General features: G+C 36.5%; 15 protein-coding genes and 5 long non-coding RNA genes across 25 annotated transcripts; 11 read left to right on the top strand and 9 right to left on the bottom strand.

Moving 5' to 3' along the window:
• Positions 1–5,692: 5,692 nt before the first annotated feature.
• Positions 5,693–47,227, top strand: LOC135077985 (interference hedgehog-like). Its single transcript, XM_063972523.1, has 16 exons — positions 5,693–5,884; positions 25,232–25,290; positions 35,646–35,866; positions 36,439–36,630; positions 37,548–37,717; positions 38,341–38,548; positions 38,636–38,852; positions 39,241–39,374; positions 40,146–40,233; positions 40,472–40,578; positions 41,174–41,292; positions 41,892–42,048; positions 42,535–42,744; positions 43,154–43,346; positions 43,824–43,918; positions 44,260–47,227. Exons 2-16 carry the CDS (start codon positions 25,239–25,241, stop codon positions 44,380–44,382), a joined length of 2,286 nt encoding a protein of 761 aa, XP_063828593.1. The 5' UTR covers positions 5,693–5,884; positions 25,232–25,238; the 3' UTR covers positions 44,383–47,227.
• A 35,811-nt stretch (positions 47,228–83,038) lies between these two features.
• LOC135078024 (uncharacterized) lies at positions 83,039–603,502 on the top strand. Its single transcript, XR_010258559.1, has 2 exons — positions 83,039–83,071; positions 601,928–603,502. It is a non-coding gene; the product is annotated as an uncharacterized LOC135078024 (long non-coding RNA).
• Positions 256,475–383,092, bottom strand: LOC135078007 (connectin-like). The gene is made up of 3 exons (XM_063972551.1): positions 383,003–383,092; positions 277,561–278,616; positions 256,475–258,185 (listed from the first exon to the last, which is right to left on the bottom strand). The coding sequence occupies exons 2-3, from the start codon at positions 278,603–278,605 to the stop codon at positions 257,770–257,772; spliced, it is 1,461 nt and encodes a 486-aa protein (XP_063828621.1). The 5' UTR covers positions 278,606–278,616; positions 383,003–383,092; the 3' UTR covers positions 256,475–257,769.
• Positions 348,776–357,062, top strand: LOC135077984 (uncharacterized). The gene is made up of 2 exons (XR_010258556.1): positions 348,776–349,987; positions 355,868–357,062. It is a non-coding gene; the product is annotated as an uncharacterized LOC135077984 (long non-coding RNA).
• On the bottom strand, positions 442,523–444,633 carry LOC135077814 (uncharacterized). The gene is made up of 3 exons (XR_010258512.1): positions 444,517–444,633; positions 444,138–444,255; positions 442,523–443,185 (listed from the first exon to the last, which is right to left on the bottom strand). It is a non-coding gene; the product is annotated as an uncharacterized LOC135077814 (long non-coding RNA).
• On the top strand, positions 465,803–476,068 carry LOC135078014 (secretory phospholipase A2 receptor-like). The gene is made up of 6 exons (XM_063972560.1): positions 465,803–465,909; positions 467,395–467,567; positions 472,514–472,637; positions 473,946–474,122; positions 474,709–474,939; positions 475,734–476,068. The coding sequence occupies exons 1-6, from the start codon at positions 465,882–465,884 to the stop codon at positions 475,886–475,888; spliced, it is 888 nt and encodes a 295-aa protein (XP_063828630.1). The 5' UTR covers positions 465,803–465,881; the 3' UTR covers positions 475,889–476,068.
• On the bottom strand, positions 468,469–470,166 carry LOC135078023 (uncharacterized). Its single transcript, XR_010258558.1, has 3 exons — positions 469,795–470,166; positions 469,540–469,708; positions 468,469–469,387 (listed from the first exon to the last, which is right to left on the bottom strand). It is a non-coding gene; the product is annotated as an uncharacterized LOC135078023 (long non-coding RNA).
• On the bottom strand, positions 481,942–504,454 carry LOC135078001 (connectin-like). The gene is made up of 3 exons (XM_063972545.1): positions 504,288–504,454; positions 483,152–484,183; positions 481,942–482,852 (listed from the first exon to the last, which is right to left on the bottom strand). The coding sequence occupies exons 2-3, from the start codon at positions 484,170–484,172 to the stop codon at positions 482,026–482,028; spliced, it is 1,848 nt and encodes a 615-aa protein (XP_063828615.1). The 5' UTR covers positions 484,173–484,183; positions 504,288–504,454; the 3' UTR covers positions 481,942–482,025.
• On the top strand, positions 593,170–603,502 carry LOC135078010 (mitochondrial genome maintenance exonuclease 1-like). The gene is made up of 5 exons (XM_063972556.1): positions 593,170–593,517; positions 593,753–594,187; positions 595,293–595,506; positions 598,544–598,889; positions 601,170–603,502. The coding sequence occupies exons 1-4, from the start codon at positions 593,316–593,318 to the stop codon at positions 598,881–598,883; spliced, it is 1,191 nt and encodes a 396-aa protein (XP_063828626.1). The 5' UTR covers positions 593,170–593,315; the 3' UTR covers positions 598,884–598,889; positions 601,170–603,502.
• A 2,538-nt stretch (positions 603,503–606,040) lies between these two features.
• Positions 606,041–623,861, top strand: LOC135078297 (uncharacterized). The gene is made up of 8 exons (XM_063972895.1): positions 606,041–606,262; positions 606,629–606,839; positions 607,490–607,852; positions 608,647–608,832; positions 615,495–615,616; positions 616,381–616,551; positions 618,500–618,670; positions 622,866–623,861. Exons 1-8 carry the CDS (start codon positions 606,065–606,067, stop codon positions 623,154–623,156), a joined length of 1,713 nt encoding a protein of 570 aa, XP_063828965.1. The 5' UTR covers positions 606,041–606,064; the 3' UTR covers positions 623,157–623,861.
• Positions 623,862–626,512: 2,651 nt separating this feature from the next.
• On the top strand, positions 626,513–645,083 carry LOC135078002 (uncharacterized). Of its 3 annotated transcripts, none has more exons than XM_063972547.1 (8): positions 626,513–626,804; positions 634,049–634,259; positions 635,969–636,331; positions 637,040–637,225; positions 642,474–642,595; positions 642,938–643,108; positions 643,793–643,963; positions 644,357–645,083. In XM_063972547.1, the coding sequence occupies exons 1-8, from the start codon at positions 626,796–626,798 to the stop codon at positions 644,633–644,635; spliced, it is 1,512 nt and encodes a 503-aa protein (XP_063828617.1). In that variant the 5' UTR covers positions 626,513–626,795; the 3' UTR covers positions 644,636–645,083. The 3 variants fall into 3 exon arrangements, with proteins under 3 accessions (XP_063828617.1, XP_063828616.1, XP_063828618.1); XM_063972546.1 differs by lacking the exon at positions 626,513–626,804 and adding an exon at positions 633,321–633,708 and having other exon boundaries at positions 644,357–645,082; XM_063972548.1 differs by lacking the exons at positions 626,513–626,804; positions 634,049–634,259 and adding an exon at positions 634,303–634,453 and having other exon boundaries at positions 644,357–645,082.
• Positions 645,084–648,396: 3,313 nt separating this feature from the next.
• On the top strand, positions 648,397–667,012 carry LOC135078004 (uncharacterized). Its single transcript, XM_063972549.1, has 8 exons — positions 648,397–648,657; positions 660,272–660,482; positions 662,682–663,044; positions 663,629–663,814; positions 664,345–664,466; positions 665,413–665,583; positions 666,223–666,393; positions 666,699–667,012. The coding sequence occupies exons 1-8, from the start codon at positions 648,469–648,471 to the stop codon at positions 666,987–666,989; spliced, it is 1,704 nt and encodes a 567-aa protein (XP_063828619.1). The 5' UTR covers positions 648,397–648,468; the 3' UTR covers positions 666,990–667,012.
• Positions 667,013–670,341: 3,329 nt separating this feature from the next.
• On the top strand, positions 670,342–696,133 carry LOC135078296 (uncharacterized). Its single transcript, XM_063972893.1, has 17 exons — positions 670,342–670,591; positions 676,813–677,060; positions 678,517–678,727; positions 680,660–681,022; positions 682,616–682,801; positions 683,332–683,453; positions 683,742–683,903; positions 684,302–684,472; positions 684,857–685,141; positions 687,217–687,477; positions 691,203–691,413; positions 691,947–692,303; positions 692,432–692,617; positions 693,103–693,224; positions 693,518–693,679; positions 695,081–695,251; positions 695,730–696,133. Exons 2-17 carry the CDS (start codon positions 676,860–676,862, stop codon positions 696,018–696,020), a joined length of 3,462 nt encoding a protein of 1,153 aa, XP_063828963.1. The 5' UTR covers positions 670,342–670,591; positions 676,813–676,859; the 3' UTR covers positions 696,021–696,133.
• Positions 696,134–706,450: 10,317 nt separating this feature from the next.
• On the top strand, positions 706,451–712,176 carry LOC135077983 (uncharacterized). Its single transcript, XM_063972522.1, has 3 exons — positions 706,451–706,646; positions 710,999–711,119; positions 711,778–712,176. Exons 1-3 carry the CDS (start codon positions 706,553–706,555, stop codon positions 711,899–711,901), a joined length of 339 nt encoding a protein of 112 aa, XP_063828592.1. The 5' UTR covers positions 706,451–706,552; the 3' UTR covers positions 711,902–712,176.
• Positions 712,177–714,078: 1,902 nt separating this feature from the next.
• LOC135077812 (uncharacterized) lies at positions 714,079–716,614 on the bottom strand. Its single transcript, XM_063972356.1, has 3 exons — positions 716,461–716,614; positions 715,279–715,408; positions 714,079–714,238 (listed from the first exon to the last, which is right to left on the bottom strand). Exons 1-3 carry the CDS (start codon positions 716,558–716,560, stop codon positions 714,106–714,108), a joined length of 363 nt encoding a protein of 120 aa, XP_063828426.1. The 5' UTR covers positions 716,561–716,614; the 3' UTR covers positions 714,079–714,105.
• A 2,592-nt stretch (positions 716,615–719,206) lies between these two features.
• On the bottom strand, positions 719,207–720,403 carry LOC135077813 (uncharacterized). The gene is made up of 3 exons (XM_063972357.1): positions 720,245–720,403; positions 719,840–719,969; positions 719,207–719,376 (listed from the first exon to the last, which is right to left on the bottom strand). Exons 1-3 carry the CDS (start codon positions 720,342–720,344, stop codon positions 719,247–719,249), a joined length of 360 nt encoding a protein of 119 aa, XP_063828427.1. The 5' UTR covers positions 720,345–720,403; the 3' UTR covers positions 719,207–719,246.
• Positions 720,404–727,145: 6,742 nt separating this feature from the next.
• On the bottom strand, positions 727,146–728,789 carry LOC135077811 (U-scoloptoxin(16)-Ssd1a-like). The gene is made up of 3 exons (XM_063972354.1): positions 728,629–728,789; positions 727,861–727,984; positions 727,146–727,310 (listed from the first exon to the last, which is right to left on the bottom strand). Exons 1-3 carry the CDS (start codon positions 728,726–728,728, stop codon positions 727,211–727,213), a joined length of 324 nt encoding a protein of 107 aa, XP_063828424.1. The 5' UTR covers positions 728,729–728,789; the 3' UTR covers positions 727,146–727,210.
• Positions 728,790–748,747: 19,958 nt separating this feature from the next.
• Positions 748,748–750,033, top strand: LOC135077810 (uncharacterized). The gene is made up of 2 exons (XR_010258511.1): positions 748,748–749,372; positions 749,463–750,033. It is a non-coding gene; the product is annotated as an uncharacterized LOC135077810 (long non-coding RNA).
• A 53,898-nt stretch (positions 750,034–803,931) lies between these two features.
• On the bottom strand, positions 803,932–814,711 carry LOC135077808 (uncharacterized). Of its 4 annotated transcripts, none has more exons than XM_063972351.1 (9): positions 814,507–814,711; positions 810,699–810,908; positions 810,044–810,254; positions 805,555–805,914; positions 805,144–805,329; positions 804,871–804,992; positions 804,621–804,782; positions 804,367–804,537; positions 803,932–804,272 (listed from the first exon to the last, which is right to left on the bottom strand). In XM_063972351.1, exons 2-9 carry the CDS (start codon positions 810,900–810,902, stop codon positions 803,982–803,984), a joined length of 1,707 nt encoding a protein of 568 aa, XP_063828421.1. In that variant the 5' UTR covers positions 810,903–810,908; positions 814,507–814,711; the 3' UTR covers positions 803,932–803,981. The 4 variants fall into 4 exon arrangements, with proteins under 4 accessions (XP_063828421.1, XP_063828420.1, XP_063828422.1 ...); XM_063972350.1 differs by lacking the exon at positions 814,507–814,711 and adding an exon at positions 813,764–813,849; XM_063972352.1 differs by lacking the exon at positions 814,507–814,711 and adding an exon at positions 813,781–813,844.
• Positions 814,712–858,354: 43,643 nt separating this feature from the next.
• LOC135077807 (connectin-like) lies at positions 858,355–877,754 on the bottom strand. The gene is made up of 3 exons (XM_063972349.1): positions 877,663–877,754; positions 860,055–861,128; positions 858,355–858,880 (listed from the first exon to the last, which is right to left on the bottom strand). The coding sequence occupies exons 2-3, from the start codon at positions 861,106–861,108 to the stop codon at positions 858,426–858,428; spliced, it is 1,509 nt and encodes a 502-aa protein (XP_063828419.1). The 5' UTR covers positions 861,109–861,128; positions 877,663–877,754; the 3' UTR covers positions 858,355–858,425.
• Between the last annotated feature and the right edge of the window lie 100,703 nt (positions 877,755–978,457).

Here is a 978,457-nt window from a genome sequence, read left to right as displayed (position 1 = left end):
CATAAAACGATACTGAATCTGATAATCGCTAATTAATAACATAATCTCTTGGCGTCTATTCGACAGCGGAGTGCCGCAAGGGTGTATTTTAGGACCATTTATTTAATTAAATCGCTTGATGGGTAATTGGCAATGAAACAGGCTGTGTTCATTAGGATTCGCGGCGCGGCCTGGCAGGCATCTCATTCAGACCAGCGCGCGTTTTTATCACTTCCGCTGGAGCTGGATGTTCCATATTTAATGTGGCTCCTTAAGACCTTTTGCTAAGTGTCCATCCCATCAGCCCACGTCAGCTTCGATGTTACTGATTCATACCCTTTTTACTAAACTTTATGAAGAAATCGCGGCAACATTTTTGATACTTTATGAATGATGATTTAACTTCTTTACATTGAGGATAGATTTATTCGTATACTGACCGTTGCCTATATACGGGTAGGTACACGTTCGAAGTTACTTTTTGCAACCAACTTTCTCGGGAAGATTTCAGCTTGCTAAATTGCTATTAGTGAGAGTGGGAATTGTGTTCCCACTATCGATACCTATCCTTGGCTATATCTTTCATCCGATTTCCAAATTAATAAATTTACCAACCTTTAGGGATACATTTGCCAGATACCGGTCAAGGCAACACGTGTGCTCATGGAGACAGAGTTCGTTCGGAACTATACGATCTATTCAACTTTTCCACTTTAGATATTAGTAAAGTATACAATACCGGTAAGTTGCGCCTCGTGTAGCTCGATTCCTATGATCGATCGTATTAACACAATGTTGCCAGCTTTCACACGTGTTTGCTGTGCCAATAAGTTAGTGCGCGATCCTTCATGAGATTCGCCAAACAACAGTGCGTGCTAATTGGTCTCGGTCGGTTAATAACTTACTTAGAACAGGTTGTTTGTGATGTGGTAGATTCGAGATAATTCGGTTTTAACGATTATTTTACTCTATTAAATTCCAAGCAAATCCATGCGTTAAACGACTCGGCACGAAGTCTAGCCAAAAGTATATTTAAGCTGATTCGCATATTTGTTTCTTTTAGAAGATTAAGTTAAACTATAATCTGTATCGATATAAATTGGCAATATTGCAAACAAGACCGCTTCGACTAATATTGACACCGAATTGTCTGTATCTCCAGGGATGTGAATAAAACCAATCTTTGCAAAGTCAATTAAAGTTAAGATTGCTTCGGCAGTTCAATCACTTTGCAATAAATGGTTATCGTTTCTTATTTTATATTTGCCGAAGTTCATTGTAGTAAAAGATAATTTCGGAATTTTGTGCCAACTATCACAATGATCACAACGATTCGAATGCGTGTCAAAAGTTATATAAAATAACTTATAGGTAATAATAACTTAGTGAAGGTATAATAAGGCTGTCTAGCCTATTTCTTCGGGGAAATTTTGTTCAATCGATAAAAGGGTTATTTAATCCTTTTCGTGCTTGAAATGTGACGGATTACTAGCTACTAGAAACGCATTTACCCCGACCCACTCACCCAGAAATTGTAGAGGTAATCTGCTAATACTTGCCAGTTACGTAATATAGGTACCTCTTTCGTATTTCATCAGGGACTCGAGATCCCGGGGGAGGACTAAGTACTGGGGGAAGTATTTGGCGAACAGATTAAGGTGGTAGGTAGGTGCTGGAGTTGGGAACGTGTCTTGTTCCTTCTGCAAATTGTTCAAGACTGATTGTTATTTTTTTATCTTACTGCTGCTGAAAGAAAAGATATACGGACACCTAGGTAAGATGACTTTGAAAGAAATACGAAACTTAAACAGGTGAAAATAACAAAGGAAGAAGGTATATATTTGATTTGCAGATCTGTTTAAAACACGCCAGTCAATAGGATATTTACCAAAGGTCTTTTGATCGCTGACATGTAATGTACATTATGTAAGAAATGTGTTTAAAGTAGCTGTTACGCGCACGGAGATATCAAAAAGCAAATAAGTTGTTAGGTATTTTTTATTTCGTTTTTCACCACATATTAGCTAGCCGAGGCTAGGATACGGTGATTTAACTAGTACCTATTTAAAGGCAGATGGTGCTTAAAGCTCCTTAAGGATTCAATAGAAGGAAATTCATAAAAAAGGAGACGAGTTAGGTAAGTGTTCCGTCTGTATTAACTATAGATCGTAATAGGCAAGCAGGTAAGTGTTTTCGTTTAAAAGAAAGCAAATTCCTAACGCCGGTTTATCTACGAGTATCTGAAATCACTATCAATCTAACGATAAACGTTGTTTTTTGTGTTAGGTGTGTTTTAGCGTCCGCTAAGAAAAGTAAATGTAAAGAGTTGAAAGGTTCAATAGAATCATCATATTTGCTAAGATAAGACTCACCGGGGAACAACAAGTAATAATGATAAGAATATGCATTATACTAAGTAAGTATGTAGGTAGGTACCTACTTAAAATACGAGTATACCCGAGTATACTTTCTCATTAAAAATCGATTAGGTTCACCAAGAAAAGTGCGATTATATGCACCTACTTTAATGCTAAAGTGCATCATAATGATACACGATAAATATCACGTCCTCTCTGTTGCAAAGTGAATCTTGTAAGCAGTGGCGGCGTAAGGCGTAGGCGACGTGGGCCACCGCCTACGGCCTCGCGGAACAAGGGGCCTCGCGCATCAAAAATTTTGCTCACATGTCAAATTCAACTTTTAAATACTACTAGCTGACCCGGCGAACTTTGTTCCGCCTTAATGGCAATAAATAAGCAGACTTTTTTTTTTAATTTCGAACGGGATAAAAAGTATCCTATGTCCTTCTCCTGGCTCTAAACTACCTCCCTGACAATTTTCAGCTATATCGGTTCAGCCGTTCTTGAGTTATAAGTGGTGTAACTAACACGACTTTCTTTTATATATATAGATTAAATACTAGCTTTTGCCCGCGGTTTCACCCGCGTGAAATTTAGTAGGTATGTCACAGATCGTCATAAATTATAGCCTATATGTTAATCTGGGTTATAAACCGTAATACTGTAAAGTTTCAACAAAATCCGTTCAGTAGTTTTTGCGTGAAAAAGTAACAAACATCCAGACATCCAGACATCATGACATCCAAACTTTCGCATTTATAATATTAGTTAGTCCAGTCATTTAAGCTTAAATTAGGTAAGAATCTCGGAATTAGAGATACCCAGCTGTAAGTCTGTAAATACTTGTATATTGACACCCTAAAAGTTGTCTCAAAACCTACATATGGTAGGGTGTAAGCAACTATTAAATTTTAAGGTCAAAGGTCACAAAAATCGGTTTTTTGCGCTTTTTTTGGAAATATCTCATTTCCTATGGGTTTTTTGCTATTTGTATTTATTATCAATATTGTAGAATACTAAATTCTCTACAAATTTTGTTTAAAAATTTTTTTTATACGGTGAACCGTTTTCGAGATAGAGGGCGGAGAGCGCGCGGTCACTGCATCACTTCAGGTCAACTTAAGCGGTTTAGGTTTTTCATACAAAAGGATTTTCCCGCTAATTCCCGTGGGAATTTCGGTAATTACTTGTTGTAAATAAGCTTTACCTAAGTTTACTAAGGTACCTACATGCCAAATTTCAAGCGTCTAACTTCCATTAAGCGTTTAGATTTTTCATACAAAAGGATTTTCCCGCTAATTCCTGTTCCCGTGGGATTTCCTAAGTAAACTATAACCTGCCCAGGTGTATGAAGAATAATTGTACCAAGTTTCGTTAAAATCCGTCGAGTAGTTTTTGTTTCTATAAGGAACATACAGACGGACAGACAGACAGACAAAAATTTTACTGATTGCATTTTTGGCATCAGTATCGATCACTAATCACCCCCTGATAGTTATTTTGAAAATATATTTCATGTATAGAATTCTGTCCGTCTGTATGTTCCTTATAGAAACAAAAACTACTCGACGGATTTTAACGAAACTTGGTACAATTATTCTTCATACACCTGGGCAGGTTATAGTTTACTTAGGAATTCCTACGGGAACAGGAATTAGCGGGAAAATCCTTTTGTATGAAAAATCTAAACGCTTAACGGAAGTTAGACGCTTGAAATTTGGCATGTAGGTACCTTAGTAAACTTAGGTAAAGCTTATTTACAACAAGTAATTACCGAAATTCCCACGGGAATTAGCGGGAAAATCCTTTTGTATGAAAAACCTAAACCGCTTAAGTTGACCTGAAGTGATGCAGTGACCGCGCGCTCTCCGCCCTCTATCTCGAAAACGGTTCACCGTATAAAAAAAGTTTTTTAACAAAATTTGTAGAGAATTTAGTATTCTACAATATTGATAATAAATACAAATAGCAAAAAACCCACAGGAAATGAGATATTTCTAAAAAAAGCGCAAAAAACCGATTTTTGTGACCGTTGACCTTGAAATTTAATAGTTGCTTACACCCTACCATATGTAGGTTTTGAGACAACTTTTAGGGTGTCAATATACACGTATTTACAGACTTACAGCTGGGTATCTCGAATTCCGAGGTGAACTTACTATAATGACTGGACTATAGTAGGATAAATTATTGATAGCTAAACAATGTAGTTAAAAATTTTTTTTTCCAAACAAATTCAGCCATAATCAGACACAAAATTAAGCAACAACACGGTTTTAAGTGACAAACATTATTCTTCGGCGCAAAATTCCTTTAAAAATAATCACTGAATCAAGAAATCAGAAACTGTCAATGAATAGACCATTGACCCGTTTTTTTTTATTATTTCAAAAAATCCGTCTTCAGCCCCCCTAGACAAAACGCACTTTTTGATCGAATCGAAAATCGAATCCGTCAAAACTCCATAAAAAAAGGGGCTTTTCGACCACTTTGCGACTGGTTTGCGATTATAATTTGCACTTTGTCTAGACCCACTCGTCGCCACAGAACAAGGCCTCGCGAAATCTGTCTTGCCCACATCAAATTTAGGTCTTGCCCCGCCACTGCTTGTAAGTTCCATTTGCAATAGATTTGTGCACGTAGATGTTAGAGAGCGCCATTTATCTAGGAATGCGCCTGGACCAGAATGCTGCCCCCTCCCATACCTCTCACTTGCCGATATTTGTTTCTTGTAGTGCTCGAGTTTCTTATGCAAAAGTAGGGACAATCTTAAGAAGTTTGGAAAATTCGTTGGTCCTTCGAACCGGATAAACCGGGATTGTAGATAAGTATTGCATTTATGAACTTTAATGAAATGAGGCTAAGTGACTGTTTGTTTTTGGATTTAAGAGATGAGTAATAAAATGATGCCCTGAAGGAACAATTTTGAGCAAACGAGTAGGTAACGAAATCTTCAACAGCACGCGTTGTTTTTTATCTCATGGGCATAAAAGCGTACAAATTCAGTGTGTAATATGGCAACGTCGCAGCTTTCAACTTTGTATAATTGTCCGTGGCAAAAACATCTTATAAAACCAGTTTAAAATTCCCAGAGCCTCGCTCCGAGCCCATCACAGGTTCATCTCAAATAAATGTTAAATCATACAATATCTTGACAGGCACCTAAAGCCCCATTACAGTAACTTGTTTCTAAAGCTCTTTTGTTTTTTTTAAGTCCCGAAGGAAGAAGTCGGCGCCCGCGCCGTCCATTGGCGCCTTTCTCCGAACGAGTGACCGGGACGCACCGATTGTTATTTCGAGCGGGACAGAGACGGAGCATAGCATTCCGCGTCAAGACAGACAAGCCAAATGGATCCAGTTTGCTTGTTAAAGGCCGGCCCGTCGGTAGTGTGAGCCATGTGAACTCTTCTGACCATGATGTAAACAAAATAACTGATATTTGTGTTTTAATAAGTTCGCTTGATACTGTGGTGTTTGAAGTATGTGCTAAGGGTGCTCCGCTAGCGGATTCCGTGTGGATTTTCGGAAGAGCTCTCGATTAATCGGTAAGAATAACTAAGAATGCAGCCCGTTCCCTCCCGTCCCTCTTGGAAGAATGCAGTGCACCTCGGCTTTCGACTCGGGCGCACCTTGCGGGTTCGGTTTATCGAAAAAGTTGCTCTCATTTTATTAGGAACACATACATACTAGTGAGCATATATTGACTGTGAGATAATGTTGTTTCATGAGATGCGAGATTGGAGATTGCGGTCGATCTGTTTGCCGGTGTTTTGGGAAACAAACAAAGAGAGCAAATATTAGTATTTTACTAAGTAGGCAGGATTGTTCACAGTCCAGTAGCTCGGTGCAACCGGCTATTGACTGCGTGTCCGGCAGTGCATGTTAGATAAATAGGAAGATGAACCAGCTTTTGTTTGACTATAGGTCGTTGTTGTCCTATACCGAGAATTTAAAGACAAGGGTTCGATTCTCGACATTAAGTTGTTTGTACAAATGGTCAAAATTAGAAAAGTAGTAAAATGTGTTATATGTATATATGTCAGATATTTCAGATTAATAAAAATAGTTTACTTAAAAATTGTCCCCAAAAATAGATGGCACGAAATTCGTCGAACAAAGCTCTCCATATCGTGACTTTGGCCCAATTAATTCGGAAGTCATGAGAATCGGGTTAACATCTCCTCTCCACGCGATTCCATTCAATCTGTCGAATACTCCGGTTAATTTGGAGATCCTTGAGTCAATGAACGTAACCTTGACCGTATCACGATAAGAGCCGCCTCATTGACCACAGGTAATTAGATAGGTAATTTAATTTATTAAGAAAATATTTATATTTGCCATATGAGTCAGAGTTGGACCAAGTTAAGTAACTAAAAACTTAACTGTTTTATTTTGGCTGCGCTTGCGTCTGATTCAGCTCTACATTTTCGGCGTAGCATTAAGATGAATGGAAAAAATTGAAATAAATCTCTTGAAGTAAAACATTTCAGAAACATAACGCAATAAATCTGTAGGTAACGTTTCCAGGTTAAAAAACGTATAAAGGTTGAAAAAATACATAATTAATGACTCAATAACTCAATTTTTCAACGACCGTTCAGGATATTAATTTGGTGTCTCATCCTGCATTCACAAGACGTCCGCGGACGTCTTCAATGACACGCTACAAGTGTCGCTACAAGCGTGTAGGGCCCGCATCTGTAAAGCAGAAAATAGGATAAATTACACTTCGACCATTCAGACGTAATACACACCGAAAAATAAATAGTTAAGCTAAAGCGCATTTGTGATCATTATGATTTCATTATAATCATTTCAGCCATTATTTTGTAAACTTCAGTTCAAGGAATAGGTACCACAATACACGATTTCCCTAAGTTCAAACTTTTCTTAGCTTGCTAAGCTAGATTATAAATGTGTTTATAATTAATATGGAAAATAAACCCTAGCCGTGTGGTCATTATCCAACAATATATTTTAACGCCATTTCTTCTGATTTCATCTTTCTAAGCTGATATGTTACTGGATCTTTATAATAATCAAAATCAAGCCATTCCGAATTTCCGTGTGAACTAAAACGCATGGATACCCTACCGGCGCGCGCGCAAATATATTAAAATACAATGATAACAAAGATGCATACGTGATTTGCCAGACGTACGCAATTCTCTAGCAATTTGAACAGTTTTGTAGGTCAGAACAATATTAAGTGTCGTTTTTAAAAATAACTATTTAAAGGTGAGTTTTAAAAATACATTATGTACCTGCCTGTACTGAGTAGAACATACCAGATAGATCTTTCTATGGAAAATTCGCACTCAGTAGGTGCCTAACTATAAGATGCTATAGTGTGAAATTAAATGTGTCAAGCCAAGAAAGAAGATTCTCAATAAGTATAGACTAAGACTCAAAAAATTTCTGGTTCCAAATAAACACCGCAAATTTGAAAATATTGAGTTAATTCTAATAAATATATCACCTTTAAATTAAATAAGTATAGCTACTTTTCCCGGGGGCTCCATTCCATTCCATTGGTTCTTATTATTTCAAGAATACTGACATTTTAATATACTTACTTTTCCATGAATCCAAATTGACGGAAAGACAGACTTTTCGTGTAATTCGTGTACAAGTATGTAATTAAAATCAGGTTTTGGAAAATTATTTCCAATTCTAAAATTAGATACTTAATCTTCTACTAAAGTTTAGAATGTTAACCAATTCTGGGAATGTTTTGTTTAATTTATCAAAATTCAAACGAACCGTTCAGCTCCTTCGATTAGGTACGAGGTGGTGGCGAAAATTAGAAAATTAGAGAATTTTGACACAAAAACCACATTCCACAATTCTATTCATAGTATCAAATTATTATAAATTATAATTATTTTATTCAATGAAGACGTATTTCAGATTTCATTTGTTTCTAACTGAAATTAGATAAAATACGATATAAGTAAATACCTAACTAATTGGGTAATTGTTGATAAATCTTTCGCCGAGTCATTCAAACACTAGTTCAAAAACTAGCCGCTGAAAGACGTAAGAATGCTTAGATTAGATTTCAAAGTACGCAAGTGTACCTACACCTGTGTCTATCAATTAGCTACCTAAATTAGGAGGTGCAGATCATGAGCATGATAATCGATATTGTACACCTATGTTTCTACGAGAGCATTAGGTATTAAGGTGTCGAATGCCTCCCATCTGCGTTTCCAGTTCATGCAACCTGTTAGTTTTTATTTTCATAAAATGCTTTCTGCAAAGTTCATTCGCAGTATTTTTGAACCATAGAAATGCGTGAAACTCACAACATGGGGACATAGCCCCAGAACAGACGGTGAAACGCAACTGCAACGAAACTGCAACTGCTAGTTACTTTTGAGTTGCATCTAAGTTTCTGCCATAGCGTCCGTTGAGAGACCACACATGACGCGACCAGTTTGAAACTTTCAGTTTCAGTTTCATTAATCAAAATCATCAGAAAGTTGCAGTTTCGTTGCAGTAGCGTTTCACCGTCTGTTCTGGGCCATAGAGTTTCGCCTACCACCAACCCGAAAGTAGTGGTTGAGCGGTAATAACCCATTCGTTGGTTCCGCCTTCGTGGTGTTTGTCGTTGAGGGCTATGGCTTATTGTGCGGACTTGATAATACACAATTCCACCGTTTCCAATAAAACCCTCCGCAAACGCCGGCGAAAATATCAACAGGAAAGTTTTATGGGCGCGACGATGCTAAACGAATAACTTAAACAGACTCGTAAAGAAAAAGAAAACGTCAAGTTAATTTATTTAGCTTACTCTTGTTACAGCTAATGAAGGTAGAGTTTGTAACGCGAACACGGTTATCCTTCAAAACACGGTTCACGGGACCTTTGCTATACTCGTATTCAAAGTCCACAAACAAAATATTATTATTATATAGGTAGGTGATAATAAAACCACAGATACCTAATTAATACTAGTTAAAGCGTAGTAGGTAATAAAATGCACTGGGAAAGTGCTAACAAAATTCATAGCTCTAGCTTAGTGACAACAATTATCATTTTCAAACAAAATATTATACACGATATAAGTTTAAAATTCTTTTCAAAAGTTTACAGTTTGTTTTTATGTGAAGGTAAGATAACGATGGCCAACAAACAATAGTTATACGATATCCACTGGGCAATCAAGCCGGAGATTCTTCGATAAGCTCCATCTTGTAACTCCTCCGAGGAACAGGCCATCAATTATTATTAGAAGCTCGCGCGATCATAAGGGAAATATACTTGCTCATATTTGATTTGGCGTTTGTTTGCCCGTTCTTCTAACAGCATTATAATATGATAAAAGCACTGTTATTTCTGTTATTTCTTCTTTATCCCACGTGATCGATAAAGGGAAGCCATGCCTTTAATGTACAGAAAATAATGGTGATTTTTGCCATGCCATGATGGCATGTTTAATGAAGTTGATCCTTTTCTTCTATCTTGGTTGTAAAAATTAAAGTCACTTAAACTTTATGAGCTTACTTGAGTACTTACCTAGGCGTCTGTTATTTCATTGAAGCTCAATAACAAAACGCCTATTGTAACTTTACAAATCACTCAAATAATTTCCGTATTGGATAACAATTAAGCTCAACTGAAATTCACTATGTTCATTGCGTATAATTAAATGAAATTTAGATCATTTGTAATTGTAATAAGCCGGTTTCGATGACAATTTAAATAGTTTGAATAATGCTAAATCCGTCATTTGGATCGTTTCCGCGTTCAGGGTGGTCCACTAGCGCAACCAGGCCATTCTAAATAGCACGGGCCACGGTGAAGGCGTGTATCGAGGACATTAAGCTAAAGATTCTGCTATCTTTAGTTCTTGTTACAGTATTTTGCAACGAAAAGGTGTAGTCAGTTTGCTGTCGTCAAATAAGATTCCACGTAAAAGTAAAATGTATGTAAAAATAAATTTGTTTTGCACATACATTTCCAATGAATTCTTTCTGCAGGCAAGTACCGACAGTTGTTGTATAAAATTATTTAAAAGTAGGTACCTACACAGTGATCAGATGGAAAATTATTGTATATGTAATAATCATAAATTTTTATCTCACATTGCCAAAAACTGTTGAATGAAGAATTTACGAATATGAATTTCTTTGAATCATAAAACACCAAGACTTCATTCAAATATTCGTATTAAATTATATACCGAGATGACATTTAAGAATGACCTCTCTTTTAAAAGTGATCTTTCGTATATTTATACAAAAACTGTCAATGACTCCTTCCGCATTCGCGGTGGTCCGAGAACAGCAAATGAGGGGAAGAAATTTTTAGCACGTGGATACTAAACTTCTAAAGATGTTTTAAAAGTATCTATTTCGTCATATTTGAATGTCGCTGTGGCTCAGTGAAGTCAGTGGTAAAAGAGTAGTCGCTCGTGATTTTGATTTCGACACACAAGTGAGACACAGTTATCCAAATTCATGGAAGAAAAAGGATATTATTTTAATCGATGGAAGAAAGAACACATTCTTAGTACAGGGCATTGGACATTGTTAGATTTTCCAGGCTACTAGTCTTTTGTTGGTATCTCTTGAAAGCAGTAATGATAGAGCTACATGCCTCGTAATCACTCTCAATGGCATAAAAAATATCAAGTTATTATTATAAAAATAACTTCCACATTATGCCGAGAAAAAACCGTCAATGAGTCTACTTCCGCATTCAGGGTGGTCGGGAAACCAGCATGATATTAAAGCACGTGGTATTATTAAAGTTAATTGATAGCTCTGATGTGATATTTATTAGTAGGGTACAGTATAATATAATGAAGAACACAACTATGTCTACTTCTAAGCAATCAAAAGTTGATTCGAAGAAAAAATAGAACTATTTGCCATAAACTTGCCGTATTAATAAAGCTCCAGCATCCAATTTCGCCAAAAATCCTCTAACCCTTCGGCGTTTTTATGGCACCCAATCCATCACGCGAACCCATGCATTTTTGGTACTTTTTTGCAGTAATAATAGCAAGACAAGTGTGCTAAAGTGCCTTTTGTTTTAAAAAATGGGCTACAGAGCATTTTCCGCTTCCATGGTGGTCTCACTCGGAAGTATCATAGCACGTGGATTAAGGGCTCCACTAGGGGATGATTCACGAGATCAACCACATTGAGATCTAATCTAAACTACCCTTGGGGCTAAGGGAGAAGCCCTTGAAAGTCCTATTTTTTCCCCAGCCGGTTATTTATTTATGAGCACTCCGCGTTTCAGGGCCGTTTCGTACCAAACTGCTATTTGGAATTACTTTTAATTGATGTTCCATTATTGAACAATAAACACAGATACTTTTTTGGTAAATGAATGGATTTATTTATTAGCTGCTGCCCGCGGGTTCCTGCTCGTGAATTTCGATCTGTCAAGGGAAGTCTTCATTGAGCGTTCGTATTCCAACAAAACTAATTTATTTTTTACTCGTAATTAAATAGTTATTGATGTCAAAGCTACAAAAATCGAATTAGGTTTCATGTTCACTTCAAAGAGTAGCTATGTTATTTTTCTGAGGCCAATATCTCCAAAATTTTGCCAAATTGTTCAGTGGCTTAGAGCAAGAAAAGGTAACAGACAGATATATTTTGGCATTTATAATTATCAGCATGGATTATTTAAAAATAGATAAAATTATAACTATAGAACTGCGATAAACCGACATGAAAATACACTTCCATGTTAATGCCATCGACCTAATTGACAGGGCTAGTGTTTCACTAATAGATGCTATTTGTATTTATAGCAGGCACATTGAAAAGCTTAATATTTTATGCAATACCAAACTTTGTTTTGAACGGTGGTTTTCATTGTCACTTTAAAATAGTGTTTTGGCCAAAATATCATTAATTCGGCTACGGAACTAAAAATTATAAATGTCCAGAAATAGACTGTCGCTGGCTGATAAATTAGTCATCGAAAACTTACTATTACCATAATTTTAATACCTATCTTATTAATTGTTACATCATGAATTTACTAAGTTTGCATTTGGTAAGTGACGAATTGACGATCAGTTCGATAATATTTCCTTGCCGTTTGGCGTTTCAGTTTAGTAAAGTTTTCAGCACAGTTGTCTTTCTTTGATTTTCACCTACTTTTCATACACTTTTCACGTACCAATAATTTGAAGTTTTTTAAAAAAAGAATCGTATGTTCCTGTAATAGGTATGTATACTTATTTGTAACAAAATAAAGCGTTCCCTTTCATTTGCCTGTAATCTTGACTGCGGATAAACATTCCGAAAAGAAAATGTTTATTCGGAGTACACACTAAATAATATATGACGATGATGCTTGCGTAGGCCGTATCGTAAAAGCGGGAGTGTGCTTGAGACGTTACTGTGTTCGCAATGTTATTGCCAGGTAACTACCTCCAGAGGTACTTTACTCAATATTATACAAACAGTCTACTTATGTCTTTGTAATGGGTGTCTTTGTAAAAATGACTTCAACAGTTTGTCGGCAGTCGTTCTCCTGCTAACCTAGTATTTGCAAAAAGATAAATGGTCTGTACAACAAAAATCTCAAATCAGGGTAAATCGTATATTTTGGTGCTAGATCTTATTCGAAATCCCTAAACTAGTAGTAAATTAACTTAGGGTGTAAAACTGTTGAGGTACCTTTCACCAGAACTGGTCGTTATGTAAATCCTTGGAGATGCCTTTGTCCAGCAGTGGAGGTCATTTGGCTGACGACTGAACATTTCACCATTTGCAATGAAATCTATTACAAACACGTCCCATTGGCATTTCCTGTTCATCGCGGGGTTGTTACATGTTTATAATAGTGCCGCCCACAAAGTCTACCTTCATCAACCTTCGCCCAGCTGCCGTGAACAGGCCCTTGCAAGAATTCACTCGTGCCCGAAAGGACCGTAAACTACATGCTTATTTTACAAGCATCCTAATAAAAAGCTCAAAATACTCCTTAGAATTTGTTATTACTACCAATGACTGTTACTTATTAAGAAAGCTTTTACTATTACAGATCTAGTAAATAATCTAATTTGGCCGAATCAGCGTTTGATTCGGTCCTTTCTCCTTTGATTTTATTTCAAGGGGTCTTGGAGTTTCATATTTATAACCTTTCTTCTAAATTATTATTTGAGAACTTTAGACTAAGATCGGTTGATAAATACCAGCTCTACATTAACTGCAGTGCACCTGTGCAATTATGTAGATATCGGAATATAGCCGCCTGTGGATTGAACAAATAGCTACAGCGAATGGAGTATGATGACAAATGTGTGTTCTGTGTAGGATAGTGTTTGCTCTATGGCCTTTTGGAAATGATTACCTAAGGATCAGGATTGGTTTTAAATATGTGGAGTTTAAGGAATGAAAGATAGCTATGTATGTAGGGAAGAGGATAGTCGTAGTAGAGAGAGAGAGAGGAAATATAAATATGTATTGATTTAACTAATGACTTTGGCAAACGTCGAGCCTTCGTATTTCCACTATATTGTACAATCTATAATTTCAGATTTGAGCAACCATGCTCACTTACTTTTCTTACAAGGGGTGTCCTTGTAAGAAAAATAAGAATACTCTAGTAGTGTACCTACTAATCAACTAAATTCACCAAATTGTGGCGCTGGCGTGCTGGTGTTCGTTACCGCAGTCACTTGTTCTCATCTCATACTATCACAAAGTGTGTTTTGTTTGAGAATAACCACTTTGTTGTGCTAATCCATTAGACAGGGGCCTTACTAGTGGCCACTTTGTTGATTGGCCTTCATACAAGTCTATCTGGATGTTGAGACTAAATCTGGTTCGAGTTGATTACGCCAATTCTATTTGCTAGGACTTGTTTGAGCACGTTTACCGTTAATTGAAAAAGGTTAGCGAAACTTTTCCCAGAGACTAAATGAAAATGCTATTGTAATTTTTGGTGAATACTCTTTACTTATTTTCACTTTATTGAAACTAATGTTTTTCTGAGAATACTCTCTTGGACAAGTTTATCAAGTTTAATATCTATTAACTGAGCAATTATTGTAAGTAAATGCACTTTGTGGTATTGGAAATCTCACTGAAAATTTTGTGAAAGTGCTTGCTGATTTCAGAAGCCTTTTTCAGCACGACCAAAGTTTTTTTTTATGAAAAAATCTTCTATCAGATATCTTTTCAGACTTGTCCTCTTAATTTTGCTCTTGACTTTTAATACTACTGAAATAATAGTCGACTCTACAGTCAAAATTTTTTAAATATGTTTTGCTTTTGCTTATGCTTTTGAAATTAATTCTTATAGGCGCGCGTGCACGAAACGATGATTTAATAGCAGTTGTCTAAAATGTAACTAGAAACTACCAAATTCTTTCATCTTTATTCATAACACTCGCTTCATGAAAATTATGTAAACCGCCAATTTCGACTTGCACATCAATTTCCCAAATCTGTAATTTGAAATGCTCTTTAACATTTCGTAAACGTGCCGCGATCAAAACATATTTACATAAACGTTCGCATCAAAGGATGTCGGTAACAAGTACTGGTTCCGTGACAAATCAATAATTACTGTTTATTTTGAAACCCGAGCCGTATCGGGACCACCTACTGGCATGGGGTCGAATTACCTTCGTATCATCGATTACGTTTACTGGTGTTAAAGGTACTCTGCAAAACAGTTTGACATTCTCCTCCCTCTTACTTTAACTTTAACAAACGTCAAAAATCTGTCAAACTCTATAAAAAACAACGGTTATCGTTATAGTTACGGTTGAAGTTAGGTGCACCACTTCTACTTAGCCTCTCTTAAGACATAACTAACCTACTCGTAGTTATGTCAACAGAAACGTTTAACAGAAAGAGCTCAAAACTGGATCTAATTTAAGCTTAGTTTGAGGCTTTTGTTCGTTGAAATTCAAAATTTAGACCAATTTCATAAGACTAAAATTGAATAGACCTTAGTTCGCTCTACGCGATAAGCTGGTCTGAGTTCTAAGATTCTATTTTCTAATGAAATCCAAACCTTATTCATTAAATAATCTCAAAGTAATAACCACTTGACACCACTCAGATTAGACACGGAGCCAGTACATAAAACGATTATTAATCCTAATGGACGGCTCTTAAATATAACGACTGTAATTAATTAGCGGACGCCATAATAGAAGAAACACAAAAGCTTTGGAAGTGTCGATAAAAAGCTGTGGGCTTGTAATGAAAGGAATGAAAAAACGCTCAAGTGCAGGTTGTTGAAGTACTTTTAGTGTTCCGTAGTTGAAAACCTTGTTATAATCAAACTCTCCTTATAATCAAACCGTGTAATTTAATTTATGTTCGAACCAAATAAATGTTTCTTTCTTGTTCACTATGCAATACAAGTGCCTGAATTCCAGGTGAAGCTCGCTTCCATCTTTGGCCTAATCATCACTTTCCATCTGGTGATATACAGGCCAAGAATTTCCTAGTTCAAAAACGCTTAAGTGCAGGCTGTGTAAGTACTTTTAAACTGGATTGCACCATCTTACTTTAACGTTAAGTAACGTCAAAATTATGTCTAAATCTATATAAAAAACACCGGTTATCGTTATAGTTACGGTTAAAGTTTGATAGTGCAACTCAGCCTAAGTGTTCCTTAGCTAAAAATACATGTTAGGTATGCAATACAAGATTTCCAGACACGTCTACACTCGACAGGCTCCAGGGATGAAGGAACAATGAGAGATATCTAAGTACTAGATCAGCTTTCATACGTTGAATGGAGTATTGCGAGTCGTGTTCGAGGCACTTATAAATAGCCTGTGGGCTGTATTACCTCGGTAGGATTTTGCTTTCATCTAACTCTATAATACCTATCATATCTAAGATTATTATTCAAGATCATCTCTTAAAGAACTGAACTAAAAGAACTCGTGTTCTGACAGCTTCTTTATTGTCATTGGGTTCTGTGTAACGCCAGTTTTTTCGAAAACAAACTGTATTATAATTTTGTAGAGCAGTTTTGAAAAATGACTGGTTATATTTGACTTTTGAATACGGAACGCTAAAAGCAAAATTTTTACCGGGCATGCGGGTCCACAGAATTCTTATTGTTTTGTGCCAGATCCAGTTTTATAATGCCCATGAAATGAAGATCCTATTACAACTTCTTTGAGCAACTTTTGATTGAACAAGTGTGGTGCGCTGTGGGTGTTATTTTTTATGGCTTACCCTATTTCTGTTGGAGTAGGCAATGTAGGCATACACAACAACGACAGTGGATTATCAGTAGGCTTAAGCCCGGTCCCTGAATTTAGATTTTAAGCTTGAACGTGCTCTTTTCTACTTAATTTAAATTTTATATGAAACCAGGCATTAGTCTCTGAGGTTTATAATCAGTCATAAATTCAGTCTAAATATTGAAATTGAACCAATGAAAATGAAAAACTTTAATCTTTTCTTTAAATTGAATCGAATTTTGAGCTTTGTACTTTAACACGCACGTAGACTATGTTATCCGTTACGTATTTATACTTTTAATTACCTACCTATTAATTATCTCCTAACAAGAATAAAAAATAGGTTAAACATAAACAAAACAATTACACAATTAGCCTCAGTAGTTAAGGAAATAAAAACATGGTAATAAAAATGTTGCTCTCTTCCTTAAAAAATAATCTTTGAAACAAGACCTAATTGAATTCTAATCTAATTCATTTTGATTTAGCTAGGCTGTTCCCAGAAAGTGGCCTTGACATATAAATTAGGTACCTTATTGTTAATGTTATACCTTATTCGTAGTCTTACTGAACAGAAAGCTAATACAGTCAAAATTATTATGTGATGTTGCGGCATCGGCTAATCTCAACGCGACTGTCTTATCGAAATCGATCCAGTAATTTACGAGATACGGAGGTGAAAGGCCACTGGGACACAATAACTTAAGTCATTGCCTTGTCTCTATCATGAATGACCACGTGTAGCTTTTGTAAATAAAGCGATAAATTCTTATAAGTATTTAATATTGCTCAGTGCCCGTGACTTCGTTCATTTGACTTTGGTTTGCCAAAATTATCAATTAAGTATTTCTTTGTAATAAGAAAGAACCTTTTAAAGTAATGTCTTTCATTGGTAAAGTAATTTTCGTAGTAGCTCTAGTTCTAGAAACTATAAAGTTGGTTTTAACTTTTAACATTACCTAGTATTCAATTAATTTACCTTACTAAACTTTTTCGGGAACTATTAACTAAGTCTTAACTTTTGATAGTTACAGACACAAAAGAAACTGATTTAGTAGTGACGTCAGCCGTCTATTCAATCCACTGTCCTCATAAAGTAATAAGCGAACAAAAGCATTAGGCTATTTTATGTCAGCGGCATTATTTTTCCAAGAATAGCAGCGTTCCTGGAAAACCGATGGCAATCACAGAGCTCTTTGTGGTCGCAATCAAAACTATATTACCTTGAAACCCTCTGATTAAAGAATGCGGTGAACGTATGTGCCATCCCCCGGGCACGGCGAACTCATGTTCGATCTAGGCTTTAAATTTTATACGCCTTGGGCGTATTTGTGGCCAGCTGCAATTACCACGCTATAAAATACAAAGGATGAAAAATAAACCTTATCTGCTTAAGGATAGGTTAGCGACTCAATTGTTCATTTGTTATTGTTTTTAGAGTAAAATTTATGTATTTTATTTACTGAAAGCATCGATCTAGGCACAATATTTATTTATAAGGTATTCTACCACTGCATTAGTTAGGGTTAATGAATATTTAGAAAGGGCGGCTCGCTTTGACTACGCCTAGTCTTAACATTAAAATAATATGTGCGATTTAGTGTGATTTAGCAGCGGAATTAATGTTCTTTGTTTAATTAAAATGCATTTAGAATGTTGTAAAATAAGGTACATACCTACTCGTTAAAATAAATAAGTAAATACACATTGCTTTAAAGAAATAAAACCTTTATTGGACAGCAGAGCCACAGGACACATGAATATTGTAGTAAAGCCAATTAATATAAGGTTGCGAACCTGCGATCCTTAATCCATACCTGCTGCTGATAATCTGACAGCTAGTTGACAGACAGCTGTTTTTTGTGTTGAAGTTTAATTGGCCTGTCAATTCCTTCGCCTGTCAAGGCCTCCGTTTAAGCTGCCTATTAGGACCTATTGGCAGGCTTATAAAATTAGCATCACATAGCTTAACAGTGAGCTGTCAAATTGTATTTTTATGGCGTAGAATTAGCATCCTCACACTGTCAAGGAAGCACTAAAAAGTATGAATTTTGCAAGGATATGTCACTTACGCCTGCCATAAACTGTGGGTAATGTGCCTTGAATTAGTAATGGGAATAGCATCGTCATAGTAAAGGGAAACAGTAAAACATCTCTGTATTAGCGCCTCAATCTTGCATACATAGAACCTAATTTAATACGTAATCAGTTCATTCCGATGGTGAAGCGAAATGCCATGGTGAGTCTAGTCGAACCATTTTTTTTTAAATAGATCTCATCTTAGCAACTCCTGAATATCCAGGATCTCTTTTGTTTGATCGCCTGAAATATAACTAGAGAATAACGTTCAACTACCTAACTCGTAAAGAATTCAACTTGAAGAAAATGTAGAGTTCACAGTAGGATATCGATTTTTCGCGGGAGACTGATGACTAAAAAATAAGTTACCTACACCCTGCTGAAAAATGGTAAGTACGTATAGAGAGTAGAGACTAGAGATCTCACTACCTACCATTTTTCAGCGAAATAAATATATGTATGGTGAGATTGTACCACAATAGGTTTCATTTATTTTTCTGAAGTGTTTATATTTCCACGTGTGCTTTTGTGCAAAATCGGGGCTAGTAAAGTACGTTTTATTGTTCCCTTATATTATGGCTTCGAATGCAACGCGAACCCAGCACAGTATTTGTTTGTTGCCGTTCCACAAACACACAGATCTGTGATAATATAATTCTGATCCACGTTTCAGTTTTCATATTTCTGTCTGCTGCGTTTTATGCTGAAAAATGTTTGGTTGAAAGACAGTTTTGTAGGCTCATAAGTCACTGACTGGTTCAATATAAATCGTTGTTAAAATACTACTTTTTCGTTGTCTTATTGGGGCATGACTGGTTGGGTTTTTAATGGCGGTCAAGCTGTAGATCCTGGCTACACAGGAGTTGCAGCGGTGCGAGAGGTGGGAATACTCCCGTAATTGGGGTAGAGTTCTTTCAGGTAGAGATGCAAAAGTTACTACGTGGTGTTTAAAGTTTTTTATGGACAAAATTGACAGTAAGAACACAACCATGACGATAAGACTTCATTGTATAGGTTTTTGCAAAATGTGACGCAAACTCATAGAATTATAGTGTCGGATTGAAATGAATCATTGACATTAAAAACGCTTTGATCCAACAAAATAATATGTTTCGGCTCAACATTGTCATGAAAATAGACATTACTAAATTTCCTTTGAAGGATTTTTTTATCAATATAAAATATTTGTAGCTCTGATCCCTGGATGAGTTCCGAGTAACGGCCACGTTCCCTTTTGATCGCCGCCCTTTGACGCTAAGTCGTGATGGCATACTTACATTGTATTCAGGCGTTTCTAAAGATTCAGCGGTGCTACTCTCAACAACATAAACCAAAGTATTGAATATTTCCATCCCTCTCACGATAAGCGAGATTTCAGCATGAGCGACAGTGGCAGATAGACTCGAAACTACGTGAACGGTAGAAACCCTGAGATTTGAACGGACGCACAAAAGGAACTGACGGGCTTAATATTTCTCCCGGTCTAAGTATAAAAATATTTCGCTGACATTTTCTAATTTTATTCCTGTTATGTAAATGTCTTTATTCTGAACTTTAATTTTAGTGTTCATTTAGTCTTGTACAGACGACAGCAAATCTCAATGTGCATTTTTGATGAAATATAGCACCTCAAGCCGTCCAGGGTGTAATGTGTAACGTAATATTATGTGTAATGTAACACGAATTCTACGTGTGGACGGCATGGCACTACGAACATTACATGTGTGAAGTGCTGCCCATACTATTTCCATTACGAGTACATTACACGGTGGAGTACATTACGCGTTACACCCGTCTGGACCCGGTTTTACAGTAACTTATGATAGCGCAGAATTTTCATGCGCTGTCTGTCATCCGTATTATTCCATGGAAAAACGTATTAATTTGTAAGATTTTTTTAGTTCGTACCGTGTTTTACATACCGTTATAATAGTGCCGGTGTATTAGAACGACTTTCTTATTACATCGACTGACGGGAGTTTAATCGGTCCACCATAAATCATTGCTATCATTATAGATGTAATGAAGAAATCGCTATCTGCAACATGATATTAGTATCAAACAGGTAGTTAGCGGCGCTAATCGATGTTCACAGGGACCGGTTGAACATATTTATATTCAAATCAGACACAGGCACGTCAGACTCTACATTTTTGTTGTAAATCAGCCCATATTGCAACGTCTTAAGATGCTATAGTGTGTAACTTGACGTGCAGTCGTCGGTACATTTTAGCTGGGATGTTCGATTTGGAATTCTCGACACGTTAAGCGTGCCAGTGCGTATGAGGCGCGTCATATGCCGCGTATGGGTTTGTTTTGTAAGGATGTGTTGGCTGTCAACTATCATGTCATCTAGAAGGGCAACGTGAAAAATGTAGTATACTGTTAGTTAACAATTAAGTACTTAATTAATTAATTACTCAAAGTTGTTAATAATTATCTAGCTAGGTAAAATAATCTTGATTTCGCAAACAAATTGCTGTTTATTCCTAAAATGGCTTGGTTTTCAAATTCTATCCATTTATTTACTGAAATACGCTCTTGGATATTATAATAGTAGCTTTCGTTACAGTTTAAGTTTCAATTTTAATGAGGTTTTCTTCTAATAGAAATAGGTTCTTACGAAACTAGTCATTAAAAATCTGAAAGTCCTATAAAATACCTTTATCTTGGTAGTATGGCATTCTGCCAGTACAAACAGGATTAGTTCTGTATTGCGTTTTATAGGATTTGTAATGTTCTTAACATCGTCAAGAAAAACATTCAGTTGCGATAGTAATAAAATACCCAAGTATTAAATTGACGATGACAAGTTTACAACCGAGCGCATTTAATTTACAGCTAAGTACTTCTCTATAAATAAAAAAGATCATAAAATCAAGGAAACGCAAGAAAAACGAACCAATTTAAATGAATTTATCGTCGTCAGGTTAATGAAAATTATTTTTTTATTTTAAAAGATAGCCTTTGCAATAGGGCAACACAAAAAAGGATTTTACTTTTATAACAAAACTTTTAAAAATAAAATTACTCTAACCTACCTACTTCCAGCCCCCCTAGACAAAACGTACTTTTTGATCGAATCGAAAATCGAATCCGTCAAAACTCCATACAAAAAAGGGGCTTTTCGACCACTTTGCGACTGGTTTGCGATTATAATTTGCACTTTGTCTAGACCCACTGAAATATTAGGCGAAAGTTAGCTCGCACGCATACTGGCGACCGCACGTAAAAAATAAAAAAATATGTGTCGAAAATAGAACGTTTTCAAACTGGAAACCGACGCGTGCAGAAGTTGTAAATAATTCGATAATAACTCGCTACTGTTACAGTTATTTACAAATAAAAAGCTGTCATACAATGTAACGCCAATCTTTTGTTTACGAAATGTACTGACGTCATCAAACTATGTGAAGTCGCATCTTATATAGGTTGTAATAGGTCTTATTTTGCAACAAGATGGTCTGATGAGCCATTGTACAATGAGGGATTCTTAACATTTCTCCTGATTAAGCTTAAATACTAATTCAACGTACAAAATATTAACAAAGCGTAGGTATATTATTCACAACTCAAAGGTAGCATTGATTGGCAATTTAATTACAATATTCTTGGAAAGGTTTATTGCGTAGGTATATGGCTAGATTTTCATCTGCGGTAGACACTATTCAGGAAATTTCTAATTATATGAGTTAATAGACGCTCTAAATTAAGGAACAAGAGTGAGGCAGGGGTTACCAGTTTTTGAGATAATATGTATTGTTTTCTTGCAAAAATTAATTCAATTTAGGGCTGATTTTTCAATGAAGAATAAGTTTGGCATATTGACAGTTTCAGTATGGGAATTATGTCTAAATGACAAGTTTAGTCTTCAGATAAAAGATATCTGACGACTGAAAAATCAGCCCTTAAACATTTAAATGTAGTTGCAAGGTACCGAACATACGGCATATACATACATAAGGTACTTGATACAAATAAGGCCTACCTAACTTTAAATGCTTATATTTCTATAAATATTAACGCCAGTCAACAAAAAGAAGGTTAATTAACTTCTTCCATCCTTTAATTTTAGCAATATTACATTAAATAACACAATTTTTAACTAAATCTATTCAAAATAAGCAAATTACGAAACCACTGATTTTGGCTTTAATAAATCACCTACACGGAATAAGGCCTATATGATTCAAATGCCTGTAGACCTTAAAATTGAGGTTGTATTAAACAAAATGCGGTCTTATAACATTAAACACGTCGATTTGTTTGCGTTTTCAAAATTTTACATACCAAGTAAACAGAAATACAGTGTGAGTCACGTTAAAGTGTACATATGAAAATAGATGAAACTAGACCTATTTTTATCGACAAAAAAGAGGTCAAAAATTTTTTGAGATTTTTTTAAAAATTTTTATGGAATTTTTTTTCTTCCAATTACTTATTGTAAAGAAAACGTAATAACTTTTAAACTAAGCGGTATGTCCTGATAAAATAAAAACAGTAATAATGCTAAATAACAGGAGATACTAAAAAAATCCATAAAATGTACAAAAAAGGCCAACAAATAATAAAAAAATATACTTTTTGAAAAAAAAAAAACTGCTTTTAAATTCGTGTTTTTTTGCTTATTTGATAAATTTCTCCAAAAAATGTCCCTATAACCGGTGGTTTTTATTACTTTGTATTATTCTCTATCGTATTACCTTCGTAAAACCAAAAATCGCATGTCTCTATCCCTATCACAACGTTTGCAATGATCGTTTGAACTAAGCCTCTCCGGGCGCGCCATTCAACGCTTCGTTAATAACGAAACTGAAAATGGCTCTAGATTTGTAATTTTGACAAAGACAAGTTAGATTTCAAATAAAAACAAAAGATTTCGAAGTAAAATAAGCATTTTAGTTAAAATTAAAATTGTCTCTACCTGTAGCGGAGAATAATGTTGTGGCAGGCCTTTGTTCAAACGATTATAGCAAATGTTGTGATAGGGATAGAGACATGCGATTTTTGGTTTTACAAAGATAATACGATAGAGAATAATACAAAGTAATAAAAACCACCTGTTATAGGGGCATTTTTTGGAGAAATTTATCAAATAACCAAAAAAACACGAATTTAAAAGCAGATTTTTTTCAAAAAGTATCATCTTTTTTTATTTGTTGGCATTTTTTGTGTATTTTATGTATTTTTTTAGTATCGCCTATTATTTAGCATTATTACTGTTTTTATTTTATCAGGATATACCGCTTAGTTTAAAAGTTATTACGTTTTCTTTACAATAAGTAATTGGAAGAAAAAAAATTATATAAAAAATTTAAAAAAAATCTCAAAAAATTTTTGACCTCTTTTTTGTCGATAAAAATAGGTCTAGTTTCATCTATTTTCATATGTACACTTTAACGTGACTCACACTGTATACTGTATATCTCTAGATAAACTTAAATTCTACTTATGAAGAATAATACATAAATTATAGTTAAAATTAAATATCCATAGTAACAAAGTGATGATTCCTTACTTAAATTATCAAAAAAAAAATCAAAAACAAACAATATTATTTTTTTGTATAGGGCTTATTAAAACACCGTGTTCGAATAAGGCCTACACATAAAACCTTTCAAATAAATCCGTTTAGGAACATCATTTAGAATTGAATTTTTGTAAACAAAATGAGATCTCAATTTTTGTTAGAACCAGGGCATAAAAAGGCTTCTGAATCATCTTTACGAATCCTACACAATCTTTGTGATACCACCAAAAGCAGTCCTTTATGGTAGCATATCTGCTACATTGTCTTTGAGACAGGCATGATAATACCAGCTTTTATTCTCCTTATTATACATACGGCTTTTTTTTCTTATTTTTTATTGGTTTTGTATTTTGTTTCTTTTTTTTATAGGTTTAGTATTTTTTTTCGACTCTGTTTTCTTTTTATTTTCTGTGCTGTTAGTAACATTCTTATAAAATAAATATTTAGTTACTCTTTAACTCATTTAGTTTAATGAGTTTGTCCGTAATCAAGTTTTGACATAAGTATTCAATATGGCCTACCATGCTGAAATAAGGCCTAGGCCTTATTAGATATCTCGCTCTTGTTGTCTTTAAACATTTACAAATAATGCATCTATAGCCAGTAGTACAAATTAAGGTAATTATTAGCTAGTAAGAAATATTTACAAACGATTACTAAGAAAAGCTTAATCTGAAACAGCGTCATATTACCGAAAATTTAAGATGAAATCGCCAGATTTTTATAAGAGAGCACGAATTCACCCACCACCTTAGAAGAACGCGTGCCAATTGGTGCTGGGATCGTGGATCGGGACGCTCTTGCACTCTACCGGGTTGTAGGGCATATGAGTACGTGTCCTTGAAGTATTATCCCGGTTGGATTTATTTATCTGTGTTTTCTGATGTATAGGCCTTATTAGAACGTAGGCCTTAATTGTATCAAGTACCTTATTTAGCCTGCAATGTAATAACATTGCAGGCTAAATAGAAACTTGATATAAGTAATACAAAACAATGGATAGAGTTACATAGCGAATCTATAGGTTATTACAATTAAGTTGTACATTGTACAGGATAGTAATTTAATTCAAATTTTTATTTTCAGAATCACCATGGTGCCTGCGTATTTATTGCTCTTAGCTGCATTCTCGCCAGTTTTAGCAGGTCAGTATTTATATTAATGTATTTAATATTAATTATTACTCGTAAAAACAGACAAACGTTTTTAAAATTACGTTAATAACGCTATGGTCTTGATTAAGAAACTTCACAATTATGTTTGTAATCGATTAAAATTATCACACTTCTTGGTATTGTTTTTCCATGCTATATTTTAGTTTGTTTACTTATTGTCATAAATACAGATAAGCAAGCAGTAAAAATAAGTGATATGAACACAATAACATTATTCAAGTATTGTGTCTGCATTACTGCATTCAAGTTTCACTGCCTCAATTATAAATAATTATTGCGACGGAGCTTTATCTGCGACTCTACCACACCCAAAATAGGGTCTACTTTTACACGCACTTACAAAAGGACAACAAAGATAAAATACCTTCATGTACCTACTTAAATTGGTCAAGACGTATGGCAAAAAGAGCACAACCATTTATAATAGAGCCATTCTTCGAAGGAGGCGAGCGAACGTTTGTGCTTGTTGTATTCTTTGCCTGTTCGAAGGATTTCGACGCGGATCCGACGGCGGCCAGGCTTAGCCGAGTTCAGACGTTTATTAAATATAGATAATTGGACTTATTTAAGAAAAAAATCTGATCCAGTTAAAATTTTTCTTTTTTTGTTGGCTAACTTAAAAAGTATTTTTGACAGATTTTATGGGCGACTTTTCACGGACCTACCGTCAATGTGCTTTCCTAAGTACGGTATCATTTACAAGAAAATGAATTTAAGATTGCAATTTCCTAACTAAACTGGATGTGGTAAACACACACTGTACACACAATGTGGTTTAAAATCACCAGATCCGGGAATCGAACTCAAGAATTCTAGGTCGACATAAATTCTAACTCTCTAACCACTACACCATAAATCCAATTAGGACGAATATTGACAATCAATAACAAGACTAATTTGTTCGTAAAAGCAGTAAAAGGCTGTAAAAAAGGTTGACCCTGACTTTACCGAATTTTTTCCTAAAATTTATCAGAATTACTTCGGAAGTAACCGAAAAACGGGACTTTCCCACCTCACGTTCCCACAATCCCACCTACGCTTGACCGCTAATAGCACACAACCAGTGGAGGGTAAATTAGTACCGGGGGAAGTTAAACTGTCATTGGCGCCGCAAATTAATTAGAAGAAAATAGGTAAAACTATACTAAAGAAGATCTAAACATGCTCCTTCAAAACTACAGGTTAGCCACTGTATGGTAACCATTATTTATTCTTGTTAATGGTATGTACACTGCGAGTGTGAATAAGAAGGTGTCGGTATAAACACAATTACTTAAACTATGTACTACTGGCAAACATCATCATTCAGTTTGCTTTGATTTATGATGACCATGCCGGGGTCAATGTTCGAGTATATAGGCCCTATAGGGTGTAAGAAGACCATGAATTTTTTATCAGGCGAAGAAACTATAATATGTTTCTCTGATAATAATCGCCAATCAAGGGACTGTGCTGCCCTTGCTATGAACTAATATTTTAACTTATTCTTTTTAGAGAGTGAGTACTTTTCACTCAATGTAAATTACTTTTGGAAGAAAAAACTAATAAGTTCGAAACAGAGACGAATTTCTTAAATTAAGTACCCTGTAACATGTAATTTTAAGGTCGTAGAAGACCGTTGTACTCTTGAGTGTGATTAATTTAAATTACACAAGAAAAACCATTTAAAACATTGTGGTATTTAAAATATTAATGCAAATCTGTCAAGCAAAAAAGCTTTCAAGTGTGATAAATTAAATAACCACTGCAAATCTGTGAGGGATCTAAAATGGTTTTTGTTTTATTAAACTTGGTTTCCAAATTTAATGAATTAATTGCTCTGAAGTGTTCTTTTAGCGTTAAAAAGATTCTGTTATTATAATAAAAAAGTTAATTAGTTTCTTGGGTAGAGTGCGTCAATTTGTCGGACCAATGTTATAATTTGATTTAAGATGGGCAGAGAAAGTCATTAGTTGTTACTTTTTTGTCATTTTATAAACATCTGCTGTCATTCCGATGGCGTAATTTAATCTAAAGCGAGTAATCTGTACAAGGGAACGTGTAAAACCAGATTTGTTTACTCATTAAAAATAATCGTCAACGCAATTATCCACTTTTTCACTCTGACAAATTGATGGGACCGGCCCTTTCGCTGGGCCTATTCGGACTACAGATAAATGTGACTTTCGAATTTTTTCGAATTTGTGTTCTATTGCCGCGTGGGCAGTGGTTCCTTTGGATTTGGTCCGAACCCGACGAGTTATGAATAAGGTGTTAAGCGTTAAATGCGTGTTTTTTCTTTATTTTGGAACTGTAACAGCCGTGACGGGTAGCTCCCGGATACGGCAGGTAGTCACCCACACAAGCGCGGGGCGTGTTGGTAAACAAAAAATAACTTGACGCAGTTCCTTGAACTGACACTTTCAACAGTGTCCGATGATTTCGTGCTACATGATGGGATGGCATTTACAATAGTAGCGTACTTGTCGTTAATTTAACATATTTAATTTTTATTGCTTAACTGCCATAAGCATTGGGGGAGGCCTATGTTCAGCAGTGGACGTCCTATGGCTGAAATGATGATGATGATGATGAACTGCCATAAAGGTGGACTCTACATTATACCTCTTAGGCTGGGTTAAATTGCACCATCTTATTTTAACTTTCACAAACGTCAAAAATCTGTCAAACTCCATACAAAAAACATCGGTTATCGTTAAAGTTACGGTCAAAATTAGGTGGTGGAACTCAGCTTTAGTAAGTAAAAATACATAATCACCGTACCTTAATTCAAAGTTAAGTTATAAGTAGGTATAGCGACCAAATACCTGCGCAAATTATGGAGATATTTTGTGCTGAAACCACAAGAGCGAAAGTTTTAGTCAACATAAATAAACTTAGTATAATTTTCAGAATAAGCCATTTTATAGATAAGTACCTATTGCTTCTCTGAACAAATAACACGTTTTATCAAACAAAAAGCGATCTATTTGATCGACTACAATCAAAATGCGTAGACTTAATTAGAACAAACAATTGCTCATGCTGATCTTCAATTTGCGTTAATTGAATCGCTTAAAGGGCTCAAATTGAAGTTAATCTAAAACGAAATAAAGCTATAATTGCATACTAATAGTCTGTGTAAGTTAAAGTAAATATCCAATATCTTCTTATAGTTCGAGTAATAATGCATTCTCATTAATTTGATGAAGTGACGTTGATGTTCAAGAAAGGTTTCTTTTCTACTTTTTCGCAGTAAATCTTCTGATAAATATTCAAAGAAGTTTTGGAGAAAAGAAGTGACATAAGTAATTAATATAACAGCTGTGCCAATAAGCCATACAATTAGCTTTGCATTAGTAGCAGTTTTTGCATTGCATGCATTTTTTGCAGTATAGTCAGCGTCAAATAGTTCGTGACACTTAGGCTGGGTTGCACCATCTTACTTTAACTTTGACAAACGTCAAAAATCTGTCAAACTCCATAAAAAAAATACCGGTTAAGTATCGTTATAGTTGCCGTCAAAGTTAGATAGTCAATAATTTCGCAACGCGTGTTTGTTACAACAATAAGGTATAATAAGGTTGTGTTATCAACTTTTTGGCCACTTTGGGTTTGACGAATTACGTTGACTGTACTAGTGCCTATACCTCCCTACTATTATTGTTGAGCGTTAATTGTAATGTTATGATATTTTGGGTAATTAAAAGTGTGTAGAGACTCATCTCGCCCCATTGCAGTCCTAAAATATGCCCCAGATTTAAATAAACAGTCGGTATGTAACTGGAGTTAATGCAAATTTCACACTTGCTAGATATAATATTGGTGTTGCTAGAGATATATTATGTGTTGGTGGGTCAAGAAAAGTTAGAGAATCATTTTGCCGTATTAAAGTTTTTAAATATGTATGTCCCAGGTTGAAATACATAAACAGTCGGTATTGTAACTTGAGTTAATGCAAATAGTATAAGTGTTCCACTTTGATGGTAGACATATTTTGGGTCAAGAAAAGTTACAGACTCATATTGCCCCATTAAAGTTCTAAAATATGCCCCAGATTGAAATAAACAGTCGGTAATTTCTCACATGCTAGTTAAATATAGAGATATATCAGGTCAAGAAAAGTTAGAGACTCATCCTGCCCCATTGAAGTTTTTGAATACGCTCCAGATTGAAATAAACACTCGGTATTGTAACTGGAGTTAATGCAAATTTCACACATTTAACGTGCTCGTAAAATACGCTTAACGATTTAAGATGCTCGGCTCGCACGGGCTTTATCTGTGGGGAGGGCCTTGTTGTGCCCCGACTGGCGGCAATTAAAATTTGAGAAAGCGTTCCTATTGTACACAATCCTAATATATGGGACGGCGTTTTATTGGGATTCTACGTCTCGTTCTGACGATACACATCGTTTGAGAGGCAGCGGCTGTGTTGGTAGGTACATGTTTCGTAACTGGAAAGTTTCTACAAAGGTTGTATAAAACTTTAACAGGGAGAGAGTGCTCTTATTATAAGTAACTTTTCATGTATGTAACTCATGTTATTAAACTAGTCCAATGTTACAACGTACAGACGTACTATTTTACATTCTATGACATTTTAGTTTAAACAACACAGCCTGATGAAACACCAACCTACAATTTTCCGTTACCAGCTTGCTCTTAACAATTGGTTATTTTAAACGATTTTTGCTGTAAAGTACCAATGAATAGCTCAAAATAAAATAATGTAGAGATAAAATATTCAAACAGATATATCAAATAATAGTGTTTTATTTATAAATGACTAGCTGCGAACACGTTACTTGGAAAAAGCTTTGTGTTCTGCACGCTTTATGCGGTTGATGAGAAAAGACAGCTGATTATACGCTTGTCGCATCCTTTAACAGATAGTAAATTCAAATAAATTGCAGCAACTTGTCTGATAATAGTGTTTAAAGGTAACTTAGGCTGAGTTGCACCACCTAACTTTGACCGTAACTATAACGATAACCGGTGCTTTTTGTATCGAGTTTGACAGATTTTTGATGTTTGTCAAAGTTAAAGTAAGATGGTGCAACCCAGCCTTTAATAATCTCGTACGCAGAAATATTATATTAAATGCCAAGGTCGATGAGTGCTTTGGGTTGGTGCTTGGCTTTTTTATGAAACGAAACTCAAGTCAAGAATGTACTCGTGAGTCTAGATTCGTAATTTACGAATGGAGTCGAGTTTCAATATTGAGTAGCTGAAATTGCCTCAGAGATCTCCTTCACAGAGTCATCTGAATCTCTTAATAAAATTGTATCTCTATATTAATCGAGACACAATTTTCGTAAACCTTGACTAAGAATCAAAAACATCACTAGAGTTAGTGCATTTTTGAAAAAAAGAGTCAAGAAACTTACCATGTTTAATTAATTAAATCAGGCCAAGTAATGTTTAAATTAACAGTACCATAAAAGGCAAGATAATTTAATTAAAGAAACAAACATGTTTATACATTCGCGATTAGCCTTTGTTTGCGCCTATAAAAATGTATGTAAATGTAAAAGAAAAAACCGGCCAAGTGCGAGTCGGACTCGCGCACCGAGGGTTCCGTACAAACCTGCAAGGTTTACAAAGTTCGTTCATTACGACAATCGAGTCATAACTATGGTATTTTTATTGCAAAATGAAATTCATAACATTACAATGGGGAAAGTAACTACTTAAAAGGAGAATGCCCAAAAGTGGTATCGCTCGAAATCTAATTGTACATTGAGGGTACCACACCGTAAATTCCTTTCTTCATTTGTAATGATTTGCGAAAGTAGTAAGAAATTGTAAAACCTCCGGAATAAAATCCGATTTTAATAAAAAGTATTGTAACAATGAGCTGCAATCAGCAACACCTATCACCGAGCAACGACACTACGTAGTTCGCACGGTTGTCAATAGATGGCGCTGTTCGTAGTTAGCTCGCGGTATCATTTGATTTTTTCCTGTCCCTAAGTAGTCAGGGCTAACCACAAATCCCTTTCCCCTTGCAAAATGGTATAAATAACATTGGTATGCACGCAAGATTATTTTGTGTTTATATCTGATCCTTATCAAATAACGCTAGCTTTGGCGTAGCTAGGGTTTTTTTTTAGGCAGGGTCAGTGGCGGCGTAGCATAGGTTGGCACCCGGGGCGCGGCAACCCCCCCCCCCCCCCGTCATAATATAAATTATAGCCTAAGGCACCCCAGAATGGCACCCCCCCTGTCATGACATCACGACCGTCCTTGCCATGCAGATGCGTCAGTGTGAGTACTAATCTGCGCGACTTTGTCACCCCCTGATGCTTGGCACCCGGGGCGGACCGCCCCCACCGCCCCCCCCTTACGCCGCTACTGGGCAGGGTAACTATCTACAAATATAAAACAAGTATTCTAAGGTAAAACCTGTAGCTATGCCAATGGACACCATTCATTTCACTTAAACCAAAATTACGTCAAAGTCCGGAGTTTTATAAAAAAAAATATGCGGTATGATTATTTTTTATTTATTTATTTTTCCTATATTTGCATTATAGGTAGGTACCTACCTCAGCGTTTTGAATTTTTGCGTTGATTTAGAATTTCTCACAGTTTAGAGGCAATTAGATTTAAGAAGTGTTTGATATGAATTTCAACTTTAATATCTCTAGGCGTTCATGTGAAAAAGGGTAGGTAGTAAGTTTATAATTATTAAAAAAATATTTTATGTCATGTAAGCAAAAATAATATTTTAAATTTTATATAACTTCAAATTTATCATTTTCGCAATTTTTCCTTTATCTGTACTATATAACGTTGCTTCGTGCCGAATTTCAAGATTCTGAGTTCACAGGAAGTACCTTGTAGGTTTTGATTCCCTAGCGTGTGACGGAAATTCGTCTAAGGTGTCGGTATAAACTGCTGTATCTTTTGATCGCGTTAACTTAGAAGTTTGATTTTTTTACTTCTTAAAGGGACAATAGATCTAGGTATTTGGTATAAATTTCAATTTGATACCTTTATTCGTTCGTGAGAAATAGGGTAGTAAGTTTCATTTTATTAAAATATTTTTATTATATTATATAACTAAAAAAATGTAATTTTCGCAATTTTTCCTATATTTGCATTATATGACAATGCTTTATGCCAAATTTCAAGATTCTGAGTTTACGGGAAGTATCCTGTAGGTTTTGATTCCTTTGCGAGTGTCGAAAATTTGTTGAAAATATCGACATAATCGGCTGTATCTTTTGATTGGCTTGGCTTAGAAGTTTGATATTTTCACAGCTTAAAGGGACAATAGACCTGAGTATTTCATGTGAATTTCAGCTTGATACGTTCACGCGTTCTTGAGATAAAGGGTCTTGACAGAAGGACGGACGGACAACAAAGTGATCCTATAAGGGTTCCGTTTTTTCCTTTTGAGGTACGGAACCCTAAAAATAGTTTAAATTGCTAGTAATTTTGCGGTAATCCAAAATCGAGAAGATTGTGGTTTGTTTCTGTTGATAAACCCGCAGTCTTCGGCGGGCTCACAGAGGAATGCAATCTTTTATCTCACTGATATAGCCGTTGCACAGTAACACTTTGTTCGGTTTATTTTTATCGTAATTGGTCACATTCCGACTGACTCAGGATCATCTCTGGCCCACGGTCGTTGACTGCGCACTAAAATGAATGATGTTGCCGCGGCGCCGGCAAAAGGTAACCCTATGTTTAATTAATTAAGGCCGTATCTTGTTTGCGGTACAGTGTACAGCCTCAAATCTGACCGGGTATGTGTATCGTGACCATATTTTTTGTGGAAACAGGATCTAAGAATTAATAAGCATTTTTGTTGGAATTGAATGGAAGGAATCACTTAGTAAGGATTGAAGACTGCCTATTTTTAAGTCTCACGTTACACAATTTTATTGTTGCTGAGACAATAGGGGAAGCATTAAAAATACAAAAACATGTAAATCCTTAAGACTACACAGATGATTGACTTTATCTTATCAGTCAACGCCTCGTGCTTTTGTTCCCAAATAAAAATTTGGCTGTTATCGCGTTCACTCGTGATCTAAGACTGTACTTTTTTCCTGAAAGTGTTACAAATGTTAGAAATTATTACTCAGAGAAAAATAAGTCCTGTATAAAACGCAAAGTGTGGCCACTTTGATGTGTCACTGAATGTGTGGGTAACAAGGTATCAAGGACACCGGGATGTTTTTTGTTTTGTCCGCCTTGATATGCTAATGAAAAGGCTTAAATCCGAGCCCGTTCAGCCGTGGAGGAATTTGAGAACGAATTAGCGATTTAACTCCACATTATGTTTGGTTGGGTTTGTTTATTTTACGTCTAGTATCATTTTGTTTTGAGAGGTATTAATTTACAATCCTACTTAGTTAGGTATCGTTTTCATTCTCGCAAAAACAGTGTTTTATAATTTTATTGCTTTTGTTTAGATTTCATCATATCAAATTACATAAGCTTGCTTTGAAGGCCTTCACAACAAACACAATATCTAGAAGTTGGTCGAATTCCTTGGGAACTAAATGTTTTTGAATAAAGTGCTTATGAGAGAGCATAATGTTTAAGTAATGGTAAAAACTAACACCCGTATTCACAATCGATGCTTGCTTAAGTGAAGCAACAAATCGAACGCACAGCGTTGAGTAGAGCTCTGTGATTGGTTCGTGTGTGACCCTGTGCGTCCAAGCGTATCTGCTGTGAGACCTCACAGCAATGTTTGTGAATACGGGCGTAACTGACTTAGGATCCGCACCGATTTGATCAGAAAATATGTCAAGTTTGAAGAAAGACGCCCGTATTCACAAACATTACTACGAGATCTCACAGTGCGCGTGGATGCACAGGGTGACACAAGAGCCAATCACAGAGCTCTAATCAACGCTGTGAGTTTGATTTGCTGCTTCACATAAGCAAGCATCATTTGTGAATACGTGCGTAAATTTCCTTCAATGAAAATATTTCTAAGAAGAGATAAACACCACGGATAATATCATATGAATTACCCAAAAGAGATTTATCAAGTGAGCTGTTAACTATGGGAACAGAAATAGGCCAATTGTCGGAACGGAAGGCACTGAAGCTTTTCCTCTTCCTGACAAGATTGGTATCTAATATGTAACGGATATTGTAGTTTGCTCAATTGAATTGAATACACACGAGTATATTTAATACGTTCCCGATATCAGATACTACACACAAGTAACCTATTTTTTAGGTTTGTTAATAATATGTAATAAATAGTTTTATAAGGCTAATAGGTTATAAGTTTCCTAAAAAAACTTTTGGTCCATTAATTGCGAGTACTATACATGATATTTTTATTTGTCAATCAAACAATAATTAGGAAGTGATAGTGCGTTGAAGATCCGCGCGACGTCACAAGGTGCTTCTTTTTAGCTTTGGCGCGCTTAGCTCTTTCAATTTTCATTACATAGTTTGAAAAAATAAAAAATGTTTACTGACGGACTAATTCAAGGTCTTTCTTTTTTACCCAAAAAATATCAATATTATTTAGTTGCTTTATTAGTTAGTTAATAAATCTTTGCGGTTTGCTGTAAGGTCCCTTAAGCGAAGCTCTATTGGCATCGTGTATTGACACCATTTATCCGACACTCTTTGTGCTGGGTCTGTTTCTGACTGAAGAATCATTTCCAAAGCCATTTCTCAAAGGAAACTGGGCGATATTTCAACCCACCTCAAACGTTAATATCGCTACGCTATCTTCGCGTTTTGCCGCCTTTGTTTTAAGGCGGTTTATAGCTTCTAAGCTTTGTTGTATGTTTAACAATGGATCATTGCTGCCTTAAGCGATTTTGGAATTTTGATAAAGTAAATACGACTGTCTGACTGACCTACATAATATTACTAAATTGAGGACAAAATTATCGGTGTTAATATCTAGTTTGAGTCTTCCCAGAAAATAGTGATAGATCACAAAGCAATTGAATAACAGCCGTAGAAGCAGAGTGAAACCAGAGCCCCGATTACGCAAATTTTTAACGTCTCCAATACAGACGCGCTTCTTCGATTTCTTCGATTCTGCGATACGGATTTGTCAAAACAGCTGACGTTCGGGCACGTTGAAGATGAAAATGTTTAGCGTAATAGGTGCCCAGTTCTATTTTATAACATGTAGAAAGTTGCGTGGTATATTTCGAGTTGTGGTTACTGTAAGTCTGACTAAGTAATACTCGTGTAGTACTTATTATTATTCTGTGGTAATACAGGAATATTTTAGGGAAATACGGTCATATTTTCAGATAATTACGTAAGTTTTGCGTAGTTAGTTACTAGTATTTACAAATTACCAGAACTTAGAACATTCTTGACTCAAGCTTAACTTTCTTTCAGACATCGGGATGATGTTCAAGAAGTACCCTCAGCCGGTGGCAGCGCCAGTCGGTGATGAAGTGGCTTTCGACTGCGTGGTGAACGTGCCCGGAGACAGGCTGGCATGGCGATGGAGGCCTGTGGATGACCCTCGGTGGAGGGATGCGAATGGCACCACGGACAAGACTTCTACCAGGCTGACTGTCAATGTTAAAGAGGATACACCCACCTCGCTGTACCAGGTCAGTGAAGTTTAAGTGATGCCTTTTGAATAACATTATTAGATACCTACTGAAAGCTTGTTGAGGAGCCACCGTGGGCAGATTAAGATTTCCCATTTGCAGAGGTGTCTTTTAGGAGTAGAGTCCATAATCGGGTTATTTTTCAATCTACTGATTACATTAACAGTGCTGGCATAATTGACAGTAACGATAACAAATGTAACCCGAAATTAATCAAAGATATTGCTTTTCGATTGAGTGGTAAACGCTCATTGAGAGAGCTGTATGTTGCAATCGCTTTATATGACACGTCCCGAATCATTATCTGAATGATTTACGTTTATTTGTCTATCTAAACATATGGGACAACAGCACAATGCTACGATACTAGAATTAGAACTACCTACTAAGTGGCCATCGAAATCTTTACAGTAACTTTAAATCAGAACTGTTCTCCCTTGTTCCCACCGCTGCAACTCCTGTGGTGCCAGGATCTACAGCTTGACCGCCAAAAAAACCCAACAAGTGAAGTTATTTAGGGTTAATTATAGATAGCAGACAACCTACATACTAACTTTACCTCATTCTTCCAGTGTGTGGTCTGGTACGGCGGGATCAGCCTGGTCTCAGTTCCCGCGCGCCTGTCAGTAGCGCGAGTGGAGTTGGGCAGCGTTCGTCCTAACACCAGGGTCATCAGCTCTCCTCCACACAACACTGTTGTACTGCACTGTAAAGAGCCCGTGTCGGAGCCGCCTGCCGTCATCACCTGGTGGAAAGAAAATAAGGTAAGTTGGTGGGAAGAAACAGCCAAGCTTCTATCAGTAGCGCGAGTGGAGCTGGGCAGCGTATGACCCAACACGAGGGTCATCAGCTCTCCCCCACACAACACTGTCGTGCTGCACTGCAAGGAGCCGGTGTCGGAGCCACCTGCTGTCATCACGTGGTGGAAAGAGAACAAGGTGAGTTAGTGCAAAAAAAACAGCTAAGACTGTATCAATAGCATGAGTAGAGCTGGTCAGTGTCCGCCCAAACACGAGGGTCATCAGCTCTCCTCCACACAACACCGTTGTGCTGCACTGTAAGGAGCCGGTGTCGGAGCCGCCTGCCGTCATCACGTGGTGGAAAGAGAACAAGGTGAGTTTGAGAAAAAAGGCAGCCAGTCAAGAGGATCAGCTATTCATCAGTTACGTTACGTCATATATTAACATTGCAGTTGTATAGGTAATCACACGTCTCCCAAACTCATTTAAGTATCTTCAAATAATTGTTGGAGAAAGGGACTCGATAGACAGCGAAAGGGTTCTATATACTTTATCTAAGACCTGTTTGACTGTAAACTGAAAGACTTTATTTGAGTAGGCTAGACAAGATCAACCTTCAAATTGCGCATCAGCAGTTCGATGTTGTTTTGTCGTGGCGTATCCACACATGCCGCGGCTTATGCCGCCGGGTTTGCCGCCGGCTTTCAGTCTGCCTTGTCAGTAAAAGATGCACGACCACCGGGTTGGCCGCCGGCCGTGCCACCTGGCATGTGTGGATACGCCATCGCCTCTACATGATCATGATTTTCACCAGATCTTCGGTCCACCTAGTGGGGGGCCTGCCCACACTACGTCTTCCGGCTCGTGGTCGCCACTCGAGAACTTTTCTGCCCCAGCGGTATCATACCCTATCTTAAGAAATAGCTTGCTCCTTGTCGCAGGGTTCAAAGAAGCCGCTGGAGACTCCTCACGGAGTGCTGGTGCTGCACAACGTGACGTCAGACGACAGCGGCATGTACGGCTGTTCGGCCACCAACGAGCCCTCTGGGAGGACCGTGGACTTGCCCGAGAAAGTCCACCTGAAGATCCAGCACGGGCATAGTGAAGTCAAGTTAGTTTAGCTTAATCTTTATGCTCAAAAAGTTTGGTTAACCTTTGCACATTTTTTACATGTAGTCAGCATCGTAGTTCGTGACACTAAAAGTAGCCAAAAACTTCGTAACACAGTTGGAATAAGGTTGTGATATCAACTTTTTGGCCACTTTTTCTCAAATTATGAATATTGTATTACAGAAAGGTCCATTCATTGGGAAATCCACGATTTTGTAGACTTTTCATGCAGTTCCGAGTAAAATTTTGGCAATATTGGCGTCCGCCATTATAACGTCGAATTAATTCACTCTACGTTGTTAAATATTCAGTTTATTCTTAGAATTGGTTATTGTTGGCAAAAATGATGGAAATAATAAATACCCATTTATTATTTTAAAAAGACTGCAAAAATGTATACATTACACGTTTCATTTTTATTCAGTGTTCAGTTTATTTCATCGTGGCATGCATGAAATACGCATTTTCACGTTCCATCTTGCAACTGAAATAAAATATTTGAAATTGTTAAATTACTGCAGGAAGTTTTCGAAACCTATTTCAGTTTTGTTCATGTAATAATTGTTACTTACTCCATAAAACTTTTTTCTTTCTATCCTTCTAATGTAAATCATTGACGAAAAGGTTCCTCGAATCCGAAGAGTACGTGGGTAACATAGACAACGACGGAGTCTTGACAGTGTCAGTACGACCGAGAGAAGTTCTACGGCTGTGGTGTGGGGCCGTGGGCTCGCCACCCCCACGCGTGGTGTGGAGCCGGGAGAGAAATGGCCAGATCCGCGGCAAACACGGCCACATGCTCGTCATTGATCCTTTCACTGCTGATGATGAGGTTAGTTCACTTCGTCATGATCCTTTTACTGCTGAATACTTATAGTAAAGTACGAAAAATAAAACCTTAAATAAATTTTCTTCTTAGGACGTCTATTCCTGCTCTGCCAACGAAGTTCGTCGTTCATGGAAAGTGATTGCCCTCCAAGCCCCATCCTGGGAGGGGTCAGCTCGGAACGTGAACGCCACGGAGGGAGGGGAGGCGCACATCGCTTGTGGGATCCCTCACGGACAACCACCACCAACCATTACCTGGGTCCTGAACTCTGAACCAGTGCAGAGCTCTAAGGGCAATAGGACTGCAGGTAAGTTTGTCGAATTCAATTGTTTTCATTACGTTAGCGTTATTTCTATGCTATTAGACGTCAGCAACGTTGAGAACAATTAGGTAGACTCCTAATTGCTCTTATTAATGCGTATGGAGCTATCTTTAAGCGCAAAACCTAACCGGACCAGTCCAGACTATTTCAAGTCAACCGATTTTTAATATTTAATTTATTGTAGGAGTCTCTTGACGCGGACTATAGGTTGAAGCTATAATATGAACAAGATATTGATTGACCAACTCAACTTGCTGACCAAAGTGGGAACCATCCCTTAGTTGGATGTAGTGAGTGGCAAATGCCTATAGTAGTTATACTTAACAAGATTGATTGTTAATTATAATTAAAATGTTTGTTTTTGTCTCTATAGACACAGAGCTGTTCATCCGACCTGTAGAGAAGCGACACGCTGGTGTGGTGCAGTGCTTCGCTTGCAACTCACTCGGCTGCGCTTACGAGGCCGCCATGCTGACTGTCGTGCCGAAGCAGATATCTGAGGATATGGTATGCTATTTACGTATTTATTACTATGGTATAGAGCTGTCTATCGGGATCTGTGTATCATCTCACAATAATATCAAATGGCAGCGCTACATACGGGCAGGATTTCGTTTCCTTTTTACCGTTACAGCTATCGTTTTTTTAATTTAAAAGATGTTTAGTAGGTACTTCAAAAGAAAATTAGGACTACTTTGCTCTGTAAAGCTCTGTAGACAGATGAATGAACTCAGAATCGGGTCAATTGTTAAAATAGGCAACTATGACTCTGAAATGCATTCTCTAAAGTTGAATTACAGCTCAGAAGTTGCAAACTTGTTTCGTACAGTTTGATTGGCGGTCGCCGGTTTGCTTGCTTGTGCTTATTTTAGATTATACCATGTATTTTAAACATGAGGCAGTAGAGAGAAGTCGTCTGGGTTCCAAGTTTGCTTACCAGTAGGGTCAAGATAATGTAGTTATGAGAGTAAGTAACATGAGTTTCGACAATAAAGTGGTCTGGTACCATACCACTCACTGAAAGAATGTATATTGTAAAATTGCCATTTGGCACTTTAATCATATCTTAGAGTTTATATTATAAATATCCTTGGACATTTTTCACTGCGCTTCTAGTCCCAAACTAAGCAAAGCTTGTACTATGGGTACTGGACAACGGATATAAACATACTTATATACTTTTTTTTGTAAATACATACATATTATACATAGAAAACACCCAGTCCAATACAATTTTATTGACTAGATAATTTGTTTATTGTTGATTTTTTGTTGCAGGATTATTCAGCTGAAGCTCCCAAAACTATGCACAGTGCGTTCCAAGCGCCGAAAAGACACAGAGGGAAAAATCCAAGAAAACACAAAGGTAAGAAACGTTTTAAAATTGAAATGACTAAGTACTCGTTAATTTTAATTCCCTCAGTTCACTTTGAAACCTAGATTGAAACTTATCTCCAACTCGATTTACTAACCATTGAATTCGTAGCAACTAAAAATCTAAGTGGATTTCTGAGAAGTGAAGTTGTTCTAAATAAGTTATGCTTTGAATTATTGCATAATGGTGGTCAACTACCTAACATTGTCAAATTCTTCTTTTTGTGCAGTGGTGATGATGCCGCCATCCAGACCCAACGTCACCCGGTTGTCTGACACCAGCGTGATGGTGTCGTGGACGCAGCCTAACCATGGCTTGACTATACAGTTTTATAAGGTAAGCACGAAACATTATTAGAGCCAATATAATAAATACTTAGAAATATCTGTGGCGGCACACGAGCGGTGCGGCACCGCGCCGCGCGCTAAGCTCGATTCACACATCAGTGAAGTCACAGTTCAGGCTCAGTACCGGCACAGTGTGAAATATTCTTTCATACAGTTTCTATGAACGCATCCCCACTTGTCAGTGTCAGTGACGACACAGTGCTCTCAGTGTCAGTGCCGACACCGGCAATCACGGACGTATTCGTTGACGACGATATTTTCGGATCGGATCACGGACGCCGTCGCGGCATCAAAAACAAAATAACTTACTTCATAGTTTCTGAACAAGAATATTGAAACAGTTCTCTGACATTTTAAAATATTCAAAATATTTCACTGACGCAACTGATACTGAACTGAGCGGACACTGTGACGGAACTGTGGCTTCACTGATGTGTGAATCGAGCTTTACGGTGAAACCTTCCCGGTGCGGCGCGCCGCAACGCATCGTGTTCTTTGACTCTTAGTCTGCGCCAATGGCAGTCCAAAACTGGCAGTCTTGCAAACACAAACAGAGCCGAATAACGTTGTAATTTTTTGTCCAGGTCCAGTACAAAGAAGTGTCCAACATAAGTGACTCGTCGTGGCAGACGGGCAACTGGGACATACAACCGCATATACACGCATGTGAGGTGGACACCTTACACCCCAACATTTACTACAAGTGAGTGGCTCACCTTAAGAGTTGTTTTGGAAAGGAAATTAAGATTAATACAGAGACGATGCCTCGATGCTCCTGAAGAAAATAACTGGTAGTAGAATACATGGTATAGTCCTTGGAAATTGCAAGTTTTGTAGTCGTATTTTAAGATTATAATTAACTTTGTTCAAAGTAAGTCACAATTTTTTAGATCACATTACAGAGTACAGCTATTTCACAATTTAGAATGACACGTACACAGGTCTATTTATAATGTCGTGTCGTGTTATAATGTTCGGTGTTCCTTCACTGCTCACCCCTTTTGAGAGATATCGAACTCGAGTCGATGTCTCTCCGAAGGGATGCGCGATGCCACAACAAGGGCCCTCGCGGAAGACCAGTTTCTTGACATAACGTGCATGTCATGATAAATGCTGAGCGTGAGCCTATTGACGCAATGGCACATTATTTTCTATATTCGTTTTGTGTTATTATTGTTTATAATTTGTGCTTACTGTGATCAATTAAGTCTATTCTATTATATTCTATTCTAAGCAAATCTTGTATTAAACCAGCTTAATATCATTCTCATGATATTCATTCCTCAATTTGTTTCACCTTAGGTTCCGTATAGCAGCCGTGTACTCCAACCAGGACAACAAGCAAGGGCGCAGCTCGGCAAAGTTCCTTCTCCAGCGCGGGGTATCTCATATACCACGAGCACCACAACTCACTAGCGCAGAAGCTCTGTCACCGCACACCATACAGCTTAATTGGACGGTAAGTGCCACCAGACTGTCAACTGTGGCTAATACCGGTTCTTTGATAAACTGGGATTAACCGGTATATAGAAAAGTCTGGCACAGATTAGAGGCTGTCACAGATCAAAAGTGCTTTTCTTGTCAAAGGCTTAATTATAAGCCCTTCACTAAAGAAATGATTGGTTCCCCAAATACCCCCGAAACTCAAATTCTGTTTTACCCCTCCCCAAGTTTTATTTTGATGCCCTTCTCCAAGGTACAATATATCTATGTATATTCATACCAAAATTAACTAATGGTGCGTTCACACTGGGCGCACGGGTTCGCGCGGCACGCTGGTCATCCCGCTCACCCTGCTCTCGAGTGAGCAGGATGTCGAGTGTGCCGCGTGAGCCCCGTGTGGAGGTACTATAAGATTGGCATAGAGTTATTGGTAACTGATACTTGGCAGAGGTCAGGTCAATAATCAAATGCGTTTTTGTTACGATACTGGCTATTGTTACAGTGGTCGATCGGCGACAACATGCAAGTCCAAGCCGAGGGCTTCTACATATACTACCGGGCGCTGGCCTCGGCGGGGATCTATGACAAGGTGGCTATCTCCGGAGGCGGGGCTAGAAGTTACGTGCTGTCTCATTTGACGCCTGATACGGCCTATGAGGCCAAGGTCCGATCCTACACCACCCAGGCTGCGTCCGAGTTCAGCAGGATTGTGGTAAGTGTACCTTATTAAACTTATAAAAAAATAAATTAAAAGTTTATTACGATTTCGTTTAATTTTGGTACGAAAAGGATGAGACGTAAATAAGGTCTGTCAATAATTTACCTACATATTATTTATTTTACCTAAAATGCCTCTTACCACGTGGTGTAAGACGCATACGTCATAATGTATCGCGACAAGATGGGGTCACGACGCTGCGCGCTGCACTATGGGATTAAAATACATGTTAGGTTGTTCTTGTGGAATACTGGTAGTAGTCGTAGACCGCGATGCTATTGTGTTTTTTAAGTAAGACTTCACGTTGCTCTACCTAGTTCTGATTCAGCCTAGGCCTAGGTTGAAATTAGCCGATACCAAATTCGAAACATTGGACTCTAATTCCTTGCAATCTTTCCCACAGGAGGCTAAAACACACCGGTCGACGAACGCCCCGACCACTACCACGGAAGCCCCGGTGGAAGACATGAAGGGTTCAGCGAGAGCACCAGATCCTTTGGTCACGGCAGGTGGAGCCCTAGGGGCGGTGGCGCTGCTCGTCATATTGGCGGTGACGCTACTGCTCTGTAGAAGGGCGAAGAGGCCTCCAGCTGACAGTAAGTACTAGACCAGTGATTCCCAAAGATTTCTGGGCTACGCTACGACTCATCTAATACAAGTTCCCAAACTCGGGACCCACCTATAGGAAATTTAACCGTTACCAATATGCCTAAATAAAGGAATCAGATCTGTAGGATGGTGTGTCGTTTTACAGGTAAGGCCCACTCAATGTTCCCTCGCGACCCCACCACTGGGTCGCGACCCATAGTTTGGGAAACCCAGTACTAGGCTGTTAAAAACCGCGAGTTTTTGAGCAATTGTTTCAATTGATTTTGATCTCACTTAGGAGCGTAGAGTTTAAAATCCATTTGGTTTTGTCTTTTTTCTTAACTCATTGTCACACATTATCATGTTACGGTTAAGCCCTCAAATATAAAAGCTTTCACGCAGTATTATTATAGGGTGTGTGACGTAACATCAATGGCCCTTCACACAATATCGTTACTTATTAAAACAGGATTTGTAATTTTCAGAAGAGAAAGGATCCGTGCCCGAGACCGGGGGCGCTAACGGCTACATTCAAGCCAAGGTGCCCATCACCATTACTGCCAATCCTATGCACGCTGAGGTAAGTAATATGCGTATTCAATTTTCAGTTTTAATCACCCAATTATAATAATAATAATAAAATAGTTTGTTTTTCCCATCACAAACTTATAATACAGAGTACAGGTACATTACATTAAGTTTCAGTCACAAGTTTGTGTGAGACTGATGCCTGAGCCAGGTATAAAATACTTGTGTTACAGGACATCAGGCTCCCACCACTCAAAACGGCCTAAGCCTTCCTCAAAATTATAAATCATAAATTCGAGTGTCGACTCACTCGACTCAACTCTGTAGTGGACACTAGTCTGCAATTAATATCTCGTGAAATGTCAGCGACTAATTTACTTTTTCCCAACGTAGGGTGGCGATGGAGGCGTGGAGATGTCATTCCTCCACAATAATAACTGCGGAAACAATGGCAGCAACGACGACACACTACCCCACTCCAGGAAAAATGGCCCCACCAATCGACAGTACGTGTAATCATCCAGTATTGCCAGAGAGCGTACTTCGGTACATTGCTATGTGGAAAAATTCAAAATGTGATATTAAATGAGAGCCATATTCGAGGTGTTTACGGACTTGTAACAGTACAAAATATTATTTATATATTTACTTAGTAAAGTAAGTTTGAACATGAAGAACAGGGTTGCGCTATAAAATAAGTGTTGCAGGTTACACGGAATGTTACTTAACTGATTCTTTTGAAGGTTAAGGCCCATATTCTTGCTTCGTTTTATTAAAGTTTGCAAGGCGTAGGATCCTTAAGGATATCTTAACACTTGACAAGAAGTTTGTTCAAGAGGACAATTAACGTGAAGCGCTTCAGTGTTGTAATTTCAACATTCCTACTCTAAACATTTTGAGAACCACGAGGGAGGCGGAATTCCTTTTTTTATTGTAGGGTTGACGGCACACCAGACTATAATAATATATTATGTTATAAAATAGCACCTAGCACAACTAGGTAAAGCGCCACATATTTTTAGGGTTCCGTAGTCCTGACAAGGAACCCTTATTTTGGTTTGATGTGCCTTCTTCCATACTTACATGTACTGAAGAAAAAGGGGGTTAGAAGGGTATGTCAATGTAAATTAGCCGCTCGCATATCAAAATATCAAACTTAACACAGCATAGCTTAGCTTTTGCTATAGCTCGCTCTTAAGCTTTGTCCATAGTAGTGGCCAAAATAAGTGTTTCCAAGCATGACTCTCTAAAAAAAGAACCCGTCATGCCTTGTCATACCACTCATAAGTTTATTTTCCGCCCTTGTTCCCGAGTAATTACTCTATTTTGTGGACAGCCCTGAAGTGGACTGACGACTAGTGCTAAGACTAATTATTTATTAATATTTACGACGCTAGATGGCGTTAATTAACAGCTTCAAACTTCTCCATCGCGCGATCTTTCATTTAGCTAATGAATCTCATTGAATCTAACATTACGATAACAGTATAATTCTACTACTTGCGGTATATGGCAATGTACTTAATATGATTTTTGTTATTAATTTTTGTTAGACGTTATTTAGTTATTATTTCAGTGGAAGTGTGAAAATTTTATTTGTTTATTCATTTATGCATTTTTATTTTGACTGCTTTCTGACTTTTCCTAAGGTTGTGATGGACCCAGGCATTTAAATGTAATAATGACATTAACTTTAGTTAAATAAACATACCTGATAGGTAACGACTGCTTATTTTACTAATTTGTTATCTAGCAGGTATTTAAGTGTAGATATCTGTTGGTAATATAAAATAATTAATTTAAAACGTAGCATGTACGATAATGTGAATACTACGAAATGTTTAGTATTATATTTTATCACAAGCAACCTAGCTCGTAAGCACGCTATACATTATTTACATAAATAAGCACATAAATAAAACCGAAAACTGAAATGTATGACAATGTCACTGAAACAAATATTTAAGTAAATAAGTATAGCAATCGTAAGAGATAGACATCATATCTGTATTTATTTGCTCATTTTTTATTAAACTGACGATATTAAAGTGTATCTAGATAATATTTGAGCTGAAGATAATGTAAGATCTTAATCTAGTGCCACTGAATGTATAGTTTCTAATAGATCACTTAATTGGCTTAAGCGAAGGCTTTAGGCCGTACGTAATTTCATTACAGACGCTAATTACTTAGTATTTGTATCCCTAATCTGTGTTGAAGTAGGTCCTCGAATTAATTATGTTAATAGCTGTATTGTTTAGTTTAAGAGACTCCTTAGTAACACATATTTAATAGAGTTGTAATTTTATTGTTCCACCAGCATAAATATAGTTGACGGGGCATCTTACTACATTATAAAATTGTAAATATTCAATATAAACTACCTACTTGGCGCGAATTCACGTGGAATATTATCCTCCATACCATCAAATATAAACATTGTGCCATCATAACGATGTAATACTATCGTAATATATAGCATTTTATTATAAATCGAATAAGTAAATTGTGGTTTAAAATGGCGACGTACTGCATTCTCATTTATTAGAGACGATGGACGAACCTTTTTAGTGATTTGAGGAGTTGATTTTTGTTCGTAAAAAATTCTAACCAGTTTTAAAGATATTAATATTCACTCTATTGGATATGTGCTCGACGGATATCCATTACTGAAATTACAGTTAACCTTAAACGTGCAACCAGCTATTGACTGACTATTTTCCATGCAAATTGAGTCTGAATTGATCAATATCACTTGACGCCCACTGTGTATTGTCCGAAGTAGCGGACATTACCAGTATTCCCCGGTACTGCACTGCGGACTCTGCCCGCGTTATGCATCAGAAAACAATCGCAAACGCTTCATCACTGTATTATGCGAATGTTTTAATTAAAAGTCTGTAACAAACGGCGCGTATACAAGTTTTGATATAAAGCAAAGTTAGTAGCTAAAAATACAGGGCAAAGCAAACTGTACGGAGCATGAAAAGTGTGCGAATGAAAGTTAATAATGGCCGAATTATTGTCGAACACTACACAAAAACATTAGTGAAATTCTTCAAGTAAAATCTGCGAATTCTGTAGATATTATAAAGAAACGATTTTTCTTGGGATGTAGAAAATTGGGGAAAACTACGTGCCATTTTGTTCGTTTCCAAATGTGCCCGACACAACTTTTCTAGCTCTACAGTTTCGTCACCCTGTATAAATGTATAAATATCAATGCACTCGCGAATAAGACTGAACAATGTGAAAAGTCATTTAGAACAACGAGTTTAAATTTAATTTGATTTTTTATTGTAACATCGCTTGTTTCTATTAAATAACGCAACTTAAAAATAAAAGTGGATTTGTTAATAGAGTTTTTTGTTTTATTTCTTACTTTTGTTTTGTTGATAACTAACATTTTAAAAAACGTTATTTCTTTTTGGGTTCGTAGCAAAAAAAAGAACTACCTATTTGCTTTTATTGAGTCTGGCTATCCTTTTTTATTCTTTTCAGCAGCAAAGATCGCAGATTAAACAGTCTAGTTTCCCGCGCAAAACGTTCTGTCAGTTCGATCATAAACAATGATCAAAACGTTTTAAAAAATCCAACCAGCCAGCGACATTGCCGCAGGCAACATAGAGCAGGAAAATAAATAAAAAAATGCGGCAAGCAAAAATATCTCGGGTCACATTGAATCAATAATTTCAAAGAGTTAGCTAATTCACGTATCTACTTCTGTTTTAACGAAGAAAGGCATAATTAGGACATTAGGATATAGTCAGCTCGCGCTCAGCAAATGAAACTTCCAGCAAAGGCGCTCGCTAAACTGACTTCCATTTACATTCGCCAGTTTGGATTACGCAATCTTGAAATAATGAAATTATCTTCTCACTAATTGTGATGGAATTGTCGCTTATTTGAGAGTCTTTGTCTTGGAGATGTGTCGCATTATAATTTAGAAAAAAACGTGATGTTTTTGAATGTTTCGAAATTTTGTTTTGACTTGTGCTTGGGTTCTCTTCAGTAAAAAGTTCGTGGTTCGATTCCCAGAGACGTATGGTGTAACCAAAATCTGTATGTTTTGCTCCTATTTCGGTTAGGACATTGAAGGTTGGAGTCCTAAAAGAAATATGATTACTTGCATTGGAGATTGAAGAAATAATTACATTAAAAGCTTCAAAGGGCTTTTAGTCCTATTGAGTCATATCAAATGCTATGACTATGTCAGCTCATAAAATCTGTCGCTAGATACGAAATGAAATTAATGAAAGATATGAAAGAAGAAGACGGTGAAACTAAATGTTGATATTTATATTAATTAGAGATAATTCAATTCAGCTGTATCATCTCCCAAATTCAGTTTGAAACAGTTGCTATCAGAAATTCGAATACGGATTAGATTTAAAAAAACTTCGTCTATGTTGGGTTCACTTTAATCAGTGTATTGACCATAATTAATGGATTATTTATTTGTACGAGTAACTGCCTGAATTGTAAAACCTAATTTGTATTTGTAATTCAGTATTTAATATGTATAGTACATCATGTAGACACGATACCTCACTCTACCATTATGTATCATATCATGTAACAGATGTTATAACTTTAATTCGCTGGATTTAAAGCTTTTGCGAGCTTTTTATCCTTGCGTGAGGATTAAAAACTGGACGTGTTATTGAAAATTTGAACGAGCGAATTTCATGAACGACAGATTTAATTTCTGTATTGAAAGCACGTTTAAATTTTAATATGTTTGCTCGCGATCGACTACGGTAAGTCCATCCGAGTCCGGTTGCGGCAGTATTTACTGGTTCGCATTTTCTGTATGAAAATAATTATCGGCAAGTACAGTCGGTGGTGGAAATGTGTACAATTTGACATCAACATTGAACAATTCAACATCAAATCTACTTAAGGTAGTTGATTTGTAATTATTGTGACGTTTTAACTTTATAAAAGTGCTCTTTAAAAGCCTACTCATAGAAAATAGGTGTATAATTTTGTGAATTTTATTTACAGCTTTCAATCCACCACTTCAGACCATCATAATAATTGATAGGTTGATATATATTTAGGAAAATGGTTCTCGATCTATATTGCATAAAATTAATTACGCTGATGTCGTTATGCCAAAGTATTTAGCACTAAAACATTATGCCAATGGAAGGAATCAAATACAAAATATAGCGTTTTTATTTCCGACTGTACTGGTCGTCGAGTGGAATAATGCAATGTTCTATCACCTGACTGACACGCTTCAACCGTACATTATATTGTATGTACACGGAGTATTGGGAATCCATAGTATGAATAGTTATATTGTATAGTTTTGCCGTTCAAAAAGCAATCCAATATACAACCGTTGTGAACTGGCGTTGGGAAAGATAATAACTCGTCGCGGATCCGCTGCATCCTTTTGTTATTGAAAATTAAAAATAAGTGCGCATACTTCATACGATGGCATTAATTTTGATACACTACTGCATGACTTACTTTTACAAAGGCAGTGATAACGGAGGTCCTGAATATCTTTTATGTAAAATAATTACTTGTAAGTTTTAATGAGTGCTCATTACCAGTTCATTAACTGGTCTCCACTGCAAGAGCACGACTCTCCCTAATTTACTTGAGGCTTGATTGATTAATGGGAGGAGGATTTTGGATACATTCTTAAATGACTTGATGATGATATCTATAATAAATAGGTTGTAGTGAACTGATCATGAAGTCGTAATGAATGAAAAAAGTCACAACTGCATTTTAGGATTTTACGAGCGCCAAAAGGCACGATTTTCCATTTATTTCTCCAGCCAGAGACAGCTTCTTGGAATCAGGCGGTCCATAATATACTTAGGACATAAACTCACAGCATGTTGTAAAAGACATAACTCTTTATCTCGAGTACTAGGTTAGTCGAGGTCGAGTCAGCAGTATCTTTAGTTCTGAATGTTTGTTTGTTTAATTCAGCGTTCAATGCTTTTTCGAGCTTCATTTCTTTTCATCGGCTAAGAATATTATTTTTTCCTTCCTTATTTTTAACATCATCCCTCACGCCGTACAAATATTTGGCGAGATTTACAGCCGTCCCAAACGTCGGGGACATGTGTAAAATATGTAAGTTAATGGGCCTCCTCGGGCCTACGCTGAAAGCGGGAAATCGTAAAGTAAAACAATTTCTTAACCGGTATATCGCGTGACACAACCGTAGACTACTCGGCACATAGACAGATTATTTATCAATGGTTTGTGTAAAAGTCGAAGAATACTATCGATATTAAGGTTCCATCAACGGCTCTGCTAAGAACCGATTAGCGAGCTGAAGTAGCAATGGGCATGGGCATATAGCACACAGAGCTATAGGGCAGTAAGGTTCTAGATTGGAGGCCACGTATCGGCAATCGCAGAGGGACGTTCACCCACAAGATGAACAGACGACGTCTTACACGTTGCAAGAAGGAACTGGATGGAGGCTGCTAACTACCAGGCAATCTGGAAATCATTGGGGAAGGCCTATACCCAGCTATGGACGTTCTGAGGCTGCAATTATGACGATGATGATGAATGGCTCTAACAAGTAGAGCTAGTACAAGCTGTATGTATTAGCCGAGATGTAGTTGACCGATGAAGTTGTAGTTTCCGAACGAACACCACTGAAAGAGAAATCAATATTTAAGCAAATAAAGTTTACATAAGGTATAACAATTGAACTGATAGTGGCACGAACAGCAATTTAATTATTCAAAATATCTGTCATGCAAAAAGCTCCCAACGAAGCTTTTCATTTGTCTTCACGGACCATACCATGGAATTTTCCGTTACTTTCCTCCGCCAATTTTAATATTTACCCAGACTACTCTATGGCTGAGTGAGGTGTCAACTTGACATTGGGTAATTACAGATCGTCAGAGACCATCAAGCAGATTAATTATTCAGGAGCTGAAAAGTTATTTAAATGTATTTTGGCATTAGAGTGCCATTTTACTGCCCTAGAGCGTATACCACATTTTATACTTCATTCTCATTAGTAGTTGAAACTTTTTCAAAATACATAATAAATGTACTTTAGTAGGTACTAGCACAAACAAACATAACTGAATGTAAATATTAAAATAAATAAGTATAATACTTATTTCACATTTTTACGTGCCACGAAAGTTGTCTATACTCTGAATGGGGTCTTACGCGTTCGTCGCCATATCCCCATTTCGCCTGTCATGGTTTTTAAAACTGCTGATTTATGCTAAACGTATTCATGGCAATTAGCTGGAAGCTAATTTCCATTAGTCGTCTCTGTTGTTCGCAATAATGGTGCTCTTAGTGCGGCCCACTCAATTAGTCCCAACACGTACTATTACTTCTGTAATTAAAATGAGGAAACAACACCAATATGGGGAAACAATTACTTAACGAAGGAAATAATTACTTAACTTTCTGTGGACGGCATTCCTTTATTTGTTGAAGAAGAAAAGTCCGGTAATAGCGTTACGGTCCAGGAGTTATTCCGCGAAGGGTATGTACATACCGGCCTTTGATTTTCCGCGCTGGCAGGAAACTCGCTGAAATTCACGGTTAAAAGCTATCTATTAAGAGCTAATATTGCGTATTCTGGGAACAAACTACTACGTTGAATTTGAATTTCATTGGCAGATTTGGGGATGATTATTTTAGCTCCATAAATAATTAACTGCCTTAGCGGGACTTGGAATCACGAGGATAAAATAGGGCCGGCTTAACTTTCGAGTAAAAGGTTTCACCTCTGTTTTGAACTTCAGACTTATCTTGCGAAACATTTCAAAGGAGTAACATAATCCTCGCATTAACTTGTTGACTAATGCGTTAAAACAATTTATTTTGCATATGAGCGATGTAATCCCGGGCGTAGGGCGCTGGCAACATGTGACGTATCTCCGCGGGCCGGTCCTGGCGTTTACGCTCGAAGAAAGTTGTTCGCGTAAATTAAGTGCGAGTAAGTTGGCCCGTAAATCTGCCCCGCCTCTAGTGACAAACCGATGACTAAGGTGACTACGTTTGTTTAATGGAGCTGGTGATAATGTTATCACTCCACTCCAACTGTAGCTTGCTAGAATTTATTTACTCTACTCTTCGATATTACTCTTTACCTCTTTATTTGGGGTTCAATTCCTTACATAGGTCAATGAAAGTTTGTTCTAGTGGACGAAGTAATTCCGGTCGTGTAAGAAACTTTTTGTGTTGGTCTTTTATTATTTTGTAAAATGTAAGGTCTTTGACGTTGGGCTTTTTAATTTTCCATTATTGGTGCCCGCTGAAACCTGAAAAATGGAGCCGTCTAATTACTACATTACGCGCTATTTCAGCGCGAAACTCTATTCTAAAGTCCTCCGTCATCGTTTATGGTACAGTTTTTAAATAGGGCACATTTATGATGGGTCGTATCGTTTCGTCGTTTCAGTCGAATGACGTCCATCTGGACAAAGGCCTCCCCCAAGGATATCCACAAAGACTGGTCCTGCGCCGCTCGCATCCAGGTACCTCCCGCGACCTTCAGCAAATCGTCAGTCCACCTAGTGGGGGGCTACTACGACTTCCGGCTCGTGGTCGCCGCTCGAGATCGATTTATGGGTATCTTTACCTAATAAAAGTGTTCGCTTTGAATACTTGATGCTTGCTTATCACATTATTTGCCAGTCGAGTTAGTACAAGGGCAATCTCCGGTGGAATGCTGTGGCGTAGAGATTGGGCCCGATCGAATACGACGCGATTACGGAGCAATCTGCCAATCGTGGTGGATAGGGAAATTATCGTTTACATTCTTATCATGGTTTGTTACGAGTCTATTCCTACCTCTCGTTCCCACCGATGCAACTCCTGTGTATCGGTTTGGTAGTATCATCTGTATTCATACCTGGTGATAGTGGTTGAACGGGCCTCTAAAAGTACGGATTAGGTTAATTCAAGCCTGATGTAAATCTAATCAGTCTACAGTATGTCTTTTTTACTACTTCGTTGTAAGTTTTAGAAATCAAGGATATTTTCCGTACCCTTGGCAGACGAATTAACTGCTTAGATCTTAGTTATTTTCAAAATTTAATATGTAGAGATTGTTTGGGTACTTGGACTACGCGAGATATGGGCTGGTATCCTAGTTAAACCCACAGGCAATCGTTAACTATATCTAGAACGGTCGCTTTGTCGTAGGCTTTTTAGTTGTCAAATAAACCCATTATTTTTTAACAAAGGCTGTCTGAGACCTATCCTTAGCTCTCATTGAAAGTGCTCAACCTATTCCGTTGGCCGCTCCAAACTACACAAAACACTCGGTTGAAGCCGCGCCGCAAATTTATACGTTTCTTGCACATCTACTCACTAACCCTTTGAGGAGATTAAGTTTTCACTTTGAAGATTAAAATTGACGCTGAATGACGCTAACTATGTACTACATAGTCATACATACATATAAGGTATGTTTCGTTTTCAGTTCAAGAGAACTTACATAACTTACATTTTACATTCGTGCGTGCTCCAGATACTCGTATTTCATGTTATATGACAACGAGTAAGAGCCAAGAAGAAACTTTAGTAAAAGCCACACCGCACGTTTACAATATAATGTAAAAACTTTTAAATCATCAACTAGGTATATTATGATATTTTGAAGATTTTTTCAAATTTAGGACTATTGTACAGGGAGTCTACTAATGATACCAGCAAGTTATAGAGGTTTATAAATCTGACACCAAGCATGTTAGGATAGAAGAGGGTTACCTTTGGTATCCGCCCTAGGACGAAGCCACAGGCATTTATCCGTAGAACTTATCTAGAAATATCTACACGGGAGTCTCTATTATTAACCAAAAAAGGCTTAGTTAGATCATTATAGCTGAATATAATTCAAAAGATAATATATAAAATTATGATTTGCGCTACTTACTTTAGATGAAAACCATCACAGAAAACGCTATCAACAACACAACTGTCAGATTTCCAAACAAAGCGTTCTACCTAACTCATTCTGTAGTTATACAAATTCAATACCATCTGTTTCAAACTCTTAAGATAGCAGCCATTCAATTCGCCTTATTCCATTAAACAATTCAATATTTTAGCCCTGAATTTGATGCAAAAACAAAAGCTAAGTGTCTCGGTAAAAGTTTACGAACACTCAAGTCGAGAGCCATTAAAGTTATTTTGATAATGCATATTAAACCGGCGCGAAATAAAAACAGAATAACGGTCTTATCATTGGCCCCCAGACAGACGCCTGCTTAGTAATAAACAAAAAATACTTTAAAGAGGTCGTTTGCCGGGAGTGTTTGGTTTAAGATACGCTTCCATTTATAGCCAGTGTATAACTCACTTTAAGGTTTAGGATTAAGAGACAACAAGCGGAAACATAGACCTTGGCAACTTCTTTCAAACATTATTTGAAAAGGTTTCTTATTTTTTGTCTCTGCAGCATTTCTTTAGTTTATAAAAAGGTCCGCCTCATAAATCCCGAGTATTAGCGACTTTTTTCTTATTGGAAATACGTTCAGACTACTTCTGGCTTCAAATAAAAAATGTCATTAAGAAAAAGCAGACAAATGAGCTTCTGCATTACTAATAGGTACGAACGTGGTTAATACACATGGGTACGTAAGGCATCCTTGATCCGGGAAGTTTTAATAAAATTCAAAATGGCGGCTCCACTATTGCGGAATGAGGGCTGTTTACGCTCGCGCTTGCAGCATATTTATGATTTAATCAAGCACAGATGCGGGGCATTATGGAGCTGCGGCGTGTCGCCTGCCGCGCCTAACGCGGTCTCAAGCTGGCACCTCGACTCATTGGTGAGAAACGTGTCGATACATACTGATATAAAATATAAAATAATGTGTTGTCGCGTATAAACATTTTTTGAATTGATACATTTTAAAATGAGTTTCGGCGGTTATTATTGCTGTTCTCAAGCGCCTAGACGTTTGTGATAACGGGACTATTCCCACCTCTCGTTCCCACCACTGCAACTCCTGTGTAGCCAGGATCTACAGCTTGACCGCCACAAAAACCCAACCAATGAAGGTCAAGTTTGTCCCGGGGGAAAGTTAAACTGTCATTGGACCCGCAACGAAATTAATCAGAAGAACATAGGAGGAGTTCGAAATTAAGGTTCGACTTCCCTCCATTGCAAAGCGGATGACAGGTGACAAACAAAGGTTTAAAACCTTTAAGAAAAAGATTATGCACCACGGACAATAAATTAAATTAAGGGGGCCTATCTTATGAGCAATTAGCAACTACCTGCCAATAATATTTTTCACAAAATCGCTTAAAAGCACGGAAATTTTTCCTTGTCGCGACAAGATCGGTGTAATAAATTGCGGAAACAGATGTATGTTGTATTGAATTAAGCATTATATCACGTTCATGTTTCCAAAGATCACACTCCCACAAGATATGATGGGCAGACTGCTCATGACTGACATCATCAGTGGAACACTCGCAAAAAGGAGACGGAACTAGTTTGAATTCGTGAAGTTTATGTTTAAAGTTGCCATGTCCCGTGAGGAACTGCGACGAGCAATGGTCGATTTCTAACCATCGCCTAGTTAGACGTTCGCGTACATTCGGGAAGAATTTATATAAGTGACGTCCTTTGACTGACGTATCCCATCTTTTTTGCCATTCATTAAGTAAATCTTCTTCAACGACTTCTCGGGAATCAAATAATCGACTTATTTTAGAACGATCGCGGCTATTTAAGAAATCGGAGGTTATATTTTCCCTTGATGCGAAGTACATAGCCGCACGCTTTTGTACCTCTAAGTCGACCGGCAGTACACCAGCCAGGACTGGCAGAGCCTCCGTGCTCACAGTTCTGTAAGCTTTGCAAAGAAAAATCAATGCAAGGCGTTGACTTTGGAGTAGTTTCCGTCGAGCGGCTCCTATAGTAGTTCTGTCAGCCCAAACTGGTGCACCATAGCAAATGGAGCTTAAATAAGTGGCCGAATATATTACTCGGAGGATTTTAAACGTTAGACCCCACGTCGAGGTTGAAATGTGACTTAAGGCATAAAAGTTCTTTTTAGCTTTTTCACCGATCTGTTTAATGTGCTCGACAAAACTAAAGTTTTTCTCTAAAATTAGTCCGAGATAGCAAACAGATTCCCGTTTTTTAACAGTTATTTCATTGAATTTAATGCGAGGCAAAACTTTAAGATTACCTTTTAATAGAAGCTGATAAGTTTTGTGAGGGGCAAACTGCAAACGATTCCTGTCTCCCCATTGAGATATTAAATTCAAGCATGTATCCGCTAGATTTTCAAGCTTTGATCTAGTGTCAGCCTCTATTAAAAGGAGACCGTCATCAGCGTACCCGGTTAACGAACAGCCTTCGGGTAATGGTAATGCTAGAAAATCATCGAAACCCAAATTCCAAAGGTAGGGCCCTAGGACCGATCCTTGGGGACAGCCGCGCGTGAGCACCTTTGATTCAGCATGATGGCCGAGTTTTAATTTAGTTGTACCGTTACAAAAGTACGAGTGCAGTAGTGAATATATATTACTATAGCATCCACGAACTTTCAGTTTTAAGAGCAGGATCGGCCACCAAGCATTGTCGAAGGCACCTGAAATATCGAGGAATATTCCTACAACGTACTTTGCCACCGAGGACGTCACGTTTGTGATATCATAATTGATGAAAAACGTGTTAATACATCATATTGATTGACAAATGTGACAAGCTTTGTCTGCCTGTTACAATTTCGCACGTAAACTTATGATGAATTTCGGTACAGGGACGTACTAACCTTCACGAAGGACACGTTAATGTACATTTTGTCGTGAAAGTAAATCTTAGGCGGGCTGAAATGGGTCTGAAAGTTTGTATCGGCGTGAAGGTTTTCTAATCGCGTGTGCGCGTGACAAAAGAATTCCTGTCACAGAGAAAAAGTAGGTATACCAAACACTTTATACTTGATTGTATAATGTTTATCTTGTAGAGTAGGTTAATTTTACTGGATGAACATACGCAAATAAGTATCATGAAGTGTCTCTTATAAGTTAAACTGAGTTTCTTAGCATGAAAATTACGTACTAGATTCTACGTACTAATAAACTACGTACGTACTCGTAACTAAAATATGAAAATGGAAATGAAAATGAAACCTACATTATTTCGTTCGTTTCAGCAGAAAGACGTCCACTGCTGGACAATGGCCTCCCTCAAGGATTTCCACAAAACGCATGACTGGTCCTGCGCCGCTCAGGCACCTCCCGCGACATTCACCAGATCGTCAGTCCACTTAGTGGGAGGCCTGCCCACGCTACGGACCTACATTACATTTTAATATTTTCTGGAGATTGCTGCTTTCAACGTTGTGTTGGAATCGAGCCTAAGTCTCATATTTGGCACTCGACAGACGTTAGCAGTCGATATAAAGCTAAATTAACTAATTAAGATTTCCATTTCAGATTTCTTGGAGACGCCGTGAATTGACAAAGATATTTGAATATTTGATACCTAATTCTCCAATGTATTTTGGTTTCAGATCCTGGTATAAGCAGATATAGAATAGACTTAACTACATATATTTAGAAATTGAAGTGTTGTTTGAATTGGCTGGTAATTTGGTTGGTAAGTGGTAATTTGTAATGAACAAAAGGGAAGTTAGACAAGGACATCTGTCTATAAATTGAAAATGAAAGAAACCACTGTTGTTAGTGCCATTTTCATTTAAGCTTTTTACGCTTTTTCCAACGGATTGGACTTCATAACAGTTTTGATAATAATCATTTAATTTTTGCATGAGAATATCCTAAAACATAAGCTAATTTCCATTTGTGTGTGCATCGTGGTGTTTATATTTAATTATTAATAAACATAAAATATAAAGTTCATTAAGCTTAATTCTTTATATTTTTCCAACGATTCAAGAGTGAGCTATTAAAAATATCCTCAATTAGCACAGTCGGCGAATATGGCCAGAGGTTTTACCACACAGTTAATGACCGGGGCATAAAATTAAAACGAAATCTACATTTAGAAATATTTTTACGTGAGAGAGAGAGGTTTTGTACTGGGTGCAGACAATCTGCTGGCATTGTACGTTTTTGCCCGCCTTTTTAAAAGCCACCGCTCTGGTTTTTCTGAAAATGTCAAATTCATAATTCAGTATCCGTTGAGTACATTTTTAAAGTGCTGAATGTAAACTTGGTAATTGCTAACAAAGCTGTTGGGGTAACTTGGATAAAACGAGAACGTTGAAGGTTAATAAAGGTTTTAATTTAATTTTTATAGTCAACTCTAATAGACTTTGGCCAGTTTGTAGACCAATATGGCCTATTTACTTTTACACCGAGCTTTATATGGTCTTTTATTTATACGAGGTTTTGCTCTAGCTATTGGAGTAATTAAACTGACTTGCGTATTTTTCATTACAAAGGAAAATAATTGAGAACACTACTGTGACATTTCAGTTTATGTTAGAATTGATTTTTATCGTATCTTGGATACTAAATTACTATGCCCATTGGCGAAGACTACACGTCTAAAAATAGCGACTATAATTTTTTCCCTTCATAATAACTAGTGATGCTGCATAGCCCACTATCGATACTCTATTCATAGAGCGCGAAAATCCATAATAGTACCATCGACAGGACATAATGTGGTAATTATTTACCATTGATCCTTGCTATTGCACTGTGGTCAGAGATTTATACCCGTTTTCACCATCAATCCCTAATTTTTAAGTGACCCCTATGAATACAAAATGTATGTTTTATGTGTTACCATAGGGGCACTTAAAAATTAGGGATTGATGGTGAAAACGGGCATTAGACTCTCTCGACTAGGAAGTTCTAGGGTTGCTTGCCAGGTGCAAAAGAGTTTATGTATTTGTTTCTACTTATAGATAACTACCTAATTAATTTAAACATGATAGATATTTTTAATATGAGTGTGGTACTCACAACTCACACAATGGAAGAACAATACTATTGATAGTTCCACAATTATAATGGTGTCGATAACTGATTTTTATGGTAAAATAGTCCCTATAGTTGGCATCACTAGCAGTAACAATCCCATTTCTAAAGCTTACCGCTTACGTACGTGTATCGCAAATTCCTTTATCGAGACCGTTTTTATAAATGGGCAGCCAACCGATAGGGACAATCGCTGGGGCGTTTACAGGAACGTGTCGTTAAATCGGGAGTACCTATATTAGTATTAGTGTAAATGACAAAAGTGTTTATTTTGTCTTTCGGGGTAATAAATGTTCCTTTTTAAGCAGAATTGACAAACATTAGACAAGTATGATTAACCTTATTATGATTAACCCTGTAATCTAACTTTCATTAGGTTTATTTTCATTTCATTTAATTTTGTTTGTAGGTACACTTAACAGTTGGTCTCACTGGCGAGTGGACCTTGTTCTACAGTAGCGCCAACTGTTGGGCTCTAAATTTGTAGCTCTCATAGCTATGGTAGCGGTTAATAAGTTCGCATTTACCATAAAAGAGCCAGTTATAAATACTCTAATCGATATCCATTACTAATAATTCCAGACTTTTGTGTTTAGTCTGGGACTCCAGAACTTGAAAACTGGTTCAATAAAATTAATATATTAAAGTGTTTAACATCACTCGAAAGCTCGAAGCACTGAAAAGTCTAACAACTGCGACCTATTTCTAACAAGTCTAGTAATTTTAGCGCGAAATTAAGTTATAAATTAGCTTTCCTAAGTTACAAAATCTAGAATAGTTTGTTTTAGTGCGGCCGCACACTAAGCCACGACTCACGAGTGGCCATCTCGAGGGGCGGTAAACAATTTTCATATCCAAGTAGGTATCCTTGGTGGCGGGACCATTCGAACGCCTAGTGTGAATAGTGCCACACGTAGGAAAAAAATCTATCTTTAGGTAATGCTTTGGCGTGTAGTGGCCTAGTGGCCTAGTGTGCGGTTTAGTTAGAACGACTCTGGCCCATATTCTATAATTTATTTTAATTAACAAAGTAAACACGCTGTTCGCAGCAAATCCAGTCCGCTCATTTCAAATTCAATGTGACTTTAGTATCTAATTTATCTTTATTGTTATTTTAATTCGCTGTTCACGTCGAAACTCGATGAAGTTATTAAAATAGGCCTTTTAAATGTTTGGTATTCTTAGAATTCAGTGTAAAGTATGATTGTATGTAATGGTTATTTGCAAATCTAAATTAATTATGATAGTTTAGTTACTGTATTTACCTAGCCATCTATGTAATTAATTACCTATTTTTGGAGGATTGCTCTTTTGTCAATAATGAAATTTATTTTTGTGAATGGTCTGGAAACCTAATTTAGTGTAAAGATAAAAGATATAGTGTAACAAGAATCTTAAAGTAGATACGTAGGTAGAGGTAGGTACAATTTGATTTAGTTATAAAATACTTTTTTAATTATTTGTGTCAAAGAAAAAACTGCGAAAGAGGATTAAATCTCAGCTTGTAATTAAATCAGGAATATAAGAGAGGAACAGAGCATCTTTGTATGTACGAGTACCATTAAAAGTACCAAAAAAAGCTTACCTTCATTTTAATATTAATTAACTTCCTCATGACTTATCTATTGGTGAAAACCACATGAAAATCCGTTCTGTACTTTTTAAATTTATTACAGACATAGAGGTAGACGCGGTGGAGTGGACGTAATAAAAAAAGTTAATGCGAATAAATGATTAAATAAATAAACAAACATCTCTACTACACTATCTTCAAACGTCAAAGCTAGCGTATGACCTACAACATTCCACATTGTGTTGGGACTGAATGAAATTTTCCAAGAAGTGCCTTTATATTGTTCAGACAGAAAGAGGATAACGTGATAGTTCTGAACGTGTAGACGGCTTTATTTAAACAATTTTAGAATCTCAAAGGACTTCGCTGGATGTGACTTTGAAGCTTGTTTTACATACAGCGTTATTAAGTTATGTCGCCTTGACGTGGGGTAATGCAGTGTGCTTGTGACATTACGCTGTAGAGCATTGGTTCCCAAACTTATTTGAGACCGCCCCCTTTCGACCATACAAAAATTCCGCGCCCCTCTCCTCCAGTCAAGATTATTAATTGGTCGTATCGAGCAGTCTGGAATGCAGAAGGTCGCATGTTTTTATACTTAAGTAGGTACACAGATGGTCCACGCCTCCCTTTAAAGGTCTTTGAGCCTCCTCTGGGAACCAGTTTGGGAACCAATGCTGCTAGAGTAATAAATGCTGTGCTAGACAGAAAGCTTGACAGAGGCATGGGTCAGTTCACACTAGGCAATTGATCTACTTTCTAGTCCCCATTTTGGATGGCAAATCCCGCCTATGACGTTGATAAGTAGTGAGACAAGTAAAAATAATAAACAAAAATAATGTTGATGCAGTGTGCTTATGACACATCTGCATCGCTGTACAGTAATTTAAGCTGTGTTAGATAGAAAGTTTGACAGAAAATGGGGTACTTGACACCTGGCTATTTATACACACTTTGTAATATAACAGCAATTTTTAAATAAAGTATGTTTATAATCGACTCAAGCAAAGAGCATGATCTTTAGCCTCTACATTATTTTCTTTTGCAAGACAACGATAGGACGCAAATAAAAACAGATAGATCGGTGTCAATGTTATTCAGCTTTATTTGCTCTGTGACAGTTTCTATTGGCGCGAACGATACACAAGCCATGCGTAAAGTTGATGGCTATCGTTTTGTATAAAGACGGCTATTTTTAGGTGACCTACATAACGCCTAGACTGCGGAACCGTGCCATATTAGTTTTTTTTATGGTGTGCCAGTATCTAGCTGAATTAAGGATAACTTTTAAAATACTAGCCTGGATAATATCAACAGTATTATGAAAAACCGCGGGAAATTAAAAAAAAGTTTTATGAAGAAGAACGTCACACGTTCTAAACAGAACAAATGACTTTAGGTAAGAACTGGCCGAATATTTTTTCTAATTTATCTATTCTGAAAAGCATAGACAAGAGTTCCAGAAAAAGGAAACCTGTTTGTTTATTCAGTGATAATGTACAGCGACAGTACCTATATCAGATTACTTAATACCCTTCTATAGGAAAATAGCACCAATTACAACTGCTTAAGATGCCATAATGTACAGCTTGATCAGCCGTTGTCTGTACCAGTTGTTCATTAAGCACAGACAATGAAAATCGATCGACAGTTTTTATTTTTAAATGAATTAGCGACTGGAGTAGTCTGTGTAGTCGAGGCTAATTTAGAACATCGAAACAGCTGCTAAGTGTTCCTAATTCAAATTGAAACTGAGTAAGTAAATTGAAGTCGACTTTTTGGCGGAAAAGTCAAGTGGATGTTTAGCAGTTTTGTTTTTATCTCTCTATGCTTTATAATGTGCAATGGTGGATTAAAGTGTATAGAGTAAGTGCATGAAAGTAGGCAAATGAAACAAAAAGAGTGCCTATCAGAGCAAGTTTTTATAAGAAGTCCGCGTGAGGTCCCAGTAAAATACCACGTCTTTCCAGAAACTTAAAGGAAAGTAGGGCATGTCATTCATCGTTTATAAAATCATTATGGAATGTTTTCCAATTACTTGACACAAGTAATATCATTTTGACACTGGCTAAATGTGCGTACCTAGTTCACGAAGCCGTAATAAAAAAAGTTATTTCAAATTGGCCATTATCGAATACTCCGAAGGATCCATAAAAAGTATGATAAGTAAATGGTATCCGCAGAATTTAATAACGTAAGACATTTGAATATTCAAATATTCGCTAAAATAGGAGATTATTCGGGAATAGCTCCGTTTAATCCCTTCTGTTTAGGGAATGGGCCCGAATATCGCGCATACCTCGGTTACTATTAGTGGGTCATTACAATAATTTAGTTTTAATATAGTTGTATCGAGCTCACAAGAATATACAACAGTCAACAGCAATCCAGACTGTACATTTTTGTTGCAAAATAGCACCTATTGCATCGAAATAAGAATATGCCAGTACATAGCTTGAGTGGCGTGCAAGTGCATATGTCGAATAAAATATAGTATTATAAGTGATAATGTCTGTATTAGGTGCATAGTTTTTTTTTTTTTCTTTGGTAAAAATTACTTGATGACCTTTGGATCAATAGTCATCAAGTAATGTTTACCATATTATGTTTTCTACATACCTAATAAGTAATCTACTTTATAGATATAGGTAACATTTACAATCGTTAAAATTTTCTGCCTAGCGTAGAATTCATATTTGGACTTCTGATTCTTCTTTGACTCAACATTTCTTTCTAATGAACAATCAAAAACGCAATTGTTTCAGTGGGAGCCATTTTGAAAGAAAGAGTGAAGAATTATGAAATTGTATATTTTTTGTCTGCCCAAAAATATTATTTTGTTTTGTCTCTGAATTGCTAACGCTCTGAACTTTGTTAAAACATAGTCGAAATAATAAAGTTTTATGGATGGACATTTTGGCATTGTGCTCAATGAATATTAAGTTTCCTCTTCGGCATAATTTACTTTACAGTTAAAGTGCCTTCACACTAAGCCCCTTACTAATAAAAAGTCAAATTATACGCATATTGAACATCAGCGTAAATAATACATTGTATACTAAAGCTCATATTAGCAGACTTATAAACTCGAAAAAGGGATCCACACCGTATCGCCTTTCGCGAGCTGTCATCGCCTTTCGCGTGCTGTCAATGAGGGCTATCGTTTTTATACTTAACAGTTGGCACCCCTGGCGATTGACAGGACCTTACTCTACAGTGGCGCCATCTTGATGAGTGCAAATGCGATAGTCCTCCTACCACTTTAGCACTCACCAGTTGGTGCCACTGTCTTCGCTACTAGCAAGTGACAGGACCTTACTCTACAGTGGCGCAAACTGGTGAGCGCTAAAACGATAGCCCTCATTGCGAGGTAAGGCGTTTACGTTACGCTGCGGATAAGACTGTGCGTTGATACTGACCGCCTCGAGTTGATACGGTTACGATCCCTTTCCGGGTTGATAAATGTGCTACGTCTATAATTCCCATTCTATACAAGCTGAGGTGCGAACATTGCCTGCTGCATTCTTACATTTCCATTTCAATACGCACATTTTAGGTCGTTGGGACAGAAAAGTTCTCAAGTGGCGACCACGATTCAGACCACAGCAGGCCTTCCACTCTCATTATTAAATAAATATACAAATAAATAAATAAATATATAATTTATTTTTATCGTTTGGTATGAAATGGGTATAACTAGAAGAAAATTAACAAAACCGATTTTATTTATATCCTGTTGAAGATCATATTATATTACACCCTATTAGCAACGATCTCTGCGACATTTCTAGATAATCGTCACGCTGATAACTTGCTACCTACCTACGTGACAATCGTTTGTCTAGTGAACAGGCCGCTTTATATTCCTTGTCTAATTTAATTCAAGCGAAGAGCTCACATTTCACAGAATATTTTTATTTGAAGTATATTATACTGCCTTTGTCCGTCCAGTCGAACATCTAAAGCTTCTGGCACACAGCTGGCGTGAGTGCGGTGTGACGTGAGCGAGAGATGTGACATTTTGATACAAGTTGACAGAACTTAATCGTCTATCTTTAAAGATACTTTGCCTAAAGGCAAAGGAAAGTTAGGCTGGAATAAGAGATTGAGTTTGAAATAAAGCTAGTATAGGGCACTATTTCCATTTCGCATTCCCACCATTGCAACTTCGTGTTCATCATCTCCAAAAGTGTCAAGTAGGCTATTCGTTACTTAAAGTCACGAGTAGCAATTTATCGAATTTCACCATCTCTGAATAACGCTAACATACTTCTTATTTTGCTTGCTAAGTAGTGCTAATCAGGAAGTAACTAATTGGAACTTTACTCAGAGATGGTGAAAGAGGCCCTAAAATAATAAAACAAACATTGGATGAAATAAATATTTCCTTTTTTTTCATATTATATTTTGAAGTATCAGAGTAGGTACATCAGTAACTTATAGAGTTGAGATGTATAGAGATCAAGTCAGTGTTTTTGCTGAAAACATGTAATTAGTTGAAAAAATCTAACATGATTAAACGTATGGCTTACTATTAATGATTCGTGAGCCCGTTTTTACACTCATACGCGAAATACTTCTTATTTTGCTTGCTAAGTAGCGGTAATCAGGAAGTAACTAATTGGAACTTTACTCAGAGATGGTGAAAGAGTTCCTAAAACCATTAAACTATCATTGGATGAAATAAAATTAAATATTACTTTCTTCATTTATTTTGAAGTATCGGAGTAGGTACACAAGTAACTTATAGAGTTGAGATGCATAGAGATCAAGTCCGTGTTTTTGCTGAAAACAGAATGTAATTAGTTGAAAAAATCTAACATGAATAAACGACAAGTATGGCTTACTATTAATGATTCGTGAGCCCGTCTTTACACTCATACGCGAAATGCGTGCGTCGATTACGTGTTTTGTTATTTGGCGTTCAGTGGCCTAAGCACACATCGCGGAGCTCATTAGCTGAATTGTATGATATTAAGCTAACGATCATGTCGACGGATTAAGAGGCGTGCCTCTACTCCGCAATTCAATTTGTCCAAACAAATTGCTACAGAACATCCTAGAGATGGGGGAAAATAGTAGAGTGTGAAAAACTATCGATTAACATGCATTATTCGATTTAACAAACATTTTTCTCATTTTTCATATTTGATGTATTTGAATTTGGTTATTCTTACCGTTAGATAATAATTAAGTACCGGCAACTAGTGGTGACTGAGTTTGTTCCGGCGTTTCTTCTCAGCACTTGCCATATGTTTGTCTCGAAGCGCTGGTAGGGCCCAAAAGATAAGGAGAGATGTTAAGTGCCCCATAAGGGCTACCTTTTTTTTCTATTTACTATATTTTGACGTTCATAGGTGCCACTTGTGGTCTAAATTGAATAAATATTTTTGATTTTGATTTTGATTTTAAAAGGCTGTATAATATAGGCATGTTCCGCATGTTAGTGTAGTGTTAGCTACTCCTAACACCTCTTGGTACAATAATAGTTCAGTCACCGGTCGAGGAGCATCGAAATATCGATCTTCGTATCGGTAGTCTGACACTAACAGCGTTGGGATTGTTTATTTATTGTAGTGACAATTTGGTTAGCTAAGGTTTAAAGCTACATCATAGTGAATATTAGAGCCTAATCTTTTAAAAGTCTGTCATTGAATTTAATATTACCTTTAAATTCTACCGAATACTATTTGGTACCCGATGAGAGGTAGGTTTCGTTAATTTCAAGCATTACTGTTTTTTTATGTTGATGGAATATTGTAGATTGTTATATAAATCTGCCAAAAAACCTATAGCAAGAATCTATTCGTTGACAATATTCATTAACTATATCTTTGACTATATTTTCAGACTCGATGAATTCTCAAGAATGTCCCATCTCTAGAGCATTCCTTTATTTTGTCAAGCGATGCGATACCTACTCGGAGTATGTGATGCTCAGGACATTCTGGATTTAGGTAAAATGAATTCTGGCAAAATAAAATAGGTTCTTCTAAGATCTGGATATAAAGTTGCTGAAAAATGGGGTTTTAGTACCATTAGGTTGTTGTCATTTTGTTTAATTCAATGGTACACTGAAAAAAATATTAGTTAAACTACGAGTATAATTATCTTCGATCAAAAGAAAGTTAATTTTTTTAACCGGCATTTTGCATGTAACATAATATGTCGTCATTATCTCATCTTTGAAGTTACTTTTTTGTGCAAACTTGAACTCATTAACTAATGAGAATCAAATATAAAAAAATGCCTTAGCTTTTATTTCCTCTTTTTGTATCACACATAAAAACACAAAGAGATAACAGTATTATCAGAATTTTGCTACAGACAAAAGGTGCATCCGTTATTACGTTCAAATAACATACACTAATACCATACGACGGTACACAGTTGACTAATACATACAGTGGAATACCACAACCGTAGGGGAGACCGAGGTGAGTTGTAACAGAGGAGAGTTGTGACATTGTCGATTTTTTGAAACTTAATGACTACTATGGAGCTCGTAAAATTGCGCGTATTTAGTTCAAGTCTCGAGGTAAAAATGCACGTTGTTGTGAGCGCAATGATCGTTAATAGGTTTCCAGAAATCGGCAATGTCACAACTCTCCTCTGTTACAAGTCACCTCGGTTTCCCCAACCTACGGTTTGGCAATAAATCCAGGAATTGGTCCCAATATGTAAGCGTTAGCTACGGCATAAACACATCAATTTGCAGATTGCATGCAGCGATTGCATAGTACACGTCCAAGACCATGCCGCTTGTTAAAACAATTATAATTCTAGGCAATAAATGATTATCTTATCTTATCTTATCTTATCTAGGCAAAAAGCTGTTACATGGAGTAATTTATTTATATAGTAAGTACAACCTAGCTTTAGAAACTTTAAAGGCCAATGTGTAACCCACTTAATTTTAAGCTGCATGTGTCAAACAAGGCTGTATGTTTCTTTAATAAAGATTTAAAAAAATATGATCAGTTTTATAAGCTCGACTTTGTGATTTTGTGCCTGAGGGTTTGCCAGGTCCAAAAACACAAAAGCCGGACTCTGTGCTTCATTTCGCCGGACATTTTACTCTAAAAGCCTAGTTACAGAACAGACACAGTCTCGTTCAACGTGGATGCGCTAATAAATATGACATGTGTAAGTGCGAGTCAGTAGCCTACGAGACACTAACGCCCGTAGGTATTCACAAAGGATGCTTGCTTAAGTGAAGCACCAAATCGAACGCACAACGTTGAATAGAGCTCTGTGATTGGTTCATGTGTCTCCTTGTGTGTACGCGCACTGTCAGACCTCATAGTAATGCTTGTGAATACGGGCGTAAGTCGTGTAGTGTTTGGTAGTAAGGTTATGGTCCACTAAGCGAGATAGCGAGGCGTAAGCTTTGAAAAACGGCTGTAAAATGCGCTTGAAGAAGCGTGTTTTACATCAGTTCCTTAAAAAAAAGTTTCCTAAATGTCGCTTCAAGTATACTTAGGAAGTATACTTACCCAATGTATCGTCATTGCTTTGCAAGGGTTTACCTTGACTCTATCACGCTGTCTGCTAGAAATTAGCTCCGACTAAGTAACCAATTTAACACACATGTTTACACTATTATGTATTGTAGGAAAGGTAGATTGTTGAATGTAAATACGAGAACTTATCCTAATTAAACTGAATACTGATTTATGTTTGTGTACTATCAAATTTTCTTAGAACTGGTGTATATGTAATTCGCCTAGCAACGGCTAAGTTGAGTATTAGTTATTAGTAACATTTCACAGAATTAAGTCCTACTTATCACTGAGTCGTAAAATATGAATTTACGTGTACAACAAAATGAGACATAATTTAAATAAATAAATTCGGTACGCTTCCTAGAAACATGCTCCAAACAAATTGATATAATGGTACTGAAATAAGCTCGATTCTCCAGATTACTACTGAAAAATCAAACTGTAGCGAGATTCCATTAAATCCAATTCTGAATTGAACAAATACTACCGTTTCTGTTAGGTATTTTAGTAAAATCTCGAAATATCTAATTCAAAATTAGACTCTATCGTAATAAAACTTAATACTCTATTGAAATAGAAATCTCATACAAATTATAAGCCGATCAATCTATCGGCTGACTAAATGTCTGTACTTAGTATGCGCGAAGTCTAAGCTTAAAAATATCTTCTGGCTCATTCTCTCACAAGAACAATGTCTTAGTTCAGTGTGCTTACCATGAGTTACAATATTAGGTGTGCTCGCTAGCGACTGCGTTAAAAATTGACATTAAATGTATGACATATTGTGCAGCGCCCCTAGCGGCTACTTTCAAGAAATAAAATCTTCATAGATTTTTATGACGTACTCGGAAGCGAGCACACCTAACGTAAGCTCATAGTAAAGCACACTGAAGCATGTTTAGATGTTGAGTTAAAATAAAAGTGAAAAACAATGTTTATAAAACACAGTACATAATTAAAACAATATGTATTCCCGTAACAGCCCTGAAAATGTATGCTAGTGTATATTGTTACCATTCATGTAGTCTAGACAGCGGTCGGCTACATTTAGCAACAGTTAGTTGCATGTAATTATTTGTGCTGAGCTCTGCAAGATAAGATTAAAGGGAATACACGAACTTCTGCAGAATAGTTAGCAGATAGATGTAGTTTAGTTTGTTGTTTCAGAGTTATTTACCAGTTACTTCTATTTGTTTTGATGCGGTTCGGTAATTACATTTCGTCAGGTTAATATTGGGATTTCGACCTTATTTGATAAATACGAGTAGGTAATAATAATGATTAATAAGATTAATAATAATGATAGATAAGTGACTATTAATAAATTGTTGGCTTGCTGTAGTTGTTTAGAGTTCTTTTAGAAGATAGTGGAGCCCTCTTAAGATTACTTTAGGTCATCGTTTGAAGTAATACAACCTCTATAATATCGCTTAATATGAGTATGAGCGTTTGTCAAAGGCAATTTCCAGAATCCAGGTATCGGACGTAGGATCTCTACCCGAGTCAAGATTAAACTCTAACCATTAGACTATAGATGCATTGAAAATGTCTACAACCTTCATGATAGCTCGAGAACCTTCCCCGCCGTAATTCAAACAGATAAAATCGTAACTTATTGCGTAACAATATCATTTATTCCTGTAGAGCCGAGCCGGGAGCCATCCAATAATGTTTCTTCCACTTTCGTTACTATAGGACATTTATAGATTGTCGATATCCATATCAAAAACGTTTTCTTGTCAATTCAAACTGTTTCAGTAATGAAAATTGACTGTATTCTTTGTTTACGTCCATCAACTATTTTAGCTTCCCCGCATCCGCACTTAATGCAGGAGATTTTCAATGAATTTTTCCAACAGTAATAATATCGTTGCAGCCAAATAAAGTGCATTCAATATACTTACGCTGGTTGACTGGTAGAGATAAATTAAGATTAAATGGATTAAAATCTACTTGTCCTTTCAACGAAAGGACGTCCACTACTGGACAAAGGCTGATATGGATAAAAAAAGATAAAAAAGTGTTAGGGAATAAGCTCAGCTGTACCAAAATCCCTGTTGAAATATTATGTTAAAGATAGCACAGTCAGCGTCCAATAGTTCGTGGCACCCAAAGTAGCCAAAAAGTTCTTTGTGGTCAACTTTTTGGCCACTTTGGGTGCCACGAACTATTTGACGCTGTCTATAATATCGCCCGTATTCGCTAACGAAAATCGAACGCACAGCGTTGAATAAAGCTCTATTATTGGTTCGTGTGTGACCCTGTGCGTCCAGGTACACTGTAAGACCTCATAGTAATGTTTGTGAATACGGGCGTACTTCAATTATCATCAAATACTTTTGTAAACCCCTCTCACCTTTTCTTACTGTAGGAATAAGAGGTAAGTAAGAAGAATGCCATTATAAAAGAAGCCGTATAAAGCAGGAAGTTGGGATGAGTGCTTAATGAGAAAAATTCCCCATTCGAGCGGATCGTTGTCAAAGTATTCCAAGTCGTTATAGGTGCGACGCCCGATAACCAACTTTGCTTAAGGATCTGGAGACTCGGTGTTCATATAGATATACAGGGTGTCCCGTAAAGAGCGTGCCAAACTTAAGGAGATGATAGATTAATGGATGACCACCTTCAAAAAAAAAAACTAGGTATAGTATCACCATTTCAGAGATACTTATGATTTTTTATCGTTTTTTTAAAATCCCCAATTCGGGTTCATATCTTGTTGCTATGTGTATAAATGGGCAAATATTGTTCAAGATGAATAAGAAGAGGAATAAGAGAAATATCTGCTCATTATTTGTACACATAGCAACAGGAGAAAGGCTCAAAATTGAAGATTTAAAAAACATGAAAAAAGTCATATCGAAATGGTGATACTTTATTTTTTTTGTACAGACCATCTATTAGTCTATCATCTCCTTAAGTTTGGCACGCTCTTTACGGGACACCCTGTAGAAGTATGAGCTTTTGAGACGAAGTTCGGCTACGTGTTAACTCAAGAATGGATAGATTAATGTAGCGATCACATATCATACTACATTATAAAGTGAATAAGTGTTAAGCTTGATGTGATATTTTCGATACATTGATTTGCTGCTTATTATCACGAGTAAGTTACCTAATACCAGACATCTCAAAATTATAGCTGAGAAGGCAAACAAAGGATTGTAGGAGGCTCAAACAGAAGCAAACCTATTAATATTACTCAATGAAGTGCGAAGTTACAAATTACTTTTAGAGTGAAACAAACTTATACACTTCAGTTACATAAAATCCGTTCGAAATTGACGATTTTAGATTTGTGTCCATGAAAATCGTCTTGAAAGAGAGTCAATTGATATCATCCGTGACAGACAGTTGCTACATACGGCGCTTTCCAGTGCTACGACGCTGTTCAGTGCTACGAATATCACGAACGCTACAGAATTTCAACGTAGCATGTCTTGGAGGTTTTGTTACCATCATAGAAATAAATAAAACCGCTTGGCCACTTGGAAAATATGGTAGGCTCTACCGCAAAATAAGAAACTTAAGTCAGTTGGTAGCTGCACATCACAACCAATTAGCAATTTTTTAGGGTTCCGTAGCCAAATGAAACCCTTATAGATTCGTCATGTCTGTCTGTCAGTCTGTCGGTCTGTCCGTCTGTCCGTCTGTCCGTCTGTCCGTCTGTCCGTCTGTCCGTCTGTCCGTCTGTCCGTCTGTCCGTCTGTCCGTCTGTCCGCCTGTCCGTCTGTCCGTCCGTATGTCACAGCCATTTTTTTAATCTCTGAACTGGATTTAGCTTGTCGTGAATGGCTTTATCTGCAGAATTTGTACATTTTGACAATAATAACGTTACATGTGAATAATAAAGTTACATGACTTGTATTGTAGTGTTTGATTTTCTGAATAATTTTATGAAGGTAGCATCAATGAATAATACTAGCACGTTTCACCGTGCGATTTGCGAGCAGATCTAATTTATTACGGCAGTAAATATTGGTAATAACAGCAGTGCTCTGGAGAGTTATGTTATATTAGGTAAGTCTGAGATAATTGTCTGATTGCCAAAGTTACATTGTCTAAACTTAATAATTAGGGCGGGAAGTTTGCCCCCACGCCACGCAAATAAATGTTACTACGAGTAAGATTCTAGCTTCCTAACTTCTGAATAAAGTTTGTCAGTTTGTCACATTCTAGAATGCTGCTAAATGATTTAGGTTTTATTCATGTATGTTGGAATGAGTGAGAAACATATGAAGAAGGTAATATCGAAGCAAACTTCATTAAAGTCAAATTTCGGAATCTAAATTCACAAAGCTCACAATAGTACCCTGACGATTAGTTTATAGGTATATGGTAAAATGTAATCTAATGCGGATAAATAATATAGTTTCTTTGTTCCGCCGGTTGGTGGTGGCCTGCATCCAGTGCCTTCCCACTACCTTTTTGAGTCTATACGTGACTGACCATCCACCAGATATCGAAAAACACTTTTCCTATCTCTAGTACTTACCAAAAGTTGCATATTCTGATGGAAATATTGCCTGGACTGAAAAGCGTTGAAGAACTTTAAGAATCTCCGCTAAAAAGGCCCAAATATGATGACGTAGTACACCATTAACCAGATGTTCACTTCAAGTCACAAAAACATCTTAAATTGACACTTTATCCAAGATTCTTGACGATAAATGGTCACATTACGCTCAAAAATCTCGTAAGAACATTTGAAAACTCTTTAGAAACACATTATTTGGTGTACACAACGTAAATTCAATTGTGCGTAGGTCGTAAAAGCCTAAAGAAATATAAACATAAAATCCATGAAGAGGAACATCAAGTTAATGTAACTTATGTAATGTGATACAGAATACTCCTAGAGTCTGGTGAGTTGTGTACTTATTATTTAGCACAAACATTATTCCTGATTACATTAGTGAGATTAACAGGAATGCTAAGTGCATGGGAATAATAAGAAAAGAAAATTACGTTATGATGTACATACATTTGAAATGAGTGTATAAGCTATATTGTAATGCTAGTATACCTATGTAACAGTAGAGTCTCACAGTTAACTAGTGTCTAATCGTTAAAAATGTGTGTCTATAATAATTACAGCTTTAGATGTAAATAATTGAAATAGAGTTTTCATTTTCAGCTAAGGTAATGGGCGCTTTACGTAAAAAAATGTTTACAATTAATTGTGATATGATGACGATGACTATGAAATGATAGAATCTTGTAAAGAAACCCGAAATATTTTTTTTATTCGCACAACAGCTCTTAGGAAAATAATATCAAGCTTTAAAATCTTTCACGGTAGCTCTAACATGTTCTAAATACGTTTATCTGCTTATGTGCTTAATGCCGCTTATATGCTTCCCTGTCCCTATACGAAGAAATACTAAGTAGGGTGTGTACTGCCGAAAGTAGCTTAGGGAAATTGTTCTTGATGTGCTTTTGCCATTCGCAAATGCGACAGATGGGTAAAAACGTAATACGGATTATTTGGGAAATATGTTTTGTCTAAATTGAATAAGTTAACAGCCTTTTTTATAAGTACCACGTAAAGAACAGATCCAAAGCAACAACCTCTCGTTCCAGCTTTTTTAGACATTAGGCCTGTACGGAATTGGTCCAAAAGATAGTTTTTACACGATAACTTTTGGTTACCGAATGATTTAGTTTAGTTTAGTTATGGGGAAAATCTTTTTTATGGAAAAAACAATGTCTCCAGTGCAGAACGACAGTAAAATTGCTAAGATTAAAAATAAAGTCAATCGCGATTGCTACTAAAAAGTAAAAATATTCCAGTACTCGTACTTCCGATTTCATTTCGTTTTTCGTTCCAGGTAAAAAGTCGAAGGGCGAGCGTTCAATTAGGCAGTTTTATGGTGCCCTTCGGCTGAGCGCTGCGAACAATAAAATACGTAAAAACATGCCGTTTGTTCATAAATTTCCACACTAATTTCTGGTCGGGACATGCGACTCCCCGGGATTATAAAAACAAAAATGAACTTTCGTAATCTTAAAAGTTTCGTAGTTATTCAAGTTTTGAACAAACTTTTTCGGAGATCTGCTACGGTTAGAAATATTGAGGTTGCTACTCTGGTTTGGTTTATTGAATTTCGGTGTCTTACAGAGATATCTGAAGGATTAAGATTAATTTAGATAAAAGGCAAAATTGAAATTGCATTCTGACCATTCTAAGTTTCAGTTGGTCTATTATCTAGAACTTTTTTTAAAGTTACCTTAATTTCTTTAAGTTTGGGAATTCGTTTCAAGATCAATGAGTCAAAATATAAAGTTTAGAACTGCAAACTCAAAAATAAATAAATTAATGTTAGAAAACGGTTTTTACTTCGTTGCTGGCACAGCTAGTAAAATATATGGAAAAGCATAAACAATAATGCTCTATTCAAAGAAGATGCATAGCTGATAAAGACATAGAAGCTGGGAAAATCGATGGGAAATAGCTATTCTTAGCCAGGTTCCACCGGCCAAGTTTTTATGCTTTTTTAACCCTGCTCTCGTCGCGTACTCTTAAAAATATTCAGTCCTTTCAAAAGTTTCAACCCTCAAGATCCGATCCGATTTTGAAAAGTTCTGAGCTAAATTGTAAATAAGATTAATATTACAGAGATAGTTGAAAAAAAAAAAGAAAAAATAGCCGATTCTAGATTCAAGAGTCGTTAGTTTCGATTCCCGTTGACTGCTGGACTATTGTACTGTAACAAAAGCTTACTTGAAAGGGTTAACGGGAATATTAGGAGTTTGTATACCACTAAAACTGATTAAACTATTTTTTGAAAGGGGAAAAATAAATAATTGAGTATTCTCTAAAAAAAAAGCAAGTTGTTCTCAACCATTGTAGGGTTAACTACACATTTCTCGGCAAAATAAAGCAAGCTCAGCAAAGTAGAGCAAAGCCGGGCACTGAAGTGTGAGTCTTTTTGCTTCACCGTAGAAGCAGTTACTTTTAAAATTTAACACGTTTAAAAACAACGTAAATGCTTTGTTGGTTCTTAATTTCATAAAATTTCAGGTTACAAGAAAAGGCTGTGTAAACTAGTCTAGATCTATGTTATTTACAAAGGTTTTCGAAATGGTTTACTATAAAGTAAAAACTAAAAGGAACGCCTTTTAAAAAAATGTTATACTATCTCACCAAATAATCCGTTTTTTTTAGCAAATTGTATACGTAGCTACATAATAAATATAACTGATTATGGTTTAGGTATATAAAAACATGTATAAACGTCGATATTCTTCGTCGGTGAATCAACAATCATAGCATATCATAGAAGGCATAGAAGCACAAAATACCTAGATACGCAGTCCGGTACGGATAAACATACTAAATAAATACGTAATGGCAAATTCAAAGGAGTCGCCTAAAATGTTGTAGTTACTCGTATTTACACGAAGTCCTTGGACCCAAATAGTAAATACGAGTATACTTAGTGAGAAAAAATAAGCCTATCCAATCGAACTACTAAACTAGATGTTATCAAAAGAGCGATGAGGTTCTTGACGGTTTGTTGTTCCCAAGCGGCCCAAGGTCGGTAGACTTATATCCTTCTGGCTATTCGCTCTCGATATTTGGGAATACTAAAAGCTTCCTGTGTGGATTTTAAAAGCCCCATTTGAGGACTTCATTGATAAATTGAAAAACGAGTGTGAATACGACAATTTTTTTATCACCAAATGTTGCTTGACTTTAGCTTAGAGACAAATAAAATCTTAAATAACAGTATGACCAACCATCCTTCAGTCAAGTTAGCAGCACCGAAAAAGCTTTTTTATTCGCTCCTTGACATTTGATCATGTAGGCTGTCGATATGTCCTATCTAATTAATTTTATTGATAATCTATCATTATGGTCCACGTCCACCCACAAGGTGGACCGACGACTTCATAAAGGTAGCAGGAAGGCGCTGGATGCAGGCCGCCACCAACCAGTTATTATGGAAATCATTGGGGGAGGCCTATGTTCAGCAGTGGACGTCCTATGGCTGAAATGAAGATGATGATCATTAAGGTAAGCGAGACTCGCATTTAGTTTACAAAAAATATTAAAACGTACAACAAAAGGTAGAATTATTTATTATTTAACCAAGAATTATTTGTCATAATTGCGCTACAACTCTCATTTTCACACAATAAGCAGTTCCGACTCGCTCCGTCTGTCTCCAACTTGGCACTGTTGCTTTTTGCGCGAGAAACTTTCCCTTTGCTGAAGTGCAAACTTGTGATTTAATAATACCATTTCACTACAGAATCAAGTATCAAGTTAATCTGAGCGCTCGAGGCACGTTATGAAGACGTTAAGTTCCGGACTCCAAAATTGCTTTATCGATTTTAATAAAGACTTTGCTTTGATAATATCAACTACACGTAATAAGTATGAACTTCTTAAACGGCTTACTAACGATCTAGCTTGTTCTATGATTTCTACGAGTTTGGTCGAGCTTCAGAACGTGAAAAGGTTTTCGGTTTATTTTCTTTGGAACAAAGTTATCTGTGCACAAAGTTACCTTTTGTAAGCAGTGTTCTGTAATATTTCAGTTGTTTATTTCAGAGAGTTTGAAAGACCTCATCTTGCATTCCTGTCATGATGACAATAAACAAAAAAACTTCCTTCATGTAGGACCTACAGTGTAGGTAGTTGTGCTGCGCGTAAAAAATCCTCTTAGCTTAAGGATCAACGTGTTGCCTGCACATCAAGCTGGACATGTGTACTTAATAGGTTACGATTCCAGGCATTAATTTATTGATTAAAAAAATATCACTAAACTGCCTATTTGTTTATTTATTTTGTATAAAATATCTAAAATTACTGGTGTCTCTAAAACATTAATCTACCTAGCTTTGGTGTGCTAGCAAGTGGATAACTCGTATTAAACGACGAATTGATAAATATACAATTCAGATCACGCCTCGGTCACCCAAAATTAGCATTTGTAATGTCATGCCGAGGTGAAACGGGGCATAATGCTGAAATATGCGCTAGATAAAACTACGGCCTATCTGCGGATGTAAATCTGCCGATAAGTATGACACGTACGCGCGAATAAATCTCGCAAAGTGATACTATTTGTGACAACATTACGTAGGCGGGCCATCCCACTGGCAGAGATTTGAATCTAATCATTTTTCATTCATATCTACCACTTTACGATCTGTGGTGAGAGAGATCGAGGGTTCTGTTTCTAAATGAAGTCCCTCTGTGTACCGATTTTCTGTTGGTAACTTGCTGATTTCAACTGTTTAAATCAGCCGGGTTAGAAATGCGCGCCGTGATAAAATCTTATCGATCATTTTAGACGACAAATGTATGGGCTTATCGCGTGAAATCGATAAAATGACTTGATAAAAACCTATCGCGGCGCGTATCCTAGGCCTACTGGTAAAAAATATGCTAGTTTGGTATTATCTCGCAAAGTACTATTTGACAACATTATGGTGGGCGGGCGGAATCCTGGCAGAGATTTGAATCTTATAATTTTTCATTCATATCTACCACTTTACGACCTGAGGTCTTTCTCGATCTCTCTGATTCATCTAGGCTTTATTAATTATTTTTCTAAGATTCTACTCCTAAATTAAGTCCCTCTCTGTTCTGGTTTTCAATTGGTAACTTGCTGTCTTCAACCGTTTTTAATAAGTATTAGTAAACATATGTTAGTTACGTTACATTACGGTGGGCGGGCGGGACACTTGCAGAGATTTGAATCTAATCATTTTTCATTCGTATCTACTACTTTATGGTTTTTGTGAGAGATCAAGAATTGGATTTATAAATTAAGTTTCTGGTTTTCAGTTCTGAACTTGCAGAGTTCAGTTGTTTATCTGCTATGCCATTTTCTAGGTTTAGTTTGAAATTTCTCTGATCCGAACTGGAAGTCATAAGCGTTGTCACCATCAATCCCTAATTTTTAACTGACCCCTATGAAAATCAAAATTCCTTTTATGTGTTACTATAGGGGTCACTTAAAAATTAGGGATTGATGGTGAACACGGGCAATAGCCTCTTAATGTGTTCTCCGAGCGCCATTACTAGAGCATTTTCAAGATAAGTATTAATGAATAGTCACGAGTCGTGCGGTAGATACCTAGCTATTATCCTAGGAAATTGGGTATTTTCTATCCAATCACAAGAAACATCCTCGAATAACTATTAACATTAATATATTTGTAAGAACAGAGTTTCATAACTAACCCAACTAAAGTTATTATAGCCTTAGGCATTGGTCTAGACAGCGTTATTTCATAGAATAAGAAACTAGTTACTAGTCAGTGCTATAGAATTAAGAATTGCGACGAAATTGATTTTAGCTATATTTATAGCCCTTTTATGACTCTGTTACACTGGATCAGACTTTCTTAATCTTTTAAAAATCTACTCCCAAAGCTCTTATTACTTACTTAACAAACTCTCAAATCTAAATATATAAAAGGAGAAACTGACTGACTCACTGACAAATCAACGCACAGCTTAAACGGCTAAACGTAGGCACTTGAAATTTGGAAGGGACGTAGCTTAGGTACCGTAGAGGTGCACTGAGAAAGGAATTCCCGAAATTCCCACGGGAACGGGATTTAGCGGGAAAATCCTTTTGTATGAAAAATCTAAACCGCTTAAGTTAGACACTTGAAATTTGGCATGCAGGTACCTTAGTAAACTTAAAGCTTAGTTACAACAGGATCTTGCAAAATTCCCACGGGAACGGGAGTTAGCGGGAAAAAACATTTGTATGAAAAAATCTAAACCGCGTAAGATAGATGAAGGGGGTAAAACGAGATCCACGCGTACGAGTCGCGGGCGGCCACTAGTCTTCAATAAATGTATAGCAAGAAGCCATTTTGTGTCTTATTATGTTTTGCCCTACTAGCGCTTTGAACCGAATATTTGACGTGATGAGAGAAAGCGAGGCAACGGTAGTCAATATAATATAATAAGTATAAGAAATAATTAGCGTGCCACAGAGCGATTACAAGATTTTGGTAAATTATTTTGGCCTGGTACGGGTCCCAAAGTACAAAAGCTCCTTTCGATTCCTTCTATGCAAGATGGAATTAATGTAACTTATTCTAAACCAAAAGATTAAACCTAGGCGCACACCACTGACATTTAGTTGGCCGATAGTTGGGTCGGGCTGTTAATTAGTATGTACATGACGTATGAAAGTGCACACATTACACGGGCCCAACTATCGGCCGACTAAAAATCGGTGGTCTGTGCCTAGGCTTAAGTAGAAACTTAGTTTTGGCCGAAAGAGTATTTACTCTTTGCAATTCGTATTTGAAATCCTAAGTCTAATCTAGTCTAAGATAAAGATCGTTGTCAATGATCTAACAGCAACATGATCGGTATTCTACAGTTCACACACCCCAAGGTATCAAGGTAATATAATAATACGTACATCCCGTATTTATGTTTACACGGATAATATTGGCCGTATTCAGCAAACACGAGTAACTCAGTGTAACCGAGACGTTATTGTGGAGCCGAGATTTACCTGGCATTTACGTAGGTGTGTAAATAAGCTCGGAATACCGGTTATCTGTTTGTAAACCTGGCGAGCTTAAGATTTGACTTCGGCAACAATTCGCCAATTCGGAACTCTGTTTTAGGCACGATAAAATTAAATCATCTTGTGAGATTTATTTAACGAGTAAGTATTGGGATTATGGAGACGAAGACGATTATGAAAAGACTCGTTTCTGTTGCCGAGAGAGTTGTTGGTGTGGAAGTGTGCGTCCACTCACCTGAAATGGAAAACAATTGAAGAACGACACCCGAAAGTTGACTCACGCCCGTATTCACAAACATTACTATGAGGTCTCACAGTGCGCGTGAACGCACAGGGTCACACACGAACCAATCACAGACCTCTATTCAACATTGTGCGTTCGATTTGCTGCTTCACTTAAGCAAGCATCGTTTGTCAAACTCAAGCACTGAAAAAACATTTTAGACAGCTTACAGAAAAGAACGAACCGAGTGTTAACCTGTAACCAAACCAGGTTTAGCTCACTATAAAATAGTTTGTTTAATTGACACAACATTTTATTCCTCATAATAAAAGTTAGTAGTTAGTAGAGTCCAGTAGTCCAGTTCACAAGTCACTTTTTGTGAAAACAAACCAAATCAGTTTTTTCAGTGCTTATGCTCGTAGATTCATGTTGGTTTTAATATTGAAGTTTAACCAATTACGAACCAAAATGCTTGGGTATCATCACTAATACTCTACTACAAGATTTACATTATATGCCGAGCTTTATTCACTTGAGCATTGTATTATAATTTACGTTCTAGTCTAAAATTGCTACAATTTATTACAAATTGCTTATTAGATGACAATAATCCTCCTTCTTTAGCGAGTCTCAACGACACACGCAAGAAAGGGCCACGGCCGACCATTTTACTTTTTAAATGAAAATTAGTCGAGAAGATTACATAATGCGGGCCTGTGAAAAGCGAAAAGGGGGACCGGCGAAAATTTGGCCCATTCAGCCTCGTAGCCGGCCCGGGCAAATAAATTGTAACGATTTTTCTTTGACGCCTCTAGAATGTTTCTTTTATGCGTAGACACGAATATCATGTGATAAGCGCCAGCGATAACAACAACTGTGTTGTTACAGCGGCTTTTCTTGACGTTAAAATATTTGGTTATTTGGTGTTTTATTTTTGCAACGCTGTGGAATTTTTCACGGAGATATGTAAAACCGCGTCGACACAGTGTTTGAGGATTTAGTTTTAGTGTACCTCTCATCTTTTCATTTTATTTGCGTTGCGAGCGTTTGATACGGCTCAATCGGACCGACTACTTAATAAACGGTTTTTTTGTTGAACAATTCGATTAAAATATTTAATATCCTTCATAATCGTAGTGAGTTTTTTGCCTGCACCTAAGCGTGTAAGTACTTACTATAAAAAGTTCAAAACTCGAGAGTAGTTCAACCATAGATTGAGTCCTTTGTCGGATTGAGTTTTGAGCACTGTTTTGTATAAAGGACTTGAGCATCCTTTGAGTTGGACACAGGTTCTCCGGAATGCTATAGTCAACTCACTACTGACTAAACCGTCAAGTTACCCAGAATGCGAGCGTAGTCGATAAAATAATTAACATTGTGGAAGCCTGTGCAGACGACGGACTTTTAGTTTACTTTTTATACAGAGTACTTTTAGGGCTCTGTGTGCGTTTTTAAGGGATCTAGGTACGAGTATATTGACGGAAAATAGCAAAATAAGCCGCCGCGGACACAAGTTCATCTTCTGCGTAAGTAAATATAAATTTTATCAGTAGGTACTAAAGATAGGTCGCTCCCGCTACATCTCCTCCCTTGCAGTCGCCGCTTTAGATTTATTTTCTTACTAGTTTTTGCTTGCGTCTTTACTCTTTTGGAATGTTAAGAGAAGCAATTTTGACCTTACGAAACAAGCACGGACGGGCGTTTATTTTAAACAAGAGATGTCAAAGTTTTATACCACATTATGAGTTATTTTTCTTTACCAGACGTCTTTTTTATTCTGCAAACACTGCTCATTAGTTGACTTTGTGGCTATGTAGTTATGGGCGAACTGTAATTTCGGGAATTTTATAAAATAACTAGAAAGCAAAGTTTTTATTTTATTGATCTGCCAAAGTATATTGCCACACTATTGTTGTAGAATACTCGTAATAATGAGACTCATTTTAATTGATCGATCACAATTTTTTCATAACGTAAATTCGAAGCTCGAAAAACGAAATAAAGGTGCCCAGGTAAAGTCACAATAAATGCTTTAGGAATTCTATGTAACTTCTAGGTGTTTTAAGGTATACCAGATTTTGCAGATTGCCTGTAACATAATCATCTAGTCCTATTTCTATCTTTTTATAACGACGTAGGTAGGTATTATTTATTCTAATATTTTCAATATTTTTTGATGAGAACTTTTTTATGTCAATAGTTTTTGTTTGTGTTACTGCTTGTCATGAAACGTACTGTTTATACGAGTATTATATTACACGCGATGAACTAGTTTGGAGAATTTTACGAGTTAGAAGTTTTCACATAATTACTGAATTTATGGGCTTCTTTAGAAAATATGGGTTAAATTTGACGAGAGGTGTCATATGACTTTTATTTCGTTCAGGGATTTATTCCCCACCAAGTCTTCTTCATCATCATAATAGCACTGCTGGAAGTGAACTTACAGGGATTTGAACTGCTGCCTGATATTGTTAAGGTGACCGGTTCATAGTTTTCAGTATTTGAATCTTATTTTACAATGCATTAAAGTAATTTAAGATTGCTACACATCATACACATATCGTAAGTCCGACACCACTTAAAGTCCAGTCGCCGAGCAGATAGAATTTCGTTCAATGACCCCAAGCTACCCATCCTTATCACTCTTATATTACTGTCGCGACTGTGCAACGGGCGGCCGCTGTGAGTCTGCGAGCGCGTCAGCAATATAATTACACGCGAGCGATAAGAATGGGTAGTTTGGGCTCATTGGTCGAAATTATAATCTGCTCGGCGACCGGACTTTTACTTACTCAACTTTTGGATATGAAAATCTATGTAGACGCAAACATATTTTTATCATGTAAACCCATACGAATATTCCGTTTAATAACCGGTCGTTCCCTGTATTCATTGCCAACAATATCCCGCAGCGGTATGTTATTTATGAAGCCTTCAATCTAAATAATGTAGGCACTTGATCGTACGTTATTTATATCGAAAGGATCTTTATGAAGGAATTCTATAATCTTCTTGGAAGGCCATCCAATGTCAATAGTTTGGAGATAGTCAGAATACCTAAGATATAAGATGTTCTTAAGCTAGTGTTACACGGAGCAGAATAAACATTTATTAGCTACGAAGTAAATAAGCAAGTTTCCAAAGTATTTTGAGTGAAATTTCTACTTTGTAACTGTTATTACTATTTTGTAGCTGATTCGCTTGGTTTGGTTTCAGTTAATTTTTTCACACTGTCTTAGTTTATTCCTATAATTTTTTTAAAATGCCTTAATAACGTTTTAATACAACGATGTGACAAGTACATGATTGTCACTTGTGATGCGAATATTAAGGATACTTATGCCCGTTTTCATCTTCAATTCCTAATTTTTAAGTAACATATAACAGAAGTTTTATTTACATAGGGGTCACTTAAAAATAAGGGATTGATGGTGAAAACGGGCATTAGGCTGAGTTGCACCTCGGTTGCACCATCTTACTTTTACTTTAATAAACGTCAAAAATGTGTCAAACTCCATACAAAAACAAAGATGATTGTTATAGTTATGTACGTTTGTTTGGTGCAACTCAGCTTTAATGACATGGAATTAACATAGATTTTTGACTCAACATGCTTTATTTACGAAAATTGGCACCCTGAAACATGAAGGAGCGAAATAAAACAACATCCATATCATCGTATTATTAACACATACGTTTCCTGGCAGTAAACAGGCAGCCTAAGAGGATTACTCCGACAAAGAGGTCATTAATACTTGCTTTTATTTGATGTCAGGATTTATCCTCAAATGGGAGAGCTGGTGTTCTTACACTATCGTGTGTTACAACCCCCTTAGAAAGTAACACGTGACGTGCTGGTTTTCATTTCGAAATCTCTTCACTCTGTATTGTTTTAACCGACTTCAACAAAAGGAGGAGGTTTGAGAATTGAGAACCTCGAGAGGTATCATCGAAGCGCACCTAAACTATTTCTTAACATAACATAGGTGCTCGAAGCGCACCTACGAGTATGTTATGTTGCCCTGGTACTTTTTATTCATCTCAGTAGAAATAAAGTTCAAAATCTTTAAATTAATAAACATAGGTGCGGGTCGACGATTACTCAATTTAGGGTTGTTCGTCAACTCGCACCTGTCAAACTCGCTAGCAGGTGCGAGTTGGGAAATTCCGATTTTACCTATTATTTTGTTCGTCAACTCGCACCTCTTCAAAAGTACAGTCAAATAAAAACGAATTGAAACTAAAAACTTTCAGTGTGTCGGGCGGCATGTAGTGATCAAACTTTAAGGGATTCTTTGAATCAGTGCATTTTCGTATGTTAACCGCGCTATGGAACCGCTGGGAAGGGGTATCCTTGTTCAACAATAACGTCGAAACTCAAAGACGTAGACTAATAAATGTACATTCGTTTTGTAGAATATCTGTTTTTTCTTGTGTTGTAAAATAACGGAAAATAAGTGAAAATGACATGATTTTTCTACTTAAATCCATTCTTACTCCCTTTAAATAAATATCTTTGGACATTTTACACTACACTTCTAGTCCCAAACTAAGCAAAGCTTGTACTATGGGAATTAGACAACGGATATAAACATACTTAAATACTTTTTTTTTTGTATGAAATGTATGAAACTCGTGTCTCTTTACTCTTCTACCAATAGATAATTTTATTTACATATTTAAATTCAAATTATTTATTTGCAATAAATAGGTTTTTATTAGGAATATTTAAACTAGGTCCTTACTTATGAAATTAGCGTTTTGTTTGGAGAATTATGTTCCAAGCATTTCCCTCTGTACATTTTCATTGCCTGGCCATTTTTCATTTTAAAATAATACGAATGATTATTTCAGAAGCTAAATTTATAAGATTTGATGTTCTCTAGTTCAAGCTTGAACTATTTTTTTTAGGATTGTTTGTTAAAGCTGTACAATGAAAATTGTTAGTTAATTGTAAAATTAGTAATAATAATTGTTGTTCTTCATTTGACACTTTCTTTGGGATATTTAGGTGGCATTTAAAAGAAGGCGAATTAATATATTTGAAGCATTTTAATTTCCTGTGGCTTAGTTATAAAATCTGATGTTAGATGCCGTGGCAAAAAAAATTATCTGCGGCTTGACTTATTATAATTCGCCATTACTAAATAGCTAGAAATCTAGCTTTGTTTTTAAATATACCTACTTAAATATTAGTAGACAGTTTACATACTAGGTATTAGGTATCCTCAAGACATTGTGATATCCTACTTCCTACTAATATTATAAATGAGAAAGTTTGGATGATGTCATGATGTCTGAATGTTTGTTACTCTTTCATGCAAAAACTACTGAACGGATTTTGTTCAAAATTTACAGTATTATTGTTTATAACCCAGATTAACATATAGGCTATAATTTATGACGATATGTGACCAACTAAATTTCAATAAATAAATAAGACGTGGGTAAAAAGCGCCATCTATCGTCACTGGTTAAAATCTACAGCGCTGGACAAAAAATTTGACGTCCGTAAATTTATTCATGCGGGGGAAGCCGTGAAACTCCATCTATCATCATCATTATCTTATCTTATCTTATTTTAGGGCCGCGCATGGGCGCAGTGCACGTCGACCCATTGGGATCTTTTGTGCTTCCCTATACCTTTATCCCCCCTCATCCACAAAGATCCTATCCATATAGTGGATCAAGTGCTTGGGTGAGAAGGACCTATATTCTTCTGGTGTCGGAAAAGCCGACCCCAGGAGACCCATTCTAGTTCTAGCTAGCGCGTCACATTCGCAGAGTAGGTGTTTCATGGACTCCGCATGTTCTCCACATGCTCGACAGCTGTCATCCGTAGTTAGGCCCATTTTGTGGAGCATGTGGTTTGTAGTGTAGTGTCCTGTTAGCGCACCCGTGATCACTCGGGCTTGCCTTCTGTTTCCATTGAGTATGAGCTTTTCCCATGATCTTGTGTTTCCAACTAGGAATAGTTTGGAGTGGCTCATACCGTTGGAGCTTTCCCATTCAGCTCTGTGCTTCCTGGGTGTATATTGCCTCATGGCCATGTGTACAGTGCTTATAGATAAGGGCACTATCGGCTCTGGCCCAATAGGTGCCGCCTCTGACCCTTGTCTCGCTAGACTGTCGGCTCTCTCATTGCCTTCGATTCCAGTATGTCCAGGTACCCACATGAGGGTCACCCTGTTGTGCCTTCCAAGTTTATTCAGTGCCAAGATTGCCTCCAAAACGAGTCTGGATCCAACCCTCACTGAGGCAATGGCTTTGAGTGCTGCCTGACTGTCACTTAGTATGTAAATGTCACGCTTTTTATGCGCCTGTTCTATATTCCTTACTGCGCACATGATTATAGCATAGGTTTCAGCTTGAAACACTGTTGCAAACCTCCCTAAGCTTTCACTGTGCTCAGATTGTTTGGAGTAGACGCCCGCTCCTGTTCCTGAGTTCATCTTGGAGCCATCAGTATACCAGATCAGGCTGTCTTGTTGACGTTTTGGTCCTCTTTTCCAGTCTTCCCTTGTTGGTATAGACACTTTAAAATCCTTGCTAAACATGTACCTAGGCTGCATTGTATCACAACCCATGTCCATTATTGCATCTAATTGAGGATCGCTCCCCATCCTTGTGTGCTTGGTGCAAGGTTTGGATGTACTCCAAAGTCCCGCCCCCTTCAGTCTGTGCAGCGCCTTCCTTGCATCTACTTCTAGCGCCAAGTGCAGTGGGGGCAATCCCAGAATAATTTCCAATGCTGCAGTTGGCGTAGTTCTAAACGCACTCGTTATTGCTAGGCATGCAGTTCTTTGCAATTTGCCCAGTGCCGTTCTGCACGTCTGTAACCTAATTCTAGGCCACCAGACAATGCTGCCATAAAGTATTATTGGTCTCACCATAGTTATATAGATCCACCTCATCACTCTGGGACTAAGTCCCCATGCCTTCCCGTATGCACCACGATACATTCCCAGCACTCTCATAGCCTTAGCTATGACCGTATCTTGGTGTTTACGCCATGTAAGTTCCTTATCTAGGATTACCCCTAGATATTTCACTTCATTGGTCCAGGTTATTTGCTTACCATAAAGGTAGAGATGTCCTAGCCCTGTTGTATTTCTCATTTTTGTAAATGCAATAGCATTCGTTTTTCCCGGATTCACCGAGAGGTGGTTTTTGTCACACCACTCTTCCAGTGTGTTGAGGGCTCTTTGCATGATGTCTGTCACAATAGTTGGGAACTTGCCCCTTACCATAATTACCAAATCATCTGCATATCCAACCGTGTAGAGTGGTCCTTTGTTTAGTTTCACAAGTAGTGAGTCCACGACCAGGCTCCATAGCAAGGGTGAGAGTACCCCCCCTTGCGGGCAGCCCTTGACAGTCCTTACACTCATGCACTCTCCTTGCAGTTCTGATTGAATAATCCTGCCTTTAAGCATACAGTCTATCCACCGGCATAGAGGTAGTGGTACCCCGTGGTCAGAAGCAGCAGCTCCTATAGAGCAGAAGGTAGTGCGGTCAAATGCCCCCTCTATGTCGACAAATGTCCCAACAGTAACCTCCCTACTCTCAAGAGCCGCCTCCGCCCTGCCGGTTACATAGTGTAGCGCAGTTTCTGTAGATTTCCCTGCCTGGTATGCACATTGAAGCTCATGTAGAGGAAATCTTAGATGCCGTGGCAAAAAAAATTATCTGCGGCTTGACTTATTATAATTCGCCATTACTAAATAGCTAGAAATCTAGCTTTGTTTTTAAATATACCTACTTAAATATTAGTAGACAGTTTACATACTAGGTATTAGGTATCCTCAAGACATTGTGATATCCTACTTCCTACTAATATTATAAATGAGAAAGTTTGGATGATGTCATGATGTCTGAATGTTTGTTACTCTTTCATGCAAAAACTACTGAACGGATTTTGTTCAAAATTTACAGTATTATTGTTTATAACCCAGATTAACATATAGGCTATAATTTATGACGATATGTGACCAACTAAATTTCAATAAATAAATAAGACGTGGGTAAAAAGCGCCATCTATCGTCACTGGTTAAAATCTACAGCGCTGGACAAAAAATTTGACGTCCGTAAATTATTCATGCGGGGGAAGCCGTGAAACTCCATCTATCATCATCATTAGTAATTAAACGAGGTCCACGCGGCCGCTAGTTGTTGATAATTTGTTTCTTCCCGATTTATATTTATTAGCATGTTGATTTAGAATATAAACCTATCTGAAAAGTACATTTTGTTTTATTATTAAACTCAACTCATTGCAAGTGGCTTAAACAATCCTTTAAGTAATTTATTAAAACATTTTTGTAGATGACTATACATAAACACGTCAGATTTCAAAAAGGTGCGAGTTGATGACATAAAAAACAGAAGGTGCCAACTCGCATCTTTAGAGGTGCGAGATGACGAATAACTCTTAATTTAGGTGCGCCTCCTTAGACAAAATTACATACGTCGTGTCGTGACAGTTTTGATTTCGAAATCGCTTTGGTCTGGCTTTTGTTTGTTAGTTACTTCGCTCTGTGCTGCCATTTAGAGATTGATTCTGTCATGACTCATGACTCAACTTTTGTCTAAGGGGGCTGGAATAATTAACTCGAATAATAAAATGAAATTATGTACATAAGAAATGATAGAACCTAGACATGATAATTAGCTAAATTATGCACTAGCCCAAACTCAGTAACTCTACATCTTTGGCATGCATTGCGAAGACTTACATCGTCAAAAATGCACTTTAAAATAAATTTTCGTGATTGTTCTTGTTGGAATGCCTTTTATGTAATTATTATTTTTTGTCTCAAAACAAAACAAATTTGAAAACTTATAAATATTTTCTACATAATTCCAGCTTGAGTATTTTATAAAGCTAAACCACGAAATAGATATTACTACACGTATGTGCTTAACCACATAACTTTGCAGTTATGGTCTCGAATATCTGTTCGGTGCCGGTAAAGGATACGCGTTTTCGGTTTAAACTAGGGTTTTATTCAAAATAGATATTCGATAACGGAAAACGACTCGATACTCGAACTCACTCGTGGTTAGGGTCACCATTTGGGAAGCGATTTGAGGTTGAAAGTCCTCACCACAAGTAATTTCTGAACAAATCAGTTTATAGAACAAAACTTCCTGGTGTTCGTTGATTTAAGCGGTGTTTTTTTTAACTTAACTACTTTAATAAATAGCCGGAAAAAGACGGACAAATTAGGACGTGTGGTTACCCTACTTGTAGTGCTCCGCAATTACCAGACGCGGACAACGCCGACGAACGCGCTTGTATGTCGAAGATCACCTGTTTGTGCTCAATTTAGTCTTTTGAATGCTTTAAGTTTAGAAAGATTCAATTTAACAAACAAATTAGCACGAAACAATACCGCAAGTAAGTGTCCTTCTATTTAATCTAAATAGACAAGGATATTATTTATTTGAAAGCCTATGAGTACGGAAAAAGTTGGAAAAATTAGGGCGAATGGTTACCCTACTTGACATCCGCGGTTGTGCAAGATCGCGTGTTTTGTGCCACTCAATTTACTCCTTAGGATGCACGGAATCATACCGACTTCCTTCCGGTGATTTTCTTAACATAAATATTAGAAGACTTGAGATCGATTGAGTGTAAAGCTGGAGTAGAAAATAATCAAATCAAATAATTTATTCAGTATTTGCTGAAAACATTGAATTTTCGGATTGATTAGTTTATTCTGTAACCTTTTATTGATACCGTTTGAAAGAGCTCGTGAAGCACTTTCAGGATCAGTAACCACCAGTTTTTCGATATCTTGTATAGTTTAGGAATAATCCAGTGAGATCACTTATCGTTATCACCCTGTATTACCTACGCTAGTGCAGAGAAGAAGGAAGAAGCCGGAAGAAACTCAATCACCGCTGTCAGCTTCTTTTTCAATAGTAGAAAAGGGAGAAAACTTAGAAGACTAATAACAGAATATATTGCTAATTTAATACCTAGTTGTGATATACCCATAGTGTCCATTGGTAGGTAAGTCTAGAATATAAAAATAGTCTGGCGGTCTGACCTTATGGTTCGCGTAAAGCACCTGGTGTGGCGTGTAAATAGCCACACCAGGAATAGTTGCGGGAGAAGAGAAACGATGCGGGGGTCGGCTGGTGACTCCAAACAACTCAAAAATACAGCTGCATAAAACGGAAACCACCAACCTGCGGATCAGGAGACGGAGACCAGGCTTCGAGGGTCGACCCGTCGATATTTCTTGCAGTTTGAGTATTTAACAAATTAAAATTCAGCGGATTATTCCACGTCTATTGACAGACGTTCAAAGACAACGAGTGCGGTTTTTCTTCATAATTTTCTATTGAGGTTTCTCGCGTGACACTAAACACTGGCCACTTGGCTCCTGCGAAGGTGCTGGTCCCAAATCTGATAAACAGATTGGTGGGAAACCATCTCATGCAGCTAGATAATTTTAAGAGTTGGAGCCACCGAAGAAAAGGAAGAAAAGATGACGAATGAAAGAAATTTGGGCATAGGCCCAACCAACACCAGTAGCGGTTTTTTGCTCGAATCCTGCTGGGGAAAAAGTAATCCAGAAGTAATAGATTGTTATAGTGACTCATCATCATAATCATCATCATTATTTTAGCCATCGGATGTTCACTGCTGAACATAGACCTCCTTCAAAGTTTTACGGATTAGCCGATTGGAAGTACAGTGATTATTTTATACATTTTATCTGTTTCTAACACGAAAATCCCTAAAATAGATTATGCGTTTTAAATTATTAAGATGCCCGTCACTTGACTAAATATAGGTCAGCTATTGATGTGTCAGATTTTGTGTACGTATTTTATATTTTATTAAATGCTATAAAAATGTGTGTTGCTGTACGCTTACCGGTATTTATAAACGTGGAAAATATCTGGTATGAAAGCAATTTCTCGAAGCAATTCAGGCCATTTTCGACCGCCTGTAACTTCGTTGTGGATAAAACTAGAAGGCTGAATTTTCATTAGCTATGCAGGCATTGTAAAGACACGGTATATTTCAAATTTCATTCAATTTGAACCAGTAGTTTAAGAATTATAACGGGTCAAAGTTTCTTAATTTTGTCACTCACTGACTGACTGACGACTGACTGACTGACTCACCGATCATCAAAATTCTAAGGCACTTCTAGCAGACCTAGAAGCTTCAAATTTGGAATATAAGTAGTGTTTGGTGTATGAATCAAGGAAAAACTAAAATATTTGGGGGCACGGTAGTGCAACCGCCAAGTCGAGTAAAATTTTTCAATTTCGGTCCAGTTTTCTAGATACATAACTGCTGTCTACAAAATACAAAAAGAAAAGAGATCCCATCAAAAACAATACTTGTCAAAAAACCAAGTCTCGCAACTCAGTTGTTCTACGGTAAAAAGTTGTGAGATCCATGTAATACCAAGTCCAGGCCAGGAAATCTTTAACGTTTTACATAAATTATTGACTTGGCCATCGCACTAAATAATTTAATTTACACGTGTTTTCATGCGATGGCCAAGTCAATATATTTATGTAAAACATTAAAGATTTCCTGGCCTGGACTTGGTATTACATGGATCTCACAACTTTTTACCGTAGAACAACTGAGTTGCGAGACTTGGTTTTTTGACAAGTATTGTTTTTGATGGGATACACTTGTTTTCATGTGTATAGGCGAGGTATTTTTTTAAACTGCTGTGAAAAGTTTCTATTTTTATTGTGACAAAAATAAATGACAATAGCATTTTTCTAATTTTATGTGATTACTTACTTACCTTAACTAATAAAATTATCTTGAATGCCAAAGTGTTAAACTTGATATGCCGTCGGCCATACAAACATAAATGATTTAGACCTAGATTTATAATCAAAATAATATATAAAGTAATACATGAAATAATCTACTTGGATTAGTCCCGATCCATTGTCCATCTTTTATTGTGCAAATATGTTAAATGTCATTATTAAACAATGCATTTTATTTCTCTGTAGAGCGGCGCTGGACATTTTTACATGTCGTAAATAATTTTAATGGGCAAATGGAGCTTCGGAAAATGACGGCTGGATGTAATATGTCACAAGTATGCGTTATTTTGAAAAATAAAAACGGAATTTTCAATTCATGACGAGGTTTTATTGCCCTGTCAATTGTTTTTTTTTATTGAGTCCAATAGGCTTGTCTGTATTGTTCATTTCCCCGTAATTATAGGTACATTTTGTATCGTCATATAAATGTTCTGCCCTCACGTTTTCAATTTATATTGGACTGTTTGAGTAGTAAATAAAACTTTGTACTTTCTGTAATGTATTCTAAATAGTCTTTGTAACAAAATCTACAAAACCAGTTCAATACTCACGTAAGGCGACAGCCTGTCTTTCAGTTTCAGTATGAACTTTTGAACAATATTTTCGTACAGTTTTTGTTACAGCACTGCCTGTTGCCAAAACATATTTGAGACGAATGTCAAAGCTCGATTCAAACTCAATCATAGATTTATACTTGTGATTTGTGGCATCTCTATCTTTGGACTATACATATTAAACTTGACACACTTGGATTTAGAGCATGGTGTCGTTTCGTAATACGGGCCTTAGAAAGGCTAAAAATAGCACTGGTCGGATTGGCCATCAGTTCGAACTTTTAAAATTGGAATGTCATTGTTGAGATGGAATGAGAATGATTTGAATTTGAAAACCGAATTACGCGGCCAGTTCTTCGAGCGACCAAACGGGAAACCATTTTGTTATCCCAATGCCAGATTAAACGAAAGCGATTAAAGAACATCCTAGCACGGCAGGATTTTAGAAACCCGGTTAGTTTGAAACTGACAGTTTAATTTGTATCTTATGTCCCCAAATATAGAGTCGACTTCAGGTAATTTTTTGAAGCGAGTGCTTGAAACGTATTTTTTTACTATGCAGAGATTACTGCTGTATTGAGTCTTGAGATTAGGGATTTGTTTTTTCCATTTATTTAAGTGCTGCTGAAACGGGTTGATGATGTTCATAATCTTTAAAGGCTGGGAGATTTGTATTTTTTTTATAAAAAATATGGGAAATCTGAATATTTACCCGACTGCTCCAGAAAGAGGGTTATTTTAGAATATGTTTGCGGATAAAAACAAACAAAGTATCGTAAAGCGACATTACTTAAATTCTGATTCTCAAACGAATTTGATCGAAGTAATGAAATGCTTTGTAACTATTTAGGTAGCGTGTTCCAGGAACTGGTCATCTAAATGGTAGCGCCGGCGTGAAAGGGTTAGACGTGAAATTCGGGAACAAACTAGTACCTTTACCTTAGGCGTTTATAGAAGCTCTACACATGGGTAGGACTATAAGTTTTTTTTTTATGTTTCTGCTTCATGGCAATCTGTTTTTCAACAATAAGCCACTTCTTTGGTTGATTCCTCAGATTATGTTTTCTTCGAGAGCCACTAGGACTATAAGTAACAATAATTATTATTAATTATGTTTCTCACCTCTCGTACAGTCAGCACCAAATAGTACGTGACACCTAAATGGCCAAAAAAGTTCGCAACGCGTCTTTGTTCCAATTGGAATAAGGTAGTGTTGTCAACATTTTGGCTACTTGGGTGTCACGAACTATTTGGCGCTGACTGTACCCACCGTTGCATCTAGTGTGGGATCTACAGCATGACGTCATAAATAAGTTTGTCAAGAGGAAAGACTGAATTGTCAAGCTGCGAAGAAACCTCAAGTTGTGCATTAACAGTCTTTCAGGCGCACGAGAGTGTGCGTACCTCTGAAAACTGAGTTAATTTTCAGTTGGCTTCAAAGCGAATTTTACCGTTTTGAATCAATAAATTGACAACTAATTGAGTTCGCCACCTGACGTCGTCTTATGGTCATTGCCATACAAAATGTGGAGTCGCCTTTTGACAGCTATATGTATAAAAATGTGTCAATTGACTAGGGTGTCCACTATTTGTCAAAAAAGATCGCTCAATAAACTAATAGACAAATAACAAATCCTTCGGCTTTCTGAAAACAGCGCATTTTTCGCGAAGTACCCGGACGAAGATAAGTAGGTATCATCTAAGTTTTAAACCGCTTTATGGGATGGAACTCTCATTACGGAGGACCGTAGCACGCGCGCTTAATAGGTTAAACTTTAAGGCTTAAACTGGTCTGGTATTAGAAAACCGCAGGGAACCGGCGCTGATATATCACATGCACGTATGCACCGAAAAGTTTTCATGTCACTATTATTATAATAAAGTCTTCAGGTATTTAACTTTTATTAACTTTCTGTGTACCTATTTCACATAATTTTTGACTAGGATTTGAAATGTGAGATCTGAGACAGACTGATAAGTATGATGAGTGATAAGTATGTTGACTTTTTTATGCAGAACAAGGCAGGTATTTGATCGCAATCGCACCTGATGTTAAGTGTGATGCAGTCTAGGCATATATGACTATATTATTATTACTATTTTTAATGTCAAGGGTTATGTAGGTATGTGGAACAGTACCTTTATAAGAAAAAGTTTTCGTTAATATTGCGTATTAGAAAACGTGTTAAGATTATTTATTTATTCTCAGCATAATATATCGCGGCCTAAGAGATTTTTTAAACGTGTTTTTTTTTAAAACTACATATTTTAACTACCTACAGACTTGAAGGTTCTGTTATCCCTTAAGAGGAAAATGATATTGTAACAGTAAGTAATGCATTCAATAAAGTTTAAGCAAATGAGCTTATAATACTTAGAAGCACAGCCCATCAAAGCACCCTGGAGCTTTAGGTAGCGTGTTCAAAACGGAAAGTCCTAATTTGCAAACTTAGTAAGTACACTTCTAAATATTTTACAAGTTGCAAAATTGTTTAGTTTAGTTTAGTAATGAGCATACAGCAAGAGCGCAGCAACACAGAAGTAATTACAATTTAGGAAATGGCCTAGGCTCCAACGTCCAGGGTACATTACCTTTTATTGATATGGCCTCGTACGAATTCGTTAAAGCCATTAAATTAAAATAAATACCTTCATCTGTATGTTGTCTAATCTTTCGCCGTAAATGTTTCATTGGCCTTAACGTGTTTATTTCTTATGCGCTTATTCTTCTTAATTGTAATATTTTCTCTCGTGTGGGTGTTAAGAATTGGAGGCCCCTCATATCGTTTAGCGATTTAGGATTTTCGACTTCGTTCGTTCGTTTCAGCCGAATGACGTCCACGGCTGGACAAAGGCCTCCCCCAAGGATTTCTATAACGACCGGTCCTGCGCTGCCTGCATCCAAGTACTTCCCGCGATCTTCACCAGATCGTCGCTCCACCTCAGCCCTTCCGGATTTTCGACTTATCATATACATTTTTTTGATTAAGGTACCTAATAGAAGTGTTTCAGATTTATGAGAAAAACATAGCAATATCCTTATGAGACAAATCTATACGGCGATTTTTCCTATATGGATCCTACAGAATATATCTAGATATTTCTGTGGTGGATCCCAAATGGGAATCGAACTCGCCGCGTTAATGTCTAGAGACCTCTAACCATTTCACTACGGGCATGGAGGTGTAAGAGTAATACGATTATACTGGCAATACTGGCTGGCGAGCGCTGCCGGTCACGTCCTGCACATTTCGTATATCCACACAATACATGCAATGTTTCCCATTCCCATTGATTTACTAAAACGGAATTCTCCTTTAACGCATTTGTATCCTGGGTGAGTCAAATAACGCGAGCAAAATGTGCCATCACACTTTTATCAGTTTTTTTACACCCGTATTTACAACTATGAGGTCTCACAGTGCGCGTGGAGGCACAGGGTGACATACGAACCAATCACAGAGCTCTATTCAACGTTTGATTCGCTGTTTAACTTAAGCAAGTATCGTTTGTGAATTCGAGCGTTGTGTGAAAAGAAGAAGCGCTATGTTTAATGCCGAAAAATCCAAAAAGAACAAAATTAAAAGCAATAAAAGTTTCATCGGTTGATCTTTTCGTCCGCATATTTAAAGCGCCCTTCGTGCCCGTCGAGTTTAGGTGTCGATGAATGTTGATTCCGCGATCCCATCATTATCAAATAACCTTAAAAGATAAAAGCGGAAAGTTGGGGAATATTTCCCACGAAATTTTGTTTCCGAAAATCTTGTGGGGTAATTTTTTCGAATAATAGCTGTTTACACGCTATCATCCCGGGTCGATGCTTTGACCGGCTGAAGATGGGAATTAATGGTAGGATAAAGTGATCAATTTATCACTCTGACCGTGACATAATTTATAAAGAAGATAGGTGCATTATATTTTCGGCGAAGTTCGGACGAGTACGATATTTCACTTCGAGTCGGCGAAGTCGCGGGGGATCGGCGAACTTCTGACGGATATAAATATGGAAGCAGCCAATGGGAAAATATGGTTATATTGATGGCGTATAAACAAAGCAGGATAAAATAGGTTCGTAGTTATAAACATTGTTTGAGTTATGAAATAGAGTTCCCGTAGTTTTTTTTGGGTATCCTCTTTTGTTCTCTTTCGTAACTTTTAATCGAAGATGGGACTTTTGGGTATAGTTAAATAATTCATCACTATGTCTTGTAAATGGAGTCTAACATTCTCGTCTTTCAGGTACTGGCGATTTTATATGATTATGACCCCAGTTAAAGGGCAGATTATGTACCATCCTAGACTGCATCTCACTTAACACCAGATGCGATTGCGGTCAAAAACCTACCGGGCTGGAAGACGTAGCGTGGGCAGGCCTCCTACTAGGTGGACCGACGATCTCGTAAAGGTCGCGGGAAGAGCCTGGATGCGGGCAGCGCAGGACCGTGCATTGTGGAAAACCTTGGAGGAGGCCTTTGTCCAGCAGTGGACGTCATTTGGCATTTGGCTGAAACGAACGAACGACGACCTGCCTTTATTATTACGGTGGACGGACGACTTCACAAAGAAAGGCAAATCTTGAAAGCATTGGGGAGGCATATGTTCAGCAGTGGACATCTTTTGGCTGAAATGATAATGATGATGCTGTTCTATACAATTTTAATAACAAGTACCTACATTTACTCATAGGTCTGAACATACAGAGACACATTTCTCGAAGTAGGGTTTCGTCCGCACTCATGTAGGTAGAGTCAATTCACCGTTTATAGGTTTCGTTGTATAGACATTTATTTACTTTTACTATTATGGCTCACTGCCACACCGCTCATTTGCTTTAATGGCGGCCAATTTTCAGTAGTTTTGGTACAACAGCTATACTTACTTGATACAAACATTGATAACGTTTATACGCCATGTAAATAAGAAATTTTTGCCGGAGCAAAATAAAAATAATTATTTAAATTGATAACAATTTATTGTGGTTGACACAAAAAATTTAAAAAGAGAAAAAAAGGGATGGGTCGTTGGGCCGTTTGGTTGGTACAGACTAAAAAATACTAGACTAAGATGCAGACTAAGATTAGCGCGCTATTATCACCACTCGGCTCAACCCCCTCCGCACCCGTCGGGCGCAGCAAGCGTCTGGCACTGCGGGACAGCCGGTGCCAAACACCTTATAGCCGGTGCCAAACAGGACAGCCGGTACCATACACCTCCTGCTATGGTTACTGTTACTTACTGCAGTAGCAGTATGCAGTTTAATTAACATTACCTGTCTCTGTGGTAGTAAAAGCTAGTTTTTGTATTTATTATTCTTTATAAAAGGTAGAGTTATAGATAACTAGCTTTCCGCTCGCGGCTTCGCCCGCGTGAAATTTTGTCAGTCACAGAAAAACTGTATCGCGTGCGCCCCTGTTTCAAAAACCGGGATAAAAACTATCCTTATGTCCTTTCCCGGGACTCAAACCAGCTCTGTGCCAAATTTCATCAAAATCGGTTCATTGGTTTAGGTGTGAAATCAAGACAGACAGACAGAGTTACTTTCGCATTTATAATATTAGTAGAGATTTTAAAAGATTGTTGATGTTGAAATCATAAGGTAAAATAAATTAGTACTACGTTAAAATCTAAACAACGAAATTTTTAAAACTCTTGCTTTGCTTCTGGGGTATTTGAAAGTAGTAGTTTTATAAGTAGCTTTATTGAAGAAAAAAAATTGTTTGTGACGTAATGATGAGAAGCTGTAGGTAACTAAAATTTTATAAGCAGATGCATAACACATTTTCCTGTAAATTTTATGAAAATGCAAAATGAAGATATGCTCAGGCTTCTAATTTAGCACAACAAAGTTATAGGCTTGCAAAAAGTTCAAGTTATACTAGCATGTTTTATAAAGAACGTAGACTACAAAATCACGTTACCGTTTTGAAATCACTTTGTAATAACCAGTCATTTTAAAAATACCTAATTTCAAAGTTCAGTCGCAACATGGTCATCGAGGATTTTTAAAAAATAGGTCGTAGTAAGAAGTTTGGTCCCTGATTAGGACAGTGGCTAAATTATGTCCAATTTTGAGAAAGGTCCGGGGCTTGACCCTGGGACAAAAACAGGTTGGGTTTATAGATGAGATCACTAGGTAAAACGACCTCGTATTTTCCATGTGTGTTGCCAGTTAGGCCCTAGGAAAGATCGTGGGGGGATTACAGGCAAGTGGGCAATGCCTATGGAAAAGATGGTCTAATTAATTTATGAAACCAATGGTTTGACAACCTAACTACTTAATTATGAATTAATTCAAGATTGCTTAATTTTGGCTTATAATTTTTTTTAGATGACTGAGTGTATCTAAGTAACGAGAAAATAACTACATGGGCTTGACAAATTACACTGTAATTCAATATGTAATAGGTACTTTCATAAATCTAAAAAAAATATTTACGATAGGACTCTATCTATGCTATATTACTTAACTCTTCACAAAAATCCTCAAAAAAAGCTGGGCATAGGAAAGCAAACAGATAAAGGACATCGGACAAAATGGACCAAAAGTGAAGTAGCCGGCCAAGCATTTATTAAATTATGATGTCATTACTCTAGGTCTGTTACCTTAGTCACTACACAACGTTGAATTATAGCACTTCAGTCAAAGAAAAAAGATAATATTTGTAAGTAAAACTCATGTTCCAAACGTTACTTTTTATTGTTATTAGACCTAGAGAAATGACTTCATAATAAAAAAATGTTCAGGTACTTATGTACTAGTACTATCATAATATTTAATTATTTTTCTTTGGTCGGTTACTTTTTATTTGGTCCAAAAATGTATGAAGCATGTCCAAGGAGACCGGAGATAATATAATATTAGTAGATATAGCTTAAAGCGCATAAAAGCCTCCCTTCAAAGAGGACAATATCCGTGATATCGCACTCCCAGATTATCAAGTGACCTGAATAAGCCGGGCTTACGCGTCTCCGCTAGGTTTAGACATAGAATTACTGTTAGAAGCACACTTTAATTAATTAAAGTACGTAGATGAGTTCGTGGTATAAGTTAACCGAGTCATTAAGGGCAGGCCGCCGCAAGTTTCACTTAACAGATTTAATGTTAAGCGCCGAGCGCGATGTCGATTAAAGTAATTAGAATAATTAACATTTCTTTGAAAGTGTCGCGAGTTCAATCTTGTAAATACTTTTAGTTGTTTAAAAATTACAGTTTTTCAGTTCATTTCAAGTTTGACTACAGGGTAAAAGGCGGTAAAGGTCAAGAGCGCAAATCACTTATTATAAATTAAATTATTATAATTTTTATTAACATTGTATTTAGATGCCTCTTATCTTTTGTTTTATGACAGATGTCCTTTTCATTATCAGGAATTATAAATGTGTACGAGTATGTACTAAATAAGTAGTCGTAAAGACAATTGGTAAGGACAAGTAAAAAGAGACTAGTCACCCCTAATTACAAAGTTGGCTCAAGCTATACATATTTGCACGTCTCATTATTCCAGGCTATCTAACACGAACAACTCCTTAACACCCTAAATTAGATTAATTTCATACTATTCGCTACAGCCGCCGGTGTTGCCATGGCAACTATTGTTCATTTCCTCAGCAATAACCTGAACCAATGACCCAAAAGTCTCTTCATTTCCTCTTTGGTAATAACCTGCCCTTAACAAAACGTTTTGTTACCCGTCTCTTATTTAAATTTCTTGCAAATCTTCCTCGCAACTCGAGTTAAATTTAGCGAACTAAATAAGAAGTTTCGATGTTTTTTCGTTTTAATACAGTTTCTTGAACGCTACGGCTAACGAACAAATTAAGTAAGGCACTCAAATCAGTGTTTCGTAGTTAATTAAATTTTAATAATGAAAAGTTTCAGCTTGTGAAGCAAACTTACTTATAGCAAGGAAGTTGATTGATCGGTGTATTATTTTAACCTGACTTTGATATACTAGTGATGTGGAATTTCGATAGAAAGGCTGTTAGTCATTCATAACTAAATCTAAGCTCTACATTGCCCAACAATAATAATAATAATTAATGCCAATAAAGATTTATTTTATTTTATAATGATACGAATAATTAAATGTGAATTCTGCCTGGCTGGATTCCTGTTATCGTGATAAAAAATACTTTATCAACCTGTTGGTTGTCCTAAATAAATAAACGACAAACAAATTAAAATAATAATGGGATCATCGTAAAATATAGATAAGATAATCATTTATTGTCTTTTCTGTGTAAGTACATTCCATCTTTCTATTTACTCAATAAAGCAGCAAGGTTCTGGAGTGGAGGCCACGTACCGGAACACCGCGCAGCGTGGGACGTCCACCCACAAGGTGGACCGACGACCTGATAAAGGTAGCAGGAAGGCGCTGGATGCCGGCCGCTACCAACCGTGCGATGTGGAATTCATTGGGGGAGGCCTATGTTCAGCAGTGGACGTCCTATGGCTGAAATGACGATGATGATAATGATAATTTAATCAAATTATTTTTGAACGAAAATAGCCCAGGATCCTTCCAAAGTTTTATTTCAACGTTCTATTCTCCCAAAATTTATTGATATCATTTTTGTTGTAAGGAAGAACATAACATAGTCACTTTTTCAATAAGGATTTAAAATCTTCACGCTCCAATCTGATATTTGTCAAAACGTGATCAATTAGCACCTTCCAATTGGGAGCACGTCATTTCCAAGAAAAAAAGTATCGATTACACCAACGAGAATGGAATATCGAGTTCTCGTTTATAAACAACATCGACGTAAAGTTATCGTATAAAATTCGGTACAACGGGAAAGTTCGTGTCTTATTCGCAAGCGTTCAGTACAGCGCCTCGGGCTAACAAATTCAATTTTGTAGCAATTAAAAGTTTTTCGGCTATACGACGCTTGTATGTGAACGGGACTATAAGAGGACTTGCATACATGCCGGATTCTGTTTTTATATTGTGTTTTGCTTCGTATATTTTACATTACATAATAATATCATTTACGTACCTACTAAAATATTTGTAATATTGTTGCGTGTTATTTTAGAACATTTTACGAAGCAAAAAATACACAGTAGCATCATAGCTCTGGTATGAGAGGCATGTAGAAGTATTTTTAAACACCATATCTAAATTATTTTTTTCATGCATCGTTGAAAACGTAATAAATACCGAAATACAACTTAACAATCAAAAACGCGGGCTTAACAAAGGATTTTTACTATAACTGATCCTGCGCTGCCGATCCAGGCTACCAAACTACCAGATCGCTGGTCCACTGAGTGACAGGCCTACCTACACTATGACTACGTCCGTGACCTACATCTTATCTTCTTATCTATTTACAACTAAATACAACTTAATCAAACTAATTAATTCTGAGTAATGACATAGACGTAGTCTTTTGTTTCAAATACTAATATGTCGGCAGAGATTAAGTTTAATTAGCTATACAGTCTACACGATCCTAAGGGGGATGGGCTGTGTTTGATCTCTTACTCGTGCCTAAAATACACACTGATAACTTTATGACATAATGGCAATATAGAGCAATACGGAGCGATATGGCGAAGCAATATGTGGCTTAAAAAATCTCCCTCAGGTCTGTAGAATTAGATGTATCAGCCATCAGTCTACAAACTTTTGTTGCAAAAAGGCATCCATAAGTTCCCACAGCTTTTAACTTGATTTGCCTTCGTCTGTACACTAATTACTGCTCTTAGAATAATAATAATAGCACATGATAGAGAGAAAATTACACCGACTGTTAGTCCAAGGAAAAGTCGGAGGAACCCGATCGCGTGGCCGATCACCTATACGCTGGATTAACCAAGTGAAATCGGCAGTGGGAAACGGCGTATGTGACTGCACCAGACAGTCTGCCAACAGGGAAAGATGGCGGGAGATCGTGCGGAGAGCTGTATCTGCCTCTACAACCGATGTGAACAACGCCTCAACGTGACCACGAGAAGAAGAAAGAAAATTAAAGATAGTCACGTTAGGTACTCAGAAATATGGTTTTCAAACAAGCAAATTGACAAAATAATTTCTCCGTGTCGAGTGAATATAGCACTGAATTGCCAGTGTAAAAGAAACTTTAAATAGGAGACAGGCTTCGAAAGTAAATTTCAATGGAATCTCGCAACCTCTGAACTAAATAAGGCTGGCTAACATTGACATAGTCTACTTCTCGTGACATAAGTAAAACTTTTTAGTTGATTAAGTATTGATTTACTTTTTTTCAATATGTTTTTGTATCGTTAGTTTCAGCCGAAAGACGTCCACTGCTGGACAAAGGCCTCCCCCAAGGATTTCCACAAAGACCGGTCCTGCACCGCTCGCATCCAGGCACCTCCCGTGACCTTCACCAGATCGTCGGTCCACCTAGTGGGAGGCCTGCCCACGCTACGTCTTCCGGCTCGTGGTCGCCACTCAAGAACTTTCCTGCCCTAGCGGCCATCCGCTCTCCGAGCTATGTGCCCCGCCCACTGCCACTTGATTTTAGCGATTCTGCGGGCTATGTCAGTCACTCTGGTTCTCCTACGGATCTCCTCATTTCTGATTTGATCACGCAGGGAAACTCCGAGCACAGCATGTTTTTGTATAGAATATGATAAAGATGCGTCTTGACAAATATAGGGTAGAATAACCCCACGATCAACTGACAATACCCAGCACTGAATGGATGAAAAAAAATGAAAATGAAGCAAAAATAGCATGCTTTGTGAAGTTCCAGCAGTGGACTACCATTGGCTGAAATATTGGTTATGATGATGAAGATTAAAACCTTTATTTATTATTTTTAAATATTAGTCGCGTATACTACTAATATCTCATTTTTGAGTCTGTTAATATGTCGTCGTTTTAAAAAGAATGCAAAACAATCGTCAAGTTTATAATGCAAATATAATACGAGCACATAAACATTTTGAAGGCATTTATTATTCACTAACACGAGAAGGATTACAGACTGCTTGTAAATATACAAATAAAACCAGCCAAGTGCGAGTCGAGCTTACTTACAAGGGTTCCGTACCCTCATACATAGAACATGAACCATCTGAGCTATTTATAATCGAACATAAACGCCAAAAAACACATTTATTGTAGGAACTCTTTCATCATCATCATCATCATCATCATCTCAGCCATAGGACGTCCACTGCTAAACATAGGCCTCCCCCAATGCTTTCCATGTTACACAGTTAGTAGCGGCTTGCGTTCAGCGCTTTCCTGCTACCTTTACGATGTCGTCGGTCCACCTCGTGGGTGAACGTCCCACGCTGCGTTTTCCGGTACGCGGCCTCCTCTCCAGAACCTTGTTGCCCTATCAGCCATCAGTTCTGCGTACTATGTGCCCTGCCAATTGCCACTTCAGCTTGCTAATCCGTCGGGCTATGTCAGCGACTCTTAATTCTTATTAAACTATTTTTTTAATCAACTAAAGACGCAAGAGTAGTAAGAAACTTTTGAATACGATTAATGGGATATAGCCCCCTGAATGTAAAACCAGTAAAACCGACATCCGTCTGACCTGCCGGAAGCTTAGGGTAATGTTAGAACCCTATAATATGTACTGTTAGAGGCCGGTAGTATTTTCATAAATAAAACACTGGATATTTAACTTTCACATTATATTGCCTCATATTAAATACCACGTGTCTACGCGATTCCCTCTGACATTACGTCAATGTCACTCTGACAGCAGCTCATTGGCTATAACGATACCGTTATTTTAACATTTAAGGCTGAGTTGCACCACCTAAGTTTGACCGTAACTTTAACGGTAACCGGTGTATTTTGTATGGAGTTTGACAGATTTTTTAAAGTCAAAGTAAGTTGGTGCAACCCAGCCTAAGATTTTTCACAATTAACAGTACGGACCCACAATAAAATAATCCTGTTGGGACCCCTTGAGTATGGAACCCTACAAGTCAACTTTTTGTTTTTCACAGGCACAGATGTTTTTGCTTGTTTGACCCCGTGTCGTAGGCCTCGCAGATTACATTTTAACGACCCTCAACCTTTACTCCATTTAACATAAATTATGTACGGCTGGCCTAAGCGACGAGTATGCCAAATAAAAATACGATTCAGGATTGAATGTGAAGATGTCGAGCTTTAAGCTTTGATGTTAGCTTTACGAGATATCAATTAGTTGTCGTTCGAGGACTTTAGCCAGCTCTCAATTTCTACTTAGTAAAATTTAGGAGAACATTGTCTAACTGTAATACTAAACTATAATACTATGTAGGTAACTTTAACTCAATTATCACTTTGGGCTGTTATTTATTTATTTATATCAGGAAAACCAGGGTTTACATAATTACAGTAACTTTTTATGTTTTCAATAGCTCTTGATAATCACATTAAAACCCCACAGATAATTCATTTTACGTCATATAAAAATCTTTTGCACAGTTTCTTTACACGTAATAATGAATTGTATTCTGCATTAAATTTAAGTAGTGTAAAACTGCAAGTGAAATCCTCGTTAAGACCATAATATTATAGTTATTCAATTTCCTTCATAGTAATTATCAGAAGTTATTTTTCGTATAACTGGGTCAGTATAATAACACTTTAACTCTATTAATATATTAGTAGAGTTAGAAGCACAATATGCAATGCTAAGGATCGGTTGTCCAAATACTGGCAGTTATGTCATAGTTCACGGAAAATAGTCCGACCATGAGTAAACTAAAGTAAGAAAATTTCAGTTTACTCATGGTCGGGCTGTTTTACTTACTGTTGTAATAGTTACTTAGGATACGAGGTAAAAAAAAAAATAAACTAGCAATTTTAAATGTTAAAGCTTAATGAAAAATGTTTAAATTATTCCAAATAAGTTTTGCTTCGACCGGAGTGATTAGGTTTTTAGGGGTAATAATGTATTTTTTTTAAAGGAATATAAAGTTACACCAAACACTTTCGGCCTGATCATCTCTATAAGGTAAGCTTCCTCGTTGTGGATGAAAAAAAATTGACTTTATGCTTTCTGCTTCATTAAGCTTAATTCATTAATTCACATTAAGTTTTCAATTTCAGATAGCTGGCCTAACATATTATTTGGGCTACATGGGCATCGGGACGTGGGAAAACACTGGACGGCCGTCATGCGACGTGAGATTTGCGTGAATGGCCTCGGGGGAACGGCGGGATTGGTCTGCTCAGGGGATTGGGATTAGCAGCGATGGCAGCGGTATACGAATGGACTGGACTTTTTCTGCAGAGACTTTTTTTGCTTAGGTCACTATCAGCGGGGTTATTCTCGAAAACGAAGAAAGAAAGAAGCGACAATATAGTCGAATGGTGAAAGTGTCGGACTGAGGATTCGAGATCCGATGAGCGAGAATTCAAAACCTTAATTGGTAATACAGTGTGAGTCACGTTAAAGTGTACATATGAAAATAGATGAAACTAGACCTATTTTTATCGACAAAAAAGAGGTCAAAAAATTTTTGAGATTTTTTTTTAATTTTTTATAGAATTTTTTTTCTTCAAATTACTTATTGTAAAGAAAACGTAATAACTTTTAAACTAAGCGGTATATCCTGATAAAATAAAAACAGTAATAATGCTAAATAACAGGCGATACTAAAAAAATACATAAAATACACAAAAAATGCCAACAAATAATAAAAAAAGATACTTTTTGAAAAAAATCTGCTTAAAAATTCGTGTTTTTTTTGGTTATTTTATAAATTTCTCCAAAAAATGCCCCTATAACCGGTGGTTTTTATTACTTTGTATTATTTTCTATCGTATTATCTTTGTAAAACCAAAAATCGCATGTCTCTATCCCTATCACAACATTTGCAATGATCGTTTGAACTAAGCCTCTCCGGGCGCGCCATTCAACGCTTCGTTAACAACAAAACTGAAAATGGCTCTAGATTTGTAATTTTGATAAAGACAAGTTAGATTTCAAATAAAAACAAAAGATTTCGAAGTAAAATAAGCATTTTAGTTAAAATTAAAATTGTCTCTACCTGTAGCGGAGAATAATGTTGTGGCAGGCCTTTGTTCAAACGATCATAGCAAATGTTGTGATAGGAATAGAGACATGCGATTTTTGGTTTTAAAAAGATAATACGATAGAAAATAATACAAAGTAATAAAAACCACCGGTTATAGGGGCATTTTTTGGAGAAATTTATAAAATAACCAAAAAAACACGAATTTTTAAGCAGATTTTTTTCAAAAAGTATCATTTTTTATTATTTGTTGGCATTTTTTGTGTATTTTATGTATTTTTTTAGTATTGCCTGTTATTTAGCATTATTACTGTTTTTATTTTATCAGGATATACCGCTTAGTTTAAAAGTTATTACGTTTTCTTTACAATAAGTAATTTGAAGAAAAAAAATTCTATAAAAAATTAAAAAAAAATCTCAAAAAATTTTTGACCTCTTTTTTGTCGATAAAAATAGGTCTAGTTTCATCTATTTTCATATGTACACTTTAACGTGACTCACACTGTATAATAGATGGATTTTAAGCTCGAATTCAATGTACAAAATCTGTGGTCTAATGAGGTTTTGATAGCCATAAAAATATAAAATTACCCTGTACTGACGAAGGCAAATCACTAGCTTCGTGTCTTTAGTATATCCACATGGAAAGTTTATCTACATCAATCTCGTATTTCAAAGTTTTTGTGTTTGTCACTTCAGTTTCAGATGCCTGATTTGTATACTAAAGTGTACTAAATACTCGTAAATTTAGGCCGTCCACGCTTTCTACAATTTTCAAAGATAAACACTTCATGTCGACTGGTGTCAAACATTATTAGGAAGTAGCTTAGCCAGTACTTATGTACGAGTATCTCTTTGTTTCCTAGAATATTTCAGCTAGATTACGCTATAAATCCTCGGCCGTGTTAGGCGTTGACTTCGCAGACAACTTTCATTACCACAAGTTTCGTTAGGAATCGAAATAGGTCTGACCTCTGGGAAATTTCTAATTTGTAATTGAATGTGGCTTTTGGCAATACTTCGATTTGGCCTCGATTTTCAAGTAAGATTGTAGCAAAGATAAATACATTCCATCTCTAGATACGACAATAGGCTAGATGACAAAATTTCAATTATTTGTCCGTCAGACAGATAATTAGAAAATATTAGACTCATATATTATTATTTTCTTTCATAATTAAATAATAACAGTGCTACATCGAGTTGAAATGGCGCGATATGTCACGCTTGAGTAGAATTTTTACTCAAAAGTGACGTCACGCGACATTTAAACTCAATATAAGTAATACTGTAATTATTGGAGCATGGAAAAAATAAAAAAATATGAGTCTAATATTTTCTAATTATCTGTCTGACGGACTAAATAGAATTTCGATTTAAATACCCAGTCATCATCCCTATTGTCTGACGTGAATTGGATATCTACTTGAAACCACAGCCAATTGTCATACAGAGGGTTATACTAGAAGATTCTAGATAAAAAGATAAGTTTAGTATAACACATACATAATATGAAGGCAGCTAAATGGTATAGATAAACAAGGGTAGCGTGAAAATCTAAATTAGATTTCCAAACCTTTTATGGGTCCAATAACAATTGTAGGGGCTCTGTAAATAAGACGACGTGATATGCCTGGTAAGATAATACATTTGTTTTGTCATTTTATAAGTTCTTTGTGAGAGCTTAATGCTAAGATGCTAGCAACGCCATTAAGATAGGCCCCCTTATTTAATGCTTATTGTCCGTGGTGCATATCTTTTTCATAAAGGTTACTAAACCTTTGTTTGTCACCTGTCATCCGCTTTGCAACCGAGGGAAGTCGAACCTTAACTTCGAACTCCTCCTATGTTCTTCTGATTAATTTCGTTGCGGGTCCAATGACAGTTTAACTTTCCCCCGGGACAAACTTGACCTTCACTGGTTGGGTTTTTATTGGCGGTAAAGTTGTAGATCCTGGCTACACAGGAGTTGCAGTGGTGGGAAAGAGAGGTGGGAGGAATAGTCCCGTAGCAACGCAACACAAAATAGGTAGCAATAGTAGTATGACGGATCACATATTTACTAGATTACCCTATTGGATTACAGAAGGGCTAAAATAACTTATATTTAGTTGTAATAAGAGTGAATTTCATTCCAAAATCAATAGTTTCTTGTTGCCATATTTACAAACCAGCAAAAAGTTTGTCGCTCGGGTCGCATAGAGTGGAAAATGTGAAACGAGCGCTCATGGCATTTTGAGTCTTACTTAGCTTTTATGCTACTTCATTTTTGCGTCGCTTAAATCTCAGAATCCACGCACCCTTAAGCTCTGCCTTAGAATGTTTATAGACGCGACGAAAACCCCATTGAGGTGCGTTCATTCGGTCAAACGTCCTCTTACGGGAAATGCACACCCATCCGTTATGGGGGGTTGAATGAGGATCATAATCCATCGCCAACACAAAATGAAACTGGAGCAGTAGAAGATCAGGACGATTATCTAGACTTTTGTTGTCATTTTCCTTTAAATTACCGATTAAATTGAGGCAGGGCTTTGTGATCAGCAGCCGTAGAGTTACTCGTATATTTAACTTTAAAATAAAACACGTATGTTTGAAGAATGATTTTATGTATAGTTAGTAGGATAGCGGTCATAATTATTTTTCAGTAAAATAGTATCGCTATGGAGCTAGCGTGCTATGGAGAGGGCTATGCTCGGTGTTTCTTTACGAGATCGAATCAGAAATGAGGAGATCCGTAAACGAACTAAAGTCGCTGACATAGCCCGACGGATTAGCAAGCTGAAGTGGCAGTGGGCAGGGCACATAGTACGCAGAACTGACGGCCGATGGGGCAGCAAGGTTCTGGAATGGAGGCCGCGTACCGGAAAACGAAGCGTGGGACTTCCACCCACAAGGTGGACCGACGACCTGATAAAAGTAGCAGGACGGCGCTGGATGCAGGCCGCTACCAACCGTGCGATGTGGAAGTCATTGGGGGAGGCCTATGTTCAGCAGTGGACGTCCTGTGGCTGAAATGATGATGATGATGAAAATAGTATCGTTATATTGAAATTACAAACGTATCTATTCATTCAAATATTTAATAGACGAATGTAGTTTATCGCATAGGTGACCTTTGTACCTACCATGAGTTTACGTTAGGTGTGCTCGCTAGCGAGTACGTCAAAAATCTCTATGAAGATTTTGTTTCTTGAAAGTAGCCACTAGGGGCGCTGCACAATATGTCATACAAATTAATGTCAATTTTTTACGCAGTCGCTAGCGAGCACACCTAACGTAAACTCATGGTAAGCACACTTTTGTCATTTGTCATTACACTTTGTTAATAGGTAAAATTAAATTTAATTGTCTACGTATTTTAAAATCTTAATGGGTGAATTAGGCTGCTATACTAAATTGTACCTAATTGAAGCTGAATATCTGTACCTCTAGTAGGAAAAACTTTCGAGTTCGTTTCGTTGCGTATTCAAAGTGTCATCGAAAAATTTTGTATGAAAAATTAAACAGCGCCCCCTATATTATAGCCGCCCTAGGGGGCGCTGTTTAATTTTTCATACAAAATTTTTCGATGACACTTTGAATACGCAACGAAACGAACTCGAAAGTTTTTCCTACTAGAGGTACTGATGTCATAAATTGTCGTAGCAGACAAATAAATTATAATTATAATTAATGAAATTAGTCCTAAATATGAGAATGTGAATTGAACATAACGAATAAATATCTAATTGTACTTACGATAAGTCTAAACCCAAAATGCCTAAGGATAGAGCCCAAAATGCAAAATTAATGTCTACACCGAAATGCACTAAAATTAAGTAGTTACTAAATTAGGATTATTTTAATTATACATTATTATCATTATATGAGTACTACGAGTAGCTTACCGCCCGCGGCTTCGCCCGCCTTGTCTGTCACAAAAAAACTTTCTTTCGCGTCCCTGTTTCAAAAACCGGAATAAAAACTATCATATGTCCTTTCCCGGGACTCAAACTATCTCTATGCCAAATTTCATCAAAATCGGGTCAGTGGTTTAGGCGTGAAAGCGAGACAGACAGACAGAGTTACTTTCGCATTTATAATATTAGTATAGATATTTTAGATATGAGAGAGAGATCTGAACTCATAATACATTTATTGTTGCTGTACCTACCTCAGCAAATTCCAAACAGATGAGAATTGATAGGTATTATTATTTAAACCAGCATTGTATTCGGCCTTCCCTGAATAATCCAGCTGTAAGTATGAACCGAACGAAACGCTTCATTGTTCATATAAATGGTTTCGATCAGAAACCAAGCAACTAGGGCACGAGTCGAATGTAAACATAAATAAGCACGTTTTGTGATATTCGCCGAAGTTCACGATGTGTCATTAGTACCGCTTGTTCGAATAATGTTAAGCCATTGTTCGCCTGATTTATTGTTCCTTAACACTTTTCTGTGTCAGTACACATTCGGAAAGTAATGGCGAAGAGCTGTTGGGTGAACTTGGAAATCATTTTTAGGACATTTACTAATCGATCGTAGCGAGCTTCAATCTTTTAGGCTGTCGGCCGTTTTTTAAATTAACTTTCCTCTATGATATACATACTTACAATCGTTACAAGATCGAAATAACCAGCTTTTGCCCGCGGTTTCACCTGCATGAAATTCAGTTTTTCACAGATCGTTATTCTGGGTTATAAACAATAATACTGTAAATGTTCATCAAAATCCGTTTAGTAGTTTTTGCGTAAAAGAGTAACAAACATCCAGACATCCATAGAAACTTTCGCATTTATAATATTATATTAGTAGGATTTTTGTAGCTATTATAAACATCAAGATACAGTTTTAAACATCAAGTTAAAGTAACATTTAAGCCGTATGGTACAAATAACATTAAACTTTATCTGGCAAACTGTTATCATAGTTTCCATTAGGAAATATGTAGATATGATATCACATGTACACAAGTTTTGCTTTTTAATACGCGTGATGGATCCAATATGAGTGAGAGCTTTTGAAATAATTGCAATTTGTTTTTTTACTTCCATCTGACCAGAAAATTTTCTTAGCAAAATATAGGATTGATAAAAGAAACGCTTCTTCATAGTCTTATTTGAAATGAACTTCAGTCGTCTCTCAGTCAATTTAAGAACGTATCACGAGTTTTGGACGTGTGATGTGAAAAAAAGGGTTTTATTTTAGCAAAGTTTCTTCTAAAAACATTTTTGGTTCGTTCATTTCACGCCATTCGCTCAACTCACTTCATGCGGGTTGTTTTAGGCGGGCGGCCAAATAAGTATCAAAGTTTTACTGCACTCTCGTAAGCTATCTTGGTCACTTTAAGTTTTTATGGACCACGAAAAAGGGCGCGAAGTTGCATATGGGTTTTTGAATTGTGATTAAATTTTAGACAGAAGATCGTTTCATTTTGAAGCAGGTAGTAGCATACTGATCTATGATATCAACGGCAGAGGTCGCGAATATGAACAAGTTTTGCTTAGTTGGACTAAGCATATTCGTTTATTATTTTTAAAAGGTGCACTGATTGCGAAGTAGTTGTTGGTCACTATCCCATCTAACTAGACTCTTGCGATTTACTGACCAGCTAGCTAAATGTGTTCACTGAAAAAAATAGTTTGGTTACTGCTTACATAAATGAGTGACTTGCGAACTGGAGGTTACTTCTAACTAGGTACTATGATTAAAAGGAACAAAATTATGTGTAAATTAAACCAACTATTATGTAATGGGCTAAATCTGGTTTGGTTATAGATTTAACACTCAGTTTGCAAGTCGCTCATTTGTGTAAGCAGTAACAATAAATTTTTTTTCAGTGTTGGAATAGTAATAGTATAAAGGCGTTGGATATGAACTAGTTAAAATATATTAACCATTCCCGATTTAGAGACATTTGATCTCTCTATTGTGGCATGACCCAAATAAATAACTTGATAGCGTGACCCAATAATTTCGATCACACAATAGTATCAAAGGCTTTCTACATCAGCTATCTAATTATAAAGATAGCGGATTTGTAAGTCTGTTTGTACATACGTGGAAATAATCTCCAGAACCCTGCACTTGTTAGACGAGTTATTTTCCTGTTTGATAAGAAAATTATTCCAGAAACTGCATATACTTAAGTCCACAGAGGTTAAGCTGCGGACAGAAGTTAGTTACTTTAGAATTGTGTACGAGTATAAGAAATGTTATGATATTTCGGCCACCTACAGACTATGTACAGTCAGCGTTGAATAGACCATGACACTCAAGCAAGTAGCCATAAAGTTCGCAACACGTCTTTGTTACAATTGGAATAAGGTTGTTTTGTCAACTTTTTGGCCACTTTGGGTGTCACGCACTATTTGACGCTGACTGTACACAATGCCAACGGTGTTTGCAGGTTCAAATCTTTCGTGCGAGTTAACACCTGCAATCTTGTAAACTGTAACTTTTGTTATCAATATCAAGAGTTGTCAGTCATAACTACCGTATACCTATTATAATGATTAATTGCGGTCTCAAATCAGAAGCATGGTCAACCTTAAACAGAAGTTGGCTCATATTTTAAGAATTCATAGAAGCAATTTATTCAGTCAACTTAGCCGCACTTGTAAGGGACCATAAATTCTCATTACTGTCAGGCACCTAAGATATCACTAGCCGGTTTATTTGACAAAATAAACATTAATATTTCAGTGTGCGCGGCCCTTTGGTTTTCTCTCATTTGACATTCCTTTCTGGCCTGGGTATTTCATTACGCATTCCAGGGTTTGTCTCCACTATAAAGCCGAAGATAATGTCCCCTGGAAGGGACATACAAAGTGCGGCCACGTCAAACTCACTAATGAACGCTGTGAGCAAACAAGAGCAGCTATTTTGTTGGAATTGTGGAGATGGAGTAGGGTTACCACACGGATGCGGAAAGTCAAGACGAAAACATTTAAAAACGAGAACTCTTATTACATTATAGATAGGTATATTTAAAAGTATTATCTAGTCTGTTTTTAATCTTTATTTTTTAGAAATAAGTGGAGTAACGATTGGTATGTAATTTTTTAAACTGTGGAAACGCTGGAAAGTATCCGTATTTTATTTAATCCCTCAAAAACGTTATAAACAATGGACAGACAGAAAAAATGAAAATAAACTGTACAACACGATTACACAACTAACCAAAAAATAAAAATGAGACAAAATAAATCTGCGATGCGTGCAGAACAAATAAATCTGCAATGCGTGCGTAGCTAGGCATTGAATTTCAATTTGCCACCCAGACAATTTAAAATCCGTCAACGTAACGAAGTAGACAACTTGACATGTCTTGACAAATTCGGACGAATGGTAACCCTACACAAGACCCTACTACAGACTCAAACGATTGGAGAAAATAAATGTAATCTCGTGTTTTGTTCTTTTGTAGCACAGAGGTCACATCTGTCTTTTGCATAGAGTATGCAAATGTGGTTTTGTAGTAGCAATAGGTAATATTTTGTAACAGTATTGATACAAGTTTTTATAACGATTATTGATTGTCGAATTAATTTAGGAAACCGTATGTAATCTATAATTTATGTAGAGCTGATTGGATTGTCCTTAAGAAGAATTATTAACGAATGCTACCAAGACAAAATCAATGAATTTAAAACCATTAAAATTGAGCTGGCGAACTAATCGTAGCTTGTAGCATACAAAATCTATGGGAATTGTAACTTGGCACTCATTGAAGACATATACGAGTAAATTGAATATTTTGTGTCAAATATTACATCTATAGATGTAAATTTATATGGCAGCATCGATTTTTTAGAGGCATGAACGTCATTAAAACACTTGAAAAGTCGCAGATAATTTCCAATAATTGTTAGCCATACTTATGTTGCACGTTTACGGTTCGTGGTACGGCCGTATAAAGGTCATGTAGCTTAGCGCTGTCCCGGGACACTCGTCCGCGCGATCATTCGTTGATTAATGTGGCTTCAGATAAATACTATGCCCAATGCGGGTCAGGTGAAATTACATGCTTGGTTACCTGAGAAAATTGGAATTAGATACAAATGGCTAACTTAAATATAAATTGACAGCATTATTAACCTTTTTAACAGGAGGCACCTATTGATGCCAAGTCAAAAGTGACTTCTTAATACGGCATCTATTGTTTGGCAAAGCCAATACCAAATCACGGTTTAAGTGTAAAATTAGCATGTAATTATGAAATTCATTAGTTGCAGAATATAATTACGAATTTTAATACCGTAAGTTTCATAATTTTTAAAATATCTTGATGTAAAGGGAAGCAATTTGGACAGCGTAAAAATACCCCGTATTGAGAGGCGCGCTTTGGTTTCCAAGAGCCCGTAGGGAAAGGGTTAATAAGTCATAGTGGTAAGAGTTGGGCTCTCTTGACGAAGTCAGTTCTGGGTTCGATCTCCAGAGGGGTCCTTTTCCTATCAATAATAGGGTATAGAGCCGTGTGGTGACGGCAGAGTAGAATACATTTGTCACCAACCCCTACTCTTCCCGCGGGTGTCGTAAGAGGCGACTTAGGGACTACACATCAAACAGAGAATGGGCAGCAGCGCTCTCTGAAAAACATCAATCTTTTAAACTGCGATCTCCAACCCGCCTGCCAAGCGTGGAGATTATGGCAAAACCCTCCACTATAGTGGAGGAGGCTCATAGTCCAGCAGTGGACTGTAAAGGGCTGTTGATGATGATGATGAATAGGGTAGTCTTTTACTAGAGTTGTAAGCTTATGTGAATGCGTCATAAATATATTTTTTCACTTGCTTCACGTGCGCCAGAACTTTGTTTTGTTCTTGTTCAGTCAAAAGTAGATAGTTGAACACTTATTTGACGAGAACACGAGGAAGCTTCACCTTGCAGGGTTGATAAAGGTCATGCAGTTGTTTAGCACTATCCCGGGACGCGGTATACCGTGTGTCATGTATGCCATAATTCGTTGTATAATGTGGGTTTAGATAAATTATATTTTACCGCTTGTTTCGTGTGACAGCGGCATTTTAAATAAAGATAAATTATCTCTTTTTAGTGGCTGTATGTCATGTTAAATGTATCAAGAATTTAAATAAACATTTATTAGTTGTGACAGTCAGAAAACCTTGGTATGGCTAGAAATGTTGTTTTGTGTCGCTTAATGAAAAAAACATTTCATTTTCAAATTGAAATTTGTCTGTCTTGAGACAAATAAATTACTTTCTATCTATCTATGTGTCTAATAATTTTATTGCTTATACTAACTGCTGATCGATGTATCGCTCAATCATACAATTGACAGCACATACTTACCTATTACATATAATTATTTATATTGCAAAATATCACCTGTTACAACTGTCTAAGATACAAATGTTTAGCATGATGTATTATGTTTAAAATACTATTCCCACTACTCGTTCCCACCGCTGCAACTCCTGTGTAGCCAGGATCTACAGCTTGACCGCCTATAAAAACCCAACCAGTGAAGTTCGGGATTTTCTCGGGGGAAAGTTAAACTGTCATTGGATCCGCAACGAACTTAATCAGAAGAACAAGTACTACTGTAAAGTCAATTTGTCAATGCATTTGGTTGGTTAAGCCAAAACATTAACTTTACAGTACAGTAACAGTACACTATTGTAAAGCTAAGTTCAGCTGCACAGCGCTATAAAGGTCCTCTCTAATACTGAGAATTCGTCCATTATAATAACGTCAGAGTTGGGAATTGTTGATGGCCGACGTAAAACGCGATCGATGGATAGTCAACCATTGAGAGTAGAGTTTATAGTTCACAAAAAGAGGAACTGGCTGTAGGTTCCCCAAAATTCTGGAATTGTTTTCCTGGAATAGCACACCAGCAAATATTTTGTTGCTAGCTTTCAATTTGCTGTTACGAGTGGCTTGAATCTCTATTTGCTGTTCCCTTGAATCAAAACATTTTTTAATAACTTGAAAAATTCGAAGGAGAGATTAATGCCTTATAACTTAATTCATAAAAAAAATTACTACTTATCATTATGATTCTTTGATGAAAAGATAATTTTGTGCGTAACTAAAACGGTATTTTTAAGTCGATTATACATTTCACAGCCCTTCACTAAAGAAGAAGACATGATCTTGCTGCGTTTGTGAGACAAATAATCTTTTGATTTTGGGCTTTTTTGTTTTAAACGCCAATCCAGATTGTTATTTATGTTACAGTGTTTACAGTTTCATGGAACTAGTAATGTTGATGAGGATTTGTTTGCATCTATCACGAAACTAGCAAACTGCTTGCTAACTAGTACTTTTTCTGAGCTTGAGTGCTTCGGATTAAAAAGAAACACAGCTGCATAATTAGACGATGCTCACATCGTAAGCAGTATGTAAACCGGACGAATTTGCAATGCAGATTCTTCTTCAGTGGGATGTGATTTCCTCGCGAGTAGTTTTTTACTTAGCAAATGGTGTGGATCTACTGCATTAATATTTATTGTGACCTGCAACTGAAGTTCGGCCCAATAACCGCATATTTGGTCGACTTCCAAACCTCTATCCATCCATGATAGATTTCGTAGAGGACCAACATGACAGATTTTCAAAGGCTCGCTAGCGCAACCAACATAGACCGATGTATGTATTGATATATTTCCGTTCTGGATATTTTAATGGCTTTTTCAATTAGAATGAGTTAGAAATAGTACTTGTACATGAAAAATAGTTATGTATTGTTAAAAGCTTAATTAAGCGTTTCTACAATGAGTATTTTATTTTAAAGGAATAGCGTAGGCGTGAGGGGCGAAAATGTTGTCTATTTTCTATCTAGTACAGAGTGCCCAAGCATTATTGGTTAATGGTCATAGAGAGGACATTAATGCAGTCACATAATATGTATCTATTAAAATTATCATTTTTCTCTTTTATTAGCACGACAAAAGTGTTTTTGTGTAAAAATTTTTGAAATGGTTAAATTAAGGATACAAATGTTACATTTTCATTTGTTTTTGTAATACGAAATAGTACTGTCGGGTTTTTTCTTTTATTAACCCTCCGTGACCTTTTCCTCCCTTTTTGTATGGTCAAAGTTTTACTTACCTGAGTCCATCAAACTTTGTTTCGGTCCGTTTACTCGTACAAATCATTCGTTATACGAAGTTTGCGCTCGAATTTGTTCGGACGATGTATTTATTTTGTTTATTTATTAATGTATACGAGTGATATAAGTTTTTTGCAGTAGAGCAGTACTTTTATTTCGAGGATTAGGATTTCATAATTATATCTACTGTACCTATATTTTCAAGGTGGACTGACGACCTCATAAAGGTAGCAGAAAGGCGGTGGATGCAGGCCGCCACCAACCGGTCATTGTGGAAATCATTGGGGGAGGCCTATGTTCAGCAGTGGACGTCCTATGGCTGAAATGATGATGATGATGTACCTACCTATTAGCGAATCAGAACTGTACCTACTGGCATAAGATAAACATTAGATACTCAAAGTCATCTTATTATAACGTATTTCTATAATAAATTATTATGTCGCCGTCATATTGCGAAACTCGTCATTCTACAAAATAGCGTAGACTTCACCATGATAGATGGTGAAATAACCAAGATTAAAGGATAAATAAAATAAGGAGAGTATGAGTTTACGCCGTTAAGCTGACAGACTCATTGAGCCATATCAAATGCAAATATGGCTCATTAAGTCTAACGCTTGTGCCTTCAGGTGTTACAACTCTCACGATAAAAAAAAGTATATCAGATAGTAGAGTGTGGCACTTTAAAACCTAAGGAAAACAACATATAACTTTAGTTAATACATACAAATTGGTTTAGTTTGCTAATTAACTGACCATGTTTTATCAAATAAATAATTCCCTCTAATTGGCAGGAATAAAGTTAAGTCTAGTCTAGTTTTTATCTATACTTATAATAAATCTGTAGAGAGGTCAATTCTGTACATGAAATATATGTTCAAAATAACTATCAGGGGGTGATTAGTGATCGATACTGATGCCAAAAATGCAATCAGTAAAATTTTTGTCTGTCTGTCTGTATGTTCCTTATAGAAACAAAAACTACTAGACGGATTTTAACGAAATTTGGTACAATTATTCTTCATATTCCTGGGCAGGTTATAGTATACTTAGGAATTCCCACGGAAACGGGAATTAGCGGGAAAATCCTTTTGTATGAAAAATCTAAACCGCTTAAGTTAGACGCTTGAAATTTGGCATGCAGGTACCTTAGTAAACTTAAAGCTTAGTTACAACCAGGATATTGCAAAATTCCCACGGGAACGGGAGTTAGCGGAAAAAAACATTTGTATGAAAAAATCCCAACCACGTAAGATAGATGAAGAGGGTAAAACGAGATCCACGCGTACGAAGTCGCGGGCGGCCGTTAGTCATGAATAAATCGAGCAATTTCTGAAATGACAAATTTTGGTCTTTGCCTACGACACAAATGATTAAATCAATGAGCAGCGTTTCCATTGTGCAGTCCATTATATGCGATATCGATACTAATTATATTAATTGCAATTATAATAGCGAAGGTCTTGTGCCCTTGACGGTCGTTCACCTCTTAAGATTAATAGGTAGGTACATATTATAGGAGAATATTATTGAAGAAAAATGATTTTATTATACACCGTGAAATTTTAGTGGTTGCTTTCCCCCAGTAATGATTCTATCTTAGTAGTACAATAGATTAAGGAAGTTTATTTATAATTCAAATAAAAAATATCCTGTACGGAGCGTGTGCGATTCAGTTTATGCTGTAGGTATTATGGTATTACTTAGTGCGGGAGCTTCTTTTACTTTAAATATTGATTTCGTGAGGCAGGCAGTACTCAAAAACGTCACATTTTGTACAAAAACTATCGTTTCTTACGCTTTCGAGTCGATGATTATTTTTTTGGTTAGTTGAGAATAATGTTTTTTTTTTTTTCAAAAATAACTCGCTTTGATAGTACTACTAAAGATAAATCGTTCGGCCGCGGGGAAACAACCATTACTATTTCACGATGTAGACACATTTTATAACTTATTAAAGAACCACATTATTATTTATTTCAGGTATAGTTACAGTGCATGGAATAATACTCATTCACAGAAAAAGAAATACAGCAATAAATAAATTTTGTATTTTCCTCTTTCTTAAATCGATTAAATGTGGTTAAGAGTTAAGTTAAACAAGTACTTATGACCACCACATTTCCTTTATAATTCTATTCTTAACTCTTTCGGTGTCTTATTGGTCCAAGATATAATGTTACGATCAATAAGTATGATGAAATAATATTTTCAAGGAGCGTACAGCTGTTAACGTCTAACTTCGTCTCAACATTATTTACATTACATGTCAAAGTGACACCAATACAAAGGCATAAGCCACTCGATCACAGAGGAAGAAATACAATATTACCTATACTCGTATATTAAGACATCTATGGATTTTAGCAGACGTGCTACTTAACTAGGAGTGTGGATAACGGGACTATTCCCACCTCTCGTTCCCACCACTGCAACTCCTGTGTAGCCAGGATCTACAGCTTGACCGCCACAAAAACCCAACCAATGAAGGTCAAGTTTGTCCCGGGGGAAAGTTGAACTGTCATTGGACCCGTTGCAAAGCGGATGACAGGTGACAAACAAAGGTTTAAAACCTTTAGGAGTGTGGATAACGACACATAAAGGTAAACGCTTTTTTGGTAGTACGAGATACCTAGGTGCTACAAAAACGTGTAGTCTAATGTGCTTTATACGGCAATAGGGCATTAAATTGCAAATAAGGGCAATGAATTGCATCACCTTAACTTTAACCGGCCGGTGTTTTCTATTGGAGTTTGACAGACTTTTGACGTTAAAGTAAAATGGTGCAAGCCAGCCTAAGAATTCTAGTAGTTAAATATCCTATATTACAACAGACCTTTCAACAGAGGGTATGTCATTTTAATTAAGCCATGTTACTGCTATTGAAGATTTTAAAATCAAAGACAGGGTGGTATTGGAGTAGGAGTTGTTACAGTTGAATGAAGTCGCTAAAACGCGCTAAGTTTATACGCAAGAAGTAATATCAGTCGCAAGTTTCTCCAAAAGTAGCGTGTCTGGTGTGACCCAAAGCAAAAAGCACAATATCGTTCACATCATACGTCTACGACGTGTCGAACAGTGTCGCGCATGAATAGTTTATTCGTCGATGGTTTGCTGACATTAGAAAACACTTACCGATGTGTTAGCGTGATAAAGTTCGTGTTTGTTGTAAGATATTGAATGTTCCGCAAAGTCTAGTATTATGTAAATACAAAATAGGTCAATGTTGTACATGTCAAGAGGATTTAAGACACTAACATAATTAAAGATAATAATAATATAATAACAGCTGTTTATCAAAATACTGACCAACTGTTTTTACTGAAAATAGTTACATATGTACCATATAAGCGTTAATAATAAAGCTTAAAGCTTTGGATATATGATGTCATGTTATAACTTTCACGACGGAGACGATATACTTATCATATTGAATTCTTCTCTGTCTTTTTACTAACAGTTGCTCTTTACATCCTGTATATTATGATCTAAATGTTGCGTTTTTTCTAACCCCACAGTGTGTTCCCAACCCAAACCAGGGCATTAACAGAACAGGGGCATTTGCGGGGAATTTCATTACTTATTCGCATCGTGAGGTATTCCATCATAGATTCCTTTCACATCCTTCGGATACTCGAGACAAATATGTAGGGTTGAATTTCCAATTGGCATGCGTTAATTATTTACACGGGGCTTGGTAAATACACGATGAACACTGAATTCGGGTTGCGGCGATGAAACATCCGGATTGTTCCATACCAGGCCATATTATTATGTGGATCGCTCTTGTATAGGATTTGGGAATATACACCGTGTCCCAAAATTCAACGCCGTAGGGTGGACTTAGTCATGACTACTTTAGAAAAAATCTATATAAATAAAAATGAATTGATGTTCGTTAGTCTGATTAAAACTCGAGAACGGCTGGGCCGATTGAGCTGATTTTGTTGTTAAAATGTTTTTCGTAGTCCAGGGTAGGTCTCAACGGTGAGCAAATAAGGAAAGATTTGCTTATTTATTGCCTTTAAGGCGGAACAGAGTTCGCCGGGTCAGCTAGTAAGAAATAAAATCTATTACATTTTTTTTCTCACTTTTCCTAAGGTTTAGAAAAACTTACTAGTTAAACTTTAGGAAAAATAAGAAAAAAAATTGTTTCATTTTTTTTTCGAAAGTAGTCATGACTAATTGACCATGTCCAACCCTACGGCGCCGGCTTATCGTTGAATTTTGAAGTATGTAGGTATATTTGCACTTGAATAAAAGTAAGACTTCCGTCTCTATTACTGCTGCAAACAAATAAATCAACCGCTTCTATTAATGCTGCTATAGGAGGTACGTAAGGTTTGATTTCAAATACGATGCAATCCTTTTTATCTTCACCTTGCGTTAAAAATGTAAAATTACTAACTTATAACTACATAATATTATCGCCAATAGAATTATATTAGCTAACGACCGAAAATAACTTGAATACTTCTTGTATAACTGATTTTCACAGGTCATCGGGAGAGATAACTTCCTAAAAGCAAAATGTGTTTCAATGTTAGGAACATTAAAACACAGGCAGTTCGATTTATAAAATATCATATAATACCTTCTATACGAATTTTAAACGATTCTTTATAATTGAAGACCGATAAGTATAATTTGATAATTATTTAGAAGGTCTTGTCGCTAGAAATCTATTGAGATTAGATTTCAGTATATTATTATGATACAGGCCTAAAATTCAATGAGAGGGAAAACTAATTATGTTCACTAATACACAAATTAATTAATTAGTACGAATTCAGATGAATGGCTGTTATTACGAGACTGAAGCCATTGGAATAGACCCCATCAAAGCGGCAATTTCTTGGAACATGTGTAAATATACTGTACCTGTGTCATGGCATGACATAGGCTTCTGACATGGGTCATATAACAACCACCAGAGGCCTACGTGACGTGAAATCAATACGAATGTAAGTCACATTTACAGGTTATTACGGAATTGGGAGTATTATAGTGATGGTTATTTCATAATCAAACAATTTAGTTTAAGCCAAGAAGATTGGGAAAGATTTACTAAAAATGTATAGTTAATCAAAAGATAGAAAGCCTTTAAATGCGTGGGTTTCGCTGAGCCTGACGTCAAATGCCGTGCGCCTGTACTAACTAGGTATTTAGGTAGGCTTTAGCGGGAAAGTCCATAAAAAACTTGCTTGGGTCACTTCTTGAAGTGGTAAATGACGTCATTAGATTTCAAACAAACGTTTCGTAAGCATTTGTAGAAGTTTTTGTAAAAAAATCACTGAATGGTTTAATAGTGCCAAAGCTAAAGAAACGTGAAATAAAAACGATTCTCCATTAAAAAATCAGTTCAGACAATCGGAGCGTTGCCAGTGCCGAGTCCATACATGTTTAATGACAATTATTAGTGACCATTAGCGACGGAGGGCCTTGACATGGCGATTGGAGTGGTGACTCGCGCCACTCCAGCGGCCGCTGCGTATTGACGGAGCGAACGTTTATAGAACGGTGACAATTTGTACAAGAGGTATTGGTTTGACTGTAGTATTTCTAAATAAACGTAGTAGGTACCTAAGTTGTCGAAAACTTAACGCTGCCTTAGATGTCCAGAAGAGCGCATCCGTAATGCTAAGGCTGCTTAGCAGGTAACACGTGTCCTATTATACAGCAGATAAACAGCGCTAGTAGCTTCATTAAAAATACTAATAATATTGTACTAATGTATGTGTGTAAACAAAGAATATTATTTTTATTGATTATTATAGGTATTATGATGTCGTCGGTCCACCTTGTGGGTGGACGTCCCACGCTGCGTTTTCCGGTACGAGGCCTCCACTCCAGAACCTTGCTGTCCCATCGACCGTCAGTTCTGCGTACTATGTGCGCTGCCCATTGCCACTTCAGCTGGCTGGCGCTGGACGCAGGCCGCTACCAACCGGGCAACATGGAAAGCATTGGGGGAGGCCTATGTTCAGCAGTGGACATCCTATGGCTGAGATGATGATGATGATAGGTATTATGGTATAGGAATAAATAAAACATGCAATAAAATACTCGTATAAATAAAGTAAACAAATTAAGCAAAGCATCGGCAGGTCGACCGATGCCGCGACGTAATCGTCCATTAAGCGTAATCGTCAATCATTAAAAAAGTAATAAATATTGATATGACACGTGCTGTCTACGAAATACATTTCTATATTCAGTTATTCCAAAAAATACAGCAATAATAACTCTTCCAGCCTTATCTTTTCTTGAAAAGGAAGAACCCATACAATACAAATAAACTTCAATGTGGCTGATAAGAATGTCGATCCCGGGAAAAATCTATTACCGTTTCGCGAAAAACCGAACGCAACAAGTAGGATCAATGTCTCGATGTCTCTGACTTGTTTTTACGAATGGGATAGACGGGATAAAAATAAGTCATGCTGTAGCGAGGGCCAAATCAATTTGTTGATTTTATTGGTTTGCTACGCCGTAGATGCTACGCGCTACGGGTGGTAGCGTTCGTTCGTAGCGGTTACGTGTTGACACTAGAACAATTTATTTCTACTCGTAGTTTGTGTGTTACTCGACGGAATTTTAAATGTAAAAGTTGATACACAGTACACTCTTACAGTTTTTTTAGGTTATGCTATAGCGAAGGCCAAATCAATCTGTTGATTTTATTGGTTTGCTACGCCGTAGATGCTACGCGCTACGGGTGATAGCGTTCGTAGTGGCTATGCGTTGATATTACAGCTTACAGTTTTATCTTGAGTATAGACTAGAGCATTTCTAATGTAACGTTCTTCCGAATTGTACAATACAGGTAAAATGTATGATGTTTGGTTCGTGACAGGGTGTGACACTAGACATTTCATAGAGCGGCTCGTTGTTCTGTTACAAGTAAACGCTGTAGTCTATACTCACCTTCACAGTTTTTTTAAGTCATGCTATAGCGAGAGCCAAACCAATTTGTTGATTTTATTGGTTTGCTACAGAGTAGATGATACGCGCTACGCGTGGTAGCGTTCGTAGCGGTTATGCGTTGATACTACAGTTATCTTACAGTTTTTTTTAGGTCATGTTGTAGCGAAGGCTAAGCCCGTATTCACAAACATTACTATGAGGTCTCATAGTGCGCGTGCACGCACAGGGTGAACACGAACCAATCACAGAGCTCTATTCAACGCTGTGCATTCGATTTGCTGCTTGTTTGTGAATACGGGCGTAAATCAGTTTGTTGATTTTATTGGTTTGCTACGCCGTAGTAGATGCTACGCGTTACGGGTGGTTTCGTCGTAGCGTTCGTAGCGGTTACGTATTGATACTAGAACAATTTATTTCTAGTTTAATTTGTGTGTTACTCGACGGAATTTTTAATGTAAAAGTTGATATACAGTAGTTTATCTTACAGTTTTTTTAGGTCATGCTATAGCGAAGACTAAATCAGATTGTTGATTTTATTGGTTTGCTACGGCGTAGTTGCTACGCGCTACGGGTGGTGGCGTCGCGAGTCGTAGCGGTTACGCATTGATACATGCTACAGTTGTTTTAAGTCATACTGTAGCGAAGGCCAAATTAATTATTCGGTACGGTGATACGGGTGGTATCGTCGTAGCGTTCGTAGCGGTTACACATTGTTACTGTAGTCTGGTCGCTGAGCACGTAGAATTTTGTCCATTGACCCCAAGCTACCCATCCTTATCGCTCACGCGTAATTATATTGCTGTCGCGACTGTGCGACGGGCGCCCGCAATGAGTGTGCGAGCGCAACAGCAACATAATTACGCGCGAGCGATAATGATGGGTAGCTTGGGGTCATTGGACAAAATTCTACGTGTTCAGAGACCGGGCTATTTCTACTCGTAGTTTACGTGTTACTCGACGGAATTTTAAGCGCAAAAGTTGCTTTTATTTCATTTGGAACAATAGCGGGTCGACATGTTAAGTCTGATGTGCTGTTTTATGTCACGGACAATGGTACATGAAGCTGAGAAAACGTGGAATCTTTACAATAAACATTATGAAGTCAGCGCATTGGCTGACATGCAGTTGTAAATAACTAGTTACACTGACAAAATATGTAGTTATTACGGGCAGTCACTGATGAAAGTTTGTTAGGGCCCTGAATTTGATATTAGGATTAATTAGTGTAATATCTTATGTGTAATCTGATAACTCTTTGAACCTAGAAGCTTTGTATCAACAGTAAAACCTCTTTAGTCTAATTAATGTTTTGTTTGGGTGCCTTATCAAATAAACATTTTTATTTCTTTCTTTCAGTGCCTAACCACATCGATATAGTTATATCCTAGTTCGCATTTACACGCATTGCTGGAAAAGCCAGGCTCTAATGCCCGGCGTCCGCTACAGAGGCAATAAAAACCTCGTAATCCATACAAAGCTTTATGGACGCGGACGGCCGCGATTTGGCCACTTTTTGTCTTGTACAATATTTACGTTGATGGCTTCGACGCAGTGGAAGTTGGTGGGTAAGGCCAGTGTAGACAGCGTTTGGTGACGTCATAGATAATTTTATAAAAACTTTGTGTAAGTACGGTGGGTCATACGTAATGCTTGAATACTTCCGTAATAGTTAATCTGAATAGGTATGAGTTCTTGGAGCCTTTTACAGTCTGTTTCATTTTTTTTTTCGAAAAATTTTTTTCTACTTATAAGATATCAATAATAACTAGAAATAGACCTATAGAGTTGATTTTTTTTATTCACAACAAGGAAGCTCTTGGCCCCCTGATGGAAAGTGATGATCAGGCTGAAGGTGGCCACAGAAACTGCCGGAACATAACTTTTTTTTTAAATTAATCTCACTAGGCCACGAACTGTGCATTAATTACATCACTACCATTACGTCACATAAGGTGTGAAGACTCAGAGAGCCAACCGACTTTCGCTCATTTACGCCAGTGCGCAGATGTGCGCATGAGTTATTCCCCTTCCGTTTGTTTATTATTATTTATTATGCACCTCTCGCGTCTTTTTGTTTTATCGCCCCACTTACAATAAAAACGTCCTAGGATACACGTAGCGCTTCTGTTTTACTGTTCCTCTCGCTCCAACGAAATGGCTTCGATTCGAATTTCCCAAATAAACCGAAACAAAGGCTCGTAAAATATGAAAGTTATAAACGCATTAAAACCCGTATTAAAGACGTCATTAAGTATATCCGTCTTGAGCGGTCATCCCATTTCATTCAGATAATAAAATTTTAAGTCGTTCTGTTTGAAATCTGATTGTGAGTCAATGATCCACACATACTGACTCAGAATCAGAACGTTATGTGAACGTTAGATAGGGAGGTACTACTACCTAACTTCAATACAACAGTATAAGACATACGTATCATATATTGAAAAATATGTTTCGAATTTTTACGCTTGTTATAATATTAGAGCCTGAAATCAATTTAATATAAATTATCGATAATATCTCGATTTCCCTTCGTTCTATTGTTTAACATTAAATTATTGTTTTATTGGTCAATTATTTCTACAAAACGAATTGATGGAGTTACACGTTGCAAAAAGCCACGTATAAAGGTAGACGTGTATTGAAGTTTTTAATTAAAAACTGTTCATTCATAACGTTTCATTATCCGATGCCAAGATTCGGCCTGAATTTCTCGATTGGAAACTCTACCAGTGAAATTCGAGTCATTTCACTCACATTCGATGCGTCGGGATTTTGTGTGTTGGCGTTTTTTGACGATGTGACCTGAAGTTTGATTATGAATATCAAAGATCGTTTTCCTTTTGTTCATCAGAATTCGTAAAGCCTAGGACATAAAAATGAAATGCTGAATACGTCAGCAACAGATGTTGTGGTCAAAACATCATCTAATCAATATCAGTAAACAGAGAAATGAAGACATATCAAATATCCCTTCTTTTCTGTTGGATAAGCTGAAAAGTCTATTCTAGACTAGTAATTTTCTGAATTATTTTTCTTAAAACAGGCATGTTTGTCTTCTGTATGCCTATTACTCGACTTCATTTAGCTGCTCATAAGGTATACAATAAAATTGGGTAACATAACCTCAGTAATATGATTATTATATTACTTTCCCAGAATTCTTTATGAAATGCAAACTTTACAAAAAATTATGTATATTTGGCTTTCTCGGAATATTGTGAACGTCGTACGAGTATTTTGTAATTTAATAATAATAATTTACTTGAAGCTTATAAAATTATTCAAGTTATTGTTTTCAACATTTTTAATATCAGTTTACTGAAGGAAATTAAATTGGTCTTACATTTTTCTAAATTGGGTAAGCTGGTATAGCATTATTGAAGTATGATCAAAATAACCTGTACCAGTTTTTGCGCTGTATAATAGCATAATCATATCCAGAGATCAGAAGCAATTAACATCGTAGTCTTTATTTATTAATTTTCAGGTGCCGTGATGATTTTTTTTATACAATTACTGACATGACACCGCAAAACACAGTCTTTCTGACTTTAAGAATGAACCTGGCTGTTTAAACAGTTGCAGCGCTTCTTGATACGGGATCTGGAGACATTGTCTAGAACGTTATCTCACAAAGCCACATCAGCGGAGTGGCACAATGGCTGCTGATCGTCTGCAGTTATCTGTTCATTGCGACGACTCACTGGCTCCGCGCTGCTGCCGCTTTGATGGGGTCACCAGGCTTCATAAATAGCAAAGATAAATTCAAATTATTCCTTTTTAATACCAATTTCAGACATAATAATATAACATATCTCAATTTGGGATATAATAGACGCTTGTGCTATGTTCACGGCATTTCACTTTATTAATTTCTAAAATAATTTGACTCCCATAAATTATTGTGAGTAGGTTGTCTTTAACCAAATGGATGAGTGACGCCTTTATTGGAGAGTCACTTTTCCAATCTTTAAGTCTTTTGAAGGAAAATAAAAATATGGACAAAGAAGTTACCTATAAAAATATCTGATATATCCACACACTTTGTTGCTTCTCATTCGTTAAGGTCACTGACACATCTCACAGAAGAAATCAATCACGAAACCCTCGCAAATGTTACCTACAACCTTACAATACGACCTCATAAGTCCAAATCACACACAAGTATGTATAATTCATGGAATTTGTATTTATCAACCGAGACCGAAGGCAAATCGGATTTCAGCAACGTTTCATCGACATAAAATGGCATCTCGAGTATTTACGGCTGAGTTCGGGTCGATCGTTGAATTCTTCGAGTTTTATTGTCAATGCATCGTTATCGAGTCGGCGCTTTCAAGAATATCGAGAATTGTTTTTTTATGTCGATTATAAAAATAACGATTGCGAAAGATAAGTGCCCGTGAAGTGGTTTCAATGGAATCGGTTTGACGAGCAGGAGAGATAAAAACTGGAATTGTTAAAAGAAAATATTTTTAATTGATTTTCGGCTGCTCTTAAAATTTCGTCGGCCATTCGTGGATTCGAATTCCATGTGCGTGTACATTTTATATGTCCCATTGCTTTTTTTCAATTAGCGGATATGTTGTTTCGTAAAACAAACGAGTTTCAATATCCTAACGCACTTTTTAAAATACCGAGCAGTTTAATCACTAGACCTAAACAAGGAAACGATTTATTATCAATTACAATCTTAAAGCATAAACAATAACGATTAAGTTCCATCGAGCAAATTCTTCATGTTTATGTTAGTTTGATCGGCGCTATTACTTTTTAAGTCACTAATAATAACTCCAAACAAATTGCGGTACACCGACAGTAATCTAATAGAACGATCAAGTCACACAATGAATACGTTTCTACAAAAGCTATATGTGAGTCCATTTGCCATCAGATAATGTAAGCTTTTAGTAGCAGTTGTGTTGTGTAGAGTTCCTCGTAGTAAATAATTCAATTGACTTTTCTGGTTCCTCTTTCTTTTTGGAAGGTGATTTTTACCAATTCATGGCGTTCCGAGTGTTTGGTCTTTGTAGGTCATTGTGTTTGGTCCAGGAAACTACTTGCACCTTTTCATTCGATCTTATAGACATTTCGCTGTTGTAAGCTATCGTATTGATATTTAATCGATGTCAGTATTATGAATGGGAAAATGATTATTTAGTTAAGTGATGATGAGTATAAAGGTTCGATGGACATAAACGAAAGATATTATGTTTAACGAATATTGGATGATCATGGTGTCTGCAGAATACCAGTGGCCGTAACGTGCTCCTTATGCTTCGAATACCTTATTGCCTCATACCGAGCAGAAATCAATTTTAAAGTTACATTGTATTGTCTTTTTTATTAAACCAAATAAATCATTTTTCTTTCTTTCTTATTTTTATCTAATTCCTGAATATTACCTTTAAAACTTGGTCTTCCTTGTCGATTTACCTTTGCTAATGTAATACGATAACAATGCCGGTATCGCTCAATTATGTGGTTGCGACAGATACAATATTCTCTATTGTGGCAGTATAATATGGTAATTGATCTATTGCACTGCAAAGATTAACATGACGTCTAGAACTTCCAATGATAATAACATATTGTACCGTCTATGTTACCTACACTGGACACAGGGTAAGTTAAAGCTAAAATCAAAGTCACTATTTCATGAATATAACAATACCTATCACACTTTTTACTTTGGTACTCTAGTTTCAAATGTTTTGAGTGCACATAATAATAAATACCGTACGACTTAGGTTATTTACTGACGACTGTTCTACTTCTCCGATACGAGAATATAATATACTAGTCTACAAATTAATACAGTGAGGTACTATAATATATACTTGTGGTAACACTTAGGATTTTCCAACAATGACATTAACGCGATGGCCAAGATGATGGCAAAGATTACACTAACGATAAATATTTCAATTTCCATGCACTTTACGTCTTGAATCTTTACACAAACAGATACTTAAGCCACGCTGCGTGTGACATCGAGAGTTGTTACAGGAATGTGTGTGTGCATTACATCCTTGAACGTGCTGTGACAACATCATTATGGCCAACGGCAGAAATGTTACTTAGCATCGGCGATCAGCGATTTTGCGACTGTATCGATGCAGAATCGCGATTTTCGAATTCATGCGTTCGGACACGGTATCAGAATCCTGCGTTTTAGCGACTGCTGTCGCTGTGTCGAACTTCCGAATAGCGACTACATTTCAATCGCAGCAATTGGCGTTTTAAACTGTGCGGTGTGGAATGTGTGGTCGCTGCTTTTTAAAAGCGGCGCTGTGGCTCTATACAAAACGTATTCTTTGTCACTAAACTTCCTAGGTGGGCTCATAAACTCAGTGTCGAGAAGGCCGTCCTCCGCCTATTAATATCGCTGGATGATTTATCGACCAGCGCCTCGCTAATGGATTCGGATATTTTCGGATATCCGACGGATCATCGCTGTCGTTTGATATACGATTATGTCATTAGGGACTTTTCCGTAGATGCCTGCTGCTAAGTTACGGATTCCCACGGTTGTGTTGTAAAGGAGCAGGTGGAAATAGGGCAAAGGTATTTTTTGTAACTATCCATTTTATTGAGCGATCAGTGTAGGTATTTGATACTGCAGCGTAGGTAAAGGCTGATTTACACGTATTAAGTTGTTGTTACATGAAACACAGGATTTAGTAGCAAGTTGCAATTTAATGATTTAAAATTAAGTTAAAAAGTTACCTAATTTACGTGTAAATCAGCCTTTAGTTGTGTCTTTCGTGAATGTAAAATCTGACCACTGACAAATCAAAATCTGATGATGTCTACAACGTTACAGTAGAACCGAAGACGTGTATAACTACTAGACAAGTTTGTTCAAAATAAAAACTTACATAGCAGAATGTGCGCCGGTTGTCTGTCGTAAAAATGCCCACGTAAACAATTACGTTTTCTCATAAATTAAACGATGAATGTGTTATTTGAAAATGATAAATAACTTGAAAAAATTCGAACTGCCTAAGGCGGGAATTGAACCCACGATCTTCCGTTTGCCGGCCGACTGCTCTTCCAACTGAGCTACTTAGACACTGGATGAACCCGTCGAAGTTCAATTCCCGCAGTTCGATTTTTTCAAGTTATTTATTATTTTCAATTTAGTTTGAGATGCGACTCTTAACGCTAAAAAAATAATAAATGTGTTACTTGGTCGACTACAATCCTCGTCCGTCTCGCGGCTCTAATCTAATCAACGCTGCTAGGTACTCTCGCCTACTAGTGACTGAGTTGTTGATATTTATTAACAACTAAGGCTAAGTTGCACCATTTAACTCTAACCGTAACTATATCGATGTCATGTGTTTTTTTTGTATGGAGTTTGACAGATTTTTGACGTTTGTTACAGTCAAAATAAGATGGTGCAACCCAGCGTTAATGAGCATTATCTCACGTCCCACGCTCCACCCACAGTAGTTTTCGCAGAACATCTGCTCTACCTAATTTAAGCATCCCAAACAGTATACCACCATACTCGGGCACTATTACGTAGTCCGTAGTTTTTGCCGGCACCGATAAATCTCGGGGAGTACCTCGTTAGTCGCTCTGGTCGATTCTTGTCGGTTCGAGCCCAGATTTTTTATTGTCCTGTCTTGCAAATTTATAGGCTGAATTGTTTAAGCTTCAACCAATTTTTAATCATAAGACAGAATGTTTAAATAAAAAATTTGAAAAAATCGAACTGCCTAAGGCGGGAATTGAACCCACAACCTTTAGCTTGCCGAGAAGCGACTCTAATCGCTAAGAAATTTTAATAACGACATAATTTTTAGTTGCTGAAGCGCGACATTGTTTGTCTATGACGTTTTCGTGCCTAAATCGATGAACGAATTTGGATATTTTAGGTTACCCCTACTTGGCAGAAGTAAAATTTTTTAAGACTAAAACGGTCAGTTTTCATGCCTACATACTCGTACCTACTTACATACATTCATGCATAGAGTGAAACAATTTTGACGAATTTATAGAAGTAAATTGGACTTTTTGTCACATTTTTTAAATTTGTTTCATTATTACCACGATATATGGTTGAATATGGTGTATAAACGATCGTGTTACAGACCATTAAACAATAAGTTATTTCTAAAGATAAATATAAATAGATCGCGCGATAGAGTTTTTTTGTGAAGCTAATCTTATAGTATCGCCATTTGTAATATTGACAAACTTAGTAAATACTTAACCAAGAAACTGAGATCACTTTCCTAAATGAGATATTTTTTCCGGGAAACAAAAGCCGAACGCACTCCGTTTTGTACCGGATCCCGGCCAATTTGGAAACGATGGTTTCCAAATTGGCTTCTGTCCATGTGTAGGTAATAGGAGACGCGGCCGGTAAATAAATGACATCATGACTTTGTTAGACAATAAATTAGATTTTATTATAATTATATTGGGACGTCCACCCACAAGGTGGACCGACGACATCGTAAAGGTAGCGGGAAAGCGCTGGGCGCAGGCCGCTACCAACCGGTTAACATGTTTCGGGTTGCATTTCGGGAGCCTTGTTCAGTAGTGGACGTCCTATGGCTGAGATGATGATGATGATATGATGGTGATGATGATAATTATATTAACCTAGCAATATGTTTTTGCGATCACTAAACTAGGAAGAGAGCGTATATTATATCTTATAGGCCGGCAACGCACCTGTAAATTCCTAGGGCCTGCGGGCGTTTATAGTCGACGGTAATCACTTACCATCAGATGATCCGTATGTTTGTTTGCCTCCTGTTTATAAAAAAAACATTGCACGCATATTGCTACAAACATTTCAAACTTTTTTTGTACAGAAATATGAATTACAAAATTTGAAATACTCATTGGTACAAATGTGAAATATATATGTAAAGAAACTAGTTTCTTAATTACTGACTATCTTCGTAAACGCGACTATTGTTTATTATTCACGATCTTCTAAAATGTCAGTATTATAAAATTAAACTTGCTTCGTAAATGACACTGATGTGTCAGATCGGAAATAAACGTGATTTGCAAGAAATAATTTATTGTAAAGATTTTAAAAAGGAATTGACAATTTAAATAATAAACTTTGAATGTCGTTTCTTTGTTTTCAGGTGAGGTTAATAGTTTTAAGTTGAACAGTGAAATTACATTGTATATTAGTGCTAATTAACAAAATAAATAAAATCTATAGCAAACCGGTTACTACGTGCCTATCGCGCCGGCATCACGCTACGCTACCCGATATGGGCATAGCTCGAATCCCGCGCGAGCTACACCCCGCGCGCCGCGCCCCGCTAACGGTTACAGCGCTCTAGAATTTTCGATCGGCGTCCCGCCCATAGCCGCGACGCATCGATCGCCAGTACGCGTTCGCGCTCCGCACGTTACACGCGCGCGCGCTGCTCATATCTGGCGCCCAACGTAAAATATGTATAAGTGACCTACAGTGACAGTGTAAAAGTTATTCGTTCTCCGCAATGCATACAAGAAGCCGAAACGCGTGTGACAGAGAGAATGCGGCGCCGAATCCCGCATTTCCCAGCCCTCTGTCGCCCACGCCGCCGACGCAGGATCGCGATGAACACGAAGTTCCAACAAGCCGCGATACGACCTACGTTCCCGCTTCTCACTTTTCTACTGAAAACGTAGCCAGCATAATAGAATCATTGCAAAGATCGCAGACGGAAGCATTCAAAGACCTCCTGTTATCTGTGACACGAATAAACACGTCGACACCGGCCCCAGGGGAAGGCACCCTGGCCCGCTGTAAGTCACAATTTTCCGGCCACCCGAACGAATCGGTAGAAGCGTTTATAGACGCCGTCGAGGCGTACAGTGACTGTGCTCAAGTGTCCAGCACTAACATCGTTCGCGGCCTCGCATTTCTCTTCAGTGGTGATGCTGCTACGTGGTGGCTTGGCATCAAGAACACCATCACATCGTGGGACGAGGCCAAAGAGAACCTGATAAGTGCCTTCGGTGACCGCCGCCCGCCACACCGCATTTACCTACAGCTATTCGCGAGCCCGCAGATGCACAATGAAAACACGGACACATTCATAGCGCGCAGCCGTGCCTTTCTATCGAAAATATCGGATAGAGACGTCTCGGAGAAGGCCAGGCTAGACATGGTGTACGGCCTCCTACACACTAAAATCCGGCAGAGACTACGCCGTGAAGAATTTGCCACTTTTCAAGACCTACTACGTCATGCGCGCAATATAGAAGACAGCCAGGGCGAGGCAGATACGTCGAGAGGTACTCCGACGCCGCGCACGGCACCCCGCGCGAGCACAACATACGCCGGTCCCCGAGCGCCCACTTATACGGCGCCGGAATCCGCCATACGTGCCCCGCAACCGCCGCCTGCCGCCGCCGCCAGCCGCTATCCGGCCCCCGCAGCCGCCGCCACCCGGGCGCCGCCGGCCGTCACGTACGCCGCCGCCCGCCAGCCGCCGCCGCCCCCGCCGCCGTCGTCCCCGCCGCCGCAACCATCACCTGACGCCGCCGCCGCCCCCGCCGCGAAAAAGTCGCGTCCCACATGCACGTACTGCAAAAGGTTTGGACACACCCGCGATCGATGCCGTAAGTTGCAGAGCCAAGGTCAGTCCCAATTCCCTACTAACTATTCAGTGCGTGATAACGGTGATAACTCGTTGCGTGACAAAAGTGAGCCATTCTTTAGTGTCGAATCCCGGTCGTTTTCGCGTAAAGTGCGTAATCAGTGTTCGAAACCAATTCGTAACCTAAACTCTAAAGACTATAACCATAAAACTACAAAGAAAACGACTCGTCCATCAAATAATAGTAACCCTAAAATACCTACTAATTGTAGTGATCAAAGTTCCTACTCGTGTCCCGCTTCCGATGTGCAAAATCATTCTATTTCACAGAGTTCAAAAACGCGATTAAATACATTATTTGATGAACGAAGTCGCAATAACATTCAGTGTAATAGCGATAGTTACAATGCTCAATCTTTTAAAAGTGCGATTACTCCAGAAAAATGTAATTTTTCTCACTCTTGTAAAGATAAACAAGATGCTAAGAGTAACAATAGTATGCCACAATGTAATACGAATCAACATGTTCAATCCTTACCAATGTCTCGTAAGTGTAATTCCGAAAAACTTAATTTTTCGCTGCCATGTGATTGTCGTAATAATTTGTCACAATGTAATAGTAATCAGCATACTCAGTCCTTACAAACTTGTAAGTGCAATTTTGATAAAACCAAATTTAATTCTTGTCAATCCTGTGACAATCGAGATAACGTGTCACAGTGCAATAATGTTCAGTATACTCAATCCTTACAAGCTATTAAGTGCCATTTTCATAAGACTAACTGTAATGTTTCTCAATCCTGTGTTAATACAAATAGTGTGTCACAGTGCAATAATGTGCAGTATAGTCCATCCTTACAAGTTGATTGTAAGTGCAATTATGTAAAATTTAATTCCACTGATTCTTGTGATCATAATAATGTTGTGTCACAATGCAACAATAGTCAGTGTCGCCAATCCTTACACAGTCGTTGTAAGTGCAATTTTGAAAATTCTAATTTTGTTTATTCTTGTGATAATTCTAGTAATAATGAGTCACAATGCAAAAATGATCAGAATAGTCAATCCTTACATAACTGTAAGTGCAACTTTGATAAATGTGTAATTAATTCAACATCTTGTGAAAATCTTAGTTCAGTGCCACAATGTAGTGATGTTCAGAATACCCAGTGTTCACAAAAATGTCAAAACTGTAACTTGATCAAATGCTATTGTTTTGAATATGGAAATGTAAATAATGGAGCGCGTGCGTGTGATGACGATTTTGCGGATAGCCCCGTAGGCCGCGATTTACGCCCTATTTTTCATATTGACATCTTAGGTCACAAGGGTACCGCTCTCATCGATACGGCCGCTAGACACTGTATTGCGGGTCACACGCTGTATGCTCTCCTTCTACGCCTGGGTCATCAACTTCATTCTTCCTGGCGGGAAATAAAACTCGCCGACGGTATAGTCCGACGTATGAAGGTACTTACTACCACATTACCTGTGCGCTTAGAGCAGACCGTCATTAGAATCCCATTTTTAATTTTTCCAGACGCTACAAATAACGAGACGTTACTGGGAATAGATTTTATTACGGCTGCTAAGGTAGTAATAGATTTTCACAACGACTTGTGGTATTTTAGCAATAACGATCAAATAAAATATAATCTGTCGTTTGAACCTACCTCTCGTACCGTGTCCTGTGCTTCTACAGAGGTTCTTAGGGATGATGAAGGCCGTCATCTCAATCCAGCTGAGCGACAAGCGCTCGCTGATGTCCTCACCAGGCACGCGCATATTTTCAGAGCAGGGGGAGGCCCAACACCGTATGCAGAGCATCGCATCGAGACTGGTGAACACCCGCCAATAGCTGTGCCTCCTTACCGCCTGAATCCCTCAAAGAAGGAGCAAATGAAGGTAGAGATTGATAAAATGTTACAGGATGACATTATCGAAGATTGCGAATCGGCTTGGTGTTCCCCGGCGCTGATGGTGCCGAAGTCCAATGGTGGTATCCGTTTTTGCGTAGACTACAGACGCCTAAACGCAGTCACCAAGTCCGATACTTACCCGATGCCGCGCATCGATGAGCTGTTGCAGAGTACTAAACGAGACTGCTTCATGAGTACCCTGGACCTGAAGTCTTCGTACTGGCAGGTGAAGGTACGCGAAGCCGACAGGGACAAAACCGCGTTTACTTGCCCTCTAGGTACTTACCGCTTTAAGAGAATGCCGTTCGGCCTGAAAAACGCACCAGCGACATTCCAGCGCCTCATAGATCGTCTCCGTTCCTGCTCGGCCTTACAAAACGTAACTATACTTGCGTACTTAGATGACCTACTGGTGATTTCTGATGGAGGAATCCAGAAACATCTGCAAGACCTCGAGGCAGTTTTCAAACGCCTGGCCGAGTTCCACCTCCACGTCAACAGGGAGAAGTGTGCGTTCGCTAGAGAAAGCGTCAAATACCTCGGCCACGTTGTTACCCAGCAGGGTATTTCCACCGACCCAGAGAAGGTGAGTGCTGTCCTCGAGATGAAGGAACCAGGTAACCTTAAACACCTGAGAACCTTTCTGCAGACCTGTTCATGGTTCAGGAAATTCATACCGAACTTCTCCAAAGTTGCCGAACCATTAACACGCCTAACTAGAAAAAACCAAGTATGGACTTGGGGTGCTGACCAATCCCGATCTTTCAACGAGCTGAAGCGCCTACTTACCTCGGCTCCTGTGCTGGTGCAAGCTGATTTCACCCAGCCCTTCATCCTGCGCACCGATGCAAGCAATTATGCCCTCGGCGCAGTGCTACTACAAGGTGAAGGTCACCAGGAGAGGCCGATAGAATACGCCAGCCGACTTCTCAACGCAGCTGAGCGCAACTACTCCACCACGGAGCGAGAGGCGCTAGCTGTAGTGTGGGCTGTAGAGCGTTTTCGACCTTACCTGGACGGCCAACCAGTCATCATTGGCAGCGACCATCAACCCCTGCGATGGCTGCTATCTCTGAAATCGCCAGCAGGAAGGTTAGTCCGTTGGGCTCTTAAACTCCAGTCTTTCGACATCCAGTTCCAATATACCCCAGGGAAGGCAAACGTCGTGGCAGATACGCTTAGCAGACCTATTTGTTCATCCGAGACAAGCCAAGATTGCGGTATTTGCTCGATCATCTGCGATCTGCCCACGAAGTCACCAAGCCAACTGCGCCAAGAACAACTCGCAGACCCTGAAGTGGGAAAAATTGTCAAAGACCTGGAGGACACCAACGATCTCAATGCCAAAAGATGGTCAGAAAGGGGTTACCTCATGGACCAAGGGGTCCTGTTCCGCTACAATCCGGACTCAGATAGCGAAACCCCTCAGCTAGTTATTCCAGCCGGCCAAGTTGCAGAAATACTAAAGGAGCTACACGACTCCCCAACAGCCGGTCATCCAGGCATCGACAGAACGTACCAGAAGGTTGCCCAACTTTATTATTTCACAGGGATGCGGAGGAAAATCACGGACTACGTGAAAGCCTGCATCCACTGCCAACGATACAAGGCATCCAACACCAAACCCCAGGGTTTACTTCAGACACCGGTTATGAACCAACGTAACGAGGTATTAGCCATTGACCTATTCGGCCCGTTACCGGAAGGAGACCAGGGGGAGCGGTGGATTTTACTTGTGGAAGATACAGCAACCAGATGGACGGAACTGTACGCTCTCAAGGAAGCGACAGCAGAAGCCTGTGCACACACTCTTATTGAGGAGTATTTTATGCGGTACGGTTTACCTCGCAGGATTATTTCGGACAACGGTGTCCAGTTCGTGTCCGCAGTAATGCGTGAGTGCATGTTAGTCCTGGATATCAAACAAAACTTCGTGCCATTGTACCATCCAGAAGCGAATCCTGCCGAGCGCAAAAACCGTGACCTGAAAGCAATGCTGGCACATCTCGTGGAAGAGGACCACACATCATGGCCAGTAAAGCTACCGGTGATCCGATTTGCCTTGAATAGTGCAAAGTGCCGCACTACAGGTACGTCACCAGCTTTTCTAACTTTCGGCAGAGAAATGCGGTCCCCCACAGAGGTCGTACACGACCTTCGTGCTATCTCAAACAAAGACAATTTCGTCCCACAAATTACCCCTTATCTCAGGACATTCCTGAAGTCACTGTCAGCTGTGCGAGAACGGGTGGAGATCCAACAGGATAAGGCTAAGCAGTACGCTGATTCTACGCGTCGTCCCTCAGATGCATTCCAGGTTGGTGACTTAGTTCTTTTAAAATCTCACCTCCTGAGCAAAGGCTCCAAAGACCTGACGGCCAAGTTCTTCCCGCGCCGTGATGGACCTTATCGCATAGCAGAGAAGGTTAGCCCTACTACTTACAACATCTCCAGTACCGACCAGCCTGACATTGTTATAGGGAGATATCATACACAAGATCTTACCCGTTACCAAGGTAGCGAAGCCGTCCCTCCGAAGCCCGTTATTCCTAAAAGGAAACGCGGAAGACCACGTAAGGTTTAGGGGGGGATGATGGTTAATGCTAGACCACGGACGAGGGCGTTTCCCTGGTCTAGAGGGGGAGCATATAGCAAACCGGTTACTACGTGCCTATCGCGCCGGCATCACGCTACGCTACCCGATATGGGCATAGCTCGAATCCCGCGCGAGCTACACCCCGCGCGCCGCGCCCCGCTAACGGTTACAGCGCTCTAGAATTTTCGATCGGCGTCCCGCCCATAGCCGCGACGCATCGATCGCCAGTACGCGTTCGCGCTCCGCACGTTACACGCGCGCGCGCTGCTCATAAATCTTTGTTTTCAGAGCAACACAATCTTTTAAATTGTACAATTCCCTATAAACGTCTTATAAAACGACATTTATAGTTAGAAATAAGATAAATATGGAGAAACTACGATTTAAATTTGAAGTTCAAGGGTCGGCAGATGGAAAAACCAATGTGATCTGCATAACCTCTATCGAGACACCAGACGGCCGTGTTTACGAGATTCCAGACGAGTTAAAACCAGCAAGTAAGCACAATGTCATATTAACTACGGAATTATTTACGAAAATTAAGAATACGCTTAAAAAGAGACATCAGACACGATCCTTATGGATCCCTCTTAATACGGAACTGAGAAAAACATATCTAGATGAGGGTGAAAATGTGCAATTTGGGAACCAATATTTGGATGAGACCACAGGAGAGGCAAATGCTTCATATAAAAATTCTAGTATGTCAGAAAATAAAAACCTAGGAAAAACCGCAGAACGGTTTGTAATCGAAAAATTTTCAAACAAATCATCCAGCGCTGACCAATGGATAAATGATTTCGAGAGTGAATGTGAAAGATTCCAAATTCGACACGATGAAGAGAAAATTGGGATTCTTAAACACCTCCTAGAAAAACAATGTTTGGATTGGTATGCCAGTATGTTAATAAAGATGAGTATGAATTCTGACTGGGCAAAATGGAAGAATGCCTTTTGTGAAACTTATGGTAATAAAGGTTGGTCTCAAATTAAATACGCATTTATTTTTAAATATCAGAGTGGATCTTTATTAGAATATGCTACAAAAAAGGAAAGGCTATTATTAGAGGCCAATAAGAACATTGACACGAAAACCCTGATAACTCTTATTGTCATAGGATTACCAGATTATATAATGGACAAAATTGATAAAAAAACTATTAAAACAACGGAAAACCTTTATAATGAAATAGGGAAACATGAATCATTGATTAAAAAGAAATACAACAACAACTACAGGAAGAATACATACGAAAAGAATAATTATGAATATAAAGGAAAGATGGAGAATGAAAAAAAACCATGCAAGATATGTGAAAAATTAAATAAAGGTTCTCGATTTCATCCGGAAGAAAAATGCTGGTTCAAACAAACAGAAGAATATAATCAAAAGAGAAATAGTGGTAGAACCATAAACAATACAGTATTAGATGTGGAACTAAGTAATGAAGAAAAAAAAAACGAGTAGTAACACCATTAATTAAAATTAAACTATTATTAAATTCACAACTAGAAATATCCGGAATATATGATTCTGGTTCAAATATTTCTATAATTAACTCAAAATTAGTAAGATGGAGTGGAGAAGAAGAAGATGATTCAAAAAGAGATAGTTTAATCACGATTAATGGTGTTAAAAAGACAATTGGCTTAACAACTATTAAAATAAAAATATTTGATATAGAAGATAATGCAGATGTCTATATTATAGACGGAGAAGATTTCAAATATGATTTCCTAATTGGATTAAATCTCATACAGCAATTTCGATTGATTCAAGATGAGAATATGAAAATTACACAGAAGAAAGAGAAAATAAAAGAAGAAAAAGAATTTAGAAATGATAAAGAGGAAAATAAAGAATACCAAAACCCAGGTTCGGTGAATTTCAATGAACATATAAAAGAAGAAGATTTCAAAATAAGTATGGGAAATTTGAATACACAACAAGAAGCAGAAATACATAAACTGATAGATAAATATAAATCAATCTTTGCAAAAGATAAATATGATATTGGTACAGTAGAAAAATATGAAGCACGCATTGATTTACTAATGGACAAATACTGCAGCAAAAGGCCATATAGATGTTCAGTAGAGGACAAAAAAGAAATAGAAGAACAAGTTGCAAAACTTCTTGACAAAAAGCTAATAGAAGAATCTTATAGTCCTTTTGCAGCACCAGTAACGTTAGCTTTCAAAAAAGAAGACAATAGAAAATCAAGATTATGTATTGACTTTAGAGACCTGAATAAGATAGTCGTTCCACAAGCTCAACCATTTCCAGTCATTGATGATCTAGTAGTTAAGACAAGAAACTCAAGATATTTTACGACACTTGATATCAACTCAGCATTTTGGTCAATCCCGCTAAGAATTGAAGATAGAAAGAAAACTGCGTTTGTGACACAAGAAGGTCATTTTCAATGGACGTGTTTACCTTTCGGTCTGAAGACGTCACCAGCCATATTTCAAAGGATACTTAGTAACATATTAAGGAGATATAAACTCACGGATTTTGCAGTTAATTACATAGACGATATTTTAATATTTTCAAAAACATTTTCAGAACATATTGAACATATTACACAATTATTAGATGCTATAAAAACAGAGGGATTTAGACTTAAATTTACAAAATGTACATTTGCTTCAAATTCAGTGAAATACCTCGGTCATATAATACATAACAATACAGTGCGCCCAATAAGAGATAATTTAATATCAATTAGAGATTTTCCAATACCAAGATCACAAAAAAATATCAGACAATTTTTAGGAAAAGTAAACTTCTACCACGAATATATTCCAAATAGTACTATACTTTTAGAACCTCTACATAAATTACTAAGAAAAAATCAAAAATTTATTTGGTCTGCAGAGTGTCAACAATCATTTGAAAGTGTGAAAAAGTTATTATGCTCACAGCCTATATTAGAAATATTTGATCAAAATTTGCCAATTGAAATATATACAGACGCATCTTTAAATGGTATTGGAGCAGTGCTAAAACAAACACAACCGAACGGAAATAAAAAACCAGTTGCTTACTTTTCAAAAAAACTAAATGAAACACAAAAGAAAAAGAAAGCAGTTTATTTAGAATGTTTAGCAATAAAAGAAGCCATTAGATACTGGCAATATTGGCTAATAGGTAAATCGTTTACTGTATATTCAGACCATAAACCATTGGAAAATTTAAATATTAAGTCGAGGACAGATGAGGAATTAGGAGAATTAACATTTTATTTGTCACAGTATGATTTTAAAATTAAATACGCACCAGGGAAAGAAAATATAGAAGCAGATTGCTTAAGCAGGAACCCAGTTTTATATGCTAATGAGGATACAGATGAACAATTAAAAATTATAAATATGATAACGTTAAATGATATAATTACAGATCAGGGAGATAATGAATACATACAAAATAATAAAACAAAATTAGTGTTGAAAAATAATGTCTTTTACAAAAAAGGGAAAAAACAGGAAAAAATAATTTTAACAGAAAAATACAGCAAAGAATTAATAAAAAAAGTTCATGAGAATATGTGTCATCTAGGTGTAAAACAAATGCAAAACATAATTAGTACGTCATATACAGCAAATAACTTAACAAAAAATATAACAGAATGTTGTAAAACTTGTGATATATGTATTAAAAATAAATCAAGAGGACAAAAAAATTATGGTTTAATGTCACAATTAGGTCCGGCCACAAAACCTTTTGAAATAGTCTCAATAGACACGATTGGAGGTTTTGGAGGGTCACGATCAACAAAAAAATATTTACATCTTCTTGTAGATCACTTTTCACGATATGCTTATATTGTTACGTCTAAAACTCAAAATGCTAATGATTTCATAAAATTAATTAATAGTGTACCAGATTCAGATTCAATTATGTTTCTACTCTCTGACCAATACCCGGGAATCAATTCTAAGGAATTTAAAACTTTTTTAAATGAAAAATCAATACAAATGATCTTCACTGCAGTAAATACTCCCTTTTCTAATGGTCTAAACGAAAGACTAAACCAAACACTTGTAAATAAGATAAGATGTAAAATAAATGAAAGAAAAAATAAATTAGCTTGGACTACTGCTGCACACATTTGTGTGGAAAATTATAACAACACGGAACATACAGTTACAGGTTTTGCACCAAAATACATTTTGGACGGTACAAATATTTCATTACTGCCAGAAGAACTAAAAAAAGATATATCTGAAGATGAATGGATTAGGGATAGGAAAATAGCATTGGAAAATTCAAAAATAAACCATACATATAATAAACAATTATTCGATAAAAATAGAATACAAATAGATTTTCACATAGGAGATATGGTATATGTTGAAAATGGAAATAAACTCAATAGAAAAAAATTAGATGAACTAAAAATTGGTCCCTTTAAAATAATCGAAAAAATATCAAATTCATTATACAAAATTGATTCAGGACATAAAAAGACAGAATCAAACCTCTTTCACATTTCAAAGATTATACCAATACCAACAAAAACTAAGTAAATAAGTATAAAATAGATACATAATATATATATAAATGTTTAAGTAACATAGGTATTAGCTTATTAATCTTTATTGTAAATGAAAATTTTAGCAAAAATTTTCTCTGTCGTGGGGCGGAGATGTAAAGAAACTAGTTTCTTAATTACTGACTATCTTCGTAAACGCGACTATTGTTTATTATTCACGATCTTCTAAAATGTCAGTATTATAAAATTAAACTTGCTTCGTAAATGACACTGATGTGTCAGATCGGAAATAAACGTGATTTGCAAGAAATAATTTATTGTAAAGATTTTAAAAAGGAATTGACAATTTAAATAATAAACTTTGAATGTCGTTTCTTTGTTTTCAGGTGAGGTTAATAGTTTTAAGTTGAACAGTGAAATTACATTGTATATTAGTGCTAATTAACAAAATAAATAAAATCTTTGTTTTCAGAGCAACACAATCTTTTAAATTGTACAATTCCCTATAAACGTCTTATATATATTTGGATATGGTTAATTTATTATTAATTAATTTATTTATTTATAAAAAATCCATTTATTTTATGCTACAGAGAGGGCTCTTTGACAAATTATTCTAACAATTAACCAAAGCAAACCTTTATTGCGTTGACTACAAATAAATAAACATCGCTACATATAAATAAATAAAGTATACGGTCCAACGACAAATCGCACAGCCTCGGGGATTTTCAGAAAAACATTACATGTTCCAAATTAATTTTAAACAGATATACAGGGTGTCCCAGAAAGAGCATGCCGAAATTAAAGAGACGATAGACCATCCATAAAAATACTTTAGTAAAAGTATCATCATCAGAGGGGGAATTGTGTAAAGCAATCGTAATCATTTGACAGTTCATAATGTACGATTATTCTGTCAAACGCTTTGTTTAACTGACTTTATCGTACGTTATGAATTGTCAAATGATTACGATTGCTTTACACAATTCCACCTCAGAAATACGACTTTTTTCATGTTATTTTTTTAAAACTACAATTTTGAGCCTCTCTCTTGTTTTTGTTGTACAAATGAGCAGATATCTTTCAAGAAGAATAATTAAAAAAAAATGCTCTTTGGCACGCTTTTTTTGGTACACCCTGTATAAAAGTTAAACATCTACAAGATAAGCAGTCATGATAATTACCTTTACATCCAAAATGTCGTTACCATCAAACGTAACATTACTCGTCCCATGTTCCCTCATCTTCCGAAAAACGTAAAAGATGGCGGAGGTAATATTCTGTGAACGTAAATATTCTTGGGCGGAAATTACGAATTCCGTATATTCGAAATTAGCCGGGTTTCTTATAAACTCGTTTGAGCTTCTTGCCGGGAAATGTTATCTTGTGAAAGCAATGTAATCTTATTATTTTACTAATAATACTATTAATTTCTTAAGTTCTCAGAAACATCTGCACACTTTGCTTATAAGTCCGTCTAACAAGGCTAGGTTGTAAGCGACATACTCGTAGCTCAGTGGCGGCATTGCATTCACAAAGTGCAGCAACCTAAGTGACAAATCCGACCATAATAGTAGCATTTATTACAAGAATCTCTTTATCTTATTATTTTAGTAATAATACATCTATTAATTTAGTAAGTTCTCAAAAACATCTGCACACTGGCGTATAAGTCCGTCTAACAAAGCTAGGTTGTAAGCGACATGCTCGTAGCTCAGTGGCGGCAATGCATTCACACAAGTGCAGCAACCTAAGTGACAAATCCGACCATATTTACGCCCGCACAGCGTTGAATAGAGCTCTGTGATTTGTTTGTGAGTCACCCTGTGCGTCCACGCGCACTGTGAGACCTCATAGTAATGTTTGTGAATACGGGCGTTTATGGCATTGCCATCCAACCATATTATTGGCTACAGAAGCCGTTTGGTGTAGTGGTTCGTAACGCACTACTATGTCGAGGTCGCGGGTTTGATTCCCGCACAGTACAAACATTTGTGTTTATGAATACATTTCTTTGTATTCGACTGAGTGTTGTAACAAAAGTAAAAACAATTACATATATTAAAAAACTTAATTAGATCATTAAACAAAACTGCAGCAACTGCGATAAAAAGTATTAGTAATTTTCGTGCGATTAAAATCACACACGAACAGTATCAATATGAAACCGTGAGCAATTTTATAGTGATTTTGTTAAAGCTGTCGTTAGAATGGTTGTAATTTGTCGTTTACACGGATGAAGGAGATAAGGCCGCTAGCACAGTGTATCTTAATGCAGTAAGACTAGTTGTAGTCATAATTGATGTTAGAAACTCATTGCATTATGATTCCAATTAACTGATTCTATACAGGGTGGAAACGATAAGTGATCTCATACGATTATTTCTAAACTGTACAAAATATAAAAAAATCGTTACTGATCCTGAAAGTGCTTCAGAAGCTCTTTCAAACGGTACCAATAATAGGTTACAAAATAAACCATAGATCAAATATAGCAGATGAAATCCGAAAATTCAATTTTTCCAGCTTCCATACTAAATGTATGCCAGCCACACAATAACTTCTTAAGGTTCTAGGGGTAATTTTCAGTAGCATAAAAACGTATGTAATGTTTCAATGCTTACTCGTATTACTTCTGAAAAGGAGTATCAGCGGATTTATCATTGTAACTTTGACAAAAGACGAGCTTTAAGTGGTTAGTGAGCCTACTGTTCATTATGTCTATGTTAACCATAAACGCTTTTGTTAGCGTGTTTGTAATCACTATTCGACAGTTTCAACTAATTTTGTTGTTTTTATCAATAAATAAACGCTCACACCGATATCACGGTTTTGAAATCAACATTAGAATATGTTTTTATTTCAACCGTTTATTAAAATACTTTATGAATGTAAAAAGGTTCAGATTTGAATTATCATAAGTAATACTTACATTACTATATTTTAATTTAATCTACTCGCAGTAATTAATTGCTTCTAAGGAATGGAATTCCTTCCTAGTCTTTGTGTTCCCGAAGTAGCCATAGAGCCTTCAAGGCACAAGTGGATTGCCATCTTTTGCGCAACTTCGCGATGAGATTGTTATCAAGAACTTAATGAAATATTTTTATAGATTAAAGTAGGTATTTATATAGGCCATGCACTTAACTGAGGCATGGGAGCGGCACGGGAGGGTGACATTGACATCTATACTTATAATAAATCTGTAGAGAGGTCAATTCTGCACATGAAATATATTTTCAAAATAACTATCAGGGGGTGATTAATTAGTGATCGATACTGATGCCAAAAATGCAATCAGTAAAATTTTTGTCTGTCTGTCTGTCTGTATGTATGTTCCTTATAGAAACAAAAACTACTAGACGGATTTTAACGAAACTTGGTACAATACTTCATACTCCTGGGCAGGTTATAGTATACTTAGGAATTCCCACGGGACCGGGAATTAGCGGGAAAATCCTTTTGTATGAAAAATATAAACCGCTTAAGTTAGACGCTTGAAATTTGGCATGAAGGTACCTTAGTAAACTTAAAGCTTAGTTACAATAGGATATTGCAAAATTCCCACGGGAACGGGAGTAAGCGGGAAAAAACATTTGTATGAAAAAATCTAAACCGCGTAAGATAGATGAAGGGGGTAAAACGGGATCCACGCGTAAGAAGTCGCGGGCGGCCGCTAGTATTAAAATATGATGTGACAGAGCATACAAATCTGAAATATATCGGAAGTCTCGCTGACCTTTGACGTCTCAAAAACACCCTCCCGTGCCGTTCCCATACCTCAAGCACTGACTGAGTTACTATGGAATGTAATGAGTGTCAAATAAATAATATGACTATAATTAGGTCACATATTGCTACAAAAACGATGCCAAGGATTCATAATAATACTACTCTATTCCATTTGAAACAAACAACGCAAAAGCCTAACATAAGCCTGCTTCCCGTCGCCTTTACAAGACCCAGCTTAAATCTGAGCATGATTATTAAATCAGCATCAAACCAGCGCACGTCAGTTCAAATGAATATTTAACGCGAATCTTGGGCTAATTAATCCCAGCCAATTCCACTCAGACGAGTTTCACACACGATCTCGAAGAATTTCTACAAAGTTACAGCAAACGTAGCAAAAACAGATCAGCCGGACTAGGCACAATGAAAATTAACGATGATTTTAGACGACAGACGTAGGTAGTGTTAATTTATTGTGAAAAATCTAAAACATTAAAATAGCGGTATTGTTATAGCCAATGAGCTGCTGTCATAGTGACATTAACGTAGTGTCAATGTCACACGAGCATCAAACTTCAGAATAGCGGGACGCGCAAGGACGACTCCGCGCGCTTTTGTGCTAAGTTATGAATTTTAAAAATAAGGCAATATAATGTGAGAGATGAGTATTCAGTATTTTATTTATGAGAATATATCTACCGGCCTCTGATTGGGTCTATACCTACTGTATAGAACCAATTACACTGAACTGTCCCACCCGTGACATTGACAGACAGACAGACACCGTCAATACCGGATTGCTTGTTCCGATTTTTGATATGTTGGAAACTTTATAGTTGAACGATGTCAATAAAGTTTAGTAGGACAGTTCATAGGTATAGCCTTGTGAATTCATTCTAGTTTGGGTAGCATTGTAGAATTGAATTAACCCGATTTTCTTGAGTTAAAGGAAAATGGATCTCTAATAAACCTAACTAGAGAGAGAACCGAGTGAGATTCTACTTTTTAGGATCAATGCAATGTTTCAACCGGGTGCTATTAATTTATATTTATTTTATTTATTTAAATTAAAAAATCAAAATACACAAAAATGAAAATACGATTAACATGACTTAAATCACACGAAAAATGTTAAGAGTATGACTTGAACACGCATTTTTGACCTCGTGTTGGAATTCATCATATTCAGAGATCGCTCGAATTATAAATATGTCGCAGACGGTCATGAGTACGGACACTAAAGTGAAACGCAAGTGCGCCACCTAGCGGCGAATCGGCGCAACACCGCTTTGGCGCGCTTCGACAGAGTCGTAACGGTCACGGCGGGACGGAACGAACTCACTTTCGCTCCGGACGCCGACAAGAGAAGACATCGTCACGGAACTGTCCCACGTTTCACCTAGTGCCTATTTTATCGCTCGACGAAGTCTAGATTGTAGTACTAAGAACTAAGTGCTGATTTTGAACTCTGTTTGACGATTATTAAAAGTGTTCGAACACAAGTCTCATTCTCATTGCACGATACCCTATTTCGCCCACAATATCTGAGGTTCGAATCCCTGACGAGCCGACATCAGAATTGGGATCGAATCGTGCAATTGAGATCACTTTCAACGATATTGGAACCAACACGCTAATGAAGAGGCCAACATTTGCGACGTGCTAATTTGGACCAACAAAATAAGAACATACCTACCTACTACCGGCAAGCTCCTTAGGCATCCAGGAACCGCTTGCTCGCTGGTCGTTCACTGGGCCTCGACCAATGTCGTCTCACCCGGTGGGCTAGTACCGCGCTGAGGGCGGAACAGTGGTGTCAAAGTCGAGCTGAGGGTATGCCCGGAATATAACTGGCCAGAAGAATGAAGAATCAGGATAGATGACGCGGGGCGACCGTCAAGCTCACAGCGTTGGACCGGCGCGAGACGGCGGTCAAGCTCACAGCGTTGAACCGGTGCAGAACGGCGGTCAAGCTCACAGCATTGGACTGGCGCGGAGTGGTGGTCAAGCTCACAGCAATGGACGGCGGCGGCGGTCAAGTGGAGAACATTGGACCGGCGCGGCGCGAACGAGGTTGCCCGCGAGTACTTTGGATCACAAGGGTGAGCGATATTGTTTTTCATTTGATTCTTTTGCTGAATACTTGTTGTTGTTGGTTAAATATTGTCGCCAAGATTGAGTGGCAGACGTTTCAATAATGTTACTGTAATGACCGGTATAGGTCAAACACAAGTAGTCAGCACAGAATACATTTTATGTTGTGTAATGATTAACGATCGAATTGGAGGAATGCCCATCAGTCGAGTGCCGATTGATTAGTAATAACGATGATTTGAGTAATGATATTAGTGATGTAGAGGCCACTGAGTGATAGTCACAGGGATGACTACCACTATGTTCGGAATCACAGGGATGATTGCGATGTGTGATGTAATCACAGGGATGATTACATAATTTTGACTTGATGACGGACCATAGACTTTCGACTTATGACGATATCGTGATCACAGGGATGATTGCGATTAGTAATGTAGTCACAGGGATGATTACATTATTTTGAAACCTATAGTCACAGGGATGACTTGGGGTGTAGTGTGCAGTTACAGGGATAATTGCAATAGTAGTCACAGGGATGATTACTTTATTTTGAAACCTATAGTCACAGGGATGACTTGGGGTGTAGTGTGCAGTTACAGGGATAATTGCAATAGTAGTCACAGGGATGATTACTTTATTTTGAAACCTATAGTCACAGGGATGACTTGGGGTGTTTGTGCAATTACAGGGATAATTGCAATAGTAGTCACAGGGATGATTACTAGTGAAAGTGATTGTTACAGGGATAACATTCACTTATTTTGAGAGTCACAGGGATGGCTTTCAAAGTTGTGGCATTTACATACCTACTATTCATGATGCTTTCTTTATATTTGACTGAACGGCACTTGTACTTTTTGGCTTTTCTCTAGTATTTTCGTTAAAGTACGTTTTATAGGACAAAGGTAGTTTTCAGTTAATGAATTTTCATGTTTTACCATCTGGTAAAAGGTAGTTGTTTGCAAATTAGTATTACGTCCGATCAAGTGATAATTTAATCTTAATTCAAAATAATTTTTGGTTTGGCTCAGTGGTACAAATGGTATCAAAAAAAAGGGGCCGTTAAGAACATGCAATAAATTACGTCACGTGCTCAATTACGCGTGACCTCAGCTGAGTTTACATTGAATGAAGATGTTATTGGAAATTATTTCATTCCTAGGTGGTAGGTTCACCACTGATGTGAATATTATCGATACGGACGTACGTGACGGATGTAAATAGACTAAAACTATTAGAATTGCTTAAATAGACTTCCTGAATTCCTTGTCGGTTTACCTTGTAGGTACTCGTTTAGTAGAATACGGGCGGTGAGCTTAAAATAAGATTTCATCTTAGGAAAGTAGCAGCCTTGCCACTTTGCACTTGCGTACCTACTATTCATGATCAATTGAGAAGAATGCCATAGGGTTATGTACCAGTCTAAAGTTGAAGTCGAGGTACATGCTGATCACAGTTGTGGTGATGATGATTATTTTTCTGTAATGGGAACTCGAGTTTGCTCTTGAGCCGTAAATCGTGGTGTGTAGTCGGTGAGTGATGCACACGGTGGCAGAGGACGTGGTCTTGGTAGACCGTAGTGTGTAGTCCGTGGGTGATGCACACAGTGTTGTGATGGTACTTAATGGTACAGTTTCAGTAATGGTGATTACTGTGGCATATGGAGATACTCGAGTGTCCTACGAATTTATTAGTGATTAAGATTATTGAAGTGTTGAAGTTAATGATCATGTTACATAGCCCTGGCTACTTCTATGTTATTAGAGTTGATAATGTATCAAGTGTCGATTTTAGAAAATAATTAGAATTGAGTTAGTTTACTTTCATGTTTTAATAGCAGTGATTATATGGTAGCGATTGGTAGTGTAATTATGAACATTGGATTGCAATGAAATTAGAACGCCTGAGGTAGACGTGTCTAATGTAGTACAAAAATGCTAGATAAAGTATTTGGTAGATGAGTGTACTTGATGGAGGTACATTGCTTTTTCATGGATGATAATGAATCCCCTACATTCATATGGAGATGGACCTTAAACCAGTTGAAGGATTAGTCGATCAAAGCTCAATTATTTTAAAGTTCTTTTTCTCAGTATCGTAGTATGCAAGTCACTCAGATTGCTTGCATCTCCCGTGCATTCGTAGTCGTAAGCGTAAATCGGGCTTGATTTCCCGTAGCAGTGCGGCCATGACTGTGAATGGCATGCGTTTGGCGGGGAGGTGTAAACGATCGCTGTGTGTCCACCGGATTGTTTGTATTCGGGTACCGGAGGGAGGTAGCCCATGATTGTGTTGTATTTGGATACTGGATGAAAGTAGCCCATGATGTGTTGTATCCGGGTACCGGATGGAGGTAGCCCATGTTTGTGATATGGTGTAAGAAACAATCGGATGGAGATGAAGAGTATTGTTTACTGCTTTGCTGACCTTAGTTATTATAATGATGTAGTTTATTGAGTTTTGATGGACCTTAATCTCTATTGTGTTTTGATAATGTATCAAGCGATCGCTAGGTAGATAGTAGCGTACGTGTTTCCGAATAGTCATCCGTTAAAATCTAACTGATCGTTGATTATTTCGTATTCAATTCTAATTGATTGTGGGAATAGACGTCTATACTGCAAATAGAGACTAATATTTCGAGTTTTCCCGCCATGTCTGACCCACTTTATAATGAGTCAACCCATCTACCTTCGTTTCAAATTGTGGAAATCTGTGATGGTGACCGTTATGTTTTAAGATCCCTAATTAACAAACGTGTATTGAGTATTCACATGATCGTGTTAGGAAGACCCCTGAAGGCCCAGTACCTATTGAGATTGTGAGGGAAACGAGTTGGATGACTAAGTTCCATCTAATTAATTACAAGCACAGGTTTCTCAATTGTTTGGTCGGAAATTGTACCAGGATGCCGTAGCCGTAGCCTATTAGAAACTGGTATCTGCTCTGAGTAGTCCGTGGGAATTCGGTAGTGCGATAGTTCTGGGTGGTGCAGTAGGATCTGGCAGTGTGTAGCTAAGATCATAAAGTCATTGGTTGATTGACTTAGGCTCCCGAGGTAGGGTAGCAAAATGTGGACCGCGATTGTGATACCTGGGACTCATTAAATTTTTGAAGTAATTTTTGGTAATGATGATTTACCACATGGTCTTAGTGACTTCAATGTAGCAATTATTAGGAATTGTGAATAGTAGTGATTGGATTCCTAAAAGCTAGGTAGTTTCTAATAGATAGCTATGGTTACTAGTTAGAAACACTAGACATCTACTTGGATGGCTTTTATTTGGAAGAGTGGATAGAGTATAGTAAACTAGTAGTAGAAAGAGTAACTAGTAGTAGAAAGAGTAACTAGTAGTAGAAAGAGTAACTAGTAGTTGTAGAAAGAGTAACTAGTAGTTGTAGAAAGAGTAACTAGTAGTTGTAGAAAGAGTAACTAGTAGTTGTAGAAAGAGTAACTAGTAGTTGTAGAAAGAGTAACTAGTAGTTGTAGAAAGAGTATCTAGTAGTACTGAAAGTTTAGTTTCCTCATTTCTGAAAGCACATAAGTTGCTTGAAATAGGATTGGCCGAGCGGATACTGTGCTGTTCTTTTGGTTTTTTTCAGATGATCACACGAGGACGTGTGACACGCAGGATGGCCGTGTCGCAGACGGTCATGAGTACGGACACTAAAGTGAAACGCAAGTGCGCTACCTAGCGGCGAATCGGCGCAACACCGCTTTGGCGCGCTTCGACAGAGTCGTAACGGTCACGGCGGGACGGAACGAACTCACTTTCGCTCCGGACGCCGACAAGAGAAGACATCGTCACGGAACTGTCCCACGTTTCACCTAGTGCCTATTTTATCGCTCGACGAAGTCTAGATTGTAGTACTAAGAACTAAGTGCTGATTTTGAACTCTGTTTGACGATTATTAAAAGTGTTCGAACACAAGTCTCATTCTCATTGCACGATACCCTATTTCGCCCACAATATCTGAGGTTCGAATCCCTGACGAGCCGACAAATACATTACGAGAAGTGTGAACTGTTCGTTAATTTTGGGCTACGTTTAGTCAACTTCTGAACAACCTTGCAACTACTTACGTAGTCACTCGTAACCGGATTCAAACGGTAGTCTTATTCTAGTTGATAAATTATTGTGCTACAATCTTACATTGCCTACGACGATAACTACTCGTATGTAGCTTTTACTTGTAGATAAGTTTTGTTCTGAAGTTTGATGTTCATGTGTTTTCATAATTGTTCCCTATTAAATTAGGTAGTTCTGGCAGTATCATTCCTATTTCATATTCTATTCGTACTACAAATCCTAATCTTACTTAATATTATAAATGCGAAAGTTTGAATTTCTGGATGTTTTTTACTCTTTCACGCAAAAACTACTGAACGGATTTTGATGAAACTTTGCAGTATTATTGTTTATAACCCAGAATAACATAAAGGCTATAATTTATGACGATCTGTGACAAACAAAATTTCACGCGGGTGAAGCCGCGGGCAAAAGCTAGTAATATTATAAATGCGAAGTTGGTGAAAAGAAGAAGTTTGTGAGGATGGATGTATGATTATGACTCGTTGACGTAAATTCTACAGAACTGATTTTGATGAAACTTTACAGTAATAAGTATTATTACGATAATAATTGACACAATCTTGTAAATCTTTCAAAAATTCTTCTTTCTTCTTTTATAACCTCTACTAGTCACCGAGTGGGATAGAGATATTAAAAAATCCGGAAAACGTGTTCCAGTGTATAAAGAGAGTCTGGTTTATGAAAGACTTGCGGGTTACTTAATATGCAAACGGCAACCAAAAATTAGCTCGCAAATTTTTACCCTTTATGGCAATTAGACCCTTTTATAACAATGGGGAGTCGATCCGCAAACTTTTTTACCGGCCGAGAACAACGGATGCCGGTCGTTACATTGATGTATTGTGTTTTAACGGAATTTAACGGGAGTTTAACATAATTACCGCCTTTATTTCGGCACACGATTCCGGTTTAATTACTATCATTGTGCAGATAATGGCTGTCGGCGAATAACGAAGTAGATTCGGTTAGTAGTTAGTTCGACCCCCGGATAACCACTGAATTACTGGCGAGTTTATAATAACTTATTATTCAAACTTTACCGAATACTTTCGTTCGTTCGTTCGTTTCAGCCAAATGACGTCCACTGCTGGACAAAGACCTTCCCCAAGGCTTTCCATAACGACCGGTCTTGCTCTGCCCGAGTCCAGGTTCTTCCCGCGACCTTCACCAGATCGTCGGTCCACCTAGTAGGAGGCCTGCCCACGCCCACTCTATGTCTTCCGGTCCGTGGTTGCCACTCGAGAACTTTTCTGCCCCAACGGCCATCGTCTCTACGAGCTATGTGCCTCGCACACTGCCATTTGATTTTAGCAATTCTGCGAGCTATGTCAGTCACTTTGGTTCTCCTGAGGATCTCCTCATTCGAACCGAATACTTTACTGAATTTAATAAATTGTCACGTAGGATTTACTTTGCCTGGAACATCTAGGCTGCATGGTTGATTGGGCATGTCAATGTCAAAGCTTTTATTCAGTACACAGGCCCTTTCCAGGGCGCTTACGTCCCAAACATAGCTTGCCCTACCACCACTTCGGGACAGCATATGGGCTGGTGCTGAGAAGTGGCGGAAGAAGCTCAGTCAACTTTGACACATGACACACATGACATTAGCCTTAAAATTCCTAAACAAAAAAAAGGAAGCCTGAGCCAAAAATGCGACATCTGGAAAAGGTTCAGAATCTGATAAAGATCTATTATTATCTTCAAGTTTCAACATACATCGATATTTGCGTTGTAGCTGAGGAAAATATTTGTGCATACCTAGTCAAAAATTCCAAAATTTTCTTCGTCGCAGTGAATTAGTAAGGTTTTGTGGCTGGCACTAACAACCGTTGGGAACTTGCCTAAAGTTTCAGTGGCTTCAACTGAAGTTGCTACGTCTGAAACGCGCTTAAACGCAGTTACGGCAAAAACCTTTATTAAAAAAGTTGGTTATTTTCACTGTCGCATCCCTATTCATCAGAACTGAGTTCTCGCTCATAAACCCTTCAAAGCCTGGTGATTTAGTGGCCGAGTGAGACGGCGTGGGTCCAGTGATGCGACTGATAAATTATCTTTTGTAGGCTTGCACTCGATTGACCTGATATAGAGTGGACTCTATTTTTATCGGGATAATTGATAGGATTTTGTATAAAACCTAGAAAGGTCTAGAAGAGATAAGATCGCCTAAACTGAAGTCTGTATTTCTTTCTTTTCTTATTTTGTGTGGTGTACATCTAACGCCTGCGTTCACAAACGATGCTTCAACTTCACTCTGTAATTGGTTCGTGTGTTACCCTGTGCGTCGACGCGCACTGTAAGAAATCATAGTAATGTTTGTGAATACGGGCGTAAGTCTTTTACAGTTTCCTTTTCCGTGTTGCCAACATTTTCCACAAAAGAAGAAGATAGACAATGTGTACATAACTAAGGTGGAAATAGAATCCCCAACCTTCCGAAATTCGGAAAATAAAGTATTATTTCACTGATCTACAGAAAGTGGATTAAAGTATGGTCATTTTTTTTTCAATACTCAATCATTTATTGCATAACCACATTAGCATTCACATTAGGTCTTACAACACCTTATTTGGATAGAAATTTTTTCTGCTATGCTGCAAACGTAATGAGATTTAAAAAATATTAGGAACTAATAATCAAGTTTCATGAAAATTCTCCCAAGCTACTAAGAAGGTTTTTGCGTAAAAGAGTGACATACATTTCGCACAAACATTCGCATCTAAATATAATATTAATATTAGTAGACTGTATAATATAATATGGAAACTTAGGTTATCTTTTTAATAATAACAAGGTGTTGTGGCTTGTATTAAATCCTCAGCCCACAGTCGTCCTTGAGAAACACCCTGAAGCATTTTCATACAACTTCTAAATACAACATGTTTGTTATTCTTGAAATATTAAAAGAGGTGTCCTTGTTTGTAATATCTTGGTAATATCTGGATCTAGGTCAGATTCAAAAATATTTGACACTGAATCCTCGTTTTATCGTATGTAGCAGGTAGCAAGTGGAAGGCGCTGGATGCAGGCCGCCACCAACCGACCATTGTGGAAATCATTGGGGGAGGCCTACATTCAGCAGTAGACGTCTTATGGCTGAAATGATGATGATGATGATGAATCCTCGTTCACTTCTAGACAAGCAGAAATAACTCACAGAATTTAAATCACTGATTAGATTTACCTTTTGTGTTCATTTGTGGATGTCTTTTCTTTCAAATGTTGTCTGTCTGCGCACTTTTTCTCGCACAGCTGACTAAGTTTGGTGTTTTTTTTGGAATAGGGAGACAGTACAATCAATTGCAATTTTTACCGTGTTTGTATTAATTTCCCAATAATCCCATTTAATTATACTTATAAGGTTATTTCTATGTCCAACTTAGTCTAAATAAGGTAATTTTAGGATCCATTGTTGCCTCGCTTCAAAACTCCGTATAATAGTGTTCAAACTATACTCATATCTTGTAAGTTATAAGCAACAAAGCTCGCCATATTGCAGTAAGTGGATTACCGTACACTGCTTTTGCACCCTAATGCTTGTATGCGGCCGGTATATGCAGTGCAACGACTCAGTTCAAATTATATGCGACTGTGTTATAATTAACATTAGTTTAACAATAAATCCTTTAGGGTGAATTGCACGACCTAACTTTCACCGTAACTAAAGCCTGGTCCGTGAGCACGTAGAATCCCGTCCAATGACCCCAAGCTACCCATCCCTATCGCTCGCGCGTAATTATGTTGCTGTCGCGCTCGCACACTCACTGCGGGCGCCCGTCGCACAGTCGCGACAGCAACATAATTACGCGCGAGCGATAAGGATGGGTAGCTTGGGGTCATTGAACAGGATTCTACGTGCTCACGGACCAGGCCCCCCTTCTCTCTCTAACCTAGAAGTCTCACTCTGTCGGCTAGCCATGACTGGACACGAGCCCATCCTCATCGGCTCGGTTTACCTCTCCCCGAACAAGACTCCCTTAAGGAGCGACTTTCAGGCCCTCTTTGCTATGAATAGTGCAGTCATTCTTGGCGGCGACTTTAATAGCAAACACACTCATTGGGGTTGCGTAACATCCACTGCCAATGGCAACATGTTAAGCGAACTCTCTGAGGAACTCATCTTTGATATCTTAGTCCCTATGACGCCCACTCACTATCCTTACAATGTCGAGCATCGGCCCGACATTCTGGACATGGCAATTCTAAAGAATATAGGCCTCCGCCTACACTCTATAGAAACCATGCACGCGCTCACTTCTGACCATCGCCCGGTCGTACTACAACTAGGCTCTCCTGAGTCTACACCCACTATGAAGACAATTGTGGACTGGGACAAACTCAAGGTAAAACTTGGGAACTGTCAAAGCCCACAACTATCCTCAATCCCCGACGATATAGTTTCGCCTCACGAAACTATTCACGCGATCGATGCGCTCACTAGTCACATCTCGGTCGCCATCGGCGACTCGTCTAGGCAAGTGCCTGCGATGGCTAACCACCGTCTCAGGTTGCCGGACGACGCGCGAGAACTATTGAGGGCAAAGAACGCAGCCACTCGCGATTATGACGCTTATCCAACCGAGGAAAACAGAGTCCGCCTACGTTCCTTACAGCGCGCTGTCAAGGCTCGTATCGCGGAACTCCGTAACAATCAGTGGGATGATCTACTTAAAGAAATCTCGCCATCTCACCAAGCCTATTGGAAGTTGACGAGAGCCTTTAAGTCCGACACCGTAGCGTCCACGCCACCGCTTTTACGTCCCGATCAAACGCTTGCGTTTGACGACGACGCCAAAGCCGAATGTCTAGCCGACAGTCTAGAAGCACAGTGCTCCCCCAGTACCCTCCCAGTAGACTCTGCCCACCTCCGCATGGTGGACAGCGAAGTCGAACGTAGAGCCGCCCTCCCTCCGACCACAACCCTAGACCCGACCAACGTCGACGAGGTGCGAACGATAATCAAAGGTTTCCGTCCCAACAAAGCCCCCGGCCCGGACCGTATCTCTAATAGAGTCTTACGCGCCCTGCCCGCCCCCCTAGTATATATACCTCTTGGTTGCTATTTTCAACGCGGCCATGTCTCACTGCATCTTTCCCGACGCGTGGAAAGAGGCAGAAGTCATTGGCATCCCGAAGCCCGGTAAGAAACTGGCTGACCCCACAAGCTACAGACCCATCAGTCTCTTAAAGACCATAGGTAAGTTATACGAACGTATAATTGTCTCTCGATTAAGAGATTATGTTTTTTCTAATAATCTCTTAATAAACGAACTGTTTGGCTTCCGCGCCTCACATTCCTGCGTACAACAGGTGCACCGCTTAACGGAGCACATACTTAGCGGCCTCACTGCTAAGCCACCCGTAGGGACAGGAGTGCTATTCTTCGACGTAGCGAAGGCATTCGATAAAGTCTGGCACAATGGCTTGATTTACAAGCTTTACGAACTCGGTGTGCCGGACAGTCTCGTGCACATCTTACGTGACTTTTTATCGAATCGCACCTTTCGTTACCGAGTAGATGGCTCCCTCTCCTCCCCCCGCCCCATAAGAGCCGGAGTCCCCCAGGGCTCCGTGCTCTCGCCCATCCTCTTTTCATTGTACGTCAATGACATCCCTAAATATCCGAATACGGATTTAGCCCTCTTTGCGGACGACACCGCACTCTACAAGTCCGGACGTAATCGGAATTACGTCATCTTGGCGCTCCAACGCGCAGTCACACAATTAGGCGAATGGTTCAGGAAGTGGCGTATCGAGGTAAATCCCGAAAAAAGTGCAGCAGTGTACTTTTCTAGGGCTTTGTCTGCGAAACGTCCTCCGGTTCGCACTCGTCCTAATGTCCCCACCCATCTTACCTTATTTGACCAAACTATTCCTTGGAAAAGTGAGGCCAAGTACTTAGGTGTCACCCTCGACCAGAGATTATCGTTCGCTCCGCACCTCAGACGCGTCTTGAGCCGTGCGAACCACTACATCCACCGACTCTACCACCTAGTTGGAAGGAAAAGTAAATTGTCACTTAGAAATAAGTTGACAATTTACAAAACCTGCATCCGTCCAGTGTTGACTTACGCCAGTCCGGTGTTTGCTCACACTTCCTGCACAGACCTTAAGAAATTCCAGACCCTCCAAAACAAATTCTTACGCCGAGCCGCGGATGCCCCGTGGTTCGTGCGTAATACGAATCTCCATAGAGATTTCGAGATCCCATCGATTGATCACTTTATGAAAGAAGCCTCTCGCCGCTACTTTGATAAAGCGATCAACCACAAGAACCCTCTTATCGTTAGCGCCGCCACGTATACACCCCAGAAAGATGTCGCTGCCCAATACCGACGACCTAGGCATGTCCTAGATGACCCGGACGATCCTATTACCGAATTTCTGAACACAGACATCACTGCCTTAAGCACGCCAACTACTCCACAACACAGTAGCTCGTTACACCGTACTCGCCGGCGAGTACGAGGCCCTGCTTTCCATTTCGGACGGTACAGACATGTACCGGGCCGGTTCTCCCCTATCCGTCCCCCGGACACGGCCTGAGCCGAGGTCCGAGCCTACCGTGGCGCCCTCAGGCCGCGTCCGTAGTCCCCTCGATCGGGCCCACTAGAGTGAGCCCGCCGTAGGCTGGACTTTGGTCCAACACCGCGGTGGGCAACCCTCTACTTGGGTTCGCCACTGATCGGGCGCCTTATGCGCTCGATACGGCCCGATCGCGAACGTCGGTCTGCGACCGACGCGGACGAGCCTGGGCTTCGCTTCGCGAAGCCCACACTCGGCCTCATCGGCACGCGCACCGACGATCGCCAAACGGCTACAGTACCTTCTGTACTCGCCACTCTGCCCGGTGAAGCTGGAAAAGCTCCTCAAGCTACCAGCGCGCGTCCCTTCAAAAAAAAAAAAAAAAAAACGGACCAGGCTTTACAACGATAACCGGTGGTTTTTGTATGGAGTTTGACAGATTTTTGCCGTTTGTCAAAGTTAAAGTATGATGGCGCAACCCAGCCTTATTGTTGTTGCAATTCACGAAGGCGGGTGAGCTTTACATGTGTGGTCGCTAGGTAAACTTCAGTGTTTCCACAGTGGCCGGTTGGTTGCGGCCTGCATCCAGCGCCTTTCTGCTACATTTATAAGGTCATCAGTCCACCTTGTGGTAGTGTAATGTCTATAAAAACTTTTGAAAAACGAACAGTACCTAGCGACCACACATGTAAAGCTCACCCGCCTTCGTGAATTGCAACAACAATAAGGCTGGGTTGCGCCATCATGGGGGAGAAATATGTTCAGCAGTGGACGTCTTAGAGCTGACATGATGATGATGATGACACTATCGTTATGTGCATATACACGTACACATACAATAGACTAAGAGCTGATGAACGCCAGACCTACGTCATTTTATAAAAGCTGAAAGTTTGTCAGCGTATGCTCCCAATATAGGATAGAATGTGGATCATGAATTTTGGGTCATCGTGGCTTTGGCAGCTACCCTAAAAAAACTGTCAAGGAGTCGGAACTGTTAAAACTATCTGGCTGATCTGGAATCCATTCTCTCAGCCTTAGCGGTCGCAGATTTTTTATACTTAAGTACACACATTTAAAGGTCTTTGTGCCTACCCTAGGGGTGCGCCCCCCACTTTAGGAACCAATGGGCTAGGGTTTATTCTTCTGTAACAATATGTTGAAAACAAAGCTATTGAGTTTCCAAATAAATAAATACAAATAAAATGGCCGGCGTGTGTGGTGGGACATTGTAATGAGATAGCTAGTACAGTCTTTTCCAGTATCTGTACCCAAATGGTGCGTATTATTATCTTGTTTTCGTTCAGCTGTATCTACTAGTAAAGCAGCTTATAAGCTCTAATTATTTGCAGTTCTGTATACTGTGAACTTTTAGAGACATGAGGCTTTGTCCGATTTGTAATTAGAAAAGTAGACTCTAGTGCTTAATCCTTAGAGCTTTAAATGCAAGTGCGTCTACCAGCATAGTAGTTTATTGCAAGTGCTACAATTCTTCGTAGCCCGTTTCGTTTAAAATATGAGGCAAGTCAAGGAGTTGTTGACATGAGGAAAGTCCGTATACGCTAGAAGCACTTTCTGACTAGACGGGGTCTGAACAAAATCACAAAAGTAAACTAACTCTAAATACTTCATTATGGTCAGTAACATAACGTTTGGTTCGTGAAGTACGACACTGTGACTGACACTAGAACATTTCATAGAGCAGCTCGTTGCTCTGTTACAAGTAAATACTCTATTCTATAGTCACCTATAAGTAGAGCGCAGATTTTAAGTTCTTTCACAAGCATAGAAGACTTACGCCCGTATTCACAAACATTATTATGAGGTTTCACAGTGCGCGAAGAAGCACAGGGTGACACTCGAACAATCACAGAGCTCTATTCAACCCTGTGCGTTCCATTTGCTGCTTCACTTAAGCAAGCATCGTTTGTGATTACTGGTGTATTATAGCAGCCCTTATCGTAGTTATATGGGGCAAGTCTGCATACTAAAAGCTCCTAATGTCTAGTTGAAGCCAAGCTAGATAATATGCGGAGTAAAATGCAGCAGTATTTCCAAACTGCTTTCCAACCAAGTTATTGCATTCCTCAGGTTTATATAGTTAAGTGAACGAAGTGACTCTTTATAATAAAAAAAATACAACCTATACTTACCATATTCTTCACTAGGGGTTAGGGATTACGATCCTACTTTGATATTAAAAACGATAATGATTAAAATATCTGCCTCATTTACACTCTTTATATACAGCAATACATAAAACATTTGAGAAGTTAATATGTATTTTATACCTATTTAAATATTTTGGGATTCAGAGTTCATTCATTCGTACATAATGAACCTCCATTCATTTTATGACGTCTTTTCAATTAAGCATTAAATTCAGACGTTTATTCATCAAAATATGCATGAAAATAAACTATATAAATGTCGTACAACGATGTATTTTCCAGAGCAAATCTTTTGTAAACAATCTCTTCACGAACATTAAGGTTCATTTACATGACACAGGGCTCTGCATGCATACATTATTGCGTAAATAAGATTGGTTATACAGTTTAAAGCGGCGTACTTTAAAACACAATTGCGAAATTATTAAATTATAAGCCGTTGTCTGCCTATCATGGAGGGATCTCTTTTGTCAATTTGACGCAACATTTTGTCAATATTATATTATTATCATTCAAATAGATTTCACATTATTTATTTGAATTAATTTCACATACTCTTTTATTAATCTGTAAGCTTGTGCGACGTCTATTACGATAGGAATGTGTTTTATGTTTATAATTAAAAACAATTTACGATATAATAATAAAAGTTATTTAATTAATAAGTTTCATGAAATATGTTTTGTAATTTAAGGATTAGCACCAGCACAGGTGCGTTTTAGCGAGCAATATCTATAATCTGAAAAAAATTATACTAAGAAAGGTTTCATTAATTCAAAAACAAAACACAATCCAAAATGGCTGCCAATATACCGCATGAAAAATGCAGCTGACGATTTAAGAAATATTAAAATATGGCTAGAAAAATAACGATTAATCAATGTCCACGCGATTTATACACACTCCTCAGCTGTGAACCAATATTCTGGATAATTAATGGATGCCCTGATTTATTATGAAAATAAATGTATGGGCGTTTATCGGGGAACGTTTCTTTGCATGTGTCTATTGTGTTGGTCGCTATTTATCACCTTCTGATACACTGGATACAAAGGGTTTGCTTTGGTGTTGTTTGTTTTAACGAATCGCAAAGGGTTAAGTGTTTTTTTTTATTTAATAAGGCTTATAAAACGAAAATGTGTGTAAAAATTGTGAAAAATTCACACCAAAACTTTAAACCGAGCTTGTATGGTTGTGAGCGACTAGATAGAATGCAATAAACACACATTAGTAAAATATGAACAATAACACACCTTATCTTTAATGTTGATACTGTTTTATGTAATTACCCGTTTTTACATTAAAATTATTTGTATGATTCGAAATACGCAAATTAAAATATAAGGTTTGGACATTCAATTATATAACTTTGAGCAAGAATTTAATGTTTCAATACATTTGTGACAATCGTTTGGAGCGTATAAAATTCCACGCGCTATACGCATCAATGAGTCAAGCGATCGGGTATCTAGATTAAAATCCTTTTCCTTTTATTCTTGTTTTATTTTAAATACGTGTGTTAAAAGAGGAATAATTTTAAAATGTCACTGCATAATATATTATAGGTGGACCGATGACCTGATAAAGGTAGCGGGAAGGCGCTGGATGCAGGCCGCTACCAACCGTGCGATGTGGATGTCATTGGGGGAGGCCTATGTTCAGCAGTGGACGTCCTGTGGCTGAAATGATGATGATGATGAATATATTACTGAACAGAAGTATGTAGGTACATCTGGGGGCACGGCAGTGCCCCCACCAAGTCGAGCAAAAAAGCGGCACGGCCGTACCATCCTTTTCTCGAAGCAATTCAGGCCATTTTCGACTGCCTGTAACTTCGTTGTGGATAAAACTAGAAGGCTGAATTTTCATTAGCTATGCAGGCATTGTAAAGACACGGTATATTTAAAATTTCATTCAATTTGAACCAGTAGTTTAAGAATTATAACGGGTCAAAGTTACTTCATTTTGTCACTCACTGACTCACCGATCATCAAAACTCTAAGGCACTTCTAGCAGACCTAGAAGCTTCAAATTTGGAATATAAGTAGTGTTTGGTGTATGAATCAAGGAAAAACTAAAATATTTGGGGGCACGGTAGTGCAACCGCCAAGTCGAGTAAAATTTTTCAATTTCGGTCCAGTTTTCTAGATACATAACTGCTGTCTACAAAATACAAAAAGAAATGAGATTTGGGGGCACGGTAGTGCAACCGCCAAGTCGAGTAAAATTTTTCAATTTCGGTCCAGTTTTCTAGATACATAACTGCTGTCTACAAAATACAAAAAGAAATGAGATCCCATCAAAAACAATACTTGTCAAAAAAAACAAGTCTCGCAACTCAGTTGTTCTACTGTAAAAAGTTGTGAGATCCATGTAATACCAAGTCCAGGCCAGGAAATCTTTAACGTTTTACATAAATATATTGACTTGGCCATCGCATGAAAACACGTGTAAATTAAATTATTTAGTGCGATGGCCAAGTCAATATATTTATGTAAAACGTTAAAGATTTCCTGGCCTGGACTTGGTATTACATGGATCTCACAACTTTCTACCGTAGAACAACTGAGTTGCGAGACTTGGTTTTTTTGACAAGTATTGTTTTTGATGGGATACTATTATTCAAAACCATTAGAGAGCATGCATGTCACTGAACAGAAACTAGTTGCCTACCTAATATTCGTTCGTTCGTTTCAGCCGAAAGACGGCCACTGCTGGACAAAGGCCTCCCCCAAGGATTTCCACAAAGACCGGTTCCTGCGCCGCTCGCATCGCTACATAATATTATTCAAAAATAAAAGCTTGTAACATAGAGGATTCAGGTAAAAAATTACTACAATGAACTTTCTTCTAATAAAGCAAAATTTTTTTTTGTTTCAAATCTACAAGTCTAAAGTTCTAAACTTTTATTCGATGATCTTGTTACCAAACTTTCTTTCTAAAGGTCGTTGTCCAACCTGAGCTATGTGCGAACCTGACACTAGCTTGACCTCAAGGGGAATGTACGCGTGTTCCCCAAATTGATGCTCAGATCCTGGTGAAATCGAGGCGCTCCTGACTAAGTAACGGATGTAATACCCTTAACAGATTTAAGGGCGTAAACTCCTGTATTTCTCGGACTAGTAGTGTTGTTGGTTTTTTAATGTCGATAAAGAGTCGATAGTTTTAAAAGTGTTGCATTCGTAGCACTGCGCGCTTTGCAAGATCTTTTATGATTCCCGAATTCATTCAATCTAAGGCATTCAAACTCAAAGTGTGAATTATTAGTGACTTCTAGGCAAGCTCATTTTCACAACATAAGTTACGCAGACGACATGGTCCTGCTGGCGCCCTCGGTTAGTGCGTTAAGAGCGCTTCTCGGAGTTTGTGAAGGTTTCGCTGTCTCGCATGGTTTGCTATACAATGCCAAGAAGTCTCAGTTCATGGTATTTAAGGCTGGCAGTAAATGCCCTAATGTAGTTCCCCCTATAAAACTCTGCGATGAACCCTTAGAAAGAGTTTATAAATTTAAATATCTTGGACATATCGTGACTGACAGCCTTAAAGACGATGAAGATATTGATAGGGAACGTAGGGCGCTGTCGGTCAGGGCGAATATGTTGGCACATAGATTTGGTCGCTGCACAGATACTGTTAAAATAACGCTTTTTAAAGCATATTGTGTGTCATTTTATTCGTGCAGCTTATGGACCAACTATACCAAAAAGGCCTACAGTGCTCTGCGTGTCCAATACAATAACGCCTTCAGGGCGCTGTTGCGGCTGCCGCGGTTTTGTAGTGCGTCTGCGATGTTTGCGTTGGCGGGTGTAGATAGCTTTGAAGCTATAATGCGCAAAAAGTGCGCATCATTACTGCACAGAGTGCGCGGCAGCTGCCACAGCGTACTGAAGGAGATAGCCGATAGTGGGGATTGTCCACTGATCGGCCACATGCTCAGCAGGACGAAGTCTGTTTTAGAAATAAGATACTAACATAGCCTAAGTTTTTACTAACATTATGGATCCCTGTTATCCGAAATAAATACTTTTTATTTTTATTTATTTTAATTTTATTTATTTATTTATTTTATCTTGAGTCGCATTTACCTACCTACATAAATCTCAAATATTTTTTTTTACAGGCAAAATGTTATAAGTCTAGATACTGTGTTTATCTTTAGATTGGTCTTTGATTTTATTTGTCGCTTTCGTAATGATGAAACTAGTGTATTCGGGATATTAAAATTTTCAAGTCAGTGAAATCAATAATATCGATATTTCCTTTCCAACCTTTATAACATCACTAGCTCATACTCTTCGAAACCGTGGCCAGTTGCGATCGGTGGCCTGATGCCTTATTTATGTTCCGGATAATTTATCGCAAAGTATAGATGTTAACCTGTGCGGGCCCGATTATACGTGGGTCTGGCCATAGATATTTGATCGGAGTATCGTATCTGATACTATTTGTATGTCCCTTTGTTGACGTAATTGTTGAAGCGTCAAGGGTTAACGCTGAGATATTAGTGGATTGTGTTGACGATACATTTACGATTTGTAATAATATTTCTGTGATCGAGTAGAGAAATTTTGAAAGTTGTACCAGTTATATTATAGTTGGGTTTTGACTCACCTGGTTTCTGGAGATGCATCTTATCCACTATGCAGATTGAGCAGTTACTCAGCGCTGGGTACAGACTCCAACCGACACTGTTGTATTGCCCACGCCAACAATCCCAATGCCTGTCACGATAAAAAAATTGTATCATTACTTATTTCGTTATTATTCAACCATAAGTACCTAAGTACAGAACCCGACTGTGGGACAATTTTAATACTTACTTATTTAATATAAAATAATGCAATCTGTATCCTTCATGGACATTCAGCAACATGTGCATTATTAGTCACCTTTTGTGGTCCAGGTCCAGTCATACAATTTAAACATAATACAATTTCAAAGAATTAACGTACCTATGTAATGCGAAGAATGTAATTATGCTCTACCTTACAAAAAAATGAAAGTCGCGGACTGACGTTTGCATACCACTCATCTCTATGCTCTCTCACTTTTTCGCTTACATAATATCGTCGCCTTCTGAGTCCCCCATGCATGATGAACGAAATAATTATGCCAGATTCAAAACATTCAAAGTTGCATCTAATATACATGTACCTATGGGAGAAAATTATGCAAATGGAAGTAAGTGCGAATAAATGAAGCAATATCTCGACAAGAAATATCTTGAGATGTCGAAAATTTCAAAGACGATTACAATTTTTGATGGACTCCTACTAGGTGGACCGACGATCTGGTAAAGGTCGCGGGAAAGAGCCTGGATGCAGGCAGCGCAGGATCATTTATTGTGGAAAACCTTGGGGGAGCTTTAACTTAAAAGATTGATATTGACTTCAACTGGATATCTCTACGGTTCTTAACACTGACATATGAACAACGGAGTCATTCTAGAGTCCCTTATTTCTTTTAAAAACCATTCACTGTGAGCAAAGCCAGGAGGACTTCTAGTTTACCTCATAATAGTCAATAATACTAATTCAATAGCACCAACAGAGCTGAACTGCGCAAATATCCATTCTATTGGTATTCCATTTTCTTTATTTATTGCAACGGCTGGCTCTAACTCAGTCGTACACGCCACAGATTAGAAAAGTTGCCAACTTGTACAGTTTATTAGATGAAATCAGTTTTGAAAAGTTAGTTCTTTTAATATCATTGGAGTTTCGATTCAAACGAATCAGACGCGAGCTTTATTCTACTTCTGTGCTAATAAGCTGGGATTGTAAAAATAAAATGTATATTTTTTGTGAGTTTTTGTCATGTAACAGTAATAGTGAATTCCCATATATTTTTAACTTCATTATATTTTTAAACGCCTGAGGTTGATAGCCAACAAGGCTCACACTAACTATGGGGTGGTTATGGTTAACTCTGCCAAGCAAAGGTAAGAAAATGGCCAACCCTGAATTTAAATGCAGGGTCGAAGATGGAGGTAACTGCAATTGATTTTTTCAAAGGCTTGTGACTAATCAAGTAAGAGAAACCCAATGGTTTTTGTTAGAATCTTTGGTTTAAAACGATTTTATTTCGTGGTAGGTTGACCTACTTGTTAACTGGTTGCTTAACTTCAGCAATAACTGCCATGGCAACACGTCCTTAGGCAGTAAGTACTTCTGACTGATCGTTATGGCGGAACAATTCAATACAAAAATGGAAATAATGCAAAAGTTTGTCAGGCTTCAGTAATAAGGTGGATTAGGATTAAATATACTGCCTTTTGTACTCTACGCCGTTCTCTACCAACCATTTGTTTGTGCAGTTTTTGTTGAACGAACGTTAAGTTGACCTATAAGTACACTTGACGTAATCCGTACTCGATTTATCACTGAAGTGTTCTTTTATTAGAACTTTTATGAGCAAAGTATGGTCTTGGAATGGTACTTGAGTATTTAAGTATTATGACAATGAATGGCCGTTTTAATTAATGGTAAACTAGCTTTTGACCGCAATATCTATCTATCCTCACAAACTTTCACATTTACCTATAAAATTAGTAGGACTTAGCGCTGATTTTTCAATCGCCGGATAACTTTTAACTGAATATTCTTCAGTTTGGCACATTGACAGTTTCAGTATGGGAAATAATTAATGTCAAAATTACAAGTTTATTCTTCTGTTAAAAGTTATCCGACGATTGAAAAATCGGTCCTTAGGATGGTAGGATATTTATATTATTATGTAGTAGGTGTGTCGTGAGTGGGATGTGTGACATTTGTATGGGACCCATTCCGGAAAAGTATACTTTTCCTACAAGCATATTTTATACTAACCTCTCACGTTCCACACCGAGTCAATTGATTAAGGACAATTTTACTTGAAAATCGACGTGATAATAATTATCCTTGTATGACAAAAATACCGTGGTAGAGGCATGGAAAATTTACTTTAATATAGGTATCATTAGATAAATTATCTTATAATAAGAATTCCTTACAAAGTTAAAAATATATTACGAATAATGGTTTTCGTAGCCTAAACAAGCGGAACGTGAATCTTACAAGGGAAATTAGTTTTCATAAATATTAATAAATCATAATATTTCAACTCATACATATTTATGATATCTGAAACGCCGACGGTTGAAAGGTATGGTATGGTTTATTTTAACGCAACGTTTGCCGTTATGCTCTTTTATTTAAATGAGTTTATTTAGAGGGTAAATTATATCATAAAGATATTTCAAGTCATCTAAAAAAGGTTTTTTTTAATCCACAAGAAGGAAGCATGGAAGCGAGCCTCACCCGGAATCCTCATCCACAGGGAACAGACTATCTTACCTCCAACTGCTGGAACAACAATGCTGTTTACATTGTTGTTATGATGACAGTCTGAGGTAAGATGGCTGTAGCTAGCCAGGCGGACATAGAACAAGCCCTACCATCAAATAATATTATTAAAATCTGATTGAATTAACTTAAAATCCGGGGTACATTTACGCCCGTATTCACAAACGATGCTTGCTTAAGTGAAGCAGCAAATCGAACGCACAGCGTTAAATAGAGCTCTGTTGGTTCGTGTGTCACCCTGTGCGTCCACGCGCACTGAATACGGGCGTTAATTTCGATGAAATAAGTAGATATTGTTAAGGTGACCTCTTTACTAAACACTGTTCCATACAAATCCAAAGCCTTGGTAATTTGGACACTAATCGTGAATATTGAAGCTCTATCCAAAAGATTTACACGCGTACGCAGTTGTGGGTGGGTACGGTAATATGTAAATAATTTATTCGGTGAAAGTAAGTGCTTTCGCCTGAACTAGGTTAAACCTGTCCTTTAGGCTTAAGAAATGTTAGGCCTGGGCCACACAACACCCATAAATTTCTTGTCGTGAAACTTAGTAAAGAATGTAAGTAGGTACATAATGCGCACGATTAATGGTGAATAATGTAGTTCTGGTGCTTTTTTAGTCTTTAGCAAAGGCTTTTATGAATTAACTTAAATCTTGGACTTAAATTGCTAAAATGTTTATTTTACATATTTGTAATAGAATATCCCAATCTTAGAAACACTTAATATATTAACGCATTAGATCATCAAATCCGATGAACTTATGTTGCATACCTATCCAAGAAAATCACTTACCATCAGGTGAGATACAGACCAAGAGCTTTCTCGTTGTGGATAAAAAAAAAAAAAAAAAACAAGCAGTAAGTAGGTTCCAAGTAAATCTATTTGTGTGGCCGAATCCTTAGAGTTTATTAAAAAGAAAGTTGTTTTTGTTTAGCAAGTTAAAAATACAGGCGGAATAAAAAAATATATGAGATTTTGCGTTATTTCTAGATGAGACACAACATCCAATTGTTTTCTAACTGGGTCGGGCAAAGTGATGCGGGTACTGTTTATCGATACTATTTTCTGTAATTAATGAATGACGATAACATATTTTTTGTACAAAATCAAGGTATTTCTCGCAGAAAACCGCATGAAAATATAAACACTTTGACTACGATTCGAAATAAAAATTGTTATTATTGTTGTAAACATTTTATCATGAAAGTGAATTTTATCTTCAAAGCTTGAAGTGAGATCAGAGTAGAACATTCAAAAGAGGTTTTACAACAATTATCAACAAAATTATAAGTAGGTAAATACTTAGTGAATAAAGTTTCAGTAAAATGATGAAAACAAAATGTGCTCTTTGTGTCATATAGGTATCACACCCCGATAGCTTTTAATAAATCCCCCTCACGCGCTCTGCGGCGGGAAGGCGCTACTGCGTGAAGTGCCCCCCCCCCCTTCCCGCGGGAATAAAAAAAAAATACCTATTCGCATTTTCCCTAAAATAGCTTATCATTATTACCGTTACATACTATCGAATCACATTTTTGGAATCTGGATAAAATTACCCGTCTTGTGGTGTAACTTTTAAGGCTAACAAATATATATTTTAGGTACAAAACTTACTTGAATGAAAAAGATTCGTCATTTTTGTCACTTTTTGTGATGGCACTTGATTCACCTCCAAATTAAAAGCAATGTTATACAGTGTGAGTCACGTTAAAGTGTACATATGAAAATAGATGAAACTAGACCTATTTTTGTCGACAAAAAAGAGGTCAAAAATTTTTTGAGATTTTTTTTTAATTTTTTATCGAATTTTTTTTCTTCCAATTACTTATTGTAAAGAAAACGTAATAACTTTTAAACTAAGCGGTATATCCTGATAAAATAAAAACAGTAATAATGCTAAATAACAGGCGATACTGAAAAAATACATAAACTACCCAGAAAATGCCAACAAATAATAAAAAATCTGACTTTTTGAAAAAAATCTGCTTAAAAATTCGTATTTTTTGGGTTATTTGATAAATTTCTCAAAAAAATGTCCCTATAACAGGTGGTTTTTATTACTTTGTATTATTCTCTATCGTATTATCTTTGTAAAACCAAAAATTGCATGTCTCAATCCCTATCACAACATTTGCTATGATCGTTTGAACAAAGGCCTGCCACAACATTATTCTCCGCTACAGGTAGAGACAATTTTAATTTTAACTAAAATGCTTATTTTACTTCGAAATCTTTTGTTTTTATTTGAAATCTAACTTGTCTTTATCAAAATTACAAATGTAGAGCCATTTTCAGTTTCGTTGTTAACGAAGCGTTGAATGGCGCGCCCGGAGAGGCTTAGTTCAAACAATAATTGCAAACGTTGTGATAGGGATAGAGACATGCGATTTTTGGGTTTACGAAGGTAATATGATAGAGAATAATACAAAGTAGTAAAAACCACCGGTTATAGGGGCATTTTTTGGAGAAATTTATCAAATAACCAAAAAAATACGAATTTTTAAGCAGATTTTTTTCAAAAAGTCTCATTTTTTATTATTTGTCGGCATTTTCTGGGTAGTTTATGTATTTTTTCAGTATCGCCTGTTATTTAACATTATTACTGTTTTTATTTTATCAGGATATACCGCTTAGTTTAAAAGTTATTACGTTTTCTTTACAATAAGTAATTGGAAGAAAAAAAATTCGATAAAAAATTAAAAAAAAATCTCAAAAAATTTTTGACCTCTTTTTTGTCGATAAAAATAGGTCTAGTTTCATCTGTTTTCATATGTACACTTTAACGTGACTCACACTGTATATTAACACCTATTTCCAAAGTTAATCACATTATACACGTTTTTTATAAAGAAAAACACACTTCCAAAGCATCTAAACGACAAAAAACATCCATCTTTATCACTACCCAGACGGGCGCCGCGGAGCGCGTCATCTTCAAACACAGACTAAGAAAAATTTCGTTGAAAAGCAACCATAGTGCCTAGAAAATATAGCTATCACATTCATACTTAAGCATTATTACTTTCGTGCGAAAGAAACAGAACTATATTTTTTAAATGACAGGGTCCCGAACTTGGACAAGTGATTTGCGGCGGGAGCCGCCGCAGATCACTTTAGAGCTTCGTGATTTACGTGGGCTCCCGCCGAAGATCGCTTGAGAGGATATAGGTATCACACCCCGATAGCTTTTAATAAATCTCAACATTATCGAAAAGCTGCTGCATTTACGAGTACTTTATTCCCAGTAAAGCAAAATTAAAAGTATTAATTTTATTCATTCTTTACTATTAATGAGAAGCAATGTTATACAAAAATATATCAATTAATTTGAAAATATCCGCAAGGGTATGAAATTATCAATTTTTGCGACTTTTTATTCGGGCTGGTTATTTTTTCCGCAACTATGTCAAATCAAAAAACTAATGTTACAGGTTTAGGGACTGACGTCACTCTATTTATCGATATCGATCGCGATTGCTTGTAATTACGTCAAGGGCAGCACTACAGCGCGTTGTTTGCAGGCGGTCGGATGAAAGCAGTCTAAACGGTTCTTAGCTAAGATTAATTAGAGCGGATTACGCAAATGAATAGTGAGAGCCGCATCCATTATTTACTCTATTATGCGCCATTTTCATACCTCGTTTTTGGATTGTGTGTAAAATAAACTCGGTTCATTTATAGTTGACCACTGACGAAAAAGTACCATAATCATCATCATCATAATCATTTCAGCCATAGGACGTCCACTGCTGAACATAGGCCTCCCCCAATACTTTCCACGTTGATCGATTAGTAGCGACCTCCGTCCAGTGCTTCCCTGCTACCTTTACGATGTCGTCGGTCCACTTTGTAGGTGGACGTCCCACGCTGCGTTTACCATATCATTTACGTAATATTACTACTTTTATGTTCATTTATGTAATTAATGTTTCCACTCATTGCAAGTGTAAGGTTATTTACGTATCTTTCACACCAGTACATGGAAAATTATAGTCTTGGAAAAGAGGCTGACAAAAGTGACTGAGTTTCTTGCGCTGCTTCTTCTCAGCACTGGCCTATTTACTGTCCCGAAGCAGTGGTAGTGGGACGTGTAAAAGTACTCGACTTACAGAAAAAAAAAGTTTTATGAGTTGTTTATTTCTATAACGTATTATAGATTAATATCTATATATATAAAAGAAAGTCGTGTTAGTTACTCCACTTATAACTCAAGAACGGCTGAACCGATTTAGCTGAAAATTGTCAGGGAGGTAGTTTAGAGCCAGGAGAAGGACATAGGATACTTTTTATCCCGTTCGAAATTAAAAAAAAAGTCTGCTTATTTATTGCCATTAAGGCGGAACAAAGTTCGCCGGGTCAGCTAGTTTCTAATGAAATAACAACTTATTACAGGGTGTAAACTTTATGGTTTGGTGTCATTTTCTTTTTTTTTAATTTAAAATAAAGTTAGATAGAGATAAATCGTTCATTTTACAATGATAAAACTGTTACAAATCTATTTCAGTCTGTTTCCATGTGGGTATATTCTTCCTTATTTACTAAGCTGGGTATTGAATAACGAACTGATAAGTCCCGAGGGAAATTAATTTTGTTTAGAGATAAAAAATACTGGATTCTTTTCCCAATAGCGGTGGTTGGTTTGTGTCAAATTAAAAGTTATGAAACTGAAAACTTTATTCCTTTGCTCAACATTTTCTAGCTGAGGCTTTTTATAGTACTTTGTTCGATTGGAACTTGGTCGCTTTTCAGTGAAATAAAAGCTAAGTGTTTATTCTGTTTAAATGAAGTAGAAAATGAACTGAAAGTGCCTTTTAGCCGATAGCCGAATAATAATTAAGTATATTATTAACTAGCTTTCTGCCCGCGGCTTCGCCCGCGTGGAATTTTGTGATTTTGATAAAAACTATCCTATGTCCTTTCCCGGGACTCAAACTACCTCTATGCCTTTCATTAAAATCGGTTCAGTGGTTTAGGCGTGAAAGAGAGACAGACAGACAGAGTTACTTTCGCATTTATAATATTAGTATAGAAGTATAGATTTGACACAACTACAAGTACACACCAAAAGAGTTTTAACTCAGCATAATACATAACTACTTACGACAATTTCCATGACATGACCTGATAACGAAGATTTGTGGAGTTGCCGAGCATCAATGAAGCCTACTGGATACTTACGCCCGTATTCACAAACGATGCTTGCTTAAGTGAAGCAGCAAATCGAACGCACAGCGTTGAATACAGCTCTGTGATTAGTTTGTGTGTCACCCTGTGCGTCCACGCGCACTGTGAGACCTCATAGTAATATTTGTGAATACGGGCGTTAATTAGCTGTCAAGTGGCAAGTCACACGTCATAATGTCCGAACATGAATCACGTCATATGTGGGCAAAGCCCCAAAACCGTGCTAACTTTGCTTGCATTCTGGAAATATTTTCCGCCTTGTATTCCTTTGAGATTACAGAATGCTGGGGCAGTTCAAATATTTACCAACTAGCCTCAACTTCAGTACTGACTAAGAGTGAATTCTGCAATATTGATTCCAAAACAAAGCGGTGAAAGGTTCAGTCAGATCAGTAGTATCGGAGATTATTGAGGGATTACTTACATTTCACTGCTGCCACGCCGCGGTACAACAAAGCATCGAGTTTAGTTTCCTCCCAGATTAGTTCAAATACGCTACAAGCCGATATGCACCAACATTTTCACAATAGGAGTGCGTGAGCAACGAGGGCTGACTGACTTATGTCATTGTCATACTCCATTGACAGTTACACGTCACCTTACAAGTCAAGTTATTTGTAAAGATGCAGAAAAATTGTGCCTCAGTTGCACCACGTTAACTTTAACTGTAACTATAACTAAAACCGGTGTTTTTGTATAGCTGACTTTTGGCGTTTATTTATATTATTAGGTATATTACTACAGTTAAAAATAGTTTGTTATATTTAGTAGATGGTGAAACCCTGGGTAAGTGTCAGATCTAGAGGTCATTTTGCATATCGCATTCAATTTTACAATTTTAGTGTGATTTTTTGCGTAAATCAAAGGACACAAACTAAATATAAATACTCCTACAGGTTTCTCGGTTAATGAAGTCCATTAAGTGCGCTATCTTTGCAAAAACTGTCCCAAGAATAGCCGTGAAACGTAATATGTGGGAGGTGGTATTTGCAAAGTTTATAAATTATCAAATTACATTTCCATACTAAATGTCAATTTTAACAAGTGTTCAACTCACATTTAACTTTTTGTAATAAGCCCCTTATTGTAAATACTTGCCTCGTGTAAAAATATACGTATGACCATAGAATACAGCGGAACTTGCCTCGAATAACTTTGTACAATATGGTTGTAGTGTACCTAAATGTGCACACTGGCTCACCGTCACACCAAGCGTCTCACTGCGGCACGTCCGTACTCGCCGGCGTCTGCCGTACGACTGACTCGTCCCACTCGTAACGATGTCACGTGACTGCCTATCACTTGTGTACGTGAGACAGCGTATTGTATCTATCTAGTACGTAGATACAAACACTACATCCCTTCCTTGTTAATAAATTTTAATGAAAGTTTTTGTCAAGTAAATGTAAGGTTAATTATTGTAATAGAAGTATGGAAAAGATCGCTATACAGCGATAACACCGACTGAATTATTGTACTCATACGTCTCACTCTCTTTTTTTTTTTTAATATCTATTATACATTACTTTAATAAACATCCAATTTCAGTTACGTTCAATTAATGCAAATAAGTTAATTTGAATTTAGTAAACAACAAGGCTACCTAACAGATCCGGGTTACATCCCATTTAAAGGATATCAGTTGCCTGAAAAAAAAATACATCCAATTTAGTGGATATCATGGGTACATCCAATTTAATGGACATCATGGTACATCCAATTTATTGGATATCAGGGTACATCCAATTTAATGGATATCAGGGTACGTCCAATTTAATGGATATCAAGGGTACATCCAATTTAATGGATATCAGGGTACATCCAATTTAATGGATATCAGATATCAGGGTACGTCCAATTTAATGGATATCAGGTTACATCCAAATGAATGAATATCAGAGTACATTTAATTAAATAGATATCAGGGGTACGTCCAATTTAATGAATATCAGGGTACAGTCACCCTTCAACGAATCGCGAGCACATATTACCTTTTGAAACTATGTTACAGAATAATCTCGAGTTAGTGAAAATAATCTTTAACTGTTCGTCAGTAAAGTTCAAAATTATTCAGATCAAAGTTGTTTGACGATTTATCTTATCAAGAAGATTACTATGATAAACTAAAACCTTCTTGTTGGTTCAACCTGCCATTATTATTTCTATTAAATAAAAAAAACTATTGTCAATTGGCCAATGTCATCATTGCATTGCACTGATGGGATAGAAAAATATACAAGCAAAACCTTATTCGTTAGCAAACGTCATATTTATTTAAATGTTAGCAGCACTGTTTCTTGCACGGTTATGTTGGCAGGTTTGACTCTTACAGTACCTAGTGCAAGCGAAAACCGACACTAAGGTGACGAACCTTTTCATTCCGCGACTGTACATACAATTGAATGGATATCGGGGGTACGTCCAATTTAATTGATATCAGTGTACATCAAATTTAATGGATATCAGTGAAACCTACCAAGTCTATGTAAGACCACTTATGTACCTGGAATTACGCAAATAAAGAAATTTGATTTGATTTGATCCAATTGAATGGATATCAGGGTACATCCAATTTAATGGATATCACGGGTACGTCCAATTGAATGGATATCAGGGTACATCCAATTTAATGGATATCAGTGTACATCCAATTGAATGGATATCAGGGTACATCCAATTTAATGGATATCACGGGTACATCCAATTGAATGGATATCAGGGTACATCCAATTTAATGGATATCAGGGTTTATCCAATTTAATGGATATCACGGGTGCATCCAATTTAACGGATATCAGTATATATCCAATTTAATGAGCATCAAGCGATGATCTCTTCTCTTGTCGGCGTCAGGAGTGAAAGTCAGTTCGATCCATCCTGCTATGATCATTATGGCTCTGCGGAAACGCGTCCAACGGTGATGTGCCGATTCGCCTCCAGGTGCCGCGCCCGTATTCCAGTTTAGTGCACGCGCTCACGACTGTCTGCACACGGCCATCCTGCGCGACATGCGTCCTCGTATGTTCCTTTGAAAAACTAAGAATAACAGTCAGTATCAGTCACAATTCCTAATAATTGCTACATTGAAGTCACTAAGACCATGTGGTAAATCATCATTACCAAAAATTACTTCAAAAATTGAATGAGTCCCAGGTATCACAATCGCGGTCCACATTTTGCTACCCTACCTCGGGAGGCCTAAGTCAATCAACCAATGACTTTATGATCTTAGCTACACACTGCCAGATCCTACTGCACCACCATTGAAAAAGTAAGTTACACACGAAATACCACTGTTACATTACTGGTGCTCACAATAACCAACGCCACAAAGGCCAATGCCACAAAGGCGAGTGCCACACAGGCGAGTACCACACAGTCGAGTGCCACACAGGCGAGTGCCACGCAGGCGAGTGCCACACAGGCGAGTGCCACACAGGCGATTGCCACACAGGCGATTGCCACACAGGCGAGTGCCACACAGGCGAGTGCCACACAGGCGATTGCCACACAGGCGAGTGCCACACAGGCGATTAACTCAGAACTCAGAGGCCAGAAGTATCTCACCTCAGAACATCTCCCTTTTCGCTCGCAGCTTGGTTGGCTTCCCATCAGACAGCGTAGATATCTTCGTTCACTTTGTATGCTTCATTCGATTCTCTTCAATTCTGACTCTCCATCTTATTTAAAAGATAAATTTCAGTACCTCCACTCCACTCACGATAGAAATCTTCGCTCTATTCAGACTCTTCAGCTTGCCACCCCTCATCATAGCACCGGCTTCATGTCCAACTCTTTCCTAGTCTCCGCTGTGCGGCTCTGGAACGACCTTCCGGCCAAATTACGCAAGCCTTCTTCCAAATTTACTTTCAAAAGGACTCTGCGCAAACATTTCAAGGAATGACCTTTTTCTCCATTTTCTCGCTATCTCAGACATGAGTGATGTGTACATTTATAATATTATTATATTTATGTATTTATGTGTATGTCTATTATATTTATTTGTATTATGTTATTTATTTTAATGTAATCTTATGTAAGTAGGTTTATTATCAAAAATGTAAATTTTTTGCACCGCCTTACTCTTTCTACACGACCCGTGGTTGACTGGCAGAGAATGCCATCCAGCATTAAGTCCGCCACAGTGCATTGTTAGTTTGTGTGCTGAAGTTTAAATAAATAAATAAATATAGCACTACCGAATTCCAACTGGCTACTCAGGGCAAACACCACCCTCTACCAGAATACATTCACAATATTCTAGTACAGTCTCCCCTCTTAAGACCTTACTACTCAGCAAGATCCGACTAAACCACCTAGGAGTACCGTAGGTACTATTGCACCACACTATCCGGAGATACCACAGGCAAACACTTATTTCCACCGAGCTACGCTACGGCATCCTGGTACAGTCTCCAACCCAACGAATTGAGAACATCCAATCCAACTATTCTTCACTTACTATTTCAAAGGTACTGGGCCCTCAGGCATCTTCCTATCACGGTCATGTTGCATACTCAATACACGCTTGTTATTAGGAATCCCAAACACAAACTACGTTCTCCAAATCGCCTGCCAAGCGTGAAGACTTATGACAAAACCTTGCACCAAATTGGAAGAGGCTGCTGGTCTATACCAGCAGCGGACCTCAAAGGTCTGTTGATGATGATGATAAGAGGATATAAATTATTGAATCGTTTAATGTAAATCCGCAGGTGCTCTTTACGCTCATTATTCTAGCGCTTAAGCAATGTTTATAGCTAATGTTTTATCAGTTTATTTCTAGTATAAATCATTTAATTGATAATTAGCATATTTATCAGTAAATGAATTATAATTCCTAACGAAAATAACGTTCTTCTTAAACCAGAAACCGTGAGGAACTTCAAAGATTTAAAACTATCATATTTTATTTTACTTATGTATAATCTTGTAGTTTTATTGTAATTTACTAACGTAGATTCTAAGAACTTTGTTACTAATACTTTTATGGCCCATGCTTGAAATAAATAACTTTTATTTTATTTATTCAAGGGTATTTGAAACTTTATCAATGAATCTCAAAATTATGCCTGATTTCGGGATTCAATTCAAGCTTATTTAAGAAAATATTATTATGCGTAAAACATTATTTTTTCTTAAATATTTCAAACTTAAAAGGAATGTACAAGTACCAGAATATCAAGTAGTAAATATGTTGTAAACCATTTTCATTTATGAAATAAAACATTTCATTTTTCATTTTCACTTTTTATTCCCAATTCAACATTCAACAAATTATATGCAAGATAAGTAAACATTTTATTCTTTAGGTACTCATCAGATTTTAGAGCGCTGACAACTAAAACTATTGCATTTATTTTCACTCCACTAATACTTTTCCTTTTTTTTTTTTTTTTTTTTTTCATAGTATTCCCATTGAATTACATTTAAAGAACATTGAATAATTAATTGAACTAATTTAATTTACATTTAACATTTACAGTAAACATTATAGTTACCGCTTTATCCAATTTAATGAAAACACTTTTTTTTCACACACATACAATTTCACGACTTGCTCAAATTGCCTAAGGTGGTACATGTCATACACACCAGGCTGTCGGGTGACTAATCCAACTACGAGCCACTTAGACATCGGGCAACTCGTCCTTATAAGTGTTCTACGGCTAGCGTTGTTCCATCAAATATTCTCAACACAATGCCGGTGGGGGTCACCGGCTAAATTACACGGTCATTAATTCAATGAATTAATTAAACAACGATAAAGGTGGTCAATATACGCACATTTCATTGCTAAAAATGTGTTAAGTATGATTTTTGTCAGATTAAAATTGCCCTATGTTTGTATTGCCCTATGGCACCAGATGTCTTTTGTAAACTATGTTTTGAGTAGTTAAATATACTGCCGCTATCGTAAAATGCCTCCAAAAACAAATCGTTTTCTATTAAATGCCCAAAAAAAAAACGAATAATATTAGTAAATAAACATCAAGGAACCCTGGCGGAACCGCCACCAACAAGCCCGGCCCAAACTCAATTGATGAACAGAATCTGTCACTATGGATATCCTCAGGGGAAACATTCATCCAGCAGACAACGTCCTCTGGCTAAAACGCAAGTTCTACCCTGCTGGGACCGCGCTCTTGTAGAAAGATCTTAGATTCGATTGCTTACCTTGAATATTCAAAACGATTACAAATTACCATCTGTTCCATCCGATCGATTTTCATTGTTTTATTTGCAGCACAATAAGAGCAATGAATGCTATATGAAATGGTGACAATCCATTAGTAGGCCTTCAATGAAGCGCTTCATGCACTCCACCCGTGAAGTCACGGTGAGAGCCAGTGACAACAACACTTATTTCTGTGTCCACATGACGATAACATTTCTGAGGTAACCAGATCAGTCATGCGACTTAGACTAGATTTATGTATGTGAAAACAAGACTGGCGAGCCAGACTCCACCATCATTGTTTAAATTACTACTTAAGAACTATAAAGGGACTCCCTTTTCACCAATTCTTCCACCTGTACCGGACCCCGTTGACCAATTGCTGGATCCACTTTTAATTGTGCAATATAATACCACAAATATACCACCGCAGAACGTTATTCGATTCTTTCTTTTTATAAATACCGAATGCTGGGACGCCGTCGACATTAACAGCGTTTAACTTCATGTGAGTAGGTATGTCTATTCTCATACATAAAGTACTAAGTTATACCACAGTTATACGTTAAAAATCTAGACAAACTGAGTGGGTGGAAGTAGTTTATGTTATAAACAACATTAAAATTCGTAGATACGCTTTACCATAGGTCTGATTACTTCTCTTTTTAATTATTTTTATTTTATTTTGTTTTAGCCGATTTCTGCTGAATACTTATTTATTTCTAATATCACTACTTATTATCACCAATCACTTTATTGCTATTTTCAAGCTGATAATAAGTATTTCTAATAAAATCTGATTTTATAATGATAAAAACCAAAATGTTTTCGCCTGCTAACTTGACTATTCTCATACAACAAAATAATTATGCCCTTTCCAAAGCAGAATAATCGTTATTTTATCCATAACTCGATAAAATCAGACACATTACTGAACTTTAATTATTATGGCAGGTTTGTTACAAATTAATTATTATTTCAAAAATATGTATTTTACTGACCTTTTATTTTCCTTATTTTTCAAAAAATGTGTATTTATCCTCGTCGCCACTTGTAGTGTACCTAAATGTGCACACTGGCTCACCGTCACACCAAGCGTCTCACTGCGGCACGTCCGTACTCGCCGGCGTCTGCCGTACGACTGACTCGTCCCACTCGTAACGATGTCACGTGACTGCCTATCACTTGTGTACGTGAGACAGCGTATTGTATCTATCTAGTACGTAGATACAAACACTACAATGGTAATGACTAAATAATAATTTTAATTTATTTCATCAGTTCAAAATACTTTGTTAGAGTGACGAAAAACGAAGTTGTTTTTTTCCTTCTTTAGCTAAAGTAGTTTTGCATTTTGTACTGAAACAAAAGAGTGCAGAAAATACTTTTTGTCTAGAACTAGTCATTACGTCACGCCTTCAGCAGGCAGCTTTGTTCAGTGATAATGGGAATGCGTGATGAGCGCTGACAAAATATTAGCCAGCGCTCGCTGGCTGCACTTTGCGGGGATTTTGGCTGGTTTACGAGTCTGTTTGGAAGCGCTGCGAATTTTAATACAACTATCGTTTTATCGTGGGATAATTAAAATTTGAGACGTTACTTACAGTCTCAAATCTAAAAAAGATACATACCTAACTCTTTTTATAATCCAGGCCTTTCAAGGCGAAAGTGAATAGGCACTTACAGGAAAGATATTATTATGTACCATCCTAGATTGCATCTCATTTAATACCAGGTGCGTTTGCGGTCAAATATCTGCCTTAAAGTGTAAGTACGAGTTCGCCACAAAAAACTGTCAAAATTGTCGTCAGTAAAAGAAATACAAAATCGAAAAGACACATTTAGGCGGTTTTATCCTTAGGAAGCTATCTCTTCCAGACAACTCCGGGAAAAGAGTTGTTTGTGGGAAAAAGGTGTGGTAAGGACTAATTTAGTACGTTTTAAAGATACGCGCTGCATAATAAATAATGTAATCACTGAATTGGTATTTGTAGGCACAATTTTATCACGGATGAGCTGCCATTCGCTCAAGTAACTCCACAAACGTATTTGTTCAAGAGTAAATTGTATAGTAAATATAAGAATTTCAGGAAGACGGTTCAAACTATCTGTGACAGAACGCAGTGATTACGTGAAGTCGCTTTACTTCGCGGCTGAATGAGCAAAATACGAGTACGGCCGCTTCTACGTAAGGGGTAAACCGTGAGTGTATTCTGTTACGGTGCTTGGCTCTACAATGATATGGGGGTAGATTGGAGTACTTTCAATCGAAAGTCAGGTTGTAACCACTTCATCGTTACTACGCCAATGAAAAATAATTAGAAGGTGCCTGGATGCGGGAGGCGTTAGGAACGGTCGTTGGGAGAGGCCTTTGTCCAGCTGTGGACGTCATTTGGCTGCAACGACGACTGACTAGTTTCACAAACCGATTAATTTACAATTTTTGTACCTACATTCTGTATTTAGCGTCAATGTACCACAAGCGAAGACTTTATTTTTATGACAGCATCAAAAAAGGTGTTTCAAAATCTCCAACATTTCACAACGACTCATCCACCGACGCAGCAATACTTCATTTTGGGGTTCAGATTATTCCTACAAGGCATTTCTTACATCCATTCCGTAATATTAGTACGTCGGGCACGTATGAGATTTTCTCCCCGCCACAGTAAAATCGCACGATAACCTATTCTGCTGCAGAGTCACCGATACATTTTCAATATTTACGGTGTATTTTCAGGCCGTTTGATGCTGGAAAGTTGAAATTGTAACAGAATAGCGGGTTTTTTGTTTGTTTCTGTGCAGGGCTTTGGTTATAGGGGACTATTCCCACATTTCGTTTCCACGGCTGCAATTTCTGTGTAGCCAGGATCAAGCTGTAGATCCTACAGCCACCACAGTAGACCGCCAATAAAAACCCAACCAGTGAAGGCCAAGTTTGTCCCGGGGGATAATTAAACTATCATTGGACCCGCAACGAAACTAATCAGTAGAACATTAGAAGGAGTTCGAAGTTAGGGTTCGACTTCCTTCGAGTGCAGTGCGGAGTGCGGATGACAGGTGACAAAACAAAGATTTGGATAAAGTAATGTTGAGTGCCAAGTTCAATCAATCAAGTTTTAGTAAAAACAGATCCCATAACTTTGAAATTTGAAATAATGCCTTAGGTACGAGTATTTAACGATATTGTAGTAAAAACCCATGCCACTGGCCACCTCGCAGTAACTATTGGAAATATCTGTCTAAAATCAAACCTTATGTGTGATTTAAACAACCTATAAAATTATTTTATTAAACTCTACTAACTATTGAAGTGAAATGCAATTATGGAATTGTTATTAGAAAAACAACATCTGTCGTAACAGGTTCTGCACTACTTTCCAAGTTTCTAAGCAATGTAGAATAACAGAAACTGAAGCGCAGAAGAATAAATATTATTGTGGAAGTCGCAACAAAAACGCGAGGCATGCTTTTATCTAAATACTGACAATTTGTAGGAGTTATCTAGGTTACCGATTTAGATTATCGCCCGTATTTACAAACGATGCACTTAAGCAAAGTGAAGCAGCAAATCTAACGCACAGCGTTGAATAGCGCTCTATGATTGGTTCGTACAGAACTGACTGCCGATGGGGCAGCAAGGTTCTGGAGTGGAGGCCGCGTACCGGAAAACGCAGCGTGGGACGACCACCCACAAGGTGGACCGACGACATCATAAAGGTAGCAGGAAGGAACCCTGTGCTTCCACGCGCACTGTGAGACCTCATAGTAATGTTTGTGAATACGGACATATCTTTTAGGTGAAAAGTTGATTTGAGAAATGTTCAATTGACATGATGATTACTTCTTAGAATTTTGTTAAGCGGCAGATAAATTGGACCTTGTAAAAAGACACTTTTGTTAACTTGAAGGGGTTGATAAAAGAAGATAAATTCTAAATGTGGGACGGGTCTTTCGATGACAGAACGAAATTTACGTGGGTAAACTCACGCGCATAAACTCGCACTCGCACTACTCGATTTGATAAGTAATTTACTTTTTTTTTTTCAATAACAGGCATCGAATTTAGAATATTTTCTACACAGTTTGCATGAAAAGTGTGGGCGTAGCATTGCACGTATTATGTAAGTAGGAAAGGTTTCTTATGTGAATCATACCAATGGCTTTGTATGCCCCAGGGCAAGTTGGACCTTTAGTTTAAATTGTATAACCTCGCCCTTAAGTTTATTTTTTCAAAGACAACTTGACCTTCTGGATGTTGTCAGATTTTCATTTCTTTTTCTTCCGCCTACATTGTATTGTTCTTATATCGTATCTGGGGTCATAACCCCGTTGTCAAAATTTATGAGCTGCCATAACAGTCAAGGTTAATTTGATTCGACGGCTTAACCGTATCCTTGGAAGTACGTCACATTTCTTTTGAAACTACCAAGTTGGCCTTTAACTACTTAAAAATACAGTTTACACAATTAATTAATCATTAATCTAATTACACATTATCACGAGAGAGCATAATGGTACGTCTCGTAAAACGAAGAAGCCTTAATAATTATAAACTATGCAAAATTATTCATATTCATATTCAACAAAATTATTTTTTTAGGGATTAATTAATATAATTGAGTCAACCAACGACTGTAAGTCGCTTTTAACTGAAACTAATTACACAATTTTATTAAATTAATGTATTTAACGGGGAATCTCGCGGTTGATTAATTACGGTGTTGATTAAAATTGCGGGTTCGTTTTTATTCTGTGGTTCAGTTAACTTATTTAATTATGCCGGTAACTAGTTAAAATTCAGTTCAGTTCAATAAACAGTTGTTACAGTGGAAGAGTGGGGTGAATTGTCGAAAAGGGGAAGAAAAGTTTTGGCCCAATAATAATAATGTGAATTACTTTACATTTTATCGTCCGTTAAATTGCGAAGGGGATTCTAACAACATTATCGAATAAAGAACCACTTTTGAGGTAACTAAATTACGGTATTGTTATTAAGTAGGTGTGGAAAAGTTGCACGATTGCAGATCATTATTAGCTTTCAACTATTATGACCGACGATTTTATAACTACACTCGGCATCAAATAAATCGCACCTCCCGCAACAAGCACTTCACAAACGTATGCATCCCCACTTCCCACCAACATGGGATCCATGTGAAAGCCTAGTTCTAAACTTCATTTTATTAAAGGAAAGGTTTTTACCCCAAAAATGTGTTTTTAGAAGGATCTAGAGTCACTTCTTCCTAGGTAGTTACGCTTGAGCCAACTTTCATGGCTATACAACTGTTGGCTATAAAATTGGGATTTATCGCTATCCATAATGTTAAAAAGGACACGTAAGATCATTAATTGGTTTTATAACCACAAAAATTGGTCTAATTGATCCCAGAGGTGAGCCCCAAGTGAGGCCTTTTTTCAAGCCACATTTATGGTACCTGTTAATTGTTTATAAAAAAATTAATGTGTTTTTCTTTAAGTTTATTTATTAGGCTTTCAAATTACACCAATATTGTTGAGGTACCATGATTGTGTCAGAAGAAAATCTTTAAAGTTCGCGTCGCGGCAGGTGCGGTTTATTTGATGTTGAGTATATATAGTTTTCTTCTCTACGATCATACTATGTATGATTTAAACTTTTGTGTTGTGTGACTAGGTAAATAGGTAATTAACCTTACCTAAATTGTGCAATGGTTCAACTTTTGGACGGTCTTATCGATGTTTAACCAGGCCTGTTCATCTCCGCGAGTTTACATCGAAAACAAAACACGCACGATGGCCCACTTACAGGATACTATTCGACAAGGCCTCACATACGAGCGAACATTGACTCACGCACGCGTATTCTTGTGTATGATGGAAGGAAATAAAGAAAATGGTGTACTAAATACTGTGCAGTATTTAACTGCCTAAATAATAATAAAAACACAGAATGTACTTTTTTAAGTTGCCTCAAGACACTGAGAGGTAAATAAGTAGTTAATATTATTCATGATAATTCATGCTAACTAAATCATGTATTTCCTCCGCCATTTTCCGCAGTTTGGCACCGCACGTCACATCATTTTGCCGAAGTCAGTCCTATAGCTTCGGCGCAGTGCCGATCACTGACGTTTGTCAACAAAATGGTGCTTGACTCTTGAGACAGGCTAAATTACACCATATTGTTAATGACATTGAGCATACCTTTTTCTAAATACCTTCGCGAAGTAAAACTTCTGTACGTAGTACTTATTTATTATTCTGTGGTTTAACTGTCAAAGTTACCTATTGACAAATTCAACGTCGTACGTTTACGTAACGTAGGTAAGTAATACGTTTTTCTTGGAATGTAATTATTTTCGCTACGTGAAGTGAAAGACATATTGTCACTCAGTCTAGCCTATGACATGGTCAGTTTAACAGCAGGGTTACAATATCCGTTCTTACTTATAAACTCTATTATGAATTCATATGTACTAAAAACTTAGTAAGACACTAAATTGTAAATCCTAGTCTCTTTCCACAGCATGATTATACTCATAGCAATGCAACCGTACCATTTTCAAGGATGCAAATCTCTTACGGTTCGCTCGCATCGGGATCGTTTACAGTTGCTGGACGAAAATGTGTCTTGCCTTTGACTTGAATTTCGCCTGAATAAGCCATATTTTTCGCTTTGGCAAAGTGACGGGAACATTGTATTTTCTGGTTTGGGGAATTGTTTTATAGTGTCGCACAAAACCGTATAAAGCGTTTGTTTAAAGAAACACAAACTTTTATATTGGTAAAATTGTATTTGATCAGACTATACATCTTATATTTTATTTGTTACTGTATTACGAGTATATCCAACGAACGTTTCTGATCGTTTCGTAATCGTTTTTGTCTGTTAAGTGACGTTTTGACAGCTCGTGAAAAGTGCAAGCACATGTCGATTAATGTTAAAATGCAATATCAACTTTATTTAACGGGAATTGTTTTTTTTTGTTGTAACTAATAAGAATCGTCAAAAGTAATGATATAATTTAGTAAGGTTGAAAAATAAGTTTATTATTTTATTGTCATATTCTAAGCCTTGTGTTTCGTTATTTGCTGGCAATATAATTAAAAGGTATTTGAACACTTTAGTAAGCAATAGTTTTGTCTGTTCTATAAGATGTTTTAGACACAGAGTCATAGCAGCCCAAACAACGCAACTATTAGCTTCCCCTTAACCCAGAAACGCTTTCCTTCTCTAAACGAATAAAACAGCAAACAGCACATGAGGTTTCACATTTTTGTTGAAAGATAGCGCTAATCTTATATGGTTGTACCATATAAGATGCCACAGTGTTAGCTTTTACTCGCCATGCTGAAATCGGAATATTCCGCCCCTAATTACGAGTTTCCAAAGGAGCCTGTTAATTTCGTATTTAGCCTAAGTCCGTGGGTATTAGAGGACATAAATTACTGGGCATTGATCCCGAGCTTATTAGCTGGGCCGAACTCCCCCGCATTCAATCACATAAACATCTCCAACTATTAGTTGGATTTATTGATTAAGGCTGTCGAGGTATCGATAAATTAATAATAATAATATATCGATAATTACTTTATAAACCGGGAAATACCGTGAGACGTGCATCCAAGGTGGAACGACGACTTCATAGCGGGCTTCGTGGTAGCAGGAAGGCGCTGGATGTAGGCCGCTACCAACCGAGCGAAGTGGAGGTCATTGGGGGAAGCATTATGTTCAGCAGTGGATGTCCTGTGACTGGAATGATGATGAATCAATAAAAATATCAATAGCCTCACAAGCACGATCTTCTCTAATTTACAAATCAAGGATTCGGCTTACATTTCCCATGCTGGCCAGACGGTTGGGCTAATGTTAGCATTATTGTCCCTTAGTCGCCTTTAACGACATCTACGGGAATAGAGGGAGTGGTCCTTTATTCAACCAGAATCACCCGGCCACTAGGTTTATAGGTATTACAATACGTACAATACGTAGCTCTACTATTGGGGTTATTTTGACTTTTGCCTAGGAAGAGGTTCCTTTTGTTGTGCAAACTTTAGAAGTGAATTCCGTTTAACAGCCCTTATGTAATGTATTGGTATCAAGCTATCCAATTGCTTTAGGATTCACCTACACAAGTACCTACCATTTATGCTAGTCGTTTCTATGATGATGCTGGACTGTTTCTTATATTTTATTTAGAAAATAATAATATTAATGTGTCATAGAAAAATGAAAACTCTTTTATTCCTGACAAAATATCGATACATTTAAGCTCATCACTATAACTTGCTCTCCTTGAATAGGCCACGGCAATTCGCACCAAAGAGAACACCTATATAACTTGTTTTATAGCTATTAACATGGCCGACAAATTAGCTTCACATAATACGAGTATATGAAAGAGAATGTAACTTCTCGGAAGTGTATGAAATGGTCCTGAAAAGGTTTTCACGTGTAAGCTCCAATGAGCCACAGTATAAAATAGTTCAGTAAGCTAAAAAAGTTGCGAAGTTAGAGAGTATATTCTCTTTCTTGTTTCTTAAAATGAAATGTCGCTTATGTAAGAACCTACATACATTCTGCGCGTATAATTTTTATAGTAGAGAGCTCATCACAGTAGGTACAATTCTGTTAAAAAATACTACCTATTTCAACTATAATAATAAGGTACCACACTATTTTACCTTGTTGATTTCCTTTGGAGTTTTCCTTATTCATCTTTTAAGAAATACTAATGCTGATTCACTATTTTAATTGAAATGGAACCCGAAAGTTTAAAATCTTATACTAAGGCTGAGTTGCACCATCTTATTTTGACTTTAACAAACGTTAGAAACCTGTCAAACTCCATATAAAAGCACCGGTCATTGTTAAAGTTACGGTCAAAGTAAGTTGGTGCATCTCAGAACCTCGGAAGGTACTCGTAGCATCCCATCTTACTTATGTACCCACATTATGATGGAACCATAACATGGAGCGTTAGGGTAAAGTAGAGCGAAATAACATTCCAAATATTGATCCTTTAGATTCTAATCCAACACTAAACCAAGAAAATATCTATGAGCTTGACAAGCTATTATTTTTGAACTAAAAGTTTTCTAAGATTTAATTTAATAAGTATTTACTTGTTTTTATCTTACTGCACGGAGCCATGTTTAGTGTTCACAAGTTACACTTTTGTTGTGTATGTGAAATAATTTAATTTAATCCAAAAGAAGCAATTTTTTCCACATTTTTAATTATTAGTTATATTGTTCCGAGCTTAACGCCAAGCAATAAAAATAAAATAAATAACTTTAATACACTACCGCTTTCAAAATTAATTGCATTCACCAGTTTTAGTTGCAGTCCTTTAGTAATTAATTTCTTGCTCCACTTTACTTTCAGCTGTGTAATTAGTCAGTAATTTTTTCCAATAAAAAATAGCACGCGAAGAAATGAATATTATAACAAAAGGTTAAACATTATTACATAGTACGCGAGAGACCAACTTTTAATACTGTGTGCTTACCACGAGTTTACGATAGGTGTGCTCGCTAGCGACTACGTAAAAAAATGACATTAAATGAATGATAAATTGTACAGCGCCTCTAGCGGCTACTTTCAAGAACTAAAAATTTCATAGGTTTTCTTGACACAGTCGCTAGCGAGCACACCTAACGTAAACTCATGGTAAGCACACTGAACGAAATATGTGATACAGTACCTAACTACTCGTACCTAAATGTTTGCGATTTTTAGGGATGACAGAGTATTTTTGGGTGACTGCCACTTCTCGTTCCCTCCGCTGCAACTCCTTAGGATCTACAGCTTGACCACCAATGAGGGTCAAGTTTGTCCCGGGGAAAGTTAAACTGTCATTGGACCCGCAACTAAATTAATCAGAAGAACATAGGAGGAGTTCGAAATTAAGGTTCGACTTCCCTCCAGTGCAAAGCGGATGACAGGTGACAAGCAAAGGTAACATGAAAAAGTATTTCATAAAACTCTGGAAAACAAATATCTCCGTATTCTTAGATAAGCAATAATAAGCACCTCGCAGAAAGTAAATCGCAAACGCCTGTAAGTCAATAGCACCAGCAATTGTGCGCGTAATCGAGCGCCCGACGCGGCCCCTATAAAAATTTCACACACGGCTCACGACTAAACCCGGTCGCCTATTATGTAAGGTGATGGAAACCGAAACGCAGAATTGCTATCAAAGAGTACATAACCAAATAAGACTTTATTTTTGTTTTTTTTTTGTCGCGGAGGAAATGTCCAGTGTCTTGGCACTCGGCAGTAAAATGTCAACTGTCAAGATGATGAGTGGGTGACCTCTTTGACAACATTTTTTTTTCTCTTTTTCTCTCCATTGTATTTACTTATAATAGTTGTCAAATAAATATTTTTTCTTTCTTTCTTTCAAATGCTTTGCGCACCGTCACCACTGACGGGGGACAGGGTGGTGTGTGGGACTCCTGGAGTCCTGAAAAGGGCGCTGTTCGTCATAGGTAGGTACCCACTAAAACCTCCACGGCGTTCCGTCATCGCCCGAGTGGAGGTGTCGCGAGTATCCGGCAGTAATAGCCGTAGAGTTACGCGACAAACCGAATGCACATTGTATTGCAACCTAGTTGACAAATGCTGTTTCATTGGCAAAATGACTAGATTTTTAACAGGATAGACCATAAAGAGTTATTTCAATAAAGATTTTAATTACTGTCATTGTAATCAATCTATATTAATGTTATGTTTCTTATAATTTTCTTCTTTCAGGTCATAGTAACATGAATGTTGATTATTACTTTCTTACATATTATTATGTTTATTCACAGGTGTAACAGATTGCTTTGATTGTTAATAGCAAGTGACTCAGTCGCCTACACTTTTCATAGCAACACCGGCACCTAACTAATTTGCTCGGGGAAGTGACAGGTCGCCTTTTACAGTTCTTAGCACTTACATTTGATGTATTAACCTCTCGTTTCATTCGTTGATCATTTATTTATTTTACAGCGAAACCGTCTTACGATTCTCTTTTATTTTTAACTCGCTTTTTTGAGATTTGTTTTTGTGATTTGTTTATGACATTGACGGTCCTTGTACTATGCTCACTTCTTTTTCTTTTGTTTTACGTAGGTATTGTATGATTAATTTCTGTTATGTTGGATAACAAAGCCTACTTATTTTAAAAATATCCTACTAATATTATAAATGCGAAAGTTTGGATGTCTGGATGGATGTTTGTTACTCTTTCACGCAAAAACTACTGAACGGATTTTGATGAAACTACAGTATTATTCTTTATAACCCAAAAAAACACATAGGCTATAATTTATGACGATCTGCGACATACCTACTAAATTTCAGGCGGGTGAAGCCGCGGGAAAAAGCTAGTACTTGAATATTATTAGCAAAATAGTAAAGAAGCTACATTATAGTCTGGAGAAAGCTCGTTTATTTTAAAATTTTCCAGAGGCAAATGGAGGACTTAGCCTACACTAAAAGCTCTTAAACCTAATTGAAAAACAAACTTTTGTGTCTTTTATGTTTTTATAAGCCATTCTCGAAGGTGCCATTACAGTGGTGGGTAGAAGCAAACAATCTAAGGGCTATATTTCACCGGGACACCATGGCGGCGCAACCAGTCGCCGCTACCAACAAAATGTATACAGCTTTGCGCAACCAAACGGACACCAGTTGAGTAACTCTCTATAGAGCTGTATACATTTTGTTGGTAGCGGCGACTGGTTGCGCCGCCATGGTGTCCTGGTGAAATATAGCCCTAATGCAAATCTCAATCAATGTATTTAGATCTTAGATTACACAAAAAAGTGCTGATTTTACACAAAATAAACCTTTATTTTACACCGCGTGAAGAACCGTCATTTTGTCCATTTGTTCCACAAGGTACATAATGTGCCCTATAATAAAAAATAAATAAATTTAACCCTTGAACACGCTACGTATTCAACTCGCTACTGAACCCCACATGGTTGAGTAATTTGTTCGGACCAGCGGGAAATAGTCATCTAACTTGGAAATTAAGGCCCAAAAGGTTTTCTGTCCCTTTAATGTGTTTAAGAGAAAATACCTGTGTCTACAACATTCGTCGGTAAATTGAACGTGTGTTTTTCTAGATTCACATATTTATCTAACTTCGGTACCTACATAATTCGAGTAGTCTAGTATTTATTTTGAGTAAAACCATATGTAACGGTTTTTATTAAAATATTTTTTTTCTAAATTAGAAGATAGGGGTCTTAACGCGACATGTATGAATGAGTCTGATATAGTTGTTGCAATTCACGAAGGCGAGCGAGCCTTACATGTGTGGTGGCTCGCTACTGTTCGTAGTTTTTCAAAAGTTTTGATAGACATTACACTATCGTTATGTTCATGTACACGTAACAAGTAAAGCTCATTCGCCTTCGTGAGTTGCAAGAACTACTTATACATTATGTACGGCTCACGGCTTGAGGTTTCGGCTGAGGCTGACTTTTCCTAATCATTTAGTATTAGTAAGTCACAGCAGTGATTCACTATCGTCGCAGATGCCAAGCCTTAACATTACACTGCAGTGCAACAGCTTGCGGAATTAGGCCAGTGTTCCAGCGAAAGCTATCGGGCTTTAAAAGACAAAACTGAGCTAATGATCGACAAGTCGTTAGTGCGATGTTTTTGTCGTGTCGCGTCAACGGCAGATGTAAAACGCATTAATCACCTTTTTGGCCGGTCGCAGGCGGGACAAATCCTGTGGAACGTCGGTTAAATATTGTATGGTAGGTTTGCATAATAAGGCCCAGTAGATCATGCATGTTCCATAAGCTTAATAATGAAGATTTTGTTTGTATCTACCGCAGGAAAACTGATATATCTTACTTACAGAGAAAGGTAGAGTTTTAAAATTAGATCCAGAAGAAAATAAAATAGTTCTGACCGAAAAATGTAATCAATAAAACTTTTATTACCTATATCTACTCATAGATTAATATCTAAAAATGTGTTGAATTAATGTTTAACGCAAATTCAAATTCAAAATTCAAATTGTTTTTATTGTGAAATCACAGGTAAATACATAAGTCAGGTCATAAAATGTTTGTAATAGATCAGCTGTGTTCCGCCGCATGGGCATACAATAATTGAAAGATACAGAATATTAATTGATGAAATGATAGGTAGTACAATTTTTATAATACAATATTAATGATACAATTTTGTTAGTCAATGATTAATATATTGATAAGTTAGTCATACAGAAAATATTATATTGTTTATAAAAACGATTGAAATGAAATATTAATTAAATCTGTGTTGAAATACATAAAGCACAACACTATGATCGTCAATTGATTTGCACTTCACTAGTGTCAAGTTTTTTTTTCCATACCCTGGTCGCGCCGAGCGTCCCACCGGTGTTAATTTGTATTATTAAAAAATGTGCTGAAATAAAAGCAAGTTGATCTACAAACAGTTTATCATTATTCTCAATATGGTAGCAGAGCGTAGTTAGCTACAACAGTGGATAACGGAACAATAAAAGGGGTTGCGATCCTGAAAATTGTGGTAGCACATTGTGAGTGTGACTTCGACAAAAATGGCGTCTGCGGGCGTTGCTGCGGCGGCTACCACTTTGCCACTTCTAAATGAGAACACAAATTTCAGCACATGGAAATTTCGTCTGAAATTGATATTGGAGGAAAAAGGTGTTTCATATGTTTTAGAGGAGGACAAAACAAAGGAACATGACAAACAATTCATGAAGGATGATGCCCGAGCCAAATCACTCATAGCTCAGTGCATTTCCGACAAATATGTGGAAATTATAAGAAATGCGTGTAATGCAAAAGAAATGCTAACGTTATTGGAAAATAACTTCGAACGAAGAAGCGTATATAATAGATTTTACCTAAAGAGAAAACTTTTGTCCATGAAATGCACAGAACCATTACAGACTTATTTGATCAAGTTCTGCTCGATAATAAGCGATCTACAAGCCATTGACGTACAAATAGAAGAAGACGACAAAATTTGCTATCTGCTATCTTCACTACCCAAGGAATATGATCATGTCATAACCTCAATTGAAACAATGGCAACGGAGAAGAGTTTGAGCTTTGACTTTGTAAAAGCGAGACTACTCGACGCACAAACTAAATTAAATGTGAGTAATGAAGACCACGAAGAAAAGGCTTTCATCACCTGTTATACATGCGGAAAACCCGGCCACAAATCATACGAATGCAAAAATAAGGGAAAAGTACCGGAGCAGAGGAGGAATAATGCAAGGAGCCGTGGCAGAGGCCGAGGAAGGCAAGGACGAGGATCAAGAGGATATCAACCGTCATCTTTACTACATCAAAGTGACCTGAGTTTCATTGCGAGTGAACAAGAGATGTTAACTGCTGCTGGCAATGATTTTGAAATTAATTTTATTGTGGATTCCGGTTGTACACAACACATTGTAAGTAATAATTATGAAAAGTACATGTCAAATGTTAAAAGCTTGGATAAACATATAAAAATATTTGTTGCAAATGGTCAATACATAACAACCAATAAAATTGGAACCTTGAGATTTAAACATAAAAATAATAACATAAAAATAGAAGCATTAATTGTTGAAAATGTCACTTATAACTTATTATCTGTAAAGAAAATAACTGAAGCTGGATTTTTGGTAAATTTTAACAAAAATAATGTCATAATAAAGGGCACACATATTAATTTGGTTGGCTATTGCGAAAACAGGTTGTATAAATTGAATGCAAATATAAATTTTGTAAAATGTAACATGAGTAAAGCTAGTAATCAGTGTGATGATGATCTTTCCAATAATGTCTGGCATCAAAGATTAGGACATTTAAATAGAAAATGTTTAGGTATAATGCAGTTACCAACAAGTAATAAAGTTTGCAGCCCATGTATGGAGGGGAAAGCTACAAGGCGACCGTTCAAGGAGACATCAAAACCAAGATCGAGGAGAGTGGGTGAAATGTTACACACCGATATAGCAGGACCTGTCAGAGAATGTGGACTTAACGGTGAGAGATATTTTTTGACTATTTTGGATGATTACTCTCATTTTTGCGTAGTGTTTCCAATGGTAAATAAATCTGAAGCAACCGATATATTAATAAATTACATAAGAAGGTTGGAAAATGACATAAGTAATAAAGTTCAAAGGATTCGATGTGACAATGGCGCAGAGTTTACAGCACTTAAAGTGAAAAACTTTTGTAGAAATAAAGGAATACGATTGGAATATACCTTACCTTATTCCCCGCAACAAAATGGAGTGGCGGAGCGCTTAAATAGAACCTTGTGTGATAAAGTGAGAACTTTGTTTGCAGAGACAAAATTGCCCAAGTCATTGTGGTGTGAAGCGATACAATGCGCAGCTTACCAACTGAACAGATCTCCCTCAAGGGCGATCAATTTCAAGACACCATGCTTCATGAGATATGGGAAAACTGACTTATCACGACTGCGAGTATTTGGTTCAAGAGTGTGGGCTACTATCATACCAAGACAAGGAAAATTGAATAAAAGAGCGCAAGAAACAAGGATGGTTGGTTATGGTACTGTGGGATATAGGCTGTGGAATCCGGAAAATAACTCAATTATTGTGTCAAGAGATGTGCAATTCGATGAAACTGATTTTCAATACAGTCAGAAGGAAGAAATTAAACAAGGAAAGTATTTACAACAGGAAGAAGAAATAGATACAGACAATGGAAATGATGAAAGAAATGAAAGTTCAAGTGAAGAAACTGAAGAATTAGATGAAAAATACTGTACTAAAGCAGGAAGAATGGTGAAACGACCTGCATATCTACAACAATACGAAAGTAATATCGTCATTTGTCTAAGCGCCAGTGTACCAAACTCGTATGAAGAAGCAATAAAGAATACTGAGTGGAAAGAAGCAATAAATCATGAATTACAAGCACTTGAGAAATTGGAAACATGGGAAGAAACAAAATTACCGAAGGGAATGAAATCAATAGATACAAAGTGGATTTTTAAAGAAAAAGAAGAAGGAACTAAGAAAGCAAGGTTAGTCGTGAGAGGATTTCAACAGAAGAAAGAAGATATTTTTGAAAATAATTATGCACCAGTTGCGAGACATGCTACAGTAAGAATGTTTATTTCAAAAGCAGTACAAGAAGATCTTGAAATTGTACAACTAGACATACCAACCGCATTTTTGAATGGAATGCTAAAGTCGGATGTATACATAAAAGTACCAAAAGGATATGAAACTAAAAATAAAAATACAGTGTTGAAACTGAAGCGAGCATTGTATGGACTGACAGAATCTCCTAAATGTTGGAATGAAACTATAGATGAATTCGCGAAGAGAAATGGATTTCTACGGTCAGAATACGACTACTGTATGTACTACAAAAAAGACTGCTGGATGTTGATATACGTCGATGATATTCTAATTATTGGAAATGGAGAAACTACTATAAAGGAATTAATTAGACAATTCAATGCGAAGAACCTAGGAAAAATGAAAAAATTTTTAGGCATGCAAGTTGAGAGAAATGAAGACTCTATAAAAATAAAACAAACTAATATGATAGAGAGAATACTAAAGAAATATAATATGACTGACTGCAAAGGAATGAAGACACCTATGGAAATAGACTACAATATAAAAATAAATGATAATGAAGAAATACTGAATGTACCCTACCGTGAATTGATTGGAAGCCTGCTATACTTAACTGTGACTTCGAGACCGGACTTGACATTTGTGGTATCCTATCTGAGTAGATACCTAGATAAACCAAATGAACAACTGTGGAAAGCTAGTAAGAGAGTGCTACGCTACCTAAAAGAAACCAAAGATAAAGGTATAATATTTCGAAAGACTAAAGATACAAACCTGTATGGATTCTCTGATGCAGACTGGGCTGGAGACAGAAGCGACAGGAAAAGCGTAAGCGGCAGCATAATACTACATGGAGTGAACCCAATAGCTTGGTTTTCGAAAAAGCAATCGTGTGTGGCGCTATCCACCGCTGAATCGGAGTACGTCGCTGCTGCTGCTGCTGCACAGGAGCTGGTAAACATCAAGGGCCTCAGCAAACACCTGAGCATCAATAGTGATGCTATTTTACTTGTTGATAATATAAGTGCTATATCTATGTCGAAAAGTTACGAAAATTCTAAGAGAACTAAGCATATTGACATAAGGGCTCATTTCTTGAAAGATCTTATTGAAAAGAACATCATCAATATTGAATATGTAAATTCAAATGATAACTTAGCAGATTTAATGACTAAAAGCTTATGTAAAGAAAAGTTTGTAAACTGTGTTAATCACTTTATGAGTTAGTAACTAAAAACACTTTATTAAAACTTTATAAAAGTTATATACATTCAGGAGGAGTTGTATTTTGTTTAATTTAACTTAAGGAAAGTAATTAATGATATGAGTAAATATAAAAAGATGTAATAATGCTGACTGTTGTGAGATTTAAGATTATATACTTACCTGAAAAGTAAAACAAATTAGTATTGTATAAGTAAATAAGCTAAAGTAAAAGGTTTATAAGATAAATAGGATAAATACTTACATAAATACCTAAGTTAACTTGTAATAAATGTATGGATAGATAACTAAAGAATACTAAATACATAGATAAATAGTAACTAATAATTCTAAATATGTAAAAGCTGTAATTGTTATAGTCTAACTATTGTATTTGTATTTGGGGACATAGTGTGGTGCTTTACAAGTAGCAAATTTAAGACGTTATTGTTAAATTTGAGGAGGAGTGTTGAAATACATAAAGCACAACACTATGATCGTCAATTGATTTGCACTTCACTAGTGTCAAGTTTTTTTTTCCATACCCTGGTCGCGCCGAGCGTCCCACCGGTGTTAATTTGTATTATTAAAAAATGTGCTGAAATAAAAGCAAGTTGATCTACAAACAGTTTATCATTATTCTCAATAATCTGCACAATTATTTTCTTCATAAATTACAATATTAAATATGTCAAAATAAAATTTAATAAATGTCAAAAATAAAAATTTAACAAATGTCAAAATAAAATTTAATAAATGTCAACAATTTAATTTAATAAATGTCAAAAATAAAATTTAATAAATGTCAAAATTTTTAATATTTTAAATTACATAAGTCTTTATCTCCAAGGTAGTCATTTACATTATAATAACATTTGTCAATTAATAATTTTGATAATATCAATTTCAATTTATCTACGTTGTAACGTTACAGTGTTTTAATGGTTCAGGGAGCTTATTGAATATTTTTGGAGCCATTACAAGTACACTTTTGCTCATTAATGCAGTTTTACAAGAATTCATACATATTCTGGTATTCCTAGGACGAAGTCTTGGGATCGGCTTTTCTGTTTCAAACAAATCTGGATGAGACTTAACAAATACACATGTTTCAAAAATATATAAACAGGGCAATGTTAATAGTTTCAGACTTTTAAAATATGGTTGACAGCTTTCGGTAGGCTTAAGGCCGCAGATAGCTCTGACACAACGCTTTTGAGCTCTTAATAGTATTTCCCGATAGGTTGAAATACCCCAGAATATAACACCATAGCGTAAAGTTGAAGCTACGAAACCATGATAAGCAGTTAAAACTGTATTTCTATCAGCTATTTTGGCTAACTTATAGAGCGCAAAGGAGAACTTATACAGTTTCTTACAGACTTCAGTCGAATGCGTTTCCCACGACATATTGCTGTCAATAAAAATCCCTAGGAATTTGGTTGTTTTAACTTCTTTAATTTTATTACCATTACAAACAATTTCAATTTCTGGTCTATTTTTTCTCTGGGTAAAGTGCATAATGTTAGTCTTTTCCAGGTTGATCTTTAAATTATTTATTTCTAACCAATTAATAATGTCCTTGAGAGTATCATTTATGTCATCTTTATAAATTGTATTGTCATTACTATTCGATTCAATAAAAACAGTGCTATCATCAGCGAAAAGAATCATGGGGTGTTTTGTTGATTTTATTATGTCATTAAAATAGATAATAAACAACAATGGCCCTAGTACGCGGCCTTGTGGAACTCCAAAATTAATTTGCCTATGCTGTGACATGTATTTTTTTTCTGTTTTATTCGTCACGCAAACGTGTGTAAGTTCAGTGTAATGAATTCTATCTTCGAGATAAGAAGAAATTAAATTTAAAGCTTTGCCACGTACACCATAACGGCTTAGTTTGTCTAATAATAATTTATGGTCCACGTGATCAAACGCCTTAGTCATGTCCATGTATATGGCACATGATGCAATTCTCCTATCCATACTCAAGACGGACTTTCGTACCAAATCATAGATAGCAGTGTTCACTGTCTTGTGCTTTCGAAATCCCTTTTGTTCTTTGTTTAATATGTTATGTTTTTCCAGAAAATTAGACAAAATTCTATGAATTATCTTTTCAAAAACTTTAGAAAAAACTGACAAAAGTGCAATGGGTCGGTAATTTTTTACATCTTCTTTGTCGCCTTTTTTATGTAGCGGTTTTACAATAGCAGGCTTTAATTGTTTTGGATATATTCCTGCACTGAGACTCAAATTGATTACATGACATAGTGGAACCGCAAGTATGTCAGATACATATTTTATAACTCTGGTAGACAAGTCATCAAAACCAACACTACCCGTATTCTTGAGTGACATTATAACCTTACGTACTTCAGGTGGTGTTGTAGGACTCATAAATAGCGAAAACGGATTATTTTCAATTTTGACTTTTTCATTACATTTATTATTATACAGTGTGAGTCACGTTAAAGTGTACATATGAAAATAGATGAAACTAGACCTATTTTTATCGACAAAAAAGAGGTCAACAATTTTTTGAGATTTTTTTTTAATTTTTTATAGAATTTTTTTTCTTCAAATAATTTATTGTAAAGAAAACGTAATAACTTTTAAACTAAGCGGTATATCCTGATAAAATAAAAACAGTAATAATGCTAAATAACAGGCAATACTAAAAAAATACATAAAATACACAAAAAATGCCAACAAATAATAAAAAATGATACTTTTTGAAAAAAATCTGCTTAAAAATTCGTGTTTTTTTTGGTTATTTTATAAATTTCTCCAAAAAATGCCGCTATAACCGGTGGTTTTTATTACTTTGTATTATTTTCTATTGTATTATCTTTGTAAAACCAAAAATCGCATGTCTCTATCCCTATCACAACATTTGCTATGATCGTTTGAACAAAGGCCTGCCACAACATTATTCTCCGCTACAGGTAGAGACAATTTTAATTTTAACTAAAATGCTTATTTTACTTCGAAATCTTTTGTTTTTATTTGAAATCTAACTTGTCTTTATCAAAATTACAAATCTAGAGCCATTTTCAGTTTTGTTGTTAACGAAGCGTTGAATGGCGCGCCCGGAGAGGCTTAGTTCAAACGATCATTGCAAACGTTGTGATAGGGATAGAGACATGCGATTTTTCGTTTTACGATGGTAATATGATAGAGAATAATACAAAGTAATAAAAACTAACGGTTATAGGGGCATTTTTTGGAGAAATTTATCAAATAACCGGATTAGATTTTTAAGCGGATTTTTTTCAAAAAGTATAATTTTTTATTATTTGTTGGCCTTTTTTGTGTATTTTATGTATTTTTTTAGTATTGCCTGTTATTTAGCATTGTTACTGTTTTTATTGTATCAAGATATACCGCTTAGTTTAAAAGTTATTATGTTTTCTTTACAATAAGTAATTGGACGAAAAAAAATTCTATAAAAAAAAAAAAAAATTTTGACCTCTTTTTTGTCGATAAAAATATGTCTAGTTTCATCTATTTTGATATGTACACTTTAACGTGACTCACACTGTATTGCTCTTTGATAATATCAATAAAGTAATTATTAAAAGAATTGGCTATATCTATAGGATTTGTAATATCTTGATCGTTTACTTTAATTTTATTTACGCATTTATAGCTGTATTTATACAGCTGCGAGATTTGTGCAATCAAAAAACGTTTCTTAATTAATTTATTATTGAGTTATTCACGCTAATTAGTCCAACGAATTCTGAAAAAGAGCTTTTCAAGATTGGCATTAAATTATCCGATAATTATTTTGTATTGTCAGTTCGTTTCCCCGAACTTGTCATGCTTCATCGGTTCTCAAATATTTATATTTTATTTTGACTAGCAGTATCTCTGACTTTTCCTGTGATTTATTCATCAAGCACTGCTATTATGTAGACATGAAGATGTATTTTTTTTACAGCAGATTTATGAACGTAGGCGCAAAATAGATTAGGCTGCTATTTTTGGTTTACCTACGTAGGTACTATACGTATCAATAAGTGACAAAGACAAATTGTGGAACATTGAGAGATATCAATAACGGATATTGTTACCAGGTGTCTAAACTAACGCCATTTCCCAAAATGTACACACATAGAACCCTCATAGGCATAAAATCCAGCATATTCATCATTCTAAGCCCATAGTATCATAACATCGTCCATAAACGGTGCTTTATTTCAATTTTCAATATCAATTTAGATGTGCAACGGATAGTTCGGACCCGCGGTCTGCGGTCGCCTCGCCCAGATGAATGGCCAAACTCAAACAAATGATACGGTCGGATATCCGTTGTAAATCAAAATGCATTGTAAATTGTATTGATGCTATTGAATTGAATTATCTGCATTCTAGCTCCGATAAGGTAATGATTGGAGTTGAAACGGGATGTGGTTATTGTTCAATGTTTATTCTAAGATTTAAATAACTTTTACATTGTAATCGCTCGAATATTATGATAAATGCATAACGTTACATGCGTAGCACATTGCTTCAAGAATTTATATCACTTGTCACTTAATCATGAGTGGAGACAACGTTATAGTTTTAAACGCTCTCTTACTCTATGGATAATCGACATCAGTGTCACTCATAACCTAGGCATCTTAAAGTATAGGATCTTCTGCCAAACTACTGTATGGTAAAGGTGATATCCGTTAAAGGAATTCGTTTATCAAAAGCCGTTCTCTTAAAGGAGGCACACCAGTGCCACTCATAAGTTAGGCATCTTTAAGACATAGATCTTCTGGCAAACTGCTCTATGGTGAAGGTGATATTAGTACAGGGAATGCGTTTGTTAAAAGCCGTTCTCTTAAAGGAGGTACATCAGAGTCACTCATAAGCTAGGCATCTTAAGACATGGATCTTCTGTCAACCTATTCTATGGCATAGGTGATATTCGTACAGGGAATGCGTTTCTCAAAAGCCGTTCTCATAAGTTAGGCATCTTAAAGTACGTAGGATCTTCTGTCAAACTTCTCTATGGTACAGGTGATATCCGTACAGGGAATGCGTTTCTCAAAAGCCGTTCTCAGTTCTCACACGCGCCTAATGAGCTGCGACCCGCGTAATTAATACGTTACACCGCCCGCCACGACGCGTGTCACATAAATTCCTCAAACTTAACGCAATATTATACCTACTGGGAGTAGGGTGACCGTTACCTAATAGGAATTACGTAAGAATAGTACATACCTCTTTTAGGCACCTAGATGAGGGTTGTAATAGCGAAGTTATCTTCAGTGACGAATTTTTGGAGCGTATTTCATATACGAAATCAAAATAATTTCCTGTATGAATAGTTAGCACCTATTGTACAGATAATGATATATGTATCAAGCTAAACACTGTGGCATTTCTCGTAAACGTAATGTAACTTTAGTTTGTCTTGCTGGCGACTGTTTCATCAATTGGTAGGACTTGAGGCTTGCTCCAGACTGAATAGAAAACGATTTTGACTATGTATGGATGGATAGGTCTTCCCTCTTCTGGCGCAAACTTTGGCGAACCTACACACATAAAGCACGACAACGCTGCCATCAACGTTATCAAGGTGAATTTCACGATGGGAAATCCTTACTCAAATTGTTATAAGGTCTAAAATTCCATGGCCAGAGCAAATAATGTGCGTTCTAAAGTTTGCCGACTTACATTTTGACGTTTGCTGACAGTTATGGCACAAATGTCAGCGGTTATGCTAAATTAAGTCGGGATGTTTGCTTTGTATGGCTGAGTGAGATATCTGGTTCAATTCTCGTGTTACTACGTGTTTAATATTTCGCGCGAGTGTATGCGCGTTTGTCGTAAAAGCGAGATTTTCCGACGAGCATGGGAAACCATAAAAGGTTCTTGTAAATGACAGTCAGTTGCGAATATCACTCGTATTCGTATGAATTCAATATACCTACATACGTGTTACATACCATACGTTATCGTAACAAGTTAATGTTTTATTGATATAGGACGACTCTACGCTTGAATTTTTCCTAAGCCCTTATTAAGAAAAGCTGTTACAAATTCGAACTATTGTGAAAGCAAATTATCAGGGCATTAATCCTCCACTGCAAGAGCACGACCCTCTTTAATTTACCAGCAGCAAATTGCTATTACTACAATCCCCATGCTAGTCAGTGTGCTTACTAAGAGTTTATGTTAGGTGTGCCGAGTGCGTCTAAAAATATATATGAAGACTTTAGTGCTTGAAAGTAGCCGCTAGGGGCGCTGTACCATTTTAATGTCATTTTTTTACGCACAAAGATGCCTAGGTGGGCTGATGTACGACGTTCAAGTGTAGAGTTGAGTGGTTCTATACTGCTCTGCTGAAACTTCTCGTATATTTTAATGTGTATCCAATAAATATGATTACCTACTAGCCGACAAAGTTTCAACAAACAACTTTGTTTGATTTGGGTCAAGGGGATTGTTGTTATTGTAACCAAATAAAGATACAAATGATTTGAGCGTCTAATATAATCGATAGATATATTCAGTTAAGACTTAGTAAGTTGACAAGGTGTTAAGGACGTATTAAGGTCGAACTTCGACCTTATAAAGGTAGCAGGAAGGCGCTGGATGGAGGCCGCTACTAACCAATGTGGAAATCATTGGGGGAGGCCTATGTTCAGCAGTGGACGTCCTGTGGCTAAAATGATGATGATGATGAATTTCCCAAGAAACAATTTATATCCTCGTCGGTTCCTTTAGTTTGCGAAGTCAGTTTTTATCTGCTGAACCCAATATTGTCAGAATAACATGTCCTTCACCCTTATTAGGTTGTTAAGTAAACACAGAGGGTCTGATCCACCCACGTAAGCATAAGTTATCCGATACGGAGAACTTAAGCATGGGAAGAGGGATACGCCATATTTAAGTAAAGATAAATTATTTTCAGAATACAGCTGGGTACACGCAAATATAACATAGCACAGAATAGAATAGATTTTTTTTTTAAAGAAAGGCAGGTAAAACATAGGTACATACAGATAGAGAGATAGACAATATAGCAGTCGAAGAAACAAATCAGGTCGACCAAGAATAAACCTCTAATTGTGCCTATACTAAAGTGAATAAACCAATCATCGATATCCAATTAGAATTATATCAACATTATCTTTGTCAGCGGCTTCACCTTCGTGAGAGTCACAAGACCCGACTAACTTATCACTTATCATTGTAATGTAGTCCATCAATATGGTTATAAATATAGTTTAGTATGTTATTCTGATGTTAGTTCATCAGTTTCATCAAATTCAATATTTCCACAAAGTTTAATCAAAATACGTTCAGTAGTTTTAGCGTGAGAGAGTTACAAACATCTAGCCAACTTTCACGTTTCAATATTAGTAGAATAGGACAGGAATATCGACATAATTAAATAGCTACAGTCAACACGTCAACATACAATATTCTTGACAAGTTTTCTAAAGAAAGGTCCATGATTAAATGAAAGACAGAGTGTTACGGTTGAACGGCCTTAATCTGTACGAGAAATCCATTGGCGCGGAATATAATTGGAAGTACGCAGTGATTCCGAAGCAAATATTCCAACAAAAAGATAATTTCGTGCCTCAAAGGACATGTTAGCCGTCTACGATATACCTAAATCCGGCTCTTAAAGTAGTAGATTATGTAAGAATTATTACAGCCCACGCGACAGAGGAGATCCAAACTTAACAGAGCTTGTATTCAATCTAAGTACCTATATTGTAAAAGCCGGAAAAGTTCGAGTTATTTTTGCATATAAAGGTGCCGTAGATTTTCTAGATCTTTAAAAGGTATCAAGCTGATAGGTTAATGATGCAGTCGTGCGTTGGCATCGCTTCTGTAGTGCGTTGCAAGTCGTCGTAGGCGAGGGCCGTAAGACTCAAAGTCAATGATTTTCTGGATGAAAAGTTTATATTTTTACAGTACACAAGCCTATTCTATTTTGGATAAGTAATAAAGTAATTTGTAACATTTCACGTAATGTTTTTTAATACTCTTCCTGATCGGTCTTTGTGGAAATCCTTGGGGGAGGCCTTTGTCCAGCAGTGGACGTCTTTCGGCTGAAACGAACGAACGAACTCTTCCTGAAGTATCTGATGTGTTCTGTCATTAAACTTATGAAGGTAGTCATTCGTTTTATAAAATGTTGTACAGACCCCTAAAAACATGACTCAAGTTACAAATATGGCCTTGGCTGTACAAATATTGACACCTCATAGGACTCGTCCTTGCGACCATCCACTCAGACATAATGCTTACAAGCAAATTGTTTTCCTTAGATTTAAGCAAGCACTTTGGGGGTTGACAAAAACAAACCCTTGGTTGCGTGCCCCATAAAAAGTCTAAAACTGTCTCACACCATTTAACCCATAATGCCCATGGGAGCTCCTGAGCTTACAAAAGAGATGTTAAATATTTTACACCGTTGTTCTTCCCAAAATCAATGTATACTGCGCCTATAAAAATAAATCAATCGCACCATTTTAACCAACAACAGATTCCGTTTGTAAATTAAAATTTAACGAGTGAGCACAATAAATAAATTAAATTTGGACGCAGATTAATTTCGGCTCAATGCTTGTATGAACCGGCCGTATGAATTATAATTATGTACTTACTCATACGTATGCCATTGTTCTTTCGTTGTGGTTAAATATTGTTGTTTTAAAACGATAATTATTAAGAGGTATAATAATATTCAAGTATACCTGGACAGTACTGGACACGGTCTAGATTACACTGAAAAATTAAGCTTTCATATTTACTCGCAAGTCACTTAAAATTACTAATAATTTAGGAGGAATAATTTTTCTATGTTTTCACAAAACAAAAGAAGTAGGTGTTGCGTAAATTCCTTAATACTAGTGTATATTCAATATTTAATACAATTCCCGCGTACATCCTCCTAAACGCCACTTAGTTACTTATACATAGACTGGTGTAAAATTATCTAAACGTAACCCAGCAATTAACGAACTACAAAATGGAGTTTCCTTGTACTCTAGCTAACACGTAGTTAGTAACTTTGTTTTGTATAATTGGTGAATGCGTTATTCATTGGTTGACTGCTAATGTCTGAAGTTATGGCATTTGTGTCTATTTGGGCCAGATTGATTTTTGGTAAGGTAGAGTTTATATGCGTGACGCTATTTATATCTATCTAATAGTATTAAAACTTTGCTATTATTTAGATACATTTGGTAGGCGCGAGTGGAAAGCACAAGAACGTGTTACATAGAACTTTTTGCAGAAGGAAGCGCGGTTTAGTGTAGTTTTGTATGTAACTATAGGGGCAATTTTAAAACAGTTGTCTATTTTTTAACACATTGTACAAAAGTTGAACTGAGTAAGACCTTTTCCTGAAACTGTCTTAAAGATTAGCTTAAAGATACAATAACTACAATTAATTGTACAAAAATATTTATAACGCCCTTAGACTACATACATATTGTGTTATGCAATGATGGTACTTGACATACATTGTTTAAGTAAAAGCATTTTATGTTTGTTGCACCAAAAGATGATAAATTATTTGAAGACAAACCTGTGCTTGAAACCTAAGTGTAGGTGGAACCTCAAATGTTATGAACTTCAAGTTTTTGTTATATCCGTTAATAGGTACCTCTATTTAGATACTCATTATTTCCCCCTAAAAAGAGGGCGCAAATTATGTTTGTAAAGACTCAAAACATATTATATCATCCCCTCCTTTTTGTGACTTATTATTAAAACTAGCTGCCGCCCGCGACTTCGTATGCGTGGATCCCGTTTTACCCCCGCGTAGGGTTTAATTTTGTTTTTGTCTTAGTGAGCACCTAAGTTCTAAAAGGAACCACCATGCAAAATTTGAGACTCCTAGCACTTGTAGTTTATGAGATTTCGTGATGAGTGAGTCACTCAGTGACTCGCTTTTATAGACGTAGATTAATGAGATGATGCATAGCACGTCACACTACAATTTTGTTGCAAATTGTACCTATTACTTACCACCAAGATTTACATTGTTATCTTTTGGCGCCATTGTCTTTGAAGTGTGACATGGTATTAGTATGTCACATATCTTGCACCATTACACTGAGCCGGAAATATGGGCTCTTATTCTGGAACGTTGCCAAAAACTGCTTAAACTCAAGCATACCTATATTTGTTAAGATTGGTAGAAAATAAATTTTTAATTGGACCACAGTGCACAGGTTTGAATTTTACCTTATATTTTAACAGGTAAAGGCTTTTTCTCCCAATGTTTTTACCGCATCCAGACGCTTTCATTAACCTTAACCAGGTCATCAGTCCACTGAGTGGGTGGTCCTTAGGTTAAGTTACTGCCTAATTAATTGATTTACCAACATATTTTTAATTAAACTTAAAGCCCGTACACTAAAATTATACACGCAGAAATGACGTCTGTCTTTTTCATGCTTAAACTCTGAATTATTAGTTAAGATAAAATAAGGTATAGAAAGAGTTTTAGATCCAAGCAAACAAAGGATAGTTTTACCCCGTATTTCAAAGGAGATTCCGTGATAGAATCACATCGGTAAAAGCTAGAATCTTCCAAAAATACTCTACTTAATCATAACAAAGTTTTATAAACCCCAGTACACATCGATGTGTATCTTACCCTCTATCGCAAGCGTGCACCCGCCCTACGCTCCGCTCGGCCGCACACCCAAAGCTGGACGCCGTGAAATCGAGGATTTTGTTCATTCCGCTCGCACCGGATGATTCGGGCCCAGATTCTTTGGACAGATGATCCTGTGCGTGCTCATTGGAGATTATCCTTCTTTATGTGTACATATTAAGATACTTTTACGATTAGATGATGATACACGTGTTTGGGACATGGCTGTTAAGTTTAAGGCTGGGTTGCACCATTTAAATTTAATAAACGTCAAAAATCTGTCAAACTCCTTACAAAAACACCGTTTACTTAACTAATACTTAACTAACGTAAGTGGTGCAGGGACGATGCTTTGACCATTGGAAAAAGTGACAGCCATTTTTTTCTCATTATAGCTTTATGCAATTTATGTGGGTGATTTTTGGTCACCAAAGCTTTAGAAATATTTTGATTAAATTATAAACAAGTTTAATATTATATTAAAATATGATTAAGTTCAAACATTACTTTGTAAATATTAAGCAGCCTAAACTAAGTTTGAAAGTCTGAAAATGTTTCAAATATTTAAAAACTGAGCTTTCACCGTCTTGAAACTTCATAATCATTTTCTAAACATTCAGCTTAATATTATTAACTAAACTTATTTTGACTTATTTGTGACTTATTAAATATTATTATTGCTATCTTACAGTAGGTATTTTTTTACTCGTAGCAGTCTTTTAATTTGATTGCGTTTATATAATTCAGTAAATTATTGATACTGCTAAAAGATTGAAGAAAGGTAATGAAGAAAGCAGGAAAAAACAAAAGTTAAGCAATTTATTAGCAAAATCAATTACTTTAAGACGAGTGAAGTGAAATGTAATAAAAAAAGCCATTTAATTTACTTCAACATCAACACAGAGCAAAAGGAGGCAAGAAGTGCATCTTTTATACAGAATACCCGCGGCGTCACCCGCATGAAATTCAGTTTGTCACAGATCGTTCTAACTATCATAATGTGATGTATGTATAAACAATAATACTGTAAACTTTCATGAAAATCCATCCATTAGTTTTTGCGTGAAAGGGTAACAAACATACAATAATCCTCACAAAGTTTCGTATTTATTTAATTTGAAATAGGTAGAACAGATCACTGCCCATAAAATTAAAACAATATTAAATAACTAAACAGAGATCCAAAATTATAATATTTACGAGTAATATTCATGTTACATAAATTTTAATGAATTGAGTAATTTACATAAAGAGTAGGCCGCTACCAACTGGGCAACATGGAAACCATTGGAGGAGAGACCTATGTTCAGCTGTGGACGTCCTATGACTGAGATGATGATGATGCTGAGTTTACGACGATGACAGGATTGAGTTCTAACTCGCGAAAAGGCACGTAGTGAAACAACAAAGAAAAATCAAGACTTAGGCTGAGTTCCACCATCTAACTTTGACCGTAACTATGACGATAACCGGTGCTTTGTGTATGGAGTTTGACAGATTTTTGACGTTTGTCAAAGTTAAAGTAAGATGGTGCAACTCAGCCTTAAAACTTCATAATTATTATTAAGAAACTGTAAGGCCCAGAACAGACGGTGAAACGCAACTGCAACGAAACTGCAACTGCTAGTTACTTTTGAGTTGCATCTAAGTTTCTGCCATAGCGTCCGTTGAGTTTGAAACTTTCAGTTTCAGTTTCATTCATCAGAATCATCAGAAAGTTGCAGTTTCGTTGCAGTTGCGTTTCACCGTCTGTTCTGGGCCTAAGGCGTGAATATGTACCAAAAATATGCCCCGATTTCGCGATTCGCAAGTAAAATTTTGTACGTGTTTATTGAAATCCATGTTCTTTCACGAAACGACTGAAAACACCTTATTTTTAGTAACGAGAACCTTTGTGTTTCAAGTTCAGTGGAGAGAGAAAGGTCAGGAAATAACAATAATAATCAAATGTGTATCGTTTTTTCGTGGACTGTGAGACATTTGAAATGAGAAAATGGAGGAGAATAATTCTTATTTCAAATCTACGTTTACATCAGATTGAGATAAGGGTCTCATATTAACGCTAACGTTATATTTATTTGGCATTAAAGTTTTAAATAACTAAATAAATAATTAAAGGTATTAATAGTATATGTTTTTTTAACAGTCGAAACATTCTTCAATTGTAGTGACGTAAACTTATCTCGCACAATGCGATGAGTTGATGCAATGTTCTAGCACTTGTGTTTACTAGTATTGTTAGGTTATTATAATTATTGCAACTAACGAAGACGAGTGAGCTTTACTTGTGTGTATACGTGTACCTGCCTACATGCACATAACGATAGTGTAATGTCTATCAAAACTTTTGAAAAACAAACAGTAGCGAGTCACCACACTATACTTATACCGTACTGAATATGAGTACTGAAGAAGAGTACAATAGTAACCTATTTTTCTACAATTAGAGAGAATAGAGACATTATTTTCATTTGTTTGGCTTACAAATAGCCTTTCCGCCGGTCGATCTCCCATAATAACAAATTGTCAATCCACGGTATATTTCAACCAAAACTTCGTACCAAATCAGTGAGCTCGTCGCAAATGTTCCATCGCAAAATTCGCCGGTAAGTATTTGTATTATGTTGCTAATAGTCCCATTGTCTTAAAGATTAATTTAGTAAACTCACTGAGTTTGCGAGAGGACGCTCAAGATATCGTTCGCTGGAAGTGACAGGTATCGTTCCGCTTATTGGTTTTTTCTTTAATCGATAGTTCATTTGTTTTGCGGCCATTGTTCAGACAGAACGATTGTTCTTCGAAGTGTATAATAGCCATCATAGAGGAATTAAAAGATTTCTTGTTGTTTATGGATGCGTAGCAACTTTAAACCTGCCAGAGTTTTGGTCTCATGACATAATGTACAAGTTATAATGAGTATAGTCAATTAAGTTACGATTTCTATTGACAAAAATACTTAGGTATGTTTATAAATTAATAAATAATATAAATTACTAACAATACTCTCATTAGGTATCAATATTAATATCTATAATAATATACTGATACGAATCAATATCAATATTAATATCTATATTAATATACTGATACGAATAATATTGATAACCAAAGATCTAGGAAAAAACCGTCATGTAGAGATATTTTTTATAAATCATTTTTAAAGTTTTTCACATACAGAGAATAAACGATTTTTATACAAAAAATTTCGTTATAAACCAATTTATTGGAAAAATGTTTTATGACTATTTGTGCTTTGCATCAATCCTAGGTTTAAAAATTCGAAATCAAATGAATCAAAATGTAGCTTTTTTCTACAGAAATAGGTTCCATATTTTTTTTAATTGCTTTTTTTTACTCGTATGACATCTGGTGAAGGTCGCGGAAAGTACCTGGATGTGGTCAGCACAGGACCGGTCAATATAGAAGTATTTGGATGAGGCCTTTGTCCAGCAGTGGACGTCATTTGGCTGAAACAAGATGACTTCGCTGGGTACGTTTTCCTTGCGAGAAATGTCTTTTTCCCCCCTCCCTAGTTCTTCATATTACGTTATAGCGTGTGAGCGAAAGAGCAACTTATACCAGCATGATCGTTCAACTGTCCCCTGAGTGGTGGTGTTCAGAGAGAGCTGCATTAAAGAGGAGCGCGTAGAGGCAAGTTCAACTATGGTCAGGCCTCTCGATAAACGTAGCGCGTGAAATGTTTACCGCGCTCTATCGTGCACGATACATCGATGCAATCAACCGAAGAGCTACCGCACATGTGGACACGTGATGACTGCATTTCCAATCGCAAATCACATCTGTTTTGTAACATCGATTGATCACAACATCTGTTTTTGGTCTATGATTTAGTCAGTTCAAGTAATAGGAAGAGTTGAAGTACCTCTCTAGGTAAGCCTCTCGTATCTTTAACTTTTATGACTGCAACCAGCTTGTAAAGTCAGAGTTAAAATTAAAAATAACTGCCCCGTAATTGGAATACTCTTCAAGCTCCAATTAAAACTTTTTTAAAAATTCCGTTAAGCAAGTAATTAAATGTAATTGAAATAATAGTAAAACCCCTTTCCCGCGAGTTAACATATTTTAACTTTTAGTAAATAAAACCTCACGTAGATAAGCTAAAGTGATGCTGCACTGAACTTTTTTATTCTCTAATCTAAAAGGTTCCTTTGCGTAAGTAAGTACTACCCGTTCGCGCTAAGTTTGCCGGTCCGTGGAATGCGCGTCCCCTCCCCCAACCGCGATTAAACGCAATTAGAAAGTGATTAAACGCAATTAATGTGTGTGAAAATATTTCTTATTTATCAATATTGATAAATAAGAAATATTTTCAATATAGTTTCCTATAATTATAGACGCTTCCCTTCGAGTGACGTCACAACGCCAGCGGCAAACTTATCGCGAACGGATAGTAGTATTTTCTTCTCATCTTTCTATAGCTGACAGGCACACCTAAAGTTTCAATTTTGAGTTAAGAACAACCCTAAATAAGTCTAATATAGTCTGTATTCAGAGGCAGCCCTGCCAGCTTCGATCCGGGTGCTCACGTTCGCTGTCACGGACTCAGAATTCACAAACATTTTCTCAATTACAAGTTTTAAATTTTGCTCAAACATCTAATTGATTTATGATTTTAATTTCGCTCCAGTAAATAACAGTTGGCACTGTAGCAATATGCTGTTCATTAATTTAATATTCCTTGGTTTGTACACAGGGTTTCGGCTACAAGACGAGTTAATTTAAGGCGTATACGTTTAATTCTAATAAAATGTGACATAGTGACATTGATACCCTTTATGAACCGGAAAATGTTCTATGAGTTTTCTTTTGAAAATGCAGAAAGAGAAGGAAATTTTTGAAAAAAAAAACCAGCTTAAGTAACACTGTTGTATAGTAAAATCAACTAAAGTAACGCTATTGTATAGTGATAAGATTATAAATGGAGTTTCCCTACGTGATCGAATCAGAAATGAGGAGATACGTAGGAGAACCAGAGTTACTGACATAGGCTATGTCACATAGCCCACAGAATCGCTAAAATCAAGTGGCAGTGGGCAGGGCACATAGTTCGTAGAGATGGCCGCTGGGGCAGGAAAGTTCTTGAGTGGCGACCACGAGCCAGAAGACGTAGCGTGGGCAGGCCTCCCAGTAGGTGGACCGATGATCTGGCGAAGGTCGCGGGAGGTGCCTGGATGCGAGCGGCGCAGGATCGGTCTTCGTGGAAATCCTTGGGGGAGCCTTTGTCCAGCAGTGGACGTCTTTCGGCTGAAACGACGACGACGACGAAGATTATAAATACGTACTTATCTTAAACTCGTATATGCAAACACTTATTAATGCACACAATTAGTAAATTAAAGTGTACGTGCACTTTAATCTCTCAACCAACTAAGGTTATATAAAAGGAAAATCCAAATCTTCTAGCGACTCTACATCTATCAAGAGGCTATCAATCTCGGCTGTCAGATGCACGTCTCAGTTCAAACAATCATGCCCACTGAAGTACATGTAGAGTTCCTTACTGAAGAACTTAATGGAAAAATGTTTGAAATCCTGCGTAATTAGTTCTTACATTTCCAGGAAATGTTTACATTTACAAGATATTATTATTGTTCTGAGAAATATAAATTACGGGAAAAATAATTGTTTACCAATTAACTTTTAAGATTTGTACGCGGAAACTGAGATGATTGTTAAGTATTATGAAGATTGGAATAAGTGAAATTAAATTATTAAAGAACGAAAGGAAAGTAATTAATTGTATTATTATGAAGTTAATGGTACCTAATACTAGAGGTAAACAAATCTTATATTAATAAAACAAACGACCAGCATTTCAGCTAAACACTGAAATAATAAGTACTATTTTGTAATGAAATGTGTTTGCTCCTTTATACTATTCATCATCATCATCATTATCATTATTTCAGCCATAGGACGTCCACTACTGAACATAGGCCTCCCCCAATGATATCCACAATGGCCGGTTGGTGGCGGCCTGCATCCTTTATACTATTGGTTTATAGTAATTAATTTAATTATTAAACATTGATTAATTGCTACCATTAATTGGAACATGTGCCAGCCTGTCGTACACCCTGTATTGTGTTAGATAATTTGATCAATGGATCCCCTAGTTTTAGCAAGCGGCCTACTAAAATGTGGAGCGAATGAATTTCCCATTTTTTATTAGGTCACTGTATTTCAAGCGGGCTGTCACAATTTTCCGTTTTGCTATCTGTGCTGCGTCTTTCCGTTCTATACATGGCCAGAACGCACCCATAGGAAACTGCTCGTGTATATTTTGGAGTGTCTCTTTGTAAGTCGGTCACTACAAACTATACACGAATTTTGCGTACTGATCGTGTATAGTTTGTATCGTGGATGGATTCCGTCTTCGCTCCAAACTATACTACACCACTTACAGTTGACTAGAGTGTGTTTAGTTTATTTGATTTAATAAAATATGGAATTATATTTAAAATTATTACATTTATTAGATATTATGCTCGTGCTTTGTCCTCGAGATTAGAAATAAGAACTACCTATGTAGATCACGTACGGTGATGCCATTTTTAAATTCATTATTTATTACATAAAATATTATTATTTTACTGAATCTACATATTATTATAATAAATCTAGATTTATAACACTAATGTAAGTGGTTTCTGAAATTAAATTGATTAGGTAGATTTCAAATTAAATACCAATTATTTATTAGTGAGAGTGAATGAAGAAAGTTAAACGTGCATTATTAACTAAAATTGTCGACCGTTCGGTGTAGTGGTTCGAAACTGATAACTGTTCCGGAGGTAGCGGGTTCGATTCCCGCACAGTACAAACATTAATTTGTGTGCATGAACATATTTTGATATTTGTTTGTATTGGACTGGGTGTCTTCTATGTATAATAAGTACCTATGTATTTACAAAAAAAAGTATTTAAGTATGTTTATATCCGTTATCTAGTACCCATAGTACAAGCTTTGCTTAGTTTGGGACTAGAAGCGCAGTGTAAAATGTCCAGGGATATTTATTTTTATTTATTTAATTGTAATTTTATCTCAAGAACAAAAATCATTTTGACATACATAATTCTTAATTTAAGAGTTATTCAGCCCCAAAACAAATATCTTTTCTATGGCAGAATATGAAACACCAAAAAGCTCTTTATCAAAACAATGGCACGTGTCGAAATTGATTCAATGTTTAAAGTAGACACGCAGTTATGAATTAATATGTAATAGAAAGAGAGGTAAATAAGTCAAAATGACGAGCATGCAACTAAGTACTCGCGTATACATTGTAATCGCGAACTTATTACAATACATACATGATTAGTCCGTACGTATGCGTACTGACGATGTATATTTTGGAGTAAGATAATTGACCTAAGTCACTACAAAGTATACGCGAGCAGTACGCAGCGTATGCGTACTGGTCGTGTATAGTTTGGAGGAGCTTAGTAAAAAAAGTCACATCCAAACTATACTCGATTAGTTTCACACCCTTGCGTTCTGGCTATGTATAGAATGGAAAGACGCATCTGTGCTGACGTGTGACTAACGACTGCATGGGTACATTTTGTGACACTTCGGACTCGGGATTAGTCCACAAATAAAACGTGTGAAATAAAAAATGTTATCACGAAACTTTTACATGAAATGCAACAGTAAAATTTTGTTTATACTTATTTGGAAAAAAATTACCTACCTTAGGTACTCTATGCGTGTAATATTTTTTATATCTATATTTCATGTTTTGTGGAGACAGGTAATCTTTTGATTGACAGGACATCTCACTCGGCGTATGTAATATGGTCCCCATAGTTGCTAATGTCCCCATAAACTACTTTCTTTTTCTAATTTAGGGTATTTTACTGGGAAACTTAGAACTCAATGATAGCGACTGCTAAGTTAAACATTGGCCACACCATGAGTGCTTCAGCTTAGTTCAAGTAAGTAGTTTAGCATCTATGCTGACGAAGCTGAGTTCAGTGACTTGGAATATCTTGTATTGCACGTTTTACAATGACCAAGTTCGTTCATTCGTTTGTTTCAGCCAAATGACGTCTACTGCTGAACAAAGGCCTCCCCCAAGTTTTTCTATAATGAACAGTCCTGCACTGCCCGCATCCAGGTTCCTCCCGCGACCTTTACCAGATGTCCTGTCACTGACGGTCCAATAACAAAGTACGTTAGTTTATTTATTATTCAAATTAAAAAAAATAAGCGTCAGGCCCTAGCACTACATTGCTATGTTCAAAATGAAACCGTTACATTACATGTATACACACTGTAATACTCGTATATTCGCCGTGAACTATTACCTGCCTTACTCGGGAATGATCCGGGGAAGTAACCACCATTTTATTACAGGCGCACGGTTAAAGGGCCTCTCTTGAAGGGCTGAAGGGTGATAAACTCCTCAATTTTATTATTTAGACCCTTACTTCTGTTCACTTCGTCACTTTACTTAGTTTAGGAGTGTCAGGTCAAGCAGACGGATCTTGTTTATAGTTCAGGTCGAATAACTTTATTTTATTTGTTAAAATAATATTTTCAGAAAGTGTGTGGCGAGCTCTCTCTCTCACGTCATGACATAGTACAATAATACATTTTTATTTGCTCGCAGTGGAAGTAACAAGCAAAAACATTGATGAAAACCATACTTACATTTTATAAATGTAATAGGTACTCTGACAGTTATAATCTGCAGGACCGTTTAGAAGAACAATGGCATAAGAATTATATCTATGGATGTTACATAATTTGTAACCTTGGGAAATATTTACAAAAGTTTTTTTCCTGAAAATCTAAAATGAAAGGTAGAGATAGATGGTTTATATGGGGTATCAATCATTTCGTATATTGACGATATGAAAAGAAATAAATGCTTTTGGTAAAAAATAAATAAATTTTGATATGTGATAATCTTCCGCCATTCAAGCGAAACCACTGGCAAAAGCTGCTATAGATATAGTGCGAGCAAGCCTTAGGCTGAGTGGCACCACCTAACTTTGACCGTAACTATGACGGTAACCGGTGTTTTTTGTATGGAGTTTGACAGATTTTTGACGTTTGTCAAAGTTAAAGTAAGATGGTGCAACCCAGCCTTATTGTTTGCTACTTCGACAAATCAGCTCAATTCCCTGTTTACGTAATATCCGGTTCATTATCCGGGTAATTAAAGTGCGTTTGTTTAGGATACGGATCATTCTTATTTACTGAGGACGCTTCCGAGGCGTATATAGAACTTACAAACATTGAGATCTGCTTTGGGAAGTTTTATTACTTACGGGCTACTTACAACTTGGAGTTCTATAAATACATTTTAATTACTATGATAGTAAGGCTGGGTTGCCAATTTTGATGGAAGTTGGAATAGAGATAGATTTGATCAAGTCTCAGTCATGCGGTTGTCAAACTTCGGGTTTCAGGTTGTTTCAGGTGTTTTCGGTGTTTTCAGTGAAAAACCAAAGCTTTAGCGTTCATTTTAAGCAAATAATTTAATTCTAAGCTTAGTTTTTTTTTTTTTTTTTTTTTTATGTGATAGGATATGTAAGTATAATGGATTTAACCCCTCCTGAACCCCCGGATCCCCCGGACCCGGCTTCCCTCCCAATGGACATCTCTCAACCGCTTTTTTCACAATCCGCGACAAAGCGCCGCCTAGATACGGAGGTTATCGCAGAGCCCGCTAAGAGATCCAACAACCCTTCTGCTCCAATGACATCCCCAAGCAGTCAACCGGTGTACACGCACCCATCCTTAGTTATTGCTCCTAAAACATATACTGACCTTGACAAAGGCCCTTTCTTGGTTCATGTTTCACGCATTGAATCGGAACCTAATTCCCCAACCTTCATCCAACCAATACGATTTGGAAAATTTTTGGTCACCAACAAAATATCTGACGTCATCAATGACGGTGTTAAAAAAATTGGCAGGAACCGAATCTCCGTTGAGTTCTCCTCTGCCAGTGCGGCGAACAAATTTTTAAATAGTGAGGTCTTATCACTTTGTAAGTACTCTGCTACTATCCCCACTTATAATGTGACCCGCATGGGCCTTATTAAACAAATCCCTTCTGACCTTCCAATGGAAGAACTTGCAGAGTCATTGACGATCCCTGATGGATGTGGCATCCTTCTGAAAGCCCGACGTTTAAATAGAAAAGTGACCACAGATGGACAGGCGTCCTGGGTCCCTACTCAATTAGTGGTTGTTACATTTAAAGGACAGGTCTTGCCAAAAAGGGTGTTGTTCCACAATTCTATACCAGTCGAGACATATCAGCTCCCCACCATTCAGTGCCTCAACTGCTGCCGCTTTGGCCATGTCAAAGCCCAATGCAGGTCGAAGGCAAGATGTTTTCGATGCACGCAACCTCACTCCGCGGATAGCTGTGATGTTACAGAGGAAAAGGCCACCTGCATTCACTGCACTGGCCCGCACTTCGCACTCAACAAATCCTGTCCTGAGCACTCCAGACAAAAAGCAATTAAAATATCCATGTCTCAAGATAATATTTCCTACGCTGAGGCTTCATCCCTGTACCCATCAACTCGTAGGTCTTATGCCGACATCACCAAGTCTCCATCTTCACAACCTCTATCCTCCCCTTCCCAACCACTCCATTCGCATTCATCTCACCTCCCTCTCTCCTACAAGAAAACCATTTCCCGCACCCCCCGCTCTCACGCGCCATTAGGAAAAGGTTATGATAGGCAGGCACATCAAGCCATTATTGGCAATTGTGCGTCTAGCCTCCCTAATGGTTGTGCCATTAATACCAACAACTCTTCATCATCGCCATTAGCCCACGAGAGTCTATTAGACCTCGTCCTAACTCTCATCCTTCAGATTGTTACCCAGCACAAAAATAATATACCGTCCAACGTTGCCCACAAACTTTTCCAAATTTCTCAGTTATCCAACAATAATGGCAATCCAGGCGGTCCAGTGGAACTGCCAGAGCATTAGACGGAAGAAACATGAATTATCCTACTTAATCAATAAATATTCCCCGTCGTTTCTAGCCGTCTCGGAGACCTGGCTTGTACCGGAATCACACTTCCGTGTGTCTGGCTACTCATGTCTCCGTGATGATAGAAACGACGGATACACAGGAAGCGCCTTTCTTGTAAGGCGTTCCCTTTCCTACTCCCAAATCCCTCTTCCCTCACACAGCCAAGACATTAATGTCGTGGCTGTGAGAATTTTCGACCTTTCCATCCTATCCGTATATATTCCCCGTCCTAACTCATCCTCTCTTAATGAACTGCGTTCAGCCATTTTAGCTCTCCCTTCTCCCGTCCTTGTCCTAGGTGACCTTAATGCCCATAATACCGCATGGGGCTCATACCATACGGACTCTCCAGGTTCCTTACTTCTAGACCTTTTAGACGACCTTAACCTATGCGTTCTGAACAATGGCTGCCCGACTAGAAGATGCTCTCCATCTCAGAACCCAGTTACCGCTGTGGATGTGTCTTTTTGCTCCCCCAACCTTATGTCTCTGCTTTCCTGGAATGTTCTGAAAAGTACTTTCGGCAGCGACCACTTCCCTATTTTGATCACCATCCCTAACAAATCATCCCCAACAGCCCGACCCCCTTCTTTACTGAGATACAAATTAAAGAACGCCGATTGGTCAGCTTTTTCCGTATCGGTGGATAACAAATTAGATTCCCTCCCTATAATTACTCCTTTAAATCCTATTTTAGTATACGAAAACTTTACAAATATCCTTCGGTCGTCTGCAGATGAACATTTCCCCCAAAAAAAACCTATTCAAAAGATCTCCCCTCCGTGGTGGGATGCAGAATGTTCAGCCATTATTCTTAAACGTAAGGAGGCCGAAAAGCAATATAATAGGTCTATGACTATGGAGAACTACCTGCACTATCAGCAGACAGCTGCCCAGACAAAGAAATGTTTATCCAAAAAGAAAAAGTTAGGATGGATTAATTTCTGTGAGTCTTTGTCCCCTAGGACTCCGTCTTCTGTGGTATGGAAACAGATAAGAAGGTACCGCCAATCCCTTTCAGCATCCAACTCTCCCTCTAATGATACCTCTGTTTGGTTGGATAAATTTGCTGACAAATTAGCCCCTCCCTTTGTTCCTTATATAGATTGCTTCCCATCCTCTCCCCTTGTTTCCATCGCTCCAACCGGTATTTTAGATTCCCTCTTTACCGTTGATGAACTCTTGTCCGCATTAAGTGGCCTCTCTGATTCTTCCCCTGGAGCCGACGGATTGCCATATTCGTTTTTAATTAATTCCTCCCTTCGTGCTAAATCTTTCTTCCTACAACTAATTAACAACTTTTTTGACCAGGGTATCGTTCCTGACTCTTGGAAGGAACAAATCGTCATTCCTATACCGAAGCCAGGGAAAGACCCCTTGGAACATAGCTCCTACCGCCCTATTGCCCTATCCTCTGCCCTTCTAAAAATCATGGAACACATGATTAGAAACCGTCTAGAATGGTTTATGGAGTCTCGCGGTATTCTGGCGAAGTCTCAATTTGGTTTTCGCAAAGGTCTTAGTACTCTGGACAGCCTAAGCATACTTACTACGGATATCAGATTGGCATTCACAAATAAGGAATTCCTGGTGGGAATTTTTTTGGACATTTCTTCCGCTTACGATAACGTCTTGCTTCCAGTGCTCAGGCAAAAACTGCTACATCTGAGTGGCTCGGAGAAGTTGGTACGTTTCATCTGTAACTCTCTAATGGCAAGATCTGTCTCAATTAAATGCCAAAATATCACATCCCCGCCCCGTTTACTCTGGAAGGGTCTCCCTCAAGGATCTGTGCTCAGCCCACTTCTTTATAACTTAGGGGAAGCCCGGGCAGCACGAATACCTTAAGAAAAGTGGCAAAAAAACCACATAAATATGCAATTAACAACAGTCTATTAATTAATAATTTGTATCTTAGGTAATCATCTTTGGAATTGTAAAGAATAAACTTAGAAACTTAAACAAATTCTACAATAAAAATGTCATTAAAAAAAAAGTTCCAATTATCCATTTTGCCCGACCCCCCTGGGCAAGACGGATATGTACAGTAATAACTGCTTTAATCATTGCAATCATCACAATAATAACTGCCTATGCCTGAATATAAGGTACAATCCTCGTGTGCCCACTTCTTGCATTGATTGCACTCTATCCAATCCTCGGTAGGTGGTTCAGTGTATTCTTCTGAGCACACAATATACATATTTTGTTTTCTCCATCTGATTTTTGTTTTTGGTCATTTTTCCACTTGACAAGTCTTGTTTGGAAGTTCTTGTTTTCAGATGTGTGGTTTTGTTAGGGCCTGCTATTCAGTTATGGCTGTCTTTACTTATCCGTTCTGCCCATATCCGTCTTGCCCAAAGCACCAATATTTAAAAGTTGTATACCCACCCGTTAAATTTGTACCGGTGAAAAAAAGCAACACACACAAATTAAACTTAATTTAACATGCAATCAACTAAACAGAGTCTATAAGTCAACACTTAATACGTAATACAAGAAATCAACACACATACCTTGCCAAAAATCGTAAGAAAACAGCCAAAAACTTTTTATTTCGAATTGACAAAAAGTTCACGCACGTATTGTTTTGGTGGAACTATCATGACGTGGCTGTGTTGCTGTTTTACAGACCCGCAAACGTCCAGTAGCGCCATGTGTTGTAGGTTTTTAGTAAAATCGATTATTCTTCTTACCCACATTATGCTTCTTGCCCGGGCTTCCCCTATACACCTACGACCTTGACCAAGCTGTGAATTCCTTCTGCAACATTCTACAGTACGCCGATGATATTGCCCTTTACATTACATCTAAATCGATAGATGAGGCAAACACACGCCTTAGTGCTGCTCTTAACTATCTCGGCGACTGGATGACTACTCACGGCCTATCCATCTCTGTGCCGAAATGTTGCTGTGTTATTTTCACCCGGAAACGGCACATTCCAGATATCGAGGTATCTTTAAACGGTGACCCTATTCCTAACTGCAACCAGGTTAAATTCTTAGGTCTGATCCTGGATACTAGATTATCAGGTGTCGCTCACTTTACCTACATCCTTAAAAAAGCAGAAAAAGGAATCAATGTAATTCGCGCCCTTTCTGGCACTTGGTGGGGGGCCCACCCCTACTCCCAAAAGCTTCTTTATAACGCCATCGTTCGCAGCCACTTTGATAACGCGTCTTTTCTTCTAGACCCTTGCAATAAAGTTCCCCTCGATAAATTAGCTAAAAGCCAGTCAAAGTGCTTACGTATAATTTTGGGAGCCATGAAATCTTCGCCTATAAACGCGTTACAAGTTGAGTACGTTGACCCTCCCCTCTATTTACGTAGGCAATACCTCAGTGACCGTTTCTTTGTCAAGGTCGCTCAGAATGCTTCCCACCCTCTTTTAGAAAAATTTGAGCTTCTCTCCTCTCCTAACAACCCATCATCATCTCAAAAAACCCCTTGCATTCTGCTAAGCTTTCAAAAATTTGGTCGTCTCCCATGTCCCATTACTAAAATTACTACTTTCCCCTTTTCTCAAACAGCTTCGAATCCTTAATATTTCAACCTCCTATTATTCTAAATTTTGGTATTTCAAAAGACTCTCCTACAGCTCCCCAAGAATTTAGAAATATTTTGTCCGAACACTGGCAAGGATGGCTCACGATGTACACAGATGAGTCCAAGCTCGCTGATGACGGCTGTGTCGGCGCAGCAGTGTGGATACCTGTGTACAAAGTCGCACTTAGCTTTAAATGTCCCCCGGTTACATCGGTCTTCACCGGTGAAGCTACAGCTATCTTAGAAGCCATACTTTATGTGAAATCCCATTCGTTAACACGCTCACTGCGAAACCATTTTTCGTAGACTTTCAGCCAGTGCGTATGAGGTCTTTTCGAGTCAACATTGAACTTCTATGTATGACATATTGTGCAGCGCCCCTAGCGGCTACTTTCAAGAAATAAAATCTTCATATAATTTTTTGACGTATTCGCTAGCGAGCTCACCTAACGTAAACTCATGGTAGGCACACTGCACATCATTGTCAGCCGTTTGGTGTAGTGGTTCGAAACGGACTACTATTCCGGAGGTTGCGAGTTCGATTCCCGCACAGTATTTGTGTGCATGAACATATTTGTTTGTACCTATTGGACTGGGTGTTTTCTATGTATAATAATATGTATGTATTTACAAAAAAAAAAGTATTTAAGTATGTTTATTCTAGTACCCATAGTACAAGCTTTGCTTAGTTTGGGACTAGAAGCGCAGTGTAAAATGTCCAAAAATATTTATTATTATTATTATCTGCCACTAGGAATACCTGAAATAAATACGTGCGTTAAGTGTATACAAATGCCATTTTTAGTTAAAAAGTCAGTGTTAATGTGCCACCGGCTAACAGCGTGCGTCCGTATCGAAACTTTTCACATCACTACTCTAAATGCGCGGCGCCCGCGCCTCACCCTGTGCGGTTATGAGGCCTGCAATTTTTGAGGCAGTTCAGACCTCACGGCGCACTGAACGTGATTAATTTCTATCCAGTGCGTATGGGACCTAATCGACCTCATACAATATTGTCTACGTCATTATGCTAGGCTTCGTAAGAGAAGCAATTTGATATATTTGTCTCTGTTGTACTCATAGAAATGTTAAAATAGTCGCCCCCCGCACAGAGTGAGAGAACGCGATTATGACTGCCGCACCTGCGATAAGTTCTGCATGTGGCTTTTTAGACCTCATAACGCAGTGAGCGTGTTAAATAACGTTTTAATTTTCTCGGATTCCCTTAGTTGCCTCCAATCAATTTTGGCTAACCCTTTCAAATGCAAAGTAAAATTTCCCACAGTTCTAAAAATAAGACAAGCCCTTTTCGATTGTCGACTGAAGGATATCAACATAGTATTGGCTTGGATTCCTAGTCACAGAGGAATCCCAGGTAATGAATCTGTCGACTCATGTGCTAAACATGCCATATCCTTTGGTTCACTAGAGCACTACTTTTTATTCTCACACGATGCTGCATCTCTCTCCCAAGCCCATCTCTATAAATCGTGGAGAACTCATTGGGATAACTCAAAAAGGTTGGCTGGCAAATATTATGCAGATATTCAGAAAGATATTCCCCCTAGACCTTGGTTTTTTAAATACAAACACCTTCCTAAAAGCTTCAATTATTTGTCGATTGCGAATTGGTCATGCGTGTACTCCGGTTCACCTCGCGAAGATGCATATAAAGGATAGTTCCTTGTGCGAATGTGGCTTAGACGAAGGCACAACCAATCATATTTTTTTTAATTGTCCAAACATAGGTTCCTCCTTATTAGATTTCCTCCCTGACAGCGTCCCTCGTCCTACTAATATTAAATGTTTACTAAACTCCATGAATCCTCCGCTTATAAAACAAATATCAAAATTTATCCAATCCCGAAAAATTCGCTTGTAGGTATAATCAAAATTATTTTTCCCCTCCCAATCTCCCATCCTACCCTCCTTCTTCCAACTATTTTAATCCCTGTATTATGTATATATTTGTGTTGTCTCAATCTGTGATGTCTTTTTTGTTTTGTTTTAGGTACTCACACAAATAATTTCGCTTATTTAAAAAAAATTAAATATTGTAAATTTTATTTTTTCTTTAAAAACCCTGTAACTTTGTCAAAGCTGTTTACGTGACATTGGCGAAATCATGGTTCTCAAAACCAAGCCGTCGCCAAAATAAAAGAAGAAGAAGAAGAAGAAGGATGTCAATGGATGTCATTTGTGTATCAGTGTCAGAATTCATTAACTGTTTTGTAAATACAATAATCAGTCACTGAACCAAATCGAATCAGAAATGAGGAAATCCGTAAACGAACTAAAGTCGCTGACATAGCCCGACGGATTAGCAAGCTGAAGTGGCAATGGGCAGGGCATATAGTACGCAGAACTGACGGCCGATGGGGCAGCAAGGTTCTGGAATGGAGGCCGCGTACCGGAAAACGCAGCGTGGGACGTCCACCTACAAGGTGGACCGACGACATCGTAAAGGTAGCAGGGAAGCGCTGGATGCAGGCCGCTACCAATCGATCAACGTGGAAAGCATTAGGGGAGGCCTATGTTCAGCAGTGGACGTCCTATGGCTGAAATGATGATGATGATGATGATGATGATGATGAACCAGTCACCACACGTTTCTGAAGCACAATTTTTCATAAAAATCCACGATTTTAGTCAAATAAAATCTGAAAAAACAAATAATTACTGTTTGTGCCATAATAAAAATATTTATCATCATCATCATTAATATTTATTAAGAAAGAAAAAGTTATGTTTCTTTTGAATAAATCATCATCACAAGAACTACTATTACGGTAGGTGGAGTTATAAATACTGATAACACTATTTTAGTAGTGGTAAAAAACTTCTTATTATTACGTTCATATCGTAAATATAAAGGAATACAATACTTAGGTAATTATTGAGGCCTGATTTCCGTAATTAAAATTAAGAGCCACTATTTTAGGAATTTACCTAAACCATACTAACACGATGTCACATCTATAGAATAATATTAATATAGAAATATATTTGATCATACCTGCGTCCTAGAATCTTTAGATTTCCGTTCTACGAACCTTGCTGTAGCGTTCTATGAAAGATACACTTTTATAGGAGTAGACTTCTAGCGGCCTCAAAAGGCTTTATAGAGATCTAATTAACTAACTAAGGAAATTTTTTATAAATCTACTAGCTTTTGCCCGCGGCTTCACCCGCGTGAAATTTAGTTTGTCACATATCTTCATAAATTATAGCCTATATGTTATTCTGGGTTATAAACAATAATACTGTAAACTTTCATCAAAATCCGTTCAGTAGTTTTTGCGTGAAAGAGCAACAAACATCCAGACATCCAGACATCCAAACTTTCGCATTTATAATATTATAAGTAGGATCACTTGACAGTAAATTGTATTGATGTTTAAACCTATATGCGATAGAGCTGAGATCATGAAAGAACATAACAATAGTGTAGTTGTATTTGATCTCAAAAGCCCAAAAGCATAATATAAGTTTCAAATGCACCCAGTGCGAGCAAAACGAAAGGATCATACTCCCGTATGAACCAAACCCACGCAAAGTATAAAACAAACGTTATTACAATTACTGCATTCGGACATAGTTCGCACCAAAGTTGGCCGCGTTATTTAAGCCTCCACACATGTACACTCGTATACAAACGACAGCACTTCAAGCTATACAGCAGTTCTTATTCAGTTGAAATAGGCGTCATTTTGCAATGAAAATATAAAGTGTTTTGTGCTAACTGTACACTACTAGCGCGGCACTATAACGACGTGAAAATATCTGCATGCGAGCTCAGTTGATATTTGTAGCAATATTAAATTTCCAGTCGACTGCGCGAGGCATAATGCAGCCTGTGCGCGACTGAGGTAGAGGTAGGTATACTATATGTACAGGTGTCAGCACTTCAAGTTACACTTTGGTATCTTTGTGGTGGTAATAAGTTCTGTTTTCCAACAATAGCGTATGTTGTCCACTGTACGTTTTACAATGGAGGCCACTTGTGAGGACAAGTAGAGCTAGCAGTCCGATTACGTACACACTAACAGAAACGTAGCAAATAGGCACACTATGATGGAAAGACGATTGGTGGCTGATCTGGGTCAAATTGTATGTAGATTTTGGTCAAAGTTAAACACTTTTCTTGACAAAAAATACTAATTTAATTTAACTCCTTTGGCAGCTTTGGTCATTTGACTCAAAAGCGAGAGTCACTAACAGATCGAAATAATCGGATTTATAACGATTGCCTTCGAAAGATGAATTAATGATTTTTATTTATTACTTCGACAACTTTAAGCTCTAACATCATGACAATAAGATTGAATAAATAAATAAGCCCTTGTTTTTTTTCTAATATGGTTTTCTAACCTACCAGTAAACAAGACCCATTGTCCATTTTGTGAATTGTAATTCCCATTGACGCCGCTCCGTAGCCGACTCGTATACCCATTATTGTGTAGCCATCCCAGTCAGCGAATGAATTAATTCCCTGTGCTTTGACAGCCACAGGAAAACCAGGGGAAATTAGTAGTCGGTGCGGTTTACACATACAGTACATATACACAGATGGTGCAGTAAATTAGAACAATACAATGGCTGTGTTTAGATATTTGATCTCCTTTATGTTCGCGCGAACGTTGGGAGCTTTGGACGGTTGATTTTCTATGTATGGATGACGGCATATCAAGCTATTTAGCTTATTTACGCGGAATCTTTTTCAGTTGTATTAGGGTCTATTTTACAACAACATGTACAGTGATTTAATTATGATTTAAAGTTGCCTGAAATGGATATCATAGTCGCGCAGTTTTACTAAAGTACCTGCCTACTTACCTACTTAGTACCGAAGAGGAGTTCAGAAATGATTGCAAGTAAAACGTCTACGTTTTGAACAATGAGTATTCAATAATAAACACTGTAATTATGCACTTATTAGAAAATCGACAAATATCAACAAATCACTGAAGTTATTAATCTAATTTATTTAAATAAGTATAAATGTGCACTAACCTGGACTTGCAGCTCGAGCAGCATCTCCGCCTAACTTCACTAACACTGAACACAAACACTTCACTAACTTTGTCTCGACACGTCTGTTCACTGTGGAGGTCGGAGAGCGACTGACATTTTGGTACTTGATTCGTCATTAAGTAAACGAGTGAATGAGTGAGTGGACCGAGTGAATGATCGGAATGAGTGAGTTTGCGTAAAATTGACTTCAGTCTTTCCAATAAGTATTGAAATTAGATTTCCTTAGTTTTTTTGTAATTTTTTTATATTTTTTAAAATTTGTTTTTATATTATTATTTTTTCTACCTATACAAATTACGACTAAATGAACTTACGGTCGTACTAATTAACCACGCTTCATACGGCAGTATAATAATTGTGTAGAGCCAGTTATTCTAGTCGAGTAAAAGAATAAATTCCCTGAGCTCTGACAGTTGGATAAAACCAGGGGAAATTAGGACTCAGTTCAGCTTAGTACACAAATAGTTCCTATATACTGATGGCGAAGGAATTAGAACAATGCAGCAGAGGCGTGTACTATTCACACATTTAACTGGCAAGTGAGTTAGTTTATACATGCTAAATAAACTTTATGCTCCCACAAACCAGCGGGTTCGGACAGTTAATTTTCTGAGAGAGTTAAACGCACGTCGACGTCCTGGAGAATGTTTGTAATTATCAATTAAGGTTTCTCAATCATTAGACGCTATAGATTTTATTTTATTTGAAAGAGCTTTTTAATCCCGTTAGCCCCTCGTAATAAGCTAAATATCTTTATGTCACGAGTGGGTTCACCACAATAGTTACGACACTAAAATATCTAATAGCAAACTCAATAAATACCCTGGACATTCCCATTCGATCCTGTCACGCATTTCAGACCGTCCCGTAACTGTACTCGCTCATAATGTCCATTGTGGGGTCGTCAGTGCCAGTCGACTAAATGAATTAATTCCCTGGCGCTTTGACAGCCCCAGGAAAACCAGGGGAAATTGCGTTAAGGATTCCCAGAAATGTTGGCAGACGCTTCCGACGGTGTAATGAGAAAAGTAACGAACATTAAAGTAAAGTAAAGACATTTTTTAATGTTATGCTAGGACTTGAATGTAACTGGCAGTGGGACAAAGTTGTTCTGTTTTTGGCACGTTAATCTCTATGAGTGAGCGTGCTTGTCGTGAATTTCATCGTCACCAAACTACTATTGAGTTGGAGTAAGGCGAAATGAAAGTTAAAATCAGTGAAATAAAGCGAATCAGAAACGCACACCAAGGAAGCTGCTATTCCATCACACGAGTTTGAATTCCATGTACTTTTATTCATTTACCTACTGGTAATTAATCTGAGCACTAGCCTATGAAGAAAAGTGTACGTAAGTATATTGAACATTCAGAAGCAAAAAAAGGAAACCTCATATTTGTACTCTTTAACTGATATATCGGATTCGTTTAATGGATACCTATAACGTATTGAAAGAAAAAAAAGAAAACAGATTATTAGACATCAAAAATAAAAACATTAAGTACAAATCAATGTCAAAATCAGGTTTTATGTAAACCACTGAATTACTCGTAATAGCTGTGATAGCTTTTTTCAGAAAATCAATATTGCACCAAAAATATGACGCATTTGCCATTAGGACTGATTTAATAATTTATAAGCAAAACCCCTAATTAGGGGCATATTTTACTAGCTCGCTATTTTCGGCACTTATTAGTGGTAATGAATCAGCTTGCGGCAAAGTGTGGGTGGTGCAGATGAGACATATCATTCATTTACCAAAATAGATTACTTTTACACCCACTTTGATATTATATTTGATGTCCTCGTTAAAAAGCGTTTTAGCAATAGAATTTTAATGGCTTCAGTTTGTACCTAAAGTTTTTTGGACGAGACTAGACTTGTTAAATATATTTTAGTGCTTAGCTGTGCCCGCGACTTTCGTAAGTAGTTACTCATGATCTAAGAATAATTTTCCCGTTTTTGCAAAAAAAATTATTGCTGCTTCACTACTATTAGCCGTAACGCAATGTTGCCTAAAAGTCTACATAAATGAATCTGTGACTATAAAATACAAAAATATTAGTTTTAATTTGAATCAGTGCTTAGTTCCTGCCTAAATTAAGCGAACAAACAATCACTTCAATTTTATAACATTAGGATAGATCAAAGAAGAATAAAAAAATCTTTACGACATCTCAGAATATGAACAGAATAAGAAATGCTGGCTTTGAAAGGTTTTAGCAAAAAGACAAGGAAATTATAAAGCGCCTTGGACGTGAATAGTGGCCAGTTCATCGAAAATCCTCTTAGCTACTGCGTAGAGGCATAGACTAAAATATTTACAGTACAGAAGGGGTACTCTTTTGAAATTGGTAGGCATGTTGGGAGTTCGTTCAAATACTTCATAGGCTGAGAGTGAACATAGGCACTTACAGGACAGATATATACCATCCTAGATCCTTTCCTATTCTATTCTAGACAACATCTCACTTAACATCAGGTGCGATTGCGGTGGTTATGACTTTTTTCATTTGATTTACAGGTTGTTTGGTAGGCCTTGTTCTGCATAAACAAACTTTTGGTAAGTTAAAAACTGATGTAAGTACGAAGCTATATAGGTGTACTCGTAATTTTACATCAACAGATGCTATTTTGTAAAACCCTTCTTAAAACGTAGAAAACTTAAATATTCTGCCTACTTTTGTCAGATTTTGTCCCGCATAGTATAATGAACAAGAAAAATACCTACAAAAATATTTCAGCTATAAATCCTTACTACCTACAATTCTACCAACAGAATCAAACAGTAAAGTTAAATTTATTTTGACTTGAGCTTGTGTTAATCCGGTTAGCAACATACTGAAGTAAAGCCTTTATTCTGTGCTAGATTTAAAAAGATTACAACCACAACAGTGTAGGCAGAATACAATTTAAATTGAAGTGTGCTCTCTCCGATAGAGCCTTACGTAATCTTACCATTCATAGCCGGCTTATGAAGTACGAGTAGGTACAGGGCACATCAGGTTTTACGTTTTTGTTGGAAAATAACACGTATTACAACGAAATAAGACACCACAGTTAATAACTTAATGTGCCTTTATTTGTTCGTAGTATAAGATTGACCCTTTTAGAGGAATAGACAGCCAAAATAAGCCAAGGCGACTTAACTAAGTTTGTACTGTCGACAGCACATCAGACTATTTTTGTAGCAAAATCGTTCTTGCAACTCACGAAGGCGAGTGAGCTTTACTTGTGTGTATACGTGTACATGCACATAACGATAGTGTAATGTCTGTCAAAACTTTTGAAAAACGAACAGTAGCGAGCCACAGCACATTTAAAGCTCACTTGCCTTCGTGAATTGCAACAACTATCTAAAAGATGCCAAAGTGTTTACGTTAATATGTTGACGTCTGTACACTGGTGAAGACGATAAATTGTCAAGCTAAAATACTCTTTATATCTATTGTTAAAAAACAATAAATCGACTCTACAAACGTATTTTTTGATAAAAATAGTCCAATACAGTAGTTTGTAGTATTGATTTGTTTTCAGTTAAACAATCAAACTCTCGTTAGTTGATTACACCTCTGTCTGAATTGAAATTGATATTGTCACTAACATCAGTATCAACGATGAAATATTGCTAGTTTTTCTAGCCCTATATTTTTTTTCAAAATATTAGATATGTAAGCTATAGTTATACTTGTTTTAATAATAGTGTTTATACTTGTTTTAATTCACATATTAATTAAGTAGGTAAAAGTTGAAATGACTGCATTTGTTAGTATATCCTCTAATGCAACATCACTTCTTACTCTTCTTCTGAGTTTCTTCCACCATTTCTTCTTAGCACCAGTCCATTTATGTTGTCCCGAAGGGCAAACTATAATAATTTCGGACTTGTATGTATAAGCGGCAAGCGCCCAGGAAAGAGCGAAAGTGCTAAACAAAAGTTTTGACTTTGTAGTTAAGAATAAGAAGCAGCTCTATAAAAATTAGATATTGACAAAAAAATCGTTGATGTTGAATCTCAACATTGGGGTGAATTTCCGCGTGCAAACTTGAGACCACAACTGGTATCTTTATAATTCTCAAATTGACACCAAGGGTTCAAATCTCCCTAAGGTAAGGCAAGGGTTCCACCGCAACTAGCGCTGTATCTACCCAACCATTTCGAATTAGACCTTTTTCACTTCTATTTTTGAAACGATATGAAACGCGAAAGCCAACGAATACGTACAATGCAGTGTGGTTACAGCTTTAGGGACATTAGTAGGGCGGGGAATGTTATATACAGTCGACACATCAAACCATACATTTAACTGAAAAATGACTTCTATTACAACGAAATAAGACGCTATAGTGTAAAACTTGATTTGTCGACAGTCCGTACCTTTATTGAGTTGGTGTAGTGTCGCTTAATGATAAGGATGGCACTTTAATAGTTTACGGTTTCACAAAGGAGTGGGTGAAGAGGCGGTACTCGTCACTAAAGGCACTAAAGGCTCTAATGTGTATTTTATTCGGAATATTTAAACATACGATATGTGTTGTGGGTTCCAATTCTTGGATTTGAAGGCTCAATAATTCTAGCAACAGTTTCCATGGAATCAACGAAAAAGAAGACGATTACTTTTATGTTAAAATGACATTTCTGTAAGGTCACGAGAACAGATCCTTTAAATCATACTAGGTAGGTACAAACTAACTTCTCATATTATTATTTTTATTTTTTAATCCCAAGCTTCAATAACTTCGAAGTTCGTTTAGCAAAATGCATTGATCGAGTGGCAAATGTATATAAATTCGTTCAATATTATAATCGAAATTTCTGTTTACATAACATATTGTTGAATCAACTAAGTATAAATTATTATTGTTATGTCTATCAATGTATAAACTAATATCCAACGTCTGGAAACTTGAAATCAGACATCACTCAGTTAATTTGGCTTAGTTATTAGTCATTATGTTTGATATAAATTAATAAAACAAGAGTCTCTCCTTAAAATAGATTTGCTCGTATTAAAGGGTTTATACGTTGCTAATATGAAACGCCTACGCTAGGAGTAAATATTAAAGGATGTTCTAAATTATGCAACTAATTTATGTCAAAGAGCGTCTAAAACAAATTTTGTAATAATAAAGCAGTTGGGTTGAAAGTTATAAGTTTAATTAAAATTTAATTATTATAAAATGACACACACAATAAAACGTTTTATTAGGTACAAGGTAGGCCTCAAGTGAATATCTAAGCTTTTAATCTAATAATAGTTTCGTTCGTTTTAGCCAAATGAAGTCCACTGGTGGACAGGGGCCAACCAAACTGTGGAATGGACTGTCGTCTGCGGTGTTTCCGGACGGATACGACCTGCAAGCTTTCAAGAGGAGAGCGTATCTTCACCTTAAAGGCCGGCAACGCACCTGTAACGCCCCTGGGTCTGCGGGTGATTTGTCTATGGGCGACGGTAATCACTTACCATCAGGTGATCCGTCTGCTCGTTTGCCTCCTGTCACATAAAAAAAAAGTAAAAAGTGTTACAGTAGTTTTGGCCTCAACAATCTAAGAACGTAATGTCCATATTTTTAGTACATTTTGGTCTCAAAGAGCGCTTTAAAAATGAGACAACGACATTCAATTTATTTTTCAGAGTGATCTCAATTTATGAAAATAATAATATCGGTTTATTTGAAATTTAGATCCACTTAAAAGCAATTTATTTTGACTGAAAAATAAGAGTAGATAATGACAGCCTGTTGTTGTCCAATTATAGAAAATCATGCTTTATTATACTTGAATTAGAGTCATGTTTCAAGCCTCGAGAAAGTTTTTAGAATGGATTTTTACATCAGTTATTAAGTTTGTATTCGTACGTATCACAACAATGTTCGCACAGTTACTACTCTTTAAAACCTCAAAAATCGTTAGTTTAAAACAACTGAGGGACTTATTCTGAAACCTTTTGTTTTTCTATCATCAAAAATCGAACGCAACGCACGAGAGAGTACCACTAGCTACTATCTTTTGTTATTCCGCGCGGCCCTCTAATTCCGCGTGGTCTTCTTATGCATACAAAAAATAAAATTTCGTATTTTCGTACTGTAATTTCCTTTATGTAGGCTCATAATCCGGGTTTTTGTTTAGGTTTTTTTATCGGGCGAACCTGAGATTGTGCGCTGGCTGCGAGCCAGCGCGCCAGCGAGTATTAACGTGGCCCGTCACGCTTGAATCGCTACCAAAATTTGCTTTTAATTACGAAGCATCCAGTTTTTAAGGCATCGAAACAGATTGTTACAGATAAAGTAGGTCATTTCGTTACTTGTAACTAATTGTTCCTTTTAATAAAACATCGAAAAAGAGCAAATTAAAATAAAGTGCCTAGTTGAATTTGTTTAGAATTAGCTGCATGTAATTTTGTTTAAAAGTTAAAAAACTTTATAGTCCAACTAGTTTTTTCCTACAATAATACTAGAAAAATTCATCAAAATCTGTACAGTAGTTAATGTGTGAAAGAATAAAATACTTACATTCATCTCTACATCAATCCTCGCAAACGTTCATTTAATAAAGTAGGATTGATTCTTCATCTCATAAAAAGAACCCAACTTTCCAGCACACACAACCTGACCAAGCAAAAGCAAAAACAAAAACAAATAATAAATAAAACAAGTGAAAGTTGAAGCAATTAGATGTAATCGAGCAACTCCAGAATAAGACTTACCAACAGTGTAAGCAATCTAGAACAGATCGAGTGAACTTTGAGCATCAAGTCAGCATGTTTCATTGCGATCGGATAGTTCTGAAATCATCCATTCGTTGTTTCGAAGTAAAACAACATTGTATACTTTACCCAGTTTGTTTTATCGACTTGTGATTATTACTGTAGGGATGTGACTTGACAGAAAAACATCGATAAACACACATTAAACAAATATTTATGTTTGATATTATCTTACAGTCTTTGCCTGAAGACCTACTATTGATTATGAATTCAATTTCATGTTCGTTTCGATAACTTACTTGACTGGGGCATAAAACAACTTTTGAGATTGTTACTACGAGTAGTACATAGTCATTTGCCTCATTTGCCACAAACTACAAACGATTAATTCATATGTGAGTTTAATCTGTTAAGTGCATGCAAAATGTTTGCTACAGCAGTAATCAATGTAGCATGTAACAAATCGATAAGTTATTTATTCGATTCTCAAATTTATCGATATCGATGGACAGGTTAGGTTTGTTACACATCACTTTAATATTGTTTTCCTGAAATAAGGGTTGTTTATTATTATTCCGCTAAGGTTCCTCGAATTTCACAATTTTGTCTGACAGCTTTGGAAGAAGCAACTTGTAGGTTTGTTGGATTTAGTCAATGATAATTTAAATAAGTAAAGTTAAGATACGTAAATATTTATAAGTCAATATTGGGTTAAGGTAAAGTATACAATTGGTTATTGTTAACAATAACAGTTTAGATCGTGATTCTACTCGTAAAAGGTAAGTTTAAACAATGTCTGTACAGAACATTCATTCTAAATCTAAGTAATAATTATTATCTAAGGACCAGAATCTAGCTATTTCTCTATTAATATGTAGGTACAGATAGTGGGAATCGTCCTTGTCTTTTGGTTGAAACGATACGTAAATGATATTTCAGGTTTTTTAAAATCCACACGTTTGTGATTTTAATAAAAACATGTTAAAGGACATTGTCAGAAACGGCCTTAGATTCCTGGGCACAGCAGTAAAGTATCAAAATTAATCTCTTACTTTTTGAATACATGAATATTAATTAGATTGTAATGGACACTTGAGGATTAGAAAATGAAATAATAAAAGTCTTTTATATGTATTCCATAATACTATGACGACATCCGGACATTTTAGGGCGTGGCCTGCTCCATATCCTATGAAGTTCCATAATTTGTGTCGATAAAATCTATGTAAAATCGGCACAAAGCAATGCGGTACTTCATGGTTAGGAATCCACGTAATAGTGATGTTGACTGCGGTCATCATAGACAATAAGATACCGATCTTGTAAATAAAATAAATCGTCCAAATTGCTACAGTATGACTAGATTTTAATTAAAAGTTAAAAATATATTGCACGATACTACAAGAAGCTATCTAATGTGTCCAACTGGTCTAAAAGGTCATGAATAAAATAAAAAAGAATTGTGATCATAATACTGATATTGACATTGACAACAATATGGGATCATCTTTAATATATCTGTAACAGTTTCAAATTCCGATAAAAAATCCAATGCCGCTTAAAGTGAGAGAAATGTCTAAAGTTTTAATAGAATTGAAAGTTTTATTCGCTCAAAATGCTTATAACAATAATTAGTAATACATTTCAAATATTAAGTACCACTATGATGTATCGATAGAACAAAAATGATGTCCTCTCAGGTTGGAAAGGGAAAACCCAGGATTGGGGGAGCGCTCCAGGCAATTTTCAGAACATTTCATAGGTGGTAGTAAATAATATTTATTTTATTATTAAAATTGAATATTTTGATATTGATAAAACTGAATATACCTTTCGATTCAAATACCGAATATTTTTCAATCGATAAAAATTATCGAGAATTGTTAATAATATTCAATTAAAAGTTGTTCAATCCCTAGTCATGCATAGACTAAGACGGTAACCATGGAGATAGTTAGTTTGGTAAGTCACGTGTTAAATGTCAAGAGTGGAAAGTAAACATAGGATTCATGTTATTTATTTACGTGCAAAATGTAAGTAAGTAAATCATAAAAGTGGAACGCCGAGCTATTTCCAAAACCCGTCCAATATTATAATACAATTTGGCTGCGACAACTACAATACAGAACATCTCCCAAATCGATGTGCATACAATATTATAATACAATACTAGTAAGTAAGAGGTTATGATAACAATTTTGCTATCAATAAGTTTATAGAATTGGTCCGCCAGGAATAATTGTTCTTACATAAAGATTTGTGTCATTTAGAACCTAGAAAGTATTTTTTCGGCACTGTTGATCTAACGGCGAACAATGTATGGAGAACGAACATTGTCCTTTAAGTTTATGTTCTTTTGTATGATTTGGACTCTACATCTCTCGTAACAACCTAGTAGTGGTATATTTACTACTAATAAATGCCTACCCAATTGTAAAGATTGTAGCAACTGGAAATACACCCATTGTGTCCTACTTTCCTATTTAAACTGGACGTCGTGTCCAAAACACGGAATAATTTTTGGGACCAGTGGATTTAGCTCAGAAAAGTCCCAAACAAACACTGAGGAAAATCTTGAGTTACTTAATAACGTGTCTTTCTTTGCTCCTTTTTAATTAAATTCTATTAACTCAGTCTGAGCGCAGCACAAAAACCCTGCAGTTGTGACGCATTTAAATAAAGAGGGTTTATTCACTGCATATTCCCATCTAATTACCATGAATGCGATGGAATTTTCTAGAAGTTATTTAGTCACTGATTAGAATCGATCAAAACCATTTCCAGTGTCCCGTTCTAAAAGGATAGCTGGCTTTTCCTTTCAGAATGGGACATTGCAAGCGGAGTATCAACGTTTTGTGCTGAGTGGAGCAAACGCGGGCTTTGTACGAAAAAGGCCATTTAGCCTCTAGCCGCAGTGGCTCGGTTGTTTTTGCGATACACCCAGAAACGTATGCTCTTTTCACTGGATTCCAGGAATCAAGGGTTTTGAATGTAGTAAAAGCTTTAGTTTTAGGCGGCTTGGTCTTTTGAAAGCCCTGATAAACGTCTCTACCAAATAAACTTTAGGAAAGAAATAGATCAACGTAGTACCTACATTTTTATGCTATCAAGCAATAAAAAAGGTTCCTTTAAAAATTACTTAAACTATTTTCATAAATAAATAAAAAATAAGTCATGTTAATAACGCGACATGGTGCCCAAAATGCTGGCTGCATTTCCACGCTGTATGGCCAAACTAATATTTAATAATCAAAATATTTTTCAGTCCATGTTATAACGTTGAAAGAAAAATTCTAATAATTCCACTTTCTGACTTTATATATGTTACAGGAAATGTATGAATTCTAGGAATTGTATACTATTCCTAGGAAATGTTTACAATTCCGAAGTTATTTAGGAAATGTATAAAATATTGCTTCAGAGATTTTTTAATACGCACATATCCTAGGAAATGTATACTTTTCCTAGGAATTTTATAGAATTCCAATATTGTATTAGGAAATGTATAAAACTAAGCGGCACTAGCGCGGTCGCGTGATCGGGTGCCTCTCGGTACGCCTAAAATTTCATTTAGCCATACCACATTGGCCGATAGGTACTTTTTAACTCACAATTATTATTGTTTAGCCGGACAGTTGTTTTCGCACTATTATACTTTGACCGAAAAAATATTTGCCTAATTGGCATACCTTTCTTTCGGCATCACGCATATTACGCTGAAGTATTATTGGCAAACTATTATTGGCATGAAGGTTTTAGTACTCCTGGAGCTGGATAACAAAGTCTCGGTTAGGTTAGGTTAGACTTGCGACCTTACACATACACAGCTGCCGCGGTAGCAGCCGCCGAGCGCTATTTAAGTTTCGGAGAAAAAAAGTGGCGTAATAAAAATAATTTTGTGTAAAAAACATTTAGGCTTAAAATTTGTGTGCCATAGACCAGTGTTTTTCAACCTTTTTCATGACGCGACCCCCTAGCATGAAAACATTTTTTGTCTGTGGCATAGACAATTAGGCGTACAAAAAATTTAGCGATTCGATAGAGACCCCGCGTAATCGGATGATGCAATACCCTCTCCTCGCACCGCATGGCCAAGCGTATTTATTGAATCTTATACATTTCCGATTGCTGTTTAGGAAATGTGTAAAATTCCTAGGAAATGTGTCTATTATTATTTACATCACACATTTCCGGGTGATTTTAGGGATTATACACAATTCCTAGGAATTGTATACAATGACGGATTTCATACATTTCCTGTAACATATATATAACAAAACTCTCATATTCATATTAGATACAATAAAATTAACAACTAACATTTTACTTTATTTTCTTATCAATAGATGTCTCTTTCTAGAGATTTATGCAAAAGATAGTGTTGTATGTATGCCATTACTTTTACGTACGTTTTACATTTGCTACTGAAATAATACCTATTGTTCTTTCTCTATATCTCAACGGCTTGGTGTCTTCATTGCTCGAGTAAACAACACAATGCAGGTAACTTACCAGTTTGGCAAGCACTGCCAGCTAGCAGGGTTGATTGACTCATAGACAGCAAACACCTAGATATACCTACAGGGCGACTTTGGAAACAGTTGCCAAATATTTGGAGCGACAGAATCAGTAACTTATTCGATTTATGTAAAGAAAACATTCTTTTTTCATTTGATTATTTCTATCCGCTGCGCGCGGTTTCAAAATTGGCTATTTGACGTGGATAATAATTGAAAAATATGCACACATAGCTAACTGCAAAGCTTAATAGTCATTAAGTTGCGCGAAAATAAGCCTGAGCCTTTAAAACTTGAGATATGAGCACCCACGAATATATATTTTCAATATTTATTTTCTCCAAAAATACTACGCTAATAAATCATTCCGATATTGTTGTACATACCTACCTACCTATACCTATCTTATTAAAAACAATTTGGCAATTGTTTGCAAAGTCGCCCTGTATTTGCCAAACTTTTTGAAGACTTCATGAGCCTGTGTGGACGACTAATGTAACCTTAATACTACCGCCATAGGCCTTTACAAAGCTATGAAGTAAGTAATTACTTTCACACTATCAGATTAATTGAATCCTGATATTACTCGTACTCGTACTTAATTGAAATAAGAACTTGGGAGTACAGGGTGTTACAAAAAAACCCCTAATAACTGAAGGGTATTTAATAGACGTCTATAAAGAGTCCCTTGTTAATTTCTTACAGTCATAGCGACATATTCAAATTTCGGGTAAATTTATGTAAAATAAAAATATCGATTATAAAAATTCCCATCACTAATTTGGGTTCATTGTCCTACCAGGAGTGACCAGGAGCAACTTTCTATGTTCACGCCCCCGGCCACGCCTCTTTAAAACATTCTGTGCGCCTAGTATTTACTAGGCGCACAGAATGTTTTTATTATTATTTTATTATTATTTAATACCTACGGAGAAAAAAATACACGCACGTCGTTAACAAAACAACAAGCATTCAAAATTATGGTTAGGTACATACCTACAAAAGTGGCTCAAAATGACGTCCTCCTTGCTGCACGCATATTCTTGCCCGTCTTGATATGGCCTGTGTTGCATTTCGCACCATGGTAGGCGTTATTGACGCAAACACAGACCTCACACGCTGTTCCATTTCCTCCACGGTATGGCAGTCCGTAAAATAAACTTGGTTTTTCACAAAACCCCACAAAAAAAAGTCCAACGGGGTAATATCAGGAGAACGGGCAGGCCAAGGTATCGGTCCCGAGCGTCCGATCCAGCCTCCTGGAAATCTTCGATCTAAATGCGCTCGTACACTACGAGCAAAATGTGCGGGAGCGCCGTCGTGCTGGAATACCATGTCTCGCTGCTGTTCAAAGTACTCCGTTTCGATGACTGGAATGTCGTCAATAGCGTCCTCGAAGTCCGTTTGTAAGAAGGAGAGGTAATTATCTCCGTTCAGGCGCGCGGGTAAAATGACAGGGCCGATGACATGGCCATTGTAAATTCCGGCCCACACATTGAGGCGCCACTGATGCTGGAAATTTCCTTGGCGAGATACGCGGGGGTTTACGTGCGACCAAACGTGTTCATTGTGGATGTTGGAAATCCCGCTCCTAGTGAACGTAGCCTCATCCGTCCAAATAACACGGTTCACGTAGTTCGGGTCGGCTTCCAGTTGCGCTAGGTACCACTGACAAAAGGTTATTCGCGGCGCAAAGTCAGTAGGAATCAATTCCTGTGTGCGGCGGTAGTGGTAAGGATGTTGACCATCTTCTTTCAGTGTTCGCCAAACTGAAACATGGTTCATTCCAAGTCGCGCCCCGGCGCGCCTTGTACTGGTCGTCGGTTCGTCTTCAAAGAGTTGCAGAACCTCTTCTGCACGCATTTCGTTTGTATTTGGGCGTCCACTAGAACCCGATCGATGAAAAGAGCCCGTAGAATGGAGACGTGTCACCATATCATGGAAACACTGATACGACGGAAGCCGTCGCTGGTCAGCCGCCGGTCTACCTTCGATAAACTGTTCCCGATAAAGTTCACGGGCTTGAGTTAAATTTCCATCAGCTCGACCCACACACAACATCATCTCATAATATTCGGAATTGGAAAACATTGCCATTGTAGCAAAACAACACAAAACACAAAGCTTTCGAAAGTAGTTAAACGATAGGAAAACACACCGATCACGCACGAAGCTATGAACGACTAAATCAAAGAAGAGCCGACGGCCGGTGTCGCGATCTTTCGGCGCTTCCGCAGTGCAAAGTGGTGCGAACGGGATCGTGCCACATGCCAAATTTTTGCAACTTCTTATTATGACAATGCAACATTTCAACAACATTTTAACAATGATTTTAGTACGCTAATTTTTATTTCGCAGGTAAAGGAATGTCGCAATGTCGTTTATGTACCTACTTTGTCTACCAAGTTACGTCTCATTTTAAAATAGAAGAAATGTTATTGAATTCTCAAATTTATTTTCATATCAACATTCTAAAGCGTCCCTCAATAATTTTCACTTTTACAAAAGCAGCCTAAGACTGATTTACACGTATTAAATAGTTAAGTAGGTAACTAAATTTTAACTTAATTTTAGGTCTATGTCCAAATGTCTCATAATTAGTATGAAACTGCTTATCAAAAGGTGTCAAGTGACAAGCCCCACCCACCAACTTACCCGAAAAATGAAGGTAAAATTTAGTTACCTACTTAACTACATAATACGTGAAAATCATCCTTTAAGACTTAATTTTAAGTGATTAAATTGCATTTAAACGACATGCAAATTCAAATTTAGTTACCTACTTATTACGTGTAAATCAGCCTTAATCATTTGTAAAACTTGATGTGAACGACTCTGTACCTACTAATATCTAAAGATAGAACACTATTCGAATTCCGAACCTTGATGATCTCGTGTGGGAATCGAACCCGCGTTTTCCGCAATCCCGGTGGCTAACCTTTGAGCTACCGAAGCCCCAATGGACCGAACTAATCTTTAACCTCCTTAATAATAATATGATAAAACATGCAGCGTCCCATTGTCACTTGATGGTGAGTGACGTAGACAACAACGGGACGCTGCACGTGCTGTCAGCAGTTACAGTCGGCAGCTCGGTTCCAAATAGTACCTTAATTTATTCATTTAAGAAAAACACTACAAATTACAATCATGAAAAGACATTGCATTGCAGACTTGTTAGAAAGTATTGTACTAGATAATAATCCTAAACGTGTTTACACGGGAACATTAATTGCATCTCTGTTAATAATAAACTTTCCTCTTAAACTTACTGCAACATCAGAAACATGACTGTTCTACAATTAATGTAAAACCAGAATCAGCTAGCCAAATATGCATTCCGAAAACAGATGAGTATGCAATTCAAATAAGTTGTGCTTAGACGAAAGCTGATGCCAAGTTTGAATTACATAGATTGCGTTTTTCGTGTAAAGGTCAGTTTTTTTTTGCTATTTTTGATTTATTTTGTTTGACAAAGAGATAATTACAAAACGATTAAATACATGCCATTAAGTAGGTAGTGGCTAAACTTAAATTTAACAAAACATTGAGTGAATGTGTTCAAACACGCAAAGTAAATAATAGGCTCGGCGAGTTAAGGAACAAAGGTCACCTTCTCTTTGACTGAGCCTCAATGTTTACACGTTCTGATATCAGTGCAGTGTCAATAACGCGCACCTACTTAGTATTTCTCCCATACCTTTATTCAGCCGCCTTGTTTAGTTTAAGCATAAAAGTAATGGCATCCCGTGATTATGTTCTAGCATTACCTTTGTAATAAGTTTACGTTTACAGTAAGAGTTTGCTGAATTAGAATTACATACACAATCTTAAGAGTATTTATTGTACCACCAAAAGTTTAACATACAAAAGGCATAATGTTTAAAATTATTTGTGTATAAAAAAATATTGTTGGTCCGGAATTAGTACGCAATGCATATTTCGGCCCATTGTGTACCAGGCGCGCAGCGCTGCGCACGAGTTAGCCGTTAGAGTGGGCTCCAGGGCGGGGGGTGGTGTTCCCCCCGAGCCCACTCACTAATGAGGTTGCCAACATTTTCTTTGGGTATTATTTTAATTTTTCATTGATTTTTAAGATTTTAAGTTTAAAAGTACGAGACGATTTTGAAATTTATTAAAGAAAGGTTTATGAGTAAATAAAAGCATATTTTTTAAATGAATAGTTTAACAATTGGCCGCGATCTCACCTGATGGTAAGTTAGTATTACGATATTGTATCATGCATGAATCATGCCTGACTAGTAGACTAGGCATTTATGTGTTTTGAAATAATGATTATGGATGTGAGTAGTTAATGTTTTTTGATTTTCTGTTACGACAAATTTTATCGAATGGAGGGAAAAACTTACACGGAGTTGTACGATACGATGCTGCAGTATGACGTCATGTTCTTCATACCAACTTAAAATTTCATTTTTGGGATATTTGAAAAATGTAATAAGGCGCCCCACTCGCCCCCGCGAACGCGCGGGTTTAAAAGGTGCCAACCGTTACTATGCAAATGTGCAAACTCAAAACATGCCACCAAAAAAAATTCTAAGTAAAAATGTTTACAATCACTGTCTATTAGGGTTTCGTAAAAAAAACTGAAAACCCAAAATGCTTAAGCTCAAGCACTGATGTTTCCCTAGTACTTTTGCTTCCACGTTGGCCTTTCTTTGAGCACTTACTTGCCTTACTAAATAAAATGTTTGTCAAAATGTACCTACGTTTTTTGTTGTTGTTATTATTATTATTTTAGAATTGTTTTAAATTCTCAGCATTTTTTTAAATGCCGCTATTAATGTTATTATTATTGGCAAATTATTACAAAATAATAATAATGGTACAGATGCGTTCACATCAACCTTTTGCTGCTTAAATAAGACCCATTTTGCAAGGATTTTGTAAAATATGATGTGAACGCCTCTGTATCCAATGACTACTCAACAAATTGTTAAAATAAAAAAATGAAATAAAACTAAGGCCTCATTTACGGAGACGCCGGGCATCTTACGCTGTGCGACCAACTGAGTTCAAACATTGGCATTGTGTGTGCATGAGTGCTTTTACGGAAAAGCGATTTAAGTCGCGTATTCTTGAAATGGAACGTTATTTGCAGCCGAATCCTGCAGATGGCTTCGATGCGTCTCACACGGCGTTTATTGTTGCGGCATGCGTGGCAATACTCGCTGAAGGATTCACCGCGGGAAGAGAGGTTGGCACACCACTTCACCCGACTCGCATCAATATTTTTTGTGTTTATCATGCGCTGCGGCTCCGTAATTATGAGGCCTTATTGGTGCTTATGGTGAACTTACAAACGGGTTACTAAATGCTTATTTTTATACGGAACACAATTCAATCTTACTCCTGGTGGTACCAGGAAAGGTACTAGGAGTAAGCTAAAGAGGGGCGGAAAGATGGGCGGAAATGCAATTTCAAAGATTAAATAATAACAGAATTCGACTAAAGGTACGGTAACGTAACCTACCTGGAATTTCACGGATTTTTTTATTTTTTTTCTGTTGTCTAAGAATGTTTGAAAACTATCATTAGTAGTGATGTTGCTATCGGAAAAAGTTATTTACTTACGATTTTTTTTCCATCAAGTGGCCTGGTTTCGATAGATGAAGTTTTCACAAAATTTTTCAAATGTACGTACACATGTAAAGTGTTAGTGAGTACCTATTTAAAATGTTTATTTAACGAACAAACATGCTTTGAACACATCGATAAAGGAAGTAGGCAAAAAATGCGGCTAATTGACATTCTGAAAAATACAAAGTCTATGATTTGCGTTCGATGAACCCCGCTGCAGCTGATCGATAGTGAGGGAATTCATATCGATATTTTTGGAAACTTTCGATGTACGTTATTTCCAAAACCGTTCAAGATATGACAATAGGAACAACGGCTTCTATTTCAGATTGTTTCAGTTTCTGTGCCCTTTCAGGCTTTAGGGGGTATTTTGAAACACCCTGTATAATCTAGGTCGTTTAGGTTGGAAACCCTGAAAGGGATGAACTGTTTGGTATTGATTAAATTATAATTTATAAATAAAAAACAATGAATATAAGATGAAGAGCAGTCGCCCGGCAAGCGAAAGGTCGTGGGTTCGATTCCCGCATTAGGCAATTCAATTTTTTCAAGTTACTTATAATTTAAAATTTGCAGCTTTTTTAAACTTTTTTAACCTTTTCTTTTTTAAAGCCATAAACTCATTCCCTATTATAATATTTACCTTCAATCTCCTAAAATATTAATAACAATTTCATTGAACGAGGTTAACAAACTACTCAGCCCTAAGTTTAGTAATTAACTTCAGAGGCGTCGATTAATCATGATCAATATCCCACATCAACATATCGATCCCAAAATACACACGATATTAGCATAAACTTTACTTGGTGTAGGTATGTGCCATGAAATTATGTAAATGAGAGTAATCGTAAACCGTAGAACTAAAGTCTGAATTATTTCTTCATCTTATGAAAAGCTTATTTTGCAAGTTTGTATTCCCATAAATAAGCATAGGAGAGTGAATAGGCACTTCTAGGGCTAATATTTTGTACCATCCTAGACTGCACAGGTGCGATTGCGGTCAAATACCTGTGTTTGAGCCTTAGGTCTTGAGTAATAACAAGAGTGGACTACATTATAGTTATTATAATGAGATTTAAATGTAAATACAAAGCCACAACAATAGGTAATTAATTAATCAATGAACTAAGAGTATCGTGCGCGCCGCTCGGTGGCCAAGTGTGAGATCGTCTTCACGCGCCGCCGTCGTCGTATTGTATTGCAATAAAAAATACTTAAACATCTTTACTAAGTAGGTATTGTATTTCTTGCGATAAAAGGAGGTCAGATTCATGTCTACATATAGGTACAAGTTTTTATCAAGTTATTTCAATGGTTTACGCATAAAAACTGAACTAACAAACCTTTATTTTATCACGGCCCTTTGTCATACGGCAAACTTCATGCCATAAGTCATTCTCTGTCAATCTTAGTTAGTCATTCTCTGTTATTTGGGATAATCAGAAAAATAGAGTATTACACCATGTAAGTATCATTTAGGATACGTTCATTAGAATCATCTGTTCCAAATCGATTTCATTTAAAACTAGCTTTCCGCCCGCGGCTTCGCCCGCGTGGAATTTTGTCTGTCACAGAAAAACAATATCGCGCGCGTATTTGCTCACCGTTTAGACCTACCCTGGACTACGACAAACATTTTAAAACCAAAATCAGCTCAATCGGCCCAGCCGTTCTCGAGTTTTAATCAGACTAACGAACATCAATTCATTTTTATTTATATAGATATGCAATAATGCCGCCAATTCGCCGTATCAGATGCGCACAGATCTGGAGCGCTTCCAGCTTGGCACCGCGGCTGGCGCTCGCGGCGTTTTTATCAAAACACCGCCAGATTAGGCCGCGGGATGAAATGGATTCGTAACGCGATTGTATCGTGGTTGATTTGTTTTTGTTTTTTTATCAGTGCATTCCATTTTTGAAAGCCGCGAATAGACTAACACGTTTGGAGGATCAATGGTGTCAAAAAGTGTTATTGATCCAGTTTCTGACGCCCGTATTCACAAACGATGCTTGTTTAAGTGAAGCAGCAAATCAAACGCACAGCATTGAATAGAGCTCTATAATATGATTGTTTGATGTGTCACCACTCGTAACACAAGCTTATTTAGCTTACCACGAGAGGCTAACGGTCTAATCGTTTCAAAAAAAAATGTGCGTCCATGCGCACTGTGACACCTCATAGTAATGGCGTGAGTCCTCGACTAGCTACCATTTTTATAGTATTTGTACCAAAGCTCTGTGGAAAGGTTTATCTTCTTTTATATATGTTACGGTTAATGTGATAAATTGAAAATTATTAATAATAATCGGTTATTATGAATAATTACCGACAGTCGCGGTAAAAGTGATAAATTAATCACATTTAACAGTGATTATTTAATAATTCAACCTTAGTACTAACAAATTTCTTAAAAGAGAACAACATCTTGTGTACGTGCTCGTGTACAGCCAAACTTTTGAACGTTTTGATATCATATATTAATATAATTTGGCATAATGAGTTTGGAATGTTTCTTGCATAATATTACTTTTCCATGATGCCTATAACATAATGTTTTGATTTAAAGTGAAAAATAGGTTAAGGTGCGGCGGGGGTGGCCCTTGGGCCACCCCTAAGCCGCCTATTTAGTTTTATACACACATAAATGACCTCATATTAATCACATTAACCAAATCATGTGGTAATTATTCATAATAACCGGCGATTATTCATAATTTTCACATTTATCACTTTGACCGTAACATATACATAATAGTTTAACAGAATTTCTATGTCAAATAATATCATTTCTAGTGGATTCGTTAGAATCATTTGTTCTCAAATATGAATTCATATTGTCTTTTTAGACCGCGCGGGATGAAATGGATTGTGTCGAGGTTGATTCGTTTATGTTTTTTTATCAGTTTTAAAGCCAACTAGATTAGTACGGGTGTGAAAAGGGGATTAATGGATGGTGTCAAAAAGTCTTACTCGCGAAAACTTGTTACTAACGCCCGTATTCACAAACGATGTTTGCACAAGTGAAGCAGCAAATCGAACGCACAGCTTTGAATAGAGCTTTGTGATTGGTTCGTGTGTCACCCTGTGCGTCCACGCGCACTGTGAGACATAGTAATATTTGTGAATACGGGCGTAAAAGTTCTGGAGTTTTGTGTAATGGATAGAACTAAGTAACTATTTTTTTAAAACAATTTATTATCTTAATCTGATAAAATAACAAATGAAAGTGCTGTAAATGTTATTTTTAGGACATCCTATTTATATTTTACTAAACGCTCAAAATAGACCACTATATCTATCGCAGTAAGGTCTAACTTGGACTACAGAACAATCCACTCGTCTTTTCAAGATTAGAGTCCTATGAAAGTATAACCTACTTAAAGTGGGGAAAGCTGACACAGGAAGGGAGCTCCACTTTTTGCCGTACGCATGAGCGTAGAAACAAATGACTGTCACTGTATGCTCTACTTCTTAGACTTAGATTTATTTAACATACTCTTTTTTAACTCTAATGCAAAAAACTTAAACTGGATTTAGAATTTAAGGGCTCTTTTCCCGTTTTTTGAGACATCCCGTTTTGAGGACCTGTTTTTTGCAGGATTCCGTTTAGTAGTAATACCACAGGTAGTACGTGTTTTATATAACGTTCACACGAACATCCCGTTTGCAGTGTCCCGCAAAAAGCCGATCCGTCCGAATTTGGATTTGAATTTAAACACACAATAATAGTGTGTTCACATGGCAGTGCAGTTTTGCGGTAATCCCGCATTAAACTTTATTCCTCAAAACTGGATTATACTACTTATCCTTGGATATTGGACACTGCGTCTCTAGTCCCAAATAAAGCATACTAGGGTACTAGAGAACGGATATATACATACTTAAATACTATTTTTTGTAAATACGTTATATTATATTTTATGTAGATAGATTGACATAGGAATGGGCTCTCAGATACCTATTTAACATTTTTTAACCCATTTGTTCTCTGCGGGGAACAAAGAGCTCCAAATTGATTAAATCTTGATTTTGTAAACAATATAACATAATAAATTGCGCAACCGATTTGAGTAGCCGTAAACAAATTAAAATGCAATTTTGCCGGTTGAAATTTCATGCATTATTCATCGGGGAGTTCTTTATTAAATTCCCTCAATATAATTTATATCTTGGGCAATAAGGTCGCCCTTTCAGATAAATAAAAGGTTGAAGAAATATAGGCGTTATTATCTGTGGGCCAATTTCCTTACACCTACAAATAGCGCAGTTATTTGGGGCCAAAGAAAAGTTTTAATATTATGTCCCTACCTATCAAAGTAGCGTTTTGTATGGAGAATTTCACCAAAAATTCATTTTTCCATACTAAAATTTTTAACAATTTTTGGGGAATCACAAAATCAAATGTTATGAAATTTTGTGAGTAGACTAAAACAACCCTATGCTATAGAAAAAGATAAGAAAATGTTTAAACATTGCTATATGTAAGTAAAAAATATTTTTCTTTTTGTAATGGAAACGGACGCCATTTAGGACGAACTGTCTTTGTAGATTTAATTCTAATCCAAAAAATAAAAATTGGTTAAATATTTGTACGTAAAAGTATGTCCTTAAAATCCAATTTCAAATGAATAATGAACGTATCTATTATAAGAAAGGAATTGTATACTAATGAATATTGAAGAAAAACACGCTAATTTCATAGGTACCTAAGGACTTAATATTTTCAAGCGTCTCGGACTAGGGACGGGATGCGTTGGTGGGACGAGCCCTATTACGCAGTGTAAAGCGGAACAAAGTCGATGATTTTGGCCTTATTTCTAAGAAACAATAAGGGCGAGGCAAAACCGTTGTGAGTTGTGAGACTGGATAATAAATGTAAATACCATTTTAGTTGGGTTATACGCCCACATCGGAACTTTTAGGAAACCAAATGCAAGCAATACGACAACATAGCGAAACTTATACGCCTCATGTTTTTTGCTTTATTATTGTGTGATTAAAGAATCAAGTTTTTTTCATAATGTTGCGTTTAACTTAGGGGTTTAATTTTGCAAAATCCCGTCTTAGTGAGCACCTACGTTCTAAAAAGAACCCCCATGCAAAATTTGCGACTCCTAGCACTTGTCATTTCTGAGATTTCGTGATGAGTGAGTCAGTGACCTTTGGCTAGAAAACGTCCACATTATAACTAACCAGCTTTTATCATAATAAGTTAATAACTAGAAGTACTGTTAGCTAATTTCGTACTGCAATAAAAACTGAACCCCACTGGCCGAAAAGTTGCGCCACCTCTTTACAAAGCTTGATTTATTTGACAAACTTTGTTCAGGACTTTCCACTTTAAACCCTGCGATCTTTGTCTGTGAAATTCGTGTTTTCGTGCGAACCTTTATAATATAATATTTTGAGTCCATCAGGGACAGAGGCCTCACCTCAACTATGTTTGGCTATTACTAAACGTAGTGGTTTGCGCGGGCCACACTTTGCAATGTGCACAAAATTAAATTAGGACAGTAATTTTAATAGGCATGAGTGTATTTAATCAATATCAAAATCATAATTAAAATCAAAAATATTTATTCAGTTTAGACCACAAGTGGCACTTATGAACGTCAAAATATTACTATATTTTATGGAATAAAAAATAAAAGGTAGCCCTTATGGGGCACTTTACATGTCTCCTTATCTTTTGGGCCCTACCAGCGCTTCAAGACAAAATATCTAGATAAGTAGCTCTTTTAGTGCAATAATAGGGCTGAAGACGTGGCAGTGGGCTGGCTATATCTGTCGCAGAACTGATGAACTGATGAGTCAAAGGACGAACTTGAGGCGGTCAGTATTCTTCGCATGAAACTCCGTACTGTAACGCACACTTATCCGCACCGTAACGTAAACGCCTCGCCTCGCGGTTGACAGCGCGGTGAAAAGCGATATTTACGGTGTTGATCCCTTTCCCGATTGACAAGTGCGCTATGGACCTAATGGGTTGTGTGGAGACCATATCTAAGAAAACGTATAGGATACTATACTCAGGCCCCTCTTTCCCACTGGGCACTTTGGGCACGTGCCCAGGGCCCCGCAACCGAGGGGGCCCCCATCTGCTAATAAAACCTTTGCCAGGTTATCATGCAAACCGGACATGTTTGGCTTTTTACGGTCGTCCTAAAATTGGCTTGTCCGGCCTATCCGGCTTTTTATGTGGTTGCCGCGCCAGGCGAAAGTCAAGCTACAGAATAATATCAAGCGCACGCATCAGGGTGTTGGGCAACCGATGATGATAGAATTCACTCGTAAGCCTATGACACTAATTTCACCCCCCCCCCCCCCCCCCCGTGACATGTCCGGCTTTAACCCTATAAGGGCCCCCCTTAATCCTTAAATGCCCAGGGCCCCTAGTAGGTTAAAGACGGCCCTAACTATACTGCTGAGTCGCGGTCGTGTAGTCGCGGGAAGTGCCTGGATGCGGACCAGTCGTTGTGGAAATCCTTGGGGGAGGCCTTTCTTTGTCCAGCAGTGGACGTCATTTGGCTGAAATAACGACTGCTGGTTAAAAATCGCTGGTTAAAATAGCAGAAGATCGTTTTTTAAGCATCTAGCGGTTTACATCTAATATTGGATTGCCGATATGATAATGGTATCATTGTGTAAGCAATAGCTCTACCTACTTCTGATAAAATATGAGTTAGAACAAAGCAAACTGCTTTAAATTACTTACAGACATCGCCCAGATAATAATAAAACGGTGACCTTAGTCGTATTACCCTCCTCCGTAAACTCGATTTGTGTAAGTGCGTTATAATGAACACTTTAAGGGAACCTTTATTGAGACAAAGAAAACAAGAATGATTTCTAGAAGGCATTGTCGAGATCTCACTCGAGTGCCATTCTTTTGAGGCCTGCTTATTTCGTATTTTGCTTTGTAACGTTGCGGGAAAACTATCAAAGGTGAACTGGATTTTCGAGGAAATAAAAAAATACGTAAACGGACCGTTTGATGTTCAAAAATACCGCCCTTTCAGCATGGCAAATGGATAGCCGTAATTTATGTACATTTGTGAATCCGATACTGAAGGGCTGTACGTAAAAGAATGCAAGTGGAAAATTGCAAATTCTCGAAAGATACATAAAAGTTTTATAGGTTGTGAATGTTTTCATTTCATTGTATTTACTTATTTTGTTGAACTCTTTTGTTGTTTCAATGAGTATTGAGTAATAATATTTTGACGATTAAACGGTTAAGTCATTTATTTTTCGTACACATGCACGGAAGTATAAAGTACTCATATTTTTGTGTTATTTATTCATATTATGTAAAGCTGTTTGTATCTTTATCCAGTATCGAATTTTACAATAAAATGCATAATAGTTCAGAAGTGTAAACTCTGATTAGTTTCGTGTGGTATGCAAAACAATCTACCTATTTATTTATTAAAATACTTTAATATCAAAATACTTATGTCAATTTCAAATGTTACACTGTAGTTTTAAAGTATTTTTATTCTATGACTTACGTTATTTTGAGTACAGCCCGTTGATCAATATGCGTGTTTTTATGAGTCAGTTTATTAAAGCCCAGAATTTATATTTTTCAAAATATTTACTTTGGTATTTTTAAAGTGGCTCTTATTGCACTGGTTTTAGGTTCAAAATGGGCTTCACATGTGCATGCGTTTTTCATTATAATGTTTTGACAATATTAGTAAGACATTCGCAGTCTAACTAAAATAAATTAAACTTTTTGGGTCATTATACAAACTGTAGTAGATAAGGTAAATAAATAAAATCGCGTCGTTTTTCACTTGTTTTTCTTGCAACTGTGCCCCAGTATTTAAAAACAATTGACTGCCAAAACATGGGAGCTTGTAGCAGTATTTGTAGCATAGTGGTTGCAATGCTTCGATGGCGATAAACAAAATTAACTACTTATTAACTTTCAATTGTAAAATTAGTATTATGTTAACTATAACTTAGTTAAAGACTTTCCACTTACCTTAAGCTTCAATCACGTGAGCTTGTTTATTACAATCTTTTATTTAGTTTTTAACTTGTATTGTCGTGCTCGTGGAACCCTAAATGGTCGCATGAGTCCGCGGTAACAAAATTGATTTCTATTGTTTCTCGATTCGCTGGTGCTTGAAAATCACAAAGATAAAATTATTCTCCTTTTTGTGCAGTGGGTAGCAAAGTAATCTAGTTAGATTATAAATGAGCCTGTTGAAATATCAGCTCAAAATTCCCAAGGGCGGAGATCTATTTATATGACGCACTACATGACGTACATGTGCCTATATGACGTACAACGTGACGCACATGTACCTAGAATCTGCTACATACCCAAGAGGGATAACTGTACCTAATTGTATGAAAATTGATAAAATGACTAAGGCTGAGTTGCACTACCTAACTTTGACACTAACTATAACAATAACCGGTGCTTTTTGTATGGAGTTTGACAGATTGGTGGAATACAGCCTTAGAATTTTTACTGTTAAAAGAAACTTGTTGGCTGTAATATCACTTGCATAGAACGTTATTAACATATTCAGAGACCTAGGGGTAAGTTTATAGATGGACAATTAAAATTGTTCACTTACCTTATATGTGCCTCTCCACCAAACTGCACTCCTCTTGAAGTGTCATGGCTCAAATCACACCACAGTTGGAGTGACACCTCTCGTTCCCACCGCTGCAACTCCTGTGTAGCCAGGATCTACAGCTTGACCGCCAATAAAAACCCAAACAGTGAAGGTCAAGTTTGTCCCGAAGTGAGGTACAGGCAAAAGAAACAGGTCCTGCTGTGGCACTTAATAATAGTTAGGCTTACTTTTTGAAAATATTAGCACTACACAATACACTTATGGCTACTAATGAAACATCACGACAATAACTCGTCTAGAACATTGCCAGACTTAAAAACAAAAATTTCAGTCACAAAAACGTCAACTTAAAATTGTGTCAATAGACATCCAGAATTTTCAAATTATCAATTCATTAATTTTTAATTTTCTTGTAGTCTTACTTTCATTTTATGTAATCGTAAACATCAATCATCTTTACTGAAATGATGCCCCCGAAAGGCCCTAATCCTTTGAGATTACTTTCTCATAGATTCCTCTGGGTATTAAGTTAGAGACTTAATTGAAAAGTAACTAAGTACGCATAAACATTTTGCTAAATTATTTTTTATGTAATTTGGCCTTCTTATAATATTCATTTTTCTGTAATTTGACAATTAAAAACAACAGAAAGGAAAATAATTTGACTAATTGCTACAACGTCAATGCAAGAGCAAATTATGCCAAGAAAAGTCAGATTTTTAAATTATATACTTACTTAGTTACTAGTGTTTTTTGTCGCAGCCTTATTCTGCCATTTTCATGTCCTGAATTTACTTTAGAATTTTTATATAGAGGGTTTCGCTTCATCTTCTATCTTCGTTTATTTTGGGATATCAATAGTTTCTACGATTCCGTCTGATTTTAATTGGTTAAAACCGTGTAAATGCTACTCGCATATCTCGGTACGAAAATCACGTATCGCCTGTCATCGTGTTACAACGCCAATTCCCTTGAGACCGAGTTCTGTTATTTGCTATTTTGGAAGCAGACTAAGGTTGAGTTGCAGCACCTAACTTTAACGGTGACTATGACGATAACCGGTGCTTTTTGTATGGAGTTTGACAGATTTATGACGTTTGTCAAAGTTAAAGTAAGATGGTGCAACCCAGCCTAAGTAGTGTTTAAATCTAGAATAAATTATTGTGATAATGTTTTGGACATGTGGATAAGGTGTGATTAGCTCGTTTAACCCCAAGTGGTCGCTTGCACTAGTTACTTTCTCTACAATATTTAATAAATAGGTTTAAATAAATGAGGAAATGAAATAATAACAACAATTACACGGGTAGAAATAGATGTTTATTACCTATTCTATATTAACAGAATGAAGACTATACACAACCTATAACATTATAGTACACGATACAATTTTGTACAGAATCCTTTGATAAAATTTTGATAAATGCTTAAAATGAAGCAATTACTTGATATGTTAATAAATTATTTGTGTCATTGATATTTCTACAAACTGCGGTGCGCAATGTTTTTGAATAATTTTAAACGAATGGAATTTATTTCAATACATTATAATCATGGACCTATAAAAAAAGTCGGACGGATTCTCATCAACAAAATACTGTGACATTAGGATACACCAGCTTGCCTGTACGTACAGGCCGGCACGCACACATTCACACCCTGATACACCACTTCGAGTGCAAACTTCACACAGTTGACACATTTAAGCAGCGAAAAAACAACACGAATACGACATGTCTTGTGTGATGAAATTGTGTAAAAACCGTTCTGTTCGAACAAACAAAAATTAAGGAATCACATTTCACAGGCAAAATAATAATCCAATCACTTATTTCCCGACATTAAAATATTGAAATTAATTGAAATCAAACGTCATTCACTCGAAAAAATAATACGTCAAAGACCAGTGTTCTCAGTTATTTTCGTGGGAAAATTACCCGAAATATGGGAAATTAATAATAATTTTAGGACTTTTTAGTTATTTATTACGCATACTATGGAAATAAAATAATTTATCATAATAATTGTGTTTTAATGGGATATATTTTCACAGGCAAATTTGATCCTTCCCAAAAATGTAGAACTGCGAAATTCAAATTTTCTTACATTGATTGCAAGTCAGTGTCAGGTTGTATGTTAAAAAAAATCTATCAGAGATAATAATAATATATTGATGATGCATAAGATTATGATTATAATGTACACAAGATTCGTAATTTGTAACTGCGTGAATCATTTTTGATCAACATTATGTACATACCCTGACACACTGACTTGCAAACAATGTAAGAAAATTTGAACATTGAAAATTTCGCGCCTACCTTAACGCATTCACCTTTCATCCTTTTAAAATGGCACGGAATAATTCTGTCTATATTTCCAAGTAACATCTGCCGATCTATGTTTTTCTTAAAATAAATGGGTAAAAGTTTTGGCTAACATGGCATCCCTAAATTCACTCACACAATAGACAAACGCCAAAATTTTGCGTCACAGTTTTGTTGTAGCGCGAGTTCCGTCCGCCTTTTTTTATAGGTCCATGATTATAATGGTTTCAGATTTGAAAATCGCTATTCAATTGTTTATTCAAATTTTTATTTTAGAACGTTCATCTGTAGTTGAAAACAAAAAAAGTTTACTGTGTAGAGTGAGCTTAAATTGTAGATACAAAGTAGAATCATGTTTCGTGTTATGTTTACATGCTGCGATACGGATACACGAGTACACGGCAAGCGTTCGATTTTATGTTTATTGGCAGTTTTTAAGCCATCCTGTATAACTTTCAGCAGTATAACAACAGTACAGAAATAGTACAACGACATGTACCTTTACAATGTGTACTAAAAAAATATCGAAGCAGTTATTCCTGGAACGTAAAATAATTTTGAAAGAATATTTTTGTATGTTTGGTTTTGTGTATTTAAGCCACGCACATGGTTTATAAAGCTTAATTAAAAATTACCTTATAAAAGTAAATATTCGAACAGGCTTTTCATTTAAACAAGTACAAATTCCAAAGCTAGGTTTAAATACGTGTACACGTGAAAAGGTAAAATTAAATATTTGAATTTATCCAATTATTTTACATAATAATATTATTATAATTCGTTTAACAATAATTTCTTTTTGAAAGCCACATTTAGACAATAAAGGCTTTTAATCAAGCTAAGTGAGCTTTGTATAATTAAATCTTTTACCGAGTGACTTTGTTCATTAAAATCCAAATTAACATCGTGTTAATTAATTTAAAATACACGACATTAAAAGTATGTACGACAAAAGTAATTATTTACATGTGAACTTTTAGTTCATTTGAGTGTCACATAATCCAAATTTTGTTAATTTCAACGCGACAGAGTGGTAACAAATTTATGCAGAAAGTGAAACAGTTCCAAGGGCCCTGTTTGTTTTACCGAAGATTTCTCGTAACTTTTTGTATGCTCATTTATTATTTTTTATGTGTTGCCAGGCTGTTTGGGAGCACAATGACAAATAAGGAAAAGCCGTTCGTTCCAGTTTTTGTACTTTTTACTTATATTTACTCGCAAACTTCATAAAATGTACAAAGTTGAATTCGTCGTATTTCATTTAAAATTTTTCATCTATTCTGTATCTAAAAACAATTTTAAGACAACAGGAATAAATACTATAATTTAACTAGAATTTTATGTGATGCATGTACACTAAAGTTGTGACCTATTTTAGCAACAATATGACTATTAACAGTTGATATCAGAAGTAAAGAATAAATATTTTCAAACAATCCTAATTGTACAATACAAGTAAGTGTGACTTATATTTACATTTGTGTCGAGATCAACATTTACATTAAGGTACACAATTCAAGAAATGTACACGACATAAATTTAACATTAACATCTAATATCACAAATATCTTTGTTTCATATCCACTTATGTTTAAAACAGCAGTTGCGCTAGTATCGCAGTCAGGATCGAATTAGGTACTATCCTGCCAACTGCCGAGAAAGCTTTCAACCTAATTTCGTTTTGCACGGGGTGTCCGTACGACTCTTCTATCGATTGCATAATTTCTTTCGGGCACGGCAAAGTTTCTAGCGGTATGTCGATTAACTTTTTTGCAGTTGTTTTTGGTTTGACATCATACTCATCATTTTTGTCGTAGTAATCGTAGCTATCGTCGGAGAGGACATTAGTGTTGTCCACGTCTTCGGTCTCCTGTGTGTTTGTGTGCCTATCGATAGGGTCTTCGATACATGATATTTTTTCGAGGGCGTGCTTCAGAGTCCCGTCCTTCGTCTCGTTGCGGAGCGCGTATATCCAGGATAGACGGCAATTACAGTTGAGTGGGTTACCTGAAATGAGAGGGTGAATTAGGCTGTGTGCAGAGTAATGAAACACCACTATAATTTAGCCCGGCTTGAAGGCTTTTTGTTACACGAGCTTTATAAGCTCCTCCCTAATGGGTGCTTCAGTTTTACTTGCAAAATTGTGTGGGATAATCTAAGGCACAAATTGTAACATGAGTCACGGTAAAAGGTTAAAATATTAGTTTTGTCAATGTATTCATGTTACGTTTTAGATAAGAATTCTGTCCTCAAGCGAAGTTTTTTATTAAGTTACTACTTTGGTCGTAAATGTGGGTTAGTTAACCCAATTTAAAGTTAAATTCCTTACAAAACTAGGTACAAAAGTAGCAATTCATTTGCATTCTGCAAACGTAGTGGGACTGTGAGTTGCCGACTTGCAACCTGCACTGAACAGATAGTTCGACCCTCCGGACAAGAAAAATGGGTTTTGGCCCAACTTGGCACGTGCTGCTGCTCGGGTCGTTCTTGAATGCCTTAGATTAGATATACTTTTGGGTTAACCTTCTCGCCCAGTTCAATGGGGTGAACATTCCTATATCAAAGTCCGTGCTGACAGATCGATTGGACAACACCTTTTTTCACGCAGGGATTTTCGTATCGAAAATTTTCCATCAATACCTACATAATCACCATACCTACATGAACATAACATAGCCTTAAGACATAAACTTAAGACTTTATGGCACTGACGTAATATTTCTAACTAAATTACGCTCGTACAAACATTACTATGAGTAGACGCACAGGGTCAGACACGAACCAATCACAGAGCTCTATTCAACGCTGTGCGTTCGATTTGCTGCTTCACTTAAGCAAGAATAGTTCGTGAATTAGGCTGGGTTACACCATCTTACTTTAACTTTAACAAACGTCAAAAATCTGTCAAACTCCATACAAAAAGCACCGGTTATCGTCATAGTTACAGGTAAAGTTAATGTCTTCTCTCCCAGTCAACTTTGGTTTTAAAAATAGATTGTAATATTTAATTTTAATAATCATAATAATATTTTTACTAACATTTGTCTACCTCATTAATATGTATCTCAATTAGTTAAACCCTTACAGTTTGAATGTCAGATTACGTGAAAGAGAAAAATAAGCTGATTTGAACCCAGATAACATGGGAAAAGGGTTGGCAAATGAATGGCGAATGAAATTAGACTTATCTAGCGGAATAAACCCGTAAGGAGCAGCCAGTTAGTACCCATGTTAATTCTTTCATTTTAGATCCATTAAATTCAAACCCTAAATTACAATTTTACCACGATTGATGTAATAGAAATAAATTGAAAATGTTAACTTAGGCTGGGTTTCACAATCTTACATTAACTTTGACAAACGTCAAAAATCTGTCAAACTCCACACAAAAAGCATCGGTTATCGTTATAGCAGACCTGTTCATCTACGCGAGATTATATCGAAAACAAAACACGCACGATGGCCCACCTACAGGATACTATTCGACAAGGCCTCACATACGAGCGAATATTGACTCACGCACGCGTTTTCTTGTGTATGATGGAAGAAAATTAAGAAAATGGTGTACTAAATACTGTGCAGTATTTAACTGCCTAAATAATAATAAAAACACAGAATGTACTTTTTTAAGTTGCCTCAAGACACTGAGAGGTAAATAAGTAGATAAAATTATTCATGATAGGTAATTCATGCTAAATCATGTAAAATCATGTATTTCCTCCGCCATTTTCCGCAGTTTGGCACCTCACGTCACATCATTTTACCGAAGTCAGCCCTATAGCTTCGGCGCAGTGCCGATCACTGACGTTTGTCAACAAAATGGTGCTTGACTCTTGAGACAGGCTAAATTACACCATATTGTTAATGACATTGGGCATACATTTTTTTAAATACCTTCGCGAAGTAAAACTTCTGTACGTAGTACTTATTATTATTCTGTGGTTATAGTTACGGTCAAAGTTAAGTGGTGCAACTCAGCCTTAATGTTATTACGCAGTGGCATCTTAGTTATAAGTGAGCGATTTTCCAAATAATATGAAAAGTCTGATATTCTTTGAATCATCTAATTGATCTTATTAGCAAGTCTGGAGTCTGTTTTGAACATTATTCTTGTGATTATTTATTTATTGTTATTATATTCTACGCTCCCTAAAATAACCAGTTAGCGTAAAATTAACTAACGCCCGTATTCACAAACGATGCTTGCTTAAGTGAAGCAGCAAATCAAACACACAGCGTTGAATAGAGCTCTGTGATTGGTTCCTGTGCGTCCACGGGCACTGTGAGTGTGTTTGTGAATACGGGCGTAAGTATTTTTACGACTGCCAATAAACTGCTACGAATTACTCGTAGCTACGCGCGCTACGAATTGCTACGCGTGCTACGGTCCCTCGTGACCTGTCTACGAGCTGTGGTAATCCACGAAACTTTACGTTGATTTGTAAAGGTTCGGCCAAATCAACGCGATTAGCCTGCGTGCGCGATGGCGTTGGCGATGGCGATCAATGCTATCGCCATCGCCTTTATGTACGCCGGCTGTACGCGTTGGTTTGTCGGAACCTTAGGGTCCTCGCCCACGTCGATTTTTGTAGTGATGCTGTTAGTTAACTAAACTATTAAGTTGCGCGTTAGTCGCATTTGCAACGCACTACAGAAGCGATGCCAATGGGGCTACTAACGCGCTACAGCAGCGCGACTGTATCGATGCAAACGCGCGACCGTGTCGGACGACATCGGGGAGAGAACGGAGGGAGGGTTACAGAATCGCGTTTGCATCGCGACAGAAGCGAGACAGTATTGCGTTTACATTGCGCCAGAAGCGCGTTTATGTGAGCGAGGGTACACAGCTAGCGACCGCATTGCGACTGTATCGATGCGAACGCGCGACAGAATCGCTACAGCAACGCTACAAAATTCACCGTGGGCGAGAGGCCTTAAAGGATTTTGTTTTTTGCAATAAGAAACTAGATGCGAAGTTACACTTTGCTCTTCTTTTAAGAAAGAAGGCAGGAATCCCGCAGAATGCAGCTTATTTTAAGGAAAATTTTAATAAAGAAATTCGCGAGGACGAAAGTCGGAGTTCTGAGAAAATTCTTATTATTTCGGTGTGTTTCGTATAATACGAGTAAGTAGCCTAGTTATTCTAAACTATTTTCAGTTCAAAGGCGATGACGTTGTAATGAGAAATGTCCGAAATAACTGAAGAATTTGTAGCATTCCGAAACAAGTTGCTTCTGTATTAATTACGTAAAGATTTTTTGTAAGGAATAAAAATATCTATTACTACCTCAATATTTAACTTTCTTTATTCACCGCTTCGATCCAAGAAAATTTTACATTATTGAATAATCAAATTATGAAACCATACCACCTTTTTTTTATAAACAGCGAGTTCAGATAAATTGTTACTGAATTAACGAATTTAGTTTCGAACGCTCCGAAAATAATTCACACGGTCCAAATATTTGTTCAACTTCATTTCTTTTGTCTATTTTACCAAAAACAATTAACTTTCAGAATACTTGGAAACCTAATTGCAATAATTATTATCGTCTGATATGCTGTCGACTGCATCTGACAGCCTGTCCATCAAAAAGTTAGGTAAAATAGCTTGTACAGTCAGCATCAATAGATAGAAGCGTCTAAGATAGCCAAAATGATCTGATATTCAATATCTATACTAATATTATAAATGCGAAAGTAACTCTGTCTGTCTGTCTGTCTATCTTCTCGCTTTCACGTCTAAACCACTGAACCGATTTTGATGAAATCTGGCATAGAGATAGTTTGAGTCTTGGGAAAGGACATAGAATAGTTTTTTACCGGTTTTTGAAACAGGGACGCGCGCGTTAAAGTTTTACTGTGACAGACAAAATTCCACGCGGGCGAAGCCGCGGGAGGAAAGCTAGGAGACAAAATATCTCTATCACAGATAGAGTCAATGAAAATAATAGACAAGTTTACCTAAATGAAGGTCTAGCGCTTAACTCAGCCAGTGCCTGAGGTATGGGAGCGGCACGGGAGGGTGTTTTTGAGACGTCAAACGTCAACGAGACTTTCAGATATGCTTTCAGATTTCTATGCTCTGTCACGTCATAATTGTCAATGTCCCTCCCCCATCCATACCTCAGGCACTGACAGAATTAGAAAGAAAGAAAGAAAGAAAGAAAGAAAGAAAGAAAGAAAGAAAGAAAAAATATTTATTTGGTACTAAATGATACACATTAGACCTATTACTTGAAATAAAATTATGTGGTGGCGCATTTTTATCAAAAACAACACTACAGGCCCCATCTAATTAATTTAACATCCACTCTTTCCACTTCAAACAACAAAACAATAAGTGCCTTCTAAGAACGAACCAGAGCATGAATACGCAAGCATTAAACGAGTAGACAGAGCACACAATGGTCGTATAAAATGCCTAATAAACAAACAAGAATTTTTGCAAATAAAAGCCATTTCTCGATGGTGGAGCAAATTTATCGGGGCCCTTTCGAAATATAGAATGGCTGGAGGCCGGTGATTTACTACTGCGATCGCGGGAACGAAGGAATAAAGGATTAAATGCCCGGACCCTGTGTGCTTCTTATTTTGCAAGTTATATTTCTTGCAAGCATTTTAGTCTTAGACGTTTGGAGAATTTTTGTATGGGTTATTATAAGTAATTCGTAACCACGAAAGAGCGAAAATATTTATTCAGTATCACACACATACTCGTATATGCAACTGCAATGCAACAACCGGCGGGCAGCAATGGCGATCAATGCATTTAAGTCTGATCGCGTGTAATCGCGTTTGGCTGAACCTTCAAATAATGTACATGCTACAATAAAGGTGATATGAAAAGGTACTGTACTCAGCTTGGTGTCTTAACATCCCAGTACTGCCACGACGCTCTTTTTCCTTGAAGTAATGCCACTTCACTGGTCTGATCAGTATTTTTGGATGATAATTCAATTACACAAAGTGATTTTTAAACTTACGTTTTCCACAAGGGAATCGAACCGACATACCAAAGTCACGAAATTGGTAAATACTTATGAATGTACTTCGAACGGGTATTTTAAGTGCCTTTTCCAATTTTCGTCTATCCTTTATTTCCTATTGCACTTTAGTGTTATCAAATATATTACTTAAGTTATTTTTCTCTTCTTCAAAACAATTTGAGCAAAGGTAACATTAGCAAAAGCACTTTGTACCGTGAAACGAAAAATGTTTCCAGACCGGGTAGAAAATATAAAGTGTCTAATTAATTGCAACATTATTATTGTGAGCTGGTTTTAAAATAAAAGGAACGGGACGAAAACCGACCCAGTGGAGTAGAAAATGTAATCGAGCGAAATAAGATCAGAAGTAGGTAAAAGAAAATTAGAAAGATATAACTGTTGATGTATTTAGGCTGAGTTACACCATCTTATTCTAACACTGTAACAAACGTCAAAAATCGGTCAAACTCCACACAAAAAGCACCGGTTATCGTTATAGTTACGGTCAAAGTTAGGTGGTGTAACTCAGCCTTAGTAATAGTAAGTAGATACATACTGCGTATGTATTCTGCATTATGTAGGATCTATTAAGTCTTACATAATACATAAATTATTTTATTATACCTATGTTTCTTTCGGTTCAGTCTTTCGGAAATAAATCGGTAGGGCAAGTCCCAATCCTGTTATAACTAGGTACTGTATAGTGTATACACACGGATATGACAAAGATTTTCGATTATAGGAATACCGGGTATTGATCAAAACTTATCTAATATCATCGTTACAGGCTGGGAGTCGAATTTGTTCCCGAACATTATTTTGATAGGACATGTGGCCCTTTGAGGGTCGTCAGCGAACTTAGTTCGGAAGTCATCATGTGTGTACCGTGACTTGAGACGTTAGTTTGTTTTGTTAACTCCAGTAATAGGTAACTGAAGGTAGTAGTTAAATGTCTTTAGTGGTACTTACAGAAGTAATGATTCGATAGACGTTTGACAAGGCTTGCGCCTTCGTAGTGTTCGTAGTGAAAGCCTAATTTAGCTCTGATTTAACCCATTATAGACTAGCGGTCCCATATGGTACCACTTTTTTGTGTGTTTTAATTTGGCTCTATACATTACCACGTGAAAAGATGCAGTGCTCTGATTGATGCAAGTCGTAGCCAACAGATATGGTCTATGCTTCTAGGAATAAAAATTGACAGTTATTCTTTTCAGTTTTTTGTAATAAATGATTGAAGTGAACGCATCAAAATTTTCTCTTAAAAATTGACGCGCCATTCAAGTAAGTGATCATTTTTTTTTGTGTGATAGTGAAACACTGATTTTGTTACAATCTTGTATTCTCCATAAGTGCTCTTATTGTAAAATGGTGTAAAATGACGTCGATAGGTAATAATAATTGGAAATATTGTATGTCAAAATTACTGGTACCGTACGGTACCGCTAGCCGCTTACCGTGTCTTTTTAATTATTTTATGATTTTTAGTTTTTACTGTATTTATTGGAAAGTATGTGATATATTCAATGGTATATAAGGTATACAGGAAGATAAAGTAAAATAGTTTCCTATACTTTACAAAACCATGGGTTTTTGTTTATTTTAGATGTAACTTACACGAAACATTGGCAGTTTTGGAGGACCATGAAGGTCCCAAGACGAAGCAGATATTTATAGAACGAACTCGAGATAATTGCAACTCTCGAACAATATTAGAGTATAGGAAATGTTACGTGGGGCTAAGTGCAGCGTGCAATGCCAAGCTCCATTCCAAATTTTTGAATATTCAAAGATAAAAATGAATATTCCTTGCCCAATATACAGTTTTTTTTACATTTAATATCACTTCTGTTATTTGCTTGTATATTAATACATATAATAATAATAATAAAATATATAATTTACCCTATTTTTATAAAGTCCATGATAAAGTTATGTTTTAACCGACTGACACGGTAAGAGGCTAGCGGTACCATATGGTACCAGCACTTTTTTTCTAGATTACAGGTCGGATCATTTTTTTAATGCTTGTATAGCATTATGTAGACCATAATTATGAACATATTTCAAAAAAACAAAAATCTGACACTTTAAGAAAACTCAGTCTATAATGGGTTAAAACTTATTGTTTTCGAACAATTGACGAATACGTGCACAAAACATTGTAATTTTTTTATCCTTGGAAATAACACCCAAAAACAATGAATGAAGACAGACTATTCTAACATCGACATAATCGTGTCGTTTGAACATAATTATATTTTAACTAGCTGTGCCCGCGAATTCGTACGCGTGAAAACCCGTTTTCGCAACATTTTTCATTTTTGCTCTGCACTTATTACTTGTAGCGTAATGGTAGGTATCAAGTAAACAAACAAACTCTTCAGCTTTATAATATTAGTATAGATTTTTACTTCCTTGATCAACCTGGATAAAGTCAAATGGTTTTGAAATGTAGGTACCTATATTAATTCACATAGCAAATCGACATAATTATAATCCAGAATGTAGCTAGCGTAAATAACAATCAGATATATTTATCGCATAAGGCGAAGTAGAATAAGATAGAGTACGGTACTCTGTTTCTCAGCACTGCAACTCCTGTAAACAGGATCTACAGATTATCCTCCAATAAAACCCAACCAGCAAAGGTTTTATAGCCCCGGGAGACAGCTTACTAAAAAAATTGTCGATGCCACTTTAATTTGATAGCGAGCAATTGGAGAGCTCAACGTTATTAATTAATTTTATTCATTTGTTTTTGGTTTCGAAACAAATATCCAATTAGGACATAAATAAGTAATTATACTAATGATACGAAAATTTATTTTCAGTATCAAAACCTCGTGTTTTGTGGAATATTTGGAAACGATGATAAATTAATAATGAGCTCTGTGAAGTGAGGTAAGTACTGAAATAAAAGCCTAGATTGTTAGCGTCTATCAAGCAACGGGCTTTGCTTTCAATGTTTTGACAGCTGTCAAAACTATATGCTATATGCCACCATGTCAAGTCGAAGGTGTGTCAATATCGAAGTTCACACTCTTGCCAGCTTTCTTACCGGCTTAGGGTCCTATTCATATTATTTCTCTAGCAAGTATACGTCAAAGTCGTGAACGATGACATAACTCAAAAATGCGACGCGTGGACTGCATTACCGCTCTGATCGCTGAGTTATCTTGTGAAGTGAAGTCAGTATGGAGTTAAAGAGTTAAGAGTTTTGGCGAGGATTGGTTATTGACGTGTCGTGGTCTAGTGATTTGTGTACAATAAATAAATAATCTGTATAAATAATAATTGTAAATCTACACTAATCTATTATATAAAAGAAAGTCGTGTTAGTTACTCCACTTATAACTCAAGAACGGCTGAACCGATTTAGCTGAAAATTGTCAGGGAAGTAGTTTAGAGCCAGGAGAAGGACATAGGATACTTTTTATCCCGTTCGAAATAAAAAAAGTCTGCTTATTTATTGCCATTAGGGCGGAACAAAGTTCGCCGGGTCAGCTAGTATTATATAGAGGAAAACTTTGTTTGTTTGGTTGTAATGAATAGGCTCAAAAACTACTGGACCGTTTTTTTAAAATTCTTTCACCATTCGAAAGCTACATTACCACGAGTAACATAGGCTATATTTTATTTTGGATAAAAATAGGGTTCCGCAAAATATGTATTTGGGTTTTTCGGAGTCCACGCGGGCGAAGCCGCTGGCGGAAAGCTAGTTATAAATAATTGAAAAAATCGAACTGACTATGGCGGGAATCGAACCCACGACCTATCGCTTGCCGGATTCATCCAGTGTCTAAGTACTTAGCTCAGATGGAATGGCAGTCGCCCGGAATGTATGTATGTTTGAAGCTCTTTTGTAATAAAATATAGTCTGATAATCTGTTGCCGTTGTCTGTACACATACAGCTAGGTTTTCCATAGCCCTTAAGACATTGTTTATTCAATTACTAAACTAAAATTTAAAACGAGTGGGCGACTTGGTATTACGTCATGAGTATAAACAAACAGTTTAGTTGAAAGCCCTATATTTAAACAATTTCAGTTGATTGGCAGTGACTCAATGGTACTTAAGCATACTTACCTTATGTCACACGTGTTTGTTTTCTCTATTTTGGTATTTCCGGGTCTATTATTACAAAGACTGACATTCACTTCGTGTTTATGTTGTCCAACACTGAAGTGTTCCATACATGATGTTGGCAGGAGGGCGCTACTTTCAAATTTTTGTCACGTTGCACAACACTGAAGTGTCCCTTAAAATTATGACAATATAGGAGAGCGCTGCTATCAATACTTTTGCCACTTGACGTTTCAGAATCGTTCTACTATTAAAATTGACAGAAGTTAAGCGATGTCATTCTTAACTTCAGGTAGACAGGCAGGTTTATTTTAGGGTATCAAAAGGTGTGTGCTGCCTATTTTCCCGTATGAATTGCACTGCGCATCCCTGTCTGGCATTGTCAGACACATGGTAATAAAAATATGTCAGAACATGTCACCCAAAGTAGCACGAAATTTCTACCAACACGTGTTTTTTACTTTTGTTCCGATAAATAGGAAGTTTAATGCTGATTTTCACCACCTAACTTTGTTGAGCTACAACGATAACCGGTGTTTTTTGTATGGAGTTTGACAGATTTTTGACGTTTGTCAAAGTTAAAGTATGATGGTGCGACCCAGCCTAAATCTTTTGAGTAAGCAAATATTTAACTTCTAAGAGCAAAATGTTCCAAACATCTGTCGATACCTTGATAGCGGATAACTCAGAATATTACATGAGCATGTACGATAGTTTATGTAAGTGATTAACCTAGATATTAGCTTAAAAGGGTAAGTTTGGAACGTGTAGAGTACCAAACAAGTTTTCAAAGTTGCTTGATTAAACTAGAACATAAAATTAAGTTAATACTAGTACTTTTGCTACACAAATAAATGGTTACTCTTTCGTTGTTTAGAGAAAAAACAAAATAATAACATGACTATAATAACTGCCAGTTCTTTCTATAATTCCCGTGTCATTTTAATAAAATGACATGGACAGGTGACAAGCAGACAATAAAATGCCCGAAATATACAAATTGAAGAAGCTTTGTTAACGTTTCGGTCCATACATAACATACCTACCTTGTTCTGAACAGTTCAATGATAGAATAAAATGTCGTTCTAATATCTTACAATGTTATAATTACAATGTTAACTTAAGACACGCTTAAGACCATCATGAAGATAACTGATATTAAAATATAAATTCAATTTGCATGTAATTGAAATCCATTTATAGAATATATGTGGTTAAACTAAAGCTCTTTGATGCGTACAAATAAATTTGGTTGCGAAACTTCTGTGTCGGGTAGTCTAAAAATATATGAACCGGGCTTCGGTAGTGATGTGATGTAATCGATGTTGTATCGACAGTAATAGTCCTTGAATAAATATTGTACTAGTTTGTACCCAATATTTATTTAACATTTAATGTTGGCTCTGCTTCAATACATCAAAAGTGTGTTTTCATTGAATTATGTTTGACTGACACACATTGTTATTACTAATTCTGTTAAATTGTCAACATTACATTATGTGAAGGTCATCTTACATTTTCGGTACTCAAAATAAATAATTTTTGCATCTATCAAATAATATTGTAGTATTTTTTTTTATTTCTGGGGCAAGATGTAAGTTACTTAGATATGTAAGATATAACGCATGGGCGTAAACTACAGGCTACTGAAATAACATGAGCAGTTAATCAAACTCGTAACACGTGTTAACAAATCGGAGACATGATTAGTACAATCCGAGAGATAAGGAAGTCTACGCAAAAATGAGGTAGCTACTTATTTCTATTGATATAGATTTATCCATCATAAATAAGTAAGATAAGGTCAAATGTGGAAGAGAACTTTGCCAGCATTTGTGCGCTTCTCCGTTCATTTCCCAAATTGGATTGGACATTAAACAATCATTTTATGTACTTTGATCTTACTTAATAAAGTATGTAGGTACATTACATTGCAAATTAAGATTTGAATATCAGATACCTATTACGGCTCATAAAGTCTGACGTCATTGACAAAGAATCAATTCAAGATAAAAGGAAATGAGAAAACTATCGACAGCTAAATTAGATTCGGCACAGCACTACTCTAGAATATGAACCAGGTTTATAGTGCAGCTCTGTAGTCTAACCGCGTCATAACTTATGATTCTCCTCAGGTTTCGGACCGATAACAAGATTTACGGTTATAGTGATTTCCTCCGATACTACATCATGCTTCGTACAGCTGGTATTAAGTTTTTGGATCACACTGAAATAGTGCTGTCTGGAATATCAAGTGAGATATCGATAATTGTGTTCTGCTCAACACTAAATTATCGTTAAACTGTTAATATTTTACAGTTTTCCTAAAACTTGGGTGTTGCACCACCTTACTTCAACTTTGACAAACTTCAAAAATCTGTCAAACTCCATACAAAAAGCACCGGTTATCATTATAGTGTTAGGTTATACATAATTATAATATACTTGAGTTAGACTGTCTAATAATATTATTAATGTTTTCTAAGCAATAACTTTCAGTGTCCATTTAATTGTCTCATTATGATAATTTTACACTGCACTTCCGGTTTGTGATCTCATGTTGTGATTTGTAGTCTTGTATAAATTAAAATCAAAACAGTAAAATGTTAATATCAATTTTATTTAAAATAATGATTTATTACAATATTTTTAGAACATTGTTATAATAAGAAATAATTTATATCAAAATGCGCCGGGGTTTCCGCTTCCGATCACACTGTAGCGAAAACCACGTTAGCATTTTGTGGAGAATGGCGGGCAGTCGTTGGTGAACTATCGTGTCGAACGGACTACTCTGCCGAAATGTAATTGTGTAATACTGATGAGTAATATTGTTGTACAAGTTATTCAATAAATACTATCAAAAGTATCAACCAGCGTTTGAACTTAAAAGGAGGACAAAAGTTCAGAAGTGGGATACGATAAGGATAAACAAAACTTCCTTACACGCCTACAAAACGTAAGTAAAGTGATTCTTTTTATTTATAAATCTATTTGCAAGGCTTTCCTAACATAATAAATTATATTCAAGAAAACCCTCGCTGACGAATTAAACCCTGTGGAATGATTTGAAAAATTATATTAATGAGACCGATTTACAGTTCTTATTTGAATAAAAACACGTAATAACTAGCTGATTTATTATATCTGCATATTACTATTTTTCTTCTGTTTTTATTCTCTATTACTTTTCCATGAAACCTAATTCTATAATTTTTTTTTACCGAGTTGATATTTTAATGCATATTATTTAAGTGTTCAGAATATCATTGAAGGAAGAATCGATGATAAAATGATTTTCGAAATTCGAATATTACTGATTTTTAATTTACATTTTTTTACATTATTATGGCTTTTTGCAAATTATAAACTATCATTTAAAATACCACTAGCTTTTGCCGCGTCTTCACCCGCGCGTGAGGTTTATTTTGCCACGGATCGTTACATTATTATAGCCTATTAATTACGTTAGTCTGGGATATGAGCAGTGGTGCTGTGAGGTTCCGTCGAAATCCGTTTAGTGGTTTTTTTTTCCTGAAAGAGTAATATTATGACTAGGATTGTAACCTACTGGTATTATTTTTAATGCTAAACAGAAACGAGACTAACTTAACTCTTTGACAATATTATGCTTAAATTAATATCAAGTATTTCATTTATTTGTCATGTTATAAGATATTCAAATGGAGAGGTTTCGTGATGAAACATTGGATTTCGCTGAATGGGATTGGAATATGGACCAGGACTGGGGGGCCCGAAGAAGTTATTTTTGAAATCCATTAAGAAATGGCTGAGGGATTGATTATTTAAATTACCTCCATATTATTATCTCGCGTGGAACTTGAACATGCGCGGTGATGCGATGTCGGGCTGCCTGTTCAGGTTTTAGTCATAATGCTTACCTTCCCTAACGCGTTGTCGAGAGTGACACTGTGGTGTCAGTCTTCTTTTTCTTTTTGGATGTAGTCAGGTCTTGTATATGTCAAGGAAAGGCTGAGAAATTGAGAACTGCTAGATTTTAGAAAAGATTGGATCTGTTAGCGGCGCTGGACCGGTGGACCGGTGGTGATTTGCTATTTGTGCTTCGAATGACTGTCGTGACTGCACCATTCGGGATGGCGCGAATGTTTGTTATGCGCAGCTTTGGGGTCCTGTAACTTTATTCTTTCAAAATTGTAATTGGTTATTTACTTATATTTTCGGGATTTGTTAGGAGATGGAAATTGGAAACTTGCCCATTAATTACAACAGTTAATAGTGCAATGAATAAACTAGTATTTACTATGATAATATGTAGGTATTTATTTTGCTTCGATTTTTATTATGAACATAGACTAAAGTTTTTGGAAAAGGGTTTAAGAGCCAGGCTAAGCTTTTTATTTTTCCAAGTTCCAGAGAGATGAACGAAATTGATGCCCGATGTTAAGGGCCCGATCATGATGCCCGAGGTTAAGGGTCAAGGATGGATGATGCCCGATGTTAAGGGCCGGATTATAATACCCGAGGTCAAGGGTCAATAATTGATGATGCCCGAGGTCAAGGGTCAATGATAATCGATGATGCCCGAGGTCAAATGATGAACAAGGATTAAGGGAAGAAAGAAGGAGAAGGAAAAGGAAGATTTTTCCAAAGAATCGAACGACGATGGAAATTATGCAAGAAAGAAATCAAGAAGGAGGAACGGTGCAGTAGGCGTATGCGCAGACATGCGTCGTCGGCATCATCCTCATCGGGTGAGTCTTTTACATTTCAATCTCATCCAAAGCCCAAACGTTCTAGAGCTTCGCATAGCGATAATGCCCTTTTGCATAAACTACTGTCATTTATGAAAGATGTTAAAAACTCGGAAAATAATAAATTATCATATAAAGACAACTTAATTCCTGACTTTGATCTCATGACTAAGGAACAAACCATTACTTATTACCTTACCTAAATAAAGTCGATATACGATTGGAGCGAACAGAGATTATTCATTACTCTCTTCCGAAAATTACGTGGTGTTGATAAGTCTTGGTATCAAGGTCTTTCGATTTTTTTTATATACACTTGATCTGTATGGAAAAAACACAGCTTATAGAAACTTTTCTTTTCCGTGAAGATTTGCTGAACTTCTTTCTGAAATATTAAATAAGAGGGTCCGGTACTGTGAGTCTTTAGAACACTACTATTACGTAAAAATAAACCATTGTAAAATAACGGGGCAGCAAGCAGTGGACTGTTCGTTGCATAAAAGTAGATGATTGAGCCGTGTTAAGTTGACGCACTAGTGGCGCAGTTTTCTGAACCCGAAGTGTTAAAATACTTTAGATCGGTCAAAATCGAAAATACTGATAACATAGATAATAACGACACGTTCCGAAAAACCAGATTCGACAGAAATAACGCTAGCAATACAAGGCCAAACAATTCGAGATTTACAGGGAACAATGCTAATAATATGAGATGTTTCAATTATTGTAATCAGGTAGGACATCGAAGTTTTTGTGCGATAAACCTCTTGTTAAGTGTACCAATTGCGACAGACTGGATCACCAGGCGGCAAATTGTTACCGAAATAAAATCATTGAAACTACTAACGACAAAAATAATGGGGACAAAAATGAAAAAGACGTTGCTGAAGTGTACATAGATTGCCATCTAGATAACATTGCTTTCCTAAGCCAGAAATAAATATAATAGGTATGAATGTAAAAGTTAACGATTTAATATTGCAAAGTCACTTGGATTTGGGTAGTCAATGCGATGCTAAATTTCTAAACACTAATCTTATGACTGACGAAGTTATATTTATATGAATTGTTAAGATGTACTAGCTTTAATCTTGTTCAACCATTAGGTCTCTTCGTTGCAATGGTCGAAGTACACAATATTAAAGAAGTCGTAGAGATTTATGTAGTTGAAGACTATGTTTCGAAATACCCAGTGTTATTGGGTGACTCTTGCAGAGAAAGACCAGAAACATAGTCATAACTTAAACACCTGACAAATTCATATAAAAAAAAATCTGAAACATTGAAAACGTTTACCTTGTTTCTCGGGATTTTGCTACCATATTTATAGACACGTTATAACGAGCCATTTCCGTTAATTGCGAATTGTTGGTTAATGGAAATGTTATGTTGATGGGTCAATTCAAGGACCTGATGTTTTGTTACCCGAAGAATACATTGTTAATAATCAATGTGCTTTTCTCAAACATAATCTTTCTAACTCTGATATCGTAATAGAAAACGGGGTGTTATTGACCAGAGCTACCCAAATGCATGTGATAGCCAAATATGAAATCACTTTTAGCAAATCAGAATCAGATAATACCGTAAATTGTAATCCTAACTTGACGAATGAGCAGCGTATGACACTTGAGACAACTTTAGTGGAATATGGAGATTGCTTTTCGAGTAGCGTCCAGGACCTAGGTTACACTAAAAAAAAAATAAAAAAAAAAAATTGAACTCGTAGACTCAAAACCAGTCCTTTATTGGCCATAAAGTATGTCCCATTCTGAAAGGTCACTAGTTCGGAATATGATTCAAGTAATGGTAGTTAGCAGTATAGTTAAGGAATCGGCAACAACCTACGCAAGCTCAATCGTTCTAGTAAAAAAAAAAGTATCGAGTATCAGTTGGACTTACATGCGGGTAATACTCTTTTCATATCTTTGGATCTCGCGTCGGGTTACTACCTCAAGTATGCTCTAGATGAACGACATACTTATACCATGTAAAAGCTTTGATGAAGGGTTGACGCGACTTCGAGAGTTTCTTGATTTATTAAGAAATGACGGACTTACGTTAAAATCGAACAAATGTAACTTTACCTTCGTAAAGATTGACTTTCTTGGTTTAGAAGTTAACGCAAATGGGATACGTCCGGGGTTCCAAAAAGAGTAAATCTGTCTCCAATTTTCCTAAGACCATGGAATCAAGACGAACTGCGTCAATTCTTAGATCTTTCGGGGTTATTAAAGATTATGCTTTGATAGCATCACATGTAACTAACTTGTTGAAGAAGGATATAATATAGGTGTGGGGATTCCCCCCTCAGGAACAATAATTTCAAATCATAAAAGATCTTCTATCAGAACGATCATTACTTGCCTTGTATGATCCTAAGCTTGTAACTCAGCCCCATACAGATGCCGGCAAAAATGGCTTCGCTGGTATCCTCCTTCAGCGTAATAGCAACGGTATTATACAACCTAGGTATATCCTAATTCAGCCGAAAAATGACATCGGAAGAAAAAAAATACCATTTGAATTTGAAACACTCGCGGTTGTTGCATTGTTACAAAAATTCCGTGTATATCATAAATCATAGATCCCAGGGTCATTGAGGATACTACTAACGTCATATCTCCAGATGAACTGAAATCGGTCAGAGAGGAAATAAATAAACGCGTTGAAGCACAACAGCTAAAAGACGCTGAGCGGAATAATAAGCATAGGAAATATGAAATAGGCGATCTGGTTCGAATAGAAAGGCAAATACCGCATGATGGACAGTCGTAGAAGTTGGTTGTCAAATACTAAGGGCCTTATCGCATTACTAAAGTTCTTGGGCATGATGGATTCGTGGTTATGAGGGCGTAGCGGCCATTTACAAAATTCAACATTGGATGAGTTTTGATCGAAATTTTGACAGTTGTACAAGTGATGGGGATGATGACGATGATGACAATAATAGTATAGATAATGATAGCAATTGTAGAATAGAATGAAAAATGTTAAATTTCTGATACCACACGCATAGCTAATAATTTGCTAAAGTAATGAAATAAATTGCTCAAACGACACGATTTGTAATACAAAAAAAGATAATATTTATACATTGTACACTTTTATATGCAAAGAGGCAGATATATTATTCTTAAAGTACGCATGAAATTGTAAACCTCATTAAGATGAATGGATTACAGTATTTAATAGTTATGTTATAGTTACCTATATAGTGATATTATTATACAAAACTTTATAGAATGGATGGATAGTAAAATAAGGAATATAATGTTGCACATAGATTTCAATTGTGTAAAATCGAGTTATGATTACTTAATGTAGGATACTCGTTCTAGTGTTTTTTTTAGTGTTTATTTCTTCTTGAGCAACGCGATGGGACTCGCGCATTACAGGATGGCCGAGCTGTTAGGTTATACATAATTATAATATACTTGAGTTAGACTGTCTAATAATATTATTAATGTTTTCTAAGCAATAACTTTCAGTGTCCATTTAATTGTCTCATTATGATAATTTTACACTGCACTTCCGGTTTGTGATCTCATGTTGTGATTTGTAGTCTTGTATAAATTAAAATCAAAACATTAAAATGTTAATATCAATTTTATTTAAAATAATGATTTATTACAATATTTTTAGAACATTGTTATAATAAGAAATAATTTATATCAAAATGCGCCGGGGTTTCCGCTTCCGATCACACTGTAGCGAAAACCACGTTAGCATTTTGTGGAGAATGGCGGGCAGTCGTTGGTGAACTATCGTGTCGAACGGACTACTCTGCCGAAATGTAATTGTGTAATACTGATGAGTAATATTGTTGTACAAGTTATTCAATAAATACTATCAAAAGTATCAACCAGCGTTTGAACTTAAAAGGAGGACAAAAATAGTTACGGTCAAAGTTAGGTGGTGCAACTCAGCCTTAGTTATTAAGCGGCTACGAAGTGAAGTCCATTCCCTACTTTGGAATTATGAATCACATTAATACGAACGTGAACAAAGTCCATGAATTTTGCATAATGATAATGAAAATGTATGTCAACATCTATTTTGTAGGTTGACATGTTGTTTAATTAACACGAATAGCGGCTATGAAAATTAGTTCATTGTTACATTTAGGTTAAGTTTTAGAAAATTTGATCTTACACGTGTTTTATTTACCTATTTCGTCAAAATAGGTACAATATTTTAGTAAATAAGCTGCCGTTGACGGAAACTTTAGTTAGAAACTAATCGCAAAACACAACTTGTTTTCAAAACTTTTTATGAAAGTTTTTGTGTCATTTCGATGTTCAATAAAAAAGTTACGTTCACCTCTTTTTTCTTTTTTGCTAAGAAAACAAGACAAGCTTTATTTTTAATACTGTATAAGCTTTTGCGACAAGATATTATTATACTCTGTAAGTTTTATATTACAAGCAGAATTCTCTTCAAATTCCATTCTCAAAAAATTTTCAAAGGAGTTAACACAAAATATTACGGGCGCGTTATTATTACAGTCCGGCACGTAAGCTACAACATACTGGCTCATTTAACCTAATTATATCGTGCATTTATATGTAAATAATATTATCCGATTTAATAGCGTCAGGCCGCCTCCGATAGCAGCGAACACGACGTAAACGGTTATTTATTACATACTAACATTTAACCGCGGTTTTATCCGATTCGATTTCTCTTGGTAAAGCATTATTGCCGATATTTGAAATACTTGAGCTTTTCACTTGACAGCCTGGCACAGTTTTACGATGGTGGATCAAAGTAGTTGGTTTGACTATAGAGCGAGGGAACACGCACCCAGTCACAATCGTTTTAGTGTGCATAAAAATAGCATCGAAATTAACTAAACTTAACACGCCACGCTAGACGTAAACGCTCTTATGTTGTCACTATCCCACATCCTGTAGCTCTACCACGAGTTTAAATTAAACGTCATCACTAGCAAGTGCGTCAAAAATCCATGAAGATTTTAGTGCTTGAAAGTAACCGCTAGGGGCACTGTGCGATCTGTCATACATTTCCTGATTTTTTTTTACGTAGTCGCTAGCGAACACACTTAATGTAAACCCATGGTAAGCACACAAATAATCCTAAATCTGATAACCCGTTCAAAAATATGAATCCCATAATTTAGACATCAGCGGATATATTTTATCAATTATAAAGCTCTCTAATATCAAAGTGCGAAACACAATTACGTTTTGATTTCACCACAATGAATCATATCGAGTTAGCGCTTTGCAAATTAATGAAATTAACTTTGGCATATCGAGGTCAGCATTCATTTTAATAAAGCCTACATAAAATCAAATATTAAATGTTTTGGTACAGATTGGGTATCAGACTATACATTTGTTGGAAAATCGCACTTAGTTCGATAATATAAGATGCCACTGTCTAATTTCAACTAATGTGCCGTAAAAAGTGGCCATTTATGAGTATTTTCTGACACAATACTTCTCAAATTTTACGTTTTATCCCAAGTAAGCAACTTGGCTTTGAAGCCATATCACTTAAAATGCTTTAGTAATAGATAAAAACAAGTGTATAACAATTCTACTCACCATCCAAATAAACTGCTACAGACGCGGACTTTTCGTTTTCCACGACCGGTCGCACTGACTCGTACGAGACAGTCTCCAGAATGTTATCCCGTAAATCCAGGACAACAAGACTGTTTATGTCTTCGAGCAAATCCTCGTAGAAAGTCGTCAATCTATTACCAGACAGCGTCAGCTTTCTCAGCTGAGTGAGCCCGCCGAACGCTCGGTCCGAAATGTACTCAATGGCGTTGTTGTCAAGCATCAACTCCTTCAACCCCCAAGACTCACTGAACGCCAAATTGCCAATCATTGTCAATTTATTATTCCTCAAGTTCAACCTCGACAGATTCTCCAAGCCTTCCAAAGTTTCCTTCGTCATCACTGATATGTAATTGTAATCCAATCTCAACTCTATTAAATTATTCAAGTGCTTGAAACATCCTTCGTGGATCAAACTCAAGTTGTTATTAGATAAGTGCAAGACGTGTAGGTTCGGTAAGTTGAAGAATACGTCTCTTCGCAGTTCTGCTATTAAGTTGTCTTCTAGGCTTAGATTTGTCAGCATCATCATTTGAGCGAATGAGTGTTTCTCTAAGGTAGTAATTTTGTTTGATTTCAAAACAATTTGCTTGATTGTGGATGAGTTTGTGAATGCGTAGGGCGGGATGACGTCTATGGATCCGAATTGTATCGACACGTGTTTCAATTTGTCGAGTCTCACGATAGCTTTGGCGGGAATGAAAGTGAGGGCGTCGTCGGATCTTACGTTGAACATCAGATGTTCTATTTCAGATTGTGACGAAAAGCTGGGCCATATGGGGTCGTCTTCTGTTATTCCTCCAGCGAACACCCAACAGTCGGCCTTAGTCGCCATCTTTGGTTTATTACTGTCGCAGTAGCAATGCACTTTCGATCTCCGGTCCTCGATATCGCAAACGTTGATGAAAAGCGGCACGTAGTACCTGCGATCGATTTTCGGTTTGGTCTCGTTTTTGCTCTCTGTTATTGTTAGCTTTACGGTCATGAGGGACGTGATGATGATTAAGTACTTTGTGATCTGTTCCATTGCTTTGTAACCTGAAACAAAAGAAAGAAAGTTATTAATTTTCGAAACAAAATATCGTATACATCAATCATAATTCTCTGTATAAATGTATAACGAAATAATCTATGTAATAAGTAAGATTAACATTGGCTGATCAAATTATGTAGATTACAAAAGCTTTATTATGAAACATACAAAATGTAAACGTAATGTAGCTAGTAAATTTCACATTACGGGGTCGATTTCATAAATCTTGTAAACACTAACATTAATTAAAACTGCTGTATTATAATACATAGAGGGCGTGAATGTGTAACTGGTGATTTTTCGTGACAGAACGTAGTATTTCACTGTCAGCTTACCGGATTTAAAACTATGAGGTTACTTTTAGGCAAAGTTTTCAAGCGGATTAAAAAGTTGTGCCTTCACTGGCACAGTTAAAAATGCATTTTAACCGAGACAAAGTTTTTATCTTTGTGTACAGAAGTATGTTTTTACGATCCCCACCAGAGTTAGATTTCCCGCTAAAAGTTTTAGCGTTGTTTTTTAAGGTAAGCTTAATGAAATATTTTTATAGTCACAGAAACTTTTAGGGATTCAACTTTTTGGTGCTTCATGCGACTTGCCTGATTTTTCGTGCATAAAATGCGGTGACAGAGCAAAGTTTACAAAACCTACAAGCAAAGTTGTAAGTTTTTGTAGGAATGCAAACAATTTTTTAAGCTACTATGTTTTTGAGATTAATATACGTTTTAACTTTCAAGACAGAATATAAAACATGTCGCAAGCTGCAATTTTTACATGTCTTTGTGCATGTAGGAAAGTGGATCGCCAACACATGCATCGAGCATACGATTATTTATTAGCGAATATTTTTCTTCATCACAGAAACGGAGAAATAAAATCTCTATAAACAAACATAATAACATTCGTAAGAGTGCGAATAGCTAACACGATAAACCAAATGTTAGTTAGTAGAACTGTTTGTTAGAATAAGTTCCGGAAAAACTAAATTACAACTTCGCTCCTTAACGGAGTTCCGGAGCATTACCGGCATATTGTAACTTTGTTACCGTTACCGCGTTACGTTATTTGTATCGGTTTTTCTAGAAAATATGTAATAATGTTCGAAATGTTCCTATGATGGAGTACATGAGATAATTACGCTATATTTAGTAAAGTCTGCGTAACTACGAGTAAGTTACCTAGTTAGAATAGTAGTAGAAGTTAGCAGACTTCTCTTATGTTTAGAACATTTATGACCGTTTTCACCATCAATCCCTAATTTTTAAGTGACACATATGACATAAAAATTCCTGTTATTTGTTTCATAGAGGTCACTTAAAAATTAGGGATTGATGGTGAAAACGAGCATTATACTACTATAATAAAGGAAGATGTTCAGATTAATTATGTTAACTGAATAAAACAATTCTGAATCACACATAACTACAGCCATCAAGGATCGAATACTTATATGAAACGTGGATGATGATGATGATGATTGTGGAAAATAAGTAGCTCATATGAAAATAATTTGGGCAAATTTTTATTTTGACCTCTATCTCGGTCATAAGATTATTGCCTTACCGTTACAGTTTTTTTTATGAGATAGGAGGCAAACGAGTAGACGGATCACCTGATGGTAGTGATTACCGCCTTACTCCGGGCGGCGCGCGTGCGTCGCGCTGTCACCACCGAGGGCCTGTCGCTGGCGGGCCCGCCGCGCCCCTTCTATATCAACGAGAGGCTCACCAAACACCACCGCCAACTGTTTCAAAAGGCGCGCGAACTTGCGCGCAATCACAACTTTAAATACGTCTGGACCCGGGAGGGAAGCATTTTCACTCGCCAAGCGGAGGGTAAACCGCGCCATAGACTTCGATCTGATGCTGACCTGAGTAGGGTTTTTGGTTTATCGGAAGTTTGATCTATTGCTACAAATGTGTTTAATCGCTGATATCTTTGATCTCATGTATTGTTTATTTTGTGTACATTGTCACTGTTATAATATGTTTCCTTCTTTTTTCTATTCTACGCCAATACACACCTTTTCGAATGTTGCTCAACACATTATTACTATAACTACGCACTTTTGCAGATACAATTCTTGCCACGTTCTCTTACACACACTTTTACAATCACTCAACACACAACACTACTTATACGGAATTGTTTTTATTGTGACTATTAACAATTTTTCTTTTCTCGATGGATAACCATTATAAGGGAAAACGTTTGAGACTGGGGCTGTTGAATGTAAGGTCCTTGAATACAGGACAAGATGAACTCATCGCCACTATAATAAGATACAGTATAGACATTTTAGCTGTTAATGAGACTTGGATCCGAGAAGGCGAGGAAGCGCTCGCGCCATGTATTCCTCAATTTACTTTTATTCACAGAGCTCGCAAGGGTAGGAGAGGTGGAGGGGTCGGTTTTTACGTAAAAAAGGGTATTATTACTAAAACTCTGCGACACCCCCCTTCCTCGCTGGAACAATTATGGCTGGAAGTCCGTATGCCCGGAGGAACCCTGGCGCTTGGCACAGCCTATAGACCTGAAAAAGTTGGTGTCCGAGAAGCCTTGGATTCGCTTAGCGAATCGGTCAATGTTATGTCTCCTTTTGACTATACCTGTGTACTTGGCGATTTTAATATAAACGTCAGTAGAGTTGACTCAACACCGGTTATGGATCTGTTTGCCTTCTGCACTCAGCACAACCTGGTGCAGATGGTAAATGAGCCTACTAGAGTAACAGAGAATACTGAATCAACTATTGATATTGTTCTCACTGATGACTCATCCCGCTGTAAAAATTTAAAAGTAATTCACAATCCATGTCTGAGCGATCACGCAACCGTAATGATAGACTTTAATCTAAAAAAACAGAAGGCCCCGAAGAGATCGGGAATTTTTCGCGCCTTAAATAATATAGATTCTGATTTTTTTGAAACCCATTTAGATTCTATTCCTTGGCAATCCATTTCAGAGATAGAGAGTGTTGATGAAATGGTTGCCACGTTTAATAAGTATGTCTTAGGACTTTTTGATACACACGCCCCAAAGAAAAAAATTATTCTAAAAGACAAACCTAAACCGTGGATAACGGAAACAATTAAATTTATTATGTCATTAAGAGATAAAGCCTTGGCAAAATCTCTCAAAGTCAAAACAGATTCAGCTAAAAAATATTACCGCTCTCTTAAAAATGTCGTAACAACAGCTATTAAAAACGAGAAAAAGGCTTATTTTAACTTTCATATTAATAGAAATATAAAGAAACCTAAACTTTTGTGGAAAAACTTAAAAAATACCATAATTACTAATAGTACTCAGGCATGTCCTCTTCCGATCCATTTAAATGATCCTAATAGTATTAGTGATCACTTTCTTGCTTTGCCATCGTGTGGGGATGTGGATGTAGAAAGCGTCTTAAATAGCATTAAAAAGCCCAAATTGTTAAATAGTTTTGATTTGAAACGCACCTCGGAAACAGAAGTCTTTAAGATAATTAATAACATTAGCACTAACTCTACAGGGCTGGACGGGATAAACTGTAAAATGATTAAGCTTACTCTAGATAAAACACTCCCTATTATTACAACAATTATAAACAAATCAATCGAGACACACTCTTTCCCCACACAATGGACAAAGGCACTAATAAGACCTATACCTAAAAAGAGCACGGTCAATGAGCTTAAAGATCTACGACCCATCTCAATCCTTCCAATACTATCTAAGATACTAGAGCGGGTGGTGCTAACCCAAATAATGGATTACTTAGATAAAAATGATATAATCCCTAAATTCCAGTCTGGTTTCCGACGGGGACACGGTACTGAAACCGCGTTACTCCATGTTACTGACGACCTCACTGAGGCTTCGGACTTGGGACTGAGCAGTATACTAGTACTGTTGGACTATTCTAGAGCATTTGACTGCCTGCACCCTCGACTCCTACTGGCAAAACTGTCACACTATGGGTTTTCACCTAACACATGCAAGTGGTTCGAGTCATACTTGGTTAACAGGGAACAGACGGTTGCTATTACTGGAGATGACGGTGTAGATAGTTTCTCATCCCCTAAGGTAGTCGGGCGAGGCGTGCCACAAGGTTCTATACTGAGCCCTATCTTATTTTCCATTTTTACTGCTGATCTCCCACAGTGTATACAATCCTGTAAATACCACTTGTATGCAGACGACACACAAGTGTACTATTCTTTTAAAAATAATAACACCACTGAGGCTGTTGAAAAAGTAAATGAGGATCTAAAAAACATCTATCTTTGGTCAGAAAGGAACTCACTGGTACTAAACCCTTCTAAGTCACAAGTACTAATCCTAGGAACTAAACACCAAATAAGGAAGGTCCTGGATTGTAACATTGAAGTTTCCATTAATAATATAGTCTTGGATAAAGTAAAATGTGCTCGCAACTTGGGTCTGCTTCTAGATGGAGAGCAGAAATTCATTGAACACGTAAACGGAAAAATCAGGAATGCCTTCTTTAAACTCAAGACTCTTTATAAAATAAGACCATTTCTAAAAGAAGAGCTGCGCTTAATGCTCACTGACTTACTCGTGCTCTCCCCTTTTAACTATTGCGGCTCAGTAATTGGTCCCAAACTAAATGTCAGCACTGAAAAAGATATTCAAAGGGTACAAAACGCTTGTATACGGTTTTGTTTTGATGTACCTCGAAGGGAGCATATAACCCCATACCTAAACAGTAAAGGGATACTAAATATGAAGGCTCGTAGGGAACTGCAGTTTGCCTGCATGGTCCACAGGACAATATGGAACAAAAAGCCTGAATATCTGTACGAAAAACTTCACTGGGTAAAAGACAGTGCACTAAGAAGTCTTCGAACAGCTATTCAAAATAGATTAAAAATACCTCAACATTGTTCTTCTCGATTTCGTGGCTCTTTTAAGTTCGCTGCTGCTAATATATGGAATGACTTACCGCCGCCTATGAAAGTAAAAATGAGTATTGCTACCTTTAAAATGAAATACAAAGTGGCTCTAAAAGAAAGACAATTGGCAGCAGAGAGCTTAATTAGTGGATATTCCAAATTATTGCCCCTTAAGGATTTTTTCAAATAGTCTACACACTACACACACACACACACACACACACAAACACACAGACACCCACACACACAAACACACACACACACGGTTATAGTGTATTGGGTAATGGCACAGAAGGCGTACATTTTCGTTTTCTTATAGGTATGCTTATGTATAAATAGTAAATTTAGATTGCAAACATTTTTTTTTTCCTTTAAAGTTTATAATTGTTTCAAAGTTTATAATTATTTCTTAAGCCCTCATAACTTTATTCTCGCTCAACATCCTAGAGAATTGGGCATGGCTGAAAACCAGTGTTGCAAGGATCTGTCCTTACAACGTATACTGAGCCAGGTCCAATTGCCTTCAGTGTACTTATTAGTTGTAAGTCTAACTACCTGTACCTACCTATGTCTAATGGTTCGAAGGCAATAAATACATTTTTTATTTTTATTTATTTATTTATTTATTTATTTATTTATTTATTACCGTCGCCCATAGACACCCGTAGTCCCAGGGGCGTTACAGGTTTGCATACAGTTTAGTCTCGTTACCGAGAAATAATGCATTCTTTAGATCAGTTTGATACCAAATCGTTAAAAGTCACCTCGACTCTGACGTCACCATTTTTTTAATTTCCCGACAAAAACGCGCGTGACGTCACTGGCATTCGAACCTCGCACGTAATTCTATTTTAATGAATTAAAATCCCAGGCAACACTGTTACACGAGTTATTATTAACATACGTGTTACGTTTAAATCAAAAGTTGACTTTTAGGAATAAATACACGTCATGTGAAACCTTTTTGTAAATATCCCACGCCTACACAGTGACTAAGGTATTTGTGTACCTGACCTTTCCGTTTCCAAGTAGGTTTCAGCATATTGTCACTCATTTGTTTGAAGATTTGCTGAGTCGAGGTATTTAACGACATGCAGTATTTTTTCATGATAATTTCACGAGCTAATTAAAAATGGTATATAACTGTAGTAGGTACACTTTTAATATGACGACTTAGGCTGAGTTGCACCACCTAACTTTAACGGTAACTATAACGATAACCGGTGCTTTTTGTATGGAGTTTGACAGATTTTTAACGTTTGTCAAAGTTAAAGTAAGATGGTGCAACCCAGCCTTAGTATACGACGTGCAATGCGATGCTTGAAGTATTTGAACTACTCTGTGGGTCTAGACAAAGTGCAAATTATAATCGCAAACCAATCGAAAAGTGGTCGAAAAGCCCCTTTTTTGTATGGAGTTTTGACGGATTCGATTTTCGATTCGATCAAAAAGTGGGTTTTGTCTAAGGGGGCTGTACTGTTAATTATGAAAAATCTAAAACGTTTTTTGTTTTTTTTTTTTTATGGCAACCAAACCTCTCTGGGAGGTTTATTTCTGCCAATGTCGAGTGAAAATCTAAAACGTTAAAATAACGGTACCGTTGTGGCCGATGAGATGCTGTCATAGACATACGTCAATGTCACACGAGAATCAAACGTCAGAATAGAGGGACGCGCGGAGATGACTCCGCGCGCTTTTGTGCTAAGCGATGAATTGTATTTAAAATAAGGCAATATACTGTGAAAGTTAAGTATCAAGTGTTTTATTTATGAGAATAGATCTACCGGCCTCTAATAGTACATATACAGGACTTTTCCCATCAGTCGTTCCCACCCACCGCTACTCCTGATGTGTTTTTTCTAAGGCGTGCCTAACAATGAAGTTGATCACTCCCAGGGGAGAGCTAACTATCTTTGTAGGAAGAGTTCTATAATATCGACTTTCGGAAACGGTAGATGGATTACTAGATGCTGCTGAAAGAACAAACATGTACAGAAACACATCAGGATTTACGTCCGTTGCAAAAAAATATATATGAAAATAAATAAATATCCTTGGACATTTACACTGCGCTTCTAGTCCCAAACTAAGCAAAGCTTGTACTATGGGTACTAGACAACGGATATAAACATACTTAAATACTTTTTTTTTGTAAATACATACTTATTATACGTAAAAACACCCATTCCAATACAAACAAATATGTTCATGCACACAAATGTTTGTACTGTGCGGGAATCGAACCCGCTACCTCCGGAATAGTAGTCCGTTTCGAACCACTACACCAAACGGCCGATAACTATATTATGACAATTACTTAAGATGCCACAATTTTCAGGTCGGCCGTAGTAAGGACAATCTGTTCAAGTGGGAATTCTTGGAAGATCTTCAAACTTGGAGAGAAAGTGTGGTTTTGTTCCCAAGACGACGAAGCACACATGATGTCGTGCCCTGAGTTCCCAAACAACTGTACGCAGGAAGATTTAATGAAGGCTACTGACAAACGCCACTCTTGTCGCGGAGTTTTGGGTGTACACTGTAGGTGCTGTAGGTTTGTTGTCGTCACGACAAGAAGAAGAAGCTGATATGCATCATTAGTTATGCTTTACATATAACGTAGTCAGGCACTCGTACCTTTTCTAAGGAACCAACCAACCAAGGCAGCCTATACATCAATTTTCCTACGAAACTATTTGTCGTTTGATTCGTAAACATTTTATTTGTATTTTTAACCCTGCTAAAGACAGGTATTTATTTGACAGTAAATTCACTCCATGTGTAGCGCAGAGACAGTTTAAATAATACCTAAAGCTTCAACCACACCAACGCGTGCAGATCGCTATCGCAGGCGCGATCGTAGGCCAATGACAGGTTAGGCCAACTTGCAAGGCCTCTAGTGAAAAAAAGTACTTGAATTTTTCAAACAAAGAAAATTTTACATAATTTCTTTTTATTCTTTTTTTACGAATCGGTATCGTGATTATTAAGACCCACTATTGAACTACTTCTAGAAAAAAATCATGCAAGCTGGTCATATTGTAGAAATATTAAGAGTACTTTCCCTCCAGGTGGCATTACAAAATTCCACCCTGTATACGCTTATTCTGTTATCCAACAGCTAACTATTGCTCGAGTGTGCAAAGAATAAGAGAAGCACTCCACAGTACTAATGTACTTGTTTACAATTTATTTGACCGCGATAATGTGGCTCGTATCAGTATGATTTAGTGGCCCATATTTTCCGGCTTTTCCTCATGTTGTTTGTTTCCTGGAAGAAGGCAAATCTGATTATTGTTGCCCACGCCTCCTGATTTACTTCTGATTAAATTCGTTGGGATCTAATTCTGTTTTCCCCGTGGAACCGATGCGTGCAAAATGAGCCACAGAAATCGGATGAGGTATTTTATTTTATTTTTTATTTTTATTTATTTAAAGACTTTATTGCACACACAACAATGTTCAGTACAAAAAGGCGAGCTTAATGCCATAAGTCATTCTCTACCAGCTGACCTTGAGCAAAACAGAGATATTGAGTAGGCGGTGCTAAAAAGCTACAAAAATGTACACAATATAATACATAAAATATTATAATATATATACATAAATACATACATATAATTTATATAAAATGGATGACGAGAGGTAAGGGAGGATAGGAGAGGATAAGGGAGAAAAGGAGAGAATAAGGGAGATTAAGACGACTTGATGCGTTCAAGAAAATGTTTGCGCACAGAGTGTTTGAAAACAAACTTACTAGGAGCCTGCCTGATGTTCTCGGGAAGAGCGTTCCAGAGGCGAATGGAATTGAGGAGAAATGAATTAGAGAGGAAACCAGTGCGGTGGGAAGGAGTGGAGAGAAGGAGCGTGTTGGACGAACGAAGTTGACGTGCGTGCGTCGAACTCAGAAGTTTAAACTGTGTTTTCAAGTAGGAAGGGGAGTTAGGGTCATTTAAGATGGTGAAAAGGGTGGTAAGGATTCTAACATTGCGCCGTGCAGGGACAGGTAGCCAATGGAGCTCAGACCGGTGGGAAGAGACATGGTCATATTTGCGAAGACAAAATATGAACCGGATGCAATTGTTCAGAAGGCGGTCAAGTTTGTTGAGGAGAACTTGATTAAGGTCCGGATAACACACATCAGCATAATCGATGACCGGAAGAATAAGAGCGTGGACAAGCGAAATCTTTGTTTTAACAGGGAGAAAATACTTCAATCTCCAAAGAGAGCGCAGTGCGGCGGTGACCCTTCGACTAACCTCGGAAACATGTGTCGTCCAGCTGAGAGTAGAATCGAGATATAGACCCAAATTTTTAACACTGGTACAGTATGGTATATCGACACCGTTATAGACGACAGAAGCGACACCATCCAGATTTAAACGGACGGTAATCGTATTGTTAGCTATCCTGTAAGTAGATTATGTTTAAGAGTACTTAAGTACAATACTGGAAAATGGTACCGAAATTACTTTGGGTTTAACTGGTTCTTGAGAGAAGAATATTCGTCTTGGCAAACGTAGGTACTAACTGTAGAGCAGTTTTACAAAAAGGTTAATAATACATAGATCCAAGGATGTAGATTGACCGCTATTAGGCGTATTTCTTCGTATGTAAATGATAGGCCTTGAGCGTGGAACAATGTAGAATACTTCTAGAATTTTCAATTATATCGTCTTCATAGGTCTGTGGGATATGATGCTCAACCACAATAAGGAAGCTAGATGTTAGTGCTTCCTTCCGAGCGGGTGTTGTGCTCGGGGACCAAGGTCCAATTTACATTTTTTTTTTTTTTTTTTTGAAGGGACGCGCGCTGGTAGCTTGAGGAGCTTTTCCAGCTTCACCGGGCAGAGTGGCGAGTACAGAAGGTACTCTAGCCGTTTGGCGATCGTCGGTGCGCGTGCCGACGAGGCCGAGTGTGGGCTTCGCGAAGCGAAGCCCAGGCTCGTCCGCGTCGGTCGCAGACCGACGTTCGCGATCGGGCCGTATCGAGCGCATAAGGCGCCCGATCAGTGGCGAACCCAACTAGAGGGTTGCCCACCGCGGTGTTGGACCAAAGTCCAGCCTACGGCGGGCTCACTCTAGTGGGCCCGATCGAGGGGACTACGGACGCGGCCTGAGGGCGCCACGGTAGGCTCGGACCTCGGCTCAGGCCGTGTCCGGGGGACGGATAGGGGAGAACCGGCCCGGTACATGTCTGTACCGTCCGAAATGGAAAGCAGGGCCTCGTACTCGCCGGCGAGTACGGTGTAACGAGCTACTGTGTTGTGGAGTAGTTGGCGTGCTTAAGGCAGTGATGTCTGTGTTCAGAAATTCGGTAATAGGATCGTCCGGGTCGTCTAGGACATGCCTAGGTCGTCGGTATTGGGCAGCGACATCTTTCTGGGGTGTATACGTGGCGGCGCTAACGATAAGAGGGTTCTTGTGGTTGATCGCTTTATCAAAGTAGCGGCGAGAGGCTTCTTTCATAAAGTGATCAATCGATGGGATCTCGAAATCTCTATGGAGATTCGTATTACGCACGAACCACGGGGCATCCGCGGCTCGGCGTAAGAATTTGTTTTGGAGGGTCTGGAATTTCTTAAGGTCTGTGCAGGAAGTGTGAGCAAACACCGGACTGGCGTAAGTCAACACTGGACGGATGCAGGTTTTGTAAATTGTCAACTTATTTCTAAGTGACAATTTACTTTTCCTTCCAACTAGGTGGTAGAGTCGGTGGATGTAGTGGTTCGCACGGCTCAAGACGCGTCTGAGGTGCGGAGCGAACGATAATCTCTGGTCGAGAGTGACACCTAAGTACTTGGCCTCACTTTTCCAAGGAATAGTTTGGTCAAATAAGGTGAGATGGGTGGGGACATTAGGACGAGTGCGAACCGGAGGACGTTTCACAGACAAAGCCCTAGAAAAGTACACTGCTGCACTTTTTTCGGGATTTACCTCGATACGCCACTTCCTGAACCATTCGCCTAATTGTGTGACTGCGCGTTGGAGCGCCAAGATGACGTAATTCCGATTACGTCCGGACTTGTAGAGTGCGGTGTCGTCCGCAAACAGGGCTAAATCCGTATTCGGATATTTGGGGATGTCATTGACGTACAATGAAAAGAGGATGGGCGAGAGCACGGAGCCCTGGGGGACTCCGGCTCTTATGGGGCGGGGGGAGGAGAGGGAGCCATCTACTCGGTAACGAAAGGTGCGATTCGATAAAAAGTCACGTAAGATGTGCACGAGACTGTCCGGCACACCGAGTTCGTAAAGCTTGTAAATCAAGCCATTGTGCCAGACTTTATCGAATGCCTTCGCTACGTCGAAGAATAGCACTCCTGTCCCTACGGGTGGCTTAGCAGTGAGGCCGCTAAGTATGTGCTCCGTTAAGCGGTGCACCTGTTGTACGCAGGAATGTGAGGCGCGGAAGCCAAACTGTTCGTTTATTAAGAGATTATTAGAAAAAACATAATCTCTTAATCGAGAGACAATTATACGTTCGTATAACTTACCCATGGTCTTTAAGAGACTGATGGGTCTGTAGCTTGTGGGGTCAGCCAGTTTCTTACCGGGCTTCGGGATGCCAATGACTTCTGCCTCTTTCCACGCGTCGGGAAAGATGCAGTGAGACATGGCCGCGTTGAAAATAGCAACCAAGAGGTATACTAGGGGGGCGGGCAGGGCGCGTAAGACTCTATTAGAGATACGGTCCGGGCCGGGGGCTTTGTTGGGACGGAAACCTTTGATTATCGTTCGCACCTCGTCGACGTTGGTCGGGTCTAGGGTTGTGGTCGGAGGGAGGGCGGCTCTACGTTCGACTTCGCTGTCCACCATGCGGAGGTGGGCAGAGTCTACTGGGAGGGTACTGGGGGAGCACTGTGCTTCTAGACTGTCGGCTAGACATTCGGCTTTGGCGTCGTCGTCAAACGCAAGCGTTTGATCGGGACGTAAAAGCGGTGGCGTGGACGCTACGGTGTCAGACTTAAAGGCTCTCGTCAACTTCCAATAGGCTTGGTGAGATGGCGAGATTTCTTTAAGTAGATCATCCCACTGATTGTTACGGAGTTCCGCGATACGAGCCTTGACAGCGCGCTGTAAGGAACGTAGGCGGACTCTGTTTTCCTCGGTTGGATAAGCGTCATAATCGCGAGTGGCTGCGTTCTTTGCCCTCAATAGTTCTCGCGCGTCGTCCGGCAACCTGAGACGGTGGTTAGCCATCGCAGGCAATTGCCTAGACGAGTCGCCGATGGCGACCGAGATGTGACTAGTGAGCGCATCGATCGCGTGAATAGTTTCGTGAGGCGAAACTATATCGTCGGGGATTGAGGACAGTTGTGGGCTCTGACAGTTCCCAAGTTTTACCTTGAGTTTGTCCCAGTCCACAATTGTCTTCATAGTGGGTGTAGACTCAGGAGAGCCTAGTTGTAGTACGACCGGGCGATGGTCAGAAGTGAGCGCGTGCATGGTTTCTATAGAGTGTAGGCGGAGGCCTATATTCTTTAGAATTGCCATGTCCAGAATGTCGGGCCGATGCTCGACATTGTAAGGATAGTGAGTGGGCGTCATAGGGACTAAGATGTCAAAGATGAGTTCCTCAGAGAGTTCGCTTAACATGTTGCCATTGGCAGTGGATGTTACGCAACCCCAATGAGTGTGTTTGCTATTAAAGTCGCCGCCAAGAATGACTGCACTATTCATAGCAAAGAGGGCCTGAAAGTCGCTCCTTAAGGGAGTCTTGTTCGGGGAGAGGTAAACCGAGCCGATGAGGATGGGCTCGTGTCCGGTCATGGCTAGCCGACAGAGTGAGACTTCTAGGTTAGAGAGAGAAGGGGGATCGACTAAAGCACAGTGCAGAGAACGCTTATAATAAATAAGCGTGCCGCCGCCACGTGTGGGCCTATCGTGTCTAATGATATTGTAGTTCGCTATCCTAGGATTGCGAATAGAGGGTGTTAGGAGGGTCTCTTGAACCAGAAAGATGTCGACCTGGTGGTCGGTAAGGAACTGAGTAACCTCGTCCTTCTGCTGTCTAAGACCGTTAGCGTTGAAAAATGCTAAGGTGATTGACCGGGGTTTGATCCTAGCGGTGGGATTAGCCATTACGGAGCGTGGAAAGAGGAGATAGCGTAGCAAAAGTCTACGTGTTCGGCGAGGATAGATAACCTATCCATGATGTTGCCTTCGCCATTAGTCGCGCGCAGTTTTGCGGCGATCACAAACATCTCGCCGACATTAATTTGGCCAAAGAAGTCTCTGACCAACTTAATGTCAGCCGCAGGTGAATGTGAAGGCTGGGGCTTGGCCTGAGGGGCCGAGACTTTGTGGGCTGGTGCCTTAGGGGCAGGGGGACTTGGGTTAAGCGCCTGTTGGGTAGGTGCCTTTGGCGTAGCCTTAGGGGCTGGGTGGGGTTGAGGAGCCTGCTGGAGCGCGGGTGGGGCCACAGCTGTTTGGGTGGGTGTGGGAGTAAGGCTGGCAGCCTGGGTGTAGGCCAGAGGCCTAGCCCAAGCATTGGGCCTGTTGGGGCGGAGGCTAGGAGCCTCACTTGCTACCGCAAAGTTGCGAGTAGCATTGATCTGCCTGGGGGCAGAGGGGATGGGGGCACGCGGCTGAGTGCGTGGAGCCCGGGGACAACCGCGATAATTCGCAGGATGACCCTGGCTACCACACAGTATGCAGCTCGGTGGTTCGGTGGCTGTGGCCTTGTCACGGACACAGTCGGCTGTGCCGTGATCGCCTAGGCACTTGACGCACCTAGGACGGGCGTGACAATTACGGGAAGCGTGCCCGTAATGTTGACAGCGGTGGCACTGGCCGGGAGCGCCGCGCTTTCGGGGTGGCTCAACTTTGAGCCCGGAGATGAAGCAAACCGTTTTCAAATTGAAAATCGATTTCGCTTCGTTGGAATAGTCCAAGACTACTTGGACAAGGTCAAATGGTTCACGTGTACGAGTCCTGTACAGACGGTGAACCTGTTTGACGGGAAAGTTTTGTGCCTTGAGGTCGGCCAAGATGGAGGCGGAGTCTAGCTCCTTGGGAAGGCCACGGATAACAACCCGCAGCTCCCTTTCCTCCTCGCGAGGGAAGGTATGATAACCGATACGGTTTTCATCAAGGAAGCGAGTTAGGGCTCGGTGCTCGTCCGAGGTGGACAAAGACACCTTAATGCCTACGTTGCACGACTTAGCGTGCGAGAAGTTGATGTGACGCTCCTTGAGCGCGCCGGAAATTTTGTTCCAGGACGCCTTGTCCTGGACAAAGACTGGGGGGACTCTGACAGTCCGCCCGGTGCTCGACTGCGAGCCGGAGGGCTGGGAAGATTGCGAGGGCTGAGAGAGGCCTGAGTTGGCCTTCAGCGCCTTCGCAGGGGGGGAAGGAGGGGGAGAGGCCGCGGATTTGCGGGTCCTCTTCGGACGACTGACGGTGGTGAAGCCACCGTCATCGGCGTTTGAGACAGAGTCACATTCCATGTCCCTACTGGGGGCATGGGATTGGTGATCTATCACAATAGAGTGCTCGTTCGTGAGCGGGATTGGTAGAGGGGCCGAGTTCGGATCGCACATGGCGTCCTCGGGACATGAAGGGGAAGCAGGCTCCTCATACACAGAGCTTGCGAGGGTCTTTGCCCGTATGTGAGCTTTAAACCCGGAGAGGACCTCCGGGTGAGTGGCCCGGAGGAACTTTAAGAGTTCCTCCGTATCCATGGCATGGAGTTGAGTTTCGCGACGCGTGAATCTACGCCGGTTCGCAAGTCGCAACCACTGAGAAGAGCCGGCAAGAAACTCGGTGGTTATAGCGGTGTGTAAGTCCCGCACAGTCGATGTAAACCGTGCAGGGTGAGTGGGAAAAGTGTGCCCTAACCAATGTAACTACGCCGCAACGTAGCAACGCCGCGACGTAGGGTGAGTACCTACTCCTAGCAGTCCTTCGGAGGGCCCCGGTCGCAAAAACAACCAGGGATACGCTCCTTCAGGGATGGAAAGTAGGGAGGGGTAGGGGGGGTCACGCCCGGCAGTGAAAAGACTGTGAAACCGAGTGTCTCAAGGGCGAGGAGGAACGCCTCACCCTCTCAAACGTGCCTTCCAGGAGGCCAAGGTTCACAGCCTAATATACCGGCGGCGGCAGGAAATTTCAGCGCCTTGAAAAAGGCACTGTCGGTCGCTCCCAATCGAACCGAACCGCCTTTAGAAAGGCGTTTAACTACGCTTGTTCGTTATCACCGTTAGGTATCCCAAGCGCAGCCGCGGGCAAGCCACGTAATTGTGACAAAACACCACAGAAACAAGACTCGCAGAGCGAGGGCGATAAGCTCGAGGAACTCGGAGCGCAGCGCATGCGAGCGGGCGGGCGAGGCGGAGCGCACGTCCGTACCGTGCGAGCGATGCGAAGCGAATATGCTCCTAATATGCCTCCAATTTACACTTTTTTTTTTTTTTTCCAGCTTCACCGGGCAGAGTGGCGAGTACAGAAGGTACTCTAGCCGTTTGGCGATCGTCGGTGCGCGTGCCGACGAGGCCGAGTGTGGGCTTCGCGAAGCGAAGCCCAGGCTCGTCCGCGTCGGTCGCAGACCGACGTTCGCGATCGGGCCGTATCGAGCGCATAAGGCACCCGATCAGTGGCGAACCCAACTAGAGGGTTGCCCACCGCGGTGTTGGACCAAAGTCCAGCCTACGGCGGGCTCACTCTAGTGGGCCCGATCGAGGGGACTACGGACGCGGCCTGAGGGCGCCACGGTAGGCTCGGACCTCGGCTCAGGCCGTGTCCGGGGGACGGATAGGGGAGAACCGGCCCGGTACATGTCTGTACCGTCCGAAATGGAAAGCAGGGCCTCGTACTCGCCGGCGAGTACGGTGTAACGAGCTACTGTGTTGTGGAGTAGTTGGCGTGCTTAAGGCAGTGATGTCTGTGTTCAGAAATTCGGTAATAGGATCGTCCGGGTCGTCTAGGACATGCCTAGGTCGTCGGTATTGGGCAGCGACATCTTTCTGGGGTGTATACGTGGCGGCGCTAACGATAAGAGGGTTCTTGTGGTTGATCGCTTTATCAAAGTAGCGGCGAGAGGCTTCTTTCATAAAGTGATCAATCGATGGGATCTCGAAATCTCTATGGAGATTCGTATTACGCACGAACCACGGGGCATCCGCGGCTCGGCGTAAGAATTTGTTTTGGAGAGTCTGGAATTTCTTAAGGTCTGTGCAGGAAGTGTGAGCAAACACCGGACTGGCGTAAGTCAACACTGGACGGATGCAGGTTTTGTAAATTGTCAACTTATTTCTAAGTGACAATTTACTTTTCCTTCCAACTAGGTGGTAGAGTCGGTGAATGTAGTGGTTCGCACGGCTCAAGACGCGTCTGAGGTGCGGAGCGAACGATAATCTCTGGTCGAGGGTGACACCTAAGTACTTGGCCTCACTTTTCCAAGGAATAGTTTGGTCAAATAAGGTGAGATGGGTGGGGACATTAGGACGAGTGCGAACCGGAGGACGTTTCGCAGACAAAGCCCTAGAAAAGTACACTGCTGCACTTTTTTCGGGATTTACCTCGATACGCCACTTCCTGAACCATTCGCCTAATTGTGTGACTGCGCGTTGGAGCGCCAAGATGACGTAATTCCGATTACGTCCGGACTTGTAGAGTGCGGTGTCGTCCGCAAAGAGGGCTAAATCCGTATTCGGATATTTGGGGATGTCATTGACGTACAATGAAAAGAGAATGGGCGAGAGCACGGAGCCCTGGGGGACTCCGGCTCTTATGGGGCGGGGGGAGGAGAGGGAGCCATCTACTCGGTAACGAAAGGTGCGATTCGATAAAAAGTCACGTAAGATGTGCACGAGACTGTCCGGCACACCGAGTTCGTAAAGCTTGTAAATCAAGCCATTGTGCCAGACTTTATCGAATGCCTTCGCTACGTCGAAGAATAGCACTCCTGTCCCTACGGGTGGCTTAGCAGTGAGGCCGCTAAGTATGTGCTCCGTTAAGCGGTGCACCTGTTGTACGCAGGAATGTGAGGCGCGGAAGCCAAACTGTTCGTTTATTAAGAGATTATTAGAAAAAACATAATCTCTTAATCGAGAGACAATTATACGTTCGTATAACTTACCCATGGTCTTTAAGAGACTGATAGGTCTGTAGCTTGTGGGGTCAGCCAGTTTCTTACCGGGCTTCGGGATGCCAATGACTTCTGCCTCTTTCCACGCGTCGGGAAAGATGCAGTGAGACATGGCCGCGTTGAAAATAGCAACCAAGAGGTATACTAGGGGGGCGGGCAGGGCGCGTAAGACTCTATTAGAGATACGGTCCGGGCCGGGGGCTTTGTTGGGACGGAAACCTTTGATTATCGTTCGCACCTCGTCGACGTTGGTCGGGTCTAGGGTTGTGGTCGGAGGGAGGGCGGCTCTACGTTCGACTTCACTGTCCACCATGCGGAGGTGGGCAGAGTCTACTGGGAGGGTACTGGGGGAGCACTGTGCTTCTAGACTGTCGGCTAGACATTCGGCTTTGGCGTCGTCGTCAAACGCAAGCGTTTGATCGGGACGTAAGAGCGGTGGCGTGGACGCTACGGTGTCAGACTTAAAGGCTCTCGTCAACTTCCAATAGGCTTGGTGAGATGGCGAGATTTCTTTAAGTAGATCATCCCACTGATTGTTGCGGAGTTCCGCGATACGAGCCTTGACAGCGCGCTGTAAGGAACGTAGGCGGACTCTGTTTTCCTCGGTTGGATAAGCGTCATAATCGCGAGTGGCTGCGTTCTTTGCCCTCAATAGTTCTCGCGCATCGTCCGGCAACCTGAGACGGTGGTTAGCCATCGCAGGCACTTGCCTAGACGAGTCGCCGATGGCGACCGAGATGTGACTAGTGAGGGCATCGATCGCGTGAATAGTTTCGTGAGGCGAAACTATATCGTCGGGGATTGAGGACAGTTGTGGGCTCTGACAGTTCCCAAGTTTTACCTTGAGTTTGTCCCAGTCCACAATTGTCTTCATAGTGGGTGTAGACTCAGGAGAGCCTAGTTGTAGTACGACCGGGCGATGGTCAGAAGTGAGCGCGTGCATGGTTTCTATAGAGTGTAGGCGGAGGCCTATATTCTTTAGAATTGCCATGTCCAGAATGTCGGGCCGATGCTCGACATTGTAAGGATAGTGAGTGGGCGTCATAGGGACTAAGATGTCAAAGATGAGTTCCTCAGAGAGTTCGCTTAACATGTTGCCATTGGCAGTGGATGTTACGCAACCCCAATGAGTGTGTTTGCTATTAAAGTCGCCGCCAAGAATGACTGCACTATTCATAGCAAAGAGGGCCTGAAAGTCGCTCCTCAAGGGAGTCTTGTTCGGGGAGAGGTAAACCGAGCCGATGAGGATGGGCTCGTGTCCAGTCATGGCTAGCCGACAGAGTGAGACTTCTAGGTTAGAGAGAGAAGGGGGATCGACTAAAGCACAGTGCAGAGAACGCTTATAATAAATAAGCGTGCCGCCGCCACGTGTGGGCCTATCGTGTCTAATGATATTGTAGTTCGCTATCCTAGGATTGCGAATAGAGGGTGTTAGGAGGGTCTCTTGAACCAGAAAGATGTCGACCTGGTGGTCGGTAAGGAACTGAGTAACCTCGTCCTTCTGCTGTCTAAGACCGTTAGCGTTGAAAAAAGCTAAGGTGATTGACCGGGGTTTGATCCTAGCGGTGGGATTAGCCATTACGGAGCGTGGAAAGAGGAGATAGCGTAGCAAAAGTCTACGTGTTCGGCGAGGATAGATAACCTATCCATGATGTTGCCTTCGCCATTAGTCGCGCGCAGTTTTGCGGCGATCACAAACATCTCGCCGACATTAATTTGGCCAAAGAAGTCTCTGACCAACTTAATGTCAGCCGCAGGTGAATGTGAAGGCTGGGGCTTGGCCTGAGGGGCCGGGACTTTGTGGGCTGGTGCCTTAGGGGCAGGGGGACTTGGGTTAGGCACCTGTTGGGCAGGTGCCTTTGGCGTAGCCTTAGGGGCTGGGTGGGGTTGAGGAGCCTGCTGGAGCGCGGGTGGGGCCACAGCTGTTTGGGTGGGTGTGGGAGTAAGGCTGGCAGCCTGGGTGTAGGCCAGAGGCCTAGCCCAAGCATTGGGCCTGTTGGGGCGGAGGCTAGGAGCCTCACTTGCTACCGCAAAGTTGCGAGTAGCATTGATCTGCCTGGGGGCAGAGGGGATGGGGGCACGCGGCTGAGTGCGTGGAGCCCGGGGACAACCGCGATAATTCGCAGGATGACCCTGGCTACCACACAGTATGCAGCTCGGTGGTTCGGTGGCTGTGGCCTTGTCACGGACACAGTCGGCTGTGCCGTGATCGCCTAGGCACTTGACGCACCTAGGACGGGCGTGACAATTACGGGCAGCGTGCCCGTAATGTTGACAGCGGTGGCACTGGCCGGGAGCGCCGCGCTTTCGGGGTGGCTCAACTTTGAGCCCGGAGATGAAGCAAACCGTTTTCAAATTGAAAATCGATTTCGCTTCGTTGGAATAGTCCAAGACTACTTGGACAAGGTCAAATGGTTCACGTGTACGAGTCCTGTACAGACGGTGAACCTGTTTGACGGGAAAGTTTTGTGCCTTGAGGTCGGCCAAGATGGAGGCGGAGTCTAGCTCCTTGGGAAGGCCACGGATAACAACCCGCAGCTCCCTTTCCTCCTCGCGAGGGAAGGTATGATAACCGATACGGTTTTCATCTAGGAACCGTGTTAGGGCTCGGTGCTCGTCCGAGGTGGACAAAGACACCTTAATGCCTACGTTGCACGACTTAGCGTGCGAGAAATTGATGTGGCGCTCCTTGAGCGCGCCGGAAATCTTGTTCCAGGACGCCTTGTCCTGGACAAAGACTGGGGGGACTCTGGCAGTCCGCCCGGTGCTCGACTGCGTGCCGGAGGGCTGGGAAGATTGCGAGGGCTGAGAGAGGCCCGAGTTGGCCTTCAGCGCCTTCGCAGGGGGGGAAGGAGGGGGAGAGGCCGCGGATTTGCGGGTCCTCTTCGGACGACTGACGGTAGTGAAGCCACCGTCATCTGCGTCTGAGACAGAGTCACATTCCATGTCCCTACTGGGGGCATGGGATTGGTGCTCTATGACAATAGAGTGGTCGTTCGTGAGCGGGATTGGTAGCGGGGCCAAGTTAGGATCGCACATGGCGTCCTCGGGACATGACGGGGAAGCAGGCTCCTCATATACGGAGCTTGCGAGGGATTTTGCCCGTATGTGGGCTTTAAACCCGGAGAGGACCTCCGGGTGAGTGGCCCGGAGGAACTTTAGGAGTTCCTCCGTGTCCATGGCATGGAGTTGAGATTCGCGACGCGTGAATCTACACCGGTTCGCAAGTCGCAACCACCGAGAAGAGCCGGCAAGAAACTCGGTGGTTATAGCGGTGTGTAAGTCCCGCACAGTCGGTGTAAACCGAGCGGGGTGTGTCGGAAAAGTGTGCCCTAGCCAATGTAACTACGCCGCAACGTAGCAACGCCGCGACGTAGGGTGAGTACCTACTCCTAGCAGTCCTTCAGGAGGGCCCCGGTCGTAAAAACAACCAGGGATACGCTCCTTCAGGGATGGAAAGTAGGGAGGGGTAGGGGGGGTCACGCCCGGCAGTGAAAAGACTGTGAAACCGAGTGTCTCAAGGGCAAGGAGGAACGCCTCACCCTCTCAAACGTGCCTTCCAGGAGGCCAAGGTTCACAGCCTAATATACCGGCGGCGGCAGGAAATTTCAGCGCCTTGAAAAAGGCACTGTCGGTCGCTCCCAATCGAACCGAACCGCCTTTAGAAAGGCGTTTAACTACGCTTGTTCGTTATCACCGTTAGGTATCCCAAGCGCAGCCGCGGGCAAGCCACGTAATTGTGACAAAACACCACAGAAACAAGACTCGCAGAGCGAGGGCGATAAGCTCGAGGAACTCGGAGCGCAGCGCATGCGAGCGGGCGGGCGAGGCGGAGCGCACGTCCGTACCGTGCGAGCGATGCGAAGCGAATGTCCAATTTACACCATCTTGGTTTGCCTATATATACTTGGCAGGATATAAAACTCCGTCACCGCGATGCAGGTTTGTATGAGCGGCGGAGTGTGCCATAGTGAAGTAGTGACAGCGCCATCTGTTGGTCACTAGTTTGTAGTGGCGTCGCCACACCACTCCCCCCGGAAGAACCGGAGGTGGATGACGTCAGGATGTGCTCAGCAGTCTGTGCGTGATGAGCTTACAAGTGCCAGTGTGCTCAAGTCTGCGGTGAGTCGAGACGAGCAGGTTGCGGTGCTCTATCCACGGTGAGTCGGGATAGTGAGCGGAGGCGTCTTCGATGGTCGGGCGTGGAGCTGGGCCAGAGCTGTACCCGTGACCAGTAAAGTGACGGTTGCTTGCTGCCGAGGAACCAGGAAGGTCGGTTGCGATCTGCGATGGTCCCTGAAGGCTGGATGCTGGCTTGTTGAAGACTGGAGCTGATGACGGAGTGGCGAGATGGTGAGGATGGCGGAGGCTGATGCCGAAGATGGTGTTGATGGAGGTTGCGTCTCACATCACGTCGGGGTCACCAATGTGGGATATGATGCTCAACCACAATAAGGAAGCTAGATGTTAGTGCTTCCTTCCGAGCGGGTGTTGTGCTCGGGGACCAAGGTCCAATTTACACCATCTTGGTTTGCCTATATATACTTGGCAGGATATAAAACTCCGTCACCGCGATGCAGGTTTGTATGAGCGGCGGAGTGTGCCATAGTGAAGTAGTGACAGCGCCATCTGTTGGTCACTAGTTTGTAGTGGCGTCGCCACAGGTCTAGTTCTTAAAATTTTTTAGCATAATCATAAAATGATGATGGTCAAGTCAGTCACGAAAACGCTGACTGGCTTATCCTCGATCAATTGCAATCACCGACTACTTTTATTATTTTTATCGATGATAAATATGCCTCGGGTTACTGAAATGGAAACTTTCAAAGGTCAACCATTTCCCTACTCAAACATATCAAATTAGTAAAACATCTTTGCTAATTTATCATAACATTTCCCTTAATAGTAGGCATTACTTGGAAATCCGATCCCCAATTTTTCGTCCATTAATTTATAGCTTGAAACATCGCCCGTCCGAACTGACCAGAAGTTTAAAAGTGGGCCAACCTAATGTAAATTTAGTTTGCGGTCTCTGCGTTTGACTGTAGGGCTGCCGACTTTGACTAGTTTGGCTTTAACAAAAAGCCGAAGTCTCAGCTTTACTGGGTCAGACCAAAATCGTTTTAAAGGTTGTTCGAAGTGCTGATTTTAGCTAAAATATTAATTACTTCAGATTTACCGTCAGATTAAAGATTTTGCTGAACTCGTTTTTTGTTTTACGCTTATTTCACATCCAGAGTTCTGAACTTCTGCCTTAAAATCTCTATTCAAATTAATCTCTACACATATAGTTAGAAGTTTTTGAGTCGTAAAACTACCATAAAGTGTAGAGTTTTGTCCATACCCCTGATCTTCTATTGAAACTAGATAATAAACTATGGGCAATATTGATCAATGCATGGTTAGAGAAAGTGTAAATTTTCCAGCAAGAAATAATCTTTCGAGTAAGTGTAAACAGAGTAGAAAGAGAGGTAGGTGTAGGAATAACAGGTAAAGCCTGGTCCGTGAGCACGTAGAATTTTGTTCAATGACCCCACTCACTGCGGGCGCCCGTCGCACAGTCGCGACAGCAATATAATTACGCGCGAGCGATTAGGATGGGTAGCTTGGGGTCATTGGACAAAATTCTACGTGCTCACGGACCAGGCTTTAATCAAACTTTGTAACTAAACTTATTTTCTCAAAAAACTATAAGCCTAGGTGCAGACCACCGATTTTGAATCGGCCGATAGTTGGACCCGCTTTTAATTTGTATGAAAATCAAATCGGTGTAATGTGTGTACTTCTACATGCCCATACTGATTAACTGCCCGACTTAAGTATCGGCCGACAAAAAATCGGTGGTCTGCGCCTAGGCTAAATCTTAACTGGCAACCCTACGTCTTGCAAGTGTGGCTCCAACATTATAACGTACGGTTATTAAATCAACATTCTAGTTTCCAATTGGTATGAGTAAGTTCTTGGACAAGTAAACGTTAGATGTCGAATATGTGCATATTTCATGGGCAGATAGTAGTTTGCTAATTGAACTAGTACTGAGCTTATTAGTTTGGGTTACTAAAGTACATTCATTGGACCTGATGTAGAGTTTAATATAGTTTTGCCCCATTAGGTATTGAAATAGAACCTGCCTTCAGACTCCAAGGCTGAGTTGCACCACCTAACTTTAACGGTAACTATAACGAAAACTGTGTGCTTACCATGAGTTTACGTTAGGTGTGCTCGCTAGCGACTGCGAAAAAAATGACATTAATTGTATGACATATTGTGCAGCGCCCCTAGCGGCTACTTTCAAGAAACAAAATCTTCATAGAGATTTTTGACGTACTCGCTAGCGAGCACACCTAACGTAAACTCATGGTAGGTACACTGGTGGTTTTTGTATGGAGTTTGACAGCGTTTTGACATTTGTTAAAGTAAAAGTAAAATGGTGCAACCCAGCATAAGTGAATCAATCAAGAAGTGATTCAAGATCGATGATAGGTCTAAATATTGGATCAAACAATTGGATCTAATTTAGCGTCGTTTCAGAGCATGAGTCTTGCAATTAAGTCCTTATTTTATAAAGCTAGGTCAGGTACCTACTTTTGAAGTAATTGAAGATTTTCCGATTTTCCAATCGAACATTTTTCTTTGCGGTCCAGTGTATATTGTTTAATGCTTTCTTACCATGCTAAGCATCAACTATTGGGAATTAAAATTTAGTTAAACAACACGATTGTGTTCTACTTGCAAATTAAATTTATCCAGTTCCATGTCGGCAAATTTTAGTTTATTTACTATTCCGTCCTTTTTGTGCTCAACTTTTTTGTAATCAACTCGCTTTAATAAAAGGGTAGGCACTGAAAAAGGAGGCACTTAGAAAACAAGCGGTTCTCGAAATATAATATTAGGAACGCGAAAAATATTGTCGTTGTCTTATTCTGAGCCTTTCCAAAACAGAATGCCAACAGAAACTTTTGTGTAGGCGGAATTAAATGCCATGAAATTAAGCAATGAATCTTAAAGCGCCCCTTGGGTGCCCTTGAAATCCAGACCCTCAACTGGTTTTTATCTACATAGCACTAGAGAAATTAGGCTTAGGTCGCGTTTATACAAGTACGGATTTCGATGCGTCTTTTTGTTAGTATAGATTACATTTCTCCGGCCTGATATAAACAGAAATGCCGACAGTCAACGTAATTATCTACCTGATCATTTTCAATTCTTGTATTATAGTTAGATCAAATAAAAACCTAAACATGCCTATATTTACCTTCAAAAATACTTTTCGAAGCTCGGATATACCAGTCACTATGTGAAAGGAGATTATTTGAGCAAATTAAATCTTTATTTCTGGTCAAATCTGATTATAGTTCTTGCAACTCACGAAGGCGAGTGTGCTTTAATTGTCTATGTACGTGTACCTGCACATAACGATAGCACGGTAATACTATCATACAGTATTGTAACTTCATATAAACGGACGAAACGCGAGCTTTCCTTCGAAATTCAAATCTCGGTATGCGCTCGACATGCAAAAGTCGGGGGTGTCGCGAATGTGCCACAGTAATAAACGGACGATGTGTTGTTTTTTAAACTGTAAGCGCTCTTTTTTTATAAAAATAATTACAAGTACCTATTTATACAGGGTGTTAGGTAAATGGGTTTATAAGCCGACACTAGCCCATGTTAACATATGCATGTAGGTAAATGGTATGGTGAAGTCAGTGATATCATCCTTTTTTTTAAATATTCATATAAATTATAATTTATAAAATCAGATTTGTATGTAAATTAAAATTATTTAAATGACTAGCTTTCCGCCCGCGGCTTCGCCCGCGTGGAATTTTGTCTGTCACAGAAAAACTTTATCGCGCGCGTCCCTGTTTCAAAAACCGGGATAAAAACTATCCTATGTTCTTTCCCGGGACTCAAACTATCTCTATGCCAAATTTCATCAAAATCGGTTGCGAGGTTTAAGCGGGAAAGCGTAACAGACAGACAGACAGACAGACAGACAGACAGACAGAGTTACTTTCGCATTTATAATATTAGTTGGGATGATTCAATTTTCTGACTTCACCATACCATTTATATGCACATGTTAACTTGGGCTAGTGTCCACTTTTGTGTACACCATTTACCTAACAACCTGTATAATAATCAAGCATTTTATACGCCTCAGTCAAGGCGCATACATTTTACGGTCGCAAATTTATAAGATTTGTTACTAAATGTTAACACTAATTTATTTTTTTCATTAAATCTACTAATCACAAAACAACATGCATTTTGATTCTATTTCATTCACAAAGTATTTTGTTTGTCAAAATAAAATAATAAATTACAATCACAAAATACATTCAAAAAACTAGATAAAAACTATATGTAGGCAGATGTAATGAAAATAGTCTGCAGGTGGGCAGCCCTATCGCATGTTGTCATATGGTGACGTACCGCGCGGCTGTTGACATTTATTTCAAAAATATGGCCGAGTTGGAATACTGTATAGATAGTATTACCGTGACGATAGTGTAATGTCTATCAAAACTTTTGGAAAGCGAACAGTAGCGAGCCACCACACATGCAAAGCTCACTCGTCTTCGTGAATTGCCACAACTATAGCATGTTAAAACTTCTCTGGTTATCGTTGGAATCGTTTTTGCTAATACCCAAGTCTTGTAACTATTAAAGAAAGTACAAGTAAAAGAAACTAAGGATGCCAACGATCTCCGCCTTGTATTCAAGCTTTGCAGAAAATCTTCTCGCCTTATGAACATGACCTAAGGTAAAATTTAGTAGTCAACAAAAAACAAACAATTAAACACAGATTTCCCAACTTCTATTAATTGTGTCTACGAATACAAAACACTGTACAAAACATTCTTGTTTGTTAAATTACAGGTAAAAGATATCCTGGGGTATTGTTTTGGAGAACTAATGAAATATCTAACAATGATTATTTAATTTTATTTGTACTATGACAAAAACAACTTTTTACCATTTATTTCACATAATATTTTATGGCACACTTTTCACCATTTTATCTAATCATCAATTCTGATGTTTATTAGATAACAATCCCACACAATAACTTCGTTTTATTTGTAGTAAACAAAGCTTTAAGTTAATTAATTTTGTATCTAAGTTCCTAGCTATTTATAGATAAACTACTCTAATTTAATTCATTCTTAGCTTGGGCTATTTTAGTTCGACAAAATTACTTTTGCGATCTTGTAAAGCGCCATTTTCCTACAAAATATATTAAAATTAGGCGTCGCCCACGGAACACAATTGATTTTATATTTCCAGTTTTCTTATACGCATCTTTTATTATCAACAAACCCATAGAAGCGACAGAAAATATCAAATCAGAAATGACGGCGTGTGTGTGACAGTCGGTACTGAAAGCAAGAATACAATGCTTTTAATCTGATTAGGGATACAAACGAGTCCCGGCCATCCGAAACCGCTTAACCGAGGCTTTGAAAAGAACGTGTATACTGTATAGTTAAAGCTGTATACAAACATGAAGTTGTGGGGACTCAAGCTGCCCGACTATGAAAAAAATGTTGCCTGCCTCAAGGTTTTTTGTCAAAATGATTATTAGTTTAGAGTGCACAAATCATTATTAGGAATTGCCACTAAACCCTTCCAGTTAAGGTCAATACATAATGCTTATGTTAAGAGTGGTTCCTATAAGGGGGGCGTGGTCGCAGTAGCGTTCCTCGAATCTCGAATTAGCTATCTAACACCGACACATTTGGGTTATTGTCGCCAATCAGAACGAAAAAACTTGAATATGCTCGCTCAAGTTGAAATACGTAGAGCGACTGCAACTGATTCTAATCGGGTGCAGTGCAATCGTTCATAGGAATAATTCTACTGCTACTTCGAACTGACTTATCTCATACTCAAATCGAACGCAGTGCTCGCCTCTTACATAAGGACCTTACATGTCATCATAATAATATCACCTATAAAGTCTACCGTTTGAATCAGTAGCTAATTATAATGAACGCAAACCCCCTAACGTCTGGTTAATTATCATATAAATATTGAAATCACAGGATGACTAGCCATTATGAAATCATGGAGTCAGCAAATTCCCTAAGTCAGCTAATGAATCTCGTTGGTGAAAACCCAGATGCCATATTTGCTGAGTTGCCAAACATTTGCTCTAGTGATGTCCACACAGGTGACTTACCTAATATCTTATCGATAAACCGTTAAAAATGTAAGATGAATCCCGCACGGATTGGAATTATATTATTAGATACGCTGTATTAAAGATAACCTCTTTTGCTTTATTATGTACCTACTTCTTTATTTGGCTACTTTTGGAGTATTTCAATAAATATGAGTTTCGCATTCAATGAAATGAGACAGATCTCTGTATTAGGATGCTTTATGAACACCAAGCCCAGTAACACTCTGTATTCCAAAAAAGTATTTTATTGCCACAATTATCAGACTTACTTACACCTTGAACAGATAAGTTATACATTTTATATATGTTACGGTCAAAGTGATAAATGTGCAAATTATGAATAATCGCCGGTTATTATGAATAATTACCGCATGATTTGGTAAATGTGATTAATATGAGGTCATTTATGAGTGTATAAAACTAAATAGGCGGCTTAGGGGTGGCCCAAGGGCCACCCCCGCCGCACCTTAACCTATTTTTCACTTTAAATCAAAACATTATGTTATAGGCATCATAGAAAAGTAATATTATGCAAGAAACATTCCAAACTCATTATGCCAAATTATATTAATATATGATATCAAAACGTTCAAAAGTTTGGCTGTACACGAGCACGTACACAAGATGTTGTTCTCTTTTATGAAATTTGTTAGTACTAAGGTTGAATTATTAAATAATCACTGTTAAATGTGATTAATTTATCACTTTCACCGCGACTGTCGGTGATTATTCATAATAACCGGTTATTATTAATAATTTTCAATTTATCACATTAACCGTAACATATACATCTATATAAATATAAAACTCAAAGGTGACTGACTGACATAGTGATCTATCAACGCACAGCCCAAACCACTGGACGGATCGGGCTGAAATTTGGCATGCAGGCAGGTGTTATGACGTAGGCATCCGCTAAGAAAGGATTTTAAAAAACTCCAAACGGGATCCACGCGTACGAAGATGCGGGCGGCCGCTAGTCTACGAATAAAGTTCAAGAACGTGACCATGACAACAAAATCGATAGCAAGATTACGTCACTAGTTGACGCTTAAAGTAGCTGAAATCGGGCTGAGTTGCTATGCTTTACTCCATTAGGCCAAATTAATGATGTAACAACGTTGTTAGTTCCAGCACTAAAGCAAATACCGTACGTAGACGTAGTGTCTATTTCGTTATAGGTTTAGTATACAAGGTAGTACTTTGCCCCTTTTATTAAATACTATAGCTTAAGAGTTTATTTATTTTATTTTATTTTATTTTATTTTCGTTCGTTCGTTCGTTTCGGCCGAAAGACGTTTATTTTATTTTAATTTAATTTATTACACATTTTTTATAACCGTTACACTCTGATAAGTAGTGTCTTAATTCCTCTTGAGATTTGTCAAGATACTTATTTGATTAACTGTTTTGTTGAACGCGCTAATCTCAGAATTTACTGGTTCGAATCGAAAACTATTTTTGTATTGGATAGTACATTTATTGAGCAAGGCTTTTAGGCTATTTACGTTTTTATCAATGGAAGCGGAGCATCGATGAAAAATGTTGCAAAAACGGGAATAAATATTATATAAAAATTTATGATATATTTTAACGCGTGCGAAGTCGCGGACACAGCTAATGGACTTACTTTAACCACAAGATCGGTATCCAAAAGTAACAAAGTTTCTTTTTATCAAAACAAATGTTGTTGTTCATCCTTTCCTAGTCCTGGTAGTAGTATGTAACCTCAATAGTAATTAAGGAAATTAACATCCCTCGCTGTTAAGAGTTTAAGTGGGCGACTATTCTGACTACATTTAGTGGTATTTAGGAGGGTAGCTAAAGTTTCAATCTCATCTCATTAGGTCAAATGCCAAATATAATACTTAGTTAACAAGTTTAAGCTTCAACAAGCGTTGTTATTTGTGTCATATTTTCCGTGACATCATACTTATGTTATTCTAAGAAAGGTTTGTACTTTTTTAGTCATCTGCCTCTTACTTTGCAAAGAAAGGAACTTCATCTTCAGTTTTAACGCCTCTTTAATTCTTCAGATTAATTTCTTTGCGGGTTGCAAGGCAGTCAGCTATCTCCTGGGACTACTCAACCTTTACTTGTAGTGTCCTGGCTATAAGGGCTACCGAGTGGGAAGTGGTGCGAGAATAAAACCCGCAAAAATATTAAAAAAATACCTTGTTCTACTAATCTCATTATAATATCGGATTTAGTTAAATCTAGCAGAATATCGTTTATAAATAATAGATAGATTTTATAAATCATTTATTGGAAAACACTTCTAACACACATTGTATAGTTGCAACAAAACAAAAGTGACAAAATAGCAGAAGACAAAGATGATAAGTATTTGTGCATAATTAAAACAAAAATAGTTTTTAAAATAGTTCCCTACGTCAGAGTCATGTGTGCCGCTGCGATGCAAAAAGCAAAGAGTTCAGTGTAAACATTGCCCTCAAAAGGGTAGAATACAGTTTTCAGCTCTTGCTAGAGAACGCACGAAGGGCACGTGAACGGAATGGACCCCCACGCTTATATAGTTTCTGATTTCTGATCACGAGTATTCCTTTATAATAGTTTATGTTTATTTTCTGTAGCCTGATTATTAAACTCATTTTCAGATTATACATTATAGTTGCCAAACTATGTTGATAAGATGCCGCAGTATTTGGCTTGATACTATCGTCTTTACCAAGTAAGATCCACCGATATGTTCAGCAGAATATCAAGCAGAATTTCGGTGGAAACCTAATATTCAAATGAGCCGTAATGAATACATCGCATAATTACTTCGATAATTATAAGTTTTAAAGATGGTAGCGACATGAATTTATAATTAGTACCCTCACCATAATTTTGCCTCGTAATCCCATTGACCTACTTTTCTAAATGTTTAAAAGCTTAAAGACCCAAAGAAAACTCAATTTAAACGTTATACAAATTAAATTTTATTTATTGGCCCCATGGTCCTGTATTTCGTTCATCTACAACGAACAAAAGATGTCCTTTTTGCAGATTTTCTCTTTTGTTACTTTAAAAATCTCATTTATTTGAAAAGCCCTTTAATAAAATAGCGCTTTATTTTTAATTGACTCGTGACTTCTAAATGACTGTGAAGATATTTGATAACAGATAAAACAGAAATAGTAAAGCGCATTAAAATTTAAGTCACGAATGGTATTAGTTTAAATTTCGTCAACACTGGTGTCCTAGCATTGACAGGAGGGTGTATCAATTATACCACAGAATAATAAAAAAATAGAAACTATACTAGATTATTAGTGCCGATTTTCGCCATTTGACGTTTCAGAATCATTGAATTATATGAAGTGTGGTATATTATGTATAATTTTGTACACATTTGAAATAGAAAACAGTCCAATAATTATAAGATCGATTAAGTAAAACTTTTTGAAGACTTTATGCCTAGCCGAAGACACACTTTTAGTTAGGCCATAGTTGGGTCGCGCTGTTGATCAGTACGAACATGTATGGAAGCGCACACTACACCGATTTGCTATCGGCCGACTCTTCATACAAATTAGAAATCGATGCAACTATCGGCTGAAAAGTCTGCAGCTTGAGGGCTATCTAATTCTGGACCTGTATAATTAAGTCAAGAAAACGTAGCAAGATATAGAAAAATGACTCCAGTGTCTCTCGTTATTCGACGTATTTTTTCATAGCAGCTGCCAGATAAGGCATGCTAAGTATTCCCATCAAGATTATATCTTCGTAAGTTTCTTGTTCGAAGGCAGCTGCAGATATTATCAAATTCTTGAACTAGTTCCTTACACTCTTTGGCTGGTGTTGCCACGAAAATGAAAATTCGTGACGTCGCGAAATACCGTGAAAAAGAATTGTCTTTAATTAATTTTTTGAACCTCTTCTGCTGTATGCACCTCTTCTACTTTATTACTTTTCAATCAAATTCAACAATGAAAAGATAAAGGAAACATTTTTATCAGTAAGCTTCTCAGATAAAAAGCCCAATTAGTTAGCATTTTTCCTGAAAATTCATAACTTATCAGCTTCAAAATACATAATTTCTAATGTATCGGTAACTAGTCTCTTTTCAAATACATTTTAAGTTAGTATAAATGTGTTATCATAATTCTTAAAATCTTTGCCTACATATTTATTCCTGGAAAAAACTAAAGATATCGAAATCGGGTAGTCATTATAACTTTACTGTGTAACTTTTTGGCAAGTAGTCAGCCACACGTACCTACTTACAGTTACGTAATCACCAAATGTTTAGTTTGCAAAGTTGATATTCGAAAGAGCATGAACTTATGAAGCCCAACTCGTGGAAGTTGAGCGAGTCCACAAAACTTCGTGTATTTCTTGTATCTTAAGTGCATTAGTTTACGATTTCGTATTGACTTATCTGAGTTGTCATTTGTTTTGATTGAGATTTGTCGAGTACTAGCTTCTGCCTGTGGCTTTGCTTTTGTGAATTTTGAGAATAATTATCTTAACTAATTTTAGTATCCTGTGTCTTATTCTCAGATCAGATTCTCAGATCTAAGCTGGAACATACAGTCTCAAAATCCTCGACCTACTTTTTGCGTGAAAGTTTGACAACATCCTCTTAAGCTTTCGCCTACGTCTAATATTAGTAGTCATACAGACACTGTTATAAAGTGAAGCTTTCTAATATTTTGCGAAATTACTATTAGTCCTTCCATCAAATTGGCAAATAGTCTTTGACTTGACATTCATCCTAATAATAGAAGTAATTTACCTGTCTTGTATAGTCTTTTTCACCTAAGATGATCCGTATGACGTTTCGAGTTTGAAAGATTTAGAGATGTCACATAACTAAACCATAGCGATTTATCTATCGATTTTTTCGAAGAGTTAGTAAAACCTACTTTTAGAGAAATATTTTGTAAAGGTGTTATTTAACAAAAAACATGTTTTTTTTAATTACAAATATTATTGTAACAATTTTTTATTGATAATATTCAAATTTCATAGCTTGTGTTCAAAAAAACGATTCCTAAAAAGTACTGGTTCTGTTTCTTTAAATTAAAAACTATGAATTTATTTTCAATGCGTTTATTAAAGTCAATAATCGAAAAATATAGTTGATTTTTGTGATGTTTTTAATAACTAAGTATTCACTGCAATCGATTAATGAACCGCGGAAATAATCGATTTTATTATACAAGAAATACCCCAGCACTAAATCTATTCCGTTTCACACATTGCGTACATTAAATAAAAATATTTTTACATCGTATTTAATTAGAATATAATCAATAGACTCAGATTTTAATATATATTTCAAGATAAGTAGTTAATTTTTTTTTATTATTATTGCTAATAAAATACAAATATTTTTTCAAAAATATTCTGCATATGTAGTATGCGTAATATGGATAACCTTGAAGTGTCATACGGATCATCTTACGTGAAAAAGACTATAGATATCATCAAGGCTTTCATTATCCAATGTGACCTTGGTCTAAATTTTCTGTCTAGGAAATGTTGATTTCCTCAGAAATTTCTTGGAATATTTATTTTAAGGATAAAAGAACAAAAGATGGAGTATTTTCAAACAAGAAGGCAACTACTGAGCAAGATATAAAACTTTTGCGAACGAAACGCCAACGCCTTCGTAGTCTAGTGGCTAGATATTTAGATTATTTTTTTATTTAAGTCTTAGGTTCAATTCTTAGATAGGAAATAGGAATAGAAAAATGTAGTTAGTCATCTTTATTTATAAAAGCGAAAGGTTACTGGCTGATTGACTCATTTATCACGAAATTTCAGAAACTACAAGTGCTAGGATTCTCAAATTTAGCATGGAGATTCCTTTTAGAACGTATGTGCTCACTAAGATCGGATTTTACGAAACTCCACCCCACGGGGGGTAAAATCCACGTGTACGAACTACGAAGTCACGGGCGGCCGCTAGTTGTAAATAAGTATGATTTCATGCTTCGTAGGGCGAATTATACCATGTCGGTCCGATTGACCCTTATCAAACTCCATCCAATTCATAAAGTCTGACAAAAGAGCTGTTACATCACATAATATTACAGCCTACAGTGGAACAAAAGAAAAATGTTAATTTGATAGTACAAACTTCTATCAGATAACAATTAAACATAAAAAAGACCTCATATAAAATCTGACTTAAATTACTCTTCATGTGGATCCCAGTAAATATAAATGAATTTCAATTTTATTCTCAATTGAATACATTCCAGATCGCATTGCCGCAAACCCCAGCATTCAAATACACTTGCCACTAATATTCCCCAAGTAAATTCGCAGAGTTTCAATATTTTACCACGAACCAATGCACACAGAGAGGAATGCACAAATATCGCGAGCAAACTCCTTTCAAAATATCCTACTTGAGTGTTGCATACAGGATGCTTCATATTTGCACGGAAATATTTAAAATTAGATTCGAGATTTAAAACAAAGAAACTATTTAGTGGCAGTTTTTATTGGAGATGCAAATTCTGAATATTTTCGATCAGATAGTATCGGGAACATGAAGGAAAATGGAAGGTTCTTTAATTGTTTCTGATTTCTGATTCTGAGATGTTAATGTTTAAATCCACAGAGGAAAAGATTCTTAGAATCACGAATCATACATAGGGCAATTTTCGGTGACTTTGTTAGTTAGGCAATTTTCGGTGTACCTATTTCTAAGCATATTTTGTCAACATACTCGTATAGAACAAATATTTGTAGGCAGGTTTGGTGTGGTTACTCAGCCCAAACTAGGCGAAGCCACAACTACTAACTGACTCAAGTTTTGGTGTCCAAACTCGAGTTGTGGTCAGTTTAGTATTTGCTATTTCATTAAAGTAATAAGCAGTTCACTGCAAAGCCTTATTACTGTCAAGGCTACCTAAGTTAAGAAAAAACTTATTGAGTTTATCTTGAAATTATTTTTGCTTCTGAATAAGAATTGGTAACCCAATAAATATTTTTGTAATACTAAACCTTCGAAAAGTAGGTTGAAAGGGTGGCTGTGTTTTTGCGCTGCTTTTTCTCAAGTATTGACCTAAATAATAATCCCAAAACAGTGGTGAAAATACAAGTTCGTATAAAAGCGCTTTTGAAATTATATTTCAGTCAATAAATCGTGTGTTTATGCTTCTTGCCTATCATACACTGAACAGCAAAGAAAAAGGGTGATATTTCCAATCTTCAGTATCCTAAAAACTATCTAACCTAGCTTTATAAAATAATGACTAGTAAATAAATAAAAAAACGTTTATTGCTTTTTACACATAAATGTGTAAATAAAATTCCAGTACGTTTTGTTTCATAAAGCTAGGTCACGTACTATTTCTTTGCGGTCCAGTTTATTTTTCCCAGAACACTCTATACATCGAAATTATTTATACGCCCGAGTTCACAATGTAGTACGCAAATGCAGATGTACGCTTGTGGCCATGTCGTGCCAATTTGCAAGCGTCTTGCATGTAACCTGCTTGCATAATGGAGTTGTCTCATTTATTCGAGTACCTGGATTTGCCTAGCCTATTTTACAAGTCAAGTCGAATTAACTTAGTCGGTGGCTCTGACCTATTAAGGTTTGAAAACAAAGAGATTGTAAGTTGTCTTTGAGGACGTTTTCGGCTTAATTTTATTATTTAAAGTAAATAAAAGTAATAGACAACTAACATTTTTTTTGTTATCTTAATTTCATGTTTAAATATTTGCTATCCAATTTGTACTATCATCATCATCACTTACCATTAGGTGAGATACAGGCCAAGAGCTTCCTCGATGTGGATAAAAAAAACTTTGGCGTCTGAAATAATGTATCACAATTAATTATTTGTTAATGTTACTACTATTAGTTAGTAGGTATGTAAAGTAAATAGCCCTAATAGACAATACACAAATTGTGAAAGAAATTGTCTTGCTACCTTCATCTTTTTTTGTTTAATTTGTACTACATTGTATTTCAAGCGCCCAGCTTGAAATGTAATAAACATAATTGAATATTTATTACTGTTACTGTTCAAGGCGTTTTAGTCCCAGGTTTATCAATTCAATACATATTTCTTGCTACTTTAAACTCTATTCTTATAGAAATACAAATGAAAAACATTTTTAGTACTCGTTATCAGTTGGACGTTGTCTAGGTTTATGTTTCTGCATTTACTTAAGTGTGTCCTACGACAATTTACTCGTACTAAGATAAGAAATTATTCCACTAAAATATTACTGGGGAAAAATAAGTTGCTGGCAACTCCTCCTTAAAGAAAACAATGGAATTATGCAAATTTTTAAAATTACTTATTATTTTTTTTCAGGTAAGTAACTTTTTTTTTTTTCATTCTGTGTAAGAATGAATCATTAAAAAGTACCGAAAAATTACTTTAATATAAAAACGTATATAAAACCTATTTCTCATAAAATTTCATAATTTTCAATACATTCAATGCTTTATGCTACAATCGTCGATCGAGCGGAAAGATTCTGTTCATCGCGAGAACGGGCTTCGAGCACTTATACCATTGTCCAGGGTAAAATTCCAATTTTGTACTGTATTTCCTTCAATATTGTATTATTTCTCTGAGAGCCAAAGCCCACGAAGCGTTGCGGCGGCGGTGCGACGCCGGAGCGGTATCGCTGCGTCGTCTCACATAGAAATATCTGCAGTGGGCACACGTGATACGCCGAAATCTTTACGCTGCGACTCCGCAATGTATCGTGTGCTTTGGCTCTCATCCGAGTCACTGTTAAGATAACGTTTCTTATTTATTCTAAGCATATTTCTAAGCATAATATTCTTCTGATTATTATTTTTTTCTTTTTCAGTGCGTATTGAAAACTTGCTTGAACATTTGTGCTTATTTTACGACCCGATACAAACTTAATTACTTCCATTTTTTGTTTTTTATTAATATACCTAATAATTTTTTAATTTACAAAGTACGATGTGCTCTATCAAATAACTTATTCCCTAAACTCACTTCAGTCTTTCAAAGTTACATTATTCTTTAGTAACTTAAACTTTTATCTCGCAATTTACAACGTCCGACGAATGTCCGATAAGGTACCAAGATAGCACAAACTAAAATAGACGAGAGAAATCGGCAACAAAGGCTTATCTTATACAAAAGTTTCTGAACACTTTATAAAACTAGAGATTCATATTACAAACATTTTTCTAAAGTTATAAAAACTGTTCGCTCTCTGAAGTTTTCTTTTCTTTACATTATTATGAGAATGAAACGTTTCGCAGGAAATGCTAGCAGCCGTGCAATTGCTGAGAAATGTTCACAATTTTTAGTCGACCTTAGTAAGGAGTTTAACTTCGATTGTACTGAGAGAGCTCGTCATCATACCTACTGTTTTTTTTTGTTGCAAAAAGGCACCTCAAAATGCTGTCGAATTGTTATTATGATTATTTTAAAACCTGGTTTGTTACACTAAACTGTGTCATTTTTAATGAGTTGTTATTGAAACGATGGTTTAACGTTGGTTAAAGTACGAAAAGTCTGGAACTAACAGGAACAGCTAATTACAGATTAGCTGTTCCTGTTAGTTCCAGACTTAAGCTGGGAATCGAACGCGAACCCTGTTAACCCAATCGATACGTAGTCTCTCAATAGTGAATAGTAAGATATCTCACCTAGCCTTGAATACTCTTTTTTTCTTTAAACATTGTTCAGTATGATAAAAATAATAATGGGTCACGAAGTATAAGTTCTTGTATAAAACCATACTCTATACAGTCTGGTTATAAAGCGGTTGGTTTTAAAATTCAAACAATTTGTATTCTTCTGTCGCACGGCGTATAATATCAGATAAGTCCTAATATACATCGAGATAAAGATCAATATGCCACTATTGCCTTAATGTCTCATTACTCTTCGACATGCATTAAAAGCGGTATATCGAAAACGTGTTCCGTTTACCAATATTAGGTCAAATTGTCTTCGATGACTCCGTGAAATAGTGCTGCGCCGCTATCGATAGCCTTATCGATGAATACTTGATGTAGGGTTACACCGCACGCTCACAACATCCAAGGAATCCCTAATGAGGCCCAAACTTGTTGTGTGCTTGTTAATAATGATTAGCAGTTTGATAGGATTTGCGTGTTAGCTCAATATTTAATGTAGGTTAGGCTGAATGTAAGGGATTAGGGTACACGAAATTTTACTCGTCGCTCTAAATAGACAGATGTTGGTAAATAAATTATGAAATTACAAAAACGCTTCGGATTATTTAAACAAGACAAACTTTTACGCGCGGATTTTTTTGCGTGAATTTACATGTCCAATTTGAATATTTTTATTTTTCGAAGATTTCGTAGATAAAAAGTCAATACATATTCGTCAATTTTAATAATATTATTCACTAGAAATCAATCAAAAATATTTCACGGAAAAAATAAAATATGAAAATTTTGAATATTTAAAATGGCGAAAAAATTTAAATTATAAACCCTCCATTAGTATCGGAAAAATGAAATTTATATTCCACGTGATACTGCCAATAAATTGGAAGGTTTACTGATGTTTCAATCAGAAGTATTTACTCACTCGCAGGTTCGACGAAGCGGAATATCGATGTTTTATCAATCAGTCATTTTTGTGTTCCAGAATGCAATCACGGTTCATGGTGAATTAAACTTTTCAAACGCAAATATTTTTTGGGTGAATACGCACGTATTAGGGTAAACCAGAGAGTGATTGCCCACTGGTAGTGATTGCCCGCTTTAAGAATAATATTGTCAGGTGCTGACTTTAAATCACTCTAGTTAGATTTGAATTTACTAAGTAGATGGCTCCGAGATCAATGTACAGTAAATTTAAAATTTACAATAGGAAACACTAAAAAAAACAGTCATGGCGGATTTTGTCAAGACGGGTGAAAATGTTACTCAAACAGGTAAAGACTTTAACAATTTTACTAAGGAATTACTTGCTTAGAGGTGAAATTTTTTTTGCAAGTTATTTAATATTCAACTAATGGTGTATAGTCATGATGAAATTATAAGTGTTTTCTCCATTATCAATGAAAATAACTGATAAAATTTGATTTCTAACGGTCATTTTAACGGTGGGTAATCACTGCACGTAAATCTGTATATTTTTAGTTATTGCCCACCATCATTTCAGTTATTGCCATATGTTAATGTATAGTTATTGCCCAGGGCAATTATTATTAGAGTGTTGCCACCATGCAGTAGCAGTGTTTAAGTTGCTCATTGCTAGACTTGTTTTGCAATTTACAGGCATAAATATTGAAATGGCTTTTAATGTTTCATTTTCAGTATGCCAAAGACTCCAAAAGTTCAATATAGCATAGAAAATTTGCAAAAAGCGATCGAAGTTGTACAAGATGTATCCAACAATTTATCTACATGATAAATTGCTGAAAAATATAGTTTGGCTTGAAAAAATTGATAAAAATTCAAACGCAAATACAAAAAATGAAAATCCTTCGTTAAATCTACTAGTGAAAATGTTAATTGTAAGGAGGAGGCCTTTGTCCAGCAGTGGACGTCATTTGGCTGAAACGAACGAAGGAAATAGATACAACTTTAGGGAAGAATAATCAACAACTAATTGAACATTCTGAGCAACCACTTGAACTGATATCAAAGAAGATAAAAAATAAATACATATAAAATTTACATATAAAATTCAAATTTTTGCATCATCTATGTTTTGAAGTAGATGATTCTGTCTCTACCGATTCTGACTCATCAACATCAGCTCAAGAAATATTTGATAATATGTTATTAAGGCCGAACGCAATTTATTTTGAAATTTTTAAGACTGTACTACTAGAATTTAAGTTTTATGTTTTGTTTTGTTTATTTAAAGTCTATTTTGTCATTTTAAAATTGATTATTTTGTTTTAAGATACTGGGCAATTACTGTGCTTTGATGTGGGCAATTAGTGTAAGTAATGGGCAATGACTGTACTTTTTGGAGGATTTTAAATTTATTTCAATATTTTCTAAGTTACGTAAGTTTTAACTAAAAACTGTTAATATTCTGTTTAACAGTTTATTGAGGTATAAGAAAAAAGTCATAAATGGTCGATAATTAAAATACTTTCTTAAATTTTTCATCTCACTGTGTTTGAAATCTTTAAGTGGGCAATAGCTATACGGTTTACCCTATTTATGTTTCAAATAATTTATAAATTCGCAATAAATATCAACTCTTTCATTGCCTAAGCCGTAAACAAAAAACAGTTATTTTATTCGTGCTAAATTTAAAATTCGAATATCGAAGCAAGTTTCAAAATTTGGCAATTGCATGTTTGTGAAATACGCGACACTGCTCTAGTGACGTGCCAAAGTCGATAAGGTTGTCGATCCCGCAAGGTTCTGACAAACTTCGATAAGTTATTCCGCCGGAGGGCGCTGCGCTTGTCTTTGCTTTCAGAGCAAATCTAGTTAACTATAAGCATAACGTCAAAGGTTAGCCGAACTAAGTTTCGGCTCTATATTGTATGCGATTATTAAATTCAGTTTTGTGGATTACTTGCCGGGAAATTGAGTTCAATATCGAACGCGGGCTTTGTGGATAAAGGCCGGTTTTGCTTGTATGTAAACTAATAGATGTTTGTTGTGACATTAGTTAACTTGACTGCTCGTGGCTGCTTATAATCGTAAGTCGTTATTATTACATGAATCAAGGGCTCATCCCTACGAATTATTTAAACAAGGTCTTTTAGTACATTTTAGTTTTCATATAAATAAAAGATTTTGGTTGCTTCGAAGTGCAGGTTATTTGGATGCTGGCATTGTCCGATAAATTATTTTAGTTCCAAAGTTCCGATCATGAAAATGTGGAATATCCTGAAGTGCCCATTGAGCTCGAGAACTCTCCACGCTGGAACATTTCCACTGTCATAATAGTTAAAAGATTTGGAAATCATGGAATTTTAAATTCGTGAAAGAAAATTTTACTTTTTAGAGCCATTTTGACCTACTAAGTTCCTTTATAGATCTACTTTTACGTCTTCGTTATAATTTTGTCAAAGAAAGGTTATTTCGGTTACTGTAAGCTTTTACGCTGTATATTCGTACTACAAATTAACCCTTTCGGACCGCTCCAATACAATTGTGCGGGTTACAAAATCGAGATTATCTCATTAGTTTTACATCGGAAGTGGATGGGCTGAGTATCGTACGATTGTGCGGGATGCGTTCTTTCACCTCCCGTGCAAATTTTGTCCGAAGCGCAGTTGATGAGCAGGTTATAACCTGTACAGTTCATGACTGATTGCGCTCCCCGACTTGGCGAAAGAAAGTACCTACTATGGTTTTATTTTGTAATTGTAGTAATATACAAGTTATTGATTAGACAAATAGTTAAAAATAGCATCTTTTTGTGATAACAGTGACTACTTGTAAGCAAAGGCTTTGGCGTAACGGCTTAACGAACTTTACTGACACAATTGTATCGACGTGGGCCCTACAATACCTTATGCGTATTTTAAGTTTCTCGTAATTATTAATTTTTCATGGTTTCCGCACCATGTTTCCGATTTTAAACGACGATACTATCGCAGAGATGCTCAATGTATCTGGGGATGAGAGGGATGACAACGACAAAAGCTAGTTTCGACTACTTCAGATGAACTACTCCTTTTCTTCTGATGAAGGCTCAGACATTCATGACGATACATACATCTGAGTATGCAAGCGGCATAGCAGACGAAGCCCTTCAATCGTCAACATCTTCCAGGAGATGCTGTTTATGATTCAGGAGATATTAAAACTCCATAGGAATATTTCTAGCGCTATATTTACTGTTGAGCTCATGGAACAGATGGTTTTGCCCACAAATCAACATTAAAATGGCAAATACTGGTATAAAAATTAAACCTGTTTATTCCTTACTGGTTATAAATACGTTTTTCGGAATACATGCTATTGATAAAATTTCCAAAACCCTTACAATTTTGACCCTCACAATTGTACGTAGGAAGTGAAGGGCCCAGTTTGATACAATTGTTGGTATATGAATTTTCCAAGATGGCGGCGGAAAATCTGGAAAATTATAGCAGATTCGTAATCTGCGGCCCTAAATTACCTAAAATTCATGTTCAAAATTACTAATTTCTTTCTAGTTTAAGCGCGGGTCCGAAAGGGTTAAAGAGTACTTCTGTAGAGTTTAAAAGAAATCTTACAAAACAAAAAAAAATATACTGTCATTAGTTATAAAGATTTCATAATGGAACATTTTCAAAAACGTCACGATCATTATTGAAACATTGAAAAATACGTTTTATGTCTAAATAAGGATTTATTAAGACGTGTTCTCGAATACAACATTGTCTAAAGGCAGTCTTAAAATAGAACTCCTTTTACTTCCATCTTAAAATATAGAGTTTATTGACCAGTAATATTCTTTGAGGACAGCTTTGGAAAATGCTTTAGTAGTTTCACCCTTTAATATCAGAGCTGTGATATTGAAAGGACTTGTAATTTGTTAGTGTCGAGCTGCCTTTATGTTGGTTTAGTAATGGACCAAAGAGCGACGGAGTAAACCGTTGGCTAAGAAAAGGTGTGTTGGATTAGGCACTGAAAGGTATTGCTTACAAAATTACACAAGAGTAAAGCTCTTAGTTGTAAGGTCAATACTTCAGTACTAGCACACTATAAAAGAAAATTCACAGTGCCTATTTTATTATTATAGGTTAATTAAAATAATAATCTATATTAAATTATAAATCTTTATCTATAAAAGCGAAAGGTCACTGACTCACTCATTCACTAATCACGAAATCTCAGAAACTACAAGCATGGGGGTCATGCAAAATTTGAGACTCCTAGCACTTATAGTCCTTTTGGAACGTAAGTGCTCACTAAGGCCCAGAACAGACGGTGAAACGCAACTGCAACGTAGCTGCAACATTGTGATGATTCTGATGAATGAAACTGAAACTGAAAGTTTCAAACTGGTCGCGTCATGTGTGGTCTCTCAACAGACGCTATGGCAGAAACTTAGATGCATCTCAAAAGTAACTAGCAGTTGCTTACTTTAACTTTGACAAACGTCATAAATCTGTCAAACTCCATACAAAAAGCACCGGTTATCGTTATAGTTACCGTTAAAGTTAGGTAATGCAACTCAGCCTATGTTATAATTAAAGTAGGTATATGAAACATAATGCTCATCAAAAATAAGCGACTTTTATCTAACCTTTGCTAATCGGATTATCAAGTGACCTACATGCCCGACCCAGCTCTATTAAAATAAAATATTTTAAAGGGATAATAACTCACAAACTTTTCTATAAGCTTGAAGCCAGCAATATGTTAAGCCATGTTGATGAAAGCCCATTTAGTATATTTTATATATAGTTTTAGGAATTAGCAAATATGTAGGTATTTAGAAAATAATTGTCGATTTTCTTTTATTGTAACTAGTGTGCTTACCAAAAATTTACGTTCAAAAGTTAGGTTTTCAAAAAGTTGAATTTCATAAAGTTAGGTTTTCAAAAGTTAGGTTTTCAAAAGTTAGGTTATCAAAAGTTAGGTTTCAAAAGTTAGGTTTTCAAAAAGTTGGATTTCATAAAGTTAGGTTTTCAAAAGTTAGGTTTTCAAAAGTTAGGTTATCAAAAGTTAGGTTATCAAAAGTTAGGTTATCAAAAGTTAGGTTTTCAAAAAGTTGGATTTCATAAAGTTAGGTTTTCAAAAGTTAGGTTTTCAAAAGTTAGGTTTTTAAAAAAGTTGGATTTCATAAAGTTAGGTTTTCAACAGTTAGGCTATCAAAAAGTTGGGTTTCATAAGGTTAGGTTTTCAAGAGGTAGGTTTTCAAAAAGTTACGTTCTAAAAAGTTAGGTTTTCAAAAAGTCAGGTTTTCAAAAGTTAGGTTAGGTTAGGTTTGGTTTGATTTTTAGGTTATTCCAAATGCAAAAACAAAAAAATACATTGACCTAGTCAGCGGAGTTGTAAATAAATTAGGCTTCGCGCCCGTAGCGCCTACTTTTAAGAACTAAAATCTTCATAGATTTTTTTGACGCACTCTCTAGTGAGCGCACTAACGTGTACGGTGAACACACTTTTCTCTCCCTAGATTGTCTGGTAGAGATCGCTTCTTAACGATGGGACCGCCTGAATTGAGCTGTTTCAAAATTGAATTTATTTTTATGACGTCTTTATTGCACACTAATAAAGAATATCTATCAATACTTTTTAGCATTGCTTTTAAAGGCATTTGGTTTTCTGCATAGCATTGTAGTGTCAACTCGGTCACTCAACGTGTCAGTTCTCTTGCATATGTATGAGGAATAAATAAAGCATGAGCCCATTCTATTGCTGTCTACTGCATTGCACTTGTGCTGAGTTTTACATGTCGTCCATTTGCGACGACACTGTGATATATCAAAAACAGTGGTTTTACAGAAATCGACTTTTTAACTTTTGAATGACCATAACTCTTAAAATAAGGTTAGGATTACCTAATTGTGTATGAAACGTTTAAAGATTAACTATTAATGAATTTAAATATTTATAGTAAGACATAACTTTGCGTCTAAATTGATGAAATTATAGCGATTGAAAAAAAAAGAGACAACTTATCACGTTGTTCTAGTAAAAAATAATATTTTGAAGATGGTAAGTTCAGTTGTCACGTTGTAGATGATATAAAAAAATATATTTATATAAGTCATTATTTAGATAAAACGTTGATCTTGAAAAATTTTTTTTTATTTTACTAACATTACAATCAGTAAAAATGAGGTAATTATTGGAACAGGCGAATATTTCGCTTTGCCATGTTAAATTTCACTTATAAAAATATTATCTAAGTAGACAGACAGTTGTATACATACAATATTTAAGTTCACATTAAGTTTTCTTATTCTAAAAACTAATACTTATCAAAATACCTATTACAAATAAATAAATAAATAAATAAATAAAATAAACGAAAAACTCTCAAAAGTAAAACCTCGTAAACTACTACAAAAAAAACACAGTAAGAGAAACTGTACTAAGTATGTATGTATGCAGAAAAAAAATTGTAGGTACCTACTAGGTTAGTAAATAGATGTTTTTTAACAGACTAGTTATGACAATTTAATCCTAAAACTATCAACGCAAAAATCGCCGTCTCCGGTGCATAAAATGGCAAAAAAGCGACATTTTGGTACCTTTTAGGGTCTTTTAATTTTTTATACTTATTTAAAACTAAATTTATAAAAGATATTTAAATAATGTATTAATAGTGAAAAATAACAACCACTATTATTTTATAAATAATGTAGCCATTTTATTGGCGTAGTTTTTCTGCAATAGTTATACCTATTGCAATATTATTATACAAAACAATGTTGCGCCTGCCAAAGTAAATTTGGGCAAGATGCGATAAAATTCCATCAATTGCTGATGATCTGTAATTATATTAAAACATTAAAATACCTTTTTTTGCAGAAAGCAAAACATAGCCAATACAGCTAAGTAACATTGAATAATTAAATAATAATAAATAAATAAATATCTGGGGTCATCCAACGCATTGCTATTCTAGCATACTTCTACTAATAGATAATTTTGTTAGCTATCGTCTTAGATTAAGCTAATCTAAGGCTATTGTATGATAATATAAAATATTTTGCTTGTTGTGTCTGTAAAAACAGACAGTCGTATAAGTATGTTTTATTTGCACTGTATTTCTAGTATTTGAACTATTCTTCAAAACGAATGTATGTTTATCAGTCTATATTTACTCATATTAGTTCCGACGTTATTGTAGCTCAAAGAGACCCTTTCACAGCGCTCGCATAGCGCTGTTAGTCATGTTGTCGGATTAGGTTGTGGAATTCCTTCAGGCAGTGCATCGCCACAAATGTTAATCTTTGCTTTTTTGCATTGCTAGTCCCCATCTGTAATGATATCTGGAGTTTAGTATTACTGTTTAGCGTATACAACGTGACAAGTAGATATACCATTCAATTTCAATAACATGTATTCTGCAATAACAGAACATCAACAAATGACCTACAACATATTTCCAATATAGGAAAAATTTTCATCATCTACAACGTTACTAGTTAAGATGTCCCGATGATACTTCGATTTTCTTACAAGAATAACGTGACATATAAATAATTTATCTTTTACTTTGCTTTTTGTTTTAGAAGAACACTGTGATAAGTATGACGTGCCACATTGTCGAATAAAATAAAAATATTTTACGGCCATTCTCAGATGAGCTAGTTTTTACGTGTCCGGGCTGTTAAATCGTTAAAAATGACAAATTAGAGACATGCAAGTATTTTTATATGTTACTTAACAACCCCATACAGTTGTGCATTAAATCATAGGCCTCTATTTTAAGTATTTGTGACTTAATTAATTTCATGAACCTCTGTTCTCTAATTACCGTTACGCGTCCGCACACCGACTTAATGTTAAAACTTGGCTGTAATTTTTATGTCGTATAGATTTGGTTTAATCCATTCAACATTTTAAAGAGTACAAAAGATTGTCTTACGCATAGCAAAATATCTATTCAATAGAACCATTCTGTAAATAATTAGGATTAAAAAACTACTTGTCCGAGCGAAAGTCCTAATTCCCGTGACGTTTTCTGTTTTTGGGCACACAAGCCTAAATAATAATATTTGACACATCATTTACGCGCGCGGCGCGAGCCCTTAGTTAGTTCTAAGACCTGTTAGCAAGTAGACGTCTATTGCGTTGGCGTACCGTCGATGAATTGCGTAAGAGTATAATTACCATATCTTTGGTTTTCAATTTTTCTATTTACCATGTCCTTATTTTTATACTCGATTTTTGAAGGTAGATCCACGTTGTTAATTTAAATAGATTCAGTACTTTGGCCTTCATACGTTGTAGTAAGACAGTATTTGCATACGCTGAAGATTTTGGAAATTTTGAAGAAAAACTATCGTTTTATAATTTCCATGTACTAATTACCGTATATTTATAATCACCGTTGTATGAAATTATTACCTACAAATTGCACTCACGATTGAATAAGTATGATGATAAAATATGAAATATACCTAGACTTTCGCATAACAACTTTACGGTATTTTCTTCCAATCTGACAATCAAAATTTTAAAAAACTTTCGTTAGAGTAACCTCGAAATAGATTCAAATCGAATCTACGAATGTTCAGCTTCAGTTGCTGCATGGTTGTTGGATTTAAGAGTATATTTTAACCCCTAACGTGACCCCACAAAAAGAAGTTACCTGGAGTGAAATCGGGGCTTTCTGATGGCCAGGAGATGTCACCCCTGCATGAAACATGTCTCGTATCAGATATTTATTTTTACTTGTAATTGATATTAACATCTTAAATCATTAATTAATTCTAATATTATACCACTAACATCTATCCATAATACCTTTGCCCTAAGAAGATGAGATTTTCCAACAGTAACACATACCTGGCGTGATCACATTAAAGAACAAAAGAGAACCAATCAACAGAAAATGGGACTTTTCAAGGCAAGAGTGTATAGGCACTTTGTACCATCCTAAACTGCATCCTACCTGCTTTGTTATGCATAGAAAAAACTTCGTAATATGGGTACTGGACAGAAGAAGCTTGGAGAACAAACTATATACAAATGGATCCTAAAACCCATGTAGACATGGCATCGACTTAGCCTCGCAAATGTAGAAATACTTTAACGTTTTCAAAATAAAGTTTTAAAAATCTTGAGCTGTGCAGCTTGGTTTACTAAGTCCACTGAAGTGATACCAAACGTCAAAGAGGGTGTGGAAAATCCTGTAAAGCTTACAACCAAAGACTAGACCTTCATGCAATCTATTTGCTGCATCCCTTCTAAATTCTAAGAATTCTGCATTTAGGCTCAGGAGAAAGCGAATAGCATCAATCTGAAAACTTATTGTAAAAGAATCGAGGTGACAAATCATGGGATATGCTGAGCTGGAACTGTCATTATTACAAATTCAATTTAATCTGATAATGGGTGATGGCTTATCGCAGATAGATTAAAAAGAGGAAAAATCACTTAAATCATTAATTAATTTTTCGGTATATGCATATCCGAAAAATCAAATTTGTGAGATCTCCTGATCCATTATCTGTACGTTAAATCGTTTGTACCACATTGAAATCAAATAAATGATGATTAAGATTCTGATGAAATGTGACATGTAGCCCCTTCTGGCCGAAACTAAGTGTTCCTGTTATAGCCTCGATTATTGCAGTATACTGAAAATATCTTGATACAATAAATAATAGAAATGAGTGTTTTCCTTTTTTCAAAGGGTCATTAAGTGTACCTACGGCGTTTTTTATGACGCTATATATATTAATATACAAATTTATCAGTGCAAGATATTGTTTTCTTGCTATTTTACACATTTTTTCTAATTACAGTTAGATTAGGTATTAGCCTTATCTAATTACCGTGACCATAAAATTTTTGGGTCCCATTTACGAGAAAACCGCTTGGAATAATTTGACGCCTTAACGATTGTTAAATTCGTACTTTTCATGTGTTTCATATTTAAATGCGTTTAAGTCAATTAAGCGAAATTTCAAAAATGATATGGTAATTAGGCTGAGAACGCCTAATCGTGAGAATGACCGTTTAAAAACTTACCTTTGTCATCAATACCGCGGTATCCTCGAGATGTCACGTTTTTCTTAAAAACGAAGAGCACTTCACATCTCAAAGCGCAGGTGACAACTGAACTGTCACAGTGTCGAAGCCAACTAGATCGCCGAACGAGCCAGCGCTATAACGTAATATTTTGTCTCTTTCTCTCATAGTATTGTTGTTTTTGGAGTAATAAATACCCTGTTTTTGGAGATAAAAGAACGCAAGATCGCGGTTCAGAATTTCGGTAAAACAAAAAATCGTATATGTCGAGATGTCACAGTGTCGTCGCAAATGGGCGATGTGGACTGTTTGGTTGTTGCTTTCCGTTTTTGGCTAACTGACGCGGACGCCCGTATTCACAAACATTACTATGAGGTCTCACAGTGCGCGTGGACGCACAGGGTGACACACGTACCAATTACAGAGCCCTATTCAACGCTGTGCGTTCGATTTGCTGCTTCACTTAAGCAAGCATCGTTTGTGAATACCGGCGTTAATGACTATTATTGGTATTGACGTTTAATAGACCATTTATTTGATTAAAAGCTCGCTCCAATCATGACTGAAACTACGATTAAAAACCTATTTCTTCATGGATCTTTCCATTCTATTATTGATTTTAACCCAATTTTTCCAAACATTACTTTCTATTTTGCAATCAAAGTCAAAACTTTACTCAATTCAATAGATTTTTATACGATTCGAGCATTTATTTTGTTGAATTTGCTAGAAAAAAATAACTGTTCAAATTGAGTTGAGAAATGAACATTTCGTTCACAAAATAACTATTAAAAAAGAAATAACCATTTTATAATCTAAATTTTGTTTCATATCAGCATACGAACAAATCACTACTTACAGAAAATGACAGTTAAATTAGTAGAACTCTCTTTAGCTAAAGCTTCTTAAGAATTATTATTAATTATAGAGCCAAAATAGGACGAGCGTAATAAGCGATACAAAACGTGGCGGATTAAAATCCATTCCGTTCCAAAAACACGATACATCGTCTCTGGGTAGTTATTTGTCGTTGGACGTCTTCTATTTTTTGTCACGCTACCTGAACTTACTAGTTCGGGTCTTGCCAAGTTTAGGGCAAGAAAAAACTTGGCCGTGTTTTTGTCCGTCTATTTGTTGGAATGCGAAGTTCTGTTTGGGTAATAAACTACTCGGTTTTCGGGCCATATTAAGGCGCAAGGAACGTCCTGCTTACGACGTATTTTTTTTTTCTATTATAAATCAACTAAAATATTAAATGTTTATCACTTTAGATATTAAGTGAACGAGCGCAGGTGATTATTTATTATGTATTTGGTAATGAAGATAAATAATGAGTCGAAAATGATAATAAAGGTGGCTATCAATTGATAAATAATTCACTGATAGTCCAACATAAAGAAATTACAATGGCCGCTTACGCGGCTAAGAGCCACATTGTAGCGTCTACGATGTAGCAATTAGTGCTACAGCGTAGCATCTACGTCGTAGTCGTTGTTAGCAAAGTGTGATACAAGTAGCGTAGCATTTTACAAGGATACAAGTATCGTAGCGTTATACAAGTATACAAGTACCGTAGCGTTTTACAAGGATAATGTGATAAAAATTTGCTTTGATTTGATTAATATTAACACCTGCGTAGTTGTTTAGTTAATTTTAGCAACTTCTGAATAAGAAGTTTTCTAGTTTGGTTCAATGTGAGAATCGATGAATGGATTATTACATACATTGGGCTTTTAACACTGTATTAGTCACTCTATTTTGTGCGACTATTCGGCAGTAGACAATATTTACTCGTATATTTGCCGAAACAGTCAATATTTATGTTTACTGAATAGTCAAAATCTGTTAATAGAGCTTCACTCATCGGTTCAAATATTCTAGTTTATAAACTGTTGCATTTTATTTAGTCCCACCCTGTTTCGGATTCAAACTGAAGGCCTCACAGCTCTTTTATTATTTAACTAGCTTTCCGCCCGCGGCTTCGCGCGCGTGTTCTACATTTTCTACATATTTTACGGAACCCTATTTTTTTAGCCTATGTTACTCGTGGATAGGTAATGTAGCTTTCGAATGGTGAAAAAATTTTAAAAAACGGTCCAGTAGTTTTTGAGCCTATTCATTACAACCAAACAAACAAACAAAGTTTTCCTCTTTATAATATTAGTGTAGATATCAATTAAAAGAATTTTTATTTTATGAAACTCGTTATCAAGATTCCGAGAAATCGTCGACAGCTTTTAGGGTTGAAACAAATGAATCGTGTTGATATAAGGGATAAAGTTAGCAAAAGCTCTTAACTAACTTTCATGCTAGAATGAATAAGAATATAACTTCTTCGTAATTTTAGATATTCTGTGCCCTTAGTTTATACATACTTATACTAGCATTATATCGTGGCTTGTCACAGCCTCCGAGTTCATCCAAAATTTTGGAAGAGAAATAAATTATAATTATAATGAGACCACCACTTTAGAGATTTACCATAGCAACATAACACCAACAAATATTTTGTACTCACAACAACATAAATGCTTATATTCCACAAATTTTGGTGAATGTAGGCTATTTCATGTGATAAAATATCAAACATAATGAATGTGTGACGTGTGTAATTAATTTGATTCTTTATGGGACCAGACGGATCACTTGATGGTAAATGATTACCGTCGCCCATAGACACCCGCAGGCCTGGGATCGTTACGAGTGCGTTGCCGGCCTTTACCGAATATTTTTTATTGTTATTAACAGTAAACGTTATCTGCGACGTGCCATTTTGAAGCCAAAAATATGCACAAGTATGTACAAACTGTTAAATGCCCAAATAAATAAACATACCTACTTGGATTTTAATTTAAAGTCGACACAATGAAATAAAAAGTACCAATCTTTATGTGTATATTTGTCTTTATGTGTATATTTCCAAGGTTGTCTGAGTATTACTTGTTTCTAGACAACCTTTGCTGTAGGACAATCTTATAAAACGAGAGTAATTTGTTCTGTAACAGACAATATTGTTGTTGTGATGAAAAGTGACTGACATATAAAAATATAAAGGATTATTTTCGAGAACACTTTTTCGATAAAGGGAGTTATGATCTGTAAGTAATGTGATTCGATTCGTATTTCTCTTTATTCTTATGACTTACGAAAATATGATTTCGATGTAAGCTTTATTTTACTAAGAAAAACGGTGAGTAACGTTGATGTTTCCCCTTTGGTACTTACATGACATTTATGTTGAACTTGTGTTTTAATGTTTGATCATAACCAAGATTGATACACTTGTAAATACGATTGTACTTAGTAAATACGCTAGAACTTATTATGTTCTTAAATACATTTCATTTTATGATTACTATGTAAAACAAATTCGCTTTCCTGTCTGTCTGTCCGTGTATGCTCAGACCTTTAAAACTACGCAACGGATTTTGATGTGTTTTTTTTAATAGATTGAGTGATTCAAGAGGAAGGTTTATTTATATATAAAACATGCATAATTATAGAAGAAAAAAGTCAAGAGATTCCATTGCAACCGTGCGAAGCGGGCGGGCCGCTAGTTTCTAAATTACCATTATTTGTCCTTATTTCATGTCTGAATTCCCATCGTAGTAAATTGCCTCGGCAGGCCATGGAGCCCAATTTGATATTTTAAAGTGCTCTACTTTACTACGGACCCTACTACTACCTTCTAAAGACCCGAGGCTCTAAGCGAGCAGGGTAAAGGCTTACTGCACATTTGAAGGAATCGTTTAGCGTCGGGCCCGGCTGTATGGGTTGTATGACTCAGCGAAATCTATAGCTGGTACTTTATATGTATATGTCAACGCAAAATTGTGAACTCTGTCAGTTTATAATATAACGCGTGAGATTGTAAACTAACAGTGAGTTAGGTTAGGTTAGGTTAGATTGTAATTTACCTGCACCGCATCTGAAGGGAGGACACGTCGTCCTGCCACGAGTGTCGCAGCGGTGCGGAGGACACGGCGCACCATACCCTTGCGGTGTGTACGGCGTGGGCATCGCAGCGCAGTACACTAATCGCGGTGGTGGTGGTGTTGCCCAGTATAGTTGAAGCTATGCTGGGCAGCAGCGAGGCCTGGGCGGCAATGGCCTCCTTCTGCGAAGATGTGATATCACAGAAGGAGGCCGCGGAGCGAGAGCGTGAAGATGATCCAAACGCGCCCTCGCTCCGGCGACGGCGGAGGGGTCAGAGGAGGCGACAGTACGATCGCCTCCAGTTTCCTCTCCTCGGTGATGGCCAGCGGGCCGGGGGCGTGGGGGCACCCTCGCCTGCATTGCATAGGCCACCACCACCGTCGGACGGGAACAGCTGTGTGCTCCTAGCTGCTCCCGTCGCCCCCCGTCCTGGGGGGCCTGTAGGGCCCGCCGTGTAGGCGGGCAATCGCCGGGAGGGACTGTGGTAGTGAAGGCTTTGTCCGGAATCCCACAGTTCCTTCCCACTTAAGGCGAATGATGGAGCACCGGGGTCTTTTAGTGGGTATGCCTTGTCCTTCTGACTTGGTGAGCCCCACATAACCTACCCTGTCCCCGTAGGGTAGGTATGCAATTCAATGCATTTTCCCCGAAAAAAAAAAAAAAGGTTAGATTGTAATTTAACTACGTCAGATTATAATCTGACGGAATTCACAATATTAAGGTGACATATACATACAAACCAGCAACTGATCTGGGCTTTACATTAGATATCAGATTGCTATAGACTTAAAATCTGAGAAAAGTAAACCCATAAAAAAAATTAAAAAAAAGTTAAAGCCTACTAGGTCATAAAATTTTAAAATATCACAAAATTAACTCTATCTCCTAAACTAAGCAAAATCGTAGAACATACGTGGGGGTGATTTAGATACACCTTGATGTAAGGAATCTAATTTTTTCTTTTTGACCTCACTGTTTTGGCCACCCTGTATATTTGCTTAATTTAATTATTTTTCTTAAAAACTGTGTGACGTATTCGTATGTAAGTACTGTTTATTACATTATTAGATTTTTTTGGTCGTATTATTAGAAAAAAATTATATTGTACTTATGTATGAAGTGTTATTTTGTAATAATTTTGTTAAAGTTAAGTCAAGTCTCTTAACAATCTATCTACAAAATCTTATTTCAAACGAGTTCGGTTGAAAGATATTACTTACGTAACACAAGTCTAGATCCAGACGTAGGTCTGGTGGACGTAAGGTGCAGTTTAACGGCTGCTCCCCAGGCGTTACTCAGTAGCTGTCGGTCCGACTATACGTCTAGGGTGCAAGTGAAATTCTTAAAGCGTTAAGTAATATCACCATTTATATCTTAACTAGCTTTCCGCCCGCGGCTTCGCCCGCGTGGAATTTTGTCTGTCACAGGAAAACATTATGGAGCGCGTCCCTGTTTCAAAACCGGGATAAAAACTATCCTATGTCCTTTCCCGAGACTTAAACTATCTCTATGCCAAATTTCATCCAAATCGGTTTTGTAGTTTAGGCGTGAAAGCGAGACAGACAGACAGTAGAGTTACTTTCGCATTTATAATATTAGTATAGATGTTAATTCAATATTATGTTATAAATGCGAAAGTACCTAACTGACTGTTCTCAAGATTTCAAACTATCTCTATAACTTTCATTTAAATTCTGTTAAAATCTTCTTGCTCTCTTGCTTATATTACTGAACGTTTAATTGTGAATTGGTAACAGACTTTAGATGAAATTTACTATAGAGATAGTTTGAAACCTTGAGAAACATAAGATCTAGTTGTTATCCCAGTTAAGTTGAAAAGGGATATAATATGAGTGACAGAGTTACTATTTACACGAACGAAGTCGAGGGTAGAAAATTATGTAGTAAATACTTTTAACTTATTAATTACTAGTTGTTCCACTATTTGAAAAGTTTATTTCTCTATCATGATGAAACATTGTATCTATCCTAATAAGCCTCTATTGGCATCAGTCTGACAACGATGTTAAGAAACACGGTTTTCCTCACTGATTCTCGCTAGTCGTCAAGTGGTCTTCGTATTTCAATCGAAACGGCCATCTTCATCAAAAACTTCGCGCTTTCTTTTTATTTCTTTGAATTAGTTAAGTTTTTATGGTGAACAGATGAAATTAGGTACCTATATCAAAGGAAATAGGTACTCAGAACATCTTCTGAAGTAGCGTGTGATGTGATGTGAATTTGCAACATAATTTATCTAAGGTCAATTCTCTGTAAAAATAATTCTTCTTAGATTTCATTGTAAGGTTGGTTTTACATAAATAAATCTTCAAAGATTTATACTGATAAATTATATCACAACGTCACTTCTTGCTACGACTTCGTGCTTCAGCTTAAATTCATAGAATCCCTCTAATGACTATTCACGTGATTTTGCCAGTTTAAACAGATTTATTTAAAAAAGAAAATTCACGGGAATTCTTTTCCACTCACATCAACGAAACGTAGAGACGATGGACTCGTCTTCCAAGGAGATAAAAGGTCAACCCTTGCTTGATCCCCGACTGGATGGACTGATCTTATCAATAAATCAACAAAGCTTTCACTCGACGAGTGCGATGTACAAACTTTTGTTTAAGTAAAAACACAATAGGGTAAACTTTCAGCTCACTGAAACTTGATGTAGTGGAGTCACAGATTTGTTTCAGTTGTTGATTTTAAAGTGGCAATGCTTTGGAATAAAGTATTTCTGGCAGATATAGATTCTCGTAATTAAGAAATTAATGAATTGTATAAAATAACTTGCAGCTGCTGCTATAGGCTGATTTTTAAATGGTAGAGTGCCAACTAGCCAATCTCACCACACTATTTTGTTAAGACTATTTCAGATTAGCGATTTTTCAACGTAAAGTGTAAATTTGTAAGTGCCCTTTGATTTTAATTTTTAATCTTTACTTTTGGTGATTTGAGACAACTCTATCTACAAAATTATCAAAAAAAATTGTGTGATGTACCTTTAGTCTGCACGATCTTTCAATGCCCAAATAAGTGAAAGTAAGCATCTTTACCATTTATTTTTGATTTTAATAGCCCTTAATATTTTACTATCAAGAGTCGACAACAACGTAAGGACGTGCTCACAATAGCGAGGTGTTTTGCGAAATGACGGCGCCGGCGACGTTAAGCGCTTCCGCTCCGGGGAAATGACATAACAAACGTCAGATCCTGAACTGGAGTGAGGAGTGGTGCGAGTGATGGTGAGTAAGCGGACTGAAGAGGTTGCTCAATGAGTTTACCATAGAAAACTACAACCCGGTCGAGTGATCTGCGCACCTGGCAGCATTGACGTCACATCGATGCTCTGGTACACGGGGAGAATGAGGGGAGGTGTGCGGGTAAGTGGGAGGGAGAGTCGCATTCCAGCGACGTGCGCAGTTAACTCGATTGGGTTGTAACTAGGTACCAAGTTGCAACGATCCAAAGTGAGTCTTGGCCTCCGACAATAACGAATGTCCAGTATTTGGACAATAACTCGCGGCTTCTTTTCAATGGCCTCGGAGGACACCGTCGGGTTTTAGTGGGTAGGCCCCGCCCTCCCGGCGGGGAGAGTCCCACATAACCCACTGACTGACTGTCCCCATCAGCCGGTGAGTATGGGCAATGCATTTCCCGACGCAAAAGAAATGGCCTCCGACAATAAGAGTCAGTCCTATGCCTATCATCTGTATAGGACTGTGGGGTTGTAAAAATTCGGGAACATTAGGTCTGTAAGGAATTTCACCCTACGGAAAAGATATAGCAAATAGAAATGGGTATGTTGATCTCTTCTGAGATTATCTATGATCGGATATCAACAAACACGTACCTGAGGTCCGATCATTCTCATACTCATAGGAATAAATGTTTCTTAAAATTATTAGTATTAAAAGCCATTATTGCTTGGAGAATGAAAAAAGCCGAATAAAGCTCACGTAAGTCTCTAAGCGTATGGTATAACCTAAACAGTTTGTAAGTACCTCTGTAAATCTTCTACCATCAGTCACTGCAACATAGCTCCCACTTTGTTTCCCCCGTGCCCACTCTGGCTTATTGCTGGCAATACGTATAATATTAAAGCCTGAAAATTGCCTTGATCCCGAGATATACATCGGGAAATTATAATAAAGCATCTCTAATACCCCCTTATATTACGCTCGCCTTGACTTTCCAAATCGAGACGAAGAAAATTTTCCACGCATGTACATATTTCACCCTTGTGGTGAACAGTTTATGTATTATATTTCTTTGAACGCGCGAAACCTTAAGAAAGGTACACGAGAGCCAGCTTAAGAATTGTTATTATTGTAATAAGGTCTTATTAAGAAGTTTCAGTCTCGGGTTAGAGCTTATTCATTGATTATGTTCTTAGAATATACCTACTTAGATTAATCTGTAACCTTTTATAAATTCCATATTCAAACTCCATCCTGTTATATTCCCATCCCATCTTATTGGGTAGATTGATCACTCCAACTCATTTAAAGCAAATACAATACTTAGTAAATGAAACTAATCCCACTTTTCCCACTACTGTAACTCCTGTACAGCCAGAATCTACAGTTTGGCCTCCAGACCCAACCAGTGAGTAGTCCCGGGGGATAGATTACTGTCTTGGAACACGCAACGAATTTAATCAGAAGAATAAAGAACTTCGAAATACGGGTAAAATGCCGACTTTATTCTTCAAAGCGGAGATATAATAACTAAAAGACATTTAATCTTTGAAGACTGTCTCTTTTATAAGCTATCTCTATGCTTTTCATGTAACCCATTAGAGTGGTTTCAGTGTGAAAAATTCAAAAGACAGACGAGCATTTGCTAGTTTCCCAAAAAAAAAAACAATCAAAAATAATGGACACGTATATCTTTATTTGTCAATCAAACAAGTAATTACGAAGGTATGATGCGTCGAAGTACCGCGTGACGTCACAAAGTGCAACACTTTTAAGCACGCCTTGACGTCACGGGCCTCTTTAACTTTGGCGCGCTTTATCTCTTCCAATTTTAATTACTTTGAAAAAGTGAAAAATACGTGTCTAGTATTTTTTTATGAGTTAACAAACTCTTCCTTTTTTACCCAGTAAACATCCCTATGAACTTATGCCTTGAACCAGTCATGCTCCACCGCGCACCGTTTATCCATTATTCACTGCGTCGACGTGCGACTAAACACGTTACTGGGCACGTCACTAGCTGCTAGTCCGCACGTCTGAGTCGAAAGCCGCAGACTAGCACCAAGTACTGTTATAGACCGGGCGTTTATTCCTTTTTAGTATTACTTTACCAAATCTAGCGTGGGTGGGTTTGTTAGTGTTATTTATTAATATAAATTAATTGACGAGTGTAAGAAAGCGTCCAAAAACTGTTGTTACTTCTTTTACTTTTTCCACGGTAGGTTTTTCATGTTAACAATGATTATATTATTTAATTGACAATATTATTTTTAGCTTGTAAAAAGTTGTAGATCATCTTGTGTGATTGTCAGTTTTAGTAGAAGTTATAATATGCACAAAAAATACGTTGAAATCATAGCTGGGCACCGTTAATCAAATAGTTAACTTCGTTAATCGTTAAACCGTTAATGAAAAAATTAACTTCGTTAAACGTTAAAACGTTACATTTCGCAAGATTTAACGCAAGTTAACGTTAATCGTTAATCCGTTAACACATGATAATAAAACGCAAAAAAATAATTGTATGCAAGGTTCAAATAATTTCGACAGCTTGTATCGCGCATGGAATTTATTCCTCTTTTATGTTTGCGCTACAAGCTTTCGAAATTATTTGAACCTTGCATAAGCACATTTTTTTTTTTCGTTTTAGTACAACTGAATTTCAGAATAAAAGCTTGTTTTTAAAAATGTTTTTTAATTACTATAATTTTATTTTACACTTTTTAGTTGTATCTCAATCTGGACCCTGGTCATCATTTAGCACCAAAGTGCTCGGGAAGACAAATCCAACGAACCCAAACTCGATGAGTTTTCGCCGTTTCGTTTAGGAGTTCCTATGGCCACCTCCCGAATCCATCATCAGGACCCTGGACATCATCTAACACTAAAGTGCTCAAAAAGACAAATCCAACGAACCCAAATTCGATGCGATGCCGCCGTTTCATTTAGGAGTTCCTATGGCCACCTCATGACTCCATCATCAGACCAGCTCAATGATACCATAACATTGCATTGTCATCGTAGGTTCTTACATAAGTGTACCAAACAGCTCAATCGGTTGAGGAAAACTGGTTTTAAATTCAGTTGCAAGAGTTGTCCCACACATACTAACAAGTGTCGTTAGTGATCTGGTTACAAAAACTATTGTTTTGGGTTCTGGAAGTTCTGGAAGCCCGAACGTACTTGTCAGAACGCGTTTTTCTAGCGTTTTTCAGCGTGCCTGCTGTATCTTTTTGGTAAATAGTAGGTACTGGATTAACGATTAACGGACTTAAAGATAATTTAACGGAAGTTAACGAGTCCGTTAACATTTTTTAAAGTTAACTTAAAAGTTAATCCGTTAATAGAAATGTTAACTTCGTTAATTAACGATTAACGGATTAACGAGTTAATGCCCAGCTATGGTTGAAATCTACTATACCACTTTGTAATTTTGTCCCATTCTTATTTTTTGATACGACCCGAATATTTTTCTCCATTTCTCAGCCAAATCCAACGAAGTAAAAATTTGTGTACCACCGCCCGGTCTACACACTTCTAGAAAACGCCGCGTTCGAAATGTTTCTGAGTGAATTTACGTTGCAACTCTAGCTGTCGTATTTATGCCCTAAAAGGGGTGTAAACGACGTTTTCTCTTGCGCAAAACACACCATTTAAGTGCCCATCTTGAGCTCAGTTGGTACTTTTAGAATGTTTTTGGGGTTTTATTGCGGGCTTAAAATTTAGTTTGGTAAGTTAAACGCTTACCTGCTTCGAATTTCGGTATTCCTGGAGTAGTTTCGAGAGAACACTTCTTAAGTTATTTGGTTTATTTTAGTTATCAAAATATCTTTCTAAATTAACGCTCTACATCGGCGGTAAATAGATCTTAGGATCCGGGCACGTAGCCTAGAGCCTCGCTTAGTGATTGAAATTATTACGAGTTAAATGACACGATGTCATAAACAGTCCAAGTGGGATTTCTAGTGGGATTTGAACTGGATAGAAACCGGTTACTTAAAATATTTCATAGTATAAAAATGCCTTGGACTTTCGTTTCATTTGTCAATAAGGTGTCTCATCACAGTTCAGTATTTGTCACGAAGTGATCAAATACCACCAATATGGTTGACATTTATAACAGGGTTCGAAAATATCCGATATTTATGATATTTATCAGATATATATCGGATATATATCGAATATATATCATAAGGATATTTTCGAACCCTGATTTATAATGAAGAAGATGAGAAGTAAATTATTTTCAAAATAGGCTGCACCAAAAAAAAATGTGCACCAATGTCAAGACGTGACATTAAATAAAAGAGGTAATCTGTATCTAGAAGGGGCCAAAGTGATTTCAGACCTGTTCAATCTTGTCGGTTTCGTTGGAGAATTAAAATAAATCATTATGTTGCATTTTTTACTATAAAATTATCACTTCACGGGATTTATTGCAACAATATCTATTTTAACGGTAAATAATATTTACCCTCCCGACGTTTCGGCTCGGTTGCACGAGTCATGGTCGCGGGCAGACTGAAGAGATGCGGCGTCGTCTGCTCCGGCGCGATGAGTTTTCTTCACCCACCCGCATTTGCACAATATTTTCGTCAGTTCGAGCCGAAACGTCGGGAGGGTAAATATTATTTACCGTTAAAATAGATATTGTTGCAATAAATCCCGTGAAGTGATAATTTTAAAATAAATCAAATTAAATATTCAGTAGAGTGGCCACGTGACTGGCATTTCTAAAATAGCTGGCCCAAATCTATGCTCCCATGGGTAAGTCGGCTTTATTTATAAACGTGTACAGGTTATTATGGTAAGCACTGTGAGGTATTAATAAGTAGCGGTAATATGAGCGATGTTGCAGCAAAAAAAAAATACTAAGAACTGTGTTCTTTGGTTTAAAATTTCAAAAGATAAAATAAAAATTATTTGATTAGCTGTGAACCGTGAGAGTAAATCTTCTATACTTATAATAAATCTGTAGAGAGGTCAATTCTGTACATGAAATATATTTTCAAAATAACTATCAGGGGGTGATTAGTGATCGATACTGATGCCAAAAATGCAATCAGTAAAATTTTTGTCTGTCTGTCTGTCTGTCTGTCTGTCTGTCTGTCTGTATGTTCCTTATAGAAACAAAAACTACTCGACGGATTTTAACGAAACTTGGTACAATTATTCTTCATACTCCTGGGCAGGTTATAGGATACTTAGGAATTCCCACGGGAACGGGCATTAGCGGGAAAATCCTTTTGTATGAAAAATCTAAACCGCTTAAGTTAGACGCTTGAAATTTGGCAAGCAGGTACCTTAGTAAACTTAAAGCTTAGTTATAACAGGATATTGCAAAACTCCTACGGGAACGGGAATTAGCGAGAAAAAATATTTGTATGAAAAAATCTAAGCCACGTAAGATAGACGCTTAAAATTTGGCATGCAGGTACCTTAGTAAACTTAACGCTTAGTTACAATAGGATATTGCAAAATTCCCACGGGAACTGGAGATAGCGGGAAATTCCTTTTGTATGACTGACTCACTGACATACCCACGCACAGCCTAAACGGCTAAACGTAGGCACTTGAACTTTATAAGGGACGTAGCTTAGGTACCGTAGAGGTGCACTAAGAAAGGAATTCCCGAAATTCCCACAGGAACAGGAATTACCGGGAAAATCCTGTTGTATGAAAAATCTAAACCGCTTAAGTTAGACGCTTGAAATTTGGCATGCAGGTCCCTTAGTAAACTTAAAGCTTAGTTACAACAGGATATTGCGAAATTCCAACGGGAACGGGAGTTAGCTGGAAAAAACATTTGTATGAAAAAATCTAAACCGCGTAAGATAGATGAAGGGGGTAAAACGGGATCCACGCGAACGAAGTCGCGGGCGGCCGCTAGTGTTAAATAAGTATGTTTACAATGGATAACTGCATTTGGGAGAAAATAAAATTTTAAGTGTTAGGTGTATTCCTGTCTAATTGCTTAAAAAGGTAGGGAAGAGAGGCTAGAGAAAAATAATTAATTTAATTTGGCGGAAACAGAACTTAAAGCCTGGTTCTTTGTGTAATCTTATTTTTCACTTCACCGATGAAAACCAAACTTTAATTGATTCTACTAATATTTTTCCAGCTATGCATTTTCAAGTTAAAAATAATATTTTACAAATATTCTGAAGTTGTTTTCAAGTCATTTTTAACAAAACAGGAATGGTGAAAAGAGTCTTTGTCAACTTTTGCGCCCCAGCCGTGCTCTGTCAGAGCGATGCGGATGCTTTTTGTCTCAGCTTTCTGCTCGTAAATAAAATAAACCAGCAAATACATTTTTGAATCAAATAAAAATAAGTCGATAAAAATGCTTCTCTCCGATAAAACTTTGCGATGTTCTTTACAAAGTTTAATAGACGTTAACAGAAAATAAATAAAGTAGGCATAAGTTTTAGGAAAAACCACTTACGCGCCATACACGAAACATTTTAAAACAGGGTTAACGTGAGTCTCTAGCAAGTGCTAAAGGCATATTAAAGACTGTAGAATCTTAAGACCCTACTAATGAGTTATCCTTATAATAAAGTTAAAACACTAATGAGTAGACCTTGCAGATTACATAGTATTATTTACCAAGAAGTTGTCATAATATAAGTAGGTGGTTATTGCCTTTCACCTAAATTCAAACAGAAGAAAACCCATTGTATGATTGTACGTCAATTAGGAAATAAATAAAAAAACAAAATAGAATCTATTGAAGGTCTACGCTTAAATAAAACAAAAGAAAATCATCTCACTGCAATGTAACGCCCCATATTAGAACAAAAACAGCACAGACTTGCACGTATGGAAAACCACTGATGTAGTGGCAATAAGTTTCAATTCAACTAATCCCGAACAGTTACAAAACCTAACTAATAACTGCGCCATCATTTGCCGTCTATGAAACTAGACTCGCATTAGAAATGGCTGACAACTTTCGAGCTTGCGCCGCGTATTAGTTACAGCTTAATTAACATTAGAAAGCCTACCATTTTCCAACAAACTGTTTGTGTTAGGGATGCGATTCAATTAGTCAACATCGATAGAGTGTCAATAGTTTGATAAAATTATCCATTTTGTTCATTTTGCGGTTTGGTGCAATGGAAAGTTCCAATTTCTTCTATACGTAATTGATTTATTTTGGATATTTAGCAAGTGTATGAGATAGTGACAGAATCAATAATTTACTTTATTCGTTTTTTAGTCATTAAGATATGGATTCAGGATATGTTTGGATAGGTTTTTGTGTTAAATGCTCTATAATAGATTGCCGCTGTATTAAAATATCGATTGTCTGATTAATTATGTACAGCCGCTGATTGAGTTGGATAAAAAATTTAGTGTGTCAATTTTTTTGGCAAAATACACAAAGTAGTTACGTACGTAACCTATTATGTACAGAGCAAGTACTGGTTTATCGATGTTTAATAAATCATCAATTATCGATGTCAAGACTATCGACAATCCAACGTCTCTAGTTCGAGTGGTGTAATTTTACACATTATTATGAAGTGCGTTGGTGCTCCGAAGTTGGAGCGATTCGGCGAATGGGTACATTGTGTATAGTATGAATAATATATTCGGCGGTTTGTGAGCCTTGAAGTTTTTGGTGTTCGTTATTATCTCGACTTTGAACGCGACTTCGTCTAGGTACGTTAATCTTTTTACGGCATCTGGAGATTTGGGAGTAACCATAATTATTATTTGTAGGTACTTATTCTGGTGAAGGCCTCGTAACGGTAAGCGCCACACACCACCACAAGGTGGATCGACGACCTATTAAAGGAAGGCGCTGGATGCGGGCCGCTATAATCGGGTCATTAAGGAAATCATTGGGGGAGGCCTATGTTCAACAGTGGACGTCCTGAAAAATGACTGAAATGATGATGGTGATGAGATTCATAAGAAATAAGATTCCACATATTTGAGCAATGGAGGTTCTGGACAAAGGCCTACCCCAATGATTTCCACAACGACCGGTCCTGCGTGCCCGCATCCATGATTATGATAGTCAGTAATACTGCAAAGATTTTCTCATTTACGAAAATAATCTACTTACCTTAAAACACCATGATCATTATGAGATTGGTTTCTATTCCGCAAGTTAGTTTATTATTATGTATTTACCTGTAATAAAAGAAAACAAATTTAAGTAGGTAGATTTACAACATCATTCTAAGAATTTAATAGTATAATAAAATACAATCCTATGAAATGGAATACAATACCTATTCACAGAAACAAAGGTAAGTGTGTAGAAAATATGTATTTATAAATAAAACCTCCTCATATCTATGCTAATTAAACTTCAAACAACAATAATTAATATTTCAGTGAGTTGGAAGTATTTTACAATGAAACCAGCGCAAACAATAATACGGGCTTTACTCTAGTAAATTAGATACTCAAGTAAGGATTAGTTGCAAATGCTAATTTGATGCTCTACACGCACAGTTATTATGAAACCGCAATGGCTAAGATTAGCTTTACCATAGTAGATATTTAATGTTTAGATATCTTCTTAAATTGGGTAAATTGTTACAATATTACAATTCCAGTAAAGAATCATCTTAAGACCGCCTGTGATCTGAAAGTAATTTGTAAAAAATTGGACCTTCAAACCCCCCTATCCCCGCCGGCTCAAGAGCTAAGGGCGGGGACTTTTAATACGTTCACCTCCTAAATAGTCTAAATGAAGTCACAAAGTCAGAAATTGTGTTCCATTTTCCTCTATGATACTTTATTGACTGGACTATAGTAGTTACTAGCTTTCCACCCGCGGCTTCACCCGCGTGGAATTTTGTCTGTCACAGAAAAACTTTATCGCGCGTGTCCCTGTTTCAAAAACCGGGAACTATCTTATGTCCTTTCCTGGGACTCAAACTATCTCTATGCCAAATTTCATCAAACTCGGTTTTGTGGTTTAGGCGTGAAAGCAAGACAGATAGTATTAGTATAGACTAGTATAGATTAACGCTAAAGAACTGTAATTGTACTCAGTGCCGGATTAGCCACGTAGCAAGAGTAGCAAATGCTACGGGCCCCGCGAATTTGGGGGCCCCGCGCTCCAACGCCTGTCTGACCGAAATAAAAAAAAGATTAATTTAGATAGGAGCGTAAAATATCTTGCATGCCTTAAACGCGAAGCGCTTAGGCTATGCTTTACTTTCACTTGAAAATCTAAAACTCTATTTCATCACGTTAAATCATAAAAATAAGTAGGTAGGTATTTTACGAACTTTTTACCGTGAATGTTCTAATGTTTAATTATAATCGATAAAACTCATTTATTTCTGTGAATAGGCTTAAAAAAAGCACTTTTACACGTCCCAGTATTAACCCTACCACTGCTTCAGGACAATAAATGGGCCAGTGCTGAGAAGAAGCAGCGCAAGAAACTCAGTCACTATTGTCTGCCTCTTTTTCAAAGGTTTACAGGCTTTAAAATGTACAAAGTTAACTATAAATATTTATGCGAGCTAGGCAGTAACGCATCCCAAACATTTTTATCTTTTAAATAATCATCGACTTTATAGTAGCCCTTTTTCATTAAAGTACCTACTTTTAATATGTGCTTTGAATTTATGAATGGTCAATGGGTAGTTCTACAACAGTTTGTGGTAATTTATCAAAGAATTTAATACATTTTCCCATAAATGAATTACCAATCTTATGCAGTCTGAATAGGCCAGTAGAATTAAACACAAAAATGAATTAAATCGGAAATAATTCCTACAAAAGATTTTATTGCTTTAATGGCTTCATTGGTTGCCCATAAAGACTCTTCTAGGTTTTCGACTTCGACGGAGTTGTGCGGGCTCCAGAAAGGGGCGTTTTTTCGGTTTTCATTAATATGAACTTGTTGTTGTTGATTTTTGGCGTCGAACCTTGGACCAGGCATACGGCTAAGTAATACAGTCGTACAGGAGGGTACAAGGAAGAGGGGCAGCCATAGTAGATAACACAGAGTCGTTCAGGAGAGTGCAAGGAAGAGGTGCAGCAACCGCAGTTAAGGATCGGCTGGGACGAACAAGGATAAGCGAATCCAACTCGCGAGCCTTGACAGGGATAAGCTGGTTAAGGCGGCCCTTTACAAGGCTTGGGAGCCTGCGGGTGACGAGCTATTGGACATAGAGAGGGTTATTAATTATACGTACATTTTCTACTTTGTCGAAGATAAGCACGAGAACGGTTTGTCCAAAACATATGAATTTGGTCTTATTCAATGCAGAATTAAGTGCCCTTTAACCGTCCTGAAGACCACTTTTCGATACGGTAAGTCCTTTACGCGGTATAACCGGAAAACCGAAAAACGCCCCTTTCGGAGGCCCCCACCACTTAAGCACAACTCCGTCGAAGTCGAAAACCTAGTAGAGTCTTAATGGGCAACCAATGAAGCCATTAAAGCAATAAAATCTTTTGTAGGAATTATTTCCGATTCAAAATCTAATTCTACTGGCCTAGAAATTTGGAACGGCAAGTTTATTTTTGTTTCTTGTATTAAAGTTATGCAAATCGCTCTTTTTCGTGAATTGCTCTATATTTTTGCGAACATAATATAAAAGGTTTTCATAAATGAACTGTGAAACTACTGTCAGTATGTTAATTGATTTGGAGAACAGCCTAGGTGGCGAATTAGTGCAGTTTTCAGAGCTTCTGAAAACAGATTTCTTGACTTACTTGATCTTAAAACAGATGTGGCTACTCTTATTGACAGCAAGAAACAGGAGCCTCTGGAGCAGCAATTTTATAAACTTTAAATAAATAATTCTTTAGAATCGTGTTTTCCAAACTTAGAAATTGCCTTGCGCATTTACATGTCTCTCATGATCACTAACTGCAGTGGCAAACGTTCTTTTTCAACATTAAAACGTATTAAAAATTAATTAAGGAACACGATGGGACAAGAACGTCTTAATCATCTTATTTTGTTGAATATACTCGTAGAGCATGATTTCCTTAAAGAAGTTGATATTGAAAGTGTTATCTCTAAATTTGCCCACATTAAATCAAGTAAAGTTCATTTGTAGATAACAGTTTTGTTTCATTTAATACCCTAAACTTGAGAACCTAAAGCAAACCAAGGGCCCCTTGATAGAAATTTGCTACAGGCCCCGCGCTGGCTTAATCCGGCACTGATTGTACTGAGCTAAGCACTTACTAAAATTAAAGCAAGCATTCGTATCTCCCGTAAAGTACGCCATATTACCTGCAATTGTGGGAGAAACGGAGTGTACCTCCTCTGGCTACCTCTGAGTATCTGGGAAGCTTGCAACCTCTCCAATTTTCCGTAAAGTACAGCCAAGCTAACGCAAAATTTTGTGATACTCAGATATTTTATTTTTTACAAGAATTTGCAGCTATCACACCATTCCTGAACTAGTTCTAAACTGGGTTCATTTTGTAATATAGCGATTATCTGAGGTAGAGTAGATAAATATTCTTAATAGTCCTTGTAATAAAACATAATGTTATAGGCTAGTTTCCCAAAAAAACCTTTTAGTCCGTTTATTATTTTATCAAAATAACCCTCCTTCTGGCGCAGTCGGGTAAAAACTGGAAGACAACATTACTCGCGTTATTCGCCAAATAACGATCGAAATGTTCGGACGCATCAAAAATTGGAACCGCAGAATGTTGGTCTATGTTAACCGGAGTTATGGCCAACATTTTAATAAACTAATCATTAAAAAACAAATATCAATGTGAAACCTAATTTTGTAATAGTAATAAAAATTACTCAATAAATTGGTTTTTATTAATTTTTTTTTAGATTTGAAAAAAGTACCTCCAAATGAATCAACCTTTAAATTATGGTTCTATATTACAAATTATGAAAATTTTGAATCTAATTTAAATCACTTGGGCTTAATCAACAAAACTGTCCGAAAACCCAAATTATTTTAATATCAAATCTACACTCGCAAATAAACGTCTTTGTCGTAAATAACATTAAATAAATTGCTTCTATTTTGGGCGTGTATCTAATATCAAAGATACTCTGTACTAAGCAGAAATTAATTTATGTCCATGTGATTGATGGATGAGACACAAACTTTAGTGCCACGGGCACGGTAATTATAATAACTTTACTTTAAATACAAATTTATCTTATTTACCTATTCCACATACTATTCTACTATATTTACCTAACAACTTTATTAAACAATAACAAACTAAATTTGTACAGGTAATTTACAAACTTAAAAACTATACTATATACAAAAAAAAATACAATATTTACAAAAAAGGAAAATAAAAGTTAAATTAAAAAAGTATCCCTATCCCCAGATCTGTCGGTGAGGTTAGCGGTGCCCAAAAGGCTGGCAGCGTTTCCGCGTTGGATCGCTAGGCTTAAACGCTGGCCAAGGTAGAACCCGGCCTTCTGGTCACCGGTGACCTCGATGATGCGGGAGGAAAGCTCAGTAAAAAGCTTTTTGGCCTCCGGGCCCCAAGGTCCCAGCGTTTCCACGCCGAAAGGCACAAAACGGTAGCAGCTGTCTAAAGCGGAATATTTGCTTTTTTTTCAAAGATTCCGTTGAAGCAGCCGCAGCGCCTGCAGCCCTCGACGTGGAAGGCACATGGGAGGGGGCAAGAGTGTCGCAGCAAGTCGCATCCCAGACCAATGCCCGACCCTTAGACCTAACCTAACTATATCTAGATAATTACTTATTAATTCTCGATTACTCTAGTTTAAAATGAAGTAATTTTTTATCATAAAGATTTGACCATGCTCTAATAAGTAGGTAAATTATCCATAAACTTACTAAAAGAGCTTTTAGCATTATTAAAAACTTTTGCACACTATTTATTCTGTTTTAGAAGGAATGATTTAATAAAAACATAATCCTCCTTCTGGCGCAGTTGGGTAAATACTCAGCATTTATAGCTAGCTGACCCGGCGACATTCGTACCGCCTTTGTTCATCAGAAATATCAGTCCAGTGTTTTTGAGGCCTATTCAATACAAACAATCAAAAAATTTTCTCTTTATAATATTTGTGCAGTATGAAGATTATAGGTATTACCGACTCCGTCTCTAAAATATAGCGTCCTTCTGATTTAGCTGCATTCCGTTTAATGGGGGCATATCGTTTCATCCACGAAGACGCGCCCCACCATTCTTCCGCTAATGTTTGAGTGTTATCGGTACACGCTAATTATCGATGAGTGCACACGCACACTACAATAATGACGCTCGGATTGCTCGGATCAAACTCCCTGCACCCCGCGCTTCCCTCGACCAAAAATTGGTCTTCGTGGATGAAACGATCTTTAAACGTTACTCTGAACGAGTTCACCTTTGAGTATGTTTTATAATGATTTTACGTAGTAGACTAACAAACCAGTTCTCATACATAAATAAACAGCTCTAAAACATGTCGAGTTCACACGTTTCAAAGAGATTAGTTCCTTATCAATAAAACATTCTTATCTATCTTGCACCAGGGTGAGAGTTACGACGACCCGGGTCCTACGTGCTGAGAACTAGCGAAATCTAAGGTCTGTAAGTGGCAAAATGTACTTTGGGTTCTGTAGATTTTTTATGGAAAAAGAGGACTTCAGTCTTATCACTTAAAGATGATATTCCGTTTAAGAGCATTGGTGTTCGTAAAATTGGCTAGTATTCTGACAGAAGGTTCTTAAAACTCGATTCAAACTTTAAACTAAAGATTCAAATCGGCGATTGCTTGAGTTTAATCTCAAACTAAAAGATATTCTTGAATTTAAGTTAGGTACTTAGAAACAAATAAGATTACTGTAATAGAGTTAGTTCTTGATACTGAACAACAAAAATGGCTATTTACCCGACTGCGCCTGGAGGAGGGTTGTGTTTTTTGCAAAACAGAGTTTGATAGTACAAAAGGTATGATGCACATTTAAGCATAGGCGCAGACCACCGATTTTTAGTTGGCCGATAGTTGCGCCCGATTCCAATTTGTATGAAGAATCGGTCGATACCAAATTGGTGCATTGTGCGCACTTCCTTAGTGATTAACGGCCCGACTAAACTATCGGCCGACGAAAAATCGGTGGTCTGCGCCTAGGCTAAGTGATTGATAGGTACTATATCGCTAAATACTTAATCATAGGATAATAAGTAAGTACTCGTAGTTTATATACTCGTTGTATTATGGATTAATTAATTAATTCCAGTTACTATCAAATTGTCTTTGTTTTACATTTGACATTCAGACCATTTAGAACGTTGTTTTTATTTTGACCTTGTATTTGAACCATACGTAATTTATTACAATTATTAATATGACTAACATTCTAGTGCTTTCTTGTAACCCAACTACGTAACTCTAAATGCTGGTTTCGGCGATTTCTTTCCCAAATTCCTTAGAGCCTATCTCACGTGGCGCAAGTATCAAAATTAAATAAGCCAATATACTTGAGTGGGATATGCAAATTCGGGCAGAAATAATATCAAATATTTACTATACTGCCAAGATCTCCTGTAGGTACGATGTTAAGAATTCACATTGGGCGGGTGTAAGTACAGTTGGGCATACATTTCCCACATTACCTGTGAATTTATCGAGTATTCGGGCTTAATGTCGAGAGCTTAAGGTAAATCACCTTCAGAGCTTTTTTCGTGTTTCCTTTACATAGCTAAGTGCGCTAAATGGTGACTTTGAGAGTACTTGGATTATTTAAATGACGGAGAAAAGTTTCTGAAAGACGTGGGAGATAATTTGAATCTTCTTCTTCTTCTTCTTTTCAGCCAAATGACGTCCACTGCTGGACAAATAATTGTATAATTTGAATAAAATTGTGATTTTTATCGCTAGGCGCGATTCTCATTCCTAAGCATTCCTAAAGTGGTCAACTCTAAATCAATTGAATGGTGCCTTTTTAAACTTATGCTATACCACACTGCTCTCAATAAAAATAAAACAATTTCTAACAAATCTAACCCTGATAATCGAAATCATTTCCAATTTTTACAACTCGAATTTAAGTGAAGTGAGATGCAGTCCAGGATGGTACATAATATTATCTGCTCTTTAAGTGCCTATTCGCTCTCGCCTTGAATAAAAAAAATCATAGTTAATCAAGTTGGAGGTAGACTCACGTTTTGTTATCTCATAAAAACTTTGCCAATTGAGAATATCAATTACTTAGCAATGTTCAATAGTTGAAAATAATACCCACTTTCTCAATAAAATATTCGAGCATTCACTAACAAGAGCACTTTCAATTCGCATTTCATTTGTTTTCCAAGTGGCTTGTGGGTAATTCTATATTTTTATATTGCTCAATGTGAGGTAGGTGTAAACCACGAATGATAGAAATAAATCAGTCTTGTTCTAGCCAGCTTGTTTCACTAACGCGCCCCGTCCCTGACACTTTAACATGGCGCAGTCGGAGGTCGTAAAATACGAAAAGAACTTATGTTAGCATTAACATAATGCAATAAGTGAGAATTGATGAAGTTCATATGTGTTATAACAACATTTATTATCAACAAAGAAGCCTCAAGCAATAATTATGGAGTCAATTCTGCAACCACCGCAACCGTTTATTTTTGAAAATGATATAACGAACGTTACTTCTGGAAATCTGAGTAAGGATTGGGAAAAGTGGAAAAATGCCTTCAAGATTTATTTCGAAGCCTGTGAATTACAGAAAAAGGATAATAAGGTACAAATAAACATCTTATTGCATATCATAGGCGAAAAGTGTCGTGAGGTATATGAGCAATTCAAAGGCGACATTAAAACTATAGAGGATTTATTGAAGGAATTCGATCGATTTTTCTTACCCAGAAAAAACATTACGATTGAACGTCATGCATTCTTTACCCGGAATCAGCGAGAATTGGAATCGGTGGAACAATATGTTTTCGAATTGAACAAAATAGCGGCAAAATGTGAATTTGAACAACTGAAGAGTGAATTAGTACGAGATAGAATGATATGTGGAATAAGGGATGGAGCTTTACGTGAAAGATTATTAAGAGAAACGGAATTAACATTGTCAAAAGCGGTTGACATTTGTACTTTGGCTGAAATATCAAGACTACAGGCGAACAGCATAAAGACAGACACCCAGATGCATCATGTCGACGAAATAGTATCTGATCAGCGGCAAGATGAGACCTGTGTACACTTTGTTAGACGCGGCGGACCGCGTAACTCGCCAGCAGCTACGCATCGAACTTCAAAATGGCGGCAACCTGCGCGACGTCGCGATAGCGGCTCCGGTTCCGCGCAAACGCAAGTGTCAACGCACAATCAACAAACAGTGAGGCGGAAAAATGTGTTTTCAAATAATTATGAACAATCCACATCCAAAGGCAATAAAAACATAATGTGTAGAAAGTGTGGAATAAATCACAACAAATTCAACTGCCCAGCTTTTGGGCAACGCTGTATTGCTTGCAATAAAATGAATCATTACGCAAGAATGTGCCAAGTTTACGAGGTCCAGGAGGAGTCCAGTGATCAGGTAATTTATACAATAAATAACAATTCTAGTAATAATGACTGGTCAGTTGTACTATTGATAAAAAATACACCAATCAACTTTAAATTAGACACTGGAGCCGATGTTAACATCTTACCAAAAACTTACTTAAAAGATCTCAACATTTTAGACAGGGAATTAGCTAGGACAACCCTGAAATTACAAGGATATGCTGGTAGCAAAATTGAAGTACTAGGCAAATGTTTTCTTAAAGTTATTTATAAACAAAATGTATACATACTGAGATTCATTGTTGTTAATACTCAATCCCCACCAATATTGGGAAGGAGTTCTTGCGAAGAAATGAACCTAATTCAGCGGGTCATGGCAGTTAAACATATTACAAACACCAGTGTCAACATTTTAGATAAATTTCCAGATTTGTTTTCAGGCATAGGTTGTTTACCAGGCACTTATAAAATAGAATTAAAAGAGGACGCACAACCTGTAGTGCACGCTCCTAGGAAATTACCAGTAGCTTTGAAAGAGCAAGTTAGGAATAAATTATTAGAAATGCAAAAGGACGGGATTATTCAAAAGGTTGAGGGTCCAACAGACTGGGTTAACAGTATGACAGTCGTAAAGAAACCCAATGGTGACCTCCGTATATGTTTAGATCCACGTGACCTAAACAAAGCAATTAAGAGAGAACATTTTAAGTTGCCTACTTTTGAGGAAATAGCAGCTAGCTTATCGGGTGCTAAGTACTTCAGCACATTGGACGCCAAACAAGGCTTTTGGCACGTTAAATTAGATGACAGCTCTACAGACCTATGTACGTTCAATACGATATTTGGTAGGTTTAAATTCTTGAGAATGCCCTACGGTATAAGTTCAGCTTCAGAAATCTTTCATAAGAGGCTATACGGACATTTTGATGACATAGAAGGAGTAATTCAATTTATTGATGATATTTTAATATACGCTAAAACTAAAGAAATTCACGATAAAATATTATATTCAGTCTTACAGAGGTGTAGAAAAATAAATATTAAATTAAACAAACAAAAATGTAAAATTGGATTAAATGAACTAACTTATCTTGGTCATAAAATCACAAAAAATGGCATCAAACCAGACGAGAAACATGTTTTAGCAATAAAAAACATGCCCAAGCCGAGTAATGTAAAAGATGTTGAACGATTTTTAGGCATTGAAACATATGTAAGTAACTTTATCCCAAACTTTTCTGAAAAAACTGCTCCTCTTAGGGAATTGTTAAAAAAAGATATAGCATGGCATTGGGATCACACACACGACTATTGCTTCAAATTAATCAAAGAACAGTTAACAAGTCCTCCAGTTTTAAAATATTACACATTACAGAAACCAGTTGTTATATCAGTGGACGCTAGTAAAAATGGGTTAGGTGCATGCTTAATGCAAGACAGCTTGCCTGTATGTTACGCCTCAAAGTCGCTTACTAAAACTGAACAAAACTATGCACAAATAGAGAAAGAGCTGTATGCGTGTGTATTTGCATGCGAAAGATTCTATATGTATATTTACGGCCGCCACGACGTAGTCATAGAAACAGATCACAAACCACTAGTAAACATTATAAACAAACCGTTAGCGAGCGCACCTCCGAGGCTACAAAGGATGCTAATGCGATTGCAACCCTATTCATTCACGCTAGTGTATAAACCAGGTAGGTACCTATACATAGCAGACGCGCTGTCTAGGGCAGTCGTACCCGGCAATTACAGCAACACGTCGCCGCGCGACCATCTCGATGCGCAGGCGCAAGTATCGACGGTCCCTACGTATAAAAACGTATCTGAAAACGGCCAATTTTACAGGAGAGCGGTTTGAAGGTTTAAACATGTGTAGCTCGCGTTCTATTTATCATACATTGATGAAATTTGGTATAATAGTTTTATATGAGGTATATTTTATAAAACATGAAAAATTATCAAAAAATAATCACAATAAGTGTATTATTTGTCATTTACTCACTTATACAACGGAAAGTTTCTAATTACAAATGACGTAAGTGGTACTTACTAACTTTTACGTCGGAGTAATATATTTGTTTAAATTATTAACTGCCACATAAGCAATTGTACACGGGAACAAAGTTCAGCTACTACTGACCGTAACTCTCACTCTAGGCCCATAGTCTTGCTCGACGAGGTATAACAGCGTCCCGCCTCGTTTCCCAGATAGTTGCATTTTGGAGGCACTCAATACCTTAAGATTCTTCCTTATCTAAGGGGTCTTTTGACTGAAGAATACTTGTAGAACCGGTAAATTTTCTTTGTCAATAGTACCGGTCAGGTTTGACAGCATGGCATCGAGTCCGAAGATCCACATGGCTCTTTTTTGAGTTCGATCTTGTGGAACATTGAATACAACTGGGTACTAAATGGAACCCTTTTCAAGGGCATGGATATTTCAAGGTATCATCTATCATGCAGATAGTTTCATCATTACAAGAATATCCTCATAAATAAAAAAAATAAAATAAATAACTATCACAGCGAGGCGGCTTGCCTGGGCGAAACAGACGGCATTATGTTCGCCCTAGGCCAGGGACCACATATATTTAAAGGCATCCCTGACGCCCACACCACTGTCAAAACTAAGGCCCAGATCAAATATCTAAGAGTTATCCTGTTAATCACCAGTGGCGCCAAGTAGTGAGCGCAAATACGGTGACCTTAACTGTATATAACCAGTGGCAGCTCGCACTTTTTCCAATTCGTCGCCATGCGTATGAAAGACAGCTTGCTTTTTCGTGGCTGCTTCCCTAATTTGGAGGTCCGAAAACTCTAATGTCGGAAGGCTATGGAGAAAGACCGGGAGCTCTATACTGGCACCCTCAAAAGCATAATTCTGTACAGGACTCCCATCTAAGGCATCACCCTCGTAGGGAAGGGTAACGCTGCCCATCTTCTAAGACTTTAACAGGCCCAGAAAGCTACATCGTCGGCTTTAACGCAGCGTGAAGAACGAGGTGAAAGCTCCGCATTAGGAGGACAGAGAATCCGTTTGACGTGAGACTCGCTAGACTGTGCTGTAGTCTAGTAGTTGATAAACTACCTCGCCGTAGCTAAGTTGGGTTACTGAACTTTATTCGCACTCGTGCAGAAGTTTAAGGTTGCTCGAGCGATCGCACCATGACTGGGCACGGATCCTTCGAGCCCTAACTGTATTGTGGTTTCTAGGAGCATACGGCACACCATATTCTTGCGGGATAGCATAGTCAAAGCTATGTGGACGGTAACAAAACCTGGGTGGTAATGAATCACCTCTATCTGAGAAGACAAGGTACCGAAAGAAGCTGCGGTACGATAGCGCGACTACAAAGCAAGTGCGGGTGCATTTGAATTCGCTCCAGGGAAGGTGACAGTATGATTGCGTCCTATCTTCCTTCCTTAGTAATGACCAGCGTAACGGGGTCGTGAGGCTGCACGGAAGGCATTGCATAGGCCACCACCACAGTCTGCTGACGGTGAGTGTGTGTACGGGAAAGCTGTATACTTCCAGCTGCTCTCGTCCCAACTGTCGCCGTGTAGGCGGGAGGTTTTGTCCGGAACCTCAAGGTTAGCACTTATAGCAAGTGACGGGGACATCAGGGTATTTTTAGTGGGTATACCTCATCCTTCTGACGGGTATGTATGCAATATCATGTAAGCATTATCATGTAATAGTAGCTTCTAACTACAGTTAATTGAAACTTTTGTTTGTAAGTGTTACCTACTTATATTTATTTCTGAATGCCATATTATGCTTGATAAATAAATAAAATAAATTTTACGATATTTTTACAAACTTGTATCTTGTAAAAAGTAGCATAGGAGAAGAACTTGGTTGCGTCAAGTCTAATAAATGACCCTAGATACTTCAGTCGTGTTGTATATCATATTTTATATTGTTTTGTCTTCACTTTTATCTCCACCAGATATTGCTAAAATACAATTTCTCAGCGTAAAACACCGTTACTGGCACTTGCTTATAGACAAAAAACAAACTTTTCCAAAGTAAAACATTTATAGTGGCAGTTACGGCTAGAAGATTCTTTAATTTTCCGACGTAAAAATAGGTAAGTGCCACTTACTTATAATAGTAACTTTAATTTTCCCTAGTGAAACAACGCAACTACCAGTTTCCTACAGTTAATTGATTAATTTGCCGTTGGTATAATGTTGAGTGAAATAGATTAGGTTAGAAACCATAATAATACCTATTTTCTTCATAAATTACGTATCAATTCACTCGATCTGCGCGAATGAAAGTGGCAGTTGCGGGGCTGGGCGCGCGGGGCTAAGCGTGAGGTCCAGCGTAAAATTTCGTAACTCCCACTAATGCAATTTTACTGCGGAAATCGTTCTAATTTTGTAGTTGCGGGATTTGTTTTTTGACGTTTTAAGGTTCAATTTAAATAAAAAGTGTATGTTTTTTTAACTGAGCCGCAACTGTTGGGTCCTCTGAAGGTTTTGCAAACAAAAACGGCAAATCACGGAACTGGTAGATACTGAATTGTACGTAGGGACCGTCGGTATGTGCAATATCGGCAGATAATCCGCTCACCGACTCGCACTTCATACAAATCCAAAAACACACGAAAGAAGATAGGGAACTACAAGAATTACTTAAAGTCATTAAACGTGGTTGGCCTACACATAAAAGTGAAGTAAGTGATATTGTAAAACCTTATTGGGATAGCAAACAAGATCTCACAATAAATTACGGCCTGGTGTGGAAAGGTAGCAGGATTGTTATACCCAAGTCTATGAGAAGTGCAATGATTAAAAGCATTCATGTGGGTCATTTAGGAATAGAAAAGTGCAACCTTAGAGCTAAAGAAATTATGTTTTGGCCGAACATGTCATCACAATTAAAAGATCATTTATCACGTTGTCAAGCTTGTTTAACTTATAAAAAACAAAACACAAAAGAACCACTTATATCGCATGAAGTACCTAACAGGGCGTGGTACAAAGTTGGAACGGATCTCTTTCACTTTGGCACGAAATGTTATTTAATAGTCATAGATTATTTCAGTAAATTTATAGAAATAGTAGAATTGCGTTCGACAACGTCAGTAGAAATTGTAAAACAGTTAAAACAAATATTTAGGCGTCAAGGAATACCGCAAATTGTCATGTCAGATAATGGTCCTGAATACTCATCAAAAACTTTTAGAGAATTTTCTATAAACTGGAATTTTAAACACATAACTTCCTCACCCAGATACCCTCAATCAAATGGGCAAGTAGAACGAGCGGTTCAAACTGTTAAAACAATGATGAGGAAGACGGCCTATGATAATTCAGATTTCAATTTAGCACTATTAGAGTACCTAAACACACCAATTAATAGCGACTTGCCCTCCCCCGCTGAATTGTTGTATAATAGGAAGTTACGCAGCATTATTCCTTGCACACCACGGCTTTTGTTACCTAAGGTACATAAAGATATATCAAATAAACTAAAAGAGCGTCAGGTATACCAAAAGAAATATTTTGACAGGGGTGCTAGAAACTTAAAACCTCTCAAAATAGCACAAAAAGTAAAAGCCAGAGTTAACAATCAGTGGATTTCTGGCACTGTGGAATGTGTTTTGGATAATAGGTCATATTTAATTAGACTAGAAACTAACAATGTAATTCGTAGAAATAGGAAACATATCATAATCGATTGCCAGGAGCGTGCACGTAATGAGTATAATCATAGCTATGATGATATAACTGTCAACTCCTCAGTTGCGTCCCAGCCGTGTCAGCGCAGGGAAGGCCAGCCCGCGCAGGCCCCAAGCCAAATAAACACAAACATAGGCTCCAGCGTTCAGTTAACATCTCTGTCACCGATATTCAGTGATAATAACAATAATCAATATATAACTCGTTTTGGCAGGATAGTGAGACCACCTGATCGCTTGGAATACTCTCATCCTGGAATTCCAATACCAAGGTAATGATGCAAGCATTTATGGTAGATATTCATTTAATCTCACTTGCAAAAATCTATTTATTATAACTGAAAAGTATTATTTTAGTGTTATTGAAATTTAATTATGTATAAATGCAATATTTTAAATAAAATATTACACTATTAAAAGTTAATTATGTAAATGTAATGTTTTGAATGGAATACTGAATTATTGAAATTAGTTATGTAAATGTAATATTTTAAAATGGAATATATTTAACAATGTACCTATTACAAAACATCACCAATATACACAATACAATCTGCTCAAGATGAAATGTTTCAATTTATCTTATGTATCGGAATATATTCAAAAATGTACCTATCATAAAACATCACCTATGTTCACAATACAATCTGCTTACAATGAAATGTTTCAATTTATCTTATGTATCACAAAACCAAGACCTCTCCTAACTTTAAATAACTTATTATTTAAAGTTGCCTTAAGAGGCAACACAAATTAATGTGAAACAATAATAATGTAATGATAGTTAATAAGTTTAATAAATGAAAATTCCCAAAATGTGATAAAATTAATATAATAAATAAAATCTAGAAACAATACTATAAGTTAACATTCAAATAAATACGAGTTAATTACCGTTAACTAATTATTTGTAATTAATTTTGTTGTAATAAAATTGCATGATCTTAATTTAATCATTATTGTTTAATAATATGTAGTGATAATTGCATGTTTAATATTATAATTTGATGAATAAGCCAATTCTGTAATGTATTATTTATTTATTCGATTTAAAATCAAGGTGTACAATATATTTGTGATATTGTTAATGTGTAACTAGTTTGAAAGCAATAACCAGAAAAATTTATTAATTATTAAGGTGTAATTTATTCGTTGTAAACTCAATCATAATATTAATGTGAATTAGCATCTGTGGCTATAATAATATAATCACAAGAATGCATTCTATGTATTTCATCCAAAGTCAATTAACTATAGTGCTCACACATTTCATATTGTTGCATTCCACAATAACAAATTTTTATATAGTTTTTGTTTGGAAGGATGTTGTGGGTAATTCTATATTTTTATATTGCTCAATGTGAGGTAGGTGTAAACCACGAATGATAGAAATAAATCAGTCTTGTTCTAGCCAGCTTGTTTCACTAACGCGCCCCGTCCCTGACACTTTAACATGGCTCATATAAAACTATTCATCACTCACTCTATTCAAGTCGTTGATCAGCACCTGGATGTAGTTTACTCAGACTTACTCTTACGACAGCGCCACCTGCGTCCCAAATTAAATTATTGACGACTGCCTAACTTATGGTTTACAGCCACTTCACTTTAAGGTCTTGGCAACTCCTCCAGCTATTTGGCAGAGGTGAACCCATTCAGAACTATGTAGGCCCAGTTAATTTGAGCATTGTTTATTGCGGGTTTAATTTAATTGCATAAGTTTTGTGCTACTTTAAAAGGTTCGGCAATTTTAACCGTACGTAGCTTGAGCAAGAATAGGCTTGGATATTGGGTTAATAATCATATTAAACTTATTAGTAAAGTATTAATTAAATTAGTTGAACTATATCCCCAAGCAGTGATAGTATTAAAATTATACTGGGACATATAAAAGCCTAATAAGTGAAAACAAATTACTTCGACTTGTTGAATAAAATATATTATTTAGAAGAGAAATATTCAAGTTTAAGTTCATAGCACAATGCTCAAATTGATTCTATTATTCATCTTTATGTCAAAGACAGAAATCAAGAAAGTGTAACAATAAAATTTATTTGCCTGTAGAAATAATTAATTGAACCTTTGGCCGAAAATTTAAATGTCATGTTCGTTAAACTTTTAAGTGATTTTGATTATTCGATTGAAATGTTCATGCCTACTGAAGTTTCCCAATAAAGTTTTAACGAGTGTCTGATTCGGTGTTATTCAACTGTTAACAATTAAATAAATTAACAAAGTTATATTTGTTTTTTGTTGAATTCTAGTTGTTCGTGGTTCCAGAGAATATTCATTGGAATCAAAGTATTGCATGCCGTGGCAGCCTATAAGCCAATTCCAATCAATATGCCTAGTCCTAAGACAAAATATGTATGTAAACCCCTTTGCTTGTAGTTGTGTCTGTCTTGTTGGTTGTCATAAATAAATAATAAAATAAAATAAAAGTAAAGTAAATCGCTGGGTGCACGAATCACAAAGTCTTTATTAGAAACCTTAAAGAAGAACCAATATATTATTATTTTAATAAAGTGTAAACGGAATTGTCACATAAGTAACACATCGCTAGATAAGTAGATAATTCGGTATCAAGGGAATATTATTGTTAAAATGTTATTATCCCAAATGATATAATCCCAAATAGATTTTCGTGGAACCTTTACGTACACTAATCATCTACCTACAATAAAGAGAAACAAAAGAATAACGACCTGAAATATTTCAAAGCTGAAAAATCGCCGAATCATTTCCTGGAACGACTCATTCAAATTGAATACTGGAGGAGAGTTCAACTTTTTCATTAAGCAAAGTTTAGCCTAATTAAAATTATTCGGTCCTTAACATACCTTGTTTGATCCTAAAGACTAAGTACCAGCGAAATGTATAATTGCTTTAAAACGAGGCCGAATCCATTTGGAATAAGTGTCCCTTCTCGGATATCTATGTTAATTATCACAAACTCATAATTTCTGCCCTTTTAGTGCCATGGGACTTTAACCATTGAACACATGTGACTATGATCCTAACATATTGTTACATGGTGGAACATAATGTATTTGTTGTCGAAAAGATAACGTCACTTTGTAACCATCTTTGAAGTTTATTTAGTATTTTGGAACAAAATACCTCTACGGGATAATTGAACTGTCAAAATGAGGCTCGGGAAGGCTACCTTCATTTACTAAAAGCAATACGGTCTTTGAATTTAGTCCATTGACAAAAACCTAGGCCGTACAAAAGTGACTGTTCCCTTGATCACGAGGCCTCTTTCTTCTAAATAATTGAGGTAATATTAGTTCAACAGCTTATTTCGCTTCTCTATTGTAAAAAGCTGTGTGTCATGTCACCATAAAGACAAGGATTTGATGTATACCTTATTTATGAGCCTTATTTTCGGCATTCTTGCAAGCGCCATGATATTATTATGTCTGCTAATAACATCTCACTGGCTAGTTCTTCAGTTACTTCGTAATCTTGGCGCTTGCAACAGTGCCGAAAATAGGGATGTTTCCTGGATAAAACATTTAAAGAATTTAAAGAGATAAAGCGCGCCAAAGTTCAGAAGGCCCGTGACGTCAAGGAGTGCTTAAATGTGTAGCAATTTGTGACGTCACCGCCTCATAACTTCGTAATTACTTGTTTGATTGTCAAATAAAAAATACGTGTTCAACATTTTTTGACAATATAATTGAGGGACTTTCTGAAGAGATTCAACATTGTTTACTTCTTCTCTCATAATTATTAATATGTAAGTACTCACTGAAATTTCCAAAATAAATCCGCAGCCCTTACCTGTGTACCCAACTCTTTACATTATTAGCAAACACCTACCAATTTCAAACGATTGTTTAACGAATCCCTTTACAAAATGGAAGGGTCTTAATGTATACTTAGTTGATTTATTACGAGGAAGGAAATACGGGAATTAGACAATTGTACAGAAGATTAATGGATTGGGATATAGCAAATTTCACGCTTTGAGCCCAACGTCAAAGGTCCGGGGTTTATTTCTGGATATTTAACAAAGCTTAGCAGCCTTTTAATAGTTGTGTGGATAGGACTGCATTACCGTTTTAGTACAGTGTATGATGAACTAATTGGTTTTCTCTGAAAGGGAGCAGTACTCGTATTAACATCACGTTCTTCTTTTGTCTGTTATTTTTAGCCACCCAGTATTTCGTTTTCTTAGAAATCGTTAACGCTGTCTACGACTATTTGAATGCCCACAAGTGGTATATAAATAGTCCTGTTTTATTAGGTACCTAACGGTATATTTTTCCAAACCGTACATTTCATATTAATTATAGCTTATGATTTCGTCTGCGTAGAAAAATCATATCCAGTAGCTAACTTCGACAACCTTTTGTCTATCAACCATTTTATTCGTTTAGTGTCCGTTTTCACCATCAATCCCTAATTTTTATGTGACCCCTATGGTAACAGGAATTATGTTTTCATAGAGGTCACTTAAAAATTAGGGATTGATGGTGAAAACAGGCATAAATATAAGGCTAATATGCTCAAGGTGTGAAACTCCAAACAACTATACGAGTACTTATTAAATGTAAGTCATCTGTTACACAATAATGTTTATTTGAAATAGGTATAAGAATAATGATATCACAAAAACAAAGCCCGTTCCCCACATATCAGACAGGTATTGTATTGTAACATTTTAAGCCCTTCGTTTTGTTTCGCGTGAGTTCCAATGTTGATATAATTTACATAAATCACACGGGTAACGTGTTCCAAGCTTATTCGTTATTTGGTAAAGAAAAGCCATTTTCAGTGATTAATGAACCGAAGAATTAACTAAAAACTTTATCAATAAGACAGTTTTTCGTGTTTACTACATCATTTATCATCCTCGGTCTTCTTTAGTGACAGGTTTTCACATATAAATTTTCTGATATAGATACATAAAAAATATAGGACGTAGGTATATGGGACCGCGTAGCTCAAGACCGAACGCGACGGAGGACTGTTTGTGGACGCCCTCTGCCCAATCCAGGGGTCATAGGATCTTAAGTCAAGTAAGTCAAGATGGGACCTTGTTAAGGTTTAAACTGTCCCATCGCTGGGGAATAATTCCGATTTCTTGAGGCCCAAAAATTTCCAGTTCTAATAGTTACCGTACCAAATCTTTAGAGCGTTTAATTTCTCAATATTGGTCTCTACATAGACTTTGAGTGAAGTTTCAGGAACTCTTCGAGAACATGTAAGAGATGAAGCAGTCCCTATTTGTAATCTTGTACTTTTATGTTGTACACTAGCTTTTTTGCCCGCGGCTTCACCCACGTGAAATTTAGTCTGTCACATATCGTCATAAATTTTAGCTTATGTGTTATTCTGGGTTATAAAAAAATATACTGTAATGTTTTATCAAAATCCGTTCAGTAGTTTTTGCGTAAAAGAGTAACAAACATCCAGACATCCAAACTTTCGCATTTATAATATTAAGTAGGAAGTAGGATGAAACGAATTACTATCAAAAGACCACCAAATGTAAAATGAAAATCAATAAAAAAGTATTAAAACATTTTATTTATGGACCTATTCATATAAAGTCTATTCAGTTTAATTCAATCATCGGATTTGCGAGTCATATAAACTATTTTTGCGAAATAATACCAGCCTATGAGTTATTAACCTATTCTATTTGTGTATAGTTTTAATTATTCTATTCCTATCAGCGGGCAGTCAATTCCAAATCGGCTCAAATAAATTGAGTCCATTCATGAAATTATTTAATAAACCCTTTGCCCGTGGATTCGTTTGTATGGATTTTGATCAAATATTAAAAGACAAAAGGACACACCAAGCCCGCCAACAACCCTATAGCTCGATGTTGGCTGCTTTATTTAACAAGAATCATGTCGACGACTTGTACTATAAGTATAATAATATGTACTTTAACAACAAGTCAAAAAACGACGACTCATATCGGTGGGTTAGCGTAAATACAAAATAACTTTATTCTAGCTATGACATAATTTTGACCACCCATAAAGCCTAACCATTGAAGGCTAACCCTAAGTCCCGCTAAGTGAACTGTCATTGGATCGCTAATATCGGGAGAAAATATAAAGAGTTTGGAGCCAAAGAACAACTTCTATTTTGCAAAGGCAAATGACAAACAAAGGTTTTATTCCTAATGTAAGCCGGCAGACCAGAGTGTAGTGTAGGTATATGTATATCGTAATTGTCTTTTATTTATACTCGTAGTTTAATTATTATTTTTGTCATATTTATATATTATTTTTATTTTTACAAATAGGCATGGATGACGAATCATTTTATTCTGCTCACGAGTCTTCTTCATTCGATGAAGACTCATTTCATGACACTCTATCCCTTAAAGATACGTTAAATCGTAACTTCTTGAACACAAAGCGGTTTCTCAATATTTGCCATATTAACGCTCAAAGTGTCCCCTCACATTATCCCGATCTCTTGGAAACTTTCACCGGTGAAAACCTTCATGCTGTCCTCGTATCGGAGAGCTGGCTCAAGCCATGCCTTGACTCCACATCCTACGCTCTCCCTGGTTTTATTTTAATTAGGAATGATCGGATTGGCAAGGGTGGTGGCGGTGTCGCCATTTACTTGCGCAGCGACATCCCTCATAGGGTGTTGTGCATGTCGCCAGCTCCCTACAGTGCGTCCGCCGAGTTTCTCTTCGTCGAGATCAACGTGAAGGGTATCAAGGCCGTCCTTGGAGTGGTGTATTGCCCTCCTGGTATCGATTACCTCTCCCAACTTGAATCCACCTTGGAACCCATTTGTACGGATTACACGCATCACGTGATCATGGGCGACTTCAACACCAATCTCCTTATCAAATCTTCTTCTTCTACTAAGTTGTCATCACTCTTCACTTCCTTAAATCTGTCTATTCTACCACTACAACCCACTCATCATAATATCGATTCCCCTGATACTTGGCTTGATCTAATTATCACCTCTTCCCCTGACAGTGTCATTGCGCATGGTCAATATGCTGCACCAGGCTTTTCACGCCATGACTTAGTTTTCGCGACCTATAGGCTCCACACCACCAAGCAAAAACCAACTACGGTGCTGATGCGTAACTTTGGCAAGGTGGATGCAGATGCGATTAAGCGCGATGCAGCATCGCTCGACTGGGGTCCGGTTCAATCCGCGAAAACTGTAGATGATAAGGTGGCGTTATTCAATTCTAACTTGCTGTCTCTCTACGATGTGCATGCTCCGCTGCGACCTGTTAAACTTAAACATCTTCCTGCTCCTTGGATCTCGAGAGAAGTGCGTGCGGCGATGAACCGCCGTGATAGGGCTTTCCTCAATTTCAAAAAAGATCGTTCTGACATAAACTGGTGTAAATATAAAGTTGCAAGAAACCGTTGCAATCAGATGGTGAGATCGGCCAGACGCGGTTATATCCATGATAACATTAACAACACCTCGTCTGCGGATGTGTGGAAGTTCCTCAAAACACTGGGTATTGGCAAACGCCCTACCACACTTTCTCACTCCTCTTTCTCTTCTGATGAGCTAAACACCCATTTCTCCTCTGCTTCCACTTTGGATCCGCTCATCAGATCACAAACTATCAACGAGATAACTTCCACAACTCTTCTACTTCCTGAAGTGTTTATGTTTTCTGCTGTGTCTGGTGATGAGGTCAGGAAAATTATCCTCTCCATCAAATCCAAAGCCGTAGGTTTTGATGATATTAGCCGTACCATGATCCTTATCCTCCTCGAATTCCTTCTCCCTTTCATTACCCATATCATTAACTTTTCCTTATCCTCTGGTGTGTTTCCTCGCAACTGGTGCAAAGCCTTTGTAATCCCTCTACCCAAAATACCTAATCCTTCCACCTTAAATAATTTTAGGCCCATATCCATATTACCATTCCTCTCAAAAACCCTAGAGGCGGTTGTTCACTCCCAACTGTCCAAACTCATATTCACAAACAACCTCCTCAGTCCTTTCCAATCCGGTTTCCGTCCTGGCCACAGCACCAGCACTGCACTGCTCAAGGTGACGGAAGACATCCGAATGGGAATGGAACATGGCCAACTTACATTGCTTGTACTCATTGATTTCTCCAATGCCTTTAATACAGTTGACCATGAAGTCCTCCTATCGTTGTTATCCAGATACAATATGTCACCAGTTGTCATGGATTGGTTCGCCTCATACCTCTGCGGACGCCAACAGGCCGTACGCATAGATAAAACTATTTCCCACTGGCGTGACCTCGTGACCGGTGTTCCGCAGGGTGGTATACTTTCCCCTCTCCTTTTCTCTATTTTTATCAATTCACTCACCTTCGGTATTGGCTCGTCTCACCATCTGTATGCCGATGATCTTCAACTTTACCGACATTGTCGTTTTGACGAAATTGACCAGGCTGTACATCGCTTAAACGATGACCTTGAACATATCGCACACCTAGATCTAAACTGAGACAACTCAAAAAAGGGCATTTTTCAGGAGGCGAAAAAAACGTATTACTACATATTTTGTTAGGGAAGTTATGAAACTCAGTTTTATTTTGGATTATTGATAGGCTGTGAAATGACCCTGTGTATTAACTGGGTCAAAAAATCTATCCTTTTTACCTTTAATCGCAGTTTTTTTAGTTGTTACATTTTAGGGGAATGACTTTGTATAAATAATAAAGTACATTTAGACTTGAATCAGTTTTGTTTGGACATTTTGAGATTTGAGTCCTCCTTTTCCACTCTTAAAATTTTTATATCGTGCCATTTAACTTGATTCCGATTTTCGTCTACAACCAAATTAGTTGCCCACATTTTTTGCAAGATTTTAGTGTCACAAAACTTTTCAAATGTCATCTCTTCCACGTTCTTTGGTCCTCTGTATTTCAAAATTTCAAGATGTGGCTGAGTCCTCTTCCTGCACTATTAAAGTGTTTTCATTGAATGTTTCGATATCCTTAATCATCAATTTAGGAATTGTTTGAGAAAGCAGTTCTTTTTAACACGATTTGGATCAGCATAAGAGATATAAATGAAGATTTCATGACATGGTGAACATGATAGGTGTTTGAGTTTCTTCAGCCACTTTTTCTTAGCATCAGCTGATTGATATGTTTATTTATTATTTATTTACTTATTATAGACCTTTTTTCTACATTATTTTTTATTTCTACATTATAAAGAAGGTTTTATCTCTTGTGCAGACAACAGCATATCAGACTATACACTTGTATTACAACTACATTAGTTACTACAGTGTTTAACTTGAAGTGCCGTCGTCTGTACATTGCTATTTTAACTATCTTTACACTGTTCTCTCAAAATATTTAAAAGAAAACGACCTAGCATATTTTTTTCGGAAAATAAAAAAAATATCCACTGTAATTTTTACTTATCCAACAATAGTAAGTTAACTCAAAACACTCTTCTCAAACACAACAGTTGAACAGTTTGAATAAAACTAACTTTATTTAGAAACAGGGATTATCATACTGTACCTGATTTTAGGTGAAACATGCAAAACTACGCGTTCTGTATAGAAAAACATTGAATTGAAATTTGTTCCAACAAAACTACGCCAACTAGAAATTCACAAGTTGATTCATCAAAACAAACTCAACTCAAAATAGTAACAAAATATAAGTTACTTTATCAAACAAAACTGGAACAAGTCAAAATGATCTGGTTGACTATTGCAGAACAATTCATCAATACTGTTACTACTCAAATTAACTCATTACATATTTTCTGCTTAGTTAAGCAGAAAATATGTAATGAGTTAATTTGATTTCGATTTGTTACAGTTGTAACAAATCGAAATATCCGCGTTTTCGTTTATTTTAATACGTGCACTCTCTGATACTAGCGAAGGTCAACTGACAAAACGCTTGTTTAGGTGGAAGGGGTTGACAAGCGTTGATTCAACAAAAGTAAGTTATCGCCATCTAGCGGCAAATGGATCAAGGCTTTATTAAACCTGTTATGTTGGAAAGATGCGTATGATAACCGAGTATTTGAATACAAGCATAAGTCAAAATTGGCAATTTTTGAGTTGTCTCAGTTTAGATCTAGGTGTGCGATATCAGGGAATGGTCAAATCGTTACGGCGTTGCTGTTAATCCCAACAAATGCCAGGCTATAATAATCGGGAGCCAGCGACAACTCTGTCGTTTAAATATGAATAGTGTCCCAACTGTCACTTTTAATAGTGTGGATATACCATACTGTACTAGTATTAAGAACCTTGGCCTATACCTTGACTCTACTCTTGGCTGGACGACTCAGGTCTCAGAGATTAGCCGGAAGGTCACTGCCACATTGCGTTCTCTTTGCAGATTAAAATATTTCCTTCCTGTCAAAACCAAGATTTTACTTGTCCACGCCCTAATTTTCCCGCTCATAGATTATGCTGATGTGTGTTATCCGGACCTTAATCAAGTTCTCCTTAACAAACTGGACCGCCTTCTCAACAGTTGCATCCGGTTCATATTTTGTCTACGTAAATATGATCACATCTCCTCCTACCGATCTGAGCTCAAATGGCTACCTGTTCCTCTACGGCGTAATGCCAGAATTCTCACTACACTTTTTACCATCTTAAACGACCCTAATGCTCCTTCCTATCTTAAATCTCAGTATACTCTTTTAAGTTCAACTCATGTAAGGCAACTTCGTTCCTCCAACAAACTTCTTCTTTCTACCCCATCCCACCGCACTGGTTTCCTCTCTAATTCATTCCTTCTCCAATCTATTCGCCTTTGGAACGCTCTTCCCGAGAACATTAGGCAGGCTCCCAGCAAGTTTGTGTTTAAATACTCTGTGCGCAAGCATTTCCTTGAACGTATCTCGTCGTCTTGATCTCTCTTAAACCTTCTCGTTATCCACCTTATATTATGTATATGTATGTATTTATGTAGGTATATATTTTGTATTAATATATTATAATATTTTATGTATTATATTAGTATAAGTTTTTTTGTATTTGTACTATTTTGCACCGCCTACTTAAATTCTCTGTTTTGTCTAATTTTCTGGTTAGCTGGAAGAGAATGCCACATGGCATTAAGCTCGCCTGTTGTACCACTGTTTTTATGTGTGCAATAAAGATTTTAAATAAATAAAATAAACTGAGCTTACCCGTAAGCTAGACATACGACAAGTGTCAAAATGTTTAACAATATACCATTTTCCGTGCATACTGTTTATTTTGTTTTAGTACTTCTATGTAGCTGAGATTTCTTTAGGTCTACGTCTCAAAGAGCACAGATAAATCAACAATTTATTGTTTAATTTTCTGTTATTCTATAGATATAAAACACATTTAAAACAATCAAATAAATTAAATAAACTGGAAGTTGGATCAAACACTTTTAGGATAACTTACGTAAATAATACAAAACTAAATTAATCTGGAATTCTTAAATTAATTAAATAACTTTACCTGTACCTTTACAATCTAATAAGTTTTTAAATGAATTAAAGTTAAGAAAATTAATAAATAAAATTAAATAAATAAAAAAAATATCTGAATTCATTTTTCATCATTTCTGTCATGTCTTAGGATGTTTGAATGTGAACTCTCCCAATGATTTCCTTTGGCGATTGGAATATTGATTTCAAACTCGGATTTCATGACTGAAGAAGTGTTTTTAAAAAAGTTGTGTCTTGGATTGTAATGATTAAGAATCAACTACCCACAAAAGTAATAAACAGACAAGTTCGCAGTTAAACGTCTGGTTATAGCGTTTTTAAATCGCTAAAGACAAACGCTACTATGTCAGATTAAACCCGATATACCGAAAGTCGATAGCACACTAGCGCCCTCTGTGTCTGATCTTCCCGCTTAAGTGATTGGTTCCGGTTGAGATACGATTCCTGAATCGCGATGGTTGTGTACAAACGTTGGACAAAGTTGCGTCGCGGGTTTGGGACTTTGAGGCAATCGGTTATTTTGTGTGCTATACTGAAAATCTATACAAATAAATCTAATATATGAGTCTATCTGCATAAAAGTTATGTTCTTACATTGTAAAAGTATGTAGGTATATCTCAAGGAGGTGTTTTGTTTTGTTCATAATTTCCACATAAAGTCGCATGCAAAAAAATCATACAAGATTGGCTAAAAAATAAAACCTATGACGAAACTGAAAACCTGTTACAGATTTTAACTTAATTTAGATCAAGGTAAAAATAATGCTTAGTAATTAAGAATAGAAATGTATTTATATTTAGTTACACACTGTTATTGTGATAATGTTTAGTATGCACTAACCTACTTTTAATAAAATACCTAAGACACAGGCAAACAATTTTGCTTAGTTTAGGTATTAATAATTTTACCTTCGCACACTAACCTTAATTTAAGTAAGTGAAATCAAATGTATCTAGGCTAAGTTTTATTAAGTAATAAATTTATTCTTATTCTTCTTATTGTGTATAACGAATGTTTACTATACTTGATGAGTTAAACTATTATTAAGTAATTAGTCAAAGTGCACTAGAGATATTTTTTGTAAATAAGTATGGTGTATCAATTTATTACAAAAAAAAACCTCTATTTTTAAAATTAGAAACCCACCAGTGTTAAATATACGCAATTTCTATTATCAAATCACGTCAATACAAACGTGTTTTTCTAATGGATGCTGAATGGATACAATTTCTGATGAAAAACAAACAAAATGAACATCATACTCGATACATGGACACGTTAATGGAAATAAGGTAAAAGGGTTACGGATCGCGCATATACAGACGATAGCAGATCAAACTTTACACCGTGGGGTCCTATGTACTTGTAATAAAGGTGAGTTTTCAACAAAAAGGGATAGCCTGGAGTGCTGCCTGTACGTCCCAAACAAAATTAAACTCCACCAAAATAGGTTTTACACGGCGGAGCGGAATTAAAATTTTAAAAATAAGCCCTTTCGTATATCGAACTCCTACCACGGGTTTGGAGTCGAAGGGTAACGGAAAATCCAGGTTTGCTCCGAATGTGGTATTTTCCGGGACAATTTTGATCCGTCTAGTATTGGGAAATATAAATTCTGATATGGAGTATCCGAGAGGCGGGTACATTGCAAAAACATTGTACAGATTCTCAAAGGAAAATTTGATGAATTTTCACTTAACCAATCATTTAACCTCGTAGCGCCCACGCGCCTTTTGATAACCCAAAATAAACATGGCGACTACAGCCCAGAACTTTTTTCAACTAACTTTCAATTACCGCCCATGCGCCTTTCAGAAGGCCATATTATTAAACTTTGTCTAGATTTTTGAAATTTCGCGGCTTAAAGAAATAATTTAATTCGATTTCTGAACGAAATATTAGGGAACAGTTTCCGGTATGCTACCATTGGCTGTCACAATTGACAGATGGGATTTTTTGAAAAATGGCCGGCGGTATGGACGGCTCACTAACACGTAGTTAGTAAATCGCATTTTTTTATGATAATCCGTGGTTGTCGAGTATGTTTTTATGCAAAAAGTTGCTAACGAATAGGTATTACTTAAATAGAGATAATTACTTTGCATTTTTAGGGCAGAAATTCTGCGAAATCTTGGTTTGAAATAATATGTACTTTGTGAAGGCGGTTGGGTCGAAGCTAGTACTAAAAATATCATAATATTTTTAGTTTGTGGCTTTGTGTTATATTGGTTTATGGAATATTACTAATATAAAAATGCAACTTATCTTTCACTAATAATTAATTTAATTAATTAATTATTTGTCGGCCGTTTGGTGTAGTAGTTCTAAAAGGGACTACTATGCCGAGAGGTCCCGGGTTCGATTCCCAGCCGGGCAGAAATTGAAATGATGAATTTTAATTTCTGTGATGGGTCTGGGTGTTACTAGTATAATATGTATGTATTTAAAACGTATATAATGTAGTATATCCGTTAAGCGAGCACCCATAACACAAGCATATTAATTGCTTACTATGGGGCTAGATAGCGTTATGTGTGAAATTGTTCAAAAATATTTATTATATTTATTATTATTATTAATTTAATACTCTTTACACTACAAATTTTTTGTATTATTTAATTTTACATCACTTAATACTTCCTTTTAATCTAGAATTTGTGGCCCGATGGCCTTTGTAAAGAACAAAAGGTAGACAAATAATTGAATTTAAAAACACATGCTAATATAATCATAATTATACCCTGAAAGTTTCACTTCAAACCGGTAACTCTAACACATACGAATTTCAACTCAAAATCTTGGGCTGATAGGACTATAACTATAAGTCCTATAAGAAGGACGGTCGGGTCGTAGTTAAAGAGGATCCAAAAAATCCGTGGGCGCTACGAGGTTAACGTAAGTAAAAACATCGGGTTAAAAATAAAAACAGGTGTGACCATGACTACTCTGCCAAGAGTGTAGCAACGAAGAAGAGAAGAGAGAAAAACATAATATTATTACGTATAAGGATGGATTATTGAAACATTGTAAAAAGTACTTGGGTACAATAAATTAATCTAGAACACACTTATACTACTCGACACCAACTTTCTTTGGGAAATCATTTCCAAACCTATCCAATATGCAGGGGATAAAAAAACCAAGAGTAATTTTGAAACTTGTTAACAATTAAATTTGTGAGCAGCCTAATCAAGAACCTAAATGAGTCGAGCTCAGTTACAAACAAAAGTAGGTACGAGTAGGTATGTAGCAAAAACCTTACATGACGAACACCAGAGTTTGTAGCAACTTTGTTTTGTCTACATTGTATGTTTCACGTTCCAATATAAATTCTATTTCACGGAATTAATTAGTAAATTGGATGACTTGGTAATTTTGTGTTCTTTTTGTGCATTCTAGGACTAGGTACAGTCAGCTTAAAATAGTTTGTGACACCCAAATTGGCCAAAAAGTTCGCAAAACGTCTTTGTTACAATTGAAATAAGGTTGTGTCAACTTTTTGGTCACTTCGAGTTTCACTATTTTTTGACGCTGACTCTACATAACATGTACTTTGTGTAATTTTTGTGCAATATTTTAGCTGGGAAAAGCTTCAGTATTGAAATAATATGTGTTTTCCAAAATAGAATGTAGCTCATCGTCCCGGAATTCACAATTTACCATGATGGTGGCTGTCACATCAATGTCAGCTGTCAAAACTTTGCACAGACGGGAGAATTACTTTTGCATAATGTTTATATGAAATTGAATATACATACCTATGATGAGAGGTGCCATTAATTAAATTATACGATTATAGAGGACTTGTTGGAGAGATAGGTCACACCCATTGGCTACAGTAATAAGTACATGGCTATGCCCAGAGTTTCACATAACACAAAAGTTTATGATCATCAGAAGTTTGTTTAAAAAAACATCGTTTCTCATCTTCTAAATAAGTATATAACTCAAAGGTGACTGACTGACTGTTTGAAATAGTGATCTATCAACGCACAGCCAAAACCACTGGACGGATCGGGTTGAAATTTGGCATGCAGGTAGATGTTATGACGTAGGCATCCGCTACAAAGAATTTTACGAAACTCCACCCCTAAGGGGGTAAAACGGGATCTACGCGTACGTAGTCGCGGGCGGCCGCTAGTGTAGATATAAACTTGTCACACTTATGTAGATTCTACTTTATTTAATTAGCAAAAGCAAATGAAGGATTTGGCTAAGTACAGTTGAGGAGGCTTTATGTTCGCGTATGTGTCCCTGTCTACTCACGGACATTGCCCGCGGGCGGCGTGACCAGAGGGAGCGGCGAGCGTTCGGCGAACGAACGAGCAATGTTCGATTCGCGAGCGAACATCAAAGAAGACGATCCTGACGCACTCTCTTCAACGACTTTGCACTAAACGGTCTCGATAATATTGTAAATTTATATGGAATAGATAACCAATTTTATACAGTCCACTCTTTTTATTTATAAACTACCACTACACACCCTTTTAGGGAGTGGTCATATTATATTCTTACACGAAACAATCGCTTGATGATTTTGAGTTATGTAAACAAGAGCATCAATGCAATTAAATGGATTTTCATCATCTCTGCCCATACGGTTACGGATACTTATTTCCTGTGCTTCCACGTTCGGATATCGCGTTTTGGACACGCGCACGCTTTGTCCGAACTTCAGTAATTTGAACTTAGTTATCCACCGTCAAAAGGGACTGTCTGCTAGTGATTTATTGTATCAATTACAGGGATTTAAGTTCGGGAAAGTTGGCGCGATATTTTGGGTATGCCGGGAGTGAATTCACAAACTTTGATAGATTCATTTACTTGATCCTGCGTTTGCTTTCTGTCGGGATTTCTGTCTATTTTGATTAGTGTCCTAGGTGATTAACGCCCGTATTTTCAAACATTACTATGAGGTCTCACAGTGCGCATGGACGCGCAGGGTGATACACGAACCGATTATAGAGCTCTATTCAACGCTGTGCGTTCGATTTGCAGCTTCACTTAAGCAAGTATCGTTTGTGAATACGGGCGTAAGTCACTAATCAACCAGAACGTTACTTACAATACAGTGACAGTCTTCGCATGACAGTTTCTTAAACTATTGCAGCTAGTATCTTACACTCTATTGAACGTCAATTTTTCTTGTTCATTATTTCAATAAATAAATAAATTAAATAAAAAAAACTAGCATGGAAAATGTAGAGAGCTCATTGTGAAAACATTTTTTTTATTTCCATCCTACAAATCCTTCCTTCCATCATTAAAACTGATATATTCAAGCAGTGTATGCTAATATGTTTTTAGATCAGTCAGAAACTTCAATCTACCTACGTAATACCTAATTGAGAGTTTATAATGTCTTCAAACTACATATGTACAATGATTCTAAGGTAAGATCGAGTCATAAGATATATTTTGTAAAAAATGTGTAATAATCTGATGTGTACTCAACTGTACATGAGCACACAAATATTTAAGCACAAAAATACATAAACAACCCGTATCATACTCTCATCACATCTATGAGGAAATATTAATAACTCTATAAGCTATTCAGAACTGCTTCACCGCAAAGAACATTCCCTTCAAATATTTCCATCCCATTTATTATTAACTTGTTTATTTTCCTCAAAAATATAGGCATCCCTTTCTGCGATGGATATTAACCTCATCATTTATTGCGCACCCTCTCTACGGAAGAGGTTATATTATTTTCTCTGACCGGAGTATTTTTAGGGTACCGTAAGCTAATTTTCAGAGGAACTCGTAAATGCTTTACAAACAGCCATTACCATTAAGTAGGTGTATTAAAATTCCAATTGAAATAAGAGTAAGTTGTTTTTTATGTCCCGGATACACTGGGACAAATTTTTAATGTCCCTTTGAACTCAGATTCTATGGCTGAGTTGCTCCATCTAACTTTAACAGTCACTATAATGATAACCAGTGCTTTTTGTATGGAGTTTGATATACTTTTGACGTTTGTCCAAGTTAAAATAAGATGGTGCAACCCAGCCCAAGTGTTGCAGCAACGTTCCCAAATTGACCCGAACTGTTCCTTAGTGTTTCGCGCAACATTCTACGCTGACCCGGGACATATTTCGTATTTATGTTCTGCGGGAAAAACATTATCCCCGGAAAATCACGTAGTTGGTTAGCGACATGTTCCGCAACATTTTGCTCCATTTGTCCCCAAGTGTATTTGTAGCTTAAATTATAATTTACGATGGGGAAGTTGACACTTGACACATTAATTATTAATAATTTCAAGGCGACAAGTTCCCAAAAATCACTTCATTTAGCCTTGACACAGATACTATGCCCTGAAAACCCAATCGATTTCAATATCTATCAAATTTATACTTTAATATAATAATTTTGCTGTAAAAAGTTTATGGGAAATCACATTTTGACAGCTCAATAAAAAGTATGTCAAGTGATGGGTGTGTGAATTACCCAATTTTGTAGCATTAGAATTTTATTTCGTAAAAATTGCCTTTTTCTTTGCTATTGGCAAATTTTATAAATGCAAGTTGGTATGAATGTAAGTAGTAATGATATGAATTGAAAAAGAATTTGAACTGTCTATCTTGAAAATCTCAATTCGTATGTATTTTCCCATCACTTTCAATTACTAGAGCTGGATGATGTAATGTGGCTTTATTTGTTCAAAATACAGACTATTCCATTTCAATACTGAATATCATTTTTTTTTAACCTAGAAGAGTTTTTAAGCATTCCTTTTTCGAAATCGTTTTTTTTTTCGCTTATTCCCAAAACATTCTCAAGCTTCGTTGCCCATGTCGTAATACCACATTCCGTACTCAGTGATATTGTCGACTCGTTATATTTCTACAAACACGTTAAATCTCCACGACGGAACCCTTGCCGCCTTATTGTTTGTTCTTGACCAATTTTACGGATTAAAGAACCTTTGGCCAGATGGACTTAATTTACGTGAACGCGCCTTGTATTGGATATTTTTGGCTCCGATTTGCATTTCGAGTGTTTCTTTTGTTATTTTCCCTTTGTTATTTATTTTTAAAATCTTTGGATAAGGCATGATATTGATTCATTAATAAACCAATATCTGGGTTAACCCCTTTCGGCACTAAATGAGAGGGAAATTTTATTTTTAACTCATTTCATCTTTTTTGACAAAACCAAAATTATCACAGATATAGGAAGACAACATTTATAATAGTTGAAGTGCCAAGTTATTCTTTGTTTACGTGATTTCAAAACTGGATCACAAAGAAGTTAAAGGGTAGTAGAATTAGCTACTTTAAACATTTGACTCTAAATAAAAAATGCGACAAAATTGTATGCAGTTTGCAATTTGTTCACCAACTTTGTATGTTTAGCATCAAAGCAAATTATGCTGCTATGCAGGCATCGCAATGAAATTTGCAGAATAAAAAGTTGATGAGACGATAAGTTTTGAAGTAAAAAGTTATGTGACTTTTATGTTTAAAATTCACACAAACTTGCAATAGTCAGGTAGCGGAACATAAATGAAATTGTAGATTCTTTAAGAGTATCATATTAGAAAAGCTGAATGTCTTATATTGAATTGGTTGATTGGTAAGGTATTTAAAACAAAACAGGACCGATGACGTCATGAAAATCGAAGAATTTATGCTAAAAATATTCATGGTTCCCCATACATCAATGAAATTCCAATCAACCTTTGTAAACCTGTAATTAACCAGGCCGAATGGTATTAAATTACGTAGTCCCATGGCAACTTAGACCGGGGGAATTGGTCCGTAATTTAGGCAATCCTGCGGCTGGTACGCATCAATCCTTGCTAAATGGGCTCCGATCCGTGTATACCTAAGATGTTAGAGATACACAACACTGTTGGTTCTGTGTAAACTAACCCTGCTAGTCATAAAATAATTTAAGGCTATGAATGAATCATCCATCTTTCTGGCAACTATTATTTTCACGGTGACGCATTCATGACGTAAAAGTCTGGTAATTAAAAAAAAATGGGGAAAACTGCGTTCAGCGATGGTCGTCCAATAGCTGAAATGAGGATTACCTAATACTGGTGGTTTTGTTCTGCTTTATAAAACAGAACAATGCTCCTACAACAGTGTTGGACAATTAATTATCTATCTGTCAATTTCTGGAAATTATTAATTTCACCCTCCTTTGGGGGAGGGTTAATTTCAGCAGTTCCTGCAGTTTTTTAATGATGATAATGACCATTATTATTAGCAAGCCCAACGGATTAGCAAGCTGAAGTGGCCATGGGCAGGGCATATTGTAGGTACGCGGAAACGGCCGATGGGGCAGCAAGGTTCTGGAATGGAGGCCACGTGATGATGAATGACCATAATATTATTTTTCAAAATAATTACACTTCTTTTGAACCAGAACGTACAGTCAAATATTTGTCAAAACGAATGCCCTAATCCAAACAGTCTTCCATCTCAAATATTGTACCGAATGTGACTCGAATCCGGCATATGAGAACAGAGATGGAACCTATTTGCTTTGGGTCTAGATATTTGCGCCTCCAGTCGTAACTCTGGTGTAGGAATGATGCAATGTCGCGCTGATTGGTGTTGACTGAAAACAAAGGGAACACGGAACTATACATATTTTTTTCAGACAATGAGATTGAATCTAGCTAACCTGACTAGCTAGCTCACAATATTCTAACCTTGGAAATAAGTAGGTACCTACAGAAAAACACTTTAAGAAAGAAAGAAAGAAAAAACATTTATCATAAGTTGTTTTTGCAATGTCAACACCCGGTTGACATTTATGTGTCAACAAGTAAACTGAATGTCCTGTCAAAAAGCATCAGAAAATTATTTCAGTGTAGGTACGATTGAACAAGAAAATAATAAGTAGGCGAACAAATAAAAGGATTCTTGGAAAATTACATAATATTTGATAAGTCCTTGGATCTTGATTATGATTTCCAGAAAGTGATAATTCATGATTGACCGATAGTCCTCCCTGATACCATGGCATTAATAAATCAGGCGCAACCTACTGCCCTTATTCACAAACATTACTATGAGGTCTCACAGTGCGCATGAACGCACAGGGTGACATAATATGAACCAATCACAGAGCTCTATTCAACGCTGTGCATTCAATTTGCTGCTTCACTTAAGCAAGCGTCGTTTGTGAATGTAGATGAACGTCACTATCAGTGCTACTAATTTCATTTTTGGATTCTTAATTGTTATGAAAAAGGACACTATAATGACGTACCTAATTATGGCCAAAACTAGTTTCAATACGTGATTTTTGTCATGAAAAGAATAGGTATATCAGACTGAATAACTAGTATAAAAATAAAGTAGCTTTCAATTCAAGGTAATGATACACTCCCATTTTTATCTATTTCAAGATCAAAAGATGTCTGTCATATTAAAAAAGCAATAAAGAGTAAATTACTGAAATATGTCAATAAAACTTAAAACACCAATATCTCCATTTCAAATATTTGAGACGAACTCTCCAGATATTTCTCGTTCCAATTTAAGAATGTCCCAAAACAAAAAATAGTCAATTTTCGTGCAAAAACCTTCACTTTATTTAACGTAGAACGCTCATGCAAATAGGCTTATCTTTTATTGCTGTCATAACTCACATTTTCAGACCAAATCAATTTATTTTTACTGGCCAATCACTCAGGTAGATGGAATACAAATCGAACCGAACTTGAATATTATCTATTAAGTACATTTATCAAATTATTTAGAACATAATGGCAGAGATAAAACGTTTATTACCAATGGATTGTGGATTGCGGTAACATTAAACGTTAAATAGGTATGATGCTTAGCGCTACAATCATTGTTATCGTATCGTAATACTGAATTTAAAGGGTTTATATAATTTAATTAATAATCTTCATTACATTTTCAGTCCTGTTTTCATGTAAGTAAATATAGGTTCTTCTATAATCGTATAAGGATTTAATAATACATTTGGTCATTCCACGTTTCATTGATTAGTAGTGACAATTCGACACTTTGTTTGCACTTCACTGATCCGTAAAATCTAAGGCTGAGTGGCACTGTGATATTTTAACCGTGACTATAAAGTCACGGTTAAAATAACACAGGCCTCTTAACCGGTGTTTTTTGTATGATATTTGACAGACTTTTGAAGTTTATTAAAGTTAATGTAAGATGGTGCATTAAAAAAAGAACTTTTCCCGAAAATCATTCAACTTGGCTACCACCACTACTGTGCCCCATTTCAAATAGTGCCGCTCTAATTGAATAAAGATTATCTCCATTACTGCTTATCTTTAGTGCCATTGCTTGTACAATTAGCATTGCCGTTGGCTTTGACAGCTCAGTAGCTTAGTAACGGGTTTAGAACAGCTTATACCAATCTATGTTATCAATGGGGCTTTGCTCTCTGTGGCTGGGTCATGAATTAACTTAGGACGATATCTGCTTATCTCGCTAATACATTAGTGTAAAATAGGGGCCAAGTTCGGTACCAATAATGTGTCAGATTTCTAAGTTAAAGGTATCAAAGTAAATAATATCAAATTCAGTTCATATTCATAATCACAATTTCAAATCAAAGTTAATTTCAGTCAATGTTATTTAGTATGCTGAGTATCTTGCAGGATCAGGTTTCAAAGAATTAAACCAAATATTTCATAGGCACAGAAAATGGAAAGATATTACGAAAACATTATCAGTTATTCCACAAAGCAGCTGCACTATAGCACTTACAGTCAGAGCAGGGTCCGTGGCCGAGTCCCCCTGTGTTCGATGCACCCGTGGTCGACGCCCCCGGTCAGATAGAAGCAATTTTTAATCAAATGTACAGTCAGTCACAAAAATATTTATAAACGAATAAATATTTATACTGATCGTACAAATAAATGTTTAATATTATTTTACCATGGTGATACCTAAAAATATAATAGGTTTTATTTTAACCTATCATATTTTATTATAGGTTTTATTTACCTATAATAATATGTAAATCGTTTTACCTAATCAAAATAATTGTAACAATCAGTCTTTAAAATAACTCTACTCTCTCTACATTTAACTAACTACAAATAAAAGTTTTAATTATAAAAGTTTTAAGTATTTTTAACAAAAAATTAAATACATCATTTTAAATAGCGTCAAACATGCATGGTTTTCGTTGACTGTACTTAGTGCAAAAGCCGAAAAAAATATGATATTAAATTTATTTAAATCGGGGGCTTCAACCACGGGTGCGTCGAATACTGGGGGACTCGGCCACAGACCCTCAGAGCACACTTTTGACTCGTGTTGTAAAAGTAAGTTCTGATTAAAACCAAATAATAATGTATCAGTGCGTATAATTAATGAACGGATCCTCCTGGATACATTATTGAATTACAACATCATTATCACATCATCAAACATCAGTATCGTTTATCGAATATCCGGTTACAGTCATCAGCCCATTAGACAGACAAATGAACTACACTTTCGATTCTAAATCGATTGTACTTATCCTATTTATAATTTGCGATTAAGTAGACTGGAAACGCACCACTTTATGGGCGATAGCATTTTATTCTATTTTTAGAAAATTTCTTTTTATTTCTTGATAATTTTTCAAATGGCTGAAGCAAATTATGGGGAATTTTCTTGGCTGTGTAGTTCTGGCATAAAAGAAAAGGACCACCCCCACTCATCGTCGGTAAAAGGTGACTAACGCCCGTATTCACAAACATTACTATGAGGTCTCACAGTGCGCGTGGACGCTCAGGGTGACACACGAACCAACCACAGAGCTCTATTCAACGCTGTGCATTCGATTTGCTGCGTCACTTAAGCAAGTATCGTTTGTGAATACGGGCGTCAGAGGCAAATTATATGAGAACATCTACCCTCGTCATCCAGACTTGCCAGCGTGGAGAGTGTATGCAAAGTCCTCAATTTGCTCTGGTAATTAGAAAAGATCATGTTCCTGCAGTTGAGACTAGATAAATGAAGGTGATTTAATCACCTTATTATGATGACGAATTCTAAAACATTTAGCGCTCCTGCACACGACGCCGCCGCCGCGCCGCCGCTACGCCGCCCCCGCGCCTTTGTACTGTTTATACGCGCCGCGTGAAGCCCGCTGCCACGTCACCGCCGCGAAAAGAAATTATGCTTTGACGGCGCGGTGGCGGCGCGGCGGCGGCGCGGTGGAGGTGCGGCGGCGGCGTCGTGTGCAGGAGCGCTTACTATGATCTCAACTTTTCATCAGAAGTCGTTACATATTATGTATACTTTAGTTCTAACATACATCTAAATATTTAAAAAATGTACAAAGTTTCAGCTTTTACCAACAATATACTTGTAACGTAAATTACATAAGCTAATGGTTATTCAGTACGCATGTACTAAATAGATAGGGCTTCCGATTCGAAATCGATTGTGCAGCCTATTTATAATTGGCGATCAACCCGAATGGACCGAAACGAGGAACTTGATGAGCGGTTTTGCATAAATGAAGTCACGATCGATCACCACATGCATCCGAGACTGATGGGAGTCAGTTAATTAGTGGATTAACTACTTTTGTGTAAATTTTGGTACTTTATTTGGTACTAAATGTGTTTTCAAGTGGTTTAAGGATCGACGTACCAATGAAAAACCAACTAATTTTCTTTTTTTCATACTTGGGTACTTTCTAGTATTTAAATCATTTAAATTATTTTTATTATAAAATAACTCGTTCATTTATCCCTCCACAATATAGGAGACTTAGTTAACTCAGGTCTATTATAATGAACCCTTATCATTGTAAAAAATTGGTATGTACCTGATGTAGGTCTCAGAAGAAACCTGTAATACATACTTTTATTGATATTGGTTACTATAGGGAAAAACGACCTTGTAAAGCAATTTTAACTGAAGAGAAAACTTTCATACAAATCGTAACTTTACGTTGTATTGGATGATACGAACTTTTCTAGTAGTTAGTATTGTAATTAAAATACCGACAATACTAGAGTCTAAAGCAAACTTTCCAAAACCTTAGTCAATTTCCAAGTCGTCCAAATACCTAATGAATAGCAATTGACAATAATTTACCAATTATTTTCTTTTCACAAACAACAAGTCAAGGAAAAGCAACTTTATCGATTTAAACATTATGTACTTAAAAAGACCTTGTAAGAAACTGATTTCAGAACTTTTACCTACCAAATAATCTATAGTACCTATACTATCTTTACTTCTATACTAATCTATACTAATATTATAAATGCGAAAGTAACTCTATCTGTCTTGCTTTCACGCCTAAACCACTGAACCGATTTTAATGAAATTTGGCACAGAGATAGTTTGAGTCCCGGGAAAGGACATAGGATAGTTTTTGTCCCGGTTTTTTAAACAGGGATGCGCGCGATAAAGTTTTTCTGTGACAGACAAAATTCCACGCGGGCGAAGCCGCGGGCGGAAAACTAGTATACAATATCTCTGTTAAAATGAATTTCGATAGCTTTCAAATAAATTTTGGCAAATGACATCATTGTCTGCAATAATTAATGATGCTCAAACAATGGCATGACAATTAGCGATGATTCTATTCATTCACTTAATCATTGTCTATTAATATTTCATAGACAATCAGCGCCGTTTAAAATCTAGGACCATTTTCCATTAACCACAAATTTCAATTTCAACAATTTATTTTAGAGAATGACCGATTAGTGCTGATCGAATTCAATTTGTTATTAATGATTTGAATTAAGCTTTATCATTATTAAATGGTATTGATATTGAAGCATTAACATGTTAAAATGATACTAATCCCTACTGTCGGTTAACAACTTTAACTAAGCCTAGGCCTAGCGCAGACTAGAGACTTTTTGTCGGCCGATAAAATTAGGTCGGACTGTTAATCAGTATGGACATTGGACATGTATGAAAGTGCGTAAATTGTTATCGGCAGATTCTTCATAAAAATTAGAATCGGGCCAAACTATACCTACTAATAGTGAGCCTTAGGGCAAACGAAAATTAATCATTAAATAAAATGTATCCTCGGAGAAGAAGGATGTATAAAATATGTATCTCATCAGATTGTACATTTTTGTTCAAGTTAGCACATAGTACAACATTTTAAGATAGTAAATAATTTGAATTTTTGAGTAACAAAAGTATACGAAACCTATTTTGCTTCTTGTTGGCACCGCGTTAACTCCTGTATCCAGAATCTAAGTACGTACAGGCTGAATGTCAAAAAGGCTATGTTAAGTCCCGATGAAAGTTTAAATGTCATTGTCAAAGAAATTAATCAAAAGTTAATTGGTGAGTTGGAAGGTCAGCTGCCATCACAATAAGGATCGGAGGTATAGTAGCTAAGAACTACCCTCCAGAGAAAAAACTATGACAAATATTTAAACAAAAGTATTAATACATCTTCAAGAAAGAATGCCTACTAATTATTATAAATGCGAAAGAAAATACGTCTGTATGTCACGCTTTCACGTCTAAACCACTGAACCGAATTGAATTTGGAATGGAGATAGTTTTTATCCCAGTTTTTGAAACAGGAACGCGCCCTATTAAGTTTTTCTGTGACAGACAAAATTTCACGCGGGCGAAGCCGCGGGCACTAGCTTTTGCTATAGTTCATAAACTGTCAGTATGATACTATGGGTAGCCGTTACTACTGTTTAATAGTTCATAAACTGTCAGTATGATACTATGGGTAGCTGTTACGTGAATTGTTAACTAGCTGTCAGTAATATTTTTGGCAAAATTGCCCAAAAGCACGAAATTTTTAGCCGTGGCTTACAGCTATTATCACTCAAGGAGCCACGGAGGTGAACCAAGACCTAGTAGTAGAAAGAAACTCCTTTTTCACCTACTAAAAAGTAAAATTGTTAAACTTACTCGACACGATAAATGAGCGATTTCGTAACGAATTAGAATTCGAAAGCTTTTAAAATACAATTCTAAAAATTCAATTTCAATTAAGTCTCAAAATAGAAACGGTCGCCAGCAGGTAAATCCACCAAAATACATTAAAATGTCATTGAAAAAACTGTATATTTTATTCGTTTAAAACAGTGCAATTATGAACTGACGACTACGTACCTACATTTTTTTCCAAAATATTCTGAGGAAAAGCTATTTAATTTTGCAGCATAAAGCGACGTGTTTTTCATTTGTCTTTATTAAACTGATATGATTTCCTTATTACCGTCACAATCTCATTTCAATCAAACCTGTAACTCCTCCTCTAATATTTTCCGCCGTTTTATTCCGTTGTTGTGGTCTTAGGATTATCAGGAAAATACCCATACGTACACTATTATAATAAAATAGAATACAAACGCCCCTCGTACAATAGCGTAGATCCCTCACAAGGTATTACTGGGCAGATAAACCCGCGCTTTGATGCCATTGTAAAAAGAATAAAAGAAAGCTCTATGCAAAGAAATCTACAATCTGTACCGCCATAACTGCGCAGTAAAATGATTGAAGGGCTTATAGTGGGATTGTATTATTTTGAAAAAAGAACACCTTTGTCTTTTTCTTTTGTTTGGAATGCGCGGACGTTTTTTGTTTCAAAAAATGTTAGGTAACATCGATGTTGCTGGTAGTAATTGACCTAATTTTTAACCAACTTCAACAAAATGAGGAGGTTCTCAATTCGGTTGGTATTTTTTATTCCATTTCTACAAGTAAGTTAAGATTCAATTTTTAGTATTTGTATCTGTCGAATTTTTGTGTAATCTCTATTAAGTAAAAATATGGTTATCGTAAAATTTAAACCTACTTGCAGGTAATAAATACATTTTGTACATTATTTTTTAAATTTATACAATTATATTCCTAATCTACACCTTAATTTTATTATTCAAACGTGATCAAAACTTTGTATCAACTTTTCATCTTAATAATCCATTCGCTAATCTACCTTAAACTAAAAACAACACAGGTACTCACCTCAAAAATCCAGAGACAAAAACCAAACTCCGATCAGAAGTTTCCACACCATAGACTAATTCATAACGTTCGAGAACCGAGTGAGCGAAACTTTGGTCGAATGTTGCGCACAACCGGACACCGCTCGCGCCAGCGGTCCGCTACCAACTGAAGTCGGATCCCTGAAAACTGTTGCACTACGTACATGCGCAAAGAAAGCTATGTATACCCGCGGAATTATAGAAATGACGATATCCATCGCTGGTCTAACTGAGTGTTTCAGAAAATTCACAGATGGGAATTGAGACATGAACTCGGAAAATGTAGTCGAGTTGTTTGTGATGTCGTTTAAGTTTGGATTCGTTTTTTCAGTTGAATGCTAAAAGTTTATTGGTTTTAGATAAACTTACAAAAAATATTCTGAGCAGGTTGAGAAAAACATTGATACGATAATTTTTTATCCACAATGAGGAAGCTCTTGCTGTATGTACTTGTATAAAGCTAATTAATATTAGGTAACTACTTCGTTATTAAATATACTTACCTATAAAGTAAATATTACCACGTTTACCCGACTGCGAAAGAAGGAGAGTGATGTTTCTAAATATGTAAATAACAAACATTTACCGCAAAATACAGTTTATCTGGGTCATGAAATCATTAGCATTGATGTAAAAAAAAAAGTATTTTATAAACCTGCTTCGCGATTTTCTCAATAAAAAACTTGACGCACACCTTACATATATAAAGAAATATTCTGAGAGTTTTAATTAAAAATGCTCTAAAAGCGTTCCTCTATGAACTTCAAGCTAGCAGCAAATAAATATTTATGCGGATCTCGCTCTTATTTTTAAGCTATTTAATTAATAATGTCACTTATTTTTATACGTTTCATTATGCTTTTATGCACATACAAATAAAGATTGTTTTTTAAGAGACTAATGCCCGTTTTCACCATCAGTCACTTAAAAATTAAGGATTGATGGTTAAAACAGGCATAATTCAAAAATATTACTGTGAGGTCTCAGAGTGCGCGTCAGAAGGTGACACACGGACCAATTACAGAGCTGTTTTCAACGTTGTGCGTTCAATTTGCTGCTTTACTTAAGCAAGCATCGTTTGTGGTCAAAAAACTGTGTCATGTTACGCACTTGTAATAAGTAGTCACACAGTGTAGCTTGTATAGCGTAAAGGTACTATAACTAAACCATGTCAACAGTAAATAAATCGCCTACACACACATGAAAACTACCTTTACCGAGCAAAAACGAGCCTTATTCTCAATACCAAAAGGACACCTATTGTTTCCGCTTGCAACTAAACAGCGATGATTCGGCCATAAAAAAGCTTTTTAAAAGCTTTGATTCCATATGCGGTTCATTTCCTTCGTCCTCGAAAGCAAATTGTCACTTCCGCACCCTGAAAGCATTGCTTAGCATAAAATATGCGTGTATCGACTTCCAGGTCCATACTAATTAAGGGGGCTTATTAAAAGTGCTTGCGTCACTAGCTTTAGTAAGTTTTGTTGTTTTTTTCCATTTGGAAATAAGGAATTTTTAGAAAGGAATTTTTACAAACCTACACCCTACACAGTGTCAGCCCAAAACTCCAAATTTATGCAATGAAAAAAAAATGTTTGATAACTGCTTATACAAAAAAAATACTTGCGAACTGGAGGTTACCTACTACTAATTGGGTTAGTAGCTTTGGTTATATGTAATGATAAATAAAATGTTGTGTAAATTAAACAAACGATTTAATAGTGTGCTAAACCTGTATTGGTTATAGGGTAACACTAGCAAATCACTTTTGTGTGTAACAAAAATCTAATTTTTTTTTTTTAATAAAAGGTAGTAATATTCAACTAACATGCTGTCCTAAAGTAAGTACGAAGAACTTGTACTACGGCAGCTTGTATTGCACACCATACAAAATCATTGGAATGACATAATGCATGTGGTTTTATCGCTGAAAAGCGATCTCTTTCAGGCAAAATAACGTTGCTCGTATTCATTACACTAACAAATCGATTAATCGAACCTATGACCACTCGACATTGTAGGTTAAATAAACTGTTTTAGGTAAAAGAAGCCTAATTGAACTAATTATCAATTCGTTCGTTCGTTCGTTTCAGCCAAATGACGTCCACTGCTGGACAAAGGCCTCCTCCAAGGTTTTCCATAACGAACGGTCCTGCGCTGCCCGCATCCAGGCTCTTCCCGCGACCTTTACCAGATCGTCGGTCCACCTAGTAGGAGGCCTGCCCACGCTACGTCTTCCAGAACGTGGTCGCCACTCGAGAACTTTCCTGCCCCAACGGCCATCGTCTCTACGAGCTATGTGCCCCCGCCCACTGCCACTTGATTTTAGCAATTCTGCGAGCTATGTCGGTTACTTTGGTTCTCCTGCGGATCTCATCATTTCTGATTCGATCACGCAGGGAAACTCCGAGCATAGCCCGCTCCATCGCCTTTTGGCCCTTAATTATAAAAGAGCTGTAACTGATGAAACCTGTGCTGAAATTCAATAAACTTTATGATATTGAAGAAAGTTTAAATTTTAATAAATCCACCATTATATTCATGAGTTCTGCGACAACAAAGAGTAATCTGAAGTTAAGCTTCTATAACTTTTACCACGTATTTTGGTTAATTTGCGAAGTTATTTATTTGACTGGAGCATAATACCTAAGAGTTTGATAATAATTTCCATGAATATTGTTTAGTAATCTACGAATATCTATGGTTTTGTCATTATTAATGCGAATTTATAGGATTTTCCCTATTTCACGATAAACTGGAGGGAAGTCGAACCTTAACTTCGAACTCTTCCTATGTTTTTTGAATTTCTCTTCTTAGTCGGGCACTCTTGTCAGAGTGGTCGTGGTTGCGCTGACGAGGTACATGGTGGGGTGATGTTATCTCCGAGGGTAGCTCTCCTGGCGATGTGCTTCCATTTCTGACGGTTAGAGGCGTCGCGAGTACAGTCACGGAATGAAAAGGTTCGTCAGTTTTCAAATTGATTCCTTCAACGAATCGCGAGCACTACCTTTTGAAACTATCTTACAGAATAATCTCGAATTAGAGAAAATAATCTTTAACTGTTGCTTAGTAAAGTTCAAAATTATTCAGATCGAAGTTGTTTGACGATTTATCTTGTCAAGAAGATTATTATGGTTGATAAACTAAAACCTTCTTTAAGGTTCAACCTGCCATTATTATTTCTATAAAAAGAACTACATTATGTAACATTGCACTGATGGGATAGAAAAATAAACAAGCAAAACCTTATTCGTTAGCAAACGTCATATGTATTTATTTAAATGTTAACAGCACTGTTTCTTGCACTGTAATGTTGGCAGGTTTGACTCTTACAGTACCTAGTGCAAGCGAAAACCGACACTAAGGTGACGAACCTTTTCATTCCGCGACTGTACATTGGACCATGGTGGACTCAGTGGCCTTCGTGATGGCGTCTATCCAGCGGGTTGGCGATCGACCGCGTGCTCTCCTGCTTTCCACCTGAACCTTTTTGAATTTAGCTGACGAATAAATGAATTCTAAGTATTGATTGACTTTCTTTCGTTGAAAAGTAGGATATATTGACTCAAGAGGTAACTAAACTAAAGAAAGAGATAGGTAGGAACAACATGGACAAATGTGATTTAAATTAAGGATTATTAGGCTTTTATAATATCACGATTTTATATTAAGCTTTTGGTTTGGCTAAGTAGGTCTAAGTAGGTATACATAGACACGGTACATGTCCACCAAACGCTCTGAACGTGGAAACAGTTTCTATGCTAATGTATCAATTACAAAAATGAACCACACACAAAAGCCAAATGCGTAGCGCCTAAAATCCGGAATTATTAGCGTTGCCCCGCACTTAATCCTCTAAATACGGTAATTTTGAGTCGAAGTGAATGAGGCAAACAGTTTAATTATTTTATTCTAATTTCATTTCAGACGCTTCGTATTCCGAGGATTGGTCGCGTACAATGATGTAAATTGCTGGATAAGAATTATGTTAGGGTGCAAAGCGTAATGGATATGAAATATAAACAGTAGGAAGTTGGGATTGAGTATCTAATTTTTTTCTTTCCAGTATTTGTAGGAAACTTACCAGTAGTTTCCTCAGCCCTGCATAGATACAGTACCTATATTCATCATCATCATCATCATTTCAGCCATAGGACGTCCACTGCTGAACATAGGCCTCCCCCAATGCTTTCCATGTTGATCCCACGCTGCGTTTTCCGGTACGCGGCCTCCATTCCAGAACCTTTCTGCCCCATCGGCCGTCAGTTCTGCGTACTATGTGCCCAGCCCATTGCCACTTTAGTTTGCTAATCCGTCGGGCTATGTCAGCGACTTTGTTTCGTTTACGGATCTCCTCATTTCTGATTCGATCTCGCAAAGAAACACCAAGCATAGCCCTCTCCATAGCACGCTGTGCAACTTTTTATTTATTTATTTATTTATTTATTTATTTATTTATTAATGCAAAACACTTGTAAGCTTACAGAGCAGGTCCAAAGCGCTTACAAGCTTAAAAATAAAATAAACATATCATAGGTACACTTAGGTCACAAATAAAATAGGTACATGCAGTTTATAAATTAAATGGCCCATAATGTTCTAATTTTAAGAACATAATGGATGCAATAAAATATTGAGTATTGAACATTAAATAATTTAAAGAAACACTGAACAAGAGAAAAAAAATGTCAGTGGTCAAATACATGTCAAAGAGATATTAATAAGTCACTTTAAAAACAGAACAATAAAAATAAATGTCAATGGTCAAAATACATGTCAGAGAAATACTACTGAGCAAATACTTTGAGCTTCCTAATACCTTTTTATTTCTTTTACTAAGTCCTAATAAGTAGGAGTAGTTACATTTATGTTGGTTTTACGCCTTTCCTTAGGAAATAGCCCATCATTCTTTTAAAAGCAATTTTTGATTGTTTTCTCTTACAAATTGCAATATACGGTTCTTGTTATCTTTTCATAAGCAGCGAACCCTCATAGTTTTATACAGTCCACTCCATAACAGTATTATATCAATTTTACCGATTTTGCTCGATTCTAGAATCAAAATCGAGTGACCTTTGATACTTTTCTGACGATAAAAAATGGCGGCAAACTAGAACATAGCGTATCATGACCGTGTTTTCATTAATAAATAACACAAACGTAAAACTTAAATAAAATCAAAATCTGTATAAAAACCGTAACTCATTAGAATAATGACTTTCAACTTCAGCTAGTTCCACTTTAAATTAATTAATTATGGCTGGATCGAGGTCTGATTAACGAGGGTAGCTTAATTTACAATTTATGCAGGGCTTAGTGGTCGATTCATGACGTGATGTAACTTATATTATGTTATGTACTGCCCGCTGCAAAAACCCATGTAAGTATACATAAGGTAAAAAAAAACAAGGGAATCGGAGACCGTCCATGTAAAATAGCAATTGCTAAAATAAATAAATGTCGGGTGATTATGTTGATTTAATCTTGGAATTAGAATGGGACTTTTTTCAGGCGACAATAGCCAAAAGGTTGTGGCTAGGGCTGCTGAATACTGCTGATTCGAGATGTCACTAACTAGTTCGATTCCCATAAACCTTAAAGGCCGGCAACGCACCTGTAACGCCCCTGGGTCTGCGGGTGTCTATGGGCGACGGTAATCACATACCATCAGGTGATCCGTCTGCTCGTTTGCCTCCTGTCACATAAAAAAAAAACCTATTTGAACTATGCATTTATAGAGGTTTACGGAAATAAAATTTAAAAAGTTTTGGGCCTCTAACTGGCAAGAAAACTGTAACGACTGAAACGTTAGTAGCCTATTTTTGTCCCGAAATAAAAGCAACACCTACGTCAATAGACGACAGATGATCCCAGCGAAAAGTCCCAAAAACCGCAAAAAACGCCATCTAAACACAAAATCTGGAATCTTTTGAAGCTTTAAATAGCAAGAAATAGTTCGTACAAAAAACCATAGTTTCATTGGAAAGTCTACTTAGTGTTTTCTACTTGAATCTGTATTTTACACAATAATATCTGATGATTCTACTTTGCTTAAAACTTGATAATTTTCTGAAGCCTTTACATTCACACTTTACTACGTTTTATTTTTGCTGACTAAGCAGCAACGCTTATGAAGTGAGTGTACTTAAGTGTAAGAACGTTAATTTATTTTGCGGTGGTATTGAAACGTGATGTTGCTTGCAAGGAACAAAGGCTTGGAGGTGTTAAGACGATAATATAATACTGTTTATGTGAAAGTGAACTGCTAAGTGTTTGAGCAAAATTCCGTGTAAAAATAAATGCTTGTAAGATCATACAGAAAAATAGAAAAGGGGTGTTTCTATAGCTAATACGCAAAAAAAAAATATGAAAACAATTTTTAGTCTTCATTTTTGTCCTCTCTGTTTAAAATGTTTATAAAGTTTTCAACTGTGTGACTAAGTCTATTAAAAAGTGTGTAATTGAAAATATTATCAAAGGCACAAAAAAAGCTTATTTTGTAAATTGTATGTTTAACACCAAGTACATAATATGTATAATCTGATGTACTGTTGACTATACAATGTACCTACTGTGCGTAGTGTGTGCGTGTGCTATAAAAGCGTAGTATTTTACCCACTTTTTTGGGTAAATTTTAACTCCCCCGTCATGTCGCTTCCTGTCTCTCACAAATCCCAAGATTAACGTCAAGGGTCACAAACGGTGTAAGTATAAAAGACTCGATTTTTTTGTCAGCACGTAGTAACATGGCGTGAGTTTGTTTTAATTTAACTGCAACAGCAAAAAATAATTAAGTGAGAAAAATTTTGCCAACACTCGCTACTCGGGTATGGCGCAGTGGAGGTAGAGTTAGTAGGTTTATATGAAACTGGGATCCATATAACGAAGACAATACATAATAATATTAAGACCGTATTCACAAACGATACTTGCGTAAGTGAAGTTGGGTTCGCCACTGATCGGGCGCCTTAAGCGCTCGATACGGCCCGATCGCGAACGCACCGACGATCACCATACGGGTAGAGTACCTTCTGTACTCGCCACTGCCCGGTGAAGCTGGAAAAGCTCCTCAAGCTACCAGCGCGCGTCCCTTCAAAAAAAAGCGTAAGTGAAGCAGCAAATCGAACGCACAGCGTTGAATAGAGCTCTGTCATTGGATCGTGTGTGACATTATGCGGCCACGCACACTATGAGACCATAGTAATGTTTGTGAACACGGGCGATAGTGTGCCTGCATCCCGATCGAGCTAACTGCGCTCTTTACCTACTGGAATGCGATTTCTCATTTCTCTTTCTCACTTACAGGCACAACTCAACGCGTCCATACTAGAGCATAGAGTGACGTCACGACCGCCAGGTGCGCTGTTAACTCGACCAGATTGTAAAAGTTAATACGACGATCTAAAATCTATACTTATAATAAATCTGTAGAGAGGTCAATTCTGTACATGAAATATATTTTCAAAATAACTATCAGGGGGTGATTAGTGATCGATACTGATGCCAAAAATGCAATCAGTAAATTTTTTGTCTGTCTGTCTGTCTGTCTGTCTGTCTGTCTGTCTGTCTGTCTGTCTGTCTGTCTGTCTGTCTGTCTGTCTGTCTGTCTGTATGTTCCTTATAGAAACAAAAACTACTCGACGGATTTTAACGAAACTTGGTACAATTATTCTTCATACTCCTGGGCAGGTTATAGTATACTTAGGAATTTCCACGGGAACGGGAATTAGCAGGAAAATCCTTTTGTATGAAAAATCTAAACCGCTTAAATTAGACGCTTGAAATATGGCATGCGTACCTTAGTAAACTTAAAGCTTAGTTACAACAGGATATTGCGAAATTCCGACGGGAACGGGAATTAGCGGGAAAAAACATTTTTATGAAAAACTCTAAACCGCGTAAGATAGATGAAGGGGGTAAAACTGGATCCACGCGTACGAAATCGCGGGCGGCCGCTAGTATTAAATAAAATTATTAATTGCATTTCCAGCTGTTGTTCTCGATCCCACATACAGATGAATGGATACGGCGAAGTCTGAGAAAGTAGGTCACGTTGGCACCCTTTAGTTGGCATATCTCTGCAATACAAAGTAAAATGATCAACGAGTCCCTCATATATTCTCATAGAGTACAGAAGCCTTTTTACATTTTCCAGTTCATTTAAAATTATTGCTCTCTTTTGAGCTCTACGATGACACATACAGAAACACAATTTAATATCCCTTCATACTTATAAAAAGCGCCTTTTTAACGAAAAAAAAAAAACAAAAAAGAAAATGAAGTTTAATTCAGCGACAGAAAACAACATCAACAAAATCAATCAAAACCAAAACTAAATAAATTAAGAGACACAGATGTCCGTTTTCACCTACAATCCCAAATTTTTAAATGAACCCTATGGTAACACATAACAGGAATTTTGTTTTCATAGGGGTCACTTAAAAATAGGGATTGATGGTGAAAACGGGCAAGAGCCTTCTACTTTACAAGTCTTTTGTCTATGGGAACTGTTTATACAATTAAAAATACGGGGCAAGTGTACCCGGGGTTGGCTATTAGAGTTGTTATTAAAACAAAGAGGACCGACGGGCCTACTGTGTTTTGTGGGATGAAAAACTTTTTGCAACAGACACCTGCTCTGAAATTTGGTTGCAAATTCAGTCGGTGGCTTAGCTTTTTCTGCTGCATTTTTGGGGTATGCTGAAATTTAAAAAAAAATAACCTTAAAGATTTCATTTCAGGCTAAGTATGTACTATCTAGATTAATACAAAATACAGGATTGTTGTTAATAACAAAGGTAAACACATAATAATATTCGCGAGAAAATTCTTTACTACTAACTTAATACCAGATATTTTTATTTAAAAGAATTAAAAGGTTTCTTCATTTACAATTAACCTATGTTTTTGGTCGTATGCTCTTTATTGTGAATGTTTTTAAAACAATATTCCTATTGTGAATATTCCTCCGAATTTCTAAATACAGATTGTAGGTACTCGTATTTTGTTTCAAGTGCTGCAAGAAGATCTCTCTAGTGACTGATTTTGAACTTATTAAATGGTTATTTTATGTCTACATTGAGTTTGGTTTATTTATTCGTAAGATATAACACATTATCTTCTTATTCGTTACGCTCTTGGCAGAGCGGTCGTGGTCACGTTGAAGCGTTGTTCACATCGTTTGTAGAGGCGGATACAACTCTCCGCACGATCTCCCTCCATCTCTCTCTATTGGCAGACTGTCTGATGCAGTCACATATCGATGGCTCCTACGTACAAGGGCGAAACTGCCGCTTACGCCTTTTTCCAATTATTTAAGCAATGATTTCACTTTGCTCTAATCTATAACATCAGTAAGAAAAAAAAAATTTTTTTCCATTAGATACAAAATAAAATTTTAGGCAAATAGGCGTATGTGCAAAACTACGCCACGTATAAAGCCCAATCATACGATTCGTCAATCTATACGAGTAGTTGCTTACATAAACATATATTTTTTATAATCCAAATCTTAAATAAAGCCATGAAAATATTTAGCAAATTGTTTTATTTATAAATTATGACACATTATATAGTTATTTAATTTTTAGCGTTAAGAGTCGCATCTCAAACTAATTTGAAAATTATAAATAACTTGAAAAAATCGAACTGCCTAAGGCATCGTGGGTTCAATTCCCGCCTTAGGCAATTCGATTTTTTCAAGTTATTTATATTTTTTTAAAATATGACACATTATGTTAAAAGACCTAACTAAATCTCGAGCACAGTATATGGGCGTATTTGCGTTAAAACGTAAAACGGTACATTAAACGACTTTTTCTAACTGATTTATTATTGATATAGCACATGATAAGAATTAAAATAATTACATGCATAAATAAAGAGAGTAATCGCTTAAAATATTATATTTACGTTGTCATTTAAGTCTCTTTACGTTGAACAATATACATGAAATTATAGAAATATGCCGACGTAAAAGGGCAATGCGTAAAATCTCAAAATATATAAGAAAAATATAAAAATTGATAACAGCAGTAGCAAAAGCATTACATGTTAAGGCTAAATGTGAAATTTCATTAAATTCGTTTTAGTAGGTCAGAAGATATGACCCAAAAATATGGTTCTGGCCACTAAAATGGCTCTCCTGTAAAATTTACTTTTTTCACTTACGCCAGTATACGTAGGAGCCATCGATATAGCCGTCTCCCACTGCTGCTTTCACTTGGTCGGTCCAGCGCATTGGTGACCTGCCACGCGATCGGGTTCCTTCGACTTTTCCCTGGAAAACCAGTCGTTCTATGAAGTTGTCATCCCGCCTCGAGACATGTCCGAAGTATTGCAGTATGCGCGACTGTACTACGGTTGATAAACGCTGAGTGACACCGAGCTCCTGGAGTATGTACACAATAGTTAACACATTATAGTCTTGTTTTATTCGAGATCGGTATGTTTCGTTTTGCATACATTCCATTCCATTGTTATGTTTCAGTCGTAGTGTAGTTATCATCCATTTTCTTCATTTAAGGTTATGTTTTCGATCTACAAGTGGGACACGTAAATTGAAATATCGGTTGAATTTTTTTTTTTTTAAATAAATGATTTATCATCATCATTCTTCATAGGACGTCCACTGCTAAACATAGACTTCCACAAAGGCCGGTTGGTTTATAATAGAAATAAATGATTAAGTGCTATAAATAGTGCACTCAATTTCAACAACAAATCAAAAATATAATCTTAGTGACAACTGATATAAAAAAATCGTCCTGTATAACCAAATAACAGTGACCCCATTCGGTAACATTGGTTTGTTAACATTTGGTAAAAGTCATCATAACCCTGTGAACGTTAAATTTCCAATTCTATACTATAGCGTGTGAAGACGTGTGCACTAATAAAACACGTCAATACACCCTAACTGCAGGCATCAAATAACTGGCAACAGGTATGGATTCCACTAATTGCGTCTAGGAACAGCTAGAGCAGATCAAACTATACAATGTTGTTGCAAAATAAATTCTAGTACAGCTACGTAAGGTGCCCAATATGGCACTTGATGTGCCGTCTGTAATACAGATTAATTGCTTTTAGTAACAACTGTAGTAATCGATTTAAATACGGTTTAATTGGTAAACAGTTATAAAAGTAATGTAGGAATCAAGGCTATATTTACATATTCATAATCAAACTATTTCTGATTTGGTTTTTGAAATGTAAAGGTATATTTTAGACTGAGTAATGTCCCAATCTACCATGGTTAACACGTCCCACTTACGAGTAATTTTAGTACAAAAAGTAACTCTATTTTATATGAATTTATCAGCTATGTAATTTTTTTCCTCTAGAAGTGATAATAATACAAAGTTGTAACTTGTTATTTCTAATCTGACAGTGTTCACTAACTTTTTAATATTGAATACTGAATCTACTTTAATGAGCAGACTGAAAAGAGGAAACTAGAAACTGTTAGTACTATATTTTATTTCCTCACTTTCATGGTCCTGTCATGAACATAAAACAAAAGATCTTATTATAGCTTATTTAAAAACTTTTTAATAACAGTCACTATACGACAACCAGTGTAACATGAACTTTAAGTTCTCTAAACCCGGAGTTACATCGGTCCATCAAACTATAAGCGCCAAACTGAAGTTTAAATCCCACGGACCGCGGCTTAATGGAAAAAAGATTACGATAAACCTGCAGTGAGGAAGCTGGCTAGTTTTACATTATACTATAATAGAAGTTGCTTTTGTCAAGGATAAGACTTAATTCATTTTTTAACCATTTCCCTGTATCTTGGAACTTACAATTTTGCTGCGATTCCAACTACTCGTACCTACCATAATAATATAATATTAAGTATGTATTACTAAATTTTTTTTCAACTGATATTTCAATTTACGTGTCCCACTTGTGGATTGAAAACATAACCTTAAATCAAGAAAATGGATGATAACTACACTACGACTAAAACATAACTCAAGGGTAACAGGAATGTATGCAAAACGAAACATACCGATCTCGAATAACCCGGGAAAAACGATGACAAAATACATAGGAAAATGTTGCAATTTTCATCGCGAGCTACGTTGCTTTCCCGTTTAATCCCGTCGTGTCGACTAGATTAGTACTTATAGCCTGTGTACGGGAGCTCTGAAAATTTTACTATTAGTTTCGCTTGTTCGGATATTGTAGCTACAAATTCTTGTTTAAGATGCAAGTATGACACTGGAAAATGTTATTTAAAGTAGTGTTATGAATACAGTTAGGTCACAGTCTAAAGCTAATCTTTAGGTCAGTTCTTTGTTTTGTTGTCAGTTTATTTTCTAATTAGCACACATGAGAGTAGTACCTATGCTACGAGCTGCTTGCTAACAACTCTGATATCGGGGTACCTACTTAAAATCAACACAAAAAGTTGTAAGAAGAAGACTAAAAATTAGTGAAAGAAAACTTTTCGCTCACAAGATAGATGTCTTTAGAAATGTTTCAGAAAGCTAGATGCAGGCCGTTATCAAGCGGCTAATCTAGAAATCACGGGGAAGCATATTCAGCAGTGGAAAGTTTTTATATGTACCTATTAGTAAAAAAAACTCGTAGGATTACTGGCAAACGCCAAGGGCTACCAAAAATTATCCCGTAAATGTTACACATAAGCAATAATCTCCATATAAAGCGGGGTTTTATTCAAAGTCCACAATCGCATCCCGTGTAAAAACGGGAATCTGAAGGATTTAACATTATACTCTCTTTAACATTCAAACAACCGGTTTTCACCGCTTCCGTTGCGAAAATAAAATAATCCCCACCAGAAAAAACCTAAAAACGAACACTTTTAATCTGCCAATGTACATGTTTCTTTATTCACATAACGTTCAAAAATCAAAATCAAAATTATCTTTATTTGTTTAGACTAATTAAATTAGTTCTTGCAAATCGTCAAATGCTCTTAAGGAGCCTATACATGTCTCATTCTTTTTTTGCCCTACCAGCGCTTCGAGACAAACATTTGGCAAGTGCTGAGAAGAAGCGCCGCAACAAACTCAGTCACCACTGTCTGCCGGTTTAAAAATATAAAAAATATAAAAAAAAAAAATATAAAAAAGTAGGAAGTTACATACATTCAGAAGCAAGTTACTTACCACGCGCTCCCGTTGATAGAAGGTGGCCTTTAAGACGCCCATCTAGCACGAGACCGCGTGGCAGTTTTGAATATACAAAGAAACTTAACGGTTTTAATTTAGTGCATCAAAATGTACAAGGCTTCTCCGGCAAAGACTTGGAAATTGAGTTATTTATCCAAGAATTGAATATTCATGTCTTATGTTTAACGGAACATTGGCTCAGGCAATATGAACTAATGCTGAGCATTAATAATTATAAGCTTATTAGTTCATTCACTAGAGAGTTAGCTATTCGTGGAGGGTCACTAATATTAATCAATGATAAATTAAAATGTAAAGAGCGTAAAGATATTGTATCTCTCTCTGTCGAGCGAACTATTGAGCTGTCATGTGCAGAACTGGACGACTATGTTATTGTATGTGTATATAGACCCCCATCTAGTAACTATGAATTATTTGAAACCACAATGGAAGAGGTACTTAGAAGAGTGTGTAATAGTTCAAAGAAAGTAGTTGTATGTGGAGACTTTAATATTAATATAATAGAAGATTCCTCTCTTTCAATACGGTTTTTAAATTTATTCAAATCTTTTAACTTGTTAAATCTTTTCTCTGAACCAACTAGGGTGACTCCAACATCAGCTACTTGCTTAGACAATATATTCTGTAACTGCTTAGTGCTAGAGAAATCAATAATAAATTTTGTTAATTCTGATCATTGCGGTCAAATAGTGTCATTTCAACACCATTTTGTGCCATCGAGCAAGGAAATAGAATATAGACCAGTCACTGCATCCCAGAAAGACAAATTTAAATCTCAAATATCTAATAAGGTCCCACTTTTGCATTATTTTAACTGTAGTATAAATATTTTATATGAGCAATTATTTGAATTAATTAAAAATGAGTTCAATAAAACTTTTCCTAAGAAAACAATTATTATTAAAAACAATAAAACTAAATTCAGTGACTGGGCTACAGTAGGTATTTATATTAGTAGGAAAAAAATGTTTGAATTATATGGTAGAAAAGCCTATAGTAGCGACCCGGACTTTATAGAATATGTAAAAAAATACTCAAAAGTTTTTAAACAAGTTTGTACCATGGCAAAATCTATTTACATACGTGACAAAATTAAAAACACTGGCAACAAAATTAAAGCTACTTGGAATTGTATTAATAAAGAAACTTGTAGAATTATATCTCGGGATGACACATTCGCATTAAAAATTGATAATAAGTATATTAAATGCAATGATAAGGTAGCAAACGCATTCGAAGGTTACTTCTCAAATGTACCAATCATAACAACAAGCAATCTTAATTCATGTTCATATCAGGCAATGTCTCTTCTCGAGGGTTGTGTTGATGTTTGCAATAGCCCATTAAAATTTAGACAAATAGACCCCATAGTTATTATAAAAACTTTCAAAGAACTAAATATAAAAAAGACAGAGGATATATGGGGCATATCAACAGACATAATAAAACCCATCATTCCTCTTATAGCTCCCCATTTAGCTCATATCTTTAATGAATGTATTAACGAAGGTCAGTTCCCTACCCTGATGAAACATAGTAAAATCATACCATTATTTAAAGCAGGAGACAAAAGTGACCCATCCAACTTTAGACCTATATCGATACTACCTGCGCTCAGTAAAATATTTGAAAAAATTATTTTCAATCAACTACTGTCTCATTTTAACTTAAATAAACTGTTTCATGAAAAACAATATGGGTTCACAAAAGGGAAAAGTACGACCGATGCAGGGGTTGCTCTTATCAAACACATTTTCGATGCTTGGCAGGAGAAAAAGGATGCTATTGGTGTATTTTGTGACTTATCGAAGGCGTTTGACTGTGTTGATCATCAAACTCTGTTATTTAAGCTAGAACATTATGGCGTATCAGGCAAGGCCTTAAGCCTATTACACTCTTACCTCTCAGACAGATTACAAAAAGTAAATATTCACGGAACTAACTCTTCGGGCGCCCCCCTAAAAATGGGAGTGCCCCAAGGCTCAATACTGGGACCATTGCTCTTTCTGATTTATATAAATGATCTACCTTTTTATTCAAAGGACCTTTGTGAGATAGTATTATTTGCTGATGACACTTCTTTAATTTTTAAAACTGACAGGCGTCAGGAAATATTTGACGACGTGAATAATGCTCTTTCCAAGGTATTAGACTGGTTTACAACTAATAATTTGCTATTAAACGCAAAAAAAACTAAATGTTTAAAATTCACTATGCCTAATGTCAAACAAGTTAATACTAATATTACAGTAAATAATGAACGCATTGAACTGATAAACTCTACTGTCTTTCTAGGTATTACCCTAGACTGTAAATTACAATGGGGCCCCCATATTGCTGCCTTGGCGGGAAGACTTAGTTCAGCTGCCTTTGCGGTGAGAAAGATCAGAAACTTGACTGATGTTGAAACAGCAAGGCTTGTATATTTTAGTTATTTTCATAGTATTATGTCTTATGGTCTTTTACTGTGGGGCTCAGCAGCAGACATAGAATCAATTTTCATTTTACAGAAAAGAGCTGTTCGGGCAATATACGGTCTTAAACCACGTGACTCGCTTAGAGAAGTTTTTAAAGAAATCAATATATTGACTGTGGCTTCGCAATACATATTTGATAACATTATGTATGTCCGTAAACATATACATTTATTTACTAAGAAAAGTGACGTCCACTCATTTAACACGAGACATAAGAATAAACTTGCTGTTCCATCATTTAGGTTGCATAAGATAGGTAATTCATTCTTGGGGAAATGTATTACCATATTTAACAAAATACCACACAACCTTGTAGAATTGCCAATAAACAAATTTAAGATACATATAAAAAATACCCTTATGTCCAAAGGGTACTACAAGGTTCGAGACTATATTGATGACAAGGATGCGTGGTCAGTTCAGTCTGCACATATTTGATGTACTTAAATTTGACTATTCTTACCGTTAGATAATTCCTGGCAATAAGTGGTGACTGAGTTTGTTCCGGCGTTTCTTCTCAGCACTTGCCATATGTTTGTCTCGAAGCGCTGGTAGGGCCCAAAAGATAAGGAGACATGTAAAGTGCCCCATAAGGGCTACCTTTTCTTTTTTTATTATTTTCTATTGACGTTCATAAGTGCCACTTGTGGTCTAAACTGAATAAATATTTTTTGATTTTGATTTGATTTTGATTTTGATATATTTCTTTAGTGCCGTGCTAATTTCTAGGTTAATTGTTGCGTTTTGATACATATATTTTATGTCAGGTATATCTTTCCTTGACCAGTCCCCGAAGGCAGCGCCTGTTCACAGACATGACGTGTGAACCAGCCATCGCTTCACTCGACCATATTATAGGGAATGTAACGACCCGCCTCACACGCCACTACCCCAGAGACATTTTAGTGAGCATGACAAGTCTAAGATATCCTTCTGGCTAAGTGCCAGATATAAAACTATTTAGGAGACAAGGCAAGAAAACTCTAGAGAGAAAAGCAAGGCACCATAACAAAACCGTGTGGTAGTTTTAAATAAATTGTATATACTTATATTTAATGCCGTGCCACTGTCAAGTTGATGATTGTTAATTGTTATGTTAAAAAATTTAAGGTAGGTATATCTTGTCTTGACCAGTCCCCGAAGGCAGCGCCTGTTCACAGACATGACGTGTGAACCAGCCATCGCTTCACTCGACCATATTGTAGGGAATGTAGCGACCCGCCTCACACGCCACTACCCCAAAGACATTTTAGTGAGCATGACAAGTCCAAGATACCCTTCTGACTAAGTGCCAGATATAAAACTAATTAGTAGACAAGGTATGAAAACTCCAGACAGAAAAGCAAGGCACCATAATATAATAGAAAGAGATGGCAACTAATGTATCTATACAATTAATTAGGTACATTGTGAGAGCCTGAGAGACTTATTTCCAAGGTAATTTATCATTAAGGTAATCATTTGTAGTGTAATAAGCTTTTTTTAGTAAGTGTTCTTTAACTATACTTTTAAATTTATTAATGGGTAGTTTTTTATAGTCTTCAGGAACTTTGTTATAATAGTGAACACTCTGTCCCATAAAAGTACCATATACTTTTTGAAGTCTAAGATTAGGTATAGCTAATTTATTTTTGTTTCTCGTGTTAAAGTTGTGAACGTCGCTATTTTTCAAGTATTTATTTACATTTTGGTGAACAAATATAATACAATTTAAGATGTATTGTGAGGCGGCCGTGAGAATACCAATTTCTTTAAACTTCTCCCTGAGGGATGCTCTTGGTTTCAATTTATAAATGGACCTAATAGCTCTTTTTTGTAGGATGAATATAGTTTCAAAATCAGCTGCCTTTCCCCATAGTAAGATTCCATATGATAGCAGGCTATGAAAGTAACTAAAGTAAACTAAGCGAGCTGTTGGAATATCAGTTAGAGATCTTATTTTCTTAATTGCAAAAGCAGCTGAGCTAAGTCTACTTGCTAAAGCTGTTATATGGGGTCCCCACTGAAGTTTAGAGTCCAGTGTAAGTCCCAAAAATATCGTCGTATCCACAAGCTCAATTGTATCATTATTCAATATTATTTGGGTATCAACAGATTTTACGTTAGGCAGAGTGAATTTAATACATTTTGTTTTTTTAGCATTGAGCTGCAGATTGTTTGCGGTGAACCAACTTAGAACTCTTGATAGTGCATCATTTACATCGTCAAAGTTAGCCTTGTTTCTATTAATATTAAAAATCAAAGATGTGTCGTCGGCAAATAATACGATTTCACAGGAGTTCTTTACAAATGATGGAAGATCATTTATATAGATGAGAAATAATAATGGACCCAGAATGGACCCTTGAGGAACTCCCATTTTTACGGGTGACCCACATGAAATAGTTCCGTTTATATCTACTCTTTGAATCCTGCCACTGAGATACGATAGAATTAATGAAAGTGCTGAATCCCTGACTCCGTAATATTCCAGTTTTCGAATTAGCGTTTGATGTTCAACACAATCGAAAGCCTTTGATAGGTCGCAAAACACCCCTAAGGCATTCTGAGAATCCTCCCAAGCCCCAAAAATATGTTTGAGGAGAGTAGCACCAGCGTCGGTAGTGGAACGACCCTTAGTAAAACCATACTGTTCACTATGAAAAAGTTTATTTAAAGTGAAATAGATCGTAAGCTGTTCTTGTATAATTTTCTCAAAAATTTTACTTAAAGCTGGTAAGATTGAAATTGGCCTAAAATTACCAGGGTCGAGCCTGCTGCCAGACTTAAAGAGCGGCAGAACTTTGCTATGCTTCATAAGGTCCGGGAAGACCCCCTTATCCACACAGTTGTTAAATATAATCGCCAACTGTGGGGCAATGATGTGGATAATATGCTTGACTACCTTCACAGAGATTCCCCATAGATCAGTAGTATTTTTTACATTTAGCATAATATTAAAAGCTTTTATAATATCCAAAGGAGTGATGTGTTTAAAGGTAAGTTGTGAGTTACAGGGAGCTACATGATCTTTAAGGATTAATTCAGCCTCAGTAGATGAGGAGTTCAAGTTTGCAGTGGTAACAAGTGGTATGTTAGAGAAGAATTTATCAAAAGCGTCTGCTACTTCTTTGTCCGTATTAATTGAACAATCATCTATTTTGAGTGCAAATTCACTGTCACGCGGCTTAGTTTTGCCAGTTTCATGATTTATTACATTCCATGTCTCTTTTATTTTATTATTGGCATTGTTTATTTTATCTCGTATATACAGAGATTTAGCCAAGTAGCAAACTTTTTTAAACATTTTAGAATATTTTTTGACATGGTCTTTAAAAGATAAACTATTATTGTACCTTTTCATACCGTATAACTCATATAGTGTATTTCTGCTCTTGTGTATACCTATAGTTGCCCAGTCACTAAATTTCGAACGTTCCTTTGGTTGAATTTTTTTCGCAGTAAAGACTTTCTTGTACTCATTTTTGATGCAGTCAAAGAGATTACTGTAAAGTGCCTCTGGGTCACCCTCGGTGTATGGAACAAGATGCACTTTATTACTTAAATTATTCTTGAAGTTTTCTAATCTACCACTTGTAATAGGTGTACAAATAATTCGTTTTTGAGTATTATCATTATTTAGAGTGGTACATTTTAATGAAACTAATTGGCCACAATGATCAGAAGTTAACTTGTTAATAATTGATTTTCTTTCGGGAACACAATTACAAAAGATGTTATCTAAACAGGTAGCCGTTGTATCTGTTATTCTTGTCGGCTCCATGAATTGGCCATGTAAATCAAAAGATTTAAAAAGAGTTAGCAGTCTCATACTCGTGGATGAGCTTTCCATCAAGTTAACGTTAAAGTCACCACAAACTAAGATTTTTTTATTTTTGTTGCTGACCTTATTAAGGGCATCTTCCATAACCGCCTCAAATACACTAAAGTCACCAGAAGGTGGTCGAATTCACATATGCGTATATAAATCTCGGGGTTATACATAACTGTTACAAGATCAAAGAGAGACAAAACGAAATGCATACACGGAGTGTTTTTTTTTTTAAATTTAAACCGAGTTGCTACGTTTTGACACCTTGTTTCCGTTATGAGTCGCACCAATATGATTTGTCCCAATTTGGTTGTTTTGGTATCCTTCCGTTTGGCCAAATTACTTTTCGCCAAATTTCACTTCGCAAACAACTTATCGCCAAAGTTTCATTTCCCAAATGAACTTTTAGCAACTGTACTTGTCGCAACTAATTCATTTGGTCAAATTATCATTTAGCAAAATTTTACTTGGCAAATGTTTATATAGCAAATGTTTTATTTTGCCAAATATTATATCCCAAATAATTTGTTTGGTCAAATTGACACTTCACATACTTACCCACAAATCAAAGCATAAGGCAGATGATCATGGTTTTCACAAGAATTTTATGTAAAACAAAGAGATTGCAGAAAATAGTATGGTTGCAGAAAGTAGGTATCGCACAAAATAGTAGGTTAGGTTAGGTTAGAACAGTGACCCTTAATGCGCGAAGGCGAGCGAAGCGTGCCGCGGCAGCGGCCGCCGAGCGCTAGAATCACCTCTATTGTTTAATGAATCATTTGGAAATTTCGATAAAAATTAATTTAGAACAAATTTTAATTTTATATTATCTACCCACTAAACAAAACAATAACCACAAGCTAATTTGTAGTCCATTCTATGCGACAATCAAATTATTTTGTAAATAGTTTATCGTGAAATATTTTTGCCAAATGAAACATTTGGCAAAACATACTTTGCCAAACAATAATTTTGCTAAACAATAATATGCCAAAAACGACATTTGCGAATTAAAAGTTTGCAATAAGTTGTTTTGCCAAATGAGAATTTGCCAAATGAAAATTTGCGAAACGTTGTTTGCGATGTGATAATTTGGGAAACGTTTTTTGGCCAAACATTAGTAATCCGGTTGTTTTATTTAAAGGAAAGATCCTAGTTTGATTTATAAGAACTATGTTTTTGTTACAAATTAGGGCATAAATATTCTGGTTTTGCGCTAGGAACGAAAATAGGTAGGTACCTGTAGGTGCTCACAAAGTGACGTTACAATTCAGTGCATATTACGCTCGTAACACAATTCGTGCGACGGAATGACGTCATAAGGAGTCGCACATGATGCACACATCAAGCAAACATTTTTTTAAAATGAACGCTGCTTAGATGTCTGCTTGAGTTTATTTTGGGTGCATCTTGGAAATAAATAAAAATAAACGTTTTATAGTTTTGTAACTTTCTGAAAACATCAAGAAAACCCACGCCCTTTTCTAACTTTACATTTGACATTTATTTTAATAAAGTCTTATTTTATTTTAGCTTTGCACATGTCTCTAAGAATTAGTTTATAACAAGGTTCTTAACTATATTTTCCTTACACAAACTCTCCAAAAGCTACTCTTATCGCTGGTTCCAAGATTTTTGTCGTCAAACTTGTTACAACTTTAAAAGGGTCACCCAAGGCATTTTGCTTGATCAATCGTTCAGAGCGGTTTTGGTAAAGTCAGATTTTGGAAGGACGATAAGATAGCGCTATCAATATTGTGAACAAAGAGATTTAAATAAAAATAATTAGACACGGTTGACGTAAGTACCTACAGCTAATAAAGATACAGGAGTACTTACTGAAGGTGTTTAAGAAAAAAAACTGTAGTTCGAAGTGATCACTCAAAAAATATTTGAGAAAGACCAAAATGCCTCTCCAAAAACAGTTTTGAAATGTCACTATAATTTATCATTTCAGCTCATGGCAGTCCACTGTTGGGCGTAAGCACAAAGGGACGAGCATCTCTTTAGTGCGAACTTAGCTTTTGCCAGGGCTCAGGTGGTTCTAGTAGAGTACAACAATAGACTAGGTATTTACAATAGGACACTTATGCCCGTTTTCACCCTATCCCTAATTTTTAAGTGACCCCTATGAAAACAAAATTCCTGTTGTGTTACCATAGGGGTCACTTAAAAATTAGGGATTGATGGTGAAAACGGGCATTCTCTTCTCGCAGATATAGTAAGAGGCGATAAAGGGACAAATATGCGAACGTCAAGTCTCGCCAACCCGCCTGGCCAATGTAGGGCTATTTTTCCATTTGTCCCTAGTAATTTTAAGGTGGTAGAGATTAAAATGTTCTGACAATGATAGCCTCAAGAGCCTTCTACATCTTCATTCCTTGCAAATTCGACTCTGATTGAAGTTATAGATGCGAGTGTTGCTTGCAAAGATTTAGGGGCAAAATTAAGGAGGATTCGAGTGACGCCCGCGGCGTAGCGTACACAATGGCGCTCGTGTGTTGTTTAAAAGAGACACGGCTTCCTGTCTCTGAGAAATCTTGTGGTACAAACGAAATTTTGTCTTGCAATATTATGTTGACAGTTTAAGTTGGTATTATACTGTGTGCTTTCCATGAGCTTAAGTTATCGTAGGTGTACTCAATAGCAACTACGTAAAAAAAAGATTAAATGAATGATTAATTGTACAGCGCCCCTAGCGGCTACTTTCAAGACTAAAATCTTCATAGATTTTTTTTGACGCAGTCGCTAGCAAGCACACCTAACGTAAACTAATGGTAAGCACACTGTTCGAAAGTTTGTACCCCTAAAATAATAAGTAGGTAGGTAGATTTTCCCAAAAAAAATCTTAACAAATATTGTTTAGTTAGGTAGTAACCCCTTATTTTGTATGTTATAGGTAATTTACCTATGACATACAAAATAAGGGGTATAATACTTAGATATTTTTGGGTCATAATAACTGATGCAAATCATCATCATCATCACTTCAGCTGTAGGACATCCACTGCTAAACATAGGCCTCCCCCAATGATGCAAATAATATTCAATGGCCCCGGAAGATATCGGACATCGGATTTTAATGGGTAAGCCTCGCCCTCGTGACGGGGAAAGTCCTACATAACCCACTGACCGTCCCCATTGGCCAGTGGGTATGCGAAAAACTTTTACCAACGGAAAAAAGACTGCATCTCACATATCATCTGGTATGAATAGTCTTCTTCTGCATATAAATAAGACTATCCTTACGAATTTCATACTCGCGTCAGCTTGTAATAGACACCACTCAGAGTCAGCATCACAGAACAAAGGGCCGGTGAGGACCGCCACTCCACTCTCTTTGTCTACCGCAACAATGTTTCATTTTGTGGGATAAGGTGCGTTGACTCGGTGTATGGAGCCTCACCTTTTGATGTATGAGGCGATAAAGTTGCTTGAGGCACAACTAAGTGGTGAAATGAATAAAACATTTCGGTATCTCTGTGATCTTTATTAAAAAATATTTGAATTCTTCATCATCTGGTAATTTAGAGAAAACAACCTTCTCTAATTTACCAGGGGTACTTTAGGACAAGATGTAACGACGACGCGACCCTCATGAAGGTAGCAGGAAGGCGCTCGATGCAGACCAACCGGTCATTAAACGAGTAGAAATCATTGGGAGAGGCCTATGTTCAGCAGTGGACGTCTTATGGCTGAAATGATGATAATGACATTTAGGTATGTCCTTTAGGATTATCTTATACTTCCCACGCTGGCCAAACGTAGTCGCTTTGAATTGCCTTGATTGTTATTAATATGCGTATCATAAATATTTTAAAATCAGCAGTTCGTGTTACTTAAAAAAATATCATTAGCTACCTATAAAATTAATTTAAAAGTGGGCACCTAGAAGAATACAATCGAGCGCGTTCTTAAATATATTAATTAAATAATGGCAAGTTTTCCATTATTATATTGAAAAAGTTTGTTCAATAGCTTTTCAAATACAATTTTAACCAAATCACTAGCAATAACTTCTCAGTAATCAGAAATTCCCGTGAAAACAAATTGTAATGTTGTTCTTCAATTTGTAAAACTAATTTGCTTTTCGAATAGTTAGAAAAGTTAAGTTGTAAGATAATATTATTTGAGCGATAGGCTCGTTACTTCATCGCTCTGAAATAACGTATATTCGTAGTATTTGTGGGAGTTTAATTTTTTGAGTGCTTTATTTAAATAAGAAGTGGTTTAGTATTAGCATCGCCTCAAGTTAGAGTAATTTTCTATTTATAAAAGCGAAAGGTCACTGAATGACTCATTCACTCATCACGAAATCTCATAAACTACAAGTGCTAGATGTCTCAAATTTTGCATGAGGGGTCCCTTTTAAAACATACGAGTAGGTGCTCACTAAGACGGGATTTTGCAAAATTCGATCTCTAAGGGAGTAAAACGGGATCCACGCGTTCGAAGTCGCGGGCAGCCGTTAATTTAAAATATAATGTGTGATTTAAGAGCATGACTATGTATTATGATGTGCATGTTTTTCCTTCCAGTGATGACCCACGGAACTAAAATGTGGGACTCAACTATGAACAGCCAGTCTGTTATACCAGCCCACCAACTTTAGGTCACTGAGAGAGCTATGTACCTAACGGTAGATGATTGGTATCTGGTTAAGGCATAAAATTCGGAATCAGGTCATTCGGCAGAAGACCAAAGTAATGGGCATAGTCCTACAATGTAGTAAGCAAGGACGTGACAGTGAAAGCCGGCCGAACCGATAAAAAGTAGAGCTTGCAGAAATCTATGTGGAAACGGACTTCATTCACTAAAGAATCCTCGGTAAACATAGAGTAGGACTTTACTCAATTGACCGATGAACTTGGGAATCACTGGCAGGATGATAGACCGGGAGATCTTTCGATTTCTTTAGCGGCCGAAAATTATGGAAATATTGGGAAATATGATGATGATAATACTTGAAACTAAAATGTTAACATCTTGCACAACCACTTACGAAGGAAATAAATCATAGTTAAATAAACTAAGTCAATTTCTAACTAGAAAAGGGGTGCCTGAGTTTCTGCGTTAGTTCAATTACACGTTGTATAGGCTGTGCCAATCTGGCTGCCATTCTGAGGTCAATTCAGCGTTGCAGCATTGGCACTGTAAACAGAAGTACAAAACGAGCACCGTAACCGAATTGCTGTGAGTGTAGAACCCGAACTAGACTAGCATTGCTGCCTTGATGTCCGCAGGCTGCCAACAAAAGAGGACCGAAAAGGTGAATGAAGTTACCGTTTTCCATTTGTCAAGTATATTTTGCCAGCTTAGGGTGAGTTGCACCACCTAGTTTTAACCGCAACTATAACGATAACCGATGCATTTTGTATGATGTTTGACAGATTTTTGACGTTTGTTAAAGTCAAAGTAAGATGGTGCAACCCAGCTTTAGAGTCTAGTCTAGTAGGAAAAAAAAGTTGGTTTCTGAATTTTCTCATTGGTGTTATAGTTACATTACTACAAACTAGTTCATATTAATCAAAATAGCAAAATCTTAAAGTAAATCTCTAAGTCTGTTGTATAAATCCACACTCGTTTATTTGCTATTAACTACACTCGTCGTCAAATAAATCGCACCTCCCGCGACAAGCACTTTTAAACGTATTCATCCCCACTTCCCACCAATATTGGCACTACTTAAAAGCCTAGTTCTAAACTTGATTTCATTATAGGAAAGGTTTTTACCCCAAAAATGTGTCGTTAGAAGGATCCAGAGTCACTTCTTCAAAAAATAGGTAGTTACGCTTGAGCCAACTTTTATAGCTATAAAACTGTTAAGTTGGGATTAATCGCTATCCATCTGTTAAAGAGGACATGTGAGATCATTATTTGGTTTTATAACCATAAAAATTGGTCTAATTGATGCCAGAGGTGAGCCCAAAGTGAGGTCTTTTTTCAAGTCACATTTATGGTATATGTTAATCATTTATTAAGAAATTGAATGTGTTTTTCTTTAAGGATATTTATTGAGCTTTCAAATAACACCAATATTGTTGGGGCACCATGATTGTGTCAGAAGAAAATCTTTAAAGTTCGCGTCGCGGAAGGTGCGGTTTATTTGATGTTGAGTATATTAATATATTAATTATTAGGTAACTGACTAAAACTGATACAATTTACATTCTAGCATTAATGTATGATAGCGTTTTCCGTGTCCTGCATTATGCAAAGAAAAATAAAAATAACTACCGTCTTGTTAGCATAATTAATATGATGCTGTGTACACTGTATTTACATACATACTCGTACTATTAATTTACGGCATAAAGTTAAAGTTTAGTTAAGTCTTGTTATAAATACTCTTTGTTTAACATGATCATAAATCTCGATAGAACCTTTAGTTAAAGTGAAATATATTTTTTTAAAGTAAGTTTTAAAGTAGCATCTTTTTAACATTGACCCATTATTTTATTCCGTGGCGCCAAAATAATATAGGGACGCGTAAAAACCCTTTTTAAAAGTCTAGTTGTTCTTAGCCCATATTTCCCTGAAATTAAAATACTCTTCACCGTCACCAAATTTTCATCATTACATATTTAATCGTTGACAGAAAGTTCGTTCGTTCGTTTCAGCCAAATGACGTCCACTGCTGGGCAAAGGCCTCCCCCAAGGATGGACGGTCCTGCGCTGCCCACATCCAGGTTCTTCCCGCTTCATGACAGAAAGTATAAAGCAATAATATAAATATAGTAGCTAAAACTGTCCTATGATAATTAGATTTAACATGCAGGCTTTGTATCAGGTAGCAGCATTTTAACTAAAATCTTGTGTCATTAAACACCAAACTAACCAATGTGAACGTATCCACAAGAAAAATACGACCAGATCTTCAGATTATTATCAAAAGCGCAAACTCAATTTGACTAAATTGACTCTTACTCGAGTTGTAAAAGCAAACGATCGGAGCGTACTCAATGTTCGTACTATTACCAGAGTAAATACAAATGAGTAGGTCAACTTCATAGAAACGCCCGAGCGCGGTTTGTATGTGAGCGCGCCAATACGTATGCGGCGCGCACTGGCAAAATTCGGGGCAACTCACCGCTAATCAACGCTAAATTTTGTCAGTGTGTGCGTGCGCGCCGCATACGTATTGGCGCGCGCTCACATACAAACCGCGCTCGGTGCGTTTCTATGAAGATGACCTACTCATTTGTATTTACTCTGCTATTACTGAGGGAAAATTATTTCCTTCTTAATTATCGTTCTCTCGTACCGCGTTGTTAATAAGAGTCTGGCAAATAGACAGCCATACAAAGGTGATAACAAAGGCTCGGAATCTGCACAAAGGATGTCATAAGCATGCCACAGTGAAAGCACTTAGTAATACAGCTAGGACAAACTTTAACAGTACAAATTAAGACCCATTTTTGCTTGCGGAGCTGTAATGTACGTTGGTAGGAACACTTGGGAAAACAAAGTGCGACCCGCTTTTCTATTTTTGGCTTAATAAAATCAGTTGATGCCTGATTTGTTGTCATTAGAACTCTCATGAGAGCAAAGTTTCCGCATTTCGTAGGCTCCGTATTTTGCTTTCCTCGTTTTTATGGATAAAAGGAAAATACAGGGTTAAGCAAAATTGAGATGACGTTACATTGTTCAGTAACAAATTCTTTTTTGACCTAAATACATATTCCTACCTCATCATCAGTATATCTCAACCTTAAGTTTCACTGAGCCATTACGGTGTAATTTAGTTTCTAGGTGATGAATACATCATCATCATCACTATCATCAGCATTCCGTGTACCTGATTTCACATTTCTTAAGACTGTAGTATTAATTCCTCAACTCCTAAACGTTAATTTGTTTCTTGTAATTTTCATTTAAAACAAAAGAGTAGGTACCTATAATAGTGTTATCTATAAATCTATTGTCTTTAATTCATTTCATAGAACGGGCCATTTTATGAAATATAAACCCATTGATATACGAGTACATAATTTCATGCACGTTTGATTCACTAAAGTTTTCAATCCACTCATCTCATGGGATTACATAAAAATCGTGAATTTCACGTGTGCGTTGTTTCTTCATTATTTCGTTTATATTCGTTTTATTTTACTTTTCTAAAACAATAGCGCCGCGGGCTTGTTCATATCCTGGAAGTTCTCATGTTCTATGCAAATTGTGAATTCAAAGGAAAGTAAGCTGCGTCTAGAATTTTCGTAGCTTGACTTTGACTTTGTCCCGGTCCATTGGAACGCTTACAAAATGAACGAGACAAGGCTTTCATGGGTTCTGTCGTAATTCCTTTTGATGCCTAATGTTTAATAAATGTGTGCATGCAAATCCGCGAGTTATGGACTATTGATTGCAGGAAATGCTTTAAGTTCGTGGTAAAGGGTAGGCATATTAATAAAATTAAATGTCGATCAATTATTAAGTGTATTTTTTTTATATACCTACGAGAATTTTAAAATTTGTGACCAGGCTTTCCATTAGTATGTGGACCGACGATCAGCTAAGGGTAAGCTAAGGGAAAGCACCTTGCGAAATTTTGAAGTTTAGAAATTTTGTCCAGCAGAGGACGTTATTTAGCTGAAACTAAGGAATGAATTTTAAAATTATTTTATCATTACCATCTTTGATTGATCATTATCGTGTTTACAATTTGGGCTTAATACAGTGAGATTCTTATCTATTGCCCATAATTTGTATACTATGCCTAAAGAGGGCCTAAAAGACAAAAGTGGCTTTAGCAACAATGTTACGCAACCAAGACGTAACACATCAGAGTGCACACTTTTGTTGCAAATTAGCTTCTATTACAACGACATAAGAGACCTCAATGCTTACCTTAATGTCGTCCGTACATCAAAGATGGGCATGTCAAAGGGATGCGAATTACTGGGGCTAGTCACCCGTGTGATCCTCGTAGGAGTTTAATCGCTTATTGCCGTTCGCATTCCGACATCCGATGACCGCCATACTCACCATCGCTATGCTGCTATAAATGGGGATAAATGTATATTTTGATGTTATTTACAATAATATGAATTAGATTTAAAGGGTGAAATTTTGTAATGCCACCTAGAGGGAAAGTACCTACTTCTTTATACTGCAGATAGAAATTTTTTTGAAAAAATTCCTTTAGTTTTGAACAGAAATAGAATTGCATTTAAAGATTTCCGAAAATTTTTCGTAAATTCACCAACATAGATCTCCACACAATTTGTCGTACACAGTATCGAGACTTTGAAGAAAACTCGTTTTACAGTAATTTTTTTGTAACAATGTAGTGTAATTTTTGTAACCCAATTCATATAACCCAGTAAATTTTTTACCCAGTTCGTCAGTGGTCAAAGATGCCAAGTGAATATCCACTTTCGACCTGATCATCACTTTCTATCAGGTGAGATGCTGGCCAAGAGCTCTATATGGATAAAAACATGTTTTAAAATACCTAATGTAAAGAAACTCCAAATACGCGATCCGAAAGTACTCGTAGGTGATTTTAGAGTACAAAAATATACAAACGATCGAACTTTTCCGCTCGACTCGAACTAATGTTTACTTCGACTCTCTTGAACCAATTCCTTGCGTTGAAACTCTTAGCCGTACTAATTTATGACTACACCCCATGTCGGGTTTGATACTAAGTGCTGATTTGCTGATAGTGCTGATAACTGAAGAATAAACTTGTCATTTTGACATATTTTCCATACTGAAACTGTCAATGTGCCAAACTTATTCTTCAGTTAAAAGTTATCCGAAGATGGTAAAATCAGCCTAGTCTTTTCGGACTTAGCATTGCAGTTCACTGCGTCAGTTAAACTTCAGCGCCTAAGCTATTAACGCACACCCGATCAATGACGCGGAAAGTATCGAGTCAGCGTGCTTTCACTGGTGTTTTGAGGCGTAAATAGTGAAACATCACTCTGAGGTTGACGTCACACGGTGCGTTGTGACGTCAAACGGCAGAAAACGGTGTTAAACTACATCGTTCGTTCGTTTCAGCCGAAAGACGTCCACTGCGGGACAAAGGCCTCCCCCAAGGATTTCCACGAAGACCGATCCTGCGCCGCTCGCATCCAGGCAGCTCCCGCGACCTTCACCAGATCGTCGGTCCACCTAGTGGGAGGCCTGGCCAAGCTACGTCTTCCTTCCCCCTTCACGAGCCCATGGTCGCCACCCAAGAACTTTCCTGCCCCTGCTGCCCCCTGAACTGCATGGAGATTCAAAATCCTTCTGGCGTCTGTCTGTGGCTTCTTCTCATCCTCATCATCATTTCAGCCATAAGACGTCCACTGCTGAACATAGGCCTCCCAATAAATTCCATGTTGACCGGTTAATAGCGGCCCACGCTGCTTCTCCTGCCTCGATTATAATAAAATTGGCCATAGATCCGTTTAAGCACATTGTTTAAAAAATATTAAAATATGTGCATGTAGCAAATATTCCATCAAATTCTCAAAAATAATGCTTTTCAAAATTCAAATTTAAGATTAGAAAAGGATGAACATTCGAAATTATTCATTGTTAATTAACACCATAGGCATGCTACGTCTTGGTTACTAGGATATAGCAAAAGTAGGATAAACATCTAGGGGTTACTAGATGTTGTTACTTCTAATCTAAACTTTCTATTTACAGAAATTTTACGGAGTCACGTTGTATGTATTACGGGTAACTAGTGGCAAAATGCCAGCTAAGTTTAAAGTTCAAATTGCCAAATATGACCACCGAAATGCGGGTATTTGGATTATTAAATGCCCTAGTTTAATAATAGGGTAAATAATATAAGTAGCGTAGAGACAAGTGAGAGTAGTATGCTTACCATATTGAGGTCGTTACTACGTTATGTTAACTTAGTTTTTGACGCAGATTCCGATAAGTAGTAGCAATAGGTAGGGTAAACCGTAAAGCTATTGCCCACTTAAAGATTTCAAACACATTGAAATGAAAAATTAAAGAAAGTATTTTAATTATTGACCATTTATGACTTTTTTCTTATAACTCAATAAACTGTTAAACAGAATATTAACAGTTTTTAGTTAAAACTTACGTAACTTAGAAAATATTGAAATACATTTAAAATCCTCCAAAAAGTACAGTCATTGCCCATTACTTACACTAATTGCCCACATCAAAGCACAGTAATTGCCCAGTATCTTAAAACAAAATAATCAATTTTAAAATAACAAAATAGGCTTTAAATAAACAAAACAAAACATTAAACTTAAATTCTAGTAGTACAGTCTTCAAAATTTCAAAATAAATTGCGTTTGGCCTTATTAACTATATTATCAAATATTTCTTGAGCTGATGTTCATGAGTCAGAATCGGTAGAGACAGAATCATCTACTTCAAAACATAGATGATGCAAAAATTTGAATTTTATATGTTTTTATATGTATTTATTTTTTTATCTTCTTTGATATCAGTTCAAGTGGTTGCTCAGAATGTTCAGTTAGCTGTTGGTTATTCTTCCCTAAAGTTGTATCTATTTCCTTACAATTAACATTTTCACTAGTAGATTTAACTTTAATTAGGATTTTCATTTTTTGTATTTGCGTTTGAATTTTTATCAATATTTTCAAGGCAAACCATATTTTTCAGCAATTTATCTTGTAGATAAATTGTTGCATACATCTTGTACAACTTCGATCGCTTTTTGCAAATTTTCTATGCTATATTGAACTTTTGGAGCCTTTGGCATACTGAAAATGAAACATAAAAGCCATTTCAATATTTAAATTTCCTGTAAATTGCAAAACAAGTCTAGCAATGAGCAACTTAAACACTGCTACTGCATGGTGGCAACACTCTAATAATAATTTCCCTGGGCAATAACTATACATTAACATATGGCAATAACTGAAATGATGGTGGGCAATAACTAAAAATATACTGATTTACGTGCAGTGATTACCCACCCTTAAAATGACCGTTAGAAATCAAATTTTATCAGTTATTTTCATTGATAATGGAGAAAACACTTATAATTTCATCATGACTATACACCATACTTGAATATTAAATAACTTGCAAAAAAAAATTTAACCTCTAAGCAAGTAATTCCTTAGTAAAATTGTTAAAGTCTTTACCTGTTTGAGTAACATTTTCACCCGTCGTGACAAAATCCGCCATAACCGTTTTTTTTAAGTGTTTCCTATTGTAAATTTTAAATCTACTGTACATTGATCTCGGAGCCATCTACTTAGTAAATTCAAATCTAACTAGAGTGATTCAAAGTCAGCACCTGACAATATTATTCTTAAAGCGGGCAATCACTACCAGTGGGCAATCACTCTCTGGTTTACCCTACATCGATTTTGGTGAGTGTGCGATATGACTCCTCTAACGCCCGTATTCTCAAACATTACTATGAGGTCTCACAGTACGCGTCGATGCACAGGGTGAAACATGAACCAATCACAGAGCTTCAACGCTGTGCGTTTCAGTTGCTGCTTCACAAGCAAGCATCATTTGTGAATACGGGCGTAAATTACGCCTTAAATCCTTCAGTGTCAATTGGGGGAGGCCTTATCCAGCAGTGGACGTCATATGGCTGAAACGAACGAACAAAATCCCGCTTCAGATTGTTTCATAACACGATAATTCGATCACTTCTCGCCTTAAAAGCCACACGTCTTCTAAATCACGTCTAAAATCCTTGAGTGTAAATCCCGCTCCAGATTATTCCATCCAAGATGGGGTAGCGATTCGGGTATTAACTGGAATTCCTTTCAGATTGGCTCGCTGACCCTCATCAGTTCGGACATTGTCATTATACATTGAACAATTCAGATGGCCTCATGTTACATAGGCTTTACAGACCAATTAGCTTGTAGAAAACACCATTACCGTCGCAGAAAACTTCAGAAAAGTAGGTACGTTTTCTACGTACAATATTGACTCATTTGCTGTAAAAAAAAAACATCGGGTCTTTAAGTGTCATTCATTATTACTTTTGGCTTTACAATGTTGCTAATAAAAAAAAGGTTGTAGAAAACACATTACCGTCGCAGAAAACTTCAGAAAAGTAGGTAAGTTTTCTGCGTAAAATGTTGACTCATTTGCTGTCAAAAAACCATTGGGTCTCTATAAGAGCCATTATTAACAATTTTTGACTTTACGTAATGAAAAAAGGTTAAACTACACATAGGTACATAATATTTTCTTTCTTATAGCGTCTACTGAAACTAGAGTTTTTTTAACGGGACACTTCCACCTTTCGTCCATCGCTGCAACTCCTGTGTGCCAGGATCTACAGCTTGACCGCCAATAAAAACCCAACCAGTGAATCACCGACTATATAACTGAAACTAGAGTTGTAACCTGAGTTGTTACAGGTTACAACCCTCTCGATAGAAGAAGACGAAGCGTCCATTAAACTAGTTTGTCTGCGATAAACACCGCCAAGGGAACGTGCCTGATTTAAACGGATACCAATGAAAACGACGTTTTCAAATTGCTTAATACGAGTTTAAGGCCGGGTAGCAGAGAAAATGGCGAAAATGAGGTTTTCATTTTTCATTTTTGAGGTACTAAACAGTAAAATTAAAGGCTAAGATTTTTATTGGGCATAGTTGAGGATATTTTCTAGGGCTATTAACGGATGGAAACACGATTTGATGAAGTTGACTCGATAGAATAAATTCCCAAAGTTACCTCTATTCGTTTTCTATTTATGGTTTTATTTTTAAAATAAGCGATTTGAGATTCTAAATCTTTTACTAAACTAAAGTTCAGAAATAACTTGAGGGCTTTTAACGGATGAAATTTTTATATTGCGTCTTATTTAGTTACTATGTTAAAAAATGTGGAAAAAATCGTCCATGACGGCTTGGACAATCTCAATCAGTCGCGCGGTGGCGCTTACGGAGGACGGACGCGTGTCAGTTTTTTGGCCGTGACAGTTCGCGATTTGTCAATATTTTTGACAATGATGACTTTGATGAGTCACAGTATAATAATATCAGTGTTACTGGAGAAAGCTTAAATTTTTGATAATTAAGAATTATCAATTTTGTCTACCTATTGAAATTTAAATCGTTCGCATCTTTTTAAACAAAGACTCTACTCATGATACATAGTACATTCCTCAAATATGAGACAAAACCAGTGAGTTAAAATTACATTTTAATAGTACCTACATACAATCGTCTTACACTCTTTAGAAGAGCACACTGATACAAATAAATAATAAAAAATACTGTCTAAGGTCTGTAGCTAAAGGTCTAAGCTGTAAGATAGAAGGATCTTCTAGCCAAAAAGATGGCAGATGCAGCAGATGTCAACGGATTTAAAACTGGAGTTCATGTGACTCCTTGTAGACTTGAGTGTCTAGAGCGATCCTTCCTCCACCATGCGTAAGAATTTTCACAAAAATACTGTCTAAGGTCTGTAGCTAAAGGTCGACGCCGCAAGATGGAAGAATCTTCTAACCAAAAAGAGTGCAGATGCAGCAGATGTCAACGGATTTAAAACTGGAGTTGATGTGACTCCTTCTAGACTTGAGTCTCTAGAGCGTCCCTTCCTCCACGATGCGTAAAAGTTTTCCAAAAATACTGTCTAAGATCTGTAATAAAAGTCTAAGCTGCAAGATAGAAGAATCTTTTAGCCAAAAACATGGCAGATGCAGCATATATCAACGGATTTAAGACTGGACTGGCACCACCTTGCAATGTCATCCTCTCATTGTTATCTGTAATGTAAATTATTTTTAAAATGTATTTAAAAAATAAAATGTTCGTTTTATTATTTCAATAATCTGACCTCTCAACTCAACTACACTACACAAACACCTTTATTCGCAACTGTAATGACGAAACCTCGATATTATACCGTTGATTTAAGATGGCAAGCCTTATGTATGGAACGGTCGCTTTTTTGTAACCTTTATAATTTGGTCGGCTTATAGAAGAATTCCTGATATTTTTTTGCAGTTCGATAACTTTCTTATAAGTCGTAATATAAAGCTGAAATTAACAGGATAGCTTATTCAAGGAACATTTTAATTTGTCCATTGTATGCCATGTTCCCTTGTTATAAGGGAATCGCGTATTCGGCCACGAAAGTAAGACTGTTAAAATAAATTAGATTTCTTGAAATCTCTCTTTTGCGCAAAGCCACATCATTTATATTTACTGTGGTTATAAAGGTGTACCAGGGGTACATGCTACACCTTTTTATTCGATTGTAAGAGTACTGGTTTACTCACAAATCCGTTTTATCTGATTTTCGAAATCTTTTAATTACACTGGTGTTTATCATTCAAATCAATGACTAATGCTTGAACTAATTTGGACATGTCAAGGTCTATCATTGGTATTTGTTTCGAACTTCTGCGTTGAGCCATTTATGAGATCTGGGACATCACAAAGCATTACCCTAGCAAAATTCTAAATAACTTGAGAACCGGAACACGTACAAATTTTGCTATTCGTGGACAAATTACTACGCAACAAGAGCTATCTATCAATGTATTTGGTTCCGGGATAGAACGACTTTAAAAAAAAAAATTGCCAGGGTAATGTTTGAAACGTTACCCCAGCAAAATCTGTTTTTTCCTAATAACTTTAAAACTATAATTTGAACGAATTTTGCTATTAGTGGACAAATTTCTGCTCACGATGGACTAATTATCTGCTATACTCTCGACTCTCTAAAGCACAACATTTATAAAAAATTTGCTGCGGTAATGCACTCCAGGTAACCGTGTGTGATGCTCATTGCTCATAGTGATTTTCGATACAGAGCCCCGTACCGTACATACGTTATACATAAATTATGGAAAGAATACACCCAGACCACAAACAAATATGTATGCAATTTTAGTATTATTTTTATTTATTAATAAACAAAAAGACTGAACAAAATTGATGCGTGTACTGATTAATGTAATTAACCTCATGCAAAGTTTCGTGAATTGCAACAACTATAATTTATTATCCAAGCTCTAAATAATCGCTACTACGAGTAACTGATCATAAAATGTTTTTCCAATCGCTCAAGCTCCCGAGGATCTACCGATAGGTCGGGTGACGTAATCTTGAAATTCTTTTAGCCGGCGCGGAACTTCCGGAAGGTCGGGTGACGCCACGCCTCTTTGAACCGTGTTTACTTTGGCAGTTATATTCTCTATTTATTCAATTCTAAAATATATTCCCAAAAATTTTGAAAAAAGTTGTTTTAATTTGTATCACTTGGATATGATTTGTATTAGAAAGTGCTGTGAGTGTGACGCTTGAACGGAAGGAAGTCAACCTAACCTAACCAACTGCGTATTTCTAAACTGCGTATTTCTATACTGTGTAGCCGCGAGAGCTCTTTGGCGCGCTGTCTTCGGCGAAGTATTGCGCGCGCAGATTTTGACAGCGCGAAATACCTACTTTAGCAGAAATACCAAGCCTTAATGTGGTCAACAGTAACTGTTTAGGGATCGTTAGTTACCCGCCGGGGACGACTAATTTGATAGTACGGAATTTTAATTAACTTTTACAGGAAGTAAGGCTGGATTGTTTTTGAGTTGACACGAACTTGGAAGTGAAATTTTATGAAAAGTTGAATCCTACTACCTATGTATGTAACATTACAAACAAGAAAGTTTGTTCATAAGTGCCACTTGTGGTCTAAACTGAACAAATATTTTTGATTTTGATTTTTGATTTAGTCTGTCTATGTTGGTTGTTTACGCAAAACAACAGAACGGACGAAAATTTTACATGATTATTTTTTAAACACTAGAATAACTTAAAAGCTATATTTAAAATGGTCTGTTGCAAGTTGAATTTCACACGTATAGAGCCGGGAAAAGCATTTGAAGAACAATTTCGAGAGTGATATTTTTAGATCAATGTCTACCATGGCAAAATGTTCCTAATTTTTTTTCCGTATACCGATATTGTGACAGCCGTGACGGTGTTCTGCGAAATACTCAAAATAAACATTTCCACCGAAATACATCAAGAGGAATAATTATATTTGATGGGACATTATTTTTAAGTAACTTGATCCAGCTTTCAGGCACTTGTAAAATAAAATGTAAGTTATATTTTGTCGTTCCACTCCGATTCCTTCTAGAATTAAGTTAATCATTCCGCGAAATTGTTTTTCTACTCGAAATACATGTATTTGAAAAGTAAAAAACAGTAACTTTATATTTTGGTGTAGATAATAATAATTATGTCATAGATCCTGGTGGATGGACCATGGACCGACGATCTGGTGAAGGTCGCGGGAAGTACCTGGATGCAAGCGGCCCAGGACCGGTCTTTGTGGAAATCCTTGGGGGAGGCCTTTGTCCAGCAGTGAACGTCTTTCGGCTGAAACGACGACGACGACGACGACGTCATAGATCCTAAATCTTTGGAAACTGGCCATAAGATTTTCTTTTTCGTTGAATTATTTTCTTTACTCTTTTGTTTTTTCATTTTTTCATCCACTGATTTCATCATTATTTTTTTGTCATTCTCGGCATATCGTACTTTTTCTCTCTGTCCATTTCCTTATAAATATTCCTTCAGATTGTACTAGTTTCGGCTAAACTATAACGAAACATTAACCTAACAATGGATGTAATAAGATCCTTGAAGTGAGTTGATTTCCCTGCAGACTGTCTGTCTAAATCTGACCCTTCTCTTGATAAACTGGGGTGTTAGACGAATTGATTCGAAAATTACAATTAGGATAATGTAATAACTTATGCTGTCAAGGTTTTATGGTTATGGACATAGTTTGATTGAGAGCTCGCTGGATTGAGGCAATGACCGTAGTTAAATACAAGAAGAGGTTGTATTTGAGTTCACGAATTTCAGTGATTGTATCCATTAATGATTTGTGGAACTCTTGATTAGGATCTGGTATGGGTTTAGGTATATGGTGGCTAGTAAGCCCCTGATATGAGGTAGTTTAACTTGATACATCATCAGTGCTCTATGTACCTACATTTTTGTTCCGGGCAAGTACGCACTTATTGCATAAGTTGCTATAGTGTTTTAGTTTATTTATTTATACTTTAATACCAAAATTTTAACATTAGGCGAACTTAATGCCATAAGGCATTTTTAAGTCTTTAGTCAAGTTTTTCTTCTACTTATTATGTTGTGTGGGTTGTAATAACTTAGAGCACACGTTGTGCCCGCCACACTGATATCTATATTATATAAAGTTTATAATTATGTAAAACGACTCGGCGACACTGCTCCGTCACCGCAACGCCGCCGCTCCGTCGCCCCACCGCCGCCGCTCCGTCGCCGCACCGCCGCCGCAACGCATCGTGTGCTTTGGCTCTTACTCGTAGATTATCATATCTCGAGTTAGAAATGAATTAGAGTATTAATATAACTCAAGAACGGCTGAACCGATTTAGTTGAAAATTGTCAGGGAGGTAGTTTAGAGCCAGGAGAAGGACATAGGATACTTTTTATCCCGTTCGAAATTTAAAAAAAAGTGTGCTTATTTATTGCCATTAAGGCGGAACAAAGTTCGCCGGGTCAGCTAGTTAATGATAAATAAAAGTAAGTACATAAATTCTTTCAAAGCATCAATTGAGTGATCAAAAAATACCAACCAATTATTACCTACTGTTCAATTAAGATTTTCGTGTCAATTCTTTGTGCAAACGCCAGCAACAACAGTCGGGATGATATGGAGGCATGCTGCGATAGCAATCTGAAAGAGAACTAGTGTTGTTACTTACGGTTATCGGATATCGAGTTTCGATTTTGTTATTCGAATAATTTATTAAGATTTCTAACATTACATGTGATTTGTGAGGATGGAAGCATGTTACTGAACGGATATTGATGTAATTCGACATAGTGATACTTTAAGGCACAGATGAAAATATAAGATAGTTTTGATCACGGTTTTTTTTAGAAAAGGACACGTGAACGGTATATTTCGATGACTGCTAAAAAAATCAAGCGATTACCTATATACTTTGCCAAGCCAACTAGAAGAACAAAATTGATTGACTACTTTATAACATTATTGTATTTATAAAGCTAGTGTTAATTAAATTCTCCCATTCCAGGCTTATCTGTCTTGGAGCAGCAGTAATGCAGCTATACTATATATCCGATTAATAAATCTATTGAAATAGATATAATCGCTCACAGCTAAAAATATTATTGACACGTCACTATCGAAGATGATGTTTCCTCGCCGAAAACAGCCGAAAGTTTTCGGCAGTTGCCATAGCGATTGCCATTTTGCTTATAAGCGCTTACAATTTCTATTTTCCATTGAATAAATCTTTTGACATTAAACATCAGACATTTGACCTAACTAGGAATTAAATTAAAATATTAAAAAAATAGTTGAGAACGTCCACAAGTACAGATGTTTAAGATGTTATGTAACTCGATAGTACATCTTTCTTCTTGTCGTGTCGACAACAAACCTATACAGTGTCAGCCCAAAACTCCGCTACAAGAGTGGCGTTGTCAGTAGCCTTCATTAAATTTTCCTGGGTGCAGTTGTTTGGGCATGCAGGGCACGACATCATGTGCTTCGCCGAATGGGAAACAAAACCACACTTGTACTCCAAGTTTGAGCCATCCAAGAATCACGACAGCACTTGAAACTCAATTTTTGTTGCATTATCCACTCCTATTATAACTCCATAAGATCCTACAGGGTTTACCTTGACGTGCCTACTATTTATAAATAGCATATAAGTCAATTAATTTATTAACGTTTTTAAATAGCGATAAAAACCATTTTTATACACACAATCTTTAAACCTTTTGATAAAATATCAAAGAGCTTTGAATTCTTTAGCATCGTACCATCAATAAGTAGCTACATAGAAACATGCTTGATATTCCTCATTATGGCTTGAAATTTAATTATCGGATACCATGGAAACGAAGCCATGTCTGGCCTACAGAGCCAAGGAGAGCCAATTAGGATCGTCCAGTGACGTTGCAGGCTGTAGCTGTATAAGAGCAACAAGCTCTATAAGAGAACGCTTTTATAGAGCGAGTGCAGTTTGAGCATTTTTCGACCTTGTTACGTAGGACTAAAAATTTGTTAATTTATTATTGTGACGATTTCACTTTGACAACGTATGCTTTTACAATTTGTAGATTTGATGAAGAAAATATCTTGCAAAAACCATATAGTGCATATCGTTGGGAGGAATGAAAACATACCTACAAAAGAACATACAGTCGAATGGAGAACCAGCCCTTTCGGTTTTAAAAATACGAATTATTTACGTAACTCTACCTAAAATATAAATTAACAACAATCGAATTGAAATAAAACACATACTCGTAGTTACAATTTCCACTATTTCTACAATAAGGCTGGGTTGCACCATTTTATTTTAACTTTGACAAATGTCAAAAATCTGTCAAACTCCATACAAAAAACACCGGTCGTCGTTATAGTTACGATCAAAGTTAGGTGGAGCAACTCATCCTAAACGTTCATAATTTGTCAATACCGTAGCACTCGTAAAATATTAATTCTGTAATAAAACTTTATCTTCAAGGAAAATGTTATCGTTATCCCAAAATTTGTGCAATTGCAATATCTTGTTTGGATTGTAAAAGTATATCCCGGCAGCCATTTTTCCGAAATCTAATGTAATTGGCCTCCCAGAGCCAGGGGCAGAAATAAGGTTAATTGGACACAATTAAAAAACGCTGTGGGCTCTAAAAATATTGTTACATCGGATTAATTTTCTGGATGTTTCAACATTTTCGATGCGGTTTTTCGATTTTGTAAGGACTGTATTTTGTTTCAGACAAATGATGTCCACTGCTGGACAAAGCCCTACCTCACGGTTTCCCATAACGACCGACCCAGTACTGCTCGCATCCAGGTACATCTCGCGTCTTGCACCAGATCGTCGGTTCACTTAGTGGAAGATAAAAAAAATCAGAAATAAATACTAATTGGTATCTAAAATGTGACGAAGGATTGTTTAACTTTCGAATCACTTGTTTTTCTCTCGCTATTGAGTTCTTTTTTGTCAGCTTTGAATAAAAAATGAAATGTCAATCCTAATTCGTTTGTGAAAGAATCCCCAAGGAAGAAAACAGAAGTCTTAAGAGTTTTGTTTATAATTTAGCGATATAATACTTTATGAAATATTGTGGGTTTCTAAGTTTAATATTAGAGGAAAGGGAAATACTTAAACCGACTTAATTAATATCACGGTGTCTTCACCCGTTTGAAGTCGGGAGTAACAGACAAACAATGACTTTTAAACTTCGTTTGACTTTAATTTGATTTAACTAAGAACGTTTGTTCAAATGGTCCTTTTACAAAGAAAATCCTAGGACCTGCCCAAAATAAGTTAACAGGATAGATTTTTATTAATTACTTATTTTTATTATTTTCTTACTTAAGGCGCTGAATTTACTGGAACAAAAAACGATTTACAAAAATGACAGACGACTAACATAAGTTAAGTACATAAACAGTAAAAGTTAAATAAAAGCTTGTAAAAAAAAAGTTCTTCCAGTGATTCTGAGTCGTGCACAGTGTTGCCAGCTTTCGCTCAGTCAGTTCGCGCTGCCAATTTAGCAGCGGGTTCGGCCTACGCAAGCTTACTCCCCATAAAAATACAGCGGCTAATTAACCTAACTTCTTTCGCAATAATTAAAAAGAAACGGGATTAAATCTATAAAAAAATATAATTTCCCTACGCGTCGCGTTCGGTCGTAAAAATTTTCCGGCTGACGAAAAGTGAGGTTATAACGAAGTGGATTATTATGTCAGCGTTTTAGGTAAGCCTTAAATCCTAGTGTTAGGTTTACTTTGTCCTGGAATTGAGTTTTACAGTTACAATACAACGTGTTCCATTTGTTTTCCGGAAATTTTAGGGGTATATTCTATAAATAAAAACTAGTTAAAGAGTCTTAGGAATATGTGTTTTTAAAAGCATATTTTTGAAGATATTGTGAATTCTAGATTTAGAAGATACCTAGTTGATTTAGATTATAGTATCATCAATCTAGTTTTTTTTTTTTTTTTTTTCAAAATTGTCACCTAGTCTTTTTGTGCAGACTTTATTGATAAGTGTATGGTATGTAAATTGTGAATTATTTCAGTGAAAAATTAAGTTTTTAAATAATTTCGTATGAAAAAATAAATCGAAAAATTTTTTTGAATTTAACAAAAAATGTAATGCCATTCCATTCTTTGAAGTGGTCTTATTAATACCCTAGAGTTCCAGGAAATCAAAAAGAGCACGTTGTATAAAGGGTGAACGGAAAATTGTTAAGCTGGCTCGTTTGGAAAAAATAGATCCCTAACTAGGAAGGTAGAATTAGAAAGGACCAGAACAGAACTTACGTAAGTCGTGTATCTGTTACGGCTAAAGATAGTTGTGAACATAAACTTAAGATTAGCCGGCTAAACTTAAGTTTATCTTCGTGAAGCAGCTAATGTTCGATAACATGTTAGTTTGCATCGTGGTATCTGGGGGCACGGCAGTGCCCCCACCAAGTCGAGCAAAAAAGCGGCACGGCCGTACCATCCTTTTCTCGAAGCAATTCAGGCCATTTTCGACCGCCTGTAACTTCGTTGTGGATAAAACTAGAAGGCTGAATTTTCATTAGCTATGCAGGCATTGTAAAGACACGGTATATTTAAAATTTCATTCAATTTGAACCAGTAGTTTAAGAATTATAACGGGTCAAAGTTACTTAATTTTGTCACTCACTGACTGACTCACTGACTCACCGATCATCAAAACTCTAAGGCACTTCTAGCAGACCTAGAAGCTTCAAATTTGGAATATAAGTAGTGTTTGGTGTATGAATCAAGGAAAAACTAAAATATTTGGGGGCACGGTAGTGCAACCGCCAAGTCGAGTAAAATTTTTCAATTTCGGTCCAGTTTTCTAGATACATAACTGCTGTCTACAAAATACAAAAAGAAATGATATTTGGGGGCACGGTAGTGCAACCGCCAAGTCGAGTAAAATTTTTCAATTTCGGTCCAGTTTTCTAGATACATAACTGCTGTCTACAAAATACAAAAAGAAATGAGATCCCATCAAAAACAATACTTGTCAAAAAAACCAAGTCTCGCAACTCAGTTGTTCTACGGTAAAAAGTTGTGAGATCCATGTAATACCAAGTCCAGGCCAGGAAATCTTTAACGTTTTACATAAATATATTGACTTGGCCATCGCATGAAAACACGTGTAAATTAAATTATTTAGTGCGATGGCCAAGTCAATAATTTATGTAAAACGTTAAAGATTTCCTGGCCTGGACTTGGTATTACATGGATCTCACAACTTTTTACCGTAGAACAACTGAGTTGCGAGACTTGGTTTTTTTGACAAGTATTGTTTTTGATGGGATTCCATCTTTAGCCGGCTAATGTGCACATTAGCCAAAACGAAACGGCTAAAACTGTATACGATGGGCGCGCCAGGCCGGCGGAGGGCTTGAGGGGACGGTGGGGAGACAACGCGTGCGCAGTTTTATTTTGTTATATTTTGTAATTTTAAATACCTACAGAAGATTATGTAATGTTTTGACCAAATGGTTTACCTTATTATTTTATTTAAATGATTAGGTAGATATTGTTTAAAGTAATTAATATTTTGTTATTGTAATAATTGTAATTTTGAATACCTACATAGGTACATAAAAGTATGTGTAATGAAATTACGGGACTATTCCCACCTCTCGTTCCCACCACTGCAACTCCTGTGTAGCCAGGATCTACAGCTTATTTTTTAATAAAGTTTTCGTGTCAAAATAGTAAACATTATTACATTGTTTCCTTTTCCATTTCCTTCTACATTTTTAGCCAAGGGCCTGCGGTTACACTTAAGTTTAGCCGGCTAAAGATAGAAGAAACTAACATTAACACCTCGTCGAAGATAAACTTAAGTTTAGCCGGCTAATCTTAAGTTTATGTCCACACCTATCTTTAGCCGTAACATATCTACCCTACTGAAAAAAATAGCTTATGTTGGTAATCAATGCTTTTTAACGCAACACTATGTAAGTATAAAAAGCAAACGCCTACTGCGATTATCAGCACCAAAACACAAACAAAGGCTGGATCTTATGCAGAGTAACTACTTATAGATAATTTACTTTTTTATACACTGTTCCTGGGAACAACTAGTGGTTAAGTGATTTTCCCTACCAGTATGCCATCCACTAAACTTAGGAACTGAAATATTTAGTAATGAATGATCGATAATTTATTTAATTTGAGATTCGATAAACTCTAGTTTGATTCTAATACTATTTACCCGACTGCGCGAAGGAGGGTTATGTCTTTATTCAGCTAATTTATTAGAGGTGTTAAAGACTATTACTAGTACATAACCTCATAAAAGCCTGAAAATTATAATGTTTTTCTTCTCGCATTCAATTAGGGGAAGATATTGAGTTTACAAATTTATTTTAACAACAAATATTCTTCAAAGTGTACGGTTTATGCATATTTTATAATTAACGTTAAAATATCTTAAAGAATTTTCATAAAAAGATCCTAAATACATGCTCTCTACAGAGGAAAGGATTTACGATAGCATGAATATTGAAGAAACATTTATTTAGCAAGCAATATAGAGTTTACTTGTTTTCATACTTGTATTAGCTTGAAACAAAATTAGTTTTAGGGGTTAACGACTATTAGTAATTTGTGAAGTACAAATGACTAATATTCTTTATAAATGTAAGCATTTGAGGATGGCTTTGTGTGATAGTGTGTGTAGGTACAATATGTCAATTACTAAAACGAATAACTAAACACAGGGCATGACTAACATGTGTAAAAGTGCTCTTTAGGTGTATACTTGCATAAATAAACCATTTGAATTTTGAATTCTAGCAGTGAACAGCTGTGACAAGCTTTGGAAGAGGCAAATCCAGCAGTGAATGACGTCAGCATCATTCATGGTGACGAAAATGTTTTAACAAGTCGTTGCGTGTCACTTTATCCGTGGTAATGGGCCTAATGCTCGTTTTCACCAAAGTTTTCTTAGGACGATTAAATCTGAAAGATCCCTTTTAAGAGCCATTTCACAAAAATATTCCGCGCGAATTTAGGTAAAAGCTGTCAACGCAACGTCAAAAGAGTAAAAAGAACGCTGAAATGGACAAAAAAATCTTGAGCCGTGACCGTATTAAGACTTGATTTAAGTTATTAATTTTAAGGTAGAATGAGGTATTCAAACTTGATAAATTAATTTAAATTTTTAATAGAGTTTATTAAGTCTTTTATATTTCGATTCATAATGAAACACGAATAGGTACAATATGTAAAATATATATTAAGTACAAAATAAAGACAGTCACATAGTGAAAAAAAATCTGCCCCCTTACAACTCCATCATCGGACCCTGGATACGAAATATTCGTCAAGGCAAATCACACAAGCCCAAACTCCATAGGGTTTTATTGTTTTGTTACGGAGGTGGCCATTGCATCTCCTCCAGATCCATTATCAGACAGAGCTAAGAAATAAATAAATAAATATTATTATAAGTAAACAAATAACTAAAATAATTCATCTTACTATCTTACTTCTTACTAGTCTTACTAATATTATAAATACGAAAGTTTGTGTGGATGTCTGGATGTTTGTAACACTTCACGCAAAAACTACTGAACAGATTTTGATGAAACTTTACAGTACAGTACAGCAGTACTAGGCAGCCTGTGTTCAACTATCACTCGGGTCGGACGTTCCTATCGCAAGACCTTTGGTACACTCAGTTTCGATACGACTCTAGTGCTGTGTGTAATTATTTTCGTGAATACACTGAGTTTATTAATTTCTACGAGTGGATTTCATTTTGCCTGAGACCTACGCCATGAACCCTGAACCAGAAGACCCTGTCGCCAGCGACAGCGACGCTCATCCATCCCTGGCGTCGACCAGAATAACAATGTATAGGCTATAATTTATGACGATCTGTGACAAACTAAATTTCAAGCGGGTGAAGCCTCGGGCAATAACTACTACATATTTCATACTAGCTTTTTGCCCGCGACTTCTTCTGCGATGAAGTGGAAAATGGTTCTAATAGAATTAAAATATTCTAAGAAAATTAATTTTGTCAAATGATTATATTTTTGATACAAAATCTACAAATTATTATGTTTAAATATTTGAGTACTTACAAAATTATGAGATAGATAGATAGATAGATAGATAAATGGTTTATTTGCAAAACACATTGACACAAAAGAAGCAAAAAGTAAGATTAATAAACACAGGAGTAGCAGGAAAGATATAGTACATTACAAAGAGAAAGAAAGAAAATCCTGCGCGCTAAGGTATAAGTGTGCCGCAGCGATGCAAAAAAGCAGAGAGCTCAGTGTAGACACTGCTCTGAAATGAGCAGAACACTGATTTTCAGCTCTTGCTTAGAGATCTTTCTAAAACAAAATTAAAACACTACACCTGTCGCAGATTTCTTTGTAAACAATGTTTTTTTGTTTTTCCTTCAGGTGCTAAAATCACCAGGCTATTGTGTGCGCATACTCTGGAGTATTCCACATACAACTGGTCGTCGGAGAAGCATAGATTTCCATTAAGTCTACTCCCGCTACCATATGGAACTCCGCTAAAACTCGTGAGGGCGCCAACACTTGCTTTTGTATCGAAAATTAGTATGAGCAGCTGCGCACGCGGTTGCCCGTTGCAGGCTCTATGCAACCACACTATTTTAAACCGTGGTCCCTAAGCATGAGATGGGAAACTGCACTCTCTTGAATTCTCTTGAATTTGATGGTGTTAGAGGAATCCTAGGAATGAATACAGACTTTCCAATGGAATCTCCTCATCAATATTGCGAAATTGCGAGTTGCAATGCAATGTTACGTTTTCACTTGTTATTTTATTGTAATCTGACCTTGATTTTTCAAACACGTGTCAAAATAAAAAAAAACCGGCCAAGTGCGAGTCGGACTCGCACACCGAGGGTTCCGCCGTTCAAACGTAGCGGTTTACAATTTATGACGTATTAAATCAAATTACTTACTAGATATCGTACTTAGTCTTTAAGTTTTGATTCCGTTGCGAGTAGTGGCGAATTTCAAAATATGCGGTATGATTATAAGTAGGTACCTACCTCAGCGTTTTGAATTTTTGCGTTGATTTAGAATTTTTCACAGTTTAGAGGCAATTAGATTTAAGAAGTGTTTGATATGAATTTCAACTTTAATATCTCTACGCGTTCATGTGAAAAAGGGTAGGTAGTAAGTTTATAATTATTAAAAAAAAAATTATGTCATTTAAGCAAAAATAATATTTTAATATTTTATGTAACTTCAAATTTATCATTTTCGCAATTTTTCCTTTATATGTACTATATAACGTTGCTTCGTGCCGAATTTCAAGATTCTGAGTTCACGGGAAGTACCTTGTAGGTTTTGATTCCCTAGCGTGTGACGGAAATTCGTCTAAGGTGTCGGTATAAACTGCTGTATCTTTTGATCGCGTTAACTTAGAAGTTTGATTTTTTCACTGCTTAAAGGGACAATAAACCTAAGTATTTGGTATAAATTTCAATTTGATACCTTTATTAGTTCGTGAGAAATAAGGTAGTAAGTTTCATTTTATTAAAATACTAGCTTTCCGCCCGCGGCTTCGCCCGCGTGGAATTTTGTCTGTCACAGAAAAACTATATCGCGCGCGTCCCTGTTTCAAAAACCGGGATAAAAACTATCCTATGTTCTTTCCCAGGACTCAAACTATCTCTATGCTAAATTTCATCAAAATCGGTTGCGAGGTTTAAGCGGGAAAGCGTAACAGACAGACAGACAGACAGACAGACAGACAGACAGACAGACAGACAGAGTTACTTTCGCATTTATAATATTAGTTGGGATTTTTATTATATTATATAACTAAAAAAATGAGATTTTCGCAATATTTCCTATATTTGCATTATATGACAATGCTTTATGCCAAATTTCAAGATTCTGAGTTTACGGGAAGTAGTAAGTTTTCGACACTCGCAAAGGAATCAAAACCTACAGTTTTGATTCCTTTGCGAGTGTCGAAAATTTGTTGAAAATATCGACATAATCGGCTGTATCTTTTGATTGGCTTGGCTTAGAAGTTTGATATTTTCACAGCTTAAAGGGACAATAGACCTGAGTATTTCATGTGAGTTTCAGCTTGATACGTCCACGCGTTCTTGAGATAAAGGGTCTTGACAGACGGACGGACAGACGGACAACAAAGTGATCCTATAAGGGTTCCGTTTTTTCCTTTTGAGGTACGGAACCCTAAAAATAATTTAAATCAAAAATACTAAGGAATATTTGATTGATATCAACTTAGAAACAAGCACAGATCACAGAAACTAAAGGGAAATGTGACAAGGGACAAATTGGAACATATTGCTTGTGAAAGCAATGATGACAGTAGCGACGTCATTATGTAAACAGTTTATATTGCTTGCATAGTACTAAAGATTATTCGAACGTTGAATACTGATACCGCAGTGGATAATGAGCACATAATTTGATTTCTTTGTGTGTGTGAATTTCTAATACGACACTGAGTTTCAAACTCAGCGCATTACTTAGCATCTCTCTATATTTCTATGGAACCAAGTTATCTCCAAAATAACATTCCACACCTTTTTAACCTAGTCAGGTAATAATTTTAATAAAATACGAAGCACGTCATCTATCAATAGGATATATTTTAGAAGTTAATAAATTATGCATAAAATATAAACACTTTAGAAGTTTAGTTAAATCGAAGAATTTCTGAAAAACAAGTACTAAAATCGTACTGAAAAAAAAAGTATTAATCTAATTTATTTATTAAATGTCGAATTTTATCAAAGATTTTGGACTAAAGTTTTTGAAAATATTTTATAGCCTACATAGAAAAAAATTAGGATTCTAAATCGTGAAAGAATTTTTTTTCGGAGCCTATTGCCTCCAAACAAACAAACAAACAATTAAATCTTTCCTCTTTTATTAGTATAGATTTAACAACAAAGCTTCCCCACTCGAAACAAAACGCTTCTTTTTCTTCTTCACGAAACAAAACTCAAAGCGGATAAATAAATAAACAAATCTTTGGACAATTTCACAGCGCCATCTAGTCCAAAAGTAGGCAACCAATATGCTTGTGTTAAGGGTGCTAGCATAATTGATATACTTTTTTATAATTTATTAATTAAATTAAATACATGGTACCTACATATTATACATAGTTACACTCAGATCCGTCAAAGAAATCAAAATTCATCATTTCAATTTCTGCTCGGCCGGCCGACTCGAAACTGCCTCTCGGCATAGTATCAAATGTATTTGGTCGCCGTACAAATCACCGCTTTACGACACGAACGCACGTAAACGTCACGGCGGGAAAAATGACACAGGTCCTACCTTGACGGGCGCTCGCGCCATACTAATCGATGTCGGCTTGCGCATTGTAATTTATACTGATATTCACATCAATATTTTGACAAAGTGGTTACTAATATTTAAACAATAACTGTAGAAATCAATTCTACAATGAATATTCTTTATTTTGGGATACTTTTATTGCAGTTATTGCTGTGTTTTTAAACCAAAAACCACGATCAAAATGTGACGTTAATCTTCAAATTTGCCAAATTATTTTTAGATTTTACTCAATAATGGTAATGAAATTCAAGAATCTATTTCATTAATGGACTACAAGAATATATGTCCGATGATTACTATATATTTTTAAGCTTATTATATGAGCATAAATAATAGATACAGGACTTTGAAAATGAGTCTGCGGCAATTTTTCCGTAAAATGGTTGTGGGAGATGGGGCACTGTGAATTAAGCAAAAGAGTTTTAGTAAATCCGTTTCATTAATGGTCAACACCAAGGATTGACCTATCTTTCGCAGTTATTAAATAATCTCTGGGTGTTGCTTAAGTAGTAATTCATGCTTCCAAAATCTTAGAAATTCGCACGAAAATGTAAAATGGCTCTTAAGGTGCTGATTGATGAAAACGGGCGTAAGTTCTTTAGCATTCACAGACTCGATTAATGAGATCTTTTGACGGCAGAAAATATCAGAGATAAGTCATTTGCCAATTTGTATTTTTAGTCTTAATACCACCGCCTGTACCTACCTATAAATCAAAGAATAAGTTAAAGTAACACAATGTTAACTTTACGACGTGCAAACGCCCTTCTGCTCAAGCAGCAATGTTTCAATGTAATACAAAATACGATCCCATTTTTATACATACAAGCTTTATTATATCAATTTCGTACGAACAAAACTAATGTTTGTAAAGTATAAAGGAGCAAAAGCTCGTAAACCCTCAACTAATTTTGGAGTCACGATCCTGTAGTGAACAAAACAACGGATTAACTTTTCCTGTACTTTTATGTAGTGAACAATGCACGGGTTGCGCTTATAAAATATATTTGAAAAGAGCGGCTGTAAAAAATGGCGCCCGCACTGAATGAAGTACGTATAAAATTTCGCGTCGTCAACAAAGGAGGCACTACAAAAGTTTCAAATAAAAGTCCCCTTTTAGCTGAGGTTGACAACCTTGAGGCGCGTATTTTGTATATCATAAACAGCCTACATGCATACCATGTAACATCGTTCTTGCCAAAACAAACAAACTTCCACTCTTTTTGGGTAAGGGACATGTCAGTGAGTACATGATAATAATATGTTGTTCGTTTTGCAACACGTTTCGGCGATGATGAAAACTGTTCCACTTTTCGGGAGATACAAGCAATTTTCTCTGTGAAGCCAAAAACATCTGGTGCATTAAAATTTTAATATACTCAGTACTGAAATGAACATGGATTTCGGATATTACGTGGTGAATTCTTTTGAAAATCAGCAGGCTTTTTACAGTAACGGACAACACAGGAATGCAAGTGAAATGTATGGTGCGCGACAATTCAACAGTGTGAACGAAATAATGCACACTGTTGGATTGTCGCGTTTTACATCAAATTAATGACTTTAGCTCTAGTTTAATCACGTTAAACGGAAAAAATGTCAGCTACTATGCTATGTGTAAAATAGAATAAGTAATAATTTATGTAACTTTTTTTAACCTGTCAAAAGATACCAAGAGCTTCGAACTAATTAATTCCATAAAATCTAATTGACAATGAAAGTTATAACTAACAATATACAATATTCAGGGATGATTCACCAAACAATTTGCGTCCGGGTGACTGCAACTCCTAACTCAGAAAATTAATAATTTATATCATAACTTGGAAGTTCACGTTTCTTACTTGGCTCATTAGCATAATTTAAAATGTCATGTCGCTTAACAGAGCATGCCCGGAAATTTTATTATTGCAAAACTTTTTGTTTTCATATTTATTTGGGACGTGTACAAAGTAATCCACTTTGGGTTTAAATTACAACGGTGTGTAAATTACAACTTTTTAATTGTTTCTAAGACAGCGGATTTGTTCAGGAAACTTCTTATAAAAAAAGTGAGCAGGAATCTACTAGTCAATTAAATGAGAACTATAGTGCAAAATAGTGATTTTCTAAGCTAAGCATCGCCATTTCACCAATGTTCAGCAGTGGACATCCTGTTTCTGAAATGATGATGAAAACTAGAGAGTCATTTTCACATTGACCAGTTGAAATAAGTCATTTCGGTCAATTTTGACCTTCGGCCTGTTATTTCACTATTTTTATAACGCGAATGAAATTAGTCTGGTAAGTAATCTAGTAAATCTTGTTCTCACGTAGAGCCAAGCTTCTAACTCTGTAACTTAGTCAAAATAAGTGACTTCGCCATTTAGTTACGATAAGAACTGTATAGCAGAAAAGTAATAAACAGTAATGAACAGTAAATCACCTTACGTCCATAGCGAATCAGCCGTGCTACATTTTGATTGAGGTGTCGTTAGGACGTGTAGAGTTCAAACTTGGTTTTATATTAGATCTAATAACTTTCACAGTGCGAACTATACGGTTGGAAAATATTTTTGTGAAATTACTCTTACACAACTATAGATAGTGCCATCCACGAAGATGGGCCCTCCAGTCTTCTGCTAATGTTTGAGTGTCATCGGTACACGTTAAATTATCCATGAGCGCACACGCACACTACAATAATGACGCTCGGATTGGCCGGATCAAACTCCCCGCACCCTACGTTTCCCTCGACCAAATTGGTGGGGCGCGTCTTGTAGCATAACTTCGACCGTACCTTTCTCCGCGAAGCCCACACTCGGCCTCGTCGGCTCGCGCACCGACGATCGCCAAACGGCTAGAGTACTCGTACCTTCTGTACTCCCCACTCTGCCCGGTGAAGCTGGAAAAGCTCTTCAAGCTTACAGTGCGCGTCCATTAAAAAAAAAAAAACTCGCGGTATCGGCACGTGCTCGGCCGTTTATTTTCCCAATGTTAGTTTAGTTTCCCATGTTAGGTAACCGTCCCCCAGCAACACCCTAGGCCGAGGTCCGAGCCCCACTCGGGGGCGCCCTTAGGCTCGTTGCTTAAATTGCAGGTTGAGAGCCATCTGCGCTCACCTATTGTCCGGTGAAGCTGAAAAAGCCGCTTATGGATATCAGCAAGGTCCATCCGAAAAAAAAAGTAGCGACTGTAGCTACACAAGGATATAGTTCTTATGTTCGTTAACACACTTTTTTTGTTTCAATTATCTTTGCCAATGTCGCTTCAAAGCTTTGATCCGAGCGTTGTGGGTCTCATTAAAGCTAACATGCTTCTTCAGTGTAATAAAAGTAAATAAGAAAAGGAAATAAAGCGTTATATTGCTTAGTTTATATGTAAGCATCGGCGTCGTCTTTAGTTTTTTTTTTTTGGTTGAATTTAATCTTCTCAGAATTCGATTGAGCTGAAGTTTTCTACATATTTACTGTACCAAAAATAATATTTTCAATTAGGTACTTTGAAAGCAAAAATTACTCAATAACTTATACTCGAATATACCAAAGAAATCTTATTTACTTTCGCTCTATATCTTTCTTTCAAGGAAGCAGATTATTATGAGGAATTTCGTTTATATGTTTCATTTCAATTTCAAAACCACTAAAATCTCTTGAATTTTTCGGTTACAATTTTCACCAAACAAATAAATCCTCCACCACAAACCATCTTAAGAAACATTTTAAATATGTAAATCACGCATAAATACTTTGTTAAGGTGTTGTTAGATAAATCCCGAAAGATTACAAAAAGGTTAAGATTCTGTGAAAAATTACCGTATTTTTTTTAAATCAGCATCGATAAAGTTCTTTTAAATATATGAATAGGTGGTTAACTTGTAATTATATTTTCTTATCATGGCTACTAATTTTCAGGAAGAACTGAAAGTCATCTATAAGATTTTTGTGGAACAGACCATGCTAAGCTTTTCAGTGTTAGAAGATTATTTTGTTAGATTTTTTTTTATCAATAAAAATGTTAATTTCGTACCCAAAGTAGCCATTATTATATCAATCAAGTAGCTATATTAACCGTCCAAAATCCATTAAAGTCTTTAATCCAGTCCATGATGCTATAAATCTTATTTCACCGCCTTAAAGTCGAAAGTCATTTCTGAAAGTACCTACATTCGCATTCGTCTTCGGAGTACATTAAACGTGGCGTGAAGCCATATTTCTCAAATTTTTCCGCTAATAACGAAGTGTTTGCACGACGAACACTGAGTGATGACCTGACATTTATTTCGTAAATACATCGCTCCGCCATTGTTAGCTTCCTTTATGAAGAAAGATAAAATATTTCCTGGAGCGCGACGGGCCTGGCGGGGAAATGTCGCGGGCCGGGGAAGGTTGAAGGTTCGCCACAAGAGGCGGCGCAAGCGACTGGCGACGAGCGACCTTAAGATTCATCGAACTGTGAGACTTACGGGACTATTCCCAACTCTCGTTCCCACCGCTTCTACGTCTGTGTGGCCAGGATCTACTGCTTGACAGGCAATAAAAACCTATTTGTGGTAAGTTAGAGGATGTCCAGCATCATCTGTTGATGGAGTGCCTGCGAAAACCACCTTACAACTTGATAAGTTACATTTAGGATTATTAATCGACTGCACCAGAAAGAGGGTTATTTTAGAGAATTGTTAAGGTTTATAAAGACTGCACGTACACACAAGCCTACTAATGAGCCGTGAGCCTGTTCTAAAATCACCCAGCACGGTATAATGCATGGTACACGGTTGCTTGTAAATTATTTGCCTGAAGGTTAAGAAAATCCTTCGTTTCTGACCGACAAGGTTTTATCATGACATTCGCGTCATCGTTTAGCGTTTTATTCACGCTTGTCCCCAACGAGTCACACCCAAACGAGTTACTGCTCATTCTTGATATCTGTTACTAAAATCTTACCCAAACTGTGAAAAAAAAAACAAAAAAGAGGTTAGTTATGTGTCCCATCAGTAATTAAAAAACCATGGAAGAAATGACAAGTACATGTCTGGATATACCTAAATTGACAATTGCAATCCTCCAACGGCTATCTTTTGGGCCAACCTCAAGTTGCCAGCCGAGCCTTCACAAAGGGGCATACCATCCTCACAGAATCGACGGATATTTACGTTGTAAATTTTACTACACATGTATCGAATTACGTAGTTGTCAGTCAAATAATATCAAAATTATTCCAGCTGAGACCCGAGTTATTATATTTTGAAAATTTTCTTACTTTAAATTACATTGGAAACGATATTTTAAATATGTTTGCAAGAACATAATCTTTGCGATGAGAAGAGAAAGAAACTGAAATCGTGCAGTAGTTTGAGGTTACCTCAATTTTTAGGTGACAATATTATTGCCATGAAGTTGTGTTAGGAGTAAAATACAATACTTATCGTTCGTTCATTTCAGCCGAAAGACGTCCATTGCTGGACAAAGGCCTCCCCCAAGGATTTCCACAAAGACCGGTCGTGTGCCGCTCGCATCCAGGTACCTCCCGCGACCTTCACCAGATCGTCGGTCCACCTACAATACTTATGTCAAAAAAAATACTGTCCTACATGAAAACAAGCTTTTTAAAGAATTTAGTTTTATTCAAACTGCCTAAAGTAGATTTAGGCTGGGTTGCATCATTTTACTTACTTTAGACAAACGTCAAAAATCTGTCAAACTTCATACAAAAAACACCGGTTATCGCTAAAGTTACGGTTAAAGTTAGGTGGTGCAACTCAGCCTAAATGAAATCGTATCATTCAATTAACTTTTAACTTCCATGATCCTGGTAATATTATACCATCAAAGTCAAAATCACTTACCAATTTAGTACTCGCTACCAAAGCATTGCCACCATAGAGCACCGAAGTGGTATCACCTCTTCATCGTAATAATTTTATCCGAAGCTTTACTTCCAGACATTGCATCACAAAGTCCACCCCTCGACCGTCGAAGTCGGTCCCTCCCGCGACCTTTACCAGTTCGTCCGTCCATCTATAGGCGGCCTGCCCACGCTACGCTTCCAGCCCGTGGCCGCTACTCAAGAACTTTTCTGCCCCAACGGCCATCGTCTATACGAGCTATGTGTGTGTATGGAAAAACTTAACACGACTAAATAACTAAGTTGAAATTAGTTGAGAAATTACAGGTAAAATCTAAAAGCGGAGGTAGTTGAAAACGCTGGCAACACCGCGATCGTGCCCGGGGCCTCAGATTAAACATCACGGCGCCGAAACTTGTAGCAAATAAAACGCGAAATTTCGGATTTTCTGCGCATGTATTGAGTATAGTTTGGTAAAGTTTTAATGGGTCTTGTTTGATTGATAAGTATGGTACAGTTTGATGTTTACCCAGTTTATGGGACAGCTTGGTATTCGAATAAAGTGGTCATGATAAATTAGATACCGTTAGACCCAAAGAAATGGTGAAACAAAGTAGCGAAAATGCAGCTCTAATTGCATATGGGTAGGAGAGACTAAATTACTAGTTAGTTACGGTTATTTTATATTTTAAAAGGGTTGGTTTGTAAACGTCTATTATTTTGGGCCAGCCAGTAAAAGATCTGTTAACACTGTTGAACATTATAAACACGTGCTTGTAAAAACAACAATATAAACGCTTGAACAGAGTGATGCGGCAGGTACAAAAGACACTTAACTTCAGTGATATTCTATTTATTGAGAAGATAATTTACAACCATGTGCACACACTTGAATGGTAGGAAAAAGAGACCATAGAGAGGGGCCATAGAGCATACAACGCTTCTGGGTTGCCAGATATCGTTATTACATTTTTACCATACACCCGCCCCATTGAAATTACATTTCAATCTTCAAACAAAGAAGTTAAAGTTATTAACATTACAGCTTACATTTTGCAATATAATACTTAAGCAATGAAATACACCTACAAACAAGAAGAAAGTAATTAAGTTAGTTAAGAAATGCACTTAACAAGAAAGAAATTAATTAAGGTAAGTAAGTTCAACAAACCTAAGCGCTCTTGGCGTCACACATAAGTACAAGCTCTTGGCATCATACAAAGTACACAACCATAAGGTGTCCTACGAGCTATAATAGCCTACCAGTTACATACTAGTAGTAAAACAAGTTTTGCCTATTGTAAATCCTTTAAATATAACAATGTAATTATGTATACAATATTTAGTTTAATACACAAGATAGTATATACTCATATTGTAGAAACAAATCAAACTATGTTTTTAATAATGAAAGTTAAACAAATACATAATTAACCTTTTAACTTTTACAGTTTAGACAGTAATTATAAAATTACATTTATCAGTTCTTAAGTTAATTATTTTGCTCAATAGGCAATGGGACAATTTTTGTAATAGGTCGAGAATACAAACCAGTTTTAGTTTTTACAACAACAGCTCGAATATGATTATCTTTACCTTTATATAATTCAACTACACGACCCAATGGCCAAGACATTGGTGGCTGATTATCATCCTTTAATAAAACAATAGTATTTAACATTAAATCTGGGTTTTCTTTGTACCATTTATACCTCATTTGTAATGTATTTAAATAGTCAGTCTTCCAACGCTTCCAGAAGGTTTGCCGTAGCTTACATATTTGTTGATATACATCCAATCTATTATCAGGAAATTCTGCAAAATCACCCTCCGGAAACGAAGTCAGACTGCTCCCAATTAAAAAATGAGCTGGCGTGAGACACTGCTCATCACCATCCAAGTCTCTCAATGGAGTTATTGGTCGACTGTTTACAATAGCTTCAATTTGAGTTAAGAGGGTATACAAATGTTCATAACAAAGTACAGTGTGTCCTAACACTCTCTTTAAATGATGCTTTACAAGTTTTACAGAGCTTTCCCATAACCCGCCCCAATGAGCTGAATGAGGAATTATAAACCGCCATTCAATACCTTCTGAAATTACATAATTTGAAACTTGTTCAAAATCGTTCTTAAACATGTTGAATAACTCATGAAGCTCATTTTTTGCCCCATGAAAAGTAGTACCATTATCACTGAATATTTTAGCACATTTACCTCGTCTAGAAATGAATCTACGCAATGCATTTAGAAATTCCTTAGTAGTGAGATTCGACACTAGTTCGATATGAATAGCTTTAGTACTCAAGCACACAAAAAGGCAAATATAACCTTTAGTTATAATAGGTTTCCTTATACGAGCAACTTTGACAGACAGCGGTCCAGCAAAATCTATGCCTGTGAACAGAAAGGGTCGAGAAGGAGTAATACGACATTTGGGTAGGTCAGCCATTATTTGTGAAGCAGTTTCTGCCTTAAACCTGTAACAACGTACACACTTGTGTATGAAATGACGCACAGAATTTCGAGTGTTTAGCGGCCACACAAATCTTCGTAAACTGGACAAAGTCGTCTGCGTTCCAGCATGCAAAAACCTCTCATGCTCATACCTAATCAACAAGTCAGTGACATGACAACGTGCTGGCAGTAGCAATGGAAATTTTTGATCAACAGGGATATCAGCATAACGTAAGCGACCACCCACGCGCAACATTCCTTCGCCATCTGAAAATATGTTTAAAAACTTCAAAGACTTAGAACAAGAACCAAGTTCCGAGGAAACATTACCATTAGCATTTTTTTGAAAATGAGCATGCTGCACGCATTTGATGATACAACTTGATGCTTGATTAAGCTCCTTACTTGTGAGAAATTCAGTGATTTTAGATTTAGCATTTTTCATATTGTTAATAAATCGACGTACCTACATAAGCCATGACTCTAACCAATCGACTCCAAGACGAATATCTGTCGAATAGTTCAAGAAAATCGTTTTTAGTCTCCTCAAAGGTAGGTAGTGCTACACTTGGCATGTCATTACAAGTGTCAACACCCACTGAGTCATCCTGAGAAAACACTTGAGGTGAATGAAGCCAAGGTGAGTCACTTTGAAAAAGCCAGTTAGGTCCATTAAACCATAATTTGCAATTGGAAAGATCCTGTGGTTCCAAACCACGTGAAGCCATGTCAGCAGGGTTCTCTGAAGACTTTACATGAAACCAATTGTCTTTAGGAGACACATTTTGTATTTGGCCAACTCTATTCGATACAAAAACATCTCGTCTAGCGGGATCACTCTGTATCCAACACAGGGTAATCATGGAGTCAGTCCAATAGAATGAGTTCTCAGAACTAATATTTAAAGTCTTGGAAACAGTGCTCATAAGCTTAGCAAGCAACAGTGCAGCGCAAAGTTCTAACTTAGGCAGAGTGACAGGTTTGAGAGGAGCAACTCTTGTCTTCGCACATACTAAGTGGACTGTAGTTTTTTCAGGACAACTGCAGCGGATGTACACGACGCAGCCATACGCCTTCGTGGAGCTATCTGCGAAGCCATGAAGCTCAACCCTCTCTGCGTCAGTATTAACCATGAGACGAGGCACTGAAATGACATTCAAGCATTCAAGATTGGCACAAAAAAATTTCCATTTAGATAAAATAGCGTCAGGCACCTTAGAATCCCTGTCAACGTTTGCCTTCCAGATATCTTGCATTATCAACTTAGCATAGACTGTAACTGGAGCAATAAAACCCAAGGGATCATAGACCTTAGCAATATCAGACAAAATATTTCTTTTGGTATGACTAGTGGAAGTATATTTAGGTACCTCGACCTGAAAGAAGAACGGTCACTCCCCATACAAAAAAAACCCAGACCCGACAGAAACGAGACATACCTCAGTTTTTTAGTCATGTCTTAATTAGTTAAATTATATATTTTTTATATTCGAAATCTATGTATAACACCAAAATATTACCCTTTGTTTTTGTTCAGGCGTTATACAAAAACTAATACAAAATGCCTATTTATCACCAAAATTGGTAAATGTATGTACCTAAATGTCTATTACAGCTGCTATGGAATGTATCTAGGTGACCTGGAGATACAGCCGGATTATACAGGGTGGTTATACATATGGAACGATAAGTGATCTCACTCGATTATTTCTAAACTATACAAGATATCGAAAAACTAGTTACTGATTCTGAAAGTGCTTCACGAGCTCTTTCAAATGGTACCAATATAATAGGTTACAGATAATGGAAGCTGGTAACATTGAATTTTTGGATTTTGTAACTTCTCGTTTCCACCCTGTATAATCCGGCTGTATCTCCAGGTCACCTAGATACATTCCATAGCAGCTGTAATAGACATTTAGGTACATACATTTACCAATTTTGGTGATAAATAGGCATTTTGTATTAGTTTTTGTATAACGCCTGAACAAAAACAAAGGGTAATCTTTTGGTGTTATACATAGATTTCGAATATAAAAAATATATAATTTAACTAATTAAGACATGACAAAAAAACTGAGGTATGTCTCGTTTCTGTCGGGCCTGGGTCACAGATGACCGTTCTTCTTTATCTGAGTTTGGCTCCCACTTCAAACCTAGCGTTTTAATACAAGAACCTTCTTTATTGTCAAAGGAAAAATGACATTTTTCAAGTTTTTCAGGAGGAAATTGCGACATTAACATTGAGCTATTAGAGTACCATTTGTGCAATTCAAACCTTCCTTTAGCTAACAACTCTTGCAACTCATTTATGGTATTTAATGCAGAAGAAAGATCATTCTCGCCATGCAAAATGTCATCAAAGAAGGTACTTTGAAGTAATGCCTTAGAAGCAGATGGAAAATTATCACCTTCATCCTCAACCAATTTCACCAATGTCCGTGTAGCAAGGTAACTGGCTGATGCTGTTCCATATGTAACAGTATCCAGCTGAAGACACTGTATATCATGCGATGGATCATCTCTCCACAGGATGCGCTGAAGTGCTTGATACTGAGGTTTCACTCGAATTTGCCTGTACATTTTAGTTATATCAGACACAAAAACATAAACATAGGTACGAAATCTCAGAAGTATGGTAAACATGTCAGGTTGAACAACAGGACCCACAAGAAGTACATCATTTAAGCTCAAGCCCGTAGAAGTGGGTTGAGAACCATTGAATACAATCCTAAGCTTGGTAGTAGAGGAACTTTCCTTCAAGACAGCATGATGAGGCATGTAATATTCAATTTCATCACTTTTGTGTGGATTTATATGAACAAAGTGAGCATGGCCAAGTTTAAGAAATTCCTCAATAAATGCTTTATAGGCCTTAAAAAAGTCAGAATTATTTTGGAATTTTTTCTCCAATGACATAAGACAACGAAAAGCAACATTGTAAGAATTACCTAGTTTTGGTAGAAGTTCTTTGTTTATTGGCAAATCGACATGATACCTTCCTTCTTCATCCCTGGACACAGAATCAAGGTAGCTCTGTTCGCACCTTTTCTCCTGAAATGACAACATATTATCATTAGGCATTTCTTCTAATTGCCAAAATTTTTTAATGTCGTTATGTAGGACAGACAAATGACATTGGCTTTTTAAACCCGAAACATGTTGACCTACCACAGACAATTCACCACAAAATACCCAACCAAATTCAGTATTTATTAATGTGGGCATATTTGGACCTAGATCGATCTTGCCTTCTCGAAGACATTTTGCAAAACATGAAACACCAAGAATCATATCAATGTCCTTAGACACATTGAAATTAGGGTCAATAAATGCAAATGCATGAGAGACGGCAGTGCCTCTTTAGACACATTGACCATTGGTAAAGGATCAGTAATAAAATCTAACACACCGAATTCTGAACAATATTTAAAATCAGAACAGTTAGAATAAACTGATAGTGCAACTTTATGCTTTATTTTACAAGTATGACCTCCCACCCCGGCCACAGTTTGACTAGCATCTTCAAAATTAACACAGTCCAATTTATTAGCAAATGCAGAACTAATATAATTCTTTTGGCTACCTATGTCCAAAAGCACAGTGCAGTCATATCGCTTACCATCACTGTCACACACATTCACTAATGCAGTGGGCAGAAGGGACACTTGACATACAGAGGTACTATTTTGTGTAACTATTGAAGATGTCATTACAACATTACTCGGGGAATTGATGTGAGAATCATTTGAAGTAGAGCTACGGGCAGAAGTCTCATTACATGTCTGCGAATCAAGATGTAATAAGTGATGATGCTTTTGTAAACACTTTTTACAGACAATATTGGATGTGCAATTGCTAGTACAATGTTTATCTGATAAACAAACAACACACAAATTAGTTTTGTTAACAAATGTCTGTCTGTCATTGGGACTCAATTTAATGAATTTAAAACACTTGTAAGTTGAGTGATTTTTGTTGCAATACAAACAAGAAAATAACTTACCATTTGCACTTCTGCCGCTGCCAACAGTCACATGACTAGTGCTCTTTGCCGGAGGCACGACCTTTGTAGTGCTCACTGCTTCATCACGGCATAGCATATCTAATGCTTGGCAGCGCTGCTGTATAAAGTTAAGAAATTGTTGCAAACTAGGGAAATCACTGGAATCTCTATGCAATTCAAAGTCACGCAAAGAACTGTAATCAATTTTTGTTGACAAAATATGTATGAGAATAATATCTTGCAATTTTGAAATATTCAGTGATAATAGTGAGTTATAATACTGCATAAAATCATTTGTTAATTGCCTTAGTGTATAAGATTTACCATTGACTTTATGTAAAGACAAAATGTGTTGCAAATGATAATTAGCTATAAGAACCTTATTGTCATATCTTGATGTAATCGCAGACCATGCCTTCACGTAGTTTTCGTTCGTACATTCCAAAGTCGTAACCAAAGAGGCAGCTTCGCCGACCAAACACGACTTCAAGTAATAGAACTTCTGCACAGGACTTAAATCTTCATTTCCGTGTACCATAATGACGTATAAATCCTTGAACGACAACCAGTCTCCATAACTTCCACTGAACTTGGGCAACGATATCTTGGGAAGATTCGGTTTATGCTGGTGCTCTTGCGTCGATCCGGAGTCACTCGCCGATGAGTTACAATGATGCTTCAGCGCCTCACGACGTTCACGAATGTCAGTTAGTATTCTTTGACACCTTGACTCGATTTTCGATCCCTCAGCGGTCTCTGAAGTATCCATCGATTCCAAATTGAGATTGACGTCCTCCAATCTCGTAAAAAGACTGCTAATTCGTTCGGCGGCAACATCCAACATGGCGGTGGATTTTACGGTAGAAATGTCCCCCAGCTCATTTTCCACAAGTGATAAGCGGCTTTTGATGTATCTTCTCACATTTATCAATTTTTGCTTGTCTTGATGAGCAAAATCACTGCTGGTATCCTCGCCGGTTAGGGGCATTTTGAAAGCACGCAATAAGTGGTATGCAATGCGTTAACGTCACCCCGGGCCGGCAGCACACAACACGAAAGGACTGCTCCAAGTACAGACTCCTGCATCCAGCTCTGAAGGACCATGAACAGAGTGATGCGGCAGGTACAAAAGACACTTAACTTCAGTGATATTCTATTTATTGAGAAGATAATTTACAACCATGTGCACACACTTGAATGGTAGGAAAAAGAGACCATAGAGAGGGGCCATAGAGCATACAACGCTTCTGGGTTGCCAGATATCGTTATTACATTTTTACCAACGCTCAAAGTATAAAGATATCTTTTTATGTCTATTATACTGTTTACGCAAATTCCAACGCAGTAACTATAACTCGAACTTAAGTAATACTCAACACTTCGCGAGTAAGCTCTCAGGATTCCCGCGAACATTGTTATGTGAGCCAAACGCGAATATTACCCAGTTTCTTTCTTTGCCTTATCAAAAGATTGCGAATAAAACTTAATGCGGCCTCATTTTCCGTGGCCATCAAATTTTTTTCTTTCAACGAAACAACATCCATGTCTCGAACAAGAAAAAACAAGCATCATTTTAATATCTCCTCCGAGAGACTCCGGCACTCACTTAAAACTCGCAAAGATTGGACATAATCTTTTCTCAACGAAAGGAAACTTTTCAATCGGATTTAACTCAGTTCCTTATCTAATCGCAAAGTTACGTCAAAATTTCGAACCGTTCCAAACTCGATCGAAGTTGGGGCTATCGAGGTGTTGAGGAAAAAATATTCCTATTGACTCGTGCCATAGACCGAGTGGACAGTAGACAGTTTTCATAATAGATGTTTTTGTCATGGCACATCGCCGCAAGTGGAATTGGATCGGCCACACTCTCCGAATGGATCCCAATCACATCCTCACATGCTCCAAACAGGCTCTGGATTGGAACCCCTAAGGAAAACGCAAACGTGGTCGCCCCTAGCAAACTTGGCGGCACATTGTAGCAGACAAGGCGAAGAAAATCGGCAAGACCTGGAGCGAGATCAAACGCGAAGCTCAAGACCGAACGCGATGGAGGACTATTGTGGACGCCCTCTGCCCCATCTAGGGGACATAGGACCTTAAACAACATCTATGAACCTAATAATAGAGTTGATTTTGCCACAAAAATGTAGAGTGTGTAGTGCTGTCGTCTGTAGGTACAAAATCGTTAAGTTATACTGTCCATCGTTTACATTTTCGCAGAAACTCACTATTTTCCATATTTTAAAAATATTACTTTTATTTTCATCGTATTAAAAGACCCAATTCTTTTAAGAGCACGCTTTCAATTTGGCTGAAAAAGCGCGGTAGATAATGAAACCTCAGCTTTTTATTTCTAGGAGAACACTAATTTTAAAGAGTGATCATCTTTCATTTCCAAGAAATAACTTATGATACCTCCTCTTAATTTTGGTAGGCTCCAAGTTCATAAATATTAGGGTTTGGCCAAAGCAACGCGATCAGCCTGCGTGCGCGATGGAGATCAATGCGTTGAGGTCTGATCGCCATTCGCCGTCGTGCATCGTTGGTTTGGCTGAACCTCGCTAGAAGCCCTTTTATCAGGCCTGTCCACTTGTCCACAGCATGTTTTCCATGTTAAGTGTTGTCCATGATACTGAATAAACATTTCTCCTTTCTTTCTTTCAACGTTCAATGATTAATGGAGCCGCAAGTTGTAGTACTAAAGTCCCTTTACCACGGCAATCCAGTTTTGCAGTGATCCAGTAATGCAGTGATCCAGTAATGCAGTGATGCAGTGATCCAGTAATGCAGTGTCCCGCATAACTGGACTGTCGTGTGAGCACAATAAGTATGTGTTTCAAATTCGAATTCCAAATTCAAACGGATCGGGTTTTTGCGGTACTTATACTACTAAATGGGATCCTGCAAAAAACGGGATGTCACCTTGGGAAAGAACCTTAACCTGGACATTCATCAGGCGACTCTTGTATTGCAATTCCACATCTATTAACAACTAAATAAGACCCAACCATGTGGTATGCCCACGCATTGTACATGCCCAGCGCTGGGCTTTTTTACTGCGGCGTCTATTACTTCTCAACCTATGGACGTCGCTGACAAGTGTTCACGACACGCAATAACGGTATTTTTGTCGAAAAAACTTTTCAACGAGTTTATTTTACTTTCTACTGTGCGTTGGTTTCGAGCCACACCTATTGGAGCTCAATATTGTTTCTAAACTTTCACGGTCATTACTGAGAAAAATTATTGGTGGTTGTTAACTGAAATTTCATACTTTTAGTTACTAATTACGTAAAAGAGTGTCGAGAAATTTAGTACAGTAACTTGCTTTTAGTAACAAATACTCGCTACTGACCAAAAATTCGCACTTTGGTCAAGTAAACTTGACTAAAACGGCCAGTTCAGACACGTTTAGCCAGCGAGCAAGTGAGCAGACTGAGGGCGCTACCGTACTCGCCTTTCAAATAGAACAAAATGGATTAGCTCCACTAAACGACTTAGGAACATACTCGACTAAATTTTTCTGTTCGAACACGTTTAGTTACTTACTTATTTACTCGCCACTCAACCAAATTACTCGACTAGTGTGAACAAGGCTTTACGAGTCAGTTTTTTATCCATAGTTAACTAATAGTCAATTATTGTTACAAGTTAGCTAATGAAAAAATTAACCATTCCTTTTTGTGTAGGTATCTCAAAACGTATTTATGTTTTTTTTTTGGTTTGAGGGTTGAACTCGTTTGATTTGTCCTAGGTTGGATTTCCACCCTGTTGAACTCTCAGATTCACAACGTCAGTCGTGTGTGTTTCACTTCATTACAGAACAGTAAACCCCTCGGGACCTATTCATATTCCAGGAATATGATGTTATGGCTAGGTTACCCGAGAAGTTTGTAACCAGTTACCATGAAAATAATTCTTAGAATCCAATGATGGTATAGACTACCAACTACAAACTTATTTATTTACCCTACACTTATTGTAAGGGGTGGAATTTCACCATCACCTGGAGGGAAAGTACTGTAGATAAAAAAAAATATTCAAAGAAAACAACCCTTTATTTTTAAAAAGAAATAGAACTTGATCAATAGAAATGCATTTAAACTTAGTGGGTTGTTAGCTAAGTTTAAATGCATTTGCATTTATTCCTTCTAATGATATTATGAAAAAATACTTAGGTATGTGTATTTTACCTGCAAAGTTAGATTTGTTTTCAAATACGATAAAATCATATGAACTATCGGCATTGAACTCTATTTTGTTCATTTTTTTAATAACCTTGTATTTAGTGGAATACATACAAGGTACAAACTCTCTATCAAATAAGTGAGGACCCGGAACGACGGCATTACTCCTCCGTCTCCCTCTTCCCCAGTTTTGTTACAATAAAACCTTGTCTTTAGCGGAAGACAAGGTACCATTTAACTCTCTGTCTGTCAACAACTTTAAATTACAAAACCCGCAAATGCAACCCCTTGCAATGCCACAGAGGAGAGCGGACGTGTCTCTGAATAAGTTTGTCCTCTCTTCAATTAAGAATTTGCCGAGGCGAATTCCTGGCCCTCACGAAGAAGACAGTAAGCAAAATACAGAGAAAATAACAGGATTTTATTTATTTTTATACAACAGAAAGCTTTAATGACTAGAAAAATTTACTGTGGTCATGCTGTGCTGTGAAAGAGTTGAATTCGAAGGTAAAAGTAAGGGTGTTTCTTCATTGATTTATTTATTATATTTGTGAAAAACTTTAGCACTAAGTCACTCGCGATATATTTATTACCATTTTATTATTATTTTTTGTCCATACTACACTAAAAACTTATTATTTCTCATTTCACTCCCTCGTGTAACTTTTTCATTGGTTTCACCTTTTTTACGTAAATGAACTGCCGTGAAAAAATAGCATACAGACAGAATTATTCTTAAAATAAGATTTTGTGTGTTTTAATTACTTCATATAGATGACCCACGCTGAACTGTCCCACCAAACTCAATGACAGGGGGGCGCTACCATCGTTCAACTATATGGTTTCCAACATGGCAGCAAAAATCGGAACCAGCGATCCGGTATTGACGGTGGCGCCCCACTGTCAATGTCATGGATAGGACAGTTCAGTATTTTGGAACTATATTTATTACTGACACAATGGCGTGTCAACAACTGACGTCAGACCTGAAAAAATTTGCACAGAAACAACTCTAGATAGACAAAGAACCCGTTCAGAGGCAGAATAACTTAAACACAAGTGAAAAGTCAACATAAAAGTTATTTATAAGCACTAAACGCCGGGTTGGCCGTAAATTTTCACAACCTTGTATTTCCCGGTTTTATTGCTGACTAGCTATTTGCAACGAATTTGCTCGCAAGTTGAATGTAAATATTTAAGGTAGAGCCTCGCTCTTGACGAAAACTCTTTTTTCGGTCAAACTATTGAAAATTGTGAAATAGATTAGGTACTAAAGGCAAAACTACTTTTGATATAGATTTTTTTACCCAGGAAAACGACCAGTCCATACCTAATGCCGGGGGCGGCATATGATTTGACTAGATTTAAAATCGATAGTACGTCAGCCTTCCACAAATGGTTGCTATTGACTCTACAATAAACTATTACATAAATTCGTCATTTTAATTTCATGCTTGTTAACTATCTCTATTAAATATGTGAAAAATCCTAAGAATAACATATTCCTTAATAATCTAACGCTCGTATTCACAGACGATGCTTGCTTAAATGAAGTAGCAAATCAAACGCACAGCGTTGAATAGAGCTCTGTAATTGGTTCATGTGTCACCCTGCGCATCCACGCGCACTGTGAGACCTCATAGTAATGTTTGTGAATACGGGCGTAAAAGTATTCTAATTAAAAAACGTACCTATAAAATGAGAGGCCCACTTGTTTTCCAAACAATTTCCAACATTAAACAAAACGTAATTATGCCTATCTCGTTTTAGATGAGCTTACTATTTACCACCATAATAAATAAACTCGAAGAAAAACGGTTTACTGAAGAAAGTTTCGGCGCTTGAACCAAATGGGAAAGTTGAGTCAAATCGCTTATTTACGTACAAATTAGTGCTGCTGCGGTGACCGGTTATCGATAAAATTAAAGTCGTGTTACTTAATTTACTTCGTTGGGTTTTTTAACAGCATCGGTAGCGTTGATGTTGGGAGGTGTAAATTTAATTTTACAAAATTTTCAGGGCAAATATCAAGTCTAGTGACTCTCAAAGATTCAATCTATTTTTACTCACAACGGGGAAGCTCTTGACCTGTATCTGACTGGATGGAAAGTGATGATAAAACAGGGTGGAAGCAAGATTCTCTCGGAATCCTTAACCACAGATGAACTGGCTATCTTACCTCCAACTGGTCATACCATTGTTGTTATGGCTAGTTACGTGGGATGGTGGTATAAACCAGGCGGACTTAGAACAAGCTCTACCACCAACCAACCTGAGCAGGAAATTTTGCACCTACTGGGAATCAAACCCAAGATCTCTGGGTCTGAGACAGGTGATGGTGTGAAACCAATCTCAAGAACATACTTATCAAACAAAAAATAGATTTCCATGTCATCGATAAAATCATCATCGATAGTTGAACACCACTACTATAAGTACAAAACAAATTTTACGAGACTTCCGAGCCGGACGAAATTACAACCTAGTTCGATTCCCGGCCGTATCAGGATAGCTATTTCAATCTGTTTTACGACTTGCCCGGGATCTTCGCAATATCAATGAAGTGGAATTTTATGAATAAAGTATAACGTTTTAAGTCAAAATCGGGGATGGTCTTCGAGGATTCTGCAGATGCGTAAACAGTTTTGGGGACATTTTTCCATTTGGAATCCAGAGATCTCGATGGGAGTGTGTATAAAAGTTGGGTAAACATCTCATGATTATTGAGGCCAAATCCTCCATTTGCCGGGTAAATTAGTGTGGAGCGTGCTCCTGATGGTTGTAAAGGTTCCTCTTAATTTCTTGTATTTTACTGGCTCGGATGCAACAACAAACTCTTTTGGAGTTATTTTAGGTAACTACATACTCTACATAGTTACTGTTTAGGTACCATTATTGCACATATTATGCACATCATACTTTAAATTATTTTTTATTTTAGCTCGATTCTTGTAATACAAAATAAACTCGGAAGAACAAAATAGGTAACCTGGTAACATTATTAACAATATTGACTGCACTTTTTCTCTCTGTATAAAAAGCTGGTGGTGAAATAAAAGCAGGTAGCGGTACCTCTAGCGACGCCTTACATTCATATATATTTCTTTTTATTTCATTCTTACTTTTAAAATATCAGTACATTCTGTATTTTATGCCTTCGCCAGAACATGTGCGGAACAAAAATTATATTCAAATCTCCAACGTCCTCTTTTGGGGTACAAAATGGGAATTATTTCCCCCAAACTGTTGCAGTGATAATTCTCGAGTTGCACCTAAAGAGCAAATTGAGGCCAAATTAATTTAGCCTGAGGCCACCGCGGTAAGTTGCGGCCGGCTGTAATGTAAGGCATTACAGCCCACTGCGGAGATATTTTCATTTAGTGAGGAATGCTGCCTGCGGGGTTAAATAAAAACTATTATACAATCCTCTTCCGACAAAGAAGTCAAATATTTTTATAAGCAATGTTCAACAACAATTTTTAGGATACCGTACCCAATAAAACTTTCAACCGTATTCACAAACATTACTATGAGGTCTCACAGTGCTCTATTCAACGCTGTACGTACATTCGATTTGCTGCTTCACTTAAGAAAGCATCCTTTATGAATACGGGCGTAAGTAATAGTACCACCCAAAAAAGTGCCAATAAGACTTTCGACCGTATTCACAAACATTACTATGAGGTCTCACAGTGCGCGTGGACGCACTGGGTGACACACGAACCAATCACAGAGCTCTATTCAACGCTGTGCGTTCGATTTGCTGCTTCACTTAAGCAAGCATCGTGTGTGAATACTGGCGTTTATGAACGAACATGCCTTCGCTCTGTTTGTCATCGGCATCGGCCTGCATCCCATTATCCAAAATATAAAGACGACTCGCAGAGTGTAGATATTGCCGCTATCACAAAAACAGTAAAATAAGTTAATAAGATAATCGAAGACATAAATGTAAATTAAACTTACAAAATCCCCTACGAAGAACGATCTTCTGTCGTCTTGTTGTCGCGAAGTGAAAGGAAGAAATCCTACATTTAAAAAAACTGAATGTTTCCAATTAGGTTGGCTTGAAAGTTCCTAAGACGTATCCCTGAATTTACATACTTTAAACTTTATGTTTTATTTTTCAATTTTTTTCTGCCTAAGATAAACTAAACCGTCCAAACAACCGTAAAAACCAGCTATTAGATACCATCATTGTTATGAAGCGAAGCTTTTATTGTACCTACCGTCGAATTACTCAAGTTTATTCGCTAATAAACTTGTATGTTTAGGTCCTACAAGAGCAATACTTGGATTGAAGTATTAAATAATGATGCTAAGTCTCTCACGCAGGTTAGAACAAACCCACGGGTATTAAAGTAAACGGAAAACCTAGAAGTCTATCGAAAAAACGGTCTGAGGATACCATGGTGCTTGGATTGCTTGCTATCCTTGTAACAAAATGACAATTTTAGGCTTAGATAGACTTTCCTTCCACTAACTGTAACTGTAGAGTAGGTACTACTATTTAATTGGAAGTACAGGACATTTAATAATGTTTAACCCCTCGAGTAGGTATCTACGAACATAAGACCGCCGGCAGTTGCGCCATTTTATACCGATTTTCCGTTAAGTAACAAGACCGCCGAATTGCTTCTTTCAGGCCAGTCTGACCAGTTCGCTTTATTAAATAATTCACTTGTAGGTACATCTGCATAGTATAATACATGCTTATGGGTGGACGTCATCTCAATTTTACACAATTCTAGGCCACGTGCTATAACTTAAAGTAGTAAGGGACTTGTGCGTGCATGCCTGAAATATAGCGCTGGTAGAGTAAAAAGATTATGAGACATGTAAAGGCTCCTTAAGAGCAAAATATCTGACGATTTGTAAGTACTATTTAATAGTCTAAACTAAACAAATAAAAAAATTTGACTTTGACTACGAATTTTTAAAGGTTCAGGTAATTAGTTAAAGGACATTATTCCTAGAATAGAGCTTATTTCACTTGTCAAAGGTACCTCTATTTGCTTTAGGTATTCTAAAAGGATTTTATGCCTACTTTGCTCCCCGACATAATAGCTAGAGTGGCTTTTTGATCGCTGAAATTTTAATGCATGAATACACGCACCATCTAGAAAATGATACTTTTACAGGCATATTTTCATAGCCAAAATTCCTAATTTTATAATGTATTAGAGAATATAAACTTAATAATAGATGAATGTAGCTTTGTTTATATTTTGCGGTAACTCCGATCGTAGTCGCTCGTTGTAATCACTTACCGGTAAAATCTAATATCAATATCAGGTAAATATCTGATTTATCGAGTTAAACAATTGTCACAACTCACTTAAAACCCTGTGCCTATGAAACTACAAAAATCATATTCAATTTGATATTTATAGTCGGTTGGTAGTTATTGTCGGCCGTTTGGTGTAGTGGTTCAGAACGGACTACTATGCCGAGAGGTCCCGGGTTCGATTCCCGGCCGGGCAGAAATTGAAATGATGAATTTTAATTTCTGTGACGGGTCTGGGTGTGACTATGTATAATATGTATGTATTTAAAAAAAAAAAAAAAAAAAGTATATAAGTAGTATATCCGTTAAGCTAGCACCCATAACACAAGCATTAAGTTGCTTACTTTGGGGCTAGCTGGCGCTGTGTGAAATTGTCCAAAGATTATTATTATACTTACCTGCTTATTTTCACTTTCTGGGAAGCGTACTCAAGATCGTTAAAACCAAACTATTGCTAGATTTAGGTTAACTATTTTTAACTATTTTCTTTAGTTATACATTAGGTACAAGCTTTCCGCCCGCGGCTTCGCCCGCGTGGAATTTCGTCTGTCACAGAAAAACTTTATCGCGTTGTCTCTGTTTCAAAAACCGGGATTAAAAATATCTTATGTCCTTTCCCGGGACTCAAACTACATAATATCTATGCCAAATTTAATCAAAATCGGTTCATTGGTTTAGGCGTGAAAGCGAGACAGACAGACAGACAGAGTCACTTTCGCATTTATAATATTAGTATAGATTGTCTAAAGTCAAGTCGTGGTTTCCCGTCTCGGTCTCTTGACACGGTCTTTTGTCTCTGTTGCGGCACGAACCACCGTCTTTACTACCAAGGAGGCATTCGACGGATATTTCAGTAAAAAAAATATTTTCTCAAAACCTATCCAGTGTGGTATCAAATAAAAGGGCTTTTTAAGCAGCTTACAAAAATGTATGTTATTATCTTTTTAGTTTTTGTTTATTCAATAATAATTTTATTTTAATCTTTTTAGTTAAATAACATACATTTTTGCAAGCTACTTAAAAAGCCCTTTAATTTTTTAAGATATTATGGCCCCTAAAATCTCATTTTGATTTTTTTCAATTTAATATAGCCAGTGTCACTCACACGATTAAAGACGAATCTAACGACACCTCTCATGCTAAAATCGGTCAAGCCGTTTAGGCTGTAGACCGTGCCTAAGAAATATACATACATACATACATACATATTATATAGACTCGAAAAACATAACCCTCCTTCTGGCGCAGTCGGGTAAAAAATAGCTCCATGTTTCTGAAGGTATGATAGGTGATAAGCCATTGACCTTTACGAGGCATTCTCATTAGAATCACATTGGTGTAACCGCCTCAGATATCGGGTCGTCGCAATCGTAAACCGTGCTTTGAATTTATTATGAGGCAACACTGAAACGCGCGGGAATTATGTCATGGGTAGGGAATTTTGGAACATATGTTGCCAGGAAGGGCGTGTGATTTCGAAAGAACACTCTTCCAACCAAGGGACAGATGTGTGAACTACAGGGGGCCGAGTGTGAGTTTACGTCAAACGCATTAGATGTCGACTGCTTAAAAAAGTGACATTAAATTTGTGACAGATTGTACAGCGCTCCTAGCGGATTCTTTCAAGAACTAAAATCTAACTATTCACTGTTTTACGCCCCATAAATACAAGGAATTTTGCTTCATTTCAACTTTTTTAAGATAGCTGACTAAGGCAAGACCAGAAATTAAGTAAATAAAGTGATTGCATATAGTAAACTAATATTATGTTATAAAAAACTGCATAGTAAACTAAAACTAGTTTGCTAGTACTTATTCAAAATCACACGATAAGATACAGTCAATACAAAAAATATCTTTGAACATTTTAATTTTCATTTTTTTCATATTATTGAAGTCTTATTAAGTTAGAAAAATTAAACTAACCGAATTGAGAACCTCCTCCTTTTATTGAAGTTAAAAAGGCCTTTCTGTGCGTAACATTTAAAATGTCTAAATGTACCAACAATATCATATTACATGAGCGTGCAAATATGTATCAAAGACTAACGCAATAAAACGCGCCATTGATGATGCAAAACAGTCACGGGCATTTTGTAAACAGCGCTCTATCGCTCTCTCTGATGTAGCGAATTAGTCAATAGGGATGCCAATACAAGTCTTAGTCGATCGAATCGAGTCATTTCTCAATGAATTAATAGTACACCTTTTAATCGGATATTTAAGGTCTGAATCCGAATAGACTTGTGTAAGAAATAAAAAAAAGTAACGTAAAGTAACAAAAAATATGCATATTAAATCATACCAAAAAGAACACCCGCTCATGCTAGCTAAGACTTACGTGGCAAGACTAACAGCATTTTGAGGAACTATAGCAAATCAGAACCACAGACCATTCTCCTAGCGAGTCGATCTAAGAGTTCAAAGATGAGCTTCAAACATGAGGCTGAAAAAATACATTCCCATAAAATACCTACCCCAATATCCCATGGTTACATGGATATGATGGAGAGAAATCGATTCTTATCGATTTCATATCGACACCCCTATTAGTCAACAAAAACAATTTGGACCATCAAAGAAAGCAATTTTCGTGTTCGTTATTCCCTTCACGTGTGCCGAGGTGGTGCGAATGAATGCCTTATCTGTAGGGTAAGTGAGCATGAATTTAAACCAAAGGACCTATTTTTGTCATGAAAATTCCTCGCTTCCAAAGATGTTGGTTTTAAATCCAAGCTACACCTTATAAAAGATTATCCCTTTTTTAACGAGTCTTTTGATTTTTTCTTTTCAGATAATATGCTAAAAGTCACACTGTAGCTAAATCCATGAAACCTTACCCCAGCACTTAATCAATGAAGGTTCAAAACCTCTTAGTAGAAGGCCATGACGCAACATTTTTTTGAACAAAGACAAAACTGAGCAAAGGAGAGTTGAACCAAATTAAACCAATGCATGAAACAAAGCTCCCCCTAACAAAATCAGGAAAAAAGGAATCCGCACAAAATAGTCCTTGAGACAAACTAAAATCGACCACCAATCAGCGTCAAAGGTAAAGAACAAAAGGAGGGATCAATTTCGCGTAATTGCATCACTTTTCACTGGTCCGCCATTAACGTAACCTTTTTTAATCCAGTTTTTTCCGGTATAGACCGGATATGGCCGGAGAAGTAACGGACCACTTATTCGAATCTATTGAATGGGCCTCTTGGACACTAACTACTACTTTTCGAGTTTCTAACCCGTTTAACGGGTTTTAATAGATTGGGAAAGCGATATATAGGGCCATTTATTTAGTCTTTTTCTCTTGCCGAAATGAACCGTATAATGGAACTTGGCACGGATTTCTGACGTGATCCTTTTGCAAATCGGTGTTTCGGCTTAATACTTACTCTTTCGTGAATGTGTTCCCATTCTCGGTGCTGATAGAAATAATGTGCACCTATTTTTAATGCCGTATACTTACTCCTTTCAGATCTTATAGAAAATACTTAAAGTACAACATTAAATATACTGACATTGTCAATTCGTCATCATAGTAGAAAATGAGAAAAAACACTTTGATCTCAAATATTACTTACATTAAAAATATAATCCTTTGGTTAAATTCATCAATCACGAAAAAAGGTAGGTTAATTCTTTGCTGACTATACTTGCAACTCTTGCAAGTCTATTGGAATAAATTGAAATGATCCAGGTATCGGATTTTTTTTACTGTTTACCATTAATTTAAATAACATTTTAGCCAAATTTTTCTTTACATTATTATCTTTCATTTTCAAAACTTAACCAATGAAGTAACAAATCGGAATAATTTATAACCAATGCTACTTAACCCTGCAAAGCCGTTGCTTATATTTACGGTTGTTGGTTTACAAAACGGACCCAAGGGACCGTAGCAAATTGTTCCCGAGGGGTTTAGTCTATCAAAAATAACAGCCAGTGGAATTCTTATTGAAAATCAATGTTCAAGAAGTAAGCACTTGGCTTATCTCCTTAATTTTAAAGTCAAATTCTTAATCCTTGGAGATTCGGCGCACGTTGCCCGGGCGCTGTTTTGCGTTGCAAATTTCCCTGTTGCTATAGGGTTAAGGTCTGTTTATTATAAAATTATAGTTAAACTGCTTGTTAAGCTTTTGAAACGTTCCGCTAGTGAAGCGGTGTTAATGTAAGCAGATTGATTTTGAAGTTTAGTTTGTTGTGAGCAATAATAGAGTAGCTAGATGGTTTGCTTATTAACTTTGTTCGTAGATGTTTTCAGTGAAATTATTTTTCTTTTATTTACCACTTATATTTATTTTTACCTTAATTATTTATTTCTTCTTTCTTCTTCTTCTTACCTTAATGATATTTTTCTAACACTTTATTTTATTTACCTACACTATCCCATTGACGAAACCTGTGGTGATTTACAAACCATAAATATTGATTACCAATCAAAGAAAACTCATAAATTGCACTTAAGCAACTTTATCACTCTAGCAAACTTGATTTTCAACCCAAAAGAGTAGAAAAATTAAACTATTTGTTTGGATTTAGAAAAGCAAAATGAAAATAGATTTTTTGTAAAATACCTATCCATTTCAAGAGTAAGGTAGCCATCCATCACAATACAACGTCTATCTGAGTATCCGTCTACCCACCGAGCGATGCGATTTGCAAGTCGGAACAACCACGGTAGCTTTGAATTTTGTATCGGCGATTTGACTTTAAAATCCAATGCCCGTTTATCTGTGGCTCTCGAGGGTTTCGACTCAATGTTTATTTGGTAACAGATACCATTGGTATACTCGTATTCGTTGTATAAAAATGCCGTCCACAGCTGGACAAAGCCCTCCCCCACAGTGGCGGCGTAGCATGGGATGGTACTCGGGGCGATCCCCCCCTCCTGTCATAAGTCAAGGCTAAGGCACCCCAGAATGGTCTGTTGCCCCCCAAGATTTTTGGTACCCCCGTATCATGACATTTCATGACCGTCTTTGTTATGTAGATGCGCCAGTGAGTACTATTTTGCGCGACTGTTGTCACCCCCTGATGCTTGGCACCCGGGGCGGACCGCACAAAAACCAGCACAATGAAGGGCTTGACTGTAGTAGGTATACTTAGTACTCACTAGAAGTCTTTACAACATACTTATTTTGGAAGATGTCGTAATACGTGTGTTACACAGGAAGATTTACGCACAGCATTCCGACGAATTCCTGCCGCTGAGCAAAATGTTTTTAAATGGCCAACAATATAAAAATTAACGACATCATAAACACAGTTTATTTTCCTCGTGAGCATTTCACGTTGCGGAAACGTGCTATTGTTCCATTTTGTAACCCTTGAGCTGATCTTGTTAAGGTTCAAAATTGAACGGTCGTGTAAGGCGAGTGACAATACTGTCTATATTCTTTTTTCGCAAGATAAATTCTATGAAAGACATTCTTAAGTAATTTCTTGTGTTGTTACGACGGTGGTTTCCGTCTCTTTCCCGACGCTTTTGTGAGGGGTTTTAGCTTTTTTTATTAATATTTTCTAGAGTACACAAGAGAGGCTGGCATAAAGTTTATAAGATGGCTTGCATCAAGGTTTTACTGACGCCTAGCATCATCATAATTTTCAAATCATAAATCAGAAGAAATGATCCTGCTAAAAACCTAGAAAGTTCGTTGGAAGGCTCAGCAGTGGTCAATAACCTTAAATCAGACTAAATTTTGAGTCAATATGAGCGGATTTAATTGTCGTTAACTGAGTGCGTTAAAACAGGTTCATTATTATTACAAACGACCCGGTCTCTACTCGGCATGATCCCGAGGATTGTGCGCCTACAAAATTGGAATGATTCGTAAATCCCGGTTAATGTACCGATTTACTCGTTAAGGGTCCATGTTACGGTACGGTTAAGGTATTTACACATAGGCACAGTACCGTGATATAGGCGGGGCACATAGCTCGTAGAGACGATGGCCGTTGGGGCAGAAAAGTTCTTGAGTGGCGACCACGGGCTGGAAGACGTAGCGTGGGCAGGCCTCCTACTAGTTGGACCGACGATCTGGTAAAGGTCGCGGGAAGAGCCTGGATGCGGGCAGCGCAAGACCGTGCATTGTGGAAAACCTTGGACCTTGCCCTTGTCCAGCAGTGGACGTCATTTGATTGAAACGAACGAACCGAAGTACCGTGGCCCTAAGGATAATAAAGCATGTATCAATATTTTTTGTCTCAAAAATTAAGCGGTGAAAAAAAATTAATATAGGTATGAAAAATCATTATTTTGTTTCTTTATTATTTTCTTTGTTTAAATAAGATGTTTTTATCTGGACCCTTGCGTCATTGTAATCGATAATAATAAATCCACGTGAACGAAGCCGCGGGAAAAATCTAGTTTACTTTGTGATTTTACAGTTTTTTATACAGATCAAAAGTTTATAAACGATAGGGCTTTCATCAGTTTCAAACTAAAAGTTTTAACAAGTCTGTTATAAAATAATATTACAATAATTATTAATTATTATTTAGATTAGTTTTGTCCTTTGCTATGTATGTAGGACAAAATATGACACGTGTTGACACTAGGTTAATAAATGCAACATAGTAATTTCTCAATAATTAGCATTGCATTTGACCCCAATCCATATCAGGTTGCCATGCTAAAACATACTCAGGGGAATCCCCTTCTTGTAAAGTATGAGCAAGAACAGCTATTTAACCTGTGGTTCTCAAACTAAATTCTTATGGCAAAACAACTGAACCGGCGAAATTCGTATTGCGTTATATTTTTTTCGTAAATATTTTTTTCACTTTTCTTATAACCTTGTTCAGAAAATAATGATAAAAAAAAGAACAAATTTGGTGCAGACGTTCGGAAGCATAATAACTTCCGAGTTTTTTGGGATGCAAACATTACATTTCGGCGAATATTTTTTTTAAATAGTGAAATAATAATGGTAAGTACCTACTTTAACTTTCAAAGACTGCATATCCAACAAACTTAGTTTCAATGCCCGTTCACAGAAGCATGGTAACACGGTGTGAACTGACCTCTGTGTGTAAGCTGCCTAACTCCAACCTTTGAGCGGCTCATCTCATTGTGTCTCAACTCTGATGAAATTGTCAGAGTGAGTGCTGGCCCTAATTTTCCTCATCTATATCTATAAAAGCGAAAGGTCACTGATTGACTCATCACGAAATCTCAGATACTACAAGTGCTAGGAGTCTCAAATTTTGAATGGGGGTTCCTTTTAGAACGTAGATCCTGTGCTCGCTAAGACGGGGTTTTGCAAAATTAAACCCCTAAGGGGGTAAAACGGGGTCAACCTACACGTACAAAGTCGCGGGTGCCCGCTAGTAATTTATAAATATTTATTAAATAATTCTAATAAAAATAAATAAGTAAACGCTAGCATTCAAAAACTTAGTGAAGCATAGTAATAACCACGACACGCATGAGGTGGAGTACTTTAAACGTGAATTAAATGAAAACTAATAAACACAGTTACTTCGTAAAAATATTAAATTAGTATAAAAATAAAATAAACTTATACACATTTTAGTTATTTACACCACTAAAGTTGACATAATGTTTATGAACTGTCGAATAGTTCGTGAACTCAAAAAATTTTTTAGTGACTCAGCTACTAAAAATTAATAACAAACTTACTCCGTTTACAGGACTACAACGAAGTTTGTAAAGATGTTGAGCTTTGGAATAAAATTGTTGATTTAAGAACTACTTAATTAGGTACTATAAGGCTGGTTTGCACCATCATACTTTGACTTTAACAAACGTCAAAAATCTGCCAACCTCCATACAAAATACACCGGTTATCGTTATATTCACGGTTAAAGTTAGGTGGTGCAACTCAGTCTAAGTCTTAAGTCAGTTATAGTTATATGACCTACTACACTGAACTGCCCACCAAACTCATTGACAGGGGGGAGTCACCATTGTTCAACTATATAGTTTCCAACATGGCAAAAATCTGAACCAGCGATCCGGTATTGACGGTGGCTCTCCCCTGTCAATGTCACGGGTGGGACATTTCAGTGTATTGAATTATTGAGAACCTCTGACAATTTGACGTTAAACAAAGTTACTTTGATTCGTAGTGGTTATGTTAGAGGTCGCCGAATAACCTCGAAGTATTTTTTAGGGTTTTGCATTGAAAGGGGTTCATTTTCAGTTAAGTGTGATCGACAAAGAATATTACCTATGCTAACGACGCAGATGCCGGTTCGATAAACTGCGTCGCTTTTCGACGGCACGGACCTAGTTTACTAGAAGTGCTGTAAAAAATATAAAATATATTGTTTATAAGTCGTTCGTACGTTTCACCCAAATGACGTCCACCGCCAAAGCCTCCCCAAGCATTTCCACAATGTCCGGTCCAGCGCTACCCGCATCCAAGTACTTCCCGCGACCTTCACCAGATCCTCGGTCCATCTAGTGGGGAGTCTGTCCATAAGTACGCACCTAATATTGTTTTAAAGAAATTAATACTAACAGCTTTCCACGAGGGGTTAACGGAATAATAAGTAATTTGTAAAATACTGCAACTGAAAAATTCAATCCCTGATTGTATAATTTGAGATTTTTCCGACCGAATTCTCAAATTACCTCAAAGTTTTTAGTTGAGTAATAGAAGATGGGCATGCTCAAGCTAAAAATCTCAATTCGGAAACCGGGGGAAACATTTTATTTCACTTTAAACGAAATTTAGGCTAGAAATGTCATTTTAGTGACAAAGAACTGATAAACTCTACTGTCTTTCTAGGTATTACCCTAGACTGTAAATTACAATGGGGCCCCCATATTGCTGCCTTGGCGGGAAGACTTAGTTCAGCTGCCTTTGCGGTGAGAAAGATCAGAAACTTGACTGATGTTGAAACAGCAAGGCTTGTATATTTTAGTTATTTTCATAGTATTATGTCTTATGGTCTTTTACTGTGGGGCTCAGCAGCAGACATAGAATCAATTTTCATTTTACAGAAAAGAGCTGTCCGGGCAATATACGGTCTTAAACCACGTGACTCGCTTAGAGAAGTTTTTAAAGAAATCAATATATTGACTGTGGCTTCGCAATACATATTTGATAACATTATGTATGTTCGTAAACATATACATTTATTTACTAAGAAAAGTGACGTCCACTCATTTAACACGAGACATAAAAATAAACTTGCTGTTCCATCATTTAGGTTGCATAAGATAGGTAATTCATTCTTGGGGAAATGTATTACCATATTTTAACAAAATACCACACAACCTTGTTGAATTGCCAATAGACAAATTTAAGATACATAATATAAAAAATACCCTTATGTCCAAAGGGTACTACAAGGTTCGAGACTATATTGATGACAAGGATGCGTGGTCAGTTCAGTCTGCACATATTTGATGTACTTAAATTTGACTATTCTTACCGTTAGATAATTCCTGGCAATAAGTGGTGACTGAGTTTGTTCCGGCGTTTCTTCTCAGCACTTGCCATATGTTTGTCTCGAAGCGCTGGTAGGGCCCAAAAGATAAGGAGACATGTAAAGTGCCCCATAAGGGCTACCTTTTCTTTTTTTATTATTTTCTACTGACGTTCATAAGTGCCACTTGTGGTCTAAACTGAATAAATATTTTTGATTTTTGTTTTTTTTTTTTTTGAAAGAAATACAATATTTCGTTCATATTTAACATCGAAATCCAAGCAAAAAAAAATTATCAAAAGAGCTATTAGATCACTGAAATTACAAAGTAATTACTTACATTGAAGAAATAATAAACAATTTCATGGGTAAAGAACTAAAGACCACAAATATTACAAAAGGATATTCATACAATAGGAAATTTACAATTTAGAAACTTTTGAAAATGAAAATGAAATGAAAGTGAAATATTTTATTCAGTGACACAAAACAGCATCAAAAATATGAAACAAAAGTAAGACTAAATAGAGTAGGTAATGGTAATGTGCGTGTCACCGAAACGGTATCCACTCAGCATCATGCCGAGGTGTCGTAAGGGACACCACGACGCTGGTCTTCCGTGGATACTCGGAGGGCAAGAGGCACTGCTATAACACAGCAATACTACTTCGGTTATCACTTAAAAAAGAAACACACCGATTTCCTTACTGGTAGGCGAAGAATCACTGTTATTTAATGAAATTTAGCTCTTCCATTGCTCTCCCCTTCAACTTATATCTCTGGGGCGGTCCCTTCCTAAATTACCTTATTCATTTAACGGTAACACCCGGCAACAGATGTTAAATTATTTGATTTTTTCACAGCCTACCCTATACTCTCGTAACAAAGGTACCAACTCTGGCTTTTTACGGAATATAGTATGATTCCCTTGGGGGGTAAAGTATTTTACCATCATCGTTTCATTTGTCGGCCGTTTGGTGTAGTGGTTCAGAACGGACTACTATGCCGAGAGAACCTGGGTTCGATTCCCGGTCGGGGAGAAATTGAAATGATGAATTTTAATTTCTGTGACGGGTCTGGGTATTTTCTATGTGTAATATGTATTTACAAAAAAAAGTAAGTATGTTTATATCTATTGTCTAGTACCCATAGTACAAGCTTTGCTTAGTTTGGGACTAGCGGCGCAGTGTAAAATGTCCAAGGATATTTTATTTATTATTATTTATCATCATTCAAATGAATTTCATCAATATCGTTTTTCAGCCACAGGACGTCCACTGTTTAACATAGGCTTTCCACAATGATATCGTAACTAACCGGTTGGTAGAGGCCTGTATCCAGCGCCTTCCTCCTACCTTTATGAGGTCGTCTCTCCACCTCGTGGAGGGACGTCCTACGCTACGCTTTTCGATATAATTTTATTGTTGTTAGTAAATACATAAAAACTTATACTATAGGTACCTAATAATAATAATAATTTCGTTGCGGGTCCAATGACAGTTTAACTTTCCCCCGGGACAAACTTGACCTTCATTGGTTGGGTTTTTGTGGCGGTCAAGCTGTAGATCCTGGCTACACAGGAGTTGCAGTGGTGGGAACGAGAGGTGGGAATAGTCCCGATATAGGTACCTAATAACGATCTAAATAATAGCTAAAATAATATTTTGTATGCCTATGTTTCTGAAAGTGTTGTGAATGCTTAAACTAAAACGTTTATTTTTATTTGTATAGAGAACAATAGTGTCTAGACAAACCTCAAGAGGATTTACGACACTATTTAAATCAGATGTAAAAAAAAATGTTTCTATACAGGCTGCTTCTTTTGCACGCTGTATCTCAGTGAACTACTACAGAAATAAAAAAATTAAGAAAACAAACTCATTTTATTATTTGCTGGGGACAGTATCAATTGTGACAAAGCGCCTTATAATAAGCCCTATCTTAACAGCTCCGACCTTTAACACTATCACCTATCTCTCTACAATACTCTCTTTGTGATAAAAATACACTGGCAAGTGTTATAGTTCAATTAACAACAGGAAGAGAAAATATACTTACAGTAATAGATAAAAATCCAATGGCGAGTCGGACTCACTTACAACAACAAAAGCGTTGTTCTTGTTGTATAGGAGTCCCCCCTTAAATATATATTTTACTAGCGGCCGCCCGCGACTTTGTACGCGTGGATCCCGTTTTACCCCATTAGGGGTGGAGTTTCGTAAAATCCTTTCTTAGCGGATGCCTACGTCATAACATATAGGTACCTGCATGCCAAATTTCAGCCCGATCCGTCCAGTGGTTTGGGCTGTGCGTTGATAGATCACATGTTAGTCAGTCAGTCAAATCATTGGGGGAGGCTTATGTTCAGCAGTGGACGTCCTATGGCTGAAATGATGATGATGATGATTTATTTTCAAAGGCAATTTTTAATTGTTACCTATAGTAGGAGCTGATTTTTATGACGAGTTAGCGTCCAAATGTATTATAAAATATTTCTGGCACCTTAGAATTTACTGTTATTAATTTACAAAGTCTCCCCAACACGCCTTGAAAGTACGGGGAGTGTATTTATTTATTTATAGAAACTTTGAAAATGTTAGGCTAAATCCTCCATTTTTCCTCAGGTATTAAGGGCCGTGCTCATGCAGTTAAAGGCTTGAATGACCTGACGATGATGATGATGATGGTGATGATCACTTCATAAAGAAGCCGTCGATAATGAAACTTCATGCGAAATGACACTTCAATTAATTACTATGTGTGTGGAATCTTTACATCGATAATGTTGGCGTTGTATTATTGAAATTATAAAAGTGTGTTGCGCAGCAGAAATACTCTTATTTGCGTGCGTACTTGATTGGACTCATCATGTCTTCGTTACTGCTAATTTTATTTGGTAAGTTTTTTTCATTATTTTATTAATTATCATCACTGTCTTTTAATTTTTAATCTTTAGATTCATTGCGTCATCCTTGTCTGTTTTTTTCTTTTTACTGTTAATTTAATTACACACTTTTACAACGATTTTTAGAACAATACGTGAATAAAATTAGGATTGTTTCATGTTAATATTATCATATCATATCATAATAATATCTTTATTGCTTCATGTGGTACAAACAAGGTATTAAAAATAAAATAGTCCCAGAACATGAGCCCTGTGAGGGCATTGCAACATTATACATAATATTAATTAAGCTTAATCTAAATTATTTAAATAAATGTAAGTACAAATTCTAATTAATTTTTGAGATCATACAATTCCATTCCTTCAATTCTTTACCAAACAAATTATCATTTTCAATATTCTTTATATTCGTAGGTATCTTATTATATAATTTTATTGACATCTGGTAAGTGCCTGAGCTAACTAGATGCAATTTAGTAAAAGGTTGTAATTACTAGTCTATTTCTATGTCTTAAGTTTCTTTCTTGTGAATAAAGATCTTTTGCTTGGACATATTCATGGAGATTTTTCCTGAGAAATTTACAAATTTCTAATATGTACATTGAGGCAAGTGTAAGAATATTTAGCTTTATGAAGTGAGGTCTGCAACTTTCCCTATCTGTGATGTTAACAAGAATTCTAAGGCATCTCTTTTGCAAAATAAATAACTGACTTACTTCCGTACTGTTACCCCAAAGAATGATCCCGTAATTCAACCAAGCATTAGCGTAGGCATAATAGGCAATGGTAGCAGTTTTTAAGTCCGTGCATTTTTTCAACTCGTACAGTGCATAAGTAAATTTTGAGAGTTTAGCGGCAATTTTTTCTATATGTGGTTTCCAATTAATATTTGAATCTAATTCTATTCCTAATAGGGTACATGAGGTCACGAATTTTATGCTATTATCATTTAATGTAATATTTGTTTGGAGGGGTTGTTTTTGCCTAGGTTTAAATTGTATCAATGATGTCTTAGCTATATTAATTTCTAAATTGTGGTCTTGTAATTCTAAATTCGTTAAACCTACTTCTACTACCTTCGTTTACCAAATCTTGGTAAAAAATAACACTTTACCACAGGTATTCATATTACTGTCTTTAAAATTTAAGAAAACTCATATTTACACGCTTCTTTTTAACTTGCAATGTATTTAAATCACATCTTGCAAACTGAATAAGACCCTACCCTGAATTATCCTGACAAACGACTGAGGTGATTTTTTTTATTTGTAGAGCTGGATCTTTTCATAGAAATGGTCTGATGATGCTGGAAGTTGGCTATAGGAATTCTTTGACGAAACGATGCTGAAAATTAGCTGAATTTGTTCTAGTTTGTTTTTTTGTAACAAGTCATTTGATAATATCCAGGATTTGAAAAATAAAAACCTTGTGTTTAAAAAGTTTTCATATACAATAATTTTTTTTATTTATCAGCTGCGGGACTGTCGTCCGTGACATCACGCCACGTGAATTTCTACCGGAGAGACTACACTTACGTGGATGAATTCGACGCATTCTACAAGTTCCATTGGGACATCAACGGGAGTGACTGGGGGTCCACCTTCGTGGCATGTGACAACGAGGGCGCCGAGTTGTTCTACCCAAGGGTAAGTACAAGTATCATCATCATCATTTCAGCCACAGGACGTCCACTGCTGAACATAGGCCTCCCCCAATGACTTCCACATCGCACGGTTGGTAGCGGCCTGCATCCAGCGCCTTCCTGCTACCTTTATCAGGTCGTCGATCCACCTTGTGGGTGGACGTCTCATCCTGCGTTTTCCGGTACGCGGCCTCCATTCCAGAACCTTGCTGCCCCATCGGCCGTCAGTTCTGCGTACTATGTGGTACAAGTATAAGGTACGAATATATGAATGAGTTCAGTACCTCTAGTACGAAAAACTTTCGAGTTCGTTTCGTTTGCGTATTCAAAGTGCCATCGAAAAATTTTGTATGAAAAATTAAACAGCGCCCCCTATAGGTCATAAAAAGAAAAAAACACCTAACTTTCGATTTTCTTTCGTATCGAGTTCAAATACTAGGCGTGACGAAAGATGGATTTTGTATGAAATAACGTACCTAGTACGAACCTAATTTTGACAATCAACGGTCGTTTCGTTGTCGTTGAAATCATCGAATGTTGTGTCACTGTCAATTTTGTTGTGAGAAGATTACGTTGATATAAATTTTACGTGTTTTTGAGGCTTAAATGTGGAGATTATGTGGTCGGCGAATTTATTTCCTTGTTTGGCATCATTTAGATTGTTTAGATGCTTTAAGTTAAGAGATTAGGAAGCATCCCAACAGTGAGTAAAAAAATATATTTTGTGGACATTTTTCCTAATGTTTGTTTATTTCATATCTAATAGGGCAACATAATAAGGAAAAACTTAAATCCTGATGTTGTGGTTGTTGCAGCGATACCGCCTCAAAGTCAATAAACCTGCATTTTAGTAGATTTTTTTTTATTTATTTTTTTTATGCATAACAAGGCAGGTATTTGACCACAATCGCACATGATGTTAAGAGGGATGCAGTCTAGGATGGTACATATCTGCCCTGTAAGATACCTACTTATGTGACAAATTGCCGGAAAGATAGTCTTATGGCAACAAAAAGAGTGTCCTTGGAACACAAGGCAAGTACATAATTTATTCATACATTCTGTCTACTCTACATACCACATGATTTCTTTGTCATTTGATAGATAATAATTATTACAGGTTATATTATGTGCTATGCATTAAGATGCATCCAGTTCATACCAAGGTACTGATGGTATGAAGAAGCATTTGGAATTACTTAACCAATGCTCTCAATACCCCCAACATACTCGGAGAAGTAGGTAGGTACTCATGCCTACATAAGATTTATCCATGAACTATTTTATACAAATGTCATATGCATTCAGTTCTTAAGATCATACAGAACAAAACACAACAGGGTGATTCCATACCTTTGCTCGTAAGTGTTTTAGCCAGAAAGTTTTAGATCTTAATAAACTTATTTACCTAAACTAATAACTATAAAATTAATGTTATAGTATTCTACTCATCAACATTTATTAATCATTACAGGTACCTACCCTACCCAAACCTTACAAAGATCCAGCTCCGGCACAGAATAAGTAATAGGACTAAGGTTCCTAGGCACACTTAAGAAATACCATCAACACTTGCGGGCAAATAGACATTAATGGGATTAAAACAAAATATATGTGTGACAATTTATTTAATAAATACTTATAAAACATTAAACAATATTTTGAATTTCAATTAAAACATAGGTACCTAACAGTTTTAATTTTCTATTAATAGGTATGATACATGATTGGTAATCAATCAAAATTGTTATTCAAATTGCTGAGAGTTTCAATGGCTGGCTGCTCATGGTTTCATATATTATCATCTGGCTACTCGGGATTCCTCTGTAAAAGAAAAAGTAATGTTAACTAAATACTAATTTAACTTGCCATCCTAACAATCAATATGAAAGGGCATAACATTTCAGTTTGTCTAGAGAATGCATAGGTAAGTACCTACTTAAATAATAAAGATTCAATTATTGCAATCAACATACCTTTGACTATTCTTTTCCTGTCTTGTTAGGTCCAAAAAAGTGAGGCTAAGAACTGCAAACCGCTGCACTTTGCCTTTGGACTTCCACTCGCCAAAAGCGAGATCTCGATGCTCTTGCAGGATTTTTGTTAATTTCTAGCTGTTAAATCTTCTCCTCCATTCCATAAAATCTAAAACAAGATAGAATTACAATATACATATTTAACTACATGATTTAACTAAAAAATCTTTTCACTTGCTAATTTAATTTACTTACCGATGTCTCATCATGTTAACATCGTTAAATGGTCTTTATTTACTTTAAAACATAGCTTTATGTTCAAATTATTTTATTACGACTTCTAATAACATTCTAAGAGGTTAGAAAATACGTCAAAACAAGAAAAATCCCTGTCTTTTCAATGTCAGACGTGTGTGAGCGTGTGGCTGAGTGTGATTTTACAGTAGAAAAATAGAAGATAGATTTGTCCACGAAATTAATTTATTACAACAGTAGGAATACACAATGGATAGCTCTTTTTATTTTCTATGACACAAGTGACAATCAACAGAACATTGTTTCTATAGCAACTTAAATTTATTCATAACGCCGCTTTGCTTGCCAGCTACATTAACAAGACGAAAGATGTTCCGAAAGTTTACCCAACAATATAAATATTGATTGGTATAGCCTGACCAGGAACATAAAAACCCTGGCATAGAGGCGCTTCAATTGCATTTGATAGTGCAACACTGAGTACAGTCGTACATGTGTTAAATTAATAGGCTAAATTTATGTATCAGGATTCAGGATTACGGGCTAATTTGATATTTTCATAAATTAACGAAAAATATTATTAAAGGTAACCTGGTTTAAATAAATTAAATGAAACCATCAATCGAGCTAGTAGGATTTATTTTATTATTCATCAATAATCAAATTCAGAACTTGAATATTCAACTGCAATGTCTGCTCATGAACTCTTCAAACTTGGTACTTCTTTCCCAATTCCATAAAATTCAAAACTTAGAAAGTGACAAAAAACATTAAAATAAGTAGTTGAAACAGACTACAGCTAATTTTCATAGTGGACTGTACTATACGATAAACATGTCAGTCAATTTGACAACCTTTGTCGGAAACATTATTCAATGAAAATATTGTCCGAACCCTTAGTATTTCTCTTCGACAAATACATTAACACATCGTGAACCACTTTTCTTTCACGACTATAAAAATATTTTAGCAATTTAATTCACAAAATCAATTGCAAACATTTAAAATAAAGTTTGTTTACACTTTGACAACAATAGACTGACATGCAAGGTGACATGTCAATGAAGTTTTCAGTTACTGTTGCCATTAAAAGAAATTAGTACCATTAGTTTTCCGCAACATGGCGAGGGTTTTTATGTTCCTGGTCAGGCTATAATAAATAATAATGGTTTTAAATACTTACATATTAAACAAACAATAACACAAAAACGTATAAACAATTAATGAGGCGTTATGAGCATTATTCATCTTTGTAACTTATTTTTTTAATTTAATAACAACATCTTAAAATAACGCAGCATGTTTCGGACTGAACACACCATTCCATGTTAAATAAAAAAAAACTTGTAAAATACTCTATGACTCGTCGAAAGAAGCTTCTTGGCCTTGCGTGCCGACGAAAGAAATTAGAAAGTTAAGCTAACGAGTACGATCCTTAATAAAACAAGAATGAACGTTTCGAATTCGAACTCGAAACGTACAAAAATTCGTCCTCGTCTTGAACTCGAAAGTTTTTCGTACTAGAGGTACAGATACCGTGAAACTAAACTACTACGACGATATGGTGAAGGTCGCGGGAGGTGCCTGGAGAGAGCGGCGCAGGACTGGTCTTTGTAAGGCAGGAAATTCTTGGGGGAGGCCTTTGACCAGCAGTGGACGTCTTTCGGCTGAAACGAACGAAAACCAAAATAAAATAATAAGTTAGACCCGCGATTAAAAATGACATTTCCATCCTGAACATTAATTTATACAAATAATGATTAACGACAGTTTAATTTCTGTAATAGGGGGAAGAGACAATAGCACGTAGGCTCTGTTAAAGTCAGGATCTTCTAACTTTTACTTAAGTATTTAACTATTCTTCATTTTAAACGACAAGGCTAGTATATTTTAGCTATTTTCACAGTATAATGTCATACGGCATATTGTTGTGGGGCTCAGCCGCGGACATTGAAACTGTGTTTGTTCTGCAGAAGAGAGCAGTGCGGGCCATTTATATCCTTGGACCCCGATTTTTCTTGAAAGATTTTTTTAAGGAAATTAACATACTGACAGTAGCTTCACAGTTCATTTATGAAAACCTTTTAATGTTCGCAAAAATATAGAACAATTCACGAAAAAGAGCGATTTGCATAACTTTAATACAAGAAACAAAAATAAACTTGCCGTTCCAAATTTCAGATTGTATAAGATTGGTAATTCATTTATGGAAAAATGTATTAAATTCTTTAATAAATTACCACAAACTGTTGTAGAACTACCCATTCATAAATTCAAAGCACATATTAAAAGCACCTTAATGAAAAAGGGCTACTATAAAGTCGATAATTATTTAAAAGATAAAAATGTTTGGGATGCGTTACTGCCTAGCTCGCATAAATATTTATAACTTTGTACATGATTGAAAGCCTGTAAACCTTTGAAAAAGAGGCTGACAATAGTGACTGAGTTTCTTGCGCTGCTTCTTCTCAGCACTGGCCCATTTATTTATTGTCCTGAAGCAGTGGTAGGGTTAATACTGGGACGTGTAAAAGTGCTTTTTTTAAGGCTATTTAGAGAAATAAATGAGTTTTACTGAGTTTTTACTGAGTTTTATGAGATGGACAGCATGGAGGCTTTTGTTCTGCAGTGGACGTCCTGTGGCTGAAATGATGATGATGAGTAGGTTTTATATCTTTCTCTATATTATGCTTATATTAATAACATGTATTATTTTTAGGCTCGTGACGAATGGACCGTTGTCAAGAAATTGATAGCAGCTACGCCACTCGCGTCCAACGTGTCTGAGATCTTCGTTGGCATTCATGACAAATTCGGCGTTGGCGAATTCCTTACTATCAATGGTAAGTTTGCAATTTTCAGGGTAAGTTCATAGGGCTTATTCCCACAGAGGTGTCCGTTTTTTGCAGGAACAGTTTTTTGCAGGATTCCGTTTAGTATTTTACTTGTATTATTTGTATTACTCGTACCAGTAATAGTAGGTATGTACTTGTGAGTTTTATTGGTTTGTAATTTGTAACTGAAAGAGTGGTGCCTCCTAACGCAGGTATTATACTTAAAAGGAAACTATAAACATACTGAATATATTTTTTTCATTTTCTATATTAATATCGTTCACGCGAACATCCCACTTGCAGTGTCCCGCAAAAAACCGATTCGAGGGCTGAGTGTGAGTTTTCATCAAAAAATTATGAATTTAACGTATGACGGATTGTACAGCGCCCCTAGCGGAAACGTTCAAGAACTAAAATTTTCATACATTTTGTAAACGCGCTCACTAGTGTAAGCGTGTCACTAGTGCGCGTTTGATGTAAACTTTTGATGTAACACTCAGCCCACTGTTCGAATTAACAATTTGAATTTCAAACATACACTCGACAGCAAATAAATCGCACCACCCGCGACAAGCATTTTCAAACGTATGCATCCCTACTTCCCACCAATATTGGCACCATTTAAAAGCCTAGTTCTAAACTTCATTTTATTAAAGGAAAGGTTTTTACCCCAAAAATGTGTCTTTACAAGGATCCAGAGTCACTTCTTCAAAAAATAGGTAGTTACGCTATAGCCATTTTTTATGACTATAAAACTGTTAAGTTGGGATTAATCGCTATTCATCTGTTAAAGAGGACACGTGTGATCATTATTTGGTTTTATAACCATAAAATTTGGTCTAATTAATCCCAGAGGTGAGCCCAAAGTGAGGTCTTTTTTCAAGTCACATTTATGGTATATGTTAATCATTTATTAAGAAATTAAATGTGTTTTTCTTTAAGGATATTTATTGGGCTTTCAAATAACACCAATATTGTTGGGGCACCATTATTGTGTCAAAAGAAAATCTTTAAAGTTCGCGTCGCGGGTGGTGCGATTTATTTGCTGTCGAGTGTACATAGTGTTCACGATAGTCCAGTTTAGTGAGCTCCTGCATTACTGTATCCCGCAAAACTGGATAGAAGGAAGGAAGGAAGTCATCTCTATTCCCACATCTCTATTCACATAATATGGATGTTAAATTAGTCCGAAATAAAAGATTTATTATTATTTAGGTACATTTTCTTCTTAAAGATTCTCGGAACTGGTTGTTCCGGTATTGAAAGAAAACGTCACGGGTTGTTAACCAAGTTTTATTATTATTATTCCTATTTCAGGGTTCCCAACGTCAGCTCCGATACTGAACATAGAATCATCCGACGAAGGAAAGTGCGTGACGTTAGACATAGACAGCGGTGCATATTTGGCCAATGACTGCATCGCAGAGCCTGGCACAACAAGGCCGTTTGTTTGCAAGAAAGTTGAAGACGTCTCCTGCCCAACTATTGATAAAGGTACCTACCACCAAAACAAGGTATATTAACCGGCCAGTGGTGACTGAGTTTGTTGCGCCTCTTCTTCTCAGCACTTGCCAAATGTTGGTCTCGAAGCGCTGGTAGGGTAAAAAGATTATGAGACATGTAGAGGCTCCTTAAGAGTAAAATATTTTACGATTTGTAAGTACATAATAATCTAAACAAATATAGGAATTTTGGCTTTGACTTTGACAATTATCGTTCTATCAAACAATACCCTTTACTCTCTATATTTGATCTCTCAAGAGACATTCCTAAAGATAATAATTAAAAAAAATATACTATACATTATTTACAAGCTTCGGGGGGATATTAAAATTACTTGAAGCAGATAGTCCCGTTGATCACAATCATCAATACTAAGAAACAAGATTCAAATTCAAATTACTATTTTTAACTATTAATTATTAGATTTAATTTTCTAGTATTTATTAATAATGATTTAATTTTCTAGTAGACTGTTAAAAATATTTTGGCAGACGCAGATGATAGCATCTTAATCACTGCAATAGATGCCTGCCTATGCAATGGCAGATGTATGATAACAGAAATATTATATTTTCAGGATACCAATACTTCAAGGAAACAAGAAAATGCTACAAAATGAATAACAAAGCAATGAATTGGTCCAAAGCTATGGAAACTTGTTTCATGGAAGGTGGCATGCTAGTTGTGATAGAAAGTGAGCTGGAAGCGCAGATCATCAGAGAAAAAATCACATATGTTAATAGAGATCAGTCTTACTACAGCGGCTTTAAGCAGATACTTGGCAACCAAGAATATTATACTGTCAAAGGTAAGAGCCAATACAACCCGGTTGAGTTATCTGCGTACCTGGCAGCCGTGACGTCACATGGACGCTCTGCTCCGTGGGTGGTGGTGCGAGTAAGTGGGAGGGAGATTCGCATTCCAGCGAGGTGCGCAGTAAGCTCGATCGAGTTGCAGTTATAAGTCTAGAGACTTTATAAAAATGTGTATTTTAATTTCGATATCACATCTTGACATGACACTATCGATTTATGGTTAATGGAAGGGACTTAACTCGACGTCTACAAATGTACTCGATGCAAAAACTCGTGGCAGGCAAAAAGGGATGAACACTCGCCAATATTTAATCATTATTGCATATTATAAACAACGCTATCTCTACTTTTGTGTGACGTTACCCATAACCAGTGTGAGTGCGAGAGAAATCGTGATTTGCACTGTTTTATTATTACACCGCCTGCTGCGAGTCTTTGCGCCGAGTGTAACGTACATACAACAATGCTATTAATTTATCTTGTTATGGCGAAATACTTAGTTAAGACGGTGGTAGCATAGCTAAGCTAAAATAACTAAGTTTAACTCTCGGTCTGCAACCCGATTAGACCACCAATCAAACCAAGCAGATATTTTTGGCCTCATCTTACCACCAAACTGAGTTTGGAGACCACAGTTGTGTATTTATTTTTACACCCTTATTTACAAACGAAGCTCGCTTAAGTAAAGTAGCAAATCGAACGCACAGCGTTGAATAGAGCTCTGTGATTGGTTTATGTGTCACCCTGTGTTATTATCCTTATCAATATTTTTTTTCTTTTGTCCTAGGTCACAAGCTAAGCGACACTGGTTATGATAATTTTTTCGAAAGGAAGATGGCTCCATGTGGAACATTATTTGACTATGGTAATAATGGAAGAATTTACCTGGATTCGGCTGACTGCAATGAGGAACTTCCATTTATTTGTGAAATAGGCGTTTAAAATAAAATCAAAGTAATTCAGATATAGTTATTGGCTCTTTACTTCATAAAAAATATAAAGATCGTATTTAACTATGTTGGTAATTTTTGTTTGTTTTGTAATTAAGGGTAATATAATATGAATCTTATTTTAAAATATCAAAAATGTGTATAATTTTATACCAATAAATTATTTTATTCATGAGTGTGTTTTCTTTTACATTAATTAATCCTTTTGCAGTAAAGTTAGTTTAGCTACAATCTAAGGCTGGGTTGCACCATCTTACTTTAACTTTCACAAACGTCAAAAATCAGTCAAACTCCATACAAAAACACCGGTTATTGTTAAATTTACGGTCAAAATTAGGTGGTGCAACTCAGCCTAAGCAGACCCAAACCTGAAAATGAGCATTTAGTAATAGGTATTTTGTGGTCTTATTAATTTAAATTATCTCAGAAAATACTATGCTTTATATTATTTTTTCCAATAATTGTTACACTGTCTTATTCACACATAAAATACACAAGCTTGGTAACTCGTACTATTTTGAAACACACTTGAAACTCGATTCATGCTCAAGTCAAAATTCAAGCCTGTAACCTATATTCAAATTTTGAACATTACCTAGTTTCAACGGAAAGGCTATAGATGACCCACACTGAACTGTCCCACCAAACTCAATGACAGGGGGGCGCTACCATCGTTCAACTATATGGTTTCCAACATGGCAGAAATCGGAACCAGCGATCCGGTATTGACGGTGGCGCCCCACTGTCAATGTCATGGATAGGACAGTTCAGTATTTTGGAACTATAAGCTTATACAGGGTGTCCCAAAAACAATGGATAACCCTGTAACCATCTATAGGCCTCGCCATGGTCTCCCTAACGTCCAATTTTGACCTCAGTAAAAATATCACCGTTTTCAAGATTTTTAAGTTTTTGTGCATTTTTAGAAAATTGCCACCTGCGATTACTTTTTCTCATGCCATTTCTACAAATGAGGATACTTTTCAATCTAGTTTTTTTCCTTATCACAAGGGATAGTTGGGCTATCAAAAGAAAAGATTAAAGTTCAACAAACTAGTTACAAAGTATGAAAATTTTAAGAAATTGCAGAGAAGAAGGAAAAATTAGTTCATTGTCTTGCACTTTTGATCAGCCGTCGTGTAAAAAAAATGTAGGAAGACCATCGTGCCCATTACCTTAAAAACTTCCTTGGTTAATTGAGATTCTAAAAAGGTATCACAAGCCTATGTATTCTGTATTATTTTTATCTTATGGCTACTTGAATAGCAACTAGTATGAAAACTGCAAAAATGAGTTTTTCTCGTAATAGTTAAACTAGGACTGCATAGTGGCATTAAATACAAATGGATAATTTTTAGCGTAGGAATTTTAATAAAGCAACATTTTATCATCATCATCATCATCATTTCAGCCATAGGACGTCCACTGCTGAACATAGGCCTGTACCCCAATGATTTCATAATGACCGCTTGGTAGCGGCCTGCACCCAGCACCTTCCTGCTTACCTTTATGAGGTCGTCGGTCCACTTTGTAGGTGGACGTCCTACGATGCGCTTTCCGGTACGTAGCCTCCACTTTAACCCTGCTGCCTCAGTTCTGCAAACTACTGTGCCCTGCACATTGCCACTTCAGCTTGCTGATCCGTCGAGCTGTGTCAGCGACTTTAGTTCGTTTACGGATCTCCTAATTTCTGATACGGTTTCGTGAAGAAACCCGAGCATAGCCCCTTCCATAGCACGCTGTCCAAAAAATCCACGTTTCCGAGCCGTGTATTATCACGGGTATCTGTCTATAGGCTCATTTATAAGGTTTAAAACAAAAATTAAGTAATCACAAACGCAGAACGGACGGCCAATGGGGCAACAGGGTTCAAGTGGAGGCTACGTACCGGAAAGCGCATCGTAGGACGTCCACTTACAAAGTGGACCGACGACCTCATAAAGGTAAGCAGGAAGGTGCTGGGTGCAGGCCGCTACTAAGCGGTCATTATGAAAATCATTGGGGTACAGGCCTATGTTCAGCAGTGGACGTCCTATGGCTGAAATGATGATGATGATGATGATAAAATGTTGCTTTATTAAAATTCCCACGCTAAAAATTATCCATTTGTATTTAATGCCACTATGCAGTCCTAGTTTAACTATTACGAGAAAAACTCATTTTTGCAGTTTTCATACTAGTTGCTATTCAAGTAGCCATAAGATAAAAATAATACAGAATACATAGGCTTGTGATACCTTTTTAGAATCTCAATTAACCAAGGAAGTTTTTAAGGTAATGGGCACGATGGTCTTCCTACATTTTTTTTACACGACGGCTGATCAAAAGTGCAAGACAATGAACTAATTTTTCCTTCTTCTCTGCAATTTCTTAAAATTTTCATACTTTGAAACTAGTTTGTTGAACTTTAATCTTTTCTTTTGATAGCCCAACTATCCCTTGTGATAAGGAAAAAAACTAGATTGAAAAGTATCCTCATTTGTAGAAATGGCATGAGAAAAAGTAATCGCAGGTGGCAATTTTCTAAAAATGCACAAAAACTTAAAAATCTTGAAAACGGTGATATTTTTACTGGGGTCAAAATTGGACGTTAGGGAGACCATGGCGAGGCCTATAGATGGTTACAGGGTTATCCATTGTTTTTGGGACACCCTGTATTTGTTTTTAAAAATACGAATAAAACGGAATATTTTACGCAATTTTCCTATTTATAACATGGGCATATTAATGGTATGGTGAAGTCAGAAAATTTATATTATCTTCATTTTAATTATCATACAAATCGGATTTTATAAAAAAAAATGTATTTAAATTTACTGTCGGCTCACATACCCATTTACCTAGCATCCTGTATAATTATATACCTTCTAAGTGACTAAACTTTACTTGAATACATACACTCCTCCTACTAGGGCAGGCCTCCTACTAGGTGGACCGACGATCTGGTAAAGGTCGCGGGAAGAGCCTGGATGGGGGCAGCGCAGGACCGTTCATTGTGGAAAACCTTGGGGGAGGCCTTTGTCCAGCAGTGGACGTCATTTGGCTGAAACGAACGAACGAACGAACTCGACTCAACATGAGTATAATATTAGTCATAAAAACCACATAAATGATTTCCTCGCAACTTTCATCCAAATAGGGTATACCAACCCATATGAATAAAAATAAATAAATCTCATCCAATATCCGTTCCGTGCCAAACATTTTATTTAGTACCGCCATTGGCGCCATAACGCACCGTTTTGGATATATTTCATGATATTCACTCAAATCCTAATGTAATTCGATGGTTTTCAATTTCCTTGACGATATAGGCTTTGCGTGCCGCGCGTTTATACGCCTGCGAAAATATCGCTATAAATAAATATTTTATTTTTATAAGTAAAAGGGTGAAAACATGACATGTTTATTTTGTACGCTGAATTATAGAGTTCTTTGAAATTAGACGTTTTGAGCTGAATAAAAACCGGTCAAGTGGGTTTATAGAGTAGGGTTTCCTTAGTTACACCTAATTATTTAGTAGGTAAGAAATTTTTTAGATTCCAGATTCTAGATTTTGACGGGTTTGGATCGAACATAGTGTGAAATAAACCTTTCCAATAGTAGCCCTTCTGTACCTCTAGCACGAAAAACTTTCGACTTTGAATCGTTTGCGTGTTCAAAACGCCATCAAAAGATTTAAGGCCCCTCGCTCACGGCAACTTTTTGTAGCCATTGTGTCGCGCGTTTGCATCGATACAGTTAGCTCATATACTGTGATACAGTCGCAATGCGGTCGCTAGCTGTGTGCCCTCGCCCACATAAACGCGCTTCTGTCGCGATGCAAACGCGATTCAGTAACCCTCCGTCCGTTCTCTCCTCGATGTCGTCCGACACGGTCGCGCGTTTGCATCGATACAGTCGCGCTGCTGTAGCGCGTTAGCATCGCTTTTGTAGTGCGTTGCAAATGCGACTAACGCGCGTTACTAGCTATGCTGTCGCGCGTTTCGAAAAGTCGCCGAGGGCGAGGGCCCTAATATAAAAACTTAAAACAGAGCCCCACTTACCTCGGGAGCGTCGTGTCAGAAACTGGAGGTACCGAAGAGGACATCACTTCGCGCATTGCCAAGGCCAGAGCTACCTTCGCACAACTTCGCCCCATATGGCAATCACGGAAATTGACCCGAAGGGTCAAGGTCCAAATATTCGGGTCCAACGTTAAATCCGTTCTGCTCTATGCGAGTGAAACGTGGAAGGTCACCAAGGTTATCTCGCACCAGCTGCAGGTCTTCATCAACCGCTGCCTTCGCCAAATTCTCGGCATATACTGGCCCGAGAGAAAATCTCCAACGTCGAGCTATTGGAACGCTGCCACGAAATTACGATCGACCAGCAGATCAAGCGCCGCAAGTGGAACTGGATTGGCCACACTCTCCGAAGGGACCCCGATCACATCCCTAAGCAGGCTCTGGATTGGAATCCCCAAGGAAAACGCAAATGTGGTCGACCCAGGCAAACTTGGCGGCGCACTGTAGCGGTCGAGGCGAAGAAGATCGGCAAGACCTGGAGCGAGATCAAGCGAGAAGCTCAAGACCGAACGAGATGGAGGACTGTTGTGGACGCCCTCTGCCCCATCTAGGGGACATAGGACCATAAGTCAAGTAAGTCAAAACAGCGCCCCTGTGAACGTGACGTAAAGACAAAGTGAACTTAGCATGAGAAATGGTAGCATGAAACTAATTTTGACATCACATTATCGTTGAATTCGAATGCTGGGTATCGAATTTTGTCGAATACACAAACGATTCGAAGTCGAGTTTTTCGTGCTAGAGGTACTGTTCTCAAGTAGCCTCATAATTGAATGAAGGGAACGTTTTGCCAAGATAACTTAATTATTCACAAAAAGTCCACTGAAAATTAACTCCTAATGGAGGAGGCCCACCTAATTTATTATAATTTCACGGGCCACCCAACTTAGGTTAAAAATAATTAAGTGGATTTGAAAATCTTTTTTTTACCTATTTTTTACGCGTGTTCTTTCATGCAAGGAGGCTATCATGGAAATCATAAATGAAGTTTGTCATTCGACATTAAACACGACTTTTTTTTTAAAGTTTCATCAAAATCCGTTTAGTATGACGGACTTACAAACATCTGCTTAACATTCTTACTAGCTCACGCGTTTAGATAAAAAATGAAAAAAATATTATAAAATGTTAAAAAAATATTACTAACCGAATTGAGAACCTCCTTCCTTTTGTTGAAGTCAGTTTAATGGTAAATAGACACTTTTGCCATATAATTTGTAAGCGCCATCTAGTGATGTAAGCAAGAATTTCTTGACATCATTCTCATCAAAAGTGCTCTCTAGCGACGAAAATGTAAAACACTTACGGCTTACATTTTCTGTACTAGCATCCGTTTCACATTTTTGGCCAGTAAAGAAAATTTGAATAACATTAACTAGATGTCGCTACTGGTAGTCCGTAGAATGTTTTGAAAAATATCATTACATTCTCTACATTTTTAATTTTATTTAATTTAAAAAAAAAAGCATTTAAATGGAATGGCTCATATCTAAATTAATAATTACATTGCTCATTCCGTTGACTATCTAATTTTGTTAACGTCGTTCTCGTTATTACTACTGGATGGATTTGGATGCAACTTTACATAATACTTTTGCATAGTATTATTAATCTAAGAGTATTAGCACAGAATAATAATGTATTAGTGTATTTATTTAGACTAACACTGTTACCCCCTTACTAATAAAATTTACACGCTTGTTGAATAGTCCTTTAAAGTGACGTTTAGTATGGAAATGTCATTTTAAAACAGTGTTCAGCAAGTGCCTTTATTTTTATTAGTAAGGGGGTTATAGTTCTAGCCTTAGCTACTTTTTATCGAAAACTACAAAAGCTAATATCTAAATAATATAATATTTCTTTCTTTATTATTAGTCTTTACGGCGCTTATTCTCAGAATGAGACAAATTCTTTATAGTTTCATATTCGTTTATTTATTCATTACTTACTTAATTAAGGAAAATAAATTAACATCACGTGTGTTCTTAAACTATTTATTATATTAATGACTGTGAAAGAGTATTTTATAATAGGCATTAAAATTAAATTTTAGTCTATCAGATTATAATACTACAAAATAAATTATTGATAAAGATAGTAGAAGATGAACACAGTTTAAATTTCTATGTGCATTGTTAATATTTTTTGGTGAGTCTTTAACTTCTTCTTGGATACTCCTGTGGGCCTTCAATCTATCAGGCTTTGCTTCATCAGATGCCATATCGCGGTCATCAAATCTTTCTTTATCTACGGGCTTAGCTGAAACAGTGGCTAGTCGACTAGTTGTGTACGAATGTTCCTTTTTCTCCCTTTCAGTTGTCCCTATTGAAATTGGCTCATGAGCGGATGTTTGACTGACGAAATCGAGTGTTTTCTCATTTGTAACTGATGTAGATTCTGTTGTTGTACTCTCGGCTGTCGACAGGTCCAACGTTCCTTTATTGTCCACTGTGCTTTTGTGACTGGCTTTAGGAGAAGTCAACTTAACAATCACAGGACTAGATGTTGCTTTGGTATACGCTTTAGTAGAGGATTGCGTAGTGGTTTTGCTCTTTTGTACTGGCTTGTTAGTTGAAGTGATGTTAGCTGGCTCTAGCTGGCTGGCTTCGCCAGAACAGTTGAGCAAATGTCTCATGTCAAAGTAAAATATGGTTCCATTGAGTTCGGTTTCATCGTAGTACTCGTATGCTCCGCTGTCTTGAGGCTCCTCGTCTTCGAAAACTGATCCACTGGTCTTCTCGATCTCTTGGAACTTGTCCCATTTCTGTTTGATTTCTTCAGATGGGTGGCATTGGAGATTTTGTATTTCCAACTTCAAGCGTTCGTTTTGAGTGTTGTTGATGAGTGGACGGAACACGTCCAGGTGGCAATCGCATGGCAACTGGTTACCTGAAAATAGAGACATAAAAATTAATGCGGTTGCATTTACCTATATTGAAAAAATATAGAAAAGGTATATTCTGCACTAGGCATTTATACTTTAATAATGACATCGTGCTAAGAAAACTATGTAGAAACGATCTACGTACTGACTTTAACTCTAAAATAAGTTCGTTCTGGTGAAATTAAGTAGGTAGGTACAACTTTTTCATTATTCCAATTTGAAAACAAATAGCTTGGTAATTCTGCTCTCTTGATTAAGACACCTGGGCTATAGATAAAAAATAATCAAAAGTAGATATTATTACCTTCCAAAATAAACTGCGTACCCTTATTGTAGAAGTTAGGCAAAATTCCACTTATAGCCTCTGGCTTTATAACTCGGATTGGGTTGTCTTTTAGGCTCATTGATGTCAGACTTATAAGTGGTTCAAAAACCTTCTCATTTTCGATAGCTGAAATCTTGTTACCGTTAAGAGATAGGAATTGTAACTTCATAAGTCCATTGAATGCTTTCTCATCGAGCATTTGAATTTTATTTTCTCCCAAATTCAAAAACCGTAGATTGGCCAACGGCAAAAATGTATTGTCTCCGATTACTTCAATACTGTTCGAACTCAATTCTAGTTTCTCCAGTTTTTTGAGCCCCGAAAACGTCTCGCTGTTCAAGCTAAAAATGCTATTCTTATCAAGTTCCAACTCTCTCAAATTTTCCAAATGAATGAAAGCTTTATCGTGGATAGTGGTTATTTTGTTTCCCGTTAAATATAATTTTTCCAGTGCAGGTAGATCCACGAATACATCTCTGTTTATCTCAGCTATGTTATTTTGATCCAAACTGATTGATTTTAGGCTTGGATGATGCGAAAAGGCATTTCTTTCTACAACTTTAATTTGGTTATCTCTGAGAGTGATCTCTTTGACTAAGCTTAGATTAGCAAAAGCGAATGCTTCTATTTTGTCTATATTACAGTATTTTACGTCTAGCCTGATCAGAGCTTTGGTGTATTTGAGGGCGTTTGTTGGTATGTAGCTTATGGCAACTCCTCTAGTGTTTGTGAGAGTGAGCTTACTAGTGTTATGTAAAATTTTAAAACCATCCCAGCTGGAATCATCTCGGCTGACATATTTTGCGGTCTGGTAACAATCAGCGTTCGCTATTTGGAGTGGTTGCCGGTTCAGTCTTCCGCAGAAGCATTGAATTTTGTTTGTGTTGTTTGAAACTGGGTCACAGATCGTAGAATTCGTTTCTCTCTTCTGTTTGTGCCATTTTGACTCGACGAAGACTGCCGCCATACACATCACCGTCAGAATCTTCCAAAAGGCCATTTTATCTGGACCTGGAATTGAAAAGAAATATTTTTGTAAATATTGTAATCAAAATGCTTAAAGTTTGCATTAAATTTAGTTTTTATTCAGGCAACGTTTTAAGAGAATGATAACATCCCATTTGATTACACCAATTGGTAATTTACTGTATAGATGTGCTAATCACGTAACTGGTAGGTAAATAAAAGACAGGTAATTTTTATGCTATACAGTGAATATTTCTTGGTGCCGCAGATGTTTTGTTTTATCTATAAAGGACTCTTTTGTTTGGATACTGTACTATGTATATTTAGTCCCCAACTCACACACGTAATCGTCCTTGTGGCCATTACGTTGAAAGTGACTGTACCTGTATCCTTTGGGTTAAATTTCCCTGTGAGTGTACTGTGAGCTATACTAAACCGTTTATAATTGCGCTAACAGGTGTCAGTAATGAGCAAACCCTGTCCTGAGTAATCAAGTCTCAGGAGAAACGCGTGAAGTTGTTAACTTATTAATGTTTGCGCTATGAGAAATAATATTATCTATAATAATACATTGTTTGTCTGAGATTATTATTGCCTACCATAATACTCGTAATAAGTCTCCATTATGGAACCTTTTACCTGAGTCTTTTACCTATTTTCTATCCATAAATACTAGTTCACTCTTTTTTTTCTTGACAGATTACATTCTCCTCTTTTAATATTTTCAGATTTGATTTTTAATCGTAGTTATAGTCGGACTCACTTTTGTAAACTCAAATAGTCGCTAAATACATAATATACAATTTGAGCCAATAAAGTATTAAAGAAGTATTTCAAATAATCGTTCACTTAGTGGAAAGTCATGAACTATAAATAATTTATATCCAGAAGACCTGCTCAGAGCGATTCGAAGTTACGTTCTAATATTCAATTCAAATATCATGTTAATGGAATGCATTATTGTACCCAATAACACTTGTATTCACAAAAATTACTATGAGGTCTCACAATGTTCGTGGACGCGCAGGGTACCAATACTTATCCATAGACAATACTTGAGTGGCGGAGTGGTGTCACTTCGCCGCTCAAGTGTGTGTATACGAACCAATCACAGAACTCTATTCAACGCTGTTCGTTCGATTTAGAACAACGTTCTGCTTCACTTAAGCATCGTTTGTGAATACGGGCGTAAAGAAAGATAGAACCGATGTTCTGGAAAAACGGTGCTTCTGATCATTTTTCTGCATTGCCCTATTCGACCGTCCCTCCCTAGATAAGGGATTGGGAAGAACCCCCTAATCCAAAATTAATAGCTCGGTGGAATCCACCGAAGTTTGCCGGGAATGTTTGCAGACTGGCCGGTATTTAAAAAAAGTTTATTTTCGGGATTTGATCGCGTTTTAAGATTTTATTACATTCCATTGTCATTTGGAAAATGGGCACGTGTTAGCGGTTTCTGTTGACTGTGGTATTCGTCGGATTTAACCGTGTTGAGCTATTCAAAGGTAGGAGGCTAGGTACCTAATCATGAACGTCGTTTGGTTACGTATGATTCGTGCCAATCATTACTATTCTATACTAATATAAATGCGAAAGTAACTCTGTCTGTCTTGCTTTCACGCCTAAACTACTGAACCGATTTTAATTGAAATTTGTCATAGAGAAAGTTTGAGTCCCGGGAAAGGACATAGGATAGTTTTTATCCCGGTTTTTGAATCAGGGACGCGCGCAATAAAGTTTTTCTGTATCAAACAAAAATCCACGCGGGCGAAGCCGCGGGCGGAAAGCTAGTAGAAACTATTTTGTATTAAATAAAACCAAATAACATTGTATTAGTAGTAGGTGGACCGACGATCTGGTAAAGGTCGCGGGAAGAGGTGGATGGCGATGCGGGCAGCGTAGGACCGTTCATTGTGGAAAACCTTGGGGGAGGCCTTTGTCCAGCAGTGGACGTCATTTGGCTGATACGAACGAACATTTATTTAGTAGTATTATGATTATGAATAACCCTATCTTTGATCGAGAAGGTCAGGTCTGGCTAACACTCTTCTAGCGCGCGCTATAGGTGTAGTGCTTAACTCAATCAGTGCCTGAGCTATGGGAACGGCACAGGAGGGGTGACATTGACTATTTAGACGTGTGATCTTTGGAAACATGAACGTGATATAATGCTTAATTCAATACAACATACATCTGTTTCCGCAATTTATTACACCGATCTTGTCGCGACAAGGAAAAATTTCCGTGCTTTTAAGCGATTTTGTGAAAAATATTATTGGCAGGTAGTTGCTAATTGCTCATAAGATAGGCCCCCTTAATTTAATTTATTGTCCGTGGTGCATAATCTTTTCTTAAAGGTTTTAAACCTTTGTTTGTCACCTGTCATCCGCATTGCAATGGAGGGAAGTCGAACCTTAATTTCGAACTCCTCTGTTCTTCTGATTAATTCGTTGCGGGTCCAATGACAGTTTAACTTTCCCCCGGGAAAAACTTGACCTTCATTGGTTGGGTTTTTGTGGCGGTCAAGCTGTAGATCCTGGCTACACAGGAGTTGCAGTGGTGGGAACGAGAGGTGGGAATAGTCCCGTATTTAGACGTGACTGAGCATACAAATCTAAAGCAAATTTTGAAGTCTCGCTGTCGTTTGACGTCTCAAAAACACCCTCTCCCCGTGCCGCTCCCATACCTCAGGCACTGACTGGAATAAACGCTAAATCTAAAATTTATCTAGCGCGCGTTCTTCTCTTCTATTTGACGAAGAAACCGGCAGACAGTGGTGACTGAGTTTGTTGCGGCGCTTCTTCTCAGCACTTGCCAAATGTTGGTCTCGAAGCGCTGGTAGGGTAAAAAGATTATGAGACATGTAGAGGCTCCTTAAGAGCAAAATGACGATTTGTAAGAACTATTTATTAGTCCAAACAAATAAAGAAATTTTGACTTTGACTTTGACTTTGAAGACTTTAAGGCTCGCGCGCAAACTTAGGTGACTTTTGTCACCGGGACACTTGTCACGATATTTCTGTTTCACACTTTTATAAAGAGAAAAAGAGAGACAATTCTTGCAACTCACGAAGGCGAGTGAACTTTACTTGTGGGTGTGTGTGTGTGTGTGTGCAATTGTACATGTACATAACGATGGTGTGAATTTAAATGTTTATCAAAACTTTTGAAAACGAACAGTAGCGAGCCACCACACAATATGTAAAGCTCACTCGCCTTCGTACTCTGTACCACATTTAAAGCAAATAAATGATGATTCTGATTCTGATTCGTGAATTGCAACAACTATACATTCTTTTTTTTATCCACAACGAGGATGCTCTTGGCCTGAATCTCATCTAATGGTAAGTGATGTTTCGGAGAAACATACTGTCACGGTGACAATAGTCAACCGTGCGCGCGAGCCCTTAGTTTTTGCCGGTAGCTACTCTATGACCGGTAGCGTCGCGCGAGTCATTCTCACTCGGCTCTGGATCCGGCTTATTTGGCCAACTTGCAGACTATCCACTTCAAAAGTTTCGTAATTTAGTACGGACTACTTTTTAGAAGAGAAATGAACGTAACGATAACTTTGTTATCTACCAACTGCTCTATAAGAGCGCTTTCACATTAGGGCGTTAGTAGCGCGACTGCAGTGCGGCAGCGGCCTTTTTATAATGTGAATGCATCCGCTGTAACATAAGTAGTATGAAATTTTCGGCAGTGCGTCTGTCGCGCGTTTGTCGCGCTGCTAAATCGCCTAATGTGAAAGCGTTCTAAGTCCAATTGTTATCATTGTACCTACTTACTAATAAACTAAATTTCTCTCATACGTAACTAACTAGTACTATTTTTTTCCTAAAATTCCAATTAAAAGAAGTAACGGTGTAGGTACTTGCTTCATTTTTTTTACTAGCCCTACTACAACTTTGCCCCGGCGAACTTCTGTCTAATAAATGTAAAATGTTTGAATTTACAAATTACTCATATTTGCTACATGAATAATTCAATCATGCTATACAATATTTATAGGCTATCAAACACAAAATATCACTGAGATTCCAACACAAAGACTTGTTAATAATATTATCTATAGAGGCAATAAATATTCGGGGCCAGTTTGTAATAAAGACATGTAGATATCCATGTTTGAGTATTAGTGATGTTACAGAGTATCGATACGACATTATCGATGTTTTAAATTATTATGATCCAATGGATTTTTTTATAAGTTACAACTAAAAAAATCGAACGAGGCGGGACTCAAACCTACGAAGCGACTTTATTCGCTAAGAAATTTTCATGAATGAAATGTTTGGCATTCAAGCTAAACTTTATTAAGTTTTCGTGGCGTTGTGCGATGTTAGATGAAATTTAGGATACAATGACTATTGAAAAAAAAATATTGCACTAGCTTGATGTCAGCAGAGGGGATCTGACACAAAAATAATCGTGACTATTACATACGAGTACATTGCCAAGATAAATTTTAACGAGCAAAATGTAATGTCTCATCATCAAGAACTGACTCTACACTCCTTTTATTTGTAATCAAACTTGACTATTAGGATGGCAAAAACTTCAGTTATTTCAGAAATAATGTAGCATTTTAACGGTGAAAGAATTTTTCAAATGGGTCTAGTAGTTTAATCCCTATTCAATACAAAAATACGAATCTGTCATCTTTATAATATTAGTGTTCAATACTGGCCCTACATAATTATTATCATTTCGAGGCAGAAGGACATTGACATCACTAATTTTAACCGTGGGATTGAATCCCTATAATTTGAATTACACTACAGATAAAATAATTATCTCAAGCGGTACAGCGCTTTATGTGTGTGGTTCATTCATGCAGTCAGGAGAAATAAGATAACCCCTTGACACTAGTGTCCCAGCCACTATAAAAAAAATCGACATTGGCAACGATCTAAAACATACGAGTACCTAATTAGGTACCGTTTCAAAGATTTCGTACCGTTTTTTTTTTAAAACAACGAGTTTTATTTATTAACTTTGTTTCATTTCTTCGGGACAACGCTATCAATACATATTTTTTTTGCTACGTAGCTTGCAAGTTATCCTTGGATGGAATGTCAGTTAAACTGACTTTACACATATTTTTTATTTCCAAAAAAGCAAGCGAGACAGCTAATTTAATTGACATTTATGTCTACTTTATATTAAATAGCACTTAAAACGCTTGTCGATAATATTTATAGCCGTCCTTGTCTAAGCAAATAAGAATAATGACAAAACTTGGGCTATCTCAGTAATACCTACCAAATCTATCGCCCACACCAGCGCCAAAAGTGCCATGTGTATTGTTATACTAAATCAAATCCGGTGATAAGTCAACCTACGCTCTAATTTTTAGAGATTAAATACTTTTATAAAGTCCACCAATCAGTGGAAGCTTTGCTATATTTTATTGACCAATGATTGTTAAAAAGGCATTTCCTTAAAATGGAATGATTATTTTTTAATTCCGATCAAATATTTATTATTCATTAACGCCCGTATTCACAAACATTACTATGAGGTCTCACAGTGCGCGTGGACGCACAGGGTAACACATGAACAAATCACAGAGCTCTATCAACGCTATGCGTTCGATTTTCTGCTTTACTTAAGCAAGAATTGTTTGTAAATAAGGTGTAAGTATATTTATTTATCTTTATTGTTTAAATTCTCATTTGAGCAAAGTATTCTGATGAAGAGAAAATTTTAAAAAATACGAATTTGATGGTAAGTATTCCCAGCTAAATTCACAGACAGATAAATAGCCATCTCCATTTTTAACCATGTCATAATTACTTAAAGAAAATTTACAATTTTATTTATTAAAAATTCATAAACGCAATACTAAGAAATAGTAGTAGTAGTGGTGATGGTGACTGGTGGTGGAGTGATGCTTTATTTTTTATACATAATAATTTTTTTATTTAATTTATTAGGACAACCACACAAACATGAAAATGAATTCTTATGTTAGTACACATTGTAACAGTTACAAAATATACTGGAACACACACCTAATGCATAAAACTTGTATAAATAGACAGCGACATCTGCTCCAGAGCCGTGGTAATATATTTTTTCAATGTGTATCAAGAAATGGGGCGTAAACACCACCTGTGTACCCAGCTCCGTAATATTGAGTTACGTGCTATGGCTTACAAAAAGTGGATTTGTACTCGTAATCTGACACAAAAGCTACCACCTAATTAAGCTCTGATACAAAATATAAATTAAATTTTAATAGCTTCATATTGGATAAATATTTTATCTTATAATCCTACTGGAGTTTTTTTTGTGTTACGAACGATAATTATTAGATACGATAGATAGAAAAAAATCCTTTGCATTATTAAAGTAAATGCCATTAAATTATTATGAGTTTTAACGTAAATAAAATTCTTTAAGAACCGGTTACACTAATCTCATCTAGGCCTATAGAAGAAAAAATGACTCACCTAAAGCATTATAATGTTTGCCGTTTACTTATACCTAAATTATGTGCTGTAAAGTTTATACGAGTAAATATCTACTAAAACAATGTTAATTAGATTTCAGTGTCCTTTTAAATTGTCAAGCAATTGCAGTTTATTTTATTTCTTTTAGTATAAAAACGGTATTGCGTCTTGCTGTTCAAATATTTTTATCATAGTTCAATCGAACTCCCTGATCTATGGAATCGCTGACGCATGATCAATTAGGAAGGTACCTATCGGAACGATATTCGGGTTACCAAACTCCTTTGAAACTCCATCTAGATTCTATTGGATGCTTTTGCGTTGATTGATTGCATTCCATCCGAGTTTCGACGCGAGTAACACCTTACGGTTGGTCTATAATAAACTAGCTTTCCGCCCGCGGCTTCACCCGCGTGGAATTTTGTCTGACACAGAAAAACTTTATCGCGCGCGTCCCTGTTTCAAAAACCGGGATAAAAACTATCCTATGTCCTTTCCCGGGACTCAAACTATCTCTATGCCAAATTTCATCAAAATCGGTTCAGTGATTTAGGCGTGAAAGCGAGACAGACAGAGTTACTTTCGCATTTATAACATTAGTATAGATAGTATAAATTGGTATGCTAACGGAATGATGGCTATCGTTTTTATACTTAACAGTTGGCACCCCTGGCGATTGACAGGACCTTACTCTACAGTGGCGCCAACTGGTGAGCGCTAAAACGATAGCCCTAATTGCAACAATAACAGCGTAGATGACAATAACAGCGACTAGTGTTACATCTTTGATAGTACAATAGACTGTTAATATTAATTTATTCTATCAAAATAACATAGGTATTGGTCGGTATGGAGTTAATTGGTCTTTCTGTGTCAAACTGAATTTCACGCAGGTGATGCCGCGGGCAAAAGCTAATTAGTGTGAAATAGCAAATTAGTATTAACAAGAGATACCATAGTAGCAATTTGTTTGGAATTTCTTCAATTTTCTACTTGCTTAATTTGGTTCGACTCTGTTGTACCTAATATGCTAGTGAATTTCCACAGTAACTGAAGCTTTGCTCAGTTGCACGATTTAGGTCCAAGAGTTGATTCCAAAAAAACGAATCGGACAGAGATAGATGGCCAAATAAACAAAAGCGAATCACACACGAACACATTGACAATAGCCGAGAGTGGAAATTTGAAAAACTCCACATAAATAGTTGAGTTCTTCGTTAATGTAACAATGGTGAGCATATTTTTTTGGGACAGGAGGCAAACGAGCAAATGATTGTATTGCAAACGATGGTAAATGATTACCACTGCCCATAGACACCCGCAGCCCCGGGGAAGTTACAGGTTATGTTATGAGATTAGCACTGATATAAAACACAGAAAAAAATAATATGACTTAAAATTGTAAAAACGAACCTAATGTCTTATTTTTAATTAAGCTCTACTCCCAAGTATTGTGGAAAATTGGCTGTTTTTTTGGAAAAAATTTAGTACGTAGGGAGTTGAAACGCAGTTGTTGTATTTGTACACCGAGCGATAAAAACTTTCTTGAATTGAATAACCCAACTTGCATTGCTATTAGCGCTACATTTTGGGTATTATAAGAATATTTTCTTTCGTTCGTTTCAGCCAAATGACGTCCACTGCTGGACAAAGGCCTCCTCCAACATTTTCCACAATGCACGGTTCTGCGCTGCCCGCATCCAGGCTCTTTCGGCGACCTTTACCAGATCGTCAGTCTTTTCTTTCATCATCCCAAATTATATTTTTCAGCAAACTTAAAAAAGTGTAGCAAATTCAGAAGCATTTTTCGTTTCGTAAAGTTGGTAAATTAAACTGGCCGAATTGCAAATGAAGAAATGTGGTTTTGACAGAGAGTTTCTGTACTGGAAGTTTAGGCGAAAGACTTAACGGACTTGGGGTGTTTAGGAATAAATGTGTAAAATATACAAGGTGCATATTTTATGTATAGCCTGACCAGGAACATAAAAACCCTCGCCATGTTGCGGAAAACTAATGGTACTAATTTCTTTTAATGGCAACAGTAACTGAAAACTTTATTGACATGTCACCTTGCATGTCAGTCTATTGTTGTCAAAGTGTAAACAAACTTTATTTTAAATGTGTGCAATTGATTTTGTGAATTAAATTGCTAAAATATTTTTATAGTCGTGAAAGAAAAGTGGTTCACGATGTGTTAATGTATTTGTCGAAGAGAAATACTAAGGGTTCGGACAATATTTTCATTGAATAATGTTTCCGACAAAGGATGTCAAATTGACTGACATGTTTATCGTATAGTACAGTCCACTATGAAAATTAGCTGTAGTCTGTTTCAACTACCTATTTTAAAGTTTTTTGTCACTTTCTAAGTTTTGAATTTTATGGAATTGGGAAAGAAGTACCGAGTTTGAAGCGTTCATGAGCAGACATTGCAGTTGAATATTCAAGTTCTGAATTTGATTATTGATGAATAATAAAATAAATCCTACTAGCTCGATTGATGGTTTCATTTAATTTATTTAAACCAGGTTACCTTTAATAATATTTTTCGTTAATTTATGAAAATATCAAATTAGCCCGTAATCCTGAATCCTGATACATAAATTTAGCCTATTAATTCAACACATGTACGACTGTACTCAGTGTTGCACTATCAAATGCAATTGAAGCGCCTCTATGCCAGGGTTTTTATGTTCCTGGTCAGGCTATAAAACATAGCTTAAGTAATTGTAATTGGAAAAAGAAAAGATTTTACCAAAAATTATAACCGACTCCGAAAAAAAGTGCACTAAAAAGTATGAAAATAATTTTCGTTATTTATTTAGTAGGACACATTACACACACCATAATTGATATTCTCGGAGTCGGTGCTAGCCCGCCTAGCTCAAGAAATGTTTAAAATTTCCTCCTTTTTTTGAAGTCGGTTAAAACCAGACGACATGACTTTCAAAGGAATAAGATGTGATGACATCAGAGATGCGTTGATAGACATTCCGTGCCATGTAAGTACATTAATTACATTGACAGAGGACAGCTTTTTAGGCTATACCTTTTTGTTGCGAAATAAGTACCCATTACATACTACATAAGATGCCGCTGTGATTAAGCTTGATGTGCTTCGCTTGAAATTTGTAATGCTACAAATCACAGATCACAGAAACTAAAGGGAGATGTGACAAAGGGGCGGGGCCGGTGTCGCAGCAATATGCCCAAAAACAGAAAACATTGCTCGTGAAAGCTCTCTATGCTACAAATCTATCCAATTCGCGATTGGTTTAATATGCCAATTAGAATTCTGCAAGTGTGCTTTCAAGTTTACCTAACACCTTATTCTCGTATTCACTTGAAAAATCTACCTAAAGTTCTCTACATTTTCCAAATTCAGCTACAAAACGATCAAAATCAGCAACAAGGTGTTTAATTGCCCCAAAATTGTGTCCACCCACGTCAGGACTGGACGTCAGAAATAGCGACGCCATAAAATTCGGTTTACATTCGCCCCGAAAGCCCAGTTTCCAATTCTGAAGCCAACATTAATCACAGTAACGTTTTTGGGTGTGATGACCTTAGTTTATTAGTTTTGCACTTCCGCGTATTCTTTGTGCGGTTGCGATGACAAATTTTGCATTTCATCGTTCTAGCACAGGGTTTCTCAAACTTTCGGCTCCACCAACCACTGTTAAAGTCTCCAGGGGACAGCGAAACCCTTAACTAGCTATTTATGTGTCAGTGTAAATCAGACCGTGCCATTCTCCTTCCTGCATTTGATCAAAGTATGTTGAATGATTTGATGTTCCCGTGTAGGCAGGTCAGACCAGACAATGTAAAAATACTTTTAGGCATAGTTTATAAAATAAATACAAAAATTCAGTATACGCCTTCAACCTAATGCCCTTAAGAAGGTCGCAAAACTCATTATCTTTTATAATTCACTGAAATAATATTATAATTATTAATTAACTAAAACTAGGTTATCTTTTAGCAGCCTAAACTGGGACGTACGTGAAAGAAGAATGAACATTGCTGACGTGTAAAGTACTGATAATACCTAATCACCCTTTAACCCCAAAAGGTTTACGAACTCATTTACAGCAAACCCTGATGACTTGTGATTAAAAAAGCTCCTTGACTATAAGTACTTATCATAAAAGATGAATCATAGACACTGATTATTACAATGTAAAGTACCAAATATGAACTAAATTATTCAACGAAACTTTCTATATCGATGCTCAAGAAATTATGATCCTCAAACACAATTACCAGTTTACCCTCTTCCCCAGTCTAGCTTAAATTGGATCTAGACTGAAACTCAGCCGTGCCTAAAGCCGGACCTAATTGTTTCGGATTACATGATTCTTGCATTACCCTCTTTTCAGAGCCGAGTTAACGTCATTTATTTTAAACAGTTGCATTTATTGTGAAAATACTAAATTGACTTCTTTTCAACTTAGGCTGTGTTGCACCATATTTTAACTGTGACTATAACCATAACCGGTGTTTTTAGTATGGAGTTTGACAGACGTTTGACGTTTGTTAAAGTTAAAGTTAGATGGTGCATCCCAGCCTGTCTTTACGATACACTTTGTTTGTCAATTTCCTTATTAAACAAAAAGAGAAACTATTACTACGCGACAAGTGTAGTACAAGCTATATTAGGAACGTGTGTAAGTGTCCTGAAAACCTACCAATGCCTACCATACCATAATTATGTTTTTACTTAAGGCACTGCATCTTGTGCGTGCAGTAATAATTGATTAATTAAGTACTTATTGCACTTACTATTTTTTATTACTATTTATTTCTTCTTCCTTTGTTCTTTTACGTTGTTGATGGAATAATAAAGAGAAATATCGTTTCATTAACTTACGCTACTATGTATTTAATTTATTAAAATCAACATTCGAATGTTTTACATAATCCAAGTTGACATCTATCTCACTGAATTCCATAATGTACCTACTCGTATACATGTAGTATACAATATAGGTACATGTTGTATATTAATAACACTCCGTCTCCCGGGTGTCTCGGCGTGATTAGATTTGCCTGTCAATTACATCATGCTCCACCAGGATCCAATCACTGGACGTACAGACGGCACATCAAGCTTGACATTTTAGTATCTTGTGTAACGGTGATAAGACCTATTTTGCATCAACATGTTGGTTTAGACTGAGGTACTATTGACTGTACGTATGTACACATGCTGTTCTGTGCTTTGCTTGGATGTACATTACTGTACATGTATACAAATACAAATACAAATACAAAATTGTTTATTCAGAATCAGGTTTGAAAAAACAGGGTTTCGATTGGGGTTTTCTTTTAAGTATAAGTAGATACTTGTGTTAGAAAACCCCGCTCTCCATTTACAATAATTTACATTATGAAATTATACAGCTAGAAAATACCATGCATATCTATTGACTTATTTTACAAGTAGGAACTGAAAATTGTGTGTGTGTGTGTGTGTGTGTGTGTGTGTGTGTGGTTATTATGTAGTAGTAATTTTATTAATTTATTTAATGAAAAGTTAAGTTAAGTTATGTGTTTGCATATTTAATTAATATTAATTTTAGATTAAATTCGTTTTGGGAAGCCTATATTGTAAATTATATTAGATTTAAATTTTTAACTTTACCTTAGTTTATATCATGCAAAAATGTTTCAGTCTTGTCATAGCTCCAAGTTTTCAGCAATGTCGTAAGATGCATTTTGCAAGCATAGTGATTCATAGAGTAGATGTTCATAAGCTTGTTAAATTTATTATACAAGTGTGCAGATCGTACCACAAATTGTCTCTGAGCATAGAGTGTTTTGATTCTAGGAGAAGGAGCTACGTTATGTTTACGTCTTTTTGATAGTTTTGTAGGTTCATAAGGTAACGTTCTATGAACCCTCAAGGTAGAATTAAGCATATAGAGTTGCCGAACCGTCAAGATATCACTTAATTTATAAAGCGTTTCTGTTGGGAATCTATAAGGTTTAAAGTTCATTACTTTTAGGAGTGCCCTTTGCGCTCTTTCCAATTCAAGGAACTTAGTCTTACTAGCACCTCCCCAGACTGGAATGCAGTAAGCCAAAAGCGATTGTGCCAGAGCAATGTATATTTGGTTTAATAGCTTTTTATTAGCAACATGTCGGAGTTTTTTAAAAATCCACATAAGCTTCCTGATCCTACCCATCATTAGATCTATTTGGGCATGCCAAGACAGCCTCTGGTCAACCACAACTCCTAAATATTTTGTATCTGTCACCTTACTAATAGCCTTACACGAGCACGTATTATATTGAGTATGACAAGAATGAATGCGAATATTAAAATGACTGTCAGGTTGAGATGAGTTATAATTAGTGAATGCTATATAGTTTGTTTTATCAGTATTTAGTGTCAGTAGATTGTCTTTTAACCAGGTAGCTATATCCGCAAGTCCCACTTCTGCATTATGACGTACACCCTCCCACGTGTTACCCACAAAGACAATGGCAGTGTCGTCTGCATATGAAAATACACGTCCAAAATTAATAGTCATATTGCAGAGGCTATTGATATAAATCAAAAATAACGTTGGGCCGAGGACACTGCCCTGTGGGACACCATACGTCACGCTGCTTTCGTCACTAATGTACTGGCCTATTTTAACCTGCTGTTTGCGCTCGCTGAGATAATCTACAAACAGTGACAAAGCGACTCCTCTAATGCCAATATTTTCCAGCCTTTGTATAAGAATGGGAACAGAGACAGTATCGAATGCCTTTTTCAAGTCTAAAAATGTTGCAATACATTTCTGTCCCTTATCAACACTTTCTACAACATGAGACGTTAGTGCCGTGACTGCATCTTCAGTCGAAAGATTTCTCCGAAAGCCGTACTGTGATTCTGATAGAAAATCAATTTTGTTTAAATAATTTACTAGTCTTTTATTTACTAATTTCTCTACTAATTTAGATATTGCTGTTAAAACTGAGATTGGCCTATAATTCGAGACGTCACTCTTGTTCCCATTCTTATAGACAGGCGTAATAACTGCTCTCTTTAATGCCGCTGGAAAAGTCCCCCTTTCAAAACATAAATTAACCAAGTGGGAAATTATAGGTACTACTATTTCATTTGCTAATTTCAAAAATCTAGTGGGTATGTTGTCAGAACCCGGGGCACTCTCGGATTTAAGGCTCATTAGGGTTAAGTATATCTCTTCAGGATCCGTTTCCAGAAAAACAAAAGATGCAACTGGTGAGCTGTGCAACTGGTTCAAATTACAGGGTTTTTGCAAAGAGGGATCTGGTGTAATTTTACGAGCTAGAGTTTTGCCAATGTTTGCGAAGAACATATTCACGTGGTTAACTGCTAGTAGTGGAGTTTCTTTCGAATCCAATAAATCTAGATTACTTGTTTTATTTGTGTTACGGCTGGTTATATCATTTATTGTCTTCCAAAGGGTTTTTGAATTTTTACTATTTTTTGCTAAAAGTTCTCGTTCATATTTAGTCTTTACCTTTCTAATTAAATTAACACAAAAATTTCGATACCTTTTGTAGGTGATTTTTAAAATTTCGTTAAACGGGTCAGATCGTGATTTTTGCTGCAAGTCATTTCTATTTCGGATACATTTTAATAGTCCTGGTGTAATCCAAGGTTTAATCAAGCGGTCTTTGGAAACTATAGGCTTTGTAGTAGTGCTATTAATTAAACATTTTTGTAATATAGTTATTAGGGTATCAGTCAGTTCAGCAGGATTATTATATGTAATAAGATCATTTATGTTACTTTCTTTCAGGCAAAGGATTGCCTTTTCGTAGTTAACAATTGTCTGATATTTTGTTTTATGGATTTCAGGTTTCATGGTACTGCTTAATTTTAAAAATATCATACGATGGTCTGTTACAGTGCTATCAAATACCACAATAGATGCCGAAAATATGCTACTATCTATTTTTAACATGAAGTGATCAAGACAAGTGTGTTCCCTTGTGGGCAGTACGTGGCCTGGAAGGAGACCATGCATAGCAAGCATATTGAGATATGACAGCTTATTAGAACGTTCATGTGAGCTCATGGGACGTTTTTCAGTAGCGTTAATATTTATATTGATGTCGCCAGTAACAATTACATTTTTATTGTTTTTCAAACTTTCCAAATGACTGTTCAGCGAGTTTAAGAAACTGTCTGTATTTGTGGTCGAAGGAGAGCGATAAATACAGAGAATTGTGTGATTAGGTAAAGTCACCTGCACGCACGATGCATCCGTCAGTTTAATTTCTTTTATGCTGCTTTTGAGTGAGGTTTTCAGATAAACGACTACTCCGTCACATTGGTTGAGATGGTTAGTAGTAGAAAACGATGTATAATTATTCAATGCCGGAATTGGTTTACTTGTGTCAAGCCAACACTCGCTTAACACAATCAAATCGGTCTCAAATTTTAAATTAGATAAAGACACACATAAGTTGTCAAAATTTTTATATATACTACGGATGTTTTGTGCAATTATAGTGAAGTCCGTTGATATAACGTTCTGTGGTGTATTTGCAAAATTTTGAATGCTGTCGGCTCTTGATTGTGCTATCTCAATTTTATCTATTACTTGTAAATTATTCAGAGAATTATTCATAATTATTTTTGTTAAAAGAACCGAGAACTATTTCTACATTTCTAATATTATTTATGTAAATATTATGTCGAATTGAGGCTCCTGAACTCAATATAAGCTGTGTAAAAATCTGATTTGTATGTGTATTTGTGTTTTGTGTGTGTGTGTGTGTAATTTTTGGAGAAGTTATATAAAGTAATACTAACAAGATTAATTTTGTAAACAAAAAATTAACAGTAATATTACAAACTAATAAAGAAAATAAAATTCTTCTTTCTACCGAACAGCGCCCAAGCATGCCTAGTCAGGTTTTCTGCATCAAGCTGTTTATTTGGGCTTCATTGGTTACTGTAATGACAGGAGACGTGTCATGCTCTCGCAGGTACACTCGGCCAAACGCAGTCCAACAATATTTGTAATTGTTTGTTCTTGCCAGGTCACGCGCCAGGAAAAACAATCGGGCGCCTTTGATGGTTAGTTGCTCCGAGACAAAAACAGGAGTATCTCCATTGCTTTTACACCCAAGATGTTTGGCACAGAGCTTTTGTTTCGTTCTCCTGTTGAAGGCCTTACACATTGTCAGTAACTCTGTTTTCAGTATCGCAGATGAGGTTTCAACTATAATGGGCGAGTCGCTCTTTGCGCCCTTTTTTCCTTTGATTCTATAAACATCCGTAATATCTCTCTCATCAAGCTTGCATCCAACTGTTTTCGATAAGGTCTTTACCATGTCAATCAAGGTTTCTCTCGTTTCATCGTTCTGTCTAGGTGCATTTTTAATTTCAAAGTTTTTTTTCCGTCCCTCTCTCTGAATGTCTTCCAGTTTTTGCTCTAAAATAGTTATTTGTTCCTTATCTTTCTTGTTTTGGCTTTCCAGGTTTTCTATTTTTCTTTTCAGTTCATCATTCTGCGAAGCAAGGAATGATATCGTGGTTTCTATGTTTGTGTTTGTATTTTTTATGTCCAATATATGTTGCTCAAGTGTGTCTAAGCGTAAAATTTGTTGTGATTGAAGAGACTGCAAAACAACGCTAAGTTCTTCTCGTATGATTGTTCGAATATCAGTTTTTTTACTTTCTGTGGCTGTGTCCGCCAAGCGCGGGCGCTTGCAGTCTCTCTGTGTAACATTTTCCTCAAATGAAAAATCGCAGTCCCTTAGGTCGACATTTGCCAAGTCAGTCTCTGACATGCTGTGTGACTTGTTAAGCAGCGGGGAACGCATCAAATTAGGCATTTCGTAGCACGTTATTGTATCACAAGAGCGAATGCAGCGAATAGTATGCAGGCGGGGCCTCGTAGCACATAGACCGCTTCGTATACTCGTAGTTCCGTAGCAGAGTTCGTAGTCGACACTGGTAGTAGCCGTAGCACGGAGGGCAGCCAAGTAGGATGGTGAATTTCGAGGCGGCGCGTTATCGCTTTGGTAGCCGAATGGTCCGGGCACTCGCACAACACGCACGAAGACACAAGTTCAAATCCACACAGTCCAAATTATTTTTCGTTTAAAATTTTAAAACATTTACGAGACACAAGCCCACGCGCACACGTCCGCTCACCGCAGCGTCCGAGGGGGAAGAGGAAAGGAGGAAGAGGAGTAAACATGTACATGGATGTAATAGATTCAGACAGTGTACACGGTATGGGGTAGTATGCGGAATGCATTAGGGCCGGCGGGTCTTATATGAAATAGTCTGGAATATTAATAAGATGTTTCGAATAACTTAGTAGTAATTGAAAATGGGGTATTTCACACTAATTTGACTTTTCGTTAGATTTAGGAGCCGTCAAAAGCAATTGTTCCTTATATTTTGTATGACAACACAAGCTGGATTTTGCCAACTCAATTGACTATTCAATTAATCTATTTTAAAGAACATAAAATGAAAATTTTCTGGTGCCTGAAACTATTCCGTTTTTAGGGTCACCAACTTTCTAAACTACAACAAATTACTTAAACTATACTATCGTGTATCGTTAAACCTTGTGTTTCATTCTTAAGTCAGGCAATTTTCTAAAATATTTTCTACTAGGGCCACCCCTAGTTTACGTCATAGGCAGCCCTGAAATGCACAGGGACATTTGCAATGTAGATTATTATAATACGGAAGCCACAGCAGGTTCTATGGCATAGAGGCTACGAAGGAATAAGCTAAAAGGAAACACAGTAAGTAGGTTCGATTACCACTAAAAGTCACCGACTTAAATCTAATTTAATTTAATTTAATTATCTGTAGAATAACCCATTAAGGATAATCTAAATATTATAACTCAAAGGTGGCTGACTGAAAGCCCAAACCACTGGACGGATCGGGCTGAAATTTGGCAGGCAGGTAGATGTTATGACGTAGGCATCCGCTAAGAAAGGATTTTACAAAACCCCACCCCTAAGGGGGTAAAACGAAGTCGCGGGCGGCCGCTAGTTTAAATGATAAAAATACAGCTGGATACGACACACTTTTTAGGGAGTCTACTGTAGCTATTTTTATTATTGTATAGCTGAAACCAGGTCTGCATATTCCCGTTCTGGGCGAAGGTTGCATTTTAATGGGGGCTAACAACGGCATTAAAAGCTCCCCGACCGAGATGGTCAGATATAAACAGAGTTCTTTCATTCGTTTTAATCTTATGCCAACCCTGACAAAGGCCTTCCTCAAGGATTTCAACGACCGGTCATGCGCTGTCCTCATCCAGGAGATTCTAGCAACCTTCACCAATTCACAAATAGAGTCCATTTAAAGTTTAACATTTTATAATTTGATACAAAGAACTCTACACCATTAATATACACACGCCTAAGCCTATTCTCAATTAAAGTAGGTAAGACTCTATTATTATTTTTTGAAGGGACGCTCGCTGGTAGCTTGAAGAGCTTTTCCAGCTTCACCGGGCAGAGTGGCGAGTACAGAAGGTACTTACTCTAGCCGTATACCGACGTTCGCGATCGGGCCGTATCGAGCGCATAAGGCGCCCGATCAGTGGCGAACCCAACTAGAGGGTTGCCCACCGCGGGGTTGGACCAAAGTCCAGCCTACGGCGGACTCACTCTAGTAAGACTCTATCTTAGGTCCAGATAAAATCGCCCTCAAAATATACGTGCTTTAGTGGGAGGCGAAACAAAACAGTCTCCCAATAACCAGTCAATACTATTCTAGCGCTTAACTAATAAATAATAACTAATAAAGTAATGTTTTCGAAAATGTAAATTGTAAAATTGCTGTTGAGTTTCTCAATAAATAAATAAATAAACTCAGTCAGTGTCTGAAGTATGGAAGCGGCAAGGGAGGGGTGACATTGAATGATGACGTGACCGAGCATACAAATCTGAAGCATATCTGAAGAATCACTGACGTTTGACGTTTCAAAAACACCCTCCGGTACCGCTCCTATTCCTTTGGCTGACTGACTGAATTAAGCACAGAATAAGTAATAGCAGGCCTGTTCATCTCCGCGAGTTTACATCGAAAACAAAACACGCACGATGGCCCCCTACAGGATTACTATTCGACAAGGCCTCACATACGAGCGTGTATAACTTCGCGAAGTAAAGCTTCTGTACGTACTTATTATTATTCTGTGGTAATAGTACCAAGGTCCTATAGTAACACATTGAACTAGAACAGCCAACACAAACAAAAAGCATTGCATTTAATCTTCAGTGGAATTTCAGTCCGGTGCCCAGATATTTGTTCAAAATTGGTTTTCATTTGTAACAATCCTTCGACCCTGCTGAAGTCGTGCGTGAAAAAATCTAACGGATTCCATCGAAAGGTCTACGTCGGAAAATCGTTCTGTCGGATAGTGAATGTCGGAAATTCGCGTTTATTTGGAAAGGGATAAGGAACTTTTTAATTGAGAATTCCGAAAGAACAAGAGGTTATTTGTAGCCTAATTGTTGTATTTAGTGGTTTAAAATACTATTCTTGATTACTGAACAAGACTTCAAAAAAGGAGGAGGTTCTCAATTCGACCCGTATGTTTTTTTTTTTTTTTTTTTTTTTTTTCTATGTTTGTTACGCGATAACTCCGCCAATTATGAACCGATTTGAACAAATCTTTTTTCGGCGTATAGGTAATACCTCAAGGGTGGTCCCATTTCAATTTAATAATAAAAAAACAACCCCCAAGGGTGGAAAATTGGGGATGAACTTTTTTATACGCAATATCTCCGCCGATTATAAACCAATTTGAACGATTATTTTTTTGTTGAATAGGTATTATCAAAAGGGTGGTTTCATGCGAATTTGAAGAAAATATTTCACCCCCAAGGGTGGAAAATTGGGGATGAACTTTTTTATACGCAATATCTCCGCCGATTATGAACCAATTTTTTTTGGTCTCAGTGTACTGCCTACCTTCAGTGGTAACATCAAGGTAACTAGTTAACTAAAAGGTAATTAGTTAACTAAAAAGCAAGAAATAAGTAAAATTTTATAAAAAAAAATAAAACCGACTCCAAAAAACCTACACTAAAACGTAGAAAAATAATTACTAATTACCTACTTATTTATTAGGACGAATTATTAATATTTATGTAGGTATACCATGATTGATACTTTTGGAGTCGGTGCAGGCAAACTTTACATGTTTCATAATCTTGGCACCGACTCCAGAAGTATCAATCATGGTATACCTACATAAATATTAATAATTCGTCCTAATAAATAAGTAGGTAATTAGTAATTATTTTTCTACGTTTTAGTGTAGGTTTTTTGGAGTCGGTTTTATTTTTTTTTAGCACTAAGATATTGTATAGCAAGCACTAAAAATCTGAGCTAGAAACCATATTAAAAATTTCCCATAATCTAAAATAACTTAAGAAACACGCACTTCATCTTTTTTATTTTGAAGATGGCTAGTTTGGATAATTACAATTTTTAGATTACTATGCAAATGCCAATAATATTAATTAATGAAATAAGTTAATTATTTAAATGATAAATTCTTTATCAGCAAATAAGCATAATATTATCATAGTGAAACAAAAATAATAGAGACACAAATTATCTTTCAATTACAAACCAAACTACCTAATAATCAGTTAAAATAATCAAAACAGACCTCCAATTAAAAGACAATTAACCCAAAAATACTACTTACACAGAATCACAGCTGAATAAACACGCTCTATCTCATAATCCAAAGTGATCACAGATAAACTTCACTATATACTTAACGCATCTGATCGTACATTCACTGTTCGTAGCGACCGTCACCCGACGTGCACCCACACTGAAGGAACGAAGGAGACTGGTTCACTGCCTGAATTCGGGTGATTGGGTGTTGGGTGTGCGCGCGATCTAATTGTAATACCAAATAATTATACACAATTAATACAAATAGTTATGCAATTGTTGTGATAGTCACAATGAAGCTTGTTTGTTGAAGTATTTGGACAATACATTAGGCATTGTTGCTGTTATGCGACATAGAAATGATCAACAATGGAGATTTTGTTGCGGTAATCTATTTCTCATTAGGGTTCAGGATTATGTTTTATCGGGCTTCGGGCCATACTTAGGTACTTTAAAACTTGTAAAAAGTTGTGTACTAATGCAAGAACTTTTGGGTTTGGAATTTGTTTATTATAAAACCCATTTCTAGTCGTCTTTTGCTCAAAAACATTTTCATCTAAAATATTTTACTGCAATAAAACTGAATAAAAAAGCTCGATAAGCAAGCCAATTAATGAGTTTTAAAAGTATTTATCTGTACTTTTGAAATATGAATAGTAATAGTTGAATTACGTAAGTAAAACTTAAAAGTAATGTCCCAAAAAATTGTAAACTTTATCTAATCTACCTGCCTCTTAAATAGCATTTTAAACTTTACAGATTACGATTTCATTTAACCTATTAAGCCCCTAGCGGTCGCATTATGACCACGTAACAATTGCCTATTGTCTCGATTCGCGTGACTTCAGGGGTTGGAATCTATATTTTTAACGCACTCAACATACGCAGAATTCTCCTAGTTTATTATATCAGTGATACATCTCCTTGTGCATTCAGGAACTTGCAAGCAATAACTATGTTTGCATGCGGAAAGCTCTTACTCATCAAGTTTCCATTCAATATAGTACGTGACTGTGTTCACCTGTGCAGTGTCAGTGGTAAACTCGGAGATTTGATTTGTCTTCACAATGGATAACATTGCACAATGCACAACACGAAAGAAAAGGTTGCGTTATTTAAAAATGAAAAAAAAAAGACGATCAGTTTTGCTATAAAGCTGCGGTCACTGGTTCGAGTCCCGCAAGGAGCAAGTGAAATGTGTGTCTGAATAATATTAAGTATATTTTATAGGTACTCGTACTTCTTGGAGTCCCTGATGTTAATGTTTACTCCTATACACCAATGTAGGTATTTTAACTAGTTATTTAGTTTAGTTGTTGAAAACTGTTGATGCTAAGTTATGGGTTATCTAATATTTTGAAAAAATATTGACACCTCATGTAGGTACGAAGTTCGCCGGGCCAGCCAATCTTCAATCAAAATAAAGCCATGCCCTGGATCTTCATAATTTTAATGGCGTGTCTATAAAAACAGTGATAATAAGAATATTCCTCTTTTACTTACTACTGCACTCGACGTCACACACCAATTCTGGCTCTCTGGGATATTATATCCATTCTGGAGCTCAAGTATCCTGCGGGAAGGTCGTAAATACTGGAACGTGAGAATGTGGGAACGGATGATGGCCACGTTAGGAAAATCTATGGTTCCGAATATAATTTCGTTTTGGTTAGATTTTCAGCTGGATTGAATAAAATTGTATTCGGTGTCGTTATGTGGGGCCCTACGCCGGAGACGATTTCGATTTTGACTCTATTCATCTCTTTCATACTCTATCATGAAAGAATAAGTAAAAAATATGGAACAAACACGGCTTACATGCAAAAGCTGATAAGTCATAAATACATATAATCCCCGAAATCATGGAATGATTGTAGAAATCCGTCACCGTTTGAAAGGTAGGTTAAGATGACAATACAATACAGTCATGTTATGATGTAAGTAGGTATACTGTAGTCAACTGAAAAAAACCTAACGTACAACCGAGATGAATCGGGGGCGCATCACTAGTTCCTTTTAAAAATGATCTCATTTTCTCCCGTATGCATAAAGTTAATATTCCTATGAAGCGACTGCCAGCTCTGATTTAATATTTAAAGTTTCATCATTGAATTACAGATTCCATCTACCTGGATCCATATAATCCACATAATCCACATTTGACCCTGACAAAATCAATAAACATATTAAGGGCACCTTTAAATTGGAGGTGTGAGGAAGCGCTGCAATGGCGCCACTGTCGTGCTACAGTGGCGCGCTTGCCGTGCCACTAATAGTTTTCAGACAATTTCTAGAAGCGTAGTTGCAGTACTTGTAGCGCCACTGCCAAAGTGACACCGTGACAAAGACCTGCGGTTAGTTGCAAACAAAACAAAGGTTACTTAAACATTTGTTTCATCACCAGTCATCCGCTTTGCACTGGAGGGACTTCTCATTGGTTGGGTTTTCATTGGCGGTCTAGCTGTAGATTTTTTTTATCCACAACGAGGAAGCTCTTGGCCTGTATCTCACCTGATGGTAAGTAAGATCCCTGGCTACACAGGAGTTGCAGCGGTGGGAATGAGAGGTGGAAATAGTCCCATTAGTTGTGCTTATTTATTTATTTATTTAAACTTCATGCCAAAATAAATTTGAACATAAGGCGAACTTAATGCACTAAAGCATTCTCGACCAGTTTACCTTTGGGTTGAGCAGAAAAGAAATTTGTTTGGCGGTACTTCTAGTGCAGGAAAGAAAAACAAAAACAAATATGCTACATACATAAATAATATATAAAATATATAATAAATAAATACATACATAAAATAGATGATTGAGTTAAACTGAAATTACAATTCATGAAGATGAGATCATTTGGAGGAAGTGATTATTGACAGATTTTTTAAAAGAAAACTTACTAGACGCTTGCCTGGTCTCTTCAGGCAGAGAGTTCCAGAGCCTAATGGCCTGGAGACGGAAGGAGTCGGAGAGAAAACCAGTTCGGTGAAGAGGGGTGGAAAGAACGGACGCACGTGCTTGTGGTGAGATGATGCGGCAAGTGGACCACAGTGACGTCACTGCAGCGCCTCCTCACGCTTCTAATTTGAAGGCATCCTAAAGGCAATATTCTTCCGGAAAAAAATCCACGCTACATTTTCTCAGTAGAAAACTCTTTCCGCACAATTTTGTACAAAATATTCCTTTGTCACTACAAAAACACTTTCTAAGAATAGACCCCGCAACCCCATAGCATAACAATTTCACGCAGCGATACATCCAACTTATTGATACCGGAACATATTTTATTCGCTTCACATACCATGAAAAACGATACGTGTATTCACTTACATTCAGAACGTTATTTACAGGCTTCCCAATCGATATGGATATACTCTTCCAGGTATTACACTTCCTGGAGGAATAAAACGAATATAGCATCAAGTACAATAAGTTCGGGTAGATAACACTGAATTACTAGAGTATGCTGCGGTCAACCTAAGTGCACACTAAGGTGACCACTAGAGATGGGTTATACTAGGTAAATTTGATACTAGGTGCACCTATTCCAAGTATTTATTAATACTTGATCCAAATACCTATTCCACCTAGTACGTAGTAATTTACCATACTTGACGCGACTAGTGCGGACTAATCCACGTATTATGACTTTAAAATACAATTTTCTTTGAAAAGATACAACCGTAGTATTAATAATGCAATTTGAAATTGAATAATAATGTTTTTGCTGGCTGTTGATTTATTGATATCCTCCCTTCATACTTCAACAGGCTATTCCTATCTCACACCTGCCTGCGCTCAAATTTGTTTGTCAGACAGAGACGGAGTGAATCTCTACGTTCGCACATAAGCTTAGCGAGAAATACGCGGTGCGCGTAATACACGACTACGGATTATGCAATAATAACCTCTATTACTTTGAAGGTAGGGTCGGAAATCGTGTAATTTAAAAAATACTAGGTGGACGACTACGGATTATGCAATAATAACCTCTATTACTTTGATGGTAGGGTCGGAAATCGTGTAATTTAAAAAATACTAGGTGGATCAAGTATTTTAAAAATTGGAATAGGTGCCACTTAGTACTGTAAAATACCTAGTGTGTGGATCTGTTCTAGTAAATACGTCTCATCTCTAGTGACCACACTTAACAATAGATCAAGGACTCTTTCTGATTGAATTAGGTACACCTTTTGACCTTTGTCAGTCTAAATTAGGATCTTAGATTAATAAAGCCTAGATGGATTGTCTTCATGCAAGCGCTTCGTCTGAAGTGAGGCAAAAATCTTATGTCATCCACTGTCATCATTACGATGTGTAAAATGTACAGTAAAGGAGATTTTTTGAAAAAATGGAAAAGATTTCTTATTATAAAATTTATTATTTGTTACTTTTGTACTTGCTGTGACGTTGAGCCAGAATGGCCCACTCACTTTTCTTGCGCGGACTATCTAGATTCTAGATTGATACTTATAACTTAATACGCGCAAGAAAAGTAAGACAAGTCTAAAGACTCTATTAATGTGTGATTAAGATCATCTGCTTGTCGTTTTCTCAAAATAATGTATCTCGCGCCGAGTAGGTAAATATTTTATTCAATGGCATAATAACATAACTACAAAACGCTAAATAGCGACTTATTTTTCAAACAGATGCAATAAAATAAAACTTGTAAATAAATCTGCATCCGTGAGATAAAACTGCATTGAAGGGCGAATCCATCCCATATCTATTAATTGAAATTCCTATTCTAACTGTTAATATGAACTTGAAACTCATAACAAAACAATTGTCTGGGATATGTGACCATTAGATAACCATGACGTAACCAATTGCAGCTATCGTACAAGCAACATAATCCTCAAGGCTAATACCATCAAATACTGTCATACTCAATGTTTACACGCATGATTTTGGCACTCCATTTTAAGTAACACTCATAAAAACCCACGCCCCTTCTAAATGTTAGCGATTTTTGTGAATTCCGCAATGATTTCTAAGTAAACATTGTCAATACTGAAGGTGTGCAGTGGGTAAAATTGATGAAGTAGTGGGCTCACTTTTCGAAAAGGTCTCTTAATTACTGATCTGTCAACACACAGTTCAAGCTAAGTACAAAACGGATTGAGATTTGGCACACTGATAGTGACTATTACGACGTAGGCGTCCGCTAAGAAAGATTCTAAAATTCTTAACCTAAAGGGATGAAACGGGAGGGTCCAAATAAAATTAATAAAGTTTTACACGAGTGAAGCCGCGAGCAAAAACTTGTATGTATAAGTACAAAAAATGCGTAAAACCTATTCCCTTCTTTAATGTTATTATTAAAGCTTATAATGCTCTACACGTGGAGGTTGCTTGCCCTTGAATTAAAAAATAAAGGCGAATAGGGTCTAATGTAAGAAGAATTGTATGACATTTTTTTTTTTTTTTTCTCTTATATCCGTGGTCCCAGCGGCAATCTGTAGGGAACTACAATAATCCACTCCTGTGTCCGTTTGCACTGTTCTTTGTCATGGGTAGGGTGGAGTCCAGTGACTCAGTTGCCCTCAGTGGTCATGGTTTCTCAACTGTCCTGGAATCTACTAAGGAGACCCCTGACACTAGCTCTTTGCAGTCTGCTGAATAGGAAGCCTTCAATGGTCATGAGTTGTTGTACTGAAGAGTTTGGATGATTTGAAAGTCTATCCTTGTAGCGGAGTGTGTGGCTCTTTATTTCCTCTCTGACTGTGGGCAATGGCAAGTCCTGATAGATGAGCTTGTTGCTGATATACCATGGGATTTGGTAAATCAAACGTATGGCTTTTGTCTGAAAGCGCTCGATTATGTCGAGATTGGAGTTGGCAGCTGTTCCCCACAGTTGTATCCCGTAGGTCTAGATAGGTTTAAGGATGGTTTTGTGGACCATCATTTTGCTACTGGTGTTCAGCTGTGACTGGCCTCCGACAAGCCACATCATGTTTCTTAGTTTGGCATCTAGGTGCTTCCTCTTTGTCCATATATGCTTTCTCCAGGTTAGCCTGCGGTCCAGGTGCAAGCCCAGATACCTAACGTCCTCAGCCTGAGGTATTTGGATACCATTAAGTTTGACCGGTGGGCAGGAGTTTCTTCTGAGAGTGAAGGTTACATGCACAGATTTTTCTCCGTTCGCTTTAATACGCCATGAATGGTACCATTTCTCCATTTCCGTCAGGCTTTCCTGGAGATAGAGTGAGGCCGTGACTGGATCGTCGTGTGTTGCCATTGTTACCGTGTCGTCAGTAGGGCATGCAATTCGGATATCCGGATATCCATATTATTCGGATATTCGCCAAATTTATTATTCGAATAGCATCTACATAATTATTCGGTTTTTTCGAACAATACGAATACGGCTTTTCTATTAAATCTTGTAAAAATATCTGACCTCAAACTACTTAAGCAATGTTAATAATGTTAAATAAAAGAAGAAAACGTGTTTATGTGTGCGTGCACCTGGCCTGCACAATCCCCTGACTGAAATCCTATTGAGCATGCCTGGGATATGCTTCAGAGAAGAGCTCTTAGGAATTTCCCTGAAGATATGGTGTATGAAAACCAGCTTTTCATGCATCTTAGCAGGACTTGGGACAGTATCCCACAACAGGATATTGACACCCTTGTTTTGAGTATGCAGAACCGCTGCAGATGTGTCAGGAGAGTCTTAATAGGTGGATCCACGGATTATTAATTTTAAGTTTTCAACAAATTTTATAAAAAAAATAGTTGTTTTGTTTAGGTTTTGATGTTTCAAAAATAAAGTTATGATTTGTTTGAGGTTTTCCTCAAGTTTCTTTTTTTATTTTACTTTGGGAGAAATACAAAGACTTTTAAGGAACAGTTAATAACAAAAATTAATGAATCTTTGCAAGGTGCTGCTGAGGTATCAAGTCAACCAAAAATTTGGCCGATAACGAAGACTTGGAAACGTCTGTTAGGGTGGAGATGGCGTTATTAGATCAAGGCGGTCCAAAAAGCATTCACCTACAGCGTGTTTATGATTTTCTACTTATAATTCCACCTACGAGTGTCGAAGCTGAACATGTTTTTTCAGCTAATAGGTTCTTTTGTGGTGAACAGTTTCGGAGATATAACATCTCCCTGCCTAACGCCTCGCTGCAGAGGAATCGCCCTCGTGCTCTGGTCCTGTACTCGGACCGACATGGTGGCGTGTTTGTACAAGCACTTCAGCACCTCGATATACCGATATTCAATACGGCAACGCTGGAAATACTGTAGCACTGCCCAAGTCTCCATCGAATCGAAGGCCTTCTCATAGTCCACGAACGCCAAGCATAGTGGTAAGTTATACTCCTCAGTCTTCTGATTTATACTAACTGACTGATTAGCCTGACGGATTAGCAAGCTGAAGTGGCAATGGGCAGGGCACATAGTACGCAGAACTGACGGCCATTGGGGCAATAAGATTCTGGAGTGGAGGCCGCGTACCGGAAAACGCAGCGTGGGACGTCCACCTACCAGGTGGACCGACAACATCATAAAGGGAGCAGGAAGGCGTTGGACGCGCTATGTTTTCAGCAGTGAACGTCCTATGGCTCAGATGATGATGAGGTTCTTTAGTAATAATTTGAGATGTTTAATGAATGATACGTTAGGATGCTCTCAGTTTCTTACGTTCGCGTTCCTATTTTCTAAACACAAGAAAGTAATTTTTTCTTTTTTTTTTTCAAGTAGTAAAGTTAGATGATTGTAATAAGCAAAAATTGATCCGAATTAAAATGATTATAGACAAAAAAGTGCTTATTTTAATTTACATTATATTAAAAAAAGCAGTATTCGAAAAAATCGTTTTATCCGAAGTATTCGAATACCATAAATTTTAGTATTCGAAATATTCGAATACCAATATCGGACGAATAATGCATGCCCTAGTCGTCAGCAAAGGTGCCTGTGAATGTATTTGTAGTTGTTGGCAGGTCTGCGGTAAACAGTAGGTACAGCACGGGCCCCAAAACACTACCCTGGGGTATACCGGACGCTATGTTGCATAGGGCAGAACAAGAGTCTCCAGATCTGACTTCGAAGCATCTGTCTCCCAAATAAGACCCAAGTATTTCGTAGAACGGGCATGGGAGGTTCTGTTTCAGTTTGTACAAGAGCCCTTTATGCCAGACCTTGTCGAAGGCTTGACTTATGTCCAAGAACGCAGCTGAGCAGTATCGTTTCTTTTCTAGTGCTTCTGAGATGATGTTTATGGTTCTGTGGACCTGTTCAGTAGTGGAGTGTCTTTCCCGGAAACCAAATTGGTGTTCAGGTATCAGATCACCGATGTGGGGCTTCATTCGTTTCAACAGAATTTTTTCGAATACTTTCGACATCAGCGGTAGAAGACTAATAGGTCTGTAGGAAGATGTAGCGTTTGGGGGCTTACCGGGTTTGAGAATCATGATAATTTGAGCAATCTTCCATTGGCCCGGGTAGAGTCCAGTTCTCAAGATGGCGTTGAATATATATGTTATTAGCATGATTGCCCTTCTAGGTAGCTCCTTCAATATCCTGCCAGTGATGAGGTCATAACCTGGCGCTTTGTTTGGCTTTAGGTCTTTAATTATGTGCTGTATTTCTCTCGGCGACACATGTCGAATTGGCAGGGAGAGCTGGTTGCAAGACTCGAGGTACGTGTCTATCTCAGTTTCGCTCCTGGAGTAGTTAGTCGGTGGATTCGGTTTGAAGACGTTAGTCAGATGTTCCGCAAACGCATTGGCCTTTTCTTGGTCACTACGGGCCCATTCCCCATTTGGTAGTTTTATGGGAGGAGACGATTTTATCGGGCGATTCAGTGTCTTGGTTGCCTTCCAGAGCGAGTAGTCCGTGCTGCTATCCGGGGTAAGATTTTTTAGATAAGTTTGCAAGGACTCATTCTCAGCCACCGAGATCAGCTCAGTAACCTTCCTGGAGCAATGATTGAAGTTCCTCTTATCGTCCGGACATCGTGTTGTCTGCCAGATTTTTCTTAGGCGTCTTCTTTCCTTAATTTTGTCTCTAATTAGGTTGTTGTAATGCTTTTTGTGGTGCATTTCTTTGGTGTTATATCGTGTTGAGCTCCAGGCTGCTTGTTGAATTTTGACATTCAATTGCTCTACGCCTTCTTCAATGTCCTTGAGTGACTTTAACGGGACATTGAGGTTTAAGTTTGTGTCTAGGTTTTCTCTGAACTGATCCCAGTCTGTCGATCCATTGTACAATCCCGGAGGACTCACGTTGAGTGCGAAGTTACCACTGATACTTATGATAACAGGTGAGTGGTCAGAAGATAGATCAGCCACGCTTTCAACGGTAGCGTAGTTTCTGGATATGCCTCTCATTACAAAAAAGTCCAGGAGATCAGGGACTTTGTTTGTATCCGCCGGCCAATAAGTTGGTTGCCCGCCTGAGAGCCACTGGATCTGTTCCTTCATCAAAGCCATGTAAAGCTGTCGTCCACGAGGGAGTATCATGCGGGAGCCCCATGCCGTGTGTTTGGCGTTCCAGTCTCCACCTGCAATAAAGCGTAGGCCGAGTGTATCGAAGAATTTGCTGAAGTCTTCATGCTTGATGCTATGCCTAGGTGGACAGTATATTGCTGATACTGCAAGGGGTCCCGTCTTCATCTCAATCAACCGTCACCGACGTCGCCTGGAGGAAATCCTCACTGAAGTGTTCTCTTTCGTGGTGTTTAATGTTACTTTTTATGATTACTGCGGTACCTCCATGGGAATTTCCAGAAGGATGGTTGGTTAGGTAAGAGCTATAGCCCTTGAAGTTAATGTAGTTCCTTTCTGTGAAGCGGGTCTCGGCTATTAGCATTATGTCTATATTGTTAGTTTGGAGGTAGGATTCTAGTTCTTGTCTTCTTTCAGACAAGCCGTTGGCGTTCCAAATGGATATTTTTATGGCAGTCATGGTTTAATTAGCTTGGACACTAAGTCGAACATACGGTCCATCATTTTGTCGATCATTTTCTCGATCGTATTTTCAAATTTTATGAACATATTTTGCATCAGTACTTCCATGTCTTTTTCTTTGTGGGCATTACCCTTCACTTTATCAGCGTAGCTGCTTTTGGCGTGTTCTGTGTAAGTTTTGTTTACATTTGGTTTTTGATTGATGTTAGTATTACTAACAGTTTCTCTAGGTGTTATTTCTATTTTATTCGGTTGAATATTCGCAGATTTATTTTTTGGTCTATTTTTATCAAATATTTCCGATTTGTACTGCTTGTATTTAGTGCAGCCTTTATAGCTGGCAGGGTGGCTTCCCTGGCAGTTTACACATGTTGCTGGTGTATTTGGTTCTTTCTTGCAGTAGGATGTTGGGTGATCATCGCCACATTTAACACAGCGGTGAGGCCTGTGGCATAGATTTTTGGTGTGCCCAAATCTCTGGCATCGTTTACACTGTACCACTTCATTTCTTTTGTAGGGAACTTCGAATCTTACGATGGTGTTACTGATAGATTTTATTGAGTAGATGTCTTTGTTATTTGAGTTTGGTTCCAGTTCTACAAAGTATAGGGGTAGTGGGTCTTTTGTTTTATTGTGTATTACATTGGTGATGTTTCTGACAGAATGTCCTAGATTCCTTAATTCGGTTTTTATAATGTCTTTGTCTTCTGTAGCATGGAGTCCTCGAAGGACTACTCTGAATGCTTTTTCATGTTTGAGCTGGTATGTATAGTGACTGACATTAAGTTTGATAAATGTTTCTCTAATGATTTTGTACATTTCAACATCGCCTGGTAGAATTTTTACAGTGTGCCCATTTCTTAGAGTCGTAAGGGTGTAATTTTTGTCTGTGTTTGTGATTTCTTTTAACATTTTATGGAGTTCTTTAATGTCATTTACTCCTGTTACAAATATTGGTTCGGGTTTTGGGATCGTCATCCTTTTTTTATTTGAATTATCCGTATTTGTATCTTCATTGGATTCATTCTGTAGTCCTTCAAAGCTATTTGATGTTGGTATCGCAAACGTAGTTAGAGTTTTTGGCCGTTTTTGAGTTGAGTCCTGTGGTGGGCTTGTGTCTTGCCTTTTTCGTTTCCAATCTGGTACTTTATCGCTTTGCCATGTTGTCAAATCGATTATGTCATTTTCCGTGGTATTTTTTGGGGTATTTGGTGTCTCTCTAGTATTGTCTCTGTCCGATTCTTTATTTAGTTTTGCGTCCACATTGATATCTGTCTTATGGTTCCCAACTGAATGACTTCTCGGTCTGTTGGTAAGCAAGCTTGGGTGGAATGCTTGCTGCACAAATTTTTTAGTTGTAGTTTTAGTTGATTGCTGTTGAGTAGTGCAGGACTCTGCATATTTATTTTGATTTACATCTTTCGGCAAAATTTGCCCCCCCCCAGAATACGAAGGGCTGCCTGAGCTGGTCTCACAAGATGATTGTGCGGCCAGCCCAGAGAGGGATTCTCCCGCACCTGTGGTGTTGGTACCCTCCTGGGGTAGTTTCTCTTTAAACCATGACTTGCTTGCTTCCATGACGAAATTTGTTGTTTGGGTTTTTGATCAGAGTCTCCTTCTCCTAGATAAGTTGCCTGCCATGGCTAACGAGGCTCATCTCCCCGAGCATTGAGAGCTTATGTTTAAAGTAGCGGCCCACGTTCGCTACTATCGTCCAGCTATCATCGAGTTTTGTGCGCTATTTCCTGGAGGTAAACTCTGCTACAAGCTCCCCAGCACCTCTCCAGTGGACTGCCTAATTGTCCGCGACTGCTTATTCAGAATATTCGCAGCTAACCCCCATATCTGGGGGCCATATCGCTATCCGCAACCTGCGACGCGTGTGGTGGCATCAGGCTCTGCCGCTGGGAATTGTCACCCAGAACCACATAGGGTCTAATGTAAGAAGAATTGTATGACATTGAACGTTCATTTTATTAGGATTCCAGAAAAATACAGACCAAGAGTGTCATGTCTGACCTTCTTTATGGTTGCTTAGCAACATGCGATTTCATTGTTATGACATAGTCATGTAAATAAACATTCGATATTTATCAAGTATATTATTTTATGTAATAAATTGGCGACAGGATGCCGAATTCAAATAAAAACTACACCAGAGTGCGAGCTGCACTACGAGGAACCCTTACACGAACGGAAAATTACTTGAACGTACAGGAAAACTTATGTAACGAAGAGATTGAATCACGACTACAGTCATTGGAAAATACATTACAAAAATTTCTAGAAACACAAGAAGAAATAGAATCTCAAGTGGACGAAGAATTGTTAGAACAGGAAATTCAACAAAGGTACGAAATAGAAGAATTATGTACTACTTTAAAAACGAAACTCTTGAAATTACGTACGACGAACAATAGATCCACTCATGAGGATTCACAAAATACATCTTCGATTACAAACATTACAACTGGACATGTACCGAAATTACAATTTCAACCATTACACGAAAAAGAGTCATTTCGAAATTTTAATAAGAGATTGATGGTATATTTTCTAATAAATAAAATCGTTGAGCCTAGAACAAAAATATACATTCTGCTATCTACATTACCACCAGAACTTCATGAGAAATTATATGATCTGTGTGCACCAGATGATCCACTACATAAAACTTATGAAGAACTTACCGCAATATTGGACGAATACATCGACCCTAAACCCAGCATTTGGACTTTACAACATAAATTTATTTCCCGAATACAACAAGAGAATGAAACCATTGCAATGTACACATCAGAACTTAAGAAACTATCATCAAATTGTGAATTCAAATGCATGAATTGCAAGAAAACTACCGCAGAAAGCTTCCTATCTCTACAATTTATACGAGGACTTAAAGATGGCGAAATTCGTACGAAAATATTACAAGAACCGGACACATCTTCTTTTGCTAAATTACTACAAATAGCTTCAGCAAATGAATTGGGTAAAACAGAAAGCTTAAAAATTACATCTGATATTGAAAAACGTACTGATTGCATCAACAAAATAATCAGTTCTAATAAAAAACCAGCGATGCAGAATATGAATCGAAAATCACCTAGGTCAATTAAAGACCTATCAGGTAAATGTTTTCGCTGTGGGAAGCCTGATCATCGTGCAAATGAATGCGGAGCAATCAACTCTACATGTCGAAAATGTCAAAAAGTAGGACATCTGGCAAGAGTATGCTTGAAAGGGACACAGACTAATCAGATTGATGATGGATTGAATTCTGTAAGTGATGAAAGCATAGCTGATATTAACCTCATCAAAAGTGAAGTCACAGAAAGATATATGATTACTATCACCATAGAAAATAGAACAATTAAGATGGAATTTGACACGGGTGCTTCATTGTCATCGATGTCCCTTGCCGACTACAAAGCCCTGAATATCAATAAAAAGATTTTCAAAACTGATATGAAACTGAGAACTTACACCGGAGAAATAATTAAACCTTATGGAGTCGTTTACATCAAAGGAATTTACAAACATCAAAATTTCTATGGTAAACTGTATATTATTGACAAAAATGTTGATCCAATATTTGGTAGAAGCTGGATGAAAGAATTAAACATTGAACTAGCAGATGTTCGATTAGTTGAATCAGTACCTCAAAATAATATATTAGACCAAGTATTAGAAGAATTTGCCTCTTCAGTGTTCCGAACTGATCTTGGTAAAATACCCAACTACAAGGCACACCTCAATTTAAAAGAGAACACACAACCAATTTTTATAAAACCTCGAAGAATCCCTTACGCTCTTAAACCGAAAGTAGATGAAGAAATCGATCGCCTTTGCAAAATAGGCGTAATTACAAAAATTGATCATTCTGATTGGGGCACGCCGATCGTTCCAATTGTAAAACCTAATGGTTCAATTCGACTTTGTGCTGACTACAAGATAACATTGAATAAAGTTATCCAAGATGAAAAATATCCGATTCCAATAATTGAAGACATATTTTCGGAGATGAATGGAGGTAAAATTTTCTGTACACTTGACATTACGCAAGCATACTTAAATATGGAAATGGACGAAGAAAGCGCCTTACTACAAACCCTTAGCACACATAAAGGAACATACAAGGTTAATAGACTAATGTTTGGAGTCAAAGTAGCACCAAGTCTTTGGCAAAGATTCATGGACCAACTGCTTCAAGGACTAAGCGGAGTAAAATGTTTCTTTGATGACATAATTATTCAAGGATCATCTGAAAGTCAATTATGTCAACGATTGAAAGAAGTTCTTTTAAAGCTTAAGGAAAACAATCTGCGAGTGAATAAAGAGAAATGTCACTTCTTTAAACGCAGTATTAACTATCTAGGTCACACTATTGACGAGCATGGCTTACACAAAAACAAAGACAAAGTAAAAGCCATATGCCAAACGAAACCACCTAAGAACGTTAATGAATTACGTACATTCCTCGGCATGGCAAATTACTATAATAAATTCATACCAAATCTAACGGCAATTACAAACCCTCTGAATGAATTACTGAAGAAAGGAACGGAATTTATATGGAATTCAAAATGCCAGACCAGTTTTGATAATATAAAGAAAGAAATTCTTAGCGAAAGAGTATTGACATATTTTGATCCAGCCAGGCCACTTGTTCTAGCTACTGATGCGTCACCGCTCGGATTGGGAGCTGTTCTCTCTCATAGATACCCTGATGGGTCCGAACGGCCAATCGCGTTTGCGTCGAGATCTTTAACTTCAAGTGAAAAGAAGTATAGTCAAATTGACAAAGAAGCAACAGCTATACATTGGGGGTTAAAGAAATTCTTCCATTACTGTTACGGTCGAAAGTTTACACTGATTACTGATCACAAACCATTAACTTCGATTTTTCACCCGAATCAAACCTTGCCAGCCCTCAGCACCATGAGATTGTTTCATTATGCACATTTTTTATCTGGATTCGATTACAATATTGAATACCGAACTTCAAAGAATAACTCCAATGCAGATTACCTATCCAGATTTCCTGTAGAAAATGTTAAAGAAAATTCAATAGACCAGCATTGCGCGTACCAAATACAGCAAATTAACACACTGGAGATAGGGCCGCAAGTCATCGCTCGAGAAACTGCTAAAGATAATGAACTTAAGCCTATACTAGAAGCGCTAAAGTCAGGACGATCTCTGAAACATTATGGGTACAATGATAATGAACTTACTCTACAAAATGATTGCATTTTAAAAGGAAGTAGGGTATTTATTCCAAAAAACTTACACATGCAGATACTAAACGAATTACATGCGGGCCATATTGGTATTCTGAAAATGAAGTTACTAGCTCGTAGTTATGTTTATTGGAAGAACATAGACAAAGACATAGAAAATAAGGTCAAATCTTGCAGAGCATGTCGTTTAGAACAGAATCAACCAACTCGAGCTCCTATTCATCACTGGGAAGAACCAAACGGTCCATGGCAAAGAGTTCATATCGACTTCGCAGGTCCATCAAATGGACACTATCTATTCATTATCGTTGACGCATTTTCAAAATGGGTTGAAATTATCCCAACAAAAACCACTACAAGTTCATGGTGCATAAAAAAATTAAATGAATTATTTGTCACTTTCGGAATGCCTCATATATTAGTTTCAGACAACGGCCGCCAATTCACATCAACAGAATTTGAAAATTTTATGACAGAATGCGGAATAACGCACCGAAAAACCGCACCATACCACCCAGCGACCAACGGCCAAGCTGAAAGGTTCGTACAGACCATCAAGAGAGCACTGCGTGCAATGACGGGGGAGAGAGGCGACTTAATGGATAAACTCTTAGTGATTAAATACCGACTGAGGCGTACCCCTGGCGCTAGTGGACACTCAGCTTACGAGCTCATGTTTGGCCGAGAAGTAAGGACTAGACTTCATACTATGCTCAAAACCCCATCAACCTCTCCATCGAGAACTAATGACACATTGGCCTCACATCCAAGACATTTTGTTTGTGGAGACAGAGTGCAGGCTAGACTTTACGGAAGCTCCGCTCAGAAGTGGACATTTGCCACAGTGGTACAGCGCCTGGGCAAGCTGCACTATGTCGTGCGTACGGACGGCGGTCTGACCTGGACGCGCCATCTAGACCAGCTGCTGCCGGCGCCACTGGTGCCAGCAGTGCTGCAGCCAGGAATCGCGGCGGAGGCGTGTCATGTCTGACCTTCTTTATGGTTGCTTAGCAACATGCGATTTCATTGTTATGACATAGTCATGTAAATAAACATTCGATATTTATCAAGTATATTATTTTATGTAATAAAGAGCTTCCTCGTTGTGGTTAAAAAAATAATTCTAGGTAGTACGTATCTAATAAAAACTGACGGGAAATGCAGAAGAAGTGTTATCTTTTACAAAAATCGAGTATTGAAACGACTTTCTGCTGACATGACAATCCTGAAGCACAACACCAATCTAGTTTATTGAACGCGCGTCCAAACCTCCTCCATGGTCTAGTGGTAGCACCACCTGCTTCCAACCCAGAGGTCTCGGATTCGATTTCCAGTGGGGGCAGATTTTTCTATTCGATTTGGTTGGAAGAGGGCTTGTTCAAGACTGACCAGCTACCACCATCTTACCTAAGTCTGTGACCATAATAAAAATGTTAAAAGCATTGTTGTTGTTCAGGCAGTTGGAGGCCAGTTCTGTGGTCGAAGATTCCAATTGAAACTAGCTTCCACCTTTGACCTGATAAACACTTTCCATTATTCCCACCTCTCGTTCCCACTGCTGTAACTCCTAAGTAGCCAGGATCTACAGCTTAACCGTCAATAAAAACTCAACCAGTGAAGGTCAAGTTTGTCCCGGGGGAAAGTTAACTCTCATTGGACCCGCAACGAACGAAAATTCGTTAATGATAAAAATCTTATTCGGTTGTGAACAAAAACATTACTAAGTACTTTAAAACATTATCTTTATCAGACCGTGAAAAACAGACACCCCACAGCTACAAAACACTCTAAAGGGGTTTCTTTATTGGTGTACCGAAAGTGCTCGTAAATGAATTCTTTGCCCTTACCCTGATCGATGGTACTAATCATGCTGGCTAAGTAATTGAGCTACCAAAGGGAATTCGTGAAAAAGTCTAGCTATGTTTTATAAGCATGTCTGTCTGGAAACAATTCGCTTGTAATCCAATTCAAGAAGTTAATCTTGATAAATGTTCTGTTAAAGATGTACTTTTTTATTTAAAGGACTTAGCTTTTGATTGAGGCTTTGCCTGCGTGAATATCGTTGTGTTTATTAAGGGATAATGTACCATTCTAATGGTGAAAGATTTTTTGAAGTCGACTCGATAGTTTTTGAATTTATTTATTTATTTATTTATTATTTATAGAAACAAATAAAATACAAATCTTTCCTCTTTATAAATTGATTATTAGTTAGAGTCCAGACTACAGACTTCATATTAGCCGATATTTGTGTACCTATATGTTTATTTAGTTGAGGAATCGGTAAGTATAGGAATAATGTGCGAACTTAGTTCGCAACACTTAGTTCTAAGCACTTTTAGTTATAGTTATTCCATGTATGCGTGTTTGTCTTGTTGATTGTCCTAATAAATAAAATAAAATAAAATAAACTTTCATCCTTGTTTTATACTGATTAACATTTTGATTAATATGTCTACAGTCTCTACACCTAGTTTCTTAATTCGGTACTTTTCCTACAACTTGAGTTCTTGACCCAAGTTCGTGTGATGCAATGTAGGCATTACTCCTACGTCTACCCACAGAACTAGTCCGCCTGCGAGTCTAGACTTAGCAGTTTTTGAGCCAAGGCTAACATTTATTGTGTGTATTTTAGTAGTACTCTTCGTTGAACATCATTCATAGCCAAGATGCAGACAACCTAAAAAAAATACAAGTTTTATTACAGTTTTTTTTTACCTTTTTTCTTGTTTGAATCTAATAGTTTCATTTTATAATAGGCCTTCTATGTACATGCAATGCATTTTTATTAACTTTAATACTATGGCGATTAAGTTGAATATGCGTTAATTACATATCTACTTAAAATCTAATTAGTGATGCACATTTATTATATCGCTTACCAAAAACTAAATAACTACATAAATAAATAACTAAATAACTAAATCTATCTACCTCGTTTATTTCCTTAATATCATATCTTCAAGTCACACTATCAATTTAAAGTACCTAAACCAACGGGTATATTATTACATTTCAAGTCAGTCTAAACTTACTTACTTATTTATAAAGCTGGAGAGTTTGTTTGTTTGTTTGAACGCACTAATCTCAGGAACTACTGGTCCGATTTGAAAAACTCCTTTCTTGTTAGATAGCCCAGAATAACGAGGAAAGCTTTAGGCTATATAACATCTCCATTTCGCCTATAGGAGCGGAGCGGAGCGGAGATACATGTTGCAAAAACGGAAAATATTCAAACTATTTTAACGCGTACGAAGTCGCGGGCCCAGCTAGTTACTGTTTTACAATTATGCCGCAACCATACCTCACTTGGTGACCTTGCCCAGCGCTATTTCGAACCGCCCAGCACAACGCATCGTAATTCAAACCGACTCATAAACTTCAAAGAAAAACAAAAGAAGTCGCTCCGGATGTTGAGATGCATTCAACAAATAAATCAACTCATAAACATATCTACATAGCTAAGAAAAATGGATGAATATAGCGCTTATCTCATTCAGTGCCTTCAAAGTCGTCAAAAGTCAGTGATACTTCAGATCCTCCTCCTCCTCAGTTATATGCTCTGTCACATCCAATGATATTATATAAAAACAAAAGCAGATGTTATAAGCGCTCGCGCTGTGAATACTCAAATACGTCCCAATTGGGACGTCTTGTGTTTAGTCTTCGGGTGGCCTGCGTCGTGCGCAATCGCGTGCGTACCACACCGTAAGTTCCTGTGTTCTTACCAAAATAAATAAAAAATGCCATCGTGTGTGTTTCGAAAGTGTACCAATTATGACTCTAAAGTAAACAAAATACAAGGGATCTCTTACCACATGTGATTATGCAAAATTATTTAGTATTTATATTTTCAATTATTTATGCAAACAATCAAGACGCCATCGCGCCATGCGCCATGTTCAAGTTAAGAAAGAGAAAGCGATCTTGTTTTGACGTTAGAGCGATAAGGATGCGTGCGCTGCGGACATAGATTAGTTAGTGCAGAATCGTTAAAACTATAGCTATCTCTTTCTTTTGCGTGCTATTTCGTATCTTTTGTTTCACTTATCAGTTACATTTGTCAATGTGTGCAATTTGGAATAGCTCGGCACGGATTAAAATCGTAATTTCTATGAACGTAACATATCTATAGTTCTGTAATATCATTGGTCACATCATAATATTATGTCAATATCACCCCTCCCGTGCCGCTCCATGCTTCAGGCACTGACTCTGTTAAGCACTAGACCAGGGGTGGCCAACCCAAGGTCGATCGCGACTATTAGTCCAGGCGATCGTGGCAAGGCAAAAAATACTACATGATTGTGTGCTAAACTATGGTGTTTCATTTAAAAATTCAAGAGGTATGTAGTGATAGATCGCCCAGGGTTTCGTTAGTAAACAGTAGATCTTAATATGTCTAATCAAGTTGGCCACCCCTGCACTAGACCAATAGTAGGGACTTATTATGTCACCGGCATAACGTCAGACTTTAGTAATCTTTCCGAATTAATGACGCTGACTAGCAGTGCAGAAGCGGAACCTCAGCTAAATTTTCGCGTCTTCTTAGTAAATTAATGTCATTAGAAGCATGCATGGCTCATTGAGCTTACTCAAAATTACACCAATAACGCTACAAAATGGAACTGTATTACATAAATTTCCACTTCGTCATTATTTTTTATTAAAAACGCCAAAGTTGTCAAAGCTAGTCGTCATCTTGCAACAGACCACTTTTCTTACTCTTACAACGTCCTGCAGAAAACAAAACTCCTTCATCTGGAACTCTCCTAGTAACCCTTTCTCGTGTGAAGTTCATATTAAGTATACTCGTACCTACACTTCATCATCATCAACAGCCCCTTATAGTCCACTGTTGGACTATGAGCCTCCTCTACTACGAGTATAGTGGAGGGTTTTGCCATAATCCCCACGCTTGGCAGGCGGGTTGGAGATTGCAGTTTAAAGATTGATGTTTTTCACGAGTAATTTGGCGCTGACTGTACATTTATACAATAAACATAATAATTATTATAATTCATACCTTTAACCGTATGTTAATTCGCTGTAATCACTTCATATCGTTTATTTTAGAACTAGTGATTGGTCTGAAACTGGAATTTATTTATTTATCCATTACTTACGTTTTCATTCACGTAATACCCTCTATTTCAGTTTCTATTTTAAGGATCCTCACTACACCTGTTCTTACGTATTCATGACTATCTAATCTTTCAGCTTTGAATAGATTTGTTTACGTTACGGAGCGAATTTGTTTTAGATTCGATAAATTATGTAAGCTTCGTTGCTTGTGCACGGTATTGTTCATGAAGACGCAATTTTTTTTAATAAACAGGTACATTAGTGTAATCATTGTTTCTAGTTCTTACCTACTAGAAGCGAATGATCCTACTGTATAATGTTGTTGAAAGCTTACACCACGATGTCTTATCGCGAAGCATTTCCAGATCAAAAATATTATTACTATTTACCTACTCCCAAAAGCATTGTAAAATGAATTGTCATATCACTAAAAACGGTAAAGTAATGTTTTCCATTACATTCATTAATTTCTTCCTGTTTATAAATACATTTTACTTATGTGTCCAGAAAACAATATGTTCAAGTACCTAAGTGGACTCATTTTGATATTCCTTATATCAAAATGAGTCCACTTACTTGAACATGTTCAAAGAACAATAAATAACAGACCATAGACTTTAGTGCCCTTAGATAAGACATTCAACTGATAAAATCTACTCTGGCTTACTCTGGATTTTGTCTGTAATAAGACGGTGAAAAACTTAATAATAAAATGGAACTGACTTCCGAAATCCTAGTTAAACTCCAGCGAATACATTCGGTTCGTTGGCTTCCATAACGACGTCTACTCGGCTGAACATTCGGTCATTCGGCATATCGGTCTTTAGATAGGACATTCAACGAATAAAAACTACCCTGGGCCACCAGTTGTCCTTGCAACTGATTTAGGAAGTATATTACCTATACGTCAATCCAAAAAAAATAAAATTGACAAGTCAATCATTGTTGTGTTCCGGCAGTTGTAAGTAATAAAGCCAGTTCCTCTGGTTGAGGATTCCACGTAAAGCTCGCTTCACGGAATCACGGAAGCACCTTCGACATGATTATCACTTACCATCAGGACTGACGACTTGATAAAGGTAGCGAAGGCGCTGGATGCAGGCCGCTACCAACCATGCGATGTGGAAGTCATTGGGGGAGGCCTATGTTCAGCAGTGGACATCCTGTGGCTGAAACGATGATGATGATCAGGTGAGGTGCAAACCAAGAGCTTCCTCGTTCAACTCATAAATTCAGATTCAACATACATTATAAATTCGAGTCTATCTGTTCTTTAGTCTATATTAGTTTTCACCACTGGGAACCAGATGTATGTTTTCTACTTTCAGCGAGTTTAAAGACGTTTTTACTTCGTCCGGGCCTAGCTGAAAATGCTGAAATTCAGAGCAAAATGTCTGAAAGCGCGTTTACTTTATATGCTTGGAACGAAAAAATAAGAAAAAGTAGTCTTGAAGCAACTAGGCATAGTATTACTAAAACCAAAATGAATTTTGTGGAAATGAAAAGGGATCTGTTTAAATAAATTCTTGTTCCTTTTCTAAAGTTAATTCCCGCGTCTCTGATAGTTTGGTAGGATACTAATAAATCAATCTATTTAATTTTCTATCTAATTGAAGTATTTACTGTTTTGGGTTGTGTTAACACCAAGTCTACAAGTTATTTATTTTTGTAAGATCTATAAGCAATAGAACTTACATTTTTCAGTAAACAAAAGCACTTGGCATAAATGGTTTTATCACCAGAGCTGTGATTTAGTATTTATATCTTCAAACTTCCTAAATTACGTATAATATAACAACTTTTTGCGCCATTTTCCTCAGATCTAGGCTCATAAATGGGCCCTAATATTTTGTGCCGTTAAAGCACCTGCCTCACAATAAATTTCAACTTACAAACTTTCATAAAGTCCAACCAACTCGGCCGAGCAGGTAAATCTTACCGGTGAAATAGCAGGTAACATTATAAAGAACACTTTTAAGAAAATATGTTACAATGCTTAAAGTTTTCAATAATGAATTCGGCGAAAATTTTCATTCAGGCAAACTTGACATTTGACTTTGTCTAAGTACCTACCTAAAAACTTATAAGGGCCCTCGCCCACGGCCTCTTTTTTCGTTTCGTAAACGCGTGACAGCATCGCTACTAACGCGCGTTAGTCGCATTTGCAACGCACTACAGAAATGATGCCAACGCGCTACTAACGCGCTACAGCAGCACGACTGCATCGTGGGCGAGGGCCCTAAGACCTACTTTTCTTAAGATTTTGGAATATTCTACCCTTTAATCCGAAAACTTTTGAAATCAAACTTAATTTTTAATTCTAAAAATTGTATGCCTAATGAACCTTAATAACATTTAATACCATTTTTACTTATCATACTTGTTTGTAAAGATCCTCCCGAATTTGGGATCCTAAAAAAGATTAACAAAGAGTTTTAATGATGATACATTTCGCTAATTCATTCATTATTGTTGACCTCTCTCTAAACGTTGTAAAGCTGAAAATTTGCGCTTTCATTAAAGCTGCAAGAAAAATGTACGCACGACCTTTAGAATCATTTAGGGGCCTTTACCCGGAAAATATTTCATGAAGTTGAACTGAAAAAGCTTAATATTTCATTTATTTTGCACCAACGTTCTTGTTATACAACTCTCATGAGTTTTTTAAACTTTATTATGTCTTAAGTTATCACAAAGTGCATTTCGTTTTACTAGCAAATATAGATTAACAATATTTGAACGTATAGCTATTGCTTTATTTTTTGTATACCTTTAGGTACCTAACCTCAAACAAAATAGAGCAGTCTTTCCCAAAGTGGGCGATAACGCCTCCTTGTGGGCGCTGCAGGCTTAAAGGGGGGCGGTAAGAGACCCAGAAAAAAAATCGGGACGTTGTGTAGAGGCTTGGGAGGCGTCATCTACTAGGAGGACCCTTAGACATCGACTGAGCTCGACTCTTGACTACAAAAATGGGGGGCGCTAAAAAATAATTTATTCTCAAAGTGGGCAGTAGACTAAATAAGTTTGGGAACCACTGAAATAGAGCATTGATAAAACATAGTTAGGTACATATGCACAATCATAAACTACGTATTAATTTCCATCACTCACGATAAACGCTTTCTCTGAATTCAAACCTGCGACAGTTTGCATTATTTCGACACGTGCACCACTAAGCCAAGGACCTTCAAATATTATTTAATCTCTCCAGAAGATTTAAACGATAAGATGATTATACGAAGTGTAACTAACGGAATATTAATGGAACCGACCCGCATAGCTCTGTGCTTAGTTTAAAACCATTTAAGGGCCAATTATTGTGGACCTTTTTAATTAGGAAATACGGATGCAGATTGTATTAATCAAAATTTTTATTGTTACATTTTGTTACAGACTTTTTTGTTTCCATAAATATTTTCTGTAGCCGCATAGTAAAATAAGTCTAGTTCTTTCTATTTGTAGTAGGTAATTTACGTAATTAAGAGACTAGACTAGAGTGTTTTTTGGCTCAGGTTTTCGTAATAATACAGTCGAAAAAAGTTATTTAGTGTGACAAAGATACATCGTCCATTTTTTCCAGATAAAGCTAGGTACTTGTAGCTGTATTTTATTTTAAAAGATGAAGAATGAAAACAGTTTGTGGCATACTTATTATTAATTTAATATTCGTGTAAGAATCTAGACAAACCATAGCTTTTTTTGAAGTAGGATTGATTATTTAAAATTAAGTCAAATAGTTTTACTATGGTGTTGATCATAATGGCAACCAAATATAGAAGTTTTTTTACACAGACATTAAATATTTTATTAGTCTCTTAATTAGCCGTTTATTTAACTAACTTCGACTTTCTAAACAGTTTATGTAAATAAAGCAAATAGCTGCTTAGGGAACTTAAAACTAGGTTTAGTTTAGTCTTCCTGGAAGTAGTCTAGAACCTAAGGGGATGGTTAGTTCTAAACAAACTTTTACCACTTTATAGAGAATGGAGTTCGTGGAATAGTGTTTAAATGGTCCACACATTCGTACACGAATTCGGGTTGTAAAGAATAGGTTAATTTCTTTCAATTCACTGCCTTGAAATAAAAAAATATGCTGTTTTAGGTAAATACTGTAGGATATTAATTTAGCTTTGTCTACAAACATAGATTCAAAGTCAAACTCAAAAGTCAAAATTTCTTTATTTGTTTAGACTAATAAATAGTTCTTACAAATCGTCATTTTGCTCTTAAGGAGCCTCTACATGTCTCATAATCTTTTTACCCTACCAGCGCTTCGAGACTAACATTTAAATTGACACTAAGGCTGGGTTGCACCATCTTACTTTAACTTTAACAAACGTCAGAAATCTGTCAAACTCCATACAAAACACACCGGTTGCAGTTATACAAAGTTACGGTTAAAGTTAGGTGGTGCAACTCAGCCTCAGTATCCCATATGAAAACCCCGTGTAGCTAAAAAGGCTACAACTTTTATTTTTCAGAATTGTGTACTGTAACATTAATATTACATTATACATACATGCTCAAAAACAGACCTTTAGTTACTATATTACTGAATTTTCAATTTAGTTTAAGCTTGTTCGATAAGTACTCCAAAGTTATCTAATTCCACCTAAAACTATACTCGTACACAAATGTAGAGACAATACCGTGTTATACTAAAGTTCACTGACACGCCTCTACCATAAACATGCCATTCATTCTCTATCTAACAAAGTTGATGCCGCTCTAGTTATTTTTAACCCCATGGTATGCCCATTTGTCGAAGGGAGCCTGTCAGGTTCCAACGTTAATAAAAGAGATGTCTGAACTTCAAAATATAAATAGACTTCTGGTTATACATCGAGTATGCGGGACTTAGCGTAATTGGAAAGTTCAATTAGTTTGAAAATAGTTAATTTTAAGTGCCGATTTAGGTACCCACAATATTTGAGTCGGTCGGTAGTTATGCTCCTCATAAATGAACCGCTTTTGGTAAAGGAGAAGGAAAATTAATAAGTAAAAATAATACGGATTATCAGGAATGAAGTGGTCCGTCGAATGACATCACATTTAACTGCACCTGCGGTTTCAGTTTCCAGAATAACTTTTTTTCCTCTTCCGACAACTGTACCTACTGGATCAATAAGCGACTGGAACTGTGGGTCCAGCTAAAAGCGGGATTAGATGACGAAGACTCATAATACGAGCAGGAGCTCAAGGTAGAGCTGATTTGTAAGTGAGTAAAAAGTCACACTTGTAACTGTTGACTCACTCATTGGAGGTTTTTAAGTTATTCATTAGAATGATACATCTTTTAGACATACTCATACTCAATATACATTATGTATAGGTATGTACGCAGATAATGGTTTGTTTCAACACATGAGAACGGCCAACAATGACTTTGCTCACTAAATTATCTATTCCACGAAATTCTATATTTGCTGTATATTCTTCGAACGTCTAAATGGCCTATTGTTTTAACCACATACTCATAATACAAGCCTTAATAGTTTAAAGGACCTCATCGGTTAGTGATTCCAAACATGAACAGTTAAAGAACTAATACTAGTTACAACATACTAGTAAAAGTGTTTTTGAGGTGGTAACGGGGACTCACTCATCAAAAGAATTAATGACATCCAACAGGTAGACTTAGAACAAGCCCTACCACAAACCAAACCTGCAGGCAGTCTTACCACTATACCACAGAGACGGTTTAGTAGTACCTAAGTAAATAAACTAAACTTATCAAACCTAATTAAATAAAATTTGGTGATTAGAACTTTTTGGTTTAGAAGATAATAATCTTCACGAAAAGTCGATCATTACGAAATAAGATTTTAAGCAATAAGTCACAGCATCTAACTATCCAAAAGATTATATACCACTGATTGCAGATGTTGCAAGGCCCGCATGTAACTTATCACGTAATAAAACCAAATAAGTAATGAAGCACTTGTAATTCTAATTCAGGCTTCAAAGCCATAACCAAATATATGCACACAGCATAATTTGTTTTTGCATTCATACGATGCCATAAAAATAATAAAATATGTACGTGAACTATGCCCAATGCATCATAGAATGGATGACAAAGCGGCCGCCATTCGACTAGCGTTTGCATCATAACTGAAGGTCGTAAGGTCTAAAATTGACCAGCTTTATGTCGTCATAAGTAACAAATATATCAAGCCATATGTGACCACAATAACGGTAAACAGTATGGCAGTTTCAACGAATTTTTTAGTATTTGCTGTGACCAAATATTTTGTGTATGCATTAGCGTAGCCTGCTCATGAGGCCATTTTTGTTTCAATAGCAGTAATTAATTACAACTAATTATGATGCCATACAATTTGAACTATGTATTTCGTAGTATTTTTTAAGACACAGCATAAGTATAGTTCGTATATGTGACTGCACCAGACAGTCTACCAACAGAGAGCGGGAGATCGTGCGGAGAGTTGTATCCGCCTCTACAACCGATGTGAACAACGCCTCAACGTGACCACGACCGCTCTGCCTAGAGCGTAACGAATAAGAAGAAGATATTGTCTTCGCTCGTCATACTTATTAACTATAATGCCCGTAACGAGAGTTGAGGCTATCAATACAAGCAAATATTTGTATCTGTATACCTACGCTGTTAACTTTCGTCCTGCTATACATTATCCATTAGAAACTACATAAATAATATGTGAAGCTGCTAGTGCATCTTTAGTCTCGGCTATTTCTATTTAATAAAAGAATAAAACCAGATTAGTAACCCTTTCTCCTTCCTAACATTACACTCGCATTTGCAATAATTACAGGGTCTCCATTATACGAACAATTAGTAATAAACCTATCTCAGTGTGAATGGGCAGAGGGAACGTTTTCACTACCTTACTTCAAATATCTAGCTTTTTGATGGAGAATTTGTGCGAATTCCTCATGCAGAAAATGTGACGATAATTGAAGCGGATCGTCCAGTAGGCTCACTATGACGGTAAAAGCTTGGCTTGGTTGCACCATCTTTAACAAACGTCAAAAGTCTGTCAAACTCATACAAAAAACACCGGTTGTCGTTATAGTTACGGTTAAAGTTAGGTAGTGCAATGGATAATTTAACACCATTCTTCAATAATTCGAAATCACAACTTTTCTAAAAAGACACTTCATTCTGGTCTTAAAAACTTAATTAATTTTAAATTACCTGTAAATTACGATTTTTGGTCGCATTGTAATTGAAAAAAGTAGTTTAATTGAGTTGACAAAATAATGACGTCACTTGCTTGTAGTGCCATACAAAATCTATGGGAGAGTTTCGTTTTGACAGTTTTAAAAAGTACGTCAATTATTGATCGGTGGTGTCAACATGTCTATTCAGCCTAATACAATGCTGCTTTTGAACTTAGTATCAGCGTTTTCTAATTCAAAATAACCAAATCGAGAGCCCTATGATACCTGCGCTTGATCTTTATGGAAGTTCTGTATCCTTCTTGTGAGTTTTTGGAAATTTTGTATCACTCTGATACAGGGATAGACAGAGATATAAAGTATATATAGAAGGAGAAAAGCACGAGCGAAAAGATATGAGCTAAGAGTTTCAATTATCTGTATCTTTGCCAACACAGTCTTCGACGGTATTGAGTTGATTTTTCGGCTCTACCAGCACTTCAAGACAAACAATGTATGGCAAATACTGAGAAGAAACGCCGCTATGTTACTTAGGCTGAGTTGCACCACCTAACTTTGACCGTAACTATAACGATGACCGGTGTTTTTTGTATGGAGTTTGACAGATTTTTGACGTTTGTCAATGTTAAAGTAAGATGGTGCAACCCAGCCTTATTGTATGACACCAATGGTCACATGCATCATTGGTTGAGATTACTGTTTCTAAATACCCTGTAATGTAAACCTCCGTAAAATTCTGTGTACAAATTTATTTACCAGCACCTCCAGCTTAACAAACTGAAATCCTAAACAAATACATTAAAATTCGTTGTTCGGGATAAGTGTTATTGTTTTATCCGTTTGTAAATATTTTATTACGAAAATGTTTTGTTAGGTAATTTTAATATTTGTTCAGATGGTAACAAAAGTAAAATACAGCGATAATGATAACATTGTGATAAGAAAGTGCCAACTTAGAAAATTAACACAGTTTAATATTATGGGAGTGGAATTTATACAAGATTACTAGAAATCATACATTTCTGTAAGAATACAAGAAGTTATATTTAATGATTTTTACGTGTAAGCCCAATATTAAAATTGTACGCACGTACTTTCACAGTTGACAAAAAACAATCGAAACCTTACTGAACTAAATAGGTACTTACTGAAATATTTCCAATTCAAGTTTACACTAGCCTGTAATATTAGCTAGGTACCTACTTGATCAAAACTTCAGGCACATTAAAAAATAATAAATAAGTAAAGGCAAAAGGTATAGTTTACTTACATAAGCTTGTAAGATATTGCGTTAATTCCTATTTTGACTAAGCCTAGGCGCAGACTACAGACTTTTAGTTGGCCAATTAAAAATCGGTGGTCTGCGCCTTTTTTTTCTTTTTTTCGACTGGAAAATGCATGAAACTACATACTCACCAGCCCGGGGGAGCCAATGAGTTATGTGGGGCTCTCCTCGCCTGAAGGGCAAGGCCTACCCACTAAAAACCAGTCGGGTCCCTCTGGTGGCGCTTAGTGGGGAAGCATATGAGTTGGTGAATCGTTGAGGCGGGTCGCTACATTCCCTACAATATGGTCGAGTGAAGCGATGGCTGGTTCACACGTCATGTCTGTGAACAGGCGCTGCCTTCGGGGACTGGTCAAGACAAGATATACCTACCTTAATTTTTTTAACATAACAATTAACAATCAAGCTAGACAGTGGCACGGCACTAAATATAAGTATATACAATTTATTTAAAACTACCACACGGTTTTGTTATGGTGCCTTGCTTTTCTTAAAATCAAAATCAAAATCAAAAATATTTATTCAGTTTAGACCACAAGTGGCACTTATGAACGTCAATAGAAAATAATAAAAAAAGAAAAAGGTAGCCCTTATGGGGCACTTTACATGTCTCCTTATCTTTTGGGCCCTACCAGCGCTTCGAGACAAACATATGGCAAGTGCTGAGAAGAAACGCCGGAACAAACTCAGTCACCACTTATTGCCAGGAATTATCTAACGGTAAGAATAGTCAAATTTAAGTACATCAAATATGTGCAGACTGAACTGACCACGCATCCTTGTCATCAATATAGTCTCGAACCTTGTAGTACCCTTTGGACATAAGGGTATTTTTTATATGTATCTTAACACGTTGAGTGCGAAACCAGGTCTATAGACCTTGTGTACGTCTCGCTTACCGTGCGGCTAAGAAAATTATAGTCTTCCTTGTCGTGCGAAAGGCATAACTTCAATTGGGTCCGGTGTAGGAAAGTGATGAATATATATCTATGATGTATTCTTAAAATAGAATCCAATGATGTATCTACCTTAATACCAGGTTTTTAGACCTGGTACCGCACGGAAGTAATAAAATGTCTTCACAATGCGAAACCAGGTCGAAGCACCTTGTACCCTGCGCACCTGGTACCGCACCCCACGCTAGCTTCGTGCAGCCAGTGTTGCCTCGCATTCGTAAGAAACGCACATGTCGACATGGCGTCAAGAGAAACAAACAAAATCAAAACTGCAAATTGATTATAATTTAATTTGCTAGACGATTGCTAATTTAAATAATGTTTTTCGTGACAAACATTTGAAGTTGTAACTAAATGTTATTAAATAATATGTTTTCTTTAAATATAGCTTATTTAAGTATTTATACACGTATGTCCTATTTGTAAAATATTTAGACTAAATTATTAAAACATCTTTGTTTGTTACTTTTTTAAATTTTGATTAAAACTATCGATATTTGTATTTCACATCCCTAGAATACCCACCAGACTTCCCTACTTCAGTGCGGCACAGGGTGCATAAGCCTTGTATTTTAAATATAGCTATAATTTTTATACTAAACAAGTTATTCACGAACGCCTTCAGGTGTATGTCAATAAATGCATTATTATTAATATTCAAAGAAAAAAAACACAATATCTATTAACATGAAGCCAAAAATAAAATTAATATATCTTAAATATTACAAGGTCTTTAAGCCTTGTGCCGCCACAATGTAAGTTTTAATACCAGGTTTACTGACCTTGTACCGAAGGAATGGAAAGTATTAGAAAGTTACTGCCGCAGCAAAGGTGTTAAATTTGTTTATTGGCAATTCGACAAGGTTGTGTGGTATTTTGTTAAATATGGTAATACATTTCCCCAAGAATGAATTACCTATCTTATGCAACCTAAATGATGGAACAGCAAGTTTATTCTTATGTCTCGTGTTAAATGAGTGGACGTCACTTTTCTTAGTAAATAAATGTATATGTTTACGGACATACATAATGTTATCAAATATGTATTGCGAAGCCACAGTCAATATATTGATTTCTTTAAAAACTTCTCTAAGCGAGTCACGTGGTTTAAGACCGTATATTGCCCGAACAGCTCTTTTCTGTAAAATGAAAATTGATTCTATGTCTGCTGCTGAGCCCCACAGTAAAAGACCATAAGACATAATACTATGAAAATAACTAAAATATACAAGCCTTGCTGTTTCAACATCAGTCAAGTTTCTGATCTTTCTCACCGCAAAGGCAGCTGAACTAAGTCTTCCCGCCAAGGCAGCAATATGGGGGCCCCATTGTAATTTACAGTCTAGGGTAATACCTAGAAAGACAGTAGAGTTTATCAGTTCAATGCGTTCATTATTTACTGTAATATTAGTATTAACTTGTTTGACATTAGGCATAGTGAATTTTAAACATTTGGTTTTTTTTGCGTTTAATAGCAAATTATTAGTTGTAAACCAGTCTAATACTTTGGTAAGAGCATTATTCACGTCGTCAAATATTTCCTGACGCCTGTCAGTTTTAAAAATTAAAGAAGTGTCATCAGCAAATAATACTATCTCACAAAGGTCCTTTGAATAAAAAGGTAGATCATTTATATAAATCAGAAAGAGCAATGGTCCCAGTATTGAGCCTTGGGGCACTCCCATTTTTAGGGGGGCGCCCGAAGAGTTAGTTCCGTGAATATTTACTTTTTGTAATCTGTCTGAGAGGTAAGAGTGTAATAGGCTTAAGGCCTTGCCTGATACGCCATAATGTTCTAGCTTAAATAACAGAGTTTGATGATCAACACAGTCAAACGCCTTCGATAAGTCACAAAATACACCAATAGCATCTTTTTTCTCCTGCCAAGCATCGAAAATGTGTTTGATAAGAGCAACCCCTGCATCGGTCGTACTTTTCCCTTTTGTGAACCCATATTGTTTTTCATGAAACAGTTTATTTAAGTTAAAATGAGACAGTAGTTGATTGAAAATAATTTTTTCAAATATTTTACTGAGCGCAGGTAGTATCGATATAGGTCTAAAGTTGGATGAGTCACTTTTGTCTCCTGCTTTAAATAATGGTATGATTTTACTATGTTTCATCAGGGTAGGGAACTGACCTTCGTTAATACATTCATTAAAGATATGAGCTAAATGGGGAGCTATAAGAGGAATGATGGGTTTTATTATGTCTGTTGATATGCCCCATATATCCTCTGTCTTTTTTATATTTAGTTCTTTGAAAGTTTTTATAATAACTATGGGGTCTATTTGTCTATATTTTAATGGGCTATTGCAAACATCAACACAACCCTCGAGAAGAGACATTGCCTGATATGAACATGAATTAAGATTGCTTGTTGTTATGATTGGGACATTTGAGAAGTAACCTTCGAATGCGTTTGCTACCTTATCATTGCATTTAATATACTTATTATCAATTTTTAATGCGAATGTGTCATCCCGAGATATAATTCTACAAGTTTCTTTATTAATACAATTCCAAGTAGCTTTAATTTTGTTGCCAGAGTTTTTAATTTTGTCACGTATGTAAATAGATTTTGCCATAGTACAAACTTGTTTAAAAACTTTTGAGTATTTTTTTACATATTCTATAAAGTCCGGGTCGCTACTATAGGCTTTTCTACCATATAATTCAAACATTTTTTTCCTACTAATATAAATACCTACTGTAGCCCAGTCACTGAATTTAGTTTTATTGTTTTTAATAATAATTGTTTTCTTAGGAAAAATTTTATTGAACTCATTTTTAATTAATTCAAATAATTGCTCATATAAAATATTTATACTACAGTTAAAGTAATGCAAAAGTGGGACCTTATTAGATATTTGAGATTTAAATTTGTCTTTCTGGGATGCAGTGACTGGTCTATATTCTATTTCCTTGCTCGATGGCACAAAATGGTGTTGAAATGACGCTATTTGACCGCAATGATCAGAATTAACAAAATTTATTATTGATTTCTCTAGCACTAAGCAGTTACAGAATATATTGTCTAAGCAAGTAGCTGATGTTGGAGTCACCCTAGTTGGTTCAGAGAAAAGATTTAACAAGTTAAAAGATTTGAATAAATTTAAAAACCGTATTGAAAGAGAGGAATCTTCTATTATATTGATATTAAAGTCTCCACATACAACTACTTTCTTTGAACTATTACACACTCTTCTAAGTACCTCTTCCATTGTGGTTTCAAATAATTCATAGTTACTAGATGGGGGTCTATATACACATACAATAACATAGTCGTCCAGTTCTGCACATGACAGCTCAATAGTTCGCTCAACAGAGAGAGATACAATATCTTTACGCTCTTTACATTTTAATTTATCATTGATTAATATTAGTGACCCTCCACGAATAGCTAACTCTCTAGTGAATGAACTAATAAGCTTATAATTATTAATGCTCAGCATTAGTTCATATTGCCTGAGCCAATGTTCCGTTAAACATAAGACATGAATATTCAATTCTTGGATAAATAACTCAATTTCCAAGTCTTTGCCGGAGAAGCCTTGTACATTCTGATGCACTAAATTAAAACCGTTAAATTTCTTTGTACCCGAATTTTGTATGCCAGAGTTATCCTCTATTGGGGGTGTCAGTTCGAGTTACCTCCACGTAAAACTGGGTTGTTACTGAATCCACTCTGACATGTCGGAAGGGATATAGTAGCGCCTGTTGCGGTTCATCCTGGGCAACGTCAGATAGTGCTGCATTGAAATCTCATAATGGGATCTCAATGACGCGGTACCTGGCGGCCGAAGACTCGATACCCAATCTAAGGTGTTATCCGTACCGTGCCGAGAGATGCGTGGCTGAGGGGGACCTCAGTCGCTAACGGTGGGCCCTCGATACCAGGCGACCTCGAGGTGTATATAGCCTTACTCCGGCATGCGGGGCTCTGCTGGAGTGGACCTACTTTCCCTAGCTACTCGTGGGACCAACATGAATAAATGCTCTCCCAAAAAAAGTAACGGTAACCTGGAAGACCTATGCCAGGAACTTATGCCACTGATAGAAGGAGTAGAACAACCGACCCAAATATCAGAGCAACTCTGTATGGAGACAGAGGAATCCATCAGCACGGCAGAAAGGGCTGCTTGCGGCTCACACTCGCTGACTGATGAATACACCGCCTCCAAACCCACTGGCAGGAAAATGTCAAGTGCGGCAAAAAAGCGCTTCGGAGCTCTGAGGCAGCTGGGAGTGGAGCCGAATATGGCTTCAACACTGGCGGTCAAGAGCTTCGCTGAGCTGAAGCAGATGGGGTACAAGTTTAAGGCCTCGCAACCTGAATCTGGGCGCAAACCGGTAAAACGGGTTCGCTCGGAGGAGGAATCGCCAAAGGGACATATTACCAAAGTCCCAAAGGTGAGTGAGACCTTAAACACCTCAACCACCGTAGCCTACAGCGAGGCCGTACGCTCAATCCGGGTCGGCATAAAAGACTCCAAGTCCTTGATGACTAACACATAACTGGAGTCGCTGCGCAACACCATCCTGCAAAGCATTGCCAAATCCGGAAGGGGCGAAGGGCCTAAATTCGTGGGCTGCTCCTTTAAGCCAGGCTGGCTCCTCATCACGTGTGAGGACGAGCGCTCAAAAACCTGGCTTGAGAATATAGTCCCCCCCCTCAAACCGTGGCCGGAAGCAAGCCTCGTTCTCTTGAGCGAGTCTGAAATCCGAAAACCTAATGTGGGGGTGGTATATATTCCTATCTCTGAAGCCAGCAGCGCAACGCGGGCCTTAGAATTCTTCGGTGCTCAGAATGAGGGTCTGAACACCGAGCACTGGAAGGTCCTCAATACGAAGGTTGACAAGGGAGGTCTAACTCTGACCGTATCCCTAGACGACCACTCGTTTGAGGCCCTGAAGATGATGGACCTAAAGGCCAACATTGGCTTCAAAAAGGTCCAGTTCAGAATTAAGGGCCCCATACAGGACTCCAAACCCTCCGCTGAACCCCCGACCACCGCCGCAACCACCACCACCTCTACCCCCGTACCCGCATCCTTAACCACCCCCCCTGAGGGTACCGTGCAGGTCCGCACAGGACCACAACGGGTCAACCCTCCTTCCACCCCCTCAACCTCCACTTCCACATTCCCAAACAGGGGAAGGGGAACGCGGTTTCCCCCCAACAGGGGGACCACAAGGGGCGCACATCAGCCCAGAGGAAGGGGGCAGCACAGAGGACCGTATCGAGGGCGGCGGGGCACACAAGGGCGCCGCGGCTCCCAAGCACAATAGTCCCCACCAACCTCAACGCCCAAAGGGGATGGCGATACTACAGGCCAACCTACACCACGCTATCGCAGCCTCTGCGGTCATAGAAAAGATCTTCAGCGAAGGTGGCCTGGACATCGCCCTCATTCAAGAACCATGGATAAACGCCGACTCCATGGTAGCCGGTCTGAACAACGCTGGTAAGATTCTTGTATGCGAAAAAGGCCGCAAACCTAGGGCTTGTATCGTGTTTAACAAAAATACTAACTTCTTACCTGTTCCAGAACTTTGCAGCGAAGATACTGTCACCGCGTACGTAGAAGTCAAAGGGCCGAACAGGTCCAAAGTACTCTTCTGCTCGGCATATCTTCCTGGAGATAAGCAAGATCCCACTGAAGAACTGACTAACGTCCTGGAATACTCTAGAAGACAAAAGTCGGAACTGATAGTGGGATGCGATGCTAACGCCCACCATACCATCTGGGGAAGCTCGGATACCAACATGAGAGGTGAGTTACTATCCGATTTTCTTCTATCTAACTGTCTACAGGTGCTGAACAATGGCCACACGCCAACATTCGTAACAAAAACCAGACAGGAAGTAATAGATATAACATTCGCAACAGAAAATGTGTCAAAATGTATAACAAAATGGCACGTCAGCAGCGAGAACTCAATGTCTGATCATAGACATATACGTTTTGATATTTCAGGGCTGGTAGAAGCTCAATATCCAAGAGTAAGAAATCCAAAAGACACCTCCTGGGATATGTATATAACCCTACTCAGTGAGAATCTAAAGGATATACCCAAAACTATCAAAACACCGGACTCTCTTAATGCCGCGGTCAAAATGCTCAATAATGGCATAATCAATGCCTACGAACGAAGCTGCCCCGAAAAAGAAGTAAAATCTAACAAATCACCAATGTGGTGGAACAAGAAGCTAGAAAAGCTCAGAGCCATCACACGTCGTATATTCAACCGTGCCAAACCGTGCGACTGGGACAAGTACGGAAAGGCCCTAACAGAATATAACAAACAAATCAGAAAAGCCAAAAGAGCCTCTTGGCGACGCTTCTGTGAAGAAATTGCACAAACTAACAAAGGAGCAAGAATTCACAAAATCCTCGCTAAGACCCCAAACAACTATCTTGGACTACTAAAGAAGCCAGATAACTCATTTACGAACACCGAGATGGAGACTCTGGATCTCCTTAGGTCTTCACACTTTCCGGGTTCGTACCAAATCAATACACAAAGCAATACCCAAAGGAATGATGAACTCCATAGGGCTAAATGCTCAGACTGGAATAAGGCCTCCAATATCTTTAGGCCTAACCAGATTAGATGGGCTTTGGAAAAGTTTAAACCATTTAAATCAGCGGGAGAAGATGGCATCTTTCCTGCTCTTCTACAAAAAGGTAATAACTTACTTCTCCCGCATCTGGTAAAAATATTCAGAGCAAGTTACGCCTGGGGTATTACACCAGAACCATGGAATTGGGTCAAAGTTCGTTTTATACCCAAAACGGGGAAAAGGGACTACTCACAACCCAAATCCTTCAGACCCATAAGTCTAACATCCTTCCTGATGAAGGCCATGGAAAGGATAATAGACCAGCACATTAGAGCCAAATACTTAGTGAAAAGACCACTAAGCATCAACCAACATGCATACCAAAAGGGAAAATCTACTGAAACAGCCCTGCTCGATCTGGTCGATAAGGTGCAAAAATCCCTAGAGGATAAGCAAACGGCCCTATGTGCTTTTCTCGATGTTGAAGGTGCATTTGACAACACCCCTATAGAAACCATTCTAAAAGGAATGGAGGCAAAAGGGATTGATATAAGCACCATCAGATGGGTAAAAAACATGCTCTCCAACCGAGTAGTAAACATAACCCTCAATGCTGCAAAGCTTGAATTTCTTGCCACAAGAGGATGTCCACAAGGAGGCGTACTATCCCCACTTTTATGGACACTAGCAGTAGATCAACTTCTTGCTAAGATGGCAGAAAAAGACTATGATACTCAAGGCTATGCTGATGACCTAGTGGTTATCATCAGAGGTCCCTGCCTGAGCACAATTTCAAGTCTAATGCAAGGCGCTCTCAACACCATAAGTAGGTGGTGTAGAGAAAACGAATTATCTATTAATGCGGATAAAACAGTGATAATACCATTCACGAGGAAGAGAAAACTGGAAAAACTGGTAAATCTGAAATTAAACGGAAAAACTCTTCCTTTCTCAAGCGAAACCAAGTATCTAGGGGTAACTTTTGACCAAAAGCTTACTTGGAATTCGCACCTAAACAACATCATTCAAAAAGCCAAAATGGCTCTGTGGAGTTGTTGTCGAATGGCAGGGTCAAGATGGGGACTAAAACCCGCAATTGCCCTATGGCTGTACACAGCGGTCGTGAGACCGATAATAACCTATGCCTCTGCCGTCTGGTGCGGCAAGGTCAACCAAATGACAACAATACAGAAATTGAGCAGCCTACAACGGCTAGCCTGCATCACAGCAACCGGAGCACTATCAACGACACCAGGGGCTGCATTAAATGCTCTGCTTGACCTTATACCACTGCATATGCATGTGCAAAAAGAAGCCAAGCAGAGCACATATAGAATCTGCACCCGCACGAAAGTCAGATGGGCTTCTCAAAATCTGATAAGACTCAAGGAATCAGTACTTGAAAACAAACTTCTGTGCATGCCCAGTGACGACATGCATACGGAATGTAACTTCACCAAACTATATTCCGTAAACATACCTCCTAGAGACAAATGGCTAGAAGGCCAAATGTCATTTAAGGAAGGTAGTCACGTCTGGTACACGGACGGATCCAAAAAGGAAAATAATGTAGGTTGCGGGATCTACGGAGAGAGGCCTAAGCTCAAAGTTAGCCTAAACATGGGGACTGAAGCCTCAATCTTCCAAGCCGAGGTCTTTGCCATAAACAAATGTGCAGAGATAAACTTGGAAAGGAAGCTCCAGGATCAACACATCTACATCAACTCAGACAGCCAAGCAGCACTGCTGGCCTTAACATCCTTCGAATACACGTCAAAATTGGTGCAAACATGCACCGAGACACTGAATGCACTGGGAAATACCAACAAAGTAACGCTTACATGGGTACCAGGACATTCGAATATAGAAGGAAACGAAGTAGCAGATGAACTCGCCAGAGATGGAGCCGATAACCCTCAAATCGGCGTAGAACCGTTCTGTGGCATTACCAAACAACGAGCCACCACGCTACTAACCGCCCTCTGCAAACAAGAGGCTATTGAGTGGTGGAAGTCTACATCGGGACAAAAACACTCAAAAGCACTCATTCAGGGATATAGCAATAAAGTAACTAAGGAACTGCTAAAGTTCAAAAGATACAAAGCCTGTGCAGTGACTAGAATACTGACCGGCCACTGCAAACTAAACAAACATAAATCGAACATGAACATGACCGAGGAAACTCTGTGCAGATTCTGCCATACAGAAGAAGAAACGGCCATGCATGTTCTTTGCTCATGCTTCCCGCTTATGAGCAAAAGAAGTATCCATCTCGGGCGACACATCATGCACCCGGATGAGATAGCAGATATCACGCTCCAAAGAATCTGGAAATTTATAGACTCAACGGGACTAAGCAGTGAACTTTAAAGACAAGGGCTGCCACAATAGATCAAACCTGGTCGAGTTGGCGCTAATAAAGGCCCAAAAACCAATAATAATAAATAAATAATATCCTCTATTGTCTTACGATGTAATTTAAATTATGATTTGGAACAGATTCCAAGGGTCGAACATCCATGGTCTGCTCAATAAAAGCAGTTTGGCTAGCCAAATTAATGGCTAAATATTTAATAAAATATGATAGCGAATTCGCTATTCGTCTTTTACAATATTTATTCAGATAATTATATTTATCTATTGTCAATAAACATTTATTTTTTAAATAATTGTTAATGTCAATTACATGGAATTTGCATTGATTATATGTCAGTGTATTCAATGTCAAATTCAATTTATATCTTAAATTATTTTCCTCCTGTGGCAAGCTTCTACTGTAGGGGAATGTGAACAAAATTATTTTATCTACATTAAGTAAACATAAGCTATCAAAAATATTTAGTAGGTCTTTTTTGCCTACATTGCCCCTATTTCCTATTAAAATTACTAATGTGGTATTTATTGAGAACGAATAATTTGTTATTTTTCTCATAATTTTTAAATAGGAAGCACCCGGTAAACAATGGTTGATCACACTTTGTCCCAAATAACTATTAATCAGTTGGCCCATATTTTTGCCTAACTCATCACTGAACATTACTATGTTGGTTTTTTCAATATTTTTAGTTGGGGAGCCGCTGGTAAATGTGTGTGATATCCTAGGACAGTAGTCTTTGTTTAGGGTGTTTAGAGTAGGTGGTGACTCACAACCAGACTGAAAACTATCTGTACAAGATTCATCCAATAGGATAGAATTTTGACAGTTGCAATTAGATATAATTTTTTTCAAAGCCTGGAAATGTTCATCACACTCTTTGTTTTGTGTTCAAAGATTTCTTAAGATTACATAATTTATATTCTAGGTTTTCGACATCATGTTCATATTTCAGTACACTATTCTCTAACATTGTGGAACATAGGTCAAGCTCATTCTTTAGACGCTGTCTCTCATTTATATAGTTTACTTTGTTGTATAAGCATTTTTGTTTTTTAATCAACTTATTTGTTTTTTTAATATAATTACTAATTTTTACATACTTTTTAAATTTATTTTTACTGCATCTGACAATCTTACCACATACAGGAGTATTGTTTAAAGTATTATCACAAGTTAGGTCTATGGTAATTAATTGTTTGTCAGATGCAGTTTGGGTCAGGCTGGGCGCACTACCGACTAACTCGTCAAACATGATTTGGGTTTTGGTGGCTGTGCAGGCTTCTCTTTCAGCTTCCATTAATTCGATATGGCTGTGAGCATCATAAAGGTCTTGTTTCATGATGGTCATACGTCTGAGGTTGTGTACGTACTCTTCATTGCACTCACCAAACCCGTCAATGATTAATTGTAGCCTATTCCGTTCCTCTACAATTGTCTCATAGTTGGTGTGCAGCTCAGCCATCTCTTTCTTTAAATGCTTGTTTTTATCCCACACATCCATCAGCTCCCTCTCATTGTCCTCTCTTTCCCTATTTAATTGCTCAATCAAGTCTTTGGCTGCCTTCAAATCTCTCAAAGCCAGTTGGAGTTGGGACTCCTCCCGGCGAGCGAAGGCTTTACGTGTAAGCATTGTTTCTTTTGGTAAATAAAAAAGTATTAAAATGTAAATGCCAAAGGATCAATTGATCAATAATTGGAGGTTAACAAAAATGTAGGTAAATATAACCTCTTACGCGGGTGACAGTATAAGGTCACAATAATAGTATTTCGTTTCTAAAATATGCACTACTGTTGTAAATATAAAACAAATAGGTACCTGTTTCGAAAGATAGAACAATGTTAACAAAATCCAACGTAATATTTTCGTAATTGCACTGTCAAATCGGTCCTAAGTATTTGCACAATTTGCACCATAAACACAATGCAATACACAGATTTAAACGTTATTTCACTTATAATTACATAAAACAGTAACAGTGATGAGTTTAGAGACCTTTTATGATATTAAATTAAATAAAAATCAGTAAATAAATTGGGACAAGTTCAAATCAGCTGTTAGCGGTAGTGTTGCCACAGGAAAAAAAAAAAAAAAAAAAGGGCAGAAATAATAAGAGCGACCTTACTACGTCATATTCCAGTATCCAAAGCGACATTACCCCGTTTCTATTTCCGCGACAAATGACATCACCGCAGATGCAGTCCATTGAGTCAGACTGCGTGCCGCTGTAGTTATAATTAACTGTAAACAAACAGACATTATTATCTATCAGTTGAATGAACAGGGTAGGTCAAGAGGTCGGTGATAGCAGATGAATGGGTCGGTGTTTGAGACTAGGGTATGTATTATGGCGCAAGAACGTAGCGCTACTAGTTCCACGTTCATAGAGAGATAAATAAGCAAAGTGCTTATTATTATCGTTCACTACACAAAACAAGAAAAAAAAATACACAAAATAGGCGCTATATTTAGTATCGATAATTTCATGGAATGAATTGTTGAATTAAATAGTACCTACTTTATAACTAAAATTAGCTTTCGGGTATCTTATTGGGTGTCAAGTCAACTTTTGCTTTTAATTTGGTGATCTTGAAAAATATAAGTCAGAGCTATACCATCGACTTTGGTCAAATATTTCCTATACGCGTACGATCAGGATTAAGAAGAAATTGGCTTTTCAAAGTAGTCCAAACGCTACTCGTCCAGCGTGTGGAACTACACAAAAACTTGTCCCACGCCCAACGTTGGTGCTCGTCTCAGATCATAGGTGCCAGTACTATTATGGAGTGTGGGAAAAAGATACTGGAAGAGAATTTCAGTCTTTTCTTCTAATAGTTTATACGTTAAATTTTAGATCAGGAGAGATTTTTATAAATAGATACTAAAGACAGCCTTGCGGTTAAGTATCAACTATCACCAGCGGTTTAGACGCCGACCGTACTAAACTGCAGTGTGGGTAGTAGTTCTAAAACCAAATTATTGTGCTATAAACCTCACCGTGCCACCATACATCAAAATAGATTCAGTAACACGTCTAAATAAAATCGCAATGAATGTGTTGTCAAAAAACAAAGTTATCTGCGAACGGCACACGGCAACTAGACTAGTTAGGGGAAACCCTACCTTTTTAATATGGAGTAAATCCTTATGCATTACGTACATAATGTCTTTGACAGCAGGCTGTTTAGATAAGGACAATTCTATCTGTCACAACAACAAAATTAACACAGTAACAATAATTTCAGTATAGTTGGATGGTGCAAGAAACTCTTTCACTGCCTACTTGTGAGCATCATTTTGAATAACTTTACAAGACAGACAGATAATTTTTATCTACTTTTGTAAATAAAATATTCTGCCTTATGTTCGATTGAATACATCCCCTTTGTCTATTGCGTTTACTAAACCTAATTTGAACTGTGATATGACGAAGGTTAGTTACCGTCGCGCATTTCATAAGAACGTTCAGAATTTAGCAGCTCCACAAAATGTTAAGACTAGAACTAGTCGAAGTTTAATTTGAGAGGATTTCTCTTACCACAATGCTCTTACCTTTATTGTCACTATAAAAATTGGCCAAGTGCGTGTCGTGTCACGCGCAGTGTAGGATTCCGTAGTTGTCCGTCGTTACCACATATTTCAGAAGCAAGCAATGACTTCATCTAAAGTAACTTTTCATAATTTCTTCTAAGGATTTTTTACTGGTTAAGAAATTTTATAATACAGAGTCAAATGACTATTACTGTTAAACTAACTAATGTATTTAACCGTTATAGTTTTCCTTGAAAGTTCATGAAAAGCAGTATTATTACGATTTTTTCCAGATTTTAGAGGAAGATTAAAGAGAGATTCTAGATACGGGAAGAGTGAGAATGATGTTATATTTGCCAGAATCACACAGATGATTCACATTAGGTCACCCGCTTGTAATGGTCAGATGCCAGCGTGAGAAGTGTAGGGCAAATCAATCATTTTGTCCCTGGTAAATTAGACAGGGTCATGCAGTGGGGACTAAAGGCATCGTAAATAATTACAGTAAAAATTTAATTACCTTATTTTATTTTGGTTCTGCCTTTAATTCATCATTTCAGCCACAGCACGTCCACTGTTGAACATGGGCCTCCCCCAATGACTTCCAAACCCGGTTGGTAGCGGCCTACATCCAGCGCCGTCTACCTTTAATTGGCGTGCTAAAAATTGAAACTATACAGCCCACAGATACTAGGACAGGTATCTAAATAAATCAATGATCAATGAACATCAAACTACGAGTAAAAGAACTGATATAAGATCAATGGATTTCACCAATCGGCACAATGTCTTAATTAGTTTACAACAGCTGACCGCTAAATCGGTCGCGGGCCGGTGAGATCACCAAGGCTACTATAAATTCACATGACGCTTATTTTCCACTATACATGGAGTCAGTAAACCCCATGGTGTACTACTGAGGACCCATAACTGTCATAAACACGCTTATTTACTTATCTATATTTTATGATAGTTATTATTGTAGAGTCTAAGGTGGAGGAAAATAATATTGATAAGTCATCAATATAGACAAAAGCTCATTATGTCCACAGGAAAGAAAGTGGTATGCCTTTGATTACCTATCATCTACAAGGTGGACCGACGACATCGTAAAGGTAGCAGGGAAGCGCTGGACGCAGACCGCTGCCAATCGATCAACATGGAAAGCATTGGGGGAGGCCTATGTTCAGCAGTGGACGTCCTATGGCTGAAATGATGATGATGATGATGATGCCTTTGATATAGAATTATCTTTTTTGAAAGACAATAACTAGTTAATGTGTATTCAAGCGCAACTAAATGCAAGATATCGTGATATACTTTGTCCTCCTTATTAATAAAAGGCACACCATAGTTGAACCCTATTTTAATTAAAGTGACGTTTAGTATAGAAATGTTCTTTGTTCAACTAGGATGTAACTCTACGTGTTGAGGATCTAAATCTATGTAAATTTTCAGGGCAAGAGCAGTAAGGTGATTAGTATGTAAAGCTTGGAAAGATGGATTAAACTTACTCTTTCTGCCTCTACTATATTAAAATGACTCAAGCTCAATGGGTACGTGACTGAACAACAGTTGCGCTTGCGACAAAAAATACTACGATCATACTACAAAGAACAATTCATAATCTTTTTCAGGTGCATCATAATTATACCATTTGTTATATCTGACATAAGTAGAGTCATAGGAAGTGTGTAGCTTTAGTAACAAGGTTACTCATAAATAGTGAATAAAAACTGCTTCTCTCTCTTATCTGGAAAAATAAATCAGTACCTTGTTGTTAAAAAAAATCTATATTTACTAGCCGTCTCAGTCTCTAAATTACGTCTCATTGCAATCTAAGATCCAAAATTCTATTCCGAAACAAACTTCACAATCATCATCATTTCAGCCATAGGACGTCCATTGCTGAACATAGGCTTCCCCCAATGAGTTCCATTGTATCCAGCGCATTCCTGCTACCTTTATGAGGTCGTCGGCCCACTTTATGGGCTTAGTATTTTTTCAATAAAATTACAGTCTTATTTATTTACAAGGTTCTTAACGTTGACAACCAATTTGTCACTTAACAAAATCATCAAAACAAAAACTGGTCCATACTTTATTGTAACACCATCTCACCATCATCAGAGTGCCAGATTAGTCACACAGCAATCGCCACGTAGTCTGCAGTTAAACACACAGTTTACGAGTGGCACAACGGCTTAAACGTGACTTCGTTAATCCCATGCTTATTTTGGATAAATACTTTATACAGCCGACAACACATAAAAGAATAGGATTTTGTTGCAAACTATAACCTATTTCAAGTGCATAAGATACTAAAGTTTATACCTCAATGTGCCGTCATCTGTATTGCTGACATCGAAAAATAAAGCAGCTTTTAGCGGATGACATGTTACACCCTCAACTTTGTAATTTGTGCCGCCTGTAACATTCAATTAGGACTTTGTAGAAGCGTCTGACATTTTTCAGCGCTACTTTTCATTTATTTTAGGAGTTAACATTTAATGTTTAACGCTGAAAGAAGATTTTCAGGCAAAATGATGTACCATAATATTGTGATTTGAAGTTGCCTTGTAAGTAATAATTAAAGGAAGGCGCTGGATGCAGGCCACTACCAATCGGCCATCATGGAAATCATTGGGAGAGGCCTATGTTCAGCAGTGGAAGTCCTATGGCTGAAATAATGATGATGACTGTATCATTATATTCTATACCTAGCGGCCGCCCGCGACTTTGTACGCGTGGATCCCGTTTTACCCTTATGGTAGTATTTTGCAAAATCCTGTCTTAGTGAGCACCTACGTTCTAAAAGGAACCCCCATGCAAAATTGAGACTTTTAGCTCTTGAAGTTTCTAAGACTTCGTGATGAGTGAGTCAGTCAATCAGTGACCTTTCGCTTTTATAGATATAGATTAAAATTTTATTTTGTACGTCTATACTAATATCAATAGCAAGCTAGACTAGGTGACGCTGCATGACATCATGCACTTCAACATACTTTTACATGACCATAACTGTCAGTGCTTTCCGTTTGGGATTGTGAGCGGATTCCAAATGGTTTCTAATGTTTACTTTGTATGTTTTATGCCACCCACGATGAATAAAGTAAGAACATAGATGTACGGGAAATGCTAGTGCTTTATTTATTTAAAACCAGGATTTACACAATTTTATTCAGTTACTAAAAACAAAAAAAGCTAATTAAATTTGCTAGTGGTCATGTCTCTAGGTCGCATAGTATGCGAAAGTTAAGCGAAAAACCGAAAAATGGGACCTTCAAACCCGCCGACTCAAGGGCTAAGGGCGGGGACTTTTGATAAATGTTCACCTCCTAACTAGTCTAAATAAAGTTACGATGTCAGATATTGTATTCCACAGATTTCCCTCTATAATACTTTATTGACTGGGCTATAAACTAGCCTTTAAGATTATAGATAGTTTTTACATTGTATTTTACCCTTATTACTTTATCTTAAAGTCTGAAAATCACGTAAAGGGGTCTCTAGTAACAGTTTAAAGAAAGAAATATTTGTCGGTTTATAAACAACTAGCTTTCCGCCCGCGGCTTCGCCCGCGTGGAATTTTGTCTGTCACAGAAAAACTTTAACACGTGCGTTCCTGTTTCAAAAATCAGGATAAAAACTATCCTATGTCCTTTCCCGGGACTCAAACTATGTCTTTGCCAAATTTCATCAAAATCGGTTCAGTGGTTTAAGCGTGAAAGAGAGACAGACAGACAGAGTTACTTTCGCATTTATAATATTAGTATAGACTAGCTTTCCGCCCGCGGCTTCGCCCGCGTGGATTCCGAAAAACCCAAATATTTTACAGAACCCTATTTTTTTTCCAAAATAAAATGTAGCCTATGTTACTCTCGGATTATGTAGCTTTCGAATGGTGAAATTTTTTTAAAAACGGTCCAGTAGTTTTTGAGCCTATTCATTACAACCAAATAGTTTTCCTCTTTATAATATTAGTGTAGATATCTTAATACCCGAATAAACAAGCGTTGTGTTGAATGAATATAAAATACAAATAGCTTTTAATAACTATGATACGATGCTACTCGTAAACTAATTTTAGCTTACGACAGTTTTCTTCAAACAATACAGTCACGCTTCTATAAAATATTGCGGCTTGCTGTTTACAAATAGGTTTATTGATGTCATCTAGTTATATATGTCACAGTTTATTAATATTTTCTTTGACATCATCTCCAAACATTGTTTCGAGTAATGCAATGTTTACGTCAGTTCTAAGTTAAACTTAAAAGCTAATGTTATAAAAGTCAGCTATGTACCTTAGTTAATACTTTTTGCTTACTTACGGGCAAGTATTAGTTAGGTGCGTCTCTTGTAGATACTTTTTTGCTGCATGTAATACCTAAATAATACTATTCTAAAACTACATGATAATAATAAAAAAATAAAGACTTCACTATAGTTTTTAGCAAGTTCTATACGTGAAATCGACCAGCGGGTTACCCCTCGCCATTGAAAATGTGTTTTCTTCATAAGTATTTCCTGTGTGACTGTTCTTGATTGGTCTATTACAGACACATTGCATCACTAGATGCATTCAGATACATCGATAAGCCAAACATGGTCCGTCCAAAACAGTCATATATTTTGCATTTTTGCACCATAAGTGTTTTGGATACATCCGACTAGATGAGTACGAAACTTCTTAATTTTATAAGAAGTATCTACCTAACATACTGTTTTCTTCTATTCTGCATAGATTGTAACAATGGTATACGAGTAAAACTTCATAAGCTATAAGCCTCTACCTTATTTCAATCGGACCGATTGCTGAAATTACGAGATCATATTAATTTTCTGATCTTCAGCTGATCTCAAACATGCAATTTACTTACCGTATTTGTCTCACTTAGGACTCGAACCCAGGAGACCTGGATTAAAAGTATTTATCTCTCATAGACGACCTCATAAAGGTAGCAGGAAGGCGCTGGATGCAGGCCGCTATCAACCGGGTAATATGAAAATCATTGAAAGAGACCTATGTTCAGCAGTAGATGTCCTGTGGCTGAAATGATGATGATGATGACCTCTCACAGACCAAGACTTTTTATTGTAACACTTTCTATTGCCCAGAAACAGTTGCTTCATTTTCAAAACAAAACGCTTCAGTTATTGTGTCACACTGCCCCTAACTCATGCAAATGCCATGCAAATCAATTCCTTTCCAGCGAATGGATTTATGACCGTCCAGCGCAGATAAAATGCTTGTCCTGTCAGCTAAAAAACACTAACTTTTTATGTTTGGATAATATCTTGCTTTAGCATAGAAATGGTAATTTAGAAACAAAAATAACCATAACAGTTTAATATCTATCCTAATGCGAAAGTTTGGATGTCTGAATGTCTGGATGTTTGTTACTCTTTCACGCAAAAACTACTGACGGATTTTGATGAAACTTTACAGTATTATTGTTTATAACTCAGATTTTTCAGAAAATAAATTTCACGCGGGTGAAGACGCGGGCAAAAACTAGTGTGATATAAATAAAGATTGACAGAACTCATAGTCATTATGGGCCCTTTCTGTAGTGTGGATACAATATAAATCATCCGATTTGAGTTTTTATGTAAATTGTTACTAGTGTTCAAAGTAAAACAGAAGAGTGTAGTCTAAATTTTTGATGTCAAGTCTGTACCAAAAATCCTTACTTGTTTCATTAACCTTTTAATATCACTCTGATGTGAATGAATTTTATCTTACGTGTGTCGGAAGTAGAGATGGGTTATACTAGGTAAATTTGATACTAGGTGCACCTATTCCTAGTATTTATTAATACTCGATCCAAATACCTATTCCACCTAGTACGTAGTAATTTAGCATACTTGACGCGACTAGTGCGGACTAATCCACGTATAATATGACTTTAAAATACATTTTTTTTTAAAGATACAACCGTAGTATGAATAATGCAATTTGAAATTGAATAACAATTCCTCCCTTCATACTTCAACAGGCTTTGGACTGTCAACTTAAAAGTTGGCGTATTTAAAAGATATCAATTTCATAGAAATATTTACATACTCGTATTTTTTCTTATTTACATGAATATGGTTTGACTACGTTTGTGTGCGTTTGCTTCGTCGCGCTCAAATTTGTTTGGTCAGACAGACACGGAGTGAATCTCTACGTTCGCACATAAGCTTAGCGAGAAATACTAGGTGCGCGTAATACAGGACTACGGATTACGCAATAATAACCTCTATTACATTGATGGTAGGGTCGGAAATCGTGTAATTTATAAAATACTAGGTGGATCAAGTATTTAAAAAATTGGAATAGGTGCCGCCTAGTACTGTAAAATACCTAGTGTGTGGATCTGTTCTAGTAAATACGTCTCATCTCTAGTCGGAAGGATTAGGATTAGAAGATAAGGTTAGGATCGTTTGTCATTATACTTTTTTTAATTTAACACCCTGTGCTCTAGATATACGCATTTGATGTGTGTCATGAAATAAAATGTTGATAATATACTTTAATAATGTTTTATTAAAATGAAATGTCACATGAGAGGCCTCATAAAAAGCTTTTATCGCAAACGAAGTGAAGAATACGAGGTGAGTAATAAAATAAAATACGAATAGTACTATAAAGTCGCCGAGAAGGTATTGGCTCAAATATAATAAGTAGGTACGAGTAGGTATCAGTTTGACTTAACCTTTTTGTGACATTGCAAAAGTTATGCCCTATCAAATGAATTAAAAAATGTGGGCTGACACCGTACTATAGGTTTGTCGTCGAAGAATAATTAAAAAATCTAGCAGATTATAATATACCAAGGACAGGAAGGCAGGATAGACCGACGATCTGGTAAAGGTAGATGTAAGCACCTGGTTGCAGGCCTACACGGGCCGGTCTTTGTGGAAATCTTCAAGGAAGGCATTTTTCTAGCATCTCTGCGTTGAAACGAACGATGTAACTACTCGTATAACCCAGTCGTTTTCTTCATTTATCTATTTCATTGTGTAAACCATTTATTATTGAGGGGATTTACTCATATGTAGCAGTACAGTTAACTAATATATTTATATTAAAATCATTTTCGACGATTTAACATGCCATCTCTACAGCAATCGTCCTCATAAATCAATTTTATGAGGGGGATATTGATGATAACATTACCGATTAAACGGCATCGATGCATTCCGGATGCGATTGACAATTTGGCAAACTCGATAATGCGCGGAAACATCGCTTTTGTGTTTCATAATGGCTTTGTTGCAGCGAAAATTGACGTAATTAACGAAAATTTTATAAAGCTTCACGAATTTGAGATCCATTTTTAGTCCGATCCTTATTTTGTGGTGAGTGATGATGAGCGACACTGACCTCATTATTAGATAATATGACAATAATTATGTGCGACCAGCCTTATTAGTTTGCTAAACATCTGTTAGCAGACTGATTCACACAACAGTAAGGTTGGGTTGCACTATCTTACTTTGACTGTAACAAACGTCAAAAATCTGCCATACTCCCTACAAAAAACACCGGTTATCGTTACAGTTACGGTCAAAGTTAGGTGGTGCAACTCAGCCTAAGTATGTAGATAGGACTGGAGTGCCCAAAATAAGAGTCGGTTAGAAATTCTTCTATATCTTAGAAAGCGCCTAACCTAGCTTTATGAAACAAAATGTACTTGAAAAACTGCGCATTTTTATCTATTTTACATAAACAGGTTTGAAAAGTGTTTATTTCATAAAGGTCAGGTACTTTTAAAGATATTGAAGATTTTCTAACGGACCCTTGTTTTTTTGTACTCTACAGAAGTAGAGCTTCACAAGTAGACGTTTCATATAGTAATTTACAGTTTTTCGTCAGCAAATCGTCGTTTCTAGATCTCTATATGACTCTATATAGTAATGGACGCTTGAAAAGCAGTCTGATAATATTATTCGAACCTTAGTACATTTACGGTCGTGTTTCACATATAGCTATGTACAGTTACTTAAAATGCAATTTGTATGCAAATTTTTGAGTTTAAGCATTGAACAGGTGAGTCACTGAACACTGCAGACAATGATCCGCTTATTAAATATTAATTTGTATGCACAAGTGCAATCAATATTACGTCAATGTTGATGTCATACAATATGCAATATCCTGGCCTGAGACACACTGAGAGCGAGTATTAAAATTCGTTTGACTCTAAAGCCGAAAAGCACTCTAATTAATTACTCCTTCATTCTTATTACATTACATAATCTATTCGTGACTTTTCTAAAGACTGTACAGACTTCAGTGGGCTACTCAGTACTCAGTAGATTAGACAAACCAGTTAAGAAACACAAAAAGTTAAATGTAGTAGTCTATGTCACCTTTAAAGGAAGGTGTTACGAAGCTCATTGATGAACAGACATACTCGTAAGAGTAGATATTTATGTATAGGGCGTACGACACTTAGAGTAGGCGCACACCGTTGATTTTTCGTCGGCCAATAGTTTAGTCGGGCAGTTGATCAGTATGGGCATGTATGGGAGTGCGCACACTACGCCGATTCGATTTGGCCGATTCTTCATACAAATTAAAATCGGGCACAACTATCGGCCAACTAAAAGTCAACGGAAAAGAAATGACAAGAAACGTTATACAATCAACAGAATTTCGTTATTTTCACGGCTTGTGGCGTTCTCATAGAACAGTCCTACGCCCCACGTAAACACCCCTACTGTGTCTTCACCCTAAAGGCGAATGAGGCGATGATTAATCAATGCATATCAATCTCCACGAAACAATGTATCAGGTTTGTATGGTCAGTTATCTCATTGAGAATCGATAACCGGTTGTTTATAAACAAAACAGGCTGTAAACCATTCATTGAGAGTCTGAGTCATGGATAGTCTTTGTTTTCTAGTTCAAGATCTGACCTAATAATTTTTTTCTAGACTAATATCTAAAGATATAACTAACTGACTAATAGAAAAGTGTTAGTATTAACAATGAGCATGAGCACTTACTTTTCTTTCAAGTTCTAAGCCAATCTTAGCTCTACACCCGTAGCACTTTTCTGCTACGAAAAACACTTCTACAATTTGGTAATCGAACTAAGTAACCTTACCCCACTTTGGCAATGGGGTAAAATTAACGCAAGGACGTAAATATTGATAGAGTTCGCTGTCATGGTTTCGTAGCGAAGGTGAGCTACGTTAAAGCGTAATTTTTCAGTGAAGTTGCAAGAGTGAAAGCACAATGACATGATGTCGCCTTACATAGAAAAAATCTAAAAACCGCGTCGCGTCGCGCGATATGGAGTAATCTTTGAGGTACGCAACGCATCGTGTGCTTTGCTCTGAAAGACATTTATGTGACTTTTAGCTCTGTACATTTTACATGTTACAACAAATTGAATACGTACGTATCAATTGAAACTGGAAATATATCTCAATGTGTCATCACCACAGCCTTGCCCATCGGAATGTATCAGTTCAGCAAGGGAAACAAACAAACCCGTGTGTTTACTCAGATATGCCGTAGATCTATTTTAAACGTATGAAATGTAACATTACTTCGTGTTCTAAATTTAGGACTATATTTATCACCTGTTTCAAAATGTGTTAAAGTTGTTGCTATGCGGCTTTTGTTATTTAATTCTAAGGCTGAGTTGCACCATCATTTTAACCATGACTATATCATAACTGGTGGTTTTTGTATGGAGTTTGATCGACTTTGGACGTTTGTTAAAGTTAAGGTAAGATGGTGCAACCCAGCCTTAGTCCTGCCCGCTACATTACTCGCATTACCCCTTAGCCTATGAAGTCTTTATCGAGTAACTTGTAACTCTTAAGTCATTCTTTAACATTAACTGAAAATCAATAAATAAATTGATATTATTCGGCCCTCCACGCGAAAGTCTCCAGTCCAGTTTTGTTATTGAAAAAATACTTATAGGGGATAAGTATTTTTTCAATAACAAAACGTTGCAGCTATGAATGTTGTGATTTGGTTGAAAGGAGTTAATCAATAAATAAAATCTCGGCTAAATTCATAATTTTAATACACTCGCCAGCATACCTAGCTTCAAAGATATTCAGTGAAAATAAAATCAACATTGTAGATTCGTTTCGATTACACTTTTTCTTGTTTTATTTCCTTTAAAACGCTTTGAAGCGATTTTTGTTTAATAGACATCGAAAGAAGATGCTCTAAACGTGGAACTGGTTTTTATATCGCTAAGATGAAAATTAATTCTACGGTCTGCTTTCAGTACGAAATTGAATTTCTGAAATTGGTACAACTTGGAAAGAACAAAACCTAAGCTTTTGTTTCAGACAGAAAATGTAATGGGATGAAATATGGAGAAAACATCATTCCTCAAGTTACAATAAAGCTTTGATAAAAAATAATACCTAAAATCGTTTTTGATCGTTGTTTAAGCTAAAAGACTGGCAGACACAAATCGACAAGGTTGAAGGCGCGTGAAAGTAAAATAATCGCGTAAAAGTAAAATAATGATGTACCGAAAGTATTTTATTTCTGCAAAAAGCCGTACGAAGGACCAAAAATTCTACTTTTGTTACTTATTTATTATTTATGCTCTTAAAGCCAGACCAGCAGCGGCTATCACTTACAACTACATCAGCGGTGTCCTAACGTGTCGACATTGCCAACATTCGCGCACGTTTACCAACAAGATTGGCTACTGTAGCCATGTGAGGGCAGCCCAGCGTAGCCCTCTTATTGCGGACTAAAGGAATTTTGTCGTAGTTACCGTAGCCGAAAGCGGCTTGGGAGTATAAATATTTATTATTTTTATTTTTGTTCAATTAACCTTTGAATAATAAGTTACCAAGAAGGTACAAAAGGTACAGATTTAGTTCGAAACTGGTTGGCATTTCTTTCATCTCGCTCACTGGGCGTTTTGGTTCGTAAGCAATAATGCGTTAGTGCCTATTATAATAAACCACATCCACACGGATGGATTTCACTACCATGCACGCTGCGGTTTTGAATTGAAGCTTGGGTTTGAAAGTAAAACGTGTAGAAAGTTTTGTGCAACATAAGTGCTATGCCCATCTGTTGACATGGAATAGGTTTGATCCAGTACTAAACGCAAAATCATACAAAATAACCCATAACGACACGGAAAAAGACGAAGATGATTGCTGAACTAATTAATGCCGTCATTGCAGTTTTAGCTCTTCTGGTTGCTGCCAGCTGCCTAGATCGAACTGCGATCCTTCGTCCAATAAAGTTGAATAGAAGTATACCAACGCGTGGGACGTCCACCTACAAGGTGGACCGACGACATCGTAAAGGTAGCAGGGAGGCGCTGGACGCAGGCCGCTACCAATCGATCAACGTGGAAAGCATTAGGGGAGGCCTATGTTCAGCAGTGGACGTCCTATGGCTGAAATGATGATGATGATGATGATTAAGTATACATTTTAATTCCAGGTGTCAGCTCCCTTCAACGTGAAGTCCCACATAACCTGTGTGTAACACTGCAGTAGGTACATAAACGGAGTCAAACAACTTCTATACCACATGGCTGCTGCGTCGCCAGTTCCTCTCTCCTTGTGCATCGATTCTCCCGAGCGTAGAAGTACTCATGAAGATGAATACGTATCTAATTACTCGGTAGTTATAACATAGGTATACAGGGTGAATGGAACTGAACCCGCCATAGCTAATACGCGTATAGAGGGGGTCATTTGCTAATTATTGAACCTTACTTTCTATAGTTTAGGAGATATGTTAATTTTTAAACTTTTTTCAGATTTTTCCGAAATTTTACCTAAAAACTGCTTAAATTTTTTTCTCGCATGATTTTAACCGATTTTTTTATTTGATACTAATTTCGAATAAACTTTTAGTTGAATAAAATAAATTTCAGATCCAGATAATGATTGAATAACTAGCCACAAGCCGCCAAAGTTCAACAAAAGTACAAACCACGATAAAAAATTAAAGTTCGAATTCGATTTAAAAAAAAGCTAATGGTGATAATGGATTGCCAATGATCTTCGGAAAAATCTAAAAAAAGTATAAAAATTGACATATCTCCTAAACTATAGAACTTTAGTCATAGAAAGTAGGGTTCAATAATTAGCAAATGACCTCCTCTATACGCGTATTAGCTTTGGCGGGTTCAGTTCCAGTCACCCTGTATACCAAGTATAGAATGCCTAATAGCTATACCTAACCAAAATCTAAATCTAAATATACATAACTCAAAGCTGACTGACTGACTGACTGACATAGTGATCTATCAACGCGCAGCCCAAACCACTGGACGGATCGGGCATGCAGTAGATGTTATGACATAGGCATCCGCTAAGAAAGGATTTTACGAAACTCCACCCCTAAGGGGGTAAAACGAGATTCACGCGTACGAAGTTGCGGGCGGCCGCTAGTTTAATACAAAATTACAAACTTACTTAATGCTTATTCGTGCACTATCTATAAGTTAGTTCTCATCGTAGGTTGCAGTAACTTGATGGAAGCGTCGAAGTTTGCAAAATGTATTGCATAAAAGTTACCAATTCCTAACATTATTATGAAAGTTGGTTTCTTGAGAAGAAATTCATGTTCCAAACTCTTTAGTTAATTAAACCACGCTTGTGTATTTAATAAAGCTAGATAAGTCGAAAACTTGGCGGCGAACACTGGGAATATTTGAGGTGCTAGTCTCTTGTGGGTGTATTTCATATAAGTATTATTTTAATAATCCCAGAAAACCTAAGATAACCTGACTTGGCGCCTTAGAACAAAGAGAGCTGACCGCAAATGAAATAGGGAAAAAGCACAGAAGAAGAAGATTTTTAACCAATCCAGAATGATTTCCAGTGCATCTATTCCTCTTGACCTCTCAAAGTATAGGCAACGGCTCATCAAGTAAAGCACTGTGGGATCTAACGTAGTTGAAATAAAAGCGATTCTGCTTCAAAAATTATAGTCTGATGCATTATTAATTAAAAACCTTAGCAGCACAGCTTCACGCCACACGTAAAGCGTGTATCGACGCGCTTGCTAATTTCATACACTTTTACGCTACACGTGAAACGTATATCACACGTGAAACGTGTATCACTCGTGAAACGTATATCACACGTGAAACGTGTATCACTCGTGAAACGTATATCACACGTGAAACGTGTATCACTCGTGAAACGTGTATCACTCGTGAAACGTGTATCACACTTGAAACGTGTATCACACGCGCAACGGATTCCCGCTCGTGTGTTCACAACAAATACTGAGATCATCCGCCGAAAGTGCCACTCGTTCCGAGAAGTGCTAATATCCCCACAATATCGCGTGTTTCTTTTATCACAAACAATCTCTTTTAATACAGAACTAAGTAATTGCTACGAAAATAACCCTAATTGAGTAGTTAGAGTTGAGGTATTAAAGTACAGAAACTACGCCCGTATTCACAAACATTACTATGAGGTCTCACAGTGCGAGTGGACGCACAGGGTGACACGCGAATCAATCACAGAGCTATATTCAACGCTGTGCGTTCTATTTGCTGCTTCACTTAAGCAAGCATCGTGTGTGAATACGGGTGTAACCCTAATTGGGTAGTTGGAGTTGAGGTATTAATACAGAAACTATAGCTCGAAGAAAACATTAATAACAAACTTATTAGAACTATAATTGACTGAACATGATTCTTCATTTGATGAAATCTAGGCTTGTTTCGTTTGCTGATTATTGGGACTGTTTGACCGCAAACCACGAAAACGCCAGTTACAAAGTCATTTTAGGCTGTAACTAGCGACCCGCCCCTGCTTCACATGGGCACAGTGTACTCGTATTATACTTAAAAACCTTCCTCTTCTATTAAATTAACCCTCCTTCTGGCGCAGTCGGGTAAAAAAACCGCATCAAAATCCGTTGCATAGTTTTGAAGATCTAAGCATACATAGGGACAGACAGACAACAAAGTGACTTTGCTTTATAATAAGTATGTAGTGTAGCGAACGATGATGATGATGATGATGAAAGACAAAATCCAAGTATCTCTGTTCAATGCTTTTTGTCTAATTTGCAATTTTTTTCAACTAGTGAATAATTATCAAAAATCTTACTAGCCGATGATTGAGATGATGATGATAGCCTGGTAACTCTCATGATGAGAAAACTCTCAGGGCATTAAGGATTTCCTACAACATAACTAAAACTAGCGCCATTACGTGAAATATCGAAACGAGTTGGAATCGTTCTCGAACAGTTCGGCGCAACTGTCGTTAGCGAGATTTATTCAGAGCTGCTCAGCCAACTAAGAGAGAAATGAGAACATGTAGGTACCAGTTTTTTTTTTTCAAAAATATTTAATTCTAATAATTTATTTTAGACTATTTTATACAATGAGTGGAATGAAAACAGGCCAACAGTCAGACTTTTAAAATGAATCTCAATTTTAACTATTTTAATATTAACCTTATTCGCTGGGTGCGAAGTACTAGGTGGGGGTAACATAATCGATCGCAGCGCTCATGGTGGTCAAAAGTAGAAATATTGTAAGCTCTGTCATCAGATGTATCTGTCAATGGCAAAGCGATTCTACATAATACATTTTAATATCATTAAATAATCGCATGAAAAGGGTCCTACTGGGAACTTAAATAAAAGAGTGGACTGTTTTTCGATAGGGCTGGTTTAATAGCCGTTTACAATTTGGAAATAACTAGACTATACAACGTGGTAGTACAAAAATGAGTCACTGTAGTTGTTGTGCACAGATGTTTGCCTTATGATGAGAGCGTGAATTATTGAACTTTGCCCTTGTTTTGTTCTTAATTCTTCTACATCTCGGACTTGTCCAGCCAATACCAACAACTTTCCTTTAAATACGGTTTGTGGTTGGAATTTGATATTGTAAAACTCACAAACCCGGTCTTCAAAACAATACTCATTTCGATCTGAAAACGATATTTAATTTATTACTAGTGATACAGGAACATTTAAATATATTTACTATTATATAATGAAACCGTTAAAGTAGCTTTTTCTTTTTGTTTTACTGTAAAACTACAACTATAAATAAAGTAAACAAACCCTGACACAATCAAAATTAAACACACTTTTTGGACTTACCTCATTTGATTTGAATGACCAAAATTATTTCAAAACCTTTTTTCCACCCAAATCGTGGTATCACAACAATTTATTAGTTGAAAATATTTGTTATTTTTTCATTTCGATATTTTTTCACAAATATACGACCTAAATGTCAATGTGACAGAGCACACAAAGTTGTGGACGCTAGTTGGCGCTGTAATCGTGCACAGAGCCAATACAGCCAAACCCATTGCGTCATAAAGGGACAGTCTATTACCCATTACAGCCTTTTTTGTTTGCGTTCGTATTACAAACTTTTTATGAATAAAAAAATAACTCAAGCCAAAAGATATTCGAATTTCAAAAATGTTTTTAAATCTTATTCTGAAACAAAAGAAAAACTTAACGAATTTTTTTTTTCTTGCCTTTCGCGGTAAACGAAATGTTTAAAATAGGCACACTGGCAGTTAAAAAAATATTACTGCAATGTGCATGCACAATACACATCTGGTTGATGATAATGCGACAATGCAGATTACTAATGGCATAATATAATGGTTTCCTGCAACATGAAGTGTGTCAATGCTAAAATAACTCGGCCACGAGCTTATCACGATGAGTAAAATTCTAGACTTTATAAATTCCAATTCATCAGAAACATGATCATCAAGTTTTAAAAATTTTCAGTTACTTAGTACATAAATTAATTTCACAATGATAGTCACGAGAGTAAATAGGCACTTACAGGTATGTAGGTACCATCCTAAAATGCATCTCACTTTAACATCAGATTGTAAACTCACACTAAGCCCGTGTGAGTTTACAATTTTACATCAAACGTTCTGACTAGTCAGCGGGTTAAAAAAATATATGAAAATTTTAGTTCTTGAAAGTTTCCGCTAGGGGCGCTGTACAATCCGTCATACGTTTATTATATCATTTTTTACGCGCTCATTAGTGACGACGTTTGATGTAAACTCAAATAAGCCCTCAGGTGTGATTGCTGTCAAATAACTGCTTTGTTCTGCATAAAAAAACACGAACAATAAAATTTATTCATTTAATTTCATTGACTAACTAAGTGCCCGAACAACAGCACGCAGGAGGATTTAATTAATGCTGCTGACAAAGCCACTCTTGTAGCGGAGTTTTGGGCTGACACTGTGTAGGTTTGTTGTCGACACGATAAGAAGAAGAAGAATTGACTAACAGGATTATAACACTTCTTCAACGTTCCTACTTCATGAATCTTGTGAAAATTCAAAAATGAAATTCTAAATCCAGACACAGAGAATCTTGAAACAAAATGAAGATTTATTTGTGAAACTTCTATCCTGTCATCGCAGGTGGTTTTCCAATACAATAAGCTGGGAGCCCCCGTGGGAATGCGACGCGGATTTAATTTAAACTTTCGTATTTTTACTTCCAAGGTACTCTGTTGGAGCAAGGAGATAACATTTTAGGTTTTTTAGGGCTCATTTTTCAATCTTCGGATAACTTTTAACTGAAGAGTAAGTTTTGCTCATTGACAGTATGGAACTGAAACTGTCAATGAGCCAAACTTATTCTCCAGTTAAAAGTTATCCGAAGATTGAAAAATCAGCCCAATAATGGAATAACAAATGGGTTATGCTAAACCCTAGCCCTGTTAACACCTGTCATCCGCTTTGTACTGAAGTGATGTTGATCCTTAACTTCGATCTTCTTCTATTTTCTTCTGATGATGACTGAGTTTCTTGCGCTGCTTCTTTTTAGCACTGTTATTATTTATAGTCCCGGAACAGTGGTAGGGTTAATACTGGAACGTGTAAAAGCGTTTTTAAATGCCGATTTTATGTTTTCTGTAATTTCTGCTGTTTAAAAAAAGGAGTGTAAACAAATACTTTTAATAGATAAGGCTCATTGTGCCTTTTATTTTAGTTCTAGATTTGGCAACTAGGCAACCCTAACACGATAATGGTAGGAAATGAATAGGAATAAAATAAATTCAGGCAACGATTCGACAAGAGGTTCCAAAGCTAGGTTTTTGGTTTGTTTCATATTTTAGTAGAAGCTCTATTTACAAACCAACGTGTGTTCTAAGTTAACGAGTTCTAATTACAGTTGAAACTTTAGTGGTTAGAGCCAAAGCACACGATCCGTTGCGGCGCTGCACCGAAAAGATTTCGGCGTATCGCATGGCGCGGCGCCGCACCGCTCGTAGGCCCGCTACAGATATTTCTATGTAATCTTTCAACCACACCAACGCGTGCAGATCGCAAACGCCGCTATCAAAGGCCAATGACAGGTCGCGTGAACTGTCATAGGTCGCACGTCCTGTCATTGGCCTATGATCGCGCCAGCGATGGCGATTTGCACGCGTTGGTGTGGTTGAAGCTTTAACACGCTCACTGCGAAACCATTTTTCGTAGACTTTCAGCCAGTGCGTATGAGGTCTTTTCGAGTCAACATTGAACTTCTATACAGTGCGTATGAGACCTTTTCTGCCTCACAAAATATTGTTTCTAAAAATACTTTAAATATAGCTCAGAAAAGACAATATTGGTTTGAAACTTTTCTATTATAAACTTAAATAGATGTTTAACCTTAAACTAGCTTCGCCCGCAGTTATGACATTTTGGTATTGAATAAATTAAAAAAATATATATGACATCTTTTCTGCCTCATTTCGCACTGAAAGAAAGTCCAATTTGTGTCTCGACTAGGGATGGGAATAAAACAAAATTTCAGTTACCATAAAATTATAATATTTGTTTTTAATTAAAGTGTTTTTCATTAAAACAGGGCAAACAGTAGGATTTGTCACACAGAACACAAAAAGTAAAATTTTTTTTAGTTTTTTTTTTTTGCAGCCTGAGTGCTATTTAGTGTTAGTCTTAATCTGTCGTAGCAACCTACGCAGCGCTTTCGTTGACCACCTTTTTTAAGCGAATGTTCAGCACATCATTGTCAGCCGTTTGGTGTAGTGGTTCGAAACGGACTACTATTCCGGAGGTTGCGAGTTCGATTCCCGCACAGTATTTGTGTGCATGAACATATTTATTTGTACCTATTGGACTGGGTGTTTTCTATGTATAATAATATGTATGTATTTACAAAAAAAAAAGTATTTAAGTATGTTTATTCTAGTACCCATAGTACAAGCTTTGCTTAGTTTGGGACTAGAAGCGCAGTGTAAAATGTCCAAAAATATTTATTATTATTATTATCTGCCACTAGGAATACCTGAAATAAATACGTGCGTTAAGTGTATACAAATGCCATTTTTAGTTAAAAAGTCAGTGTTAATGTGCCACCGGCTAACAGCGTGCGTCCGTATCGAAACTTTTCACATCACTACTCTAAATGCGCGGCGCCCGCGCCTCACCCTGTGCGGTTATGAGGCCTGCAATTTTTGAGGCAGTTCAGACCTCACGGCGCACTGAACGTGATTAATTTCTATCCAGTGCGTATGGGACCTAATCGACCTCATACAATATTGTCTACGTCATTATGCTAGGCTTCGTAAGAGAAGCAATTTGATATATTTGTCTCTGTTGTACTCATAGAAATGTTAAAATAGTCGCCCCCCGCACAGAGTGAGAGAACGCGATTATGACTGCCGCACCTGCGATAAGTTCTGCATGTGGCTTTTTAGACCTCATAACGCAGTGAGCGTGTTAACTACGCAGCGACACCGCTCCGGAGTCGCACCGCCGCCGCAACGCATCGAGTGCTTTCAGCTTTGGCTCTTCGACCGTTTGCATAGCGGTTATTTCACCGACCCAGTGTCCTATTTTAATGCATCTGAATAATTAGAGAATTTACTTGTTAGTTCTCGTAAGGTTAGTTTACGAGTTAAGTTTAGATGTATGTAACTAAAATATTTTCATCGATGTCGGCTAAAAATAAACTAGAACATTTATCCACACTTTTGTTATTACCTATTATTGTTATTAGCAAAATACTTAGCCGTTTCTTTTTTTGGTCATACTTATTCCTTACTGATGCCTATGGCTGCTTAAGTCAGATACCAAGATCAGAACCTCTTAATATTTTTATCTACAGTGTTACCCACATCATCATCATCATTTCAGCCACAGGACGTCCACTTTTGAACAATATAGGCCTCCCCCACTGATTTAAAAATTAACAGATTAGTAGCGGTCTGCATCCAGCGCCTTCTTGCTACCTTTATGAGGTCGTCGGCCCACATAATAGGAGAAAAAAGAAAAGACAAAAATTACAGATTTTTTAACAAAAAAATATTAAGTAGGTACGGTCTGCCCATTCCCATCACACTATTCGATATTATTGAGGGCACGTACATTATTATAATACCGCTATTAATCACTCAAGATTTATATTCAAGCTGCCAAAAAAATCACCCGCGAACAGCTGTGAGTCCTAAAATGAAGGTGTCGAAATATAGGCTTAGCGTTTAACTAAGTCAGTTCTTGAGGTATGGGAGGGTTCGTTCGTTTCAGCCGAAAGACGTCCACTGCTGGACAAAGGCCTCCCCCAAGGATTTCCACAAAGACCGGTCCTGGGCCGCTCGCATCCAGGCACTTCCCGCGACCCTCACCAGATCGTCGGTCCACCTAGTGGGAGGCCTGCCCACGCTACGTCTTCCGGCTCGTGGTCGCCACTCAAGAACTTTCCTGCCCCAGCGGCCATCAGCTCTTCGAGCTATGTGCCCCGCCCACTGCCACTTGATTTTAGCGATTCTGCGGGCTATGTCAGTCACTCTGGTTCTCCTACGGATCTCCTCATTTCTGATTCGGCACGGGAGGGTGTGTGATGTCAAACATCAGCGAGACTTCAGATTTTTAGATTTGTATGCTCTGTCACATTATAAATGTCAATGTTACCCCTCCCGTGATTCCGTGGAGGGTAGTTGAACGGGAAGCATGCTCGATCTGTTTTAATGGTTTCAATATATATTATTTAATGGACTTTAGTGTACATTGGTGTTATTTTGTGTTCTAAAGTGCAGTGAAGTGATAAATTATAAAAAAAAACATTGAAACACTTCGAATTTGAGCGCGCATCGAGTGTCGAGTGGGTTGTCGTATGAACAACCCGCTTGGGACCCGGTGGCGTCTTGAAACCTGCTTACGGGCATACTTAACACCACGGAATCCATGAAATATCAATAGAACTGAAACACCACCCACGTTCTATTGATAATATTTATGTCAAATTTCACTCGACATTGGCAGAAATAAACCTCCCAGAGAGGTTTGGTTGCCACTATATAAAAAAAAAGATTTGTATGCTTTGTCTCGTCAATATAAATGTAAAAAAAAAAAAAAAAATCAATGTCAACCCTCCCGTGCCGCTTCCATACCTCAGCTACTGACTCGGTTAAACGCTATATCTATAGTAGACTACCGTAACCACTCTATTGCGTTAAAAATAAATCTATCGAAAATGTATTACAGAACCGCGTGTTTCCAATGATTCATCAGCTTTGGTGGCCCGAGAAATTTTGACGCCTACATTACTACGTTACCATTAAACTACCATTGCGAATTCAATCTTATGTTCTGAGATTACGGTATAAAGTTCAATGAGAAAAGATAAAAGCACAATGCATTGAGCAAACAGTTTTCGGAAACTGAACTTTATGGAGGTCGTGTAAACAGTAGTTTTGGCTTGATGACGCAGAGTTCACGAGGTAGGCAGTTTAATGATAGGTCGATGACAGAGGAAAGCTCGGCGAATTTTTTCGCAACTACTTTTACGAGTACCTATGTGGGTTTGATACTTGCCTATCATATAAATAGAACTAAATTAGTATTCTTTTGTTAGTGTTGAATAAAGTAATTTACTCACTACTATTTTTTCAGTAATTTTAATTGACAAAGGAGAGAAAATTCTCTTTTATCTATTCTGAGCACCTCATACCCGTTTTCACCATCAAATCCTAATTTTTAAGTGACCCCTTTGAAAACAAAATTCCTGTTATGTGTTACCATAGGGGTCACTTAAAAATTAGGGATTGATGATGAAAACGGGCATCAGTATCTTAAAGTTCTCATTTTACTCTCCACGCTAAGTTTCTGTTTGTTTAATCTTAGGTCAAAATAGTTCAATATCATCATTTCAGCCATAGGACGTCCACTGCTGAACATAGGCCTCCCCCAATGATTTCCACAATGACCGGTTGGTAGCAGCCTGCATCCAGCGCCTTCCTGCTACCTTTATTAGTATGAATTAGTTAATACAAGTTAGTGTACCTATTGATTTTTAGCATTTATAAAAAATATGTGACTAATACTGAAAAAAGTCTCTTCTCTCATAAGAAATAAATTAAACTATTGTATTTTAGAATAACTTTTTCATAAACAGTTCCATAATATCTCTAAGGCTGAGTTGCACCACCTAACTTTATTAACCTTGACTATAACGATAACCGGTGTTTATTGTATGGAGTTTGACAGTTTTTTTAACGTTTGTTAAAGTAAAAATAAGTAAGATGGTGCAACCTAGCCTAAGTAGACTAACAATAACAATTTTGTTTCACAATATCAGAATTAGAATTGACAAATTCAGTGGCACTAACTTTTCCAGGTCTCAACTCTTAACAGCTCTTGACGAACATTCCAAAATAATTTTTACTTCAACTAAAACAACAAACAAGAAAACTTGAACAAAGACAGTTGCGAAATAACGGGGCATTTCCGAGACAAATGGGTGAAGACTGAAGCCCCTTGGAAGTTTACCTGAGATTCGCTGTAAATAAATATTAAGGGTGTTTGTTGGAGCTCTTATTAATGGCACTCCATTATTTTTGGGTTCTGCAAAAATAAAGTGCTCGATACTTAAGGTTTGAAGTGCTACGAGCTAAGCCAGCTTAGTTAAGTTCAGCACTTATGGATACACTAGCTTATGTCTGCGGCTTCGTTCACATGAATATGGGTTTGTCACAGGGCGAGCGTGAGGAAGCGCTGCACTGCGTCTACAGCGCTACTAATAGTTTTCATATAATTTCTAGAAGTTGCAGCGCAACACTGACCCATACAAAGACGTGCAGCTGTTATGTATTATCTAGAAATCGAATAAAAACTAGTAGTGCCACTTCAGCGCTTTCTCGCGGCTTCTTAATAGAGATGACTGTGTGTTTATGTCACTCAAGAATAATGTAGCTTTCTTCTGTCACTGACAATTTTCCAAGCAGTGGACGCCATTTTGCTGACACAAATGAATTATTTTTCAATCTACCTATTTCCAAAACGCGCTCCTATTTGGCTCAATATTATCGTAAAGCATTTTTTATGTGACACGTAGAACATTTCATCACCTTGTTGAATGGATAAGAACTTTTTTTAAAAGCACTAGCTTTTATATTATTTGATCACGACTCTACATAGTCGTACACATTAACAGATCAAACCCAAACATGTACTACCTAAGTGCGAATGTGAAATATTTTAGTGGACTATACATATCTGGAGCCTGACAGTCGACACAAAGGCACTACATATTTGGGATAACAACGTGCGGCGGGCGCACATGTGAATGGCATCCCCTAATTCAACATACCATGTCGGGCCTCTCATTTCTCATTTTCACTGTCAACACTATAGTAAGACCCTGTACATAGTTATAGTATAGAAGGCCCTCTCCATTTTGAACGTCGCAGACTTTTAGGCCGATATTATGTACTTTAATCGGGTTATTAATCCGTATGTACAGTACACACAGTACAGTGGGACGTCCACCCACATGATGGACCAACGACATCGTAAAGGTAGCAAAAGGTAGAAGGCGCTGGACGCAGGCCGCTACCAACCAGGCAACATGGAAAGCATTAGGGGAGGACTATTCCCACCTCTCGTTCCCACCACTGCAACTCCTGTGTAGCCAGGATCTACAGCTTGACCGCCATAAGAACCCAACCAAGAAGGTCAAATTTGTCCGGGGGAAAGTTAAACTGTCATTGGACCCGCAACGAAATTAATCAGAAGGACATAGGAGGAGTTCGAAATTAAGGTTCGAGCGGAGGCCTATGTTCAGCAGTGGACGTCCTAAGGCTGAGATGATGATTATGACAGTACAAAATAACGCACGTCATTACACCAATTTGGTATCGACCGCCAAAAAGTTTGTAGTTTGCGGGGACTCTATTTAGTACCTAGGCAGTGCAGCAAGACGTGTTTATATTATTTTGATTGAAGAACCTTACTGATCCAACAAGTCACTTCTACGTGTTATGTGCATTGCCCATTGGAACATAAGCTTGCAAACCGTTTGCAATTACAAATCCTATGTCAGCGACTTTATTTCGTTTACGGATCTCCTCAGCTCTTACTTGTATCTTCCTTACAATCGTGAGTCTACTGTTGTGGTTTATGTTAGTGTTTTCAGTGATACTTCGCAGTTAGCAAGCCTGCCCAAAGTTAGACAGTTCAAACGATATGTTACATACAAAAGATGTACTCGTACTACTCGTATCTAATGCCTACAACAACAACAAGAGTTTGGTTCTTATCAACCCTAAAATGTTATTAGGCGTTTCACTTCATTTCATCTAGATCGATTTAGTTGTTTAACATGAAGAGGTAACAGACAGACAGTTACTTTTGAATCAAGTACAATTAACTCTGTCATAGTCACAGAGTGAATAACTCATCATAGTGTGAAGATTGTGCGTAGACACTTGTATAGATTGGATCGTTAACAGCTGTAAATAAGACTGAATTAATGTGGGAAACAAACAAATAATTAATTGCCTATGACATCGTAACAACGGAAAAGATTTTGGACATTACGATTATTATTATTTCGTTCGTTTCAGCCAATGGACGTCTGCTGGACAAAGGCCTCCCCAAGGATTTCCACGACAACCGGTCCTGCACTGCCTGCAGATTGATTTGTTATTTAGATTGTGAAAAAGAAACATTTACTCTAAGATTGCTTTTTATTCTAAGTTTCATAACTAACTAGCCTAGGGCAGGGTACTCACTGAAAATCAGCGTCGGGACATTTAACTTATGTCCCGCCCGAATATCGCTGAGCGGGCGCCTTTTTGGCTCGGGATTATAGGTACTGGCCTGGCTGAATTAATTTACTTCTACTATTTTTTATTTTTCTTCTTTAATGTACCTTTTTACACTTGTAATTGCCATTGCTTGTCCCGTTCCAAATAAAGATTTTTAAAAAACTAGTATACGAAGATAATTTGAGCGTCAGATAGAGTGACACCCAAAGTAGCCAAAAAGTTCGCAACACGTCTTTGTTACAATTGGAATAAGATTGTGTTGTCAGCTTTGTGGCCACTTTGGGTGTCACGAACTATTTGACGCTGGAAAGTCAAAGTAAACATAGCACTCTATGTAGTTGTAAAAAGTGACATTTTGCAACAAAAATGCGTAGCCTGTTGTGCTGTTAACTGTATAACCCCATAAAAATAACCATGACATCATCCCGCATATCATCAAGGGCGAAGTCCACTCACCATGTGTTCCCTAAAATCAAGATAACCTCTGAACTTAGGGATTTCGTCTGGTGATCCAGATAAAGGGACTCTTTTTAATTGAACGGTCAAACTGCTTGTCATGAGACGTCTTAGCAAACAAAATGAATCTAATTATTACGACGCAACTACCATATTTAGTTTTGCTCATAATAAGTGTTAAATAAAATCCTATGTAATTATTTACAGAAATAAACAAAACATATATTCAAACTCCTTCATTATCAGAAGGTTATAATTTTGCTATTTGATCCAATTTTGTCCCAATAAGAATATTAATTATTTGTGGTTTCACCAATACATTTAAATTCCATAAACGGCGTATTGGCGGCAATAAATGGAATATTTGAATGCAATAATGCAATTTGTTGGTAGTTTAATTTGGAATATCCTTGACTTCATACCCGCAAGTGGTAGAATTTTCCTGTTATTTAAATTTTACTACACCACACACGCAAATATGAACTAATAAGTAATTCTTAAAAATCCTTCTCTTATTAAACCTGTGTCCGATAGAGGTAATGATTTTATCTTCTCAGTAACATCCTTTACTTAAATAAGTAAGTACTCGTAATAGAATCAATGAAAACATTGGGTCTAGTTTCAGGTTTCTAAATGGTTTTTTTTTACGTTCTGAGCATAAAAAAGTAAGTAACATTTAGTTACCCTTCGCGTAAAAAAGCATTAAATGCTTCTTGCTTCTATTCCATACTTTAATGTAATTATTGGTTACACAAACGTCTACTGTCACTTGTTATTGTTGAACAATCTTCTGAATTAACGCGAGCATTAACACTAGTTAACAACTTTTAATTTACGACTAGAAACAATTACAGCTCCATTTATAACGATGTCACGGCCTAATTAAACACATTTGGCCAATTAGCCCTTGGTAGGGTCTGGGAAACCCTTTTATAACCCAACTCCCTCGGAATTGCGTTCAGGTCAAATGCTGGTTACATTGGTAATGTTAATTGTTTTGGACTTAACTTCATTGGCTTCGGTAAGACTTGGTTTGGAATGAAAATTGTTAACACTGTGTTTACACTTCATTATAATTACTTTCCCAAAGTATTTACAAATTCAAATAACTTTCGATTGTTTCAGCAAAGAATAAGTAAAGATTTTTTCGTATTAGACTTGTTTTGTATTGCACAAATTACTAATAGTCCCATTAGCCCCTCATGTTAAGCAAAATAAGCTTCTGTTACGAGTAGGCTCACCACAATAGTCGAGCGGAAATTATGGAGCAACTTTTCTTTAGAATCAACAATTTGAGTCGATACCTAACACAAATTAATTAATTGCAGACATTAAATTATATAAATTTTGCCTAATTTATAGCCAATCCTTATTCACACGGTCAGTAATCTACATATTACGACCCATTGTCATTCATCGGCCTACATAACCCCAAATTGTGAAGATCGTTTCGTAACTTGAACAAACTGTCGTAAACGTCCATCATTGCTCACATGTGAGGTGACCATTTATTATGTCGAATACTGACGAAATTACTGAAATTAAAAATCTAGTTGATAACAAATTCTCTTATCATAATTTCGAAGATCTTTTGACAAAAATTCGTAATTTTTCAAAGAAGTTTCACTAGCAGTATAATTCATTATTTGCATTGACAATAATGTTAATTTTTTTTCATTAATTTATTTCTGTACTTAAATCTTTTACTGTAAACGTACATTATAATATTCATAATTTTACCTCATTAGCATGATTAATAAACACAATATCTATTACATACTAAAAATAAAGACGCCAGTACAGATCCCTGCAAAACTCCTACCAAAATAAAAAATACTAAACTTCCAATTATATGACAACAAAGACAGTGCTCGAAAACCAATCACAATCATTAACGTAATTTAATTTACTTGTACCTGTATGTAGCTATGTGGTGTTTCACGGTATCGAATGCCTTAGAGAAACCGCCAATTATTCCAATAGATTCTGGAGCTTCATTATGTGTATAAGTAACAAGGCCCCGAATTAATTGCTAATTTATCTTTCACGCACCGTGTAACCTGTACGAATTTCAATATCTTCCTTTCAATTGATTGCCAGCGAGAATGTTTTGAAATAAATTAACGTGACGCTGTATATTGTTTAGTTAGGTATTGTCTAAAACCGGGATATGTACCGAAAGTTTAATGCCTATTACACTATTATTGTATTGTTACGCATGAATTAATGGAATTCTAGGATTAAACAGATCTGAAATTCAGCCAACATGATCAATTACTTTGAAGACTAATTCAAGATATTAAGATCTCTTATTATGAGGGAATTTAGGATAGGGCTAAATTGTATAACACCTGTATTCACAAACGATGCTTGCTTAAGTGACGCAGCAAATCGAACGCACAGCGTTGAATAGAGTTCTGTGATTGGTTTCAAAATCAAAATCAAAAATATTTATTCAGTTTAGACCACAAGTGGCACTTATGAACGTCCAATATAGCAAAAAATAAAAAGAAAAGGTAGCCCTTATGGGGCATTTTATATTACGGTTCGCGTGTGACCCTGTGCGTCCACGCGCACTTTGAGACCTCATACTAATGTTTGTGAATACGGGCATTAGTATTAAATAAGGTTCACGAAAAGCTATTCAAGACTCAAGTATCCAAAATTCCAAACACAACATAATAACCAAGACTAAACGTTTGGTCACCATAGTCGCAAGTAACACTTACGTCGTAAACGATGACAGCACCATCAAATATTGAATTGTGAGCATTTCATCGCACACCCACATCAAACTCAAATGGCAATGTTTTGAGAGATCTATAAAATATGAGTGTTATAAAGTGTACAAAATAATTTTATTATTATGGCTACACTTTGACATTGACTCCCATAAAAGCTGCATGCAGTAGCCATGGCCGTATAAATGTCGATCGTCTTATCTACGAAGATGCGCCCCACCAATTTTTGGTCGGGGGAAGCGCGGGGTGCGGGGAGTTTTATCCGAGCGTCATTATTGTAGTGTGCGTGTACACTCATGGTCAATTTAGCGTACCGATAACACTCAAACATTAGGGGAAGAATAGTGGGGCGCGTCTTCGTCGATGAAACGATCTATACCCAGCTTCTGGCCTGGCAAGTCAGTTTTTAAGGTCAGATAGTTTGACTTAGTTCCTTCAAAGTGACTTCCAACCCCCACTGGGTAAGCCTATGGCGATAACTATCCATTAAATAATAAAGTAGGTCCTATCATTCCAGGGAAGGGCGCAGGTTTCACTCCAATTAAGGCACAACAGTTGATTAAACCTCAGCAATTAGCAAGCGAGGCCACAATTAATTTATTTGTTTAATGAACATGTACCAAATTTCGGTGTACGTCGACGATTTTACCATTGTCTTTTGAATTCCAGAAGTCAAAATCAAAATGTGTAGATAGACTATTAGAAAATAGTGCCTACCTAGTTACAAATGGTCAAATCTTAAAAAAAAATACAAAAAATACGCTTTTGTCCTTATTGAGCCCTTACATGTTTCTGAATTACAATCTTTTTACCCTATAACTGGTGTTCGTTACAAATTCACATTTTAGGGACCCATGAACTATTAAACGCCCCCAAACCACTTGTTAACTCTTGAAGCCCTGGGACCGAATCACCAATTAATAGGAGTGTTGACCCAGTCGTAAAAACAGTGGATCGTAACTCAAAACTTTAAAAGAGACGTCAGGAACGTCGTTAAACGTCAATGACGTAATCTGGGCCAGTCTGCCCTACAGGGCTTTATGTTGGCAAAACAGGTCACTGGGATTAGATCGTAAAGTGAAGCTTCCTTGGTTGGTGCAAGTCAGGAGAATAGATAGGTAAATACACTTTATTGTAAGTAAAGTACAGAAGACAAGAAAAGAAATAAAAAGAATGCACAAAACAGACGGCACAATTATTTAGAGAATGTAAAGAGGTCATTGGAAAAGTTTAAACTAAACTCAAAATAATCCAAGTTTGATATTATGCTCGTAGTATGAATGCAAAACTCTTCAATTACCTATGTTGGCGAAACAGGTCACTAGTATTATACGTTTAGCGCCTAAAGTCATTGCCTGAGGTCTTGGAGCGGCGCGGCATCAAGGTGTTTTTGAGTCGTCAAACGTCATCAGATTTGTATGCTCTGTTACGTCATAATAAATGTCAATGTCACCCCTCCCATGCCGCTCCCATACCTCACGCCCTGACTGAGTTAAGCAGTAGACCTATAGATCATAAAATAAATCCCTGGGTTGGTGCAAGTCAAGAGAATGCTCAGAGGTTATTGGAAAATCATAAAGTTTCAGTCTCAAGATAAACCAAGTTCGGTACACCAGTATACCGATATGAATGCAAATTTTATTGACTCTGAATTGTCTATGTTCCCACATCCCTAGATCACATACGAGTACCTATAGTTCTGTACCTAAGTTACAAATTAAATACAAGTCACGTTTGTTGTATTTATTTTGTAACGAACATCATCTATGAAAGTTTCAACTGTCTAGCTATCATGGTTCATGAAATACAGACAGACAGTGTTTTAGTAATAGGGTATAGTTTTTAGCCTTTGGGTACGGTACCCTGAAAAGGTAGGCTATAATTTTATGAAAGGGTGGTAGTGGTAGCAAAGTCCGTTAAAATTAATTGATCCACCAGGTAATTCATCACGCGGGATAATTGGCGATTGGAGCCTGACCGCAGAACTGATCGCATTGAATTAATTATTGGTTGTAGTAACGAGAATGGAATTACGTTCAAACTAACTTTACATTGTTTTCGTGAAAAGTGGGCTCAATATCTGAATATGAGAAGACGACTGATTGAATTCAATTCTGATTTTGGGAAATTCAAATAAATTAATGGCTTTTTCGACAAAAAAATATTACGAATGGAGTTTAAAGTTTGTTTGAAATGCTTATTTGAAGTTAATGCATCGATAACATTGGACAGGTTGAGTTGGGAGAGTTGTGATAATTCCAAGATGTGAACTTTACCTTGAAATAATATGTATATCAGCTTGTACTTTGGCTACCGAAATATTTTCTGTATCTACTACACCTACTTCTCAAGTTCCTTCATACAATAAATAACAGGATTGTCGAATTTATGATTTAGTTTTTTATCATCGCTATAAATGTTTTATAGCGTTTTCAAACAGTTGTGCAAACAACAATTATTTTAATTTATTGTCTGGTGCAGTCAAAGTATGAAAAGTTTTCTGTAGCAACAATATGAAGTAACAGCACATTGCCAACTATTACGAAAAAGGTTTTTCGCAAGAATATAATGTTTATAAATATTATTTTATTACAAAAAGAAAACACTTTTTGTGACAGAATGAAATTCACGCTGGCAGAGTCGTGGGCAAAAGCTTGTCTAAAATAAAAGGAAAACTTGATGAGCCAGTTTTTTAACCTTCTGTCTGGTTTAGAGAAAGATTTTTTTTCATTGGTTTTATTGAACTTATGTCTATCTTACAACTAAAGTTCAAAATATGGTGGCATCTTTTTTTCCACTACCAGGAAAGTGTATCTATCAGTCGTATTTTATCTATGATCAATAGTGACACACATCAGCCAGTTGATCAACAAAGGCTTTTGTATCTAGGTACTTCCTATGTAAAGTGTTATAAAACCTAGTACTGTTATAATTAATCATACAAACATAATACCCCATACAAGTTTAAACAAATACCTTTTGTAATAACACACAAAACTTCACCGCAGTTCCCAGAAACAGGGTTACAGTTATTTATTAACTGCCAGTTAAATAACACACAGTGGAAGTACATTACGTAGGGCTACCATGAGAAGCACTTAAGGATTCTAACACACCAAGCTCGGCGGCTTGGTGTCCGCGGCTTTATTTCAAAAGCAATAATATCTCGACGACTTCTTCTATGACTTTTCACTTTTCAAAAGTCGACGCCCCATGTCGGTGGGTCGGCGAGCTTGGGAGTGACTGCATTAGAGCTAAGTATTGAGCTACATCATTCAGAAAAGACAACAGTGGGTAGGTACCTCTGTATTTTACGAATTCAAATACTATCGCATTCTTTCATAATATGCCTCAATATTGCCGTAGTCTGTAGGTACTTTCAATTTACCCTACTACATTTGCCCACGCTCTGGTGTTCAACAGCCGATGCCACGTGTTGCCCCGTAAACCCGTTTACGTTACTCTGTTTACGTTAACAGTAAACTTGTAGCCGATTATATTATCTCATACGCTATTTTTATATTTCCTCAATATGCAGTATCCGCATTTACGCAATATTGATCTAAGACTTGGGAAAAATAGTTGGCCAATGTGTAGTGGTGCATCATATTATCAAAATAATACGTAATTGGCCAAACTGATGAATGGTCTTTGCACTTTGAACATCGGATCAGTAGCGGGTTTGAATCCTTCAGGAGACAACTTTGACTACGAGCAATACGAGCATATCTGTAGGTTTGATCTGAAATCGAGAGTGGTACTGGTGCTCAAATACAACAATTTGAGTATGCCCAAATATAAAAATCTAAATCTGAAAAATAAAATTCGTTTGTTTTATTAATTAACCGACTATCGGCTGTTACAATTTTTATGGGAAAGTAAACTTAATTTTTGAATTTTCAATGTCCGTTATTTAGGCACCAGAATCACCCCTTATAGACAGAGTTTTTACATCCTAGTAATATTATAAATGCGAAAGTTTGTGTGGATGTCTGTATGTTTGTTACTCTTTCACGCAAAAACTACTGAACGGATTTTGTTGAAACTACACAGTATTATTGTTTATAACCCAGAATAACATAGGCTATAATTTATGACGATATGTACAAACTAAACTTCACGCGGGTGAAGCCGCGGGCAAAAGCTAGTTACATCATAAGGCCCGATCCCATTAGCCATTAGCAACAACAAAGCTCACAGTAAAGACGCATTACGTCACCACTCGTGCTGACAATCGGAACGCATGCTTCAGACGGTTAGCGGCGACTCAAAGAACTGATTGAGATGCGCGCACGCAATGGTTAACCGGTAATGACATTGTACAAGCAGCTTGAAATATTTTAGACTTCTGAAGTCCAGACGATCTTTCAAGTTTCTAGTAATTTCAGGCTCAATACATACCTATCTCTTTTTTTTAAACCACTAATACATAGGTACAACTCGAAATCTAACCAAAATATTACCAAACTTCATAGGAAGAGTCAAATTCCTTAAAAGAAAAGGGCACGACTGAAAAGCAAGAATACAGTACGTGTATTTAATCTTTATGAACATTTGTGATGATTAATGGATGGATGATGGTTGCCTCTTTGATCTTTGATCTTTGATGAATAATGTAAATGTGTTTGAACATCACGTGAACCAAGTCCAATGGTTAAGTGGACAATACTCAAACTCAAACTTCACATTATAATACAACATCGCACCTATTACCACTAGATTAGATACACCAGTGGCTAGCTTGACATGCCCGTAACCTAACCCTTTCGTGACTTTTTCCAGTCCTAATATAGAATGCATCAACTCTAAAATTCCCCGTTATTTATTCAGCATCGCGTAACATGTTGCTGTTGCTACAAAACGAACGAAATGTTATCAAACTATAGGTTCCGTTCTAAAACTCATTAAAAATTGAGAATTTGTATGTTTTGCCCTAGTTGCAAGCGTAAAGTCCCGAAATTAAAATCACTGGTTCAAATTCGCTAGCATTTAGGTAAAAGCTTTACCACATTCGCGCATAACTTTTCGTTCAATATGCTCGCAAATTGCAAAGCATTTTAATCTAAAACAAATCTACGTACAATTTAACTAAACTATTCGTCAAATACGGCCGGACCATTTGTTTAAGTCAAACACACCAGTTACATTAGGCTCTACCTACTTTTGGGCCCTTTCAGTTCAGTTCAAATTTTTCTCACAAATTGCACACACTGACGCAACGCTGTAGTACAGTGCTCTTAAAATACGAGTGACGTCACCTTACTGTAGTAATCTTTTAAAAAGTAAAAAATTAAATTCTATGGCGTGCAATTGGATAATTTTTGTATCTAGTAACTAGAAAATTTGGGTCAGTCAGAGTTAGTAATTTGAATATTCTGTAAATACTTCGAATATTATTCATACTTAAGCCTTTTATAACATTACGGGCCATTTCCTCAATAGTTTCATCTGTTGTACGTTTGCGGTACCCTAAAACTAAAGATACGGAACGAAAGGGTCGGTTTACCGAAGTAACGAAGCATGCATGTAGGTCAGTGTGCACTGTGCATTCTGAATTATGCATTCAGTTTTTGGCAGTCAGAAAAAGTCGGCAGAATGCAAATGCACAGAAACAAACACAGCGCCATTCAACCTCTAGCTGAACATATTTTTGCTTTATTTTTGGTCAAAATCAAGAGGAAGGTTTTTGGAAACCTGCACAGTGTATGTGCAGGTTTTTATGGTATAAAAGGAAAGAAAATCGGCGTGGTAGCGTAGAAATTTTAATAAAGCAAAGGTATTTTTGTCTTTCTTTGTACGAGTAGAATCCACTTTGCAATTTTTTGAGTCCTTAGTTTTCTTTTTAAAATCACAAAGGTACTGCGTGTGTGATAACAATCTAAATAGATGACGGTTTTGAGGAAATACCTACCAGTAGATCTACATAGAGCTTTCGCGTACTTCTCACCATCATCATTTCAGCCACTTCCACGCCAGGACGTCCACCTGAACATAGGCACATCAATTATAACACTGTAGTACACCGTATACTTGACATAGTCATTGTAAATGCCTATAAAATATGTGTCTAACAACATAGCTATCATCGGTTGCTGTCTGTATGATCCGTGCCTAAAACACAACTTTCAGCCTGTTTACGTGCCGGCAGTAGGTACTCAAACATTGTTTACGACTGCATTGATTTATATCACTGTTGCTCCACTACTGTCAATATCAATTAATTAGAGAATGAGAACGCGTAAGTAGCCCTACGCGTTCGTGACTTGTCATCGTCATTAAGGAAAAACGAAAAACTTTTATCTGTCTCTTTCTCTACATCAGGAATAATTAACATGGGTACAAGAGATGGATAGAGTTGATTAACATAAATTGTTTTAGCAGCCTAACTCTGAATTAACAATGGATGTATGGAAACAATACTTTTAAAAGAAAAATTTCCGTTTTTTTTACAGTGTAACTATATTATAACGACACTCAAGGGACTAAGAGACATTATAAAGCGAATAGAAAACAAGGTAAACCAACAAAGTCTAGAAATTTCGACATTCTAAGGACTTTGTCGTTAAATCGATTAACGCTATAAAGAGTTTATTTACACTGTATTTTGAACCAGTCATCATCATCAACAGCCCTTTGCAGTCTACTGATGGACTATGAGCCTCCTCCACTATAGTGCTGTAGTATGTATGTAGAAGAAATTGTACGTGTACGTACAGTACATAATTATTATCTAACTAATAACTTTCTCTGGAATTCATACTATAGATAGGTACGAAACTTTCTGCTATTTGTAGAAATCCAATATCTGCAGCTATACCTACATTTCCATGCCGTTGTTTTTCATTGACTCGAAAACATTGCGAATTCGCCCGAATAGAACTGAAGTAGGTTAAGTATCCCATTATTGTTTGAAGCATAGTTACCTAAATAGCTTTCTAAATCGGTCGCATTAGTCAAGATAGATAGCATACCTAGGTAATTATGAAATGAATACTGTGAAATTAACAATGTACTTAAACACTAAGGCCGAGTTGCACCACCTTACTTTAACCGTAATTAAAACAATAACCGGTGTTTTATGTATGGAGTTTGCCAGACTTTTGACGTTTGTTAATGTTAAAGCTTGGACGAATTGTAGATGGATTTTTGTAGTTTTAAAACCCTTTGCGCGTGGAGAACAATTATTAAGGTTTTCAAACACTCGACATGGTGGAGAAAATTGCATTTGAATACATTTATTTTCATTTAAAATAATTGTAAGAATACCTACCAGAATAATTCCTTGTTACCTTACCTAGTACCTTTACTAGTGCTGAAAAAATAAAACCCTTTGTAAAATTTGCTACATTTGACGATTTTCCAGCAGCATAAATAAGCATCTGAATGCAGAATGCAGTTTCCTTACGTGAAGCCGCAGGGGCACCTGCGCCCTAAGTTATGAGCCAGTCACCGTTCTACCACATTGTCACAGCAGAGGTGTTTACAGTAGGCTTATAAAAGAAGTCTTTAAATACACTTAGGACGCAGGTTGGCCGTAGTAAGGACAATCAGATCAGGTGGGGATTCTTGGATGGCTCAAACATGGAGTGCAGGTGCGGTTTTGTTCCCCAGTCGATGAAGCACATAATATCGTGCCCTGAGTGCCCGAGCAACTGTACGCAGGAGGATTTAATGAAAGCTGCTGACAACGCCACTCTTGTGGCGGAGTTTTGGGCTGACACTGTGTAAGTTTGTTGTCGACACGAAACGAAGAAGAAGAAAGAATACTTTTCTTTTTACTGTCAATTCGAAACAGATTTAGTAAGTAACTAAGAAGCAACGAGTTCCAAGTTTCAAATTATAGGTAAACCACTACAGATACCGACCAGAGTTAGTGAATAGTGTAAATTGTTACTGCGCTAATTCGACTTTTTGCTTTTGATTTATGTTCCAAAATCACTAAGATTTCTTTACTTTACTAATGGTTATTGAGGCAGAAAAGTTCTCAACTGGCGACCACAGACTGGAAGATGATTATGGTAGGCCTCGCATTTGGTGGACCTAGGATTTGATGAAGTTGGCGCGTGAATGCGGGAAGCGCAGGAAAACACGTTGTGGAAATCGTTAATAGGAGAGGCCTTTGTCCAGCAGTGGACATCTTTTGGGTGATTCAATTTCTGCAATGATTCGATTAAGTAACAATAAAAAGACTCGACAGAAATAAAACTACACACCTTCTGCTTGATTATGTCTATTGTGACACTGTAGAGTGAGCCGCTCATAACTTCACGACAAATGCACATACCTAGCTGCAAATATTGTTACAGAGTTTTGGGCAGGATTGGTACTAGACTTTGCTTAGTTTGGTTTCATGTTATTAACCTTCTTCTTCTTTACTATTATTAAAACAGAAGCTAATGTGATTGTGCCTAGGTGTTTGCCCCTTTTATTTGCCTGAATTTCAAATTTCAATTATGATTTTAATTCTCCATATTATTTGAAGTATGAGTAATTTAAAACCTGGTAGATAAGGAGACTTCAGAGTAATATTCAAAATTTCAGATGTAAGTAACTATTATCGATTGGAAAATCCAAAGAGAGCCGGTCACAGCTGAATCAATTTCAGGAAAATCTGGTAGAATTTAGAATTAGACCCATTGAAATGTTAATAAATCCCAAGTTCTAACACAATCGCTGATTCTGCACTGCACGATAATCGCATTAGAAATTAGCATGCCGTATGCAAATGCTATGTTTGCTGAAATCAAACCAATGTGATGGCTTGTACAGTCCTCCGCATAAACATTAATAAAAAGACACATTAATAGGAAACCTTCATTGAAAGTAGGTAAGCTGACATCTAATACACCTGACAGTACAGGCTTTATTTATGACGTTACAAAGTGCCTTCTTTACCCTGAGGTAAAATTTAGCTGAAACCACAGATTAAGTACATACATACTAGCTGAAGCTAATAAGATAACGTGTAATGGGTTAGTTACTTAATTATGAAGCTGACTGTACAGCAGATTCCGGTTTTGAATTAGGTACTGTTGATGAATTGCGATTGCACTACATAGCGATATAAGCCACAAATCAGTAAGTACATTAGATAGAGATTATTTGGCTTTGATTTTGATTGCAAATTGCAAACAGTACATTTTGTAAAAACCTTGATACTATACCTAATGATTAATTATTTGTCTTCAATTTCAAATTGGAACCTAACAATAATAAAGTTTATCATATTATAAGCGATAGGTATTTCATTCCAAAAAGAACAGGAATAACCGTCAAGTTTTAATTAACTAATTACAAAGTCTAAACTACTGCTGAGTCCCGCCTCACCGGTCGTGGCTATTTTATTTTTTAATTTGTAAAGTAACCCCCAATAGTGATGCAGTTCATTAGTGACTTATCGATGAAACTCTAGATTTAATCAACAACTGAGTTGGATATATAAATGGACAATAGTATTTATTCCCATTCAGTGAAGTCTTTTGGTCCTGGCTTTACAAAATTTCTTCTGTCATTGGACCCGCAAAGAATTATTAATCAAAAAGAAAGAGTTCGATAGATGCTAACAATCAATTTCTCTTCTGCAGTGTTAAAAGATAAACCACGAACATGCGCTACTTAATTTTACCTGGAATCATAAGAGATAAAAAGCAGGAAAAACATTTCTATAGTTGCTTGGAGCTATACTTAAACAATTGATTGGTAGAAAGTCTAATTCATCAATATAGCTATCTAGAAATTTTGTGGTATCGATATCGTAAGCTAGTGGTTTTCGGTGGCACTTCAAGGCATCTTGGAAAGTGTCTATTGTGCATAGAACAAAGGGTAATAATGCAATTTTAATCAAACTTCTATGTTCTTTGATGTTTTTGCTCACTAAAAGCCTTTAAAAGTCACAGTGCAAAAAGTGCTTGATGAAGTTGTTTTTTATTTCAAACGGTTATTTTATTCACTTAGTTCACAGCTTCAGTAATGGTTAAGTTCGTGATAATTTATTTTAAGTCAACGCTGCTTGCATTATATGCATTCAAAATTTCACGTTCAGTTTTAATAGTTTATGTTCGGTCCTGATACGTGAGAGCACTCCTCACTCATGCTTAACGCTCGAGGAGCGGAAATAAAATTTTACACCTACACGATGCAAGAGTGCTGACTCAGATAGTCTAGAAGGGACCTTAGTTAAGCTGATAGCGAAAACATCGAAAGTGTATACCTACTTAACTAATGCACAATTACATGTTGTTTCGTATGACGTTTTATAACATACTTGCAAGAAAAAATAGTTAATAGAAACATACAGACTGCTAATTCCACGTCTAATCGGACATCAATCATTGATGTCATTATAATGTTTAAGCATCTTATCAGGGCAAATTAATGGGTATTGTGTTTTTTCGAACCCCTGTATTTATTCCGCTACACATCATTTATAATAGGTTCTTCAATGAAGCCATTCTTTTGGCACGAACTGTAATGCTCTTCAATCCACCGAGATTACTCTACATCAGTATAAACCTCGCAATGGAGATCAAAATACGAGTGAGTTCTTTCTTTGAAGTTCATTTAGACACAAATAATTTTGCAATAAGACTATTCCCACCTCGTTTTCGTTCCCACCTCTGCAACTCATATACAGGGTGTTAGGTAAATGGGTATATGAGCCGACACTAGCCCATGTTAACATGGGCATATAAATGGTATGGTGAAGTCAGAAATTTGATATCATCACTTTATTTTTTTAAATTTTCATACAAAATATTTTTTATAAAATCCGATTTGTATGAAAATTAAAATAATTAAAATGAAGATATTAATTTTCTGACTTCACCATACCATTTATATGCCCATGTTAACATGGGCTAGTGTCGGCTCATATACCCATTTACCTAACACCCTGTATAGGCAGGATCTGCAACTTGACCGCCAATAAAAACCTAACCAGTATTGGTCAATTCTAGAAATTGGGCTCAGTAGTGCAAGTTCTTCTTGCTACCTATTATTCACCACCTAAGACATAGCAGGCTCCATTATGATAATTAGCGCAATCAAAATCAGGAAGTGATATTTACTCGTAGTTATTGGGTCAACTAAGTAGATCGATGCACAATTCATGATAATGTCAGCACCATTTTAGTGCAGTATTGTTTAGAAATTAATTGTAGATCAAAAGTTATCGATCGGTGATCAGGACCGAAAGTCGTAAAAACTCATAAAACTCATTTATTTTTGCAAATAGGCTTTGAAAAGCACTTTTACACGTCCCAGTATTAACCCTACCACTGCTTCGGGACCAGTGTAGTAGGAGAACCGACGATCTGGTGAAGGTTGGAGGAAGCACCATTGCATCCAGAATCCAGATACAGACAGCGCAGGACCGGTCAATATGAAATTCCTTGGGGGAAAAATTTCCAAGCGTGGACGTTGGTTTTTTTTTTTTTTTTTTTTTTTTTTTTTTTTTTTTTTTGAAGGGACGCGCGCTGGTAGCTTGAGTAGCTTTTCCAGCTTCAACGGGCAGAGTGGCGAGTACAGAAGGTACTCTAGCCGTTTGGCGATCGTCGGTGCGCGTGCCGACGAGGCCGAGTGTGGGCTTCGCGAAGCGAAGCCCAGGCTCGTCCGCGTCGGTCGCAGACCGACGTTCGCGATCGGGCCGTATCGAGCGCATAAGGCGCCCGATCAGTGGCGAACCCAACTAGAGGGTTGCCCACCGCGGTGTTGGACCAAAGTCCAGCCTACGGCGGGCTCACTCTAGTGGGCCCGATCGAGGGGACTACGGACGCGGCCTGAGGGCGCCACGGTAGGCTCGGACCTCGGCTCAGGCCGTGTCCGGGGGACGGATAGGGTGTGTGGACGTTGGAGCGGTCCATTCCGTATTTATGGGGAGCGGCTATCTCCGTCCCGCTTTCACATGCTATTGCTATCCCTGTCTTCGGGAAATCCACAGATTTTGCTAATTTTCTCCAACTGGCAGGTAGTTTTACAATGGTTTCTTATTTTCTACAGATGCGTAATTAAATTATCTACATTGTACAAAAAGTTTCATCTTAAAATTCCCAAAATTGGCGAAGTTATTGACAAAAAACCTAAAACGGCTCTCTTTACGGTATTGCCTCGCGCAACGGACCATCCGTGCAAGACAAGGACAAAACATATTGCTATCTCACGCTCTAGAATGTTCGAAGCGAGAGGTCCGATATTTCCGTCTCGTTTCTTCTCTATTTTTTCCTGAACATTCCAGATTTTCCAGAAAAGTGTGAAAGAAAGAGAAGCTATTTTGACCTGAATGTCTCCAACTTCCTCATTGGCCCTAGAGCAATTCCAAGTATACCATCAATAAAAGCCTAATTAGAGTCATTAAACCTCTCAGTCATTCAATTAGAGCCATTAGAACTTCATAACTATGAGTTGTTTTCTATGTGTAAGCTGAGGACACGTGTCTCCAGCTGACACATCTGTATCTTCGTAAATATTTATGCTACGATAATGTATTATACCTCAAAAATTACAGTCGAATCCAAATAGTAGGCTTTCCACTTTTCAAGACTTTAGCTCAAATACTGTTAAAACCACGATCAAAAAACTATGTGCGAGCTGGAGTACCGTGTCTCCAGCTTACACATCTGTATCTTCGTAAATATTTAAGCTACATCAATGTTTTATATCTCATAAATTAAAGTCGAATAAAAAAACCCGACTTCAATTCTTTCAAAGCTTTATTTCGAACCGTTTTCGAACTACGAACCGATACGTATGTGTAAGCTGGTGACACGTAACACACGGTGGATTATTAAAACCGTATAAGTTAGAGTTGCGTTTTAAAGATCAAATAATTCGTTATAATTAAAGTACACACGAGACATAATTTCAAATCTCTAGGCCTCTTAGTTTCAGAATTAAAAGCCAAAAACTATTTTCCCGCCAAATAATTCAAATAATATGGGTCGACTGCGACGTTGCCGTTCCGTGCGTCCACTAGAGCAGTCGAATTTGAACCTAAAAACTAGTACTGTTTGAATCATTTTTATTTGTAGTTTAAATCATTTAATTTCGATTATAAGAATTTTAGACTAGGAGCCGGCTGACTTCTGTATTGAGTACCTAATAACCTATAAAATATTTTGATAATAAGTTTTTATTTTGATCACAATGTTTTATTTAATCGAGGCAAAAACATTGCATCTATACTAATATTATAAATGTGAAAGTAACTTTGTCTTGCTTTCACGCCTAAACCACTGAACCGATTTTGATGAAATTTGGCATAGAGATGGTTGAGTCCCGGGAAAGGACGTAGGATAGATTTTATCCCAGTTTTTGAAATATGATAAAGATTTTCATCATTATCATATTATCATCTGAAAATTATAAATAACTTGAAAAAATCGAGTATTCGTATAGCCCTAGTGATACTCTACCTCTGGGCTTCGGCTTGACAGTACTTCAATCAATTTTTTCCTCTCTATCATTAATACAATCAATTCTTTCCTCTCTATTATTTTAGGTGCCTTATGTACGTATAGATTACGCACATTCTTTTTATATGAACGTAAGGGTGGGATTTAGGGGGTCACAAAACCGGTTTTACCGAAACCGAAAAAAAAACTGTATTCAGACATGGCAAAACCAGGTTATTCTTGGAAATATAATAGCTAGAATGAAATACTAAAATAACAATCAAAAACGTTTTTATTCAGCTTGATTATTATCACAGATCAATTAACATTTTTAATAATTAAGGTAGATACACTTTACTAGAAATCCGATGATCTACGTTCTTGTCGGGTATCACTAATGAAATAAAATTCCTACTTCATAAAACTAATTAATCAGGTAAATATTTATCACAGATCGATCAACTTTTAATAACCTAGGTAGGGTAAGGTGGGGCACAATGTTACACGGGGTACAATGTTACAATGCATATTTCTCCGTCCCTTTCTATTAGTTGTATGATGAGCTCTCTTATGAGCTTGACAAACGTGTATACCAACATCATACAACTAATAGAAAGGGACGGAGAAATATGCATTGTAACATTGTACCCCGTGTAACATTGTGCCCCACCTTATCCTATACTTTACTGTGTAGTAGAATACTGGTGATCCACGGTCGGGTCGGGGAGTTTCCGGCTTTTTTTTTTTTTGAAGGGACGCGCGCTGGTAGCTGGAGGAGCTTTTCCAGCTTCACCGGGCAGAGTGGCGAGTACAGAAGGTACTCTAGCCGTTTGGCGATCGTCGGTGCGCGTGCCGACGAGGCCGAGTGTGGGCTTCGCGAAGCGAAAGCGAAGACGTTCGCGATCGGGCCGTAGATTCCGGCTACTGGGACCGCAATTAACTGGGACAGTGGTCCCAGTCGCTGGATCGATAAAAATTAAATATTTTTCTTCCAGCGACTAGGTTCACTCATAGATAACTTAAAAAAATATATTATTCAAGCCAAAATCGGTATCGTACTAAAAGGACAATGACCAAAAGTGGTCCAAATGTCCACCACTAATGAGACCTATATTGGCTTATGGTCCATTAAATAGAGATTAACTTTCAGTATGGGACGAAAAATAAATAAACTGTCAGTAAAAAGTTATGACTGTATGAAAAATTGTAGTAGTTTACGCGCTAATCTCAGGAACTACTGGTCCGATTTGAAATATCTTTTTGTTATGGATAGCCCATTTATCAAGGATGGTTTTAGGTTATATAACATCACCCTACAACCAATAGGGGCGGAGCAGCGACCACCCGACCATAATTCCAATATTGTTGTCTTTCTTCTGAGTTTTCTTTTTCTTTTAGCGAGAATCTAACACGGCACACTAAGCGACATGACATAATATGCATAGATTAATCCGAAATGTGCGATGGATAGAATGATATCAAGAACATTAATTTTCAGATGAAAAGGTAAAAACATGACTTTTCATTCAGTCATAACTTTTTACTGACAGCATATTTTTGATTGCGGTTTGGTTATAATGAATCAGTATTTAGTAGACTATTTTACTACATAGGTGGTGGTTGACATTTGGACCACACTCCATACATTTTTGGTCATTGTCCTTTATGAATGGTCCCAGAAAAGTATTTAATTTTTACTGATCTGGCGATTGGGACCGCGGTCCTAGTTGATTGCGGTCCCAGTTGGCGGAAACCTCGGGTCGGGTATCACTCATCCATCAGAGATTCGTAAATCTAATTAATCTATTTAATTACCACAGATAAATCATATTTTACTAATTAAATCACCTAAAAGTAACCTTTTCATTAGTGTAACCTAAAAGTAAACCAAAGCAGTTCAAAAATCAGCTAAAAGGTTACAAAAGTAACCTTCTGGCAACACTGACTGTTTCTCAATATTGCAGTCAACTGTCATCTTTTTTTTTAATACAAGTTTTACGGCTATGGATATAGATCCTTACGGCCAATTCTGTGCAAATGCTGTGTTTCGTCTATTTTGTGATGTCTTATTTAGTGATTGTGATTTGTGATGTTAATGTTGTTAATTTTTTTTTTTTCAACAAAAGAAGAAGAATTCAATGAGGGCTTTCGCGATTGGAAAATCCGCCAGATGGCAATACGTAGACGCGAGGTCCAAATGCTGCGTGATTGGTGGATTTTGACATATCTGTCAATGTCATGCAAAATCTGTTTGTAACCATAGAGCAAAATACAGGGTGGAAACGATAAGTGATCTCACTCGATTATTTCTAAACTATACAAGATATCAATAAACTAGTTATTGATCCTGAAAGTGCTTCATGAGCTCTATCAAACGGTATTAATAATAGGTTACAGAATAAACTGGATCTATCCGAAACTTCAATGTTTCCAGCTTCCATACATTTGGTAAAGTCACATTATTTTAAAAACTACATATGATATCGTAAAACTGATTACTGATTCTAAAAGTGCTTCACAAGCTCTATCCAATGGTATCAATAATAGGTTACAGAATAAACTGGATCTAACCAAAAATTCAATGATTCCTTCTTCCATACATTTAGTACTACCACAGTCATGACACTCATCTCTTGACAATATTATAGCAAGTAAAGCCTAAAACCAATGTTTTTATTTAAAATAAGAATACAATTTACGAGTTTATTTTAAGTATTTATTATTAAATTAAAAAAATTACACTTCTAATATTGTGTGTCTGGCATACATTTAGTATGGAAGCTAGAAACATTGAATTTTCAGATAGATCCAGTTTATTCTGTAACTTATTATTGGTACCGTTTGAAAGAGCTCATTAAGCACTTTCAGAATCAGTAACCAGTTTTTTAATATCTTGTATAGTTAAGAAATAATCGAGTGAGATCACTTTCTTAACGTTTCCACCCTGTATAGTTGTTGCCCATTTTTGCCACTTGACGTGGCAGAATCGTGGGACTTCACGGTATTTAAATAAAAATTAAAGTGGTTGCGTTTAGAAACGCCACAAATATTTGAGTCTTTGGAAACAAGTTCGTTATTATACTTGTATATTAAAATATAATTTTGTTTTACCTAGCTTTTTCTTATTAATAAAATATAGGTTATTAAGTACTCAATACAGAAATCAGCCGGCTCCTAGTCTAAAATTCTTATAATCGAAATTAAATGATTTAAACTACAAATAAAAATGATTCAAACAGTACTAGTTTTTAGGTTCAAATTCGACTGCTCTAGTGGACGCACGGAACGGCAACGTCGCAGTCGACCCATATTATTTGAATTATTTGGCGGGAAAATAGTTTTTGGCTTTTAATTCTGAAACTAAGAGGCCTAGAGATTTGAAATTATGTCTCGTGTGTACTTTAATTATAACGAATTATTTGATCTTTAAAACGCAACTCTAACTTATACGGTTTTAATAATCCACCGTGTGTTACGTGTCACCAGCTTACACATACGTATCGGTTCGTAGTTCGAAAACGGTTCGAAATAAAGCTTTGAAAGAATTGAAGTCGGGTTTTTTTATTCGACTTTAATTTATGAGATATAAAACATTGATGTAGCTTAAATATTTACGAAGATACAGATGTGTAAGCTGGAGACACGGTACTCCAGCTCGCACATAGTTTTTTGATCGTGGTTTTAACAGTATTTGAGCTAAAGTCTTGAAAAGTGGAAAGCCTACTATTTGGATTCGACTGTAATTTTTGAGGTATAATACATTATCGTAGCATAAATATTTACGAAGATACAGATGTGTCAGCTGGAGACACGTGTCCTCAGCTTACACATAGAAAACAACTCATAGTTATGAAGTTCTAATGGCTCTAATTGAATGACTGAGAGGTTTGATGACTCTAATTAGGCTTTTATTGATGGTATACTTGGAATTGCTCTAGGGCCAATGAGGAAGTTGGAGACATTCAGGTGCTATTTTGTGGAAGTGAGAGATCAGACAATGCAAGAAAGAGGCCTACCGAGTGAGTAAGCGAGAGAGCCTGATGGTTTTCGCTACGGTATTGCCTTTTTGGCGAAAATTTCATGTTCATTTTCTTAATTAGGAAACAGATTAATTAGCTAATTTGCACTATTTGACATGATGCTGCCAACATTAATCTTGACTATTCTTGACGTCGCTAACAGAACTGATTTATAGTTATTTGCTAGAATAGAAAAATTTGGGCTAAGTAGAAGATGGCACATCGAAATTAACAATGACACATCTTATCTACTTAGGTGAGCTTATTTATTTGTATTTTATTTAAATACTTTATTGCAAAAATAATGTACAAAGGCGGACTTAACGCTAAAAGCATTCTCCGCCAGTCAACTTTTGGGGTCATGCATAGGGGTGAGTTCGGTGCAGGTAACATAGGATTGTGAAAAAAAGAAATAAATGCTTTTAATATTTGTTATTATATGTATAAATATAAAACGTCTCAAAATAAACCATTGGCATAGTATTGTAATAAGGGTTATTTTGTAACAATTTATGAATGATAATAATGTAGGTACCTACTTTACATTGAAGGTTGATATGAGATTTGAACTCATCACAAGATTGAATGCATTTCGGATCAGCATAAAAATACTTACGAGAGTATGTGGAATTATATAAATCCCATATTGGCAGTAAATTCTAGCTAGATCATCATTAATAAAATTAGTATAAGGCTAGTATCTATAGTTAGCTACAATTTTACTATCGGTATCCTTATAACTTGTAGCCATTTTCAGCAGTAGGTAATTAGGTTGGTATACTTAATTAATCGACTCCAAATGCCTTTGATGATTAATACTTTCTTAAATTAAAACGTTGGCGGTATCTTACGCGGTATTAAAAGCTCAGGTGAGGAGACTATTTTTCCAAGCAAATTGCTGGCTTAAATGAGATTTTTCACGTTTGGAAACTGGCAAAGCGCTAATGGATTTACTCAGAACGAGTTCCGTGTTTTGATTAGTTTTGATAATAATGGTTGGTTCGATGATGTTGATTTGATAATGTTTGTAGGGAACTAGGTATGTAGGTATTTGTTCAGCGACTCAACTTCGAAGTTGAAGAGGAAAAAGATGTGAGCATTTTTCCTCTTTACGTACTTAGACCTACGTAAAGATGTCAGGATTTTTCTTCTTTACGTACCTACTTACGTAGACCTACGTAAAGATGTGAGCATTTTTCCTCTTCAACTTCGAAGTTGAGTCTCAATCTCAAAGATTGTAAGAGAAGTTAACTAAATTAAGTACCTACTAGGTGAAAGTTTATTAGTTCCAGTCCACTAAGTAAAAAGCCAGGGAAGAAGTCTATTAATTAAATTTTAATTTAAGTTAAATTTTTACCAAACCGAGTTAGGAACAGACCAAAGACTCACAAACACCGCTTTAAAAAACTACCGCGGAACCCTAAAAAGTGCAAAATGAATCACCGCGGCTATAACCGAGGTTTTTAATTAAAATTCTGCTCTCGCGGTCCGGCGAATGAATAGTCCCATTCTAAGACTAATTCTTTTTGCCACCTTATCGGAGGAAGCACTTCCACTAAAGTTCTTAGCGTTCTTTTTTATTAGATGAATGCAGCAGTGACTTTGAACTTTTTCAGTTTAATGTCAACACTTTCATTCTAGTAGATTTTTGTTTTTCATGATCTGAAAAACAAAAATCCTACTTGTATTTTTTATTTATTTGGTAACCATGATTCACTTCACGGTTACTCTCATTTAGGTGCTAGATTATTGCAATATGTAAACTCAGTTTTTGTAGGACGTAGGTTGATGAATTACTAGTAGTGCCATCTATCGTTTTTGCCGAGTAAAGCACGCTTCGTTGCGCCATCTATCTTTACTATTCTGTAAACTACTGTGAAAGCAAGCACAAGCAATAGAAGTCTTTGGAAAATGATAAGAGATGGCGTTGTTAGGTCGGTAAAACAGTACAGAAATATGACAGAATGAAACATTATCTTTCAATAGAATAAACCAATAGCAATGAGGTGATAAGATTTTTGACCAATCAACGCTTGCTATATCTTATCCCTCCTTATTCATTTTATATTCTTGCCCAATCAACAGCTTACGTCAATGTCGTTTATCATTCATGATTCATTCATTCTGTCCATCTGTCAAAAATCAAAATTTAGCAAATATTTGGTCAAATTCTGCGAATTCTTGTTCATTTTAGAAAAATCATTAGAATTTTGCATTCGAGATAGTAAATCAGGTTTTCTTCGAAGACTATTCTGTAGATCGTTCCAAGAAAAAATCTGCGGTCGTTATGTTACGACCGATTTGCACCATCGGTCGTCGAATTTCTTTCGAAAGGAAATCTAAGGAATTTATCCGAACAAAAGTGGTTAAACCCAGTTCTCTCTTGAAGCCAGCGGAGAGAATTAAACTATACAATAGAGAGAACAAGGATTTATTCGGGCCTCTGTTGGAGAATAGTAAGCAGAAGAAGCAGCGTACGCGAGAAGCGGGTAGGTGTTGTATGGTTTCGCTAGCCTTGTGATTGAATTACTTTCTATAATAAGGTAATCAGGCTTATCTGCACGAGGAAATAGTTGGCTGCGATTCCCCGTCTCGTTTCAATGTTGTAGCGGCACAGAGTGCCTTTACTTTCCCTTGTGCGTCTTTGCCAATTCAAATCATATGACATTACGCTGTTGGCGCCGTACGCTATAGGTACACTCGTATAATTTTATCTGTTTTCAGCTAAAAATAGATCACATCAAAACAACGGCGCGACAGCCACAAACGAAAATACGCTCAAGTTAGAAAGTGAGCGGGATGTGGTAGCAAGCTACTCTAAGTTTAGTGTGTACCCTGAGAAAATAACCACGATGTGGCAGAATACGAAGAATTTAGTGAACTTTGTTGGTGTTTTGTTGAACAACACAACAGTGAGAGGGTTAAAGACTGTAGTGCCAGTGAATGCAGCGAGGAGCTCACCTGCACAGCCTGGGTATGCGAGTGAAGACAGAATACTGCAAATTAAGCAGCATAAGAATGATTTTGCTGAGCAGTATCCTTCTGTTACCTTGATCCTGAACAAAACTATGACTGAAGACTCACGGACTGCTTTGGAGAAATGGAAACAAGAGAGGATCGCTGAAATGGGAGAAGAAGAATTCAATAAATTCTACCAGGGTATGTTTGTTTCTTTAATATTTATTTTTCAACTGTTGTATTTAATTCTTCATTAATGTGTACATTTCTGCACCTGTAACATTTTTAATCCCTGAAAACAACACCGCCATGGCAATTTAAATCAAAAATGGTAGGCAACCTTGAAGAATGGTAGATAATTTAATCAGTGACACTGCATAAACAACAATTGCAAACAATTAAGGCTGGTACGAAGCAGCTATTCGTGTATTAGAATTTATTAGCACTTGATATAGGTGTACAATTTTGATTGCTCAAATATTTTGAGCTTGAATTACTAAACTACCTAACAATAGAAATGAAAGTTCTTATGCCTTAATAGTCAGTATTTTAGGTAAAGTCAATACTTTACCCAAATACATGTGTACATCCTTCTAATGACTTAATTAACATTATAACATCTAGTGACATGCAATAAAATTATCGAATTTGAATTAATTCATATTTTTCTAACTTAATTGTACCTATTCTAAAATAACAGTCAATTTTGTGGCATTTTGATAAACAGTGACACATGTATGAGTACATTGTATCATTGGACTTGAGAACATAATTTATTTTATTTTAATCTAACTAATTGCTATTTTATTGTAGTAATAATAGTATCTGGTATTGATGTATGAAAAGTGATCGGTGAGTGTACAGTCACTTGAAAACTAGAATTCTCAAGGGTAAACTAGCTTGGTGCAGTTGTTGTGGCTGTCTCACCGATGACCTCCAAAATTTCTTGTACATGACATTTACATGTGATTTGTTATTCCTTCATTGTTATTCTTTAAACAATGATGAGTCTATAACAATAAAATGAAAAACCATTACTTGTTTTTAGATGCGTTAACTTTGGAATAGGAAGCAGAAAAATAATGTAAAATTTTCTTATTTAAATTATTAAAAATATTTAGGATTAACCTTATTCTGAATTTAATTAATATAATCTAGTAAGACTGGTAATATTTATGACAATTCCTGTGCTACAAAGTTATTTAAAATTAATATTTTTGGTGGCTAATTAATTGATTGCAATCAATAAAATATTGGTCTTATTCTAATTTGATTCTTTTTCAATAACTTAAACATTTCATTCCAGCTCAAATGGCAGTTGGTACCAAATTCCACACTACACTCAAGAACTACTTCACGCAGCCTCAAACACAGCTTCGTATTGAGAAGGACGTTGAAGGCGTCTGGGTGTCAGTCAGCGATGTCCTCAAAAGTATATCATCGCCCAAAGCAATTGAGTCCAATGTTGTGCATCCTGTTTTGAAGTATCGAGGAATATTTGATGCAATCGCTGATTATGAGTAAGTAACAATTTTGAAAAGGCATTATTTTGTCAACTTTTTACAATCCCGCGCACTAGGCAGCCTTACTACCGCAGCCAGTTGAACATCATCATCATCATCTCAGCCATAGGACTTTCACTGCTGAACATAGAACAGAGGCCTATGCCTCCCCCAATGCTTTCCATGTTGCCCGGTTGGTAGCGGCCTGCGTCCAGCGCCGTCCTGCTACCTTTATGATGTTACCAGTTCACCTTGTGGGTGGATGTCCCACGCTGCATTTTCCGGTACGCGGCCGCCACTCCAAACCTTGCCCCATCGGCCGTCAGTTCTGCGTACTATGTGCCCTGCCCATTGCCACTTTAGCTTGCTAATCCGTCGGGCTTGAACATAAATGACGGTGTATGGGAGCCTGCGTACTAGGCAGCCAAGAGTGTTCATATACACTATACAGGATTGGCTGCCACAGCCAGGCTGCCTAGTGAGCGGGGTCACATACTGTTTCTAAAAAAAAATTTAACTGATAGTGATGGTCCAGAATAGTAAGGAAAATCACTCACGCCCATATTTACAAACATTACTATGAGGTCTCACTGTGCGCTTGGACGCATAGGGTGAGAAACGAACAGATCACAGAGCTATAGCTATTCAACGCTGAGCGTTCGATTTGCTGCTTTACTTAGCAAGGTTCGTTTGTGAATATGGGCGTCAGATTGTTTTGCTTCTTGTTGATTCATTGAGCCTATTACACTAGTGTTGCTAGTGCAGTAAATACAGCATATCAGAATTACGGCAATATTTCTTCTATTACATAAGATTATAAGATGTCATAATGTTTGTCGTCAATCCTATTTACTTATTCTGTGGTAGTTGTAGCTAGTTTGTGTTAACGTCGATTGTAATTTATTTGCGATGTTACGCTGCGAAAACAACTTTGACCTTGAAAGGGCATTGCTCTTGTTGACAATAATTTTCTTACGCCCGTATTCACAAACATTTCTATGAGGTCTCACAGTGCGCGTGAACGCACAGAGTCACACACGAACCAATCAGGGAGCTCTATTCAACGCTGTACGTTCGATTTTCTACTTCACTTGTGCAAGTATCGATTGTGAATACGGGTGTTAAGCATAAAGAAAGTAGGTATTATGGAGCCAAATTGACAAGTACTTGAGTATAATCTTTGGAATTTTAATATGTTGATTATAATGTAAAAAGTGTTATCTGCGTATTTTATGCTACACCCACATTGCATAATATGAGACAAAAATCTGATTGATAATATCATATCAGTGAGTTTTCTTTGGATAGTAGATTTTGGAGATTTCTCTAATCTGCTTCAAAGTAACAAATTGTATTGATTGTTTTGATCCGTATCTGAAATGTAACAAAGTCCAATCTCCATTCTGATCTTTGGACATTGTAGCAAGTAGATATTGATTATTCCTGTGAATCTGAATACGAGCTCTATAACGATCTGTTGTAAATTTCGATGTGTTATGATTTACCTTCATAACCTGAGTTTTTACCCGACTGCGCCAGAAGGAATGTTATTATGATAGTAGATATCTTTTTGTTGGCAAAGTAGCTAAATTCTCATAAAGAAAAATCTGTAGAACATAATTAGCCTAGGCGCAGACCATCAACTTTTAGTTGGCCGATAGTTGGGCCCGATTTTAATTTGTATGAAGAATCAGCCGATATCAAATCGGTGTAATGTGCGCACTTCCATACACGCCTATACTAAACTATCTGCCTAAAAAAATCGGTAGTATGCGCCTAAGCATGTCAATAATTTCAATCAACTGAAGCTACGTATTTTTTACTCACATCTCTAAAGATAACTCTAATTGCTCTGAAAAACTATTATTTGCTCTTGAAACATTGTTAAACATGATAATGCTTTTTATTGGCAAATGTCCAGAATTTTATCAAGTTCACGAAAACAAACATTCTGTGACAAAATACAATTAACGCTTTCTTGTGACGCAATTGTTATCGTATTTGGTGAAATACTTACTGATAAGGGTCGCAAAAGTCAAGTTCGAGATTGGGATAATGTATTGTTCTGCATTCCTTGATAAGTTGACCTCTTATCGGTTGTTTATCAAGGTTCTTGACTTTCTTAAAACTCATACACCCTCTCACAAACGGTGCTTGCTTAAATGAAGCAGCAACGCTATGCGAAGTCGAACGCACAGCGTTGAATAGAGTTCTGTGATTGGTTTGTGTGTGTCACTCCGCCACTCAAGTATTGTCTGTGAATAGGTTTTTGAGACCCTATGCGTCCACGCGCACTGTGAGAACTCATAGTAATGTTTGTGACTACGGGTGATAGCCTACTGATTTGTTCAGCCACGAGTAGCAAAATGATAAGTATAATCAGGTTTATCAAACTGGTATCGAGTAGGTGTATTTACATGAAGTAGGTAAAAATGTCTTTAGGCCGATACTAGGGCAATGACATAGTAGGAGTGAAATTGCAGAGGTGTAAATCTGTTTGTAATCGTTAAAATTCTATTGTCTTTTCATACTAGTTTGCCTGGCGATTTCAAGGCGAGGCGCCTCTTATCAAAATAATATTATCACAACATTGAATCGAAGCCAGAGCTTCTATGTTAAATTAAATACCTTGGAAGTACGTAATTGACGCGAGAGGTGCCTGGATGCGGGCGGCGCAGGACCGGTCTTTGTGGAAATCCTTGGGGGAAGCCTTTGTCCAGCAGTGGACGTCATTCGGCTGAAACGAACGAACGTAATTGAATGATTTAATCATTGGGAAAGGCCTACGTTCCGCAGTGCATCCTGTGGCTGTAATGAAGATAATGATGAATGCTTTAGTCGTTTCAGCCAAATGACGTCCACTGCTGGACAAACGCCTCCCCCAAGGTTTTCCATAATGAACGGTCCTGCGCTGCCCGCATCCAGGCTCTTCCCGTGACCTTTACCAGATTGTCGGTCCACCTAGTAAAAGGCCTGCCCACGCTACGTCTTCCAGCCCGTGGTCGCCACTCGAGAACTTTCCTTTAGTGTATAATATTAATCTTTTTCTTTTCAGAGACAAACCCACACTAATCGAATGGAAGAAATCCGACAAGCCACGCAAATCGATATCTTTAACATACGACAACCCTGTGCAACTAGCCGCGTACTTCGGCGCGGTCTGCAACGATCTAAACTACAAACACTTAAACGTGCGCGATGCTTTACTCGTTATCGCGTACACAGACGGGTCTAAAGCTGACGTGTATCATCTATCGACTGACAAATTGAGGGAGCATTGGGCGCAATGGTTGATAAGGCTGGAGGAATTCATGAAAACGCACGGGAAAGACTCGGAGAAGATTCTGAAGGGAGGGAAGCGGCTGTTCGAGGAAGATATCGGGAATCTCCAATAAATTAGGGTAAGATTTTTTAAATCCCTCTCAATCAATGAGGGCTATCGTTTCAGCGCTCACCAGTTGGCGCCACTGTAGAGTAAGGTCCTGTCACTTGCTAGTAGCGAAGACAGTGGCGCCAACTGGTGAGCGCGAAAGTGGTAGGAGGACTATCGCATTTGCACTCATCAAGATGGCGCCACTGTAGAGTAAGGTCCTGTCAATCGCCAGGGGTGCCAACTGTTGAGTATAAAAACGATAGCCCTCATTAACCTAACCTAACTAAGACTTAACAACTTGTATACTGCATGATCGAATCAAAAATGAGGAGATCCGTAGGAGAACCAAAGTGACTGACATAGCCCGCAGAATCGCTAAAATCGAGTGGCAGTGGGCGGGGCACATAGCTCGTAGAGCTGATGGCCGCTGGGGCAGGAAAGTTCTTGAGTGGCGACCACGAGCCGGAAGACGTAGCGTGGGCAGGCCTCCCACTAGGTGGACCGACGATCTGGTGAAGGTCGCGGGAGGTGCCTGGATGCGAGCAGCGCAGAACCGGTCTTTGTGGAAATCCTTGGGGGAGCCCTTTGTCCAGATCAGTGCCTGAGGGTGTGGAAGTGGCACGGGAGGGTGTTTTTGTAACGTCAAATGTCAGCGAGACTTCAGATATACTTCATGTTGTTTTATTTATTTATTTATTTAAGGACAACCAACAAAACATACACCATACATTCACAGTTTCCTTATAAATAAATTAAGCTAAGGTGTTGCCTTAATTAAAGGTTGCCACGACCTGCACCGAATGTTGGATAACAATAACGTTGCCAAAGTGACAGAATGCAAAACAATAAATTATTAACAAACCGTCGGAGTATACAATTCAGAAATTTGTTTTTTGAATTTACGTAGCGAAGATGACATATCAACGCTGGCCCCGGATGAACGTGACAGGTTGCTAAATTGTGACTGAATCCTGTTAATAGAGGAGAAATGACCCAGATTTGTCCTAAAACCATTTGCTTTAAACGGCAGATACCTGGACAACCGAACTAGTTTGAAGGGAACATTGAATTTAATCTGTTTAACAAGATCAGGACAATCTATGTAACCATTTATTATTTTATATAGGAATAGACTATCCAATATTTTCCTGCGGTCTTCCAAGCTATTCAGTTTAAAATAATTTAGGCGTGTATTGTAGCTAGGGAGCTGTTTAGCTAATTTATGTTGATATGACAAATGCCAAAGAAATCTCTTTTGTATTGATTCAACTCTGCGTTTATGTATTTCATAAAAAGGAGTCCAAAGGACACTACCATACTCTAATCCCGACCGAACCAGTGAGTTGAAAAGAGCAATTTTGCTAGATGCCTTTCTGAAATCCCGACAGTTTCTAAGTATGAAACCGAAATTATATGTTCTGTCACGTTGTAATATGTCAATGTCCCCTCCCGTGCCTCTCCCATACCTCAAGCATTGACTGAGTTAAGCTAATAATAATAATAATGTATTTTTAGTTTTTTTTTATAATTTACATTGTAAAAAAAATATTTAAAATAAGAAGGAAAATGAATAAAGAGATAATAATAAGCCCAGTAACCAGTCCATCCATCCTTCATTCATAACCCTAGTCCATTCTCCAATAACTGCAATAGCTCCTGTGCACAGGCTGGGGATGGTCTCTGGCTACATCCCATGATATAGTCAGAGACTAGATCCAGCATGTGCACCACTTTCACTTTTGTCGATTATTTTGCGCTTAAAACGGCCTCTACGTGTTGGATCTGTATCCCCACGCAAGCCTTATAAAGGACCGGGCCACTTTTGACCCGTGAGCTCCAAAGCGTACAAACATAATAATAATAAATAGTTTATTCCATAATATAAAACGGTTTACAATAATTAAAATATTGACCAAACTTCCTTTTAGGTAAAAATATACCTGTGCCAGGAAGTGAGGCTCTTCTATATCTAGGTATTTTGTTACTTATCTAAACACTCTTGTTTTGGAATAAAATAAAAACTAAGTTACATTACATATTAAAATACACTTTTTTCCAGTTCGGGGGTAGAACCAAAAATAGTTGGTAACCGTTCTAATAGACCTTTAGATAACTAATAAAAATATTTAAACGTATTATTAACTGTATGTGACACTCTTCTTAAAATGATATTTGGCCCCAGTGGAATTTGAACCCACAACTTCAGCTGGTATTGTAGTATTTTAATTGCTTGATTTACGTCATTTTGTCTTAAAATACTTTTTTACTTAGAAATAATGCTTCATACTTCTTTTTCTTTATTTTACAGAAGGTCTCAGCTCGAAGATTTATGAAGAACCAAACCGAAACCTTTTCGAGGAAAACGCGTACTGTGTCGTTACAAACCTGGTATTTATATAAATATTTCTTATAATTTGTATAATATCACATAGTTGAGAAAGTTGCCAGTTATCCAAAAATAATGAAAATTAATTGGGACAGTGTGTTGTTGCAATTAATGCGAAGGGAAATTACCGTATTTCATTTAAGTGCGATAGTGCTTATGGCAATCGAAGGCCTTAGCCTGCTTTCATATTAAAAGTTTTTATGTAAAACATTATACTGAATTTTAGGGAATGTTCAAGTTTTGAGATTGTTGGTGAGAACGGGCTCGAACGATGTAGGAAAGCGGATGTTAGAATGAGAAAGAAAGACACTCGAAACTTTGTTCCTTTTTATGTGGCAAGACTTGTATTGAGTTTTTTTTATCTTATTTCTCTCCTACCGTGTGAAGAAAATTAAAATGCAAGATTTTTTTTTAAAACTGAACCTTTACATAAAACAGTGGCCAAAGAAATAGCAACATTATCCAGACATTTTATTCACAAAGAGAAAAATTATAGCCAGTTTTCTTTGATAAACGTCAATATTGATTAAAATATTACGAAATAAAATAACATCAAAATTACATGCAATACTTTTTGGTTGGTGATCATGTTGTATTTGAGGCAAATAGTTAATTCCAAGTTCGAAAAAAATAGGTTGTGTTGCCAGATAATTATAACATGAATAAGGTAAGTTTTTTAGACTTGTATCATGAAACGTCACTCAAGTGGGAATGTAAACTTAAACCAATCGAGATTGAATTCAATTTTGAGTGAAATGTTTCAGAATACGAGATATATTATATTCTTACTGTAAGATCTGTAGTCTACTGGTATTTTGTTTAGAACTTATGCTTTACTTAACTCATAGTACTTTAAGTAGGTACACGTTACGATACATTTCAGTTTTATGATTTTATTTTTTTACCAAAATTGTCGCAATACTTTTATTACTGTTAAAATGTTCAACATCACATGTTACAGTTTTGGTTAAAAAATAAAGAAGAAACTCCGACCATTTCTCGTACTAGAATTTTTATGTAACAATTTATAATGTGTATTTTCAAATTACATTTATAAATTAGTTCTCTGCAAAAATAATCCTCATATTATTAGATTTTCTTGTTTGTACAGTTCATTTCATACGAGCTGCAGTATAAAGCATTGGACTCGCTCGACTGTATAGTCTGGTCTGTGAGCACGTAGAATTTTGTCCAATGACCCCAAGCTACCCATCCTTATCGCTTGCGCGTAATTATGTTACTGTCACGTTCGCACACTCACTGCGGGCGCCCGTCGCACAGTCGCGACAGCAATATAATTAAGCGCGAGCGATAAGGATGGGTAGCTTGGGGTCATTGGTCAAAATTCTACGTGCTCACAGACCGGGCTTTAGATATTTTTGAGGTGGACTGTACTAACGACAAAGGCGCGGTTTCCACTAAAGCGGAGCGGAAAGAAATATTTTGAATGACCAATCACATTTCATTCACTTTGAATGAAACTGACAATATGAAATGTGATTGATTAATTCAAAAAAATTTTCGCTCCACCTTGGTGGAACCGGGCCTAAGCTATTTGGAAATGTTAATTGTATTCATAAGAATTTAATATTAGCTTTGGTTAAGTTTTGTAATTGTATACCAAATATTATCAATTGCCTAGTCAGCCTCCATCATACAGACGACAGTACATCAAGCTAACACTGTGGCTTCTTATGCCATTGTATTATGGGCTATTTTGCAACAAAATTGTAAAGCTTGATATGCTGCCGGCTGTACATCGGTACAAACATCTGTAGCCATTTTGAACAATATACGCGTGTGTAATCAATATAATGTACTCTTCTTTTACATAGCATTTATTAGTAATTATACCGAATGTATCCTCTGAGTATTTTAGTAATATAATAAACTTACAGTTACCCTCTTCTCTATTTGGGGAGATTAAGTTCCTTTAAAAGACATGTGTGTCAGATTATTAAAAATACAGACTGTATCGCCAAGTAGCAGTGTAAAATATCCCTGTTAAAACCTTGAATCTTATCCTAATGTCTTTAAGTTCAAATTCGACTTTAAAAGTGTATATCCATGCTTTCAAGGACAAAACAATAATCTCAACTGAAGAAATATTTCTAACGCTAAAAATAAAGAATATGGTAACTGAAAATGCTATGTTAACATTTGAATATACTTATACCACTCCAGAAACTGATTAATATCCGTTTTCGCGCCTATTGTTATTTCTTTGATAATAAATGTATTTAGAATTTTCAATATGTATTTGTTTAATTTTAATAACTTACACGTTATACTAGTAATAAAATTAAGAATACAAAATCCAAGACCCCAAGAGTAGGTATATTAGATTTGAAAAAATAAAATGTAAGTGGAATAGAAAACTAAGGCACTTTTTGTGTTTATTAATTTGAAAAATCATGAATCTTCTACACGAAATAGTGCATCTTTCCTTTCCTTTTATAGAAGTGTATAGTTGCCACCACATTTTTAACCTTATTGCTTTATCTATACATTCGAAATTGACAATGTTACTAGGTATGCAAAATCACTTGAAACCTTTGTTACAGTTAAGCTTTTACATATACAAATACATTTGTTTTTATTTCATTCAAAAATACCAAGTAGTTATGATTTTATAGGCATTCAAAGTTCGCTTAAAAATCGAGTCCCGCCGACGGTCACGTGACCCCGCGTGACGTACATTCACAGTGTCCGCTCACTAGACAACGGATATAAACATATTTAAATACATTTTTTTTTGTAAATACATACTTATTATACATATTATTATTAACACCCAGACCCATCACAGAAATTAAAATTGAACCAAACCCAAACTTGATGCGATTATGTCGTTTTATTGCGAATTACCTTCCATCTCCATCATCAGACCCTGATTACTATATAGAATTGAAGTAATCATCAATACAAAACGAACGAGCCCAAACTCGATGGATTTAAGTCATTTTATTATAGAGTTCCTATGGCCACCTTCCAGCTCCATCATCAGATCAGCTCCATGTCATCATAATATTGCATGGTCATCCAAATCACATGTGTATACGAAATTTCAGCTTAATCGGTTGTCCGGATGTGGGTCTTAATTCAGCTTGCAAGATTCCACCCATACAAATATGAGCCAGTCACTGTACTATGACGTCACGCGCATAAAATGGCGGGCCGGCCGCCGCCCGCACTTTTAAAATTAAATATTTTGGAAACTAATTGACGTATCGAAATAATTCTTTCACATGTATTTTTTATTTTTAACAGAGAATACAGAAAGCTAAAAAACAAAATTAGTGAACATTCTTCATTGCAGAAATCACAAACATGGACGTCAAAGATCACTACCATGCCACTAAAATTCATTTAAATTCTTTGAATTGTTTTTCAACTTGGATTTCCTGAACTGAAACTGAACGTTTGTCGGTACTTTACATCTTACATTGACGTATAACATGAATTTTAAGTTATCATGTTTTTTTACTTAGACATAAACCTAAACGCAGACCACTGACTTTTAGTTGGCCGAGAGTTGGGTCGGGCTGTTAATCAGAATGGAGATGTATGAGAGTGCGCACCATTACACCGACTTGGCCGATTCCTCATAATATGGTGCGTCCAGACTGGGCGAATGGGCTCGCGCGGCAAACTCAACATCCTGCTCACTCAAGAGCAGAGTGAGCAGGATGATCAGCTGCCCCGCGAGTACATTCGCCCAGTGTGGACTCACCAATACAAGAATTGGGCCCAACTATCAGCCGAGAAAAATTCGGTGGTCTGCACCTAAGCTAAGCCTTTATTTAATGTGGATCTTTTCATGCGAGGTCTTTTTCAGCATATAATAAAATTATAATAAAAATAAACTTTTTTAAAAACAAGCTTTTATTCTGAATTTCGAAAGCTTGTATCGCGCATGGAATTTATTCCTCTTTTTCTCTGTTTGCGCTACAAGCTTTCGAAATTCAGAATAAAAGCTTGTTTTTAAAAAAGTTTATTTTTATTATAATTTTATTTTACACTTTTTAGCTATATCTTAATCTCAGGACCCTGGACATTATCTAACACTAAAGTTCTCGAAAAGACAAATCCAACGAACCCAAACTCGATGAGTTTCCGCCGTTTTGTTTAGGAGTTTCTATGGCCACCTCCCGACTCCATCATCAGACCAGCTCAATGGTACCATAATATTGCATTGTCATCGTACTTACATAAGTATACCAAATTTCAGCTCAATCGGTTGAGAAGAACTGTTTTTAAATTCAGTTGCAAGATTTGTCCCACACATACTAACAAGTGAAGTCAATATAAAGCTTGTAAAAAGGGTGGATTATGTTGTTCTAATGCGACGACTTTTTGCATGAAACCAGCATAGAAAAATTTAAAAACATCCACATACATTCTAATTGACCGTATGAACCTTGGCCCTTAGGGCCTTGGTCACCATCTCTGAGTAAAATGTCAACGAAACCATGACACTGACAAGACTGACGTAACTACTCGGAGATCGTCAAAGAGGCCCAGGTAATTAATTAAATCTCAACAGTCAATAATTTTATCCTCATTATTTTTTAAATAATGTTCGAGCGTACCTACTTACCTATACCGATACGACAATGCTAAATTGTCTTGTTTTTACAGTGTCAAAAAAATCTATGTTATGCTGTGGATACTCTCAACCCCGAACAATTATTTTTCATAGTTTAACATTGTTTTTTATGACGCAAAGGGTACAAGGCCAATGCTGTTGTAAATACCATGTTTTTTTTAATTTCGATTAGTCTGTTGCTGGCTGTTGGTAAATTCGCGCGGGAAAAATGACAAGTGTTGCTCGTAAACTTTTTTCAGGACAGATTAAAAATGTGAAATGGTCAAGGAAGTGTTATTCTAGTGCCAGTGTGAAGAAGAATGAATATATTCTGAGGTCTGTGTACCCAGATGTCCCTGTGCCTAACATTAGATTGTTGGATAAACTGTGGGCGGACTCTGCACATTTTAAAAATCATGTTGCATTGGTAAGTAAAATCATATGTTTTAATTGCATACCCTTTGAATGTGATAAAAGTGAATTTGACTGTTCTGGAAAAATATGTTTTTCATTGGTTTTGAACTTTATTTCATTGCAATAAAGTTCAATACATGGTGGAAACAATTCAGCCACTAACAGTAAAAAAATTAAGTAAATAATTGCTATTAATTATTTATAAACATTTTGATTTGACATAACATTCAGACAAAGACTTTTACTATCGCTTTTTTTTCACTAGTGTACAAAATCCATTTCCTTCAACAAATATTCTGAAGTCAAGGTGTCGAAAGATCAAGCGTAATAATCAATTATGAACGTTGAGCAATTATCATGAAATTTTAATTATTTTTAGGTCAGCGCAGAAACGAACAAAAGCTACACCTACCTTCAGCTGCAGAATTATATTGGCAATTTTGCGACATCCCTGCTCAAGAAGCTAGGGCTGAAGCCAGGTGATATGGTGGCCATTGCGATGCCAAACAGTCCCGAATTCCCCGTGGTGGCGTTTGGGTCGATCCAAGCTGGGTGTGTCGTGACAACTGTCAACCCTATTTATAAGGAGCGTAAGTATTACTTTAATATTCTTACCTTGTTTAAGATTATGGTCTACTTAGGTCCCGTAGGTAGATTAAAGCCAGGACATAATATGCCGGCGATTGTAGTGCCCAAGGCCCAACTGTACCGAATTCCCTTTGGTGGCGTTCGGGTCGTCATTTTGTAACTTACTGCCTTGTATTAAAGTCCAATTTGTAGTTTGAACCATTTGCGCTGTGATGATCAAATTGTATAAGGGTCCTTCCTTGGTGTTCCCAATCCTATTAAGTTAATAGTACATCATGACGTTGCCATAAAAATGGACAACTGTAAACTAAGTCTGAGTTGCACCATCTTACTTTAATTTTGACAAACGTCAAAAATCTGTCAAATGCCATACAAAAAGCACCGGTTATCGTTATAGTTACCGTTAAAGTTAGGTGGTTCAACCCAGCCTAAGTGAGTATACGAAACTGTTGACGTCGCTGTTAAACTAGACACGCCCATATTGCACACCATTAAATTGTACATCTAAGGAGTTTACCTTTTATAGTGCACAATTATGTTACTTTTCGACCTTACAATAAGTTAATAAGGTTAAAATTATAGTTGCAACAATAAGACGAAGTCCTAAGGAAAGAAAAAAAGAGCTAATACCTATATTTGATTTTAATTTTAGATGAACTCGGTCACCAGCTCGCCGTGACCAGACCGAAAGTCATCATCACCATCCCACAAAGTTACGACACAGCTGTAAAAGCGCTACAGCTATCCCAATTGGACGCGAAAATCGTCCTTATTGACAACCCAGCTGACTCAGTCCCCAGTGGGGTCATCAGATATACTGAACTAGCCGAATCAGGTGGTGCGGATTATTCTTTATTAGATAAAATTGAGGCGAAACATGATGATGTGGCGGTGATACCGTTTTCAAGTGGCACCACTGGACTGCCTAAAGGAGTTGAAATAAGCCACAAGAATTTGCTGTCGAGTATGGACGTTATGAGCCATGACAAGATTACGTTGGCTGAGTTGACTAGTGGTGAGTTTTATTGTTAAACTAGCTTTCCGCCCGCGGCTTCGCTCGCGTGGAATTTTGTCTGTCACAGAAAAACTTTATCGCGCGCGTCCCTGTTTCAAAAACCGGGATAAAAACTATCCTATGTTCTTTCCCGGGACTCAAACTATCTCTATGCCAAATTTCATCAAAATCGGTTGCGAGGTTTAAGCGGGAAAGCGTAACAGACAGACAGACAGACAGAGTTACTTTCGCATTTATAATATTAGTTGGGATTATTTATTTTTGTTACACAGTCCACGACCATAAGCGAAAGCGTCAAAGAGCTCGATCGCCAGCTGAAAAGCTGAAAATGATTAAAATTTATAAGTTAAAATGACACCTTTATTAGGTATCTTTTCTTACACTGCTTCTTCTCAGTACTGGTCAATAGGTATTATTATCCCTGAGCAGCAGTAGGCTAAGGCTTAAATATGTAAAAGCGCTTTTTAAAAGCCAAGCAATTGTAGGGTTATAATAATACTAGGACATGTAAAAGCGCTGAAGCCTATTATTAAGCCGAAAATAACTTACCTACATTGATGACTTTTAGATCATAGCATTTTGCGAAAATTTTCCTCGGTGCTAAAGATCCACGTATGAGACTTACGCCCGTATTCACAAACGATGCTTGCTTAAGTGAATCAACAAATCGAATGCACAGCGTTGAATAGAGCTCTGCGATTGGTTCGTGTGTGTCATGTGCTTCCACGCGCACTGTGAGACTTCATAGTAATGTTTGTGAATACGGGCGTTAATCTATTGATGTTTGCTTACAGCTGAGCACCAAGATGTGGTTCCTTGCGTGCTACCATTCTTCCACATCTATGGTATGGTGATCACACTCCTCGGGCATCTGGCTAAAGGCTGCAAGCTCATCACTATGTCTTCCTTCCAACCGGGCACGTACTTCGATATATTGGAGAAGGAAAGAGTGAATTTGCTGTATGTGGTGCCTCCTTTGGGTAAGTTTCCTTGCTTAGATAAATTACTAAAATTTACATATAATATTAAAGCCATTGAGGGACAAAGGAGCGTTAAGGCTTGGTATTTCTGCTAAAGTAGGTATTTCGCGCTGTCAAAATCTGCGCGCGCAATACTTCGCCGAAGACAGCGCGCCAAAGAGCTCTCGCGGCTACACAGTATAGAAATACGCAGTTTAGAAATACGCAGTTGGTTAGGTTAGGTTGACTTCCTTCCGTTCAAGCGTCACACTCACAGCACTTTTTAATACAAATCATATCCAAGTGATACAAATTAAAACAACTTTCAACATTTTTGGGAATATATTTTAGAATCGAATAAATATAGAATATAACTGCAAAGTAAACACGGTTCAAAGAGGCGTGGCGTCACCCGACCTTCCGGAAGTTCCGCGCCGGCTAAAAGAATTTCAAGATTACGTCACCCGACCTATCGGTAGATCCTCGGGAGCTTGAGCGATAGAAAAAACATTTTATGATCAGTTACTCGTAGTAGCGATTATTTAGAGCTTGGATAACACAAGTTAACAAAAAAAAACTTTTTTTCTGAGTTTGTTATTTAATTGATATTTTCTGATTGTCTACATCTAAAAGTACCTAGAGGCTCTATGTCTATGCATAGCAAATAAAGTTTGCTTTTGTGCATTTTACAATGAAAAAGTTAAAGCTAGTATTTTCGTCGGTCCAGAAATTAAAAAAATAATGGCCAGTGAAGAATTCCCAGAGTTACTGAACGCCCACGAAAAACAATCGTGGCTCAGTTTTAAAGCAGTAATCCATGGATTTCTTGGCAATAAAAAAGCTGCAAACTATGTATAAAGATCTAATTTCTAATATGCTTAATAAGTATTTTCAAACTCATGGGTTGCAGAATGTCCCTTAAAGTAAACATGCTAGATGCTCACAGTCACAGAGTTTAAAGATAACTTAGGGGCATATTCAGAAGAGCAAGGAGAACGGTCTCATCAAGATGTGATGAATTTTGAACAACGTTATCAAGGACAATAATTATAATGAAAACATGATGGGTGACTACATATTTTGGAGTCTAATACGTGAAAGTTCCTACGTACACAGAAGAAAAACAAAAAATCTTCATTTTGACGTTTATCTTTATTGTTCTTTGTAATTAAAAGTGATTAACACATAAATTAAAGTTCTATCTCTTGCTTTCGCATTTGATTGAATTAAAATTATTAGATTTTCTTAAAATTTGAAATTTCGTTCTAGTTGCTACAAAAGCAAACTTTATTAGATAAAAGTATTTTTTAACCGACTTCCAAAAAGGAGGAGGTTATATGTTCGACTGTATGTATTTTTTTTTCTATGTATGTTCACCGATTACTCCGTCAATTGTGGACCGATTTTCAAAATTATTTTTTTGTTCGATAGGGTACACTTCTGAGGTGGTCCCATTGTCACCAAGTCAGGATCTGATGATGGGATCCTAGGGAAATCGAGGGCAACCCTCAAATTTTATAGGCACGTATATCGTTTTTCAAACTTTTTCTTAAGTTATTCAAGTATTTGCTCCTGGAAATCATCATCTCATATTGATGAGCTGATGATAGAAGGTAAAACTCCTTTATGCTTAGGAGTTGGAGGATAATTCTTTTAATTTTATAGATAAGTATAGTTTCTAAGTTATTCAAGTGTTCACATCAGATATTCATCATCTCATCATGATGAATTGGTCATGGTAGGTACAACTCCTTAATGCTTAGGAGTTGGAGGATAATTCTTTAAATATTATAAGTACAAATAGACCAACAGTTGTATTCTTTCATGTTTTTAAGGTGGGCTGACGGTTTAAGGTCTTTTAGGTTTCCTATATGGGAACCTGTATTTTGTATGGAATATTATTTACACTAGACATGAAGAATATGGTGTCAATGTACTGCCTACCTTCAGTGGTAACATCAAGGTAATAATTAGTTACCTAAAAAGCAAGAAATAAGTAAAATTTTATAAAAAAAAATAAAACCGACTCCAAAAAACCTACACTAAAAAGTAGAAAAATAATTACTAATTTCCTACTTATTTATTAGGACGAATTAATATTTATGTAGGTATACCATGATTGATACTTTTGGAGTCGGTGCAGGCAAACTTTACATGTTTCATAATCTTGGCACCGACTCCAGAAGTATCAATCATGGCATACCTACATAAATATTAATTCGTCCTAATAAATAAGTAGGAAATTAGTAATTATTTTTCTACTTTTTAGTGTAGGTTTTTTTCCTAGTTTAGTTAGACGAAATTAATCAAAATCAGCACTACAGAACTCAGACTCAAAAATCGTGTTTACTTGTGTAATAAATTATAGTTGTTGCAATTCACAAAGCTTTGCATGTGGTTAATTACATTAATCAGTACACGCATCAATTTTGTTCAGTCTTTTTGTTTATTAATAGATAAAAATATCATACTAAAATTGCATACATATTTGTTTGTATTGGTCTGGGTGTTTTCTTTCCATAATTTATGTATAACGTATGTACGGGGCTCTGTATCGAAAATCACTATGAGCAATAAGCATCACACACGGTTACCTGGAGTGCATTACCAGTCCAGTCTTAAATCCGTTGATATATGCTGCATCTGCCATATTTTTGGCTAAAAGATTCTTCTATCTTGCAGTTTAGACTTTTATTACAGACCTCAGACAGTATTTTTGGAAAACATTTACGCATGGTGGAGGAAGGGACGCTGTAGAGACTCAAGTCTAGAAGGAGTCACATGAACTCCAAGTTTTAAATCCGTTGACATCTGCTGCATCTGCCATGTTTTTGGCTATAAGATTCTTCTATCTTACGGCTTAGACCTTTAGCTACAGGCCTTAGACAGTATTTTTGTGAAAATTCTTACGCATGGTGGAGGAAGGGACGCTCTAGACACTCAAGTCTACAAGGAGTCACATCAACTCCAGTTTTAAATCCGTTGACATCTGCTGCATCTGCCATCTTTTTGGTTAGAAGATTCTTCCATCTTGCAGCGTAGACCTTTAGCTACAGACCTTAGACAGTATTTTTGTGAAAATTCTTACGCATGGTGGAGGAAGGGACGCTCTAGACACTCAAGTCTACAAGGAGTCACATGAACTCCAGTTTTAAATCCGTTGACATCTGCTGCATCTGCCATCTTTTTGACTAGAAGATTCTTCTATCTTGCAGCTTAGACCTTTAGCTACAGGCCTTAGACAGTATTTTTGTGAAAATTCTTACGCATGGTGGAGGAAGGGACGCTCTAGACACTCAAGTCTACAAGGAGTCACATGAACTCCAGTTTTAAATCCGTTGACATCTGCTGCATCTGCCATCTTTTTGACTAGAAGATTCTTCTATCTTGCAGCTTAGACCTTTAGCTACAGACCTTAGACAGTATTTTTGTGAAAATTCTTACGCATGGTGGAGGAAGGAACGCTCTAGAGACTCAAGTCTACAAGGAGTCATATGAACTCCAGTTTTAAATCCGTTGACATCTGCTGCATCTGCCATCTTTTTGGCTAGAAGATTCTTCTATCTTACAGCTTAGACCTTTAGCTACAGACCTTAGACAGTATTTTTTATTATTTATTTGTGTCAGTGTGCTCTTCTAAAGAGTGTAAGACGATTGTATGTAGGTACTATTAAAATGTAATTTTAACTCATTGGTTTTGTCTCATATTTGAGGAATGTACTATGTATCATGAGTAGAGTCTTCGTTTAAAAGGATGCGAACGATTTAAATTTCAATAGGTAGACAAAATTGATAATTTTTAATTATCAAAAATTTAAGCTTTCTCCAGTAACACTGATATTATTATACTGTGACTCATCAAAGTCATCATTGTCAAAAATATTGACAAATCGCGAACTGTCACGGCCAAAAAACTGACACGCGTCCGTCCTCCGTAAGCGCCACCGCGCGACTGATTGAGATTGTCCAAGCCGTCATGGACGATTTTTTCCACATTTTTTAACATAGTAACTAAATAAGACGCAATATAAAAATTTCATCCGTTAAAAGCCCTCAAGTTATTTCTGAACTTTAGTTTAGTATAAGATTTAGAATCTCAAATCGCTTATTTTAAAAATAAAACCATAAATAGAAAACGAATAGAGGTAACTTTGGGAATTTATTCTATCGAGTCAACTTCATCAAATCGTGTTTCCATCCGTTAATAGCCCTAGAAAATATCCTCAACTATGCCCAATAAAAATCTTAGCCTTTAATTTTACTGTTTAGTACCTCAAAAATGAAAAATGAAAACCTCATTTTCGCCATTTTCTCTGCTACCCGGCCTTAAAATATAGCTCAAAACTTACAAGACTTGACGTCTGGATTTAAGACGTTCTCTTCCACTTTAATCACCTGGATTTGATCACCCAGGTGATCAAAGTGAACTCCAGGCATAAGATGTCTACTTTGATCACCTAGGTGATCAAAGAACACCAAAGTGTCGCCTGGAGTCAACTTTGTTCATCTGGGTGATCAAATTCAGGTAATCAAAGTGGAATAGACCTGTAAAACTGCCGAGCTCATATCAGTACATAATTAAATGGGGCTGACAATAGTGACTGATTTTATTTGTCCCGATTTTGAGTATTGTCCTATAGCATCATTCTCCCGAAACAGAGCTAAGCTTATCTTTTGAAAATATTAAGCCACTATACTGAGAATATATTGTGAATATTATGTTTTTATTTTGAGCAAGTGTCAACAATACTTGGTATAGGTAATGTTGTACGGATGACGGCGACATTTTCCTGACGTAAATGCATCGTTATTTTTTCTTATAATGTGTAAGTTGTAACAATTAAGGTCATAACCCAGGTGTTACTGCCATAATAATGTAAAATAGCACTCCTGTTGGCTCAGTATGTTCAAGGTTGGGTCATCATCATAGAGATAGGAAATTTCAATGGTTCTTTTTATTATATAAGGAACTATTCCCACCTCTCGTTCCCACCGCTGCAACTCCTGTGTAGCCAGGACCTACAGCTTGACCGCCAATAAACACCCAACCAGTGAAGGTCAAGTTTGTCTCAGCTCAGAGAAAGTTATCTGTCATTGTGGACCCGCAACAAAATTAATCGGAAGAACATTGGAGTTCAAAGTTAGGGTTCAACTTCCCTCCAGTGCAAAGCGGATGACAGATGACAAAACAAAGATTTAAGTCTCTGTGTTTATGATTATATTCCTACGGGACTGCTTGCAGAATAGGGATCTAATGCCCGTTTTCACCATCAATCCCTAATTTTTAGTGACCCCAATGTGTAACAGGAATTTTGTTTTCAAATGGGTCACTTAAAATTTTTTGGTGATAACGGGCTTAAAGTAACTTAGTGCGGTTATTTAAACGTAATTAAAATGACAATTATTATTATACTTCCCTTATTTACTTATGTTTTTGTCAGATACACAAATATTAAGTCCAATGGTCCTAAAAATAATACCTTGACCCTTATTCCGTCCTTGTCTTAAATCATCACTTAACGTCACGTAAACAGCAGACGTCATTAACACAAAGAAATAACATTGTTCTGGTATTTAAATGCCTATTATGAATATTTATACACGTCACGCCTACATGTTTATTTCAGTATATTTCATTTTTCAATTATGTTTCTTGAGCACAATTTATGTATTCGTAAAGTTTCGTCAAATCAGTCATTCGTCAAATCAGTCATTCGTCAAATCAATCACATATTTCAGTACTTTTAAAGATAACATAATTTTGTAGGTAGTTGTAAGACTTTTTTTTCCTCATAACCACATTACTAATATTCCCGCTACTCCCTTCAGCTAAGCTTATAATATAACAGAGAACGAACTACCAACCCTCGGCATTGCAAGTTGGATTCAACAGTCTTATTTTTCTCACCCTATATCAGGGGTTCCCAACCAGTGGTCCACGGAGCATCAGTCACCACGTTTCTGAAGCACTATTTCTCATAAACACCCACGATTTCATTCACGTAAAATCTGAAAATATCTCGAGAGTTCAAATTTTCAGAGTGCCAATAAGTGCTAGCGAACTGTCAAATACACTCGGCATCAAATAAATCGCACCTCCCGCGTCAAGCACTTATCAAACGTATGCATCCCCACTTCCCACCAACATTGGTACCATTTGAAAGCCTAGTTTTAAACTTCATTTCATTAAAGGAAAGGTTTTTACCCCAAAAATGTGTCTTTACAAGGATCCAGAGTCACTTCTTCAAAAAATAGGTAGTTAGGTACGCTATAGCCATTTTTATGACTATAAAACTGTTAAGTTGGGATTAATCGCTATCCATCTGTTAAAGAGGACACGTGAGACCTTTATTTGGTTTTATAACCATAAAAATTGGTCTAAAAGATCCCAGAGGTGAGCCCAAAGTGAGGTCTATTTTCAAGTCACATTTATGGTATATGTTAATCATTTATTTAGAAATGAAATGTATTTTTCTTTAAGGATATTTATTGGGCTTTCAAATAACACCAATTCTGTTGGGGTACCATGATTGTGTCAAAAAAAATTTCTTTAAAGTTCGCGTCGCAGAAGGTGCGGTTTATTTGATGTTGAGTGTAGTTGCAAAAAGCTTAAATGGCATTTTATGAGAAGGTTTATTAAGTAATATGAAATTAATCTATGTACCTATATTATTTCATTTCAGTAATCTTCCTGAGCAAGATTCCCCTCGTGACAAAAGAACATCTGCAGCATTTAAGATACATATTCACTGGCGCCGCCCCCATTGCTGCCTCGGATATTGAGGCTCTACTAACTAAAACTCAGGTAAAATAACTATATTTATATCTAATTTTGACAACCACCAACCTAGGAGCAGTGTCCACTTGAGCCAAATTAAGTGCAGTAAAATTTGTGCTTTATTAGATGATTGATAACAAACAATTTGGCTTGTGGGAAACGTTTGTTCATCGAAAAATTTTAAAGATTGAACTATGCTGACAGAGCTTAGAGTATCAGAGCATCATCAGAGATAACAACAATTATAAGGTTAAGGTTTTAAAATCAAAAATAATTTCTTAAGAACGATAAAAGTAATTTCGAAAGAAGTACTCTCTAACTCAGGCAAAACTAAGGCAACTCACAGAAAGTGTAAATGTAGACGACATTTACATCTACTAAAGCCTGGTCCGTGAGCACGTAGAATCCCGTCCAATGACCCCAAGCTACCCATCCTTATCGCTCGCGCGTAATTATATTGCTGTCGCGACTGTGCGACGCGCGCCCGCAGTGAGTGTGCGAGGCTTTAGTTTACCTCCACAACTCCAACTCAAATTCATAAGCTGTTTATTTAAAGCTTAGCTTAAAAGTTATTTTCTATTTATATTATAGACAATTGAATGGGGTGGAGGGTTGATAGCCTGAGACATAGGAATCTTCCTAGTTCTTACTTTCTGTTTTTCTTGATTTCTTGTTTCCAAAGTTCCCAACCCGCCTGACCTAAGTTTATGCCAAGTCCTCCATTTGCCTCTGATAGAGAATCGTGCTCCTGCCACTAAGGGAACTGATAATGAAGTTATTACTTTTTTCAGCCTAACACAGAATTCGTGCAAGGTTACGGCGCAACGGAGACTTCGGCTATGGGTTCAACCACTTATAAAGGGAGTTGGAACAGAAACTATGGGTCTTGCGGGGACCCCATGGTGAATTATGAAATGAAGTTCATTGACCCAGCCACAGGAGATGATGTGGTCATTGGTGAGGTAAGCGAAATGAAGAATGTTGTCATTCCCTCTCTTATTGACCACAATCTACAGGGTGGTAGGTAACGATAAGTGATCTCACTCGACTATTTCTAAACTCTATCAAACGATATCAATACTATCATTGAATTTCCGGATAAATCTAGTTTATTCTGTAAATAGGTTACGTTGACATTCCTTTCAGGATAAGTAAACAGTTACAGTTTACGTTTACGTTCCTTTCAGGATAAGTACGGTTACGTTCCTTTCAGGATAAGTAAACAGTAATTCGATATCTCGTGTAGTTAAGAAATAATCGAGTGAGATAACTTATCTTTTCCACCCTGTATACTCGGAATTAAAAAAAAACCTCCGTGAAAATAACTACCAATAGATATTATGTATCCTAAAGTTTGAGGATACATGTGGGTTTCGGAATTAGAGGTAATGTGCTGGACTTAATGGAATCTTACCTAAATAACAGACAGCAAGTAACGTTTATAAGTAGAATCTGTCCTAAGTCATTAACAGACAAACGCTATTTCTCAAAAAGAAGACATGTTGCATATGGTGTACCTCAAGGCAGTATTCTCGGACCACTACTGTTTCTGGTATATGTGAACGACTTACCAAAAATATCCCCATATCCTATGACATTGTTTGCAGACGACAGCACTATATTATTCATGAAAAATGATGATGTAGACTCGCTTAAATCGGAAATCGTAAAAACTCTAAAAGACATAGTAAACTGGCTGACACTGAATAATATTAATATAAATTTAGATAAGACAAATTTAATGACATTTAAAAATCATTCGAATTCAACTAACATTGACATTCTATTTGACAATAAAAAGATTAATGAAACTGACACCACAAAATTTTTAGGCATTTGGTTAGACAATAACTTAACCTGGAAGACTCACATTGATGTTATTTGTAAAAAACTAAACCAGTACTCTTACGCCCTATACAAACTATCTAAAGTAGTGAGCCAGTCCACAGTGTTAATCGCCTACCATGCATACGTCTCATCGACTATCCGCTATGGTATTATATTTTGGGGAAACTCCACTGATAGAGACGTCGCTTTCAGAGCACAAAAGAAATGCGTAAGAGCAGTTTGTCAACTTAAACCTAGAGACAGCTGTAAGCCCCATTTTAAATCATTGAATTTGTTAACTCTTCCATCAATATATATAGAGGAAATATGTTTATTCGTTCGTAAAAACCCAAGTATGTTTCCTACTCATAACAGCAAACGTCACAAAAACAGGATATGCGCACAAATCCACAAAACGACTCTTTTTACGAAAAATATTTCAGGAATGGCACCCCGTATTTATAATAAACTGCCACAGGGTATAAGAAATAAGGAGGACTTATTCTCGTTCAGGGAATGTCTTCATAAGTTGTTGGTGGATAAGGCGTATTATTCGATTAGCGAATTCCTCCTGGACAGTTTCATGTGTTTGTAATGTATGTAGTCCAAATCTAATACTTTTGACATACCAAGTACAATGTAGTTGACATTATATAGGTAATTTTAGTATTTTTAATTTATTATTTTTGAATTGACATTAATGTAATTATTGACCCTGAGTTGTCTGACATTAGTTTTTATAAATGTGAATTATATTTTGTTAATGAATGTAAATGACAATTACAGTAATAATTTTGCATGCCTAAAGGTGGAAGATGGAGATACCTAGTACTTGAAAAATTGTAACACCTACTGATGTAAACCCATTTTCGCAAAATAAATGATTTGATTTGATTTTCGCGGAGGTGCGATTTTTTTAGTTATTTAGTTACGTGACCTCGTGAATTTGAATCTTTGTAACCAGATAAGGCCAGGAAAACCTGGTTTTTAGACCCAGCATTTAATTTTAACTCTATCTCTTATATTTACCTGCTACTTCATGCCTTACAAATCATATTAATTTAAAATCAATATCTATTTCAGCCAGGCGAAGTCTGCTTCAAGTCGACACTGGTCATGAACGGCTACTACAAAAACAAGGAAGCCACGGAAAACAGCTTTACGAGTGACGGTTTCTTCAAGACTGGAGACTTGGGGATCTACAGGCCTGGAAAGGGGTTGTACATTACTGATAGGATAAAGGAACTTATCAAGGTAAGATTTAATGGTCTAAGGATACTCAATACTCAATGAGGGCTATCGTTTTTATACTTAACAGTTGGCACCCCTGGCGATTGACAGGACCTTACTATACAGTGCCGCCATCTTGATGAGTGCAAATACGATAGTCCTCCTACCACTTTCGCGCTCACCAGTTGGTGCCACTGTCTTCGCTACTAGCAAGTGACAGGACCTTACTCTACAGTGGCGCTAACTGGTGAGCGCTAAAACGATAGCCCTCATTCCTTAATGCATCCATGATGTTACACAGGTGGTAGGTATGGTTTTATAGGATACAATTATGGACCCCTGTCGGGCACAGCATTCCAAAAGATTCTTTCAAATTAGACGTTTTCAGCAGGACCGCAAGACCGCACACTAATGCTTCAACCATAGTAACGCGTGCATGACAGGTCACGTGACCCATGACAGCCCGCGCGACCTGTCATTGGCCTACGATTGCGCCGGCGATGGCGATCTGCACGCGTTGGTGTGGTTGAAGCTTAACTATTGGTAATTCTCAATTTTATTCCGACGCAGTTGTCATACTGTATAATTTACTGTATGGTCCTGCAAACGCACGATAAACGTCCGGCTCAAAACGTCTAATATTTGAAAGAGTTGAACTCTGTGGGGTCTTATATTGTTGTAATAGGGGCGATATTGCAACAAAAATGTGTAGACTCATACACTTCGACTACCAATCAATGAGGTTTCCTTGATTGCGCTGACCAGTTGGCGCTACTGGCGAATATGATACTCACTTACTTGTGGCTAATACAGGTGGTAGGACCGTAGGAGGACTATTGCATTGGTGGTGGGCAGGAGATCCAGCTGTGGGAATAGTCCCGTATTTTTTCACATTTACATTCATAAAACTAACCCTAGAGTAACGTAGTTTTACTAATTACTTTATATTGTAAATTACTGGGTTGTTTAAGTGAATAAATATTTATTTATCTGATTGGCGCCACTGTCGCATAAGTCTTACCACTCGCCAGTGGCGCCACTTGGTAAGCACATTAAGGAAACTGACATTGAGACAGTTTTGATCTGCCAAAACTATATCGAGAAATAATTTTAGTATAAACAAAATTATAATGCATCGATTATAGCGATTGAATGTTTATCGAGTAATTTACTACTAATTCTTACCTACCTACCTACTTAACAGCTAAATAATTATCTTGGTAGCAATAAATAAATACTGATCATAAAGATTTAACGACTAGTAACTACACGGTTTGTGTATTAAAAATTACATTACCTTGATCTTTGTCACGGCGACACCTACTTGATGATTTACGAGTACCTATCATAAAAAATATTAACATGCATATGTAATATTTTTTTTATTATTATTAGGAACATTATTTTTATTGCAGCTATAAGCTCATGGGTAATTAATCTATTATCGTGTTCATATATTAGACGTCATCATGCAGTCATTGAGAACTATGAATATGAACTGTTCAATTATTTTTTCTGTAGTCTTCGTATGTTTGACCTACTACTACGTTTGACGTCACTTGTAAATGATATTTAATTTTTTAGTTATAATAAATTAAACAGGATACAGGAAATAAACTAAAATTTCCGTTTTTAAGAGTTCGTTCAAGGAACTAGGTAGGTGTACAGGGTGTTAGGTAAATGGGTGTATGAGCCGACACTAGCCCATGTTAACATGGTCATATAAATGGAATGGTGAAGTCAGAAATTTGATATCTCAATTTAAATTTTTTAAATGTTCATACAAAATAAAATTTATAAAATCAGATTTGTATGAAAATTAAAATAAATAAAATGATGATATCAATTTTCTGACTTCACCATACCATTTATACAACGTGTCCCAAAATTCAAGGATAAGCCGACGCCACAGGATGGACATAGTCATGACTACTTTAGGAAAAATAAGAAAAAAAATCTATCTCAATTATTTTTCAAGTTACACAATAAATTATGAAATTCGTCGAAAATTGACACCCCTTATGATATTTTACATTACCACGACCACAATTTTTCAAATACTTCTGTTTTTTTGTTTGTATCGGCAACTTAAGTAGTGCTGCTGTCCTCTTCAATTCTTAAAACCCTCAGAATCCTTGCAGTTTTTACACAAAAGTTAATCAAAATATGATATTTCCTTAAAATTTTGAACGATTTTTACTTTCACTCCACTTTGACTTGTCGTTTTGTAATAAAACAGTATGAACACTACTGCGGCAAGTTATTTATAAAGTTGCCGCAACTATCCAAGATTCCAAAATGGTATAATACTCTAAGAAAACTAGTCGCAATAAAGATATGCGTACCATTTTTACAAGCACTTCGCTTGTTAGTTAGTATGGGATAAATCTTGCAATTAAATTTAAAACCAGTTCTCCTCAACCAATTGAGCTGAAATTTGGTATACTTATGTAAGTACGATGACAATGCAATATTATGGTATCATTGAGCTGGATGGAGTCTGGAGGTAGCCATAGGAACTTCTAAACGAAACGGCGGAAGATTATCGAGTTTGGGTTCGTTGGATTTGACTTCCCGAGCACTTGGACCATGAGATTGAGAAACAACTAAAAAGTGTAAAATAAAGTTATAATAAAAAAAAACTTTTTTAAAAACAAGCATTAATGCGAAATTTTTCGAAAGAATTTAACGATAAAAATAATTGTATGCAAGGTTCAAATAATTTCGAAAGTTTGTAGCGCAAACAGAAAAAAAGAGGAATAAATTCCATGCGCGATTATAACTTTATTTTAAACTTTTTAGTTGTTTCTCAATCTCATGGCCCAAGTGCCCGAGAAGACAAACCCAACGAACCCAAACTCGATAAGCTTCCACTATTTCGTTTAGGAGTTCCTATGGCCAGCTCCTGGCCACCTCTTGACTTCATCATCAGGATCCTGGACATCATCTAGCACCAAAGTGCTTGAAAAGACAAATCTAACGAACCTAAACTAGATGCAATTCCGCCGTTTCATTTAGAAGTTCCTATGGCCACCTCCAGACTCCATCCAGCTCAATGATACCATAATATTGCATTGTCATCGTACTTACATAAGTATACCAAATTTCAGCTCAATTGGTTGAGGAGAACTGGTTTTAAATTTAGTTGCAAGATTTATCCCATACTACTAACAAGCGAAGTGCTTGTAAAAATGGTACGCATATCTTTTTTGCGACTAGTTTTCTTAGAGTATTATACCATTTTGGAATCTTGGATAGTTGCGTCAACTTTATAATAAACTTGCCGCAGTAGTGTTCATACAATTTTTTTACAAAACGACGAGTCAAAGTGGAGTGAAAGTAAAAATCGTTTAAAATTTTAAGGAAATATCATATTTTGATTAACTTTTGTGTAAAAACTGCAAGGATTCTGGGGGTTTTAAGAATTGGAGTGGACAGCAGCACTACTTAAGTTGCCAATATAAACAAAAAAACAGAAGTATTTGAAAAATTGTAGTCGTGGAAATGTAAAATATCATAAGGGGTGTCAATTTTCGACGAATTTCATAATGTATTGTGTAACTTAAAAAATAATTGAGATAGATTTTTTTTCTTATTTTTCCTAAAGTAGTCATGACTATGTCCATCCTGCGGCGCCGGCTTATCCTTGAATTTTGGGACACGTTGTATATGAACTGTTAAACAATTTTACTATAGGCTTCGTATGTTTGACCTACGCTTGAAGTCTCTTGTAAATGATGTTTTTGAGTCATAATAAATTAAACAGGATACAGAAAATAAACTAAAATTTCTGTTTTTAAGAGTTCGTTCAAGGATATAGGTAGGTATTTATGACCATTACGGCTAGCACGAAAAACTTTCGAGTTCAAATCGTTTGCGTACTCGAATCGCCATCAAAAGATTTAGTACGAAAACTACAACAGCGCCCTTGTAAACTAGACGACGAATTAAACAATAACGTGACAATTTTGATTCTCAAAATAAGTTTCGTGCAACCATTTCTCATACTAAGTTCACTTTACGACACGTTTACAAGGGCGCTGTTGTAGTTTTCGTACTAAATCTTTTGATGGTGATTCGAATACGCAAACGATTCGAACTCGAAAGTTTTTCGTGCTAGCCTTACAGAGATTATTCCGCTATTGATTGAAAAAAAAAATTTTTTTTGGGTCTTGTAATTAATTATAGTGTCAACTACTATAATATTTATCTTTTCCAGGTCAAAGGCATGCAAGTGGCGCCAGCCGAATTAGAAGGTATACTCCGCTCCCATCCAGCAGTCCAAGACGCGGGCGTAATTGGCATACCTCACGAGTTCCACGGTGAAGTGCCCAAAGCCTTCGTAATTCTGAACGATGAGGCCGAAGTAACTGCGCAAGAGTTGCAAGCGTTCGTCGCCGATAAGGTATCGGAGTATAAGGAGATAAAAGAAGTCATGTTCGTGGACGAAATACCAAAGAATGCGGCCGGTAAGATATTGAGGAGGGAGCTGAAAAGGATGTATATGTAATTTTACTATATTTTTATTATAATTGTTTAAACTATAGCATTACAAAATAGCGCAATATTAGTTAAATAAATATTTTTTTATGCATAACAAGGCAGGTATTTGACCACAATCGCACCTGATGTTAAGTGGGATGCAGTCTAGAATGGTACATATCTGCCCTGTAAGTGCCTATTCACTCTCGCCTTGAAAAGGCCCGGATTATAGTTTTCGAAATAAACATAATTATACTATTATGCACATTAATATCTATGACTCTAGCTAGAAACATAATAATATGAAGGCGTAAAATGCACATAAGATATGTTTTTTTTTGTTTTTCTTTTATTTATAATTAATTTAATTTTCTTTATATTGAGTGTTTATTTGTAGTCATTGTTTTTCTCGTCTTAATATCGCTGTGTAAGTTTGTGTAACAGCATAAGGAATGAAGTGATGGAGAAATGGTGTGAGAAATATAAAATAAGACTTACGGCTTAGGTAAATAATATGTAAAATATAGGAAAAAAGTTATTTAAAATGTTTTATACTACAATTTTAGAAAATTATTTGTCCCTTTTTTCAAACGTCGATTTCACTTAGATGCAAAAGGACAGAATGTTTTTAGTGAAAACTGTAAATTAACTATTTATTACTTTACATTCGCTTAGGATATTTTGAGATGCCTGTTATTAAGTGTGATGTAATAAATATAAGGTGATTAATTAATGTTTTGTAGATTTATTATACCTACCTATTAAATATAGACATCCTACTAATATTATAAATGCGAAAGTTTGGATGTCTAGATGTCTCGATGTCTGGACGGATGTTTGTTACACTTTCACGCAAAAACCACTGAACGGATTTTGATGAAACTACCTACATTATTTATAACGCAGAATAACATATACAGGATGTTTGGTAAATGGGTATATGAGCCGACACTAGCCCATGTTAACATGGGCATATAAATGGTATGGTGAAGTCAGAAAATTGATATCTTCATTTTAATTATTTAAATTTTTATACAAATCGGAATTTATAAAATTTATTTTGTACGAAAATTAAAAAAAAAATGATATCAAATTTCTGACTTCACCATACCATTTATATGCCCATGTTAACATGGGCTAGTGTCGGCTCATATACCCATTTACCAAACATCCTGTATAGGCTATAACTTATGACGATCTGTGACAAACTAAAGTTCACGCTAGTGAAGCCGCGGGAAAAAGCTAGTACTATCTAAAATGTTTGGCGGTCAAGTAGATCCTGGCTACGCAGGAGTTGCAGCGGTGGGAATAGTGCCTATAACTAAAATGTTCGCCCAGTGGATCATTGAAGGACTTATGCCCATTTTCACCATCAATCCCTAATTTTTAAGTGACCCCTATGGTAACACAACAGTATTGTTTTCATAGGGGTCACTTAAAATTGATGATAGAATAAAATATGATTTATGATAAAAACGGGCCTCAATCAATCGAAATCAAATGAAGTTCTTTAACGCCCGTATTCACAAACATTACTATGAGATCTCACAGTGCGCATGAATGCACAGGATGACACATGAACCAATCACAGAGCTCTATTCAACGCTGTGCATTCGATTTGCTGCTTCACTTAAGCAAGTATCGTTTGTGAATACGGGCGTAAATGTCCTTTAAAAGCATTCCAGGCGCCACTGAGGTGTAAGGTCCTGTCACTCTTGTCGCAAAGACAGTGGCGCCAACTAGTGAGCGTAATTATGTGCCTTATGGCATTAAGTTCGCCTAATGTTAATATTTTTGGCATTGAAGTATAAATAAATAATTAGGAAACTCATTAAAATTTTGCATCTCTATGAACGGTTAGTTCTTGATCAAAGGTGGAATTGTGTAAAGCAATCGTAATCATTTTACAGTTCATAACGTACGATAGAGTCAGTTAAACAAAGCGTTTGACAGAATAATCGTACGTTATGAACTGTCAAAAATGATAACGATTGCTTTACACCAGTGTTTTTCAACCTTTTTCAGGACGCGACCCCCCTGGTATGAAAAAATATTTCGCGGGGGGCCGCTTTCTTTTTTTTCATGCATTTTATACTGTTACAAAGATGTTGTAGGGACCGAATATTTCAATCCATACAACATTTATGCATTTGGATAATTAGATTTCGGATAAATCTATCATTATAACTTTACTAATTCTTTTACTGAGGTAGTTTTTACGACCTTTCGCAACCCCCCTACAGAAGCTTGGCGACCCCCCAGGTTGAAAAACACTGCTTTACACAATTCCACCTCTGAGGTGGAATTTCTGAGGTGGACAGTTCACACATTATCATTATCACAGTTATCATCACACAGTTATCATTAATTTGACAGTCACTATTCCACCTCAGAGGTGGAATTGTGTAAAGCAATCGTTATCATTTGAAAGTTCATAACGTACGATTTATTCTGTCAAACGATTTGTTTAACAATTCCACCTCTGAACGTATCTTATTGTTTTGATTATAATGAATGCATTATTAATTAAGTATTCGTGAACATTTTGCCCAGAAGTCTTACATTTATGATACGTAGTAAAAATTTTCCATTGGTATATTTTATACAAACCTTGTTCATTGTTAACAACATTCTCTAAAAACTTTCAGGTAGACTTTAAACTCGGCCGCAAAAGGTTGCACTTGAATAATTATTATGAATTAACACGTTTTTAAAGAATGGCAAATCTTTTATTCATAAAGTTTTATTCACATAGTTATGTGTATTATCATAGGTATGTGTTGTATATAGGATATGGTATTACTAGCTATGCCTCGCGGTGCTACCCGTGGTAAAAGCCTATGTGTTAATCCAGGGTGTTAGCTAACTGCATACCTTATTAAAACCGTTTCAGCCGTTTAGACGTGAAGAAGTAATTAACGACTTTATTTACAACTAGCTTTCCGCCCGCAGATTCGCCCGCGTGGAATTTTGTCTGTCACAGAAAAACAATATCGCGCGCGTATTTGCTCACCGTTTAGACCTACCCTGGACTACGACAAACATTTTAAAACCAAAATCAGCTCAATCGGCCCAGCCGTTCTCGAGTTTTAATCAGACTAACGAACATCAATTCATTTTTATTTATATAGATAGATATAGATATAATAGTATTATAATACTTATATTTTTTCCCTCCACCTTTCTCCTGTTTTTTTACCTCTCATTCTCACCACTTCTACTGCTGTATATCTAAGATCTACAAATTGACCGACAGACAAAGTATTGTATTATTTTTGACTCAAATGGAAAATTAGGTACTACCTACGATTGTACCTACGGATATCGTCAGTGTTTTAAAATATTACTTACTGTAAAAAAATATGTTATTCACCAAATCGCCCATTTGCGACGACACTGTGACATCTCGAGATATACGATTTTTTGTTTTACCGAAATTCTGAACCGCGATCTTGCGTTCTTTTATCTCCAAAAACAGGGTATTTGTTACTCCAAAAACAACAATACTATGAGAGAAAAAGACAAAATATTACGTTATAGCGCTGGCTCGTTCGGCGATCTAGTTGGCTTCGACACTGTGACAGTTCAGTTGCCACCTGCGCTTTGAGATGTGAGGTGCTCTTCGTTTTTAAGAAAAACGTGACATCTCGAGGATACCGCGGTATTGATGACAAAGGCAAGTTTTTAAAATATTTTTATTTTATTCGACAATGTGGCACGTCATACTTATCACAATGTTCTTCTAAAACAAAAAGCAAAGCAAAAGAGAAATTATTTATATGTCACGTTATTCTTGTAAGAAAATCGAAGTATCATCGGGACATCTTAACTAGTAACGTTGTAGATGATGAAAATTTTTCCTATATTGGAAATAATATGTTGTAGGTCATTTGTTGATGTTCTGTTATTGCAGAATGCATGTTATTGAAATTGATTGGTATATCTACTTGTCACGTTGTATACGCTAAACAGTAATACTAAACTCCAGATATCATTACAGATGGGGACTAGCAATGCAAAAAAGCAAAGGTTAACATTTGTGGCAATGCACTGCCTGAAGGAATTCCACAACCTAATCCGACAACATGACTAACAGCGCTATGCGAGCGCTGTGAAAGATTATTTTTGAGCTCGAATAACGTCGGAACTAATACGAGTAGATGTAGACTGATAAAACCATACATTCGTTTTGAAGAATAGTTCAAATACTAGTAATACAGTGCAAATAAAACATACTTATACGACTGTCTGTTTTTACAGACACAACAAGCAAAATATTTTATATTATCATGCGATAGCCTTAGATTAGCTTAATCTAAGACGATAGCTAACAAAATTATCTATTAGTAGAAGTATGCTAGAATAGCAATGCGTTGGATGACCCCAGATATTTATTTATTTATTTATTATTATGTAATTATTCAATGTTACTTAGCTGTATTTGCTATGTTTTGCTTTCTGCAAAAAAGGTATTTTAATGTTTTAATATAATTACAGATCATCAGCAATTGACTGAATTTTATCGCTTATTGCCCAAATATACTTTGGCGGGCGCAACATTGTTTTGTATAATAATATTGCAATATAACTTTTTCAGAAAAACTACGCCAATAAAATGGCTACATTATTTAAATATAATATTTATATATTTATTCTTTTATAAATTTAATTTTAAATAAGTATAAAAAATAAAACACCCTAAAAGGTACCAAAATCTCGCTTTTTTGCCATTTTATTCGCCGGGGACGGCGATTTTTGCGTTGATAATTTTAGGATTAAATTGTCATAACTAGTTTGTTATAAAATATCTATTTACTAACCTAGTAGGTACCTACAATTTTTTCTTCTGCATACATACATAGTAATACATACCTACTTGGTACAGTTTCTCTTACTGTGTTTCTTTTTGTAGTAGTTTACGAGATTCTACTTTTGAGAGTTTTGCGTTTATTTTGATAAGCATTAGTTTTTAGAATAAGAAAACTTAATGTGAGCTTAAATATAGTATGTATGCAACTGTCTGTCTAGTTAGATAATATTTTTATAAGTGCAATTTAACATAGCAAAGCGAAATATTCGCCTGTTCCAATAATTACCTCATTTTTACTGATTGTAATGTTATTAAAATAAAATTTTTTTTTTCAAGATCAACGTTTTATCTAAATAATGACTTATATACATATATTTTTTTACATCATCTTCAACGTGACAACTGAACTTACCATCTTCAAAATATTGTTTTTTTACTAGAACAACGTGATAAGTTGTCTCTTTTTTTTTCAATCGCTATAATTTCATCAATTTAGACGCAAATTTATGTCTTACTATAAATATTTAAATTCATTAATAGTTAATCTTTAAACGTTTCATACACAATTCGCACCCCCCCTGGAAGAAGTATGCAAGTCCACTTGTGCGATATTTTTTTTATTGCACTAAAAAATCGAGAAGGAGGTAATACATTATTGTCAATTTTTTTCATAATTTTTCTCTTAAAAATGAAGAAATTATGTACAAATATGTAAAATATTGCAACATTAAAATATCTAAATTTCCATAACAATAACGAAGTAAATATATTTGCATTTAATTGTTTAATAAAGTTCCGTATGAATAATAGCATATTAATATTTACATACATCTTCCACGAAGACTTTAAAAAACATTTTCGCGTATCTATTGTTGCATACTTATTTTAGGATATTATTTGGTGGGTGTCGTAGTGCAAGTTCAGTTGCGTAGTTTTTCCACGAAACTTTTGTGCTGGTAATTTTGTGCAAGTCTAGATGCCTAATTCTTCCACGAAGCTTTTATTCACATTATAATATATAACAATTGATACGTTATTTTCTACGTAGATATCTTTGTGCAAGTCTAGTTGCTAATATTTTGCGAAACTTTTGGCGATGTAGTATTTTATACCGATATTGATATTTTATTTAGATGTAATTTAGTCATTAACAAAGCACAAATTAACTTAGCTTCAGTCATTTAAGTATCCAATCCACTACTTTTTGCACTAAATACCCCTGTAAGACTGTGTGTTTATCAAACACAAATTCGTCCCAATGATTACTTACCACGTGGTAAAATGATCGGTCTTTATGAGTACAAGATCCATTTTAAATACTGTCTCTCTCTTCAGTGAATCGTTATCGTAGTTATCGTGATACATTTTCATCTTTCCAGAGCCGCATGAGTTCATTTATCAGCTTATGCGTGTATTGCCAGCATGACAAGGTATGTATCTATACGTCTTTTGGAGCAGTAAGCAACAATAGGTGTGTCCCCAATTATAAAATGACACAAGTTTATATGTATTTTAAGGATTATTGTAATCAAAAGGACATACTCGTAATGGTCAGACGTTTAAAAATGCAACAACCTGATACAAAACTGTTGCCATCTTTTTGTATGTACGATGAGCGAATACTGACTGTATTCTTTTCAGGTGGTACTTGATCGACTGGACGCCAACCTTTCGCAGACCTCCACAGATTGTACTTGCCACTGGAATGTAGTGCCTATCCTAGTGTTGACGCTATTTGTTCAGTAAATTGCATTTATTTCCAGGCCTTATGAAACTCCTCGCTCAGACAAAGTTCCTATTCTGGTTGCTTCACAGGTCCGGCCACTCTTCAACAAAGCGTATAAAAGCACCTATAAGTTTTGGACCAAATAAAAACTGTTCTTTCTTTCTTTATAGGTTCAGCCAAACCAACGCAATCTCAAGCGATCAGCCGGCGTGCAGTGATGGCGATTAGACTTAGGGTTCGGCCAAACCAACGCGATCACAGCGCGATCAGCTGGCGTGCAGCGATGGCGACCAGACCTAAATGCATTGTTCGCCATCGCTGCACGCCGGTTGATCGCGTTGGTTTGGCCGAATCTTAAAATGCATCGATCGCCAATCGCTATCGCTGCACGCCGGCTGATCGTGTGTGAACCTTATATGTAGGATTTGGAAGTGATGTCACCAACGAGTTCAATGTGGGTAGCTTTTGTAGTCATGCAGACAATAAATATCACTATATTATAGGCTTCTATAGTTTTGTTTCCTTGGACATCAAAATTTAAAAGGGTCCTTCAAAATCGTCTCCCTTGTTCATGAATTGTCTAGATTGAGATACTTGCTGTTCTGGTAAATCTACTATTATTTGTACTTTGGCAGTAGCATTCAATTTAGCATAATTGAAACATCTGTGCACGTATTTTCTCGCCAATGGTTTCGCCTTGATAATCCAAAATGTGGAGCCTTATCAGCTTTCTTATGAATTATAGTATTAATTATTATAAATGTTTTCGACTTTCTCCACGACGCGGTTTGCAACAATAGATTTCCACCTATTCGTCTCTCCAGACAGCTAGGCGATCACAATAGAAAAACCTGTTCACAGTGTTCGAACATCTGTGAGGTTGGTATTCTTCACATTACTTCTTCTCATTTGCTTCATCCAGTTTACTCAAAGTACCACATAGCTCAAGACGTGGTAAAAAAAATAGTTTTTAGAGAGCATTTTAGAGAGTTTTTTAGCAATTAATTTCGTTTCAAATCTTTCATCTAGTTGATAGTGAACGGCTGCAGTTTATTATTGCACTCACAGAGGCATCGCTAAATTCATTATATTGTATTTTTACTCGGCCTGCATCCAACGCCTTCCCGCTACCTTCATCAGGTCGTCGGACCACCTTGTGGATGGATATCCTAACGCTGCGTTTTCCGGTACGTGGTGTCTGCTCCATAACCTTGCTGCCCCATCGGCCGTCAGTTCTGCGTACTATGAGCTTCCAACCGCGCGATGTGGAAGTCATTGGGGGAGGCCTATGTTCAGCAGTGGACGTCCTGTGACTGAAATGATGATGATGTATTTTTTCTCTCTATCTATAGATAGTATACCAACCTATATCTGTATTTTGTCAATGTGAATCAAATCCTGCCGTATCTTAATCCAATCTTTTTCTAATGAGTTACTTATCTTTCCATCCTTACTAGTTTTTTATCAGCCAATGTTTTTGTTTTGAAACAAATAAATACTTTCTATTCTATTTCCATTAGAATCTTAGCCATGACTGTACTTAACGCTAAGCTCCAGGCTCCAGCCAAGGGAATCAAAAAGTTTGATCAGATGTATCAGATAAAATGTTACGTTTCATGGTTGGTTTTGCAATTTGTGGTATATTCACATTGAATTGAAATCTGTGCTCAAATTCCATTCAATACCCAATACTTGGACTGTTCCATCAAGGTTCATAAAACTACTTTAGCACTAGCTGATATTTTGTTGTCTTCTATTGACTTCATAAACTCAACGCAGAACTAGGTAGCAAAAGGTATTTGACCGCAATTGCATGTGATGTTAAGTGAGATGCAGTATAAGATGATAGATATCTACCTGTAAGTGCCTATAAGGTCCGGTATAGTGCTCAGGAGAGACAGCAGCAGGCAGCGACCTGTTCGCATTATAAAAGAGTTTATCGAAATGCTTAGTGCAAGCTGGTGGAATGTCGACAATGTAGGAATGATACGCTAACCAGCGTCTGATGATGGAAGGGGGCTGGTGGAATTAGGTCGTGTAATTCCTTCGCACATTCTCTGAAGTGTAACCTGGTGGATGGTCACATCAGATGTATTATTATCTGCTCTGTAAGTTCTCATTAAATTATAGCATTATAGCTTCAATTGACCAGTCCACTCTTGATAAAAGGTCGTTGATATAAAAATATTGTTTTATTATTTTATAGAAATCGGTACTCCGGTAATCCGAATCATTTTTTGTCACATAAATCTGAAGATCATCTTCATAATGTCATCTATGAAGCAAACACGTTTCATCTCATTATAATATTTCTCGGGTTTTCTTGCAGCTGGGAACCTACAAGCAGTTCGTTATTCAGTGAAATGTAAATCGAACCTTAACACAAAGCATTAAATATAATCGTGCGCGAGTTGTCTCCGTATTATTCCAGACGACCGCATGATGAGGTAAGTATACTGTTAGTCTTGTTTCTTTTTCTTTTTCAGGTAGGTATCTTTTTTAATAAAAAAAAATCTGTGTGTTTGTTAATCTTTTTTCAGGTCTAGTGATTTCTGTAACTTCCTTTCTAATTGAACGGACCTGTGAGTGGTTATGTTTCTGGGTTTTTTAAGGGAAAGGAGGCAAACGAGCAGACGAATCACCTGATGGTAAGTGTTTACCCGCCACCCATAGACACCCGCTCCTCGGTGAGTTACAGGTGCGTTGATTGTCTTTAAAGTATTAGAGTCTGCTCTTAAAGGTTTTAGGTCGTATTGGTCCGCAAATACTGCAAACGGCAGTTCATTCCTCGGCTTGGTGACTGCAAATGGTGATTGTGGATTTTCTGTTTTAAATGGTAACTTTACAAAATATCTATCTACCGCTTCCGTAAAAATAAATGTCCTGAAGCAGTGGTTGGGTTAATACTGGGGAGTGTAAAACTATAAAAGTGCTTTATAAAAGCCTACTTGCAAAAATAAATGAGTTTTATGCCCGTTTTCACAATTAATCCCAAATTTTTAAGTGACCCCTATAAAAACAAAATTCCTGTTATGTATCACCATAGAGGTCACTTACAAATTAGGGTTGATGGTGAAAATGGGCATTAGTCCTTTTGATAGCTCGTCTCTCCCTAAAAATGCAATTTCCGAAAATTATAATATAGTTATGCAAAAATATTGTAACTTTTTGATTTTGAATAAAGCTATAATTTTACATACTACCATAAGTAATGTAATTTTTCACAAGGTAAAAGTACGTTATCCTTTTTACGAATTTATTTCAATACGAATAGTTCGAGGAAAAACTACGTAAACTACACTTACACGTTGAATGCACGACTAAATCTGAACGCCAATAAGTGGTTATCTGCAATAATACCAAATAGCATGTATTCCTTTACATGTCAACAATGCAATATTCATAATTACAACAACAAGTGTTAAAATATGTTTCGCGGAATAAGTACGCAACGCTCTTTTTTAAGTTTTTCTCAAAACCTATTAAGTGTATTTTAAATATAAATACATAGGCCCCTCACAGACATTTTAAGCTATCTTTTGATGTATAACACATATTTTTAATAATGGTGATAAATTTTTAGGACAGTTTTTTTACGCTCCTGAAAAGTTGGCATTTTTCACTTGCGTACTTATTCCAGGAAGGGTGCGAATTAGGTAATCCTAACCTTCTTTTAAGAGTTATGGTCATTCAAAAGTTAAAAAGTCGTTTTCTGGAAAACCACTGTTTTTGATATATCACAGTGTCGTCGCAAATGGACGAAATACATATTTAAATTAGTCTTGTTACTGAGTATTTAAGGCCAGTTATATGCATTAGTCTGTTTTCGAGAACCATAAGATGTGGATTGGAAATATGTCTAGAAATTCAAGACTCTTTAGACATTTTAGTTATGTGAAATGGCATAGGAATTTGTCAAGCAATGTGAGGAAAGTGGATGAGTTCACGGTGGCATCTTCGCTTCCATTTCAACCTGTACCGCGAATGAGACTTTTTGATCGTATGTGGGTCCACGCATCACAGTTCAAGGATCAAGTCGCTTTGGTAAGTGTATACTCTTATGTATTATTATTTTGTTTTTTTTTACGATTGTCTTTTGTTTTTGTTTGGTTAAATGTAGGCAATGTAGCGACACAACTGCTTAGTTAAGTTAGACAGTTTTGATTGGTTAGGTGTCGGATTAAATAGAATGCTGCCGCTTCTATTAAAAACCGGTATTGGATATAACTAAATAGATTTTGGCTTTTGAGACACCCACACTTTTTACAGGGCCTGACCAGAGAGAATGGGGTGTACAGCGCAAGTGCCTTTATTATTTTGCAAGTAAAAGACATTAAGACACAAGTTAGGTGATCGAAATTACTAAGAATCGTTTCTTTTTCAGGTGAGCGCAGAAACGAAGAAGTCCTACACATATTCTCAGCTGCATCGCTTCATAGCCAACTTCGGGACGTCTCTACTAAAGCGGTTGCACTTACGGCCAGGAGATATCGTGGCTATAGCGGTGCCTAACTGCCCGGAGTACCCTGTGGCAGCCTTCGGAGCCTTACAGGCAGGCTGCGTGGTCACGACTGTGAACCCTGCGTACAGGAACTGTAAGTTTAAATCACATTGTACCTCATTGCTTCATAGCCAACTTCGGGACGTCTCTACTAAAGCGGTTGCACTTGCGGCCAGGAGATATCGTGGCTATAGCGGTGCCTAACTGGCCGAAGTACCATGTGGCAGCCTTCGGAGCCTAGACAGGCAGGCTGCGTGGTCACGACTGTGAACCCTGCGTACAGGAACTGTAAGTTTAAATCACCTTGTTATTCCAATTGTAACTAAGACTTGCTGCGAACTTATTGGTTACTTTGGGTGTCATTATTTGACGCAGACTGTACCTATGAACTAAGAAAATAACTTCTTTTCATCAGAACACTTTGATATATTGGTGTATGTGTTTGTGCTGACGCACAGTGGTCCCGATTTAATAAAACATGGACATTGATGCTAGAGGCACGAAAATTTTTTTGATGGTTACTGCTATGATAACTAATAAGGCAAAAAAATATTACAATCCTACGACGTCTATTTCGTAGTAAAAAAAAATGTATACATATTTTTTGTATGGAAGAAATTACGTTTCTGTCAATTTTTCGAAATTCTTTAACGATGTCAAGATGCCGATCACACCTGTTATTAAACAAGTGATTCTGTGTATTTCATGCGAAGATACTTGTCACTTATCTCTGCGTACTTTTGAGTTATCGAGCGTTGAAAAATCGATTTTTTTATATTAAATATTTCCACGAAAAATTGCCAGAATTACAATATGGTGTATAAGGGACACTTTTGATGACACATAACAACGACTCGCACTCGCGCGCGCTCGTATGCATCAACTTTTACTAAAATAAAAAATAAAATTAAAGGAAACACTTAATACAACGTTGTATGTATAGGTCCGCTGGCCGTCAAAAAGTAGCTTATATGAGAGGTTGCCCAATTTACAATATGTCCATCATTGATAACTCACACAAATATCGTCTCTCTCTGAAGGATAACAAGTTTTTTTTGTTTCCAGAAGCTCTTGATAGGATGGAAGCCCATAAATACTCTCTGAAGCGAGAATGAATCTCAAATTGCGATATTGCCATTTTGACAAATTACATGATGTAACTAGCGCTAACGTTTATCTTCAGGTAGACACAGTTTTAAGTTAAAAGATTGTCTACTATTTCACGCTGTTCTTCGTTTTGAAACAGTTCTTTGATTATAGGTAGTCGCTAATTTCGTTTTGTTAGACTCTTTCAGTTTAGCACATAAAGCGTAAACTAATTCCTCCTCAGAATGATCTAAAAGTGTTAGAGAGCGCCTCTTCTTCTGCAGAAGAAGAATTTTGCATAAATCTTCAAAAGGTTTTTTATTTATACTAAAAGTCGATGGTTGCACATCTTCTTCCGCAGTCTCATCAAATTTTATTTATGAATTTTAATTCTATCCAGTCCAACACCGGTGACAAACCGGCCCGACGCCGGACCGGGTGGAATTTGACTCGTCAACACACGCTTCCCGCACTGGTCCGGCGCTGGACTGGATATCGTTTGTTCGTTTCAGCCGAAAGGCGTCCACTGCTGGACAAAGGCCTGCCTGCATCCAGGCACCTCCCGCGACCTTTACCAGATCGTCGGTCCACCTAGTGGGAGGCCTGCCCACACTACGTCTTCCGGCACGTGGTCGCCACTCGAGAACTTTTCTGCCCCAGCGGCCATCAGCTCCACGGACTGTATACAAATAAATATGAAATATTTGTTATTTTCAGATGAGCTAGTTCACCAATTCACAATCACCAAGCCAAATTTAGTGGTCACCATCACCCAGGCGTACCCGTTTATCTCCAAAGCTTTGGACGCAGCCAAAATCGATGCGAAAGTCGTTATAATCGATAACTCAACCCAATCGATTCCTGACGGAACTATTCGATATTCTGAAATCGCAGAATCTGGTGAAGCAGACTATTCAGTGTTGGACAAGATTGAAAAAGATCACGATGACGTAGCATTGATACCATTTTCTAGTGGTACCACCGGACTGCCTAAAGGAGTGGAGATTACATACAAAAATCTCATTAGTAGCTTTGATATTATGACCCATAAAGAGTTTGTTTTACCTGAAATCGCAAATGGTACGTATCTATGTACTTACCACGAGTTTACGTTAGGTGTGCTGGCTGGCGACTGCGTAATAAAATGACTTAATGTATGACAAATTGTATAGCGCCTCTTTTTTGACGCACTTGCTAGCGAGCACATTACCTAACGTAAACTCATGGTAAGCATATAATATGAGCCTTATGAATTAAAAATATTTTTCTAGCTACATAAATCTTATTACATAGAAAATATCCAGATAAATACACACTTAAATGTTACATGTTTATTGTGCGGGGATCAAACTACCACTCTTGTTTCCACTGAACTCAATTTTTTCTTTACTCTTACTTGCTGGGGCAGCAAGGTCTTGGACTTGAGACCACGTGCCGGAAAGCGCAACGTAGGACGTCAAGGTTGACAGACGACCTCATAACGATAGAAGAAAGGCGCTGGATGCAGGCCGCTACCAACCGGTCAATATGGAGATCATTGGGGGTGGCCTTTGTTTAGCAGTGGACATGTTGTGGCTGAAATGATGATGATATTTGTTTGGTGACTGAGTTTGTTGCGGCGCTTCTTCTCAGCACTTGCCAAATGTTTGTCTCGAAGCGCTGGTAGGGCAAAACAAGGATGAGACATGTATAGGCTCCTTAAGAGCATTTGACGATTTGTAAGTACCTACTAATTTAATTAGTGTACACAAATAAAGATATTTTTAATTTAATTTTGCTTGATTCTAGGTACCGATCAGGAGATTGTACCATGCGTGCTACCTTTCTTCCACATATACGGTTTGGTCATCACTCTGATGGGGCATTTGTCCGTGGGTGCCAAGCTGATAACCATGTCAAGTTTTGATCCTGCTACTTATATTACAGTATTGACTCATAAGAAAGCTACTTTACTGTATGTTGTGCCGCCATTAGGTGAGTTGATGTTTAAGTACCTATAGTAATATAAAATCTATATTTATAAAAGCGAAAGGTCACTGACTGACTGACTGACTCACTGACTCATCACGAAATCTCAGAAACTACAAATGCTAGGGGTCTCAAATTTTGCATGGAGGTTTCTTTTAGATCGTAGGTGCTCGCTCACTAAGAACGGATTTTACGAAACTCCATCCCTAAGGGGGTAAAACGGGATCCACGCGTAGGAAGCCGCTGGTACCTAATATAGGTATTATAAATGCAGAAATTCCAATAACTTGTCACATGTAATATACCTAACCAGTTAAATAAATGTAAATTAATAAAAAGTCATACCATTTACGTTTTTCTATCAGCACGTGTAAGTACAGAGCACGGCACATCAAGCTAAAAACTTGCATCTTATTCAGCTGTAATAGAGGCGATTTTGCAACTGATGTACCTACTGTGATTTTGAATAATTATGTTAGTTACAGAAAAGTGTTTTGAACTTTGTTCCCTTATGATGAACTAGCGGCCGCCCGCGACTTCGTACGCGTGGATCCCGTTTTACCTCCTTCATCTATCTTACTCGGTTTAGATTTTTTCATACAAATGTTTTTTCTCGCTAACTCCCGTTCCCGTGAGAATTTTGCAATATCCTGTTGTAACTAAGCTTTATGTTAACCTGCATGCCAAATTTCAAGCGTCTAACTTAAGCGGTTTAGATTTTTCATACAAAAGGATTTTCCCGCTAATTCCCGTTCCTGTGGGAATTCCTAAGTACACTATAACCTGCCCAGGAGTATGAAGAATAATTGTGCCAAGTTTCGTTAAAATCCGTCAAGTAGTTTTTGTTTCTATAAGGAACATACAGACAGACAGACAGACAGACAAAAATTTTACTGATTGCATTTTTGGCATCAGTATCGATCACTAATCACCCCCTGATAGTTATTTTGAAAATATATTTCATGTACAGAATTGACCTCTCTACAGATTTATTATAAGTATAGATTTCGTTTTTTAAGTTGATTTTTCACGAGGTTTTCAGTAATAGTCGAGGAGAAACATAGCTTAAAATTGCTTTCTATCTCACTCACTAAATTTTGTCATAAATATTGAAATTTAACCGTTTAAAAGCCTCAATCTTTGCTTGAAATTGATCCGAATTTTGAGATTTGTTCTGTATTCCCTGGGCTACACACATCGCGTTAGCATTCGAGCAACAGCGGGCGGACTGAAGTCTTGCGTGCGACTATGCAAAAAAGCACAGAAGTATACCTACGCGAAAACTTGACTAACACAGTGTAGTACACACGTTGCGATAGCAAGAATCTTCGGGTTACCGCGATATAATAATATCGTCACCGTCGTGGCAGAATTAAATAACTGACAAAACCAAAGTTGCGAGATATTCACGTTTTTGTGTTTTTTAGGGTTCCGTACCTCATAAGGAAAAAACGGAACCCTTATAGGATCACTTTGTTGTCCGTCCGTCCGTCTGTCAAGACCCTTTATCTCAAGAACGCGTGAACGTATCAAGCTGAAATTCACATGAAATACTCAGGTCTATTGTCCCTTTAAGCTGTGAAAATATCAAACTTCTAAGCCAAGCCAATCAAAAGATACAGCCGATTATGTCGATATTTTCAACAAATTTTCGACACTCGCAAAGGAATCAAAACCTACAGGATACTTCCCGTAAACTCAGAATCTTGAAATTTGGCATAAAGCATTGTCATATAATGCAAATATAGGAAAAATTGCGAAAATTACATTTTTTTAGTTATATAATATAATAAAAATATTTTAATAAAATGAAACTTACTACCTTATTTCTCACGAACGAATAAAGGTATTAAATTGAAATTTATACCAAATACCTAGATCTATTGTCCCTTTAAGAAGTAAAAAAATCAAACTTCTAAGTTAACGCGATCAAAAGATACAGCAGTTTATATCGACACCTTAGACGAATTTCCGTCACACGCTAGGGAATCAAAACCTACAAGGTACTTCCTGTGAACTCAGAATCTTGAAATTCGGCACGAAGCAACGTTATATAGTACAGATAAAGGAAAAATTGCGAAAATGTTAAATTTGAAGTTATATAAAATTTAAAATATTATTTTTGCTTACATGACATAAAATATTTTTTTAATAATTATAAACTTACTACCTACCCTTTTTCACATGAACGCGTAGAGATATTAAAGTTGAAATTCATATCAAACACTTCTTAAATCTAATTGCCTCTAAACTGTGAGAAATTCTAAATCAACGCAAAAATTCAAAACGCTGAGGTAGGTACCTACCTATAATGCAAATATAGGAAAAATAAATAAATAAAGAATAATCATACCGCATATTTTGAAATTCGCCACTACTCGCAACGGAATCAGGTAAGTAATTTGATTTAATACGTCATAAATTGTAAACCGCTACGTTTGTACGGCGGAACCCTCGGTGTGCGAGCCCGACTCGCACTTGGCCGGTTTTTTTCGTTAAAAATGGCGATAAATTTTAAGGGTAAATTTTTTTTACTGTCGGTCTTTTGATATTTTATACAGCAATTTACCTTTATTAATTCAATATTCTTCGATGGTGTTACTTTGTATTATTTTAAATAAAAAAAATAAAAATGTAATTATTTAGTTTTGCCACAACAGTATTTTACAACAAAATTGCAGTTATTTAGTTTTTGTATGTCACTTATTTAGTTTTACCACAACCAAGGTATTACAAAAACGAATATTTCTATTGAATAAGTACACTTGTTTAATTTTGCCACACTTTTATTGACCTAAATGTTAATTTATTCATTTTATTTTATTTGTTTTGTTATTGCGATTTTAGTCAAAATCTGTAAAATTGTTAAATAATACTAGAACATACCTACTTATTGAATACCTATAAATGTTTAACAAATTGGTATGGTAACCATCAACATCAGATTCCTATAACATTGAAATTAAATTGAAAGAACCAACATCGAAATGAATATCAAAATTAAAATAATCCAAAAACAATAAAACTGTAATAGAGATCTCTCCCTAGGGATCCATAGGGATCCCTTACCCTCAACGTCATAGCAGAACGACGTTCAATGTCACTGCAGATCTCCGTTGACGCTAAAGCACATCGGCAGCTCAATAGACAGATATGGAAGTCCTTGCGACATGATGTTCGCAACTTTAATACAAATAGTATTAAAGAGGCGATAGAGCGGAACCAAGGCTCGAAAATGTTCGCAAGAGACAACTCTATTGGTCGAAGCTAGCTGACGAAGCTGAAGACTGCGGAAGATAGTGTAACGTCAACAAAAGCCGAGGTTCTGGGTGAGATTGAAAAGTTTTATGGACAGCTATATACCTCGACGAAGATATTGTGGATATCAGCATTATCAGCCTATACGAGATTAGGATGGCTCGCAAACACCTAAAGAACAACAAGGCACCGGTGATGACGGAATAACCTCGGAGCTTCTGAACGCGGGTGGAACATCGACATTGAAGTCAAGTCCTTCAGAGACTATTTAACTTCGTCTTACTCCAGGGAACAACGCCAGAGGCACGGAACAGAAGCGTGGTGGTACTCTTCTTCAAGAAAGGGGATAAAACCTTGCTGAAGAATTACTGACCCATCTCGCTTCTGAGTCATGTCTACAAGCTGTTTTCGAAAGTTGTCACGAATGATCTCGCGCGTAGGTTCGATGACTTCCAGCCTTCCGAACAAGGAGGTTTCTGAAAAGTATCGGTACATATCGAGGTGCTGAAATGCTTGTACAGAAACGCCACCATGTTGGTCCGAGTACAGGAGTGGAGTACGAGGGCGATTCCTCTGCAGCGAGGTATGAGGGAGATGCTATATCTCCGGATCTTCGAAACTATTCACCGCTGCATTGGAAGACGCTTTCAAACTCCTTGATTAGAAAAGATCCGGCATAAACATCAACGACGAGTACATCACTCACCTTCGGTTTGCCGACGATATTGTGTGGTCATGGCAAAATCAGTGGGAGACCTCGGCACAATGCACGATGACCTTAATCTCCCAAAAGGTAGACCTTCGGGTGAACAACATGGAAAAACGAAGCTTTTGTCGAATGTCTATGTTGCGCCCTACCCAGTTTCGGTTAGGAGCTCGAATATCGAGATTGTTGACAAGTATGTCTACCTCGGACAAACGTTTCAGCTAGGTAGAGAAAGAGGTCGAATCCAACTTGGCTGGGCAGCGTTCGGGAAACTACACAACATCCTTTCGTCCAAAATATCTCAGTGCCTAAAGACGAAAATCTACAATCTGTATGTGTTTTACCATTGATGATATACGGCTCGAGAACGCGACTTTCTTACTATAGGCCTTATAAATAAGCTCAAAGTTGCACAGCGTGCTTTGAAGAGGGTTATGCTCGGTTTTTCTGTACAAGAGACAGGGCAAATAATAGGCAGAACTGAGAAATAGAAGGTTCTGGAGAGGAGGGCACGTACCGGAAAGCACAACGTGGACTTCATAAAGGTAGCAGGAAAGCACTGGATGCAGACCGCTACCAGCCGGTCATATTGGAAATCATTGGGGGAGGCCTATGTTCGGCAGTGGACGTCCTATAAGACTGAAATGATGATGATGATGAAGGTAACTATCCAGATTCAACATCTGAGTAATGAACATTGAAATTAAAAGTAACATTTAAAGAAATGTTACAAAAATGAAATAAATCAAAAACACAATTTTACGAGTATTTTGAAGAAATGTTTCGGATCGAGTTGTGGCAGAATTAAATAAAGTCACTTATTGACTTTCTTAGTACAAGTATTTTGAAGCAATGTTTCGCAGTGAGTTGTGGCAGAATTAAATAAAGTCACTTATTCAGTTTTGCCACGTAAATTCTACAACAAATAGAGTTGTAATTTATGGTCAACAGTTTCACTCAACTGAAGATATCTTTGGAAATATTATAGATATTGCCACGAGAGTAAGACCAAAATATAGGTAACACTTTCTACTATACAAAAAGTGGAAAAAGTGTCAGTTATTTAATTCTGCCACGACGGTGACGATATGTAGTATGTGATATAATAATACGTAGTATGTGGTATATTATTATATCGATGCGCGCCGTGATAACTTTTATCGACGTCAAAATGTATGGGAAAAATCGATAAAATGGCGTGATAACCGCTTATCGCGGCGCGCATCTTAGGCCTACTGGGGTAATACTAACCTACCTATTTTATTAACCACCTAAAACTTTCGTTTTCAGTGGACTTCCTTGCAAAATATCCCTTAGTAAGCAAGAGTCATTTTGAGCATGTAAAGTATATATTTTCTGGTGGCGCTGCTTTATCCGGAGGGTCAGCTGAAGCAGTTCTTCAAAAAGCAAATGTAAGGTCAAATTCATATTATATCCCTTCATCATCATCATTTCAGCCACAGACATCCACTGCTTAACATAGGCCTCCCCCAATGAATTCCATACTGACCGGTTGGTAGCGGCCTGTGTCCAGCGCCTTCCTGCTACCTTTATGAGGTCGTCGTGGGTAAACAAGAACTCGACAATCTTTTGGCGACTGACGATTATGGTGTGTTAGTTTCAATTAACATCTTAAATTGATTTAAGAGATTCGAACCTTGAATAAGCACCGAATTATTAGTAACCTGTGTTCTTATTATTTACCTCTACCTATATTACAAAGAAAATTACCTAAAACTGAATACCTATTCCAGGAAAAAACCCAGTTCAGGCAAGGGTATGCAACGACGGAAACCACGTGCATGGGTACGGCGACTCCCAAAAATGGTGGCAGACACTACAATAATAGCTGTGGCGATCCTGCCCTGAATATCGAGCTGAGGATGTGCGATGCTGAGACTGGAATGCCTGTGCCTATTGGACAAGTAAGTGAAAACACTTTTAACAAAACAAGGCAGGTATTTGGCTGCAATCACACCAGATATTAAGTGAGATGCAGTCTAGGATGGTACATTATCTGCCCTGTAAGTGCCTATTCACTCTCGCCTTGAAAAGACCCGGATTATAGTCTTCGGGAAAGACAGCAGCAGGCAGAGAATTCCAGTCCCTAGCTGTTCGCATTATAAAATAGTTGTCGAAACGCGTAGTGCGAGCTGGTGGAATGTCTACAATGTTTCAGCCAAATGAAGTCCTCTGAACAAAGGCCTTCCTCAAAGATTTCTACAACGACTGGTCCTGCGCTACTCGCATCCACGACTTTCACCAGAGGCCTTAGTGTGAATTTACATCAAACGTCACTAGCGAGCGCGTTAAAAAATATATGAATATTTTAGCTCTCGAAAGATTCCGCTTAGGGCGCTGTATAATCCGTCGTACATTTAATGTCACTTTTTTACGCAGTCGACATAGAATGCGTTTGACGTTAACTCACAGTACGCCCCCAGAACTTCGGTCTATCTAGTGGGAGGTCTGCCCACACTACGTCTTCCGGCTCCTGTTCGCCACTCGAGAACTTTTCTGAATCTGAAATGATTAAAATGATTATAATAGTTAATCAGTACGAAAATTATTATTATCACTATATTTTAGTATTTTTTTCCTGCTTTCAGGTTGGAGAAGTGTGCTTCAGATCACCGATAATAGCAAAAGGTTACTACCAAAATGAGCAAGCAACGAAAGATAGTATGACAAGCGATGGCTTCTACAAAACAGGAGACTTGGGCGTGTACAAACCTGGAGAAGGACTGTACATTGTGGATAGAATAAAGGAAATTATTAAGGTAATTTTAAAATTAGTATGAAAGTTAGATCAAGGTAAGGATTTGTAATAAATGCTACCTATGAAGTAGGGTTACCCAGAAAGAACCCTTTTCATTAAATTTTTAATACAGACGAGAGAAGTCAGAATAAGTTAATTACCTACTTATTATGGCAACTGTCTCTTGAAAGCGATTAATTATGAAATGTATTTCTTGATTGGATTTTTGTAAAATCGACTACCTTTTTTTCAGTTAACTGCACTGGATTGTATTATTATAAGAATATGATTGATGAATGACCAATTTAATGAGTAACAACAATGAGATTTGATATCATAATTATGTATGACTTATAGTCAATGACTGTACACATTTTAGAATACATTATTAACGTTGAAAAATATTCTTCCCTAGGTCAAAGGCATGCAAGTGTCTCCAGCCGAACTAGAAAACATCCTCCGCACTCATCCATTAGTCCACGACGTAGGAGTCATAGGTGTACCAGACAAACTTCTAGGGGAAGTCCCGAAGGCTTACGTGGTGGTTAGAAAACCGACCACCGCGGAGGAACTGAAGAAATTCGTAGCAGATCAAGTGGTAGCTTATAAGAAAATAAAAGATGTTGTATTTGTTGATGTCATACCGAAGAATGCTACGGGTAAGGTCTTGAGGAAGGACCTGAAAAATCTATAAATGTCGTTAATTTCATTAATTATGTGAACGTGTATATTAAATTAATTAAAGCGTAATGATTAAGACATTATGTGCTAGGAAATTATCGGTCAAACTATGTGTAGGTGTAATCTATTTTTTTATATTGACTGTCCTGCTGAATATAAAATAATATATTAAAAGGTCAAATTTTATTGACAGGACTAAAAGATACAAAAATAAAACAATGTAAAATATCGATAACATTTTATTGTTTACCATATCAGTTGTAAATATTGTTATTGTGATAATAAATAACATCTTCAGACTTACTTTTATTGTTTATTGTTCTGAATTTAAATAAATGTTTCTACACAAATTTATCAAAAGTAGGTACCTACCTAACAGACAGGGGCACGTCAAATTAGACACCGTTGCATCTTACTTAGCTTAAATCCGTGTGATTTTGCAATAATAATAATTTGCATAATAATTATTATGTATGCTCTCTATTGTCATTCTTGTAAAACTAGATGTGAATTCTTCATAAAGGTAGGTATTCGATTTTGTGATCAAGACATATTGGTCGCTCTAGAATATAAAAATAAAAAGAACATTAAATAACACAGAGTTACCACAAAACGGCAACATTCCTAATAATTATTAAGTACTTACCTCATGTATTAATTTATTTAAATTTCATTAGTCTCACGAAGTCACGAGTCACGATTAGGTACTCAATACAAAACTAGTGTTTTTTCTCGCCAATTATATTATTTATGTAATCATTGCACATTCATCATTGCATTGTAACTTATTATTGATACCATTTGATACAGAGCTCATGAAGCATTTTCAGGATCATTAACAGGTTTTTTGATATCTTGTATAGTTAAGAAATAATCGAGTGAGATCACTTATCGTTTCCAGCCTATATATATAATCCGGCTGTATCTCCAGGTCACTTAGATACATTCCATAGCAACTGTATCGACATTTAGGTACATACATTTACGAATTTGGGTGATAAATACCTAGGCATTTTGTATTAGATTTTGTCTAACGCCTGAACAAAAACAAAGGGCAATATTTTGATGTTATACCATCTAGGGGCGCTGTACAATCCGTCATACATTTCATGTCATTTTTTAAGCGCTCACTATAGTGCTTAACTATATCTTTTAAACCGTGCCAATAGACTTGTAATTTTGTAATCCGATGAGTCCGATGAAAATCGACTCGAACAGAGATTAAAGTGCCTTATTATCTTTAACATTATTTAACTTTGCAATCAAAGATAGGTTAACTCATAGACATTTTATTTGAATGATTGCCAGTCTTTACTGCCATAATAATGATATTCATTTCCTATTGTTGGTGTATCCAGCAAAATGACAATCACGTCTAACGCCCAAACAAAACGTAGTTTCATTATTTGAAAATGCAAATAATTATGTACCTACGTGACAAAGAAGATTATTTTTAATGTCTTCATTTGGAGTGTCCTCGAGACTAAGAAACACAAATTTTGTATCTAAAACAGCCTGAAATTGAATAGGTAGATTAAGTTAGGTGTAGGGAGACCTTTGTCCAGCAGTGGATGTCAATGTCAAATGACATCATGTCATTTTGACATCCACTGCTGGACAAAGGTCTCCCAAGGATTTCCACAACAAACAGTCTTGCGCTGCTCGCATCTTAGGTGCTTCTTGCGACCTTTACCAGCCGGGCTAGGATGCGCGCCATGATAAAATCTTGATTTTAGACGATAAATGTATGGGCATATCGCGTAAAATCGATAAAATTTCGTGATTAAACGCTTATCACGGCGCGCATCCTAGGCCTACAGATCTATTATTTGATATACGAGTATCTACATTTTATTCCTCTTTTTCACTGTGTATTTTTTTAAACTTTCAGACAATTTTCATTCTGTATTTTATAAATTCGATATACATACGATTCAACTAAGACGTCGCGTCGCCTGCCTATGTAAAAGGTAAAGGAGATAAGTACGAACAAGATAAAGAAGAATAATTATTGCAAGTCATCTTTACTGTTAGTTACAATGTTTAGTATAGCGTAGTAACTAATATTATACCACCCGGGGCCCGTGGCAAATGCTGCTGTGGACGGGGCCCCTGTCATATCTGTAGGATTATTTTTCATCGCAAACTTTTTATCATATACAAATTTAGTAATGTAATAAATTGATGTGTTTGAAAGAATTTATATTTTAGTAATTTTTTTAGAGCATTAAAAGCTGGTTTTCAAATTTTTTTTTAATTTCATTTCATTGGTGCTTGAGATAGAGATAATAATCTCTTACAAACTCTTGTGGAAAAACGTTACGTTTTAAATTTTGTGTAACAGGAAGGTATTTTCTCAGTCTTTGCATTGCTGGAGAATCAATTTTGATTTACGTATGAAAAAATTACAACCACTTACTTAGGCTGAGTTGCACCACATAACTTTGTACCGTACCTAACTCTAACGTTAACCGGTGTTTTTTTAATGGAGTTTGACAGGTTTTTGACGTTTGTCAAAGTTAAAGTAAGATGGTGCTATTTGCTCATTATTAAGCTCATAAAAAAATCGGAATTGTAATGCCGAAATATTTTTTCAAATAGGTCCAGCAGTTTTTGAGTGTACCTACTTTTTCGCTACAAACAATAAGTACAAATCTTTCCTCTTTATTATAATATAGCACTCATACTTAAATTAATAACTCGGACCTAGTGTTTTATAATAAAAGTAATTTTTATCCCGATTTATATTTGTCACCGTAAGATTATAAACATCGTTTCATTACAATCTATCTCGTGAGATTGTAAACTGTCGAAAAATTGTGAACCGTAACATTATGATTGCAATTTAACGCATTATTTTTCGCTTTATTGTAATCTATCGATGGGAAGCGGTCAAATTGTGAACCGGCGTAGGTTCCACAGCTCTTTGACGTGCAACAATAAGTGTTTTTTTTTTTAAACGTATTAATACATTTAAAATGTTTTTTCTAAGACTTAATTTTGTAACTTTATATTTTTATTATTGAGAGTGATCGTTTTCTTATAATTTTTTAATTTTAATTTGTGTTATTTGTGTTAGAGGACAAAATGATTGATTTTTTATAAGTTTTTTTTATAATTTCCTAATTTCAGTTCGTGTTTGAGGACAAAAACCGTTTTTGTGTTTAATTTTATTTTCTGTTACAGGACAAAATCTTTTTTATAAAAGTGTTTTTTTAATATTTCCAATTTTATTTTATGTTTAAAGACAAAATAATTGTTACCTACTAAATAATACATAAATACTTGAAGTATTTTTTAAGTGTATTTATTTTATTTAACTAACACCTCTATTTCATTTCTAACTCTGTGGGGACAAAGAACGGCTGGTCGTGATTGGTCGCTCTTACAATAAGACCGACCAATCAGGAAGAGCTTTCGAACCGTTGACAATTTGACGCGGGACAGATTGTAATTTTACAGTTTCACTTCGATAGATTACAATATAGCGAAAAATAATGCGTTAAATTGCAATCATATGTTACGGTTCACAATTTTTCGACAGTTTACAATCTCACGAGATAGATTGTAATCGAACGATGTTTGTAATCTTACGGTGACATATTCATTCAAAAATGTTAAAAGAAGAATCTTAAGCAATAGACATCAGAGGCGGGAACTGACCTCTCCAAAAGATTATCAAAGTCCACTTTGATTGCGTACATTGTGAAACAATAGCGTTATCATTCGTACATTGTATCTAATTTAATTTGCCGGCCTACACCATACCACACACATTCCAAACAAGTTCCGAATCCGCACATACAATCAGTACCGTACCGAACCTCGTAGAAAACGCGCGCGATCATGAACGCACCGCGCTTACTTTTTTCGCAGATCAGAAAAATAAAATGGCAAAGGCCGCTATCCCAAACAGCCAGCCTCAAAAATGAGTTCGAAATTAAATCGGCAGTGCCCGATTTTGTGGTTCCCAACATGAGATTTTTAGATCAGATGTGGAAGGACTCTTCGAAATTCAAGAATCTCGTCGCACTGGTTAGTATTTTTGTTTTTTTCTCTGTTTTATTCAGCCAATAGCTCGCAAAAATGGCGCGAATCTTCTTTCATAGACAAGGACTTGCTGTAGGAATGTAATATTTTTTTAATTTTTACGGAACGTGTGCAATAGAGATGGGGTCCATTTTCCCCTTTATTTCATTTTGTGTGTTTTTGTGTACTACCGTATTAAGGTATGTGCAGTAAGTCAAAAGTCTAAGAAAAAGTTAAAACCATTGTTTCTTTCGAAGACCGTTAACCGCAAAGTTTCGTAAAGAAAGGTCACCAGAAAAAATATACTCGTGAATTTTCTTGGAAAATAAAATTAAATGAAGATAAACGCATATTACATTTATTATTAATATTCAAATACAGTCTCTAGGTTGATAATATTAATATTTTATTGAAGTAGGCGTGTACTCATACAATATTTACTTCTACAACACCTTTATTTTCGTGATAATATTTTTATTACCAATTAACTTAATTAAGTAAACATAAAAACTTCTTGCGAGACGATAAACGAGTAGGTACCTACCTACCTATGATTTTTAATGAATAAAACGCGAGTTGATAAAATTATTATGACTAGTTTTTAATGTTAGTAAGTAGTTTAATTTATTTGCTTAATCCCATGGATCAGTGGATAATAATAAGTATTATCAAAGAACTTAGCCGATCAATAATAATGTAGAGTCCATAAAAGATTAAAATTAACGTTTGTAATAAATATTATTCGTAATGGTCGTCATACATACAACAAACTTTACCTATACATAATTATAAAATGACTAGCTTTGTCTACGACTTCGTACGCGTAGTTTGAATAATATTTCCCATTTTGCAACAGTTTTCTTTCTGCTCCGCGCCTATGTAGGGAAATTAGCTATCCAGCACAAAAATCGGACCAGTTGTCCTGAGATTAGCGCGTTCAAGCAAACAAACAAACTCTTCAGCTTTATAATATTGGTAAGATAGATAAATGTTAGAGAATCGCCGCTGTTTAAAAATATTTTACTGCAGTACAGCAACGGAGCGCATGTAACCTTTCAATACCTAGGCTATCTTAATACCCTATTATGGAAAATTACCTACTTCACTCTAGTAGATAGCAAACTAGATAAACGTCCAATGCAGTTCATGGTTAAATTTAATTAGTAACTTGCTCGACTTGAGGGTTCAGTTTGCTGAGTCACGCCTCTATCAGTTGTCAGTGCTATTTGACCCGTATTCTGAATTTCTGATTATTTTACTTCTTCCAAAACAAACTTTACTTGTACAAATGCAAAACATGAAGAAAAATTTAATATGCTATTATATCATATCAAAATACATACTCGTATATTATTTACGCCACATAGCTTGTTTTTTTTTTATGCATAACAAGGCAGGTATTTGACCATAATCGCACGGTTTAGTTATCTACTTGTAAGTAGGTACTCTTTTTTAGAGGTCTTGGGTTAAATTTTCAGGAGGACACAAAATTCAGGATTTTGTAGACAATTAAAATAGAATTCCACAGAATAACTAAAAATAGGACTATCTACTATTATAGGCCAAAAAAACGAAACGAAAATACTATTAGGATAATGGATGAAAATGTAATAACATGAAAATAGGAAGGCAATGGATGCAGGTTGCAGGCCTCTAATGCTTGTTTTCACCATCAATTCTTAATTTTTAAGTGACCCTTATGGTAACACATAACAGGAATTTTGCTTTCATAGGTGTCACTTAAAAATTAGGGATTGATTGTGAAAACGGGCACAAGTCTACCGACCGGGCGATGTGGAAATCATTGGGGGAGGCCTATGTTCAGCAGTGGACGTCCTGTGGCTGAAATGAAGATGATGATAAATGTAATGTTGTAGCCTCAGTTGTTTACAACCCACACGAAATAATAAGGATGTGACAGCATTTTTCCATTTGAATTAGGTAGGTACAACTCGGTCTGGTTAAATTCAGAAAAAAATGTGTTACCTAACAAGATTTAAGACTATGCAGGGGACACAAATTAAAAGATTTAGTTGTGACATCAAAGAACAAGAAAAGGCAAAGCAAACATACGTGAAAAAAAAGTTACTTAACCCTATACTTGGCAAAGACGGTTTTGGTTAATATTTGTGATTTACACTATAAATATTGGATTTAGGACGACTAAAAATCATGTAAAAAATACGAAAAAAAATCTTAGGTACGTAGTTTTGGAAATATAGTATGTATCTTTAAGTGCACATTGCCAACTTTGTAGTAAATTAAAACATGGTTTATTTGTTAGTAAAAATTAGTTATTTTAATGAAAATTACTACAAAACCTTAAGCTATTCCTTATTTGAGAAATAAAAAATAAGTATCTTTTACAAAAAACTGAAAACAAAGTAAAAAAAACACTTCACAGTCTGTAACGCCTTGCAAGTACAGCTGCATTTGGATGTATGAGAACCAATCCATCAGCGTCGTTGGAGTACCGCCTGAACCTCACACCCCTCTTAACATCCAGTAGAAGCAAATGTAGATAGGACACATAGGAAACCTGCAAGACCATTAAAAAAATACGAGGGATATTGACGCCAACTGGTACCGAACTGTGTTCACGTCTTCGATTGAAGATAATTTGATACCCAACTTACAGTGGAATCGCAAGATAACGGAAATGGACCTCTAGAACTCTCTGGGAAACTATGCAGCAGTCGAACTAGCTGAAATTCTTCAATCACCAGCTTTATAACCAGAAGCATGCAGCAGCCTGAATAGGCTGCTCGCTTTTTGGGGGTGATCTGGGTTGTTTGGAGTAGGAAGATAACCACCCAAGAGAATCAGAAGGCTAAGTGCGGCTTCTAATTCATCATCTGAAGTGTCACCGCCACTGACTTTCGACCTGGTTCCAGATTTTGGAACCAGAACCAGCATTTTGTGCGCCTGATTTTGTTGCTGCAGCACAAAGTTGTCCAAAAAACAATTTTTTTTATTACATGAATTAAAACTCACATCGGCATATAATTTACAGCTTTAAATATTACTAACTAATAACATGATCCCTTTTTTATGCGATAAAATCTATGAAAAAAATCATAAAATAAATTCAACGAGAACCTGGCAATGTGTCTTTAAAGATACATTCAAAATTGAAAGTAAATTATTACGTATCTGACAGTGTGCATTTAGAGATACATTCGGACAATCCGCATCGTACAAGAATAATTATACAAGTTTTGGGATGAAAAAACAGCACTATCATCAAGAAACCTTTATTTACTATCCATATTACTACAGATAATCACCAATATTCTTTAAAAAAAACACCGAAAACAATAAAAATTATTAGCCAGTGCGTAGACGCCTGTCAACGGTCTGACAGTTTGAATATTACTGTTAAATCTGTGCAGCATGTAGCGATTCTATACTGTGTAACACAATCTGTAGTATTTGGGCTAACGTTATATTAAAAAAACATTTAAAAATAGTATTTGGTTTCTCCCCCATATTATTGTTTTGGTCAACGTATCTCTAAATGCACAATGCCAAGAAAAGGGTTAAGCATGACTCATCGTGTTGATCTAAATTGTATCACCATGCAGAGGCCAAAGACCTGAAGTTCATCAATTTTATCAATTGTCTCAGTCAATTCTCTACTACTGCCTGTGTCTAAAATTGTGCACATCGTAATTTTAGTGGAGAGGTTAACGAGGACATTATTAATAAATTATGTAGAAATAACTCACTGTTAAAAACAAAAAACAATAGGTACGCTCTGAAAGGGAGGAGTCGGCTTTTTAACAACAGATAGTACCTACTACTAGTCTTGGCACGCGGATTCACCCCGCGTGAATAATATTTAAATTCTAGACGTTATTCTGATGTAAAAATAATAAGCTGTAAAGTTTTATCTGAGTAAATAAAAAAATAGATGTGAAAGAGTAAATAACAAATAAACATCTAATCATCCATGCACTCAAACTTTCACACCTATGTATACTATAGATACTTAGTAGGAATTAAGTAGGATAGGATAATGGCGATCCTGGCTATAAGGATAACTGAATTTATCGATAATAATATAATCGTCTTTATCCAATTATAAATAAATAATCTTATCACTTTATATTTATCTTACAATTTTATTGATTGATGTCAGATACACCGAGCAATACCCGATAACTAGATCCCCCTCATAGAAATATCGAGATGCTTTTTATATCCTTATAAAATATACTTAAATTATAGGAGTCTGGGGCCGTTGACTCAAACCTTAACCATAGTATTTATTATTTTTTTAAACGATCCCTTCGGCGAGGAACCGGCATAAGGTGTGATTAAAGATACCGTAGTAGGGTTTTAGCGGATAGACTAGCAATTGTTGCCCGTTTTCATCATCAATCCCTATTTTTTAAGTGACGTTTAATTTTCCCATCGGCAGCGAGTCTTCGACACAACTATAATAACAAGTACGTTTATTTAGCGAAGTACGAGGGGTTAACGGGACTATCAGTAATTTTATTAGAAAATGCCCAATTGCTTGCGTAAAAAGGTTACCAGCTTTAGTGCTACTAATATTAAGATTTCAATGCTTTCGGCAGCTTTCCGTTGATAAAGGTAGAGTCTACCATTTCAGACTATAATTTTTACTTCTTCATTGCACCTTTTAGGTAGAACTTATTATGAAGATGTCACAGCATTTACCCAACATTTACCTTGATGTTCTGTCGGATCTACAAACTTACATGACATAACAGATGGAACGTAACTCGTATGCACAGATGACTAGGGTATTTCTCATCGCCACGGTTCTCATCGTCACTTTCGTGGCGAATTTTATTTCTAACTTATTTCAACTTTTTGTAAACAAAAATTGTAGCGCTTGATGTGAAGATTGTATTCTCAGTAAATCAGTCAAATAGTGAGTCTCGTTTGGAAGCTTTAACGTTTTGAATTTTTTGATGCCACGAAAGTGATTCTGTACTTCACAGCAATAATTTTTTCAAACTTTATTACTGTAAATGAATCTTAAGTGTTTATAAAACATATATTTTGTCTTATTTTCATAGATAAATAGCAATAACATAATATTAATAGTAGGGGGTGGTCCTTATTCCTACGAAAAAAAATAGTTATGTATTTTTTTCGCGGAGCGACGATCGACCTATCTCACCTCCCCAATGGTCGAAGCGCGACTGACGTTAACCGAATAGAACGCTGTGATTGGTTGCTGATGTTCGGTTTAACGACAATCTTGTATTATCACTCAAAATTTTAGGTACCTAAAATCGTGTGACCAACGTATTTCGCTTTCTCAATTCAAAATAATTATAAGAAGATATTTTTTTGACTATTGTGTGGAAAGTATATTTAATTACGATGATTTTAGTATATGCTACACACAAATTGAATGAAAATTGAGAATGCAGTAACCAAATGTTTCATTGCAATCGAAGGTGTGACACGATGAGAACGCGAAAAATCACCCCGTTTTTTATCGTTTCATGTGATTTTTTCATATTATTTTTGCTTCTATTACGATAAAATTTTTATGATTAAATTTTGTATGTAGCTAAATAGATATTTTATCATCTGATTTCAAAGTTATTGTTCTAACTTATACCGTTTATGAACTATTATTGTGTGACCATCAAATTTGAGTGTAAATGAGAAGTACCCACTAACATTTGGTGGCCCCGACATTAACCTTGCTATGAGTTCGACTATGGCAAGTATATACTCGTACTTAGCAATAGTAGGTAGGCATATTTAGTTTTCAACCGACTTCAAAAAAGGAGGAGGTTCTCAATTCGACCCGTATGTTTTTTTTTTTTTTTTTTTTTTCTATGTTTGTTACGCGATAACTCCGCCATTTATGAACCGATTTGAACAAATCTTTTTTCAGCGTATAGGTAATACCTCAAGGGTGGTCCCATTTAAATTTAATAATAAAAAAAACAACTCCCAAGGGTGGAAAATTGGGGATGAACTTTTTTATACGCAATATCACCGCCGATTATAAACCAATTAGAATGATTACTTTTTTGTTGAATAGGTATTATCAAAAGGGTGGTTTCATGCGAATTTGAAGAAAATATTTCACCCCCAAGGGTGGAAAATTGGGGATGAACTTTTTTATAATATACATTAAGAATATGGTCTCAATGTACTGCCTACCTTCAGTGGTAACATCAAGGTAATAATTAGTTAACTAAAAAGCAAGAAATAAGTAAAATTTTATAAAAAAAATAAAACCGACTCCAAAAAACCTACACTAAAAAGTAGAAAAATAATTACTAATTACCTACTTATTTATTAGGACGAATTATTAATATTTATGTAGGTATACCATGATTGATACTTTTGGAGTGGGTGCAGGCAAACTTTACATGTTTCATAATCTTGGCACCGACTCCAGAAGTATCAATCATGGTATACCTACATAAATATTAATAATTCGTCCTAATAAATAAGTAGGTAATTAGTAATTATTTTTCTACTTTTTAGTGTAGGTTTTTTGGAGTCGGTTTTTTTTTTTTTTTTATTATGTAAATTATGTAAACTCAACTGACCTTGGACCTTGGAGTTTGCACTAAAAAGATAATTATAGCGTTTATCATTGTTTATCTGTCATATTTGTTGACTAAATCTATTCTACCTAAGTTGTTAAAGATTGTAGAATGTCGCGTAAGACTAATAATCTTTTAATTTGTAGCAAAGCCATTGTCTCAAGTCATTGTCGATCAGACGAAAAATCCTGACCATGACCTGAAGATACAGCCGGATTATTACATAGGGTGGAAACGATAAGTGATCTCACTCGATTATTTCTAAACTATACAAGATATCGAAAAACTAGTTACTGATTCTGAAAGTGCTTCACGAGCTCTTTCAAATGGTACCAATAATAGGTTACAGATTATGGAAGCTGGTAACATTGAATTTTTGGATTTTGTAACTTCTCGTTTCCACCCTCTAAAATCCGGCTGTATCTCCAGATCACCTAGATACATTCCATAGCAGCTGTAATAGACATTTAGGTACATACATTTACCAATTTTGGTGATAAATAGGAATTTTGTATTAGTTTTTGTATAACGCCTGAACAAAAACAAAGGGTACCTAATTGGTGTTAATTTAATTAATTTTGGTGTTATACGTAGATTTCGAATATAAAAAATATAAAATATAACTAATTAAGACATGACAAAAAAATTGAGGTACCTATGTCTCGTTTCTGTCGGGTCTGGGTTTTTTTTTTGTATGGGGCGTGACCGTTCTTCTTTATCTAACTATTTCTGAGCATTCATTAGTCAGCAAAAAAAGTACGATTTACGTGTAACTTAATACCTATGTAACGTAAAAATTATTATAATAGCTGTTTGATTTATGTTAATGCTAAAGTACCAAAAGGTTAAATAAGGGTACAGTAAAGGTGAAACAGGTGTCTTAGCTATATTTAAAACTTCATTGCAAAAAATCATTACTTAGATTTAAAGAAGATTGTATGATAGGTACCTAATTCGTTTCAACCATAAAGATCATGTCAAAGGTAGAGACAAAAATACAGGGTGTTAGGTAAATGGGTATATGAGCCGACACTAGCCCTTGTTAACATGGGCGTATAAATGGTATGGTGAAGTCAGAAAATTAATATTTTCATTTAAATTTCCATACAAATCGGATTTTATAAAGAGTAATGTTAAGCCTTAATTTTCCTAGTCAGGCACATATTATAATCTTATCTTCTATAATCTATGATTAGCCTAGAGTTTAAACTGTCAAATAAGTTACTAAATACTGATTTTCTTTTTTTATTATTATTTATTATTATTCCTTTACTTAAAATAAAGCTATAATCTGAATAGAGGTCACACATTTCCACTCTATATCAAACAATAAAAGTTTATCAACGACGCGTGATTATACCTACATCATATACACATACATACTTAAATACACCTACCTATTACACTTTTTACTTCAGTTTATCTGTTTTAGCTCGTAGGCAGGCTTAAACCCTGGCTTTGGATTATCTTCATCAGCATTTTAATCTTTCATGGCTCTGAAATAAGGCTATTTTCCGGTACATTCATGAAACCAGTTCAGTACAAAGCTATAAAAAAATTACACATTTCAAAAATCTAAAACTACAGGACGGATTTCGATGATACAGTCATCTATGTAATAATAAATTTCACAAGCCAAGCCGCGTGCAAAAGATAGTAGTTATTTCTTACGAGTACGTACTGATGAGTGAATGACCATTTTATCATTGTTTAAAACTGTTTGTCGTTAAGCAGGCATTAAACAATACAATCATTGAGCATTTTGTCTGACTAGATAACATACAAAGTACGTGTGTACCACACAATATTTAAAAAGAAAAACAGTTTTTATTTATAAACAAACTTTTAACGAGGTACTTGACCTTTGTAAAGCACATCATTTGGTTTGACATTTTAATTGGGTCTGGTATGCGCGTGCGTCGATTTGTAGTAGCACAGATAACATAAAACATTTGACGTTTCGATTGCGTAGTGGGGCGGTGGCCTTAAACGAGGCTGTGATTCGATCCTTGGCTGGGTCAGTTTTCAAGATCATGTTAAGTACCTATAGTCCTATAATATTCCTGTTTTTAACGAATTTAATAAATTTTGATTAAACTCATTATTAATATAACTCATAAATTATATTAAAGACGGTTAAATATAGTTGGCAATGGACCCTAAAATACATGGGAAGTAGGTAGCCAGGTTGAATCTATTGCAAATACATAATTAATTTTCTTTGGCCGACTACTTCAATTTTCGCCCATTTTGTCCGATGTCCTTTCAGTAGGATCGCTGAAATTTCTACTGATCGGCTGAACCTCGACAGCACAAGCTAATCACTGGAACAATCCTAAATTATTATGATTAGGTGCAATTATGCAGTAAAAATGTTTTGTGAGTTTAACATGGGCAATACGATAGTTAGCATAATCATACAACCTTTAATACCTGCCAAAAATATTGTTAACATGACACCGTCTTCTTCTTTTCTTGAATATTTCACTAAGGTCACAACCTACTGCTAATAGACGGTAAAATTTTCTTATACAATACACAATGTAGAAATAATAATTGTTTTTAGCAGTAGACGTTATTTGGTAGGTATTCACTCTAAATATTATTACCTACGGGAACCAGATAGGCTAGCGCAGTTGCGGCGTAAGGCGTGGGCGACGTGGGCCACCGCCTACGGCCTCGCGGAACAAGGGGCCTCACGCATCAAAAATTTTGAAACATTGACTATTAAATATAAATTATTGATAGCTAAACAATGTAGTTAAAAAATTTTTTTTTTCCAAACAAATTCAGCCATAATCAGACACAAAATTATGCAACAACACGGTTTTAAGTGACAAACATTATTCTTTGGCGCAAAATTCCTTTAAAAATAATCACTGAATCAAGAAATCAGGAACTGTCAATGAATAGACCATTGACCCGTTTTTTTTTTATTTCATAAAATCCGTCTTCAGGTCGCCACTGAACAAGGCCTCGCGAAATCTGTCTTGCCCACATCAAATTTAGGTCTTGCCCCGCCACTGGGCTAGCGTACCATCTCTACATTGCCGACATTCCTCCAGCTCGCACTAAGCGTTTCGACGACTCATTTATAATGCGAACAGCTAGGGACTGGAATTCGCTGCTTGCTGCTGTATTTCCTGAACACTATAATCCGGGCGTTTTCAAAGCGAGAGTGAATAGGCACTTACGGGGCAGATATGTACCATCCTAGACTGCATCTCACTTTACACCAGGTGCGATTGCCGTCAAATACATGCCTTGTAAAAAAAAACCTTTTTTGCCTAAGGTTTTTCACTGTTTTGCCTAAGGTTAGCTGGTAGAGAATGTCACATGGCATTAAGTTCACCTTTTGTACCGCTATTTTTTGTGTGTGCAATAAATATTTTAAATAAAAATAAATAACTCATTGCAAAATACATGCGCAAATAAAAAGTAGCATTTTGGTAATGATGATAAATAAAACATCCTGAGCCAGAAGTTACAATCACGAATACCTAACTGCTCTACTTTACCGACAGGAAAAGTAGAGCAGTTATTTGGTTTTGTAACTCTAATGACTATGACTATTGTATTGGAAAATTAATGCAAGGCAACCGCCATTAGCGTACTTTAGTACTCTTCTAATTTTACTGCTTATTTCCTCCGCTTTGTTTAAGTATAACAAACTAATTCGCAATTGATAGTAATTACCCTACTTATCTGAAGTGGATTAAATTACGCAAGTTTTACCAATAAAACCATTAATGTACCTACTGGAATCGAGATTCTAGAATCGTACGTTCTTCAGTGGCAAACTCTTCAAGTTACTACCAAATCAATAAACGTACTTTTAAAAACCAATTACCTCCTAGCAGCTACCAGCAGCTACTTCAACTAGCAGCCGTATATGCTTGCAAATATTCTCAACTCACGTCAGTCCACTACTAGATAGGCCTTCCTCAAACCATGCCACTCTTCTAATTCCTGCCAAAAGTTCCTAGCACTCGAAACACCTTTCAGGTTTTTGTCATGTGGGAGTTGAATACAGGACCTCTGAGATTAAGGTCTTTTATATTAATAATCCATGGACATTATAATTTATAGAAATAGGTACCTATAAAAAATAACTTTCATATCAAAATATTTTGAGGTTTCTTCTGTTTGTAGAGTCATTCTGCTTTATCTTACAGCATTATCATTTATTGTGGGGTCTACTCGTAATGTTGTGATAAAAATTCACGGTGGGTTCAAGAAATGATACCTAAATCCTTTAGCTTTATTTTACTTAATAATACAAAATACTTCAAAAAAATTGTAATAAATTCACGTTTATTATGGTTATAGCTGATTTTGGCTGTAATTACGGTTAAATAAATGAACCTCAGCCATGGAATTAACTACTTTTGTTTATACCCGGTTAGGAACGACTAAAATCTGTAGAAATTTATCCAAAATACAATTGTATTTTACATATTAAGTTAAGGCTAAGGTCCTTCCTAGCTAGGATCAGACAGATAATGTTTAAAAGACAATTGAATAAGTACAAATCACAAGACAATGAATTATTCATTTTCCTTGTAAATTTTGAAAACTGAAAACGACAGCATTTATCTAATTATATTGTTATTTATTTGGGAAACATTCAATTATTATAAAACTTAGGTAAACACCTACTTAACAATTAAAATTTAGTTGTACAAAATTAGCAAAATGTCCACTAAAAGTGTGGTACAAGTAGTCATTTCAATAGATGAATTTACATTATTATAATGCAGTTAAAAACATCGTCTAGCAAAAGCAATGTAGGTACTCTTAACATCTTATGAAGTTGTTATAAATTTGACTGACATAGTGATCTATCAACGCATAGCCCAAACCACTGGACGGATCGGGCTGAAATTTGGCACACAGGTAGATGTTATGACGTAGGCATCCGCTAAGAAAGCATTTTACGAAACTCCACCCCTAAGGGGGTAAAACGGCATCCACGCGTACGAAGTCGCGTGCGGCCGCTAGTACATGATATTTTGCAACAAAAATTATAATCCGATCTTTCGTAGTAACTTACATTCATTTGTTTTCAGGAAAGTGCGGAGACAAAGAAAAGCTACACGTATCCCCAACTGCGTACAAACATGGCGACGTTCGCGACTTCTCTCCACAAGAAGTTGGGACTAAAATCCGGTGACGTGGTGGCTGTGATGCTTCCGAACTGCCCCGAGTTTGCTGTCATTGCATTTGGGACCTTAGAAGCTGGCTGCGTATTGACTACTTTGAATCCTATTTATAAAGAACGTAAGTAACATCCCTACTTTTGTGTTAAGTTTCGTTTCAAAACCAAAATATGACGTCCACTGGACAAAGGCCTCCCCCAAGGATTTCCAAAACAACTGGTACTGCGCTGCCCGCATCCAGGTCTTCCTGCGACCTTCACGAGATCTTCGGTCTACCTAGTGGGATGCCTACCCCGATATTTTTTTTGAGAACGTCAAAATAATGTTAATTGCTTTAATTTATCTTCATCAAACTAATGATATCCCCGTACATACCTGCAAGGTATCTATGCAAGATCTTTTGAATTAGATTTTTTTAATGAATTGTACATAAATAGGGTAAACCGACAGTCATTGGACGCTGCCAGTCATTAGACAAAAAAATTCATTTTCTTAAAATGAATATTCCTTAAAAAAAACGCCCTTTTATCTCCATCAGTCGGAATCTCTCAGTTGTTGAAATAGAAATGCTATTTTCAATTCAGTAAATAACTGTCCTGGATTTTTGTTTTTGCAATTGCGGAAAAGTTAGTCACAAGGCAAACTAGCTGGGTGTCAAAAACCTTGATAATAATTTAGACTTGTAACCATAATAATTAACAAGTCATTGATAAGTGGCTGATAAAAGACCTTAGCCGGTAATCGGTGAAATAAATAACTCATACGTACGAGTAAATCCAGTATAATAAAATTTGCTTATCTTTATCATTTGAGACGATTTTTGTTTTAGCTTTTTGTGAGCGATATTTTTCATAATATTCTTTGGAAACTACTAAAATAATAAGTTTTAAGAAAAGTTCAAAGCAACACACGTATAATTATAAGTTTGCCACATAATTTAACTTTCACATTTAACTCCTTTTCTTCTTCTGCCTCGCCTTATCCCGTTAGTTCAATTCTATCCCATTGGCAGAAAGATTTGCCATTGATTTATTTATAATGCCTACTTCCGTCTCTTGTTTCTCATTTTAAAATATGTAAGAGGAAATAAGTGTTGAAAAACATATTTAACAATTACGTGTAGACAAATATACCTAATGTACTATTCCGTATTATGCTAATGCACTTTTTATGCCAAAATAAATGACATAAAATAAAATTCATAAAATTCATTTATTTTTGCAAATAGGCTTTAAAAAAGCGCTTTTACACGTCCCAATATTAACCCTACCACTGCTTCGGGACAATAAATGGGCCAGTGCTGAGAAGAAGCAGCGCAAGAAACTCAGTCACTATTGTCAGCCTCCTTTTCAAGGTTTTACAGTCTTTAAAATATACAAATTATAGTCATAAGTATTAATGCGAGCTAGGTAGTTAAACATTCCAAACATTTTTATCCTTTATATAATCATCAACTTTATAGTAGCCCTTTTTCATTAAGGTGCTTTTGATATGTGCTTTAAATTTATGAATGGGCAATTCTACAACAGTTTGTGGTAATTTATTGAAAAGTTTAATACATTTCCCCATAAATGAATTACCAATCTTGTGCAGTCTGAAATTTGGAACGGCAAGTTTATTTTTGTTTCTTGTATTGAACTTGTGTAAATCACTCTTTCTAGTAAATTGCTCTATATTTTTGCGAACATATAAAAGGTTTTCATAAATGAACTGTGAAGCTACTGTCAGTATATTAATCTCCTTAAAGAATTCTCTCAAGGAAAATCGGGGTCCAAGGTTATAAATGGCCCGCACTGCTCTCTTCTGCAGAACGAACACAGTTTCAATGTCCGCAGCTGAGCCCCACAACAATATGCCGTATGACATTATACTATGAAAATAGCTAAAATAAACTAGCCTTGCCGTTTCAATGTCAGTTAATTGCCTTATCTTTCTCACTGCAAAAGCAGCTGAACTGAGCCTTGCTGACAAGGTTTCAATATGAGGACCCCACTGAAGTTTAGAGTCTAAAGTGATTCCCAAGAATGTTGTGGAACTTATGCTATTTAATGGTTCATTCTTCACCATCAATTGTGTGGGAACCTGCCTCACATTAGGTAAGGTAAATTTAATGCACTTAGTTTTGTTTGCATTTAACAATAAGTTGTTAACAGTAAACCAATGCAAAACCTGTGAGAGTGTGTCATTTATATCATCAAGGTTTACTTTACCTCTCTCTACAACGGAAATATAACAAAACGTCACCTTTCTTTTAGGTATACATCAACTCTTTTTACACTTCATATATTATCATGTTCTTGTAATTTTCTTTTAATTTCAGATGAAGTAACGCACCAATCTTCTTTAACCCAGCCGAAAGTATTTATCACCACTTCAGACCGGTACGAAATTGTTGTGAAAGGTCTCCAAAATGCCAAAGTAAATGCCAAAATAGTTATAGTAGACGATCCTAATAAACCCGTACCTGATAATACAGTAAGATATTCAGAAATAGGTGAAAAAGGAGAAGTAGATAATGCCATGCTAGACAAAATTGAAAAGAAAGATTACGATATAGCATTTATACCATTTTCAAGCGGGACCACAGGACTGCCTAAAGGCGTAGAGATTACTTACAAGAATCTTAAGGCTGGTATAGAGATTATGTCCCAAAAAACCAATTGTTACTGCAATCTGGCCTCAGGTAAGTTAATTTTATTATCTACAAAATGTTCTAGCATCAAATTCTTGTGTACCTGCAATTTCATTTCATGGTCTAATGCTAAAAGAGTGAGACTTTTCGATTCGGAGGATCAGGGTTCGATTCCCAGGTTGGACATTATAGTGTAAAATCACTTTGTGTATTGTTCCCAGTTTGGTTAGAACATTAGAGGCTTGATACAGCCCGATTGTCTGAAAAAATCACTAACTGAATAACTTCAGAAGGTCCAATGTCACACGCTTTGTGGTTTCAATGTTCCAAACTACACAATAGGTTTTTTTTGTTTCTTCACAAAAGATTTAGGCTGAGTTGTACCACCTTATTTTAACTGCGACTTTAACTTAATTTACTGTGACTTTAATTTGTGTGTGTGTGTGTGTTTTTGTATGGAGTTTGACAGACTTTTAATGATTGTTAAAATTAAAGTAAGATGGTGCAACCCAGCCTAAGTGTAATTTTATTTTACGTCTTCTACATCTATATTATATGTACCAACTACCAATACCTACTAATATTTTTGTTGCTAATACACTCCAATTTTGATCATCGATCTATTCGTATTTCAGGCAGTTTCCAAGACGTAGTCCCTTGCGTGCTACCTTTCTTCCACATCTACGGGCTGGTCGTCACACTCATAGCACATCTGGCGAACGGCTGCAAGCTCATCACCATGTCTTCCTTCTCCGCTAGTCTGTACCTGAATTTGCTGAAGGCTGAAAACGTCAGTTTGCTCTACGTGGTACCTCCTATAGGTAATTCTTTTTCTTCTTCCTTGGTCCCTCACTGATGAGAATCGCGACCACATATAGTGTTCATCCACAGACTGCGGTCATAAGCTGTGTGGACCGCACGTAGATACCTAATTTTTGTCACACAAGTGACGTGCTTTTTCACGAGGTATGTAATTAAAATTTGGGCTCGCACGTGGCTGACATTTTATTATTCTGTCTCATTAAAAAATATGTGTCGGATTGAAAGGTGATTAAGTCAAGTGCCTATTTGAATAATTCAAGCAATGTTTCCTATAACTGAAAATTGATGTTACTACTCCGTTAGTGCTGTTAGTTAGTTGTATCCTATAGCTATTTAAACACAATTATTTTGACAGTTTCATTTCATTAATTAATCATTGTTCGAACAAAATCAATATAGGGGTAATAAAAAGTCTGATTCAGATTTTTCGACAATTTCGTAGCACACTATCAGATTTGAATTGTGATTGATTGTGTGTACATTATTATTCACTAATGATCTTAAATTCTGTGTCTCGTTATGTTTCCAGCAATCCTCTTGGGCAAGCATCCAGATGTGAACCACGAGCACTTCAGCCACGCCAGATTCATGGTGTGCGGAGCTGCGCCGCTTGCTGCCTCTGATGTTGCGGCCATCTCTGCTAAGACGAAGGTATTTTTATTTTTTACTAGCTGACCCGGCGAACTCTGTTCCGCCTTAAAGGCAATAAATAAGCTATCGCAATTTTTCCTTATTTGCTCACCGTTTAGACCTACCCTGGACTACTACAAACATTTTAAAACCAAAATCAGCTCAATCGGCCCAGCCGTTCTCGAGTTTTAATCAGACTAACGAACAACAATTCATTTTTATTTATATAGATTTTTGTCTTGTGTCTGCTGCCATACTAAACTTCACAAGGTGATGAGGCAAAAGGCAAGAAGAAAGCACCAGTGAACCAAAGTAAAAGAAACAGAGAAAATATGGATACCTTGGAATATCTTTACTTAAAGTCTATGTTAGCGGTTCTGCCAGTCAGTGCAAGTAGCCACTGCATTTCGTAGCAGTAACTACCTACAAGAATTTCCTTAAATTCGTATATCGTTTAAATAATGTTAAGTTGCACCACCTAACTTTAACGGTAACTATGACGATAACCGGTGCTTTTTGTATGGAGTTTGACAGATTTTTGACGTTTGTCGAAGTTAAAGTAAGATGGTGCAACCCAGCCTATGTGGCCTAAGGGCTATATTTCGCCGGGACACTATGGCGGCGCAACCAGTCGCCGGCTACCAACAAAATGTATACAGCTCTATAGAGAGTTACTCACCTGGTGTCCGTTTGGTTGCGCAAAGCTGCATACATTTTGTTGGTAGCCGGTGACTGGTTGCGCCGCCATAGTGTCCCGGTGAAATATAGCCCTAAGTCTCCCCAAATCTGGTCAGCGTGGGTAGATTAGAACGAATATAACCATTTGCCTCTGGTAAAGTTAGAGAGGATCGTGCTTAGTGAGACTCAATGACCTGATGCTGATGATCTTCGTTCACAGCATTTATACCATCAAACTCAAGATTCAAATTGGATTCGATTTATTCAACCACATTTTTGGTTATTTCAGAACAAAGACTTCCAGTTCTGCCAAGGTTACGGTGCAACGGAGACCACGTCGCTAACAACAGCTACGTTTATAGGACGACAGAACGACTATGACTCTTGTGGGGAAGTCATGGCTGGTATCACGCTGAAGTACGTCGACCCTCAGACTGGGAACCCTGTACCTATTGGAGAAGTAAGTACCAGATTGTAGATTTTTTTTAATGAAATCTGGCCCATCGGGTAATTGGTGAAGTATGGTAAAACAACAATAATAGAACTATAAGTACCTACTACAGAATCCGGTTCAGCTATAATAATCATGTAGGTACACAAAACTTTATACTTTATACGTGTGGTCTATGTTTTTATCTCAACCGTTTGATGTGTTTGTATCGGACAGTAAAATTCTTTTGCAATTTAGCTTTTATTAGAACCACATAAGATACCATAATATTTATTTTGCTATGCGGTCTATACAATGACTATTGAGTTTTGTGAAGATTTACGCAATAACAAGATGATAAGGCAGATTTTATTAATAGCTATCTAGGCAATGTTAAATTCAATTCTAAAATAACTATTTTTTACCGCTAAAGCAAATTAAACCTTTACCCTCTTACTAATAAATAAACAGTCTGTTGTTACACGTGTTGAACAATAGTTTAAAATGTCATTTCCATACTACATCATTTTAAACTAAAGTTTAACGTGCGCGTAACTTTTATTGAAATGGAGGTTACTTCTCACACTTGTTGGAAAACTTGCCAATATTCTGGCAATATTGGAATTAACTGAGTTTAAATGTAAACATTACTTGTGATTTATGTTCCAGCGAGGAGAATTATACGTCAAAGGACCAACAATCATGAAAGGATATCACAAAGACCCCAAATCGACTGCAGACTCTTTGACAGATGACGGATTCTTCAAGACTGGTGATCTTGGATACTACAAGCCTGGTGTGGGAGCTTATGTCACTGATAGGATAAAGGAACTCATCAAGGTAATTAAAACTTTAATACAATCTAAGGTTAACGTGATTTCCACTTAAAAAAAAACACTTTCTTAGCCGCCTCTGTGGTCTAGTGGTTAAAAGATTTAGAGGTCTCGCATTTGATTCCCATTAGATTTTTTCTTGCTCAGTTAGGTTGGGGATTCTGAGTGAAGCTCTTTTCTAGTTTCAGCATCGCCTGAGCTTCTCCTTTGTTTGTAAAAAATCAGTCTTTGGAGGAACCTATCATTTTTCACTAGGCGTTCAGATTAAGTTGAATTTGCTATTTTAATTACCTTAACATTTTATGTTCACAGGTCAAAGGTCTTCAAGTGGCTCCAGCTGAGCTGGAAAGCGTTCTCCGATCGCACCCCGCAATAGCAGATGCTGGCGTTATAGGCGTTCCTCACGAATTCTTTGGAGAAGTGCCGAAAGCGTTCGTCATCCTAAAGAAAGATATGAAGGCAGCGCCAGAAGACATCCAAGACTTCGTGGCCAATCAAGTAGCAGCATACAAGAAGATAGACGAAGTGATATTAGTGAATTCAATACCAAAGAACACGACGGGGAAGATATTAAGACGGGAACTGAAGAAGATGTATGCGTAGCCAGGACGGGACTTTTATCTATTTATCTACACTCAACATCAAATAAACCGCACCTTCCGCGACGCGAACTTTAAAGATTTTCTTCTGACACAATTATGGTACCCCAACAATATTGGTGTTATTTGAAAGCCCAATAAATATCCTTAGAGAAAAATACATTTAATTTCTAAATAAATGATTAACATATACCATAAATGTGACTTGAAAATAGACCTCACTTTGGGCTCACCTCTGGGATCAATTAGACCAATTTTTATGGTTATAAAACTAAATAAAGATCTCACGTGTCCTCTTTAACAGATGGATAGCGATTAATCCTAACTTAACAGTTTTATAGTCATAAAAAATGGCTATAGCGTAACTACCTATTTTTTGAAGAAGTGACTTTGGATCCTTGTAAAGACACATTTTTGGGGTAAAAACCTTTCCTTTAATGAAATGAAGTTTAGAACTAGGCTTTCAAATGGTACCAATGTTGGTGGGAAGTGGGGATGCATACGTTTGATAAGTGCTTGTCGCGGGAGGTGCGATTTATTTGATGCCGAGTGTATCTTTATTAAAGAAACATACAGCCTTGTTAGACACATTGGCCTTTAAAGTTTCTAAGGCTAGGTTGTACAGTCTTGTAAATATTAGGACTTAAGTGGTTGTTATGTGGCCGGGTAAAATTAAAAAAAAAATTCAAAAAATTCAAAACGTTTATTTGCTAAAAACACAGTAACAGGGCGACAATATTAAAATAGGATCATGTGTTTAGTCTGATCGCAGACGTGCAAAAATTATAGGATTCAATAATATAAATGTCAAATGATTAAAAAAATGTCAATGTAAAATTAAATTAATAGTACCTATCAATGTCGCCAATTAAAATATTCCTTACAAAAATTATCAAATCAAATCAAATATGTCATCTATATAAATAAAAATTAATTGTTGTTCGTTAGTCTGATTAAAATTCTATTGTTCGTCGAGGTATTCCCTGACTGAATAATAGCACTTAGTTAATAGCCAGGCGTGTATTTGTCTTTTAAAACTACTAGGGTACAATGCAATATGATCGAAATAAGGACTAGTTCTAAAGCATAAAGGATTCCTAAACTAATGTTTCATTGGAAGAGGATTATTAACAAATCAGTTTACCTCACTGATTGCCAAATTCGTCAATTTTACATTGGTGTTATGTACAAAAAACGCTCTTATGTTACTGAAAGTAAAGTGCTGCTTGGTGTAACTAATCGAGTTTTAAAGTGCTGTTTCACACAATTTAACTCACAAATGAGTTGGTCGCCAAGCTGAGAATCACTGAGAAACCCCAGTGTGCCTCGTAAGTCGATTGAACCAATCTTGAATCTAACTCGTCTACTTAAAGTTCAAAATTTTGATATTGCCAACAAGGGTACAATTTTGAGCCCTCAATGCTTATCTACCTATTTGCTCATCCCAAAAAAATACAAAAGATGGTTTTGCAATTTTTCGGACATTTTGAGGTGTGCCAGGTAAGGGTTTTTAATAGGGATCTTCTATTGTATACAAAATAGTAAAGTAAAAGTAAAAAAAATTATACTGCGGTGAAACCAAATAGGGCGAAATAAAGTACCTTAAGAACTAAAGGTACTTTTTAAAGCTTTACTTTACCTATTTATAGACTGTAATTTATTACATAATACATAGTTTGGTCTTATTATAATTATAGGCAAGAAAGAGATAGTTTTACTACTTTTATTCATATTGTTTGATTTTTTATATAAATTTATAAAGAAAGTTTTCGTTAATTCTTAAAACTTTAACCAATACATAGGTATGTTTTGTCATTCCCAAAGCATTTAATTTATATTATTGTTACACTCCTCAAGGAGGAATTTGGTGCTATTAAAATTACATAATTATTTTATTTTTGTACTTAGTGCACTTTACAATTAAAATATAGTTAATTATAATTAAGTATGTTATGCCATTTATAGTTACTCTATGTTTGTGGAAGGAAAAGCAGACATAAATTTAATAAATATTTTCAATAATTTCTTGTTCTTCTTGTCTTACATTAAAGTTTTATACGCTTTATCCTTCTACCTGTAAATATATTTTTGCGGGTAATCTAAATGTTATATTCTTAATTGTCCTTGAGTTTAATTCATATTTGAAAAAAAATTAGATGCGCCTTTTCAACTATCGGGGGCAAAACTTAATAATAATATGTAAATAACACTTTATAATACGGAAAATCTCAATATTTTTGTATGCCTCGAGTTCACGATTATGGACTTATCCTATTAAATTAGTTCTTGATTAACAATTTGTTATTTCCTCAACTAATATAAGTATTACATCATTGTTGGCATTGCAGGTCACCTCAACGTGTACTCACCTATTTTGATATTTATAATCGAAGAACAAATAATTAAACTCGGATGATTCGTTAGATTATTTTATTACTAAAATATATTTTAAAATTTTGAGATAACAATTGGTTTTAATGTGTGGAGTTAGCACGGCCATCATTTTTTATCTTCAAAAGATAAAAGCATTTTTATTTAGATCAAACAACAAAAAAATTTTGTATCAACAAAATTCGCAATTATACCTACCTACCTACGTATACAGACAAAAGCGCATCAGGCTTGACATTTTTGTTGCAATCTCGCTTTTATTACAACCACATAAACTGCCACAGTGAAGAGCTTGATAGGCCGTGCGCGTTTTAACCAAAGCATGGGTTATAATAATATCACTGCCAAAAACAGCTTTGCGTCTGTTCAAACAATAATATTTTGGTTTGAACACTGACACACTGCAAAATGCCACACACGGGTCTAACCGGTCACGCTCACGATTTGAGATATTTTGTATCAAGCTGAGCTGTATTTAGGGTTACCAGGTACTTAATACTTAATAATTTCCGTATTTTTTATGCATAACTATGCTGGTATTTGATCGCAACCGCACCTGGTGTTAAGTAAGATGCAGTCTAGTAGGTGTACGCCCTGTAAGTGCCCATTCACTCTTGCCCTTAAAAGGCCCGGATTGAAGTATTTTATTTAAAAAACCATCAGCATCCGAAAGAGAGAGGGAGAGATAAATTGGTAATAATACTAGGTGTAGAAACGATAGAATTATTTATTTATTTGTAACTTTTTTTCACAAAGACATAAGAAATTATCTACCAGTCAACTTTTATATTATATCATTCATAAATGCAGGCATAAAGGATCAGCAGAAGCATCCGAGTTGCTGTCGACATTCATTCACAGTTGACCCCAAATTCCCAACAGTTTTATTGTGTAGCATAAAAACTTCCCCAGTCAAAAGCATTAGTTGTAAAGTTTCTGTCATCTGCCAGCCCTAATGCATTACGAATACAGCGTATACCGATTAATTTGTCGGTGTATTTCAACGAACACGCATTTAGTCGGCGACCGGTCCCCGGTGCGGTATCACGTCCCGTTACCGGCACCCGAACACATTTCACTGTGACAAAAAAAACAAAAATAGTGCTTTGACAATCGACTACAGTGACAGTTTTCGACCAAGCATCAAGACTATTCGATGGAAATCGGTATAAGAATCGATATAACATCGTTATTCGTATAAATAGCAGTCAACAAGTGAGTACGCTCACAGAATACATAATAGTAGCAACAGAAATTGCACTCCTTTGTGTAGGATCAGATGCCGACATTTTAACGGTAATAATAATAATGCAAAATATCCAACGCACATGGTGCATTCGAAATCGCACCTTACTACTACGCTCACAAGAGCGCAAATTTTTTGTGTTCAGAATTGATCTACCTCGCAGCTCAAGCGTCAGGGTTGTATAAGCAAAGTAAAATAAATAATAACTTAATTTTAAGAAGCATTTATTGTATTTACGATTGGTAATCTTTAATCTAGTGGTGTTTGTATAATCGTACGTACCATCTCTAAAGTACCTATTAATAAACTTCAGTGTTGCAATAATTCGAAATTGGACAAATAGTTTTAAAAGGTGTAGTGTCGGAAAATAGACACGGTGAAGTAAGTTAATGTTTATATTAGTTAAAATATTTTTTTTGCTACAGTTTTTTGTCATAAGTATTTCAAAATTATTCAAAAAGTGTAGTTATTTTTAATTATTTAAATTAGTACAGTTAATTATTATTCCTAAATACTACGATTTTACATTAAAGAAGGATAACAGTGCTGTTGGAACAATAAACCTTGATTGTGACGATGATCGACCGAGCGTGTATAGAAATACGCGTGTGCTCACAGGCGCGTGGCGGTCCTGACTGATTTGCAACTTGAAGTTGTCGCGCGCTGTAGGTAATTATCTCGGCCGGCATAGGCGAGTGACGGAGGCCTGGTACGCTACAGAATACAGATCATGAATGTAGGTAAACAAAGTCCATTTCATTCAAAGAGTTGATTGTGTTGCATTCTGCTGTCTTTTTTATCGCTGATTATGTGCTAATGTTCATTTAAAAATGTTAAACTTGTTTAAAATTAAAGCATTTTGTAGGTCAACAACAATTTGCGTAACAATGAGCTGTTAAAGAACTAAGAACAATGAAATACAGCTTAAATTCTGCATAATTAAGTAACCGGTAGTCAAATGCTCTTATCTTATTACAGTTTTATAAAGTAGGGTGTCTACTTTTTATCAGGAACTGTAAAATAAAATACCATAAACATTCATTAATGAGAACTCGAAAATAAATATGCTTCATTTATAGGTTAATAATAAACCTTACATTTGTTAGTATAACAGTAATATTCTGCTTCTATGAAAACAGATAAATTTAAAATGTTGATTTATATTGTAAATATTTCGAAATGTTGATAAAAAATTATGTTGCAAGCACAGCATGGAACCACTTTTTCTATAGAATTTACTAAAAAAAACTTTCTCTACAAAATTCGCCTCTCTTTTTAGTATTTCAGCTCTACCTTGATATTCTGGTCTATCTGAAAATTTTTACGATTAGTATAACGTGGTATAACGAAGAAAAAATTATATTGCTGGTATGACTCGATTTTTCTGATGATATTTATGATTCTGTTATCATCTGATCAATAAACTAAATCCTCAAATCGATAAACTGTAGTATTTTAATATAACCGGCTTACGAATGCAACGTTCTGTAGCATCTAATATGCATTAATAAAATATGTATATGCTATATTAAAACAAAAACGCATGTCTGCTGTTGACTAAACACGAAGGTCATCGTATTTTTATCATTTAAACAAAAGTAGAGTCATATTATTTTTAAACTTTCATGGTCACAAAAATGTTTAATTACATTTAAATCGGGACTTTTACTTTTGTTTTCTGTTTCTAAGTGCGCACAGCTGTGTCATAATCGCGCATGAGCTGAAGAAAAATTAGGTCAGTATTTATTTGTTAAGAACCGGTACGCCGACACTTGAGTACGAGTAGGTAGACACGGTGACTCTAGATTAAAACCTACTTACGGAAATGCTAGTCGCCACGTGATCCGTAAAAAAAACAATACAATTAAACACCTATGTTGTAATGTTCGAGTCACATTAATTCCTACTTGACAAATAAATAAACGTCTTAGGGTGGATTCGACTAAACAAGAGTAAATATTAATCTAAGAATAAATTATTCGACATTTTGACATATTTCCCATACTGAAACTGTCAATGTGCCAGTTATACCTACTAGGAGTTATTCTCGCATAACAGTTTGGTCGAATCGGGCTTTAACGAGGTTTGATTTACATTAAACAAGAAGTAGGTGGAGTGATGACTCGCGAAAGATCGCTGGCAGAAGCTGGATGTGCCAAGAGAAGACAGAGTAAGATGGCTCGTATGGGGGGAAGCCTATGACCACCAGTGGACTGTAATAGGCTGTTGATAATACTAGTTGACGTAAAAATGCATCTTTCCTATTTAACCATTGTTTACCTTGTAGTAACTGTTATCCAATTCAAGGAAGACAGTAATAACTCTAACTCCAAAAGTGGAATACTTACTGACAGTCCGAGCATTCTAAAAATACCAAAGGAAATACCACAGGCTAGCGAAATTTATTAGGATCACAGTACTTATTTAATAGTATTGAATTTTACATCTTACGTTATGGAAATCCTTGGGGATCGCCTTTGTCCAGTAATGGACGTCATTTGGCTAAAACGAACGAACGAAATTTTACATTTCCAAAATACACAAGTTACTCATTTAATTTTAGTGTTAACTCACGCTAAGAACTGAAATAAATTAGTTTAGCAAAATCTAGGTATGAATTCATTATAACTATAAACACAATTTTAAAAGCAATTTTTATAATTTTAGTAAAATAATTTATATAATCGATATTTTAAACAATAGCTTTAAATGTTCCGCTAAGGAAACAATAAATTGAGTAATGATTATTATCCGATCCATTTTAAATTATAAATTATCGGGAATTTATATTTAAGTTGTTACCATGCAGTTTTGCTTAATGAGGGCTATCGGTTTAGCGCTCACCAGTTAGCGCCACTGTAGAGTAAGGTCCTGTCAATTGCTAGTAGCGATGACAGTGGCACCAACTGGTGAGCGCTAAAGTGGTAGGAGGACTATCGCATTTGCACTCATCAAGATGGCGCCACTGTAGAGTAAGGTCCTGTCAATCGCCAGGGGTGCCAACTGTTAAATATAAAAACGATAGCCCTCATTGTTGCGATATAAATCCTTTCCTATCTTATCTTCTACTTTAAATGAAGATTTATTGACAAAACCTAAAAAACGAAATTAGGTAGGTAATATTTTACATTTTTTGTGCCAACTCTTCATAAAAGGATTTAGCCAAAATCATAAAATCACGTCATGCCTGCAGTCTGTTTACATGGACTCTAAGGCTGGGTTGCACCCACCATCTTACTTTAACTTTGACAAACGTCAAAAATCTGTCAAACTCCATACATAAAATACCGGTTATCGTGAAAGTTACGGTCAAAGATAGGTGGTGCAACTCAGCCTAAGCAATGTTACATTTGCCAGTACCTACCTACCTACTGTTTTGATAATATACATGACTTTTGAAATGACAGCGATTTACCAACTGCTGATAAGAAGTGCATCTCTACAAACACAGACAATTTGTACATTTACAGCAGACACTCTAGGTACATATTTGTTACTTCTTTAAACTAAGCTAACTACTACCTAACTTATCTAAACTAGTGGCGCCCACGAGTTCTTGCTTGCGTGAAAAAAAAATATTTACCGTTTTTGCAACATTTTTCTTTATTGCTCCGCCTTTTCCTTCCAGCCTTCCTCGATAAATGGGCTATCCAACATAAATGATCTTTTCAAATCGGGCTAGTAGTTCCTGAGATGAGCGCGTTCAAGCAAACAAACAAACGCTTCAGCTTTAAGTTATAAGAAAATCGTATAAGAAAAATTACACTGTGTAGCTTGAGCTACCGGCTATACCTTCAATTCGTCCAAAGTCGACAATTTCAATTACCACTTGTACTACATACAGCACATCCCACTCTACGTCATAACTATTTGTTGAATATTCGTCCCTTTTACAACTGCATAAGGTCTCACAGCGTTACTTTGAGACAATGACGTCAATGACGTGCCTGTACTTGCATCAAGCAAGGAAAGGTTCAAAGTCGACTCGAGTTGAGCTACCCGTCTAAATTGAATTGGCACCTAGGGTCAATTAAATGTCATCGACTTCGATACATTTTATATGACTACATAGCTCCTCCATTTGTCTCCGTTAGCGGTGCATGACAGTTAAATAAAATGGTTCAAAAGCCTCAGTGTGATCGAACTCCAGATTTGTTAAAGAATATTCTAGTATCGAGCTCTACATTTTTTACAGAATTGTATTGCACAAACAACCCCTCGTGGTAAGCTAAAATTATGCTTGTGTTGCAAGTGGGGTGGGTTCACCCCTCCAAAATCATGCGGCGGTGGGGTTCGAACCCACGTTCCTGGGATCACGAGTCGGGATATTATTTTTTGTGGGATATAAATGATTTCCGTATTCCTTGTCTAAAAATCCATTTTTACAGTAAAACTGCTGTTGCTATGTTACCAATCCTCTGAACTAGTACAAAGTCTGAACGACTTATCCAATTAGATAAAACTACTTTTATCTTAGTTTAAAGATATGGAAAAAACCAAATACCTAATTTGTTTTGTATTCGGCATAAGATTTAAAAAAGCGGCGACATTTTTTATTCCATTTGAATTGTGATAACACTTATCAGTTAGATTAAGGTACGTTTACACCACGAGATAAAACGAAAAACAAACAAACATCGTGTTACATAATCTTTAAATATTGCCACAGAATAGTAATAGTACCATATTGCACTGAATGCTCAGTGAATAAAACTTTCACCCAAAATCTTCCATATCTAAGAAAACTTGACAATATTTTCTAATGATTGAATAAGTTCTGAATCGAACATTAGTTTTATTTTTTTAGCGAAAAGTGGAGTAAGGCAGCTGGAAAAATTGAATTTTCCGGATAGATCCATTTTATTCTGTAACCTATTATTGATAGATACTGTTTGATAGAGCTCGTGAAGCACTTTCAGGATCAGTATCAAGTTTTTCGATATCTGATAGAGTTAAGAAAGTGAGATTACTTATCGTTTCCACCTTGTAAAGGTAAATAACATTGATTTTAGTTAATGAATATACCTATAACTTAGTAAAAAATAATTTCTGGTGGAACATGCAAAAATACCTACACCTGTATGTCGCGTCATCATTTGTACTACATCACCCACCTCCGACCTTATTTCTAATAGTCACGATTACAATAGTATTGTATAAGATTTATAAGATTCATTGTCACTTTTTGTTACACGTGCGTCATCATTATGCAAAATATTTTTTTTTTTTAATAAAATTGCGCCAGTCCATTTTCCGTGTTCGCAATTTACTTACCTGATAACTTTTTTTTTTGGTACGGATATAGGTACAAAACTACAAAGTATTGTTTTTAGTTTTCACAAAAGACCTGTTTTCCTTTTTAAAGCTAAAAATAAAGCATTAAAATATGAATTCTCGTAAACAAAAATTAAACAGGTGCAGTTCGTTGTTATACGCTGCAAGTAGGTACATATTTTTAACCAAGACTGGCAGAGGTCACATGGACACGAAATTAATACGTACATGAATAATTAAGTGACCTTCGTATACTTATTGTAGTAATTAATTAAGAAATTTAAAAGTTGGATTAACTTTTAGCATAGGTACAATGCGATTTTCAATCACATATTTTAGATCGTCAAACCTAACAAATAATGTAGAGATAGAATCAACGTCATTTTTGCTTATTATTTACTAGCGACCCGTCCCGGCTTTGCACGGGTGCTAAAACATACCTATAACCTTCCTTATGAATCACTCTATCTATTAAAAAAACTGCTTCAAAATCCATTGCGTCGTTTTAAAGATCTAAGCATACATAGGGACAGACAGCGGAAAGCGACTTTGTTTTATATTACGTAGTGAAGAATTTGTTACATTAAGCCTAGTTTTAAGAGAATTTTAGAAACTTCTCTGTATTATTTCGCATCCTTGTAGGTCGTTGGATTGTTAATTACAATCTATTATTTATCGACGTGTACTCGTATTTAAATACATACATTGTGTCCTTAAAAGTCGTAACTCGTAAGCAAATTTTACTAAATTACTACTAAGTTACAGCACAGCCAGTCCAGTAGTAACTTAATTTATCTCATTGCCAGGCTCAATACGATAATCATCAAATGTCTGCTTTAAATTTTCCATTATCATACTTGATAGGATTATAATAACAGTGTCGAATTTTCAATAACCCAATACATCATTGTTTCAGATATTATAAGAATACGAGCATTGACCAACTGAAAACAACACATCAAGATGTCTTTAAGACGCGTGATAAAAGTGAAAAGAGTCCTCGAATGTGCCAGCAATGGCACCAAGCTGGTAAAAAGGAGCAGCAGTATGTGGACAAAAGATAAAATCATAAAGACTCCATACAACAACATCGAAATACCTAATGCGACTCTATACGATTACCTTTGGCAGAACCTCGAGAAATGGCCTGAAAAGACATTGGCGGTAAGCGTTTGTTTTAGATAGTAAAAAAGACGACCATTATGACGTGTTACTTATAGAATTAACTTACCATTTATAGTGGATAATTGCATTCATTTATGAGTGATTAACATTATCGCATTAAACAGTTTATTGTTTGTAACAGATACCTACTCATCAATCACCTCATAGACCTTACAAGAAACACCCTGTATGCATAATACACACATTGATGATAAGAAAATATGATAAAATGAATATTTATCATCCTTTAAACAGGAGTTCAAAGTGACTTTTTGTCACTATCATGTCAGACAAAGGCCTTTTCTGAAAGATTCTCCATCGTCAAGATTTTAAACAATAAACCTATTGAATTTTCAGGTGTTTTTATGCTCCCTTGTAGCCATTGTTTTAATGATACCTACCTTTAAATGTATACCTGCCAGTTTTACTTTATGTGCTGTAACCAAGATCCCTATATCGTCATCATTTCAGCCACAGAACGTCTACTGTTGAATATAAGACTCCCCCAATGATTTCCAGATTGCCTGGTTATTATTTATTATTATTGGTTTTTGGGCCTTCATTTGCACCAGGTCGACCAGGTTTGATCTATTGTGGCAGCCCTTGTGTTTAGAGGACACTGCTTAGTCCTGGTTACAAAAGATCTTAAAAAATAGAGCAGTTTGTACTTGCGACTCTGCTCTATTATAAAGTTCGAAATGGTGCAATTTCAGAACAAAATACTTAGGCGTAGTTGCACCACCTAACTTTGACCGTAACTATAACGATAACCGGTGTTTTTGTATGGATTTTGACAGATTTTGAGGTTGGTCACATTAAAAGTAAGATGGTGCAACCAGTGCCGTATTATCCATAAGGCACTTTAGGCAAGTGCCTAGGGGCCCACTATGACCATGGGCCCAGCACTCCCGATTAAAAAAAAAAAAAAAAAGATGTATCAGAAAAGGTCAATTTTCAAGAAATTTTAAACTATTTTGTATCCAAAAAATTTAGAAGGGTTAATATTTAAACATGCTTCTTAATCAGTACAATAAGTATGTACATTTTTATTTTTTAATGTTTATGTTAGTTTTATAAAAATATGCAAGATTTTCCTATTCTTTGTTTCATTTTTAAATGACTCGGATACTTCGTCCTGTAGATTGTGGCGAAAGTTTTTCACTTGAAGGAAGGCGATACCTTTACGATAATGATGGTACCTTCATTCAATTTCGTAATGTAGACTGTAAAAAATTCCAAATTGCGTTGTTGTGGTATGGAAAAGGGGGGCCCGAAACGAACTGTGCCTAGGGGCCCCGAGATGGTTAATCCGGCCCTGGGTGCAACCCAGCCTAAATATGAAGCCTTGATTTATTGTTGTACTAAAAGGCAATTCAGCAGCGGATACTTGAATAGATTTAAACGAGAACCTGGCCTAAAAAGGTTCTTTCTAACTCATAGGTCATTCCATTTTCAGGTATGCTCCGAAACCGGTCGAGGCTACACCTACGAGCAAGCCTTCAACCTGTCCAATGCTTTTGCCGCGAACCTCCGCCTCAAGTTAAAGATCAGAGATGGCGACACTGTGTCAGTCATGCTGCCGAATGTGCCTGACTACCCGCTTGTTGCCATGGGCATTCTGGGGGCTGGTGGCGTCATATCTACTATCAACCCTATTTATACTGCACGTGAGTATGATTTACCATATACACTCGGTGAATGGGTTACTGAGTTTTTTACGCTGCTTCTTCTCAGCACTGTCCCGTTTATTGTTCCGAAGCAGTGGCTGGGATAAAGTAATACTAGGACGTGTAAAAGCGCTTTTAAAAAGCCAATATGCAGAAAAAATACTTTTATGACTTTAGGGTTTCTTTTTAGAATAGAATAGACGTGCATCATAATTATTAACAAATTCCTTATAAAATAAAGATAAAACTTGCATAGTTACAATCGACAACACCGACATCAGACAAAACAGCAAAATATCAATTTTACAACTACATAACCCGAGTAGTGTAGGTATTAGTATCATCGTAATTTAAGCGTTATGACATCATTACTAGAAGAACAATTATTATTTCCGTATGGATGTAATTTCATTTACAGAAGGATTACATAACCCGAAGAGTATAGGTACTTAGGTCATGGTTATTCATAACTGTCGGTACAAATCAAAATAAATTATCATGTAATTTTCTCCGTATATTTATTTCGATTTTACATACGTGGAATGAAAGTGAAAATAACTTTAAGTCGAGTGTCTTGTAATGGCGTAGTTACACTGTGCGGGAAATTGACCGAGACGAGTATGCACAACGAAGTATGGGCAACGCACGGCGAAACTAACTGAAGTATGTGTTTACACGTCTCGATCAATTTCCCGCATAGTGTAACTGTGCCATAAGCCTAGGCGCAGACCACCGACTTAGTTGGCCGATAGTTGAGTCGGGCTGTTCAGTAATCAGTAATGGAGATGTAATGAAAGTGCGCACATTACACCGATTTGGCCGATTCTTCATACAAATTGAAATCGGGCCCAACTATCGGCCAACTAAAATTCGGTGGTCTGCGCCTAGGCCAAGCTGATGTTGTTGAAATAACAACTTTTTGTTTGTTTACTCGGCCTAAAAGTTGAACGGCCATTACCGCAACAACTGGTTCGTGCGACCTTGTGTTTACGCAACTTTATTGTGTGTTGTAGACGAAGGCAGAATAGTTGAAGACCCAGTAATAACGCTCTACCACAAATTACGACACTAGTTATGAATGGCACGCTATGCGCTAAGTATAGCACGTGCGGTTATCTTTTTAACCGACTTCAAAAAAGAAGGTTCTATGTTCCACTATGTAACATGCATTGGTGATGATTTTGAAATACATGAGTCTTCCGTATCTACGCCAATTATGTGAACAGCTATGGTTTTGTTGTTAACCAATGTTTGACCAATAGTTGAAAATTGGACACCCATGTCGTCCCTCATTCCAAAAGTAACGCAATATTTTTCCTATAAAAATAATTATGAACCCTTATTTGCTTATTTTATTGTTCTGATTAATGCTTCTTTCCTTTTTATCTAATATCCTGTTTTTAGATAACTATAAAAATGTGATACTGTAAAGTTACTACTGAAGTCGATTGTACCAATCAGATGCCACAAATAAGATAAAAATGATTGCACTCAGCAACCCACAATCGGTTTTTAATATTAACGATATCGTCAAGTAGATTTATTGCAAGATTGCTACAAACAACCTCAGTCACGTAGGCAACTTTGATAGTTATGGGGTAAACTACAGTAATTTGAATATTATCTTTATCAAGTTTGTTGAATGATGATCTTTGTATTCAATTGGTTCCAAAGTCCAGCATGACTTGTGTAAGGGAGCGCGCGCACGGAGAACATTTCTAATACTTGCCCCTTCTACAGACTTTCAAGGTTACATGTATTCAAATTAAGTCCTTTAACTACGAGTGTTACAAGTGTTAGGTACATACTAAATTATATTAATCTTCATAATTCAGTGATTTACTTTGAGATTTCATTGAATACCCGCTCGCTCTACATTTACGGACTTAGATTTAATTTCCATTACTAATTTTATAACTTTTCCAATTCCAGATGAGGTGCAACGCCAACTGGTGCTATCCAAAGCCAAAGTGGTCGTGACGATGCCAGAAATCCTAGGCGTAGTCAAGGAAGCACTAAAAATAGCGAAATTGGACACCCCTGTCATTGTAATCAAGACAAATGGGGACCCCACTCCGGAGGGGACTTTGTGCTTCAACGAGCTGAGTGAAGATGTCCACGTGGATAAGTCCTGCTTAAAAGATGTCAGAAGAACGCCAAAAGATATCGCCTTCTTACCTTACTCCAGCGGCACCACAGGAATGCCGAAAGGCGTGGAACTAACGCATAGAAACTTAATAGCTAACTTTGAACAAATGAATGACCCGCATATTAGGAATTACAGCGATACTACAGGTTGGTAATAAGTTTTGTTACTGGATTTTAATTGTTTCGTTGGGGCAGAAAAGTTCTCGAGTGGCGACCACGGGCCGGAAGGCGTAGCGTGGGCAGGCCCCACACTAGGTGGACTGACGATCTGGCGAAGGCTCGGTCGTTATGCAAATTCTTGGGGGAGGCCTTTGTCCAGCAGTGGACGTTATTTGGCTGAAACGAACGAACGATTCTAATTATTTACTCGTATTGTAATAAAGTAGGTACAGATTATGTGTGCAAAACTATGCCGAATCACGACAGTGCTAATCTATCTATATAATATAAAAATGAAACCCGTTTTCCGTTGTCACGACATAACATGAAAACGGCTTGACCGATTTGGCTGATTTTTTTTTGTAGTTTTCTAATACTCTGTACAAGGTTTTTACGGAAAAAATATAAAGAAAATCTCTACGCTAAGGCGGTACGAAGTTCGCCGGGTCAGCTAGTCTTAAATAAAATTAATTTGTCTATCACACGTCAAAATGTACATTAAATTGTGATACATCTTCACGAAGTGCATCAAGACAAAAATAATAAAAAAACCGGAAAAAATCCATCTCAAGAAAATCACAAACTTGCTATTGATACTGATGATAATAATATCATGAAAGAAAACAAACAACCTACAAATAACGACATAAACTTAGATAACGTTGCACCGAATTATTATCCGTTAATTACTAAGATGTAGGTACCTACTATGATCGCTAGAGACAATGCTGGTAATAAATTAACATAAATTTATTGGCAGACTTAAATATAGTTGTGAGAATATTGCAGTTGCCTTTATGACATAGTCAGTCAAATTATTATGGTCCTCAATCCATTGTCTTAAGATTGTATTTGCTAAATCACCTATTAAGTGATTAAGTTAAATTATGCGCATGTTATTTCTATCTTAAATAATTTGTTTCTATGTAGTTAATAGTATAGAACAAACAACATGTTAAAGTTTATTGTCACTTAATGTTAAATTTTAATATTTGTTTTTTAAATTAACAGAATGTTACTCTTCACTTTTGCATTGAAGAAATATAAATAAATAAAAACGTTTATTGCTGTGTAAAACACATAAAGGGAATTACAAGAAACAAAATTATTTTACATTATATAGCTAAAAGAAAAAGTAAATGGAGGTGGTTCAGCATGTGCCGCCAAGGAATATCTGCCCTAGACAGCGCTGGTTTTCAGCCACCACCATATTTTCTCTTGAGGCGTTGGTCGAGAAAATGGTCATTTAAAAGGTTGAAACCTCAAACATTAGCCTACGACTTACGAATCTATTTTATTTAGTTGGTTTTGTTTTACGAGTAAGATCTTGCGTATACCTAAACCAATAGAGACATTAATATCATTTGCTAATGGCATTTCACAGCCCGTGAATGCCCATAACTTTTAATGTAAATCAAAGTTTGGGACTATTTAGGACTTCTAAGATGTGTCCACTTAAGTTCTGGACCTCTATTTGAAAGAAGACTTTTCGTGACTTGTACCTGACAACATTGCAGCCATTTCACTGCAATGAAATTTAAATCGCTAAAATTACAATCCAAATTCCAACTTTACTTACAGCAACCCACCAAGATTCCATAATGGCTCTGCTGCCTTTTTTCCACATTTATGGCGCTTCAGCTATTATGTTCCACAAGATGTCCGTTGGCGCCAAGCTTGTGACGGTGGCCAAATTCCAACCGGAGAAGTATCTTCAGGCCTTGGAGAAGTTCAAGATTGACGTGCTGTACCTTGCCCCTCCGATTTGTAAGTAATCTTTTCTGTTACTAATACACTGGACTTCAAAGAAATGGGTCGGTTAGGTCTTCTTTATTTTCAAAAGTACTTGACATATCCTTAGTCTTTATTTTTGAAGATGTTGAAGATTTTCTAATCGATCCTTTTTCTTTGTGGTTCAGTAAATATAAACGTGTCCATATTTTGGTTACCTTTTCTTTATCTTGTAAAGTTGAGCCTTAGGAGCAGTGCTAGGGCCAATATTGTAGCCCTTAACCTGCGATAAGCACTACTTTTTGTCGCAAAAGTTCGAAGGAGATGACATAAAATAAAAGGATACAACACATTAAACATTGTCCATCTAGTAAGAAAATAAAGTGTTTATGATTGAGTGACACGCGCATGATACCTAACGGTTATCTGTGACAGATGAACATTGATATTAAAATGCAATCCTCAAGACTTAGGTAGTTGAAACCTTGGGATTATTGGTCAATTAATCGAAGTTGAAAATTTTGTATTACATAACATTATTTGAGAAAAGAAATTGGTCCTTTCAGGTTTACTAATGGGAGCGCACCCAGCGGGCACCTCACAAACGTACCAGTACTTGAAGTCGGTGATCAATGGTGCGGCGCCACTGGCGGAGTCCGATGTTAAGCGGTTCCTATCCAAAGTCAAGGTGAATAGAACATTAAAGCTTATTTAGGTTTATTTTCTGCAAAAAGGCTTTTATAAAGCGCTGTTACTCATCCTTGTATTACTGTAATCAACACTGATTCGGGAAAATTAATGGGTCAGTGATAGAAGAAACAGCGCAAAAAATTTGTCACCGTCACCATTGCCATTGTGACCAATATGCTAGTTGTTTCTCGACAATTTAAGATACATATTAATCCAATGATATTCCAAGATATAATTATATTCATTTAAAGTTAATTAATAGTGAACATTTTTTATTTCTTTCCAGCAAGAGTTCGACTTTCGCCAAGCCTACGGTTTGACGGAAACCTCCCCTCTTGCGTTGATGCCTCCGAGAGGCGTAAATAACTATTCAATTGTAGGATACCCAGTCTCCAACACAGAAGCTAAGGTCGTTGACGATAACCTGAACAGCTTGGGACCGAATGAGGTGCGTATATTTTGTGATAGAACATTCTTGAACCACTCTAAACCATCAATATATAGGCAAATGATCTGGTGGAGCTCGCGGGAAGTACCTGGGCAGCTCAGGAACGGTTGTCGTGGAAATCCTTGTGAGGCCTTTGTTCAGTAGTGCACGTCATTTAGCTAAAACGAACGAACGATAGGAAAACGTCTCCGTGCTTCTCAGACACGTCTTACCGGGGAAGATCCTTCGATTAAATTGCCACTGGTAAATTAGAGAGAGTCTCATTCTTGCAAAATGATGATGATGATGATCGGCTAACGTAGCATAGGACAGGACACCTTGCTCAATAGATAGACGATGTCAAGAGGCTTAATTTAGTTTCGGAGCCACATGATAATGAAGTATTTTTCCAATTTCAGACAGGAGAGCTCCTAATCAGAGGCCCTCAAGTGATGGTTGGGTATATGGAAAACCCGCAAGCCAATCGCGAAGTGTTCACCCCAGACGGCTGGTTCCGAACTGGTGATCTGGTGGTTACTGATGAACTGGGACAAGTCACCATCACTGACAGACTGAAGGAACTGATAAAGGTAAGGAGAAAATAGAATCAGTGGTTAGATCGATGCATGTTACGCATTTATCAATACCAAGAGTATTTAGAAAAGTAGAAAACTTATGGTCGCAAAGCGTAGGTCTTACACTGATTGGTGTCATAAAAGTTGTAAACACAACTAACAAAAATAACTAAGCGGATGTTATGCATGTTAAAATGCAGCTGGCATTATGCCAAAGTATACTGTTTTCAAAACAAAAATAAACTACAGATTTGTTATAAGTCATAACCGACGTTTAACCTTCTGCCCGCACTTTCTAGAAAGACACCGACAAAATATTTCCATACTACAATGACTTAATTAGTTTTCTAGATGTTTGTCAGTGTTGTTTATTATTTACCCTTGCAAAATAATTTACAGGTTAAGGGTTTCCAAGTACCTCCAGCAGAATTGGAGGCGGTCTTGCGTGACCACCCCGCCGTCAACGATGCGGCTGTCATCGGAATCCCACACCCAATCAAGGGCGAAGCACCCAAGGGCTTCGTGGTGCTCAATAGCGGTCAAAAAGCCGACCCTGAGGATATCAAGGCATTCGTCAAAGAAAGGGTAGCGCCGTTCAAGAAGATAGACGAAATTGTATTCATAAACAGCATTCCCAAAAGTGCATCGGGGAAAATCCTTAGGAAAGACTTGAAGGCTCAGTATTCTTAAGTTTAATGCAGTATTTTCTTTGTAAAGTACATGTTGTTACTTTTCGTGACATACAGTCGACGGCACATCAGACTTATACCTCTACCACGAAAAACTTCCGACTTCGAATCGTTTGCGGATTCGAAATCGAATTCGAAAAAGATTTAGTATGAAAACTTAAACAGCGCGTGTGAACGTGACCAGTAAACTCAGTATGAGAAATACTGTTAAAATAAGTTTCGTTTTAGAACGAAGAGTTCGTTGAGATCGTCACACTATCGTTGAATTCGAAGACTGGGTATTGAATTTTATCGAATACGCAAACGATTCGAAGACGAATCTTTTTCGTGCTAGTTACATAATTCTGTTGGAAAATAACACCTACTATATTTTAGTCCGGGAGCACGTAGAATTTTGTCCAATGACCCCAAGCTACTCATCCTTATCGCTTGCGCGTAATTATGTTGCTGTCGCGACTGTGCGACGGGCGCCCGCAGTGAGTGTGCGAGCGTGACAGCAACATAATTACGTGCTCCCGGACCAGACTATACTTATAACTATTGAAAGTTCCACAATTTCAACATAGGTATTTGTCCGTACAATGCGTCACTATCAAAAACCTTAAAAACTACGACTGAAGAGGGACCAAAAGCGTTACAATGTATAAGAGTGGTTATTTTTGATAATGCATTAATTTTTGGACTTTATAGGGTAAAGGATTTTGTATTAAAACAGTACATTTTTGGACATTATGTTGTACTTAAAGTTCCTAGTTTACGTATCAATGTTTAAAGCGAACCGTCCACACGGCTAATTCAACATGCACGTAAAAAATCAATCAACTAACATTTTTTTTCTAAATGAATAACAAAGTATCAGTATGACATTTGCAGAATATTATCAGTTTTGTAAGCTTCATTTTTGTAATTAAATAATAATGTTTTTAGTTAAGGGAAAGTAATTATTAAGAAAATGTATAATTTAACTCTAGTCGCATAGAATTGCTTTCAGATTTAGTAATTTTAATACCATTATGGTAACAATATTGTTACACTTAATACTTTTGATATACAGGATGTTAGAGACATGAAGGCGAAATGTTAGTAAGAATCAATTTGAAAAGACAATCATCTTACATTAACTTCTTTTGTTTTAACCAAAAAAAAAAAACAGTTATAGTAGAGTGGAACTACGACCTAAAGATGTTTAATTTATAAAAAAAGAATACCTATTTTTTTTATCTTTAGGTTAACCACCTGGTTAGGGGTGATTAATTTGTGGTGGTGGAAGATGAAGAATTTTAAAAAAAGGTATTTTTAAAATCAGTTTTCGCAAAACTGTCTCTTCCACCCTGATAAGTATGACTAGTTAGTAAACCAGTTTTATAATAAGTATTGTTATTTCTATATGTTATAGTTTTGATATTAATACAATTTTGTATATTTATTTTTGTGCAATAAACAGCAAATAAACATGTATTGCATTTATCATTCAGTTATTTTATTTTCAATATCAATTTTCTTCTTTAAAATGCTATCTTTAAATTCGAATTTAGATTAAGTAAGATGGTTAATCTAAAGGCTACTACATCAATACAAAAGTTATGTATTTGAATTTTATAACATCATTATATCGGTCATTAGTTCTCATTGCACATGTCATGTCTGTCCTTGTCGCTCACGCTGATTATCACGCTTTGCGTGAGAGAGACGAATATATTCGACACTGTATATCGATGTAAATAGTAGCCTCACTTGGTACGTAATCTTAAGGCGTTGTCGGTGCAATGCACCTTCTATGGGTCATGGTCATTGCAATCAGGTCTCTTGTTAGCCCGCTTATGGACTGAATTTGTAATATAAATCATGATTTAAAGTCGACGTGTTGATGTAATGGAGCCATGTCGGCTGTTAGAGTGGCTTTTTAATCCACATAGAGTACTTTAAAAGCTGCTGAACCCTTCCAAGGTCATAATCCAGTGCGGTCTTTTAATAAACTACTTAATACGATATCGAATTATTAAACAAACCAAAATATCTAACAAACGAAAAGTAACTTCACCAACCGGAGCAAAGTCCAAATAAAACTTAATATTCAGTGAGTGTAAAACATTATCAACAACGCCACATTCACTTCTAAACATTACGATAGCTATGTCGTGTTTCACAGTGCGATCCAAATATTTATTCGATAAGTTCAAAACAATATCAAGTATTAAATTAAGATACAGTCATGTTTGGACAAGTGAAAATGTTGTACAATCTCCGTATAAAGATGTGGTGATACCAGAAACGACTATAGTGGATTATGTTTGGAGGAATTTAGACAAATGGCCAACCAAGACCGCAGCGGTGAGTACTGTTACAATATTTTGGTTGCAAGAAAAGATTGTGTGGTAAATACTACTACTAGCACTTGCATCATACATTTATGGGTTGATTCTCGAAGGTTGCCTTTAATGTTCGAACGGATTTTTTGTCAGCTGTTCAAAAGCCCAATTTTCCTAAGCATGATTTACTGCCAAATAGTTCCCTAATCAAAAAGGTAAAAGGGTTCAGTGAAACCCATGTAAAAAGAAAAGTGGATATACGGGGACTATAATTATTATGAAAAATTCGTGTATGTATTTACCTAAACCTAAACAATATAAAGTTATGTAAAAGAAAAGAAACACGCAAACTCATAAAAGAGATAAAAATGTCCTATTGTTGATATTATTGTTAACTGATACAGTAACATTGTTGATAAAATTAATTTTAGTATACAGCACATTTTAGACTAAGATTTTTGTTGCAAAATAGACTGTGTTACAACGAGATAAGACGCCACTGTGTGAAGCTTGATGTGCCTTTGTCCGTACGATAAAACGATGTTTATGACTACATAGTAGTTATCATAGATAATTTCTGTCAGCCCAAACCCTTAAATGGTTTCTGTCCGTTATAAAGGACATGTCAAACAATTGCCTACAGAATCTAAATTAACCCATTATAGACTAGCGGTCCCATATGGTACCACTTTTTTGTGTGTTTTAATTTGGCTCTATACATTAACACGAGAAAAGATGCAGTGCTCTGATTGATGCAAGTCGTAGCCAATAGATATGGTCTATGCTTCTAGGAATAAAAATTGACAGGTATTCTTTTCAGTTGTGTGTAATTGATGATTGAAGTGAGCGCATCAAAATTTTCTCTTAAAAATTGACGCGCCATTCAAGTAAGTGATCATATTTTTTTTGTGTGATAGTGAAATACTGATTTTGTTACAATCTTGTATTCTCCATAAGTGCTTTTATTGTGAAATGGTGTAAAATTACGTCGATAGGTAATAATAATGGGAAATATTGTATGTCAAAATTACTGGTACCGTACGGTACCGCTAGCCGCTTACCGTGTCTTTTCAATTATTTTATGATTTTTAGTTTTTACTGTATTTATTGGGAAGTATGTGATATATTCAATGGTATATAAGGTATACAGCAAGATAAAGTAAAATAGTTACCTATACTTTACAAAACCATGGGTTTTTATTTATTTTAGATGTAACTTACACGAAACATTGGCAGTTTTGGAGGACGATGAAGGTCCCAAGACGAAGCAGATATTTATAGAACGAACTTGGGATAATTGCAACTCTCGAACAATATTAGAGTATAGAAAATGTTACGTGGAGCTAAGTGCAGCGTGCAATGCCAAGCTCCATTCCAAATTTTTGAATATTCAAAGATAAAAATGAATATTGCTTACCCAATATACAGTTTTTTTTACATTTAATATCACTTCTGTTATTTGCTTGTATGTTAATACATATAATAATAATAATAAAATATATCATTTTCCCTATTTTTATAAAATCCATGATAAAGTTATGTTTTAACTGACTGACACGGTAAGAGGCTAGCGGTACCATATGGTACCAGCATTTTTTTTCTAGATTACAGGTCGGATCATTTTTTTAATGCTTGTATAGCATTATGTAGACCATAATTATGAAAATATTTCAAAAAAACAAAAATCTGACACTTTAAGAAAACTCAGTCTATAATGGGTTAAAGCAATTTATCGACTTTCAAGGGATATTTTATAAAAAGCATGATATTTGATGTGAAACACGGGGCAGTAGTTCCATAAAAAACCGCGAATTTTAAAAATTAAGTCAGTTGAATAACTGCAACAACAAGGTCAAGTTTTCGCTGTTGATAAATATGGCAACACTGTGGGTATTACACATGTTCTAGTGCTTTATTGACTGATTTTAGAATATTAACGAATAAAACTGACGATTATTGCCAAAACTGTAAAAAAATATCGATTTTTTTTATTCATTTCAAGGTTACAAATGTTGTGTCACTTAAAACGGACAACGCCATGTATCAGTAATAAATACTCATGTTGATTTTTAGTCATTTTTACCCCATTTCCCCCTTTTAGGGGTTGAATTCTGAAATAACCTGAAACACGTGTTTATTAATTTATCCATAGGAGTACTCCTGTGAAGTTTCGAATTAAATAGTGCAACTAATTTTGTTTCGCCCTACAAACTTTGGACCCCCATTTCACCCCCTTAGGGGGTAATTTTGGAAAAATCCTTTCTGATAACACCCTTAGACCCTAATAAGAACCTACATGCCAAACCTTTGTGTCTTTATACCCACCGGTTTGGGATTTATGTTGATATATCAGGCAGTCAGTTTCTCTTTTTAATGTCTGGGTATTTTTTTTTTTGATAAATTTATGTAAAATCAACAGTAAATAGTCCGGATGGATTGCAAAAGGCGCTGGATTAGCCAGAGGCTGATTATCAGGGATTCCTGTATTGTTATTAATAAAAGTTGTTTTACGTTTGTTTTCCTAAACTGGCAATGTCCGCCCTACTAAGTGACATGGATGTAATGCTAAATAATTGGCAATGTCCGTTTTGAGTGACATGTCATAACTTCTATACTAATTGAAATTTTTTCAAAAAGAAAATATTTTTTTCTTAATCTATCAAAACACTACCTTAATCCCAAAGAAGAACGGTCATCTGTGACCCAGACCCGACAGAAACGAGACATACCTCAGTTTTTTTGTCATGTCTTAATTAGTTAAATTATATATTTTTTATATTCGAAATCTATGTATAACACCAAATTATTGCCCTTTGTTTTTGTTCAGGCGTCATACAAAAACTAATACAAAATGCCTATTTACACCAAAATTGGTAAATGTATGTACCTGAATAGCTGCTATGGAATGTATCTAGGTGACTTGGAGATACAGCTGGATTATACAGGGTGGAAACGAGAAGTTACAAAATCCAAAAATTCAATGTTACCAGCTTCCATAATCTGTAACCTATTATTGGTGCCGTTTGAAAGAGCTCATGAAGCACTTTCAAAATCAGTAACTAGTTTTTCGATATCTTGTATAGTTTAGAAATAATCGAGTGAGATCACTTATCGTTCCATATGTATAACCACCCTGTATAATCCGGCTGCATCTCCAGGTCACCTAGATACATTCCATAGCAGCTGTAATAGACATTTAGGTACATACATTTACCAATTTTGGTGATAAATAGGCATTTTGTATTAGTTTTTGTATGACGCCTGAACAAAAACAAAGGGTAATATTTTGGTGTTATACATAGATTTCGAATATAAAAAATATATAATTTAACTAATTAAGACATGACAAAAAAACTGAGGTATGTCTCGTTTCTGTCGGGTCTGGGTTTTTTTTGTATGGGGCGTGACCGTTCTTCTTTGACCATTTTTGAAGCAAGGGTTCAATGAGTGCCAATTTAAGGGTTAAAATGCCGTAGCGCCTCTTTATTAGGTATAGAAAAAATGTTTTTCATTGGTTTTGAACTTTATGTAATCTCAATAAAGTTCAAAATACTTACATTTAATACATACATGTTACCTATAGTCGAAAGCACATCGGACTCTATGTTTTTGTTCACACTCCTCAACTATAACAGTGCTTTTATTTAACTAAATAATAGAGAGATATTTAATGGAGTTTATCTTTAAGTACTTTTGAGAATACAAATGATCGCAGATTCACTTATTTTTTTTTTTTCTAAATTCCAGGTCTGTGCTTTGGCCAACCGAGGGTACACCTATGAACAAATGTATAAGTTGACCCAGAAATTTGGTGCCAATCTTCGAAAGAAGTTCAACATTGATGATGGAGATACAGTAGCCCTTATATCGCCAAATAGTCCTGAGTATCCTATAGTAACTTATGGTGTTTTAGCTGCTGGAGGAATTGTTACAACTTTGAACCCTGTGTACACGCCATGTGAGTTATTTTCCTGTGATATCGGAACATTTAGTAATCTTTGTTCCATACCTATTCCGTCTTCCGTACTTTACATGAGTTTATTTTTGTTTTTCATTGTGTACTATAAATAGTATGTATTTGAATATTTTAGAATAAATGATTGTTCGAGTGTAAATACATTTCCATTTACCTCTTTTTAAATGGTTAGGCTTACACGTGGCGTACGGTAGCGTCAAATATTCCTATCGACGCCATACGCCAACTTTAACTTTATATACGGCCTGCAGTGTTTATGATTTCTATTTTTGATTTTACAGCTCATGTATTTTGTAAAGCTATACAGGTTGTCCCAAAAACAATGGATTATCTTACAACAATCGAAAGGCCTCCTCAAGATCTCCTCAAGAAAAGGAAAATGTAATTCGTAATCTCGCATCGTAATCGCAGGTGTCAATTTTCTAAAAATACAACTCGATAGTTACAAGGTTATCCATTGTGTTTGAGACACATGACAACAATTTTCAAAATATGATAATTTTCTAACTTTCCAGATGAAATCCAGAGACAAATTGAACTATCAGACGTGAAACTTGTAGTAGCTGATGCAGATTTAGTGTCTTCTGTAAAAGAAGCCTTAAGATTAGCTAAAATAGATTTGAAAATAATCTCTATTGATATCAACAAACCTTTACCTGAAGGCACAATATCCTATAAAGAACTTGTTGATGATCAGTATGTTGATTTAAGCATTTTGAAGGAAGTGAATCGAAAACCGCACGATGTTGCATTTCTACCGTATTCCAGTGGAACTACTGGACTACCTAAAGGAACAGAACTTACAAACATGAACCTCGTAGCTAATTGTGAACAGCAAAATACTGAGCTGAGACAGCATAGTCATACTTCAGGTATTGTTTAAATGTGGATTTTAATTATTCTCAAATAGCATTAAATTACCTGCAACGCAGGTAAAATGGTTTCCATTTAGACGTTAATATTTTGTTTCTATCACCAAAAATGATTTCTTCATTTTCAGAAAGTTATCAGGATTCATTATTAGCTATTTTACCAATGTTTCACTCTTATGGATTGTCATTAGTGATGTTGCACAAGTTATCAGTTGGATTAAAATTGGTCACTCTACCGAAATTTCAGCCAGACACCTTTTTGAAGGCAATGCTCCAATATCAAATCAATATGTTATTTTTAGCTCCTCCAATGGGTTAGTATGTATATTTTTAATTTCAGAGTAGGTACCTACTTTTTATTAATTTGATCAGATTGACAAGCTCTAAATGTAACCTTAGAATACGATTTAGAACCATTTCTTACTAAGTCTATGTGACATGCAACTAGATTTATTTCTTCAAATAACAAGTTGATATAAGGTCATAGCAGACTTATCAACTCGGAATGGGAACAACATTGTATGGCCTTTCGCGAGCTGTTACGCGAGGCGTTTACGTTATGGTGCGGATAAGACGTATGCGTTAGAAGTTTCATACAAAAAGTACTAACCGCCTCGAGTTGATACGGTTACGATCCCTTTCCGGGTTCATAAAAATGTGCTACTCGTACGTCCTTAAGATGGATACGGATGACCTCCAGCTAGATGAAGCTACGATAAACTTGAAATTACTAAGTTAGGAGAGAAAGTAGATGTAATATGTCAATCATGATAAAAAAACCATCGTTTTAACATTTCAGTTCTCTTTCTTGGATCAAATGAAATGGTGACGAAAAAGCATTTTGAGAGCGTACACACAGTCACATCAGGTGCTGCGCCTTTGCCGTCAACTGATATTGAAAATTTATTTAAAAAGGCGGAGGTGCGAGTAAATTTGTGTATTTTTATTGATCATCTTCCATCTAATGGCGTTTCTTCAAGTCGTTCCCATAAGTAGATAGATTTAGAAGTTACTAGCTTGCCACAAAAAAGAACTGGTGAACGTGGACGTATATACGTTTATCCGTTTCTTTTTTGTAGCCAATATTTTTGCAAATGTCAAGTGGAATATTGATACAACTTGTACATACTTGAACATAGGTGAATTACTTACCTAGTTCTTCCATAGATTCTGTTGAAAGAATTATCGATTATAACTTTAACTTAAATTTTCAGCGTGAAATCAACTTTTGCCAAGGATACGGCATGACAGAGGCAAGTCCACTAGTGACGCTGAATACCAAAGGCAACAAAAATTACGATGCAGTGGGATACGCCATTCCTAATGTGAAACTCAGAGTGGTAGATGGGAATATGAATAATCTTGGCCCTGGTGAAGTAAGTACATGCGTTTGGTCTTCAGCTTTGACAATAATAATTGATATACTTTATAGTACACCTCATAAAAAAGAAGACACAATAAGAGATTAATAATTTCAGAAAAGCAACAAGTGATCGAAATAAGTAGGTATAAGTTAGTTTTGGGCTGTCTTAATCTATTATCAGAGGAACTTTATACTAAACATAAAATAGCCCGCAATACTATTCGTAGAAGAAAATATAATTTGTCTGCTTCATCCTTTTGAATACGGTCAAATTAAAAAACAATCGCACATGTTTTCACACTGAATACGAACATAAAAGTTGTAAAGAATGCTGTTAACAAATTAGGTTTTTCTAGTTCCGAAAAGATACGAAGGAATTACCCCAGGTTCACATCGCCTACGTTATCTGTCTGGTGGTTACATAAAAGAAAGTGACTGGACAACTCTAGCCATCTAATTTATGAAAGCTTTCTGAACCTGTTAATTTGAACTAATTTATTGAATGTGATGTATTTTAAGAATTCAATCATCAGAAACTATTACTCATGAAAATAAACGAAAAATGAAATCATCACTACCTGTTTAGGATTACGTAAATACATAAGACATGACACTACGATCTATTTGAGTTGAATGAACCTCATCTAATAGTCCATTGTGTGTTTTAACAATTACGCATCCTTTTCTGGAAACGTCAATAAATACATGAAAAAAGCGACAATGCTCAGCAAGCTACTGTATACAGAAAATTAGACCTTATTTCACTAAGTTAGATTTTAATTTACCAAACAATTGCTAAAACTTACAACGCTAACTCATGTCTGACTCTAGAAATCACTGTTGGTGACGTGAGTGAGTTATCACCACAGTTCAAAAATAACAAGCTGTTCCCAAACTAATTAAACTCATCAAGTAAATTATTTAGAAAGTAGAAAAAAACATCACGGTCGGTCTATAATACATCGGTGCCTGGATGCGAGCGGCGCAGGAAAAATCCTTGGGGCAGGCCTTTGTCCAGCAGTGGACGTCTTTCGGCTGAAACGAACGAACATCACGTCGTAAGGTCTCCGCTACAGAGACTCGATCCTCTTCATTTACCAAAACCGAACCCAATTTACATGGATGGACGTGCTAGTGACTTTGAAATAAATTACACAGAAATTTATTAATACATGGTGGGAAAAGTTGGTTAATGAAACACTCCCATGAAATTATCCACGCGTCTCTACCTCGAATCGTTTTCGAGAAATCAAGCGTTGCTATTTGCAAAAAAATTTTTGATCCACCTATGTTAACATTTTTCAGACAACTTCTTTCAGAAATAAAACCGTTTGTTCTGTTTTTCCTACACGTTACGTTTTCGCATGATGTCAGAGGCAAACTATTCAAAGCACTTATTTCATTACGCCCACAGACCGGGGAGCTCGTCATAAAAGGACCTAACATAATGAAAGGGTACAAGAATAACCCGGAAGCAAACAGCGAAGTGTTTTTGGAAGATGGCTGGTTCAGGAGTGGAGACATAGCAAATATTGACGAGACTGGAATGGTCTACGTCACTGATAGACTTAAAGAGCTTATTAAGGCAAGTGTTGAAGACAATTTTATGTTTATTGAGAGTTTCAAGTAGGTACTTCCTTATAAGGAGAATTGAATTATTTTCAATGTTAAAATCGGGAACATCCTCATTCCTCAAGATTGTCATTTACTTTGCCTAAATTTAAAGATTTGTTGATTTTAAGAATCTTTCGAAGAAGTAATTATTTTGTCGTACCTAAACTAATGTCCCTGTTAACCCCTCTAAGTAAACTTTTATGTCTGTGTTAGCAGTAGGTTTACTCCAACTCTATTTTGTATTTTGTTTGTATACCTACCTCTATTTTGCAACAACATATAAATTGTAATGTGACATGCAATAAACGTTTTGAATTTGAATTTGAAAAAAAAAAACTCAGCAATCAACATGGATGAAACTAGCGTTCCTCCAATCTCGACCCAGAAGTCTTGACATCGATAAGCTATTATCACCTTAATTGTATGTGTCAATGAACATCTGATTCCAGGTGAAAGGCTTCCAAGTCCCCCCAGCAGAGCTGGAAGCAGTTCTAAAGGAACACGCTTCAGTTCACGACGCTGCTGTAGTCGGTATACCAGACCCTAAGACTGGTGAACGTCCTCTAGGCTTCATCGTTCCTAAGTCAGGAGTAAACATAAAGACTGAAGACGTCATAGAATTTGTAAGCAAAAGAGTGGCGCCTTACAAGAAAATAAGAGAAATTGTTGTTCTTGATAGCATACCAAAGAATGCGTCTGGGAAAATACTGAGAAGGGAGTTGAAAGAAAAATACAGCTAAAGAAACGGAATAGAATTTAATATACAACTTACGTAAAGTATAGATGTAATCTGATGTGTAAAGAATTGTTTGCAATTAAGTGAAATAAATTAAAAGTTTTGTATGACTGAAAATACAGTTTTACTAGAGTATTCTTATATTATTATGACTATTGACTTACTAAAAATACCAAATTACACTTCAGTGAATTCATTATTTATACTAAAAATATTTATGTAAATTTTTCTGCGAATTGTTTAATTTGATATCATAAATAGAAATCAAATAAATAGCCTGTTCCTTTGTACATGTAAGCAATTAATTAGAATTACAAACACTTCAAGGTAATCTACGTTACAATCCATAAGCTAATTAGCATATAGATATTATTATGGCTTTAATGTTCCATAGAATTGAACAAAGGTATTTACTACAAAGTCGAATAAACAAGTTTTAATACGCATCAAAGGATAACCTTAGGTCATTGTGTAATTGTTCTTCCTGTAAAAACTTCATTCTATAGTTATTTATTAACTACTTTTAAAATTATCATTCTACAATAGTAGATTTCCCTTTTCATTCAGGACACCATTGCAATCTACTTTGCTCTACCACCACTTTAGGACAACATTTTTATCGGCTGGTGCTGAGAAGGGTCAGAAAAATCTCATTCACTTTTACAAATAAATATCATCTTCATCAACAGCCCTTTACAGTCCACTGCTGAACTATGAGCCTCCTCCACTATAGTGGATAGTTTTGCCATGATCTCCACGCTTGGCAGGCGGGTTGGAGATCGCAGTTTTATAAGATTGATGTTTTCAGTGAGCGCTGCTGTCCGTTCTCTGTTTAATGTATAAATAAATATACCCTCAGTCACAAATAAATATGCTTTTACGTACAGGTAAGTAGTTTTCAATAATTGCTCACGTTATATTGTACAGTAAAAGTTTACTTAAACTTACTTGTTGCTCACCATTTGTGACGGCATATTTTACACTTTATTTTCTAAAAAGAAAACATCATGGAAGTAGCAATAGAACTCAAATTGTTTTACACTTAATAAATAAATAGGTAAGCACCTTGATTACTTATTATTTGACACTTCTACATAATTTGCACAATTAAAACATCTCTAATGAAATCAACACCATGAACATGATTCTTTCACTCATCAGGCCTACTTGAGTGGAAACCGTTCTTGTTAAACACAGTAAACGCCCTTAATCAATATGAGTGCACGGGTTCAGTCCAACAGTGGACTAGCATGGGCTAGATAATTAGTAAAAATATGGATTCTTAAAAGTTCCAAAATATTTTTTCACAAATAAAACCAGGATCTATCTGTTGACGCGGGCGAATTCCTCGCCAACCTAATAGTTCACAACAAGGATGTCATAAAACTGAATCAAAACACCCAATCGTCTACTAAAAGTAAGAAAAAAACTGCTACGCATTCCGTATCTATGTAAATAAACGTGCCGTGAAACGAAAATTTATTAAAAAATTTACATTGACGTCACGTGAAACAGGATTTGCGCATCTATAAATGGGCCGAAAAATTATCAAATAGATGGCTGGGTATTTATAAAATAATTTGGCGACAGTGTCACAGAGCAGTGAGAAAAGTTTTCCCAAAAAGGTGGCTATCACAGAAATGATTAAACAGCCAGATGTTGACCTTCACTGGTTGGGTTTTTATTGGCGGTCGAGATGTAGATCCTGGCTACACAGGAGTTGCAGCGGTGGGAACGAGAGGTGGAAATAGTCCCGTAGCCAGATGTGATGGGCATACTGTTCATTAGTGACTTCTGTCAAGGAACAGCCATAAAAAGGAAATTAAACAAGTTTGAATTTGTGAAGTTTATGATGCTTAAAGTTGTAAAATGCAACGAGCAGTCGTCTTTTCCAACCACCACTTAGCACTACGCACAGTCAGGAAGAATTTATAAAGACTTATAGTAATAACTAGTGATACAGCTTCAAGCCGTAACTCAGGTCATTAGAGCTGCAGGTCACTAAAACAAAAATAAAATGGTACTTGGTTTCTTATAATTATCATATAGTATGAAAAGTTTAAAATAAAGTTTTGGCAAAGGCATTTGTTAATACAAATTATTTAAATTGTCTCATTATGAGTAATAATAACTGTACGCCTTCATACTTAACTGTACGTACCTACTCGTAGGTACTTGAGATTATGACACGAAGTATGATCTCATTTAAGTAATGTAAGTAACTATTATACACCTACATTTCCAGTAGCTATTTATGAGAAGGCACTGCTACCTTTATAAGAGTTTCTAAAGTATGATTGATGGTTACTGCGGGTATGATTACCAATAAAATTAAATAGTTCCAACCTGTGATTACACTAATATAGACTATGATTTCATCTAAAGACGGATACAATGTAATGATACCGAGGCCACGTTGTTATCCATGTCACTAAAACTTCTAAAGTAGGTACTTATATTTCAAAAGGGTAAAACGAATTTGGGTAAGAAAAGAAACTCTCCAGCCAAGCGTGGGGAATCCAGTAGGCCTAAGATGCGCGCCGCGATAAGCGGTTATCACTCCATTTTATCGATTTTGCCCATACATTTTGACGTCGATAAAAGTTATCACGTCACGCATCTTAGGCCTACAGGTCAAATAAACATGCCTTTGGTAAGTTAGAGAAGGTCGCCCTCCTGCTGTGGAGGTCACCTAGACCTGATGATGATAATGGTGAAAAAGCAAACGTCTAAGAAAAAACTTTCAAACTAATTAAAATCCACATAGTTTGAAGTTATTGGTCTGGCTGTTCAACGATGGGCTGGAAGAGTATTGTTATATCATTTGCATAATCGAAGAGGCGCCACTCTCGACATTTTATTGGTTTCATAAAATCAGACAGACGATTTATTGTTGAAAATTCCAGCTCCAAATTCTTATGCGATATAGGTTTTGGTGACATTTTTGCACTCTACATTGCTTATTATTGCAATATTAATAATGTTGTGAGGTAGCTATTAGATATTACCTGTGGTATTAGGAAGTGAAGAAAATGACTAACAAATTGTAGCGTTAACGATTTTTGTGTGAATGAGACAGGTAGAGTTAACAACTTTAACAAATTGTAGAAGATTACAAGTATGTAGAAGATACTTAATCTTACCCCAGTCAGATTCGACTCAGCGACGCAGATCTACTTTCTTACAGCTATGAGGTACTTAGCCAGGTGTACTGTTTGAGATGACTCTTTTGTTATTATTATGAATTAGAAAGAATAAAAGCCATAAAGAATGAAAATGTTAATGACAGCACCTGCATTATTAATTATTGCGTAAATGTTCTGTTTCCTTGAAGCAGTATACGGGCAAGGCAACTAACTGTGTGTCATTTCAAACAGATTCATGCAATGTTTAACTAAATAAGAAAAAAATATGAGGGAGTTCCCTTTTCTTTGATCAATATCCAGGAATTAAGTTGCCAAGGCGATAGTTAAATTTAGATAAATTGAAGTGTCATCAACATCTTCTTTAGGTACATACCTACACAACTGCTTCTTTCAAAGTGACTTCTGCTTTAGGTCTAAAAGCACGATTGCTGTTGTTTTCTGTAACTTTTTTTTATGCATAACAAGGCAGTAATTTGACCATAATAGCACCTGATGTTAAGTGGGATGCAGTCTAGGATGGTAGATATCAGCCCTGTAAGTGCCTATTCACTCTCGCCTTGAAAAGGCCCGGATTATAGTCTTCGGGAAAGAAGTTTAATTAAAAGTTTTCTAATTTTGTAATTGTTCTAATGATCGGTTATCATAAAGGTTTTTATCATCAATGATATTTATTCAGTTTTTGCATAGTACGGTCGACAGCACGTCAACGTAAACACTGCGGTATCTTACGTAGTTGCGATAGGGGCGATAACTTGAGTATTTGCTTCTTATTTTGTCTTTTGACGAATTGTGTATCGTTTTGCGAGATTTTTGCCAGGTTTCATTAGAACGGTGACTGTATATTGATTTTTTTCATTCTTTCAAACCACTTCTACTGACATTCTTACACTGTGGTATAAATACAAGTTCTTGTTTGTTTTGATTCTGTATCTCAGTAACGGGACTCGTTTGTAATAAAATCACAAGAAAAAACTGTTTACTTCGTTTATGGTGTTGTTATAAATTCTTTTCGTCCATATAAAATGCGCAAAAACATTTTTGTGTTTTCCAAATTATCCAGTTTGACAATATAAAATTTACATTATATTACACTTACCTTTTATGGCTTTGATTGCTTTTTAATGGTCTACATTCGTGTGTAATGTTATTTTGTTGTTATTATATTCATTTGTATAAATATTTCCTTTTATAAAGCCCTCTATATCTATGTTATAGTTAACCAAAAATTGTTCAGCGGTATTACCAATTTATAGAGTAACGTGAATGAAATAAGTAAGTACCTATAGAGAAAAGGGAATAGTGAAACATTTTCCTCAATAAGTATTTAAACAATAATTCAAAACATAAACTGTTATTGTGATTCATTTAAATAATTAGAAAGAGGTCGCGGTCGTCATAGATAACCTTCAATAAGATTACTGGGCCTATGTTTCACTGGAAAATCCTGCATTGTATGTATAGTGTATAGCTAGACATTTTCCGACTATGCGTCGCCGACGGGCAATTGGTTCATTTTATGCAAAGGTGTAGTCGACAGCACAAAAGACTACGTACTACTACATAAGAACTACATTAGACGCAGCAGTGTTTAGTTTCATGTGGCTTAGACTTATGTCAAAACGGTTGCAGATCAAGAACCTTCTTAGAGCATATTAGCAGCTTCTCCCGTGAATTTGGTTTGAAATCATTACAAAGCCCATTTTGAGCCTTTTATACCTACTCTAATCTATATAAATAAAAATGAATTGATGTTCGTTAGTCTGATTAAAACTCGAGAACGGCTGGGCCGATTGAGCTGATTTTGGTTTTAAAATGTTTGTCGTAGTCCAGGGTAGCTCTAAACGGTGAGCAAATACGCGCGCGATGTTGTTTTTCTGTGACAGACAAAATTCCACGCGGGCGAAGACGCGGGCGGAAAGCTAGTTTAAAATAAATAAAATAAAATTTTGTTTTGTCACAGAAATAATTACACTTCCCGAAAATGGGATACTATCATATGCTTTCCCTGGGTCTCAAACTATCTGCATAACACATTTAATTTAAATCAGTTCAGTGATTTATGTGTCAGTTACGAACATCCATTCATTTTCACAAACTTTTGCATATAGAATATTACTAGGAAAAGGCGATGACATCTTTGGATACCAGTGATTCAGATAGGACCTTGACTGCCCTGACACTCTTCTAAAGTCAATACCTACTTAATGCACATGCATTATGCGATGCAAAGAATTACAGTTTAAAGAGTTTTTATAGTAACCCCTGTATAGTAGAAAAATAGGTTTAAATCAGGGTTTAAATCACTGTAGTTAGAAATCTAGTTATTTTTATGAAGAATAAAGTTGGGTCATCATCAATTTGAACTTGTGACAAAAAATATATTTTCCAAGAAAACTTTGCATCATTAACTATGATTGTGGGTGTTACGTAACCAAATCGTCACTATAATGAATAGAATTGACAATTGAGGAATGTATTGATGTCCGTCATCAACAATGCGTCAATTATGTCAATGATGAGGTAATTTACCTCTTTAATAAGTATGTAACTCTTTAGTAAGTCGTCAACAGGACATCAGATTACGAGTATACACAATTTTTGTTACAAAATCGTACATATTAAAACTGATAAGGGCTTGTTCCCACGGTGAAATCTTTCGGATTTTTGCAGGAACTCTTTTTTGGATCTCGTTAATGTACTAACATTCGTGTTTTAACATTAACGTTCACACGAAAATCCCGTTTCCTGCAAAAAAACGATCCGTTCGAATTTGTAATTAGAATTTCAAACACACATGGGTACTTTATACCTAGGCGCATACCACTGATTTTTAGTCGGCCGATAGTTTAGTCGGGCAGTTAATCAGTATGGAAGTGCGCACATTACAGCGACTGATTCTTCATACAAATTAGAATCGGTCTGCGCCTAGGCTTCGCATTCGCACGATAGTACAGGAGTTGCAGTGGTGGGAAACTGTGGTGGGATAATAATAATTCCCGTTATGGTTATTTCTAAAATGGGAAAGCTTTCGCTCCAAGATATGGAGCTACTAACAATGTAAGGAATTAGAGGAAACCTAATCTAAGATTAAACAACAGCTTCTTCAGTGTTTCCTTAAAGCCTAACAAAATATATATCGTCTTTGCTTAGGCTATAAACGTTGTGTCTTAATCCCTTTAGCTCTATAATTGGCAATGCACATCTTGGCCTCAAGCCTTAACGTGAGTCAGGGTAAGTCTATTTCACATCCTTAGGCTGGGTTGCACCATCTTACTGCAGCTTTAACAAACGTCAAAAGTCTGTCAAACTCCATACAAAACACCGGTTATTGTTGTAATTATGGTTTAAGTTCAGGTGATTGAACTCAGGTTTATAGAGCATCCAAATTATGTAAGATTTGTATTTTTAACGTGTTACACGCTATCATTTATTAGCACACTTGTTTAAACGTATAAAATTTAGTAAACTAACTAGGTTTTATAACCGGTTATGTTAGATGGTCTGTACTTATCTTAACAGAGCGTTTTAGGACGTCATTTTTTTCAAAAGATGGCTTTTAAGTCATGTTTAATGCAATGTTTTATCAAACATAATTTTATGCCAATTGCAGCAGGTAATAAAATATTACCGCATATTGTATTCGTGATTCTTAGGTCCGGATTCAAATGAGTTAATTTATTACAAATTAAGATAATCATCTGAGTTACAGGTACCTGATGTTTATTATGGTCATAATAATTATAATCTTCTTTTTTTTCAAGTCATGCAGTATTTAACTACAAAAACTACCCAAGTGAAACTTTTTGTAGGTTTTATTTCTAGATCAATTTATGGTACGAAGTAAAATGTCTTTCAGAATATTCGTTAACTACGATTTAAAAATCTACATAATATAACCGATCTATTTCGTTGCAAAATAGTATTTAGGTACTGCATTTAAGATATCAGTATAAAGCTCGATGTGTCCTTGTTAGAAAATAATCATGTTTAACTATTCCAAAAACCTCATTCATTACCTTCTTCGTAAAGTTAAAAAAAATATTATTTTGACCTTGTATTACCCGTATTATTACCATTAACCTATTTATCGATTTATCTTATTGCAAAATGACCTTAAGGGTTATCTGGACATTGGAATAAATAAAACTAAACTTTTGTCTCTTACGACTTTGTGATTAAAATTAATGTCTCTTACAACATTGTGACTTTGTGATTTACTCTAAAATGAAAATTTTCACACATTCAATTTTTTCTTTTACTTATCACAGTTAAAATATTTGTATCGAGATTATTAATTTTATAAATACGAAATTAAAGATTTTTATAATCTTAATCAGTCTTGTTAATTATAAACCGTAGTTATATTTTTTTAAAGAATTTGATTGAATTATTAACATGTTAAGGATTGGGTCTGAAAGTTTAACTATTTTAGAACTGCGTCGATAATTAAATATCCACAATATAACAGGCATAAACATAAAATACGTTTGCTAGAAATTAAGTGAGTTCCACCAGCAACAGTTAGTATTTTTTTAAATGTTAATATTTGTTTATTAGTAGCTCTTTTAAAATTAGCGTTAAATAATTCTTGACACCCAAAGTAGACAAAAAGATCGCAACGCGTCCATGTAACATTATTGGAATAAGGTGTTGTCAACTTTTGGCCTATACCTACCTAGTCAGTCAGTGACCTTAGTATCACTAGATAACATCTGACTGTAGGTCGGTCTTTCACCTTACACTCACCTACCGATACCTATCTTTGTTGGGCCCGTGAAGTAGCTAGGGTACTAGCATATTTTAATTTGAATTTCTAATAACAGAGTTTTTTTATTATAAAAAAACTGCGTCCTTGTGGTTCACCGCCTATTTTTGTTTGACATTCGAAGACAACGAAATCATAAGAGAAAAAGTGTAGTATCGATTTATCTGTGCCACGATTTAATATGGTAATTATGATTCAAATATAATAGTAGTCGTGAGTCCTAAGTTATGTAAAGCTTGAGTTGGTTCACATTGACACCAACCGGATTTTTATCGTCTTTCGATGCAGTTAGAACTTCTATAGTAAAGTACAAAAAAAAGCCATAGACTCTCTATGTTTTCAGCATTATACAAGTTGTATTACACCTTTTAATTTATACGAGATAAGTAGGTATATTGGGTAGAAAAAAGTTGTCGTGAGCAATTGACGCCTAGAGTTAGTGAGCTTTTGAATATAAGGCATAGTGCGTCATTTTCAAACAAAAAAATAGTCAGTGGATTGGTATAAAAAGTAAATGCACCAGGTGACGTCATAGCACTTTGCAATATACTGATACAAATTATATGAGTAATCGGCAGGTGTCGACAATTCGTCAGTTCAAAAAAGTATGTCAATCTTAAGATTGATAGGTAATAATGAATCATGGAAACCACCATTCCAGTGACACTTTTTTGGTTCTAGACAAGTGGGTGGTTATTAAACCCTGTGGTTACCGACAATATAACGTTCCGATAAATTATCGGCGCACAATGTGAACCAGTTCTCACTGACGTTGGTAGGGACCGGTTCCATAGAATTATATTAATAAAATGGCATTATAAATGGTAAGTATTTAGTCCGGGAATTTCTTACGTCAAAGCTCTCGTGAAGGTACCTATCTAACGACATTTTTGTGGACCAAATGTCTTAAAAACAACCTATATGGCGCCAATGTGTTTAGACAAATAAACAGCATGGTAGAAATATGAAATATTATTAAATTTTAAATTACTATATTAATATCACTGCATACAAAGTCTTCACAGATTTTTTAAGTAAACATTTTGTGATAATGTAATCGTAAGGTTAAAGGTTAGACAGAGATTTAATTAACACTAGACTATCAGCAGCGACCTTGAATAAACTTACTTAAGTATATTATTATAATCGATCAACATGGAAAGCATTGGGGGAGGCCTATGTTCAGCAGAGTGGACGTCCTATGGCTGAAATGATGATGATGAAGTATGATGGGCCCTAGAAGATAACCGACAGCTAATATGATCATATTTTCTAGCCTTTATCCAGCTTAACCATTTCCCATATAAGACACATTTAATTTTATCCCCCCATAGTTTTTTACAATTTACAGTAATACTGGTTAAGGTAAACCCTTTGCAGTTTTGAAAAACGCCACAAAATATGATTATGACGATGAAACTAACATCTATAGTTTTCTAAAAATATAGACTTCAAAAATGTTCAACATACAAAAGATCGCATTTCTAAAAGATAATCTCCGACACGGATCCAAAGTTCACCGTTTGTCACAGTCGCCCGGCCGCGGCCGTACAAGGATGTTCGGAATGTACACGGATCTGGTACGAATTCGGCAATAAAAACATTGTTTACATCCGAAGATGAATCACTTGTAAATCCCATGAACACATTCCGATGTGGCGTCCTCCGTAAGGCCTGGCGAGCACTACGCCGGAATAGTTATATTTTTAACGCAATGTCTATACGCTTCAAAAGAATATTATGTCAATTTTATTAGTACAAAATTAAAGCTCAATATCATTGACACTGAATAATTTATAATGTTTTGAGTACATTATAAATTTTTATTTGAGGTTTCATTTATGATCTTACCTATTTCAGTTTTTAACGAAATCTTTTTTGGATCAATTAAAATAATATGCGTAATCAATGGCTTTATTTATAGTTGTATTTTTACTAAGGATTAATTAATTAGAAACACTCTTTATATGTTTTTGTAATTTTGAAAATTCAAAATGCAGAAGTTGTATGTAAGGTACCTAAAGATAAACAATCGGCCCATCTTGATTGTCATCCTACATTACTAATTTGCATAATATGAGTCGTTTACTGACTAGAGATTTCACGTTAGATTTTCCTTCCTCGTTTGCATTTTATTCAAGGTAGTAAATAGAAAATGTTTTAAAAAATGAAGATTAAACAATATTTTTTCAGTCCATAAGGACTCTTTTAGATTTAAAATCTAGAAAATTGCAGTCATTCTCTTTCTAAGCACTACCGTGTTACAAAAAGGTTTTTTATGAAGGTCGAGGTCTTCATAAAAAAACCTTTTGTGACACGGTAGTCGAGAAAAATTGGAAAAAGTTAAAGATGACCCCAAATCTTCATTAGTCTGTAATCAGCTGAAACGAAGTCGCCAAGCTAAGCCAAGTCAAGGTGCGTTCACCTTTAAAGTTGGATGATTACGTTAATGTCATGTTTATAAACATCTAACGAATAAGGCGTTCGTCTGCCGGCAGCCTGTTTCGAATAAAAACAAGCGCGAATCGCCGCAGTGACCAGTCTCAACCGAGCTTCTGACCGAACCTTGACAGGACGTTTGATAACTATTTAAAAAGTATTTTAGACGTCAGTAATTTCTTAAACATGATCTCAAGGATTGCTTTTATTTTGGCGGTGGTGGGACTCTCCTGTGCCGCGACTTTTCAAGGCTACTTGCCCCCAAAACCCGCGGAGCATGGTGAGTCTTTTGTTTTTTGTGAGTGTAGGAGATAATGATTTGGTTGATGTTCTTGCATATCAAATAAAAGTGAGAAACAAAACTTAAAGAAAAGATGGTTTAATTGTGAATTACTCTCGAAACTCAAAATTGCCGCGGATAAATTGGAAATAAGACTGTTGAATTAAAACAAATGCGTGTAAATGTAAACAAGTGTGTAAAAAAATTTGTGCTAATTAGTAGCTGATTGCTTTGTTCAATTACCAAACCTAATCAATTACAGTGATTAAAGAAAGCAGTTAATTCGAACTATTTTAATTTATGATGCGTTAAACCTACTGTTCATTTTAAATTAACATAGCTGCTATGGATTGTTCTCAGTTCTCTTAACATTTATTTAACTTTAATTAGAATTATAAAACAAAGTATTAGTTTCACGATTACGAGTAAAAGCTATTCGGTTTTCACTTGACAAAAACTTTTTTCAGGCAGGAAGACTGCTCTGAGCAGTCAGCTACGTTAACACTGCCTTACTTTAGTAACAGTTAAACGCCAGAATAATAATAAATAACTAATAACTAAACAGTAATCCAAACCAGGTTATTATTAAGTAGCAAACCAAAAAATGTTAAAGCACAAATTAGAGAAAATACGAAATCGTTTTTGTGTAATAAATTGATTTTACGATCTTGTTTATTAGACGTTTCGCGAGTCCAAAGAGTAGAAAACTTGATTGGCGAACGTCATCGGAGACCGTGAGCTTAATTGAATTTAAATAAATTGGTACAAAACACGAAAACAATATTTGCCGGTAGTTTTATTATTGACAAATAATCCTACTTAGGATTGGTGTATCAGGATAAATTGATATTAAAATTTATTGTAACTCTTAGGCTGAGTTGTACCGCAATTATAACGATAACCGGTGCTTTTTGTATAGAGTTTGACAGATTTTTGACGTAATATTAAATTTAAAGTAAGATGGCGCAGCTCAACCTTAGTTATTTTTTAAATTATGTTTTTAAATTTCACGTGAACTAAATAAGTACTGGGCAAGTACATTATATTATACTCGTATTGTTTTAATTTATTTATTGCGAACTTAATACAATATTTAATTTATTATAGTAATGTCGTAGTCTGGATTTTCAAACTTTCAAAACAACATTATACAACAAAATAGCAGGTCAATCAGTTATGCAGCGATTTATCATAGACTGGTCTTTATTACAGTTAATAAATAGGTTCAAAATTGAATAGCAAGACAAAATAAGCAAGAACAAAATGAAAACATCTTAACTAATCACATTAACAATTGTACATTCAAACACAGAAACTTAGCGCAACAAATAATCACGTCAGAGGTCGATGTTAACACGAAGATGTCAGATGTAAGCCAATTAACTGGCTTCTGTAAACAGTGCACTGAATTACATAGGCCAGGAGATAGGCATCATTATCAGTTCGTTTTGTATCAACTTTGGCACGAACCAAATGGAGGGTTAATTAAGCTTACACTCCTCAAGCTGGCCGGATAGGTTGGGGAGGCCTGTGTTTTTAAATCAAGCCAAAACTTGTATATTATTGCGACTAACGCGAAAACAAATAATTAGTAATTTAGGCAGTTTCAGCCTTCAGGGTCTTAGCTAATGCCCATTGAAATCAAAAAGTAACCCTCCTGAATACACCCTTTCCAAAAGCTCTAAAATTAAAATACCTGTAGTAAAATTTATAATCATAGTTAAGAAAATAATCTACGAATCACAATACGTGACAACAATTGTGACAGTCAACATTACTTTTGATCAAGTTTTAACTGAAAATGTATCATAGCCCTTCGACTAACCACAGTTAAACAAACACAATGTGATTAAGTCTAAGTTAAATGTGATTAACTCTCGAATAAAATGAATGATTACATTTTATATTAAGCTAATTGCCTTACAGTCTGAAATCACAATATTCTGAGTCTAGACTGAGACAGTTTATTTATAGATTTATTAATCTCTACAGAGTCAGATATTAAGAAAATATCATTTTTGACTTTTGATACTAAAATTTACATCCATACAAAGAGTGTGATGCCCGTATTCACATACATTACTATGAGGTCTCACCGTCTCACAGCATGGATGCACAGGATCACTCACGAACCAATCACAGAGCTCTTTTCAACGCTCTGCGTTCGATTTGCTGCTTCACTTAAGCAAGCATCGTTTGTGAATACGGGCGTGAATGTTAAAGCTTATTATTTAAGATTGAAGTATCATTTTCATGAACAATTACATTCTCATTGTCTGAAGGTGTCCGTAATTGTGGAATGCTGTATTGTTTGCGCACATCGCATGAGGTCAGGGTGTACGCATAATGTAGATAGAGGTAGTAGGTTAATTCTTAGATGCACTTTAATTCGTTGTTAATACGACACATTTCTGTTCAGAAATATTAATGCTTCTTCGACTTTTTTCACCTTTGAGGTACAAAAACAAAAAAATTGACGATGTTTTGAAGGGTTTTTACTCTGTCACTGGTAGACAAGGATGTACGACATCGATGAATCTTTTTTTCCTTATTAGTTTGTACTATTGTCAGATAAATTATATCTAAAGCGTAATTGATTAAAATTATAGTTGTACTATACTATCAAGACTTACGGATACAGTCCGCTACCTATGTTCTATGGAGGCCTATTTTCAGCAGTGGACGTCCTGTGGCTGAAATGATGATGATGATGATGATGATCAAGACTTATGATAAGAAAGCCTTAAAAGTACTCAATCGAGTGGAGAGGTTTCAGTTACATTCTGAAAATAATAGTGTCGTGCTAGGATTTGTGACATGTGAATAAGATAGGATATTTAATATTATTGTACTCTAGGTAGTACAGAGTGGTCTTACTGGATATTATTGTTATTCTTCAGTAAACAACCCAGAAGGTCGGCCTCTTGAAAATATCTCCGATGTCTCACGTACATTTCATAATTGGAAATTAATGTTTCTAGATAAAGTTAATCCTTAAGTTATGTCTCTTCCATCAAATAATTTATAAATTATTTCTTAATAACGTTTGGGTTTGAATCAGAGATGATAATGATATTTTTTATTTCCTTTATTGGTTATTTTTGTACAATAACCTTGGCATCATTAAATTTATCACTAAGTAGGTAGCTTTCGTCATGTAGATTCTTAATTATATTTTTTTATAACCGTACATTACGTGATGACGCGATGACGGTTCGTTTGACCTTTATATGATTAACCCTAATTATCTTATTAAACAGTAAACATGTGTGAAACTGTAGATATCATAAATGTTATTTTTTTTTGCACATTTACGACAATCTTGCTTTAATTTATGCTTGATAAATTTTACTAAAGACTACTTTTGCTCTTGGGAATTATTTACAATATTTTGGAGACTATTCTAGGTCTCCTTTTTCTTTTTTTAACATAAGTACTAGTAGGTATATTGCTTTCTACTCAAAAATAAATTCACGTGGAAGAGACAATGACGTGGCTGCGTATGTAAAAGCAATAAAAGTTAATGCCGTTATTCCCTCAAAATACGGCTTCAAGCAGAAAATAAAGAAGGAATTTTACACACTTGGCATTTAATTCGGCCTCTCGCGACCCTGATCAATCTTTAGAAAATAAAGGTCAATTATTGAATTTATTGTTGGAATAAAGCTGTACGTACGAATGTGTTCGATATACGATTATTGGATATTTATCGAAGTGTTCAGTTCGAGCTACCGATATTACCCGTAAAATATCTTTAGTAAGTTAGACGTTCATCATCATCATCATCTCAGCCATAGGACGTCCACTGCTGAACATAGGCCTCCCCCAATGCTTTCCATGTTGCCTGGTTAGACGTTACTTCTATTAAACAAAATATTTAGCCAACATTTTAATTTGAACAGATATATGTAGAACCTGCTGTTAGAAGAATACTTCACTGAGTCAATAAAATACGAGTATAATCTAGTCTAGACCGTAGTTTCTGACAGATATATAAGGTAAACATCGACATCTTTTTATCCTTGTGTGTATCCATAAATTGATATAGATTTGATGAACATTTGTACAGATATACATATAAATTGAATTTCGAGAGTTGAATCTTTTAGAAGACATGCCTTAACTTCTCGAATAGTGTCGATGTCTGTTTATGGTTGATTTCGAATTATTAATTTAATCCAGCTGTATTTACTTAAGTTTGTAGTTTCACGAGTACCTACTTATTGTCTTCTTTAATAAGCAAGAAGAACCAACCCAAATCATTATTCTTCTATTTTCACTAATATTTTCTACCATTATTTGGCTAAATATTGAGGGTAATTATATTAATTGTATTTTCCTTCTCTTTCCAGCTCACAAAACTGGCTGTTACGTGAAAGAGATCGACGACGTTATTCCTTTCGGCAAGACCATCTACCCCATCGGACATTGCTATAGAATCGAATGCACTGCTGGCATGATGTACTATGCTTCGTAAGTGTTATTGTTGATCCATATTTTCATTACCATCATCATCATCATCATTAGTCACGAGACATTATTCTACTACTGAACATTATGCATTTAGAGCCCAGACAATGATTTCCAGATGCCGTGGCCTGTATGGTTTCATCAAAATCATCATTTTAGTCACAGAACGTCCACTAGTGAACATAGAGTACATAGACCTTCCCCAATGATTTCAAAATTGGTTGATTTATAGAATCAGAGTGGCTCTATGGTTTAAAAGGTCAATGAAGTTGTTAATATAAGTGCAGATTGTAAGTAGAATAATAGGTATTGTAACTTAATGACACTCAATATTTTCAAACTAGCAAAGCCCGCGACTTCGTACGCGTGAAAATCATTTTTGCTCTGCACCTATTACTCGTAGCGTGATGGTATATAACCTATAGCCTTCCTCGATAAATGGGCTATCTAATACTGAAATAATTGTTCAAATCGGACCAGTAGTTCCTGAGATTAGCGCGTTCAAGTAAACAAACAAACAAACAAACAAACTTTTCAGCTTTATAATATTAGTATAGATTAAAAGTACTTACCTACTAATTATCTATCTCATGAATCTAGTTTTCATTCTCATTCCCAGAAAAAAATATGTTTACTATAAACGATTTTTCTTTTATTCCAGATGTGGCAAAGTTATGACTAGCGATGACACCTGCTACGTCACGGAAGAAGATTTAAGTAAACCTTATCCCGATTGCTGTCCCCACGTGAAGTGCATAGAAGACAACAGTGTATCGAAAAACTAAATTATAACTAAGCATCTGAAACTTGGTGGTCTAATGTGAAGCCTGGAAGAATGAAATGAGTCGCTATAAGAACTTTGATTTTGGATTTGAGATTAATACAACACGGTCTGGCTAGCTGCGCACCTGGCGAGCGTGACGTCACATCGACGCTCTGGTGCGAGTGAGTGCGGGGAGAGGGTAAGGCTAAATTAGCCTCGAAGAAGCTTGGTGTGCTCAATAGATCGAGACGGTATTTCACTCCAGCCCATCGTCTGCAACTTTACAAGGCGCAGGTTCGGCCTCATATGGAATACTGTTCTCATCTTTGGGCAGGTGCGCCCCAGTACCAGCTTCTCCCTCTGGACCGCATTGAACGGAGAGCAGCTCGAATCGTTGACTGCTAGGACATTTCGGATCGGCTTGACCCCTTGGCGCTGCGTAGAGATGTATCCTCACTGTGCATATTCTATCGCATGTATCACGGGGAGTGCTCCGAAGAATTATCCGGACTTATTCCTGCCGCCACTTTTCGCCACCGATCTACCCGACAGCACTTCCACCCCCATCACTTAGATGGTTGGCAGTCCACAACAGTACGTTTCTCTAGAAACTTTCTGCCCCGTACAACCAAACTGTGGAATGGACTGTCGTCTGCGGTGTTTCCGGACGGATACGACCTGCAAGCTTTCAAGAGGAGAGCGTATCTTTACCTTAAAGGCCGGCAACGCACCTGTAACGCCCCTGGGTCTGCGGGTGTCTATGGGCGACGGTAATCACTTACCATCAGGTGATCCGTTTGCTCGTTTGCCTCCTATCACATAAAAAAAAAAAAAAAAAAATTCGCATTCCAGCGAGGTGCGCAGTTATCTCGATCGGGTTGTAAGTTATAACTCAGAATGAAATGTCAATACAAGTGAAATTAGACATTAGGTTTAAATTACTATGAGTGAGAAAACTATTGGTGTATGTAGGTGTGTTTGTTTGGAACCTTAAATTATTGTTAGCGTGATACTCCAAAGATGAATTGAAATTATCTTATGAGCAAAATATCTTGGAAACTTCAATGAGTTTGTTGTTTTAGACTCTCTTTTCTTTTGTATATTGTTTCGAAGACATTGTTCTAACTGAAGAACTTACTTGCCTGTATGATTTATTATTGTAACTGTTATAATACTTACTTCCCATAAGCATAATAAGCTCTAATGCTTATTTTTCTCGTTTTTTATCGCACATTTCATTTTGTATTGTATCTTCTTACGTCAAGACCAAGTACATTTAGCATGTAAGATTAAGAACTGACGAAAAATCATGAGATTTGTTGTAATTTAGTTTCTAACTAGTTTTTAATTAATTATTAAGTACAAACAAGATTGTATGAGTGAGAGGCTGTGGCCAGGACTTTCTGATTTCGGATGCTCATTTAATTTCGATAGAGTTCCTTAATAGAGTTAGAATTGAGAAACAAGTTGTTATTGCTAACTCATGAAGCTATCTTGCCACCAAATTGTTGATTTTATTTATTTTATTAAATTAATTAAAATATTTTGATACTATGCTCTGTATTATTGAAAAAATATACCCTTTGATCAAGGCATTGTCTGGAAAAACAAATCATCTTGGGACAAAACGAAGGCAGACGTGTTCGAAAATTTGCATCGTGCGGTCCACACAGCTTATTAATATGACCGCAGTCTGTGGAGGATCACAACTAGAAGAAGAAGACTCCCTTTAAAGCTTTTGCATTCTTCAAGTCCTGTCTGACCAGCGTGAAGAGTGTAAGCCAAATCCTCCATTTGACTCTGGTGAATGGTTATTATATCGGAGGTCAGTGCATAACGATGGTCAGCATAGTTCAAAAAGAGAGGTACATACCTGCCTAGCAGTGGCGTAACTAAACCATCCGAGGCCCGTGACGAATTCTGTGCACGGGGCCCTTGGCGTATCTAGGTATTTTTCAGGGGGGCGACAGGAGTCAGGACCCTGTCTAGAGTCTTGTGTCAGGCCCCCCCTCGGGCCGGGGTTTTGCCAACCCTGCCACCCTATAGTTACTACGCTTATGTAGCCTAGTCAAACATATCGACGTCATATTTACTTTTAGTAGGTGCTGTTTACAACATAATGTAAGTTACAATTTTTAGGTTGATGTGCTGTCAACTTTAGTTAAGAAGGTACCTACTTTATTAAAATAAAATGTAAGATTCAATTGCAAGGTTTATTTCAACGGTTTAAGCCACAGCAGTTTGAGTGCCATTTGAAGCAGATGGATCGCACGACACGGTGTTGCAACAATTTGGATAGGGTTTCGACAGATCCCCTGGGACTTTTACGCAGCCAGGACCAGCACCTACAGCTCCGCAGCTGAAATATTTTACAATGATTAAAATTAAATAAACAATTTTATGATACACTAGCTTTTGCCCGCGGCTTCACCCGCGTGAAATTTAATTTTTCACAAATCGTCATAAATTATAGCTTATATGTTATTCTGGGTTATAAACAATAATACTATAAGTTTCATTACAATCCGCTTAGTAGTTTTTGCGTGAAAGAGTAACAAACATGTTGACATTCAGACATTCATACAAATTTTCGCATTTATAAATTAGTAGGATATACTAAAAACTTATTAATTTAATTAGGTACTTAAAAACTAAACTTTCAAAACTTATAATAATATTTATACTATGATTGTACACACGGCCACAGTGTTAATTAACTATCCATTTCCGTTTTTGCTCTCGCTCTCATCAAATGGTGATTCTTTGCGATAGAACGAGACGACATGACCGGCAATTCGCAGTTAACACTGTTGCATACTTATTTACAAAATAAAAAATATTTCACCTCCAGCGCCGCAGTTGGGAATGGTGCCCAAAAGGCTAACGTTGAATGGCCAGGCTTATTCTCTGACCGAAATAGCTGCCAGCCTTTTGATCACCGGTCACCTCGTTGAGCCTCTTTGCCAGTTTCTTATAAAAATAACGAGCGCTGGACCTTATAGTCTCAACCGCACAGGGCACAAATAATTCTCATTGGAGCACCATCCGGAATCCGGATATTCTAACAGTCGTATTTCGTAGAGCTGATGGCCGTTGGGGCAGAAAAATTCTGGAGTGACGACCACGGGCTGGGAAACGAAACGTAGTGTTGGCAGGCCTACTAGGTGGACCGACAATCTTTGTGAACGTCGTTTGGTTGAAACGAATGGACGTTTGTAGTAAAAATAAAGACTAAAAATTACATTAAAATTGTCTCACATTTGGGAAATGTACTACATAAGTAGGTATCTTAGTAAAAGGATGCCAATGTTTTTTTACTTTGTATAGAGGAGCCTTATTATTGGACCTTGCTTTTCCTAACTAAATGGAGTACCTAGTTACATTTTTAATTTTACTTACGTTAATATTTGAGTGTCCCCAGAGTTTCCGCACAAATATTGCCTGCACTGACCCTGGTCAGTAGGCGAGTAAGGCTCGTTGTATGGCAACACAATATTTAGTTCCGGACTGTAGCATCCTTCTTCGCACGCTAGAATGAATAAATACAGTCAAAAACAAATTCAGAAGATACATTGTTTATCAATTACAGTTACTGAACAATCCATGAGTGAGAATAGGATTATAAGAAATAAAAATAACAAAAAAACAAAATACCTATTATGTAGAAATAAAATAATTGGCGAATAAGGTAGAGCTAGCTTGCGTAGATAAACCTACCTAAATTACTAAACTTGTTATTTTTAAAACATATTTTATGAGCTAATATAAGTATCTGGAATGGCTTACATGTAAAACTAAATAAGTACGTAATTAAAATAATACGACAATTATGTGCGTTTAAAGTCCACGATCAGAACGTTTGATCACGAAATGAAACACGAGCTGTTGTAGTTGTAACGTCATTAATTAAAATGATTTAAATTGTTTTGCTTGTTTTAAGAGAGATAAAAGTAGGCAAACACATTATTTGTAGCCCAGCTGAACTTGTATTCTTATGATGTTCAAGTCGAGTCTTCGTAAATTATAGAGTTTGGACCTGGCCAAAGGTCTTAAGGACGTGATGTAAACTACATTTTGTAAAGGTTGAACTCTACCAAAACCGAGATGGGAAAGATATGTTTTTCAGCTCTAGCTGATCTGATGATGAGCTGATGATGAAAGATAAAAGTGTATTTTCTTTTTTATTTATGCTAGGAAACGAAGGCTCCTGAGTCTACCATGATCAATCGTCCTCGCGACGCCTCTAACCGTTAGAAATAGAAGCACATCGCCAGAAGAGCTACCCTTGGAGATGACATCGAACACCCCACCGTGTACCTCGTCAGCGCAAACACGACCACTCTGACAAGAGTGCCCGAATAAGAAGAAGAAAAAACGAGGTGAATAACAAAATTCTACTGGTTGTATAAAACATATCTTACTCCACTCGCCTCGTCTCCGCTTTGGTGGAGTCTGGGTTTATATGATAAGCCTACACCTAAGTTTAAGTACCTAATCGGACCAAAAGTTCCTGAGATTAGCGCGTTCAACTCAACGAAGTAACTCTTTAGTTTTATAATATTAGTATAAATAAGTATTTACCAAACTCAGGCGGTTTCTTTACGGCCGGTTGTATGTAAACGGCTGAATAAACCAACTCCAAAGACACACTGACGCAAAGTATAGCAAACAGTTTCTGCATTATTAAAATGATATCCGAGACGATTGCAAGTGAAAAATATTATCGAGTTAATGTGCAGTTTGTCAGCTGTGCCTACTTTTATACTAAACATGTGTGTTCAAATCCACGCCCCTATATTATTTGTATTTATAAACCATACATGACAGTTCACAAGATTAAACGTGTTTATTGCAGAATGACACTAAATTATTATATGTATAGCTACTCGCATCAAATAAATACTTTTCTTTATTTTTTTCTTTCGCTTTTCTTTTTTTATTTCTTTTTTTCCTTCTTTCTTTATAAACTGGCAATTTAAATTTTACACATCACATGAACGTATGATACAATTCCACTTTAAAAGAGATTGAACTATCTCAGGTACCCTAAATATTGCTTCAATAGGCAATCAAAGATGACCAAAATAAATGTGCCAATGTTAATAGTTTTTTTTTAATTGCCAGTTTTTATTGATGCAGATTATAACGTAACTGGCATTTACGTCTCCTTAAATTATAATCCCACCTAAATCATTGACATGTAAAATGTTGCTTAATTAATCTATAGGTACATCTAACTATACCTTGTCTGGTCATAAGTTCTGTCACATGATCATAACTTTTAAATTTTGAGAGGTCTCAAAAATATTTTATTGAATTAGAATTTAGAATATTTAACGAAAATAAAAATGTACCCTGTTTTGAATTTCATTTGTTTTTAAATATGTAGTAGACGCATAAAGAAGACCGAACTGCAGTTGTCGCGCTACACTGGTGCGGTTACGCGCCAAAGCAGATTTTCGATGTGCTGGAAATTTTGAATTGAATATCAATTTTACATTTATCGTTTCATCAGACGATAATATGATAAAGTTTTAATCAAAAATTACTTGGATGCGCGTTTAAAAGACCTGAGATTGAAGAAGTCCTGCGTTTTGCTTAAGCGGTACGCGGGAAAAAAGTACCTTGAAAAAATTTTTCGAATGATTTTTTTTACCATGGAGGAGAGTTACAAAAAAACAAAATGTTAAGTTGTATGCGTACATCAATGAAGAAGCACCAGCTTAATTTCAGCTGTCCACCTAGGCCAGCTTTTATCGTCACGCAAGGTTTGGTTGAATGTCTCAAATTTGGGCTTTTTGAGGTATTTTTTGCATGAAAGGCATAAAAACAAATGCCGTTCTGTATCAAAATTTAGTTCTCACAAAGCTTATAAGGAACCTATTTCACATAATCATGCCCAATAACAGACACTGGGAGTTCCAGCAGGATTCTCATAGAGCCAAAAGCGCGCAAAACCCGCTCGTAGGGCGTAAAATTGACCTCAGCTGGCACGAAGTCTGGCCCTCATCCAGTCCAGACTCTAATCCGTTGGATTACAAAATATGGCAACATTTGGAGAGGAAGGCCTGCTCTATGCCTCATACTGATTTGGAGTCCCTTAAGGCATCCTGGATTAAACCAGCCGTCGATATTGCTACGAAACTCGTTCGTATTTCTAGAGACCACTGACCGCGCAATTTGAACCCTTGTAGTTTTTCATAAGCGCTCCTGGCGGCGGCGGCAGTGTGCAGGAGGAAAATTCTTAATTGTGAGGAAAATTTTAAATAATTTTTATAAACATCAAATATTTGTTTTAGTGCCTTTCCATTGGTATAACAATGATTACTGTAAAAATAAATACAGTATCAATTATTTCACAATAAACATGTGACAGAACTATGACCCGACTAAGTATATAACTCAAAGTTGACTGAATGACTGACATCTATCAACGCACAGCCCAAACCACTGGAAGGATCGGGCTGAAATTTGGCATGCAGGTAGATGTTATGACGTAGGCATCCGCTAAGAAAGGATTTTAAACTCCACCCCTAAGGTGTGGTAAAACGAGATCCACGCGTATGAAGTCGCGGGCGGCCGCTAGTAAATTATAAAGCTGAAGAGTTTGTTTGGTTGAATGCGCTAATCTCAGGAACCACTGGTCCGATTAGATCATTAGAATAACACTTTCTGTGATGAATATCCTACTTAAAGAGAAACGCTTTATGCTATATTTTTATCTCGTAGATACCAAAAGAAGCAGAGCATTAGTGAAAAACGGGACAAATTATTCAAAATATTTTTATTCGTATGAAGTCGCTAGTAGTAGCTAGATAAAGACGTTATGACTCGTACTATCAAAAAGTTATCAGATCTTATATAGAGCCAAAAAGTTCCTAGGTTTCCCAACTCTTTGAGACCGAATGATATAGTAATTTATATCATAATAATTATAAATTATCACAGGTGTCAAAAAACAAAAAGGAGGCAACTTCCAAAATATTTGAATACTTATTAAATTGATGTCCTAAGCTCTTTGTTTCGTTTAGCCTAGACAGACCACCGATTTTTTGTCGGCCGATAGTTTAGTAGGGCAGTTAATCAGTATAATTGATTCTTCATACAAATTAGAATCGAGCTCAACTATCGGCCGACTATTAAATAATAAATATAATTAAATTCACCCACAAGGTGGACCGACGACCTGATAAAGGTAGCGGGAAGGCGCTGGATGCAGGCCGCTACCAACCGTGCGATGTGGAAGTCATTGGGGGAGGCCTATGTTCAGCAGTGGACGTCCTGTGGCTGGAATGATGATGATGATGATAATTAAATTCAAATAAAATTAAAAATTAAAATGTTTATTTAAATCATGTTTCAACAGTTCAGGCCACGGCCAGCACAGTGCCATCTGAAGATGGATCGCACGATATGGTGCTGCAGCAATCTGGATAGGGTTTTGATACATCCCCTGGGATAACTTCACAGCCTTCTGGACCCACGACGACTCCGCAACTGAAACATATTAAACAAAATTAAATATTTCAAAAACAACCCGGATTTTTAAGCAGTTGTTTACGGGAATAGTAAAAATTTGTGTTGCGTCGAATTTTTAGCCAAAAACGGAGAAGAAGAAAAAATGGTCAAAACCGGTACATTTGCACTACCTTTCAAACTATTCCCTAGTTCCCATAGGTCGTTATGAAAACTGGTTTAAAAGGTTAGGTGATATTTATATACTTGAAAAACTTTACCGAATGACGTCCACAGCTGGACAAAGGCCTCCTCCAAGGTTTTCCACAATGAACTGTCCTGCGCTGCCCGCATCCAGGCTCTTCCCGCGACCTTCACCAGATCGTCGGTCCACCTAGTAGGAGGCCTGGCCCACGCTACGTCTTCCAGCCCGCGGTCGCCACTCGAGAACTTTTCTGCCCCAACGGCAACGGTAGAACCTCATTTATATTAATTTATAACTTACGTAAATATTTGAGTGAATCCAGAAATTTCGCACAAATATCCCTTGCACATAGTCTGGTCAGGAGACGAGTAAGTCACGTTGTATGGCAACACCATATTTAGGTCCGGATTATAGCATCCTTCTTCGCTTGCTGGAACGAATAAAATACGGTCAACGGCTTAACAAACTTTTTCAAAGTAAAGAGAGTTTTATGGTCACTTAATCCAACTTTCAGACTCCTCACAGACTATACAGGGTGTTAGGTTAGTGTCGGCTCATATACCCATTTACATAACACCCTGTAGAATTTTAGTCGGCCGATGATGATGACGAGTATGAAGAATAGGCCGATCCAATGTGCGACCCAACTATCGGCCGACGAAGAGTATGTAGTCTATGGCTAGGCTAAAGTCATTAAGTATTTACCAAATTCAGCTGGTTTTTCTACGGGCTTTTGTCTGGAAACAACTGAATAAACCAGCTCCAAAGACACACTGACGCAAAGTATAGCAAACAGTTTCTGCATTATTAAAATGATAATCCGAAACTTTTTCAAAAATATTAACGACTAAATGTGAAAATTATCAGCTGTGCTTGCTTTTATACCAAACATGTTCTGTTCAAATCCACGCCCCTTTATATTGTATTTGTAGACCATAAATCAGTCACCAGTCAGTTCACCAGATTAAACATTTTTATTACAGAATAACACATATTCAGCTCATTGTAATTAAGGTAGCAGGGAAGCGCTGGCCGCAGGCCGCTACCAATCGATCAACATTGAAGAGACTATGTTTAGCAGCGAACGTCCTATGGCTGAAATGGTGATGATGATGACAATATTCAGCTACCTTTAAAAACTGGCAATTTTATTTACTTATTACTCATCTAATTACTGCCTCATAGTCTATACATGTTGTGGTATATCTCACACAAATTATGTTGACAAACAGATGGATCCTGTGAATATGATAGAAATTCACTTAAACATAATATTGCCAGAGTATGTACGTACACGGGAAACCTGTGGGTAAGTCATACCAAAAGATCGCTAGAAACCCATCGCATCCAATATAATAATATCTTCAGGATGATGTTGGGGCTGCCACGTTTCTGTAGTGCATCGGGGATGTTTGCGGAATACCAAACTGATGGCTTCAATGCTATCATCCGCAAAAAAACGGTATCCCTTAATAACAGGGTGCGAGGCAGTCTCAACAGCATACTCAAGACACTAGCGGACAGGTTAACATCTCCGCTATGGAAATGCTTCGTGCAGAGAGTGATCACGGGAACCTGCCCGCCTTGTTGATCTCAATTGATTATATTATTTAATTTTGATTTGATTCTGATTTTCATTTAATATTTGATTCTAATTTAATCTGATTCTTATTTAACACTAGAAGGGCCGGGCTGCATGCTATACCTTCAAAGACCGCAGCGGTCAATTTGACGGTACTAGAGATTAAGTGAGAATACTTATGAAATTATTACAGATTTTAAATAAAAAAATTAAATAAAAATAATACAAATTTATTTTTTAAAAGTAGTAAACAATTTAGCATTAAAGTTAGTAACATTTGTAACAAGTAATAGTTTTTTTAGACTCTTTTGTTCATTTTCCACAAACAGCTTTTTTACAGATAGTGCAGTTTTCACATGTTTCATTTTTTGTACAATTACTATTGATTTGACATTGCCGCCTCTTATTGTTTGTAGTACACGGTTCACTTGTTTCAGAATTAGTTTATTGTCTCTGAGTCGCAGTTGAAGTGGATTTTTTTCACACATACTCTTCACGTAGTTCGCTCACTAGTTGAAGGATAAAATCATGGCGAGAAATTTTTATTCCTGTGACTTTTTGATATAGAACCACGAGTTTATAGCTGCTAAATCAAGTATAATTGTAAAAAAACGTGAACAGGCCATCTGCAACTTCCAGCTCTTACGGTGTATTTGCGTGCCATTTGATCGATAGTGTCTACACCAAATTTTGTTGCATTATAAAATTCAACTGTTTCAGGCAGCTTTTTTTGATCAGTACCTATGCTTACGTTGGGGTGTAGAGTACTCAAAATAATAACAATTTTTACTGGGTTTCCTTGATAGGTAGTAAGGGTTATATCAGTCTCGGTTTTCATTATGAAAGTTTCATGTCTTATAGTACGAATACCTCTACAAATCGGTGGTACTTCTCTTCTTGCACGGCGCCACATTGTTCCAACAATACTAGTCTTTTCGACCATAAGTTTTTTAGCCAAATTTAGAGACGTGAAAAAATTGTCAGTGGTTACGTTTCGGCTTTTTTGGAAATAGGGTTGTACTAGTTTCGAAACCACATAACCACGACTGCTCACCGAACGAAACCAATGTCTACTGTAAAATGTAAACAAGCTAGGCAGTAACAACTTACTCAGAATTCAATTCAACATAAATAAAAACAAAAGTACCCACATTAGTTTGAAGAAATCGTTGTTTACTATTCTTATCGCCGCCTTTATATGTATGCCGTCACATTGACGGTGCGCGGTCTTAGTAGGTATTTGTCATCGAAACTCATATACAACATATTGTTATTTTCTTTTTCATATAGATTTAGCTTAACAATAGCAAATTAGGAAAAGTCATAAAATATGAAAAGAAACAAAAACATAGTTTGTGAAATATTTAACAATGAAATTGCTTTGCCGCCAATTTGACTGCCTTGGTCTTTCTAGTGTTAATATTTTTTAATTTTGATTGTTTGATGCCCATTTTAATTTAAATTTTCCTAATTTTGTTTAAAATATTTTTTACTAACCATTAATTGTTAAGCACAAATTGTTACTAACCCATATGGATACTGTTTATCTGAAATAAATGAATTATTATTATATTATTAAACAGAGATTGAATTTTATAATCTCCATAATATTACTTCAATAGGTAATGAAGATAATCTTTCTCTAAGTTGTTAGACATTAATTTTGTAAAATTGACATTAAATAAATTTGTTTAATTAAACAAATTGCAATGCAACCGAAATATATTTTCTTAAATTACAATTTAACTAAATTAAAATGTATTTATCAAGCTGAAGAGCTTGTTTGTTTGACTGAACGCACTAAGCTCAGACTGATCCTATTTGAATTTTAACTTATTAGAATTGTCTTATATGTGGGGGATGTACCTACTACATATTAACATGAATGCAAAAAACTCAAATTTCTAGAAAATAATAGCCTACCTATAGGTTATATACATCATTTTGAGCGCCATATTTTTGCCTACACCCCCGTAACATTTTGAGACCCCTAGCACCCTTCCTGGCGATTTTATTCAAATTTTTAGATTTTTAATATTGACTTAGAATTTTTTCATACGAAATTTTATAACTTGGTAATTTTTGGTCGGTTTTTCAAAATTTTTTCGTTTAAATAGGTTCACCCTTTTCGGTTTAGCACTCCCGTGACGTTCGATTGACATCGTTTCATACTAAATTCCGCTTTTTTGGTGGTCTTTAGTGTTTCTTTTGGGATCTGAGACGGTTTTTGGGCGTCATTTTCAAAATTTTCTAGGGCCACCCCCGGCGTTTTTCAGCTTTTTGGATTCGTCTCGGCGAGCCCTATCCATAGACACCTCATTTGTTTCGATCGGAGGTCAAAAACTTTAAAAAACAGCCCGCCCACCCACCCTTTTCTCTTTTACTAGGTTAACTTTTTGGATTGGGCCAAAAATTATTATTTCGGTTTTCGGTTGTTTTGGGTAGGGTCGACACTTAGAAACATTTTGACGCTATTTGAGTTTAGTTTGTAAGTATATTTAGGTCTTTTTGACAAATAATTCAATTTTATACATTTTTAAACACGCATTGTGACCGCTCCTGACTGCGAAGTTGTAGCTCCCGGTATCTGAAAAGTAAATTAACGTATAGTATATAATAGGAAGACAACTTAGTAACTTACCGGGTGCTGCGACGGCTGCATACTGTGCTCGGGAACCTGAAACAAAAAAGCACATTTTAATAAATATTTATTATTTTACATTTTATATACAACTTTTACAAACTTTTATTTTAACTTGTGTTTTACTCCACGCGGTCATATAGACCTAAATTATTTTATTTTTATATTTTATTGTAACTGACACGTACCTCTGACCATAATATGTTTGGGTTTAGAACTCCAGCAAAAAGGGTCAGTGACGCAAACCAGCAAAAGTCTCCGGATTCCCCGCCTATCAGAAGACCGGGGAAAGTGAGACGCAGCGTCGGGGAGTGGGAGGCGGGGAAAGCTGGGCTTTCCTCCGCTTCTGACTCGACACCGCCGCGGGCCGAACTTCCGAAAGCCCCCAAGAAACCCGCGCCAGTGCGTCGGGCTTCAGTGGAGGCGGCTTCGGCGAGCTCACCCAAAGTTCCCACTGCCACTAAGGATCGGACAGCCGATGCCAGAGCCTCCCTTCAGAAGGCGAAGATGAGCCTTAATACCGCACGTAATCTGAGGGGCGACATTAAGACCACCGTAATTGAGGCTCTGGATCGGCTGTACCAACTCGTCAAGGAGTCTGAGATTGATCGGAAGGGGAAGGCTCCCAGCAAGAGCATGGTTGAGCCTGAACCCGAGATGGAGAAGGAAAAGGATAGGGGAGAGGAAAGGAGACTCGACGAGGATGGTATAGTGGCAGAAATCCGGGAAAACCGGAGGCTTTTACTGGAAAATAGCATAAAGATGGATACATTAAAGGAGGAGATGGAAAAGCAGCGGAGTTCCTTGGAGAAGACGACCTACGCCAGCGTGGCGGCTTCCGTGCCCAACCAGCAGCGTCAACAGGTCAGGTCGGCCCTCCACTCCGTCGTCGTCTCATCGAAGGATGAGACGGAGACTGGGGAGGAGGTGCTGCGGAAGGTCAGGGAAGCCGTCAACGCCAAGGAGGGCTGGGTGCGTGTTGAACGCATACGGAAAGCGAAACACGCGAAAATTATTATGGGATGTGGAAGTGAAGAGGAGAGGAGAAAAGTGAAGGAGAGGATCGAGGGTACGGGTGGCCTTCTCATCGCGGAGGACATGAAAAACAAAGACCCGCTCCTGGTGCTGAAGGACGTCTTATTGCTAAATAGTGATGAGGACGTCCTGAAGGCACTGAGGAAGCAGAACGGGAGTGTCTTTCGTGACCTCCGCGAGGGGGAGGACCGGATCCAGATCCGTTACAAAAAGAAAGCCAGGAACCCGCACACACAACATATAGTGATGAGCGTTTCCCCGACCATCTGGCAGCGAGCGACTGAAGCGGGAACCGTGCACATCGACCTGCAGAACATCAGAGTGGCCGACCAGTCACCTCTCGTGCAGTGCACCAGGTGTCTGGGCTACGGCCACAGCAAGAGATTCTGCACGGAGTCCGCGGATGTCTGCAGCCACTGTGGGGGGGCACACGTCAGCACCGACTGCGCCGAGAAGCTCGCTGGCGGGGCACCGTCGTGCCGGAACTGCCAGCGGGCCAAAGCGGAGCAGGTCCAGCACAATGCTTTTAGCAGTGACTGCCCAGTGCGCAGGCGGTGGGACGCGTTGGCCAGGTCCACAGTGGCCTATTGCTAAGGTGGTCATGGGGAGTAAGATCCAGCTCACGAAAAATGAATCTCACATACTCCTTGTCATCGGTGTTAGGCGGTTAGGAATTTTAATGACGTCACATCAAAATTTTGAGTTTCAAAACTCCATTCTTACTTTTTTGGCAGACAAAAACAAAATTCAAAATTTAATCTCGAAATTAAAACTAAAATTGCAAAATGGAGTCAATTTGATGTTCAAATTGAACCTTTTGAAAACCATAGCAGACAACCACGGCAAAAACTCCCAAGAACTTAGTAAAATGTTGACACAGTATTATGAAAATACAGTAGAACAACATTTTAGGCAATAAAAAGTCTGAATTTGGAAATAACAATTTTAATCTCGAAAAATAACATTCGGCACAAACTTCAAGAAAAATTCAAAAGTAAACAAAATGAAGAACAAAATTTTTAGATAAAGTAGAACAAAAAATTTAGAATTAAAATAAGAAAGCAAATCGGCACAAAATATGAAAATTAAGATAGTAACTATAACATAGAAATTTGGTAAAATGTTTCAAAAGTTGACAACAAATAGTAAAATAAAACAAGCAAAAACTCAAAAACAACTAACTTTAAAACCCTAAAACCCATAGCAAATAAATGAACAAAATTAATACGAAAGGCTCTGATATGCATACGTCAGAGGTATAAGAAAAAAAAAAAAAAAAAAAAAAAAAAAAAAAAAAAAAAAAAAAAAAACATGAATGCAAATGATTTAACTATCAACCTGTAGATAATTATGGCTCGTACCTACTCTACTCGCAGTAGGTTTCAACTCTTTAAATAAATAATAAATAAATCTTTATTTTACTCACACAAAAAATCGAACAGAATTACATAGTTAATGTATAAGATACGTTTGATGTTTATTCTTGTGTGAGTCTGATGCCTATGCTAGGTATTTAGTATACCTGATTATTACAGGTCATCACGCTCCCACCACCTCAGGTCACTAAGTATCTTCTATGTGCCATAATCAGCTTTCATTTTTCACTTTAATATTAACTTACTCGTATCAGAATTACAAGAAATACAAGAAATAGGTGTGTGCGTGTGTGTGTGTGTGTGTGTGTGTGTGTGTGTGTGTGTATGCGTGAATAACTTCCTCCACTCTTTGAGACCGAAAGATACGAGTATAATGATATGGCATCATTATTATTTAATAGTTGCAACCGACGACATCATAAAAGTAGCAGGAAAGCGCTGGACACAGGCCGCTATCAACCGGGAAACATGGAAAGCATTGGGGGAGGCCTATGTCCAGCAGTGGACGTCCTATGGCTGAGATGATGATGATGATGATGAGGTGTAACAAAAAGAAGGCAATTCCAAAATTACTGGTAACTTTGGTTTGGTGGCGTTAAGTTCGCCTTTTGAGCCATTTTTTTGTGTTATAAACTTTAAAGTTTTAAATAGTTATGTATTAATGTTCTATGCCTTTCTTTCGTTTACAAAGGTACATTTTATAAGGGAGCAGTACAAATTTTAATTAATGTACCGCTTGATGTATTGACACAAACACTTTGGAGTCTTGGGCTGAGTTGCACCAACTTTTGACCGTAAATATAACCGGTGCGGTATGGAGTTTGACAGATTTTTGACGTTTGTCAAAGTTTAAGTAAAATGGTGCAACCCAGCCTTATAGTTGTTTTAACAAAACGTATGGTTTGATGTGCTATCGACTGTACTTGTCTTGTAATTTCAGTTCAAATAAAAATGTAAAATTCAAACATGAAGTTTATTTTAAATCATGTTTTATTAGTTCAGGACACAGCCACAGTTTGAGTGACATTTGAATCGGATTAATTGCACTTAATTTCGGGTTGGCAGCAATCTGGATACGGTTTTGATACATCCCCTGGGATAACTTCACAGCCTGCAGGACCCGCGACGACTCCGCAACTGAAATAAATATAATACAAAATTAAATATTTCAAAAACAACCCGGATATTTTAGCACTTGTTTACGGGAATAGTAAAAATTTGTGTTGAGTCGAATTTTTGGCCAAAAACGGAGAAGAAAAAAATGGTCAAAGCCGGTACTTTTGCATTCCTTTCAAACTACTTATTCCCTAGTTCCCATAGTCGTTATGAAAACTGGTTTAAAAGGTTAGGTGACATTTGACCTAAATAATGTACAACGTTCTTTTTTCGATTTCCTGGAACTCTAGGGTAGCTATTAATAGGAGCACTTCAAAAAACGTAACGGCACAATTATTTTTTTTCAATTCAAAATTTTTTTTCGAGTTATTTTTTCATACATATAAAATAATTCAAGAAAGGCTTGTAATCGGCAAGCGTGGCAAGGCCCTAAACCTAAAAAAAACGTCCCATATGACGACTAAATGACAAAGAATTTATAGCAACTTCGTATGTAGAGGAAGCCATTTGCAATGGACCTAACTTTTCCTAACTAAATGTATATCATATACTCCACTTTTATTAAACTTACGTTGCTACTTTAATTGTTCCATCCGCAAAACACGAATACTGCGCGCACTCATCCTGAGGCGAATGAGGAGTGTCGTATAGCACCACCATATTTAGTTTTTCATTGTAACATCCTTCCTCGTGTTCTGAAATAAAAAATGTGAAAAGTATCTAAATATATAAAAGGAGAAACTGACTGACTTAGTGACAGATCAACGCACAGCCTAAACGGCTAAACGTAGGCACTTGAAATTTGGAAGGGACGTAGCTTAGGTACCGTAGAGGTGCACTAAGAAAGGAATTCCCGAAATTCCCACGGGAACGGGATTTCGCGGGAAAATCCTTTTGTATGAAAAATCTAAACCGCTTAAGTTAGACGTTTGAAATTTGGCATGCAGGTACCTTAGTAAATTTAAAGCTTAGTTACAACAGGATATTGCAAAATTCCCACGGGAACGGGAGTTAGCGGGAAAAAACATTTGTATGAAAAATCTAAACCGCTTAAGATAGATGTAGGGGGTAAAACGGGAACCATGCGTACAAAGTCGCGGGCGGCCGCTAGTAATACATAAAAACATTAAAATAATATTCCTAATTGTGTAAATTACTTCACAAAATACGTAATCGTATTTTTTTCATTCAATGATTGGTTTACCAACAACGGAACTTATGATGCTTGGCTCAGGCCGCAACATAGGTTAAGTACACACACACCCATCTATAAGATGGAGAAAGATATAAATCTTAAAATTCAAATAATAATATTTTTAATTTTTGTTTGTTGACTTACCGAACTGTGGGGGTTTCGGGACTTTTGGTATTAGTACTTCAGCGGTGTAAGCAGTGTTCACCAATAGGATGACGCAAACAAGAACAAACACCTTGTGCATTGTTGCTAATTTTCAAACGACCACTAAGCTTTAAAATGAGCGGCACAATGAATCTAAAGAAAATTTTGCTCTTTTATATTGCCAATCAGATGTGATTTAAATAAATATGACGAAATTGGCTTAGTAACAACAATATTAAAAAGTATTCATTATTATTGATATTTTTATTTTAAAGCGACCCATACACGGAACGATTCGTTTGTTTGATTGACAATTTAAAGTTGTTGATACAGGAATCTTATTTTGTTGGGGATCCTCTTTTTAAATTTTTAAAACCTTTTGAGAGGTATCGTTAATATACAACATGTGATACCTACTAGAGGGCGCTAGGTTAATAATCATCTGTACTTATTAATTTTACTTGCACACTACACTTGTCTTAATGAAAAGTAATACATACTAATGATTGTTCGGTCGCTCGAACTGTAATATTGTGTTGTATTGTTTAAAGATGGCTTTATTTTAATTAACCTTTAACTACCGACCTATACGTCTCTCAGACGTAATAAATTTTCATTTTGAAATATTTCTAAAATCACGCCACCTTTGGCTTCGCCTCTCCCGCTACCTTCCTCCCTCCGCGTCGCAAGCCACCAGTCGACTTCGCGTCCGCGGCAAATTCATATTGTCTCTGTATCGAAGCGATCGACGTCTCACAGACGTAAGTACGGTGTTTATGTAAAGAAATTTCGTACGCATAAACAAGGGCGAGATCAGTCGTAGCCGATTTTTATCCTCGCTAGTACGTGAATTAGTCATCCCAGAAATGAAACTACGCGTTTACAATGATATAATCCTATCGAGCGAGTTATAGGACCCGCCGATATGCCCGAACCTCTACCACCAAAAAATTATCTAAATCCAGATCCAGGTGTTAGAAAGACTTGTGCAATCTGTCCCGTTCGGTTGAAAAGGCGAACGAGTACTGTTGCTGCAAATTTAAGAAACCAATGTACCTTACTTGCTGCCTACAAATATGCAGTGACTGCAAACGTACGTAGTGAATGTACCAATTATTCAAGTGCTGTCATTTTTTTTATATTATAACTAAGAAGTAAGATTCGTGTTTTATTTTCATAATTGTTTATAGAAGATAACATATTTTAAGTTCATTCGTTGTTTAATATTGAATTTTGGAGAAAAACAAGACTAAAGTAAGTCCTTAAAATTAGGTGCCAAATAATCGTGACCTCTCGAATAACTGTTGATTTTACCTAAAAAATAACGTGTATTTTTTTGAAATCCTGTAGTTTACTTACCTCAAATAACAATCTTTTTAATGCATAAAATAGAAAAATGTAGCATGCAAATACACTTGTCATTTCATTACTTAAATTTTTACGTCTCTCAGTCGTCACATCGGCGTAAGTGCTGCGTTTAGACCAGGTCGGCAGCTAAAGGTTAAATTATATCTGTGCTTTTTTGTATGCATTCTACGTCATTATATAGATTCAAATTTGCATATTAGCTTCATAACTGGATTGTAGATCCTGAGTGTACCATAATCAATGCGAATAAATTAATTCTTAATAAATATTATTGTTTTTAACAGAACTATTGTTTTTGTCCTTTATATTTTGTTTTAAACAAACGCAGACGATAGGTAAAGTGGCACCTTATACAGGGTGATTCTTGTAAGGTGTCAAGCCGAAGGCAGGTGATAGGTGAGGACTAGACCTATCGATTTTACCCCCATGTATGTTCTACGATTTTTCGTAGTTTAGAAGTTATCGTTAATTTTGTGATTTTTTCAAATTTTTTGACCTAGTTGGCTTTAATTTTTTTAATTTTTTTTTTGGTTGACTTTTCTCAGAATTCTTTTTTTTTTTGACAGATACCCTATTAATTTCAGATGTTTGAAAAAAATAGTCACCTTCCTATCTTTGATGCAAGATACACAATTTTTGCTAGAAACATAAAAAATATGCTTTTAGCAGAACATTCTAAAATTTTCAACTCAAATGTGTGAAAAAAAAAAAGAATTTCCATAGGTCCAAAATAATTTTAAAAACTGCGCAGTTTTCTGAACTTTCATAATAATACAAAAAAACATGTACTTAATAGGCCATTATTTTCTGTAATCGCTCCACTAAAGTGGTAAGTCGGAGATTCCGTTACACGTTTTTGACTTTCTTAGGACTAACGAATGTTTGCAATCCTTTTAAGTTAACGTTTCGTAGGACACATTTAGAGACAATAACAGAACAGAACATTTTTTTATCCACAACGAGGGAGTTCTTGCCCTTCATCTGACCTGATGGAAACTGATGGATGATTAGCGAGCTTCACCCGGAATCAAAAACCACAGAGGAATTGGCTGTCCTAAATACGTGGTCTTACCACTAGACCACAGTGGTGATTGTTACTTTACGATTAAATTTGATATACCTACCTATTACATTGTAAGAGAAAAGGAAATAGTTTGTGTGTGTGTGTGTGTGTGTGTGTGTGTGTGTGTGTGTTTGTGTGTGTGTGTGTGTGTGAGAGAGATATAGATAGATAGAGAGAGAGAGAGAGAGAGAGAGAGCAAAAAAGGGTCTAATGATTTAATAACAAATAGTAAATGTTCAAAATGTCCGCCGACCTAAATGCACATTCGACAACGACACAAAAAAATTCTTCGTAACAAAAGCTTCTTCTTGCATTCTAATGTGGTTTTGTGCTTCAGTCAGTTTTGTCCGCAGTTGATCAATATTTTCATATTCCCCGTTGTATACCAGATGAAGGGCAAGAGCTTCCTCGTTGTGGATAAAAAAATGTTCTGTTCAGTTATTGTCTCTAAATGTGTTCTACGTAACGTAAACTTAAAGGATTGCAAACATTAGTTAGTCCTAAGAAACTCAAAAACATGTAACGGAATCTCCGACTTACCACTTTAGTGGAGCCATTACAGAAAATAATGGCCTATTAAGTACATGTTTTTTTGTGTTATTATGAAAGTTCAGAAAATTGCGCATTTTTTAAAATTATTTTGGACCTATGGAAATTCTTTTTTTTTTTCAAACATTTAAGTTGAAAATTTTAGAATGTTCTGCTAAAAGCATATTTTTTATGTTTCTAGCAAAAATTTTCTATCTTGCATCAAAGATAGGAAGGTGATTAATTTTTTCAAACATCTGCAATTAATAGGGAATCTGTCAAAAAAAAAGAAATCTGAGAAAAGTCAACCCAAAAAAAGATAAAAAAATTTAAAGCCTACTAGGTCATAAAATTTGAAAAAATCACAAAATTAACGATAACTTCTAAACTACGAAAAATCGTAGAACATACATGGGGGTAAAATCGATAGGTCTAGTCCTCACCTATCACCTGCCTTCGGCTTGACACCTTACAAGAAACACCCTGTATAACTGGATACTTGAATACCTACTAAAAAAATGGTTGTGACATACGGACGGACAGACGGACGGACGGACGGACAGACAGACAGACATGACGAATCTATAAGGGTTCCGTTTTTTCATTCATTTGGCTACGGAACCCTAAAAACCGCTAAAACCACCAAAAATAATTTAAACTCTAGGTAATGAAAACATTAATGATAACAGGTGAATTGCCTAACTTTGTCTTTTAAATATCTCAAAAAATCTTTGATGCGTATCTAATATTCTTTTTACTACATTTTCATCTTATAGTATTTTTCACCTAAGATGATTCGTATGACGTTTCGAGTTTGAAAGTTATAGAGATGTCACATAACTAAACCATAGCGAATTATCTATCGATTTTTTTTCTAACAGTTAGTAAAACCTACTTTTAGAGAAATATTTTGTACTAGCGGCCGCCCGCGACTTCGTACGCGTGGATCCCGTTTTACCCCCTTCATCTATCTTACGCGGTTTAGATTTTTTCATACAAATGTTTTTTCCCGCTAACTCCCGTTTCCGTGGGAATTTTGCAATATCCTGTTGTAACTAAGCTTTAAGTTTACTAAGGTACCTGCATGCCAAATTTCAAGCTTCTATCTTACGCGGTTTAGATTTTTTCATACAAATGTTTTTTTCCCGCTAACTCCCGTTTCCGTGAGAATTTTGCAATATCCCATTGTAACTAAGCTTTAAGTTTACTAAGGTACCTGCATGCCAAATTTCAAGCGTCTATCTTACGCGGCTTAGATTTTTTCATACAAATGTTTTTTCCCGCTAACTCCCGTTCCCGTGAGAATTTTGCAATATCCTGTTGTAACTAAGCTTTAAGTTTACTAAGGTACCTGCATGCCAAATTTCAAGCGTCTAACTTAAGCGGTTTGGATTTTTCATACAAAAGGATTTTCCCGCTAATTCCCGTTCCCGTGGGAATTCCTAAGTATACTATAACCTGCCCAGGAGTATGAAGAATAATTGTACCAAGTTTCGTTAAAATCCGTCCAGTAGTTTTTGTTTCTATAAGGAACATACAGACAGACAGACAAAAATTTTACTGATTGCATTTTTGGCATCAGTATCGAACACTAATCACCCCCTGATAGTTATTTTGAAAATATATTTCATGTACAGAATTGACCTCTCTACAGATTTATTATAAGTATAGATAGGTGTTCGTTCGTTTCAGCCAAATGGCGTCCACTGCTGGACAAAGGCCTCCTCCAAGGTTTTCCACAATGCACGGTCCGATGGCCGTTGGGGCAGAAAAGTTCTCGAGTGGCGACCACGGGCTGGAAGACGTAGCGTGGGCAGGCCTCCTACTAGGTGGACCGATCTCGTAAAGGTCGCGGGAAGAGCCTGGATGCGGGCAGCGCAGGACTATGCATTGTGGTATAGGTGTAATTTAACAAAAAACATGTTTTTTTAATTACAAATATTATTGTAATAATTTTTTATTGATAATATTCAAATTCCATGGACTTCGTGTTCAAAAAAACGATTCCTAAAAAGTACTGATTCTATTTCTTCAAATTAAAAACTATTAATTTATTTTCAATGCGTTTATTAAAGTCAACAATCGAAAAAAATAGTTGATTTTTGTGATGTTTTAAATAACTAAGTATTCACTGCAATCGATTAATGATCCGCGGAAATAATCGATTTTGTTATACAACAAATACCCCAGCACTAAATCTATTCCGTTTCACACATTGCGTACATTATATAAAAATATTTTTATATCGTATTTAATTAAAATATAATCAATAGACTCAGATTTTACCATAAATATATTTCAAGAAAAGTAGTTAATTTTTTTTATTATATTGCTAATAAAATACAAATATTTTTTCAAAAATATTCTGCGTATGTAGTATGCGTAATATGGATAACTTTGAAGTGTCATACGGATCATTTTAGGTGAAAAAGACTATATTATAGTCAATATTCTATTTGAGTGAAAAAAGTTAGTCCTTTAGTTAAATCTTAATCTGTTTAATCAAGTGCGGTTTTCTTTAAACCTATTGTCAAGTAAAATTTTATTATGCTTTATTAACCGATTGAGTCCCAGACGGCATTAATTAATGTCATAACAATTGATTATCTATTGTGTCTAGATTCGCGGAGCTTGAAGGATTAATATGTTTTTCTTAAACTGCGGTTTCCATGTGGTTAAGAGAATAATAAGTATTTAAACGATTGTTCAACTATTGTTTTGTTTTTTTATGACGCAACAAGTATATTTTTAAGACACACCTGTATCCACTAAAGATACTCAAATTACAGGTTATTTTGTTATATAGGATGTAAAAAATTCAATAACATGTGGATCTTTCATTTTTACCCAACAAATTATGTTTGATCATATTATTTTTTTACTTTTTATGACAAAACAACAATCTAGTATATTATAAATAAAAATGAATTGATGTTCGTTAGTCTGATTAAAACTCTAGAACGGCTGGGCCGATTGAGCTGATTTTGGTTTTAAAATGTTTGACGTATATTCCAGGGTAGGTCTAAACGGTGAGCAAATAGGCGCGGGATATTGTTTTTCTGTGACAGACAAAAGCCGCAAGCGGAAAGCTAGTTTTTAATAAATTATCAATTTCAAAAACTCCTAAAAATTTCAAAGCTCTATCCAAATTGTACGCACGGAACATCAAGGCTGTGTTATATGATATCTTATGCCATTGTAATAGATACTATTCTGCAAAAAAACTGTATAGTTTGCTCGACTGTAAACATAGCGTTACAGTCACAACACTTTTCGATCGCGTCGATACAAAAAAAACATGAGCTATCCAACCTTTTTGGCCACAACGCGTTTGGTACTGCCATCGCGCGACTCAAAACAAATTGGTACGGACGTTAGATCGCTTTGGGTTTCAATTTATCCTGTACAAGTCCAGAAAAACATTTTTGATGGCGCAGGGATTCATTTTATACAAAAAAATTCACTTTACACGGCTTGAAGTTGGACTTGCCGAGTGGTCGATAGTCGCGGGTAATCCACTCGTAACAAAAGCATATAGGTATTTAGCTTAGCTTGAAGGGTTAACGGGGCTATTAGTAATTGTGAACAACAAATTACCCACCTCTCGTTCCCACCGCTGCATCTCCTGTGTAGCCAGGATCTACAGCTTGGCCGCCGATAAGAACCCAACCAGTGAAGGTCAAGTTTGCTCAGGGGAAAGTATACTTCATTGGACCCGCAACGAAATTAATCAGAAGAACATAGGAGGAGTTCGAAGTCAAGGTTCGACTTCAGTCCATAGCTAGGTATATGTTTTTTGTAAAAAAGCGATTGTAAGTTTGTCTCATCTTTGCAATTTATTTTTATAACTTTTTTGACACAAGTTTGCAAGACAGTGTTAAAACCATATAACTTACAAGTTTTCGAAATCAAATCGCACCCCCCCTGGAAGAAGTATGCAAGTCCACTTGTGCGATATTTTTTTTATTGCACTAAAAAATCAAGAAGGAGGTAATACATATTGTCAATTTTTTTCATAATTTTTCTCTTAAAAATGAAGAAATTATGTACGAATATGTAAAATATTGCAACATTAAAATATCTAAATTTCCATAACAACAACGAAGTAAATACATTTGCACTTAATTGTTTAATAAAGTTCCGTATGAATAATAGCATATTAATAGTTACGTACATCTTCCACGAAGACTTTAAAAATTATTTTCGCGTATCTATTGTTGCATACTTATTTTAGGATATTATTTGGTGGGTATCGTGGTGCAAGTTTAGTTGCTTAGTTTTTCCACGAAACTTTTGTGCACATTATGCTGGTAATTTTGTGCAAGTCTAGATGCCTAATTCTTCCACGAAACTTTTATTCGAATAATAATACATAACAATGGATACGTTATTTTCTACGTAGATTATCTTTGTGCAAGTCTAGTTGCCTAATTTATTTTACGAAACTTTTGGCGATGTTGTGTTTTATACCGATATTGATACATTTATTTAGATGTAATTTAGTTATTAACAAAGCACAAATTAACTTAGTTTCAGTTATTTAAGTATCCGAACCACTACTTCTTGCACTAAATACTCTTGTAAGACTATCAGATCCTGTGTGTTTATCAAAAATTCGTACCAATGATGGTGGTAAAACGTGGTAAAATGATCGGTCTTTATGAGTACAAGATCCATTTTAAATTCTGTCTCTCTCTTCAGTGAACTTGTTATCGTACCTAGTAATCGTGATAAATATTCATCTTTCCATTAGCATGAGTTCATTTATCAGCTTCTGCGTGTATTGCCAGCGTGACAAGGTATGTATCTTTACGTCTTTCAAAGCAGTAAGCAACAATCGGTGCGTCCCTAATTATAAAATGACACAAGTTTGTATGTATTTTAAGGAATATTGTCATCAAAAGGACATAATGGTCAGACGTTTAAAAATGCAACAACCTGATACAAAACTGTTGCCATCTTTTCGTATGTACGATGAGCAGTCAGTATTCTTTTCAGGTGGTACTTGATCGACCGGATGCCAGCTTTCCGCAGACCTCCACAGATTGGACTTGCCACTGGAATGTAGTGCCATTAAGTGCCTTCTATATCCTAGTGTTGACCATATTTGTCTATTAAATTGCATTATTTTTCCAGGCCTTATGAAACTCCTGGCTCTGACAAAGTTTCTATCCTGGTTGCTTCACAGGTCCGGTCACTCTTCAACAAAGCGTATAAAAGCACCTATAAGTTTTGGACCAAATAAAAATTGTTCTTTCTTTCTTTAAAGGTTCAGCCAAACCAAAGCACTCACACGCGATCAGCCGGCGTGCAGTGATGGCGATCAGACAAAATGCATCGATCGCCATCGCTGCACGCCGGCTGATCGAGCGTGAACCTTATAGGATTCGGAAGTGATGTCACCAACGAGTTCAATAAACTTTTGTAGTCATGCAGACAATAAAATAAATATCTTCTATAGTTTTGTTCCCTTGAACATCAAAATTTGAAAGGGTCCTTCAAAATCGTCTCCCTTGTTCATGAATTGTCTAGATTGAGTAACTTGCTGTTCTGGTAAATCTCCCATTACTTACTTTAGCAGTAGCATTCAATTTAGCACAATTGAAATATCTGTGTACTTATTTTCTCGCCAATGGTTTCGCCTTGATAATCCAAAATGTGGAGCTGAGTCGGCTTTCTTGTGAATTACATGATGTCAGTATTAATATAAACTTTTTCGACAATCTCCACGACGCGGTTTGCAACAATAGATTTCCACCTATTCGCCTCTCCAGACAGCTAGGCGATCACAATAGAAAAATCTGTTCATAGTGTGCGAAAATCTGTGAGGTTGGTATTCTTCACATTATTCCTTCTCATTTGCTTCATCCAGTTTACTCAAAGCAGCACATAGCTCAAGACGTAGTAAAAGAAAAACAGGTTTCAGAGAGCACTTGAGTTTTTTAGCAATTAATTTTGTTTCAAACCCTTCATCTAGTTCAAGGCTGCTCAACCTTTTGAAGAGTCGGGCCAAACGGTGGATTCAGTCGTTAACGACGGGCCACCTACATTTTTGACAGCTAACTTCAGAGAGATCTTAGTTTGTACTGTGCTCGGCGGGATTTTTTATATGGTGCGTTTTTTTTTTTTTCAAACTGTACATGCGCGGGCCACTTAAAATTCTTTTGGGGGCCACACTGTGGCCCGCGGGCCTGGAGTTGAGCAGCCTTGACTAGTTGATCTTATGTGAAAGGCTGCAGTATAATGCACTCACAGAGGCATCGCTAAATTTATTATAATTATTGTATTTTTACTCGGCCTGCATCTGGCCTTCCAGCTACCTTTATCAGGTCGTCGGACCACCTTGTCGGTGGATGTCCCAACGCTGCGTTTTACGGTACGTGGCCTCCGCTCCATAACCTTGCTGGCCCATCGGCCGTCTGTTCTGCGTACTATGTCCTTCCAACCGTGCGATGTGGAAGTCATTGGGGGAGGCCTATGTTCAGCAGTGGACGTCCTGTAGCTGAAATGATGATGCTGACGTATTTTTTCTCTCTATCTACCTATACCAATCTATATCTGTATTTTGTCAATATGAATCAAATCCTGCCGTATTAATCCAATCTTTTTCTAATGAGTTACTTATCTTTCTATCCTTATTATTTTTTCATCAGCCAAAGTTTTTGATTTGAAACAAATAAATACTTTCTATTCTATTTCCATTAGAATCTTAGCCATGACTGTACTTGGAGCTAAGCTCCAGCCAAGGGGATCAAAAAGTTTGATCAGATGTATCAGATAAAATGTTACGTTTCATGATTGGTGTTGCAATTTGTGGTTTATTCACATTGTATTTAAATCTGTCCTCAAATTCCATTCAATACCCAATGCTTGGACTGTTCCTTCAAGGTTCATGAAACTACTTTAGCACTAGCTGATCTTTTGTTGTCTTCTATTGTTGACTTCATAAACTCAACGCAGAACTAGGTAGCAAAAGGTAGTTGACCGCAGTTGCATGTGATGTTAAGTGAGATGCAGTATAAGATGGTAGATATCTACCTGTAAGTACCTATAAGGTCTGGATTATAGTGTTCAGGAGAGAACAGCAGGCAGCGACCTGTTCGTGTTCGCATTATAGTATTGAAGTGTAACCTGGTGGATGGTCATATTATCTGCTCTGTAAGTTCTCATTAAATTATAGCATTATAGCTTCAATTGACCAGTCCGCTCCTGATAAAAGGTCTTTGATATAAAAATATTGTTTTATTATTTTATAGAAATCGGCACTCTTCGGTAATTCGGTCTCCAAATAATGCACTGGTAATCCGAATCATTTTTTGTCACATAAATCTGAAGATCATCTTCATAATGTCATCTATGAAGCAAACACGTTTCATCTCATTATAATATTTCTCGGGTCTTCTTGCCGCTGAGAACTGCTTGTGGGTTCACAAGCAGTTCGTTATTCAGTGAAATATAAATCGAACCTTAACACGAAGCATCAAATACAATCGTGCGCGAGTTGTCTCCGTATTATTCCAGACGACCGCATGAAGTATACTGTCATTCTTGTTTCTTTTTCTTTTTCAGGTAGGTACCTCTTGTTTTATAAAAAAAAACTGTGTGTTCGTTAATCTTTTTCAGGTCTGGTGATTTCTGCAACTTTCTTTCTAACTGAACGGACCTCTGTGTGGTTATTTTTTTGGGTTTTTTTTAAGGGAAAGGAGGCAAACGAGCAGACGAATCACCTGATGGTAAGTGATTACCCGTCGCCCATAGACACCCGCTCCTCGGTGAGTTACAGGTGCGTTGATATTCTTTAAGGTATTAGAGTCTCCACTTGAAAGATTGTAGATCGTATTGGTCCGCAAATACTGCAAACGGCAGTTCATTCCTCGGTTTGGTGTCTGCAAATGGTGATTGTGGATTTTCTGTTTTAAATGGTAATTTTACAACATAAATCTATCTACCGCTACCGTAAAAAAAAATGTCCTGAAGCAGTGGTAGGGTTTATACTGGGGAGTGTAAAACTATCAGAGTGCTTAATAAAAGCCTACTTGCAAAAATAAATGAGTAATATGAGTTTTATGCCCGTTTTCACCATTAATCCCAAATTTTTAAGTGACCCCTATAAAAACAAAATTCCTGTTAAGTATTACCATAGGGGTCACTTACAAATTAGGGATTGATGGTGAAAACGGGCATTAGTCCTTTTGATAGCTTGTCTCTCCTTAAAAATGCATTTTCCGAAAATTATAATATTGTTACGCAAAAATATTGTAACATTTTTATTTCGAATAAAGCTATAATTTTAAATACTACCATAAGTAATGTAATATTTCACAAGGTAAAAGTACGTTATCCTTTTTACGAATTAATTTAATTACGAATAGTTCGAGGAAAAACTACGTAAACCACACTTACACGTTGAATGCACGACTAAATCTGAACGCCAATAAATAGTTATCAACAATAATACCAAACAGCAAGCATTCCTTAACATGTCAACAATGCAATATTCATAATTACAACAACAAGTGTTAAAATTTGTTTCGCGGAATAAGTACGCAACGCTCTTTTTTAAGTTTTTCTCAAAACCTATTAAGTGTATTTTAAATATAAATACATAGGCCCCTCACAGACATTTTTAGCTATCTTTTGATGTATAACACATATTTTTAATAATGGTAATAAATTTTTAAGACAGTTTTTTTACGCTCCTGAAAAGTTGGCATTTTTCACTTGCGTACTTATTCCAGGAAGGGTGCGAAATATTGGTAAGTACATCCTTTCTGACAATAAGTAATTGCACATCAAGGTAACTTAATCTATTCTACAACAGCAATGCCATCATGTATGTATATGTATAAGTATGCACAAAGTAACATTGCGCTTAAACATTTTATTTACTGGTTTTATGTTGCTGTGATAAAATAATTATGCTTTTTGCAAAAAAGAGTGGTGTGATAATCTGCTGTCGCTTTAATAAGTATAAAATATAATAATAGTATCACTATGTCCTTCATTCCACTGTAATAAGGTTTAAATTACGATGGAAATTTGCACGTGACTAAAAAAATTAAAATTTGCCAGCACGTGATCACGAAATGTTTGAACTTTTACAGTTGAATCAATAAAACTGTGATAATAATAAATAGGTATCTACCTACCTACTTCATAAGGTAAATGTGAATATTGCCAAAAAGACAAACTAGATTCTCAATTTCTTAAAATTATAATTATTTTGAGCACCAACATGAAATTTTTAAGAATCTTCGTGTGAGATGAGATGTAGCAAATATCGTACGTTCGTTTCAGTAAAAATGATATAAATAAAAGAGAGAAAGAAAATAACTTTATTTTGGCAACTATAACTTTATCTTTCTTTCTATCTTTATTCTTTCATTCTTCTTTCTTTCTTCTTTCTTTCTTTTTTCTTTCTTTCTTTTTTCTTTCTTTCTTCTTTCTTTCTTCTTTCTTGCTTCTTTCTTTCTTCTTTCTTTCTTCTTTCTTTCTTCATTCTTTCTTCTTTCTTTATTCTTTCTTTCTTATTTCTTTCTTCTTTCTTTCAAATGACTTCCACTGCAGGAAAAAGGCCTCCCTCAAGGGATTTCCACAACAACCGGTCCTGAGTTGCCTCATCCAGGTGCTTCCCGCTGCCTTCAACAGATCTTCGGTCCACCAAAAGAGAGGCTCGTGTTGACTCGAGAACTTTTCTGCCTTATGAATTTCCCAGTATCTACGTAATTTTAAAATAAACGATTGTTTAATTAAAACATGCTGTTTTTTTTTTTTTTTTGGTTTAACGAACATTTATTTCTCATTAAAAACATTGCAGTCACTTACATGAGAAATTAACAAATTTTATGTAGGTAGATAATTTACAAGTTGTCCAATAGCCAGAACAAGCAGATGTACTTCTGCGGGAATCGTCCTAACAAACCTGTACTTACGTGAACTTTGTTGTACATACGTTTACACTCAGTTTTCTAGGTTGACATTACTGTGAATAAAACTAAGTTGTACAGTTATCAGTATTTTCAATGTTTAATTTATTCCTAGCGGCCGCCCGCGACTTCGTACGCATGCTATATCCCCATAGAGGTTGAATTTTACAAAATCCCGTCTTAGTGATCACCAACGTTCTAAAAGGAACCCCTATGCAAAATTTGGAACTCCTAGCACTTGTAGTTTCTGAGATTTCGTGATGAGTAAGTCAGTCAGTGACTTTTCGCTTTTATTTATAAACATGAATAAAATCTTAGTCCTGTGTTTTGGTTTGGTTAATAAAATATGATAATATTGTGAACAGAATCACTTACATTTATTTAGTCGAACAATTTCATAATTTTACTGTTGTAGTGTAATATTATACAAGCTCGCAAATCTATTTACGTGCGTCTGATTATGTCATAAACAAAACACAACTGTCTCCCCATTCAAGGTATTAATTTTATTACGTACAAAATGTATATTAAGTACTGATTTACATCTTTAATGTATTGATTGATTGACTACGGTACAGTTTTGTATAGGTAGAGTCAAAGTATTTTATTTAATCTAGCGGTTTTAAGGATAACGCACATTAAAATTTATCAACCCGGAAAGGGATCGTAACCGTACCAATTCGAGGCGGTCAGTATTCTTTGTATGAAACTCCATACTGCAACGCACATTTATCCGCACCGTAACGTAAACGCCTCGCCTCGCGATTGACAGCAAGAGTTGATAAGTCTGCTATGAGCTTTAATGTAAAAGAGACAGGTAAGCGTGGGCTTTAACCAAAAATAAAATATAATTATCTGGTGGTTCAAAGTGCCAGACAGTGAATTGTATAAGAAACTACATCACTTAAATGAAAACAAAATACCTATCACTTAAAAATGGACCTATCAGATCAGGAATTGAGCTTGTCACTGAATAGATGAAAATATTATTTAGTTTAGGTATACTTTATATTAGGCCTGGCTTTTCAATTTTGCGCAGGATTGGCAAGGTGATCCCCACAGAGGTCGCTACAAACAATTTTGCTTCAGTTTCTAAAGCATATTACATTTCGTGAATCCTTTTAACACTAATTTCAGTACAAAGGTTAAAATAAGGATCTTTTCGATCTTGATTTGGACAAATTAAATTTAGGCATAAATTATTATGATTCAAAAATATTACCAAACCGACCACCGTACATTTGTTGTAAAATTGCGTGTAAATACAATAACAAAATACATCACTGTGATACACAGTGACATTATGTATTTTGCTTTGCCTGCTTGATATGCCGTGGAACTTATTCGATTAGGACAAAATAACTAATATTCCTGTTTGAGGTACAGAACCCTAAAACTGTCCAGAGAACACGAAAGAGAGAACAAGATAAAATTAGCAAAAATAACGAAAGAAAAACCCACTGCGGGCGCCACAAAAGTTGAGATAAACATGATTTAATGAAAGTGAAAAACTTTAAACAATTCTGTTCAAATGTGACTCGGGAGTACAGTCAACAGTACTTCAAACTATACACTTTTGTTGCAAAATAACCTGTATTACAACGAGATAAGACGCCCCTCTATCAAGCTTGATATGCTGCCAACTATACATTGCTTTTTTGCGGCACTCCATCTGATTTGAGACTCTATGTTTATTTTAAAAACTTGCACAATGAGATTTGTTGATATTTTTTCTTTTTTAAGACATTATAGTTCTGAACGTGTTCTTCAGTATTTCTTTATTTATGAAATCTATGTAGGTATCTTTTGCACATAATAAATCAAGCTTAAGGTTTTTAAGTTTTAAGAGATTTTTTCGGGAGAAGTCGAATTGCAATTTTCTTTATTATGTCATAAAATTAATCAAAACCCATTACTTAATAAACATGCTTCAATTAAAGGTGATTGCTATAATTTGATGATAAGTTCCTTGTTTCGTTTTTATAATAATGACCCTTTATTCACTGAAAAAAGGATCCATAGTACTTAATAATTCAAAGCTAAGCGTATTAACGAGGGTTAATTTAACAATCCATATAATTTGTTCAATCCTAACAATTAATGCAATTTGAATAATTACAGACGGCTTAGATATGAGGGCTCATTGCAGGACGCTGCAGCTGACTAATGCAGGTTATTTCCGTGGGTAGGAATTAACTATGCCTCTGTTTTCCTCGTCTAGCTATGTGGAATGATGTTTGACACAAGCTGAAGCGTATTTATTCAATTTTCGAAGCCTTGTTAGGGATTCATAAAGGTGCCAACAGATGGCGCTGTGTAGAATAAGCATCGCGCTAATGGATTATATTTTTCTAAAGCTTCATTTGACTTTTTGAATTGAGCTTGAAAATGTTTGGTATAGGTCCTTGCGAACATCAGGTCTCCACGTCCGCAATCCATCTGGCCAGCTTTGGGAGTGTAGGTTAATTCCTTCATTTGCTAGAGGCAAGGCTCTGAATCGAGAGATTACAACTCTTTAACCACTAAACAACGAAGGTCACAGGTAAATTAAAAGCATTAAGAGCCTCACGTCTTGTCTAATTGTAATACTAATGCTTTTATTAGTGAAAAATATACAGGAAAGACCTAGGAGAGTTGTGACAGAGGAGAGACGTGACATTGTCGATTCTTTTTAAAATGTAATTTCCTGCGAGCTCGTAACTGTGCGCGTTACTTAGTTCAAGTATGTTGCTGTTACGCGCTGTTGCGAGCTTGCTGATAATTATCGGTTTCCAAAAATTTACAATGTCTCAACTCTTCTCGGTCTCTGACACTGAAGTTTCTTTAGAAGAAAGAAAGAAAAAAAGTAAATTGGCACCAAATTACATGCACTTTTCAACCGACTTCAAAAAAGGAGGAGGTTCTCAATTCGACCCGTATGTTTTTTTTTTTTCTATGTTTGTTACGCGATAACTCCGCCAATTATGAACCGATTTGAACAAATCTTTTTTCGGCGTATAGGTAATACCTCAAGGGTGGTCCCATTTAAATTTAATAATAGAAAAAACAACCCCCAAGGGTGGAAAATTGGGGATGAACTTTTTTATACGCAATATCTCCGCCGATTATAAATCAATTTGAACGATTATTTTTTTGTTGAATAGGTATTATCAAAAGGGTGGTTTCATGCGAATTTGAAGAAAATATTTCACCCCCAAGGGTGGAAAATTGGGGATGAACTTTTTTATACGCAATATTTTTAATTTTTAGTTTTTTTTGTGTTCACGCATTTGAAGTCGGTTTAATTTTTTTAAAAAGTTAATTATAAATATACCTACACAGACCTACCTAAGACCTGCTATCGCTTCAGAATCGGTCCACGCGTACTTCCGTCTGTCTGTCTAACCACTGCAATTTAAACCCATTGTCTTAATGAAACAGGCCGTTTCTACACATTATGGTTGCCTGTCTTGAGTCATTTATAGCGCAAACAAAAGGGGTGTAAGCACTGCGTTCCAAATTAATTATTTACTTCTTTTGCGACGCGCCGTCCTTTCAGTTATTCATGTAAACGGTTCTAAGTAAAGGGAATGTACGTGGATGTTTTTTTCGTGTTCAGTTTTTTTTTACATGAAGTTTTTTTCAGTAAATCCATTTTTACAGGTTATAAAAGTTCGTTCACTCGTTCGTTTCAGCTAAATGACGTAATTTTTATTTTAATATGTTTGGACAATTTCACAGAGCGCCATCTAGCGCCAAACTAATATGCTTGTATTATGGGTATTGGGTGCTAGCTTAACTACTAATATACTTTTTTTTAAATACTACACGCATATCATATTATACATGGTAAGACCCGTCACAGAAATTAAAATTCTGCCCGGCCGGGAATCGAACCCGGGACCTCTCGACATAGTAGTCCGTTCTGAACCACTACACCAAACGGCCGACATTTACATTTGGCTGAAACAAACTAGTGAACGAATTGAACAAAGGCCTCCCTCAAGGAATTTCACAACGGCCAGTCTTGCACTCCCCGCAGATACTTCCCGCGACCTTCACCAGATCGTCGTTCCACCTAGTGGGAGGCCTATCTGCACCACATCTTCTGGTTCGTGTAAGAAATAAATGGTACTCTGCGGTTATTGGTTTTATCTATCTACAGGGTGTTAGGTAAATGGGTATATGAGCCGACACTAGCCCATGTTAACATGGACATATAAATGGTATGGTGAAGTCAGAAAATTGATATCTTCATTTTAATTATTTTAATTTTCATACGAGTACAAATCGGATTTTATAAAATTTATTTTGTATGAAAATTAAAAAAAAATAAAATGATGATATCAAATTTCTGACCTCACCATACCATTTATATGACCATGTTAACATGGGCTAGTGTCGGCTCATATACCCATTTACCTAACACCCTGTATACTTATAATAAATCTGTAGAGAGGTCAATTCTGTACATGAAATATATTTTCAAAATAACTATCAGGGGGTGATTAGTGATCGATACTGATGCCAAAAATGCAATCAGTAAAATTTTTGTCTGTCTGTCTGTATGTTCCTTATAGAAACAAAAACTACTGGACGGATTTTAACGAAACTTGGTACAATTATTCTTCATACTCCTGGGCAGGTTATAGTATACTTAGGAATTCCCACGGGAACGGGAATTAGCGGGAAAATCCTTTTGTATGAAAAATCTAAACCGCTTAAGTTAGACGCTTGAAATTTGGCATGCAAGTACCTTAGTAAACTTAAAGCTTAGTTACAATAGGATATTGTAAAATTCCTACGGGAACTGGAGTTAGCGGGAAAAAACATTTGTATGAAAAAATCTAAACCGCGTAAGATAGATGAAGGGGTAAAACGGGATCCACGCGTACGAAGTCGCGGGCGGCCGCTAGTATGTAAATAAAATCAATAACCGCAGAGCACCATTTATTTCTTCAAATCACCTAAATCGTTCGTTCCAGCCAAATGACGTCCACTGCTGGACAAAGGCCTCCCTCAAGGATTTCCATATGATAACGACCGGTCCTGCGCTGCCCGCATCCAGGCTCTTCCCGCCTAAATAATCAAAATCAAAATCAAAAGTATTTATTCAGTTTAGACCACAAGTTGCACTTATGAACGTCAAAATATTATTATAGAAAATAATAAAAAAACAAAAGGTAGCTCTTATGGGGCACTCTAATGTCTCCTTATCTTTTGGGCCCTACCAGCGCTTCGAGACAAACATTTGGCAAGTGCTGAGAAGAAACGCCGGAACAAACTCAGTCACCACTAATTGCCAGGAATTATCTAACGGTAAGAATAACCAAATTCGAGTACATCAAATATGTGCAGACTGAACTGACCACGCATCCTTGTCATCAATATAGTCTCGAACGTTGTAGTACCCTTTGGACATAAGGGTATTTTTTATATGTATCTTAAATTTGTTTACTGGCAACTCGACAAGGTTGTGTGGTATTTTGTTAAATATGGTAATACATTTCCCCAAGAATGAATTACCTATTTTATGCAACCTAAAAGATGGAACAGCAAGTTTATTCTTATGTCTCGTGTCTTCTTATAATTAATTTATTATCCAAAGCCACAAATGCTTTAATTTTCACATATTATTACTTAAGTACGTGTAAAATGCTTAATATCACTGTCATTAATTAAGTGAAGATGTTTTTACCCACTCGAAAGTAAGATGAGGTCTTCCAAATTAAGTGTCTCGCATATTACTCGGTGTTTTACCTCGAGTGACGGCTGCTTAAGAAATTAATAAAATAATAATTGGTTTCCTCCACGGCAGATTTTAACATAAGATTATCCTTGTACACTTGCGGCTATGGAAAAAGGTGCTTTAACAATAATTGAATGACGTTTTAATGTCAATTATCGAACAACTGACTCTACAGATATTATTAAGCTGTTGTAATAAACTGATGAAACTACATGCGTGAGAAAAAATCTACTTAGATAAATAGGAACCTCGTATTACTGAAAATTTTCTTCAAATCCTTTTGTAAATAAAAATAAAACCTTTCATGACTTAAAAACTATTTGACCACCAAATAGTAAAAATAAAAATGAATAAGTACACCCTAAATTACAAATTAGTATTTAATTAATAGGCATTGTTTTTGAATATTCATGAAAAAATAAGGCTTTATCCTAAACACCACGCAACCTGTTATTATTTTTCGGAAGGTTGCAGAAAAATCTCGATTTCCCAGACCAAATGGTTTCCACTTTTTGTGCAAGCAAGTGTAGTCTGCAGTAAGAACGTACTTTATGTAAACTTGAGTTTGTAATATCTTCTCCTCAAACAATGATTTAATTTTGTTGACATGGATGCTTATTAAGTTTAAGTATTAGTCTCCTCAAAATCATTTTCTAAATGTAAACAGATGGAGCATGACAGATATTAGTTGTTTTCGTAAATTCTCAATTGTTTTGTACTTTACGTTTTCATTTAAAATATTGCACTTTCAACAAACATGAACTTTCATAACAGTTTTAATTCGCTTCGCTTCGCTCCGTGAAGCAATCACTAAATAGATTATGTCACAAATATATTGTCTAAAGAAGCTCACAATGAAAAGAAAACCTTTAAAATCTTTTATAACTTCAAAAAACCCACAATATTTTAATTTAAACAATTTATTCTAATATTTCCATAAGCGTGGAATCGTCGCATTTTCCCGCGTCCGTAAAATTTTAATAGGCCGAATAACAAAATGTGTGCGAGCGAGAGCACCCGAATGTTGGCAATGTAGGCGACAGGTGCCGAAAATAGCTCGGTTTGTGACAAAAATTTTATTGCGCAAAAAAATTACGACCGTACCGTTACTGTGGAATCACTCGTGAACTGTAAAAAGTGGGATATCGATGTTCTGGAGTGAGTTATGTAAGGTAAAGTTTGGTGAAAAAGGGTCGTTAAGGTCAGACACAGTCAGACACAGTCAGAGCCTTCAAGGTAAAGTTAAAGTTACATCTATTATCTCTACAAAAGGATATCTAAAGTACCTACCTAAACGTATATAATATAAATATCTAAATGATTATACACACATAATTATATCTTTTCTCTCATAAAATATTTATTATTATTACTATACATTATATTCATTATAAGATGCTCCATAGCGCAAAATAGCACAAATAATGTACCCACCTACTTATTCTCCTTTATTTATTTTAATATGTTGTGAGTTGTAACATTCGCTGTGGGCCAAGTGCCTGTAACGTTGCCGTTTGCTGTTTTTTCACAAATTAATATTTCTTCTCAATATTCTGATTTTGGATACCACTAGCGACATCTATTGGCGTGATTTAGAATTAATTTGCAATAGATGGCGCTTTTTGCTCAGTTAATTGAAATATACTTTGATGAAACATTTCCTAGTGTTTTTATATTGATTATTCTATTTTTCAAATAGAATATTTTCAGTGTTCTGGAAATTGTTTTCATCATGGTTTTATTAGTACAGTATTTACTTTTTCAAACGGCGAAACGAAACGTATCGCGATGTCTATGACAGAGCGGCTGTCAGTGGAGCTGTCAAATCACTTAGGAATTTGTCGATCGTGCGCAACCGCAATTTGATTATTTTCGGGAATGTAATTCCTTTTATTTCAAATCGGGTGGTGCAAAATGCATCCACGATAATTTCTTGATGAATAAATAAAAATAACACACATGAGGTAAGTTCCCGTCGGAGAATTTATTTATTTTTCGTGATTGATATTTTTCGTATTCCAGTACGTGGTATTTTATGTGATCGTTTCTTTCAGAGATTCCCTAAATCCTATTCGGATGAGGGTGGGTTGCTGAAAACTGCGAGTGAAGCTTAAATTAGCGAACAGTTTTCGTAAGTATTTTTGTTTCCCATTGCGGTTTTTTTTCATAACCTAATGCCACGTTCCACATGTGATGCTGACGCTGGTATTTTTCGTTTCAGATGCGGGATTTCATATTTTACACTATTTTTATAGACATTTTAGATATTTCAATATTTCATATTGATTTCTCATCATTTGGTATAAATTATTTCTCCTTTCTAAACTGCTGATCTCTTCGCATTTCCTCCTTGTCATCAAACCTCTGTCTCTGCAAGAGTTTGAACGCTTTCCTGTCGAGGAGACGCAAGAGCTTCATCTGGCACTGCGCGCTTGAGGCCGTGGAGGACGCTGCTTGTAACCTAAAAGTGTGTGAGACCCGTTGGACCCCGGAAGAAGAGAGGAACGTTCAGGGTAACGGCTTATAACCGCATGGCTTCCAAGGTACCCACTTTTCCCTCCTTCAAGTAGGAGTCTTTCCGACCTGACTTCGCGCAGTTATCTTAACTAGTAGAGTCTTTTAATATTTAGGCTGAGTTTTAAGAAATTTGTAGTGGCAATAATATTCACCAAACCGAACCTAATTAACGACCCTGAATCCCTTGAGATTGGCACTATTACAGTAGTTATTATAATATCGTAATTGTTAACTTTATACGAGCATACGAGATAAAAATAAATTGTGTCAATTGAGAGGGAGCTGTTTTATTTACATTTTTTTAATTTCATACAAGGAACGGTAACTTATATAAATTTCTGCAAGCCGGACAACCTCTTTTCCACGTGCAGACAATTCACCATCTTCTCAGTCTGCACCGGTGGCGGTTCAATTCCAGTCACCAAGCCGCCAGGAAAAAATCCTTTCTTGCAGTGGCGCCCCTCTTTGGTGTTTATTATTGCCACCCTTTTTGTAAAAGGTTTATGGGTGGATGGTTAATAAAAGAAGCGACATTGTTTGCTGACTATCCTCTCATACACTTTTATTTAGTTATTTTATTATTGTAATTAGGGAATTTCTCATGTTGTGTGTTGTGTTTGTCCTGTATTTTATTTTTGTGGCCCACATGTTATTTTGTTAACAACATAAACTTATAACCTATTTATAACAGAGCGTACTTACTCTTATTTATGAGGAACTACATAATGTTTGGTTATTTTGTTGAGTTGAAACTTGTTTTATAGTTGGGACAAGTAAGTAACATTTTTATTGTTAGGTTATCGATTTAGTATACCTACACTGCTTTTGTGTTTCTTTATGTAAACATATAACCCGTTACTTACTTTAATTTTAATTAATTTTTCAAGGACAAACACTTTTGTTGAAATTTAAAATTAGTTTATGTAATAGGATAACAAAGTACCTATTTACCAGTTATTTTGTACTAAGGTAACAATTTCCTTTGTGTCACTGCGGACATATAACATTTATTTGAAGTTACCTAGTACATTTTTTTTTTTTTTGTAAATTATTTACATACTTGTTAGTTACTTGTATAATTTTTATAACAATAACATTATTGTTGTTATTGTGTGTTTTAGAACATAAGTGAGAGGTTTTATCCAATCTTGTAAGGTGCCATTCTCAACAAATTTGACAATTTAAATTCATTTTCATTCAAAAATTTTAAAATAATATTTTTGCCACTTAGTTTATTTTACACATAGTTTTTTACAATGGATACCAAAACGGTTTACTACCATTCATTATTACGCGACGAACTTATTTATGAGATAACTGTTCGATCTGAGTCGCCGGAAGATACAGTTCCCAAAATGAAAAAACAACTTAAGTCATTGTGTTCTGAGTTTAGTCCTGAGGAAATTATTGATGAAGAACTTAAACCTAGTGTGGAATTGCCCAATATTTCTGGCAAGTTAAAGGAATTACAATCACACTTAGATAATTTCAAGAAGACTAAGGAGCGGTATCAGCTGACTCGTTCGAAGGCTTTGTATTGCCACTTGCTTCACCGACTGGATAGGCTAGCAGCGTGTAAGGAATCTGTTGACGCAGCTATTCATGCTAGCTTAAAACAGAAGTTGAACTTGTGCTTTTCAGTTTTAGAAGGCTTCGTCACAAACAAATCAGATGGTGAATCTAGTTCCAATTTATACTCAGACGATTGTAGGGAAACTGTTGTTGTGGACCAGTCATCGAAGGTAAATGTTTTAAATTGGAACATAAAGTTTTCAGTTGATTCCAGTGTGCATTCCTTTTTGGAATTAGTTAATGAACGCGCGACAGCTTTTGGTGTTTCTGATAGTATTTTATTTAAGTCGGCGTTTTGTTTTTTCCATGATCAAACACTCTTATGGTATAGAGGTGTCAAAGATCAGGTCTCGTCGTGGAAGGAACTAAGTGAATTATTGGTTGAGGAGTTTGCACCTGCAGATTATGACTATAGGTTGATAGGAGAAATTCGTTCTCGTACACAAGGTCAGGATGAACCTACCCACATTTATTTCGCTATTATGAATGGAATGTTTTCGCGTTTGAAACGGCCATTTTCTGAACAAGATAAGATTGAGATCTTGTTACATAATATTAGGCCTATCTATGCTGAATTGTTAGCTTTACACGACTTCGACACTGTTGCTGACCTCAAGGATAAATGTCGTAAAATTGAAGTAAGACGTCAGCAAACTAGTACCTTCAATGAACCATCTAAACAGCCGTGTATGAATCCAGAGTACACTTACAAGGGTAAATCACCAAAGCCTGTTACTGCTGTCACACAACCACCCTTTTCTGACAGTAAACCAACTTCTAACAAAAAACTCTTATGTTTGAAGTGTAAGGCAAATACACATAGTACAAAATACTGTACGGATAAACGGTTGTTATGTTTTAAGTGTGGTGAAGTAGGGTACACTACTAAAAATTGTGCTAAGTGTAAGAGTGCTACCAATTCAAAAAACTAGCAGGTAACCGAAGTAATGTTATTTCAGAAGATGTCGAACCTTCTGAAAATAAACAATGGTTAGACATTGTTGATTCTTATTTCAAAAACAACAACGTTACTTCGGTTTTGTTTAAACCTAATATAAATGATGTTCGGCCATATTTGAACGTGAACATTTTAGACATGACTGTTTGCGGACTATTGGATTCTGGAGCTGCAATTTCAATTATTGGTAACGGAGCACACCAACGTTTCATTGATCTGGGTTACTCTTTGGATGAGTCGTGTGCATCAACGGTTACTGTTGCTGATGGGTCTTTCTGTAGCACTATAGGAACCATCACATTACCTATTACATTTAAGGACGTCACAAAGGTAATTACATTTTATGTCATTCCTTCAATTGTCTCTGATGTCATTTTAGGAGTAGACTTTTGGAAAAATTTTAAATTAATGCCAGAGATTTTTCAAAATATTTGTTACGTAGAGGCACCTAAAAATTTTCTTAAAACTTCATCGAACATTGACAAGCCTATCAATTTTATTCAGTCTTTTGAAAACTTAAACTTGGAACAACGTGAATTGGCAGACAGGATGATCAAACAGTTCCATAGTGTTTCTTTTGAAAGCAAGGGCTTAGGTAGGACGGATCTTATTGAGCACACAATAAACACAGGCGAAGCTTCACCGATTAAGTGTAGGCCATATCCCATGTCACCTGAGAAATCTAAGGAGTTACATAAGGAGGTAGATAAGATGCTGGAGCTAGATGTTATTACACCTAGTGAAAGTCCGTGGAATAATCCCGTACTTATGGTTCCTAAATCTGACGGTTCATGGCGATTTTGTTTAGACTGCCGTAAACTTAATGCAGTCACTAAAGGTGATGCTTACGCTATCCCGTACATACCTCAAATTTTAGACAGCCTTAGAAATGCTAAGTACATCAGTTCTGTGGATTTTAAATCTAGTTTCTGGCAAATTAAATTAGACGAACAGTCACAAGAGAAAACTAGTTTCACTGTTCCAGGGAGAGGCTTGTTCAAATTTAAGGTAATGCCATTTGGTCTTTGCGGAGCACCTGCTCGTCAGCAAAGATTGATGGACATGTTGTTCGGAACGCCTTTTTGTAGTGACATAACTAAAGGAATGATCTTTTGTTACGTTGATGACGTCATAATAGTTGCAGAGGACTTCAATACGCACTTATTATTACTACAGCGACTGCACCAACGTATCCAAAGTGCAAATTTGACGATTAACTTCGAAAAAAGTAAATTTTTTAGACAGTCGCTGAAATATTTAGGGTACATCGTTGATGAGTATGGTTTGAGGACAGACCCAGACAAAGTGCGTGCAATTCTTGATTTCCCGGTACCAAAAACTTCGAAAGAGGTTAAAATGTTTATTGGCACTTGTTCTTGGTACCGTCGGTTCATCCGGAATTTTGCATCCATTGCTGCGCCTTTGAATGCCCTCACCAGTACTAAGACTAAATTTTTGTGGAACCCAGCTGCACAAGAGGCTTTTGAATCTTTAAAAAATTGTTTGGTCTCTGCTCCAGTTTTAGCATGCCCAGATTTTGAGAAGCCCTTTTCTGTTCATTGCGATGCGTCAAGTTACGGCATAGGTGGTATGCTAACCCAGACAGTAGACGGGAATGACCATCCTATTGCATATATTAGTAGATCACTTAATAAGAATGAACGTAACTACAGTGCAACCGAAAGGGAAGCACTAGCGGTAGTTTTTGCGGTAGAGAAATTTGAACCGTACCTAGGCACCAGACCATTTAAGGTTATTACGGATCATGCTTCCCTTAAATGGTTCATGAACTTAGAGAACCCGACAGGTCGTTTAGCTCGTTGGGGATGTCGTCTGTCCCAATACAATTTTACTATCGAGCATCGTAGGGGGAAAGATAATGTTGTCCCAGACGCTCTCTCGCGTTTATTGAATGTAGATGCTATAGATACCTCAGTTTCAGTAGACGTTGATGATGAGTGGTATAATAAAGTGATACATGGTTGCACGGCTTATCCAAAGAACTACCCCAACTATCGCATTGAAAATGGGAAACTGTACAGGCTTAGTAAAGGTAAATATACCCTGACACAGGAGTTTGACTGGAAAGAAGTTGTGTCCAAGTCCAAGAGGAAAGCAGTCATCGCCGAGAACCACGAACCTCCGACTTCAGCACACTTTGGTGTATTCAAAACACACCGAAGATTGAGCCTGAGATATTATTGGCCGGGGATGTATCGCGACGTCATGGACTTCGTAAAAAATTGCACAACTTGTTCCGCGTACAAACACAAGACTACCTTGACACCTGGACTCATGGGTCAGCCTAAGCAATGTTTCAGACCATTTCAAGCTTTGTCGATAGACTTAGTCGGACCTTTGCCTAGATCCCGATCAGGTTACATTCATCTGTTAGTGGTCACTTGCTGTTTTTCAAAATATACAATGCTATTTCCCTTGAGACGCGCGACTAGCGCAGCTGTGGCCAAGGCGTTCGAGAACTATGTTCTCCTGGCTCATGGAATTCCTGAAACCGTAATTACCGACAATGGGGTTCAATTTACGGGATCGGAGTTTCGTAGCCTGTTGGAGAAATATAACGTCCCTCGTGTACATTACGGTCCTAGATACACGCCACAGATAAACTTGGTCGAAAGGTATAACAAAACAGTAATGACTGCCGTATCTTCGTACGTGAAAGAAGATCATAGAACCTGGGATCTCAATTTGTTTAAGATTCAGTTCGCACTTAACAGTGCTGTGAACGAATCTACCGGATTTACACCGTTCTTTTTGGTTCATGGCAGAGAACCTATAATAAATGGCTCCTTTTATAAGCAAACGGACGACTGCGAGTATGAAGTTGCTATGCCAAGAGAAGACTATGCAGGGGAGTTTGGCGTCTTGAAGGAAGTGTTCGAGAAGGTACGTTCGCATTTGCTGAAGGCCCACGCTACGAACACCAAGTACTACAACCTCAGAAGACGTAACGTCAAACTTTCAGAGGGTCAGGAGGTGTGGCGCAAAACGTACATTCAGAGTGACGCTGAGAAGTTCAAGGCTACCAAGCTTGCCCCAAAGTACGAGAAGTGCATTGTCAAGAAGGTACTATCTCCGCTTGTTTACGAATTAATTGCTCACAATGGCAAGCCTCTCGGTACTTGGCATATCAAGGACATCAAGGTTTAATCCTTGTCTTTTGTTTTCACCCTCAGTTCGCCGAATAGTTTTTTGCCAGGGTTCTCAGCCGTAGGACTTGTTTCACAAGTGTTGTTTGGTATTCTACCAACAATGACGCCAAGGCTACTTTTCCCTTTTAGGGAAACCTTTAGGTTAGTTTTTTTTGTGATCGCCCCATTTAGGGTATGCGATTTATTTTTCTTTTTTCGAGTGGACAAGTATCCGCTGTATACTTGCCTCGTGTTTTTTCTTCTCTGTGACTTTATAGTCCAGATTTTTGTTTCCAGGGATGACATCATGTGTTTTGAGCACTATTCCCTGTGGTTGTGTTTTGTTGCGATGACGTCCAATTATATTGTGATCAGCGACGTTTTGTTCTGCGGTTTATAACCCAGGCATTTTTTATTTTATTTTAGCAAATAATGTTAGTTATGGCCGAAATAGCCTAACAATGTTTTGGAAAAAGAACGAGTAGAATTGCATGTCAAGTTCTACTTTACTGGGGAATTCGAGTACCACTGGTTCACAGTTGGGACTTTATGGGGGAATTTTGGATGCTCGGACAGGAGAGATTTTTTTTTGGTTGGTAGAACATCAGTCCTGGTAGATGGATCATTTTGGTTTGGTATTGCTTTTGTGAAAGTTTAGTATAGTTAGTAAGTTAGTTTTTTTTTCTCAATTGGACTTTTTGGGGGTCTTTCTGGTGTAAAGATTCACTTATTTTTTTTTTCTCTTATTTTCAGTTTGTAGTTCGCTGAGGGCAGCTCAGATTCTTTCTCCGTGCGAATGTCTAGGGGGGAGGGTATTGTAACGTTGCCGTTTGCTGTTTTTTCACAAATTAATATTTCTTCTCAATATTCTGATTTTGGATACCACTAGCGACATCTATTGGCGTGATTTAGAATTAATTTGCAATAGATGGCGCTTTTTGCTCAGTTAATTGAAATATACTTTGATGAAACATTTCCTAGTGTTTTTATATTGATTATTCTATTTTTCAAATAGAATATTTTCAGTGTTCTGGAAATTGTTTTCATCATGGTTTTATTAGTACAGTATTTACTTTTTCAAACGGCGAAACGAAACGTATCGCGATGTCTATGACAGAGCGGCTGTCAGTGGAGCTGTCAAATCACTTAGGAATTTGTCGATCGTGCGCAACCGCAATTTGATTATTTTCGGGAATGTAATTCCTTTTATTTCAAATCGGGTGGTGCAAAATGCATCCACGATAATTTCTTGATGAATAAATAAAAATAACACACATGAGGTAAGTTCCCGTCGGAGAATTTATTTATTTTTCGTGATTGATATTTTTCGTATTCCAGTACGTGGTATTTTATGTGATCGTTTCTTTCAGAGATTCCCTAAATCCTATTCGGATGAGGGTGGGTTGCTGAAAACTGCGAGTGAAGCTTAAATTAGCGAACAGTTTTCGTAAGTATTTTTGTTTCCCATTGCGGTTTTTTTTCATAACCTAATGCCACGTTCCACATGTGATGCTGACGCTGGTATTTTTCGTTTCAGATGCGGGATTTCATATTTTACACTATTTTTATAGACATTTTAGATATTTCAATATTTCATATTGATTTCTCATCATTTGGTATAAATTATTTCTCCTTTCTAAACTGCTGATCTCTTCGCATTTCCTCCTTGTCATCAAACCTCTGTCTCTGCAAGAGTTTGAACGCTTTCCTGTCGAGGAGACGCAAGAGCTTCATCTGGCACTGCGCGCTTGAGGCCGTGGAGGACGCTGCTTGTAACCTAAAAGTGTGTGAGACCCGTTGGACCCCGGAAGAAGAGAGGAACGTTCAGGGTAACGGCTTATAACCGCATGGCTTCCAAGGTACCCACTTTTCCCTCCTTCAAGTAGGAGTCTTTCCGACCTGACTTCGCGCAGTTATCTTAACTAGTAGAGTCTTTTAATATTTAGGCTGAGTTTTAAGAAATTTGTAGTGGCAATAATATTCACCAAACCGAACCTAATTAACGACCCTGAATCCCTTGAGATTGGCACTATTACAGTAGTTATTATAATATCGTAATTGTTAACTTTATACGAGCATACGAGATAAAAATAAATTGTGTCAATTGAGAGGGAGCTGTTTTATTTACATTTTTTTAATTTCATACAAGGAACGGTAACTTATATAAATTTCTGCAAGCCGGACAACCTCTTTTCCACGTGCAGACAATTCACCATCTTCTCAGTCTGCACCGGTGGCGGTTCAATTCCAGTCACCAAGCCGCCAGGAAAAAATCCTTTCTTGCATGCCCCTCTCTCATGGTTTCTGCAGAATACCAGTGGCCGTAACGTGCTCCCGAGTACGTTATGGCCTCATACTGAGCAGAGACCAATTTGGTACAACAATTGTATTATTTCACTTTTTAATGTCAATGTGTATCATTATTTTAGTACCAAATAAACATTTTTTCTTTCTTTCTTTCTTTCTTTCTTTCTTTCTTTCTTTCTTTCTTTAAGGATTTTTTTAAAATAAAACGTATGTAGAGCGCAATATAATTTGTGAAACTGTTTTTATGGCTTTAGCTCTTGGTATTGTCTTGGATTCCTGTCTTAAGACGTGGTTACTGAAAGAATAGGTAAATAGATACTTATTTTGAAAATCATCTTAATGAATGAATGAAAATCTTATTAACAGTAAATGAAATGAAAATTTGACTCAAAAACACTAGATCACTTTGTCACATACCTTGACACCTAAGTATTTAAGTCCAATATTGAGATGTGAAGAAAATTAGCAATAAATGCTAAGCATTTATGGGAAAATATTTTACTAAAGAATAAAAAGAAGAAAACATACTTCTTTTATCGACCCATAATGAGTTTTCCCAGATAAAGAATAACCACAGGAAATTAATAATTTTTTTCAAAGGAAAAATGCATATAGTTACCTACCTAACTACTTCTAATATGATCTTTTAATATTAGTTTTTGCTTCCCTCTACCTTACTTCAGCATTATTGGAAGCGTAATATGAAAATATAAGAAAACAAACGCCTTAGTGTACGCGTAAATCAAAAGGCAGGTGTACACCGTAATCCGTTATGTCAGACTAAGGCACAGCATTATGGCGTCAGGCTAATCCACTGAAATCCAGTTTGTTCCTGATCCAACACTTCTTTTCGTGAATACTGAGCCTTAGAGTATTCTTTATACAACCTGTCACAAAGGTTATAAAAAATGTTTTTTCTTTCAGAAAATCCAATCTTCGTGATTATTCGCTAAAATGATATCTAAATATTCATTGTGACACTTTGCTACGATAATTTAGCTAGGAGAGAAGGTTTTAAATGAGACAGAATAGCTATTCTAGAATTTCGTCATCATCATCATCATCATCTCAGCCATAGGACGTCCACTGCTGAACATAGGCCTCCCCCAATGCTTGCCAATGCGCATCTGCTACTTTTACGATGTCGTCGGTCCACCTTGTAGAATTTATATTGCGAATATGCTACTTTGTCAAAACTGGTAAGTACTATCTGATAAATAATATTAACAGGCGTTGAGTTAAGCCGTCTTTTTAAGGCAATCTCAGTCCGGCTTGTCCCTTACCGTTAATCCACTTACAGACTTTTCAAAGTTAAATATGTTTTTATTCCGTAAATAAACCTATTTAACTCTACAAAGCCTGTCACATCACATAAGCTTCTCAGACTGAGTATTATCTCGAAAGTAATTTCTTTTAGAAAATCCTTTTCGCTTCTAATTAGCGTCACTCAATCGTGAACTTAGGAGACAATACGCCGTTTGACTTATTGATTTCTAACTGAAGAAGAAACTTGATGTAGGTACATACTTACGGATACTTTTTCGGGTAGTTTCAGAGAAAGTACTCGTACTACGTAACTAACTTACTTACCTAATAAGACTTTGAGGTTACACAATACACTAGGTTCATAAAACCCATCTCTATTTTTCTTTGGAAAAAATATTATTTATTTTACCAAATATAGCTATAGGATGGAAGAGACGGAAAATAGTAATTGAAATTTCGCGATGCTTTTTTGTTTTTGCGTCTCTGACGTTAATCTTTTGAAGAATATACATACAATACATAGGTTTTATGAAAAAGTTAAGCTGGGATCTATAAAAGAGCCTTTTAAAATCCAGCTTACTGAAATAAAAGTTTTTTGATCAGATATTACTACATTTTAATTCAATTTTGGATTTTGTATCTTTGAGGAACATAATATCTGTTCATCCACTTAGCGTTGGGTTTTTTATATTGCAATACACTCACGGTACCAATTTGTGAAAATCAATGTTGGCGAGATTCGAATCGACCGGTCGCGGAGCATGGAGCTACGAATGGGTAGAACCAGTTTCAATATTGTTAATTTAATTTTTTATTTAAGAAAATACACTAAAACCACGCCACGATAAATGTTATCGTGTTAGGTCATTTTTGTTGATTTAAACGATATTAAAATTTGTAGCTATCGTAGCGCGCATCGTAGCTTCGTAGCCCTTTTCAAGATTATGTGTGGTTTTTGTAACCAAGCGTATGGTCTAATAACTGTGGTAGGTAAATTGTATGTTGGTTAATATAGGGGACCGCAGAATTGCTAGAATCAAGTGGCAGTGGGCGGAGAACATAGCTCGTAGAGATGATGGCTGTTGTGGCAGAAAAGTTCTCGAGTGGCGACCATGGGCCGGAAGACGTAACGTGAGCCGGCCCCTCACGAGGTGTACCGATGATCTGGTGAAGGTAGCTAGAAGAACCTGGATACGGGCAGCACAGGACCGGTCGTTATGGAATCCTTGGGGGAGGCCTTTGTCCATTAGTGGACGTCATTTGGCTGAAACGAACGATAGGGGATTGATTCTCATGGGTTACCATAACAGTTACAGTTTTCAGTTTTCCCACATTTCAGGCCTACTTCTTAATTTTCTTCAGCGAGTTGCAGAGCCTTATTATACAAGCAGAGTAAAAGTAAGGTCAGAAATTAAATGATGTATTTTCGAAGTAAAAACGTAAAAGAAAAAAATAGGTACAAAAAAGTGTTTCTTAGTTCTTGTACCTTTCTTCTTGTTTCCGATGTAATGTAACCCGATAAAGGTATTTGAATTCGCAGCATCTGTTCCCCGGCTGGATTATTTTACTAGATTCGAATTCGGGCCTCAAAAAGGCTCAAACTTTGCACCTGTTTACTAGATTGCTCAAGAAACTGCCTTACCTAATTTGTTGGCGTACAAAATTGCAATAGCTGCGGTTGCAGGTTCTAATCTCGTTAAGGACAATGTGGTGTAAAAAAATACCTTTTAATCGTGAGGTTTCATAGGTCCTCTTGCCAGATATTAACCCCCTTATTCACAAACGATGCCTGCTTAAGTGAAGCAGCGCCAGCAAATGGAACGCATAGCGTTGAATAGAGCTCTGTGATTGGTTCATATGTCACCCTATGCGTCCACGCGCACTGTGAGACCTCATAGTAATGTTTGTGAATACGGACGTTATTTAATTTTATGAGTCGCCATGACATGGTGATGATATTATCAATTAATAAATTTTCCACTGATAGTTAGATCTGGGTGTCAATCATAGGTTCTCTATTTGATTCCCAGGAAGAGTACACAAGTCAAAAATAATGTGGTTAATTTTAGGTTTATTCAGGAGACTTTGTATATTTTAAACTAGTTTTATTTTTTAGTTATAATCTGGCTCAGATCTAAAAAAAAAACATGTCTGATTTAGTTATTCAATATTTTTGTAAACAAACCTTAAATCAATAGGTACCCTATATCAATTTCATCACGTATTCAACATCTGATTCCAAAGAAACGATTTCATATGAAATATCTTTTATATTATTTTCATCAGAGAGGGTCGTTAGAACATAAGCGATTTGGCCATCTGGCTCGCTGTAATATTAGCTAGGATGTAATATTACTAAGTGTGAATAATTTGAGGTTACGAAGGCTACAAGAATGTTTTTAGTCAATTAACAACAAGTCCCAGGTTCGATTCTTTATAAAAAAGTTTTTTTAATTTGATTTTTGCATCTAAAAATACTTATAACCTGGTTCTATTCTAAAAAAGCTTAAGTAAGTACCTAATACATGTTTTGGTATAAAAGCTACTTACATTAAATGAATTTAGAGATGTATATAAAATATTTATTTTAATTTTTTTTGTTCTTCTGATAACTGGTTTGTTTAAAATTAATGTGGTTTTTATAAATTATTTTTATTTCTGCACAAAATGATGGGTCCAGTTGCTAGAAGAGAAAATTAAATTAATCCAGTGACTGGCAACGTGGGTCCAGTCGAAGACTGTTCTATTACTTCGTTAATTAGAAACAGCAATTAACTGTGTACCTACCATGAGTTTACGTTAGGTGTGCTCGCTAGCGAGTACGTCAAAAATCTCTATGAAGATTTTGTTTCTTGAAAGTAGCCGCTAGGCACAATATGTCATACAATTAATGTCATTTTTTTACGCAATCGCTAGCGAGCACACCTAACGTAAACTCATGGTAAGCACACTGAACGCATTACAATTTTCTGAAGTAAACTTCTGCTCTCAAGACGAATGTCGCCTATACAGGTAAGTTTTCAACGAAATAAATCATTCAATGGAGGAATTATGGTTATTATATACGTTTACTTTTACTCGCATAAAAGTATATAAGACTATTTAATTAGTCTATTCATTCATTATCTAGGATCGGCAAAATGAAACAATGTGTTGCTCTTGTAAAGTAGTGATATTTTCAACAATATTCTATCATCTATTCACACAGAAATTGTTTACGAATCACAACAGAGAAACGACATTTAAAGTAAATTCATCAGCTTGTCGATTCCTTTAAAATTATAATACATTTTCATCTTCTAAAATAATAAAATTTTCACTTTAATGAAAAAGAAAAGTAGCTCTGCTCTCTGTATGATTAAAGAAACAACTAAAGAGGATTTATTCTCTTATATGTAGTTAACTAAGGTACTTGATACAAATAAGGCCTACCTAACTTTAAATGCTTATATTTTAATAAATATTAACGCCAATCAACAAAAACAAGGTTAATTAACTTCTTCCATCCTTTAATTTTAGCAATATTACAAAAAATAACATAATTTTTAACTAAATCTCTTCAAAATAAGCAAATTACGAAACCACTGATTTTGGCTTTATTAAATCACCTACACGGAATAAGGCCTATATGATTCAAATGCCTCTTAAAATTGAGGTTGTATTAAACAAAATGCGGTCTTATAACATTAAACACGTCGATTTGTTTGCGTTATCAAAATTTTACATACCAATTCAACAGAAATATACTGTATATCTCTAGATAAACTTAAATTCTACTTATTAAGAATTATACATAAATTATAGATAAAATTAAATATTCATAGTAACAAGGTAATGATTCCTTACATATATTATCAAAAAAAATATCAAAAACAAACAATATTATTTTTTTGTATAGGGCTTATTAAAACACCGTGTTCGAATAAGGCCTACACATAAAACCTTTTAAATAAATCAGATTAGGAATATCATTTAGTCTTGAATTTTTGTAAACAAAATGAGATCTCTATTTTTATTAGAACCAGTGCATAAAAAGGCTTCTAAATCATCTTTACGAACTCCTTCACAATCTTTGTGATACCACCAAAAGTAGTCCTTTATGGTCGCATATCTGCTACTTTGTCTTCGAGACAGGCATGATAATACCAGCTTTTATTCTTTTTTCCTTTAGAATTATACATACGGCTTTTTTTCTTATTTTTTATTGGTTTTGTATTTTTTTTACAGGGTTTGTAATTTTTTCGACTCTGTTTTCTTTTTATTTTCTGTGTAGTTAGTAACATTCTTATTAAATAAATATTTAGTTACTCTTTTACTCATTTAGTTTGATGAATTTGTTCGTAATCAGGTGTTAACATAAGTATCTAATATGGCCTACCATACTGAAATAAGGCCTAGGCCTTATTAGATATCTCGCTCTTGTTGTCTTTAATAATTTACAAATAATGCATCTATAGCCAGTAGTACAAATTAAGGTAAATATTAGCTAGTAAGAAATATTTAGAAACGACTACCAAGAAAAGCTTAATCTAAAACAGCGTCATTTTACCGAAAATTTAAGATGAAATCGCCAGATTTTTATAAGACAGCACGAAATCACCCACCACCTTAGAAGAACGCGTGCCAATTGGTACTGGGATCGTGGATCAAGTCGCTCTTACACTCTACTGGGTTATAGGGCATATGAGTACGTGTCCTTGAAGTATTATCCCGGTTGGATTTATTTATCTGTGTTTTCTGATGTATAGGCCTTATAAGAACGTAGGCCTTATTTGTATCAAGTACCTTATTTCACTAAATACCTTACTACATGTAGAGTTATGTAGTTTGCAAATGTAATAAATGAATGCACTCAATTAAAAGGTGACCTGTAAATTATCAAATAATTAATTGCTATTGCAATGTGTGGTGAAAATACTATTGGAGTGATATTTGAGGCTTGATTTAACACGTTTAGTGTATAAAGAAATAAACTTTTCACACTAATGAAATGAAACCACGTCCATTTTGTAACCTTACCTTTAATAAATAAATAAACAAAAACAGACTGACTCAAAACTTTTGAAACCTAAACGGCTTACCTACGTTTATAGTATTCAACTATTCATGTTACATCATCAAACTGTATTAGTGGAAAAAAGTTTTTAGATCTGTGCGGTAATTGCGAACATTGAAATGCCCGCACGTGTAACTTTTGTTCAACCAGGCCTCGTACTGCCTCGGGCATTCTTCCACCAAAGTACAGCTGGCCGACTCCTTACACCACCCGCAATTGTACTCCTTGCTCAACCCAAGACAATCCTTGCAATTCTGCGCCAAATTCTGACAGCTGTATATCAGCATTAACATCGTATTCGAGTACGGCTCTATACCGCCCCAGTTCAACCTCAAGTAACCCAACACTATGTTTCTGTTCGTCTTCAGAATTGCCGTATCACAGTAAGCAGTTCTGTCGTCGAAGGACGCCGGTATTTGAATAATCTTCTGCTCGAGTTGTATTTCACAAATGACGTTCCTCTCGTATAGAGTGAGGTCGTCCACTCGCAGATCTAGCTTTATAAACCTCCTTACGTTAGCTGGCACAAAGATTGGCTGTTTACTAATAATTTCAGTGCAAAAACGCTCGTCGCGATTCTTTTTCCACAGATCATCTAGAAACACTTTCTTTGGACAATGCAGGCGCGGGAAACTCGTACACCCAATGTCATTGCACCATTCGCACTGAAACGTTGTCTTTTTACAGTCATGACAGCTCTTGAACGACCTGCAGTAACTAAGCAGCGACTGTCGTTCAGCAATTTTTTGATTTGCCAGCTCTTGGTTTGGTATGGACTGGACAAATACCACACAAATTATTTCATACAAAATAAATTGTGTTATCTGACATACATATTTTCTTAACATTTTAGAGTTTATCGTTCTGAAATCAAAAGGTTTTTTTAACACTTGTGACGTATTTTAACCTATATTAGGCTCATACTTCGATTCACTCACCGTATGTTTTGTTTCACAGAACTTTCTTATTTATTACACTCGCACAGTATCAGCCACCAATGTCGGCTGAGAACTGAAGCTACTGTCGACCTATATATAATATTTCATCGTCAGTGTTTATAAACATTGCTATTCGAATAATAGCCAGTTTGAATACAATAAACGTGAGCTAATCCACCTAAAAGAATCGATCGATGACTCTTGATGTTTGTTCATCATCCTGTTAGTATATCACTGTTACCAATATCAAACGTACAACATTTTTTTGCCAAGAGATTTGCAAGTTAACCTATTTACGTTCCATTTTAAAAGGTCCGAGCATTTGTCTGCGACGACACACGCATTCTCTTCGCCGCACCAACCGCACCCATACTCTGTGGGGATCAGCCTGCAACTTTCACAGTCCACTGCCAATGACTCACATCGGTAAACGGATATCTGGAGCTTATTAGAGAACGGCTGGACGCCTCCCCATATCAACCTCATGATGCCGATATTCGTTTCTCCATGTTCTATAGTGTCCAACGTCACAGGGTAACAATACACCACATCGTTCATTATTAAAGCTTTTAAATGTGTCACTCTATCACTGAATTGGAGTTGGCATATGATTTCCTTCTCATATAAAACTGGGTCTGACGCATGCAGTTTCACTTGTACGTTCTGTCTTACTCCTGCTGGTACTAAAATGGACCCGACATGCTCAATGTAAGGACAAAGCGAATTCATTTTATCTGTTGTGTTTGAATCCATGAGGTCAATTTTTGTCATCGCGTACGGGCAGAGTTTCTCCGGTTTGTCAGTGCATCCAAAGTTGTGGCACCAGCCGCAAGGGTACCACATGCTTCTAGAGCATTCAGAGCATGTACGAAACGATCTACAATATCCAGCTAGATCTTCTATGAGCTTCGGTTTTCTTGACTGAGCCTTTTCAGCGGAGGTGAAGGACTTCAAGAATCCTAAAATCTTCCTTTTATCATCAGTTGATAAAAAATGGCTGTAAGAATGGTCATCAAACTCCATATTTGCGAAAATCTTGTCTTTAAAGTCACTTAATTGATTTTGAGAATGAACTTCTTTATAGAGCAAAAGTAGTAGTAGATACAAATAATTCATTTCTGCCGCCTTGACTAGTCAAGTCTATTGTGGTGAATATAACCATTCATTAAATAAATGCTGTATATATGGGTCATATTGTTATGATTTTTATTTCATTGTATCATAGACAAGAATGATAGTTGAATAGATTGTGAGAAAACTTTACAATAGTGAATAAGCGTGATTTATTTCCTTGTTTGATTTCTTTTACCTTTCAAACTAAATTACTTATTGCACCGTCTTAAAATAGCACAGTTGAAATAAATAAAATAGTTTCTTTTTAACAAGGATAGAAAATCTTCAACAAGGATAGAAAATCTTCTTGTTGGCAGAAAATATATATTTTTTAAGTCTTGCAATACAAATATAGCCTGAATTACGCAGTTTATACCTAATAACATGACAAAATAAAATAAACGCAGAGGTAGTTTAAGTTTACAAAGCTGTGATTAAGTCTCAGATATTAATTTATTTCTCAATAAGCTTCAAAATTTTACGATCAAAATAATTATCAAAATAATGTTTATGTTTATTCGAAATGTATAAGAGCATAATGCGAATTAGGTTATTGAGTAGGTATTGCTTAGGTCGACTGTACAAGTCCGCTTGAAGTACTAAGGTCACTAGCAGAACTTTGATCTGAAGAATCAGTGCTAGAATTTGTCTGGCTATCATTATTATCTGTTACAGAATCATGACTATCTGTTACTGCCTCTTCTTTTGTAACTTTAACAGTAGTAGTTGTCGTGGCTTTATTCTCGCAGCCTATATAAATAGTGACTGAAATAGGTTGATTTTTTTGAGATATTATGTACAAATATACGTGGTTTCTTAAAAGTCCTCCTCGTAATATTTTAACTGTAGGTCCAGCCCCGACTCCAAGACGATCGATGACTCGAAGATAAGTTATCTGAAATGAGAAAAGAACTTTTCAGAATTTATCGTCTCAGCCATAGGACATCCACTGCTGAACATAGGCCACCCCCAATGCTTTCCATGTTCCCCGGTTGGTAGCGGCCTGCGTCCAGCGCCTTCCTGCTACCTTTATGATGTCGTCGGTCCACCTTCAATTCATCATCGAACATCAGGCAGGTCCCTAACATAGGAAGATTTGTTCTGGTCAAAACCAGCGTGATGTGTGTAGGCTAAATCCTTTGTTAGTTTCTGGTAAATTGTAGAGCGATGTGTTCCTGTAGTGAAAACTGAAATGATCAGATGATGAAGTTGATGATCATTTGATATCTTACGTCTCTTCCAATCCAAATAATTATGTATCATCAAGTTTCTGAATACTCACTGGACAATGCACCACTTTCAAATATTTTGCGTGCATACGTCTGAATGGAACCCTTTCCTTGTATAACCTTTCTTGAGACACCAAATGGTCATTTCTCTTGAACATCCCCATATAAAAATCCCTGCAATATATTAAACCTACAAAAAATAGTACTGCACATAATTTGACGATCATTTTTGTTGAGTATCGTTTTAATAAGACTGTTATTGGATTTTACACGTAATTTTGTTATTGGTATTTTAATTAGATTTTGATTAACAGTTTTATTTACGTTTTACGTCATCAATGAAGTGATAACATTCACATTATATTTAATTTCAGCATTTTCATATCGTATTTATGTGACATCATCATTACCCATTAAATCAAGGGTTTTAGGTATTTTATTTTTTACAAATATTTTCTGAATATGTAGTACAGAAGAGTACTAAAAAAAAACGATCACGAACCGTAAAATGACGCATACGCGTCCACGTTAAGCGGACAGTAGCTCTAAAGAAACAATGTGTGCACACCTTTAAACTTCCTCGCGATCCCGACCAAAACTTCCGGAAATGGAATATTTCCCTAAACAGGTACAGTCTTGTCAGGGGAGCGACGGAATTGAAGCATTTTATTGAGGCTTTCGCGGGTAATAGACAAAGAGTAAAGAAGGCTCTTTGTTTTAATCTAAGATACGAAAGGAAGTTTTCAAGCAGTTCTTGTAATTATGTAATGGGATTATGATGTGCAACTACTTACCATCAAATTTTGTGAATAGCACGAAAATTACAATAGATGAAGTTTTTGTATATATAGAGCATTTTCACTTAAAAGTATGCCCTTGGAATCATTTTTCGGTACAGTGTCTCAAAAAGAGCGTGATAGACTAATGGACAACCATGTACATAAAAATATAGTTGTCAGTTGCGTCTGTACAAATGTAATTTTAATTAAACGTCTTGAAAAATATCTGCTAAATTTTTACATAGATATATTTTTTTATCTCTTGGCCTGTATCTTACCTGATGGTAATGATCAGGCCGAAGGTGGAAGCGAGTTTCGCCCGGAATCCTCAACCACGGAGGAACTGGCTGGCTCTCTTACCTCTAACTGCCGGAAAACAACAATGCTGTTAACATTTATATCTTTTTGGGACACCCATGTGGAGAGTGACCCTACTGCGCTTGCCACACTGTTGTGATTTTATGAAGGCGTCACATGTGCCTGAACTGAGAAGTAATAAATTGACAATTCACAATTCCGATAGACGTGTTGTAGTATTTTATTATTTGGGGACCATATGCGGTCCCGTGCTTAGGGTGGATTTTGGTTTTATTTATAGGCTTGACAATAGGTGAGGTTATGAACATTTTGAATTTTCATAACTAATCCTAGAGAGTAAAACGCTTCAGGCGTAATAAGGTAATAAGGTTAAAGCCCTCTTAACTCTTTTTATAGATAAGGGTAATCATGAATTAATCTTTGTTGTTTAAGAAAAAATAATAGTTAACTAAATATGACATTTATTTGATGATTAAAGGTTTATAGGTTGTATAAATTAATTAATAATTGCCAAGAAAACGTCTAAAAGTACTTTTTTATACTGGACCGATTTGAAAAAACCTTTTATCATTAGAATTCCGCATTAATCCCTGGTGAACATAGATTATAGAACATGGATGGAAATTATAGAAAAAGACATTCATTAACGCGAGCGAAGCCACGGCCAAAAGCTTGTCTTAACATAACAAGGGTGCTCACAGACAACTTCACCCGGGATATTAGTAACGCCATTCATAGACGTCTTGTTTACCGTCATGATCGATCGTGCGTCCGTCCATCAATCATGGAATACCCCACCCGCTCCGAAATCTTCACTTTTGCTCCTAACTAGACAATTCACTTAATATCCCTAGTCATTGTTTTGTCACTTATGACATGCTCGTGGTTATACTAAAAACGGTATTGGGGTAAATAATACATAATAAAATAAAATAAAGAGAAAAAATTACCGGAGTTTAAAATTAAAGAATTGAGTATTGAGTTCTGTTACTTTTGTTTTATTTTTTTATTTGATTAAACTGATTTTCCGATCGTCAAAAACTTTTTTACTAAGATAGTTATATTGAAAGCTTTTGAATAGAAATTATGCATCAAGAAACTTTCCCGGTTAAAAAAACATCTGTGGAAACTATATAATTAAATGCTTTGGCACTTATATTAATTTCATAGACTAAAACACAAACTTTTCTATTTTATTCTGGTTATAAATACAAAATAATGATAAAAAATAGCAACCCAAACTGAAGATTCTTACGTGCAAGTATGTAGAGACACTATTTCAAAAACTGTTCACCAAAATCCTCATTTCGTATGAATGTCTCCAGCCTTATCCCACCAAAATCACTAAACCATATCTTAAAAGCACTTAATCACATTCAATTACGTCACAGCTCCATCAAGTCATATCACGATGTAATTAATTTCCGTCATTAGAATTCAACGGTTACTATTAACATAGATAATTTAGTACACCGCTCATACAAGTTAATATAGCTCTAAGTCAGCCATACATCAAAATTATGTATGACATAGACGGGTTAAGTTTTACCTTTTCACCGAAATTGGTGGCTTTTGTCATGAACTGGTAAAAATCAAGTCGGATCCACTGTAGATTGGGTTGGAGCATGTCACAAACATCTTTTTAGGGTTCCGTAGTGCTGACAAGGAACCCTCCTCGAACAGACAGACAGACAGACATATCGAACTATAATAGTTTCGATATGTCTGTCTGTCTGTCTGTCCGAGGTTTTGCTGAAAAACTATTGGCACTAGAGAGCTGTAATTTTGTGGAGCTATGTAGATTAATCACGCCGACCAAACGGTAAAAAATTTTTTTAAAATAAAATAAAATTAGGGTCTTCTACCCCATCGTGTGAGGTATCGTTGTATAGGTCTTTTAAAATGGCTTAGGGGTTTCTAATGCCCGTTTTCACCATTAATCCCCAATTTTGAAGTGACCCCTATGAAAACAAAATTGATAAGTGTTATTATAGGGGTCACTTAAAAATTAGGGATAGATGGTGAAAACGGGCATAAGACTATTTTTCATTTAGGGATCTGTTTGCAAATTATTAAAGTTTAAAGTGCTTATTTTTGTTCGAGTAGAGCGTCTCCCCCCTCTAAAAACTACACTGTTGCTTTAAAAAATCTGGAAAAATTGCATAGGAAAGTTACAGAAGAACGGTCACGCCCCATACAAAAAAAACCCAGACCCGACAGAAACGAGACATACCTCAGTTTTTTCGTCATATTGTCTTAATTAGTTAAATTATATATTTTTTATATTCGAAATCTATGTATAACACCAAAATATTTACCATTTGTTTTTGTTCAGGCGTTATACAAAAACTAATACAAAATGCTTATTTATCACCAAAATTGGTAAATGTATGTACCTAAATGTCTATTACAGCTGCTATGGAATGTATCTAGGTGACCTGGAGTTACAGCCGGATTATACAGGGTGGTTATACATATGGAACGATAAGTGATCTCACTCGATTATTTCTAAACTATACAAGATATCGAAAAACTAGTTACTGATTCTGAAAGTGCTTCACGAGCTCTTTCAAATGGTACCAATAATAGGTTACAGATTATGGAAGCTGGTAACATTGAATTTTTGGATTTTTTAACTTCTATTTTCCACCCTGTATAATCCGGCTGTATCACCAGGTCACCTAGATACATTCCATAGCAGCTGTAATAGACATTTAGGTACATACATTTACCAATTTTGGTGATAAACAGGCATTTTGTATTAGTTTTTGTATAACGCTTGAACAAAAACAAAGGGTAATATTTTGGTGTTATACCTACATAGATTTCGAATATAAAAAATATATAATTTAACTAATTAAGACATGACAAAAAATCTGAGGTATGTCTCGTTTCTGTCGGGCCTGGGTCACAGATGACCGTTCTTCTTTGCAATAATTGGGTGAACTGATATCAATGAATGTTATTCCTCGGCAAGGACTCCTATAATTTTAACAAAGTAGGTAGGTACTACTACTGCTTCAAAACTCTAAGCACGGGTGCACAGTTCCACGACATAAAAAAAAAATTAGTATGTTTTTAAATTTCATGGTCCTGTTGGAAGAAAAAGAACAATAGAGTTGGACCCGGAAAGGAATATTAATATGAAAATCCATTTGAAATTAACACCAAAAGTTACTAAATAATTCCATATTGTCCAAACAAGTAGCAGTAGTAGTAGGAAAACGCAGCGTGGGACGTCCACCCACAAGGTGGACCGACGACCTGATAAAGGTAGCAGGAAGGCGCTGGATGCAGGCCGCTACCAACCGTGCGATGTGGAAGTCATTGGGGGAGGCCTATGTTCAGCAGTGGACGTCCTATGGCTGAAATGATGATTATGATGCAAGTAGCAACTGTCCAATTTTGTAGTTATTAACGCTAGTGGAAGACATTTTATTCCAGTCATGACTTGTATTAATACCCATTTCCAGCAGATCACACGATAAATGCGAGGTGCTATTGTAACACCCACAAATCCGGCTTTCAAGCTAATGTGTTTATTTATAAACGTTTTCCTTCCATCTTCGAGTGAGGAAACATAGAGCTGTGAATCCCGACAGCTGACGCAGTTTCCACATTCGCCGGTTTCGTCTTTATGACCAACTAGGTATTCAGTATTTAGCATATTTTGCAAGAAAGTTATTTTAAGACCAAATCGACTATAGTTTTGTCAAGGTACAGTTAGCTTCAAAATATGAACTTAGTTCGTGATATGCAAAATGACTAATAAATTGACAACAAAACTTTATTCCAATGGTTACAAAGGCGTGTTTTGAACTTTTTGGTGTCACGAACTATTTGATGCTAACTGTACATGATTCATATTTTTCAGTCAAGAATACATTAATTTTAATAAATCGCTTAAGGCGATTACTGAAACTAAGTAAGTATTATGCAATTTAACGAATTGTATAGGAATGAAATGCGATCTATGAAACCATGAATAGTTCATCATCACTGTTGGAAAACTTTTGCATAATTAACAGAATGTTAACCTAGTATGATGTGCATAGAAAAAAAAACTTTCGGTTGTATGCTGGCGATTTACAACTATCCATAAACCCTGCACTTCATTTTGTACCTGATGTTTTCCATCTCTAAAAATCGCGTCGCGCACATTCGGATTATAAATCCGTGTGTTTCCACCCAACATTTAATGGAAGATAGGGGATGTGAGGGGTGATAACCCTGTAATAGGAAACAGCTAATGCCACGTGAGGGTGCATTTTTGTATGCATTTGTGAATCTGCAATATTACGGGGGTTTAGCTTACAATTTTTCACGCCTCTTACATTTGGGACTGTCATCTAGGAAATGGGTCTTTTATTATGTGGTTAATAAGAAATGGAATGGTTGTTATACAGGGTGTAAAAGATAGGAGAACATTAAACTAGTCCACTCAGATACTGTTTTGATTTACGAGTAGGTACCTATGTCATTAGATTTTTCCGTAAGGTACCATGGTTATTAGTACAATCTATATTAATGATTCACAGAACCTATTGTTGCTAGAAATGTATCGCTATTGATTTCATAAACAAATAAAATAAAATAAAATATAAATAAAAACAAATCGTGATTTTTTGGGAAAAAGCTGGGTTCTCAGTACAATACAGAGGCGTGATTAAAACTCGAATCGTTGCTTAGCTAATTTCTATCCTTTCACCCTGTATTGTTCCAACCTTCCAACTTATTTTCATTATTAATTAACATTAAAAATAATTATTTTTCTATTTATAATTTATGTATTATGTATATTGTTAACTCGATTTCTATGTTGTGTGCACTTGTTATTGGAGCTGCAACAAGTCATAGGTACTGTATAATCTGCTTTAAACGCTTTGTATGTTATGGTTGTATCCCTGTTTTGTGCACCAAATAAAATAAATAAAAATAAATAAACCACATCACTTGAATTATACAGTTGCATAAGCATTAGTAACATCCAAGGCTTAAAATCTAAGCTGAATAGGACGAATTTCGTGGAAAACATAAATAGAATATTATTGTTTTGTTATTTCAAATTCAAATTCAAAGTACGTTTATTGTAAACCAATGTTACATAGGTTGTAAAATTATAAATGGGTGTAGATCGGCTGCGTTCCACCTTGAAGGCATACAATAGTTAGTGCTTAATTCTAGGTTAAAGTTTAGGCTGTAGGTAATAGCAGCCGAAACGTCAAGCCGTGAGTACATAATGTAACTCATTAATAAACGTCGCTTTAAGACCCGTGTCTTACTATTTTAATTGTAGGTATAGACAAAACGAAGGAACAATAGTGACTGAGATATACGTCACATATTGGACCAATACGCCACAGATTGGCCACAAATAAACCCCAAAGGTGCTGTCCAAGACGAGGTTCCTACAAACAGAGACGACCAAATGTTTGTATAGGCCGATGCAGATGCGGCTCTGTGGCATATTCGCTAGGTTTCTGTACAACTGAAACAATAGAATAACGGGAAAATTCCCTTTTGTTGGCAAAACTGGTGAAACTGAGCTAGTGAACGTTGACGTAATCAGGGCAAAGCTGTATATCCGTTCTGAGAAGGAGTAAGCTGTATCTATTTAGCAATAGGGCGAGTGAAAAGAAAATATTTTGAGTTTTTTCAAAGGATAAGTAAGAAAAAAAATAAACGGTTACCTTTATTTTTAATACCATGGAAATGGTGGCCAAGTATGGATGAAAAACGTATCAGGACACTGAAATTGCGCGAAAGACATTTGCGCGAAGTCACTTGCGCGAAAACATTAGTGCAAAATCATAATTATGCTCGAAAAGACATTCGCGAAATGATGCTTGGATGAAAGTTGGCGCAAAATTGCGGTCTTTCGCGCAAATGTCCCAGAACGTGCTAGCTATGTATACCTAAATAAACGTAACTATAATATTTAACGAAATATAATTTACACTATACACTCATAGACGAACAAATAATTGAAAACATTTAATAATATCCAAGTACTATAGATTATTATCGCAGTGTTTACTAAACGAACAAACCTCTCAAAACTAACATAAGCTGCATAGGAATCGCTGGCAAAATATTCATTTCGAGCTCTCAGTATAGCGACACAGGTGTTCCCTTCGAAATTGGATATTTGCTTTTCAGTTTGTTATTATTTACTTAGTTGTTTTAAACTATTTTACAATTTTAGAACTGACTGAAAAATGTTGAATGTAACTGAAAGAAAATAATAGTAAATCAGTGATTATTATTTAAAAGAAAACTGTTCGTGTTCGTTTCATTATAAACTTTCAAAGTAGTCAAGTTTGATAAATTCATATCACAGAAAATAATATTTAGATTGTATGATGAGGAAGTATTTCTATCGAGATTATTCCTTTTTTCGTAATGCGTTTTTTAATATTAGTTTTCAGCTTGTTTCAGTTCACAAATTCCGTGTACTATTCAGCTGTACCTATAAGATTATTATAGGCTATTTGGTATATAATAATATACTAGTAACTATGTAAAGATTTATTTGTCATCAAATCCATCCAGCTTTTGGGTGTAGAAGTAACAAACATCCACCCATACAAACTCTACCGTTTATAATAATAACTTTACCCAAAATATTTTTTTATGCATGACAAGGCAGGTATTTGACCGCAATCGCACCTGGTATTAAGTGAGATGCAGTCTAGGATAGTACATAATCTGCCCTGTAAGTGCCTATTTACTCTCGCCTTGAAAAACCCCGGATTATAGTGTTCAGGAAAGACAGCAGCGATGTAAATCAGCTTCAAATGTAATAAATACGGCCATTCCCCAACACTTAGGTTTAGTTAAAACTTACTTAACTCGCCTAGTTTTCGAACTTCAGGATTCGTCCTGAAATGATTAAGTACAATTTACATTTCAAGGCTACAACAGAAGTTTCCTCAAATTAACAGCCCAGACTAACTGGGCTCCCAAATTCAACCTCTCAATTAATAACTCTCCTAGATTTAGTAGTAGAAGCTTAGTATAAATGCTGTCAGTACTCTTATTTGTCTTTAGCTAAACTATGAGGGTAATTGATTCAGCTTGTAAACTTTAAAGCATTAGAATTAATATATTTAAATTGTGGCCAAGTCTCATCGTTTGAATCGTTTTTGGGAAAACGCTTATTCTTTGGTTATTTTTGTCTGTCACAGAAAAACAAAATTTCATCAAAATCGATTCAGTAGTTTAGACAAGAAAGAGTGATAGACATACAGAGTTACTTTCGCATTTATAATACTTATTAGTAGAGAAGTAAGGATTTTATAGTACCTACCTTTCCATCTTTGAATCACTTTTTCAACTGGAATAAAGCATCATCAGATTTTCAGTAGCTGGAATCGAAGCTACTACCGCGGCTGGAAATGTAGTCTGACTGTTTGGGTATGACGTTAGAATTAATTATAATCATAATTAGCTTTGCAAGAGTAAAATATCAAACATCTTTTCGTTCAATTTGAAGAGAAAGTTGAAAAGCTGATCTCAAGAATGTGTTTCTCCCTTCCAAGAAATCCTTATTCCTTCTGGCAAATCGCAACGAGTTATTTCTTACATAAACTGGCTTCAAATTACTCCGAATATTGAATCATCATTTCAGAAATACTACAGTAATATCTCTGTCTATCCGTGACTATTAATTCAAACATATTCATTGGAAATTGTTTTGATAATACTATAAATTTTAATATGCGAATAAATAGTTATTGTTTATTTACAGTGCTTCTGCATTGGTGGAACGTGCATTGAATTCCAGAATTAGTTCGTTATCTGTTTTGGAATGATGGTCAGTTTATAACTATTTTGTTTGTTTTATACTTTTTTATTACTTTTACAATTCACAATTTTGATGAAAAAGCAGATTCCATTAGGTATTGTGGTCCTATTAGGTTTGGGGTTTTTTATTTACTAGTCTTTATTTTTCTGCGTACTATATGCCCTGCCCATTGCCACTTCAGCTTGCTAATCCGTCGGGCTATGTCAGCGACTTTAGTTCGTTTACGGATTTCCTCATTTCTGATTTGATCTCGCAAAGAAACACCAAGCAGGGCAAAACTGACGGTCGATGGGGCAGCAAGGTTCTGGAATGGAGGCCGCGTACCGGAAACCGCAGCGTGGGACGTCCACCTACAAGGTGGACCGACGACATCGTAAAGGTAGCAGGGAAGCGCTGGATGCAGGCCGTTACCAATCGATCAACGTGGAAAGCATTAGGGGAGGCCTATGTTCAGCAGTGGACGTCCTATGGCTGAAATGATGATGATGATGATGATGATGATGATGATGATGATGATGATGATGATGATGATGAGTCTTTATTTTTATTAGCTGGCGCATTCCCTAAACCCCACATAACCAAAAAAGAAATCTACCGAACAAACTGAGTTTCTTGCGCTGCATCTTCTCAGCACTGGCCCTTATTGTCCCGAAGCAGTGGTAGGGTTAATACTGGGAGGTGCAAAAGTGCTTTTTTAAAGCCTATTTGCAGAAATAAATGAGTTTTAAGAGTTTTAAAGGAATAACATTTTTTTTTGCTGAAAGATGACAACTAAGTACCTATTGGACAAAGACCTCCAACAAGGATTTCTACAACAACCGCTTGCGGCACCCGCATCAAGACGTTTCCGCGACCGCTATCACCAGGTCGTCTGTATACAGAGTGTACCTTAATTTCGAACTCCTCCTATGTTCTTCTGATTAATTTCGTTGCGGGTCCAATGACAGTTTCACTTTCCCCCGGGACAAACTTGACCTTCATTATTTGGGTTTTTATGGCGGTCAAGCTGTAGATCCTGGCTACACAGGAGTTGCAGTAGTGGGAACGAGAGGTGGGAATAGTCCCGTAACCACTTGCGGCACCCGCATCAAGACGTTTCCGTGACCGCTATTACCAGGTCGTCTGTATACAGAGTTGAAATCTAAACTTATATTTGATAAGGTTATGGGTAAATTTATAAAGCGGACCAAAAATCTTGTAAATAATTCCAAAAGCACAGCTCAAACTTGAATTGTGACTTGTGACTTAAAATAAATTTAATTAATTAGTCCCACGCTTACAGTACAATATGGAAGCTACCTTAAAGAGAAGATTCGTCTTCAAATAATATTACGTTTTGTACTTGTTAAAGGGAAATGAACAGCTTATTACAACTTGGAGTTTGCAATGTTTGTTTTTATTTGATTACCAAACAAGTGGACGATTTCTACGAATTTTTTGTTTTTCCATCTCCAAATTGGGGTGAGGTGCTATGAATAAATGTAGGTGAATTATGATTTGTAGAGTTCATATTATAATTAATGTGTTAAAGATAGAATAGAATACAATGTTTAGAAATAACTCAAATTCTCGGTTTTGCCTAAGGTTAGCTGGTAGAGAATGCCACATGGCATTAAGTTCGCCTTTTGTACTTAAATAAATAACTAGCCAGAAATATTGAACTCCTTCGATGAATTTATCACTGTCATTAATTTGTCTATTTGCTTTGGCTAATTTTAGAAACTGTTTTTATCGTAATTACGAGTATGACCAATTGACCACATTCTATTGAAGATTTACTAAACTGATGACGTTTGAAATCCAACTCGCTTAGGCACTTTTAAAAGTTACGTTATAAAGAGTTCAATGCCCGTTTAATTATGTGTAACCCCGAGGACGTCATATTTAAATTTCGCAAAAAGAAATGATAAAAGCAGTGGTAAATATGAAGTAGTAGAAATAAATAAAAATTAAATGCTGTCGTCAGTCGCCACTTCATTTGTCGCCAAAGGTTACCCGAAAATCACTTTTATTTTGGGTGAGTACTTAATATAATCCCCTTTCGTTTGAAAGGTCGGTTTTCGTATTTCGACTGAGACAGGTATGATGATTTCTTGTTTAGGGTTCCACTTCTTGCAAATTCAAACATTTTAATCAAACATTTTATCAGTTCCCAAAAATAAAGCTTGCCCTACCACCACTTTGGGACAACATAATATTATAGGCTGGTGCTGTAGCATTTGAATAATCATTTACTTTCGTTCGTTTCAGCCAAATAACGATTTGCTGCTTCACTTAAGCAAGCATCGTTTTTACACATCCTAGTTATTATGAAATCAAAGCGTCATTTGCCTAACGTTCTCTACAAAGTATGAAAAATAAGATAAAGGTCTATCGAAATGGTTCATTGTGTTTTAAGGCGAATTGAAATTAATTTTATGATTGAAGCAACGTTGACAGGCGTAGTTTTAATTACAGAGGAAATGCTTTGAATGTTTGTAATTTTGAAAATCATACCAATAATGAGTGCCAGATTGCCAGCATAAAATTTAATAATTTCATTTGTTGGAAAGGCGGCTGTCTATTAAGTAAAAGACAATGCCGGAAATTGGCGTCTTTTTTTTCGCGCGGCCATCGACCAACCTTGTTTTTTGATTACAAAATAGTGTAATAAACCAAACTTACTATGACATGTATGCCTCTAAACTCAGTCTGAACTGAGTTACGAGCATTAGAAGTTTGATGATTTTCATAATAGATTTGCTTTTTGCGCGCAAGTTTTGTAAGAAATTGCAACAAAATAGTGACATTGTATGTGTGAACAAACAATACCATCCATTAAAGGCTCCAGACATCAGTATGCAGCAGAATCAGCGCAATAAAAAAATAGCGCAATATTTTGTTGTAATTTCTTACAAAACTTGCGCGCAAAAAGCAAATCTAGTATGAAAATCATCAAACTTCTAATGCTCGTAGCTCAGTTCAGACTGAGTTTAGAGGTAGGTATACATGCCATAGTAAGTTTGGTTTATTACACTATTTTGTAATAAAAAAACAAAGTTTGGTCGATGGCCGCGCGAAAAAAAAAAAGACGCCACCTTCCATACAAAATCTGGCATTGCCATTTGCGTAGACTATACGATCAGTTTAGCTGTAAATCCTACAATAGGCCAAATATTATTTGATGAGCTTGAGCACTGTGAGTATAATGTGTACCTACTTGTAGTCATCTCAGTCGACATAATTTATTTATCATCCATCACCAATATAACACTCTGCCTAGTATTTGCTTTGAAAAATTGGTGTAGAGCTTTAAATACCTTACTGAATGAATGCATTGACAAATACCGTTTCCCAGTTTTGTAACTTTCTCGTTCCAACGAAGAGTTTAAGAAGTTCCAATTCGCGAAGCACCACAACATCGTCCATAAATATTTCAGAACTGAAACCTAACAAGGGGCTCGCTCTTGACAACTTTGACAAAGGGCCCGATTGACGTTAAGCCGCTTACAAATATGCCACAAATTGAACGTCTGAATAAATCAACGACATGTCACATAAGGCACCTTCGGGCGAGTGGTGTGACAGGTAAGTGAAGACAGATTTTGTCCTAAAAAGTTGAGAGAAACTCTCTTATAATTGAACATTGAAAGGTGTAATGATTGTCAGTTTTCGTGAATATCTGTTACATTAAATTATGAGTTCATTCACGACTTTGTGGCTTAGTAAGACTCAATTTTGAAGGCTTTAGCATCAATCTCTGGTAGTTCATTTTGCCTGGTAGCTCATAAGTTTTTGGTTCAAGACCTTGGTCCCACCACCTGATTATCAAATAAAAGCAAATATTCAGTTATAGTAACTGAAAAATGCAATATTATTTATTTAGTTTTCACACCGCAACTTCTTATTGAATCTTTAAGTTAAAGCAAATGTACACAGCGTCGCTTCAAAGTGTATTAGAGGAATTGATAGAGACCATAAAGTTTCAAGCTGCAGGAATATAGAGGTTTTTGTTTAAAGCACTAAATTGTACTAGTATTCATTAATTTGTTTATCATCATAATTCCATCATATAATTTCTCCACCGAGAACCGCCACAAAGTCTAAGTCTGATGTAGCTTTTTTCATCTCCTTAAATCTTCATCATTTTCTCTGCAATCTCTTAATTTCAGTCTAATAAACAACTCTAATAAATCAGTAAATAGTGCATTCCTTCAACTTAATTCGAGCTTGTAGAACAGTCTGGGATACATTCCGAGCATTAATCGCTTTAATTAATGTTCCGCATATTCCCAGAGCATGCGGTGCAATCCCTACGATTCCATTTTGTCTTGTGAAGACTAGAATTCATGTACCGTATATTGTACTATGTGTTTTCCGCATGAGACACATAACAGAAAGATAGATGTCAAGTCAAGACAAGAATGTAAATTAAATCGTTTAATAATATAGGTCAATTTGACAGACAACATAAAATATGATATACCTAGATACCAACCGGCCAATCTAAAGTCAAAGTCAAAGTCAAAGTCAAAATTTCTTTATTTGTTTAGACTAATAAATAGTTCTTACAAATCGTCATATGCTCTTAAGGAGCCTCTACATGTCTCATAATCTTTTTACCCTACCAGCGCTTCGAGACCAACATTTGGCAAGTGCTGAGAAGAAGCGCCGCAACAAACTCAGTCACCACTGTCTGCCGGTTAATATAAATAAATAGAAATAGTAGCAGTAGGTAAATTCGATTCAGGAGCAGTTCACTGAATTTACCATGCATTCTTGTATGGTGTATCATAAGAATGGGTATACAAGATTGCGTGGTATATTAAACAAGGTAGTGACGTGCTAATATCTAGACTTACATAATATTAAGGTACTAGTAGAAATGACTCGCATACATAAATTTGAATAACTTGGATTGACCAGTCCCCGAAAGCAGCGCCTGTTCACAGACATGACGAGTGAACCAGCCATCGCTTCACTCTAGATGATAGAACATAGAACTGATGATGATGTTGACAGCTGAATTAGCAAAAACTTCTGTTTCGTGTTTTGTTTGTCTTGCATACGTCCATACAGTTTGCAAGCAGCTGTACATAATAAATTATGTACCTACTACGTATCATGATCATCATTATTTTAGCCAATGGCAGTGACAATGGAAAATCAACCCTTAGGAACGCTACATAGACTTATGTTTTGCCTTTTTACGTAATACATTACATTTACATTTATTTTCTGAATAAAATATTTTTTCTTGACTACTATAAGAATGTCAAGGTTATAAATATTATCTAAATGTGAAATGTAAAGTAGACATTAACCATTAAAAAGAAAGATGTAAATATAATATTCTGTTTGAAAAATATGATGTCGATGTTAATAACCAAAATAAAACTTACTTTTATCTTAAGTAGAAAGAAAAGTTGCCTCCAACATTATTGGATTAAAATAAAAGTAGGATTTAAGGAAAATTCTTTCCTCGTGATTAAAATCTTTTTCCTAAGAGCCTCTTAAGCAATACCTACTTAAAAGAATTTGAGAAAAAGAAAATTTACAGTTAGAAGTTAAATTATTCCTGGGAAAAGTTCCGACTGCACTTGCTGGAATGGCAGGTAGTTTGGAAAATCTAGGTGAGAACGGCGATCTTGTTTGGGGCTAATATCAAACTTTTTGAGTTTGAATCAAATTATTCTACAAACAAAAACAATTTTTGGTTGGACAAAGTGCCCTAGTCAAGGCTTTATGCACAAAATGGAACTTATACAACTAGGTATACACGTATACAATCACACAAAGCAAAAGTCAATCGAACGAACCCAGTGCACACGTTAACGAATTTCGAATGCGATTGTCACTTTAATTATGTTGGTGTCAGCCAGCGAGTGTTTCCAGTTTGACTTTTGATTGAGTTGCTGATGTTTTTGGGCGCCCTTGTTGCAAAAAGTGAACTAAAAGCTCTATATTTTGTACATATAAACGAATAACGTGTCACCTTGAAATAAAGCTCTCGTTCGTTAGTTTCAGTCAAATTACATCCATTGCTGGACAAAGGCCTCCCCCAAGGATTTCAATAATTAATGGTCCTGCGCTACCATCATCCAGGTACTTCCCGCGACCTTCACCAGATCGTCAGTCTAACCAGCGGGATGCCTGCCGCCTACACTACGTCTTCCAGCCCATGGTCGCCACTCTAGAAGTTTCCTGCCCCAACGACCATCAGTTCTACGAGCCCACTGCCACTTTGTTTAAAACAAAGCTCTGCTTTTTGCACATCGAAACGGATACAAAATAGCCAAACACGTAACAAAAAGTCAATCAAACGAATCCAGCGCACACATTAACGAATTCAGAATGTGATTGTCACTTTAATTAACTTGGTGTCAGCCGAATGTTTTCAGCTTTGACTCTTGATTGACCGACGTTTCGGGATCAATGGGTTTTGAGTTGAATCCACGCTAAAATCATAGAGATCTTTTTTGTGTATTTATTTCAACGTTAAAAAGTGTAATTTGTTTGATTGAGTTAATTGTTTGAGGCTTAAGATAGATTTTTGATCTAAATGTTGCCTGAAAATTTTAAATATAAACATTGTGGCACGAACTGAGGACACTTCAAAGTAGGAACTTAGAAATTAGAAATGCGTTTTTAAAATACATCTTAACGACCGCAAAAAGAAAATCTCTTTAGATTTTGAAAAAAACATAATACCTAATACTTTGATGTAACTTCTGGACTCGTAAGAGTTGAGTTTGTTAGATATCTTTACTCTATTATGTGCCTTGAATCAACTGTAAAGTCCACAATATGATGTAGATATAATTATAACTAGTATAAAATCAGCTAACATTTCGCGTTGATCGTGGCTCTACGACACCAAACTGGTACATACAAATCGAATATCTCACTGAGCTAATGAAATTGTTCCATCGACTAATCCCATTGACTTCCACTTATAACAAAAACTCCATCGCGAATCAGCGGCCCGAAAAAAACATAAAAATTCATAACCGAGGGCGCGTATTTCGTACGAATTGGTTTTCCTGCTGAAAGTTTTTGACAAATGTTATTTGTGCCTGCTAGAGCGTGGTGACTGTATTCCAGTTTTTTTGTTAACAGACCAACTATAACAGTTTTCGAGGGAGACCCAGGAGGAATGGTTGTTATGGAATGATTTTCGCTATGATTGGTGGAATTGGTTTGCTGTTTCAGATGAATAACAAATAATTTGATTGACAATAGGCGTAAACTAGCACGTTATCTCGTAGTTTCATTTAAATTTTGTTAGGACTAGGATACCAAGACATTTTACATAAAAAAAATAGGATAAATATTTCGTTAAATTCTTAGAATCCCTAAATATTAAAGGATTCATGACGATTCCCAGGATGACCACTGCTGAACGTAGTAGACCTCCCTCAATGATTTTCATATTGGCCGGTTGGTAGCGACCTGTATCCAGCGCTTATTAGGTCGTTTTTATTCTCGGTTACGATAACCAATTTTTGTAACAAATCTACGAAAAATTTAAGTCCATGCAACTGAATATTATGGTACTTAAAACTTATCACACCTTACTTGAAATTACATATTACATCCCAAAAATCCACTATTCGATATCAAAAGCATTAATGGACCCAAAAAACTGATAAGCAAAACTGGCGAGTGGGGAAACCTAAATACTTTTTGGGTAACGCGGGCTATAAGTTGAGGTCGAATGGTCTCATATATTTGAAGATAAGGCTACCTTCGAAGCTGTGATGTACGATAAATAGAAGACTTCCAGATAAAAAGGCACAAGGATTTCGATGCTGGTATATTTTAGTTTTTATTTAGCAGGCCGCTACCAACCGGGTAACATGGAAAGCATTGGGGGAGTGCAGCAGTGGACGTCTTATGGCTGAGATGATGATGATGACGATGATGATGATGATGATGATGATGACGATGAAGATGATATTTTAGTTTTTATTGGAAAAGTACAAAGGTATGAAAATATATTTTTTATGGGATAGAAGTCAAAGGAGCAGACGGATTACCTGATGGTTAATGAATACCGCCACCCATAGACCCGGGAGAGTTACAGGTACGTTGCCAGCCTTTATGGTATAAGTATGCTCTCTTCTTGAAAGATTGTAGGTCGTATCGGTCGTTTGTATAGTCACATGACTCTAGAATAACTTAAAATTCAGTTACATTTATTTTCGTTTTCACCATCAAGCGATTTTTAAGTGACAATTAAAATATATACATACATATTACATCCGTTTTCACCATCAAGCGATTTTTAAGTGACAATTAAAATATAGGGATTGATGTTGAAAACAGGCATTAAGTACCCAAATTCTAACTTCTAGTTCTGAAAATAGAGCTTTGTGACAGATAGATTTCATTTCCATTTTCATTTGATAAAAAGCCGCTATTCTGATTTAATAAAAAAAAATACAGTCAGAACGATGAAACACTGACTTTAAATCACAACCCTGAACAGTCACAAATCTCCACTATCCTCAAGATGAAACAACTAAATAAAATTACTAAATCATCTACCGTTATTAACAACACGGCCCGGCATTAATTCTGTCCACAATACGGGAGTTCATAACATTTTACCCCATTTAGAATTCTCGGTTAATTATTTAGATGCCAGTTTGACCCGGCCTACGGCCCCAACTTTAATTATCTCTATCCAGGATCTCTCTTCAACGACGCCCCGGTGGGTAATTACTAGCGTGGGGAATGGTACAGGACTGTGTAAAGAGCCTAATTCCTTTGTGCGCGTACTAAAAAAGCAATCGGATCGGACTTGAGGTCAGACAATCTAGGTTCAGTCGTAAAGAGGCCATATTTGGCACAGTTAAGTTTTTTGAGTTCCGTGAAACTTTTGAAAAAACTCAACTTTTATAAAAATGGACTAATGCCCATTTTCACCATCAATCCCCAATTTTTAAGTGACTCCTATGGTAACACGTAACAGGAATTTTGTTTTCATAGGGGTCACTTAAAAATTAGGGGCTGATGGTGAAAACGGGCATAAGTCTGGCTAACCCATTGTCTCAGTTCTTTTTAGTTTAAATAAAATAAATAAATACATTCAATCAAGCAAATATTACAACTATGTTTTATTTCTAGTGGTCTCCAAACTAGTCTCTGTCTCTTGGGGACTGGAGTATGACGCATAAGAGCTTAAATGTTTACCCTTGAGTATGAGTTTACTTGTATACTTACGAGACATACGTGATTCAGAAAAATCAGATTTATTTTTTAATATAACAATCTAAATATAATAATAACTCAAAGGTGACTGACTGACATAGTGATCTATCAACGCACAGCCCAAACCACTGGACGGATCGGGCTGAAATTAGGCATGCAGGTAGATGTTATGACGTAGGCCTCCGCTAAGAAAGGATTTTACGAAACTCCACCCCTAAGCGTACGAAGTCGCGGGCGGCCGCTAGTAATTGTATATTTTCAAAATTTTTTGTTTGAACTATCTTTTATTTGTCAAATGCAACAAACATGTACGGAACCATCTCCACGCAGGTATAACGCTAACTTAGTATATTTTATAGAGCTTGCCTAGGATTAATTATCCTCTGGGATATTATGCAAGTTTGTGTCGCAATTGCTTCCGCAGTTTTATGTAAATGAAATTGGTATTAAGACTATCCTGCTTTATGATCATTTAAATGAGTCTAAAAGACTAAATTGTTCCAACTATTTATATAAGTATCAAAGCTCATATTTGCCAGCAGATTAACATTACCATAAAATAGCATTTAAATGTCTTTAGTTGAAGGTTTATTCAGCATCATCGACAATAGTTTCATCAGTTGGTGATAGGTAAATAAATTATGTAGGACGTCATATTTAAGCTGTCTTAAAAAATGCTTCATGCTTCACTGAGTCTTATGAAACATAGCAACTAACTCCATTTCAAACATAGATTCAAGTTGTGCAGAGAATGGAGATTTTCTTGATTATCATATTTCTTAGATGGACGTATTGTTATTGAAGTCATAATACTCGTAATTACGCGAAAAAGACAACACGTCATAGTAAAACATAAAACTTACAAATGGGTTTATGTGGATCTAGAAATAGAATAGCGACTCTATAGAGCACCTCTGAATATTAAAAGTAAATACATATAATATTTTTGGCATTCGGCCAATTTGTAAAACTACATCACTATAATCGACATTTTTGTCCTACGTCATCGTTTGTGAATACGGGCGTTAATCTCGGTGCAGTGTCCGTTGCAGCACATCATATTACTATTTTTGTTGCAAAGCATCTATAATACGAGTAATTACACAAAACGCTTCGCTGTTTAGTTTGATGTCTTGTACAAATTGCGATGACAGTTTCCTTGAAAGCCATTCTCTAGCACGATGGATGCAGACTGCGAGGAGCGGCCGGAGGCATGAATTAATGGCCTTAGCAGCCAGATAACCAAACAGAGGTGAGCTAAATGGCCAGACGGTAATGCTGGGCCGCACCGTCTTACTTTAACTTTAACAAACGTCATATATGTCAAACTCCATACAAAAATCACCGTTTATCGTTTAAGTTACAGTTAAAGTTGCTGCAACTCAGCCTTAGGCTAAGAGCTTTGCTTAGTATTTAACTACTAAGCATAAGAAGACACGATAATGATAAGTTACATTCACATTAGAATAAGTAAAGTAGATATTCTAGCTAAAGTCAAATAAATTACGTACTTTTAAATAAGTCAGAAAAAATAAAAAAATATTTTCTATTATTTAATATCAGCTAATCCACAATTTCCCTGCAAAACACTAAAGAGGCCGATTACCCATATAATTTCTGACAAAACTCCGGACAATAATACCTCAGAATACAATGGCTTGCCCAGAGTCCAGTTCACCCTAAGCTTACGGGAGCACAATAGACGGACCTGTCGTGGTCATTTACCCTGTTTTTGATTTCTGCTCTTGACTTTTCTTTGATATAGAGGATTTGGAAGTGTTTTTGGAGTGTTATCCGCTTTGTGTGGCTAACTAATTGGGGTATTGTTTGCATAAGCGACTATAAATTCGTAGGTAATAGCTACCGCTTATGAAGTAATTGAGCTAATTTCCTCAGCTCTTTTAACGCTTTCCTTATTATTTTACTTGTTAATAATGGCATAGTAAAGAATGGTCACCCGGCAAGCGAAAGGTCGTTGGTTCAATTCTCATCAGCGGCAATCGATATTTTCAAGTTTTAAATCGAATTGAGGTTATTGTGACTAGAGTAAGGTTTAAGTTCTTTGAGTTATTATAAGGTCATCATTCTGGCTTTGGATTCCGGGTATGCACGCAATTGCTCGCTTCCACTTTCACCCTGATCAGCACTTTCCATCAGGTGACAGAAAAATCGAGAACTTCTCCATAGTAGGTAAAAAATTAGAAAATTTATTTATTTATAAGCATAGGCTTGTAATTTTAAAAAAGCCTTTATATTATACTTCTAGAATCTATGTTATCTAAACATCATGATATTCATGGGGTTGATTTCGTACCTAAATAAAGACTAAAATGATACTTACTAGAACAGTTTTACTAAACAAAAACTAATGTTACGTTTCATACTGCGCTGTGTATATCTTCAAATTCGTCCATGATAACGGGAATTGATATTGCACGGTTATTGAATGCGTTAAGACTATTGCTTTGAGACAGCAATGTGTGATGTGCTCTTGGGATGACGTGCCTGCAATCAGAATTACACATACACCCAAACTGCCTTCCCATATCAGTTGCTTATTCAATCACCCGATTTCAGCTGCGAGCGAAAATACAGTCCGGGGACTACTAAGGTATTCCAGAATGAAGTTTACTTACTCGATTCAAATTCAAGCAAATTGAGGGTTTTTATAAAAAAATAAATAAAATAAAAAGTATTTATTTCGGATAACAGGGATCCATAATGTTAGTAAAAACTTAGGTCATGTTAGTATCTTATTTCTAAAACAGACTTCGTCCTGCTGAGCATGTGGCCGTTTGTTTTGTTTCATTGGTTGAATTAAAAATTTTGACCAATCACTGGACAGAATCTATGACATAATGGTAAGTATACTATAACGAGTGGTTTATATGAAACAAAATTATGTTATTTTACATCATATTCAATGTGGTGTGCAATAAAGAGTTTTTATTGTTATTATTCTATTCCGTTTCTTTTCTCCACCTTTTTAAAGATGGGTTATTACATCTGTTATGCGGGCCTTAGCCAAGTACAACAACATTAAATGACGTTTTTAAGTCCGACGACAAGTATTTAAATTAGGATTTGCTCCACTTTCTTACTAGATTTAACTTTTCAAACATACATTTGACCATTTACAACCGTCATATTTTCTTCAACCCTTTGCATCGATGATTATTATATTTATAATTAAATTAACTTTAAAATTAATAATTTAAAACATAGGACCCATGGTACTACCCTGCGAGCACCGAACGATTTACAATTCACTTGCTGCTCGCTCGCTACGCGACAATGGTGCCACGTGATTCGGGATAAGTGTAGGTTGCGGTATATAGTCGATTTCAAATCGGGGCAGAAATGAAAGGGCTTCATTTAACGTGAACCCCAACAGCATGCAGGTTTTATATTAGGTACTATTGCTGGGTTCTGAGTAGATTTTGAATACCGATGTGTAAGTTCAATCGAATTAAAGTTAAATGGCAGCTTTATTTGACTTGTTTGCTCCTTGATGTTTGGATATTATTGGAGTGTTAGAGCATTATAATTCATCTTATTAAAGTATCATAAATTAGTCAAGCATAGCAAATTTTAGTTAAGCGTCCAGCTAGTATATTGTTAGTATTTATGTACTTCTGTCTATATGACGTATCTATCTGTTATGTAGCGTTTGTAACTTGTAGCTCTCTGCTGAAAATAAAATATGTATTATTATTTAATTGCTCCTTCATTTCAAATTTTCATCTTTTTCCTTTCTCGTAGAATACTGGTTAAACCAATATTCCTCTCTTTACATCATTTCTGTTTTGAAATGCTCGAACATTTGTTTATTAACCCAATATCAGTGTTTATTCAACGATACATCAGTTGGTTACAAATACATGATGAAATTAATAATAATATATACTTATAATAAATCTGTAGAGAGGTCAATTCTGTACATGAAATATATTTTCAAAATAACTATCAGGGAGTGATTAGTGATCGATACTGATGCCAAAAATGCAATCAGTAAAATTTTTGTCTGTCTGTCTGTCTGTCTGTCTGTCTGTCTGTCTGTCTGTATGTTCCTTATAGAAACAAAAACTACTCGACGGATTTTAACGAAACTTAGTACAATTATTCTTCATACTCCTGGGCAGGTTATAGGATACTTAGGAATTCCCACAGGAACGGGCATTAGCGGGAAAATCCTTTTGTATGAAAAATCTAAACCGCTTAAGTTAGACGCTTGAAATTTGGCAAGCAGGTACCTTAGTAAACTTTAAGCTTATTTATAACAGGATATTGCAAAATTCCTACGGGAACGGGAATTGCGAGAAAAAACATTTGTATGAAAAAATCTAAGCCACGTAAGATAGACGCTTGAAATTTGGCATGCAGGTACCTTAGTAAAATATCCTGTTATAAATAAGTAAAACTTTAAGCTTATTTATAACAGGATATTGCAAAATTCTCACGGGAACGGGAGTTAGCGGGAAAAAACATTTGTATGAAAAAATCTAAACCGCGTAAGTTAGACGCTTAAAATTTGGCATGCAGGTACCTTAGTAAACTTAAAGCTTAGTTACAACAGGATATTGCAAAATTCCCACGGGAACTGGAATTAGCGGTAAATTCCTTTTGTATGACTGACTCACTGACATACCCACGCACAGCCTAAACGGCTAAACGTAGGCACTTGAAATTTATAAGGGACGTAGCTTAGGTACCGTAGAGGTGCACTAAGAAAGGAATTCCCGAAATTCCCACAGGAACAGGAATTACCGGGAAAATCCTTTTGTATGAAAAATCTAAACCGCTTAAGTTAGACGCTTGAAATTTCGCATGCAGGTCCCTTAGTAAACTTAAAGCTTAGTTACAACAGGATATTGCGAAATTCCAACGGGAACGGGAAAAAACATTTGTATGAAAAAATCTAAACCGCGTAAGATAGATGAAGGGGTAAAACGGGATCCACGCGTACGAAGTCGCGGGCGGCCGCTAGTTAATAATAATAGCGCCTATTTATGATACCACACCAAAATATCAAATATTGAAATTCAATCAATTCTCATGATAGAGCACTAAATTCCCACGTTGTTGTTTTAATCGTTCAAATTTCATTTTCCATCGAATTTGTGTAACGAAATTGAGACATAAATTTGCTATCCTTTCAAAATGTGCTATTGTGGCTGGTGCTAAATTAACTATTCGAGTAGGTACTATATTGTTCCGAAAATCCTTATTCTAGGCTATTTTAATTACTACGTATAATACTTTAAATATCTCCATTCATCGTTGAGGCGATTTTATTTTAATAGCAATAGGAAACATATTATCTTGTTAGCAAAACAAATAATATCAGTTATAAATATCGAGCCTTTATCAAAGAAAAGGTAAATTATTTAAAGAACTAACTAGTGAACTACAACAAAAAATAGGGCTTCAAGGTTCTCTTTATAGACTCTTCTTTCTTCAACTGGCTCTTCTGGATAAATCCCACCAAAAGATCTAAATCTAAAATCAATAATAATCGCTCAATGTTCAATACACAAGTTGCAAAGTCTGTGTGTTTGTACGCCATTAAGCTCGGTTTGAAATGAATATGTAAATACCTGGCGCAGGCGCTCGCTATGTTAAACCATGGACCAAATGAGGCGCATTCTGAATCTGTTACGGGTAAAGCGAAGCTCGTATTGAGAGACACAATCGCCAAAACAAGATTTAAAAAATTTAGACGACCGCGACTAAATAAATAACGATGTAGAAAGTTCTTGTTGTTTAAGCAATTCATGCTTTACAAAAGGATTTAAACTTAAAGCCGTTAAAATAGGATGAACATTAGAGTCATCTTGTATTTGAGCTTTGATGTACCTATTGTAATGATGATGAATACTTGCGCGACATATTAAGCTATCAAAAGTGAAAATTAAACCGTTATCTTATTTTTACCCTATTCAATATTATGAACCGACTTACAAATAAAACTAAAATGCCAAGACTTAAATTCAGACTTAATTCAAAGTCAGTTTATAGCGAACCTGAAGAGTGATATAATTCATTTAACCAGCGTGCAGCGGGCAAATAGTTTAGTATACGTCAGTCCTAATACAGTCGGAAGATTGTGCAAGCAACTGATACGGAGGAGATTTGGCCACGAGTTCTTTTGTTTGGAATATCCCAGCTTTCCTAGCTAGAACTGGGGCTTAGTTAGAGTCAAAGCACACGGTGCGTTGCGGGGGCGGTGCGACGGCAGAGCGCATAGAGAGATGCCAACTAATGCGCTGAGTTCGAAACCCAGTGTCGCTTTAGAAATTCACACTCACAAAAATATGTGCTCATTATCCACTACGGTATCGGTACTCAACGTTCGAATAATCTTTAGTACTGCGCAAGCAATGTAAACTGTTTACTTACATTATGACGTCGCTGCTGTCATCATTGCTGTCACCGGCAATGTGTTCTGTTTTTGGGCATATTGCTGCGACACCGACCCAGCCCCCCTGTCACATCTCCCTTTAGATTCTGTGATTGGCGGAGCGGTGTCGCTGCGTCGCGTCGTCTTAGCGGGTTTTAGAATCGCGCTGACCGCTCGCTGATCGTCGGCGATGACAGATCAATATGTATGTAATTGAAGGGAACGTTCCTGAGTGACATTGATCGCTCGGCGCCGACGCTTCATACATTTCGGCTGTCAGCGCTGACGGTCAGCGTGCGTCAGCGTGACTCTAAAACCAGCCTTACATAGAAATATCCGCGCCGCGCGTTAAGGCGAAATCTTTGCGGTGCGGCGCCGCAACGCATCGTGTGCTTTGGTTCTTATGCAATAGCGTTTCTTTGAATTCGATAAGAGTGAAAATGCATCGGGTTTGGGTTTTGCTTGAAATATGCAAATTAAATGCAGCAGAATACCAGAGAAATGCGAATCAGAACGCCAGATAAGGCTTTTGTTCATTCGCCCCAGTTTTTATCAATTTACCGATAATTTCACTGCGAAAACTGGTCTACTTTTTCAGATGACAAAAGTGATAGAATGATAAAAGAGAGAATTTATCTTTCACATTTGCATACTGTGTAGCTTTAGCGGATTTATGATGAACACAATAGACTGGGTTTTACTCGTATATGTATAATATTGAAATCGTTTCCAGAAATGTTTCTTTCAGTTAACGATCAAATATTGATCTAAAAAAATAATTCAGTAATGTATGGGAGTGCGTCTTTTGCTCTTGTGAATCAGGCGATGTGCTATCGAAAAGAAGAAAATTAAATGTAAAAAATGAAACTTTTCAAATAATTATTTTAATATTTCAAAAGGGTGACCTTTATCAAATTCATATTGATTCCGCCTATCGGGAAAGGATTGTCAATAAAACTTTTAATTGGTTAATCAATCATGCATTTGAATTTGGAAATCGATTTGCTATAACAACTGGGTCAGAACTTAAAGTACTTTTTGATCCGGTAATTTTGTAGAATATTAATTATAGACATTAAGTACGCTATAAATACAAATTTTAGTTAACAAGTTTTGCTAGCGACATCATCGGCATTTTCTGCTCTGCGATGCGTAGATATTTCAGTAGCCAAAATATAAAATTTACACTTATTTGAAATAGGTACTCACGTAGTTGTATTCAATGTAGAATTTGAAATACAATGATTAATCACTAGCTTTTGCCCGCGGCTTCACCCGCGTGAAATTTAGTTTGTCACAGATCGTCACAAATTATAGCCTTATTATTAACCAGTTATAAACATTATAATACTGTGAAGTTTCCATAAAAATCCGTTCTGTAGTTTTTGCGTGAAAGAGTAACAAATATCTAGACATCCAAACTTTCGCATTTATAATATTAGTAGGATTTATGATATGCCGAGAAGGAATGGAGAATTTGATTGCAATCTACATAAAAGGTTTATCTTACTGAATAGTTATGAAAAAGTAAAACCATTACCGATTCCAGAGGTCCATGAATTAACCAGTTTTTCGATTAATTTTTATCCTACAAGTACTTATTTCATAAACAGTGTAATGTTTAACCCATGCGGCACCCGCGGACTACCTTCGGCGTATTAAGTCCGGAGTTACGGAGTCTTTAAGGCTTTAAGCACATTAAATAACTTTTGAGAGCCGTAATAAACATGTTATGGGGCTTTCTTGGCCTTTGTGTCAATTAGCCGACTTTTAGTCTTGAAGGATTATGTCCTTAAGTTTGTGAAGTTTACAATTAAATTGAATCTAAATGAGAATCTTATATATGACAAAACTAACGACATTCTTAGAATAGGTACTCGTATAATTAGAGTCGACAGCATAAAGACTATACAGGATGTTAGGTAAATGGGTATATGAGCCAACACTAGCCCATGTTAACATGGTCATATAAATGGTATGGTGAAGTCAGAAAATTGATATCTTCATTTTAATTGTTTTAATTTTCATACAAATCGGATTTTATAAAATTTATTTTGTATGAAAATAAAAAAAATTAAAATGATGATATCAAATTTCTGACTTCACCATACCATTTATATGCCCATGTTAACATGGGCTAGTGTCGGCTCATATACCCATTTACCTAACACCCTGTATATTGATGCTGCAAATAGCGCCTATCACAACTAACAAAGATGTCACAATATTTGGCTTGGACACTCTTATACTCGTAGTTGCAGATGTAAATCTATTAATAAAAAAGTTTCTAGCTTAACCCATCAAACCCTAAGCGATTGTAAAAATTGATTTCTATTATTTATCGATTCGTGGGGCTTAAAGGGTTAAATAAATTAGGAAAACCATGGATCATGAAAAGAGAACTTACGCCCGTATTCACAAACGATGCTTGCAGGAAGCAGAAAATCGAACGCACAGCGTTGAATAGAGCTCTGTGATTGGTTCGTGTGTTACCCTGTGCATCCACTGTGAGACCTCATATTAATGTTTATGTCCGGGCGCAAGTTTGTTTAATTAAAGTTGTCTGTACAAAAGACAAGATATTTCTCTTCCTACATCACTGTAAAAGAAAGTAATGTAAACTCTGATTACTTACACAAGCGTTCTGCTAATATGCACATGAGTAAGTGCGCAATTTGCAAGAGTAATGTGCATCCTAAACACTTTAAGTGTTGATCTTAAAAAGTCGTAAATCTCCCGGCTCGGGCGCCATTAAAAAACTGTCGAATCGGTTTTGCAGCGCCATAGCAATTACTATCGGCCTCATCTTAGGACGGTTTTAGTTATCTGTTTGTAATAAACAAGTTTATAGGAAAATTGTTATTAGGTACTCGATTTCATGATGGATTTGATGTTTTATAAGTTTGTACTTAGTGACTGAGTTTCAGCTCACTCAGCACTGGCCCATTTATTGTCCGAAGCAATGGTAGGGTTAATACTAGGACGTGTAAAAGTGCTATTTAAAAAAACCTACTTGCAAAAATAAAATGAGGTTTGAGTTTCATGAATAAAAGATAAGTCCTATCTTTATGTTTAACGAAATAAAGCCATGTATTCATTAAGCAACATTCGTAGATAAACTGTTTATGACTAGTGTGAAAAAAGTTTACCATAAACACAGGTTTCTGAAACTTGACCGTCCACACTTGTCAGTTGTTGATAGGATGTCGTTGGTGATAAAGCTCTATGAGCATGGTTTGGTTGTTGGACTACACTATCATGAATACATGGCTTTAGGCAACATTTGTTGATAAACACTGTTTATAAACTGTTCATATACAATGTTTCATAATGTTTTTCATTCTGAAACTTGGCCGTCCACACTTGTCAGTTATTGATAGGATGTCGCCCGAGGAGGTAGTTATGCTCGCTCCTGCTTACACAATAATTCACAAGAGCATTAATAAAAAAAAAGAAGAACTGTAATTAAACTGTTTATGACGAGCAATCATCAATTGGCTCGGGCGCTATCAAAATTAAATTTATAGCAACGACGATCTATTATATAGCGCGCAAGCAACTGCTGCCATTCAATGTCGGCTACTGAAAGTTGGTCTTGTTTCAGTGAATGCTTTTAGTTACGTTATTGTCTGTCACAACTCAATTACCCAAAGACTGTACAATATAGTAATTGGCAAACTATACATACACGATCTATAGAAATGATGCTATAGCGTGCGAGCAACTGCTGCCATTCAATGTCTTCTGGATACTGTTCTTGTTTTCACTTGAAGGCTTTTTAAGTTACTGACTGTCCCAACAGAATCACCCAAAGTCTTTACAATATCATCATCATCATCATTTCAGCCACAAGATATCCACAGCTGAATATAGGCCTCCCCCAATGACTTCCACATCACACGGTTGGTAGCGGCCTGCATCCAGCGCCTTCCTGTTACCTTTATCAGGTCGTCAGGTCTTTACAATATAGTAATTGGCAAACTATGCACGGTCTACGTTTTCAAACTGTGTCTAAAAACTCGTAAATCTTCAGCCGGCTCGGGCGCCATTAAAAATCTGTCGAAACGACGCGGCAGCGCGCGAGCAATTACTGCCAGTCAAAGTCGGCTGTTGCGAGTTGCTCTTATTTTCGAGAACGCTTTTAGTTATCTGTTTGTAATTCACTTCCTCGAGTAGTTCACTTACATTGGAACAAAGTTTTGAAGGTACTCCATCACACCCTACAATCGAAAGTTTTTGGAGCTACTTACTGCTTTCTTTCAGCTGCTGATTGTACTGTTGAACTTGAATTTTGATGTTAATGAACATGATAGCTACCTCGGACTCTATGGGCCTTACTCCAAAAAAGTTAAAGCCGAGACGAACACTGGTTTAAAATGACATTGTCATACTAAATGTCAATTTAAACCAGAGTTCAACCAGTCTTACATTTTGTAATAAGGGAATATGACGCATCGTGATTAAGTCTCCCACGTAGAGTCTCCGATTGCATCTATACTCGTAGTTAAAGTTACACAGGCTTTTATCCAGCAGTAGATTTAGATGTTGATGTATTTGTTTACTTCATTTGATTTCTTGATGCCATGTAGGGTTATGGCCCTCAGATAGTGCAAAAGCTAATGAATTTCTATTACTATCAGTCTTAAGTTAACCCTTAATCTTAATCCTTAATACCCACTTAGGCCCGATTCGACCAAACTTTTATCCGAGAATAACTCCTGGTATAAACTGGTACATTGACAGTTTCAGTATAGGAAATATGTCAAAATGTCGAATAACTGACGATTCATTCTGAGATTAATATTTATTCTTATTTGGTCGAATCCACCCTTAATCAAATTAAATTTCTTTATTAATAGTAAGAGTTCTGTAATTTAAATAATTTTCGAATACCTTTAGAACCATCGTTTCTAAAGGTATTTGTGAGTTCGAGCAAGTTAATTTCTGAATTAATAAAGTCCTTCACAACTGACTAACAATCTTTTCATAATACTTATTCAAAGTTTGCGACGCTTTGGCGGCATAGATTAAGATATTACAGATTTTAGCACTCTAAATGATATTAGAAATATGAAAAGTTGCTCAAAGTATAATTATACAATCGGATAAACACGAGATACTATATTTTTTACTTTGCCTTTTGACCACATGCCCTAATACTTTCTAATCCTTAAAAATTTTGTGTTCCTCGTCATTATCATTTCAGCCACAGGACGTCCACTGCTGAACATGCCAACCCGAATGATTACCAGATCCGGGTGACCTGCATCCAGCGCCTTTCTTCTACTTTTGTAAGATCATTTGTCCACGTTGTGAGTGGACGTCACACGCTGCACTTGCCGGTATGTTGTAGGCAAAATATGCTTTTGTTATTTTAATACAAAAACTAAACATGGTAAGTATTATGAGCTAGTACATTTTATATCGTATAAAGCATACTTTTTTCGACAGTCTGATACAATATCATAAATAAATTATCTGCACGTGTAAACAGACACACAATACTTAAATTATTAGCATATCAACTCTATTAGCTTAACTCAATTCCGCCAAAACAGAATAAACCGCGAAAATTTAGACATAACGGGTAAAATGAAGCAATTAAGGTAAAAATACACACGTTTTATGTTTTTCCATTCGTATGTAAATTAAATTGTTTTAATGGGGCTCATTCAGTTTTATACAGCCCTCGTACCTTATCGTTCGGTGGCCGTTCGTAATAAAATGTCCACATTTATACAATTACAAAGCAAATAACGAGAACGGGTGTTACACAGAAAGTATCTGCGTGGATTTTATAATGTTTCAGGGATTTTAAAATTGAAAAATATTTTTAAGTAAATAATACTAGTAATACATTTTTGCGTAAGTACTGGGAAATCTTGTGTAGGTAGATTGTTGTTATGGAAATCTATGGGAGAGGCCTTTGTTCAGCAGTGGACGGCATTTAGCTAAAACTAAGCAAATGGTACAAAAAAGGATAGGTAGTCATAGTAGCGCGACAGAGTTCCAACAACAATCCATAAATTAATAAAAAATCGCCTTTAAGTCTGCTACTACATAAGATGCCACAGTGTTAAGCTTAACGTGCTTAACAGTGTATGACTGTTCATTACAAAGTGTTCTATACTTACGTAGGTCTTAACTAGGTGCCCTGGTCAGCCTCATAATAAAATGCTTCCATGTCTGAGACCAAGTTAAGTTTGCGTCAAGTCAGACACCTCATTAAGTCTGACACTTACAGGCCGCAGGATGGAAGAAGTCTCTATAAAATTACTTCATGATTTAAGGTGTATTCATAGCATCATAGCATACCTACATTGAAACCGTTTGTGTAAGTAAGCTTTTTAATATTTATATGTAATAGTGCTGCATACCAATATTGATAATAATCTAAAATAGAGAACCACGGGTCTCAACGCTACATTTTTAACCGACTTCAAAAAAAGAAGGGGGTTCTCAATTTGAGTATAGATATGTTTTTTTTTATATAAGTTAACTAGCGGCCGACCGCGACTTCGTAAGCGTGGATCCCGTTTTACCCCCTTAGGGGTGGAGTTTCGTAAAATCCTTGCTTAGCGGATGCCTACGTCATAACATCTACCTGCATGCCAAATTTCAGCCCGATCCGTCCGTGATGTATGTCAGTCAGTCAGTCACCTTTGAGTTATATTATATTTAGATGTACTTACATAATATGTAAGTAAGTCATATAAAAAATGTCGCGTTGAGACCTGTGTCTCTATTTTAGTTGAAATGGAACGCGAAAGTTTAAAATCAATTAATAATCTGACTAAAATTTTCTTCTAATTTTTTCCTCTTCTTCTAATAAGTTTCTTTTCAATATTTTGTTTGTTTTCTTTCAATAAGCCGTATCGCATCAGCAGTCCGAAGCCAGAACTTTGAAAATAATAGACCTAACGATACCGTGAATGAACGAACGTTTAACTTTTCTTTGTCCTCGATCCCACCCACCCTATTTTGATGAGCTTATTGAAAACTATTTTCATTTAAACATCGCAAAGTTGTAAAAAGCCCCTTTCAAATATTGGCCACATTGTTTTAAAAACTTTTGCGTTGGCTGCTTTGTTTTCAGGGATTCATTAAAATTGTAAGAGTTTTTGTGATTATTTATAAAAAAGTTTGCTAAGTTGGGAGCAACGTCCATTTACAATTCGTAATTTAGATTAGTATTTGCTATTTTAAAAATAATAACCTGCGTGCTTACCATGAGTTTACGTTAGGTGTGCTCGCTAGCGAGTACGTCAAAAAATCTATGAAGATTTTAGTTCTTGAAAGTAGCCGCTAGGGGCGCTGTACAATCTGTCATACATATTTTAATGTTATTTTTTACGCAGTCGCTAGCGAGAACACGTGACGTAAACGTATGGTAAGCACACTATACTAAGCTTTAAAGAATAGATTTAAAAGTAAAAGTTCAGTGTTAAAAGCGAAAAAAGTTAGAAGTCCAATGACTGAAACCTACGTTTAATAAAGATAAATTGCGCATTAAAAGAGCAATTTGAAATTCAAATATGGAGCCATTTTCCGAAAACCTCCGTACTTTTCCAATTCACTATTGCAACTAATTAAAACTTTAGTTTAATCCGAGATTCCCATTATACTTTCAGAAATGGCGACGGGTTAACCTAGAATGGTTGGTAGGGAGATCTGTTTGGGGCCATTCACACTGTAACGTAATCTTGAAGTGTGTTCAGACTTTGAATGGAGTTCTAAGAAGGCATCTCGAATATCTTCATACGAGTAGGTATTTATTTATTTATTTATTTTAATTACATTAACCCCCTTATCTATACTAATATTATAAATGCGAAAGTAACTCTGTCTGTCTGTTGGTCTGCCTGTCAGTCTGTCTGTTTGTCTCGCTTTCACGCCTAAACCACTGAACCGATTTTGATGAAATTTGGCATAGCGATACTTTGAGTCTCGGGAAAGGAAATAGGATAGTTTTATCCCAGTTTTTAAAACAAGGACGGGCGCGATAAAGTTTTTCTGTGACAGACAAAAATCCACGCGGGCGAAGCCGCGGGCGGAAGCTAGTTAATAATAAACATAACCCTCCTTCTATCTGGCGCAGTCGGGTAAAAAGTTACACCTAGGATGAACACTGGATTAAAATTACATTTCCATACTAAATGACAACTTATGCCCGAGTTCAACAGTAACTAGGGTGTAACTTTTATTAATAAGGCCCTAAAGATAATTTTGTTGCTTTTACAAGCAGGTTGTAGCGATAGGTTGTAGCAATAGTGTGACTGCGCTTACAACGTCTACAATGAAGGAATAATAAATAACAATATGAAACTAGGTTCTCTTACCATCATCATCAGATAGATCTCTACTGCAGGAGCAGGAACCTCTCTAATTTACCAGATGCAGTACAAATATTCAATTTGCGTCTGGTAAATTAGAGAAGGTCCTGTAGGCTAAAGCCTACACCCCTCATACTGGCCCAGATGTGTTGAGAAGGCCTGAAATTTACTAGTTTGTTCCTTAGCAGCTGTTTCTCAGCTCATCCACGGGAATTGGAGACTGGTTAGATTCTGAGCTGGCTTAGCGTGAGCTTACAACCAAACTTCGTCACTAGCGAGTGCGTTAAAAATATATGAAGATTTTAGTTCTTGAAAATTTCTGCTAGGGGCGCTGTACAATCCGTCATACATTTAATGCCACTTTTTTACACAGTCGACATTAAATGCGTTTGACGTAAACTCACACTACGCCCCCTGCTCTAATCAAACCACACGACCAAAAATACTGCGAAGTAAGACTTGCAGAACATCATAAAGATTATTTGTCACGTTACACATCGGTGTGAATTTGAATACTGTAACTTTTAGCGCGGAAGGTCGAAAACAGCGACTTAAATGGTTCCTGCTGAAGCAATCTCGCCGTACGCATAAGGTTCATAGCAGACTTATCACATCGGAAGGGTATCAACACCGTATCGCCTTTCGTGAGCTGTAATCGCCTTCGCGCGCTGTCAAATGCGAGGCAACGCGTTACCTTAGCGCTCCGGCGCACGACGCCGCCGCCGCGCCCGCGCCGCCGCGCCTTTGCACTGTTTAAACGCGCCGCGTGAAGCCCGTGCCGCGCCGCCGCCGCAGGCCAAATTATGCTTTGACGGCGCGGCGGCGGGCTTTACTCGGCGCGTATGAACAATGTAGAGACGCGGCGACGGCGTGGCGGCGGCGCGGTGGCGGCGTCGTGTGCAGGAACGCTTACGGTGCGAAAACGTGTGCGTTGCAGTATAAAGTTTCATAAAAAGAATACTGACCGCCTCGAGTTGACACGGTTACGATCCCTTTCCGGGTTGATAAATGTGCTGCGTCCTTTACTCGTATATCTCCGTTGACATCCTCGTGTTCGGTGGTTCCTGTGTGCTTAAGACTTTAATTAATTTACGGCCACACTCGAATCTGGTTAAGCGTGAAAGTTAATTTGTGTTACACGACAACGAATTCATTTTGCTTTTGTTTCCATTTGGTTTATTGTTGTGGGATATTTTCAATTGTTTGTTTTACCTGTGTTAAATAAAGTTATTAGTTTTTAATGGTGTTTTTAGACTTTATGTTGTATTAAATGTTTTAAATTAATGTACTTAAGTAAAGTAGGTACTTATCTTAAAATATTGTTGGCTCAATAATGCCTCATTATTTATTTCATTCTGTCGGTAAGGTAAGAGATTTTCATTCCAAAAAAAATTGTCTCTATTTTAAATTTTTCGTAAGCTGCGATAAGAAAGTGAGGATCTAACGCCCGTATTCACAAACATTACTATGAGGTCTCACAGTGCGCGTGGACGCACAGGGTGACACACGAACCAATCACAGAGTTCTATTCAACGCTGTGCGTTCGATTTGCTGCTTCACTTATGCAAGCATCGTTTGTGAATACAGCCTTAATACACTTGTAAATTAGCAATTAGCATTAAATAAAAAGTTTTCTGCCTCATTTGATGCTCCACCACATTCTTCTTTCAAGCATGAATACACCTGCACAGTAAAAATGTCCAACTACTTTTTTATAATGTAACAGCTTTTAAAGTTTGGGATGCTGCGAAACTTTGGGCGTTAAAAGCAAACGTGACCAAACAGTTCTAAGTTCTTGATAGTTTTTGAACATTTAAAACAAAGAAGACCTTAAAAGTATTGGTGGAGAATAAAATTACCTCTAAAATTACCAAATATATTTTTTAATATCATCCCATGTAAAATAAATAATTATACTGTTCTCCTTCTATCTTACTCTGACTTTTTGTGATAATGTATATGTATAGGTAATAGTTTTATTGTCGCACTCGAAATTATGTTTGTAATTGTTTTTGTGAGGTAGATATACAATACCCAATTTTGTCCTTGTAATAATGTAATCGTTTTACAGATTAACACCAAAAATAAAAATATGCCTAATGTTTTCATCTTTACAAAGACATGTACCCAAGGTTTTCTATTTGCATGTGACATGCTTTAAAAATGCTTATTTTTAATATTTTCGTTTTGAAAAGATAAAAAGAATGATCTATGTATTAAATAAATACATAACTAATTCCGTACAAAAAATAATTTTGCCATACATTTTTAAATCTACATTACAGTATTAATTTTACCCTTTCAAAAACAAATGCAACGATAAATATTGCACAGGATCACAGATAAATAGGGATATCATATGAATTCGTCGAATTCATTAATATTACTTTTATTTTATACTTCGGAGTATTTAACTCATTTCGCGTCATCGTGCCGATTCACTCGGAAACTGCGGTTGCATACAGATAAGCTTTACACAAAAAATAAGAAATCGTGAGAACACGAAAATAAAAAAAAATATTCATTGGAAGACAAAAATGTATAATAGACATAAAGAATATTATAATATTTTTTGATCATGATTTACCAAACTTGATTTATCACAAGTTAAATTATCAAATTATTCTAACTTATAATAAGGGATACGAAGTTATCTAGAGTCCTTTTTAGGGTTCCGTACCTCATAAGGAAAAAACGGAACCCTTATAGGATCACTTTGTTGTCCGTCCGTCCGTCTGTCAAGACCCTTTATCTCAAGAACGCGTGAACGTATCAAGCTGAAATTCACATGAAATACTCAGGTCTATTGTCCCTTTAAGCTGTGAAAATATCAAACTTCTAAGCCAAGCCAATCAAAAGATACAGCCGATTATGTCGATATTTTCAACAAATTTTCGACACTCGCAAAGGAATCAAAACCTACAGGATACTTCCCGTAAACTCAGAATCTTGAAATTTGGCATAAAGCATTGTCATATAATGCAAATATAGGGAAAATTGCGAAAATTTCATTTTTTTAGTTATATAATATAATAAAAATATTTTAATAAAATGAAACTTACTACCTTATTTCTCACGAACGAATAAAGGTATCAAATTGAAATTTACACCAAATACCTAGATCTATTGTCCCTTTAAGAAGTAAAAAAATCAAACTTCTAAGTTAACGCGATCAAAAGATACAGCAGTTTATACCGACACCTTAGACGAATTTCCGTCACACGCTAGGGAATCAAAACCTACAAGGTACTTCCTGTGAACTCAGAATCTTGAAATTCGGCACGAAGCAACGTTATATAGTACAGATAAAGGAAAAATTGCGAAAATGATAAATTTGAAGTTATATAAAATTTAAAATATTATTTTTGCTTATATTATATATTATTATATTACATGACAAAATATTTTTTTAATAATTATAAACTTACTACCTACCCTTTTTCACATGAACGCGTAGAGATATTAAAGTTGAAATTCATATCAAACACTTCTTAAATCTAATTGCCTCTAAACTGTGAGAAATTCTAAATCAACGCAAAAATTCAAAACGCTGAGGTAGGTACCTACCTATAATGCAAATATAGGAAAAATAAATAAATAAAAAATAATCATACCGCATATTTTGAAATTCGCCACTACTCGCAACGGAATCAAATAAGTAATTTGATTTAATACGTCATAAATTGTAAACCGCTACGTTTGTACGGCGGAACCCTCGGTGTGCGAGCCCGACTCGCACTTGGCCGGTTTTTATAAAGTTTTTTTACTTATTATAATAACGTCTTCGGTTTTTTATTTCGTTATCAACAGTGTTTTTCTTTTAAAATTCTCCTTAACAATTTCCCCGAGGGATTTTTTGGCAAACTGTCTACGAAAGTAACATCTTTCAGTCTTTTGAATTCTGCAACTCTTTCTGACACAAACGTTTCTATATCTTTAGGAACTGCCTTCAGTCCTTCTTTTAGAACAACAAATGCTTTAGGGCGCTCTCCTGTCTTGGGATCTGGAATACCTACGACTCCAGCATCAAGAACAGCTGGATGTTCTTTGATGACACTCTCTAGTTCTGCTGGAGGGACTTGGTAACCTTTTACCTGAAAATCAAATAAATTAAACTGCTTATTATCACACTTTATCAATAATTTATCATTCGTAAGGTAGAGTTATGTTTAATTTTGGGCTGCTTACCTTAATGAGTTCTTTCAGTCTATCAGCTATGGTAAGAGATCCGTCTTCATCAATTGAAGCTAAATCACCAGATTTGAACCAGCCATCTTCAGTAATGCAGTTATTGGTTGCTTCAACATTATTTCTGTATCCTTTCATTATTTGTGGTCCCCTTATGAGTAATTCGCCGACCTAAAATTATAACGATATTTATTACAGTAATTCAAATAAAATTTTAATGGCAACTCCAAATAAACGACTCCAAAAATTCGTACCTGGTTTGGTCCCAAATTTTCAGATTTTCCACCAATTATTTTCAATTCGGTATTGGAAATAGGAAATCCAGCTGTTGTATATTTTTGATAGTCTTGTGTGAATGTGGTAACTAATGGAGAGGTTTCTGTCAAGCCATAAACTTGGAGGAACTTCAAGTCGTGCTGAAAACAAAAGTTATCGTTTATAATACTTGTTATAACAAGTCAGGTGTCTTCGTATTAATAGAGAATAGAAAAAAAGGTTGTGTACCTTTACTTTTTCCAATACTTTATCTATATCAGATTTTGGCAACGGAGCAGCTCCACATACGATTCTATTTACTGATTCCAGATGTTTAGAAGTGACTCCCGGAAAAGATGCTAGGAATAAAACTGTAACCAACAGAATGTATTTAGAAAAAAAAAAATAACCACAACGAGGAAGCTCTTGGCCTGTATCTCAGCTGATGGCAAATAATGATCAGGCCGAAGGTGATTAGTTGGATTAGAGAATTCAAGAGATGTTATAAAATTATTTACTTACCTAAAGGAGGGGCAGTGTACAATAAACTCGTTCTATGGTCATCAAACGTTTTTAAAAAACTTGTAGGTTCAAATTTTGGAAGTGTCACAACTTTCCCACCCACTGATAGTTTGTGCAGCATTATAATGACTAAGCCGTAAATATGGTAGAATGGTAGAACTGCTACGACTGATTCTTGGTGTGAACCTGAAATAATTAAAACTGTATGAAATACCCACGCTTATAACATTTCAACATAATTATTCTAATTGAATGAAAAAATCAGTTAAAAAAATTTAAGCACAAAATATTATGCTAAAATAAATAATATCAACGTGAGCCTATAAGCACCGCTTAATATAGTTTCTATTTAGCCAAAAGCTTGACGGGAGCAACGAAGTTTAAAATAAAACTTTTCTTCTTTATACTTACTCGTTGTATCATCGTAATGCCTAATTTCCTTCATATCTTGCTGAATACAGTTAGAAACAATATTCTTAGTGGTAAGTTCTACGCCTTTAGGCAAACCTGTAGTGCCACTGGAATATGGCAACAGTATTACATCTTCAAAATTTTTTCTCACTTGCTTAAGAACCTCTTTATTTACACTGTCATCGTTGATCAATTCTTCGAAAGATATTGTGTCAAATGGAAGGTTGTTTTTGGCGTTGCATGTAATTATTGGAATTGTTTTTTTGGCTAGTTTCAAGGCTTCTTTCAATATTGGAACTGATTCTGGTACACCGATCAGGATTTTAGGATTCGATAGGAGCAGCTGTCTGTGGACTTCATCTGTAAAAAGTTATGAATTGTATAAGCACAGATAAGTAATAGTTTATACTAGGTATAAGTATGTATGTGTAGTAAAAGTAAAAGGACAATGTTCGTTCTCCATACATTGTTTGCCTAAGAACCAACAATTTTGACATATTACCTACTACCCGAAAGCGAAATAATACGATTCTGTGTGTAAGAACAATGATTCCTGATGGACACTTGCCATAAAATTAATGATTAAGAATATTAAATCACAGCGATTTTATAATATGTCGTTTATGACAACATGGCGTCTAATGTATTAAGTGAATGTATGAACACCGATTCGCGAAAAATGTTTTGTATTGTCGTCACGCCGAGTCGCAGCCAAATAGTATAAAATAATAGAACAAGTTTTAGAAATACAACTCGGCATTCCACTTTTATAATATGCCCACATATTGCACGTAAATAAACAACATGAATCGTAGGTTGTTTCCACCCTTGTCATCTGACACATGAAATAAACTCCTATTGTATTATAGATATCGAAGCCGAATCGTATATAATAATAGAATGGGTTTTGGAGATCACTCGGGGTTCCACTTATAAAATACCTACATATTGCATAAAAATAACACGAATCATGAGTTTTCTTTTCACCATTTACATCTGACACGAGATAACAAACTCCTATCTCCATGACTACCGTCGTAGTCTATGCCAAAGACTACAATATTTTAAGCAAGAAGTTTCAAACCTTAGCGGCTACGGTAACCCCTGGGCCACATACATCGTGATAACATTCGGTCGACACTGGAACGAAGTCTTGCAAAAAAGCATCGTATTCTAGTGCGACTATATCACGTTCAACCGGGGTTTTAATTCGACTAAAGTCCTGACTAAAGACTGGAAGAAAATACGCCGCATTGTATGAGCACTTCGTGTTCGCTAAAGCGGCTTCAGATCTAGAGCCCACATAGTTTTCTTTCCAATAATATCCGCAAGTAGCGCTGCATAATCTTTACAACAAAAACGGCAATAGTTATTAAGGTGCCAAAATTATATGATTACTTTGGCACGGTATTATACACGTTCGAAGATTTGTCATTTTCATTCATTTCATCATCATCATCATCATTTCAGCCACAGGACGTCCACTACTGAACATAGGCCTCCCCCAATGACTTCCACATCGAACGGTTGGTAGCGACCTGCATCCAGCGCCTTCCCGCTACCTTTATCAGGTCGTCGGTCCACCTTGTGGTGGGTTGACATTGCAGAATATGACTTTTGATAGGTTCATCATAGAATTCGGCGGGGATATCCTCACGGAGGAAGTTCGTAAAAGGGCGGAACAAGATCTTATAATAATGCAAGGCCGAAGCTGTAACGCGCGTGCTCCTACGTGTAATCCGGCGAGTATGCAATAAATAGTAATGTCTGGTAAATAGTGGTAATACGTATCGTTCGTTCGTTCGTTTCAGCCGAAAAGACGTCCACTGCTGGACAAAGCCCTCCCCCAAGGTTTTCCACGAAGACCGATCCTGCACCGCTCGCATACAGGCACCTCCCGCGACCTTCACCAGATCGTCGGTCCACCTAGTGGGAGGCCTGCCCACGCTACGTCTTTCGGCTCGTGGTCGCCACTCAAGAACTTTCCTGCCCCAGCGGCCATCAGCTCTACGAGCTATGTGCCCCGCCCCGTCTATGTCTATATGCGCTACGATTACAGGGTATAATTTTGCATAGTCGCAAGACTTCACTCCGCTGCTGTCAAATCAATGTCGCATAATGTTATCGCAATGTGTGTGTGTGGCCCTTGGACAAATCACAGAAGCCTATGCGAAGAAAGAGCACTTGAATGACAATGAAAATCAGGGTTACCATTTTATAAGATCTCCTCACTATTGAGGGTAACAAAGTAACATTAATAATCTAGCCATTAATTACATTTATTACCTATACGAGAAAGTAAAGAAACATGCGGTTTTATTTTAATTTGTAAAATATTTGTAACAGTTTGTTCCAAGTTTAGTTTTACAACAGTATTGCTGTTTCAGCTGTCACTGTGAAGCTTTGGGAAAATAAATAAATACAAAAAATATTAACATAAATATTTATTTAAGTTTTTATGTTCATTATCATAATATGCCAATTTAAGTTACACTGTGTGACAGTCTTTGACACTAAACAAACTCTTCAGCTCAATAATACCTACCTACAGGGCGTTTTTATAGTTACTCTTGCTGATGAAACAAGAAGGGTTGATTCTACTACTGAAATACAACTACTTTTCTTACAGGACCAATATCAAATTCTCAAAAAAATTCACATCCTCGTGATGGTGATAATTTGTATGGAGAGGTTTTTTTTTTTATATTCGGTCTCTTAGGATAAGTTATTCCATTTGAGCAGTAGAATTAATCCTTTATATTTGATCACATATAAAAATAACACAAGTGTGTGTGTTTAGGAAAACTTCTTCCTTGGTATGGTATCACTACGGAGTTATAATGTCGGCAACTCTGTATCACTGACTTGTAACTTTCAAACAGTATGAATAATAAGGGCACCACATTGGTTTTCTTTCTGAAAAAAGGCTTTCACTTTTAGTACTAACCCTTTAGCACTATTTCATTGAAATAAAAATACAATAAACGCACAGAAGACTGAAATTGAGTCAACTGACGTGACATTTATAATTTGTTGACATTATGACAGTTTGACAAGACTAGGGATTGAAAAAGTTTTAATTGAAAAAGTAAAATGACAATTTATTAAAACGATTCACAAGGATATAATCGATTAAAAATATTTATAAAATGTTCTGATACTTGCCTGTAGCGATTATCCAATCCTGGTTTCTACTGAAAAACTACTTCGTGGCAAGATTTTAATAAAATAATAAAATCTTTATCTTCTCTTTCACAATCTATAAAAGTTCATTGGTCTATTATTAATGTGCTATGAATGAGGGTTTTCGCGATTGAAAAATCCGCGAGATGGCAATACGTAGACGCGAGGTCCAAATGCTGCATGATTGGTGGATATCTGTCAATGTCATGTCAAAAATAACCAATCATGCAGCATTTGGACCTCACGTCTACGTATTGCCATCTGGCGGATTTTTCAATCGCGAAAACCCTCATTGGCATAGATTATGAGAGACTGGCAACTATACTAGGTTGATATATGTTTCTCACACTTCAACTGGCATTGGATTCAACATCGGATTCTGACACCTTTACAGTTATGATACCATGAATATCAGTTTATGGTCCTAATTATTTTTATTTTATTTACGACCTTCGACCAGTTGGACACTTTAGATAGCTTCTTGTAATAGTGTCAATATCTTTTTAGCTTTTAACGCAAATCTAGTCTTCAAAGCAGTTTAATCGATTTATTTTATTTTCAAAATCGATATTTTATTGTCTATGATGGCCGCAGGAACATCACTATACATGGACTCCCAGCAATAAAGTACGGTAATGCCTCGTACAGATTTTATCGGCAAAAATTATGGAACTTGATAGGTTTTAGACCATGCCACGCACCAAAACGTCCGGAAGTTGTAATAGTATTATAGAATAAACGTTAAAAGACTTATTTATTTAATTTTTCAATGCTTAAGTGTCCATTAGAACGAAAGGGTGCTTAATGTATTAAAAAAAATAGAAAATAATTATGATGGGTTAATGTTTTTTGGCGGTTTTTTAGGCGGTTTCTGACAATGTCCTTTTCAGCATTATATTCGCATCAAGTTCTAAAAAGTGGCATTGGTGGTGGTTGACACTCAACTTTGTATCTAAATTGGACTGGCTTAACATAACCCTAAAAATATTGAATCATTTTTCTTTTTATGAGATTGAATCAAGCAGCAGTATCTACTTAACCAAACTGACAAAGAGTCTCTACTAGAAACGAACCCATGAAAGACCAAGTGTAAAACTATACTAAACCAATCATCATCATCATAATCTTAGCCATAGGACGTCCACTGCTGAACATAGGCCTCCCCCAATGCTTTCCATGCTGCCCGGTTGGTAGCGGCCTGCGTCCAACGCTTTCCTGCTATCTTTATGATTTCGTCGGTCCGCCTTGTGGGTGGACCACTAAACCAAGAAAGCATCTAAATACCTAAGTGGATTTAAATACTTACGAGCAGTATAAATAGGATTAATAGTAGTAACTTCGGCACCAGCTTCCAAAGCCCCAATGACAGCTGGAGCGTACTCTGGGGCATTGGCCATCATGATGCAGACCACATCACCATCGGTCAAGTGGAAGTTGGTCCGCAGGTGCGCTGCGAAGTTCCTCGAATATTTGTAGAGTTGGTGGTAGGTTATTGACCGGTTTGTTATGCCACATACCTAGAATAAATAAAGTTTTGGAATCTATTGTACTTTATGTATTACTAGCGGCCACCCGTGACTTTGTATGCGTGGATCCCGTTTTACCCCTTTAGGGGTAGAGTTTCGTAAAATCCATTCTTAGCGGATGCCTACGTCATAAAATTTACCTACCACGCCTTTCAGCCCGATCCGTCCAGTGGTTTGGGCTGTGCGTTGATAGATCACTATTTCAGTTAGTCAGTCAGTCATCTTTGAGTTATATTATTTAGATGTACCTACGCATGCATTCATAACCAATACGAATAGCATTTTAGTCAAAGTCAATTGAATAGAAGATGGATTTATAAAGAATGCAATACACTTCTACGAATTCAACGAAATATCGAAATCGAATCGTATGTATGGTTAATGATTTTATTAAAGCCACGGCTTGTGCATAAAACACTAAAAGTACATACTTACCATCGCAGTTTTATCGGGCCATCTCTCCAAATTCTCCCAAATATGTTCTGGCAAACTCCGTCTCGGTATTTCAACATCTTTGAACGGAGATCTGACGATATTTTCTTGCGTCCAAACGCTGTGTTTCACTGTAACGTTCGCTGAATAACTCTTACACGCTAGAAGGTTTCTGAAGTTTCTACTTATCACTTTTGGAGCCGCCATTTTCAGCTGAAACGAAAACATTTGTGAAATATCCCGGCGGAAAGTGGAACAGAATTTTGTTTTGAGCTTATTTTAACTAGGATTTTATTGTGCTTACACAATTCAATAATTAATTAAGGCTTAAATAGATTGGTAATAGAGACCAAATTGTCGTATTAGATAGACTGGTAAAAATCATATTTTATCATAATACTTAACACACAACATAACACAGGCTTTTAATTATTTACTTTTAAAACTAACTTATTTAATGAACGTGATTCGCCACAATATTGTGTTTTAAAATTTATACTCCTTTTCAAGAACAGTGACAGTAGTTATGTGTTTTATTTTTATTTTGCTTGTTCTATCTACTGACATCTACTTACTGGTACACAGATAATAATCTGTTGGAACATACGAAAGATTAGTTCATAATTTATACAGGGTGACTGGAACTGAACCCGCCATAGCTAATACGCGTATAGAGGAGGTCATTTGCTAATTATTGAACCTTACTTTCTATGTCTAAAGTTTTATAGTTTTGGAGATATGTCAATTTTTAAACTTTTTCAGATTTTTCCGAAATTTGACCTAAAAACTGCTTAAAATTTTTTCTTGCGTGATTTCAACAGTTTTTTTTTATTAGATATTAATATCGAATATGTCTTTATTCAAATAAAATAAATTTCGGATCCAGATAATGATTGAATAACTAGTTACGAGCCGCCAAAGTCTAATAAAAGTACAAACCACGATAAAAAGTTCTACTTTAAATAAAAAAAAATAAAAAAATGGTGATAATGGATTGCCAATAATCTTAAAAATATGTCTAGCTTCTCTTCTTTCCAATGATATATCACACGTTGTAATTAGATATTGAAATTTGTCAAAAATTCAAAGTTTATGGAAGAAAATGGAGTAATAATACAAAAATTATCCGTACAAAGTCGATTTTGAATTTTTGTAAACTCTTTTCTTCATAATGTGATTATTATTTTAAATTAATTTTTCAAAAAACACACAAAAATAGTTATGAAAAGGAGTATAGCAGAAAATATGAGATGTTTGAAGAAACTTTGTCTGAATAATTTTTGTATTATTACTCCATTTTCTTTCATAAACTTTGAATTTTTAATAAATTTCAATATCTAATTACTACGTGTGATATATCATTGGAAAGAAGAGAAGGTAAAAATATTTTTAAAATCATTGGCAATCCATTATCACCATTGGTTTTTTTTAAATCGAATTCGAACTTGAATTTTTTATCATGGTTTGTACTTTTGTTAAACTTTGGCGGCTCGGAATTAGTTATTCAATCATTATCTGGATCTGAAATTTATTTTATTTGACTAAAGGTTTATTCGATATTATTATCAAATAAAAAAATCGGTTAAAATCATGCGAGAAAAAAAAATTAAGCCGTTTTTAGGTCAAATTTCGGAAAAAGTATAAAAATTTACATATCTCCTAAACTATGAAACTTTAGACATAGAAAGTAAGGTTCAATAATTAGCAAATGACCTCCTCTATACGCGTATTAGCTATGGCGGGTTCAGTTCCAGTCACCCTGTATATTTTTGAGGCAATTGGTAGTTGGTCAGGGTCAACAATCACGAATCAGTTTTTGTAGCCATTATTACGAGTATTATGTAAGATGATTAATACTCGAATTGAATTGAGATAAGTACGAAATAATTTGTTGACATTCGTGGACTACTCGAATGAGACAACTACGAAATGATATGTTGACATTCGTTGTCCATTGTTAACAGCCGTTAACTTATGGTTATCTAGTGGTTACTGGTATGATATAGACACTAATGAGTTATCTGTTATCTACGAATGTTTTCCTTCTTTCTTGTGGCTAAATGATAATGAAAGATTAACAAGCAAATAATATAACTTTTTTATAAATAGCTAAAAATATTTTTTTTACTTTTGAAGAGATCCATCATAATTCTCAATTTATAAAACTTGAAAAATATTGCTTAAAGTATTAATTGAACCCGCGAACTTTGGCAAGCACAGCAACTATTTTTAAAAATTTCGTTTCTACGCAGTAACCCTTATTACTTAAAATTGTTCAAGGAAAGGACAATGACCAAAAATGTATGGAGTGTGGTCCAAATGTCCACCACTAACAAGACCTATGTAGTAAAATAGTCTACTAAATACTGATTCATTATAACCAAACCGCAATCAAAAATATGCTGTCGGTAGAAAGTTATGACTGAATGAAAAGTCATGTTTTTTACCTTTTCATCTGAAAAATGTTCTTGATATCATTCTATCCATCGCACATTTTGGATAAATCTATGCATGTTATGTTATGTCGCTTAGTGTGCCGTGTTAGATTCTCGCTAAAAGAAAAAAAAAATAAGCTCAGAAGAAAGACAACAATATTGGAATTATGGTAGGGTGGTCGCTGCTCCGCCCCTATTGGTTGTAGGGTGATGTAATATAACCTAAAACCATCCTTGATAAATGGGCTATCCATAACAAAAATATTTTTTCAAATCGGACCAGTAGTTCCTGAGATTAGCGCGTAAACTACTACAATTTTTCATACGGTCATAACTTTTTACTGACAGCTTATTTTTTTTTCGTCCCATACTGAAAGTTAATCTCTATTTAATGGACTATAAGCCAATATAGGTCTCATTAGTGGTGGACATTTGGACCACTTTTGGTCATTGTCCTTTATTAACGTCCGTATTCACAAACATTACTATGAGGTCTCACAGTGCGCGTGGACGCACAGGATGACACATGAACCAATCACAGAGCGCTATTCAACGCTGTGCGTTAGATTTGCTGCTTCACTTAAGCAAGTATTGTTTGTGAATACGAGCTTGAATCAACCAAATAATACTAACTAGATGTTAATTCTTACACACACAGCTTATGACCGCAGTCTGTGGAGGAACACTATAATGTGGTCGCGATCCTCATCAATGAGGGGCCGAGGAAGAAGATGAATAAAATGAAGATGTTAATAAAAAATTTTTTTTGCCGCCTAAGTAGTAAAAAAACACTGTTTTTGTAACTGTTTCGAACACACTACGTAGCTACACTCACATTAGGACTGGGCAAAGTACACTTAACAATATTTTTGTAGATAAGACATTTCGGCAGTATCTCTTACTGATAAGGGCTATCTTATCATGCCATAACATTAAAATTGCGTAATATTAAAGTTTAATCCTTATCTCACATTTTATTGAACAATTTTTGTTTGTAATCATTTTCTTATCTAACTTTAATAAATACTATCTTCACGATTATTAGGTGATCAAAGCAGTATACATAGATAAATAATATGTAGAATCGTCTACACCTACTAATATAAATATTATATTAATACATATTGTACCTTTAAACAAATATTTATGACTAGCTTTTGCCCGCGGTTTCACCCGCGTAAAATTTAGTATGTCACAGATCGTCATAAATTATAGCCTTTATGTTAATCTGGGTTATAAACAGTAATACTGTAAAGTTTCAACAAAATCCGTTCAGTAGTTTTTGCGTGAAAGAGTAACAAACATCCAGACATCCAAACATCCAGACATCATGACATCCAAACTTTCGCATTTATAATATTAGTAGGATCACTCACCAAAATTATTGTTAATACACCACTAAGAGCATATAAACTAGAAAAACCACTATTCTTCTCCTCTCAGAGCATATACTTAGTAATTTTTTTATTCACTATAATTAACACATAGAGAAAACACCATAGAAGTCTCAGAAACAAACTCTAAAATGCACTTTTGTCAACAAAATTCCCCTCTGCCTATGCTCTATGTTTATAAAGCTACGGCCTAACATACACTGACAGAGTTTAACAACTGGTAGGACCAGTTCACAGATTACATTATAAGCGTTTCGATTCTGGTACCGCTCGATAATCAGCCTGACAGAAAGCTGTAGAAACGTTTAGTAAGTGTTGACTTACGACTTCGAAGTTCGAACCATTAAAATCAATAAAAAAATATTTCTTGCTCTATGATGGATTAATTTGTAAAGGTGAATCAATTTTGACTTACTTTTGATTCGGAGTTCAACCTTGTATCATCGGCGATGATCGCTCTCTATCATAATTATGTTTTGTGGCATAAATATTCCGTCCTTAAATATGGTTTAATCAACAATAATGTATTTTACTTTGAATATTGTTTTAAATAATGGCTCTTAATAATTTTGACAAACATAACAAATTACAAAAACAAACATCCTCGAAATATTGTATATTATCGAGCGATGCAGAAATAAGACTACGATTTATCATTAACAATGGTTGGGTGGCATTGAAAAGCAGTTAAAGAGTGTATTCATGTTCACTTTATGCAGGTAGCTGACCTTATCTTCTAACCATAACCTTATTTATCTATATTTAGCATTAAAAAACCCATAATAATCAGAGATGATGTTTTTTATTTTACCGAAGAGGAAATAATATTATGGTAAATCATGATAGTAGGAGAATATCCCTAAGGTGAATAGAGGTAGAGAGAGACTATATTATTTGTTTTATTATCACACATAACCTTATCCTAAACTTAGCAGTTTTTACTCTATCTGTGTAAACAACAGACTATCGAAAATTTTTATGTTTGCTTTTACAAGATATCTACTATTTGATAACTAACTCCAAGGACAGACGGTATATATGACTTCCCTGTTTTTATCTAACACAGAGCAAATTGAATCTATCCTACATACCTACTCGTAAAGATATCTCAAACGTTCCTTAGGCATATCGGAACGATACTTTACCTACAAGAATAATAAATAATATTTAAATTGTTGAATTTCAAAATAGTCAATTGTCAGTACAATTCAAACTAAAATATAGACTCTGACCTGTGACAGGGTCTATGTTTTAATTTGAATCATGATAGTTTGTCATAGAACTCATGAAAGGTTATCCCGACAGGGTTCTCAAATGGAGACCACGTCTCAGCAAAAACGACGTATCTTGGAACGCTCATCTGCTCGATGAACCGATGACCCCAAAAAGCTCAAATCATAGTTAAATATCCCCTAAATCATGGCTGGCAAGGCAGCATCAGTGTATCTGCCACGAGATGAAGATTTTAGTTCTTAAAAGTAGCCACTAGGAGCGCTATAACAATCTGACATACATTTGATGTATTTTTTACGCAGTCGCTAGCTAGTATTCACAAACGATGCTTGCTTAAGTGAAGCAGCAAATCGAACGCACAGAATAGAGCTCTGTGATTAGTTCGTTTGTCATCCTGTGCGTGCACGCGCACTGTGAGACCTCATAGTGATGTTTGTGAACACGGGTGACTTGAACAGAGGATTTTAAAATGAAGACCCTGGTAATTTTTTCGTAGACATACTTCACATAGAACATTGTTGCTCAGCAGCAGACAATGTATGTAAACTAGACAAAAGCCAAACACAGGTGGCGCTTGACGCAACTTCGTAAAGTTACGGAGTACCTCAAACTGCTCTCATATATCATTAGGCGTACATTTAACTCCGATAAATGTGATATAAGTATCTATTTAGCTCATACTCCGCCGCCTTCGATTATGGCGTCTTCAGTACACTACATTAAGCAATTGCTCTGCGATTTAAGGATGTATTTTACATCCTCAAAATGGTACATTTTAAAGCGAAAATTTAGAAGTGATACCTACTGTTAGAAGCCGGTAGATCTATTCTCATAAATAAAACAAAAAGTAAAGTATCCAGTACTTAATTTTCACATTATATTTCCTCATTTTTAAATACAATTTATCCCTTAGCACAAGAGCGCGGAGAGTCGATCCCGCGCGTCCCTCTATCTGACGTTTCTAGTGTGACATTGACAGGACGTCAATGTCACTAACACAGAGCAAATGAGCTGCTGTCATAGTGACATTGACAGGACGTCAATGTCACTATGACAGCAGCTCATTGGCTATTATTGATATCGTTAATAAAACGTTTTAGATTCAAAGGGACTCAGTTTTCAGTCCGGCTAAAATTTGGAAAATTAACCTTGTATAACAACACACCAAACCAATTTCGTTGCAAAATCACACTCCTTGCTACTAAATTAGGTCCTACAGTATTTAATGCCGTCAACCGTACTTTAATGCCAACTTAATGCCACTAATTAATATCTCTAAGGAGAACGTTTTACGTATGCTAGCAACATGAGGATGTTTGTATTAATATGAATGTTATAACCATGACCTTATTTTGAAGTTGGTAAAGAAAACAACCATTATTTACCCGAATTTCCATAATATTAAGGCTTCAGGAAAAACTATCCACACCAATTAACTTAAACAAGTTTCAAACTACTCGGATATATTAGAGTAAGTTGGAAACTTCCCCGTCCAAAGTAGTGAGATGATTGGTGAAATATATTTTTCATATTAAGTGATAGGTTTTGGTAAGTTTAACGGTTGACGAGGGTTTGGGTCGACGAGTCAAGTTATTTATTTATTGATATTCTATTGAAGGAAAATATTTAACATTTATTAAGGGCACTTTATCTTCACGTATATCTTGACAAACGTAGTATTCGTATCGGTATACAGGTTGTCCTCTGTTCTCGATGGACCGACGATTTTAAGATTGTTAGAGATATACTGATTGGTACTCTTTGTGGAGGCTTAACTCCAGCATTATGGACAGCTATTGGCTGAAAATAAATAAATAAACTTCACTACTAGATCACGATATCTAACCACAATTAAATGATACATAGGTAACTACAGAACTTGAGTTTTTTTTGGCTGCAAAACCTTGGTAGATCTATATCAATATTCCATTTTAATATCATATAACAAGTCACCAGTCCATGCCAGATGAAATGGAAACACTGCTGAATATGGACTCCATTTTCATAGGAAACGCAACTTATCCAATTATACTTTTTGAAGTTGCCCAAGTGACGGTCTCGACAGAATCTAGTAATTACAGTTAAGCTGAAACTCACAGTCCATTTGTGAAGTTAGACGAAATTGTAATAGTTTTGGTTCAGCTTGGACTGCAAGATCTGGTTTATTTTCTTAGCCTATATCTTAGACATAAACATCTTAAAGTTAAGGCATTAATGCCCGTTTTCACCATCAATCCCTAATTTTTAGTGACCCCTATGTAAACAAAATTCGTGAAATGTGTTACCATAGGGGTCACTTAAAAATTAGGGATTGCTGGTGAAAACGGGCATAAGACTCTACTCTTACTGTGTGGTTAGGGCAGAACAGAGTAGAATAGAGTCACAGGCACTCTTCCCGTTATTGTGGTAAAAGGCGACTAAGCATGAAGATTTTTGGCAGAATACTCCAGTTGCCTTTTGTTAATTAGAGAGGGACGACCTCTTTCAGAAGAAAATACTTATGAAGAACCTTACGGAAAATACTCGAAGAACCTATGACGTTGCAGTCAGTTTACTGTCTGAATGGCCATTTTTCCTGGTGGTTCTATGGCGGTAGCAACAGTTGTGGTTTCAGAGTACCCCCTTGAACTAACTTCCTACAACATCATGCATGGCTTTTATAGACCATCCCTGTCACCCAAGGTGAGATGCTAGCACAAGCGACAGAGTTAGATAGACCTAAAAATACGTAAACGGCGTTACGGAGTCGATCAGAGGTCCCGCAGGGAGCATTAAATTTCAGTGTGATGAGAACAAAGACTATAATCAGAAGTGTATACAATTTGTTCCTGTATTTAAGGATATTTATCCGTCCTCTAGCCGTCCTAGAATACCTAAGCATCTAGTTTACCTAGTTCCAGTAATTGAACTAGGACGCTAGAGCCTCTAGGATAGGTATTAGTTAAGATTAAATGCGAAACCCTCTCGACTCGAAGCGTTTATTAGTACCCTCATTTTGCTGCTCGGTCGAACGTTGACAATATATCTGAGATTCAATAAGACAACAATTATGTTATCGGGAACATATTTCCCGCTCGCTGATCGTCTGCAATAATCGAATGAGCTAAAAAAACGGTTCGGGTAACGATACTCACCCATAAGATGTCGTACACACGGTCGTGTGGTTCTGCGAACTTGTGCCTTCTTTTGAATAAGATTTTTTTTTTAAATTTATGTACCAAAACCACGTCAGAATATTAGGTAGTTACATTTTATTGCAAAATTATCTTTGAGTACAGTTTAGGTGGTATTATAGCGCGCTCTATTATCATGCAGATAATCCATGGTTCACGGACCTAACCTAAATACAACTTATTCCATCTATATTGGAAGATATTTATCGTAGCATTCGATTATAAAATCTATAAAACACATTGCACGAAGATAACGCCCAGTAAATAACATCTCTATCATTATTTACGTGCACTGCTGAACATAGACCTCTCCCAACGTCTCTCAAATTGGCCATTTGGTACGATATTGCTAGGAATCAATAAGTAAAGTGTTTTTCTCAATAGCTTCACTTTAATTGATCGCCAATCTTTAATTCTGTATTACACCCGTACAACGGTGTTCCCTTCAAGTAATTTTCCACTTGATCAATCTGCCGACTTTTTCTCTTTTCCCCCCTCGCAAGTCGAGTGTGAGCTTATTGGCCTGCTAAGAATTCTAATAAAAGTTAGGTACATCCAGCTAGAGCGCTAAGTGGCTCTTTACCTTTATAGGGACAGGAATGGCCTTTGGGTACACAATTAGAGACAGTAGTCTTAGAGTACACTACACATCTAATACTACTGTTATAATGTAATTAATTAGATTAGATTAAAACATAAGTCTTAGATGTAAAGACGAGATTTACTTCTTAAGCCCTTCAGTGCTTCAACAGTTAAGTTAGGATTTCATAAATCACTTATTAAAAAAAATTCTAGCCTTATATTATTTTCAGAATAAGTTGTCATTTTCAGCATTAAGCAAGTCACTTCTGTGACTATAAGTGAGTCTTCTACTGGGTGTCTTGTCATGAGAAAGAGTACTGAATTATCGGTATGTCGTACGTACATACAAGTACATTACGAATTTCAATCTCAATATGCAGTGACATATCTAAATATACCTCTATCTAAATATGCCTCTATAACTGCCAAGTAATAAATAAAACTGATTTTTACAGTCAGCGTAAAATATGTAGTTCGTAACACCCAAATTAACCAAAAATTTTCCACAATTGGAATTAGGTTGTGTTTTTTTTTTTGGCCACCCTGGCTGGGTGACATGAACTATTTGATGCTGACTGTACCTCTATACGCAGTGATTTTTCTGAATATACCTCTATAGACAGTGGTCTTACTGAACATACCTTATAGACAGTAGTCTTTCTGAACATACCTCTATAGACAGAGGTCTTTCTAAACATACCTTATATACAGTGGTATTTCTGAACGTACCTCTATTGCCCCCCCAAAACACTCGTTTTAAATAGGGCCTATTACGTGACCTGATTTGTAAAGGTTTGTCGTGCTGTTTTGGGACGGAATTAATTAGACGATGCCCATAGATAGTTGTTTTAATTAAATGTTGGCAAACAGATTATCGATAGGCGAGAAGACGGTATTGGATTAGATTAGCTTTGAACAAAATTGACCTTTGCCTCTTCCAAACAATAGACTGGTTTATAAAATTATGTCAAGGGACTACTAAATAGATTAGTATTAAATTTAGGATTTTGCTTGCTTTACTTACTTACTATGTACCTAATTGAATTTCGATAAAGGAAACGCCTGTTTTGCACTTAGCTAATAAATTGTCAAAGGAGGTCATACTTTCGTAAACTAAATCTCCTGAAATCTTTGATTTGATTTGACATAAGTAAGCTTAAGTGTACTCATCATCATCATCATCTTGTTTTTTTAACATAAATGTAGGCCTTTGTATAAAGACGTAATAAAACTCAAGTAAAATATGTCCCTAAACTTTTAAGCCTATATAAAAGCGCAAAAATAAGTCATCAAAACTTTTGCGTTACTTACAAACTTAAATGATCCCCCAATGACTGGCATTAAACAGAATCCTGACCCGTCTATCAAATTCAAGGCACTTCGGAACTGATAAGAATTACAAGCCTTTACTTGAAAATGTTTTTGTAAATCAGCAGAAACGTTGAGCCGATACTTAAAACTTGGTGTGGCGGAAACAATCTTTAGGAGTTTGGTAGAGTCGCGCAATAGATCTATCGTTTTCACCAGTTGGTGCCATTGTAAAGCGAGGTCAAACTTGACCTTCACTGGTTGGGTTTTTATTGGCGGTCAAGCTGTAGATCCTAGCTACACAGGAGTTGCAGGTGGGAACAAGAGGTGGGAATATTCCCGTGTAGTAAGATACTGTCACTTGTTAGTGGTTAAATTAGTGGCGCAAATTGATGACTGCTGAAGCGGCAAGAGTTACTATTGCATTTGCATTCACTAGTATGGAGCCAAATAAAACAAAAAATAAATATGTCACTTTCGAAAAAACGCAATACAGCTTTCATTTTTGCTCTCTTCGTATTACGAGTATATCAAATTTATGAAGAGAATCAATTTATTGCTCTATACAGAATTTGGAGCAAACTCAACAATTTTGACAGTCACTGAGTTGACGCAAGAAACTTCACTGAGTTTCCCATCGCGAAAATTTGGGAACAGGTGGCGAAAAATCCCCCAACTTTCGAACAGTTCCAACGCCCTTGACCTTTCAAAAAGGATCGTAAATATGGGAAAATTATTATCAGTTAACTCTTTTGAGTTATTTGGATTAGAAAACTTTTATTATTACAAATCCGTAACTATAGAATTTGAGTTCAGTTCTATAACTTCACATCAACTTTTCCATTTTCTTCATCACCATCAGGTAATTTAGTACCTACTGAAAGGAGGATGACCCACTCTGTCAAAAGAAATAATTAATTTAGCCTGCTACACTCTCCTCGTTGGCCAGAAGGGTCGGGCATATTTTTGCCTTAGTCGCCTCTTATGACAACAAATTATTACAGATATCAACTTAATCTAGGCTTTAATATATGGGTAGGTCCAGTAGCGTACTGATAAGAAGGCAGTTCTATACAAATTCTACTGCTATTTTATCTGGAGTCAATGACAACAATGAATCAAAAAAACTGTCGTGAATGAATACCAACCAATTAATATTTGCTTCTGTTTATGAATAAAGTAAATGAACGAATTCCTAAATGAATCGGCGAAACATTCACGAAATACTGGAAATTATTCTATGAATAACGCTTTAAAAAGCTTAAGAGGTTTGAAGGGACAAGATATTTATAGAATCGACCAATTGGTTCTTAAATAAGGGATCAATTAGAAAAGGTTTCCCGAAAAGCTAAGGAAAAAATAATCTCGTCGCCATAATTAATTTGATTTGAAATTGCATGCTCGCCATTGAATTTAATCTCTGGCGGTTCTATTGACTACGATGTCTGGGTTTCAAAGGAGGATGGGAAAAGTTGTCCTCATTTGAATATGTTTCTGGATTTGAATGACATTAATTAATAACATAAGTAGTAACTTGTATAAATATTGACTGGTTGAAAAGAAACCAAGAATGGAAACGTTACTTAAGGGAAGTAAAGTAAATAATGAGTTTTTGATATTATCAGCTTGACTAATTAATTATTTGAGTTATGAAATTAGGTACATAGTTGAAAAAATAAATGTGGCCAACCGAACCGCTTTGTATTTGATATTTTTTTAAATTCTGTTTTGACTGCTGTCTTGTGTAAACAACGTTACGAAATAAACGCGAAGTTTACTTGGATATTTTCTGATATTTTTCACTTTTTTGCAAACCAAACCTCTGATCCCTCACTGTCCTCAACAAATTATCTGTATTTAAAACATATAGACCTACCTAAGTACTAATATTTCAACTAAATATTTATTCATTTAAACTTTGAACATATTAGGTAGTCACCGTGTAAAATTGTTTTCCTCAGCATGAGTTATACATTTTTGCCCATTATCCTTTCCTTTTAAGAACTAATAAATGCTATTTCTTAGTCCTTAGTCTTAGTCCTCAGGCTGCTTAAGGAGGAACTATTATTACATTTCGAAGGAATGTTATCTTGTTCTGCAAGTAATGAAGCTGGTTTTTAAGCGGTTTCCATTCAGTCCAATTTGAGAAGATTTTCTTCAATATTGGCTAATTGGTGAAAACAATTTTTTTGCATCTAGTCAAATCCATTCTGTAGAGTAGAATGTTTCTGGTGTGGTATAAAAGGTATCCGTTACTGACTGACTGACAAATCAACATCAGCTCAAACTGATACTTCAGTAGGCATAAACTAATAAAGGGCTTTCCAAAATCTACCCCTTATGGGGATGAAATAGGGATCTAGAATTAAACGCGAGCGAAGACACACAAATATGTATAAAGTTAGTGTTAACTAGCGAATAATAGATTTTAAAAATAAATTCAATTAGGAATTGAGCTTACAAGAAAAATATAACGTAGGTACTTGAAAACATGGAAAACATACTAGAAATTTAATTTCCACAAAACCAGAAATATACTTTGTGATAACGAAGTTTGTATGACAAAGTAATTATCAGGAAAAGCTAACGAGAATTAAACAAAAGAAAAGAAAACGAGGAATCCATAAATAAAACAAAACATCTAAATGTTCAGAACAAAGCACATTCGAGATATTTTCCATACTCTAGCGAGCGAGCTTATCAAATAAGTTTAACTCGATAAGTTTCACTGGCGCCCCCTGTGGGACACGACACACAAACTCGCTTCGAAATACAAGAATTTACTATTCTTTCAGTATATACTCGTACTCGATGGAAACGTATGTGTTTTGCTCTAAACTGTTAGGGATATATTAAGTCCGCTACAGAGCAATAAACACAGTGGTTGGTAGTAACATAATAAATATATTGGTATCAAAGCACACGTAGAATATTTACAATAGAGAGTTCGGCACAGCCATTACACAGCTAAAGACAACATCACATTTGAATATAAATGACAGTTCTATCATAGCGGTTCCAGCTAGCCAGCTCTACGTTATACAGCATGAAGGTGCTCATCAACATAAACAGACCATTTGCATGACTTGTATTTTGTTCCTCGCCATTTAATTTATAAGTGAAATATTAAGAGGGAAAAACCTCTTAAATGGGACAGCATTTTTTCAGCGCGGAAACAGCAAGAACCTTTTTCAAAAGAGCTAGAGAAGTATAGGATAATTTTCAGGATAAAACTATCCTATGTTGTTCCCAAGACTTGAAACTCTCTTCGTAACAAATTTCATCTACCTCAGTTCAACGGTTTAAGCGGTGAAAAGGCAAATGAGGCTTACTTTCACTTTTATACTTTAGTGTGGAAGGATGTAGCGCTTATATCGTCTACCAAAACGCGCGAAAAACACTTGGCAAGAAATATTTGCACAAAAACTTTAGAGTGCTTTGCATAACATCCATACTAAGATAGGTATATAAATGTATGTTGCTTACTGTACCTATAACCAAATAATATCATTGAGGAGTAAAGGGCTTTTATGAAACCTATCTTTTCACTGTCTAATACCAACAAGATCTATGTTATTGGAAAACTGTTTTCATGAATGTAAATTGCCACTTACGTCGGAAGATTTTCGTGGCCGTTTCTAAATGTATCATCATTTGTGAGTTAATCAGTATAAACTTAGCTAAAAGAGCGGTATCAGTATAATAGGGGACTTTTAAAATTAAAATGATTTTTGCTCAAACAGTTTTATGTAGAGTGCTGGTTTTCAGTGTGCTTAACTTGTTATTATCATATTTATTACTAGCGGCCGCCCGCAACTTCGTACGCGTGGATCCCGTTTTACCCCCTTCATCTATCTTACGCGGTTTAGATTTTTTCATACAAATGTTTTTTCCCGCTAACTCCCGTTCCCGTGGGAATTTTGCAATATCCTGTTGTAACTAAGCTTTAAGTTTACTAAGGTACCTGCGTGCCAAATTTCAAGCGTATAATTTAAGCGGTTTAGTTTTTTCATACAAAAGGATTTTCCCGCTAATTCCCGTTCCCGTGGGAATTTCGGGAATTCCTTGTTGTAACTAAGCTTTAAGTTTACTAAGGTACCTGCGTGCCAAATTTCAAGCGTCTAACTTAAGCGGTTTAGAGTTTTCATACAAAAAGGTTTTCCCGCTAATTCCTGTTCCCGTGGGAATTCCTAAGTATACTATAACCTGCCCAGGATTATGAAGAATAATTGTACCAAGTTTCGTTTAAATCCGTCAAGTAGTTTTTGTTTCTATAAGGAACATACAGACGGACAGACAGACAGACAACAATTTTACTGATTGCATTTTTGGCATCAGTATCGATCACTAATCAATCACCCCCTGATAGTTATTTTGAAAATATATTTCATGTACAGAATTGACCTCTCTACAGATTTATTAAAAGTATAGATTATGATGGCATGGCAATCTTTGACCCTGGTTCTATTTGTTTAATTTATAAACTTGCGTACCTATACCTTAGTTTCAACGCAAAAGTATGAATTAAGTTAAGGTATTTATTCATATTGGAAATATAATATAGAAAGAGAGAGTCAAATATTGAAGGAAAACCCAAACTTCCGCACCATTAGTGTAAAATTTTCCACCTCAAATAAAAATATTTTACAAAAATTTCATTTCGAATAAGTGAACGAAGCACCTTAGAGTCCTTTCAAAACGCCAGCAAAAGCAAAAGAGTGAAATATTATAAATGTCATCCATCATAGTGCTTTAACGGGATAAAGTTTTCAAATCTGTGAAATATGTTACTGCGGAGATGTCTTTTGAACTTTTGCATTACTGCCAGTGATGCGAATGGAGTGATAGTTTTATCGATAAAACGTATCGTGGCTGACAGCCGTGATACTTTTGTCGATACTTAAACTGACTGTAAAATCAATTGTTTAATGTTGATGTTATCGCTATCAAAACTTATTGTAGCATTTTAACTACATCTTTATTCTTTTCTGTTTAGCAAGTGACCTTTCTCAAACTGGAAGTTTTAATTCCAGTCTTTGTTTTCCAAGAGCGCAGGCACTTTCACAAATTCAGCCAAAGTAACTCATACCGCTTATTAAACCACGCTTAAGATCACTAAAAGCATTAGCTTTGAAATTTTAAATATCAGCCATAAATACCTACTATTGTGAAAAATTTACGGATTAAGTACACTCCTTCAAAATCGTGTAGTTTGAGGTTGAGACCTATCTGCGCTCATGTATTGTCCGGTAAAGCTGAGAAAGCCGCTCACGGCTACAGCACAGTCCTTCCTAAAAATAATTGTGTGTATTATAAATGAAATATCGATACACCCACATCACTATCTTCGCCGCGCTCGGCCGTGGTGAAATACGTGATCTTCAAAAACTTCTGCCACTCCGTATTAGACAGAGTAAGCTAGTGTTAAGTTTAGTTTCAGAATCTGACTTGGGAGTAAAAGGGTAGGCAATTGAATTTGGTTCTCATCATATCGATTTTTGTCATATTTTATTTAGGTTTTATCTTTGATCATTCTGATTGTTGTAATAACAGTCGACACATGACACATGTCAGAGGGATAGGTCGTCGTTTCAGCCAAATGACGTCCACTGCTGGACAAAAGCCTCCCCTATTAACGGTCCTGCCCTACCCGCATCCAGGTTCTTCCCGCGACCTTTACCAGATCGTCGGTCCACCTAGTAGGAGGCCTGCCCACGCTACGTCTTCCAGCCCGTGGTCTAGATAGATCTGCGAGGCAGATAGGTACTGACTTTTTTACCGACTGCAAAAAAGAAGTGATTCGCAATTCATAAATCGATTTTACGTTCTTGAACTCTACTGTTACCGTTTTGATTCTAATATTATCAATTCAAACAGCGTAGTACCTATTTATATTTATTACCAAGATATAAACATCAAATAATAAAAGCGGATATTTTGATATTACATCGTTAGCCGAAGAAAATATCCTCCAAAAAGAAAAGCTTTGAAAGAAAACTGACGACCAAGCTCTCAGTTCTCGGAACTAGAGATAAAGTCGTTGATTCCGTTAATTACCCATTCAAATCCATCAGAGCGGAATGAATAAACTTATTTTGTTTATCTTTAGAAAACGCTTCTGCTTTTACATGATTTTTCAAACAATCATCCTGCGAAAGTAACTTTGTCTGTCTGTCTCGGTTTCACTCCTAAACCACTAAACCGATTTTGATAACGTTTTTCTGCGATGAACTAAATTTCACGCGGGTGAAGGCGCAGGTGAAAAGTAATTATACAAATGAGAAAAAATAATTCTCCTTATATTCCAATATTACACCAACTTTTTTTACAGGACCATAGATTACCCAGAAAACATTATTTACTCATATTCATTCATTTCAGTATTCATTAAATTATTGTAATTCAGCAGCCAAAATGTTTTATTTTTTGCAAAATTCCTCGCCATTTTAAGCATTGATAGAAAAAATCAGTGTAAAACCCTGTAAATCGATGATTAATAAATTGATAGACCCAAATTAAAGTGTGCCACGTACGAAACATCTTAATCGAAAAAACTTTTTTCAAACTTATAGGGTAACATTAACAGACAAATAAACTCTGTTTCTCTATTTAATCTATTTCACGTTGTTTGTTTCTATTTCCGAATACTGTCACAACTCATGCGCATCCAATTCAATTACACAAAGATTTCCCTTCCTGAACCAAGTCGTCTTCATTGCGTATTCACCTCGCCGCGGATCGCGCTTGTCTAAGAGGGTGGTACAATAAAAATAGATGAACCCTTTTACGCGAGCCTGTAATTTGTTTTAAGCAAAGTGCTTCGTCCTACACCCTTGAGGTGTTGTCGTTGAACCTAGCTTCTTGCTTTTGCTGGAAGAGACGGTTTAAGAAGTCGCGATTAAAGTATCTTTGTAAAGTTTGTAGAATCTTAGATAGTTGGGTTAGGCCGCTTTCTAAGGCTGGTTTTAGAATCGCGCTGACCGCTCGCTGATCGTCGGCGCTGACATATCAATATGTATGTAATTGAAGGGAACGTTCCTGAGTGACGCTTCATACAATTTGGCTGTCAGCGCTGACAGTCAGCTTACGTCAGCGTGACTCTAAAACCAGCCTAACTTGTCGGCGCGGCAACCGCACGACATCTGCATGCTCGGGATACGCGGTACCGAAAACTTACTAAAATATACTATACTTTGAAGCTTACCGAGCGCCTTTATTTCAAATAGAGCGCTACTGATTGAGTTTGTGCACATTAATCAACCCGGAAAGGGATCGTATCAACTCGGGGCGGTCAGTATTCTTTGTATGTAACTCCGTACTACAACGCACACTTATCGTACCGTAACGTAAGTGCCTCGCCTCGCAATGAGGGCTATCGTTTTTATACTTAACAGTTGGCACCCCTGGCGATTGACAGGACCTTACTCTACAGTAGCGCCATCTTGATGAGTGCAAATGCGATAGTCCTCCTACCTTTTAGCGCTCACAAGTTGGCGCCACTGTCTTCGCTACTAGCAATTGACAGGACCTTACTCTACAGTGGCGCTAACTGGTGAGCGCTAAAACGATAGCCCTCATTGACAGCGCGCGAAAGGCGATAACAGCTCGCGAAAGGCGATACGGTGTTGATCCTTTTCCGAGTTGATAAGTCTACTATGCACTTTAAAGCTTCAACCACACCAACGCGTACAGATCGCCATCGCCGCGCTCAAAGGCCAATGACAGGTCGCGCGATCCATGACAGTTCACGCGACCTGTCATTTCCCTATGGCGATTATCACACTGCGCCGCGCTCCGCCGCGGTCCGCGTGATTTCATATAAAAAATCCCGCGCGCAGACGCGTTGTCAGTGTGTTGTGCCGCGCGTGTTTTCTATACAAACTGAGGTACTTGCATACAATGATTAAATCTGTCGTCCCGCGTACCGCGGCGGAGCGCGGCGCAGTGTGATAATCGCCTATGATCGCGCCGGCGATGGCGATCTGCACGCGTTGGTGTGGTTGAAGCACAATATACAAACATGTCTTAATTAACAGCTTACCCTTCCAGTGATTATCGCTCTACATCTTCGCAGACCTTATTTCCTACACCTCCCGCCATGTGGTTAACGTCGCCAACTAGGAGTAAACTTTCGGTATTTTGCGACACCCTATATTTTAGTTAATTACATTTTCAGTACATTGTGTCTGTGGAACAGAAGTTCTTGATACTTGCTGGGAAGTAATTTTGTATTGATCGTGTACGGAGTGATAAATTTTCTGTGGTAGAATGTGTTTTGTTCTAAATGTGTTTTATTAGGTCGTACTAATTTAAGTAGTTTCCAAAATTAATAGAATGATATTTAAGTGGCCCACTTTTAGCGTGGTCCACGGGCCAAGTCGCTGGTCTGTGAATTTTTAAATAGGTTTTCTTTTAGTGACTAAGATTCTATAGTAGATATTTGTTGATTTGGTGTTTAATTTATTAATAAAATATTAAAGATGGGCCCAGTCACCGGTAGAGAAACTATTTAAAAATTCAAACCAGCGTCTTAACCCGTGGACCAAGCTAAAAGTGGGCCAAGTCACTGGAAGACTCACTACACGTTTGTAAAATCTCTGACAATACACAAAAAAAACATACTGACCGAATTGAGAACCTCCTCCTTTTGTTGAAGTCGGTTAAAAATATAAACAAAATATGTACCTTGATTAAAGACATTAAGGCTGGGTTGCACTATCTTATTTTAACTCTAACAAACGTCAAAACTCTGTCAAACTCCATACAAAAAACACCGGTTATCGTTATAGTTACGGTCGAAGTTAGGTGGTGCAACTCAGCTTAAGAGACACAATGAATTACAAAATAAATAGACCTACTTAAGCAAATGTCGACAACATTTCTTTCAGCAAAAGCGAGCGCATTCTCCATTCGAATGCATTGTATATCTCAGAGCGTAATCTTTTCAGGAACTTTTGCTTGCAATCGTACTGTGAGCTTTCTTCTAGCGGATATGTTAATTAAAACTTTTTTAACACACGTGTTGGTGCGAAGGTACGATTGCATATCGTGCTGACTACATACTGTGTGTAGTGGTAACAGGTGTGTTTTTGCAACGAAAATGTATGAGATGGATGTAAAGATATAACGTAGAGATCCAAAATTGTGTTTGTGTGTCAGTTTACTGTTCATGTATATGTCACCGTAAAATTGTGAATTCCGTCAGATTTTAATCTTACAATCTAACCTAACCTAACCCACTGTTAGTTTACAATCTAACGTGTTATATTATAAACTGACAGAGTTCACAATTTCACGTTGACATATATAAACTTACTTTTCATAGCAATTTGTAAGAAAATGTTAAGATCAATATCTAATTCAGTTAATTTAAGAACAATAATATCAGTACATCAAGCTAAATACTCTGGCATCTTGTATTGTTGTATTAGGATCTAATTTGCAACAAAATCATCTCATGTAGATGTATGATTTGAAAACTACATGGACTATAAGTTAAGCTAGCCTCAGCCAGTACCTGAACTGCAGGGGAGGGATGACATTGACATAATATTATGACGTGACAGAGCATGCCAATCTGAAGCATATTTGAAGTTTCGCTGACGTCTTACGTCTCAAAAACACCCGCTAGTGTCTCTCTCATACTTCAGGCGCTGACTGAGTTGAGAGCTAAACCTATAACGTGTTCAATTGACAGCTAATCTAACTCCTTCATCATATTACCTTCTAACATAACACGTTAACCAACCTCATCTATAACTTGATTGAGACCTACCATTCGCGGTAAATCATTGGCCGGTTTCGAATTAATTCTGTACCATACAAGTCTAATCGCGGTGCAATCAGTTGGCCTTTGTATTTGAGCTAACCTCGCCATAGAGTATAGAGGTCCAATGCTCGTACTAGCTCAATACACTACCTATAGAGCAGGAGCCAGGGAACGCCAGATTTTCATCGGTACATAGTAAAATGCTTTATCCTGAATGACTGACTAACTGATAACTATAATAACTGACAACGTACAGCAAATAACCCTCCTTCTGGCGCAGTCGGGTAAAAAGCCAAAAACCGCTATTCGTAGAGACCTCGAACTTGGAGGGCGTGTTCTTTGTATGACGTAGGCATCCGATAAGAAAGGATTTTCCAAAATTCTTCCTCTAAGGGGATGAAAAAGGGTTACAAAGTTTGTATGGGACAACGTGAATCCTTGTTCCGCTCTACTTTTGCTTAACAGAATTAATGGAAGACGTGTTTCTTATTTTATTGAAATTCATCCAATAAATGTGTTAAAAATGGGTAGAACATACAATACACAAAAAAAAATTTAAAAAATATACATACATATAGGATAGAACAAACAATAGTACATAATAGAATCTCCTCCTTTTTTGAAGTCGGTTAAAAATCAGCTTTTACGGTATAGCGTAAATAGAATCACAGGTGGAATTACAGTTTGATTAATATACCGTATGGCTTATCTATGTTGGGAGCATGCGCTGCCTTTTCAGCTTTTATAAAATAACGAATTCCCGGCGTTCACTGGCTACTAGTCTACTAGCTCTTTGGGTGCCATTCAGTTGACGAAAACGGACGGGCGTAAGTTAGATTGAGCTGAATGCAGTTTCGCTGTAAGTCGGGCTGGCAATGGCTAGCTGTGATTAATTTTTGGGCAGCGATTCAGCTACATTTTGAATAGATGATTTTTGCATTTGTAAGAACCTTTGTATAACAACATGGAGCAAGCAATAAAGAATTTTAATTTTATTTTGAGATTTTATCATTATTTTCAAAAATACTAGAGGATTTTTTGCCTTCTCTTTTTTAAGAGCTTTAACGAAAATCTTTCGATTGTTTATGACTGCGTGCAGCTCTACATTAAAATTTTCGATATTTAATCAATCAATTTTTAATTAAATGGAAAGTAATTTTATGATTTATATTCTCAGCATTCTGCAAAATAATTAGCTCAGCTAGAGTAAAATGTACCTATATCCAAACACCATTTGGACATTGCATAGATTTATTACTTCACAACTAATTTGGGTACAATCAGCAACAAAACAGCAACTGGATATTCGGTCATCCATAACTGATTCAGATTAGAACTAATTACATCCCTGATTTACGGGTCTAGCGAGATCTGATAGGCGCGGCCATTCGAAAACAAAAGTGAATTTATGACGGCCATATTCCGAAACAGACATTACTTTTGTATGGAGCTCGTAACGAATGCTTTAATGGAATGCGGTTGATTTCGGTAAAATACTAAATTTGATACTTTTTCTAAATAAATGTATATTTTGTAGGTAGGTTGAGTGGGGTTATTGAGTGGAATCAAATTTATTTTTTCGATTAAGACAGTTTTGTGAAGAGTTTACTTGAACTGGACTTAAATTGATAGCACATCGACCTGGCCTAAACTTAATTTAACTACACGTATTGATTTTAAACCACAAACTAAAGACATAAAGCTAAAACTTCGAATGGAAATCTATAATTTTTAGGCAAGGCCAACGTCTATATCGATGAAATTTTAGTAAAAAAAAGATTGGAATATAATAAAATATAAAATAAAAAATATACAAGGATGAAGATAATTTTTGATTAGCTTGGGTAAAAAAAAACTCCTTCTTAGGCAATGTATTGTTTGAATAAATCAGCAATCGATCGGTGAAATAGTCACAGGATGTTTAAAAAAATATTGGTGACAGTTTTCATAATACTTTTCTCTACGACTGTAGCGGCAAAGTTGCAATGGACATGGCGCACAATTTTTGTTGAAGATGCCAAAAAATACTACAAAAAATTAGAATGAATACTGTATTTTTACTTTTTTGATATCTTTAAAAATGACTGAAATATTCAAGCTCAAAGTGCGCTCTTCCGCTAGGAGCGATTTTCCGCGCGGATTTTGAAAATGTGACGTAGTAACATGAAAAGCTGCATGTAAGATATTATCTGTGTACAATGGTTAGAATGGTTAGTAGGGGAGCCGAAGCGGGGATTTCGGGACTTACTAAAGAGTGGCAGACTAACATACAAGGAAATACTTTGTACCTGGTTGATTACCTTTAAGTATGAATTTTTGATATAAAACGGCATTAGTTCTTATGCCTCTCACCCAAAAAATACCTCAATTAAGCCCAAATTTGAGACCGCAGCCAAACTTTGAGTGACGATGGAAACTAGCCTAGATGGAGGACACATTTATTTATTTATTTATTTATTTATTTAATACATACATGAAATTGAACTTCTGCTTCTTCATTGATAAAGACTTATCATTTACCATACCTTATCATTTTGTATTCCATTTTCAAGTCACTTTTTTTTCGCTTACTGTTTAAACAAAACGTGGGATTTTTTAAATCTCAGGTCTTTTGAACGCACATCTGAACGATGTCTGGTTTTAATTTCTTCAGTTACTCCGTGACCATGGCGCTTGCAACAGTGCCGAAATATTGGAAACTCAAAACTAAGGTACATGGTAGCAATCCCGTCAGTAACAATAATAGGAAAATGTCTTTAAAATAAGTAAATCGTATATTACTTTATGTAACTAATTTTATTATGTATCATACTTATAACTAATCACTTCATTCAGAACTAGAAAACGATTCCAATGATTCCACTTTTCTTCAATAGATGATCAGGATAAAGAGGTATTTATTATAAATTGCTCTTCCACAATTTCAATTATTCTATCTTACATCTTACTTGATGAAATCTTTTTCAATTTTATTTACATGGTCATAACATTTTCACCATTCCTCTGCATTAATTTGTGAGGTACACCTGAAACCCCCGATAAAGCAGCTATTATAAGAATAATATAAAAAAAACCCTCCTTCTGACGCAGTTAGGTAATAAACTAAATGTATCCAATTTCACTCCAACTTACTGTCAACTCAACGACGCGCTTTAAAATCAAAGATTGACTTTGAATTATGCCTTATTTTACAATACACATTGAAAACAATATGACTTGCTTGAGCTTTTTCGACTTTTTCACAAAAATAACAAATAGGCATAAAGAGATTACAAAATTTCTGCAGCGACTGACAGTTCACTTGATTTACTTTGACAGGTGACAATAAAGCCATAGACATTTGCCATATAAAAGACACACTTTTCCAATATTTTTGTTTGCCATGAGATTCTGGTACACCTATACCTATCATTTAATGAAAGATAAACTAAACTTTTTCAGCACAACGAAAATCTGCTTTGGCGTGTAGCAATGCAACGTGACAACTGCAGTTCGGACTTCTTTATGCGTCCACTACACATACAATAAAATTAGAACTATCGCACATTTTTTCTTTTTAATTCTAATTCAGTAAAAAATGTTTTTGAAACCTTCATTCAAAATTCAAAAGTTATTATCATTTATGACAGAACTTATGACCAGACTATGTACATTGAATAAAATATTTTTCTTTTTATCATCAAGCTTAGCTAGCAGTCTAAAAAGTTACTATGACACTCGAGTTAATCCACATTCAGCACCATAGCCTCCCCTTCTACAAGGCCCTCTACAAATGTCAAAACGTCACTTAACCCTTTTAGCACCAGTTCTTTTGTTTTTGAGAAGATGTACCCAAATTTTTATATCAATTAAATTATAGTCCAGTCGTTTGGTACAAATTAACGTGGTTACCTGGAAAGTGTTCCGGGAGTTTTGAAAATTGGTGATTAAAATAGATTTCGCTATGCTCTCTGTTAGTCTGTTAGTTAAGTGTGATTGCCGCGCTCGTTGCGAAATTGGAAAAATGCTGCCTTAGAGAAGATTTTTGATAGTTACATTCTTTCCTATTTCGTCGTTACAGCCAAATGACGTTCACTGCTGGACAAAGGCGGGAGGCCTTTGGGTTTTCCATAGGTTTTTCATAATGAACAGTCCTGCGCTGCCCGTATTCAGGTTCTTCCCGCGACCTTTACCAGATCGTCGGTCCACCTAGTAGGAGGCCTGCCCACGCTACGTCTTCCAGCCCGTGGTCGCCACTTAAGAAATTTTCTGCCCCAACTCTGTCTGTCTCTACGAGCTATGTGTCCCGCCCACTGCCACTTGATTTTAGCAATTCTGCGTGCTATGTCGGTCACTTTGGTTCTTTGTTGTCGTTGAAGTTTTGTTACGTAAGTAAGGCTACTGTCTGGCCAGCGTAATTAGTGTGGGCCAAATCAAAAATTGTCATCCTTCAGCAGCAGATTAAATGACCTGATGATGATGGCTCTCACAGCACTTCAAGACAACCAGTTGTGAATAAATACCACGCTAAATACCAACAGTATTTTTATTGTAATTTGATTGACTTCTAAATTACACAAAAAGCGATTGATCCGTCACTTAAACCTGAACGAGCCATTTCATCACCAGACCCATTAAACTTTCATCCACCATCGACACTTTAAAATCGTTAATGTACATTTCATAAACGGTGCGACGGCAAAATAAATAATTCAAACAAATAAGCCCGTTCGTTGAAACCCAATTTACCCGATTAAATGCCACTTATTCGTACGATATAAATATTCAAGGGTTTTTCCCGTTGTTTTACCTTCACTTTTGCATATAAAATGGAATATCGACGGGTAATACACCAGTGTGTTGCCAGTAGCACCACTATTTTACCGCTGAAAAGTAGCGTTGAAACATCAAGGTCATCTGAGATATACCTGCCTACATTTTCACTCCTTTCGATCTCCTCCTATGGTTTTCGATTAATTTTGTTTCGATTTCAATGACAGCATAACTTTCCCCCGGGAAAAACTTGGTTAGTTGGTTGGGTTTTTCTTGGTGGTTAAGTTGTAGATCTTGGCTATATAGGAGTTCCAGCGGTCATACCTAATTTTTAGTGTTCCCGTACTCAAAGGGTGCCAAGAAGACTTACTATGAATAAGTCTGTTTGTCTATCAATGGGCTGTTGTAGCCACCATGAATCGTAGCAGGTAGACAGTTAATTAAATAGCCTCAAATCCTTGTTTCAAGTCCATCATAAGTAAAACCTTCAACGCTTTATCTTGTGCTATGTTTAAAATTAAAGAATTTTGAATTTCATTCGGACATACACCTAAGTGATCTTATGAAAGGCCATTCAAGCATAGTGCACCTCGATCCATTGTCATCATTTATGCTTAAACACAACTGATACGAAATAAATGGGAAATACTTCTCAGAAGTTCCATCATGGCGCTACTGTGAAAACGAAGCACACGCTTTTTTAAATTTTAATATTCATAAAACTCGTTAGTCTCGCTAGAGTGGTGCTCAGCCCCATTGATTATCAGGTCGGCGTAAGTGACCATGCAGACCGCTTTAAGATAATGGGTAACCTCTTTTATATGACGTCAACATCGAAGATTGTAGGATTTGCTGAAATTAAGACTTATATTGTTGATTGAATCGCTGAAAACTTGCTCTTTAAGGTTGGTTTTTAAATGTTATCTATACTTATAATAAATCTGTAGAGAGGTCAATTCTGTACATGAAATATATTTTCAAAATAACTATCAGGGGGTGATTAATGATCGATACTGATGCCAAAAATGCAATCAGTAAATTTTTTGTCTGTCTGTATGTATGTTCCTTATAGAAACAAAAACTACTCGACGGATTTTAACGAAACTTGGTAAAATTATTCTTCATACTCCTGGGCAGGTTATTATATACTTAGGAATTCCCACGGGAACGGGAATTAGCAGAAAAATCATTTTATATGAGAAATCTAAACCGTAAGCGGTTTAGTTAGTTAGACGCTTGAAATTTGGCATGCAGGTACCTTAGTAAATTTAAAGCTTAGTTACAACAGGATATTGCAAAATTCCCACGGGAACGGGAGTTAGCGGGAAAAAACATTTGTATGAAAAAATCTAAACCGCGTAAGATAGATGAAGGGGGTAAAACGGGATCCACGCGTACGAAGTCGCGGGCGGCCGCTAGTGAAAAATAAAAGTTGATTCTTGCTTTCTGGACGATATTGAACTTTGTTGTTACTATGAATGAAGGTTGACTGACAGCTCATTAAAACCACTCTGGCGATTAAAAATATCCGAAAAGTCACAGAAAAGATAAATAAATACGCATTTAGGTATGCTAGGATATTTTTCTTTCAGTTTCTATTTTTTTCTTCGAATCTTGAACCTTAAATAATAAATAGGTACAATAGTAAGTAAGCCATTACAGAAGAATCATTCTTGGTCTATGGAAAATAGATTTTCATATCCTATGTGATTTTTAACGACAAAGTTTTGTCTCATCCAAAGCCATTGCTGTTATATTCGTTTAGTCCACCAACGGATAGATTAGAAGTTAAGGTTAATGTTATTTGCCATTGAATTTCATTAGCTATTCTAAAAATACTCTTTGTCCCACCTGTAGGCTTAAAGTGTTTCATTAAATTTAATTAAAAGTCCAATTCTATCGCCTACTAAGTACAAGTTAAGGTTGTTATTTGTGTTAGCGAGTTTAAGAAGACGCCAAATGGAACAGCCTACTCACTATGTTAGAATCATGTGGGGATTTTTCAAACTATTTTAGCTCAACCTACATCAAACGCTGCTAAACTTGTATGAAAATGGTTTCGATGACTCATCAAGGAATATAATTAATAGTTTTTTTTAAGTAGGTATGTATACTTTAATATCTGATCTTTTTTGTATCTTGTTTCTTTTATCTTTATAAATTGTTAGGTTATGATGGGACTGACGTACATCTATGTAAAAGTCCCTAAATAATTAAAGAAAAAAATGTTAAGAGTCATGTTTCAACTAGTTCCTTCTTACATCGTGTGTTACACTCTTGTATGTGGCATATCCCAATCTGACCATCGTGTAGCGACGGCTTGGTATAATCTCCCTAGCTTGGAATTGAAATAAAATAGACAATTAGGATAATTAAATAAAACCAAATCTAACTACGAACAGTAAAATATAATTATTTACCATTTGCGTGTGGTTTGTGTAGAGAATATCAGAGAGAACTAAAGAGCATTTCCTTCCAGGCGGAAAACACGGCAATAATTTCATAATTAGTTGGATTTTATCATTTTAGCGAATTTTACTTGTATGTAAGCACATAATGGAGGTAAGTAAGCCCAATGCCCATGCTAGTCCGGCTGAAAATAAAATTTATTCCAATCTAAGAACGGTTGTTTGCTTGGGCTGTTTGTTTTCTTCTAGCTGTAGTTAAGGGTAGTGCTAATCGTTAATACAATTTCAAGGCCCCCAGATGGTTGTCACTAATTTGCTACGGACCCTCTTTCGCACTTCGCAGTTGTTTGTAATACGCTTTCGTGATAATTAACTAAATTTCCCTTTCTTCGATTATGGAAATTTGAAAGTATCCCTTAGAATTTTGGGACAAAGTTTAATATAAGTTAGGCTTGACACCGCGGCTATGTAACCGCCCTTAATTTTTAGGGTCTACAATCTACGTTTACTTAAGACTTCTAAGAGGTTTCTACGAGAAAAGCTGTTCAGAATAAAATTTGTATAAGAGCGCAGTGTGAGCAGGCTTTCCACTAGATGGACCGACGATTGGTTGTGGAAATCCTTGGGGAAGGCCTTTATCTAGCAGTATATGTCATTTGGCTGAAACGATGAAGTGCGCAGAATTTACTCCGGTTACTGGCTTCCAAATCACACTAACAAAATTCATCAAAATAATGCAACTTTTTATCATTTTAATTAATCGATATTAATAAGCTATCTAATTCAGCCCAGCATATCTAATAGTAGTACCTACATAGACTCTACGTCAAGGAGTCTTTGAACTGTAGTAATTAACTCAGTTTTTTATATCAACTGAGGTCAAAATCCTGGTTTCAGTTCATACTCTATCAATAAATTATAAATAGGAAAAGTTTGGAAAATTATCATCACTCTACAATACCTACACTCTAGTTACGAATTTACAAAAAGAAAATAGAATGTTTGCTTGAAAGTTAAAAAACTAGATTTTTTATTTACAACCTACATTCTAAGCACGTACTAATTATGGTTTTAGAAAACTAGAAAACATCTAAAAATGTAACCGTTTCAACGAAGAGGGGGAAAGGTATAAAAGAAAACGCCATAGCTTCACCGTGCACAGTCAACCAGAAAAAGATGTGGAAATATCTGTCATATTAAAATAGTCTACGGATCACTGAGTTTCTGAGTTGAGTGATCAGTGGATAAAATCACTGGAGATATTGGAAGTGAAGTGATTGAACGAAGCTATGAAAGTCAAGATTGTTGCTGAGATCAGTAATTTGATATGTCAGCTTTATGATTCTAATTTTTTGTGAATCAATGAAGCCAAAAATATTTTATGAAGTTTTGAGTTTGGAGAGTGAACAGCAGATTATCCACATCTATATCTCCGAGCACACTCTACTTTTTACAACTCTTGTGAGACAATAAAAAGCGAAATCAAATTACCTATCTACTAAACGAGCTGTTTTGAACTAAAATATTTCGTAAGATGACGCTATCACCACTTCATTTAGTTAATTATCATCGATAACAGAAGCACAGACACATAGTTCCATAGCTCGTAGAGCTGATGGCCGTAGGGACAGAAAAGTTCTCGAGTCTTCACTAGTTGGACTGACGATCTGGTAAAGGTCGGGGGAAGTACCTGGATGCGGCCAGCGCAGGACCGCGGTCGTTGTGAAATCCTTGGGGGAGTCTTTATCCAGCAAGCGTCCACTATTGGACAATTTTGTTTGAAAATAGGATGTTTTGTAGTCCACTGCTGGACAAAAAACACATTTTAATGCGTCCAAGTGTACAAGTACATACGCGCATGTCAGCGGGATACCTCTTGTTTATTATTTACGCGACGAGACGCTGACGTCACGTGCGGTTTCATTAATGCAGAGGTTCGACGGTTTCATTAATGCAGAGGTTCGACAAACAAGACATGTGTAAATGAAGATTCACATGTGACGTGTTTTTCATGAGCAATAGCAGAGGAATTAGTGCCTTATGCAGGTGGAATACTGAAGGAAATTGTACGATAGTTTGTTAAATCAATTTAAGTTACCTAGCTAATACGTAAGCTAGAACCCTAACTAAACACAATGATGTGAACTTATATTGATAGACTTATAAGGGCTAAATGAGCAATAAAATATACAAGTCTTGATTAAGATTGTCTAACCACCCCTTTTTCTTTGCGGTTTAGTGTAGTCGTTTGCACCTTCGATATATTTCATGGAATTGCCGTTAACCTTACATAATAATTTCCTAACCTCATACCACTCGGGTATACCTTATACCCTGTTTCGGATAACCCAACCCCAGAAGCATACGTTGCATTAAAGCAACATAGAGCCTTCCTAGAAAGATTATGAAATGTGTTTCTGTTTTGAGTAATATTTCTTTGTTATTACGGACCTATAGGCACTTGCTATAAATAATTTGAAAATATAATTATACTAGAATATGATATAACGTTTTTTAAGACTGGAATATCACGCTGAAAATTTTCCGCATTTTCAAAGCTTCCGTCTAAAAACAAAGGTGTTACAGCAGAAGCGAATAACTCCTAAAATTTAAAAATCGCGCCAACGAAACTCCACCTAGCGTCAAAATATGAAAGACTGGGTGCGCCGCGACAGCCTCACGTAGGCTTTTTACGGAGATTGCATTTCAACAAAGCCAGTTTTTACTTTCTGGTGACGATTGTTAGCAGAAAACACCCGAAACCAGAAATTTTGAATCTGGAAAATTCGCATAAAAACTCTTAATTTAAGTAAAGTTTTGTTAAGTGATTAGTGTGGCGTTATATTGATTTTTCTACTTTTAATAACAACGTATCCGACAGTAGTAACAAAAGATTATTTTACACTAGCGGCCGCCCGCGACTTCGTACGCGTGGATCCCGTTTTACCCCCTTCATCTATCTTACGCGGTTTAGATTTTTTCATACAAATGTTTTTTCCCGCTAACTCCCGTTCCCGTTGGAATTTCGCAATATCCTGTTGTAACTAAGCTTTAAATTTACTAAGGGACCTGCATGCCTAACTTAAGCGGTTTAGATTTTTCATACAAAAGGATTTTCCCGGTAATTCCTGTTCCTGGGGGAATTTCGGGAATTCCTTTCTTAGTGCACCTCTACGGTACCTAAGCTACGTCCCTTATAAATTTCAAGTGCCTACGTTTAGCCGTTTAGGCTGTGCATGGGTATGTCAGTAAGTCAGTCATACAAAAGGAATTTCCCGCTAATTCCAGTTCCCGTGGGAATTTTACAATATCCTGTTGTAACTAAGCTTTAAGTTTACTAAGGTACCTGCATGCCAAATTTTAAGCGTCTATCTTACGTGGCTTAGATTTTTTCATACAAATGTTTTTTCTCGCTAATTCCCGTTCCCGTAGGAATTTTGCAATATCCTGTTATACTAAGCTTTAAGTTTACTAAGGTACCTGCTTGCCAAATTTCAAGCGTCTAACTTAAGCGGTTTAGATTTTTCATACAAAAGGATTTTCCCGCTAATGCCCGTTCCCGTGGGAATTCCTAAGTATCCTATAACCTGCCCAGGAGTATGAAGAATAATTGTACCAAGTTTCGTTAAAATCCGTCTAGTAGTTTTTGTTTCTATAAGGAACATACAGACAGACAGACAGACAGACAGACAGACAGACAGACAGACAGACAGACAGACAAAAATTTTACTGATTGCATTTTTGGCATCAGTATCGATCACTAATCACCCCCTGATAGTTATTTTGAAAATATATTTCATGTACAGAATTGACCTCTCTACAGATTTATTATAAGTATAGATGAAAACTGAAATTATAATTTTTAATCCAAAGCGTAAGCAACTTGTATGTTAATTTTACAATATGTATTTATTTAATTTACGTCTGTATTACTCGATATACATTTAAGCTTTACTCGTTTTCTAGTTATCATCTAAAATATATATGATTTTATTTAGAATTATCTATCATTGTTATTCGGTACAATAAAACTTTGAACGCTCCTAGTCACACCTAGTGTATTAAGATTTTTAACAATATTTTTTACAAAGAAGAGGTAATTTCCCGGTAAATAAAAAATATTACGTCCGAAAATTAATATGTTGCGTACGCTCCCTCAAAAATAACATTTAGAGAAACGTGTTATCTCCATGTTTGTTTTCCATCTACGTTTAATGGTTCCGGAATATTTCCCGCTTTTTTTTCCGAGTCGCAAAGGCTGCGGTTTGTTCACGAGCGGAGCGGGAAGAAGAGCGAAGAGGAGTTTTTTACAACGGTAGTATTTGTAGACTAATGTGGTATCAAACCTCAAATCTTAGTGAGTTTTGTAAACGTCATAATAAGGTGACTACCATTACTCCGTAAAGTCACCCCAAATTTTCTAATGTTCTCCAATTTTTAAGTCTATTTAGTGAATTTAATACTGAAAGCATTGAGACTGGAAGTGTCTCCATAACATTTTGAGCAAAACGAGAAAATATGTAAGTATTGTAGTATCAACAAGAGAATTCCTATACATTTTTGTTACACTTGCACGTACAACAGTATTATTTGCCACAATGTACACAGCCAGTGTCAAATGGTTAATGACACGAAAAATGGCCAAAAAGTTGATACCACAACCTTATTTCAATTGAAACAAAGACGTGTGGAGACGAGAAGAGATGCTTGTGCTGTGTGTAGCTGTCAGCTGTTAGTCTATTGCTATCTATGAAATACCGCACTGCTCCGCACCACATCGCTCCGTTCTGCTCCGCTCCGCCTTGGCGGAATCCGGGCTTTAGAGTATCACCTGTGTCGGTAGTGTGTCACTCGACTTAAATTTCGTAAAAATGCGCTCTACAAAAGCGTCCCGCCCAGCGTCCCGCTGCACGCATGAATAAACATGACCTTAAAGTTTTTCAAACGAGCACAAAAATTTCAGGCGCGAGTTAATTTATTAGCGGAACCTTTTATGGGACAGTTGAATAGTAGAATAAAAACATTATTAAGTTATTTATGCTGCCCAGAACGAAATAAACAAAATATAGTTGGAGTTAGCATGATTAATTTATGTTGTTTTGTGAAATTGTGTGTTTATTAAAGCTAAATATTGTTGACAGTGCTATCGAAATTATGAAAAATAATTGTATTTTTTTATATAAAAGTTTTTATCTATCCACCTGATTGTAATAACTTTATAAATTATGAACACATGAAAACAATACTTTACTGTGTTATTTTATTCATAACTAAAAACGTTTCGGTTTGTTACCCAAAAATATTCGTTTGTAAGTTCATGAATAAAGAATTGACCATCACAAAGTTATTGTTACTTTTACAAAATACGAGTTCGATATTGTTTCATGAATTTCAAAATGGCTATTTAAATGGATGTACAAGTGCCCCATAAGGGCTACCTTTTCTTTTTTTTATATTTAAATTTTGACGTTCATAAGTGCCACTTGTGGTCTAAACTGAATAAATATTTTTGATTTTGATTTTGATTTTGATACATATTTTACCTATCTTTTTCATTTGTAGGTATAAAAATACTGATTTAACCTCCATAATAATAGGTTATTCAGTATCCACAGCAGCAGTATAACACTCTCACTCTCTAATTTACTAGAGGTAACTAAAGGATTCGTCATACACTCCCCACACTGGCCAGATGCCTGATGTTCGTATAATTGTTTTTTTTTACCCACAACGAGGAAGTTCTTAGCTTGTATCTCACCTGCTGGTAAGTGACGATCAGGCCGAAGGTGGAAGCGAGCTTCACCCAAAATCCTCAACCACGGAGGAACTGGCTATCTTACCTCTAACTGCCGGAACACAACAATGTTGTTAACATTGTTGTTATGGCGACAGACTTAGGTAAGATGGTGGTAGCTAGCCAGGCGGACTTAGAACAAGCCCTACCACCAACCAAACCGAACAGAAAAATCTGCCCCACTGGAAATCGAACCCGGGACCTCTGCGTCTGAAGCAGGTGGTCTTACGACTAGACCACAGAGGCGGTAAAATTGTCCCATACTGACCTTAATAGCATATTTATTTTATCCTTTAATAAGACACGCTAAATATCGATTTCAATATCCTTGGACACATAAAACATGGTCTATAAAGCTCAGTTTTTAGAGCTTAAAGTTCGCTACTTCAATTCCAGTCTAGTTTTTAGCACCTAAAGTTTAATAGTTCGCGAGAACAAGCGAACTAGGTAAGAACGAAAGAACCTTACTGTGCTACTTTATTTAGTTGTATTAAGACCTATTTTGCAATGAATAGTTTAGTCTGATGTGCTGAAGACTGTATTTACTGCAAGCAGGGAGTTTGTTCTAGTTCTTATTTTATTTATTTTTAACTATCAAGCCAATTTTATCTTGGCTTAATTAGGTAATTTGTAATGTAGTTGTGTGACTGGATAGCAAATAATGTTCTGAAGGTATAGTGACCCCAGTTTACAATAATCTTCTGTCGATTATAGTATGGGCTGAAAAAGTTATGAAAAATATTTATTTGGCATTAATGAAAATGAATACTAAATAAAAAACTAAGATTCTTGTGATTTGCTCTGCTACCTGTAGAATGACTGTCATGTAATTTTACTTCTCATAATACTTACATAGAATACAGCTATCAATTATAACAGGTTTAAGAAGCACTAAGGATCTTTTTCGTTTCATAGCAATCAAACCCGTTTAAGAGGTGTTCTTGAAGTCAAAAGTAAAATCCAAACAATAGAACATAGTATTTTTGTTCTATTGTTATTTCATGGATTGCATGGAGACAAGTAGGTATTTCCTTGAGCAGGTTCAAGACGCCATTGGGTTCAATTCGAACACTGAAGGTCAAGTCGTTTAAACCTCCACAATTACCGACGGGACGCTAAAATCGAAACGTTTCACCAATTTCTTGTTGTCTCGTTAGCCTCCTATCCTTTGCCCTATCAGCCCTTCCTGAAGGAAGCGTTTTCGGATCAACAAATCACATGAAAGGGAAATACGAGCAAAGAATAACAAATTTATATCTCCACATGCCTACCCAAAATAAACCCTACAGCAAAGAATGTAGAGTTTGGTATTGAATAGCGTCGAATGCCTGTTAAGATGTAATTGCACATTACAAAGAGAGAGGATAGATATAAATGACGTCATTACGAAAAGGTAAATGTTCGACGTTTTATGTTTTAATCGGGCTCCCTTTGAACTTACCGCTAACTTTTGGCTTTGTAACCGATTGTTATTGAATGTAATTATCGTGATACAAGTTGCGTGTTGTTTTTTCCAATTGTTTTCCTTCTGTAGAAAAGAGTTTTTTGTGCATAAATTGAATTTTTTGCATAAATCCAGGGTGTCCCGAAACGTTCGTGCCAAACTTAAGGAGATGGTAGGTATGATAGAATAATCAATGAATGACCATCTATTTAAAAAATACTTAAATAAAAGTATGGCCATTTCAGAGATTATCTATTTTTCATGTTTTTTATATCCCCAATTTACAAATTAGCAGCATTTTTCTTATTCTTCTTCTTCTTAAAAATATCTAGTGACTGTGGCTCATAATTTTTCAAAATAGGTTACTCTGCTTAACCTTTCATAAAGACATACAACAAAACAAATCTGTAATTGCTTTTTAAATTTCCTACTTAGGTACATAATTACGTTTATTGTAGAGTAATGTTTAATCTTTATATTCGTAAGCCGCGAAAGTCGTGATATTACACAGCTCGTTGCTCTGAAATCTACTCAACGCCTCTAATAAGAAGATCAAAAGCAAACAGCCAGCGGTATAACAACTTAGTGGTATTTATAGAACATACACATTATGTAAACGTACAGTTTAGGCAATATTCTTAGGCTAAATTGCACCATCTTACTTTAACTTTGACAAACGTTAAAAATCTGCCAAACTCCATACAAAAAAGCACCGGTTACCGTTATACACTCGCGAGCAAAAGTATGGAATCACTTACATGAAGTTGTTTCCACGCGATCTTGTGTACTAACGAATTTGTTAGTAACAAAAAAGTGGCACCATTTTAAAGTTAAAAGTTTACTCTTTAAAATGGTGCCACTTTTTTTGTCATCATCCATCATCTCCCTAGATTACAATTCAGTAGCTCAGGGTAGAAAAATGTACATCATTCGAGATTTAGAAAAATATTTTTACACACTATAAACTAGTTTTCCAACTTTACAGGCCACCCTACGAAATTTAACTTGTTTAAATAAGCTGAGTAGGGTATCACTTTTTGTCAGGCATTCAGGCTGATCAAAGGTTCTTAATAATTTGTATAATTATGTCATGAAAATTATGTGACACGTATTACCATGAGATTGCCTTACTACAATTTAAGTTATAAAACCTTGTCCAAAATTCTGCAAAAGGACTAAGGCTGGGTTGCACCATCTTACTTTAACTTTGACAAACGTCAAAAATCTGTCAAACTCCATACAAAATGCACCGTTAATCGTCATAGTTACCGTTAAAGTTAGGTGGTGCAACTCAGCCTAAGGGTTTAATCCTCTATCCTCAACTTCTTTCTACAGGTCTTATCCTGTTGGGACCAGTTCAGCGACGTGTAAAAGCAAACCCAGTCTAACACCCCTCGGGAACATACCCTAAAGGTCCATTCACACGATCAGTGAAGTCACAGTACTACAGTGCGAAATAGTTATATTCTTTCATACATTCTGTGTCTTGTCCGCACTTGTCAGTGTCAGTGACGAGCATGCTCTCAGTGCCCACACTAGCAATCACAGACATATCATTGACATTCCGTGAACTGAGTACTGTAGCTTTACCATGAGTTTACATTAAACGTAAGCTGGGTAGTCTAACACCCCTCGGGAACATACCCTAAAGGTCAATGAAGTCACAGTTCCGACACAGTGCGAAATATTCTTTCATCAATCTCTACGAATGCATCTCCACTTGTCAGTGTCAGTGTCAGTGTCAAAGAGCTCTCAGTGCCGACACCAGCAATCACGGACGGATTAATAGTAGTTTCGCACGAAATTCGGTCCCCTTTCAATAATAATGCTTTTTAGTAGGCGTTCCGCCCGGATGTATTAAAAGTATTAAAATCGCTAGTAATCTCATTTTACTAGTTCTTCACTTTGATATGTCTGAATGAAATCACTCACTCAACACTGTAGAGCTAATACTGATGTGAAGGAACATTTTGATAGATCTGTGGCTTCACTGATAAGTGTGAATCGACCTTAATGTTACGAAAATTGTATTGTTGCCAAACTTACGAACGCTCTAGTTACGTAATCACGACCTAGACTACGAAATTGGTAGATAACCGCGAAGTGCCGACAATTTAGCTATCTTATTACAGTCGGTTAAGGATTAAAATTGATCAAAGAGAGAGCAGACGTAGCAAGCTGAAATAACCTAATTTTCCAAGCCTTGTGGCGGTGTTTAAACAATTCGAAAAAGTTATTTACTAGCTAGTAAAAGCACAATTTACACCTATTCCTGAACTAAATACAATAGAATGAAATAAAAGAGGCTTTTCTTACTTAGCTTAAAGGATCACACCTTTAAGTGGTCTTGATTATTTGATTAAGCTAAGTATTAATAAACTAAAAAGCATTCATAACTTATATTGTAATAAGATAAAGCTTTCACGACTAATGCACATCATATTTACAAACATTACTATGAGGTCTCACAGTGCGCGTAGACGCACAGGGTGACACACGAATCAATCATAGATAGAGCTCTATTCAACGCTGTGCGTTCGATTTGCTGCTCCTCATAAGCAAGCATCGTTTATGAATACGGGTGTTAGTATAAGTGCTCATGATGAACATTCAAAAATGTGATCCCGATGGGATTCAAACTCGTAGTCGCGAAGTACCAGAATAGACGAACAAAGATTTATCAACCATTTGTTCATAAGGCCAGTAGGCAAGAGATTATACTTGTGCCACTTTAAACTATTGCTTCCATCGTCTATTGTTCAACTTTGGGTTAATGCCGAAACCAATAAATTAAAGAGATTTTTAAATTATGCGACAAATTAATAATGTTTATTATGTCATTCTTTAAAGATTGATTGAAACGAATCAATTATTATAAAACAAAAAATGTAATTAGATAGAAAAACATTGTCACTTAGAAAAAAGTTCCAACGACTTAATTACCAAAAGCGTTCGTTTTTTGGACTATAACGATTAATTTAATGTAATTTAGGCCTTATAATGACATACTTAACTTTTTGATTTGTTGCCCTTGACACACAAAAGTGTAATTTTATTCCGTCCACAATGCTTTAATACTGTTTGGAGATCATTTTTGTATTGTCCTCGGGCATATTGAGCTGTTGCGAGCCCAAAAGAGAGCCTAGGGGACCAAAATGAGGGGACTTTGAATAGCAGTTTGGTATTGACAGAGGTGATTTATTCGATTCTTTGTCTGGTCGCTTTGGGAATTATTTCTGTGATTATGGCGGTGTAAATATTGTTACTTGTAAAATGTTATTTATGTGCGGAAACGTAACGGCAAGCGGCCGCGCGGTGGGAATTCTGCCCGAATCAAAATTTTCGCCGGCGTTGTAACAATGTTTTTTATGGAAAAAGTTTTGATTATTTCAAAATTGTGAGATGGTTTCGCGTATTGTTTGGTGATTAGCGTACGATGGGATGGTTAATACTGAGTTAGAAGGAATTGTATAGAAAACCTCATCTTAGAAGAGAGGCATGATTGAATAACATTATCATCATTTCAGTGGACGTCATGTGCCACTGCTAAACAAAGGCCTCTCCCAAAGATTACCAGATTGGTCGGTTGGTAGCGTCTTCTTGCAACCTTTATAAGGTTTTCTGACCACCTTGTGGTGGAATTTCCTATACGCTGCGCTTATCGGTACGTGGTCTCCATTGCAGCAAGATTAACTTGCTGCCTCAGATAATGTGCCTAGCATAAATGTAACACGAAATAGTTGTACCTCGAAGGTATCTATTTGGGTCATGTTTATAGGATCACTTATGTGCCCTACACAGGACTTTCATGTTTTAATATCCGTTAAACTTATAATTGCATCAATTAATACCAATTAAAAAGCCAATAGAACGTAAAATGAAGATGGAGTTTTTAATCGGAATCATATACACCACTTTAGTCCATTACTCACGTGTCGACAACGACTTTATAATAATTAGAAAGCAAATAATCCACTTAAATCCATTAAATGTACATAATGGTCGATTAACGTTGCTGGAGTAATTGCTAAGCAATTTGCGTCCGTCTAGCACTAGCATTTGCTTATGTTCATCATTTGTTATTCTTTAGCTGTGGTGCGGTGGAAAAGAGAAGAGAAATTTTAGAATACTGTTTCATTAGTCACTAAAATTGAATAAAATCAAAATTGTCCTATTTTTTGAGAAATTTGACTACAAAAGTGTCTGTTAATGAAACGCTTATTTTATCCATTCGAAATAACGAAAAAGACAAAGACAACAAGAGTTTTTTTTTCGTTATTTCGAATTTACTTTTGTACATTGATCCTGCCCGTAGATTTTAAAGAAGCTGACAGATTGGTGGTGGTCTGATACTATTCTGACAAAACCACGAAGACACGACTAATTAAAAAACAAGCTTTTGCTCTGAGCTATCCGCGTGAAATTCAGTTTGTCACAGATCGTAATAAATTAAAGTATATTATAATATTCTAATGGATGTTATTTATTCAAATCCCGTACTTTTTGCGTGGAAGAGCAAAAATCTACACAGTCAGAACACCATATAAACTTTATCATGTATAATTAGTTACCTAACATCTATACAGATTTAAATCTATACAAACGTTTTATTTTATTTTTATTTTTTATTTTATTTTATTACGTATACAAAACAGGACAATGTCCTAAGCAATACAATGACAATATGAAATAAAAAGCAAAACCAGACATTATCCCAAAGCATGTATATGTCACCGTAAAATTGTGAATTCCGTCAGATTATAATCTAACGTAGTTAAATTACAATCTAACCTAACCTAACCCACTGTTAGTTTACAATCTAACGCGTTATATTATAAACTGACAAAGTTCACAATTTCACGTTGACATATACACAACATGGAATATTGCCAAGCAGTTGTTGTAAAAATCATGCAAATGAATCTAAGCCTAAAACTATTACAATTTTATTAAAAATATAGTTAAATTAATGTTACAGTCAGTTAACATTTTCTAAAAGGATGCCAATTGTTGACTTTTTGAATCGAGGTAAATTATCATTAAATATATCTATTTTATTGTGATTAGAATCTGTGATTTCGTTGTACAGGCGACACATTCTTACAATAGGATTGAAATAAGAAGTGTTGTTTTTGTAAATCTGAAGAGTGAAGGTGTTTGAGAATGGACAACGAGATCTGGGCTTAATATTCAAATTGATAGAGGAGAGAAGACTAGGGGAGTCTGTGCGTGAGTTTATAATTTTAAAAAGCTGCACCATGTCGTGACACTTACGTCGAGTCTCGAGGGTCACGACGTTAAATTTCATCAGTCTATCGCTGTATTTTGGTAAGCTTCTACTAAGTCCAAGCCGATAACAAAGGATGCCCAAGAATCTCTTCTGGATACTTTCGATTAGGTTGGTGTGAACTGCATAGAATGGAGACCAAACTGATGAATTATATTCCAAGATAGTTCGTACAAGGGAAAAATAGAGGCAAAGCAAACTGCGAGGTCTTCTAAAGTCTTTCGTAGTTCTGCTTAAAAAGCCAAGAAGTTTTGAGCATCTGGACACTATATCCTCATAATGAGCATGGAAACTAAGCTTTTCATCAAATATAACTCCAAGGTCACGAGCAACACTTTTTCTGTGAAGCACCTGTTCGTTTAGTTGGTAGTCAAACCTGATTTTATCCCTAGTACTCCCAAATGTTAGAACAAAACACTTTCCGACATTTAGATGCATTCGATTCTGAACGCACCAACTCTGGATCGAATCTAGGTCGGTCTGGAGGGTCCCACAATCCCTGATTTTTAATAATAGTTACCTATTAATAGGATAGGAGGTTAAGTATACTTTGCTCTACATAATATTAATTTCTGTGATTATTTTTACAAGCTCTCTTTACAAGGAGTAGAGCTACGTTATTTATAACTAATTGGCCCTTTATAATCTCTGAAGCCAAAATAATTAAATTACCGTAACTTAAGCCAAACCACTCGCAAATAAAGCAGCCCGTAATGACGGGTATGGAAAGCAATTAATACAAATTGCTACCATTTCACTGAAATACTGCAATTTAATACCTAGTCATTATTAAAATGCACTAAGTAAGTTTCTGAATCGATATTCCTTAGGGTTGTTACGTGCCATTTACTAATTAAAACTAACGGTCGAATGAACGGATAGTAATTTAAACTAAAGGTACTTACTATAATTAATTTATCATTTATAAGTGCTATTGAATAAGAATGGTTATACCCGTATTCACAAACGATGCTTGCTTAAGTGAAGCAGCAAATCGAATGCATAGCATTGAATAGAGCTCTGTGATTGGTTCATGTGTAACCCTGTGCGTCTACGCGCACTTTGAGACCTCATAGTAATGTTTGTGAATACGGGCGGCTACGGGCGTCAGTCTTTTTACAATAAACTTTACTTTATTAAGAGTGCATAATGAGAAGAAATAAGGAGTGATATTGCAATAAGTGATGATAAATTAGATAAAATTATTGAGTTAGAGCCTATAAATTAAAACATCATCTGTCGAAAAGCACGAAAAGCTTTATTAGCTAAGCGTTGCACAAATTACTGAAATAAGGATACAACAAAATGGCGCCTGAAATCAAACCTAATCCCTTATCCGTTAACTCCATACCCAAACACGTCACCAATTCCAATCCCACCGTTTATTCGTTTCGCATACTTTATTAAACGAAAATTAAATCAGATACCGGATCGCATACCAAATGCTCAATTTACAAGGACTTTAAATAAAAATCTCGCCTCCATTCCGTTAGAAACGGGACCCCACACGTAACGCAGGAAAAAATCCCGCCCAAAAATTGAAGGTGACAAAATAACTTATTTCAAAACTCATTTTTGTGGCGATAGAGAGATTCTCTCTAAAGAAGACGTAATAACGGTAAATGGTGGCCATCAAGAGGAGACGCATTAACATCCTGTGCGATGGGAATCACGCCTTTGCCCTTACTTTTGAAACTCACGCGAAACGCGCGATTGACATAAATCAAATTAAATATTACTCGTATTGAAAAACTAAGACACTTTGCCGACTTCATACTTTTTGTTAGCTGGTAGTTTTTAACCGACTTCAAAAAAAGGAAGAGGTTCTCAATTCGAGTGTATATTTTTAACACATATTACACTGGTTGGTATCGGCCGATTCCTCATACAAATTAGAAGCTGACCAAACTATCGTCTGAGAAAAAGTCAGAAGTCTGCTTTTACCTTAATTTTTATCTAGCCCCAGCCACAACCAGTCAACTAGTAGGTACGAGTATGTTCTTAGGATCGTATTTTGTCCATCGAGCAGCGGTGTTTATAGTACTTAAACACTCTCGAGAACCCATTTACTTAACCTTCCACCCCGTAACTTTTATTCTTCTTTAATCCAATAGAAACGACTTTATTTTTCCATGGGTTAACCGCCTCTGTGGTCTAGTGGTAAGACCACCTGCTTCAGACGCAGAGGTTCTGGATTTGATTCCCAGTGGGGGCAGATTTTTTTTTTCGCTTTGGTTGGTGGTAGGGCTTGTTCTAAGTCCGCCTGGCTAGCTAACACCATCTTACCTAAGGGCTATATTTCACCGGGACACCATGGCGGCGCAACCGTATACATTTTGTTGGTAGCCGGCGACTGGTTGCGCCGCCATGGTGTCCCGGTGAAATATAGCCCTAAGTCTGTCGCCATAACAACAATGTTAACAGCATTGTTGTGTTCCTTAATTTAGAGGTAAGATAGCCAGTTCCTCCGTGGTTGAGGATTCCGGGTGAAGCTCGCTTCCACCTTCGGCCTGATCATCACTTACCATCAGGTGAGATACAGGCCAAGAGCTTCCTCGTTGTGGATAAAAAAAACAGAAGTACGGGAAATGCTGCGGAAGAGCCGAGTAAAATACTTGTACTTATTACCTTGAGAATTTTAAAAGCACAGACGAAGTTTCGCCAACATTTTTCTACTCGCCGTTGTTACTTAAGGAACCTGAGCCTTTTGTATCTATTCATTTTCTTTTCTTACTAAAACGTAATGATATGACTGCCCGAATCAGCAGCCTTCATCAAGAAGACGAGGGAATTAGGCCCTCCAAATTATACGGACTAAAGATTGCCAAAAGCTATTCCGCCCCTGAAATGTTTAAGGTACCAAATTAGATGATAATCTTTTTATCTTTTAGATATCTTTCTCTAATGGAGATGAAGGCACTTTTGTTCTTTTATAATGCTATGTATTTTTGTTTGAAATTTATGTCTGGATGTTTTACTTTTGATTCGTAAATTCTATTCTTACTTATACTTCACGTGTTCTTATCGTTTATGCCTATGCATATTCATGTATAGACTTCTTTAACTTACGGTGAAAGGATATCGTGTTATACATGGTGACAAGTTGAGTTTTATGATTTGCCGACTGAACAAAATGAAGACGGAATGGCTATTTAATGGCTAAGGGATGTTTCCTGGGTCAAAAAGCAAGAGTTTTAATTAGTCCGTCAGTTAACTTATCAAAAAATACTCTACACGTATTTTTCACTTTTTCAAACTAATGAAAATTTAAAGAGATAAAGCGCGCCAAAGTTCATAAGAAGAGGCCCGTGACGTCAATGCGTGCATAAAAGTGCCGCACGTTGTAACGTCGTGCGGAACTTCAACGCACCATAACTATGTAATTATTAAATTTGTTAGACTGACAAATAAAAATATATGTGTCCAATATTTTTTGATATTAAACATGACGGACTAAAAAAAATTTTTTAGGAAACTAGCCTATTGTAAGAAAATACTGTCAGTACCTATAGTTTTTTCTTATAAACCTTTCTTTTCAGTATCATCATCATCATCATCATCATCTAAACCCAAATCACAGCACGACAACACCAAATCCTTACCAATTCAGTGCCAATTTTTGTTGCCAGAAAGCTCTTCAGTACCTTCATCATCGCCGTATCTTGAGTGTAAAACGCAGTGTTTGCCAAGTTCTATTTCTTAGGCAAAAATATTATATCTTGCGAATTTTATAGATACGGTATGTTGTAACCGTTGCTGTTGTAAGATTATTTAGCCTTGCGACTAATTTTAAAAATAATACTCAGCCAATCTGTGACCATATTGTGCTATCAATTTTTGACACATTTTTCGTGATCGTAAAATGGAAAAGCTCGTTTTCACAAAACTTTCAAAAAACTCTTACTCTTCCATAAACGTTCTTAGAATAATGAAAAATCAAAATTTATACGTACTAATTAATTATAAATAAATATGCTTAGTATTATGCTTACATAAATACCAGTATAAGTAGCATATTAATTTACTTACCATATCCCTCTGTTCCGATACGTACGAACTTCTGGAGTTCCCTCAGGTAGGTACATTATAATTCCGTGTCATTAGCGAACTGCCATTGCTGCCAATAGTTTCAGCCATTTTCCTGTTCAAAAGTTCATAAATTTACCACATGTATTTAATTAAGCTGGGTGGGTATTGATTAGGAGCGAGCATTCGTCGAATACGACGCTAATAAGCGATTGTTACGAAAACTCCTTTTGCGATTCGATTCTTAACGCTGTGTTAACTTTCGTATTTATCGGTTTCTATTACTGTTTGTTCGTTAATACTTCTCTCGCAACATCATCGATCAGTTCTCTTGCTACAAACATACTGATTTCTACTATTGTCCCAACTTTTATTGACATCCTTGTAGTTATAACCTTTTCGGTTTGCGTAGTTGCGAATGTTGAACGCAACGAATGCACTTTGCGAACGCGAGTACCATCTTCAAATAAATTGTCAATTTATTTATGAACTGGCAAAAAGTGATACCTACTCTCCATTGACTCTCATCCTACTCTATATTGCATGGCAACTTTAGGCTGCTAGTTGGTAATATTTTTAGTTATTACAGCCCTGACTCATAGCAAGAGCCCTCTTTAGCAAATAATACACATTAATTATAAAAAAAAAACACTTTTTAATGCAGGTAAAATTCCCGTTAACCTTGATTAATCTTAATATCTCGTCTCTATACTTTTAATAGGAGTGGGTTTTCTACAATAGTCGAACTATCGACTCTTGAATCGGAAGTCCGATAACAATACTATTAAACTATTATCATCTTACTAACTTTCGCTTTCATTAATAGCTCTCGAGCCATATTTGCTCAGAAATAATACAACACGATTTGTTCACTTCAAAACGTTTATTAATGAACTATTTTAAGCTTACATCGTATTATTTACAGTCTATTTTAATGTACAAGGGGTTTGTTTGTTTTCAAACAAACGGAAAGCCAGATCACCCCAAAACTTGTTAACATCTCAAATAACCTTAAACTATGATTTATTACTAATTTATGTACATTTGTTGTAAACAATAATACATTTCGAAAACGTAGTTAGAATCAGAGATTGTTTTGCTTCGTTAGGTGTTTTATAATTAGGCATGTATTGCCAGCTTTGATTTAGAGTTAAGTAATGCAAGTGATGATAAGTACATAATGTAAAGTTTCATGACGACAGAAAAATATCTGACAAACCTTAATTTTTCATCCAACTGCAAGTACCTAATATTATTGCTCATGAATATTTAATTTATTCTATAGTAATCATTGTTTTTATTTGGTAACTCAAACCCGTAATAAAGTATAGCATGATGAAATTAAAATTAGCATGTAATATTCTACATGACGTAATAGTACAGTTTACTATTACATATTTATTTATTTTATAGAAACCAACAGTGATACATTGAAAATGCTAGTTATAAGATTTAGACTGATAGTATAGCCAATGACAGGTTTCCCTTTTTATAAAAGAACATTGTTGTTGGAAAAGATAAAATATGAATAAAGGATGTTAAAAAAATAATAATAGTTAAAAATAACAAAAACTCACAAAGAAGCAATTCATTGCGTCATTACATTACGTTCTTTACTTATATCTTTGCGGTCTCTATAGTATTCATTTGTACTATTTACATTATACATTATTTAAATCTAAATAATCGGCAAATTAACTATACTATAATTAGATCGGCATTTTGATATTATAAAACTATTTAAAAAGCATTCACGTGCAATAGTGAAGAGATTTCATCAAATAAATTATTTACATTCATTTTCTTTTCAATCATTTTTCTTTGTGATTGCTTTACTTTAAAATCACAGGTACAAAGTGACTCAATTCCGTGTGTTCACAGAGTATTTAAAATATAAAAAAATGTGTTAATGTGCCACAAAACTAATAACTAACATCAAGTCGTGAAAAATATTACCATTTTAAACTATACTAAGAGACTGCTGTAACGTAGAGTTTATTTCCAATTGCATCTTTTTAACTTAGACACTAGCAGACTACAGAATTTTTGTCGGCCTATAGTTTTGACGGGCTGTTAATGAACAGAACGAATATGAACATGTACGTCACTCGATTCTTTATACAAATTGGAACCGGACCAAATTATCGGCCCACTAAAATTGTGTACTCTGCAGGGTTTCCTATCCTTTTAGTGCTGTATAAATAACAGCTCTACAAAAGCAATCAAAAGAGGTTTGTGGAAACTGCTCATTTAACTATGTATTAACACCTTCAAATGCCATCCACTTAGGGCCCTCGCCCACGGCGCCTTTTTGTAGCGATGCAGGCGCGCTTAGTAGCGCGTTGGCATCGCTTCTGTAGTGCGTTGCAAATGCGACTAACGCGCGTTATTAGCGATCGCGATGCTGTCGCGCGTTTCGTAAAGTCGCAGTGGGCGAGGGCGCTTATGAAAGCCCAATGACTTTACCAATAAAAATTGTTATAACATACACAATAAAGCTATATCTAAATGTGTTTCAATTTCCAGAAAGCTCCAGAAACTTAAAGGCTATCACGAAATCTATTCTTAGTCAAAAGCGGCTATTCTGACCTTGATAATGTCAGGAGCCAGCACAGTTCAGAACCCATTACTTAATGCCGACCTAAATAGATAACTATTGTGCTTAACCACTGGGAAAGGGCCTTATAGCGAAATAATTTAATCATATCGTAACCAGTCTTTTCGCTTACAATCTAGGGAACAGTGATTTAGATTATAGATGCAAACGTGCGTTTGATTTTCGGTGGATTTTTGTAGATATTTATCTAATATGTACAGACACTTATGTACTATCGGCAACAGTGTTAACTACCCATTGCCGGTCATGTCATCTCGTTCTATCGTAAAGAATCACCATTTGATGAGAGCGAGAGCAAAAACGGAAATGGATAGTTAACAGTGTGGCCGTGTGTAATGTAATGTAAAAAATAATGTCAAATTATCTTATGAAGAAAGAAGTTGTACTTGTTGTAGTAGCACACATAAAGTAGGCAGTGTATAGTGTCGCTTTTTGATTACAGAATTGCTTTACAGTGTGAAACTACTATACGCATTTTTAAGTAAGTAACCGGTATAATGAAGTAATATTACGTCATCATACCGGATTTTACTGGGTGGCGCAAAAGTACTGGCACTAAAGAAAATACTTTCTTTTTTTTTATATGACATTTTCTGTCATTTTTTTGTTGAAAATTGTGTAGTGAACAAATGTAAAATACACTGAAAATAAACATGGACCGTTTTACTCCCCAAGAACGTGGAATAATTGTGTCAATGTTCTTACGGACGCTTTTCCAGGCCGAGTTATCTCTCGTTTTGGCGATTTGCCTTGGCTTGCAAGATCACCCGATCTGACCAGTCCAGACTTCTTTCTTTGGGGTTTTTTGAAATCTCGGGTGTATGTGAACAAGCCACAGACTCTCGCAGCTCTAAAAGAAAACATTCGTCAAGAAATAACGAACATATCGCAGGAAGTGTTACGGCAAGTTATGCAAAATGTCATAAATAGGGCTCAAATGTGTATCAACTCTGGAGGTCACCATTTAAAAGACATCATCTTTAAATCCTAATGGTACGAAATTTAATGGCACAAATATACATTTAAAAAAACCTAAATCTAGTTTTCTAATTTAGAAAAAATGTTATAGCTGAACCAAATAGGGTCTTTACTTTTGCGCCACCCAGTATAAGGTGCAGAAAAAGATTGGTGTTATTGTTCTTGACAAATCTCAAGTTGAGACTCGAAATATTGCTGCAAAAGATTCAGAAGCTATTTTGAAATAGTATTGAGGTCATAACTAAGCCCATAACTCGAGCTGAAAAGTTTTACAACGATGATTGATTAAATTCTAAGATTGAGCCCAATACCAGCTTTGATTCAAGTTTTAGTACTCTCCTTGTTTTAGAGAAAATAAATTATAGCTCCTTAAGCGTGCTGTAATAGTAGTTTTGACTGATTTTGTTGTAAATAGGAAAATCACTTTAAAATAATCGCATAAGTTACTTACTTTTGGCATCTATAATAAAAATCAAAGTTAACTCAGCAGACGAAGTATAAAAGTTTAACTTACAAAATTCTAAACCTACTTATAACAACACACACACTAAACCTAACGTGACTATTAATGTTAAACTTGACAAAACGCTACAGCTCGACCCAGGCTGCCAATAGCTTTCATCTTTCGATGACAGCATTAAAGAATCTTCTTTATTCTGTACCAATTCACTCGGACACGGCAAAGTTTCGATTGGCACGTCAAATATCGAGATTTGGCTCTTCACAACTGGTTGAGCAGTCGTTTCTTTGAACGCCTGACTCGTTTCTTCATAAAAGGTTTCATAATTAGGATCTTGGGGTGCGTTGTTAGTGACGAGCTCGTACAAACTTTTTGGGACATCAAAGTTGACGTCATTTGGGGATCTGTCGACTTTTTCGAGAACACACGTGACGTCATCTAATGCTGCTCGGAGTATTTCGCTTTTTGATTCGTTTCTTAGCATCTGGATCCAGGACAAGCGACAGTCGCAGCTTAGTTTGTTGCCTGTAACAGAAACATTAGTATGTAAAGCGCCACTCGGAATCAGCTTAGCTGTAATGTGAGTTTGGGGAGGGCTTATTTGTAGCTAGAACAATGACGATAAATAATACTATCTAATACAATAAGTAAATTATATCTCAGACTACGGCTTTCAGTTTGTACAAGGTAAGATTTATGTTAATTAGGAGATTCTTGCTCTAGTCTAGGCTTTGTGAAAACAGATTATGTTTGTGTTTTGTGTGAAAATAATTAACAAAATGTAAAACATATTTTATGTATCCCTGCCAGCCAATGGATGCTATAAGTTTTTATTTTTAAAATAATCAACCCTTAGATTTTATTTATAGCGAATAAAAGTCGCTTTAGTTCTTAGATTGAAAATTAACCCTAGATGAAAAATGCATTAATTTTTTACATAGCAAACTATTTGAAATGTTTTTATTTTGGCTTTTTAATAACGAAATTATCCAAAAAATAGTAGTAGCCCAAATGCGTAAACATAATTATACTTTAAACCATTCATTAGTCAATTCAATTACACGACTATTTAAAACTGTTTAAGCTAATGAAGTAGAACTAAAACTTTCCCAGCCGTTTTCTTCAAATCATCGTCTAATTACATCACTGCTGCCATTCAAAAGCTCCCTGGAGCCAGTCAATGCTAACGAAAATATAATAACAGTCGTTTGCTTGTTGATTTTTAATAAAACATTTTTCATTCTACCCAAATCGAGTTATAAGGCCATTGTTGACTTGCGAAAGGGAGCTGTTACACTCATTAATTGTCTTTAATGTGTGAAGGGAGCTCTGGTAGGGGATTAGGCCCTGTAGGGAGAACCTTTGTTTGCACAAAATATAGTTATTTATCTTCCCATGAGTGCTCTCTAAATACATGGAAGCGTGCGCTATTTACTCCTAAATAATATGTTGGACTCAATAGGGAATTCTGGCAAATATGATTATAATGGGACAAGTACGTCCTTCAAAATGTACAATGTTTTGGCCACCTTGATTTTAAAAAGAACCCCTTGGTTACATTGTTATTTTGATACGGTATTCAAATTCAAATACAATCAGAGCACAATTATACACGCTGTTTTATGTCAAAATACAAATTAGAGAATTTGAGACTGAAGGGTGCTGTTAAAATAGGAATCTAATAAAACCGTCAACTTACCACTCAAGTAAAGAACGGACGTCTTCATTTTCAAGTTTTCAATTATCGGCTTAACGTTTTCGTACGTAAAGTACTCTAACTCGTTGTTCCTCAAATCTAATAACTCAAGTCCTCGAACACCTTCCAAAAGGCCTTCATTAATCGACTTCAATTTATTTCCAGTCATTGATAATTTCTGCAACAATACAAGCCCATCGAAGGCTCTTTCAGACAAAAATTTCAATTCGTTATTGTCCAATAGCAGCTCATTCAAATTCCACAATTCAGTGAACGTCAAGTCTCCGATCATTGCCAACTTGTTGGACCTCAAATCCAATCTCGTCAGATTAGCCAAGCCTCTAAAAGTATCTCTCGTCAATATCGTAATTGAATTCGCCTCTAGTATCAGATCGTTGAGTACAGTCAGATGTTCAAAACAAGCGTCGTGTGCCAGATTAATGCTGTTAAACGACAAATCGAGATTTCTGAGTGAGGGTAAATCGACGAATACGTCCCTCTGAATCTCGGTCACTTTATTCTCTTTTATAGTCAAGTTTACGAGGGCCGGGAGATTTGTGAACGCCGAAAAGTCCAATGCCGTTATTTTGTTGTTCATTAATGTTATCTCTCGCACTGTGGACATGTTTGAGAATGTTCTTTTCTCTATTTTGTCGAGTGTGGCGTAATGGATGAAGAGTTTTTGCAGTCGTTTCATTCTGTGGATCACTTGGAGAGGGATGAATTTGAGTGCGCCGTCGGAGCGAACGTTGAATGTGAGCCGTTCTAAATGAGGTTGGGAACTGAAGCTAGACCAAATAGGATCAGTTTCGTCAATTCCCCCGTTGAAAACCCAGCAGTCAGCTCGAGTTGCGGTCCTCACTTCGGTGTTTTCGCAATAGCAGTGCACCTTAGACTCCCTGTCCGTTATTTCGCATATATTGTCCTTTATCTGCGTCGAGTGGAAACGTCTCTCAGTTTTATCTCTGCGTTTTTCATTTAGTCGGCTTTCAGTGTAGGATATTTGCACTGAAGTCAGGGCCAGAGCTAGAAGCAAATATTGGACTACGGTCTCCATGTCCCCTTCCTTTCAGTAACCTGGAACAAACAAAAAAAAACATTTTAGCGAGATTGCCTTTAGTAATTACTGTGGCGTAAAATTGTGGTAAAGTTTAAAACCTGAATTTGAGTTTCAAATGTGTGTAAAAGATTTCAAATTCAAGTTACTTTGAACACTGTTTAAAATTGTATGTTTGAACAACATTAAACAGTTACGCTAAGTTGTTATAGCTACAGTAAACTGGACTTTTTAGTAGTATTACTATTTTAAGCTGTAGGTATTTCAGGGTAAGTTAATATTATTTAGTTGCACCTACTAGACTTGCAGCTATGTTTTATTTTACTTGCCACTACTATCATAGGTGCAATATTGTTTCCAAGGGTATGTCTTAGATAAACATGTACACGTATACACGTAGTGTCACCTTTATAATTAATTTTGATATGAGGGGTGGACACTGGATATCCCAACTGTCACTCATATTCATGCCCCACGGCCATTAACGGTTTTCAATATCAATTTCAATATAATGCACGTGCTATTAATGTCCTTAACTGCCGTAAAATTACATAATTTTAGAAATTTTGATAGTAATTTGTTTATAATTTTGGGTTACGGTTTAAATTGGTGTTTTATTCGTTATGCAATTGAAATTATTAAAAAAATGATATTTAACTGATGGCTTTCAGTAGAATTAAAATATGAATATTGCTTTATCTATTGTTGGTGCTTTTATTTAATTTGGAAATAATCTATTTATTAAAAATACATAGGTATTTAATGTTTTTGAGCAGCTTCAATAAAAAGAAAAGGTACCCAATACGTTGTTTCATTCTTCCTCATTTCCCAAAACAAAGACCTGTCGAACTAATTCCTCCTTAAAACATTCTTTGCTTAATTAAAAAAAGACGAGCCTTGAAAATGCAATACCTAATAACCGTTTGAGCGAAACAAAAGAGTCGGAACACTCTTCTGTCCTCTTCTGCTTAATTACAAGCTGTTCAAGTAAAAAAGAGACGCCTAACGTTTTTAATTAACGTCAATGGTGCCGATATGAAACTTTGCTTTTGTTTCTTAAGTCTTTCCGCAGTGTCAAAAGTGAGGAATTGTTGAGACGTGACTTTTTGTTGGTACTTTATTCTTAATTCTTGGGAACACAGTGGAGTGGAAATCAGTAAGGTTTTTACAACGTCAAGTATTTTTAAATACAGTAGAAACGAGAGCACTAAGGTAAATAATGGGACATTAAATGGTGTGGGGCAAGGGTAAGGTGGCGTGGGGTAAGGGTAAGGTGGCGTGGGGTAAGGGTTTGGCCAATTTTCAGTAGAATAACTTTAAGTATCAAAAAAAAGCTATAGTAAAAGTGTCTTGCAATGTAGAGTCAACAGCATCGTTAAATCTATATTTTGTTGAAAAATAGCACATAATAGGTACAACATACAGTATAAAACATTTGTTAAGCTGGATGTTCTGGATATCGTCTATTCATAAGGTAAACAAAAGATTATTTCTAAGCCTTGTAAAAATATAAATTCCTTGAAATTCCATGCTAGACAATGTTGATATCTTTCTTGTTATTTTAAAACAGTTTCTATTTTGCTAAATACTAACAAGAACTATCATGGAGATTTTCTTATCAGAAAATAAAGAAATGTAGTAAAGTCTTAGGGCTTAAAATTAGAACTAGGGTTCGCTTCTGTAATATTATTATGATTTCTTTTTCTAGTTCTTTTGGAATTACATTGATGAGATTAATAAATGAAGAAAATGTTTTTGTACCTAAATATCAGTTTTTCAAAGATCATGAGAAAAAGAGGTGAACCAATATTTTTTTGAAATAATATGGGGTCTGTGATACAAAATGTGTAACATTTATTTGGGTTCAGATGGTTTTATTTACATCCAGATAATGCCTTTACAAATTTTTAAGGCTAGAATGTTAATGTCATCACCTTTCTTATCATTTTCAAAGGTCAAAAGTCCACAGTGCCTTAGATAAAGATGATAATGTGACTATAAACGCAACGTTAACGGCAAGTTGACACGTTTTTGTGAAGAAATGTACGATTGTCGAGAGAATCGCCGTCGCACGTCCCTAATGCGGTGTTAAAATAATACGAGCGGCGATGCGTAGCCCCTACCTAATGTCGGTCCGTTTGCTAGTGATGTTTGAAATATCGATAAGCAAGATTTTATTTATTTACTAGCGGCCGCCCTCGACTTCGTACGCGTGGATCCAGTTTTACCCCCTTAGGGGTGGAGTTTCGTAAAATCCTTTCTTAGCGGATGCCTACGTCATAACATCGACCTGCATGCCAAATTTCAACCCGATCCGTCCAGTGGTTTGGGCTGTGCGTTGATAGATCACTATGTCAGTCAGTGGGTCAGTCAGTCAGTCACCTTTGAGTTTTATATTACTTATTTATTTGTATGAATGGTAGATGCAATTCAATAGAATTCAATGAGCTTACTCAGATAGGTAAACAATATATTTACCTCAACTGATAGTTTTATATCTTAATCTAGAGTACCGACTGACTGACTGAAAACACTGGTTTTTCATGACTTTTTCAGAGCTTGACCAAAGGTGCACAATTTTAACTAGATTACTACTAAACTGATTAAAAATTATATGTTTTCAATGGACCATCTAGTTGAATTCTTTACAATCTTTTTGTGTAGGTCATCTTTGTCCCATCACTAGAAGAAACCCGGCGTTTCACTCAACATAGGACGAAATAAACGTTTGTACGTGAGATTTTATCACTGATATTGTTCCGAAACTTTACGTGTTTAGTTAGGGTCGAAATGAACGATTATGTGGCGGTTCCACGGAATTTTTGGGACTGGCAACATTATCTTATATTGTTGTTTCCTAAACTTTGAATGTAAAATGAAATGAGAAACAATTTAGGAGTAAATAAAATCAATTAGAAAAACGTGAGCTAATAAAGTCTTATAAACATTTAATTGGAGACAAGCTTTTGTAAGTTGAACAAGTATCCATTAGCAACGATTCTTTCAATTATTCATTCTAATGTCGTACAATTAGCCAGGTTTGGTTCAGTGCACATTATAGACAATTAATTAGTGCTCTACCTAATACAGTACCTAATACAGGTCGTGGTTCGTTCGTTCGTTTCAGCCAAATGACGTCCACTGCTGGACAAAGGCCTCCCCCAAGGTTTTCCACAATTAACGGTCCTGCGCTGCCCGCGTCCAGGCTCTTCCTGCGACCTATACCAGATCGTCGGTCCACCTAGTAGAAGGCCTGCCCACGCTACGTCCTCCAGCCCGTGGTCGCCACTCGAGAACTTTTCTGCCCCAACGGCCATCGTCTCTACGAGCTATGTGCCCCACCCACTGCCACTTGATTTTAGCAATTCTGCGAGCTATGTCGGTTACTTTGGTTCTCCTGCGGATCTCCTCATGTCAGGTCGTCGTAGCCTAATCGAATCTAGACTTAGTTTGTATGTATCGGATACTTAAAAAAATCATGGTGTAAAAATCGTTGTTTGTCCTTTTATAGGGAATAAAATAAGTAAACACCTGAGTTTCCAAGAACTCGAAAAATGGAAAGATCTTATTCCTCAACATCAAAATATAGGACAAAAATACGGCTTTCATTAATTTCTATGCTGATATTGTGTTACTCGTAAGCGAAATTATTCCGAGACAGTTATTTGTTATTTGAAGCCCAGAACCGAGCGTGGGACGCCATTTTGTTAAAGAAAACCTTCTTACCAAATGGGTTTACTAAAGTAAATAATATTTTCGTAGAATATAAGTAGATGAAGTTGTAGACTTTTAAATTACGTATTACTCGTAATTATGTTGTAGTATTAAAACTTTTGATCTTGAAATTACCTACACTGATTTTAACCTTTAGTGGAAAACTTATTGCTGTTCAATGATTTTCCACAAGCTCTGAAATAAGTTCGTATTTTTTGCATCATAATTTCAGCCACAAAAAGTCCCTCCAATGATTTCCAGATTGACAGTGGCCTGCATTCTGCCTTCCTGCAACTTTTATGAAGTCATCTTATTTCATTTGTTCCTAAAAACCTAAGTTTTGAAGAACTTAGGTCTGTTTTTAGTGAGCGAGCACTCATCATCATCATCATCATCATCATTTCAGCCATAGGACGTCCACTGCTGAACATAGGCCTCCCCCAATGCCTTCCATGTTGATCGATTGGTAGCGGCCTGCGTCCAGCGCTTCCCTGCTACCTTTACGATGTCGTCGGTCTACGTTGTAGGTGGACGTCTCACGCTGCGTTTTCCGGTACGCGGCCTCCATTCCAGAACCTTTCTGCCCCATCGGCCGTCAGTTCTGCGTACTATGTGCCATGCCCATTGCCACTTCAGCTTGCTGACATAGCCCGACGGATAGAGCGAGCACTATTATTGAGAAAAAAAAAGAATTCGATTGTTTGTCAAAAATAACATTCTACGTGGAAGTCAACTTTATCAATGTGTCAGGTTGAAGTAACTGGTTATTCCCAAATACATTTTGGAACCTTTCATAAAGCACGTAGCTGCCTTTTTTCGTTTGTATTATCAAAAATACAAAGTGACGATTTCGCAATAATAGAAAACCTTAACCTACCTGCTATTATTTGTACCTGCTTAAGCTGAAGTGTCCCTTATTTTTTGTCACGGATTCCCAAATTGATGTAACGTTTTTGCATTCCTCGAGTTGTAACTTATAATTATTTCCTGCGGTCTTTTTGATGGACAGTGAATATTGTGGGTTTGTGAATGCCCAGTTTTTTAATGTTATCCGGTTAAACTAATATAACGGCTTTGTATAATGTGTTTTAAATAAACGTAGAAGTAAATCGGTTTGTATATCGAGATTAGTATCAAGAAGTAGAGGCTATACCTATGTCTTATTGTATGCTCCCGAGTACGTTATGGCCTCATACTGAGCAGAGACCAATTTGGTACAACAATTTCATTATTTTTGCTTTATATTGTCAATGTGTATCATTCTATTTTTAATACCAAATAAATATTTTTTCTTTCTTTCTTTCTTTTTTATTGCCAGATAAGGAAAGAGAGCAGGATGTTTCATAAAACAAACAATTCAATATTATCATTTAACAAAAACGCCGCACTTTTTGATTATTTATTGTTGGCACTTGAAAGTTTATTAAAATGATGCTATAACAGCACTTCAATTGTTTACGATAAGGGTGAAATATAAATATAAGTTTTTACAACTAACTAAACTCAATAATAATAAGTACTAAGCACAAATAGTGCCCTTTTGTAAATCCCTAACAAAGCTTTACTACGTGCTCTCGAATATCTTCTTAGATTACATTACAAAGGCGTTACATACAAAAGAATGTTAGATAACGGCACGTCAAGGTAAACTGTAGGTTCTAAAACAGTTGTAATAGGGATGAATTTGCAATAAAAATTGATAATCTGTTGTAGGTTACCTGTGGTGCCCACCCACCCTATCACGCGCCGAACTTCTGTCACCTGTCCTTTTTTGTCACGGACGCAAACTGTTTGCTTACCTGCGCTAGCGCATGGCCCTGTCCAAATTATGTGCAGCATTTTACTGGATTTTGTTAAAGTTTACTAGCCACGTGACCATGCGCCACGTGTATAGCGGATCAAACACTATCAATAATAATGATCCCATCAAAAACAATACTTGTCAAAAAAACCAAGTCTCGCAACTCAGTTGTTCTACGGTAAAAAGTTGTGAGATCCATGTAATACCAAGTCCAGGCCAGGAAATCTTTAACGTTTTACATAAATTATTGACTTGGCCATCGCACTAAATAATTTAATTTACACGTGTTTTCATGCGATGGCCAAGTCAATATATTTATGTAAAACGTTAAAGATTTCCTGGCCTGGACTTGGTATTACATGGATCTCACAACTTTTTACCGTAGAACAACTGAGTTGCGAGACTTGGTTTTTTTGACAAGTATTGTTTTTGATGGGATCTCATTTCTTTTTGTATTTTGTAGACAGCAGTTATGTATCTAGAAAACTGGACCGAAATTGAAAAATTTTACTCGACTTGGCGGTTGCACTACCGTGCCCCCAAATATTTTAGTTTTTCCTTGATTCATACACCAAACACTACTTATATTCCAAATTTGAAGCTTCTAGGTCTGCTAGAAGTGCCTTAGAATTTTGATGATCGGTGAGTCAGTGAGTCAGTCAGTGAGTGACAAAATTAAGTAACTTTGACCCGTTATAATTCTTAAACTACTGGTTCAAATTGAATGAAATTTTAAATATACCGTGTCTTTACAATGCCTGCATAGCTAATGAAAATTCAGCCTTCTAGTTTTATCCACAACGAAGTTACAGGCGGTCGAAAATGGCCTGAATTGCTTCGAGAAAAGGATGGTACGGCCGTGCCGCTTTTTTGCTCGACTTGGTGGGGGCACTGCCGTGCCCCCAGATATCAATTTTACTGACATTTCTTCCTTCGGTAATGAAATTATAAATCTCCTTAAATACTTACATTTGTATGCTTTGTCATATTATAACCGTAATTCCTTCATTACAACCACCACACTGTCAGTAGGAATAAAATTCAAATATAATAAGTACTTTTTTTTTCTTTTTTATGTGACAGGAGGCAAACGAGCAGACGGAATACAAATACGTAATGTTTTTACAGAGTTGGTCCACTTTTAACTAACAACATTAAAGAAAACATTTATAATAACTTTATATTAAGATATCACGGTATCAGCTTGTGCCGTAGTCCTTATAACAAAGTTTTAATACATAAGACATAAATAGGTAACGTACTCGTATTAGGGTCATTCTTTTGATGGAAGAAACACTACAAGTACCTACTACGAGTTTAAGTGGCACACTTGTTAATTTCTTGAGCATTGATTTGTTTGGAAAGGTACTCGTGAGTTCCCTTTTGACTATTATTACATAATATTTCTCAATTTAATATTAGAGTAGTAGTATTACAGAAGCAAAATACATTTATGAAGAATCTTATAATGTTCAAATCTAAACCAATATCAATTCACATTTAATGCCATCACAGGCTTACAGCTTTACGTTCTAAATCGCCATCTTAAGAGTAAGCTAAAGAATTATGTAAATGAATGCGAAATGCTTAAGTATCACATCGCAACGTTATCAGATGTTGCTACGAAGGCGTGAAGGATGTTTTATCATTTACAAAATTAATGCAAAGTGAGTTTACGGATCTTCGGAGTCCGTCAAAGTTGCCACTTTAGATTTCGGGGAATGAATTATTAGCGTAGTGATGTTAATGTTGAGAATTACCCAAGTGCTCGAACGTTTAGTCAATGGGCTTAGAAATTGTGGACCGATGATAAACTTGGTGATAGCATACTAGCGCCCGTATTCACAAATATTACTATGAGGTCTCACAGTGCTCGTGGACGCACAGGGTGACACACGAACCAATCACAGAGCTCTATTCAACGCTGTGCGTTCGATTTGCTGCTTCACTTAAGCAAGCATCGTTTGTGAATACGGGCGTAGGTATTCTAAGAAATGCTCTATACCTACGCTTTAATCGGATCTATAGACGCCACTTTGAAGCAACTTCAGAATTAATGATTTTACTGACGTTTGACCTCACTTGAATAGAATACAGAATAGAATAATATAATTTATTTTATTTACTTATAGGTTTTGTTTTAGAATAGGTAGGTAAATTAGATTCCAATCAATATAACAAATGAACGATAAACGTTTTTCTCACATAATTTAAAATCCACGTTTTCATGGGTCCAAGCTATTATTTATTTGTGAATCGTATTCAATCACTTATTTTCTCAATATCGAAACCATAGGTTTGTTTGCTCTTACACCGTCATCACTAGTGAAAGTTTTCACTTTAACCATAGCTTTAACTAAGTGACTTGAACCAATTAGTTGGCAAGTATTTATGCGAGGTATGAGCCGTTGATATATGGCTCTTGTTGTCTCATAAATTTTATATGTATCTATACTCGTAGTTATATTTCATTCTATATAAATACTGTTATAACTAAGATCATAATGACCAAAAGTGTGGGCAAAATTTTTGCCTAGAATTAGGTATATTATATGAGTACCTAAAATAAGTGAACTGAATAATTATTATTGTAATGTATGCGTGGTTAAGTCAAAAAAAGTTTTGTGCTGTGTTGTTATGATATTTTATGCGTCACTCTCACAAGTTTTTTGGCACTTTTGGTCATTATTTATAACGTTATAGTTATAACATTATTTATAGAATGATTCTAAAAAGAAGACTTATAACAAATTAAGAGGACACATTTACATTAAAACTATTTTAAAACTAACAATAAAGTTTCAAAGCTGTTTTTACATCATTATACAGTACAAACAGCTTTTGCCGCGAAAGCTCTAAAAACGAAATGGTTTCGAATTCCTTTTGTATACTTACAAAACTGAAGTGGCAATTTGTTATATCTGAGAACTCAGTATTTTGAAGAGGAAAACTCAGCTACCACATTCACAGACCAAATCGTAGAATTGTGATCGTTTAGTTTTATGTTTAGTTAGTAAAACAGATTAAACAAATAGATTAGCTTAGTTTGTTTTTGTTTTGTCCAAAGTTTTAAGTATAATTGTGTTTGTACAGAGTATTAACTACGTAGTATTGGTAAAATGTTTTTGTTTGTACGTTAAAACCAAGGCAATGTTCAAATATTGGAACATTCCTTAACAAACAAAAATTTCAAACATATAGATATCTATTGAACAGGAAGCAAAATTATTTTGGAGGTACAATTCTTGACAAGGCTGTGGGCGAAATACATAACGTGGCTACTATTCTCTTTATATTGAGTCAATGAAAACTATAAATCAATAAGTTTCCTACTTGGTATATAAATATTTAACTGATTTTAATCTCCATTAATAATTGTTTTGTAATATGTTCAGCAGTGGACGTCCTGTGGCTGAAATGATGATGATGATGATGAATAATTGTTTTAATTAAATTCGGTCTTGTTAACCACCTGTGTACGTCCTTCAAATTTTCCTCATTAGTGTACGCGTCTAATGAGCCAATTTAAGGGTGGCACGTAACGATATAAAGATTTTCAAAACTATAGGTTTAAGAATTTCATAGTCGTACCTAAGTAGGTACAATAATTCTTGAAAAACTTAGTTCCAATTTTAATTACAATTCAGCACATAGTATACGTAAACAATCCTCGGTAGTGAATGAAAGAACTGCTGAAATTATTTGGAACAAAATAACTAAGAATGTATTTTTTTTATCCACGAAGCTCTTGGCCTGCATCTCACCTGATGGAAAGTGATGTTCAGGCTGAAAGTGGAAGCGAGCTTCACTTGGATTCCGCGAGTACAGAGGAACTTGCTATCTTACTTCAAGGCTGGCCAAACCTTGCCACTTCGTGGCCCGCCCAGGCATTTAAATTTGCCCGCTAGCGAGTTAGCCGGCGCGCGGTGGTATAAAAGGCCTTATGAATTTAGTACAGTTTTGCTTTGATTTTCAAAAAGCTGTGGCCCGGCATCGCCAAAATTGCCCAAAAAAAACATCGTAATAATGCTTTTACTTGAGTTTGAAACTATATTTTCAAAAGACGACGTGAGACTCTTAATTCCGAATTTCAGCTCCATCGATTGCTCGCTAATTCCTCGCCTCGCATATCAAATATCGGCATAATGTTATCAACTGTTACCGTCGGAGTTATAACAAGACCCTCAACTTCTGCCCGAGTTCCCACTTGTTGGAACTTTTCATAGGAATGTATTGGGGATAACAGAAATCCATAATTGCGCAGTCATTACTGGGAGTCCGAGATTTGCCTATTTCAGTATTCGTTTAGTTTGTGTTGGGTTATTAGGTATTAAGATTGATATTGAGCAATATGTGGAATACTTTGCTCGCAATAGATGAATCTAAAAGTTGATAGTGTTTATGTATTTGAAACTGAAACTTTTTTTTTATAAGTGTAGGTACAAATCTGTGCTATATTGGTGCATTATTTTTATTATAGGTCAGTTAGAAGCTTTGCCGAGATCTGTCAAAATAAGTTTAATTACAAAAGAATTCGCGAAATTGTTAATAACAACATTATAATAACGCTACAAAAATGTTATAATAAACGTACATCAACTAATTTACCACCAGTAGAATACGAATCTGCAACTTAGCTGTTTTTAGACGAAAACGACCGGCAAGTGGTCTGGAGTGGCCAACTTGCTCCATTTTGGAAATAATTAATTTCTGTCAAGTAACCAAACTACTGCAACAGCGCTTGATCGCTTATAAAGAATGTCGAAGTCGTACTAAAGTAAGGTGTACGGATGCAGTATGGTTAAGTTCAACATAGCAAGTCTTTTTTAATGCCACAATCGCGAAATCTTATGCGTAGTACGTATACATCGATGATATTTTGTATGTAAATAATTCAAAACAAAACTCTTTTTTTCTCTTAACTCCAGAGATAGATTTCAGTGCGCTTCGATTTACAAATTCGTATTGGCCTGAGGAACAAAATGCACTATGGTTTCATTCTGGGCAACACTTAGTCCAACTTCCATACATGGATTGGCACTGTCCTTTGTCAGTTAAAATTGTAATGATCCTGATGACCTCCCTCCTCCTCAGCGCTCCACCTCAAATACCATAAAGCAATTTTTAAAGATATTTTATGCTGACGGCGGCCACATGGGAATAAAATAACTCGAGAATTACCAATAACAGAGGTCGCAAAATCTTATAGCAATCTTGCCGGGCCGACTCATAAAGATGCGGGGAAAATATGAAATCAGTACGTAATACTTTGTAATAAGAGTTAGGTTCCCGAAAGTTGATTCCTGAGTTATCTATGCTCGTTCCAGTAGAAGATTTATTTTAAGACTTTCAATAAGTCGGTCTTGATAGATTACTGTCGTATTGCGGTCAGATCCGAATTGCTTATACAAAATAACGACTGTGTATAAATGTATAAACCTTACGGGAGAGGTCAGGTAGGCACGAGTATGATTTTGTTGCTGTATTACTATAGAGGTCTTAAATATTTTCAGTATGTTTATTTTGATATATGTGGTTCTGTCAGTGCAGGTGGAGAACAAAACAAGATAACTGAAATAGTTTTTATTTCATGAAAGTATTCAATACTAAACAAAGATAGACCACATGACAACATCCACTTTCTGATGTACAAAAATAAGGTACAACAACATCAGACAGAAATTTTATCTTTAACTTAAAGTCATGTTGTTATAGAATTACTAATCATTATATATTTGTATCAATAGCTTTGCATTGCATCCTACCTAACACAAATACAGTTCGCGACTGTGCGACGCGCGCCTGCAGTGAGTGTGCGAGCGCGACAGCAACATAATTACGAGCGAGCGATAAGGATGGGTAGCTTGGGGTCATTGGACAAAATTCTACGTGCTCACGGACCAGGCTTTAGTGGTTTAACTAAGTATTATCTAGTTTCTTCCATCATTCACGCTCCTCCTTTATTGCTTCTTTAAGGGAAATCAAATCTTTTTATTCCAATCTTGTGCATAAATGTCTCAAAATTAAAAACGTGCCTTTCCATCACGAAAGTAATCTCCAAATACGGCTGTGCCTTTAAAAAAAATGTGAAACCGCAAAAACGTCTCTCTCCGCGGTCTTCAAACACAATATTCTCATAAATTGTGTAAAAAAGTAAAAAACCGCCGTCTTATGAAAGGCGGGCGAAAAACGCCGGGGGATTTTCGTGTGATTTTTTGGAATTCATTGGAAGTCCCAAGATGGCTCAGAGTAATTAGTGTCGATCCTATTAGGGTACTTCGCGACTTAGCTACGGAGAAGGTAGAGGTGTAATTCTAATATCACAATGTCGAGTGATTTCAGAATAGTAACGATTAAAATGGATATTATCAGTCTACGTGTGTTACTATGTACTATAACGTATTTAATTTATGGGTATTTGATTTAGCTATTTTCCATGCTTAAGTGCCTAATGCCCGTATTCACAAACATTACTATGAGGTCTCACAGAGCGCGTGGACGCACAAGGTGACACACGAACCAATCACAGAGCTCTATTCAACGCTGTGTATTTGATCTGCTGCTTCATTTAAGCAAGCATCGTTTGTGAATACGGGCGTAATTATTATTTTACTTGACTGACATCTAAGTTAGAATCGTTAAAGTTAGGTAGTCAAACGAACTACAACAATTACTTATGTGGCACAAAATCCAAAACACAGTGAACTCAAATCACTGTCTTGTTAGTTTTTCCGGGAAATAAAAACCATAACTACGTTTACTTTTCTGTGTCAGTTCAGTTCAGTAGAATAACTTATTTTATAGGAAAAAACCCATTGGTTGGCAACTTGAAAGTATGTCAAACTAGCGGTCGCCCGCGACTTCGTACGCGTGGTTCCCGTTTTACCCCCTTAGGGGTGGAGTTTCGTAAAATCCTTTCTTAGCGGATGCCTACGTTATAACATCTGCCATGCCAAATTTCAGCCCGATTCGTCCCGTGGTTGGGCTGTGCGTTGATAGATCACTATGTCAGTCAGTCAGTCATCTTTGAGTTATATAAATTAAGAAAACCCACTGGTTGTCAATTTGAAAGAAAGTTAATGTTTATGTCAAATTGTTCCCTTTAACTTTTCTCTCATTTCAACAAGCATTGAAGCGCTCTTGACGAACCAACTCACCACGTACACACATTTACATACTTATTCCAGAATATTTATTTATTTTAGGGTTCCTTTTTAAAACAAAGTATTCGCTGAAACCCAAAACTGAAGGAATTCAATCGTGATGTGTCTTTGAGTTACATTTTAATTTATCAGTTATTCGTGGACATAGTACAAACTCTACTTAGGCTGAGGTTGCACCACCTAACTTTGACCGTAACTATAACGATAACCAGTGCTTTTTGTATGGATTTTGACAGATTTTTAGTTTTGTCAAAGTTAAAGTAAAATGGTGCATCCCAGTTTTAGGCTAACTCTATACAAAAATTGCATCTATTATCATTATAGTTCCGGTCAAAGTTAGGTGGTGTAGTAAGTCAGCCTAAAATACACAAAATTAATGTTGGTTTACACTTTCTGTGTGTACCTCTATATCTTTAAAAAATCGCTACAGAACCACAAGTCTGCTCGGTTCACTCTTGATCCGTTTTTGTTTCGATATTTCACTGCCTGTTAGCGGTCGTCGGAAAATAAATATTGTTATTGAGACAACAGAGAAATCACTAGACCATGAATACGGCTGTTTGTTTTTCGTATCGCGGGGTAAATTTGCAATAATTTAACTTGTGATCTATTTTTGTTGCTTAAAATAAACTTGTTGGCAATATGTTCAGTTGATTTGTGTATTGAAACAGGTAATAATTTGTAAATACCAAAAGTGATATGGTATTCAATAGTTTAAAAATTGGTAAAATGCACATCATAAAGAGATGTATGTTTGTTCAAGTTGACATAAAAAACAATTAAAAATATCTTTTAACAACGAATAATATTGACACCCAAACCAACTTTTTGTCCTAGCAATTTTAATAAATTTATCATTTTAGAAACTGAATCAGTTGTCTCTACATTTGGTCCATTTTGGTTACCTCATAGCGACGAAGCTGTATAAAGGCTAGTATTAACCTATACATAAAATGCCACCTGCGACTAAACATAAGCAATAAAGTCATGCCTATGCTCCTATTTGGAAAGTTTTCAAGCATGCTTTGAATTTCGGAAAGCAGCAACTGTCAATGACGTCACAAAGTCACAGTTTACAGTGCCTAATTCCAAAGTCACTACCACGCCGAAGTTTCAGTCACAAGTCCGGAAGTGACGTAATGAAAACCGGATAGCAACCAGTCGCGGCTGACAGTTAATCGGTACACAGACGTGTCAACGTCCGGTTTGAGTAGGCTAACGGGTTAACAGGGCAAATTAAAATTTCATTGATTAAAATATTAATTTTGTTGGACTACTGGTATAGGTTTGATTGAATTCTGATTTAGTTCAATGAACAGTGCTATATACAGCCTGATATTATAACTTTCTGTTACGGTATTAATATTACAAATTAATACCGTAACAGAAATAATCACAAACACCTCAAGCCTTCTTTGTGGTTTACTTTTGTACAAAAGTTGTCTTTTTCCTAGGTATCACCTATATTAATTAATATTGGTAAAGTCCAAACCTAACAGATTGACATAAGCTACTTTTTGTTCCTAATTGTAACAGTTTATGGACAAATCGTAAAGTTATAATCAATCTTCAACCCTAATGAGTATAACTATCTTTTTAACAGAGATTGTTACCTTTATTTCCAATTGTAACAAATTATAAGTTAACATACCTACACCAGCCACTGATTTATAACAACGAACAATTATTTCCTTGTTTAATCAACCGTTAGTTTATAACAATGAAGTAATTATTCCCCTTTATAACAATAACTTAGGGCTACCTCAGCGGACGTGTCAAAGCCATATCACAAATTAAGCGTCGACAATTTCTATGCGGATGTCGACGCTTACAATAACGCTATGCGGAAATCGAAGGCGTTACAATTGATGCGGTCAGCTTAACTCCTCACCCAATTTTAAACCTTACTCCTCTCTGATAAAGTCCACAAAGTAAAGCCTTTTGCTTTATATTCTTGGTGCATTTCACTGTTAGTGCATTTGACAGCGAAGCAACTATATTGGGCACGGCCACAAACTTATTTGATTCAGCGGACAGAAGGATTATTATGAGAAATAATGAAAATACGTGAATGGAATGCTTTTAAGAAATGGATAGAGATGCTTCTGAAATTCAGTTCTATTCTGAAATAAAAATGATGCTTTTTATGCAGGACAAGGCAGGTATTTGACCGCAATCGCACCTGGTGTTAAGTAAGATGCAGTCTAGGATGGAACATGTCTGCCCTGTAAGTGCCTATTTAAAGACGCCAGTTTCAAATTCAAAATGTATTAACAAGCCACAAGTAATAAAGCTGGAATTTATATTTCTTTCCAAGGTACAAAGATTCTTATGAGCTAAGTAAAATAGTTGATTTTGTTCTCAAATTTACATGCCAGCTGCGCTGGTGAGATAAGATGCACTTCTCTTTCAAGACCACTTTTGTTCCACACTATTTTTGTGAAATAATCTTTGAATAAATTTATTTTAACCGTAAAGAAGACAATATTTTATAGAATGTTATAATAGAAGTAATTATCCGTGATTTTGCCTTATAAATTGTCGGGAGTGCCTAAACCTCCCATTTCTCATTACATATTATGGAAATTCTCCAGAAATCCCTAAACACTCTTAGATAATTTCTAGAAATCTAGATAATATTTTATTCCAAGGCTAAAGTTAATTGCTTAAGTCACAATCATTATTACTACGAAATTGTTGACACAATTTTTATTATTACCTACGTTTTTATCGCCTTTGTATTATTAACTCAATAAAAAGATACGATTCTAATGATGATGATATTGTTTAATTTCTTTATACGAGTAATTGTAGTAAACTAGCTTTTGCCCGCGGCTTTCAGCGTGTAATTCAAAACGTAAATTATAGTCTTTATGTTATTCCGACGCATAAACAATACTACTGTAAAGTTTCATCAAAATCCGTTCAGTAGTTTTTGCGTGAAAGAGTAACAACAGATACAGACATCTACACAAATTTTCACCTTTATAATATTAGAGTGTTAAGCATAGAATTTTCTACCCAATAATACAATAAGCTCTTTATTGGGAAAGTTTTGCTTTTATTAAGAAAACAGTCATCATTTACAAACCATTTTGCAATAAACGAACGTTAACATATCTAAAAGAACTGTAAACATTGAGTTATCAGACAATTTAACCAAAAAGCATTACAAACACGCAATGCATTTGCCGAAAAAGCAAAAAGCCCTAAAAAATAACAAGCTTAATCTTAAGTGGTGTCTAGAGATTTGCGAAAGCTTTTAATTTATATTTACGTTTTCTCTAAATGTGCTTTTCCCGTGGTCCTTAAAAGCTCCTTCTTATATATTTATTTTAGATTATTTCCAATGGATTTTCATTTCATTTCATAATGCAATATACGCTAAAATAATTTACTTTTGTTAAATATTTTTGATTTGTGTCGCTGAATAAAATATTTCATTTTCATTTTCATTTTTTCATTTTAAATTTTCATTAGCAATGGATTATAAAACGCTAGACGCTTGTTTGAAATGATTATTCAATGTTTTAAATAATTAAATTATGGAAAATGCTTTACAATGAACTACCGACTCGGTCATTGTATTTATATTTATTTGGATATGAAACAATGATCTATGCAAAATAAACATTATGAAATGGCGTTACTGATAAAACCTACATACGTTAAATAATTCTGCGAATATTTAGATCAACCCAAATTGATGAAAACAAAAATTCGAAAATTTCAGAATAAGTATGATAAAATAATATCAATAATTTAAAATTACAACTAAATAAAAACAACCCACAAAAAAGGGGTCACTAACAACACTCAAACTGAAACTAAATCAATCTACGACTTCGCAAAGAAACAACAAAAACATTAACTCACCTACAATCCAAAGTCAGTTCACAAACACTTAACAACACTTCGAAAATTCCGACCGTAAGTTGGTAGAGTTCGAAACGCGCGCTCCCTTCGCACCGAACGCTCGATCACAACTGAGCTACCCCCGGCCTGTGCCACGAAATAGTGGGGAGTGATGCCCCAGACTTTAATAGGGGTATTTAAGAAGTGAATTGATGGCCAGTGTCCGTCGTAGGTAGTGATAATTGTGGTATATTGACAATGGGCGCGATGGACGTAGGAAACATTTGAAGGCAGTTTTAAAAATGTATTTTTAGTGTTCTGTGATTTTTTTGGAAGAACACGGTAATTAAAGACCACGAATGTATTTCAGTGATATATCGTTATTATGTGGGTTTCAGTTAGAGTATTTTTATACCTACCTCTATACTAAGTAATAATGTTTTTGAAACTACCACTTGTATTATTTGGAGTGCTATTTCAGTTCTTTTCGTGCATAAATATAAATAGGTAATAATTGTCGGTAGGATACCATGATGCAATAAACTCAATTTCCCCTCAAACTGTAAAGTTCGAATCTCATCCTATTTAATTACAATTTGCTTGATTGAAACACAATTACAGATTTGAGATGCGTCTTTGAAATCCGCTCATAATAGTGGCATTCTCGTGTTACGGATAACATTACCTTTGAAGGCTGTAACAATGGATTATCTCTGTAACCTTAGCATGATGGATTAAATCAATTAATTGATTGAATTCACGAGGCTAATACAATTTACAACATTCCAATTTCCTATGGCTTAATCAAATAAAAGCATGCGTGGTTTTGCGTTGTGGCATCGTCTGGAGCGTAACTTATGACTTCGAAAGAGGGTTCATTTTCGCCTGGCGTTTCCACCTCAATAGCATTAGAGGTGCCAGGTGGCAAAGTATGTGAGTCATCGTTTTTATGATTTTGGGGTGAACAGTATGAGGAAGCTATCCCGGTTTGAGTAAATATACGTTGTCGAATCGGGAAATTCACGCGAGGAAATGTTTTTGTAACACGGAAATGTTAAGACTTTTTGAAGGAACTCTTGAGTTAATCATAATCACGTTTTCGAGTCATATCATTGATATTGTCATGATTAGCTAGCTACCTCCACTTCAGTCCTTACTAGATTCAAACCATCCCAAAGAGGGCCAGAGAGAACGAGTATTGTAAATATTTTAATTACATTAGTAGGCATATAGAATAAAAGTATTGTTAGGTAATAAGGTTTCGTGGTACTTTTGGTTTACCTTTTACTTGTTTTAGCACTACGGAAGTACCTGCATAATGTAAAATTATAATGAATATTTTAGCATTGGAAATGATGCCGAAATAATCATAATATATTTTCAATAATTTCACTGGTTATATGGACTTTCCGTAAGTCCAATTCTATTCTGAAACCTAACACAAAGCAGAAACAGTCTGCATTGAAGCAAGTTAAATGCCGTTGTGAACTGGAGCTCATATAGTAAGTATTACTAACAAAAAGCTATAGAAATAAAACTTTGTCAAACTTTATTTGGGTTCCATAGGCATTACTGACAGAAAGTTCTTTCTTCACTACATAATCTATAGTCAACCTTTGTTTGGCTTCCAAGCTCCAAATTTAATAACCTCGATGTAAGAGTGGGGTTTACCTCAGAATATTCCAAATCAAAACCATAGGCTGCCATAGTTCATAACTGCAGCAAGTTCAAAGAATATCCCTTTGCAGGTAAAATTCATTTACCATAACTATGTAGGCACTTTAACAGCTTACGTTTCTAGGAATATCTTTTAACAACCAGCGCTAAATTCAGCAGATTGAAAAGGTTGAAACAAAACTGATTCCACTTTGTATTGTGAAAGGTTTTATGACTTTTTGTCTACATTTCTATATGCAAAGGATTTTTTTGTTGCACTTGAAACCCATTGAAGTTTTAAGTGATTGTTTGTATTGAAGTACTTTTATGTGCTCGCTTTAGAGCAGTACCTGCGTTTTTTCTGAAAGAAATGCACTTGTGTTAGAACAAAGGCTATTTATATGATAATTAGCTCTTTGGGAATTTTATCACGTTCTCAATATTAAACTGTAATAAGCAAATTGTTGGTTTTCTTTTCAGCCAGACAAACGCCCGTTTTCACAAACGATGCTTGCTTAAGTGAAGCAGCAAATCAAACGCACAGCGTTGAATAGAGCTCTGTGATTAGTTCGTGTGCGTCCACACGTACTGTGGGACCTCATAGTAATGTTTGTAGTGAATACGGGGGTATGTTTTCTAAATAAGTTCCAATAATTATCACAGACAAGAGGTACACCAACAGCAACATTAAGCACTATTATAGATGACACACTTCTTGTTTTATTTAACCTAACAATCAGTTTTATATAAACATACTGCATCTCAAATGAACGTTTCGAATAAAACACCAATTTCATTGGTAACTACTATCAACTTGACAGTAGCAGTATTTTCCCAAACATTCCCAAAGAGAAAAAACAAAGCAATTCTACTCGTACATGTGTGATTGTAGACACCCCAGTTCATAGTCAGTCCGGAATCTACATACGTCAATAGTGCCTGATAAAGTCCCTTCGAATAAGCCCATGGCTATATCCCTTTGAAGGCGGTAATGTAACCAGTATCGTTCAAATCGGATTGTGGCTCGATATTCCAAGAATGCTATTTTTGAATGCTCTTAACCAAATCAGTCAACGAGAATTTTGTTGTTCATGTTTTTTCCGTGAATCGGAAATAAAATTTGTTTTAAAATTATTTTGAATAAAATACCAAGTTGCTATATTTTTTTTTTATATTGAAGGCGACAAAGTTTATCAAAGAGAGATTCTATTGAAATAACTAATGACTGCACTAATATTAATGCACTTTTACTACGAGTCTCACTAATATTGGTAAGTAGTAACTTCATCACTTACCATCAGGTGAGATACAGGCCAAGAGCTTCCTCCTTGTGGATAAAAAAGTATCATCTTTAAAATAATAAAAGGATAAAAAAAATATAAATCCTTTTATTATTTTAAAAATGGTCATCTTTTGATCTCTACAATATTTTACCCAATCTTTCTTTCATGTCATCATTATTCCATTGCTTTCCTCCATTGTGTGGATTTAAAAACAATTCAGCCGAATCGAACGCTGCACAGCAAATCATCGTATCTGACATTGCTTTTTTTCACAAAGTCCAATCACAAAATTGAAATATTTACAACAGCTCGAAAAATTCGCCCATCACTAACCCAAGGCACGAAATACGGCTACAGAAATAATCCCAGTGGACCGATGGCTAATCCACACGATTCGGAATAGGCGATCGGTGCTGCTTTGAGATAGCACGGGTGTGACGGATGGCATTGGACGATTTTGATCATCCTCGAGGCTAGGGGAATGCATATCGATACTATCGATTCTTTAAACCTTGACATTGTGGTTAGCTCGAATACAATTTATCGATTCTCTTGGGACTGTGGGAGTATCCGAAAATATATGTAGGTAGTTGATGTTTTAAAGAATTTTGTGTTTTGTGACTTTGAGTGAGATCCAAAAGATACGAAGATACGAGCTATCTAAAAGATTCACTAAAAAGTCAGAAATGTAAAAATCTCTGTAGGTCTGCGATATCTTTTATCAAAATTTGAGTAATTTGTTTTGTTACAGGCCTTTAGTCGGACAACATCCTTTGTGCTATTGAATAAATTTGAAGCCATATTTATATTTTTATTAAAAGTTACCCCACACGTAAAGCTTCCAATATTATACTCGACAAACATTACTGACAATGAGAGACTATGGAAGAAAAAACCATAATAATCTCTTTATGAAATAGGGAACTGTAATATCGTGACCCCATCTTATAATTTGACATGCATTTACAAAACTCTATGTCGTTGTATTAAGGGGGTGTAATGCAAGGATCGGTCATATTACCATAATTTCATAACGAAGGGGGAACAGATTCTAATATAACACATATTTTGATTTTTTACGGGACTTCTGTCGAGGATTTATATTTCGCGCTAATGTGTGGGATAAGTCCGCCGTGGGAGGGATCCGATTCTTTTGTGAGTACTATTCATCGTAATAGTATAATAGTAATAGCCGATTATGAACAAAAATGCCTCATTTTGGTCAGCTAAGGAGCCACTTATTGAGAAAAATGAATTAATATTTTAATATTACATTTTGATGACATTGATTTTGAAATTTGAAGGCTGAGTTGCACCACCTAACTTTAACAATAACTATAACGATGACCGGTGTTTTTTGTATGGAGTTTGACAGATTTTTTATGTTTGTTATAGACAAAGTAAAATGGTGCAACCCAGCCTAAATGTTTTACGCCTCGTAGCGAAGATGTTTTAAAGAAATCTGGAGAAGACGCAAACATTTTTTTTCTTAAAACAATACATGAAGTATTTTTATTGTATTCCTTTGTCTTTTAGCATCTTCAATCTAAAATCATCAAGTTGCTAGTTTCACAGTACCTGGCTAACTCAAGTTGCCTGTGGGTAGTTTGTTGACAGACTCGTGTACCACTCACGCCAGTCAACACTGTTCTGCAGCAGACTGCACTTAGCTGGAGCAAGCCTTGATTAGCCCTTTGAGCGTACCTACGCACGCACATGTTATGCAAAATACAGTGTGAGTCTTGATAAAGTACACATAGAAAATAGATGAAACTAGACCTATTTTTATCAACGGAAAAAATGACAAAAAATATCTCTGAGATTTTTTTTAATTATTGAATTTTTTTCTTTCAAATAAGTTATAATTTTTCAACAAAAAGGTATATCCTGATAAAATAAAAACAGTAATAATGCTTTAGTAACAGACGATACTAAAAATATATAAAATACCCACAAAATGCCAACAAAATGAAAAAAGGAAATTATGAGCACCATTCGCATTCTTCTTTCTTCCTGGTAATCTAGTAATGGTGTATCTCAAGTGTAGTTCTAGCGATCGGCCTGCGCAAAGTACACAAACGATTGTAAACAAAACCGGGCATTAATCCATTTCAGTACCCGGGCAGTGAGCTTCTTCAGTGTACACCAAAATAGAAGCGAATAGAGCAGGCTCATCCTAAGCTTCATAAAAAAAAGACAAAGATTATTTTGTTTCGAAGTGGTAGTGGAGCATGCCACATTTATATTTGAAATGTGACGTTTATGTGCCCTGATAAGGGCCTACGTAATAATTTTATTTTATTTATTAGGACAACCAACAATACAAACACGCATACATGGAATTACTATAACTAAAATTGCTTAGAACTACGTGTTGTCTTAATTATAGGCTGCCACGGCATGCAATGTGGACAGTTGCAAATTTAAAAACAAACAAATAATAAAGAATTAGTTTTTTTTATTTATGACGCGCATCAGTACTGGTTTCTCGTGGTATTTTTGAGGTGTACAAATCTAAAAACACGTAATCACTTTTCCTTTAGCTCACAATATTGTTCTGAAAGGAACGTGTAAAAGCGCTTATAGTAAAAGTAGAGGTTTATGACTTTTTATGACTTTCAACCAGTTACAGGCTTGAATCTAATATTGTATCTTAGTCATAATAAATCTGACAGATTGACATGTCCTTTTGAAAATGGAACTACCTTGCTTATCAGGAAATCAGGCTAATCTTTGACCGTGAGACCAGTAAACCTACCATGAGTTTACGTTAGGTGTGCTCGCTAGCGAGTACGTCAAAAATCTCTATGAAGATTTTGTTTCTTGAAAGTAGCCGCTAGGGGCGCTGCACAATATATGTCATACAATTAATGTCATTTTTTTACGCAGTCGCTAGCGAGCACATCTAACGTTAACTCATAGTAAGCACACAGTAGGCCTAGGATGCACGCTGTGATAACTTTTATCGATGCCAAAATGTATGGGCAAAATTGATAAAATGGCGTGATAACCGCTTATCGCGGCGCGCATCCTAGCCCAGCTGGTAAGCAGACTTACCGCTTCTTTTTCATTCAGACGGGCACTGAGCATCTCTTGCTGTACCTTTGTCGAGTAACGGATTACGGAATTAAGGTGAATCACTGTTGCTAATCCCCTCGGTTTAGTTGCGAATAAAACTAAGACAACCATGGTTATTCGTCTGAAAGTTCTTTGAAATGCTAACGCCCGTATTTACAAACATTACTAGGTATGACATACGAACCAATAAAACCACAGAACTCTATTCAACACTGTGCGTTCGATTTTCTGCTTCACTTAAGCAAGCATCGTTTGTGAATACGGGCGTTACAATAACAATAACCGGTGCTTTTTGTATGGAGTTTGACAGATTTTTGACGTTTGTCAAAGTTAAAGTAAGATGGTGCAACTCAACCTTATTATACTTCAGTTGAAAATATCTTAAGTTTCAAAGTATTTTTAATCATTGGATAACCTTGAACTGAAGAATAAGTTTAGCACATTGACAGATTCAGTAAGGAATATACTTACATATTTTATATGACAAGTTTATTCTTCAGTATCTGACGATTGATATTATCAGCCCTTATGAAAAGATTACCTAATTAAAAAGTTAAAACCTTAATAGGGATGATTCATTATTATTAATTAAATCTGCCTTGTCTTAATCTTAAGTAATTTTAAACACTTCCGGTATGAGCTTCAGAAGCCACGTGTAGTATTATTATTATCGCATAGACGCTGTTTTAGAAATGGATAATTATGCCAGGCTTTGTTTACATAGACACGCGTGAGTAGAGTTGTGAAATTATCGATGACATATTATTATCGATAGATCGATTTATCGTGTTGAGAGCATTACTTTGACAACTATCGCAATGAAGTAAACTGGACTAATATAGAGACAAAACTAGAAAATATGACATAATACGAGTACGATCAAGGCTGAAACTTAAGTCAGTATTCCTTTAAAAAAAAGTTAGTCAATTTTGGATGTAAACAAATTTTAATATAGGTACACTAATCTTCAGTACAAACGATTTGATAAAAAACTGTTGAATTATTATTATTATGTTAAACACAAGTAAATACCAATTAGCAAGTATAAATACTCAATTAGCAGGAACTGAACGAACACATCAAAGTGCCTTTGAAATTCTGCATCGTTATCGATATCGATATTTAAGAATTCTCCGAATCACACCAATTTATACACCTTTGATCTTTGATAGACATTTTGCGCCGCACTAGATAGAAGCTGGAATGTGGCAGCCATTGCACTTAGAATATTATACGAGTACTCCTTGATAAGGGTTAGGTATTAAATGTAGATGATGAGAGGTAGAATACAGGGTGACTTTGAAAATAGTTGCCAAAAATTTAGGAGCAAGTCAGAATCAGTAACATTATCGAGTTACGTAAAAAAATATTTTTTGTTTCAATTATTTTGATCCGCTGCGCACGGTTTCAAAATTTGCACACGTTGATAATTACTTCGTATATAGAAAAATACGTACACAGAGTTAACTGAAAGCATAATATACATTATTTTGCGAGAAAATAAGCCTTAGCATTTAAATCTTAAGATATGGACAGTATCTGCACCCCCGAATTACACTTTTTTTTTACTCGAAAAATAGAACAATTTAAAATAATTTCGAAAAAGTTATTTGTTATATTGTTTTACAGAGCTTTATAAAAAATGTTGGCACGTGTTTGCAATTTCACCCTGTATAATTTTCAAACAAATGAGCCAAGAAATGTTTTGCGTGAGAATTATTCTCACCTCTCATTCCCAACTAACATCTGAGTAGGGGTTTAAAGCTTGACTGATATAAACCCAACAAATGAAAGCTGACCTTGTTCCACCACCTTCACCAGAAAACAGGAGTTTTCTACGAAGTAGGTAGATACTCAAAAATTTACAAAAGAAACATAAAACAATTTGAATCCGTAGGATCCATTCCAAATAGGATTAATTTTGAACTTTTGACATTTTCCTTGTTTTTTTTTTACACCTTCACTGAAAATATTTGTTTTTTTGTTGTAAAATCAATAAAGAAAGAAAGAAAAATCTTTATTTGACAACTTAATAGTAAAAATTAAATACATTCATATCATTTTAGATCACAAACATCTTAATAACAAAGTGGTCAAAAAGGCCACCCACTCGGTAACGTCTTGGCCCGTCTGCCAAGACACTGATTTTTAGTGGGCGCCTTTTTGTATGTAGGGGCATTCAATTATACAAAAAAAATAATTAAAAAAAAATAACATAAAATTTTACAGTATTTAGCTATGTTCCAAGCATGATCAATAACCACGGGGTGGTATTGGGACCTTGTTTACTTGATGGACTGCCGAGGTGTTCTGAGATGGCGTGGGTAGAATCCGGAAAATCCCTCGATTGAAGTTGTTAAATTAAATTAGGAAATAAGCTGACCGTTTCAATGAGTGGGTGTTTGAAACCTAGAGGGTGTGTAAATATTGTTCTTGATACATCTCATTAATTCTATGCAGCTGCTTCAGCTTGAGTTTATTAGTTTTGTGTATTTTGATAACTACGCGAGACAAAAATCTATCTAAGTTACAAACGATAGGTAAACTTCCACAAAACACTTCTTGAGCGTCTATAATGAAACTTAAAACTTAAGGTTTTTTTATCGCCATCAATCAGATATCTTAATTATTGAAATACAAATGTTTTATTTGATTCAATAAATGTCCGTCCAGTAACTTCACTACATGGCCCTTAAGTGTCCTGGAAGTTTACCCTATATTAATAGAGTTCAGTTTTTAATAATATGGAAAAAAATGCCTCCTAGGTGGGGAAGGTTCTTGCCGGGCAATGAGATGAGATGCAACTTTTAACGCTTAAAATGTTAATGATTCAAAGTCTATCTACTGTTTTATATTTTATACGTAACTTTAGAACGTACTGAAACTATCACGACATACGAGTATCTACAACCATTTTCTGCATCAGCTCTATAAGAGAAGTTATGGTCCCCCATTAAAATCAGACTTCAAATAGTAACTGTAAACGTTTTTATTCGGCCATTATTCTACATTAGTACCCCATAACCATTTGCTATTATGTTACTGCCCCTAACCTATAAGAAATAAAATCAGCTGGACACGTCCCGTCGCATCGAATCACTGACCTAACATAAAGATCTCTTATCTCATACAATGGAGTAAAGATCAGTAGACTCTTTGCTAAGAAGCACATTCACGCCAGTCTCACAATGCGCGTGGACGCACTGGGTGACTCACGAACCAATCACTCTATTCAAGAGTGAAGAGAGCTCAGCTCAAGATTGAAGAGGCAAGCATCGTTTGTGAAAACGCGCGTTAGGGTCGTGCATGAGTTGAAATAAAATGACGTGTGTGTTCATAATACATTGTTAAGTTATAGAACTAAAGGCGTCATAAATATTAAAAATCCATTATTTTTATTTTTATTCAGTTCAAAAGAAGCCAAGTTTTGGAGGGGTTTTCCAATAAAATTGCAGAGATAACTAATTTATCTAATAGTAGCTTCAGCAATGATTCAGTTATGATACTATGTGTGTTTTTAACTCATAGTTTATTTACACAGATATCTGATCTGTATTTTTGAGGATTTAGGATCAAATAAAGAATTTTCTTTATTTTTTCATAGTTTAGGACTTGTTGACATGACTTGTAATGGCGCCGTGTTAACACTTAAGGACTCGCTAATGGGTCTAACGGACCCAGTCCTTCAATTTTTGTGTAATAACTTTTAAGTTTTGACGTTTGCGATGTTGTCGCTCTTAGTACCTTTCCACGACATTGTAGCACGGCCAATAGCGGTCGTACTCGACAAATAGCCCACTGCATGTGAGTGCTACAGACGAAAAAGGTGTTTTTGAGTCAGCTGGACCCGGTAAATAAAGCGATTTTTTTAATGTTCTATACTAATTTCTCATTAATAGTTAATTATTATAAGAAGGCAAATCATAGTTCTTTACGAAAACATACAAGGCATTTTTTAAAATAATTCATTACAGAAATTTTCAAAAATAATCATAATTTTACCAAAAAACCTTCAATTTCTTAAAGTTGTTATTTTAGAGAAAAAGTCAATAAATATTACTGTTTGGTTTACTATTGTCTTTGTTTATATCGTTACCTATTATCCTTCTAATAAAGTAGTTTTCACTTTTATTAAGTGTTTTTGAAAAATACATAGGATTTTATATACTGGGTCCAGCGCACCCGGTAGCGAGTATGGATGCTACAAATTAAGGCGCGAGTCCTTAAGTGTTAAATGCCCAGGGGTAAATAAAAGTTTGAAGTAAGGGTAGAGTGTGTTTATGCACGTGAACCTTCTGCATCTCCCTCATTCAATACGGATCTCTTATCGATTGTAATCTGAAGCTCACTAGTTTAATCGGAATAACGACTATTGTGATTGCCACAACTGTATTCTGCTCCACATGTTTACAAAGGGATTATTTTAAATTAGTCTTTCGCCCGTTATTGTGAAAATTTGATTGACTGAACGAAAGGGGAGATACAATCGTGATGGTTACATCTCGTTATAGTTTCTAGAAACCTTACGTTTCAAAAGCTCAACAGGTTTTGATCAAGATACTGTATAGATTTAACGCCTGGCTTGGTAGTTCAAATACTGTTTAAACCAGCTGTGGTTCCAGGTTGGAATCATGCTGGGATTTCTACACCCAAAGTCAAGAGCTTTTAAACCTTTTTTGAGCAGACTGCGTTCAATCAAATCTGAACAGTAGGTATAGGTATGATGAGGTGTTAGACGAAGTGCTAACTCAGAAAATACTCGTAACCTTAGAACGAGTATATTCAAACTTTTATCTATTTTGTCATCATTGCTTCTAATATTCAGATATATTTTTAAACAACTCTATCTCTCTATCTGCTCATACTGAGCAGAGACCAATTTGGTACAAATAATTCTTTTTTTTTTGCTCTTTAAGTTATAAATTCAAATTCAAAATATTTCTTGCTTACTAAGTGACAATTTGTAACGGTGATGTTGTTCTGCATTGATACCAAATAAATATTTTTTCTTTCTTTCTTTCTTTCAATTGATTTTTTTTTAAATTGCTCAATGTTATAAAAGTTGTTTAAAAATATTCAGATATTTTGAGCATTTGTTATTAAATTGATTCATTTACTCATAGACAATAAGCATACTCGTATTCTTCTGACTACACAAACACGTTCACCAAAAAGCCAAACCACGTCAATCATATTCAAAACATGAATATTCTTCAGAGAACGCACAAAGTACCCTAAGCATAAGAGATGCTCACTGGATGCATATAAATCATTTTGATCAGGGCTCAAACTACTCGCGTGCAAAACGGGGATATTGTAACATACTCGCTTGATGTGTTTTTAAGTTAGAAGCGGGAAGCGGGCAAAGTATATTTAATTTAGCATTTTTGAAATCTGACCAAAGAAGGAATGAGAAGCATGAAAGAATGAAAAAATGAAAAACTATATTAATTGACAACACACAAAATATACATCTTTAAAAAAATGTTACCAAAAAGTTTACATACTCAGTATCATCTTCAACATAAGACCAAACATTCTTAGGATCTGCTATTCTTTCATCATCATCATTAAGTTTAACTGCAGAACACCCTCTCCAATTCACAAGACACAAGTGAAGAATTTGGCCTACACTCCTCACACTGGCCAGACGGGTTAGGGAAGCCTGATATTCTCATAGTTATTTTCTCAGTTAGTCGCCTTTTGGAATATTCTCCGAAATAGTAATTAATCCCATCTTTGAATATACCCAATTAAACAAGAAACCTTACGATTTATTAAATCTGATAATGAGTAAGAAATCTCGTTTAACATGATTCTAGATCCATTTTCTTCGCATTATTTTATCATTCTAGCCAATTTTTTTCGATAATATACCCAAATCTCAGCGAGGTTATTCTCAAAATCGCTCGCTTCACCTCTCATGATTTAACCCCTGCCTCTTCACAAAATTATTCGTTCGGAAGAATAGATTCCTTTGTAAACTTCAATATGCCCGTTTCATTTTAAACTTACAATAATAATAGAATTCTCTGCATTAATTGTGTTATTTTTGTAGGAGCGCCTTTTCGGAGGCATCGGGCCGTTTCTAATTTGTTGTTTCGCAAATATTTTTTCAACTGGATTGTGTAACGGTGATTTTAAATAGCTTTATTATTATCTTCGTATTGCTTGGGTTTAAAAAATGTAAGGTGTTTTAGGTTAATAGACTACATTTTTTTGCAATATCGCGTTTAATACTACATTAAGGTACCACAATGTTTAATTTAATACGTCGACGTCTGTAGAAATAATTTCATGTAATTTTGTACGATAAAATACAAAATTTAAAAATCCAATTGAATTTTCAAGTTTTTCATTAATCTTAAGATGTCAGTCTCCCAAGAGAATGTTTTATTTAAAAAGACAACTGACAAACACGAGGAGGAAATTTTCATTACGAAAAACATTGTCTGCTTTATTACTTTTCCAATTTATTTAACACCGAAAGTAATTTGGGCTAAGGACAATTAGCAACATTCTTTTGAATAATGTAGTCGTTTAAAGATCAATTAGTGTTTCGTTTAGAAGGGGAAAGTATCCCAGTCTTTAGTCATTTTGAGGAGGGAACTCGTCCATTTTAAAATTTCAGGCGGTCACGCCGTTAAAATGTAGATCACATAATCGTGTTACCATCTTTTAAAAGAGTAAAAAAGAGTCGGTTATTTGGTGCTTGACTTTTAACTAGTTTTTTTTTAAGATTATTAGCAATTTGTATTGCACAAATTACTAATAGTCCCGTTAGCCCCTCGTGTTAAGCTAAATAAGTTTGAGTTACGAGTGGGCTCACCACATTAGTCGAGCGGGCAGTGGGATTCGAACCCGCGTTCCTCTGTTGTCTCGTTATATCCTACTATGCAAGGGACAATCACAACTGCTCGCTATTATTCGTAATCTTCTATCAGCGTGTTGTCCTAACTACAATAGTTTTAGACTTAAAAAGCCAACGTGGGCGTCTAAACCAATACGGTCTAAGTTGACTGCATTCTCAAATTAATGTAACCCTAGTTACATTGATAAAAACTTGCCAAACACTTTCAGACTTTAAAAGTCATCATGGGCGGGCGTCAAAACCAGTTTTTCCCAAAGTGGGCGATAACGCCCCCTTGTGGGTGCTGCAGGCTTAAAGGGGGGCGGTAAGAGACCCAGAAAAAAAATCGGGTCGTTGTGTAGAGACTTGGGAGGCGTCATCTACTAGGAGGACTCTTAGACATCGACTGAGCTCGACTCTTGACTACAAAAACGGGGGGTGCTAAAAAATAATTTATTCTCAAAGTGGTCAGTAGACTAAATAAGTTTGGAAACCACTGGTCTAAACCAACACGGTAGAAGTCGGCATTCTCAAATGTAACCCTTAGTTACTTTGGCAAAACTTGTCAAACACCCCAAATTGCTTCCAGTGACACTCGAATCTGTAACAAAAAAGCATCAGAAAAAGTAATTAGCCATTTTGTATTCTCCATTCCTCTGCTCTGTCACCTCGACACTCCCCTAGAATGTTAAAGGAGTTATTGCCGTTGTTACACACCGGGAACACTCAAAGTGGTCCTGTTTAATTTTTTGAATAATATATAAGCCCACTTTGAGCGCCAAGTGTAATACTTTGAAATATTCAAGAGTTCGTAAAAGAAGACGCTTAGGCGGTGCCCACACTGTGCAAACAAGGGCGACTTTTAATAATCAAGCTTCTTAGAACCCATTTGTTTAGTAGCTTTTAGATCGTCTTAATAAATTAAGCAGTCATTTTTTTAGGTTCAGTACAGGTTATTAGAAAACGGGACCCTACCTATTTGTTGATAGTTAAATTTCAAAACTACTAATGTTAGTATGGCCTCCAATCCAGAGTCTTGCTGCTCCATTGGTCGTCAGTTCTGCGTGTTATGTACTGTTTTATATGTTGCCACTTTACTCTATTGCTACTTTATCGGGTTGTGACATTTTAAAATGTATTTTATCTCATCTATGATTTTGATCGTTCTTTCTTTCTTCTCGTGAACGCTACCTATACTGAAGCAATGCATTCGTGTAAATGTCAAAAATATAGTTCGAACTGTGCCAAACTCACAGGGGTTTTTCATTGGGGACAGCTAAACCTATATGCAGTTGACACCTTGTTCATGGTGATAAAGAAATAAAAAAAAATAGTTTTGTGGATATTTCTGTGGACTCGCCCTAACAATCGTTGCGTGTCCGGCACGGGCCGGACAGGTCCCGGCGGAGTATTCCTTGGACCGTTTTCAAATGAACGCCGGCACGACGTGGTGTATCGAAAATTGTTCTGACGTTCCTAAATTTTAAACGGGGCACGATTTTGAGTGAACTTTTTGTACAGACGGCGGAAAAATACTGTAGTCTTAAGCAGTTGTAATAGAGGCGAGTTTATAGGTAGGTATAAAAAAGTATAGCATAATATGCTTCGTTTATTATTATACCACCTTTTTTTAGCAACGACTACTTTTGCTGGGGGTTCAAGTTTTAGCAGGTCTCGTTTATCAATTAGGTAGGTATGTATCGTGTAAATTTTGTTGAATTAAGTTTATTTCACTAACTAAGCGTTTCTCTATCAATCTTCGAAACAGGAAACTAATCTTTAAAGCCTTAATAAATGAACAGACTAAAGTGAAAATCAATAACTCTATCAAACGTAATATTGATAACGAAGACCGAAATGCGACACACCATCAACCCCATCCGAGAATCAGCCATTGCATAATCAAATTCCCTTTATCGTGCCATTAAACAGCGTTAAAACCCCCCAACCCCCACAGATCTCTAATAAGCAATGTGGGCAAGTTTTAGTATTGCGAAAATAAAATTTTGTTTAATGTTGTCGTCGGCCTGAGGCAAAATAGCCCATTTGATCCCGAATAATGGGCTCAGAGCAACAGACGTTACATCAATGTGGTATAAAGACGTCTGGGGGTCCGATGTTCGAAATTTGGAGCTGGCAATTTTTATGGTGATGATTTAATCACCTTTCATGTCTTTTTACTCATTAAATGTGTCAGGCTGAGTTGCACAACCTAACTTTCAAACGTCAAAAATCTGTCAAAATTCATACAAAAAGCACCGGTTACTATAATAGTTACGGTTAAAGTAAGTTGGTGCGTCTCAGCCTTATTGCTATAATATTGCCTTATTTGTAATAATTTTATCCTTATTGGATGTCCTGATATTTTTCTGATCAATTTGATGACGGTTCTAAACTGTCCCCTACTTTTTTTACCTTTACTTGTTAGGCTTCCAAGTTTTGCTTTTTGAATCATTTATACTCTCATTTGCTAAAGTAAATAAAGAATGTAGAAACTTTTACCTCGAGCTGCAGTGACGTTAACTGTATGTCAGATATTTTATTGTTTTATCCCAAATTATCTGAGGTAGTGATTCACCCAGCACATACCAGCAAAGATTAATTTGTTGATAACTGACTGCAAATACATGATCCCCTTAGCGTAAAATGTTTGTTCACAAGCGAGCAGTAATGAGACCCACGTCCATTCCACTACAACTGGAATTTCTTACATCCATGCTTGCGTTCCGAAGATGCTATTCCGTAGACTTTATTGCATGAAATACGTAGCTGAAGTGCGAAACATATTTGAAAATTTCCTCCTTTAACACCCTTGAAATGAGAGGCGACCGTCAGTTAATGCCTTTATGATAGCCTATAAAAACGTATTTAAACTGTTACTTGCAAGTTTAATGTGATGGAAAGTTTTAAATTCATTTATCGATACTTTGATTATTTCTTAACACTTGACTGTTGTTGACCTGTGATTGTACTGTACCTATTTGAAATAATACATTTTAACAGTTATTGTAAGAAGGAATTTATTAGACTAAGAAATATTTTGGAAAGTGCAGCGTGGGATGTCTACCCACGAGGTGGAGAGACGACCTCATAAAGGTAGGAAAAAGGCGCTGAATGCAGGCCTCTACCAACAGACCAATCTGGAAAAGAGCTTACGTTCAGTATTGAACGTCCTATGGCTGAAATGATGATGATGTGGAGTAACTTTTTGCCGATAAGGTAAAAAAAATGAATTAATTTGAAATTAGTTTTTAACTATATTATCACATCTGTTTTCAGTCAGTTACCTAACTTTTTTAGCACCAGTAGTTTAAAGTTACTTCTAGCTTTCCGACCGCGGCTTCGCCCGCGTGGAATTTTGTCTGTCACAGAAAACTTTATCGTGCGCGTCCCTGTTTCAAAAACCGGAATAAAAACTATCCTATGTCCTTTCCCGGGACCCAAACTATCTCCATGCCAAATTTCATCAAAATCGGTTCAGTGGTTTATGCGTGAAAGCAAGACAGACAGAGTTACTTTTGCATTTATAATAATTAGTGTAGATTTGCATTTGATTAATAGTCACTAATTAATTGGAATTACGTGATAGTAGACTAAAGTAATGAGCTGTAACACGTGCTAAAGATTAAACCATACATTATACAATTCGGATGATATTAACTAAGCTGCGGCCTTAACCTCTAGGGTAACAGATATAATTAATTGAAGTTTTATTACATGTTAACCCTTTGAAGGTGGCGTTCGCAGTTTCCCATCAATCGAAATGCTTGATTGATTGCGCGATTAGAAACCGGTTGACCGCCCGTCCGTTTCCATGGCAACCGACCTTTCCACGTGAGACACCATTCCGCTACGACCCCTGCCTTCGTTACACCAATTACTGGATCTAATCACTTTTACGGACCATTTGAGAATGGACGATTCGAACGAATTGCAAAATCAAAATGCGGTTGAGTCAACCCTTAATATCAAATAATACGGTTCATTTTAGCGGTCAGAATCGGGGCGATGATTGTAAATTTAAAGGGGGTTCTACACGTGTGTTGATTGGCTCAGTTGACAGTTAGGAAGATAAACGATGGACGTCATTTGTCATTCGCCAGTCGCCCCATTGAGGACCTCTTGTGCACTCTCCCTATTAAATGCATATTATAATAAGAATTCTCGTTTGATTGATGATTTGTTAGGCGTTACAGTGACGTGTGTTAGGAAGGCGTCATTATACTTTGTTTGATTTGAGATAATATTTACCACCGATATTCTATTAGTAGTTGGTATCAATTTGATAGAGTCATTACTTATTTTACCATACATTTATAAGTTGTCTTAAAAGAAACAACATAAAGGCGACTTTACAAATAGATGGCAAATTTGTTTTTTAAAGATTATTAGTAATTTGTTATTTCACAAATTGTTTGTTAACTTTATGTAAATCGATGACGTTACTGAATCAGAGTCGCTCTTAAAAATTTGGCAACATTTTGCAAAGTCACCCTGTATAAAAATGTTTTTATTTTGAAGAACACTAAATAAACAATGATAAAGCATTCACTTTCACAGATAGGTACATACCTACTTAGTTTATCCAAAAAAGTTGCATCTTCAAGACCTTCTTTTGTTTCGTAAAGACTTGTTGTTGACACAAGATTTTTTGTTTTTATTTTTAAAGTAAAGTGGCATATTATTATAGACCTCATCTTAAATTTATTCAACCTGAAACAACCGCACAAAAAGCCATCGGGGAAAATAAATAGCATCAATCACCCTCCGAAATATTTATCTACAGATTACAGGCCGTCCCTCCGAAGATAGTGGACGCCTCGACGACTCCTCATCCCTCTGTAATGGACGTGTATTGAAATTGGGTTGAGAGTGACCTTTGGAACTACTGCTCTGAATATTAAAGTTGAGATATAACATGTACCTTCTATTTTAATACTTCTACAGTCTTGAGGTTGATTCCTAGACACCTAGGTATTTTAATTTTTTTACGCATAACAAGGCAGGTATTTGACCACAATCGCACCTGGTGTTAAGTGGGTTGCAGTCTAGGATGGTACATATCTGCCCTGTAAGTGCCATTCACTCTCGCCTTGAAAAGGCCCAGATTATAGCAAGAAGTAAATGTTAGTACGTGAGCAGGGAAATTCATATAAAGATGTAATGACTCCAGATGGCTATTATGAAAATTAATTAATCCATCATAATCCTTGTTACTTATAATACTAATTTCTTGGTTAATTAAGAAGGTAGCTCTACCTTCTTATTTCTTTTACTTGTACTCAAAATACGGCCAAAATATGAATGGTAAAATTCATCCATTCAAACTACGGAAGCCATTGAAAGCCATTGACAAAATTTAATGACGTTCCTAAGACCTTCCAGATTCAAAAGGAATCCCTAGAGGATAGCTACATGCCCCATACGAGTGTAAATTAAACCGTCTATGTAACAAAGATTTCGTGTAAACACAGTGCTTATTATTGAGCAGCGGGCGAGGCAGCGGACCGTGAAATTATGCCGTCGACGCTATTGTGTTGCACCCCTGTAGGGGGTCGGGTAAGGGATAGGAGGAAGAGGTAGCGGTTTCATAAGCGGTTTTGCCTCTGTGGTCTAGTGGTGGTGGACCACCTATTTCAGACTCAGATGTTCAGGGGTCGAATCCCAGTGTGGGCATATTTTTCTGCTTGGCTTGTTACCAGCATTTTACCTAATTTGTCGCCATTTTATATAATTATTATCGTTATGGAATTCCTTGAGGAAGGCCTTTGTTCAGCAGTGGATTTCATTTGACTGAAACGAACGAACTATCGCCTTAACAACAATGTTAACAGAATTGTTGTGTTCCAACGGTTAGAGGTAAGATGGCCATCTTACCTCTAACCGTAATTTCTCTGTAGTTGAGTATTCCTGGTGAAATTCAATTTCACTTTCAGCCTGATCATCACTTTCTATCTAGTGAGATGGGGCGAACTAGTAGCCTAAAATCTTTCATCAAAATTTGAAAATATTAAAAACCTGTGCCCTGAATTCGTCTATCACTTGGGCCAAACACTCAGTATTATGGGGACTATGGTGATTTTGGTACGTAATACCTGTTCCTTACTTATATTATGAGGGTGTTTGGGGATACTCCAATTTGCCTTGGTCACTGGCTAGCAAATTGAGCTGGATAATTTAAACCGAAATATTTGCATTTTCACTTCGGCATTGCATATTTTGTATAATCTACTAGCTGACCCGGCGAACTTTGTTCCACCTTAATGGCAATAAATAAGCAGACTTTTTTTTAATTTCGAACGGGATAAAAAGTATCCTATGTCCTTCTCCTGGCTCTAAACTACCTCCCTGACAATTTTCAGCTAAATCGGTTCAGCCGTTCTTGAGTTATAAGTGGAGTAACTAACACGACTTTCTTTTATATATATAGATTTATTACGACCAACAAAATAATCCAGAAGGACCAGATATTAGACTAAATTATGGAGCCAGTCTATAAAGTCGATGCCAATAAAGCAATAAAATAACTAGCAGCTTTTTAATAAACAAAGGCCTTTTCTTTAAATTGATTTAACAAAATATTAAGGGTTTCAAACCGCTGCCCTTTAGAGCTGACGCAAAGGTAATGGTAGAAATAAATCGTGGTATTTTTTGACTAATTTTAACTTAATATTTTAGTTAGAGAAATTAAGCTTCAGCAAGTGGGTAATATCAACACAGTTGTAAATACAGCAATTATTCAAATTAAGCGAACAGTTTAAGTAATAAAACAACATTCCTAAAATAATTCAACATTCACATGCGTCACAGATCAAAATTAAAATAAGATTTTAATTAAGATTTGGCAACATTAGGCTTCATGTTACTTATGCACCCCATAAGCAAACACGTAGAGTAAACAGACACCCCTTATAATGCACCCCAGCGCATAATGCGTAGGATCCGAGCACTCGAACAATGAGCAATCAATGGGTAGATTAAACAACCTCGTACCTTGCCAAGGATCAAAAAAATGGATGAGACTTGCAAAGACTGTCGGGAGCTTGAAAAAATTCCCCAACAGTCATCAGTTGAGTTCGAAGAGATATGTGCCCCGTCTACTGCCACTTAAATTTGGCTATTCTGAGGGCTATGGATCTACTAACCGTTTCTGATTCAATCACGTAGAGAAGCCCCGACCAAACCGGCCAGAAGACGTGTCTCCATTTGAGAGCTGGTATACTTCATCATTCGTCGGTTCTCCGACAAATTCCTGGCCAGCTCACTGCTACATAATAAATCAGAATCAGTCAAGAAGATGCTAGCTTCAGACTGCATCAAAAAAGAAAGAAATCAGCAGGATTTGTGAAGCTACACCGTATGGACTGACTGTATAAAATTAAGGAACAGTGGTATTACCTATAGGGTTTCAAATAAACCCCAATTTTCAAAACAATGTTTGAAATTACTCGTATTATCAACTTGATTGATGCTTTCCGAATATTATGCTTTACATAATAATATCTGATGTCAGTTCACTTAATTCGTTTAAAATGGTGACCTACTCAAAGACCTTCTGCCTCATGTAATTAAGTAAAATGTCACATCCAGTCCAGCATATTCCGTCGCACCGTCCCCTTGTTTGCGCCGCCGAAGATGCGCCGTTGAGTGATCGGCTTATTTCGGAGATAATAAAGTAATGCACAAAGACGCTCTCACCGCGGAAGTGTGTAATTATGCTGTCACAAGTACGGGTTTATTAGGGGAGTAACACGGTGTTATGGAGTTTTTGGGTATCTCACTAAAGTAATTAAACATGCTTACTAAATATTTAATAACATGAAGTGTGCCGAAAAAACTGTCTGATTTTTTGGTTGCACGGCTAAACAGTTTATCCAATTTTAATTTACCTAGTTAATTTTGATTGTAAGTAGATAAAAGTTACGAAAAATTTAATAAATTATAAATATCTATGTTCGAAAACTAAACAATATTTAAATTAGGTACTGTCATGCCTACTTGTAAGTAGAGATATTGCATCCAGTAATACAGGGTGTTTGGCGCATCGTGTGCCAAAATGATTTGGCGGATAGAATGGGTCATTTCCTATATTTTCAGCCCCCATAACACGTTCCATGCCAGGCGGCTACTTTTATATTATTTTTTTTAGTAATTTCACCAAAATACCCAAATCGCATCATTTAATTTCGATTTAAAAAAAAACTACTAGGCGCAGCTCTAAAGTAAATATTTTGTTTTGACGTGCATTAATGTAGGGTTGCATCAAATCTAAATTTACTGGAAAATATCATCTACTTTTTTTTAAATTCAGCTTTGAAGTTTTCCGAAAAGTTAAAAATGGACTGAACATTTAAGTTTGCATAGGTATAAATTTTTTTTTAAAAGAGATAGCGATCTTCGGATTTTATCAAAACTTCTCTAGTCTATCCTCATTCAAACGGTATACTAATCTTGTTTAAATAATAACAACAACTTCACAAATTCCTTAAATTAGTGCATTGACTCTACTCGGACTGATTTGCGAAATTTGTGTTTATAGCCCCTTTTTGTGTGAATAGCACGTTGAACACCTAACAGGTAAAAATTATTTATCTTATGCAATGTAAAAACCTTTTCCCAATCGTTTTTCAATGTGTGAAATGAAACACTCTTGTAGGTTGTTCTAACTTGTATTTCAGCACCACTGATTTACACAATTCCGACATTATGACGTCATCTTAATAGTACCTCTTGCTTTGAACGCTCAAATCGAACTGACTGTCCAGCGGCATGCCAGCGATAAGGTAACTTCCCCTTCCATCAGTGAAAGTCGACCGGTTCAAAACGGCTTATCGACGGCATGCTCCGGAACTAGTCAAATGCAATACTTATTTCATAATTAGCCGTTTTCTTAATTTTTAAAATACTAAAATGTACACAATAAAAATCTAAAATAATTAAATTAAATAATAAATATGAAATAATTGGATTTAATACAAAATAAATTCTAAAATCATTCTAATGTCTGCAAAATGCCTAGGAAGTAATCAAATAAAGTATTTTAATTTAATAATGGGTTTTTGGGTTCTTCTAAAATACAATACAAATACTAAAATTGTTGCAATAACTATTTAAAAGTAACCAATAATCGTATAAAATACAATATAAATTCTAAAATCATTACATTCGGCCATCCGACACCGTGATGCCTCCCGGCATTTACGTCTAATAAGGATTTATTCTAAAATCATTAATATTACTTTTCAAACAATATTACAATATGAAGCTTAAATAGTAGAATGATAAACAATTCTATGACAACTTGTTAACAAGTGTTTTAACATTAATAATGCATTTTAGAAACTATTCTTCATATTAAACCAGTAACAAATGTTAAGGGAGAAAAATCTTGTAGGCACTTATACACACTATACATTTTCACCTAATCTATATTATTCGTAATGACTTATTTTATAACCAATAACGGATATTTTCATGAAATTCAGATATTAATCTTTTTACTTTATAATTTTCTCAAAACTACCATATCGAATATATTGGAAACTTCTCTTTTTAAATCCAAATTTGTATTTCACATAAATACACGTCCATTAGATGTTAGTACATAATCAATTTAATTACAGTGTATCTTGCCATGACTGCCATGTGAAAGTTATTAAGTTTATAAGAACATGTCAAAACGTTAATATTAAGTATATCCAATTATATCCATTTGTAACCGTAATCTGGCAAATAATGAATTATGGTCACGATTTATGATTAACACTAAAGGTACTTTCGTCAGAATTATGTATTTCTAAGGCCTTAACATAATTTTCTTCTTTACAAATTTTCCAAGTTTTTGAAACCAATAGGTACAATTACAGTGTCCTTATATTATGTGTTTCTGAATGTCTGTGATGCTCGATTTCATCACGATAAGCGCAACATATTTGCCATCTAGCTGTACGTGGGACCACTAAAAATAATTTGATAACCTTACTGTATCTGCTATTTGAAGAGATTACGATGTTTGGATGGGTTGTCGTCAGATTCTACGACTGAATTTTGGTATTTGGACTATTCGCGGAACTAAATTTCTTCTCCTTTTTTTTTAACGTGGTTCTTAAGGCAGCATAACCAGTAGAAACTTTTTAGTCGTAAAAGACATACCTTTTTTTTTTTAGCACACACCACAGCTAGTGTCTCTAACTCATAGAAGTTGTCTTTCATTGAAGATGTCTTTCCTCAGGGGTCGTCTGCCTGTGGGTCGACTAAAGTAAGTGACTGCTACAGAACTTTGAAGACTTTTCTCTTTATCATCAAGATCTGACTTAAATATGATTTAGAGTCCTGAATAATATTGATAATCATAGCATTGGATCAAGTTAGTCATCTATGGTTTTCTGAACCCTTTTCCCTTTTGTAATGAGATAAGTGGTAATGGTGGTATTTGCACATTCTTTTTCATCCTGACATCAAAGACTGCACGTGTACGTTCTATCTCAGTCAGATTTATAGCAATACAATCGCGATAATTTCACAAAAGAGTATAAAGCTTATCTAACTAACCAGAACATGTCGGAACTAAGTCCGGGCTTAGTCATAATATCAGCTCTATCGAGAGTATCCATAGCTGAGGGGTCTTTTACAATTCGATTTACATGACATATTGGACATGCTCCAAAAAGCATTGAAGTAGCTATTAAAATATTTGCTTTAAGTGTTATTGGACTAGGAGACAAATTACCAAAAACGATTTCACCTTTGCCGTTGTGAATTAAAAAGGCTCTTTTAAACACCCGGTACTTGGCCCCCTGTTTAATTTACATACATAACATACAAAACAAACAAATGTGACAAACAAAATTCCACGCGGAAGAACCCTCGGCGGAAAGCTATTCGCATTATAAAATATCACTTGAAAATATAGAACCGCCTAAGGCGGGAATCGAACCCACGGCCTTAAGCTCGCCAGGTGTCAAGTTATTTTAAAAATTTAAATCGAAAGGCAACTGTAAACGCCAGAAACTATCCTCTGTAAAACTAGAAATTTATGTTAACTGGTACTCACTTGTGTCCGTCATTTTCGTGGCTCTCGAAAATATTCTGACCAGGAATTTTATAGAATGTCAGTATTCAAAACCGTAAGAAATTGCAGTTGCGTGAAGTTTTGACCAATAGACGTGTTGACACCGCCAGTTAATTGACGTACTTTTAAAAACTGTTAAATCAAACTCCCATAGATTTCGTATGGCACGACAAGCAAGTGACGTCGCTATTTTGTGAATTTAATCAAACTACTTTCCTTAATTACAATACGACCAAAAATGATAATTTACAGGTCATTTCAGATTAATTAAGCTTTCAAGATCAGAATGTCTTTAATAAATTGTAATATCGAATCAATATCGGTGTCAAATCGTCCATTGTCAGTAAAGTCTGCTATACATCATCAATCACTAACACTTCTATAACAGCGTCAATCTCATCAACATTTTTGTTTATATTAGCTCTATACTTAGAGGTATGACTGATGATTGACCACAACTTTTACAATTGGAATTGATATTGAAATGATCTGCCAAACTATACTTAGTTTCAGCATCGGTTTTGCGTCAACAAATGCACTCACTACCAACACTTAAAAAGGATTTTTCATTTACCAAAACAGTCTCATAGATTTTTTTTGTCATAAAAATAATTACGTAAACTGTTCATCCTTTCAAGTAGCAGGATTCAAAATTTCCTCTAACAGACGTCCGTAGTTCTCTTAGCTAAGCCAATTAACTTTTGCAATGTCTAAGTCAAAGACAAAATTCTCTTATTTGCATTAGCTATTATAATAGCGCTCACAAAATCGTCATAAAATGAAAGACTACTAAAAGAAAAACTTTAAACTTCTGCTCATTATGGAACCTTGACGTTTCATATCTTTTGCTCTACTAAAAAAATGACTAACCTAACCTATGAAACCTTGGTACAGGTACTAAGTTCTTTTTATAGTTACAAATTGCATGACTTTTTTTTATGACTTCTTACAGTAATATAATATTGTGTTTATTTGAGCTCGCTAACTGATGTAGTTCTTTGAGAAAACTAAATTAGAAGAAAAAGCTTAATTCAACTAGAAACTACCTATCTAGGTCAGACTAATGTAATCAGAGGTCAGAATAATTCGAAATATATTTTTGAAGTGGAATTATAGATCTATAGACAAGATATTGTACTTGGCAAAAGAACCTACCGAAAGTCCGAACCGACGACAATTTTAAAATAAACGAATCATTAATTAATTCACTTTACTTGTGTAAAAATATTTAAAAAAAAATATTTTTTTTTAGCACATTTACTTTAACATTAATTTAAACGTTATAATCGAATACTTTATCATTACCTTTAATTATTACTATTAAAGATTTACTACATAAGCTAATATTCCCATTTTACTGTAGGTATGCGTAATATTTCATAATGTGTGCGCAATAAAAAAAAAACTACCAATAAAAAAATAGGCACTTTTCTTCACTAGAGTCTACCTGAAATTTTACGAACCTCATGTGGCACTGCTCTTTCAGTAGAGCTGGAAGAAGATGAGCTCCTTCGCGTATTTTTCTTCAACCTTGGCCCCATAGAAGACGATCGTGGTGGCGCCTTCTTACTGGACGACGACGACAACTTCGTCCGCTTAGCACGCTTATTTCATCGTCAGCTGACGGGTGTCCCTGGCGGCATACGAGCTCCATCTTCAGTAGTCGTTGTACTCAACTGTGAAATAAAGTACTCGACGAAATAAACTGTGTCTGACCAGCATCAACTCAACATCATTATGGAAGCTATGTTCATGTTATATTAAGCAAAAGTTTGATTTGTGTCTTTTCCAAAAATCTAAATCTCAAAAAATAAATCTAAAAAATCTTTTGTTTGACAATTAATATTATGCTCCCTGAGCAAAGTGTAGTAAAATACCATTGTGACATTTTTCTATTATACATATGCATCACAAATAAAGATTTTGTATTTATACTTGTATTTTATTCAGTGCGACCTTCACACACAACTCATGTGACAACTGGACGGCTTGTTTGTTTGTCAGTAATAGAAGGCTTTTCATTCTAGAGACTATCCTAAACAATGGGGCCCTTAAGGCGCATCTAGCCTGATAAACTGGAGGCGCGTCTAGCCTCGTCATACTCAGTCATAGTCCAAGGCGCATGTAGCCTGATGAAACTGGAGGCACGTCTAGCCTCGTTATACTAAGTCAGTCATAGTCCAAGGCACATCTAGCCTAATAAACTGGAGGCGCGTCTAGCCTCGTTATATTTAGTCATATTCAAAAGCGCATCTAGCCTGATAAACTGGAGGAGTGTCTAGCCTCGTTATACTAAGTCATAGTCATAGTTCATAGTCATAGTTATAGTCCAAGTCAAAGTCAAAGTCAAAGTCAAAGTCAAAGCCAAAGTCAAAATATCTTTATTTGTTTAGTAGACTAATTAATAGCACTTACAAATCGTCAAATATTTTGCTCATAAGGAGCCTCTACATGTCTCATACTTAGTCATAGTCAATGGGGCATCTAGCCTGATAAACTGGAGGCACGTCTAGCCTCGTTATACTAAGTCATAGCCATAGTCTAAGGCGCATCTAGCCTTATAACCTGGAGGCGCGTCTAGCCTCGATATACTAAGTCAGTCATGGTCATAGTCATAGTCTAAGGCGCATCTAGCCTTGTTATACTTAGTCATAGTCAAAGGCGCATCTAGCCTGGTAAACTGGAGGCGCGTCTAGCCTCGTTATACTAAGTCTTAGTCATGGTCAAAGTCATAGTCATAGTCTAAGGCGCATCTAGCCTATTAAACTGGAGGCGCGTCTAGCCTCGTTGTACTGAGTCATAGTCAAAGGCGCATCTAGCCTCGTTGTACTGAGTCATAGTCAAAGGCGCATCTAGCCTTGTAATACTTAGTCATAGTCAAAGGCGCATCTAGCCTTGTTATACTTAGTCATAGTCAAAGGCGCATCTAGCCTTGTTATGCTTAGTCATAGTCAAAGGCGCATCTAGCCTTGTTATACTTAGTCATAGTCAAAGGCGCATCTAGCCTTGTTATACTAAGTCTTAGTCATGGTCAAAGTCATAGTCATAGTCATAGTCTAAGGCGCATCTAGCCTATTAAACTGGAGGCGCGTCTAGCCTCGTTGTACTGAGTCATAGTCCAAGGCGCATCTAGCCTTGTAATACTTAGTCATAGTCAAAGGCGCATCTAGCCTGATAAACTGGAGGTGCGTCTAACCTCGTTATACTAAGTCTTAGTCGTGGTCATAGTCATGGTCATAGTCATAGTCATAGTCATAGTCTAAGGCGCATCTAGCCTGATAAACTGAAGGCGCGTCTAGCCTCGTTTTAAAAATAACTATTTCATGCATTAAACGAAATATTCATACGTTTTTCTACTTGAACTTTTAAAATCAATTACTTTTTAACCAAATAAATAAAAACGTACCTTATGAGCTGTAGATCACGTACCACTTCTGAGTTGAAATGAAACACTCTTGTAGGTTGTTCTAACTTGTATTTCAGCACCACTGATTTACACAATTCCGACATTATGACGTCATCTTAATAGTACCTCTTGCTTTGAACGCTCAAATCGAACTGACTGTCCAGCGGCATGCCAGCGATAAGGTAACTTCCCCTTCCATCAGTGAAAGTCGACCGGTTCAAAACGGCTTATCGACGGCGTGCTCCGGAACTAGTCAAATGCAATACTTATTTCATAATTAGCCGTTTTCTTAATTTTTAAAATACTAAAATGTACACAATAAAAATCTAAAATAATTAAATTAAATAATAAATATGAAATAATTGGATTTAATACAAAATAAATTCTAAAATCATTCTAATGTCTGCAAAATGCCTAGGAAGTAATCAAATAAAGTATTTTAATTTAATAATGGGTTTTTGGGTTCTTCTAAAATACAATACAAATACTAAAATTGTTGCAATAACTATTTAAAAGTAACCAATAATCGTATAAAATACAATATAAATTCTAAAATCATTACATGTGGATTTCTTGAAATTAAAGACGAAATTAATTATTTTGATCGTTTATTAATTATCACAAATTTTGTTCAAAATGGCCTCGACAACGTATACACTCACGACATCTTCTTCTAATTTCGACTGTTGTTGTATGCAGCCACATTTCTCTTTTTATTACTACAAAGGCGTTTTCTACTCGTGGATTGGAAGACATGGCCCTATACAGTGGCCTGCACGTTCCCCAGACCTAACTCCGTTCGATTTTTACGTCTGGGGACAAGCTAAAGAACTGGTGTACGTAACACATTCAAACAATAGAAAAACTACAACGAATAGAAAACGCCTTTGTAGTAGTAAAAAGAGAAATGTGGCTGCATACGACAACAGTCGAAATTAGAAGATGTCTTGAGTGTATACGTTGCCGAGGCGGACATTTTGAACAAAATTTGTAATAATTAATAAACGATCAAAATAATTAATTTCGTCTTTAATTTCAAGAAATCCACATTGAAAAACGATTGGGAAAAGGTTTTTACATTGCATAAGATAAATAATTTTTACCTGTTAGGTGTTCAACGTGCTATTCACACAAAAAGGGGCTATAAACACAAATTTCGCAAATCAGTCCGAGTAGAGTCAATGCACTAATTTAAGGAATTTGTGAAGTTGTTGTTATTATTTAAACAAGATTAGTATACCGTTTGAATGAGGATAGACTAGAGAAGTTTTGATAAAATCCGAAGATCGCTATCTCTTTTAAAAAAAAATTTATACCTATATAAACTTAAATGTTCAGTCCATTTTTAACTTTTCGGAAAACTCCAAAGCTGAATTAAAAAAAAAGTAGATGATATTTGCCAGTAAATTTAGATTTGATGCAACCCTACATTAATGCACGTCAAAACAAAATATTTACTTTAGAGCTGCGCCTAGTAGTTTTTTTTTAAATCGAAATTAAATGATGCGATTTGGGTATTTTGGTGAAATTACTAAAAACATTAATTTAAAAGTAGCCGCCTGGCATGGAACGTGTTATGGGGGCTGAAAATATAGGAAATGACCCATTCTATCCGCCAAATCATTTTAGCACACGATGCGCCAAACACCCTGTATAATAATTTGCCTTACAACTTTTTAACTTTTAGCGATCTGAAAAACGACTTCGTGATATTTTTTCAATAAGCTCACTTGAGTTCATTAGTTTTCAGAGAATTACTTACGTTGACTGGAAACAGTTCATAGTAAAACCCCAACTGACGTTGGCTCTAGAATTTTATTGATATTTTACGGCAGCTAACACAAGGCACAGGGGACTTGAGGTAGCCTCACGAATGAAACCACAAAGGTTTTCTTATTATTAGATATATCTCGACATTCGAATGGTACGATCTGTCTCCACTAACTACGTAACTTATGTTTCTCAAACGTTTATAAACCATCGTTTCAGCCAAACGATGTCCACAGCTGGACCCCACCTCCCCAAGGATTTCCAAAAAGACCGGTCTTGCGCTGCCTGCATACAGGTTTTTCCAGCGACCTTCACCAGATCGTCGGTCTGCCCACGCTACGTCTTCCAGCCCGTGGTCGCCACTCGAGAACTTTTCTGTCCCAGCGGCCATCAGCTCTGCAAACTATGTGCTCCGCCCACTGCCACTTGATTTTAGCGATTCTGCGGGCTATGTCGGTCACTTTGGTTGGTCACTGTGGATTCTGATTTGATTGATTTGATTTGATAAAATGGTTAGTTCAGCTATTGGTGATTGCAGATAATGTCCGAGATGAAAGATTCCTCAACGAGATTTAATCGGATCGGCATTGAAATATGGAAACATACTCTTAGTTTGTCTGCTTCACAGCGTACTTAAACCAAAATCCAGACAGATACCAACGCACTTGGGCAAATTCATTACGTAAGCAACTTAATATCTCAGTACAAGATCGATTGTTGTAATGATAGCTCGATGGAGGTTAGGAGCCAACTGGGAATAGCATCTCTGATCCAATTAATGACTATCAGAACAAAAATTAATCCCAATCGTGATATTGGAAAGTTAAATATTACAAGGATCGGTATCGCGAATTTGATGAAATCATTGCCTTTTGTAACTTTTTACGTAATTAGTCCAATTTAATACGATTTAACTTATTTATATTTTTTATCCTATTCGAAACCAAACGACTTTGACTATTTCGTAGTACTTAACTATAATATTAAAATCATAAAAAATACTGGGCCGGTGATTTCATTTCCATATTTAATTTTGCAATGAACGTACTATGTAGGTACCTGAAGAGTTATTTTTCCAAAAACTAAAGAATCCGCAGACTGCTACCAACAGTGCGATCTGGAAGTCATTGGGGGAGGCTATGTTCAGCAGTGGACGTCCTGTGGCTGAACTGATGACGATGATGATGAAAGAATCCGCTGCAGCGCTGGTTGCAAACAATAGTGAAATGTAGGAAAAAAAATACCATAACGGTTAATAATATCAAACTTTCCAGAAAATACCCACAATTTGTTCCATAACCCGTCAAACCAATCCGCAGTATCCATGCTTTCCATTCGAGGTCTTACGTTCGAACAATAACACACGTCGACTAAGTCTTGCAAAGTCTTTGTCTTGAAGTTGCTGTAATGTAAACGGAAACAGTCGTCAGCCTTTATAATGTACGATTTTTAAAGCAATTTTCAGTCCCAGTCTCCCACTGGTGGACTGAAGATCTGGTGATGGTCGCGAGAAGTACCAGAACCGACCGTTATGGAAATCCTTTGTACAGTTGTCCAGCGGTGGACGTCATATTTTGGCTGAAACGAATGAATGATACGAATTTGACCTAACTTATACCTAAGGTTTTGGAATATAAGCAAAAGCAGTAACGCTTTGCGAAGGCTAACTAACTGACTACATAGGCTACTATCACTTGACGAGACTTGCTTTGGTGTAGTATATAAATATTAAATATCAAGTTTTCATAAAATATATTATCCAAGTTATCTTTATTGTTTGTTATCTTTCATAGCTCGTGAATCGTGCTCTACCCTTTTCATGGCCGTATAAATAGCAAAAAGACGTCCTCAATCGTCTTGTGTAAAGGCTCTTTGCTCAAATAACATCGGTTCATTCGTTTTATTGCAAGAAACCACATCTTTCTTTGAAATGAAAAACGCATTCTTTGCTTTTGTACCTTTGTTGTCTTTACTGTCTTACTTAGAGCTTAAATTCTTTTGCTTGTTCCAAAATTAAAATAGTAAAAAATATATAGAAATTGTATGTCTATCTCTGTTTTAATTTAAATCTTTGGTATGACTATAATAGTTAAATTAAGTTTTGATTTTGAATTTATTTTATAAATTGTAGTCAGAGAGGTTTCTCCTATAGTGGAGACTAAATGACCTAATGATGATGATACTTTAAAATAAACGCTATAACTATCGATAAGACCTTAACCCAGTGTCATCGATGGTAAATTTTGACAGATACTAAACCAACAACAAGGAAAGGTAACCATACACGATCATGCCTGCAATTTCAGTATTCTCGTATGGCAAACCCATTTATCACGTACTACGCGTCTATCCAGTAAATTCAAGCTGTGAGTTATGAGCTTGTAATGCAGGCTAAATGTTCACGCTCGATCTTTATGCCAGTTGCTCACGCATGTGCCAGTTCAAGATTAGATTGGGCAGAAGTGACTTAATTATAGACTTTTGCTGCCTAACTTACTTACCAAGCTAAAAGAGACTGGGCACATTTGTATGTCCCTGTAGGTAGATATTATAGAAAAAATATTTCTAAAACATTTGCTGTAATTTCTCTGAATTTAAATTACGATGAAGTAGATACTGGGCCATCTGGCCATCAGTTATTCAATTAGGACAAATAAAAGGATCAAATAAAAAAGATAAAATTCACTAAGTACGTAATCAGAGCATACATACAAGTAAATTGAGAGAATGCATACATTTTTCTTAATAAAGCAAATTGTCCGAAGCAGTTTCCTACTCAGATCGACCTGTCCAAAGCAATTTTACTTGATAGGCTTAGTTTGAGGTTGTCCAACAAACGCTACTTATTAGTGATATCTATCCAAGTAGTTAATTGAGTGCCACTAGCCTATGTCACTTTCGAATTAGCGAAATTTGGGTTAAAGGTCTTGATGTCACTGTTTTGTTAAACATGAATACAATATTGTCACTTCACATTTTGGTTGCTCTGTTAGGCACATTAAGACTTGTCAATTGGACATGTTAAAGATGTGTCACTTCTTCAAAAATATTGAACACACTTTTGCGCGAGAATGCGAGTGCTACAATAAAATGATTTTATACGACTGACACATCTCCGACTCGTATTTTGGGAATAGTAAAAATATGCCAATGGTTTCATGAATAAAGTGACGAAAAATACTTTCGTTCACAAAAGTTGCGTTAGAAAAAATACAACATGGTAAATAATTCTTTTGAAAGACAAATACATACATAGGTAATTTGGTCAGTGCAAAAATGGACATGAGATTGAGAGTTCACTGATGTGGGATCAACTGGATCAAGAACTAAATATAAGGTTAACTAAGGCTGAGTTGCACCACCTAACTTTAACCGTGACAATGACGATAACCGGTGTATTTTGTATGGAGTTTGACAGATTTTTGACGTTTGTTAAAGTCGAAGCAACCCAGCCTAAGTTTATAATGTAACCTTTTTTGTGACAAATAAATCTATCTATAGGAGTAAATCGTGCCAAATTGCCAATGAGCTACTAGTTTTCAACCGACTTCAAAAAAGGAGGAGGTTCTCAATGCAACCTGTATGTTTTTTTTTTTTTTTTTTTTTTCTATGTTTGTTACGCGATAACTCCGCCAATTATGAACCGATTTGAACAAATCTTTTTTCGGCGTATAGGTAATACCTCAAGGGTGGTCCCATTTAAATTTAATAATAAAAAAAACAACCCCCAAGGGTGGAAAATTGGGGATGAACTTTTTTATACGCAATATCTCCGCCGATTATAAACCAATTTGAACGATTATTTTTTTGTTGAATAGGTATTATCAAAAGGGTGGTTTCATGCGAATTTGAAGAAAATATTTCACCCCCAAGGGTGGAAAATTGGGGATGAACTTTTTTATACGCAATATCTCCGCCGATTATGAACCAATTTTTTTTGGTCTCAGTGTACTGCCTACCTTCAGTGGTAACATCAAGGTAATAATTAGTTAACTAAAAAGCAAGAAATAAGTAAAATTTTATAAAAAAAAATAAAACCGACTCCAAAAAACCTACACTAAAACGTAGAAAAATAATTACTAATTACCTACTTATTTATTAGGACGAATTATTAATATTTATGTAGGTATACCATGATTGATACTTTTGGAGTCGGTGCAGGCAAACTTTACATGTTTCATAATCTTGGCACCGACTCCAGAAGTATCAATCATGGTATACCTACATAAATATTAATAATTCGTCCTAATAAATAAGTAGGTAATTAGTAATTATAGAGAGAAGATTTTTCATTGAAGAGGCAAAAAACAATAGATTCAACTGTTCATATTCACTCGCGCGTTCATCAAATTACCTATTATATCTACCTATTTATAAGATAAAGACTTATAAAAGCTTTTCAATCTTCATCCATAAACAAAGCTTAATAAAGTCATAGATTAGTGCCTGGTAAATTAACGTAACTTAGTGAAAGTTGTCTAAACTATTTCTAGATAAACCAATTGAATTACTCCATAGAACTAACTTTGAGATTCCAGATGTTAATTTGATTTGCTCACTATCTTCAACAAAACTTGGAACGTACTTTGGCAAATCAAGAACTGATGATGAAAACAATTTATATATAATGTTCAATAGCTATTACCCTTGAGTTGACTTTCTTTAAATTTAACTATAATTGTTTATTGTTAAAGTACAACAACCCTGCTGGACCAATTTAGGAGACGTCTTATGGCCACATCTTCGTTAGTTAATGGCCAAATTTAATAATGCTGCAAAGTTAAAACGTAAGCAGGCCTCTTACTTGGTGAACTGATGACTTGGTGAAGGTCACGACGAATATTTGCAAACAATGCAGGACCGGTATAATTATGTGAAGACCCTTGGGGTTTTATCCAACGTTGACATCTTTCTGTTGAGAAGAAAAAGTAAAAGGCTAGTTTACATCCTCACCTTACAATGCTGTAGAGCCGTCTCTATTGATTCATCATCATCATCATCATCTTTACAGCCTTGACGTCCACTGCTGAACATAGGTCTCCCCCAATGATTTCCACAATGGCCGGTTGGTGGCGGCCTGCATCCAGCTCTCTATTGATGAATATTACATTATTATGAATATTTTAAGACAGTGTACGTAACAACAATATATTAAAGCCCTATGTGGAATAAAGCATCCATGAAAATTAAAATGAAGCCTTTCATTATACTTGACAATGCATAAAACGGCTTCAGCCGCTGCTGGGATTTAGGTCGTACACGAACTACAACTTTAACTTTATTTCGTCATTTATGCAAAATTCGGAACTTTCTAGAGAAGCACTTACTTCACTTGACTAATTGTTTTCTGATGGACGGACTCATTAGCTTGTATTAAGAGTAATGTAAGACGAAAGGTACAGGGACAGATTGTATCTCCTTGCAATCACTTTAAATGTGTAAAGGACTCATGATAATAGTTGGTATTGGTTGCGGTCGTAGATTAATGGTCAGTCTTCAGATGGGTCCCGTTGCAGTAGGCAAGGTGGCACTGTTCAGTTCACTCTTGATTTTTCTTTACCTAGGTATGTGCCAATGTTATGTCTATTATGTACCTATCTGTCTTTGTTATAATGTCCATTGTAATTTTAATAAATTAATGTTTCTATCTTTTTAATCTTTTTTTTTTCCATTCTTTCTTTCGTCATACAAGCGCTTTAAAATCATTATTTGTCATCCAATTTCATCTTACATAACGTTTTCACTAGTGTTTGATTTTATTACCAGAATATATGGGAAAACTAAACTATGGGCTTGAGATATTTTACTTTTCTTACGCTCACTCGGTTTCTAGATGTTAATAATTCTGTGGTTGTAGAAACCCACCTATTTACCTAAATAAGAACGGACGCCTTATTTACATGTAATACGAAATCTTAATTACTTGTTCTAATTAGTTTGAGGATGGAATTTCTAATGGGGTAAATTAGCAGGTATGAGAATAAAATCTAAATTCGTATTGTAAAACATGATGAGATAGCACATGACTGTAGATTTTTGTCTAATATAATTAATTTTGATTTCCGACAGTTGGAGGTAAGATAATAGCCGCTTTTCCTCTGTGGTTGACGATTCCAGGTGAAACTCACTTCCAACTTCAGCCTGATTATTATTTTCTATCAGTTGAGATGCAAGCCAAAAGCTTTCTGTTTGTAGATATTTTTTTAAATAGGAATTGTTATCTATTTTCAAAAACTTGCAAGTTTTCTCAGTGTCCATAATTTCCCTATTAACTAACACCCGTAGTCACAAACAATGCTTCCTTAAGTGAAGCAGCAATCGAACGTACAGCGTTGAATAGAGCTTTGTGATTGGTTCGTGTGTCACCCTGTGCGTCTACACGCACTGTGAGACCTCATAGTAATGTTTGTGAATACGGGCGTAAATCTTTCTTCTTCGACCGTTTAGGGAGGGCATTACTTGCTATTATTAACACGTCTTTTTTCACGTCGAGCAGGAAGAATAAGCTTGTTACTTGGATGTCACGTTCAGCAAAGAACGTGTGTCTTGAACACGGTTACACTTTCAACGTTGTTTGGAATCGATAAAGTGTAACCTAGTAATATTTACACTTTTGTTATGCGAGAGCGAGAATTGGAAGCCTTGATGTTGGAAAGAAAGCCGTATGAAGTTTGTGTTAGTAAAAATGAACCTCTTTCTGTTTGCCTAGGCGCAGACCACCATCTTTTAGTTGGCCGATAGTTGAGTCGGGCTGTTAATAGTCAAATTAGAATCAGGTCCAACTATTGGCCAACTAAAAGTCGGTGGTCTGCGCCTAAGCTTTTTGTTCGTTCGTTTCAGCCAAATGACGTCCACTGCTGGACAAAAGGCCTCCCTCAAGGATTTCCACAATGACCGGACCTGCGCCGCCCGTGTCTAGGCACCTCCCGCGACCTTCACCAGATCGTCGGTCCACCTAGTAGCGGACTTTTATCTTGTAGGTATTATACTGATTTGTTATAGCTATATGTTATTCCGAATCAGAATAGAACAGTCATTTAACATTTATAAATAACTTTTAAAATATTTTGCGTACAAATAAGTCAGTTCTCACAAAATTCGGTAAAAACAAGTGGCTTCATTCGAAATAGATTTGGCTCTTGCTGATAAACTAAGTTATTTTCGTCAAAGAGAAATTTAAAAACGACGTCCTCTCAATGTCCATAATAATAAATTTTCAATTTTTATTTAAATTGAACACAGAATAGATTATGAAGCTAGTGCGAAAAATATTGTATAATTGGGATGTGAAAAAAATATGAATTTTGACTCAATCAGTTATGAAATTTATATTTACCCCATTACAAATGTTTTTATACATTTTCATATACAAGTAAGTACCTAATAATCGTTTCTGCCCAGAGATCCATCAAAACAAAATCCCACCACGGGAATAGGAAGAAATACATTTTCTGAATGTACACTTATAAAAGTTTTATGAAAACACTTTTGACCTTCTCAAAGCACTATTGTACGACCTATAAGAAAATATTTGTCTCATAAAATAAATGAAAGATGAGTAAAAGCACTTATAAGAAGATTAATTACATAAAAACCTACTTCATAAAACTGTTTCGATAAATTCTACTAAATTATTTTCATTTTTCTCTCTCAACTTCGGCCTTTAAATTACGAGAAAAGAGATCTTAATCATCTTAATACGAGTAGTTAAAGACGGGTAAGTATAATAAGATTAAGGCCCAGAACACACGGTGAAACGCAATTGCAACGAAACTGCAACTTCTAGTTACTTTTGAGTTGCATCTAAGTTTCTGCCATAGATTCCGTTGAGAGACCACACATGACGCAACCATTTCAAATCGGTTTCAAACTATGGCAGAAACTTAGATACAACTCAAAAGTAACTAGCAGTTGCAGTTTCGTTGCAGTTGCGTTTCACCGTCTGTTCTGGGCCTAAAAGTATTTACACGACGTGTTGATGAAACTCATTTACTTATAAAATAATAAAAGTAAGTTCTTCGACGATCTGGTGAAGGTCGCGGGAGATGCCTGGATGCGAGCGGCGCAGGATCCGTCTTTGTGGATATCCTTGGGGGAGTCCTTTTTCCAGCAGTGGACGTCTTTCGGCTGAAACGAACGAAAGAACGAACGAAAAGTAAGTTCTTACGTTAACATTTCAACAAAGTAATAAAGTGTGATTCTCAAAAACTTATTTAACAAACATTTGACTCACGAGAACACAACTTCATTTCAAATCTTTAAAAAAATTATGCGTAACATTCGTTTTGATTTTTTGAAAGTCCACTTAGTGCGGGGGCCTGTCCACATCTTCTTTCTTTTTTTTTCGATGCATAATGGTTCCTGCTCTAGGGGAACACAGCACAGCATCGCGTTTTCCACCAAAGGCACTTTAAGCAAAATTTTCTGTTATCCTTTTTGAAGTTTTCCAAAATGGCGTCCGTAGGCTGTCTGCTCAGACAACATCCTGGAATTATTGGAGCCGCCCGCCAATACTGTACGGAACGCCCATTCCAATTTCCGGCGATTCCAGAACGGAACGTATGCGGAACGCTCTTTGGAATCAATTGGGGGGTATGATATTCATTTGCGATGGTTGAACTTGATTGGTTGCTGTGGCATTTTGCTGGTGATAGTGTTGGTTGGTGGTTTTGTTTGGGGTCTTAAGCAGATTATGGGATTCAAGCCATCGATGTGTTGTCTTTTGTCTTGAATCACTAAAAAAATTAATAAAATGGTAACTAAAAGAAAAAAAATGAATACAGATTTTGTGGTATTTTAAATTTAGAGTCATCATCATCATCATCATTTCAGCCATAACACGTCCACTGCTAAACATAGGCCTCCCACAATGCTTTTCACGTTGATCGATTGGTAGCGGTAAATTTAGAGTATTAGAGATCAAAAATGAAATACGATTTTATTGGGATAATCCAAGTTATGATTGAAGTCTTCATTTCCAAGATTCCATTGCCGGTACTTACTCCAGAAATATCTTACTTGATCCCCCAGCATAAAACAAATTTCTACTTTAAGATTGACTAAATTCTTTAAGATAGTTTTAATTAAGTCGGAATCCTAAATAACTTTGAACGATGTTTTGGAGCGCCACGCACAAAGTTCTGAGTTTTAGGGCTATATTTCACCGGGACACCATGGCGGCGCAACCAATCGCCGGCTACCAACAAAATGTATACAGCTCTATAGAGAGTTACTCACCGTGTCCGTTTGGTTGCGCAAAGCTGTATACATTTTATTGGTAGCGGCGACTGGTTGCGTCGCCATGGTGTCCCGGTGAAATAATTATAGCCCTTAAACAAAGAAATCCGCGTCATAGAAAAAGGTACTTACGGCTGACCTTTTTCTATGACGCGGATTTCGGCACGCATGCGGATCTGGAGGCGTAGTGTGAGTTTACGTCAAACGCATTCGATATCGACTGCGTTAAAAAAATGAGTTGCACCAACTTATTTTAACTGTAACAATGACAATAACCGGTGCTTTTTGTATGGAGTTTGACAGAATTCTGACGTTTGCAACAGTTAAACTCAGCCTTAATGTTACTTTTTTACGCAGTCGATATCAAATGCGTTTGATGTTAACTCACACTACGCCCCCTGATCTCTCTAATTTGTGGCGTGCTTATAATCACGCTGCTGGTTTATTTTTATTTATTTATTTTAAACTTATATGCACATAAAACAGTGTACATAAGGCGGACTTAATGCCTTTCGGCATTTTCCTCCAGTCAACCTTCTTGTGTACATCTAGCCGCACGTAACAAGAAAAACATGTACGAAATAATGAAATGCGGGCAGCCTGAATGTGGACCAGAGGTGGAATTGTCTAAAGCAATCGTAATGATTTGACAGTTCATAACGTACGATAAAGTCAGTTAAACAAAGCGTTGAATTCAGCGGGACAGTCTATCCAAAAAAAAAAGCGTTTGACAGAATAATCATACGTTATGAACTGTCAAATGATAACGATTGCTTTACACAATTCCACCTCAGATCCGCACGCGTTCCGAAATCCGCATCACAGGAAAAAAACACTACAAGTAAGTTATTCGGTATTCCTGTTATTTCACACAGCTATAATAAAAATGGGTCTACACATTGAATTGAGCGTGGCGTCGCTACACTCGCATTTTGTCGACTAAAGCTTACAAGGGTCGGGCCGAACCCAATTAATTCTTAGGCACCTCCAAACATGCCCGGACAAGTTTTTCGGCATACGGGACATGTTGAATGAAATTTAATCTGGCAAGGGATCTATTACAGGGATGAGCAACGTCTCAACCGGTATTATCCGGTTTTTTGTAATGGATCCGTGCCGTGATACGTGAACGCACGACAATGGGGTTTTCGCACGTTTTTGGAGCTAGCTAGGGTAATAGTCGCTTTACAGGATACTAAATTAGTATCCTAGTAGTTAAGGGTGCTAAGAGTAGACTACTATTAATTTTAAGTATTGTCAAACAAGGATAATATTGTCAAACACAAGGTGGATCGACGACAGCATAAAGGTAGCAGGAAAGAGCTGGACGCAAGCCGCTACCAACCGGGTAACATGGAAAGCATTGGGGGAGGCCTATGTTCAGCAGTGGACGTCCTATGGTTGAAATGATGATGATGATTGTCAAAGGCTTCAATTCTGCTTGCCCTAGATCCAGCGTCGGATTTCATAACAATATCACCTAATTACTACATTATACCATAAAAAGTTTTCCACAGTTATTGAAAAAAAAAACTAGTGCCTTTATTACTGCAGTGACTTGCCTTACATATTTACGTTTCATAAAAGTTAAATAAAAAAATTAAATAACAATGGAGTAACCAGTCAAAGTGTAAGGAAATAAGGCAAACTCTTCAATAACTTACAGCTCGCTAGATATATTCCCATGGCAGTCGTTTGTTTCTATAAAGTACATAGATACATATATTGTTTATTACTTTCATCTTTTGGCGTTATTTTTTCGCATTACATCATCGATCCGGCTCGAAGGATCAGACACATTTTTCTGTGCATTCATTCATTTATGACTTTCACTTGATAAAATCTAACCTAAGTGTTTTCGTTCGCCAGAGGTATTCCACTAAAGTCCCCTTTAAAATTAGAAGTGTGAAACCACGGGTTTCGATGCAATTCACGATGAACCTATGCCCGCAACAATTTTTATTCTGAAAATCATTCACAATGACTCCTAAGTTCATCCCCAACAGTTTTGTCAATATAAAAACTTGTCACGCTGCTGAATATTTATGACAAATAAAACTATCCCAACAAAAGGATTATTCGCAGACAATATTATGGTATTAAAGTTGTCGACTTTCTGTCTCCAGAACTCGAAGAGTTTTGAAAATGCTGAATACTAAGTAAAGCGTGCCTCAACTTTAAATGAGTCCTGTTGCATTCTGATTGGAGGAGGTATTGTTGGTTTTAAGTTTGTTATTCAAATTATGAAGTACCAGCTTTTGCCTCGGCTTCTTTCAAATCTCGATCTCTCAATGAGAGATTTTATCGCGCGCGTATTCTCAGAGTTCAAAAATCTGGATAACTTGTTTTTATTACATACTAGCGGCCGCCCGCGATTATGTACGCGTGGAAACTTTCAGCCCCCGTTTTACCCCCTTATGGATTGAATTTTGCAAAACCCCGTTTAGTGAGCACCTATTTTCTAAAAGGAACCCCCATGCAAAATTTGAGACTAGACTAGCACGTCTTGTAGTTTCTGAGATTTCGTGATGAGTGAGTCAGTCAATCAGTGACCTTTCACTTTTATAGATCGATTTTAATGATCCAATATACTTCAATGAAAATTATAATGTTACTTTGAAAAAATAAATATAAAGGAAAACGCTTTTATTATGACTTAAATTAACGTTATTATGTAAAAGTCTAAAGCTTGGCGTGGCCACGCCATGGTGTAAGCCGATGGCCTGTCAAATCGCATAAAATTACCACCCTCATGCTTTTAGGGTAAAGATTAAACCATTATTATTTCATGGAGGCGTATAGCCCCATAGTTACAAGCAAACTTTACTTGAAACTGAACATGGCTTAATCCGACCTACACGGCTTAAACTGTTATGGGAGTTCTCTGAAACATGGAATCATATTACAGGTCTGTAATATCGTAATTCCACTGAAATTATTACAAATTTTAGTCTAATTTGTGCGTCCCAACGGGGAATCGATCCCAGGACCTATGTATCGAAAGGCTTACATTTTATGAAAAAATATGAACAAAATAAGATTACAGATGGTTCCTTTTGTACTTGTACTGTAGGTAAGTATCTATAAATTTTCTGCATGCCCGAATTACGAACAAGATAGGTTTTGAAAAATTCATCCCATCAGTGATCCCATCTTAGAGAATGGTTTAAGTCCTTAGTTGGGTAGAGACAGTAAAAAAAAGTCTAGGTTTTATATTTCACTGTCTTAATATTTTAAAGAAAGAACTTACTTTTTACAGTTAAGAATATATTAGTAACCACCACTAGTAGTTACGCGATCACAGTAGGTACGAGTATATTAGTCACTCTTACTCTCATCAATCCACAAGGTGGACCGACGACGTCGTAAAAGTAGCAGGAAAGCGCTGGACGCAGGCCGCTACCAACCGGGAAACATGGAAAGCATTGGGGGAGGCCTATGTTCAGAAATGGACGTCCTATGGCTGAGATGATGATGGTGATGATGACTCTCATCAATGAGTATAAAATAACCCTCCTTATGGCACAGTCGGGTAAAAAAACATAAAATGTCCGAACGTTTTTAGTTGATTCCAAATTAAACCTTTTTGCATTCATTTCACATTTCACATTTCCCATTTCTATTACCCACCGACTTATGTAAGATTTTACTCCGCACAGAAAGAACCCTCACAATATAGCGGGAATTCAGTCGGGTTTCCTAGCATTTCTGCTGTCCGTACACTTGTTGCCCTCAAACCGAATTCCATTTTCATGTGAGGCCGTTCAGGAGTCAACAACATTTTTTCCTCTCGCCAACTTTAAAAATTCTTTTGTTCTTGCAAAATGTACGGCATAATTAAAATTTAAACCCCCGGAATGGGTTAGGAAAAAATTCAGTGACGCAGATGAAAATTCGCCCCGGCTCACCCCTCAGCGGAATGTCGTGATATTTTAATTCTAACCCTAAATTACTCGGTCGCCTCGGCCTAATTGCTCTGTGTAATTTCGCAGCTTTATAAGGGTTAATTTAATTCATCCGACAATACACGTGGTATGATTCTAGATTTGGGGTTAGACCGGCTTTTGGGGGTTAAACATTATCAGAAGATGTTTGAAATTTACATTAACACAATTTGGAATGTGAACAGGTACGAGTAACCTCTGTAATTTTGAACAATTCGGTATATAAAAATCGGTATATTATACCGTCATACGTTCGACTGGCTGCCTAGTGCGCGGGAGGCCTTTACCTATTTTCTACACTAATATTACAAAGAGGAAAACTTTGTTTGGTTGTAATGAATAGGCTCAAAAACTAATGGACCGTTTTTTAAAAATTCTTTCACCATTCTAAAGCTACATTATCCACGAGTAACATAGGCTAAATATTATTTTGAAAAAAATAGGGTTCCGTAAAATATGTAGATAATGTAGTCCAAGCGCGCGGAGCCGCGGGCGGAAAGCTAGTCATAAATAAAAAAAAATCAGGACGTAACCTTCATTCACGGAAATGCTATAAAACATATAAAAAGCTCGAATAGACTAATTACTAGTGTTGTTTGTTTTGTAATCCTTTTTTTAATTTTTCAAACATTTCGACTTTTGTCGCGGGCAAATGCTTTAAATACCCACGTCAATCCTGTCTTCAATCAAGCTATGTCAAATGTCAACTGTCGAGAAATAAAATAGGTATAGGTACGGGCTTTACAATAAATACAAACGTTTGACGAAGGTTGGCCCAGAGGGAGAGAATTATATAGACGAGAGAATAAAGGTAACTCGCATCAGTATTTTCTGGTTTGTTAGTACAAAACGAGTTTTCGTGGAAATGTTACGAGTGTGTAGGATTGTATGTATAATGCTTAACAAATTGATGTGGCATTAAGGTAAAGACACTGGCCTCTTATGTCTTTGTAAGTAGAGGTGATTTTGCAACAAAATTTCGTCTGATGCGCTGTTCTCTGTACAACAATGCAGTGTTCTATCCATACAACCCCTAGGCTCTTGACGCACGAGTGAATATTCTAAACAAGCTCTCCCATTAATAGAGATTGTTATTAAGAAGTAATCAATCTATACTAATATTATAAAGCTGATGAGTTTGTTTGTTTGTACGCGCTAATCTCAGAAAGAAACTGCTTGTACGATTTAAAAAAATATTTTTGTGTTGCATAGCCCATTTATTGAGGAAGGCTTTAGGCTATAATAACACCCGTACAGCTAAGTAATATGGGTGGCAGCAAGAATGGGAAATATTATTCAAACTATTTTCACGCGTACGAAGTCACGGGTACAGCTAGTATGACAATAATTTCTTTGAAACAAGAGTACATATTAATCTCAGAATAAATCGTCACTTTTGACATATTTCCCACACTGAAACTGTCTATGTGCCAGTTATACCAGGAGTTATTCTCGGATAAAAGTTTGGTCGAATCGGACCTTATTGGCATAATCTCATTTAAACTTCAAAGACAGCCCCATCCTCGGCGTTATGTGTCATTATATCCTCAAAACAAATAGGCTTCTATACAATGACAGACAATGCCTCCACAGAATGGGCTTATAATTCAATTGACGTCAGAACGCGCCCGTTCCAATGATTGATGTACGTCGTCCATGATTAAACCATAATGTAAGTGAATTGAGAAAGTCCATTTCCTCAAAAAATATTGAGATTTTTGTAAAAAAATCTGTCAATTTCTATTGTTTCTCAAAACAAAAGTAATTTAAATTGAGGCACCCTAAGATCCAAAGCACACAAAACGTTGCGGCGCCGCACTGCAAAGATTTCGTCGTATTGAGAGTCTCACATAACCCACTCGTCGTCCCCATAAGTTAGTGAGTATGCGCAAAGCACCCGACGTAAAAATAAATAAACATTTGTCATCATAACAAAAAAAAATATAACTATAACACAGCTTAACTATTGAAAATAAGGTGACAAGGGCATCCAGCTCAGCGTAAGCTGTACGGCACTAAAAAAGTTAACGATGCCTTTCTTTAAATTAAAACCTAAATATCTATAAGACTGCTTAGAGTGAATTAAGTAGCCACTCACGGCAGGTATTTATCTAGATTACAGCTACATTAATTGAGAACAATTATGCGTTGGACGTCCACCCACAAGGTGGACCGACGACCGGTAGCAGGAAGGCGCTGGATGCAGGCCGCTACCAACCGTGCGATGTGGAAGTCATTGGGGGAGGCCTATGTTCAGCAGTGGACGTCCTATGGCTGAAATGATGATGATGATGAATTATGTCAAATAACTACTTGTATAGGAAAAGAAAAGAAGCGTTCCTTCTGTCCTTTTCTATGTTATGATAAAGCTGTCCTCCTGAACGTTCTATTTGGTTTCACAATGATTTTTGTCATTACAGTACACACGCATTAATCATTTTTATCTTTGAATGTTTACTTTTAATATAAAGTCAAATAAATAATAATTTGAATCAGTTATCTGATTGTGAGAATGTGTTTTTTTGATAAATTATACTCAACTTGTTATTGTTATTGGGGTTCCATTTATCAATATCATTAATGATGAAGAACAACAAAATAATTTTGTTGTTTGTTTCTTGTTGATACCTACGGGCTACAGCACATTAAGTCAAACCCTATGGCATTTTGTAAAGTTGTAATGGTGATAATATGTATTGCAACAAAATAGTTATTGCAACAAAAAAATGTAAGTATTGACTCTTCCACGGTATCGGTAATCCAATTTTGCGGCATCCTGCATTACACGACAGTATCCCGTTTTTTGTAGGTACGGTTTTTTGCAGAAAATGACTGTGTTTGCAGAAATATAGCTGCTAGTTGGAATGCTAGTGTGAATGTTTAGTATTAAAACACTACTACTTTAAGGATCCTTAAAAAAAACTTGCAAAAAACGGGATGGCGGGGAAAGAGCCTTAAGGCAGCAAGCTCATAAAATACAGATAAACTAACGCCCGTATTCACAAACTATACTTGCTTAAGTGAAGCAGCAAATTGAACGCACAGCGTTGAATAGAGCTTTGGGGTTGGTTCGTGTGTCACCCTGTGCGTCTACGCGCGTGAGACCTCAAAGTAATGTTTGTGAATAAATTAATTTGGGCGTAAATTGACTACCTACTCAAGTGCTGAAACTGAAATGTTACAATGAAACCCCTGAACTGAAATTTGAGTCGAGACATGAAGCCTGTGGTTTTCAGCAGTTCGATATTCAGTAAGTAAATTAATAGTGTAGAATTAACATAGCTAATCTCCCTTTACATGTCTAAAATTTGGTAAACGTAATTAATATTTAGGAAACTGATTATTTTAATTAAAATAAATATCTAAATCGACTTGTAAGCACTATTTTATAGTCCATTCAAATAAAGGAATTTGACTTTGACTTTTAACTTTGAATAATATAATGTTTGAAGTGCATTAGTAATTTCAAAAATAATAAAAATAGTCATTATTTTTATCATTACAGCCGCTTATCATCAAACTATACTTATTATGAATAACTTGAAAAAATCGAACTGCCAAGGCACAAAATATTTTGTGCCTAAGGCGTGAATCGAACGGAAGTCGTGGTTTGGATTCCCGCCTTAGGCAGTTCGATATTTTCAATTTATTTATAATGATAAAAATAACTTCCGAATTTAATTTCCTTTCATAGATAAACAAAGCACATTATCTACCAACATTTATGTACAACTATAGAATTATAATAAAAACTAAGGGTAACACCAACTCCGAGTATATTCAAATTAGTTCCAACCTAGCTGAATTAAGTATTCCCAGTCTCACGGGACTGGAAAATGAGGACGTACTTTTACGTAGTTTTCTACGAAAAATGACTGAAAATTCCCAAACGTATGCGCTTCTGTGACAAACGTCAACAATTATTAATGTGACGCTGTTTATCAGGTCCAGCTAACGATATAGAGCACGCAACTTATGCGCGTTTCCACTGTTTATGTCAATAAATTCTCGGTCGACTAAAGGCGGATTTATATGTCTGATGTGTTGTGTCATCGTGACGCATTAGAACAGAATCGGTTGCATACATTACCCTCTCATCTGGCACGTGTTCGCGAGACCCTACGTTACGACACAACACTAGTTCAAAGTTACTGTTTTAGTACAGTGAGTGAGGGAAACTGATTCTGATGTGTCACGACACCACGTCTTAGGCCAAGGTCACGATTTAGGCCAAACACAAGTCCGTTTTATCTATGACTGAGGTAGAAACGAGTTTTGAATTTCTTCTATAATATGGAACTTAAGAATTCACACAGGTAATTAATAGGTATATTTTGTTTATAATGTGTTCATTGGGTCAAACATACCTAGAAATGATATTTTGTTTGCAGAAGTTCTGCATTTGAAGGATTCAAAATCCGAATCTCATACTACGGTCATAGACGACTACTGTAAATTCAGACTATCGTGGTTCAATGGAAACAATAATAGGTATTTGATAACTACCACAAAAAGACATAAATAATTACACTCGTTATGCGTTTTCCACATTTTATTTTTTGTTAATGGCTCGCGTTTGAACAGTCCATTAATATGCTGTGTTAAATTTTGATAAACGTAGGCAAATATTTTGATTACAAAGTGAACAGCAATTATTCATAATATTATTTTAATTGTGCCTAAAAGCTCTTAAAGTCTGATAGGATCTAAATGAGGAGTGATCTAAGTTTTATGTATGTATACCTGCGTCGTTCGTTCGTTAAACGGAATCAGCCGAAAGACGTCCACTGCTGGACAAAGGCCTCTCCCAAGGATTTCCACAAAGACCGGTCCTGCGCCGCTCGCATCCAGGCACCTCCCGCGACCCTCACCAGAAGAGACTGACTATTTTTTTCTTCGTATCACTGTTCAAAATACCTTCCAGAGTTTCCTAATACCCACATTATTATAAAACTTTTCGCACAAAACGACGTGAGTCCTTAGCGAAGCGACCATGAGGTTGCGTTTCCATACAAATTGACAGCCGTAGAATGTATTTGTGTATGCAGTAGGTAGTAGCATGACCCGGCGCGAGATGTATTGTTACGTATTACTGAAAATGTTCTACTAGCCCATTTACGAGATCTTTCAAAATATAATCTTTCACGAATCTAATGCAGTGTATTACCAATCTCGCCGATTCGCCGATTATGAGTCGTCGACTTCTGACATGTTGTCAAAAAACGACAGGATTCTTTTGAAATTAAACTACCGACACCAAGCCGCCAGGCTGTCGGCGTAGAGTCGGCTGTAGAGTTCCTAAGTATCTCCCTAACTTTTGACTCTACAGCTTATGGCTGGTTTTAGAGTCACGCTGACCGTCAGCGCTGACAGCTGAAATGTATGAAGCGTCGGCGCCGAGCGATCAGCGTCACTCAAGAACGTTCCCTTCAATTAGATACATATTAATCTGTCAGCGCCGGCGAGCGGTCAGCGCGATTCTAAAACCCGCCTAAACTACCAGACATCATTGTACCTACAAATAAATCTAACTTAACATTCACCAAAGCGTAATGAAGGAAAATCAAATAAAAAAACTTATCTCAAAAAGGAAATACTTAAGATCGTCACGGAAAACTTTCCCGGAAAGTATTTACACTTTTCCAATTAGCCAAAATCTCGGTTATTACTCGTTGTTATTCTTCCAGATCAAATTGAAAAATGCCCCAGTCCAAGGAAACTCGTCCTAATTGGAGACATCTGGCTTCTTTGCATTTCCCCCGTCTAATTTTCTATATAGAGCCTTATTTATGGTGAATTTAGTTCGAGGGTGTGTCTGTGTGTTGCTCGTAAATTTTATGAAGATAACGCGATTCCCCGAAGTTTTTTTATTAAAGTGTGTTTTTATGTGATGTCGTGGAAGACGTCCGCAGCGACAGGTTAATTGGTTTGGGTTTTGAGACGTTTTATGGGGTGTATTTTCAATGCTTGTTATTTTAAAACGATTGGGCTCATAAAATGCTGTATTGTATAAAATAGGATAGGACAAGTAGATTAGCATGAATGTGAATCATGAACTATTATATCAATAGTCAATGCAAATAAAGGAATTTAGACTTTGACTTTGAAAAATAATATACTAAATAGGTATTTTGATTATTGCATTTAACAGTAAAGTAACACAGATGTTATACTTGAATACATGTCTTTAGCTTACCAAGCTACCAAGACCTGTAGTTTTAAAGTGATATCCATGGTCAAGGTTAATTGATTTATAAGTGATAAATTATGAGAAACATTTGTGTCAAATTCAAATTATTTATTGCATGTCACATGGGTAAGGGTTGATAGAACATAATTTTGTACATGTGACGCCCAGTGAAGGCGTTGCAAAAACTTAAAAATAACATTAAAATAAAGAATTATTCATATAATTATGTCAATCTAAAATTAAATTAATTAAATAAACATTAAAAATTATCAAATTAAATGATGTGTCATGCTATAATTGATAAGTTAGGTAAAGAAACGCCAGGGTATAAGCCTAGTCTCCCAAATCCAGTAAATTATTCGGCAACAGGTGCCTCTGGAGTCACACTCGCTTGTTGTCCCTTTAATTGGCTCAACTGAATTATACTCGAATAAAAGTGGCCCGATGTAATTAGCGAGACCCTAATTATACGTCAAAACAAAAGACTAATGCCCGTTTTCACCATCAATCCCTAATATTTAAGTGACCCCTATGAAAACAAAATTCCTGTTATATGTTACTATAGGGGTCACTTAAAAATTAGGGATTGATGGTGAAAACGGGCATTAGTCTAGATTTGTATGACTTCGGTGGAAAACGTTGCGAAACACCGCGTTTTCCTGTATTCCAAGCTTGTTACCAACACCCAAAGGGTTTCAGTTTGTATTCTTTATTTTCCACTGTGCTGCGACCCGTAGGGTAGACTGAGTAATCAGTTCAAGGAATACCAAGCGAGGTGAAAAAATTACAAAATGGTTAGTATCGGGAAATGCTTAATTAACTTAAAGTATTGAAGAAGAGTTTAAAACAGAAGAGATAGCGATTTTTTGCGCGTTTGTCAGTGGTTTTGATTATATCGAAAACATACATACCTTTATATCTCACCAATGATATTAATTCCTAGCAGATATCATTACGTGCATTATTTGGCAAGTTCCTATAGTGTAAAAATGAAAATATAAGCGGCGACCACGGGCTGGAGGACATGATAGCGTGGGCAGGCCTCCTACTAGGTGGACCGACGATCTGGTAAAGGTCGCGGGAAGAGTCTGTATACGGGCAACGCATGAAACTGAACACGAAACAACTATTAAACAACGAACTTCAAATATAAAATTCTTTTATAATTATTTTTAAACAAAACAGGTTCAATTTTAGGACTTTTGAGCATTCGGAAGCATGCGTAACACTTAAATATTCATTGAAATAATAGAGCTATCTAAACGCGACAAAGCCGTACATTTATCGTTTAAAATTATCGAAAAGGTTTTATCACGGCGCGCTTCCTCGGCTGCTTTCCGAATAGGAACCAATGCGCCATCTAAAGAGGTTGCCGCCGAGCGACTCAGAGCTATTTCGCTTTTTACTTCACTGTTTTTGAGGAACACTTCTAGACATTTTCCGATTGGAAAACGATTTGAAACTCGATTGTAGAGTACATTTTATGAGTGATGCGGTCGCGGCGGAACTCTGATTTGTTTGGTGTAATGTTTCAGTTGGGAAAAGGTTATTTTGTTTGGGAGAAAACGGTTTTGTGGGACTGTAAATCTATAAGTACTTACTTAATCTTTTAAAGCTTAAGAGTTTGTTTGTTTGAACGCGCTAATCTCAGAAACTGCTGGTCCGATTTGAAAAATTGATTTTGTTTTAGATAGCTCATTTATCGAAGAAGGGTTTAAGCTATACTATATAACATCACTCTACACCTAATAAGAGTGTTGTAGTAAAGAAAAATATTGCAAAAATGGGAAATATTCAAACCATTTCACACGTACGAAGTCGCGGGCACAGCTAGTTAACATATAAACTTGGATTGTTTTGAAAACCATGTGTTGTGTCAGAGATATTGAACCACCTGAGTAACTACTTATTTTTGATATACCTAAATTACCGCAATATTCCTAACCACGAACTGGTTGCTGTATCTATAATTTAGGGTGTAAAGTACAGGTTAATTAACTTAAAAAGTAAGTAAAATTAAATGCATGTAACATGCGTACGATGTCATGGCAACCACCATAAAACCGCTGCCCTATAATTAGCTTTAGTCGTTTTGTCACCCTGCTATTGCTATTTGTTGTCAATAAAATTGATACCTTTGTGGTTAAGGATATCATGTTCAATTGCTGCCATTTTGGTCCCGCTTGTATAACGTTTGCGACAAAATCTATTCCAGCAATTGTTCCAAAGAATCATGTTTCTTATCCTAAATGTATTGGTACTACTTCGAACATTAAGTCGCGAAGTTATGCACATTCGAACAGCTCTGTACCGAGTTGTTCCCAAGAATCCTGAACGTGGAACTTCGATAATAAATTCACTGGTTCACAGCGCAGTTTATTGCACGTTAGATATTGAGTATTATGTAACTAAGACCTTGTAGGATGTGTAGCAAGACATTCCTTGTTCGGTGGTAGCAACAGTTCTTCGTATACCTCGAGTTAACTGCGCACCTGGAAGCCGTGACGTTACATCGACTCTCTTTAAAAATATTAAGTCAGATCTTACTTACATAAATATTAACACCCGATCAAGTTAGAATCAATAAATTAATAAATCAATATAAAGGCAGGCACTTATCTAAATTGTATAATATAACTCAAAGGACTGACTGACTGACTGACATAGTGATCTATCAACGCACAGCCCAAACACTGGACGGATCGGGCTGAAATTTGGCATGCATGTAGATTTTTTGACGCAGGCATCCGCTAAGAAAGTATTTTACGAAACTCCACCCCGGGAATAACCTTAAAACGGGATCCACGCTAACGAAGTCGCGGGCGGCCGCTAGTTCAAATATAAAACTCCAACCACTCCTAAACCACTCCTCTTTTTTGATGAGGGTTAAAAACTACACTTTAACACAGTTCAACACTTTATAAAATCCCTTAATTTAAAAGAAACTAATTTCCATGAAGCTTCTCAATCCAACTTAACATTTTAATTATAATAATCTACGTATGTTTCTGGAAAAGTCGGGGAAACTGCAAAAAATTCAACCTCCTTGCGGAAGCGTGACATTTCTAAATTGCATTTTTATGCTGTTGAATAAAATTTTCTTCATTTTGATTCTGGTAATAAGGTGCCCACATACGTCTTCTGTGCGAGCATTTATTTAAAAGAGGAGTTATTTTTGTGCTGGAAGCTGATTTGAATGCATTTTTATAAAGCTGGTGATTTTTTTATGAATAACTAGCTGACTTCTAGACGTACTCGTATTAGAACTCTGGCGTACTTAGTAGCTATCTTAATCATCTTCAAATTGATTGCCATATACAAGGTGAAATTTAAATCGTTGGCATCCTTTTACTGCCGACAAACTGTCGCACAGTTTAGCAGATCTGATTAGATAAAGAATAAATAAAAAAATAAGACTCTACTCATGATACATATGAATACACTCTTTATTCGTTCATTCGCTTCAGCCAAATGACGTCTACTGCTGGACAAAGGCCTCCCCCAAGGATTTCCACAAAGACAGGCCATACGCCGCCCGCATCCAGACTCCTCCCGCGACCTTCACCAGATCGTCTCTTACTAGAGCACACTAATACAACTAAATAGTAAAAAAAAAGATAAAAAAAGTCTCTTTGTCTCATATTTGGGGAATGTTTAATACATAAGGATGCCAATTATTTAAATTTCACCCTATAGATAGCTGGGCTATTGTACCCTATTGAATCTCAAAAATGCACTTTTGATCCGATATTAAACAGGAACCATAAAAACGTGCCACAAACATGAAACACTCTTGTTCTCCTTAAAATATTAGATACAAAGTACGGTTTATAAAAACTCTAAACAATAATGACCTAGTTAGTACAGTAGCCCCAATTGTAACCTTCTGGGCCTCTATATCAAAGGGTTTGAGTTCAGATTAAACAAGGCGGACTTGCGTTGGAGTGTACGAAATGCGTGCCGATGTACAAAATTTTTATGTATTTATTGTGTGCGTTACACCAACGTCCCTGAGTGAGCATGTACGCATTTTTATTGCTTCAAACACGCACGCGAATTCAAAAAACTTTTTTATATAAACGTTATAAATATCCATGTTGTTTTAATCTTCGATCAGTGGTGTTGGTAAATGAATTATGAAAAGAGGTTACACGTAAAATAATGAGTCGTTGACAGCAAAATTACTGATTTATAATATTTGTTTGTTGCCTGCTACATTTATTTATTTATGACGTGTGTACATAACAGGTATCGTCGTCGTCGTTTCAGCCAAATGACGTCCACTGCTGGAAAAAGGCCTCCCCCAAGGTTTTCCACAATGAACGGTCCAGCGCTGCCCGCATCCAGGCTCTTCCCGCGACCTTTACCAGATCGTCGGTCCACCTAGTAGGAGGCCTGCCCATGCTACGTCTTCCAGCCCGTGGTCGCCACTCGAGAACTTTCCTGCCCCAACGGCCATCGTCTCTACGAGCTATGTGCCCCGCCCACTGCCACTAGATTTTAGCAATTCTGCGAGCTATGTCGGTTACTTTGGTTCTCCATAACATAACAGGTATGTTCAAAATAAAATATTACTTTGCTTTATGTTGCTAATTTAGGAGGAACCGTGGCAGGTAATTTATTTATTTAGAGTACATATTTAAAACGATATTAACAGAATTACCCCTAACATGAAGTCAATTATAATAATAGACTTCAAAACTTCCTTCTTAACTAGCTAATTACTAATAGTCCAGTCAATGAATGCTTTAACGACGGTGTAGAGAGAAATCCGTGGAACACAATTTCTGACCGCGGGACTTTATTTAGACTAGTTAGGAGGTGAATATAGCAAAAGTCCCCGCCCTTAGCCCTTGAGCCGGCGGAGAGAGGGGGGTTTAAAGGTACTACTTTTCGGTTTTTCGCTTAATCCTCGGAAACTATGCGTCCTAGTGACATGACTACTATGAACCAAAAAAAGCTTATTCAATTTGCTACAGGTGAGACGGTCAAATTTTTCTATATTTTGTATAGTTTTCACGGCATCTGCTCTAGAAGGTCTATAATATTGGACATTTTATTTTTGTCTTACATGTTCCCATCAGGAGAAAATTGACTAAATCAACATTAAGCAAACATTTTAGACATGCTGGAGCATGTTAAGCCTAGTTCCAGGGAGGGGACTGCACCGTGCGTATATTTAGACGACCCGCTAGGAGCCACTTTTGACTCCTCATCACTCAAAAACTACTGTGCATTAACACTTCAAATTTGGCTCATGTGTTGAGACTTGCAAGTTAAACATCAGCTTCAAATTTCATAAATATAACTCAAACGGTTATTTAGGTATTGACGTTCAAAAATCGACATTTAGCACACTAAAATCTATCTATCACCTGTGAAATGTTAAAATTTACTGTTTTTTTATTTGTTCCTTTGTATATAAACATCTACCTATCTGGATGCCAAATTTGAAACTTCAAGATCATCTGGAAGTTGTTAGAATTTGGTCTATAGGTCAGATATGTAGATTTTTGGATGTCAATACCTAAAGAACCGTTTGAGGTATATTTATGAAATTTGAAGCTGATGTTTATCTTGCAAGTCTCAACACATGAGCCAAATTTGAAGAGTTAATGCACAGTAGTTTTTGAATGATGAGGAGTTAAAAGTGGCTCCAATTGATTCGTCTAAATATACGCACAGTGCAATCCCCATCCCTGGAACTAGGCTTAACATGCTTCCGCATGTCTAAAATATTTGCTCAATGTTGATTTAGTCGATTTTCTCCTGATAGGAACATGTAAGACAAAAATAAAATTTCCAATATTTCAGACCTTCTAGAGCAGATGCCGCAAATTCTATACAAGATATAGAAAAACTTTACTATCTCACCTGTAGCAAATTGAATAAGCTTTTTTTGGTTCATAGTAGTCATGTCACTAGGACGCATAGTTTCCGAGGATTAAGCGAAAAACCGAAAAGTGGTAACTTTAAACCCCCCTCACCCCGCCGGCTCAAGGGCTAAGGGCGGGGACTTTTGCTATGTTCACCTCCTAACTAGTCTAAATAAAGTCCCGAAGTCAGAAATTGTGTTCCACGGATTTCCATCTATAATGCTTTATTGACTGGACTATAAAGTAAAGCTTTCATTCAAGTCTGCACGTTTTATTGCCCATTATTTTAAGCTTTTATTTTATGCATAAACTAATTGCATTTTTATCGCATATAACGTAACTCAACTAACACTTCTTCTTGACAGCGGCTGCATAAAGACGTTTATAATTCGAAACGTCGTAAAAACCTTTCACGTAAGTCTCTGAAGCATGCGATTTGTAAAGGTGTTTTCACACTTACACATAGCGTGCGCGGGGCATAACCGTAAAAGTTAGTTTGTTGTGTTCTGCAACTTGTTTTCTTCAATGTTTTCTTCAACTAACTCTGTCGCCTTATTAACAATACTATCAGCAGCATTTTGAGAAAAAAAGTCAGTTCCTACGTGGTTAATGATAGAAGGTGAATCGCGCATACCACCTTCGGTCTGCTCATCACTTTCGATCAGTTAAGATGCAGGACACGAACATCCCTGTTAACAATAACAGGGATGTCCCTGTTAAAAATAGGTCTCAGTTACCTTGGAATACAGACAACCGTACATTATGTATGAAATACATATAGACCAATGTTTATGGCCCCTCTAGAGAGAATAAACACAACACGTCAAAACAACGACCCGCGTACGCCCCACAGCGATGTGTTTGCACCTTAATGAATAAATTAATACCCATGCTTTTCAAATTCGCTCAAACAATAGCTTTCAACTTCGGTTGCTACACTTGTGCACCTGATGAAGTTTAAGGAAGTAAAAAAAATAAAAGCTGAGCTTTTGACGGTAGATTTTAAATCGATTTTTAGAAGGCTATTCTTTATAGGTGAGTAGAATAAAATTTAAAAGTTAGACAAATAAAATTACACCATTGGTCAGGACACTGAGGTTGAATTGTGTAAAGCAATCGTTATCATTTGACAGTTCATAACGTACGATTATTATGTCAAACGCTTTGTTGAACTGACTTTATTCCACCGCTCCAAATATTCTCTACCTACCCGCATCATTTACTTGTCTAACATCGACTCAATCCTTTTCGTACTATCAATGAAGATTCTACATAATTAAGTTTCACTTCACTTAAAAGAACATTACACCGCATTTTGACTTGAACAAAATAAACTTAATTAAAATTTCTTAACCAATTAATCACAGTGCCACTGAATTGTTTAATTAGATCACTTAATTGGTCGTGTTTTAAGACGCAACGCTTTATTTGCATTAAGTTATTTTGAAATACGAGTGGCAGTGCCACAATAAGAATTTCTATTCCATTGTGAGACGATTTATTTCGTAAAATAAACTTAAATTTAATAAATATAAACTGGAAATTAGGTATGTTTATTTATGTACCTAAACTATACCTTTCACTTGCCTCCCACTAGGTGGACCGACGATCTGGTGAAGGTCGAGGGAGGTGCCTGGATGCGAGCGGCGCAGAACCGGTCTTTGTGGAAATCCTTGGGGGAGGCCTTTGTCCAGCAGTGGACGTCTTTCGGATGAAACGAGCGAACGAATGAAACTATACCTTTCACCATATAAATCCAGCAAGTGATTTAGAACTCATAGGATCTACAAAATGTGATTCCATAAAATCAAGAATTATTAAAGTATGGTTGTAACATAAACCACGATCAACGTAAAGTTAAGAAAAGTCACGAACACAAAAGTTCTGGATTTTAAAACTTTTCATTACAACACCTTTAAAATGTTGCTTCAAAACTTTAAAACGCTGTAAAAACTAACGCCACTGCTAACAAATTCCGCTCAAAAAAAACTTTTAATAACCTTATTAACGCCGATAACATCGCATAGATGCAGTCTCTACAAGCGCAGGCCAGTATTAGTCGTCGTAAATTTATATTTATGGTGGCAATGGCTGGGAATAATCACGCGAGCGCGAGCGTTCGGCTCCGCGCCTTGTTCCGTCTAAAATACACTTAATATTTCATTGGGGTACGAGAATTGTGTTTTGGTCCTTCTACTACAGTAAATGCATATACAGGGTGTTCCAAAAAGAGCGTGCCAAAATTAAGGAGATGATAGAGAAATGAAAATCCATGGGAAGGGCCTTTGTCTTGCAATGGTCACATGAAACTGTAAATATTAGGAGCAAAATAACATTTTTGCCTACATTGAACACCACATTGTTAAGTTTGTGTTGTTGGCTATAGCATAGGAAATGAAAAATCTTTCATAAATTGATAAATCTTTCACATTTGTATCATCATCATCTCAGCCATAGGACGTCCACTGCTGAACATAGGCCTCCCCCAATGCCTTCCATGTTGCCCGGTTGGTAGCGGCCTGCATCCAGCGCCTTCCTGCTACCTTTATGATGTCGTCGGTTCACCTTGTGAGTGGACGTCCCACGTCCCACATTTGTATCACATTCCTACAAAAAACTATCCCACGTAACTTTGAAAACAAAGCTGTAAAATAAAGCAAATTCACTTCATTTTCCATTTGAACCAAAAATTTTACATGAAAATGGAGATTTGAAACTTTATCGGTTGACGGACGTCGAGGTGTCAAAATCAACAGCTCGGTGTAACAACTTTTGCATTTTAAAAGCCTATTCAACGCATTGCTTACATCTCTGTATGCCCAAATATTCAGTAGTACAGCGAAATCACATCAAGCTACACTGTGAACCTTAGGTCGCCGTTATAGGTACTGTTTTGCTACAGAAACATAGAGTCTGATGTTTCGTTGGCGGTACATTCAGCATGGTTCGAATTTAATGAATACAAACAGAATTTTTGATCAGAAAAAGACAATAGGCTATCATTAGGTATGCATTGGTAACAGTGACATCGATATGAAAATTTGGTTTTCCGATTTTTAGGTTTAAGAGTTTTATGTGACTTTTTGTTCTGGTATAGTTACTGAAAGCCACTGACTGACTGCACCACTTAATGAATTACATCCAAAGCTCAAAGGTAACTGACTGACTGACAGACATAGTGATCTATCATCGCACAGCCCAAACCACTGGACGGATCGGGCTGAAATTTGGCATGCAGGTAGATGTTATGACGACGACGCATCCGCTAAGAAACGATTTTACGAAACTCCACCCCTAAGGGGGTAAAACAGGATCCAAGCGTACGAAGTCGCAGGCGGCCGCTAGTTCATTATAATGCTGTACCTTTATGAAAATTATGATCAGATAGTTAAAGGTGACTTGAGATTACCCTTATCTAGACGACCCGTATTTTGCAAAGGACGTTCAAGATGATGATTACGATAAAGTAAGAGAGTAAAGATTGAAAGATAACAGAGTATTTCAAAATGAGAAAAACTTTTGCTACTAGCACAAACCTCGAAATGTAGACTATGACCGAGAAAAAGTTTCACACAATATTCAGGCCACTGCCGTTTGGGCCAGATGTCGCTGCAGTTTACTCAATCTATTTTTCCGAATTGATACACAATACGTTCAAAAAGCTGCCAAGAGAACTCTGAAACTGTATGGAAAAACCATATGCGAGCGATATTTCAAATTTTTTCCCATCATAAATAAATATGCGGTAGTTTTTTAACACCGATACAGAACACTTTGTAGCAATTGTTAGTTGGTAATGCCCCGGGAATGTTAATATAAAATGCGTCGACTTTTTCCATTTCACAAAGGGTATATTTCGATGTACGAGTATCTTTGTTCGAATTAATTTCCATTCGGAGGGCGAAAATGTAAAGCAACTGATAGGTAATTATAGGTTTAATTTTTACATTGAATGCTGTCCGTATTACAGATAGTTAAAATTCACGGCTAATTATTTTGGTGGATTTTAACTGAAAATGTTGAGATGGAAATGTTTAAGCCACATTTCTGCTAGGTATATAATTGAGAGTCCAATTTCTGAGTAAATATTTTAATTTAAATATAATACCAGCTAACGATGATCTTCGTAGCCTAAACATTTTGAAAATCTATTTGTAACGCTATCTTATTATAATTCTACTATGAATTTAACTTTAGTTGTTTCATTCTTGCTAATTTAACAATTATTAACAACAATTACGTGTCTCTTTTATACAATCCAGATAAAGGCGAGTTTCAATTAACATTTCCTAATATTTAATTATTTATTTTACAGCGTTCCAAAATAGAGTTGATCAAGTAAGATTAGTAAGGGTGATTGCGTAAGGTTATGCAATAACATCTGATATTAATTGGTGTACGAAACCATAAAACTGTGAATTATCGTTAACACCGTCAGTTAATCTAATCTTACCTAACCTAAGTTAGTTTAAATCATCATCATCATTTCAGCCATAGGACGTCCACTGCTGAACATAGGCCTCCCCCAATGACTTCCACATCACACGGTCGGTAGCGGCATGCAACCTAAGTTAGTTTATACTCAAGTGTTATTATAAATTGACGGACGGACAATTTTACGTAACGTTACATGTTTAATCTACCATAAAAGAAAATAAAAATTATTTACCCTTTAAGTTGTGACTGAAGTCAGTTAAAAACAGCTGCAGCTCAAGCTTCAAATTCACAGAATGAGAGAAACAGCTGGAAATTTTAAAATCTCTTCCAAAATTAACACTTCTTAATTTCGTTTTCATCCAGCACGTGACCCAAATATATTACGCTGCACTTCTCAGTGCTTGTAACGACACGGAACGACGCCATTTGTTCTGAAATAGGAACTAAACTTGTTTACTCACTACCCGAGTTGGAACTTTTCTTTTAGTTTTCTGCACTGTGCACTCTCTCAGCCGGTGGTTTTCCCAAAACTTTTTCTTCATTGAAAACAAGGAACTGATTTATTGGTATATCACCGGGGGAGATGATACATCGGGAGGTAGGAGAGACCGAGGAGAGAAACATATTAACTACCTACTAGCGGCCGCCCGCGACTTCGTACGCGTGGATCCCGTTTTACCCCCTTCATCTATCTTACGCGGTTTAGATTTTTTCATACAATTGTTTTTTCCCGCTAACTCCCGTTCCCGTGGGAATTTTGCAATATCCTGTTGTAACTAAGCTTTAAGTTTACTAAGGTACCTGCATGCCAAATTTCAAACGTCTAAGTTAAGCGGTTTAGATTTTTCATACAAAAAGATTTTCCCGCTGATTCCCCTTCCGGTGGGAATTCCTAAGTATACTCTAACCTGCCCAGGAGTATGAAGAATAATTGTACCAAGTTTCGCTAAAATCCGTCGAGTAGTTTTTGTTTCTATAAGGAACATACAGACAGACAGACAAACATTTTACTGATTGCATTTTTGGCATCAGTATCGATCACTAATCACCCCCTGATAGTCCAGTCATTATAGTAAGTTCACCTCGGAATTCGAGATACCCAGCTGTAAGTCTGTAAATACGTGTATATTGACACCCTAAAAGTTGTCTCAAAACCTACATATGGTAGGGTGTAAGCAACTATTAAAGAAGAACGGTCATCTGTGACCCAGGCCCGACAGAAACGAGACATACCTCATTTTTTTGTCATGTCTTAATTAGTTAAATTATATATTTTTTATATTCGAAATCTATGTATAACACCAAAATATTACTCTTTGTTTTTCTTCAGGCGTTATACAAAAACTAATACAAAATGCCTATTTATCACCAAAATTGGTAAATGTATGTACCTAAATGTCTATTACAGCTGCTATTGAATATATCTAGGTGACCTGGAGATACAGCCGGATTATACAGGGTGGAAACGAGAAGTTACAAAATCCAAAAATTCAATGTTACCAGCTTCCAAAATCTGTAACCTATTATTGGTATTTGGTACCATTTGAAAGAGCTCGTGAAGCACTTTCAGAATCAGTAACTAGTTTTTCGATATCTTGTATAGTTTAGAAATAATCGAGTGAGATCACTTATCGTTCCATATGTATAACCACCTTGTATAATCCGGCTGTATCTCCAGGTCACCTAGATACATTCCATAGCAGCTGCAATAGACATTTAGGTACATACATTTACCAATTTTGGTGATAAATAGGCATTTTGTATTAGTTTTTGTATAACGCCTGAACAAAAACAAAGGGTAATATTTTGGTGTTATACATAGATTTCGAATATAAAAAATATATAATTTAACTAATTAAGACATGACAAAAAAACTGAGGTATGTCTCGTTTCTGTCGGGTCTGGGTTTTTTTTGTATGGGGCGTGACCGTTCTTCTTTCAAGGTCAACGGTCACATAAATCGGTATTTTGCGCGTTTTTTAGAAATATCTCATTTCCTATGGGTTTTTTGCTATTTGTATTTATTATCAATATTGTAGAATACTAAATTCTCTACAAATTTTACTTTAAAATTTTTTTTATACGGTGAACCGTTTTCGAGATAGAGGGCGGAGAGCGCGCGGTCACTGCATCACTTCAGGTCAACTTAAGCGCTAATTCCCGTGGGAATTTCGGGAATTCCTTGTTGTAAATAAGCTTTAAGTTTACTAAGGTACCTACATGCCAAATTTCAAGCGTCTAACTTCCGTTAAGCGTTTAGATTTTTCATACAAAAGGATTTTCCCGCTAATTCCTGTTCCCGTGGGAATTCCTAAGCATACTATAGCCTGCCCAGGTGTATGAAGAATAATTGTACCAAGTTTTGTTAAAATCCGTCGAGTAGTTTTTGTTTCTTTAAGGAACATACAGACGGACAGACAGACAGACAAAAATGTTACTGATTGCATTTTTGGCATCAGTATCGATCACTAATCACCCCCTGATAGTTATTTTGAAAATATATTTCATGTATAGAATTAACCTCTACAGATTTATTAAAAGTACTAGCGGCCGCCCTCTATCTCGAAAACGGTTCACCGTATAAAAATTTTTTTTTAACAAAATTTGTAGAGAATTTAGTATTCTACAATATTGATAATAAATACAAATAGCAAAAAACCCATAGGAAATGAGATATTTCCAAAAAAAGCGCAAAAACCCGATTTTTGTGACCTTTGACCTTAAAATTTAATAGTTGCTTACACCCTACCATATGTAGGTTTTGAGACAACTTTTAGGGTGTCAATATACAAGTATTTACAGACTTACAGCTGGGTATCTCGAATTCCGAGATTCTTACCTAATTTAAGCTTAAATGACTGGACTATGATAGTTATTTTCAAAATATATTTCATGTACAGAATTGACCTCTCTACAGATTTATTATAAGTATAGATCGCGCGCAACGCGTAGCAACAGCGCGCATTTGACAGCCTGAGAGTTGAATTAAAACACGCACGGTTACGAGCTCGCTAGGTCTAAAAAATAGACAATGTCACAACTTTCGTCTATTACCTACAACTTGCCTCTGTCTCTCCTATCACCCCATCTAGCGGGTTAGGGTTTTCTCCTCGTGGCCCTGGTAAAACAAGACCCCCTGTCGTCCGTAGAGGGTTACGGTCTGCTCCATGCCGCTTCTAAGCTAGCTCCGCTGATCAGAGAAGTACTGAGAGCGGCCCTCCGAAGAATAGGCTAGGGCAAACGCCCTGCTAGCTATTCCTTGAAGGGTTGTACATTTGAGTTGGTTACAGCGTGAAATTATAGTAGAATATATAATATCCATAATAACTTAATTGTCATGAAAATAATTCTGTGCTCCAACTTTAGCCGACTTATTAGTGAATGAATAACATGCCTATAACAAAAGGAATTTCAAATTAATACCCCCAGCTTAATCATAGCGTTATTAATATCCTCAAGGAAGCAACCTTCGTGACCTAAATCACATTTCGTTTACAAAATGGGACAAACAAACAGTTTAACTCTCGTCAGTCCGCCTAGTCCGCGGTTACCCCAAAAGCCTTTTAGGCTTGTGCAGAACTAACGCATGAGGAGCTATCCGCGGTGAAAACACACGTAAATAGATTTGGCCGAGCATTCACTTTGATGTTCAACTATTTTATTTGTGTTGACAGATTCTAGCTCGAGAAATTGACGATCAAAATATATGTTATCTATATCATTGTGCACAAATAAATTGAATCAAGTTTTGTAACGATTAAGCAATATTAACGTTTATTAATAAAATTCTCAAATAGGTAGATAAATAACAATAGACACTTACCTAATTAGCAAACTTAACCGTTCATAAATTGAGATTATCTATTACTTATTATAAATATAAGTTTAATAATTTAGTAGAATAAAGTCAAAACTTTTCACCCTAAGCCGTGTAGATGTTGATGAAAGTAGCTAATCATGTTAATTCAAGCCAGCAATTTGTTACCCAAACTGGGAACACATCACAAAGTATTAAAAACTCTCTTGTCACTGAACCGTAGACGCGTTACTTGTCTATACTCCTCTTTTAATATCTCTGGAAAACTTCGATAATTATACTTAAATATTGTAAATGTATGATAGAAAGCTCGTCACAATACCCGCTCGTGTTACCCCCGTATATCCAAACTCAAACTGCCACTGGATTAAGGAAATGAAACTCTCCCATTTGTCACTCAAGAAAGGCCTTTCAAAGTACTCCATTGTTAGAAACACTAAAATCAGGATAATAACAGACAACTAGGATACTTCCGTTTCCACCCCCAAATGGGAATATTAATACTACCCTTTAGGTTGCTTTGTTTTAAATCATAGCAAGGAAGTCCCATTGTTCTTTAGTTACCTACTATTCCTTTGCAAAGACTATTAGATATTAATGTTGTGTGTTTTAATGTTTAAATATTTGTTTAATTAAAACGCCTGTAAAAGAAAATCCAGAACCAGGTCTCGTTTATTAATTTTTGTTTATGGTACTTCATATGACGCTTCATCCGATGTAGAATTTATTTATGTAGGTACGTAATTAAAAGTACTATTGTAAATAAAAATCTCAAATCGTCTTGCTAGATTTTTTCTCTTGTTTTCTTATTATATCATGTGTTTTATTACAACGACGTCTCTGATATAATAATAATAATATGCCTTTATTAGCAGCTGTGTAGAAATTAAATCATTTAACGAAGAATATTTAAACTTTCATTTCACTTTTATGAAAATCCGTATCCATAGCTCAACCTCGATTTAATCTCAAGCATAGATTAAGTTTGATTGATTTATTTTCAATTTCCCTATTAAACTAGAATCTGTTCATAACATAAATAATTTAAATGCATTCAACTGCAATCTAGGTGCATACAGCTCACAATTCTCGTTCTTCTGTTGCAATATTTTGAAACTAACAAGATAAAGAATCTCCTCAGACATTTATAGAGATGATCATTTCTATCGTATCATGCTCCACATTGTTAACAAGTTCTCCAAACTCCAGACGTTAGACGACGCTCGGTGAAACTTTCACAAGGATAGTTCATTGTATCTTCATACAAGAACATCGCAGTTGCAGTTTACTCGTGCGTACTTTCTGATGCAGATTTGTTAAAAGCATACGACGTAGAATTGCATGGTTTTTTAAAGTTAAATAAGACTTTAGTGATTGGAAAAGAAACTTAAATGTACTTATGATACTAAATGTTCTTAATGATTAAGATGGGACTAGAATAGTACAAACTTTCGAGTGGTTTTGGTGGGTTGAAAAGATACTATTAATATTTTCACTTTGAGCTAGCGTGTATTGCCCTTAACAATCTTGAATCATATTCTTAGAAATATTTAACAAGCGGGTAAAATTAAACAGCAATAGTTATCTCAAGAACACTAAGAGCTAATAATAAGACAAAATTAATTGCTTTAAACGTTGTACCATTTTCGATGAAAATAAGATGTTTTCTGAGAATTTTAAGTGTTTTGAACTATTATTCATCCTATTTTAGCTTTCACAAAAACTGTCTACTTAAAGTACCCAATAAGAAAGAAGAACGGTCACGCCCCATACAAAAAAAACCCAGACCCGACAGAAACGAGACATACCTCAGTTTTTTTGTCATGTCTTAATTAGTTAAATTATATATTTTTTATATTCGAAATCTATGTATAACACTAAAATATTACCCTTTGTTTTAGTTCAGGCGTTATACAACAACTAATACAAAATGCCTATTTATCACTGTTGTAATTTCTAAACGCAAATACAATTTTTTTTTGACATCTGTCACTTGCTGTTTCCGGTCTCTCTGTCTGTAAGGCTGTCTAGTGTCTGTAGTTCCTGTGTAAATCTATTAAAATCTCTGTTATTCTTTTATCATTTTTCAATTAACACCTATAACCCATCAGGTTATGGGCCCAGGATGTCGCTATAATTCGTATTTCCAAGAAATAGTACAATTGACAAACAAACTAACTTATTACAATACGGTGAGATTTTGTCAGCATCATGTCTTCTGCTTCTCCAAATGTGGTCATCGAGAAACTCAAGGGCATTGACAACTACAGTTCATGGAAATTCATGATGAAAATGGTTTTAATTCAGGACGACCTTTGGGATTGTGTGGAAAACGAGGAAATGAACAAATCAGCTTGAGCCGAGACACAGTGTTATATCTGTTGATGATTCTATGAGTGAGGAAAGCTTCTATACAGATAATACTTCGGATGAAACATATGTTCCAGATTTTGAAGAGGAATCTTCGAGTTCATATTCAGAACAAGAAACTGGTCCTGAATACATGGCAGCACAGCTTGTAAAAGGAACTGCGTGTGATGGTGACACCGATGAGCCACAGACGGTGCACGAGGCGCTGGGTGCTCCTGATGCAGACTGCTGGAAACAAGCAATGGCAGATGAGTATGAATCTTTCAATACCAACCAATGCTGGACACTTACGGATAGAGTTCATGGTCATACCCCTGTAAAATGTAAATGGGTATTCAAGAGGAAATTGGGTGTAAATGGTGAGCTCCTGAAATATAAGGCTAGATTAGTTGCCAAAGGATTCACACAACGTTATGGAATAGACTATAGTGAGACATTTTCACCAGTTGTTCGATATTCTAGTATTAGAACACTGTTAGCTATCGCTGCTGAATATGAAATGAATATTGAGCATTTGGATGTTGTTAAGACAGCATTTTTAAATGGCGACCTTTATGAATCGGTATACATGGAGCAACCTGAAGGATTCATTATAAAAGGCAAAGAAAATAAAGTTTTCAAACTTAATAAGGCCATCTATGGTTTGAAACAAGCAGCAAAAGCGTGGTATGAAAAGATAAATAAAATATTATGTGAGAAATTAATGTTCAACAAGTCATCATTGGAACCATGTGTATATTATAAATCTAGTAATGATAGACTCATTGTAATAGCCCTGTATGTCGATGACATTTTGTTGATGTCCACAGCCAATGCTCATGAAGAGGTTATTGATATAAAACAGAAATTGAGAAGTGAGTTTGAGATAACAGATTTAGGGCCAGCTAGATACATCTTGGGAATTAGAATTTCTAAATATAATGACAAAATAACTTTAGATCAAACAAACTACATTGAGAAGGTATTACAAAGATTCAAAATGGACGATTGTAATCCATCACCCACACCAATGGAATCGGGAATAAAACTGCCAAAGGGTAATCAGAAAGATGATAACCTAGATTACCGAGGCCTAGTAGGTTGTCTTATGTACGTTGCTGTCTGCAGCAGACCGGATATCGCTCATGCAGTCAGCTATTTAAGCCAATTCAATGAGTCTTTTTCAGAAATCCACTGGAAGGCAGCAAAAAGGGTTCTTCGTTACCTGAAAGGCACGATGAACTATTGTCTAGTTTTCAAAAAGGGTGGCTTAGACGTCACGGCCTTCGCAGATGCTGACTGGGCGAGTGATGAAGGAGATCGCAGGTCATATACTGGGTATGTGTTTCAGGTTGGTAGCTCTGTAGTGTCATGGGAAAGCAGAAAACAACGAACTGTGGCCTTGTCGAGCACGGAGGCGGAATACATGTCACTCTCCGACTCTTGTAAGGAGGCATTGTTTTTGCGGAATTTCTTGCAGGAAATATTGGGTATGTTGTGTAAAGTTACAATCTATAATGACAATCAGTCAGCACAAAAATTGTGCAAGAATTCGATGTTCCATGCCAGAACTAAACACATCGATATTCGTCACCACTTCATTAGGGATCACATATGTAATGGTTCTATTGATGTAAAATATCTATGTACAAAAGATATGTTAGCAGATTTGTTAACAAAACCACTGCCTAAGGAAGTTCATAACAAGTTTGTGAACCAGTTACTGTTAAAGTTGTAAACATGATAACTGTGTAATTCTAAGATTGTTCTAAAATTGCATGTGTGTTATTTTTTTTTTGTCATGAAACTATTACAAAATGTTGTGTAAATCAAGCAAAATACTGTGAACTATTCTATGTTTGAGAACCAAAAATTGTATTGGTTTAAGGGCCAGTGTTGTAATTTCTAAACGCAAATACAATTTTTTTTTTGACATCTGTCACTTGCTGTTTCCGGTCTCTCTGTCTGTAAGGCTGTCTAGTGTCTGTAGTTCCTGTGTAAATCTATTAAAATCTCTGTTATTCTTTTATCATTTTTCAATTAACACCTATAACCCATCAATCACCAACATTGGTAAATGTATGTACCTAAATATATATTACAGCTGCTATGGAATGTATCTAGGTGACCTGGAGATACAGCCGGATTATACAGGGTGGAAACGAGAAGTTACAAAATCCAAAAATTCAATGTTACCAGCTTCCATAATCTGTAACCTATTATTGGTACCATTTGAAAGAGCTCGTGAAGCACTTTCAGAATCAGTAACTAGTTTTTCGATATCTTGTATAGTTTAAAAATAATCGAGTGAGATCACTTATCGTTCCATATGTATAACCACCCTGTATAATCCGGCTGTATCTCCAGGTCACCTAGATACATTCCATAGCAGCTGTAATAGACATTTAGGTACATACATTTACCAATTTTGGTGATAAATAGGCATTTTGTATTAGTTTTTGTATAACGCCTGAACAAAAACAAAGGGTAATATTTTGGTGTTATACATAGATTTCGAATATAAAAAATATATAATTTAACTAATCAAGACATGACAAAAAAACTGAGGTATGTCTCGTTTTTGTCGGGCCTGGGTCACAGATGACCGTTCTTCTTTATTACTAAGTTATTATTTTTATATTGAAACCTTCACAATATGATTTTATGAAGCACTTTTTCCTTTAAGAAATTTTTATTACAGTTTTAATTACCAAAATGATCACTGAAATATTAAATTCATGAAATATTTCCGAAAAAAAAAACTTTAATCATTAAATTTCTTCGCTCTGCGTTCATCCGTGGCGGCTACGAGTTTCGTAGCTGCTACGTCTGGGCGTAGTTTCGTAGCTACGAATTCCTGTAGATTATGCCGTAGCGTTGGTATTTACTCAGAAGCCACTCCAACATTAAATACTCGTAACATGAGCGTGATAGTAGAGTAAATACAATGTCAGTGTGTGCGTGCGCGCCGCATACGTATTGGCGCGCTCACATACAAACCGCGCTCGGTGCGTTTCTATGAAGATGACCTACTCATTTGTATTTACTCTATAGTCCTTTTCACCTAAGATGATTCGTATGACGTTTCGAGTTTGAAAGTTATAGAGATGTCACATAACTAAACCATAGCGATTTATCTATCGATTTTTTTCTAAGAGTTAGTAAAACCTACTTTTAGAGAAATATTTTGTACAGGTGTTATTTAAGAAAAAACATGTTTTTTTAATTACAAATATTATTTTAACAATTTTTTATTGATAATATTCAAATTCCATGGACTTCGTGTTCAAAAAAACGATTCCTAAAAAGTACTGGTTTTGTTTCTTTAAATTCAAAACTTTAATTTATTTTTAATGCGTTTATTAAAGTCAGCAATCAAAAAATATAGTTGATTTTTGTGATATTTTTAATAACTAAGTATTCACTGCAATCGATTAATGAACCGCGGAAACAATCGATTTTGTTATACAACAAATACCCCAGCACTAAATCTATTCCGTTTCACACATTGCGTACATTAAATAAAAAATATTTTTACATCGTATTTAATTAAAATATAATCAATAAACTCAGATTTTAATTATTTCAAGACAAGTAGTTTTTTTTTTATTATATTGCTAATAAAATACAAATATTTTTTCAAGAATATTCTGCATATGTAGTATGCGTAATATGGATAACCTTGAAGTGTCATACGGATCATCTTACGTGAAAAAGACTATAGTGATAGTAATCGCGTTTCAATAGTGTTGCCAAAAATCGATTTATCGATAGTGTTAACTCAGTCTTTTAAATCGCTTTGAAATCAGCCCCCGATTTAATCGAGTAAGCATGATTAAGTAAAGTATCATATCGATAAATAAACAATGTATGTATGTGCCAATTTTCAAATTAATAAAAAGGATAAATGTTGTCTGCCAGTATAATAAAACTTAATTTAGTAGTAAGAGAAAATGTTATGCATCCCAGTAGTAATACACACATTTAGTAACTTGTTAATGTAAACTATCTACGAGTATTTTGCTTATGGAAAAATGTAACTACGACACTTCCAAACAATATTTTATTGTTTTCAAGATCCATGGCCATCGCATAACCCTTCTAAAATCTTCTAAAATCCCAGCTCGTCTGAAACTTACCAATTCGCTGGTTCAGTAGAAACTCCAGTAGTTGTCTTAAAAAGATTTCTTGACTTCAGCAGGTTTCAATTGATGATTGCGGAGATTGGATCAAATTCGTTTAAGAAATTTTCTTTTATTCTGCTGTATAATAAAATACAGTTGAAAAGCGACTGAAATACTAGTACATAATTTCTTTTAGGTGTAGTTTGAGTACTGACAAGTTTTAATTTTACTAATTCTTTGATAATATTATAATGATGATCTTATGGACGATTAAAACTTTTAAAGTAATTTTAATTGTAAAGATATACAGGGTGTTTCTTGTAAGGTGTCAAGCCGAAGGCAGGTGATAGGTGAGGACTAGACCTATCGATTTCACCCCCATGTATGTTCTACGATTTTTCATAGTTTAGAAGTTATCGTTAATTTTGTGATTTTTTCAAATTGTATGACCCAGTAGGCTTTAAATTTTTTTATCTTTTTTTTGGGTCGCCTTTTCTCAGATTTCTTTTTTTTGACAGATTCCCTATTAATTGCAGATTTTTGAAAAAAATAATCAACTTCCTATCTTTGATGCAAGATACAACATTTTTGCTAGAAACATAAAAAATATGCTTTTAGCAGAACATTCTAAAATTTTCAACTTAAAGGTTTGAAAAAAAAAAGAACTTCCATAGGTCCAAAATAATTTTAAAAACTGCGCAGTTTTCTGAACTTTCATAATAACACAAAAAAACATGTACTTAATAGGCCATTATTTTCTGTAATCGCTCCACTCAAGTGGCAAGTTGGAGATTCCGTTACATGTTTTTGACTTTCTTAGGACTAAGTAATGTTTGCAATCCCTTAAGTTTACGTTATGTAGAACACATTTAGAGACAATATCTGAAAAGAACATTTTTTATCCACAACGAGGAAGCTCTTGCCCTTCATCTGGTATACAATAGGGAATATGAAAATATTGATGAACTGCGGACAAAGCTGACTGAAGCACAAAACCAAATTAAAATGAAGAAGAAGGTTTTACAAAGAATTTTTTTGCGTCGTTGTCGAATGTGCATTCAGGTCAACGGCGGACATTTTGAACATTTACTTTAAATTAAATCATTACACCCTTCTCTCTCTCTCTCTCTCTCTCTCTCTCTCTCACACACACACACACACACACACACACACACACACACACGCACACACACACACACACACGCGCACACACACACACACTCTAATAATATGTAGGTAGGTATATCGAATTCAATCGTAAAGTAACAACCACCACTGTGGTCTAGTGGTAAGGCCACCTATTTAGGACAGCCAATTCCTCTGTGGTTTAGGATTCCGAGTGAAGCTCGCTGATCATCCATCAGTTTCCATCAGGTCAGATGAATGGCAAGAGCTTCCTCGTTGTGGATAAAAAAATGTTCTGTTCAGTTATTGTCTTTAAATGTGTTCTACGTAACGTAAACTTAGAGAATTGCAAACATTAGTTAGTCTTAAGAAAAAACATGTAACGGAATCTCCGACTTACCACTTTAGTGGAGCGATTACAGAAAATAATGGCCTATTAAGTACATGTTTTTTTGTGTTATTATGAAAGTTCAGAAAACTGCGCAGTTTTTACAATTATTTTGGACCTACGGAATTTCTTTTTTTTTTTAACTTTTAAGTTGAAAATTTTAGGATGTTCCGCTAAAAGCATATTTTTTTATGTTTCTAGCAAAAATTTTGTATCTTGCATCAAAGATAGGAAGTTGATTATTTTTTTCAAAAATCTACAATTTATAGGGAATCTGTCAAAAAAAAGAAATCTGAGAAAAGTCGACCCAAAAAAAAGATAAAAAAATTTAAAACCTACTGGGTCATACAATTTGAAAAAATCACAAAATTAACGATAACTTCTAAACCATGAAAAATCGTAGAACATACATGGGGGTGAAATCGATAGGTCTAGTCCTCACCTATCACCTGCCTTCGGCTTGACACCTTACAAGAAACACCCTGTATAATGTTCATTATTTGAATAAGTATCGTGAACAAAATAAACAACGTAAACTGATACTATTTGTAAATCTGTCGTCCGATTAATAAAGAATAAGGATACTCGTAAAATAAAAATAACTAAAATGCTTTCCATCTCTTTATCAGACAGAAAACAACGTTTGACTGAAAGTGAGTTACAATTCTTTATAAAATTCCTTTTTTAAGAAGAATAAACAACATTTTTTTTATAAAAAAACAGAGGTCAAGAAAAACTAGAATAATAGCAAAACTTATTCATGTAAGAATTTCCAATATTTTAGCGAGATCTATCGTTCAGTGGCGTTCAGAAACTTTCATATTAAATTCTCTAGTTTTTCTCAGACCAAGTAATTTTCAGTCGCTAAAATGCCAATTCCCGAACTTTATGAATACTGACGGTAAATTAAGCTCGTGCTTGATTGGAATGAAAGCTTTCAACCAGCTTTATTATAAGTCTTCTGCCGAGCTTGGAATGTGATATTCTAGATTTTGTTGCCAATAGAATAATTGTTTAATGATTCTTGGAACTGACGCGGATTATAATTTTAGAATCGAAATAGGATTTCTATTGAGAACTCGAAGAAAAGACAAAAATAATTGACCTATACAGGGAATGCGCAGCCTTTTAAACTTTTAATTATTTATTTATGCATCATGAACATTTCTTTCACAGTTTTAATTTTTTGATTTATTACCATACAAAGTTTTATTAAGGTTGTTATAAGTTCATGGTTGTAAAGATTTAAAAAAAAAACATAAAACTCATTTATTTCTGTAAGTAGGCTTTAAAGAAGCACTTTTACACGTCCCAGTATTAACCCTACCACTGCTTCAGGACATTAATATATAAAATAATACTTCTATTCATATTAACCTTTAACCGACGACGTGCGGTCTCACAGACCGCTCCGGTTTTTGAAATTTCTGGATTGCAATGTTCTACTTACTCCCGTGTCACAAGCGTCTCAGTACCTTCGAGTTTAGTTACCCATATGCCATTACAGGTAGTGGTTACATCGATGAGGGCAGTTTTAATAAGATAATTCGATTCAAAGTTCAACAGCGGTCTGTGAGACCGCACGTCGCAGACAACGTAACATTTTTATACCATACTAAAACTTGCGTTTTTGTTTTAGACGACTGATTTTTTGTAAAAATGATGGATCCTGGGCCATTACAACCTAGAGAAAGACATTTCCTAATGATATATTGATATTGGGACATAATATTATGTAAAAGATGGTAGTCCTTAAAAAAATTACCGCGGAACGGGTGGTAAAGCAAAAAGTGACATGATTATTGGTTCTGACATGCCAAATGTCATTGCACCAGCTGCTAAAAAGACGTACATTTTAGTCCACCTAAATTGCAAACGAAATTATCTTACAGGTGTTAGCTATGCATACCGTAAATGCTTGGCATGCGGTAAAAAAATATGTCCAGATTATGCCTAATGTTTACCCTACGTCAAAATTTTTTTGTTCATGTAATGTCCGTATCATTTATTTTTATTTTATTCATTATGTTCACTATATTTAGGAAGAAGTATAGTTTTTCTTGATTTGGTTAAATTTTACAAGTTTCAAAGGTATTATTGAGCTCTAGTGTAATTTCAATGAAATTAAAGGTCAAAAAAGTATTAGCCATATTTAAATAAATAATATACATTATTTCCTAACAAATTATTAGTACGTTTATTTGTAATACTATAATGTTCTAAAAAAATATAAAACCAATATACTTTCATACAAAAAATGATTATTTTTTGAGTAAACAGTATAGCGGTCCCACAGACCGCACGTCGCAGACGACGTGACAAAAAAATCACGTCGTCGGTTAAAGGTTAATAAAAGACCACTCTTTAATAAAGTAAAATAAAATATTGCACAGCAAACAGATTTGGATTTAACCATTGAAAACGTACCTCGAAACAGATGTAAAATAATTTCAATTAATATTTCCATAAAGAATCCAACCGAACGCTGCACGCTTGTCAATTTGTCGTTAAAATATTAATAGCGATTTATTTTGCAATTTGCATCGCGTCAAACTTGGTTAAGTTGACGTTAACTTTTTGAGGCTGTCGGCCATAATTATTAACACCGGCCTGTTTAATTATAAATCATTAATAAAGGCTGTGATAATATTATTTTGGTGGCGTCAATTTATCAAGACATTTGGGCTGTATCCTGTAGTTTATCCGGACTTTGTAATACACATAAAATATTTGCTATAGAAATAATTTAGGACTAGCATCTTTCAATTCTAAGGCTGAGTTCCACCACCTATCTTTGACCGTAACTACAACGATAACCGGTGTTTTTTGTATGGAGTTTGACAGATTTTTGACATTTGTCAAAGTTAAAGTAAGATGGTGCAACCCAGCCTAAGAAAGCTTAGTTCTGTGGCAGCGTAATATTGACTGGTACTTGACCAGCACATAAGATTATAAATACATTTAATTGCAAAATCACTCCTACTATAAGCACAAAAGATGCCCCAGTAATTATTCCAAATTATTCATCTTCATCATCATCATTTCAGCCATAGGACGTCCACTGCTAAACATAGGCCTGCGTCCAGCGCTTTCCTGCTACCAAATTATTATCCAGAACCAAATTCAAGTCCTTCGTGTCAGGAGGGTCACCTCCAACCACAAGAAAAAAGTCGTTTCTATTACAGCCTTATTTCGCCACACAATTTAACATTGGACTCATGTTACAAGTAACCTCCCAACTTTAAATCTCGCATACGATAATTCTTAAAAAGCCACATAAGCAAGACGACAAAAACCGCTGACGTTTCGCTACGAACAACGAATGCGTCCATGGTAGAAGCAAACATAGATCCTGCGCTACCAACAAAGTGCTATTCGATGCTGAAAGATATCCTTTTATTTCTCTTTTGATTGAATCAGAGTGAAACGCGAAAGCCTGGCAGTCTCGAAGTTTTGTTTGCAATTTACCTAATTGGTAGAGCTGAAGATTTATTTATATGAAGTACACCGAAGTACACCGAAGGCAATGAGACCTGGCTCAGTCTACGTTGTAAGGAGATATCCTTGCAACACTGGTTTTCAGCCATGCCTAATTCTCTAATATATTTAAAAAAAACTCCAGCCATTAAAAAGCATGTTTTATTATGGACCTACGAACTGGTAAAGATCGCGGGAAGAATCTGGATGTGGGCAGCGCAGGACCGTTCTTTATGGAAAATCTTGGGGGAGGCCTTTGTGCAGTGGACGTCATTTGGCTGAAACGATTATTATATAAAAACATTCTGCCAACTACGAGTGACTTTGGTTACATAATATTCTCAAGGCTAAAAACTAAATGTATCCTTAAATAATTTACCAATTCGTTACCATAATACCTTCAAAATTAACCACGTAATCGAGTCCCAAATCGAATCTCCGCATAACAGAATCGTTATAAAATTCATCAAACGGCGAGCCCGGGTAAATGCTTACTTTGTACAGTGCATTATTCGGTGGCCATAAAGTATCCCAAGATCCGAGCTCTGGCACTACGAAAATTCCGTTAAAATTTTCAGGAAATAACCAACTCGAATTTGTGCCTTAAACTTTGGGGTTTCGGTCGAGAGTCCGATGGCTCAGCAGATGCAGCGTTGCATTCGGTTGAAGCGCGCCAATTTGGATGATTTTGTTCAAGGCTTGTTAGGACGCCCCTCGGTTTCCGTTCCCAATTAAAATTGGTATGATTCAGTTTACTTGCGCCTCGTCACGTACGGTATTGTTTGGTTTACATCCTGGGCAGGCTGGACTACGGAATAAGTACATATATTAGGTTACAGTATAGTCTACTAAGGCTGAGTTACACCATCTTATTTTAACCGTAACAATAACAATAACCGGCGCTTTTTTATGGATTTTGACTGATTTTTGACGTTTGTCAAAGTTAAAGTAAGATGGTGCAACTCAGCCTAATAAATTCACACAACTCGGTTTGTTTTTCCATATACTTTGTAATAAAATTTCGCGTCCATACTATTCAACGAATTTTGACAAAATGAGTCACAATTTACAGTAGATTTTCTTCTAGGTGTGGTGATCAGCAGATCTTGGATGATAATGAAATGGTAGCAGAGAAGAAGTTAGAGGCGCATATGTGAGAGGACGAGTTTAAAGTAGCAAGCAGCAGGATGGGTTCAGCCACTGCAGTAGTGTAAAATATCTTTCATAATGATAATGATAGTTTCACTAGTATTCTTCACATTATAGGGTACTTTAAATACCAGCAAAATGCGAGCGGGCAGTAAACAAATATATTCAATCGAGGGTCGCGCTCGCTGGCATCTATCCAGCGGCGAATTGGCGTAATTTAATGTGATCCTGATGGTTCTCTTCAGTGACTATTAAAATGGAACATTGAGATCCACATAAAGGACAGTAAAGACTTGTAACTCTTTGATAATGCGAACAGCCAGGGACTGGAATTCGCTGCCTGCTGCTGTCTTTCCCGGAGACTATAATCCGGGTATTTTCAAGGCGAGAGTGAATAGGCACTTACAGGGCAGATATGTACCATTCTAGACTGCATCCCACTTAATATCAGGTGCGATTGTTGTGGTCAAATACCTGCCTTGTTATGCATAAAAAAAGTTTGTACATTGTTTTGAAATCAAAGAAATCACTTAGTTTCTTTCTGTCTCATAATATCTGTCTCATTATTTATTTTGGTATTCTTAACCAAAAAGCAAAATTTTTGTAAGTGAAAATTGAGTTAACTTCTAAGGTAGAGTTTCAAAACAACAAACTCATAGGTTAGCACCTAGTATTATTTTTGTTGAGTCACTGCCAAAAATCTGCGACCTTTTCTCTCCGCATCCATTTTTTATCTCGCGTCAAAAAGGCAGTTGATATCTCGAAAATATTAACACATTTTCGTAAGATCCTTGCAAAGTTTCTGAGCATCTTTTTAGGGAGGCAAATAGGAAACAATTTTAAAACTGCAGAGCTTTGCGAATACGCTACCCGGACGGTTTCACGCCAACTCGATGAAATTTGGGACAAGCTGTTTGGAGCGTACTTTTAGGACATGTAATGCTAAAGTTTTTGTTATCATGTTACTTTGCACTATGCTAGCCGAATGCCTGTTTATACTGCTGTCCAATTTCCCTATAGGTAGGTACCTTGCCTTTTTGTAAAACACTCGGCCAATATCACTTAATAAAATGTAGATTCATGTTTGCCAAGTGACAGCAAAACTGATATAAAATAATGGATGGTGTTGTATAGTTTTACACAAGTTTATCTTTATTCAGTATTATCATTTGTTTCCTGCTGGACATTTTGTAACGGTAGTTTATCCAGACACATTTCAGGGAACTTCAAAAATGTAATATACGTTGTGTTACGTTACATGCGTAAAATGTTATAATTGATTTACCATGTCTGTGTTTTGTTACAATGTCTTAGGCAGAAACTTGGTAATTTTACACGATTTTCAGGTCAAATAACCTTTACAGCCACATGAGACTTTGTAAGGTTCAATGACACAATCACAGGTTGCGTTCTAGACTCTTTTGTCTTTATTACAATGTATGATGAGGCAAAAATAGGAAATATTAAACTGTTCTGTGTACTTTTCTTTTGAATTATTTCTCGCGATAAGTTTTCAGCAGTTTGATAGAGTAAAAAAATCATGAAATTAAAAAAGTATAATCATTCTCCATGTATAGAAATAAAGGATGTAGAAACATCTTCCTCTATTTTAGTGTTAAAATACGATCTAAAAAAATATAGCTACCTTGTAATGCGTCGTAGTTCTTATTTTTAAAAATTGACAATTCAATACATTAAAATAAATTTTTCCCACTGAATACGTTAAGCATTGCCGTGATTACTTTAATTCATTAAACACTTGTATCTAGTTAAAAGCACTGCACTTAAATGTGTAAATTTTAAGCACCGTACAAAAGAAACTACACTATGCATTTAAATTCGCCCACTAAAAAATATAGCTGGTAATTTTCCAGCAATTTTGAACGACAAAGTCACTCTAGCTAACAACACGCGGCAAATAAAAGTATAAAAATTACCTTTTCAATTCTTTTACTCCAGTTAATTAGAGAAAATTATAATTACAATAAGTGGCCGACAAAGAGGGGAGCATATTTAATGCTTAAAGTTTTCTATACCTGATATTTTGTTGGGGATGACGTACACTGGGGAGGTGGTAAATTATCACCCGCTAAAAATTTGGAAAATAAATAAAATATGTTTTGGATTATTCGGCGACTGGCGATTGTTACATTCTGGGGCTCATTATGTCATTAGAGGGCTCTGTTAGATAATTTTCAATATAGAACGACCAAAAGTTCAATACATTTTTGTTGTTAAACATCACTTACAACTACACAAGAAAAAATCTACACTGTTTAGCTTAATTATGTTTACATTGATTTTCTGTTGTCTACAAATCCTCTTCGGAATATTATTTTTAACTAGCGACCCACCCCGGCTTCGAAATGGTATGTAGGTATGTATTCATAAGTTTACGCAACTTTTCAAAAGATTTAAGCGCACAGACAGAAGGAGCTTTGCTTTGTAGGTATGTCAAGATGCTTTGCACATATTACGTTTACTTTATCGTGTATCTACAAGTACAGTCGCGGAATGAAAAGGTTCGTCACCTTAGTGTCGGTTTTCGCTTGCACTAGGTACTGTAAGAGTCAAACCTGCCAACATAACAGTGCAAGAAACAGTCCTGCTAACATTTAAATAAATATGACGTTTGCTAACGAATAAGGTTTTGCTTGTTTATTTTTCTATCCCATCAGTGCAATGCAATGATGACATTGACCAATTGACAATAGTTTTTTATTTATTTAATAGAAATAATAATGGCAGGTTGAACCAACAAGAAGGTTTTAGTTTATCAATCATAATAATCTTCTTGACAAGATAAATCGTCAAACAACTTTGATCTGAATAATTTTGAACTTTACTGACGAACAGTTAAAGATTATTTTCTCTAACTCGAGATTATTCTGTAACATAGTTTCAAAAGGTAATATGTGCTCGCGATTCGTTGAAGGAATCAATTTAAAAACTGACGAACCTTTTCATTCCGTGACTGTACATAAGTTGTGATTGCGTTTTTTTATAAAATACTAGCTGACCCGGCGAACTTCGTACCGCCTTAGCGTAGAGATTTTCTTAATATTTTTTTCCGTAAGAACCATCCTTGGACTTCCACAAACATTAAAAAAAAGAATTATCGAAATCGGTTCAGCCGTTCACACGTGATGCCGTGACAACGCGAAACGGGTTTCATTTTTATATATATAGATTAATAACATATTTTTATCAATCGAACCGTTTCAGTACAAGCAAAGGCATAGCTCGTGCTGCCTAAATTAACAAATTACTTCCGGTGATGAAACATGACGAAAACGCCGCGTCATCGTCCGGGCGGACTGCGGACTGAATAATTTCTTTTGTAAGCCCTACTTCGGGTATCTTGATCAATATACAAATTGAACTAATTGGGGACAAAAGCTATAAGTAGTAGGAATAAGTAGGGTGGCTAATGCCCGTTTTTACCATCAATCCCTTATTTTATGTGACTTCTATGAAAACAAAATTCATATTATGTGTTACCATAGGGGTCATACAGAAGCTCAAAGTTGCACAGCGTGCTATGGAGAGGGCTATGCTCAGTATTTCTTTACGAGATCGACTCAGAAATGAGGAGATCCGTAAACGAACTAAAGTCGCTGACATAGCCCGACGGATCAGCAAGCTGAAGTGGCAGTGGGCAGGGCACATAGTACGCAGAACTGACGGCCGATGGGGCAGCAAGGTTCTGGAATGGAGACCACGTACCGGAAAACGCAGCGTGGGACGTCCACCCACAAAGTGGACCGACGACCTGATAAAGGTAGCGGGAAGGCGCTGTATGCAGGCCGCTACCAACCGTGCGATGTGGAAGTCATTGGGGGAGGCCTATGTTCAGCAGTGGACGTCCTGTGGCTGAAATGATGATGATAGGGGTCACTTAAAAAAGGCATGTATTTAAATGATCTTTTTAAATTAGCAAAAACGGCAAATAAAAAAATCTAAATGGTCATCTATTTTAATGATTGATCCTCTTCCTTTGAGACATAAAATAAATAAAATCGATCGATATTTTAACCTCTTTTGAACTACGCAAAAATAATTTGAGATGTAAAAATTATATCTGATCGTTACTTGTTGGTCCTCAAAAATAAAAGAAATGAGCACCAAATATTCAATATTGTGATACTTTTTTAAATAATTCGATTTGTATAAATTATTTTTTGTCTATATCAAATAATCTTCAAAATAATTATGTTATGGTACTTATTTTTATTAAGTTGTAGTCAAAGGATGGAAACTATTTAAAGGCACTTGATGTTCAAAGATTTTTTTTTTTATTAAAAAAGCATACTTAACACGTTCACACTGCGTTATCGGGTCGAATTGACCTTAGGTGCTGGATGCGTTGGTGCGGGATGGATATATTCGGTCTTTTCAGTAGTACGAAAGATAAATATTGTTTTGCAATTGTTTCGTCAAACACAGTAAATATTTGGAAAAAAAACTTATCAGGTCCTTACGACCCGATGTCGCACTAAAAGTAAACAAATATCGTTTAGTGTTTTTATCGGGTCTAATCGACCCATTGACAGATGACTTTATGGTCACTGATCACGGTCGAGATCGGTATACTAAGAGAAAATCAACCTTGCGATTTGAAAAAAATAAAGAGGTAAAAATTATGATGTCGGGTTCAGGGATATCAGAAGTAAGAAATTATTTTACATCGCGCCTCCAGTCCCTAACTAAGCAAAGCTTGTAATTTAAACAAACATGGTAATGTACCATTCTGCTTGCTTATTGGCCGCTAAGCCCTTGGCCAACTCAGTAACCAATGACGGACGATTGTCACTCAACCACAAAGTACCGCGTAAATTAAAAGATATTTTTGAATTAAAAATATTAACCAATAATATTTTTTGTTAGATCAAATATATTTTAAAGTTAAGTTATACATAGATCGAAATGTATTTATTAGGTGATCAATATTAAAAGGCAAACTTGATATAAAAATCATCAAATTAACAAAATTAAAGATCAATAACTAAAAAAGAGGATCAAATATTATTTTTGTTTACCAAATATTAAAAGAGTATGTTAAACATAAATATTATGTTACCTTTAATGAAGATCATTCATAATTTATCCGTAGATCAACTAATATAGACCCAATAATTAATATAAAGATAAAATATAATAAAAAACATCATTTATTTTTAAAAGTGCACATACAAAAAAGATCAATTAGTTTTTAGAGGATCAAATAATATTGTCCCCTTAAAAAATAAGGATTGACGGTGAAAACGGGCATAAGTTTCTTGAACAGCTAAGAAAATATAGGTAGGTACATCGAGTTTATTGAATTGAAATTAATAGGAGAACAAATTATAAACTAGATAATTTCATGACATCATGAAATTCAATATTTTGACATTAATACACATATTAAAAAAATGCTATAGTTATTTATTTCTAGAACAAAAACTTATAGGTTGATGTTTACTAATTTTAGGGTTTTAATAATGTACGTCATTTCACATGTAAGTACATGCTCAAAAATAAATATGCAAGAGAATCTCCATATTCTATACTAACGGCTTCGCCCGCGTAGAATTTTGTCTGTCACAGAAAAATCCTAATCGCGCGCGTCCCTGTTTAAAAAAATCTCAAAAAAAATTTGACCTCATTTTGTCGATAAAAATAGCTAGTTTCACCTATTTTCATATGTGCACTTTATCGTGACTCACACTGTAGATTAGTATAGAAGTATAGGTTTAGGCAGTTATCACACTGCGCCGCGCTCCGCCGCGGAGCGCGTGATTTCATATAAAAAATCACGCGCGCGGACGCGTTGTCAGTGTGAAGTGCCGCGCGTGTTTTCCATACAAACTGAGGTACTTGCATACAATTATTAAATCTGTCGCCCCACGCTCCGCGACGGAGCGCGGCGCAGTGTGATAACCGCCTTATTGTTCTACTCATATGTTTTACGCACGTTACTTAAGAGTGAGAGCGACTAGAAACAAAACGCGCAGAATAGACTAGGTACCTTCTAAAGTGTGATATTGTGTGGTGTGATTCAAATTTCCACTTAGTTACGAGGAAGTACTTTACCTGCATACAAAATTTCAGATGAACAGCAACTAGCTTCAACTCTTAATTTATGGCAATTTTACGTTCCCATAAAAATTACATCGCTTATGGACAAGAATGGGTGTATTTTAAATTTTAGACGGTAAAATTCTTTGTATTTTATAGTTCCAAGGTGTTTTATGGGCAGTTACAAGAGAGCCTTTAGTTTTACAGGTGTCTGTTTAAGAGGATTAAAATTCACAGCTACTTTTATGGCGAGTAAAATAATGGATGCGTTTTGCTTGAAACAAAGCAGTTCATACTTCAACTAGGTATGTACAGTTAATGTCGACAATAGAATATACTTTTTATTGAAGAATATGCCATGAGGCTCCGGAAGAGTAGAAACATAGAGATATAGAGAGATGCCAACTAATGCGCTGAGTTCGAAACTCAGTGTCGCATTAGAAATTCATACACACATTAATCAAAATATGTGCCCATAATCGACTGCGGTATTAGTACTCAACGTTCGAATAATCTTCAGTACTACGCAAGCAATGTAAACTGTTTGCATGATAGCGTCGCTGCTGTCATCATTGCTTTCACGAGCAATGTGTTCTGTTTTTGGGCATATTGCTGCGACACCGGCCACGCCCCCTTGTCATATCTCCCTTTAGTTTCTGTGATCTGTGAGTAGATAGGACTACCACTAAAACAAAAAAAAACTTTGTACAAAAACTTTTCCCTGAATGAATTCCGAATACATTTAAAGATGCAAGATATATTAAAGCTGTACACTGACCTCATTTAATTCCAAATATCTCCAGGAAAGCCATTAAACGAGCTATATCATTTAAACCCGAGATATCGTTTCGACAAAATAGAAATCTCGAATTTATCAAAATGGTGGGACTTTTTAATTTTTTCCATCCGCCTTTCAGAGGTATAGTAGGATTACGGAGGGGATAATCTACACCGATTATTTTTGCTTCCATGGACTTGTATAATAACTTCGATTGCGATTTCTTGAAAGGTACGATTTAGGTGCTTTTACAGATTTCGGCTTAAGAAATGGAATATAAGTTTCTAAGAACTTCGAATTTCATTTAGGATTTTGTATGGAAATAAAGTAAAATTGAAACTCTCCACGAATTTGAGATTATTCGAAATGAGATGAAGTCCATTTCAGTGAAGTTAGCGGACCATAAACATTGTTTTGAAGACTTTTATTTTTTGTTGTCACGGTCTTAAGTCTCAACAAAGTTGTGAAGCCATATCAGGACGATTTGGCAATATTCGCCACGATAATATACTTTTTGATAAGTCTTTATCGATGTTCTAATTTGCTTCTTAAATCAGGTACCTAGTGGTGACCTTTACACCACCAATCGCATACCTATTTTTCGCCATATCCGATGTCCATACGGCTCAATCCAGGATACAATCACGATTGTTACAATTTACATGAAAGAAAAATAAAAGAAAATAAATAAAACTACATAGTATCCGCTACTATTTTAAGCATCTCATATATCTCACAAGCATTATGTAAATCATGAGCAATCAATTACATTTCCCCCTTTAAATTGCGCATTCAAACTCAAAATACTTTATCAAACACCATAAAAGTCACCTATATCATGTCCCTTTGTTTCAGCTCTCGTACATGCAAATATAATCGCAAATCTTTTCTTCTTTTCAATAAAGCCGCCATTATACCCAAAGCCATGATTTATACCTACCATTTGATATGTAGATGATATTGTTATCTATACTAATATTAGCTAAAGAGTTTGTTTGTTTGCTTGAACGCGCTCATCTCAGGAACTGCTTTTCAGATTTGAAAAAATATTTTAGTGTTGGACAGCCCATTCCACCAGCTCGCACTAAGCGTTTCGATAACCATTTTATAATGCGAACAGCTAGGGACTGGAATTCGCTGCCTGTTGTCTTTCCTGAACACTATAATCCGGGCTCTTTCAAAGCGAGAGTGAATAGGCACTTACACGGCAGATATGCATCTCACTTAACACCAGGTGCGTTTGCGGTCAAATACCTGCCTTGTCCTGTATAAAATAAAAAATAAAAATAGTAAATAAAAATGTTGCAAAAACGGGAAATATTATTCAAACTATTTTACGTACGAAGTCGGGGGCACAGCTAGTGTAATCTCATAAATTGATACTGGCTCCATTACATGACGGTAGCTAACAAGTTTGCGGTGGTGGTTATAGCTGGAGGTGGCAGATAGAGCAAAGATATGGGAATTATGTCAATAGCAAACACAAGGTGGTTAAGACGATGACCACATGCTGAATAGAACGGTTTATACGGAACTAGCTTTCCGCCCGCGAGGAATATTGTCTGTCGCAGAAAAACTTTATCGCGCGTGTCCCTGTTTCAAAAACCGGGATAAAAACTATCCTATGTCCTTTCCCGGGATTCAAACTATCTCTATGCCATATTTCATTAAAATCGGTTCAGTGGTTTAGGCGTGAAAGAGAGACAGACAGACAGAGTTACTTTCGCATTTATAATATTAGTATAGATAACAATAATATACTATAGGTAAGCGTATAGCTAAGTCAGTGGCTGATATATGGGAGCGGCTCGGGAGGGGACATATTTTACATCTAGCAGGGACAAAATGATTAATTTCATTCAGTACGACTACCTTCAGTAACAGGACTCAGAATTTTTTTTCACTCTCGTACATTGTATTTTTCAGCTTAGACAGATAATATCTTTCAATACGTGAGGTAAGCTATTATACTAATTTGCTTAGCATAAAATCTAGACTTGTCTGTAACCGGCATAAACATACACATGACTAAGGCAAGGTAAAAACCGTAAAAGATGTCGATATTTAAAAGAGATTTTACCTCCTGAATTAACATTTTTTCAGGATTTCCCCACACTTATCTTGTAGTTTAGGTTAGTACGTATATTGATCATGCAATATATTCTAGGTTGCGGTAGGTATATTTTTACGCGTTTTGATCATGTAATATTAAGTAATTTTAGCTCAATTTTGGCCGTTTTATTCAGTCTGTGATCAGTTACCTGCAGTCATACGTTGAGGCGACAATCTCACTAGTGATTGCAAACCAAATACTTAGGACGTCTCACTTCGCTATATCGAATTTGATACGAACACTTGATATATTATAATATATATCGAAGTTTCAGCAGTTCAAGTCAAGTTCAAAATGTGATACATTAATTAATTAAAGCATATGCGCTTCCTAGTTGTTTTGTTTTTATGTAAGAAGGTATGCTATTATTTTGTATGATATAAAAGTGCAAGTTTTTCTTAGTTTTCCCCCTGTACACTTAAATTCTGTCCATTGCAAAGTACGTCGATTCATGAGCCGAAATGCTGACAGTAAGTAAATCTCCGACATCATAAAGGTGGCAGAAAGGCGCTGAGTGCAGGCCGCTACCAACCGGGCAACATGGAAAGCATTGGGGGAGGCCTATGTTCAGCAATGGACGTCCTATGGCTGAGATGATGATGATGAAGAAAATCTACAGGGTGTTAGGTAAATGGGCTAAGCTGACGACGACGGACGGACAACGAAGATATCAAATTCTTGACTTCACTATACGATTTATATGCATACTAGCTTTTCACCAGCGGCTTCACCCGCGTGGAATTTTGTCTGTCACAGAAAAACTTTATCGCGCGCGTCCCTGTTTCAAAAACTGGGACAAAAACTATCCTATATCCTTTTCCGGGACTCAAACTATCTCTATGCCAAATTTCATCAAAATCGGTTCAGTGGTTTAGGCGTGAAAGCAAGTCAGACAGACAGACAGAGTTACTTTCGCATTTATAATATTAGTATAGATAATAGATAGTATAGATTGTTAACATAGGCTAGTGCCGGCTCGATACCCCATTTACTTCACACCCTGTATATTCGATATAACATAGAATATTATGTATTCAACTAAATTGTATTATAGTAACGCGTTGAAATCTGTTATGCAAAATGATTCATTATTTATTTATTCAGAAGGCTTATTAGTAACGCCACTTACACCCTCCGTTGCGTGAAATATCATGTGACAGTATGCAAATGAGCTTAAAAGGGGCCAGAACAAAAATAATTCGTGGAACTTTCATTATAATAATACTAGGTGGCTCGCTGAATTACAATGCCCCGTGATATAACGAAATGAATTTTCTAATAAAATGGTTCAAAGAAAATTTAATAGAACTTATTACTTCTAGATTTTTAAACAAGAACGCGATCAAAGCTGTTTGATAACAATGAACACAAAGTAACAGATATTTTTGATATTCCGTTTTAAGTGCCCTTTTTGTTGAAAGAAAAACATTAATAATATTCGTATTATGTAACATTTGTAAAGATTGATATTACATAATAAATAGAGTGGGCAGAATGTGTTCGCAGGCTTAAGAAATTTAGTTTAGTTTAGAAGTTAATATCGTCTCGTACCCTTTAAAAATATAGGGTCACGCTCGCCATATAACTAAGTACACAATACACAAACAATTACAATTTTACACATTATGCGATTTTTTTGTTAATGTGTGTACCAAATTCGCTCAAGAAGAACTCGTTTCAGCCAAATAACAGACAGTAAAGAACTCACTTAAAAATTAATTTTCTTATTTTATTCAATATCAATGAAAAACTAATTCGCAGCAGTCATATAAAAAGGATTAACTTTTAAGTTTAGTTAAAAAAAACTTTTTACTTTCAGTTTGTAGGTTAACCTCTCATTAACTTACAGGTATTTCAATCGTAAACACACAAAGTTGCTCAACACTAATTAGCCGTAATCACCCGATATAAAGTAATTACTAGTGCAGTTGAACGAACCGTAATCGTGTTTAGGTTATTACATTTTCTACAGCTTTGCTCACGAGAAAACCGTAATCTTGATGCTTTGTGGCCTTAAAAGAAGCATTATTAAGTATTAAACCCCAGTTCGTACCTCAGATTTTCTTTTCATTGCATTGTTTCATACAAAGGTTTCAGAATGATCCTACTATCCTTTGATTGATTAAACATAAACTCCAAATTATGTAACATGTTATTTAACTTTTGCTATATAACATGTTACAAACTGTCTTATTAGGTACCTACTAATCTACTAGTATGGCTTATTATAAGCTATTTGATAACGATATTGAAATAAATAAAAAAAATACAACGATAAGTGTCAATTAACACCGGCTTTCTATAATCCTAATCCAAATCCGTCCTTCAACTGTCAAATTTATATCTGTTTTCGATCAAATATCCATAATTTTCGACGCTATTACACTTCTGTTGTTTAAATAAACAATATGAAATGTAAAATCACCGAAATCCGTAGATATTTTGACTAAAAACATATTGAAATTTTACAGTTTACGGACGTATTCGGATTAGCATTGATTAATACCACCCGGCGTAAGTTAATTTTTTTTAGACAAACTGAAATTCTCTCGGATAAAACCGAATGTAAAAGTTAGTTCACGATCCTACTTCTAAAGTTCGGTTAACCTTTACAAGCATCCGTACAAATGCTACTGATTAAATAACCTCCAATAGTGACGTAATTGAAATTAGCTGGAAATCTTGGAAACAAATATCGTTTCCTCGTGTAAGTTGTGGCGTAACTCTCCAGTACCTTTACCACGAGTTTACAAGCATTAAACGTAATCGTTAATGAGTGATCACGTCGGTACCTATTTTATATGCTAAAAATCTTTAGTCGCTATCAAATACATTTGAATACCTAACGACTAGCTGTCAACTCAGAACTAAAGATTTTTAATTCTTGAAAGTAATCGCTAGGGGCGCATATTTTTTTGGCAGTAAAAATAAATTTATAGTAAGCACATTAATCTGTGTCAAATAAGAAATTATAATGTTATAAAACATAACATAAAACATCACATAAGTAGATCAAATGTGCAATATCCGAACTAAGAAAAAATATGTACACCAAGTTTTTTTTTAATGTACTTTTTTTTCATTACTTCACCTTACTGACTTACGTATACGTGCAGGAGTTATAAAAATTTTACTTTGACGCAGTTATTAAAATAAGTGAAGATCGACAAAACAAATGAAAAATCGGTCAACATAAAAATACCACATATTTTAAGGCTACAAAAAAAACAGGGAAAATATGGTCAGGCCCTGTTTTAAGCAAACATGACTAATATGACAGTGGTCATAGCTTAACCAAATAATAACATTTTACCCTATTTATTTACAAAGACACTCCTGCTTAGCACGTAAAGTGAAAAGTGGGCATGAATTATATTATAAATGATTTATAGTTTGAAGTTGGACACGAAATGCGGTACACGCCATGACAATTTGGCCCTTAATAAGTTTAAATAGGTTAATAGTCGCACTGTCGTAAAAATAACAACATCGTCACAGTATAAAATTTCGAGGATGATGCTCATAGTATTTTTGGCCTTGCTTGCCATATTTTGTTTCTGTTATTTTATTCATTTGGGTCAATATAAATAATCACCTCATATCACTTAATCTTTATTATTATTTAATATTTTAAATGAGAAAGTACTTAACGTTTTCACGCCTAAACCACCAAGCCTATTTTAATGAAATTGATAGAGCTAGTTTGAGTTCCGTGAAAGGACATACCTAGTGTAGTTTTTATCCCGTTTTTTGAAACAGTGTTCTGTGATAGATTAATCTGTCTCTCTTTGCCATTATATAGCCTTAAGTGAGAGGGTTGGATTTATGTTACATTAACCATCATACTCAGCCTATACACAGCTTTACATAGTGTTCATTGATTCCTGGTTGGAATATTCCATAACCTGCATCTGACAGCTCCCTGCAACGTAATTATTTCGTCAATCATGGAGCCGGTGGTCTCACGTGGCGTTTCCATATTTCTTGGGTATTTCTCTATCGATTAATTTGGGTCACCCCAAATTTTGTTGGCAACCATACAAAGGTTAGTTAACTAAGTTACTTTAACATAACTCGGTTTGATAAACTGTATTTATACACATAGAACAGCAACGAGACGTAAAATAATTTAGATTGGCACCATTTTGGTGTTAGTTGAAGGCCATTAATATTATTTGGGGTGTGTAATAATGTTATGCAAGATTCTTACTGCTATTAGTACTTATTATTATTCTGTGCTGCTATCGTCAAAAATACTTATTCAATTAGTTGGCCGTTTGGTGTAGTGGTTCAGAACGGACTTCTATGCCGAGAGGTCCCGGGTTCGATTCTCGGCCGGGCAGAAATTGAAATGATGAATTTTAATTTCTGTGACGGGTTTGGGTGTTTTCTATGTATAATTATGTGTATATTTACAAAAAAAAGTATTTAAGTATGTTTATATCCGTTGTCTAGTACCCATAGTACAAGCTTTGCTTAGTTTGGGACTAGAAGCGCAGTGTAAAATGTCCAAGGATATTTATTTATTTTATTTTATCCGACTGCGCCAAAAGGAGGGTTATTGCTTTTTATAAGGTGAAATCCCTGGTTCACTTAGTCGAACAATAAGAAGGAAATCTCTTAGCAAATGGCTAGGTACGTAAATTGAAAGATAACATATTACAGAACAAGTCAAGTGTTTCGTAGTAGATATTGACGTTCGGATTTAGAAGGATGAAAAAATTCAACGAAATATTCATAAAATATAATTTATGGAAACAAAGAAACAAGAAAAACCGGTCAAGTGCGAGTCGGACTCGCGCACTGAGGGTTCCGTACAAACCTGTAGGTATATAACTTTGATTTAGTTACAGCTTAAGGTACTAAGTATAGACCTGAGTATTTGATATGAATTCCAATACAATTGTGGTAATACCTCTACGCGTTCATGAGGAAAGGAGTAGGAACTTCAATTTTTTTTTTTATTTATTTAAAAAAAGTATATACTTACTATCTCGTTCAAACCAATTATCAATTGAAGGATTTTTTTTTAATTTTATCATTCTCTTATTTTAGAACTTACACGGACGGGGGGACGGTTTAATTGAAATAGGTGTTCTTTTGTCAAAAAGTTTGATGTACTACAGACCGTACGAAATGTTTTCTTAAAATGCTACACAAATAGCCGTATGTTCTTGTGATCATAATAATGGGTCCTTACTTTGTTCAGTATACAGAACCCTAAAGTCGTCTCTAGTAGAGTATTGGCTTTGTCTCAAGGACCTCTAAATAAATACTTACAGTATCATCGAAGTAGTCCTAATGACCTTCTTAGCCAAACTTTTCTCATATCAACCAAAATTAGTTTGCCTTCTCGGTATCGCAGTAATTATAGTGATTTAGCCTTTTTATTTGACCTACCCTGGGTTGAGTCCCAATCTATACTAATATTATAAATGCGAAAGTAACTCTGTCTGTATGTCTGTCTTGCTTTCACGCCTAAAACACTGAACCGATTTTGATGAAATTTGGCACAGAGATAGTTTGAGTCCCGGAAAAGGACGTAGAATAGTTTTTATTTTGGTTTTTGAAACAGGGACGCGCGCGATAAAGTTTTTCTGTGGAAGACAAAATTTCACGCAGGCGAAGCCGCGGGCGGAAAGTTAGTTCTATATAAATAACTGAAATCAAATCCAATTCGCTATCTTAATATAAATACTGATTACCGATTATAATGATCTTGAACAGTATAATTGGTACACTAAACTAGAGTGCAATATTTAACGCCCTTGTGATTTTTGCGTGAATCGGACTCTATCGTTCAATCCTCTTAATTCGTTTGAAAACATCCAATCAAGTCAAAATCTAGGTATACTAATATTACAAAGCTAAAGAGTTTGTTTATTTGTTTACTTGAACGCGCTAATCTCAGGAACTACCGGTCTGATTTGAAAAATTATTTCAGTGTTAGATAGCCCATTTATTGAAGAAGGCTATATACTATCATGCTTAAAGTAATAGGTGCAGAGCAAAAATGAAAAATGTTGCGGAAACGGGTTTTCACGCGTACGAAGTCGCGGACACAGGTAGTTAAATTATAAAATGCAGTAACTTACTTCTACTTTAGTTCCAGTAATTGATATCATTATAATGTTAATTGGTTCATCCCACGATCTTATAACATTCCATTATACTAAAACAATATTTTTTCCCTGGGCATGGACTCTAAAACAATGACAGATTCTGCAAAAGATTTGAATAATCTTACAATAGACAGTTTGACACCATACCCCTATAATTCAAAACCACAACTTTTTTAAAAAGACCCTTCATTCTGGTCTTAAAAACTTAATTAATTTTAAATTACCTGTAAATTACGATTTTTGTTCGCATTGTAATTGAAAAAAGTAGTTTAATTGAGTTGATAAAATAGTGACGTCACTTGCTTGTAGTGCCATACAAAATATATGGGAGAGTTTCGTTTTGACAGTTTTAAAAAGTACGTCAATTGATTGGTGGTGTCAATATGTCTATTAAGCTGATATCGTCGTCACTAAATATGGATATTGTGCACTGTGTATTTTTATCTTATTTTTATACATTGATACATTGATATATTATAAGTGTATAAAAGTTATTTTTTTTTCTTGAATAAAAAAATCTAGCAAACAGCGCACTAGAATCATCCGAACAATGGTAACCCGAGACGATCGGAACAAGTTTACTCGCGTTAACAAGCTGCGTAGATCGCACGTGATTCCTAACACGCCAACTGATTTATTTGTGTTCACGGGAACTTCATTTATATCAGGGGTTCCCAACCTTTTCTGGGCAAGGGACCACATTCATTGCTTTATTGGTCGCAGGATCATTTAAAAAAATCCGTAGGTAAATAAAGTGCGACCAAAAAGTCTATCTAAAATAAGCATTATTTAAAAAGATAACGTCTTGATTTAGAAAATCAAGTCAATTATTTATGTATGTTCATATTAATTTGATTTTTGAACTTGCATTCTTCAGCACAAGTTCTGTAATGACTTGTTATACTTAATACAAGAGAGTGTTCTCATGACACGCGAAAGTCTATCACTCGCGAAATTTAGAAGCATTTGCGGACCTTATTATAATTTAAGCTCATAACAGACTTGTCAACTCGGAAAGGGATCAACACCGTGTCGCCTTTCGCGAGCTGTCATCGCCTTTCACGCGCTGTCATTTTCGAGGCGAGGCGTTTACGTTACGGTGCGGATAAGTCTGCGTTGCAGTATGGAGTTTCATACAAAGAATACTGACCGCCTCGTGTTGATACGGTTACGAACCCTTTCCGGGTTGATAACGGGCGACGCGGCGACGTCCTTTAAACTTCTGTGGACAACTGGTGGTACGGGACCACTGGTTGAGAACCCCTGATTTATACGGACCCTTTTTCAGGGTTGTTATTGCTCACCTCTCCACTTTTATAGTTCACATCGGCGGTTATTTCGGCAACTCCGCTGTTTGGTTTGCTAACTTTTTTATTGGGCAGTAACTTTTTAGACTGCGCCCGTGAATATTCTATCCACAATGTGTGGTATTTTACTAGATTTTAGTTTTTCGGGGTATTTTTTCGGTATCTAAAATTCACGCCATTCACGCGCTTGAATGTTTAACGAAGGGTTTCTTTGGATATTGTTTATAAATGGTTTGTTTTTATTCATTTATGCATTTTTAATATAAGTTTTAGGATTTATATCGTTAGAGATACCAAGCAAGAGATTTTATTGGTATGATTGATTAAATTGTAGCTAATCAATAAAGCTTTAGTAATCCGTTGGTAATTGGCATAAAATTGTTCGCGTGTTCAACTTAATAACGCTACATATAAGCGTAGGGGTTTAACACCACATGATTTGGTTAGAATACAAATAGTAGCTTATAGTATGAGTTGGTACATAAAATAATCAAACTATACCTACATGTTTGTTTAAAAATCACACGATCGTTCTATTGCCTACAACTACAAAAGATGCAATTGTATAGTTTCATATGAAACCTAATCCACCGATTTTTCAAGTTCGTTAATAGTAATTCATTCACTTAAAGTATTTCACTTTTAGCAGCAACTGAATACATTTCGTTGTGTTCGGCCCGCCCTTAATTGCCCCCTCGAAAAATATCCGCAACCGCGGGGGTGAATGTGAAATATTTCGCTGAATATTTTTGTACCCGATCGGGCGCTGCGATCGAGTGCACCGACGCACTTCACTGCTAATTGACGTCTAGGGGTATATCCTGGAATCCAATTTCGATTTACAAACTCTTTCTATCCTTGTTCCTCACCTTGATAAGTGAGAGAAACAAAAATAGTGCAGGGAGTCGAAATGGTAGTTTGAAATAGGATCCTTGATGCAGTACGAATGCATAAGCGGGATTTGTAATTGATATTTATCGGCGCGTATGCGTTCTTCAGAATGTTGCTGCTTTTATAAATACAGCTGCATTTTGCAGTTGTCGTTTGTATTTTGTCGACAGTTACTAGAGCGACTTGGCAAGACCTACTTTAGTTTTCTCTTCTCTTTTTTCTTCTCAGTCATATCGACAATATTTAAGTCTAGTCTACTTACCTACCCACATAAATATTACAAAATAACACATATTTTCCATTCCACTTATCTACACATATCCATTCAGAGATACACCTAGTGCACTTAAGTAGCAGAAAGGCGCTGGATGCACTACTAACCGGTCAATCTGGAAATCATTAGGTGAGGCTTATGTTCAGTAGTTGTCGCCCTTTAGCTGAAATGATGATGATATCCAACTACACTCAAGATTGTAGTAAGACCGTTATTTTTAAATTCATTCAAACAAAGACCTGAAATGTATTACGTAACTATGTATGTATGTACTTTTGCGCTTATTTGCATAAAATGGGTCTAAGTCATGTATCACTCTTTCCTATAGAATAGGTCTTTTTGATCCCCAAACAAAAAAGTATTCCCAAAAACCAAAACATTTAATTTATTGGTAAAAATAACACAATTCTCCTCGTACAATTCTGGTTTAACTGTCATTAATCAGAAGTACACAACGGGCATTGTCCAACGATACATTTGTCATAAGCAACCGGTTGAAAAACGTCGTGGCGGAAGGACACGATTTATGAATTTCCACACATCGTGGCGGAATGACGGCCCGTTTTTACACTGGTCGGTTTATGTTATTTAATATTGAATTGACACTGTTATTTTTATGGGTGTGTAATGTATGATATAACTACATATCATATAATACTTAGAGGATATAACATCAAATTATATAAAATCATTTAATATAATAATTATTTACTATAATAAACGAATAATATAATTTTAAGACAAATAACTATTAACTGATATAAAATGGTTTGATATAATGAATATTTTCTATAAAACTCACAATGTATAAAATTTAAAACAAATAACATTCAAATCATATAAAAATAAAGTGTCGAACAATCAAATGAGATAAAATTCTTTTCCTATAAAACTTAAATCATATAACAATAATAATTTTATATAAAGTTCAATTGTTATAATAAGCATCGCATGCAGCAAGCAAACAAGCAAGCTAGCAAACGAGCAAGCAAGCAAGCGAGCAAGCAAGCTAGCATGCAGGCAAGCAAGCAGGCAAGCAAGCTAGCAAGCAAGCAAGCAAGCAAGCTAGCAAGCAGGCAAGCAAGCAGGCAAGCAAGCAAGCAGGCATGCATGCAGCATGCAAATTTGACTAAAAACTTGAGACTTCTGTCACGGCTCCGGCACTGCGGGGCTCTGGCGGTCCCTCGCGTGCTAATCGTCGCAGATGGCTTTCGCTCGACACCGCGTCTTCGGCTTGCTGGCGCTACGCGCTTCTAAATTACACTCTAGGGGTAGGGCAGACAAGACTACGTGGAGTCGGTTTTACGGCGATTCGTTTTTGTCACTAAAGTCATTTATAAGTCAAGCTAAAGAAGAACATACTAAAAGTTATATCTATCAGAAATTATGTCAATTAAAGAGTATACCAAATAGTCGTTATAACAAATAATATTTATTTTATGTAATGGTTATAATATGAAATATTATTTATATTAAACAAAATTACATCAAATGAGTCTTAGATTAAGTAAGGTTTATATCAAATGTCTTTATGCGTTTTGATTGGTATCTGAAATGACATTATTAGAAATGATTTATTATATGAAGTAAATATTATATGTTAAAAAATTATATCAAGTGTTATTATAACATACGTTTATTATACAATATGAACGTTATTGAAATGAATTTATATCATATAAACTTATATAAACTGTCACGCACCCTATTTTTATACGTTACTGGTTAAGTTTGTAATTTTATTTATTTATTTTTATTTATAAGGCACGAGATGCAGGCCGCTACCAACCGGGCGATGTGGAATTCATTGAGGGGGAGGGCTTATGATGAAAAGTAAAATGAAAAGTAATATTGTATAAACTAATAATAATTTCTCAAATGTTATAGTGTCATGCTTCTCAATCTGGACTGTTACTTAGCTTTATTATTAGTTTTTTTTTTAAAGAGATAACTTGGCATTGTCATTCTCACTAAAATGTCTCTGGGGTGGTGGCGTAGTGAGGCGGGTCGTTACATTCCCTCTAATATGGTCGAGTGAAGCGATGGCTGGTTCACTCGTCATGTCTGTGAACAGGCGCTGCTTTCGGGGACTGGTCAATCCAAGTTATTCAAATTTATGTATGCGAGTCATTTCTACTAGTACCTTAATATGTAAGTCTAGATATTAGCACGTCACTACCTTGTTTAATATACCACGCAATCTTGTATACCCATTCTTATGATACACCATACAAGAATGCATGGTAAATTCAGTGAACTGCTCCTGAATCGAATGTACCTACTACTACCATTTCTATTTATTTATATTAACCGGCAGACAGTGGTGACTGAGTTTGTTGCGGCGCTTCTTCTCAGCACTTGCCAAATGTTGGTCTCGAAGCGCTGGTAGGGTAAAAAGATTATGAGACATGTAGAGGCTCCTTAAGAGCATATGACGATTTGTAAGAACTATTTATTAGTCTAAACAAATAAAGAAATTTTGACTTTGACTTTGACTTTGACTTTATGTTCAGCAGTGGACGTGTCCTGTGGCTGAAATGATGATGATGATGATGATGACTGTGGTAAAAATCAAACATTAATGCAAAATTGTCTGAAGTTAGGTAGGTACTTCAAATGGACAATGTGAACATGACTGTCTATTTTACTTTTATCTAATTGGTCAAACAGTGTTGCAAAACTATCATAGAAAATCACTATTTTCTCAACACGATCATGCACTATGGAATTTGTAATTAAATATATTTAAAAAAAATTATAACTAAGTCAACTACTTTCATGCAAAGATCAGAGTTCAAGTATGGAGTTATTAATTTAATTAAAAAACATTTTCATTCGCTTGCTAACCGAATATTGCTCGCGTTTGTTTGCACACGTCAATTGGTCCCTCACCCCATCTACCTACGCTTTCCGCCCTTTTATCTGTATGACATGTTAGAAATATACATTTCTTCTAATTTGACATCGATAACGACCTTAATTCAGTACATCAAGCGTATCGCTCTTCACCTACTAGTTTTTTATGAGAAATATACGAGAAAAGTACTTTTCTGTCATAATGTCGCAATCCTTAAAAGGTAGCTGTTTGTGAACCTCAGTAGGCATTCTTGCAGTAGACAAATGCTCGTTTTCACCATCAATCCCTAATTTTTAAGTGACCCTTATGGTAACACTTAACAGGAATTTTGTTTTCATAGGGGTCACTTAAAAATTAGGGATTGATTGTGAAAACGAACCAAAGATACATTTTATGAGAAGTACTACCAAGTAACATTAAAATTTATTTATGAGTCATCGAATTTTAGGAAATGCGTGGGACAGACGAGATCATATACTTCACCTGTTTCATTGAATTTTCCTTAATTGTTTCGTTTTATATTCTAATATTAAAGTCCTTATGAATAAAAAAGGAAAACATGGAAATGAAAATCATATTACTTATTTGTACAAACGGGTGCACAGCAAGCTAAACATGAGCTGTGTAATGATTTATAATAAGTGTTATATTTCAACAAAAATGTTTGATCCGATGTACTGACGACCGTACATTCGTTTGGTAACAAGGATAACGGCTACAGTAATGAGACGATCTCGCAAAACGAGCAGTGTTGATTTCACGGTTATTACCGGGAAGACCCCGGTAGCTAGTGATGCCTGAAACTGAATTGTCTAAGGATAGTATCGATAACCTATAAAAGCATAGTAGCAATCTATTTTACTACAATCGATAGAATAGAAAGTATCGATATTTTTTTGGAATTTAATGTTGTTGTCCAGGGACTGCTTCCAGGTTGTAAAATAATATTTTAAATTATATCAATAGGATTGAATCTACTTCGGAATTTCAACAGATTTTTTTTTTTAATAACCAGTACAGACGAATTTCTACTGATTGTCATTATTGCGTAAAGAATAATTATCTATAGCTAGTTTCAAAATATATTTACTAAATGGTAATTAAAGAATACAAAATTGGGAATTCATTGACTTATTTGCTTGTTACATCGGTATGAAAGCTATTGATTATTGGAGGTAATTTGAATTATAACTGTAAAATCGATAGGTCGACTCTTCATTTTCGATATCCTAATACAGACACTAAGATTATAATAGCACCATCAAGTATCGATTTTATCTATATTTGATTTCTCTACAACACTACCAGGAAGACCCCTGTCGATAATTTTATTGTGACCTTGTTATGACAGTTACAGTGAATTATGTTTATTTTTTGTTTCTTCCGACAATTGGTTTGTAATTGATATTTTTAATATTTATTTGAAGAATATAAAAACAAATGTTATGATTCTGAAACGATAATTCTTACTAAAACAACGACAGATAATTATGCATTGTTTATTCAGGTATGTGTGTAGAGCGATAGTTCGTCATCTAATACAATAATAATATTGTGGCTGTCCATTGCTGAACATAGGTCTACTCTAATGATTTCCAGATTGGCCGATTGGCAGCGGCCTGCAACCAGCACCTTCCTGCGAACCTTTATGAGGTAATCTGTCCACCTTCTACGTGGACGTCCTACGCTGCGCTTGTCGTCTGTTTTTTTTATGGGGCAGGAAGCAAAAGGATCACCTGATGGTAAGTGATTACCGCCGCCCATAGACATCCACAGCCCCGGGGGAGTTACAGGTGCGTTGCCGGCCTTTAAAGTGTGAGTATGCTCCATAGAGATATAGAGAGATGCCAAGTAATGCGCTGAGTTCGAAAATCAGTGTCACATTACTTAGAAATTCACACACACAAAGTAATCAAAATATGCGCTCATTATCCACTGCGGAATCAGTACTCAACGTTCGAATAATCTTTAGTACTACGCGAGCAATGTAAACTGTTTACATTATGACGTCACTGCTGTCATCATTGCTCTTACATATTGCTGTGACACCGGCACCGCCAGGCCCCGCCCCCTTGTCACATCTTTCTTTAGTTTCTGTGATCTCTCTTTTTGAAAAATTGTAGGTCGTATCGCTCCAGAAAGTCTGTAAAACTAGTCCTCCAATTTTCCACTTCAATTGTACTAGTTACGTCCAAAAAGAACTTCAATAAAAGCAAGCGTCAGTCTGTCCGTGTTGTGTGAACTTGCGGTCAACAACGGCGAAGTTCCGGAGGCGGGTTTACTAAGTTTGTATAGTTAGGTGTCTGAGGTAAGGTATGTTACGTAATACATATACTTTTTTTTCATTATATCCTGTGATTGTAACGCCGATTGTCATATTTTATGAGCTTTCATTTGAGTCTGACACCGACAAATGCATGATTTCACACAAGTCGTTCTGAATGTCAAAACTTAAAAGAATAAAATCATAATATCACTATAAAAAATCTAAACTTCCAGAATATACTGACAATTGATAGAAGCGACAATAGCTCAACAAACGCAAAATAATTAAATAAATATTTCTTTAGACTACATCAGCTAATACTTTGTATTTTTTTTCTTTACATGCCACGTATATTTCTTACCTATGAGATAAACATTTGGCAAGTACTGAGAAGAAGCGTCGTTAGATTAACGGGTTTGGCATCAAAGCCGATTCGATATCCAAAGAACGCTAGATTGATCCCCGTAGACTGTTGAGCAAGCATTTATTTATTTAGTTATTTAGCTTACTTGGAGGGGTAAACAGCGATATGAGTTCTTGGGAGCGAAACATTACTAAAGCCCGGTCTGTGAGCACGTAGAATTTTGTCCAATGACCCCAAGCTACCCATCCTTATCCCTCACGCGTAATTATATTGCTGTCGCGACTATGCGACGGGCGCCCGCAGTGAGTGTGCGAGCCGTGCAAGATCAGAGTAGAGTAAGTGCTCGCAGACCAGACTATCCCTATCCGTCCCCCGGACACGGCCTGAGTCCCTATCCGTCCCCCGGACACGGCCTGAGCCGAGGTCCGAGCCTACCGTGGCGCCCTCAGGCCGCGTCCGTAGTCCCCTCGATCGGGCCCACTAGAGTGAGCCCGCCGTAGGCTGGACTTTGGTCCAACACCGCGGTGGGCAACCCTCTAGTTGGGTTCGCCACTGACGATCGCCAAACGGCTAGAGTACCTTCTGTACTCGCCACTCTGCCCGGTGAAGCTGGAAAAGCTCTTCAAGGTACCAGCGAGCGTCCCTTCAAAAAAAAAAACCAGACTATACAAGCCTTTTAAAAGAAATAAACCTATAGAAATAGAAAATCTTCGTTCTACCGCACGCCCGACCCGCCTCGCACCCGCGAAACTTTTTAGGTAACAAGTCGGGCGGTAATTATCTAGCTGACTACCCCCACAAGTGCTTATTAAAACTTGTAACGCTTAATGAAGAATTACGACTAATAACAGTTTAGTGGGAAACAATTTTCAGAGAAATTAACTTAAAGTATACACTGAATAAATCATAATTGAAGAAGGAAGCTAAATTTCTTGAGTTATTAAGTTACGATCAAAATTAAGATAATAGTACCTCTGAGGATATAACTTTTTCTTTAAATAAGAGCTTTTCAGGCTTAATTTCCCGCGATAAATTACTTATCTTGCGAGAATATCCTCCAGCATTGGTTTAATAATTAGCAGTTTTTTAATAAAAAAAAAGTAATTACATATTACACGTGCCTAAACGCAAAACCACATAGTAATAAATGTAAGTGAATAAAAAGATCAAACGAACATCAGTGTTTAAAAATAGCATATTGTATTCCTTTTTTATGAATCCCACGCGAATTGTAATCCGTTGTAACCCTATAAGCTTACATTGTACCCTAACTAATTTTACAGCATCACGCATGAAATAAAGAGTACCTGTAAAATCCCAGCATCAGTTAATCCGACACAGGAAAACAAAAAAGAGAGTTCCCAACAATCATTTTTGCATCAACGGCGGAACCGTTCCGGACGCGATAAAGAATCTCCCGGAAAAAGATATTTATGTCTACAAACCCTGTTTTGCTGACCGAAAACTGCTCTACTGAATTCGCAACCTTAAAGTAATGATTTAAGGTTCTATTTGGTTGTACATCTAAAAAATAAGCGTCCGATTCTTTGCGGGCCACTTGAAAGTTTTAGGGCGTGAATGCAATAAAACACCTAAACTCGGAGGCGCGAAATCACAGCCTAATTGTAAGCCTTGTTTCGATAAAATTAACTACCTCCCTCGAACGGTTATAGAACAAGTTCGAACTTGGGGCTTGAGGTAACTGCTGATACCTCGCGGTCAGATTGATCGGTCGAAGTTTGAAAGGGTTTTGGATCGGGCCTTTATCGTATGACAGGCTAGAACGAGGGTAAGATGGGATTTTTGTTTCAGTAGTTTTGAGATAGTTTTAAAAGGAGTTTGTAGGTACCAACGGTCTTGATAAGAATCCTAGAATTTGTTTCGAATTAAAAAAAGAACAGCTTTATGTTTCGTATTCTGAAATAAGAGAATTTCAATACAAATAACCTATACGTCGTCCTTTTGTGGTACTCTGGTAACTCCGCCTTCGCGTCACACGAAGATGCACCGCCATCGCATCGCTCGGCCGTCGCCAGTTTCGTGCCCGCAGACTTAGTACTTTGTGTAATACCAATCAAAGACCTACTGTATTGACAGGAACAAATCACGTGGTCGGCAAGCGTATGTGCTCTATCTAGACAGCACTTGTTTGTCTGTTTGCGAGATTGATGCGTGACAGTGGCGCCGCCTGTTGAGGGGCGCTCGACATAAATCAATTCGATCGTCTTGACTGAATGTGTTTGCGTGCGGAAGGCAATTGTGATTGGTCGCACAGTGGGCACGAATGGTAATGGAATATGCAAAATCAGTTGCAAAAAGTAGGTGTAACGAATGGAATAAAAAAAACTGAAGCTGAAAAAAATATGAATAAATATAAATAAACTATAATATTTAGAGTGCATACGCAGTTTGCCAAACCAAGCAAAAAAATATTGTGTCAAGTAGGTTTAAGCATTAGCTTGTGCATAAATGCAAGTTTAAACATTGATTTAACAAAAATGACCGATTGGGATAATTAATTATGTTGATTTGCTTAAACCTTAGATTACTACCGTAG

The sequence above is a fragment of the Ostrinia nubilalis genome, chromosome 14 (assembly GCF_963855985.1).
Source record: "Ostrinia nubilalis chromosome 14, ilOstNubi1.1, whole genome shotgun sequence".
In the NCBI taxonomy this organism is placed as follows: domain Eukaryota; kingdom Metazoa; phylum Arthropoda; class Insecta; order Lepidoptera; family Crambidae; genus Ostrinia; species Ostrinia nubilalis.
Note: the sequence above shows the minus strand (reverse complement) of the source record. Positions and strands in the feature narration are given on the sequence as shown.

Bases quoted from the DNA above. Each gene is read 5' to 3' on its own strand.
- LOC135077985 (XM_063972523.1), top strand. From the start codon at position 25,239: ATGGTGCCTGCGTATTTATTGCTCTTAGCTGCATTCTCGCCAGTTTTA. The intron at 36,631-37,547 runs GTAAGTTGGTGG...TCCTTGTCGCAG, and splicing joins CCTGGTGGAAAGAAAATAAG to GGTTCAAAGAAGCCGCTGGA. The intron at 38,853-39,240 runs GTAAGTTTGTCG...TTGTCTCTATAG, and splicing joins TAAGGGCAATAGGACTGCAG to ACACAGAGCTGTTCATCCGA.
- LOC135078007 (XM_063972551.1), bottom strand. From the start codon at position 278,605: ATGGAACAGATCACAAAGTACTTAATCATCATCACGTCCCTCATGACC. The intron at 258,186-277,560 runs GTGAGTAGAATT...CTCTCATTTCAG, and splicing joins TGTAGCAGTTTATTTGGATG to GTAACCCACTCAACTGTAAT.
- LOC135078014 (XM_063972560.1), top strand. From the start codon at position 465,882: ATGTCTTCGTTACTGCTAATTTTATTTG. The intron at 467,568-472,513 runs GTAAGTACAAGT...TATTATTTTTAG, and splicing joins CCGAGTTGTTCTACCCAAGG to GCTCGTGACGAATGGACCGT. The intron at 474,940-475,733 runs GTAAGAGCCAAT...CTTTTGTCCTAG, and splicing joins AGAATATTATACTGTCAAAG to GTCACAAGCTAAGCGACACT.
- LOC135078001 (XM_063972545.1), bottom strand. From the start codon at position 484,172: ATGGCCTTTTGGAAGATTCTGACGGTGATGTGTATGGCGGCAGTCTTC. The intron at 482,853-483,151 runs GTAATAATATCT...CTCTATTTTCAG, and splicing joins TACGCAGTTTATTTTGGAAG to GTAACCAGTTGCCATGCGAT.
- LOC135078010 (XM_063972556.1), top strand. From the start codon at position 593,316: ATGTTACGACCGATTTGCACCATCGGTCGTCGAATTTCTTTCGAAAGG. The intron at 593,518-593,752 runs GTAGGTGTTGTA...ATCTGTTTTCAG, and splicing joins GCAGCGTACGCGAGAAGCGG to CTAAAAATAGATCACATCAA. The intron at 594,188-595,292 runs GTATGTTTGTTT...ATTTCATTCCAG, and splicing joins ATTCAATAAATTCTACCAGG to CTCAAATGGCAGTTGGTACC.
- LOC135078297 (XM_063972895.1), top strand. From the start codon at position 606,065: ATGACAAGTGTTGCTCGTAAACTTTTTTCAGGACAGATTAAAAATGTG. The intron at 606,840-607,489 runs GTAAGTATTACT...TTTTAATTTTAG, and splicing joins CAACCCTATTTATAAGGAGC to ATGAACTCGGTCACCAGCTC. The intron at 616,552-618,499 runs GTAAGCGAAATG...TATCTATTTCAG, and splicing joins ATGATGTGGTCATTGGTGAG to CCAGGCGAAGTCTGCTTCAA.
- LOC135078002 (XM_063972546.1), top strand. From the start codon at position 633,505: ATGTGGATTGGAAATATGTCTAGAAATTCAAGACTCTTTAGACATTTT. The intron at 636,332-637,039 runs GTACGTATCTAT...GCTTGATTCTAG, and splicing joins TTTACCTGAAATCGCAAATG to GTACCGATCAGGAGATTGTA. The intron at 643,964-644,356 runs GTAATTTTAAAA...ATTCTTCCCTAG, and splicing joins GAATAAAGGAAATTATTAAG to GTCAAAGGCATGCAAGTGTC.
- LOC135078004 (XM_063972549.1), top strand. From the start codon at position 648,469: ATGAACGCACCGCGCTTACTTTTTTCGCAGATCAGAAAAATAAAATGG. The intron at 648,658-660,271 runs GTTAGTATTTTT...ATTTGTTTTCAG, and splicing joins TCAAGAATCTCGTCGCACTG to GAAAGTGCGGAGACAAAGAA. The intron at 663,045-663,628 runs GTAAGTTAATTT...TTCGTATTTCAG, and splicing joins TTACTGCAATCTGGCCTCAG to GCAGTTTCCAAGACGTAGTC.
- LOC135078296 (XM_063972893.1), top strand. From the start codon at position 676,860: ATGTCTTTAAGACGCGTGATAAAAGTGAAAAGAGTCCTCGAATGTGCC. The intron at 683,904-684,301 runs GTGCGTATATTT...TTCCAATTTCAG, and splicing joins ACAGCTTGGGACCGAATGAG to ACAGGAGAGCTCCTAATCAG. The intron at 693,225-693,517 runs GTGCGAGTAAAT...TTAAATTTTCAG, and splicing joins ATTTATTTAAAAAGGCGGAG to CGTGAAATCAACTTTTGCCA.
- LOC135077983 (XM_063972522.1), top strand. From the start codon at position 706,553: ATGATCTCAAGGATTGCTTTTATTTTGGCGGTGGTGGGACTCTCCTGT. The intron at 706,647-710,998 runs GTGAGTCTTTTG...TTCTCTTTCCAG, and splicing joins CCCAAAACCCGCGGAGCATG to CTCACAAAACTGGCTGTTAC. The intron at 711,120-711,777 runs GTAAGTGTTATT...CTTTTATTCCAG, and splicing joins GGCATGATGTACTATGCTTC to ATGTGGCAAAGTTATGACTA.
- LOC135077812 (XM_063972356.1), bottom strand. From the start codon at position 716,560: ATGCAGAAACTGTTTGCTATACTTTGCGTCAGTGTGTCTTTGGAGTTG. The intron at 715,409-716,460 runs GTAAATACTTAT...TATTCATTCTAG, and splicing joins AAAGAAACCGCCTGAGTTTG to CGTGCGAAGAAGGATGCTAC. The intron at 714,239-715,278 runs GTAAGTAAAATT...AAAATATTTCAG, and splicing joins GGGGACACTCAAATATTAAC to CTGCGGAGCTGTAGGTGCTG.
- LOC135077813 (XM_063972357.1), bottom strand. From the start codon at position 720,344: ATGCAGAAACTGTTTGCTATACTTTGCGTCAGTGTGTCTTTGGAGCTG. The intron at 719,970-720,244 runs GTAAATACTTAA...TATTCGTTCCAG, and splicing joins AGAAAAACCAGCTGAATTTG to CAAGCGAAGAAGGATGCTAT. The intron at 719,377-719,839 runs GTAAGTTATAAA...AATATGTTTCAG, and splicing joins GGATTCACTCAAATATTTAC to TTGCGGAGTCGTCGTGGGTC.
- LOC135077811 (XM_063972354.1), bottom strand. From the start codon at position 728,728: ATGCACAAGGTGTTTGTTCTTGTTTGCGTCATCCTATTGGTGAACACT. The intron at 727,985-728,628 runs GTAAGTCAACAA...TTTTTATTTCAG, and splicing joins CCCGAAACCCCCACAGTTCG to AACACGAGGAAGGATGTTAC. The intron at 727,311-727,860 runs GTAAGTTTAATA...TATTTATTTCAG, and splicing joins GGAACAATTAAAGTAGCAAC to TTGCGGAGTCGTCGCGGGTC.
- LOC135077808 (XM_063972351.1), bottom strand. From the start codon at position 810,902: ATGGCGGCTCCAAAAGTGATAAGTAGAAACTTCAGAAACCTTCTAGCG. The intron at 810,255-810,698 runs GTAAGTATGTAC...TATTTATTCTAG, and splicing joins GGCCCGATAAAACTGCGATG to GTATGTGGCATAACAAACCG. The intron at 804,783-804,870 runs GTACACAACCTT...TTTTGTTTTCAG, and splicing joins AAGTATTGGAAAAAGTAAAG to CACGACTTGAAGTTCCTCCA.
- LOC135077807 (XM_063972349.1), bottom strand. From the start codon at position 861,108: ATGGAGACCGTAGTCCAATATTTGCTTCTAGCTCTGGCCCTGACTTCA. The intron at 858,881-860,054 runs GTAAGTTGACGG...TTTCTGTTACAG, and splicing joins GTCCGTTCTTTACTTGAGTG to GCAACAAACTAAGCTGCGAC.